The sequence below is a fragment of the Falco punctatus genome (assembly GCF_963210335.1).
Source record: "Falco punctatus genome assembly, chromosome: 1".
Taxonomy (NCBI): Eukaryota; Metazoa; Chordata; class Aves; order Falconiformes; family Falconidae; genus Falco; species Falco punctatus.
The window spans coordinates 41,405,545-42,558,977 of NC_137580.1; the positions used below are offsets into that span (position 1 = coordinate 41,405,545).

A 1,153,433-nucleotide genomic window follows, 5' to 3' on the forward strand; every position below is an offset into this window, starting at 1 on the left:
CACTATGCTAGGAATGGTTAAATGGCTCTAAAGCATCCAAAAATTTATCCTCTGATAATCTTATACAAGGCTTACTTTTTCCTCTCTAGCATAAAAGCTTCAGGCTTGCCATGCTGTAGTGGGCTTGTGTCTCCTTGGCTGTCAGCACACCTAGCCTTTGGTGAGGCTAGGAGTGGCTGAAGATCACTGAAGCAGGTGCTTGGGTGAGTCTAGAGAAGGGATGGATATTTCTAGCACAGGGAACATAGTTTCTATAAGGCAGGAGCTTTGCTAGCATGGCTTTGCTCCAGAGTTTTTTAAGAGCCACGTCCTACGTGACAAATCTGGAGCATGACACAAGAGCACAGGCATGCCGAGGGCTTTCTTAGGCAGATGGGCCCAGGAACTCCAGACAGAATTGTTGGTGTGGGGGCAACCAGATAGCCCAAGAGGCCTGCTGGTGGGCTGTGTGAGAACCAGGGAATGCAGTGCTCCAGCTAGAATGGTGGTGGTGTGGGCTTAACAAAAAGCTTCATGAGCGGAATAAGGTGGCGGACACACAGGAGATCTGGGCTTCAGAATGCTCCAGGGATGTTGCAGCTACACAGTGTCAATGTGGCTTTTGGACTGACTCTGTAATGAGCTGGAAAAATATATGTGCGTATATATATATATATATATATATATGTGCAAGGATGACAGGGATGATTTGGGAGACAGCTGCTGAATGCTTTTTAATCACACTCTGAATATGTTTTTTCTTCTCCCCCGCACACCTCTGTCTGACATTTACTTAAAAAATATTACTATGCCAAAGCCAAAGCTGTGATATTAAATCCTCAGAATGTGGCCACGTGGGTCTGCCACACAAATGAGTACTAAGTGCAAATACAGTTTGTTCTTCTCCACTGTTTCTGTTTCTGTTGTTATCTTCGGTTGCACTGTTACATCTTCAACAGACTGGGCAGTACTCAGTGAAAACAAAAAAAACAACCCAACAAAATAAACAAGCAGGAAACTGTTCAGGATATCCCATCTACTCCTGTCTGTAATTTATATTTGTTAACCGCATATCTCCAAAGTATCAGAGAAGAAAATACCCTCACTCATTTCATTAAAATACTCTTTTTCCATACAATGTTAACGTTAATCAAGCAAGCCTTACAGCATATTAATTCTACAAGTCAGGTAGTGAAGAATAATCAGTGACTTCACTTTAATTTTTATTCCACCTTTCTTCCTGAGACAGTCAAAGCATTTTGAAAGGAAGAAAGCAAGCCTCTTGGGACACAGCAAAGGCTGGAGTTTCTATGTGAAGGCTGCTATGGTTCTGATACCTGGGTGAGATATACCATCACAACACAGATTATCTTTATTGGAGTATCAAGGTCTGGAGTGGTGTAAAGCTCCATTTACTTCAGGGTAAAGCTACTTTCTGGTGCAACTTGGGCAGGAGAGACAATCTCTCAAGGAGAGAGGAGTAAGGCTGAGTAGCTGCAACTGAAGTGGACACGATGTGCCCATGCTGAGCACTGCTCACATGAGTGAGCACACACTGCTGAGGGTCACACAACCTAGGCTATGGGTATCAGGAAGACAGAGGAGGTAGATAATATGAGGAAAATGTCTCCTTTTTGTTATGTAAGGCAGGAAACATCTCCAGCTTGCTCTCCCAGATGTGTCTTTCAGAGCTTAAATTCTGGCAATCTGAGCTAAAGCCTCAGCTGTTGGCAGTTACTCTGACAATACAGGTTTCTCCTGCTGCTACATTGCTGGGCTGCCTTTTCACCATGCTAGTGGTTCTGGAATCAAGATATACCTGGAAGGGTTTCACCCCTCAAGACGGTTCTTGAAATTTCCCAGCAAAATGTCCTCAAGTCTCCATGATATTAATTTTGTCTTCATTGGCAGAAACAATGAAAGATATGTCTTGCAACACCGTTTTCTGTAGATTTGTTGCTTCTTCAAAAGCAGTGTGCTCACAGTCTGGCACTTGGGCATGCTGTAAACACAACCTACAAGAAAGCTGGGATTTTATTCTAGCAGCACAAAAGATCTTTATTTAGTGGAACAAAACTGGAAGAAATGTATGAGAAATACAAAGCACAGATTCAACGTGTGTGTGACTCTTTTTTTATTCCCAATGGTTACAGAGTGTATGTTATGAGGCATATCAGAGACCCAAGGCATGGCTCACAAACATTCTTCTGTTCAAAGTGTCTTTTGGAGCGGGTTTCTACTAAAGCCTCTTTCCCTCTCAACCTTTCCAAGTGCTGTTGATGGTAAATGACATTTCAAAGGATCTATTAAAAGTGGGTTTTATTAATATACCTTTATTAACTTAGAAGAGCTCTTTGCACAGTGCCTTTGTTTGCAGCTATTTGCCATGAAATGAAGGGTTCTTCATTGTATTTGGTAATGAATCACTTTCTGAGACGATTTCTGACTGTGTATTTCAGACACTTTCTGACTGTGTATTACTCCTCAGGTTCTTCCCACCCCCATCCTCCATTTACCTTCTTTCAGGGAATCTAATGTTTTGTGTTTGACATAAAAATACATTTTAATATTTGCAAAATACTTGTTATAACATTTTTATGACTTCAAGCACTTAGTTTGCATTTCATAAAGACCAGATGGAATAGTCTCACCCATCTGTACTAAGGGACAATGACACTGGAATAAAGTCCTCTGATGGCAGCCAGGGGAAGGCCTACTTGAATTAAACAGTACCAATTAATAGGATCATTGATATTATTTTTTTTTAATGGTCATAAAATGAAGCTAATGTTCTGTGGTCTATGATCAGGAAAATTATATAGTAGGAAGACCTTTGAATTGTGACAGGGATGAAAAATAGAATAAAAAGGATTGCCAGAGTTACTTTCTGATTGAACTTGTGAAAGCATGATCAGCAAAGGTGAGCAGAGGTTTACAGGGCCACAAACCTTCAAATCATGGATGACTGATAACAGAGGAAGTTAATAAATGACAGTAGAAGTTAATTAGTGCTTTTGGTTTCAGGAGCTGCTATATCACAGGTATTCAAAGTGACTTGAGCAGAGTGCGTAGTCCTGTCCTTGCAATCTGCTCTGCTATTTTAGAACTAACTAGCAGAAATTTTAGCTGGCTTACAATTAACTGGTTGTTTTGAGGATTTGGTTTGTGGTTTTTTTTGAGTTTCAGAGTAGGGAGGCTGGCTTTCTGGGTAGTGGTATTAGATGAGATAAATGGCAGTTCCCATTAATTTTAACAGATTACTGACACAGTGAATAATTGGGGGTTTGTGGAGAAGCACAGACTGTAAAGATGTGGAGATAAGTGTTCAATTTTATGCTCTCTACTGCCTTGAATATATGTTTTACAATCTGGGTTTTGTTTTTCTTTTGGGCTAAAGAAAAAAAGATATGCTATTTTGGCAATTTTTCTGTATTGATATATTAGACAGACTAATTCAATTATATTTTAATTTTTTGATGGCATGATTCTCAGATTATAAAATTAGATCATCCCATCTGATATTCAAATAACACAAACTATAGTACTTTATTCTATGTTTCCCTTCAACAATTCCACATCTTGTGATTTACTTGGAGCCATAAGATTCAGTTGAAGCCTTCAAGTGACTGTGAATTTCACAGAGTCCTTACTAAGATGTTCCTATGATTAGTTGAAATAACTGCAAGAAATATTCAGACTTATTTATAAGTCTGAATTTTCCTAGATTTAGTTTCCAGCCATAAAATCTTAAGAATTCTTCATCTGCTACATAGAAAGATCTGTCTGGATGACCAGCCTGATGCTTTTAAAGTCCAGTTTTGAATAGAGTTTGCTGATGTTAAATCAGATTGGCACCATGTCTAGTCCACTAAGTAGAGCATCTAAAATTACTGGAAGGTATTTAACGAAAAAACTGTGAGCTTTTAAGACAGCCTGTGCTGTAAAATGCAAAGTATTTCTTGGCTTATGTTTTTAAATTGCACTACATGAATTAGTCAATGCTATTGAAATTGCTTGTTGAAGCACTGCAGGAGCTAGCAGCCTGGGTTGTACAACCCTGCTTGAGGACAACTGCTGGCTTAAATAGCAGGTTGAAAAGTCCAGATAAAAAACATACTCTGACCTTACATCCACACCAAAGACCTTTTGCACTAGCCCTTGGACGTTGCTGGAGGACAGCAAGGTATCTAATTCCATCAGCTGCAAACCCCCAAAAATAAACAGCAAAGAAACTGTAAATATCCTAACAAAATTTGCATGTCTTGCACCACAAGCAAAACTCAAAATGCATATTTCATTAGATAATGTCACCAATATTTTCATACCTTTTGAAGGTGGCAAATTGAAGTATCTTGATTAGAATAGCTAAATACTATAATTAAAGCAACACTTTTTTGCAGGCCTGGAGTTTAAATTTGAAGCATGAAGCTATTGGGTTTATAATGATGCACATTACCACAGGATTTATTTTTCTAATTTTTAAGATTCTTTTTCTCATAAACTTAGTTCACAAATTGGTAGAAGCTGCAATTAGCTTAGCAGACTAAATGCAAAGACCTTTCTAAGGCACTGAGAAAAAAATCCTAAAGTTTCTCTGCGTTTGTCTTTTGCCTCCAAGCTCTTACATCCTTGATTAGAATTAGATGTTGATCTCAGACAAGTTATGAAAAAGCCATGAACATTTATCCAGAGGACAGAAGTAGCAGAGGGCCACAGAAAAAATGTAGAGGGTTACACAGAAAAATAACTTTGAAAGCAGCATAAACAGTCTGAGGGGAAAAAAACCAAACCAAACAAAAACCCAAACCAACAAAACATAAATAAACCCCACCATCTCAAAACCTAAGGTAGAAGGTTTGTTTGATATTAGGCAGTTAACAGATACAATTACATTAAAGCCCAGTTGTCACAGACTTTGTCTAGTTGGCATACAGGTACAGGTCAATTAATGTGTAGCAGTCCTCTGACACTTACTTCTCTGTATTGACTACCGGAGCAACCCAGAGACTTAGCCCCCAGTTTGCCTGTATTTGGCTATATATTTAAGCATATTTGCCTAAAATTAGATTAATCTGTGCTGTGGTGTCCAACAGGTTAGTAATATATGATACAACGTGAGGAAGATCCAGATCTCAAATGTAACTCCATGGACATCACAGTTGAGGGTAAAATGTCATTTCTTCAGCATAAATATATTGGATATAGGCAACAAATTCATCTATATAAAGATCTGATTTTATCCACCAATATTTCATATTCTGGGGATGCCAGCTTAAGCAAATGCTCATGTCATCTTCAGCAGGTCTGTGTCCTCAAGCCATATCATAGCACTACTTCCATAAACCAACATCAATTTTGAAGGCCAGCAGAAAGAGAGACCGTGGGAGATAATCTAGTGCCTTTTCTAACTCTAAGGCAGGTAGTTCTAGCCAATTTCTGAACTCCGGAAAAGAATGTCTTCTTTCTGCTTGTTTTCTGCACTTTTGGTAAGGCTTTTAGCTTTGCTTGGATATCTCCCAGCCAAGTTTCAATTGTAGTAGAAAATCAGATCTCGTATGCCCTTACAGGCAAGTATATATTTAATGTCCTCATGTTTATTTTTTGGTCAGTGTATGCCCTCTGAAGAAAACCAGTCATATGGGAAAAAGAGAATTGTTATTGGGAAATAACTGTGATAGTTACCTCATATTTTTCCGTCTGGAAAAAAGCATTCCTTGGTATATGAGCATGAAAGAGTGGAGGTAAAGGAGCGCACGAAGGCAACCTACTTTGTAATTCAGCTGGAGTGGGAGTTTAATTTAATACAGTTTAAAAGGATATTTTTTTTTCCTAACAAATGCATAAAGAAGCTGATTTTATCCTTCATTTCAGCTGTGAAAACCAATGAACCAAACATCTAAACCAAATTTCCTTTAGCTTAATTAATTGTACCAGCCCTCAGACAAGTGCACTCCACTGCTATGCACATGGAATAAAATGCTGTATCTTTTTAGGTACAGCTCTCTGAGGGCCAATTTATAGTGCTGCCAAAAGGAAAGGTCAAACAATGCCCTTGATAAAGCATACAGCTGGTGCAATAGAAATGAAGGTCTGGACTGTTTTCTTTCATGCCACCCTTGGAAATTTCAGCTAAGTTCTCAGCAGGTCCCTCCAGTAGTTTATGCTAACTCTGTTTCTGTCCCAAAGCCTGATTTCAACATGACTCAGAAGCTGTCAGGCAAAGATCCTACAGCTTTCCACAAGATGATAAATGATTAGTAGAATATATAACAAACTGGTTGTTTATGTAATTCCAATTACCTTAGATGACACAGACAATACTAAAGTGACACATTTGCATTTGAACTCTGGAGACAAGCAGTGAAACAAAGCCATCTGCTGCTGCAAAAGTGTTCAGAACAGTGAACACACGAAAAAGATTATATAGATGGTTATTACTATCATTGCATAAGTCTTGCAAAGTTCATAGTCATGTAAGTCATAAGGGAAGCAGAAAGGAACAAATGAATCATCTTGCTTGACCTCTAGTATACCTTTATCTGGATAATCTCACCATTTTTTCATGCACTGCTTCTGGACAAAGTTTAGCTTCAAGGAAGACATCCACTCTTCGTGTGGGGAATTCACTACTGTTCTTAGTTGTCATCCTTGAAGTTAAACGTATAGCTTATTTCTCATTTTCATTTATCCTGTCTTATCTTCCAGTAGATGGGAAAAACCCACAAAAAACAAGGTTATATCCTGAGGAGGTTTTGCTGTTCTGCAAGGGTGAGATGTTATTTAAAAGCATTAGATGAGAATAAGATTAGGTACTCAAAAGAATGAGACTGCAGTATACAGTAGGTAGGTGTAAGAAAGGGCATGAGTTACAATAATCCTGTTCTGTACTCATTTAGCCACCAGTTCGTTTGTGGTTGTGTTTTCTTTTTTCTCCTTTTTTCTTATAGATGTTTAGACTCAGGGTTAGGGTTAAACTCAGGGTTAGACTTAGGGTTAAACTCAGGGTTAGGGTTAGGGTTAGACTCATTAGGGTTAGGGTTAGACTCAGGGTTAGACTCAGGGTTAGGGTTAGGGTTAGACCCATTAGGGTTAGGGTTAGACTCAGGGTTAGGGTTAGGGTTCCAATAGCAGAAGGATGAGGTATTTTTCAGTTTGTCCAACTGAACTGTTGGACAAATTGTGAAGCATAATGGTTTTTTACTTAATATCACAACTTTCTGACTAATGAGAACATCTTACACTTTTCCTGAACACGCTTTTCAGCAATCTTGACATGTTCATTAAAAGAAACAGGTACTTTGTTGCAACCAGGGACACTTGCCCTTAAGGAAAATTACAGCAATCAAATAGGAATATTCAGGCATAGGCTGGTTATCACATGCATTTTGATTGAATGAGGCTAGAATTTTAAAAAGGTGCTTTTTTTTATACTGCGAGACACAAAACTAACCCACTTACCCATATAAAGAATTAAAGATGAAGCATACAGAATTTTAGATTTGTAAGTGGAAATGGTGGACTCAGTTAAAATTTAGTAATACATAAAGAAGAGGCAACCCATTCTGGAAGTAAATATTATTTGATATCAGCAAATGAGGTAACAACTGGAGCTGGACTAACACTAACATATTAATAGGAAAAGACTCTCCAGTTCTCACTTGTGACTAGGATGTGAGTCTTTGAAGATCCTTTACAACCTTTAGGAAGCAGTGGGATTTTTAGCAAGCACTTAAGCCTTTTACACCAATACCTGAGCTAGAAATTTTTCCTTTCTTTTTCTTTCCTTCCTCCCCAGAATCTTGTTCAGTAAATAGCTAGAAGTTGTTGGGTTTCTAAATAATGTCAAATGTTTCTGAGAATTGGCAAAGCTGCTAGGGGCATGATAATTACAATGAACAGCACTCAAGGAATCACGTTCTGTATTGACTCACATCCTGTTTCACTCATGCAAGCCATTAAGCTTATACAAGGGATTAGATGACAGATTTGGTTGTCTATGGATTACAAATGAGAAAGTTACAGAAATATCAACATACAAACAATGTGATTATGTATTACAATTGATTTGCACTGCAGTGCAGAAGATTCCAGTTCTTTCAACTGCATACAACTCAAAACAAATGTTAAGGAAAATGGGAAATTCTGACTTCTGATGGAGAAAGGGAATAACTACTACAAAACGTATGTCTCTCTGAGGTACTGAACTGGTATGGAGCCCATGACTGGTGACCATGAGATTGTGGCATAAACCCAGATTTATTTACCTAGCACTTTTTATAAGGGAAAATATATGGTCCTAATATATATATACACACGATCCTAGAGCCATAAAGAGTGGACCAGCTGATTTATTCTCCATTCTCGTATAAGCTGAAGCCCAGAATAGTAAAGGATGGAAAAACAGGGAGAGGTAGTGAAATATGGGGTTCAAGCTTCTGTACTACTTGGAAGGAGAGTAAGTTTCCATGCAAGTAACCATCCTGTCATCTTCGGCAATGTGTCACTGTGGGATGTCATAGTGACAAGCCAGAAATTGTCTTATCCTTGTTAATATTTTCAAGAAATTGCATGTATTCCCAACACCTTTTAATTTAGTAGCAGCTGAAAATGCCTAAACACCAGGATCCTGTTCTATTGGATATAAAAAAATCCAAACCCACAACCACCACCAAAAAAAAAGAAACCCACACCAAAATAAAACAACAAAAAACACCAACATTGAAGCAATTTACCTGATCAAATTAAACTGAGATACAATGTTTAGCAAATGTTAGTATTACTGAAGATGGGAGGCTGCAAAGGTCTGTTCTTGTTCTTGAGAAGGGTCAGTGGTGTTATCTGCACTTTGGTGGAGGACAGATTACCATCCAGTGAGAGTAAAAGGTGGGGACATACTGGAAAATCAACTTTATAAAAATCTTGGAATGAAATTCACATTTATCCTATGCTCACAAACGTATGGGTGGGGGGGAAAGAAAGAGGTCTTTTGTTTCTTGGAAACAAAGTAGGAACCTGGAAACATCCATCAGAGAAATATTTTTTAATATTTGGGGAAAAAACATGTAGTTTCATGCAGAATACAGAAAGAGCATCAACTAGTTTGGCAAAAACTCTGCAAACACTTTAGAGGTGAAGCTGGGATAGGGTGGTTTGGATGTTGCTGTCTTCCCTAGCTGATATGATGGGAGCTATGAAAACATTGTTCATGGTAAAAAGATCTAACTGTCATCCTCAGAGAGGTTTGAAAGGAAACTGAGCTAAAAAAAAAGATTTTCAGCTTGGAATGAGAATCTTTTGTCCTGCTTAGAAACCTTCTCAATCAGCGTTATTTATGCAGGCACTCTCCTGATGTGCAGATAAACTGTAGGATGCCTTGTTCAGGTTTAGGAGGACTCTATTTAGGTAACAGCAGAACATGACTGATTGGTTGGACATTTGCAATCCACTTGGATTGCATGAAGAAATTAGTGTAATAAATGGTCCTGTTCTTTTGAGCAAAGAAGAACATCTGCTTTGGTAGATTTGTGATTCATAGAATCATAAAATGGTTTGGGTTGGAAGGGACCTTAAAAATCATCTAGTCATACCTGCTGCTGCCATCAGCAGGGACACCTTCCACTAGCCCAGGCTGCTCCAAGCCCCATCCAGCCTGGCCTTGGACTCTGCCAGGGATGGGGCATCCACAGCTGCTCTGGGCAGCCTGTGCCAGTGTCTCGCCACCCTCACAGGGAAGAATTTATTCCTAAAATCTAAGCTAAATCTCCCCTCTTTCAGTTTAAAGCCATTCCCCCTTGTTCTATCACTACATGCCAAGAAGCCCCTCTCCAGCTTTCTTACAAACCCCCTTTATGCACTGGGAGTCTGCTCCAAGGTCTCCCCACAGCCTTCTCTTCTCCAAGCTGAACAACCCTAACATGTTCAGCCTGTCTTCATAGCAGAGGTGCTCCAGCCCTCTCCCTCAGTCCTGGCCCCTGAGAACATTTAAATCTAAAGCAGTTCTGCAATCTCCACCACACTTGCAGTTACTTTTGGAGTTTTTGGAAGTGTGAGTGTGTGCTTGTGTATAAAATACACACACCTATACCTATCTGTACACATATAGGTAGATATTTTTTGGCAAATCAATTGTTGAGGTGAACATTTCAGACCGAATGTTTTGTGTAGAGACAACACATAGCAATATGTGTTCAGCCTGTGTGGTTCTCAGGATATGGACAAATCATCCCATAATTATTGAAAAGACATGTGGCCAAAAGAAAAGAGGTTATTACATCTTATCTCTCTTTCTGAAGTTGACTACCTTTGACTGTAGCCATATCCTAAGAAAAAAAGAGATTCTGTTTGTCTGTTCCGAAACAGAATTGTCAAGACTGCAATGACTCATTCTTTGGAGGGCAGAATATCTTTGCCTTGAGATGCAGCAATTGATACCTGCAAGCTTTTCTAGTCAAAGATTATCCATTGGATTTTGCAGCACACTAGAAGCAAGATTGCACAAAGGTTTCTCTGGAGATCCCAAACTCATGTGAGCAAGTAATTGATTTGTAGGAGGGTTTGATGCATCGATTGTCCTTAAAGAACTGATGTTCTGTCCTTTCAGGCTGTGAATGGCACAAATCTAAATATTTGTGCTGTGCAAGAAAAGGTGTTTAAATGTGTGATTTCTGGACAAATCCTATGATGCAATGAGATTTGGATGCTTGGAGTAACATGAAAAAGACCCTGGAAAAGCAATGGCTTTATTAGTTTTAGCTGAAGGAACTTCAGTTGCTTGCACAGTATGGAAAAGAAAGCAAGTCTCTAATTCTTCACAGTTTCAACGAATTCATGCCTGTAGGGTGCAGATTAGAAGTGTGACCACTTAAAAATATCCTGAAAGTATTACTTTGATGAATATGACTTCTGCACCTTGGTAACAGTGCCATGTTTGCTGCATGCTTTAAGCTACTTATAAACTGCAGCGATCTGTTTCCTTTGACAAGCTTATAATAATGTTCGTAGGTTATAAAAAAATGAGCATGGAAAATACAGATATTCATAGAAATTGGAGCCAGAAGGAATTTTCCTTATTTTCTTGTTCCCAATCATGTAAAATTCCTTTTGCCCAGGAATGAATCAAAACTTGTTATTAACATCAAACTCCAGCTTTTGAAGGGATAACATGTTAAAAAATCAGCAGCAGCATGGGAAGGCATCTATCAGAGAATATATATAAAAACTTTCAAGATACTAAGTTTCTTGAAGGGTGCTGTAAGGATAACATTGAAAAATAAATCTTTTTTAAAAAATTTGGTCAAATATTGCTGGTTGGGTTTCTGAGAAGTACAGTCCCCTCACTAGTGAATGCATGGAATGAGATTTTTGGCCATGGCCCTGTCTCAGGTTATTGAAGGAAGGGTAGTGGGCACCTCTATGACCTTCACAGCATGATGGGTTCTTCAAAGTGACATTTCTGGAGAAACAGGCCTGTGTTGGATACCCAACAGGGTCTAAACCTGAGAAAGGCAGAAGGAAGAATCAGGGAATCATCATGTTCTGAAGAACAATAAATTGTCTTGTCCCCAATAACAAAAACTTCAGATTTGCAGAAGTAGTAATGAAATTACCGCAATCAATACAAAATTTCCAAAGAAAGTTGTGGCAGCCAGATGTTGGCTCATGCACTACACAGAAACACTAAACTGAGTCCTTTTGCCCTCTTACTCTTGCTCTCAGCAGCTGTAGAAAAGCAGATATTCCTGGATGTTCCTAAATTGTGGATTGCTGGAAAATGGCAGAAGATAGCCAGGAAAAAGTTGGTTGTACTTGCCCTTTTTCTTATGCATTTTTAAAATAGTTGTTAATGGTCTGTCCTAAACAAGAAACTGAATTCAGTTGAATTCTGGAATATTTTATGGGCAAAAGGAAAAAGAATAAAACCCCCCTTTCATTTCCTGCAGTTTTAGCGAGATGGAGAAATTCCTAGGGTCCAAAAGCTCAGGTTTTGACTCATTTTCTTTCCCCAGCCCTTTGATGTGCAACCAGAGAATGCTGTTAATTAAAAAGGGCCCCTGAAGGCAAGGACTGTTGTTTTGTTAAAAGAGAGAGAGAGAAAAAAAAAAGCAACCTGCATAGTTTTGCATTACAAGGGACCAAAATAACACCCTTTAAAATTAATTTCCACTGAGTGCTTTGAAATCTGATTACTTGTCCCCAGAAAATAACGACTGGGCCAAATATTCAGGTGGTGTTGATCAGCGTGGCTCACACCGCAGGCACGAAGGCTGCTGCAATGCGTGCGAACCCTTCGTGCCGCCTCTGACCGTGCTGTAGCCGTGCGTTAAAGTGCCACGCAAAAGCATTACACCAAACCAGAGACTGACAGCCATCCCAGATGCACTCCCAATAACTTGTTTTTCATTCTTACTGACCAAAGTCACTTCTGATTGATTTAATATGTGTTTTCTATTTCTGTTCCAAGGCTGCCTGAATTATTGTTTCGTAACTGCTTCACGTGTTCGCTGGTTCTTTCCCACTCTTATCCATAGTGCTGAATGCAATGAAATAAAAACTGAGCGTAAAATACAGATTTGTACATACAGGGAAGGAAATTGTTTCAAAGGAGTGATGACAAAGACAGTGGCAGGATTGTTGGAAGAGATACTGATCTGAGGTCTTTCCTTATCAAACATGGCATTACAATAATGTTCTGAGATTTCAGCTAAAACAACGAAGTCTTTGTGTGGGTGTTGGTATGGAAAAACAGTCTACCCCCAGACTGTTTACTGGATTTTTTTTTTCCATTTATTGCTGGGAAACTCACACACAAGGACTGATGAAGGTGACCAGAAAAAGGCTTTTGGAATATTATTTTGCCTTCACTGAGAAATGGTACAAAGGACTAATCATAATCTTTTGTGCTGCCTCCTCATGAGCAGTTTGCAGGACTTTCTCTGCCTCCCATCATGTGCACCCTATTTTATGGGACATCTCAAGGGGGTTTTTTTGCATAATAATACTTTGGACACCCAAATTAAATGGTGTTCACAGACCACTCAGTGTAAATCAAGGCGAGAAACCCAGGTCTTCTGCACATCAGTTCAGTGTCCTAAGAACAAGTGACTTTTTTCCTCTCTCCTTTTCCCTTAAGACTAGAAATAATCTGCCTGGCTTTCCAGGAGTTTGAGCCTGGGGACATGTGGGCTTAGCTGCTTCTTATTGTCAGCTTGGACTACAGACCAGAAACAATCCTCCAGGCATGCTACAGTCTGTGGACCTCATGGGTCAAGAAAGCCACCAGCTTTGATGGAGCTAAAGGAGATGCATGCAGAGATGGGAATTTTATTTTTTTTCTCTGTATTTTTAGAAATACACTTTTTTCCTTAAATAAAAGAGTTTACTCATAATTAAAACTTAGCTTGCATTTTTCATTTTTCAGTTTTACCTGAGGTTACTCTCTTTGTCTACAGTGTGGTCTGTCATGTTTTACAGGCCAAAATACTCAGTTTTACAAAGGATCTCAGCCATAGCCTGCCTCATCTTGGAGGAATGGCATGAAATTAAAGGATGTGCAGTGAGAAAACATTTCAGGAAAGCAGAAAATGACCCAAGTTCCAGGAACTCATTTATCACAGCTGTGGCTAAAATGTCACAATTCCTAAAATCTCTATCACTGAGTACAAACACACAAAAAAACACACAAAACCATCTCTTGTTCTAATACCTAAATAGGCATCTCAAACAGATCAAATGGTTTTAGAGAGACAAAGTGAAGCCTGCTCATTCTTCATTTATATTCTGTGGTACCGCTGGTAAACAATAATGGTCCTTTGTAAGGAGTTTGTTAAATCAGTGTAAGTAGGATGATATTAACACAGTGAGATTGATATAGTCAGTACACAGGGTTAAAGAAAGTATCTTGCAAAAATTAATGGTCATCCAAAATAAGAACTATAACTAGTCTGGGCTGAAATTTCCCATCCTGGTATTTTCCAGCACTCTCAAGCTATTCTATTTTCCTTTCTTAAGAGTAGAAAATAGGCAAGATGAGGAGGGGACAGCTGGCTCTTTCTTTTCCTTAATTTTCTCTGAAGTGCTCTATGTGCTTCAGGAAAAAATAATTAAAGAAGTTATGTTCTGTTTGCCTAGCCTTGAAACAGTATTTTAAAAAAATCAAAACCAAAACCAAAGACACATCCACTTTACTGCTACTCATCTAATTCTTTGAAGCAAAGACTTGAAAACTATCAGATTTAAGTTTTTGCTAATCTGCTACAATCCACATTGTTAAAAGCTTCTGATAACTCTTTTTTTTCTGCCCCTCCCCTCTTTAATAAAGGCATGTTTGACTCTGGCAATGAAATACAGCAGCTTGCACTGGATATCCTCTATCTCCTTACCATCTCTTTAAAGGTAGTTATACTTACAGCATAGACTACTAGACCTCTTTTGGAGTTACAAGGAGGAGTGGAATTTTGTCTGCAGATGGATTTCAGGCTGCCAAAGTACTGATAGTCTCAAGTAAAAAAGCTGAATTTGATATTATATAGTTAATTAATTAATACTGTAATACTTTGGACCTGAAGTAAGACTTGCACAGGATGCTTAACTTGGGCCATTCAGAAAATAAGAGTCTTTACTTTGCAACTGTTTTTTGTGGGTTTTTTTGTGTTTTGGTTTTTTGGTTTGGTTTTGTTTTTGTTTTTTTTTTTTTTTGTATAGGATTTTGACTAGTGGATGATATTTGTATTTTATTTATCTTGCAGGAATATAGGCAGGATTGGAGGCTGGAAGGTGATGCATAGTGGAATAGAAATAAAATTAATAAAGCCCAAGCACTTAGCTGTTCCTCTTCTGCTGCTTAGGAGCAATTAGTTACAAGATTGTAATTTGCAAGTTTTTTAGTTTAATTTTGGTTGGTCTTTTCCACTATATCGTATTTGCAGAGATTGATGCTTTTAGAAGTACATATTCAAACCTTAATTTTTTCCAGGGTGTGTATGAATCATCTCCTTTTGTCAATCAGTGCTTACTAAGCTGTGAAATAAGAGCCCTCATCACCAAATTTCCTTTCTCTTTCTCAGGAGAACAAACTATGATTGCATGTTCTTTCCTATTCCAGCTGTTATATCAGATTAAATCTTTATGTTTTATAGGAATGGCTTCTTTACTCAGAATTCTGGTTTACTGTTGTGATATACCCCAGTGGATATCACAGTAAAATTTGACTCACTAACCTCCAGCAGCAGCTGCACCATTCTGTTTTGGTTCAGCTAACCTTGAGAAGGGAACAGCTACTTTCTCCTACTGTTTTCTGTGTGATACTGTTTTCTGTAATGAGCGAAATTTGCCACAGAGAGGAAAAGTTTTTCTATTTGAGATTACTAGTGTTACACAACTTCTGATGCCTGTGAATAGTAACTGAGGGCGAGCATTTCAAAAGGCAAAAGGGTGGTGAGTAGTTTGCAATATATGGCAGCTCTTATTCCTGAGAAATGTATCATATTTCTGAAAAAAATCTATTAATCTGGTAATTAGTTTTGTTTGGTTTGGTGTGTTGGTTTTTTTAATTATTATTTTACACTTTTGTTTGGTTTTACTACACCAGTACCCAAGCAAAGTTATCTGTAATGTTTTAACCATATTATTAACAAGTTTTCTGATCAGCCAATATAGTCCAATGAAGGTAATATGTCTGGCATTAATACTTTCCTGCTTTTTCTAAAACAAACAAACAAATCCTGAATAATAATGTAGGATTTTCTGGCTTGGTTGTAAACAGTTCTTTGCCATCCTTTTCTTTATAAAAAGCAGAAGAATTTCCATCTGAGATGCCAGGAGTGCTGTTCTGTTTTTGTTCTCATATATAATTAGAACATCAGGAAAAATGGAAGCTTGCAACTAGTTTAGAGTTGATACCAGGGCTTTCTTTTCTGGAGGAACAGAACATAATGTCTTCATTAGGATTAAAATCATTAGTGTATACATACTTGCTTGAAAATCCTTAATGTAAGTGTTATTAGTGCTACAGAAATTTTTCCATAATCAGAGCACTTTTAAGTTCAAGGGTGTAATTGCAGATATAGCCAGCAGATATGGAAAAATTATCCAGCACATTACACTGTGCTCAGAGAATGTTATTGATTAGGTAAATATGACTAATGGGACCTAACCTTAGCCCCATAAGTTCAAAGGAGTGGATGCATTAAATAATATTTATAGTTTAAAGGTATGTTTGTGAGAGAGATTAAAGCTGAGAAGTATCTGGCTGGGGCACATCAAGTTTCATTGGACTGTCAGAGGTGATGCACCAAACCTTAACTCTTACTCACCCTTCCTTGTTGGTCCCATGCTGTCTTTTTCTCCTTTACCATTACCTTGGCAACTACTACTACTTGGTAAACCACCTTTTTAACCAAGAAACTCAACACCATTTTTAGGCTTCATCTTCACTACAAAGTCCTGTCAACATGTTGCCTTTTGCAATTGTTTGATGCAAGCCAGCAAAACACAGCTGTTGTGTCCCTTGAATGAAGCCCCTTACTCAAATGAGAAAGGTCTGTGACTGACTTACAGTTCCCAGCAAAATTTTGGAGTGATTGTGCTCCAGTGATGTACCTGCTCCTATAAATACTGGGATCCTTGCCCAGGGGGTGCTACATCATCTGCTGACACAACCCCTCACAATGAGGACTTACTGTGCTCCAAGTAACAGCAACAGCTGTTATGCTGGCTCAAAAATAAGCCAGCTGTAAAACTGCCTACTAAATACACAGCCCATACAGATGAACACCATTTCTGTTGCTAGAGCTGGAATCATACAAGTTTTGCCTTGTCAAAAAGCCTAAAAAGGTTGACTTAGATGCTCTGACTCTGATTTGGAAAATTTAGTATGTAATACACACATCGTGCTATTTCTGAAAGTCTGCAGCTCTTGGGTATTTTATCACAGATCGTACATTTGTATTTGCCTTTTTTAGCATCAAGATCATCCAAATGAAGGGAAGATGTATTACTTTTCCATCTTCCAATTCACTGTTATTTTTATAGTTCTCCCAAAAGCCTCCAAAAATTGAAGCTCTTCAACTGCCGTTTAATATTTTATTATGAAATTGTCAACAGATTTGCCAAATGTATTCAAAAGTCCTGCTTACTGTTTCATAAAATTCTCTCTCTGGATAAAAAAAAAAAAAAAAAGAAAAGGAAAGGAAAGCAAAAAAGCACAGTAAACCCCCAAATACTTACTAACTATACTTCAAACTGAGAAATGTTGCACCAAAACTCTTGCCAATACACATATATTAAGTATGAAGATATACCCACAATGACAGCAAGTTTTTTCTTTTTCAAAGGAGAAAATCTACAGCCGGGAAAGCCTCTCCTCTGATACTCCAATCCTTTCTTTTCTATGAACAGTCTGTTTCTGAGCCGTGAGAGCCCTCTAGGGTTAGACCATTCACTCAGTGTTCATTAGACCTCTGAGAATCATAAGCAACAGCCACACAGACTGTGCCACATAGCAGCTGGCTGGCTGGACACTGGCACTTTTGCCTACAGATAGGATTACTTAGATATGTGCTTCTGTAATGGACACAATTTACATCCCTGGGCTCCTAAATCCCCGAGTTAAAACTGATTTCATCTTAAAGCCAACCCTTCAAAGTGGGACCCATTTCCGATCTTGCTACAGACTTTTTTTCCCCTATTTTTCTAATTTCTAATCTTGCCAATTTATATCTGGGCTGTAGCAAAAAGGAATTCCCTCTATCCCAGTTAGAGAGATAGGGAGCTGAGCAAGTGGCACTGAATTTTTAGATATCAACATACAGCTGCGCACAGGAACTGTTGGCTCATACCTTCTCAGGTTTAAGCTTTAAATAGTCTTCTCTTATTTACCGTGATTTTTTTATTTTTAATTCTAAAGACAAAATTATGGCATAAAAAAAGTTAATTGGTCCAGTGAATGTTGGGTTGGGCTGCAGTTCCTGTCAAACACAGGTTCTTGCAGAACTTTTCCACGTATGCCACGTGTGTCCCCAAAGCACATGTTAGTACAAAGACAGAAAACCTGATAGGTGATTCAAACCACAACATACTCAGAACAGACTTTTTTCACACCTCCAGAGGTCTTGTTTTTCTTTCATGCATAAATCATCAGCAGGGAAAATGTAATAAAGAAAAATCAAAAGTGACAACATTATAGCAATTGCACATGAACAGCAAGTTGAGCTTTTCTGATATTGCTATTACATATATATATATATATATATATATAGGCAGATGTTTGTCGCATACCATGGCAAGTAAAAAGTCCCAAAGGTGTCTGTTTTTACAGAAACAAGACTGTATTACCAGCCACAGCCAAAGAATAGGTTATAAGTCCCTATCTTTAAGAGGAAGCAATCTCAAAATATAGACAAATGATTTCCCTTGTGGTCTATCATTCTGCGTCTTAGAGCTTACACTCCCTACTAACATCCTTTGGTTTGGTCTAGTGCAAAATTCCATTCTAAAAGTCACGTATTTGTAAGCCAGGTGTTGGGAAAAGGAAGTCAATTCAAATGAGTGATGCTGTTTCTCACAGTTTCATGCCTAACTTCAAAGCACACAAAAACCTTTATACTGTGAGACACAGAAGTCTGATACTGCATTTTTTAAAAACTCAGTTGTTAACAGCTGTTGCCTTCACTTTTTTTTTTTTTTTTAATAAAAAGAAACAAAACTACTGAGAGGCTGGTTTGTGGCAGAAAGGCTCAGAAAGCCAAAGGTAAAGAGAAAGAGTACAGAATTTGATTTTCATGTAAACAATCCCTTTAGAAGGAACACAAGTTCCCATCTGATTTTGCTGACAGAATGGCTTATAGAATAATAGAATAATTATCCAATAATAAAGGTTGGAAAAGACCTTTAAGATCATTGAGTCCAACTTTTAACCCAGCACTGCCAAGGCCACCACTAAACCATGTCCCTAAGTGCCACATCTTCTTTTAAGTACCCCCAGGGATGGTGACTCCATCGTCACCTGGGCAGCCTGTGCCAGCGCCTGCCAGCCCTTTCGGTGCAGAATGTTCCCTCACACCCAATCTCACCCGCCCCTGGCGCAACGTGAGGCCGTTTGCTCTCGTCCTGTCGCTGGTTCCTGGGGAGCACAGACCGACCCCCCTGGCTACAGCCTCCTGCCAGGCCGTTGCAGAGCCACCGGGTCCCCCCCAGCCCCCTTCTCTCCAGGCTGACCCCCCCGCCCCCCCAGGCTGGTGCCCCAGCCCCTGCCCCAGCCCCTGCCCGGCTCTGGACACGCTCCAGCCCCTCAGTGTCTGTCTGGCCGTGAGGGGCCCAACGCTGAGCCCAGGCCCCGCGGGGCGGCCCCACCGGTGCCCAGGGCAGGGGGACGGGCGCTGCCCCGGCCCTGCCGGCCACACCGTTTCTGCTAGAAAACTTGTAACAGTATAAAAATTTGCAGAAAAGCCTTTGTGGGTACTTTATTGGTCAGTAACTTGTTAACTGAGTTTCAGAGTTTCCAAGACCTTTGTGCTGGCAAGCATGTAAACCGTGGAAGTTAGCCAGAGCTCAGCATTAACAGCTCCATCAGAACACCTGGAGTCAGAACCTAGATATATTTACCCACACATATTTCCAAGTTTCCCCTCATCCCTTCCTGCCCTGTGTGTACTAAAGGGACAGCAAAAAATATGGGGGGAGAGTGGGAGAGCTAGACTGAAAACGCCCCCTGCTCTGTGCTCCGTGCTGGTACTTCTAGCCATGTGCTGCAGAACAGCTTCTCAGCATGTCCCCTTCACAACTGCCCCCTTCACTCCCCGGCAGCAGTGGGGATGGTGAGCGCATCGCGGATCAAGTGCGCTCCTTCAAGCTGAGCCAGAAGAGGGAGACCAAGGATGCACTAAGCCAGATGCCAGCTCCTTTCACTGCTGGCCATGCCCCCGCTCATTTCTCATTTTCCCTTTCTGGAAAACCTGATTGCAGTTTCGGTATCTGTATGAATTCTGATTTATGGAAATGAATAGGTCTAGAAACCATCGTGCGGGAACTGTCTCTAAAAGAATCTGACAAGGTCTAACACAGCATTTTCAAATGCTCAAGATTGGCAAGGTACAGAAGATGCCTGTATAACCTGTTAGAAATACATCAAAATGACCTTAATAAATATTTCTTTTTAAAGCTGGGAAACTTAAATTCTGGTACAAGAAACCTGTTTGGTCTTAAGAGGCAGCTTGGTGTGTTTGTGAACAAGACTACACCACACGACTGCCTGAATTGATAGAAACTAGACCATAGCAAGCCAGGATATTCCTGTCATTTATATGTTCTTAATATTTGGGCTTTAGGCTTTAAGCTGGGTTTGCTTTATCGGCTTTGTCTTGATCTGAACGTGCTTTCATATGCATTCTCATTCTTTTGCTCATTATATTGTCTTTTTATATTCGCATTGTGTTGGTTCACTGAAGCCTAGAAGCCACAAAAATGGATCAAAGCCTGTCTGTAGTGGGTGGCATAGAAATACAAAACAACAAGAAAGCCCTGCCACTTAAATCCTCTAAGGAGATTTGTAACAAGAGCGGACAGAAAGGAGGATGCTTGGAAGGGCTGTAAGTGCCAGCAAAGGTCTGGTGACTTCTATAGTAAAATAGTATATTAGGGTGTTGTCCTAGCATGTCAGCTGCTCTAGGCACATTTAGGATTATATGTGGGAGTATCTGAAGGTATCTTATTGGAAACACCATACAAAATTTCCTAGCCCATTAGAAAGGATCTCAGAGCAGCACAGTGCAGAAATGGAGCTCTGTTAGAGCCTTCTCTGTGCCTGAAAAAGACAATAGTGTTAAAAAATACCCCACCTCCAAAAGAGATGCAGTGTTGCATTCCCTTGTCATTACAAGAAAAGCAAGTGCAGTGTTCTCAGAGGAATGAAAAATAAAAAATAAACATCCATTTCCCCGTAACGTTGCTCCAGTCTCCATCCAAGATTTACCAGAACATTTCTAAGGATAGGAAACTGCTTCAAAACTTGAGACAACACTGGCAAATCTTTTGTGACCTCATTCAGGTGTAAGCTTGCAAAAAAAAAAAAGGGTTTTATAAGTGTTAAAATAAGTGTTTTACAGCAGTTCCAGCTTTGGCATTCATGGGCAGAATTTCCTTCACCCTACTCAATTACATTCATTGCAGATACTTGGATTTTCTACTCACATCCTCAGACTCCTATGCAGAGTTCAGCGACATCTATAAAGATGTCTCCTGTGGCTTAGTGGATTTCGGATTTGGTCAGTTCAAGATCGTATCTCCAGCTGATCAGAAAGGCAATTTAATGCATTCCTATAGCAATGAGCACACTAAAAATAATGATTCTAGATCTTTCCTGATAAAACTCAGAAAATGCTTTGAAGATCGAGGGTTTTTTTAGCTTTTCTTACTTTCCAGCCTGTCACAAGAAAGTTAGATGTCTTGCATAATGCTGGTAAGCAGCATTGGAAGAGAAAGGTGCAGACTGATCTGTTTTGGTTTTATCCTGGTGTCATTTTTATTTCAAGTATTCTTATGCTGAGCATTGGGTAGCAATAGGCTGAAGCTGATGGCTGTGTCTATCCTTCCTTTAGCAGAAATCCAAGCCACTAAACTTTTTCCAGAGTCAAGTGCCCTGAGCAACAGGAGCCAGCCAAAATCACAGGTGAATACTGCTGAACACACCAGTGCCATTATAATGGTGTAAGGAATGCAAATGAGTAGACAGAACTAGAAACAGCCCACAACCAAATACACCACACAGCAGAAAGCCGTGGATTAACAGAAAATACTTTGAGAAAGATCAGTAAGACAAACTGCAGGAGGTTTATGGGAGCAGTGCTGGCACGTGATCTTCAGGAACCAAGGAAAGAAAAGGAAATTTCTCCCGAGTGCAGAGAAACAGGGCTGTGTGGGGTGCTTTCTGTAAACAAGTAGCCTTGCAACAAATGAAGAGCCTGAGGCAACATCAAGTTGTCCTTGTAATGGGAACAGCAAGGATGGCTATTAATAAATTGTTCAGATAAAATGCAGAAAACTACAATTTGGGTCACCAGGCCCAGAGATACAAGTGTGCTGGTGTCAAGTCACTCTAAGACATAAAATGTGTTGATACAACAAAAAGCTGCACCTGATCTGAATATATATAGCAACGGGTGAGGTATTGACAGCTATTTTAGATGCTGAAGCCTGATGTTTGGGTGCAGCCAGTATTCCCAAATCCCCCCTCTTTCCCACATGACCTCCTTGTAATTTATATTCCTGTAGTACCAAATTTTCCATCGGCAGTGTTTTCCAGGTACTACTGTCTGCCTGGGGGCAAACACACAATCATCTGACTGCTTACACTGCTCCAAAAGTTTTATGACATCCCAGCAGCCCTGGAAAGATCTTATCTTCTAGGCGTTCCCAAACATATTGCTGAGACATTGTACATAAAGAGAAAGTCTGGTATAAGACCTTTCAACAGGACCTTATTTGATTCTGCCCCGCTATTCAGTAGTTAGGGGACTCATCTGGCATTTGGAAAACCTGGTTTTGTTTCCCCTTGCTGTTTGATTAGAAGCAGAGAAGTAACTGTAGGTCTCCTGCAGTCAAAAAGATTGTTGTAATTATGAGGCTGCTCGGTCACTTTGAATAAATTAATCCTACTGAAGTTGATCTGTTTTGTATAAATAATTCAATATCCAATACACCTAAGAGTGAACAAGCAAAAAAATGAGTTACTGTCTGGTCATTAAAGTATTTTCCCAGCATCTCGACAGGGAGACAAGGTCAGGCATGTAGCCCAATGAATATTTATTTACACAAAATAGAATAGCTTCAGGCAGAGATTTTAAGAGATGTCTTTACAGAAAGGTCTGAGACTCACAGTTCTTTTCTGGGATTTAAAAAAACATCTTCCAGATTAAGCAGAGTAGAGATTAGACAGCCATGTCTGATGCCTTCCAAGTGGTATCTCGTCTCTTCCTTCTCCTCCTGCCTGGCTATTTTTTTGCAGGGGTAAAAGCAAGTCTGGCTTTAGCATTCAGAAACACCTGAGAGCTCACAGATAAATATCTGATTCAAAGATAGATGCTAGATAAACACTGGTTTGATTTTACTGGAGATCAGTTGCCTAAATACCTTTTAATCTGTACCTAAAACTGTAAGGACTAGAACACCGATAACTAAAACCTCATCTAAGAGCTAAATCATGTTTCTAAATGTCTTTGAGACATTTATCACTCTGGGTTACATGGTGCAGAATTAATTTCTTTTCAGACTCGGTTCTTACTGCAACATCAAATATTTTTTTTCTGAGAAAAGGATGGAAAAAACAATCAAGAGGTTGCACAGCCTAATAAGGCAAGGAACCATTTCAGCAAACAGAAAACACAACTAAGCACTAATGAAAGACATTATAGCAAAAAGGGGCAGTTACAGACTGCATTAAACACACATCAGGAAGCAATTTAACAACTGAATAACCAGAGTTATATTATTCAGACTTGATCCCTGCAGAAATGAAATATTGTACTGTGCTGACACCTGGTGCACAAATACATTTACTCAGGAAACCACAACCCCCCACCGTGCATTCCTAAAGCAGCTTTCCAGCCCAGAGAGGTTAGCTTTAAGCCTTCGTAATCATATGATGTTTGCAAAGCACTCAAGAGCCAAGCAGAGTTATCTGGGAGTGATGTCTTCTTGAACAATTCAAGTCAATTCAATTTTTATCTGCTTACAAGACTTGATCAGAGGCTTGGGAGGAGTTTTTTCAAGGATGTAAATGGCAGTGGGAGCGCTTGACTCTGGAATACACCTTAGAACTGATCCCCTTTGCTACTTCTTGTTTAATTTGGAGGCTTTGAATGTTAGATGCTAGTGGGGCAGATCCTTAGATGTTATTTAGCCCAGGTCACTCACTAGGGTTAAAACCAGAAATGTTTCTTGTTCACACCCTGTCTTACTCCATCAAGCATTCAGTTTGAGTTTTCAGCAGCTTAGGAAGCGTCTGTCTCCATAAACATGGCCCAAATTATTCTCTGAGTGACCCTGTATTTTTTCTTTCTCTTGGTTGTGTTTCCACATGCTGCATGGCAAAGTGGTACCTCAATTAAGGGTCTCAGGCACTACTCATTGTCCATCATAATGAACACAACTTCCTAATGAGCAGTTCTTAACCTACATGATGTTCTTACAATCTCACTGTCACTGTAACTACGGAGCCATATGCAGTTCTCATACTGCCTTGATCCTTCCATAAAAACACACTCTTCCTTTTTTTGTTTTTGTTTTAAACATCATAAACCCTGTTGTATTTCCCTACCTGTACTTTAGAGATTCTTGAATTCAGGGACCATAAAGTTTCATGTAGGTGAAAGAGTGACCCACCAAAAAGCCTGTGATATAAAAAGGGCCTTTTCCATCTTCCTGTTTGGCTGCCAAGTGCCCAGCCAATTAAAATAATAAGTGATAACTATTGCATTTTCCAGGTTCCTTTAGACCCCTACAGTTTAACCCAGCTGTAAAATGTATACTTGACCACTTTATTTGAGAAGAACGGATTCACCTATACACACAATGCTTTTATGTGCTATGGGAAAAAGGTCTGCTGTAGCCAGATTAACCACATGGCCTTGATTCTTACATATGGATGCCCTTATTCTATGATCACCTCTTTAAAAACCCGTACATCTCACCAGCTTTTTGCTGTTCAAAGTTCTGTGAAGTAGTGGTGAGAATCTCTGGCAGTATAAATGAGATGCATCCTGCTAAGGAAAGCAGTTCATTGTAATTACCTATGCAGGCATGGTGACCTAAAAGACACATTACACCAAGCAAACAATTTCCAAGAGCAAACAGTGTGCTTGTTTACTTCCCTTGGGGCTTGTTATGCTTAATCCTTTTTTTTTTTTTTTTTTTTGTAAATTGATTTATAGCATCAGTTTCAAAACTGAAGCTCCCTGTTTTCATTTTTTCAGTCCTCTACACCACGGAGTGCTCTTCACTTTCTGTTTAATGGTAGGTTCAGTTAGCACATGTAGAGGAAAACCAGCTGCCTGTTAAGAGTATAATGTGCCTTATTTGATACGGAATTGAGAAGCAGCCAATATACTGCAAGAACCTCACTTAATTATCTCTTAGGTGTGTCTGTGTTCACATATATCTAATCATTAGTTCACACTAAATACATTTAATGAACAATGACTAATCTTCCCCTTTGGAGCCCTTCAGTCAATTTTTTCCTTAATCCCTTGGAAACTTCCACTTGTTACCTGGGGGCATCTCTGCTCAGCAGTCACTGGGTGCAGCACAGCAGGAGCTGACAACAGGTAGGCAGAGTTTTTAGGCATAGCTAATCCACCTTTAAATGAGATGGCTCAGCGGTGTGCAGCAAACTAGATAAAGGAAGGCAAAGACCTGAGGGTTAGTCTGTGATTTTAAGTCTTTTACAGCTGTTTCTCACTGCATGGGAATCCTGTAAACAGAGAAACAGGTGACAAAATGTGGGCTTTTATCTGGACTTCAGTGTCAACAGAGGTCATATCTGGAACTTGCTGGTGGTCTTGGTATAGTATCTCTAAATGGATTTGTCATCACCACAAGAGAGCTAAAGCTCTCATGGTTTCATGTCTTGACTATTACAAAGTAAGAAGGTCGCAGGTTGTCACATCTGCACAAGTCTTCCCCTCCCACACTTTGCTAGACTTGCGGGAAGACCATCTGAGCATGTCACTTCTTATTTGTGCCTATTTCCCTTTACTGGAATATGAAACAAGCCATTTGTTTTCCCTTACATACTGAGCAATACCATAATATTGTTCTCTCCTTCTTAACCTGTCTATTGCTTATTGCCATGTACTTACATAAGAAAAAAAAATAAAAATCATCTTTTTATTCTGTATTTATATAGTTCAGCACAGCGGGACTATGCTCAGAGCCAGAAGCTGCAAAGCCGTAAAATAATCCAAGTCAGAAGTATGGATATGTGAGTGTGTGGTGGCAGTATTTTACTCCTGCTGTCATGCAAATTGTGGATGTTTGGTTCTGGGTACTAAACCATCCATACAAACTGCTGCTAAATCAGAGCCTGGAAAGGGGTCAGTGGGTGTGTTTACATGCACCCACTGCTCTCACTAAGGTCCTAGTCTGTTCTGAGCAGAGCAGTGAGGCTGTTCACTGTGGTCCAGCCCTGCATGTGCATCAGGGAGAGCTCTGCATGCCCACCCCCCCACCCCCCGATCCCCAACACACACTCCCTTTTGGAAGGGAACCAGGGCAGAGTAATGGCAAGAGACTTGCAAGGTGCAATATTATCTCTCCTGGGTGATGGTTAGACACAAGGCACATGGTTCAGGAAAGGTATTTTAATGCCCACCAATTTGTAACTTTTGGCAGTATCATTAAGATTTGAGACTTGTGGATTTTCCTGCAAGGACTGGAGGAAACACACATCCCCTTCTCCATCCCAGCAGGAAAAACATCCACTCCTGCACCACACCTTGTGCTGCTGGTTGCCTGGCTGCTGTGTGGCCCCCAATTCACTCTCAGCTGCTTTTCCCCCCATTTAGCAACACAAGCCATTTGTACAATAAGGTCCTTATTAAGTCTTGCTTACCACAACTCCTAGATACCTAAAGGGATGCTCAGTGCAACAGCTTTTAAGCTGCATGTGGTACTGACTCGTTTTGCGGGCATTGATTAAAGGCAACAGAGGGAATGGTGGTTATGCCTCATTTGTAACTGGATAGACCCAGAAGAAGACAAGTTCATGCCTGTTAATCCATCGACCAGACACAATTTCCCTCAGAAACGGACTGTTTCACTAAAACAAAGGATGCTTCCTATCCCACCTGCTGTGCACGTGCACTCACACACATATTTCTTGTACTGACTAGCACACTGCGCAGCAGTTAATATCAGAAGCAGAGCCCAAGGTTACTGTATAGTCTTGTTGGCATTGTGGGAAAAGGATTGTAAGACCAAATCATGTGTGAAATAAATTAAATACACAAACACACTCTGGGTCGCAGCCAGGGTCAAACTGGCAGCTAATTAATATCCCACAGTAACCTTGTCCTTGCCTGCCTCTGCCCTCTCCAGTGTTACTGAAAACACTTATGTTTCAGAAGCTTGATGCTGTAGTTTAATACTTCTTTTTGCAATGCAAGGAACGAAAAGCAATAGATGTTAAAGATGGGAAAAGGGACCTTAGAGCTGTTTGCTTTTTCCTCTCTGAGCTGCCAGTAAGCTAAGTTGGTCTTGCAGAAGGAAGATTCCTATGTGGACATTTTAGCATTTAAGGACCCTTAGAGAAGTGAATGGTTGTTTAGTGAGCAGTTCACATCCATCTCTGTGGCCAGGGATTAAGGATGTGCATCTATTGTAGCTGCCACTCATGAGATTCTGTCCTTCAGCTCATGCAAGAACGGTCCAAGCTTAGTGATAATCACAGCTAAAGCTGTTATGTAAACACATGTCAAGAGATTTTCCATGTAATATTTGTAGAAAGTTTGACTGATAGCTTTCCCCTGATGCTCATAGTTGCTAGGTCAACATTTCCTCCCCTTCCACCAGCACAGCTCACAAATATCTGCAATGGGAAGAGCCAAGACAGAATTCTTGAACGGGATTTATGTTTCTGCAAGTAACAAATCTTCAGTAAGAGATGTGATAAGTTCTCTGGACTGTTCTCTTTAGATGCCTCAAGATCTGAGCTCAGCAGGGAAACTGGTGACTTCTGCTCTTTGCCCCTCTTTAGGGTCACTGGGGAGTGGAGTCAGCACCCCATTAAAAAAAAAAAAAACGGATAGCAAGAACTGGCAGTGTTTTCCTTATTGCTGGGAGTTTCAGAATAGACCTCTGAGGGAAAATATTGTTATTCAGGTCACAAGAGTGTGTGTAGCCACACTTCAATATGTGGTGGGTGTCCAAGACTGCTGTGGAAAGAGCTGCATCGGTGTATCTTCAGACACTGAGAACAACCAGCAGCAGGACATTAGGCACTGCCTTTGAATAGCGAGCAAGGTAGATCCTCACCTCATACTAGTTCCTGGCTGTGGTGATATAACTTAAGAGTGAACAAATAAAAACATGCCAAAATGCAAAGAATCTTTATCCTATGTTCAGTGTGGTCAGTCCATACATAACCTTCAGGAGGTTTTGGAACAGCTCTGTCTATGCATAATAAGCTGTGGTTTATTTCTATTTTAAATCAATTTATAAGATGTGCTTTGGGCTATTTCACTCCAAATTGGATATTCCTGACCATTGACATACCTGCTACCTAGGAATTTGGCCAGGACAATCTCTGTAAGAGACCTAGTGTAACGAGTGTTGCCTAGTGTAAGACAAATGATCTGGTCTCATGCCATACCTCCTTAATACTACTTCATCCTTTATGGGTGGCTACAACACTGTCCCACAGATCACCATGCTTCACAGCCCAGATGCATTTTTTCTTCCCTTGGACAGCATCTAGGCAACCTGGAGGTCTAAGAACATTTTAACTTATTGCACATAGCTAAGCATTGACTTAAAAAATGCTGCAGTCCATACAGCATGCAAATCTGTTTTTTTGGGCCACATGAAAAGCTCATGAAAAGCAGTAAGAAAGTGGCTAGGAAAGAATGCCAATGCTGAAATCTTACTAGATTTGACTAATACATGGTATAAGACCATTTCTATTAATTTTCTGAATCTCCACTTACTTAATTCTAGTTTTGAACAGAGCTGGAAAATGTAATGCTGTTTTGCAAATAAACAGCAACTTCCTCTTGCCAAACTAGATAAAACTCCCAAACTATGCCTCTGAAGTGCTGTCCTTTTTCACCTTAAATTTATTGACATTTTCCAATGTGTTCCAGAATTTTCTTTTTTCTATTACACTATTCTTTTCTAATTATTAACTCTGCTTTATTTCTCTGGACGTGTTCTTGAACACCAGAAAACCCACAGATTTGTTTAAATATCACATTCCCAAGAGGCTGGTAAAAACAGTCACATAACCTATAATTACCCCTTATACGTACCTTTTCTTTGGATTTGCAGTAGTTACTTCAGGCCTTGCAGCACTATAGTTTACTGTTAGTAAACTGTGCCAAATAGAAATTTTGAGATCAAATACCTCAAACTACAACTCTGGAAAAACATGAGCAAAGACAGTGAAAGTTTTCATATAGCTCCCCCCTCTGTAAGCTATGATAAAGAGCTTGCAATTCTCCATTAAGGGTGCCTAGTGATTAGAGTTGACCAGGTTTGTATGAATACCAGGGTTGTTTTGAATGGGTTTCACAGTCCCACTGGTGTTGGGATTTTTCTCGTGAGCATCTCTTTTAAAAAGCTATCTGATGGCAAAAGGTCTCAGTATATCTTCATAGATACCAATATAAATATATATTGATATATCTCATTCCTACTTCCCAGCTAGAAAGATCGTGTTCCAAAATTTGTTGGCTTTCTAAGAGTGGTTCAGATTTCTGGTCTTTGTCCAATAATTTTGACAAAACTTAAGGTGCCGATCTCACATTTTCCTTAGATCTTGCCTTGGATTCTGCTTTTCCCATCTTGTGTAAGACCATGCCACTGCTGGTATAGTGTTGCTCAAATCCACTGCTCTTCAGGTTTCAATACAAAAGAGATAGTTAAAGTGAAGGGAGCAAAATCTCATTGAAAACATCCAGCTGGTTATGTTCAGATGTCTCTGTGAAACATTTCAACAGTGCCTAATCCTACAAACAATGCCTATGTTGAAAGAAAAACAAAATTTGCCAGAATAATAAAAATTAAAATTTGTATCACTGGGCTTGGATTCCCAACTGCAGGCCTTCCAACCTATCAATTTGCCTATCTTCGATTCTATACTCCATTAAGCAGCAACTGTGTCTTTGTTGTGTAGATGAGCACATCATGTCATATCAATAATAACATGAGATCTGCAAGCAAATGGACCCACAGTGAAGGGAGCAGAATGATGGGGGCTATATCATGATGGGGGCTATATCATGATGGGGGCTATACTATATATATCCACACACTAAACCCTCTGCAGAAACAAATCCATTGAAAGGCAATACTTATTACTGAGCCAGAAAAGATATTACTTTCTGTTATATTTTACTAAGTTCAATGATCACCTTGCATCAGTACTTCCAGGATGAGCTGCCCCAATTCCTCAGCATCTCTGAAATGCACCCGCTCTGATGACTGAGCCCTGCCACCGCTTTTGTATGCTGCCCAAATCCAAGGATTTTCTGGCTCTGACAGCATGTTATTAAGATGTTTTGCTCTAGTTCATAGGCTGTGCTTTCTGAGCAGCTCCAGTGGGGTTTGGAGCCTACAAAAGCTTCTTCCTTTAGCACCTAACCCAAAGGAAGATGTACTGACTCAGAGCAGCCTTTTTGAAGCACAGCACTATTTTTATGTACTAAAAGGAATGTAACATTCAGGAATTAAAAGTTAAAGCACCTGAAGGCTTACAAAAGTATGGTTTTCCAGAGGCTTACCATTTCCCTCAAAAATAAGGTGGACCCGGGCTCTCCCACGTGCCACTGCTTCCCTGGTATAGAGTTTCATCGGCTTCTCTGTACATTTGGCATCCCTTTATTTGCCAGATTCTACTTTTTAACCACCTAGTATTTCCTTTCTTTGCCCTGAGGCTACAGACTGAATCCAGTCAGTTGATGAAATCCAGGTGGTGGCTTCTAGGACCATGGTTCTTTGAGAACTGCAGTGCCTGTGATTAAAAGCCATTGCTTGCCTTTGCTGAAGTACATCACTGAAGTAGCTTTGCTGCACAAGGTAGCAAAAAGTAGAACAACTCATACAGGCATCCCATTCTTGAAAACAACCATAATCTTCACTGACTTACTCTGGTGAAGAAGGGTCATACGTATTCTATTATTTTTGCCTTGTCTTTCAATCAGAAAATTGTGAGTTATAATAAGGAAGGCACAAGGGAGTCCTGAAAGCAAGAACAGTATTTCCCTGGGTGAAGATTATTTGTAGCATTTAAAGTAAAATCGTCAATTATGCTTTCTCAGAGAGTGGTCTTTTTGTTTCTCAAGAATTTTTATTCTATTTCATCTTTGTCTTTTTCTTTCCAAATACCCTATTTAAAGCTCTTTGGTTCCCAGCAAGTGTGCCTGGATACCAGCAGTATCACTGCAAGGAAAAAAAAAAAAAAAAAAAGGAAAAAATCGTATAATTAGATAGAATTAAAAAGATCTAAAACACATTTCTGCTAATCTGCTGAGGTTCATTATTAAAAGAAATATTTCAGCTTTTCTGCCTGCAAATAAATTTTTACAAAGTTATCACAAAAATAGCTAAGGTTTTAATTTCTTCCCCCTTCTTTACCTGTCATCCCATATTGCCCAAAGAAAGGGTCAGACTTCAGACTCGAGTTTGTCTTACTTTAAGTCCCTTTGCAGCTGCTTCAGAACAGAGAGAGAAAGATGTCATGTATGGATTTGGACTGACCTTTTCATCGAGACCTCATTCTGTTCATTGTTGCCAAAAAGTCTCACAGCCAGTTGCATGCACTGATTTTGTTTGCAAAAGGATTTAGAGGATAATAATTGGAAAAGAGATTGACACTAACAGGATGAATGTGTGCTGCAGATGAAACCAGCTCTTTGGGGTTATGTGACCCTGAAAGTAGATTTATGTTACATTAGAATTATAGAATATAGAATTAGAATTAATACGAATTTTCTTCAAACAAGGAGAAAATCAAATATGAGGTGACTAGATTAGTGATACTCACGCCCTGTGACCAAGCTGTCTTTTTGGTTCATCTACCTTTCCCTCACGCTGCTTCATACCTCTTACTGTAGAGGAGGAAGATGTGTCTTCAGCTGGCCCTTAATCTTGGTGCATGCTTCTGCCAGCTTTAAGGATGATGTTTACCACTGAGCTAGTGCATGGCACATGCAAAAAGCTTCTTGTTTAATGGCCCAGTTGAACGTTTTCACCCCAAAATGCTGTGCAGGAAAAGAAAGTAGCCTTGCAGCAAGCCTGGAAGATCTGTGATTCTCAGCTCCAAGTTCAAACCCTCTCATAAGTGTATTTAAATAAATCCATTCCTATATTATATAGAAGAAGAACTGAACTAGAGGCAATAGCGCTAGAAGGGACCTTGTAAGGTCAACTTGTCTATCCTACTGCTTCAGGGTGGACTCAGCTTTGTGTAAACCTGTCGTGTCAGACAGTATCTGCTTTTAGAAACCTCTGAGGCTGAAGATGCTACTGCTGTCTCAGCTAATTTATTTCAGTGCTTTATTATTTCTGTGATCATCCTAAACTCCAGCTAAACTTCTTTGTGGTTCTGGCTATTCCAAGGATGATTTAATGCAATTTTTTAAACTGAGAATCAGATTAGATTTGCCCATAATGTAAAGTACCCTGACACTCCTCCTCCTCCTTGAATAATGAATATCCTTGTCTCTTACCCTTTCCAAGTGAAAACTTCTCTCCATTCTCCTCAGGTGAAACCACAGAGTGTTTACAGAGAGAAAGCTCTGTTTGTTCTCTATTTTATATCCACTCCCACTTTTATTATTTGTTGTGGAAAATAGGAATCATACTCCAATCAGATGTTCATTGACAGATATTTACTGACTCTGTAGCAGTGTCCCATATTTAACAGAATCACTTCAGCCCCTCATGTGGAAACAAAGCATATTTTCAAGGCAGAATTTGTTATTAAATTTTAATCTTTTCATTCATGGGAATCTAAAAAACATTCTGTAAGAAAAGGACACTTTTTTCCATTTTTTCAAGGCAAGCAATAGATTTCTATTCCTCCTATCATAATGTGCATATCACCCTTCTAGCAAAGAGTGAAATGATAATCAGAAGAGGGGGAAAAAAAACCAAAAACCACAGTGTTTGGTATTTACAACGTCTTTATAAAAAACTGATGGCTGCAACTATTCCTTTTTATGGAGTTTTGTGAACTCAGTAGGTAGTCATGATAGTGCTTAACAACAACTTTTTTGTATAATTTTTTTTTAAATGGGTGCAGGGAAAAAAAGTTTGAAAAGGGGGTCTCAGGGAAGCTATGTTTGTAAAAGGGTAGATGAGGGAGGTGGTGGAAGTGGTCTGGCATCCCTCTTGGTTTCATTTCCCCAGTTTCTTCTACGGAACCCTGTTTGCCCAGCGCTGGGTGACTTCAGGAGTCTGACCACCCTGTTCAGGCTCCTTTGAAACTCTGTGCCACAGGACACTACTATATGAGGTGGTCTTCCAGTGACATGTCAACGTTGTCCTCCACAGCTAATTTCTAGTCCAAGACCTGCCTTTGGAACAAGCCTTGCTTTGAAGACCTATTTGAACATCCAAGCCCAGCATGGAGGTTTGCAGTAAAAGCCAGCCTTGGCCCAAGTAACGTGTGATGTGAATAAAAATCTGCACTTGTAGGACATCTACTTTAAAAGATCTGCTCTAAACATCATGCTCATATTAAGACAGAATCAGACTGAAGGTAATATTTTCTGAATTTCTAAATAATAATTTGACAACAAGACTGCTTTTGACGAATGGATGTATTGGTTTGACCTCATTAACCAACCAGTTTCCTATGAGATACTTAATAAGGACCCTTTGAACACATAAAATAGAAAAGCCAGCTGGATTGTCTTTGCCCCACTGGGGATTTAGGCCATGCAGAAGGACGATTTCATCTATGTAGGTGTTAAATGAACCTGTACAACTTTAAATAACCATGAAGTGGTATTTAATGGGATTTCTACTTTGTTTTAAATGACCCTTCTCCTTAGTTCAAAGTCTTTCAACTGCTTTATTAAATGCTTCTGTCATAAAAAAAAATAAAAGAAAATAAAAATAATCTATTTTTATAGTAAAACCCAGCAATGTGCAAAAAATATGATGGTTTCAACATGACCATTTCGAGTAAAAAATGTCTGTTTTATTCATGTGGGTGAGTAGTAAACCTCCAAAGGCAAAATTTTCTCCAGATTTACAGCAACATTCTACAAAACAACTATTTGCCACTGTGCTTACTCAAAGGGATTGCAAAATTGCGAGCTGAGCATGACATTTGGATGGGGTGCACATGTGACAAGATGCAGATACAGGGAATTGTTGTGGGGAGGGGTTTGATGCCAAAAGCCTTAATTTAGTCTAATATAGACACATGATACAGCGTAATGTGCATGAATGTGGCTTAGTGCAAGTAATTCTTTGAATCACGAGTACTTTTGGTGGTTGTAGAGTGAAAAGGGTGAGAAAAGGACAAGTAACATATAGACATATGAAAGAATTAAATATGTACAGCTCTGTATCTAAACAGATAGCATGTTCTCAATAGAACTAGAAGGTGCTGCCACTGACTTAAAGGTGGAATGACTTTAGGTGTGCACCATAACTTTATAAATTCCTGCCATAAAATCTCTCAATAACAAAATCCATTTTTAACAACTTTAAAAAGTAAAACATGATTGAGTCTTCTTCATTGCTACCACAGAATATGAGTGATTTTATTAAGGAAAAGGAATAAAATGCAACTTGTGAATACTATATAAAAAGTTGTTTTTTTCTGATACAAATGGTGATATTGCCTCTCTGGCTACTGTGTGTACATCATAAATATACACTCTCTGTGGTAAAATTCTTATAAGAAACTTTTGGCATTCGGCTTTTTCAAAACAAGCAAATAAAATCATCACATCTGTATCGATGTGTAATTTACAACAGTGTAATTTAACGAGTATCTGTTTGACTTCATCACTTTTCATAAAAAGTTATTTCCAAAAATGTATATAGTAATTCTATAGATGGGTACATCAGCCGGACAGCTTATCCATGGGACTTTATCATATAGTAGCATTTGCTTGCTCAGAAAATATCAAATACCCTTAAAAATCTGTGTGTAGTTTTGTGTCACTGTATGGTGCCTGCGTGGCCGGGGCCTGCCGTTGCGGGCTGCCGGGCGGCTCCTGTGAGCCGGTGCCAGCAGGTTCCCCCGTGCCCGATGGCGCCAACGCCAGCCGGCTCCCAGCCGGGCCCGCCGCTGGCCACGGCCCAGCCCAGCGGCCACGCTGGCACCGCCTGGGGGGCGCCGCTTACACCGGGGACAAGGGACAGATCCTGCGGCAGCGCCGGGCGCCGGAGCAGAGGTGCCCCCCGCCCGCGGGGCAGCCCCCGGCCAGGCAGCCTGTGCCCCCCGGCCCGGCCCGGGGAGCCCCGGGGGAGCAGCTGCCCCCCGCAGCCCGGGGAGGGCCCCGGGCAGGAGCGGGCCGTGCCTGAGGGCCGGCACCCCGCGGGGGGGTGAGGAGCCGCCCCTGAGGGGGCAGGAGCGGCAGCGGCAGCGAGTGCGGGACGGGCCGCAGCCCCGGGCCGGCAGGCAGGGCCGGCTGGGGGGAAGGGGTGGCGGGACCGGGGGTTGTTTCTCCTGCCCCGCTCCGGGCTGGCTGGCGATCGGTGCCGCCGGTGTCCCCGAGCGGGGCCGGTGCTGGCCGTGAGGGCACCCGCTGAGCGATCTCCCCCTGCCCTCACCCCCAGCCTGTCGGTGCATTTTCTCTGCCCGGCCCAGCTGAGGAGGGAGGGACCGGGCGGCCGGGGGGCACCCAGTGCCCAGCCAGCCTCAGCCCAGCACAGTCACCCACCTGCTCTGCTTGAAAAGACCACCCCACGTTCCTTCCAGCATCAGGCATTAATGGTTAGAGGGAGTAAAACTCACAGACAAGTAACCTGAGGGATGCGGAGCTGCCCATGAGAGAATGATCTGGAACAAAAATGAGGCAATAGATTTCACATTCTTTCGAATTGCTGGCAACTGTGCAAAAAGAAACCCCCATGTGAGGGCCAGTTGAATAAGGTAGGGCTTTTCTGATTACGAGGACAGATAAGGAGGAATATGATCCGGATCAATAAAGTCATGAGATGAGTGACATGAGGTGGAGAGGGAATGAGCATCTCTAAAGAAGCAATGTCAAAACAGAAACAAAAGAACATGCAGTTAAGATCTTGAACAAGGATACAAGAAGTTTACAAGGAGTCAACGGAAGACTTGAGAAGTTCATGGACTGGAAATCCGTTAAAGTTCATCATATATTTTAACATTTAACCTAAAATAAATTCTGCTGACAGAAGCCATGTCTAGCTTGAAAAGTGTCAAGGCCTCAAGAAATATTGCTCAGGAAAAATACCACTTTTGGTTGGTTTTGTACTTTTTAACAGAAAGATGCTTTTCAGTGTTACTGGAGACAGACTACCTTGGGTCTCACCTAGTATGATCACTCCCCTACTCTTATTGTTTGCAGTCAAATATTAGGTAGGCTTCATCTCACAGTACTAGTCAACTAAGCATTGACTGTGCTGTAACCTGTTTATCAAGATTCTCTTCATAGCTAGTGAAAGAGGTGTGCACCAGGAAATTATTTATTCTCCCTATTTTACGGAGATGAATCATCAAGCTGAGTTGTCTGCATGTCTCTGCTAACCATTGAGAGCTGAGAGCAAATCCCTCAGATCAGTTGAACACATGGGCATGATGTCATTATCAGACATGCATGAAATAACATTGAGGTTTGTTTTTCCAACAGATTGCAACCTCGATTTTATTTTATATATGGTCTCTGGATTGTAATTCCTCTGCAACATTCAGTTTGCTTTAAAATTGTTATTTGAGATCATGAGTCCTCATTTGAGGCACTAAGATTTAACCTATAAGGGCAATCAGCTTGCGATGCAGTAAACATGGTAAAGGCTAGGACTCTTAGAAAGTCTGCGATCAGGTAGTTACGTATCAGGAATGTCAGCCAGTTTCTCTACAGGAAATGGGATGGTTTGCCACTCCTATAGCCCATTTATGTAGAATGGATTCACTGGATGGTAATATGAAGGAAGGGCATCAATATCTTCTCTAAGTCCTCCAGACAGGATGTTCAGTTGCCAAACTAACCAACTGCAGATGAAGGATTTCAAGTCACGATTGTGCTCAGTCTTGTCTGAGCACAATTTGTGGAAAGACTAGGCAAGAATTTGAGTCACAGGTTTGGCCAGCCTTCTTTCACCCAATAATTTTCTGCAATTACAAACTGGCTATGAAGCACTGACCACACACAGGGCCTGGCAGAATGCTGGAGATCATTGCAACATGTAGCAAGCTCCTGGGGTCTTATGGGCACTGAGATTCAATGAACCAAATCCAGTCCTAATGTGTCAGCATATATCAAAAAAAAGAGACCTGACATGATACGGGATGCAGAGGTCCAAATGTTTGTTCCTTAACTTGTGTGCTAAAAACTTCGCATGTAAGTCCAGCCTAGTTACCTTGACTCCCTTTCTAATTGCTTGAGAGAGATAGTGTTTCTAAAAGTGAGCTGGGATGACATAACCAGCTGCCTTTGGTTATGTCTCCAAAGGCATATTTTGACTGTAAGTCTCCAAAATGGTTTTCTATAGATAAACTGTTTCTTTCATATTATGAAACTTCTCCTGTACATTTTTTTCTTCCCTACAGACAGTTACCAAGCCTGTTGGTGTTGCTTTTTCTGATCCTCCTCTGACTGTCACCTTTTTGGTATGCACTCACAGTGCTTAAAAGAGAAGTGTCCTCTTCAGTGAGGACACAATGGGATTTGATGAATGCCGTGAGCAAATTGCAGGGGGGAAATAATCAGATTCCGATTGCCTGATTTTCACAAAATATAGGCAGACAGAATGCATTTGTATGAAATGTTACCCGTAATTGTTATCCAGACCGTGACAAAGCAATAGTGAAAACAATGCTTTACTTATGGCAATTGAGACCATTTCTGGAAGATCAGAACAGGCCAAGAAAGAGGCTCTGTGGGACATCCGTGGTTAGATTATCAATCATGTTCATAGCCAGGGAGTATTTAAACTCTGGTGTGAGTAAGCACAAAAAGTAACATGATTCAGTCCACCATCGGAGTGACTGCAAGCTACATTTTGCCTCTCACAATGAGAACTGTGATTGCAGTGTCAGAAGTCGACTCTAAATCAGAAAGTACAGCCTCTGTTAAATAGCCTCTTGTCCCTGAGGAAGATGATGTGATCAGTAAATTCAAGTTGAACAGCCAAGGTGGAAGGCAGAGGTTTAAATCAGAACTGACTTTCTTTAGAGTAATGACCTGGTACAACATCACAAATGCAATGAAAATGAGTAAATGCATCCTGATACATCTTTAATTTACTAGTTGAGTTGAAATAATGCAGTAGTTTGTTTAATTTCATTAAGCTTTTGAGTGCCAGACATAGCATTTAGACACATGAAATCAGAAAGAGAAGAGGTTGTAAAATGTGTCATGTAACACTCATTATAATACTGAGTGTGTGAAAAGATCATTGTGTCTTGGGATAATGAAGAAACCCTTCAAACAAGAAGCTGAAATTTGTCAATGTCTACCTAACACATACATTTGGAGCATTACTCGGCTGCTCTCCACATTATGCAGCCTCCTGAGACAATTTTGGAGAAATAAAAAAAAAAAAAAAAAAAAGAGCTGCAAAAAGTTTTTGAGGGCTGTGAGAAGTGCCATACACTGATAGACTCATCAAAAAAGAAATATGAGCAAGAAAAATTGATTATCAGTACTGCTTAGCTTAGTAAAGAGAAAACCCCAAATACAAAGAAGTCCTTCAGGAAGGAAAATATTAGTGAAAAACAACAGCTGGAAAAATAGAACTAGAGTTATTCAAATTGCCAGCAGGACATACATTTTTAACAGTGAAACAAACTGCCAAAGGAGGCAACAGATTTTCCATCTTTGGCTATTCGCAGATCAAGACTAGATGCGTTTCTGGAAGCAGGGCAGAACAAGTGGGTGAAAACTCATGAGCTTTATTTTGCAAGATGTCAGACTGATTGATCTGTTGGTCCCTTCTGGCCATTAACTTGGTATTTATTAATCGTACAGAAATGACTGAATTCCCAGAGCCCTGTCCCAGCAATGCACAGAGCTCAGTTAAAAATCTGCATTATCTGGGATCATTCTCATCCTGTCATTAGTCTGTGGGCCAAATGCAACATATGTTCACAGCTCACTCTTCTCCAAACACTGGAGCAGCATTTCAATATGAAGTTTTATGGTGACCTTCTGATTAACCTCATGTTTTTTTCTCTATGACTTGTTTTTGTTTTCATGTCTTGCCTTAAAGGGTTACTAATGGTTGTTCCTAAATGGATTACAGATTAACTTTGTCTCTGATAGTCACATTTTCTTTTTTGTTTCCATTTTGTTAAGCAATAACTTTTAAAGTAAGTGTTTCTGCATTAAAAAAAAAAAAAAAAAAAAAAAAAAAAGTTGAGGAGGAGTCCCAAGAAAATCTTGTTTAGTGTCTTTGCAGTGCAATGTTTAATTGAAAATTTGGGATGATTTTTAGACCTTCTCCATTATACTCAGGTATTTACTAGCAGCGGGCAGCAGATGATTTACCCATTTCCAGTTGGACACATACCATTTTTTCCATCAGTAACTACAGTTTTCTGTCAGATACTATCCCACAGTGGAAAAGATTTCCTTTGCAACTGTTGCCAGAAAGTCTAAAGAAAAGCAAACTGCCAGTGTACACAATCTTTTCTATCAGCACCTTCTCTTCTCTAGCAGGTAAAATCGACTTCCTCAGCAGCTGCACATCTATGCTATAGTTCTGAGAACTGTCACCTGATACCTCTGCATGCTTCCTGCGATGTCGCTTCATTATTTTTTAAAAAAAGATGTTGGAAATTAATTCACTAACCCTCCACTGTAAAATAATTTTAGCTGCTAGGTACACAGAGTTGTAAAATAGAGGAGCTGCTGATTTAGGCCACCTAAAACACTACTCACTTCTCCAGCACAGCTTTCTATCCTCTTATTGCTCCATGTCACCCTCTTTCTACACAAACCATGACCATCATTTGATCATGTATTTGCAGGACAGTGCTGAGGTGTAGATCATTTCTTCTGGCCCAGAGCAATCTTGTGATGCTGGACTATTTCAGCACTGGAGGGCAAGTGCAAGGCCCTGTTGCACTAGCCATTGCAGCCCTGCCAAAACAACAAACTTAGAAACATGGGACTGCAGAAATCTAACTTATTAAAAGTGGTTGTAGAGAAGGGTGTTTAGTCTGTGTACAGCAGTTGTGGTCACAGTAAAATGAGTGGCTCTAGGAACAGAATTAAAATAGGGCAGTCAGCTAAAATCTTTTCCTTGGGACTGCTATCTATCCATTGGATGAGTGATGCCTCTTATTTATTTTTATTTTATTTTTTACTGTTTTTAGTTGAAATCAGAGCTTTCACTTATGAAATTTAGTGGGTGCAGCTGGGAAACTATGAAGATCGTATGCTTTCTTTGCCCTTTTTTCCTAATTTCAGAATGTCTTTCAAAGCAGGTATTGTCAAATATTTTATTTTTTAAACATGTAATAAAGGTGGTTACATGGAAAAGCAGAGAATGTTATTTCTTAACAAGATTTTCTTCTAGTCCCTTCCTGATAATGACTGAGAATGAAAGTAATTCAGGCTGACAGGTCCTCACTCCTTGTAGTACAGCATACCAAGAAATAGCATAAAACTCCTTAAAGTGGTGAAAGCCATGACTACTTCAGAAACACATACAGCAGAAGAGCATGATGGTACTTTGAGCAGAATGTATTTCTTGAAATAATCTGCCTCCAGCAAGTGGATAAAAGTTTGTGTCATTTCTGTTACAGAATTTCATCATATCACGTGTAAGACTCTTGAAAGTTTTATTCCTGGAAAGTTCCTCTGTGACTGAAAGACTAGAGAGAGAAGGATTAAAAAAATATCCCCAAAACTCTGAGCCAAGGATGTAGTATAGAATTTAAATAACATTTCAGGGACATTTAGATGCATTTCACAGAGATGTATTTATTTTTTGAATAACCACATTACTCAAAGCAGTTTAGCAACAGGCAGGAGGGAACTGCCTAAACAGAAGACATTGAAAGTGGTTGTCATAACCCTACAATGCATTTGGTAGACTGCAAAAATAATAAACCTAAGCCAAATGAAATATAAGCGGTAAGGTTATGAAATAAAATCTGGAAATCTCAGGCTACACCCTGCAGTCTCTACTTTAGGGAAAAAAAAGTATGTGGCTGATTGATTGAAATAATGGTTTCATCTGAGCAAAAGGTGCCAGGTTGATTGCCAAATTTTCTTGCTGTACTTGTTTTCTTTGCTAAAAGCATCTCTAAGGCACTCCTTACTGTGGTAGGGAGAGTGGTCCATACTCATGTGTAGTCTTTCATTCCCCAGCTCAAAAATACATAAGTACTTTGTGGCTGGCTCATACCTGTGAGCTGTGGGCAGTGATGTAAGTCCAATCACCTGATGGATGGGACTTTATATCTGATGTGCACTGCACAGTGGCTAGTGGGTGACCAAAATCAGCAAGAGTCATAGGAGCCCCAGACAGGTGGGATGTAACTGAGCAGCTCCCACACAGGCATCTTCAACTATGATACAGATAAATGATGTAATGTTGGATGATACTCTGTGTTCACTCTTGTTTACATAAATTTCCACCTCATGAAACCTTTTTCCACTATGGTCACTTAAGTGTCACCATAATTTCCACCACTAATGTCATTCCAATTTCTACAATGAAAGGCTTATAGCATATGTCAAGATCATGCTTGTATTTGCTCACAAAGGTGACCCTGAGTCACTGTTTCTTCATTGCATGCTCAGCTCCATTGCCATAACATGTTGGTAATATACTATTCTCTACCTATGGTAAGAACTTCAGTGGCATCCTTATACCTGCTCAAACCTTGACAAAGCATTTGGACAGCATGCAGAGATTGTCTATAATGCTCACAACAAAACATAAAATGTGTCTCTGCTCCAATGGAGACAGAAAAAGATAGTTGTATAAAGATAAAATCTTTGGAAATTCTCTATACAATATTTTTTTCCTCTTAAAGGCATTATTTCTTAGTTGTTTCTTTTCAGTCCTGGGAAGGCGGTCACTGAGAACAGAGTAAAGAGACTAGTCTTTCATCTCATGTAGATCACTATCAACCATAAGCATTTACAAATGTGGGATAGGATTCCACATACAATCTAGCACATACAAATTATAATCAGGTTTATGTAGACAGAAAGACAGAAATATTTGCAACCATGAAAGATTTTTTCTTTGGTCTTTTTTTTTTTTTTCTTTTTTGTTTACCACCTTTCCCAGAGATTTGAGTACACCGTGATTGACACATCGAAGTATCTTCCATGAGGCTCTGCAGTGTCTGGGAAAATAATAAAGTACCTAAACTGTTCTCATATGCGGTGCTCTTTTCTAGAGCATTTTTCAACCTGAATAATGTCTTATCCTCCAGGTGATAGACATTCCTGTGAGAAAAGCTACATCTCCCCAGCTAAAAGTGTGTTAATATTGTATCCATGAAAAGCATTGAAGCAAAAGATATTTAACAAAATAGCTGAACATAGACAGCAATTAGTTTCCCTCCTTTCTTCAGGACCTTTTTATATAAATCCCATGAGGTTTTTGCGTTTACCTATTTTGCTACAGACCATTTTGTCACATTTAAAATGGCCTTCAAGGCATTTTTAGAAAGCTATTACTCAATGTCAGGCTTGTAAAGATATTACAGACACTGAGTATTCAGCACCCACAATGAAGATTGCAGCAAATAGGGCTGAACTCTTAGAAGATGCAAAAAGAGGAAGCATTAGCAACAGGAAAGCTGCCAAGCTTCTCAGAGAAGCAGAGATAATTCTTTCATCGTCATTGCTATTTCCCAAGTCAGGTTATGTTTATAATAAAATGGGGAGTTGATTTATAGGATAGCCAGAGGCTATTTTACCATGAGGTCTCTGAACTTAAACTTGTAAGATACAATTAACCAACAGGACTAGGCTAATTATCATATTGAGGCTATTACACCTTCATCTTCTTGCAAAACAACTCCCTTTCAGTACCTCTTTTATTTTCTTTCTCTAATGCTCACCATGCTCTTTGAATTTAGTAGGTGCAATGGAAAGACTATTTTTTCTCCACAAATTAATTCACTCCCAGTCTTCTTCATTCAATGCCAAATCATTTTGGCATGCCAGGAACCTCTGCACAACACATGAATGGATTCAAACTGGCTCTTTGGAGAGCTTCCTGAGGTTCATTTCCCACTTAGAGGACTCATTCAGTCATCCTCTTTGTGAAGAGTTGAAGTGAGGCAAGGCTGCTGTCCTCCTCTTGTGGTTTCTTTCCTACCACTAGCCCAGGATGTAAAGAAAACTGTAAAATAAGACCAGTGTGCTGTAGTACTGAGTTATGAATCAAGAGAGAGAGTGTATGTCAGTAAGTTGGAATGTTAGAAGGAAAAATGGGTAAACTCTACATCTGGGACTCCTGGTACTTTCTCATTTCTGGGCTCCATCAGTAATAAAATTACAAATAGTCAAAAACTTTTTGGCTTGGACAGTTTTACAGAGAAACTCAGTGAGTAACATTAACATACATAAAATGCCAAATTTCCCTTTTGGTAGCTAGCTAAGTATTTGGGGAAAAACAGTAAAGATGTCATTAACATATTCAAGGGCCAAATCTGAAGTGATATTTAGGCTCCTAAGTCCTGTGTATTTTAGCAGCACTTAAATGCTTTCCAGGCTGTATTTCTTAATACATCTGAGCTCCTATTTCCACTTTTGCCAAATAGGAAAGCACAAACCATTCTCAACATTTAGAGTTTCTGTTTAGATAATGAAAAATTGGATGTTTTCAGATTCTTAGTGAAAGGAAGAAAAAACCAGAGAAGGTTGTTTAACAAAAATTAAATGAGGACTCCGAATCTGTGCAGTTACAGGTGTCTTGTTTCCAGCTCTTACCAAGTCAAACCAAGCAAGCCTGGGCAAGGGAGCTTTGGAAGAGAAGAGTATGCTGAGGGGCTGGAGACAGGGAAAGTGGAGTTATCAGTTCTCTTCCATATAGCAGGGTCTGTCTTCAGGCCATCAATCCTGGAACGTGATCTCCCAATTAGTCCCCCACTTGAGTTGTCAGAAACTCAGTCTGTTCTGAGATATGAAACTGGCAAGTTTTCACCATAAATATGATGCAAATGTTTCACTGTTGATTAAGATTTCTTATCTCAAAGAATTTCTGACCAGCAGTATTCGTGACAATTTTAATAGATTGAATATTATATATATCTTATACTGTATCGTATATAAGTGTTGGGATTGTTAGGTGAAAGTTGCTAGGGAGCAGCCAAATATCTGAGTAGTTTCATGGGTACTTCTTCCCAATCACATCGGTACATTGAAAAGCGTGAAAAAAACCACCAACCACTTAATGTTGAAAGAAGCATCTTCTTTTCTTTTCAGAAAACATTAAATCCATCGTCCAAGAAAAGTTTCTGGACAATACGGACTTACACCAATGAAAAAGAAGTAAATAAATCTACAGAACTGGCCCATTGGCAGAATTGTTGCACACTGAAACTGAGAGACAATTAGCTAGCTACATGAGAAGATGAGATTATTTTTTTCTTGTGATTTGGGAGTAGTTACTCTCATTAAGTCCAAGTATTGCACTGAGAAACAAATGGTAGTTGATGGGTCTTCTCCTCAGGCTTCAGTACAAGCCAAACCAAACTCGTCACAGGAGGAGAAAACTCATACTGCCTCCCCTCCTTCCCTCCTGAAGTCTGGTCACAGTATTTTTAATGTGCCACATTCAATAAACAGACTCCTGTATATCCCACAGTTATCTAAATCCTGCGGTGACTGCAAATCCTCTATTGCTTGTTGTAAATTAATGGAGTTTCTTACTTTTGCTATACACTCTGGAGTGAGGTGTGTGACCATTTCCAAGTAACTCTGCAGGATATTTATATGCATAAAAAAGGGATCTGGCTTCACTGAGATATTGGCCTTGCTACTGTTAGTTTCCACTCTTTCTCTGCAGCACAGCTGCCACCGTGCTGAGACAAGGGAGAAGTGTTCCAATCCCATTTGTGATTCTGAATGCAAACTTCCAAACAAGCTCTAATGTGATGCAATTAGGTGAGGTGGGAAACCACAGCAAGAATCTTGATTAGCATTTACATGCATTAACGTTTACAGTAGACCAGACAAAGTAATAAGCCATTCCCGAAATAAGCAAATGACGTACATGGCCCATGTAAAACAGTGTAGTTGATTAAAATCTTGCAGCTTCATTGCTACTGTCTACATGCTAAAAGTCAGCTCCCAAACTCTCCTACTCCATTCTCAATCATATTGTGTAATTGCACATGCTCCCTGTTTGCTACAAGGACAACTGTGACAATACTTTAGCTACATTGTCATTGATTTCAATGGACCTGGACAGCTTTACAAAGAGCTAGAATATTATGCTGTTTCTATCATTATTGTGCATCTTATGGACCACAGGACTGATCTAAGCAAGTACTATGACTGGTATGGAAAATTTGATGAAAAGCTTTATGAGGGGTAATAAGATTTCACTTTTTACTCTTCTATGCTACCAACTGAATTGTATCCAAGTGTCTGGTTTTGCTCTATTCCACTCTTAGACATAGTTTAGGATTATGTTGCATGCATCTGCAGATGGCATCTTAAGCGAAAAGTCTCATTTTGCATTTTAATGTGTTTGCTCTAGAGTCCTAAAAGATGGAAGGGCTCCCCGGCTTCCCACCCCTTAGGCCAGTTACCTGCTTGTCCTTGCTCCTTCCTCCATTTTTGACCTCTGTTGTTTGGACTCTTCTGGCCTAAAAGCTTAAACTGAACATTCAATAGCTACACCATTAGAAGGACACAAAACCACAGAATGACAGAAGTGTTGATGTTGGTAGGGACCGCTAGAGATTGTCTTACCCAACCCTCTTGCTCAAAGGAGCATCAGTTAGGGCAGGTTTCCCAGAACCACGTCCAGTTGGGACTTGAGTATCTCCATGGATGGAGACTCTAAAACCTCTCTGGACAAACCTATTGCAGTGTTCGATCACCTTCACAGTAGGAAAGTTTTTCTTGTATTTAAATAGAATTTCTTGTGTTTCAGTTTGTGCCCATTGCTTCTTGTGGCAGCACTGAGAAAAGTCTGACTCCCCCCATCAGGTACTTACACATGTTGATAAGATCTGCTCCTAAGCCTTTTCTTCTTGAGGCTGAAGAACCTTAGCTGTCTCAGCATCTCCTCATGTGCCAGATGCTCCAAGCCCTTAATCATTTTCAGGGCCCCTCACTGAGTTCTCTCCAGTATGTTGCTCAGGAGACAAGAACTGGACACAGAGATGAGGTCTCAACAGTGCTGAGCACTGAGGATCCAGTGTGTGGTACCCTGAACTAGGCCATTTAAGAATGGAATGGGGCAATCATACCTTCATATATGCCTAAAGCTACCCCATGGCTACGCCATTAGCTAACAGGATGGAAAGTCCTGACTCTGCAGTGGACCTTATACAGGTCCTTAGATCTGTCAAATTGTGTTGAACTGGCCTTGCTTTTAAGTGAACTATTCTTAATGTAGGCTTTTGCATCCAGCTAGTTTTCACGTCATTTGTGTCCACTATATTGGTTTCTACTAAATATGAGACAAGGAATCTGCAGCTGTTCCCTCTGCTCAGGGTATATTAAGCATTTCCCTTTATGTTCAGTCTAAATGGGACAAGGCGTCTTAGATGTCAGCTGAGGAAAAAGCCCTTCAAGGACATTTACTCACCAAGCTTTGATACTCACATCATTGCCATCCTGAGTAAGATCCCTTGAGAAGAACAAGAAAACTCTATCCTGAGGCAAACTGTTCATCTCAGAGTGCTATCAGCCTAAAATGCCTTCTTGCAGTTTGGTCACAGAGGAAAGTCAACCCAGCCCAAACTCATGCAGGCTCAGGCTGTACTATTTGTGAAACTTCCTAATGTCTCTACTGCAACACTTTCTCCCATAGTCATTTGAAGACTTTTAATTTTGCCAGATCACTGCAATAACACAGGATCTGTTTATATTTCTTCTTTTGGCTCAAACAGAACACCAGTTGTGTTCATGAGTAGCGGGAGGATATGCTGTCAATATTGCACTGCTCCCACTAGGGATGAGCCAAATAAATTAAAACAAATCAGTTTCAAGAATCTTTGCCCATTTCTATGAATATGAATATTTAATATTTCTGAGCAACTTCTTATGTGTCTAGAAGAAGAAATCTACATTTGCTAATGATGGCCAAGAACTGGATTCTGGCACAAACAATTTCTTGAGTCTTGCAGTCTTATATGTTTATTATTTTTAAAATCCAAACCTGGATATCTTTCAGGGAATCTCAGAGGAACCCAAACAAAACCATGTCCTTGACAAATGCTTGGGTGTACAAAATGTGAAGACATATTTTGCATGTTCAATCCTTACCTTCCTTCTATTTTTTCTTTTTTTTGGGTTTTTTGTTTTTTTTTAGTCTCTCCAGTGAGAATAGACCCATAAATTCAAAATTCCTGGGAAATTCCATCCTTGCGAACTCTCTGGCATATTAAAAAATATTAGCCTATCAGAAAAGCTTTCCCCATTGATTTACCTCATAGGTGTGAGGTTTGGGGGACTAAGGTTCCCTTATAATCCAGATAGTAAAGATTAATTCTTTTTCTTGATCTAAAGGACTTAGTAGTGAGAAATAAGACAAATGTTTTATTGAGGTATTAAATTTAAAGTACTAGTCCTTTTTCTTTTGTAAACAAGTGGCTTAGAAATGTGATTCTCTGTGTTGTCTTTCTGTGTTTACAGAAGGGACTGACATGCTTAGACATTTTAGGTTACCATCAGTGTTTCATAGAAGCCCCTCCTTCAGGTAGATTTTCTGTGGTATGATCATGGATTCAATGACAAACCAAATAATAAGGATTGGGAAAAAAACCCCAAAACCTGAATAATACTTCATAAGAGGCAAGTGCTTCTTTATAAAGTACCTGGATGAGCTCAAGCAAGAACAGTAAGAAAGTAAACATCTTCTAATGAAGAGTAGCCCTGTGGTCAGATAAAACAGCTGGATGATTGCTCATTGTTAGTTTTCCCTGGGAGCTATTTGAAATGCTGACTTTCACATTTACAAAGTGCTGGCCCAAACTTGCAATCCTATCCAACCAAAGGACTTTTTTCTAGAACCCCAGAACTTCTCTTCTGATCCAAAATGCACTTTGAAGCTCACAAAATGTACTTGCACCATATTTATTCTCCTAGTGACAATAGAGAAATGCCCAGTATTTCATCTCTGATGAGACTTTCTAAACTCAAAGTCGTGCCTGCCAGTAGGGTATGGGATCCTTGGTCACTGTGAGTCACCTCGGTTCATCTGGATTCTGGAAAAGATATGTTATTTGCAAATGGGACTGAAATCATCCTTGCCATTCTGAAGTTGATGAATCATAGACAAGTTCTGGGTATCTGCAATTGCCATGTTACTGTCATTATCAGATGCCCATTTACCTTTAACAGTGTGAAAGATTGGCATTTCAGTGAAATGAGCATTGAAAAGCACATAAATGAGCCTAGAAGACCCAGAGATAGGTTGAAATGCCTAGGGCACTATTTTCTATTCAGTTGTAGCTTCCTTTTTCTTTTATTTCTGGGGAAAAGTCTTGTAAAATAGACTACATTTACTCTGAAAGGTAATTGAATATACTGGTCATATAGTTTTAACAGGACTTTTTTGTGGAAAAATAATTTATTTACTGATAAATTGACCATCTAATCACTTTTTTATGAAGTTTCATCACATGTTCTGCTGGCCAGTTTGCAACCTCACTTCTAAATGCTATGCTTTTCCTCTGCCTGTGAGTCATTTGTAATAGTTATAAAATCACAGCTTCCTGCTACCAGCTGTGAAAATGTGTTACAAACAACTTAAAAAAAAATATCCATCTGTTTCTTTTTAAACTTTCCCACTGTATCCTTACCCACCCAAACTGAATAAAGCAATGGAACTTCAGAGGGGCTACAAAGGACAGGCATATTTCCAATATTGAGTTATACCACAGTCTTTTGACAAGAGGAGAATGTAAGCATTTAATCTTGCTAGTCTGACTTATTGTCTGTGTGTTTGGGACCTTTCACCAGGTTCTGTCCATTAGCTTGTTTAGCAAACCAGCTTCTTGAAGAAGCTGTAGAAACAGCTATGATGAACACTAGAGATTTTCACCACCAAAGAACTGAAATAGTTTTGCAAACTTCTTTTGCGCTGCTATAGAAATGTTGCACTTCTCACCTTCCACTCCTTTTGTGTCCCAGCTTGCCTATTCCCAATTGCAGGCTGTTACTTCTGTGTGTCACGTGTTGCCCTGTTGTGGAGGAAGTGATTCATCCAGATTGCTGGAGATCCAGGATCTTGGAAACATGATTATTCTGTATTTTTATCTTAAAAAAACCCACAACAACTTAGTTGTTCTGACGCCTCCATCCTCATTTATATATACTCAGATCAATATTCTGGGCACACATGTGTTTTTGCTAGAAAAAATCTGTAGAGACCAGTGGGTATCACCCCTTCTTTTTTTCTAGTGTTGTCATGTATGGTTCCTGTGTGTGTATAGTCGTATATATATATATGACTTGCATGTCATAACAACACCATCTTTGTTTCTTTCCTACTAGGAATATAAAATATTGGAAGCAAGATGCTTGTTGCACATGCCTGTACAGTGGGTCTCAGGCTGTGACCCCAAGACTTCTTGTAATGTTGATGTGTTTAGCAAAAGATCTGGGTCAGTACGTAAAGGGGTATCAGGAAATAAGTAGCAAAAACAAGCTTCTTACAGTTATTTCTTTGTTTAAAGAAACTTGCAGACTTCTCTTTGCTACGAGCACTGGTAACAAGAACTCCTGAGCTCTCCCAAGAGAAAAGCACCTAAGGACAAGTATTTTCTGCAAGATCCACAAAGAAGGCTTAAACTCAGCACTGCTGTTAGGCCTCCAGTTATCTGATAGATTCAACAAATCTGAGTTTAGTGCCTGTTCTTCCTACACAGTACCAGGGTAGAAGGTGGCAGGCCGGGGCAGTGTGAGAACTACCAACAGAATTCCTTCCTGTGTGTCAAACTGCTACAAAGGGGTTGTATTAAAAAGTCAGTAACATTTCCCAGGCTGTCATTTTGCCCGATTTTTGTTACTTCAAATCTAAAAGCTGGTGCAAAGCTAGGTTTATTTTTAACTCCTGTAGCTGGATACAAAAAAAAAAAAAAAAAAAAACAACAAAAAACAAACAAACAAACCCCAAAAAATCCCCCCAAAAAGAGTGCAAACTTGTTGGAATGCCTCCTACCTGCTGGGTCTGTGCCTCAGCCCCTGAGGTATACGTTACTGTGAAATGGAGAACTCTTGGTCTTTCTTCTTCCAGCTAGAACTAATTAAATATTAGTTGGCAAAGGGACTTGTGCCGGAATCTTCTGCTGCCTAGGAGAAACATCTGAAGCTGCATTGCAGAGCAAATCTCAGTCTTCATTTGGCCTAGTAAATATTTAATGTTATTAGGGTTAGATGAGAGACCTGGGAGCATGTTCCTGCTTCCAGCCAAACTGAAGTCAAGAGTTGAAGATGAATTTACTGCTTAATTCAGTTGAAGGCAAAAATACACAACTCCCTCTGACTGCTGGCCTGTGAGGCTGGACTGGATGCTGCAGGGGATGTAGGCTGTGGGCAATGCAAAGGTGTAACTGTGGTACAGCCCCATGTCCATGCAGGGTAATTGTCTGGGGTATGTGGCAGTGCTGGACCAAAATATGTTACTTTGAACACCCCTGCCCTACGTCATGTGGAATCATGACACTGAAGGTCTCCATCGTGGCTCCAGTTGCTTGGAAATGTCTGAAGAGAGTGATCATGGCCTGTTCTCATCAGAGCCAGCCCTGCTTGCTTCTATCATCTCTTCTGCCAAGCCATGGGACAGGCAATTTCTTTGAAGACTGGGATGCTGGCAAAATAAGTGGCAGTGTGATAACCATGCCCTGACCCTTTCTTTCTCCCTCACTGGCATTCGGGACTTTTTTTCTGTGATCACTAGGTTGTTTTTTTCCCCTGAAACAATAAAGGTCAATGTGCAGGGAAAGAAATATTCTGTATCATCTAGAATAGGAGGGAAGGATGTTTGGTTCAGCATCTGGCCTTGTTCTGAGATAGTTTTTTCCCCTCACAAAATGTGAGTAAAGAGTAAAGCCTTCCCTTCCTCCCACCACCTTGCAGAAAAGGCACAGGCTTAGCAGATACCTTCTAAAATACAGAATATACTATATATACAGAAAATGCAGAAGGTACTACAGAAAAGTTCACCTCTGAGTTTGAGCTTTCTCCTTTTTTTAATATCTTTTTTATATTTATATAAAATATAGATATTTTTATATCTTGAAACACTGTTACCTGTCCACTGAGCTTCACTTGGTGTTATGCCACAATAGGATACGTGCAACATGCACCAGACAAGGGATCTGGTATTTGAATGCTACGGTAGTTCATTGCCCATTCGTCTCTTCAAAAACATACACAATGTGCCTACCTACCCACAACTGTCAGAGCAGAAAGGTATTGAACGGCACCACAGCTCACAATTAGCCCCTGTAAATCCAGAGCTGGAGCTTCACTTCCTTGCAAGCCTCTTTGTAAAGAAAAGGGACGACTACAAAATGAAGAAGTGGAGCTTCAAGTAATTATTCCTTAAAACTTCACAGACTTCAAATAGTCTTCTATAGCCTCTTCTATAGTGTCAGCAAAAATCAGGACAAGCAATAAATTCCAGATAAATGAGTTGTGCTCAGCTTCTTTTAGTATAGTTGTCAAACCCAAGGGACTTTATAACATGGGATCAAATGACATAGTTTTGTCACCTGATGAGCAAATCTTTGTTTCATGCATTTACTTTCCCATTTCATGTCTAGTCATCAAGGTGTAGAGAATTCCCAGAAAAATCCCTTTGCTGTGGCTAAAACAAAAAGTAGCAGGACAATTCCAAATATGAAAATTGTATTAAGGCTTCTTTGGTTTCAGCTAAATGAACTGTTCCTCTTGACTCATAGTAATCTTGTAGCATATAATTAATTTTTTTTAATCTCAATATCGCTTGGAATTTCATTTACTCATTTGCTTTCAGATGATGAACTAGTTCTGTTTTCTGTGTTTTTATAAATTGAAGTGGCTGTATCTTCGTTTCTTTCCATTCTTGTTATGGTGATTACAATATTTGCCACATAATTAAAAACATTTGCACAGTTATTGGTTTTTTTGTTTGTTTGTTTGTTTGTTTTTTTCTGTAATTGAGAATTGTTAGATATTTCTTTCATCTATAATTTCTGGAGCATTCACTATGAGTGCAAGAATGGTTATTCAATCCCATATACATTCTAGAAATTTTTTTAATCTTTGGTTTTAAAAAGTGGCTGCTGTAAATTCTTTGATGTTTGTTAAATTCCTAGTCTAATTGTAAACTTTACTTCTGAGTTTCTTCTCTAATTTGATCATTAGAAATGAACGTCACCAGCTTTTTACAGAAGAAACCCAAAGAACAAATTACATCTTAACAGTGGGGTATAGAAGCAGCTTGCAATATTAAATTGCGTTGTGTATAGCAGGCAGTGAACATTTGGGTGAGCAATTGAAAAGAAAATGCTATCTGCAAGATATGTCACAAAACATGATGTCAGATTTCCTGAGGAGCCTGGTAGAAATATCACAGTGGCATGAAAGTGCCAGATTTCTAAATGCCTTGGCCCATGGGAGTAAGCATTCAAAACTGCAAGTAAAGCATCTGCAATCTGGCTTACATATTGCTAAGAATAAAACGGCCATTATTTATGCCATATGATGCCTGTGGAACGAAAGTTGTTGGTTGTGTAACTGCCCTGGGTTTCGTGCTGTTTTAACAATGCATCCCAGTGTTAAATTGCCATCATCTATGGATTTATTGCAAGCCCTGGAGAAATCCACTGCAACTTAAAATGTAGGCGAGTGAAAGAATTTCCAAAGCAGCTGACTAATAATTAGGTCAGAAAGAGTTACTAAATTAATTTCCCTCACATTTGGAAGAAGTGATGTGGACTCCTAGAGGAGGAATACAGTGGTGCAGTGTTCCTTTTATGTTGCATATTACTAAGTTTTCTGTCAAAAGTGATCCCCAAAACCATCAAAAAAAGAAAGATTTTATATATGTTTAACACCACTCCCCAAAAAATAAAATTCTGCCCCCTTCTAGGAAGTCGAAATAGAAAATAAAAGTACAAATAGATCTTATAGTGATAATTTAGTTTACCTCTTACACTCAAGGATCTGCTTAGCTGGAAATTATTCTTAATAGCTTGTCTTATCTCTGTGTATATGAAAAACCAGTATTTTGCCTTTGTAGTTTCCTCTTATGTTTCTGAAGATCCTCGCCACAGTCTCACCTACTGTTCTCTAGGCTAAATCACTGCAGTTCTTTCAATTTTTCCTTTTGGTGTGTATTTTCAAAACTTCTGATATTTCTCTTTGCTTTCCTCTGGACACAGAGGGGAAAGGCACAGCTTTATTGAGGTGCAACATTCAAATCAAGGTCAGAGCACCCCATATCTGGTTTTATAAAGGGACAGAAGGAGAATTTCTTGTGTCTTATAGATACCACTCATGTCTATACAGCTCAGCATAAAGTTTGCACTTCTCCAGAAACGTGATTTTTTTTCCCATTGTGAGTTTTCTTTAATGGTTGTCAATTTGAAGTTCAGTAAATCTCTTTTCAGTGGATTTGCTTTCTAACCAGTTTTCCTTATTCTGCATTTATAAAGAGGATTACCAATGTCAAATGTAGAAATTTGCACTTATTTGTAATAAATAGTACCATGATTCCCTGTTTATCGAGGATATTCAGAATCCTACTGATCCCCTCCAGTATGCTGACAGTCTGTTTTTGCTACAAAATTTAGGTTGTCTGCAAACATGAAGTCATGCTTTTTTATTAGTCAAGATTACTGAATGTATGTAATAGCACCAAACCCAAGAGAGTTATGGTGCCATGTGGCTCTGTCTGAACTGATCAACCTCTAATCATTAGAGGACAGGTTTTCAGCTCTTTTTGTACCCTCCGTAGAACAGGTCTACCCTCTGTACACCCAGCTAATGCTTTCACACCTTACCACTGAGGATGTTATATAGGATAATACAAAAAAGCTTCATTCAAGTCAAGACACAATATGAACTACTTTTGCCTTAAGGACTATTACTGTATCTTGAAAAGAAAATAGATTGGTCTGAAACATTTTTTTTATCAGGATGGATCCATGTTAGCTACTAAACTCCTGATTTAGGTGTCTGCCAATTGTTTGTTCTGTACTGGCCTTTTTTGCTGTTGTTGCTTTTAGCAGCTGGAGATTAAGATAGATGATTATAATTCCTTAGTGCTGTGCTTAGCTCTCTTAAAAAGATAGTCAATATGTTTTTGTTTGAGGGTCTTTTTCTTTTTCTTTTCCAGTTACTGGGGCTTCAGGTATCCTTTCTACAGTGAAAGCACTAGCTTTCTGGAAATTATTTTAACCAGTTCTCTATTTGAAGGTAACCAAATAATACAAAGTTAGATGGGAACTTTTAATACCTCCCACCACTGTCTACCTATTTTCAATCTCTAGTCTTAGTTGCCTCTTGCATTAGCTGTGTTGGCCTTTCTGCTCTCTGCGAGTTTTATTAGTGTATCTGGCCAGGGCTAATTATTTCAGTGAAGTCTGAAGCAAAAAAGGCATTAAGCATCATGACCTCTTGGCATTATCTGTTGACAACACCCACTTTCTGTTGAAGCAGCATGAACATTTTTCTTGTTTTTTTACTTGCTACTAACGAACCTTACAGTTGCCAAGATCACATTTTTGTGGCTCTGGCCAGTTTTCACAATATTATTATATATTGTATATCACCCTTTCTGATTTTCCTTTTTGGATTCAGTTTTCCTTGTCCAATTGTAGAAACCAAAGGTTTTGGTCTAGCAAAACACATTAATTAATTTTTAACTTCAACACATATAAATAAGGGTATGTGCTAAAGTACTTTTGGAAAATAAATATTTGAAGGATTATAAAACAGATGTGGTGCTTCTTGGGACATCTCTAGCATATGATCTGAGAAAAGTACAAGGTGACCTATGACTTTTGAACATACTCCATTTAAGGAGAGAGTACATTTTACTTGGTTATTTTGAGCTGAGATTCTGAGTGTGTCTGTAATCATTATTCTTCACCTAAAGCATTCAATAAACACTTTTCTAACTGAATAAATATGAAAGGCACCATCATGCAAATTCATCTCTTCCCTTTCTAATCTCAAATTACAATATGTTGCTTTCAAGCTCTGCATGTAGATTTCTTTACCTCCTGCTCTTCTCCTTCACAATCCTTTCTTTAATTAGACTACATTTTTAAAAACAGAAGAGAAATTAAAAGTAAATGGCATGTGAAAATGTTGTTTTGTTACATTAACTTCACAGATGGTGAAAGCCTACTTCACTGAATGTGGGTATAAACATTAGATCCTATTCTCTTCCTTCTGCTAAATAAGATCTATCCTGATGGAAAGACAGTCATAATAGTGTAATTATTTGGTGCACAGATAGACAGGCCCGTGCATTGGGATAAAGTGGATATTTTTTCCTCCTTGATCATCTTAAACATTAATTATTGGTTATTGCATGGGCCGTGACATTCATGGGGGTTTATTCCACGATTTGCTGCGGACCTGCATGTTTTTTTCTAGCACCAGGTCAGCCAGCATCTTTAGGTCTCAGTTTATTCATTAGGAAAATGGGGGTGAAACTCAACTATTTGGGAAATGTTGTAAAGCTTTTAGGAAATCCTAACTGGAATGGTGCTATAAAATTGTATATTTCAGAACAATTTTTTGGGGAAACTATAGGATAGTTTAGTAAGCAACACTTTATCCCTCCTGTAAAATACATAAATTAGAAATTTGCTCAGCTGTAGAGAAAAATCCTTCATTTTCTTCACTATATTTTTGCACCCAGGAGACCAGATATTTCCTTAATTTTTTTTTTTTGGTTAGTTGGTTGGTTTTTTTTGGTTTTTTTTTTTTTTTTTTTGGTGCAAATCAGATGTCTGGCTTGGTCCTGCTTGCACTGACTGCAACACAAACTCTCCCTTCCCTTTTCCACATGCATGCACAGACACATACAAATCTGCTCAACAGAAATCCTTGGCATGCTCAACCAGCCACATAGAATAAGTAATCTGAAATAAGTTTCTGCCATGACTTACACCAAGTTTGCATAAATTGTGAATGCCTTGAGCCAGGAAAAAAAATAAATTAAAAAAAAATAGAGAGAAAGATAGAACACAGAATAAGGAAGAAGGGAAAAGTAAAGAAATCTGGGCCATTTAAAGGATTTTTGCCTCTCGGTGATCTTCTTGATACCAAGCACCCCAAAATTAGGCATTTCTCCCCAGAAGTTTTCTGAGGGGCAGTCAAAACAAAGGTAGTCTTGGAGCATGACCCATACATTGGCAGAACTCAGCATTTCTTGAAGTATAAAGGTATCTTCACTTTCTTTTGAAATGTGTGTTCTTATCATTTATAGAAAACACCTGATTACCATATTAATTCTAACTGGGGCTCAACTCCCTCCATGTCCTTCTGGGACTCCAGCCCAGGTTGCCCACCTTACAGGGAGCTCCTCAAATATTCATTGTGGGTCCACATACCAGCCCCTTGGACCCGCCAGAGAAGGGACATCCCAGTTTCATCGCCTGATGGCTTCTACACTTCAGGTAACCATTAACTACCTGGTGCTTGCTGAGGTCTTGGAACTATAGGTGTAGCCATGAACACTTTTATCTCAGGACTCAGGTGGACATCCCCAAGTGATCAGAGATACCTCCTGAAGCCTCTCATTCAATTGCCTGGCTGAGCTGAGATATATTTATCTTGCTCATCAGCTGCTTTTATTTTAAGCCTCTCTGAACTGATCAGGTTGTTTGTCTGGGGCCTCACCCTGGAGGATTTAATTTTCCCCATCTGCTGTGGGAATTGTAAGTACCTGACATACCTTGCTTCTGGGACCCATTTTGCAGGCCATACTTTTGAAATTTATGTGCAGCAGCATCAATCTTACAGCACCTAAGATTTTTATTGAACAATATCTGAATTTCTCCGTTTCAGTCCCCTGATAGTAAAAGACTGGGAAAGTAAGTCTTCCTGTTTAAACATTGATGTCCCAGGACAGGGATGGTACCATGCTCTACAAGTTCTCAGAAGTCAGAATAACAGGATCCTTAAAACAGAATGGTAAAAAGTGTCATTAATACAAGTGATTTTAATTAAGAGTAGTCTTAGCTGTACAGAAACATGGCCCAAAGCAATTCTAATTTCACCAACTAATTTGCTTAAAAATGCAAAGGTAATAGCATTTTTTGGTTTTGCCACTGTTTGAAAGGAAACCACTACGATAAAATAATAAATCAAAATATCAATTTTGGAATTACTTTTAATTCTGCTTAAAGTGGAACTGTGTCAGTTTTACAATTCAAAATGACCTTGTACTTTGCTTTAAATTTTTTTTATGTAGTTCAAAATGAAAACGAGGTATTTGATTTTTAGAATGAAGGACCTACATCATTCCAATAGGACCAAACTGATTCTCAGCATTTCTAGCAACCCTAAGGAATCCCTGATTCCCCTACACATTGTAGATCTAACTGCAATACAAAAAAACCTCACACAACTATTCATGACATATGCAAAGTGGAAAAATTAGAATAGGGATATGATGCCTATTCTGAGCGCATGTGTCATTCTCCCATTTCACAGTGAAATCCCCTTGACAATGTTAGATGCAGTCATGCAGGACATGCTGGGGATGGAGAGCTGTGATAGCTGCAGTTTGAAACAGAACCACGAAGCCAGGGCACACTGTGACAAAGAATACAGGACATTATGAATGGCTTTGGATAAAACCCAGCCCCACTTCTGTTGGATACAATGTGAGAAAACATACGTCCTCCAACTCCAGACTAATGAAAGTTTCATTTTGCACAGTGTATACTGCCATGGGCAAGAATGATATTAATGATATGGAAAAAGACCAGCCTGTCATTTCTGCTGAAAATGATAAGAGAAGACAATTCTCTGTAACAGTTGCGAAACCACTGCTGGAACAACTTGAGGAAAAACAAGATAAAAGACTGGTTTTTCAGTCTGGTATCCCCCACTGCCAGGACCAATAATTTACAACAGCGCTCCATTGCTATGCGAGAAGAGAAGAAATAATGTCAGCTCAAACCCCATTCAACGCTGTGGAAGTTTTTGCTCCTAAGAGTTCAGGGTTAAGCTATGAGTTATAATTTCATAGGGCTGGTTCTAGTTGTAAGCAAAGTAAACAGCTTTGTGATAGGGAACATGTATCTATTGGCTTTGGATACTGTAGTGCAGGGGTCCTCAAACTTTTTAACCAGGGGGCTGGCGCGCGGATGCAGTGGCAGGCAGTCATCTGCGGCTGCTTGGTTTCCCCCCCCCAACCCCCGCCGGGGGGTGGGGGTGGGGGTGGGGGTGGGGGTGGGTGGCGGGGGGGTTCTGTAAATATCGGGGGCTGGAATGAGGACCCTGGGGGGCCGTATGCAGCCCGCGGGCCATAGTTTGAGGACCCCTGCTCCAGTGCCTTGGAAAACCTGGCTGGATGCTGGTGCCACCGATGGGGAACAAGTACGTGGAGAACGAGATGCTGTGGTGGAAGGCCCCTACAGAAATTACCTTCCACATTCTTTCAGGGTTCTCCCAGTTACAACTTCACCCACCTTTGTCTTGACTCTTAGTGAGAACAGTCCTGGGAATGCCAATATCCAGCATTGCCTATATGGCTAAGAACCATTACACTGAGCATATTTCTTCAGACCTTGTTTCTCAACCTTCTCCTAATGGGAGATTACATTTTTATACATGTAAAAAAACCCCACCCTCATGATATCATTAACTTAGTCAAGAAACAAGGTAGAACTGAAGATGAACAGGATAACACATGAGGTGACACTAGATGATTACTGCAATGGCTCTCATAGACTAGTTTCTTACCGATAGGAGCATTTCCTAATGCTGGAAGTATTAAAAAGAGAGTTTGCGCTGTGATTCAGGAGAGCAAATAATGAAGACCGATAATAAGTGAAGTAAGGACAAAACTAGGCTAACTTCTAGGAAGAAGTAACATGGAGCCCAATTATTTCCAAATACTATTAGGCCTGTCATTGAGGACATTTCAAAGAAGAGTTCATCAAACATAACAAAAACTCAGCAGACGTCTTGACGGGGTCAAGCAATGGTAATTTTCAGTTGCAACATGTTCAAGCACGTACTCTAAAGGATTCTTTTTAAAAATCAGAGAAGTCAGGAATGTTTCAAAAGTTCATCTTTTAACACTACTAAAAAGGTTGTTTTCCTCCTCTGTCTTTCTTTCTCTTCCCTCCCCTCCACCCCCTACCCCAATATCTTTGCACAAGGCTGCTTTCATGATGTTCCTCACTTCATTCAGGAACCGTCAAGACCTGAAAAAAAGAAAATTGACTTCAGGATCTTAATCATCACCATTTGGATCAAAACAGCCATCTGTATAAGAGCTTAAGAGTGGAGACAATTGCAGTAAATTAGTAGCACAGGGTGCTTGTGCAGAGCTCGGCAGAGAAGCGCCTAAACTTCTGGAAGCAGTTTGTCACTGAGAAAACACAGATGAACCAGCTCAAAACAGGCTGCTAGTATTTTGAAATGTTTTTCTTCTCTTAAGGCTGTATCTTATGTTGAACTTGAGCTGGGGAGATGAAGAACAGGGATGTGTGTGAGGGTTGATCTGAAGGATGTGATGAAAAGGCCGTATTGGCCTAATTCTAAAACACGAAATAGGACCCAGATGAATGTGTAAAACTTTAGGGTGAAGTTAAATTTGATAAAATGTGTACAGCTCCCAAACCTCATTACTTCTTCCATATGTTCTCCTTATATGTCCCACCTACCTTCTTGAAACTGCTGCAAGCCTCTGTCTTGAGATTCATTTTGGTAACAAGAGGCTGAGATGAGAAATATGAGGGCTTCTTTAACATTGAGAAAATACATGAGACTTGAGAAGATAATGAACCAATTCCTGTATTAAATATTTTGGGAAATGGAGCTCTACAGTTACCGAGATGACTTAAAAACACTATATAATCACTAGTAGCTTAGTGTAGGGAAAGTTAGGAAACTACCACATTTATAACAACAGTCACATTTAAATGAAAAGCTTGTCTGTTGAACCTTTTCCAGCTCCATGGTTATCTTTTCCTTGAATAACCCCTTTGGGAAGAGACTGTCATCTTAGATAATTAGATAGTACCTGGCACTGGGGTATAAAATATGTTTCATGACATTTTATGAGGCATGTGTCAGATTTCCGCAGGAATTTAATACCCAAGTACTTTAAACTAAGCTGTGATAAAAAGCAATGTGCATCTTGTGTCTATGACTGGCAATTAACCTGAGGTCAAGCTGACCTGAACTGATTTTTGCAGGTGGGGAATGAAAATGAAAAACAGCATATAAAAGCTTGGCTACAGTATGGACTTTCTGCCATAAAGACGGCGTACCTGCCCATTTAAATATGAGCAGTCTTGCTTTTTTTGACTAAAATTTGAGGACCACCTGAGGCTAAGCCACTAGAAATCAAACGCAGGCTCTTGTGGCTGAATCTATATATTAAAGTAAGTTTAAAACTCCAGAACAGACTTTGTCTGAAGGAGTAAGTTTCTATGCCCAAGCTATAGATGATGAGAAGTTGTCCTATTTGGATAAACAGAGTTTAATGTTCTTACCCCAGATTATCACTCCTTCAGTTTATGCAATTGTCTTTAACTTCTGCAGGAGCAATTCTGGGAAACATGCACACTAATGATAAGGCTTCCATATGCACACACCATCTGAAAACACTCATTTTTTCCCCAGCAGGCTTACTTATAGACAACTGGCATTTTAGCTGTCTCTTCTGACAGCCTTTTTGTGTCAAACTTTTGAAAAGCATCACATTTTCTGTTTATTGGTCTAAAAAAAAAAAGAAAATAAAAGTAGTTTTGCAGGGCTCAGTGAAGAAAGTGTTGTAGATTCCTTGATTTAGTTGTCTTAGCTAGCTTGGGGAGGGAATGAAATGGTATGATCTAAGCTCTGTAGTGAATGAACGCTGGACACTCATTCAGAAATACAAAACCCAAAACACATTTTTAGCCATTTTTGCAAAGTCTTTGAGACTCTCCAGACATGATTATTTCAGATGTTATCTCAAACATATTAGACAGTAATAAATAAGTATGAAAAAGAAAGATGGCTTCTTACTGTTTTTCTCATGGGTAAAGTCTACCAGACCAGTTTCCTCGTTAGTATACAGGGAGTTTCATGCTCATAATTCACAATAGTGAACTTCCCCTCCATATAATTGGAGAAATAAATCTATAAATCTTTATGTTGATTATACCTTGCAGCTAGAGAGAAAAAAGTGGAGTACTGTTGTAATAACTATATCAAAACTTCACATGATGGATAGGACTTAAATCTAACATTTCTAATATATACTAGATTGAGGTGTTCTTGGTAAGACAACTGGCTTTCTAAAATTGCTTTTGGTAGAGTAATATAGAGGCAGTTGTTGCAGAAACTGCTAATGAAAGGGAACTCTCTTCTTCCCATGTAGGTAATGCTCACTGAAGGTAGCTGGAATTGGGACCATAGGTCAGCCCTATAGTATTAAAAGTTTTCAACTTCCAGTTAATCAGAACTTTACATAAACTGTCCTTGAGTCAAAGACTACATAAGGATCTTCCTGATCTTTTCAGCCAACTCTGCCAAAATGCTATAATCCATTTCTGAGTTGATCCAATTATGAGTATTTTTGACATACTGATACAGAGTGAGCATCTCATAAAATCTATATCCCATTTTATATACCAGTCTTGTTTGATTAGAAATTATTACCCCTGACTGGCTGTAGCAATGGTTTGAGTAGGGTTTTAAAGATCAACTCTGTTAAAGAGTAGTGACAGATGATAAACATTCAAGGTGGAAAAGCCCTCTTAAATCATAGTTTGTCCCCCTAACACACGGTAGGCTCTACTGGTAGTACAATCTCCAAAAAGGCAAAAGCCCAGGAAGAGTGTACAAATCTCTCAGCAAGCACTGGTACGCTTACTAATGGAGGGAAAATGTGCCATGTTCAAGATGGAGAGTCCCTAAGTGATATTCTCTGATACACAAGAAACAGTCTCTGCCTCAGCTAGAGATCTGACCTACTCAGGAGATGCCTTAAAGAGCAGATAAAAGACATACAAAGTGAAACCTTTCTACTTGAATCTGAATGCAATGAAGGAAAAAATCTACACCTAAAACTCTGGCCAGGGGGTCCTACCCAAGAGAAAAGATTAGGCTCCTATTTTGAGGATGACTGTCCATATATTTCATCCACTGGCTGCTTCATCTTCCCATGCGATTTCCACAGACCAAAAGGAACTGGGTGACCTTTTAACTTTTTTTCCCCTGTTTCATACAACAGGTGTTTGCAGCTGTCTTATGGCTGGTGACATTTTAAGGGGCATTTTAGAAATGCAAATTATCCATTTTTTTTTCTGTTTTTCAATGGAAAATGAAAATCACATGCCGCAAACCTTGGGGAGGACTGGGATCAGTGTTTCAGCATTGTACAAGAACTGGCTTTTATAGGAAAAAGAAAATAAGCAAGAAGGATTATTTCTTTATGCTGAAAAAAAATGAAGCCTATCTTTATAGAAAATATTAAAAAATACAATAGCTATTGTCATGAAAAAAATGAGTGGTTTATTTCTGCCATCACGTTAGCTCCTTCTCTGTGATCTGTCTCCTCATGTGTTGAATTACCTATTTCTTTTTTTCCCCACCTGCAGATCTTTTCTCCTGCAGTCTTTTGGGGCCTCCTGGCATTAGAAAGGCTTCAAAGAGGCAGCCGCTTCTTAGCAGTTTATCTGCTCCCCTTAGTATTTAAACATTAAGGAAGACAGTGGATGTAAGAAGCTGCATCTGAGTTTATTTTATCTTAATGATGCAGCCTGAAGCGTCAGCCGCGTAGATCATGTACCCCTGAGGCTGATGGTAAACACTATGCAGAAGCCTATTGTTTGCTGAATGTATCCATCAAAAGATTATTGCGCTTGGCCAAGTTGCTTCAATTTTTCTTTGCTGAATGTATAAGTCCAGGAATCCTCTGCTCCTCAATTCAGCAGAAAGATATTTTGTGTTTAGTTAAGCAAACATTCATGTAATTGCAGGATTAGTTCTGGAGGGGGATGTCACTGAGATGGATGAGCAACAGTCTGGAGAAGCAGCATTTGTTACCAGACATGTTTCCAGTGCTAACTTTTTATTTTATTTTATTTTATTTTATTTTATTTTATTTTATTTTATTTTATTTTATTTTATTTTATTTTATTTTTTAATAGTCATTACCCACTTTCCCACTCATATTCTGTAGTCTGCCAGAAAATGCATACCATCCAAAGAGAGGTCTGAGCCACTGGGCTTTGTACTGTCATACAATTCACTCTGAGGTCATACTGTGCTGAGGGCAAAAATCGATACCTTACCCACTTGATCTGCAGCAGAACAGAGACAAACTTCTTTTTCCTATCCATTGTTCTCTGCAGAGCTCCTTATTGATCTGAATTCTCAGTGTCAGTCCACTTCTTTCAAACGCCTTGTTCAGAAGCTGTATTTCAAAAAAACCCACCTTTCTATGAGAACCCACCATAATGTTAAAAACAACGTATGTGGAGGAAAAATCTATCTTGAAATCAGGTCACAATGCTGGGTTTGGGATCTTCGGACTGAATTGAAAACATTACCGTAGAGTACCTCTGGGTATATCTGTACTGTGCAATAACCTGTACAGAGATATGAGGATAATGAGAGCATAGCCATGCCAGCGAGACAGTCTGCCTGAGCTAATTTACCTGGCTTCTCTTAAAGAGCTTTTCACACTGAGCATACTGTAATACACTTATTTGCTTCTGCAGCTCAAGTTAACGTAGGAAGACTGCCTTAGGTATTTCTGTATCCACTGTTCCCAAGCGGAGAGGTGGGAAGGAAGTTGTATCCTGGCAGAGAAATTCCTTACTTTTACCTTTCCACCTATCTTTTCTTCTTCCTTATCTTGTCATTTACCAACTAAAAATCCTCTCTGGAATGCCACTGCTAGCCAGTGAGGTTAATGCTGGTACACACTTTCCAAAAAGGGACAAGAAGCCATTTGATGGAACAGGTATTTCTTTTATATTCTTCTGATCCCCCTTCACCCAACCTGTGCAATGATTTGGGCAGTGGAGTTGAGATGGACCTGATGAACCGCAGCATCCGCAGCAACTGCATTTCCACTTCTAACAGAAACAGGTCTTAAGCAGCTTTTGAAGAGCAAGGCAGGACTGAGGGAGGCAGGGGATTTTTGCAGAGGTGTGTAGGGGCTGGAGGTAAAGAATGGATGGCTGCTGAACCTGGGGAGGGCTAGAAAGGACCAGACATGCAGAAAGCGCTGGTGGTGCTTGGAACTGCTTTGGAAACCAGAGGCTGGACTCTTACGTTTGGGAAAGCCAGCTTGAATATTATAAAAAAATAGCATAATCCAAATAATGATACAGGTACACAAACTTTACTTCATTCTGCCCTGGTTGCCTCCCCAAATTCGAGTGGTGCTCGGTCAGCAAATGTGAGGTGGAAGGAGACTCCAGAGGCATGTCTGTACAAAGATCGGTTCACTTGAAAACTGAAATTGCTGAAACTGGGACATACAATAGGTTGTTTTGCTCTCACAGATAAAGTGAGTGTTGTATGAAAACATGTAGCTGTTTAACTATTTGATGAAGTTAAACCCAGACTTTTTCCCGTCACCACCACCGCCACCACCACCAGCCAGACAGTGAATAAACCCCCAGAATTAAAGAATAGGTTGGATTGAGTGAAACCTCAGCGTTTCAAGTAATCCATCCCCTGCTCATCCTTTTAAAGCTATGCACACCATATTCTCTCCACCTTTCCATCTGTTTTGTATTCCTTGTACTGGAGAGCCCCAAACTGGGAACAGGGCTCCAGATGCAGTCTCACAAGCACCGCATAGAAGGCGAACACCACAGAATACACTGGCTTAAAATTATATGGGAACAAGACAAGAAAGAATTTGCTTTGTTAACATTCATCATATCCTCTGTTTAAACCACTTTTCCAGTAGATTAATGCCACCAAGAGTATTAATACATTTAAAAACTGTTATGGCCAATAATGTTCAGCTCTTGTTTAATGAATAAACGAGAAACAGTAGCTAGTAATGGTAATCCATCACCCAAAGTATGCAGTTAATATAAAAAGCAACATTAACACAAGCACATCTCCACTAAAGTAAAAAAATACTCCAGCCCCAAGTATGCATGATATGGAAAAAAAGGCAATCCTTGAAAGCAAAATTGCATACCTGGCCTTGGAAATTGATAAATCAGTCTCACGGGTAACACATGCAGAGTCTCTGAGCAGATTCTGGATCCAAAATTGTCACAAAAAGCTGACAAAGTGCCTAAGTACCTTTCTCCAACACCCATTGGTAACACCAGGAAAGATACAACTGTGCTTGGTACAAGCAAGTAGGAAATTGCAGGATGTGATTTGACTATTCCACAATTACAGTGATAACACTTTGCTTTTCTGTATGGAGATCCCCAAATCCTTTAAAAACATTTATAAATGAATTTTCAAATAGCTAAGTCAGAAACAATATTATTTTGATTTTATAGCAAGAGGTACTAAAGCACAAAAGCATTAAGTGTCAGCCAAGGTTTGGGGAAAAGCTGAAAATAGATGACAAATGCCACAACACCAAGATCAGGTGTTGTCCTAGCATAATTTTAATTTCTGGATGCCTTTATATACAGAGCTATATGACGGCTTCTTTTGATCACAAAATCTATTAAATGAAGTGTTTGTGGGTAAATATTGAGGTTTTTTTATTGAATTCTCATGCAAGATTTTTTAAACATATTTTCCAGCTTAGATCTGTACAAATTGTTTTTTCTTATCCAGTACATAAAATGCTTGTAAATTATTCTGTGGAATTTTTGTTCTTGATTAACAATTCTTGGGACTAGCTTTTCTAGATTTCAGCTAATGCTTTCAAAGTGAAATGCCTGAAGTTGGTCAGCAAAGTCCATACCGAAGCAGATAATTTAGCATTAAAATTTAAAAATGTTGGCTTCAGGTACAGTATAAACCAGCTTCCCAATGTCCAATTTATAGACATCCTTCCAACTCAGATTCTCTTTGGTCATCAGGGACTAAGAGTAAAAGTTGTGCTGGAAAACATCTTTCAGCTTTCCAGTATTATATTTTTCCCTTTGAATGCTGTGGAAACTCCAAATGCTTTGTAAGCATTACAATGAAAACAATCATAATGATTCACATGAGATGAAGCAAGTATTATTTTTTTCTGAAATATTTATTAATATTAATAAATCATTGATCTGTGAACTCCATCAAGAGATGTATTAATGCTCTCCTGTAGTGTTTTTTATTCTTATTTTTCTTTCTTTGGTTGATATAAGTAATATAAGGTACATTATACAGTAATATAATACAGGTTCCCTCTATAGCTAATGGAAAGGAGTAGGCGTCCCTAAAGGTGAAGAGACAACGGTCTCTGTATCAGTAAGTGCCCATCCATCTCCAGTGACCTCCTGAATGGTTAGCCAGATACTTACCTGAACCTGAAATACAGTTTTGGGGCTGAATTTTACCAAAACTGAAAGCTCTTAAAAAAAAAAAAAAAAGCAGATGTGCTAATATATGTTCCCCATAAGTGTCTATATCCACAGTTTTCTACCAGCCACTGTGACTTAGCACCAGAGAAATGCTTCAGAGAGCTCCTGCTGCCCACTTTGGCACTAGTTTGTAGTAACACCATCTCTTGCAGAAACTGTCAGTGCCCTTTGCTTAGCCAGGGGGTAGCTAAGTCCCACATACTCATGCTTTCACTCACATGCTTAGCAGTGAGTACAGTATATCTAGACCTAAAACATCAGTGCTCAACACATTTCAGGAACATCACTACACTGAGTCTGCTCTTGGCTGTCTGCTTAACTTTCCACAGAACATCGAATCAGCCTGAGGGCAGCAGTCCTGCTTTTCAAGTTGCCAAGTGTCTTCACTGGCTCAGGTGATTGGAAATATCCTCTGCGCTCCAGGGTGAGCACAGTGATTAGAAACTTCTTTTCAGCTCTGGAAATGAAGCTTTCTCCAAAAGAAAGCATAGACATTTAGGCAGTGGAACAAGTTCTGAAAAATAAGTGAAAAAAAGTCATAAGAACATGAATTCAGTGAATTGAGAATGTGAATTCAGACTTATTGCTGCTTTCACATTAAGGTGAATTGTATTGAATGGCTATCACGTCTGTGTGCAGCCATAATGTACAGTTCAATAATAATAATAATAATAAAAGCACTTTATTTTGGCATTTAAAGTGTCTTCTTAATGCTACAGTGGTGGTAATTAAAATAACTACTGTTGTGTGCAGCCAGGAGTTAGTGGCTTGCACTGCAAAATCAAAATCTCAGTTCCAGAGGATTCACATCGGTTGGTTTGCCAATAGGCCATTGATTCCTCACTGAGTTTATACGTGGGGAAGTAGATGCAGCCACGGAGAATGGCAGTGTTGATATTTGGCCTGCCGCTGAAGCAGTTCCCTGGGGAAATCCCAGTCTGAGGCTGATGTAGATGGTCTGGGCTTCTGGATAATGTTATTTAATCTGCCTCGTATTCTCAGGCTGAAGTGGACAGGCTACAGCTAAAGAAGTAATTTGCGTTTGTCCAGGACTATAGTGGATAAACTAGAAAGACTTGTGCTGGGCCCTATTGATTGCAAGGAAGTCCAAATAACAAACCCTTGTGTCCATGCTCAGCCTCACTGCAATCAGAGGTTTTACTTACTTCATTGCAGGTCACAGCACAAATTTAATTAAATCCTGATAAAATCAATTTGCAGTTCGTGTCCTGCTTAAGTCAAGAATAGAAAACTACTGAGCCAGGCGCCCAGCTGGAGAAAATTCTCAAGTAGAAAATTACAACTGCAATTTTAAATGTTCGTCTTACTTCATCTGCAGGAAAGGCTAATGGGCTGGATCCCTGGCTGCACAGGACAGGTGAGCCCATTCAGCAGCGGTAGGACTGCATTTATTTCTGCCAGCTGAGGTCCGTCCTTTCAGCAAGTGGATAAATGCAGAACACGTGTTTTCAGGAAATCAACACTGCCTATGGACTTTAATCACGGCACTGGACATAGGGCTCGCCTGGTATATAAAACTTCCATATCATTTGTGATGACTCAGTGTTGTTTCTGTCCCCAGTGGCAACATGACATCCTTTGGGACATCCAAAACTTTTCTCGCTGACATAAGGGACCCACCATTTGCATCACAGCAAAGGTCTTGTGACCACGATTGGGATTTCAAAGGGCAGTATTAAAGGCTTCATGATTTCAAGGGAAATCAGACAACATTTCAAAGTCTAGCTCCAAGGTTCTCAACACAGCTGGGACATGGCTGAGGGACATAAGTGGGGCAGATGTTAATAAAAAAAAGCAAGTTCTCCCTGGTTTTTAGAGCAGAGGACAGGCATCAGGGAGATCCAGCTGCAATACCAGCTACCTGAGTGACCTGGGACATTTGGTCATGGTCCAATCTGGCTTCAGTAGGGGACTAACTGAATATCGTGGAGCAAAAAGTATGGGTTTTGTCAGCTTCAATGGCAGAGAGCACCCAAGCTGCCATTTTGTGATAGGTGAGCATCCTAGCTAACTAGTCTGTGACTGCAAGTGGGAGCCTTCACCTTAAGGAAGACCGTCAGTTTCTACACGTGATCTGTCCCTTCTGTAGTAACTTCTCTGTGCTTATTTTTCTTTTTATAGAAGACAGATGCAAATGAGCATGCTGTTTGGTTTGCTCTTCCTGGTCCCCACGTAGTCAGAGCATCACTGTTTCTTTGCAGAACAAGCCTACTTTGTATGTGCTGGATGAATCCAGATTCGCTGTGCCTCGTCCGCGACTTGGAATGCTGATGAATAACTCAGTGGTGCCCTCTGGATAGCTGATACCAATCAGTGGATATACATTAGAGCTGCACTTTCGGAGCCTGTTTCCATGACAGCTAAAGGGTTTCTGGACATGCTTATTGCACCCTCTTGTGTTTCTTCACTACAAATGCATGATTTATTCAGCTCCACGCTGGTTCCGCGTTCTGATGATGTCCCAGTGGTGTCTAATGCTGAGCTTCCTGCAGGACCTCACTGGTAGAGCACAAAGGACTGGAGAAGAGGATAAGCCATTTGTGTGGATGGGGATGCTCAGCAATTATAGAGCAGATAGGGGGTTGATCAGTAAGTGGAGCGAATCAGCATCTTTTTTTTTTTTTTTCTTTTCCATTTTGCTAGCACCCATTAAGATTATGGTCCTTGAAATAATGGATTCAAGTCACAAAATATGTATATACCTAGGAAGGAACTTGCATTAGACTATGCAAGCAATAGAAACATTTATTTAGCATCGCTCTGTAACTTATGCACAAGGAATTAAATTCACAGCCACCTTGCCTGGCACTTAACTGAAAGGCTTTCCAAGCTGTGATGGATGGCATGTGGGATCTAAAGAGCTTTTCCGGTTCTTCTCACTTCTTCTGTGGTGGGCAGGTTGCCCAAGTCCCTCTCTTCCTTTGGTTTGCAGTTTTCATGAGCAAGGAAGAGATCCTTCAAATAATTATCGATTCTGATACTGCCAGCATAATTTCTTATTGATTTTTCCTTTTAGTTTCAGGTTCTTGCCGGTTGGAGCTTTCTAGGGCCATCAAACAGACTGACAGCTTTGAAAGACTGAAGCCAAACACACCCTTTTCTTCTTTGTCATATTAAATGAAATTTTAAGCTTATCTTTACAAGGTTTTATGAATGATAGTAGATTTTTTTTCATGTTTTGCCTGAATTGAAACCTCCAGTCCTATAAAGTGACCAGGGAGGTGACCAGCCTGTGTTTGCTTTGCAGTGGATGAGGATGACAGATGGTGAAATTACAGGGGGAACAGAGGACAAACGAAGGTCTCGCACATATTTTTAAGGCAGATTGTTGAAATCCACAGTTTCACCGCAGTGTTATAACAGTGATGTTATCATGATGAAGCCTCTGAGCTTCCATTATAAATCAGTAGTATTAGGACCCCATTAAAACTCTCCCCATTTTGAAATTTTCCCATGAGAAAAGCAGATGAATGTGTTGGGAAAACACCGGCAAAAAACGTCCTTATTTTCAACCTGTGTTGCTTATACAGCTTTGGTGACATACAAATGCTTTTCCACCTCCTCAGGCCTATGCTCTTGCTCAAAGTGCTAGTGGGATGTCAGGACTGAGGTCTGCATCTGAATGAAACCGGAGGTTCAACAGGGAAGAGCCTTACATATCTTGCATATAGAGAACTAAGAAAACTGCTGCCAGTGTCAAGATCAAAAAGTAAATCTCAGGATAGCAATATTGTTTTGAGCTTTTTTTTATTAAAGCTTGCCAATTAAACAGGGTGTTTTCAGCTGGGTGGGAGCTTGGTGCAGAACTGTGAATTATATACACATATATACATATATATATTTGTAAGTGAAAGGTAAGGTGGTGAAATTCAGATAAAATGAATACCACGTGTCATAGCTGTTGCCACTGTTGCTGTGGTAACCAAGCATGACAATGTGTCAGACAAGTTAATTTCAGACAAAATAAACTGTTTCATAAAACTGTTGGAGAAGCAGATGGATTTTGTCTTAAGATGGACTCTTAAACATTTGTTCTTTGGAAGTACTTAGAGGCAGACCAAATAAATACACATTTATCTCCTAATAGCTTGCTGAAATGAATGGGCTTTCCAGATGCTTTGGGACCATCTTTATTACCCATGCCTCACTTACTAAAGTTTTTTCCTGTACCTTCCCAAACTGATGTGTAGGCCAGTTGAGAAGATGATTTGATTTCTTTTTGCTGTATTTCTGCTGAGTTGCTTGGCCTCCATTCTCTGCACCCTCTCTGAAAGCTTCAAAACTCACATTTTCCACATTTTTATTTTTCTCTGTGAAGTGCAGATTTAACTATATACTGACTTTCCTCCTTAGTGCCTTCACCTTTGCTGTTAGTTTAATATCCTTCAGGCTGCTTCCACCAGACTAGCCTTAATTTTCAATGAAAAGGTGGCACACAGAACACAAGATAACTCTATTTGGGATCTGGGTGTGATGACTAAAAATGAATTAATCACTAGAACTAGGTAATGATGGTTGCTAAGGCACCAGTAGTCACAACGTGATTACATACAGGATAAATAGAGGCTAGTCCTAACCAGTAATATTTTAATTTAGTGCTTCAAAAGGGCAATTTCCCAGTGCTGAGGAAATTTATGAGCCAAAGAAGGTAGGTATAAAAATACGGCTAGAAAAATCACATCTTCTTTTAGCAAATAGATCCAACGCCCAAGAAACCCACCAAGTCAAGATCAAGTTACCAGAAAGAACACTCGCATCTAAATAAAAAAATCAGGAACTGAAAAAACCCAAACAAACAAACCAAAAAAGGAGCAAAACCTAAAACTATAAGAAATGAAAACAAATGGCAATTGTCATAACCAAGAAATTATGTGATTAAGATAATTGATCAGAGAAGCTGATGACATGAGGAAAAAGCCATTGCAAGCACTGTTACAGAAATATTAAAATATATTAAGAGCAAAATAATTGTTATCAGTATGTAAGCCTTTGCTACAGACAGTGGTAAAAATCATGAATGATATTGCAGAATATAAAAAATGCTCCCTAAACACTTCCATCCTGAAAAATGACGAGAGGTTATTACACATATTTGGTGATGACAGCTCTGCTTGTAAGTGGTTTAGTAAATCAAGGAATAAATAGCCAAACCTACCAAAACCATGCCTCTTCATGACCAGCCAGTTCAGACAACTTTCAGAAGACTAACAGAATTGGTGGAGGAGATGGTTGATGTATTGCTGTGAACGTTAATAAATCTTTTCATTCCACTGAAATTCCAAAAGATGGAAAGACTACGTGTGAGAGTGTATTGTGAGAGGCACGGGAGAAGCTGGAGACCCGACATCTATCACTCCCAAGCAATATAATGGAAAAGCTTATATGAGTTTCGCTTGGTAAAGACTGTAAATATAATTAATGCCAATCAAAACTGTCTCTGGAAAACAGGCCTTGTCAAACAAACCCGATTTTATTTTTTAAGGAGATTACTATTTTGGTTGGAAAACGCCAGGCTTTCCTACCGCACTCACCTTCATATTTCACAGCTTTCCAACTAAAAATACAGCACTATAGAATATCAATACACCCTGCCACCTAACTGACATGTTTTGCCAACGAGGAAATCACGTCTTGGGGAAACAAATGTAAAATCATTGATACAAACACAGACTGCTCTGCTGATTACAGGAGAAAACCATAGGTGACCGCGATGTGTGGTCAGTATGTGGTTTAATTACTGCCTGACCTACAGTCTCCCTGCACCCGTCCTAGCCTTATGCTCCTCAAGTACAGATATTCTCTAACATCCAGCAGGGAACTCCAGAAATTCTGCCTGACTTGTTACAGCAAAGATCCTGCAAAAGAAGAAATTATAGCCCTGAACAGATAGTGTTAAGCCAGCTGCTACCCTACAGAGTACAAGGTATAGAGAGAAAGTGAGATGATTTTGGGTTGTCAGCTCCATTTTTGGACAATGTGAGAATGAACCCTGATGTCTGATGGCCTGAAGAGTATTTCAAGCCCTTATGACTAGTGCCATTTTGAACTGTGTTCTCAGGACATTTAACAGTGCCCCAACAGTGCTGGCGTCTCCCAAGGGATGCTGTAATGAGACTGAGCATCTCACAAGTAACACTCAGCGTCTTGCAGGATCAAACCTGTATTTCTCACCAGGATGAAATCTAGTCCTACTATTGAAGCCTACATTCTCTCTTGCTTAATTTCTTCCAATTATTCTTAATTGTACCCCCAGGAGTAGAGCTCTGTGAATAATTGATTTTTTGTTTTGTTTTGTTTTGTTGCCAAACTGGGGGAGGGGAATTATTCAATGTTGGTTGGAAATGAAAAACATTTGGGTTTTCTCACCATAGAAAAGCCCCTTTCCTGGCATTTTTCAGGTTAAAAAAAAAAAAAAAGATATTCTTTTAATTTAAACCAAAGTGGTTTTTTGTTCATTTTCATTTTCTAATGTTGTAAAAAATTAAGTGTAGCTATATGCAACCTTAAAGCATCATTTGAAATGTGATACAGTCAAAACATGGCATTTAAAAACAGTGAACTGAAATGTTTCAAATATAACAATTTGGAGCAGGGGGTCTGATGTAGACCAGATTCAACCGAAAATAGTGAAAAATCTTCATCTCCACTCTCAACATGCATTTTCTAGTGACTGAACTGCTTTCCTCATTCTCCCTCCCAGATCACCCAATTTTGCTATGATCCTACTTAAACAATCCTGCCTTTCGTATTGACTTGGTGCTCAGCTTACAGACATAGGCAGATTTATACCCCTTTCCTGAGCTCTCCTTTAGCCAAGCTCTGCCCAATTAGTTCCTATTTTCCCTCAGAATTCAGTCCCTTCTTCCTACTTAATATTTTTCTTCTTGGATTTACCTTCAATTTATCAATGTGTGCCTGGGCAGGAGGTGCTCAGAAGTGAGTGCCATGCTAAACTGCAAGACAGTGACAACGGCTACCTTTCAGAGATAGCTGGGTCTTGCTAGTTTTTCTGCAATTACCATTTTTGGCTCAGGTTTCTGTGCTTTACCAATCTCCTTGAAACACATTTCAAGCTGGCAAAGGTCTGTTTAGCCCTTCTTTTTTTCCTAGAAAAATCATAGGTAGCTCATTTGTAAGCATGGATTGGAAAAGCAGGCATCCTGGATGCTCTTGCACCTTTTAATAGTTTCTGAATATTTTACATTACTGTGTTCGCTAAAATACCTGTTCTTGCCCAACTCAAATATTCATCAAATTTGCCTGAGGCAAAAACTTAATACACATACTTGGTAGTTCCAAATATTACTTACGAACATCTGCGTGTGTAGATGCCTGAGGCTGTAATAAAGTCAAACCTGTCTGTATGAAATATTGCAAGAAAAAACACTGGAGGGTCACCAAATTAGAAAAGGGGAAGAAAGGAAAAAAACTACCAACATTTTCCAGCACATTCAATTATCACCTGTGCTCTAATACCTTCCTTCAACCACGATCTCAAAGCAAGTTGATTTGGTAAACAGTGAGGAATGTCCAAGGATTGCATGCTGGGGAGAACCAGGCATGGGAAGAGCTATGAGAAACTGTGCACGTTTTCATAATTCATCTGAGTAGAGCAACATTTACTGTCCCTCAAGGTGATCCAACACTGAGTCCTACTGCCAGGATTTAGTCCTTTCAAAAGCACATGAAGGCTGATAATGAAAGTGCTAAACCTGCCAGTATTTCTCTGACTTTTTCATTGAGACACATCATCCATGCTTACATGTTTGTTCAGCACACACGCTTCATTGATTTATATTGTGTGAACATACCTTAGCTGTGTTCTTAAAACTTCATTAGTGTCTGTTGAATATCCATTTAAATCGGAATTTTATTCATAAATGCAAATTTACAAACATTCTTAATTGTGTGTCACGCATCAGTGTGATTACAACTCCATCTCCTCTGTTTTGACATAATGTGGATTTAATATTTTGCAAAACCACCAGCCTAGATAATGTATAATGACTTACCATTTATGCAGAGGCAAATGTTTCCCATCATATCTCGATTTGGTCAATACCTATTGAGAAAGAAGGCATCCTGCAATTAACAGGAATAAACTAACAATAGCCACTGCTGTGGCCCTGTATAAAAGCAGCAGAATGCTTATTTTCTAATAGGAATCAGAAAATATTCCTTTGTTCAAGAACAGAAATGCAATAGTACACATAAATGCTTTGCGCTGTCTACAAAGAACGGATACACCAAAGCTTTGCCACTGTTGTGTCATTTTAAATGAAAAGTAAATGAATGAGATGCAATTAAAAGTAAGAATAGGATGTCTGGTCTTCATTTGGACATTTTTCTCTGTCATTTCACCTTTCCCACTCCCCCCCATGTCCTAGTTTTCCCTCTTGATCCTATAACTCTAATAATTTACTCTTGCGAATCTTCACCTCCTGTCCTCAGAGTTGTCCAAATTCTAGCTAAACAGTGGGCATGACATAAAGCCAAAAATGCAAACTTCCACCCCACACACCTGTTCCAGACCAGAGTGAAGGACTCCAACCTGCTGGCTACGTGAGTAGCCACAAATCCTGTCAAGTCACTGTTTTCCCGTGTCTCAGTGGCCCTTTGCCGTGAGCCTGGAATGCCATTCTCATTTCTTCTTCTACAAATTGGAGCTTTAACCTGGCACAAGGGTGTGCAACTACAACCCTGACAGAGTTTTAGTTTTCAACAGCTGGAAGGGTTGTTCAGCAGGGAACAAGCATAAGCTCCAGGTTGTTTCTCTTACTGAAACTGCTGGTCTGCTTTGTGACTTCTGGATTCAAAGATGCTTCTACTCAAGAAGACCTTCCTGACAGCATGGCACAGCACTGAAAAGGGAATGCTTTGCCTTCTACAAACATCCACCTGTTTTATTGTATTGGGAAACCAGGTGGTCATCTTCACTGCTATTGATTTTTGTACTTCAATAATCAGTCTTTTGCTTTTCTGCTTCCCTCTCGTTTTGGAAATAACATTTTCTGGAGCTGTGCTTCTCCTAGTAGCCTTGTAGAACAGGTCTCCCTCACCACGATTAACAGTGTTCTGGCCTCATAACCATTTAGGACCAAAGGTAAAGGAATGAATGACAGTTATTCAGCTGTCTCCCCACCGAATGAAGAAATCAGCCTCAAAACATGCTCCTGCACAATGCCTCCCAATCTTTCAATTGTTGCAGCATCACTGCAGTCACAACCTTGCTCTTCCCTTAAATCCTCTACCTTTAATTGCAAGATGGTCCTTGACCTGAATAAATCCTTTCTTAATGCTTTTATGTTATTTCTTTTTAGCCTTTGTAGAGACGATGATGAACACTTCCTTTCATTCAAAACCTATTCAGGGAAAAGCAGCAAGAAATACTGAATTAACAGTTCCACATTCATAGGTAATCATCTTCCTTGCTTCGTGATTGTTGGCCCTTTGATGCTTTTTCTTCAAAATATATACTCTTTCTCCTTTTGACAGAGACTTTTCTTTGGAAGCTGCTACTGTTGTGAGCAAACTTACCACTTCCATTGATTCCATACCATATCTAGGCTGTCTATTGCTGGCAGTAGAAGAGCGAGGCTTGGGTCCCACATGTACCCCAGCTCCAGCACGAGTTGTATCCAGTGAGTTGTAGCTTCTAGGTTAATGTTAAGCATCACAAAAAAAAAAAAAATTATGCCCAGACAAAAGGCTTCAAGGACCTCCTTGCCTATAGGTAACTGAAGGACACTAGAGAAATATCAGCTAGTTACAAGGTGGAAAAAGGATCATCCATCGTGTTTTTTAGAGAGAAAGAAAAGACAGCAGTAACTTGCTAGGTATGCTGAGCTGTTTCCTATACTCTACAAAACTATCTACCTGTGACTGAAAGGTTCCAATTTAAAGGGATCGCCTGTCATCAAAAGTTAAGTTTTCCAGGTGTTAATAATTAAATAGAAACATATACATTATTTCTAAAAAATTACTTCAGTTTGACTTTGTTCTGTTTCCATACCACTGAACATTTAGCTGTCAGCAATATTAAAGACATAAGCTTGCTACTTTCTTAACCCAGATTGTCTACATGAGTTTTGAAAATGTATCTAATTTTTTTCCTTATGCTACTTATCAGATTTTTTGCTTGTAGCTCCTTTCCAAACCCTTTTCTGCTTTTCTTCATGCTTTGCAAATAGTAGACAACAAAACCTGATGCACTATTTCAAGCTCGCACTCGAGACAGAGCATGGAGATGCAGAAGAATGGTGCAAGCTAATAACCTTTTTTCAGCAAATCTGCTATGTCCAGGGAGAAACAAGGGGGACAAAAGGAAAAGATTTTTTTTTTAAAAAAAAGTAGGGTTAACTTAGTCCTCAGAGAAGGCACTTGAGCCAGATAGCTTTGCATGTGATTTTGGCTTCAGCAAGACAGCTGAAATGTTCCTCTTCTTATTTTCTCCAACATATTTAATTTGCAGATTTATAGAAGATATCTTGTATCTTTCTGTTATGAACCTATGGAGATATGAAAGTAATTAATCATGCTGAAGAGCCTTGCTGCTAAGGAAGGAAGAATGTGCAATTCTGCAGGCTGTTAGTCAATAAAAAGAGACTTCTCAAGCATTCTTAATTGACTACCATTTGTCACCAATTTACACACAGCAAACTTCTGTTAAGGATACCCTTGCAGGGTAGATTGCCAAATCAGAATAAAGCAGAACTTACAACACCCACCAAATAAAATTTCTGTAACTACTTCACCAACCCAATTTCCCTTATGTCAGTGGGTTTTTGATGACTGAATTTATAAATAAAATGAGGCTAGGAGATATGTGAACTTGTTGTAAATCTCTACCAGGCTAAGAAGGATTTAAGAAACCTTTAAGGAAAAGTGCTAGAGAATATGGGGGAGGTTTATAAATAGTACCAGATAGTCTAAAAAATGTTGACTCAATAACTGTGAAATTCCCTGTTGCACAGATAAAACTCTTTAGTCTTGGTTAGGGGTAGAACATGATAATTCGTCCCAGGAACAGTCATTCTCATGATGAAAAGGTCTGTGCAGATTTTCATGAGTGATGGGATGAACTTGAGGAAGTAGGTATCAAGAAAGATGTTCCATCACAGTGAGATCTGTTAAGACTGCAGAATAGCCTCATAAGGGAATTGATAGAAATCCTGTTGCTCAAACATGTTTAAAATTAGACTGGGCACAGCCTGGATACAGCAGGTGTTATGTAGCTCTACCTTTGCAATAAAAAAAGATAATAGAAAGAAATCACCCTGGCACAGCTGGGGACATAACAGTGTTTAGCTCATAAACAGCTTCAAAGGTTACTAGTATATTCTGACCGTGTACCACAGCGTGGATTGTGTTGAACGTATCACAGGGGCAAATCCTGGTTCTTTCACTTTGGTAAGTGTGCTCTCTTTGGATACCTGTGACCTTATGCCTTGCTAGAGAAGACATATATTTGTTTTCAGACTTGCACTTTGTTCCAGCGGCTCAGTATCTGTGTCTTTAATGCCTACAATTTCACATTCCTGCCAGCTGGTATAAAGTAACAAAGCATAACAACTCTGTCCTGCGGTCTCTTACTCACTTTCCCATTTTCCAATCCTTTGGAAATGAGATTGCTTCCCCAATATCCTTTGTCTTGTCACGTGTGAGCTTTAGAACTAGAATCTTTCTTTTGTTCTCTTATTTCTCTGTTGCTACATATCCCAAAAGATCATGTCAAAGCCAGCTATGTCAAGGCTCTGATTAGTCAGGATACTCACTCATCAGTGATCCAGGAAGGGAACCAGCTGGTTCTTGCAGGATATATATTATCTGGTTTCCATAGTCTAGGCCTACAGGCATTCAGGATAACATCAGAATGCAGGTTTAACTCCATTGTTTATGTTTACAGAGACGGTCCCTAGGGGAAAATAGTAACCTGGACCCAGTATGCCAGATTCCAAAAGAGCAAAAGCATTTTGAGAGACAGTTTCTGTCCCAACAACCTGATCAGAGTTTCACAGGCAAGTCAGCCATAATACAGTGACGCTTTTCTTTAGTGAGGCTTAGCCCAGCTAGCTTCTGCTTGGAATAGACACCTTCATAATTGCTCTTTCTGTGCAAAAAGGATAGAGGGGGGCAGAATTGCAAGTTGGCTGAATGTGTGAAAATAACACCTTCTGCAGTTGTTCAGCTGATAGTGAGGGTTTGCCAGGTTTGTGCAAAACATCACATCAGCTCTGTTATGCTTTCTGACCCTCTGGTACATGGCATGTTTACATAAGTGAAGATAATGTTAGGTGGCTTCAATTGAGGCAATAGGATGAAAATTAGGCTTTCAGATTTAAGACAGCTTGCTTCTCTTTCAATGTTCATGTGTTTATCCTCAGGTTGCACTGAAGGAGTAATAAAAAACAAAATTAAAAATTGAAAAGGTGAATACTTTGAGTTAAAAACTGCCAGTGCAAGGTTGCTGTCAAGGTAGAGCAAGCTCTGTAGGTAGTAGTAACAGCCTGCCTTTAGCTTCACATGGGAAAACAGTCTTTAATGTAATGATCTGGAAAGAAAACTTTGGAAGCAATTGAAGATATGGTTGTTTAGCTCTCTTAGGAAAGATAACTTACAGAAATCCTCGGTAAGAAATGTCTGACACAGCTCTGAGTACAGCAAAAATTTGCATGGGGAACGCAGGCAGAGGTCACTCTGCAGGTCCATTGCAAAATACATTATATTTCTGGATCAATGCTGTTGATGTATTCTGGGATTTTAAATCACTTTGCTGTGGAAATATGGTGACTCCTGAGCACTGTTGTTACTGCTGCAGTAATAGGGGGCAAACGCTGCATGCACACACCAAACATCGCAGCCCTCTCCCCAGGCTGGCAGGTTAAACATTTATCCAGCTTTAGCCCCACGATGGCTCAGCTCTGGAGCCTCACTCAGCCCTAAACTCTGTCTGCCCTGAGCACGGCGCATGCCTCTCTGCCCAGCTGCCTGAGGGAGCTGGAACAAGAAGGACACACTGAGCAGGGCCGGCTGGCTGGGTTCTCCGTGCAGCACACAGGGATGGAAAGGCTTTCCTTTCTGCCACAGCCGGTGATGGAGAGGGATGCCATGCACCCTTCCCTTCCTGTACCTGGTCTGCAGCACTCACCAAGGGCCTGGGAGAATGAGCTTGAGTGTCCTGCCCGACCTGTCAAACCCAGCCTACGTGATCTGAAGAACAGAGGAAGAGAGATTTGAAGTTTTGGCTTTTGACTTCAGAGAAGTGTGGGACCAGAGAGAGGGAGAAAAGCAAATCCACCTGATGCAGCAGTTGATGCTATCATGTGAAAGTGGGTATCCTTGCTTTTGCAGTTGGGTTTTTTTCAGGTTATACCATCACAAATTTATTTAAAATATACATCTAGTCCTTGAAGAGGAGGTTAAGATCTTTGTCCCCTAAACTGAACTCAAACCCTAACCTGCTCTTGGGGAGCATATTAATGGCTTTGCAACACAATTATCTCACTTTTGCATCTTTTCTGGACAATACCCTCATTTACTATCTGTATTATGGAACCTCTTAGCAGAATGGATGGGGAGCTGCCCTTTTACTCTGCAGCATATGACACTGTCCTTGAACACAGGGTTTGAATCCAGCTAATGGGAAGAGACTGGCACTCTGATCTGCTCTGTTTCCCCCAGGTGCTCTGGTAACAGAGCTATTTGGTAAATATATAGTAGAAACAACCTGCTGTGCAGAAAAATACTGAAATAACACTCTGCCAAGCTCTGCAAAGAAAGGACCTCAGTCCCTACTTTCAGGAGAAGGGTTAATATTTACCAGTCCTAAATAGAAAGGACTTCCCTACAAATAAAGTACCCTGAGGGGTGGAGGGAAATTAAGGGAAACTGTTGCCTTCTGCCTTTTTCTCTCTGCAGAGCACCCTGAATCTGATGGCTTTTGGCTCAGGACTCTGCTTTTTAAGAACCCCTTTGTGGTACACGTTGCTCTGGCACGCCTTACACACAGAAACAGCGTGGCCATTTCGGAGGCTTGGATGCTGCTCTGCCAGGCCAGGCCAGGTGCTGGTCTCCTGCAGTGCATCTTGCTCTGCATCCATGTGATTTTGCTGTAACAGATGGTTACAGCAATGCAGAAGCAAATCTTTTCCTTTATTTCTCCTTTTTTTCACCTTCCCCCCCCCCCCCCCCCCCCCAATTTTTATCTCCTTTGATCACAAAGGAAACAGATAGAGCGTTTCAAATTGCTTCTTGGCTTTCACATATACAAATTCCCCAGCAATCTGTGACTTTTGTTTCAGAGTCTTCAAGGTTGTTTAACAGATCTCAAGTCTCATATAGCAATGCTAACAAGGAAGCCAGATTTCTGGCTGCCTTTTTCACTAATGTGTTCTACTATGGCCTATTACACTTCACACTGTGAGGGAAAGCTCAGTTCAACAAAACCTCTGGATGGCTCAAGGGGACAAATTTCAGCTATGTCAGCTAAATGCCAGACTGAGCCAAGGTCCACCAACTCAACAAGAGGATTTTTTTCTCATTGACTTCAATGGGCTTTAGATGGGGAATTAAATCAGTTTGCTAGAAGCAATAGCAAATTGTCAGACTCCTTCTGCAAACCGACCGCAGAGGGGGAACAGAGTCCCAGAGCATGTTAATGAGAACTGTGTACACTTGAAAAAGCTGTTTATATTGGACACTGCTATCTTCAGACTTCTCATTCTTTAAGATATTTCCATCTTCAGCTGCAGCCCAGTTGTAATATTTGAGGCCCTTGCTCCATTCAAAATGTTCCCATTTCAAGAGAAACTCTATCTGCACCTTTTTTTTTTTTTTTTTGGTCTTAAAGGTCACAGTCAAAGTTTGAAACTTGGCCTGTAAATTCCTACTGGTGGGAAGTGGTTCTTTGTTAAGGTAACAATGGAGACATAACAAGTTTTGTGATTCCATTACCACTTTCAGTGCATCTTTGGGCTTTTCACAAGATTTTAGAGGCCACAACACAGACGTGTAGGACAAAACAGGGATCCAGATTAAACTGAGGACTGTATGATTTAAGGGGTTAGAATAAGACTGATTCATCTGCTGTCACAAACTGGTACACCTCAAATCCACAGATATTTATGATTTTTTATCTGAATTTTTTCAAAATATCTAATTCTCTGCTTGTGTTTGTCAGTATATTACTTTTGCTGGAGTGGAAAAGAATGGTTGCTGGTACCTCTTTCACATCTAATTCCCACATGAATCTCCAAATTCCTTGTCAGCATTCTTCTTCTGACACTGCCTGAGGGCCTCAGTCATTGACACCAACCACCCATGAGTGTGTGGTAAGTCCAGATCCGGGAGCTGTTCTTCTTGAGAAGGAAACAAGGGAGCAATCTAACAGGCTTGCAGGGTGAATGTGAGATCAAAGCACTGGAGCCAAAAAGGAACCCTACAAATGAACCCACTGAACCACAAATTGAATTGTTATAGCACTTCTCCAGGTTCAGTTTTGTTCTCTTCTTGAAAAGATTCAAACTTTCATCTCCTGTGAGAATATTCTAGTAAAGCACCAGGCTGTAAGTGAAGAAACACAGCAGAGTAAGAAAGGACATGTTTGTAATTCTTCTCATTCAACCTTGCCTTCATTGAGTAAATAGCCCCAAAATGATCACGGTGGGATTTCCTAAGGGGTTGAAATAATTTTTTGATACTGAACTGCCCTATGGCCCAAAGAAAACTCTACTCTCACAAAACAATTTAAGATCTGGAAAGAATATTATGATATCACATGGATTCAGTGAAGACTTCAATGGCCCGATCCAGCACCCATATCTGGTAGCTATAGGACAAGGGGAATGGCTTCAAAAAGAAAGAGGGCAGATTTAGATTAGATCTTATGAAGAAATTCTTCACTGTGGAGGTGATGAGGCGCTGGCACAGGCTGCCCAGAGCAGCTGTGGATGCCCCATCCCTGGCAGTGTCCAAGGCCAGGCTGGACGGGGCTTGGAGCAGCCTGGGCTAGTGGAAAGTGTCCCTGCATGGCAGGGGGTGGAACTAGTTGACCTTTAAGGTCCCTTCCAACCCAAACCATTCTATATTCTATGATCTATGACTCTAAGCACGACGGACATAGGATTACTCCAGACAAATTTCTGCTAAACTTCAGCAAAAGAGAAGAAATGACAAGAAATTGAGGCAGAGTCAACAGCTGAGTTATGGGGTCCCTTGCTGACAAATGCTGTGTGTACCTGGTAATTGTGATGGTTGTGCATAGCAATTCTTTCTCTGTCCTTATTAGCAAGCAATAAAATGAAAGGAAGCATGTAAAATCTAGGGAGTGGGAAAGGATGTGGCGCAGTGACCATTCCTTGGTGGGAGACTGTGAGCTAAGCCATCTGCTTGAAGGAAGGATGAAGCCATTGGGGCGAACTGTAAGAGGGAAAGGATATGGAAGGAAGCCAGGTCTGAGATGAGAAATAGAAGGATATTTTGGCATGGAGGCCAGTGCAAAAAATTAAAGAACAACATGTCAACTGATGTCTATTTTTCACCTTCCAGCCTTCACCAACTGATACATCAAGATATAGTAACACCACAAGTAAACCTGACAGCTACACTGTTGTCAAAGGTGCAAGCAGAGGCTGAGTGATGAAAAAAGAAAAACAATTTTCATTTCCCTTATAAGGGCAATACCAATGTAGCTTCAGAAAGGACTCATGGAAAATACGAAGACTTTTTGATCCAACACACACTTTTGCATATAAAAGTTTTCCTACATCTTGAAAACACCAGCAATAATTCCAGCGCACTTCCAAACATGTCTCTTAATTGTAGTTAAAAGAAATATTTGTCCTGCCTCTTATTCTTTTGGGGGGGTAAGGTCTGGTTTGAGGGGCACTATTTTTAGCTACCTTAACTTTAAAGCCCCTTGACACAGCCGAAATAGTGAAGATAAGCTTAGCATCATGAGATTTGAGTCATGTGTGAAGGAAGAAGAGTTTTTTCTGGAGAAGATCCCTAACGCAGTGGGGCTCCCTTCTGTCTTGGATGGCAACCAAAGCAGCTGCTGTGCACCTGGCTCTTCAAGAACCATTTAGGCCAGAAGGTGAGCCAAAAGGCTGTCCACAAGTCTAAAGTATATTGCCAGCAGGCTACCATACTCACTGTTAGCATCAAACACTGTGCCTAATGCTTCGCAGGGTGAAGGATTATTCAGATACACTTTCCACAAATTTATAATTCTTTTGCATGGATAACTAAGAGATAATATGCTTAAAGCAGAAAAATCAGCTGATGAGTAATTTCTCCTTCAAAATGAGAATGCAATAGCTATTACCACTTTCATGCTTTGCTCCACGGGTTTCCTCTACAGGGTGGTATTAAACCACTAACCATTCCGCCTAATGATAATAGCCACAAAATGAATTTCTTCAGACTGGCGCTTACAATTAAATTTAACTGAAGATCTGACGTGATTAATGAAACCATGGGAAAATGCTGTTCTCTGAGTCCTGAAACACACATACATACATACGTGCAGATATGTGAGCAAAGTGAGTTAAACTCATAACAGAGCACACAAAGACACAAACATCAACACATACCTTTTTTTCCCATTGTTGTCTTTTGTGATAAAGAGGATTTGTATCCTTCAGACATTCCACATAGATATTTGAAAATAAAGGGACATGCTGTTTAGTCATTGTGAGGAGAGGAAAAATTGCAGAATAATTGACAGAATAATTTAGCATGGAAGGTAAATTGATCATATAGCTAATTTAATCCTTGTAAAACAACATCATATGTGTAAGGCCATCTCTGTGTGGGATTATTAGATGAACAAGTAATAATAAATAAACAAACAAATAAATAAATAATAAATAAATAAAAATAAAAAATAATAAACTATGTTATCTCACAACGTTATGGATTACAAGTTCACAAAAAAATAAATTCTCCCCCTCCCAAAGCTACATTATTATAAATAATGCAGCTCTGGGCAGTGTAGTGGAATAAGTGCCTTATCACCTTAAAAAGTATATCTCTGTATTAGATGGGAAAACATCACAGTTCAAATTCTGTCAGCCTGAGACTAGAAAATACAACTAGTCTGATTATTTGTGCCATCTGAATTTGCCCTGTTTGAACACACGCATTGGGAAAACAGAATTCCAGGCCTGGAACAACCCAGGAGTTGAATGGATCTGACTGATATGCTGCCAAATGAACTCTATACCACAACTTAGAATTTAGGCTGGGCAAATGAAGGTAAAAAATCATTAGCTGTTGACAAATAACTATTTGGTCTACATGAAAATGAGCTCAGGGGTCTCAGCGGGACACCTACACCATAATCTGCTAATAATGCTTATACCTTCTGGGTCTCCAAGCACCTTATAGTCTTTATAATATGTTTATCGGCAGAACACTTTGGCAAGATGGTGATGGGCTATTTCATCCTGCTTTACAAATGGAGAAGATAGGTGGTGTAAACAGGTCTCCACAGATGGAGAGACAACTCTGTGAAGGGCTTTTGCAGTCAGCCTTGCAGCACCTAACTCTTCGATAACTTGTGCCTTGTTTGTCCCACACATGAGAGAGAGGTGCCAGCACACTAAGTGATGAGTTGTATGTAATACAAAATAGAAAATGTGTAGGAGACAGGTGGGGCTTAGATGCCCTTTAGGTACCATGACAGCTTTTAACTTGGGTTTTGTCATCTATCGAGCTGTGGTGGAGCTCACCAGTGGTCACCAAGGATATAACGAAGTTTCTTAACAGAAACTCCCAGGGACTGAAGATTGATTTTCCAGTCAGAGACATGGTGGCCACAATGTATGGAGAACCTGTCATTTTGTCTAGATGCCTTAGCTCAGCACTTGCTCAGTTGTCAATCTGACATTTCTTGTAATTCTAAAATTTGAAATACATAACAAGGATAAAGGAAGGTTCCTCTGCCACATGCCCAGCACCCCTCCACTGGCTGACATGAGCCTGCTGGAAACGCATTGTCTGTGTGTTGTCCCTCTGCAATGGGAGCAAAATCAGACTCGAAAAAGCAGCAAGTTGCCATATCAAGCCAACGAAGATTCAAGGATGGGCTTTTTTGCAGCCTTTCAATTTTTCTATATTTTATTTTATTTCTTACAGTATTTTTCTACCTCACATGGCAGTGTAAAGGACCCTGGAAAGCAGCATAGTGCCCTGTCCCCCTCGGTGTCATTTGAACCATTCATATAGAGAGACAGAATTATTTTTATATCTTTGATTGAAGATCAGAAGGAATCTGAAGACTGCTGTTGGCAGGAACAATGAAGCTTTTATCTGGGTAGCTATGTCCTGGGAACACTCCCAGAAAGAAAATCCTTTGAGAAAGTCACATCTAGAAGGAAATTATATTCTGTTTGTATCTACTGTAACATTCAAGGCAAAACTCAGAAGACATGGAAGACGGAGCCATACTCAGTATGGCAGTGATGCTGGAAACCACATGGCAACCCTGCTTGGCTGTGCTAAGGTGATACCTTGTACCACCTTCAATGGGCCCATCCATTTTGCAGTTAATAGGACAGCATTCAGGCAGTTTCTCCTGGTGACATTGTGGATTAGGTTAACTCTGGTGTCTTAGTCTAGCAAAGGGCCATTTCTGGGTTTTGTGAAATCAGCATCTCTCAGTATTATTTTACTCACAGGCTGTGCACCTGACATCTGGTCTGATCAAGGGTGGTCATTTTTCTATTTTTCCTATATTTTATACTGCAATACTGTCAAATCCCAACTTGTTTGTAAGCAAATGGGAAGTGAAAGGATTCTTCTGTGTTATTTATATTACTTTTTCCTTCTTTCAGCTCCAGTCCTTTCCCCATTTTTTCCTTCATCCTGAGCTTTTTTAGTCTCTTTTCTGTTTTGTTCTATACCTGTTATTTTGGGTTATGTCCATCCTCCACGTAATTGCTTCTGAAAGGCTTAAGGTAAACACAGAAGAGCAGACTGATAAACAATTTCTGTAAGAAAGCCAAGTATAATAAAAGATAGCAGCAAGGAGCAAGATTTGGGAGTAGGATGTAATTTTAAAGGTCAATAATGCGCCAAAGAAATTTTGCCTGCAGCACAGCTCACATTGATAACAGAGAGTTGGTATCTTTGGATTCTTTGGCTGCTAAATGAATTTAACAGTCTACCTCTGAGTTTATCTCTCTCCCATTGCTCCAGGCTTGCTTGCTTGTGCTCACTCTTTCTTTCTTTCCTTCTTCCTTTTTTTTTCTTCCTTCCTTCCTTTCTTTCTCTTTCGTTTCTTCTTCCTTTCCTTCTTTACTTATTTCGCTCTCTCTCCCCACCCACCCCCTTCCTTTTCTGTATTTCTGTCTTTGCCTTTTTTTTTCTCTCTCTCTTTTTCTTTCTACTAGATTTGTCATGGTTTACAGTTTCACTTAGAAAATCCTGAAACACATCTCCTTAGTATTTATTACAATTATTTTTCATATCAGGCCTTCTGCAGAAAACCCTTGCTGGATCAGGACTTCAGCAAACAAAGAGCAGGTTTTTAATTTCCATGTTGTGCTGCCTGTTGGATAAGTATCTGCATTATCACAGCTCAGTTTTCTGGCATCTATTTTTTCTGTGGGATCTGTGAACAAACTGCTTGGACTTTCTGTGTTTGTTTCCCTCATCTATTGTGGCAGTTTCAGCCAGAGTTTTAGACTGAAATTGTCACAGAGAAACCACTGTCTCTCTGGGGTCTTTCAGTTTTATGGGGACACTACCAGCAATCTTAAAAGCAAGGAAAAACATGAATTCAAGAGAACGCAGTGAGTTTTACATGTTGCATTGCACTATAATAAGTTCTACACTTCTAAGATAATAAAGCCCCTGACTACAAAGATACAGGTACATTTGCCCAGATTTCTCAGCAGTTACTAAAGATTCTTCTGTTCTTCATTTCTGAGCTGGCATCACGAAGAAACCTCATTTTTGGAAGGTGGGTGCTCAAATTCTTGGTTTTGCCAATTGAGCTATTCCAATTATGTCTTGGAAATCACTGATTACCGCTCCAAATTTGGCAGCAAACATCCTGATATAGCAGCATGACTTAAAGGGAATTTACACTTTGATTCAAAATCATTAAAACTTTGTTGATTTTTCTTTTCGCCTAGTGACCAAAAAGCCTGGTAGAAATGCAAGTGAAGGAAGTCAATAGATTTTTGTTTCGATAAACCCAAGGTTTACATTTCAGACCCTGCTTGCTACTCTGCTGTTGCCTGTCTGTCTGTCTGTGTGTCTGTGTGGACAAATTCCCACACTGGCAAGAGCACATACAAGAAGGATGAGAAGAGCAGGGTCTGCCTCTCCCCTTTGTGTGGTTGAGTGCACCAGTGGTTTTGTAGGGTACCCTGTTTGGTCCCATATGAAACCCATTTGGGACTTTATCTGTGTATCTGTAAATGACAGCCCAAATTGCTAGGCAATGAGGAACCTGAGTAATGACCTATGCAATTTTCTTCACATGTTTATGCAATGCTTCCCCCAGGTCCCACGCAGACCAGGATAGAGTGGCTGCAATTAGGACCTCTCAGGCAGACCCTTGGCAAGCTCTGTGTTTACAGGATCCAGGATAAATTACCATGGTTCTTCTGGCTCAGGTTGTGAAAAAGATAACAGAAAGCGATTGCACTAGGGCTTTCTGGCTTTTGCATTTATAGACTCCTGAGCTACAACAGCACACATTTCAGAGGCACAGACCACAGCCCTGTAACAGACTTTATGCGGTGGGCCAGGCTTACAGCATGAGGGTGTAAGTGCTGGAGCATATGCCACCAAATGCAGCCACATCTGGGGCTGGATATAGGAACTTGTGCTCCCCTCCTAACTACTGTATAGAACAGCGTTATCATCCACACAGCAACGCATGCTGCTATTTTGATACATCTGAAATGAGTGCTGTCCGTGAGCACATTTGATGCTTCATTATCCCTAAGACAAAATCGGCTGAATCTACAGCTCCGAGAATCTACAGCTTCATGGGGAGAACTGGGGGTGGGGTTGGGGGGGAGATGTCTTTTTAATGAAGACTTAAGGCAGAATTCTGATCCAATTTAAAAAAATATCCCTCCATAAAATATTAAACTAAACCCCATTATTACTACAAAGTTTGAACAGGAATGCTACAAGTCTCCTTGGGGAGATTTTTGAGACTTTTCCTCACACAAGGCTGGTATGACTCTGAGCCTCTTCTCCTCAATCTTTCCCAGCCTTATTTCTGAAAATGAAGATGAGAAAGAGATTGCATTTGCAATGTAGCTCTTACCACATTTGACATACAAGCGCAAAAGACAATTAATACCATCAGCTACAATTAATAGTGCTAAAAGAACAATGCCCAGGAGGCAGCCACATATGGATCTCAACGCAAGCTGATGATTTTAACAAAGAAGCACTATTTTCTAGTATTAACTAATTATGTGTTCCTCTAGGTATTTTCTCTTTTCTTGCAATGTACCATGTACCACAAGGAGGAAGTAAACCTTTCATTTTTCCTCATCTAGAGCTCTAATATTAAAGTGCAACCACTACTAATAGGCTAATGTTAAACCTTGGTAGTTTGCAATTATTATTGAATTATATTGAAGCCAAAAATTTCCTGTGTGTGCATCTTATTGCCTGTTCAGCCTCTTTTCATACTTCCATTTTTAGTTCAATAAAATTCAACACACACACACACACGCTCGTCTTCCTCTGCATTGTTTTTCCCTCTGTTGGTTCCCAAACAATGTGGATGTGGATGCACGACTGAAAGCACTGAATTATCACCCAGTAGCAGATCCTTGACAACCACCGGTTGGGTTCTCAGTCCGTCTCAGTTGCAAAATAAAACATACTGGCTTGAACTGCTTTTGTGGTGGTTTTGCTACATAATTTGGTTTGGCTAAGAATATTCCAGCTATTATTATGAGGTTGTGAATCAAACCAGCATCTTTTACTGTCCAGGATGACCTTGTACAATGTAACCTTCTGAAAGAACTGCACTGCTTCGTTTCTCTAAGATTTCATGGTAGAAAATCCTAGCTGATCTATCCCAACAATGTCAGTACCCCACACTTCCCACTCAAGCATATAATTTGTATGCGTATTTTGTATGCAGAGTATGCATTTATGCAATGAGGAGGACCTCAAACACCATCCCTACAAATAGACAATTAAATACAGGGTCTTTAATCTGGAACTTAATTCCAACTGACATTACAGATGTGACCTGCAAGGCAGGACCCCAGCATCACATGTCTCCAGTGCAGAAGAATCTCTAAAGCAACTTGCCTTATATCCCTCTAGGTCAGGGGTCCTCAAACTTTTTAACCAGGGGGCCGGCGCACAGATGAAGTGGCAGGCAGTCATCTGCGGCTGTTTGGTTTCCCCCCCCAACCCCCAGCGGGGGAAGGGGTGGGTGGGGATGGGTGGGCAGGGGTGTCTGTAAATATCGGGGGCTGGAATGAGGACCCTGGGGGGCCGTATCTGGCCCGCGGGCCGTAGTTTGTGGACCCCTGCTCTAAGTTCACCTTTTCCTTCTTTTCAAGCCAGTCCCTTCACCTTAATCAGTAAGTTCCCCTGCTTGTTTCTGGGTGTCATTTCACCTACATCTTCCTGACATTCAGGTGTCCTGAGCTAAGACAAGACTATTTATCTTCCTGCATTGCAGTTCTAAATAAGTGAGCCTAACAGCTTTAATATTTATTGGTAGTATAGATTCACCTGAACACTGTTACATCTCTAAAATGTAGCCAGATACCGCTTTTCCATGTCCCCAGAAGTGCTTCTTATCTCTCGTAAGTGTTTAGGGCCAGGCTGAAATAAATGGGTGTTTTGCTATTGAGTCCTACAGGCCTTCAGTTTGGCTGTTGCTCCTTTGATAAAAGCAATATCAATATCACATTTTCCAAATGTAATGACATAAACATGCTTTTATCACACAGCTTATCATCCTCCTCTCTACTCGGTGTACTCTTTGTGTAATAGGTTCTGCACCAGTACCCAAACCGAAAGGAAGATAAACAGAGCAGGAGTTAAACCAACAGCAATTGCTGCTTCCCGCGACTGCGAGACTCCGAGGGTGATGCAGAACTTGCAGCCCTGGGGAGGTGATTTCAGTCCTTGTGGAGGTGATTTCAGTCCTTCCACAGGCACAAACAGGGATTTCTTCCCTTGTCTTCTCATTGACTTAGCCTGGCTTCCATCACACTAGTTTCCTGCCTTTTTGCAAGGAATCTGCCTGAACAGGCTCTTTGTCACCCTGTTCCAAGGACCATTTTACACCTCCGAGGCTCCCTGCTCCTTTTCCAACTGACCTTCACTTCTCCCTGTCCAACACAATGCAAACTCTCGCATTTACTAGCTGTATTTACAGTGTCATAAAAGAAATCTTGCTGAGAGACATACGTTCCCTGGTATGATCCTGTTTAGGGTAATGGGAATCCATCGTGAAAGAATATAACCCCTTGATTTTTATCTCGTGTCCTTGTCTTCCCTTTGTGTCTCACAGTGTTTTAATTAAGCTGTAATTTGGAAGCTCTCTAAGACAGGGATGTATCTGTCTTTGGTCCCATAAAATACTTTATAGCATGTCATAAAGACAGAAATTTTGCAAATCAATCTGCTGGCACGTCACCAACGCGCTGGAGGTAAGTGAACAGTGAGCTCAGGAAATGCATAGCTCTGTGAAATCTAGTTAGCTTTATTGAGATTTGTTAATATCCCTTAAACCTGGTACATTCTGTTTGTGCCCATCTGAAGACGTTCTAGGACAGAGGGGGGGAGATTTAAAAACATATTATTACTCCTTGTGTATTAATTCCATTGGTGACATTGTGTTGTTCTCAACAGCAACTGTGATTAGGTTTATACCACACTGATCCAGAAAGGGGAAACAAGACCTTAAACATGCACTAACTTTCTCTTGAGATGGTGAGGAAGGAATTAAAGAAGGAATATGGCAGCTGGAGAGAAGAAGGAAGATAGAAGGGGTATTTGTAGCCTAAGGAAGGGCTTTAGGAAATGTCTAAGACTACATGTGGATAGTGATCTACTGGGAAACTATAAAGGCAGAAAAGAGCCAATCTAAATTAGGAATTAAATTCAGAGTAATGGATTTTACACAACATTTAACATACAAACTAATAATTCCAACATGCAGGTTTTGTGTTCTCCCATCTGCTGTCATGGGAAAATCACCCAAACTAAGCTTGAGACAATTCCAGGGTATAACAAATCCAACCAACAATGGCTCCAACAGACTTCACCTGCTGGAGAGGGGAAAAATGTACCTCACCTTTCTTCTATTTGAATTATGTGATATCCACCGAGACACACTTGGCACAAGCTGTGTGACATTTTGCTTTGGAGAAGGAAAGCGGAAAATAAACACAGGAGGCAGGGAAGAAATGTGCACAGCTACTGCTGTATTGGTCATTTATCACCCGGGATATCATTACAAGAAAGCTACCATGCTTCAGCTTGAGCCTACATGCTCTGAGTGTAGACTAAAACCTCTTGGGATGCATCCTGATCACTGCAGATCCTGGTGGGTTCAGAGGTAAAAGGTAAACAGGGTTCCTCAGTGGCCAGGGCAAACTCGCCTGAACAAAGAGAAGACACCAGTTCATTAGGCTGCAGTCTGCTGCAGTCCTGCAGGTAAAATTTTAGTGACACTATAGAAAAGGGAAGGGAAGGGAAGGCTGATTTTCTGAACATCTTTGGCTCCATAGAACTAATACAGTTTTCTTACAGCATTGACCCAAACTGTCAAATTTGACTTCCTTTGCCTTATCTACTGTTCTGTTCATATCTATATGTTCTATTATCTTAACTCACAATGTATCAATGGCAGAACATTTTTTTGGTCTTTCTTGCATGACATTTAGCACAGTGAGAACATGTGGCCCTCATTTATACACCAGTGTAGGAATAACCCATGCATTTTTGGACGTGAAATCAACCTCTGTGTCCTCTCTGTATTTGGGAACCCTTGCTGCAGAGCCTTCTCTTACTTTTCAACACCTTACTGTATAGTCACTGATAACAAATAGAAAAAGTTCCAGTACGTGTGCTAGAAAAAATGTTAAGATAGCTAGAGCCAGAGGCAATGGGAGTCTGGACAAGAGGGAGGTGAAATTCAGGTTGAAGAAGTGAGGTTGCCGCAATTAAAAGAGAGAAGAGAGCATGAAGAAATGAATTCAATCTCCAAAGAAAGGCAGGGAGGGAAACCTTTTAAATATATGAGCAGTTTACAAGTGCCTCCAGCCTGTCTCGCAGTATTAAACATGACTACTAGTTTCCTCAGCATGTGCATGATCAGGGGAGCAACATTAATTAATACTAAATATCTAACCCATGGTCTGCCTCAGCTTTCAAGGCACATTATAAATATCAGCAAGAAAGATCATTAAAAACAACATGAATTGAATGTTCAGCTTGATTTGTAGAAACTGCCTAGAAGCAAAGGTGATGTGAAATGGATGAGTTTGTTAAAAGGGATGAAAATTTCAAATATCATTTCATAAGGAAATTAATAGCTCCTTCCTCGCTCTGCAATGTGGCCACAAACACCTGCATACAGAGCAAAGGAAAAAAAGAAATAAAAAAGCACAAGCTTTTCTCATTATCTTGGGAAGCTCACAGAGTATTGAAAAATGGCTTACGTCTGGTGCTGCCTCTTGACAAAATTTTTCAAGAGTTGGACCATAATTAACAAGCAACTTCTCAGGCTCCTCTGTCATCCTTTCTTGACTGCTGCTCTCTGCTCCACCACACACTGTTTCTATCTCTTACCCCCGACTCTGATGGGCAGGGTGAAATCCAACAGCAGAACCCTAGAAACCTGCTGTTTTCCTTCCCTGGAGCAATGCATAATTAGAAGCCTTTTGGTTTAGGATATTTTAAATCAAATGATAAAGCATTTGAAACATTTTAAAGGGAATTTTCAGACCACCTGGTAGGCTTAGGAGAACATGTTCTTTTAACAGCCAGGGAGGTGTCTGTAAAGGCAAATGCTTTTACATATCTGATCTTATTTTGAAGATCTTCAATTTCATAAAACTGGAAGCTATTTAGGCACAGAATCACAGAATGGCTGAGGTCAGAAGGGACCGCTGGAGGTCATGTTATTCCACCCCTGTTCAAGCAGGGCCACCTAAAGCCAGTTGTCCAGGACCATACACCAATGACTTTTGAATATCTCCAGGGATGGAGACTCCCCAACATCCCTAGGCAACCTGTACTGGTTCTTAGTCACCCTTACAGTCAAAAAGCATTTCCTGATGTTCAGAGGGACCCTCCTGTGTCTTGGTTTGTGCCTACAATCCTCTTGTCCTGTCACTGGGCAACACTGAAGAGCCTGGCTCCTTCCTCTTTGCACCCTCCCTCCAGGTGATGAGATCCCCTCCTTCTCTAGGCTAAACAGACACATCTCTCTCAGCTTTTTCTCATAGGAAAGCCGGTCCAGTCCCTTCATCATCCTAGTGACTCTGTATGTCTACAGCACTGGGGAGCCCAGAGCTGGACACAGTATTCCAGATGTGACTTCACCAGTGCTGAGTAGAGGGGAAGGATCACCTCCCTCAACCTGCCAAAAACACTCTTCCTAAAGCAGCCCAGGACAACGCTGGCTGACTTTGCAGGAAGGGGACTTTGCTGGCTCATGGTCAGCTTGGTGATCACTAGGATACACATGTCTTTTTGAGCCACAATGCTTTCCAGCTGGGTGCCCCCCAGCACATGCTGGTGCTTGGAGTCATTTCTCCCCAGGGGCAGGACTTTGCACTTCTCCCTGTTGAACTTCATGAGGGCCCTGCAGGCCCATTTCTCCAGCCTGTCAAGGTCCCTCTGAATTGCAGCACAACTGAATTGCACCCAGTGGTTCAGTCCGTATTCAGTCCGCCTCACTGTCTGGTCATCCAGCCCATACTTCATCAGCTTCTCTATGAGGATCTTCTGGGACAGTGTCGAAAGTCTTACTGCCTACATAGACAATGTCTAGGTAGGCAATGTCCACTGCTGTAGCCTCACCTATCGAGCCAGTCATTTAACTGTAGAAGTTTATCAAGTTGGTCAAGCATAGCTTTCCCTTGGGGAATCCATGCTGACTACTCCTGATGCGTTCATGGGCCTGACACTTATAAACTGAAGAGTATTTCTAGAAGTCAGGATTTTTATCTATAAAGACCTTTTATTTGAGGCCACAATAGCTGTTTCTTCCAAAATTTTTTACTGACTTTATCCTCAATTACAACTTCTGCCTTGAAAGTAGGAGAGTAACCAACCCCTCTTATAGAAAAAGGCTTTTTTTCTTCTGTGGTTTCCTCTGCACACGCAAAAGGATAAATCAGAAAATTTATGTCACCTTCAAATTTTATTTCATGCCCCCAAACTCAGTAATATAGTTGTAATAGACTTAATCAGCATCACTCTTCAGGAAATCCTGGTGCTGTAATCCTGATGCCAAGAGAGGGACAAAGTGAATTTACCCAACACCAAGATTTGCTGTGCAATCTCTAATAGTTCATGTGGTCACTTGGAATGTGTTTTACAGTTTCACCAAAATAAACTGATTCATCATAAACTGTAAAAAAGTATTATTATTATTGTTGTTGTTGTTTTTATTATTATTATTAAAGAGAGTTCACATAACAGACTCTCTAGCATCTTGTAAGGTGAGACTGTCCAAAAATTTTAAGGATATTTAGACTCCTTGTTTCAAAAAATCAAAACACACACCACACCTTTGCTCTTTTCATTTATGTGTCGTTCCTTCCAACCTTCCCCTCTTTTCTCCATAAAGTCTCTCTTCCTATCTTCCCAATGGGTTTTATGAAACTGCTGTAGTACACAAAATATGGATTTTAGTATCATTTAGATAATATTTCCCTTCTCCCCCAATTATGGGACAGATATTTTCCCAAGACAATGTAAAATAACACAGATCTTCAGATGACGGTCTGGCAATAGCTCAAAATCTGGGAAGGGAAGACAGAGAATCCTTTGGGGAAACTGATGAAAATGTCAAGGATACAGAAGGAAACAGATAACATCTCCATTGCTGAAACACGCTCACCAACTGATAGGTTACATTTTGCTGCGGATAGAAATGATTGCATAGGTGTTGCGCATCATACAGCAAATGGATGTGCCCACTCTGGAATCCCACTCTCACTGCTTTTAAAATACCATTGAAGCTTTATCACCAACCCATCCATGACTTTGACACCAGTGCTAAATATGCTGCTACAAAACTCAGAATCAATAGGCTGGAAGGCGAACCAATCCTTCAAACCAGCCCCGGCTGTCATAGTAACTACACTGTGGCCACATCCTTGTAGCTACATCTGCCAACGATCCATCCAGAAAACCTCCCTGTCAGAAACACTGAGAAGTTCTGCATGAATTCAGATGCCAGAATAGAGTCAATTATTTGCCTTGCAACAACATATTTCAGGCTTGGAAACAGGGAGAACCAAAAGCAGTGAGCAGGACTGCCCTAAAAGTCTAACACACCTTCACTTTTATAGAACGCTTGAGGGTCTCTTGACTAAAGTGCTGCGTAAATGTTAAATGCAATTATATCTAAATATTTGGGAAGCATTATACTAATAATACTATTTCTATTTTCCAGAAAGGTTGCAGAATCAAGGCTTTCATTATCTGTAACCACTTAAGATTCCAAGTTACTTTTGCTAAAGAGGGAATGATAGCTTTGGTGTCTGGGCTAAGATCCAAATGAGTAATTACATCCTGCAAGCCTACATTTCTCTTCAAGTTTTATATTAGATAAAGTTCTTTTTACTTAGCAATGTTTCTTTTTAAAGACTGACATCTTCCAAGCCAGAGGCAGCTGCATTTCACTGATGGGTGAAATAGTTCCTATGTAAACATAATTTGAATAAATCAAGTGCTTTGTGGTTTTCAAAATGCAATGTCCACTCCAATTCATATTTTTAATTTGTTACATGCATGGAATAAAACCCTGTAAAGCAAACAAAACAAAAATCCATCAAATCTTTGATTTCAGGGAACAGCCTAAGCACAGGCAATGAGGAAAACTGCTTCAGGCAGTTCACATTTACTTTCAAGTGTTTTGTTCATAAGCAGCTTTCAATGAAATGGCTTTTAAACTGAGTATGATGCACATAAAAATAAAACAGCTACTCACCTGCTGAAAATACCATTAACAAAACAACAAGTAAGATGAACTAAAATTAATAAATCTGTGAACTTCCTTGAGATACATTTTAGAAGTCTCCAGCTCAGTAAATAATTAATTACTATGAGGTTTTGCTTCTGTTTAGACATATAAACTCAGCAGCATAGATCAAATGTGCTTTACTTACTAATGATTCTCAATGCATGGAAGACGAGGGGTGGGAAGGCAGAAGAGCTGAAATGAAGTAAAAGGTGACAGTGAAATTGTCAGGCTACACTAAGTTGTTTGCAAATCAGATCCTGAACTTAAAATGCAGTTCTGTTCATAATGCACAGTTCAGAGAACTGCTGTTGGCAATCTGTGGAACGTTACTCAGTACTATGTTGCTATGTCCAATGATTTATTTCAGATGAGTAGTTATAGCCAAAGATCCAGCGAGTAGTTTCCTTTGGATGTTTTTCCCATGAATGATCCTCTTGTAAAGAAGAAAGGGAAAGCCACTGATACAGCCCTGCTAGGGACAGGAACCTCTATCCCCTTTTAGAATGGAAGCCATACATAGATCCCCTAAGGAAGAAAAAAAGAAAAAAAAAATAAAGATAAAAAAAAAAAAGACGGGAAATGTTCTAAGCGAATAACTCCTTTCTCAAGGTGTGTTGTCTGCACCAGACATTTCTCTGCTGTAAGGATGGCCTTGCTTTATTGCTGCTCACCTTGGATGTGCTGGCACCCCACTCATCCCCACCCAACCTCCATCTAGACCAGGAGCATTTTGCATTGTGGTAATATCCAGGTGACTGCCCACTAGCACTGCTCGGGGATAGCGTTTTGCTGAAAGACAGGTTTGTTAGATTAAAAAGTTGGAAGTTCAGCAGAATAAATCATAAACGATGTTATTACTGCACAATAGTTCTTACCAGGGTAAACCTTGTTATTGAAAGATATTGATTACACAGTCATATCTCATAGCTTAAAGGATTTTACATCATTTACAGTAATTGCAGTGTCTTCCTAATGGGAAGAAGTACCTTTGAACTCCCTGAAGGACATCCTGGATGGGCAGAACTGTGTGGCAATTTCCCAGTTACATTTGTGAAGCTGAGATTGTGTCCACTTTAGGAAGTGGAGAGCATTTTACATTTACATACATATTTCTGTGGGTTCTACTATCCTAAACCAGCTCAGTACCATGGGAAGCAGCAGCTCAGGGCATGGGACCACTGTCTCCACTTCCCACATTGCGCAACCTGGCACACATCTGTTCACCAGCTGCCAGGAAATCCCACACATGGTTTTGGACGCACTAAGTCTGAAGCTGGAGAAGTGAAGCACTGTTCCCTCAGTGCTGTGGCTGAGATAAAACCCCCACAGCTTGCTTCTGCTGTGCATGTGGCCTCACTGATCTGAAATTTCTCTCTGAAAGTTTACTTTCCCAAAGGCTATCATGCCCTGCCGTGACTGTAAGCATGCTCCCCGTTTAGATTAAGGTACATTAAGGTACCTTTCCACTCAGGAAACCTGCTCATTTTCCCTGGATAAATAGGTGGTTTGCATGTCCACTTTAGGCATAAGCTTAAATGTATAATCATTGCATAATAATTACCTTCCTTTTTGGCAAAGCAATCAAGAGCTAGCACTCTCATAGTAAATAATCTTATCAATGAAGCCATTGCAGTGAGTCATTTTCATTCATCTAAATGACAGTGATGGCAAAACGGCACAGAGTATCTGCTCAGAGATGTATTTTGTCTTTAAGCAGCAAAGGTATTTATTTTCCGCAACGCTGGGGAGCTAGCCGATTAGTACCGGACAAACTAGCTCTGAAGTTTTCAGTGAAAAGTTAAGTAATTTATACAGTTTTTGTGAGAGGTTACACAACATCTTTACATACATACTCATTTGATTTTGACACCCAGTCATTCCATTCACAATAGGTGGGATCTAGGTGGAGTAGACCTTTCAATTTTCTTTGTTCAACGATTTTCTGACTTGATGGTCTCCTTATCTCCTTCAGGTGCCCACCTTATCTTTTCTAATTATTCAGAGTACATTCCTTTCTCAACACAAACAGAGCATCACCCAGAGCATTGTACCATACTCATCCTGAGTAATCTTTTTTCTTAAGACCTTGTTCTGTTTCAACAGGCACCTGCGTTAGAATATACCTTGGGACATCTTTTCACTATTAGTAAAGCGATTGAAAGAAAAGTGCCTTTCAACTATGGACTTTGTTCACAGCTCATTGATGGCTCAGGATGGCATTCATAGTTTTGTACTGCTACCTGCCAGACGGGGCTAATACTTGGGGAAATGTCTCTGCTGGCATCTCCCATATAAGATAGGGTCCTCTGCGTGCAGCACTCAGATTCATTTCTGTGAGTGCCTTCTGACATGTGGATTATGTTGTGAGGGTATATTAAGGGGTGTGGTGACACTTCAGAGCAGTAAAAATCTACAATATTCCAAATAATAGGAAAATATCCAAATTTTCAACTTTAAGCGCTTTTGTTCAGCTGTTGGCATTGTCCAAATCAAGTAAATAACTACAGTGAGTCTGCAGCAAGGAGCCTTGAATTCATCTCCTGGTTCTAGCAAGGATTTGTGATATGACCTTGGGCAAGGTCAAGTTCAGAGTTTCCGTACCTCAGCTTCCCCATTTGCAGAATAATAATTCTTACTCCACAAGAAGACCATGGGGCTTAATTAACATCCATAAAGCACCTTGAAATCCTTAGATAAAAGGTTCTGTAAAAGGGCAAATGTAATTACTGTTATTATAGTGGTGCAGCTATAAAATATTCATGGTATAATGGCAAGTCCAGTGAACAGTCGGAAGCTTGCAAGATCAATTGTTGTGCATGAATGCACAAGCGCATTAGCAGGTTGTACAAGATGCAAGGCAATTTCTTTCCAACTATTAGGGTCCTGTCCTGCAGAGGGTCAAGAGTCCCCATTCCTCACTGAACTCAATGAGGAATCGGTTTAAGTACCTTGTAGGATCAGAATCTTAAAAAAGAACTAGAAATTCACATCACCATTTAAAAAAAAAAATATCTTTTTTTCCCATTGATCAAAAACATTCTATTAAACTTCAGTGAACTGTTGTGCCGGCACGCAGCACCAAAGAACAAAGAGTTGGATCCAGAACTGATATAGATCACGGCAGTGTTTCTTAAGTCATTGCAGCTATACTGATTTATGATAGTGAAGTTCTTAAGAGCACAAAATTTTCTTGAGGGGTTTTAAAAGACATGAATGAGAACTATTACACCAGATTAAACTAGTGTCGGGCTGATAAAATAAAACCCAAATAAATAAATCCACACTTTTTCAAGACTCAGTTGCTACATGTTTAAACTGAAAGTGTCAAAATTAGTTTATTGTTAATATATATATATGTATATGAAATAAATTCCTTAGAATTTAGAACAGCAACTGGATGTATTGTGGTGTTAAATTATTACTATTCCTCCTGTTCTTGCACTTGTTGTTACCTGGAGGTACACAGAATCAGCTTTTTGGTTTTGAAGCAAGTTGTCATTAATGACTTTCTAACCAATTACAAGACACACTTAGTAACTGACAGTACTGTTATGCAATGCAGGTATTTAAGGACTTCTAGCTCAAGGACAACACTAAAAGTCTAATGATTTTTGGCACGTTGGCTGGCTGCACTTTCTCAGCTATCTAGCCCTGATGGTCTCCGTAGCACTGCCATGATATCCCACCCCTTCTTTCCACCACACCTGAGTTTGTGTCCACTGCTTTCAGCCCACTGTACTGTCTTCAGTGTCCATCTGAGCATTTGCCATCTCATCAGCCTCCATCCATGCTTTGGCACCCTCCTTTTCCCTTTGTTTTTTCCAATATTCATTTGGTGTTTCCTCAGATTGGAAGATGCCAAAGTAAGATTTCTTAAAATATTAATGCCAGTGCTGCAAAGGTAATATCAAAAGACACACTTACTTCAGTGAGATGTTATGGGACGTTAATGTAACTTTTTGGGGAAAGAAAACATTACTCTTCAGCTGTGTAAGTGTATCTATCTTGGTAATCTATAACGGGGGAACTTCCCAGTGCAAAGCAATACAGCTGAAGTGGTCAGCAGTTACCTTGCTCCCTTGTAAGCCCAACATACAGGCTGTGACTTGGAATATATCCCTGAAGCTCTGGAGACGCTCTGTGTAAGTATAGTTAGGAGTTCTCAGCGCAAATTCTTCTCCATTAGAAACTGCAGAGCCGAAACTTCAGTTAAGAGGATCTGTTTTAAGTGAAGACCATGAAAGCTGTGCCTACAAATGATAGTGAACTTGGGCTCCATGGCTGCCTGGTAGATGTTCAGGGAGCTCTGAGTGTCAATGAATTAGGATCAGATGATTCCAAGCTTTCCAGGGCCACGAAGTCTCATCTGGCCTCTTTTCACAGGAAAGCTACACCAGAACTTCAAGTCCTTTGAGTAAAAAACAAATTTCCCAGCCCAGCAGGCATGTGGCAGCAATCCTGGCCAGTTTCCAAGCTCCCACTTCCCTGGAAGTCTGTCAAACTTTTTTCCCCGGAGGAAAGTGTGCAGATTCCCTCTCTCCAGCTCATCCCAACAAAATGGCAGAGGCAGTGGGAAGCACATTTTAATTTCGAAGTAACAGGAATAGCCTTGGTGTGATCAGACTACCTTGGTGGATTTGGAATTAAATTTTGGAATATTTAAGTTCTACAGAACAAAAAAAGCAGTGAGGAAAATCAAGCAACATATTCTCTTGTTTGCCATTCATTTAAGATTTAAAATTTTCCATGAGCTCATAATCATCTATGGAACCTGAATTTTCTTTTCCAAATAGCTCTTGCCTATGCCATGACATTTAGAGGACCTTTAAAGCTCTCTTGGAGTACAGGAGCCCAAAGCATTGCTATAATCTATGGCAGACATCTTGAATTTCTGTGCCTAGGCTGTCCAGCACCCATGGTTCTTCTGGCATCCTGATGTTTCTTCACATCACATTATTACATAAATATGCAAATAGAACATTTAAGTCCGTGGGAGGTCCAAGGGAGAAAAAGTGCACAAAGTGAAGAAAATTATTTTAATATTTAGTGAGAAAATATTAATGATATGGGGATATTAAAAAGAAGAATAACAGTGAAATGGTAAGTGCTGTGTACATTAGTAGCTCACAAGAAAAGGGACACGTGAGAAAGACCTTCCACTGTTGACAATATTCAGTGTCCACAGACTTTGAAAATAATTTCATGATAGCAAAACATTTTTATACAGTGTTCCATTGATTTCTCTCTTTCCTTTATGAGGATATTCAGGGAATATATTCATGCTTTTTTCAGCATTGGGCTGTTCATCTCTGTATGAATAACAGCGGAAGGTCAGAATCCATTAAAACTGCTCCAACATCCATAAGTTGCAAAACTTAAGGTTTAAAAAAAATCATAATCTTTTTAGCACTTAAGATGAGATCAGTTCACAGCTGGTGAGCAGAATTACCTACAACCCTTGCCCATGCAAGCCCATGCAATGATACTTTACCTCTGCGAGTATCAGTCATAATCAGTTGGGCTACTGGAAATATTCAGATTAGATGTGCATAAATCTGCGGAATGCCAGATCTGACCAAAGGAACAAGCTCAACAAGCAGCAGGAGGGAGGTTACATGAGGGAGAAGGGACGTCAAGATTTCTGCATTTCAGCAGATGGGATAATCCTTCCAGGCCACCATAAGGGTATCTGTAGTGCTTCCCTGCTCCCTGCAGCTGGGGAAGAAAGTCACATGCCACCATTGAGCAGCATAATCCTCATCTCCAAATTTTTGCTTGAAAAAGTTGCACATTGCATTTCAAATTGTTCCCATCTTACATGTATATCTTTTGGTCTGTTCCTTAAACACTAGAAGAAATTTCATCTTGTGGCAATTCACAGAATGAGCATTCGAGCAATCAGACCTTTTGAACAATAAATTTACGCATATGCATTAGCTGTTCTAAAAGTTCTGTTTCATGAATAATCTTAAAGATAATATAACTGATTCCCTGCGTCAGGAAGAATGTCATTTTGGGTCAAAGATTTAAAGGATGTGAAAAATTAGGACAGTCCAGGCAGGAGAATGACACCCAAAGAGATGACAACGGCAATATCAAGGCTGGAATGAGTGATGTGATAGACGGGATCACTGAAGAAATTTAAGAGGGGCAAGAAAGGATAACAAAGATGAAACTTGTGGTGGATTTGATGCCTACGATACAATATAAGAATCCTGGATTGGGTACAGAAGGAAAAATCAGCTTGCATCAGAAAGATGTAAGGATGAAGATGGCTAAAAGCACAACTTCCACAGCCAAGCTGTAGAAGCATTATGTAAAGAAGAAGGGAATAATCTAAGAGCTGGAGTTTGTCACAGGAAGAGGCAAGAATGAATGGTGCTACACTGGCATGCAGAACTGGGCATGTAGTTTAACTTATCTGCAAAAGCCTGGTTCCTCATGATATGATGCAGAGCCAAGCAGTCTTGCAGCTAACCTGGGTGTCAGAAGACAACTGCCCAGGTGACAGAGTGGACTGCGAAGGAAGGGTGCTCGTGATAGAAGAAAGAAAGGAAGACAACAGCAAGCTTAGAATGGGTAAATGCAATGTTAAGAGTAGGGTTTTATTAAGCCACCCCAGAAGAGCTGTCAGAGAAGCAGTCTGATATATGGGAGTAAGGCTGAGGGAAATAGATCACAGGCTGAGAGCTGTGAGGTTCCAGGAAGGTGTTAATAGCTCTCCATCTTTCACATGGGCTGGACGTGAACTTACTTGCACAAAATAAGTGTTCTATAGGGGGAATTTCATCTGCCATTAAAATGCAGCCACCTCTCTGATGGGTTGGCCCATTTCATCTCTCCTACTAACGCTACCAAATAGCTTTGGAAGAGCAAGCAGAGTGTAATTTCCCCTCTTTGGAACTACTAAAGTAATTTACGTGAGCAAAATGTAATTATCCAAACTGAAATTTAGTCAGCAGACTGGTTTTAAATTTCTTCTGAAGCAAAGCCACAGAAATAGGCAGGATTCCTGCTAGCATGAAGCTAGAGCATGGATTCAATCCCAACTCAAGTGGAATAAAATGGCCTTGAAGCACTGCTCCTGGAAGGTGCTGATTTAACTCTAGCCCTCCCTCTTTTCAATGTGACAAGGGTGCTTGTCACCTTTTCTCATGCCCTGATGCAGTACATGTATGAAAGTAATTTGAAAAGCTGACCTTTATGAAGGCAAAAAATTAGATTTACTCTCATCTTCCATGAATACAGGAGTTGGCCAAAGAAGACATTCCCTTGTGCTGCCAAAAAAACTCCTGTGCTGATCAGTCCTGACCCTGCAATGGCATCCAATTTAACAAAACCAGGTCCAAATGGTATGGCTGGAAGATGGCCAGGGCATAAATCAAGGTGGAAAATCTGCTGGGCTGGATTCACAGAATGTGCCTGGACCCCTTAACACAGGTGGTGATGAGAAATGCTGTAATCCAGCCACAAATTGCCCAGACAGGAATTCCCTGGTGGATCTGCATGCTGGTCCCTGAGGCATCGCCCGAAGGCATTTCCACCCCACTCACCCATCTGGCCTGGTTGCAGCAAAGGTGCAACCTGGCCAGATGGGTGAGTAGGTGGAAATAGGAGCAGACATGCTGGGGGCTGGGAGACTTAATGCGGTTATCCTCTCCCATGGCAACCCTCCTCTGGCACATCTTTGCAGAACATAAGGGACAATCTTCCCTTTGTAGTTAAAGATAAAAAGAGAGTCTCAGAAGCAAGTCCCCTGAGCATCTGTGTCACTGTGTATTTTACTGTTTCATTTGTTCTCCACAGCATCCCGCTAAATAAGTGATTTCTGCTTACAGCATTACATCACCTGTAGGATTGTTTCTTGAAAATATGCCTCATTTATCATGTCATAGTTGTTCTCTCTTTCAAGGGCCTGATACCAATGAGTCCATCTATGGAATTACTCCAGAAAACAGTCCTTTTAAAAAAAAAAAAAAAAAAAAAGAAGAAGAAATCAAGTATTTACTGATATGTCTGCATAACTACCCTTTCCTGCTTTCTGTTCCAGGGTGCTATCAGGATTAATTAGTTAATGTTCATTGAATTATCTGAAAATAAAAGGTATTCACCTGTGCAATTCTCATTGTCCAGCAGGAACCTTCTCTCCTTTAGCCACGCATTAGTGACCTCTAGACTAGACTACCACAAGACACTTATTTATTATTTAAATTCATTGAAGATGTAACTCATGTAAATGCTGGTTTGCTTACAGAACTTGGATGTCAAAAGCATCAGTCCCTCAAAAGTCATCCAGACAACCAGTACGCTGGTTGTCCATCCTTAACTGCAAGGCTGCCTTTAATTTGTAAGGCAACATCTCTAAACCCAGCTTGACGTAAAAAAAAGCAGTTTAGAGTTTATTCCTAAACCATTACTTGTGCCTGGCTGGAGAAAGTGTTTCATGGACTGCCCTTCCTTCTGAAATTACTGGCTTTGGTAAAGCCTTCCGTGTCTATCTTTTGGGCCATGGGATAAGGGACCAGTTACATGGTGTGGTAAGCAGGATGAAGGTGGTGCTTTCTTCCAGCTTTAACACATTGACTCCTGGTTTTAGCCCAGATGTTTTGCTTGGAGCCCCAGCTCATTAAACCTGATTATTTGATTGCAGTCTCAAGTTTCCTTTAAAACACAGGCTGGATGCACCACAGATAGCGATGGGAGGCCTGCCTTTCTGCATCAGCAATACATAGCTCCTGAGAGCTTACTAATAGCCAGGACAAACCTATGTGAAAACCAAAGGGCAGAATCCTGTCTGTTCTCAGAGCTGAAGGAAACTATTTATTTTTATTGTTATTATAGTGATTTAAATGCACAGTACATATTGGCTTTCCTCTTGCTTTGCAAAATTACCTATGTTGTTTCCACAGTAGTCTGCCTAGGGCTCCCTCTTGCAGTCAACATCTTCCACCCACAGAAGATACCACCCTGAGTGAGATATTCAGCCCCAGTTGGGCATCTGAGCCTGAGAAAGATATTAGTTCTAAATGGAATCACACAAATTATTTTAACACATTTTAACAGTTGACTTTATGAAGCTATGATGAAAAGAGAAGCTTTAAAGCTTTTTAAAGTCTTCTAGGGAATCTCTGTCCTTAGGGACTTTTCCACATGTCTTAAGATAGCCTAAGCTACCTTCTGAGAGTATTGACTGCTCTAATTTTGCATTTAGGGATGTTGTTTTCCTGAGATAACACAGCACACACACACACACATGCATGTGATGGTTTCCTTGACTGGGCCAATCAACCCAAGTTCTTCATTTGTCATTGCTGAGCAGTAGCTGAAGTGTAACAGGCAACACCTGGTAATACCTTTCATCAGTATCTCCCACCTGCCTAACATACATATTTTCTTATTTCATTGCCTGAAACCAAGTTCTCCGTTTCTTCAAATCCTCTAGACAGCCACTGCATCCTCCTTGGGACAGCTTCTAATACTTTGTCTTTTCAGGAATGTTTCTCTAGCCTACATACAGCGTGCTTCATTTCATGGAGCAGTGATCCCTGTCTCACTCAGTTTCTAATCTAAAAAACAAATTGCACTTATGTTTCATTTTATGTATAGATCTACTGAGAAAGAGAATTAAAGGCAATTTTTCTTTCTGAACACTACAGTACTTGCAAGTTTCAAAAGATGATGCATAAAAAGAACTTGCTGGAAACAACTGAAAGATTTTTGCTGTGATATTTGCAGTTCTGGCATTGTTTTCATTCTTAATTGTTTGAAATGGATTCTTTTTATTTTTTTCTGCCCCAGTTCATGAAAAATAAAGAACACATGAATATTATTCCTAAAGTATTTTGGACAATATTTAATTGGAAAACCTTTTTTTTTTTTTAATAATAACAGTGGCTTCCTAACACCATTTCTTTTACATACATCTATTTAATTTTCAATTCAGAAAGGCAGAAACTTTTAGGAAAAAGTGAAAAAGATTTTGACAACTTTTAATGAAAACCAGTAATTTTTCAAGCCTGTTTCTGAAGGAACTTTTTCCTTGGAAAAAAAAATCAACCTGCTGTACAGGCAAACCTAACAAAGTAGCATAGACTTTGTAAAACCATCATTTAAATGCAAGATCTACTAGGCTGAAATGTGGCAACTATTTAATAATGCACAGAAACACTATACAGCAATTTAAGATAAGACAAGAAGAATGACATATGGAATTGAAAATGCAGGCTGAGTTAAGTAGGTAAAACGTAATCATCCAAATGTGAATTTTGCCACAGCAACAGAATAGGCATCCCTGCACTTATAGGTATCCCTGCACTTATAGGTATTGCCATGAAATTTTTAATGACAACTTGCCAAGGTGTCTGTTATGTCTCCTTTTTTAAGAAATGACATCCAGAAACACAGTGACCCCACTTCTCACTTGTGTATTGGTTTATAGCAACTCAGAGGAAAGAGCTCCCCAGGGTGAATCGTTAAGGTTTTTTTAATAGCATTTCTATTTTTGGAGTTGCCTCTGACTGGATGGCATAAATGCTGTTTACACTTTGGGGCATCTGAGCAGGTAAAAAATGCACCACAACGAATCTCATTTGGATGTGGGAGGGTAGGAATGAAAAGTTAGTGATTATTTTTTTTAGAATGTGTTTAAAAGTTTGAATTATTTCCTCCCTCCACCATTCCTGCAATGGTTTGCTGTCAAGTCTCATTGGTTTCTTCTGATATGGATGGGGTAATTTTGCTGCTGGAGTGGCAGTTTAAAGCCAGAAGGGAGAAATGACCTGGTGTGTTTTTTAATTTCCTCCTTTTTATTTCTTGTCTGTAGAAAAAAAAAAAAGTGGCCTTTTGTCCAGCAAGGACCATATGACCAGAGATAAAACAGTAATTCAGCTCATCATGTCTGAATGCTACATGAAGTTTTTTTAGGCCAAAATAAGTCAAAGAGAAGCACCAATTCAAAGGCCAAAAGTTACAATAATGTTGTATTAATAACCAACAGAAACATTCTCCAAGGATTAATGAAGTTTTCCTGTAATAACAGTATCTAGATTCTTTAAATTATTTCCTGAGGTGAACTATTCCCAGTGAAGTTTCCAGTCACAAATGTTTAATGGGGAGTCAAAACACAGCTTATTTCCTCCATAATATTTGATGGAGCTTGTTAAAAAAAAAACAAAAAAAACAAAAAACAAAAAGGTGGGAGGTTGCATTTTTCTGAGGAGCAGCATGTAACTTATTTAGGCACCTTGGATGCAGAAAGGTATCGTCAGGATACTCAGACTTGTCCAGGGGCTGGCTGCTGACCATGCCAAAGGGAGGTAGCACCAGCAACTTTGGAAAAATCTTGGGAAGATCCTGTCTGATTTTGGGTGGGTTTTAGACAGTGACAGATCTCAAAAAAAAGAAAAGCAACCCAGAACTAATTGTCTTTGGAATGGGAATATGACACAGTTCTTTAAAGGGTGCTATAAAGCACTTAGAGTCCAAGCTGGATACAGAGTTTGCTATTAAAAAAACCCATAACACTGTTCCCTAGATGGTGGTTTTCTTTTCTTTCTTTTCCTTTCTTTCCTTTTCTCTTCTAGTCCCTTTTCTTTCTTCTTTTCTGTTCCCTTGCCTTTTTTCTTTTCCTTTCTCTTCTTGACCCCCCCCCCCTCCCCTTTTTTTTCCCCTTCTTTTCTCTCATTTTCTCCCAAGCAGCATCCAAGTCAGTATCAGGTCTATAGATCCCACTGCTTCAAAGCCCCTATTAAACACACACGGTATATGCCTTCGCACACTATTGTAGAAACCCCCTGCTTCAAAGTCCAAAGCCCTCACACTGACCTGCCTTGACATCAGTTTGGATCAGAGTTCACAATATATGCTATGATATGAAAAAACGGAAGTTCTCTGTATGGATAATCTCACAAATTAATTTATTTAACAACATCAAGATGGGGTTTAGAAACTATCACTGCCTGTTAGGTGCAGTCTCTGCTTTGGCTGTACATGTGTGCAGCATGCTGAGCACCTTGCCCTTGATCTCTGTGCTCTTTGGCTCCATAATCACAAGAGCAATTGATTACTGGGCAGGGAAGTAAGAGCTGAACCTAAATAACAAAAGAAACATTTCCACTTTCTGTATCACAGCAGAAGACAGAGTAAGCACATTCTGGACCTATTTTTGCACCATTAATTCATTTTGCTACATGATATTGCCCAGGGTTCTATGACTGAAGAGATAAAGCTCTTCATCTTCATCAGGAGAGCGCTGGGAGACAGGGAAGCAGTACGTCAGACAGAGGGATCAAGCCAGTTATGTAAAAAACGGAGGCACAGAGCCGGAGTAGAAAAGCAAGAGTGATTGGAAAAAGGAGCGAAGCAGGCAGACTGAAGAGTGAGCAGAAGGAAGCACAGTGGTAAAGCCAGGATTCATGTCTATGTAAATCATAAAGAGAAATCTGGAAATTTACAGGACGATAGAGTGAAGCAGTTCAGTGAGATAGTGGGATACCACGGCCAGACCAGTGGGAAGAAAGATGGAAAAAAATATACACAAAGGTATTGGCAACCATGGCTAAAGTGAGAAGATTAAAAACTGTCCACAAGCAAACAGAGATATGAGTTAATGCTTTTGATTTCCCACCTTTTTAAGTTCTTGTTTGTTTTGTTTCTCCTTTCATCTGCTTGGCAGCTCATCCTGGAAAGGACCACAGCTTTGGTTGTCCCTCTGATGCTGCTGAGCATCTTGTTTTTACCAAACCAAGCTAGAGTAGTGATAAGAATGGAAATAAAGTGAAAAACCTGACTTTCCCCAAACCCACAGGAATTTTTCACTGATGTCAACAGCCACAATTTCAGCCATGAAGTTTTTGTGACCTGTGCACTTGGAGCCTGCATTTCCAGAAAGCAGACATCTGCATTGTACCTACCTACAATCCCTTCATAACTGATGGGGAGAAACAGGCATTTCAGGATTGTCACAGCACAAGCAAAACCAGCAAGCTGCAACAAGGCTTTAGTGCGGGTCAGATTCTGCTGTCCATGCTGTTTCTCCATCCTCCAGAGACAAAGCCAGACCACACCTCTCCTTGTCTCTAGTACATCCAGGTTCTCCCTTCTCCAGGCTGTTTCTCCATCCAGCCACTCTTCTCCCATACTCCTCAGTGCTATTTAACCACTTTGTGGGAATGAGCTACAGCTGCACATCATCCACATCAATCAACCCACTGCCTTGGAGGCAAGGCCACAGCTGCATATTATCAATGCTAATCAACCCACTGCTTTCATTCCTCTACACAGGGTTGTCATTTATCTTTTCCAGAGGGCAACATATAAAAGAGGTAAAACCCTGGAACAGCCTATTTCTCTCATAAATAAGCACTAAGCTTAGGAGGGCTCAGCCCATATGTAGAGGTCTATAATACACTGAGGTGAATCCTGTCTTCAGATTCTGCTGCATCTGAAGAAGTGCAGCATATGATAAAGTCATGAAATAAGACTTGTGAAGGAAACCGATGTGTTAGGCTGGGGGTTGTTCCCTTCACACTTCTTCATCAGGCTTCATCTTTTCTTTTCTGAGCTATATCATTCTCAGAAACAAAAATGAGAATCCTCCAATTTGTGAGTCATTTGAGTGCATAATATTGCTTGCAATGGGGGTTGGTTGGGAGGCCTAAGGCAAGTCTTCTCATCAGCTGTGCTAGGACTGAGGAATGGTGAAAGTAGTGGATGGAGGAACCAGCTTGAGCTGGTGGAAGGGACTCAGATGCTGGATTAGTTATCTGTTGTGATGAGGAGTAGGAACTAAGCAGGTAAGTTATGGGGAAAAAAACAAGCATCATCTTTCAGCCTTCCAGATTCTTATTTCCATTTCCTAATAATGAACAGGTGAGCAACTAAAATTCCAAAAAGTTTAAAAGGCCATCCAAAATCTGACAGGTTAAAAAAAAATAATATCTACAGCACTTCAGAAAGTACTGGATATCTAAGCAGATGGTCTGTTTGCTTTCCCGAAGAATAAAAATTAAATTGATGTTTCTAAAGCAGCATCCAGGCCTTTAAAGATAATAAACAGACACAATGTCGTTTGCACTGACATGCAGAAAATTCTGGTAATGAACTGTGGGAGCAGACGGGGTCCAGTCCACCTCCTGTGAACTGAAAGATGTACAGTGTTACAGGTACAGATGGTATAGGCATACTGAGCTGCTCCTAGATGTCTTTTGTTTAGTAAATACTATATTTAATAGCCTGCCATTAACTGCTGAACATAGTAAGTTAATTTTGTATTTAAGTAGTAAAACTTCAAGGAAGTTCATAATTGCATATCTTTTTACCAAATGACAAGCCATATGCTAGGAAATTTCAAGCCGCTAATTAAACAAAACATGCCCAAGCATGTTTTTTAACAAATACTGTACATCGTTATTTAAATTCAGGGCAAATACTGTTCTGAACACTACAAATAGATAAAATGGTGTTTAATAAGATACACCATCTGCATTTCAAATTGATGCCACCCACATTTAAATCTCTTGAATAATCCCACTGAAGAGTTACTGGGGGAAAGAAATGCATGCACGGTGCTCTCTGTGAATTCGATACCGCTGTTCTCGGCAACTCTCGTTTCGTTATTAAACTCACCGGGGTAAAACTGCCAAAGCGCTAACTGCCAGCGTTCAGATTACACTAATCGAGAAGTGTACAAACCAAACTGAACTGTCCTTTAAGAGCTCTGAAAAGGGAGTAATTGGAAATAAATCAAAATAAATGTGGGGTTGTTTGTCTCTTCCCCCTACCCTCATCGTATTTAGCTACTCAGAGCTACTTGCAAAACTTAACATATGAAACCCTACAGATTGTATAATCTCCAGATAACTGCTAGGGCCATCCTTAATCAGCTGTGATGTGGCATACTGGAAAGGAATGCACAGAATAAACCTGAAGACAGGGAAATTATGGCATTTGGGCATATAGAAGTTTTTCCATCTCACTCCCTCCACCCCCCCCCCGCACCCACCCCCCACCCCCAAAGAGAATGAGCCTGAAACGCAACAGCTGTTTGGTTTAGTATCCAAGCATCCACCATGTACTGGCTTTGCAGGTGTTCGGAGTCCAAAGCACATTGCCTCATCTGTGCCAAGACAGCTGGTATAAAGTCATGGGCTAATTGTTACAATTGTCCTACCAAGGAACTATAGGGTATAGTTAGGACAATTCACATGGCAGAAACAGAGCCAGGGAAGGGAGGGACTTCAGCAAAGACAGCTGCTGGAAAAATAAAGTCAGTGCATCCCTTTTCTAATTTTGTTTTGTTTTGGTTTGTGGTTTTTATTTTTTTCTGCTCCGCAGATGTTTTCTTGTGGACAATTACATCCTCCCTGAGATTATTTATCAGTACGCTGCAAAAACTACTTCCAGCGAAAGCTGTGGGATTGTCTTAAAACCTCAGAGAGCTTGGAAATATAACCAGGGCTTCCGATCTACCTGGCTGGGGCAGAAATATATTGAACTACACCCAGAAGATTAAGCCAGAGCTGGCCCTGACACTATAAATAGCAAAGCAAAGCAGCAGCTCAGGGCTTCTGCCTTTCATCATTAGCTGAATTTACTTTTTTGTGATTTAGAAAGGCGGCATAAATATGAAATGTATCATTTATATCCATGGTATGAAAGGCTCTAAAATTTCTGTGCAGGGCCCCATTAAACTGCCTCTCCTACAGCCTCTGCGGTGGCAAAGGGGCTCTATGTTTTCACAGGCGTGTGGTCTGTTAGGAACACAGCCGCCAGGCCAGTTGTTTTACTTTATAACTTCTTCTCAATGGGATCCCTTAGGAGAGAGTTCTCTGTAACACACGACACCTGCCCCCATGGTAAGGATAAACCAAACGGGCTTCTACAGCAGAAAGCACGGTTGAAATTTTGACCCACCAGCCCTGATGCTTTGAATCGCAGTAGATTTTAGGAGTTTTGTCACTGCCTTTTCTGATGCTGCAGTGTGGTCCCGCTCTCCCAACCCGGCACCAGGACTCACCTTATCATGCTTCGTTCATCCATGCTTTCTGGTTTTCACTTTGGATTTCAAGAGGACAGAGGTGAGAAAGCTATTACTGCCCTTAGATGCTTGGGTCAGTTGCAAGCAATAAATCCATTAAAACTTTCTAAATCCATTCCTGCAGCATTTATTTGTTTCATTGCAACTTCCAAACACTGCTGCTTGCCATGTCTCCCAGTTTATCCATGTACACTTTTAATGCCTTTTTCTGCTAGCCAGTCTGGATTTCTGAACCCAACCGCAACAGCTCAAGAGAATCCTTTAAAGTCCAAAACCCCTGTGTGAGACGTATACTTTAAAGAGGACAAGCCACTTTTTAGCTAAAAACAAATAAACTGGGCTTAATGGAAACTGCAGTGTTAAACACCTCGCAATGCTTTGAAAATGATCCCTTGCCACACTTTGTTTGGGTAGGATACTCAGAAACGCTCAGCCACGCTTTACTCTGTTCTTAACGGATTCTGAGGGAGTTTCACCACTGAATTCAAAGCAGAGTTTGGCCAACATCGAATACTTCTGAAAACCTCATCCTTTTGTATCAATCTATCAATTTTTAATTAAGTACAAAGAGAACTATAGTCTATATTATGGATTATGGTCTGAAAAACGTCATTTAAATTTACATAAGGAAAAAAATGATAATAAAAGCAATACATCTAACAGTTTCTTTCTTTATTCCCTTTCTCCCTTTTTCTTGCATTACTTTTCTTGAAAAGTAGCCAAATAGATATTCTTAGTTTATTTTTTTAAAAAATGAATTGCTGAGTTCAGCATTGAGTCTATTTTGACTGCTAAATTATGAATCTGGGGTTAATTCTAACAAGATTTTAAATGGAAATACCAAAAAACCTTTTAATCTTCAGAGTAGTGTGAGCCAATATGCATAGCTAAGAAAGAAAAAGGATTAATTATCTGCAATAAATAGAAATACTTTGAAAAGCAGGTGGGAAGAAGGTTAGCACACAAAAATATTTAACTTAATGTGCCCATACAGTAGTATTTCCTTTCAGCATCGTTTTGGAGACCTCAGTTACGCTGATCCACACCTGACTACTAACTTTTCAACAGATCACTTCTCACAATCTTTCTTTTCTGTTACACTTGCTAGAAAGCAAATAAATAAGTCTAATCATGTCCCGTTTCCTTTCTAACAAGCTGACCTATACTTTCCTTGAGCTTCTCTGCCTCCTTCAGTGTGCTCTGCAGCAAGCCCTGCCATCAGCTCTGTGCAGGTACCATGTTCCTGTTGGATCTCTGTGCTCAGAGCCATGATGGCAATGTGAAGAACAGTTATAGTGATTTACATAAATTGCTATATACAGCTACATCAATACAGATCTCTCAGGTGAGAAGGTACTTTTCAAAAATAATATGACTGGCTTGTAAATACTGCTTTAGGAAAGCATCACACACAGGACCATATCATGAAAGGGATTATCACTGGCAAATCTTTTGCAGTAGCCTTGCTGATTCAGGCTGGTTTTGTCGGTGAGCTGCCTGCTGAAACCCAAACTGCTCTTCTACGTGGAAAGCCACGTGCAAAGGCACCTGTGCCCTTTGGGGCTGAACGCCCCTCAGTGGTGCTCAGCAGCCCTTACTCGCCCAGGAAGGGACATTTTGCATGGCCTATACAAACAAGGACTAGTCAAGCCCAATGTATTTACTTAGTAGGTGCAGTCAAGGAGAGCAAGCAGCCTGTAATACAGAACGTCAGACAAAGAACAACCGTCGTTGCTTCTCACTGCACAAAATGCTGCCCTTGGGAATCAAAAGTCATTTGCCACAGCGTGCTTGCCAGAAGCCTGCCCGCCACTAGGACAGAGATCAATCTGCACCACAGCCTCAAAGGCAGAACCTTGCAGGGATTGCAAAATAGGTCTTGAAACTTATCTGTAATGAAAACACATCCAGCACTCAGGTCCAGTTGAAACATGCAGGGTCCTCACTATATGCAAGAGTCTTGTTCGAGCTGGATTTTCCTGCACAATATTTGCCAGCCCATGCTCACATTTAGCCACTTGTCCGTGACATGATGCATTGTTCTGTAATTACATTTTAATGCCATGTTCCAGCCACATTCTGCATGTCACACTTCTTAATTAGCTACAAGCCCATTAAAATGATGCCTTTCCAATCCATGCACCCTAGGAAGGTTGGGCTCTTTTAAAGGAGTGATTTAAGCTTGTAAACAGAAGCAAGTGATATGACAAAATTAAATGCACTCCTTGTTTGTAAAAAGCAAAACTAACAATCTGTGAATAATTATTTTCTTCCATTAAATGGTATGCAGGATATTATTCTGACAAGACCCTCTTCAGAAATCATTGTGTGTTTAAGTATTTTACAGTGTCTCTCTTTTTAGGTAGTGTGACATTATTTTAATAAGTCATCAAGTCACACCTCATGGCTTTCCTATTTAAAGATTAAATGGACCCCTAACACATCCAATAAATCATACCAATTACATGCATACATCCACAGAATCACTAAGCTTCAGGTTTTAATCTGATTTCTGTTTGTGGTTACAATAATACCGAATGCTAGATTTTTCTACATTTTCCCAGGACTGGATTTTTCAGACTGACCTTGGGTAAGGAGGATCATGGGACGAAGGAAGAAAAAGAAGGAAAGAAAGAAGAATGGAAGCCCTGTGGGCTGACTGCAGGAACAAACGGGACATTACTGGAAATCTCAGGAGACAAGCATGTCGCACAGAAGAAATAGGTCAGATTTGTTCAGCTGTCCCCTACATCTAGTCTCATTGAGTAACACAATGGACTCTTTCTTAAACAAACAAGCAAACAAATAAATTAACAAAAACCCTCACCCCTATAGATATCCTCACATAACAAAATGAAAGATTTGAGAAGGAAAGTTGTTTAGGTTTTATGTTTTGGTTTGGGTTGTTTTTTTAAACAGACATAGTGAATTCCCCGCAGAAAGGAAATATTTTTAATTAAACAAAAAATGTGCAGTTGATGATCCAGTTTTCTATCAGGTGAATTTCTGTGCAAGTTGCTAATGTGATCTCAAGGGACAGAACGGCTGCCACTGCCGTGACTCACAAACCGAAGTTAAGATGGGGGTATGGTGAAGGGAACAGAGACCAGAGTCCCAGGTGAGCGCTGAGAAGTTGCCGGTATGTCACGGGTCCAAGCAGGCAGTGCTGGCTGATGAAAGCCCTGTTAATGTCAGGAAGGATGGCAAATCAGGCCTTTCAGCTGAGGGATCAATGCTGTTGGGTGTTTGGACTGGCATGGTAGAATAAGTCTTAATCGAAACTAACTACATGTGTAACTGAACTGAGGAGAGTCATCTAACACTTTTATTTGTTCTTTAAAAAAAAAAAAATTAGTTGCTTTTGAATTGCAAACAGTTATTATTACTAGTAGCCACAGTATGTCTCCTTTTGCCTGCCTCCCTTTCAGACACTGTGCTCCTGGTCACCAGCAGTGAATGTATAATCTTATCTAACTGCTTAACTCCAACAAAATACATTGTTAATATTTTAAATATTAAGGGAAAATTGATTTTCCTGTTTAAAGAACTGTATTGCTGGCTCATGGTGCTTAGGTGTGAATATTCCATTACCCTTTCCCAGATAAAAAGAGCCTCCTGGGAGTGCTTCGAGGGAAAGTATTGTACTGTAATGATTATTAGATAAGTTCCACCTTCTCAATATGGAGAAGAACAGTCCGCACTGATATAGTTTATTTACTAAAGAGTTGCTTTAAAAAAAGCCAAAAACTTTTACAATACCTTGGATGCTTCCTCCATGGAAGAAACTTGAGAACTGGGTAAGAAATGCAAGGGCAAGAAGTTAATTTACCAACAGAAAACGTCATATAGCTTTTCCTCAAGACTATTCAGGATTTTCGATAGCTGACTAAGTAGCTGCAGCACAAATAGGAAACAAAGGGGAGAAAGAGGAGTGTTACAGTTGCAAAATAGCCACAGCAGGAGATGATAATCAATGGCCCAGGGCTTATGGCATCAGCCCACAGATTAAAACCTAAATCCAATTCCATCCTCTGCTTGAAGAGACTTTGCCCCCCCTGTCCCAGAGGAGTACTTGGGAGGCTGTGGTGTGGCATATTCCTATGGGGGAGAGGGAGCATTCCATGCCTCCTGTTGATACAGTTCCATCTGGCATTGCTAATTAAACTTTCACCTGACATAAGTTTGATTATTAATTGTTCTGACTGCTAAACACGTCCTTCTTCCCTGCCTTAGTGAAAATGAAATAGCAATTTGGTAAACCCCAGCTCAGACTTGTTTATATCTCCATGGGCACGTCATTATTCACTGGAGCTGGAGTCTTTACATCTACATGCTGCTTGTTTCAGAGGTGGCAGCCTCAGGTGAGTATTGTAGTGGTATTTTCTCCCTCAAATTTTTCTTTCAGAAGGGTCCCATTTTCTGTTCAATATTACCCAAACCTAAGCATAAGCTGGGACACACACAGGAGGTGAGATACCTGTCTCCCAGTATTTACACCCAGAATGTAATAGCAAATTGGAAAAGTAGTAATAGAAGAAACTATGCCCCGTGTACCCGGCAGCAGAGGATTAGAGGACACAGAAATGTGGCTTTTCCACACACCAAAGCAAAAGCAGGGGTGAAATCTGTGTCTCCTGCATCCAGGGTCAGTACTATGGCAGCTGGGGTGAGGAAACATCTCCTCTTCTCCAAGTAGGGAATACGGTCCTTCATTTGTTATTTTTCTTCCTGGTGCTCCAAATGAGAAACATTTAGGTTTTGTATTCAGCAAGAGGATTTTTCACTTGGCATGAAGTGAGTATGTTCCTGTTGTCTCATTTATTTCAGTTTTCACAAAATTGATTACTTTCTCTCCCTTATCACTATCGTTTCTCTCTCCACTCTGGTAGCTGAATCTCCAGTCCCTTTGCATTAAACCCTATGCACCCAGAAACAATTCAGTCTTGATTTAGAAGTTACCTCTTGTTAAAATTCAGCCATAATTTACAGTAAAGCAACAATCCTTGCCTTGGATGCAGTATCAGAGCAGCATGGAAACCTTGCCTGGAATATGACGCATCCGACTGCAAGGCAGCTCAGTCTCCTGAGGATGCTCAACATGTCATTTCACCTTCCTCGTGTTGGTGATCTAGCATGATAAGAGAGGTGCATTACCACCAGGTCCTCCAGGAGAGGAAAGGCTTGTTTTGGGTTTGTTCTATAGCGATTTCTATTTTGCCCACTGAGTGAACAAGATGGCACTAAATAGCTGGTATTCCACAAATATGCCCCCGAGGAGACGCAGCTGCCAGTGACTGTCACACATGCAGACAGACAGAGTCTTGCACAGTTTCTGAATATACAAAGAGCCAGAGCTTCAGCTGAATGAAACAGTACAAGGCACCACATGAAAGGCTCTGTACCTCCGACAGTTTGCTCTGGAAAAGGAGTCCAGCCCCTGTATTAAATATCATGCTTTAGAAGCACATAATTCAGAGCTTTGTGGGCAGTGCATGGTTGAACAGTGTTTGCCGTGCTGTGGTGCTTCCTCCCTTTGTTAGCGATATTGGCATTATCTGCTCGCAACCGGCTGTGGGCACAACCTGGGCTGTTTTGACCACCTTTATGGAGCTCAAACAGCTTCATGCTTAGTGGTATCACTGTGCTTTGAGGTCCCATGGCAGTGGCAGAGGAGGGCCAGTATCACTCATTGATGAGAGCTGTGTGCGCCTTGTACCACTAAAGTCAAGGCAAGCCCAAACCCTATTGCTGAGTTAGAAGCAGACTCGAACATTAGAGGCAGATGTCATGACTTTGTGTCCCTGAAGACTTAACCCTTCTGTGCAGCCTGAGGGCGTTTGGACAGAATTCCTCACACCAGCTTGGTTATGTCTTTTCCTGTTTACCAAGGCAAGTGTGAACTCTTGACTGAGTAACAATCAACTCAAGTGAAGAGATTTTGTTTCTGTTGAAAGCAGACAAATTTCGCCATTCATTTCAATGCACTTTCAGACTAAAATTCAGCTCTAATGTAGAGATGAATGGAGATGTGGAGCCACTTTGTTCAAGGACACTATGTTGGAGTACTCACACTGCTTCGGAGTATGAATCAACCCAGCTATGGAAAAAGGAGAATTTTGATTGCCAGTGAAGCTCAGCTTGCTGCCATATCTCATCAACAGGACAGGACCTTCTCAGCTGATTGATTATGGCAAAGGACATCTGGTTTGTTTAAATTCTAACATATGCAGCTTGCCTTTAAAAAGTGAGTAGGTCAGATGAAAATCTGCAGAGGTAAGGTGAGTTGTTTTAGGACTAAATTGACCTTCTCAAGAAAGCTTCAAGGCTGAAGGATATGGGAGACACAGGAAGAAACAGACTGAGAGCTTAGCAAGGACTGAGAGGCTACAGGTCAAGACTGGGAGATACTTAAGAGAACAAAGCAATTGTGCAGAATTTGTTGAAACCCAGAATGCCACTGAGCTGACTGAAATCAAAAAGAAAAGCAAGGTCACAGTGTCTTGTTAAAAAAATTTCTTATTCTGGCTCTGCTTTACCTAACTGCTTTGAGTTGTCCTAATTAAAAAGGTAATTATTCTAGTCTGTGTACAACCCAGCTTTTTGAGTTTAAAGGGCACTGTGGTCTTCATGGGAATATTACTAAATTATCTAGACTTATCCTTCTGAAAGTTGTACTTGATTTGTGGTCCCATCACAGTAATGAACAAAACCCCACAGCAATGCTTTCCAAACTGAATCAGAGTGCTATGGCCACAAGTAGGAATCAGCCTCATTAATTTTGGCTCTGGGCAAGGTATTTTTTCTCTAAGCCAATCTTACAAGTAGCTGTGAGGTTTAAGAAGACCATGTTGAAGAACACCAGGTGCACAATGACAGGTAGTTGTCACCACTTCCATCAACAGCAGGACAGAGTGGATGGTTGCTCCTGTTAAATGTAATCTAGAACAGGAAAGTATTCCCTCAAAGGCTTTCATTCACCTTTCCCTGTGAATTCAAGGACTCACTGCATCCATGGTCCAACCACAACAGATGATGGTAACATTGCCTTGAGAAGGTCACCATGCCTTCTGCCTTTCTTCAGTCTTCCCCTTCTGGGAAATGACAGCCAGCAATAATGGGGGAAGTGGTGGACAAGGCTGGCAAGCAGAGTGCAGGGTGATGTGGACTTTGCAATCAACCGTACAGGATTAAAGGAGGCCCACTTCAAGTGTGTGGAGATGGAGACCAATAGACTTCTTCCATCAAGGTTACGGGTGGAAAAAGATCAACTTAAAGAACACTTAAGGAAACTGGACAGTTGTAAGTCCATGCACCCTGAGCTGGCTAAAGTCAGTGCAAGTCTACTCTCAATAATCTTTGAATGATTGACATGACTGGAGGTACCTGAGGACTGGAGGAAAAAAAATGTCACTGCTATCTAAAAAAGGGGCAGGAAGGAGGACCCAGGGAACTACCAGGTGGTTAGCCAGCCTCACCTCAATCCCTGGGAAGGTGATGGAGCAGCCAATCCTGGAAAACATTTCCAGGCACATGAAGGACATCAGGACTAGTCAGGCATGTGAAGGCATCAGGGGGAAGCCATGCTTGACCAACTTGATAAACTTCTACAATTAAATGACTGACTTGATAAGTGAGAGGGTAACAGTGGACATTGTAGACTTCAGCAAAGCTTTTGACACTGTCTCCCAGAAGATCCTCACAGAGAAGCTGATGAAATATGGGCTGGATGAGCAGGCAGTGAGGCAGACTGAATATTGACTGAACCACTGGGTCTGGATATGCTGCTGTCTAGAGGGTCCTTGACAGGCTGGATAAACGGATTAATAGGAACCTCATGAAGTTCAACAAGGGGAAATGCAAAGTCCTGCACCTGGGGAGAAATAACCCCATGAACAGATACATGTCAGGGATTGACCAGATGAAAAGCAGCTTTGCAGAAAAGGTCTTGGGGATCCTAGTGATCACCATGCTGACCACAAGCCAACAATAGAAAAAAAGACATATTATTCTGGGATGCATTAGGAAGATCACAGACAGCAGGTTGAAGGAGGTGATTTTTCTCTACTCATCACTGGTGAGACTAGTGAGCTGGGTTTACTTTTGGGCTCCCCAGTACAAGAGAGACTTGCAGATATGTCCAAGCATGTCCAATAAAGGGCCACAAAGATGACTAAGGGATTGGAGCATTTCTCAGTGAAGAAAGGCTGAGAGAGCTAGGGCCCTTTCAAATTGAGAGATTTTAATTATGGAGGACCTTTCTAATGTGTACAAATACCTGATGGAGTAGTAAAGAAGCTGGAGCCAGACTCTTCTCAGTGGTGCCCAACAGTAGGACAAAAGACAATGGTCACAAATTGAAATACAAGAAATCAATTGAAATACAAGAAAAAAAAACATTTCTACTGGGAGGGTGATTGAACTGGAACAAGTTGCCCAGAGAGGCTGTGGAGTCTCCATCCTTAGAGATTTTCAAACCAAGCTGAGCACTTTCCTTGACAACTTGCTGTAGCTGGTGTTTCTCTGATCATGTATGTTGGAGCAGACACTCTCCAGAGGTCCCTTATGAGCTCAACTGTTCTGTGACTCTGATACTGTGCTCAGCCCCTCCACGTACCAACAAGGACCTCAGCTGCAATGTATTTTGCTAATTACTCCAAACATTCCCCCTCCTACCCGCCCCCCCCCCCAAAAAAAAAAAAAAAAAAGGAGGGGGGGGGAGCGGCTGCAATCTTCCGTGTTAATAAAACTACTTCCTTAATGGAAGTAACCATGATACTAAACCAGGAAGTCTTGTTCCCTCTTTCCACTGATAAAGGTATTATGGAGCTAAGACCAATCTTTTCTGCCTGATGTTCCACCCTCCCCCTTCCCTTCTGCTTATGGGAAGAAGATGAATCTTTCCATCTGTGAATTATCCAACATAAATTATTCATGGAGCACTTTTATCAACCCTATTAGCTGCACACAAATCTAGGTAAATGTCAAGTCATCTTTGTTAATCCTTCATTCAGGCTGTTGGAAGTGATACTGCACTGAGTAGTAATGCATTTGACCTCCCAGAGTATTCACTTTGCCAGAGTCACATTTTGATGAGAAAGTCTAAGAGCATCTCCGTGGCAGAGCCCGGACTCTATCCTTTCCGAATAATTGGGTACTAGGAGGTAGCCCTGATGTTTGCATGTTTTCTTCTAGATCATATATTTCAAATGGAGGGAAAAAGGACCTATTAAGTCATCTCATATCCATTTGTGTAATGCCTTCCCTGTCAGGTGCCCTGCTCTCTAACAAGTTTAAAGAGTTGCACTGTTTTGCACTTCTCCTCTGCCCTAGGAGATGACTCACTATCTTACATCTGGAAGATTTTTCCCAGTGAGAACATATCCAGTGGATTTAGTCTTTAGCCCTCAAATGATTTCCCTGACTTTAACATGCCCAACGCAGTGGATTTAAAATGTCACTTGCTGCTATCTGGCACAACAACTTTCCTTCCTCAAAGTCACGAGTTCCTTGGAAACAGACTTCAGCCCAAAACTGCAGCAATTGACAAGTGCCTTTACAAGTGTCTATGTCCCAATGACTTCAACAGACTTATAAGTGGAATAAAAAAAAAAAAAAAAGACATCTCAAATACCTAGGACATTAGTGGGAATTTTCTCATATGTATGCTAGCCTTCATAGCCCATGACTCCCTGATTCCATCGATTTTATACTTTGCAGTGTGTTTAGTCACACATACTTTCTGTCCAGCCCAGTGGATCCTGAATTGCTTCCTGCATGTTGACATGGTTTCCAGAGGTGGGGTAGGACATCTTTAGTGGTAAGCACACCAGCTGTGTATGTGAGACACATGGAGACTGGCTGGCACCAGATCTGGGCCATGGGATGGAGCCCATGTGAGTGCTCCATCCTGCACAAAGTTGGGCTTGTTATTTTTAAATCAGGCTACCAAACAAACAGTTGTCATGACTGCATTTGGTGGGACACCAAATCCCACTGGTCTGTGTCATGTACAGTCTGAGAATATCATGTGGGTCATGATTCACCACGTGAGACTCTTTCTGCACCAGCCAGGCTTGGGTACAGAATGGGCATCATGCCTCCAGCCTAGCCAGGACAGATATATATGGGGGCAAATGCAAAACTGGAACTTCTGAATGCCTAAGGAGTTTTTAAGTTAAAAGCAATACAAGATCTTTAGAATTTAGGAATCTGAAGAACTGAGATTTTCATGATCATAGCTTAAGATTTAGGAATCTGCTTTCCCTGCTTTCTATCTGTCTGGTATTTCTTGTGCCTTGCAAAGGAGTCTGATGTGGAAATATGGCTATTTCTGTCATGTTAACTAGAAATAGTTGATTTTGAGAAGCTGACACCAGCTTTCCCTCTGCCCAGTCCCAAGCTGTGTCTCTACATGGTTCTGTACTGTCTGTGGAGATATCACAACTCACAAGACAGTCCCTCTCACAGTGTTTAACACTGTGTGTTTCACACAATAAGGTCACACCTTATTGTTTCAGATGTGGCCCTGAATAGCTTGCCCAAAGCTAGACGGAGAGTGTGGTGGAGTAGAAACATAAGTGCCGGCTAGTGCCCAAATCCTTAATCCAGCCTTCCTGTGTGTACTATAGCTGTCTTGCAGGCTGGCACAACACTAAATATAAAAGAATGAAAACAGCCAGACAATATGTTGTCTACTTCCAGGCTTTCCTGGTCTCTCTTTTTGCAACTCCCTTGTTGATCCCACATGTAAAACATAGAGTAAATAGTCACTGATGCCAGCTGGAGTATTGCCTCAATACAGACATGAAATGATGCTTCCCATTGGTATCCTTCTTTTCCATAATCCTTTTCTAATCTGCTGGCAAGGAAAGAAAGACCATATTAGAGCTACAGCTGCCCCTCTCAAATGGATGTAGAGACACAAGGCTGCACATACGCTACTGTGTTTCTGACAACTCCACAAATGATAACAAATTTTACTATTTAAAATAAAAGTAGTGGAAGCACAGCCCTTGGTGAGGGGGAGTATATGACAGTGCGAGAAACTGCAGATATACGAAGGGCAGCAAAATTATCTGAAATGGACTTGAGTTCTACCAAATAGGTTATGAATCATGCAAATAAATTATTATAAATCAAACCTATTAATTTCACAAACTTGTCAGCAGGCATCTCTACCTTCCTGGCTGCAAGATCCTGGATTATATTATCTGTAAAGCAGTATAGTTTTCTCAGCATAAAACAGCTTTTTTCTTCATCCGTCTTCTCCGCACAGCAGAAAGCCTCTCCCACATGTTTCACTAAGCATTTAAGGAGTAGCTGTGAAGTGTCCAGCCTGAGTGAGCCAGGGAGGTAATGGGCCAACCCTTATTTACATCAGTGCATAAACTGAAGAGATTCATAGGAAAAAAATGTCCTGCATTGAGGTCAGTTACATATGACAACACCACCTCTCATTCAGCACAGCTCCAAGCCACAAGTTGATAGATTGACCAAGTCTTCTGAGGAAGCAGGTTGAAATGCATGCCTGCTTCTATGCCTTTCCCGGGCATCCAGAGTTGACTACTGTCTGAAGCAGGATGCTGGGCTAGGAGGATTTTTAATCTGACCCAGCATGGCCATCCTCACAGTCTCCTATGAATGGCAAACTGTGCAGAAATAGCCAGCCTGAAGAGCTGGAAACCCGCTATGCTAAGTTTGAGCATAAGCAGCTGTAGGAAAAAGCAGTGGAGTATCAAGACGACAGCCTTGTGACCCTGCTGCTCTCCCAAGCAAGTCAGAGACGTGGCATCATCCTGAGCTGCAGCGGCTGGTGGGAAGTGAGCTCTGACACAACATAATGTTGCATGCATGGTGGAAACAAAACCCACTGTTAAAAGCTCTCTCTTGGAGAGCCTGGAAGGTCTGGCTGGTGAAAGCTAGAGGTACCTTCTCCTGGGAAAGAGGATTTGCTATATCAGATGTATTTTCTTATGAGTTGTGTGAACTCTGAGAACCCCCAGGTGAAAAACCCAGTACTAGAGCCTTTCTCATTTCTCCACCTGGAAAGAAGCCAAACATTTCTCCTGGCTTCTCACTCTTTCCTGTGCTTTCCTTCCTTTGGCTAGTTAAAAAAAATTCCCCTTTGTTTCCATTAAACGATTTACAGATGAATATGCCCTCCTTCTTAAAACACATGGACCGAGAAGAAAGTATTTCAAGCACTCTCTTGCCTTGACTGACCTGCCAGGAATTTCAATGATACAGTGGCTTGCATTTTGATATTATGATTAAGTTAGCGATTTCAATTTCACATATACACAGTCTTATCTCATTATCCATACTTTATGGATGGGGAAATAGCGTGTTGATAACCAAGATGCCTAAAAATCATGCAGGGAGGAGAGAAAGCAAGAAACCAAGTCATCTTTCCAAGAAATAAAAAAAAAAAAAGTTCTCCAGTAATAAGCAATTGAATGTGGCTGATAGGATATACAGACCACAATCCAAATGATACACATAAATATTTTTTTAGCTCTGTAAGTATCTACATAAGCCTATCTAGTAGCAGCAGCAGCTGATCCAGTGACATGTGCAAACCTCAAATCCACCAAATATGAGATTAAACTTTACATTTAGAAAGCATCTTTCCCTGAGGATAGCATACCATTTTGCAACTATGAAATATTAACTTGATGTCACGCTAGCCCAGTGCATGTGTGATGAGTAAGGGGGCGAGTATATTTATTATGAGACACCCAAAAGTAAGGACAGAGTAACCCACAATTGTGGATTATGTTTCCTGTATCTAACTGTTGTAAGTGCTAAAGACTATCAAACGTATTTATACTCTCTTGACACAAGTGTAAGCACACGCCTGTGATGGAATGATGTCAATAACCCTGAATGGAACATTGCAGAGAAATAGGGCAGTAAAAGGACTGGGAAAAGACTTGAATGTTTCTCCCACCTCTTACCTTATGTTCCCATGTTATTCTGGGCAGATTGCTCAGTGTCTCCATGCCTGTTTTCCATCCCTGAAACAGGAATATAAGTCTTTATTTTCTTTGCCTGGCTTACTTATACACACCACAGTCCCCCAGGATGGGAAGTGGTTACTATTTTGAGTTTCCAAAGTGCAGAGCATGGAAGGGCCCTAGGCTCCAAATGCTACTATAGTGTAAGCAATAATAAAAGTCAAACAGTTCTTTGCTTCTCATTGCACAGAACTTGCTACAATACAGGTAATAATCTCTGGTTTGCTGCCTCTGACAGGTGGAAAAATCTTCCTTCCCCCCCAGATGTATCAGTAATCATGAAGGAAAGCTTTCCTGCTGGAAGGCCAGCTTGTGTACCTGGTGAAAAAAGATGATTATACCCAATCTTGAAGCCAGTCTGTGAATACCTGATATATGAGACAGCGTCTCTCAGATATGTGGGGCTCCAGGAGCTCACACACAGGTGAGCCCATTGAGCAGCCAAGTGATTATCCCACGACAGCAAATCACAGGAAAAGGAACCGCTTGTTGCAGGCTAGTGCTTCCCAGAGATAACGAATACTTGCTGCCTCCAGATTGGAAGGGTTGCAGCCTGCTCCACAGAGAAGAAAAAGACCATCTTTTAGCCTGTCAGCAGCAAGGAGACAGATGGTCTTTTATGCACTAATCTTTCTCTACAACCCTAAAAAATCAAGGGATTTTGTCAGTGAGAAACTACATGGCCAAACTCACTTAAAAGAACGTATTGCAAAACTATTTCGGTCATTATGGATTAGGCAGGCTTCCCACTTCTCTGGGAAACTAAACAACTCCTTAAAAGAGCTGTGTCAGGTGCAATCCTCTTTGATACACTCTGTCCTCTGTTGGTGACTCACAAGGGACTGTATTCAGAGCACGCCTGATTCTTCTCTCACACCAGTGACAGTTGGGGTAATGCTGTTATTTGGGACACAGGGGCAACAGGCTTGAGAGGTGGGTCTGAGGAAACCTCACCAAGTTCAACATGACCAAGTGCAAGGTCCTGCACCTGGGTTGGGGCAATCCCCAGTATCAATGCAGAATGGGAGAAGAATGGATTGGAAGCAGCCCTGGACCCACCAGGACCTGGGGGTGCTGGTGGATGAGAAGCTGGGCATGACCCGGCACTGTGCGCTCGCAGCCCGGAGAGCCACCCGTGCCCTGGGCTGCATCCCCTGCAGCGTGGCCGGCCGGGCGAGGGAGGGGGCTCTGCCCCTCTGCCCCGCTCTGGTGAGACCCCCCTGCAGCGCTGCCTCCAGCTCGGGGGTCCTCAGCACAGGAGAGACGTGGAGCTGTTGGAGCGGGGCCAGAGGGGACCATGGGGATGGTCAGAGGCTGGAGCAGCTCTGCTGTGGGGACAGGCTTGTTCAGCCTGGAGAGGAGAAGGCTGCGGGGAGACCTTAGAGCAACTCACAGTGTCTAAAGGAGCTGACAGGAAAGCTGGAGAGGGGCTTCGTACAAGGGCCTGTAGCAACAGGGCAAGGGGGAATGGCTTTAAACTGAAAGAGGGGAGATTTAGCTTAGATTTTAGGAAGAAATTCTTTACTGTCAGGGTGGTGAGGCACTGGCACAGGCTGCCCAGAGCAGCTGTGGTTGCCCCATCCCTGGCAGTGTCCCAGGCCAGGCTGGATGGGGCTGGGAGCAACCTGGGCTGGTGGAAGGTGTCCCTGCATGGCAGGGGGGTGGAACCAGGTGATCTTTTAAGGTCCCTTCCAGCCCAAACCATTCTATGTGTGACTGATCTTTAGGTGCAAGTGATGGCATTAAGCAAACACTACCCAAGGGGTAAGTATTATACAACAGCTCTAACAGCAGCCTCCAATTTTCCCCTTTTTCTTCCCTCTCCTCTTCCCTGTTGTAATCTAAAAGAGATTAGAAATCAAGTCTCCAGAGATGAAAAGCGTAATCACAAGTGTTCATTAGCTACCTTATCTTATTTGCTTCTCCCAGGTGCTCCTTATTGTAAAAGTTTCATTCATTACATTTAAAATCCCATCATTGTCAATCCCATGCATAATGGGAAAGGTAATCATTAGAGTTGGGCAAATGATTTCATGATTACTGACTTATTCAATTAATTTGCTTTACTTTGCAGCTACCTTTTCTGAAACTTGGTGCTGTAGACTGATCAGGAATATTAAGATTTAATCTGTATTGCCTATTTATGACTGACTGTAGAAGTCGCATGGCCTTGATGCACCACCTGGATGACCATGACCAGCCAAACAGTCAATTTCTGCCATCCACTGGCACAGGTCACTTTGAAGTTCACTTTATACATCACATTTCATCTAAAATTTTTTTCATAACTTCACAGGATTTAGAGCCAGAGGGCTTTTTGGGGTCATCTAATTTAAGTTTCACAAATTTCACCTGGTTTCTCCTGAGTAAGTTCAATAACTTCTGTTTGATGAAAATGGATGTGGTTCCTGGTCAGTAACAATGAGAAGATGAAAGAAGTCATTCTGTGAGCAGAGGAACTACAAAGCCAGCTTGGTTATAGGTTTGTGCCTTCACAGCACTCACTCTAGCTCTCCTTCTGAGACTCTCGGTTCCTTGCTGGGTGAGAAGCAATGTGTGCTATGCCTGTTTCAGAGCTATGCACACCAGCTGGTGAGACAGTACCTGCGAGGCTGGCCAGCTGCCACCACATAAATTGGCTAACGTGAGTTCCTCCTATCTTTTCAATTTGGAGGGTGCTAATTTCCTTCTTTCCTCCACCCAGCAAGGATTTCACCACCCTTGTGGATATTGAATTCACTCTGAATCTCCTGCCTCCTCCCCTTGAACCTTGATTGGGATTGGCTAACGAGTTTCAAAAGTCGTGAGGGGATGGACGGACAAGCAGGAGGAGAGCTGGTTTTTGTAGACATAAGAACACACGGCTAGGACTTCTTAGGAAGTTAATAATGAATGCAAACATGACTGAAGAAGGAAAGATTTAAGTTAATGGAAGAATGTTTATCTTTATTCTTCAAGCTCTGGGGGAAAAAATGCAGAAAGGAAAAAAGCTCATCACTATCATATGCACCCGTATTCTCAAGCGATAGGACTTTGGTACTGACTCTCAGCCAGGGTCACTACCTGGCCCTACCCATACTAGATTTCTATATGTATCTCAATACAATAAAATGAAGTGTGAATCCTTGCTGAACAACAGATTAAAAAGCCTGTAGGTAATTTTTTTTAAAAAACCTTCTTTTTTCCCCCTGTCTTTCTAGGTAAGTATTTGGAATTGTGATTGTCCTAATTTTAAGCTTCCAATGCAGTCATATAGCTTTATAGATTTTTGAGAGCTCTATGCTGGATGTACCGGCTATCACAGAGCTCCAGTACTTCTTTTGAGCCCTCCTGTAAGAGCTCAACATTTGCTGGGAATTCATTCCCATCTTGCCCTCCCCTGCGAAACACCAACTTTTCTTCCCACATACTGATTTCACAAACCCTGTAGTTGTCAGAAACACTAACACTTCAATTAGATGGAGGAAAGACCACACAACTGTGCTTACCATAGAAAACACTGGCAGAAAGCAATCGGCTAGAGGCAAAGTTATTTTGTTGGTACACCACAGTCTAAATTATAGCAAGCCTTGGAGAACTGGTAGGGATGAGGCTGGAAGGAGATGTGATAGCGAGTTCACATGCAAGCGTGGAAAACCAGCTCCAGTGTTTCTATAAAAGCTTCTCTCTGGAATGGGACACTTTAGTTTTTGTTGTTGTCTGACAGTATTGCCTGGTGCTTATATGGGAAACAAGGAGAAACTGGGGGCAGCCTTTTATCTGTTATCAATAGTGACGCTCAACTCATGCTTGTTGGGGAGCTGCTCTGTGATCCAACACATTCAATAGCACAGCACTGTTAAGATGCCTGTTTGTTTAAGAGGAACAAATTAGAAATTTTATCAGCTCTATTTATGGTAGCTCCTTTTCTGGGATGCTTCAAGAAGAGTTAAACTCTAATAAGCCCTGACTATAACAGAGGACACAGAAATCCCTATGTGATTTTACAACATCAGTTTCTCTGAGGAACAATGACTTTCAGAGGTAAAGAGCTTTTCCTCTGCATTAAGTTTCTGCACTGTAACTGTGTTCTTGCATCTGCATTGCACAAGCATAAAACCATATTATATAGATGTGCTGCAGCAGTGAGAAAGCGGTTTCCCTTGAGTACCCTCAAGTGGTTTCCCTCTGCTACCCCAGCGGAACGAGGGCTTGTACTGAAACAGTCACACAGGTGTAACTGCACTTTTATTTAAAAGCCAAAATTTCAGTGGCCCATAATTTGGATCTCTGAAGGACCTAGGGCAACTAAAACTCGAACATGTAAAGCTTGAACTGCATTTGTAGCAGTCTGAGTAGTGACAAACCCAGGATTATTTCAATAAAAAGGCAGGAAATTCCTTCAGCATATGATGGTCTGTAACTGCAGCAGCACTTCGCTGCATAGATCAGTTTATTGGTACTTACCAAGGGGAAACATTCATTGCGTATTTTATTAATATTTGTTTAAAGCAAGCCAACTATGTAATGTATGACATATAATATGCCACCAGTCCAAATTATTGATTTTCTTTTCAAATGAGTGAGAATATATACCTGAGTTCTCAGCTGAAGAACTGTGTGTGTGTTTTTGTTGGTAGTGTTTTTTTGTTGTTGTTTGTGTTTTTTTCAGAAAAAAAATTATTTCCTGCTTTCGGTTCACAAATGATACAGGATTTTTCAAGTCAACGTGCTGCAAAATCAGAATAGCAACAAATGCTGCATTGTATGATGTGCATCAAAAGGAAAATCCCAAAGCCAAAAACTTGCTTTATGTCTTATTAATAAAAGGGACAAACTATGGAATCACATAATTTTTAACTTTAAAGTGCTGGAGAATATCAAACAGTGTGCCTTCTGTGTCGTGTTGCATTGTATCTGAAAGGGTACTGCTTATAACTGAAGCTAACATGCTTATAACATGAATATGGCCCAGAATCTGTCTGTCTCACTGTCACCTAGACTATTCACTTAAATATTTTCCTGCCTTAAGACAGCAGAGGTTTCTCTTTTACCTTCAAATTGTCCTAGAAACTTTAATCATTGCAGAGATTACAATAACCATTTCAAATTAATGCTATAATTCAGTGCATACAGGTTTCCAGAAAACATTATCACTGCTACTGAAATGAAAACTGCACAGCCTTAAGTGTAATGTTGCTATCATTTTGCTGTAATTAACTGCTGAAGATCTGACTTAAAATTACAAAGACATAGGTCAAGTTAATTGTCTAGTTGCCTAGCAAAAGAGAAGGAGAAGTCAATAGGGTTACTGGAGCAGTAGCTACCTATGGTTAAAAAAGATTTTGAAATACTGGTTTCTTGAGACCAATACAGCTTCAAAACTATGATTTCTCACAGCTTAAAGAGTTCCTGGAACAATGACTTGTTCCCAAACCGCCTGCAGATGAACAATGAAGTCACTGCAATTATGTCCAAAGGCGTGTAAAAGAGAAACACAAAAAACTCAGTAGGCTGAAGATTTACAGTCTGGACCACCTCTGTTTACTCAGAACAAGGTGCATAAATACCAGATGAGGTTTTTTTAAAAAAAATCATATCCACTTGTTTTGAAACATAAGCCTATTTTCCAAAGGGAACAGAGAGCCAGTCCCTAGATGGAGTATTACGAGTCAGACACCCAGTTAGTTTTATGGATTCGGCTCCTATGTCTTGTTGATACAGATATTCTATTGCTTGCGTTATTTTAGCTATATCTCAACCAGCAAGTGTGTGACGGGGGTGTTGTTGTTGTTTGTTTTAATTTAATTTATTTTATTTTTAGTTTGTTTAGGTTAGACAAATCCCTTTACCACTCATGCAAGAACAAGGATGTCAGTGTCACTGTCCCAGTCTGAGTTCACAGAGCTGACTTGAAGGGTTAATTACCCTTTGTCAGCAAGTCCATGGGAATCTGGAGTTTAAATCTCTGTGTCAGTGCATTTAGGTTGCTTGAAGACAGATTTTTAAAAGTAGGAACCTGTCTACGTCTGTGGGCAAATAATCGAGCTTAAAAATCAAGTTTACTAATCAATATAGGTAGAGATGGCTATATAAATCTGCAATTTATTAGTCATGCAACAGTGTCATGCAGAGGAAAAAGATTAGAGACCTGCTAATTAATACCCTAGTTTTGCACTGACCATCTTTGCTTATGCAAAGAGCAGGGTTTACCTCTCATATAAACATACAAACATAAAGAAGCCAACTCAAGCTGTAAAACTTATAACCCTAGCAGTCAAGCTGTTTTTCCAACAGATTGTAAGAGAAAGGGAAAGAAAGATGTTACTGCTGATTCAGCCTTGAAAGCTGCAGATGTACCTGAGGAGCCAGAGGGAAGACGAGTCTGGAAACCGGTGAGGGCTGGTGTCCTGATTCCAGCTCAGATGGAAGCTGTAGCTCCAGACAGCTGAGATACAAAAGGGTTTTTTGGCCCACTGCTAACTTCTTTGTGGAAAGGAGTATTGAAATTACGTGTAAACTAAAGCTGAATGAGAAATAGGCAGGAAATTAGAACAGTGATAGCTGAATCTATTTTTCTGGAGAAAAAAATATCTACCTATCACATACCTCTGCCTTAGGGTGGGAAGGAAATCCTCCAGAGGTGCTCATTTCCCTACATCAGCTGTTGAGAGTCCAGATAATCACCTTGCTTGGTGCCAAATTTTTAGAGACCTGCAATGGTCCAAGAATAAATCTGATCCCCTGAGCCCCCCTGACCTACCATTTTATCTTCACTCTCCTTTGTAGCCTTTAGCATGACCATATAGACTGAATAATCCTGTTACTTGGGGGGTTCCCATATATTCAGGAGGACCATTTTCCTATAATTTCCTCCTCCTGTTTCTAGTTTTCACAATGTTTCTGGAATACACACTGGCTGCAAACAGATTTATCTCACTGTAATATAACCAAATAAATTAGAATCCAAAAGAACTTTCTATCAAAGCCCGCAAGCCTAGAGGCACAGGAAAATTGGTATTACTGCAGAAGACAATTATTTGGTTTAAGACGGATAAAGATTCTGCAGGGATTCGATACTAGCTTAAAATCTGCAGGGTTGTTATAGCTATAAATCAGGAGGAAAGTAAAGAGCCTCAGATGGTCCAATTTGCTGACAATTTTTCCTCCACATTTATTTTAAAAAATATATCTAATAGAAACAAGGTTTGTTAATGTTGTATTTGTTTGTACTGTGATAGCATCTAAAATACTGCTGGAAGCTTTCCAAACTCAGTGCGAGTTTCAGTACCACTTTGAAAAGTGCATGTTACATCCCCTCCACGCATCTCAGAAGAGGGTTGCACGACAAACCTCATTAAAGGACCAGATATTGCTGTCCTGACTTTGAGCAAATACTGGAATCTGGATCCTAGTCCAGGTTTTGGAAAAGCAATTAATTATTGCAGGTGCTTCAGGTATTAGGTACTGAGCTAGAGACACCTTGAAGAAGGCTGAATTTCAGAATGTGCTATGCTCTGAATATAATTAGTGGCTTTCAAAAATCTTGGCTGTCTTGCTGCTCTCTGACGAGGACTGAATCTTAAATTCCCATGGATGGATTTATTTTATCAGCCATTTGGAGTTTATTTATTTGTTGGACTGCTATTGTTTGGGTTAGATTTTTGTAAAGACCAGGACTGAAAGGTCATTCCTAAAAAGCTATATTATGTTTTGTTTTAAGCATTCATTCTACTGGAAGTACTATTTACAACATCAAAACGTGGATCATTTGGGTTACAATAAAAGCTGAAACGCAAATGTCACTCTGATCCCTTGATAGGGGTTTGCGTGTGTTCACTTTCCCTTTAAACCACCCATTTCCCAGTCAAAGAAAACTATCTCTGACAGATCTGTGGTCTGTTCCAGCAGGGTTGATCTGTTTAATTCACATATTGGCATCAGAATGGTATTTCTCCTATAGAATTAACCACTCAATCATCAAATAATGCACTGCTACACAATATATTTGTTTGACTACTGACTTTTTTATACATATATCCCTTTTATTTCAAATAAGCCTAATCACACTCTGCTGTACCCTTCAAGATACACGGTATGATTTTGTTCTTCTAAGCACAGTGCTCTGGAAAAGCCTGAGCCAAGATTTACAAAAATCTCACCATAATTTCAAAAGACTTATAACTGCCTACATTTTTTCCTGATATTAAGCTTACCTTCTTGTATCATTTGTCATAATTTTCCAATAGTAAAAAAGGAATCCACATGGGACTTGATATAAAAGAAACTTGGATTTTTAAGCCTAAAATTAACTTTTTGTTTTGGATTAATTGCTATGTCCTTTGTACCGTTCAAATAGAACAGACATAACAATGTAACATCTGTACATAAAACTGTCAGTTTATGGAACTATTAAGTGTATGACAAAAACCAATGGAAAAACAATGAGCCTAGCTTTTCTCGGGCTCTTTGTAAACACCTTTTTGCTGTAGAATGTTACCCCGCTTGGTTGTAGTGTAGGTCTTAGTTACCATTTGTGTGTCTTGCTCTACGTAGTGTCACCCAGCAACAGTTCAGACCTTAAAGAAAAAATTATTTTCTCCCTTAGTTTGCTCTGTTTCAATTCTTCCATCAGCAGCACATTGTGCAGGGAGTGGTTGTTGCAAAATGTCATAACTGGAAACAGCAGAATATCAAATCTGTCACCAAAGAGATGTGGGATTTTGTGGGGACTCGGGGTGTGTGCTCCCATAGCATTGCACTTGTCTGGATTTCTTCTCTTGATGTCCTGATCCCTTAGGGATCTCTGCTTTTTTTGTGCTTTAGCAATGACATTATCCACATAACTATCAGGTGTTCCCTTAAGGATCTCAGCCAGTCTGGGGTAGTAGGGCTGATTTATAGATCTTTAATGATTTTTTTTTAAAAAAAATGTTGCTTGAAACTCAGCTGGGATGGTTACCACCTTGGATCTCGACTTGGGAACATCTCAGAAAAGACAAGTTCTACCAAAGGGAGACTCTGGTTGAGATTGTGAAGTCTGTCCATACTGTGACCAGCAGTAAAAATCCACCTTGTGTGGATACAGGCATCTCCCTTGGCTAGCAGCGTAGTCATGGCAACATGGAGCTCAGTCTCTGCTGCCCACCAAGCATCTATCTGTCTTCTTTCAGCTCTCTTGCAGTGAGACCAGCTAAAAGGTAAAAAGCCTCTTTGTATTCCTTTTTTAGATTATTTGACTTTACAGCAAATATTGACTCAAACATTGCTTTGCTGGATTCTTTCTGTATTTCTCTGCCTCTGTAGTAGTGATGAGCTGACCATGTACAGCTCCACAGAGTGCACGGACTGCTCCCATCTAACTTTGTGTGGCACATCGTTCTGAAGGCCAGTCACTCTGTGATCCTCTCCTGCCACAGTGCGACACAGATGTCTCCAGCACACAACAACCTCTACAGTTTTTAATCACCACCTGAAAATGCCTCTTCCTCCCAGATGAGTGGATATTATGCTCTGTATTAGATTGTCCTTGTCTTACACTTGCTCATTGGAATGAGGCTGCTAGTCATTGCAGGCTGAGTATTATTCTTCCTCTCAGCAAAAAGATGATTGACAAGTACCTTCTGGTAGCTACTTGTGACACTTCAGCCCTCAGTACACAAGATGGTAATAAGAAAGGAGACCTCAACCCTGCCTTGAAAGTGTCTGAATCCTTTCAGGTTATCTCAGAATTGACAACTACACATATTCAAAAAGTCATGATCCATGCCCTAAAAATCAGTGCTGAACTCTGCAACATGAATGCACCTCTGTTCTCAAAACTCACAAAGGAAGAAAAGTACCTCTTCTACAGGTATCTCCATGTTATTCAGGCTGTGGGATGGTCTCTACCAATTATAGAAGGATCCTACCTTTGGGGATCCTTATGAAGTATGAGAGGCTGGATCTGGGTCTCTCTCTATCAGCCTGACAGCAGTTTAGGATCTAGCTGCTACCCTGCAGTGTTGCAGCCCTGGGAATGTGGAAAAGGTCACTCCCCACATCAGTCCTTCTCTACTTTTCCGTTTCATCAGTTCTTCCCACTGTGTAGCCTGGCTCTTCCTGCTTTTTATCTAGATTTCCTTTTATTCCCTTTTTACTGCAAGACTCAGCCCCTCTGTTGGCTGCAGTCAGGGGAAGATCCTTATGATAACACAGTCAAAGAGATTTGACACTACAACATAAAGGGCAATGTCTGGGAAGGGCAGAGTAATGCACACAGATTCTGGGTGTCAGATAATATCAAAGGGTAAAGTTTAACATAATTCTTAGGATGTCCTTTATCTTTTAAAGCAAGCTTTGCCCCTACACCTCATTCTGTGCTTCAGATGGTGACCAAACAGATGTATTCATGCTTTCAATGTTTTTATTTAATAAATCCTTGCCACTCTTTCTTTTCATTCCACTCTAGCCCCCACTTTTATCACCATCTCCTAGTCTCAAAAAGTAGAGACAAAACTGTTGTTTAACACTTGAGAACTGTTGCCCTCTTTTCCCCTCATTTGTACATAGACTTAAGTATTAACTTCTACATTCATTAATATTAGGATTTTAAAATATGCAGACCTAATTGCACCTTCTTTCATAGTTAAGTTTCCAAGTCAGTGCATTTGAGAAATTATGAGCCCCTGTGATTTCAGATCAAGTCAGATAGTTATCTTTGTCATTAAAATCCATTGTTTTGGGTGGTTTTAATCTTGGATTGGGCTTTCCATAAACAATTATGACCCAAACCCAAACTTTTCAACAGTGATGCACAAAGTCAGGCACCCGTTCCTATATTTAGCATGCAGTTAAAATGATCTAGTTTTCTGAGGTGTTGAACACCTTTAAATTCTTGTGCTGTTTCTGGGATCTCCACATGCTCATTACAACCAAAATTAATGCAATGTTTAGATAGATAGACTATGGTACCTCATTTCTGTTCCCTAGATCCATACCTAAATACTACTTTTAAATAATTTATCTTTTTTTTTTTAATACCTTGCTAGTGCATAGTGAATAAAATGATGAAAAAGGAGACTTTTTCCAATTACATACAATATATCCAGTTTGTATCTTTTTCAAACCTCAGTATAATTGCCAGTGCTTTATTCCTCCACTGCAGCTGTGTTCCTGAATGTATTTCATGGATTTTTGAAGTGCATTCCCAAAATGTCCTCTAAGGGTGTCCAGTCTTGAGCAATGACTTAAATCTTCTAAGTCATGGTTCCATTTGACAAGAAAGTATATATTTGTCAAGATGTCCTGTTTTTTTAATGTTTTGGGGTCATCCAGGTCAAAGTAGCTTACCCCATTTCACCTGCTTTTAACACCTTGACAACAGCTAAACCATAGAAGAAAATTACAGTGATGTTCACATCTGCTTAGGCCTTGTTAATGTTCTTGAGTATAGTCCTTATTGCAAAGAATACACTCTTGAGACACTTGAAAAAAACCAAAAATCAGTCCAAATCCCCTCCCTGCTGTCATGATTTTCAAGATAGGTAGAGTACAGCACAGCACATTTACTTGCCCTACTGTGGCATTTATTGCTTCAACACACACACACAAAAATTACCAGTTATGCCTTTTGGTTTTAATCTTAAGATTTCTTTGCCACAAATTGCAAATAGATATAAGTCAATTCCACTATTAGCTGTAGTTAAAATATCATTAGCAGAGCTCATATTAGTAGATACAAGTCACAATAAATATGTTTGGATATTTTATTTGAGGGAAGACTGGGAGACTCTTTGCAAGCATGCAGACCTCCAGACATCTGCTTGGCCTGAGCAGCCCAGTAAATGAAAAGCCCAGACTCCAATCATGGGATGTAAACTCTTTCACACCAAAGCTTTTATGTGTCATGTTTTGTTCTGAAGGTGCTTACACTGTGGCTCTTATAAATGTTCTTTCTCCTTTGAGACAACTGGCTTATAGCAGCTAGCAAAGTTCCTCAAGGAATCATTCATTTATCCAGGGAGCTCTGCCTGTGACCTTCTTATCGCACATGTCTTCATGTATCTTTCTGCCACAGCCAGCAGTTGAAGGCAATATATCATCCAATTGTGCCAGCTAGCCACTAGCAGAGGGTTTATATCAGACGGAGACATGTAGTTAACATCCAGGATATTTGCAATGCAACCTCGGTGCAAAGGGATCAATCATATCAGGGGGTAGAATCAGGTCATCCTTATTATTTGAAATGACCTGTAAATATTAGGTCAGCTTGTTTGCCAGAAGTACTGTGCCCCTGGCTTCAGTGACAGTTTTTGATCTGTTATCTTTAGATCCCAGCTGGATTGTCAAAGCTAACTGTTGACAGCATATTAACTTAATTATGCTTTACAAGTTAACTGCAGAAGGTCAACAATGAGAATTTTGGGGGTTTAATACAACATGCTTTGCGTTGTTACACTCACATTTATTTTAGTATCAGCTTTAAGGAAAGGTTACTTCAATGCACAAGAGTGGAAAGCAGGTTGGCAGACCTAACAGAGGATCACAGTAACTGGAAAACAGAAATGTACTGGCTGGACAGAGGGTCTCAGATGTGCTTTGTGCAGATTTGAGCCAAGTTTGAGTATACAGCAAAATCACATTAAGAATCTTTCATCTGCTTTTCTAACCAAGCAAGCTGAAAATATATATCCTTCTTCACTCAGTAGCCTGGAAAGGATCTCACTACTTATGAAATTAAGTGCTCAATGGCTTTCTCACAAATATCTCAGGCAGTGGATAAGACTCCTAGTCACTTCAGTGGGACTCCAAATCAGTTTTTTTTCTCTGATGAGCTTGCATGCTTTGTATTTTAGCCATGTGAAGAAGAATTGTGGAAATAATCCAGCTCTACTGACACTTTAGGCACTACTCCAGGTAAATGTGAAAAAAACAGAAGTGAAATCCAACTCAGGATTCACATTTTCTTATCTCGATCCTAATTTATTTTTTGACCACTAATGCAGAAAAAAAAAGATAATATTCTTGCTATCAGTAAGCATATCCATGAGTCTCTCAGTTCACATTATATACCATAGTTATTTCAACAGCCAATGTAGTTTAAGAATGACCTAGAGCAACACATTATTTGAAAACGATGCCCCTGGTAACAGGGATGTACATCCATGCCACAACTTGACAAGTTTTTATCTCCACCGCAGGGCAGAGTTTAACTTTGCATCACTCCCATATGACATGACTGGACAAACACATTCTACTGAGTGTTCTTGAACTTAATTTCCTCTCTGCTAAGATCTCACTGCCTTACCTACTACAGCTTCAAGGGAAAAAGTAAAAAGGCAAACATTTACAGCCCCTCCTGCTCCAGGAATGCAGAAAATAATCACATTATCACTTTATATCTGTAAAGCAGTATGTGGCTTGATTCACAGGCTGTCCTGCAGAGATTATCAGAGGAAGGTAAAGCTCTCCTTTGACTAGTGAAAGTAACAAAGCCTTGGGAGTTTACAGAAAAAAAACACTCATTTATGTAGATACATCTGAAATCTCAGTGCCTGATGTAAGGTCATTCTCTAGGTTCTCTCAGTAGTCAATAGAAAAGGATTTTTGCACCTCTGGAAGTACAATTCCTTAGATTTTGATTTCAAATAGGTGGAATGTTGTCTCTCTCATTGACTGCAGATGATGTGTTATGCAGAAAGCTGCAATAATACTATTTCAGTATATATTTTTCAGCGTCTATGCAGTAACTTCATAGATAACAAGCCATCTGTTGCCCTAGCAGAGCAGTCCTATATGGTTTGTGAAGGTGGATTAAAAGAAAAGGCTGAAAACCTTCTCACCCACCAAATGACTCCTGTTGGCTTTGAATCAAGCCTTTAGCTAGATAAACTGAAATGTTTCCATTTGCCCCCCTATATATATATATATATATATATAAAATAAATAAATCTGATGTGTCATCCAACCAGCAAAGATGGGAGAATATACATAGAAGAAAACAGGAGCAACAAGTCTTTAGCAATTTGTTTGTCACACCTGGACAGAAGAGTAGAATGAGCTGTGAAAAAGAAGTCATAATATTTCTCCTGCTTAAATGAATCTTGAGTTGAGGATGGTCAAGCTTTGTGGGAGGTGTTTTGTTTCTGTATAGTTTTGATCTCATTTGATTTGATTTTCTTAGCTCCTATTTCAGTACAAGACGCTAGCTTATTTGTGTTGATTGAAGGTATGTCAGCTGTGGCAGCGACTTTCTAAGCAAGAAACATCAAAATTCATAGAAAAATGACTCAGCACGGCCCTGTATCTGGCAAGGTGATGCAACCTAAATGGTAGATTTACCATACCTGCATTTACCTTTGTGTGTTTTGTCACTACACCCCTGCTAAGAATTTATCACCTCAGAAATAGCTTTAGGACACACTTAGTGCTCCCATGCCATCACATAATTTACCCACCCTGGTAGGGCTGGTGGATGCTCCATATCCACAGTTTCTCCTAACCCCCAGCTCAGATTATAGCATTGCTTTGTGCATTAACTATTCCTCAACTCTTGTCACTTCTGTTTATCTGTTTTCAGCTTGTTGTGAGGTAAGGTGAGGTGTGCTGTTTGCTTTCTCTACTTCATCATGCCATTGATTACCTCAAAGGGCTCAAGTCTGATAATTCTATCCAAGGTCTTTCCTGCCTTGGTAAACTCTCCATCCCATGAAGTGTGTCGTTCATATCAGGAAGGAGCATCAATACCAACTCCAGGAAAGCCAACTGAGTAAGCAAGTGATTTTTGGCTCTTTGTTGGAGCTATTTGAGCAGAGCAGATTCCTTCTAGAGTCCTGGAACCCTGTAAAGACTACCTAACTGATGACAGCAGCTTCTGCCAAAGAATTGGATGCCCCATTTAGAGGAAAGAATTCTTCCTCCAGTAACAGGTGTCAGGAAGAGTGGCTCATCTTCCCCTCTGAAGATGGTAACCTTGGCACTTGTGGGGTTGCAGAGTGTGTAATCTGGGGTAGGACCACCAACAGGAGCTGCAGACTCTATAGTTTGGTTGCCTTTGTCCAGGTATCACAGCTTTAGCTCTGGGCTGTATTCACAAACCCAAGGGATTCTGAGTGTTTAACACAGACCTTTCCATAGAGGTGCCAAAAGACAGAAGATGGAGCATCATTCATACCTTCCAGGCTGCACCTCACTGGTCATTTTCTGTGGCATCTAAGGACTTCTTATTAGTCACCTGGGGAAGGGAGGTCAGATAATGAAGGATGAAAACCAAAAGGCAAAGAACAATGGTCTCAAATTTCCTCTGAAATTGTACTTACTATTGTGAAGATGGATTGGGACAGATGATTTCTTTAAGAGCCTACTCCAAAGATAACTGAAGAATATAGAAGAATTTCCCTTGATCTTAATGAACTTTCCACTGGTCCTGGAAGATTGGACCTTGATCAAGAGAACCCCAGTGTGGGTCTCCAGTATGATCAAACGTTTTCTCTGGGGAGGGGAGAGGTGTTTATGGATCCAGATGAGTTCATATATCCCATAGCCCTAAAGTTCTAGGTTAAACTTGTACTGAACTGAGGGAGCTTATAAAGTTTTGTGAATTTGTCCTCTGGAAGCATGATTGTGGCCGCAGCATGCATGGCATATCTGACCAGGAGGGCGGCTCTTCTCATTCACCGTTGTTTGAATAACTGGAAAATCACTCACCCATTACTATTTTATGGCCACAACCGCAATTCTCCTCTGAGCTGGTGCCTCAGCTTAGGATGCTTCATTTCTATTTAATAGGATGAAAACCATGTGGCTGTGAATCATCTGGTTCTGTTTCTGCTGCCTTAACGTGAGCACATTTGCTGTATTCGATCAACTCTGCTACAGTTCAAATTGATGGCAGGACTCACACCTCGTTTCCACACACAGCGGCTGTGAACTTTCTGAGGCTGTGAACATTTCCCTTGCCAACCTCCTCAGCTCTAGAAGCCTGCTCATTTTTTTTTTTTATTTTATATTTTTGACTGCTATTGTGTGCTACATACTTCGCAGACAGACTAGGTACTGTCATTCCTTAAAGCTTTTATTAACAGTACGTTTTCCTTCTGTCCAGGATTTTCTGCCACATTTATTATCGCACACACTCCTGAGTGTGTATGTGCGTGCATTAGCATGCCCATAAATCACTGGGCAACCCCAACTACACTCTAAGAGTGCAATTCCACAGCGCTTTAGCTAATCTGAACCAGAGCTACTGCAATAGCTCTCTCTTCTTCCCCCCAGCCTCCTGTTCCTACCTTCATCTCCAAGGTGGCACTAGCAGATTTGTAATAAAGTTTGATATTTTATGCAATATGAACTAGCATATTCAATGACCTGGCACTGGGGGAAGTATGAGAGCAAACCTAGTTTAGGTGGGTGCATGCATCTGTTTGTGGATTTTTATTTCTAGGTACATGCAAACAAAAATCTATAGGTATAGTGTTTCTAGACTGTTATACGTAGCACTGGGGGTATAAAAAACCTAATGAAAAGTTTGAAAGATCCCATCGTGAGGCTTTTACAGGAGCTGCAAGGTGACATTTCCCAGGAAGGCAGGCAGCAATGTGCTACTAATCCTGACCTCCCTAGAGGTGTTGCTGGGTAAACACCTCAATTCATTGATCAGTCAGCTGGTGATTAACACTGCTCAGCTCATCAGGAGGAATGAGCTGTAACTGCCACAGATTCCCAGTTCATTCTGTTACTGATGGGAAGGACAAAAGTGGTGCCAACACCTGTGTTTCCTGATGAGGGTAGGGACAGGGTCTGGGGTAAGTACATAAAGGGATGGTGATGAGGCTAGGGTGAGTTTTTTACAGGTAGAGGACAAACCTAGGGTAATGGAGAGATGAGACTTTGGATGATAAGTAGAGGGGAAGGTAAATGATGTGCAACTGGGATTTTGGTGCTAGATAGACATAGTTAGCATCCTAACCTACAAGGGCAGGGGACAATGAATACAGATTTTCCTTCATTTCTGTTTGCATTTTTCTAAAACCAGTTGTGGGAATTGCTACCGGTATCTGTACCTACTGCTTTTACCTGCAGTTCTGCCACTGCAGCCACTCTGTGGCTGATAGCAGCTGAGTAGCTTGTGGCTGGGTTACATGGCTGTAGAGTGCAAGCACGTAAGGCCTTGAAACTGATGCAGTGGAAACTGGGACACTACTGTACTAAGTCTTTATTACATCAACCTTTACGGTGCTGTAGGGGAGACAAGACCTGACACCTCTTTTACTGATACGTGAAGATGCCTTCATTTCTAGACAGTGGAAGGCAAACCACCTCCTTCTACCTGGCTATAGGAGTAGTGGTTTCTTCAAGAGAAAAGCAGCAGTTTGACCACCTTACAAGTTAGTTCCTTTTCCTTATTATTCATTTGTGTTCCTCTGTGTCTTCTGTATTGGTTGTGATCTTTTTTCCTTTCCAATGTTTTCCACAACAGTAAAATTCTATTCCTCTGCAAACAACTTTTGCTAATATTGATTCAGCCTTTGTTAAAAATGCATTAGTTGTGCTATTATTGCCATTACTTAAGCTTTTACTCCTGCCCCATGACCCACAGCTAAATGAAAATTTTGTCCTTTCTCTGCATAAGATTTTTACTCATTTTTCCATCATTTATCTTACACCTCCCATGTAACACAATTTCTCTTTTCTTTTGCTTTTGTTTTTCAAATCAGAAATGGTTGTGTACGTCAAAACCAACTTGTATTCCCTTCTTCTAAAAGCCTTGTGGGTTGGTAGTTTTTATCCCGATTTTTGAGTGATTTGACAATTGATATTTTGTAACTGATGCTGATTAATAATTGCAAATAGTAATCATTGGTGGAACAAGCACAAAAGTAATTATTTTGATGTGATATATTGTGTTACAGTTTGATTAAACACTTAACAAATACGCAAAATGTTTGATGGAAAAGGCACTTCTGAAAGGGTGAGTTTCAACTTCCTAAAAAATTAATTTTTCTTCCTTTCTCCTTTTGACTGCAGAGGAAACCTAAGATCACTTAAGTCTTAGTGTAGTCCCCTCAGTTAGAGGTCTTAAAGTGGGTAGGATGGATCAAAGCAAAGATGTGACTGTCACCGAAGAATTTGATTTACACTGGTTCTGGATTAGGTTTTTTTCTCTTTCCAGTTTCCTTCACGAGAACCTTTTGCTCTTGTTCCTCATTTTTACAGGAGAAAAAAAAATATGCTAGAAGCAGACCAATGAATTAAGGATGTGGCACTTCATAAAGCACGGGAGAACAAGCACATCTGTATCCCATCTCTAGCCAAAGTGACCTCAAGCTACTGTTGATGATGCATAGGAGCACAATGTCAGCATAGCAAGGAAAGCCAGGTAGTGTTGCTGCTCCAGTTTCCCAAACTATACAGCACCAAATATAACAGGGCATTTGGCTAAAGTATGAACCCATGACTGCCAAAGTTGTTTAATTCCTAACATGCTCTTTGGTGTGGATTTGTCTTTTTGTCAGTTAGTGGTCTCCCAGGCAGTGCCCAGGTATAGTCTGAGGAACAGGATTGCCCTTAGGAGGCTGTGAGGCAAGCGTGGTGTGATTTGTCTTTCCACCTTGTACAGTTCTCCAAAGCCACCCCCAGCAGGCTTTCTATAGTAAAACACACTTACGTGATCTTATATCATATCTCGTGAAGGCACCTCAGGACTGCAGAAATTTTCTTTTCCCCATTTAATTTAGCAGTAGAGACACAACCTCCAAGAATGAAAGCAAACTGTTTCGTCAACAGATTAATCAGTTTTGAATCAGAGAATCTTCCCCTATTTTCAGTGAGCAAGGAAAAGAATAACCACTCATAAACTTTGGAAACCACCCAAATTCCCAGGAAGATCCCCTAATATCTGTCTGCTGGAAGTTCCATTACAGAACCTCTGAGCCCCTCTACAAAGACAATAATTCACACCAGAGCTGGTTTAGCTGTAGCCATGGTGTCATCAAGAAAGCCCAGAATTATACAGTAAGTTCTGACTCTAGTTTCTACCCTGCCTTTCCTCCCATCTACTAAGCATTTCCTGGATTTCATAAGGCCATTTTCCTTGGTCCTTCCTAATCTTGATCTGTCATTCACTTGGAAGTAAATCTCAAATAAATGTTCATAATTTCTAAGCAGGAAGCTCAGAGATCGATTTCTCTACTCCAGAAACTCCCTGCAGGCGAACTAACATCATCTTGTGTGTGATTATGTACCAGTTCAAGCTCAGCAAGGTTAGAACAAAGCTTATAATCTTTCCCTGTGATCCCTCTGGGCTATCTTCATTCTCTATAGCCATTCTTGTGCTCATCCATGAATTCAGACAGCATTTTCTGCTTGTACTGTCCTTCAGGCAAGGAATCTTGGTTGGGAGCAGGGAAGGGTTATCTTAACATACCTTAAAATAAAAGTGAACAGAAAACCCCAGCCTTTCCTACTTGACTTCAAGGCAAAATTCTCATTCAAATTCCCATCACTTGAGATTCATCTTTGCTAGCTTTAGCTGTGTTAGGTATGTTTAGGCATGCTCAGCATCTAGTGTAAGCTCATTGCCTAAGCTACATGAGCAGTTGGTAAAGAGGTATAGGAATGCTCCACAGGTTATGTTTTCCTACCTATTAGACAGAGAGGAAGACAGGGTGCCATCAGGATCAATGTAGGTGTGACAGGTAAATGTAACCCTAGATGTGTTTCTTTCCTCTGATAATTCAAAAGTCCTACTGAGACTGTGTCCTTTCATACTGAACAGTACTGTCCCTTTCTTTTCCTCAGGTTCCCAGGGTAATTGCATTAATTTGTCTTTGGTCTCTTTTTACATTTAAGTTCTTTAGGGAAGATCTGCTTTTTCAGTGTGTGTTTACACAGCACCTAATCTCCACAGCAGGAGAATCCTGCTCTGGCACTGCATCTTCATACTATGATAAGAAAAATAAAATAAAAATTAATTAGAATCACAGAATCATAGAATGATTTAAGTTGGAAAATACCTTTAAGATCATTGCATCCAACCATTAAACCTAACACTGCCAAGTCCACCACTAAACCATGTCCCTAAGCACCACATCTACATGTATTTTAAATACCTCCAGGGATGGTGACTCAAGCACTTCCCTGGGCAGCCCATTCCAGTGCTTGACAAACTTTTTGGTGAAGACATTGTTCTTAATACCCAATCTAAACCTCCCCTGGCATGACTTGAGGCCATTTACTTTTGTCCTACTGCTTGTTACTAGGGAGAAGAGACTGAACCCACCTCACAATCTCGTTTCAGGCAGTTGTAGGAAGCGATCAGGTCTACCCTCAAGCTCCTTTTCTCTGGGCTAAACACCCCCAGTTCCCTCAGCTCTCCTCATAAAACTTGTGCTCTAAACCCTTCACCAGACTTGTTGCTCCTCTTTGGACATGCAAAGGTATTAGATATAGAAGTAGGATCAAGCACACTCTAGTTCATGTGAGAGACTCTCCTTGGAACACCACTGACCTTGCTATGTAGCCAAGGATGAATCTAGCTCATGTTTCCTTCCTAATACTCAGTTTTCTTTTAGTCCTTTTTGGACTATCAGAGGTTTTTACTTTTTTCACTCTTAAGAAACAACTGTGGCAATATTATTTTTATTTTTATTTTTTTAATTAAATTTTATTTTAATTCAGAGGATGTTTTGTTATAATAGAGTATAAAAAAATATTTCACTAAATATAATCCCATATAGATGGCATAACCATTTAGATTTGACAGTCACTTGTTCCATCATTTTCCTTATAGGTTTCTGCCCACAGCTGACTTGTTGACTAAAATGGCATTTAATATATGACTGCAGTTTGCTATGAAGACCTTAAAGTAAATTTAACTTATTTCAATGCAAGTTCACATGGACTGCTTTGTCTAACTAGTTTGTAACTGAAAGAGCCAAATCTCCCTGTATCCATCAAATAGATCTGTATCCAGAATTTGTTAATATTTGAGTGTTCCTGAAAATGTTGTATGAGAACTTCTTTTACTATCAAGACTGTAGACAAGCTGCATGCAGAAATATGACATGGTCTTCTCACAGCTCATACCAGGGCATTCTATATGGCCAAGATTTCATAGTTAGGCACTCACTTGGCTTTAACATGTGATTATTCTCGTTCATTGGGAGGGGGAAAAAAAAAAAGATGACTCCAGCTTGAAGTTAAGAGGTATTAGAAATATTGGTAATACCAAACCAGGATGGGCATCATCTTTGTGCAGAGGCAAATGATTTGTTGTCACAATCAAGTCTCGAGGGAAAGCACAGTGACAGTGGCCACTGTCATTTCTGTACTGTGCTTTCCAACTCTCCCTCCCTGCTCTGCATTTCTGTTTCCTTATCACGTATTTTAAAATTCACTTCATTTCCAACAATATTCAGTATTCATCCCTGAGTGAACCAGGATGCTGTGTTAGTGTTTTAAGAAACAAACGTTTGACCCTTCAATGTAAGTACTTGACCATTCTTTTTTAGACTGGCGAAGCAGCAATACTTAGCCTTATTGAACGGAAATTTTGCTCGAGAGTTTTAAGAACAGCTCAGATACCTCAGATGGAGGGAACAGGGTAAATATCCTACTATACACTTACAACTCAAATAAATGCTTAAAAAGCAAGGGGCATGAGCTGCTGATTCAACAAATGTTCACTTTACAGCATGAATTCTCTTTATTCACCTACAGTTAATTAATTTATAAGAGTTGACATTAACTTGCATTTCACAAATCACTTTTCACCCCAAAAAAGCAACAAATACCTTAAGTGAAAACTTATGTTTGTTTTCTGAAGGTCATGAGTTTTCAATTAAATACAGAAGCACACACTTAACAGTAATTGCCTTTGATGGGACTCCAAGCTAAGCATATGATTAAACACTTTGTGGCAGAAGTAGAAATTAAGGATATTCTTATATGCCCAGTGGAATTTGATACTGATTCTCAGACTTACTAGATATATTCCTGCCACTTTTGGAACTACTCAATGGCATACCGGCACTAGGGAATACCTAACAAGGAAAGGTGTTGGGTTTGTAATGTGGTCAGAGCAGACAGATCCTGTAAGTTTTGCAGAGGCCTGAAGCAGGACTGCTAATGCTAGATCTGAAAGCTGAAAGGGTGAGGATAAGGGTCATAATTTTTTGTTGAGGTTTTTCTACATTAATAGATCCCCCATTTTCAGGAACCAGTGTGTTGGCTAACACAAGTTCAAAGCATGGCCGTCCTATAGAGTAACCATCTGGCTGGTTTGTTAGAGACCAGGGAAAGCCTTACTGAATTCTTAGCTCAGCCTTCATATATTTTACATTCTTCTCCTTCAATATGTATCATATACATAATCCAATGAAGAAGACACAAATATCTTGTTTGCTTGGCGCCAATGTGAATTGAGAGAGAGGAAGCTGAAAATGAGGAGAGGGATTTAAAAGCAGGCAAACTTTGAGTGCCTCTATAGGAATGTAAACACTCAACTTGTTAGCCTAGCACTGAAAAAAGCTTCCACAGGCTCTTTAATGGGACAAAATGTAAGGACTTGTTTATTTATTACATGTATGCACACACGCAGGAGGCTAGAGGTAATTGTAAGACATTCAAATGATTCCTGTATTTCTGTCCAAGTTCATCTAGCAGAAAATGTTAAGGTAATTCCCAATCTCAAGGATTAGTGCAAGACTAATCTTGCACCGAACTCAAGGCAAATGAAAAAGTTCAACACAAATGTGCTGTGCTGACACTGAAAGAAATTCAGGCAGGTAATTGATAGGCTTGAATCTATGCCCTTATTAAAATCTGTTTCTCCTACATGGCTTAGCAAGTTCAGTTGGGTTTGGGTTTTTTCCCAATCATAAAATATGTGTGTGAAGTATAACTTCTTCCACCTTGATGACACTGGCACCTGCAAGAGGCTACTTCCACAAGGGTGGTGGGTTTTCATCTTCAGAAGTAAAAACACAGATTTGAAAAAAGGAAAGGGGAATAATAATAAAAAAAAAAAAGTTCTGCTGTTAAATGGACGCACACACATGAAAGATAGTCAAGGAGCACATACTTTTCAGAGTCTGTGGGGAAAGGAAGAGACAGACGTAAGTGGATCTGCAGCCTGAACCTTCTGAAACTTGCTGAAAACAGGTAATGAAGAAGAAAAGCGACCCAGGCTCTCTTTCTGCCTTTGTCTCTAATGTGCTTTGGATGTATAATTTGCAGCTTTGGCATATTGCTCCAATATTTTGTCTGTCTGTGCTGGGTTGACACACTTGGTCCCTGCCCTCCTCAGCTGGGCCGGGCAGAGAAAATGCACCGACAGGCTGGGGGTGAGGGCAGGGGGAGATCGCTCAGCGGGTGCCCTCACGGCCAGCACCGGCCCCGCTCGGGGACACCGGCGGCACCGATCGCCAGCCAGCCCGGAGCGGGGCAGGAGAAACAACCCCCGGTCCCGCCACCCCTTCCCCCCAGCCGGCCCTGCCTGCCGGCCCGGGGCTGCGGCCCGTCCCGCACTCGCTGCCGCTGCCGCTCCTGCCCCCTCAGGGGCGGCTCCTCACCCCCCCGCGGGGTGCCGGCCCTCAGGCACGGCCCGCTCCTGCCCGGGGCCCTCCCCGGGCTGCGGGGGGCAGCTGCTCCCCCGGGGCTCCCCGGGCCGGGCCGGGGGGCACAGGCTGCCTGGCCGGGGGCTGCCCCGCGGGCGGGGGGCACCTCTGCTCCGGCGCCCGGCGCTGCCGCAGGATCTGTCCCTTGTCCCCGGTGTAAGCGGCGCCCCCCAGGCGGTGCCAGCGTGGCCGCTGGGCTGGGCCGTGGCCAGCGGCGGGCCCGGCTGGGAGCCGGCTGGCGTTGGCGCCATCGGGCACGGGGGAACCTGCTGGCACCGGCTCACAGGAGCCGCCCGGCAGCCCGCAACACGCAGGCACCACACACTGTCTGCTGAGATTCTCAGTATTTTAAAAGTATTTATGAGCTTAAAAGTATGTTTAATTTCTAGCCAATTAGTAATCTGTTCTTTGGGGTGGAACAATATCTTAAAACAAAGCAGCACTGGGCATTCAGATCAGGCACTTCAGATTACTTTCTACACCCACCATTAGATCCTTTAATCTGCTTCGGCTGGATTTCACCATTAGTAACTCATTCTTGCACACAGATTGAAAGATTGACCTACTCCTAGCATGGTCTGTGCATAGGGGAACTCAAGGTCTGATCTTTGGTCTCCTGAACCACCCTTAAGATGTATGGCTAGAATAGCCCAAAGTAGGCAAGGAGGGTTCCCCAACAACTACAGCTTGGGCCATTTGACTGTAAGCACTTCCAAAAGCATCCACATTAGGAACTTTATCACCTAGAGTCAAGACAAAGAAGGACTTCTGCCAAAAACTTGGGTCATCTTCTGGAGCAGCTTATGTCCTTGAAAATTCAGTATCCTAGTAGACTACTGTGACCTATAGCTACTATGACACCTCCTAGGAAGAGCAGAGACACTCCATCGATGTTGCACACACCACATCTGCGCCGAAAGCAGAGGTAGCAAAGAAACAATTGCCTGGTTCATCTTACACAAAACAATGCAGCACCAAATTGAAATACCATCTTGGGTCTTCCCAACAATTCAAATACTAGTGCAGTGTTGCAATAGTTATAGGAAGTCCTACTTTTCAGCTGAATTCTGATTTAGCCATATTGTTTCCAGTTCACCAGGTAGACCAGCTTCTGATAGATGATGGAGAAATGTACTGCACTCCAATGTGTGATGCTGACATACTCTAAGAAGCTAAAGTGCTGTAATAAACGAAGAATTAAAAACCACTGGTCCATGACAGAAGGTAAATGCAATACTGAATGAAGAAGAAATGTCTAATGAATACTGTATCTATAAAGGATGGAGATTCATCATGTCCCCCCAGAGAAGACACCTGTTCAAATACCCTTGTCAGGATGGTAATTAGAAAGATGACTCTTATGACTGGGATGCTAATGAGCAAAGTCACACATTTTGCTGCAATGTGTTTCCAGACTAGCATGGATAACAAGTGAGTTGAACTGTTACTTGTCACCATAGAAATCAGAGAGTCCCCAGTCACAAGAAATGAAAACTGTAAACACTAGATATCTGGGTGTTTCCATTATCTGTAAGTGCAAAAAGGTGTGGGACACTCTGAGTGAGGTCGGGGGTCTGAGTGCTTCATGCCACACACCTTAACTGATTATTTGTGAGTATTTGGGTTTATTACTTACAGACAAGAATTAATCTAATAAACTGAGTCTGTTAATAGGACCTTCTTGCTCACAAAACCCCAAAAAATCCTTCACAGATACAACAAAATCCTTCACAGATGAGAGGAAAGTGTGATTCATGTAGAATCTTCAATCAAAATGCCGGATGCTTTCCTAGAAGGTACAATCCGTGCCAGGGGCTGAGACTGTCTTTACTTAAGTGAAAAGCCCTGACTACCACTGACAAAATCTAAGTTAGAAATGAGATCATGTCAGATGGGACATGACAACCACATTTAATAGACCATGTGAGAAATACTGTAAAATCTCCATGGCTGATCGTGCCCTACATTCATCATAAGCAAATTCCCAGCAGTTCCTTTTTTAAGATTGCCTTTTTCAAGTTAACACTTTCATAAGCATTGCTTCAAGCACAAGATTTCATGTGGAATTCTCTGCAGTCCTTAGACAGAAGATGTAAACAAAAATATACTTGTGATTTATTATTACATACACTCAGACTTTGTAGTGAAGCTACAGTCTAGTCAGTTGCTTTAAAGTAGTTCAATATTACTATCAGGGAGAAAATAATTCACTGACTGCAGTTGTTGAAAAGAGTGTTACAAACACAGAATTAACCAAGAAACTATCACCTAAGTATTCCCAGGTCTGTAGTAGTGGCCATCTGGCAAGACCTGAAACATTCCCTGCCATACCTTGTGAAGAATAAGGCAGTCTTGTGTGAAATGCTTATGTGAGCTGCTGAAAGGAAAATGACCTTCTGCAAAAAATTTTGATGTAAGAATTGCACTGACAGATGTGCATGAACCCTTGACTACAGTAGTTATGATTTTACATTGATAAAGCATTTCTCATGTTGAGGTGTTGACACTTTTGATAGTAGGATACCAGCAGGCTAAATGAAAGCCATGTTAAGTGTGGCATTGAGGAAATGAGACAATACTGTGATGAGAAAGAAAGCTTGCAAATGTAACCCATATGCAATTTCAGGGCTAGAAACAAAATATCTAGTTTTAATAGATTATTTATAAGCCAAGTTTGATGTATCTTTGGGGCTGGCTCGTGACATTTAAAAACCCAATTGTTGTCCATATTGGAAGTGTGAGCTTTAGTATCAAGTGCTTAGATCCTTCTCTTTTTACAAACACTCTTTTTATAGATGTCTGATACCATAGTGTTAGTTCAGAGCATTCAGTTCTTTAGCCTGGGTAAAACAGCCACAGAACCTACCTAACATTTTATTTGTAATTGAGAAGTTAAGAAAAAAAGTCTTCTCACCTGTACACTCCTGTTCAGACAAAAGACAGACAACTCAGATTTTGGAAGGGTCTGTGTTCCCAACCTCATCTCATGCTTTAGACACCAATAAGTCAAAGTGATGAGACTAGAACATACTGTGAACCTTTTCCTTTAATCAGTGGCAGTGAAGGATGTAGGAGCAATGTTGAAAGACTGACTCTTTTTTGATTACTCACTGATTGTGTTTTATCTATCCATCAAGAGGAACTTGAATGGTGTGGACTAATCCAACCAGGGAAACTTAAATCTCCCTTCTAAGGGAATGTGTCTAAAGATCTAAAATTGTTAAAATACACTAAAAAATAATCATGAGAGAAGGACTTGTGTGAGTCAAGTGAAACTTCAGATGGTTTTGAACCTGAAAAGACGTCAGTCCAAATTCCAAACTCTTTTCTGCCATTTGGAGTGCCCTGCAGGACTAAGGTCCTGAGACTAATTTGCTAGTAGCCTATATGCTAGCATGTCCAGTGGTTTTGCTTTCAGTAAGTAGGATGCTTAGAAAGACACCAGTTCTGAAAAACACCCTGGTTTTCTTCTTTTCATTCACCTTAGGTTATAGTAGGGGAAAAAAAAAGAAAAAAAAACCCCAAACCTAACTCTCTGAGGGAAACACCCCAAAGATGCTAAATTCCCACAGGCATTTTGGGGTTGGGGAGCAGGGAGTTTGGGAATATGCAGAAGAAACATTTGTATTATAACTTTGCTAGGAGACAATGTGCTCTAATTAGATGGCAGCAGGCTTGCAATATCCACACAGCCTTACTTGCATTATTAATATTTCATGCTAGCTGGGACCCATCATGCATTCTTTAACATTCATTTTTTGCGCTTCACAGATTACAGACAGGTCTTCACTTTCCATGTCTATATAAGAATAAATCAAGGTCCTTAGCAAACATTTTACAAAAGAAAATGGGAAAAAAAATTTTGCCATAAAAAGGTAAGGATTACGATTTACCCACTGCTGGGACATTTACTTATACTGTGAATGATAGTGAAGACAGAAAATTGCCTGGAAAATTGCTTTGAATTACATGTATGCAAAAGTCCTATATTTGTGCGTGTGTATGCAATACATTTATTTTGCATCTAGGTTTAAATGCAATCTGCCATACACAGGTTTAGTTTGGAAGGTCAGTGAGTATGATTCCTCATTTCAAATTCAAAGAAGTAAAATTGCCTAGCTACCTCTGGCCTACATTTTCAGGAGTGTATGCCCAGCTTTCTTTCATCTGATGTTTCAAGATGGCATTTTTAAATGGATTTAACATATTGCCAAGCGCCTGCTCACATAGGGTCACCATTAAAATGAACTCTGCTGTGAAAATGCATTTTCTGCATAGATGTTGCTGTCTAGATTTCCTTTGGTAAGAAATGGACCAAGAGCCTGGTTTCATCAGTTTGGTAATGAATGCTAGCACATGTGAGCCCTCCTTGGCATCATAACAAAAATTGTGTTCTTCAGTGGGTTTGACGGTGTAATGGAAAGTACAACTGGAATGATCACTTTTTAGCTAGGGAAAAACTTAACATCGGCAAGTTCATACTTATCTTGCAGGAGTAAGCTACTTGATCACAGTTTTCAAGCATGACCATTAAGAGTTTTTAAACATACTTTCCACAAATGTTGCAGAGCCAGGGTTTCCTTGCTTTACTTCTGATACTGAGACAAGATGAAAAGCTTAATAAAGTGAAAGTTTATTACAGTTTACAGTTTCTACAACTCGTCCTGACACCCTTACTGTGCTGTAGGAGGCAGGTGGGTATCAGCAGATCCTTGATGGACACAAGGCAGTGGTGATGGATATTCACTTACTTTTGCCCTATAAATAAAAGAAGACTGCAGGGGGGAAAGTAGGAAGAAAAATGTGCTGGGAAAGAGGGCTGCCAGTTAAAAATGGAGAGCAGATACATAAGAAAGCAGCTGAGACTTTCATACCAAGCTTTTCCAACAAGCTTCTAGGAAGTAGAGTTCTGTCTCTTTAAAATAATATGCTGCTGTGTCGGCTTCTTAGCCTACAAAGGCTCTTCCTTTTTTATTAATTCCTACTTGCCCTACTTTTCTCTTTTCTATCATTGTTTTCTGTTGACTTATAATTTCTTCCATCTTCCTCTCCATCTTTCTTATTAAGTCTATTTAATTGTTTCTCCCCTTTACTACTTTAGGACAAAATCACGTTGGACCTCTGTTTGGGTAGTTCTTTTTAATCTTAAAGATCATTTGCCTTTCATCTTCCATCTCCTTCAAAGGGGAGTTTTCTTTCAAATTTGGTTTTTCTTCAGCTCCTTATTTATTTTTTGAATTGTTTTCCCCCTTGCAGATTGATATTTTGCCCAGATTTCCTTTTACTGTTGCACAGTTAAATTGCTCTTTCTGTTAGGCCTCTGACCTCATAAACCTGTATCTTCTTTATCCATCTAAAAGATCAGAGAAAAAAGGAGGACTCACTAAGAGGGAGAAAATCAATACATTATATGCACGACACTCATCTGTGGGAACTGAGGTGATACTACACTATCTATATTATGGAAGTACCTATGAACTTTACCAAGATCAAGGTCCCATAGTGCTTCATGAAAGACCATCCTGGCCTTAAAAAGCTTATACTCCAAGCAAACGGGATGTATAAACAGTAGAAGAAAGGAGAATTCTCCATAATACAGATGGAGAATTGAGATTAAAGGCAAGGTTTTCCAAAGAACTCAGCTACCATTTAGGAAGCAAAATAAGCCCAGATTCCTCTGGTCTAGCTTTTATCTTCATCCCTCAGCCTGACACATCTTTTGGGCTGGCTGTAGGACCTCAGAGACCACTAACATATGGACTTGAGTGAAAGTCATGCAAGAAGAATGACTTTAAAGGCTATATTTTCCCCAGGACATCGGACATGAGGCATTGAACTAAGCTGGAAAATCTGGTCATAAATGTCACAGGAAGAATTGAGCACTTCTGAATTTGTGGTTTACTGCTTGCACAGCAAAGCAGATCAGCAGCCTCCATGACTCGCTCGGTGCTTTCATCAGGGGCTCATTTTTCCAATCCTCAGTCGATTAGGAAGGCTGGCCTGCTTGGGAAAGTATGTTCAGGAGGAATTGTATTTTTGCTGTCAGAAGTCTGTTTGGTATGTATTTACAGGATTTAAAGGGACTGAGGAAAGGATGAAGGAAAGAAGGAGGAAATGACAGTGGGAAGAAAGGAAGGTGGGAAGGCTTACCCAAGAGGTCCAATAGATAAAAGGCAACAACTCTGACATAAGTCTTCTAAATTTTCACTGCAACTGTCAAAATAAATCTAAACAAGTCTTATATGAAGACTTCTTCCCTTCATACTTCTCCATGACTCCCTGGTGGCATTCCCAATTGTCACTTCTGTAAAAGAAATTAAGGAAAATTATAAGAAAGAGAATTTGCTGAAGGCAAACTTTTTTTTTTTTTTAAAAAAAAAAAAACAACAAAACCACACAACCAACAAAAAACAAACAACTCCAAACCCAGGAATTTCAATGCAAATCCTCTTTAAATAATTCTCTTGCTACAAGTAATGTTATAGAAGCTTCAGGCTCATTGGGTAGACTGATAAAGGCACAGTTGGACTGACAAGGTTCTTTGAAGAAATTGCTTTCTGTTGTCTCTGTTCAAGTAATGAAAAAATTTCATTTAGGGGGGAAAAAGAAAAAAAGCCAATTTAACACTGAGGATTTTGCAGTGAATCACTGTGTGCCTCTGATGCAGTGTATTTATCACCATGTTTCACTTGAGTAAACATGCTGTTGATTAGAATCCAAGCCAAATTATCAGGCAGCATGCTTGATGTCTGTTTTTATGTTGAATTCACACCATATTTTATTTAAAGAGAAAAGCAGTATTATGGGCTTTACCAGCATCCTTTTCTTGTCACATAAGTAGTCCAAGCTTTAGCATTCCTGCAACTCATACAAGCTGAGTAGGATACTACAAGCTGTTGAAGATGGTGGTTTGTTTGGCAAAAATAGTCTTTAACAAACCATATTTGTACGCATAGTACTGGAGTTAACAAAGCACTGTCTTTGGTCAAAAAGCAGTTTGTAAATGCTGCTGTGTAGCTTACAACATATTTGGAGAATAACACTCACTCTTTCTACCACATTACATTTAATTAGTGTAAGGGATGCACATGACAGCAGAAAAGTTCACATAATAAAGGCTAAAACACAGGACAGCATTTTTACATCCCCTTAGGACCAGATTTTCAAAGATCTCCAGGCTCCTACAGATGCAAACAGAATTTTTCTGGGATTTTCTGAGCATGCCTACACAAATTAGGTGTCTGAAGTACTGTGGGAAAAAATAAGTTGTAATTGGGCCATTAATTATTTTTATAACAAACATAGAAGATGATTTGTGAGTGATGACGTCTATGAAGGAGGAGAAGTGGTCTGATTTATATATGTCTTCTTGTCTATTTGAATATTCTTTGTGATGTGGTTTTAGTCTGTCTTCTCAAAATGTTCACTTTGGTAGGATTTATCCAACAGCCAGACATCAAATACAAACTGATTAAGTCATACCTTTTTAAGTAACTCCTTCACTGGAAACAGGTAGATTCTCCTGATGGGACTCAGGCTACTGGTTTGTTTATCTATCTCAAGGCAAGATGAACAGCCTTGTGAAAATATCCACTTTACTGTTCTGACAGACAACTAACTTAAACTCTTAACTCTTACATGGCTAAAGTTCAGTTAGAAATCCTCAGTGTAATGGTTTCAGCTGAATGTTAAAGCAATCTCTCCCCCTGCCCCTTTCAGATAACTCAGTTGCGCTTACTTATTCTAGACATAACTTAAACCATGTTAGAAATACCTTATAACATTTAATTTCTTAGTGGCAGCCAAACTGAGGACCAAAAAAGGACTAACAGATTCTTCTGTTAAATTAAAGAACGAACATAAAAACATTAATAGGATTGTACATTTATGTTCTTAAATTTTGCAATTTTTAAAAATTATGATGGGTGCAAATACTTGAAAATAGAGCTATCTAAAAATAAATAAATATTGCATCAGTACAACCCAATTACTTTTTCCTTGAACATGATTTTAGACAAAAATAAACCTTTTTCTCATTATTATCAGAAAGAGAGCATTACCGTAACTCCTATGACCTCTCACAGAGATTAGAGCCTCATTTTGCAAATTGCTCTACCAACTTGGAGACCCTGACTCTTCAAAATCTTAGAGCAAGATAAGAAATCTAAACAATTTATTTCCTTTTAAAACTGAACAATAAAGTCAGATGCCATGTAGGTACTGGACATTAAAAAGGTTAGGTAGGTCCTAATATGTTTAAGGAAGTGGGTGATGTAATGAGTTTGCAGAAAAAAACATCCATTTCAGACAGAAAGTGGCTGACCTAGAATGAAAGAACCATCCTTGCTCCCTGGTCTTGAGTAAGTCAGAATATAAAATTCTTAATGGAATGAAATTTTATCCAAGGACCTCTGTGGGGGTAGCTTTGTTTGTCTTTTTTTTTTCTTTTCTTCCCCCCCCCCCCCCCCCCCCGCACCCCCCCCCCCCTTCTTCAATATCGACAGAGTGCTTCAAGCACTTTATGAATATTTAGAAAGATTCTCTAATCTTTAATCTCCTCCATACTGAGATAACTGGCCTTGATTTCTTGGCCTAAGACTTGAGGAGCTGGTCTCTCAAATTAAGCAATTACTCAATACTTTACATTTCACTATGAAGCTGGTGTAAAATGCATCTTGAGCACGTGTGTTTGTAGATGGGAAGTCATTAAATCTAATTTTTTTCCTCTCTAATTGCATTTTGTGCCATCAGCTATCAAAATGTGACCCACAGAAACTTAATGCTTCTGCTTGCATTACCTCACCTCCCATGTGGATACACACTCCCTGCTAACTGTCTCCTTGTCAAATCCAATGATAAATTACCACTTGTGAGAACAATCTGCTGCCTTTCCTTTATTTTCCCTGTTACCAGGGGCTTGTTTATAACCTTCCAGGCTACCACTAGTGAGAAGCAGCACATATTTCCAGAAGACAATTTGGCAGCAAGGACCTGAGCATCTTTTTTGTCTTTGACAAGTGGGAATTTGAGATGAAGGCTGGAACATGTGGTTAAGGCAATGGGTTTCAATGAGCATCTTATAACCTGTGACTTCAAGTAAATCACTCACATTGGTATTCAGTTATCTAAAGACATATAGGTGTCCAATACTGCTTTAGACACCCTGGTAAGAAGCATTTGGCTTCCAGCTGTCTGTAGGCACACTGTGATGTATCTGCCAGTCCTACTGGGTATCTCATGTACTCAGGGTCTTCTCTGGTAGCGTTGGCTTCACCCTTAATTCCATTCCTTCTCTATAAAGTAACCGGTGTAGTTGTTTGTGCTGATGTCACCGTTATCAGTGATATGGTAGAAAGGGGGATAGGCATGATATAAGCTTGTCAAGCAACAGCATCTCACCCTGAAAAATTTTGATTTAAACATCAAATAGGGAAAACAGACATTCATCAAATTAACAGGGACTACAAAGGAATGGGGAGACTCTTTTCATATATGCATATGTGTGTATGTGTGTATTTGTAGGCCAGATGTATCCTGGAGAGGTTGAGTACATATAGCAGTGACACAGGAGTAGGTAACTATCCCCTCATAGCAGGTTCATGCACATCAGAAAGACTAGTGACCTGGATGATGAAGCAGTGAGGTTTTGTAGACTCTGTCAGTGTCCAGGCAGTAATTTACAAACTACATAAACTAAATCATGAGAAAAAGAGTCTTGCTACAATTTTTACTGTTATAATGAGCAGGTCAGAAAAGACAGTTTGGCTATTCCTTTTAATGACTACAAAACAGATCATATTTTCATTAAAAGGAAGAAATGTGCATCTGCTGCATTATTTTAATGCTTTCTTGAGGCTCTTGCTTTGCATGAGGGGGTCTACCCAGCAGACTAAACAGACTCCAGATTTTTCTGTTTTCTAGATTACATTCCTGTTACAAGATTATTCACCACGTGGCTAGTCCTCCATACCCCCCCAAAACACACCCAACCTGCCTCTAGTCCTCCAAGAGACTGGCCCAAAATTGTTTCTAGCATTTTAGCTCTTCCATGTACCAGAAAGAAGACTGAATGAATGACCATATGAAGAAAAATCTCTATTGTTTTAATAAAACACTCATCCACAGTACTTGAATCTTGTATGAGAAAGAAAATCTTTTCATTATTCCACATTGAACAAAGTTGATGTAGGAGTGCTGATTCTGGCCTTTAAAAAAAAATAAATCTGTCTTTGGAGGGCCCCAAGGGACTGTTATTAGCTGCTTTTACTGCAGCCAGAGTTATTCTTTAATATCACTGAAAATGCGCTGCCTCATAGACATGCAGGATAGGTCTAATGCATTATCAAACAGCCATGACAGGGACAATTGCTTATCCAGTTGGGAAAGAGCTAACTGAGGGCAAGGTTGTATCAGGTTTACAGTAATACTGAAAATGTACTGCAGGCAGAGCATCCAGTCCTTGAATTGCTCACCCATGATGGAGAAACTTTGCCTCTGGCCCCTTCAGGACTATCATAGCCAACATTTTAACTGCACTGCCACTAAAAAACTGGATGGTAGGCAGGCAAACAGACTACATCTGAGACAGAGTGGGCTTTTTCGGCCTTTTGGATATCACATCTCCTACCCAGTCATTCATATTTATATGTCAGCTTGAAACGCACTTGCTAAATCCACCAGTGCTGGCCATCGCTGATTTGTGGGAAAGGTCCTGGAAAGCCACACTTTTTTTTCCTCTGTAGCCACAGCAACCTCTTGTGCTTTGATAGTCATGAGACTGGCATATGCTGTCTGGATCAAAATGTGCTCTCCCAGCCCCTGGGCTGGCTGCTCCTGATTTACACCAGCCTGAGGCTGTCTCTTCAGGAAAGCTTTAATTTAAAGTGGTAACCTGTGCAAAAGTGCCAGTCTGCCTTGTCTTTGCTAGGGTTTTATCTCAAAGTAATGATGCCAAGTTAATTCAAGTTACAAACAAGTCTTTTTCTTTTTTTTTCCCCCCTCTTTTCTTTCCTAAGTGAAAAGGAAAGTCTGATCACAAAGACAACTTTTAAAGCAGCATTGTTTTCAAAGCAATCTTAAAGTGAACTGCAGCAATCTATCTGCCAGACTTTACTGTGCAGTGCACTAATTTCCCATTTCCACTTCAATTTGTGTTTAGTACTGTAATTTGTACATCTCAGAACTGCTACTGTAAATCCTCAGGCAACCTCAAAAAAAGGAAAAAAAGAAAAAAAGGAAAAAATCTAAGGCAAGCCAGGAATAAAAAAACACAACAAAAAAACTAGAAGTGTCTGGACTTATCTAGAATATCAATGTGTCCACAACAAAGGCACTTTGTGAGTAAACCCAATCTGCATTGCCAGTGCTCTTAATTCTGCAAACTTTTCACATCTACTCAGTTGTTCTTTGTGTTAAACCATACTTTTCTATTCCAAAACAAATATATATAAAAAATTAATTATCTGCCTTGTCCGTTAAAAGTGACCCGTTGAGATGGAAAACTGACGGCTCTTTTACAGCCGCGAAGAATTTGCATACACAAGCCATAGGAGTCCCTAATGTTGTTCGAAAATTAAATAACATGTATTCATGAGACAATGAACTACTCTTATACAGTAAGAGAATACTCAATCAGCTGAAACAGATGCTTGGAGGAAATCTCATTCTTGAGGCAATATTATGTTACTGACAGGTGCATAAAAGAATTTAACTGTACAGAGCAAAGTTGCAAAATCAAATGCAAAATCCCTTATATGAGCTTTTTTTTTTTTTTAACAGGGATGAAAACCAGTAACTTTTAATGGGAAACCATAGCCATTTCTGCAGCTGATGTCAGTTTTAATTGTTTCAATGTGTGATCCAAAAGTCAGCTGTGAGGAGAGCAGTGCTGGGGAACCGCTCACATCCCCCAGAGTAAGGCATTCCCGCTCTTGGGGTGTCTTATACCCAGTCAGGGGTTGGAAGAGGACCTCAAAAGTAACTATATGGGAGGAAAAACTAAAAAGAAAAAAAATTTGCCACATGCTATTCCATACCATTCCCCATGTTGGAAGAGAGCTGCTGTGCTCTGCATTGTATATACGGCTCATTTGTTAAGTGCTGTAGAGGGAAGGCTTAAAATCTACCTGTATTTCATATGATAAGACAAAGGATTTAAAAAATAGGGATATCCTCTTTTTGGTAGATTTTGGAGGCAGGGAAAAATATCTGATAACTGAAGTGTGTACTGGGCAAGTGAATTACTTGGGTTCTAACTTACTCCTGAATTTTATAAGTAATAAACTACCAGAAGCAATTGAGGCAAGTGCATTACTGATCTCTGTTGTTGCTTTTAAAAGATGTCTATGGGTCTTCTGCATGTGTCAGCACTCCCACCCAAGCATCACACATTTCTAGGCCCCTTCCACAGCTGCACAATTAATCTGGGAGCTACCTATAAAGTAAACCTCTGGACATTAAGAAATATGAACAAGTCAGACATATCAGGCTTCAGAAAGGAGACAAGAAAGTTCTAGAAAAGTAATTAAAATCAGGCAAAACAGTATTTTCAAACAGGAAAGCATTCTGTCAGGAAATATCTGACCAGTTTTACACAGCAACTGCATAAATTAATACCAACACTTTTGCCAAGGGGTGGGGAAGGGGAGAAGGCTGTTAGTGAAGTTCACTTGCTTTCAAGTTTTTATTTTGTTTTCTTATTCCCTCCAGAATATTAAATCCTTTTTTCCAGGGCATGAGGAAAGAAAAATTCATACTTGTGTCTTCTCTGATTGCAAGAAATCTCAGTTGCAGGGAGTCGACTCTACTGTTGTCTGTGTTCAGAGGGCTCCTTTTGCTTCACAACTGCAGGGTTTGGGTTGGGGGAGGTTAGTGTGGGGATTTTTTTCTGTTCTTCTCCACCCCCCTACCCCCCCCCCCCCTTTTTTTTTTTTAATCCTTTCACACTGTGTTGTACATTTTAAGAATTTCTTAGTTTTAGTAAAAAATGCCTGCTGGTGCTTTCAGTTCCTCTCAGTGTCTCCAGCAACAATTATCCCATACCAGATCCATTCCAGAATCTCATGAAAATATGCTTTGAGATACAGAGACAGTCTCTTTCTCTCACACACAAGGATTGCAACTGTCATTCTCTGTCAATTATTTTCTGTGGGAAATTAACTTAATGCAGGAGATGGGGCAAGTCTCATTGAAGTCATTTGTGCTGAATGGTTTCTTGGGGTGGTTTTTTGGTTCTTTTTGGTAATAGATTCAACAGATCAGTGGCCAAGACTGTATTGTTTCGATTTTTGCATGCCATTGGTGAGCTTAAAATTGTGCACTGGTACTTAGAGATACGTGCCTTTTATAAACATGAACGAACATGCAGATGTCTTTACCATCTGAAGAGCTCAAAATGCTTTTCAAGCTCTCATTTAAATGCAGTGCAGCTCTCACCACTGTTCTGGCACAGCTTTGCTGGGAGCTGGGCAACGCTCATACCAAATGTAAATCATTACACTGACCAAATCTATGGGCCTCATCCTCAGCTGTACTGTAGCTGTTCTGCAGCTTGTTGACAGTACAAAACAGCCCCAAGGTCACTGTGCTCACAGGAGGACTGTGGCCGCAATCCCAAAAATCTGCCTGGCCAGAGTAATGGTTTCACCCTGACCAGGACAAGAGATGTGGCAGAGGATCAAAGGCTGTTGCTGGAAATGCGCGTGTCCAGATTTGGCGTGCTGGTACCCAGCTGCCAGAACAGATTTTGGGGCAGTTGGCATAAGTTAAAAGCAGGAACAAAAAACCCACAAAAAAAACCCACAAACAGAAGGAGGTTGTTTTTTACTCTCTCTGCTGAACTGGGGTACTGTCCACACTTTTTAACCTCTTTGGGTGTTACTCGTGATATTGTACATTTGAAATCTCCATGTTGAAAACTATTTACTTGTAATGAAGGAAAAGGCGGCTCTCATTCAGTTGCAGGAGGTGAGGATTTGGTCTTGCAAGGTAGAATCTTTCAAAACGTTCCTTTTCCAAAGGACAGCTGGGTACACATAGATGATGCCTCTCTTATGGTACTCTATAAATGCTTAGGTTTAAGCAAACATGTAAGTACTAAAAAAGGTGTTCTGCTATATAAAAGCCACAATTTTCCACTTTCCACCTTCTTTGTCTTATTAAAAAGCAAAATTTCATTCTTCAGGGTGGATCAACACCTAACTCCAGGGGAGTCTTAGACCATGATCACGGCCTCTGGGTGCTTCAAGAGAGAAATGATAATTATCAGTCAGTCCTCTGGGCTGACACATGCTTGAGGCTGGCAGCTTGTCTCTCTGCAAGTGTCTGCAGGTCAGCAGGGCCAGGGCTTTAGGGACCTTTCTTATATAGTCACTAAGTGATAGCACCAGAGTGTTGTCAGAAAGCTGCAGCAGGATGCACTCAACCAAGTGAAAGCATTGAATCTGTGTTTCTTTTATCCCTATTTAGCACAGTTTTGTGCATGTTGTCTCCAGTTCTTTGAGTCTGTTAGCTGAAGGAATGCTCCAAGTAGTTCGAAAGCATACAGAAATTCTATTTCCCCACTTTACACTGGTACAGAAATGCTCTGTGCACCTCATTGCTTGGCTGGCAATAGTGTTTAAATGTGTGCTCAGGATGTGGCAGCAGCATCTTGCAAAAAATGCTGGTTTGCTCTTTGAAAAATGGCACTGACATTATGAAAAACAATCTTCTGACACAGGCTAAAGGAGTAAATTATAGTACAAAGTTAATGTATTATATTAACAGTAGAAAGCACATGATGGAGTTGCAAGGCCAGCCTCTAAGCTCACCAGCCCTCATATCATCCCACTGTAAGGTCGTGGGCTGAAACCTTCCCTCTTGATTCACTGGCGTGGTGAGGTTGCCATGCAAAATGGGTAAGCTCAGCTGCATACAGCAATTTGAATTTTAGTACTGCCTCTGCCATCAAAAATGACGGTGATGAGGGCCATATAACTACCTGACTATACAGGTCACAGTAAATATCCTACCCACTAAAAGGGCTCAATTGTCCTGTCAAGACACTGTCTCCTTGTACTCCGGTGGCAGCCAAGCACACGTGGTGATGGGAACAAATACCTCTAAGTGGGTTTTACTCCCCTAATCACTTAGCTGCTGCTTTCATTCCATTTGTCTTTTGCTGACTCTTTCCTTACTGTTCCTTTGCTGACTATCTCTGCTTTATCTCCATCTGTGTACTAGTGCCATAGCCACTAAATCCTCTCTCAGCCTCCTAGGTATTAACTGCTGTTGTCACCAACTACTTCTTGTCCACATTACTTGATCTCCTTTGTGCTTCACCCTGTCTTGATTCATTCTACCTGAAATTTGTCAGTATATACAGGGACAAAAATATACGGAGAGACGATTCTGCCTTTCAGTCCTCCCTTATTTGGAAAAGTCTCTCTCCCTACATGTACAGCTGAAAAAGGGCTTGATTTGTGTTGCTGCAACTCTACTGATTCCACCTGAAATTTCTCTAATTTCCACTAGTGTAAGGAAGATTTAAATCCATCTCAGAGTACAGTACCTCACTGCTGTAGAATTGCTTTTGACTGGGTAAGAGATAGGAGGCATATTTCCAGCCTGAAATACATTTTCATCGTTATCTCATGCACAGTGCTCAGTGAAAGATTGTTATTGGAGTTCTCTGCAAATCACCTGAATTACTGATAATCCTTTAGCAGCCCATGAGCAATAAAATGCTGTATGGCATAGGAATAATGTTTCTGCATGCCCTGGATGTAGTGGAATTGGAAAAACTGGTTGCCAACTGCATACCCAGTATAGGAGTGCAAAAGAGTTGCCCTAGCTTGCACAAAGGCTGAATTTGGACCCCAACATTTCTAATGAGCAACCCTGCCATATGATTATCTCAGATTCACAGCCTAAGTCTGGTTCTGGGTTACCTTCTGAAAATGCTTCTTTTAGAAGCAAATGTTTTATCTAAGGCTAGGGATACATTTGCAAAGTATACCGTAGTGTCCCGAATTGTCTTGCCACATATGCTCCATATATCATGGAATATGTTCTCTTTGTTCTGCCACTGACTTACCTGATAACCATGCAGATACATTACTATTCACAGACCTGGGTAGGGGCAATGCCACTTTCCTCTCACCACTTCACTCAAAGGAAAGGAAAAGTGCGATAGGTCCAATCCCTGATTCACTGCTTCATGAGGTTCCAGTTTGCACCAGCTGAAGATACAGCCCAAATCTTATTGGTTTCCTAGAAAGTTCATTTATACCTCCTTCATTACAGATTCTCTCCTCCTCTTCGAGAGGAAAAAAGTTCCAGTTTGGCAAAGTTGTCCATCTGTTTCATTGCCTTGCCAGGAGTCTCTGCACTCCTCTCTTCTAACCAGTCAGTGGCTAAACAGATCATGCCACACTGAGCCTTTATTTTACCTGCAGCCAACAGGGGTTTTGCTCCATTTCATACCTTTGCTCACTATGTTGACATCAGGCTGTCAGAGATGAAGCAAACACTTATTCGATATTGTTTTGCTTCCAAATCAGGGGAGAAAAAAATTAGTTACATTCACATTGCAAAATAAATGTGTGGTATCCTTACAAGTGTGAGGATAGGTTTGCAATAAAGACAGCAGAATGCCTCAAGCAATATGGCTATGCAGAAGTAATCACACATCTTGGGTGGCTGAATTCATTTTATTCATGGTTTCAGACATGCTGAAGGTATGCCATCTCCATTAGATAATGTATTGTCCCAGCTTCTGAGAAGCTCAAGAAGAATTGAACTTCTGGAGAGTGTTATTCCTCACTAGGAGAGAAATGAGCCAGCAAAGAGTCTGAATATTGTATAACTGATCTCAGCATTTACATTTATGCAAAAGAGAGCAGGATTCTGCTCCCAGGTCTTACACTCAGTCCTGAGCTGAAGTGGTGATGGGCATTAACACTAATAATCAACCCAAGTAGGGTTACATCAGGACCAGACTCCAGAATTGCGTAGTTTGTGGCTATAAGTCTTTACCTATCAAAAGTTATGTGCTCATGTTCAATTCTTGTGTTCAGACATCACTAGCAGGATTTTCTTCTTATACAGTAAATATTTCAGTGTTAAATGGACTTACCAAACACCAAAAACACCTTTAAGAGCAGCAGTAGATACTTTTTCCTGCAGTCTTGACCATCAGTATTTGATGGATAAATTTAGTTCTAGGACTCATTTTCTTATCTATGTAGTTTCTGTTACTTTATGCAATACACGCACATTCTTCGATTGGGTTAGCGATCATTATAAACCACAAAAGCTACAGTTCAGTAAGTGAGAACTTAGCGCTGGGAAGGATAGAATCTTTTACCTTTGCTCATAATTGGTGTGAAGCCTCAAACTGTGCCCACTCAGAGCTAGTATCTTTACTTTTTTATCTTTACCTAGCAGCATAAGAAAGCCAGAGCATCATTCCACTGGGTACTGTGAAAATATCTGACCAATAGGGAGTCCCTATCAGAGAGAGTACAGGCTTGAGAGTTCAGGCTTGAGACTTTGTAGAAGTTAGGAGACATAGAGAGAATCATCAAACAATCTGATCAGCATCAAAAGCAGCAGCCTTATTAAACTATCTGCCTAATTACTTCCAAGACTGGCTCCTTTCTCATCGGCAGTACCGCAAAGGGTTTTCAAGCAAAACACGGAGGTAAGTAGTGATCAGATTATGGCTTTTACCCACAGATTTTCAGAAAATGGGATTGGAAAGGAGTTGAGGAGATCATCTAGTCTAGTCCCCCTTGTTTGGTTAAGGGATTGATGAGAAGAAAGGAAGAAAACAAGTAGCTAAATTTTTTAACAGACCTTCATGAAGTCTGTAGGCTGTGCCTGCATGGCAACACCTCAGTAGGTGTAGGGGACCATCAGCAGGTTGGGGAAGGCTGCAGAGGTCTGTGACAGTGCACAAGTGTTTTGTGCTTAATGTTGTGCAGATTTCCAGCAAAGGAATCCAAAAAAGGGAGGTGTCTTATTCCCTTAAATGACAAACTACAGGAACAATCACTTCACCTCTATTTTAAAAGGATATATATGTATGAAGAAAAGTGTGTCAGGGGTAAGAGGAGCAAATGAGGGTGTGATTCAAGAATGAACTGAAGAAGAGATTCCACTTTCAGACAAGCCCAGTCCTAAAGACATTGCATCACCAAAATTTGTATAGATTAGACCTGGCTGTGCTGGAGGGGCTCAAAGAAGAGTCAGAGTCAAGCCAAACCTACCAGCAAAGCAACAGAGAACACACAAGTTCCCCATGGATGAAGAAACAGAGTGAATGGATGTTTGGTAGGGGAAATAATAAATATTCATTTTTTACTATACTGATTCTAGGTCCACTAAGGTCTTTCAGGTGGACAACGCCACAGATCAAGCTGGTAAATACTGAAGATGAGCTGCTGCCATCTAGGAAGACCTTACAACAAGAGCAAAGAAGGTCAAAGAACTGAGGGCAAAAGAGAGCCCAAAGCCATGCTGTGATTCAGGCATCCTAGTAGCTTTCTTGAGCTTTTCAGAAGCTTAAGCAAAACAGACAAAATTACACTTACACAATTAAGTAAAAGGCTGAGGTTTAACTACAGTAAAGCAGATTAATTCCCTGTTAGTCTACTATTTTAAAGGGCAGACTACCAGTTAATGAAACACTGACCCTCGTGTTTCTTCAACAGGTGGGCCTCCCATCCCCTTAGAAACCCTGCCTGAATTGTTTGGTTTGAAAATGCTGCAGGTGTAGATGTACAAGACTACATGACTTGCATAATTCTGAAGCACAGTGAAATCATAATCCAATAACTCACTGTTTACAAAAACATTTACAACTCTCTCAATCTGGTAATGTGAGTGAATGAGCAAACAGCCCCAGCATGCACTTACCTGATTTCCCTAGCACATTTAAGACATAAGGTTATGCCAAAAAGCTATAGAGGATGACATGGAAGGAGAAGCTCTTCCTGGTTCAAAATTCTAAATATATTATGTACAAACACTTCACTTTTATGACAGAGTTTAGTATTTAACTCTATGAATATGAATCTTTGGTAGCAGATCAGATGAAGATTATCATCTTTCAATCTCATTACTTCTGTCACATCTATTAGGTAAGGGCCTTTTCTGTCATTCTTCCATCCATCTCAGGGTCTGAGATTATGGAATTAGCACAGGGCTATAAATTCTCCCTCCTGTCTGATTCTGTCCTCACCAGATGTATTTTTCTCCCTCAATTCCATTTCTTATTTTGTTGGTGCATTATATTTCGGAAATAGCTTGCTGCTTTTTTTTTTTTTGTTTGTTTGTTTTTTTGTTGTTGTTGTTGCTCTTCAAACAATTAACATGTGACAGTTAAAAAACCTCATTTGCCTTCATGCAAGAAGCCTTCTTCCTAAGTGCCAATATGTAATACTGTAATATGCTGCAAATACTTCATTTCTGTTTAGGTTTGGAGTGTGCCTATTAGTTTCTAGGGAATAAATCATGACTGTCTGATGACAGTCTCTATAGTAATTTAAAAAGCTGAGCTGATTCTCATTAAAAACCTGTAATTTTGCTAAGCATTTCAGTTACTTATTTTCTTTGTTGATATGGTATATAAATTGAAATCCTTTTTCTGCAGCTAATTATCAGGCCTTTTAGTTTTAAGTCTGAGTAATACTGCCATGCATTTTTAGAAACTGTAGTGACAATAGTACAGTGTGCTTTTGTCAAAGGACCAAGAATTTTCTGGGAATTGAATTTCACCTTGAATCACTCCAGGTTAGCCACATTATCTGTTTTATTAGCTTTACCTTAAAGCTTCTTTCCTCAGAATTTTGTGGTATGTCTCAAAACTCTGTATGTACCATTAGCTGATATTATTACTTATGATATTTAACCTCTCACTGCTACGTAGACAACACACAGATTTACAATTACCACTGATGCTGATTTCCTATCATCAATAACCATTTAGGCTAGTTTGAGCACCTTCAGTTTTAAGACACCTGAAATACCCACACTACAGAAATTTTATGGTTTGAAAGCCAAGATTTTTTATAACTCTTAAGTGCACTTTCAATTTCTTTATTGCACCAAGTATGAAGTTAAATTTACCAAGTAGCATAAATCTCTTCCTTGTGTGCACACCATGGAAAAATCATTAAAGGGGCATCGTCATATCATACATTAGAAGTGGTGAAAGGAAGAATAAAGATGAAGTAAAACATTCACAGGTTGGGGCTTAGATTTTAGTATCCAGGACAAGATGTATCTCTTCAAATTCCAGACATCCGTGGTGTTGACACCCATCCTATGCTCCTTTTAGAAGCATAGAAATTTATTTAGGAGATAAATGTACCCTTGTAGGGGAAGATTCATGTGACCAACTTTAGATACCTACTTAAGGATGGGATGGTCTTTTCTCTATTGTGCCTCTTCTCTCCATTGAAGGATAAGTGTCAAATAGTAACATCCACATTGTATATCTGAAGTTGGGCAAGATGAATTCCATAATTACAGCTGTATTTAAAAATTTGACATTAAGACCAATCCAAGTGTGTCCCATCTTGCTCTTCTAGGTCTATGCAATCAAAATATTTAAAATGCTTGTTTTTCAGAAGGTCTGAATGCTCCGGATTCCCATCAGAACAAACACAGGGAATACAGTCTCCTTGAAAAACTGTCTTGGCTCTTAAAATCAATCTAGTTCTGCCTGCACTCAGGCCAATATTTAAATATGGTTTTAGCAGAAAAATTTTCCTGACTCCAAGCTTTAAATAGTCACTTCTGTATACTTTCCTAAATCCATATTTTTAGGCACCAGCCTTAAAATGTTACCCCTTTCAAAATCTCTGTTGGCACTAGTCAGAAGCCTTTGTAACAGCTGCCTTTGTTTATGATGATTATGCATCTTTTTCTAACTTTTTCATTACTTTTCTCATTTTAATCTGTTCAACAAAATTAAATAGACCTGCCTTAATTATAAGCCTTCCTGAATTACCAGGCTTGTGGGCTGTTTTGGGATTCTAATACTGCAAAGAATGTTTAAAGTAACAAGAAAATCATGAAACCAGATGTAAGCATAATAAATTAGCAAAACTTTTTTTTTTTTTTTTTCCCCCAGGCTCCATTTTGGTGACCTACCTACTTGGCAAAGTTCTTCTATATAGTTAAGTAATTTTATCCTCAGAAGAATTTTTAATTTAAATACAAGTCCATACGTTTTGGCCAAAATGAGCCTGCGAAATTAACACTATTTTGGATAGCAGCAAAAAAATGGGAATCATCATCTAAAGGCATTTGCAAGTGTTCCAGGAACATCATTACATATGTATTTTTAGTCTTCCTACTGGCAGCAAGAGAAGTGTAAGACAAATTTGCATTTCAAGGCTGGAACCAACTGCATTTTGCATGGATCTGATAAAACATCAGAAGAACAACAAGATACTTTGGCACACACATACATTTCCTAAAATGACAGAAAAATGAGAATTTCAGGGATGCATTTCTACACCACCCACTTCAAAGTCTTGCTACTTAATCTCCCTTGAATAAGCTGCAAATATTTGTGACCTCTTAGTAAAACTCATTCATTTCTATGTTTATTTTCCATGTAAATCCCACAAAAGGACTGTTTCAGTAAGTTTATAGATATTGTACAGGTACTCAGTAGGAGTACAGATACCTTTAAATTGATCAAACATGGATATTTTCAATGGTAACAAATGGGACTTTTTCATGGAAATCTGTCCTGACTGGAGCCCCAGAATACCTCCTTCTCAAAACTTATCACAGCACCCAGTGTATTACTGGCTCCCTACAATAAAGGTAGATCAAGAAGATGCAACATGGCTTGGAGACTCAGCTCCTAAAGTTGTTTCTTAGGCTTAAGGAGCACTGACAGAAAAAAAATTATGTGCAAACTAGCAGATACAGGGGGCTTAAGATCAAAATGTACCACTTAAATCTCTCAATACTCCTCTCTGGAAGTAATAGTAGGGTGAAGATAAAAACTAGGTTATTTGCACAAGATGCTCCACAACTCAGAAAACTTTGCTTTTTATTGTACTTTCTGATTTTGAAGAACTTTGATCTGCATGTGATGGCAGAGGACATTTTATTTTCCAAACTGTTCTGCGTTTGTACAGAAGACATGTAGAGACAATTAAATGTCTCTTGGAGACATATTATTTCTTGCACAGAGTTTTGTTTGATCCCAAGTAAGTGATGTTGGATTGAAAGTACATGCTTTTCACTCTTTTGAAACAGCATATGCTCTTTTAGTATTGCAAGCTGAAAAGGAGTATCAGAGACAAAACATCCTTATTTCTCAGAGAAAAGGTCAGAGAAAATAAAAACTTGTCTGAATATAAAGTAAATATTCACAACTACTGGAGAATCTAACTCTTGCAGTTAGGACGGACTTAGCAAGCTTAGCTTGACACATGATCTTTCCAACAAACAGAAATACATTGGCAAAGTTTCCTAATCTAGCTGCTCTGCAACTTTTTCAAGTTCTCATATGTCAAACTTGGGCTTCAGCCCTGGCTTTCCCCCAGAAAACCTGCTGATCCTCCACCTCTGCCTCCAGTCAGGCATGGCTCTACATCTCTTACCATGCCTCTCCAGCTGGCTTTGTAGCTGGACGGGAGGCAAGAGAAGAGCCATCCTCATCAGTGGCATATTCCTGGCTCCCCATCCAGCTGGTGCTGGAGCATTGTCTGTCTGCAGTGCTCAGCCAACACTGGAAACACAAAATCTTTTGCAATATCGCAGAACTGGTGGCATTCTGGGATCAGTCTCCTTAGAAGCTACTCCAGGATGAAAACTGAACTGCAGCCTAGGGCAATTTATATTTCTCTAGGGACAAGCAGGACGCTTTCATCCTCATTTCTTTTGATCTGATAACCTATCCATGTGTTTCTCTTTTGAACATTTTGCTCAGATTCAACCAGAGAAGCCTCCAAGCTGTCAAGTTCCACCATCCTTTTAGAAAGAAAGAAGAAAGAGGGAAGGCTTTGTTAACATGTTAATCTCATCCCTTGAAGACATACCTATTAACTAATCAGTATGTCAGTGCTGGCCAGGACACAAGCTACTTGCTTAATAGAGCCAGTAGGAGAGGTGGCAATCAGACAAGGGAAGAGGAGGGATTTAGATACAAATCTCTAGGAATCCCAGGCTTGTTACCTCTGCTAAACAACATTTTCAAACTTATTAACTTTATGTTCACCACAGTGTCATGTAGAAATATATTCCAAAGACTAATTATGATTTTGCTGCAAAAATTATTCTGATTTCTAGTTTAAAAATTGTTGCCTCTCTAGTTCAGGAAGTACCGTTTGTTCTAACATTTTAAGAAAGTGCAAACCAGAGTTCTCCAGCTCCTTCATCTGTATAAGTTATTTATTTATATACATTTATCACAGTCTGGCTAATTTTTTCCTCTCTAAGGTGAATGATCTCATTTTTTAATACTTGTTGAGATAAGTTAAACAATCATTTTCATTTCTGCTGTGACAACTTTTGAGTTTAGGTGCTTGGAATTGCGCATGGCATTCAGGGTGAAAGGGTATTTTGATTTATACAGGTTTGTATAATTTTCTTTATTATTATCCATTATGGTCTTCATGCACCCTAGCAATTTTGTTCAATTGACTTTGCCTCCACAATAAATATTTTTTTTAAGTTATTTATACTGTTTCACAGACCTTCTACTAGATCAGAAACTTAATGTAGAATTTGCCTAGCAAGCTGTATAAAATAAACCTATGAGTATTTCAGGATACTGTCCATTATTTTTGCATCTCAACACTGAATTTCCTCTGCTGTTTATAAAGCTTGGAAGGCTCCTTCTGCCTAGATTTCTCCTACCTTGGAAACCATAGTAGTTGTTACCTGCCAATTCCCCTCTTTCCCTGCTCACCATCTCTTGTGAATTATTAAAGTATTAAAGTATTCTTTAAACACCACCATGTTTGGAGGCACACCTCTCAGCTTCCCCACTGATAGCTTCTTGCCATGAGGTAAAATTAGCTTGTCCCTACTCCTTGATCAAATACTGAAGGGTTTCAGCAAATTGCCGTCTTTATGCCAACACTTCTACTTGCAGCAGTATACCTGTAAGCAGCAATATGTTCACAGACCAGGACAGATACATTAGTATTCTGTGCTTTGCGTTGCACTGGTGATGCAAAGCAGATGTAAACCCAGCCTAGCTGGCTGGCTAGCTCAGGTCAGGGTAGGAGAACAATGAGGTTGCTGTAGAGCTCATGCCTTTGGAAAATCCAGAATGGACCAGCACTAAGATATTTTCAGAGTATACAGTATATTTAGGTATTATTCTTCTAATGCAAACTGTGGGTTTAAACTAAATGCTCATCCTTGTGTAGTGACCTATTCATCCATGATGTCCTGAGCTGAATTTTTGTATCAGCAAGAGTTTGAGTGGTAGTCTGAATGACTTCACAGCATTTTTTTAAAACCGATCTCCATGCTCCTTAACCAGACCCAGCAAAATCCCACCCACAAACTAGCACCTATAATTATGCAATGTCCACCCTAACGTCCAGGCAGAGATGTAATATCTTTATTCTCACCCTCCCCTCCAAACTCCATGTTTAGGACAGAGGGGTCTGCTGAGCCCATGTAGATTCAAAAGTGATGCAAGGGCTGAATAGAGCTGTATTCACCATTCACACAGAGGAAATGTTGTATTAGCTGCATGCAGATGAGCAGCCTGTGCCAGCAGCTCCTCAGCTTTCCAACATTTGACAACTGCAGACCAAAACCTGTGTCAGGAGGTGGCCCGGACAGAGTTTGAATTGTTTCCAGTATCAAAGCATGCAGTTGGATTTTTTTTTTTCCTTAAAGTTACTATCCAGGATGGCCAAAAAGCCTGAAGAATGCATCGTATGTTAGTCTATGTAAAATAATGTTAAATTTAGCTACAGCCGTTTGTATTTTGGGGGTATTTACTTAATTTAATGAGGAATGTGATCAGTACTAATGGGGAAAGCACTGTGTTTTCAAATGTGTATGCAAATATAAGTAATTAGAATGTGCAAATGAGGAGTAGATGTCCAGGGGAAGGTTGCTGTTTGCTTTCTATCACTTGTGCATGTTAATTATCAAAATAAGATTTGAAAATGGTCCTATCTTTTTTTTTTTATTCCAAGGTTAATAGTAAAATTCAGTGAGCTCTAAAAAGACCAGGCTTGCATCACAGCTTTGGCAAGCTTCCTGAAGTGTTATACAAACTCATAAGCTTTCCTGATTTAGGACCTTTAAATTCTTTGCTTAATAAGATGTTGTCCTTTTTCAGGATATAGGCAGCTGACCTGGACATATGTAGATATGATACGGACATTATTATCAAACCCAGGTTTAAATTTAAGGTTTAAGTAACATCATGCCCAGTTTTCAAACAAATTTAATTGTAGACAACTTATTCATATTTGTATACCTGATATTAACTGCCGATAAATTGGTTTGTGGAGCATTTATAGAAAAAAAGACCCCATGGAATCACTGTTCTTGAAATCAAGGACTTTTCCTTAAATGCTTGTGTATGATCACTTACATTAAAGCTCCCAGATTAGAAAATCTTGGTCAGGTAAAGTTAGAAAGTTTTATCTGTGAACAAGCATTTGCCTCCTATGAACTGTCTTTGATTACATCAGTCGTGAGCACACACACCCTATCAAGAAATTGAAACTATTAGACATGATTCAGCTTAGAGCCTGCAGCCTGCTATATACACTAGAGATGCAAGATAAGTGTCTTGCCACAATGACTGTATTTCAAATATTGCAGGACAATTGAAGCAAAACCCCACAAAAGACTATTACTTTCTCTCTAAGCCCCTCTTTTCTCCTTTTAATCTTTTTTCCCCCCTATATTTAGGCATTAACTCTTAAAATTATGACTAACCATAGTATTCTTTTTTTAGCAAGTAAGACTGAATTCTGGTAAAAGCTTATGATTTCAATAAAATTTTACTACTGTGAATGGCAAAAAAGCAGCCAAGTGAAAAAAAGAGTTGAGGTTGGATAGAGAAACATTCATAAACCTCTATCAGGCCACTGCTGACCAGCTACAATGAACTGTTACAAACCACATCCTCCTAAGGTTATCATTACAAATATAACCTTACTATCTTCAGACGTGACGAGTCCATCTCTGAGTGACAGCCTCACATTTCACACCTCAGCATATGTTAAATTCCTTACATCAAGGCAGGGTAACACATCCTTGTACCTCCCAGGAGAGAGTGGGTAGAGATGGAGCCAGGTTTGCAGCGGCTGGCTGGATTGAGGAGTCTAGTCTGATTCATACCAGGTTGAGTGACTCCTCTATACAATTTTCCTGGATATTCTTATTCATCTAAAACTTCAACACCTGAAAATACAAATTTTCTTTTATCCAAAACAAGGATTTGCCACACATTCGCATCCTGTTGTTACCTAAGCTGTTTTACCTATTGGCTAGAACCCTAGGAGTAGTGAAGGACTTAGAAATGAGAAACACAGTTGCAGAGAAAAACACCCTCCGGGAGGCATTACAGGCCTTTCAGCTCCACTGGACACTGTGTCCAGTTATGGACACCTTAGCTGAAGAAAAATATGGTCCAGCTGGAAGGTATCCAGAAAGGAGAACCGAGAGTGATCAAATTGTTGACTGAACAGTTAAGCTGAAGGAAGAAGAGGCTGAGACTGAGAGTGATCATCGGACACCAGCATTTAGGAGACAGTGAAACCGCCACTACAGTTTACTTTTTGAGAACAAAGTAGATCAAATGTGTCAGAAATGGTATGGAAATAGTTGTTGTAGTCTGGGGAGAGAAGGAGGGACAAGACCTCCTGTTCAGAGCCCTTCTCTCAATCCCTCTCTTTTTATATATTCATGTGGCATCCTATAGTTAGGTGAGCATTTATCTTATATGATAGTGAAGGAGAGAATGAAGGAATTGAATTTCCTCAGTTTTCAGAAGAAAAATCTTAGGGTAGATGTTAATCGTGTCCACAACTACATCATGGGAGAATTCAGCTAAGACAGAGCCAGATGCTTCTCAAGGGTGCAGTCCAAGGGCAAAAGGCAACAGACTCAAGTTGTTATCCACCTAGATAGGATACTTTTTTCATGAGGAAGGTTGTTAAGCATTGGAACAGAAGCCCAGAGAGATGGCATAATTTCCTTGAAGATACTGAAAATTCAACTGGGCAGGACCCTGAGCAACCTGATCTAATTTGGCCAGTTCCTCACGAGATGCCCCCAGCCTCACAATGTGAAGAGAACAATACTTTCCCATTAGCAAGTAAGTGCTGAAATACAAGAGGAATTTGGCACTGCAGCCATAAGCACTGGCTGCTGTTTAAAGCTAGATAACCATCTCGGGGAGTAAATATCACACAGCAGCGCAAAGTGCCTATGCATCTACATGAGCCCTGCAAAAGCATTAACATCCTGATTGATAGTAATGGCATTAACATGACAAGCCAAGAAGAAATATCAACAGGATGTGTTTTGTCTGCATTTCAACCTGTCTCTTGCATGGCTGAGGATGTCTCCAAGGGCTGCAGCTACAGAGCTGTGCATTATTGTAATTTAGATCTCAAAATCAGGAAAACATTTCAGTCACTGAAGTCACTGTTTTCTCCAACAATTGATTAAATACTTTACTTTAAATAATTATTGGGTTAAAGAAACAGAAAGGAAAAGCAGAAGGAGATCAAAGAAAGCAAACCTGCTTTCTTTACCTCTACCTAAGTGTCCTAGCCAGCAGGCTACAAAGTCACAGCTCCTGTCCACGGGAATCGGGCAAGCCTTGCTGGCTGCAAGGGGGCTCTGGTTGAGTACACTTATCACTAAGGTCATCTACGCAAAAAGTGACATCAGCAGCCTTCAAATGGCAGCAGTGTTTAGATCAATATCCCAGGAGACGGCTAACACAACTTTAATTTCCACCTCAGTCCAAAGAAATAAAAAGCTGTGTCTTTCCACAGCCATGCTTTAAGCACCAATTTATAGGATGTTTTACAAGGAAGCAAGTTCCCCCTTCCTCTTAGTGTTCACGCCATGAGGATAAAGGGAGATCCTTTAAGGTGAAGAAAAACCTTCTTGCTTACTGCTTAGGACAGGTGGAAGAAGGGAAGAAGAAGCAGTTGTCTGAATTACATGACTGTTGAAGCAGAAATATATCCTAGAGGCCACACAGGAACATATGATATTTAAAAAACCACAAGTTGCCCTTTCTGGCTTAATATTAGAAGTGAGTCAATGCACTGCATTGCACCAATTTGCCTCAAAGGTAACAAATATTTGGGCCTCATGTGACATTTCTGTGTTCCTCAATGCCAGCTTAGTCAGTAAAAAAACCCAAAATAAGTTAGCTCTGTAAAACAGGAGCTTAGCTAAACTGTCCTCATCGACAATTCAGCCACATAACTTAAGTATAAAGTTTATGCATTGTACCTAAGCAGCCAGATCCTTCAGAGGCGACCCAATCTGTCTGCAGAATGGGGATTACATCCCAGGCAAGTGATTTTCAGGCAAAGGCACTTCAGCCAAGCTTCTTCACTAGTGCCAGATCTTTTTCCCCTTGAATTGAGTGGACCTTTGCCATTGCCTTCAATAGAGTGAGGATTCAGGCAAAAAGCCTCATCCCAGGCTGTTTGAATTTAAAAATACAGCAGGGCTAAAGCCATCAAAAGGATGGCCTTGAAAGAATGCATTACATATGTTAAAAATGTGCTGTTGTAACTAAATTGTCTTTCAACAATTATTTCAACAATTAATATGTTGAAAATGTATTGGAAATCTACATGAACTTATTTACAACTTTTCTTAATGGATCTAAAGGAAGGTAATGGATCTAAGGGAGGGTAACCCTGGCCATGCCATGCTCAAGTTGCTTTACTTGTGCAATAAAATGGGCTGGGTAAATCATGTTCAGGGTTATTAAGATAAACTGCTTTTACCTCAAAACATAAGTGGAACTAAAATCAGACCATGTTCAGCTACTCTGTCTCATGGAGTAGGTAGGGATTTCTCAATGAACATTAGTTCTGTTGCTTTTAATCTTCCAAAAATATCTTGGTTCTGTTCAAGTGAGCTGTTTATAATTTAAACCAGACCTATTGTGGCCAATATTCATATATCTCAGGGTATAAAACAAGTAAATGCTACCTAGAAATCAAAACTATGGCATTGCATATACTGACATCCTTTATGGAAAAAAATGGGTAACTCATGCACAGTAGGTCCATGCAAGCGTGCAGAATGTGTGTGGTGACTGATGCTTTCCAAAATCATCAGAATTATTGCATATGCCCATATGTTCAGCATGGAGGTATAGAAGCTCTGGCTTGCTGGCATATATCCACAAATCTTAACTATGAAGCAGCTCTAAATGTGTGACCATGCACATATTCTCTAGTTTTATCTAAAATTTTCCCCACAGAAATACTCAGCAGCCTGAAAAATAATTTCTAGGATTGCTATGTGTTCCAAAATTCCAAGCTTCCTATGTTGACCAATGTATTTTTTTTTCCAGAAAGATTTTGAGGACACATACAAAAAAACCCATAAAGTAGTCCTAAAATTAAATTCTTAGGTAGGTCTTTTATCATCTCATTCATAAATCAGTCAAGCTTGGAAGCCAGTTAGGATTCATGCTGCCATTTCTTCACTTGGAAGTCTCTGACACACAACCACAGTCTTCTTGCACTTAGAAAGTTCATTATGATTTCTCTCTTGTATTTATTCAGGTTTGGGTAATTACCTGTGATTTTCAGCCCGTGGTCTGCATGCACTGCGTAGTCTACAGAATGCTTCTAGAGGGCTTTTGGCCAGCACAGACTCAATAGATGTGTATTAACTTCATAGGATTCACAGCTCCACTAAGAAACCTTTAGATGCCTACCAATAACATAAAGAATGAAAATTGTTAATTCTGGTGTCAGACAAAATCTTGTGTTACAGCTCAAATAGCTGTTTCCACATCCCACTGTTTAACTATGAAGTAGTAGAGCACTATGCAATCATTTTGAGGATAGAAGCAATTTTAGTTCCCTGTTACGGCATGCTCTTCATTCACCCAGTCGTACTCTTCGTCATTCCCTCCACTTGCAGAATTTTGAGGTGGCAACCCTTTACACTGTGTAGAGAGTGGTTTATCCTGACTAGGTGTGATCAATAGTGCTGCTAACTGTCTGATAACATCACTGCAGTGTCTGAGATTTCCTTGGGGAACACTCTCACACAAATATTACTTGGGTTCAGCACTTAAATCCTTGTGAATATGGTTTATAAAGCACAAACTGCAGGTACTGTAGCAGAATGCAATGAAGTATTTCAGGTCATATTGGTATTTGACTGCATCTTTTAATAATTATTGGTTGGGTGCACAGCAACTATTACACACAATACAGCCAGATTTCTTTATTGTCCTCTGCAATAACAAAAGGCCCTAAAATGCTCATGTCTAGCAATTCATTACTTCGACTTTGTTATGGTTTAGGGCAAAAAAGCCGAGTAGTATTTAGAACGAAAGCAAATAGGCTTCAACTGATGTTGTCACCGCCATGTAAAATCTTTTCACTGTGCTCTGACTAAATGCAACCAGCATAATAATTGACAATGCCTACCTGAAACTCTCACAGAGAGGTTTAGAAATGCTGATGTGTTGAAGGGCTCTTTTTTTTTTTTTTTTTTCTTTCCCCAAAACAACGTGAGTTTGTGCTCTTAACTAAGAAACCAAGTCCATGGCAACAACCTTGTACAAGTGGACAACTTTAGAAACCTAAGCCAATTTTCAGCTAATGAGAATTTCTGATGAATAGTAGGTTTCTTGAGTTTTATATATACTGTCTGGATATTTATCAGAAAAAAAGAAGCCCCTGAAGTAATATCTAATCTCTCAGAAGAATAAAGCTTTTCAGAGGAGTTAAACAGGTCCTTGTTTTGTTTTAAAATCATATTCAACTGCTGATTTTTATTATGGTGACCAGTTTAAAAATATGATAGTGTCAGTGGGGATCTTAAAGGAGGTTTAGTGGCTATTTCTCCTCAAAAGGAAATACAATTTAGAAAACAATGCAAAACAAAACGCAACACCCAACCTTCAAACCTTAACAGCAATTTGATGTTCTTGAAGAAAATTCTTCATTTTAGGAAAAGGCAGAATCTTCAGAATGAAAATTCATTATCTCTGAAGATTAAATTCATGACCCAGCTACTCTTACTGCATCAAGTTAAGCAGGTGATAGCTCCTCACAAAGTACTGTATTGACATAGTATTTATCTACTTTGGTCATCTCAAGCATGGCATATTGTAGAGGGGCATTTTATCAAAGTCAGACCTACTGAATCACAGCTGGATTTTTGATGTTCCCTTATTTGTCTCCACACTTAATCCAAATCTTCACAAGTGGTTGTGATACATCGTAACTATTAAAAAAGGTTTTAAAATAATAAATTAAGCATGTTTAGAAAGAAAAACACTTTCTCAAACCCAAAGCTTGGACCCTACTGCATGAAGTTTCTAGAAAGGTAAGTTTAATATTCTCTGTATTTATTTTCTGAGCATTAGTTTTATTGCAAGGTTGTCTTTTCAGGCTTTTCTTCAGTTACTATGAGAACAGCAGTTCCTTTCTAGATAAAAGCAGTGATTTTTAAAAAACTTCATTACATTACACAATCTGATGTTCTAAGAAAAAACCCAAACAATAACTTGATGACATAAATTATGTGATGCGACTCAAGAAATAACTCATAACCTGGTCTCAGTAAGGCTTTTGCTCCAATAAAGAAACTCTTAAGGAACCTATGCTATGGGACAAGAATCTCTTGTTAATAAATTCTGAAAACCATGCAAACTGCCACGATAAATTAATTCTGTATACTCGTCACTTATCAGCTTTGGGTTGGCTACCGTTAATGTGTATGTCAGAGAGCAATAACTAGCAGTGTAGTCATAGCTATCATGCTTACAGAACTCACAGCACTTCTGAGCTTCTCTTTTTATAGGGACATTCTTCTTCCTGGTATGCCCTCCCAAAGCTAATCACGTGTATTTAACAAAGCTGAACAGCTTCAACCCTTTAAAAAATAATAATAATAAAAGACTTATGATGAGTTCTATGCCTTGCTATTTTACCTGCTGATTTCAAATGTATTTTTGCCCTTTCTGGCTAGTTTTTAGCAGCATTTTTTTTTTTGAAACAACTAGAGTTTAAGGTTGGCGTTATCTCTGCAGTCTCCACCTTTCTGGAAGTTAGGGGTCTAGCTGAAATCTAGCTTAGTTATTCTGCCTAGAAACAAAGTACCCCCAAAACCCTTGCAAAGTAGAGTCTGTAAGGACTCACTGACTTCATGATTTGATTGACTATTGAGGAAACCTACACTGTGTACCTCATCTCATCCTTACATTTATTTTTCTTAAGTGCAAACTGAGATTACCCCATAATGACATGACTTTCGGAGACGTGGCATTGAGAATGATAACATCTCAACTGGTTATGTTTTGCAGGAGCAATAATAAGTTATGAAACGTGTGACCCTGGGTCCTGTCCTGCTTCCAAAGTCGACATAAATGTATATATTCCTTTACTTTGTAACAGGAATACACCAGCTGTTCACATTCATTACCCTGACCATCCGATGGCAAGGATGGTTGCAGATTTAACTATGGATGCAGAAACTGCCTGCAAAGATGCAGGGTGCAGGCTAAGTGGGTGAATAACTGGATGCATCCAATTATAATTATTGCTCAAAATTGACTCTCCCCATCTCTATAGTCTCTCCAAGCTGAACATTCCTTGGTAGATTTCTGTGTCTTTTTAAACTTTTCAGAACAGGCTTTCTGCAGGCTATAAATCTTAATTAATCAAGCACCTTTTTTCAGTGCTGGAATTTACAAACCCAAAAATAAAATAAGAAAAGAACTTAAAAACAGCTGCATAGGGCCAGATACAAAATTCTTCTGTAATTCTTTATATCTGATACTGGCCAGTGGCAGATCCTTAGGGAAAGTGTATAACTAAGAAGACATTCACAGTGAAATCTTTTCCCTGGCAAATCCTTCAGGCAGGCAGTAGCATGAGGACTTGCCGTTGCAGTTAATAACTCCTAACTGATATATACTCATTGGAAAAGTCTAGTCAGTTTTTGAGCACATTCATTCAAATTTCCACAACTTTCTGGGGCAATTTAATTATGCTCCATATGAAAAAGTAGTTCATTTAATTGCTTTGAACTGCTTGCCTGATAATTTGTGTGTCCCCTATTCTGTGTATTTCAAGAAAGGAAGAGTAATGATTCCCTGCTTGCTTTTCCAATGTCATTCATTGTTTTCTGTGTCTCTGATCATGTCCATCCCAATTGTTGCCAAGCTAAAGAGACTATTTTATAAGTTTCTTCCTTATTGCAAAAGTTGTTACACAGCTCTGGCCATCTTTGCCATTTTGTGGTTTTCCCCTCTCCTTCTGAGGGGAATTATCCTTTCTGAGATACTATAATTCTCAGGAGATACTAAAGATATGGATTTAAACAGTTGTGGAGTTGTTTTGGATATCCATTCCCACCCTAACAATCCCTAAGATCCCTTCTGCCTCTAAACACCTTCTAAGTGCTGCCCCAGTCAGCAGTGTCTCCAAGATCCCTGCTTTGAGTGGCAATAATTAATGTAGAGACTTTCACTGAGAATGTATATTTATGCTTACTTCTTTCCACTTGGGTTACTTTATGTTTAGCAATGCTTAATTTCATCTGCCGTTCCCTCTTCCAGCCATCCATATCATAATTTAAATAAAAAAATATCCAGAGGAGTGACATTTTGTCTTTACACTGCTTCTTCCAGTGTCCACTGAGGTCAGCTGAAAGAATTCAATGGCCTTTCAGTTGGACCCAGATGGTATTACATTGCCATAGATTTTACAGCATTTTCAAAATGGAAACCCACTTCTGGAATAGAAAAGTTTTCCAACTGTGTTCAGCAGCTGAGCTGCACTTTCTGGAGATTAGAAAGGGGCTGCCTTACCCACAGAAAGACTGGATGGCAACACCACAAAAAGAAGAAAGTGGTACCATAACACAGTTATTCAGATGAATTTTAATTCAAATTGGATGGGACTGCAGGGGAGGAAATGCTGAAAGCCACAGAAATAGAATTTTTCCTCTCTTGCTTCAGTGTAATTTAAAACATCAAACCATTTTTAATGAGTTTTAGTGAAACCAAGTCTTGGCTGTGACCTTCTATGCCAAAATTTAGCCTGGAGAAAATTTTCAAAGCTGATTTATAAATCCTGTAAAACAGGGAGGTTGATGGTAGAAACAGTGAGCTGCAGACACCAATAGGATATACTGCTACAGTCTTATTTTTAACTTTTAATCTGCTGAGAGGCTCTGTAAGGTGTATTTACCTTGTATCCCAGTGCTGAAAATATGACTTTGATATTTTGCACTTTGAGAGAATCAAGGAGAAAACCGTGTTAGCAAAACAAAGCATACATAAGGAAGCATGTACCACCAAGCTCTGGTCTTCAACAAAGGAACAGCATTTACAGTAATAAACAGCAAAAAGGCCACTAAAGTAGTTGTGTTGAAGGACACCTTCTAGTCTTCTGTTGAACAAAGTCGTTCCTGAGCCCATTTCTCGTTCTAGTATAAGGCTGAATAAGGTCTTCAAGGCAAGGACTTCCTTGCAGTCAATATGGACAGGGCTTGCCCCTGTGAACAGAGTGTAGGATCTCTAGGAGATAACTGTCGTGTAAATAATCAGTAATGACTAAATTCATCAGACATTTTTTCCTTGAGAATTAGTAATAATAAGACTTTGCAATCATCAGGTCTACTGCGGAATGCTGCCTTATTGATTTTCTTGTCAACTGTTCATACACTTGGGACCTTTTGTGCCAAAATGAAATTTGAGTTAAAGGTAAAGTCCATTTCTATCATATCCTTTGGCATTCTGCCTGCTGGAGGTCAAGGGCGCAGGTACATCCTATCACACCATCCCATGGGTTACCCATCTGATCCATTCACTATTCTGCACCATTACCCACCAGCTTTCCCAGCACCTTCATGTCCTGTCAGTGATGTGGTCTCCTATGAGCTACTTACCTGCACATGCTTATTTTCTCATCTAAGTAATTTTCCAGTTTTACCATAGTCCCCTTGGTTCCTGAATGTATCAGCTCTGGTAGATCATACTAGTCTCCAGAGCTTATCATTCCGTGGGAGGTTTCGTCCACTACCTTCCCAGCACATACATTTCCTCTCCTCAGCCTTTGTTTCTTTATTTCTCCATCTAAACCTATAGATGTCTACAGAATTTACATAAAATCAGACAAAAGAAAATATTTATGACAAGCTAAGAAATAAAATTAGGGGAAAAAGAGTTTTGTAGATAAAATAATTTTGGTTAGGGTTCACTTTCCTTCTAAATTTTGACTTTAGGTAGTGTTGGTGCCCACATCCGAGTTGGTCATTTAAATGGCTCCCATAGGGGTTCATGATACAGACCGTCACAGTATGCATTTTAGGTATCTACTTGTGATGAGATAAATTGTATGCTGTAGGAGAATTTCTTTCTCTTGACAGTAAAGGGATGCTCAACAACCTTTTCAGAGGTAAGCTACCTGCCTTGTAAATGCCTCATCAGACGCACTGTCTCTGTCCTTCATTTAGATTCCCGCCACCAAGTAAATGAACAGGAGGATGTGATGCTATGTCCCCATCCTGCACTGACCTTGACAAAGGCAGATTTCTTGACTAATAATTGAAGTCTTTGTAATTATTCAGCTGCATTTATCAACTTTGCAATAATTTCACTGACTCCAAGCAAAAGCTGTGGGCACAAACCTCCTAGCAAAGCACAGACTTTAGCCCTTCACATCCAGTTTAAAGCAACTGGAAATTGGAATTACACTGAGCAAAACAGAGAGAAAAGTTCAGGATCTTGGGTGACAAACAGCACTCCAGGGGACAATATGAAAAAAATGTTTTTATTCTGCACGGAGTAGGACCAGTGGAAGTTGCTCCAGCTCCGAAAGAAAACATGTACTTTGCTTAACATATAAGTGATGGAGGTGGTGGTGGTGGCAGAGCTGGTTTATGTTTCTATTGTTTTCTTTGTGTACTTCCTACCTTAGTACTTCATTTCCAAAAGAAGTAGATGAGAGGATGGAGACATGGTGAATATTCCTGGCTCCATTACTGACTTGCTGCAGTAAATGAAGATGTCTCTTAACCTCCCTGTACCTCAGATATCCCATTTGTGAAACAGGGCTTGTCCTTTTACCGCTATAAAGCAGCTTGGGACTTAAGGGACTGTTGTCACTATGTGTAGCACAAAGCCAACAGCTTAAGACAAGCAGTACTGATGCTGGTGGTCACAACGCAAACTGAGCAGTGTCTCTACCCAGAGATCAGTTATAGGCTGGGGGGAAAATCTAGGCTGTTTATATTCCCTATTTTTCCCATCCACTCAATAAATAAAGGAGAGAAAAGGAAAGGGGGGTGGGGTTGGGGGGTGGGGGGTGGGAAGCACTTCAAAGGGCCAGTCGCCTTGCTCAGAGCACGAAGATCTCAAAGCACGCTGTACAACAAGGCTACAGTTCCCAAGCTAGAGAGAGATCAAAACTGCAGCTTCACCAGCTCTTCTTTACAATAAAGCTAATCACATTAGCCGCTTCACAAGAATAAATCTTTCATTTCCATTTCACTTTGATTTTCCCTCTTCATTTTAACCTTTAATGGGTAATGGTTTGAACAAAAATTTTTAGGTATGAGGAGGACAAGCTGGTTGTGGAGGGCATGTCTGGGATGAGACTGCAAGTTGAAGGCCCCGGAAAGGTCACTAGCTGATAAGGTAGGCTTAGAATTTGATTTATTTAAGCAGTTCATTAATCTGCTTAAGGATGTATATCAGCTTCTACAGTGTCCTGACTTGTGGGAAGTTTGTTTTGTTTCAAAGCTTCTCTCTTCATTACTTAGAGGAAAATAATAATAATAAAAGAAATAATAAAAAAGTGTGAGAAAAATAAAATGTAAGCAGGAAGATATTTCATTTTTCACTGCTATGAGTTTTGTCATTGCAAGGAAGGAAAAAGTCTGGTCTGATATTGCCTGAACCCCTCACTAAAAGCTGATGGCAATATGTCAAATAAAATAAAATAAAATAATAAAAAAAAAAAAAAAGGGAAGGCCAAGAAATTAAAGTACCTAAAGGTGCTATCCTATCCTTAACACTCTAATTCAGCTATCTGAGCCAGATTCTCTACAACCTTGCCCATGGACACCTCTGATGGAGGAGTTCAGATATCTCCAAAGTAGGATCATCTACTAATTGAGCCTCATGTTTAGTCCTTTCCACCTGATCTGCAATGCTTTGCATAAGCGCGTGCTATTTTCTTGTTCTGTATGTTGCATGGAATCAGGGTCCTGACTTTTGGTAGGCTAATTCTAAAGAAACAGATTAAGATAAAGGTAAATATGCAGAGATGTCCTTGGCATTTAAGGCAAGTTTTTGTTCTCCACATAAAAAATTTAACAAGTATTACTGCATGAATTACTTCACCAGGTAGCATCTCAGTTTCCAAACCCCTGCACTAACTTGTTTTCCTGACTAGGTGTGGGGGAGAGAGGAAGGAAATAAAAACTACTCTAGAAAAAGCAGCAAACAAATTCCCAAGCTCTGCAAATTTTTTCAGCTTCTGGTATGCACAGTACGTCAACTCAGTTTGTTGTCCCCTGAAGGAAGCTATTTATTCATGACAATATTAATCACTGTTTTCCATTGTTTTCTCACCCCTTCCCTTCCAAAATCCTTCTCTCCCTACCTCCTTTATTTTAAAGGCATTAAACAAAATTAAACCTAAGTAGTCAAATTATACCTTCAGTTTCTTACTGCAGTCTCATGCAAATGAATACCTCAGGAAAATTGCACTTCATTTAAAAGGACTCATTTAAACTATAATTTTAGCTTGGGTACAGGTCTATAAGCCTGCATGAAAAGGCAAGGGTCTTTCTTTTTTCTTTTTTTTTCTTTTTTTTTTTTTCTTTTCTTTTTGTTTTGGTTTGTTTTTTGTTGTTGTTGTTGCAATTGTTTCTACATCTGCAGTTGCGGTTCAGGGCCAGAAACTTGCTGTTCGTGAAAAAATAGAATGTGCAGCTTGTTGCCGAAGGAGCTGAAGTTTGCAGAGAGATGTAAAGATCTCTGGTTCTGTGATTTGCGTGGGTGTGTGCCCACAGCTTTTTTTGTCCTTGTTATAAATATAGAGGATTAAGGAAGTGTGTGCTGTCTGGCTCCCTGGTACAAAGGCAGGGGGATCTGCAAAGCTTTTGTCACGGCCATAAGTCAAGGGGTGATTTCAATGAGGACTATGAGGCTTGAAAAAAATCCTACTGCCAGAGAATTCAGGCATGTCATAGTATGAGGGGAGAAGAAGGGGTTCCCAGGTGGACTTTGCCTGCAGTGATCAAGGAAATTAGAAATGCTCTGGGTAAAATCAAGTGCAAAATTGATAGTGTAGGAGTGCACTTTTTCAGCGTGCTGTGCCTTTCCTAAGCTGGGAGGGAAGGCTATGCACTCTCTTCACTGCTTCCCTCAGGATATTTGGTCAGAGTTGGAGTGAAGCAAGTCTCCTCTTCTGTATTAATAGAAATTTGAGCATCACTTTAATATGGGTTGTGTCTCCAAACCAATATAATTCGTATTTCTGTGTTGTAAATGAGGAAACTGAGGCACAAAGCACTTAAGTGATATGGTCTAATTGTCATAATGGGACAAAATTTGGGGTCTGCTCCATTGCCTCCCCTATTTCCTATCAGAAAGAAAATGAAAGCTATGCTAACTGTTATTTAAAAGAATGGAGAATCAAATATGGTATTTTAAAAAAGCATGAATCTTCTTTGGTTATTTAACAAATTAATAAAAAAATAAATGCAAATAATTATGTTTTAGGCATCTAAAAATTACTGGTAGGCATTAATATGAACAGTTGAAATAGATCTACAGTCCATTCTAAAGGAACTCAACAGGGAAACAGCTCTAAAATTACATAAAGTACAGGCAGCACAAATTCCTAAACATATTAGATGTTTGCTCTACTATGTGGCCACATGTGTTTGAAAGTGTAAGAATAATAACAGGTCTCTCTGCCTGGAGAAATGTAGAATGACTCAGGCATGAAGCAAAGGTTCGCTGCTACGATACGACAGAGCCGTCACCTTTTAATATGTGATTAAAAAAAAAAAAAAAAAAAAAAAAAAAGAAAGAAAAGAAAAAGAAAGATTCATAGCTCCCTTCTCAGTCAATTTTAATTAGATTGGGGGGGGGGGGGGGGGGGGGGGAGGAGGCTGGCAGTGGAGAGGGAGCCACTATATGCTGGTGATATCTGAACATACACAGACAACTACAATAAAACATTGTTATTTCTGTGCCTAGGTCTATCTGCTGCCCTTTTTCCAGTATACATTTAATAAGGAGATTAGTGGTGGAAAAAATGCAAAGCAAGCAATATCTCTATGACTAGTTATGGACCAGTTGTCTTTTCACTGGAAATCTTGGACATTTAACCAATACATCCATTATTTTTAACTAAGAGGTCCCTGTTCCTGCAAATGTAGGCAGGTTTTTTAGCCTCCCACATACAAATAATTGAATTGATTTCAGGGGGGCTGCTTTCACTGCTAGCATTCAGCATTTGCTTAATGCTTGAAGGGGCAGCACCCTGATTTTCTTTTCCAAATAAACGTCATGATGCATAAAGTAAAAACTGACAGGCAATAACTGTGTAAAATTAATTTGCTCCATACTTATTTACAAGGCTTTGAAAGAAAAATAATAGAGAGAGATATGTAGTTTTCAAAAATCTATGAGAGATAATTTCAGAAAATATTCATAAACTATCCTACAAACAGTGTAAGGTGTTTTGTCAGGGCATTTGTACCATGCCCATCCCTAGAGTAATCCTAGTGTTTGATGTAGGAATTAAGAAGGAGAAGTGTATGGGAAAAAATGGCAGAATGGTCCTTCAATTAAGGTGCTGAGCTGAGGGATTCAATGCCTTGTTCCCTTCCTATCTTTGTGATGGCAAACACCCTTTGTAAACTTGGGAGTGACTTTTCTATAGACTAGAAACAGCACTCATTACTGGAGCTCTGAATGCCTCAAAGCAATGCTAGCCCCCAGTAATCCTGCAGAAAACGCTGCTCTTTTCAAGAGGACCTGTGGAAGGATGTTAAGATTTCTACTGCCACCTTCCACTTAATTTCAAATAGAGCTTTCTCACACAAGGGCCAAAATAATGCTAAAGTAAGTAATACCCGTGGCTCACCTAATTTCACGATAAAAAAATTTTGCAAGGCATACTTTATCCTTACTTTCATTGGTTGCTTTATTCATATATTTTTTTTAATATTATTTTTCAGGAAGGGCAGAAGTTGAGGACAAGAGGGACGGAAGGCTTGAAGACTCCAAGTGAAAATAAGCAGACTGTGGAGCTTTTTGGAAATGTGATACTTTTTAGGGGGCGCACAAAGAAGGAGATTGAGGCAGCATAATTGCAACATGTGCCTTTGGAAAATAACATGCAATAACTGCAACCCAGGGCACAGCCACAAGAGAGTCAAGGTCAAGTTGCATGAACAGCCTTAACTGTGGCATTTCCTGAGTTTTACTTATTTGATTTTATAGCCTAAGCTTTTTTTTTCCCCCCTTCTTGTTATTTTCTATTACATATATGAAACACATTCAACCTGCACGTTATTCATTAATAGCTGGTGTTTAAAAGGAAATGGAATAAAACCATGTGGGTAATACATGCTTGTGTGGCAAAAAAATTCCAAGGGGGAGTCACTGTAATATTTCTTTGGCCTTTTGTTTTGAGGAACTGCAGAGTGAAATATTGCCCTCAAGACAGAAAACAAGTTGTCTCAGTGTTACATGAAGAAATTTCAGCCTTTAGCTCCAGGCATTGCAGTCACAGTCTTGGTAACCCTCTATCCCTCAGTGATATTTTTACCATGGTTTCCTTCCACAGTCCCTGTTTTTCAGCTGGGAGGGAGCACAGCCAGGGCGGTGCATTATATGCATGTGGTGGTTTGGTTTGTGTGTATGTGAGGAACTTGAGGTTTGTTCCTAACAACTCAGACAGCTTTATTTTATCCTCTCTGAAAATCTATGTGCAGAAAGCTTTTTCATAACAATTCTACGCTATGAAAAAGGACTTTCTCATGCCAAATGCTATTAGGGAAAAAAGAAAACACACACACCCCACACACACACCCCACCAAAATCAACAGAAGATAATCAGAGACCTTTCCTTTTTTTCACATTCTCAGTTCTGGAAGTAAAAAAACCCCAGATCCATTAAAAAAAAAAAAAAAATCAGTCAAGGCACCCCAGTAAAAATTTACAAAGATGTTGTTGTAACCTGAATTCAGCCTACTGCCTCATGTTTAAGTTAGCAACTTGTGAAATATATGGTACAGTGGACTACATTGAGGCAGGATTCATCTGAGCACCCTTAACCACGTAACAAGTTCCTCTATGAAGTTAGCAAGGAGTGATGGCCAACTCATGTCAGCTGAGAGCGCCTATCTAGGAAGCTTTGCCTTTGGAGGAACGTCTTTCTCTCTGTTGATGCAGTAACTTGGAGCCTACATATATAATTTTTGGACAGATGAAGTCAAGTAAGATGTGGGATCATAGGGCCATAGGAAAATTCAAGTTGGAAGGACCGTCATGAGTCTCTGCTCAAATCAAGAATAACTGATCAGCTCTGAGGTCAGACCAAGCTTCACAAGGCTGTGTCCAGCCTAAAGGAAGGCTGAAGACCGTGCAGCCCACCTGGGAAGCTTGTTCTCATAGCCAAACAATGCAGCTCTCTTCCTTTCCTTGTCTCTCAAGTCTGATTTTTTATCATGGAAAAAGCTCCTTTGAAGAAGACCTCAGGGATTTATGCAGTCCAACCTTGTACTCAAAGCATATGTCAACTTTCCGAGAGGATAAAGCACGCCACGGCATAAGTCATTGGTAATGAACCTTGATATCATAAAGGGAAAAGCATTTTCTCCTTTGTCACTGATACGGAAAAGAATTCTTTGTTGTCACATACATTCATCCACTGGAAACTGCCGATTTAGATGTAAGATTAACTCATTTAAATACAAGTGATTTTTTTTAATAAGACGTTCCAGAGAAAGTGTTTAAGTCAGTGGAAGAACAAGGGAAGAACAGTAGATACAAGGTAAGCAAAAGGATGACAGGCAATTAGAGGATGTCAGTGGACTGGGCTGAAGGAGAAGAAAGAGGTTTTCTAAGGAGACTTCCAAGTATTGAGTGCTGCCAATGATCTTGTTTAATGCTTTCACCAATAAACTTAGCAAAATTAGGAGCATGCTAATTAATCCGATGACAAAATCTGGGAGACATCACTGACAGAGGAGTGCAATCTACTGAAATAATCGAATGGAAACTGAAATAACAGAATTGGGATGAGATTTAATACTTTGAAGTTTTAAGGTTACACACTTGGAGACTAGGAACAATTAATCTAGTAAAGCTTCAAGCTTTATAGTGCAAACAGCTGGCAGGAAGATATAACATGATATAGTAGTCAATCAGAGTATGGCTATGAGCACCAACACGGTATGGCCATGGAAAAGACAAATGTGATTCTAGGGGGTATCAGGTTGAATGCTTCAGATACCAGGATGTATTGCGCTTTCCAAAGCAGCAGTCTTTTCTCACCTGAGCTGTGCGTACACTTCTAGCCAATCCTGTTCAATATAGATATTAAACATGTAATATTAAATTATAATTTGGTAGAAGAAGGAAATTAAAATGAGATGCAAGTGAGAAAGAGAGACTCCACTTTGATTTATGACTTATTCTGAGACTGAAGAAGATTAGGACTAGCGGGAAGCAGACAGCCTGGCTTTAAATTTCTGAAGTACTGAAGCAGCTAAGAAAGCCTGATCTAGAATTGCATTTCATTGGTGCTTCTTTCTTTAAAATTGTTCTACATGTTATATATGCAACCAATATTCTAACAGAAAAAACAAACCTCTGTTTTCTTAGAATATGTTTTCTTCCTTAAGCTCCTCTGATGTTGATAGAGAGCTCAGGTCAGTATGGACATATCCTTTCCTCGGCAGCAATAGGTTTGGACGAGGGTGATTCACCACTAAAACCATGGGATTTGCAACCCAGCACATGCTGGGGATGCAAGGAACTGAAACATGCTTCCAGCTAGCCTACAAGGGCCGGTGTATGTCAAACAACGAACACAATAATTTCTCCAGATAAGGTGTCAGCTGATGTGCCATTTGCCAAAAATGTATTGGTTGGCTAAAGGAGACACATCCCACAATGCCGAATAGCTTCAGATTATCAAAACAACATACTCCACTGAGAATTGTGTCTTATTTCCCAGTTAACCCAATTTATATATTTTTTTCCTAACAAGGTCAGATAGTCTGTGAAATCTTGGAAACAAGTTTCATTTCTGTTTTCCGATAGTGTTTTCTGTCCTTAGTGAGTAAATGAAAACTGAGAATAATAATAATAACATTAATAATGATAATTATAATAATGATAATAAGGATAATGATAATGATAACTGTAATGATAATAATTATAATAATGATAATAATGATGATAATAATAATAATAATCATCACCAGAAAAATACCTTTTCTAAGTTGCTGGTGGCACCTCTGTGCTCAAGGTGAGAGTTGGACTGGTACAACAGGTGGTAAAAGTGGCATAATCTTTCTGGCTGGAATGACATATTTTTAAAATCAAGTTTTGCACATAGAAAACTCCAGGTAGATACTGAGGAAGTTGGAGATTAAGGCAGGGCGTAAAAGCAATTAAGTGTCCTGACCTAAAGTTTGCCAGGCAGGATTTTGATAAATCTAAGAAGAATCTACCACCAATCTGAGTTTTATTAGACTGCATTTAAAAGAGCTGAGACCAGTGAATATAAAAAAATATCTATCGAAGTTAAAAAAAACAAAACAAAACAACAAAAAAACCAACAAACCAAAAATCAGCTCTGGCACAGGTGTAGATGGAAATAATACTTTTAATTCGCTTGGAGGGGGATGAGGAAAGGTAAGTTTCTACAGATTATTAGAGTTATTATAGATATCAGGAAAATGATATCTTTCCAACAGGAGCAATCAGTGCTGGTATGCTGTGCTTTTATAACTCAGGTTTTTCTTGACCATTTTGCATTGCAGCACGTTCCACATTCTAATTTTTGCTTTTTAAAAACAGCTCTTTCCTATGGTAGGACCCCAGAGACCTGCCAATTTATCAAAACCCCATTTTTAAAAATCTACATCACATTTTGTGCGAAATCTTGAGACATATACCATGAACATATTAGCAGATATCCACCGAAGGGTCCTGAAGTATGTTTTTTGAGAAAACCTCTGGAGGGAAGCCTAGGAGAAAGAGCCAAGGCTGAAGAGCTGCAATTCCCTCTTCAGTGTGGTCTTACACAAGGCTAATTCCATTAAATTCAGGATCCTGACTCCAGGCCCAAATGAAAGCAGGAATTGAACGGTGCTGTAATGTTGGTGTGAATCCTGGAGTGAAGGGAAGGGAAAAGAAAAATAAAGTTGTATTGAAGGTCATATTTAAGATGGAAAATTACAAGAACTTGCTGCTGTCATGTATAGTCTATCGCATACGTATCCTAATTTTTCCTACTGATAAATTTTAAATGTGTTCCACAAAGAGATTACGACATTGCAAAGTGTCTGGAGATCAAATCAGTATTCCTTCCTCTCTCTTGAGGGGCTGTGTAGTCCACACAGCAGCGTAGGGAGAAATGCACATACCTCAAAAAAGGACGCAGAACAAAATCCCCAACCTAGCTTTTTCTGTACGTCAAAAAGTATTTCACTGAAATCAAAACCAAGTGGAACTGAATGCTCTCAACAGCTGTCTAGCCAAAGAGAAGAACAGCGGGGGAAAAAATAAAAAGATAGTAACAAGCAGAAAAGCAGACAAATTGAGCATAATAGCACCCGATGCAATAATCATAATGACAGCAATTGAATTGCACCTTGAAAGGTCACATTTACTTGGATCCCACACTGGTCCTGGAAGTGCGTATTTGTACAAAAAGCCAGATGGCAGGACACACCCCCTCCATCCACACCCCCCATCTCTGTGCTTGCATCTCCCAAGGGCGCCAACCCCTACATTATTCCAGACATCCCGGGGGAAACTCACCATCAGCTACAGCGCACACAGCCCCCTCTTATGGTGCTGTGCCTCTACATACTGCCCTGCCTTCCATTGGTGGTGGCTTAAAGACACAACTGAGCCACAGATCCAGATGTTTTTTCTGCTTTTTCAAACAGCCACTAGGCTAGGATTTATTGATGAGCACTCTGCAACTCACTGATGGAACAGATTTGATGCAAATTGCTGGTGGATGCATTAAACAGAAATGCAGCATTAATCAAATTATGATGTGGTCTGGGGTAGATCACCGCATACCAAAAGCACAGACCTGGCAGACGTTTGACTTATCCCAACGTGCAAAAGGAGCTACAGATTTTATGCAGTGGTTACCTCAGCGAGTGCTTCTCCATCGCGGAAGTTCATAGCAAAAACTCATCACAAAAAACAAGCTTAGAGTCACAGGAGCAAAGAACTGATGTGAGAAGATCATTGGGTACTGTGTGCTTTCCTCATTTTGTGGTTAATTATCTTTTCAAAGAACAGTGCTTACATAAATGTTAATTGTAAAAAAAGTTAGAATTCAAGCAGCACATCAAAGCCCCATGTCATGTCTGTGTCCAGTAGCTAGTTACCAATGCCTGCCAACATCTAAACCTCAAAGCAACTTCATAGACATTTAAGTTAAGGTGTTTAGAGACAGCCAGGTACCTGTGCCCCTTTATAACCAATGGAGAGCATCAGGTAATTCCAGAGGTGCACTCATTTTATCCTCAAAACCACATGCCTTCCTAAGATAAGGTGGCAAATTTTGCAAAGGCTGAAGATTCGCAATGAGATTTCCATTTAGGACAACCACTCACCCATGGACAAGTGGGTCATCTGAGAACAGGTTGCAGCACAAATCCAGAGCACCATTTGATGTTGCACCTCTGAATTTATCAAAAACTGATTTTTACCTGATTTGTTACTGTGCCCTCCTGATAACTAAACAAACATGGAAAATATTAATTTAACATGAAAATACATCATTCTGTGCTCCTTTATTTTCCTGGAATTAAGAGAATTCTGATGATAATGACTCTTTCCACTTGCAATTGGCCTCCAACCAATCTGAATCTTCAGGTGAGCTCAGGATACCTCTAAAACAGCGCATGAGCAGAGAACGCAAACCAAGGCAACAGGGATCTAAATGTCAGTTGCTGGGAGGGGCAATAAAATACAGGGGTTCAGACTCTCCCTAGCTTTCTGAGAAGCACAAACTACGTGAGGCATCAATATGCGAACATTTGAGGAGAAAGCACTACTGTATTAACATGCACTATCAACATGCACCGGTGTTCCTCTCCTTGTGCTCCCCTCCAGAAGTTCCATAACCACGTGAGCACATTAGTACTCCTGGAGAAGAGTAACCATGTAAAACGTATGAGCTTTATGGTTTCCTGACAGAAGCTGGCTTGTCTCCAGCCAGCAAAGAGCTTGGGCAGAGGGGGCTGGGACTGTCTGCGCCACCCATGCAGGCGTGACCTTGGTTACACATAAATCTGCAATGAAACATCTGACCCCTTTTAAAGGGAGGCTATAGACAGTCCTGTTGTTTGGCCGTGTTGCCGGAACAACTGTAATTTAGCTTATAAAGAGAGTGAAAGCAGCCGGCCAAGTTTTTGCTGTCCAGTAAACAATAAAATCCCTGACTGGGCTTTAAGCATCAGCTCTGAACAGCGAGAGCAGCTCAGATTGCGGGTTGCACATCCAGGCACAGGTAAAGGGATGGAAATAGTGTCAAAAAAAGCAGGATATATTAAAGTTAATCATCGGCAAGCAAAATGCCAAAGGGAGCTGAGCTTTTGCAGACTACTGCACAGCTACTAAAGTAACTTACAGCAACTCTTAGACACAAAGAGAATGGGGGATCAGCCTGGGACAGTGACTGAGGGCATCAGCCCAAGTGATTTAGTATTAATTGCAGTTAGGGGCGATTTTCAAAAGCACCACTGGCACATTTGGTGCTCAGCCCCGTTGCCTCTGAAATAGTCATTCCCTTGGAAATCCCTAGTTTGGCCCTTTATAAAGCAGTTTATACCTGTGGAGCTGAATGCACTTTATGAAGGAAGGCATTACTCTCCACACACTCTTAGGGGAATCAAGGCACACAGGCATGGGAAATCCTCGTTGGCAAAATCAGAAACTAAATGGGGATTTCAGTCTTCTCCCATCCACTTGTCCTTACCTTGTTGCCAATCCAGATCCCAAACCCAGACTGTTGCACCTGCTACAACGTGCACCGAAACCTCTCCTGTGGCCAATATGCTATTTTTTTTATCTGTGGGCTATACACATTCTGCAACTTTAATTGCACTTAAAAGTTTCTTCTGTCTCTTACTGGTTCCACTGCTCTGTCCTTACAAGGCTTAGCAATATTTTTCAAAATTCAGACAATGATATGAAAACAGTCCCTTCTGACTTGAAAAAAATGGAAGCTCGCTGGTGTTTCAGCCTGGAAGAAATGCTGTCACTAAATATAACCCAATGTTTCTTTTCCTCTTCCTATCACTTTCAATTTTTTGTTTTACTAGATACAGTAAAAACTTAGTCTCTCAAGCTACAGCAGCCAGTCCCAGCAATGAGGCTGCATTTCTGCTTGGGGGATGGTTACGTTTTTTATTTCCAACCACGTGCACTCGCTGTCAAATTCCATGTCATTTTTATTTAATCTGATTCTCTATCAAGCTGATTCTCTGTCTCCCAAACCTTCCTGTCTTCCAGCTGGGCATTTTTTAAAGCAGTGATTTGCAAAACATTAAAGAAGTCATATAAATAAATTACTGTCTGGAGAGTGAGTCATCATTATTTAATAGGAGACTGTATCATAAGTAGTGGCTGCTTGTTGGCAAAGCAAGCCCATGCTGCCCCTAATTTTATCCTGCTTTTCCCTGCTGCTCTCCAGCTTTCTAAGGGCTTGTCCTGCTCTATCATTCCGTTATATTTTGTCTCCTGGTGAATGAGGCTTTTGCTCTGGATCCCTGGTATTACAGGAGCTAAGGGGAGGACAGCAAAGGCACACCAAGACCTGAGACACAAGAGCTGCACTGCTGTAATGTGGGTTCAGAAGAGGCACCTGATGCCCACCATTGCATTGATCACTAGTTGCTGGTGAGCAGAAGGGCATCCAGAGCACACGGATGACAGCCTGCATGCACACTAACATGGGCAGGCTTCCCCAAAAGAAATTATGGCCTGTGCTACATCCCTGCTCCTGAAAACATTGTCTGGCCTCGGGAACGGGCTGCGACCCAACTTAATGAAGAACATACACATACCTCAGTGTGGCTGCAGATCACAGTTCCATCTTAATTTCTATGACTTCAGGGCCTAAATTAAAGGAATTTATCCTAAGGAAGATCTGACTGCTTTTACAGTGTGCAAAGGACTGACATCTGGCATCAACCTGTGTAATTCTTGTGAAGTAAAAATTCCATAACCATTGCAAGCTATAACAACTTCCACTATTTGAGGACCTCACCTGAGTCTCTCTGCACCTGCATAGGGCCTAATACATCTAAAAAGACCACCATATAATGAACAAAGAGTGCTGATTAGCAGTTTCCTACTTTTTTGATGGAAATGTCATTTTACTTTCCTACTAAGCCAGTTTGTTTCTAGAGACAACAGAGAAGGATTTGGAGTCTCCTGCCGGTGCCAATGCGTATGCTTGTCAACCCTAGTCTTGTTTTTCCTACAATGACTTGTAAATAAAAGCCAAAGGGGGCAGAAAGAGGACAGTCCTAAGATCCAAGGAAAAGTTTTTGTCAGAAACCAGCAATGCCGTTTCAGATTTCTGCACCTCTGTTTCTTCTTTGGGTAAGAAGAAACCACCTCACCCTCTGTGTTTATAACATACTTAGCTTAGCAAGCCCCTGATCTTAAATGGTACTTTTGGATAAGCCCATAGATAAGAGAAATTTACTCCTCTTAACTTATGTACTAATGCATAGTTTATGGCCCATGGGGGCTCCAAAGGGCAGAGCATCCAAGGTAAGTATTCACCTCTCTCCATCATGTACATGCAGAATGAAGACTGAACACTTAATTCCTAAATAAAGCACCTAATAGTAAAAGTGCCTTTCTCCATAAAATGTGACTAAGAAGCAATAGAATACAACCTATGAAGCCCGAGTTATGGTGCTCTGAGTAACAAAAGGAAATTGGGAAAAGTTCCAACATATGGAAAATGAATTTAAATTTGGCTTGGAAAGGCATCCTGTTCTTAGTAATGAGAGCCGACTGACAGCAATGGTTATACTCGATATGTATCACCAAGTATGGCAATCCTTGTTCCTAGACATGGCCATTTTTCCTACCTGGGGAATGCAGAACAAAGTGATAGATAACTATTATGCCTTTATGCTCATGAAAACTACAGATCAATGACCAAAGTTTCTGTCCTTTTACCCTCCAGCTTTTTCCTTTCTTTGGCTAAGAGCCAGGATAGAAAATATGTTTACTCTCAGCAAAAAAAAAGCCCTGTTATAAAGTAAGCAGAAAAGAATAAATAATTAGCATCCCTTTTAAAAAACAATTTGGGTTAAATTGTTTTCTACTAGCAAAGATAAGCATCTTAATAGGTAATTTTTATTTCTTTAAGGTTTATCTGGAAATAGGAATCGTTAAAATGCCTTGACAGGAGAACAACCAAAGCTACTAATGAGGTGTAATTATAACATAAGATATATATAATTAAACATTATAAATTGACAAGTCCTCAACAGCCTGTAGTGAGCTAATCTCATGGTATTGCTCATAGAAGCATTCAGTGCCCTTTCTGAGCTAAACGCATATTTAGATAATACATTTTCCTTTCCCAGGCTCTCCCTGCAACTAGATAGCACATTCGTCATTTCCTGGCAGTATTTAAAATGGAATTTTAAAAGACCCATTGAAAACTATTCGTCCTATAGCCCATGGTAATGACCATTACTGCAAAATGTGAGAATATATATTTGCTATACTGGGAAGTGCCAGCATCCTGTACTCTAATGCACTAGCACCCAGCACTAAACCACTGTGAAGGCCGAGGTTGCTGGAAAGGCTGAGAAATAGCACATCCCATTTGAAAATCCACCTGGTGTTGATATTCATGTAATAAACTTCATAAGCAGGTGATAAATTGCATTTTTATGCCTTCCTCACCTGCACTGTACACTTTAGTCTATTTCTCTCCCTGAGCTCCTTCCAGCTTTCAAAATCTCTGAATGGCTTCAAGCAGCCACTGTATTATTTTAAACATAACCATGTAAAGCTTCTGGGGCTCTTTTTCTTGCCTGAGATTAGGGTTTTCTCACTTGGATGCAGAATTTCCGGTAGTGTTTCTATGCAAGTTGAAACCCAAGTATCTTCTAATACAGAGAGTCTATAAGCAAGTAGAAGAGTTTTGTCATTGTAAAGATCTCCCCCTCCATAGCAGGTCCAGCATTTGCCCCTAGATCCCAAACTATGGTATATAACGTATGTTGTCCTCCAGTTAGAGACCATGTTGTTTTACCTTATTTTACTTTAAAGGGTTTTCAAACATTAGCTTAGATTTCTCCTATCTCTTCATCCTTTCTGGCTGGACTAACGGTAACTAAAGCACATGACTGCACATATGGAATGAAAAATGAATCACTAAAAACTCTGAGCCATATTTAATCTGATTTCCCTAATCACAGGTAATGCAGTACTGCAAGTGTGGACAGTCCTGCTTCACTCTTCCCCGTGTTATGAAGTTGTCCAAAAGTTAAGAGCTTCTGTGAATAGGAACACACGGTATTTCTTTTCTTCTAGTCATGAATAGTTTATAGAGGGCTCTCTAGCTTTCAGGTTCCTCTTACTGCTTACATCAATGCTCCTTTGCTACTCACTGTCAGAAAAACATCTGTGGTCAGAACCTCAGCTGGTGTAAATAGGTATGTAATGGAGACTGGTTGATTTTTGCCAGCTGGTGACCTGAAACAAGATATTTCAGCACTGAAAATCTTCCATCTCTGATTAGACAGAGAAGAGAAACACTACATGATGTGAACAGCAGCTCTTAAAGAAAGTACTTTGAAGTTAGAATGGGAAAAAAAATGTCATGAGTAGACTTGAAATTTTGGGACTAGTCCAAGATCACGTCTTTTCTATTTTGGAGTCTTTTATATAGGTGCTGAGATCACCTCTATAACATCTGAACACTTTCTGATACCACACTGAGTGACATAATATTTGTCGTGTTTGTTCTTCTCCTGTCTCTGCAGCAAAGCAAGCACACACAGTGAAGTGTCTGTCTTTCAAAGGGTTGTGAGGTCAGTTTTGTTTTATTTTTTTTAGAATGTTATTAATTAGGGTAGAGGGAGGCTGGGTGTCTTTTAGTAAATTGATGTATTTTTATGGAGGGATGAAAAAGTGGAAAAAAAAGCACAAGCATTTGGCACTCTGACATGAGTATGGTAAGATTTATAAGGATACTGTTCTGGCCTCAGTGAATTTACTGCAGATCTGACATTTTACTATATTGAATAAAGTCATAGTGTGGCAAAGAAATGAATTTTTTGGCCATAACATTTACTCTGGAGATTTACATGGTCTTTTAGGTATTCTGAGCCTACACCCTAAGTCTTGAAGATAACAAGTGAGTTCATGAATGGAAAACAAGTATGTCTTAGTTTTTCTTTAAACAAATAGAAAATTTATGGTGGATCAATCTTAGTCAAGAGGCAGAGTTTGTTTAAAAAGACAAGAAGTGAAGTCTTTTTAGTGGTGAAAATGGGGGGGTGGGGAATGACAGCTTTCACATGTACTCATTTTACTCTTACAATCGGGAAGAGAAGCTCAAATATCCACAGCAAAGCAAAATAAGAAAGAGATAAATACATCATAGAAGAGAAATCCAGAGAGAGGAGAGAGACAGGAGGTGGGTATCAGATACAGAAACTGTGTATTAGGGCCTCTGGGCCATGTTTTCATCCAGGGGCTGGCCCCCTCAGACCACGTCTGAAAGCATAAATACTTTGCTCCCCCAAAACCCTGAGGAGTGGAGGGACAATTATGTCGCCCAACATTTTTTAATGGACAAATGCCTTGCTCTTTCCCTTGGGATGACAATACTGAATGGGCAATGCCTGATTCCCTCTGCTGTTCTGCATCGCTATTCTACGGTCATTCTAGAGAAGTTATTCTCCTTGCAGAAAGCCAGGCTTTTGGCTGGGACCAGGAGAGAACCTCAGACTAAGTGCTCACCTGAGATCCCTTTTAAACCCATGGGCCTCTGTCAGACATCACTTCTTCGTGAGACTTCTTTAAAGCACGAGACCTTGCTGTCTGACTTCAAGACCTTAGGTCAGCAGCGTGGGACAGGCTAGGAGCCTTCCTGTGGGCTTCTAGAATAGGAGAAAACCACTTGGACAAGGATTTAATTGTAAAGGCAGAAAAAGCAGGTCCAAGAACTTCTTTCCACTTTGTTAAAATGCATCTGCAGTTGTATTTCACTTACAGCTGGGTGAAGGGGACAGAACGCACACAGAAAAAAGGGTTTGCCTATCTATGCCTACCTGCATCCAACCCCACAGCAAGGAGGTGCCTCCTGACTCCTTTCCAGCCACTCAGTGGAGCAATGCTGCCTGCTCTGCCAGGCTGACCAGCGCTGTTTCATGCCTTTCTCACACCTCTCTGTGACACAATCGTCTCCTTCAGTTCTTAGAGCTAATCTCTCAATGCCAAACCATCTTCTCCTCTACCCCACTGTACACATTACCTTGCTCAATGGAGTCTTGGCCCTGAGACAGAGATGTGACAGCCTGAAACAACTACAATTAACAAAGGAAGCTTTGATAGGTCTTTAGTCGTGGAGTACAAGTTTTTAACTTAATCCTCTTGAAATACAGGAGGGGGATGGATGGATCAATCCAGACCAACTAATTTTCAATCCACTCTTTCAGCATGAACTGACATAACTCACAATGTCATCTGTGGGACCAAAAAGGCACAAGCAATGTTAAACCAAGTCAGTCAAAACCAAAGTATGTTACTATTCTGTTTCCATGCACTGATTCATGTCACCTTTTTTGGTTTTCTTCTATTTTAGTTATCTGTATTTTAGTAAAATAAATAAAAGCTGTATGTATAGCAGAAATGTTTTTTCCCTTATACATGTAGGTGGCAGTTCCTACACTGGTAAATCCTAATAACAACATCTATTAATTTCATTTTTCAGATTTTGTTTGTATATATAGCCAATTCAAACCACTGTACAAGAGTCAAAAATATGCCAAGTATTTCCTAACTTACAAAAACTATGATTAAACTCGGTTAGGATTCAATAAGCTCTGAAGAGGTTGATTAAATTTTTATAGATTTATTCTTCATTCAGTGCTGCAAAAGGCTCCTCTTGTCTATCGTTTTCAAGTTGGTGATGGGGGAAATTGAGAACCCTGTTTTACATTAATCTTCTCTGGTCTCTTGCCAGACATTGAAATAATTTGCAGAATATCAGTATGGCATAAATTGGGGAAAGCAGGAAGAAACAGAACTACATCTGAAAGCTGTTTGGGTGATCTGTGAGCTACCGTGAACGTTAGACTTCTGCAGGCACAAGTGACATATTGAATGTTCTCTCACTGGGAATTAGCTACAGAAGAATGAACACTTCTCATCTTGCTTTTCAGGCAAAATGGATAGCCACTTTTCCACCACGGCTATACAAGAGTGGAACGTGGCAATCTCAGTTCCATGAAGATATTACACTTACAAATAATAGTTGAGCACAGGGGTGGGTTCTCTGCCTTTCCAAATTACTGGCTACTAGGTATTAGGTTACTAGCAGTGGTACTATAGATATCTACAACATTTCATCTAGAAAACCCAGGTGGGGATGGGTGTTTTCTTGAACTAGGTGTCAGGCAGGCAAGTAGCAGGGCAAAGCAGCCAATGTCCCAGGACGATTACAATCGATGTATTACATACATAGCAGGTAGCTGCGTTTGAACAAATAAATAAATTAATAAACGAATAAATAAATAAATAAATACAAGGTCGAGAAATTAAGATAACAATATAAAAAGTACTTTGAACGTGAAAGTCTCTGCTCATCTTCTGCTTAAACTACTCTGTATGTCACCTTTTCAGCAAAGCCAAAAACATGCTTCGTTCCAATCTTCTTCAGCAAAGCACTATGGCATGTGTTTAGTTCTCAGCTTGTGATGAAGTGGGCTGCTAAATATGGATTGGCTGCTCAGTCTGAGCCTGAGGATGTTGTTAAAATAGTGGTTAGAGGACATGCAGTTAACATTATTTATTAAAAAGCTTTTAACAGCATTCCTTAAAAAAAGCTGCTTAAGAAACTAAGCTATCGTGTGATGAAGTTCTGCCTGGGGTGAAAAACGGGTAAAAAGATACAAAAGGGTCAGACTTCATAAGGTACATTTAATCACAGGAAAATTGTCACAGGAAACCACAACAGGAATGAAACTGTAATGTTGCCTATAGGGATGCTAGCTATGCAAACTGAGTAGCCTGAAGTGTACCTGGGAACAGCTGGCTTTTTTGCCAAAAGTTATTAATAATTATAGCTTGTTTTTTGATATTTTTTTTTTTAGCAAGGTGTAGCTAAGGTTCATTCTGAAAATTCCAGTTACATTGTGGATCCCTTACCTCAAAACTGTGTTTAACAGCTGAAGTCCTTGGAGGATAGCTCTTGCTTTCTTTTTGACTTGGAAAATACCTTGCAACATCTAGGCAGTAGCTGAGACAAACAGCAATAAATATTGTTAATAATCTGGAACAAGGCTTTTAACAGCAAAACAATTTTTTTTCCCCAGGAAAAGCGTATTTTATGTGACATAATTTAGATGAGCCAAGACTAAATAAGACTTTGGAGAATTCTAGATGGCCAGACTAAACTGTCTGCACAACATTCATGACAGATGAAATTCACTGCAGATAAATTCAAGGTGATACATGCTGGAAAGGACAATTCAACTAAGCTTATACACATAGCTGAGTTATAAATTAACAATAATCATTCAAGAAAAAGATCTTGCTGTCACTGTAGACAACTCGATGAAAACATCTGCTCAGTGCACAGCAGTGATCAAGAAGCAAACAAAATGTCAAGATGTATGAAGAGATGTTTAGGATTTAAGGCTGGAAGTATTGTGATGCCATGGCCGAAGTCAGTGGCGAGCAGTCACCTTGAACGTTGTGACCAATTGTGGTCACCCCCCTTCAGAAGTAATTTACTGCAAAGAGAAAGGATTCAGCAAAAAAGATGTGACGGTAATATGAAAATAAGCAACACATGAATTAAAAAGCTCAGGTTTTCCTCTCCTGCAGCACACATCTTGGGGTCAGCCACTGCTTAAAAGATGAACTGATAGAAGTAAATTTTTGAGATTTAGATAGATAGACAGATAGATATAGATATATAACTAACGCCTGCATCCTTTTCCTACAGAAAAATCAATTTTAGAGCTTAACCACCTGCAGCAATAACTGCCAATTACATTCAATCTTAGAGGCAGGTATCACTAAGAAGGGACATAACCAACCAGAAGGATGCCAGCCAAACAGCAGTTCAGGACTTTTGGAGAAGGCAATCCCTCTAGCCAGGTTATTAATATATTTCATATGAAAGTCCTCTCTGGTTTTTACCCTGCGGGTTCTCCAATTTGCCTACTACATCCTAAAGAATTTCATGCCATGTGCAACAGATGTAACACGTGCATATGTGTCAACCCTAGCATGTGTAGAGGTACCTCATGGATGTATCATATAGGCTGAGCACGCTAATAACATTTTGCCCTATTAGCTATTATATATTATTGTTATATTCCGCTACTCTTAATTCTTTTTTAATATTGTAGGATTGCTTCAATGTGAAATGTTATGGTTTTGTGCTGGATTACTTTAGAATAACCTCCCTGAATTAATGACTGGTGAATTAACATCACTCTATACAAACTCTTGTGAGTGAATGCATCATGCCAAAATATGTAAATAAAGATGTCAAAATAAATATTAAAATACAGCAAAATCAGAACACAGAAGGAAAGGTAAAATTTAGACCAAAAGATCTGATAAATGAGACTAAAGTTCATATCCTTCAGCAAGCAAAAAATTCAATGAAGAAAAAGAAATAGTCAAACACAGCTTTGGGAATTATTTCCGGACAAAAACATTTTAAGGGTCTGAAGCACAAAAATCTATTTTATGCTTCTCTATGCAGTTGATCATGCATTCCTTCAGGCAGGCAAATACTATTGACTAAACAAGATTTATGTGCAGAAAGCAACAATGGGATCAAACCTGAGGTACCAGCCAGTTAACACCAGAGCAGGGCAGGAAGCAGTTTTTCTGTCTGTGCAAAAATGTGTGCGATGTGAGGACGGTACCTCTGTGTACAGAGACAAAATTCAAAACAACTGTAATTGTGACAAATTAGGGAGAGAGAGAGCCAGCCAGCCAAACTTATCTTCCAGGTAAGTCTGCTGGTTAGAAGATTAGAAAGGATCAGACTGGAAGATAAGTCCTACTATGTTCTAACAAACATTCCCTCAATTTAATGTAAAGTAAAATCCAGATTTCCAAAAGATTGCATGATATCAGTGCCTGAGTGGTTCAGATACTGTCTCAAGGGGAGATGGCTGGTGCTCAGGTTCCTCTGAATTCCCTTTACAAATTGGTACAAACAAAAAATGTAGACAGAGGAAACCAAGCAGTGTCGCATGTTGCTCCTTTAATAGCACGAAGGCCGCACAAATTTACCGACTTGTATAAGAAATACAAGATGCAGGGCCTGGTATCTCTTTTACACTGAACGAATGGCTCTTTGGAATATCTGATGGTGTCTCTGTGCCCCTTATCCCCATTCTTCCTCAGTTTGTCAAGAAATTCTGCCTGCACACTTTCCTGAGAAAACTGATACCTAGTTTGCTTCAAGAAAAAAAAAAAAAAAAGAAAGAAAAAAAAAAGAAAAGAGAAAAGAAAAAAGGAAAGGTTTTGATGAAACTGCATTTTATCAAAGAAAAGACAATTTCTTAGAAATGTCCCAAACATCCCTAGGTAATATCTTGTTTTCTTTCTTACACCTACCTTGCCTTAAAAATGTACATGCTATAGAAACACATTGCTAGCCAGCTCTTCTTTCAGACACAGAATCTCTCTGTGCTCACATGGTAGCTCCTGCCATACATAACACTAAGTAGTAGAGTTATATTTTGGTGCATTCAATAGTTATGAGACTTTATAACTGCAAAAAGCATCTGCCATCACCATTACGATCTATTTTGTACTAAACCTGTTGTGTTAAAAACTAAAGCTACTCTGCAATCATACTTAAATGGACCTAAATTTGTAAAGGCTACTGTGTAAGAACCTGATTCTAGCCCATGGGATACTTGGTTATTTACTTCAATTATTGTAGTGTTAATTTCCTTTTTTTCCAGTAGCATCTTGAAGCTGTAAGCTGGGTCAACAGTCTCTTCCGTTAAATATTGTTTATACAGGTCGGTCCCTCTGGCAATACTGCAAGCATTGGCGTTGCTGTGGTTAATGCAGGGCCATTTATCAGCTAAACTATACTCACTGGTCTTTTGCACGCTTTTGTCCCATTGCAAATACAAGGTAAAACAAGTTAACTGAGAAGACCTTAATTTAATTCAACACATTTTTTTCATACGTGCAACAGAGTTAGGGCTTGAATATGGGCACATACCGTCCTTGAAGAGCTGAATGGACAGAGCCTTGAGCAATCTGGTTTGGTCTCTCAGCTGACCTTGCTCCTGGGCAGCTGGTTGAGCTACAGATCTCCTGAGGTCCCTTCCAAACAGGGTGATTTCACAAGCAGTGACTGTTGTTGAGAGAACGGTCTATAACTCACAGTAAAACAGCTACACATGGTTGTCTACCCATACCTTGAGTTCAATTTGGGGGGGTAATTTTATTATACATCACTGAAAACTGATACAAATTGACTGTCTCCAGAGTGAACGTTTGCCCAGATCATTCAAGAAGTCGGCTAATTCAAATAAATTTAGTTGCATCACAGTCAAAGCACTGTTATCCAAGAGGCTTAGTAAGACACAGTTTACAGCACTGGGTTTGGTGCTCACCTGTTAGCACAGAATGTAAATAACACAGTACTTTACAGTTGGTGGTATGTAAAAATGGAAAAAAAGATTATTTTTCCTGGTTTTTTTCCTCTGAAATCTCCATATTTCTCTTGTCTCCCATCCATCGTTTGTGTCATCTTTCAGCTGAAGGTCAGTGTGAGAGTGAAGCAGTCACCATGAGGGCATCCTGCATCCCAAGCCAGCAGCAGCTGTTGCCATCAGTGGTTACCTCATCACTACATACGAGTCCTTCGGAGGACGTAAATAACAGATGGACTGGCACTATTAGACAGGAAGCAGAAGTTTTGCTCAGTAAGGACCTTTTTGAAGTTAGATAGCTGGAAAACTGCTCTCCTCCTACTATTTTCATAATATATGAGCCAAACAACACACAGACTATATTTTAGTAACCTTTGCACTCTTTCTTTTCCTCCTTATCTCTAGCATCCTGGAGATGTTTCTCTGTCCTCTGGCTTATTAGTGTGATAAAATAGGCATCTGCCGTTAATTATACACATGGCACCTCTTAATGCTGGCTTAGTGGGACACATTTTCCATTGCCTTTTGCCACAAAGGGAGAGGAAGGAAAGAAGGATGGGAACAGAGGAGGCTGCTACCTGTTTATAGCTTTAGCTTTCTTGATGGCAATTACTTTTTTTCCTAAATAATTCTGAATCATGAATTTTACTGTAAATACTTAAATAAATGAAACAGTAAGTTTGAATGATATCCACATGTGTTGTCCTATTCAGCTATGCTGTTTGGGTGGAGGTAATAATTTCCATTTATTCACTAATCACTATGCAATAGTCCTGCTAGTTTGCTGAGTAACCAACAAATTTGTTAAGAGTAAGCAAGTTCCTTAAACTCTTAAAAACCTCTATCAGCAGACATATCTTCCTTCCTGACCCAGCAATCAAGATAAATCACATTGTTTTTTAAAATAACCTTCATACCTCTGGCTTTAATGTCACATTGACAAACTTCTGCTTATATCACCCATCTGTAAATGCCTCAGGACTTGCTCTTAAGATGTGGCATCCACCAGGCTGCCATATAGATATAATAAACTGGATGAGAGAGGCTTTCCTTGTAGTATCTTCTCTGCGATGTATTCAGAGTTGGCACAAGCACTGCATAATCAAAAAGGAATTATGTTACACTGCCTGTCTTGGTTCAGCTTAAAAGCCATGCTCCCATTCCCTTCCGAATCCATTTGCATCTCCTATGTATTCTAATCCTGTCTGGCAAATGCTACGTGTATCTTGCTATAGAATCCAGTCATAGAGGTAAAACCAATTTTTTGAGGACAAATGTAACGTGTTATAACTGTCCCTGATAAAGTCCGGTTTAACCACTTCTCTAAAGTATATAGTGATGAAGAATCCATCTTCTTCCCTGCTCTGATACCAAACTAGCTTTAGTAGGAAGATTTTTCTACTTCTAGAGGTTTTTTTCTTGAGTTGGACATAGCAGCTTAGAGGCCTGTCTGTGTAGGATATATCACCATCTTTTTATAGCATATTTCTAAAATAAGAAAATACTTTCTTCCCCCCGAGATTTCCTTGTAAGTTATGGATCAGCTGGTTTTTTGAAAACTCAATCAAGCTTCCAGGCTTGGAAGGTTCCCACCCTCTAGCATTAGGAGTATAAATGAGCGATCCTGTGTAACCACTCTCAGACAACCATTATATTTTCCCCCGTTCACCCTTTGACCATCCCCTAATGCAGACAGAGCACAACTTCTGTGCATCACAAAATCATTTTCACTGACCCACTAAATCTAATCACATGCAAGGGTGAGACATGGCCACAACATGATATAATCCACTAGCAAAGTGATTTTTTTGAAAAGAGAGCTTTCCAAAATGTTTGTGAGAGCAGTCCCATTGAGACTATTCTGGCAAGCTTACAGTATCTGGGAGGCTTTTGTTTTCTGCCCACATTGTGACAGATATCAGTGCATCCACCTGAATGTTCTTGAACAAAAACGAGTTACAGATATCTCAGCAACCAACTGGTCAGCATTTTATTTGCATAAATGCTCAAAATACTTTTCTCCTATTTGCCCAACTCTGTTGCACAATACTACAATTAATTATGCTCATATAAAAGCTCCAATGAAACTGATTTAGAAATAAATGCATAGTCGTCTGCTTCGTTTATTCTGTATATTTCTTGGAGCCATTTTCTGGGGCAAAAATCTGGTTTTTTACCTTGTAGTTCTGTAATGGGGCATTATGTTTACATGTATTTTCAGAGCCATGTTTAAATTGACATTTTTTGAGCCATCATAGTTGGGAAAAATGGAGAAAATGGGACCATTTGCCTCTTGGAAGTTAGAACATGATTAAGCAAATGCAGTTTAGGGTTATATTGCAGTCTGCTGTAATAATGTCCCACCACTGACCTGGTGAACCTGTCACAGAACAGCATATAATATACTGTTAGCTTCTTTCTGCATAGGAAATGTTAAACAAATGGACCTACTGAGAGTCAGCAAAATTGTACTGACCACTTGGCATGACAAATGGGCAGAGTAATTATGCTACACACACTGAACAGAAGAAGAGGGATAACACAAAATAAAAAAAAAAACATGCCTTTTGGAAATCATTTGGGAGTTATTCCACAAGAATCAAACCAAAAACTCACTGATATTAACCTGAGTACTCTTAAATACAGAGCATCTTTGACAAAAATGAGCCAGTGGACCATGAACCTCTCTATTACTCATGGTATATTCAACAGAAGTCTCCCACAGCCCTTAAAACATTGGAAAGCTCTGATTACCACCTGTGGGGTTTGCAGCAAAGCTGAAGCAAGACCACATCAGAGGTGTTACACACACCATTGGAAGTAGAGGAGTTGTTGAACAGCTGATGCGGTGGCAGAGGTGCCCAAGCTTGGGTGCCCATGCTCCAGCTGTTGTTATTCAGCAGCAGCATGGGTCCCAGAGCTCAGCTTCTGCCTCTTCCAGACCCTGTTTTCTAGCATTTGGCACCTTTTTGGTCTTGCAGGTTACCTCAGCCTTTGCAAGTTCCCTGCAATTTAGTGGAAGGGAGGATAGCTGAGCGATGGCTGTGCCCACACATCCAGTTATTTGGCAGCCCTAAGCTTAATGCATTACTTGTGTTTGTCTTCAAAGCTGTTTCATGAATGATGAGCTAGTCCATGGTTTCTACAGTATTTCTATATTATTTCTGTCTATAACTATATCTATCTATCTATATTTATATCTATCTATATCACCTCTATCTATATCATCTATATCTATATCTATCTATAGTATTTCTATAGTATTTCTGCTACATTTTAAATGTGTGTTTGGTTCTCTCTAAAACTTATTCCATCGGTCCTTTCACTGTCTTCTTCATATTCTGTCACCTCTGACCAGTTCAGCCTTGGGCAGTCAGTACAATTCACCCAGCAAGCTGCCCCAGTCAGTACAAACTTGGGAGGGGACAGAGCAAACCTGGTGCTTTGAAGGATTACTCACTGTATAAATGCCACAGCTAGATGCATATGCCAAGTCCTTGCCTCAAGAGTGTACAAATATTTAACCTGTCCTTGCATAAAAGCAGTCCACTGAAATAGCTTCCTTCTCTTTGAAGAACATGGTCGGAGTTCACCACTGCCTTTTAAAATTGCATTGTGGCACTACTCATCTTTCACATTGTTTAGTGGTGGCTGAGGAACTCAAAATGAAAGCAAATGACTTAGTTCAGTGCCCCTTTCATTCAGAAAGGGTTTCAGCCCACGTTTTTCACCTCACAGAACAGAAGTTTGATCTTTTTCAGCTTTGGGCTATTCCGGGTATTTTGTACTTCACTTGTTAATGCTGCTACTGGAGACATGTGTACAGGAGTGAAAAATGGCATCATGTCTCTTTCCAGCCTGATACTTCATTTGACAAGGGGAAGTCTGGTTTGCAGTTGCTTCCTGGGACAGTACCTGTAATTTAACAGTCATCATAGAACATGCTTAAACTGTCCAGATAGGATGGGGAGAACCCAGAATTACTTTTTTTCTCTGATCTGCCAGGAACAAAAAATTGCAGTCACCTCTGTTTTTACAGGATTATCTTTCCTGGCCCCCTGTCTTCTGCATTCTTGGCTGCAAAGAATGGCAGCTTCAAAATAGCATGACAGCAAGTACCTCACCAGTAATACTCCTGCATGACCCCATATATGACACACATATATATATATATCTCTCACACACACATACATATATATATCACACACACGCGTGTGCGCACACACACACACATATATATGCTGTTGATTATTGTCTTCTGCAAGGTGGAACAGATGAGATTGAAAGCTCTCAGGCTGAGCATGGATTTGAGCTCAGGACCCAAATCTCTTGAATGAATGTACTGTCCACCAAGATACTACATTTTAAGGGAAAGATCACAATCCTATCTACCCTTGGGTGTCCTGTGAAGGTGTTTGTTAGTTGGAGGACCTCAGTATTCCTCGACTGTTCCAGCTTAAATCAGAGACAGATGTTAAAATTTTCGTTATAGGACAGGTTGATCTGTATGAGGACATGTATGTTTGAGATGCTTTGAGGCACCAGGATCACAGCCGGGGATTGCATGGATCATAATTTGTGAGCTGTGTTCTCTAGTTTTACACTGGTTCTCTCAGTTTCTGTCCTTTATTGGGACCTGCCCTCCATCGGCTGCATCAGGAGTCATCAGCACCAGGGTCTCCTGGCTCTTGTGCCAGTCGCTGCACTTTGGATGTGGGGTTTGCCAAAAGGCAGTACTGATCAATTAGCTAAAGTGCCTGATGGGGTAAGGGCTTCGATGGCAGTGCTGTGGCCTATCTGTGAATATTCTCCTGTGTGTTTCTGTGCAAATTTAAGACTCTCAGATTTTCTTTTTATCTGCGAGTCACATCAAGCTCCAACTAATGTTTCTGACTTCAAATACCTGCAAGAGAGAGTATTTTCTTTTGCCTTCTCTATTCTGTCAGCTGCTTTAGAAGTTTTATTATTGCTTCTTGAATACACACGTTCTTTCACTATGTATACCCCAGGACTATCAAAAATTAGAATTCAGAAGTGTTGGGTTTATTTGGATAATCTCAATGTCGTACAAACATCAGATTTTGCCTGACTCAATTGCTCCCATTCCTGCATCGGATAACCTGGCAGCTCAGGCTTCTGATTAGGCTTTTTAATTCCATAAAACATGTCAGAACTTACATCTTACAGTTGTTCAAGATGTCTAAGTGTAACAGGTAAAACCACAGGAAAATTATTTTCCTGAAAAATGAAATGGTTTTCATTTTGTTCTGTGGCATAAACACATACTTATTTTTTAAAATTCTCACATTCGTGTATGTTTGCAGTGCCATGTATTTTGCTGTAATAAATTAGCCTTGTATTTGCACTGAAAATATTTGCACTAAAAATATATGCCACATTGCAAAAGTCAATGATTTCAAAGGTCATTTTTTTTCTCAGAAGAATTTTTTTTTTTAAACCAACCATTTTTCAACAAAGATGTTCTATCCAAAAGGAAACATAAATGAATACAAACCAAGTCTGGCTTAAAGCTTTTGGAAAATGTAAGCTTCTCCTGCATTAGAATTCTGGAACATCACTTTTTGGAAGGGAGAGTCAGTCCGTTCTCCTTTTTCCTTCTCTTTTCTTTATTCCCCTCCCCGCCCCCTTATGCTTTATTTCTTCTGGTTTTGGTCTTACTTTTCAGAGAGGGCTCATCATGTTGGGCAGCTGTGATAACACCCTGATGGAAACTGGGCAGGCTCAGGGGAACCTGAAAAAAAGGCAGTTCTTGAAATGTGTGAGGTTTTGCCCTGGCATTTTTTTTTTTTTTTTGGTGGAGAAGAGCTTTCAGATGAAAAAATAAAAAAAAAAACTCGCAATGATCCAGGAACATGTAGCTGTGTCCCTGTGGAAACTGCTGATTGCTACACATCTGTTTAAGGCTGGAAAATCTGCAGCTGGCAGAGACAGTGCTGAGGCTTACAGCGCTGCCCCTGAGGCTTTCCGTCTACTGAGGGAAGGATGGGGGCTTTAAGTGAGAGAGCACACGCAGGTGTCATTCAACCCTCTTCCTCACAGTCAGTGCCACTTTATTCTGGAAATCAATCCCCTAAAATCAGCCACAAAACATATGTAGCAATGGGAACAAGGGCATTTAAATCTGGCCTGGAGAGAAGTGACAAAAATTACATATTGCACCTGAAGGAAGCTTGACACAGTGTAAAGAGAAACCGCAAATAAATCAATGTAAACTCAAATTCATTTGCACAGCTACATGAAACCCCATTTTTCATGATGTGAATCATCGCTTCCCATTCTCCACCTCTCCAAACACACGAAGGTTGAAGTAGGGTGGAGGTTTTGATGGAGATGAACAGCTTTCAGCTGCTGGTGGGCGACTTGCAGCCAAGCTCGCCTATAGGTTTCCACGAGGAGGTGATGTAAGGCTAAAGTGAAGAGAAGATAATGCAAGCAAATGTGTCTGACCAGAAGATGCTACTGTGAGCTGCTGCCATTGCAAGCGCTTGAGAGAGTGCATGTTTCTGAGGCTGGCATTTCTAGTGACTCCAAGACTTTGCTGAGAAAAAACGCTTTGTTTAAATTACTGGGTTTGCTCTGCGTGCAAAATGTTTTGAGTTTAAATGAATCAAAGGCAAAGAATACTGCTTGTCCTAGACAAGGAAATTTCAATCCTTCAGAGAGATAAAAAAGCACTAATGCTTAATGGGTGTGTGCACTACCAGTAATTACTAAAGAATAAAATCTGATGGTATAGCAAAGTTAGATTTCATAAAACTTGCATTAAATGAAGGGAGCTTTGGGGAGAGGAGGATGTGCATTCATGGGTTATTTTGCATTTGAAAAGTTTTACTACTGGTAAAGAAAATATGCTGTCTCTCCTTTAAATAAAATAGAAGAAGTCTCATTTCCCCAGAAATACTTTAGAAAAACACTTTTCTTAGTTTAAAGGAATAATTTTCCTGCTTTATAATAACATCACGTCTAAGTTCCCTTGACCAGATTATTAAATCTGTGAAAAAATTAGAAATAAACCCCCTGTTGGTTCTGGATGCCATGAAACACTGACAAGGTTGCCAGTTCCCAAAGGTACACAGTGCCAACAAATTGGGTTGAAATCAGTGAAGTCTGCAGATATTCACAACCCAGTACAGGCCCAAAGGTGCCCCCAAATTGAGGCAGTTATAATTAGTGGGGACGTGAGAATGGAGTCCCTCACATGCAGTGCAATGTTGAGTAAAAGCACAAAGGGGAAAGGACTAAATCAGAAGAGCTACCCCAAAAGATGTTGACAATTTCACCTGATGAATTCAGTATTCCCCCAAAATGTTGACAATATTGTATTTATTTTTTCATTACTCCAATTATTTGGCACTTCTGTGGGCACCTATTGAGCACTAATTAGTTCTCTTTGCATTCCCTTGATCACCTCCACCTTCTGTGTGGAGAATCAAACTTTTAAAAGGTGAGACCACAAGCCAGAAATAGAACATTTGGGTTGTCGACATATCTTGCTTCCCTCATGGGACTGGGCAATAGATTAGCATCAGAGCGGGATTCCTTGCTGCTGCTTTATTTGTGCTCCTGCGGGGATTTTCTGCCTTCCTATCATTCAATAGTGTTCAGGCATGAATTCTTTGTTCTGCCATTGCCAAGAGAGAAGCCTCTCGACACATTGAGGTGTGAAAGTGGTGAGTGCTGTTTATTTGAGTATGTGGCAGGGTGCCAGGTGGGTGGGCTGGAGGCAGAAGCTGCCTAAAATGGGATAAGATATCTTGGGAGGAAAAACCCAAATCTTTCCTGTGTCAGGTTGACCCTCTCGTTTAAAGATGAAATTTAAAACAACCTTCCCCACCACCAACATGCCCATACGCATAAAGAAATTGAGAACTTTTTCACTACTGTTTGTTGCAAGAAAGAGAAATCCTGTAGAAGGATGGAGTTTCATTCTCACTTTGAATTCCTCTGGTATTTAGATCTATTCATTCCATTAGGGCACCAGGGATGCTTTTCGAAGATGCCCATGACAGACATTAGTTTATTCGTTTCCCTTCATTTCACTTTGCTAGAAGCAGTAGCAAAAGAACTTCAGAATGCTATTGATGTTTAGTTATTTTTTTAAAAGGGGGGGAAAAAGGCGGGGGGCGGGGGCAGAGGTAGGAAGCAGGTCTCCCGATTGAGCTTAAAAATTAAAAATGCTAACAAGTGAGAGGGGGAAGTGGCTCACCCCAAGGTCACACAACAGCTTGGGAGCAACAGCAGTGAAAGAATGTGAAATCCCCAGTTCGTTGCCCTGGAGAGAAGACCCCCATCCTTCTTGGGCATCTCTGGAAAGTGTCTGGGGAGTGAAAGTGTCTCTCCCTGCCTGTTTCCTTGGAGATGGAGAGCAATGTCTGAAGCAGCAAGCACGAGGAAGCTGCCTTCTTGCAAATGGAGCCAGGTATCACCTGGCCCTCAGCTTGGCTGGATCCATGTGAGCAAAAAGTCAGCGGGGTACAAAGGGAGCATCTTTCGAGTGAATGTGTAGGACATGGTGGTTGGAGGTGAGGTTATTTCAGAGCAGGATGTAGAAAAGCCAAAGTTAAAGCCAGATCTTCCCCCAAAGCCTGTACTTAGAAGTTACTAGGAGTAAGGTACATTGAATATGCAGGAGATTGGAAAAGGAATGAGTTTGCCAAGTTATGTAATTCAATTGAATGTTCTTGCTCTAACTACTGACCTGGATCAAATCTGCTGCCAACTTGCTCATACAGAAGTCAGCCGCCAGATCTAGTACTGGCCTGGGACACGTTATCATGTTCCTCACATGCATTTTCCAGTGGAAAACTTATTAAAGAAATCAGAGAATGAGATATTCTTTCACAGATTATATATATATAGCTATATATTAGAGCTAAAAAGATTTATTTTTATGCATCTCCCTTTAGTTTTGTGCCTTCTGGTATTTTGTGGAAGTATCTGCATTTGTTATATACGTTTGTTTCATGGAGGAGTTTGTGTCTTGTGATGTGCGGGAGTGACAGGAAGGGATGTGAGACTGCTGGGCTTATGAATCTGTAGCCAGACAGCCCGCACCAGGGGGACTGCACTCTGAGCACCCAGCATCTCTTCCAGGACTACTTTCTGAAGAGCTCTTCTTGTTAACTCCAGTGTGCTGCGACCATACACTCAGCAAATACACAGCTGTTCTAAAGCATTACCTGACAGTTTTCTATTGTGTATTGGTATCACATTGCATTCAGCAATCTCAGTTTTATGGCTCAACCTGAGAGTTCAGCTATGCACAGCAACCTCCCAGTTGTCGGTTAACTGGAACCATCTTTTTTACAGGCAGCAACTTTTAGCTCCTTTATTGTCCCGTCCCCCCGTGTCACGTCCCGTGTCCCCCCGCCCACCCCACCCCCCTCCCCGCCGCTTTATTTTCTATTAATTTTCATTTACAAGAACAGATGCTTGTGTAGACCGCAGTCACTATTCTGGCTGGCTAGTCTGCATCTAACTCTTCTTTGGTGTGAAATAATCATGCTTTGAAATGCTGGAAGGCTGTGAGTTCTCCATCTTCCCACTACCTCCACAACTCAACTTCCCTCAGCCACCTCAGCTGTAACAGCAACACTGTTCTAAAATCTTTGCATGGAAGTCAAACTCATTGCTCATACTTACAGGCAGTCATAACAATTCCAAAGAATCTTTGTTGTAGATAAAAGGGCAAATGAATATATGACAGCCAATTAAAGCACAATTAATAATTAAATGGTGATGTGAATTCCTAAAACGAATAGTGTTTTTTTTTTTCTAGAAAGGATGCTGGCATTTGACAGTAGACTCTGTGGCTAGGTATTAAATAACATAGCACACCAAAGGAGTGGTGTCACTTCACCAAAGTTAATAAAATATTACAGTGGAGCCTGGTCCATTTCGCTCAGCTTCCAAATAAAGTGCAGAGATTTTAAGAGAATACATTAGATGTGAAAAATAAGTAACATATTTATGGAGTGCTTTTAGTTATGCACAGACCCTGTGTCTAACAGAGTTGGATTGAAGTTTGGCAAAGACACGTAAGGGTCATAAATGAAACGACGAAAGAAAGAGGCAAAAAAGAACTTGCAATATAGTTGTAATTTCCTTCCTCAAGCATTTAACTTAGGGAGGTGGACCTACATCCAAGACAGAGGGTTGCATGTGGGGTTTTGGCCATCACAGGGGTACAGAGGAAGGAGATACACTGCAGGTTATAAAGCACAGACTCCAGGAACCAAAGCTCATGTTGCCCAGAAGAGAAACGCAGATACATCTGTGAATATAGTTGAGTCTCTGAACACCAAGGAGTAGAGGAGGCATGAAAAAGAGATATGGGTGACATCCTCTTCCTGAACATTTTTTTATGGCAGGGAAACATCTACCAGTGACATATTCTTGGTTGTTTACTCTTCCCCAAAGCTTCACATTTCAGAGGTTCTGCTGTTATTTTATTATTACTCTGTTTTTCTGCTCCCTGATTATTTTTAACAGCTTCCCCTTTAAAATTTTAAAATAACTGTTTCTCTGCATGCAACCAGTATGAAAGCACAGTCTCCTACCTCAACCCATGTGTTTAGGAAGCCCATATTTAAAATGCTTTCATTCCCTCTACCTCCTTCCTGTACAAAAACAACCCAAACAAACAAAGGAGGCTTTCTTGGAAAGTTGGCAAGATTTTTCAGAGCATCCACTGTCATTTCTTCTTTAAGATCTTCAACTTGTTTAAATGTTCATGTCTTTAGGCCTTTCTTCCTGAGTTTATTGCTGGAAACCATGAGAGCTGCTATTTGTTCCAGAAACAGATTTATTATTTCTTCTCTACCCCAGCTATGACTTTCTTTCAATTTAAAGTAAAAAAAAAAACAAACCCCAACAAAAAAAAAAAAAACAAAAAAAAACCCCAAAAAACCAAACACCCCCCCCCCCCGAAAAACCCAGAAAAAAAACCCAGAAAAAACCCCAAACCCCAACAATTTATTCTTCCTTTATGCACTTTAACTCCTGTGACTTATAGCCCAAAGCTGTGGAACAGCACATCTTTGGTGGCTTGTTGCAATTGAAAATCAAGAGTGGAAGGCACTCTATAAATTTAGGTGATGCATGCCACAAACAGCTGCAATCTCACCAGTTCCAGACTATGGCCTGATGATGGGACTCAATATACCATAATAAAATGTTAAAAAAAAAAAAAAAAAGGAAAAAAAAAAAAAAGGATAAATATGCATTTTGCATTATGTAGTACCAATTCTTGTCAGAATGGAGCTAGCTGGGGAATTTGCACATAATAAGTTATGTGGTGGATACCTGAACATTAAAAGTTCGAGGACGGGGAAATATAACCCAGTCATCCCACACCTCAGAGTAGGGCTCCAGACACCAGACTGTCAGTGTACTCTAGGGAAGGCACAGGGTTGTTTTGTATATGGAACTGAAAACACTTTTGCAAAACTTCTGTCCTGTTCTGCATCAGACTAGGAAATATATTTTGAAACCTGAGTTTTTCATTAAACACAGTTCTGGACTTGTTGCTATTCTACTTCAGAGATCAGCATCTGAAACTGTGCAATGGTCTTTTGATTACCTATAGAGTCTTGGTTCATCTATATATGTAAAAAGGTAATTCGGGTCATTCAGTTGTAAATAGAAAGATGATTTCTGGCAGGCACTGAAATGCATGTGGGAATTTATTTATTTTCTACACTGAATGAAGTTCTTCATGCTAACCATTTCTGCTAAAACACAATCACAGCTAGTGGCAGCTGAGCATTCACCACACTCTTCTTTTGAGATACATAACCATCACGAAAAAGAATACAAAGAAGAACTAGTGGTAAGAAAGCCTTGGTAAAAATGGGTTCTGGGCTGATTGCATTTAAGGATTTCCAAATTCAAAGTTAAAGTGTTAAAAAAGGTCATGATGAAAACCTTTCTGCTTTTAATGAAAGCTGAGTTGTGCACAGCCACTTTGATAAGAATAAGCACAAGGCCAATGAGATGAAATGTTTAAAGGCCCCTATGATTATGTAGTATGTAGTGCTACAGATTGCAATATCAAAGTGTCAGAAGCTATAGTGGCTTCTTTCTTTTCCCTGTGAAGAATTACTTTGATGTAAAAACTCACCTTAAAGCAACAAGCCCGTTTTTGTCAGCTGTTGGTGCTGGGGCAGCCTTGGCATTGGTATAATTTTGCAAGGTATCAACACTGCTGTGAGTGTTTTCCACAACAAGAGGGAATACATAAGAGAATGAAATGTATAGAATATGATGATGGTCAAATTAGGCACCTTTGCAGGGGTAACTCAGAGAGCCACCCTGGTTTGCTAACATTTTACCCACACATTGTACAACTGTAAATGAATATATATTTCAAGAAAATAAGGAGAGTGGGCTAGTGTGTCTGAATGTGTATGTGTGCAGGTATGTTTGTGGATTCTACTTCCACATAATTTTGCATCCTCTGATTTTTCCGTGGGAGATTTTTTGTGTTATGATGAGTCACCTGTGCAAATCAGGATTTCTTCCTGTAACAGGGTATTTTCTGCAGTCTTGTGTTTTCCATTCTGTTTATCTTCTAAATTCTTCTTTCTCATGTCACTGGCTGCTATGGAAATGCAACAAATTCCCTAGACATTACCTGATACTGCTGTTGAAACACCTGGGAATAAAATGCCTTTTGATCAGGTATGAATATAGGTGGCTGACCTTATTGTGGCTCTGTGGTTTGTTTTCTCAGGATTCAGGAGTCTGACGATAGGTAGAAGTCTCACCTCCCTCTCCCGTAGTGCTAACAGAGCTTACCACCAGACCAGATAAGACACAGGCAAAATTACAGCTCCTCTGAAGTCAGCAGAAATCTAGTAACATGAGACCAGAACTTCATTTTCTGGAATCATTCTGAGAAAGTACTTTGAAGTTAAGCTGAAAAGACAGGAATGCAACCAAACTGAAAGCAAAATGAGGAAGAAAAAATGGCAAAGGATAGCAGTTCTCCCTTGTGTGTCTCTTGCAGTTGTTACCTTGAAAGGAGTAGAGGAGAAGGAACCTCAAGCAAATTGGAAGGATGATGTCTTCCTTTCCAAGAGGGTTGTAAAGGCTATCTACAAAGCTACAGTCTGAGCTGAAAGTCTCACCTCTGTCACTCATTTGTACAAATACATGGGCATCATGCTTATTTACAACAGAGACTAAAGGCTTATAAGTGCTGCCATTATGTTTATTGTCAAACAAACCCATTAAACTAGAACAAAAGAATTCTATACATAAGGAAATCTCCAGTCTGCTAGGTGAGATCGATGACACTGAAGACTGTAAAATTGCTTGCTCCTTATGTCCCTGCAGGGTAGGTTACTTTCCCCAGTACTGATTTCCAGCTTTGGGTTTTTTACCTGCTTTGAAAAACTGTCCTCTTGGGAGTCTTCCTTTTCCCATCACCTGCGTAAGTTAACTTTGGGTCCCTTCCAAAAAGATCATCCTTCCCAGAGGTCTTCCAGTCTGCCCATAAAGCACAATTCAGTCTGTCACAGGTCCATCCTATTTCTCCAGCCTGGACATGTTCAGCTGCTATCAGGAAAGGAACAGTAGCCCCCTTCACTGCCCACTCTCTCAGTGTTTACACAGATGGTAAAATGTACATGTACTGACAGAGTAAATTGTACAAGGACAGATCAAACATCTTTACCATCTGTCACCGGTTTAGATAACTGGACATGAGGCAGTAGGAACTTAAGCAAAGATGTGGAAAAAAAACCCAAAAAACCCCACAAAAAAAAAAAAAACAAAAAAAAAACAAAACAACAAAAAACCAACAACAACAACAAAAAAAAAAAACAGGAAAGTGATTCAGTCCAACTCATGACTTAGACTCATCAGGATCTTCCCTATAAATAACTATGATGTTGTTTTCATTTCTGTTTCTGGAGTTTGACTGTACTCCCACAGGCCCGTATGCGTATTTCCCACAGTGTCTCAGTGGAAAAAAGTCTGATTTTAATGTGAAGAACACTGGCATATGCCAGCAGCCTTAGCTGCAATCAATTCAACAGTGATGTCCCTTTCCTGGGGAGAAACAGGATCGAGCCATTCCTGTCAAGGTGAGGAGCGATACCTGGGTGGGTCTGAATGGGGTGAGGAAGGGAAGGATCTGTGTCTTCTTGTTTCCTTTTGTCTATGCAATTTCACTAGAAAAAAAAAATTGTATCCAACTTCTATTTGTCTTGCCTGCACCCAAACCACTAGTGGGTAAGGGTCTGTTTTCTATCTCGAATACACTGTTATAAAATGTATAAATGAGTCTGATATTTCAGCATTCTCCCCCTCTGTGTTTTGATCTCTGAATCTGAGGAAATTAGGACCATACGGTTGAAAATACCAGCAACTGCAGTTGATTTTTCTTTCTTTAAAAGTTGTCTTAAGCCTCATAACATGCCATATGCAGTAAGCAAATATAGTTTCAACAGAGCCTGTCTGAGGCAACCATCCAATACTATCCTATAAGAGGATCCCTATCTAAAAAGTAAATAAAACTGCATTAAGTCTGGGCAGAAGGAAGAAGAGCTTAAGTTAAGAAGTATTTTAAAGCTGTTTCTTCTTTGAAGTGGTTTTATTGCAAATCATCTTACAGTGTAAAACTCAGCATTAAGACTCATGTTTTCTTCTCAGATCACCAGTGTGGAATTCACCCACAATTTACAGAATCAAAAGGCATATTTGCACATCATTTAAATATTGCCATGTGACAGGATGTTTCATAATCCGTGGACGATATCAGCTTATCCTCTCAGGTCAGGCCCAAAGAGGTGGCATGTCTCTTTTGGATAACCACTCGATTTGCAGTTGAACTATGTCTGCTTAGTGCATGTTAGTTCACATCATGGACTGGCTTTGGAGCAGCTGCTGCACATTATGTTTGGAGGACTAGTGTTACACCAGCATGAAAACACTTAAAACATATACAGCATGAACGCTGGGTGCTCAGCCCAGAATATTTTGCCCTATAGATCTGTTCTTACAGAATCACATTACTTGGCAGTGCAGCAATGGCCACAGACCATCACAGAAAGGCACAAGTGGAGAGGAACCATGGTCTTTTCATTAGCAAAATCACGTCTATAAAGATGGTAGCCATGCTAGAACCCAGATGCCAAAATCCTGATTCCCATTTCCTATTCTGAACCAATATAATGCATCCTCACCAATTCTTCCTAAAAAATGGAACATTAAGTGAATTTCTCTGCTTATTCTTAGTGGGATCATAGTTAGCCTCACTGCAATTTTACTTTATCTCACACACTGTGATTATGAAAACTGACTGTGTGGTGTACAGTGAATCATGCTGTGATTTACTTTGAAGAGGTCAGCTTAAAAAATTTCCTGAGAGGGATTTTATTAGATACAAACCTCACCATGACTGAATTAAAATGCAGCCTAAGTATTCTTATATCCATTTCATCAATATCATCATATTTCTCCCTCTCTTTCACCATTATAAACTGACCGGAGGTGTTTTCTTCCTTAAAGTGGATGGGTCAAAGGAAGATTTCTACAAACACAAGGTCAATTGTGTTCCACTGAAAATGATAAAAAATAGCTCCAAAGCCTCAGTTACCCTCTGTGATAAGTGGACAAGATGGACAGAAAGTGTAACGGAAGGGCAGATGTGGAAAGCATCATTTAGTAATCACTTAGCCCAGAGGTTTGCATGCATTTTTACCAGGGAGAATGAAATGATGAAAGCCACCATCTAATGAAACAACCATTTTCCTCTTCATTTGAGCCAGACCCTTTTAAAGCACAGGTCTGTGCATGCCTTGCCCAGCTAAATAGAATGAATCATAAGTATTAATGGAATACACAGTACAAACTTAGCTATCAGTGTTCCACTAAGCTACGGCTGTTGTACCTGATTTCATCAGCCACCTTCCACTTGAAGCCAAGACCCTCATCCAGAATTTTTTGATCAGTCCTGTGGTGCTTGTGTGAGTTAAGAGACATTGTAGATAAATATTTGTGTCTGATTCGAATGTAGTAGAGGAATCCCTGTCTCAAGGCTAGGGTAGCCAGGAAAGACAATTATCTTTCTGTGTTAGCTAATAGATGAGGTATAAATAAATTATGCCAAAACAGTGCAACAGATATTTTTGGTTTGTCAGTAAACTTCTTGTTCTTTACCAGGAACAGATGCCATTTCCCAATCTATATATACTCTTAACATTATTTTTTCATTGTTACTACGGATACTGCACAGCTATTAAGTAACAAAAACTTCTCCGCAGTTCTGGCTGAACATTAATCACGTCACTCCAAAATGGTTTATGTAAATCAAAAATTGACTTGAAGCATCCGTTAATCTCTACTTATCAAGGTTGAGACAGCTAGTGGAAATGCAGTATTTCCTGGCTTGACATATCATCCTGGCACCATGCCTGCAGATCTGGCAGCATGTAGACGAAGACACCTGGCAGTAGGAGAGAATTCGGAGGGTTTTTTTTAGGATTGATGCATTTCTGCTTTGAAAGTGGCAGTGGTAATAGAGTATGCAATGAGTAAATGCTTCTGTACACACATGCAATTTGACATGTCCTAGTCCTATACATGCCATCAACATGCAGAAAATACTTAGATATCTACTAAAATGATAATAAGAAATAAATAACTTTTAGGAAAAGTATTTTCTGCATTCTACCTATTTCTGTTTCTTGAATGATCTATGTTATGATTTCTTTGCAAAACATTATTTGTATCCATAGTTGAATATTTTCTATGGCTCATTAGTCAACATTTGATTGTAATGATTCTGTATTCAAAGACTCGGTGATGCTCAAATACATCATTTTATATGCTTAAAAATACTTTTTAGATGACTGTAAATCATAGAATTAGGTTTCTAATGAGGCTGTAACTAATTCCTAAGTTGTTTTCCAAAATTCTGCTGGTACAGTCATCTGTGAGAATGGGATTTATTGAAAAGAACACCATAGTGATTTAAAAGCACTTAAAATTAAAATATTCATGCAATCTTCCCCTGATACTTGCCCAATTCATAATTAAGAGGCCCCAGCTATCAATTTTTTTCATTTGCAGTGCCTAAGCCAAGGTATTTTAAGTTATATGATTAATTGATTTTAGCTTGGTTAATACCTGTACTAAACCAGAGCTTTATGTCAGAAAGGCAACACTAAAAGTCAGGGAAACATTGTCATTTGAATCCCTCTAAAGATGTAATTGTATATCATCTGCATATAATTAGAAGCAGGTGCACTCTCAGGCAACAAAGAGGTAACACTAAAAATTCAGTAAAACAGAAGTCTGAGATACACGTAGCACTTACAGAAGATAATTAATCAGCCTGGGACACCACAATGGCAAAATGGGGTATCCGATACAACATGTTTGGAAAGTTAATTTGTAAATTTTCCTGAATGACTTAAATGAAACCTGTGAAAATTCCAAGAAAGAAGGTGATATAGGAAACTGGAGGTGGTTAGAGAATTTAGCCCTGTTCAAATGTAAATCCTAAAGGTCTCTGCTTCATACCCTGCGAAGTGTTCACAGGATACCAGTACCCCAGCACTGACACCTATTCAGAGTTCTGTTTAGAAAATTGGGGCTTATGCACATATAAACAAGAGCCCACCTATGGACTCGTTTTGCTTGCCCTAACTAGTGATTCTTTTCATTTTACATTTCATTATATCCTTTCTTGACCCAAAGTCCATTCATATCAATGGAATTTTCCCATTTACATTCAATGGGCATTGGATCATATCCCAATTATCTGTTCCCAAGAAAGCAAGTCTGGAGCTGCCTAAATGCTATAAAATCAGCATTCAGAAACATTCATTTAGACTCTGAATGGTTATTCAATTCAGCCAAACCTTTCTCCTTTTTTATTACTAAAAACTGTATAATCAGGTATTTGCCCAATGAACAGCAGTTCTGCACCTATATTCTCATGTGCACAGTATTATATTATTGGTATTAGTCATTCATTATTCATTATCCTCCTACAAGGCTTTACAGATATTTTTTTCTTTTGTTTACAAAAACAGCCATTTCTTGAGGAATCTTATTTTTCACTTTTCCCAGCATCTTGAAGTCACTGTTTTTTCAAAGAGAGAAAAAAAAACCAACCAAAACCCAAAACCAAACACGTCAGTATTTTGGGCTGTTGTCTTCTTTATTTTTTTCCATATTTTTCTTCCCTGTGACTGTTAATAAATAACAGGGAAGGAAAATCAAAACCTGAATACATTTTCTTTGGTCAATAAACAAAAAAAATGAGTGTTCCAAATGAATTATGATCATTTCTTTTTGAATTATCCCCACTTTGAAATTTTCATACATCTATTCAAAGGAAGAAGTGTAGCATGTCTCATTCAGAAACAGCAACAAAACCCTGAAATCTAAATAAATAGTGCATGAACACATCATGAGCCAAAATGTGTTTGCTTAAATTAGGCATTGAACAATTACAAACAAGAAATAAGTATGGAAGAAAATCAGTGTGATTTGCAAATTATTCGTGAAGAGAAAAAAAGCAGCCAAATATACCGGATAACTGATTAATTGTAATTAGAATGTGAACCCCTGGTCATGCATAGCAAATTTCCCACTGATCTGATTTCAGTGAAAATAGGTTTTGGTCCATGCTAATGAATTCTCTTCTCAAAACAATTGATTTCAGTTCTCCTAAGGAAAGTATTTGGTTTACTTCAGCAATAAAAACTGTCCCTATTGCCTAAGAAGTTTCATAAAAGTTATTTGTTTTTTTCCATAAGGAATTGTCACATATAGTAGAAGAGAGGAATAAAGATGGTTCTACAGGACCTGTTGTCTGTTTGACAGAAGTACTTGGATCTCCAGTAGCACAACACAGATGGGCATGACAGCATCAAATGGCCCAAATAAGTGCATATTGATGGATTTGTTTTATTTCAACAAAACTTTTTGATCAACATATTCAAGGATGTGTGTTTATAACTATCTCTTTTTCCATTAGTATAGCAAACCAGCATGGTCATCTGATTGTTCTAGAAAATTGGTAATTTTTGTACTATTTTTTGGCTTGATAGTCAGCATTGTGTTCAGAGTACTGGGTTCCTGTTCCTGTTCCAGGTGAAGCTTTCAAGAGTTGTACTTGTGACCTCTCTGAGGGCAAGAACAGCAGATATGTCTATGTTACCTGCAAAGAATGGATATTTGACTTCCTCCAAGACCACAGCCATCAGCAGCTTGCACAAATGTGTCATCTGGCAGAGGAGTGCACTTGGCAGATGCCCATCCTCCCTGTGCCTAAGGGCATCCAGGTGGTCACAAACTGCCAGGGCAGGTGACTTGCGCTATAGTAATTGCAAAGAAGTAGTAATGAAGAGAAATTAACCTGAATGCACAAAAATTGCTCCAAAATACAGATGTTTCCCTTCAAACAAGCTAATTCAGTACTATTTCCGTATTTCTTACATCACTCAGTCTCTGAAAAATCATGCAAGAGTTTTGGCATGAATTTTTGGGGTGCACATGGGCAAATGAGGTTACTCTCGCCCGTCTGAGAGGAGGAATATTAGAAATCACTAATGTTATATCTGAGGTTAAAAATTACTTTCGCTTCCTACTGTGTGCAAATGTAAATTAAATAAGCAGAAACAAGCCAAAGGAAATGCTGCTCAATTGGAAGCAGAAAGTTCCTGATTTTCCAGCTCTAAAAATGGAAGATTTTTTTGTAACAACTTAGGGTTACAATATTTCCACAATTCTGGATCAGGGAATTAACAACCTGAAGATATATTAATCATCCAAGTGTTATGAGAGAATCCCTGAAGTATAGCAGTCATCCAGGCAATGATTAGTCCACAAATTGAGCCTGACACCTATTTAACCCTGAAGTAATGCCGATGATTTGCAGTGGCATAGAGGCAGAACACAGAACTGGGAGACCTGGTGGAGTTCTCACAAGAAGTACAAAAGGGAAAAAAAGTGCTTTGAAAAAACAAATTTACTCAAATAATTTTGGAGAGAAAAAAGATTGTGTGGATGAAAGTGAAATGCACTGAAGTATTCTGCAAGGCACAGTATCACAGAGCTCTGATGAGCATCAGAGACAGTCAGACTTGTAGTAAATAAATGTTATTACCCTGTCACAATTACAGCATCTTCCTGTTTTCAGGATGGTTGAGCCATCTGGCATGGGCATCCGGATAAAAGTTATGCAATTATTAAAACAAGCTAAATTAAATTAATTTAAATTAATCACAGTGTACAAAAATAACTGGCCAGAAGCATCAAATCATAGTTGTTTTGAACATGATGACCTATTTTTCTGGGTTTGCTTGGCTTTCTCTAATTATGAAATAACACGCTGTCTTTGAAACCAGTGGCAAAAGTCCAGCTGAGTGAAAAGAGAGATTTGCGCAGGGTGCTCTTTCCCTTGTACACTGGCAGTGACACACTTCATTAAACAACATGCACATACAGCGCCTAATGAAGGATACATATGCTTTTTTATTACTGTACGTTGGCCTCTCCTGTAGGACATGAAGTTACTACATTACATCAATATGTTTCCCATGCTATTTTGGAAAGATACAAAAGACTTTCATTCCCTTAAATGTTATCAAAAGTTTGTGTCCTTTGAAATATTCAGAAATAGGTATTTTTTATTTAGATATTTCAAAAATTATTGTCTAAATGCTTTATTTGCTACAAATGTAGGTTTTCTGTTAAATCAGCCAATCTTTTGGTGACAATGTGCTTAAAAAAAAAGTGTAAAAATTACTAACTGAAAATGGCTTGATTTAAGGTGCTGAAGAAAATGAGAAGGCATTCAACTAACAATCTCCCAGGGTTGCTAGGAATAAAAGCAGTTGAGAAGGAGATTCCCAAGAAGGAGAATCCTGAAAAAAACTTTTTCTATATTCACCAAATCTGCTTGCTAGTACATGGAGGGAAAAGGCAGCATCTTTCCTGCTGCTTGGTCAGAGGCAGCTTGGCTCCACATTTAGAAATATGTTTGTGTCCTACTGATTCAACAGGACGTGTCTGCCATATGCAAAGCTCTCAATGTATACCTGAAACCCAGCAGCGGACATACTGAGGACAAAAGGATTGTAGCTTCCACAGCTCAAGTCACGAACATCCTCAGCTTTAGCTAAAGCTCCCTACAACGCTTTCCTGCATCCTAATAACCCATTAAAAGCCACCCAACAAGCATGTACATCTCTTTCTACAGCACAGACAAAAGCTCCCTCTGAACTCTATTTGGCTTACAGGTTTTTTCTTCTCCTTTGCCATTTTTTCCCCAATTACTTTGGCTTTAGGTAAACCCTGTTACAAAAGTTCTTCAAATCTACAACTGAATTGTATAAAAAGCCAGTTCAGCTTGTTTAATGCATTGGATTGGAACCAAAGCTGTAGAAAAAATTATGCTGTTTATTTGTTTCTATGCTCCTGATGTGATGTCCCCCACTGGGCAGAACCATGTGTCACATATTGAAAGGGGTTTTGTGGGATGCGGGGAAAATCTGTACTAGGTATTGATAAGTTTGGGTTTTTTCCAGAAATGTTCAGGGAGGAAGTGGAAGCTGTTTTAAACCAAATTATTTTTCCTAAGTGAGGTCCATACTTCCCAGAATAAAGCACAGGCAGGGATATTCATCACTGGCTTTTTTTTTCTTTCTTAAATAGGAAATGGTAAAAATGCATTCAGTGTATGGTTCTATTTAAAAACCTGGCCTAGGCTTGCTGTTCATCGCTTACCTAGCCAAATTAAAATGCAGAGTTGCTAATAGCTGTAGAGAAATCCAGGTGTTGCACATGTGACTTGGACCAATATGAAATAAAATGTTAGGCAGAGGGGATTCACTAACTGTAATTAGATTTTAAGCTTAAGTAGCTGCAATTTTACAAATTTCTCCCCCTTCCAAATTGTGAAGAAACTCTTTTGAGTAAAGCTGATGATCTGCATACTTTCGGTCTAAGGAAATTAAAAGGAATAAATTATTCACCCAAAATGATGCAGGCATTTACAATAGGAGTCTTATCTTTAATAGCATTGTTATTACCATTATAATTGTTACAATAATTTTCTTTTTTAAAATCTCATAAATCTGTTTCTCATATGTGCATTTAATTCAGATTCCCTTTCAAGTAAATATTATGCTCATTGTGTCTATGCTTCAGTAGACTTGCCTGAAATATTTTCTCTCATAAGTTCTCACCTTCTGAGAATGCTATTTATCCTTAGAGGTAACATGGTTATCTATCTGGGAGAGGGATTAGGAGTCTGGAGATGTAGTCCTGTTCTTGGCCTTCTCATTTAAAATTTGTGAACTTTAGCAAAGCACCTTAAAAAAAACCCAACAAACAAAAGCCTAAATAGTGAGGACAATGGCCCATAATATCTTGAATGAGTTTTGCAAAACGAATGGACTGTGAGACCAAGTCATTTTTTATAAATAAGGTTTCAGTTCTTCACCTGAAAGTCCCTAGAAGTGCTAATTATTTTTATTCCAGCATCTACGTATAAATGATCTTTCTGAACAATCAAATATTGCAGCCTTTCATATTTTCTTATGTGGTTAGTTCCACTAGGATTACAGTTATTTTAAAATATACATGAAAGACAGCAGTTATTAGCAAAAGCCTTAGAGATTTGTATTGACAGTGAGGACTAGAGGGTTAAAGTCAGCTATTTGGAAATGTCTGTATATAAAAATACCCACTAGACACATCAAGTACTTGGGTGTGTATACAATGGAGCATCACGTCAGCTATTTGCATTTGTAAGCTAATAAACCCCATGAACAAATACCTGATTGGTATGCATACCTTGGGGTTTGCACACATAGAAAATGGCAAGGGCAAATATCTGTGAACAAATGCATTTGCCTCACTTTGAAAATCTGCCCATTAGGATCAGTCTGTACATTTTGAGAAACAAGCCATCTTCCTCCTTCCTCCTGAGTGATTATTCTTGTAATGACCAGGTTTGGAAGCATAGTAAAAGCAGGTGAACATTTAGAAGAGGGCAAGAGAGAGGAGTTTCCATCATATGATTAATCAGACAAATGAGGTATTTGGAGAGAACTGTTTGCATGCAGCTGAGTTTTCTGAAATGTTATGAAGTAACTGCATTATGAAAATAATCAGCTGCTCTGCATTCTGATCATTAGAAGCTGATGATATAATTGTCTTATAATGAAAAGCATTCTGCTGATTATTCCATAGAGAACTTCTCTGAAGATAATATTCAAATTTACTTTATTTTGGCATAATTTCAAAGAAGCCAAAAGTACAATGTAAACAGCTGGACTGTGAGGTAATGTTATTATAACTTCTGAAGTATGCCCTTTTTTTTAAACTATTATCTGGAAAAAGTTCTTTGAGTTTATCTGCACAATGCCAGCTGAACTTGTTTATATTTTATGGTGGCTCATTAAATAACTTTGTTCTGCATTTCCAAGGGGAACCAACAGTTTTAGTCTTTTTTTTTTTTGTTGTTGTTGTTCTGAATAATTAATTAGAAACCATCCCAAAGCCATAAAGACTCAATAATACTGTAATTCTTTTGTATCCTGAATGGTATTTTATGACATACTGTCTTCTGCTGATACTCGAGGATGAATCTTAACAGCATGTGCTACTAGTGACTTACATTTATAGCATTTTGCAGAGTATAATGCAAGTCAGAACTTCCTCCATTGGTAAATTCACTATTGTTTCAGAGTATTCATGCTGCATTTTCTCAGGTTAATCAGCAATCTCCAAACTAGGCATCTGGTGTGTAACCCCCTCATTTAGGTGAATGAGGATTGCCTCCCAAAGACAATTCAGTCACTTGGGTTTTGATGGGACAAACAACTCTATGAAGGAATCTGTTTTCCTATTGAGTATCCGGCAAACTGGGGCTGTGGGTAGATTAATCTTCCAGCCAAATAGGAAAACCATTATCCTGCTTTCTTATTAAAAGCTGTGTATTTTTCTAGTATTGCTACAGTACTGAATGCACCTTGAACAGTAAAACATAGCTTTATGCTCTGGTGACTATATTGCTTGCAGGGAGATGTCTTGGCTACAACATGAGCTAATCTTTGACTTGTAACAAGCTCTCTGTTTTCTGCTCACAGTTTCTTCATTATCCTTCCCCAGATAAACATGTAACTGCAGTCCTATTTGATGGGTAATAGGGGTGAGAAAGCAGAGGTGAACACTGTTCTACTCAGTAAGACCCATTAGTTTCCCTTTGCTATAAACAAGCATTTCCAATCTCAGAATTTCCCAGCTGATTTACATTCCCTCCCTGTCTTTTTATCCACAATACACACGGCTGTTTTTTGAATTTGCTGTCCACTGCAGAGAAAAAAAAAATGCCAATTCGGTGTGATGGGGAGACAGCCAAGTCTAGTAGCAGCACTGGTAGCTGAGGGGAGAAAGGGAAATAGTATGTGTTGAACAGGGAATGTTGAGTTCTTGACCTCTGATGTCTTTCTGTATTGAAAATGTCAAGCTAATCACAAAATTGTTGCATTATTATTTATAATAATGTAAATGTGGGCTGAGGTTATCTTCAGACCTTTAAAGGACTTTGTAGTTATGGTGTTGCACAGCCGAGACTGCACTGTTCAGGATGGCAGCATGCTCTCTGGGTTGGTGTGTGTGTTCCACCTTTACCTTAGCCCTGCCGTAAAACCAGAGTGACCAAATGGCTGTAGCACCACTTTTAATGCCCAAGACCAGCTCCCCCTTCTTTTCTCATTCTCAGGTCTTCAAAAAGTGTGTTCACATCTTTACCACCCTGCACCTGTGATGTGCTGAATCAAGTGAGAAGGCTGGAGTAAAATGCCTGTTTCATTTGATAAGGTTTTTACAGGGGAAGTAAGAGCCCACACCTCTCATTGACTCTAATTATAACAGCACATAATTGGCAGTGCTGAAAATAAAGCCACAAACACAGATGTTTCTTGTTGTCTTAGAAATTTAAAAGAAGGAAAAAAAGGTGCCACCAGAATTTGAAAGGGATCTATAAGCTTCTGAAAGGTATTTAGGTGCCTAATTCCAAATTGTTTTAGTAAAACTTAAGCACTGAAGTACACTTAAAGCTGTATATATAGATTTGTCTATGATTACTTGTGACAATAACTAAATCTTAGATCTTCAAAGCCAGAACTACATTTCCAAGTGCCACTGCCAGATGGAAAGAGGTAGAAAAAGCCAACAGGATAGAAAAATGTTCTCCTCTGGCCTCTGCAGTTCAGCCAACAAAGAGAACTTCTGTGGAGTCCTAATGCACTACAGCTGGAGTTGATGTATCTTTGTCTATTGGCCTATGAAGCTGATTGCTGACTTGCTCTTTCTTACTTTCATACTGTAAAGGTCTCCAAATGGCATTGTAATAATAAAGTGCTGTAACAAGGAGTAACAACTGTGACTCCCTAGTTATTGTGCTTTTTTACAGGGAGCTGAATTTTTCATGTAACTGCAATGTAAGTTTTTCAGATGTTGCTTTTTCAGTGCTTTTTATTTTGCTGCAGTAATCAAAGAGAAAAATAATTTCTTTGACATGTTCTGTGAATCCAACAGAGGAATGCTGGAGGGAGGCTTTGGGAATTGTTAGCTGTGTATTCTACTGGCAACAGAAAGGAAGGATTGGGATAATTCCTGCACCTTTGATGGGCTTGTGCTATCTCCAGATACTGATGAATTATTGAGGCCATGGAACTTCCACCTGGAACGTGTAAAAATCTTGGGGGCAAGCAGCATTTCTGTCTAAAATTTACCACATTAAAGCATGTATTTGATTAACTTTTTTGTTTCATTTTTAAAATGCTGCCATGGACAAAATCACTACATGTACCTACAATGTCTTTTCTCACTGCCCACCCCCTTCAGTGTTCTAGAGACATAAATGGAAACTCTGGCTATGTGGTTCTTCTAGAGAAAAAGAAATTAAAGTAATCTTTTGCAGCTTTGCATTTGTCTATGAATTTATTTACTAAATAGCATGAACTAAAAGACACTTTCATCCCTTACTGCATATTGACATCTTTATGTTGAACAACAGAAGTAGATCTGTGAATGTCAAAGTGAGATAGTGAGAGGAATCGTGGACCATTGGTGCTGCTGTTACTAGACACGGTATATAGTAAGACAGACAAGTTATAGTCCTGTCATTAATTACATCTATGAGCAGAGTCATCAGGGAAACTATAGCATAACATTTCTGTGTTTTAAGACCACATCTCTCCTAACAGTCCCCCTAATCTACAGCTATGCTCAATTATTACTTGTACTGCTATTGCACCTCATGTTGATAATATTAAAACACACACTTCAGCAGCACCTACACATAAGCCAAGCCACCTTCTCTTTCCTCCCATACCCTAAGAAAATTAAAGGTGTGATTTAAAAAAAAAAAATCCTAACTATTCTTACCCCTAAGCCACACAGTTTAAACATTACGCATAGCAGGGTGTTAGTAACAGATGGACTGTTACAGCGTATGCCATGAATACCTAGTAAGAATTGAATGTATTTTGTATCAATATTGTGTTTGGGAAATAAAAATCCTCATGAAGAGTCATTCCTGTGAGTAAGCAGTATAGTCTGGCAGTTTGGCAGTTTTAACTGGGGTGGGGTGGGGATAACAAAAGCAATCTTTCCGTATAATGCAACAACTACCTGCAACAGCTCCATTTACATAGGTGGTCAATTCTAATTTCCAAATAGCACACAAGCTAAATTATAACGGTTCACAGATTGAAGCTTTGCAGAAGAAATTTTTAGTGCATGGTGAACTTTTGCAGCCTTTCTAAAGATCGTGTTAATGGAGGTTTTGAAAGACTTTTAGTTAAGATAGTTTAAGCAAAGCTTTTGCAATTCATACTAATGTCTTTCTCATAAATGCATCATACATGTCCTCGGTATCTACCATAATGTTATAATTTCCTCGGGTAATTATAACTAACTTCTGTGTAGTGAGTCTCCAATATCTATAAAGCTTAATGTTTCACATCCTGTATTATGCTCTCCTGCTAACAGCAGTTTCCTACTACCATTGGCTTTTCGTTCCATGGCTCACTATCACAGAATATGGTTTGTAATAGCCCATTTCCTTCCTTCCCTATTCCTAAGTTAAAAGCTACCGGTTTTAAATGCTTGTAATATGCATGTCACTCAGAGTTGAAACATTTTGCTCAGGGCCAAATTCTGGTCTTCATTGACACAAGAACTCCCATTCACATCAGTGATGCCAGGATTTGTCCACAGCTGTTTATACCTCATTTCATTTGGAAAAGTGGACTAGGTTTTTGCCTGGTGGCTTTGGTATGTCCTTCCAAGAAGCTGATAACCTTTCTACAAATGGCCTTCTTCAAAGAAAACAATCAGCAGAATGAGAATTAAAATGAGTTGAAGCAGAAAATTAATCAACCAGGAGGCATTAATGGATTAACTCCTTTCCAGGCAATGTCCCTTCCAGCACCCCTCTACCTTTTCAAGGATAAGGTCAACATGAAAACAGACCCCTAACCTGCAGATAATGCCTAGCAAGAGACTAGCTCTGCTGGTCAGAAAATCATGCCCAGTCTTTTGCTCCATTTGCTGAACAAAGGATCATTTGATCTCCATTTAATCAGGAAACTTATGCAAGTGCTAAACTGACCCCTAATACTTCCTTCTCTGACACCAGCAACAAAGTGCTGATATGACTTAGTTCCTTTGGGTTTTTCTCATGCTGTTGTTCTCATACCCAAGTTTTATTATGCTTTCTGCATTAAAATAAAGGAAAGCCACCTGATTACATTATACAATAGAGTATCTGACTCACCCTTATAAATATCTTCAAGATTTTGCAAACCCCAGGATTGTTAATGTTTAAATCGACAAGAAACAAAATTAGTTCTAGAACTCTTTTCTGAAGTAACTCAGAAACTAAAAAAGAAAATCACACAGTAAAATTGCTTCCCACTCTTAAATCCTCTGCTGTATCACAAGCTAAATAATTCTAATTTCCCATTAAGTCTATCTGTTCCTGAAGGAGGTAATCTATCAGCTTGTTGTGTTTTCAGGTTAAATATTTTCTAATTGTTTATTAGTACATATATGGTAGATGATCAACTTTGATTAATGCCCAAGTGCTACAGAGTTACTCATATTTAATAAATATTTTCAGTACTCCCTTATTGCTTTTTCACTTTATCAACATAAATTACAATAACTGTCTAATAATTGTAAATCAATACAAACCCTGCAGCAAATCATTCTGAATCAGAGAGCTGTTAAAATGTGAAATCATAGAATCATTTAGGTTGGAAAAGACCTTTAAAACCATCGACTCCCACCGCTAACCCAGGATGGCCAAGTCCATCGCTAAACCTGGCGCAACGTGAGGCCGTTTGCTCTCGTCCTGTCGCTGGTTCCTGGGGAGCAGAGACCGACCCCCCTGGCTACAGCCTCCTGCCAGGCCGTTGCAGAGCCACCGGGTCCCCCCCAGCCCCCTTCTCTCCAGGCTGACCCCCCCGCCCCCCCAGGCTGGTGCCCCAGCCCCTGCCCCAGCCCCTGCCCGGCTCTGGACACGCTCCAGCCCCTCAGTGTCTGTCTGGCCGTGAGGGGCCCAACGCTGAGCCCAGGCCCCGCGGGGCGGCCCCACCGGTGCCCAGGGCAGGGGGACGGGCGCTGCCCGGCCCTGCCGGCCACACCGTTTCGGACACCAGCCGGGACGCCGCTGGCCTCCTGGGCCACCTGGGCACGCTGGGGGCTCATGCCCAGCCGCTGCCGCCCAGCCCCCCCGGGCCCTGTCCCACCGGGCAGTTCCCAGCCCCCTGCCCCCAGCCCGCAGCTGCCGGGGGCTGGTGTGACCCAGGGGCAGGGCCCGGCACTCAGCCCTGGGGACCCCCACCCCACCGGCCCCGGCCCCTCGGCCCGGCCTGCCCGGAGCCCCCCGCAGAGCCCCCCGCCCCCGGCACAGCCACGCTCCCCCCGGCTCGGTGCCCCCTGCGACTGACTGAGGCCGCTCCATCCATGGAGCCCCGCGCAGCCGGTGTCTCCAGGAGATGCTCTGGGAAATGACGCCAGAGGCTTCACTAAGGCCCAGGCAGACACCGGCCACAGCCTTTCCCTGTCCACTGAGCGGGTCACCCTGTCACAGAGGGCGATCAGGTCCATCAGGCAGGACCTGCCTGTCATCAATCCGCGCTGCCTGGGCCTGATCGCCGGGCTGTCCCGTACGTGCCGCCTGGTGGCACTTGGGATGATGCTCCATAACCTTCCCTGGCACCAAGATCAGGCTGACGGGGCTGTAGCTCTCTGGATCATCCTTCTGTCCCTTCTTGTAGATCAGGGGTCCTCAAACTACAGTCCGCGGGCCAGATACGGCCCCCAGGGTCCTAAATCCGGCCCCCGGTATTTAAAGAACACCGATCCCGCCGGGGATTGGGGGGGGAACCAAGCAGCCGTAGATTACTTCCTGCCACTTAATCCGCACGCCGGCCCCCTGTTTAAAAAGTTTGAGGACCTCTGTTGTAGATGGTGTCACACTGACTGACTCCAGTCAGCTGGGACCTCCCCGCTGAGCTAGGGCTGCTGGTAAATGATGGAGAGCGGCTTGGTGAGCACTGCCCCAGCCCCCTCAGTGCCCTTGGGGGGATCCCACCTGGCCCCACAGGCTTGTGTGTGTCTCAGTGGTGTGGCAGGTCACGGACCATTTCCCCTTGGATTGTGGGGGCTTCATTCTGCTCCCTGTCCCTGTGTCCCAGCTCAGAGGGCTGGGAACCCTGAGAACAACTGGTCTGACTATTGAAGACTGAGGCAAAGAAGGCATGAGGTACCTCAGCCTTCTCCTCACCCTTGGTCACCCTGTTTCCCCCCCGCATCCAATAATTCTCCTTAGCTCTCCTTTTGTTGCCAATATCTTTATAGAAAGTTTTTTTGTTATCTTTTATGGCAGTAGCCAGATTAAGTTCCAGTTGTGCTTTGGAAACTCCAGTTTTCTCTCTGCACAACCTTAGGACATCCTTGTGCAAGTCATCCCACCAAGTTTCCGTGATGGCAGCTATGTCCTGGTTTTCATGCTGCGCAGTGGCTTCCTGCTCCTCCTGTTTGTTGCCCATGCCAATCCAAACTTCTCTTTCACTGCCTTTTTTATACTTTCTCTGCTGATTTTTATTTTTTTCTGAATGCTCAGTAACAGTAGGACAGTGTATTGGTTGACTCGTCTCACTTGGATGCAATTTTTCTTGTGTCTCAATTCATTGAGATTAGTACAGTGTTCTTATTTTTGTTATAATCTGAAGAGATAAATGTGATTCCTGAGGTCCTGGCTAACTTAATTTTACTTTGCCTCTGGCTCTGCCTTGCTTTCTCTTCTGTTTAGTTATTTTAATTGAAACTTGTGTAGGCACTGAAATCAACGTACCCTTGTGTGTATACCTTGAACAGACTGAACCACAGATTTTTAGCTTTAGCACAGAGTTCACCTTAAGAAAAGTATTCGTGTCTAGATTTAGGTTGGAAGATGTAGCTTTCCCGTGCCTGCTCCCCTGGGTGTCCTCCACCAGCAACGGAGAGAGGGAAGTCTTTCTAAAGAGCAGTTCCCACAGTAGCTATCTAAAACAGGCAGGATACATCTTCCTCCACAAGTGACAAAAAGGGGATGACTAACTGATTCAACACCTACCCTTTGGATGGCTAAAGTTAAGGAGGATGAGTCATACTGTTAGTGTACTGGTATCCCTCCTCTTTATAGAACAAGAATTTTGATGTTGCTTCTGTTTTTATGTAGTCCTTGCCCCAGAATGTCTACTGGTTTTATGGTCTTCCAAAGACATATTTCACAGAATCAAGCTATTGAGTTGAAACCACAGGCTGGAGTCTAGTATGTGGAGACCAAAACCCACTGGATTTAACTGCAGGATATGTTATTTGGTGAATAATCTTTCAATAAATTTGAGTATGGTTATTTGCCCTGGATTGGCCAATCTGTTTAATGTTCCCTGCTCTTTCAAAGTGGGCCATTACATCTGGCTGATTTCAGATAGTCAGGATTCTAATGTGAGTGCAAGTACTTCTAACAACAAACTCTCTACTGGGTTGGAGTGAGTGAGTCCCTGCCAGCAGAACTTTTTGTTAAAGCTACCACCAGTTCCTGCATTATTTGTTAAAAATCATTTCCCACCAATTACATTTACTAGCAGTGATGTATCTTCTTGAAGATTTCTGCTACTGAACCTCTACTCAGCAAAGTCTTTCAATACTTGATGAGCACAACTTAAGGCACCCTCCACACACACCCTTATGGCTGAATATCTGCATTTGCCTTGCTATATGGAAACAGCCTGTCTTAAATACTTTTACTAAACAAAACAACTATAAACTCCTGATATTAGCAAACCCTGTTAATTTCTTGACTGCTGCTCACTAAACTGATCTGACTGTCAGTATATTTCTTCTTAGCAACATCCTCTAATATTCCCACACAGAGTACTCTCATTCGAGACTTTTAAAACTGTATCCGCTACTTCAGCTGCAGGCAATAGATGCAGACACAACCCAACATATCACAGGAATCAAGATTATAAGAGTATTTAGGTGCAGTTGCTTTGCAGGAAGTTTTCTGGATTTCTTAAAAATATCAGGGACAAAAATCAAAGGTGGGGGGTGGGAAAGAAGTGAGATGTGTGGGAGAATGAAGGACACGATATTAATTCTGAGCATCAGTGAGCTATAGTGTATAAAATGAAGCCTAGGGACATATGCCACGTGTTTGTGAAGCACTAAATGATACCAACTCTCCTTTTCAGCAGGCACAAACATGACAGCTAGATTAGAAGATGCCACAAAATGAAAAGGAAAACAATAGAATTATCTACTTTAATTTTCTCAAAAGACAATGCAACTTATCACAGAAGCTAAAGAAGTGCATAAATTGTGGCCTAATTTTGAAGGTTTATAGATTATAAACTCAGAATACACCATTATGTTCACCCAGTCTGACCTTAGGTATGGTTCATAATGAATACTTTCACTGAGCACTTCTTGCATCAAGGTTATAACTTTTAGCAGTGTTAGGAATCTTCTGGAAAAACATCCCAACATAAAGACTTAAAAAATGATGGGCAATCAATAACGTGCTTTAGTAGTTTGTTACACAGAACCCCCGTGGTTTAAAAATGTGTGGTTTATTTCCCAAATTATTTAAATGATGTTGTCCATTGCCTTTTGTCATGCTTCTGTCAGCTAGTTTAAAGAGCTTCCCCTTATCAGATGTCTTCTTTCCATGTTCCTATTTCTAGATTAGAGGGTGACTTCATCATATTTTTTCCCGGATAAACTAAATAAATTGATCTTGTTTAGTCTTTGACTGTAAGGAAGGCTTTCCATACCTCTACAAACACTTCTAGACTCTCTGCTTTGTAAGATGTGGTTTCATTTCTGAAATATCTGACATATTTTCTGCTTCTATTTGTATGACTTTTCCTGATTTTATTGAAATTTCTGTAGCTTAAATCCGTTCACCTCATCAAATGACTCAGAATGCCCTGTGAAATCCATTCTTCATTGCAATTATTTCTTATAACTCAAAGCTCTAATTATTAATTAGTGTAGGGACGCTGTCTGATCACTTACCTCAGATCTACAGTGCAGTACAGTTATGATCTGATTTTATTTAGGTTTTTAGAGAGTTCTGATGGAGTATGTTCACATGATGTTTGCAAAGACTTTTCTCAGAAAAACACAAAGATATTCTTCCTTGTATTTATTATTATCAGTTTCACATACTGGTACAGCTTTTCACTTCTGGCTGCCTGTTTCATAGACAACTTCTGATGACAAAGCTTGGAAAACACTATGGCTGAATTTACTTATTTATCTGCTTTTAATTAAACAGGATTGGTGGTCTTGGTGTAGTTTTAGTGAGCAAATATCCTGCTCTAAAATATACCAAAATAGCTAGTAGAGTTTTCATACTGATTGGTCAAAGGCTGCAAATACCACAGACTACTTTCTTACTTGCACATATGAGAGGTGCTAACAGTATTTGTGACAGCATACGGGCTAGTTTCACATAATTTTGAAAATATTTCCAAGCCATATCGTACAGTGGAGTAGTCAGAGATATTTTGACTTGGTTACTTTGTCACACATATGAAGAAAGGTTTTTGTAGATCTAAGCCTAACGGAGACAATTTTGGGAAGAGTCTTACTATATTGCCAATTTTATTTTTTTTTTAACCTTTCTTCTCATTTACATGTGTTTCAGCAATCTTACAGAAGGTGGTAGCAGCTACCCTAAAGAAAGCTTTGTGCCTCTTACATGACTTGCTTTTACAGGAAATATATGGGGGTGTTTTTTAGTTGGTGACCACTTTGCTCTTTAATCTTACATGTTTTTTATATAGGAAGCAGTTGAAGTAATTCTTCTCAAGTGAAAATATGCTAGGGAATAGGAACATTTTATGTGTTGATCATGTGTTTATGGCCAAGAAGTCAAATTTAAATCAGAATCTCAGTACCATAATCTTTTAGCAAATGTTACCAGCTGTTCATCTCCACACTTTCTTCCTCCTAAAAACAAGCAAGAAAGTGAAAATCTATCAGTCAGCTAGTGGTTCTCAGTACCCTTACCTTGACAGATGATACATCAGAGTGCCTATCTTTCTGGAAATTTTAGTTTTAATGGGCTGGGATCCATCCTCCTGCAAATACTGAAATAAAAATATACATCAAGTCATTTATATATGACTTGAGCCTATATATATAGGCTCACTTAATATGTTCTTCTGAGAAGTAGTACTTAATTTTTCTTCTACATCTATTTATTATGTCTGACCATATTTTTCTTCATTGAAAGGGTCAATGAAAGTAACATGGCTGTTCTATTATTTTGATATCCTTCCAAATGGAAAGTATAGAAATATTTTTAAAAAAATAAATTATAGAAATATAATAGGTAGAAAAATTCTGAGAAATTTGCCAAAAAATTAAAATTAAGGGGGGGAAAAACCCTCCTGAAAGCAGAAAAAAATAAATGCTAGAGAAAGTATTTTCTATGTATTACAGTCAATGTGGTCCCAGAAAAAAAACTTCTTCGTACATATATAATGCTATATTATATATAATTCTAAATTCTATATATACATAATCATATGAATATATTGTTCCCTGTACACTGTATTACCCAGATTGCATTCTTCTCTCATAGCTGTGCAGAGCCCTGTATGATAGAGTATGGATGCTAAACATAATGTCAGATGCTACTGTAGTAAAGATCAATATAAAAATTTACTGTAAAAAAGACAAATAGATTATCTAGGGGTGAACGTGGTTTTTAAAAAATATAATCTTTGTCCACACAATAGCAAAACAACATTTAACTCTGAACACCTAAGATATGTGAGGTAAAATAGCCTCTAATCTAGGCTTTTTGACAGATAGGTGTGACCTTGGTGGCAAAAGGAAATAACAGAAAGATTACTCTGTACACTTCTAGTACCATAGATACGGTCCTGGAAACATGATTTTTAAAAATTTTTTCCCCTCTGGAAAATCAGAACTACTCTGAAAAGCCAGCTGAAACTGCATGCCTTATATACCAGCCTGGGTAACCGAATGCCATGATTTTTTTTTGACAGCAAAACTGGTGTAGAGGAAAACAAATGGGGCATGTTTAAATCCACGACATTTTGTATTTTCATTTCTTATATGGTGAAGCTTGCCAAAAATAGAATAACTCAGATGAAAGCTTCATTTGGACGTTTGTATCAAATAATAGATTCTTTTCTTTAAAAACAAACACCTTCATTACCCATCTCCAGCCTGGTTGAGCCAATAACCTGTTAGGATGCTGACCTTTCCCAATATTCTCAGACTTTACTGTCCAGCTGTCAACTTCTCCTGTATATCCGCACTTTCCCTTGTACTACTCTTCAAACACACGGAAAAGCTCCATAATAAAATCCAAATGTCCATTACCTTATCTTTTTTCAAATCCTGACTTGCAGGTCATATCTCTCATCTAACCTACTCATGTCTTCTTTTTTGCTATGTGTTTACTTCCAACCTCTACTCTTGCATTAGCAATAATAAAAATACTATAAATGCATGAATACTTGATTTCATTTTTTTATTTCTGCTAAAATATTTGCTTTTGATAATTCATTTTACTTTCATTTCTTGTCTAGCAAAAATGAAAAGAAAGATGAAATTATTTTGAATTGAAAAGGTATTTGCTTGAGCCTAAACAAAGTAGTTCAAATTGTTTCTTAAACCATATTTTTTATTATAAAGGAATTGATTTTGTTAAACATTATTTTTATTAAACTATTTTTATAGCTTTTTTGTTTTTTCAAACAGTATACACATATTTTAGTTGCCATGATTCAGTTTCTTTTTTGTTTTCATTGAAAAGATTCAATAGGAAAAATTTTGTATACTCAGAAACATAAATACAACAGAAAAAATTGTAATACTCTTTGCCATGTTCCTTTATGTGCAAATTCAGCCTTCATGTCCTGTTTCATGTGTTCTTGTCTTAATCTGTAATGTAGCAATGATGCCTCCACTTAGTGTTTGTGCAACACCTCCTATGAAAACATTTGGACCTTAGTATGGATTTATTATTCAATAGTCCAAACCAAATGCTAGTAAAGGATGGAAATCGCCTACCCTTTCTCTCCTTTCCAAATTTAAACTTGGATCAGGTATCTCACAAGAAATATACTGAACAGAAATATTCACATGAATAAAATAATTGTATTTATATAGCCAAGTGGAAGTACTTAAGGGTTGTTTAATGTATGAGTATAAAGCTATTCACAAGAACATAAATTTTGCAAGAATGTTGGCAAAAGATGATGTATTCCTTAAAAGATTTATCTATACTCATTAGTTTAAACCTTTGGCAAGACAATATCAGAAAATTTAGTTAAGGTGTCAGCTTTAAGGTCTTAAACATGTTGGAGAAGCTTTGGACAGGAAAACGCACCTTTTGGTATGCTTTAAATAGCTTTCAAAGCCAAACCCTCTTGGGCACAAGTGTGCCATTACTTCAGGAGTACTGAGTTGATTGCACATGGCTGCTGTTGGGAGATGTGTGTAGAAGAGGAAACAAAACATCCAACCAAGAAGCAGCCCACTATCTGTCCAAGTATCTAGTGCAGCCAGATAAAAAGTGGGTAGAGTACATATATATTTATATGTGTGTGCGTATATATTTATTTAAATTTTTTGATTGGCATTTGGATAAACAATATTCCCCTTGAGTCAGGATTTGCTCTCTCACAGGCCATGTTTATCCAAAGCTGCTGGTGCTCTGCATCCACTCCTGGGCTGTGCATGGGAACTGGACACTGCAAAGTTGTTGTAGGCTTCTGGAATGATGGTTAGCTTCTTCATGCCATCATAGCCAAATTGACTGTTTAAGAAACAAAGATAATGACACAGCATTAGGCTTGTCTCCTATGGTCCCCAACCAAAGTATATTACATGTTCTGCAGATTCTGGACTTCCTAGTTCTATGGGAGCATCCCATTCAGTGGCAGAAATGTTGGTGGGTGGCAATGATCTGAAATTGCTGGCCCATTTTCCATTAGGATCTGCAGTGTCCTTTCCTGATATCACACAAATGACCCAGAGTTTCAGTATATCCTTAGGATATCATAAAATAACTGCACTAATTATTCCTAAATGAATTACAGAATGAAGTGATCCTGTGGGGTTTTTTTTGGGTTTTTTAATTATGCTTTTTCCCCTCCTGCTCTGATCCTCCTCTGATCTTGAGGCACTTTGCAAGTTTAGGACTATAATCAGCAGTTTTATGTGAAAACTTACCACCTGATTAAACACTGTTGGTTCAAGCTGATAGGAAGAACTACCTAAAAATAAGGAACCACTTTTGAGCCAAGTGTTGTACTTCTAAAATCACTACTTAAAAGGTATATGGTAATGTAGTTAGTCAGGGATGTAATTAGAAACATTTCGATGATGGCTTGAGTGAATGACATTTCTTGCTTAGCCGTGCATTTTGGAAATGTTACAACCTGATTCAAGTCCTTTAACTTTTCTCTTGAACTTTGTATGCTGTAGAAGTGGAAAAAAATGATCAGCAATTCCTTTGAGGTGATGCTCTTCTGACGCTTCTTGCAAAATGCCTTCGCTACAACATTGCTCTTGTATTATAGCCTTTATTCAGATCAAAAAGCAATTTCAAGCAAGCCAGCCTCATGTCAGATTGAGCGAAGACTAATCAGACTTTCAATTTTGAAGATACTCTTTAAGGAAGCATGTTATACAGACACACGGTCTGATGATTAGCTTTCAATTTCTTAACCGTCTAGTCAAGATTCATGGTTAGATTATGTTAACGGTTGAACTTCATGATCTTAGAAGTCTATTCCAACCTAAATGATTCTATGATCCAGTGATTCTATGTATGTGCATGGTAAACCACATATGGCAAGCATGTAATCTTGTATGACAGAATTTGGTTTACTGTCCCTGTGTGCATCCATCGCAAAGCCAAGTCAGTTTGACTTAAGCCACCCTAGAATAAAAGAGAAATAAACTCATTTGTGTTGGCTTACTTCTTTCACAGGGCAAGGGCATACGCATTAAGTACCATGCTGTAAGTTGAAAGAGTCAGTACTTTCCGCTTGGATCTGAACACTACATTACAGATTCGTCCAAGGAACACAATACTTGGCCTAGGACTAAATTTTGGCTAATGTTCAAAGATTTGGCTGTGGGATAACTTAGAATTCAGGTTCATTGCTATTTTGTGAATGAGGCTGAAAACTTAGAAAATGTGGTGGTACTTTGGAGTTGCCTGTTCTAGTGGGGATTCTGTTGCAGATATCATAATCTAATCGTTTCAGTGGAAAACTAGTCAAGAAAGATTCTTTTTGAAAAGGACTTTAAAAAAGTTAATAAATATAAACAGAGCAATATGAAATGGATAAAGATAGAAAAGACTTCACAAAGGGTCATTGTTATGGGTGGTTTTGCATGAACTTTAGGAAGAAAAAATAGGTAGCCTGGGATAGAATTTGTGACTACAATTGTAATAACAAGTTCGAGTTTGGCAATGTAGATGTAAAGCCCTTTATATATACGAATCTGAATCTGCAGTTTTATCTTTAATTAAATACTTTAAAAATATAAAATACATTTTCTTGGTATATTTGAAAACTGTTCATTCTAGGAGAAAACAAATGGTATTTTTAATGACTAGCTGTTCAGAAACAGCCTAGTATTAAAAAAACGCTGTACATCATTTTGCTTCTGTGTACACAAAGAAAAATTGGATATTTTCAAGGTTGTATAACCTGGTTTTTTTCTTCTTCTTCTTCTTCTTTTTCTCTGTAAAAGCTGGGTGAGTTAGGCCTCTGTATAATTTGCTGAATCAAATGTTGTTTCACATAATTGGTGATAGATGGAATGTACAGATTTTCATAATAATTTAATACCGAATAAAATTCTCTCCAGAGTTTCTCCAGATCTCCTTACCTGTTATGTACTACTCGGTTTAAAACTATGACTGTTTTTTGCTATACTAAATCTTTTCCACAGAGTTACTTTCTTTAACAGTATGTCACCGATTATTTTTGCTATGGCATTCTGTTTTGCATTTTTTTATGTCTGGCCTTCTGGTTTTGGGTTTTCATATTTGGAAGGGATGCTGGGTGTGATGAGTTATTTCAGGACAAACCTATATTTCATTGGAAGGTAGTATCAGTTAAAAAAACTTCTATCTACTCCAGACTTAGTATTTATCGTGGCCTAGCTGAGCACAGCAAAGTGTTAAACAGCTGTATTATGGCAACTGTTTGGCACAATGCAGTAAATCCACAGCTCAGATGACACTGCAGTCACTGTGAGAGAGGGACAGTAACAGCAGACTGACTAAACATCAATGCCTTACAGCAAAGCTTTGCTTTGCACCCTGTGACTTGTTTTTCTTGCAGATTTTTGTTTAAAACGTGCATAACTTTGTAGATACAGTACTTATAGACTTTAATCAGCAGTAAAGATAAAACAGTATTGCTTTTGTTCTCCTACTAAAGCTCTTTTCATGCAGTGTCACTAGCTGCTCAACAGCCACATTTATTCTGGATGTCTTTACAGCCCATCTAGTTCACGGGAGCAAGAATGTTCTTCACTTCTTTCCTACAACAAACATTTTCAACACATTTTCTATCTCAGATTTATGAACCATGATTAATGCTGCAGTAACATCTGTCCTTGCTCATCCCACAGCTGTGCATGACCCCCCAAAATGTCACAGCAAAACTCTTTTACTATTCCATAATACTCTCACTTTGCTCATGGCCCTGATTTGAATAAAACCTCCAAAATGTGAGTAGTGGAGGAGGAGGTCAAATTGATCCCTAATGAGACAGTTCTGACAAAATCACATAGGAGGATTTCTTTTCCTTTCAAACCTGGAGGCATATAAGCAGACCAGAACTAACAAGTGCCAGATACAAATCTGGTACAAATTGATTTCTTTTTGAATGAAGTAACACATCTTTCTCCCATCTGATTTGGTCCTTCATTTCTCATTAGTAAAAAATACATACTTTTTTATAGACAGAGGACAAGAAAACCTAGCTCTGAAGACTGTTCATCATTGCTTGTGTAACACCAATTGGATTAAGTTGGGAAATCTTAATTAGAATAAAAAAAAATAAATTTCTCATGAGAAATTGAGCGCAGTGCACTTCCTTTTTCTCGGTATATGTCTGACCCTCTTATTGCTGTTTACTTTCCACAATATTGTAAATTATTTAAACAAAACTGAATCAGTGGACTATAGTTACACTGTGCTGGTTACAGAGGAACAGTTTTGTGCTGTCTTCATAGTTGGGGGCCAGGCAAAAACTTGCCATTTACCTCTGCTGTTTGCCACCAGCCAGCTGGCCTGACAGCATATGTGTATTCACAGGACTACTGGCAGCGGCAAAGCTTTATGGAGCATGTGCATTCCTTGCAATGGTGGGGGGTGGGGGGCGGAAACCTGGGAAACCTGGGCAAAATAAAACCTAGGTTTCCTTTAATATTTTAAGGAGTATGTCTAGAAAATATAGGACAGAAATCCACAGAAAGAGAAGTCTTTTAATACTATTCACAGAAGAGCTTATTGTGCTTTATGCATAAATAACTATCAGGGTCCTTTTAACATGAGCTTTCCTGGAAAAGCTGCAATAGCTTGCCTGTCTCAGGGTGTCTCATCATTAATTAAATAATTTTGAGTAGATTTTTATAAATGGAGAAAAGTCTTTGGCTGAAAACTTTTTCTTCCCTCTATTTGAATTTGCAGTGCAAAAAATGATGTCGTCCATTCACATTAGTACAGGTTTTTGTCTGGGAAAGGGTTTGCCCATATAGGACCAGGTAGAATTTGGCAAGAGAAGAGGTGATGAAGTGGGTTCCTGAGGTGTTTACTTGATTGTAAGACCCAGTCCCTAAAGAGGGATATTGCTATGGCCTATCCACTTTGGTTCCCAAGAAGCTGAAAGTCCATCCTCCTCCAATAACTTATTAAACCACCTAAATTTCTCCTACACAGCACAAATCATGATCATCTTGATGGCATCGGTGGCTATTTGCAGCCTGTATGGTGCCTGCGTGGCCGGGGCCTGCCGTTGCGGGCTGCCGGGCGGCTCCTGTGAGCCGGTGCCAGCAGGTTCCCCCGTGCCCGATGGCGCCAACGCCAGCCGGCTCCCAGCCGGGCCCGCCGCTGGCCACGGCCCAGCCCAGCGGCCACGCTGGCACCGCCTGGGGGGCGCCGCTTACACCGGGGACAAGGGACAGATCCTGCGGCAGCGCCGGGCGCCGGAGCAGAGGTGCCCCCCGCCCGCGGGGCAGCCCCCGGCCAGGCAGCCTGTGCCCCCCGGCCCGGCCCGGGGAGCCCCGGGGGAGCAGCTGCCCCCCGCAGCCCGGGGAGGGCCCCGGGCAGGAGCGGGCCGTGCCTGAGGGCCGGCACCCCGCGGGGGGGTGAGGAGCCGCCCCTGAGGGGGCAGGAGCGGCAGCGGCAGCGAGTGCGGGACGGGCCGCAGCCCCGGGCCGGCAGGCAGGCCCGGCTGGGGGGAAGGGGTGGCGGGACCGGGGGTTGTTTCTCCTGCCCCGCTCCGGGCTGGCTGGCGATCGGTGCCGCCGGTGTCCCCGAGCGGGGCCGGTGCTGGCCGTGAGGGCACCCGCTGAGCGATCTCCCCCTGCCCTCACCCCCAGCCTGTCGGTGCATTTTCTCTGCCCGGCCCAGCTGAGGAGGGAGGGACCGAGCGGCTGGGGGGGCACCCGGCGCCCAGCCACCGTCAGCCCAGCACATAGCCCACACATGCGATTCAGAAAGTACCATCAGATCACCTGAGGAACTTGAGCTGCTGGCTGCGTTCCAGCAGAGGATGGGTAGGACATAACACAGCGATTGTTCTCAGCCGTTTTCTGTGGTAAGCCTGGAAATGGTGCAGAGCCAGGCCAACCTGTTATGTATGAGCCTGGAAAGCAGCTCTGGATCGGAGGCCAGTCTGAGGGATTCTAAACTCACAGTTCCCACTTTCAAAGAGTGGGCACAAAGCTGGAAGTGCTGTCATAACTGTTGGAACTGCCTGCACTGCTGTGGCTGAACCTGGGCATATACATAAGGAAACACATGATCTGGGGACTTTTTTATTGGGGGGGGGGTGGGGGTGGGGCGGGAATGGAAAAAAAGCAGGAACTTAATTTTCTAGCATTTGCTGGAGCCTTCTTGTTCACTGAGTAGTCTGCAGGAGGTGAGGGAAAGGGGAGCAGTTCCCAGTCCTGCTGTTTGGCATGAGAAGTAAAGAACTTGGAATCCATTTAGTGTTGCTGAAACTGTAATCTACTGGTCTGCAGTCCGCTTTAGCACTGGGAAGATGGTATTTCTGATTTCCATTTTACGATGCTAAAATGGCTCTAGAATGAAATGCAAAGACACAGGAGGCTCAGGAGGCACATATGAACCGACACGCAGGAGGTCTGTGTAACAGCCAGCAACAGCACCTCCTCTCCTGTGCTGCGGTCCCGCTTCTCAGCACTCTGCTACTACTGCACCGCTTCAGAATAAAGGCGCCAGCTTGACTTCAGTTTACACTTTGGTCCCGTATAGCTAATGTTTAGTTTGTCCTATCACGACATTGTTTTCTAAGTGTGTATCATGGTCATTTACTTCAGTAATTTGGATTGACTCATTAAATTGCTTCCTTTTTTTCTTTACACATGAACCATACTTAATGGCTGTATTATATAACATATACCCACCAGGACTACTCTGAACTCTCTTGAAGGGCAGTTTAGTTCTGTTCCACCACATTTATCTAAGCATCTAATTCTCATTTTGAAGATGCCAAATGTTCTTTCGATTACTATTCTGGTCACTTTTTGAGTCTCATTATAATTTATAATGATAGAGTTTTCAGAGAGAATCTGGAGATAAAACTGAAAAAGATTGGGCAATTTTTCAAGAGATATCCACTGTCACCTTATAAAGACAAAGAGAGATTGTTATAAAATAAAAGTCCTTAGCATATTAGAATATATTGAAATACCTGAACATTTGCATACTAAGAAAAGATTATTTCTGAATCATACATAATGTTATTTGTAAATAACATTACCAGAAACTCTGGGAGGGAGAAGTGACATGTATAATATGACAGTATTGAAGCTTATTTCCTTAATATCTTATTTTTACAGTTTCAGCTTAGATCTGATGTCCACAGAGCTGTAACTTATCAAACTACCCTGTAATTCACATCTTTATAATCCCCTGCAACTAATAAAAGGTACAACAATTAAGGTCTTAACTGAACAAATGGAAGATCTTGGGATAACAGCCTTTGCTCACTCCTTCCCTTTTCACAACTAATGTTGTAGCATTAGGTGCTTCATTATGGCAAATTCAGATCATGCTACTCCTTTGTTCTTACACAATCTTGTCACAGGCAGTAACCTGGCAGCCTCCCCCCTATTATTAGAGGCTCCCTGTTGTTCTTGTAATGTGGAAGGAGGAGTTGCATCTGGAACCAGATGGAGGAGCCAGTATACATCATCATTGCACTTTTACAGCACCGCAGAGTTCACAATTATTTGTCATTAATATATGCGATCATCCTGTGGCTACTGCTCCAGGTTTAGACACATTAAGGTCAAAGGAGATACTCACTTCAGATATACAGGATTTGGACCCTTTGTTGTGTTAGCTTCTTCTGTAAAGTTGAGATTTTTTTTTTTTTTTGAGAGGGACCCATGTTGTAAACGCAGGCTACAGAAGCCTTGACCCACATTTGGGAAAGGGACGTTATTACATGTTACCTAAAATGCTCTTAAGGTATTTATGGCCACTTAATAATGAAAATTATTTTCAATATTTCAATGCATCATACTTCTTAATATTCTACATGGGTCAAAGCACCACACTCAAATTTACTTTTAAATAATGCTTATCTTTTACGATTGTCTGCATGCCTTTTTGTGTAAGTAAGATTTTTTTAAACATTTACAGTCAAATATATCACAGATTTGAACTACTCTGACAGCTTTTTACTGTTAGGTAAGTTGAGCAAGTATCAGTAACGTACAGCTTGAGCACCCTTCATGGGACAGCATGTATCATTCATCAACTTTCAGAAAATAAGATGCTGACTGCTGAGGTTTTATTTTATTATTATTTCCACATCATCTTGAACAACTTTACTCTGTAATTTTCTCTTATGATGAGTGTATTTCTATGATTGTATTCCCTGAAACGTTTTCACAGCTAGTGTAGGAATTATAGATTTCTTAGTACTCACATCCTTTTTACAGCTACATACATTTACACCTGTTGAGCCTTTAAACAAGTTGTGTTATACATGCTGAATCCCAGTTTTACATGGTTTCTACACGTCTAGAACCTGACTGAATGCATGATGACTCTAGGTGATAGCAGAAGTCTTCTTTGGTTGCACACACTCACAGAATCAATTTGCCTGTATATTCCCAACGCATGCTGACACATATAGCAGAGATACATAATGAAAAGGATCCGATACATGCTAACACATATTTATAAGTAGTATAACAGACACACCTAAATGTGTGTACCAATAAGCATGCTGTCCTGGAGCCAAATGTCCTTAACAGAGTCGGAACCCTCACATAAAGCACTTGTTTTCTCATCAGCTTTATACAAATATCCAATTTCCCAGGAGCACTTTCCATTTTACTCTCTATTACTCCAAACTCTCCCAAACCATATGCATTTATAACCTGGTAACAGGACAAAACCACTGAAACATTAAAATAAAAGCATAAAATAAATGTATCTTGCACCTTGTAAGTCAATTACAAAAGTCCTATTATTGTCAGCATGTGTGTGTTAAGGGTGGGGAGAGTGAAGTTTGCTAGTCTGAATATAAAAAAAATAATCACCTTATCTAACATTTCATGATGAGAATATTTTTTCATTGGACTACATAACACCTCATATATAGTTATACATCTCATATATAAAGACCGCCTTTCTCTTCCATTACCAACTGCTTCTCGAGAACTTCAGTTTGGGGGAGAAAAGAACAAAAGAAAAGTCTGTGTTCTAACCCTTCAAGCACAATGTCTTTCAACATTTACTGGAAAAATGCAGGTAACTGGCTCCTACAGTTTCTCAGCTCATCAATCTCAAATCAGCTCTTTCCTACCTGCTTGTTCAGAGTATTACACTCTCTGCCTGTCTCCCCCTTCTTTTTCAATATGCTTTCTGGTTATCTTGTTCCTTGCTTTGGGACATTCCCTTTTCCTTCTTTCTTAGCAACTTCAGAACATCAGCAATCAGCTGCCATTAACCAAATAATTTCTAATTTCTTAACAGATCAAGCATATATTGCTGCTGTGTTGTAGTTCTTGCATGACATTTTGAGAGACTGGCATAAACCAAGATAGATGTCAGCCAGACTTAGGAAATACAATCAATCAATAATCCAAAAAGACCCCTCTGCATTAAACCCCATGATTAACTCATGTGTGTAGGACACATCTGGGTTAATTTCAGGGAGGTATATGTATGAATTTTAATTAAACAAATATCTTTAACTGTAATTTTTCAACTTTATTGCCCCATACAAGTGAACTTTATCTTTGGCAACTCCTTCTCCAGCCTATATTTCTTAGGTTCTGATGTCAAAAAAATCTAAAACCTGAAAACACCCAGTCCTTTCTATACCTCTGAATGCAAAGATTCAACTACCAATTTGGTAAATACTATCTCCCATAAAAACTTGGAGTCAACTTTATCCTGTTGTAAATGCACTGACTCAGAAAGGCATCTTCCCTGCCCGCCCCCGCCCCCCTTGCCTAACACTTAAGAGTGGTCCACCAGCACCAATATTAAACGAGTTCCTTATGTAAGATTTCATCAATGAAGTCTGTACCATAAATCTGTGCTATGTTTATGTCTGTACTTTTCAGAGTTCACCTGTTTCTTATTTACATAGTATTAGATGCAATTCCCTGTATACACTCTGATCTCACTTGGCATTGCGCTACTGGAACTAAACCCAGAACTGTTAACATCTTCTGGCAATGGCTCGCATCTATACCATTGACTTCCACTTCAGAACACTCTAGAAACGGTTTAGCCAATGTTGTGTCATTTATTTTTCAGTCCCTTGTTATACAGAGCAGTAAACAAAGTCAATTAAACTAACAATACTGTATCTAATAACATTATTCATTTATAAGACTAAAGCTACGTTCTCGTGGGTTTACGATTATGCAGATGAAACTTAGAGCATTTGAAATTAGCCTTCATCTTGACTTTGACAAATACTGAAAATCAGGGCATTGAAAAAATGGCTGGAAAATTTTCCCAAGAGAAAAAAATTCTATTTTGAAAGAAATGGCTTCATCTTGACATGTTTATAATACAAAACAAAGCTAAAATAGAAAGATTTGTCAGAACTGCCATAGCAACCTGCTTTGATTTAATTTACCAAAATTTTGTTATGGAAATTACTCAAGTTTTTTACAAAGTATTTTATGTAGTTTGCATGAAGAAATCATGAAATGGAATGGATCCTAGTACACTGTCAGAGAAATTTCCAAATTAGGACAGTGGTAGTTTTTTTCCCCCCACAACATACTATTGCAAGTCGTATGATCATTATAGTTTTCTAGATGTTCTTTCAATACTTCTGCGCAGGTTCATTAAGTTATGAAAAAGCGTTTTCTGTTTTCTTTCCTTTTTTTTTTATGGGATGGTACATTCAGCTGTCATTCAGATATAAAGCATGCTTTGAAAATGTAAACATTCCTGCAGTGTCATTCCCGTTTGTGGTGTGCTTTATGTAAGGCTCACAAGGCCTTATGTAACTCTTGACCTGATCGATTAAGAGGTGCAAACATTTTCAGAAGTAACAAGCTGCATAATTCAACTGGAATGTGCATAGCATTTTTGATACTGACATCAAGTTTTTTATCTAAATGTGGCACGCTCATTTTACGTGGAGTATTTTTCTCACACTTTGTACTTCTCTCACAATTATCAGGTCCATGTGGGTTTTCAGAATGTCAATTTTCTTTCTGTTTGAAATGACATCCATCTCCAAACTAGAAGCGGGTGAGCCTGCTGCTAGATAATTGTCTGCCTTCATAAGCCTACAAGATTATTCAGACTGGTCATGGCAAACACACAAACACAAAAAGGAATTCTTTACATCTTTACCTGTTACTGAAAAGTGAGGACAGGGCAAAGGGGTGTGAAACACTTCAGGCTTATTACTCATGATTTATTAATTTGTTCATAATACAACCCCCTGAATATGATGTTCCTCTATTGCTCCTGTGGATAATAAAAGACCTCTTAGTTGAAGTACCTGATCTTTAGCCGAAAAAAATGTTTGACCTTGCTAAAAAAAGTTAATTAACAGGAAAACCTCTGTAAATTAGGTCAAAAGGTCCATTAAGATGCAAGAAAATTTCAGCTTACAACAGACTAGTCACCATCAGTAGTGGCTCTTGTCATCAGCTTTCCATTATTTAATTTTGCTCTTGATTTTTCTCCTCTTTTTTTATTTACAGCTGCTGCTCCTTTAGAAAAATCAGCTTTCTGTCATTTTCATGATTCGTGAAGGCCTGAAGGAAAAGACCACAATCATCCATAGTATTTTCATTTGTGACACTGACTACTAACAACTTCATTAACTTTCTTCAGGCCATGTTTTAGTTAAAAGCCTTTTGTGCATTTTTACAGATGTTAATGGAAAGATGCATCATCTTGGGCTTCTGTCAATAGAAAAAAAAAGAAATTAGACATTTTAAATACATCAAGATGTAGGAGATAATTTCTGTAAACCTTATGGCATCTAAAACAAATCTTGAGTCTATCTCACCACTGCTTTGTGCCCACAAGATAGAAAATATATTTAAGTGATTGCATTTCTTCTGATATAAAATGTTTAGCAAGTAACTTATCACAAGTATCTGTTTTAACCCTTAATTAAGTACAGAGAATCTTTAATGTAGTACAAACCAGAAAGTGTCTTCTTGTAGACCAAAATTTCTACATCTAGTTACTTCTAGAATACCAAGATGCATTGTCAAATATGGATATTCCCTGTTACGTTTTGTTGACTAAAAGTCTCATAAAATCAACATGAGTTGGTATAGTAATGCCCAAGAAAGGATCAAAATTTAACCCACGACTCCTAAATGACATTGCACAAGTACTATGATTCTGTGGAGAAATAGAGCAATTTTCATGTGGATGAGCATGTACCAGACAGGTTTCCATCCCATCTCCTATGTATGGAAAGCACAACAGGATGTAATAATCGAAAAAGCAGAAGGTTGAGGACAGTAATTTCCCTGCAGTGAAGCAAATCCATTGGCTGTTTTCTTCAACAGAGGAATACTTAACGAACTGCATTTGGAGCCATGGCAGCACAGAAAGCCCTTCTGTCATGGTTTAACCCCAGCTGGCAACTAAGTACCATGCAGCCACTCGCTTACTTGCCCCTTCCTCCCCACTGGGATGGGCAGGAGAACGAGGAGAATTGTGAAAAAGGTAAAACTTATGGGATGAGATAGGAACAATTTGATACTGGAAATAGAATAAAGTAACAATAACAACTGTAATGAAAAGGAGAGAGAGGGAGAGAGGAATCAAACCCAAAGGGAAAAAAAAGCCCCAGAGGTGATGCACAATACAATCACCCACCACCCACTGACGAGTGCCCAGTCCACCAGCAGCAATCAGCCCCTCCCGGCCAGCCCCCCTCCCCCCCCGAGTTTATATCCTGGGCATGACGTTCTATGGTATGGAATAGCCCTTTGGCTAGTTCGGGTCAGTGTCCTGGCTCCTTGTGCAGCTCCTCGCTGGCAGAGCACAGGAAACTTTAAAATCCTTAATTTAGAGTAAGCATTACTTAGCAACAACTAAAACATCAGTGTGTTATCAACATTATTCTCATATTAAATCCAAAACACAGCACTGTACCAGCTATCAAGAAGCAAATTAACTCTATCCTAGCTGAAGCCAGGACACCTTCTGTTCCTCAGACTGAAAATTTTGAAGAGAGTCATTCTTACTCTGTGACAGTTATTAGAATCTGCATATTAATCCTTCTCCCTAAACCTTTCTTTAATTAGGAAAACAAGGGCATTCTGGGGACAGAGCAGTTCCAAAACACAACTTCAACTACTTCTACAAAGGCATGAGCCAAAAATACATACTGCAGTTCTTAATCTGTGCACTTTCTGCCTAGTTCCTCTACCATCTCCTATCCCTTCTCTCACACACTCAGCCCAGCTCCCTCCTTTGGTCTCTCTCTCCCTTGTCTTGTTCTCCCCTACAGACAAGACTACCTGAACATATGCTCTCTGTACATATGAACTACACTGTCTTATGGTTTGCAACATAATTGTTTACCTCTGAGAAGTTTCCCTAATTGAGATTCCTAGCAAGAAAAAACTATATTCTGGCATTGCGTAGGATTCACAGTCATGGACAGATTTCCTGTTGTTTTGATACAGTGTGCAAACATAAGAAAATAGAGCTTGTTTTCCAAGAAGCTAACAACATCAGCAGCGCAAGGCATGAAGTGTTTACAAACAACAGATGGGAAACAGCTAGAAGGTGGTGGTCAACATGGAAAGCATTGCTCTGTGCTTAAGAGCTACTTAGCTACTGATCAAGGTTTTTGCTTAAAGCTCCTTGAAGAGCTTTAAGGAAAGATACAGAAAATATCTTTTCTGATATAGTTAAGAAAATTCAGATGTAGAGAAACTGAGGCAGCTTTAAAGAAGTCAAGGCAGCTATTCAAGGAGGCTTGAGGAAGAGCTGAGAAGCTACATTTTCCTGAGTCTCAACCTTTTCCCTCGCTGCTACCCCTGTCCAGACAGAACATGATTCATTTTATATATGCAAGAGATTTTATGGCATTTGACTCGAATATTCCAATGTTTAGAGTACATCCTTGGAATATCTAAAATATTTCTAAATCTTTCTTTCTCCACTCCCCCTCCCCTTCAAAATATGGAGGTACAATAAATCTACCACTCACTGCCCTTCTTGCAATTAAAGGAAGAGAGACGACACCCACACCACCACCACCCCACACCACCCACACCCTCCATCCTTAATAGGGGGCATCAACTGAATTTCAAAATAAAATCTTAAGAAAACTTAAAATCTATTCCTGTGGTTTTGAAAAGTAACCATTTAAGGAAAAGGCCTTATTAATAATCTGCTGTGGTGGTCACTAATCCAGTAAACATTAGTCTGACAACAGCAAAGAGTAGGTGTCTTTTTTGCATTTCTTTGGAATTTTTAAAGTCAGCTTTCTGAAAGCCATGAAGGTTAGTTGCCCCATCCTCTCCAGCATGAAAGAGTGGATGCACATACCCCCTGTGTTTTTTTTCAAAACAAACTGCATCTGCTACTTTCCTTCTAGTTACTTCAGAGGTACAAGTCAGGGTAAGTCCCTGGATGGTCTGACTGGCAGATTCTTTTGAGCCAGAGAAAAGACTCAAAAGGGTTGGCAGAGGGCAGGGCAGGCAGGAGACTCTTAAGTGTCAGAACTCACCTTGCATATGACTCCCTATGCAATAACCAATTTAAATGACCTGCAGGGTGTGAAGGCTTTACTGTTGCTTACTGTGCTGCTCATGCACAGTAATATCTAGCACAGAAGTGTGTCACTGCAGAGGAGAAGCAAGTCACATTTTCAAGCAAACGTGCCAAAAGTTCTAAAACCAAAATACAGGTCTCAATACCTACCCAAAATGCACCCAAATGTGCTCAGGGATGGTGAATGATTTCAGTCAGTCCCTGTATATTTATGTGCAAGCAAGTCCGAAAGGTAATGTCTTATTAATACAAGGGACTGAACTGTCTTTGAGAGCTGCTGACAATCTCCCTTCAGCACTGGCAGGTAACTATCTACTTTAAAGAAACAACCTATTAGTTGGTTTGTCGTTAAAGCCTAAAAGAAGCTTAAAGCATTCCAAGTTCCACCTGCAGCTTTCCAAGCCTGCTCAAATTGCCCAAGAGATCCTCCTCAATTTCTCTCACTTAGATATTAGTGAACTGATTCTTTCCATTAAGACACCCACTAGTCTTAGCTTTCCTGTTCTCAGAAATTCTCTTTTTCAATAAAGCAGAAATGTTATCCAAATAGGAACAGGCCTTCAGGATTAGGTGGTGAAAGAAATTAAGTCCATCTAGACATAGAGGTATTGAGATAATAACAGAGGAAATAAGAACTCAAAAATGTTCATGTTCTTGAAGCAAACAATCGAGACCCTTTTCAGCAATAATCTCTCTTCATGTAGAAGAAAGTTCTACAAGAGAAAAGATGAGCAAAACGTGTGGAGGTTTTTTTTTGTTTGTTTGTTTGTTTTTTGTTTTGTTTTGTTGTTTTTTTTTTTTTTTTTTTTTTTTTAATGCATGCAGATGCAACACTGAGACTTTATGCTGGGGTAAGGGGGGATAATTCCTGCTATGGTATTTTCACATGAGCTGGATGTAGAGATAAAAATACACTTTTTAATACTTCAGGAAGTGGACTAACCTATTTTAAGACTGAAAACATGACAAATATTAGGTCCTACTGAATAAATTGATATTGTACTGTATTTCAATGCTAGAAAAATAGAAGAAAATAGAGAAAACGAGCTAAATTACATGACAGATATATTATAGCAAAACCTAAATGCCAGCAGTAAAGACAAATGTGGGGAAAATTATGAGAAATTGATTGCTATGTTAAAAAAACAGTAAGAAAAAAGCAAAAAGCTGGCATTAGCATTACAATATGATATTGGGATTATATTTCCAAATATGCTCAGATTAATTTTAGAACTACCCTCATTGTAAATTCTTTTTGTATGCTGGAGAATATGAAAGTATAGATTATTATCCACACTATCTGAAAATAACTTTGTCAGAGAACACATGTAACATACAGGTGAAAACCTGTATTTGCTGAGTATTATGTCACATCTATTGTAATAATAGGTACCAGACTACGGCTTGATTGCCAGATTTAAATGGCATGCAGAAGAAAATGATTTCCAGTACATTACATCATGTCAAGGCATCTGTTATCTCATGTTGTCATAAAAGCAAAAAAAACCCGCCAAAACACAACAAAAGCAAACAAACCAAAGAAAACCCAACAAACAAAAGACAGAAAAATATTCAGTAGATGATTTAGAAAGTCAAGTTCAGATCTGTCCAGGCATCAGTAAATTATATTTAGTATTTGAAAACTGGGACTGCTGTGTGCTGAAGTTTCCTATGCGATACCCTTGGAACCATCAATCTGCCTATATAACCACAGATGCCAACATATAGTTCCTTAGACACAGAAACTTAAAACCCACTTGATTTCCTTCAGTTTTTATCCCAGGGATTATGCAGCTTTGAGTTTTGAGCAGCAAAGAGTGCTGTACTTACAGAACCTAAATGCTCTTTCTGCCATGCAGCCTCCACAATGTAAATACTACAAATTGTCTACAGAGCTTGCAAGACGCCATGGTTTCTCCTGTACACCTACCTTCTGGTTGATCACACTGCCACTACAGATTTAGGTCGCGTAAACATCTTTCAGCACCCACTTCCCTGATGGCCTTTTATATAGATAAGGACTGCTACACCTACGTGAGGTGACTGGGCACAACCAGTGGGCTGATCTGGCACACGGTAGGCTGAGGCTGTGGGATGCTACTTCAAGAACCCCAGCTCTTTGAGCACCTTTTGCTCATAGGTATTTATGTGTCTCCAAGTGTGCGTTCTTCCCTGAATACCACACACTGCCTTTTTACTTCAATCAGCTGCTCTCAGTAAAAACTAAATTGAATGCAACTTGTATCTGACCAGTTACTTCTTTGAGCAACAATATATTGCAGAACTCAACTTGAAAATCTTAAGTAAAGACTAAATGGCCAACAGGGACCAGGCTTAGTGATAAATGTGAAGCATATCCTCTCCGTATTTTTCTTTAGTTCTTATTCTAATCATTCTAATCTTCCATGTAAATGCTTAATATTTGGGTTCTGTATTATGACAGCAGTTCCACAGTCAGCACAGAACTAAAACCCCAACATATATTTACAGAAAGCATCCATGTATATTTCCCGTAAGCAGAAGAGTCTTTTTGTCTGTCTTGCTAATCAAAGTGCCCAGTATTTCAGATGCTTTGGTGACATCTCTTTTCTATAGGTAGCTGAACATTGGCAGTGGGAGATCCCACAGCAGTTGCAAGTGTTTGTTAGGAGCTGTCAGTTGGCCTCCCATGTCTGGTAAGAGCTACATTAATTTACAGAGCATTTCAGCAGCTTATCTCAGTTTTTAGTAAACAGGGATAACAAATTTCATTTTCTTCCTCTTTTTTGAGACAGTTAACGATGAAAAATAAGGGCAGCTTCAAAAATCGGTTAATAACAGAAATAAAGGCATGTTTGAACAGCGGACAGAGCTCTCTTTCAGAACCATGAAAAAAAGAAGTTCATACAGCCCTTCGTATAGCTCTTCCAGATTTCTTCATTGCATTCTGGCAGAACTCTTAGCAACAGTCCAGCAATTCACGTCTTCTGCCTTAGATGAAAGTAAACTAGACTAGCTAAGTAATCTGATTTGTTTCTGAAACAGGCACACTTTAAACAGAAACATGTACAAACACTTGAATGAGTCCTTCGGTTTGAATTTACAAGAGATGTATTTGCAGCTTAGTTACTGGTGAAGGGAAGAAGTTACATCATTTTTCATAATCATGCTTATTTACTATTTGTGGTTCTTATATGTACACTATAGCTCATGCTCATTTTAGTCAAATGCCTGGAGAAACATTTAGTTGACATTCAATTAGCGATGCAATGCACTGTGATACAGGAGTAGGTAATTTACTATGCTCTGTTTGGGAACCTTGCCTATTGCCATTATTATTCGCAACAGACTAGCCAGTTACAACAGAGTAAGGCACTGCCCCTACCTAGAAGAATTAGCAATCCAGAAAATATAAAGTACAGAAATGAAGGCAAGAAACAGAAGGTCTGCAGGTAAAGGTTTCCTAACATCACATGTTCAATAGGATGGGAAAGACAGTAACAGTACCTAGAAAATTAATGTGATGCAACCTGAAGCCCTACTAAAGACACAAACTAAATGCCCATTTTGCTTTACAACTCTAATTTAAACATCATCATAAAGAGGAGGTCAGCCTAGCATGATCTCTGTTTACACACACAGAATAAGTCATGTTTCAATCCTAAATGGTATTAAGAGGTTAGAATAATTTAAAGTATTTCTGTATACTAATTACTGTGACTACTTACATCTGTCATATGGCTGTAGCAAATATGTGCTATGATGGATCTGATAATATTTAAATTTATATTTAAATGAGGTTTTGCCTAAGATTTTTTTCCCCTGCTTCAAATTCTCCCCTGGATTCTGTTGTTGGGCCTTTATAAAGGGAACAGAGGTTCCAGTTCTGCTCCCATCTTCCTTTACTTACTGTAAAAATGAATATAGAACCTGACTATATCTTCCTCGGGCTAGGAAAGAGAAAAGACTGGCAACAACTGCCTCTGCTTGAGGCCTACCTAATAGATACCTGTACTATTAACATCATTCCCTTACAGGCTGAGGCAGGGAAATTGTTTAGGCAAGCTCCCGCCAAGCCTAAAAGAGGCAAGAAAATACAAAAGTGAGGAAGGACTCCTCCCCCTCCCCTCCTTGCTGCCTGTGAGTTTATGTAGAAGCTGGGGAAGCAGACGGATGCCACAAGAAGTGCAAAAGATGCATGGAACAACAGCACCTCAGCGGGACTCACACTGCCTCAAAACGACAAAGTCCCTGCAATGCCACCTACTCCACAGGGATCCTCCACCACTGGGGCTTATGGGACCTCAAGGTCAGCAATACTGCTGCAGGATGGTGGCTGCATGTTCCATCCAAAAAAGACGGCAGAAGGTGCTGCAGCGTGATGAAGAGCTTGGCAAGATGAGCAATACACGCGAAGTAACCAAAAAGAAAAGTGCAAGGCTGTGCAGAGAGGGACAAACCCTGACATTTGGTGCAGGGAATGCAGGGCTGCACGACACCCGAGTAAGAAGAAAGCAAAGTTTGTGCAGTTTAAGAGATCAGGAGATCTGCAGTTCTTGCCATCGGTCCCGGTGGTACACCCACAAAGCAATTGTCCTCCCCTTGCCTGGCACCTGAAGCAGCGCAGGAGATCATTACAGGAGTAACCCTACACGAACCCCCGCCCCCCCAGCTCTTTGTCCGCCAGCCCCTCCTGCCACAGCTGCCAACGCTGCCCCTCGGCGACCGGGCGGCCACGGGCCAGGCTGCCCGCGGCCTCCGCACGGGATGGGCCCGCCGCGGCCGCCCCTCGCCCCGCCGCGGTGCCGGGACGCGCCAGCCACCCCCTGCCGGTGCCGCTTCCCGGCCCGCTGCCCCCTCCCCTCGCCGCCGGGCCCCGCGGCGCCCGTGCAGCCGGGGTGCCCTCCCCTCAGCCGCCCACCTGCCACCGCCCCGCGCCTGCCCCGGTCCCGCTCCCTGCCGGCGCCGGGCGCCTCCCGCCAGCCCCGCTCCCCTCCCCTCACACCCCCGGCCCCATGCCTCCTCCCTCGCCGCGCCACCCCCTCCTTCCCACCCCTCACCCAGCCGCTAGGTAACGCCGTTTCCATACTCACAGCAACTGCGCAGTGAGGCGACCCGGGCCGGCCTGGGGACCTGCTCAGCCGGGACGGGCGGCAGCGGCCAGGCCTCCCCTCGCCCCGTCGCCCCCTCGGCGGGCAGCTCCCCGCGGCCGGCGGCGGCGCAGGCGCGCTGCCTCCTCCCCTAGTGGCTGCCGCGGGGAGGCTGGCGGCCGCGGCAGCAGCTCCCGGGTCCCCTCAGAGCCGAGCGAGCGCGGCTCGGGCCGGCAGCGGGAGGCGGGCGGCGAGGGCGGGAGGCGGGGGCCGGGGCCGGGCGCTGTGCGAGGAGCCGCCGCACACCCAGCCCTCAGTCACCGGCGTTGCTGGGGAGGAGGAGGAGGCGGAGGCGGCGGCGGCGGCGACGAGAGATTCTGCTACCCCCACCCACCGAGCTGAGGTGAGGCCAGGGCAAAGCATCCTCCTTTCTTCCCCGCATCCCTTCCTCCCTTTCATCCTTCCCCCCCCCCCCCCCCCCCTCGCCGCGCTCCTTCCTTTCATCCTTCCTTCCTCATCCTCCTTCCCCCTCATCTCGCCTTCCCCTCATCCTTCCCTGCTCTTCCTGGTCCTCCTTTCCTTTCTTCTCTCCTTAGCCACCTTTCTCCACTCCTCCCCATCCCCCAGACTCCTTCTCCCCGTGCCCGTATTTTGCACCCACCAGAAATAATAATCATGCCTTCTTTCCTTTCCTCTTTTTTTTTTTTTTTTTGTAAACGCAATTTAATTCTCGCCCAGCGAAAGAGGGAAAGAGAAAGAGACAGTCACAGAGATAATCCCCCCTCCTTTAAAGAATGGATTTGAATTAATGGTCATTTTGTGGTGTGTGTATTATGGGAAGAGGGGGATTATATTTAGGGAAGAAAAGAAAGGGTCAAAGGTGTGTTTTTTCATTTATTCATCTATTTACCCACCATCACACCGAGGTGAAACCTAGCTCTGTATTATTTTAAGTCTTTTTCAATTATTTTCTTTTTAAATTGTTCTCCTTTCTTCAGACATCAGAGGTTTCTTCCTCCTTTTTATCCATCCACTGTGCGTCTCTGTAATTTACAGTCGCTGCTGCTGCTGCTGGGATTGTCTCAGCCGGGAGCCAGCAGGGAAGGGGCACTGGGAGCGGTGCTGTTCGCTGGGGAGGGGGCGGCGGGCGCAGGCAGAAAGCAGCTTTTTCCATCCCTTCCCTATAGGCCTCTTCCAGGGGCTGAGATCTTTCGAACCACCCGCTTCGTATCCCATCCGGAATCCATCCCAAAAGGTGCCAACTCCCATCAAATGATTTGCTCCAGTGGCAAAGAGCGAAAGTTTAAAACGCGGCTTTGTCTTTTTGTGTAGCGCGCTGGGGATGGGGAAAGCTGCGTGGATGTTGGCTGGCAAGGCGATGGCCATAGCGTCTCGTTGCGTGGCTTCTGGAGTGTGAGAAGTTTTGCTTAGAGGTGGTGGTGGGGAGCAGCATCGCTGCTGCGAGACATCCCCGGCTGCCTTGCCCATTTGGGAGTTGGCGTGGTGGATGCGCGTGCTTAGGGGACCACCCGTATGCCAGGGGTTCAGGAAAGTAACTTTTCCATACATATGGTGGGGTGCAGCATGAGGAGCAGGTAGCACGCACCTGCCTTTCTATACATTGGAGGGGGTGAATGTGCTCCCTCATGTCTCGCTGGTTGTGTGTGATGCCTGTTTTCTTTTTAAGGCACTGGTCCTTAAGGTGGCAGAACGTTTATTTGATTGTTAGTATGTTTCAGACAATTTCAGCCTTTTTAAAGTTTTGTTTGTTGAATTAGAAGTTTGTTTACACTTCCTCAGGTTTGGTATGTTTCAAACCCCCTGTTATTTTAGAAATTTACACATACCACAGCAGCCGATACTATAGCAAAACCCTGTCAGCCTGAAGAGTATTAAAACATGCATGCTAGATGTTATCTTGTCATGGATTTCCTAAGAAATGTTGATTCTGTGAACATGTCAAGATTGCAGTGAATGCTGTGTGTTTTGGAGCACGAGGTAGATAAGTAGCGTGAATAGGGGTAGTCTTAAATGACTTAAATGTCGCTGATGCGAACAACAGCTCTTACTAGCTTTGTGGCTATTACAATGCTGCTGGTTTTCCTTTTTACCTATGGCATCTATGATTGATATCATGATTTGTATCAGGCTTTTTATACTCCCCATCAAACAGAATTCTTTGGAGAGGAGAAAGTACTGACCCTCAAGGGTGAACTTTTGCACTCAATTGTGTAAATCATTGTTTACAGAAATGCCACCTCAGCTGTGTACAAGATAGCTGTAATTCTGTTAATGGGCTCTGCTGATGACAAAAGCCTCAACAGGGAAGCTCCAGTGTCACTTGAAGCCCTTACATGGAAATGCAACTCTAATTTATGCAGATTTCTGAAATCGCTTTTAATATTAATGTTGAGCATGTATGGTACTACTGAAATGCCTTTGAACCACTGAAAACCAAGAGCATTCGTAGACTGAGACTTTAAAGCTAAAGGAAGCAATTAAATCTTCTGCTCTGACCCCTTGACTATTATAGTCAGTTGGATTTTATCCATTTTTGAGTGCAGCAACTTGCATTTGGCTGAAACATATTTTCCAGAAAAAATTGGAAGTTTGCTCAAAGACAGTAAAAGGTGGAGAATCTGCTGTTTGTTACTTGGCTTCCGCTTCCAGTCACTGGTTACTGTTGTACCTTTCTCCAGTATGCTAAAGAACTCAAAGTATTTTCTTACCATGGAGGTGTTTATCTTCTGTAATCTAGTATTCCCTCTTTTCTATTTAAAAAAAATGAAGCAAACTAAAATTATTTAAATTTGTCATTGTGTGCATTTTTCTCACAACTCAGTTTCTGTGGCTTTTTTTCCAAATCCACTTTTTCAGCATTTTTGTGAAAACGTGAGCTGGATATGGTATGCCAATGCCTTGTCTCAAGAGTGTTTTGTGAGTTTAAATTACCTCTCTAGTGTTGCTCTTCTGTTTATACATCACATTTACATACTAAACCTTCATCTGCAGCACTGCATTTTGATCTCCTTTTCACTGGGTAAGCTTGCTGTGGCAAACTCTTTGCAGGACTGTTTCTTTCCACAAGAGTTCATCATTCTGTAGGAACACATCATGTGTTTCTTAACTGTGGCTTCGTAACTTTTTACATGGCTTTTTTAAAGATTTTTTTTTTTTTCCAGCATAGATGGAATATATGAACCACTCCTGATTGCTTTTTGTAACTGGTTTATCTCAGTGATGTAGCATTCTATTAATTTATAATGTGCAAATATATATGTGCAAATTTTGTCATGATTGGTGGTGTAGACTTACAAAATTGAAAAGGTGTTTTGTGATAGTGTCTCCACCTTTGGGGAACTGCATCTTAATCTGAGTTATGTTGTGATGTGTTCTTCTCAAAAATCTGTTGTGTTTTTTTGGTTGTTTTTTTTTTTTTTTTTTGAGATGTCACTTAACCAGTTCTTCGCCTGTTTGCCTGTTTAATTGGAGCTATTTTGTCATCAGGCTATCACAGAATACTACACCAAGTGCTACAGAAGTTTATATATGCATGTGCATATTTTTGACCAATTGGAAGTATTAATTTTATCAAATAATGAAACACATTCACTTAAGAAGATTTTTATTAATTTTACTTCCTATTATTTGTCATATAACCCAGCTAAATCAGTTGAATCTTATATAATTTTTTATTAAATTGTTCTTTTGCTCAGGACTACCATGATTCTAACCTTCCTATAGCTATAAACACTGTCTCACTAGCTCTTTTAGAATACAGTTTTAACATGAGTGTTCATTAAGACTTTTGAAACTTCCCTGGTATTTTCAGAATTGCTAGAAATTGATGTTGGTGGGATAGACGTCTCTTTGGACACTTCTGTGAAAAGCCTCTTCTATGGTGATCTTTGGTCCTGCTGACCAAAAATGTTTTTTGAATGATGTTGTACTTGTAGTGGACTGAAGAAGTAATTAATCATTCTTTTGAGGTTCCAGCAAATCATCCCACCTCTTTACGATGCAGATTTACTTACTGAATGTATCTGCCCTTTTGCACTTTTAGTATAGATCCTGTTTAGTAGCACATCCATGAAGGGCTAAGATTTCTTTTGTGCTTACAAACCCTCCCCTGTTGGTTTTCTTTTTCCCCTATTGCCAAGAAATGTCTTCATCCTCACCCATCAATTTTTTACACTTACTCTTTCAAAAAGCGTGGATTTTTTCATGCCTTAATACTTTTCTTGTTGTGTATGACTTCTTACTTCTAATAGCAGTATTTATTGAAATCTATTTTGTTGCCAATTTGTAGCAGTTATGACAATGCCTTCTAGGTATTACATGCTGTCTGAACACACAAATATGAGATATTTTTTTTTTTATGTGTACAGTGACAGCCTTACAATTTATTACATTTCCGAGCCGAGTAGGCTTATGCTTTTAATATAACATGTTGCAAGGCTTGGCTAGAGGATGCTAAGCTATATATTAATTTTCTCCATCCTTTGTTCATAGGCAGTACAAAAGCATAGGGCATACTTTGGTTTTAGATACAATACCAAATGGTAGTAGAAATATGAAAGGCAAGTATACAGAAATAAATAATACAATATGTGGTTGGAAATAGAAAAGGCAGAGAGAGAAATATAGAGTAACAACATGAACATAATAGTAATTACAGTAGTATGCTTAGGTCATAACTTGATTGGAGTTTTTGTGGCTCAGGTCTATAGAAATTGTTCCCCTAAAGCTGACTTGAGGTAAGATGCAAGATGAAAGTGACAAAAAGAATGTTGTATTTTAGAAGCTAGCTAAAGCTGCTTCTTGACTAAAGTAAACTTGTTTGTTTTGTATAAACATAATATTTGCTAGGATAAACTTTCTTGAGAAATTAGATAAACAATAGAGTGTATCAGTTGACCAGGGAGATCTTTCCCAAGACACAGCTTCCAACACAGCAGGCTTCTGCAGGGAGCAGAAGTGACTGAGACTCGGTCCCCCTGTGAAGCTCCAAGATTGATGGGCAGGGTCCTCCAGCTGTATCAACACGACCGTGAACCTCACTGTGATCAAACTGCTTCTAAGTCTAGCATGCCTGGAACATTGTTGGAAACAAAAAAGACAGCATCATTAAGAGTGCTGTAACAAGTTGAAGACATGACAACAAAACCCAGAAACCAGGCTTTGGCCAATTAAAAGAAGTGGTTCATCTTTTATTCCAGCTTCTTATCGTCTTATGGAAATTCATAATGCATCTTAATATATCTCAGAGTGATAACACTATTGTATTGAGACTTCAGTTGGTCAGGCTCAGCACTCTATGGATGTAAATTAATTTTGTCTTGGGTTTCTGGTTTAAAGCTCTACATCTCCCTTTTTTAAATGGTTTCCTCAACATCATACCTGAGCCATTGAGAGAGGACTAAGATATGTGGTTCCAAACAATGATCGTATACAAGAAGGCATTCTTAAAAATCTTCAAACACTAAGGTGGTTTCAAGCCATATTTATTATAAGAAAAGATCAGCAGTTCTAGAAAATGAAATTGTTGTGACCATCGCTTACCAGTACAGTTGGTTGTTGTTCAGGATTTTCATGTTCCTCATGTTTTGGAATTGCATTTTCCTTTATCTTCCAACAGGGAGGTGAAATATAAAATTTCCAGCAAAACAAGGATTCTTTGCACAAGTAGGAATATCACCACTCTCCGTATATATGTTTTGTTTCAAATGTCATGTTCAGTCATCACACAAAGCATTTTGAATTTATAGGGGGCAGGAGGAAAGCTTTTCAATAGTTTTTCATTGGATGTGTTAAGAAAACACACCTTTCTTTGAAATACTTTACCTCTGCTGAGTCAGCGTTTCCTGACAGCAAGGCGGTGTTTTTTTTTTTCTCCTTTGGAATACTTTTTGGCTAGCTCTGCTTTTCAGTCACATCACCCCTTGCATTAGTATTCTAGTATTGAGAACATTAGAGAAATATTTTCAACATTGCTTCAGAGACTGCCCAACTTTTCAGGCTTCTTAAGTAATGAGAATTATTCGGTTAAGTGAAGCTGAGTCTTGTAACAGTAAGAACATCTCCCAGGGTTTTCAATTGAGAGGTAAGAAAAATAGTAGATTTTGCAGGTTTGCAAAAGAATCTCTGTATTCAGAGTATTTTAAAGCTATTTTTATCAATATTCCAATCTGTTATCACTGGTGTTATAATAATAATAATGTGACATTTGTTTCTCCTGTGTACTTGTCCTTTTCTTTGAAGTTATGTGTTTTAAAAACAAGTATGCAGTATGTTATGCTTAAAGTAGACAAGAATATTAGAACAGAAGACAATTTGAATAGAAGTCTGAATACACTTTTGTAAGCAGAAGGTGGAAGTGGTTTTGGTCAGGCTAGGCTCCCAGTTGCCCAGGTGACTTCTGCAAATGGGGCTTTAAGCTTTTAAATTACTTAAGGCTTCATGTAAATAGATTAATCAATTTGCTGATTTCTACAACTAATCAACCTTAATTTTTAATACTCTGTTATTTACTAACAAAAGCCGCTCTTCTATATTCCATTGAATCTGTCTTTATGGAAATTCTCCATTAAAGCCTGTTCAGCATGGCTGGGACAGCTAAACCACTTGGCTCTGTAAGTTTTACTTACAAGAAGTGAATCAATTGCAAATATTTTATTCCTTATATTTTAAATACAGAAACAGTGTCCATCCTGTGCAGAGCTGAGAAATCAGCTTTTATCAGTTCTCTAAATCTTTTCAAACATCAAAAGGAACTCTGAAAGACCTCTCCCTAAAGATTTAACTTTCCAGTTAGATTATGGAGTAAAATACTACTAAAAATTTTTAGTAAGCACCGGTTTTATTTCTATTGTAGTATCATAATGTTACTGGCAATAGTTGTGTCCTTTCCAGAGGAACCACATTAACAAACATTAATAAAACCTTTTGAAAAAAGGAATAAAAATTATTTGCAGTTTTAACTCACTCAAATAATCCAAGGCAGGCATATTTATCTGATGAGATATTTTTTGCTCCTTCGCTGCCTCTGGAAAAACATTTTGTTGTTTTTTTCTTGGTATAGCGAGATATCCTCTTTAAAGTTGTTCTGAAACTTTTGAGTCAGTTTAGAGAGTTCTGTACATAAATAGTATGAAGTAAATGAATGAAGATAAATAAATAATAGTTATGTTTCCTCTGTCATGAAATATTATCTTCCTTGAATGTTTATTGAATGGTCTTTCTTTCTGATACAAAATATGATCAACTGTGATAAATTATCCATGATTAATTCTTCATGTGAGTTCATATCTGTACTATTGCATGTCCCTCACTGGATGCAATATTGCAGCTGTAAGCAAGATGGGGCTAATGCACGGAGGTGAAATTTGTTTATGGCCAGCGTTGTGTAATACAACATCTGATTGTTTTGTTAGGTAAAAGAAGCATAATACATATTTCCTATTGAAATGACTAGATCTCGTGCTTAAACTCCTGGAAGCAAAAGCTGCAGTTGCTTAAAAATATGTGCCACCATATTTATTGAGAAACTTTGAATATAGAACCCAATTACTTATTTTTTTCCCTGCATCTCTGTAAAAAAACATATGATGAAAATGGTTATTTCAGTTTTTACCAAAATAGAAAAGGATTTATTTATAACTTTTTTTTTTTTTTTTTTTTTTTTTTATCATGCCAGATAAAGTAAAATGCATCATCTGTGCTTGATTTTGATACAGAATCTATCAAAGTGCTTCGTGGATGGTTATCTGATGGTTACAAATGTTGACTGTTTAGGTAAGAAAAGACTGTTCAGCCTTTCAAGGAAAGTTATGAAATAGATAACAACTAGAATTTGAAGTCAGAAAAATCCAGAGTAAGTAGGAGGATAGTTCTTCTATTTGTAAAATATGGCAAAGCTAGTTAATTTAATTCTTGCATGTTAAAATCCACAGGTGAATCTGTAAGTTTCAGAATTGCAAAGGAATGTTTACTGTTTGTTACTGGTTAGAAAGAAACAGTTGCCATTTGTTACACAGGTGGGGTTTTTTTGATTGGGGTCAAAGTGAGAGAGATTCATGTCTCTTTATGGCAGCATATGAACTCATTTCTAGTTCTTACACAAATATTCTTGACTGCTTACTATAATCAAGTCAGAAATGCAAATTCAGAATTACAGCTGCTTAGTCTAATTTTAAACGTATCTATTATCTCTGTAATCTACATTTCCAGTGTTTAGATGCTATGCAGAAATACTTCTAAGAAAAATAAATTGTCAGGAAGTCCATGAATGAAGGAGGATGAGGCTGTGTAGGGATAGAATAGGAATAAATAGATTCAAACAAAGATTCTAGTCGGCTGGGAGCACTAGTTAGAGACTTTAGCAGTGTGCAAAGCTGTCACTTGTACTTGGGTAGGCCGCCCATGCTTGCTGTAAAATTCAAGCCTATTTCATTCAGCTGACAAAATGTTTTGGACTTTTTTGGACTTGCTAAATATTGTTTCTGGGTCACATTTGATACCTAGCAAGAACTGGAACATTAAAAAAAAAAAAAAAAAAAAAGGAGAGAGAGAGAAAACCTATTGCTATCTTATGATTTGATTTTACTTGTGTGGCTTAGGGACAATTCAGTGCATGGCTAAGACAGCCAGCATGCTGAATCCCTGGATGCTTTAATCTGCTCTTGCAGACTAAAAAGTTTTTAGGTGACTTGCATCCTTGAACAAAGTTTAGGGTTTTTTGGGTTTTTTCGGTGGTTTTTTTTTTGTTTTGGTTTTGTTGTTTTTTTTTTTTTTAAATATATACTCAAATTCAAACCCTTGCATGCAGGCCTGAGCTCAGGCAATATTTAGTCAATGCAGGTCAGAGTAATGGAACTGTACAGCTGCTTTCTGGGTGCTAAAGAGCAGTCAGGACATGAATCTTGAGCAGGATAGTCTTCTACTCACTCTCTGTTGTGTGAAAGCCAGTATCAACCCTTATATAAATGTTATCAGTTCCCTGTGTCCTTTCCTCATCTTCTAAATAACTGTATTTCCAGAGCATTTTCTACTGCCTTACAAATACTTTTTGGCTTGCCCTGTTCTAATTCTGTATTTACTATCAGCAGTATTTTTGTTTACAAATTCAGTCTAAGGAACAGAAAATATATATGGGGTATCTATGTTCAATATTTACCTTCAGCTGGCAGGGTAAGAAATAGCATTCTAGTATTAATTTTTGTTAATTTAGTATATTAAATTACAATCTCCTGAATGTGATCACAGAAACTATCACCTTGTTTCTTGTGGAGTCTTCTTGGAATGCCAGCCAGAGGTATTGTAGGATCTGAGGTGATGAAGTTCAAGTGCAAGGTCCTGCATGTGGGTCGGGGCAATCCCAAGCACGAATACGGGCTAGGCAGAGAATGGGTTGAGACCAGCCCTGAGGAGCTGGTTGACAAGAAGCTCAACGTGACCCAGCAATGTGTGTTTGCAGCCCAGAAAGCTAACTGTATCCTGGGTTGCATCAAAAGAAGCATGGCCAGCGGGTCAAGGGAGGTGATTCTCCCCCTCCGCTCCACTCTTGTGAGATCCCCCCTGCAGTGCTGCCTCCAGCTCTGGGGCCCCCAGCATAAGAAGGACAAGGATCTATTGGGGTGAGTCCAGAGGAGGCCACAAAGACCATCAGAGGGCTGGAGCAGCTCTGCTATGAAGACAGAGAGTTGGGCTTGTTCAGCCTGGAGAAGGAAGGGCTTTGGGTAGACCTTAGAGCAGCCTCCCAGTACTTAAAGGGGCTGACAAGAAAGCTGGAGAGGGGCTTCTTACGAGGGCCTGTAATGATAAGACAGGGGGGAATGGCTTTAAACTGAAAGAGGGGAGATTTAGATTAGATTTTAGATCATCCCAGAGCAGCTGTGGTTGCCCCATCCCTGGCAGTGTCCCAGGCCAGGCTGGATGGGGCTTGGAGAAACCTGGGCTAGTTGAAGGTGTCCCTGCCTATGGCAGGGGGTTGGAATTAGATGATCTTAAGGGTCTTTTCCAGCCCAGACCATTCTGTGACTGTATAATGTCAAACACTGCAGCATAACATAATTTACATAACCGACTACTATGGCAGCATACATTTTAGGCAGACATAGCCAAAAAGCCTTAAGAATTAATGTTTTGAAGTAGCTGAGAAAACTGAGTGACTGTAGTAGCCATGGCGACTTTTTTTGCCTTTGTTTTTAAGAAGAATTATCACTGATATTAGTGTTCATGTGAGCCTTAAGCTGGGTATCTGTTCAGCAAACTGCAGATTTGGTGGCAGTGAAAGGAAAATCTTGGATACATGGACAGACCCAACACATGAAAAGCAGTGTGCTTTGGATACAAAAATAGCAGGCTTGCAAACAATTATGTTGAGAGTTGTCATAATGACACAAATGTTTTTTTGAGGCTCCACACTCCATGCTTTCCTTGTTTGCTACTAGTTTTAGAACTCTTTTGGCCTGACAGGCGCTGAAGTTGTACCCTTTACCTCAGATGCTGAAACTGACATAGGACTGACCGATTCTTCCAGACTTGAATGCATCCTAAGGGTAGCATCAGCTTAATTTTATTTTATTTGTTTTATGGATTTTGGGTTCATGAGGATGATGCTGAGGTGCGTGGACAACATGAGTGTGTTCAAGTTTCCTGTCAGCTTAATGAGTTTATTATTGCTGGGTGGTTGACAGTCAGCCAAAAGGAATCAACAAAAACATTACATAACCCAAGAACAGCTTTCTTGGCGCTTTTTTTTTTTTCTTTCTTTTTTTTTTTTTTTAATAAAAAGATCAGTCAGGAGGAAGGGGCAATGGGGCAACACTAGAGGTGTCTTTTTTGGGGTTTTTTTTTTGTTTTTTTCAGATCAGTTTTCCGTAATGATGTAAAAATTGGGATTTTTTTTTTTCTCTCTCTACACCAGGGGTCCTCAAACTACAGCCTGTGGGCTGGATACGGCCCTCCAGGGTCCTCAATTCAGCCCCCGGTATTTACAGACTCCCCCCGCCAGGGGTTGGGGGGGGAAACCAAGCAGCCGCAGATGACTGCCTGCCACTTCATCTGCGCACCAGCCCCCTGTTTAAAAAGTTTGAGGACCCCTGCTATACACTATAGAAGTGTTGGGAGATGGTGTGAGGTCCATTCTGTTGCCATGATGTCTGGGAGAAAGATTTATCATACCCTAACTTGTGATGGCTGAAGCCTTTCCTGATACACTCTTGGGAGATAATCCACAATAATTAAGTATTTTTTGAAACAGAGCATGAGCGGGATGGACTGTAGTGATTAGGATATGGGTGGATCAGAGCAATTAGTATTTGGTTACAGAAAAGGAACAACTTTTAAGGAAGGACTGAAAACCACAATCCCCAAAGAAATAAGGTTTTGGAGTTTAAATGCTTCAGGTGTGCTTAAAATTAGTGGTGTCAGTTCGGCACTTTGAATGGGGTATCCAAGTTTTTGAATGACCTTGTCCACTCACCTCTTGGTTACGCTGGCTTGGATGTTTTTCTTTTATTGCTCTTCTTCATTAAGAGTTGGTGGGGTTTTTTTTGTTAGTGTTTTTTTTTTTTTTTTTCCCATTGGGGTGAAACCAAGATCATGTGAGTGAGGAAAGAATTTTGAAATCGCTCCTTTAAAGATTATTTTAAATAATTTGTACTAGCTTTAATTAGAAATTACTAAGAAATGCTTAGAATTGAAGTCACCTCTTGGCCATTACAGCTAGGGTATAGGAAATACAGGCAAAGCATAGCTGCTGTGGGAAAGGCATGTTGCAGGAGCACTTTTGAGAGCTTCAATAACTTAGAAGTCCTTTAAATAAGAGGAAAGTATGTAAATAATAATAATAAAAAAGTGTTGTCTTGAGCAGATGCACTTCCTTTATACATTATAAAGAAGAATAAAACCACAACATCCATATTGAATCATAGCTCTGGTGTTCATAATACTCCTTTTGCATTAAATTAAGTGCCTCAAATCTGAAATGTGTTTATCTGGTTTTGGGAAATGTGCAAAATGTGAGAGAGACTTCACAATGACCAAGTAGAAAGTTTTATTGTAGTGGGAGCCTCTTCCAGCTTGGCAGATGGGTTTCTTGGTATCTTAAGCTAAGGGACTACTTCGGGTATTCAGATTATGCAAGATTAAATCTTTGATCCCTTCAAATTAATTACAGAATTTTCATTAATGTTGTAAAGCTCTTACCCAACGCTTCTGGAGCTGGCTCTGCCTTTGGCTGTGGGCTGTGTCTGTACCTTCTAAGTGCAGCAGGAGCCAGTCCTGTGTGGTATTACAGTGATACATAATAGGTTGCTTGAATCTCTGAAAAATTCAAATGCTCGCCTGTGTTACCTTATGGAGCTGTTGTGAGTACTAATGGTATCTGTCTCATGCTTTTAGAAAGCAAATGTTTTAGGCAAGCAGGATTTTTTTTTTAACATTTCAATGTTTTTTTAAAAAAACTAAATGTCCAGTACATCAGCTCTTCTTTGCATCTTTCTCAGTTTCTCAGCTGCTGCAAATATACAATACATACTACTCAAAATTTTGTTTTACTGAGCTTTTTTGTTCCTCTTCTGTTCTAAAGATAGCTTTCCTTCTGAAGTGAGAAACTTCTGTTGTGTTGGGCTAGTTGAACAAAACATTATAGACGGACCCAGTTAGCTAAGGACAAGCTCGTAGCACACAGTTGTAGACACCATGCAGTATTCAGCTTGCTCATCAGTTAGGTCATGGGTCTCATGCAGGTCCTCTGTTATATGTGTCACTGCTGTCTTGCTTCTGTACGACATCCTGGGTTATAGCTCATCTCAGTGACAAAAAAACCCTCAGGTGTATCAGAGTACAGAGTTACTTGATGAGTTTCATTGTATTTCACTCAGATGGTGCTACTGTGCATGAACGGTGCCATGGGAGGAACCACAAGTCGTGGTTAGTCTCTAGTATGGCAAGGTACATTAAATAATTACAAAATGTGGTGAGAGTACTGACATTTCAGAGTTCCCTTGGGTAAGTGATAACAGGGAGAGTTATGTCTCAAAATTATGTGTATTATAGGTGTATGTGTCTCCCATGCACAACATCTTGTGTGAAGAATGTATATTTGTTGTGGGCTTGTGTTTCTAAATACAGGGTACTGTGGAAAATATTACAACATGAGAGGCAAGATATGTCAAGGATGGTGATCAGAGTGAATATGTTAGAAAGGTTTCATTATTTATTTCTCCAAGGAAATGGTTCCTGAAGAACAACTACTGTGTTTTCATTTTTGGTTCCCACTAAATAAAATGATGAATTTGATGAAGGTTTGTAACCACTTCGCTTTCTTCTGTCACAATAATGATACTACCACATGCAACCTTTGCACATATTTAATCACCATTACAGAAAGTGTTGGGGTTTTAGCCGTATTTATAAAGGTCCTCTCTTTTGAAAGTGCAAAACAAAACAAAATGCCCACTACATTTTACTTATCTTAGAGAAAGTGTTCATCTGTTGTTATTCCTAAACTTCAAACTTAAGTCCAAAAAGTGTATGTCTAGTATTTCCAGATAATTTAATGAAAATTATGTGTTAGTAGTATTTTTAAAGTTAAAAACATTTGAATGTGTTAAAATTGAGCTTTGCAGAATACTGTGAAAAAGAGGAAAAATAGACCACCTTATTTTTTATTGTAATCAATCGTGTATGCTTTGAGTGATTTCTGGATATCTTACGTGTTAACGTAATGAAGAATGTCCCTGCTGAACTGTTTTATGCTAAGTTACGTTCTTAAGCCAAAAGACAAAAATAGTCTTTAAGAATTGTATTTCCGTGAAAACTGTTAGCAGATGCTTATTGTTGTCGTGAGGCCTCAGTAAAAAGTAATCTATTATTCCTTGTGTTTCATTTCGAGATAACTGAATGTAAGAAGATACTTATTTTTTTCTATGCATTTGCTCAGAGTTGCTACAGTCCAATATTTGCTGTCCTATTCCTATTTTTGTTACTGTTTTTTGTGGTGAAGGCTTGTGGTTTCATTAACATTTATTTTAAATCTGGGAAAACCTGACTGAGGACTAAATAGAAAATAATTCTGTTTTCCGTATAGGTAAGCACAGAAATGCATGAATAAAAATCAAGTTGGCCTCTGCTCCACGCTTCAGAAGTCTCCTGCACGGCTTTATGAACCTTTGGGAAATGGGCCATGCTATCTTCAATTTTGTAAATAATTAACGTTCTCTGCGTGATTATTTTTATCCAAAGTATATTTCTAGATTAATTTGTGGATAATAATAGTTGTAGTTCTTAAGAGGCTTTTTTTTTTTTTGCTGATATTTCTAGCGTAGGAGAGTAGGCTCTTACTCATTAGCCAGCCACCTTCCTTCTGTGGGAAGCCATGCATTGAATGAGAGAATTAAACAATTTTCACAGACTTTGAACTTGTGTTACGTTGTGATAACCCTTGAAACCCGACATGTACCTTACATGTTAACTCCACCTATAGTTTCCCCAAGTCTTCTTAAGAGAGCTGCTTTGTCACTCACAGCATCTGAACACAGGCTTGTGTTTGTCCTTTGAATTAAGCAACAGTGATTAAATTACATATGTTTTTGTGATCCTTAATTTTCCTGCCTAAAGAATGGTATGGTGACCTTATGTTCACACTATAGAGAATGTGTGCTTTGTTCACTGCATTCTAGATCTGCCCCTGAAGTTTAAACCTGAGGCACTTGTTCTACAACACCAGCTTTGTTGTTGCAGGTTATCACTATCGCATCTGGACACTTGCTACGTTAGGTGCCATGCGGTAGTACTTATTCTCCTTGTATTCATATGATGTGATTTGCTTAATATAAGAAAACAAGCCCGTACAACATTTATTTTTAAGTGAAGAAGAAAAAAAACGGCTTTCTTTAGAATGATGACAATGAACTGTTTATTACCACAAGCTGTGCATTTTATTTTCTTTTAGTTAGAAGGCAGTGATTTGTCTGAATTTTTGGAGTGGTTTTTAAGTGAATAATGATATAAGAGCCTTCTTACTTGAGGCTTCTTATAAATGTAGTTATTTATACAAGGAAAAACTGTTCAAGCATGGATTATTTATGCAGAGAAGAAAACTGGATCTGGATTGATACAATTTTTCATTCCTATCTTCTGTGAACTAATTTGTTTTAGACACTTAGGAGCTTCTTGTACCGTTTCCCTTGATAAAATGATTCGATTCAAGCCTCATCTTCTGTTCTTCAAGGCAAACTTTTTTCCCTTGTGGCTTCAAAGTATTATGGCCTTTCCCCTTTCATTTTTAGCAGACCTGGTTTCATTATACATTTAAAAAGTAGAACTGATATTTTTTTTGGTCCAGTGGTATTGGCATGTTATTTTCTTAATTGATCTATTTTTTTTTTCCCTCTGCAACAATTGAGACATGGATGAGAAGATTAACTTGCACTTTTGCCCCCCTTCCCTTTTGATTCCACTTTTGATGCCAGTCCCCTCCGAAGATGGTCCAGTCTATGCCTGGAGCCCGGGCTCAGCTTCCCAGTGAACTGTGATATGAATTCACTCTGTTGAGCCACCTGATTGTTTCAAAAATTGGTAATTGTGCCATTGGGAATGTGCAGTCACTGTTGAAAAGAGCATCCAAACAGCCTTCCTAAAGCACTGCTAATTATTGACAGTAAACATAAAGAGATGATGTAGAGGATTTTATATCAATAAAGATCTCTCCTACCTAGAGCCAAGAATGACCTATTTTATTTTTTTTTTTTTAGATAAACCAGCAGGATCTGTCTGTAAACAGTTTCTAAGCAACAGCTGAGTATCCTTTAGAAAGAATGTCACTTTTTATCTCTGACTCCTGGGTTTTATAGCCTTTCTGCCCAAATCGGCACCATAGATTGGGGGTGGTGGTGGTGGTGGGGTTGGAGCACTCTTGTCAGCAGTGATAATTCTCCTTTTTTCTAGTAGCAACCACCTACGGTTCACTGAGGTGTGTTTGAAATTAAATCACTGTCTACTTTATTGTTGGTTTCCCAACAGCTTTGGTGTCGCAGTCCAGCACTGTGAATTATTTCTGTGCAGTTTCATAAACATTCTGTAATGATCAAAGAACCTGTATTTCTACTTCCATTTAAATCCAAGAGGTGACAAAACAGAAACAGCCAAATAATTTTATTTGTGTTTTAATGATTACATGGTTTGAATGGGTTTTAAGGCAAAAATTACTTGTCTCCCCAGCACAGCAGGTCTCTTTCTTCATCAAGAGTTGTGTGGCATCTGTCTCAAAGACTAGGGTAATTCAGAGGCAAAGAAAAACCAGCCCTTTGTGATCAGGTTTTTATTACCTGGGAACCCGCAGCTCAAGTGACCAGTTTTCCAAGACTTACCTGCATTAAACATTGAATGATTTGCATCTATGGTGCATATTTTTGGTCAAACAGTAACAACTACCCAAGAAAGGGAGCTAACCTCTTCCATGGTAATATAGTTGTAAATTGGGGGGTGGGTGGTGTAATCTCAATGGATGTTGTGACCTCTCGTGACCAATTTTAAACAGATGGTATTTGAAAATAGCAATAATTTTCCTTCAGCCAAAGATCCATAGAAAAAGAATTTTTAGAGGGAATTTTGTTTGTTTTGGTTTACTAGTGGAATCTTATAAAAGAGCGTTAAGCTGGGAGCTGTGGATGTCAAGTAACTGGTTGAGGCTATTGGAATTTACAGTAGTCATAAATGTTAAGTTCTCTATTTTGCAGCTGAGCTACCATGTCTTGCTATATCTGAGACTGCTTTTGAAGTGAGGAAACATAGATCTTGTAGAAAGCAGGTTTTGCACCAAAGGACATTGGAATGGCATAAGGTCATGAACTTATTTAGTAAGAGGTGGGGAAGAGTCAGTTGGAATCTATCTCCCATTCTATACCAAGCAGCTCTAGAAAAGCAGCCTTCAAGAAAATATGGTGGAGGTTACCTACAGAAAAAGCTTGAATTTTAATGTACTAATTCCATGCTCCCATTTATGAGTTGGCTATGCCAGCTCTGTTAGGCAACAGAAGTAAACTTCTAGTTTGTTGAAGCTTTGGAAGGAAGAAGAGTAGCCTCATCAGTTACCACAGGATGGTAGGACCTATGGAAGTGTATTGTTCATTTTATTTAATTTTTAATTTGCTCGCTCTTATCTGCTACTGTTAAATAGTACTTCAGTTTGAAAAATGGGTCTTTTGCTAACAGTGCCTGAAGAGATGGCCTGTGGATGTTGGAACTGGTTAGATTTCAGGTTATGACTGATAATATAGGCTGTAGCCTGTGGCCTGATTTAAGAGAATTGTAGAGTTTTATTTCTTCCCCAGAAGAGGTAAAATGATAGGTCTCTGTCCAAGTCTTCTGAGAAAAAGAGATCTCTGTAAATGTTTCCTCTGTTACTGTGAGAAGCTGTCTCGTTTCTTATAAGTGTCTTTATTTCCTTTGTTTGATTTGAAATCAGAGATTTCTGCTATGTACAGAGCAGGGAGTTAAAAAGTAATTGAGGCATTTTGGCTTGCATTAAGAAATAAAAATGAGTAGACAGAGTTCTGACTTATGAAAGACAGGTCAGATGCTATTGCGTGCAACTGGGAAACACAACAGGAAAGGCAGTTTAAAATACCTGTTTGCAAAGCTAACATTAAAGTGAAAATATCTTGAGTAAGAAGACATATGAAACATGAGCTTCTGAAGAACTTTCTATGGAAAGGACAATAAAACTGAAGTTTTGTGATGTTCTTTAGGGTCTGCTAGGATGGCTTCCTGTCAAATACCATAAAAACAGACTGATGAAAGACCAAGAGTAAATTCTGGTTTTAATGTTTTCAGCACTTTCACCTTCTCCATTATATTATATTTTGGCCAAGAGCAGTATATTGTTATAAAATTCAGACTGAAAGTAAGCTTTTGTGGCTTTGATAATTTGATATTTTCAATACCATGAAACAGTAATCCCAGTCAATTGCTATCAATAAGTGGTTGATATTTCCCTGTAGGTTTGGGCCAAACTTATTTAATAATTTGTCTTTCATGTAGTAATAATTCCTCATTATGATTTCTCTGATACTCTGTGAAATATGGATAAATGCCAATGAAAGTATGCCTTTGTTACTAAATATTCTGTTAGCATACTAAATATTCTTTTTCTGTACAAGTAGAATTCTTCCATCTTTAGCAAGCTCCTGGTTTATAAAAAACCCTCCCTTTTCATAAGCAAACCATTGTAGCTTTGTTTCCTGCATATATTAACAAAACGTTTGTAGGCTGAAGAGGGCGAACATGCAGTGAGTCAAACATGCAGTGAGTCATCTTCTGTTGAGAATAAAACCTGATACATGTGTGAATGAAATCTGGCTTTGTGAAGTAGAGCATGTAGTTTGTTATTATTGTGTTTTGGAGGATTTTTTTTTTTTTGTATATTTTTGCTTTTAACAGATGTACAAGTTAGAAAATTTTTAATTCGACTTGGGAAGTGCTGTCTTACATTTGAAAATCTGCAAGTATTGGGATGAATTGGATTTAGTAGAACTTTACTATGACTAGGAATATCTGCCTGAGGTGTTTAGAATAACTTTTGGAGGTGCCTCCTTTGATGCTTTTTAAGGAACTTTGATTCCTAAGCCTAACCACAAACACTAGGATGCCTAAAAAGTTTGAAAATGAACTTAATGCCAAAAGCTCTATGAAGCTCCTTGCCAATTAAGTAGCTTATGTTTGAGCAAGTACAGGATTTTAGCAGAAACATGAGTTGATCTGATGACTTAAATGAAATGCCAATATCTACTTAAGTCGAAGTGTATGTTGTACAAAGATTTCTGCAGCTCAGAAAATACTACACATGGTGATTACAGGCAAAGTTAATAACAAAATCTGGTATTCGTTCTATAACAGTTGTTGAAAACAAAAAGGACATGTATGGGTTGCTTCATCTCTGGTTATTCCATCCTAGCTGTAAGACTTAGCTGTTTATGGGGCTCCTGGGTCCCAGGGCAGCAACTGGACAATTTTTTATTTGAGGACAGATGTGTTATCTTTTTATAACTTCTCTCGTTGATGTTCCCTTCATCTCTGAAATATCCTGCTGCAATTGGTTGCACAAATCTGGGGGAAGAATTTGCCTATTTGATACTGGGAAACCTGATGGCTGAAGAATTTGAGGTGCATTTAAGTTTTCATATCGTAGGAAGTATTGTGAGCTCTACTCCTCCATGCTGCCTGTCTTCACATGATTTCAATCATACTTCTTTGTGATTTATATTGAAAATTGAAGTGTGTTTAGACTCTCTTCATGTGGAAAGCATTCAATGCCTCTGATTATGGAGACTTTACAGATACATCTTGTAGTTCTACCAGACCTTTTTGGAGGTGGAAGGGCATATGGCATTAAAGGCGTAGGTGGGCAATATGTAATAATTTATACAGTGATATACAAGTATTCCTCCCCACTCCGTCTTTTCTTTTCCTGAACAAAGCTGTGCAGAACTACTGGTTTTCAGATGGCTTCCAACTGTGACTCCAGGATCAGTTACTAACTTCAAACCAATCATTTCACATGTAAAGTAGGATTGCTTTTCCCCATGTTTTCCCCATGTTGTTTCCCATATTTTGCAGTGGTGGAAAATGCATTTTCATCTGCCATCTTTACTGCTTGTCTCTGAGCTTGATGAGATCTGCAAATCTGTGTAATGAGAATTATGCTGGAGTATTCTGCTTTTATTTTATTTATTTTATTTTTTTGCTTTTTATCATTAGCAACTAGTCACTTTACTCTTCACCTCCTTGTTTTTTCATGTGGTGGCAGGGATTCAGTCTGTGGACTAGTGATACTATAAAAATTACATAGAGTAGATGTGAAGTTGTGCTTTACCTAGCAGAAAGCTTAGAACCCAGTTAGATACAAAGTTAGCAATTAACTATATTGCCTATTAAAATAGTTATGGACTGAAGTCCTGTGACAAAGTAGGAAAAGCTCACCGACAATGAAGCAGAAGCTTTCTGTCTGAAGGCAGCTGTACTGAGCTGTAGTCAGGGGCCAGAGAAGGCAATGGTCCTTGGTTTTGAATGAGCACAGAACTAAAAGCATTACTACTGACAACATCTGTAACTCTGATCATACGCATTTTGGTTCAAAGCCTTGTAGGAGGTAGCAAAAAAAGCCAAATTCACTATAGCGGTGTTTATTCTCCAGAAGGAACTACACATACAGGAGGACATGCTTAAAAGGAAATTAAAAAGAACACTAAAGCATACCAATTTCTATTGGTCTTTTTTTTTGTTAAATTTCAAGGCAGTAAGGAAAATTCATTGAAACAGAAAGTGAAGAAAAGACAATGAGGAATCAGGACAGTAGTGAAAGCTATTTTTAGATAAGTAAATATTTTTTAAAAAGTTATAATGTACAAGTATTTAATGCCAAAAGTAATTCTGCAAAAATGTTCAAGACATGAAAGCCAATTATGAATCTCTTTCAGATCTTTTAGAAGCAAGAAGTGTTCCAGCGAGTTGGTAGCCAACAGACAAGCGAGGTAGAAAAGATAGAGACAAAGAGCATGAGGCCTGGCAGAAAAGCCAGGGAGATTCTGTGCATCCTTGTGTTATGAAGGATTTTCACACACGAGTTTATAGGAAAGGTGTTTGAGACTGCAGTGTTAATTAGAGATGGTTTAAAAGCAGTAGTTGCAATGAATAGTATCTAGTCACTAAAGTGGAATTATTTTTTTAGATCATCATGTATTCACTTTTTTAATTTGGTCTCATACTTGATGCTCTCTGTGTCTAACATAACGACGAATGACATGTGCTAGGTTTCACACCACAGTGAGCATTGATTAGTTTCATCTTTTATAATTTCTGGGTTGATGTTATCTGATTATTGCAAGTGTTTATTGATGGTTAATGTATTGTTTTTCTTGAAAAGATACATAAGGTGAGAGTTTTACCTCGTTTTGTTTTTTTCTTAAGAAAACTACTTCACTTTCCATTATAATCCTACATGAAAACTATTTGTATTCCATTGAGGTGCCTATAGTAATTTATTTACCTGATGACCTGAAAAGTTTCATTTCCATTTTCGAGTTTATCTGGGTTCCTTTGTTCTCTTAATCTTCACAGAGATTATTTTTTTTGGGCACTGATCAAAGATTCATTGTCAAGATGGAAACTGTATGAAAATAAAAGTTCTGTGGAAAATTAATCTGACGTTAGCTAAATTGCTTTTTTTGAAGAACTAGCACTTCATTGTCACCTGTTTATCTCTTGCATTTCCTTTAGCCTGCAAACACTAGTCATTTGTTAATTAATCCCATCATAATTTGCAGGGGTTTATATATTTATGCAAGGAGTTACTTCATGGTTTAATTTTGGTGAAGAAAATGCATTTTCTTTCTTCCTCCTCAGTTTAGGAGATTTTCAGTTCTAGTAAAGGTCATCTTGAAATCAGACTGGAAAGTTGTTTTGAAAGACTGAAAGGCAAGCACATTAGGTATGTTGGTTTCCTCTGTGATCAGGGCACACAGTGATGGTAAGCACTTGGACAAGTTGCAAACAATTCAAAATACAACCCTGCAGTTACTGCACCTTCTTGTCCTGGATTTGAAGACATGGAGAATGCTTATTGCATTATATATATATACACACATGCACACATATACGTACATACATATATATATATTTTTTTTTCTTTTTTCCTGAGCTGATATTATTCCCTTCTGTATTGCTTCTCCAGGTTCCTCTCAGATCCATTTGAGGTGAAATCAGTTTCCTTGAGAATAGCAACACAGCATCAGGGAAAAAATGCTTTTAATTCTTTAAAATGTCCTCTCAAAACCCCTCATGTAATAAAGTTTGAATTATTTGTTTGAATTTCCAATTTTTTGAGAATAATCCCCCCCCTTAATTTTGAAATAGCCACTTACAGAACTTTGTAGTGCAGAGCCAAAAGCATCTCATATTTAAATAATCTGACCATATGGATATTACTTTTGCAGATGAATGAATTTTGAGGATTCTCAGTTAAACTGGAACTGTACAGTCTGTATCTTTGTGTGTTTATATATGTCTGCTGGTTCAAAAAGTACAGTTGTAGAACGATGGATATTTTAAGAATCAAACACTGTTCTTCAGACCTTTTTGTGCAAGAGATATATAGAGATCCCATATTGAAATGCTCCTTGTTTTCTGGCATATGGATTTTCTGAATTTTCAAGGAGGTCAGCCACTTCTTTTTCCCTCTGCGGAGTTAGGACAAAACCAAGTAGGCTGAGTAACTGTTGTGTATTTGTCTGATATCCCTTTGCTCTATTCTTCTCGAGCAGAGATTTTTTATCTGGAAAGCCAACTATATTCTGTCTACCATTTCATTGTGTGCTTTCACAAGTGCTGCTCTGCTTCTGGTACAAATGGATGCAGTCAAGGCAGTTTCTAATCCATGATGATTGTAGATTTCTTTGAAGCCAATGGGTGTCCTAAGCATCCTCTTACAGGCTTAGCAGAGGGAATGTTTGAACAGCTTTCTAAGTGTAGCAGGCTTCCCACCAACTCCTACGAAGTTGCTGTACTTTTGTCATCTATTTAAAATTCATATGGTCCTAGCTTCTTAAGATTGCTTTTTCGCTTCTTTGTGTTCGTAATTCTTTTCACCTTCAGCCAATAATAGGAAATCCTGTGTGAACTGAAAAGCCTGTCATACCCAGATGTCGGTTGGCAGTTACTATGCTACAGTGTTCCTTCAAGTCAGTTGTTTTTAAAGGAGAAAAAAATTGTCCATTAGAAATATATTTAATAAAATCACACCACTTATTGAGTTCTTGCTGGTTTGCCTGGAGGTGTGAATAAAAACGTGATCAACTTAAACCTGGCATCACATTTTTCAGCGTTACTGTAAAAAGCATATTAAGGTTTTCATTACAGTTTCTCCATTTTCAGAGTTTTATATCACCTACTAATTTACTCATTATAAGAACATTACATGGAAGGTCCATGTTGAACCAATAAAATTTTATTTGCAGAAAAATGCTCTCCAAACAGCCTTTCCACCTGTTCAGGAAGACACACAGTTTGCGAAAATTCTACTAAAAATATATCCAGACCCTTTTGTTCAGAGAGAAGGAAATGTTTAGGTTAGGGTTCTCTGTGTATTGAGAAAAAAAATAGCTTATGGACTAAACCATATTTTTTTAGTAACTATTTAAATTCTATCTGTGTGCTCAAAGTTCAGTATATAGTGATGTAAATAATTTCTTGATTTTTATTTTTCTAAAGTCCAATCTAAATTGAATTATAACATGTATTTAGTAATCCCTGAAAGGATTGTTTTTCTCTTTATTTTATTGTTGTCCATTGACTTATTTTGCTTCCTGTGTCTGTGTTCATATGGCAAGAACTTGATCCATAATGCATAACATTATGCTAGCACTTCCAGATTTAATTTCTGTTTTTAAAAATGGGGGTGTAGAGGAAGCAAGAGAACTTCACTTTGTAGTTGTCGTGGGTAGTGATGTTTTTTATGATTCCTTGAGATGGAAGGGGAGGCTGCTTTTCATGTGTTTTAGTACCTTTGATTTTGAGACTTGGACAAAGATCCCATTCTGTTTGTGCTAAGTGCTGTGTAAATACCCGGCAAACCCAGACGCAGTCTCCCTGCTCAAAATGCAAGACAACAGCTGGATTTAGACAGATGGAGTTCAAACACAGACTGAGTTAGAATTGATCAGCAAGGTAAGGCTTGGTGACAGCAACCCACCCCAGCCCAACCATCGCTGGGTTTCTGTATGTGGCACAGCCAAGAAAAAGTACTAGGAGGGGACAGAAAGAAAGCAACGAGGAGACAGATCTTTGGAAGTGTTTTGCTTGCAGGTGCCGAACACAGTTTTTGAGAAGGTACAAAGTTACCTGTTTAACAATTTAGTCAACTGCTTTATGGGATGTTTATAGCTGAAGTCAACTTCTTGTTGCAGAAGGCTTATTTTCAGTAATTCTTACCTCCAGGGCTAACTTAAGCAGCTGCTGTTGATGATTCTTGTTCTGTGCCACCTCCTGAGCTACACCGTAATCTTTTGCAGGGCTGATCTGTTAAAGATGCTTATTTCAAACATCGATTTATTTTTTATTCTTGGTTTTGTCTGGTTCATTATGCACTTGAATAAGTACTTGTATGAGCAGAACTTGGAGCCGAGCACGGGGATAGGAAGAAGTGGTGAGGAATAGGTGAATGCTGCTGAACCATCGCTGCTGCAGAAGGAAAGGCTCATTAAGCTACAGCCCGGTAGGTGTCTGTAGGAAAGTTTAGAAAAAGCTTTAAAAGTGAAGGTGAGCACTATCATGCAGAAAGGTGATTTAGTTAGTGGAAGAAGTTTGAGAAAGCACTGCCTTTACAAAAACCTACAATATCTTTGTAATAGTTTCCTGAGTGTATATGATGGAATAAGATTGGAGTTAACAGAATGTACAGAAAGTGAGGTGCAGGATGATAATATCAAGAAGAGAAGGGGAAGAAGCTTAACTTCAGGTATATGGATAAATTTGAATGTCTAAGAGTGTAATATCTTGAATATTTAAGTGTAGCTTGGATTGGACAACATAAAAGGAAATCCAAAAATAATACCTACATAACAGGACAGACAGATAGTAATTTCATTTTTGACTGTTAATATGATTATCCAGACACAAGGTATAGCAGCCACATGGCTTCCTTCTATACCTCTAATTTTATGATAACTGTTCTAAAATATGAATATCACAACTGAATGCAGTACGGCAGTTCTGTTGCTTTCCATATGACCTTTAAATACTCTTTAGTAATTATTTTTCACGCTATTCCCACTCTCTTCAGAAGAGTCAGTGTTTTTTTTTTTTTCTCTCTTCACACCATTACATTTATGTTACATTGGAAGAGTTTTCTTGAATGATCCCAATTTACTAGATAACTTAGATTTTGTGGCTGAATTGCTTTCATTGTTGTCTTTTCTTTGCAGTGTTTGGAGTTTTTATCACTTTACCTGTTTTGTTTTTTTTTTTTTCTTCTTCCTTCTGTAGAAGGTATAAGGTGCTTGGGAAAATATTTTATTTCAAGTAATGCAGTCTGAAGAGTCTGAAAACTTTTCTTCTAATTGAGAAGTCATACCAACATCTAACCTGATTCTCTTCAGGCAGATAAGTAAATTGATTATGGCAGGAAGACATTTGTGCTGGAAAAGACTTGTAGCAAGCAGTTAAAGCCTTTGATTTCATCAACACTTTTTAGTCATGGTAAAAGGAAGGTAAAGCAGTAAAGCATCCTTTCAAGGGGTTATTTATACTGGTCACCTGAATGTTGATACAAGCCTTTGCCAGGTGTTCCAAATTAACCTTTGGTGTGCAGGTATTCTTAAATGACACTTCTGATTTTTTAGCAGTGAATGTATTTTTATTGATTTTTTTACTGATTTTTTTTTTTTTTTTTTTGGGAGGGGGGGCAGGGGGAAGGGATGAAATATTGAATTTATATACTTTACATCGATGCCTTGGAACATGTGAAAATTTCATTACTCAATAGTTTCCTTGAAATTACCTGCAAAGTTAACCATGCTTTCTGCATGGATTAAAGCTGAATTCAGAATTAAATCAGAATGGAGATTTATATAAACAATAACCAATAATTTCAATAATTTACATCAGTTGTTTATTGCTGCATTCATAGTGTTGGTAGAAAGCTGAGGAAAAGTATGGATACATCATCAGATATATTAATTTTTGCTCTTATGCATGCTTTTGAAGGAACTTTAAATTGTGCTTATAAGTTGGCCCAGAAGATCATCAGGTAGAACATATTCAATTAGTATTTGATATTACACACACACACCTACCCCAAAATAAAAATAATAATAAAAAAATATATAGGTGCTCCAGGTATAATTTTGTGAGAGATTTTGTGCAGGACATGCTTGTGTGATTTGTGTGATGATCTCAGAGACTGAAGGAACTTAGAATCATTGCAGAAATTTAAAAGTTTGTAGAATAAAAATGTTGTCTTATATGGGGCTGAAAATGCCTCTGTAGTCAAAATCTGTATATTAAAATAATTATTGGATTTTAGAACCATTATATGAATTAGCAAGCTTTAGAGAATTAATTTTCCATTTACAAGGTAGTACAAATATAGCCAAGCTTTTCCATAGTGAAATTGTGGTATTAGAAAACTATTCTCAAATGCTTTTAAAGTCAGCCTAGTGTGTTCATCATGATTTACAAAAAATAAGCATATGACCAAAAAACTAGTGAAACAATTTGTATCTTTTTGTAGACTTCTTTCTCTATAAAAGAAATATTTATTGAGTTGAAAAGAGCTCCTGATTTGTTTAAATGCTGAATTTCTCATCTGTACGTTATACTTCTTTATGTGGCACAAAGTCTGAAGTGAATAAGAAATCTGATCTGGGACCTGCAAAGGCTGTGGAGTAAAAAGACAATTGCTCTTACAGACAGTGAGGGATTTCTTGGTTTCCTTCACAGTGAATCAGAACCGTGGGACTGGCAAAGGAATATCTTGGGCCTGTTATTAGATACAAGAAATAATTTCATTGGATATTCAGATTTTTAAATTTGGAATTTAATTGATATAAAAGATCTCTCTGGTTATAATATATCCCTCCAAGAATTTAGGGTAATAGCACCTTTAGTACTGTTGTAACAATCTTGCCAGTGGCATGAAGTTGCATGCCTCACAGTTGAAGAAACAGTGTCATAAAAAGCCAATAGCGGTTTGTGTTGGCCAGTAGATTTTATGAGTAGTCTCTACCAGAAAAGTGATATATGTACAGTTTCTAATTTTAGCCAGGAATCCAAGCTAGGAAGTTCCAGTTCAGTGGCATCTGAAACTTTCTCGCATCTCTTCCTCCACCAGTTTAGTTTTGACTTGGGTTAGTAACAGTTTGTTAATTTGCACACACCAGAAAGTATAAAATAAAAAATTGGAAGTAACAATGTGCAGTTTCACCTGTTTAGTCTCTGCCTTTTGCTGCTGTAATTCTGGCACCGTGTGTAGTTCAGGTGCAATTGTCCGTAATGTGTGCAATGGGAGCAGCTCAGAACATGCAACTGTTTGTGCTATCTTGAGGGTAAAAATGATGTTCAGGCTGCACCCACCCAGGAAGTGGGAGCAGGAGCTGAAGAAAAGGCTTTTGGTTTCCCTTTTCAGTAAACCCACCTCAGAGACGTATAAGAAACTCACACGTGTTTCTACTTGATGAGGAATAACTCATGGGTGAAAGGTCTGGTTGAGCGGGTTGTGAGCACTATCGGGGCACCCATAGAAGTAGCCACATGCTCCTCTAGTGTGCGAGAGCAAAAATAATCAAGATTACTGTTCATTGACCCCCCTCCCATTAGCATCTACAAAACAGGATAACACTTGGTTTTGAGCACCTCTTACACAGATGCAGAAATTTGAGATGTTCAAGTAGCCCAGCATCACAGTGCATAAAGAAATACTGGTTGGTCAAATGACAAAAGAGCTGGGATGGGATGAAAAGAGAAAACGGGATAAGGGAGATCCTGCACCATGATGTTGCTTTGGCAGCACTACCATATGCAAGCAAGCTGTACTGAACTGGTTCTTGCTGAGATGTCAATGTGTGCTAAATTTGAACTATCAACTGGAATAAAAAAAGTATTTCCATTAGAGCTCTATTTAAATTTCTAAGCAGCACCTCAAGGTAGTTCGGCTACCAGAAAAAGGAAAGGCTTCCAATGTCTTTTTGATTGGGTGTAAGTTTTGGGCTATAGCAATTTTGTTAACTTTTAGGGGTTTTTAGTTGTGTTAAGTTTTGCTATTTGACTATGGATATGAAGCTGATGGTTTTGGAAAATGTAGATCAGAAATCTTTAAATGCTCTCAAAACATGGTTTTTTTCCCAACAGAAATGGACAATCATCACATATCACTTTTTAAGGTTATTACCATTTCCTGCCTAAAACATAAAAAAAACCCCAAAAGCATGAAGCAGTTTTTCCAAGTAATGTTAAAATTATTCTATTCCCCTTAATTATTACCATCATACTATTGCCAGCGTTATTTCGTTTCTGCAATTATCAGTATTAAAATGAAAAGCCTTGTTTTTCTGTCAGGCATTTTAGCCAATTTCTCCTCTGACAGCTTTCTCTTTCTTCATTTGTTCTGTTTGTTGGAAAGATTGGCAGTTCTGTAGAATATGGAGTTTATAGATGCATAGTGATTTTCATAGATTACAGGAAAATTAATCATCGCTCTTCTGGTTCTGATTATTACTGTATTATTCCAGAATTCGATAAATGGAAATTTTGGGATTGAATTTAGTTTCAATACTGCGACTTCTTGACCTCTGGAATGTCTGAAATTGCGTAGACTTTTTTTTTTTTTTTTAAGTAAAACAAACTGAAAAAAAATCCAGTGACTTGGGTCTTCAAAAGATCAAAATGTAAAGTAAAATAATAGTTCATATGAACTGGTTTTGGTCTTTATGCAGGTCAGGCAGCACCAGCAAAGTTAAGATCCTTTGTAGAGTTACACCTTTTGAGGTCAGAGAATGGCAGGAAAAAGCAGGTGTTCAGGTTGTTACCCTCTTGCTGCACAATCCTCTCTGGACATATTGGGCAAAATTTCCTTGGTTTATGTTACTGGTTGGTACCTGGTTGTTGTGTGCTGAGTTTAGATGCTCTGGAGTGCAACCTGGCACTGCAGAAGAACATGCTCCAGAAAGATGTACTCTTTTTGAACATACATGTGTTTACATGGATTTGTCATTTCTGCTGTGCAGAAATGTAGCTGAGACCTGTTTTATTAGGTAGGGAGGTATGGAAAACAGGGTTAGGATATGGGGAAATCATATGTACCTTTTAGTTTCATAAGAGATGCCAGGTTTACCATCCTTATTCCAGTAAGTGAAAGAGCTTACATAGGCTATGAGTTGGTAGGAGAATCTTTCCCTGAAGCAGAGTTAGGGGTTATGCTTGTACCTCATGTGGAGCTCAGTTTTCAGATCCAAGAATATAACTTTCACGCTGACTGAATCTACTGGCCTGTAAAAAATCTGTCCAAAGGATATCTTCCCCACCCCCAGCATTTTTAGACATATGGATTTTAGTTCCTCAGCCTTTGGAGCTATTGAGTCTTTTCCTATTGGAAGTTAGATTGATAGGTCTGTTTCCCCTTCCCCCAGGTTCTGCTTAAGGAATTCACTGAATCATTCCTGTTAAAAATCTCTCTCCTTCTTGCTCTCTAAAACAATGATTCAAACCAACCACAATCAACATGAGGCAAACAGCCAATGTCATTGTAAATGACAAAATTCAAATTTATAAGGACCTGAAATCAATGCCCAGAAGTGAGATACTTTATTTCACCTTTGCTTTGGAGGTATTATACATAAGAAAGATGCTTAACTACTTAATTTGAATTTATTGCTCATCTTTGCCTCATCTATGTTTTCCACGAAGTTCTGTTACATTTAAACTTATTTAAATCCAGAATAGCTTCAAATAACTGCTTTAAAACTACATCTACAGTGTTGTATAATATTTCTTGTTTTGAAGAAGATAAAGGTTGAAAATAGCTTAGTCTGGACTGTAGAATAATCTATAGAAATACTGGGAATAAATTATGAATGTAAATCATCAACTTGGAAATCTCAGAGCTTTGTTTAGTAGAGATATTCTTTGGTAGTTAATAAAGAAGTTTTACTCTATTGGAAAGGATTATAGCATCATTATTATTTCACTGTATATAATTCTCTCTACATGTCTTGCTATATAGAGTGTATACACTGGAGAAAGCTTGTAATTTCACCTTCTTTAGATAGTGGTATTCTTACAACTATGGAAGAGTTGCTATATATTCAATATGGAATGTTATGGCAAGTTTGTGTGAAAAGTAAGTATGTAATAGATGTGTGCTTCTGGTTTTAATTTTTAGGTAGTTTAAAAAGGCACAGCGATTCTACAAGTGAAGCTGTGTAACATAATCACACGCTGCTGACAGAAACAATTTACATTTGAAAGGCAGTCATCTCTTTTCTGGTATTTTATTGCTAATGTTTTAGGCAGTAGAGCCATGTCTTAAACACTTTTTGCTGTGGGGTAATGTATGATCTGCAAGTCCTGAAATCCAAGCAATTAGAGTGGGAAAAGACCTATCGACTTTGTACAGAATATTTTCTTGACAATGCAGGATTTTTTCCTCTTAATGTTTTCAAATATGTGTGCTGGTTCTAATCACAAATACTCTTTACAAAAGTCTTTTCCATAGTTCCTAAATACAGATCACCACTGAAAAGACACAATATATCTCTAGTTCTGTGGTTTCGTTGTGCTGTTTCTTATTCATTAAATAATTGTGATTTTTAAAATACAAAATTGTTAAAGAATTTTGATTTGGAAAAAAAAAATAATATTGAAGTTTGTTCTGTTATTCTCCTCATCAGTTATTTTTCTAAGAGGCAAACTGTTCTTCTTGATCAGTGACCTTTAAAACTACTTGATTTACGTTTAAATACAATCCATCGTTTACATTCCTAATAAAAATAAACCCAGGAAACTCCACAATATTCACATTATTAACTGAAAAACAATTATTTTCTAAACATTATACCTATGGAAAATACTACTGTTAAAATTGAAATCAGAAGTCAAAATTTGACAAATTGACCCATTGTAGTTATCTTCTAAATTTCCTTTGTGGTCTTTCACCTTGGCTGTCTACTTAATTCCTGTACTTAATTTTTCAAGAATCTACATTTAAAGAGTGCTGGATAATGTTATTTGACAGACTGATATTTTTATTTGAACTGTTGAATGGAAATTTTAATTAAAATACAGAAAATTGACATTTAAATGTTTTCTTACTTTAATAAAATGTATATGCAGGATGAATATGTTATTTTTCTTACCATTTAAATCAGTATAACAAAAGTTATCTGTCATTATGAATTATTTTATTTTTATTTTTTTTTTGGTGTGTGCATGTTCATCATATCATTTCAATTTGAGAAATGGTAGATTTCTGGTATATTTCAGGTAGCTATACTGATTATTCACCCCTCCACCCCTTTTATTCTGTAAATGCTGAAATTAATAGAAGAGACAAGGCTTTCCAGCATTTTGAAATACCAGTTATCTTCTGAACTTTGAACGAAAAAGATGTGGGATTAAACTAAACAGATTGAAACAAAAGCAATTTTTCACTGCATCTCCTGAATGTTAGCCTCACAAGCAGAATTTTGTTCTAGCTACCTAGGCAGTGAATTCCACCACTTTAATAGTTTAACTTTCCTTAGGGTGCATATAGTGAATGTGTCACATTTAGATATTAATTTGTTTACAGTCTGTCACTCTTTTATGATGACTTTTTTCCGTGATAATTTTTTTTTAAATACTTCACCAATTTTATAATGCTGATTTGTGTAGCATGTGTGTATTATATATGGAGTATCTTCTAAAGTAGAAACATAAACCCAACTGTGAATTAGAGAGTTTGCAGAGCACCAAAAATTGCAGCTGGAACTTCAGTTCTAACCTTGATAACTGCTGCAGAGCAGCAGCATGTTGTATAGGGCAATTTTACACTCTACCTATCTCTCTGTTTATTGTGTATGGGGGTAAAAAGTATATTGAGGATTGGCTTAAAATTTAATAATGTATTTATTGCAAAAGAGCAATAAAATACAAAGTTGAAAAGTATTCCTGGATAAAATAAGGAAAAATAGAAAAAAACCTTTTCCAGTTAAATAATACTTCTGAATCTACCCTTTTTTCTTCCCACTCTTCAATTTCACTAGTCTGAGAGGCTTCTGTCCCTTTGCCAAAGTATTGATTGAATTTTTAGAATGAAGTATTCTCTTAATTTCTTTAGCTAAGTTGTATAAGATAACCATTATAAATTGTCTGAAAGCAAAATATTAGTTTCCAAAGACAAGTTAAAAAAAAAAAAAAAAAGTGTTTATCTTCAGCTTCATTATAAATTGATGAACTTGCAAATTTTAATTAGCTTTGCTCATTAGTTTTCATCTTGGTAAGCGAGAAGTGCATGGTATTGATCAGAAGTTCTAAAACCTGTGTGATTAAAATCCGTAAGTAATATGTGACAACACAAACCAGTGTTGATCTCTGATGTGATTTCTGTTTCAAAATACAATAGAATCTTGTTAATATTCTCAGTTGGATGACATCTATGAAGATTTAATAATTCATGTTGTAGAATAAGTATCAAGGACATTGAGTGACACATCTTAGTAATTTTAAAATTTGAAGGCTCAATTTAATACAATATTGATAGCTTGCTCACAAATACTCCCCTTTTATATTATTTTAATATTGTCTCTCAGGAACATAAAGTCAGGTTTCGCTCCAGAAATGTGTTATGCAAAAATGAGGAAGATGGAGCAAACACAGTTGTAGCTGACACTTGCCTATAGGCAGATTTTTTTTTTCTTCTTTTTTTCTGTACATGTATCAGACTTTGAGTAAAAAAGGCATAACCAGTCATATTCCAGTTGCCTCTGGAGAGGTTTGTTGGTTTGGTTTGTTTTTTTTTCTTTACTGTAGTTGCACTTATAACTAGAAGCAGCTTCTCCTGTGCAGGATATAGGGAAAAAAAAGGCCATTTCCTCACAAAATGTGATAAATATAAAATCCATATGTTGGAAAGCTTGATCACAAATATTGGTACTGTGTTTTGGAGGAGAGGGGTGTATATCAGCGGACAAATATTTTTCTGCCCTTACCTGGAAATCCTCCATTATAAACTGCCCGCTGACAAACCATCTGTTCGGTTTCTTCCATTGAGCTCGCTGTAGCAGGTTCTAGGGAAAAGCTTTTCCAAACCTGCTCTTCCTTGAAACTAGAACATGGCAGGATAAAAGAAATGCATTTAAAAGGTAGTAATTCAGACCATCCACAACATGTATGTACATGGGTTCTGAGGCATATAAATGTCCACATTAGGTAAAGTATGTATTCCTGTATTGAAAACATACTGGGAAGCTGGGGAACAGCAAGGTTTAGAAGCAGGGGTTTTGGGTAAGGTTGGATAATTTTTTATTTGGTCCTGCCTTTCCTCCCCACCTCTTAAACAAGTCGATATTTATTTCTGTTTTATTTGATTTTTTTTTAAGTGACCTTGCTCTAAAGTAATCAACTGATTGCTTGATTCAAATGAGACATTTTACATAAGCAAATGAGCTTTTTGGCCTTTCTTGCTTTAATTTATGCTTTTTGTGGAGACCTCAGTGTTGCTGCTTATGGTCCAGGTATTTTCAGTTTATGAAACAAAATCCTACTAACCATGACTTTAATTTTGACATGCATTTATGCATTCCTGTAACCCGTTCTTTTTGAGAGGTTGATGTGATTAAAGAGAATAAAATTTGTGCTTTCTATACTTAGCCTTTTCACATTCTAACTTTTCCCTTTTCATTTTCTTTTTCTTTTTCTTTTTTTCTTCTCTTTTCCGTACGTCACAGTTATTTATAGACTTTTTAGTGTGAATAAATTACAGTTCAAAGCCTTTGGACTTTAATACCTTGGGATATATTTCAATTTCCTGGTTCTGTGAATTATTATTTTTTTTTAAATCAGTGGTTAAAGCAGCAGATGGAAACCTTGGAGAATCCTTTTCTCAAGTCCCTTGATTTTCTCTCCACTCTTTGTACTTCCTTCAATCACTAATTTTCCTTTTCTTTTTTTCTGTGACTTTGTGATCCTTCTCAGATAGACATGTTGCAAACTCTGCTTTTCTCCTTTCTACCATGGCTTCTTTATTTGATCTTTCTCTTGAAGTTTACATGAATTTCTGTCATGTTTAACACATTCAATTTAAATGCAGTAGAAATACTTCATAATGATAAGGCAGCCTAAAGCAAAGCTTGAGATATCTGTACTCACTTCTCCGTCCCTACCAGCACTTAAGCTAATTACCAGTATTATTTCTGAAAATGTAAACACATTTGTTTATGTTCTTTTATTAAAAAAATTAACAGTTTCTGTGGTCATTCAGTTAGAAGAATACTTTTTTGTCTTGGTTTTCATTGAAGACTTCACTCCCAGCATTAACTAATAGTTTCTTCAGATGCTGCTGGAACATTAAATGCTTTGAAATCTTTGCATTTAAGTGTCACTATCTATTAATGAATGTAATTAAAAAACCATCACCCACCACTACTCTGGTTTCTTACACCCAGAAATTTCTGAGACTGACTATTAAGAATTCTGAGGTAGCTTCAATCATGTTGTTTATCAGAAATGCTAAATATTTTTTTCAGATTAGGGTTTTTTGAATAATTTTTCCTGTCTGTTTTTCTAAGTAGCACACCTTTAAAAGGAGAGTCAGGGAGTGCTACTGCTGTAAGGACAGAAATAGTGGGGGGGTTGTAGAGGAAGGGGGCTGTGGGCTGTTGCTTGGGACGTTTTCCTAGGGAACAAGGATTCTGGGCTGAGGAAAGTATCAAAAGGCAGCTTTCTCCCGGTCTGTAGGAATGCATGTAAACATAAGCTGGGTGATGAGACACCGTGACCGCTTCTTACATCTCTAATTTCAGAGTGACCATCACTCCTGCTTGGATGGGATGGAGGAGGTCTGTTGGAGGGAGCTGCTTGTCCTGAATTACCATGTGCAGTACTGTCCCCTGGAGCTAAATCCTAAAGTCTTGAAGAGAAAATGGGCTTAAGATAAACTTTTTTCCGTTTCCAAACAACTATTTTAGGTGGCATTCTGCTCTGAGCGTGGCTAATTTGAGGCTCTTTGAGGCTCTGTTTATTACAGAGACAGTTCAAATACTGGACTCCACTGGTAGGTTTCTTCAGAAAGGTTCAGTGTTGCACTGTACTCAGTAATGAAGAAGGTTTTGACAGGTTCTCACGTGAATCTGGTGGTTTCAACAGAAGGACACGTGGTTCATGTAGAAACAGATAAACAAAAATTGCACGAGGCATCTACAGTCCTGTTTCTCATCTCCAGTCTGGTTTGCCAACTTAGCATGAATTTTCTTGTGAAAGAAAGTAAAATTACTTGTTTATATAATGTTTTATTTATATAAGTTCTATATAATTACATAATGCTCCTTCATTCCTCAGTGAAGGGAATCCCCTCGTTGGAAAAGTCAATGATATTTTGCACTGTTGGTTAGAAATTTTGTCCTAATAAGAACTATCCCCTATTTTTTATCCAAAAACCTAATACAAAATATATTTTGTAACAGGGAAGAATACAGCTAGGTGTATATTAAGTAAATAATCTCACAAAGGGGCTTATTTTGGAGTATGGTGTGTGTTGTCAGCTCTGATGTTATGAGCCTAAGAATCACCTATTTTGAGATTTAAGATTATACGAAAGATTTTTCTGGTCACAGTAGAATTGGAATCTGTTCTGAGGTGTTTGCGGCTGATAGTTTATATTTGTTTATCTAAAAGAATGATTATACACTATGTAATACATCAGCAGTAATATGTTGCAATGAGAGAGCAAAAGGATAGCATATAAATTCCGAAAGGATTTACAAAGCTAACGTTTTTCAAACCTTAAAAAAATTTTAAATGGGGGGGGGGGGGGGGGGGATAAAAATATCAAAAACATTGTACTTAGTCTAAATATAAATTCTTAATCAGAAGCTTTACTTTCTGCTGTGAAAAGTTCTTGTTCAATGTAAAAATCTTTATAAATTCTCTTTGCATTTTTATTTGATGTCATTCTAGACATTTGAAATATTAAATCAAATTCTTGCTTGAAATCTGTTTAGAATTACCTGAAGAGTTTTGGAAATGCTGAACTCTGAAAGGTTAACATCACATTTTGTAGAGGCATCATCGAACATTCTTCTAGTATAGTGTTGAATGTGTTAATATGAAACTCTTCATGACCAATATTAATATTTCTACTTGCACATAGATAAAGAAATCCATCTAGATAAAGAAAAGCATTGGTCAAAGTACACAAAGTTTTATGGTATGAATTGCTGAATTGTATTCCTTGGAATAGTTGCTATGGAAATACTTTCTTTGCTAGATTTTTGTTATTTAAATGCCTCATTGCATACATAGCAGAAGAAATTACAGAGAAAGTTTGACAAATAGAAATAAACCTTTTAGTGGATGTATTCAGAAAAATCATCAAATTCTAGGTTGCCTAGCACTATCCCGTTCTTTTTGCTATACCTGTTCTGTTCACAAATTGAGTATACGCTTCAGTGTAGTGGTGTAATAGATTATTTTCCAGGAAAATTTGGTGAAATGGAATAAACAGGCCATATTAGATGCTGGCTTTATAGCTAGTGTTTTTGTATCTGCATCTCCAGAGATAGGAAGAATGAAGTTGTTCTTGATCCAACACAAGGAGTAGGTTTCTAGGTCCAGGTCTGCCCTCAGCTCAGTAGTGCAGCAGTTGCTTCCCTGGCCTTTAAAATGAACAGATCTAGGTCAAATGTCCTTGGTAACGTGTATTTCTTCATATATAGATTTTCCTTTTCTTTCGCTGAATCAGATCTTAAAACATTATGAGTTTCCTAGACCAAAGTTAGTAAACAAAGATCTGACACTGTAATGTAATAGTGTTTATTGTTCATATCACTGGTTCTTAAATTTGTGATGATGTCACTACGAAGAAATTTATTCTGATTAGTGTGAAGGATTATATGAAGTACATAATAAGTTGTGCTACGTATTACACACCATCAACTTAATATTATAAAAGGGACAAGAATAAATCAAAATCTACTGTCCCATTTCTTTGTTTTTTGCTATGTACAGAATTAAATTTATTTTCAAACACTTAAATGTTCCATGTTCAGTGTATACTTGACTGTAAAAAAAGCAAACAGAAATACAATTATGATAATCAGAAACTGTCAACAGGAGGTAACATGTCTTTGAAATACTGTGTTGATGGGAAAAGATGCTTTTGGAGAAATTTTTGAGAGCTACTAAGAAAAGAAAGAATTGGGACAAGTCATCTGATAAACCAAATACAGAAGTATTTTCCAAAGTTTATTACTAAAGCAGTGAGATGTGTGTACAACAGAAAGGGAATGGGGAATGGAGGGAGGGTGAGTAGAAAGAAAAGTGGTCTTCAAAAAGACTAAAGGTTAAATCAGGCTTGAGAACTTCTGGTGCTTTAGTCACCATGTAGTCATCATCAATCTCACATAATAGGAACTCGAATCTTTTTCCCATTGAAAGCAATAGAGAAAATTGCTAGTGGTTTCAATAAAACAGGTTCGGAGCCCATATCATGGGCTGTTAAGGGGAGAAAAAATTCCTTGCTCTTTTAAGGTCTCTGTGTGTCTGACACACTCTTCTGAATTGCCAAGCTACTGATGAATGCTATCTTAATCTGCAGCACTGGGGGTTGTAATTATAAGTTAAATGTGGTAGATTGACTACAGCACCAGCAAGTATAGCCTAAACAGAGAACTAAAGTTATTTCAAATAATCTAAAGAATGATAAGGTAGCATATGAGACTTGAGTTTCAAGTTTGTCATGAAGTTCAAGAGAAAAAGACTGAAAAATATCTAATTAAAGTCTGGTTTGTCTTTGAAATTTGTATACTATGTGAATGGTCAGATTTTTTTAATTTTATTTTGCCAGGGTTTTTAATCAATCTACTGAGATGGCATGGCTCAGAAGATTAATAATTTTTATGCATTGTTTCAGTTATTGCCATGTAATGGGTTATTTATTAAAAAGGTGATAAATCTAAAAGAATAACAAAGTGTCCCAGAACAAATACAGTTTCTAATTTTCTGGTACTTTCACATTGATTTTACTAGTGGAATGTTATCAGAAAAGTAATTGGTGCTAGATTTCTTTGTTATGAAAAAAAAATACTGAATGTTAGGGAAGCTGAGTTATGCAAAGGTTTAGATGTTTAGAAAGTTTGAAATATAATGAAAAGTAATCCTAATACAGCCCTCTTGTAGTTTCGGGATGAATGAGATGCTGCTCACTTCAAATGACCAAGTCCTCTTACTCTGAGTACACCAAAGGTTCATTCTAAATTTTGCATATTCTATTTTCTTGCATAATACAATACCTGTATAGCTGTATGTTTCTGAAGTGTTAAACATCTCACAGTCGCAAAATTATTTTTTTCAGTCCTTTGGTGAACTGGAGGAAACTGTTTATTGCAAGGAAAGAGAATGGCACAAATGAGGTGACACCTTGAAGTTACTAAAAAAAATATAAAGCTGAGGAAGGATTTGAAACAACATTTTGTGGCTTTTGATCCAGTTCTGTGTCAGTTACACCCTGAAGTATCTAACATATACCCAGAAGGCAAATCATCCATGCTAGAGCTCACTTTCAATAGGTCTCTGAGGAAATGAGAAGGTAAGTGTGAGGTGTATGTGTTGTTCTACTAGTAACAGCTCACTCCAGGCTTCTGGCTTCAGTCAGGATGAGGGATCCTGGTCTGGGATGCGTCTTTGTATGCAGACACAGTAGAGTTGCACACAGTACAGATAATCACCATGATTTATTTTATTTCTATCTACATTGACTTCCATCTAAAAGTAGGTTGGCTTGATGTCACTGAGTTGCAGCCACCTTCTGTTAACAGGGTATGCTAACCTTGGCTGACAAGTTTGGGCACTGTTGAACTGAACAGTCATAGAAAAGTGGAGTTGTTTTCTTGGGCACAGTCACCACCGTTATTGCAAGATTCTCTCTTAATCAACACGATTTAGTGAATTGCTAGCATCCAAAACTGTCACTTTCTTTAGACAGCCAGGCTTATTGATGTAATCTGTAGGATGGCTACTTTAGGAGTGATGGTCCCAGAAGGATTTTATAAGCAACTGCTGCTTCACTGGGAGGTGGTATCTCTGACTGGCATTAGTGATATAATTCAAAGTTATGTATTAGTGTGGAGGTTCGGCAGTGAAATAAACGTTTCTAAAAGGTCAAATTGAATGTACGCAGTCAGGTCTGGCCCTGTTCCCAGATTTTATGAATGAAAACATAATATTGGGCTTGTAAAATCGTATCGTTTCTCTTTTAGTGGAAAGTAGCCCTTTTAGCAGACTTTCTTTAGAATTTCTAACTGCTTGTGTAATCTTGTGTGAAAAATGAGATACTTTGCTGTTCTGTTTCCTTAGGTACAAGATTGTCTTCTGGTCCTTGTTTCAGATGATTGCTTCCTTTGTGTGACATAGTTAATGACATTATAACATTTTGGCATGACTAAGCATATGTGTATCCATGGCTGATACTGAAACTCTTTCTATCCAAAACCTTGCTGCAGTGTCTCCTTGATGCCTAAGGCTTCCATGGTTAGCAAAGGAGAGAAAAAAACCCAACACACACACACACACCCACCCCACCCCCAACAAAACCAAAAAGAAAAAAAAAAAACCAACCAAACAAAAACCGACCAACCAAAAAACCCCAACTAAACAACTAGAAAAAAAACCCAAATCCCTGGAAGATATGTTGGGAAAAATTAATGCATTTTTCGCAGTACAGGACAATTACTCGGTAATTTCTGTAGGAGTTACACAGCATAAGGCAAAGCTGAAGTGATTTGTAATACTAGAGTCCTAAGTGAAATACATATACATTTTACCTTGATTTGTTCTGCTTATTATTTTATGAAGCTTAGCTTTTCTTTCCCTCCTGTAAGACCTTTCATGAAAAATCTCAAAAATCATAATATGGCTGTCAATGGGAGCTTAGCTTTTCATTTAGCTTTTCTAGAGTTGTTTACATATTTTAACAACTTTCCCTTTCTCATTACACCTTCAAAGTAAATAGTCATTAGAGAATTTGACTCTATATTTTACTTATAATCTGGTTTTGAGCACTTTATCATGTGAACTACCTGAATTACCCAGTCAATACCCAGGTTATAAAAAAAAAGGTATCTACCTACAAAATCAAGCTATGGCACTGGTATGAAGGCATGTGTGTGTTCTGTGCCCAGAGGATTCCACCATGGCTGGTGCAGTCATTAATCAAATACAATTCCTTACTTTCTTCATAAAGATGAAACCATTACAGTAATGTGTCTGTCCTGTGCGACATTTTCAAATAATCTCTGCAGGTTCTGTTTTTACATGCTCTTTCACATTGATTATGCCAAACCGTGACAGTAAGCCAGAACACGTTTCAAGGTGCAATTCCAAGGCTAAGAAGTAATCATGCAGCTGGCACTACTTGTTTTCTAAGTGGGAAGTGGGGATACACTTTGGTCTGAGAATGCTAGAAATTGTCATAACTTGGGACTGTGCTTGGGCACACATTCATCCAACATGCTGAACTTGGTATTGTGGTATGACCACGCAGTCACGTGTAAGCGTTCCTAAACTATGTGGGGACCAGGCACAGATCTGTGCTGCTGGACTGAAAAGTAAACCGTGCTGTAACTTTTCAATATTTGGTACTTGCTACCATTTGTACAAAGGAACAAAAGGTTGGTTTCCTCCTCCTCTTTCTCCCCTTCAACAATTCTTTCTTCTTTTCTACAACACAAGGGAAGAGTAACAGTAAAAGTTCAGTAAGTGAAGATTTCGGTGCTTTGAGGTGGAAGGATGCTATGCCTTTGACTTTGTTTTAGTGAAACTGGAAGTGCCCTTCAGCCTTATCTGGAAATTCCATCCAGCGCTCTCAGGTTCATGAGTTTTAGTATTGCATTGAGCAGAAATAATGTCATGTGTGAAACAGCATTATTGTGCCCTTCAATTACTGTGTGTAAGCCTAGGAAAATTATGTGATTTTTCAGCTGAAATAATAGATGGAGACCTTGATGATGCAAGTGATGACGGCTTAAATACCTGGTTAAATATCAAGAAGTGTGTATCTCTTCAAAGAACTAACAAAGTCCTCCAAAACAGATGCTGTTGTCTGGAGGAGGATATGCAGACCACAATGTATGCAAATGTTGAATTTAAAGGTAATTTGTGTAAACTGATGATCTAACACAGTTAATAATTAGAATTTATGTATGTGCTGGCATATGGGAAAAACTAATTAACCGCTGGTGCCTAATGGTGCCTAATAGAAAATGGTAACTTACAGGCAAATGCATGAAGAACTCATCAGATGCTTGTAAACAAGAGCCACGATTCAGATTTTTTGGATTCAGGCTTCTGTATAGTTAGATGCTACAAGGTTCTGTTGGATCAGCAACTTGCAGTGTTAAACTTTCTGTATACTACATTAAAAAATCCCCTGTAACAAATCCCATTTGCTCGAATTATGTGGTTTAGCAAGTCTGAGTGAGTCGGATCCCTCTAAGAGGTGAGGTTAGTAATGGACTGTGGTACTGTCAGTTCTGGTGGGAAAACCAGTAGGCACTGGAAAGCTTGAAGTGGACTGTGGGAAAGGCAGGTAATACATGGAACCTCCCCCAACAACATCACTTTGTTAGAATTGAAATCACTTTGAAATCTTGTTGACTGGACGTGGTTTAGTGGTGGAGTTGGCAGTTCTAGATTAACAGTTGGAAGTGATGATTTTAAAGGTCTTTTTCAACCTAAACGATTCTGATTCTGTAGGGAATTTCTGATTTTGAATGCAAAAATAGAAATGTGAGCAGAAAGGTTTTAATATATAATTTTAAAGTTGTTATGTATAATTTTATGTTTAAACACTTTAGTAATTGCCACATTGGAGGAGAAGGAGTTAGAAGGTGATTGGTAAATAAGTTATTTTTTGTTATTTTTAATATTAACATTTTAAATTTTAAGGTATTATTGGTAAATAAGCTAGTGCTCCTTGTTCAACAATGAAAGGCACAAAAATGTTGAAATGTCTTTTTATATTAGAAAGTTGGCTTTGTACAGTTTTGTATTCTTAATAAAATTCATGCATATATTAAGTTCTTCTCTGCTGCATGTGGAAATTAAGAGTTGTTCTTTTTAATTTCAGGAAGAACTATACATGCTTTCCGTTTTCTTTTGCCTAGAAGGAATAACTTGAATTTCCTAGGTTACTTTAAAGTACATCTACATGTTTCTTTGTTCATTTTATATTTTGGGATGGAGGGGGAGTAAGAATAAAGAAAAAGAGGAAATAATTCCTAAACCAACAACAACTTTCAACCATATATAAATATACTAATATTAACTTAGAAGAAGATGGATTAAATATTTGGTATATAACTGTAGATTTCCATAGGTTTTTAGTTGTAAACTGAAGCTGTAGTTTACAACAGTAGAAAATTATACTGTGGTCCTTTGAGACAATATAATTTATGAGATGTATTTGTATTTAGGCAGCTGATAAGGACAGGATATGAAAAGGAAAAAATCATACGCATAGGAATTGAAGTGACAAAGGAGACAATTTGTGTGATTCAAACAGGACACTGTAAAAAGTTGTTTGAGAGAGCAAGGTCAATTATGTATAAAGCTTATTCTGAAAATCTTACATTTAAATTAATTAGGTTTGTTTTATTGGAACTAGAAGTAGCTGGGTCCTTATAGGTTGTGTCTTTTATCTGGCTAGGATAAGATGGGCTAGTTTTCATTCCTCTGTTACTTGCTGGTAAAATGAAACAGATTATCTTAAGGCAATCTAAGAGAATGAAGCTATGGATGATGGATAGATAAATCTGAATGAAAGTGTGACACAGCAGTGGTGATTAGGACATCGACTGTATCAAGAACATTTAAGAAATTGTCATTTTTTCCATCTTAAGCACTTGTCTCACTAATGACAAGATCAAAATTAATTCCACAAAATAATCTCTTTTGATTTCATGGTTTCTTCTCAGGCACAAATACTGTGTTTCTTAATGAAATATGTAGCGTCAAAAATAATGAAAAAAGATAAGTTTGTAGCACCCAATCTGAAGAGAATTGTGTAGAAATTGCAAAAGGTGAAATTGTAACTGTAAAAGTGAAGATGAATACTGAAAGTCTGTTCCCTTTAGGTCATCATATTCTCGGAGGCAACCCTCCATTTGTCCCGAGATGAGTACAAATGAGAGGAAAGACTATAACATGTCATAAATTATCCCAGCCTTCCAAAATAAGTGCTATCAAGATGTCTTATAATGTGAGATATTTACCATAATGACATTATTTAATCTTGGACTCAGGCTTTGAATGTGGTATTCAGTGGCAATAGAAATAAAATGTTAAATTTTTCCTCTTCGCAATTTTTACTTTTAGTTATTATATTGGTAGGAAAATATATAAATAAGTTGAGTTGTCTAACTTAATTTAAAATAGTGCACACACATGTATATTTGCAATATTCCTGGCAAAAGCCTCTGGTCCATAAATCTAATTTCCAGTATTTAAATTTTTAGCAAATACTACCTTAAATTACCCAATGAAATTACATATTTTAGACCTGTATTTCTGTAAATAAATTTTGCTACATCGAGGTAGGAAAAGATACTGGTACATTTCTGGGATTAGTATTATGCATCAGTCAGTAATATACTGTATAACCTGAGCTTGAATTTTGCATTTCTTAATAGGTTAGATTCATTTATGGATTTGATTAAATGTGCTCTTTTTAATGATGCATTATGCTGTTGCAAGGCTTATATAGCGAAGATTTATCTTTGGTTAATACTTCAGTTTACTTTGCTTACTTGGAATAAACCAGTGAAATTATGTAGAACTAATTTTTTTCTCCCCAAATTGTATCAGTGGTTACCAATCCTTGCTCAAACATTTCCTTATGATGCCAACTGTGTGGTAATGTTCCCAAATTCATATCTAGCTCTTATACAAGAAGGAATTTCAAAGTTATGGAAGGGTCACTATTTCAAATTCACAATGAACTCAGGGGAAGTTGAAGAAGTGGTTCTAATGGAACAATATAAAGAAAAAAATTAGTTAAACCCCAGTAAATTTCTGATGCTACTGCTTGTGTAAAGTTTTAATGTTATAGATGCTGTCACTAGAGATAACTCAAGGGAGACATAAGAAGATGTAAATAAAAAGAAACTGATGGAAATGTGTCTTTTGTTGTTGTTGTTCTGGCTTTTATACTACAGTTCCTTTTGTAACAAAGCTGAAGTTGGTAAGTTATCTGGTCATTGCACAAGCTGTTTTTTCTTAGTAGCAATCAAACATGTAAACACTTTAACAGAATGAAAGAAAATAGAAACAAGAAAGCTAGAAATGACTTGATAGAGTTTCATAATATCACCTCATAGATTATTAATTTTTCCCCCACTACAAGAGTTTCACAGTGTTGGGTTTGGTTTTGTTGTTTTGGGTTTTTTGTGGTGTTTTTTTTTTTGTGCTGGAAAGATTAGAACAGTCGTAGTTTATTTGATACCTTTTGATTATAGTGTATTTCGTATATGTTAAAAATTTTTTAAAAAAGTAGAAAAAAATGGCATGTAGTTTTAGAACAGTTTATTGAAAAGAAATGGGGTGGTTAATTTGGTAATAATTTTGTATTTGGAGAATAGCAATGTCTTTTATTTTACACTTACATTATAGTTAGTAGGTGACAAATTAAAGATAGCTGCAAGGGTCATCCAGAAATGAAGTGGAATATTCATTGCTAAGGCATTTATTTTTATTTGTGAGATCGTAGAATCATAGAATGGTTTGGGCTGGAAGCCACCTTTAGAGGCCATCTACTAGTCCAACCCCCTGCCATGGGCAGGGACATCTGCAACCAGACGAGGTTGCTCAGAGCCCCGTCCAGCCTGGCCTTGAATGTTTTCAGGGATGGGGCACCTACCACCTCTCTGGACAGCCTGTGCCAGTGTTTCATTGGCCTCATCATAAGAAACGTTTTTGCATTATATCTAGTCTGAATCTGCCTTCTTTTAGTTTGAAATCATTACTCCTTGTCCTATTGCTACAGGCCCTGTTAAAAGTTTGTCTCCATCTTCCTTATAAGCCCCCCTGAAGTACTGAAAGGCCACAATAAGGTCTCACAGGAGCCTTTGCTTTTCCAGGGTGAACAACTCAAATCCCTCAGCCTTTCATCACAGGAGAGGTGCTCCAGCTCTGTGATCATTTTCATGGCCTCCTCTGGACTTGCTCCAGCAGGTCCGTGTCTGTCTTGTACTAATGACTGCGGAGTTGGAGGCAGCGCTGCAGGGGGGTCTCACCAGAGCGGGGCAGAGGGGCAGAGCCCCCTCCCTCGCCCGGCCGGCCACGCTGCAGGGGATGCAGCCCAGGGCACGGGTGGCTCTCCGGGCTGCGAGCGCACAGTGCCGGGTCATGCCCAGCTTCTCATGCACCAGCACCCCCGGGTCCTTCTCAACAGGGCTGCTCTCCATCCCTTCATCCCCAGCCTGTACTGATAGTGAGGTTGCCCCAACCTAAGTGCAGGACTTTGCACTTGGCCTTGTTGAACCTGATGAGGTTCACGTGGGCCCACTTCCCAGATTATTCTAGGTCCCTCTGGATGGCATCTTGTCCCTCAGGTGTGTCAGCTGCACCACTGAGCTTGGTGTTGTCTGGAAATTTGCTGCGGGTGCACTTGATCCCTCTGTCATTGATGGAGGTATTAAACATTACTATTATATTATTTTCAAATATTGTACTGGAATACTTCTCTATCCATGACACAGAAATGGGAAGAAAAAAAAAAGTTTCAAAAGGAAAGTAGTTTCTTAATAATATCTGGTTTCAGAAGAGTTTGTCCTTTTATGTTAAGAAATTTAATTGCTGGTATGAATGTCTGAGTTCCTTTCTGTGACCTAAGGAAGTAATTAAATGATGTTAAATAGAATCCTATTTCTCAAAATGAGTTCAATTTCTTTTGAATTTTCTCATTAGCTACTGTCTTACCATTAAGTAATTGTGCAAGATCATCATGGATTAAATGTAGTATAGAAATTTTAAACCTATATTGTTTCTTTTGAGAATGCATGAACTATTGAAGGTCCTTTAAAAGCTGGAACTAGAGAAGGGAAGAAGTGCAGAAAAAATAAATAAATGATGGTTTGATTAAATTTGACATTTATTGCCAAACTAAGCTGATAGTAAGGAGCTGATCAACCTGAAGTGCACTAATAGTGGTCTTTATATTTTATTGCTGAAACAAGGCACAGGGGGCAGAAGGGGTTGTGTGTCAACCTCTATGGATAAGACAAAGGAAAGGGTCCTCATTTTGCCTAATAAATAGTTCATGTATACATCTACATGATCTGTGTACATTGCTGATGTTTTTTCTCTCTCTTTTGGCACCAATAGTTCATAGTATTGTCTGAATGTCCCTCTTGACTTCTAGCGGCATGAGAGGCATTGAAAGCAATACCGCTGTATCTCTGCCTTTTAGATACTGAAGGAGAAAATGTCACCACCAGTTCAACACTTGAGTTATTCTCTGTGCCTCATTCTCAGTACTGATTCCTCACTTGCAGGAACATTGTAGATCTATGATATGAAGTCGTTTTCTTGAGTGCCTGTGTGCTAAGCTGAATGATTCCTCTACACACTTTTTTTAGTAAATGAAGCTGCTCATGCTTGAAAGGCAAATTGGAGCTGTCATCCTTGTGTTTACCCTCACTATCTACTGGGTTACTTGATTCCTGATCTGCCCTGTCAGTGCAAAGCTGTTCCTGCTGTAATAGCTTGGCACCATGTACCCTCGTTATTTTGTCACACAAGAAGTGGAAAAGGAGTAGATTTATCTCACTCCAAAAAGTTAGCCCAGTCTTTTATTTCCTTGGAGATCTCCTTATCTTTCTGGAGATTGTCTCCAAGTGATTTGTCTTTCTCTTCTACCAGAGTAGACAGTAGGCCAGGGTGTCAACAGCTTTAGACTCCATTTAATGAGGAGATTAAATGGTTGATGCCTCAGAGTAAAAGTCTAGAGAAAGCACTCAGCGCTACTTGCTGGACTGCCCTCCAAGCCTTGGGCAGCCTGCAGCTTAGGGGCTTCAGGTCAATCCGTTGGGGTGGTTTTGTTTGTTTTGTGTTTCTTTTCCCCTTTCTTTCTGTTTCATGAATGTAGTGAGTTAATCTATGAGCTGATGTAAACTTCTAACATCTGTAGTACCCTATGACAAGGAGTTCCAAAACCTTTGCTGATAACATGTAGGTTTTTTATTTGGCAGTTTAGTAGTTTTGGTGTGTTCTTTTTTAATTGAAAAAGACAAAAGCAAAAGACTTTTTCACTTTATCCATGATACTTCGGGCCTTGTTGGCTATATTGTATCCCCTCTCAGTCTTGGGGTTGGTGTGTTTTGTTTTGTTTTGTTTTGTGGTTTTTTTTTTTTTCCATAATGAATATTTTACTCTATTTAGTTGTTCCCTGAAGTCCTTGATCATCCTTGTTGCAACTGCATTTCTGAGTTCTGCAATATTCTTTGTAGAAAAGTAATGGCCAAATAGTATTCATGACATGGGTTTATAATGGCATAATGGTGTTTTCCATTTTGTTCTCTTTCCCTTTCAGAATAATCCCTCACTTTATTTTTGGTTGCTACTCTGTGTTAAGCTGGAATTTACATATAGCTATTATAATTCACAGATTGTGTTCCTGGGTATTAATAACCACTTCAGAGTCCATCATTATGTATGTAATCAGGATCCTGGTCCTTTTTCCTGTTTTTTTAATCACTTCACATTTATCGAAGTTAAATTTCATCTGTCTCTTTCATAGCCATTTCAAGAACTTCAAAGCAATTCTGCTTGATGGCTCTTGTTTGGTTGGAAGGAAGGAAAAAGGGAGAAACAGCTAAATGGTAGGAGTATGTGGGTTGGCATTTTCCACTGCAGTACATGTTGTATTCAGTCCTGAGATCAGTTAATTTATTGTCAGTAATTAGGTTTCTCAGAAACATAAGAGGAGGGGGAAAGGACATGAAAGTAAAGGAAAATAATAAAGCTTGGACTATCTATGGTTTGTTTGAATTATAAGAGTATGGTGGATCAGGAAGGCAGCATGAGATATAGAAACAAGTCTGGAACCCGTAGCATTACTGGAAACCCGATGCCTTCTTAAGAAGTAATGAATAGATGCCCAAGAAGATGTGTTAGAATAGTGTTGGAAATGGACATTTTCAGGCTTTCAAAGACTTAGTAAAATATGTTGCTACCCAAGAGCAAGACCAAAGGAAAAAATTTACACTGGAAGGATGCAGTAGAAAGGAGATACAATTGTTCGTAAATCCCTTTCATTTTTGATGTTCTGTTTCTGAATTTTCTTTATTGTAATGGCCAAGCTGTGTTGTACTAAAATCTAGTTTTACTAATTCAAATCCTTTGTAGTATTTTTGGTTTGCTTACTTGGAAGGAAAACTACAAGTAGATCTGGCTCAAAGTAGTGGTTGATCTAGGGCCCAATTATAGTCACAGTGATGCATCTGAGAAATTTTCTCAGTCTGCAAATGTAGTATAGACTGACCACTATTTTTATGTGAACTGTCTTCTCTTCACTTATGGTCACATCATAGATATCAGCAGCTAATTAAAAAAATAAATAATGATTTTTCTAAAGATTTTTAGAACAATGACTGTAGAAGTTGTAGCTAGTATAGATAACATGTCCATATGTATGACAATAGACTGACAAAAACTAGAAAATTACAAATTTGGTTTGTCACTATGGTTTTTGGTTTTGTCTCTGCCCCCCCCCCCCCCCCCCCCCCCAATATGTTGGTTAATAACACAAGTCTGAGGATATACTTTTTAAAAAAAAATATTATTTTGGGCCTTTGAGAAGCACAATATTGTTGAAAGGCCGTTTATATTCTGCAGATGCTTCAGGAAAAAAAAAGAATGATTAAGTCATGAAATGTATGAGTAGGGAAATTATAGAAGTAGTGTACTCTCATTTGTTCTTGGGATGTTTGATTCCTTCATGGATGAGGTGGGGGAAAAATGTTTAGCTATGAGTACTACACTGAAAACAAAAAAATATGGACTGATGGCAATACCGTAAATATCGTGTTGCAACCTAGTGTGTTAATAGAATGGCTGAGTAGACTAGAAACAGTCAATTTAGTCCACTTTCAGATGTTAGAAAGCTGGGGCTGCTTGATAAGAATTAGTTAAAAAAATAGTATGGCGCAGTGGGCTTATGTGAAGACAAATGGGGAATTCAAGGAGTGGGATGTAAACATGTAGTAAAACCCAACTGAACAAGAACAAAATAGCCACAAGGGACAAGCTTAAAGTGCTTTGTACATTGCAGCAGAACAAGTGATAGGATGCCATGGATTAGTAAAAGCAGGAGAATAACCTATTGACTAGATATTTGAATACAGCGTATAAAACAAAACCCGAACAAACAAACAAACCCCCTCAGGCTTAAAGAATGAACATACCACAATCAGGGACAAATGATGATATTGGATACTTTTCATGCCTGTGCAATAAAGAGAAGTGATGATGACACTTGCTGCTATTGAATTATCTTCTTCGTTTTCTTTATTTCTACTCGGAGGACCCTAGTAAAACCCAAGAACATTCGTGCATCACTATGATGGCGGCAACATACACTGAAGTTATTAAAGATGTGGATCTCAGCCAAGTAACACAAATTTGCTGTGTCAAAAATGGGCTTTTTTCATGGTAAGATACAAAGGAGGAAACTTTAAGATAGTGGTATGGTTAGGAAGTTTGTAGCAATGATAGTAACTTTTAATGCTACTGCTCTGTACGGAGAATGTAAATATCAGCTGTCATTAAATTATTATCTTTCCATCTCACTCCTGTAAGTAATCTTTTTAGCTAATGCTGGAGAAACATTGCTTAATATAAACAAACCCCAATGTGTTTGTTCTGCACATCAAATAATTTTCTGTATTTTACGAGTAGCTTTAAAGACACAGTGGGTTGTATCGTCAGTGCCAGTGGCTTTCCAGCCATATGAATTATGTTGCCATGGAGCGTAAATCTCTAGATGTTACTGGCCTGTCTGGTCTGTACCAGCACATGTGTAATTAGTGGGAACTCTTAACTCTATATGCTTCTTATCTTAATGGAAAGTAGTGTTGTAGATTGTATACAGTGTTCACTGCTAGAGTTCAAGGGTTCTGGAATTCAGTTTGATAAAAGCTGAATTTAGTTATTGCTGGAGTGTGTGAATCAGCTTCTCGGGAAACCTGGTTATTTGTTGGGCACCATAAGAACCTTCAAAGCATTCACATGGCTGTACAGAATTTTCTGAAATTAGTCCAGATCCCACTTTCTGCTTTTGTTTTGTCGACCTCTTTATTATGTCTTGTGATGCATTTGAGGTTAAGTAGCAAGATTCTCCAGGTGCGATGCAGTAATAGTTTTATATTTTAATTGAACCAGGCATTTTCTCTACAAAACTTGAGCAGTGTGTTTCATACACTGACAGAATGGCATGCTGGAAGGAAGAGATGTGATTAGTGTAATCACCTGTATAACATGCACCGTATCTTTTAATGGTCATTCGTGTTTAAAGTAATCCTTACCTTTGAGGCAGTGAAGTTCTGAATTTAAAATAAGCAGTGATGGAAAATCCATCTTGAGGTCCTTGCAAATTGCTCCCCATCAACATTTTCCCTATTTTAAAAAAATTTAATAGCTATTTATTTCTAGTAAAAACTTGTTTAATTCCAGCTTTCACTCAGTGGATTTTAGTATACCTTGGCCTGGATTAAGGAGCCTGTTACAAAAATTTTTAATTCTTTACTTTTATGACCTCTAAAGTTACCTTAATTAAAAATCTATAAATCTATGATACTGATGGTAATTTTGTAACCCCTGTGTAATACTTCGTTAACAGATTTATGTGCCTACTTTTCCCATTATTTTGTGAGAGGGTAGTGTTGAATTTACAGCCTTACTCTGAGGTTGTTCTGTCTTCAAATTTTAAGCGAAGACACAAGTCTTTTCCCTGCTTTTCAGGAATGTCTTCAGTACTCCACATATTAAAGAAAGATCAGGAAATTTCAAAATTAGTCCAAACTTATAATAGATTAAAGAGAGAGGACAAGTGTTAGGAGGTCTGGTCCTCTTTACATTACATTTTTCCAAAGTGTATGTAGGTTTTCGGAGAAACTGCTACTTTTTTTTTTTTTTTGTAAATGTTATTTTCTTTAAGCATGCCATCTACACTGTTCTGGCTTTGGATGTCATCTTTTATGTTAGTAATAGTATGTGTTCTCTGATTGTCTACATTACTTTTTGAATAAAGGACTGTTCTGAATAGGTAACACAGACCTTTAATATCTTTATTAATCATTTCAGAATATCATGTCTTATACCACATTGTATTTCAGTATTTCCTAGCTAATGAAACTGCAGAAAATCCTGCAAACACACAGCTGGGGAAGACAGAAGATTTTGGATATCATCATTGATGGCTATGCATTGTGCTTTATTTAAAACATGCATCAGCATAAGAATAACATCGGGGGGAGGGAAGAATAAAGCACAATTAGGCAATTTAGTTCTTATTCTTAAAATCTATTTACATCATTATAGATTTTTACTTTGTCCTGGTTTTGGATTAGTGGAACAGTGGTAAATAATTATGGAATGGTACATGTGGCTTCTATCAGAATATGAGGCCTTTCTGAATGGGTTTGCTAGGGACAGAGCAACTTTCTTTAACATGCTTAAAGAAAGAGCAGATTTAATGAACACAAGGTTAGCTGATAAACTTCTCTAAGATTTTTGGGAATTTCTGAGGCAAGTGATGAACAGATTGACAAATGCAGATACCAGCAAAAAGTCAATGTGTGCATCTAGAAGTTGGTGGGAATGTTCAGAAAGATTATTAGTGGCCCTTAATATTAATTGCCAAAGAAATGTCAACTGTGCTTCCACAGGGCTTTGTTTGAAAGCAGTTCTGTTTAATGTGTTAATTATAGAATTGGAAAATGGAACAGCTCATTCTCGGTAGTTGGAAGCTTGTAGAGTTTGCAAGGGCAAGGGGAACATGTCATCCAGTACATCACAGTGAAATTGTACAAGCTTTCAGCTGGTTTTATCTGTAGTTAAGATAACTAAAAGATTCTGTTCAGTGCAGGAAAATAGTGTTGCATCTGTAGGAACAAGAGCAAACCCCTCCTAATTAGAATAATTAATAGTTAGATAATTTAAAGCTTAATGAAGGAGAAAGACATGTAGAGATGATGTTAATAGTATTGCTGTTGTAGTGAAACTAGCAGGGAAATAGTCTCCTTAAAAAGCCAACCAAAAGTGCAAAAACCTCTAAAGCTTTGACTCTCCATAGGAAAAAATGCTAATTTTTTTTCATTTGAAAGTAACAGTGGTAGATTGTATGGAATAAGAAGTTATCTGTCAGAGAAATGAAGAAAAGCTGCAGGGAAATAGAGGTAAGGTTAATTGAAGTTTCAAAGTATGAGGAATTGTAAATAGGATATTTTCAGTGAAAGGATGACCCCTATATGCAGTGGCAGAAGCTTCCAAAGTTCAAGAACTTTTATTGAATAACTGTTGGAATATGAGATACAAATTCTGTGTTGCAGGGGGAGCAAATGTGCGTTAGTTTATACCAGTAGGGCTTAATACTACTCTGCTTTTGTAGAAATGTAAGCAGGTATTACCAACGCCAGTTTAATACAGTGACTAAAAATACCAAGAGGTTAAATAATTTAGTCAATAAAAGTTTTTGGGTTTTGTTTTTCCCCCTGCAAGATATGAGATTAATGTTTTCTTAAGAAGGAACAGGACTTTAACAAAGCTTTTATGATTTTAGTAATAAAAAGGAGAATAATTTCTGTAACTTGATCATATCTACAGTAATCTAAATGTCTTATAGAGGTATTACTTTGCTATATGTAGAAATTTGAAGTAATTTTGGGGGAAATATGGTGGAGAGAGAATGCAGAGCATAGGATCTGCACCAAGGACCTGATTTACAATAATTTGGTTTTCCTAGGCTTGCAGTGTGACCCTACCTGAACCAGCATCTCAGCAGCAGTGAGCTCAGAGACTTTGATCACGTCCAGAACTCAGTGAGAAGACTTTTATTAGCAGACACTGAAGAGCTGTGTGAATACAGAGTGATCTGTTGAGAAATCTTCAGTTGTGCAGAAGTAACTTGGCAATCTTTTGCTGGAACTTAGGCTTCCTTTTGGTATAGGTTCCTTAAAACCTTTTATTTCACTGAGCTTTTTAGGAAACTCCACTGCCTTAACTGTAAATGTTATTCAGTGGAAAAAAAGCATGTTATAGATAATGTAAGATAAAATATTTTAATGTAGACATTTTATGTATGGCTACTTAAAACAGCTTTGAAGCACTTTCATTGCTTACTCGTCTTGGGGAAAATCACTTTTCACATCAAACAATTCTACTCCTAGTATTTACCACATCAATCAAATGGGAATCCCTGTTTTCTATCCTTCTTAGGGACAGCCCTCCCCAAAACACCAGGTTACTCATATAGAACCAACGATTAGATTTTTAGGTGTTTTAGGAATTGGGTATTGTATCTAACATCCTCTTAGAGTGAGGATCTTTTATATATTAAACTTCTCCAGAGCTGAATTCATAGTCCAGCTTCTTGCCCCAGAGTCCACAGACTGACCTCAGGTCCATACTGTTCTTTGTCTAAACATCTTTTCAAAATGGGCCTGTTAGGAACTGGATGGAGCTCAGGGGTGTGCTGGACCAAGGGGGGCATAGGTTTGTACGACCACGCCTGACATCATGGTACCACGTTCCTCAAGGCCATCAAGGGCCATGCTGATGTGAGAGCCTGAACAGACAAGCGACCCATAGCTGTAGATGTTTGAGCCATTAAACTGGAATTATTTTTCTAAGCTTTATAGTAGATAAAAACAATTTGGACATTGCGTACAGCTCAGCTTTGCCCACAGTTTTGGAACATATTATCACTGTTTTTAGTTAAAGCAGAAGAACCCGCAGGTCATGCGGGTGGGTGTAGGTGGAACCTTTGTTACACTGACCCTTGTGCTGCAGTTTGCACCTTCCCTGTGAGTTCTTCATGGTCGCTTTGATTTCTGAAGGCAATTTGCCCTCCCGGATCAGGCAGGTCTTGGTGTAGGCAGTTGCTCCCAAGACTGAGCTGGTTAATGTGACTGAAAAGTGTGAATGACTCAGCCATGCCTTTTTATAGCTTTTGTGTTTCTGTGTCAGGGCACTCTATGGTCACCTTCCCCCGGCTTTGTTGCCAAGGTAATCTTCCCCTTGTCAAGGCCTTTTTCCTCCTCACTTGATGGCTTGTTGGCTAGAAGTCTGGCTTTGCATAATGGGCTGCTTCCATTTGAGAACATCATTTTGTTGAGGCCAGACCAGAATCTCAACCCATGGAGGTGGAGGGTTAGCAGAAGCGGAGAGGGCTGTGAATTCAAAAGGAAGCTGAGAGCTTAGAAGGGCTCAAATAAAAAATTCTCTGCATGGTTAAGCTGGGGAGTGGGGCCTAGAGGTTTATTTTGGCTTGGGTTTTCCTGCTTAAGTTTTAGGCGAGAAGACAAAAGAGTCACATTTATGAGACAACATAAATAAATATGCCAAGAGCTGGTTGTTCAAACATATGGAGACATGTATTCCTCCAAACCATCCTGCTCCACCTTTTTTTCTTTTTTTATTTTCTTTCCTTCTTCATCCTTTTTTAAGAAAGGTGATGGGAACTGCCCATGTCAACTGATCGTTTCAGCCAGATCTTCTGGAGGCTGTACTGGGCTGTCATTGACTAATGATAGTTGCTTTTATCTGTAGAAAAGGGTGTTCTCTATTCCCTTTTCCATTGCTCTCTTACTCATCATTGTTAGTCTCCGTCCTCGTAGCATTTCCCCTGTATTTTGCTTCTTTGCAATTTTTATGCACTTATTCTCTGCGTCCTTCTGTCTCTACTTGTATTCTTGCATTAGTAGAGACAGAGAATGGGCAAATGGATTGAGAATAGTGTTGGAAACCAGGTTCCCTTGAGTATCGGAGCTCTTGGAATGGCACTTTATCTGCTCATGTCAGGTCACAAGGTATGTCTGCATTGCTCAGTACTGCAGATAAACGTAAGGTAACAGCAGAATCTCAGCTGTATATACCAACAGGTATCACTGCAGTCTTCTGCCAGCCAGGTCAGCCAAGTGGTGGAGTTTCTAGGGCTGTGTACGTTGCTAGTGTTTCTAATGTCTGATCTAGTTTGTCCTGTGCTCCAGCCTGCCCTGTACCTATACGAGGTAATTCGGAGCCAGCTCACACATCCTTAATGTCACGCTGTTGTACTCTGTAGCCATACTCAAGGATATAACCATTCACATTTAGATTTCTAGCTCCCAGTGAAGTCAGTCAGGATTTTTCCATTTCTGTCTCAAGAGACTGTGTATCCTGCTGCAAGGAATTCCCATATTCTTCACATAAGTCTGTCTCTGTGTACAGAGGTGTTTGTTTTGACATCGTTCTCAGTCTAAGGATGCAAACCAAGAAAGCACGGAGTATCTATCATTCAGTTTCTCAGTCATCTTAAACCAGTTTGTGTTCGTGCTGCTGCTGAAGAGGCAGTTCTGTCTTCCCCTTCACCTCTGCTGCCGTATTCAGAGCTTTACTTGTTACTGGTGCCATCACACATGTGCCTCCCAAGTCAGGCAGGGAACTGAAAAATTGTTTTTCTTCTGTAGGATTTAGTTAGAGCTCAACCATGTTATGTTCTTGATGGAATTCATAGCACTGTTAGAAAACACAAAGGATCGAAACATGCAGGAGGAGCTGAACTGGCTTCTCTACTGTGGAAGATCAGGCTGGTGTAAAGCACATGCCCCATCAGTCTGGGCATGGGGACTATAAGCCAAGATGGTAATTGATGTGGGAGAATCCTTTGTAAAGCTTTTTTTTTTCTTTTTATATATAAAATCTTTTTTATATATAAATCCCTTGAGGTATTAGGGCTATTAAAATTTAATATCTGGAAACAAGGGCTAAATTATTATTATTTTGCCTTTACCTCCTCTCAAGTTACTAACTTTCCACCTTGCTGGACACCTTTCTTTCTTGCCAGTGAAGTTCATTTTTTGCCTTCTAGTAGCAAACATAATGTTGGAAGTACAGACTTGTGATGCCATCTGGTATTGTCACCAGATTAATGTTGCAGATTTGCTATGAATCAGATAGAATGGGTTTTTACTTCATTCTGTATGAAACGTTTACCAGCTGTCTTTCATGTCTGCAATGGCATTGCAGATGTGAACTGGACTAACATCTGTTGGTTTAGAGTTTTTCTGGCCTCAACTGGAGACCTGTTCTAGGCTAGCAATGTTTATATTTCTAAAAAATTATCAGTTTGCTTTGGAAAATGTTGCTTTTGCTCACGTAGATTTAAAATACTTTCATTTTGCAGTATAGAAATGAGGTCCAGTGTCACTTGTGACAGTTTTTGACCATCAGAATACACATCTGTGTAAGCTGCAAGGGAAGTGGATCTATTGTATGGGAAAACAATATGCTGTAGTGTGATAGAGAAAAAAGTAATTTCAGGTGCAGAGTATTTTGGTTTTGTAGAATGTTTGAAAAAGTAAAATTTTGCTGTGTGAAAAGGTTGGTGATAAGGGTGATGTGGAGTTAGATTTTTGGTGACTGTTAATGTTAATGAAGAATTCCACTGATGTGAAATTTGGCTCAAATACCGGTATCCACTCTAAAGATTTGTTGACTGAAGTAAATACTTTCTTTACAGACAGGCTTTGAAGACAAACTGCCTAAACAAATGTTCACATTGAATGCTAGTTACCAGACCAGGTAGAGACATTTCTGTATTGCTGTATTTAGGAAAAACTAAAAGCTTAAAACAAAAGACAAACGTATTTTAGACCATGCGGAAGGATGAAAAAACAAAGTTAAGAAATGGAATTCCTGAAATATATTCTTGAAAAAGGGTGGAACTAGTTTCAGGATTAGAACTGCAATAATCTCTATATTTCTTCAGCAGTACTACTACAGTGCTATTAACATAATTTATTTATTTAATAATATCAAATTTCAAATATCAGGATGCCAGTTGGTAATATATGTGAACAACAGAAATTAAGTTTCACTGAAACTTTCTGCTAAAAATATTTTCTTAACTCTGCAATCACAAAACCACCATGTAAGCTTTATTTCAATGAGACTTACCCCAAAGAACAATCAGTACGTGTTTCTAAATTAGAGGCTGAAACTGAGATGAGAAACCTAGTTTCACATTTTGAAGAACAAATTGATTGTTTTCTGTGTATGTTACTGAGTACTTAAAAAAATGGCCGTAAGTGGGAAACTCCAGGGGTAAGCAAACAATTACTAAAAAAATACTTTAGAAAACAAGGGATATCAGTCTAGTCTAGAAGGTAATGGGAAAGGAGATATCTTTCACTTATGTGAAATATGTATTTTACTAGTGTTTTCTTCTATCTAACATAATAGACTTTTATCTTTATACGAAAATTATTATGCGATACCATTATCCTCTGCTCACACAGGTTATCTCCCTCACTAGTACTGTGCAACCCTAAGTCAGGTGTAAGCTATGAAGCATTTTGTTTTCAGTGAAATACTTAAAGCTACTGATTTTGGGAATATTTGGTCTAATAGGCATAAGATATCGTTAGTGTATTTTCCTTTATCCAACTGAGCGGTCCCTGTTCACCTGTTCACATTAGGGATATCATTGTAGAAATGGCAAGGAAGAAATATTCCATCTATTCATATACATAGACTTGGGCAGGTAACTTCTTTTTAGTCTTTTGTCATTTAAAATTGCTGTTGTGACAGCAGCTGGAGAAATGTTGAGTAAAATGCTTAATTTGACTTTTTAATTATTTGCTTTTGTGGAGTAGATTTTACTGCAAATGAAAAACTTTCTTACGGGTTTTTCCTAAGGCTCTCTCTTGTATGTATCCTTTTTATAGTTGAAAGTATTGCTCACCCTTTCATATTGAATTCTGAAGGATATTTTTTCTATTTCTTACTTAAGGTTGACACTGAGGCAGTGTTCTGATTGAAAAAAGTGACCATCCAGGTTATCTTTTATGTCAGCTTTATGATTGCCATCCACTGAAATTACTTGGCTTATGTAGGCTTTGGACTATGTTACAGCTTTGGATATATTTTTGTATAACAAGAGGTGTATGTTTCAGTACCCATGTTAATAGTGAGGACAAGGGTGCTTATTAAAAAGAATGAAACTGTATTTGACACATTTAAAAGTATCATAACTCATAAATTATTGACTAGAATAACTGTGTACTGAAAACATACTTCTAGAATACACAGGCCAACTGGAGTAGCAACCATGTTACATGAAAAAGAAAGAGGTTCTGTGAAAGATGATTAAACATTGTTGGAAAAATGAGGATAGCTTCCCCATTAACCATGTTTACAGCAACTAGAAACTGTCTAATGATTTTCTTTAATCGCATGTATGGGAGTTTTCAGCATTGTAAACCATGAAACCTGATGATTTTTTGCAGAAGAGTGAAAACTGGATAGCAATGTAGCACACCCTAGATATTATCTGATAATTCTACCAAATGTTCGCAAATGAGAGAAGGCTGAGAGCTGGTTTGATATGTGATTTATAAATACATTGATTAGGGGATTCTGATACGCCTCTCTTTTTGAGCAAGTATTTTAAGTTGCCTTCTAGTAACATGGTCTTTTGCAGACTGTGAATGACTTTTGCATAGCCTTACTAGCATTTTAATTTTGGGTGATAGTAATTACTCAAGACATTCTCCTGAATAAAGTAGTAAAAGCAGTACAATTTATTTTGTATATACTAGATAATGTTGGTAAGTACTGAATACATACCTTATTGAATCAAGCTTTATGAAATGGATTGTTATTCAAGGAGCAATAGCTGAACTTCTTTTGATTTTGTTCATTGAATTGTGTGGTGACTTTGAATTTCATTTATTTATTTTTTAATTACTGAAATTCTCTTGTCAGTTAAACTTAGTTTTCTGGAGAAAACAATTTTAAACTTTTGCGATATTGTACACAGAGGGCTTGATTTGGATCTCACTTATGCACCATACAATATGATGATATTGGTTTGTCTTTACCTGCTAGAGTTCTTATGGTATTCTGGGTATTTGGAACTATGAATTTTTAATTTTAATTTTAAAATGAAGGGAAATATTTAAACCAGAATTATTTAAAATAAACATTTTTATCACATTTTCCTGTGGGTTTTTTTGTTGTTTGTTTTTTGTTTGTTTGTTTGTTTTTATTGTGGGAAAATTAGTTTACACGTGGCATTACTTGTCACCAAATACTTTTATCACTTTCCAGCTCAGTGAGGTGCATTCTATGTCTCTTACAAACTGACAGCTGGATTTTTCTCTATCTGGAATTTGAAATGTAAAGTCCACTGTCTTGAAAAATTCATGAAGACTTAAATTGGCAAATAAAATGACAGCAACTTGCTGCTGCCTTTGTTTTAGGGCTTGTTTAGGCTTTTAAGCCTAAAATGGTCTGGAGAATGCTTATTTTGTTTTTAAGCAAGTACTACCATTTTAGGTGTAAAATTAAGGAAGCCTGAATGCTGTGGGGAAGTTTTACTCAAAAATTGGAACAGGCTTGATGAATTTGTTTTATTTGTTGTGTTGGTGGGTTGACCCTGGCTAGCTGCTACAAGCCACCCTCTTACTCCCCCATCCTCAACGGGACATGGGGACAAAATAGTATGAAAACATCGTAGGTGGAGATAAAGACATTACAGTCATTTACCAGTTACCGTCATGGGCAAAACAGACTTGAATTGGCAAAAAATAATTTATTTTATTGCTAATTAAAATACAGTTCGATCATGCAGAGACACCCCCCACCCCACCCCACCCCATATTTTCTTGGTCTCAGCTTCGTTCCTTCACTCCTGACTCTTCTGCTTCCTTGCCTTTCCTGCCCAGAGCAGTCCAGGGGGGCTGGGGAATGGGGGTTGCAGTCAGTTCACACTTCCCCCCTGCTCCAGTATGGGTCCTTTCCATGGGCTGCAGTCCTTCAGAATGAACCTGTTCCTGCGTGCGCTCTCCATGGGATGCAGGTCCTTCAGGACTTATCTGTCTGCTGCTGCATTGGGTTCTCCATGGTCTGCAGTAATATTTGCTCTGATGTGGTTCTCATAGGAAATTCCTGCTTCACCATGGACTTCTCCATGGGCTACAGTGGAACCTCTGCTCCAGCACCTGGAGCACTTCCTTCCACTTCGCCTTCTTTGACCTTGGGGTTTGCAGGATTGTTTCTCACACTTTTTTTGCCTCACTCCTCGAATTGCCATGCAGTGTTTCGTCCTTTCTTAAATGTGTTTTCCTAGACATGTCACCAGCATTGCTGATGGGCTCAGCTCTGTCCTGTGGTGGCCCCTGCTGTGCCCAGCAAGGGGCAGCCCCTGATATCTTCACACAGAGCCAACCTTGCAGCCCCATCACTACCCAAACCTTGCCACGTACACCCAGTGCAACATGTATGCAGCATGTTAGGGTGTCTATTCTTAAGGGGTATAGGCGAGGAAAAGTTTTTAAATATGAACATTTAAGCACTTGGTGGATGTGGCAGTGGCGCACCTGGGAGTTCTTGGGAGCAGTGGAACACTAGCAAGATTATGGAGAAGTATTTCATATATGAACAAGAACAGCATATGTGGTGTTTTCTAAATAAACTCTGCAGTATTTGGATATTACACTAATAATGCATGGATGTTGTGTCATTTTGTCTGTTCTAGGGAGTATGACTTCTGCAACGTCACCTATCATTTTGAAATGGGACCCCAAAAGTTTGGAAATCAGGACTCTCACAGTAGAGAGGCTATTGGAACCGCTCGTTACCCAGGCAAGTATCTTTGACTTGTTTTACTTCTTCCGCTAGCCTGATACTATATTTACTCATTTTACATAATTATATAATAATCTTTGTTAATAAAATCTTGAACAGTTTTTGTTCGTGATCTCTTGTGGAGAGCTCTGTTTAAAAATGTTTAGAGGTTCTTGTTCTAAATAATTTATAGTCTCAAAGTATGAGCAGGTATACAGTAGCAACAACTATTTACTTATGCTTGTCTTAAAGGCAGTTTAGAAATTTATGAAACCATCAACTTTAAGACAGGGATCTGATTGAGCCCATACTCTTGTTTTATTATTATCCCATAGAAGACAGGTTCACATTAAAAACAAAAAAACAACCAAAAAAAAATACAGAAACTTCTAAAATCTGTTTCATTTTGTGCCGCAATGGATTAGGAGTGTATGCTCAACCAGTTACCTTTTGACTGAGTAAAATTAGCTAATAGAGGCAAAAACATTTTCCAGTGGTCCAAAAAGAGCAAGGTGAAAGTGATGCTAGGTAACATGTATAATGTGTATAATAGTGCTATCCAGCTTTTAACCAGGTAGACCAGTTTGTTTATTGTCAGAGCAGATTTTAGTATTTCTATGCACAACACGTTTCCTGTGTCTGTACAAATTTACATGTGCTGTGAGTGCACGCATGGGGGCAGGAGCTGTGCTGCCCAGAGAAATATGGCAGTGGACATCAAACTTCTGTCAGAGAAATTTGCTGAACCCATGGCTCGGTGCTTTTCTGTTCCTGAGTTGCCATTAATAATAGGAAACTGGTTACATAATTTTATTCCAGTAAGCTGCAAGATGGGTAGCTCCATTATTTAAAACACACAAGTCATTTTTCTTCGAGGAATGCTCATTATGTTAAAAATTAATTCCAGCTAACCCCATCTGTCCATCCACCTGCTACTAACAATTTTGTCCTAGACATTGTGGATCTTGAGATTGGTCTGCTGGATAGAAATGTAGGCTGCCTTTTGAGTGTGAGAACAGACCTGATGTTTTTGTTTTCAGAATAAAACAGAGATAAAATACAGTTACTTTTTTAGTTCCTCAAAACCGATGTCTCCGGATGGGTCCTATGCTGCTTCCAGTGAGTCACTCTCTAAGGAAATTACACCTGTCCTTTGTTTTTGAAAACATTGTTATCTTTCTGCAAATTATTCTGGACATGTAAATCTCTAACAATGTACACACACAACTTTACAGACTCAAAGGCAGAGAGATGTATGTTTCATTTCATATAGCTGTTGGTAACATGGTAATTAACTTCCATTATAAACCTCGATAATTTTATTGTTGATATGGAAGATGGACTAAAATCCTGAATTCATTTTGATACCAAATGAAAATGAGGTTACCAGCTCTCTGTTATTCCAATACTGTTGTTGGCATAGGGCTTGAAGCTGCCATGAACTATGATCTATTGTGGAAAGAACGAATTACGGAGTCTTTTGTGTGTGAATTTCCTGTTTTCCTTTCTTTTCCAACACTTTACCCAGAAAAAGGAGTACATCAGCCAAGAAGGGAAAGTACCATTGAAGTTGCATAGTTTCTCAGGTTGCTTGGGTTAACTTTTGGTTTTGCTAGATTTGTCTGATAGCATGCTTCAATGAATGTAAATAAAGAAATAAGTTGTACTGCAGGGCGTGGTATTCTTCAGTGGTGGAAACTAAGGTGCCCCTTTGCCACTGATGGTGGAAAATGCAGTGCAGTCAAGAGTGGGTAGAGAAACGTTGGGCTGTTATTTTATTCAACATTTATGAATATTTCTGTTCAGATTTCTTCATTTCATAGGTTTTTAGATAGAATGGACATATACAAAAACCTTCTGAACATGTAATTTAATTTCTTGTATTGAGAAATAAGTAGTTTTACTTATTTTCTGTATTTTGAATCCAATATATTACATTTGACTAAAGCCTGGTTTTGTAAGCTGCACAAACATAATCACAAAAGCTTCAAGTGATGAGAAATGCGCTACCTTCAGATTGTGTTCATCTGTTGCATTTTTAGCTTAAGTTATTCAGCTGCTCTTTCTGTTTTTCTGAGATAAGTTAATGATCATCCCAGTTTAAAGGCTTTTCTTTTTTTCTGCTTAACATTGTATACACAGTCTGGTCAAGTCAAGAAAGTATCTCATTTACCTCTGTTTGGGCTTAGATTGCAATCCGCCTGTGCAGTGACAACCTTCGCAAGATACTACATGCACATTCCACATGCAAAGATTTTGATCTCCTTAAAAAGTTTCAAAGCACTTTCCTTTTAAAGAGGACACCTAATTTGAAAGTTTATCTTGGGAAATAAATAAATATGTAAATATTTAAACCCCGGTCAGTTTGAATTCTGAAGTCCACCGTAGATTCGTAAGAGCTGGTGACTACAGAAATCATGGAGATGTGAAGTTCTTCTGTAAGTCATTAATTGCAGGTAACTGAATAGAGGGGAGATTTAATGGCCACGAAATGCAACAGAACTGTGCTGCAAAAGTTCCTGAGCAGCCTGATCTGATCTTGAAGGCAGCCCTAGTTTGACCAGGAGTTTGGAGTAGATGGCATCCTGAGGTTCCACACAGCCAAAATTTGATTCTGTGATTTCCAAGACAGAATTCTGTGTTTCCAATACAAAACAAATGTTTTATTTTGGCATTTACAATTGAATATTTAAAGTGCCCTCTTGTTCTCCAAGTTGGATATGATTTTGGAAAATGCTTGAAAAACCAAGAATGGTTGTACACAACTCTTTGGGCTCCAAAAATGCTAATCAAGCTGCTTGTATCAGTGTGTGTGTGTGGGGGGGGGTGGGGGGTGTGTGTGTGTGGACTCTGAGCTAGGGTATAAATAGGCATGTGGGTGTCAGATTTTCAAATGGTGGCACCTCCACTGATTTCTATGGAAATTTTGGGGAGTAATGCAGAAATGCATTGTGGATATGAAAAAGAGCACTTCTGTGTGCCAGTAGAATGGTGCATTAAAACTGAATTTTAGACAAGCTCATTAGTGTTCTGGATGAGAAAATATGGAGAACCTGTGAATTGATTTAAAAGAAATTATAAGACAAGAAGGTTGTCTGAGCTGGAGGCAAAAAAAAAAAAAAAAAAAGGTCCATTAACTGATCATGAGAGTGCATTAGAAATGACAGAATTGCATTTATTCTAGGAAGCCCTGAACTAGCAAACTAATTAAAACTTTCTCTGGCTTTCAGAGATGTAAGAGTATTATAGTTTGCTGGAGTACCTATTTTCCCAGTGCTTGTTGTCATGTTTAAAGAGTAGCAGATATGCCCTGCCACATGTCTTTTATCACATTACCATTACTGAGATTTTGTAAGAAATGCACAATTGAACAATTTATTAGAACTTCTTTTCTCAGCCATATTGAATTTAATAATTGAAATACGGGGGTTTTTTTGATCTGGCATCAATGTCAAAATTAGCTAAAAGTATAAGGTATATGTATTGATTGCTAGCATTGTTTTCTGAGAGTTTTTAATAGCTAATCCTTTTTTACTAGAAATCTTACAATTTTTAATTCTATAAAGTTTTTATAAGGAAATGTATAACTTGAAAATATATCCTCAGGGGTTACTGCCTCTTATTCTCACCCTCATGCATAGTAACCAAAATGAATTACAATTTCATTTGTTACACTGTGGTTGGTTTCTTAAAAAAGAATTACACTTTTAGGAAGGGCATAAGAGCCATTCCGTGATATTTTATATGCAGCTGGAAAATAGTATTTGTGGAGGTTGCCCACAAGGACTCAGAGGATTATTTTTTATTTTTCCCTGGTGGTTTTGCAAAATAATTAAATGCAAGTGGATGCAAGTTATATATATTAAGGGGGCAGGCAGGAAGAAAAACGTCCATAAACCAGCAACATCAACACAACTTTTTTTTTTTTTTTGAAAACACCAGAAATATTCATATGTGAACAAAGGGGTGACAATATGAAGGAGTTGTGTATAATTTCTGAAGCTAAGGTTTGCTCTTTTGATAAGATTTCAGTTTCCTAGTGTCAAGCTGTAGTTCTATTCATTAGCTTTTCCTAGGTATTCTAAGTAGCGATGTGGTTGTTTTACAAATATGCCTTTATTACAAGAGCCGTGCAGCAATTGTGCCTTTTAGCGTCTTTATATTTTTGGACTACTCTGTATTGTTACAGCATATTAACAGTAATGTGAATAATGGTGAGTGTTCCTGTTGCAAATTTTTCATGACTGATTGTTTTCCTTCAGTATGGCACATTTTCATCTTAGATTTTCTATGAAGAGACAGTTCTGAATTACAGTGCATGTTTTGGTTTTTTTCCCCGATAAATTTAAGATGCCCATTACAGTAACTTAAAATGAAGCAATAGTATGTTGTAAGGCAGGTAAAAGTAATTGATTAATGATTTTTCTTTTTTTGGTACATAATATCACTTGGTAAAATTAAGTACCTATATCTATAAAATAAATGTCATTAGATAAAATTCCAAATAGTTTTAATTAATACAATTTATTTAGGAAATCATAATAATTACAGCTGACATTATACTTCATGAACTTGTGCCTAATGTAAACCCTTGTGCAATGTGTATGGAAAATGGACTAATTTCTATATTACCATGGAAAATATAAATATATTCCCAACCATTCCTGTTAATTGGATAGTATTTATATTCAGTGAACCTTGTTTTGTTTGTATTTCAACCCTAAATCTGGTGTGCAAACGAATCTCCACAGGAAATACATAATTTATTACTATTGTCAGGGAGCTGCATCCAAAACACACCTGTGTGTGTACACAGCCAGCTTTCCTCTTGGAGGGTTTGTGAATGCGGTTGCATGTTTCAAAGAATTTTGAGAAGAGTTGAGTAAGTGGTAATGGAGCACTGTATGCCTGATACACGTTCTACTTGTTTTCATTTTTGAGCAATTTTTCTATCTGATAGATTCAGCTGAAGTCATCTTCAAAATAGATCTAAGGGAAGATGAATTATAAAAGCTTATTTTTTGATCATTCGAGCTCAATCCAGCTGTATAATAAGGTCAATATTTTTTTTTTTTTTACTTGAACACTATTCTTCCAATTGTTAATTTCTTTTTGAGCTCTGTTGCTGTCAGAACACTCCCAGATCTGTGGTGTTTCTGGGAGTGCAGGAGGTTGAAGTGTGCATCAGTCTTCTCTGTCCTGGGCTAATTATGTGATGGCCGTTCATGTCAGGGAGTTGAAGATGTATCCTACCAGAAAATGAATATGGAATTTTTCATTTCTAACTAAAACTGAAGTTTAAACATTATTTATGAAGTTATTCTGTTGCATAGCAACAGAATCGACCTTACTTTCTCCAACATTATGCTATGTATTGCTTAAAATGATTTCTGAACTAGAAACTAGGAGGTGCCTGTTTACTTCAGGTTTTTGTGGTTTTTTTCCATCCATTAGAATCTCCAAGAAATATCAGCTGCATTTTGGCTGTCACTGTTTCTTCTTTGCCATGGGATTCACTAACATCTGTGCCTCTGCCAGCTCTGGTTGGGATCTTAGTATGGAGACTTTGTGCTGGCTAAGAGAACCTTTAGCTAAATTTTCTTTTTTCTACTTTTATGGTTCTTTGCTTGAAAACTCTGTACTATCTGTAGTATGTAGTGCCCTGTAGGGTCTGGACCTTGTCAGTCTATGCCTCCCAGTGATTCTATTCACTGTTTAAAGGTGCTTGTGTATGTGTTTGAACTTCTGAGCTTATGTGTATGCAGGTTAGCATTTTCTGGGGGAAGACTGAAGGCACGGAGGGCTTTAGATCTCTTTAGGGAAGAATTAGTGCAAGCAATTGCATAGCTGAAGTCTGGGAAAGTCCGTGATACTGTCTTCATCCTCTCTGCAGAAATAGTACAGCCTGGGGTTTTGAAACTTGTCCAGCAATCTTCCTAAGCGTATTCTTTTCTTGCGTGCAGTTTTCTTGCAACTGTTTCATGGGAGAATTTTCAGAGAACAGTGTTCCTGCCTGGGATTTCCAAACTCTAAGCAAGAAGTTCAAACTAATATGAATAATTATTGTAATATCTATCTTCTACTTGTGTCCTTGAAGATGTACAGCAAGATGCAGTGAAGCAGAGCTGAGCCTTTTCCTGTCCTCAAACACACAACTCAGCAGGTTCTTAACAACCCTGTTGATTTAATCGGGGTCACGGCTGTAGAAGGGGAACATCTAAAGGTTTTGAGAGAAAACTGGCTTTGGTTGCATTTTTAGTTGATTCTTTTCAGTTTGCTTGAAAAGCAGCTATACATTTTGTTTTTTCAGAGTATCTTGTGAGCTACATGTCAGTTCCAAAAATTCTCAGAGTCAACAAATATATTAGCAAATTGCAGCCTCTTTCTTTTATGTCCAAATTGCTAATTGAAGCAGGATCAGCTTATCTTTTAAGAGGTGGTTGCATAGTTAGTAGTTGGTGGCCTTGTTATAAAAGAAGTAATGGATTTTCATTTTGGCTGATAAGCACATTCTTGTTGGTATCATAAACTGATACTTGTTAAAAGTGCTTGAAACATTTTTTTCCAGTGGTTAAAATAAAAGACTTCAAAATTATTGCAGCAGATATAACTGCTGATATGATAATTTATATAACTAGAATAGTTCTCAGTTTAGGATATATTTATAATGCGATTGAGTGCCTTAACAAGGGGTAACTTGAAAAAAATGTTTTTAATATGACCAAATGTAAATCGTATGTATGAAAAATAAATAATATCAATGATGTACGGTATGAGCAGGGTGTTGGTAGGGTTTGCTAAGCAGCAACTTCGAAAGAGCTGTTCTGGTATCCAACTGAATGTGAGCTCATAGCAGCAGAAGTTAATATGATCCTAAGGTGGATCAGCTGGTGGGTAGACAGTAAGTGTAGAGTGGCATTATTATTATTCTAATGTAGCATTAATGAGATTATTACTGGAAGAATTCCCCATTCTCCAAAAAGATGTTGACAAATTGGAAGGAGATCAGAGAGGAATTACATAAATGATTCGAGTTTTGTCAATGGCAGACTAAAGACTCTGGATGTATTTAATTTATATGCAGGCTTATCAATAAAAAAAAGAAGTCTTAAATTAGCATAGACTTTAAGGCTATTTCTGCTAGTACTTACAGTGTAAATAATATTCTGGAGTTAATTTAAACTGAATTTAACTGGGATTCACACCCGGAAACTAAAACATCCCAGTGTTAAACTGATTTTTAGTAGGAATTTTGGAGTAAGTTTTTACAGGAGTAGGCTGTAGTAAGTTAAAAGGTATTATGATCTTAACCTGTGTACATTTGTGTATCAGCAAAAAGCTTTCTTGTAGTGAAGGGTTTTTTTCAGTCTGACGAAATCCTCTGGCTGGAAAATGAAACAATAAGTAAATATAAAGTAGAAATGAGCTGTAAATAAAATACAAGCTGGAATAATTCTTTTAGAATGATGGGCCACTCTGTTACGACATGCTTTAAGTCTGCCAGGAATTACAAAACTGGGAAATGAATTACTGGAAGAACAAAAAACTGCAATAATGGGACTTCTAATGTCATGAATCGGGGAGGAAGCAGGAACAGGATTGTTTGTTCTCTTTCATAGATTGGATTTGCCAGGAAAATAAATACACAACCTATGTGATTAAATATGTATGCTTCAAATGACTTTGGAAGCAATTTGGATATTAAATTTGTAATCTGTCTTAGCTTCATTTTTGAGAGTGATGTAAAAATCTTATTTGCTTCCTTATTTTTCATTAACTTAATTTTATGTATGTCATCAATCTGCAAAAATTAGAACAGCTACAAAATAATCCTGATTACAAAAAGAGTACGCTAATTACAAGATTTTGCTTTGAGGTGTTAATTAACCTAATTATAATTGAATCATGTTCTGAAAAGCAATGGCAATTTTAGTTCCATTTCCCTTCAATACATATTTCTGAAGATTGGCTTATTTAGTTGCAGTTCAAAGAATTCAGGGTATGGATAGATGGATGACTTTATTTTAAATTTCTTTGTTTGTTTGCTATGTTGATTTCTTTGAAATACTGATTCTGTTGAAATACTGATTCTGTTGGGTGTGCACCTTTGTCCTGGTTTAGGCTGGAATGGAGTTAATTTTCTTCCCAGTAGCTGGTACAGCACTGCCTTTTGGATTTAGTATGAGAATAATGTTGATTACATGCTGATGTTTTAGTTGTTGCTAAGTAATGCTTACTCTAAAGGATTTTAAAGTTTCCCATGCTTTGCCAGCGAGGAGCTGCACAAGGAGCCAGGAGGGAGCAGAGCCAGGACACTGACCTGAACTAGCCAAAGGGCTATTCCATACCATAGAACGTCATGCCCAGTATATAAACTGGGGGGGGCGTCTGGCCAGGAGGGGCCAATTGCTACTGGGGGACTGGCTGGGCATCGATTAGCATTGTATTGTGCATCAGTTATCTTCCTTGGGCTTTCTTTCTTTCTTTTTTGTTTTCTCCCATTTAATTATTATTATTACTATTATTATTACTACTGTTATTAAACTTTATTTCAATTATTAAACTGTTCTTAACTCTCAGGTTTTACCTTTTTCCAATTCTCCTCCCCATCCTGTTGGGGGCCGGGGTGGAATGGGTGAGCAGCTGCTTGGTACTTAGTTGCTGGCTGGGCTTAAACTATGACAACCTTTTAATGATTAAAATATTTTTTTTAGTGCTCTTCGAATGTTTTATAAAATGCAATAGTATGGAACAAGAGAGGATTTGTTGTATTTTAAACAAAACATTGATTTTCAGCCAGAGAGGTTTATAAATGTATTACAGTTTTGCTATAAGCACATGGTCTAAAATACCATATTTAGTTTCCTGTTTAGTAAATTAATATTTAGTATCTCTTTCCACAACCTCATAAGTGGTTGGTGTTCTTGAATATTATGTGTCTGAGCAGCAAATGCTCAGATTGTGAAGAAATGTCCTCTTCTACTTGTCTTTTTCAATGAATGATTAATATTTTCCTCTTGATGTATTGAAATTGTTCTCTTAATTATTATTTTTCTGTGTACTACTATAGTAATTCAGTACTCATTGATGAGACTTCTCATACCTTTTACTACTGTATAATGGGGCTGTTAAGCATCTGTAACTCATGCTTAGTGTATTCAAAACAGATGTGTTCAGTATTGTGCAGATGACCTTTGAAGAATACAGAAGCAAAATTACTCTGCAGAGGAGAAGTTTTTCTTTTTGTAGATATCTGTTTCTTAGAATAAGTGTTTTAAAATTCCTAAATAAATTCAGTATTAGAATTTTCTTTCTGGTTTAGTTTGTTGCGTCAGTGTGGAGCAAGGGACTAGTTAATCAAATTCTCACTCTTGGCTTGATAGCTAGCTCATAAATAAAAGGGTGTTTAGTGAAAAACCATAATTGTAAGAAGGTAGCCCTGACACCTTATTTTATGTAAGTCCTTTTCTTTAGAAAGTAGTTTTAAAGATGAAAATAGATGGAATTAATTATGTGTGCCATTTTAAAGTAAGAAATACAGCTTAATTTTAGCTTAAGAAACAGTGTGGAAGAGGATAAACCAAAAATAATTCTTCACCTGCTAGAAGTTACTGCAGATTTGACTTTTGTTGGCACTCAATCTGCTTTCCTTTTTCAAATCACCTGCTTCAGCACCGATATCTGGTATGTGTGATTTAGCAGTGTCCTGTGCCACGTCCCTTGCTCTGGGTTTTGCCTGACGTGGTGGATGCAGGCCACAGAAGAGCTGTGGCACAGCTCCGGACTGCACCCACCCCAGGTTGCTTTGCTTGGCAGCAGCCGGGTGTAGCCTCTTGCTCTGCCATACAGCCAAGGACACGGGGTTGTTGACCTGGGATCTGACACCACTTCCATATAACCTGACTCCTTTGACTGCTTCTCTTAGCCTGTATCATGTGATCCGATATTTGAAGATTTTTTTCCACCTTTTGCCCCACCTTGAAAACTCTTGACAACATATGGCGTATTCAGCCCATGTTCCTTTTTTCTGTTTGCTTTTCCCCTCAAACATTATCTTGGCTGTCAGCATGCATTTGGGATGGAGGGGTAGGGAAGAGGTGAATCCTCAGCTCTTGTCTTTCTGACAGACATGGTCATGTACTTTCTGTGACTTAACTAGGCAGCACTTGTGGCACCAAGTCCAGGTTTAATGTAATTCCCTTCTCCAAGCCACAATCAGATTGGCAGTCAGTCAACCTTTCGAAGTTAGCTCATGATCCATAGGATATACAACAATATTCTGACCTTTCAAGTTCTGAAATCACAAGCCAGCCATACGCTGCTGAACATCATATTATGAAATGTGCTCTTTCTTGTTCTAAAACCTTATCTGCTTGTACAAATGGTTAAACTGTGTTTTCGGAGAAGTTTGGAGAAATGAGATTTGCAACGGGAATTAATTTTCCCGATTCATTTCATTTTGCTCTAGAGTAATGAAAATGTATTGTATCTGCTTATGCTAATAGTAAATTCTTTTATTAGAAGGTATTCATGTAGAAGCATAATGAATCCAGCGTACTGAATGGCTACTGAATATTGAGTTGTTTCCAGGGGATCTGTATTAACCTATTCAGTTTTTCCCAGTGAATTACACAAATCTGCACTCTGTAGTGCAGAACAATTAAGCTTTTACTACTCTGCTTGAAATACTTTAATTACCAGGTAGCTTTTTACTTTTCCAGAAAAGCAATTGGCTAAAAAATTAAGGGAAATGTATGCATGAGGTACAACATAAATATATATTTTCTTTCCTGTCTTCTACTCGGTCCATATTCTATAAATATATGCTTCCTTCACGTGTTCTACCACATAAGATCTCTTTGAATGCATCTGTCATGAACGTGTAATATTTGGGTTTTTTTTTATTCCTTTTTTTAACTGATGGATTTAGTGCTTCAAGAACATGCAATATGATATTGTTGACTATTGGAATGTGATGGATTAAAAACGTCTGTGATAGGGTTTTCATCCTTTATAGAAAAGTAAATGGGCTGTATTTGGGAAGTTCCTTTCTGACACAAGGGAGGTTAACTGAAAACATGCAAGTGTATTCTTGGTGTGGTACTATGATCAGTTAGTTCATTTTGTAATGTGGTCCATGCTCTGTAAAGTAAGCTTTCCTTTATGAGCCACTTATGTGAAGAATAAATTCACTGTCAAATAGATACCTTTATTTGGGAATTTCCAATTTTAACAGTGTTCTGGCTTGTTTGTTCAAGATGTATCTGGGTTACACCATTCATTTCCAAGCAGAAATGAATGCCACTTTACCCCCATGCCTTCTGATCCAGAAGATCAGATTTAAGACTTAATTATTGCAAATATCAAGAATTCAGGAAAGAGAATTTAATTGTGTGTGTGTGTTTGGACACAGAACAAGAAAGTCCAGGCTGTGAGCTACATCTGTCCTCTTCTCCATGTGGCAGATGTGTCTGAAGACAGGAGGTTCTACCTCCTTGCTAGCTTGCTTGGACAAGTAAGAAGGAGTTAGAACATTATTTTCTATTTTCATATGTTGGCTGGTATCTTGCTGCTAAAGGCTTTTGGCCTCCTTGTGAGGGATTTTCCTGTGTTCCCGGCTTGGTTGCCTGTGGGTCAGGTTTACTTGGGTTTGTCACGTGCAGTAAAGCCAGGTAGAAAGCTGCAGTGCCATGTCAGGAAGAGTGAAGAACTGGTCTTCTGTTGTCAATCAAGGTAAAATTTAGAAGCCTCAGGACTTTATCAAATGTACCTTACCATCACTCCTCAACCATTATTAGTTGAGACCATGACTTGAAACTGGAAAGGCCAGACCTTGTTTTGAAGTATGCGTAGCTCCTAATGAGGCAGGCCACGTGTTTTTGTTATTAATATACCCGGTTACAGAAATGTTATTAATTCTTTGGGTAGAATGATTCAAGTTGTGCGTATTCCTGTAACTGCCTGACAACTTTGTTGATAGATACATACCAGTGGTATAATACACAGGATGGACTGATGCAGCTCAAAGCAATTTATTTTTCTGTCTCAAAGGGCATCTTGTGAGTGCTTCTCTTTATTTATACTTTAGATTATTTCATATATTATGTAGAAAGTAGTGAGAGTTTTTTTGTTAAAGAAAAGTTGGGGAGGGTAGTTTGTGACATTAATAAAATTGCAGCAGTTGTACCCATCTTTAGGGTCTTTAGTCTTCTACAAAAATTAACTTTCTTCTTGCAGTAGACAGACTGCAAAAGTGGAAATTATTCTTGCAATCATCATCCTGGAGCTTTTGTAGGTGTTTAAATTTTTCTGAACAAAAGTTACTAAGCAGTTTGGAAGTGAAGACTGAAATTTTGAGCTCAATATAGTCACTGCATAATGTTTTATACATCTTTAATGAGTGCTTAGTAATGCATATGTTCTTCACACCTCTCAGCCTTTTTCATTGAAAGAAAAATGTTCAAGAGTAAAATTGGTATAATCAAGTTACACAATTGCGTTCTCTTTTCAAGTGATTAGCCCTGTAGTTTTCTCTTAAGAGTTAGGAGAGTATCCTCAATTAATGTGAGGGATTTTGCCTTTTCTGATTGTGGTTTTTGTGTGGGGTTTTTTTGTGTGATATCCCCCCCTTTTTTATTTTTCTTTTTTTATTTTATTTTCTTTCTTTTCTTTGTTTTGCAACTGTTTTGTTTTTACAACCCAGCAGTAGCCCTTTAGGCTGGACGAGCCAGCAAGGACATTAAATATCCATAGATCATTTACTTTACATCTGTCATAAAAATGGGATAGGAGGCTCAGAGTATCAGCTTATATATACCGAGAAGTGTGAGTTTTGTGTGTAATCACATAGTTAGAATGGTGTATTTCTTGTCAGCAGAAAAATTCTAGAACAATTATGTTAGAAACTAAGTCAGAATAAATTAAGACACTTACGTGATTCTTTCCTAGTCATTAACAGTGACGCTTCTAAAGCTGATTTGCCTTGAAGCAGGATGCATCCTTTCTGTCTGTAGCCTTCCCTCCAGGTCTGCTGGGAACTAAGGGAAGCAACACTGACGTTTTTCTCTCTGGGGTATTAGATAGCAGCCCCCCTCAGCTGTAACAGGAGAGCTGCAATCAGATTTGCAGATGTCTTTGTCAGTGCTCCTGTGAGCTGATGCCCATAGAAGTCCTGTTAAGCAGCCAATAATTTGGTGCTTACCTCTCTCTGAAATGGGATCACTACTCCTGTGAGGAGTCAAAGTGCAAGCTGCTGTGAGTGGCACGGCCCTGAGTGCTGGTCAAGAGAGCTTTTTGGTCTTGTGCATCCACAAATCATCAGCTGAAAAAGGTACATGCTAATGCGCTGTTCACATGTACTTGTTAACCCATCACTCTGTTAATTCCTTATTCACTGTGGTCCCTCTGCTACTTGAGGCCGCTGACTTCAGTGTCTGCAACACTTACACTTTTATCTGGAGTACTGTTCTCTGGTGCTCCACCTTTTATTTCTGTTCTAAAATCTTGCATAGCATCGAGTGACTTAGTAGTAGGTACATACCACAGTCACATCTAATTGAGGTTACAGACTCAGCCAATATAAAGCAATATAAAGAGAATGGCCAGTGGTCATACCCACAATGTGGTTTTTGAGCATCCTTAGAAAAACAATCAAGGCCTTTCATTTTTGGGTTTATTTTGTCAAGTCTCAATTCTGAAGAAGCATTTGGCTTGCTAAAATGTTTTTAAAAATGCAAAAGTCTTGGTGCTTCTCAGGAGTCTGTATCCTGATAGCAAAGTCATTTTACAGAGAGTATTTCTCCGTCCCATGTTAGAATCAGGTGCAACTGCAGAGGTGCTATGAGGGACAAAACTTTGGCCTGGAATTATTATCTGCTACTGCTTCTGCTGACCGACAGCTTGTGGCTTCATCTGGACTTGATGCCAAATGTTAAGCCATGCCAGTGAAGCTAAAGGATTTTTAAGTTTATGTAATGTAGTCCTCTCCTCTCCTTGTCCTTCTGGACTCCCCTCCAGTCCTTTGCTTTTGCCAGTTGCTGTGTTTTGTTCCCAGGTACCATTCTGTTCCAAAACACCAATAAATCTTATGAATTGCATGTCAGGAAAATGTAATTAAATACTTTTGACCTGGAAGGAAAACTACTGGAAAATATTTAAGCTCTCATTTTTTTATGGAGTGGAAATTTATTAAAGTGAAGCAGTTTTAGAACTTCGGAGGTGATGGTTTTAGAAGTTTAATTTCAGATTTTTTAGCATTGTATACCAATTTTATGCAGGGTTGTCTTACTACTCCTGTTTGACCAGACCATTTCTGTCTACTCCTTCAAATACTTCCCTTAGCCATAAAGTTTCTAGTTATTACATCATCAATCTATGCCCTGTGGTAATTTCTTTTTTTCTTCCTCCCTGTTCTTCCTGGTTATAATATCTGTGGACTGTAGATTCTTTTAAAGTCATTGCATCCAAAAAAAAAAAAAAAAAAAAAAAAAAAAAAAGCTCTGCTCCTTTTAACCCAGGAAGTCTTGTTCCTTTCTTCAGGCCACACTGTGGTGGTCTGTGCCAATCTCTTAGTAGGTCCTTGATTTCACAGTAGGTACGTCAGTAGTTCCTCAAGGCTGCCATGGTAACATCTGGTTCCACGGTACTTTGTTACTCTTCACTCTGACACAGCTTTTGGGCTAGTGTGTTTTTATTACAGAAAAGGGCAGGAATCAGCAGGGTTGCATGTTTTTGGTTTAGATTTTCCTGGTTTAGAGCAAAATTACTTTAGGTTAACAGGCTGTTTGGTCTAAATTCATTGGCTGGTTATATGCTGAGGTTTGAAGTTTCATTTAAAGAAGTCTCGTTCATGCATTGGAAAAGCAGTCATGTTACATATGTTCTGTATACTTGGCAGTCTGAACTGCAAATGTAATTACAAATTTTCCATTGAACTGCTGGCAAATACTTAGGTATTATGTACTCTTTATGAGTCAACTCAGTTGCAGTGAGTCAGCTCCTTTTCTGACATGTATGTCTTTCATTGATACGGCCATCAGAAACCTGAGGCTTCAAATGCCACATATTAAGAAGATATATATTCAAATGTAATATATCCTTTTTTTATATCCCTTTCCCTCCATTGCACTACCCGGTACTGTATAGAGCATTATCTTCATTCATTTCCTTGTCAGTGGTTGCTGTAAGCTTATGTAATGTTTACCTTGAGGTTATATGGTTTGCTGTGTAGTTATGTGATACTGTCACTGTGCACTCTCTGTGTGAGATGACATATTTGTCACCACAGTATCTGTACACCCTGCAAAAAGCTTAGTTAGCCATAAAATGAATATGTGTAATCAGCATCTAATTTCACAAAAGTCCAACGGGGAAGCTTATGCTGGGTCCCTGCATTTCCATTTCTGTCAGGTAGAACTATCAAAAAGTTAATTGTTCATCAAATTCTGCCTTATGCTGGATTCATTAAGTTCCACTTTTGTCCACTGAGAGAGTGTGGGGAACTCAATATTCATAAAGCCTTTATTAACAATTATAATTAAATTTTATACTACTGCATAACTCATTTTTACTTTTCATAAGATTTTTATGATGTTGCTTGTCCTTGTAAATTTATTTACTGTGGTCCTAATGTAGTAAATCTCATATGAGATACTGAAGAACTTTACATGAATAACATGTTCGGCAGCTTTTTTATTGAGTTTTATTCTTGTCTGACACATTTTGTTTTTAAGTAACAAAATCTATACATTTCAAATGTTTCTAATACGTAGTAGAGATCTAGTTTGAATACATTCTGGGTTTAATAAAGTTTCTATCTTGATGCAAGGTGAGTATGTGAAAAAATGCTAGCATTTTACATTAAATTTTCCATATTGATTAAGTCAACGTGTTCTGTTGACCATATCGATCAATTCTGATTAACCGCCTTAGCCCTGAATATTCAATTACTTTTATGGCAAAAGTCACACATTACTCAAATTATTTTTCCATTTCTAAGAGGCCTTTTAGAGGGGTGTCATCCATCATTATCACCACATGCACACACACACTCTGACCCACCCACCTACACTAAAACAAACAAACAAACACCAAAAAAAAAAGTTTTACTTCATCAGATTGTTTAGTTCTGGTCCTAAATGAATTCAGGAAATAATTTTGTATGTTTTCTCACCCCATGTAAGACTTCATATTATACTGTATTCTGCAGCATGGTTTATATTCTAAAATTGGTTCCACTTAGAGATGAAGTGCATGTGATAGTTCATTATTTATCAGATTTTTCTGTTTGCTGTGTCATATTTATTCATTTAACATAGACTTTATTTTTATAAGTTGTTCCACACAGGGAAATATAAGTCAGCTAATCAATTCCCACGCAAGCAGTAGCAAGCCTGTCAGCCTGTCTGCTGCTGGAGGGATGTGGATTGGGCATACTGGGAAGCAAGGGATGGTGAGCTGGGAAAACATAACACTTCTGTAAGCACCTGTTCTTTGAGCATCTCAGTCTCAGAACAATCTTGTCTGACTTATTCTGAGCACTTCATCCAAAATAAAGAAACTACTTTAAGACTTATCCTCCCAAGCTAAATTTTTTATGGCAACAATGTTGTCCCCGAGTCTCTTACTAGACTTTGATAAAGGATTAGCATAATCTAGTTATAATGAAAATCTGACCTGCTTTTGCCCTGCTTCCTAAATGGCTGGTGGGGAAAAAAAGGCATTCCTAGATGAGACGGATGAGCAGTTGTCTTACTTCTTGAAAGAAGAAAAATACCGAGAGTGCCATAGGCAATTTGAAATTTTTAGAGCTCAAAAAGAGAGACTTTTTTCGTGAGGTCTTTTTTGAGGTGCTGTGGTACTGCAATACCAATTGCTATACCAATACGCTTTGAAATAAATTTTCTGTAAAACATTGCTGTTTGTTCCATAGGCTTTTACCTAGTTTTTTTTTTTCTGGAATGGTTAACCAGCTGTGGGATACAATTACAATACATTCTTTTCACCCAAAGTTTATGAGCTAATCCAAAATCGGAATAGTTTGCAAGCATTGCGTTGTTACTACTGAGTTATGCAAAGGAAGCTGTTTTAAGATCTGTGTTACTTAAAGCAATATTTTATTATAGTTTGATGTAGGAGAGTGACATTATTATTTTTTTAAGTATAGGTGATAAACTAAGAATTTAAGAAAAGGTCCTGGGAGATTTTGAATTGTTCCTGCTTACTTTTGATTTTGGGATTTCTGCAGTAGAGAGGTGTGGAAATTACTTGGCCACATTTTGGAGAATTTTCAACATGGAAGTAAAAGCAAAACCCGCCATCTCCACATTCTTGCCTGGCAGCCTTTTTCCCTCTTGTGCCTTTGTAAATCACGTCTGCAATGCAAGAGATGGGGACACTGGGTCTCCTCAGTAAAAGGGCTATAGGATATTGGCAAAATAACACATTTTGAGTAATATTGGTCTGGAAATGGTAAAACCATTGTTGACAATCCTCGTCACAAACAATGTAGTGTAATATGTACATGCAGGGTGAGAAACTGGAGCATGCAGGAAGATATAATAATTTCATGCAAATTTATAAATACTTGAAAGCAGAGTATTAGGAATAGATTGTCTCAAGTTTAATACTCACTACTTGTTCATATACTGAAATTAATTAAAATTTCTACTTTGTGCTTCTTACAAGTATGTATTGTTAGAAATACTCAGGCTAAGAAGCAATCTTTCCCATTTACAACATAGTTTCTTATAATTCTGTAACATGACTCTGGGATTTACTGTGCGCAGTGTGCTGATTCATTCTTATTCACTTGATTTACGAAAACAATTGAAACTCCTGCTAATTCTACTATAAGCACTTGTTTAATGCTAAGTACATACTTGAGTGCCATCCTGACTGCAGGTATTTCCTTGAGATAGCTTCCTGACAAGAACTGTAACTTTCAGTTGCTTGTATCTTTTTAGCTCTTCTTTGTTATTTACAAAAGCCAGTTAAAAAGAAGGGGAGAAGAAAAGGAAAAAAAAAAAAAAAAAAAGGCAGGATTCAATTCCTTTTAGCTTGTGACATTGGAAATCAATAGGGCTGTCCTGGATTGATTTTTGTACCTGTGCTAAATAAACAGACATTTTTCTTAAGTGTTATAATCTTACTTCTTTTTATAGTTGTGAAATATTTATATTAACTTTGTTGCTAACATGTAACAGTAAATTGCCTAGAATTTTTTTTTTTTTAAATTAGGACTGATAAAATTTTTAGCTTGTAAATTCTACAGGTATCCCTAGATTTATTTTAGATCATGTCTGCTTTTAGAAATTGATGCTTACAGGTAAATGTAAAATTAAGTTAGGGAAAGACTGAGTAAATGCAAGTGCTTTTTCTTTTAAAGAAGCATTATAGATAAAAGACTTCTTTTTCTTTTTCTAATTCTGTACTTTGCTAAAGGAGATACTCAAGCTTTAAAATTCTGTTTTTCTAGATGTTAGAATAAAAATTGCATGGTATGACCATAACTATGTAGCTTATGTCGCTATCAAATGCAATAGTAGACTTGGGCGGATTTATTGCCATTTGTTAACATATCAGCGGTGCTGAATGACCCAGTTGCTAGATGATGTTTAAGCAGATGTTTCAGGTGGGACTGAATATGGTTTTTTGTACTCTGGTAGCCAAGAAGTAACTTTTCAGTGGCAGAAAAAATCAATCTGATTGGTCTATTGAAAATTTCTTCAAAGCCTTTAACATTATAACATATTGACACAGGAATTACCAGCGCTGTGAGATAGCTGCTGTGTCCTGGCAGTCCTTTTCAGAGGCAAAGTGGTGTTAAAAACAAAAAAACCACCAAAACCAAAACCCACCCTCAGACAGATGCTTTTATAAGACCTGATGCTTTTAAGGGCTGTCAAGCTGAGCTGTGGTTTGCCATGTCTCCTGTCTGCACCAGTGCCCAAGAGCAGATAGTTATGGGAGATTGTAAGGCTCGGTGAATGTGTGAAGATTACTGTCTTTGAATCATCTACTGGCAGAAGCCAAGGCTTCCTGAGTCTCAGACTTGGGGGCAGAGAGGAGGGAGGAGAATGCAAAGTTCATGAAGGTTTCATAGCTATCATGAAGCTGTGTGTGCATGGAGAAAAGTTTGCTCTCTCTGGTCACTCTTCTTCCACATTTTTTTGTTCTAGTTTCACTGCATCTTTTTTGAGGGAGTGATCAGTCAGAGAAGACTGAGAGGGGATCTTATCAATGGCCACACACACCTGCAGGATGAGTGTCAGGAGGACGGGGCCAGGCTCTTTCCAGTAGTGCCCAGTAGCAGGACAAGGGGCAACAGGCACAAACTGCGACACAGGCAGTTCCATCTGAATGTGAGGGAGAACTTTACTGTGAGGGTGGCAGAGCCCTGCACAGGCTGCCCAGAGAGGCTGTGGGGTCTCCTTCCCTGGAGACATTCAAACCTGCCTGGACGTGACTGTGCAGCCAGCTGGAGGGGAACCTGCTCTGGCAGGGGCTGGACTAGGTGATCTCCAGAGGTCCCTTCCAGCCCCGACCAGTCTGTGAATCTGTGATTTGATCTGAGCTGGCAGTCAGCAGTACTTTTTGTTGAGTTTGTACAGGGTATAAGAAACATGGATTCTTGCAGTTACTTCCTGTAACAGGGACAAGACTTGACTGTGTGAGCAGAACTTGGTGCCATGTATCTTGGCTTTATTAAGACTTTTAAAACTGCCTGAAATGGCATTCTCAGGACAAAGCCACGTTTTAGGTGAAACTGTTAGGAAATGAGATTTACTATCAGGTTTCACTGTCAATATAGGTGAGTCAAACAAATTATAATCTGATTTTTTCAGTATTTTAGCTAATAGTCTAGACGATGAATGGAGAGACACTGACTACTTTTGGAGAGAACATCAAGCTAGAGCTGGGGCTGTAAGCATGTTGGTAGACAGAATTAGGAGTCGACATAACCTTGGCAAATTGCAGATGATAATCTGAAAATATAGAATATAATTCAGTACAGGCAATTAGAAAGCTGTACACTTGGCCAGGCATAATTAACTGCATAAATACACATCAGTGATGTGCCCCAGTGAAGGAGGCAAGGAATGGTAGTGGATCATAGCTAAGCATGTCGAGAGTGTCATGATTTACTAAACAGGCATGCACTAAATTCAGCTGTAGAACAGAAATACACCTTGCTGAAAAATAATCCTCCCATGCTGTTCAGCCCTGGGAGGGCTGTGCTGGTCAGGTATAATGCAATATGATGTTCACTTTAAATACTGCATGTCAGGAAAGATTTGGATAGTTACAAGGAGTCTAGATAAGAATGATAATGAAGACCAGAAGTCTAGAAAACATGACCTTCTATGAAAGATTGGACAAGGTGGAGCTGTTTTTCTAAGGAAAGATTACTGGAGTGGAATGTAACAGTTCTCAAGTATATGAAAAAAGAATGGGACAATTTGTTCTCCTTGCCTGTAGTAGATAGGATGAGAAATAATGGACTTACATTGCAAAGGGGAATATTCCAGATAGATTTCAGAAAAAGATTTATCATGGTAAGATTAGTGAAGCACTGAAATAGGTTTCCCAAGAAAGCCATGCAATGGATGGTATTCAAGGTCTTTAAAACTGTAGTAGATAACGGTTCCGCCATACCACTGTCAGGAACAGGGGTAGAGCTGATTCTGTTTTGGGGTGAGATAGACTAGATACTTTTTTTTTTTTTTTTCACCTTTTCCATGCATATCATGCCAGAATGATTTTGTTTGTTTGTTTGTTTGCTTTTCCTGAATTTGTTTCCTGTTAAGTCTTTGCCTTTTTGACAATCAGTGAGTTGTGGCCTTCACAGCATCTCTTTGGTCTCTTCTGCACACCGATAGCTCTGTATAAATCCTTATTTTTCCCTTAGTGAGCATACCTTTATATTTTCGATATTGAGGTTTATCTACCATTTTATCACTAAATGCAGCAAGTGTCTTCTGTGCTGGTTTGTGGTCAGCTTTTGTTTTGCTTAATTTCAATAGCGTAGTATTGCATTGCATACATACTGTGTCATCTGTTTATTTTCCACTTTATTCGTATATCAAACACCAGAATTGTTCTCAGATTCTCCAGCATCGTTCCTATGTTTTTTGCTAAATTTCAAGGCTGAAGTATTTCAGTTACAAATCTCTTATTGCAGGACCAAAAGGAAGTAAGAAAATTGGTGGAGACCTTTGATGATCAGAGATACTCTGGATGTAATATCTTAGGTCCGGGGAACTTAGCTGTTAGATTTTACATATTTTTATCATTAAGTTATTTTATGCTGGTGTTTGTGAAAGAATATCACTAAAATATGAGTGATTTCCTGAAAAAAAAAAAGAAAAAAAAAAAAGGATGTGAACAAACACAAGGCATAATATTAAGTTTTTTTGTCATAGAGAAAGCAGGAAGAGTCACAATGCCTCTTTTTGACCTTTGTCTCGTTTCAATTCTCCAGACATTTTTCTTTAAGAAGAAAAAGATTGGCAGATTCCACTATTCTAAGAGAGCTGTAAGATTTTTATGAAGTGTTAGGATTGGGATCAAAGACTGGGACAAGAATAAACAATCACAAGATTTGTCCTTGCTCAGAGACTGATAACCAGAAATGATAAGCAATCAAATTTTAACTAAATATTATGGGAATATTCATGGTGTTTTGCCTTTTTTCTGTGAAAATTCTGTGCTATCTCTTGAAAGAGGGATTATATTTTCTGTATTAAAAGCAAACAGGGAATGTGCTCCTGGGGTATATGTGTATGTGTAGGTTTTCATTTTTATTATTTTTAAGAGACTGTATAGTTTCAGGTCAGCACTGAGGCTTTCCTATTCTGGTAACAAAGTATTCCCTTCCACTTAGTCTGAAAGAGCCTAATTTTCTTGGTAAGAAAATTCTGGCTTCCCTCTACAGCTGTTGATCAAGTTTGAGACTAATAAGCCACCTAATGCCTTCTTAAAAATCAGGAAATTTATCAGCTGGAGATAAATCAGCAGACATTCTTCCTGTGGGAACAGGATTTTAAATGGGGACTTTATCTTTGAGTGCAAGCTGTGCCTCCCAGTCACAGTGAAGCGAAGTTTTGACTCATTACAAAATGTTTAGGCATTAGCATCATATGCCTAATGAATGTCACAGATCTGGGCTTTGGTATCTTTTAGCCTGTGCCGCCATGGAGGAGAGCTCTGTTGCGCCATGTGCTGTACAAACTCACAACAAAGTGACTGTTCGTACTTTCAAGAGCTTTTTGCTCCCTTAGTCTGTACTGCTTTCCTGTTTTGTTAGTCCTTTGTGCATCTGTCTTTTGTATTCAGCATAGGGAATTTTATAAAGCTGTTTGAGCCGAGTGATTGAAACAAATTACAAGGCTGTTACACAATTTTCCAAAGACCTTGAAATAGAGTGGGGGGAAAACCTCCTTCAGAACATCTGTAGTCAAACAGGAAATATTCTGGTTTTTAAAAGTTAATAAGGTGAAATCTTTGCTTGTGCAATCAACCATTAAAATTAATCAATTTTCCATTCATTACTGATTATATTGAAGAGATCATAAATACTTAATTACTTGAATTCATATTCTGGCCAAAAATACTTAGCAAATGTAAAGTAGATTTCTAACTTTCTAAGGTTGTCTAACTTGATGTTCTTTCTGTGATTTCAATTTCACTTATGAAATAAAAGTTAATATTTAAGCCTCTTGAAAATCTTAGTTCCACCTGCATTTGCCTTTGTAGGAAACTATCAGGTCAAGTTTGGTTGTTGGTGTCAGAAACCAGAAATATTGAAGATTTATGTGGGAATTCTGTTCATTAGGAAAAAAAATAAATCTGTCATTTAAAGGCAAGGCTTGTTGATTGCCACTTGTTTTCATGTTATACTATCAATTTTTATGTGCAATTTAATTCTATCTCGCTTATCTGATTTGTAGTCAATAGTATTTAATAAAAACCACGAAACTTTCTGTGAATTTTGAATTCCCAAACAAGCCTTTGGGGGAGAATAAACATACCAATGCGTATTCCAGTACTGAGCAGCTTCTAGCACTTCTGGAAATCTGAATCTGTTAATAGAGATTGTTTCTGTGTGTCTAATATTGGAGGCATGCCTCTGGATGTTGACTTGGGTTGATTTAGTTACTTAAGAATGGAACCTTTCCTGCTGATTGTATTATAATGAATTGATTTCCACGTTGTTTGTATTCATAGTCATGGGTGAAAATTTTTCAAATTATTAAACCCAACAATAACAACAAACTTTGAATACACAGAGGAATATTAGATAAGAGAGGATGACAACCAGGAAATGTAAATCTTCCTAATTATTCTTATATTGCTCACTGATCTATTTATCTTCCTTAAAAGAAACATTTCCTGCTGTTCGATGTGTATAATCCCTTTCTTAATTTCATCTAAATACTTCCAAGAAAGATGTTTACTGTCTTTAAACTCATCCTTCTTAATTGCTGATGTTGTCAAGAAATTAGTAAAGATGTTCATCAAACTTTACAGTTTCTTGTTAGCTAGCAACAGTTGAAGCAAAAATCTACTCTTTCCTCACAAATTAATAACGTGAATAATTCTATTAATGTGTTTCTTCTGCACATAGTCTCTCTGTGGCAGACCTGTGTGACTATCTGCTGGGATGAGTGCAGTGAGATTGTTGTTCCAAGTTGCTTTTCAAGTTGTAGATCAGCTCTCAACAATTCAGCATACTTTTTTTTTCTTCTTCTTTTTTTTTTTTTTTTTTCTTCTTCTTTCCTCTCTGGAGTTTGTGTTTTCCTACTTGAGAAACAATCTGACCATCCAGTTGAAAAAAAAAAATAAATAGCAGGCTTGAAGCAGTTTGTATTGAAATTCAGGTTTTTTGTTTTCATTGTAAAGCAGAGATTTCAGGGATCTCATAATTTCTGGAGTTGCAGAGTGCTGATAGTTTTATTTGACTGAAATATGTGCACTGAGCAGTCCCTTTCCTCTTTCCTGGGAGTCATGATTTGAGATGAGGTGAAACTGAGAATTCAAATGAAATTATGTCAAATATAGTCTAATGACCTAATTAAATCTAACCTGAATTTACCTTTCAAAGGGATACAAGTAACTGGCACTGTATAATGTGCAACTTTATAAAATTTTTCCAAACGGTATGCCACAAGGTATGTTCTGTATTTTTTCTTCCAGTTCAAATATTGAAAACAAACAAAACCCCCAAACCCCAACAGCATTTGTTAGGCATGTGCTTTTGTATATTGTACTCCCACATCTACTTCTAAAACCTCTTTCCACCTTTCTGACGGTTTGTCAACACAGCAAATCACATTTGGCCTAGAAATTAATGGAAAAGCAGTTCACTTAACAGGGGCCTTCAGACTTAAAAATAGACATTTTCAATACTACATGGTTTATTTAATAAATAGTACCAAACAAGTATAATTAGTAAAACTGACATTTAATCTTCAATCCTTAATGCTAGTACTTAGGAAACACCTTTTAGTGTGTGCTCTGACATGAAAACTTGTGTGTGCAGAAAAGGTTTGCATGTTCTTTTTTTAATAGAAAACTTGAGGCCAAAAGTAGTAAGACAAAGTAAGAAATTAAGACAAAAAAGCAAAACCAGCTTGCAGTAGAATCATGTCTGAACTGTTGAATTTGGTATTATAATGGATAAAAATAGTCTGAATGGACCTGCACTAAATGTTGGAAAGTTCATTTGCTTCTTCTACCATTATTGTATTTTAAATGTCAAGTTGACCAAAGAAAATTATTTTGAAGAAGCCCAAGATTTATATATTGAATGGAAAAAAATGCAAGATTCTAATTTTTCGATAGCTACATCCTAAGCAGTATCTAAATGTTGAAGTAATTCAATCAGTCGTTACATAAGGGCTTTTACAGAATTCTGTTGACATATTATTTTGTATGTTAAGCCATTGGTAGTCAGGCAAAACAATAAGGAAAGATATGCTTGATTTTAAATTTACCGTAATTTTCCATAGTGGGATTTGCACTAGTTTAACTCAATCAACTTGTGAATAAGACAATTTATATGAACCAAGTAAATATACAGTATGGTTCTAGTTTGCTGGTGTAGCACGATCAGCAGCTGCAAGTCGTAGACCCTGGATCATAGTGGGCCAGCACCATTGCCTAAAAAAAAATCCCTGTTGAGGCCACAGGTGTGCTGGTTGAAGAGGAGATTCAGCCATCAGCAACAGTTCTGGCAGTGAAACTTTCAAGTACCGATGTGGCCTCAAGTACAGTTTTATAACAATCTAAAATAAACAGGGTTTGTTTAACACTAGGTTTTTATCTCTCTTGCCTTCTCTTTCAAGAAGCTCTGGTGACACCTCCAAAACATATACATTAACAATAAAGAAACCTTTTGGTTTTAGTCACAGGCTGAGCACATCACTGTCATCCTTGTGGATAATTCCCATAAATAAAATTTATGGCACTTTCGTTGATGCATAAATCTTAGTGAAACTGATGTTCAGTGATGTAGAATTATGTTGTATAGAGAGAGAACAGCAAAATCACCTTTTGTTAGCTCCTTCCAGAATGTACCTAAGTTAATGTATATATTGCATTATATAAATGTAATTCTCTTTACATTTATAAGGAAATGTTTTCTGTAGCAACTCAGAAACTTGTGCTTCATTTAAAAACAGAAAAAAATAGGGGGTTTTGTTCCTTGATAAGGATGTTCATGTAATTTTCAGTAAGTAGTAAAAGTTATCTAGAAACAGTTGCAGAAGGTGCATTCATATTTCAATGTAACTTTAATGAATTAACATGGTTAATAAAAAGAAAACAAAACAATTATATTTAATTGTATCAAAAATAGAAGTACACAAATGATACCCAGCCCAAGTATAAATAGGCTCCCTGAAACAGTAGAGTAGTATTTAGACTAATGTGCAACCTTTCAGGTGGTAGAGTGGAAGAATTTTTCTGTTTAGTTTGACTAAATGATTGTTCTTTTAATCCTTTGCTCTACTTTCACTGTGGCGCTTAAAGATTTCCACTCATAGATGCTAGTCTTAATGTTTCTATTGTAAATTTCTAGTGTCTTCTAGATTACACTACATGTAATATTTTTACAAGCTGTTACACATTCCCTGTGATAACTGCCTGAAACTTTACATATTGTAAATTCAGATGATTTATTTACAAATTTTTGGTCTTTTCTGAGTCAGTCCTTTTTTTTTTCTTTTCTTTTTTCCAGTTAGAGTTGTACATATTTCTCCTGACTATGCATTGCTTTGAAGACAGAAATTAAACTGCATCCTCAAAGACTGGTGATTTTCAACATGTCTAGTAGTGTTTGTGAATAACTGCCATTCTTTTCTGGAGCATTCTTTTCTTTTGTTGTTAGGAACAAAAGATGGTTGTGTTTACAGTTGTGTTCTCTTCTGTAACAGTGGTGGTGGAGAATTTGGGCATTTTTAAAAGGCTTTTCTTTTTATAATTAGAGAAAACGCAGTTAAGAGGTGCTTGTTAGGAAGTTGAGTGGGGAAAAGATGTACTTTTTTTTTGTTTTAATTTTTAGCAGTAATAGCCTACCGAGATAATTGCTGTAAAAATGTAATATGGAATTATATATTGTTGAGGATGACATCCTTGTTAAATAGCTTATTGTAAAAATACAGCCCGAAGTCCATATACTTTAATGTTAATTAATACATTTGTTCTTTAATAAAAAGCTTCTTTTCTGTGCCTTTGTGCCAGAATAAGTTGAAAACCAACCTAATGTCACTTTCTGTGTTTCAGACATAACAGCTTCTCTTTGGCACCTGCTGTTCTGTTCTGCCAATTGCCACTTACTGCTGGGAATATATATATACACACACACATATATATAGACATATATATGTATGCTGCTTTTCTTTTAAATCTCTAAGGCTTTTATTGGCTGTCACTGCCAGTTGGGGTTATTTCCCCTCAGATTTGTAATTTTCTTTCCTTCTCCACATGGTTAAATTTAATCCAAACTTATTGTTACTGCATTACTATTCAGAAAATTGATGCTGATAGTAGTAATGGTAAGGGGCAGTGTGTTAGGAAGGACTATTTCATTTGCAGCAAGAAGAGAAAACAATCTGATTTCTTTACCATGGGGGGAAAACACACACTCAAATTCAGTTATGAGGTAGGCAGACAAATGCCTAGTACTGTGGTAATTAGAAAGGTTTAGGTACCATATGCTGCGGGATAATTAGACGTGTTACTCATGCTTTTGTTGAAACAATGAAAAAATTGTTGGTGTCTACTCGACTAGATCTATCTGTGGAATGAGTGGGACAGAAGTAGCTGTTAGTTCTGTGTGTGATGCTACTGCTCTCTCTTCTTCTGACAAAAAAATCAGATCAGATGGTTTCTGTCCCTGGCAATTCCTGAGCAAAAGCCAGTACTTGCTTCTAGCTTGACCAAAGGTGATTTCTGGAAAGGTTCTCTTTTACCATGTCTAGGATTCTGTTTCTCATAGGCTATTTGAATTAGCAAGTTGTGGTGCCATGGTAGGCCACCAGTGATGAAATTCTAAAATAAAATTAGATATGTTTGTGTGCCAGCATAGCATAGTATCCTTCTAATCAATGGAATATGCTCTACTAAAAATATACCCCCCCAGCCCAAATGGACGAGGTGGTTGTTCTCTACTGCAGATACACCGTATATATGACCATCAAAAGACAGCTTTGAATCTAATTTTAGCTAAAAAGTAGTAAGTTGAAAGTTCAGCCAGTTAGCGTTACAAAAAACAACAGCCAGAAAAGCCTAAGAGAAAACAAAGCAAGAGACTTGCAACAGACTCCTTCAAATCTCTCACACAATTTCTTTGTAATAACTCTATGGTATTATTCTTCTATTTTTTAGGGTAGCTTTCTTTAGAGTTTTGCAGTGCAAAAGGCACACAATAGAAAGAAATTGAGTGCTTTGCCAAGGCAACAGATCTTGACTGTAGTTGAAATACAGGCTTTGCTTTCTAAGCCTCTCTACAGTGTATAGGGGATGAGCAAACTAGAAAGCAGGTCAAGAACTGGCTGGACTTCTAGACTTCAAGAGTAGTGGTCAAAGATTGATGGCCACCAATTGCCAGGGGCATTCTACAGGGCTTGGTGTCAATCTGATGTTGTTTAATGTCTGCTCATTGATTTGGGCAATGGCGTGAAATGCACCCTCAATAAATGTCCAGACAACACCAATTTGGGAGGAGGGTTGATATGCTCAAAAGCTGGGGCTGCCGTGAGGAGTATCTCAACAGGCTGAGAAAATGGGCTGACGGAAATCTAATGAAGCCCAATAAAAGCCAACACAAAGTCCTGCGGTGGGATGGAGTAATTTGATGTCATGAGACATGCTGGGGACAGGCTGTCTGGGCACTGCTGTGCAGAAGAGGACCTGAGAGTCCTAGTGGATAACAAATCCAGAATATGAGACTGCAGAGCAACGTTGTCGTAAAGAAGGCCAAACTCATACAGAATTGTTCTGGTGGGTTTAACATAAGCATAAACAGAGGGCAAAGGTAAGTTATTGTTCCCCCAGTAGCTGTAAGACCACATCTGCAGCACCGAGTCCTTGGGGCTCATGAGTAAACAAGACATTGCTGTACTGGAACGAGTCCTTATCTTACGTTGAAGTTGACCCTGTTTTGATGTAGGGCTGGGCTAGAGACCTCGGGAGGTCCCTTCCAGCCAAAAATAACTTATGATATATATATAGAACACGTGAATTTTGAATTTTAAGTTGGCAAAGGAGATTTTATACAGTATGAAATGTGCAAAATAAGCAGGCTAAAAAAGCACCATTCAGGGAATACTCTTTTCTGTCTTTTTTGAGTGAGAATTTATAGGTGATTTTTATTTACAATCTCTGCAATGTTTTGTTTGCTGTTTATAATGTAAGCATGACTGCGACTGAATGGTCAAGCTGTGGCTATTGATGTGTTGTGCGATTCTTTCAAGATTGCATTTCAAATTATTCAGAACTGAAACAATTGGCAAACTAAAATGGAAAGACTGAAATAGTTATTTCCCTCTGCCTGTGTACTTGCACCTATTCTGGAGGTTGTCATCACCATGAAATGGGTGGCTGAAGGTGAAATGTGCCAGTATCTGAAAATTCATGATCAGCAATATTATGTTGTTCAAACTCTGTATTTCAGGTTGTTCTTTCTCCAAACTGGATACCTGAGTGTGTGTTTATTTGTTGATTAAGGGTAACAAATGGTGGGGAAATAAAAAGTGTAACAGCCTGGTTTCATCTGGTCTGTCTGAAATCATACCATTCTGTAGAGTTAAGATTTCACTTAAATAAATTTGTTTTGGATAAGGATTGAAATAACATGCTAATAATATTACCTTTAACTTGTCCACATTTTGCCTTAGAGAATTTTGCACAATATTCTTGGGGAAAAAAAATATCTTTATTTTCTTGGTAGTAATTTTAATTTTCTTCATTGTCTCCGGTTGTTTGTTATTGAAAAAAACCAAAACCCCAACAAACAACTCAAAGAATAAGTGAATTTCATTATTCTTAATACTATTGGAAATGGAACTCCCACAAAATCAGATATTATTCATTTTGGGGGGATTTTAATTTAATCTGTTGTATAAATAGAGTGAAGATTGTTTGCTTCTGTTTTCTGCTGTTCTTTACGGGAAAGGTTTTCATTAAGAAAAGATGTATTACTTCTTACAGAGAAACTAGAGTACTAACTCACTGCATATGTCTCAAGTATTTTAATTCCTTCATTTCCAGTACTTTACATTAACTGAAATGGAAACTCCTGGGAATCTTTTTCCTTAGGTTTTTAGTCATGTATAAGATTGTTTTAAATGCAGTTTGGGAGAGTTCACAAACAGGAAAGTTACCCTAAGGGAGCTGGTCTTTGAGGCTCCATCAATAGCTAATGGAGGGCACTCCCAGGAGTGCCAGCTTCTCTTCTTCGGCTAGGAGAAGCCTGGGGAGATCACCCTATGATAAACGCGTCCTACCTGCCTTTATAGTTGCCTGCTATCTTAGTTTATCCAGTCAAGGATTATTTAAATCCACTTATGTTATTTTCACTAATAGAATGTCTTAGAAATTTGAAAAAAAAAAACCAACAACAAAGGAAGAGATAATATTAAAGCATCTATTTTAGGTACAATGTCTGTTAAGCTAGGAAATGAAACTTTCCCTCCCCTCAACATAAATAATCCAGAATTAATTAGAAAAAGCTGTAGAGGCTTACAAAGGAAATTGCCACACCACTCCACCCCCTGCCTTTTTTTTTTTTTTTTTTCTCCTAGCAATTCAACTGCTGCCGGCTTTGTGATTGAGCTCCTTTGAGAATTAAATCTTAAATGATTCTGCCTTTCAGATTGTTAACAGATTTTTAAGGCGAAAAGAAGCGTCAAGAAAATGCTACGTTAAATATCAACTAAGAATTTAACTTTGTAAAGCATGTGCTGTTTGTAGTGACAAGTCTCATACAGATCCAATAACACAGCACAAAGTACGGTAAGCCCAGGGGTTTCGCAAGTAGTGTGTTACTCTAGTGTGGTGTGCCCTCATGTGGTTAAATGAAATATCTTCTCGATTGAGTCAGACACCCTTTGAATTTATTGTTTATTCTGCTAAAGAACTGGGAGAAAAAAAGACTGTTAGCCAAACAGGACATATTTTGATGCTAAGTAGATTTTTGGTGTTTTTTTTTTGTTGTTGTTTGGTGGTTGTTGTTGTTTTAAAGCTCTCAAATGGTACTTAGAGATGAGTACAAATATGGTAACGTTTGGTTCTGATTCAACAACAGATGTGTGTAATTTGCTTATTTTGTTTTATGAGATGCTGAGGATCCACTTACCAACATTTAGGATGCAGCACCTTTGTTTCCGAGTGGTTAATACTGATATCTCTAAGTATGGAAATGGAGACTTGTTTGTTGATTTTCTCCCACATAATATGTAATACCAGTCTTTCATACTATTTGAATACTAAAAGAATTAATTTTGTGATGCTAACACCTAGCTAGCTACTCAATAAATTTCACATCATGCTTGTTATGTGTTTATAAGCTTGACTATTCATTCTGTACTCAGTTTTGGAAGGAATTAGAATTATGTATGGTTTATTTTTTTTTTTAATTTCTTATAATTAATGTAGGTTGCAAGCAGCTTGTCTGGGGGGCTTCATATCCTTACAGCCAATTGCATGCAAAATATCTTTTCTTGTACTTAGAAAAGTAGTATAAAAAAGTTTTGCCCCAAACTAAAAATTGGTAAAATCGGAGAAACCCAGGAAAACACAGTTATGGCCTTATGGCATCAGTGACATTTACTGTTATAAGTAACAAGGAAAACAACAGATGTCAGCGGGGGGGTTGCACTTGTAATAACATTAACTGTGTGAAGTTAAATAAAGTTACTGAATGCAAAACAATTGCTTCATCCTCAATTACTGCTCAGATGTTGCTAAGACTATTGGACAGAGCACTGGAAGTTAACATTTCTGTCTTCTTGGAGGTCACTGCTGCTTAACGTGTATTTACTGATTATCAGGTAGACTATAGCTTTCTGATTATTTTTAGCTGAGGTAAGATAAACCTCACATTTTGCTGTTTAAGGGAATATTTTTTGAACTGTACCCTGTTAGCCATGGCTAGGTTACATGGAGATGATTATTTGGAGCCAACTAATTTGACTTTACTGGTTTTAACTTGTTAAGCTCCCACACAGATATGTGATCTCACTACGACAAGGGTGAGCAGAAGGAAGAGGGTCACAGGATCACAAGCAGGAATGACTGTCATCTCCAAATGTTGCTCCAATTAAAATTCAATCTATTGCTATATAAAACCCATAAGCATCCTTGATTTAGAGCTTTGGAAGACTCGAAGGTATGGAGATGGCAAGTGCTTTGGGGCACCCAGATCCTGGAGTGTAATTCATAAACCAAAGTTATATGATTAGGTGTGGCTGGTTCTGTTAGGTGGTTGAGAGCCAATGAAAAGAGAGCAGCCGAGGAAGAAGCGGAGAGAGGAAGAAGCAGGGAGAAGAGAGAACACAGGCCTTGGATGAGGCGAGATGAGGAGAAGGCAGCAGAGGGACTGGCATGAAGAGTGTGCTGGTATGAGATGCTGAAAGACCTTGTTGCAGCCTGATAGTCTGGAGAGTGCTGTGACAATTGGTGCCCCGTGTGAGGCCCTTCAGATTATGAGACTGCGTGTAATGAGTGGTGACAGTGGTGATGGCTGTGCTGGGGGATGTTTGAAGTTTTGAGTGGTGACAGCGGTGCCCAACGTAGTGGAGACAGGTGGGTATAGCCTGCGATCCAGATCACGTTGAGATAGGCGGGAAGAGCCTGGGGATCTGGATCAGACACTGGTAAAGGTGAGCTGTTGGGATCAAAGAGAAGGAAGCCCAACTGCCGTGGAGTTTAGAGACTGAGGGTGATGGGTGATAGCAGCAGAGTATGTGGCCAGACATGGCAGCAGCCTGCAGCAGTGGCAGGTCCAGAGCAGTTTCGGCCAGACAGCGGTGATGGCTGTGCCGGGGGAAGGCGCGGGAGCAGCACGGTACCGTGAGCAGCTCCGGCCGTTGCTGCTGCTGCTCGGGCTGCTGGTATTCTTGCTGGCATTTATATGCTTGTTGAAGGTGTCTCCACTTGTAGAAGAAATGGGAGACCACAAAGATGTTAAGAATTTTTTCGGGACACAGAATGATGTGTTAGTGCTGTATTCTAGATCTGCTGCTGCTGCAAGCTCACTCAGGTTACTGTCCAGTGTGACCCAAGAGGTGAAAGGACAGGGTACTACAAGTTCATCAGAACCACCCTCTGCAGAAATCAAAATCCTAGATGCTAAGAAAGCAGATAAGAAGAAAGGTGATCAACCTGCAGAAGATGAAAAACCCAAGATAAAAGTGAAGAAGGAATATGAGTCTGAGTTCAGGGACAAGTTGTCCGAATTGTATGAAAAGTTTATTTGTAAAAAATTTTTGATGGTTGGTAAAAACATGAAGTATGAAATGTTACAAAGAAAAAGAAAAAAAAGAAAAAAGGGGATTTGTAGAGGAGTTATAGAGGACTATATGAAAAACTTATTTGTAAAAAGGTTGTAATGATTGCTAAAAACATAAAAAAGAAAAAAAAAAAGGAAGTGCAGTGGAATGAGGCTGGGTTAATTATCATTGATAATATACAGCTGTGGGTTGGCTTCAGGGGCGGTGGATTGTTGATGTAGATAAGGTGCAGGTGTGGCTGGTTAAGTTAAGTGGTTGAGAGCAAATGAAGAAGGCGCAGCTGAGGAGGAAGCAGAGAGAATACAGGCTCTGGATGAGGCGAGATGAGGAGAAGGCAGCAGAGGGACTGGCATGAAGGGTATGTTGGTATGAGATGGTGAAAGACCTTGTTGCAGCTTGATGGTTTGGAGAGCGCTGCAACAATCAGGCTCCCTGTTCAACACTTGGTGAAGAGAGATGTTTAGGAGTGAGATTAGGAAGATGACAAGTGGGAGAGATGCCAATGAAAATGGACTTTTTGAAATTCCATCACTTTTTGGAACTTACACGCTCAACTCAGAGCCCACAAAAGGGGGTTTATGTCATATGGCGATTAACAGAGAGCAAGTCTGGTTGAAGTTAGATAAGTCCTCCTTCATGGTGAAAGAATGGCTCATTCTTCTCTTTTCAAACCCAACCACGCTAGTGTTGCAGCCCATCTTCTTATAGAATGTTTTGGATGTTAAGGTGTTCACCCAGGAAGGAAGAAGGCTTGGTTCCCTTCTCTCCTGAGCCTGAGGTACTTCAAACCCATATTTCTTACCCCCAAGACAATACTGTACCCACCAGTTCCTAGCCCGGTCTCTAAGCTATGTAAGGTAATGATCCTGCTAAAATTGGGCCATGGTGTGGGGAAAAATTCTTGTTTGCTCATCCAACTTAGTATAGGTATCAGCTATTCTTATCCGTGATGAAGAAATAGATGACAGAAAATGCATGTCTATCACTAATCATGAGTCTCAGTCTTTGAAATGGTACAACCTAACTTGCTTGTGTAACCTAAAAAACTGGAATAATGGGGATCTGTGGATTTTGTACTTTCTTGATGGGGAGCAAGCCCTGTTGTGCAGTTAGAAGAACCACAGCGAATTAGAAATAGAGAGGAACATCTTAAAATTTGACTTTTGTATTTTATTTACCTTAGAGGCATTGAGCAGATTTTTTAGGAATTGGATTAAGCCAATAGTTTGTTTGAAGACTCTTTTCTCAAAGTGATAGTAACCTATTGTGTACTCACTCTAATTAAACACCTGCTTAAGCTTTCTAGCTTGGCAAAAGCCAGAATTACTGAAATTCCTAACGGCACAGAAACAGGGAGGGTATCTTGTAATTAGTGTTGCTGTTTGTACTGCAAGTTCATTGTGATGGTCTTGGTCCCAGTGGTTACCAGTTGACGAGTGCCCACACTGCAGCACCACCATCAGTGACACTAACTGGTATTCTTCTTGTCAGGCTTTGCACAGAGGTTGAATGAGCTGTAGCAACTGAACCACTGCTTCTGTGTCTTTAGGGCTTTTCCTGGGGTCCCAGTCGAGACAAATTGTTTGGGTCCTGTGGGGAACCTTGACTCACATATATGAGCAAGTGAATCCATTGGAGCCCAAGGAATACGAACCTACTCTCTTTCATGAGTGGAATATTAAAGTAATCTTTTTTTTTTTTTTTTTTTTTTTTTTTTTTTCTCTGTCTACAAGGTAACTCCTTTTATGATGGAGTTATAAGAAAAGAAGCTGGAATTCATATTGGCCTTATAAATAGCATCACAGTAGTTTAGTGCCAATTAACAGTAGAACTTGGTCACAAAAGGAGAATTGAAACACTGTTGTTCCTAATTTATTACAAATTAAAGGTGAAATATATTAGAGGAGACATTTTGTTAGCTTAACTTATATTGATTCTTGTTTCAATTGTGGGAGAGTCAGTGAAAACTTATTGCAGGTTTGTATGACTGTTGTATAAAAGATAATTTTCCAGCAAGATTTGTAGGAGGAAAATAAGCATGATGGGCAGAGTTTATTGGGTTTTTTTTCTTATTATTGTCAACAGAACAAGTAGTAGGAAATTCCATAGACCATACTTGCTGAAGAACTTGAAAATACTTGCTGAAGAACTTTAAAAGTGCCTTATATAATATTCATTCACATTGGCTAGCATATATCAGCCTCTTCCCATGGTGTGAACACTGATAAGAAGAATATAAATTAACAGTAGCGGTGTTGCTATCTCTAAATTACATCCTAAAGGTACATCACGTAGACAGAATAGAAATATGCAGATTTGTTCAGAAATTTGTATTTGGCAGTGGAAACATGAATGAGAACAGTTAGCTGTCCTCAAGCTAGATTGGACTAAAATATACTGGCTCTAATCAGTGTTGCCCAAGTTATCTGTGTACTTTACATCCAAAAGGTAGCTATGTCATTGGCATTTTTTAACATCCTAGCTAATAACTTATACATTACAGAAAATAGTCTGCTTACTAATGGATTCTTCTAACCAGTAGGTGTTTACTAACACTGAAAGGAACTGGAAGGAGTACAAAAAGACTTGGTTAAAACACTGGAAATTGTTGTAGATAGGAAAGTTATATTTGTCAAATATCTATAGATAATAGGAGAAGAATTGCAGTTTTATGACTTAGGTAGACAGCTGGTGCTAATTGTGCAGAGATAATTACAAGAGTTAATTATGTAAGCTGTTATGATTTATGGGCTAATGACAGTGAGTGGCACATTGCTTAAGTTGACAGAGAAGATTGAAGAATGGTAATTATCAAAAAAAGAAGTTATATTAAGGACTGAATCATGCTCAGAGCAGCTGTGTTCACAATTACATTGGTGTAATAAGGAAAAAAAAGTTTTATGCGTAGTACTAGAGGATAAGCACAAATATGGAAAAAAACCAAGTTAGCTGCTTCTATGTTTTGTATGTGAATGGAGAAGTAGTTGTTGCAAGTATTTTCTATGATATTTTGCTGAATCTTGTAGTTGGCTTAATATTACTTAATAAGCAGTACTTCTGAGAGCCATATCATAAAGTAACTATTTTGTGCAGGGTTGGGAATAAAGCAAAGTCCCATGTGTTTTTCCTCTGGTTTTGGATGGTCAAAGTCAAGAAGGTCACAGACAGTATTCAGGTCTGTTCTCTACTTCATTTTGAGCAAGGAATTGAATCTGATCTGCCATGCCATTGCTTTAACCCGTAATACAATCTGTTTCTCTCTAAAAGAATTTTGAAAAGTCTCTGTTTCTTCCTGCTGCAAAAAGAAAGAAAAAAAGGAAATGTAACCCTGAGACAGTTTGGAAAATGAAATTCTTGTTTTTCAGAGAGTTGTGGTGATTTATTTCTTTGAGCAAACAAACTTCTTTCGGAAACAGAGGATTTTGAAAAACAACGCTCAAGGGGATACCATTATTATAACCAGTGAGGCAGTAAGATAGTGCATTCAAGTGGAAGGTAGCCTTATATCTAGAAGCAAAAGGGCCCTTGCACTAAAATGTCAGGGCTGTTTTTTTTCAGGTCATTGAGTGTTTCTAGCAGCTTGCTGATATATGAGTGTATGAGAAGAGAAGAATAACTTTGTAGCTGTTCACTTTCAAGAAATGCCACTGGGAAGAAGAAGTAATACTTACTTGAAAATAGAAGGGACATAGGGGAGAATAGTGACTTTTTTTTTGCAAATAACTAATGATCCTTCAGAGAAAACTTTTTACATTTATTTCACCCTGGCACAACCAAACCAAAGTATTTGTACAAATGGGAATGTTTTTCATAATGTAGATGTTGGCATAGCCATAATTGATCTACCTGCTTTGGTTTATTAAAAAAAAAAGTAAACAGATAAATGCTGTCTACCCTCTGAAAAACTCCAACAGCCTCTGTCATTGATATTTAAAAATCATAGATTCACAGAATCATAGAATGATTTGAGTTGGAAGAGGTAATCTGGTCCAGTCTCCCTGCCATTTGCTGGGACATCTTCCACTAAGATTGGTTTGCTCAGAGCCCCATCCAGCCTGATGTTCAATATATCCAATGATGGGACATCCACAACTTCTCTGGGCAACCTGTGCCAGTGCCTTGCCACCCTCACAGTAAAGAATTTCTTCCTAAGATCTAATTTAAATCTTCCCTCTTTCAGTTCAAAACCATGACCCCTTCTGATGCCAAAATGGCACAGAGTAACTGCTCAGAGACAAATTTTGTCTTTAAGAAGCAAAGGTATTTATTTCATACAACATTGGAGAGCTAGCCGATTAGTATCGGACAAACTAGCTCTGAAGTTTTTAGTGAAAAGTTAGGTATTTCATACAGTTTTCATGAGAGGTTACAACATCTTTACATACATATTCATTTGATTTTGACACCCAGTCATTCCATTCATAATCGGTGTGACCTAGGTGGAATAAACCTTTCAATTTTCGTTGTTCAGCGATTTCCTGACTTGATGGGTCTGTTTATCTCCTTCAGGTGCTCACCTTATCTTTTCTAATTATTCAGAGTACATTCCTTTCTCAATATCACCCAGAGCATTGCACCAAACTCATCCTGACTTAGCTTTTTAAGACCATGTTCTGTTTCACTTCTCCTGTCACAACAGGCCCTATTAAAAAGCCCATCCCCATCTTTCTTACAAGGCCCCTTTAATTACTGAAAGGCCACAATATGGTCTTCCTGGAGTCTTCTCCTCTCCAGGCTGAGTAACCCCAACTTTCTCAGCCTTTCCTCATAGCAGAGGTGTTCCATCCCTCTGATCATTTTTGTGGCCTCCTCTGGACCTGCTCCAACAGGACCACGTCTGTCTTGTGCCAGGTACCCCAGAGCTGGATGCAGTAGTGCAGGGGGGTCTCACAGGAGGGGAGTAGAATCTCCTCCCTTGACCTGGTGGCTGCGCTTAGGATGCAACTCAGAATACGATTGGCTTCCTAGGTTGTAAGCACACATTGCTGGCTCATATCTAATTTTTTACCCACCAATATCCCCAAGCCCTCGTCTAGAGGATTGCTCTTATTCCTTTCGTCACACAGGCTGTACTGAAAAAAGGTGAGTGATCAGTGAGAAACTGCCAGTATTAGTATAATAGTAATAATAATAATAACAATAATAATAACAACAACAATAATAACAATAATAATAATGTTTTCCTCAAAAATTGTCAGTATGAGTATATTTTGTAACGAGGTTATAGAAAATCTTGAGTAACTAATGTAATTCAAGGAGATACTGAGGAAAGAGAAGGGTGAGGTATTACAATTCCTAAACTTTTGGCCCATGATTTCAGAAATCCGTAGGGAAGACAGTTTAATTCACAGAGCCAGGAATGTTCTTCTATGAGCTGTAGCTGCTGACTGGGGATTAATTTGATGAGTATGTGATCTAGCTCTATTGCCTTTCGCTTCTGGCATCCCATCCTACACATGACCTTTTCAACAGGGAAATCCATGCTAATAGAATTTTCTGCTTTTAGCAAAGACATCCTCACCTTTCTTTTGTGCTGCTGCAGCTGTGTAAGGAAGACTTAATTCAGGATGGGACTGAACTATTAATTAGTGAAGGTCTGTTTTTCCAACAGAGATCTGTGCTAGAACTGTGTGAAGCTTCTTTAATAAAATAAGAGAGCAAGGTTCCCTAGTGTGATCACAAAGCCAGGATCATTATAGGGCTGCCAAATTAGCTTATGTTAATTATCAAGTGATATATTTGATAATTGTACAGAATTTTAGGTGAGGTCTGCATTAATTAGTAACAGAAGCTGATAGAGATGTTCTTTCCTTTGTACCAGTATAGGTGGGATAAGAGATTTTAAATAAACCAGTTGGCTTTAAAGCCCTGCCAGAAAAATGAGCTAAGTTCTTGTCCTGTCTTTTTGTCTTCTCCCTGCTCCCCCCCCCCCCCACCCGAACACAAATGTATAAAAACTTCTGGGCAGACAGTTCTGAAAAACTCGAGCATGGTATTATTAAGATAACAGGATATTATTTTTTTCTTTTTATGGTGCAATTTATCTTAGGTTATAGGTTCATATATGGCTTTTAAAAAGGGAAAAGTAGCTAATATGCCATGATTTTTTTCTGTCACTGGTATAAGAAGTCTTTCTTTCTCCTCCCTTCCCCTCTGCCAATATGACTGACTTCTCTGAATGGTACTTCTAATCTTGGAAGAGACTGATTTCTTAGCATTTCAAGCTGGTAATTTCATATAATTCAGAAGAAGCTGACACAAGGTGGGCAAAAATTGTAAGATTCAAGTTTTTGTGAGTGATTTTTCTTCCTGGTAGGGTGTGTATTATGTAGAATCCGACCTGTCAGTGCAAAGGCTGGAATCCAGAATTGCCCTTTCCCAAATGAATTTCTTGACCCCACACTGAGAATGATTTCTCCCATTGTTTATGGCCTTTTAGTCAGGTGAGTCTTCTATCTCTTGCTGCATGATGGTCCAACTTTGTTTAGAGCAAAGAAAACCCCAGCATTCCAGTTAGCGCACCATTCGTGATTACAGTACTTCCTTGGGAAATGGAAGATCTCCTCTGCAACAGGAGGGTCCAAAATTCTACTTCCCTTTGCATTTTTTATTAGGCCATCATATTGAATTTTACAGAATATTTTTGGGAACCTCGAATAAAATCTGCTTTATGAATGAAAATTATTGTACTTGTACGAATTGTTGAATGAGTTTTTCCTTATACCAGTTTGAAGCTCTCTTGTTCCAACTTGTGCCTGACTTTCTTGTATTGGAGGCCGCAAAACCGGACACGATATTCAAGGTGTGCCAGGGCAACTGTAACTTGATAAGAACGTACTCTGTACCCCTAATATGGAGATTAAGTTATCTAAAAATAAGTGCAGAAGAACACAAACATATTAGAAAATTCTTTAAGCACTACAGTAAGTCCATGATAGTTTTCTTTGACTCCATGCATAAGGAAGGTGACAATGAAGGTTCATAGAAGCTGCTTAGTTTTCTAGGTGTAGCAGTAATGATTACAGTTGGGATTTCTGTCTTGTGGTACAAGATGAGGAACTTTGTTCATGTTCTTTGGAAAATATTTAAATTTTGGAACAAATGTATGCGCTCTTTGTGTCTGCTTTCAGTGGTTTCTTTACTATGTGTCACTTAAGCAGCCAGAGACTTTCTCATTCATTCAGAGATTGTACTGCAAATGCAGTTTCTGGCACTTGAAGTTTTTGCTTTGCTCATAAATTCACATTATTTAATTTAGATATGCTGATTACATTTTAAAGCTGTATGTTGGGAACAGTCCATGTTGGGTCATATAATTGTGTTTAAGTTTACTCCTTCCTGTACTTGCAGAAATTGATAAATTCAGAATGTGGAGGTTTTTTGGAAGGACATGTATTTACATGTATAAATTATTACATGTGCCAGAGATATCAATTTACACTTTTGTTAAAATTAGCTGAAGATGCATACGTTATGTTAAATTGGGGTGAAAGTGTGTTTTCTTTTTCTTAAGAAAACTAACCTCAGTATTTGCTTCTAGAGCTGTAAATGAGACTCTCTGAAACGGATGAATAGTGTTATTTTGATCAAATTACTTTGGAACGCCGATTCAGCAAAATAATTAGTTTTATCTATTAAGTTCATTTAAGTGTATGTGATATTGAATAATTTTCCAAGCAGATTGAAGTGCTTGGAATGGAGAAATAAAATTAAGTGATAGATACGAGATGTGATTTGTACAAGGTCAGACTTTAGTGACAGTGATGGGACTGGAATAGATGTCTTCTCTCTGCTGTCTTCATCCACAGGCCACGTTACAGCAGGAGATGTTATGATGTTTCAGTGGTACATACTGAAGATTATATTTCTTTTCCTTTTCTTTGTAGTTTCTATTAAGAAATGTAGATTAACAAATACATATCAGCCTTTTCTTTGATCTTAGTGTCTTTTCTTTTTCCTTTTTTTTTTTTTTTTTAATCCTAGGAAATTTGTTTTCATAGAAAAAACAATTTAGGTCTATCTTAAAGTTCCAAACATTTAAGTGTTGGGTTTTTTTTTTGTAAATAATAAACTAAAAAGCAGGCTACTGGGGTTTCATATAAGCCCATGAATATTTCTATTCAGATAGAAGAAGTGTCCCGAATATGGCCTAATTATTGCACTAATTTCAGATTGAAATATTAAATTGAAAAGAGCTACATGACAGAAAAAAAAAATCAAAAATTGAGAAGTAACCAACATAGTTATAAGGGGCATGCATTCGTTTTCTTCTTATTTTATTCAATGGCATTTAAATATATATAAAACTTATCTGAGGCCAATTAGACTCAAGATTTGGCCTTCATATTTTTGTGAATGATCTTACCTGTGTGTGCCAGTTGACCTCTTTGTTAGCAAAATAAAATAAAATAAAAATTCCTAGCATCTCTAATGCTGCTGTTCAGATAGCAGTGAGATGTTGCTGTTAAAGTATTTTATGTCTGTAGATCTCCACTGTTTAAAATTCATAAGCCTTTGCTTCAGTTTTACAAATCATTGAGCTACACTGGCAAAGAATGTCTCTAGCTCCCTTTTGTGAACTTCTGCTCTCTTGGTAACATGTATTATGTGATTTCGTGTTTATACTTGAGTCTGAGCTTTTGATATGCTGGAGGCATTTTTATGGTGAGTGTGGGTGTTTTTTTTGTTTTTTTTTTTTTAATGTTAGAAAAAGAAACAGCAGCAAAATTTATGAGATACGGGCAGACTTTTTAGTAGGGCCTGTAGCTGATAGGGCAAGGGGGAATGGTTTTAAACTACCAGAGGGTAGGTTTAGATTAGATATCAGGAGGAAATTCTTCCCTGTGAGGGTGGAGAGGTGTTGACACAGGCTGCCCAGAGAAGCTGTGGATGCCCCATCCCTGGCAGTGTTAAGGCCAGGCTGGATGGGGCTTGGAGCAACCTGGGCTGGTGGAAGGTGTCCCTGCCCGTGGCAGGGGGTTGGAACTGGATGCTCTTTAAGGTCCCTTCCAACCCAAACTATGCTGTGATTCTATCTATGAATTGGGATCAAGAACACATCAGTGTTTCCTTTTTAAACAGATTATTTACTTTGGGAATGCTGTTTTCTATATGTCTGTTAGAAGAAGTGGTAGGAAAAGTCTCTGTCTTCTGGGGCAATTAAGAATTTCTTATGTAATGTGCTGCTCGGGACTTGTAACACCCCAATGTGCTAACAAAACTTCTATGCCAGAGCTCGTTCCTCTTCATCTTTGCACATGTACATGTGCTCTACACGGACTTTGCCGCAGAGATTCTTTACTGAGGGTGTTGAGCACTGATAGACACTTTTAAGTGATTTTTCTGTATTTCTGCATATTAGTCAGCATAAGACAAAGCAATTGTCCTATGTTAAAAAAGCAATAAATAAAATGTTATTAAATACTTTATAATTATATCCATATATTTGGGGAAGTTCTGATAAACTTTTCTTATTGTTTTATGGTGGTTTAGAATTGTTTGCGGTTCTGTAGGTAATTAGATACCAATGGGTTTAAAGCTGAAACAAATATTTGCTGTGAGCATAGTTTCTTTAAAAACAAGCCGTGCTCACATTCTTCCTCTCCCCAAGAAGGGTTCCTTTTTTAAAATGCTACGGATATTTTTTGTTTGTTTCTCTTGTAAAAGTATCCTATTAAGTTCTTTTGAAAATTCCTTAGTTTTATTATAGGTGTGGAGGAAAAAAGCTCCCAATATATGGATAGAAATAGACCCATATTTATTTCTCATTTCCTGATGTAATTGCACCTGTGATGTGCCCTTGCAGTCACCTCAGAGGCTGCGGCCTGTTTCTTAACTGCTCCCTTCTTGGGAATTCAGCAAACCACTGTCTATAGTCTGGGTTACAGACACCTGCAGTTCACTCTGTGTAAGAAAATCTGAATTTTGTCTTTGTCCTTATGCTTTATTGGAATAAAACCGAACAGTGATAACTGATGACAAGCCAGCTCCCGTTAAACAAAACTCACATAATTAATACCTGTTCAAGTAATATTACATTCTTACTGTTCAAGAAATGGATTCTTTTGCAGGATTCCTCATACTTAGTAGTTTTAGGAGGAAGGCCTCTCTTGTCACTCAAGACAGTGTAAATTAAATCAGGATATATATTTCTCTAAATACACTTACTTAAAATTGCCTGGAGATAACTGTGTTATAAGGGCTGTATGTAAAATGGTTTGCTGCTTCTGCTGCTTCTTACCATTATTGTACTAGTAAATCCAGCATATGGAAACATTTTGTTAAAGAACACACACACTCTATATCTCTATATAAACAGGTGTGTATATATATATATATAAAATACATATTTATATATACAACCAAAACATTTTTGAGAGTATAATGGTAATAAAAGATTTATTCAGGTTTTATTCACTTAATTTAGCAATATAATATCTGTTGTCTTGTTCTCAATCTGATTTTCTAGGTTCCCTTCCTTGTCAGTGATGTCTTATTGACTGTCTATCTGTAGGGACAAATTTATGGTGTTCTACGACAGCTGTGGTCACTATTCCCATTCATTGACTGCATTAATTCAGTACTTCCAAATGATCTCACAATAGATATGTAATTTTTAAATGGGTAAAGTTAGGTGAAAAGTATCCCACCTGATAGCTGAATTGTGCACAGAAGCAGAAGACTTAGAATTCCTAAGAGTGATTTTGGTGATATTTAATGTGAAACTAAAATCTTAGGGGACTAAAAGAAGTCTGCAATAGAAGTAATTTCTGTGTCTTCACAGGACTTGAGCAGCACTTCTGCCAGCTACAACTTATGTGTGTATGAGATATTTCCAGTGGTTTCTTCTCTATACCCTCTGAACCATGCTGGCAGTCTAGTTCTAATTTGTTCAATATGTCCAAATAATTAAGATCGATTTCTGACATTATCATCTTCATCTTCATGTCTTCTATGTGAATTTCAGCATATGCTTAAACAACTTTATTGCTGCTGTATGTGAATGCTTTTCTTAGTCATCCTTATGATGTACTGTACAAATCCATTCCATCTGCTAAACCTGAGTTAGGTTACAGAGGTAGCCTTGTTTGCTTATTTATGACATTCTAAAATCCTTAAATAGACAATGATCAACTACAAAAGGATCTTTAAGAAATTTCATGAAGAATAATTTCAAGGGAAAACTAATTAAAAACGTTATTTCTAGATATAAATAGTGGAAAAAAACCCCAAACTGATGATGGAAGAATCTTACCTTCTTATAACCAGGCAGAATCCTTTCTGAAAGAAGGCTCTGTAATACATTTGTTTTCACCTAATACATCCATGCATCCAAGCATATGGTGTTTTCAAGCCCTAATAATCCTTTTTTTTCTTTTTTTTTTTTTTTATTTTTCCTTCTCCCATAGTCTATAGTTTTTAGATGTGATTTGAAAAAAGTAGTGCAGAGATGACAAAAGCCTTTATTACAAATATATTTATTTTCTTACAGTAAATTTCTGGCTTTGCACACCAATAACTCACTTCAACTGCCCTGGTTTGTATCCTGGATAGCGCACATTGTGTCCCACAGCATTATGGATCCATTGCTGTTTTTTTATACACTGAACACCTGATTTAACATCTGATTCAGTATTCCTTTTTTACAGAAAGGCAGCCTTTTACTGATGGAGTGATATAACATTTTTTTGGTCCAGCTAAAAGCTGTGGTGTACACTGTGCTGTGTTGTTCAGCATCCTGCTTGAAGTTTGTAATCAGTTTATTGACAGCTCAATAAGGAATTCCTTTAGGAGATTCTACAGACATAGAAGCGGATTTTCTTTCTTTTTGGATGCTGAGGACAAAGTGGGATCATTTCACTGTCCCCTGTTTTCTTATGCTGGAGCAGTACTAAACAGAATAGTTTTAACCTGTGTAATCTTTGCAGCAGGAGTTATTAATTCCTTAATGTCTGGGAAACAGCCACAGTGTTTTTGTCAGTGCTTGAATGTAACTGGCCGTGCTTATCTCAAGTGACAATTGCTTTTTGAATGGTTTCTGACCCATAGGTGTTAGTTTTTCATTTTATTGGCTTATTCATTTTTAAAAAATGAAAAACAGTGACAAAATGATGCTTTAGCACCAGGGCCCTTCCATACCTGTTTCTTATCTTTTTCTTCTTCACTGCTAGAATGTGATTTGCTTAGCCCAGACTAAATAGAGGTTAAAAGGGAAAACCTTTTCAGAAGCGTGGCAGCAGCACTTTGGATTTTAAAATTTAAATTGTACTTAGTGGGGGTATTGATTTACGTGGCCATCTATTGTTTTATTAATAGTTTAAGAATCATTCAAATGGACCAAAACCTTGTTTTTCTTTCCCAAAGGTAACAACGCTTGTTAACACGAGCAATAAAGGACCATCTGGCAAAAAGAAAGGGCGCTCTAAGAAGGCTCATGTGTTGGCTGCTTCAGTGGAGCAGGCTACTCAAAACTTTTTGGAAAAAGGAGATCAAATTGCTAAAGAAAGCCAGGATCTCAAGGAGGAATTGGTTGCTGCTGTAGAGGATGTACGCAAACAAGGTATGTGGAACAAAATGCTTAACAGGGTAACTCCTTTATTTGATGCTTTTCAAGATTTCATCTGAAACCAGTTTGTCAGCTGCTCGGATGATGTAATTAAAACTATGTTCTCTATTACAGTATATCTGTAATATGGCATATAAGTATTAAAATAGCTATACCTTTGTGAATTGCAATGAGTATAAAGAGTGTTCTAACTTGGTTAAAAAATGTGTTTGAGTTTGTGTGTGTGTGTGTGTATTTTTGGTTGGGTTTTTTTTTTTCCCCTTTTAGCTGTTCTGTCACCAAATAATGAACTTAAGTATTACTTAGCAGCTGTGCTGCCCAGTGCCAAAGCTTATTGTGTAATTTTCAACTTGCTTTTTATTCTGCTGTATAACAAAGTGACGTGAATTATCACTTCACTAAATTTCAGCAGTGGTGTGAAGCCTGTGTATGCAGATGTAGAATTAGGATTACGGTGCATACATTTCTGAACAATCTAACACTAATCAACCAAATAGTTCAGTAATATAGAATTATTTGTGGCTTCAAGCATATATGGAAATGTATACAAAGATTATAAAATTATGAAAAATATCCAGACAATAGCAATATTAAAACAATCTTTTTTTTTCTGGGTGTTGGTGATAAATGTTAACATTTGTTTGCACACTGCATAGATTAAGCTGCAAGTTTCAAGATACATGTAGTTACAAAAAATTACCTAGTTGGGTATGGGACTTGAGTATGGGATAATAACATTTTCTTTACTGGCAGAAATAAACACAGTGTTGCACAATTTAATAATTGAAGTTTGAAGTGGTACTATAAGAAAACTGCTTTCAAGTCAGGCTTTGCAATCATGGATATCATCTGACAGTTTTCCTTCAAAAGGTAAAATGTGTACCAGATGCTTTCAAATTTACAAGTGTGGTAGGGGAACAATATGTTTTCAATATATGCCCATAACAAAACTTTTTTCTTTTATTGACTTTGTAATTATCTTTATTGCAGCAGCATTAAGTACCTTTCAGGTTTGTTCAATTGTAAAGCCTATAATCTCAAGATACCATCTGCCATATCATCAGTCCTGGGTTTTAGAACAAGACTGACAGATCTCTTGATTGAGATTTTGAAAGGAGTCTAAAGGACTCTAGGTATAACTTACTGATTTTTTATTGAGTTAGGTCCCTAGCAGTCATATGATGTTTTTTTCCGTTTGTGAAAAGACTGAAATGATCATATGAGCAGTCAGGGTTAAAATATTGTATACATAAACAGTAATTAGTGAATATTGTAGTCTGTTCTATCCTGAGGCTATTTCTTCCTCCTAATCACTATATATATATGGTTTCATTGTTTTCCTGTTCCTGTGTGCTTTGGGATTTTTAAAAATATTCAGCTGCTAGTACATCAAAGTAGAGTATCTGCTGTATACTCTGAATGTTATATGAGTATTCTGTTGTTTGAGTTTTGTTGGGCTTTTTTGGGGTGGGTTGTTGTTAATTTTTTGGAGGTTTGTTTATTTTCTGTGGTTTGCTTGGTTTTGTTTGGTTGTTTTTTTTTTATGCCAATGCTTTTTTGTTCTGGCATGCAGTTTCATTTGTCAACAAATTCAGTTTCCAATTGCTTACATTTACTTATTTAGTGTTATGTCAAATTCTAGTACAGCATCTTCAGCAGTGGTGTGAATGTCCTTTTCCCCTCTGAGTTTATAGGTCTCTCATTTGGGGTTGCAATGCTGACTCAGTTTTGCTAGCAGCTCCCAAGGATCCTTCTACTGAGCTAGAGTCGTCAGCCTAAACTGTTGCATGCTCTCTGATCTAGGCAAATATACCGTGTTCATTAGCATGCTATCAGAGCTTCTTATTATCTTTCTTTATGATTAGAGCTTTGTATTAGTTAACAGTGATTCTTTGTAGATTTTTGCTTTGTAAAGCTAGAGGCGTCTGAGAGGATTTGCTGTGGAGGGTTTTGGGTTTCTTCTTGACTGCATTTCTGACTTTTTAATTTATAATACGTTTTTTGTTCTTTTTAAAAAATCTGTATTTAAAAAAAGACCAGCGATGCAGGAAGCAGAGAGGAGAAAAGATCTTAAGCAGTATTACACAGAGTGATACAGGCATTCATCTTTTGTCAACACTGCAGGCTAGAGAAAAGTCTGTCAGAAAAGTGGAGTAGCGTTCTTGGTCTGTACAACATGAGTCCGTAATTAAGAGAGCAGGAGACACCAAACACCATTATTAACACACACGAGCCACATAAACTAGACCAGCTTTGGTGCAATGTGAAATGATATGTTTAGCTCAGTGAATAAAGAGCTGGATTAATGAACTGAGGCAGTGTTTTGCCAGAGTATTGCTGGTTGAATTTCTGGCCAAATTCCATCTTGGATAATTACACCATCGACCTAAAAATGTCTCCTGCAGTTACAGCTGGCTCTGGTGTGCTCCTCATTTCCTGCCCTATATTGCTGTATACTATTATATACTACTATAGACAGTTGTTGCAATTCATCCCAGAGAGCTTCTTTCCATTGAAAGGTATCAAATGAATGTGCTGTATCATTTGCAAAATACTTTGAAATTAACATGAATGCAAAGAATATATAGCTTTAAGGTTCTTGTTACTTCAGTAATGTGGAATGTATATTTGTTGTGCAGAACTCTGATGAGAAACAGTTCTCGTTTACAAAGTTGAGTTCTAAAAAACCAAAGAGTAAGAAGCTGGATTTTTAATGTGTTTTTTATTTATTTTGCAGAATTTAATGAAAAAGGGTAAATATTTTATGCATAAAGCACATACATACACACACTATATACACAGGTTGTATCCCATAATAATTCCATAAAAGGAATACTTTGGCTTTATAGTTCAAAACCATCAAAGTATTATTCTCCAATTGCGATGCCATTGAATACTTTGCTTTATGCGTGTTTATTCTGTTCTTGTCAGAGTTGTGTGAAAGATCTCCCAGATGGGGGGCAAATGTGACCTAGGCAATGTTAAGGTTTGTTGTTCATGTCTTCATACATTAGGGCTGAGGGAAAACAGTCTTCTGCATATTGAGGTTTTGGGAGGAGTGAGTTTTTTTTCGTATTTTTGGATTACAATAACCCTAAGCCCTGAAACTACAAAGCCTGAGAAGTCAAGTGAAGAAAATCTCATAGAAATAAGAAATACAGTATGGGGTGGGGGAACAGAGGGGTGTGTTCTCATAGCATAGCTGTCTAAATGCAACTGGTCTTTTATCAATCGCTGCAAAAGAAGGAAATTCCCTTTGGAGGAGACATTCAGGTTTTGATTTACACAAAAATCTATAAAGAAATGCAGGTCCATTGGGTTTAGGTCTGATTAAATTTATTAAGAAGCTGTCCAGGGTGCCAAGGAAAGCAAGACAAGGAATAAGATTATATTTATGTAAATTTATTCTGTTAAATGACTTTGGCAATGTCTATCTTGTAGGTATGTGCTAGTGACTGCTTGATTGTAATATAATTTTCCTAGAAGTTTTCTAGCATATAGCTGAAACTTCCATTAAAAACATGATTTTGTCTAACAGCTGGTTGTTGCATTTTGAATTTTGCTTTTCAAGCAGGATAAATACAACTTCTCACCATAATCTGAAATACATACTTCGGTCAGGGGACAGAAAATAGCTGTTGATGTTTTTTGCGTTTGAAGACAGTGTAAATTTGAGGGTTTTTTTTCATGCAGATTTATTTATGTGGTGTAAAAAGAATATGATCTATATATTCCATGGCTGTCAGTAAGCGTGAAAGTATGTATCAACATCTGACACGCAAATATAACTAACTTTCTTGGTAACTTTTTTACTTGATGATGGAACATTCTAGAAAGTAAGATTTTTAAAGCTTTACTTTCATGGTTTCAACTACTGAACTTTTAAAACTTTTTAAAAGAAGTTTTTTAACTAAACCCTGTGCAAGATCTTCTTCCTCACTGTTCCCTTCTGTCTTCAGTTACCTTGGGAGAAAAGCAGGGAGTCTGCATATCTCGGGTAGTGGGAGCAAACCTCAAAACATACATACACAAGTTGCCGGTTACTTTTTATAATAATTTATGGTGCAATTTAAGCTCATTTAGGCTCTCCTGATTTCAATAACAGCAGTATGACATGGGGAGAAACAGATTCTGTCTGGATAGATGTAATGTCACATACGCTGTGCCCTGCAGCTGTCCGTTTTGTGTTCCTGGAGACTGCTGAACTCTTAGCCAAATGCACAGCATTCTTTGAGTCTTAAAACAGTTGCCCAGTTCACCTGGCATTGTGCTTTTTAGGAGACCTTTCCTGAGTGCACAGTTAGACCTTGTTAGACCAACAGTTCCTTCCTAAAACCCAGTCCTTGCAGTGCCATGCTATCCCAAATCCTTCAGACTTGCTGCCTGGAGGTTTTGACTTTCCTGCAGCAGGAAATCCCTGCTTGGATGCTGCCTGCCTTAAAACTTTTCCAGTCTATTTAGAATTTTGTTTTCTGCCTTCTAATCTAATAACTTTTACTTTTTTAACTGCATTAAAAAACTGCAGCCGTTTCTGTTAACCAAGGGGTCTGTGCTACTCTCCTCTATGCTCATCATCTGTTTCCTTCTCCTTTTCTTTGCTACCTTCATGTGATCATACATTTTGTCTTTCTTTGCAATTCAAGGCCTGAAATTTCCCCTATCTCATGGTCTCTTTAGATCTTCCATTCCCTGTTAACGTTTCTTTCATCTCCTTCTCATGCCCTTGTTCTGTCTTCACATAAGGTCCTTCTTTTCTCTCATATTCAGTCATGGTTTTGTAATGCAAAGTAGAAACAAAAATCAAATGTCTTTTTCTTGATCTCTTTTTTCCCCAATTTACTTTACAAACTTAATATTGCTTGTTTGTTGTCCTTGTTTTCTCTACCAGATTACACTCTGAATCCTTCTCTGACCCTGGATGCCTCTTTCATGCTCTTCTGTTAGCCCATCCTTCTAATTTTACTTATTTTTATCCATTCTGTCCCTTTTCCCCCTACATTTCCTTCGTTTCTCATGCTCAAAGTATTCATAGTAAGCCTGTCTTACTTATATTTAAGTTCAGGGTGTGAACATCATCTTACATAGCATGTTATACTAATGCCTCAGATGTACTTGCTTAGCAGAGTCAGCAACAGACTCTAGCAGCCCCGATTTACTCAATCCACATTCTCGGCTATCCTTTTGACTTATTTATTAAAACAAAAAAACAAACAACGAATCAAACAAATAAAAAACCACAAAGGAAGAAAAAGAAAAGAAAGAAGAAGGGGAAAAAAAAAAAAAACCACAAAAGAGTTTGTACCCATTAGTTTCTAAGAGCTTCCCTGAAATAGTTTGGGCGTAACACTTAAAGTTGCATTTCAAATACAAAAAAACTTAGCTGAATACATTACATTTTGGTTCATATGGTTAATAAGAATTCAGCTGATGGAAATAGTCTTTCTCTCTCTGTCTCCCTGCTAGTTCTTCAGTATTTTTCCTAGTTTATAAAGTATGTGGAAATTACATTACTTCATGAGGGTGTTTCTGTAGAAGCCATTACAAGACTTGTCACAATGTAACTATCACTTGATGTTGGAAAGGAGGAAACTATTTTTAGAGAGAAAGCAAATGATGAAGTATTGTCTGATTTCTGCATTTGTTTTCAACTCTGAGTCCCAGTGACAGGATTCAAGCTGAAGGGTTGATCTGCAATTGAAGATGTGTAAAGGTATCTCTTACTGTAATATTCAAGCAGTGATTCCTTCAGGGCTTTTTTGGTATTTTTCTGAGTCTTTCTGGCTGATTGTTATTCCCAAAGTCTGAGTTGAATGAAAGAACGGCAGGATATTGCGTTTGAGTCTGGAAAATATGAAGGAGGAACAACAGATACTTTAAAAAATAATACATCTGATACTAATACTTTGTCACTTTAAAATTGTCTACATAACCTGAGGTATTATTTCTTACCTGGGTTAGGGTGCAAATAAATCTTTTTTTTTTTAGGAAAAAAAACCCCAACTAAACAATCTTTTTACTACAAATACATTTTCCCATTGTTTATTTATAATACTTCTCATTGAAATGTATGAGAAGTTCTCTGTCTTTTTTATTTATTTATTTTTTCTTATAGAATTTAGTGCTATCTAGCTTCTAGCTCTTGATAGAGGAAAAATGTGTGTAGAAAGGAATTGCTGAAAAGCAGTTATTTTAGACAAACTAGATTTTCTGTCCATTTCTGAAAGATTAAATGAGGCTTGTGGTCTGTCATGCTTGATGGGAGAATGAATCCTGATCTGCACTTTTGAAAGAACCTGTATATATAATAAACATGTTCTCTGTTTTGTCAGTAGTCCGTATGATGAGGTATTCTGCAACTTGCTTTTTGCTCATCTCACCTATGGCTCATGCCTGTCCAACAGAAAACTTTCAGTATGATGGTTGGAAGACTTATATTCAGCAAGTCACTGAAGCTGTTGCCTGAAAACTCTATCTTGTTATTAAAAAAAATATTCATGATCTGTTTTGAATTGCTTGTTATATTTGGAAGCAACTTCAATTTTAATTCATGTTCGCAGTGGTTATCCTAAGAAATACATCATGCTAAATGTCAATACCCTAACACTAGCTTTTTCAGACCCTTTTCAAATCCGTTAATTATCTTTCAGCTCTCAGAGAATTTAGCTTCTGAAAGACATTAAAGTTCCTTTTCTAAAATGATTTAATCCACTTCTGATGGAAAAAAAAAAAAAAAGATGTTGTACAGGATCTCAAAGAGCTGTTATACAATAAGTAGTGTCAGGGGTTCCAAAATCCGGTAGTGAGGCTGGTGCAGCTCCCCAGGTCCAAGGCTGAGCATGTATTCCCAGTAGGCATATGCAGCTCATACTTACATACATACACAGGTTACCACTACCATCAGACACTCCACATTCATTATTCTATGATTCTATGAAACACTGGCACAGGTTGCCCATAGAGTTGGTAGATGGCCCATCCCTGGAAATGCTCAAGGCCAGGTTGGACGGGGCTCTGAGCAACCTGATCGCATTGAAGGTGTCCCTGCTTTTGGCAGGGGGGTTGGACTAGATGGCCTTTAAAGGTCCCTTCAACCCAAACTATTCTATGATTCTGTGAAACAAACCCAAAAGCACAAATCTTATCCTCTTCCCCTCTGTGGTTGATTAGCATTGAAGATGTTAGAAATATCTTTATTCATATGTATAATGTAGATCACTTCAGTAGCTGGGTTTAGCATCACAGTCAGTCCCACAGCTGGCCCCTGCATCCTGGTCTCCCCAGTCGCCCCACTCTCAAAGACACACACGGACACAAACACATGGAAGCAGATGCCTCAGTCAACCTCTAGGTGCTGTGGACTAGAGCTGGAAAATCAGAAATCTGGCCCAAGGCTTGGCCAGACAAATTCACTGACCAGCCGTTGGTTCACATACAGCTGGCCCCTTTATCCTCTTATGCCTCCATTTTTCCATGCTTGTCCATCCCCAAATCATTTTGGTCCTTCCTTTTGCCTACCTTTGGTTCCTTCTCTAAACATCCTGTTACAAGTCTTGTGCAGTCCTAGAATGTTCTTGCCCTACATCCCATTATGTGTCCTGTATCCTTGAACAGGAAGCTAAAACCAGAGGAAAATGAAATGCGGACAGGTGCTTTTCTGTACATAATTTTCCTTAATGGTTGAGGCCTTTGGGGAGATCTTGAACTGATGATATTTCTGGTTCTTGGTAAAGTCAGCTGACTGAGAGCCTCTGCTTATTCTCTGCACCAATTTCAAAAGGTTTATTTCTGTTAAGCCTTGGCTGGAGCTTTTTTAGTATTAATTTCACTTTTCAATATTTTGTTGAAGCTCATGTTAGTTTAAATTTATGAAAACACCTTACGTCTGCCAGTTAAGTTTGTTATAAAGGGTAGCTGGTATTTGATATATTGGCCAAATATGACAGTTTGAGACAAATTTTACAAAAGCATAGTGATATATGTTTGAAAAGTAATATAAATTAATATAGTAGGTGATTTTTCCTTTTTCATACTTGTCTTTCTTAAAGATTTTATTACTATCATGACTGTAGCAGTGAAGAATGAAATTGCTTTAGAATGTCGTTTTTTCATAGTTGTCAAAAATTATGTTATACTCACAAATTGAAAGTTATAGTGTTTCTTCTAGAAATATTTGACTTCTCAAATCAGATCCTAAAATTACCACTTGATATTTTAGAAGCATATTTCTGTTAAGGTGTTAAACAGGTGTTATTTGAGAAAGGATTGCAGAATACACCATAGTTAAAAAAAAATATTAAGGGATTGTAACTAGGGCATATTTTTCAGTAAATATTTTACTCCACCATCCATTGTGGTGTAGTATTAGTATGCATGAAATTTATGAATTCAGATCAAATTTAGAAAACAGTTTCACTAGGATTTAAAAGAAATAATAAAATAAGTTCTTACACATTGGAAGAGGCCCCTGTAGGCAGTTATCTTGCCCTTTTCTGTTTTCCAGCAGTAATTCTAAAACTGGGTACACTTAGTCCACGGTTAGTAATCCCTGGCAGTATTAAATGTATTGTCTGTTCAATTACATTTTGAGATAACAGTGAACAGTGTTCTGCAAGATTTTCCTGCATGCGTGAAATCTGTATTTAAGTCATCTATGTGTATAATTCAAACCAGAGATTTGAATTGAAGCGTCTGATCCCTCAGAAGAATGCTGTTACTGTGAAGCTGTAGAGCACCATGGGATGAACATCTTGGTCTCTCCTTTTGAAGCTGTGCTAATTTATGTGCTAGTGAAGCATCATCTGGATCACAGCTGAGTGTTTGAAATCACTATTGATTCATTGGACAGAAATTCTGAACTGAATTTCTTCTTGTTCAACCCAACATTAAAAAAAAAAGTTTAATTCATGCTTCGAACTGGAAAATCAGTTATTTTAGTGTGTCAGATCAAAAGTATTTGGAAGGAGATTCCTTTCATCTTGGCAATGGAGTAACTTCAGATGACTGGCTGTAGTGCCCTCTAAAACTTATATCACCAATGATAGAAGTTTTTAACAGAGCAAAGGTAAGAAGAGTTTCACCAGCTGTCTAATGTAGCGAGGCATACGGCAAAACGGGGGGAGATCTGAGGTGATGCAGAGACTTTGTCTTGGGTGTTTAAACAGGGAAGTGGCCTGTCGAAGGCAGAAAGTCAAGGAGATGGGCTTGAGATTTGGTCGTTATGCTTCAGTCACATTGCTTTGAATGAAGAGCTGATGGACAATATGGGTTGTGTTGTAAAGCCAAGGGAAGGACAAGTTTCCTTCTGCACCAGCACCACTATCCTGTCCTGTTGCCTCCACCTCTCCAGTCCTTCCCCCCTCGCTGTGCTGAATGATGAATTTTAACTTTCAAAAGCTGTAACTGGAAAACCTCAAGTGATTTTGTAATGATTAAGCAAAAAAAAGTTTACTGACAAACTTATACAAAACTTTTTCATTCTGTTAAGTAAGTGTTGTAAATGAAGGGGTAAAAAATATTTTCAATTTAAAAAAGCAGGGTTTTCTTTGTCCAGAATGAAATTGTATGTAATGCTGTAATTCACCTAAAAAGTGGGCACCTTGGGTTCTGATCTGTGTTACCACGATTATTTCTGCTACTTACTCAGTTACATTTAACGAGCAACATAGAAGCAGTCCTTGGAGCAATAAATCTTATCTGGGAGTCTTACTTGCACCCTCCTTGGACTTCCTCCTTGCCTAAAGTATGTCTCCTTCTGTGTTATTTATTTTTGACTGCATTTTCCGTGGCAGTCATCAAACTTTATAAGCAGTTGTGAAGAAGCTTCATTCTCCCATACAGAATAGGTTTTAATTTTGGATATGGTTTCAGAAGGTGGTAGTCGATGAGAAAAGTAATAAAAATGACAGTGTGAGAATTTGAAATACACTTCCTAATATTTGAATCCTAAAAGGTACTTCATCAACATACAGAATACTTTATTTATTGTCTTCCCATTTACCATTTTGAACTGTCTTTGAAGTACATTTTTCACATGTTACAAAGGCCAGTGTTATGAGTAATATTTTATATCCCCTCACTTTATAAAATGTTTTAATCAAATAACACATGCTGCTTTCCTCTGAGAAATGTCTAATTTTACTGTTCTGATTGCTAGCTATCTTGTTCTCTCTCATTTTAGTTCCTTTATCAGAGATTAATACTCTTTAGGTCTGCAAGAAACAGCTGCTGTTTATATATAAAAGCTGGAGTAGGAGACCATTCTGTAGTGCCTATGGTATTTAGAATTATTTTTGTAACTACTAAAAATACAAGTCTGGACTCTCCACTGATTTTGATTTGTGATGTTTGCAAATCTCTTTCATCCATAATTTTTCCAAATTTGACTTTCAGAGCTGTGCTTGACTTTTTTATTTGTTTGGTTTAGTTGCAGATAAATCAGTTTATAACCTCTGTTTATATTATTATGTGATTTCTACAGTATTTAATGAAACATGTTGTTTTTCTTCACAAAAATGTTCCAACCATATCTTCCTTTCACCTGGTTCTTATGGACCCTATGGTTTTAAATCACTTTTAATTTTATTACTTTATGTTGTTGTTTTATGGCTAACTTGCTAGATATCATTGTCCACAAACATGTGACTGAATTAAGCTACTGTTCAGTTAATATATTTTCCTCTGGCTGAAACTGTTTCTGTTTTATACTTTCATTTTTCCTTTATCGTGCTCTTTCCCAGTTTTTGGAGAAGTAAGATTCCCATCCTCGGAGAAGTGAGGCAGGGGCCAGCAGACCTGCCTGGGGCTAGCAGGGGGCAGAGCTGGGCCTGTGGAGGAGCCGGGCTGACAGAGCCCCGGGGGCAGCAGCCCAGGGGCTGAGTGCTCCGGGCAGGCCGAGCGATCCAAGCAGGTGTGTGCTGGCTGGGGAGCTGGCCTTACGCTGAGCCAGGGAGGGTTATATTGGGTGTGAGGGAACCTGTCTGCACCGAAAGGGCTGTCAGGCGCTGAACAGGCTGCCTGGGGATGGGAGGGAGGCACCATCCCTGGGGGTGTTCAAAAAACATGTAGCTGTGGTGCTTGGGGACAAGGTTTAGTGGTAGCCTTGGTAGTGCTGAGTTAATGGTTGGACTCAATGGTCTTAAAGGGTTTTTTCAACCAGAACAATTCTATCATTCCCTCTTGCTTCTACATCTGAGAACACTTTCTGTGCAGAAAAACTATTTTTTCTGAGTATGTATAGCTAATAGAAAAATCTACTGTCAAGCATTAGAACTGTCCTTTCTAGACACCTGGGCATGGTAGAAATTATGTGGAGTTTATAGTATAACATTGAGGGGCAGGGAGGAGGAAGAGAGGTCGAAATTCCTTATGGATGCTATATGCTAGAAAATTAAAAGAAAGTTTCAAAGTCAGAGGAATGAGTTTCTGGAATAACACAGACATAGGAATAACAGAGGCAGAAGGAGGTGAGGCAGTTGTATGATAAATCTGTCAGTTGATGATGAATACTGGAAAACTGTATGCTGTGATTGCAGTGGAAGCATGTAGGTAGACATGATGATCTATGAATCCTTCTAGCCCTATGTTCCTGTACAGAGCATAATCTGGTTGAATGTTAAGGTTTATATGTGGCACTTACAAAGTATTTTTGGCTCATTTGTAATTCTGTCCAATGAATCATAGAATCATAGAATAGTTTGCATTGGAAGGGACCTCTACATGTCATTTATTCCAGCCTCCCTGCAATAAGCAGGGGCATCTTCAACTACATAAGGTTCTCAGAGCCCCATCCACCCTGGCCTTCAATATTTCCAGGGATGGGGCACCTACCACCTCTCTGGGCAACCTGTGCCAGTGTTTCACTGCCCTCATCATAAGAAAATTTTTTTCCTTATATCTAGTCTGAATCTACTTTCTTTTACTTTGAAACCATTACTAGTTGTCCTATTGCAGCAAACCCTATGAAGAAACCTGTCCCATTCTTTCTTATGAGCCCACCTGAAATATTGAAAGGCTACAATATGGTCTTCCCAGAGCCTTCTCTCCAGGCTGAGCAAGCCCAGCTCTCAGCCTTTCCTCACAGCAGAGGTGTTCCACCCCTCTGATCTTTTTTGTGGCCCTCCTGTGGACCCACTCCAACAGTTCCATGTTTTTCATGTACTGAGGATTACAGAGCTGGATAAAGTATTTTCACAAGTGTGGAATAGAGGGGGTAGTATGATGTCCCTTGACTTGCCGACTCATGTGCAGCTTTTCATCCACCAGCACCTGAAAGTTGTTCTCATCAGAAGTTCTCTGAATCTTCTCAAACCCCAGCCTGTATTGATACCAGGGATTGCCCTGACCCAGGTGTAGGATGTTGTACTTAGCCTTGTTGAACCTCATGAGTTTCACATGAGCCCACTTCTCAAGCTTATTCAGGGCCCTCAGATGTGTTAACTGCACCACTTGGTATGGTGTTGTGTGGAAGCTTGCTGAGGGTGCATTTGATGTCACTGTCTGTGCCATTGTTGAAGATCTTAAACAGTACTAGTCCCAGCATGGACCCTTGAGGGACACCACTCATCACTGATCTCCATGTGGACATTGACCTATTGACTGCTACCCTCTGATTTCTTGAGGCTGCATGGTAGGACAAACATTTTATTTTCTTTGTTTGTTTGTCTTCATTTCTACTTTCCTTTCCCCATTTCACTTTTTTTTTTTCTTTTTTCCCTCTGCACGTTGCCTATGATTTTCCTGACTAATCTAATCTCTATTTTGTGTTTGCCTTAGTGAGTACTAAAGATGTGTGATTTGGGGATTATTTTTTGCAATTCAGTATGAAATGGAAATACTCAATTACTCTAAATATGCTAGTTTAAGTAGCAGAGATACTTTAGCTAGGCTAGCATAGAAATCTGTATGTACTAACAGACTTGCTGAAAAGTCCATCAAATAGATGCAGCTGTTGATTATTCCTGAAAGTTAAGCAGTTTTTACACCTCTTGTGTTTCTTAATAAACTTCTATAGTGACACCTATATAGAGAGCTCTTGCTAATGATTATTTCTTTGTGTTCTTGCTAAAAGATAGCGATAATCATATATTGTTTATGAACCTTTTATTATACAAAACATACTGATCTGCTTTTCTGTGTGTTGGTGGGGGCCTGTAGGTCGGCTTTGTGTTTTGATCTCTGCACCACAGTGTAATTTCACAGTATGAAGGTCAGGTATCTCTTTATCTCTCTGCACAGAAGCTTTTGCATTTTTTATACATTAATGGAATGAGTATATTTATATAAGGGGCTATGATGTTATATTAACACCTGTGCGTTATATGAATTCTGATTGAAACTGGCAATAAAGTATGAGGATATTAAAATGTTACCAAGTCAAGTTTAGATGAAAGATTGCTATAGTCTTTGAAAATTACCTTTTAATGTAATTCCCAATTTTGGAAAGATGGGCTTAATTTTCATTTGGGCATGATTTTAGAAATCCTTGACAAGTTCTTCTATGGTGTAAGAATAACTGCATTGGGTTTCAAATATAGGTTACCATAAATACTATGGGAATAGACAGTAAAAATGAAATAATTTAATTCTTTAAAAGTAAATTCTGTCTCCTGCTTTATGTAAAACCTGCAAGTGCTCTTTGTATTCTTTGTTGTCATCTTGCTCTTATCTTTTTGTGTTGTAAATCTATACCATAGATGTTCTCTGTGCTGGTAACACTCCTTGGTGTACTTTTCTCCTCTCTTATGCTAACCTGTACTGAAGTACCTTTTTCAAATGTTGTATTTAAATTTTACCTGGTATTTTTCTGCCTTGGCCAAAACCCCCTGAATTGTCTAATATTAACATGCCTGTTCTGTTAATCCCAGTCAGGGTGTTGCAGAAAGGTGTGTTTTGGGTTTTTTTTTTAGTTGTTTTTGTTTTACTTTTAGCTGTGTTTGTTCCCCAGGTTTTTAATAATGATGTTAAGAATATGGTGTATGCCTCTACCATTTTCATAATCTGCCCATATGCTTTATCTCAGGGTCATCAGAAAGCTGGGTGATTGGCAGCAGCAATACCTCTTGTTATATTAATCCCCAAGCTATGGGGTGCTTGGACATGTGCTCTGTTCAGAGCCAGGTGGTCCCTGCTTCTCTTACTGCTTCTGTCAAGTCATTCATGCATAGGAACTAAGTATCAGAAAAAGCATAAATTAGCAGGGATATAAAAGTGACCCCTTAAAACAGTTAGTGAGCGGATCAATCCCCTAAACTGATCAGTCTCATCATTAGTCCTACCCACCTCCTCACAGTGGTTCCCTATGAGTTGACAGTAACTTGCTGGTCCTTCTGTTCTCAGGAGCTCATTGGGAATTTTTTATAAATTTATTAAGAAAACGTGGCTTCCTGGAAAATACCAACCCTTTGAAATGGAAGTGTATCTCAAAAAAATATCAAATTCAGCCAAGTTTTTCACTGGCTAATTTTTTTTTTGGTGTGATAATAAAGAATGATGGAACTGATTCTAATTATGATTTTAAACTTAGCTCACAGTGCCTAGGGCTTAGATATAATCTGATTGCTATCTTGCTTGGCTGTACAGTATTTGTAACCCTCTTCAAGCCCCAGACTGAAAGTAATATCCAGAACGATGGAATCCGTCTGCCTAATGGAGAATGCCATAGTAGTTTTCTTAGCGCGCTTCCTTTCCTGTTAGAAAAGTGTGTGTGTTTTTCAAATATTGTTCCTTTCTATACCTGATAGGTTTCACACATATTTATTAATCACAATTGTCTTTACAGTTCATACATTGTTATGCAGAAACCCATTAAATGATTAAATTCAAGAATTGAATTGCTAGGAGTCACAGAAAAAGATTTTTCTTTGTCATTTAAATTCGCTTTAGTCCTTTTGTTACAATAATTATTTTAATATATTTACTATGCACAGTTCACCAAAAAGACAACAACTTTTCCTAGCAACTGCCACTGTAGTTATTTGAATAGTTTTGTCTTGCTTATGTGATGACATACTCATTTGAATGTGCTTCTTGTTTCAGTTCTGCAGCTATCTGGTAAAGAATGAAAAGCTTATTTTTAATTGGATATCTCAAATTTCTAGAGTAAGCATGGAAGCTGTGGAAAAACTACTAGCTGAACAAAGAAACAACAGGCTTCCTGCAGCGCTGAATCAATGTGTCCCGGTATCTTGCTGCATGGCAGAAATCTGTTTTGCTGGTAGCTGGAAGACAGCCTTGCCACTTTCAGTAGCTGAACTACCCCAACAAGCACACTCAGGTTTCCTTGGAAGGGTTATTATATTATTGTGTTCACTCCCAGCTGAGTATGAGAGCAAACTAGCTTGTGTACAGCCTTGGGCAATTGGGTTTATCAGGACACTGGACCAAAGTAAGGAGAGAGCCAATTTGGCAACACAGACACTAATGGAGATAAAAAGAAACATTTTCCGCATCTTCTGTGGAACATCAAAGTTCAGCTGTGTGGCTTTTGCCAGGATACAAATAAGGCCATGTTAGAAATCAGTTGTTTGAATTGTTTTAAATGTTCTTCTGTATTTATTGGTATCTTAAGAGGTCTAGTGTGTTTTCACGTTCCCTGTCACCAACCACAGTGCTGAACATCTAAAATGATCATGTTGATGTTCATGAACTCTGCAGTTCAGTGAAGGCTAATCACTTGTTTGGTTTATCCCTGAAGGATGTTAAACTGCAGAGTAGGTGAGAGCTGCAGACAAAGAGGGATTAGAAATGGTAATGTATTCTCACATCCAAAACAATTTATTTTTGAATTGAAATCTAATTAATGTTTTATTGTACCTAAGTGTATCAGTGATGTTTCAAATGAACCATTAATCTGACTATTAATTAGAAAAGTTGTCTCTAAAATGTAACATTTGTGAAATAATTGGTTTAGATTGCCATAGATATGTAACTAAATATCTTAAAGTTCTGTATTACTGGTATTTTATTGTCCCTTAGGAAACAAGTAGCTGGGTTAATTAAAATTACATATTTTAATGATCTATGTAGAGAATAATACGGTATGCTATTGGATCTAAATGTGAATATTGAATCGAAAATGTGTACTAGCTTTAAGGATATGCACCGTGCTTTTAAACACATAGTGATTCATCTTCCATCACTCTATCTAAAGGTCAAATGTAAAGTGATTCAAATGTAAGTGAAGTGGATTGCCTGTATAAACAATTCCAGAGAGATGCGGATCTATAGCTGAAATGAAATGTGAAAACTACAGGCCAGATCATATATGGACTTTCTGGCCTTGAAATATATTAATACAATGAGAAGTGGTCATTCTTCCACAGAGAAGAGAACAAAATCCCAAGTGCAAGTCAAAGAGGAATGAGTTTAGGTGAAATAGTAGTAAAGATTTAGAAGTATTAGGAAAGGGGAGATGAAGATTTAACAGCCATTCATGGGAAGCTTTAGAAATTCTGAATAGCATTTTTAATGCATATTTATGTTAAGTATACAGCATTCTTCAGTATGAAAATACTCTACAAATTACTTTCCAAATTTTAACAAATGTCTATACAGTGTCAAATAGAGATTACTGTTGAATTTAACTATTTTCAGTAATTGAGAATGGATTTTAAAGTACTGTAAACAAAATGTTTTAAGGTATGGACTGAATAATCAGTATGATTGTATGGGTAGGAGGAATATAAACAATGAGAAACCAACTGTCAAACACCAGATTTAGTTCATTATTCCTGAATCAGAAACTGGACTGTTGGCAAGTATACTGGAATGGACAGTAGGTGGTCCTACTCTGTATTTGGTGAATTGTTAGACAAGTCCAAAGGGGATAAAATTGCAGATCTTTACATCCTGAAGGGTTTGGGTTTGTTTGTTTTAATAATGAGACAGCATCCATGAGGAAAGGATTAAAAACCTGCTTACGTTATTTGATATACACCCTGTTAGCAATTATGGGTTATTCAGCTCTATCATATTATCATTTAGTATCATAACATTGTTCTATATGGAATCTGCAACTCAGTTTGGGTCTATACATTATTATAATTCAGAATAGCTTCATAACAACGCTTTTGCTCTAATTACAAGGAGAGCACTCTAAAATACTTTAATTAGGTCATGGATCAGTTGTCACATCTTTTTAATCTTGGGCACATAAAACAAGAGACAGAACCTAAAAGAGATGGATTAATTAGACCACAGCTTTATTAATTTCTTCCATTTGAGAACTGCTCAGGAATAGTACATACAGTCAGGCTGTCATTATTTCCTTAATTATTTCCAGGTGTTTGGAGTATTGTCAGCAACCTTTACTGATCATAGCTTGTTCTCTAGATTGCAGCTTTGTGCCCACCATCTTCTGTCTCTTAAAAAACACTTAAAGGCTTTGGAAAAATAGCAATTTCCTCAGCATATTAACTGTTAAGTGCTTTAGTCCGTTCCTTTCTTCATAGGTAGATGCTTACCTTGAAGTCTGCTTATGGTTCCAAAAGTTCCAGTAGCCCAGCACAGCATGTTTGTGCACTGTTACAAAACAAGTGCCAGTAATCAACCTTGGCACCTCTCAGCCATGCCTTTACTCCTTTTCCCTGTATGCCATCCCCAGCTACTTCCACTAGGCTAAGATAGGAATTGCTTTTTCAAAGATATGGATCAGGAGGTACTTTCTTTACCCATGATAAGTCTATTCAATGATTTCCATATCAAATGGTGTATAAAAATTGACAGCTTTTTATGTGTGCCTATGAAGTGTATCTCTACAGGGCCTTATTTGTAAACTACATGGAATCAAATTCATAGTTTGTTATTTAAATGCTATACATTTTATGGTTCTTTTTCAATGTGTGTTCAGCCCATCATGTTGGCTTTCGCATATGTCTGAAAACAGTTCAGTTTGATGAGCAAGTAGAAAATGGGTAATTTTTTGTCTGGTTAGGTTTCTGCCAGCTTATAGAAAACCGGTTTACCATACTGGGAAGTGCCCACCAGAGCTGACATAGTGAAGACAGCAGGAGTGTGTATGTGTGTGTTGGGCAAAGGGAACAATTATTGCTGCTTCCCACTTTGGTTGAGGAAAGTACCTTCTTTTAGACAGGATTCTTGTTCTGTATCCGTAAAACAAAGTGATTGTGCCTTTAGTTTTCAAGAAACTGAAAATTATATATTAGTCCTGAGGAAGCCATGATCAAACTATTTGTTTTGCTTTTGTCACTACTGTTACATGTTATGTGATTGCATCTGAAGACAAGAGGTGGTAAGATCCATGGAGCTGATCGTTTTGACCTCCAGTGTTAAGAACTTGTATGGTTTGGGTCTTGTTCCTGCACCTTTATGGTACCAGCTGTAGCGCATGCTCCTGAAGTTGTTTAATATCTGGAGGAAGGAGAGATTTCACAGAATCACAGAGGCAGGAAGGGTCCTCTAGAGATAGTGTAGTTCAACACCCTTCCTTAAAGCAGGGTCAGCTAGAGCAGGTTGCTCAGGGCTGTGTCCAGTCACATTTTGGATACCTCAACTGATGGAGACTCCCCAACCCCTCTGGGAAGCCTATTCTGGTTTTCAATCACTCTCACAATAAAAATAAATAACGATAATTAAAAAATCAAATATCCATTTCAATTTATGTCATTGCCTATTCTCCTTTTATTAGATATCACTGAGAGGAGCCTTGTTCTTCATTCCTTCCTGTCAGATATTTGTGTGCATGGATAAGATCTCCCCGAGCTCTCCATCTCTCTCAGCCTGTCCTCATATGACAGATACTGTAATCCCTTAATTGTATAGTGGCCCTTTGTTGGTTTTTGACCCAGAATGCCCATGTCTCTCTTCTACTGGAGAACCCAGAACTGGACACAGCACTCCAGGCGTGGGCTCACCTGTTTGGAATAGAGAATGATCACCTTCCCATTGTTGCTGGCAACACTGTTCCTAATGCAGCCCAGGGTGCTGTTAACCTTTGTTGCAAGGGTGCATTGCTAGTTCATGTTCATTTTATTATGCACCAGGATCCTGTCTTTCGGCTTGATGGCCCTTGTCATGTGCTAATGCCTGGGGTTACTCCTGCCCAGTCACAGCACTTTATATTTCCCATTATTGGGTCTCATTAAGTTTCAGTTTGCCTATTTCTCTGGGGTGTTGGGATCCTTCTGAATGGCAGCACAATCAGCTGGTATATCAGCCACCACTCCAAGTCTTGTATCATTGGAAAACTTGCTCTCTGTCCCATCATACACGTCACTGATGAAGAGGTTAAGCAGTCTTGGCTCCAGTATTAGCCCATGGGATACTCCACTAGTGACTTGCCTCCAGCTGAACTTGATGCCATTGATCACAAGCTAGACCAGAAGTCTGGCCAGCTTTCAATGCATCTCACTATCCGCTTGGCAAGCTCACAGTTCATCATTTTGTCTGTGAAGATATTACAGGGGTTAGTGTGAAAAGTCTTACTAAAGTCAAGATAAGCAACTTGATGTGGCACTTACGGACATGGTTTAGTGGTGGACTTGGCAATGTTAGGTTTATGGTTAGACTTCATGATCTTAAAGGTCTTTTCCTACCTAAATAATCAAATTTTATAACATTCCCCATTCTCCTTGTGTTCAAAGTCAGGTTGGACAGAACTCTGAGCAACCAGATCTAGTGAAAGATGTCCCTGCCTACGGCAGGGGGCTTGGACTACATTATTTTTAAAGGTTCCTTGCAACCCGAATCATGCTATGATTCCCCTTGCCATCTCATTGGAGTTCCCTTTGTAAGTTAATACTGACTATCCCAGATTACCTTCCTTTCCTTCATAAATTTGGAAATGGCTTCCAAGAGTATTTACTCCATCTTTTTTACAGCGATTGAAGTGAGACTGACTGGCCTGTAGATCTCCGGTTCTAGTTTGTTTCCATTCTCAAAGAAAGCAATGGCATTTGTTTTCTTCCAGTCTTTAGGAAGCTACCCCAATCAATCACCACGACCTTTCAAAGATAATTGAGATTGAACTGGGGCAGCTCCCTTGGCATCTGTGGGTGCACTCCATTAGGGCTCATGGACATCAGGGGTCACGGGCTCATGTACAGTGTGTTGCCGTGGAAGACTTTTAGCCTCACTTTTGGAGGAAACATTTCTTTACTGTGCTGAGATTGTTAGATTCAAAGTAAAGGTGATTCTGAACAGCTGTACCTTCAAGGGCTCATTAGATCGCTTTAGGATTTGTGTTACAGAGAAAGCTGTTTTTCCAGTGTTTCTCTACAAATTGTCCCTCTTTCCTTTGAGGGACTTTCCTCAGTTTTAGAGTTCTGCTTTCCATTTAATGTTTTGAACATGTTAAAACAGTTGTGGCTGTCCAGGGAAGTGGTGGAGTCACCATCCCTGGAGGTACTTAAAAAACCTGTACGTGCAGTGTTTTAGGGACAGTTTAGTGGTGGCCTCGGCAGTGCTGGATTAACGGTTGGACTTGATATTAAAGGTCTTTTCCAAACTAAATGATTTTTTGGTTCTATAACTTAGGCATGTGCAGTCTATTTAAATGTTCCCTAATGAAGTGTAAGCCTGACTGCCTGCCGCCTTTCCCACTGCTCTCAGGAGCTTCAGATTCCCAAAGAGAAGTCTTACCAGTAAGGGCTTGTTATTTAACCATTTTATTGGTTTTGTAAATGTTACTAATATGTTACTCCACTTAATGTGGCCATACTGATATTTTTAAACAGCTTTTTGTCAGAATAGTTGTTTGTAAATCAAGTGCTATGGAAGCTCACATTTATTAAATGGTTAGTTTTTGTCAGTTACATCTGCAGGTTGTCTATTTTTTTGAAAAAAAATAATCATATAATAATCCTTTAATTTCTCTTTAATATACATGCATAGATATGTATATATATTTTTTTGTGTGTATCTGTCTTAAGAACATCATGGAATACTTACACATTCATGTTGTTTATTAACTTTTTCCCTAGATACTGATATAATAAAAATGTTTTCTTTTCAATTAAAAATAGGAAGCAATCAGCCTTATACTTTTTGGAAATACATTCAGAAAATATAAAATTTCTGAATGTATGTTTGTGTGTGTGTATAAAGGTTTTGAATATGTATCTTTATGTATATAAAATTAGAGCAAACTATGTATAAATTTGTTGATTTTATCTGGTCTTCTTTCCCCACTCTTATGCTGATTTTCACTTTCAATATGTAGTAATTACTTAACGCCTTTCCAGTTGTTTGGGGCCTTATTCCATTGTAAGACTTAATGACGAGAAGCAGAAATCTGAATAGGATTCAGCATGAGATATGCAGTGAATTGTACGTTCCTTTAGCCCTTTTGCCATACATTTTTTGGAATGTTCATCTTTTGGGTTGTACTGAATCATTCAGAATTTTGGTGATCTTTACAATCATCTGTTGATAGTTCTTTGCAGAAGTTAAGCTTGTAGTACTTGAATTACCTTACACAGATTACCAGGGGACTTGTATGTGTATGTGATTCTGGTTAAATAAATCTTTGACTACTCGTATATAAGTGCCTGAATTTAATATACAAAATGAAATTACATCTTGTATTGAGAATCTAAGGGAAAAGGGTTTTTTTGAGCATCAGGTTTAAGACTCCTTTCCTAGGTGCTGTAATTTTATTACAAGAAAGTGATTGAGTATGACTCAATCTAATCTTGCATTACCCCTCAAGGAAGGATAGATAGAGTAGGTCTGTCAGTTAAATAGTATCAGAGCAAGCCAGCTGGTTTGATAGTGATGTTGAGAGATAATAGGTGTAGGTGTGAACCTTCTCAAACTGATGAGATCTCAGAACCTAAATAATAACTTTGAACACATCTTCTAGTTATTGCTCAAGCCCAGAAAAGTGCCTTGTTGTGTGGCTGTTGTCAGATTCACAGAATCAGAGAATGGTTGAGGTTGGAAGGGATGCCTGGAGGTCACCTGGTCCACCCCCCCTGCTCAGGCAGAGCCACCCAGAGCCAGTTGCCCAGGACCACACCCAGACAGATTTTTAATCTCTCCAAAGAAAACAACTCCAAAACCTCCCTGGGCAACCTGTGCCAATGCTTGGTCACCCTCACAGTAAAAAAGTGGGGTTTGATCTTCAGAGGGACCCTCCTGTGTCTCAGTTTGTGCCCATGGTGTCTGGTCCTGCCACTGGGTACTACTGGCAAGAGCCTGGCTCTGTCCTCTTGGCACCCTCCCTGCAGGTGTTTATTGGTAGCTGTGCTACTGGTAATCATTAGAATTCAGAAATGAAGCTGAATTTCACTGTTAGGTTTTATGTTGTTGGTGGTTTCTTTGGGGTGGGTTTTTTTGTTGTTTGGTTGTTTTTTGTTTTCATTTGGGGTTTTGGTTTTGTTTTCTTCCTTTTTTTTTTTTGTTTTTTAAATGATAAACATTTCCTATGTGGTTAATAGGGGATTTCTCCTCTGAATATTCTATGTTTTCTAAATCACTTTTAACCCAACTAAGACTCATCATTTACAAAATGTAAATTAAATGCACACTCTTTTCTCAAAGCAAGGTGCCAAGGAATTTGTGTATGGCTCTTAATAAGAAAGTGGCTGAATCTGTATGTCTCACAAAACAGGTATACAAATCCTGCAAGGTATCAGGTGAAGTATTACTCATAGCTGCAACTGATATGACCTAGAAAACTGCAGTTCTAATCAGATGTATTTCAGAAACATAATTGTTTCATAGGGCTGCTGTAATCAATACAGGAATGGATATTCTATGCAATAAGAGGAGTCTGAAGGCATTAATCTGTCATGGCTCATTGCAAAAATGCATGAAGCAAAAAAAGGGACAATAGGAAGCACAGTGGAGGAAGGATACTTACTTAAATGGAAGGACAAATGGGGCATGAGAAGGAATGGCTATAAATTATCTAATAGTACAGTCAGTATGGCAATTAAATTGTCTCTAATGAAAAAAACCTGTCAGATTCTGGAGTTAGTTTGGAATGAGTTTCCTACTTCCAGTAGGATTAATTGGGGTTAAATGTCTGAGCTGTTTCTAAGATGGAAGCTTGATAAGTTTATGAGTGTAGTTATTATCATACTAAAATTATTATTAATTATATTGTGACATGACTGTCTGCAGTGGCAAGGAAGCAGACCTGGTGACTCAAGATGTCTGTGCTGCTTGCATTGACCTAATTTTCACTGAAAGTAATTTAATATAGATTACAGAATAACTTGAAATTAATTTGGAAATAAATGGATAACTGGAAGTAGGGTTGACTTTTTCCAGATAAAAAGGTTTCTCTGAAAAATAATTTGAGTAGCTGTAGCTCCAACATTACCTTTGGCCTAAGGTTTGATACCATTGCTGTACAAAGATAAAAATATGTTAATTAGCACTGAGATAGACTTCCTCCTCCGTAACCCCTAGTTTTCTAGGTTATTAGATCTTAAATTGGGAACTAGTAGTTCTTTATTAAACAACCTGCTATGAACTTCTATATTAATACTTTTTTGATTTGCTGAGTTTTTATGCGTATTAAGTACCTGCTGCTTAATTATTTCAGAGAAGATTTATTTCACCTAACTTGAGCTTTCTAAGCTTAAATAACTAATCCAAACATTTTAATCCTCTTTTTGACTCTCCATATATTTTTCCCTCTGTCCAGCAGTGTTGATTTTCAAATATATTTGCTACTGCTATCTCCGTGGGTAGTCAAACCTAAGAAGAAAATTTTCCAGCTTGTTTTCCTGGTGCGCTGGCAAATTATCAAATACTATTTCCTTCTTTCATAGTTCAATATTATTTTTTTTTTTTAATCTGAAGCTACAGACTGGTTATTTGACAGAAAATGGTAAAAAATCCTCAGGACCAAAATGGAAGTTAAATATTTTGCAAGCATCCTCTTCCACAATCCAAAGCTTTCTTTGGCTGCCATTTCATTCTGGATATACCTGGAGTTCATGTACCTTCACATACAAAAGTGTTGCTGCTGCATGCTCAGAATCACTTCCATCTCATCTGCATCCAACTTAGAACTTATATGAGAGAAAACCTTCCTGGGCTTTTCACACAGTTGTATGCATCCCCTTGGGTTCAAATCAGCTACATAGGTTCTAAGTGCATGCTGTATCAAACTTTCTAAAAAAAGCTGTGATAGTTGTTTTTCTTTAAAAAGTAACTGAAAGGGAGGTGATGCTTTCCCAATTCATACACTGATTAGATGAATCCAGTCTTCCATAGTTGGATCACATTACCAGATTAGGAAATTCAAATCTAACCCTTGCCAACATCCTAGACTCTGAGCTATTATGTGGTGCTCTCAGCCTCTCCTTTTACTTAGAATATTTTGAGTTACTGACTCAATAATAATAATAACAATAGAAAGATTTGTGGAAATTTAATTCCCAATTTTTAGCACCCTCTCAGTCATGAGTTGTTGATAAATTTTTCCAATACCTGCTTGAATTAAAATACGTGTCAGAAAATTCTTTATGGCTTCAGAATTCCTTGCTCCTGGTTTCAGTGTTTTTTTGGGCACATGGGTAAAATGCAAAGGAACATAGGTACAGCGATCTTTGGTCCTCTGCAGAAACCTTATGGTTTCTCTGCAGAGACCAGGTACCTAGATGCTGAGCAACACAACATTTAAGCATGTTTAGATTTATTTTTTTTCTGTTTATCTGACAATGGTCATTTGTTCATTGTCTCTTAAGAAATCTTTTGAGAGTTTCGGTAACCTTACAGAAATCCAAGAAAAGTATGCAGCCTTAGAAATGAGCATTTTTCTACTGAAATTAGCTATTATCAGCTTATCATCCAAGATACACTGCACACAAATTATAGTAAGTACACACAGTCATAATGGTAATATAATAAGGAAAAGAGTTCTGATGGGAATTATCCACTGTGACTGTCTTAAGTCTCTCCCTCACTATTTGCCTGACCTTATGGGAAGTTATGCCATCTGGGATTTTTATTTTTTTTAATGCTGTTATAATGGTCTTAAAAGAATGTAAATGTGCTTTGATTTCACATTATAAGTACTTTCTTCCTGAGTTTCTATGCTGGAGACAAACAGGATTTATTTTTTATTTTTTAATAATAAATTTAATAATTTTGGAATAATATAAAATCTCCTTTGAAATTATGTTTGCTCCTTTTTCAAACTGATTTCCCAGGGAAATAAGGCTTGTATAATTGTTGATCTGTTGACAATTCCTAGTATATTTAAATTACTGTCCAGTTTCAACCTATGCATAAAAATCTCAACATAATTTAAAAAATAATTAAAAAAAGAAATCAAGAAGGGAAGAAGAAAACAAAATAAAACCTCAGACTTGTGTTCACACCAAGACCAAGACAGGTAAAATTCCACATTGTCTTTGCCACTAGCTGGCTGGTAGGGCAATGTGTGTGTTGTCCTGGCAAGGCAGAGTACATGCTATTTCTCTCTCATTGAAAGTGTCATGGAGAAAATACGGAGTGGGTTTTCAGGTAGTATAGTAGCAGAATAGGTGAAAATGAACACGAACCTATTAATTCATCTGCGGAGGCACAAAGTATTCTATGAATTAATTTGTGGTTTGAAAAGAAGATTGTAACAGCCAAGCTGAAATACAGAATCTTTTGAAAGTTTAAGATACATTTAGAGAATGCTGATTTATTTTTTTTTTAAAAAAAACAGCTTGCATACAGAGCTTTCTTTTGGCAAAGGGTAACAGTACAAAACTAAGTCAGTAGCTTGTCTTACAAATGAGTTTTTGTTTGTCATAGCCACAGTGTAATTCCAAGTAATATATAGATGGGATTGTGCTCCATAGATAGGCTGGGTTATTTGAAATACTTTTAACAAGTCTATAGAGCAGAACACAATACCTTTTGGAGATACCCAAGCTAGTTAGTAAAGCTGCATAACAGCAGGGCAGCCCTACGCAGCTACACTAGCTTGGATCTTGAGTCATCAGTGTGGCACAATCTAACCTAATTAGTGCTGGCTCTGAGCAAGACTCATCAGCTGGTACATGACAGGGTGCAGATACAGCTGAGTTGTTCCTGTCTGTGGAGACAGTGAGCGCCTAGGATTTGGGTTTAGAGGTTTCTATACTGGGTCGTTTTCCATAGTCTTTTGACGTGCTTTAAAATACACAGCCATGTTTTTCTCATAATAACATCTCTGAATTTCTATTTTTAATGTATATTTTTTTTCCTGTTTCTTGCATTGTGAAGGAAGATGATGCATTTTCAGTTCATTATTTTTCTGCTGACACTGTTAAGTAAGGTGGTGTAATCACCCATTTCCTACAAGCATAAAGTTAGATAGCAAGTGATGCATGTTTTCCCTGTTGCTTAGAATAACATGCTACTAGTTTGTATCAGCTCTTAAAGATTGGGGCTTACTCAAAACCATTCTAATAGCCTTCTTGAATTAGTGAACTTTTTGGAGGCCTCAGCATTTAATATTCAGTTCTTCATTCTGGTCAATTCATTCTTGATGTTCTCATCACAATTAGGAGTCAGTTGGCTTTGACTTCTGTTGTTACAACAAATGCTTACAGTATATTTATTAGTATATATATTCAGATTTTTGTTTTAGTTACAGGTCCAGGTTCCTGTTCCTACATCTAGAACCATACTGTTTTACGAGTAACTTTTGAACTACAAATGCATCATTCTGTTTTTTTAATGATTATTGAAAAAAAAATAATTAATGTGTCTGGAATTGTTTTGGAAAATTATGGACTGATATATGTTCTACATTTCTGTGTGGTCTGTGTTCTATATTACTGCTTTTCTGGTGGTTACAAAAAAAGAAACATCCTGTGGCACAACGCCCTTCGTCGTCTTCTGTGAGTCATATATGAAAGGAAAAGATATGTGCCATTCCTTTTCAGTTACCACTGCATTAAACTATTAGTTTATTTGATTTCCAGAGGTGTGCTGTTTATTTTTGATTTGCTAAGTCTTTCTTACATATCAGAATTTACCTGATTTCCTTGTGATGTTCACCACGTTTGCCTGTAATTTAATGTAATGTTTCCTTTTTGGTTGAGCTTCATGTTCTGTGTTGGCTTAAAATAAGTTATCAAATCGCTGAAAGACGGTTATGATTTAAAAATAAATAAATTATGGGCAATGATGCAATTTATTCCTTGTGAATATGGCGGGGTGGAATTGTTCCTACTTTCTGATTTCAAGGTCTTTGCCATTGGTATCTTGCCTACTTCTCTGAATGCACTGCACTGTCCCTGGCTCACCCTTTCCAATCCGATATTTCCCTCAGTTTCTCCCTGTTCTCCTTTTCCTACTATATTCTAACTTATTCTGTTCCATAACAAGCACTATTTCCTATAGTAGTTGAAAGCTGTTAGATTTCATCTTTACAAAAAGAATAGAAGCCCTTTCAGTGCTGGGAGCATTAAGAAAGAATGAAAAGTACTTGGTGCTTTTTAGCAGATGGAAGTATTAGTAAATTTCATCCTTTAAAATCTTGATTTAGTTACCAAGTACCATGTTGAATAAGATGTTTGTTGCTGGAATTGAAGAGGAATAATGTGTTGAGGCACCAGCATGTTTCACTTGTATCACAAGACAGTTGCGCTGTCCAGGAAGATGCAGCAATAGGGATATCTGGGTGGTTTGGGATGGTGAATAGGTAGAGTCGGTAGAGGACATTGGGTGGTAAAATCACAGCAGTGATGGTCATAAAGGGAACCATGAGGGTCCCCAGGGCTGAGTGCCGGGCCCTGCCCCTGGGTCACACCAGCCCCTGGCAGCTGCGGGCTGGGGGCAGGGGGCTGGGAACTGCCCGGCGGGACAGGGCCCGGGGGGGCTGGGCGGCAGCGGCTGGGCATGAGCCCCCAGCGTGCCCAGGTGGCCCAGGAGGCCAGCGGTGTCCCGGCTGGTGTCCGAAACGGTGTGGCCGGCAGGGCCGGGGCAGCGCCCGTCCCCCTGCCCTGGGCACCGGTGGGGCTGCCCCGCGGGGCCTGGGCTCAGCGTTGGGCCCCTCACGGCCAGACAGACACTGAGGGGCTGGAGCATGTCCAGAGCCGGGCAGGGGCTGGGGCAGGGGCTGGGGCACCAGCCTGGGGGGGCGGGGGGGTCAGCCTGGAGAGAAGGGGGCTGGGGGGACCCGGTGGCTCTGCAACGGCCTGGCAGGAGGCTGTAGCCAGGGGGGTCGGTCTCTGCTCCCCAGGAACCAGCGACAGGACGAGAGCAAACGGCCTCACGTTGCGCCAGGGGAGGGTGAGATTGGGTGTGAGGGAACATTCTGCACCGAAAGGGCTGCCAGGCGCTGGCACAGGCTGCCCGGGGGCAGGCGGGAGCCACTGTCCCTGGAGGTGTTCAAAAACCATGTAGCTGTGGCACTTGGGGAGATGGTTTAGTGGTGGCCTTGACAGTGCTACGTTAACGGTTGGACTCGATGGTCTTAAAGGTCTTATCCAACCTAAACAATTCTATGATTCTATGATTGGGTGAGCGGGGGGAGGAAATTAATAGGAGTGATAGCTCTTCCAGGTGGATGAGAGCAGAGTGAGTATCTGAGCAAGGGGGCAAGGACTGAGGAGCAGAAGCGAGCAGTTTGAAGGCAGAATTGTAGAGAGGTACAGTTAGGCTAATACAGCTGGAGTGCTATGTCCCATCCTCCCTACTAGTGCATGTGAGCTATCTATTTCTGTAACACACGCTGCTGGTTTTCTTATGCTGTGCTGGTTGCACCCAAGCAACCTGTCTTGGTGTTTTGGTTGCCTTTTTAGTTGTTACAGGTGGCTGCTCTAGAACAAAAAAAGGCAGAGAGTATTGAGGCAGTTGCTACAAATTTTTAAAAAATCTTTCTCCTGAGGAATTCAATATTTAGTAACTACACCATTAATTCTTTTCTGACAGCAGTTAGTTTATTTAGCGAGTTGTTTATACTGTCTTTAAGAAAATAGAAGTGTACAACTTATCTTTCATGACTTTTTTCCCACCCCCACCCCCCACCCCAATTCTAGGAGAAACAATGAGAATTGCCTCTTCGGAGTTTGCTGATGACCCATGCTCCTCAGTAAAACGAGGCACCATGGTGCGGGCTGCTCGTGCCTTGCTTTCTGCTGTCACTCGCTTACTCATCCTGGCTGATATGGCTGATGTCATGAGGCTTCTATCACATCTGAAAATTGTATGCATTTTTAATATTCTGTATTGGTTTTGCATGTTTTTTGTGTGTAGAAAAATAGGGAATAACTCAGTAATGGGTATCACTGGGTTCATATTTCTTACTGTTTCACTGCTTTTTCTTAAAGTGCTGATAAAAAGGTAGGAGATAACACATTTCTACATTAGTCTGAATTATTTTATGATTTTGCAGAAAAATAACTTTTGAGGAGTTAAAGTTCTTAAATATTTTCAGTGACTGGACTAATACTGCTGTTAAACAGCTCTCTGAACAAAACAGGTACATTTACCTAACTCACCTCACATCTTACTCCGGTGGTTTGCTACCTCAGTACTTGTAGAGTATTGCTATCTTGTGGTAAAGTTTAGGTATTACAGTTGTTCTACTTTTTTTCCCTGCACGACTTCTGCATGTATCAAAAGATTGGATCTTTAATTTGGAGTGAGACAATAGTACAAGTGTCTTAATCAGTCATCAAAAAGAGAGACAAAATAAAGAGGAATTAAAGATTGCCAGATAATTTGGGGTGGATTTATATTCACTTTTGGTTGCTGCCATTCCCGTTTCTATACAGGAATATTAAAACTTTGCAGTTGAAACTGGGAAATGTTTATTTTATTTATTTTTGCTAGTTATTAGACTATTTAACTTTTATTGCATAAATAAAGAAACAAAAAAATCTGAAATAAAACAAAAATTTGCAGAAAATTATATATAGAGTATTTAAAGCCAGCAGAGTATTTAAAGCCAGCAGATTACATGTGTGAGTTTAGCAGAGGGGATGAAGAGTTATTTCTTTTTAATAACTGTCCAGAAAGGTTTTTTTTGTTGTTGGTTTTGGTTTTGTGTGTGTGTTGGGGTGTTTTTTTTTTTTTTATTTTTATTTTTATTTATTTGTCTTTTTAGCAGGGTAATTGTACAACAGTGCTATGTTGTGGAAAAAAACAATGAGAACCCTTCAACTTGCAAACTGTGCAGATAACTTCAACAGTTTGAAAACAGTTTTTATAATGAAAAACACAGATTTTTCTGCACAGAGTCTAGTGAGCTCTGCTCTAACGAACAAACTGCTGCTCTCATGTCAGCATGGGGCTCTGATTATGTGCAGTGTAAGCATTGTCTCTCTCGAATATGCTTTTAATTTTTCTCCACTATAATAGTCCATGCAATTGTAATTCAAATAGTCTTTTGCTAGTGAGGCTAACACTTCAATATTATAAACAACAGTTTTTTTCTAAACAGTATGATTAAAATTTAGATTCAAGCTCTTTCATAGGCTCTGAGAAATACTGTTATCACATCTGAGATTTCTTCCTTCTGTTATAGCAGTGTACTATGTTAGTAAAACACAAATGTCCAATACTGTTTTATAAGTGGGTGTGTTTACTTACACAGTTTACGCCCTAGATTTGCAAGGGCAGTGTATGGCAGTGTGGTTTGTAACCTCTGTGTTTATCAGATGTTATTATGAATGCTGTTTCCAAGAAACCAGACATTTCTGGTTGTTTTCAGCAAAATTCAACTTAAGGACCTTACATTGGTTTTTAATTTTTGGTTGGTGTGGTTTTTTTAGCATTTTAATTTTTGTTAGGTTAAAAAGGGTAATTAATTTCTGAAGATAAACAGTATAAATATTTTTCTCTTACCATTATATAACGCTAACTAGTTTTAAATGGGAAAAAAAATGAAATTACTAAGAAAGAAAAAAAGTGTTGGTATTTTACAAAATTGGCAAAGGAACAGCACTCATTTTGACTCTAAGGTAACATGCAAAGACAAATATAAGTTAAACATAAAAATAAACTAAAATAATTCTGCATGTCAAAATTATGAAGCCTGATTTATATGGAAATGTACTGTAATCAGTTTTCACTGAAAGCATGTCAGAGACTTCTTAGGAAATAATGCATTTTAATTATGTTTTAGAGTGAATATAGGCAGATATTTTCTGGAAGGATACTTGGTTATTTCTTCAGATTATCATTTGCATTACTAAAATTAGTAATAGTTCTTATTGCAGTGCAGCTTGTGTAATGCTCATAAAATAGCATATACTAATATAGTATGTGATCATGAACATACAAAATTATGAGTATTGTAATTAATTACATGCAAGTTAATCAGAGGAACACATCTGTGCAGTTGAGTAAAGTTGTGTTTTTCTGAAGATCGAGAACTTGCCCTGACATGAATTTCTAAAAGAAATTACAATAAACAAGGGGTTTGTGCTTACACCCTTTCTAATACTTCTCATTACTAGTTTCTTCGCTTTGGAATTTCATGGGCTTGAGCCCAGACTGACACAATAGCGTATGATCAGCAGTTTTTGAAATCTGATTATCAGAGTGGAATCTGTAACAAATTCTTTAGCAGTTTTATTTTATAGGGAGCTGGCAGGACTTAACAAAAATGTCTATGAGTTTGTCATGCCTGTGCTCAGCATTCCAAATATATTAAAGATGAAAGATTCAGGTAGTTTAATATAAATGCTTCTTGGTGTGAAAGGAAGTTGTTCGTATTTTGCACTGAATCCTATAGGAACAAACAGTTCAACGATGCTTTGGTAATTTCTGTTAATAGTTAAGGCAGTTAGTTCAGCTGTAAGAATTGCCCTTCTTTTTAAAAGTAAAAGAAGAGGTAATTGGATTCTGAATAAGGTATAGCTTGCAGCTCTCAGACTTAGTATAAAAATTCCAGCATGACAACTATGGATTTATGTGCTTGAATTATACATTTTTCCAATACAAATTTATGGGTTTAATACTCTACTGCCCTGTAATTTGTAAATCTGCTGTAATCAAGTAAAATCTCGAAATAAAAATATCTTCTCTCGCTGGTAGGAAAACACAGAGCAACACAAACGTTAAAATAGCAGGTTCTGCGCATAATTGTGCTTTCCTAAATGCATTAGATGCAAGCTAGTCCTGAATAAATGGATTCCCAGTGGCATTTGGAGAGTAAGCTGCAAACCTCTGCTTCTGCACAGGAGCATGTCCCCATTGGAATCAGCCATTTTTCTTTGAGGGGAAAATTTGTTTGTTATTGAAAGCTTGTGCACATTCTCATGAATTGAAGCAATAGGTTTTAGAAAGGATGGATAAAAGCTTTTCAGTTCTCAATCTCAGAATTGCAGTTTTACCGTGTGAGGGAGAGCTTTGAATTCCCATCTAGTCACAGGAAAATTTCCTTTACTTATTGCATTAGAAGAACATTTTATCCCTTTAGATTTTTTTTTCTTGCTGTACATAAACTTTCACAATAGATTTGGTAGATTAACTTGTTGGTATAACCAAGGGTTTATATCTTTGCCTGTTAGCTACAGCATGGCTGAGTAAGCACAGATATGTTTTCTTTGGTAGATTTTCTCAGTTTTAAAGTAACAGAAAAAAGAAAGCTGAGAACTGAGGAAAAATAAATAATATATATATTCTGGGTGCAATCTATTGTTGTTTCATATATTACACAAAGTTACAACGTTTTGGATATATCAGGGTAAATTTAAATCTTAATGGTAAGATTATGTTTCCATTTAAAATGTTATTTCATGTGCAGGATTAATAACTTCCCTTTGTTTTCCCATAAAGCTGGTACTGCACATTAACATATTTATCCATTTTGTTTTGAAAACCACAGATATTAAACATTTAATCTGATAAGTGTGAGTGGGGAAATTAATATAGTTAGGCCTTTTACATTAGTTCTACGTGGTATCGAGGTACATTAAATGGGAAGTAACACAGAGTGAAAATTAGACAGCCTCTCTTTTAAGAAATCTAATTAAAGCTAGTGGCACTGTCATAAAGCCACTGTACAGTGATGGGTGTAAAAGCTAAACTGGGTCCATAGAATAGAGAGTATTGGGTAGCATAGTTATAGACTTTGTCAAAGAATGAATCCCCCTTAACATGTTAACACTGTCGATATATCATGTTCTAGGTAGAGGAAGCGCTAGAAGCAGTGAAAAATGCAACAAATGAGCAAGATTTAGCAAATCGCTTTAAAGAATTTGGAAAAGAGATGGTAAAACTGAACTATGTAGCTGCTAGACGACAACAGGTGAGTCCATTTTAGGCTGGTGCTTGAGAAAGTCTGTCCTGATCCTAAAGATCTTGTATTTTATATCCAACTCTGGTTTAAAATGTAAAATAGGTAATTGCTGTGTCATAGCCTATAATTTAATCACATTCATTTTTTTGCGTGTGATGAAGTTTTTCAAAAATTTCTTTTAAGAAATTTTTCTAATTAATTTAGTTCAGTTAATTCAATTAATAACAGAATGAAGGGTGAAAAGGCAAGTGATTCAGCAGGTTAAGGATAGTTTTCATTTGATGATTATTCCCATTTAATTCTAACCTGTGGCAATTTGAGGTCACTCTGACAGCTGGTAAAGCACGAGCTCTTTGGCAGTCTCGTATAATTCAAAATCAGGAAGAATAGATGTCTACTTCGTGTTCAAACCCACCACTAGTAATATTCAGATACTCAAAAAAACCCCAAGTACTCCATTCATTACTAAGACAGATAGAAAGAAGACCAGAAAATCACAATAACATTTTTTTCAATGCCTGCAGTTATACATCTTTGCAAGAAAGATAGCTTGCTCCTGAACACTGCTTCTTTTTTTAAGAGTCCAGACAGTGTTGTCACTGTGGAGTTGTATATGGTCTCTCCAACTTCGACTGAATTTGAACACCTGGAATCATTCAGGGGCATGCTGCCTTTCTATTGCATAGCACACTGAATTTGGAAAGCTGACGTTCCATATTCATTTATCTATTTACTTTACTTTCTGCATTACAGTAATGGCAATTTACTTCTGTATCACTAGTGTATTTTTTTATTAAGTAGAATGTTTTCAAAGTTATACTGAAATTAAATAGGTAAAAATGTAAAAACTAGTCACTGTATGGACAGTACTAGTCTGTATGTTCAGACGCTTCCCATTTTGAAATATAGCTACAAATATGGGAAAAAGACAAAAATGTGAAGGTACTAATGAAGTTATATATCTTTTAAGCTATTATTGGAGGTGTGAAAATATAACAGAAAATCTTTATTATAAAACTTTTAAAATTTTCTTAAAGTGAATTTTTATAATGCCAGTAAGTTTTCCCATATAACTGGAAAATCTTGACAGCATTAGAAGAACCTATTACTTAGGTACTCTTACATTTTCATTTCATGTCTATTTTGTAGCCTGATGGAGCTTTTAGGAAATAAATTCTCTCTTAAAACTTCTACCTGTCAGTCATGTGTGGTTGAAATTAGTCAATGGGAAGAACAGTTAAATTCAGAATATCTGAGTTCTTTTTTAATTTTTGTCATAGATTCTATGTGTGAACATAGAACTACTCAGCTCTCTAGACTGCTTTGCTCATAGTTTTAAAATAGAAGTAATAGTGTTTTGTTTTTCCATATAAATACCATTAGGACTACTTTACCTAATGTTTAAAAGGCTTTCATGGACAATGTGATATATCCTATGATTAAATAAATCCATAGATTAAACAACAATAATACAATGTCATCTTATTCTGGTAACATACTGCACAATGTCTGATACTTGTTATCGGGGAAACAAAAAAAAGTATATGTCATTAAACACTAAATGATATGAGGAATAGAGCAAAATATGAAGGAAAGGTGACTGTCTTTAAAAGCTAAAAACATTCATCAAGGTAATATTTTTATTTTGATTTATTTTAAAGGTCTACCTTTTAATGACTTTACAAAGAGCATAGGTATACTACTCACAAAAATATAGCACTTGCTGCAACAGGATTGTTGCACTCCTGTTGCCTTTATGGAATTTATCAGAAGACTGAATACAGTTGATCAGGAAGACTAATCGGGAAAGTTTTATATAAATTTTCTGCAGGTCTTTGAATAAGAGAAGCATATAGACTCTTTGTGAAGAAGATGTGTGCAGAATTTAACAGCCGTAGCTATGCAGAAGGAATGGACTTTCTTGGGCAGGAGGGGGATTTCATTCTGTGACTTAGGGTAGATTCTGTCATTGAGTCCATCTCTGCAAGCTCACCAAATGGTATTTATGCATGGATACGTAAGCTGTGTAGGCAATTCATTGTAACAGAAAAATTTTAATTTACAACTATAAAAATTGTGTGGTTTTGTATAGGAACTGAAAGATCCTCACTGCAGGGATGAAATGGCTGCAGCTCGAGGTGCTCTGAAGAAGAACGCCACTATGTTGTATACTGCATCCCAAGCATTTCTCCGTCACCCTGACGTTGCAGCTACTAGAGCCAACAGAGATTATGTCTTCAAGCAAGTACAGGAAGCAATTGCTGGTATCTCCAATGCTGCGCAGGCCACCTCGCCCACTGATGAGAACAAGGGGCACACTGGTATAGGAGAACTTGCCGCTGCATTAAATGAATTTGATGTAAGTATCGGAATTTTTTTGAAAATAAAGTGTTTCTCCATGCAATTTTTTGCTTAAGTAAGTGGTTCTTGAATAGGCATCAGATTTCCCTTCTCATTCAGGTCCATTTCCTCAGACTGCAGAGGCAAAGTGCAGACATTAATTTGTGTTATTTTTTAATGAGGAATACTTATTTGCTGCTAATAGACTTGAAGTATAAGAAGGTTTTTGTGCTCATGTTCAATGGCTGTGACAGAAAGAAGTCCTTTTTGCCCTGGTGTCCTTGAAAATTCTAGCTACATAATTCAAAGTAATGCAAAGCCTGATTAATCTGATGGTTTAGTTCTGTGACCAAGATCTGTGGTTGGCTGAATGGTAAAATCATGTTTGTCTGGCAAGGCAGGAAGTCAAAATGAGAAAATAAAGATGGAGCTGAGCATCCTGGAAACATTAACATTCAGCGTGAATCATGAATTAAGTTAATCAATGATTTTGCAAAAACGTCGTTCAGAGTTAATAGCAAAGTGCTGCAGCCTCTATTCCAGCAATAGCTACAGTTTTGCTTAAGCAACTTTCTTAACAGCTCATTGTTTAACTGTTAATTTCATTGGCAGTCCTCTCTTATGTTTTTGCCCTATGTCACACTTGACTGTCTTCAGAAAGTGGAAAAAAAACCCCAAAAACAACCCAACCCTTAATTGCAGACAGTATCTGAAAATATTTTCCTCTTTCATTTTGACTTTAGGTAAGGGTTTGTTAAAATTATTATTAGGGAATAGTGTCCTTTTCACTTTGATTAATACACAAGGCTACAATGCAAGCATCTGTCACCCACATCAGGAGTTACTCAATTTTGCTGTATTAGGGGCTAAAAGTAGAGGTGTGGTGCAGGTGGTTCATCTCATGGTGTATTGGATGGGCCTGTTTTCAGCATCTGTGGCTTACTGTCATTGGGTCTACTTTGGAGATCGTAGTAGAAAGGGTAACTATCATAGGACCAAGGGAAGCTCCAGGATTGAGTAAGATACTGAAAAAAGGCAGAGAATGGGGATACAAGTAATAGTAAAAGGGCAATGGGATTGGAGGTGGAGACATGACAGCAGAAAATGTGTGGACAGGTATAGGAAGAGACAAGCAAAGAAGGTAAAACCATTCAGAACCTACTGCAGGACCTAGAAGTTGACAGTTGACTCCTGTTCCATCACGTTTCAAGTAAATGAAACTGTACTGCCTGCATCAACTATACTGATCTTTTTTTTCTTTTCTTTTTTTTTTTTTTTACATCTGTATTTCTAGATATATAATTTTTCCTGTAAAGTTATTGTGGGTCAAGATTTAAGGAATTCTGCATAGTTTTCAGGGCCTTCTCAGCTCACAGGTCCCTTATGGCTAAGATCCTGAGGGTAATATCCCGGTTTGGTTTGATTATACTCTGGCTTTTGTGTGGGACTTTGCATGTTATGGAGAGCAGAGGTTTGACAAATAAACATGTGACTTCTCAGTCCCAAACTGATGATGATGCTGCTCTCTGGAAAAGGCTGCTGTTCAATGCAAAGAGAGTTGTGCTTAGTGAAAGTAGATTTAGTGAAGACTGTGCGAGACATCTGATAGCATCCCCTGCCCCTCTTTGTGAGAATATTTGTTCACCGTTTTTCTCCTCAGGTAAAGTCTGTTCCACTTTACATGATGTTGCAGTCATTGTGAATGTGTGTGAGACTTACATCCATAGTACCATGTTCTGGTCACAATTGCATGTGGGAAAACAGCCTATCTTTTTGGAAAATTTTCTCTTTCTAATTTATAAGAAACTAAATGAAAACTTTATCCTCTGACTTACTGAGGATACAAAGATTGAAACTATTGTTTTATTTGCATTTTAACCATATTTCCTCTTTGACCTCACTGCTTAGCTGTTGAATGAGATTTATTCACACCTAATTTTGCAACAGAGGCAACATTCGCTGAAATCTAGGAAAAGCCAAAATTTATAGCTGCAATGGTGGGGCGATTGTGAATCTACCCTTATGTTATACAAGCAAGAAAAATTGCTGGACTAGTGAAATTGTCATGGATTAAAAAGACGGTGGAAAAAAAAGTTTGATATTTATGCTGGTAATATATTACTTCAGCAAGGGAAAGTATGTTTATTTTTTCTAGTGAAAATAATTTTACAGCATATTTATTTTCCAGTATCAGTCATATTGAGATCAATTTGTGGTTGGTATGAAGTGCGTACTAAACTTTATATGATATAACAAGATAGTTTTTCTATATTAAAAATAAGTTTTCAGGTTTTTCCATAATATTTAGCGCTTATTAGCCTTCATTATTTCAAATTTCAGAATCAGTGATCTGTGGTCTAGTGCTTTAAAAACTGCAGTGTAAGATGTCTGAATTCTTTCTCAAAATATTTTTTGAGAATATAAATTTACTTATTTTAAGCACTTCAGCTATTGTGTAAATAGGTGTCATGTTAATTGTCATATTCTATACAATGGTGGCTTGTAGTATATAGTCACCTGTGAGTTATTAGCAGCAAAGTTTTGAAAAGACTTGTAATTTATTGCTTCTCAGAGATAATTTATGTAGAAATGAGGCACGTTCATGAATCTGTTATTAGATTTGCTGCTTTAAAGTACTGTTTGAAGTTGATTGATTACAAAAGTACATGTTTAATGCCTCAGGGTTTGTGCTTTACCTTAAATGCTTTAATCATTTAAATGCAGATATTCCTGGATTTATTAATAAGTAATTTATTAGTAAAATTTTGTATATATTTTATGCTAAATAACAGTTTCTGGGTTCTTACTACAACTAAGGATACACATTTTATCTCCCCTTGTGACACTTGCCCAAATATATTCAAGTTACATAAAGAAGTTCATTAAAAACTTATTGTGAATTCTGAAAATACTCTGTATTCACTCAGTGAAACGATAGCTTTGGTCTGGTAAGGTCTCAGCCATTCTAATTATCAAGGGACTTCTGTCTTTTCACATATTGAGTGTTGTGTGACTGATTTGTCCGGTACCCTCCATGCTGTCCCCATGGCCATCATGATGTGTACCAGAGACAGGACCTACCCATCAAACTGGAGTGCGGAGGGGAGGTAGATATAAGATCAGTAAAATGACTAAGTGAGAAGAAATTCACAGGAGGACTGTGAATCTGTGCTAGATGAAAACTGAGGTGAAAATTGATGGTGTCCACACTCCGATGCGGGGTTGGCAATTGGAAAGAGGTAAAAGTATATATGGGATGTGGATATAAAAAATATTTATATTTGGATATAAAGTGATGGGATAAATAGATGTAGAGTGGCTGTCTGCCACAGCAAGGCTGATAGGTGGGGGACATGTTCTGCATGATGGAATGGAGAGGGGGCAGTGACAGGCAAAAATAGTATTTGTTGGGCAGTGGGGTTCTCTGTTGAGTAGGAGAGTGCCTTTGTTCAGAATATGGATTGAGATGGTGATTTCTTAGTTTCTAGAAGTGTAGCTGTGTCAGTGGGATGTGCTGACAACAATTTAGAACTGCTAACCAATGCAGAAATTCAGATTCTAGGGGCTTCAAACAGGGTACCCTAAGATACTTAACATTTTAAACAATTCTAAATATTTTGATTTACATTTTGGTATGAAAAATGAGAGTAATCATTCTTGCACAGTGCTGTGAGGAAAGCAATAGTTTTGTAAACATAAAGATGTTTACTATGCAGCCACCATTGACCCATAAAAAGGAGTATTTCTGTGTTTGGAGCAAGGCTTGGATTGTCTGCAATAAATTATGAGTCAAAGATAAAATAAGTTAATAAAACCTCTGATTTAGAAAGGGAAAGAAAAGATACCTAAAGGAAAAAAGGACCACCCCCCCACACACACACACACACTTTCCACTGATGCTAGAAGTAAGTATCTGTTGTCTTTTGTATCACTCCAGAAAGAAAACATCAGAACTGATGAGATGGCTTAGCTGACTTTCTCCTCAAGTCTTGTGTTTGTATGAGTGTCTGTAATAAATTGGCATATTCTGTATCTGTCAATGGAATAAAACGCTGTGCTATTTGTTAAAAATTATATATATAGTGCTTGCTTTTAGTACATATTAATCCAGACACACTCCATACTTTATGTTATTTTAATACTCCAGTGATTGTTTCTGTGTGTGCACACATCCATTTGTCTTTAAAGTTGATTACCAGCAGTATTGATCCATGTTATATCTTGAACTGCCGTGCGTGTGTGTCACCCCTTTACTGTCCAATTTCAAAATTTCATTGAGTCTTGAATGAGTATGAAAATAATTTGGTTTATAATGGAATTGACCTGTCTGAGAACTGGAAGTGGTAGTTAAAATGCTTTTTGGTACTTGAGATATTTCTGTATTTGGGATGAGTCCTGAGGTACTGAAAATATATCTCTTTTTTTATTATTATTATTGTTATGAGAAGGATTTGAACAGAAACATTCCAGGCAGAGTAACTCATTCTTTAATAAATTTTTGAACAGCACAAGTCTATGATTTGGGAGAAGACTATGTTTGATGAGAAACAAAGTGTCTGATGACACCAGTCACTGTCCTCCAGAGTGTAAAATGAAGTTCATATTTAATAAATGAACTATCATAAAATTTCTTGAGGATATTAATGACCCTTTAGGAATATTTTGCAGGGCTAGCAAGTACAGTTCTTAAATGGAGTGAAAGATCTAATAAGCATGTAATGAAGGAACAGAAATGGCATAGAAACTGAAGAGACATAGTACTTGGGTACAACAGTAGCAAAGGCTGCTTTTTTTTTTAAATTAAAATAAAATTAAGAGCAGTCAAAATGAGACACAAAGGTAGCAGAGAGAAGACATGCTGTATCATTAAGTGACTACTTTTAAAATGTTGCTTTTTGGACAAATAACTGTATTAGGTGTTCAGCTTGAGAATGGATTTCTCAGAATATTTATGGAATCTCAGTTTACTTGTTCTTCACAGAATTGATTTGTGATGCTGGATATAAAAGAGCAAAATGTGGGCTTCAAAACAAGAACTGAATGGTGTTTGTTTCAGTATCGAAATCATAAGAAACAGTTACAAAAATGTTGCTGCACATCCCAAGCAGCTATTTGAAACTGCACTTGTTGAGCTGTAGTGTCTAAGGAAGCACAGCCAAATGGCTATTTCTGTACAGTAGCAGCTATATATCGATTTTAAATAGGAATTCATGTGTTAGCGTGCACTGGAGAAAGTGTGTTGCAAATTCAGATAACCTCATACGTGACTTTGAACGAAATGCAGGTATTTCAGTTTTTTCCCCTTGTGCAGCTGAAGTGGTTTTTAAACCGGAATGATGTCAAGTTGATCACTTCATGTGTGAAGGCTGGGGTTGCATCCATATGCTTCAAAAGCTTATATTCAGTAGTGAAATCCTTTGGCACTTTCTGCACTCCTTGGATCTCCCCTGAGTGGGGAAAAGTCAAAGACTGGTTATCTTCCGCGTATTAAGAAAATAATGGAGAATGCAGAATGTTGCATTTTACAGTATATCTAACACCTTTACCTGTTTGCAGAAAGATATGTTTGAGGATGCTGAACTGAACTTTCAGGAGAGGAAAAATTTCAGAGGAATTTTTCAGTCTCCTGATGATGCTAAGGGGCTGAACAAGTTTTTTATTATATGTTATTCCTGCACTTTCCTGCCCATTGCAACCCCTTCGGGGTACTACTTTTAGGGTTCTTTTCCCAGAGGTTTCCATGCAGAACGTGAGTAGTATAGCAGCAAGAAACTCAGACTGAGTTTAGATTGAGGGTAGGTTGAGACTAGATGTAAGGAAGAATTTTTTTACAATGAGGGTGGTGAGACACTGGCACAGGCTGCCCAGATAAGTTGCAGATGCCCCATTCCTGGAAACATGCAAGGCCAGACTGGACAGGGCTTGGAGCAACATTTTGTTAAAGATGTCCCTGCTTGTGGCAGGGGGGTTGGACTAGGTGACCTTTAAAGGTCCCTTCCAACCAAAACTATTCTATGATTCTAAATTGTTTTAATCACCTTTTTCAGAAGTTCATTCTACTTTGGATCTTAGTAGGTAGCTTTACAACATACTATGGTTAATGTTTTATCTGTGCTTGTGTATGTATGGGAATGTATATATATTGTATATATATATTACTGTGGAAGTGTCAACTGCAGTGTACAAGGGACAGCACTGTCAGTGACAGGATTTGGGTATCAAATTGATAGCAGAAATGTGACCTGTAAAGGGAAGCATACTTACTGGCGGTTTGGATCTTGTACCTTCATTGACCTTTAAGAGGTGAAAATGCTGCTGCTGCTCCTCTGTATTTTCTGTGTTGGAGCTCCATCTAGTGGTTTTTTAATATTTATTATTATCCTCCCCTCCCAAAATGCTCCTGTGTAGTAAATGATTATTGTGGAAAGAATTAGGAATCAAGTATACTGTCTGTAAGTTTAACCATACCGCATTGCTACCACTTGTTTTGATGGTAGAAAAAGTAATGCCAGCAGACCAGGTATTTTGTGTGTTTTCCTGTCAAATACATTTAATGTGTTTGTATCAGGGCAGTAATCAGTTTACTTGCAAAGGAGTTTTTGTAGTGAACCCTCATCCAAACAGGTTTTTTAGAGATGATAAAAGCACACAAAGGACTTCAAAAAACCCTAATCATCATTTCTGTAAAGAAATATGTTTTCTGTAACCTGTAGCAATACAATTATTGCATTAATATTCAATTTATCACAGATTGCTTATTTCATCATTAATGGTAAGTATGAATATCTGAACTGTTAATTCAAAAACGTATTTAAATTTTGTTGGGTTACCTATAAAAGCTCAAAAATAACACTAAGTGAAATTTGGCAATTAGACAGGGCTTGGTACTATTTTGATTATGTTTATTTAGCACCTCTGCAATGTTTACGTAACTCAAGTGTGTGGTAAGTAAACACCACCAATATTGCAGGGAAACAATATCTCCATTTACATTCAGAGAACAGTGTCAGGAGGGGACTGCTGGGGCTGTGAAGGTGGGGGCTGTTGCTACTCCACTTGCTCTTGGCTGCGTACTCCTACCTAAGTGTGACATTTGTCAAACTACAATAAATTTAGTCATCCCACTGTCCCAGAAGGAAAGAAAGTCACTTATTTCTCTGCAACAGTTCTGTGTTCTTATAACACATCAGACCAGCTCATGTAAAGCTGCAGTGTGGCATTGCACTGTTCTTCTTCAAATGATAGCTACATGCTGTGTCTGCAAAGCTCAGCATAGTGACAGGTAGAAACATTTGATTTACTGCTGAACAGGAACTAAATAGCCTTGTTAGCGCTTTGGGGGACACTGACATACATACATAATGCAAACCTGTGAGCGCTTTGCATTTGTTTTCACGGTGGTGCAGGCACTTCTGACAAAGAAATACCTTGAACACCCTTAATTCTACGGTCTTGTCTCCCAGGTTGTTCTGAAAAACAGGGTCCCTCGTATTACCTGCTTCTTTTTACAGAAAGGCAGTTTTTCATACTTTCTTGTGGTTGTGGCATTGTTTATCTAAGTTATCTACCAATTTGATTTTTTAATGGCCTTTTTCACTGTGGTTTTAGTTCCTTCTACAGACATATTGTTCACTTTGCAGTGGCATTTGCCTTAAAAATTGTATTTTCATTGTGCTAAGTCACTGAGAATCATCATCTCTGCCCTGAAGGTTTTACATTTTAAATAGATGAATTAATAAAGCGTAAAAAGAGAAATAGAGGAAAGAAGGTATCTTTTGTCCAGAGTCACAAAACTGATTCATAGAATCATGGAATACCAGGTTGGAAGGGACATCAAGGATCATCTGGTCCAACCTTTTAATACAAGATTAATACAAGAGTCAATAAAGGAACTGCAAAACCCTAAATTCCAATTAAGTGTCTATTCTGCTGTACTGTGCTGCTTATTGTGGTACATAACACATCACTTGAGTTTATTGGGATTGTCTTAGATGTACATTTTCGTAAAACTGTGTTATACAGAAGTTTCTTGTTTAAAAGATATTTCTGCTCTAGGATACTTTTTGTACCTGCAGAGCTCCAGATAGACAGTGGTATGACTGAAGCAGCTGCTTTATCAGTTTTATGCTACTACGTTGTCTCATACAAATACTTTTCAAACTTTACTTTTTTTTTTTTCAGTGCTTTGTTTTTTTTTTTCCCCTTACAGCATTTCATATGAGATTCACAACTGTATTATTATGCCCTCAAAAATACCTGTCTTTTCTTTGAGAATATGAGTTTGAAAAATGGATTTAACTTTCCTTCTTTCCATAGCCCTATAGAACAACAGGAGTGTTTGGTTTCTTTGGTTTGTGTTTGTTTTTTTTTTTAGTTTTGGTTGGGTTTCATGTGTTCGTGTGTGTGTTGTTTTTTTGTTTTTGCTTTTTTTTCCTAGTCAGTGCTTTTAAACTGTTTTCTTTCTAAAATAAGAGGGTTGTTACCCATTAGAACAGACAAAGTTGATATTGGACTACTTTTATATGGTCTGGTAGTTTCTTTTAAAATTCACTTTTACCCAATTACAAAAGGTAAAAACCTTTTGTTTAATTGCGGGTTTGTGTGTCTTAAAGAATAGACCACAGTGAATTGTATAAAGGGCTCCACAGAGGCTGTTATTGTCATCATCCTTTTACACAATCTAAAAATTAAGGAAGTACAAGGAAGAATTAATTCCTTATTTTTTTTTGTCAGAGGTTGTATGGGAGGCAATTGGGTGGGGAATTCTAGAAAGAATCTGTAAAAAGGGAGGAATCTGACCTTCCCTGTTACACAGATGCACACAACTGTACCAGGAAGACTCGGAAGACCAGTTTGTTGGTGTTTTTGTGGTTCTTTTTCTCCAAAAACGGTATTTCTTAGAATTTTTATGGTGAGTGATAACAGACCTGTAATTTAAGAATCTCTTTGTTACCAGCTCTAAGGTTCTGTGGTACCTTCGAATTAATGGTATTTAGTATCTTGAGAAAACTATGTTTTCCACATGCTGTTTTTCAAGCTTGCCAAAATACTGAGCACTATCAAAACTTGTGAATCTGTTCATTGACTTACGAATGAATTTGAATACATTTTATGTTGGGTAATTTTCAGCTTCTTCAGAGCTGGAACTTATTCCCTCACCTCCAGCCCCCCCCCCCCCCCCCCCAATTAACATCACTTATGTGTTTAAAAAATAAACAAAGTTGTCCTTCTGAAGAAGCTGCTGAAATTTGCTTGAGACTTTCTACTTATGGAAACTGTAGATGAGCAGATTTTTCCTGAGTGATATAAGGCAGTGCACGTAGTAAGTAAGCTTTTACAGGAGCACGTACTTAATCTGGAAAATACAGACAATGATACAGTAATCGTGGTTCTTTTGGAGTTGTAAACTTGTTTTGTAAGATTAAATTAATGTTTTGGTTTTGTTTTCCTTTATATTTCTGTAAAAAAACTGGCTTTTTAGTATTGTTGAAAAAGATATTCTAATGCAGATAAATGTCACCAAGTTTCAATGATTATGTTCTCTGATAATACAATGCGTTTATGTAGGGTATATAGTTATTCTCCGTATTTTTAGTTGAAGTACAAATAATTTGTCTGATACTTTAAATTTCAGAAGTAGTGCCCTATAGTATATTAATGTTGATAGTTTATTCCTGTTTGAGCAAGAGAAAGATGGGTTATGGTACTAATTAGTATGAAGAGGTCTGTTTTCTGAAAGTTTTTATTCTTTATGAAAACACTGCATCTACTTTATAAACATACCTTTCTATAATTTTAAAAAATTGAGAGTATAAGAGAAAATAAGTTAACTGTAATACAATTATAGAAGGTTTTATCAGAAGTTTAACAATTTTCAGATAACTCTCCAACTATGTTTAAATTAATTTTCTTGGACTTTGTTTCAGTAACAGAAGCCAAAAATGATGTATGTTTACACTAATCTGTGTATAGTTGTAAAGAGGCTTGAAACACTTAATTATAAGGGCTGAATTATGGTGTCAGTCCTTGATTTATGGTTCTAATGTTAGTTAACTAATTAGAAATGTAAAATGTTCCAATTCATTTATATTTATCGTTCATTAACTGGCTATTAAGAAGTGATGGGAACTTGAGACTTTTAAAGGAATTTATTTAGCCAGATTTCTTGGCAACTAGTTTTTCTTCCTTCTGAGAATATGTTATTTTCTTGTTAACATTATGTTAATATATGTGTAAGAACTTTAAACATGTCAAGAACATAGTCTTGAAGATGCATTTTGATACCAAGCTTTCTTTGGAAAGGAGTAAAACATTTTGTAAACAAAAAATAGTACTCTGGGAACCGAATGTCAAGAGCTGTCATGCAGCAGGTTCTCATCCCCATTCTCTTTTTCCCAAAGCTCGAAAACCTGTTGTCCTTGTGAGATATTTGAGAAATTGTTAGAGTTTAAAATAAACATCTAAAATATAATTTATTTGTAACCACCTATCAGAAAGTTGCTACATTGTTATTTATTATAATTTAAAGAAAGTGTACTACTACTGTTTCTTTCCTTGGAATCTCTAAAGTTTTCTTTCCCAGCAGTATTTCTTGTTATAAAAATGAATTGAGAGTTGGTTCTGATCGTTTTGGGGGATGTTAGGTGTTGCTAGGTAGGGCTTGGCGGCCGGAAGATGTTGCGCTGTACGGAAATATAGGGCCCCCCTCCGGATAGCCAATAGCTTTTAGCTTATGACATAAGCAGACGGAAGTGACATTGTAAACCCAGGCTCTATAAGGCTGCACCGCTTATCAATAAGTGCCATTTGCCATCCACCACATTGGTGTCTGTGAGCTGATGGACCGCGCGGCCTGGGGTTGGCCGCCGTGCCGTTCCTGAACCAGGTCACCGAGCGCCTGTGAAGGCAACATTAGGCTTAAGAAATAATGCTTCTGTTAAACAGCAAGTTCAACCTTAGTCAGTAGTGCACCCTTACAGTCATGCAGGTCAGCCACCTGTGAGGCTGCATTAGTAAGAGTGTAGGCAGTAGGTCAAGGAGAGTGGGTTTTTTTTTCCCCTATGTTTGGTGCCTAAGAAACTATCAGGCCTTCCAGATCCAATGCGGGGCTTCTCAAGTGCAAGGAACACTAACACACTTGAGCAGATCTAGCAGAGACTGCATGATGAGGGACCTGCAGGAGATGACAGATCAGTGGGGGCTGGCAGAGCTGGGAATTTTTCAGACTGCAGAATAGGCGGGTTTGAGGAGGGATCTTGTTGGCATCTTCAAATTCCTAGTAGGATGGTGTAGAGAAAATGGAGGTAAAGTCTACTTTGAGATTCATGGTGTTGGGATGAGAGGCAACTGGCACAAGCAGATTCAAGGAAATTTCTGTTTGGATATTGGGGAGGAAAAAAAAAAACCACAACCAAACCATAAAGGTACTCAAACAATGAAACAGGGTCCAGAGAGATTTGGAAAATCTCCCAAGGATGGAGATCTCATGTTGAGTGGTTGAAGCCTTGAGCAGCCTGGCCTGATGTCAAAGTTGACTCTGCTTTAAGGAGGCATTTAAAGCAGATAACCTCAAGAAGTCCATTCCAACCTAAATTATTCTGTCATTCTGAAGTCTCATTAACAGAATATCCCAAACAAATATTTAAGTGACTTCTTAAGCCTAGAAATTACTTCTAAACTAAAAAAATTGTGGGATGAAAAATTACTGAATGCAACTCAGTGGCATTTATTCTTCATGAACTAAGGTCTGATGGTCATGAAGATCTCTTCTTATTTAGAAAAGAAATCCACAAATGTATTCCTTTTCTATGTTTTACAGTGAGAAAATTGGCTTAGATTAATTATACACCCTCAATGATACATGTTTTATTATTTGTACAGAATTTCCTAAATTTATGAACAGACTGCGACGTAGCTGCTTGTGGAAATAGTGAGTCTCGTTTCAGTGATCAGATATTGGATATATTTGATCTGCAGATTGTCCATCCTCAAGGCTCAAAAAGGATGGAAATATTCCAGGAACTCGTTCTTGATAGGTCCTTGGGTGTTATAGAAGACTGAGTGCAGGGTCTTCAGAAATGGCCAAGGAGAAAAATGTTATTTGTGACTCACTCAGAGGTGTAAGATCTGCTGTTTGAAATTTGCTGTGTAGGTAGGAACCGGTGGAGGAACTGTACACCTATGGCTCTAAGGAAGAGGAGGACAGTGAGGCATTTCTGGAAGGAGTGATTATGTTGTTGTAACTGAAATATGAAAATTGCAATAGTGCTGCATGCATATTGCTTTGACTGCCTTTATGGGTTGAGAAGGAGGTTTGCTACAAACAGAATGTCTGTTGACTATTCGTAATCCTCTAGTCTCTAGTCAAGAATACTTCCTGTCTTTGTTAACGACCATAGTTATGGTCATTTGAAAACAAATAAAAACCCAACACGATAACCACATGACTTTTAACATGACCATTTCATGGTAATTTAAAAGCATCACCAGATTTGTATAAGGAGATGCTGAAAATAATCTGAAACTTGCAGCTATTTTTTGTAATATTTTTTTCTTACTTATGGCATAAATTGCTAAGCTGGTTCATTTGATGCAATCTCATTGCATCTACTCAATCAAATATGATGTTGTGGAGATGAATTTATATAGTTGATTTCTGAAAATCCCAAGTATTATCATTTGACTGAAAAGCACAGCTACATAAATATGCATAGACCTAACTCCTAGAGAAGTAATTTCTAATTTAGGGGCTTGTAAAACTGCTCTGCTTACTGCTGTGAAGCATAGACCCAAGAAGATACATGTGAGATGATATCTCACATTCTGGGTAATGCTGCATTTATTTCTTCTAAGTCAGCAGTTCCTGGAGCTGAAACAATATGCTTTCTCGTTAAATTTCCTATATTTATCCTTTTTATTAAATAGTGAATCTTCATAGATTTCCTGACATCCTAATGTTTATTACTATTTAACTGCTATGTATTCAGTTGTTATAGATTTTTCAGGGCATGATCCTCTTTCTGTGTATAATGGGTTTTGTGTGTGGAATTAATTGAAAGTTTTATTGGGAAATAAGCTGATCTTTTGTGAAAACCTTGTCTCACTGAATTAAAGAAAACATATTCACTTGGAGTCAGAATTTAAGCTAGAATAAGTTCATTTGAGCAGGTTCTGATTTGTAATAAACAGATACAGTTTTCAGCATTGAAGGCAGATTGTGATTATGTATCATGGCCCTAAATCCTGATTTACACTTTTATACACTGTGTTGTATTTTTTCAAATTAAAAGTATCATTAGTCTTGTGCTTGTTGATTGCTCTTGGACAGTAAAAGAAATAGACTAATCATAAAGTTATAAAAACATTTTGAAAATTAAAATGCTTCATTAATAAAAGTCCTATATGGTTTGTAAACAAGTGTGATTATTAGAAAAATTAATGCTTTTAACTTTTTAATTCCTATTTAATTATTTATTTTTAAAGCTCAAATAAGAATTATGCAGCTTACAGAGCGTTTGTAGACAATATACAACTATGAAACTTCTTTGCATGATTGCTACCACCATGTTGTTGATGTGCCTGTAAGTGGGAGCAGACAATTATTGCTTTTGCATTTGTTACTTTGAACTACAAAAGGAGAAAGGCAGGTCAGAGTATAATCTAGTTGTGACTCAAAACTCATAATATGACGTAAGATTGTACACTGATGGGGTAGAGTTGATGTGTTTCAGCTCTATTTTATATTTGGTACTAAGTTTGATATATCAGGTCCACAAGTGTTTAGCAGTGATCATAATTATAGAATTAAAGTGTCTTTAATAGAACACAGTTTTTGAATTTTTTTTTTCTAGTGGAATAAAGACATTTTGCTAAAGAGTAGGCTATTAGACAAGTTAAAGATTTTTTCAGACTGTCTTCCCTAAATACTCTCTTTTCAGTTAAATAATCCATCCCTTTTTCTTGATCTACAAACAAACAAACAAAAAAAAGCTTGCAAGAGCCTTTTAAAAAAAAAAAAAAGGCTTTTAAAAGATTGTGGTACAGAATGGGAATCAGAGCTATTTCACCTTTTTGTCTAAGTGTCGTTATCTAATAATGATTTTCTTGCAGTGTTAATTTCTTTGATTTTTATTTTTTTCTTCCCATTTATTACTGTGGTAATCTAGTAGCATTTCTGCAGTGTAGTCTATTAAGAAAAATAATCAAAATGGAGGAATTAGTTAACAGAATATTCCAGTTTCTTTTAAGTCATAAATAACTTTCACTTTTCATAGGAATTTCCAGAAAATCCAAGAAATATTCAGAAGATTCAGGAAAGAATAATATTAATTCACTTCAGGATGATATATATATATATATAAATAATATATAGAGGTAAAGAGAAATATACACACATTGCACGCATACTACAGTAGTGTTGATTTATGCTATGTGCTTCCCAAATACATACTTGGATCAGCTATGTTGCTCTCACCAGTAGTCTTTTATAACTATAGCTTGTGAATAATAAAATACTATAAATATATAATTATTTAAAATATTTATATATTGGGATTTTAGAGCTACCAGGTATTTTTGTAATATTGATCTTTCAGGAATTTATATGAAAGAGTAAAACCCCCATGAAACTGCTAAATTAAGATACTTCAAAAATGCCGAAGGCCCCTGTGTGCTCACAACTTTCCCACTCATATTTTGTCTTTTAGAACAAAATTATTTTAGACCCAATGACTTTCAGCGAGGCCCGCTTCAGGCCGTCTCTTGAAGAAAGGCTGGAGAGCATCATCAGTGGAGCTGCGCTGATGGCAGACTCATCGTGCACACGTGATGACCGCCGGGAGCGAATTGTAGCAGAGTGCAACGCCGTGCGGCAGGCCCTGCAGGATCTGCTCAGCGAGTATATGAACAACGTAAGTTATACGCTCTTATTACTGACTGCTGCTTCATTAGATGATTAAACCTTTCTGAAGCTGATGTTATGACTAACAAAAACAATAATGTGTCTTTATACCACGAGTAAAGGTAATGCTATTTTAATTATTTACCTTTTTAATGGTAATGCTATTTGAATTATTTACCTTTTTAATATATCAGAAACGTTTGAAAGAAGTTTGAAACAATCAGAATTTCATCGGAATGTGTTTTTTTACCTGCAAAGGAAATTTGTGCTCCCCGTAGCTTCAGCATTTAAATTTGTTCTTATGTAATAAATAACCAACAAATAGTCCCTTTGAGGTAAAATATTTTTTTATATGAAAACTAATGGTAAGCGCAATGTAAGTGGAAAATGGCCAAAGAATTATTTTCTTAATGAAGATGAATACAGTTAATTTTCAACAGGATTTCCACTGTGTGATGGTGGTCGTTGTGTTTGATTATTAGGAAGTTACCTGTAGAAACTCACATGAGGTGGTCTGTTTGCTGTGTGGGTTAAGCCACTGAAGGTCTTCACTTACTGTTGGAGCTATTAAATATTCAGTTGCCATGAAAATAGTGAGTTTAGCACTAGTGCTGTTCACACAAAGAAATCTATCTGTGGTATCTTCAATGTAGCTCCCAGTGTAGGGTTTCAAGAGGTGTTAAATTGTTCAATGTGTACTGAGCTGTAGTGCATAACCTTTGAGTAACTTATCCCAGAAAATGCACTCTGCCTAACATTATGTATTACACCACGTAAGTACTATCGCTGTGTACTTTGAAGGATATGTGAAAAAGTCCTAAGCAATATCAACAACCTTTTTTTTTTTTTTTTAAAAAAAAAAAAAAAAAAAAAAAGGAAATGTTTGCAAACAGGAATTTGCTGTTTCCTGTCATTGCTACCAGTGTACCAGGTAGCAGATTTTGATCCTATTTTGCAAGAATCATCAAAATAATGTTGAAGAAGCTGTTCAAGGATGAACCTTTAATGTTGTAACTTTTGTTGGTACTGTCGTAGTTCATAGAGCGATACAGTGCAGTATCAATAGTGCAGATTCCAGTCCTTTAGTCATTTTATGGTAGTTCAGTTCAAAATTAACGGTGACATTTTTTAAGCTGTTATTCTATACACAATAGAGTCACCTCAAGGAACAGCTGTTTCTGTTGCAGAATATAAAAGCATGAATTATTTTCTTCTTAGTTTTTATGAAGTGATAGTTGAAAAGTTCTTGTACTGTGAATGAAAGCAAAGTCTATGCTGTTGTGTTATGGGTTAGAAATTATAAAGACAGCATTAAATAACAGGTGATGAGACTGTGGTGGAAGAGGACTTGCTGGATTGCTTCCTACAGAATGCTGCTTTGTAAAACTATTACTGTTGGGTCTAATTTTTAAAGATCTTTAAAAAAAAAAAAGATGGATTGTATTTTCTTATTTTATTGTGGTGCCTCTTTTTAAGCACACAGGTTTTTGGTAATGATGTAATTTGCCCTTGGACCAGAAACATCCTTCTTTTATTTCTGACTACATTTACAGAGGAAGGAGAGTTTTAAATGTAGGCATTTATGACCAAACTGAAGGTGGCTAATATAGTTTCATCATTTTTACTTAAACACATAATGGTGTGAGCATCTGTTTTTGTGGTTATGGTGGTATGTTTTTTGAATTTGTCTTCCTCCTTTTTTCTTTTTTCTTTTTTCTGTTTTAAGTAGTCCTAGCTGCAAAATTCCTATTTTTTTTTATATTATTATTTTCCTGCTTTATATTTGAATGCAATCAATTTAAGCAATTTTTTACAGCTACTGTGTAAATATTGTAAGAATTAAAGTATACTGCAGTTACACAAAATGAAATATGCATCTGGCATGATAGAATTTGAGAATAATATTGTATTAAATGTTCTCTGTCAAGCTGATCTTAACAGATACCAGCCATAAGGTTCAGTTTATAGATTAAGACAGCTAGATTTTGGATTCTGTACATAAGTACAGACAGGTAAACTAGGGGTTGCAATTCAGTTGTTTAAAGATAGATGCCTAGATATTAAACGACTGGTTTACATAGTCCAGTGCTTATTTAAGCAAAGGCTCCTGAATCTGCTACTCAGAAATATTTGGATCTATCATGGGTCTTGAGTTGTATCTACTAGCCCCACTTCTGTGTCATGTACGTGCTAGGGAAGAAGAAATGGCGACACTCCTACCTTTATCAAATGATTTGAACCTCAGTTACTTAAGCTGCTGTTACAATTGATGGAGATCAGATCAATACTGCCAAGGGAACCTGAAGAACCATTCTGATGACTGTGGTGCAGTCTAATGTGGGATAAGTAAAATAACTCTAGACTCCTGACGATATTAATTAAATCCCCATTAACCAGGATAGAAGATTAGAAGCCTAGCTTGTTGGCAGCTCCTGTTTAGGCATCTGTCTAGAGACTGGATTTCACCCATTTATCTGCCCTGGCAGAATCTGCTTTAGCATTTAACCATTTGCTTGAAACTCAGGGATGGATTTTCTTGGGTTCACAGTAATGGTAAGCATAACTGTATTCATTATGAGAACAGATTTCACTGGGATTTTTTTTTTTTTTTTAAAAGCTTGGATGGGTTTCAAAAGGGTAAAACTGAAAGGCATACACCAAACATGAACAGATATATGTCTGATCAAGAGTTGGCTAGAGTGTCAGAGCATATTAGCTTTGAGATGGTTTACTAAAGATGGACACCTTAAGCATCTTCTGCCCATATAGCCTTAAGCCACTGCAATCCTTCTCTGGCTTTAAAGCTTGTGATGTTAATAGGACATTAATATGTTGAGTTTTTTACTGTTTGATTATATCTAGAAAATGATGAATCATTTTTTGGAAGATGATAGTTGACCAAATACACATACTGCTTTTGATGCTTGCCACGAGATAAAAAGAACTTAAAATGAATTACATGTTTTGTGTCCATATTTAAAGGATACAGGCAATGAAGTGCGGAGTATTGGCAATGCGCTGTACAGTCAGCATTAAGTCAATCCTTCTCCAGCTTAAAATTGTTTCCTTCAAGTTATCTACTTTGATTTGGGTTCAGAGGGGTGTTTTGTTTGTGAACAAGAACATTTCTATATTTGGTTGTTAAGTAGATTCTGTATTCCCTTTTACCTGTTGAATATTTACACTTCAAAATCCCATATAAATTGGTTGTGGTTTATGTGGTTCTGTCTTATATTAAATTTTCATATAAGTAAAACATTGAGTGCAAAAGAGCATACTCAGAATGGAGATGTTCTTGAAGCTTCACCTGTCTTTTGCTTTTACACCAGTGGATGATATTGCAGGCATGAATTGGAAACAGGAAGGATTACAGGCAGCTGTATGAAATACAAGGTTCGCTATGCAATACTGCATACTTTCTAGCATTTCAAGTGACGAATGCTGAAGGCAAAGCAAAGGGGAAAAAGAGTTTTCCCAGATTTTGTGTGCAAGATAAAGAAGTAGCTTCTGTCTGAACAATGTAGGAACCTCTACCTTTTAGGCTGTACAAGTAAACTTCCTCCACATGCAGAACATCCCCCTGTGCCTACCTCTTTCACAGACAGTTCCCTAGTAGAGAGTTGTATGTCTTATTTTCGGTGCTCCTGTGGAGATTAAGTACATCCCTCATATCTCCAGGCATATTCCCTGCACCTGTGATCTGTTTTATTGCTAAGTGCTTTACAAGAGTTTAGTGGATCAATATGCTCTGCTACATGAGAAGAGAAAATTTAACACACTTGACAATGTTGTTTCCCCCATTTTTTCATCCATTTTTTACAGATCCATCACAGGCTAACAAGTAGATAACAATATTCTAACAGTTACTTCTATGCCAGGGGTAAAATCTCTCTATGTATTATCCAGAGTTTTAATGAAGTAAAAGCTGTTTTGCACTTCAGAAGACTAGATAGATGCCACAGGTCGTCTTATAATTTGATGAGGAGGACATAAGACTGGCAAAACAAAACTTTGAGAAGTGAGGCATAGGCATATGAGTTTAAAAAAATGCAAAATGTTGGCAACTGAAGAAAAATATTGAAAAGGAATTCCTTAAAGAGATGGGCAGGGCAGATTTCAGCTTAGATGAGTGAAAACAGTGCTGGTTGGGCAGGGCAGATTTCAACTTAAGATGAGTGAAAACAGTGCTGGTTTTGCAGTTGTATTATATTCTGTTGTAAAGATTTTAGGAAAAGTGAAAGAAATTTGTTTGGAGGACTGAAAAGACATGGTTGGAGTTGTGTGTTTTGGTTCCTCCTTCCTTCTCCTCAGATAAATGTTTGTTCCATTTCCTAAGTGTCAGGTAAGATTTCATTTTTATATTTTTTTTAAGCTATCTTCGCTAATATTCAGATGTTTTGGTCCCACTTCAGAGGTTATTTAAGCAGTTGTTGTAGGAGGTTTTTGAATCATTATTGCTACAGGAAAATTAGCCCCATGGATCTCTACTAGTTCTATGAATAAATACGTATTTGTATAGTATGTTGCATTCACTGGAGTCTCATAGTACATAAGCCCTCTGCAAGAGGGCAATGAGATGTAAACTGTTTCATTATTGTTTCTATATCTAGTAGTACATATTACTTTCATTTGTGTTATTGTAACTCTGTCAAAATATTTTCCCAGCATGGTATCTATTATTTCTATGGTGAACTCAGCTGAACTTTAAATTCTTTTATTTCTGGGAAGCAACGGCAGGAGGATTCTCAGTCAGCTGGGTCATATGACTTTTTTTTTCAGTCTCTTACAGAAAATTGTTAGGGTTTTTTTATGTTCTTTTATGTATGTGGTAAATCAAATCATTTATCTAAAAATAAAATTACATTTCTAGACTTCTGTAGAGAAGAACTAAATGCAGCTCCACAAAAGCTCTTAATGCAATTGTTTTCCACTTGTCTAAATGAAAAATTTATGTAATGGATTTACTTTACTGGATGCTTCATGATTTGTATCGCAGGCTGTTAGGGAGCAAAGATCCTAGAAACCTGGGAATTCCAGCTCTTAAACTCAGATTCCTGGATTAGAATTACGCTGTCAAACTCATATAAACCAGTGCTGAGCACTTTTTATAGCAATCATCAGGGTGGTTTTGTGTTGATGTCTGATTAAGACAAGAAAGGAAGAAAATTATATCTTTAGAAAAATATGCTTAAACAAGGATGCTTTGAATTCCATCTGACATCACCAGTTTCAGTCCCAAGCAGAGAAAGACTGGATTTCTGGGTAGCGAGTGTATCAAAGAGAAATTTGGAAAGCTGGAGTCACTTGAATGCTGGCTTGACATTGATTCAGGTCTGCATTTGAAAAGGCATTTCCCATCTGGTTCAAATACAAGGTTATCTTCTTAAACCATTGAGCTCAGTATTAAGCCAACCTTCATTCTCTTGCCTACCTTTTCCTTTCACCCAATGCTCCTGCTCCTAGCCACCACCAACGTTTCAGAAGAGCTTGGGGTTTGTTTTTATTGTAATTGGCGTTTGGGACAGAGAACATTTCTGTGTATCCAAGTGGAATGAACCATCCTTCATGAAGTCCTTCTATTATGACTGATGATCTAATGTTTAAATGTGAGGACCAGAACACTGGAGGCTAGGCTTTTTTTGTTTCGTTGATGCTTTACTAATATCACCAGAGAAGTAATGTTGCCTCATGTTTGCTCTTTTTTCTCTAAAGTTATCACCCATTCCTGATGTCTGTTCACTGTAGCTGAGATGCTATGGGCTCTAATTTCTGTCTCCTACAGAGAAGAAATTGTTATGTCTTGAAAATGCAAAATATAAGAAGAAGCAACAAGAAAGCACAAGTCTACATGCAATTTTCTTCACAAATATATCAGTAAAAAATTTGAATTGCTGAGAGCAAATTATAGTGCTGCAGTACATGAAAAAGAATTGTTCTTAATGGACAGCTGAAGTTATTGTGCTTGATGGGAGAATGAAAAACATGATAGTGAATGACAATCTATAAACTCTCACGATATTGTCAGCGTCCATATTTAACAGCTCCATCTGAATTCATATTTTAAAAAAAGTAATAATTGGTGTGTATGTTTCAATTCTGATGCTGACTTGCAGAAAGGTCAGTCTGGGTGTCAGTGAGTAGTAAATTACAGTTATGAGACAGAGGGATGTCTTGTAGCTGTCCTGAGATGAGTAATCAGGGTTGAGTGACAAGAGATTGACTGCTGGGGCATTAGCATTGGCTGATTTAGGCGTGACTGGATCAGCAGGACAATTTTTCTGTTGGTACTGTTGCTGAATTCCTAGTTTTGTGAATATTTTTAGTGGACAATGGCTTGTTTAAAGCTTCCTACTGTATTTCAAGTTGGAGATGAGGTATTTTACTATTCACTTAGCTCTTTTAGAGGCTATATGTGCAGTTTTGTCTTTCCTAACTTGAAAGAAGTGAGTAGAAACACATTCGTTATTACTGGAGGAGCAGGATGTGTTCCCAAGTGGGCAAATGTTTTATGATGTGTCACAATGTCACAGCATTGCTTCTCAGTCAGGTTAGGTTTCTTTTCATTTATGCGTCCTTCCTGAGTGCCTCAACTTCTCATGTCTGTACATAAATCACTGTCTAAGTATGCTACCTACAATGTAACTTGAGACACCTTTTAAGGAACCTTCTGTCTCTTCTTTTTTGATGAGATCATTGGAGCCTCATAGGGAATGCCCAGTATTTTTTGATACTTTTACAGACATGCTGCACTGCTTACAATTGCACAAGTGAGTTTTAATTTATTAGTTCATGTCTGTATTTTCTGGTTTTGCAAGTCTGGTTTTGCAGTTTGTTTTGTGTTTCCTGGCAGATCCAGACAACCATGCTGATGTTTTCCATCAGAAACAAATAGAAAAGCTCTGTGAGAAAGGGGGACTTTATGGCTTGGAAATGACAAATGTGCTAACAATTTGTCTTGACTCCAGGTTATGGTTGTTGCAAGTTTATGCATCCCTGTGGTGTTTCATCTGAGTAGTGTTTTATTTGGATGAGTAGATTTTTAAATTTATGAAATTAATATTTGTGGGAGTTTCTGTTTCTGAACCACAGTACTGATAGCTTTTCCCTGCTGGTGTCCACTGGCGAACATATTATAGGTGCCGCCTTTTTGCTCTTTATATTTAAAGAAAGACCATGATATGCCATGAGAAGTGTTATGTATGTCTTGTTAAAATGCAAAAACATCACGTCAATAAATCACATAAAGGTTTTTGGAATCTAAGGCTGAATTGCTGTATTAGGTTGAGTGACGTTTCTGACAGGGTATTTCCCTCCAAATTAGCATGGACATTTTCTAGACTGCCAGTAAATCCAAGCAAGTGCCTGCATGTGAAGAATTACTTTCTCACTTTCTTTTATGTCTCTATATATTAATGAAGCCCAGTGATTGACCTGAAGGCTTGGGGAAAAAAAAGCTCTATATCATGTTACATCCCAGTGTCTCAATGAATTCTCTTTCTTACCAATTTATTGTTACTTAGTTATTAAGTAAAGTGCACTTTTACAGATCTGTTTAAATCTAGACAAACTCATTACTAGAAATTGTGCATTTAGTTTTTCCATAACTGAGGAGTGAAGGTGAACTTCCTTGGAATTGCAAACACTGCAGCAGGCTAATGCATGTAGACTTGTCCAATACTTTTTCCTGTCCAGACATCTTGGTAGATGGTGAGTCATGAAGCTAATAGGCTTTCCAATTTAACTTTCCAAATCGTATTAGGTGAAGGGTGCAGGGACACCAGGTATGTTATTCTGTTTATGTGGGTAAAAAACTCTGCAGACCTTAATGTCTCAGAATAGCTTCTGAATAATATTTTGTAGAGCAAACCACCTTAGGTAGATCTGGAAAGATATGAAGGTGCTCCTTCCAACTAGTTCCATGTTTATCCTTTCTATTCCACTTCATATTCTTGCTGGTGTTACTTTGGATGCTACGACTGGGATTATAATGTGAACCATTTGGTTCTCAGCTGCTGCTGCTATTTTCAGATTTTTCTGTATTTTAAATCCCACAGCCTCTTATTGGAAATCAGTAGAGGAGGCAAACAGAAAACAAGCCAGGGTCTGGTATTTTTTTTCAGCAAGAGTACCCTCTCTCCACAGGAATCGATGTTTAAAAAGTAATGTATTGTATGGCATTCTAAAATAACCTCTTATTTGGGTAATAGTATATGAATGCATTGCCCCAAAAGGTCATGTAAGGTCTGTCGCTAGATACTTTGAAAGAGTAGGTAAGAGAATGGTAAAAGTACATCTGATTGTTTTGCAAAAGGGAGTTAAACTAAGTAACAATATATATATATATAAATATAAATACAATTTTTATGATTTAAGATCTGTTGCACACATGTAGAACTGTTCAAGAGCGGAATGGTACACCTTTTCAAAGGCATTCTCACTTTTTTTTTTTCTCTGAAACACCTTTTCGAAGGCAAATTATGTTTAACACAACATCTTTGTTTGTAGTGGTCACTAACATAAAATGGGAAAGAACTTCTGCTTTGCTTCTCAAAATTCTGTGAATTGAAAAGAAAAAAAAATAATATTCTGAAAACCATCCAAAACAGACAAATATAAAAAGCTTGTGGTTTTTAAAAAATGTATGTCGGTATTATGGGTAGGCTCATAAAATATGTAGGAGACCTGTGAGAAATTAAGTACGAGGAAAATTATGCTAGAAGAAAATTAATGAAAGATGTCAATAGAATTTTGACACACAGTTTTGTTCACACATATGGAATATCAAAGTACTTTCTGTTATCTTGTCTAGGTTCTACTACACTTTTACCTTTTCTATAATGTCTGATTTTTCAGGAAGTATTAAAGATAAATCTTAGGCATTTATTCTCAGCTGCTATGAAACAGTTTTTAAGAAAGGTTGAAAACAATATACTATCAGAAATTAATGATACCTGTGTAGAGTACTAAATGTCACTTTGTTTATAATGGCGATAAATTGTCACATAACCTAAGTTTGGGGAACTTTTAAAATACAGAATGACAAGATTTAAAACTAAAGCAGAACCAATTATCTTAACAGCTGTGTTTTTGTTGTTGTTGGTGTTTTTAATGTTCTTCATCCTTTTCTGCTTATCAGGCCCCAATACGTCCTATACACATTTAAAATTAAGAGCCTGTTAAGTTGTGGTGGAATTTAGGCACAAGGTTTAACGTTTTGCCCAAGATTATTATATTGACAGTCCTGTTTTCTTGGAGTCATGAGGGCTGAAACTTTCAAACCACCAGTTCAGCCAGAGGTATTGTATCTTCCACAGGGCTCCTGACATAATTTTCAGTCCAAATAAGAATATAGAAGTTAATCCAGCATTAGCCAACTCAACTTTTAAGAATTATTTTTAAATAATGATGATTTTCTTGGTGTCTCGTATAATCTTTTTTAATCATTAATATTTCTAATCTAAATTTCTATCAGATATTTTTTTTTCTCTGGATTTACCACTTTTTCCCTGTCTTTGCCTTCAAAAGTGCTGAATGCCTAACTAGGAAACACTATTTTTTCCACATATAAATTCAAATGTTCCATTGTCATAAAAAACGTAAATATACAGGAGAATTCTATAAATTATATTTACACCTTTCTTTGCTCTTTATTTTAGTAGGAAGGAGTGGCTAGAGGTTAAGGCACAAGCCTGGAAGTGATTTGCCCTTTATCACTGATTTTCTAGGTACATATAGTGCTTAGTCTTCCCGGACCTCTGTTTCTCCAACATAAAAATCGAGCTGATGTCAGTCTTAATTCATTACATTTTGTCTTGCCATTTCCACATTAAAATATTCTGTAATTATATTGCAGTATTTGTGTAATAGTAGTTTTTGATTGTTGGAGAGTGTGCATAATGTCTATCTGTTCAATGACATAGGTTTCTTCTCAATTTAATTCCTTCCTTGTTAAAGACTACCTGAATCCCCTCAGTACTTGTACTGATTTTTTTTTGCTGTAACTGGGCAAATAGTGAATTGCTTTGCTTTGCCTATGGAACTGAAAACTGGGGGAAGAATGACATGGGGCAGAATGAATTGGATGCAACAGTCATGGGGAAGGTTAGGTGAGATTTCATTTTTGTGATTTGTTTGTTTGTTTCTGACCAACAACCCAAGCTGCTTTCCTATAAAATGTGATCTTAATTTCCTACATGCCATAGTTTGGAATAAATGATTTACTAAGTGGACCTCAAGTTCATCAGTACTTTCCCTCCAGAAAACTTGCTTTTTTGACAAATGTGTTTATTATCCCTTTTTGTTATACCTCATATACGCATGTATGCATACAAAACATCTTTTTATACCTTACCAGAGTATGTGCTCATTTTAAACAGTACATTCAGACAAAAAAAAGTTAATAAAAAACAAACCAAGACAAACGAAAACAAGATCCCAAAAAACCATTACATTTTCTTCCAGTGATTTTCATGTTTTAGCACATTTTATTTCACATTAATTAGTTTTGTTTTTTCTAAAATGTGTTCTTAGAGAAGTACTGACATCTGCATCAGTGCCTTTATTATGCTGGAAAGCATTGCCATAATGTTTGTGAGGCTTAGGCTATCTGACAATAATGTTGATAAAGTTATTTCTTTACCTGTAGAAAAGTACTTTATCAATCTTGTGTATATAGTGTGATTCATAACTTCTGTAATTTTTTCTTTATATTGAAGTTAGCAGTTATGGGTCATTAATCTGTTGTTTTTCCATGTCTGCAAGTCAATATCAGTATGAGAGAAGATTTTAATGCATTTTATAGTAATAGCAATATGATTATTAGCTCTGTGTATACCTGTTGTTGTTATATGGATGTTACTTTTAATATTTGCACAGTCCAGAATAACAGTTTTGTATTGTATTCTTTTGGATGCAAAGAATAATATTCCCAATGCATATAGAATTATTGGGAGTGCATCAAAGTAAAATAAGCATGGACCTACTGAAATTAGGGAGCTTTCAGAAAACCACATCAAAAATCTGTGTCTCTTGGAGGCTACATAATGTTTTCTGTTCACTTAAGGTTGGGGGTTGTAATTTTGGGGTTTTTTTTGTTGGTGTGCGTAATGTGCCCAGATTCTGGTAATCATGTGGAAAACCTGAAGGCAACAATGGAAAAGTAAAGAGTAAATTAGCTGTGCAGACTCAGGTCTCTGAGCTACCTGGACTAGTTGAAGATGCCCCTGCCTGTGGCAGGGGACTTGGAGTAGATGGCTTTTAAAGGTCCCTTCTAACCCAAACTTTTCTATGATTCACTAAAAGCTGGTAGGAGGTCACATTGAAATAGGGCAGGGATAGAAGATGTGAAGTGAAATTTGTCCCATTTCGTTCATTAGAGTATCATTTTGATAGTCAAGGATACACTTTACCACAGGTAAAGGTCAAAACTCTTTTAATTAGTAGTATCATTACGGTATTTTCACTTCAATTAGCAAGCAAAACCACAAAATTATAGTAATGTGTGTAAACCTGCAGTTCATGTATCCTGCATTGGTTTGAATTATTTGTTTTGTGTTTATATAAGGTTTTTTTTACAAATGAGAACAAGGCACTGCAAGTTAGTGAGGGAAGGGTTCAATATAATTTAAAGAATTATCAACTGAAATAAGTGTTAAATGTCCAGAAGAGGGCTCACTTGCACACCGTAAGTGTTTTGTGCCTCACTAAAGATCTGCATGCCGATTTAGTATAGCTGTAATCAAAAAAACAGTAATAATATAAAAAAAATAAAGGGGCTACCTTGTTTGTAGTTATCTGTAAAAAAAAAAAAAAAAAAAAAAAGATTTTTAGGATTTGTAGGATCTTTAGAAAAAAGTAGATTCAAAAAGTTATTTTGGGGAAAAATATATTTGAATCAAATTAATGTTAAATCATGAAGAATCAAATAGAACTGGGGTAGTAAAGTTCTACTTGCATTTTTAAAAGGCATTGATAATTTGATTTCATTAAGGATTTGGCAGGCAAGAGGTAAAAGCCCTCCTGCCCTTTTGAGATTAGTTCAGATGTATGTATATGATGCAGAGCTCAAGAATATATGCATTGTAATACAAGCTAATTTCCAAGTTGCTTTCTACAACAGTCAAATGTCTGATAATGTGAAGTGAGATATGTCCATGTTTAATGAGTTTTGATATTTGACCTGAAAAATTATTTTATGACTTCCAAGACGCTGTAGAAATGCAAGGACATCATGTCTTGTGACACAGTAACTTGTAATTGTTTCCAGAATTGTGTGTTAGCCTGACATTGGGAGCACATGCAGATTCTTTTTGTATTTTTACATGAGAAATGAAAGAGAGAAAAAGCTTCTCTACTGTAATCAGTTCCCTGAAACTTCTTTGGTGAAACAGTAGGTGTGAAAGAGGATTGTTTCATTTCTTTTAAGACGACTGAGCTGAAGGAATAAGTAATTTTCCTTTTGGTTTGGATCCTTTTTGGAATTTGAAGTATTGATCCCATATTCATAACATTTAATAGCATTTGGAAACTTTGTTAGAACCCTTCCTTTTAACAGTTATTGCAACTGTTCGAAATATCTTCACATGCATTTGGTTTCAACAAAGTGAAATGAAACAGTTTGTAAAGTTGTTTTATTGACGATAAAGCTGTAAACTTGTCTGCTTCATAAAGTAAGCTATGATTAAGTTTAAGGTAACATGTTAACCACATATTTTCACAGTACGTATGCTATGTAGGGGGTTTGTATGTTTGTCAGATTGATGGATTTCCACCTTGACCAATTCTTTCATTAAGCAATTTTTGAAAAAGGAAAAAACCAGAGGAACACTAGAAGAATGGCAACCCTGATAGAGGCATTATAATTTTATTATGCATTAACATTGCAATGAAATTTATACATGTCTGTGTAAAATCAGAGATCCTCAAAAGATAATTCTGTAGCTTTAAGCAGGCAATGACTGAGCTCTTTCTGTCAGGATCTAAAATACCTTGGGCTGCAATGTGTAGTAATGTAGTTACTATAAGCCTGTCAAATGCATTGCCAGATAGTATTTGAATCCTGGGATCAGGTAAATTAGATTTTAATTGGGTTTGAAGAGTAAGTGGAATAAGTAGGTAAGGTAAAATTAACCAGACATATTGATTTAATGAAACCTTTGGTTCTCTTATAAGCTATTGTATTACACACCATATAATCTTTTGTTGAAAAGAGATGTCATGGTAGAGTAGAAAGAGATCAACAGTGATGGGTAAGGCAAATGGTGGTACCTAATGGAATCACATAAACAAAATAACATAACCACATTATCTGGAGCACCATAAACCCAAGAAACTGGAGAAAATTGCAGTAGTTTTATTTTGTTACAGCATTTTGAAGGGAAAGAAAACAAATAAAAAGCCCAAAGCAAGTTTTTCTAAGCTGGTGGGACTGTTCACCAGGGAATTTACTGAGGCTATTGAATCGTGGGTTTTTTGATTCCTTATAGAGCAGAGCCTGCTGCAATGTGAAATGGCTAGAACATTTGCTTGTGTGTGTAATTTTTTTTTTTTTTTTTACTGTTAACTACCTTGTGATGGTTTTGCCTAGTGGACTTACTGGTTGCATGACCTTTTTTTCTGGTAACTTCCTTTTGTCTTCCATATAGGCACATTCAGATGATTAAAATTAAAAAAAAAAAAAAAAAGTTATAAAATTCAATCACTTGAACTCATTTGTTATTCCATTATTTTATCTTTAAACACATTTTTTATAATTTAAAACTGAGCAATGTCTATAGACTAAAGGCCCTTCAATGCAAACTTTACTGTGAATAATTTATTACGTAAGTAAAACAGGTCTGCATCAGGAGTAAGATTCTGTAATAGCAAGTACTAATTTTTTAAAGATTTTCTACTTAGTAGAAAATATTAAAAGAAGAAAAAGAGTAGGGAAGTAGTAGGAGGATTCTGATGTCAGTCATTAAATCCATTAGATCTTTACAAAATTATGTCTTATCCTTCTGACTGTGTAGGTGAGCATAAACCCTTGTGCCTCATGCAGTACTTCTAATTTCTGCCTATAGGATGAGGACCATAAAGCCAAATCCCATGGATGTCAGTGAGGAATCATTTACTGTTACACAAATGCATAAGAGATTCAGTTGGGAATATAAGAAGCCTGACTTTCAGTATATAGATATAGTATATCCCCAGGAAAAGCAGTAGGGCTAACGCTCAAGATTTAGAAATTCAGTTATGTACGTGGTTAGATTTGGGTCTTAGGTTTTATGGGAGCTCGTTCATCCTGATGTGTTTCGTGTGAATAGCCATCACGCGAATGATCCACATGTTCAACTGTAAGCATTTTGTCAGAGTGAATTTAAATTAGTTATGAAATCAGATGTTTAAAAACTACAAAGCATAAAGAAGTTAATATTTTGAAATTTAATTTGAATTTGAATATCATGGGTTAACTAACGAAATACATTTTGAAGCAGAAATACAAAGGCTTTCTTCTTTTTTCCTTTTTTCCTTCTTTCTTCTCTTTTCTCTCTTTTCTCTCTTTTCTCTCTTTTCTCTCTTTTCTCTCTTTTCTCTCTTTTCTCTCTCTCTTTTCTCTCTTTTCTCTCTTTTCTCTCTCTCTTTTCTCTCTTTTCTCTCTTTTCTCTCTTTTCTCTCTTTTCTCTCTTTTCTCTCTTTTCTCTCTTTTCTCTCTTTTCTCTCTTTTCTCTCTTTTCTCTCTTTTCTCTCTTTTCTCTCTTTTCTCTCTTTTCTCTCTTTTCTCTCTTTTCTCTCTTTTCTCTCTTTTCTCTCTTTTCTCTCTTTTCTCTCTTTTCTCTCTTTTCTCTCTTTTCTCTCTTTTCTCTCTTTTCTCTCTTTTCTCTCTTTTCTCTCTTTTCTTTTTTTATCTTTTTTTTCTTTTTTTCTTTTTCCTTTTTTTTTCTTTTCTTTTTTTTTTTTTGGTTTTCAGAAGCTATCGAGGAATGTTGTTTAAAGAAATGTGCCTTCACCTTTGATGAACATAGATTTTTATTTCCCTCCTCAAACATTTTTTCCTCTCCTTTCAATATAAGTAAATAAATGATTGAATAAAGAAAATTATGCCTGATTGGGAGCCTGTAAGACTAGACTTCCAAAGTAGATCTACATCTAACCATTTGTATGTAGGAAACAATAAAACTTGATGGCTCATGAGCTTGGAATGACCCGACTGTGTTTTATGCATAGGGGTCATTTCTTTACTAATGAGCCACTAAGCCAGATGGCTAACCCCACAGCAGTCTAACTGCATTACTGTGATTTAGAGTTTTAGGCAAATAGCTTTTTTTTTAATTCTTCCCCCCACCCACCCCACCCCCCCGGCCCCCAGACAGGATCTAGAGGGACAGCTTTTTCTAGAACTGTGGAAAACAAAGCATATGCCTTAAAAGATAAATGGCTAAGATGACTCTGTACTTCTCAGGGGTTTATATCAATTTGTAGTATTTCTTACGGTTTGTAGTGATGAAAGTCTCTTAGATACTATGCTCCCTGGAAACTGTTTAGTGGAAAGTTATTTTGACTATCTTATCTATATTGGATTTTGTTTCAATAGATAATTAATCAAACCCATTCTTATTGCCTTGTATCTGAGTTCATATCAAAATACATGTGAAATGCAAAAGAAGAATGATTCTGCACAGGTTAACAGTGCAAGAATAATATCTGCTTTTTAATATGCTTTGTCTTAGAGAATTTTTGCTTGTCTTCATGGCTAATGTATCGGATGATTGGGATGAGGAATGGTTGCTTGTTTGGGCCTGGATTCATATTGCTCAAGAAACATTTAATTCAGGCACCTTATGTGAGGAGCCAGGTCATTGTGGATCTCACAAAGTCAACTGAAAGAGATTGATACCCTCAAAGCATGCTGTATTTTAAGTGACCCGGTTTATTTTCTGGGAGTGTTTTTCTCACACCATTGACTAAATCATACACAACATAAGTTTGGAATTTACACAAAAAGCTATGTAAAAAGCAGCCTCAAAGAGAAGAGTACTTAAAGGAGGGCAGTTTATGAAAGACAACATCAGCAACGTGGTTTTGAAAGTGTTTCAAACACATTGTGCAAATGACCACCCATGGTCCTTTCAGGAGTTCCACATTTGCATGAAATTTGAATATAGCTAATTATCTGTTGCTCTGAATAACTTTGTATGATGATTTGCTCATCATACATACATATGGGAGTTTGTTACAGTGATGTTAGGTAATTGTATATAGATTCTTAGCACTGAAAATTGGTCTTATCTTCAAAGGAGGTGGCTATGTTTAGGGAGAATAAGAACATAAAATGGCTCAGACTAAAGCTTTATCTGGCCCTAGTATCTTATTTCTGATAATAGTCATGGGGATTACTAAAGAAGAGTATAAAAACCTGACAAACATATTGTGATTCTTCTTTGCAAAATTTATTATCTTAGCCTCCAGCAATTTATGGTTCAGGGAGTTCCTGAACCAAAGGTGATATTTACTGTTTAAAAATGAATAATCTAGGATCCTTACTTAAACAGCCTGTGGAGCATTAAGATTTTAAGGGATTTACACTGGTCTCTAGAATAGCTGTTTTCCATCATTTCGACACCCCTGCCTTTTTTATTTAACCCCCTTTTTTTTTTCCCTCTTGAGTTTTGCAAAGTGTTTAGTCCAAGATGAATTAGGAAGGGGAGAAATTGAATTAGGAAGTAAAGGAGAGATGTGAAAGCTATTCGACTTTGGTAAAATATTTTTGAAACACATTTTGTATGTATATACATTTTGTAGATATGATCAACTTTAGCCTGCAGTCACTACATTTTGAATACTGAAACAAAACTGAACACGCTGCATCATGTCTTCTAAATATATCAAGCCTAACACATTGAGGTTTGCTGGCTTGATTTCCACCCACTACTGTTTTCCTGCTATACCTGCCTATTACTAGCTCCAGTAACTTCCAAAGTAGTGTGACTTCCTAGTGTGGGAAATCTGCCTAAAATTAGCTGTGAAGATATGGCGCGGGAGATGGTCTGGAGCACTGTGATCTTACTGTGTGCTTCTTGAACCTGATTTAAAAAAAACAAAACAAAACAAAAAAAACCAGGTGGCCTGGTACAGCTCTTCAGGGTAGCTGCGTTGTGTGAGCAAAATGAAGACATGGCCAATATGCTTTTCGTTGTCAGAAAATATTATAAAACAATTAGTAAAGCTTTACTTCAGTAAAAGGGTTTTCCTCTAAGCAGGCAAAGTCAGAACCAGGGCCAAAACTGCACAAGACAACTTTCTTCAGAGAGGAGGAATAAAACCAATGTCAAAACATGAAAAAATAAAATATTAAAATATTTTTAGATGTGAATGTGCAAGAAAATCTTAAAACTTGTGATTTGCCAATGCTCATAAGTCTTCCATCTATAAGATCTCAGACAGGGGTCCTCAAACGTTTTAACCAGGGGGCTGGTGCGTGGATGCAGTGGCAGGCAGTCATCTGCAGCTGCTTGGTTCCCCCCCCAACCCCGGCGGGGGGGGGGGGGGGCGGGGGTGTGTCTGTAAATACCGGGGGCCGGATTGAGGACCCTGGAGGGCCGTATCCAGCCCGCGGGCCGTAGTTTGAGGACCCCTGATCTAAGACATGGGTCATTTTCTAATGGATGTACTAATCACAGTGAAAAAAGAAGAGGTATTTTTTCTGTTTTATCCTCATTTCAGCTCATATTTCTACGAGTTCACATTTTACGATGTGTTTTGTGCGTGTGTGTGTGTAGCTCACCTTTTTAGCTTCTGTATCTCTTAACCAAAGACAAATTAAGTCTTGTACTAAATATTAAGTGTTAAGACGAAATTTGTATTCAAGCCCGTCATTGCATTTAAGAATTTTTTTTGTGAAGATGAAACTTTATCTGTTAGAAAGTAGAATGTGAATCTGGTCTCCAAGTCATATCTTAATCTCTAGTCTGGGAAATGTAAGTGTGTTGTGGGTTTTTTTCCCTCTTTATTTGGTGTTGCCAGACTAACACAATGACAATTGTCATTGACTGTTTTTTTTGTCAAACCATATAATTAGATGACTATGAAAACCAAAAAGCATTCCATTCACTGAAGAGTGGTTACACTTTTATGCCATGTAAGCAAAATTGTAATAACAAAAAGACAGTGTGTCATATGCTGCGTACACTTTTATTTGTTAATAACAAATCTAAAATGATAAATACTTTTCCTTCTGTAAAATTTTACTGAATCTCTTGAGAATTCAGTAGCACTGTAAATGTAATCTGCAGTTCTTTACAATTATAGTTTAAATAGACTGAGTCTAAAGGGAGTCTGCCTATTTGATTTCCAAATTTGCATCACTTAAAATCCAATCGGACCAACTGTTCAGATTTTTATTAGATATGGAATACACAAATGGGTTCAAGGCCACACTATGTATAGCAAATACATACCTTGTTTTACAGCATGGATTATCTAAATTGTTACTTAGCATGTAGTTTGACCTTCAGCCCACAAAGACTGCTTAGCAACTTCTTCAGTTTGCTATATTAAATCCTTTGATTTTCACTAACTGGTGTTTTATAGGCCAGCAGATTGCATTTGGTTTTGTGAAATTGCTGTAACATATTGAGTTTAATGGATTTATGGAGGAATGTAAAACAAAAATAATACAGCAGGCGCTCAGAATTTTAGAACACAAGTGCATTAGGCTTGCAGATGGCCGATACGGATAGTGACATTGAATAATTTAGTGTGGAAGGTAATCTGGTTTTGACAGAATACATTAACGTTTCACCAATGCATACAGGTGTTTGGGTAGTAGTGATCTGCATGCTGTGATCTGAGGCAGACCAGAGTGAGTCTGTGAAGCGCAGCATTATAATCTCCTTGACTATGCTTGACAAAGGAGAATCTGTTCAAAACCTGCTAAAATAGATTTAGAAGACCCTCAGTACTGCAGTTGCTAACATAATTTCTCACTGTCTGGTGTCATTTTTAAATGTTGATCATGGGAGAAAAATAGAAATATTTAATACTTTGATTGTAATTCTTTGTCATTACAGAGTGGATCTAAGAAAACAAGGAGAAGAAAACATAGCAATTAAGATACATGATTTCTCTTCTGTTCATGTGTCTTATGTCAAAACATGGCCTCTACTTTTTCCATCCAAATTCATGATGAGACACTACAATTTTTTTGCCATGGCAACATCTTTAAAATATGGTAGGCAATTATAATCTTTGCAGGTGAGAATGAGTGAGGAGCAATCAGACTAATAACCTGTGACTGGCGTTCAGCTCAGCTGGGAGGAGCTCTTTGGGTTGCATTTCCTTCGCTGTGCATGCATTCCAGTAACGAGTTGTGTCCTATCTTTGGAGTAGTCTCTCCCTGTCATGCACAGGCAAACACATGCACAGTCACAGACCATGCTGGTTTCTTTTACTTCAGCCTGAAGTCAGTTTAGCATCACTATTATTTTTGTTAATTGTCTGGAAGAAAGTAACCAGTTCACCCCAACTCTTCAGTGAAACACATTTCTTTAAAATCCATATTATTGAGAGAGGTGACAAATAGGAATACTGTAAGGACTCTTCATGATGACATTCGATAATGAGTATATAATTCAAGTTATGTACATCATCTTTATCATATTTCAGCCTTAAAGATATATTTTCAAGCAAATCCTGAATAATTTTTGCCTTGGCAGAAAAGAACCTGCTAGTTTGAATATTGGGGAAGTTAAGGCACAAATGGGTTCCACTGTCAATGAGTAAATGGTAACTTTTTGGTGCCAGGCTGCAGTGCTTGAGAGCATCATCTCTTCCAAGCCATGAATATGTCTCTGTCTGTGCTGTGTGATCAGCAACAGAGCTGAATTTCCAGCTTTCAGCAGAAAGAAGGCACGGGGAGCTTGCTGAAGGACACATTAAGGTTGGATTTCAGATGGGGTTTTGTGTAGTTGAGGTCATTTTCTTGACCACTCGGCACTGCTTGAGTCCCTGGGTGATTGTCATTATTGAACCCAAATAATTTGATGAAGGAAAGGGAGGGAGCTTTAAGCAACGGATAGTGTAGGGGTTAAATTGAGTTAAACTTGCTGTTTTCTGCAGCTTTTGCCTTGCCTATTCAAAAAGGAAATAGCTGTCAGATTTCCTGAAAGAAACTACCACTAGTTAGAGCCAAATACTGAGAATTATGTTGAAAAGTTGAAGTTTTTCAATATCCTAAGAAATGGAAAACTAGGGGATATAAGGGGAAGAAACCTTAATACAGTTAGCACTCACTATCTCTATAAAATAAACCGTAAGTACTATGAATGCCAAGAATAGCCTCACCATTATATTGATTTTTTAATGTTGTTCCTGACTTTAGTATTGCAGTGCAGTGACATTTCATTACACCCTTTGGAACTATAATAACTGAAGTGCAACACCAGCTGATGGAAATGAAATTAAATCTATCTTCAGTAATAAAGAAGTGACGTCCACAAAATATAGAATACAAACAAGTTTTCTAGTTTTATAATGTTCAATTGCAACAATCTATAAATAAAAAATATTTGTATGTAGCCATCCTTCTTGTATATCAGCTAACAATCAGATAACTGAATTTCTCTTTGATTCTTAATGAGAAGTTCATAAAATAAATGCATCTCCAACCACACAGTTGTGAAATTTGTATTCTACAAAGTGTTTAACAAAGTTCCTTAAATACCTTCACATTTGTGGTGACAGACATACAAAAAAAATCCCAACCCTTTGTTGGGAAAATATCATCCTGTTTATGTCAGTCACTGAGTGATATTAAGTTTGTTTAACAAATAAAACCAACCCCTGACCTAAAAAGAAATATACTGGCTATATATTTTGCAGTCATAGGGTTGAAATGTTACTGCCTGCACAAATATCAAAATACCAAGAGCAATTCAGTACTTAGAGCATTCATAATTTGTGTGTTGTCCTTGCATATGTTGTCTTGGCTTTTCCAGGTTCTATTTCAGTATTTGGAAGTGCCTTTTATACCCTGTTACTATATGAGCAGATAGTAGGATCATGTTTTCAGATCCCCATGCACATTTTGGCTTGCATAGGAGGTGCAAGCATGAGAATGGGCGAAGGATAACTTGAAAAGAGGTTTGAAGCCAGAAAGATGGGGAAATATACAGAAAAATAACAAATACATTTTAAATGGAGAAAAGTATTAATTAACATTAACAAGGGCTGGAAATTTGGCCCAAGAAAAATTTTGTTAATAACATGAAGGATTTACATTACCTGTGGAGCTGGTTAGCAACAAGGCCTTTTAAGAGGAATATAATTTTTTCATTGTCTTGAGGATATTAATTTTTTAGATGATGAACTTAAAAATAATTAAAAAACCAAGCCCAAATCAACCCTACAAACCAAAAAATGAACAACTCCCCCTGCATTTAGTTTACAGCCCTTCTCCTAGGTCAGAGAGCTTGTTCTCTTGTCAGGGAGCACTATTTCCTCACTGTAACTGTTACGACTGTGGAATGTACAGATAATAGGGGGCTGCGAAAGAAGTATGACAACTTTTTAAAGCTCAAACTTAAGGCAGCAGATTGACATTAACATACATCCTGATACATATATATGTGTGTGTGTTATCTAAATCAGGGTCTGGACAGACAAGGAGTGGGCAGAGACAGAGGTACTAGATTAAGCCTCTGGAAGCGTTAGGCTTAAGTGCCTTACTTGCCCAGGCTTTTATGACGTGCTTTATTAAAAGGCTGAAAAAAGCTCCCGTGTTAACATGTTATACAGTGCCCCAACACTGCCAATCCAAAGTAAATCTCCAAGGCATGGCAATGAGATCCATGACCTGGAGGCATTTCTTGATTTTTTTTTTTTGGTTTGTTTTCTTAACGAAAGTAAAAATTACTGTCTTTGCTTGAATTCCTCATCACTCTTCTTTAAATGCAGTATTTACCCATGGCTAGCAGCCTGACCTTCCGGGTCACCAACGCGGGGAGGAAAACCCCTTGGTTTCCTTATTCAGCTAGCATTCAGATAAAAGGTCAAAGACGTTTATTCTTTGGTTTTGGACATCCAAATCGTCACTTTAGATGCAAATTATGCTCTCGTTGCTTTGCTGGATACCAAAGGCCGTTGCAAAGGTATTTATTATGGCTTGTCTGATTCATGGCATTCTGTTAAGGTTGCTATAATTGGATTTTGTGAATCCAAAGACGGGATTTTGTGGGCTTGTCATAGCCTAATGCAAAGAGTACTAATGGACTACTAAAGGATTTAATTTCACAAGAAATATATGGATGATTATAGTGCCTGGTTCTTCAGTTTATGTTCTCAACATTTTTTGCATAGCTTTCTGTGAACTGCAAACCTTTATTAAGAGAGAGGCAAGACAGTAGATTTTTCATTTTGTGCTACGTTATGGCAAAAGAAATTATATACTGCATGTGTGTTGTGCCATATATAGCATGTGATGCAAAAGGGAAGGTTTTAGCAATTTTAGTAAGTTTGGGGAATATAAAGTACTAACATTTGTTATCTTTAGTTTTTTCAGTTCTCCTTTGTGGAAGAAGAACCTAAACTCAGAGTTGCTAAATGACCTTTTGAAAGAGTTATTAAGAATTCAGAACAATTCTTACCATTTTCATCTTGATCTTGATGTCTGTATTACTCTTACTAGAGGTGTTTTCATTTCGCTGTCTCCTTTCCAAATTTCCTGACATATAACTGACAAGACCTACCCGGAACATAATGTGTGAAGACCCCAGCTGAAAGGGAGCAGAAGGAGCCTGACACTGAAATATGAAATGCAACCTTCGCCTGTCACTTTATGATATTAAAGTGTGTCTGGCACCTGTGATCACATTTCTTGGAGGGGGATGGTAAAATCTGTAGTTGAGATCAGTTATAAACTAATCTGGTTTTGCTTTATAACAGTCTTAATTTTTTTTTTCTTTCCTCATATCTGAAATTTTATGGGTTTGGGAGACCTATAAATATTTTCAATTTCCCCTGGTTCTAGAAATAATATTTCTTCCTATCCCTGTATGTTTATTTTCTTAAATAAGTAAAGGGGCAGAAGTGGGTCATGGCTATTGGGAACACTTTATTTCTTCCCGTTCTTTTAAAAAACTTAGAAACATTTTCAATGAGTTCTTCTATAATACTGTTCTGTGGATAGAGAGCAGTGGGGGCTGAGGGGGTGGAAATCAGTATCTGGTTTTCATCATTATTGTTGTGTTCCCGGATGGCTAAGGGACACATGTGCGAGGTTACTTGCCCATGAGCATTTCGTGCCTTGTTGGCCTGATAACAGTAACTTTTGTAGCTAGAAGTGTTTGGGACTTTAATGAAATTGAAGAAAGGGACAGAGGGCAGTCCCCAGGAAAGTCTGCATCTATGAGAAGGGCTGATTTTCCAGTTGGTGGTTTCCTTGATGAGTAGCTAGTTAGCACCTGTAATGTCTAGCAGGGAAGTCTTAAGGAAATATGGCATACTTCCCTGAAGTAAAGGGATTTGACATTTAATGAGAGTGCCAGTTTTTCTCCAAGAGTGAAGTCAGGCGTTGGAACATGTTGCCCAGAAAGGTTCAATCTCTGTCCATGGAGCTTTTCAAGACCAAGTGGATAAAGCTCTGAGCAACCTGGTTTGGACTCATAACTGACCCTGCTTGGAGCAGGGGGTTGGACTAGGTGTCTGCCAAAATTCCTTCCAGACGGAGTTATTTTATGGTGTCACGATAGTTAAGGGAGTTTGGGCACAGCGGCAGCCCATTGCTGTTCAGAGTTCCTGTATGTTTCCAGCTGACAGCAGTTTGTATTTATGGCATTTTGCAGTGTGGTAGAACTGGTATTCCCATCAGTTGATGAAGCAGGTTAAAAGTAGGATATTAATTAAAAATGGATACTGATCTCTTGTAGAAGGATGGTACGAAGGTATGCTTAACTCTCAGTTGATTTCCAATCTGCCAATTTTAAAGCTAAAAGCAGATGTTGAGTACTTTTGTGGCATTTGCTTCTCTTTTGCTGATTAATATAATAGTGAAGGGTCACAGTGATAGCATCTTCTTTTTTTCTCAAATTAGTAATAATAATAATAATAAATAAAAGGTCTTTACTATACTGGCTGTAACCAGTGTCTCACAACTTTGTGAAGTAAATGCAGCATACAAGAAGTACACTTTGTGTGTGTGTGAGCCTTGAATTCTACCGGTGTATTTCAGAATAGCATACGTATTATTAAAAAAAAAAACACCAAAAAACAAAACCCAAAACAAACAGAAAAATCCTCTTGTGATGTTTTTAATTGAAAGTCATAAATCACTTTCCCAAATTGAAAGTCTGTCTTTATATAATTATTTAAATTTAAGACTGTACACTTTATCAAAGAGGGATTTAAATTGCTTAAAGTAACTAGAAATTTACTGGCAGAATTAGATATGCTAGTTATTCTCATGGTATTCTCTATTCCTCAAAAATTTATTTGAATCCTTCTGTAAGATACCAGTAATTAAAATCTTCGGTTGAAAAATTGGAAATGGATGTATATGACATGTTAATCAAAGCCAACACAAGTAGAATTTACATTGGGGCTTAACAGTCTTGTGTTCACATACACTTACATTCATTATCTACCTGTGAATGTCTTTTTTATTTGGAATAATTTAGAAAAAAAACAAAAAACAAAAAAAAAAAACCAAAAAAAAAAAAAAAAAACCAAAAATTGTGGAATATGCAATATTAAATTATTTTTTAATATTTATTAGGCTTTTAGAGGGAATTTCTGTGGGTTTACCTAAGTGTTAAGTTTAGTCTGTTGTTGCTTTTCAAGTATTATTTTGCTTTTGAAGGTTTTGAGACAAAAGAATATGTGCAAATGAGGCAAGCACACTTGCAAACTTGTGCTATATCAATTTGTAGTTACTTTTCAAAGTTATCAACCGATTTGTGTTCCTGCCAAGAACATTGAACGGTGCCCCCCCCCCGGCCATGATTACAGTTTGCAAATAAATTAGCTAAATTTGAAGCTTGAAGGCTACAAGCCAAGAAAGTAACATGTTATTAACTTATGCTACCTATGTCATTACAACATAAGGAAACTTACCAGATAAGTTCTTCGCTAGCTGTCGTTTCCAACAGAGAGATTGATTTATGCATGTTCTAGGGAAAATTATGTTCTGCAAACCCTATCCTTCATGAATCCAAAGACTAATGAGAGCCCACCTTTTCTTCAGAAAATGAATTGAAATTCCTTGTGAATACTTCAGACTTCTCAGTGTGTCTGTATTTGTTTAGCGAATCTGTTGAAACAGGGATTTGCATTAGTTTGTGTTCAGTCACACTGCTTTATAAGTCAAGAACTCTCCTTCAAAATAAGTTTCTGTTGCTTTTTTTCATGAATGTTCTTTGAACTCTGTGGTGGTAGCTTGTGAGTTGTGTTTTCAATTAATCTAATCAAAATGCTTTGATTGTCACATAAACTATGTTCAAATTATAAAAATGGGATTTATGAGAATATAGGCTTTTCTTTACCTATTCTTTTTTTTTGTGTGATGTAAGCCTTTAAAAAAGATTATAAATATTTCAAAAAAAGATAACTAAAATCCTCAATGTTAACATCACATAAACAAAACCAAATGAAAGGAGAGTTCTGATCCCATGCAAAAAGAAATTCACATTTAAAATTAGTGGGCTTTTAAACAGCTCTATCCAATAATATCCCGTCTTTCTTTCCCAAGGCATTCTTTTACAAGGACTCAGATATTTGAACTAAAAGTGGAATTAGGTGGCATTGGTTAGGAATCCAATTAATTTTTGACTATTTTAAAGCTTTTACTGAAGTTAATTTAATGACAGCTTACTATGGAATTGGCATGTCATTAGACTGTCATGAATTTTAGCTCCATAGAAAAGCCACAGTAACATAACTTTAAATCATGATGTTACTATTAACATACTTCAGTTATTTACTAACAGGATTTGTATAATTAGGAAAGAAGATACTGTAAGTAATTAATCATTTAAATATTAATACTGTAGAGATTCATTTAGGAAGAGAAAATATCCTGAAACATTCTTTAGATGTTGATCATGTGTTGGAGATTATGGGAGGTCTGCATGTTCTGTGCAAGGATGAGAAGATTTAACACATTTTAAAATACATTCAAAGATGTATAATAGCAATAATACAGTTGTGCCTGCTTTTGTCCTGTGTAACAAGCCACACTGATAAGGTTTAACTGGAGCCATGATGTTGAATAAAACATTTGATTTTCAAATAATGGACAGGAATAAGAACTTTCTAATTCTGTGTTCAGAAATTCTGTTTTCATTCTAAAAGGTGTGGGGCTTTTTGCCAGTCCAGGCTCTAAGCAGAGGCTCCTGTGCTTGCCTATTCCTTTCATTTTTCTTTTTTGTGAGGGTGATGATGTGAGCGATGATTAGTAATGTCATTTAACTGCTCCTCCAGGCCTCCTCACCACCACGTGAGTGTGTGGCCAGAAGGGGGAAAAGTCTGCTTGGCAAGGATTTAAATCCCAACCTCCCTTCTTATAGTTCAGCATGCTAACCAGGAGCCTGTCTGTTTTGTGGGGGTGGAAAGTACTTTTCACTTTTATATTGAAAATAGTTTAATTCAGTAGAAAATCGGTGTGTGTGTTTGGAGCAGGGGATTGTTTCTAGCACAAAGTGCTTGTGTTGCGTTCTTAATTTTTATTAAAAAAATATAAAATAGTATTTTTACATAATTTAAAATGCTCAGAATAATAAAATGAATATTATGCACTTGCTTCTGGAAGAATCTTTGAAATCCATATTCAGTATGATAGAGAAATTACAACTTACCTGTTTGCTTCTTTTTTTTCCCTGGACTTTATGGAAAAACAAGTTGTGTTGTATGGATCTCAACATGCTTACAATACTTTTCACTCTAAGACAATAATTGTTATCCAATCTACTAAGGCAAGCACTTCAGCTGAGCGTTTAAGGCGTAACAATTACGTTATTCAGTGGGTACACTGATATGCGGGGAAGGCAGAGGATCGGTTCTTTGTTCTCTGCCTTCACCAAGGTGAAGGTAGGAGACATTCAGCCATATGTGACTGATGTGTTGCTCACAGTCTTGTCTTTATACTATAGAGTTCGGAAAAATCTGTGGGTCCATTCAAAATGTAGTGAGACGTTAAGATGCTGTGTCTTTAATGAGCCTCTAACTCAGTTTTTTTAATGTTTAACTAATTTATCATTTAAGAATTATAGATAAGTGCAGAGATTAAAATAAATACAAGCATTGAAGGTTTTTTTTCCTTCAGGGCTATAGCATGGAAATGTAATCACCCTGGAAGAGATCTGGCTTCTCAGAAATGAGGTCACCTTGGCAACAGAATCTTCTATTATTGTCTGAAAGAAGCTAATCAGTGATTTGGCAGAGCAAGAGAATGATAAAAGGGCTCTCTGAGCCATTTCCTCTCTTTTTGGTCCTCTTCTGCTGTACAAGATGATGGTGAGGTGCTTGTGTCAGAAGCTGGAGGAGGCTCCTGTCTTTCATTAGTGCATAAAGATGCTTAGAGCACCAAAGGGAATAGGCGAACACCCAAGAGGGACAGAAGCTGGTTATGGTTTAACCTGGCAGTCAGCTAAATACCACAGAGCTGCTCGCTCACCCCCCACAGCAGAGTGCGGAAGAGAATCAGAAAAAAGGGAATACTTGTGGGTTGAAATAAAGACAGTTTAAGAGGACAGAAGAGGAAGGGGAAACAACAATAATAATGATAAAAGAATATACACAACAAGCAATGCACAATGCAATCACCCACCACCTGCTGATCGATGCACAGCCAGTCCCCCAGCAGAGATCGGCTCCTCCCAGCCAGCACACACACACACCCCCTCCCCCCCCCCATTTTTTATTAAGCATGACAGGGAATATCCTTTTAGTCATTGGCGTCAGCTGCACCAGCAGTGTCCCCTCCCAGCATCTTGTGCCCCACCCCCTGCCCCTGGCTTTTTTAAATCCACTCTCATGCTGGCAGGGCAGTGTGAGAAGCTGAGAAGTCCTTGACTTAGGCACCACTCAGCCACAACTGAAACATCAGCGTGTCAACATTATTCTCATCTTAAATCCACAACACAGCTCTGTACTAACTACTAGGAAGAAAATTAACTCTATCCCAGCCAAAGCTAGGACATTTGTAGTCAGCTTTTTCCACCAGTCTGTAGTGGCTTGGGTTTTACTCAATGACTAAAAGCAGTGATCCGTTCAGAATGATGTAAAACCTATCTGTGTATTCTCATATGCTTGTTTGTGATTGTCCTGGAGGATTAGACTGAAACTCACGAGGTCTCAGTCTTCAGTGGTATTCTGGGAAATGAGTGAGCCCAGGTAGTGGCTACAAGAGAACTAGTGAGTCAGGGCTGATTCCTTGGGATAGGCAGCTGAGCTATCTGCTTGTGGGATGGTGCCATGTATCTTAAAAGTCACATGTTTTAGGTTTACTTTTAAATTTACTGCCAGAAACTTGCGCTTTTTTTCCTAAAGGCTTAAATAATTTTGATTGGGTCTTCAAGTAATAATGTACCTTTTTACCCTGACTCCTGTAATGTATATCCTAAATCATTTAGAGGGAAAACTTCTAGAGATGAAAATATACTTGAATCTTCTCCTGGCTTAGATGGGCAGGGAAACTTTATATTCTTGCTCTATTTACTTGCTTTTGCCTTTCTCTGACACCCTTTTGCTAGCATGCTTTTGCCATCCCTCTAGTAATTAGTTCTCTGCCACTGCAGTTGCCTATGCCTTTTTTATTTTCTTGCTGTGGTGTGCTTTGTTTGTTTGGGAGGATAAGAGAGAGTGGATTTAAAATACTTAACCCAACTGAAGTCGTCTTTACATGGCCTACTTGGATGAAACGTAATCATGTGAGTTATACTAGATATCACGGTAGCTGATCTAATGGTTCTGTTTGGCTTTGCTTTCTATTGTTCCCATGGATCAATAGCAAAACAGTATTTATTTGCTTGTCTGAGTATTAGCCTGTTTCTTCACCCACAAAACAATTTCTGGTGTTGTCAATAGGGCTTACAGTTTACAATAAACTCTGTAATACTGTGGTGGAAATTATGTAGGAATAACAGGCTCGGTCTTGCCACATGCTTTGCTTTAGAAAAGAAACATTTGAGTCACATCACGTAAAGGAGTTACCATACAAAAATTTGCCATAAAACTGCTGGCGTGAAATTCAGTTCTAAAAGAGGAATTTTGGAGCACAGAACTATTAACAGTGTTAGACCTATTTTGTTGGATTCCCGACCACTTTGGTGAAACTGTCTATGATCAGAAAAGGTAATAAGAGCCTCTGGAAATGACCTTATCTATTTCTATACAGACTGGACATCATGTTGGAGTGTTAGATACTAAAATCATTAGTTCTTGGAGCAACTAGTTAAGAAAACAGCAAGAAGAGAGACAACCATTTATCTTGCCATTCTTAGGGACCAGACCTAGCTCAAGATATTGCTACTGAACACATGTGGTTGCCAAAAAAAGCATGCACACACACCCCCCCACACCCCCACCCAGTTTAACTAAAATGAAAAAATATATTAAAAAAAACCCAAACCAACCATAATCGCTTGTTATTTACCAGAACAGTTAGTTGGGTAACATGTTTACAAGCATCATGGATGACTTTTAAATATAGTGATAGACATGAAGCTAGTGCAAATCAGAAAACTCCCAACAAACAGTCTTAGAAAAGACAACCTGCATGATTCCGTAGCAAAGAAAAAATGTCCCATAAATAAGACATTTTTTAACTAATTGAAGTCAGATGCCAGTGAGGAAAAGGTAACTTGAATGTAAAACTACAGTAAGACCAAAGTAATATTTAAGAAACGTGTTGCTGAGGGCCAGCTGATTTCAAATACAGCAGAAAGGATTTGTATGCAACCCAGTGGTGGTAAATTCCGTCTGCCATTCACAGTCCCAAACTACATTAGCTGTTATCACTCAAGCCATTGTAGGAGGGAGGAAGAGGAGAAGAGTTGGAGTCATTGTGGCTACTTCTGCAAAAATATCAGCCCAGTGGCCTCAGAAGTCAAATAGGAAATATTAGCGAAGGAAGAGACAACAATGTGGTAAATGCCTTGTTGCCACTGTATAAATTCATTGTACACACGTATTTTAGATAATAAATGCAATTCTATTTATATTTTAAGAAGAATAGAGGAGATGACAGTGATTAGAAATATGGAGGTGCTTTATGAAAAGGAAAGAAATTATTCTTCATCTTGTTTAAGGGCTGATTGAAGTGACACATTTTATGAAATCTGATAAAACCAATTGCAGAAAGTAAACTGGGAATGATTGTTCACCCTGTGGTACCATAAAGAAATAGGGAAAAGTTTAAAAAATCAGATCAAAAGCACACAAGTTATAAGGATTTTTATTTTATTTATTTTAATTTTTTTTGTGTGTGGCATATTTGTAGAATTATTTGCCTGTAGATGTTTTGAATGCAGGAGTTTAAAAGATTTGAAAGAAGGATTATGTAAATCCCAGGACAGTACACTATTTGGTGGTGTCTAATTCTGATTGTCCTTTACAATCACCTGAAGAGTTTGTAACCTTCAGATTGCATGAAGGCAGGCTAAGGAAGAATTATAGTGTTTCCTGGATAGGTCTTACATTTTTCCTACTTTTGTAGGCAATTGTTGATGGATATTGATGATGTTTAAAGTATGTGCATGTATTGCATGTGTTCATTGTACTGTATTCTAATGAAGCTGATCTAAGGGCTACAATTCTCCTCCTGGCATACTGTTAGATTGAAAAAAAGGGAAAAAAAAAGTAGAGAAAAAGACATTTGCATGAGTCCTGACCTAAATAAGACCTCTTGTTTCTAGTGTAAATATATATTTATTTTGAGTTAAGATTTTATTGTATATCTCTGAAAAATGCCTTGTGTGTTATTTGGTATCTTAACCTGCAAGTTTTTTTAGAATTGAGCTTGTAGATGAATTCTTGACCTTACACAATCATTAAGAGAAAGCCTTTGGAGTTCACTGACATGGAATCTAACTGTGGAAAAGGCTAAAACATAATGTAATTTGGGTACTATTGCATATTGACAAGGATTTCCCACTGCTAGCCAAAGATAAATACAATAAATAAACATTTGCGTGTTCTTGTGAAAAGCAAATTCAAGTCCCATTTCTTTACACGTTTGTTTTTGTGGTGTTTTTTTTTTTTTTTTTTTTTTTGTGCCACTGTAACCAGCAGCGCTTACTGAGAAATAAAGCTGACATTGTAAATAGAAAGAACAACTCTTAAGCATAAAGTGGGCATGTAATTAATTGCCTGTTTTGCTAGTTATTCACAGTTCCTCACTACCTTTCTTTTTTTCTTTCTTCAAAACATGGTATACATATTTTTTAGGCTATCTTCTGAACTCCTTAGATTCCTTGTGTTAAGTTTAACTTGGTAGATTCTGTAGCTGATAAGTCTCACTTAGGAGACAGCAGCAGGAAGATGGCTGACTTTTTTGTCATTTACTCATGTCAGAATGATATATGTTATTTTATGCTGGTTTGGAAATAATTTGCAGGGGGAATACGTTGCAAGAAATATAATGTCAAGTAAATATGGAAGCATAGCAAAACATATTTTAGAGTACAAGATGTAAAATGCTGTTTTCACTGAAGTTATTTAAAATACCCTGATAATTAATGTAAACTGTTTGTATTTAGTGAGAACAACCACTGAATCCTGCAAGTCAATAAACAACAGTGTCATGGCTTTAAATGCAAATAATGAGACAGGCAGAAATCATTTTTAAGATATGCTCAAGTTAATGGCTCCATAATTATTAAATAACAAAGAAAAAAAAATTGTATCTGGTAAATCACTGCTATAACAGCAAAGGAGATGAGATTAGAGAGGATATTGAAAAAAAAAAAAGAGAGAAAGGCAGTGTGGGAGGTAAATTCAGAGGTTTACGGAGCATTGGAGAAGGCATGAAACTTACTATACAATCAGAAAAATAGTTCGAAATTTATTTCAAAGTCTTATTTTAGATTTTTTTTTTTAATAAGAGGTACAAACTGTATCATTAATGAAGAACATCTGTGGTCTAATTTTATAGCTTTAATTATAAATACACTTTCTTTTAAGTACATGAAAAGTTGTGCCAAATAGCTTCCTTTTAAATTTGAAGTGTTGAATTCAAGAATAAGGAAAAGTGATTCTTATCAAGTTCAGCAGAAAAATTGACCTGGAAACCAAGCTTACAAATCCCTAAAGTTGTCAACAAGGGAAGTTTGATGTAATTTTCAAATGTTTAGTGTTTTATCTTTAATAAAATATGCTTTCTTGAGCTATAAGAATTCAATAACTTTTTTTATTCAGAGTTTATTGAATTCAGCTCCACTCTCCCAAATACTGTTTGACTCTTTTCTCATTCTTCACTTCCTGAAGCACTTCATCTATCCACTGACTGACAGTTCTACATTATATTTCACAGTGATGTTAAGGGCTATGACTATGCAGCATAAACCTTCATATTGTAACTCACTTGGCATGAGAAATAGGAAATGTATAGACTGCAACAGCCACACAGCTAGTTAAGAGTTAACTGTGAAGGTAAACCAAAACTGCTTTTATCTATGGGAATCTACCTCAGGATTTCCAAAGAGCTGGAGATATATCTTTTTTTCTGGGAATGTGTGGATAAGAATCCATAGTTATGCACGTGTTCTTTGCTGTTTATTCTATTCAGCTGACTATGTTGTTGAGTGTTTTGACATGTATATGACAGATCTAGTTTCATCAGTGATGCAATTAATGGGCTTGACATGATGAATGTAGTGAAAGCACTTGTGTGGATTTGTAATATACTGTTTTTTTTCCATTTTATCTTAGTATTTATTTCTCTTTTTCCTTCTCTTGCATTGCATTTAATTTAATTTTATTTTTTAGCTTTCTTAGGGTATTGCAAAGTAGAATAACCTACTGTAAGACTGAGAGCTAAGTCCCTGACATTGCACAATGGGACTAGTTCTATCTGTTGCTTCAGTCCACTTGTTCTAACAAGAAGTCTAAGAGATGAAGTCTTGGATGAATGCACAAGTCTGAAACCAGAACTAACCCCTTAAGTGTCTTATCTTCTGCTGTACTCAAGCACTATTGATATTTAATTTTGAATCATGTCGTCAGTATTTTTCCATGGGTACTTGAGACGTGACACAAGTACTACCCTGAACAAAGGACTATCAAATACTCAAGAGAACTAATATGCACAGGCTGGTGATTGGCAAGGCACTGACATAAGTCTTTGCCTCATAGTTCTTTCCGTTTATTGTCAGATATAACATGATACATTAAATGTTGGAGTCCACAACGAAGCGCAAGCACGGTTTGAGATGTTATCTATTTCGAGCAGGAAATTAATTATTTTCTGCACACAGATAGCAAGTCCTCTTATTTTCACCCATGCATCAGTTACCCATACTGTAAATACTTATCTCTTGACCCATTTTCTTAAACAGAAACAAACCTGTTAACTCATTAAGGTACTAATTTTTGGCTATGCTCTTCCCTTAGAGTCCTTCTAAACATAACAGAACTCTCACCCTTGAAAACTCTTTTCTATTAAAGACACACAAAACGGTGAGAAATTGAGAGACTAAGGGCTAGAGGAAAGGCTGAAAATTGCAGTTAAGCTATTCAAATATTGTATGTCTCAGAATTTTCAGGCTGTCTTGCAAATTTTTTACTCTAGGTTTTGAAATTTGTAGCAATAGGAAAAAGATATTTAAAGGGTGCTTTTAGGGTTAAATTTTAGGGCATTTTTAACAACGTGCCAAAAATCCTGACTTTGACAAATGCCAACCATAGAAAATGTTCTTTTTAAAATATGATTTGCCCTTATTTTGTAGTAAAATTGCCAGGTGAACAGATTGCAAGTCAGTCTTAAAGAATTTGAATTTTAGTAAGTAACAACTATTTGATAAAACTTTATTACAATATCCTGCATGATTTAAATTTTTCTTATTATTTTATAAGTAGCTTAACAATACTAAGCATGCCAGAAGAATGTCTATAAAAATATAGGTCTGTTTCGAAGTTTTGTTTTTGTTATAAATAAGATATGTAAGCCTTTCTACAGATTTAAGCCATAATGGTCCTAACTGGCCGGATTAATATTGACCTTCACCAGCAGTGCAATGTTGGAGTTTCTGCAGCTTTTTTCCCAGTACAGACTATGTGTACCAATAACACAAATCATAGCTATAGTATGAAAAAAGTCATATTAACCTGACCAAATTTCTCTTGTGATGGTTAAGATATGTGAAATCATATAGTGTAAATGGGGAAGAGGGGTAGCGAGGAAGATGACTACACTGGATGAAAAGTATCACCTAATCTGAATAGTAGAGGCTAGTTTGATGAAAGAAAATGTGCTTTTGTTAAGCATTTTGTAATATAGGTATTCTATCTACAACATTGTTTGGTTTCTTATGATGTACTGTATTTGGGAATGCAATAGGTGATCCAAGCTGGGACAGTTTTTAGTTTTGTGTAGACGAGATCTATTTATTCCAAATGTTATTTCAGAACATCAGTGTTTGTTAATGCTTGTAAGTGTAGATTAGCAGCAGGTCAGATTTCTTTTACTCATAATATATGTAGTCCTACTGAAAATAGGGAAATATTACACCCTCAGTAGGGACGATGTCACAAAAACCTGGATAGGGTAACAGAAAACATTTTTGTAGAAGGCGGCTGATTTGTTAAGTGGTACTTGTCAAAATCTGAATGAACAAACTTTGCTTATATAATACCATCTCTTTCCTCAGTGATCCACAGCACACTCTTTCCTGTTTTGTTTTGGTCTTTTTTCACTTGGTTGTTTTTTTGTGTGTGTGTGTGGGGGGGGTTGGTGGTGTTTTGTTTTGGTTTTTGTTTTTTTGTTTTTTGGTAGGTGCTTTTAATGATTTTTAATGGGTATTGCAAAATTAAGCACTTAAAACTTGGAAAAATATTTGGTGTATCTATTTTTGTTGTTGTTTTACACAGTGTGATAGTTTGACATAATTGAATTCCTTTGTAAAATTTCCACTGTCAGATTTCCGCATGACTACCCCAGAAATTCTTCAGATTTAATCAGTATTTGGGCTGTAGTTTCTTGGTGTCATAGTGCATCTACATAAATAAACATGAAGAGGCTATTTTATTAACATAATCAGTCTGGAGTAATGTATTTAATGAGAATATAAAATAAAATCTTTCTGTAGGGGGAGAATGTGAACTGAGATTCTGATACTTCTGAAAGCCAGCAAGCAGGATTAACAAGTACCACCTTGATACCGAATGCACCTCTCAAAAAAGAAGTGGTGGGGGTGGAGCGGGGAAGTACAGAACTGCCTTCAGTTGAGCCATCTACAGGTATTGCATATAGATGATTCAGGTGATTGCTGAAAGGCAGTAGAAAGTACTCTTCAGAATCCTGGAAGATTTGATGTGGGGAGGGAGAATACAGATCTCTCTAAATCAATATCAGACTTTCATGGTACTTAGTGAGGCAAAGATTTCACCTTTCATAACTGGTTTACGTATAACTCTACAGGCAGCCTTTTCATCATGACAAATCTGCACTTTTTTGCACCCTATATGGCAGTAGTGCATACACCACAGTGATAGTGTGGATTTATTATAAGTAATTAAAGTAAATGCTGCTATGATCTTCATTGGTAGACCTTTGACATCTTTTATTACAGTTGAATACTTCCTTGAATTTTACATCATGCTAAGGGCTGTCTTGTTTCTATTGTCTTATAAATAGCTTGAATTCCACCTTTATGAGAGTGATTACATGAAAATAAACTGGAAACAAAAGATTGCTTTTGCAAGTAAATCTAAAATTTCTATGAATTTAATCAGACTTTCTTAAAAATTTAAAGTAATTTTCCTTCACATAGGAATAATTATCTCTTGAAGGTGAAAAGGATAACCAGCTCATCTCTACTTCACTTAAAAAAAAATTATGGGCATTACTTATAAGCATTTTCATTCAATAGGAACTACTTTTTCAGGACTTGCAATAATGGATGAAATTAGTCATTACAGAATGTTAGAAAAACTGAAAGAATATTTTATGGTATTTGTATTTCTGACCTGTTGACATTCTCCAGTGAAAAATTAGTCCATCTCTGAACAAATACTGATAGCTTTGAGACTTTTAAGTATTGTTAGTCAGATAAAATAGCTTCTATAACATACATGTGTTCAGCTTGCCTTTTTTATTCTTCCCCACAGCATTGTCTTGCACAATTTACTTATTGAAAATTGTCCAAAAATCAGTGTGAGATCACTTTACATCTCTTGTTATCTGTGTTGCCAGACTGAAGGACCTGATAATTTTCTATAAACAAAGATGCAAACTCTGGCTTACAGAATCCTGAAGTCAAAATTCTTTGAAGGTTCTGCTAGATGTTGGAAATATTTTCTTGGCTACCATTTGATATTCAGAACACTAATATGATGGAAGCACAGTAAACATCTCCTGAATGCCTTACCATGCTTGTGTAATAATAGACAATATTTATTTTCTAGCTAAGGCAAAATAGACACTTAAGGGATCCTCTTAAAAGATGGTGCTGCCCATTTAAAAAGACAGACAGATGTATGACTTCTAACAGATATCCTGTATCCGTGGTAATTACATGCTGATCTGTGATGTTATGGAAGGGATATTCATGAATTGAAGGGAAGAACTAACAGGATCCAGAATGTTTATTGACTTCTTACAAAATTAAAAAATAAATTGAGAAAAAAACCCACCACAAGAAAACAACCCCAAATAAGCCCAAAATTAGAGCTGTGATAGTTTTATTTAAGTCTATAGTGTAATGCAGAGAGAAGAAAGCAGTGTTGTCCACTGTATTGGAATCAAAGTAAAATATTATTAAAAATGGGTGTAGAAATATAAAACAAAATTAGTAGATGCTAGATGTTATTTTTCAATTACTGAGCTGTATTAACAACTGTCTTCAGAGGAAGATGTACAATTCACTAACGAATTCTGGTTCCAGATTGAAACTTTTATCTATGCTTTACTCATTGGAATATAATTTTACTTATTGTTTTCAAGTATGCAGTAATTAATGAGTAGTTATACCTATTCCTTGGTAAATATGTCCTGGATAAAGCCTCCAAGAAATTATTATGGGTTTGTTAATCCTTTCCAATAATATCGAAGAGATCATTTTGTTGTGAGGCACATTTAATGAAATACTAATGCACCTAGCAGATTAAAGAGGCAACAATTAGATCCTAGCTTTTGTTTGTGAATGAGGAAACTGCTTCTGTAAGATAGGTGATATATTGGGCCTGTGATAGTTAACTAATACCTTCAGTTAACACTAAATTCTTAATTAAATACGATTGTGCCTATAGTGGCAGAAAGAGCTCTTATCATGCTTTTGTCTGATTACATCACTTGCTACATTAAGTTCATTAGAAACCTTAAGCAGTGAATAAAGGCCAAGGAACATGAATAATTTTTAATGAATTATGAATGTTATTGAGACCATTTATTGAGAAAGGAAGAATAATTAATAGTTGTAAAGAATATTTTTTTCTTCTATGTTCTACTTAAATATATGCATTCCTGGTGTTTTGTTTTGGGGATTTTTTAATTCAGTCATTAAATGCCTTAGGAAAAAAGATAACCAGAGCTCAAAATCATCAAATACTTTATTTTAATTTCCTTCAAAATTTGACAATGCAAGAAGAAACACCTATGTGAGCACTTCTATGACAGAAATGTCATGAGAGAACAAAAGATTGCTTCTAAATATACTTTTATCAGCCTACTCTGAACAAAGTATCTTTAGGCCAACCTTAGAGAAGAGGGAGAACAGAACTCTAACCTGTGCAGCAAGGTCAGAGGCTAGCTTTGGAAACCAAGGACTCCTCAGAAAATTCCATGCTAGTGACTTCTTTTCACATATAGGAAAGAAATCCACCATGAATGCTGAAGTAGATCTCTCAGGTGTCATATCAACAGCATAAAAGTGGAAGATACCTATTGTAACCAAGTTTTCAACAATTTTGGACTCTATATGTCATTATCAGCATTATCAGTTCCAAAGAACTCGTTTTGGACCTCAGTGTATCCCTCATCAGCTCCAACACACACCCCCAAAACAAACAAAAAACCAAACACCCAAACCCCAAAAAACAACAAGAAAAACAAACAAACAAACAAAAAAACCCACCAAACCAAAATCCCCCAAACTGTCAAAGTTGGTTTTGTAAGATAAGTTTCATTGATTCTTCATTCTTCACAGCTATCACAAAATTGTTGGGTTTGGAAGGTGCCTTTGGAGATCCTCTAGTTCAACTCCTCTGCTCACAGCAGGACCAATTAGTCCATGTTTCCCATCTTCCATGTCTAGTAGAGTTTTGAATATCTCTAGTATCTGCCAAAATGTTTCCTTCTAAATACTTTGTTGTACAATCCCACTGGTAGTTCTGTACAAATTGCTATTTCTTTGTAAGACTAAGTTAAATACTGCTGGATTATATATACTCTTTTATTCCCATTCTGCTTGACTTTCAATTGAGTTGTACTGTCCTGCCTTTTTACCTCATCATCATTTCTGTGTCCTACTTTTGCAATCATTTTCCTGCGTATTGACACTAATTTCAGTTGATACTAGGGTTTGTGAAACTCTTCCCTTAGGCGAAATCAGGTAAGAAATGAGAGCATGCTAAATAGAAGAAATAAGTCATGTTTGCAGAAGCTACTGCTGACTGTAAGACACTGCTGTGGCTTAACCCCAGCTGGCAGCTGAGCCCCACGCAGCTGCTTGCTTGCTCCCCCTGCCCCAGGGTGGGGGAGAGGATCGGGAAGGTTAAATGAGAAAACTCGTGGGTTGAGATAAAGGCAGTTTAATAGGGAAAGCAAAAGCCATGCATGCCAGCAAAGCAAAACAAGGAATTCATTCCCCACTCCCCACGGGCAGGCAGGCTCTGCCATACCCAGGACAGCCGGGCTCCAGCAGGTGTAACGGGGACTCGGGAACACGAATGCCATCACTCCCAATGTCCCCCTCCTTCCTCCTTCTCCCCCCAGTTTATATGCTGAGCACAATGATGGTATGGTATGTCCCCAGGGTCAGCTGTCCCAGCTGTGCCCCCTCCCAGCTCCTTGTGCCCTCCAGCCTTCCCACTGGTGGGGTGGGGTGAGGAGCAGAAAAGCCCTCGACTCTGTGCAAGTGCTGCTCAGCAGTAACTAAAGATCCCTGCATTATCAACTCGGCTTCCAGCACAAATCCAAACTGCAGCCCCATACTAGCTGCTGTGAAGAAAATTAACTCTGTCCCAACTAAAATGAGCACAGACTGCAAAAGCTGTGACATTTACTATTCCAGAGTTTAATGTATATTATTCAACATATTTTTGTAACACTTATTAAATATTTTATGAAGTTGTTTCCCTGTTGTTCCTCAGTAACACAAATACACAGAGCCTGTGTCTGAGGGAGGGGATAGCTTTAAAGCTTAAGAGAAAAAACAGGAACTTGATTAATAGTTTCTGAAACTATTTCTTTTGCCTTGCATAATCTTTTGACTACTCTCTCTAACCAGAATTTTACCTGTGTAAAAAAATCTGGCTCTCCAATAATGCTGAACATGATGTGTTTCTCTAATAGTGCTGAACAGCACCAGAAGTTACAGATAGGCTTTCTTAAGCAGGTTCAAGGAAGCCTGTGACTGTAATTGGAAACTTTTCAAAACAGGGAATCGGGGGTTTTGAACAAAAATATTGCCGCACATCTTGGGTACTGTTAAAGATAAGATCATTACTTATAACTGAAAACCAGTGACACTGTAATTTTGTGCAACTTCTTATTTTTCAGATTTTTTCAGATTGCTGCCCTTTCTAACCCTGGTATATGAAGATGCTCCTAAAATTCTATCATTGTTAAAATACATTTCAATTAAATAAATGATCCTTCCTTCAGTTTTCTAGTTACTCAAGTGCCACAGTGATATCAGTTAGGATATTGTTGCACATGAAGTTCATGTTGCTTGATAACTGAATACTTAATGTCACTCTGGTAACTCTACTCAGGAATTTCTCCCCAGCATTAACACTCCTCTTCAGCTGAGCTTGTATAAAGAATTTTAAGTCCCATTAGATGGAAAATAATTGAGGAAATTTAGTTGATTTACTTTTGTTTCTGCAATTCATTGAGGAAAAACTTGCCTGTTTATGTTTTTTTTAGTGTTTTAATGTTTATATGCAGCTTGTATGACTTAAGACTGGGAAATCGTGGAAGATACATCTATATATTTAAGAAGAAAGATTTTCAGTGACTTGATATTTGTATTTTCATTTCAAATTAATGGAGTGGAGAATGTGTAAAGAAATTCCATTCAGAATTATTTACATTTTTGTAATGATTTTAATGGGCTGTGTTGCTCACTTTTCTTTATATGCTTCCTTACTTAAACAGTGTCACCAATTGTTACAGGGTTACATTCAGAATAAAATACTTCAGGAACTTGACAAAGGTGTTAGACAATGAGATATGTGGACTTTTACAGGGATTTCCGTATTTCTGCACTGTCACCTTAAATGTTTGTAGAATAAGCCGGGCAGAAGTCCTTTCTGGGAGGACTTCTGAGGGCAAACAATTAAAAGTACTAGAGATGGTTTATAGAAGAATCTCAAAGAAGCAGTAAAACTCACAATTTAAATTAAGGGGAAAAAAAGAAAAAGAAGAAACAGTCTTTGAGGTTTTTCTAGGACCTAGCATAGTCCAATTAGCAATGGAACAATTTTGGCTCTTTAAGAGTTTCTGCAATCTTACCAGGTTTTAAAGTCAAAACTCCTCCAACAGATATGTACTATTGATTTGTGCATTTACATGTTCTAATTATCTTCATATGCAGAACATTTTGACTCTTTTATGCTCAAACTATTACAACTTTTAATCTTCATCACTAGGTATGTCTAGCAATCAAATGTACTTTGCTTTCATGATGAGAAAAGCTTTTAAAAATGCTTAACAAATGTATTTTGTCGTTGTTCCCCCCCCCCCCACCCCCCACCCCCCATAAACCCCCCAAGCCTTTTATTAGAGACTGGTTTGTATTCACAGACCTACATTCTTTGTCTCCTGTCTTTGGCTGTCAGCTTTCTGTTCCCTTGAAGTTTGCAATGCCAAAGATATTACAGGCAAATACATCAAATGGCTTGTCAAATCATGCTGATTCCCTTTCTAATCTCAGTGCAAGCTTTCACCTCATCAGAGGTCCGGGAAGGTTATGAAATGAAGTTCAACAGTTAAAGGAAACTTCTTGCAAATACAGAATAGAGTCTGTGGTCCACAGCCTGTTTTCATTCTGTGTGTGCTACAGGTTTTACCCATTATCCTAAGGGGAAGGGGTGGAATCAAAATATTAAGTAGTATCAAGTAATAAAACATAATCTTTTCCTTTAATTTTAATGCAATTGCTTCCTAAGAGTAAATTATAAAGGCAGTATTTAAAAATATATAAATCATACTCCGTTCCTTCTCTAGTCTTCTTTTTCCTTCAAAGTATCAAAAATATAGTCCAGAGGATTTTGATTCTCAGACCTTTACAAAATAATTGTGTTTTCTGACATAAATTCAGGCTAGGGAATGTATTGACCTGCAAATTATAAAATCTGATACTTTCTTAATTGTTCTGATCCTTTACTTTTCTCATTTTTTAATTCAGTTTAAATTACTACTATCACTAATTACAAATAAGAGGATATTACTTTAATTACCTTCCATGATTGGTGTGAAAATAAGCAAGCAGTTACCATAACCGTTATACCAAATGTTGCAACCTTAAATTTATGACCCTACTACTAGCAGACAGAGCTGTTCAATTAAAATAGCATCTTAATGTAGCTGAGTAGTTCTAATTATTAACTTCTGTGAATGCTATATTTTGAACTTTGTGCCCTAGACTGTCTTGTTCACAACTAAGCAATAACAAGTGCCTTCATCAAAATGCAATGAATTCTCTGACATTTTGAAATAACTGCTAGAACCAGCTGGGGGATAGAAAATAATTGCCGTTCATATATATAATTTTTTGGGTTTTCCTTTTTGCTTCACCACTCGCCTGTGCACTGAAGTTTAGGGAAGTTCCTAAACTGTAAGTAGTCGCAAGCATTTGGGAGGAAATCAATTCTGTTTAATAAGGTCTGTCTTGCAGGTAATATCTCACTGAAATTTTCTTCATCTGGATCTAGGTTGAGAAGTTGGCTTTAAAATAGCAACTGTGGTTCTCCTTGTTAGAGAAAGGTCAATGCTCAAAACATATCAAACAACTTATGTTAGATGCCCATCTTCCATGGAGAGAAATGCGAGGTATCTTACCTGCTTTGGGTAGTGACAACCTAGACATCTTCTGAGGATGGGTGCCGTGATGGTAATGACAGCCTTCTGTATAAATTCTGCTTGTGCTTTTCAAGATGAAGAGGAGGGTTTCGTATTGTATTTAAGCCTGGTTGATTTAAATCTGGGGGATAGAAAAAGGAGGAGAGTGTAATGTTTCATCTCATTCAAAAACATGCAGTTGTTGCCTTCAAAATACATATCTTTGAAGTTAAAATGTAATGCTCTATAGCCTAGCAGTCTGGGAAATGGGTTCTCTGGACTGCAAGAGAAAAAGAAATATGATCCTTTTGTTGTTGAGGGTTATGAAAATGAGGTTGTTGGAGAGAAAAAAAGACATAGCCATAGCATCAAGTAAGCTGAAAAAAAGTTATGTTTTTCCATCTTCAGCAGGACAGGCTGGGCAGTGTATCTGCTGTGATTGCCTGTGTTGGAAATGAGATCCATAGGGGCTTAAAGTGTCTAGAAAGTTCAAGGATAGGCTAAGGAGAAGGATGTTGAAGGAAAACAATGAAAGATTAAAGCAGTTGATTTGTCGCTGACAATTCTGTGTAGTAAAGATCCTGTGTGTATTCATCTTTAGGAAACAGTGCAGAAACTGCACTGGTTTTAGAGAAAGACCTTCGTATTGGTAATTAGAATTTGTTGAGCTGTTATGTATTTCATCAGCCTGTACTCTGTGGTCTTGATTCAGAAGATGTACATGCGTAGGTGTCCCAGTGTTTTTGGTGAAGCATCTCACACACACAAGGACACCTATCCAAAACCGAACCATAAGCAAACCACCTGATAAACCATCATCCAGGTCTCAGGGAAAATTTTGTGATGGCAAACCTGCCTTAGCATTTTTGCAGCACAAAGAACCTGCCAAATTGCTTTTTTCAGATATGTCATCTGTTTCTGAAGTACATTTAATTATCTGAAATAAGTTATCAATAAATAGAAACAGTCATACACATATGTTTAATTTCTCCTAATTTCATGTATCAGAGAGTATAATCTTGTTTCAAAACATGGAGTGGAATTTTATACCTATATTTTTAGGCTTGAAGGCCAAAAAGCATGATCAGAATTACACCATCTACTGTCTACAGTTAACTGTAACTTAACTGTGAAGACTTTCTAATATGTGCAAACCTGTTTTTCACTTCCTCCTTCTTAATGAACTGAGAACCTGACTTTTTTTCCCCGTTCAGTGGGAAATGGTAATGTTTTTTCTTTTTCTGCTGATTATAAGAATAGTCTAGGTGTGTTGTCTCTTTAATCTTCATTATGCCGCATCTGTTTTAACATAGGCTTCACCTGTATTTTAATATAATTAAAAATTTGCTTATTGTTTCTATAAAAAAGAAGTATACTAGCAATCCCCAGTGATTTAGAAACTTCTTGCTCAATTGTCAATATGTTATTTTGACTTTATCACACTGATATTTATTAATATGTACAACACGTATGCATTCTCAAAATGGAAACGTAGACATTCTAGTAACTGTTCTTTCACCTGTTGCTGAAATACTCTTTATAATCCTGGGGAAGGTTTATGCATCATAAAAAAAAAAAAAATAAAAATTGAAAGGCAGTAAATAGTATTATCCTTATTCTGCAAATAATTTCACCACTCTAACTTGCAGGCTTGCCTGCAGTAATAATTTTTTAGTATACATATCCAATCTTCTTATTTAAGGGCATAGAATGTCTTTGTTCAATGGAATTTTCATCAAAAAGAACATTATTTTAGCATTTAAACTCAGCATGTACAGAAGGCAAATGGTTATGCTTGTGCTGCATAGTCAGGAGTACATAGTTAATTGCATTAATTTTTAATATTATTATTCCACTTTTTATGATTGGAGTGTTTCAAGATTTTCTTCTGTTTGCTATATAGTTGATTCCAGACCTTATACCAATTCAAGTAGCTTTTGTAGTTCAATTTTGGTTAACTTGAAGGAGGAAATGACAACTTTTTTCCAATTGTTTCTTTTAAAGTATTTGCCAGAGATTGCATTGCATCTAGCATTAGTGTGCCACCAAAACGATGTATTCCAGAAGGCAATATATTCTTGGCTGGTTAGTGACATAGACTGTCTCTGATCTATATTTTTCTCTATATTAATATTTATACTATGGTTTGACATAGTGGTGGGGGAGGCAATAAGGGGGGAAAGGAATGAGAGGCCCATTCTTTAGCTGAAACAGTTTAGTGTTAGCAAAGACAGAAGTGGTGAAGACAAGTAAAGGTTGGGTCTGTTCTGCACTGTGGATGAAGAGAGAATGGAACAGAGAGACAAGATTTTCATTATCTACATGGCAAGGGCAGCTGGGGGGGTGAAGGCTCTGCAGGGGGGGTAAGGAAGAGCACCGGCTACAGTGGTCTGCAGACATAGACCTGAAAAGTAATAAAACTCTTAAAATATAAGACTGCAATAAGTGATGCCAGCAAGCTAGCTATTTCTCCCCTTTTGCAGCTTGTCTAGTATATCAGAAGGAAAAATAAGAGTCTTTAATTTGGTCCAGTCTTTGTTTCCGTATTCCATGTGGACTGTATAGCTTGTAGAGTCTGAAGGAACATTACCATAAAAGTGCTTTAAATCATTTTTGTTTATGCAGTAAGGGCAAGCAAGATACTCCCCAGAATGTGTATCTAGCTTTTAACTGCTCCAAGGACTATAGATGTGGGTCATTGCTGTGAGGTTGGGGTTTTTTTCCTACCATGTAAACTTTCTTCCTCTGGAAACATAGTAGAAAGGTGATTATGAAGTGGCTGTAAGGTTTTGTGCACTCCACTGACTCCTCTTGCAAAAGTGAAAACCTCAGAAGACAATCTGTGCTAATCACTCCAAAGACTAGCAGAGCTCAATACTTTTTTTATTATTTTTTTTTTAAACTGGAAACAAAAGATAGGGCATTGTGTGGTGTACTTGCATGCTATGATTGAGTAACAAAATCAGAATTTTCCGTTTTGATGAAAAAGCAAACCAAGAAAACTTTCATTTTAATGTCATACTGTTATAAATGCTCAGATTAATGTGGAAGTGAATTGAGAATATACTTTGAAGAATCTCAGGTAATCCTCTAGTTCATCCGTCTTTTCTCCAGTTATGAGTAGACTATTTCTCATAAAGGAAGCAGTGAATTTTCTAGTGTTTAAAAAAGATGCTTGAGGAGTTGTGAGTTTAAACTGAGAGGGGGGAAAAGCCAACAGCTTAACTTTAATACATATAAATATACTCTAAAGGTGTTTCTTTTCATTTTCTCGTGACCCTGTTAGGTCTCAAGATACTCATGTTAGAAATAAGATTTTAATCTCAGTGTTCAAGCAAGTACTCTGGAATATCAGAAGGTGATACAGACAATGTAGGTATATTGATAAAAGGTTTTCTTTTATAACCCCATATGGCCTTTCCATTTCTTTTGTCTAAGTTTGTTTCCACATTTATGTTTTATCTATTTGACTTTGAAAGAGAATTAGCAAGGAAATCTATATTTAAGATTTTAGAATCTCTGTACATTTTTATAAGTCTTAAATATAACATTCTGATAACTGTGGGGAAAAGGCCAACTGAAATCACTAATTGCCAGCCACTTTTTTTAGAATGGCAAAATTATTTTTGCCTGTAATAATCCTCAGCAGTTTGCTTTGCTATTGTTGGAACATGTTTGACTACCAGTTGTTGAATGAACTTAGATCATTTAAGAGTGGGAGAAGAACATTTGAAAAAGGAATTGGAGTATGTTTATATAAAATAGGCAATTTAAGGTGGCACAAATATGATTAAGAATAATTTATAATAGACTACCTTCATATGGTTTTCAAAATAAGTAGTTTAAACCTCCCTGTGTGTAGTTTTCCTTTATAAATTTCTTCTGGAATGACAGAGGTTTCTCTAAACATCAGTTTTCCCTGATTTCTTTGTATTTAGTTTGCTGTTATATATTCCCAGCTCTGATTTTTAGTTGTTTCTTTTTAACCTCAGTTCAATGTAAGTGTATGAGAATGTACAGTTCCAGATAATGTATTTGAAAATGCCCTGATATTAAACACGTTTTTTATTGCAGGAGGTTATTTCCCTGTTCAAAAAATTCTATGGGAAATTCAAAGTCTTATAATATCCTAAGAACATGATGGACCAAATCGATACTTTCCACTTTCAGGGGGTTTCCTCTTACCAGTTTGTCAGACTTTCCAGGTTAAAATAATCCAGGATGATTATCTTCCCTGGTGGACACATCCATCCTCATCACTGATACATGATGGCATTATAAGGTGCCAGGCAGGAATTATATGCCTTAAAACTGCTTGCACTCTGCTGCTGGGTGTCTAGGGCTGAGCCATACTGTTTTTGCTGTTAATAGGTATTTGGCCTTCTGTCACTTCTAGCTATTTAATTCTTTTCTCGTAGGACTATGGGTTTCTTTGGCCTCCAGCTTTTTTGAGAAATGATCCTAGCAGCTGCATCATGCTTCTGGTGTCTGTATTCCCAGCCCTAAAGTATGTGTGTAGTATTTGTCTCTTTGGAAGTTGGTACAATTATGTGTTGGCAGGTGAGAAATAATGTTGGATTGTGTTGGAAAATAATGTTTTATAATTAATGTTTAAATAAATGATCAGACAAGTGATGGACCTGCATAAGTGAATGCCAAGGAACTAGAGAGAAATGAATGTCAAAAACTATTGAGTAACCAGAAGGATGAGGGAAAGGGTTCGAGGTTGTTCTGACTCCAGAACAATTATTTTTTTCCAGTTATTTACATCTATAAAGCTTCAGGTCTGTCAGTGCCAGAAGCCCTATATGTTGTCTGGTCCAGAAAAGACAGAACAACCTGCAGAGACCACCTCCATGCATGTGTGAACATATTTGTATCATTATTTCATTAATATTTTCTTTGTCCATTATCTCTGCCAGTTCGTGATGATCTAGTCTGTGTTATGTCAGCTCGACATGGGTAACAGCCAAACCAGTAATCTAGACAAGCCAAACTCAAAATAGTGATCTAGATGAGCAAACACTTAAATCTTAATAGCTGGGATGATTAGTTATGGGGAAGATCCTGCTTTAGTGCACAGCAGTTCAGATCATAGCATTGGAAAAACAGCAAAGAAAGCAAGCAGAAACCAGTGGGCAATTAAGGGATTCATTTTGCAAATAGGGGATGGGATCTGGAGAAAGGACTGTCAACCGCTCGAGCAGAATGACGCACAAATCAATACAAAAATAGGGAGTGGATCTGCATAATACAGACTCTCTTGAGTGCAAAAAGGAGATTTTTGGAAACAAACTGAATTACATTTAGAGAAGTTAAGTTAATAAACCGTGGAGGCAATACGTATATGTGTTAGAAAGAAATATTCAACTTCTGAAGTGGTGTGCTTGCCTTGCAATTAAATTCTACTTTATTTTTTGAAAGAACTGCTTCTGTAAGAACGGTTTTGTTTAGTGGAAATTTATTCTGTCACAGGTTTCTAGAGGAAAAGAATTTACAGGCTTCAATCCAAACTCTTTAATGTGACTTGTAACTGAAGATTTCCAAGAGTGATAGAATTGTGTGGTTCCATCTAAGAAAACTCACATCAGAGAGCAAGAAGGCTTCAAAGGTTTCAAAATTAAGCTTGCTCCATAAATTGCAATATCCTTCACAAAAAAACAAACACCACCAAACCTTAAAAGATACACAGATTTACTGATTAAGAAAAAATATATGATGTCATACATTACATTATGAATATAATTCAGTATATCCTTATGTCATATTTTTTTCCATATGAAAGTACCTATTGACACTTGGCTGAGTATTTACTGAAGGAAAACAATGGAATTAGTTACAAAAATGTATATAAAGATGGATTTCTGAAATTATAAGAGCTCTATAATGAACATTAAATAGGTGGTTAGATACGCAGTAACAAGCCAGTATGCTTATTTTTATGGAGACGAATCAAGTGACATATTAGCTTTTAAATGTCTTGGCACACACATTTCAGACTTGATATTAATAACAAATCTTCATGTCAATAGGTTAATTGTGTAAGCAGTTGCAGACGTGATGGAAATCAGTCACAATTAATGTCCATTTTTCTAACATTTATCATTTTCTTTTAAAGAGCTGCATTAAACATGTCATCAGAACTTTAATATTGGAAAACTTGGTTTTCTGTGGTTATTCATATGAACTCTCTGTGGATCAAAATACAATTTAAGGATTAATCAGTGTTCTCCACTGTATTTGAAGATCCAAATATATACAAGAATAACGTTAATATTGTGAGAATCTTGAAAAAAAAAAACCAACAACTAGCAGCCAAACCTATTTGGTCAATATAATTTGAAAGTCCAAAACGCTGGAGTGTGATGGATCTTCTGTGGACTAGAGGTAGAGAGGAAAAAACAGCCCCAAAGATGTATTTTAACTTTTAAAGTTAAGATGTATTCTGCATAGGCAGGAAATAACCAATTTTCCTTATAATTTCAAATCCATCTGATTTTTTGAAACCTGGTTAAGTTTCTGTTTACATACAACAACTCTGTGACTAAATTACCTGTACTTAAGGGAAATATTTTATCTATGTAATGGAACTAGAATTTCTAGGTTTTATAGGCTTGTGTATATTGTACAGCCTGGTACGTATATTTGGTACTTGAACTCCCTGAGAAACATCAGTATCTTTTTCCTGTGAAAATAGAGCAGTTCTCTAAATATCAGTGTACCAGCATATACCAGAATTAGAATACTGAGCAAGAAATGGAAACAGAAGCCCTGCAGCAAATTCCTCTGTCTGAAAAAGGGACCAAAGGGTTTTAAAGTGGATATCTAGAAGAAAAGCTTGAGGGAGAGTTGCATTAGCTTTGGTCTAAAATATTTTAAAATAAAAGAGGGAGCAGTGTGGTGATTTGGGTGTTTCTGTCCATTGTAAAACTAAAAGCTGGATTATGTCTATAGATTAAGTAATCTCATACAAATTCCTAAAAAAATTAGGAAAACTCAGTTACCACTCTGAAATCTTCTCAAGTGAAACATAACCCTGAAACAAAATGTTGCAACCATTCTGCAGTCTGTGTCTTAGTTCGGAAATTTGTTTTCTCACTGTTCTCACACACACACACACACACACACAAAAAAAGTGTCAGCCAAAAAAAATTCCCTATTCATTCACTTTTACCTAATTTGACAAATAGTTTGGATGGCTCCCAGCTTCCATTTTCAGTGCGAATATGTTCTCCAAAATGGAGAAGCTGTGGGGCAGGAGGAAAATGCTCGAATTTACTGAAGTCTCCCAGTTGCAAGTGCAAAAGTATCATATTTTGAGTTCCCCAAATGGTGCGTTCTTTTCTTAAATTCTTAAATACACACCTATATATTTTTTAAGAGTCATATTGAACATGTATCGTGTGTCTTTGTTACCATGAAAGAGTTGGGAATGTCTGCTATTTATCCAGGGGTGCTTCAGGAGAAGATTTTAAAAATATAGAATGAATTCTTTCTTGTTAAATTCTGAAATATCTGTACCATAAATAGTCTCAGTTAGCTTTGTAGTGCATCTGCCACATTCTTCAGATGTGGATTGCAGCCTAGTTGCAGAATTCCTTTTCAAACTAATGAGCTATTAAAGGAGAACTCTGTGTTTAGAGAATGGTTAAAAAAATGCAGATGTTGGATAGATTCCTCCAAGTGGATTTTTAACTTCATATGCAAAACTTCATCTATTCTTAACTGTAGATCTGTGACTTTTTGCCATAATGTAATGACTTCAATGAAAAAAAATGCAGAATGCCCTTTGGAGGTTATTCTGAAGGTATACAATAAGCTCTAACACTTAAGACCGCTAGTAAAATAGTTTAATTCCATTGGATTATACTTTCTTACTTTCTCTCCCTCTATTTTTTGAACATGATATCTGTAGAACTGTTATTCTCAGTTTAAATGTTTATGAAGATGAGCTTACAAATAGCTGTTAGCTATTAAATCTTTGTGAGTGCTTAATGAGTTATTGTCCTGACTCTTGCATCATTCTCTGAGGGATATGTGATACTATTTATTTTTCTTCATCATCTTTCAAAATTTTATGTAAAAAAGAAAGAAATTCACAAAGGATATTTAATCTCTTCTTTTGCTGTCATTGCCATGGAAACATTAAAAGTAAGAGGAACTGTAGGAAGAAGATAAAAAGGTAGAGACAAAGAAGGAGATATAGAACAGTAAAAAGGAAGGTATGCAGCAGCACATTAAGTTGTAAGACAATCAATATTTAGAGATTGTTTCAGTTCAGAAATTCTGTTGTATTTGGAAAAGCTATACATTTTACACTTGAAATGAAGGTTATTTTGATCAATTTGTATAAAAATAAGAATAATTTTTCCATTCAGTAGAAATACTGAAAACCCACGTCAATTCATGCCTTTTCTGATGTTTTCATAGCATTATAACTCTGATAATGGTGGAGATTTACATCTGAGTTGCATTATGCTAGGATGAATGCTTCTGGGCTAGGATGGGCATTCTGTTTGCTCTTCTGGGTGTTTTTTTTTTTTTTTTTACATGTCTTGAACCATTGCCTAAACCGTTTGGAAAAAAGACCTTCCTGATAAGTATAGATAAGTCACTGAAGTCTGTATCCTTTAATGTAATTTGGTGTGAAGGACTGAGAGAGTGTATAATTGTTCTTTTCTTAGATGCGTGAATCTAATCCAATTTTATCGGCATGCACTTACTATAAATATCAAAATTTCCCTTGTAACCAGCCACTCCCTCTTTTTCTCCATCCAACAGTCACTAATTTATCAGTCCTGTCTTTATATTTGTGTATTATCAAGTTCCAGTAGGTGGCAGCCCTGCAGCATTGTTTGTGGGTTTTGTAGGCTGAATAAAACTTACTGTGCATTGCAAATGGCTTCTTCTGCAAAACTTTGCAATAATTCTGAAGTTCTTATTCCTTTCATGCCTATGATTCACCAGTTGGAGAGAATAATGTCCCCAAATCTCCATGCTACATATTTTGTCCTGTGATGATGTCTACTATTGTATTCCATAGTAAAATGTGTATCAGTTCCTTTTTTCTTGTTGCTGGAATCTGTTCTTTAATCCCATGTTGTGGGTTGATCTAAAACACATGCAACAGTTACACTGCATTTAACTGGTAAAGGCATACTGTGTGCAAAGGCCCATTCACTGATTTATTTTTAATAAATGGATGTTATGTGACTTGCTGCCACCATTTCGTCTTGGGGAATTGATACCTGGTTTGCATAGTCCACTGCTGTGTGGGAATGAAGTTGAGTGTTGTGTGAGAAGTTAGGCTGGCATGAACATCTCTGTATCACCTCTCCAGTCCTCTCTTCATAACCTGATATGGTAAGAGGATTTCCCACTGCATCTGTTTTTCCTATTTAATTTGTTAAGCAAACCTTTATCCATTTTTATAGATGTTCTGGGGTTTCATAAGCACAGGACAGAGCCTGGTAATGTAGTATTTTCTCCTACCAAAGGAGAAACAATCAGTTTGGTGATAACCCATTTATTAGAACTGTGTTCTTAAGCATTTTAAAGCTGGAAGCACGTGGTCTGTGCAACATTATTTTAGTCTTCTACTGGTCTATATGTATAAGACTATACTGGTCATATACACCTTATTTGGGTTCTGGGATGAGAACCTGCTCCTTCAAGAGAACAAGCACATAAGACAGAAGAACTCAGCTTTCTGGATAAAGCACTGTTATGGATGTCATGAAGCTGTTATTTTTTTGGACCTAGTCATACATATGTTATTGTCATAGCCCTTTAAATAGTGTTGGTGTTGCTAAGCAATATTCAAATCATTTGAAGATATTTTGAAAGTAGTGAATACCTGCTAACAGTCCTTTGGGCTATACTAGTTGATTTACTACGGAACAGTATTCATGCATTTTTGTCCAGTTTTCCCTTTTTTGTTGTGGGGGTCTTATTTTGTGTGGTTGGTTGTTATTTTTTTGGGGGTGTGTGTTTTTTTTATTGTTGTTTTGTTTTGTCTTTTGTTTTTTTTTTTTTACTCCAAGACTTTAACCTTTAAAAGAACAAAAAATGGAACTAGTGAATTAGAGGAGAGAAACCGGGGGGGGGGGGGGGGGCGTGATATGGGAGGAAGGTACACAAATGGGAATGTTGTGCTCATTAATGCAGCATTTCCTACTTTTTGCTCTTTGAATTTGAGAAATTTAGAAAGTGGAGATAAGAATTACCAGGCAGCGTGTTGCTGCCTGGCAGCCTGTAGAATTCATACGATGCTGAAGGAGGATGCCTGACCTAAGCCAAACAGATATTTTTGCCCCTTTCTTCTTCCTGTTAATTCTTGAAAGAGCTGTTGGGATACTGCCTGGTTATATCACAAAAAAACTCTTCAGTGAAGGAACACATATAGATACCAATATATTTTTAGGGGTGATACCATTCATATTTTAGTTAAGGTAGTATATTTTTACATTCTCAGTTAGAAATGAAAGAAAATGTTCTCATAAAGAACGGCTTTATTGCAATTTGTGATGGTAGTGTAGGCTGCTACTAATTGTGACTAATATAAGTAACCTTTAGATATTTTAGATTTCTGAGTGCTGCATCATTGTATTTCTCTTTAGAACTAAGATTTGGTAATACTTTTTTTGCTTTTATTTCAAAGGCATTGTAGTATTTTCCTTTAAATGACTTACAGCTTTGCAGTAAACCATCCTCTTTAAATCTCTAGGGTTTTTTTCTTCATTTTAAAATCAAACTCAAACTAATAGCAAAACAGAGAAATTCTTACTTCAGTGTGCTGCCTATGAACCTCCTGCATGTAAATGCAGCTTGTTAAAGCAAGATTTAAGGAGATATCTTGTTGGATATATATGAGTTCCTCTTTATATTAGCTAGTTCTATTAAGGAGAGAAAAACAGAACTGAGTTTTAAATTTGTACAACTCTTTTATTAACTTAGTGAACCTGGTTTTTTGTTTGTTTTTTTTTTTTGTTTGTTTGTTTGTTTGTTTTTCTTCTAATTGGATCTCAATTAAATAATTTCTTAAAGAAATGACAGTTTTAAAACCTGGTGTTTTACCAGTGTGTTATAAAACATCTACACTGGGTCACCATTACAAGTACTAATGATGAAAGCAGAGTATATTACAGAAGGAAGTAGGTAGCAACACCACAGTTCAGAGATCTGTTATGGTTGGTGCCATACATATTAATTGATATATTATTTTTAGGAGGTAATTAGCAAGTTTTTGGAAACAGTCTGCAAATATTGGAACTCTTTAAATGGATAGCAAGTTAATGAACACTAGGGGACATAGCTTTTGAGGAAAATATTTGAAAGTCTAAAATACATGTTGAATATAAATCTTCTCAACTAAAATATATTTGGATTGTTCCTTGTCACATTTCAATGCAATTTGTCTCAAAGAGCAGATGCCTTATGCTTTCTTCTACCAAAAGAGAAATAATATGTTGAGTGATAAGCTATTACATTCTTCACGAGTTCTCAGATATTATCTGACTTGTTCTCCTGTGTTTTAAAGTCAAAGATGCTTTGTAGTCAGAGTAGCTGAAGATAACAAGTCTGGATGGTGCTCGTTTCTTTCCACTGCTGATCTCTGGTTCACTGTCTCCTCTAAGGTCAGGTTTTTCATGAGTTGGAAGCTTGTAGTGCACCAGTTTGGTTGAGACAGTCTTGTGGTTGCAGAGGTTTGAATTTATGTGGTCCTTTACTGAACTGCATTTCCACTTTCATTTTATTCTGAGTATTTTTAAAAAATTGTGACATTTCTGTTTTTAACTTTGCTGAGTACGTGGTCAGATAATCTGTTCCTAAGCTTTCATTAAACATATTCCAGTAAACATCATTTTGATATCCAGAGTGTCACCTGGGAATTAAGTAATGCCAAATTATAAATTAAAAAATGCCAAATATCTCAATTGAAATGGGTGACCTTTTGGCACAAACTGATGATAATCCTGCCTTGAGGTAGTCTATTTGAATGCACATTCTTTCATAAGCAATTCAGCTCATAAAATTATTTGTTTGCTATTGTCTTTCATCATTGCTTTTGTAATTTCTGAACAAGCACACATCAGGCAACATCAGCAGCAGGGGTAGTAATGCTCCTTCTTGGAGGTAAGAATACAAGCTCAGAATCAATATCTAAGTTTTCCCATAATACAATTCCAAATCCAATTTTTGAATATAGTTTCATAATGGGATTTTGTTTAGTTTTGGGGGGGCTTTGAGGGGTGATTTTTACTTTTTAAGGATATTTACATGGATGGTTCTAACCTCTGAATCAGGTTGTAGTAAAGTTTGCAGGTGTCCAACTTGTAGGTAATAAGGAGGCTATGTTTCTTCTGATGTTAAAACCCCCCCAAATACTTGCATACTAGCAGAGTTTGATCTTACTAACTAGTCCACTATAGCACTTTTTTTTTCCACTCACCAAAATGTGCTGTTATATTTACATTCATTTGGACAAATTTTAATTCCTCAAAAAAAGGAGTTAGATTTAAAATATCCTGTTATAAAATTCTCCTGACTCTGATTTTGGCATTTCTCTACCCAGTTCAGCTTTTCATGAGCCTTGAAATACCTTGCATTTGTCTCAGTTTTTCCTGTTGATATTACACTACATTACTTGCTAATGTGGACGCAGCCAGCAATGGACAAAAATTGCCAGAAAACTGTATCCTCCAAGAAAAACATGAATCTAATGTCTGATGAAGAAACTGGTTCTTGATCTGGAATCATGGAATCACAGCATGGTTGGGGCTGGAAGAAATTTCTGGAGATCATCTAGTCCAACTCCCTACTAAAGCAGTTCCCCCCAGCAGGCTGCACAGAGTCATGACTATGCAAGTTTTGAATGTCTCCAGAGAAGGAGACTCCACAGCCTCTCTGGGCAGCCTCTTCCAGGGCTCTGTCATCCTCAACATAAGGAAGTTCTTCCTCATATTCAGATGGAACTTGTTGTGCTGCAGTTTGTGCCCATTGCCCCTTGTCCTGTCGCTGGGCGCCACTGAAAAGAGCCTGGCCCCGTCCTCCTGACACTCACCCTTAAGAAATTTGTAGATCTGGATAAGATCCCCCCTCAGTCTTCTCCAGCCCAAATGGGCCCAGCTCCCTCAGCCTCTCCTCATCTGGGAGATGCTCCAGTCCCCTCATCACCTTCGTAGCCTCCACTGGCCCCTGCCCAGCAGTTCCCTGTCTCTGGAACTGGGGAGCCCAGCCCTGGCCACAGCACTCCGGGGCGGCCTCACCGGGGCAGGGCAGGGGCAGGATCCCCTCAGGGCAGCCCCAGCCCGTGCTGGTGCGTGGGGCTGTCCCTCCCCAGGGCAGGGCCTGGCACTGGCCTTGGCTGAACTCCATGAGGTTCCTCTCCGCCAACTCTCCAGCCTGCCCAGGCCTCGCTGAGCGGCAGCGCAGACCCTGGGGCATCAGCTGCTCCTCCCGGCTCTGTGTCACCAGCCAACTCGCTGGGGGTGCTCCCTGCCCTTCACCCAGGTCACTGGTGAGTGAGTAGGACGGGACCGGACCCAGCAGTGACCCTGGGGAACGCCGCTGGCTACAGCCTCCAGCCAGACTCTGCGCCGCTGATCGCAGCCCTCTGAGCTCTGCCATTCCGCCAGTTCCCGACCCCCCTCACTGCCCACCCACCTCACCCGCGCTGCCTGAGCTGGCCTGTGAGGGTGTTGTGGGAGGCAGCATCAGAAGCCTTGCTGGATCAAGGTGGACAACATCCACCGCTCACCCCTCTTCTACCCAGCCAGTAAAAAGGCTACCAGGTTGGTCAGGCATGATTTCCCCTTGGTGAATCCATGCTGACTGTTCCTGATGACCTTCTTTTTGTCCATGTGCTTCAAGATGACCTCCGGGATGAGCTGTTTCACCACCTTTCCGGGGGTGGAGGTGAGGCTGACAGGCATGTAGTTTCCTGGGTCCTCCTTCTTGTTCTTTTTGAAGACTGGAGTGACACTGGCTTTCCTCCAGTCCGTAGGCACTTCTCCTGTCCTTCATAACCACTCAAAGATGATGGAGAGGGCCTTGGCAGTAACGTCTGCTGGCTCCCTCAGCATTCAGGGTTATATCCCATTGGGGCCCAGGTGACGGGTTGGTCAGCAGCTGGCCCACATTTTCCTTTGTTGTCCTTTTCCTGCTGATGTACTTGAAGAAGCCCTTGTTGTCCTTGACCTCCCTCACCAGATTTCATTCCAAACTGACCTTAGCCTTCCTTGTCACCTCTCTGCATGTTCTGACTACATGTTTATATTCTTTCCAAGTGGCCTGTCCATTTTTCCACACCCCATAAACTTCCTTCTTTTGTTTAAGATTTGCCAGAAGCTCCTTGCTCATCCATGCAGGCCTCCTGTCCCTTTGCCTGTTTTCTTACTCATGGGGATGCACCTATCTTGAGCTTGGAGGAAGTGATGCTTGAATATCAGCCAGCTCTCTTGGACCCTACTGCCTTCCAGAGCCCTAACCCATGGGATTCCCCCAAGTAGGTCCCTGAAGAGGCCAAAGTTAGGTCTCCTGAAGTCTGGGGTTTCAATCCTACTCATTGTCTGCTTCCTCCAGGCAGGATCCTGAACTCCACCATCTCATGGTCACTGCAGTCAAGGCTGCCCACAGGAAGAGGTACTGTATAGTCATTAGCCACTATTACATACCCATTCCTACACTTCAAAAAAAGTAATTAAAAAAATCAGCTGTGGATTAAAGTTGTTTCATATCATGAATCAGGGCCATTACAAAGAAATACAGCTGCCTTTGTAAGTAGGTAACTAATAACAAACAAGATGATTTCTTAAAGACAAGAGTTTGGCTGTGCTAAGAAGAGAAATAAATGCTGCTCCTGCCACCAGTAAACTACCTATATTTCTGTATTTAGCCACCAGTATCCCAAGATTTATCCCAGTCTGTTTAAATTTAGTCCTCGTCTTGACCTATGATTTTCCAAATTGTGCAACCTTATAGCATAATGCAGTTGGGGAAAGTGTTAAAGTATGTCAGTGAGTGAGTCCCTGTCAATGATTCAGTCTTTCATGTCAGTATTGTCAATGAATCTCATGCCTGTCTTCAAAATGCTAAAATTACCCAGCACTAGGTCCTCGGAGGAGCTTGCTGATCCTATCCTGTTGTGAATATTCTGTGCTTATGTCACCATACATTTTGAGTTGTCCTGCCAGACGTGTCTATTATTTCATGCTAGCTGAGGGGGCAGTTACCTTCACAATACTGCCAGATATTCTGAGTGTATCGCAGGTGGTGAGGCTTTTCCTATTATAGCTCGCAACAGTGCAAGAATCCTGACTATTAACACTATTTTTGGATAAAAGAAGAGAATGTTTTCTTCTTCTGCAGAACTCTTCTCTGTTTCAGTCAAGCAAAAACATATTGCAGTACTTGTAACCATCAGTGACAAAGAAACTTCCTGCTTTATGTATTTGCATCATGGATACTAATGAGGCATACAACATTGCACATTTGTTACTAACTTGGAGGTGATTGATCATTTTCATCATGTGTGGATAATTATTTCCTAAATAGGATTCCTAATATCATGACAACTTACACAGCCCCCTCAAACTGATTCACTCATGTAACTATGGCAGCTTCTTGTATTTTGCTGCAGAGATTGTCTGATTACTAAGAAATTATGATTTATTTAAATAATCAAACTCTATGTACTTAACAAGGAAACAATGATCTCTTAGAAGTTCCCACTGTGAATTATCTTTTCAATAGCATAATAACATTAGCTTTTTCCCCCTCAACATTAGCACACAGATTTGAAGTTTATGAATGTAAATGAATGAAGCTGGGTTAATTATCATTGATAATATACAGCTGTGGGCTGGCTTCAGGGGCAGTGGGTTGGCTGATGTAGATAAGGTGCAGATGTGGCTGATTCTGTTAAGTGGTTGAGAGCCAATGAAGAGAGAGCAGCCAAGGAAGAAGCAGAGAGAGAGAACATGCACCCTGGATAAGGAGAGACAAGGAGAAGGCAGCAGAGGGACTGGCATGAAGAGTATGTTGGTATGAGATGGTAAAAGACCTTGCTGCAGCCAGATGGTTTGGAGAGTGCTGTGACATATGAACAACAGTTACTGCATTAATACAGAATCAGATAATAATTTTGGATGGAAGGAACCAGTGGATGTAATCTGGTTCAAATCTACTCAAAGCAAAGCTACCTTCAGTGTTAGATTAGGTTTCTCAGGACCTTGTCCTTTCACACTGTCTCCAAGGGTGGACACTCCACAGTCTCTTTGGGCAGCCTTGGTTTAGCAGTATTTGCAAAAAAGCAAAAAGAGTTTACCCAGATATCAATTGAACTCTGTTTGAGTTGACTGGGCAAACCTCCAGTCATGAAATCCACCCTGAGTGTGAGAATGTGCCTGGTTCTCCATATGCTTCAGAAGTTTTGGCCCAGTCTTCTCCTGGGGTGCTTTTGCCCTGTCCATAATGGGAATCTGTGATAAATAATTTTCTCTTGTGAATTTTCTGTGAAATTATCTCCTTCTTTTGATGAAAATTACTGGAAATGTACACTTTATATAAACTAATCTAAGGCAATCAGTAGATATAGACTGGAGGGATGTCATCCACCTGTTTAGAAGAGGCAAGGGAATCTTTGGCAGCAGGCTGGCCAACTTGGTAAGGGGGGGCTTTAAACTGTAAGACCTGGGGGGTAGGGTCCAAAGTGGCAACACTCGGGCCATGCTGCCAACTGGAGAACAAGTCAGACCAACCAGAACAGTGGCAAATATTCCTTAGCTGCCTCTCAAGATGAGAAGCAGAAAACCAACCCCAAAGTATTTATACCAATGCATGGAACCTAGGGAACAAAAAGAAGGAACTGGAACTCCCTGCCCAGTCAGAAAGTCGTGATATCATAGGAATAGCTGAAATATGATGAGACAACTCACATGACTGGAGGATGGTTATACATCATTTATGAAGTTTCATAATGACAGGTAATGAAGAATAGGAGGAGTTGCTGTCTATGTTAAAGAGAACCTTGAATATATAGAAGTCATCTATGGTAGTTGTGGAAGCCCTGTTGAATGCATCTGCATTAAGATCAGAGGGGTCATCTCCAAGGAGAATCTTACAGTAGTATTGGCTACTGAACTCCAAGCCAAGGTGAGAAGGCAAATGAATCAATATTTGGGTCATGTAAGCAAGCTTCAGGTCAACACAATCTCATTCTTATGGGTGTTTTACCTACCCAGGCATCTGTTGGAAGAACAATACAGCAGCTCACATGTCATCCATGAAGTTCCTGGAATGCATCAAGGACTGCTTCCTCATACAAATGTTAGATGTGCCAACCAGGAATGAGGCACTGCTGGACTTGCTACTCATAAACTAAGAAAATCTGCTTTGTAATATCTTAGTTTGTGATAGCCTTGGCTGCAGTGATCACAATATTGTGGAGTTTGGGATGCTGCTGTGTATGCTGAAAATTATTACTAAGACAGAGGTTTTGGATTTTAGGAGACCAAACTTCAGTGCTCTCAGATCTCTGTTGGGCAGGATTCCATGGGAAGTTTCCATGCAGGATAAAGGAGCTAGCAAGTCCTGTGAGTTTTTCAAGACCCCTCTCCTGGAAGCACAAAAACAGTTCATCTGCTTTACAGGTAAGGGAAGCAGGTGGAGCAAGAGATCCCCTTGGCTTAACTGTCAGCTTCTGAGTCTGCTGAAAACCAAAAGAGAAGCATACCAGAGATGGAAAAGCAGATGAACACCTGTTGAGAACTACAGGGGCATTGCCAGAGTGTGCAGAGATGTAGTTAGAAGAGCAAAAGCTCAGCTTGAATTGAAATTGGCCAGAGATGACAAAAACTACAGGAAAGGGTTCTTCGGGTGTGTAAACAACAAGCATAAACAGAAGGAAAATATTGGTCCACTGTTTAACAGGAGAGGTGAATTAGTTACCAACAATGCGGAAAAGGCAGAAGTTCTCAAGTTTCTTCACCTCTCTCTTTACCAGCACTGTTCAGCCCCAGGTCTTTGAAACAAACCCCCAGGTTGATGCAAACACAAACCCACTATCAGTGATGGAAAAGTTGGTATGTGAACTATTACAGGAGTTTGACCTCTACAAGTCAATGGGCCCTGACAACACCCACCTGAGGGTGCTGAGAGGTGTCTGACATCATTGCAAGGCTACTATTCATAATCTTTTAGAAGTCGTGGAGATCAGGGGACATCCCAGAAGACTGCTGGAATAGAGCTAATCTCACATCCATCGACAAGAAGGGCTTAAACCAGGATCCAGGAAATTATAAGACCATCAGTCTTTGTTCCCTGGGAAAACTAAAACTAATCCTCCTGAGGGCTGTCACAAGTGAAATGAAGCATATGACTGGGGAAAGCCAGCACGATTCACCAAGGGCAAATCATGCATGATCACTTTCTACAACAAAATAAACTGGTGGGTTGATGTGATTTGAGCACTGGACGTTGTCTACCTGGATTTCTCAAGGCTTTTGATACTGTTTCCCACAGCCTCCTCCCAGAGAAACTGATGTGTTACAGTCTAGTTAGTGGTCTGTGTGGTGGGTGGGAAACTGGCTGATGGGCTACACCCAGAGGGTGATACTGAATAGCTTCTCTTCAAACTGGCAGCCTGTCATAATTGAGGTCCCCAGGGACTGATATTGGGCACAGCACTGTTTAATATCTTCATAAGTGATCTAGATGATGGGATCAAGTGTACCATAGAATCACAGAATCGTTTAGGTTGGAAAAGACACTTAAGATATCAAGTCAAACCATTAAACTAGGGCTGCCAAGTCCACCACTAAACCATGTCCCACTAAACCCAAGCACCACATCTGTGTGTTTTTTAATACTTCCAGGGATGGTGATTCCACCCTGATGAAGTATGTGGATGATAGCAAACTGAGTAGGGATGTGGACGCTTTGGAAGGGAGAGCCACCCTGCAGGAAGACCTGGGTAGGCTGGAAGAGTGGGCTAACAAGAACCTGATGAAATTCAACAAAGACCAACGTAAGGCTTGCAGCTGGGAAAACATAATCCAGGAGTGCAGCACAGGCTGGGATCTACCTGGCTGGGGAGCAGCTCTGTGGAAGTGGACCTGGGGGTCCTGGTAGACAAGAGGCTCAGTGTGACTGAACAGTGTGCTGCTGCGGCAAAGAAAGCCAACAGGGTGCTGGGCTGCACCATCAAGTGCATCACCAGCAGGGGTAAAGAAGTCATTATCTCACTCCGCTCAGTGCTTGTCAGGCCACACCTGGAACACTGTGTTCAGTTTTGGTCCCTGCTATACTAAAAAGATGTGGGCAGGCTGGAGGGGGTCCAGGGAAGGGCCACAAAGGTGATGGAAGGACTGGGAAGCCTGCCCTGTGAGGAAAGGCTGAGAGCTGGGTTTGTGCAGCCTTGAGAAAAGAAGGCTCAGGGGAGACCTTGGAACCTTGTTCTGGTATTTAGAGGGTGGCTACAAAGAAGATAAAGACTCCGTTTTTACAAGGTGTCACATGGGAAGAACAGGGAGATAATGGGTACGAGTTACTCCTAGGGAGATTCTGACCAGACGAAAGAAAATTTTTTGCAATGAGAACAACCAGCCGTTGAAATAATCTCCCCAGGGAAGTGGTGGGTTCCCCAACTTTTTAAGATTCATCTGGACAGGGTGCTGGCCCACGTTGTCTAGACCGTGCCACTGCCAAGAAAGGTTGGACCACATGATCCTTGAGGTCTCTTCCAACCTGGTATTCCATGATTCTATGAAAATATTTGTACCTGAAATGAAAGAGGTATTTTGCTAAAAGGTTGAACTAAGTTATGTGTAAATAGCAGATCCTGCTATTCCATTCTGTGGTTCAGGCTGGGTTTTGTGTACCGACTGTGGGTTAGCAATAGTAAACTGATAATACATTTGATTGCCATAATTAAAGGCATTTGATTACATCAGCTTGGATTGTTTTCTATAATATGATTAAAATTGCACTGGAACACATTTAGCAGTTTTACACTTCAATAATATACAGTACGGAATGAAAACCTGGCAGCACACTGATGAATTCAATGTTGCATGCAGGAATACAGAGTAAGCACAATTACAGTGTTTCAGAAGTAGTGGACAAGTAATGCATTTCAACAAATTTTGCTTTTGTCTTTGCTTAGTCTTCAAAATGAAGCTTCAGATTTCAAAGTGCAACTTGTAACTCATTCAAGGTTGTTTTAATAGTTATTGTTTACACTGTTCAAAGATCAGGATGCATGCTTTATTATTTGTATAAACTTTATATTTAAATGAAATGCGTAGCTGAATTCCTTTCTTCACTGAATCCTCTTGTTTGCTTCCTGCTGCTTTTCTTTCCTCTTTTGTTTTCAAAACCTGATGTATATTAGGTTGTTTTTTTTTTCTTTGACTTTCTTGTTTTCCCTTTTTCATTTAAATCTCAGTTTCTTCATCTCTTCCCCTGGGACTCTCTCATTCTTTGGTTTCCCTTAGTTTGTTTCCCCGCAGTATAAAAGCAGCATACTAGTAACACTAAAGGTACGTTCTTTAAAAGTGCCTTTCATCTAAGTTAAGGGTCTAAGGGACACTTTCCTCTCTGTAGTCAGTTTGATCCCTCTGCTTCCTTCAGTGATATCAGGTTGTCTGTTTTCCTTTATTATGTCTAAATTCCCCAAAAGCTGGAGAAAGCATCAATGGAAAAGAAAAGGACATGTTGAATTGGACCTTAAGGGTAATGAAAATGGAAAGCAAATGAGAGTGTAAAAGATAAACCGAGCTGTCAGCAAGCTAACAGTAGTATGGTGCAAGACTTCAGTAATAGTAAAATAATACAGTTTCTGTCTGTACTATTACCTTGTTTGCTTCCATTTTATAATACTGTAAAAATTTTTAAGTGAAATGTATGTTTTGTTGGTATAAAACAGCATATAATTATGGAATGAGAAGTTCCGTCTGAATGAGAGGGAGAACTTTACCGTGAGGGTGGCAGAGCCCTGGTATAGGCTGTCCAGAGAGGCTGTGGGGTCTCCTTCCCTGGAGACATTCAAACCTGCCTGGACGTGACTCTGCAGACGGCTTGAGGGGAACCTGCTCTCACAGGGAGTTGGGCTAAATGGTCTCCAGAGGCCCCTTTCAACCCTGACCATTCTGTGATGCTGTGACTTGTAGAGCATTGGGGTAACAATTTAATGCATTTCGGTAAACCTCTTACTGATATCTTTGAATTTTCGACAGCCAAGTTCTTATATCTAGATTAAGAGTTAACTTGTCTGCATAGTTTTACTGCTATATATCAACTTCAACCTTTCTGAATGTGTAGAGTCTCAGGGTGCTATCTTGCCAATCTCAATTTTTAGTCCATAAAAATTGCTGATAAGAGACTCTCAAAACTAATTAATTTCTTTGTGCCTTTGAAGTGAGAAAGTCACAGCACCAAAAAAGTGATAGAACAGGCTTCCCTTGGCAACAGTTTTCCCTTACCAAACTGATCGCAAAATAAAATTCTTATTACTTTAGGATAAGGCAAGATTGATGTCAGAACTGAGAAGATCTTGGCGGGAAGTTGTGTGATACTAACAGACCTGTAGAAAAAGGACTGCATCTGTAGGGAAAAGGAGTTGGTGCTGAGGACCTGACATCCACATCATACCCATTTCAGAAGCGTTTGTGATGACCATGGTCTAGTCTGGACTCATGGCATGAACACCTGGCAGCAGCTGGAGCTCCTGAATCAGACCACTTGCTTTCGTTTTACCTTGAATGAAGGCAGTCTGTAGATCTGAAGACCACAGCTTGGTATGAACCAAGTGCAGTAAATGGGAACCAACAGGGACATGATCCTAAAATGCAGATTTAGAGTCACTTGTGGTTTCCAAATTGTCTCTCTATGGAGTTTTATCTATAAAGAGACATCTGGGCAGATGAATCTCTTACCTCACCCCAGCTTTGGAGTCAAACGTCATAACTGTTCCTCTGGTTAAACATTTTTCTCTTCATTGTCATGTTACTACTAGTAGTTTCCACTTGATGCCCGTGAATCAAATAATTGTTATTTTGAAAAGAATTCACAGATAATTTGGAATTCTAAGTGTCAGGTATTGTTTCTTCTATGTGCAAATAACACAATTACATTTAAAGAAGCTGTCACTACAAAACTAAAAAATCAAAATACCAAAAAAAAAAAAAATCACCATTATTGGTCATAATTTGATTTATTGCATTTTAAATCCCTTTTCTGGTAGGTGGTAATCTTCTTCAAAATTAAAAGAAATACTCTACTTTGTCACAAACATATGCATGCGGAAAAAAAACTTTCCTGGGATTGACGGATAATTATTTTTCCATCTTAACCAGAGAATTTAATCACACCAACAAAGTACTGAAATTTTATGATATTAAAAATTTACTTGTAGTGCTTTGCATTTTAATTGTTGTAGTCTCTCAAAAAGTGTTAAGTTCATATAGTAGTTTAATTCTTTAAATGAGCTTAATTTTGTGATGACTTTTACCAGCATCACCCGCAGGTATTGTCTATATCAATTCAAACATTCAAAATGAAATTGACATTTCACATAGTATAATCAAGACCTTGTGTGGCATTCTTGTTCATTGCAAAGTTTAATTAAACTGGAGTGAATTTAGGGTTCATTTATGACTATAGGATACCCAACATTCAGTGTATAAAAAAAAATGAAAATGAATTGGGATATAATTGGAGGGTAATGGAATTCTCTCACACAGACTGAACAGTCATTATTTCCATGTATAATTGATACATCAATATTTATTTATTTACAGGCTGATTGTGATTATTTTTTAAAACATTTTTATAATTTCATCTGCACTGTACTAATCCACAATCCATGCAAAAGTGATAGAAATTGTCAGGATGACTGTGAACTTAATGTCAGAGTTGGTAAAATAGCGTAGGCTCAATATAGCTTTGAAAAGAAGAGTTGGAGTGGAAAATGCCAGTAGATTTTTGGTCTTAGATTTAGTTTTCACTGTTATTCATAGGAGAAATGTGTGAAAAGCCCACCTCGCTCCCCAGAAAAGACTTTATTGTTGGTAACTGTGTATTGTGTGTCTGTGACCTTTACTATTGAAACCTTGGTTCCTACTTTGGAAGAACATAAAAATTATATGTGGAAAATGATAAAATCTGTCTGCTTGTCTACCATTACGTGAGCCAGCAGTGTTCCACAGAAGTAAGCAAGCCTGTGCTTGACAACCATGTCTGGGAAATATTTAAGAGTGTATCCACATGTCAAATTAATCAGAAAATATTTGCTCATCAGCTATCTCCAAAGGTAAAAGCAAAACCCAAACAAGCAGATGATTTTTTATATATATAGAGAGATAATTTTACAAAGTTTTGTTTACATTTTTTGCCAGCCATGAGAAGACAAAGGGCTCAATTAAAAGGAAAAAAAATATATGTAAAGAGAAAAAAATTACAAAGAGAAATGGGATTTGGGGAAAAGAATAGAAAAAAAAAGAAAAAGGTCAGGATGCAACTGTCATAGTGGGTGACAGCAACAGACCTTTAACTTGCTGTCCTGTAGCAAGTCCAATTTGCCAGCAGCAGATATTAAGCAAAGATCAAGGAAAGTGTGGGGTGAGCTCTTCCCTGCTATGTACTCCAAGCTTCCACACAGCTGCTAATTAGAAACTTCCTGAGCTGAAATTAGCATCTGAATCACTGTTTTAATAGCCATCAATGGACTTATAATCCACTCATTTTGCTAAAGACTTACTGAACCCACTCATAATGTTTGAGCTTTCCTGCAACAAGTTTCTGAAATTAATTAGTGTATGAAAATAGTAATTATTGTTGTTCATTTTAAATGTCCTACCTGATTATCCTATTTTAGATCTACTGATTAGTGGCCAAGTTACAAAAGAACGGCCTTTCCCTTTCCCTCTTACTGACTTAATGACAGTTTTGGGTTTATAACTTGAACTGCTGCATCCATTAATCTCTCAAGAGATGCTAAGGTCTCAAATATATATTTTGCTGTGTTATTTTATTTTTTAAGAAATATTACTCTTTGATGTGTATATGGTTATCTTTTTAACTTATCCTTTTTATATAAAGTTTAGTAACTTGATGCTATTTAATAAGTTGATTTAAAAGATGTGGAGGCAGTGCTCATATCCACTGAGTAATACCTTCAAAGAAAGATGTTGTAGTAAGTCATGCAGTACAACTTATTAACCTTAGGTGGACATTTAGAGAACTGCTTTGCATTTTCACAGAACTGAAAAGAATGAGGTTAAATCCAAATCTGTACAGACCTCATTTTCAGCCAAGCATTTCAGTACATTTTTTCTTAGAACTGGCTGTTCTGTTAGTAAGAAAATGGTACTACACTGGAGTGGTGAGTGCCCAGAGAAGGTATCAACGGCCAACAGCAGCACTGAAATAGAACATGACAATTTTATGCTGATGTTACACAGTTTATTACCTTTGAGTGACCTTTGGCTGACAGTTAGCTACAGCTGAAGAATACTGACAAATCAGGGTGGATCAGTTTAATTTGTTTTTAATGCAATTTGCTAATTACTCTTGAAATTAGATTTTCAGGAGGTTTCATTGTAATGTTGGAAAAGGATATTGAGGAAAGAGTTGAAAACTTGCAGCAATAAGCACAATGCCTTAATTTTAGGCTATTTCTGTAAAACATTACTGCCATTTTAACAACAAACAGGGATCAAAATAAGAAATGGATGTTTGGGATAAAAATGAGAGAGAGTAATAAAGTTACAGCTAGCTGTTTAATGGGATGTGATGATGGGGAAAATAAGTTTGCAGATTTGACATGCATTCTCTCAATTTTGCCTAGATTAATTTGCAGTGTTAGGCACATTCCTTAGATTTCCTTAATCCATGTGTATATTTTCAGAGGAAAAAAAAATACTTTAATGTGGGCCATCATATGTTAATTTCTAATGTATTAAGGTAATTTGCTTTTGCTAGCATTATAGAAATGGTTATGGTAGTGTAAAATGAGTTACCGGTCTTCCTAAAATAATTGAAGAATAATGAGATTAATCATGAGTAGGAGGGAGTCCAACAGAATTTTAATATGCAAGAAGAAAATTGGATTATGTGGGACATATATTTTTTATCCTGCTTCTGTTAAAAAAAAGGAAATACTCCACTGTGTGAATGGGTTTTCCTAGGGTGTTATGTGGTTGCTAAGCAGATGAGGTCAAGGGATAAAACTTCCCTGGGAGTACGTGGTGTAGTGCTTCAGTTCCAAGCATCAAGAAGATGCAAAATCAGTGAAGAGACTTCATAGGTGATAAATATTCAATAATATGCTGCACATGATGCTGTCTGAGCATGGGGAAAATTCAGGATATGCTTGAATAAAGATTTGCAAATTAAAGTGTTAACAAGATGGTGGTATCTCCATTAGAAAGAGACTGTCATGAGAAGAGCAGGAAGGAGTGAGAGGTAAAAAGGAAGCCTTGCACATACTTCTGGAGGTTCTCCATGTGTGAGATGTTTTTGCTGGCTGCCTCTGTGAGGTGGAAGAGTAAAGAGCTGAGGGTAGAGGTGTCCCAGGTTTCAATCTGTCCCTAATCCTCATGTGACAGGAATCTCCTTTCACCCATTGCCTTAATTAGGCTATGGACCAACTCATCACAAGTCATCACTGGTGCTTTACCTTGGGCAAACAAATATAGATCCATAAATTTCTCATTCTTCATGTGCGCTGAGAAGTATTCAGTTTTCTACTTACAGCAAATTAATGTGATGGAAAAGTACATGGTAATTTAATAATTTTGGAGACTTAATTTTATTTCAGATAATCAAACAAGCTAATTAGATCGCTGAATTTCACAGAAACATTTTGTCTAATCAAGGTCTTGGACAACAGGGGATTTGCAGAAATGAGCAGATCTTTTCTTGTTAAATATTGTTAAACTAGGAGATATCACGCCATATGGTATATTAAGTGAGACACTTGTCCAATCACAGACATCATTTTGCCATTTTAAATAATGTGAACAGAAATGATGTGAAAATCTAGAAATTAATTAGAAAGGGAATAGGTAAAGCAAGGTAAGTGGGAAATTTGACTTTCCAATTACTTCAACTTTTCTCATTAATGAAGTAGGCTAAAACCTGAAAAAAAGTTGTCATGGGCTGTTTTTTCTGGAACAAGGTCTACATAAAACAGACAGCATCCTAGACTTTTCCTTTAAACTACCTTTTTTAAGCATTATCATTTCCTTCCAGTACAGTTTGCTGATAGTCTGACAGCACCATGCAGCACAGTATGAAAGCCTGGACAGTGACACAACACTTTTTCACTTTGAGACTGTGCTTTGCAAAATAAATAAATAAATGAATGAATAAACCACAGCTTTGGACAGACAAATTTACCGTTGTTATTATATTAGATGTGACACAATGTTCTTGGATATTTAATTTAAAATCATAGTTACTTACGTTATTGTGGCTTTGAAAAGTTTGTCAGTTTGTGTGGGGAGATGTTAAGTAGCACAAGAAATTATTGCAATAAGTCTGAAGTTCTTGGTTAATGATCTGCTTTAAAATGAACTTTTGAAACTATGAGAAAGAAACTAGACCCATGGAAGAGACATGAATGTTACTAGAAGAAGCAGACTCTGAAGCTTCTGGGGCATTTCTCAATGCTTATCAAGACTAACACCTAGTTCAGGTTGAGTTATATTGAGTGGTGGCTTACTGAGATTTGCAGAGGTGTATTGCAGGCTGTTATGCTTAACGAGTAGGTTTTTAGAGTACTGTAAGGCGGCCTCCGAAATGAAATTGGGTAGTTCCTAAATTGTCAAAGGATGACAGGGCTCTGGAAATGTTATTTTTAGTACAACTGTGCTGGCCTGTGTCTTGCCTAGAGGATATTTATGGAGCATTCCCAAGGGGGTTTGGATCTGCCAAGAATAAGGTTCTTATGCCTTAAACACCTGTGTTCTCTATCCTCACTTACAATGTCACACAAGTTTATTTTTCTTCCACAAAGGATGCTTGTTCCAGATACTGGACACCTCTGAATTTCCCCTTTGGCGAGACATTTGACCTGTAGTCCTTTTCGGTTGTTTTGAGCCTCTTTTGCAGGTCTTGGGAAAAGTAGGAAGTGCGTGGATGGCATAGCCCATTGGACGAGTAAGGAGGCTGAGGCAGTGGTGATAAGGAGAGCTCTGAGACACTCACAGGCTCACCCAGTATGGTGAATATGAATACCATAAAAGTGGGGTGTATTTTGAGTGACTTTGCAGGGGATGCAACAAAAGCCTGTGGACAAGCTGGCATTCCTGAAGTTATCTCTGTGTGATAGAGTGCATTGGAAGCATGGAAGTAATTTTTAGGATGTACAAATGGGTTTTAGTGTGCATGCAGCTTGGCTGCTGCTGTGGATGTGGTTCTTGGAAGCAGCAGAACCATCACCAGCTAAGACAGAATTTGCATCTAAACTGCAGTATAAAAATTACATACTGGCAATTTTTTGTTATTTATTTTTTTACATTACTCCCAAAAATGAGCAGTGATAAAACTAGTTACTTTAAACCACTGATCATCAATATATGAATTATTACAAGATGTACAGTAAAAAAATAGTTACAGCTTGGTATTAGATACTAGCTACTAGGTCAGGGACTGAAAGCACAGGGTTGTATGTTCTTCTTTGTGCACAAGTCATTAACAACAGAAGAGAAGTTGCTTGTGATTATTTTCTCCATAGAGTCATTCCCCAGAAATAGTGGCAAATTTGTTCTGAAAATACTGAATATTCCAGGGCCTGAGCAGGAGTGGTGTGTATGTTATCTGGGTCTCTGTGTGTTGCCGAACAGCCGGTCACACGAATGCTGTGGTTTGTACTTTGATGTAATCCATTTTGTTCCTTCCCTTCTACTACAAACAGCCCATCTGTTAAAGTGAGTGGATTGTAGACAGCATTTTAACTTCTGGTATGTGAAGTATTTTTGATGTTTTCTGTAGAAATATGAGGCCTTCATAAATCTGCAATGTACTGATTCTCTGCAGTGAAGAGTATTTTTTTTTCCTGTGTGTGAGAGTTGAAAAAGTATAGATCGGTATAAATAATGATAAATAGAATGAACAGTAGCAATAGGCTTATTTCTGATTTTCCGCTTTTTGGAAAAAAATATTGCAAAACCCATGACAAGAACTATCATAAACCATCTGCTATTGCTTGGTGATCTTAATCTTTTTCACTTTGATTTCTTTTTGATGGACACGGCAGGCAAATTGGACTTTTCTTGTTGCCTGAGTGTCTGCATTATGGTTTCACCTTAGATAGCCAATACTTTCATTACAGAGTTGCAATTAGATACTAGAATGAAAACATCTTGTTGCTTTGTATAAATGATGGTACTTGTTGCACAATTATATTGCCAAATTTGAGTATAATAATATAAATTGTTAGGAACGTGAGTGGATATTATTTATGTTTAATAAAATTTAGGTATTTTTGGACTTAGCCACTAGAATTTTGGTTCACAAAGTTTATACTGAGTCTTCAGTGTAAAGTAGGGTGAGCCTTCAGTAAAAGAACTAACAGGCAACATACATGTAGGACACTTGAGGGTAAATAAGTGATGGCATCTGCATGGTTCATCCAATTTGCAGTAGTGTGGTTACACATTGGCTTGGTCCCGTTGAGGTTCTTCGTTCTCTAGATTGCTGTGAATGAAGCTTCCATGAAGGGATTGAAGATAGAGGTTGGACACATTTATAGCCTTGAACGCTATTCATACGTACAATCCCTTCTTTGGTACTACTGAAGTATGATAAGGTTTGATATGAAGCCCTAATGGAAATACAAATTCTAAATATTTGTGTTTCATCTAATTTCTTACAAATCTCTCTGTTTTTCAGTCAAAAACCCAAAATAACCCTCGGTTTGTTGTAGGCACCTGAGCATGGTCAATTTGCCATCCCCCAGGTGAATAAATTAGGAGCAGCGTGAATAGTTTTATCCCTTTTTTAAAACACGTTAGTATAATAGAGTATCTGATACCAAGTCAGTCCTTTTCATGCCTATTTTCTTTAATAAGCCTTTAATAATGTATTTCTGAGGGGTTTAATATTTTTAGAGAAGACTATGTTGTGTTTGTTTTTGTTGACTGCCTCTTCAAACTGCCACATTAGAGGGAGAGGTTCTAAGATGTGGTTATTTCATATAGCCATCATAGGTTTGTTACAACATGGTGCCACTTTTTAATTGTACTTTTCTGTGATATGTTTTCTAGGGTTTTGGTACTGTGTTTTAAGGAGATAATAGTTAAATTTATAACGTTAACATTTCACCACATAAAATATTGTTATTGCTAAGTCTTCCTTTAACACTGCCATTGTAATAATTTTTGCTTGTTGTTCTTTCCATACTTACTCTTGTCAGTACAGTGACAGTCAGAACATTGTTGTTGGAAATTAAGCTGGAATGTAAATTAGCTGGAGTGATTACTGTAAATTCATATGTCTCTTAATTTTTTTATTATCATTATTTAATTACCAAAGAGAATTTAGATTACAATCCTTGGGCAGCACAAGAAAATGCATTGTGAAAATCTGATTTTCTATTTTGCATTGAATCAAAGGAATTCAGTACTGACCATTGATGGATCTCCTTGGTATCCTCGATGAGATTTACTCACTATGAGATTGCCAAGAGTTTTATAAACCTCTGAGTCCTGACGTTAGTGTGGGAGTAAAACCCACAGCTGTTTATAACATTTTAAAGATGGTTCTCCTTCCCATGTGAGTAAAAGGCTGAATTGTCAGGCTTCCTAACGTGGTGAGCTTTTCCTAGGCAGCTCTACATATGCCACCATCTAGAGCTCTTAGACTATTGGAATATTAATTTACATGACAGGTTAATATTTTTTTTTAATTTAAAGTTAATTCCTCCTAAAATAACAATTTAAAGGCATTAAACTTTATTCCTTTCCCTTCTGTATTTTTTTAAAACTAGAAATTTCTTTTTACTTCTTTTACTTGGCTGTCAACCAATCTCTGCAAGATAGGTGTAGCAGACTAGCAGTCCATTACAATTATGGTGTGAAATTAAACTCCTAGATATAACAGTACTGATCAGTATATGAAATATGAAAACTTGGAATCTGCAAAATATTGAGGAATGCCTTGCAAATATTAATGAATTAAAAAGAAAATCCAGTTTAGAGTAATTTAAGAAAATTTTGAATGTGTGAAAAGAGGTTTGATTATTACTTTTTTATTTTTATTATTGTTGTTATTATTAGTATTACAATTATTAATCTTAATGCTGAACATAATTATAGGGAGTGCTATGTATGCCTTTAAAAGAATCACTGGGTTTTGTTGTTTGGGTTGGTTGGGGTTTTTTTTGTTTGTTTACATACGTTGATATATGTACATTGAAAATTATCCCAACTATTCAAAATTTTTTTGCATAGTTTATTGTCATCTGTCTGTAGATATCAACCCAAAATGACTACAGCTGACTACTGTTCTCCTCCTGTTTGCCTCTGGAGTTGTTTTAGGACTCTTGTAGTTCAATGACATTAAGTTTATGCATTTGCAATAAGGAATGTAATTACAGCGCAATATGCAGGTTTTCATTATCTAGTGCAGAAATTCTTCAGTTACATGTTTGCAAGCTCTTTGATAGCAAGACTCCACTAAGTCAGTCCACAAAGCTCATCCTGTTTTCCTGCACAGTCATACATGGGAAACGAACCAAACTGAAGAGAATACATTTAGAGAGGCTTTAAGTAAAATTGTTTAGTTATAACTATAAATTTTCTAAATTCTATTTTGTGTTAAAACTGACTGTAATTTATAAATATAAAATTGCAAAAATTAACTCTCTGAAACTGATACATTTAAGGAGTTGTCTTTGTAAAATGTAAAGAAGATGTAGTTAAGAAAAAAAAAGAAACCCATATAGTGCAGATGTGTAGTGTGGCATATTTTACATGAATATTGCTACTTTAAAAACAGAGCATGAAAGTGGTATATTACTATTTTAGAATTTAGCAGTATCAGAATATTAAGAATTAGAATTATTAAAATCATATTCCTAATTATATCACCCACAACAAACAGACTTTAAATTACTTTTTATATAGCAATTTGGTTTTGCTATTTGTGGCAGAGATATTTCCTGTTGCATTTTATTCTGTCAGTTATCAAGGGTTGGGGGATAAATGTATCAGTTTGTAGCACCTCATAAACTAATGGCTATTAAACTTTGGTTTGAGGGAATTCAAATGCTGAAAAAATGTATGTATTTTCTTTAAGAACTCAAATAATTAGAGTATGATATTTTGGTTTACATACTTTTATTCTTTCCAATATTCACATCTTATTCCAAAAATAATTTACGTGTATTCAGAATGGATGATTGCAAGGAACGTATGTGATAGGAGGCACCTCTTCTCTGGCGCCTTGGTGGTGCTCTGGCCTCCTGAGGCCCTGTACCGGGGGCCTGTGGGGCTGCTGCTCTCCCCCCACCTTGCTTCTCACGCCACCACCCGCAGGATCTGTCCCTTGTCCCCGGTGTAAGCGGCGCCCCCCAGGCGGTGCCAGCGTGGCCGCTGGGCTGGGCCGTGGCCAGCGGCGGGCCCGGCTGGGAGCCGGCTGGCGTTGGCGCCATCGGGCACGGGGGAACCTGCTGGCACCTGCTCACAGGAGCCGTCTGGCAGCCCACAACGACAGGCCCCGGCCACGCAGGCTCCACACAGCCTCTTTTTCAGCTTCAGGGTTCTCAAATATTAGGGACTATTTCAGTTTATGTAGAAACTTTCCAACAATTAAATTCTAGGATGGAAATTTATTTCTTGATTGAGAAGCTCAGAATGGTTTATCAATATCCTGTGCAAAACAGATTATGACATTATTTCAGATTCTGGCAGTCTGGATGTTCAAAGATGGGCTGAACATGATGGTAAAGCTTACCAGGGAAAGCCAGGATGGGAAGGGATCGAGATCTTTCTAAAGAAAATCTGTAAAAAGCCATAGAGTTGAGCTGGTTGGCCAATGCTTGAAGGTGATGAATGTCACCAAGTAAGTGTGTGTGGAGTAGTACCTAGTAATGTTTCATTAGTCTTTCTGTGCTGATGCAGGCAGGTAAAATGTATGGGGATTTTTAACTTTTGTTAATTTTCCCCAGCTCTTGAGCCAGTGTGTGTGCACTGAAGCCCTTGGATCATAGCAAAACAGAACTAGATGAACTAGGTACCTCTGAGTATTTGCAGTTTCTGTGATGTGCTGCTTTTGTGATAGTTCTGGGAAGCATGATTAGGAAAGCCTTGTAAATTTATAAATATCAGTCTTACAAAATGAGAAATGCTCACTTTGGCAGGGTTGTGTTTCACTCACTGTCACAGCTGATTTGAAGTTTTAGGTAGAGGGTAACAAAAGAGGGTGGTTTTTTTTGTCCTCTAATCACAGTTTCTGACAAATTCAGAACAGATGGAATATACCATTAAGAAAGAAAGAGAAGTAGAAAGAACAAGCCAAACTACTGCTTTGTGCCATTAAGAGTTTGGGTTTTTTTAGTTGGGTGACATTTGGGGGATAGGCTGCAATTATTTGTGGAATACTATGTTTTTGAGGTGAAGGACAAAGAGTTGTTCTCTCGTTCTCTTTTTCTCCATAGCTGATGATAATATTCAGTATATACTCTTTTGTTTCCCTTTGATACATAATTATTTGTATACAGCTACCTCCCTATTATGAGGACCCTGTATTTGATCAACTAAACCATTGCTTCTTATTTTCTGCCTTTAACCTACTTTTTCTCTGGACATTTCTATCTGCCCTAACAAGTCCCTGTCTCCAAGCCACACTTCCATTTTCCACTTTGTTACTTTTGGAAATATTTTAGTTCTGATGATCCACATAAATAGCTTTTTTTATTAGTTCCTATTATGAAATTTGGAGAAAATAGCCAATAGATAGTTACCTATATCTTTCTATGTCTATGGGACTTTTTCAGTTGTTCGTTGCTGTATGGTTTTCTCTGCAAAGTTACAAAATAAATCTTACCCACTTAACCTTCCCAGCCCTTCAGCCAAATGCAGTACAGTGCCTGTGTTGTAGAGGTGGAAATACTAGAAATTGTGTAATATTAGACTATGAAATATATTAATTCTTACCATAAGGTACTTTAGCCATTTATTTTTACAAGCTATGCAGGCAGTTAATAAGCCTAAGAAAGAATAGAAGGAAAAGTACTCTTCTCTCATTCAGCATATTAGTTCTCTGTGAGATGATGGCACTTCTCTGATGTAATACATATGCCTGCTTTACATAACATATAATTATATGCTGTGCTTTACATAACAGCAGAGAAGAGAGAATAAATAGAGAGAAGAGTATAAAACCATTCTTTCTCTTCATTTAGGGCTTTATCAAGAATCTATTAAAATCCCGTTAAATCACTTAAGTACAACCTGCACATTTAAAAATAGGAAAGGGGATTGGAAATTGGTGAGATCAGCAAAGCTACTTGAAACTACATTTGCATTCTTTCATCAGACTGATAAAATTTCAGGTTGCTGGTGTCCACACAAACAGCTAGTTCAATCTGCAAATAATGTCAAAGTCAAGCTCACGATTAGTGAGGAGATTCATGGTGCTCTGCCTTGCTTAAGTCACTGAACCAAAAATTTATTTTAAACAGGAAGCGGGCCCAAACCAAAACTGCTCCTTTCATCACTTATTTATAATGATAAAGAGAAATACCATGTAATGGAGTGCTTGATTACCAGTACTGTATGTACAAGGAAGCAAGTGTGTGAGAGAGAGTATATTACACTCCTTTAGTCTTTGCTCCAGCAAATCCATGCACCTTAGAATTGCATTTCTGTTCATCTTTGTGCTCCCTTGGCATTTCCTTTGTTGCTTGCAATTATTTGTACTATATATAATAACAAAATTGTTTAATTTTATGATAATTTTTATGTATACAAAATTGTGCTCAAGTTTCTGTGGGAACAGGTATACTTGTAGCAATAGGAGGTTATGGAAATATTTCTGAAAAACCAGGGCCAAACTATTGTTATGTTTACTTATAACATTTAACAGGGGTTTTTGTTGCTCCTCTTCTGCCCTCGAACTGGATAGTTGCAGTGGAATGGGAGAAATGTATAATTTAATCTAAAAGAGCATGCTATGTTGAAAGTAACTTCAAAGCTATGATTAAACATACTTACAATAATTAGTTTCAAAGCATTCTAATTCCTAGGAATGTTTGAAGAATTCAGCATCTAATGAAGTAAAATAAATTACACACCACTTTGTTCATTGAATAAGCAATTTTCTTCTCCTAACCACCATTTATCAACAGAGCCTTTCACTGGAAAGCTTCTCAGCTCTCCTTTAACATACTCAGACCCAAGGACACTCCTTGTTCCCCCTCCCACAGGCACACAATGAGCTCGATTATTAAACCTTCGGTGGATATAATGTATAAAAAGTAATAGTTCACTTTGAGAGTTGAATCAAGAGAAGGGAAATGTTCAGTCCAAGCTCTGGAATGGTTTGCTTTAAAGAACTTCTCTTAGTATTGATAAAAGAGGAAAAAATGTATTTCCAAAATTTTATTTTCTGATATTCTTAATAATGCTAAATTGAGAAGTTCCATGTGCTATATAATTTGAGCTTTATTTTTTTGTAAAGGAAACATAAAACTTTGTATTTGTCATCATTGATTCACACCAAGTCAATAGTTTAGTGTTTTGGATGACTGAAGCAAAAAAATACAGGGGAGATATATAGAGATATATATATCCACAAGTAAATTAACTGACAGTAGTGAAAATCTTTCTCACATTTTGACCAAAGGATGTGAAATATCATGTGATTTCCCTCTCAGCAACAAATTTCTGCAGCAACACGGAAATTTAGGTGAGAAATTGGGAGAAATGGAGGAATTTTGATGTGTGATTAAGTGCAACAGGAAAAGGGATTAGCTTTTGGTCATATATCCTGGCTTTCTTACTTTTTATATATTTCAAGTACAATGAGAAAGTAAATTTACTTGAAATTTCTTATCAACTATAAATGATTTGCAGTACAGGTGACGTGGCAGCTGTTCTGTCTATTTTGTCTTTGGAAATACAAAATAGCGAGCTCAAACTGAACTCTTTGTAGAACTGGGAAACATAGGAAATTCCTGATGCCATCAAGACACCAAAAAGTACACCAGAAGATGAAAAAATGGGAAAGACATCTGGTTGTTTTCTAGCAAGTCTGGAGTTATTTGTGCCTTTTAACGGGGTTTATGTTCCTACTGTCTTTTGAGATCATGTTGTATTGTTTTACCTGAAGTAGGTATGTAGTACAGTTAGACTCTCTAACTGCCCATATAATAATTTAACCAGAAAATCATCATACTTATTACTATTCCTGTCTTAGAATCAAAATAATTTATTAGTTCATTCTAGAATTTGCAGCATCTCTTGATGACCTGTACAGCCTGAACACCTAGAATCCAAAAAGGAAAATCACCACTTCCTTCATTCTACACTTTGACTTTTTTTTCTACTAGGAAAATTGGACCCGATATTTACCCTTACATTTATTTATTCATTCATTCTCCACCCCACCCCCCACCTCGCCTTTGTGTATTTGTATTCATGCCACAGTTCATATTGGGCTTGTCTAAATGTAGAGTTTCCATACTATCTGTACACACAGTCATGAGCAATATGTCTAACCATTCTTAGGCCTATTAAATTGAATAACGGAATTTTATATGGGTAATACAGTTTTAGTGTGTGTTTACTGTATTAAGCAGTCTGCTGAGATGCCATAGTAATATTCAAAATGACAAAAACACCGGAAAATTAATTTAAGAGTAATTTTGAGAAACAATATGACTTATTTATTGCTAAAGACTGTCACATATTCAAAATGAGCTTGCATGGACTTGAAAAATTTTAATCTTAAGCCCCTGGGAAACTGGAGACAATTTTAAACAAGTTTCTTTGTTAATTTTCCATTTACAATGAGCATTGTGCAGAAACATTTTAAAACCCTTAGGAATAGTTTGTCAGAGATGAGTCCCTTTGTGATGTAATATTTCATTTAGGTAAAATAATGAATAAGCATACAATGTAGAAATACATATATATATATATCATCATCATCATCTAAACCCACATATCCTAGTAATTACATTTTTATTACCAGATATAAGCAGGAAACATAAATAGAGGTAACAGAGCAATTATGACACAAAACAATGAGACTTTGAAAATTAAAAACTGAAGGAATACTCTGTCTGTGGTCTAGACCGTTTACTGTCATTCTGTGTTGATTATTCAATATGGATTATTTATTGAAGAAATCCCAGCAATAAAATATATAGTTTACCAGCTATTCACTGGGGACATGAAGGATTAGAGCTCTGTTTTCTTATAAAATTGTAATGGATGGTCTTAGCAGTCCTAGATATTGTTTTTGTATTATTATTATTATTATTATATGTGGTATGGATATAAAATGTGGCATTGGATGAACAAGAAAGTACGTACCCTCTGAAAGTTATTATTATTTTACTTCAAAAGCTCTTCATTACTGTGCAGAAATGTTAGGACTATACTTGGCTGTTACATGACCATTCTGAGCAGGTTTTACTTTTGTTTTGATTTTTTTACTTCCTACTTCCTGTATAAAAAATACAACCTCCTCTGCTTGTACTGAATTACCAGACACACACACACACATATATATATATATATTTTGCAGCCTTTGCACATGGAAGCTGCTGCCTATGTATTCCCAGCTCTGAAAGAAGCCTGTAGGACTAGACTCCTGCATTTGTTTCTTTTTTTTTTTTTTTTTTTTTTTCCCTGTAATTGAATTTGTCCAATGAATTGCATAGCTTCTTTAGAAAACATTTTCTAATAAGGTTCCTACAACTTTGTGAAAACATAGAACAGCACAGGCAACAGGAGGTGCCTAGGAAAAAAATATATCTGTAGAACAAGTGTGGAGTTATATTTCCCTAGAATGCTTTCCCAGGCTGTGCTAAATCACAGCTTGTAAAGTAAGATGAGACTGAAAATGTAAATGCATTTGTTAAAAACTTAGGGGACAAGTTTTATTGCAAGTACTTCCTTGTGCCTATATTAAAAATGTGTATATAATGTGCATGGTTCTGAGCTGTTCTGCTTGACTAGTTATTGGTATTCTTGGTTATATATATTTTTTTTTAAATAAATCCAAATTTGCATCAGGATGCATAAAAGTTTTTTCATACCTTTATTTCCAAGGTGGTTCAATACATGTGTTTTTCAAAATAGAGACATATAGTCATGCTGAGTTAATGCCGTATTTGGAAAGTTTAAGTAGATTCAGATTTGTTTTTCCTGAAGTTTAAAGTTTACTGTTATTGCAGGTTTTTTGGTTGATATTTTTGGTTTGGTTGTTTTTTTTGGGTTTGTTTTTTTTTTTTAATTGGTAAAATACATTTCTTGAAAGGCATAGATCATAAAAATACAAAGCTGTGCAATGAGAAGTGTTTTCTAATGACTTTCCTGCCTTTGTTGCTTTTAACATATTTGCAAGATTTTTAGTTTTGCTAGAGTCGATGTATTCTTTTGTTTCATTGGGTTATCAAGCAGCATTACAAACAAGCTATAAAGAACTTGAGAAGTTAAAAGGAAATATGCAAGGAGAAAAAGGCTCTTATTTTCAATATTTTCAATGATCCTGCTTTATGTAGAAAGTTGTGTGTTCAAGGTTATAAGGAGTTTACAATACTGAATTCTTTGTTTACTTATTGTATTTCTGCTTTTTTGTATTAAAGCTGATGTGAGCTGTGCCACTTAATGCTCCACTGGAAGGTGCTAAATTGATCTTTTGTAGCAATTAGGATTGTATGAGAGCATGCCCAGGAAAGGAAGGAACATGTTCTTCCGTGCTGAAGCTAAGCTGTTTGTGCTCACTGGTGAAGCTGGTAGATATCCACATAGTCTTTACTGAAATAGACTTCTTGCTGTGCCAGCTTTTATTGTGTCCACAGTAGAAAATTCAGGACTTCCCATCAGTTTGATGATCAGTGCCAAATGTTCTATATTTCCTAGATTTATTTTGAAAACTATATATATATATATATATATATATATATATTTGTATGACCTGCATTACCTCAATGTCTTGATTCCCAAAAAATTGGGAAGCATATGAATTCCACCTGTTACATCATTCTGGTAGCTCCTGATATCTTGTCAGCTAATTTTCCTCAAAGATCAGGAAAGAAAACAGGTGAGGGGAGATCCAGTTGATGTATCAGTGATGTTAACACAATCTCACAGGCTATTTATATCTATATAAATTAGCACTTTCAATTGTACTCAAGTCATAGAGAAAATATTTTTTTTTTCTTGACAGTATTAATGGGTTCATATTGCATGAAATGAACCCTCAATTTTTTTCTAGTCTATATCTAATATATAATTTTATACAAATACTTTTATTTAGTGAGTATGCAGAGTTTTGGGCTCCTAACTCTACTCTTCCCTTCTTTTCCTTTAATATAATCTTTCAGGGTTTCTTTTGTTTTGTTCTTTTTTTCCCCCAAAGGGATAGTATTTGGGCCATATTAATTTACATAGCATCGAGAAAAGGTTGGACAAATTCTGGGCACCTGTACAGCAGCCCTTTTAATGTGAACGTCCCTGGCCATCAGTCACCTTGAGAACTTCAACACATATATTTTAAACCTGGCTGCTCCTTCAGCTCAGTTGCTTCCTTCTACAGCTATTTCACTCCCTCCACATCCACTTACAGGCTCCAGCTATTCCCTTTGGATGTGGGAGATGGTGGTGGTGAGGCTCAGAGCACTGTCATTGGTTTGGGGCTGCTCTCATGGGCTTGGGGTGCGTTATACCGAGGCGAGACAAAAATCTAGTTTTCTTATGTGCAGCTGGGAAATACCAACTGGGCGAAGAGGTTTGTTGGAAGACCTGGTCCAGGTTTATCTGTACAAAAGTGGCCAGTAGCTAATTGTTCAGGGAAAGACAAATAGATAATTATTTGTTTAGTGTTTAATTCATACATTTCTCTTATACAGAAAAAAAAAACAAAAAAACCCACCCACAAACAAAACAAACACAACCAGACTGTCCTTGGCTCCTTCAGCAATGTTACGAAATAAATAATTGTTTTAGCTTACACAGAAGTAAAAAACAAATATAGAAATAAACGACAAGTGTTGGCTGGATGAATGGGGCTCATTTATATGGGATATTTTTTCTCCTCTTCTAATTCAAAGGCAAGTCCTGCTTATCACTGCTGTTGAATTTTGCAGAAAAAAAGATCAGCTTTTGCAGATCACAGCTTAAAATCTAACAACACTGGAGTTGTTAGAGGCAAACTTATGAAAATTAATAAGCTGTGTAGGTTACAGGTCCTCCTGTACTGAAAATCAGTTAACCTGTATTTCTGAATTTGTGCTCTAGATCACAGAAACATAAATAACGTTATTTTCAGAGGTCATCGACAACTCAATGCATATGTGTATGCATGAAAGATATATTCTATAGTATTTCAAAACTGATGGTCTTGTGTGTATGATAGTTTTGCCCTCAGGTCATTATTCAGCTTAACCTTGGATAGTTGTATAGTCACCAAGACTCAAAGTATAGACATTTCTGACTAATGCAAGGTCTAGTGATAACAGTGACTGTCTTTGTATCTGGAATATTATGTTATGGCTCCTGTAACTCTTTGAACAGGTAAGGTGAAAGATGTGGAAAATCTCAAAAACAATGGGCCATAAATGATAGACGGACATTAATAATTAAATGCATTATAAGTTTAAAAAAAAAATAAAAAAAAAGTATCCAGTACAGCAATTCTTAATGATATCTTCCATGGACCATTTAAGTCAATGAATTTCAAGTTCAACCATTTGTGCTAAACAAGGTTAAAATGACTAAAAGACTGACTATATTTTAATGGGCTATAAAGGAATTAAAAGCTGCCAGCAGTCCTTAAAAATATCATCGTTCGGTTCTGAATGCAATGCCCATTACCACAGAAAGATTTAGTCAGTCATAGGGCAATAACTAACTGTAGGGCTGCTGTAATTGCTAGTTTAATTGTATAACTGAGGTTTACCCAGTGTAAATTCCCCTGTTGCCTATTCCCTTAGTAAGAAATAAAATTTCTTCATTCTTTAAAGAGCTACTGTATTTTTTATGCTATATTTACATCATTCATTTAATATGCAGCTCAGTTGTCTATTTACTGGTGACATGTGGTATCCAGTATTTAGTTTATTGAAAGGAAAATGACACATTCATTTCCTTGGCTTATCTACACATTTGCAAATAATTGACAATAAAAGTGATTACTTCTATATTTTTCATTCTAGTATTCCAGCTAACCTCTTGACTGTCAGGATTTTGCTGATACACGATGCATAGTATTTTTACTACGTTGTACTGTTTCAACACTCAGCTCACCAGTGTATTTATTTGTCCTCCCAATAGTATTTTAATCAGGTAAAACCCATCAGCAACAATATAGACAACGTATTTGATTACCTCTATGTTGACAGAGAATGTGGGTGTGTTTTGTGTTTTGTGTTTTTTTTTAAATAAATGTTTTTATAATTGAAAAATAAGTCTTATATTCAGGTGAGTCCCGAGGGGGGCAGATTGTGTTACCAAAGAGAGATCTACCATTTAGTGTCACAGCCATCACATCCTTTTACCGGTAAAGGGGATGACTGCAGTGCTTGTGTGTGGAGGTTGCAAACACATTTGCATCCTTCAGGTCAGGGGTTCTGACTCTTGCTGCCTGCAGCTGAAAAACTACATGTGGGGCAATGGGCTCCTGTTGGTGAAAGTCCAGAAAGGATAAAGAACATTGTAACAGCAGAGTGAATATAAATGTGGAACTAGGCAATCCAGCATCCTTCTCCTTCCTCCCCTCTGACCTCGTCTTTGCCTTTATGCAGGACACCATGCTTGCCTTTAGAAAGAGGAATGCTTTACAATTCCAATTCTTTCTAATTGTCTCTTTTTATCATCAGAAACTGGCATATTAGACAAGCAGGAAAGAAAGGAATTTGCTTACAAGTTTGTTAGGAGCAACAGCAAGTGGGGAGGAGGCAGTAGAAAAGTGAGAAAAGCTGCTTTTGTGTTTAGGTTTTAATTATTTATTTTTTTGAAATTTCACAGTGGCTGCTTGGCATCTCATTCTGAGCAGCAGCAGAGGCACTGCAGCTGTCAGGCTTAGGAGGCAGATATGGCATTGATATTCTTGCTTTCATGTTTTAGCAGTTATCTTTGCATCTATAAATGACAGAACCTCTTTTTAATATAATTTAAAATACAAGCCAGCATTCTGTAGACATTGATGGGAATCATGTGGGAAGTACTGCTACTCGCCATGAAAATATGGCTTTGTTAAGCTTAGGATAAGAAATGGATGAGATATTTTAAACAGAAAAAATGGGGTTTATTTTCTTTTTTGTTATTAATGGATGTGATTTGATAAACATATGGTAAATTTTGGGCTGGCAGATCCCCTGCTCCTGCTATAGTAGGCTTTATACTGAATGAATACATCAAGATTAAAGGAGAAAATCATAGAATCATAGAATAGTTTGGGTTAGATGGGATGTTTAAATGTCATCTAGTCCAATCCCCTGCCATGGGCAGGGACATCTTCAACTAGATCAGGTTGCTTAGAGCACCGTCCACCCTTGAATGTTTCCAGGGATGGGGTATCTCCTACCTCTCAGGAAACCTACACCAGTGTTTCACCACCCCCATTGTAAAAAATATCTTCTTTATAAGTAGTCTGAAGATAAAAATCATGTATGGTAAAGAGGAAGATGTTATATCTTGGTGTTAAAACCCTGTGGATTATAAGTAGGGTGTACAGCACGTGTATTTTCTTACAGCATGATGATGATTGGAGATGTGCCTTAAAACAGTTGAGAAAGGGTAAGTAGCAATACTTGCTGTACCAAAGGCAGGAAAACAGGAGTAAGAATTTTTCCAAGTAGTACTAAATTGAGAGATAATGAACATAAGGACATTTTACAGGTGAGAAAAACAAAGAAGCAAAAGACAAACTATGCATTTTAGAATTGCAGATAAACAGAAGGTTTTCATGAAAGTAGTTACCATTTATTAGTGGAGTACAAAAGTAATGAATGAAACTAATGATTATTACATGCAGAATGTATACTTGCATCTATAGAGTAACGAATGTGGAAGAGTAGATTACAAATAAATGGTATCTAAACCATACTTTTTTCATAAATTGAAAATAAAGCTACAGTTGAGCACATCCTCCTAAATCTTAAGAGCAGAAGGAGAGTGGGAACAGAAGAACATGATTAATCTTTAACAGTAAACTTTTTTCTTGTCATTCTGAATCAAAGGCAACCATGCGTCAGATGCTGAGTTTGAATTAAGTAAGTGATAAAAATGCATGATTTGATGAAGTCAGTGAAAATTACTGATTACTGATATCTGGTCACACAAAAAGTCTCTCTTCACTCATCTTTAACGTTGACTGGCTAATCCTTCTCCTGATTCTTTTTGCTAACTTTTGAAATTATTATTTAAAAAAAAAAATACTTGATTTGAAACAAACAAAAACAACAAAAAAGAGGGGATGGAACAAAAGGAAAGGGAAGGATTATTTTGGAATTACCTTGGATTAAAAATATGGTAGATCCCATGGACTAGTATACTCTATTGCTATAATTATATTTAGGATTTTGCCTTTGAGGAACAAACTTAGAGCAGCCATAACTTACTTCCTACCTGAAAGCTTTAACATCAAATCAACAGTAGCCTATTACACAGGTCAAATTATTATTGCCATCAGAAAATGAACCACAGAAATAGCCATTTCAGGGGTGTGGATTAATCCAGGCAGTATCAAAGAAATGCTAGGGCTTCAGTCTTATGTTGCAGTGATTTAGGAATTGAGCAGCTTTGCTTATGAATGACTTTACATCTCTTTGACCTACTCTAGATGGGTGAATTTTGGCAGTGTCTTGTCTTTAAAAAAAACCAAACAAACAATCATGTGAGACAGTCAGCAAGCAAGAGATGGAGCCATGGTTGTATCTGTAACCCCTACACAAAGGTGAGGTTGGTGTTCTGGGGCAGTCACACTGTCCTCTCTGCAATTGCACCAGGCAAGGCTATCAGACCAAGTGCCATGAAATGATGACACCGCTGGGTGTTATAACTCCCCTGCCTGGAGCACTGCATCCAACTCTGGAGACCTCAGTGCAGGAAAAGCATAGATTTGTTGGAGTGAGTCCAGAGGACGGCAACAAAAATGATCAGAGGGCTGGAGCACCTCTTCTGTGAGGAAAGGCTGAGGGATTTGGCGTTGTTCAGCCTGGAGAAAAGAAGGCTCCAGGGAGAACTTATTGCGGCCTTTCAATATTTAAAGGAGGCTTAGAAACAGGGCAAGTGGTAGTGTTTTTAAACTAACAGAGGGTAGATTCAGACTAGATATAAGGAAGAATTTTTTTTACAATGGGAGTGGTGAAACGCTGGCCCAAGTTTCCCAGGGAGGCGGTAGATGCCCCATCCTTGGCAGTGTTCAAGCCCAGGTTGAATGGGGCTCTGAGCAACATGACTTTGTTGAAGGTGTCCCTGCTTACTTCAAGCAGCTTGGACTAGATGACCTTTGAAGGTCCCTTCCAACCCAAATCATTCTATGATTCTATGAATGCCAACAGGAGGTAAAGCTCTCTAAAGCAGCAATGTGTGCTTCTAAAATAATGCCTGAAACCTTTAGCTTGACTTACATCCTGCCAGACATGTTGAATGTTTAGCTTCTAATAGTATCTCATGCCACCACATGTTAAAGCTTATAAACAAATTTGCATTAAATTTTTATGTGATAAATATTTGTTTGGGGATAAAGAAACCCTTATTACTGTCTCTTATAATGACCTCTGTCTTCCTGTAAGCCAAGAGAAATGTGAAGAAAAAAGGCCAATAGCACCCACCGATAAAACCCTTCCTGCAGAGTGTGTATAACAAAAATTATGCATAATTATATGTGTGAATTGAAAGAAATTGAACTTTGTACTTCATGTAAAGGGCTGAAGCCCATCTATGGTGCTAGAGTAAATTAATTCCAGCCTTGTCTCTTTTTCTTTCTGAATTACTTCAGAGCACTTCAGAGAGTCAGTGCTGAAAGCTATGTTGGCCCAATTAAATATTTTTTGTGTATTTCAAAGCCAACACAAAATTATACTGCCTGTTTGTTGTCTACAAATTCATGGAGATATACTTTAAAATACTGTTTTGCCCAAGAGGTTAACTGAATGTTGTGAGAATCTATATTCTTGCTGAAGTTGCCAGAAATTAGTTTTGTAGGAAGAAAATGTGCCACAGCACATGCTTTTAGTTTTCTGTTTATCTTAGTGTGGAGAGAGAATGAAGTCAGGATAAATCCTCTGGTTTGCTTATAAAGTGCATTGTGAAAGAAAAACCTGAAATTCTGGGTACCCCATGAAGTAGAAAATAAGTTCAGTGTGTGTAGTACAGGCTTGACTGTGGTATGTATCTCTCCTGTTTTCTTAATTTGCTTTTATAGGATATTCATTATTACTTAACTGCTTATTGTGCATAAGAAAATTGTCTCAATGGGTAACAGGTAGGGATCTGCCCTTTGTTTTTGCTGTAGCCTGAAGCACATGCACAATGCAAACAAGAATTAGAAAATCTCTGCTACAGTTTTCTGCATTCAGGATCATTTATTCCCATTTTTCCTCCTAGTACTAGAGCTGTAACAGTCTATTACTGCTTTTGTGATAGATGCCATCACTTCACTAAAAAACAGGGGGAATGGTGTTAAAAAAAAAAAAAAATATTTAAGTGTCTGTACATATGTATCATGTGTCCTTTTAAAGTTTCTTGCAATTTTCTTAACTAAATAAAACCACCGGGAATCTGAGAAAGAGCTGTAGCTATTGCACTTATGCACTGGAGTGCATTTCTTTCTACTTGTGAGATAATAGAGCATAGGTAAAGAGTATCTGTATTTTAATGGGTTTAAATGAATAAATGAAGCCACACTTACGTGATAGGTAAATTTCTTCTTACAGTTTTTGTAATCTGAAGCTCTTTCTATCAAACACCATGACTATGGCATGTGAAGAGGAAAGAGAGCATCACAGCTTGAGTAGGAGGAGTGCATGCCAAGGCAGGGTCCTCTCCTGTAATCAGTAATTATGGGGATTCTGATTTCATGTCAGTATTGGCTTTTCATTTGCTTTCACCTTGTGCCTACCGGTAGCATAGAGTGGCAAAGCCCCCTGTGCCTGACCCAGCAGGCCCAGCATCTCCTGCCTGCAGCCCTTGGGATGCTGTCAGCCGACTGTGATCTTGGGAATGAGATGGGTTACAACGTCCAACATGCAGCGTGTCATAAGGTCTTATTATAGGTGTTTATCTCCACCTGTCTATAGAATCAGCAGCACTCACATCCCTGTAACACCGAGAGATGATTGCCAGTGACTGTTGTGTACGTCTTGAAGGAGCTATGACTGAACTTACTGCTTGTCCTGTTTTTTTGATCTGTCTCATGACTTTGCTAAAGTCATGTCTAATCCTCAGTTTCCTACCTGTGAAAATACATAAAAGTGTTTTAATTATTAGTTGGAGGTTTCTTTTCTTTGCATATGATAAGCTGCTGCTTTCTCCACACTATGGAAGTTTTTTCAATTCCCTTCAAAATTGTAAGAATGGTGTCATACATAGTGTCATTGTCATGGCTGACCAAGAAAAAATCTTTTTGTGAGATAGGGAGAAATGAGGCATTTTCTCTATCAGATGTTAAAGAAAACCCATTCATCAAAATCTGAAGCTGCAGTATTAGTGTGGTGTCTGCGATGTGATAGCTCTTCCCAAGGCTTCAGCACTTGGGAAGCTGCCTCCAGGAAAGAAATTTGGTTCCTCATAGACAGTCTTAGTAAAAAGGACTGTAGATGGGTGGACTGGTTTCCTTCAGCTAATGCCCTCTACACTGTAATTTATTTCTTTTTTTTTTTTTTAACAGATTTCTCCTCTAGGTCCTGATTTTTATTGTTGTCTTAAATGGTGTGATGCTTGCTGAATCAGCTCATGGAATGATAGATTTGCGTGTAATGTTTCTGCTCCTTAGCACAGAGCTGTACATGGAAAAAAAAAACAGGTCTATTAGGACAGGAATTAGAATTTAGTATAAACCTCCTCCACAAAGAAGTATGTGTGTGTATAGGATGTGTGAATGGGAAAATAAAAGCAGGATGATAAATAGTTCTATTTTATGCTTTAGTATTTAATTTAATATCTATATTTAGTATGCTTATTCTGGTAACTGTTAAAGTTTCCGTATGTTTACCAGTAATTGAGGAGGGTTTTTTAGCCTGTCTTGTAACTAGAGGTAAGGGGGGAAATCGAGGAAAAAAAATCACACCCAGATGTTCCCCTAGTGTTGAATTTTTTTAAAATATAAAAAGGCAAGCCCAGCCACAGTTAATTCTATGCTTCACATGCATATTTCCCCTGTTCTTCATGTACAAGATAATGTTAGTGTTCTCTGCATTGTCTTCACTTCCCCCCCTCCTCCCTGAAGACAGAAAAACCCAAACTATCAAGTTTTGTGGGTGTTTTTTTTTTCATCTGCTTTTCATTATCTCTCAGTCAGCTCTTTTACACGTCCAGGTATATTTATTTAATGTACCTTCATCACCCTTGATCTTTTATAAAGCAAGGTGGTGACTAGTGAAAATCTGTGGATGACAGAGCTCTGCAGCAGCAATGAGCTCTTAATTGTTGCTGCAGTTGAGGATACTAGGGAAACTGAGGCAAAGGTTTCACGTGAATTTAAGTCATGTGTAATACCAGATTTGGGACACATGTCCACAAGGTTATTTAAAAACTCAAGCAGGTAGAACTAGATAAGTAAATAAGAATTAGATATACTGCAATTACTTGGTGGATCTGGTCTCTTATTCAGGACACCAGGTTTCTGATAGAAGATGTGAAGGCTAACTGGCATCAATATAATTTCATTTCCCATTCATATTTGCAATTATAATTTGATCATGTTTATGGTGTCATCATTCTCCATCAAACTGTCTCTGTTCAAGTCTCTTGTCTTTCAGATTATAACTGCTTTAGGATAAAACTGTTATTATCCTTCTCAACTGGGCATTTAATGTGTGATAAATAAGTATTCACTGGGAGACAATTCTGTGTTTTAGGAGATATGAATTGTCCATCTCAGATTTTCATGCTCTGTACCAGAGTTGCTTATTCCTGAGATTTTCATTACTAGACAGGTACTGCCAGTCACCAAGGCATAAATGTAACCATGCATTGTGATACCATAACAGATAACGTTTATCTGAGAGATCCCTATGTCCCATTTGCAATCAGTACGAGCAAAAGCTGGAATGTGGTTAATGCACAGCAGGAGGAATGTCAAATTGTTAATAGCATCTTGCACCCAGGAGCAGCAGAACAGGTGATTCATGGCTACACTAAACTGTGAGAGAAAAAAGAAAACTCCAGTATATGGTGAATTTTCAGACACGGAGTTTCAAAGCTTTAGATCCTGAAATGAAGGGTTGTTTTGAAAACCTGGCAGCATTTAAATCCTTCCTCTACATTATATTTTCCTACACTATTTCAGTCCACAATCAAAAATTCCTCTTGTAGCATCTTTTGTTTCTTTGGTCGTTTGCCTCCCACGAAGACAGGCTGAGAGAGTTGGGATTGTTCAGCCTAGAGAAGGGAAGGCTCCATGGAGACCTTAGAGCAGCCTCCCAGTGCCTAAAGGGTCCTCCAAGAAACCTGGAGAGGGGCTTTTTACAAGGGCATGTATGACAGGAAAGGGGGAATGGCTTTAAACTGAAAGAGGGGAGATTTAGATTAGATCTTAGGAAGAAAATTGTTATTGTGAGGGTGGTGAGGCACTGGCACAGGCTGCCCAGAGAAGCTGTGGATGCCCCATCCCTGGCAGTGTTCAAGGCCAGGTTGGAGCAACCTGGGCTAGTGGAAGGTGTCCCTGCCTGTGGCAGCGGGGTAGAACTAGATGATCTTGAAGGTCCCTTCCAGTCCAAACCATTCTATGATTCTGTGGGTTTTTTTTCTGAAATTCAAGGTTTTTACAGGGGGGTGGAACTAGATGATCTTGAAGGTCCCTTCCAGCCCAAACCATGCTATGATTCTATGGGTTTTGGGTTTTTTGTTTTCTTTAAATTCAAGGTTTTAGTTTCCAACATTAATACTTCCAAAGGAGTATCTTTAGTTCTGTGACTCACAGTGCTTTTGTTCTTGGTGTGAACATCACGATTCAGCATAAAACCATTGTATTTCTATTTCTTTTCTAAGCATACTTAGTTCTCTCCCCCTCATCTTTTTTTTTTTTTTTTTCTTATTCTCGTCACGATCTTGATAAGCTAACCAAAAGGTTTGACCCCTTCATCCACAACTGAAGTGAAAAGGTATTGTTAGAGAAAGTGAGATTGGATTGCTTGAGAAAGTGAAGGCAGGAAGAAGGAAAGGAGGGTGGATATATAAAAGAAAGGTAGATGGTACAATTAAGCTAGGTCAGTCAGTAAAAGGGAAATAAGGAAGGAGAATAAAAGGAGGGGGTATAGGTGAGAAGAATGTCATGCACGTTGTTTGTAAATCAAGCTCTGACAGCTTGTTTCAAATATGAAAAAAAATCAAAACACAGAATATTGTTCAGAACTAAGCTTATTAGCAAGTAGAGAAGAATAATGCTGTTGGAGCCTGCTTTTCCACAATAAGTCTGTATAAATTTATGGAAAATATCTTACATGGTTAAGCATATTATATGTGCCAGAAAGCAGCACTGAGAATGGCACAAATGAAACAACCCTAAAACCAGTAGTACCCCAGGTACCATAGGTGGGAAAAATCTTCAAGACCAGCACCATTTTACTGTGACAAAATATTTACATTTGACTTCTAAAAGAAATGGATTTTTGTTTATTTTGGGAGTGTGCATACAGCAGAAGTTAGGAGTCTGTATTATCTTGTGTGTAAGTTCAGTGGACGTCATTAAGCTATTGTACATCTTTTAATTATCAGATAGATCACCATATATTATATTACCCTATTTTTGTATGTTTATGTATGTTTTATAACTGTGTTATTTAATATACCATTGAATATCACATTAGGTTAAAGATCACTTTATCCTTCATTATACGAACAGTTAGGGATTTATGTAAAATTTGAAATTATTTCTCAAACTTAGGCTACTTTTAATGTAATTGGCACTGAATAATAATAAACACATCATAGCATTTGTACAATAAATTTTCTAAGGAGGGGGGAAAGCTACTTTGCTATCATTGATGCAGACTGCAGTGCAGCACAAGTAAAATTTACCAAGATATTATTTTGTACTTAGTATAGTATAGTTCGTTCTCATGCTTCTTCAGAAGCTCACAAATACAACTCCTACCAAAAGACAGACATATATTTACCATTGGTGAATAAATTAAGGATCATTTTTTATCATCTGTTTTGACCTCTGCATAATGCAGAGGAAAAAATATCCCTCATTAAATTCCTATTTGCATTGGGTTTGTGTGGCCAGAGCCTGGCGGAGGGGGCTGCAGGGCGGCTTCTGTGAGAAGCTGCCAGAAGGTTCCCCTGTCCCTGATGGCGCCAAAGCCAGCTGGGTGAGCTCCAGAGGAAGGACCCACACTGGAGCAGTTCATGGAGGACTGTCTCCCTGGGAGGGCCCCAGGCAGGAGCAGCCATGCCTGAGGGACTGACCCAGCCCTCAGCGCCGCTGGCAGGAGTGGGGAGAGAGTTCTGGAGCAGAGTTGGGCTGGGCGGAAGGGGTGTTCAGAGCTGGGTTTATGTCTCCTGCCCCGCTCCGGGCTGGCTGGCAATCGGTGCCGCCGGTGTCCCCGAGCGGGGCCGGTGCTGGCCGTGAGGGCACCCGCTGAGCGATCTCCCCCTGCCCTCACCCCCAGCCTGTCGGTGCATTTTCTCTGCCCGGCCCAGCTGAGGAGGGAGGGACCGAGCGGCTGGGGGGGCACCCGGCGCCCAGCCACCATCAGCCCACACACACTATTCAAAGTAGAGCATATTATCTCACAGTAAATCCTTTCTTCATTTTTAAGTGGCCTATTATTAAGAATTGAGCATAACCGTTAGCAGACTTTTCTAAGAATAATTATTATCAGAGTATGCTCATAAGTATACTTATTTCTTGTCTGGATTTGATCATTTCAATGTTCAGCGATTGTTTATTCTCATATTTTTGTCTGCTGTTTAGCCTACTTCCCTCTTTTGATGGCAGAAATAGAGCAGGAGTCTAAAGGGGGTGGTAGCTGAAGTGGATGATAACTGTTGATATCTGCAGATGAGTTTGGAGCCTTTCTGTGGGGCTCTATAGATCAGGAGTGAAACCAGAGCACTTCCTAGCACTCCATTTCAACTCACAGTTTGGAGAGCTGAGTAAATAAAATCCTTCTTTCTTAATACTTTCTTTGTATCTCTCATTTTTAGGAGCGGGGAAAGATATCATCTGTCAAAAGGTTCCTGTGTGACTGACAGATTTTGAACACTGTAATAACTAACCAATGTTTGGTCAGCTTTCATATTTTTTAGTTCAGGCAGCTTGGAGGCTGATTCCAAGCTTATTATCTGCTGTGTTTGAAAAGGTGGTGCTGTACTTGCACTTTGTCAAAATTATTCTGTTTCCCAGTGCTGCTGGTGGAGGTCATTCTTAAGTTCCTTTGTGTTTGCATCTCCAGCTATGCTGTTTCGAGAGTACTTGCAGCAGAGCAGTAAGTCATAATGGAAGATATATTGGCAAGAAAAGAGCAACAGAGTGGCTGTGGAGTGCCTACTACTTTGGCAGCAGCAAAAAACGAGGCTAGTTATGCCAAACGGAAAAAAAAAATAAATATGTTTGCTGATATAGCTGCTTAGTTTACAAATTCAGCTCTTTCTGTAATGATTGATACAGGCATCGACTGTGTGTTTTGTCATACTGGGTCTGTATGCAAGTAATACTGATACAGGCCTGTCACTAAGCCAAAAACCTACCTGGCAGAAGGCAGTGGAATCTTAAAGAGCAACGTGAAGTGCTAGGACAGGCTTGTGCACTGGGAGGATTGTAGAGGTGCAGGAGAGAAAAACAGAATTGCTCTGTCAAATTGCAGCTTTAAGGTAACACAGCAGTTTCCCCAAAGCAGAGGGCTTTTCTGCTCGATGCCCAGGACTGACCAAGAGCTGAGGAAAATATATCAGTGTTGTGGGGCTATTGAGGAATCACTCTATTTGGCTTTCTAAAGTAGAAGTTGACAATCTTGACCTTTTCCAAGAGCATCAGCAGAACCTAATTGCCCACTGAGGTGTGGCTTGCTCTGTTTTGTGTTTTGTTGTTTCTTTACGAAGTGGCATTTTAACACAATCTGGTTGCATTTTTTATGGAACAAACCAACCATGAAATGCTTTATTGTTCCATGGATCAATAATGAGGGATTTCAAGCCTAAAAAGACAACTGTCTGGTTTCCTTTCAAGTTATTCAGTGGTATTCAAAGGTAAGTTGACGTGTTCTGTGACAGTCTACGTCATAAGAACCAGTTAGTGCTCTCCAATATGTAGACGTTCTAGAAGGAGCTAGGTGCAGATGATGTAATTTCACAGTTGTTCAGTGTTTTTCCTATTAGAGAATAAGAAAACATGATTTGAGGTCAGTAGTTCACTACTTTTCTTAATGAAATTGACTGGTTATTATATAGCTTCTTTTCATTAAGAATATAGGAACAGCACTTTGGAATAGACTAATGGTCTTTCAGGTCCTCTGAACTCTTGCAGCTTGCATTACCTATAGTTGTTGTTGGGTTTTTTTTAATAAAATAGGTGTTTCTGTTTCTCTGTGGTTTAATCTGTGATTGTTGGAAATGGCCTGCGAAAGTGATGGTCTATTGAAGGCCATGTTTCAGTATTTTAATTAGTGTTTATTTGTGATTTAAAAGAAGAAATATTCCCTAAAATCTTAGGTTGTTTGTTTTTTTTTACCAAGTGTTGTATAGCTGAAGGTTAAAAAATAACCAGATGATACCTCAATACTTGTATGTGCTCCTGTCTAAATTGATCAGACAGCTAGATGGAAGAAACTGTAATTTATCTAATGTATTTGTCAATCTGCAAAAACATTTAATTTAATTAGAGCAATGGCTTAGTAAAGGCACTGTTCCCACATCTCATGGAGATGGACGTCAATGGACTATCTGTTGCTGAAAGTCATCTGAAAGCAAACACACAAATTTAAGAGCATGAGAGAAAGTTCAGAAAGGTGTTGGATTGATTTAATTCCTTAAGGAAAAGATTCACGACAATTACTGTTAATATCCAATTGTAGAAGCATCTGGAAAAGGACACATTCAAAACTAGACACACAAATTTGTTGTGTGCCTGTGCACAGAGCCTTCAAAATTTAAATAGTCATTTGATTGGGAATCAGGGCCCTTGAACTGTGTTCCCACTGTAATTTAGAGATTCATTTAGTTAGATAAAGCACTTAATTTCACTGGGTCTTTTTCCCAATGGTATAACAGAAATAATAAACCTTTGCAGTCTAATTATGAGTGTCTTGTTAGACTTAATTCATTTGTAAGGAATGGTAATACCAGCATATGAAAATTGGCGTGTGGTGTGAAGTGCATGTGTGTATATTTAAATTTAATACACACACAGAGACACACAGAATTGTTAAAAGAGCACAGCTGGGGTTGCAAGGCCAAGTAGTCAGATTTATTTATTTATTTATTTATTTATTGCATATGGACACTCTCTTGTGACTACTCATTATGGCAAATATTTAATTACACTATCATATGCTGTCATCTCAGCAGAAAACCTGTCTCATTCACTTCATATCAGCTGCAAAGTTCCACCTCTTTTAGCCAACCCTTTCTGGTACCACTCATTTTTTAGCCATCCAATTGCCCTTTGTCCTGTCTGATCCTATTTCTAGGTCCTTTCCCCATCTCCCTAATGTCCTTGGGAAGTTCCTGAAGAAATAGTTATGCTAACGTATTTTTTCTTTATGTCTCAAGAACAGTTCCTTGGTGTTCAACAGACTGACACTTGTGTGAAAACAGTGGCACTGTCTTCCTGATTACAGATACATTTCATGAACCAATTTCTAACTCGATTTGCACAAATTCATGACTGAATTTGACAGAAAGTTTTGTTCAGCTGGAATGTGAGTGGTGCAGTACAGCTTCAGATACCTTAACTTGAATGTTTTAGTTTGGGTGTTGAACAGATGCACATTGACTTTGGAAAAGATTGTAAATTGACCCATTTTGTGTAGGTCAAAGAATAACAAGACCCATTTCTTACAACAATTCCTATTAAATTTCAGATAAGCTTACTGCTTTCTTATGGTTACTTCTAAGTTAGAATAACCCTATGTCTAGTACATGGAGGGTTTTGACATCTCTATTTCATGTTCATAGGATGACTCTTTCATATTTGAGAAACTGATGAGTGAGACAATGGTTGTGTAAAATTAGGGATGAGGAAATAAATGGAAAAATCATTGAAAGTAAAAAAAATAGAATTACAGGATATATTATTGCAGACTTTGCATTGCATTTCCCCAAGCTATATGTGTTCACTGACTGTTTTGAAATATTTTTTTTCCAAAGACTGATTTTGTTTTAAAAAGCATTTGCTACTGAGGAGTGCAGATAGAGCTTATCTATTATCTGCTGCAGCTAGCTGGAATATATGTATTTGCACTGTTTAGCTACGTGGTATGATGATGTTGTGGTGGCGCTACCTTATGGTATTCAAATATTTGAATTCACTGAGGTTTGTTGAATAAAGCCTGTTTCACTCAGCTGAGATAAAGGGTTCTGAAATTAGTAGAAGTGCCATCATTAATACCTATTATTCTTTTACTTTAATAGAAGATAACCATGCTCATTGCTTTTCAGAAAACAGAAGTGTTTTTCCAGGGCAGAAATTACTTTCTTTTTTCTTTTTCTTTTTTTTTTCTTTTCTTTTTTTTTTTTTTAATTATTCATTATTTTGAAAGCAACAAGGAAAATACAGTAGAAAAAGATTGGTATTTCCCACAGTTTTAAACTTCTCTGAGAGCAAGAATTTTTAGAGAAGACAGTTGTTACATTAAATTGAAAATATTGTTAGCTTTACATGGCAGTGGAGACCAAGTCCTTTTCTTATCATTAGACTCTTTTTATCATTAGGGGTTTTTTAACATTATTTTATTTCTTATTTAAGTAGTAGCTTGTTCTTAAGATACAGACTGCATTTTAACTCCCCATTCAAGGTGCACCTAGGACTCTAGTGAAGCGGTAATGAATGATAGAAAAGACCCAGAAGACTTAAAGTTATATCTAAACATAAGGATGCAGGAGTGTTTTCAACACTTGAGATCTACGTGCATGTATATCTCTGCATTAACTGTGTATCAGGACTGGCTTTGAGCACTCTCTGCTCTGGCTGTGTGTGACCACTTGAACGAATTTGGTCCTGTGCATGGACCACCATGCAAAACTGTTCTTGCAGCTGAAAACATCTGGGATGCGGAGAAAGCCCTGAACTTAGGGGATCTACTGATGCTGTAGAGTTCAAAGGATGCCGTCATGTCCAGTTACAGTAGCCCAGTACTGGTAATGTAAATTTATGTCGCTCCGTAGGTTTGGAGCAGTATCACCATGACTTCCTGTGCTCTTCAGTTGAATTATACATGTTCAATATGAAAAACAAACTCACTGATTTCGTAACCCTAGATTTCTGTTCCTTAAATTGCTACATAGAAAAGTCATTACATAATTGGACTGTCATGTAGATCACATGGCACTAATGCTGGACTGCATCCTTCGGGCTTTAATTCTCACATGGAACAGGACTATGGAATCTGTTCCTTAGAAAAATAATTTTTAAAACTCCCAAAAACAACAACAGAGGAGACAGCATTTAATAAGCTAGCTAGTATGTCAGCTTATTGTTTGATTTAACAGCCAGAAATAATGATGACTTCAAAGGCATGCATTGTAGCCAAGAATATTGCTGCTAACTTTACAATATTAATGAAAGCTGTAGAAGTATCTTTGAATGATGTGAAAGGTGAATTATAGTGCACCTACAGTCTTATGTGTCTAGAGTTGTGTAACTGCATTGCGTGTTTTTACGTGCAAATAGCTCTAGGATTAAGATTTCAAATAATTGCAAAAAATCTAAAATGCCAAAACAATAATGATCATTTTAGAACTGACCTTTAAAAGGTATTTCTATGTACTTTATGTCCAGATTGTTTATGAACAATCAAACTTCTGTTTTAAATTCTAAATCTAAGAAGGCGGGTGCTGTGTTAATACGGAGATACACAGACACTAAACTGTAGTTATAAAATTTTAAAATACCTGAAAACCTGTAATGTCTATATGCTAACAATTTATGAGTAATTTAAAAGTATAATTCTCTCAGGTAATAAATGCTTGCAAAATAATGTTAATATATTTCTCTGACTCAACGGAGTCTCTCTCTCTCTCTAACGCTGTGAAATAATTATAGCTGCACAGGATGCAATTTGACTGATGAGAGAAATTTGTCAGAACTACTGAGCTGGATGCTCATACGCTGCAAGGTCCGCCATGGATCATGTGTAATCTTGAATGTGCAGATGGGGAGGATCAGGTGTGAAAGGATGTAAAAACCATGTGCAGCTGGGGACAATGAAGTATGCAGCAAGAAATAGTATTTTATTGATTTGGTTATGTATTATTTAAAAAAAAAAACAACTTTGCTTAAAAGCAAGCAACTGTTTGATAAGCAGCTACAGCACCATAAATCTTTAATATATTTGTTAAAGTTGAACTGGTTAGGTTCACCATGTAACTACTCCTTGAGTTTCCTGGCTCTTGGAGGTTGGGAACACACCTTAAAGACAGTGAGAAAGGCTATAACTACGCAAGCTACCAAACATGTCTAACTCCACTAACAATCTTAGAATGAAGAGAGAGACCAAAATAAATTGGAAAACATTGAGAGGTCTATGATGAAAAAGGGAAAAAAAAACCCCAAACCAACAAAGTATTTCACTGCAGCATAAAGTATATGCACTGCAGCAGTGATTTACCAGTGGAGAATGTCCATTTTATTGTTCAATTCAATGCTAACTGGTTTGGTAAAGAGAGAAGGCAGAGCAGGGAGATGTAGGAGAGAGAAGAAACCAGGGCTAGTTACTTGGAAACTGGAGAGAAGAGACAATGCAGCACACAGTTCCTTTGCTAAATTGGCTTTTCTCCAGCAAAAATAATTTGTATTGCTCCAAGACTTTGGGTTTGTGGGGTCTGACATTTTCAGTATTTCATTGGCACTGCCTGACAGACAGTGAAGAGCCATTATGAATGCAATTACTAGTCACCAAGGGAAACATCTGGGAAACTAATATATGAAAAAGAGAGATGTCCAAGTATTAGGTCAAATCATGCATGTGGAGCAAAACAGGGAAGAGTCGTGTTATGTTGAAACATGTTTTGTGTAGCTCTTGTCTTCTGAAGAAGGCAAAAGATTAGAATTTAGAAATCAAAAACATTTTGGTACCTAAGAAGTAAGGAAAAAATCCATTAAAATTAGAAAACTCATTTTGTCATACTTATTCCTTGTCGTGTCTGGCAATTCTGTCATGGTGGTAAAATTTTGTTCGCCTTCTCCCTATTGTCTGAAGTTCTTCCCTAACACTGGTGAAGAATAAGCTTTTCATGAAGCTCTCCTAGCACTGAAACTGAAGAGCATCATAGAAGAGTGGTGGAGTTGATCACTGGCAATACGAATGTTCTCCCTTCCTTTCTTGGAGAAAAGACCTTGTTAGCAGACCACTGCTAGAGTCACGTTAACAAGCTCAGCCAGGAATCACAAACAATCATACTTACGGTAGAGCAGATTTCATCAAGGCTATCCACTGTCTTAGGCAAGAAAGAAGGAACAGAAAGAACACTCCCCACATGTTCATGAATGTGTGCCTCTGCAAGCCATTCTGGGTGAGATCCATGTGCCCTGAAATGATTCTCATCTTGGGCTCACTCTCTACGCAAATAAGAACGTTTTTTCTTAAGTAGATAAATAGTCTCATTACTTCTTTTAGAGATATATTAGAGAGACAAGTATTGTAACCTATTTTTTTTTTTTATTTTCCTCTTACTGACTATAATGAGATCTTAGACAGCTAACTCTAATATAGACACCCTGTATCTGTGTTGGGGGACATGTCTGTTTGGTTAGAGCAGTCCCACTTTGCCAAGATAAGGTCATAAAATTGACAAGACACTGAGCTAGAGAGAGCTGTATGAGAACTACCTGTTGTTGGGTGGAAGCATGCTGAGATGTACCAGGAGATTTCTAGTCTACCAAGCTTTGGGGTTTTTTTCTTCTTTTTTTATTTCTTTTCTTTTTCTTTTTTTTTTTTTTTTTTTTTCTTAAGAACACAAAATATTAAGGTAGAATATTGTAACTCTTTAAACAAACAAGCAGAGAAGGCAGAAAAGATGCAGCATTTTATGAGTTTAGAAATCAGTCTTCCTGTTTGCTGTGTCCTATTAGATCCCTTCCTCCAGCCCAGCTTTCCTGTCCAGAAGTTTAAAGTGGTTTTCTGTTGAATAAATTCCATGCAGCCTCTCTCTCTTCCTAGGGAAGGGGAAGGGTATGTCATAATACATGTTTTGGAAGTGTCAATGATGTCTCTTTTATCAGTGCACTTGCAGTTCAGATCAGCCCTGCTCTTGCTAATGCCAATAGTTTAAAAGTTTATATTATTTCTGTAAACCATCTCTTTAAAATTAAACTTGTTATAAAGTCTTGACAAAGGAAAAAAAAATCCTTCTTCTAACTAGATTGAGTTGGTCCAGCAGTGAAAATTGGAGATACTTGCAACTTCGTTAAACTGTGAAACAATATCACTTCTAAAGCTTTTGAAAATAATGCAAATACTTTGTCTCTGTCTAATAAGACCTGTTTTTTTAAAGCAATGCATTGGTCAATGAAGGTGACAAATTGACAGTCCTGCTAAATAACAACCTCCATTCACAAATGAAAGCAATAGATGCAGTGGATTGTGATGCTAATTTCCATAGCTTGAGCTTTAAAATTGTTCAGGAAATATTATTTAAGCACAAAAGAGTTCTTCAGACAATGCTGATGCTATGAAATTTTTATTCTTTCTCCCCTTAGCTTCAAATGGCAAGTTAAAAATTGGTTCTCCTGACTAACTTCTCTTTTTAGATGTATCTCTGCTGAGAGTTCATACTGTGATTCTCATACATTATCTAAAGACATTTATTATTATTCTTTCCCCAGTTTTATGTATTTTTATGCATAACTGTTGACTTTAATGGAGCTGCTCCCTGTCTTCCCTGCATGTCTAGCATTTATTTTATATTTGTTTTTGCTTAGGCAGTATTCTGAATTGAGAATAAAGCCACCAGTTTGTCCATTGGAAATATCCACCATTATTGCTATTTATTGGAGCCATTATGAAAAATTTGAGCTAAATGGAGACTATGTGAGGAGAATTATAATTTTACTGATATATAGAATATAGGTAATTTGGAATTAGTGTCTCTCACCCAGGGGATCAGTTTGATTGTTCTTATATATGGAAGACAATTCAATTATTCTCCTTTAAGTATGTTTTGTAAATATATATTGTTGTGGATAAAACTGGGAATTTTTTTGTTCTTTTGAGACCTCCGGGCTAAATTAAGGACTTTATATCTCCTTCTCTAACATGTGAAAAAAAAACAACAGAGAAAAAATAGATGAATGTGAAGTAAGACCTCTTCCAGACTTCATTTTCAAAGCGGAGTGTTTTTATGTATATAGATCCTATACTAAAAGAAGAGCTGTATAGAACTTCACACTGTATGTTGAAGATAACAGGAAAATGTCTGGTTCTTTTCTTACATATAGGCACCACACATCTTTTGTGTCAAGGATATAGCTAGGCAGTTTATATTTTGTTAGTTTATGTTTATGATAAACCATGTGGATGTCCTGAAAAACTTTGAAGTCCCAGAGCCCGTTCTTCGTGAGGTCAACAGAGAAACACCAGAAATGAACTTGGCAGCACGACAGTGTGGCATCACTCAGACATATCGCAGCTGCTATTTTAATTGAATGAGAACTTTAATGAGCAAAGTGAGGTTAACGTGCAGTCCCAGCTTTCCAGCTGATTAGATTGACAGTGTTTCATTTTACTGTCGGAGTTATCAAAATGTGTTTTTTCTTCTCCATGATATTCCCTTATTATAAGTTTTGCAGTAGTAGGGGAATGCAATTGATATGCAGTCAAATTGTTCCTGACAGAGAGATTTTAAAAGCTTTTAGATTGGATGTAAGGGAAGAAATTTTGTCTTTGCAGAGTCTGCTTAGTCCATCTATCTGCATTAAGCATCTAACAGTTACACTGAACAGAAATGACATCTTTAAAAAGACTAAGTGCTGCTTTAACTTTTTAGCGTCATTCTTGGGAGGTCTGAAGTTCATTTTCTTTTTTTCTTGGTTGCTGTATCACTCCATCATAACATTTTATGAAAAATAAAACCATATCTGTGTTCTTAACAGTGTACTTCCAATTCTTCCTTTTGCACCATGGAGGCTGGAGTTTGTGTCTCAGCATATGAAGTGAAAGCACCACACTGATAAATAATCGATGCATGCCTATAGATGGATTTGTAAGAGAAGAAATACAAGCCAAAAAGAAGTCTCTTACATTTCTTATGACTATTGTGGATATGTCTTTTAATCCTGCTTGTGAATCCATGAAGATTCTTATTAATATTAAGGTTTTTTTTTTTTCCCCCAACACTTCCTAAAGGGCTGTTTCAGAACCCCAGTCTTGTTATTGTCAGAAACTTTGTCTTTTTTTTTAGTGTTCATACCTAGCCAATTCATACCTGATTAATTTTCTGCTAAGTGTCCTTCATCTTAAATAAATCTTAAGCTGTAGTTTCATTTCATGATCTTTCAATAGAACAGTCCTACAATGTCTCCTTGCAGCCCTCCTTTTACTAAAACTGTACAGTTCCAGCTGTTTTAGCTTTTTTCAGCAGCCCTTCTAACTCCATTTTTTCTGCTTTGCTCATTTAATTACCTCTTTCTTGAACATAAATGACAAGAAGTGCACAGTGTTCCAGATAAAAACTCACCATTGCCTTATGCAATACCATTAATATTTCCTATCTCTGCTTGCCTGACACTCCTAGTATTGCATTTACCTTAGTCACAGGCTCATTACACTGGTAGATTACACTTATTTAGAGTAATAGGTCTTCCTTCCAGTGCCATTTGCACCTGGTAATTGTCTGACAACAAATTCTTATCAATAGTCCCTAGTGTAAGGAGTTGAGCTTCATACTCTTAATTTCTAACCTATATCTTTAAACCTTGTGGTTATCCAGTCCTTCACAGTGATAGTAACTCAAACTTGTATCAAAGGTTCTGTCCAATTTTTCTACATAATCAGATTTCATGACTGCCAGCATGTATATCTGATGGTACTATCTGCTTAGTCTCATATACATTAAAATGTGGTATATGATGCTTAAAAAAAGAAAAAAGAAAACAAAAAAAGAACTAAAAAAAGGGGGGGAGGGAATAGTTTTTTTTCCCCCCATAGTAATTTAGTTAAATGGAAATTAAAAATATCCTATGTCAACCATATTTTTATAAAAATACTCAGGCCAGCAGCCTGAGTCAGATGATAGCACATACTCTGTATGTCCATGTCCTGCTTGGAGCATTTGGCAATGAGTTCACTTCTATCCTGCGCTGATTTTTCTGTTTCTCCCTTGTCCAGGCTCTGCTCTGCCATTCCTTCCTTGGTCGTATTGCAGCACCCTGCAGACAGGATCCAACAATCACCCTCTTCCGAACCCTACCGTTACTGTGTTGTGCTCAGACTTCCCATTTTTGCCTTATTTCTTTCCCAGTTGCCTTTGCATGAACAAACTGACGACGTGTCCCCTCACAGGCTCGATTGCACAGAAGTACACTCTTGAGTGCAATATGCATTTCTATTTCTCTGATTCCTGTCCCCAGTGTTTAGCCCATCAGCGTACAAATACATGGGATGAACTGGAGGGACCTTTGAGAATACTGATCTGATCTCTCATCGCTGACCCTTTGAGCAGGAGATTGGACTAGCCACCTCCAGAGGGCTTGAATTCAACAAACTTGAATGTTTCCATGATCCAAGTCCTGCTTATTTTGAAAAATCAAAACATCCTCCTCTTGCCTTTCCCCCTCCTTTTTTTTTTTTTTTTTACTTTTTTTTTTTTTCTTTTCTGTTTAGTAAATGTTCTGGTTCAAAAACCATTTTAAATCACATTTTTACTTGGACTGAGGATAATAGAACACGTGTATAACATTCCTGAACACTTTTCTTTAATGAAATAATAGTAGAAATGGATCATGTCTTAAAGTATTTATTTGTATTTAATATTACCTACAAAAGCTTCATCTAAACTGACATTTCTGCCTCTGAGTTACACTTACTAGAAATACAGAAAAGGTCTATGATCACTTAATGTGCAATAGATATTATAGCTCAGAATAGTCCAGAGAAGTTTTACTTTAGAGAAAGATTTATTTGAATGAAAGAGTACTTTGCTTTTCACATGAGCTAGGTCATATAAGTATAAAAGTTATTTTCAACATTGTATCAAATTCAAGGTTAAAAGCTCATTCAACTCTTTTATATTAAAGGTAATATTTATAGTATTGGTTACATTGGGTTGTGCAGCCCAAGACATTTTAATATTAACAATGTAAATGGTACAACAGTGGTACCTCTGAGAAATAGATAATATATGTATGTGCTCCTAATACTATTCTTATTATCATTATCTACTTTATCTCATTTCCATTATGTGATGGATATTAAGCAATATGAAAAAGAAATGGCCATTTCCTCTTATTTTCTGCTTTGCTAGCTGGCAGTATATAACTGATGAAAACTCTTATTTTACCAGGCATGTTTTTTATTCCAAAACTGGATTGTAATGAGAGAATAGCAGGAATAATGCTAACAATGAGTTTGCTCATTAGTATATGGAGACATTTATGAGGTGTACAGATGTGAGATGCTCTTAAGAAAGAATGATTCTTTTGAAATTCATAAGTATTTTTTTCCCCATAGCCACTAAAGAAGAATGCTGCAATTTATGTAATTACCATGTTGCACAGAAAACTTCTAGGGAAAAAAAAAAAAAAAGAATATGCGTCATTAGTATGCAAAGCCGTAACTCAATACAGTAAAAAGAATTTATGGGCTTGTGATTACATTCAATACAGTTAATTGACTCCCACTATTACTTATAAGCTGTGAATAAAATTTGGGAAAGGCACACACACACGCACACACATTTTTTTTATTAATCAGTGACTTCATTTTGTATTGCAATTAAACCCTAAAATAAACAGATCCTAGAATGTAAAAATACATCTGGGTCCTTAGCTTTCTATTGTTATTACTAGTATAGCAAAACTTTGGGTGGCCATGAGCCCCAAGACCACTCCGCATACTTAGTGAAGCTGAGACACACTACACTTTTTTTTTTTTTTTTAACTTTTTGTACCTCCAAAATTCTGAAAAATTGTTTTGTTTATTTTATTTTTTTGAGTCACTTGGTTGTGGTGTTTCTTTGTTGGTAGATGAGGCAAAGGATTGAAAGGAATTACAAACCCAGGATGCCCAGCATTGCTAATAGATAAAGCCTTAGGAAATATGTAATTGAAAATTTTAATTGACTTTACATAATTATATCCCTAATTTTCAGAACATTTGTGTGTTAATCCCCAGCCAAAATTTGAAATCCACTCTTCCGGGTTGTTTGCTTGTTGTAAAGACAGAATATTAAAAAACTTTGTGTTATTCCCTTGCCTGATTGTGTACTACAGAGATGAAATTGTACAAATATAATGTGCTGGGACAATTCAACACTGAGCTCAGCAGCCACCCTGCTATTAAAATGCTGGATAACTGCCAAACAAATAAAAATAATTCACTTCATATCACGTTATTTCAATACTTTGATGAAATAGGGAAAGGCAACAAGACATTAATTATATGGCTCTACCAAACTCTGCAGCTTTTAGCAAAGTGTTTAAATGCACCTTTGCAAGAATTTGCTCGGTATTGAAATGCTGCCAAAATCTAGGTGTACGTGGTAGGTGCAGGTCAGTGCCATCAATATAGAAACTCCTTCAGGATCAGCAGTGACACAAAAAAACAATCAAAATGTTTCATTTATTTATTAGTCCCATTGCGTTCCAAGATTTGGTAAAGACTACACAGACAAATGCTCTGAAGGCTAAACTGAGGGATATGGACAGAAAATCATTTGCCTAGATGAATTCTTCCTCAGCTTCTCCCTGTCCTCTGTTCCCATTCAGCTCTTTTTTTCTGGAAATGGATTTGAAACATAAGCCTTTACAGTATTTGCGTCGTGCCTCCTTTGTTATTTGTCTTGAATGCTTACAATTGAAAGCTGCTTTTTGTTTTTCTTTTCCTTTTTCTTTTTTTCTTCTCCCTCTGTCCTTTTTTTTTTTTTTTTTTTTTTTTTTTTTTTACCTTAACCTCTTCTGTGACGCAAGATTTAGTTGTTAGTAAGGTATGAAACTTAACCTTACATTTTAACAAAATTAGACTAAAATTGGGAGAGTCTGGTTTCTGGAAAAAATAATTCTTCATCTCATCTCCTTGGTTAGTGAAAAGGTTATTCTAGGAAAGCTGTCAAATTTCATGAAGTGCTTTGAATACTACTTCACTAAGTCGGTATGTAGGCTTATGGCCAAGTTTTGCTTAAGAGTTCCTGCGGTAAGATAAGCGGTACCAGTGTGTTTGTAAATCCAGAGTCTAATGTAGTGAGAGGAGAGCCATTCACCTATTAAATACTCTCCCACAAAGGTCTGAAAGGGATGCTAGGAACACTTAAATGGTGTTTATACACCCACAGTTCTCAGGAAGACAGATCACAGAGCACATCCCAGTGTCCAATTTTGTCTGTTTCCCTTTCCTCTTGCTCAACTGCCCTCCTCAGCCACACTGTCTGCTAGACAGGCAAAAGTGAGGCCAGCATTGTGTTTTGAGTTTCAGACAGTAAAACTATTTTGTCTGGTTTTATGGTTGTTGTCCTTTCTGCTTGGCTACTTCAGTCCGATGAGTTTTGACACAAACAAGGATAGGAAAGATGTGCATCTTGGCTGGCCTGAAATCTTGCTTTTGTGGCATGATTTCAAGCATACTCTGCAATCTCCCCAGCATCAACTGGCTTCAGGAGCTCTAAGACTTTGGGTCATGGTCTCCTTAGGGTTACAGTAGAGTCTGAGGGCAGGGGAAGCCCTTGCTCCATCCCAGTTAGGTGTCAGTTCTGGTCTTTAATATAGGAGATTGAGAACAGTCTGTACTCATTTAATGCATTTATAGGAAACCTCAGCAGCTGAAGGCTGGGAAATATATACGTGGTCAGCAATTGCTTTCACTCTATACATGCTGAGCCGGAAAAGATTGCAATTTCCAAAATGACTGGCATTGATCTACAGTACGTGTAACCACATAGGAGCCTGTTTTCCCTCTTTTTTTATGGTTATCTTGTGGGGTGTAAGTAGAAAGGGTAAAACACAGCCATCCATCCACTTGGGAGACAGCCTCCATTCTCCCCAGTTTGAATAGGTCTTGAAAATATCTTGCTCAGGGACTGAATTGGTGGGTGACCAAATGTGAATTTTACTAGAGCATCCATTGAAAAACTGCTAGAAAGGCTGCTGGATTTGGGCTGGGTTTTTTGTGCCCACTTCTAAGTTTTCAGGCTAAAAGAAATCTTGCATCTTCTTGTTCCTAGGTGTGCTGTATTTTCAAAATGTGCTTTCGAACATGCACAGATGGACTGTCAAATCCAAACCACTTTTTTTTTTTCTTTCACCAGAAGGGGGAAAGTGACAAAAATACATTAAAATGTCAAGAAAAACAAAAAACAGTTTAGAGAAAATGAGTGGAATAAATTGATGGCTATGTTAGCAACTGCAAAATAAAGTGATACCCTCCTCAGGTGAACTTTAGAGTATTATGCTGCTGACTTCAGCATGTTATACCTACTATGATACTGAAAACTATGGAAAGAGTTACAGCCCTGCCAACTAATTGTGCAAGCACATCTAGAATCCTGCTAGTCATTGTAGGGCTCTGGTTACTCAGATCAATGTATTTCAGCAAATTCAGATAAAAATAGAAAAAGGATTGTAGGGCTTGGGCAAAAAATTTGAGATGTGATTAAAAAGATGGAAAGTATATCATGCTTTTAAGTAAGAATGAAAGGCAGAGATAGGTAGAATTAAAGGAATTTGGTTTTAAAGATATCTGAAGGATACAGATAGAGGCACAATAATGGGCTTTTTCCTGTAGCCTCTCGCATTACGCAACAAAAGGAGAATCAAAACACTCGAGCTTTGCGTAAATACTTCAGAATTTTTTTTTCATATGTAGCACTTCAATCTTTTCCATTCAAAGATCCTGACCACTATTTATAAACAATACCCTAAGAAAAATATGCAGAGAAAGGTCTGCTTTTATATAGTGGCAGATTAATTACACAATATATCCTAAGATTGACTTTACTACTAAGCCTGTATCTACTTTTTTGTTCTTTTTGTTTCTTTTCTTTTTTTAAGACCAAGGGAAAAATCAATCTAGAGTCACTTAATTTTGTTTAGATTTCCAAAGGAACAGGTAGACAGCAGTGCTGAGTTTAATTAGCAGCAGTGAAGTTACACGTCAGTCCATCCCAGTGTCTCAAAACTAAGAGCTTAAAGACTCCTGTAGTCTTTCAGACTGTGAAACTATCTTGATGTTAGTAAATGGACCAATCATCCATTAATATTTTTTTTTTTAAAGGGAGGTCATTAAAAAAAGTATTCATGTAGTGTCTTAGTTTGGTGTGTGGGAGTCTTTGAGACTGACATGCGTTTGTCTGCTTTTTCTGCTGGTGATTTGCAAAACCTTCTGCAGATTCAGCTCTCTACAGGGGTGCCTGACAGCTGTGATGAGCACTGAGCTCTCAATGCTGCTTAGCGCTTCTTCCCGTTGCTTCCTATCCATTGGTCATGGAAAAGGCAAGTGTATTTAATGAAGTAAGGGAATCCCATTCATAATGCTGAGTAAGTGCTGCAGTTTCCTTTATCAGATCAGCAGAAAGTGTTACTATGCAGTTCCATAATGTCTGGGGAAAAAAAACATACATACCATGGTTGGGTCACTGAAAAGGAAGAGAGAGGGTTATAAAAAGGGGACCTTTAAAAATTACCACAACTAACTTAAGTTTAGTAACATGGGGGTTTTTATTCTTCTTTCGGTGTCTTAGAGCCACTGTTAGATACCTGGGGCTGAGCCTCGTGAAAAAAATCACTTACACAAGGTATTAACTGAGTCTTTTCTCCGCAAAGCAACTCGTCCTGCAGCCATTTAAGTACATTGAGATCCAGTTTCCTACCCAAGTATGCAGTACAAGGATTGTGGCAAGTCATAGGCAAAAAGTTATGGGGACAACCAAGTATTTAACCTTAAAATCTTCTGTCACTGTAGTCTGGATGTGGAGCACTTTCTTTTTAGTTTCCCTTTGAGCACCATCCTGCTCTAGGATGAGCTTCTTAATGGGAGAAGGGGGATAGCAGCTGGTCTCAATCTGGGTGAAGGTCTGTATTTCCTGGGGTTTCAAATTTTTGTCTCACTAAGAATGGGAAAGGAGGACGAGATTCAGAGTGGGGCAGATTTGGGAACCTGCTAAGGACACTGCCTAATCATCCGTGGTTGTGATGGTAACAGGAAAACAAGACAGTGCCTCTGAGTTTCATACCTAGATGCGCATAGTATTTACTAAAAGCTTCTTGGGTATTAAGGCATAATTTGAAATGGGAAAGAAAATCTGACATTTAAGAAAAAGTAAACTTTGACATAGTTAATAGAAATTATTAGAATTGTAATCTCCCTGAGACACGTTAATTAAAATAACACAACAAATGGTGCCTCAGTGCAGAGTTTGACATGCACTGTGGCTTTAAGTTGTTTTTAATAAACATAGTAGACAGTAATATCAATTTAGGAAAAAAGATAAGCAAGAATAAAATTCAAATTTAAATGCAAACGTTAGAGTAAAACAGATGACTCATGCTTTATCTATATTGAAGTAATTATACAGTGAGAACTCAGAACAGTGGCTTTGGACTTATAAAGAGCAAATCACCATAGTGAGATTTATCTTCTAGCTAATTTTATGGGAAATACAAAAGTTTCTAAAAACTGCTACTTGAGGGATGGGTACAAAAGGTCATTGCTTCTTCATTTCCCCCCTTTTTTTCCATTCAAGGACTTAACAATCATTCATGTTTGCTAAATCATTTTACTTTTCCCTCAATTTTCTTATTGAGACTGTTGATTGCTTTTTCTGTGCATGTCTAAACTTTTCAAATTATATTCATGTCTTTGTATATGATCTGCTAGAAATGGTTGCCAGTACGTTTGCAGTGTTAAGAGTCTGCAGGCATGGTAATAAACAATACATTCTCCAAGGAGATTTGTTAGATTACTGTGCTTTTTATTGTGCCTTAACTCACCTGTGAGCATCTTGAATGCTTGCTGGGACCGGTGGCTGTGTTATCAGAAATGTTAAATCATAAAACAGTTATGAGGACTATAGAGATCTTGATTGAAGCATTTTTAAAGTCTGATGCCAATAGATGTCAACCTGCAGTGTGTTAGAAAGTCAGATTAGTGGGAGGCTATAAGGTGGTTTGCAGATGGCTGAAATGCTGCACCAAAACATTAGAAGAGATGATTTTCAGTGTTTATTTTCCCCTCAATCACAATTTCTCATTTTAAATGCATTTCTCTTTTTTTTCCCCTTAAAATCAAGGTTAAAAAATTGTTAGTGTCTAATCTGTTTTCTCTCTGCAGTCGGGAAAACCAGATTTTTACATGCCATAATTAATGCTTTGCAGATCAGATTCTGCCTCCTTTGTCAACAGGAAGAAAAATTTATTTAAGTCTGTGGTGTAGAGTTAGTTTTCGACATTCTAGGGAAACAGTTCAGGAGTGCAGGTGGGATGATGAGTTCTGGGGAGATGCTAAGCCAGACCATCCTCCTTCCTTGTTTCTTTCCCCCTCTTCTCTACATCCAGTTGCAGACCTGGGTGAAGTGCAATGAAATTCAGTGATGGCTGGTAAGGACCTAAGGGCATCATGCTATTCTGGGGAATGGGGATAAGATTTGGTCTTCAGTATCTAAATACCTGTAGAAAAAGTTACTATAAAACTACTGGAAGTAGTTATAAGGCAAATACATGTATCTAACCTAATACCTTATGTTGTATACACTGGTTTGGAAATAATTGACTCCTTTGAACAATATTAAACATTTCTCTAGTGCTGTCCATCTTCAGATTCCTAAGAAACATTTATTAGTCTCTTAATCCGCTAACCAGACTGTTCCTCCCTCTAGCCACTCATGAAATTGTATCAGTTTTCCTGGTAAATTGCCTTTCATGTTAAATTTTCAGTTCAGTCTTCTGTTTTATATAAAGCTTAACAGAACTTGCTTTTCTCAGTGGTATGCTGTGTTGTTGTTCATAAACTGTTTCTATTTTCATTTTACCTAAGAGTCGATTTAGAATGCCATGGTAAAATGATGTGGGCAGCCTCCCTCTTTGCAAGTGTTGGCAATCCATCTTCAGTTCTGCTTGCAGGTGGATTGAAGCAGCAGAAAACAGAGTGCATGGGCTAGAGGAAGGGTGGAACTCTGGTTGCAGGGTGAGCGTATAGGCATGGGTATATCAATGAAATCAGTTGATTGCTTCACCTTTATGTGATATTAAATTGCAGTTGTTCCTAGCATTTCTGTAGGGTTTTTTGACATTATAGGAGGAATGGATGCAATAATTTTGAAACTTTGCTTGGAAACCTCAATTTTCAGCATAAATTCATGGTTTTGTACGTATATATATATGTATTCAGATATGTGCTATATAATAGCCTTACTATTTTACCATTTTTTTACCTGTATTGTTAAATAATTTGCACATTATAATACAAAGAGTGCCTTTTTGATTTAATACAAGAATAACACTGGTTCCCCTTACATTGAAAAGGTTTGGGTTTTTTCTCATCAAAGCTCCTATCTGTATAATTTGGGATTATGCACATGGATTTCACCAAAGGGTTCTTTGTTGAGTAGGAGTCAGTTTAAGGAGCAGGACTTACCCACGCAAGGAAAAGCAACTGCACCTTTGTATCATACTGTATCTCACTGTCTAAATTTTCCATATTTGTTCCACAGTAGCTCAGATGCCGCTGTACTGTGCTTTTATTCAATGCAGATATACAGTATATGATATTTTACCTTATGCTGAGGTGCCATAACCAACTCAGTGAAGAACTTTCTGTTAGATAATTTGGCTCATACCTTAGGCAAAGTCTTTCTTGTCAAGATGGTGGGTAAAAGCAAGAAAACAAAGTCTCCTTCGACTCTGAATCTAGTGTGATCAGCAGAAAAGTACTGGATAGAGGTAGCTCTTGATTTATTGTATATCAGTTAATAAACCGTGCAACGAGAGAAAGGCTGGAAAAAGTCCTTGGGAATAGCACTATTTATTTCTGGAGTGTGGAGACGTAAGATAAACCTTCCTCCCTCTTAGCTTCACAAAAGGCTGCTGTCTTCAATATCTTTCTTTCAAAAATAAATTTGATATTTTTAATTATTACTTTTTTTAAAAAAAGGACTGCATGTAACATAAGCAAATCTTCAGGGCCAGAAGGTAAAATGTTAGAGATACTGAGATTCTTTTAAAGGATTTCCCATTTAGCTTTTGGACTTTTAATGGAAGAATTACAGTAACACCTTTATTAAAGCTTAATAATTTTTGTTTTAACAGCAAGTAGGTGAAAGCAGAAGTAGGAATTTTTTTTCTGCACAATATGTTTTTTTCAGCTAATCAGTTAAGAAAATAAACTCCAGGCAATAGATAATTCTGTAAAACCTAAAGAATAATAGCCCTCAGAGAGCAAGTCTTTTTCAAGACTACAGTGTGAAGTGATGCTCAAGCCCCAATGCAGTTAGTTCCCTATAATTACTTGAAGGTGCTTTGTACTATATATGAAATAACCTTTGAGTTCTGTAGGGACAAAGATAAATACATGGAAAAAGAAACAAACAAAAACTGAAGTCTTCTGTAGTATCAGGAGATTTTATTAGGTAGTGGTTGACAGCATGTTTGACCATGATGATTAGTTGCATTCCACAGTAGTCACCTATTGCTAGAATCAATATTAAAAACTTCAGGCATTTTAGATCTTCTGTTCCACCTTACTAAATCTTTGCCCAAACAGTCAACCTCCCTGTTAAAAAAATGAAATTGTTAAATGATACAACCTCTCACATTCAGCCTTGTTTTCTCTGAAGAGTCAGTAATACAATTTTAGATGGAGTTGCGACAGATGGGCTCTAAGACAGATCTGGCTGTGTGGAAGTTTAGGTAGTTGCTATGACATCACGAGCCCTGAAATGTTGGTAGCAGGATGATTTTTGAGAAAATACTTGGCATGCATAAGCTATCACCTGTATTATGCCATGAATAGTCTTTTGGGAGATCTGACAGCAAAATGATAACTTGGGAAAGATACAAATTCATTTTATAAAAATACTCCACCAAACATGGAAGTGTTGTGAAGGGCAGGAAAACTGTTCTAAAACTATTCCCTCTGCCAACGTGTTTCTGCACTCCTGTCTTGAGCAAGGAAACAGGGAAGGATACAGAAACACAAATCTTCTCAAAACACTTGATCTGCCAAGTAGTTAGGAACCCTCTTGCTTTCCCCTGTTTTAAAGGTCAGTTTTGAAAGGTGGCTGCTCAGGGATGGAGCTCCGGTCCTTCCCCTCTCAGGAGAGTTCGCAAAGAAATCGTGGTGGGCATCTTGAAAGGGAGATAATTTCATGATATTGTGTTACATGTTTATCTTTTGTAACTTTGCTTCCCATTTTTGGAATTAAGAATTTAATCTCTCACCATTGTTTTGATCATTTAATGTTTTTTGTATTGAAAAGAGCAGAAATGAACCTGGCAGTTACAAGACATAGTTTGCGCGAGAGCAAGGAATTCAAACAGACCAGTGCATGCAGATAAATCTATTAATTATGCAAAATATTTGAAAACTTTTGGAGACTTAGCAATGCAGGCTTCTTTTCTCATGTCAGTGAAAGGACAGTTTTGATAAGGTGCCCTGTGTGGGCTGTTAAACAGTGCTGTTCATTCAGCAAGAGGCAAACAGCAGAAAGCTGTCTTCAAATGTGCCAGTGTCCACACCCGGTTGTGTCCCTCCCGTGAAGGTTATTGCTCCTTTAGTAGATTCAACAGAGAAAATGTCTGAAGATGCATTTACATCATTATGCACCAATGTCAGGTACAGTGGCTGGGGCTTGAGTAGGAGCTCACTTTTGCCAAATTTCTAGGGATGGGAATACCTGGCAAAGGGACAGAGCGAGCAGCTGGAGAACAGGAACATCTGAAATCACTGCAGCTGTTCGCGTCTGTGCAGCTGAGCCAGAACTTCAGTCAATTCTCCATTAACTTAAACTGTAACAAGATAAATTGAAATAAAGCAAGGTTGCATTCAACTAAATCAAATTAAAATGGTTAAATTGAAACCGTTCTCATGTAGACGAATCCTATGACATATTAGAAAGACAATTTAAGATAGAGCTAACTGCAGGAGGACTTCATTTAGGAGTCTGGATTAAGAAAAACAACATAAATAATCTCTTTTTGAATGAGATTTTATTATGTCGAATGATCAAAGAATTTGGAAAACAGCTTCATCATAATTTAAACAACTTCTAGGGAAAACTGAAACAGGCGTCTTGTCCTTTATGCCCTGACAATGTCTAAACTGCCAGCGTAAAGTAACTGCTTGATAGCCAGGTAGAATGAGCTGTTTACTTCAGTGAAGTCAGTCTGGATTCTGGTTTTGAGGGTCGGTATGAAAGGTGGGCTTATGCGCACAGCAATGCGGTTGAAATTCTGGATGTAGGTAGGAAGGTCAGTACAGAAAAACAGCCCAAAGGACAGTGAGAATTGCAGATCCAGCAGGCTCGCACAGCAGGTTTACACCTTGGTTTACACTAAAGTCAGATAGAGTCATCCACTGCCTTTTCTTCACCCCCAGCCCCCCACCCAGTAAGGTCTTAGAAAAAAACAAACTTGAAGTGATGGTGGGGAAGGTGAAGTCACTGTTGGAAACGTCAGTACTTCATTCTGATTGCTATGCTTTGCTCTCTCTAGATTCAGGTTCTTTTTCCCTTGGATTTGTAAATTAGTTTTGCTTTATCACATACTGCATGGCACAGGCATTTTTTTTCCAACTGGATTGTTTTACTTTTGGTATTCATAATGCCCTATTAAAAATCAGGTGGGTTTGTTGTTTGGTTTTTTTTTAGTTTTCAAAATGGTAATTCTTTATAGCTCTGTTGCATTTGAGAATTTTGCAACCAATGTCCTAATTAATACATTTTTAAGCATAAATTATACACATACAGTCAAATTTGAAATAGCAATTATTTTTAAAAGGTCTAAGTCTTGAAATCCCTAAATTTTCTTGCTCTCACACTTATCAGCTGCTTCTTCTTCCATCTCACTGCCAGTGTAGTATTTTCCAGTAATATATATTTAGTGATATGTCAAACAGCTGCTATGAACTATTTATCCTTACTCTGATCCTTTTCAGAGTAATAATACTTTTGCCTGTAAGATAGCATTGCATTATGAATATTTAATTTTCTTGACACTCTTCTTTGGATCTGCTTCCTCATCTTCTTATATCTAGCTTCCCCCTCCCCCTCTACGTACTTATATCTTTATATATTCTTTAGTCTTCTCTATATTTTTATTGAACATAGACATTTGTGTTATTTTCTGTGGTTGCTTTTCCCCCCTATAGTTTCAAGCTGAGCAACAAAAAGCTGTCTCCTGCAGTGAGGCATTTTACCTTTGTCAAAGGAGTGAAGGACCTTCGGGACAGGTTTGCTGTTCTCTCTGCAGCCTGCATGCCTGAGCAGATTGGTGCTGTTCACTACACTGATCTCTTCTAGCTAGAGCTTCCAGTAAAGTGATGGCTTCCTGCCCAGCAGTAAGGGAGAAAGTTAGTTTACAGGTTTTACAAAAGAAAAATAACTTTACAATTCACGAGCTAATATCTATCAATGAGTTTTATGCTGTATAACTCATTGGAAAAGTAGTTGTTCTTTAAATTTAATTAGGTATACTTTTTTGTTATTGCTTTAAGATACTTGTCTTGATTCAATTACAGTTGTAGGTGATAATTTAAAGTCAAACCTTGCTGGATGGTGGGGAAGAGCTGATAAGAGTTTGAGGTGTTTCAGTTGGTTAGCATAGGCGTAGGGTTGAATTACAGATGACTTAGTTTTATTTGACTTGGAATAATGTTGTTCTGGTAGAGGATCATTGCTTTCACCTGCCAAAGGGCCAGTCCGTGGTCACTGTGGACTATTTGCCATTGTTAGATGAGTCTCAGTGGGAAGTTGTAAACATTATGAATCGTAAAGTAAAGCATGTGTGTTAAGGAGCATAATCAGATGATTGAAATGAACTGAGGGAGGTGATTTTGTAGACCAGATGCATGTTTTGATACAAAATACTGTGTTATTACCAGCTTTCACTGTCACACCACCATTTATTTGGAGGCATGTGTATGTAGCATCTCTGTTGGGTAAGAGGTTTCTCTCATGGAGCAAGAATAGCTTAAGAAGTTAATGTGATCCCCCCACTCTAACTGAGTACAAAGTATCTGGTTGACATTTGAGAAGATTTGAGGCAGTTAATCCCACCTTCAGGTGAAGGATTATTAAAATTTCTAAACAATCTCTGCAGTGGTGGATGAGGTCAGTTTTTGACCCTTTTTGAATCAAGGGAAGATCAGCTTGAAGGAGAAGAGAGACTAATTAAAATGGATTCTCCTGGCCCTATCATCTCTCTGCGGCAGGCAACTGCAGAACTTGAAAAATTACTTTCTGCTGCTGGGCCAGATTCTGGTTATTTGCTTGGCTGGGTGATAAAACCATCCATGACCTTCAGCAGCGCAGAAGACTGCAAATCCTTTGTGGTGGAGAAAAACCCAGAAGCAGTAGGAGGACATTACAATTTCTAAAGTGGAAACTCTCAAATCCTCTTTTATATTTATGCAGAAGAATTGTCAAAATGTAGTCTGTAGGGAGAAAAAAGGCCATGGAAATGTCCAAGACAGGTTTATGTCTAAAGCATAATTTTAAATAATTTTATTTTAATAAGCTTAACATTTGGCGGTTTAAATATTTTTGATTTATGTAGATAAATAGTGTTTTACCTGTTGAAGATGTCCAGGAGTATATTAGAAATATGAAAATAGTCGGTCTTGCAAACAAGTACAGATAATTGGCCAAGTGCAGATAATGTGGAGTGCCAAGCAATTAAAATATATTTTAAAATACATAAAAGTGCAAATTTCTGACTTTTTAGTAATACTGAATGAGTTTTATAGTACTGTGTTTCAGCTTTTTTTTCCTGTTCAAACTATCTAATGGGCAGATAGTTGTTGCCAGGACAAGCAATGTCAAAACTTTTTTGACCCTACAATGGACTTACGGCAATTACTCATTATTGGTTTTGTCCACAGAAGGAATCCCATGTAGCGTTGCTTGCAGAACAGCTTGCACTGTTTTCCCTTGGCAATTGTCTTGCTATGTCTTATGGGGTGATTTAGCTAAATACAATGAGTAGTGCAGCTACACCTACCTTTTCTTATGCAGAAACCTCCCAGTCTCTCACAAATATGTAGATACCTTTCTGATGATGATTGACATGACGATGAAGAACAAAGGCTCATGAATTTACTCTGTTTGGGTAATACTCCCATTAGTAGCAGCAGCAGTACTGTTTGCCTGTACATTAATTGCAGACAGGTCCAAGAAAAGATGTAACATGAGTCAGCAGAGCTGATTTTGCAGCCAAAAAGCTTAAACCCTGTCCTGGGCTGCATCAGCAGGAGAGCAGCCAGCAGGCTAAGGGATGCTTACTGTGCTATACTCAGCATGTGCTAGGCTACACCTGAAATAGTATGCAAAAATTATTTATGCATATGCATATAATATTATATCTCATTGCACTACATATACATAAAGAAATATCTGCAATATTCGTATCTGTCATTCAGTACCTATAATGTGTGATTTCAACATTTATCCCTCCTGTGTGTGGGTCTGGCCCCTTACAATTTATTGATTGCCAATGCATAGGGTCAGCACATAGGAGAGTGAGTTACCCCGCAGCTCTGAGATATGGCTATTTACTGGTACTTTCTTGGTAGTGATATAATTAAAAACAGGAGAATGAGGTTTCCAGAGCTTTCCTGGCTGCTCTGCAAAGATGGCCAGGGAAGGGACAAGGAAGTTGGAATCATCACACAGTGGTAATGGTGCAGGAGCAGGTTTTCAACTCTAGCAGCAGTTGGTTTAGCCCCGTGGGCAGTACAGCCTCGAGGGTGGGGGTGGGGGCGGCAGCAAGAGGCATGAGGAGTTGTGTCCCACTTGCTAAGCAGTGGGAAGGTCAAAGACCCTATCCTGCTGCATGTACACCTTGAGTTGTCACCTGCTTGGTCCCTGTGTCAGTGACTTGACTGCACCTAGCCAATAAAGGCATCACTAGGCTCCTTTCAGCCTAAAATAGTTTCACCTTAGCTTCTTTAATTCAAAATTATCACTATTGTTTTCTGTAGCCCTTTATCATCAGCAGTACGTTTCCTTTCAGATATAAGATAGAAAATGTGATCAGAATATAAATGCTAAATTAAATTTAAATCCATTAGTTTTAATATAGAGATATCTCTGTAACAGTTCAAAATACTTTAGAGAAGAAAACAACATATGCTTTTTCTGCAGAACAAATATTGGCTTTAACCAGATTAGCAATATTAAAATATCTTTGTTATTTTGAGTAGCTGAACTGTATAGAAAGGCCTATTTATATCAACTTTTCAGCTCAAAAGGAAAGACAACTCTAAGCATGGACAATTCTGTATGTTTGTAAAGTATGGTTTATTTTTAAAGGAGTTTATATGCATATATTAGTATGCAGGTTTTATATTCAGATAGTTCAGTTGAACACTTTTTGTTACTTTCTTTTTCTGAAGCGAGTTGATACTTAAATAGTGAGGGACTTCATATAAGTACTTAAATACCTACCTATATGCAAATAAATTCAAGATTTTAAAGGGTTAAAGTAAAGTCATAATGCTATACATAAAACCAGAAAAATGGAAAATGTGCTTGTGTGTGGGGTTTATTTAACTTAATTATAAAACATAAAGCAATGGAATTTAAAATCCATTTAAAATTCACTCACAATTATATCAAGCTCACTTCCATTCTCCTGATAAGAAAGTAACTGGCACACTGGTTCCACAGATGTCCCTTGAGCAGTGGCTTGGTGATCAATAACTCCTCTGGACAACTAAGAGAGAGGAATAATCCACAGCCAATATAAAATATTGGCAATAAACTCTTAAAATAGACTGATCAAGACCCTATATCATAATCTCTAGTATGCTTTTATCCCCCTCCAATTAAAAATACGATTTTGTAACACACAGGCAGTAAAATTCAACTCCCCTTATCATCACGTTAATGATATTGGAAAAGTAAGGAAGATTCACACTTCCATTTGTTTAATGTGTTTAGCTTTGAAATTGCATGCTATAAATACTGTGTGGTTTTGTAGTTTATAACCCCAAAGCTGTGAGATTACACCCCAAATCCTGATTTTCTGTATTTATAACATTCTTCTTGCAGCTGTGTAAAAGTTAGGCACCTAAAGTAAGATAATCGTTCTTCAGTACTCAGTGGAGAGATACACCAAGGGGAAAAAAAGCAAGTAATAGACTATTTAAGACACCTTTTTGTGGTGGGATGAATTATCCCTTGGAACTGTCAAATCTAATGGTCTTTTGGGCTTTCTTTTTTTCTAAAATAGTACCACGTAGCATAACATGAAGTTGGATTTTCAAATTCCCTATAGCTACTCAGGTTAAAAAAAACCCAAAAACCCAAGTCATAGAAAGTTGTGTGAAGATAACTACATTCATCACAAATAAAGAATTTAATATCACTTATCTCTCTTTATGCCTTTTATCTAAAGATGTCAAAATAAATGACAGAGGATAAGAAGTATCACTATCGAATTATGCAGGTAAGGAAACTAAGTACTCTCTGTTATTTCATTCAAAGTCACAGAAGACTACAGTAATATCCCAAGTTAGTTTACCATGTCTAATGTGTTGTCCATTGGAACACGCTGCTTCCAATAACTTTTCAACCCAAATTGAATTTCCATTACCACTCACAACTTTATGTTGAACCACGTATAGAATCTATAGTACTGTTTAATAAAAAGTAATAAACTCTAAATGGCTTTCTCAGTCACAAGGTCACATTCAAAATGATGCTTTTCAGAATTACCATTTCTTGCTTTATTTCAGGAAAAGAAAGAAAGAATCTGCTTTTAGCACCCCCTTCTCTTGCCAAGAATACTTGGCCTGTTGCTGATACTAGGAGAAAGGTCTACTCATGTTTCTTTTTATAGGTTACATTGATATTGGTACTGCATCGCAATTAAAGGTGCTTTGTATAGCAGCTGTAGGGTTTTTTTTTTCCTTTTTATCTTTTCTTGAAGCAAATACCTGTTGTACTTCATTATCTCTTAACCTTGCCTTTCTTCTGAAACTCTGCAACTGAAGGACAAACACTGCAATAGAAGAACTACCTAGAAAATATTTTGCAAAGGCATTTTTATATTAAGAATGAGAAGGCAGTTTTTAAACAGAATGAAAACAAAAGATTAATTTGTATTTAAAGGGTAGCATTTTTTGCAGTCCTCATAGCATTTATTCATGTTTTGATACTTATCACAGAAATTATCATGCTTTCACCCCATTTTGTATTTTTTTCCCCCAAATATCTTCCAGGTTTTACAACATCAGATTATTTACTGTGATCACTAAACACCCTTCTTACAAAATTCAATACTAAATCCTCTCTCAAAATGCCTGTGTCTTCAGATATATCACCCAACCAAGCTTTGCTATCAAGTTATCGTGGCCTTTATCTTATGGAAAAATCCTTATCCATGAGGGTTTTTCATGTTCCCAAATCACACTTGTCCAGCACTTTGTGAATTGTTAGGAACTGAGATTCATCTGTGGATTCAAACTCTTTAAACATTTGATAGTTTTAAAAGATCAATAACTACAGTTTAGAATAAAAATGTTCTCCAGTTGCTAGCAAAAATATCAGTTTTTACAGGCTAATGAGGCTTATAAGGTACATTCCACAACTCACCTGTCTTAGTTATAGTAAGAACTGGATCGGAGCTGCACCTGAAAAGCATCATCTGAAACACATGTAATTTTGTTTCATTTGACATAATTATCTGCAGAGTGGGGTGGCAGTCTGTGCCAAAAATTAAGATCCTTTCATAGTTTAATAAAATTATACTTTCTTAAGTGCCTGAATTTATAACAAGAGCAAATAAACATTTAAATATTGGGTTGTTATCTTTCAATAGATATTTAAAAATAAATGTATCTAAATTTGTGTCTGTGTCTGCATGTGAGGAAATCTATAGCTTATATAAATATATCTGTACATAAACTACAAATATGTTTAAAAAATAGAAAATCAGAGTGGTTGGCAGCAAAGCTGAATATTTAATGCTTAAGGTACTTTTCAGCATTATCAGAAAGCAGTGTAAATATTGCATCTGTTGTCCCTGGAAAATGCCAGAAAATATTGCTGATTTATTATGTGGGAGGAAGGAAATAAAAAAAAGATATGGTGCTGAAAAATTGTACACTGTAGGAGAAAAAACTGACAAAACAATAATTTGTAAAGTTTTGCACTTGCTACATAAAAACTCCCTGCATTGGTTTGGATTTCAGGTTTATAAATCATCCATCTCTTCTCCATGTATGTGCTGCATAGAAATGGACTGTGGGGTTTTTGTTGGATTTGGTTGTATTTTTAAGTTCTTTTTCTAACAGAAAGGATGCAACTATTAAGCTGGTATAGCTTCTTACTAAGATAAATCAATGCAAAACTATAATATCCTATCTTCACTTTTTCTAGTACTGTATTTTACACATCACGTCTTGCCTTTGACCTAAAATAATAACAATGTCTGTCTGTTTTGTATTTTAGGTGAGTGTAGTAGTTCAGGGGCAGTCATCTTAGTTCCCTTTGGTTTACAGTGTCTACAATTGCATTTAATTTTCTTCTTTTGCAAGCTGCCTAGTTAAGCTCAGTGAATATATACTAAACAGAAGACATGAAAAATCTTTGCTTATCAATAATCAAATATATCAATAATCAATAATCAAATAATCAAATGCTTTTATGATTTCAAACCAGTGCCATCATTTTGAACATGGTGCTGTTAAAACATTAAGAAATTTGTTCATAAATTATAAGTTGGTAAGACCCCAGGAGGGTATTTAATTCACGTCTCTACACAGTCAAAGCTCAGATGCAATGATCTGGTTGTGAAAAATATATATCGGACAACAAATGAAATGGGGAGAGGGAGGCAGGGAGGACCCTTAAAAATTAAACCTGGAAAACTCCCGAAGTGAATGGCTGGATATGAAGGGTGAGTTTTAGCTCCCAGGTTCAACGGCAGGGAGTGGTCTCAGCATAAATTGTCTTCAATTAAACTTAAGTATTTAAGATTTTGATCATTAGCACTGATCACTGCCTTATGTTTTGAGGTAAATCTGTGTTATATAATGAATGAGTGATTCTGTGGGCTCCTTCATTCGTTAACTGTACAAGTTGAAAGACCATAGTTGGAAACTGGAATAGTCAGCAGGAAAAAGAAAGAAAAATCTAAGAAACCTTGTGGGTAAGATTTAGGGTCCTGCCTTCAGTTTTGATGCTAAATAATTTGCTTTAAATTTCTTTATGTGGTATTTGTCAAGGTGTGAAGCTGTTGCTTGGTGCCCAGGCTGAGCTCCTTTACTCCTGACAACTGCTTTGAAAATTATAATGTATGTGAATGTTAATGTATGATCTGAAGAAAACATGACTTCTAGATCTGTATCCCTTTTGATTTACAGTGTGGCCGAGCTCTTTGAAAAGAGGATGATTAAAGTTGATTGTAAATTTCCCAATATAACATTATTTTTTTTCCATGGGAAATATTGAGATTGAAAGTCTCAGTTTTGGCTAAATTCTGATTATTTCAGCTGTCCAGGCTCCCTGTTCACTTTTTCAGTGCTTGCTCATACTCCTGGTAGCTCTGGGAGACTGGAAATATTTTATAAGTGAATGGTAGCTTGAGTTTTTTAAAAAAAACCAAAACCAACACAGTGGCACTTCAACATGATGAGCAATATGATGTTTTTTTCAATACTCTCTGCATCTCCAGGGATATTTCTTTTTTTCTGAAATGGGAATTCTGGTTTCCATACAATCCTTAGAGCATCACTGGGTTGCATGAGACACTGCTCTTGTATTAGAAATATGGTTCTGTTTCTAGTTTGTGTAGTTTTGGGGGACTGATCCACCAATAAGTGTTTTGACAAACAAAGTCTAATCAAATCAAATTAGTAGAAAATTATGGACCTTATGATAAACTGGAAAGGTTTTAGCAGCATGCTTCTGGCAAGCTTTTAAGCTTAAAAATAATGATTTTCTGGAACATATAATTTGGCCAAGTACAAACAGGTTAGCTTGAGGACATCAGTGGCTCCTAACTCTTGAATAAATTTCAAAGTACCCTTGCAAATTCGAAAAGTATTAGGGTTTTTAAGAAAACAGCTGGGGAAATTACTATCTCAAGTATTGTTAAATGACCTTAATAAAGGGATTGATACGCTTTCCTCATATCTTCTGACAATTCTCAAGAGGACCTGGGAAAGAAATTAAGTCATCATCTTGCAAAACTGAGGTTGGAGTATTAAGTTGTGAGGTTATATATTTCAAAACAGGAAAAGCTTAAGAATTTTTTCACAAAAAAAAAAAAAAAAGGAAAAAAAAAGACACTGAGAGAAGGTAATTAGCAAAAAGTGAGTGAAGGCTACATTGCTTTTAGGAGTGATGTTTGGAGATTCACATATTTTACTTCCACTTTCAGTCACCATCATGGTAATTATTTCACTTAACTCTCTCTTTCTCTTTGTTATTGTCTTCTCCTTTCCCTCCTTTTTTGTGTCTTTCCCTCTCTTTTCTTCTTCTTAGGTTTAAAAAAGCTGCAGAAGAATATCTCCATGTGACTTCTAAGACATACTTTTTTCTTAGCAATGATGAGTTACATACATACCCTTTCCCTTCAAAGCGTACAAAAATTTCACCTACACCAATTTTTTAGCTATTGCTACAATACAGACATCCTTTCAAAATATGGAAGTATTGAAGAATATGAATTATATTAGGGTGAAAATGGAGACAAGAAAAAATAATTAAGCAGATTAGAATGTGGTGAAAATAGGGATGTTTATTGGAATTACAGAAGTGCTTTGGAGGCCTATGCAGTAGGTGTCATCCTAAGGAAAGAATTCTGCTCTAAAGAACATACACGCTAAATAAGCAACAAGTAAAGGGTATTTTATCGGTCTAATTGCAAAGAGTTGGGCTACAGGAAAGAAGACTTTTTGCTGATAGTCCCATTAAATAACTTATTATTACACAACTAGTCCCACCAGGTAGAATAACAGTTAACTTGAACAGCACTATCTTTGTTTCAGAAGTCTAGTGACATTTTCCACGTTATGCAAGACATCTGTTTGTCAGCAGAGTGTCTTAATTACAACACCATAATTTGTGTCTTTTTTTTTTTTTTTTCTTGCAACACTTAGGTCACCATCTTCATTGACCTCAAGCTGTTCAGACTTTATTTAATTTTATGTCATTTGATAGTTGTACATGTAATAGCTCACCACTGTCTCGGTTTGTGCTAAGTCTTTGATTTGCTGTTGGCATGAAGAGAAGCAGGCCAGCTGCAATCTTGCATCAACACCACCGCTTCCAGCAATGCCCTTGATTACTCTTGGAGGTTTTCTGTGTAAGTACGGACCGCTGCTAGGCTCCATGCATGCATGAAGTTCCACTGTTTCCTTTGCTGTAGGCAGGACTTGAAGGCATGCTAGCGAGTACTGTCCTTCCTGTACACTCAAGCATTTAAATAATAGAGGTGCCAGTCTGTGCCAGTCGAGAAAGTGTGGATGTGCTAGTGACCTTGTGTTCCACATTGCTGCAATATGAGCAGAGCAGAGCTCAGGCAAAGTTCCGAAGAGCTACAGCAATTTGGGAAATCACACACAAGTCCAAGATACTCTTGAAACAGTATTTTCAGCTGTGTTATGTAATTTTACGTGCTGCATTTATGATTTATTTTTTTTTTTTTTTAATCTGCTCATTTCCAAGAAGGTTGGGGCACTTTCTCTTTCTCCATAAATAAACTTTGAAAAAATAAATCATATAACTCTCTGCAGAATAGACACTGAGGCCATTTACTAAGACAGCTGCTGTCTTCAGTAAGCATTGCAGGTGGTGATGAATTTGCTCATAGCAATTAGTTCAGCTGTTTTACTCCTGGCAGAAGAGAAGACAGGTGAGTCTAGCATACAGAACAGAGGAGGAAGCAGGAGAAATTCTCACGATAGAGACAGAGTCCATTTAAACAGAAATAGGATTTGAAAATTGAAGACCCATAGGGCATTATTGACCTGTGTTTACAGAGGATACAGAAATGCTGATAGATAGGTGGGCAAAACAAGATGATCTCAGTGCAGTCAAAGCTTAAAGCATAACAGGGGAGACATAAGATTTTTTCATGGACCATTTCACTTATAGGAAGGTATGAAAGCAATGTAATGGATGAAGTAGTGTAAAGATGAGAGCCACAGATGTGGTAGAGGAACATTCAGTCCATCTCATGTCTCTCGGTAGGACTGCTTGATTCAGGAAGACTTCAGTGGTAGGTGAGATTGTCAAGTCACCAAAGGTGATTGTAAAATAAAATTTAAAGGAAAGACTATTACATTAGTCAGCCAGGAGACTGAACTTGGAGGAAAGAAGAAAATGGAAAAAAAGAGAGGGGGGGGGGGGGGGGGCGGGGGGAGAAGGGAAAAAAAAAAGCAGAATAGTGCTAGAGAATTGAGGTAAAGGGAGAGGTTAAAATAGAACTTGCCTTCTGCAGCCCCAGGGAAGCATATGTTTTTATAGATGCTGTGAAGACTGTGTTTGATGGGGCTTATTCCTCAAGCAAAGAGGGAAACAAAATCCATGTAATACTATTTTTGACATTCTTTCCTTAGATTTGCCTTTACTGTCCAAAAAGTATCCCTTAATTTTTCAGGATCAGAGTATATATGTCATATAATTTGAAGTATCCAAGACAATATTGCAGAAGTGCAAGAACAGATAGAAGCCGTTTTTTTTCTCTTGAACCTAGCCTACCTCTGCTTTACTTCAGTAACTCAATGACTTGGGGATTATTATTTCTCTGTTATTTCTATAACACATGTCCTACTTTATGGTTATGTGTTAGTTGAATAAATTCCATGAGTTAATATAGTCAAAATCAACAAGGTTTGAACATTTTCTTCAACAACACAACAGCTTCTTGAAAGATTAGTATATAATTCCTACTATACATCTACTAAGACATTGTGCTTTTTTTATTACATACCATGAGAATGTTGTTTAGCTCTTCAAATGGAATAATGGACAGTATTAACAAAGTAGCACCTTTTTTCTTATAAAGCATACTTTTTAAAGAACTTTAAAATACCTTTTCTTCAATAAAAAGTTGTATTGTAGAAAACAATGTGAGGGTACTTTAGTCAGTGGCTTATGGGACCTGCCTTCTACCATGATATGTAGAAAGCTTTGTGGTAAAGGGAGAAGAAAGTTCTTGAAACCACAATTTTGTTGCAGACATAGATAGGCCCAACAAAGAAAGAATATGTGTGGAGGGAATTCTCTGAAAAAGGAAAGGATAAAAATGGCATTTCAGTTTTTCTGTTCTTGATAACGGATATGTGAGCATAATCTTAAAAAAACCCCAACCAACCCAAAACCAACAACTCCCAAAACAAAACCAGAAATTGTGTTTCTTTCTGTTTAAGTTCCATGTTTTTTCAAACTTTTGCAAACCTTTCCATAATTTTGGCCATGGTGTATAGGGAGATGGAACTTTTTTATTCATGTTTTCTTCCCAGACTGAAATAAACATGAAATATGGGGTGATTCCAGCTGCATACAAGTGTATATGCTCAGTACACCATGACTTGTGAGGGCATGACCTCTGGGGACTTTATTTCTCTGGGCAGATCAACCATGGTTCTGTGAAATATCCACGTGGATAAACTATGTTGTCTATTTGGCCAAACCTAGCTTGGAAATGCTGGTTTTGATAACTGAATTGACTATCAGCTTCTCATATTTGAGTCATATGGCTGCCCAGGAAAGGTTCTTGTGGTTAAGGGGCTCATGAGACCAATACTCTTGTTGATTCAGCCTTAGCCATGCTATATAGTATTAGGAAAGTCATGGAGAGTATAATATGACCCCAAACTAACCATTTCAAATGCAAGGAGCAAATCTAATCTTGTTATGATCCCTCTGCATTCAGCAGAGTTATCTGCAGGAGGGGGATTCCTCCTAACTTCAAATAGTTGCCCACAGTGGTTGGAGTACATCTGAAGAAGCCTTCCTCTCTTCCATGTTTCTAAACACAGGCTAGATAAGTAGCTTAGGCTGGATGCCTCAATTTTACATGGTTATGGTTAGATGAAATTAAACCAACCCTTAATCTGTCAGTGGATTTGTCATATACAAATTGATGGATTAATGTCTCACTTTCATCTTTTTCCTATAGAAACAATAATTAGGTATGACAGAGAGCTGATTGTGTTGCAACATACAAGTACACAGCACTTCAGGAGTCATAAAGAAGAGAAACAGGATAGGTGATTAGTGGCACAGAACACAAAACCTGATATGTGTAATCGTATTTTACATATTTTACATTTTGCTCCTCAGAAATCGTAATGACCAAAAGTATTCAGTCTAACCTCCATCATTTCCTAAAGGAAAGTAATAACAGACTATCCAGTACTGTGATTTTTTATTTATTTTTTTTCAGGAAATGGAAAGATTTTCAGGTATGTGTTTGTGTTTTATGACTCCTCCTCCACCCTTCAGTTTGTTAGTCTTCTTTCTAGCAACTCCCAGCTGCCTCATGTTAATGTTACTGTAGACATTGCTATCACAGAAGAAGGCAATTTTGAAAGAGTCTGTGTTTTGAATGAAGTTTTTATTATGACACTTGATGTCTATTAATTAGATGAGTCATATACTTAATTCACCATAGGGTTTATATTTACAAATACTCATGAAAGAATTACTCAAAGACCACAAGCTAGATCTCTAAATGGAAGCAGACTTCTAAATAAATAATGCTTTCATGCTAGGAAATCTTAAAAAAAAAAACAAACCTAAACAAAACCAAAAATCCCCACAATTAATAAAAGAGCAAGAAAGAACAGACTTTAGAATGTATATGACAATGGAAATATAAGGGAAAAAAATGAATGCATGCAAGCTTTCTTATATCAAATTCCATAGGTGCTATGATGAATCATCGGTATGTATTATGTGTAAACATATAACATCAGTCTTGTATCAGTTTTAAACATAATTCATAATATCTAGAAAAATTGCTTTTAATCAATTACATTTTTTAAATTAATAGACCGACTTTCATGGAGTCATAAAAAGTGGAGAAACATAAAGTCACCAGCATTAATAAATCATATGCTATTGTGCAGTTATTCTGAAATAAGAGACTGTTTGGATTAAAACATGTAATTGGATATCATAATATTTGTAGGAGAATTCAAGAATAATGATTATAAATGTTTGTTTTCATGAAAAAAAATAAAGGGACCAAAAGAGTATTAATAACTGAATCTTACACTGAAAAAATGTGAGTTATTTTTGCCTTTACAAATATGCAATTGCATTTACCCAGAGAGAAGAGGTTTTTAAAAGCAGTAAATCTGGACTGTAAGTTGATTAATCCTTGTGGATAGAGCCCGTATCCTTCTAGGAGGTATGACATAGACGGATTTATTTGTTTTTAAGGGGAGTGGGTGAAGGTGAGGAAAAGATAAGTCTACCTCAATGTTTATATACATTTGGAAAAGAGAAGGGGATTTTGATTAAACCTCCAGCCACTCTTACCATCAAAGGTAGAGAAAGGAACATATTTTTTTTGCTACAGACCTTGATTCATTGATCTTGGGGCATTTTATTGCAATGTGAAATATAGTTGGCATTTGCTTTTTACAACATGTGAGAACTGAGTGTTTCAGAATTGGTGTGCCTGTTGTGTGAGGGGTGACAAAGTCACAGTCAGCCCTGTGGATGGACAGAGCAGTGAGGCATTCTGAGCTAGTTGGAATGTTTTATGTAATGCAACTCAGATGAAAAACCAGGTCTGTTTTCTTACATCTGCTCAGCGTTAACAGATCTTGCTAATTCAAAAAGCATGTTTGTAAGAACATGTGAGAGCTGCAGTTCATGAAAGCTCTTTTGTCCTTGACCTTTACATTTCAGCACTTCCACAGTCTACTGGAGTCTGTTGTTAAATGCCAGCCTGGAGTTATGAAGGCATGAAAAATTATCAGTTATAAAAAGAGTTGCCTTTCAAATGAGGACCAATACAAATCCTCAACAAATGTTGAGGCAAACAGAGCTCCATGCAAAAGCATTCAATGTGGGAATGCAGGGAAGTATTAAAATTCTGACAGCATGAGCAATGACAGGGTGAAGGAGGCCACTTTCCACTGTGGATAAGCCTGCGAGAAAAGCATTGTGACCTCGTGGGGGGCAGGCAGCTCATAGAAGGGCAGATGGTCGCCAGAATACTTTTAGTCTCTAGCTGTGCAAACAGGAAAGGGGAATTGGGATACGATGATGACATAAGGCATCTTTTGAGGATTTTATGCAAGTATACCAGTGAAGTTTACCTATCAAGGGTTAGTGGATGCATAATTGCATGTCTGACACTGAAGCAGATAATGGTCTGTATAGTCTTCCAAAAAGCCACAGGCAGCAGCCCTTTGCAATGGCAGTAGGAGTCATCTCACCATACTTTCAACTTTTACAGCGTGGAAGCCTACATCTGAGCCAGCTATAACGCTCCAGTAGTTAATGTGAAAACCAGGAAATTTTAGTGGATGGTTCAGCTGATGTGTTTTACACATCTATCTAAAGATGAGTTTATAGTGCCCTAAAAGTGCCCTGGCCCTATTATATCTAAGGACTTGAGATACCTATCAAAGATCTATATTGTAAATATATTTCTATCCTCAGATTAAAATGCCTTTTTTAGGTTTAGTTGCTACATTCCCCCAGTGTTTTATTTTCTTGTAGCACTCCTAGTTTATTGCTCTTCAAGCTTATGCTTACTGTGAGGAAAAATTACCACATTAACAGACATACAGTTTAGGTGTGAATGTATTTGAGGAAGAAAGAGAGCTCAAGTGACGGTAGCCTGCACATCCCTTAAAACGCTAAATATGCCATCTGTGCTCCAGGTCATGGTATGTACAAGAGTCTTTGTAGACTTGAAAGAAAGGTGCTTGAAGACTTTTGGGCTATAGAAAATACCCCCTAACTACTGTGAAATATCATAACTAATAATAAATATTACTTCAGAGTGGTATGGGTTTGGAAAGTTCAGAAGGGAGCATGAAGGCAGCATGAGATATTTTCACAAAGATGCTGACTCTCTTATCTAGTGAAAATCTGCATTTAAAAATGTTAAAACAAGATTTTAACCATTCAGAAGTATTTCTCTCAGATGGCTTTGAGGTTTGTTGGTTTTGGGTTTTTTTTGGTTCTTTTTTTGGTTTTGTTTTTTTTTTTTTTTTTTTTTTTTAATTTTAAGGCTTTGCATTGTGCCAGTCAGGATCCTCCCTCTTGCCCAAGTATCTGCAAACAAACTTGGATTGCAAATATGTGTTAGGGTGTAGGAGACCTTACTAATTGCATGTACTCAATATATTGTCTAGTGTTGATTTAAAAAAAAAATATTTTCAGAGAAATTGCATATATTCTGGGGACAGATGTATATGCAAGTACAATGAAAGCAAGATTTCTCTTTGTGAATCTTCTAATTTAGCCTTTCAGCATAATCTTTTGATAGAAAAAAACTGGCACATTAGCTGCTATTTAGAATTAGTAGGCTAAGTTATATTTTTAATTGTTATAAATATTTTCTAATGCTTTACAATGCTTACAAGAAAATTACACTATCCAGGATAGACTATCTGTAAGTTAAGGGTGTAGAATTTAATCTATTTTAACTATTTGATCTTCTTCTATTCATTAAAGGCATTTCATGTTGGAAATGTTCAACAAAAATTAGAAGACAGTATGCAAATGCCAGAAAAGTTACAACAGTTTCAGAAATTAGCTGATTTTACTATTCTGATCTGCAAATTCCTGCTTGTTATAAAATATGTCAATAGAACAAAACATATGAGGGAACTTTTAATTATCTTGAAAACCTTCAGAAATAAAGGTTGCTATTAAATGACTTCCTTTTGTTATTTTTCTTAAGCACTTTGGAAAATTGCATCTAAGATGAGATAAATGTAGCTGCACATTTAAATTAAGATTATCTTTAGGCTAGTAATCTCATTTACTGTTCAGCAGTTTTAATTCAAGTCAAGACGGTACAATTAGTGTCATCATCCTGCCGGTGTTTCTCATTGCTTTATGGCTGTACTTACTGTTGTTAAGACAAGTAATTCATACAAAGTATAAGTCAGGATAATACATTATTAAAGAGAGCAAGTATTGCTGGTGCAGCCTGATGAGCTGGACTTCCCTTCAGACACTGATTCTATGTTAGCTCTAATAAGAAGGTCTCATTAAAACACTTGACAAACTTAATATATTTCCATTTTAACATGGAGATAAACTTATTTCAAATGGCAGTCTGAAAAGCGTCCCCTTATTTTAATTGTTGCCTTCAAATGACAGCTGTTTTGAATATCTATATTATGGGTAATAAAATTGTAAGAACTATTTTCTCTATGATAAATTTTATTCCCCTTAATAAGAAGGGGGTTTGCTATTACCTGTCTGTGCTATGTTTAGGAAAATATCTGTCCCGAGTTGCATTATGCTGCAGCTTGCGTGAATATAAAAGCGTCAGATGTTTCAGGTATACAAAATGGGCACTAGCTCTGACACTAGCTCTGAACATACTTTGCCTTCCCAACTAGCATAGATTTGAGGGCTTTTTATTAGTAGTATTCTTTATTTTCTACATCTACATTAGTGGGTCCCAGAGGAAGCCAGATTTCCATGGGTGGGTGATTTTCTTCAAGCCTGCAGCATTAATTAAATTCCTGGATTTGGAATCCTGGGAGTCTAAATTTATCTTTTTTTTCTTTCTTTCTTTCTTTCTTTTTTAGATAAAATTGTTGTTTGTATTAGTGATTCTGTATGTGATCTGGCAAGATGTGATGCTTCAACTTGTTTTCAGTACCTGTGTATTCCCTGAGCCCCACTAGTAATGTTTCCTTCATAAAGAACTCTTAAGTTGCTGCAAGAAGTGCATTCCGGGAAGAGTAAAGGAGGACTGGTTTGTGATGGGGATGCTTCCCTGAATATATTGCTGTTATATTCAATAATTTCACTACAGTAAAGATGAGCTCTCCCCACTATACAATCTGCAAAGTCAGAGTGCAAGCATGTGGGAGTTTTTTACAAGGAAGATGCATGAGGGAATGAATCAAAAGCACAGAAAGGAAACTTTAAACAAAAGCAGGAGACATCAGGTTACATTCAAATCGCACCTTCAGTGCATACCTTGGTGCTGAACTTATAAATGTATACGTCGTTTAAAAATACGGAGAGAGATGCAGAAGCATGAATGTGTAGAGGTATATATATATATATATATATATATATATATATATATATATATAGTTGTGTGGTAGGCAATGTAGACTGTGCCAAAAGCATGTTGTACCAGAAGCATTTCTAGTTTTTTACTATTCACTTTTCTTACCATAAAGGTGTTTAAGGTATACCTGTCTTTAATGAGTAATGGAATATATCTGAGTGGACTAGTCATGTCTATCTTACTGCTACCAGCTACCCTAGTGCTTCAGCAAGGAAAAGCATATGGTGCTTATTAAGACTATGAAGTGTACTCAGAGCTAAGTGATTCTGTGTGATACACCCCCCCCCCTCTCTCTCTCTGTATATCTATATATTTATATATGTTTTCAGAATTAAGGAGAACATCATGGAAAGACTTTCCTGCTCTTATATCAGTTCTCCTCTATGTATATTTGTGAATTAACCTGGCGTAAGATGGCTTTTGCCTTGGCTAATAAATATGCTTTTCAAGAGTGGATCCTCTTCTGTTTTGCACTTTCTTCTTTTTGGAATATGCAGTATTGGGTTTAACAGAGGGTATTTGGGGAAAAGAGGGGAACGGTGAAAATTCCACAGAGCATGGAGAATGCCACTATAGCAGTCACTCACACCTCTTTTCTCTGTAAAGTATTGAGTGTGTTTTCTACCATTCATAAGATAATAATCTCATATCTCAAATCAGATGATCCTGTTTTTTAGCAGCAGCTAAAAATGTTGGAAAGCAGCAGGATTTAGCAGATTGAGCAGAAAATCAAAGATAAACCAGTTCCTAACTGGTAAACTAGAAAGGTTCTAGCTAAAATTCTAAACCAGGATCATTGACAGTTGTTTTTATTCTAATATAATTCTTCAGTTTACTGCTCATTACCCTGGCTGTAAATCAAACCAGATTAATTTTGTTCTTTGTGTAACTGAATGTTGAGCAATAACCCTTAGACAGCAAAAAGCACCAGAGAACTGAAGGTCGTTTAAGACTGATTCAAAGTGTGCCTAACGAGCTTTGGACCAGCTGAAGTCATCCAAGAAAACAGTTCCCAAATAAATTGAGGGATTAATTTAAGAACCTCCTCACACTCTGAAAAAAGTCATCAGACAAAAGCAACAATTGCTAGAGCTGTTCAGAGTTAAATGCGGGATTAAGTTCTGACTAGTCCTGCAAAACTGGGAAGAGAAACGAAGAAAAAACCCAAACACTGAAGGTACCTTAGTAATTATTTTTTTTTTTTTTTTTTGGTAGCATTTCAATATTTAACCATTTTTGGTAATATCTGCATTGACAAAGCATGAGAAGAGAATGTTACTGAAAAATGTGGTAGTTAGTGAAGAGCCAATGGAGTGTGATTTGATTCTCTATAAAGGAACCTAAATTGCAACATTTCAGTGGATGTTAATGGGATTTGGACCAAGTCCAGTACTAAAAGCTCAGTTTTTTCAGGTAACAGCCTCATTGGACAGGCAAGATTTCATCCCCAAATGGAAAATTCATTAGCAAAGTTGAATTTCAAAGGTTTTTACATTCCAGCTTAAGTAAACTAGAACATAGGATGTCCACTCTTAAATCTAGCCTGGACTGAAGGAAAAAGAAGCATTTCTGTGGATAACAGAGCCACTGCAGTTGTCTTTTAGGGGCGTGGGGCTTGTGGTTGGGTTCCCGGGTGAATAGGAAAGGTTGAGTTTATATTACAGCCTTTTTGTAAGGGTCAGAACATATATGATGTCTCTCCTCTATTTTCCTGAATATGTATTTTCAAAAGTTAGATATCTTCAGAGCTGCTATTACCTTTCTATCAAGTTGTAAGGAATGCGAAAGAGGGGTTCGTGTACTGTCTTTAGAGAAGGATAGATAATGTTTAAGTTCACGTATATGCGTGAAAGCCTGCAGATGGCATGCATGGGTGTACAAGCGTCAGTTCCTTGAGATTGCAGCCTACAAACAGCATAGGATTCATATTCAACAAATACAGACCTACTGTGCTTAATTCCCTTATGTTTAAAAGCCCTGCATTTAAGATTTTAATTAGTAAATAAATGTTTAGTTGTGATAAACAAGTTGATTAAAAGTATTCAGATTTATTGGAGAAGACTGTTTTATTTGGCTAGACATGTTTATCAGCCAGATTTGGATCCCATGATGCTAAATGTTCTATACTGGAAGAAAATTACATTTCCTGCCCTAAAGCAATAGCTTCATTTATGTATTTTCCTAAACAGACTATTGGATGCAATTTGCAGTGGTTGCATTTTTTTACTTTTTCATCAAATACTGGTATTTATTTCACAGTTATGCAGTGGGATTATTTGAATTATAGAAAGTTACCATAAGGTAGCTAAAACTGTGACTTTAAGTTTCTCGCATCATGGAAGCAATCGCCTGTGCAGGCACTGGGAAATTCTTTATTAGTGGCCACTTGCAAAAGTACAGTATGTGTGTCAGACATGGTGCATTTACAAATGCCAACCTCAGTCATAGGTCCAGATAGTCTCAGCTTTTCTCAGAACATGCTGCCTGTATCCCATTTTCCTGGTTAGTGAAACTGGCAGATACGGTAGGAAAAAGGAGAATAAATGCTAAATAAAATCAGTTTATATTTCACTCCTGTTCGTTTGTCAGTGTTTTGTAGGGGATGTACAGGGTATGATGTTTCAGCTGGCTGTATCATCCTCAAGGGATGGGAATGGAGACATTGGCAGGGATTAACACTGGGTCCGCCCAATTCACTATTGGATATTTTATCAGTTTTTCAGGCGTAATATACTCTGTCTTTATGCAGAGCCAAACTACATTGTTTTGCAGATAGTTCAATATGCATGTTTCCATATGTAATTGAAAGTTCCACTTTTTTTTTTCCCTGTCTGTGATTAAGAAAATAAAAGTTAATAAATTACAGGAAAAATATTAAATTATATTAGATACCACTTCCCCACAGTCATCTGGAAAGCATCTCTGTGTGTTCTTAGAGCGTGCAAATTTTATATGCTGTTCCCATATGTTAAACTATTTGCAAAGGCTACGTTAAGACCTCGACTTTGGTTTTAAAACAGTGGTACATAAATATGTCACTGGTACCTTCTTCTGGTTTTGACAAACACAGTCTATAGTGAAAAGCATTAAATAAGTAAGAATTTATTACTTAATTGTATACCATACCTACAGTGTAGTTAAAATATTTTTTTTCTATTAACATGTAGAATCAAACACAAAACAATGCCAAGTGATCACCTCACAGATTTTTCACAATTCAGTTAACACAATGCTTAGACTCACTTTGAAAGCGTGACAGTGGAGTTCATACACATACAGCTAGAAAAACCTGCCAAGTTTCTTTCCCCTATTTGTTTTCTTTTACGCATGATAAAAAGAATGACAACCACATATGTTGGGGCAAACAGGTATTTCACCCTGAAAAATTAGCAGCCTGTAATTTTGCTCTTTCAGGAGTGAGGTAGGGATGATTTTTTTTCTGTGTTGCTCTTTATGTTCATGAGCAAAATTAATGAAAACCTTGCTGAGAGACCATTCTTAATTTTCACCCAGCGCTGACTCGGCTGAGCTGGGCTGTTGCAGGTACAAAGTCAAGGCTCTGCCCTTTCTGCACTTCACCTGCTCTTTAGACAATTAAAATTAAGCACCTCTACATTTTCCATATTGTCAGCAAAAGGAGGCAAGAGAATAATTTTATCCACTGCCTTAGGTACCTGTCTTAGGATGGGAGGAATCGGGCTCTATATATGCATTTCTCTTTCCTGTCTAATGTAGTTTATAAGCACAACTTCAGGGTAGCTCACCTCAGGTAAGATAAAGGTAAGATAACTTTTGTGCTCCTTCCCTTTCTCTGCCTTCATGTCCTGCGTTTGCTGCTCTCTGTTGCGAGCATACCCAAACCAAACTGATGTGACAACTCCTTGTTCTTACTCACTTTTACTTGCCTACAGGGAAGCATTATGGATTTGAGCAATGATTTTGCTCTGTCTCTTGACAATGTTTTCACAAGATGAATGAAATGCCATTTTAGGTCATTCCTTCCACTTCCCTACAAAATCTGGATTGTTCTTCTGCTGTGGTGTTTTAAAACCTGCCAATTAAAGATCTGCTCCTATCCTGAGATTATATTCCACCTCCAAACAGACATTGCTTGGCAGAGCTTGGAAAGTTTTAGGTTTCCTTATGAATGGATTTCAACCAGTATTATGGTTATAGTAATATATAGTATTATAGTAAATCTATAGACCATTCTTAAGTGTACTTCTTCAGAGGCAATATAATATTGCTCACTGAGGTTTTCATTTTCCTATTGCCTTTAATATGGTTACAGTTTTTTTCCTATGAAGTGTTAGTATACCTGTGATGATGAATCTCATGTTCCATCCTGCGCATGTGGCGTTATAATCTTATTTTGTTAATTATATAATATAGTTACATAAAATGTGTTCAGAAATATCATTTTACAAGTAATAAAGTTAAAAATAGTAAACTGTCTTGTTTACATCATCATATGCAGGTTGTAATAATGTAGCTGTATGAAATAGGTGTAGCTAATATTTATGCATTAATATTTATAGATAAATGACATTTGCAATGGAAATTTGCTTGCAGATTCTCCATTATGATATAAAACTGACTTCCGTAGAATGTTTCATTAGCTTCACGTATTGGCTTCTGGTCTTTGCTTCCTTAAAATTTATGTCTGCTTCATTAGAAACCCAGCTCTTTATAATAGACTTTTTATTTAACTGAAATCTCTCTAACACTAAGCTACATTTTGCAGAAATCACTGTGCCGCATACTGCCGATGTTAGATGTGGAAAGAGCCCAGTTTTGCAGCTGATCTTCCTTTAAACTTCAGTAGCACTTCTTGCCCGATATTTACATGGCAATCATGTCAGGATAATTTTTGGTCTTACAAATCTATAAATTCTCAATTCTCTTACCCCTCTTCTCTGTCCATAAAAAAATAAGGGAAGTCAGGTCATCCATAGAATTACTTGATAATTTGCACTCATGTATTTTAAATGGGGAATTATTTTTGCAGAAATTGCATTATAATACCATCACTAAGTTAAACACCCCTATATTTTTATGCACACTGTCACAAATGATGACTGCTCTTTCTTCCATTCACATATCTGGAAGTTTGGTTTTGATGTGCTAAAGCATGTAAGATTCTGTACCTGCCTAAAACACAGATGGGCTTAGTCTATGTACATAATCAAGTGTTTTATTGGAACTGAACCTACAATGCATGCCTTTATAGGAACCTGAATGCTTCTGCTTTCTATAGAGATTTACAGCATTTCTTATTTGTGCTGTGCCTTGTTTTCTGTCAACTATAATAGCGTATTTAATAAAAAGCTACAATAAATACTGATATCAGTGACATCAGATCAGCAAAGGACATTAATATTCATTGCAAAAATAAATTCTGCAGGGTAAATTATTGGAGGAAGGACAGGCATTTCGGATGATTTCATTGAGACACCAGAAATTGGAATGCAGCGTAATATTGACATTAAAGTATGCCGCCCTATATTTGATTTGTTCAGTAATACAATCATTAATTTTTCAGTAAATTATTCACACTTAGAATATAATAGCTTTGGTCAAGTTGAAAGCCGAAATAATAGTCTACCTCCAAAACCTGCCCAGATTGTAATGCTGAAATCCTTACTTACAAATCCTGTTCCACTGAAATACTTCTACCTCTGTGTCTAGCAATTAAATATGGCATAATTTGGCATGCTGACATTATTGATCAAGTTACGAGTTGCTCTCAAGATGCTGTTACCCACCGAGTCTTTCCACAGGGCTGTTGCATTTGCCAGCAAAAATATATGTCCTACTGTGATGTGCAGTTGTGCATTGGTTCACTAGCTGAAAAATGTTTAACCTGTATCTGAAGAAACAATATTGAGCCTAGGAGGAATTAGTAGACTTAGAGTAAGCTGAAAATTTATTCTGTTTAAATTAGGGGAAGAAGTAAGAGTAGATGGTGGGGGACAAGTATGTGCCTTGGATTTCATTTGGACTGCTGTCTGGAGCTTCCCAACATTTCGCTTTCCATGATCGCAGGCTCTGGAGGGGATCCATCATTGAAGGAGTTCCCTTGGGCTATTGTATTTTTCTGCGTATTTCATTCTGGAAGGAGAGAGTATTCTGTCTAGGAGACACGGAAATTATGCGAATCTCATTTAGAGAAGCTGTGCTGGTGCCTAATTTCTGTATTGTTAAAGCACAAAATTAAATTCTTGGTAGCTACGCAGTTTTATATAATTACCACCATTTTTCACTGAGAAAAAAAAAAAAAAAAAAAAAAAAAGAAAAAAAAAAAAGTGCTGTTTGCATTAAGGACCATACGGTGATGCTGGAGAAGTATGTGACCAAGGTTCAAGTCTTCTAGAAGTAAAAATATTGATGAGTTCACACCCCCTTGCCCTTAATCTTTTATTCCTGAAGCCTTTCATCTCTCAGACAACATTCCACTCTGAAATTTATGATGTCCAGCAACAGATCACAAACTAACTGGTGCATCCCAATTCCAGCAGCTGCATCTGATGTGCTGTAAGAAAGGACGATGCTCAGATTCAAGTGATCCTAGCTGACCCAACATTTGTGAGGGAATGAGATTTCACTGCTGTTTCTTCTCTGATGAAAATATTCCCATGTTTTCTGTCAGAACATCTCTATAGTTTTAATAAAGTATTGTAAACATGCTCACCTGTTCTTCCCTGGCATGTTTTGAAAATGCAAAATAGGAAATCAGAAATAATTCCTGGAGGAATGTAATTAATTTTGAGTTAGTTTTTTTAAATATGGTGATAGCTTGTGTTTGTAGGTAAAAAGTTTCTACCAGAAAGCACAACTGCTTCTAACAAAATGTTTTTCTTCTGTGCACTAAGAAACTTCCTCAGGAATTTCAGTACCATTGCTTTGGATGCCTGAGTTAAGCAGTGGCATCTGAAAAAATGATTTATCCCCTAAAGAGCATGTGTTCCCGAGTATATTCTACTGAGAAGCTGAGAGCTCCATTGATAGATTATTTCTCAAATCACTGCAAGAAATAAACAGCCTTGCAAATTTAATCACACAGGGATCAGCAGTGGTATAAAGCTCTTTAAATGTTTAGAGCTAGAGAAAGGGGATATGGGAGTTTAATAAGGAGGAGGAGAAGAGATGAAATTGTTACTTAACTACCAGTTTCTGAAGGGAAATATGTTTAGGGAGTGCATTTTATCTTGTATGTATTGAAAAGGAGACAGCATTATGAGAAGATCTTTACACCTACTGGGACATTTATGTTGTTGTAGACAGGAATAGAAGAGCAGAATTGATGCTCTGTGTGTAGGAAGAACATCCCTTTCAAAATTTTCCTGGATTTAGCAGTGTAACCTATTCTTTCCCCTTTAACATTTTAAAACTTTATTTTTGTTGACATTCATTGCACTGCCAGTATAAAAATACATTAAGCTATAATACAAACCTTGGGCTTGATCCAGGTATGATGAAGTCAGTAGGAGTCTTCCTACTGACTTTGGATGAGACTTATAATCACTCTCCCAGCAATTATTTAAGCCTTCTGGAAAACAAGCATTTTTTACGCAAAAGTCTAACCCATCTACAGTGTTGTTGTGGAGTTCTCAAGGGTGTTTTTTTTAAGCCTTTCTAAGATAAGATACAACAGTACAGAAACCATTGAATCTCAGTGTACTTTTTTTTTTTAAAAAAAAAAAAAAGGCTGACAGAAAGGAAATAATTTTCTATTATATCCATTCTTAGACATTTGAATAAATTGCCCAATTGTTAAAGATACTAAGCGTTCACAATTCAGAAGAGCATTTTGTGTTAGTAAATGGTGAAGGATGTTTTTCCCCCCAAAGGGAGCACTGAAAAGAGAAGCAAATGTTCTGAAAATTAGTCACCATAGCCTGTTCTGCCTGGAAACAAGCTATACCTGCTTTTCTCCTTTATGTCCTCCTTTTTGGCTTCCAGAGTCATGTCATTTTTTTGTTAACAGCTTTCTGCCTGAGGGTTTTTGTTGGGTTTTGATCTTTGTGAGAGCAAGTGCGAGGGCCTTATTTCTCCAGAGACAGTGAAACTTGTGGCAGAACAGGGCATCAGAGTAGCCGACAGCAGTGGCTGTCAGTGCACAGTTTGGAGCCCCGTCAAACAGAGCAGGAGGAGCTGTAACAGCCAGGAAGGGCTCTCTGGGTTAAGAGATGTGAGGCAGGAGCGTGGAAAGAGCTCAGGATTGTATGGAAAGGTTTGGGATGGATGGGCTCCGTGGAAGGTTGGGAGGGCTGGGTGGGAAGACGTGTTGTGAATGCCATGAAGAGGACCTGAGAGCAGCGGGGAGTGATGGGTTCTTTGTGGAGAGCAGTCTGAGGTGCTGGGACATGGTGGGGGCTCAGAGCAAGGAATGTGGGAATGGAGAGAAGTTAGGGGGTTTGCCACAAATTACGAAAGTAGATCTGCAGACGTAGAGAGACCAAAGATCTCTAAGCTAAACCTGTCTCAGAGTAGCTGTTAACAGCCGCTTAAGTAAACAATAAATCAGTTTTATTGTTTATTTTATTGTTTATTATTAAATAAACAAATGCTGAGTGATCCTTCTCTTTTGGATTTAAGGAATTTCTCAGATAAAAGTTGCATCTGGGACACCTTGTGTAACAATTCTTGAATTTGTTTTAAATGCTTCTTGAGTCCTTTTATATATGGCTCCAAGGTATCTATGACAAATGTTTGTATGTGAGGAAATATTTATTTTCCTCTGTGTAATCATTCATTGCAATTGTCCCCAAGGTCTTGTATAATGAGAACAATGAACAATTATTTCTAGTCACCTTTTCCATTAAGTTTATAAATGCATAGGTCTGTGTTTGTTTTGGGTTGTTTGTGTTTGATATTTTTTTCCTCCTTTCTCCACAAAGCTCATTTTGAGTGGAAGAATTTTTATACTTTGATTACTTTTGTCTTTTGTATTTTCTGTTCTTCAGTTCACCTATGGCATTGCAGACACAGGCACAACCCACATCTATCTGGTTTCCTGGAAATGCTCTCTGTGTTGTTCTCTAACTCTTTCAGAATGATTCCCTCTGTTTGTGTTCTTGATCAACCAAGAACATTATAGCTGTGTTTTTAGAGCACAACCCAAACTGGCACAAGATTTCCGTCTTGAGAGAATTGCTAAAGCAGGACATAGTGCTGTAAATACACTGTTGGGGTGCTGCAAGCACTTTAATACTGAATTTCAGCTGGTGGGTTTTCATTTTTTTGTTGTTGGGGTTTTTTTTTGTGGTTTTTTTTTTTTGTTTGTTTGTTTGTTTGTTTCTCAGTTTCTTGCAACCTTTCACACTGTCGATTGGTTTTGACTATGCTGAATGTTTTGATATAAGCAAATTTCACTATCTCACCAACTCTAGATCAATTATAGACATGAAGATAAGCCAAGACTCAAAGCACATCTCTGTAGGATTCTTCTAATAACATCCCTTCACTGGGAAAATTGACCATCTTTGATGTTTTAACAGGATACAAATCTATGAAGGAATTTTCCCTTGTACCAAACAGTTCCTTTTAGAGCTTCTGTTAAGGAATCAATCACAAAATCTTACTGATGTGGCAGTACTGTTCAACTGCCTAAAAAACTTAATTATACCTTGTTCATCTACCCTTGCCTGGTGATGTGTTTGTACACAGTAGATGGATCTTAAAATCTCTGACTTGATAAATATGGAGAGTCGAACAGACTAAAAAACTTATTTTTACAGTTGAGTAAGAATTTTTTTATAGAATATGGAAGAGAAACAGAACCTAATGAGTAAATTTAATTGAAATTTGAAGACAACTATAGAGAAGTACTTAATTTACCCATTTTCCTAGCAATGATTATGATGATAAGAATAAAAAGGCTTTTTATTTCCAGAGGACATTTGTCTTGAAAATACAACCTTTTGGTATACCTAAGATTTAGAGTGTATTTGTACTATATTCATCTCATAATATAAAGTTTTTCACAATCATTAAAACTTTACTCCACTTCCTGCTTTGGTTTCATAATTTCTCTGTCTCTTTTTGGCTTTCTATGAGCTATTGGAGAATCTCATCTAGACGTTTTACAGACAGGGTGCTTCTACTGGGATTATATTCTTCTACTTAAGGATGTTAAAGTCACTGGGCTCAATAAGAATTTTTTTTCTCTTACAAAAATTAACAAGGATTTTTTGGACTCGGTTGTCTGGTCTGTTTTTTGGAACCACTTTGTCCCATGCAATCCATAAAGTTAAAGGGAGCCATGTTCTCCTCCTGCTGTTGGGTTTACTTTGTAACTTTTGCACTCAGATTTTAGGCTTTAACTTAATTGTAGGGGTTTTTTAAAGTATTTGATAGTGCCTGAGGCAATTGTTGCAGGCTGCCTAGTGGACCAGTTTCATTCTAAGTTTTTAAGTTCATCTGAGAATCCAAATTGTTTTGATAGTAATTTCTTAATAGTATTCAGATAAGTAAATTCCTGAGCAATGGAATTATATTAAAAATACCTCAAATAAAATTGTAGTTATGAGATCTGGCTTCGACTATCCACTGATCATCTCCTTTACAACCCTTTACAACCATGCTAAATAATAATTTCTCTCCTGTTTTATTATTTTGTTTCTGTTATGTCAGTGTATTACTAAAAATGTCAGTATAAGACTAAAGTACATAATTCTATTTTGTCAATGGAGGACTCCTGCTCTTTCAAAATAATAATACTAATAATTATTTTATATATATATATATATATACACACACACACACACAGTCTGGTTTATTGTTCTCACTGGGGAAAATAGGTATATTTAAATAGGAATCATGAAGATGCCAAAATATGAAGGGTTTATAGTACATGTTATAAGAAAAAAAAAACAATAGAGTCCCTGACTCTATTGTGGTGTATCCATTTTACCAGAAAATTCCAGTCCTGTACACAGTTATATCTCGTTCCTGCTTATTTAGGTTCACGCATCTGGCAAATCTCAATGAAAACATCCAGACTGAATAGGGTGAAATATAACAGCATTGTCAGACAATCTTTATTTCAAAAGGATGTAAATCTGAGGGTATTCAGCTTTCCATACACACACGCAACTGAGTTATTATGTTTATTAAAGTGCTTGTTTGCATTATTTCCAGACACAGGTCAAAAAACAATATTCTGTACAGATAAAATATATTGGTTTGTTGGGAAATAGAAGAAATTTATATCATCTGTCTCTTAAGACAGCATTAATATTTATTGGATGAAAAAGCCTTTTTTTTTTTTTAAAGATGCCAGCAAGTATGGGACAGCTGAGGATAAATTTTTCTGATGCAAGGTACAGACCATGTTCTCAGCTTTATGTACCTGATAAATGTTGCTCAGATTTTGTCAATGTCACTGAAGCCATTAGCGGATCGCTTCAAAAAGTTCAGTCATTTAAAAATGAACTGAGCTTTCTTTATGGACATCCATTATTAAAAAGAAATATAACAGAGTTGTCATGAATGACTTTCATCTCACATCAGTTCCCCATCCATGCAACTGCATTGCCTTCAAGGGAGCTGTTCCTAATCTATAGCCATTATAGATTTTAAAGTCAAAAGGGCCATTCTGATTATCTGTAATCTGACCTTTGGCATAACATATGACATAAATTTCCACCTGCATTAGGCCTGATGATTCAGCCCATGCTTCCTTGAAAGGTGATGAATAATACATCACACCTAACTTCATCTCTCCAAGAAATAGTAATATAGTCTCAGCTTTCTTAAATAAGTGGAAAAAAGAGGCGTCTTTTAAGAAAGATACATTGCACATGTTCAGTCACTTAAAATCTAATCAATTGAGCTGCCTGCTGTGTGTCTCGTCTATCCCTGTCCTCTGGTTTGGACTGTCCTTGTACTTTCACTACCTCATATTATTGGTATAGAATCAATCATAGAATGGTTTGGAAGGGACCTTAAGGACCATCTGCTTCCAAGCCCCGTCCAGCCTGGCCTTGAACACTGCCAGGGATGGGGCATCCACAGCTTCTCTGGGCAGCCTGTGCCAGTGCCTCGCCACCCTCACAGTAACAAATTTCTTCCTAAAATCTAACCTAATCCTGCTCTCTTTCAATTTAAAGCCATTCCCCCTTGTCCTATCACTACATGCCCTTGTAAAAAGACCCTCTCCAGCTTTCTTGAAGCCCCTTTAGGCACTGGGAGGTGCTCTAAGGTCCCTCTCTTCTCCAGGCTGAACCCCCGCAACTCTCCCAGCCTGTCCCCACAGCAGAGCTGCTCCAGCCTCTGACCATCCCCGTGGTCCCCTCTGGCCCCGCTCCAACAGCTCCACGTCTCTCCTGTGCTGAGGACCCCCGAGCTGGAGGCAGCGCTGCAGGGGGGTCTCACCAGAGCTGGGCAGAGGGGCAGAGCCCCCTCCCTCACCCTGGCCACGCTGCAGGGCTGCAAATGCATATGAACCCTTCCCATGCAGCTTTGATATCAAGATTTCACTGAGCCTTGATCAGTTTTCCTGTGGGTTTATTATTCTCGCTGACAAGTTTATTGGTATTCTGAATTTGTTTAGCTCTGATAGTCAATTATTGAATCTTGTAAATAGATCTCTATCAACCATCACAGGCAAAGTCAGAATCTTTTCCTCCTGTAGGGAGGGGTAAGGTGGAAGATCAAACTAGATCAGAAGGTCACATTATTTGCATTTCATCTGTAATGTCTGCAAGATATTGGATGATTTTATCCATATCCAGGCTTTTGCCTTTGGGTCAATCCGTATAAAATAAATATACAAAATATTCCACCTGAATATTATAAAACATCTCAGGAAAGCACTTGGGTTATCAGTGCCTCGGTTCTACTTACAGCTCTGTTCAGTGGAGCCATTTTTATTGTCTGTATATGGATTTATAAACCCTATTAATATTAACCTCCCTCCCTCCAGAGATTGATTACCAAGTGTCACTACAACTAATCAAAGAAAATTATTACAATTTTATTGTTTTCTCTGTTCTTGGGGGATTACCTTTTGGTGTAGAATTGTGGGGTTTTTTTCCAAATCATGTTGCATTGATGTTAGTAGGAGCAGAACTGCAACTTTTGGGAACAAGCAGTCTGTAAGTGCAGTTGTCCTACATAAGAGACATGCTGAAAACATGTTCAGAGCACCTATTGTGACTAGGAATAAGAGTAGTTATTTTTTCTTAGTTACTGATTGCTGTTGTTATAATAATGGATCCTTCTGTATGAAGGCATTTTGAATCAACGAATCTGAAAAAGTATTTCAGATTTAATATACTTATGTTGTTCTTTTCTCCCAATGTGTCTTGATGTTAAATTTTCTGTAATGCGTGGCATTTACTCCTACTGGCCTCAACTGCATAAATTTAGGCATCTTCCTATGATAATGGCTAACTCCCAGTGTGGTCAGTGGAAAGAACATTCACATTTGGGACTGTTCTTCTTGGTTATTATCTTAAATAGCTCTGATAAGGGATAATGAATCCACTGAAGGTACCTATTAGAAAAACAAGGTGTGAACCACATAAACCTGGTATTTTTGAGATCTCCTTTATCCCTAGTCTTTCTGCAGAAGCAGCCTCTGGGCTAAATAACCCCTCCTGTTCCTTTACTCGCCAATATTTCAGAGCATAGGTTCTAGATGCTAACATGGTGACCCAGCTACCCATCAATTCCTGGGAAGTTTGCAAGGTAGAAAAGGGCTAAGGAAGCTGACAAGAACAGACAGAACAGAAATCTCCTTGATACATAGGATTTCATTATGTCTGTGGTCCATCAGATGATTATTGAAACAAGAAATCCCTTAGTAAGGAACAGTCTGGCAGTCTTATTTGGAGAGCTGGTCAAATATAACCCTGGATGAAAAAAAGATACTGAAGGCTACAACTTGTTTGTTTCATTGATTATATTATGCAAGTGCTTTTATTTATTAACTGGGAATGAAATTCTGCTGTTGACTGAGTGAATACAATTTCTGTGACTGCAAGGGTTTTGTGCAGAGGGCAAATTAAACCTTAGATTGTTTTTATTATTTGCATCATTAGCAGTCAAGTGAAACTTTCCTTTTCCAAATGTTGCCAAAAATGATCCTGTTGCTTGTCTAAAATTAGGAAAAATTATCAAGATAGTCAGGAAGCAGACTCTTGGTATGCTTCTGAAAGGCAGTAGAGACAGATTCCCGTCATCTATGGAATGAGAATTGCAAGAATAGTTGTTGAGCTACGATATTTTTCTACAAAAGGTCTCCATAAACTGCCTGATTAACAGATATCAGCCCTGGAAAGTCCAACAGTATCATTACAAGGTATAATTTTATTAGGTACTTGAATACATTACAGGGTTTTCTAGTTGTTTTGCTCCCCAGTGTAAACGCTAAAATTGGTAAAGCAAGTGTAAGCCAGAATGTTTTAAAATGTGTCTGGGGGGAGGCGATTTGTCTTACAGTTTAGGCCTTTTCAGTGCTACCACCAAATATTGCTTAAGTCTGTTCTTTGCTCTTGTACCCTCTTGGGCAGCAGAGCTTGGCCATGGCTTTGCTGTGCACACAGAGCCATCAGGCTCTGGCCACAGCAGTCAGGGCTGCAGCCGCCTCCCAGCCCTCCCGCACCTTCCTCCTGCATCCTTTGGGCTGCCTCCCTTCAGCCACCATGAGTTTATCTTATTAATAAGGCCAGGCAAGGTAGCGATAACCTTATTACTGGATATTCATGCCATATAATACCCTTGTTGAATACATCGTGGCAAGTCTCTCAAGGGACTGGATCACAGCTTTATTAATGTCCTCCTGCATTGCCCATCGGTCTGTGCCAGCACTGTGTTTTACAATCAGAGTATCTTGTGAAGAACAGTTTGTGCAATGTTGGTAAAAGAACAAAGTCTTTTGTGAAGGTAGAGAACAGGGTGTCTTCGGGTGTTTAGTGCTCTGTGAAGCTGTTTAATGTAACAGTGGTTTAATAAGCTGCTTTATATGTGTTCATGGACCACAGCGAGGCAACGCTGCCGGCAGGTCATTTGTTAATTGAAGTTTCAGAGTGTTCAGCTGATAATATATTTCCTGGCAGCGGGTATATTGGTAATAACATATTTTATTCAGGAGACGTAGGTGAAACTTCAGAGTCATGTGAATACAGTTTTGCTGCTCTCCTTCACAGTGAGCTGACAACCTGCTCTGGGAAGGGAATAATGCAGGGTAAAGAAAACCATGAGAGAAACTTCATTTATTTGTTTGAACTTTACTAAGAAATGTCCGTTTACTCAAAAAGCCAATTCCAGCTAGTTCATCTTTTAATGAAGTATTATATTTAATCAGCATCGCCTCTGACTTCAAATCTGAGAGGCTGCACATAAGGCTTTCAGTTATTCTTTAAGAGATGTTAGTACTTTTTATAGTAAATGAGACAGGACTCCTAATGACACCAATTAAGAGATGCGAAGGCCTTGTTCTGCTCTTTATGGTCTGATAGGTCAGTTAAAATGAGACAACAAAACATACGGTGCAGATGGGAACATTTTGGGCTCTTTGTGGAAAGATGAATGTCTGTGATTTAACTAGCAGAAGGAAGAATGAGCTTGCACAGCCTACCCAATTACAGTCTCTCTCTCACAAGAAAATGAAATAATTTGGAAACTTTGCAAACATTGTAGTGTGTTTATGTAGAAAGATAAAATGGGTATTTTCATGTGAGTGGGAGTGTGATGTGAAGTCTCTCTGCGGTCTCTTTATGTAACTTGTAACCTTCCCTTGACCAAACCTGCCATTACCTAGCTGTCATTATACAGACTATACCCCATCAGTAATGACTGTTCAAACTGTTTATATGACCAAAGCTGGCAGGACTTTGAGGAGGATAGTTAAAGTGCTGACAGAGTGGTCTCTTCAGTGTAAGGCAGAAATTTTGCAATTTTGTCCTGTCCATTGGATATGGAAAGTGCTCATCAGAAATCCGAAGCACCATTAGATTTCCCCTCAAATTACACACCTGGTGTTTAACCTTTAAAGGCCTGAATATTTTTTAATTACAAAAATAACTATTATTCTTTTTGTTAGCCTGTTGCTCTAGGTGTTTGCTCTAGTCTCACCCTTATCAACGAAGGATTTGGTTCTGAAAAGGAAGGGAGGGTAAATAAATCTTAGACCTTGATACTTACATTGGTAGACAGTGTACAATGTGTCTGGAAAATCAACCATAAATAGGTCTTCACCATGGAAGATTAATGTTTCACCTTGATATAGTATCCTGTTCTGGTAAAGCTCCATCATTTATGTTCCACGTTGGAGAAACGTGTCACCCAGTTTATGGCCTCGGTGTTGCGTGTTGAAATATCATAGGATCTGGTTGACATGAGAGTTTGGGGAAACATTTCTTCATTAAAACTATTCTTCAAGTTGCATTTTCTCTTCCATTTTACAAGCAATCCATAGTGTTACGAGGTAGCCATTCTTTCTGTGGATGTACAACTTCACATCAAAAATACGTGGTCTCAATCACGAATATGATGTGAATTCTTCTGTACTTGAAGGGCAGGGTGTGAAAAGCCAAGCTGCAAACAGAATAAATCTTTCCTTCCACTTTCATCTGGGAGCATTAGATATATAATCTGAATTTTCACCAGTTTGCTCAAATTTGTTACAGATTCCTGTGCGCTCCTGTAGTCTCTTTGGAGACTGTCTGTGGTCTTCGCACCTCAAATTTCTAAACATTGCTTGGAAGATCAGAGGGAAGCACATGTATTTTGCAGGTTTTGCCTTGGAAATGGCAAGATATGTAGTAAGTTGGGATGTTTCTGGTTAATGCTAACAGTGAATTGATTGAGTGGGGAAAAGGAGAATGATACTGGACCACAGCGGGGGGGGGGGGGGTGTGGGGGTGTGTGTGTGTGTCCGTCCCATCCTCAGGGGTTTGTACAGAGCTATTGTGAGAAAAAAATGTGGCTTTTAGAGCTCACTTGGCTGTTCCTACTGAAATCACAGGTAACGGTGTTGTTTTGTTCAAGGGCAAGTGCTTTCAACAGCCCAACTGCTGCATCTTTTGTAAAGAACTACTTACACGGAAATAATACAAATAAATGTATATGGGAGGTGAGGGGAAAGCTTTCCATAACACTGGGAATTTAAGCGAATTCAAATACTTGGGTATCCGTGAGCTATATAAAGCTTTTCATTAAGAGACTATTGAGATAAGTCATTTCAAAACTCATTTGCAACTTTAGCATATGAAATTTGAAGCACAAATAGATGGTATGACACTGCATTATTTGTTCAACACACCGATATTTTACAGGTATTCATAATACAAAGACTGAAATGAAGGAAATTTTTGCTACTAAAAGGTAATGAGAAATTGTAGGAACCGAGATACAATAGAGACCCATATAGGAAGCAATCCAGGCAGCACCATCTTTGTTAATAATAAAGGAAACATTTTCCATTTACTCTAAACATTGATTAGATGGATGAAGTTGCAAAAAATAAGAAATTAAATCACTACAGAGCATACAGTTGTTTTGTTTGATTGTTTGTTTGTTTCAACTGCTGTTACTTTGAGTTACTTTGCTAAATATGATTCTCAAAAGTCACCTTGAAGTTGAAAACTTTGGAAAAGTTTCCAGTTTGGTTCTTTTTATGAAATGTCACAGAAAAATATAGCTGCACATTATGCAGTCATAATAAATTGCACTGATCCAGGAGTTACAGCAGACGTGCTGGTGTAGCAGCAGCTGAGAGGGGTCTTGCCTTGTCCTGCCTGCACTAACGTTATCTGGTGGGGAGCATATGCGTTGTAGCACCTGACGTGACAGTACTTGGAGTTAGGGTGTTTCTCATTACCACGACTGGTCTGTCTCATCCAATGGCAGGGAAAATTCCGCTTAATTCTGTAGAATATTTTCCATCTTCGTTATCTGGGTTTCTTCATTCTTTACCAGTACTCACATTTTAGCCTGAAGATTTCATGTTTGCATTTTACCCATAATTTGGGTTTTTGTAAAAAAAAAATGTTTTTTCCTTTTTTTTTTTTTTATTTTCCATTTTTAAGTGCCTACCAGCTGTGTAAAGCACAAAACGAGATACGTGTTCGTTTAATCCTACAGTCTGCCAGGCATTAAAGCAATATGTAAATCAGAGGAGTAAATGAATCACAGAAAAGTTACACTGACTTTTAAATCCTGCAAATCTAGTGTCCAATGTGTAGCATGAACTCTGTGCAAAAGAAAATAACTATTAATTTTGCAGTATTTAAAATCAACATTTTGAAAACTGTAGCCTGTGGGCCTAGGATTATAAATATGTTATAATATTGCTATGGTGTATAGTTAGTAACATAGTATACTTAAATACAAGTTATAATATAGTTTTTTATGTACAAATATCAATAAATGCATTAAATTGTATGAAAACCCCACTACTCTCACAAAGTTCTTAACAAATAATGCAATTAGAAGGAATGAAAATTATTAGTAACTACTATTTTCTGGTTCCTTATGACAGAGAAATCATTACTATATTATAGTGTGTTGTTTCACTAAGACAGAAAATACATGACACGTCTTGAGAATGTTTAAGCATAATAAACTACAAAGTTAAATTAAATTTGTGATATGCATTCATTTTAATGGCCTATGACAAATATAAGAATAAAAAAATTATATTATCTCAATTACCTCAGAAAACCATTGTGGTTTTTTTCTCCTAATGTCTTCCAAGAGGAATTGTACCATATAACTTAGATAAAGAGAGAAATGTCCACTTAAAAATAGTTGGCCAGCTGGCTACTACTGCCAACTGAGAAGTCATTTCAGAAACCTTTACTATTTCAATGACTGTTTATAATTTCTGAATTAACCTAAATTAATTTATTATCATATCTGGTTGTTTTTGAGCCAGAATTGCCCATTAGCTTGAATCGGTCCGTGCAGCTTCTTTCTTCTAAAGGTGTTGGCTGTCCACATTACGTCCTTCTGGGTTTATTTGCTCTTCTAAATACAGCAAGTTCCTTGGGGCTGCACTCCTTGCCTAGACAGCCCTGTGCTTCGGAGGGCTCTGACAAAAATTGAATGAATGTGCAATAATAGGATTTTTTATCATGTTTCAGTATCAATACCTCACACAGCAGTGATGATACCTTTCTATACTGGCTGATACATAAACTCCATCAAACATCTGAAAACCATCATTCTCTTGCTGTTTGCTGTTTTGAAATCTCAGATGAACATTTTGTTTGCATTAATGATGACCAGAGGTAGCTTTGAATTATGCATTTTAAAAAATGCTGTAAAGATCATCTTAACATTTAGAAAGTCAGGACACTAAAGGTAAATAGTTTAGTGGCTCTGGACTAATGTGGATTTTGCACTAGCTAGTTTGCTCCAGCTATTTACCCAATGAATGTCAGACTCTCAGCAGTGCTGTTTTGATGATGATGTTGGTATGTGCAGAAATATGTGTTGAATTGTAAGCTCTTCAGCACCAGCCAGGGTGGTGTTATTACAAGACTGAAATAATTTCTAGCAGTATCTCAGAAATGGTGTGTTCGCCCACAAATACCACTGTTTGGCATCAGGAATGCCGTACAAAAAGGCATGGAACAGGTTTTGTTTTCCTTTAGAGTTAGTTTGGATATGTTTTTTTCTGAGAACGTGACAGCTTTCTGTACTTGCAAGAAAATATATTTTCTTACAAAATAAGCTTAATTACGGGTAGCAACAGTGGTTGCAACTGTAATATATGTGCGTGAGTAATATATAGAATAGGAATTTACAGTTACATCCTGAGAACTTAATACAATAAATGTCTGTTATACAGAAATAGGAAACGTGAGAGGTCTTGGGCTCCAGCATTTTCATATTCCCTGTAGAAATACAGCGGTAGATGACACCTAGTGGGGGTTGGCATGAACTACAGGAACGTACCTAAGCTTACAAAACTTCATGAGTGGAGTTAAAAGTATTTGTGGAGCTGTTGATCCTGTTGTTCTAGTTACAGATATGAGAAATCTGTATCGTTACCGAATTCTTCATCCTCTTAAAAAATGATGTTCGCAATGGGACTGTAACAAGAGGAGCAAAAAGCCTTTTTCAGCCTCTATGCTCTTCCTATCAATGTTTAATTTATACTTCTTGAGGTTGCAGGATTTAGAATTATAAATACACTACTCTGAGCTACTTTTAATGAAAAAAAAAAAAAAAAAGGTTTATCTTTTCATGAGAATTATTATACCAACCTATCCTATGGAAAAAAAGATAAGCATTTTTTCCTGACAAAGAACAGAGTATCTGCTGTATTTGGCTGTTACCGTGATCTTTCTCAAGGCGTAGTGTCATTACACAGAATGATAGCTAATTAATTGTATTGGGCTTCATAGCACCAAACAACTCAGCTATACTTTAGTCTAAGAAGACATTTTTTAGGGGTTCTTTTGAGTCATGCATTTATTGCAGACCTTAAGCATTGTTTTACTGGTGCATCAAAGCATCTGGGAAGAAAAAATCAGAAATATGTTTTCCTTCTTTCTGTAGTTAGGTCAGGGTTAAGGAAATAGGTATTTGATAATCAAACTTTGTTCTCTAATAATGATACAGTTTGGTTTTTAATATTATTGAATAAAATGAAAATAATAAATTAATAGAACCACTGTTTTCCCTATCAGATGCTCACCAGCATGCATATACCTGGCCTACAGCTTAGTTGGATACATGTTGGTTTCTGTTTACAAGGTGATTTGTGATCATGTTGGAAATTATGCTCTTTTGGGATGTTGGGGTTTTTAGTTAGTATATATCTATCTCACGTCTCTTGTACTCATTTATTTATGGGCCCCATTGAAGAATTTATCAAAAAATTATGTTTTGGGTCTGGTCATCAAGTGAGCAGGTATGTGTCAGAACGTTTGGTGTTGATTTAGTTATGTCCCTACTCCTTAACAGGATAGACATGGGAGCACAGTCACCTCCGTGAACATATAGAGTTATAATACATGCAAGGATGTTTGTGGGGATGGTGGAACAGGAAGATTTGTCCCAGTGACTGGCAGCTGACACATTACTGTGTGTTTCATACCTTTTATATCTCTGGAGAAACTTCATTTAATAACCCATCTCCCCTGAAAGCACCAGTGGTTGGTGTTCCTCCATGGCAGATGTGCTAAATTGGCTAGAGTCCATTTTAATCTCTCGTTTACTAGTTCTGATAATGAAGTCCTGACCTTCCAGCAGATGGGACTTGCAAAGCAGTTCTGCTTGGTGCTAACAGGATCTGTGGGCCAATCTGTGCCTGAGCATGTGGCTTTTATATCCAGTGGAGTGGCATATTGAGTCAGGGACTGCAGGGTGCTGAAGTAATAATAATTCTTGGAATTATTAAATAAGCACATACACATGCACCACAACAAAATGATAACTGTGGTAGTCTCTGCTTTCCTGTGGTCTTACCATGCATCCTCCTGGATACTACGTTCAGTGCAAGCATGAGCTTCCAAAACTGCTTAAACCCATTTAGATCAGCAGGCAACTCGAGAGAGAGCAGACCAAGTTGCCATGCTTTATCTTCTGATTATGGGGTGATTATAGATGTGCTGCAACTTTGAGATAATGAATTTTAACAGTAATATTGTCACTTTGCAAATGGTAAATGTGGCACTTGGAAGGTGATGGTGTTTGCACATCTGTATCTCATGCTCAAGTTTTTTGAAAGGGTTGATTTACAACGCAGGCTCAGAAAATAAAGTAATTCTGATGCAGTAGAAGGGAAAGAATTTAATAGATCCACTGACTTGCATTTTGTAGTGTGCTTAATTTACTTGATAGGAACTTCTGTCATTTAATCAAAACACAAACCACAAGTTGTTACATACCCAACAGTAAACCCCATTGACCACACAGGCAGAGTGTATCCCGAGGCAGCCATGGTGACTACAGCCGCTGTCCTCTGCAGCACCGCTCACCGTATGGTGCTTGGTCTTGTGCCATGCAATGCACTTCTGGCCATGTGTGACATCCATCGCTGAGGAATGTGTGTGGCCATGCTGGTACACCACAGAACTGGGTCTGTGCTTGGTATTGATCCGTGACACACAGCTACATTACAGATGTAATTTGTTCAGGCTCCAAATTAACATACTGCTGGGTGTGAATGCAGAGCAGATGGACCGCTCTGGGATAATGCAATTGGACACTCATGGAGGCAGCTTCTCTTACATTCAGAGGCACAGAAGTTGCATTGCACAGAAGACATTCATGGAGAGAGCCAAGGACTAGTCATATTAAGTTTGGACCTAACTTGGGAAGACTTAGAGCTCCTGTAGCAAACAATAATTTGATTTCTGCTCTCAGGGGCCTTCTGGTAGCACCTGCCTTTCCCCATTAACTGTGTGAGGAGCCCATGGTACGTTATATGCCTGACGTTAGGTGGCAAATACCCGTTTATATCTTCCATGTGAGTGTTTGGTAGTACCAACTGTGTGTAGTTAGCACTGGTAAAAGATGATAGCACTTTCTAAAGTCCTCCTGGTGAGTAATTTCTGGAAGTGGTTACTTACCCCATCTCTCCTGAAGAAGTGGCAGCCATGAATGTTGTCTTCAAGACAGCATGTCTGACTTGGAAGTTGCCACGTACCTACAGCAGTTGCGTATACCGCATGGGCACGCAAACCTTGATTTCTGTGCCATTTTGCATTTGAATGGGGCTGTGTGTGTGTGCCATGCACGCAGCCACAGCAGGAGTGAGTTTGAGGTTTGTTGTCAGATGGAGAAGACAGCCTCATTGTCCGTGAGCTGGGTCCCTAAGGCAAAATCTCAAATGAGGAGTTAGCATTCAATCCTCACAAGTCTTCCCAACTTCACGAACATCAGTCCTATTCTTGAGGTTTTTACGCAGTCTGAATGTGACATTACCTGGTAGAAGACACTGCCATCAGAGTTTCCAAGGCGTCACTCTGCAAACCCATTTGCAGCCCCTCTCCTGGCCGGGCTCACTCTGCTGGCCCTAAAACCTGAACAGCTTCGATTCCAAATTCACCCGATGCGCTGACTCAGCTCTCACCACTGCGAGTAAATCTGAGCCCAGTGGTGTGATCTGTAGTTATTTAGTGTGTGCTAAGAACAGACTCTGCTCAAGTCAGCGCTTCGTGGCTCAATGCATAGTCAATATACATAGGAGCAAAAGATCTAAGTTCTGACTTGTTCAGCAGCTCACAAAAGCCTTGATATTAAAAGAATAACTGGAGAGCAAGTTTCCTGCACTGGTGCTGACTGTGGTGCCTAGAGTGAAAATAAATTAGAACTTTTTACTCTGCAAAAGATGTTCAGAAATTAATCTTACAACAGCCTACATAGCACTGAGGGCTTAAATACTTTATTGACCAATTTGGCGTTCAGAGTCTGTTGCGAAAACTAGAAAGGGCTTGCATCAATTTATCTTCCCCATGTCATATTCTTTCAGCCATACATCTTTAGGCAGGGCTGGCTCTTGGGGTGTTAATATTAAGCTGCTGATCTGTGTTTACTTTGGTTTGGTACAAGTGAGTTCAAACCACAGTTGTGGCATTCTATAAAATCCATAGGTGTTCAGAAGAGTGATGATTGCTGTGGTATTCAGGTAATAGGAGTGGCAATAAATAAACTTTTAATAGATTTTAATTTTTTTAAAAAATAATAAAAAGTAAAATAAATTACACTTTAGAGTTCAGTTCATCCGTGTAATCAGCTGTGGTCTTTGGAAGCTGGCTGTTAAGGGTGGGCTGGCTGGTTTCTGTGCTCTTCATCTCTCTTCCAGGGGTTTGGAGCACAGGTTGCAGTAATCCCACTAGATGGAGCAGGGCAGCAGCAGTGCTGTATAGGTTGGACCATAAGGGCAAACCCACATTATTACCTGCCAAGGAAAAGAAAAGAGAGGAGAGAATGGAATGACAGGCAGAAGAGTGCAAAACCGAATATGTGAAGAAGCAAAGAACAGACTTGTGAAAGACGATTACAAAAAAAAGCAAAGCAGAGGAAACCTACAGTGGAGATGTATAACAGTAATGAAGAAAAACAACATGAAAACAGATGTTGAATCTTATTTTTGAGCCCTAAGCACATTTATATTTTCCTTTAATATGCATTTTCCTACATCTCTGTTTTCTCCATCTTTCATCATAACTGGAAATAAATTTTATTATTTTTTTTATAGATGAAATTGTATTTTTGTCTTGAGAGTCTTACTTAAAGCTGAAGTATCCTCAGGAATGCATTTAAGTCAAGGAGGTTTTACAATCATAGTTTTCTTTGTTTAATTTCAATAGGGAAGATTTAACTTAACTTGACTACTCCAGAAATACTCTCCTTAAACTACATTACCATGTGGGTGAGCTCCACTTTTATTGCTCTGGGTGTTGGTTGTTTTTTTTTATTTTCTTGTTGATGCAGGGAAAACTAAGGTGTTCAATTGTGATTTTTCCATTGTTGCTGTTAAATATTGTTGAAAAGAAATATTTCTCTTGCTACTTCTAACATGAACCCCAAGCGTAAAGCTTCAACATGATAGTGAAAGTAGCCAACCCCATTACAGAGTTCATCTTCTTGATTATTTTGGAATATTAGGAAGATATCGGGGCGGGGGGTGGTGGTGGTGGTGGTGGTGGGGTGGGAATCTGATGCAGTAAATCAGGTTTACTTCTGAATGTTCTATATTAAATTAAAGTTGGATAAATCAGCAGAAAGTTGCAACAGTATTTGTTTTTTAATGGAAGATTTCAAGACATGCTTTTAACTTATAAATGTAGGACAATTTTGCAAATCTTCATCCAGCAATAAAGTAACTACTATTACAATAAGAAATAGATAAAATCCTGTAAAAATCAGCAAGACTGTTCTCAGATGTAGGTGGGGTTTTGATCAGACCATATGGTTCTGAGATAGTGTCCTTTATAGCATGTCCTAGTGACATGAATTCCAGGAAGTTTCTAGGTGATACTAATTTCTGCAACTGCATACACATGTTTTAATAGAAGAGAAGCTGGGGTCATGCTGGTAACCCACTCTGGTTTATGTAATAATTTCCTTTAGGAGTGAGTTTCATGTTACTCTTTCTCTGGGGAAAAAATAAAAAAAAGGTGATTGAGGAATTTCAGTTAACTATAATGCCACACAAAGCTGCCCTCCAGTTGTGCTTCTCACTGGAACTATTTATGGGACTGCATTAAAAATCCAATCAATAGACAGCCAAATTAAAAACAAAATAAAAAAAAGAGGAGGTCCTCCCTAAATGGTACGGGTTTTTTTCCTTAATCCAAATATTCTAGAGCTAATTGTATTTGTGAATCTCCACTCCCCAGTGTTCCCTGTGCAAGCTTTTTACATCTTATTATAAATTATGTGTTTACAGTGGTCTGTCTTAAAGCAGGAGAAAAGGTCAGATATAGGAAAGATATGTTTGGAGGAGACAAAGGAAAGTCAGTCCTGAAGGCAACCTTCAATTGCCAAATCTCTACCAGTGGTTAGGAAGCAAGAGTTTCACTGTACAGACACAGAGTCTTTTAAACGGTGTTACCTGAAACAAGCTCAACTGTGCAACGATCACTGTCTGGTGAATCCCAAAATGTGGTAAAAAATTCCATAGGTACTGCTACCAGGGTCACTGGGTGTGCCACCAGCATAAAAGGACTGAGTGTGTAGAGGCAACAAACATAGCAAGTTCAGAGTTAAGAATTTTCTACCCTAATTTGGGGAGAAAATAGGATGAGAAATTATAGAGGCACTAAAGTAAGAAATTACTTGTGTTTTGATGACTCTTGCCCTCAGTGGGCCAGGATTCTGCTCATGAGCTTTTACACAGTTTCTCTTGCATGGAATGAAAAATGAAAGTAGACACTGCAGTGTTAGAACTGTGATATCTGGGAATAGCCTTGAAAATGTTAATGAATCGCTAATTAGAAGCAGGAGTGTTCATGGGAATTGTGAATCATTTGCTGAGAAAAGCAGATCTGAGCAAATGAAATGCCTCCAAATAGCAAGGATGGAGAGCTATACATGGAATTTGAGTACAGCATGACTTCATCTTGGTAACCACCAAGTAACAACAGGCATTGGTAGCAAAGGAGAAAAGTAAGCAAGACTTCAAAAGAAAGCAAGTGAAGAAAAAATAGAGCAAAGTTGGGTGACACGGTACAAATTTCATGGATAGCACCCAGCATCGAGACAGACTGAATAACCCAGGTGCTGCTTCCCATTTAGTTCTCCATTGCATAATGAGACAATCATATAATAATTAGGTTGGAAGGGATCCATGAAGGTGTCTGGTCCAAGCCTTTGGTCATCTGAGATCAGGTTTGCTCAAGGTCTTATCTGGACAAGTTTTGAAAGTCCTCAAGGATGAGTATTCCAGAACAACAGAGAAAGAACAATACCAGAAATACAGAAAATAGAATAAGAAGGAGGCACAACCTACTAGGAAGTAATGAGGTTGTGTTGGCAACCTAATACAGCAAAGGAGACAAGAAACTGAGATGGACAATGAGTTGATGGTTCAGGCCTCCAACAGTCAGATGCGTGGGGAAGACTGAGACTGTGGTGAACCAGAGACCGTATGCAGCAACTGTAGACCTAGGGCAGCAGAGCAGATGTAGGCATATGGAGAACTATAGAAGTATAGTAGTGTGGCAGTAGAAGAGGGGCCAATGATAGGCAGGCAGGTATAGAAAAACTTGGTGCAAGAAAGTCAAATAAAACTAGGCATAAGCAATTCAAAGACCTTCTAGGCTGTTGTCTGATGGAGAAAAATCATCAATGTGAAGTTGAGTCTCATCCAACCATGAAAAAACAAACCAGAATTAATTCTTGAGAACAACTTCAGTGCACTTGAAAGTAAATAAATTAAAATATGATGGCATTCAATACCATGTCTTCATGCTGAACTCTGTACCAATAACCCTGTGCCCTGCAGGTCAGGGAATACATGTGTGGAAGGAATATTAACAGCACAAATGGATAAAATGGGGTGCAGTGCCATGCACAGAAGTAAGAGGAAGGAACATGGGTTACAAGTGACTAGGATATGAAAATGAGAGAAGAAAAACTTTTATATATGTGTATATATACATGTATACATACACACCGGGGTGCATATAATTGCAATTTAGCTATAGGTACAGCATTTCAGTATGTACTGCTTTATATACTTACAGCATGTACATCAGTATTTATGTTGGTCGCTAGCCAGTCTAGTTGTACAATCAAGAAATTACCCAGTGTATAGTGATTAAATCACTAGTAATATATATTGTAGAGTAAAATTGGAAAGAGAGAATTTGCAATATATTGCTATAAAATGTAAATTTTGCTTCTGTCCAGTGAAGCTGATACTTGCTTGCTGTGAAATTGCCAAAATGCCTACAGTATATTGAAGCAACCCAGAGTTCACGGCCAGCATTTTCAGTAGGAGTTGGTGTTTTAAGTGCCTTTCTTTCTATTTTTTTTTTTTTTTTCTTTTTTTCTTCTTTTCTTTGTGAGTTTCAAATTTCAGACAACTTGAGTCAGGTCCGTTGGGACCGTTGAGGTGCTCTGTGTTTCTAGAAATCAGAGGCAGCTTACCTTAAACTTTACCATCAGCATTTGAAGCTTTTTGCTATTCATATATTCCTTTGGGCCTGCGTGAGCTTGGCCAAAGGCGCAGAGGAGTCAGCAGCGGGATGTGGAGTTGCTGCCTGTCATCTTACTCCTTAAGGATTTTACCAAGAGTAATGTCAATGAGAGGAGTCTCGCTGTATCCTAAATTTTAGGGATGTGGCAATTCAAGCACGCTCCGGCTTCTGTAAAAATACATGAGAAGCACAGAGTAAGAAAGAAACCAAACTACTATCACCAGCACATACCCAATCTATTTTCTATTTGGCAGGTATCAGGGTATATTAGAAGTTTTTCTTTCATTCATTGTTTTTTTTTAATTTAATTTTAATAGGCATAAAATATATGGAAAATTAAAATCTGAACAAGAGATATTCTACACCACTGAAATATATTTAATCCCTGACTTTCACCTGTGAATTTGTTATATGAGAAGATTGTTTAGGTTTCAAAAGCTGTCACATTCAATTCAAAGAATAGCTTATGCTGCCTCCTTCCTTTAACTTAGTGTGAATGTTGTACACAAGATAGCTGACACAGAGTTATGATATTAAAAGCATCATTTAACTTCTGGCACTTAATTTACCTCATTAACATTTTTATTACATTTTGTTACTATTGCATACTGAGAAAACATAGTTGTAAAGTCATCCAGTTCAGGCTGAGCACCTGTGTATGGTTCAGGGGTGTCAACACACTTTCATTGGCGCATTCAACTGGATTAAATAGTTAGGTTTTCCAGCTGCTCTAGTACCTATCTGTTTGGCAAAAGTGTAGAATAATCTACGACCCAGGCTTTTCCAATTTTCGAGATCACATTTCTAAGTCTGACCAAATGATATGCTAGAAAGAAAAATGGTGTGTTGACCATGGGACCGGTATTTGATTTCAAGCCTTGATGCACCAATACTTCAGTAGGAAATGATCTTGGTAGGATGACAGTTTGTAATCTATCCTCAGACAGGATGAAGGTTGTAAATTGCCATACCTGGTGTTTGCCATTGTTTCTTACTGATAATAGGTGGGAATTCATTGTGTGTGTTTATGGTGTTTTATTGATTGAGTTACTGAAGGTCATGGATACCAAAAAGTTGTGGGCTTTTCCTGCTGTTATGGTATAGATTTTAACATTTTTTTGAAGGTAAGTTGGCATAATATACATGATTTTGATAAGCTTGCTATATTTTCATCCAAACTTCTAGAGTGTCAAAAAGTTAAGGGATCAAATTCTTCTGGACTTCTTGTAAATGCTTTCATTAATACATTAATATGTTTGTTGTTTTTTGGGTTTTTTTATTTGTTTGTTTGTTTTTAAAATGTTAATGCTGTCTGTGTATTAGGAGCATGTAATTTCACTCTAACTCTGTTCAGTGGTAAAGAACTGAAGGTTATGTCATTTGTTTCAAAACCTCTTTTCCTTTTAATTTTCGGAATGGTCTTTGTAGTTTATGGACTGAATATCATGACTTTTTAATGATGACAGAAATTATACAGGATACAAAAAAAAAACCAACATCCCATTCTTTGAGTTCCTAACAATCTATAACTTTACAGTAGGAAGCTCAATTGGACCTTTAAAACTGAGTTTATGCGAAGTAAATGGTCAAACCAGTTTCTTAGATTAGTAACGCCTGATTATTTAATATATAAATATTTTCCTCTAAACAAAACAAAAAATAATCAAATTCAGTTTGAATACCGAATCATTACTGAAAAGACATTGTAGAATGTAACTGTTATGAGGCTTCTGAATTGAAAAGTTCTATCAATTTTTTGTCATAAAAATGGAATCTTTGCAGAAATTTTAGTAATCAATTTTCTTTTAGATTCTTCTGTCTGACTATATGGTATTACCTCTTTAATTAAATTATATCCTTCTCCATTCAATCAATGCTAATAGGTTAATCTATTTTCAGCTATTATTGTTTCTTATTTAGTAAGGAAAAAAAAGAGCAGGAGACAGTTTGTGATGAAGTAACATTTTGTGGCAAGCAATAGGCAGAGTCGGGGTGGCTTTTGCCATGAAACATTTAACAGTTGCACCTGGTAAGTCAGTGCAGGTAAAAAAAAATTTGGCATATTTTGCCTTTTTTGCAAATAGAATGGCTAAAATTAGTGTTTGGATTGGTTAGCTTGCTCAATTTTCAATTACTCCTTTTTTGCACATTTGAGGCAGCCTCTGGAAAGTATTTCTATGGAATTGAGGAGAGAGAAAAGAGCCATTAAAGATCGAGAAGTAGTGAGAATGGAAAAGAAAATCTGAGCATAAGCAGAGGGAGAATGAGAGTAAGAAACTGTGTGTCTGGTTCAACACCATGCAATCTTTATGCGCACATTTAGTGATGGTATCTGTGGTACGCACCAGCAAACTATTGGTAGTGTGGTTGTCAGACCATACACTTAATATTGAATTTTCTATTCTACTAATTGTTTATTTAGCTGCTTAGCCTAAGCTTGGCTACTAGTGTTTCCATTTTATTAGGGCTTAGTTAAACAATTTGGAAAGCCTTCTGAGTTTGGACAGAGGACTTCCCTCTGTAACCTTCAGTACAATCCTAAGACTTTTACAGTTCTTGAATGACAATATCACTGATGTGTGACTTCCATGTCTGGGCATCTTTCTCAGCAGCCTTCAGCATCAGCATCCAGGTTGCTGTTTATTCATACAGAGGATACGCATTTCTCTGAGGATTGCATCCACATCTGGTTATCACCGCAACACTTAGATTTAGACTTTTGCTCATCCTAAATAAATTACTTCTAACAGGTGCAAAACCATAATCCGTTTGGTACCTGGCAGCAAGCAGAGGTAAATGGAAGGGGTGTGTAGCTTGGAGTCTTTTAAATCAATTAAATCAGATTCTGTTTTGGTTACACATAATCTCAGTTCAGGTGCTGTCTAAAAGCTTTTTCTTTTAGCGTTTGTAACATTAGAATGTCTAGATTGGCATCTGCATACACCTTACACACACACACACCCAAAAAAAAAAAAAAAAAAAAAAAGGTAAAAGGATGTTTTATTCATAAATTTTTGGTATTGTACTTAGACTCTAGTCTGCTTTTCCCAGAATTTCCTCCCACTGTGCTCTTCTCTCCATCTTCCCAAAATGCATATTTTCAGCCTTGAGAAAAAAATTTTGAAGAAAACCCCAATCCTCTGCATGATTTTCTGTCCCAACATCTCAGCCACGAGAGATCTCAGCGTTCATGGTTTGGAATAGTTTATCAAAGGGATCCAGGAAGAGCTTGCTGCCTGATTTATCTAATAATTAAGCGTTGCAGTTACTTAGCCTTAGATTAATATTGATTGAGTGTTATTTCTAATAATGAAAATAATCTTTTTTAATCAAATCATAATTTCATACATTGCTCTGTGATTTTCAATGATGCCTTTCATTTGCATGTTGCCTTTGTTGTTTTCCTTGTGTATATACACATATGTGCATGTGTGTGTGTGTGTGGCTGTATACCAGAACAAACTTTTAAAAATAAGGCTACAAAGCCATTTCTTATGCCACAAATCTTTCTTGTGTGATGCTAAAAGTATTTTGAACCACAGACCCATACTACTCTTTTAACACAGAATAACTGAGGGAGGTCGGAAACTCAGACTTTGCTGTGCCAGAATTGATGCAGGAATGTGAACCTGGCAATCAAAACAATTACCAGGACCATAGGAGTGTGGAATTAGCATTCCCCATTGCAGCCTTCAGTTTGGGTATACTCTTAAAGATTCATTGGTCTACATAGAGAGAAATTATTTATTCTGCCCTTTGTCTGTCTGAATGATTTTATGTCTGTCATCCTTGTACCAGAGAGTACATTCAGGAGAGTGAATGAAAGTCTTGACAAAACTGTCAAATACTGATGAATCAAGATTCTCTAATTTAAAACAAAAACAAAAACAAAAAAACCCAACCAAACAAACAAACAAAAAAACCCCACAAAACAACAAAAAAACCCAACCAAACATAACCAAAAACCACAACACCAAACAAACAAGAATAAAACCCACAGTGTTTATTTGTGGTTTGCAGATCTTTTACAGGGACAAAGAACTTCCTTTTTTTTTTTTTTTTTTTTTTTTTTTTTTTAATGGAACATCACGCTGTCTTTAAAGATAACATTAGGAAAATACACAGGTGGAAAAGTTATTGAGTTGTGTGATTTATGTAGGAGTTCTCAGCACCGTTGTTTATGTGGCTTTTTGAGGGAGAAGATTAGCATGGAAAAAATGTGTGTCTGTACATCAGTTTATCTTCCTAGATGAGCTCTATTGTCACCTGTTAGCTTGAGAGATGGAGTATCACAGACAGGTCTAGAAAAGGTAAATAATGAGGCTAGTGAGTAAGCTGAGAACACTGGGTTTATGCCATAAATATTTTTCCCATGTTAATGAATGAATGAAAGTAATTCATTTATTGGAATTTCTGATGGGTACTCCCTTCACACAGCTTCATAGAGCTAACTCTGACATTAGCTCAGGAAAGCTTTAAATCTACAAAATATTTCATAGCACTGCAGAAATGTGAGGGACACCCCCCTTTTTCCTCAGTCACTATTTCAATTTATCTTCAAAGCTCTGGTTGTTGCATTCAGAGGACTTGTGCCTCAGGTCCCCTGCTGGTTCTCGCATACCGGCTGATTTCAGCTATAAATGCTGAGCTGCATTACGCTTATTTTCTGGTTTTGTTTTAATTTTCTTTTGCCACTGTTTTTCATGTTCTTATTGGAACTATTTATTCCATACAAAGGAGTGGAAATACCTTTTTGACAAAAACAAATATGAGGAATGTGGAAGTCTGCAGAAGTTCTCAGCATGGGGAAATAGGAATGTAAGCTGTTCTGCAGTCACGCATAAAGCATTTACTGTCGAGCATCCACATCTACAATATTGGTGAGCATATTATTATATGCTTATATAAAGTAGTTCTTTTTAGCTCATTGTAAGCCCCCAGGATTAGAAAGTAGAGAGCAGGAAAGGGCTCCCTGATTTTAAGAAATCCATCCCAGTCTAACATCAGCTACCAGCTTACATAGACCCTTTCCTAAACAGACCAGGTTTCATCTTGCACGTCATCTGTTCCAGTCCTTCATGCTAGGATATTTTTTTCATTTGTCATATCCACATGTTGATATATACTATTAACAGAAATATTGTCATATATATGGAAAACCCTTTCCTTGACAGCAAGGACTTCCTTGTCTTGTGGCATGGAAGACAGGGAGAAATGTTTTTGAAAGATCGAGATGACTTCATAACTCAGGGATGGTAAACCCAAATCTTATGTATGTGTCAATCTGGAACTCATTAATTGATAATTTTTCTGATGAACACTGTGTCTATCTATGCTGGTACTGGCCAAAGTTACCTGGATGAATTGCCTGAGAAACTCCAGTGAAATTCCATGCTGTTCCTTTTGCACTGATTTTTATGTAGGTATTTTGAAGTGATAGATCCACAGACACAAAAAGCTTCAGGCTTTAGATTATCAACAGTGGCTTTTTGATCTTAGAGTGACCCTCACAGCCGAAAACAAATTTCTTTTTGCAAAATGTGGAAAAAAGACATGAAAGGCAGGGGTAATAAGTACCAGTATGCAAAAGTCCAACTTATGGCCAAAGGGAAGATGTGAGAAGAGTTAACTGTACACAATTGTACAATAACGCTTTATGTCTGCTGTGTTATCTATCAGGTTTAAATAGGTTTTGTAACTTTGATATACTTTTCAAAAAATATAATTAAAAAAAAAACAAAACCAAAAAAGTAGAGTATATGACTAACCTAGCATTACGCTCTGTATGAAAATCAGCAAAATCACACAATGGCAGGTCATTTAGGAGCAAGGTACTCTTTTTTGACTTTTCCTGCTGATCATATTTTTTTCTGATTTTAATGCATCCTCAAAAAAAAACCAAAAAAAAAAAAAAGACACCCACAATCAAAACCACTTTCTCTTGGCTGAGTTCAAAGGTATCTACAGGAGGAGAATTCATAGGCCACCTAATCAAAGAAGTGCTTTTAAACCTCCTCTAAGAAATCTCAGTTCATTAGGGAAAGACCAAAACTAACAGCACAATGGACTGTTAAAAATTGGTCCTGGGGCTTTGCAAGAAGGGAATGTTAGCTGAAAACAACTCCCCAATAAGCAGGGAAAGCAGACCAGCTGATCTATCTTTAAGGGAAGGATTATAAAGCAACCTGGCAGGACTGTTTCTTCGGGGTACTGGCCAACTATTTGTGCCATGCTGTTTCCATTTGAATGAAAAATCAGCTGCCTGACAGACTCTTATTGTTCTCCACATCTAGTGCTGTGGTCGATGCAGGGATGTTTGTTACTCTTTTGATGGTTTCAGCACAAAATGAAAGATAAAACAGACTTCATAAAGTAAAAACGAATTATTACTCTGCATAAATACAGAAAACACTTATCAAGCTACAGCAAAATGTTCACAAAGGCTGTGATTTTTCTCTGGAATGGTGGGATTTTGGCTGGGATTGGATTATCCTTGCAGTGACATAAGATCATGGGTCACCAGCTCTATCGCTAATAAAATCATTAGGGAAATTTAGCCCTGCCAAGATGAAAAAAAAAAAAGCAGTTGGCTGCCTATGTATCAGTCCTCTCTGCAGCACCACTTCTGTTTGGGCATCTTTTGCCATGTACAGGGAGACTCTGCAAGCAGAATGAACATAATTTCAAAGTAGAGAGCAAAGGTTTATTGCCCACCACTCAGAGCGGGTTTCGAAGCTAAATACTGTGCAGCTAGACATTAATAATGTCACTGCCCCAGTACCATACCCAGTGCTGGCTTGGGGGATTTCAGCCAGGTGTGGAAGGTTTCTCCTTCACTGCTCCTTGGGACAGGCTTCCAACTCCTCGTGGTGATTTTTCTTTGCCTTAGGATTTTAGCTAGCTTTTCACAGAAGTATTTTTCTGCCTGAATCTTTTGTATCTCTGACTTCAAGAGAAGAGATGAAATCTTGAAAGAGTGATGGGAAGAGGAGCAGGTAGGGGGTTGAAGGGCAGAACATATGACTGAGATTTCAGTGTGGGAAAGAATGGATGTGGGCTTGATGGCAGAAAAGGAAACTGAAAGACAAGAATAGTTAACATGGAGCCAAATATTTGGAGGCTAGATGAAAGCTAATGAAAAAGGGCAGGGGGGAAAGGCAAGTCTTTTTCAAGGAATGTCTTTTTTCCCCTAGTAAATTGGAGTCTGAGCACAAAGATTAATTGTTACACATGCCATCAGGATGCAGATCAAAGCAAAACTAAGATCAAAACCCACACAATATTATTTTTATAAAGTATTGATTTATAGGGGTTTGGGCCATTAACAGTTTTCATTTATGCATCAGGTTTCTGTATTACTGTGATGGAAATTAGCATGGCTTCTCAGAATTTAATGAATTTCAGCAGCTCACACTGAGTGTGAATTTGGCCCTCTAGATCTGATCTGCCCAAGACTTGACACCAACATATTTATGTGGACTTCAGTGGTGTTAATCTTACCTCAGGTTTATAAGAACTTCACTGTTTAGTTCAAAAGAAAGTATTTCTGAGGATGTTAACTCAACTTGTAACTCTGGATCTGAATTTTAATAATGGCTTAATTTGCTTCCTAAAATTGTCGAATTTTAAAACTCTTGACAACTTTTTGTAAATACTGTACATACAAACCTCTTCACATCTGTGCAGAACTAACAATATCAATGAATCAGGGAGATGGGGAATCACATAATTTTTGGCTCTTTAGTGTTTTTAAACTGCTGGTTCATCCTCTGCAGCTGCCTTGTATTTTACATGTACACTAAATTTGATGACCGTGAAGGGTTGTTAAACAATATTCTGTGATAAAAATAGTTCCCTTTGCTGACATTATATTTTTTCCCTAAACTAGCTCCATAAATTACATCAACAAAAACTACTTGCACTTTTTCACACAGACACACACTCAGACGTACACACAGACAAACACCCCCCACCACCACACCACCACCCACCACCCCAATCTGAGACAGGTTAACTACATTGTCTGTAGAGAACCAAGAGCAAAAAGAATCACGTACAAATGATGGACCTGGCCCTCCGGTAATTATTCATGCTAAATATCCTTGGTTTTGCAAGTACTGCTATTTAAAGGCACTGGACTTTTTCACGCCACTATCACCTGACCATGTACCTATGCGAGTTTTACACAGTATCTTTCTTACAAGATTTTTATCAGGCTTGACATCTGAATACAATTAACAAATTCCTGTATGTATTTCAGGGTAAATAAAGTAATATGATACTTGATAAGTGAATTAAAAGCGTTTGCTGACCCTGGTATTTCTGAAGAAGTTTCATATACTGACAGGGCTATAGAAGCTTGTGCATATTATATGTAGTATGAATTAACATTGATATTAAAATGAGACTTTTAATAGTATCATTTAAGTAAGAGATATGCATTCAATTACGTTGATTTGATAGGTCAGAGTCAGCACTGTGGGAGATACTGACAATTTCAATAGAAGAAAAGTAAAGGATAAATTATATTCTCCTGAGTCAAGAAAGAAATTACAATAGAAAGAACAGTATTTAGAGGACAGGCAGGCTGATCATAAGCTATATCATAACAGGAAAGGTCATTCAATGAAACAATAGCTTGATTATTCAGCTATTCAAAATAATCGGCATGGCACTTTTACTTGCTATTGTTTCCCAACTTTATACAAGGACATGTACTACCTAATAATAAAAGTATTGTAATTACATGCCTGCACTCTGTCTTCAAGCCCCTATGCATTGTATTGAAGGGGTGAGGTCAAAAAGGTTATATAAATTGTAGAAGGTGACAGAAGGACAGGAGAAGAACTGGGTGATATGTTTTATTTTCAGAAGTTAAATGCTGGGATTTTGTAGCACTTGAAAAAAAAGTTCAGACATTCGGTGAAATTTCATTGTTTAAAAAGATGTAAAAATTCCAGCCTGAAATAACTGTTTGGTTTAATTTCTGAAGCTCATTTTATGGTGCCACTCTTGTGTACTTACGCCCCTTACATCCCAGAGCACTGATCATCTAGATCTTTTAAGGCTCTGCAATAAAAATCAGTTAAACATTCTATTTTGAATCTCCAACTTCTATTGCAGTTACTCTTTAGTCTTCCTTTTTACTGTAGACTGTGAAATATTTCAGAATCAGCTAACATTTTATAAATATGTAAGATAAATGCTTATTGAACATTTCTCTTTGGATTGATATCAATAACATAATAGATAATTTATTTCTCATTTTGTTATACATATGCTTAGTAGCAGTGTGTTAATTAATGATCCAAAAACTCACCTGCTTTGCATAAAAGTCCTTTTATTAAAATAGAATAGGAATAAATTATCAGATTCCACCTTATCAAACAAACAAACAAACAAACAAAACCAAGCGAAAAACCAAATTAACCCCCAAAACCCTACATATCTTGAAAGACTGGATTTTGCGATTCAGTTATACTTTTCATACCTGTTGGGATCTACTTGTTCTGAATGAACAGTCCTAGGGAAGCTGCTCATGATAGGAGACACTGTAGGTTTTGGAGTGAGAAAAAGAAAAGAAAAAAGAGAAAGACATTAAAGACATTTGGACTCTTATCATATGGTGCTCCATTAGTATTGCTTTCTGATTATTTTCTACTGTTATAGTACTTGAGCATCTAAACAAAATCTGTTTAATTTCAAAAGGCAGTTATGGATTTTCACAATTTGATAGTGTTTCTTGAAATGTTGCCATTAGTTCTGAGAGAAAAAAAAAATGCCTCAAGTTGTGTAAATAATGTGGGAAGGGGGAAAAATTTGACAAGATGAGCTCATAAATCAATGATGCTGAAAAGAAATCTGTCATCAGCTCAGCTTAATTACAGCTTGAAAATAGTGGTTTCACAGTTGTCAAAAGCGTAATAATTATGCCAGATTTCTACTTGTGTGGCCTGGCTTCATTTTTTGTTATTATTTTCTTAAGATGTGTATATATATATATATATAAAAATGGTTTGGCAATACATTACACCAATATTCAAAATAAACCCTCTTTATTTTCGCATTTTTGCTTTCCTGCTACTGTAATTGCGTGCATTTTTAATCATCCAGCTTATCAGTGGTTGTTAAAGTACATTTAATTCAAAATTTAAAGATAATTTTAAGCTTCATTTTTCCTTTTCAAGACCCCATGAAAAATTCCTGTGAACTGCACAATCACATCATTTCCATTATATCTGCAAAGGAAAAGGAAAGTAGACCAAGCTTTATTCATTAAGAGCTTCTTTGCTGTGCCTTGGTTTCATAGCCTCTTCTGCTCCAATGATGAAAATTGAACATAGTTTTCATATAAGCCCTTACAGCAGTAGACTATTGAGCCTTTCAGAACAAAGAAGCAGAAACAAATGTTACAGTAAAAGAGGTTAAAAAGCTATTTTCAGAAACGTAGTTAAGTGCAGCTGATTCAAACTCTCCCTACAATCAGCTTTCAATAGTTTGTTCCGTAATGGTTGGGAAGATGCTTCAATATTACATTTGGCAATCCCTGGATGTTTAAAGGCTCAATAATACTTGACATTGACATTCTGTCATGAAGAATTAGCTAAAACATTGGATCTAGAGCGACTAAGGAGGATGTGATATGTATGTAGGTGTTTGAAAATCATTGGGGGAAAAAAAAAAAAAAAGATAAATTGTTGAAGCTGATTATGTAACTGTTAGTTCCAGTGGTGTGGAACTTGGTGAGAAGAGTAATATGAATCCAGGAAGGATTAAGGTTGAAGATAACAATACCTTGATTAAGAAGGTCAAGAGAAATATGAATTACCCAAGTCTCAGTAAACATAATGTGTAAAAGTCCCTTGACCAGTTTACTTATAGGTAAAAATAATATCCTGGCAATGGAATTACGTACCTTATGCTGAAGTCAATAAGATCATACTGCTGCCGCCTTGAGAGCTGTATAAGGATGAGATTACTCTGCAGATACCTCCTGGTTCATTTTTTATGCATATGTGAAAATTGGTCAAGTCTTGCTTACAGTAGGATATTTCTTCCCAAGTGAGGCTTTACCAACTCTTTTTCTCTGACTTCCCTTGATTATCAACCTAGTAACTGAAGCAAACTCACTTTGTTTAAAGGTCTGAGTTTCAGAAACAAAATATCTTCCAGCTGGCATAGGGTCATGAAAGCGTGACCCAGGGGAAGGGGAGACAGTTACCTACAAAGGTGTGATCTACAGCTGTTCTCTTTGATTGTGTCATTGCATTAACTAATTAATGACAGCTAAAATCTGTGGAGACACGTGTTTGTTCCAGACTCTACTTCTTAAAGCTAAAAACGTAGATAATTTGGTTTTTCCTATGGAATTAGGGAAATATCAGAAATGTAGCCAATCTCACCATTGTAGATCAGATGTTCATTACATTCTGCATATATCTTCTTCCTTCTCCCAAAGCAATCAAACCAAAAGACTAAAACCCTCAGGTGGAATGAGATCCTTTTCCAAACGTTGCAGTTGCATCATCACTTTCCTGGAAAGGTTATGTGTCTTTGTTTGATCTTTCTGACATAAAAGTAAAAACTGTCCTAAAAACCAAGTCAGGATTTGTTTCTGGGGGCTTAAGTAGATCATTTGTCACTGAAGTCTTGTTCATTTGGCTGCTGAAAAGTCAGAAAGAAAAATGTTTTACCAAAGCCGTAGAAGGATCCCAGTAAAGGAGCGGGCGTTTGCTTTTAGCGGCAAGATTATTATCTGCTCAGATTCCAGATCTCTCAGGGACCTTTGCCAAGTCCTGACTAGTGATCACTGGTAAGCCTGCACTGAGGTAATATGTTTGGAAAAGGCAAAACAATAGCATCAGTTAAATAAAAATAGACAATTAACAAGTAATTCAAAAGATTTTTCAAGATGATCATGACTAATCGTGAATAGCATGGCTGGAACAGAAATGTCGGTCAGCGTTAATATCTCTCTTTCTGGTGAGGGGGAGAGAAAAGGAGGGAGGGAGGTGGCACAGAGAGGTTATATATGATACTTACCCTGCCTGTGCTAAACCAAGGAGTAAAGTGTCAAGGCCAGGCTGCAAATTCATTAATGCAGCTGGTGATTACATGGGACATAAGAGATGAACTGCTGCTTTTTAACAGTCTTGAAGTGTCTGTGTAAAATGTAAGAATGGTTTATACAAATTATTCATGTGGCCTCCCAAATAAATTGATTGAATTCAAACTCTTGGCAGTCCTGGCTCTAGAGTCTGAAAATGAGTTAGTTAAAAAATAATGCTCATAAAAAAATATATTTAATCCTGAATATACAAAATAAAATTTCTAATGTGTGATAATCAGCATTTCTGTCTGCTTACACACGGTTATAATTTTTAAGATTAACTGTAAGGAAAAATGGTAAAACTCGAGAAGTACCATGCTATGGTTACTGATACATACAAATACAAAAAAACTTTTATCCAATCAGATAGTTTTTAGCATTAAATTACTTATATATAAGTATTCTCATTCATAACGTGTCTAGATTTTTTCTCTGGATTCATTTATGTAATGGAAAACTTCCAGTGTTCACAGATCTAAGTATTACATCATTGTGGATTTAGTCAGGGATTTCATTAAATCCAATCACATTTTGCCTGAATTAGGACCAAATAGAAACTTTATAAAGACTTAATTTTTCCAGATACTAGCTATGATACAGCCTTAATGCTAAACCCATAAGTGACAACAAAAATCCCCACATTTAAAAAAAAAAAAAATAAATAAAATTATCCAATGTTATGTACAGAATGCTAATGAAGGCACAAGGTATGTCCCAAAGATATTAAAATTCAAATAGAAACTGCATCAAATCCTTGAGAACATGATATTGCAGCCATACTTAGAAAGCTGATATATTTGGAAGTCATTCTAGCTTAATTTACGCATTGAGTAACGGTGAGCCTTGAGGATGTGATGCATTTGCAGGAAACTTATGCATCAGATTAGCAAAAAAAAAAAAAGATAAAAAAGGAAGAGTTGTAGTAGAGAAAAATGAAAAAATGGGATGTGGCTGAATGTGAGGAATTATTCTTCAAATCAGGTCTGTAGTCAAGGGAGATGGATAGTGAGAGACTTTTTCTTCAGAGCTCATTTGAAGGTAGTTTTGCTGATAACCATGTGGAAGACAGTAGAGCTGGAGACAAGAGAAAGTCAAAGAAAAGATGCTGGTGCCGGATGTGAAAACGCACAAGAAGGGGTGGGGAAAAAATCAGCCAAGGAAAATGTGGTGAAACTGAAGTTGTTTAAATGGGAAGGTATGTAAGATTGGTGAACTGCTCCAAGCCATCAACCTTGGAGCCAGAGAAGGGCAGATTCATGTGTGCACACAACTGTTCCAAGGTGGAGGGGAAGGAAAAACAGGGAATTTGTGTCAAAAATCAGAAATTTGTGTGAGGTACCTTTGTGTGTCATGACTATTGTGGCTGGTCCTAGGCTGCTTAATATGTGAAGCCTTTCCATTTGTTTCAATGGGCATTGAGTCAAGGCATTAAAGCACTTTAGCATGCTCACCACTTCAACAAATTCACACACCCCCTCCAAATGTTCATATTCTCATGAAAGTATTTTTCCTGATGCATGCTTTATTTTGTTTCATTAAAAATGGACATATATCAAAGATTGGAACTTAAAATAATATTTGGAGTGTATTTTAACCCCAACATGTTTTACACAATACTGAATTACATGATGTTGTTTGAGATATTCTGAAGACAGCTTTGACTTTTCATAATAATTAATGTAGTTCCTCTCAGCTCTATAATGTCTCTCAAATGTCAGCTTACTTGGGTCACATCCAGAAGAAGCACTGCAGTGCTGTCAGGAGAGCTGCCATTCTCTGGAAAGGATGACAAAATGAAACCCCTGTCTTCTTATGACAAAAACAAAAAAACAAAAAAAAAACCCACAACTCAATATACTTTAAAAACCAATATTGTTTAGTAGTGTCTTGTCCAATATATCATGGTTTTGATGACTAAATTATTTTCTGAAACAAAAGTGTTGTCATAAAATAATTTCTAAAAGTGCTTTCCAATACAATGTATTTCCCAACTGTAGTTTATGAGGAGAAGGATTTATTATTTTATATTGAATTACTGGCTTATTCCCAGTTTTAGGTCACTGTACTGTATATCTCTGAATAAGGATATGGTTAAGTGCCTGGCTGAAGTAGGCAGATAAATTAACAACTTGTGCAAATGTATTTATGTGTGGTCAATTTAGGTGAGTGAGCTGCTTCATTAAAAGAAAACAGGTTCCATAAAAAGAATGTAGTTTGGTGTATACACAGTATTGAAAGAGCTGAACTTTATTAATGCAATTGAGATATTAATGAAACAAAACACAGACTATAGTGAGAATTATTTTTTTATTATTATTTGTAAGCCTGGCTATGCATTGTTTCAGTATTTATATATACATAAGAAAGCAAAATACTATCTATGTTTCCTTCAACTTCTACCCAAACTATCCTTACATAACAAAATAAGCATCTTATAAAAAAAAAACCAACTAATTAAGGAAGCAGAGATTCTGTAGAAGAGCTTGTAGGTGAGTTACAATACATCATCATCCGTTCATAGGCCATGAACATACAGCCATATATAAGTGAGATATATTGCCTAACTGCGTTTGCAAGACTTTTGCTGAAGTACTTTATCAATTTAGGGTACAGACGGCACAAAAGATGAAGTCTGATTGAAAAGGAAAGTAAAAATAATGATCAAAGACCTAGAAAAATATGACAGATGAGAGAAGATGGAGTGAACTGGTGGTGTTTCTTCTGGATAATTAAAAATTGCTACCATTTTTCCTTTAGGTCCTGAACTCTGTATAATGTTGCTGCAAAGTAGAATAAAATAAACAGGTTTCGTTTTCTTGCTGGACAGGAGAAACTGTTCTGGGGTAACATTGCAGCAGGGAAAGTTCAGCTTAGAATTAAGGACAATGTATTAGGAGTAAAGGGAGTTCAGCACAGAAGGATATTGCCTGAGGATGCTGCAAAATCCTTATCAGTGGAGAGTTTTGATAATAGCTAAACAATTGTCAGGAACGATACAACTGATTTTGACTTTTTGCTGGAAAGTGAGCTAAATAGCTTCTTAAAATGCTTTCAATTATTTTTTCTATCATTTTAGCAGCTCAATGACAATATTTACTATGCTTGTATACAATATTTTAGAAAATGAAACTATAAAACCATCTTTGAATTAAACTGTACCATATCCCTGTTGTCAAACCCATCCAGAATTGTTAAAATTTTAGTCCTGTTCTGAATATGAAAAATCTGAGTTAGTGTTACCCGTTCTTTCTCCTGGCAGTCTTTCTTCTTTAAACTTTGTTCCAAAAGAACAAAAATTCTTGGAATGAAAGGCATTTCATGAATGAAAAATGGAGATTCAAAAATAGTCTGTGCATAAACTAGTAGCTTAATAAAGTGGAAGCAAGGACTTACACCTCTGTCCTACTCGTCTTTTATGTTGTGCATAAAATAAGCAAATAGAATAAAGCTAACATTTTCTGTCCTTGTTTCTGTCTTCAGCTTGCACATTATTTTCAAAATCACTAAGCAGTGGTCTGCTATGCTATCAAGTCAGCAGAAATTTCCATTAACTTGTAGATAAGTTGTGTTAGGTCTATCTGTGTTGTATTACTGACACTACGTAGATGCCCTTACAATTAAAAGTGTGTGTTTGTGTTTGTATGAGTGATACCACCTTTTAGATCAAAACTTGCTCTAAGGTTCTCACCTACAGCTGCCTGCTTACCTGACTGAGGGTTGATGGCCTCTCAGTAATTTCACAGTTCAAACTGGTGCAGACATATCTACCAATCCAAGTGTATGGATTTCTACACACTAGCTTTAACCTGAAGGTTAGTCGTTCCCTGCCAATTACCTTAATCCAATGTAATGACTTCATTACAAGGCAGTTTGTGTGCTGTCAGAAACTTACAAATACAGATGCATGTGCACAGATATTTTACTGAAACATTTTTGTGTATAGATAAGTTCAGATGAGGAAAATGGATAAGATGACAGTAAATGAAAAAGGTCTTAGTTTTGCAAAGTAAAATACAAAGTGTTCTTCTTGTTCCTAAAAAGCAATAGTGTATGGACAGTTATTTGGAAGAGTTCTAATACAGTTCAGTTGCAACAGAGGATTAAAATGCCAAAATTCTTGGCACAAAGAGAAATTATTTCATCATTTTTGCTGAGCTGTATTTACACGTAGAAAATGCTTTCTAATATGTAATCCAAATTTCTTTCATTGCAAATTGAGCTGATTATTTCTTCTCTCACCCTGCACAGACACAGAGGACATTTGAACAGTTTCCTTTACAAAATTTTTGAAAACATTGTGTCTTTTTCCAGAGCCACTTTTGTCTAGAATAGAGTTTCTTTTCCTGTGAATGTCATCTGATGCTGTTCTGCTGGCTCTTTAGACTAGCCTAAATTGGAAGTATTTGATTAGCTTTACTTCAGCCATTTGATATGCTGCTGGCAGTACCTTAGTACATGGAATTCTTTTTTCTTTTCTGACATGAAGCAAATCTGTATTTTCAAATGACATTACTTACCTACTTGAGGAAATTACTCTGAAGTAGGGTGTGAATTGAGAGTGCAATAGTTCCTGAGCCCCAATGGGGGAACTCGTATTACACAATCAGTCAGAGATAAAGGACCTTGCTGGAGGTGATTTCAGTTATTTTAGTGGAAATTTCTGCCAAAATTATGGCTGCTTCTGGAAGTAGCTGTTCAAAGTCACTTTCAGCAAGCTGCTGTCCTCTCTGGTGGGACATATATGTCCTTGTGTGGTTTGGAAACTTCTCCTTCTGTGCTCTGAAATAGGTGTCCATGTGTTTTCTGTCTGTCGGAAAGAAATGTTCTGTCCATAGCCCCAGATTCACATTATCAAGAATCCTCCAGATCTTGAGGATGAGCTGATACTCCCTTGCCAGCATAATTCAGGAGAAACTTCACTCATCTTTGAAAAATCTGAAGCCACCATCTGAATACTCAAATTTAGCAGAAACTTCCATCACTAGAGAAGCAGAAACTTTCTGGATTAGCCAGACTACCTGTGATCTGAGAATCAAGCATTTTAGTTACCATGGCAGAAGTAAACCAGCAAAAAATATTTTTCTTTCTTCTTTGGGGACCCTGATATATTAATCTAAAATCTCTTTGCGCTACATAGTTCTAAAAGAATGGTCTAAGCATCTGTGTTTATATTTTATTAGCTGTCAAGCACCATCTAACGAAGGTAGCCACTGACAGTGAAGTAAGACAACAAGGTATTTAGGAGCACTGTATTGATAAGTTCGAATTAAAGATCACAATGAAATTAAACCTAAGCCCTTGATGGAGTGGTGTGTCTAAGAAAAAAATCTTTCTCCGGATCCATCCAGACGTGCTCCAGTTTAATCAGCATCATCAACGCAAAGCTCCCATCTGTGGAAGTGAGGCATACTCCCACCAGAGAGGCGAAGGGAAAGAGCTTTGTAACCAAAAAGATTCTGGTTTCTCCGTAATACCGGTGTAATTGTCAGTCTCTTAAATCCCTGTGATAAAATCAGACTTTGAAATTAACTGAGTTGAGCTACAAATTTCTCAGGACAGGTCCAGAAATAACCTGTTGGCTATGGATACCTACACCAGGTAGGAATGTGGCAATCGAGCTCCCATTACGCACAATTAGCTCAGCTTCCTACAAGGCTCCTGTGGTGAGGAGTGTAATCAACTCACCTACAGATGTTGCAGTTTCAGGTGTTAATGCCACAGCATTTCTAGTCCGACCTCAATTCCCTGGGAAAACACAGCCCTTGATCCATGTTAGGATAGGGAGATGTCCCACTGTTCACATTAGATGGCATACAATGCTAATGGAAGCTTCTCATCACTGAACCTAGGTTTGTGGTATACCAAAGAAAGTCATGTCTGAAATAACAGTGACAGAATCACTCCAGTGATATGATCCACCAATTTTTGAAAATACATACAAACTTTGACATTTTGTGTTAAATTCAGGTGTAGACAGTTAGTGCTTTATTAACCACCAATATTGTATTTAAAATCTTGCGTCTATAACTGGGATCTTTGCCTGTGAATACTCCTACTCCTTGGCAAAGCAAGAGAGTCAAGATATGTATCTTGATATAGGTTTGTGGCAAATGCCAAATGTGTTCCTGCCTGATTATGTCATGTCAGCTACCATTCTGCCTGGAGAACTGTTGAGGAAATGAGGCAGATTTCCATTGCAAAATAGTGAAGTATTATTTCAATCATCATACCAGCAGAGATATCCTCATAAGATAAGGTTAAGATAAGATTATTAGAGTTATAAGGAAACTAAGATGAGTAGTATTTATTTCAAAGAAGTCATATCCCTTTATATACATTTATGTTTGCTCACTTATATTAAGATGGATTCAGTAAAAGACACTGAGCTTGTACATACCTGCATTACACAACGTAGGATCTTCCCTTGTCGTTACCTTGCTTCTTGACTCAGCCTTGTAGTGAATTGAGTGCTGGAATTTTTATGAGGTTTTCACTGTCTTAAATCCTCTGAAAGTTTTGTATAAAAATTGTTTCTCTGTTTTGCTCTTGGTATATGTGCTAGCTTTCCTGTGGTCTTCCTGGCTTCTCCTGGCCTGCTTAAAAGTGCATGCATATATGGTGATCTTCATAGGTCTTACCAGGGGTGACAGACTTGACCATGACATATTTTCTTAATATTTTCTTAATAATGATTAAATGATGCCTCCAGATTTCCTAGGAGGCGTGATTTAATTGTTAGCCATGTTATTATGTCTCCAAGTACACAAATATCAGTAGCTGTTTCATAGGGGAATTAAGTATTTTAGTCCTTGTAATATGCAGTTTCCTTAATTTTGTGAATGTTCCAGCACTCTGGTGTGAGTTGAGCAACTTAGTTTTCTGGTAGTGAAATGAAGAACAGAAAAATTAAGCGATTTAGGTAAAATGGTATAGCTCTAATCAATTCAAGACAAGATTACTGGGCAACTTCTAAAGCTGAACATGGAGCTAGCACTTCAGTGAATCTAAGTTCCCAACCCTGTGATATAAATAGACAAGTGTATGTTACTTAAAATGATAGACTGGCTTACTCCAAATAAATTGTTTCTTATGACGACCAGGGGCAAAGGAAGGAGTTATGACAGGAATGCTATTTCCTAAGTGGTTTAAAACCTTCTGCATTGTTCTTTAATCTTCTCCTTGCTAATGTCACTAATAAAAGAGATTTGTCATGACTGTTTATCCATCCCATTGCTTTAGTGCTCTCTCTTCACTGTGCAAGTTGTTCCTTTGTTGACTTCCCAGGTTGTCCATACTTGAAATCACAAGCAGACCGACAGGCCAGTCTGAGAAATGTTGCTTCATATGTTTGGTGTCACAGCTATTTAGACACTTGAAATTTCTTTTCAATTACATGGTTTTATTGGAATCTGTTACTGTGGTCTGCTAGCCAAAACAAGGACTTAACTAAAAAAAAAAATAATTAAAAAAAAAAATTGCTGGCTAACATTATTTGCATGGTAATTGCTTTGCAGTGCCTATTAAATCAGTGTTTCTGGCACAGCTTTGTGATAGCACAAGTAGAGATATTAATATACGGTGACAAAAAGCTTTTCTCCTTTTCTGTTTTTTAAATTAATTGCTGTTTTCCCATGGGGGGGTTGCGTGGGAAATGTATCCCTTGTTCCCCTCAGCTTCATGGGATTTTGATGAGGGCTGTTGCATGGGCTGCAAAACCAGTGATGTTTGCAGACGTTGAAGGAAATGTTTGATGGGGCAGGGTCAGCTCTGCTGTAGACATTCTTGTACCTTTGAGGCTCAGCTCATCAGCACAGGAGCAGAAAATCCAGTCTGAATCCAGTCATTTCCAGCTTGAAAATGAGAGATGACACGTGCCGTTCATCAATCTGAGATGCCTGCCAAGCATCTCAGCACCATTAACGTGCGTGTGTGCTGCAAGCCCCACACCTTCAGACCAGGCTGGATTTACTGTCCTTGCCTTCATTGCCAGTTCAGCCCATACACCATCCTTTTGACACATGCAGATGAAATGGACTCTCTGGCCATACACTGGATGACAAAGGTGTCCATTTTTCCATCTGGGATTTGCAGGCAAGAAATACGTGAGCCTCAGATAACTCCTAAATCAGGATCTATCTCAGGGTTTGATCTCAGTTTGATTTCTCCCCCAGAGCATTGTCAGCAGTTATATAGGGTATATATTGTCTGGGAAGAGTCTTCTGAACCTGACTGCATTAGGTCTGGTCACAACTCCTACTTGGCTTTAGTAAGCATTTGGTGAAGCCTGAGGTAGTGAAAAATAATCTTACAGGAACTATTTTTTTTATGTTATATAATATATCATGCTTTAAGCATTTCTAAGATGCTTCATGCCAAAGCTCTTTTGTCTCTAGTGCATCATTGCATACCAGTATTTTTAGCTGCCATGATTTAAAAATGTTACTGAAAAGACACTATCACACATTTTCTATATGATTTCTTTTTTCTCTTAAGTGCTCACAGGACTTGATGCAATTTGTAGCTAGAGTTTAATTAATTATTAGGCATATGTAACTGTCAATCAATAATTTAGATGCTTCTGGCTCACAGTTTTCGGAATGGAGCTTGGTTTATGAAGAGTGAACAAATATACCATTCCATCTGTTAGCCAAACCACCTGGCACAGAATCATTTGGGGCATAATTATGTAGTTGGCAAGAGTTTCAAAAAATGTGATTTCTAGAGTTTTAGTCCCAATTGATGGTTTAGTTTGTAGTGATGGAAACCTGACTAATGCATCAAGGACCAGTTCTTTTTTTCACATGTCTGTATTAAAGAACTTGTGTTCACCTTGCAAAAAATGCCTAACATCGACTAATATAGGAACCAGGAGACAGGCGTGAAATAATCCTGAGAGCGTAATTGCAGGAATGAAATTGAAGTTGGTCTGTTGTTAGAAGCAGTTGAAAGGGGTCACGTAGGAATTGCATCATTGTCCTTTTAATCTCTGTAGGAGGAGACCTGGGACAATTTGGGAAATGATTTTTCCTTCTTGATGGTAGCGTGAATGTTTTTCTGAACTCTGGATTTTACAGGATTGCTACATCTGCAAATCTGTTTGCCTGTTCTTTCAGTGATAACATTTCTTCAGAACAGCACAGAATACACACATAAGAGACTTAGCAAATTATATTTGAAATACAAAGACACTTTCTCTTTTTAACTCCTGGAAGGGGAAAACAAGCTTATACAAGCTTAGCAATAGGTTAGATAAAACTTCTGAATTAGGAGCAAATAGGTACATTCTTTCAAAAGAAATACAATTTGCTGGAACTAAGTGTTTTCCGCTGGTTGCTGACAGTCTTTATGTGTACACCCCACCATGCACAAGTTGCACAAAAAGCATGCATAGGCTGTTATCTTGTAAAGCTGCAGCTGGGACAAGGCTGATTTAATGATGCAAGGCGAGTGGTGGTTGTAAGGCACACCAGGAGACTGAAGCAGGTAGTTAGAATATGACGTAGTCCTTTTTTCACTAAAATCAGTGAGAATATCAAACAGGACCTGGACCTTGTTTTGAAGTTTTTTGTGTGCTGTTGTTCAGAGCATGTGGTCACACCTGAACAACTGGTTGTTCTGCACGTTACAGAAAGACACGGGCAAAAATTTGCCAGTGAAAATGCAAAGCAATGAGGTTATTGAAGAGGAGTCTTAATTATTAATGAGAAGTGCCTGCTCAGAATAGTTTGCTTTGTTAAGGTGTGCTTCCTTGTGGTAAATCATTGTCATGCCGTACTTCAGTGTCTGGGGAGAGAGCATCCTTAGTTTTAATTCTTTGCATGGTTAAAGTCATTCCGTTATCATTCAGTTTAATTAAATGGCTTTTAAGATTTAATTTTAGTGAAGGGAAAAATGATCTATCATCAAAACTATGATTGATTGTTCTCTGTTTTGTTTTGGTTCTGTTGTTTTATTGTGACAGATATTGGGGAAGAGCCTTTGAGAAAGCTTTAGTAATAAAAAATCCTTCTGGTAGTCTGTAAAATGTGTTATCTGTAATGAAAAAAAGAATTGTTGCTATTTTTAATTAATAAGTGATGAATTAGTCTGGCATCTGACACTTACTTTACCCCAGTAATGGCATTCAAGGGAAATCAAAGATTACATTAAGCTCTCATTCTGAAGAAGCCCCCTTTCTTCAATTTGTAGAAACTTACGGCTCTTCAGCTAAAAATCAGGGTTTGTCATTTGTCTGCTGTGAGGAGAAATGTAGAAAAAATTATTATTTGACAGTGTAAGATGGAGAAGAGTTAATTCTATGTATGGAAACATGCATTTCCTATGTGAAACTAAACTTATTATCGCACTTAAACAGTGGGTAAAGAATTCCCACCCAGTATGAGGTGCTCAGCCAAATACTCCGAGTCACTCACTAGCAATCCGTTCTGTAATTGCCAGAAATACATATATGCCTCTATAAGTATTGACGGAAAAATAGATGTCCTTAGTGGATCAGGCTGGATGTCATCTTTCCGTATTGAGCAGAGAAGCAGTTTTCTTTAGAGTTCCCTCTAAGCTTTTCCTTATACTGGCACCCATCCTCATGTTACCCAAGTGCTTTATTTTATTTTTTTATTTGTCTGTGCAGTTCCTTATATTCTTATTCTTGAAACTGTCTTGACAGCGGGCACTGTGAATACAGGAGTTGTCTGAAATTGCAGCAGTAAGGAATAGACTATCAAACTTACTCTGACTATGGATAGTAATGAAAATTCTCTGCTGGAACAGCAAATTGTTTACAAATACACAAATAATTTGACTAATCTGTTTTCTAAATATTTTTAATTAGGTAAATTTTCAAGACACAATGAAAATGAGTGTTTTTTTGAAATGTAAGATATGAGAAGTCAAACTGTGCCATATTTGTGATGTTATTCTTCAGTTTCAGTTGCAGAAATTAATAACAACATATAAGAATTAACATAAAAGTGCTAGCTCTGACCTCCATCTAGTATTTGGTCTTTGTCAAAAGCCACCATAAGATACAGCAAGGTATAGTCTTTGATGATGAACAGGTAATTTCAGAATAACCTATAGAAGGCCAGTAACCTTGCTTTAATTATTCAAATGCATACAGGAGTGCTTAGTGTGTTACAAGCCTTAATTAGAAACGCATTCTTGGGCAGTATCTAAGTAAATCACTTGTAGAAAGAATTACTTAATTTTTCCATCTATCCAAGACATAAATTAACCTATATCTAAAAAAAACACTAGTAAGGATGGCATTTGAAGCAGACACTGAAAAAACTGAAGTGATGGAAAGATTTTACAAGAGAAAAACTTAATCCCTTGCTGCTTCTTATTTTCCCTATAACCACAGCCTGTTTCACCATAATTTATTAGCTTGACAGTGTAGTAGGCTCCCTGAAAGTGCAACAAAAGGGTGTTCACTTCTGCTCCAAGCCACCAGGTTTCATCATTTTGTGGGGTTGTTTTGGTTTTTGGTGGTTTTTTGTTTGTTTGTTTGTTTGTTTGTTTGATTGATTGATTGATTGATTTGGTTTGGTTTGGTTTGATTTGGTTTTCTGGTAGAGAACAGGAGCTTAAGCACAACATACAGTCCTAACAAAATGTTTGGTGTTCTCTGTACCAGAAAGCAAGCACAGCTCCTGCTCGCCCCTCAGTGCAGCCAGCTAATTACCTCAGCTCCTTTGGACCACAGAATGTTCTAGAGTCGGGTTTTTAAAAGATATGAACAGAAAATGGCCTGTTAGGTTGCATTAGTCAGAGAAATTGGTAAAAATAAGGGTTCTTCCAATTTTAGTGAATGGCCTACAGAAGCCAGAAGGAGTAGCTGACCAAGAAGAACCTGTGTGTGTTTGAGACATGGGGATGTGATGGGTTTGTCTGGCCCTGGTTTCTCCAGTTGACTGTAGCTGTGCGGGTTTGTTGGGAACACTGACATTCGGTGACTGGTCCCTGAGTAGGAAATTAAAAAGACTGTTTCCACTGCGTGCTGTGCCTTGTCCTAGATGCTGTTCCTATAAAAGAACCTCTTTTAATGTAAAAAGTTTTAGGGATATATATATAAATTTAATTCATTGTTCTGTAGAGCTGTTCCTTTTTTTAATGCCCATTTTTTGCATCAGTGATTTCTTGTACAATGAGTTCCACAGTTGTTTGTTGGTTGTTTTTTTTTTTTTCTTTAATTTATGATTATTTCTGACCCTATAGTGTGCATGAACCCCTGTCATACTCCGTATCCTCTTCTTGTAGTTTCTTGCAGGTAGGTACAAGCACATCACAAAAAAATTACATCTGCTGTAAAACAGCTTCTGCGTGAAGCAATGACAAGAAACAACAAAGTAATACAGCAGGCAGTTTAATGAGGAACAGCAAATCAGAATAATATAAAGGGAAGCAACACAGATTTGTGAGGGGAATAAAAAAGAGAGGGTGGGGGGTGCTTGCTTTTAAAGTCAGTTGCTAATGTATACATAGGCTCTCCCCTTCGTGAATTTATTTTTGCAGTAGCCCTATGTGAGCTGGCCACTAGAGGGGGAATGGATACACGTTTTGCTCGTGTGCTGCGGTTGTAGGTCCAGTTTTCAGCCTCTCTCCTTACATACAAACTTTCCAAAATCATTCATCCTTACATGTCAGTACCTCAGCCTTATCTAGCAGATATATCCTTTCCTAACTTATCATTAACAGAACTGGGGAATGCTTTCTAACTGAAGGCAGAGCTGTGATTTATATCAAGCTATTTAATTTCTTGAGAGCTGTTCTGTTATGTATATGTTTGAGATGTTATTCCACTTTCCTTTTTCCTCCTTTTCTTTTTTTTTTTCCTGAGCAGATATTTTCAATGCAATAACCAGCAAGATAGTTGGCCATTTGTTGCATATCAATTACATCACCAAGGAACGGATGAACAGCTCTCCTTATATCTTGAATTTTGCTTTGTATTTGACAATTGAGAATTTCATCCATCAAAGCTTATACAGTCTTCTGCCTTCGGAAGTCTTTTGCACATCCTCATGATTTTCATTACACTTTGTGATATAAATAATCTGTCATTTGAAAAGTGCCATACAGTTCCTGATTGTACCTCGGATGATTCAGCAGCCTTGGCCTTGGGACCACACTGCACTCTGTTTTTTCACAGTATTGAGTAAAGGGCCACTGTATTTTTGGGTGCCTGGCTAGTCTTCTGTGAGCATAAAGCTTGTCTTATTTATGGGAAGGCATTTTGTCAAAAGCTCTTTAAACGTCCAAATATAAAATTGCTTTTTTTGTATACTGATTTTTTAATATTAATATTAGATTCAAATATTAAAATTTAATATTATTTTTTAAAAGCAGTTCAGGGCTACAGGTTTTTACAGAAGCATGATGTTACTCCACAGATAATCAATCAATTTATCCCTGTTGTATGATATTACAGACCTTAATAAATCTTGAAATGAACTTGCAGCTACTGAGGTAAGACTTACTGGTCCATTATGTTCATCTCTAATCAGCTCTAAACTAAGTGAACTGCAGTGTATTTTAGTTATCCAGGTTTTGGTGCAACATCTACTTTTACTAGAAATGCTCATTTTTTACTAGCTCCTCCATTTCATTTTTACACTCTCTTTTTTTTGTTGTTGTTGTTTGTTTTTTTAACTTCTTGATAAACACCATTTGGATGTCCTGATTTGTTGTTTTAAATGCTCTACTGCTTTAAACAATCTTACTTTTTCTTTCTCCCTTACTAACATCTCTATTACCTGGAAACAATAGATCTTAGATAGATTTTAGCATTTGTTTAAAGTTTGATTTTCCAGGACTTATTCATCAAATCCTCATTAAGAGTTATCATTAAAAGCCATAGCTTGACTCCTTTGCTAATGAAAAATGACAGATTGGGGCTAGAGTATTCTACATAATGGGAAAACATCACCAGGGGAAAAAGTGAAAAGTTTTCAACTCCCTTTTTGGTGAAAGACAGGCAGTGTAACTTCATAAAACTACTTACGGGAACTTTGTGGGGAGATCTTCGTTCCACCAGGTAGAATAACCTAATATAATCCCTAAGAGTTGCTGGAATTGGGAGATACATACACAAAACCAATACATTAGGGTTTACTTCAGGCTTAAAAGTGCCACCCATTGAACAAACAACTATTGGTTTAGTGTATTTCACATAAAAGCACAGTCTCCAAGGGTCCAGTTCTGTGCATAATAGCAATAAAATAGTTAAGATTTTTTAAAATATACCAAAAAGCCCATCGTGACAGAGCAGAGATGGACAGAGGAATAAGCTCAGTGTTCAGCTTCATGGGACTTCATGGCCTGCAGTTCCCCCATTGCAGATACGTGTTTGTATATACTCCTTTTGTCGTCAAATATCACTGCAGTGCTTTCTTTTCCCTTGAGGAGTTTCTGCTGTGTTGGTTATCGCCTAATTCTCTTTCTGGTATTTATCTGCTATGGGCACTGTCCCCTTTTCAATTTTCCCCTTTATTTTTTTAGCAGTGTTTTTCTCTACCCCATGTAATTCACCTTTTTGGAGTTGATGCTCAATGCTTTCCACCTTCTGCAAGCTTAAGCTTTGTCCCACTCTGTGTTTGATTTTGGGTGTGTTTTTTTTCCCCCCTAAGAGCCTATGCCAGATGCATTTCTTCTACTCATATATTGTCTCCAGTATTTCTTTTGTCTTTCAGGCTATAGGATTCACATTCAATTTTTTAAACTACAGCAATGACATAATAAATTCATTACATCCAGTTGTTGTTTGGGAATTTGATCTGACAGTAGCATTGGGCTGTTTGTAAAGGTAGTTACGGCACAAGGGGAAGGTCTGTGAATCATCGAATCATGGAATTGTTCATGTTAGAAAATACCTTAAAGATGAAGTCCAACCACTAACTGAACACTGCTAAGCCTACCACTAAAGCTGCATATGCTGGTAAAGAAATACAGAATGTCCAATATGGAGTGACATTTACATGAAATTAAGGTAAACATTTGACATGCAGTGGCCTCTTTAGCATGAGGATTGCAAACCTTTCAGCGGCAGCCACAGTTTTCTGTTTGCTGTTGAAAAAATTGCTTTGGGAAATAATCTGGATCAGAGAAGTAAATTTTCTGTCAAGATAAACTTTAGTACAGAGCCAAGTTTAAAAAAAAAGAGAGGGGAAGAAAAATCCCTAGGTGGTTTATCTCATTATTATTAACGTTATTTAATATTTACCAGGCCCTCTTAGCAAGCCAGTCTGTCAACAGAGGCGCTGAACTACAGAGACAGATTCAGGTTTACTCCCGGGAGCTCACTTTACCTCTCATCTTGCAAAGAGGGTTGATAGCAGATGTGTTTCAAAGGGCTGGCAGTTGTTAAAAGAATCAAAACCTCTGGAATTCAATAGCTGTGGACTGTTCTTGCAGTTTAGTTTGAGATTTTCAGGGTTTCCTCTTCCCCTTCTCCCCTCACTTTTAATTCATTCTGCCTGCGAGCTTCTGGGAATGACATATGGGAGAGTGGGTAAGAAGGGATAAAAAATAGAGGGAAAGTATTTATTTCAAATGGTACTCAGAGACCTGCTTTCAGTCTGAAGTACCCCAACTATTAGGACGATGCTTGTTCATACTTTACTGTAACCACTAGGGTACAGAGGTGTGCTACTGCAGGGAGATTTGGTGTATGTATAAGCTGCATTGCCTTCATTGGATAAACCCTTAAATCAATTTTATATGTCCATGCATATATTTTTTAATCTCAGATTTTACTGAAAATACAATTTCTAGTCCTCTCTCTGGTGTTGTGCTCTGGTTTATTATTGGGAGAAAGATATGTCATGAGAAAGGGAGAGCAAAGTTTGCAATAAATGAATGACTGGGCTTAGTGTCTAACCATGTCAGTCAGAGAAATCTGCTGTGCTAGAAATGGAAATTCGGTGATGAAGTAGATTTTTATACTTACCTGTTACCTTTGAAATCTTGGACTTAGTCTTTGTTAGCTCAGAAATGGAACCAAATTGGTCATGTTCCCATGGCATCCGTGTTGAAAGACATCTTTCTGGCGGTAGTTACTGTGTCTGCTGAGGATGTGAAGAACTTGAGAGCAGCGAAATGGTTTAAAATAAAAAAGTGCCTTAGCAGAATAGTAGGTGCTGTTTGCCAAGCACAGACACATAATATTATCCTTCAGCCACTGCCAATTAGCTCTAATTTCTATAAGTGATGAACATATTTGGATTTTCAGGAAAAGGAGAAATGGAGGAAAGGTGAAAAGCTGGTGTTTGTTTTAGACTGAATTTCTTTTCTTGTAATGCAAATCTGGGTACTTTGAACTCAAACTCCTCTCAGTGCAGCCTGTTACATTTGACTGCCTCACCCAACTATCACACCAGCAAAGGCAAATAAGAACAGTAATTGCTTTAAAGGCTGAATAATTGGGTCTGAATGCCAACAAGTGACTTTAGCTTTGTAACAAAAACAATTGCCCTGTTCTCACAGAAATACAGATTTCATAGCAAATATGTTCGCTTTAAAGCAGACACACTGCAATAAAATTACAGTGCTCTGCAGCACTCGGCTCGGATCTTCACAGCCACCCACCCAATTACAAGCTGTGTCTTGCCAGCAGAAGATTGTTGCTTGGTTTCTGTAATATTTTTGTAGCCTTGCTTTCCTTTACGTAACTTTAGAGGTAGACTGCGCTTACTCCTTTCTTTTCACTGGGTTTTTCTGCTGTAAAAAAACCCATAAAATTGGCTGGAATGGAAAGTTGTTCGCATGGCTCTAAATGTGATACTTTTTTTTTTATTTTATTTTTTTTTACATAGAACATACTCTGAATAGATGTTTCTAATACCTTAATAGCTCTGGTTTATGTCAGTAATTATGTGAAAGGTTAATCTCTAAATCACCAGTATTTCCTAAATTCCTAATAAGCTTCATGCTTGGAAAGGAACCCGTATAAATGCTCAATTTGTTAATATTAGACTGGGTTGAGCAGGTCAAGGAAAAGTATAACCTTGGTGCATAATGATAAATTGAACACAGCAAAAATATCTCAGATCTGTTTGTCCTAATAGATATGAATATGAAAGCTGAATAGGAGGGAGAATGAGTGTGGATATAATTAGTAGGAGAATCTGCTGTTGCTCAAGATCACCCGTCTCTGTAGATGAGGGTTTCTTAAGGGATGGGGGGGAAAGAAAAAAGAGATATTTTGGGTAGAAACCTCTGTTTTTCTAGAAAGTCCGTGGTGAACCGCGACTAGGATAGCTAAGAAGTCCAGCCAAAAAAATTAGTGGGAGAAGCATAGTGCTGGAGTTCAGTGAACAAAATGATGGATGAGGGGGACATTGTGCTGCCAGGGAACAGGAGGTGGCAGAGGAAATGACGTGGCTGCGTGCGTGTGCTTGGGAAAGCGCGTCTGTCCGTGCCTCAGTAAATGAGTGTGTGTGTGACTGAGAGTTTGAAAAGACAGGGAGAGAAAAAAAGAGAGAGAGAGAGATGCTTGGTATCTTTCTTAAATCTCTGCTGTTGTCCTTGCCACGGTCTTAACGTGGGAGGTGAAGGCACTGAAAAATTGCATTTCCCATGTGTGCATGGTGGTCCGCTTGCCTTCTCACCAGCTCTTGTCTTCCCTTTCATCCTGTCCCTTCACCCTTTCCTTTTCTCTCTCTTGTTCAATGAAGCTATTTAGTGTTGTACCCTCCTTTCCAGAAGCTGTTTCATCCCTGCTTGCACAGTTTTTAAAACTGCTTTCTCCACCCACCTTCAGTCTTGGTTTTTCATCTGTGCTAGTCCTTCAGACTTACCATCTTTGAAAAAGAAAAGGCAAAAGAATCCAGTGACAACCTGATTCAGATGTCGTTGTCCCACTCTTTTCTCTCATCTTTTGTCTCCTCTTAATTTATTTTATTGTTACAGCACTGGAAATAAGGTTCCTGATTAAATACTCCTTCTTATTTGCCATTCTGCATACCGTTGGAGAAGCTGGGGGGAAGGGGAGGGGTGTTCCAAGTGTCTTTTTTGCTGTTTATGCAGAACGAGACTCATCCAAGAAACAAATTTAGTCTATCTCCAAAGCAAACGAGGGGCTTTTTTACCAGAACCAAAGAAAATTATCAAATAGGCTCATTTGAAGTTTCCCTCAATGACTTAGTCATAAAAACATACAGAACATATTAAAAGCATACAAAAATATCCTTAGGTGTCATTAATGATCTTTCTCTGGCACGCATATGCAAGGCAGTTATGAAGCAGGAATGGGACTGCATCTAGATTGGTACCGAGCGCCTGGCTATTGCTGTGCGCTGGGCAGAACAGGTCGTCCCCTTGGTCTAACCCTCTGCGGTACTCAAACAGCAAGGTAAAGGAGGGAATTTGCAGCTTTAACACAGGATTTCTTTGTATTTTATATATTCAGGCCAGAAACAGAATGTGATACATTAGCATTGATGCTGTGGTTTCATATAACTTTTTTTTTCTTTTTTTTTTTTTTTTTTTTTTTAAGTAGTACAGAAAGGAAGGAAAAAAGACAGAAAGGAAAATAAATCATCCCTTATATACATTCAAACATACACAGCAACACTTCCTTCATCACTGGGTGCACTGTGAGTGTGTATTTATGTTAGCAGCAGGAGATTGCATATTAGAGATCTATAATGCTGGTGGTGTTAACCATCCTTAACAAAGGTAGGTCTTTTGCTTGCCTTTCACCCTGTCTTGTACGTTAAAAGACACTTAAATATAAATAAAATAATGTTAATTGCCTAATTATAAAGGGGAGATTAGTCCTATTAAACAGAACATGAAAAGGAGAATATTTAAATTATCTTCTTTCCTTTGACATTCCCAAGCATCTCCTGAACAAAAAACTGTCACAAGTAACCCCAAAAGCATCTTTTATTTTTCTTCTTCCTTTTGATTTTGGAGCCATTTCATAAGCCAGAATTAGGGCATCAAAAGAGAGGGAATGACTTATCTCTGGACAGTTGGTGAACAAGAAGTTTGGAAGAAAGAGTTACAGAAAATTTCTCCCTGCAGTTGCCACAAATGCAGTACAAATATAATAATTCTCATATACACCAATGCAAGCAGCCTGAAGCAAGATGAATAACTGGATTAGCAATAACTGGATTCAAATGATCTTTTATTTCTCGATGATCCACATAGGTTTCATGTAAACTTTCAGACGAATTGTGGGCACCCTGCAGAGTACCTTCATGCCGTGTAATAGCAGTGACACCCCTGTTTCCACCAGTAAATGTTCAGAGGGTATCGAGATCACCAGACATCCTCTGGAGATCCTTAGGAGGTTGTCTCTAGTAGATATTACCCTTAGAAAAGATTTCTGCATGAAGATTTTTAAATATGTCGATTTCTGAAGTTTAATAAGTGCTGTGCTCTATATGGGGATCCACCCATCATCCTGCTAAGGGTGGCAGCTCATTGGTGGTCGTTACCTCTCTTTAGGAGAAATGGCAACAGGCAATACCGGAATCAGGTCTCACTGAGCAGATCACTGCAGCTTTAAAGAAAAATGTTCTGTTCAGTTTACTTGAGCTGTCAATGCACGAGGCATGAAGCACAGAGGTGAATAAATTCCAAAGGCAGAATTGCTCACGTCTTTGCAAACGTAGCTAGAGGTTGCTAACACCAATAAACAGCAGGAATAATTCCAGAGGGGTGCAATCACTGGTGTGTTTAAAATACAACCCACAAATATGCTAAAAATACATAGAAATACAACCACAGGATGATTGCTTATGTTATCAGTCTTGCATCAGATTTACAGGGGCAAAACCATGACTGCACTAACATGTTTCCTTATAGCAACAGGGGTTCACTATAGAAATAAAGCTAGTTCATATATTTATTTATTTATTTATTTATTTATTACCATACGCAGACAATATTTTAACAATCTTGGTTGGTTTTGGAGGCTTCCTGGCAGCTAGCTGTATTCAGTCCTTCTGGCTGCAGTGCTGCATGTTGATTTGAGGGACATATAATGTAGCCCAAAGGTAGAGAGCCAATTTTTCCACAGTTAAATTCCCTATCGCTTTCAAAGAAGGGTTTAATGGAGAAAATACTTATAGTTTGGCCCTCAGTTAGCACAGTATAAAATATTTGCTCTTAAAATGTGATCAGGCACCCAAGAAGACGAGGGGCTCAGTACCTGCTCTCTGCCCTCACTGCTGGGGTTGGACATGGACACCGAACCCCTCAGGTCACTTGGAAGTTTCAGGATGGATCAGGCCCTTGTGGGTTTAAGAAATTGAAAGGTGTATTTGTTTAAAGAAAAGCCTCGTTTTAACAGTGCTAGCTTGTTTCAAAGCTGTGGGTGAAATTTCAGTGGCCTGAGTAAAAAAGCAGTTGATTTTCATTATTTTTTTCTGGGGAAAGTCCTCTCCCAACACATAATGTCATTGCTTGCACAGATGACATTATAGTCTCTGTAAATAAAAATTTTGATGAAGAGACTATCATCATATTTTATATAAAACAAGATGAGGTGTACCAAATAGAGGAAAATAAGTTCCGACTCCTTAAAAATAGTGTCAGTCAGAAAAAAAATGAATATCTAAACTTCACTCTTTATATTCAAAATTAATGGCTAAAACCTGTGCAGGGGAAAAAATGGTTTAATCTGTGCCTATTTTCTGCTCTGTGCCTGCTGTATTTTTTTTTTAAGAGTAGGTGGCACTTTGATGCTATAAAAAAAGAGAAAAACCACATTAAATTAAAATATATGTTAGATTTGTGATTTTTTTTCCCTGTATCGGTGGTAACCTAAGGATGGAGAAATATGTGCAAAGCATAGAAATGTTACCCAGTTCATTCTCCGTAACATTTAATTAGCATGTAATGCTGTATGAAGAGAATCTCAAGATGCTCTGCCTAATGGTAAAAACTACCTCATCTTCATTAGTGTGAGAGGAGTTATTGAAAAGATCAGTCAGTAAGGTTGCTCACATACTGGAATGAAAAATCCAAAATAAGAAGAAAGGAATCCTTTATTTAAGGGCAGTCAAATAAAACAGCTGTGTGATTCTACATTATTAAATCACTGCTTATATCCATTGATTCCATTTATCAGTCATTAGTAAGGAGGGTTCGTATACTTGCAGCCTCTGCAGAGGTTTTAGAGTTGTTTTGTTAGTGAGGGTGGTGGTGAAAGTGAGGGACAGGAGACAGGCTTTGCTGGCAGTTTGCTATAGGACCCAGAAGTAGGCTCTAATAACTCTCTGTCTTACTCTGGCAGTGTTACAGCCAAGGTTTAACTCTTGAAAGACACACAGGTTTCACCACCCAGAACCTAATAGTTTTTGCTCTTCTCTATTCACCATGGCACCACAAGCACAAAGCAAGGGTTTCTTTGCCCTTAGCACATCTCAAAAACAAGCATAAAAATGGGAAACGCTAGTAAAGGCCCTTAAATTTAGATATTTTATTTTTGGTCTTTTCTATTTTAAAGAAATTTTTGAGTACAGTTTGGCAGTGTTTCAGTTGTTTAGGTTTTGTTGTGTGTTGGGTTTTGTTTTGTTTTTTTTTTTTTTTTTTTTTTTTTCTTTAATAGACTTTGCAATATGATCAGGTTTGATACAAAATACTTTTAGGGGTTATGATGCAGTTTTCATGGATCTTACAGCAACTGACAAGTGAGCTGTACTTAAAAATCCTCAGAAATCCTGTCCCATGGACACGGTCAAAACTTTAGTCTTTCTGAGGTGCACTGGCTCCTTGTTGTACGGACATCCAGTTACAGGTAGCACATTAACAAAAATATAATTCCAGTGTCATGCTTCATATCTTCAGTAACGTGATGTAAGTGAATGTGTACTAATTACAATGTGAAGCCATCTGGTTAATTTTAAGCTTTCTGGTTTACGTGGCTTCTTTGCTCCTAGACTTTCATTTCAACACTCAGTATGAAGAGAAAAAGAGGTTAAACTGTTGCATTTTGTATACAGGGAACAATTCATGTAGTATACACCAGTCTGTAAAAACTGTAAATGCTATTTTTTTTTATTTTAAACAGTTTTCTTAGTTTACAAAAGATCAATAATTTGTACCTTTTTACACTCTCAGATTCCTGAATATTGACAGATCTTCAAAGGGAGTATTAGCATATGAAATATTAAGATTGACTGTCCTGAAGGTTTTTAAGACACGATAAAGCTAAAATGTCAAGTCTGTTAGACAGCCCCTCTTAACAATTTCGGCAGAGGAACGCGTCAGAAACCACCAGCAAAGCACAGCAACCCCCCGGTGCCACTGTCTGCCTGCACGCTGTTATTTGGTTTCACACTGTTTAAATCCCCAAGGAAAATCACACCTCGCATTCCCTCGCTGGCTGCTGGTGACAGGAACAAGATCCATACTCATTAATGATCACCAGGGCTCCCTCAATGTGGTTGGGTTTGTAATCAACGTAATACTCCTGGGCTGACATGGCAGCCATTTGATGCATGGTCTGTTTTTGCTTCTGCTTCCTGCGCTGTGTTACGAAGCACTGTCTTAGATGCCTTAAGCTGGCTGGAAAGCACTTCCAGGAGACATACAAGACCAAAACCACAATGAGGAAGGAAAAAATCAGTGCCATGGTCCCCGTCACCACCTTGTGTATCTGAACGGCGTTCTCCGAGTTCTCGCCGGGCATGGTCACGGTGATGGCATATGTGGTTGGGTCCCCTTCGCTGTCCTGCACGTCATACGTGGCGGTGGCAGAGCCGTAGCTGAACGTTTGGTCACTGTTGTTCGTTACCGGGGAGAGGGTGTTGACACCGGTTGTGTCTGCCACGTCTTCGCACAAGTGGAAAGCGTACACGGCGTCCAGAACATCCTCGCCCTGCGCATACTCGGGGGTGGCACAGAGCAGGTTGCTGTCGTAGCGACCCTTGAAGTTGCTCAGCCAGGAGGCCAGGGCGCAAACGTTACGGCTGCAATCCCAGGCGTTGGCAGAGAGGCTGATGCTAGTGAGGGACTTCCAGGAGTCGAGGACTCGGGAGTCGATGTAGGTCAGCCGGTTGGAGTCCAGCTGCAGGGATTTGAGGTGAGGTACACTTTCGAAAACGTGAGGTTCGATGTATTCAATTTCGTTGCCAGAGAGATCCATTTTTTCAAGTTGCCATATCCAGTCCAAAGTGTTTACTACGATGGTAACTTTATTCCTTCGCAAGCAGAGGGAGTGCAGGGAGATGAGCCTGGGAAAATGGGCTAAATTCACTTTCACCAAGTCATTGTGCTCGAGGTGCAGCTCAGTGAGTTTGAACAAGCCTGCAAAAGAGTTTCGAGCCAGGCTCTTTAACTGATTGTATCCTATGTCTAGAAACTTCAGGCTGCGACAGTCCTGAAAAATTCTCACTGGCACGAACTTGATGGCGTTCGACCGCATGTGCAAAGTTGTCAGTTTTCTCAGCCCGTGAAACAGGTCAGGCTCCAAAGACTGTAGGTTGTTGTATGATAAATCCACACTGCGCAAGTTTGGCATGGGTCGGAAAGTGGTGTTGGGCAGTTGGGTTATTTTGTTGGAACTCAGGGTGAGCTCTTTAACTCGCCGCAATTTTTGAAAGGCATTCCCCTCCACTGAGCAAATGTGATTGTGATCCAGATAGAGCCACGTGAGCTGCATTAACCCTGTGAACTGTCCATCATGCAGCTCTGAAAGGCTGTTGTACCGCAGAGACAAGCCCATCATGCCCGACAGGTTGCGAGGCATCTCTGTAAGATTCAGTGATTCACAGTACAAAAGCCTGCCCTCACACCGACATAGCTGTGGACACCCACTATTCACGGCTGGAAGCATTTTAGAAAAGATACCCAGCGTACACAATATCAACCCCGGGGGCTTCCTCAGCAGCCAGTTTAAACAGAGACCAATAAGAAGGAAATCCATTAGCAAGAATATTTCCAAATAGGCTTGAGAATGTCCATTGAATCTTTTCAAAGTCTACATCATATTTTATTTAAGGGGAAAAAAAGAAAACAGAAAACAAAACAAAGCCAGGAAACCAAAGCAAAACAGCAAACGGAACAAACACAGAGGCAAATATTTCACTTTACAGCATGCAGGAGCTGTGCAGCATTAAAGTTCACAGAGATTCAAAGGTAAAATGATAGTGATTTTGTTCATGTTAAATGCTGCAGCAAAGGAAAAAAAAAAAATCTTTCTTCATGAAAGAATTTAATTAAAAAGTGTCTTACCCACCCTTTTCCAGAGAGTGACAACCTCCATTCAGTTGCTTCCTTTGTGTTTGGACTAATTATATGCAGAGCTAAAAAAGACCCCTCTGTGCTACAGATTCAGTCCCTTTCAATGTTGTGCAAGGCTGGCAAGCTCACAATGTCTCACTTCGCTTCTGCTCAAAGAGCGAAAGGCTTGTCCAGCTAGCTTTTTAGCTGACTCCTAGGACCTGCAAGTTTCAGAACTATGTACATGAGCTTGATCTTCTCCTTCTCCCTCTGTCCTTTTCTCTGCAGTTAACACTGTGGCGTGAAAAAAACTCCAAACTCTTTACTAACGACTCCACAGGATTTGTCAATCTGTTTAATGTCCATCATTTGCAACGACCATTGACCGGCACAACCTTTACTCCATAGAGAGATTACCATTCATTCACTGACCGGCTAAGGGTAGCTTTATTTCCCATTCTTTGTTCGCTTTGCTTGTTAGGTGATGCTTAGAGCAGAGAGAGACAGCAAGAATCCCTTCCCTTCAGTTGAGCAGTATGTTGCTAGAGCATGCAGAGGCACCTAGTGTTCACTGAGTGTCGTAAGCTGCTCATGATTGTACGCCTGCACTGTGCATCTCAGACATGGGCAGATTGAAAAGGGGTGGGCATAAAACCAACATTTGAGCGAACCAGGAAAGTAATATATGCTCTTTGATGAAATGGAAAATACTTTAAGCCTATCTCGCCATTTCTCAAACAGGCACGCACACACAGCCGCACAAATCATCAAGAGCGAGGCAGTGCTAAGTAGGAAGCTTGAGAATTAGGATTCTTTTTTTTTCTTTTTTTTTTTTTTTTTTTTCTGCTTTTGTTTAAAGTCTGAATTTATAAGCTATTAGCCGGGAGAGGGAGATACTTGATTTCTTGGTTTGGGAAGGAATATGTAAACCAGTATCTTTGGATTGCTTTTTCTCTCTAAATCTGATGATGAGATTTGCATTTCGGAGTCTTGGGGTCGGGGTCTCGGTGGTGGGGAGGAGGGGGGGGGGAATGTGTTTTTCTTCTGACATTGTCTAAATAGAGCATGATTTGAAATTCTGTGCATTCTTTCTCATAGAAATGCAGCCAGAGCTCTGCAAATAGGAATGTCTGGTTTCATATAAGCTTTAATTACATTTGGTCTTTTTCCATCCTGCATATTTTGTGTGTGTTCAGCACGTGCCTTTCCTAAAGGCTTTTTTTTTGTTGTTGGTTTTTTGTTTCTTGTTTTGTTTTTTTTTTTGCAGTGTACACTACGGCACACAAAACTATAATTCTTGCAGCATAAAGATTGCTTTGCTTTTGGAAAAAGATCAATGCATAGGTTACTCTGAACATGTCGGCAGCATGCAAAGAAAGGGTTTAATACCCAATCAGTAAATAAGTTTTGCAGCTTGTGCTGGTTTTTGGTCCGTGTACCAACAAAATCCTTGCCTGATCATTTGCAGCCCTCATTTTCTATGGGAAATGCATAGACAATGGATGTTCTCTGTGATTTTTACTGAATGAAAAATATATGATACTTCTGTCAGGAAAATGCTGGCTGTCTTTTCCTATTACGAAATAGAGTCTAAAGCCTGTGTGCTGATGAATGCAATCAAAGCTGACAGCTCCCAATTCTGCATGAATTCTCTATGAAGAAGTTTCACATGGAAATACAATCATTGCAGAAGACTGTGCTAATTTTAAGTTAATGTGAGTTGTGAGATGCTAGATGCAGAGCAAAACCATTACCTTTGCTTTCTTTTTCACAATCATGTTAATTAAAAAAAAAAAAAAAAAATCTTTCTGAAGGATTTGTTGCAGAGCTGTGAAATCCTAGAGCTGTTCGTTGTAGCGGAGTGTGGCTGGCTGCTGCGAGTGTGTGCTGGTAGAGATCAAGAAATGCAGTAATTTGGTGCAGTAAAAGTTGTTTTACAGGAGTCCTGGAAAACTTAAGCTCTCGTGCATAAAAATGTGGGAAGGACATGAATTGCAAATGTATTTGCCAAAAGAAGTGTTAAATAAATTACAAATATAAAACACTTTGCGGTGTCAGAACCTGGGGATCAATGTGCTTTTATGCTCCCAATTCAGTTTATTTACATTTTTCTGTTGTTCACAGCCCTTGCATTTCAGTGGTTTCAAAGCAAAAATGTGATGCTTTAATAGTATGTGAACCTTTTATACGTTTTAGCATTTGAGTAGGAAAGCCGAATGTGGTTTTCCTCTCCCAAGATCATGCTGTTTTATTCAAAGCAGACTGTTTATGCAAGTGTCCACTGGTTGCAGTACACCTTAATTCTGTTTCTCAGTACACAAAAGCAGGCAGGAGAGCAATGACAGAACCAAGAGAAAGAGCACTGAAGCAGAAGAGTCTACAAAAACCTTCTCCAAGAATGTATTCCAGATTGCATTTCTGACTATTTTCATGCAATTAGCAGGGGGAGGGGGAAATTAAAAAGATGTCTCAAACTTTATATATACCAAAAAAAGCTTCAAAGCAATAAGGTTCTATTCCTTAAAAGACTGCAACCCTATGAGTCTTCATGGGGGAGGTCTTAATGCCTTCTCCCATATCACTATTTGGGGAGAGTTCTGCAACAGTAGCCCTAAAAAATTCAGCTATGTCTTCAAGGAAAACTGTCATTTTCTGCAAATCAGATGATGATAGTGATCACTTAGTTACCATCTAAATGCTATGTATAAGGTGAAGAATTCCTCTAGTAGAGATGAAACTCCTTGATACATCAGTGTGAAGAGCTGAATACTTTTTTTCACTGCTGCTTCTTGCTGTCACCTGGGATACAGCTTGGATCCTAACCAATCTGCCTATTCCCACACTGGCATATAATCTATTATCATTTGGTTTCCAGAGGCAGAAATTAGAGTAGACAGTAGCAAACCTATATAGCATCAGCTGGGAGACTGACAACTAGAATTAGGGACCCAGATTTAATGGCCCTAAGCACACTGCCTTGAAGCTCTGACAGAGGTCTATTGCATGAGGCACTTTGCTCTTATTTGTCCAAATGTTGTTTGTAAAAAAGAATCCAGGTAGCCTTAAAATGAGACACTTGAGGCTGTGATGCTGAGGCAGAGGCAGTGACCAAATTCAATAACTGTGGCACGTGGATCTGAAAAGACTAACTGGGGTGAATATATGTCTTAGCCCTGAAATATCTTGGGGAAGTTTGGTTTTCTTCTATGTTCTTTAAATGTACTTCTTTTGCAATAAAACTCGGAATCCACTTTGAACATTATTGTAGTGCAAAGGGCTTAATTTCCACTGTCTGAGCTGTTATCACAGCCAAACTGTTAAGTTTACACATTTTCTGAAGTTTCAAAGCCTCTGGCAAATCTCTATAAATTAACGGATTTAAATTAGCTTTATTAAATGTGCTATTATAAAACATTTTAAGAAGCGCAAACTAAGTTTGTGTGTGTTTAAGGGAGATTGATTAAATCAATGTAAAGTAGGTTATAGAGGAACAACATGAGTAAAATTTTAGAAAGTTTAGCCGGGAAGCTCTTTCTTGTAGTCATGACAAGCATAATTCACTGACAACACCCTGCAGTGATTGTCAAAATTGTTCAGGTTGAAAAAGGAAAACATTTTGCAATGTATTGAGTCTACACATTTTTAATATTGTGTTCAGATTAATATCACATATCATTTAAGTAGCCTCAGAATCGTTTCATTCTTACTGAATCCTTGTATTGAGTGGCATTACTGTTTGTGCCTAGATATTTAACCTGCCTGAGTTTGCTATCCACTCCAGATGGGGTTGGGACAGAGTGAATAAGAACAGAGTCTGGCCACTATTGTCTAACTATGCATATATACATCTTTTAATATATTAACCAGCAAAATACAAAAGGACAGAACAGTAAATTAAATACTGAGTAGATTTCTTCCTTGTATTTTCTGAGTGGTTCCTACCGGTATAAGAAGAATGGGACTTTTAGCGGTGACTTTAATTTCCTTTCAGGAATGGACAGACTCAAACCTTGGCCTTACATGGTAGTCTTTAATTTTCAAGTGCACTGAACCATGGCATTTTGTATAAAGGAAACATTTAAAAACAGAAAAGGGAAGAAAAAGATGTGAGTCAAAGTAAAGCAAATTAAATCTGTTATTTCTCTGGTATTTATATCTCAGTCATCCCTGACATTTGGCTGGATGTTCCTTCTGTGTAGGATTTAGGGTTTCAGCTGATAAGAAGTCCGTCACCTATATAACGTGTCTTTTAGTAAATATAAAAATGTACTATATTATGCAAGCTTTGGACCAAGATATTCCTGGTGACTCCAGATGTCAAAGTGATAACTACCATTAATTTCTTTTAGTGCAGAACGGAAACATTGGATTTGTTACTACCTTTAAATAATAGATATTCTTGTTTAAATCACGTTATTGTTTCTGACGATGTGATAAACGCTTTTCTCTCTCATAGCAGTCATTCCGTTCTCATCAGCAGCCACATTCAATAGCAGGTAGTCATGTATAGCTCTATAAAGTCACTCACAGAAGAGACCTATCTGCAGAATTGTCAGTGCTGTGTGGAAATGTCAATTTTTAGGAAAATATATCAGTGGTTAGATGAAGTGTCTCTCTTCTCTGTTTATTACTGGTAGACTACTTGAATAAGCTAAAGAATTACTGACTCTCTTAAGTATCTGTGAAATTGCCTATGGATTTCTGGACATGCTGTCAAAACTGTAGGCAGTGTTATTGGTTGTGAATGTCCAGGTATAAAGGAAAAATGATAACAAGTAAAAACTATCTTTTTCTGATTAATCAACACATTGCTGAAGGTCATGTAGCATCCTGGTTAAGCAAAGACTGGTGTGTTACAGTCAAGTTACCAGGTTGTTGGAACTCCTGGTTTTTAGGGAAACTGGAAATTTAAAACTTGGTTTTCAATTAACTCTTGCTGATTTGTCTCTCTCAAAATGTCTTGGGAAGTCTTGGAGGAAGTATGTGTAGAGCGCAATGATTAACAGTTGTAAAGGGTTTAGTTAGTCATATTTAATTGTAAATCAGTTAGTTCCACCTTCAGAAATGCAAAGCTAGACACTTCAGAAAGGTTTGTCTCAAGACCTTCCCAAGCATTCCTGGAGGTGCCAGAGAATGAACTGTAATTGATTTCCAATTAGCTTAAGAATAAAGAGGGTCAGAGCTTATCTATACACTTTTATACTCTTCTACTGTTGATAGTTCATCTGTAAGGATTTTTTATTATTATTAATATTGTGCTAAATTATTTTATTTGTGTTTTAAGGCTCCTTTTTACTGAAAGAATTCGGTCCTTACATGGAGGTAGCTAATCTAAGATGACTGGTGACGCCACTGCATCTCTTGTTGGTTGGTTGGTTTATCTGGGTGTATTTACTCAGGTTCATCAAGCTTGGGAGAGGTTGGATGATGGTTCAACCATGACTACACTACAGAGTGACAGAACAGCAGGGTTAGCTAGGATTGTGAAAACCTCCCCTGTAGCCAAACCAGTTATGGCCATAAACCCATCATGTATCCATTACTTATTGACAACTCGTGTCCTTCCCCAAAATAACTTGTGTTGCTCAGAAAGCTGTCAAGTCCCACCTGGGGATGCAGGTATAACCATGCCACCAAACTCTTGCTGTAGAGAGGTCATCCGTGTTACATTGGGATAGCCTTCCTGATGCAAAACAGTTCACGCTTTTTATCAATGACGTGACTTTAGTGGCAGTAAACATGTTTTAGCCTTTCAAGGCACAGGAAGTAGAGAGAATTGAGAGGAATTTATTAAATCAATTATTAAAAGCTAGGATGAACAAGTTAAAAGCTGTTCCTGGCAGTCTCCTGGAAAGTCTTTTTACAAATGGATGAACCACCCTTGGAAAATTTTCCCTGAGCAGAAAATCTGTTCTTTTCAGTATTAAACAATTTGTCGTTCTTAATCCCTTTCCTTTGCTCCTTTCCAAATGTATTTTACAGCACAGTCAGAAAAGACAACAAACCTTATGCTCGCCTTTGTAGATATATTATTTCAGAACATATAGGTTGGTGGTAAAGTCAGGGCTAAACTAGTGTTTTGAAATGGAATAAAGACTTACTGAGTTCTCTTCCATCACAGAGGGTACCATTTGACCTAACTCTGAAGGGGTTGTTTTACAGGGAAGTTCTGCTTTTCGATAATGTTACCTGGAAATAATATAATCTGAAATGTTCTCAGATCCTACTCCTGGATTTACTGAAGACCTGAACAATATGAGCTAGGTTGTGTAGGCATAGAAATAGATGTGGGACTGTAGCAGAGCGTCTATAGAAAACAGGCAATTAGATCTTTGGCAGACTGTATTATTTTCAGTAAGATGTGCGTCTTGGTATATTTTGGTAGATAGAGAAGGCAGGATTTTTACGTTTCCGTCCTTCTGTTCTGATGATATCCATAATCTGAAGGGAAAACTCAGGATAAAATGTTCAAAATCCTGGTTGCTTGTGTATTGCATCTTATTGGGAGATTAGAGGGAATCTGAATCATAAGCTCATACGCAGAAGTAATAATGCAGAAAACAGGCTGAGGACTCACATTTCTGATAGAAGTCATTGTGATTTTTGCAAACTTAAAGACGACGGTTTGTTGACTACCTGAAATATTTATGGCTTCATTACGTATTATTTGCAACTGATGTAATGTCTAAGAGAAATAATCACAGGTCAGGAGTCTCAGAAGGACACATTTAAAGGCATAACAAAAGATAGTCATACCATCTAAAAAAAAGAGAATAACCTGACCTTTTTTAAAAAAAAAATAAAACCAAAAACAACAACAAAAAACCACACCAAAAAAACCAAAAAACAAGACCCACTTAAAAATACTGGGGCAATATTGAATGGTTGCATATGGTGTGGGTGGTGTGTGTGTGGTGTATACGTAATCATAGAAACCCAGCCCTGCTCAATAGCTGATTTAATTTTGTGGGATCCAATGGCAGCCTTTGAAATGTGCCTTTCTGACTCTTTGTCAGTTTTATTTCAATATATTTATATGTCTGTGCTAAAGACTTTTTATGTCTTATAAGGAAGAAATGTACAATGTAATCAAAACATTGTGTTGGTCCTTTACTCTCAATAAATGTATGGAAAGGTATAGCAAATTCTGGTAACGTATCCAAAGATCCTGAATTTAGCTGCAGAGCTATAGAAAGCATATATGAACCACATTCTCAACAGATGTACAATAATATGCATGTAAATTACCCTCACATTATATATGGTTTTAAAGGTGAAACAGTAGATTTGGGGGGCAAATAGTAACAAAGCTGTAGGGTTTACTTCAGATACATTTCAGAATCATATTTCCTCTCCTACTGATCTAATTTTGAATCTTTAATGTTCATGTAAAATGAAGAGCTTATTGTTTCCTAAGACTCAATTTATGTTGTAAATGAGTGGAAAGATGCATAATCAACTTGAAAAGACAGGAAAAGATCAGCCTGTTTCTCAAGATACAGAACATTTTACTGTGTGTTTTGAATTCTAGAGACAATTTTTAAAGAACACTTGGCTTCTGCTCTTTTTTTTTTTTTGTAGTGCAAATTAATTATAATTTGACAAGAGTGTGCTTGATTTTCTTCTTCAGATTTGGTATAGAGCCAAGCTTTATTAGTTAAAGCCTCTAAATCAAAATCAAAGGTCAGGATCTGTGAAATGCCTGTGGCTCAAGATATATTGTAGTTCTTTCCCCATTATTCAGAGATTTTTGTCTATGAAAAGGTGTTTATGCGTTTAAGTGGGTGCTGTATGTTTCATGCGTGGCTGTGGAAGAATAACCATTCTTCATGATTACATCAGTAACGTTCCTAAAAGCAGTCCTAAAAATGGGGGAAATCATTGGTGTGAAACTCCAGAACTATGAAACTTCTCTGTGGTCTATAAGTGCGGGCTGTGGGTTCACGCCCTACACAGCATGTTGTCAGGGTTCATGTTCCACAGCATGTTGTACAGCAGTTCTTCTCCTGCCAGCCCTGTGGATGATGGGCAGAGAAGCTGCTCCCAAATTTCTCCCAGCATCATCCCTCAGCCCCCAGAATCCCTACTGGCATCGCCTTGGCCGTTGCTGGATGGGGCCCATTTGGGGAATGGGCAGGTAGGGGACAAAAGGTGGTTAGGGAAGCAGTGATAGTGATTGCCAGGTATGCCCACAGAGATCAGAAGGGGAGTGAGAATGGCAAATAGGCATTGTTTCTGTACTTAAAAACTCGATTGAGCAGTGCCTGAGCAGAGAGGCACTAAAGATACCTAGCTATTAAAAACAAACAAACAAACAAAAAAACCAAAAAATTCCTGGAAGCAATACTATGTGTCCTCATCCTTGCTTTGCTTATTCTAATTGTATATTGGGTTTTTGCTTGTTCTATGTCCTTGTTCTTCCTACACCTAGGGTTTTCTTTTCTGTTTTCAGCTCTTAATTTCAGGGATTGTCTCTTCCTATGTCCCTGCATAATGCCCAGCATGGACTATCTTTTGCTGTGTCCTAATGACTATGATAATAGTCAACACAGCTTGGGTGTTCGAGGCAATAATTGTTGGACAAGAATAAATGAATTACAATGCTCCCAGATACATCATCTATACAGCTGAGGTTTGCTCACGATGTCTTTCTGCAGCCTTTTTTGCTAGCTGAGGTTGGACTATACCCTGACATTAGGTCAGCAGAAGTCACTTCTAGCTATTTTCATGGCCATGAGGGCCATGAAGGCAGTGGGCATTAGAAGACATTGAAAATGTAGTGGGAAAATGCTTCCCTAGTGCCAGAGGGATGAAATGGAAGGTATTTGCTTCTTTACCTTCTGCCCAATGAAAATGGTATTGACAGCAGTTATAAAAGCATTTATCGAGGGGCGGGGGGGGGGGCGGGGGGGGGGGGGGGGCGGGGGGGGGGGGGGGAGAAAGAAAAAAAAAACCAACAAACCAACACCCAAACCAACCCCAACCCCAACAACCCCACCCGCCTCCCCCCCACCCCCACCACCTTTGATACCTACTGCTTTTTCTTGGTCCTCAGTCTGCCAGCCCACGGAGCCTCTTGGATGCATCTGCAGCACTGCAAAGTAATGCTGACCTTGGGATACTTCCCTGAAACACAGTCAGCTCTGAGTCTTTTGAGATGTGTTCTCTAACTTTCTGGATTTTCTGGCACCGTTGTATCCATTAAAGACTGATTAGATTTAAGAAATCCAAAAGACCAAACAATACTTTCATATGTTCTTTATTTATGTCTAATAATATTGCCAGTAATATTCCAGTATATGAATTCCAGGATACTCTATACCTAACCTGATGCATGAAAAACGGGGACAGTATACTTTTTCTTTCAGAGGCAGAAAAAACCCAGTTTACTTATTGATTGGATCTTGCTGTATTGCCTAGAGATGAGGGTAAAAAGTGAATTAGCTGCTTTCAAGGACTGTTAAAGAAATACATATTTTTTCATAATACTTGATTAATTGCTTACAGTACTTGTTTTACTTAAAACTGCAATTTAAGATTGCCCTCTAGTCAAAAGAAAAATGTGATAAAAATGTGACTTGAAACCAGGCAGAAAGTTTTCTAAAGCCCTTTGGGATTAATTCCAGTAATTACTCAATCGGACATTTCCCAGAGAAACAACCCTTTATGTATGAACTCCATTAATCATAATAACGTAGTTCACATGTCAGATACTTCTGTCCAGTCACTTCATACTTTACATTTGTAAAAGACTAATAAAAATCTTCACTAAATATGAGAAAATATTAAACCGCTTTCAAAAAATTCCAGTGTACGTGTATAGATTTTAAATCGGTTTTGGTCCTGTGAGGTGGGATGTGCTTATGTCCACAGATACACTGAAATTCCAGGCTGTAGCTGTCATCAAAATCATGTCTCCTGCTAATTCTGTATAATTTCATTCACAGAACTTTAAGGATGTTCCTGCTATCTTTTCTCCTCTGAACTGCCCTGGAGAGGTCTGGTTTGTCTGTCCAGTTGTAAACATTTTATTAATTTGCTTATGTCAATAATTGGTCTTTTATAAGACCTGTATGTAGGAAATAAAAATTCTACTTTAGATCATCTACAAACATAAGAGTGAATTCTTTTTTCTTGCATATGAATTATTACACATTATTGGAACTTCACAGTGAATATGGAGTAATTGTCTTTGATGATAAGCAACTCTAAGAAGGTTTTTGTTATGTTTGTCAGTGTTTCATCAGCTGAAGATACTCTGTAATATTATCCTGTGTTAAAAAGTGGTGGTTAAATGCTCATATTTGAAGAATTTACCATGCTTTCCTTTTCAGATTCTGACATGGTTTTGTTCTTTTGAAGCTGAAAAGTGAAATTATCTGTGTTCTGATGAGAAGTGATAAATATAATCTTTTGCTGAATGTAGATAAAAGATGTAGGCAAATGAGCTGGTTTTAACATAGCCTCCTCGTGCATGTTCTGACTTCTCAAAAGCTGAGTGGGGAAATAGTGCCTTGTCTTTGGAGATGTACTTGATTTGTTATTTTATTTTATTTTATTTTATTTTATTTTGGTTTATTTTCTGTCATTATGGAGCAATAGGCAACGTACATAGACTGTGATGACTGACGCTTTCCGTTCAGGATTTGTGCATGTCAGTTGTCATTCTTTGCACACTCCAGTAGATGGCAACTCCAGTCTTCTTGACATTTATTCTCCATTCAGACTAGTAATATTTTCTGTGTCCGCCCCCCCCCCCCCCCATCTATACAGATGGCTACGAGTTTCACAGAATATTGATTCAATTTTACTTTTATTGAAATCACCACATAGTATCTGAGTCGAACTCAGACAGTACCAAAAAGAAAAAAAAAATAAAGAGGCCTGTAAGCACCAATCCTCCTGCATCATAAAGCACATCTTGATTCCCCCATAAGTTTTAAAAATATTTTAGGAGTTTTCATAAAAAGGATTAGTACCCAAAACTTCTTTTTATGTGAAATAAATGAATGGGTTGGCTGCAAAGATAGCATACTGGCTCTAAGTTTGATGGTTTGACTGTAAAGCATATAGTCTGTACCTCCCTGTCGTTAATGTTCAAGTGTTTATTTTTGTGACGCACAGTAAATACTTGATTAGACTTTTTAAAAGTTGCAAATGATATTTCTTTGTGAACTTGATAATGATGTACGTAGGTATGCCTCATGTGGGGTTAAGGCATTGTATGATACATGAGAATATTCTGAGGTTCCCCCTCTTGCTGCTGTACTCAGCCTGCTCTCTTCCTGCTTTTATTCTGTCCTACCAACTCTATTACCAAAGCATCAGTGCAGAGGAGTCTGTTTCTCCATTTTTCTCTGCTGACTTTCACAACTTAAATACTTGCCTGTAGAATCTGAACACATAAAACAAAGCACCTCTCTGTGAATGAATGCCAGACATCAACAACAGGCACAAAAGATTGTGCTTGCTCTTCCTGGGATGGAGGCTAACGATAATAACAGTCACACAGAACATCCTTTCTCTCTCTCCCTGCATCCAGACTGTAGTTTAATTTTCAAATCACTCCCACTGTGTGAAGCAAGGTTTTATTTTGTGGTTGATGGTTAGAAAGGGGTGCAGTGAGGGGCAGTTAATGTTTATTTTCATTTTTATTTTAATAAATACAGATCTAAATTCAGAAGAGTGCATGCTGCTTCTCAGGCTGTGTTGTGATTGTTTACCTCCTTCATCCTTAGAGAGTTTTCAGTAACTGCGTAAGAAACTTTTGAACTGCCACCGTCTGTAACAGCAGTGATGCAGTTTGATACTAGGTCTTACCTATACAGATACAAACATTTATTGTTTAAAATAAACTGCAAAAAGTTCTAAAGCAGAGCAATGTTTAAGTCCAGATTTAGATGTTCATGCTTTTATTGGTTTAGTAAAAACCTTGATTTTCAACCCAGACTGGATCAGTCTATGGACATTTTTACTTCACAGAAACAGTATTAAAATAAATTATGCTCATATAGGACAAGCAGAATATTCGTCCATTTAAGCCTGACTGATTTTTATGTAACAAATTAGTGAGCAAGGTAATTAAATCTCTTTTGGGTGCCTGTTTCATCTCTGGAAAGGATCCCAAGAACCTCAGAAAACTGACTTTTGGTTTACATACAGGTCCTGGGTCTATTGCAGCTAAGTGGCTTGTTTCTCATTATCTCATTTAGTGCTACAGAAACTACTCCACCAGAGTCTTTATTAAAACTTGCTTAAGGCTAGCATTTTCCCTTGGGTCAATAATGACTTTAGAGGAATGGATGTAGAAGCTAGATTTGTTCTAGCTACTGGAATGAATTATTTCTCATTGAGGCCCTGAGGCTAGTATTTCAAATTCGCCACCAGGCACTTCATCAAAAATTCTATTCCAGTATTGAAAAGACCTTCTGCTCCTATTACTAAATGCAGAGCCTACATTTGAAGATCTCCCCCCCCACACCCAAACTATACACCTATACATTTCTTTCTGCTGAAAACCCATCAAATCACCACCTGCCTGAATGAAGATGTGGTTTAGAAATGTATCCTGAAGACCTCATGCATAGGGGACATGGTTGCCCATTATTTCCAGTTAAAATATGGAACACACACAAAGCATCAAGCTAACTTCTGCAATGCTCTTACTGGTAAAAGCCATTAAAATCCTACAACTCATTTTCCTGGTGTGAGCATGGTATTTATGAGAGGGGTAGTGTGGAAATACCATTTCTTCCTGCAAGTCCTCGCTCATAAGTAATCCAAACAACATCAGCATTGCTTGTTGTTGCGTATCACAGAATCACAGGATGGTTTGGGCTGGAAGGGACCTTTAAAGGCCATCTGGTCCAACCCCCTGCAATAAGCAGGGACATCTTCAAACAGATCAGGTTGCTCAGAGCCCTGTCCAGCCTGGCCTTGCATGTTTTCAGGGATGGGGCATCTATAACTTCTCTGGGCAGCCTGTGCCAGTGTTTCACCACCCTGTCCTCGTTTCGGCTCAGTCCCACCTGTATGGACCAGTATCTCAGCTATAAGGGTCTGCTCAAGTCCTCTGCTCAAGAGAGAGGTGGGTACTCACCATGGGTCACCCCGTGGTTTTACCTGCATGAACACAGAAAGGACGTGAGGAAGTGGGATGGAAAATCTACCTCGACCCTACAGGCACCCGTATGTGAGTTGCAAAGAAAAACAATCCCAAAGGACTATCTTGGTTTAACCCCAGCCAGCAACTGGGCAACAGACAGCTGTGTGCTCACTCCTCCTGCCCCTGCGGTGGGATGGGGAAGAGAACTGGGAAAAGTAAACCTCATGGGGTGAGATAAAGACAGTTTAATAGGACAGCAAGGGAAGAGAAAATAATAATAGTAATAGTAGTAATAGAATATACAAAAGAAATGATGCACAACACAATTGTTCACCACCCGCTGACTGATGCCCAGCCCAGCCCTGAGCAGCGATCGCCGCCCCCCAGCCAACTTCCCCCAGTTTCTATACTAAGCGTGGTGCCATATAGCAGGGAACATCCCCTAGGTCACCTGGGTTCAGCTGTCCTGGCTGTTCCCCCTCCCATCGTCCTGTGCCTCCCAGCCTCCTCACTGGCAGGGCAGCACAAACAGCTGAAAAGTCCTTGACTTAGCATAAGCACTGCTCAGCAGCAACTGAAACGTCAGTGTGTTATGATTATTCTCACACCAAATCCAAAACACAGGGGTGTACCAGCTATTAGGAAGAAAATTAACTGTATCCCAGCCAAAACCAGGACTCACCCTCATCGTAAAAATGTCTTCCTTAAAATTTCTATCCCCTCATATGAGCAAGGCTTTCTGAAACATGCAGTACCTCAATAAGTAATAAATAAATAAATAAATGGCATTTTTCTAGTTTGGAAAATCTGCTCATGTTGATGGTAAGATAAAATACTGACTTAGAAAATACTTTGGATTTATGATCCCCAAAACATATCGCTAGCTTTCCCATTGCTGGTCTGGCTTTTAAAAATGATCGTGGGAAGTTTACAAAATGTAGTAGGACAGAAACATTTGTTCTCTTTCAGTGTTTTTACAGACTGAAGTATCTGTTGAAATTCAGAGGTGTTTGATATTAAAAAGAGATTTGCAATGGATAATAGGCAGACAGGTGTTTGGCTTTTCTTTGTGCTTGTCAAGGACAAAGTCTTCCAGCACATTACTTGGATAGCTCACAAGCACATTCACATTCACATTCTCATCTTATTTTTTCTTGCTGACTGGATTTTCCCCGAGTGCTATGTTCAGAGATTTCAAATGCAACATTACCTAAAAGGTGCTAGTAAAATCTGAATCAAATGGTGTATGTTATGATAGATACTGCATTTTAACTGCTATATCTGTAGCCCAATATTAAATATAAATAATTATTTTTATACATACAGTGAAATTTTCCCTATAACCATTTCCACAGTTTATTTCTAGCCCAACAACTGCAGGAATTGAAAAAGAAAAATCCTCTCCTTTTGCTCTATGCCATAAAACACACTCCTTACTTTTCATTACAAAGTAGATTTTTCCAGATGTTTCTATACAAAACAGAATAGACCAGTTTAGCAGCTACCTTAGACTGTAAAAAATATTTTTTTCTTTTTTGCAATGTGTTTATTCTGTTATGGAATTTTAGAGAGCACAATTTTAGGCAGCATCATAGCAAGGATAATTGAGTAAATTCTGTGTACAGGTAAGTTTTTCCTGACAGTTTATAAGGCTGAAACAACATTTCACATAGTAGGAAGAAAAAAAAAACCTTCATATGAAATTTGTAATCCAGGTTTAATCAAAATATCAAGAAATTGAAAAAAAAATATACAGACAGTGTATAAAGAATCATAGAATCATTTAGGTTGGAGACCTTTAAGAGCATCGAGTGCAACCATAAATCTAACTCAGCCAAGTCCACCACTAAACCATGTCCCTATGAACCATTTCTTTTATGTTACATTAAATCCCTAGGAGAAAAAGGCAGAGTTTTAGCCAAGATATGACATCACCTTTTGCATGAACGTTCTCTATTTAGTTTCCACTTTTAACAGTAGTGCTCCAGTACAATAGTGGAGCTTATTTTAGGTGCTTATTATATTTTTATCTTTTAAAAATCTTTTTACTTGAAATCTAAATTAAATTAGACTTCAGTATTGTTGTTTGGTTTTGGGTTTGGTTGTGGGATTTTTTTAGAATACGGAGAATAGGCAGAATATTAAGAACTTGTGTTCTGATCTAAAGATCTTCAGGAACTAAATTAGACTGTTACCAAAATCATGGGATGTGGATGTTTGAAGTACCTTTGAAGCTCTGAGTCTCAGTCCTGACAGTATTTTGGAGCCTCCTTGTAAATAATCTTTTATGTGGAGGTTCCCATCTAACCCAGTCTTCTTAAAGAAATACAAACTGCTATAAATAAGAGTTTAAAAGTCCCTCTGCTCTCTTTAACGTGATTCTTTCTATTGGTTTTAGCTTGGCAAGTCATTGCAACATAAAACTAGGTTCATAGGAGTGCAATGGATTTAAGAAATCACTTGGTCCACCTTTTTCCTCTAAGGCAGTATCAATTTTGTCATTCCTGACACATCAGCTCCTCCTGTAAACTTCAGAACTGAAGACTTCTCAATGAAATCTATTTCCATGCTTCAGCTTTCAAATTCTGGGAGTTTAACAAGCCCAGTGCATCCAAGCTTTTACTATTGGTGGAGTTTTTTGCTGATCTGTGGTAGCTGTGTTTGATCTTTTTTGGATCCATTCTAAATGGTCCACATTTTCTTGATATATGGTGCCCAAAAAAAAATCCCATGGTATTTAAGCAGAGACTTTGCTAGTTCAGAGAACAGCAACTCCCTGGCTGCAGTTGGGTTTCTTTTGCCTGGGAATGGTGCTTGCCTTTTCCACAGCTGGGTGACACTGATGACTCATGTTCAGCCTCTGATGCACAAAAGCCCCTGGAACCTTTTTCTGTGTATTTTCTACATAGCTACTACTTGTTTTGTGTTTTATAGCTGGTTATTCCTGACTGAGTGAACATCTTGCACATGACCCTGTTGGAGAGTATCTCTTCTTTTTTTTTTTTTCTTTTCTTTTTTTTTTTCTTTTTTTCTTTTTTTCTTTTTGAGGACGTAAGTGCAATTTGTCAGAATCATTTTGAATTTTTATTCTGCCCTCCAAAGTACTTTCAGTGCTTCTCAGCTTGGTGCCACCTCCAAATTTAATAAGCGTATTCCGTGTTCTATCACCTAGGTCATTAATGACAATATGAAACATTGATGGACCCAAAAAAGACCTTTCTGTATCATTTCCAAGTGAGTCAAAGAATTGCTTTTAGTTAGCAAGCTCGTTATATGGCATGGATAATTACATTATATTAATGAAACTGGGTAAAAGAAGGACATACCCGCATCTAACAATGATGACGGAAGAAGAACTCACGTATCCTGAGATTTCCTTTTCTTCTGTCAATTTTTGCCTGAGTTAAAGTTATCTGACTGTGCTTCGTTACCATCTAAGGCTCACAGGCAGGACACAGGAAGAACAAAACAGGTTTTCTCCTTCTCATTCCAGGGCTGAGCTGGGCATTTAGAGTCCTGTAATGAGAAAGAACGAGTGTTTAAGTAACGTCCATAAGCAATGTAAGACATGCTTCATTCCTCTGTCTGCCCAGAAATCCTGTACATATAAACTCTGTAATTTAAATAAGGAAACTTGCAAGGGTTTACAATAAAAGGGATTTTCTTCCCATTTCCTCTGATCCCATGGATGCTTACAGAAATGAAGCCTCCATCTTCACTATTTCAACTGGGTAACAGGCCTTCCCGTAGAGCTCAATGATGCTAAGCATTCATTTAAATGCACAAATCTCTTTGTGATGAATTATGTATTTTCTTAACTTTTATTTTAATATGAAACAAGATTCTAAAAAATATTTTGCATGTTCTACTGTTGAAATAGATACATCTCATTTCTAGCTGTAAAGTTTCTCTGAGAAGACATACTACATTCATATACCCTGTCTCTACGAGCTTGACATAACATTTGAATTACTGATTACCTGCATTATGTGTGACAGTTCATGGAGCTGGACAGCTATGCCCCTGAGGACTCTCAAAGGCATTAACTATTTCAGAGAAGTCCTGGAATACATTATAACCATTAAATGGCATGTATATTTGCCTGCCTTAAGCTGTAAGACCTCAGTGTTATCCCACTTAGTCGGTGGCCATCATATATGCAGAATATATTCACTGGGAGACTCTTTTACAGCTTTGGTTTGCTCAGTTGAAATAAAGCTTCTGTTGTTTTTTTAGTACTGTTATTCTCCTGGGAATACACAAAGAATTTTGGTTTGGTTTGTTGGGATGGTTATTTGCAAGCCCACACACAGACAATAAATGACAAGCTGATAAGATTTTTTGTTATCTAAACAGCATTTCCATGAAACTTTGGCTCATGTGGAATAATCTATTATATTATTACTTACAATATATTTGACACCTGTCTGCTACTCTAGACACTTCTAGCTATTTAAAGTATATCTGTAGCTTCCAGTACGATAGTATTTGTGCACTTCCAATGTTTTTCTTTATGTCATTTATCTTCAAAACACCTGTGAAATATTCCTGCTTATAAATAGTGAAGGTAGACAGAGTCTGAACTAACGTAGCAAACACCATGCAGGAATCCTATGCTTATGCAGAGTGTTGTGCTTCAGAAGTCATAAACTGGCACCCTGGGCATCCCACCCTTCTGCAGCTTGTTGCATAAAACACATCATGCTCAGCTTATCCCCACATAGCATTTGATTTCCATGTCTATGAGGTTGTAATACTTTAATGAGGCATGTAAAGAAAAAAGAACAGCTTGTCCAGACCTGGCTTATTCTTTTGTATTTCTCATTCTTTTATTTTTATCTTAGTTTTTTTTTCATGTTAACCTGCCTCTCAGAAGAGGCTGACCATCACACACGGGCTATTTCACTGGCTGTCTCAACACCCAGGCACTTACATGCCCCATCTCATCAGTCCTTGGTAGACCAGATAAGTCATGCTGTCTTCTAAGCATACATTTCCACCATGGAGTCTGTAAAGGGCTGGCAGCAGGTGGACTCAGAGCTATCTGCTCAATCCTTTTGACATCAGAGGCTTAAAATCTCATAGAAGTATTTTGCTGAATCATGTTACAGTTTTTAAATGCTCTGTATAATATGAAATTTCCCCCAGTGCAGCTTCAAACCTCATGTCCCTTATTAAATGCTATAGGGATTTATTTTTTTTTTATCCTAATGTGGTAAAATCTGTCACCTCTATTACTAAGTATGATTTTCTTCTCATTTATTGTTCCTGCTACTCCTTCCTGTAGGGCATAAGCGATTCCTGCTGCTTGGCTTTGGGGGGTTGCAGCGGGAGGTGGCCACATGCCAACGACCATGCAGGTTTGAGGTGAGGTGGTATTTTTCCTGCACATAAGCATCACCCATGCAGAAGCATTTGCAGAAGCAATCCCCAAAGCAATCCTGACCCCTATGCCATCTGCATAGCCCTTGAAACAGGAAATGCAGAGTGTGTCTTGTGTGGCACCATCTTGCTTGACTGGCCTAGGAGAGGGAGGTAAACCAGTTCCTGGATGGCAGTGGAATCTTTCCAGATGCATCGTGCCTTGTACTCACTCGCTGTCATGACTTACAGATAACGGAGCAAATCTCTGCGCTGTATTTTGTTTGCCTGGACCTGCCTATGTCACAGACATGGGGAGAGCCTTGCTGAGAGGAGTTTTGCCACCACTACCTCCAAAAGGGATGCTTTACCTGGCAGATTAATGTTTATTTTGGGCATGAGCTTCCTCCATTGTGGGTTACGTGTTCCCCTCTCAGTACTTTCTCAAAGCTCCCTTTTCTGTGTCCTGTATATTTGTTCCCAAATCAGGCAACCCCAGAGATGCCCTTGTTTCTGCCCAAAATGGCCTCTCAGAGCTGGACTGGAGAAAACACCTGTAAACTGGCAGTTTTAAGGCAGGTACCACTGACAGCACTTGTAACCCTTTCTCCTCTCCTGTGTATCTCAGACATTCATATGGCCAGGATAAGCCCAAGCTGGTCAAGGTGCCTTGGCTCTTTGTAAGTGGCTGGGTTAACGTGCGGTTTGTAAAGGGAGAGTCAGAAATTGCTGGTGGCTTTGAAAGGCAGGAGAGCAGGGGCTGCACGTTTGTGAGGTCGAGATTGTGAGTTATGAGACAGGAGAGAAAATAGAGGCAGAATTGATTCAGAGGGATATAAAGCAGGACATGACTGATATGGAGAAATACAATATTAGACAAATGAAGGGGGAAAAACATGAATTTAAAGGTACTAATATTGCAAAAAAAGTTGCAGGAATTGGATAGGATGGATAGAAACAATTTAAATTTGGAGATAAAAGTTACCTGGATATACATGTATAGTGATCTACTGTTTGTAGTCTTAGGAGAGAGATATGTCCAGTGTGACTCGTGAACAGGGGCTGGTACCTCAAGATCTGCTGAAACAATCCTGCAGTCTCTTATAAAGCCACAAAGACCGTATCTGTTGGGTTTACTCACAGCAGAGAGGAATATAGCATATGGGTGACATAGTTTGACCTGCTTAGCATATGGGGAAAACGGTACAATCCCAATTTGCTGCTGCCTTGGTGTGTTGCCTAGTAATTTGGGATCATTGAGTGTGCAATTTAAATTAAAATCTGTGAACGTAAAGATACTCAGTAGCTTTGGAGTAAGGGGGGAAAAAAGAGGGTAGTAACAGTGAGGAAGTCTAATAGGAATTTAAAATTACATTTAAATTAAATTCTTGCCTCTGTTTGTAAATGTGGCAGTATTTAATGTGGTTTTGATCAGTGCAGTATGCTATCCTGATAGCAGCATATAAACACAACTTGTTGACGGTGCTATCAGTATCAGGTTCCTGGGGGTGGTGGGGGATGCCCCTTTATAACAAGCGCTGGATTTAAGTGGGACAAACGATTTAAATATGGGACCGTGTCTGTAGACACAGAAAGCTGAGCTGAAAGTCCATTTCTATTCTTCATGGAAAAGCTTCATCGAGCTGATTCAGGGCTTCACTGTGAGTGCCCCAGAGCCGAGGAGAAATTCATACAAGCGTAAAAGGTCATATAATACCCCAAAGAAATTGCTTTAAACTGTGTAATCTATAGGGCGAATAATGAAGATAGAGGGTTTTGGGTTTTTTCTCCCCCTCCAGAAATTTACCCTACATTTCTGCTTTGAACAGATGTCTTTAAAATGTGTGTGGGAAATTTCCAGGAAAGTCTCATACGCTTGAATTTTATTATGTTTCTGAAGTGTGGTAATGATTTGAGAGATGACTGATGCTATTATTTTGTTTCATTTTCAACATCTTGTGTTTCATTTCTTTTTATTATGTTTGCACAAATACAAATAGCTGTAATACTAATCACTGTACTAAATTGCTGAAAAAAAGAATATACAGAATTTCAATTTTTTGAAATATTTTCCTAGGCTTCTGAAATGTTACTATACAATTTTTGTTTCCTTCCCAGATTTAATTGATATTCATGTCTATCTATGAGGGCAGTCATACTAGTCATTCAACAACATCCAAGTCCACCTTTCAAAATAAGCCTTTGTCTTTATGCTGTACGGCAGGAAAGACTGAAGACTGAATAGTCAGTCCAAAAATTAGGGGCGGCAAGTTTCAAGTAAAGAAATGGAAGCAACAAGGCAAAGGAGAGGTTTCAAGTGAGGTATTTTAGGAGACTGCATTTTCAACAGAGTGGCTTAACAAACCAGGAGGTATCTTTACTGAAGCCTCATGAGCTCTTTAGGTATTGGCAGGTTGCAAGTCCAGAAACTATTTCATGGGTGAAAGAGAATGGATTAGACGAGCAAAGAGGCATAGGAAAACATACTGAACCATGGTAGCATCTCAGCTCAGGGAACAAAATTACACTGTTGTGGAACAGAAGAAAATTCTTGAGCACACATAGGTGTTCTACAGAATATTTTCTAACAGACAAAACACAGCTTATTCAGTGAATGTATAGAAAGGGAGAAATGGGCCAATGAAAAGGACCATGAAGATCATTTTGATTCCATTGTAAATTACTCATAACAGTAGCTAGACAGTCAATTTGAGATTCTTTCTACAGAACGAAATTAAACAATGTACAATGGAAATACCACTAACAGGAGGAAACCTTGAAACATGCGGGCAAGAAAAAGTAGAAGGACATAAAATCTAGGAACTGAAGAGACAAATTACTAAATCGTCAAGCTATCATGCCTGTAACTAGACTCTATGACAATATTTTTATTACTAATCTGACTTCACCCAGCCCTTTCCCACTCACTGTAATGCACATCTCAGTTAAACTCCTAAGTATGGGAGCTATGAGTCTAAAGACATTGACCTTGATGGAGGAATTTGAGTTTTATTCTGGAGGTGTGTCTATGTGCTTATAGATATGTTTAAGCACTTGCATGTGTTTGTGTAGCAGAAAATAAATGTTAGCTAGCATTTGCAGGCTTCACTGAAGTGATTTAAAGGGAGTAGGTGGTTACTGCCCTAGAACATGGAAGGGGTTTGATGATTTGAGAGAGTAGGAGGATAATTAAGATTGCAAATATTATTTCTGTAGTTATGTAGTACAGTATTTACTGTAACTAACTTCTGTTTCTGTATATCCAAATATTTAAGTTTTCTCTAAATTCCCATGTCTTTCTTTCATGCAAAATGTTCTTAAATTTGTTTTCTTAAAGGAAACTTCTAACTGATGGGCATGCACAGAAATATTTGAAACACTGTTCCTTAAGACATAAAGCCAAAAGGCAAATAAGCATAACACACACACACACACAAAAATATTAAAGCTTGTGTATTTTAAGCAGCATTCCTTTGTTTTCATAGTCTATATTACTATCATAAACTCTTCAGACTGCCATAGTTATGTCTAGGGATCATAGCGTTATTACATTCAGTACAGTATGCTAATGCTGTCTGCAAGGGACATAAAGAAAGGGGAGTCATTCCACAATGGTTCTCAGAAAGGAATATTAAAAAGATATTAAATATCAAAAATTGTTGACATTTTCATAGTATATTTGTAGTGTGTGTTCTAGGAATCAGTGGATGAGTTTATTCCCCTTCCTCTGGTTTGCTAGTTGAACGCAAGACATACAATTGGATTAAATGGAAAATATTTTAGAGATACTTTGTTGAGGTCATAGAACTTTTATCACAGCAAGCTGGTTGTTTAACCACCATTTACCTGTATGATTGCTCTCTGATGCTATAGTAATTGACATTTAAAAAAAAATAGAATATTTATATTATGGCTTTTTATAATAATATTTCTGGATCAAATTTACAAAGCAGAGTATTTCACCCTCTGATTATGAAGCAGTAAACAGGTCTGTTAATTTTCAGTGTATTCTTTTGAAAATATTATTGTATCTAAGTCAGTATCTAAATACTGATTTTACAATCTTCAATTAAATACAATGCATTACTTTCAAAATTAATAATTTTTACAGTGTGTATCTGTGCAGGAAATCACAAAGTGACTGTTATTATTTACTGTTTAGGTGGAGACATGCCTCTTGTGTACTGGTGAGAGACATAGTATGTGCCCAAATTCTTATTCGAATTCACTGAATTACCAAGTTGATCCTGCCACTGTCGTGCATTATTTTCTGGCAGAGCACAACCGGGATTTCATAGCTACTACACAAATACTCCATATTGTATGGGAGAATGCAGAGAAGAAACTTGGGACATTTTCAGAAATATAAATTTGGTTTCTTACACTACTGGATTAATTCTCCTTCTGGTAATATAGAGGGCAACTTTGATTAATTTAAATTTATTTGATTAGGAAGAAAAATAATGACTCAAAAGTACATACCAAAATCCCAATGAGTCATAGATTAGTTTAGGTCAGAAGGGACCATTAAAGATCATCTGGGCCAACTCCCCTGCCATGGGCAGGGATATCTTTCACTAGATCAGGTTGCTCAAAGCTCCATCCAACCTGACCTTGGACAGTTTTCTATTGAAATGACCTTACGTTACCTCTGGTTTCAAGACTGAAGAATAGGATGGGTGCACGGCATGACATGCTTCCAAGGTATACTTAAAGGCAAGCTGTGTTCTGGATTGTTTCACAAATTAAGTCTTAACTGGGGTCCATCCCTTAACACTCCCAGAAATACTGGTCTGTAACGTAGGAGATCATATTTCCAACATGCATTCCATAAATGGGAGCAATAACCAAATATATTCTGATTTACTGGGCATTTCCTGAGAGCTCATGAAACTCTTGAACATTCTTTCAGAAATGGTACTGCAGTACAAATAGTGGAGCACAGCATAGTTTCACAGGTCAAGTCTTTACACTTCTCTCCCACAGAAAAAAATCGTTAGAAAAATAAAGTTTTCATTCCTGTCCTTCTCCTTCAAGATAAATGGGGGAAAAAGAAAAAAAAAAAGAGAAAAAAGGAAAAAAAAACCCACAACAAACCAACTGTTCACTTTATACTAGAGAGGTAATATGCATCATGGCACTACTTTAAGATGAGATACTTCCTACCCATTTCACACTTTAGAAATAATTACTTAACACAGCACAGCCCATTTTATTCACTGTAACTTTTTCTCAGTAATTTACTTTGTAGTTTTGAAGTGAAAAGCATCATGCGGTGTGGAAAGCCACAGAGCTGCTCCTGCTGGGCTTTAGTTTATTTTTTAAAATTTCTTTAGGCATTTGATCATCATGGAATTGACTCACTCTTAACGCTAATTGCCATACTAAAGAAAACTTCACTAAAATATAGTCTATTAGAAACAGAACTGGACTGGGAATTGGAAATAGAGTCTAATTCCCATAGACTGTGGATTCAGTTACTGTCTTGTTGGTGTGCATCATGACCACATGTAACATGCAGAATCTTTACAATTGTTCCTGTTTTATAGCAATCATTGATTTTTATAGGAAGTGTTTCTTTAATTATAATTTTGTAGATAATACAAATGAAATTTTAGGGTATGACATATAAAAATAGAGTAATAAATAGGAAATGTGGAATGCTACCTTGCATTACTACTGAAATTGGTATTGAAGCCACTGCAGAATTAAACCTATGATTTGTTAGAATAATATGGTTTAAAACGTTTGATGCTCTTATATATTAAAACCAGGTTTAATTCAGAACATCAAAATTTTAAGTTATTCAGAAGAGAAAGAAGAAAACGAGATATAGAGGTCAGTTGGCACTTCTACCACTTGCAATTAGTTGCTATATTCATCTGTCATTAAAATGTATTCTAAATGGCTGCAGATGTCTGTGGATATCTTTTAATAGTGCATGATTTGTACCGAGACTTGCAAACTACCACGTTTGTTTTGGTACAAACCATGAACTAGTCCCCAGTAAAAAATCTCCTGCAGTGAATAATTCAGTGCAAGTCCAGATCAGTGGTTCAGCTCCAAAGCCAATGCTAATTGATAACAGAAGGCATAGCCAGGATAATTTAAGAATTTAATTTCCACAGACTTTCAATCCTTTTGAAAATATACACACTTGTCTCATTGGATGAATTTTCAAAAGCATCTAAATAACTTGGTATGATATAAATAACTTTGGAGCTGACAAACCAAATCCAAGCACATTTAAAAGTTCTTTGGATGGCTAATTTATTTTTTTTATTTAATAATAATAAAAAAAATTGGCACCTTTGAAGGCTTGTTCAGTTTCATCTATGAACATCAGAGTGAAGATGGTGCTAATTAGCATCTGTTATAAAGTTATTTCAGGTCTTACACTGGAACCACAGGTTTCAGTCTGCTGTGATTTCATTTAACATTCTTTAAATTTTTTTACACTTCATTTCCTACAAGAAGTCTTTGTGGCAATCTACCAAAAGAACTACCTTGCTTTTAACTCATTTTGCAATATTTTGGGAGTTTTATTTGTGCCCGAAGAGGAGGGTGTATCAAGAAAATTTGAAAAATAATTTTTTTTAATTATTATTTATTTTCAAAGGGTGGACAAAGTGTGAACTGTGCAGTGGGTTTGTATGTTACATATTCATATACTTTCTTCCATTTCCATTAGTTATGAGATGGGCTCCAGTGGCAATTACCTTAATAGTTTCAATGCCATCGTTATCAACATAGAAAAGTTGACTTGTCATATTGCACATTCGTAGTAGTAACTCTTATTGGAGGCTTTTATGTGGGTGTGCAGAGCTATTCATTCCATTACTCTGTGGACCAGGCAGGATGGTCAAATTAATTACTCCCTCATGAATATAGAAGATAAAGGGCCAAATCCAATTAAAGACCTCAGAGTCTATGAGCTTGGAATTACAACATGAACATTTGGAGTGATTTTTTTACCACAGGGGTACCAGGACCTGGGTTATGCATTGAGATTATTGAAAAAAGTGAAGTCACCTCAATCCAGGAGATAAACGGTGCTAAGTACAGCCTGGGCCCCCGCGCTTCTGGGTCTTAAAAATGAAGGGTTGGAAGGAGAAGGCTTTTTCCAGCTTATGCTCTATCCTGAGGCATGTATTGGTAGTTATTTTTTTAAAAAAGGTTGAGGATCTAAATCACGTAGAAGTTATTCTGCTCTCCTATTTTTTATTTTTAATTTCTTTTCTTTTTTTTTTTTTTTTTTTTTTTTTTAATAGTTAAGTCTCACCCAGGAAATGGGAGGCCTCGGTCTGATTTTCTGTTGTGGGGTGTCATGGCTTAACCCTAGCTGGTCACTGAGCCCCACGCAGCAACTCCTTCCCTCCATGTTGGGACGAGGGAGAGAGTTAGAAGGGTAAGGGTGAGAAAACTCGTGGGTTGAGATAAAGGCAGTTTAATAGGGGAAGCAAAAGCCATGCATGCCAGCAAAGCAAAACAAGGAATTCATTCCCCACTCCCCACGGGCAGGCAGGCTCAGCCACACCCAGGACAGCCGGGCTCCAGCAGGTGTAACGGGGACTCGGGAAGATGGATGCCATCACTCCCAACAACCCTGCCTTCATCCTTCTACCCTCCTGCTCTATATACTCAGCATGATGTTCCATGGTATGAATATCCCTTTGGCTAGTTTGGGTCAGCTGTCCTGGCTGCGTCCCCTCCCAGTTTCTTGTGCCCCCCCGCCCTCTGGCTGGCAGGGCCTGAAAAGCTGAAAAGTCCTTGACTCAGTATAACCATGACCCAGCAACAACTAAACCATCAGTGTGTTACCAGCGTTGTTCTCACACCAAACCCAAAACACAGCACTGCACCAGCTACTAAGAAGAAAATTAACTCTGTCTCAGCCGAAACCAAGACATGGGGAGTCATGAATCTTTTCTTTCTTATATATCTCTGGACTGTGTGTATATTTTCATGTATCCCACTGAAACTGAACTGTGGTGTGGCTAAGGATCAGAAGGACTGCAGGCCCCAGAGCCCACCCCAGCACATCCCACCTGGGACCCCATGCAAGGCTGTGGGGGCAGGTTCGCGTTTGTTTGCCCTTTTGAATCCACCAGCCTTGCATCCCTGCCTTCAGGAGGAGGAGGAGTCCCTTCCCTTCTTTGATCCCATTCCGTCCACTTAATCCAAGTCATCTGTTTGATGATTAAAAAAATACAGCATATAATCAGTCGAATTTTGGAGTGTCCATAAAAAAACAGTGAATGTTCCAGTCATTCAAAGGAAATAATGGTAAAACTCCTGGTGACTCTAGAGTGCAGAGAGGCTTTGTGAATGCACTAGTAAAGGTCTTTATGCATTGAGTTTTATTCTAAGAACAGAACAAAAGCCCAAAAAAAATCTGATATGTACAAGGAGAAAGAAGCACTAATCAGTTCATAGATTTAAAGCATTATTTTATGCTTAATTAGTTTGTAATAGCATTTACAAAGGTGTTTGGGTGTTTGTTTTTTGGTTTTGGTTTTTGGTTTTGTTTTGTTTTTTTTTTTTTTTTTTTTCTGTAAAAAACCTGTTGATTAATATGTCACAGAGTTATTTTCAACAAGCTTTTACTTCAGATATCCCACATGGACATTCAGTTATTTTGTGTTGGCTTTTACACTAATGCCCTATAATTGTGTTTCACTTCCTCTGATTAAACTGACAAGTAATTTGAGTGGATATCACTTAGCACATTGATCTGAGTTGGTGACAGGAATAGACCACAGCTTTGCTCTGTAAAAATAGAAGGAGCTGGTCCTTTGCTGTTGCATTCTTTTGAATGTCTGGTTGGAGTTTAAATAGTTTATTTTTTTTTTTTTTTTCATCACTAATGCCTCATGGGTGTGGTGTCCTACAAAGGAACACATGGACACAAAGAAGCCAGGACTCAAAGTGAATGATTTTCTACTCTAATGAGTTATTTCCTTTCCCAGGCTTTCCTTTATCCCCATGCATTAAAAAAGGTTGCTAAAGTTACAGTATGTGTCAAATTAAACCTCATGTGCATTGTTTGCTTGCAGGTGGGGTTCTCACTGAAGACGTGCCAGGCTGAAAAGCCTTGTTGCAGACACATGTCACTGCCCTCAGAAAATTTGACACATGCAATAACCTGATACTGCTGCACAGTACACTGCCAAGTAGGGTGTCAGAGCTGTGAAGTAGCTGTGGTTTTACTGGCTGCAAGAAACATCAACCAGAATAATTTCAAATATTGTTTCAGTGTAGACTGTAATTGAAAGTGTTCAGAACAGGTTGGAGGATAAAGAGAAAGCAAAACAAATGAACAAACGTAAAAACCCACCTGGGTGGTCTGGAGGGAACTGACATGGTAAGGGAAAAGAAAGTCCCAATAAATTTGAAAAAGTATTTAATACTCTCTTATAAGTACAAATCTTGCGTTAGCATTGACTTTCAGCTGCATACATTGATGAATACATTTTTAATAGGAAATAAACCCTTCTTTCCTTCTGGATCATCTAAGGAATGTAAGTGTGATGCAATTAAAAAGAAAGAACTACAGAGGTATTACTCAATACACATCTCATAAAGAGATCTATTGGATAGTGGCAGATGCAACCAACTAGTTGAAATCCCGTTTTTCAGTGACATTTGATAATCAAAGCACTTTAAACGCCATCAAGAAAATTCTGTGACTCCTACGGACAGGCGAGATTTGGGAGGGTTTGTACTGTGAGGTCATATAATGCCTGTCTTTACGCCATTAACAATAATTCTGCATCTAAATAGAACGTTATACTTGGAACTTCAATATATTCCTTAGAAATGTTGTGTAAATGTTGTGAACTCTTTGATGTACTTCCAACAGTCACTTTATTTGTCAGAGATGTCTGTTTGTTTTAAAAAGCTCCTTTGCTGAAAAGTTGCTTGAAGGTCCACATTATAGAAGCCAACATTATAGTCAAATATTGTCATCAAATAGAGCCTTTCTCTCAAATACATAAACAAACAAAAAAGTCTTTGCTTGCAACCAAATAACATTATGTCATTCTGCTATTCCTCCAAGAGGGAGACCTGAAAAATACTAAAAGGCTGTTTTTGAGGGGTGCTGAGATGTCTCAAGGAGTCCTGCAATTAATTCAGTGAACAACGCTCACCCCTGTGACTCATAATATATCCTTTAATCTAAAAACAACTATGAAGAGATTGGCTACAAGTGCTTGCTAGAGAATGAGACATAAAACCAAGGCCAGTGGTCATACCAGACATCAATATCACTTCCATTAAGAGTTCTAACAAGTATTTCCACTAATCTATAACAGAGATATAACAAAGATGTACTCAATAAACTTTCTGAGTTTAGATGCATTTGGTATTATTTGTTATATGTTATAAATTCTTCTGAACTTCTGTACTGCTCCTCTTTCCTTACTTGCCCGGTATTACTTCAACTTTTTAACAGATAATATTTTAATAGAAAATATTACAAAGGCTTTATTCATACCTATTTCATTACTTAATAACATTAATTATTATGCTTAGAATACACTTTTCTCAAGAGCTTGTATTAAAGTGTGTAGATTTTAACACTTTTTATTAACATACTCCTTCACTATGGGCTTCTATATCTGATGGGAAAGAAAAAATGTATGCTATCTCCTTTTCTCCACTTATTTTAGATTAAGAGAAGATATCCAGAAGTGATTTAAAAGCAGATTGCAATTTACAGCTGTAAAGCAGTTGGTGATTAAATGGGGAGTTTGTAGTAGACCCTTTGCAAGTAGATGTCTGTGAAGAAATTAGAATAATTTTGAATTCTGGAGTAAACATTTCTGACCTTCTAAATGGAAGCATCTGCAAGATTTCATTTAACTGATGAGTGGAGGGATTCTCAGCTGGTGTAAATTAGTGTGGCTTTAGTGAAGCTGATGGTTTTATAATAGTTTACACCACCCACATTTCTTTCCTCAGAAATTCTATTTTTTATATACATTTAAGTGTAGTAGCATCAGTTTTGTGAACTGACATCAGAATATAAATCTTCTGTTTATTCTATGAAAACCCTTATATTTTCCTTGTTGAGTCCCCTGAGTAAGCACCACAAAGGAAAAGAAGCTCTTTAACTGCAGGAAACATTCTGCAGATCCCTATTCTAATACAAATGGTTACAAAGTCACCCCCTGTCGAAAAAAGGCACGAAGGGAAGCTTCAGAGACATCAGTTCTCAAGGGCATTGTGACAGAAACCTAATGTGCATGCTAACACTCGTATCACCTGCATTTACAGTGATACAGATCACATTATACACGTGCTGAAGAGATTTCTTGAGGACATATCAGAAAACCTGTCTCAAACTACCAGTCTTGGCTATCTCAACTGCATTTCCTTGTATTCCCCTATTACAAGCAAACTTCAGTTCCAAATTAGGGTAACGTTGGCATATGTCTTTATCTGAAAAAGCTCAGATTAAAGAAATCCAGCTCTAAGTGGTTTTTGGGTGGGTTTTTTTTTTTTTTTTTGTTGTTGTTTTTTGTTTTGTTTTTTTTTTTTTGTATTGTTTTCTTTTGTTTTCTTCATTAAGTTGTGATAGTCCTGTGACCAGCAACAGACCTCTCTTGCAATCACACCTATAATTACAAAGGCAAAAAACAGGTTTTGCACAGTGTTGTCCTCAAGCCATTGGTAGTGACAGCCAAAGCATAAAGTGTGTTTCTATATTTTTGTATGTTAAGGGGTTTTGAAGGGTGAAAATAAGCATGGAGAAACAAGCAAGATTAGAATCATGGAATGCCAGGTACAAAGGAACCTCAAAGACCCCGTAGTCCAACCTTTCTTAGCAGAAGTACAGTCTAGATGACATGGGCCAGCACCCTGTCGAGCTGAATCTTTAAAGTGCCCGAGGTTGGGGAATTCACAACTTTCCTGGGGAGATTATTTCAATGGCTGGTTGTTCTCATTGCAAAAATATTTCCTTTGGTGTTCAGTAGGAATCTCCCCAGAAGTAACTTGTACCCATTATCTCCCTGTTCTTCCCATGTGACACCTTGTAAAAACGGAGTCTTTATCTTCTTTGTAGCCACCCTCTAAATACCAGAACAAGGTTCCAAGGTCTCCCCTGAGCCTTCTTTTCTCAAGGCTGCACAAACCCAGCTCTCAGCCTTTCCTCACAGGGCAGGCTTCCCAGTCCTTCCATCACCTTTGTGGCCCTTCCCTGGACCCCCTCCAGCCTGCCCACATCTTTTTAGTATAGCAGGGACCAAAACTGAACACAGTGTTCCAGGTGTGGCCTGACAAGCACTGAGCGGAGTGAGATAATGACTTCTTTACCCCTGCTGGTGATGCACTTGATGGTGCAGCCCAGCACCCTGTTGGCTTTCTTTGCCGCAGCAGCACACTGTTCAGTCACACTGAGCCTCTTGTCTACCAGGACCCCCAGGTCCACTTCCACAGAGCTGCTCCCCAGCCAGGTAGATCCCAGCCTGTGCTGCACTCCTGGATTATGTTTTCCCAGCTGCAAGCCTTACGTTGGTCTTTGTTGAATTTCATCAGGTTCTTGTTAGCCCACTCTTCCAGCCTACCCAGGTCTTCCTGCAGGGTGGCTCTCCCTTCCAAAGCGTCCACATCCCTACTCAGTTTGCTATCATCCACATACTTCATCAGGGTGGAATCACCATCCCTGGAAGTATTAAAAAACACACAGATGTGGTGCTTGGGTTTAGTGGGACATGGTTTAGTGGTGGACTTGGCAGCCCTAGTTTAATGGTTTGACTTGATATCTTAAGTGTCTTTTCCAACCTAAACGATTCTGTGATTCTATGGTACACTTGATCCCATCATCTAGATCACTCAGAAAGATATTAAACAGTGTTGGTCTCAATATCAGTCCCTGGGGGACCCCACTTGAGATAGGTCGCCAGCTTGAAAAGGAGCTAAGATGGTTAAGATCCAATGCCGAATCTAAAATTTATGAAGTGTCTCTTTTAGGCAGTGGGAAGAAAGTGAATTATTTACAGGACCTCAAAATATCACAGCCTGAAAGTAGAGGAATGTCTTTTGGGGAGGCTTGTAAAAAAGTTGCCCCTACAATGCTAATATTTTTTAATTCTCTGGAAGAAAATGATCCAAAACACACATAATTTGTCCAAATTGCAATCTGTAGCCTGATCCTAAGGAGGGCTGGACAATCTTTGTAGTTATTAAGAAGGGGTTCCATCTCATGTAACTTAGTTGTTTAAGGATTAATCATCTAGTACTACAAGACCTCCTCCATTGTCAGTAGAGAAACAACCCCATGTGGTGTTATCTATCCCATATTAAAATAAATACGTAAGACAGATGGGTACTCTAAAAATGCCTATCACTATATACTGAATATAGAAGGAGCGAAAATAACTAGATTTGTCAGTATTTCTAGATGGTAGAATTAAATGAGATGGTCCTACCCTGAAAACTGTCACTGCTGTCTTGAATGGCAGTGTGCTATGTTATGATCTGAATTCAATTAAATTACACAACTGTTAAATGATGGCAGGATATTCTTGCCTTGGGGAAGAACTTCTAGTAGATGCATGGTTTTCTCCCCCCTTTCCAAAAAACAAACAAAACCCCACAAACAATGCACATGTTTTACCTAATGAAAATCAGTTAGATTTATATGTTACACTTGACTTGTAACTTAGGCAAGTCCCACCAGTTGTTTTTTCTGTGCTTTTGGTACCTCAGAATGCTGTAAAATCCAGTCCAGGCTAGTAGGTAGAAGAGGAGGAGTGTATCCCCACCACAGTGATCTTGGAAACTAGTTCAAAAATACACAGAAATACAGAAATATTCAATGTATGTCTACAAATCAAAAAAAGACTACCAAAAGCAACAAAGTGCTGCCTTCATTCTCAGGTATGAAAAAGTTATCCATCTTAGGCATTCTGTAATATTTTTATTACTCTAAATTTTTCAGGCAGTTCTTTTTTAGGAAGCTTAGATGCCAGTACGTGATTATGAGTAGATATCAATTAATATGAGCAGCTGCCACTTGGGAACTAATAAGATCAAGTTCTAATCCTGTCTGGTCTGTCAAATCAAACTGCTGTCATTGATAACATTTCTGAAAATCCTTCGTTATTGCCAAAAGACAAGAAGCAGTTGCAACAGTGAATTATGCATAACAAGAAAAGGAATAGCCACAAACCAACCAAAATAAAATACTGCACTACCCACAGGTTCTTCTTCTTTTAAGAAGAAGAAACCACATATGACTGATATTAAACACACCACTTAATTCACCAGTTCACCACTTGAAGGCATTCAGATATTGTGGTGGTGTGGACTACATAAAAAACATAATCAAAATTAAAAAACAAAATCCTCTTCAACAATCCACATATTCAGTTTCCATAATTTCTTTATTTCATTAGATACTTGGTTACAATTATATACACATCTAAATAAATTCTGCTTAGATGCAGGCCAAGGACAAGATTTGCGCATCTCAGGTACTGATATCGTGTCCAGGCCATGGTTCATTTATATTTTATTTACTTTATTTACTATCTGGGTTTGCAAGGATATGGCTTACCCAGTCTTCTGCATAGTTGTGATTATTTACGCTATACTGGAACCAATTACACTCACTGTGATCTGGTCATAATTTTGTAAGGTAATTAAGAACTGCTGAAAGCAATTGTTTTATTTTAGGTGAACTTCTTAACCATAACATACATTTATGAGCAGGCAAGATAGTATACATACTGGGATCTTGTCCTTTCTCTGTGGTAACGGAACCTTTCTCCTTTGCAACTGCATCAACAAAGGCCAAAAGACCTGAATATATAAAGGATATCTAAACAACCTTTTTTCTCCATTTATGCAAAATTCTCAATCTTCTTTTTTTTTTTTCTCTCTCTCAAGAAAAACTGACTGATTAAGAGAAAATGGGAATGTACAAATTTGCATTCCATGTGAGATGATTCTCTCGCAAAATTGAAGATGGAAAACAGGTGACTGCAGAACCTCCAATGTAGTTACTTAGAATAAATGCTAAAAAACAAAATAATGTATAGGAATAAAGCATGGATGTAATCACTGAGCTGAGTAGAACAGTAATTCACATTCACAGCGTGCTCCTAAGAGACTTCCCACCATTCTATTTACTTTTTAAAAAAATATATTAATTCTAAGATGTCTTCTTCAGCTCATCCATAGAGGAACCATACAGATTTTCTAAAATATGTTTTCCTGACCCATGTCCCTAGTGAATGACTACGGTTTTCAACTTCCAGTTAAATTTAGTCTCTACTCACTTCTTCGAGGATATGTAGTTTAGCCTTTTCCTGACCCAAAATTAATTTTCTAAACCTGTCAGAAGGAGACTATGTATCGGTACATTTAAACCTAGCTTTCTGCTTAAAAGCACTGGTGCAGCTTATGTGTGTGGCTCAGAATGTTTTTCCTCTCAGTACTAAGCCTCTCTTCATCACTTTTAAAAGGGCTATTGAACATGAGCATAGTTTTTAAAGAGTGATGTTGTTCAACATTTAAAATAAAATATTAGGACAGATATATTTTTGAGCAGCAATTTACGCCTTAATAAAACATTGTGATATTGAAGTTCTGAATAAACTCTAAATAATGGAACCATCCAACTAGGCGATGATGAAAATATAAAAGTATATCAAGGTTTGGTAGCTTTTGGATCAATAGATAATCTTTCCACCTGTCTCCTGGAGGCTAAATTACTCGATTAATGGCAATGAGGATGCCTTGGACATGCAACACATAATATGTTAAGAAACTGAACTCTCCCAGGTATTTTGGCTTTTATCTAAAGCAGCAGAGGAGCCAGAGGAGTGTGTAAAAACAGTGGTCGCAAAACTTCTTACACTGTTTTAGGCTTATACTGTTTACCAATTATCATTAGTATTATTACTAATACTAGTACTAGTAGTAGTAGTATTAATAAATTGAAGCACTGAGGTTCTAAATTATGCACTTTAAAGGAAAAGGATAATAGTTGTCACTAACATCACTCATGTACATGTCATGCACATTTTTTTTTCTCTGTGACATTATGTTGTAAGCCTGCAGTTGCGGCACTTTTTGTGTATTTCTTGGCACTCCATCCCCTTCTTTCACAGGTTACTATTGTCAGCCATCTTGACTGCCATTGCTTATAATTTATTTTTTTTTTAATAATATCCTCGAAACAGCAGGTGTGCATCTCACACAACTGTAAGTAATCCCAACTTTTCAATACAGAGATATTCATTATCATAACATCTAAAGCCTCTTTATAATAATAATTTTGGTAATAGCAATTTTATCTGTTTCATGGGCTGAAATTTAAGGTCTGTGATTTCCATATTGGTGGTATTTGGAATTATTCAAAACTAACAACACATTTCCACTCTGGAGCATCTTCATCCAAGGTTGATTGTATCTTATCCAAATTATGCTATGTCTGTAGGCCAGCTGGCGTGACTGTCCATGACTTGATTTTGTGATATTGTCTAGGATCAGAAAAGTGTTCTATTAAGTACCACATGCTGACCAGAAGAGTCCTGTAATGAATGAGTTGTGGGATATAAATGTCCTTAACACTTCTGAAAAATATTTTGGGAGATTTTTATTTTATTCCAACAGTATAAACTCTGAACAGCTCATGAAAAGAAGAAACGGAGGTAGAACAAAAGTATCTTTTTTAGAAAAAAAACACAGTGCTATATCTTAGCAGAGATCATTCTAGCAGAGACTGAAATCTCTTATGATCCTTAAGTGCTTTTTGTTATTTTATTTCAATTCCTAACTAAATGGAGTTTCCCTTCTAAATGCTTACCTTAATATTATGCACTTTTAACTGTGAAGCTTTTTAGACTTGCTTAATATAAAGAAAGCAATGATTGTCTTCTCTATTTGTTTTATTGTTCAACTAATATTGTTGACAGTGGTTGTGACTGTAGGCATTATAGGGAGAAATAGAACAGTACCTGGATTTCTTCCACCAACCGGACACAGATGTGTTCAAAAGCTACTCAAGTTTTCATGGCAGGTGGCAAATCACATTTAAAAATGTATATTCAGGGAGCTAGATTTTACACTGCATGATCTGGGAGGGAGGCTGCAGGCTTGAGCTAGAAGTATGATAAAAGACCCATTCCCGACCTGGGGGACTCTGCAGGCACCACAGCCCCTAGCCAGGAGCCCCTGAAAACAAGCTCCTCCTCATCAACTGAGAATAAATCAAACAGGTGGGGAAAAACTCTAAGGAAATTAGTGTGGGAGTGACACAGATTGAGAGAATAATTTGAAAATATCTTGAGTAAAACCAGTATTCAAAAGCTATTAATGATCACTAGAAATCAGCAACCTGATTAATATGTTATCCTGCAGCAAAGTTCTCCTTATTACACCATGAATAGATGTACCTCTGTCCACAAGAACTCTGAATACCAGTATGTGGGCATTCAAGTAATCCTGTACATTTCTCCTTCTCCTTTTAACCCAAAGCCAGCAGCAATTTTTACTTCCTTTTTATCCCATCTCCAAAGTATCTTTCTTCCTTTTGCAGAAAAAGATTAATAGAGAAATGATGTAAGGCTCAATACTAAGCTTTATGTGTTTTTTTTCAGGAAACTACTAAATGCCTTTCCATGCCTTCTAGGAATGGAGGCCAAAAATTTATCACAGAGCAACACTAATATAAGTATTTAAGGACTTAAATAAATAAACTTTAATAAACTTATATTTTCAGCACAGAGCAGATGGTGTTTGACAGACTTGCCTGAAGCTATGTAACATCACATGCCATGCTATTTATTTTTCAACAATGTGATTTACTAAACAAATTTCTCCTTCTTTGAAATCATACAGTGAAGTAGAGTTTGTGTATACAGAGGAAAAGGCAGTAGCCATCTTATAAGTGTCCGGTGAAGGACACTTGAAATTCCTGGATAAGTACAAATTGTGCAGAATGTGAGAAGCATCTCTACAACTTCATGTGTATTCATATGTCATAATAAAATATTGCCACTGAGAGAGTTTGGCTGGATCTCTGCCCACTTGGTTTGGTAGCCTGTTTGCCGGCACAGCCTGGTTCGTGCCATCTAGCGTCTCAGACAACATGGCTCGGGCGGTTGCACAGAGCAGGGAGGTTTTCGGTAAGCAATATAGGACAGGTTTTTCTCTCTTTTGGAGGGAGAAGGGCCTGGCCAGATGGATATTGACAGTTTGTGTTGTGTGACCTAAGGGTCACAGAAGGGTTCCCAGTTGTCTTGTGTTTTGCAATAGGACGTACCTTAAGGGCCACTGTTTATGTAATTTAAAACTAGACTAAAAAAGTTACAGGATAAATTTGAGGAAAGGCTTAGGAGAAGTGCTAGACGTAGGCTACCATGGGCCTGCTCTCGGTGATAGTTTTCTCCTATGAGCAATACAAAACACTCAGGTTAGGAACGTGAAGTACAAACTTTTGAGTCAATCTCAAAATTTCTACTTTTTTCAAATGGCCATTTAGGGAATGTCAGGAGCCTTTGCTCCTAAACATTGTCATTTATCAGATGCCTGATTAATTCGGTGTCATTGAATCCTGTAGCTGACTAACCTGGAAAAAGTCCCAAGTTCCTATTCAGGTCAATTTTCTGACCCCCTAAATGGGTGCCAAGCATTAAGTGCTTGACCTTTCATGTCAGTGGTGAACACAAAATACATCATTGAAGAAGAATTTTTAACTAGTTGTTTTGCTTGAGAGCTGTAAAATACCATCCCAATATAGCATGAAGTTTCACGGTGTTTGCTTTTTGCTTATTCACATTATATATATAAATAAAGGTTACCTTTGCCCTAACAAAAAATGTCTTTAAACATTTTTTGTATTTATTTATCTTTCTAAGACAATGCATTGAAGTTTAGGCAATGAGAAGGAAGAGAAGAATTTAAACAACATAAAAGAAATTGAATTATTTGACTGGGAAAATAAAGCATCCCAGAACACTAATGTCACCAAGGATACTTGGTTCAGCTAGTAAACAGCACACAGCTGGAGTAATTGAATTTTTCTTAGAATATAGCTTTGTTCCTAGCAAACTAGGAACCTGGCTGAGAGTAGCTTGCCTGGCAGTCCCCGTTGTACCATTTCAACAGTCAGGAGAAGCTTCCTATACCAAACTTATCTGCCTCATTTTTATTGTGAGATTTCAGCTTGAAAACCCATAGACTGTGCACAAATATGACAGCTGCTGCCTTGGTCAGAATACCAGGGGCCAAATTTAGGATGTCTAAAACTAAAAGCATGTGCTGACATTGCTTAGGCTAAAGAGCCATAGTTCTTGAGCTGTGGACTAGATGAACTCAGTCAAAGGATGAACAGAAGAAAAATGTGGTAAAAAAATCAGTGGGTTACACAGATAACTCCTTTTGTATTGTAGCAAAGAATTTCTAATGGATTCTTTCTAAAAATCTAAGAGGTAAACATGTTTTGTGTTAAACTCTGGTGGCACTTGATATTTTTATGTTTGAATTTCTAAACCAAAAAAAAAAAAAAGGGGATGGGTTTTACAGATTTCTAAACAATCATAAATGCATTGGCCTTGTATCATAATTAGAGTTACAGACAATAATAGAAAGCAGGCACTCTCTTGAATGAATGCTCAAAGCGGAAGACTGAAACACGGGCCACTTGCCAGTGTGGCCATGTAGAGCTGGTAACAGTGCTGTACATTTGAGAGATCATTATTGAAAGGGTATGTTTAATCCCCATCCCACCCTAAAAGTGACTTCTCAATAGTTCCCAGAAACGTATGCTATTAGGCTCAGCTGGAAATAGCAAAATCGCTCTTAATCATATGCAAGGAATGATTTAAATAGGCGTATTCAAAAACAGCGTTGGGAAGGAAAGAGTACCGCCAGAAAGAATGGAAGAGCATTTTGATTTTTGATGAAAAGCCATCAAACATAGTTCAGTGTTATAAGAGTTGTGACAAATCTTTAGAGAAGCAGTTTTTTATTAAGAGAAAGGTAATACAGCTGACAAAGTCACTTAGTGCTTTTTGTGCTATTGAATGTAAAATTTTTTTTCCATTGGTTATAAACCACAAGAACCTTTTTTCCCCCTTTTAATCATCATGAGGATTTTTGCTTTGTGACTTCCTGCAGGAAGGTGTTTTAAGTGGAATTCTTTATACTGCACCTAATATCTACCAATATGATTCCTGTTACAAACGTAGGGACCATTTTCTTTCTGTCTTCAAGCTGTGTTGCTGCTTATTATCATGTTTAACATTCCCAGTGCCTGGCAGGATGGAGATTAGGAACTCTTAATTTTCATTTTACAGTGAAAGGTCTCTCCAGATTTTTGGTGTATTGGCTATAATATATGCACATAATTTATTGGTGGAACAGTCCTGAACTCTCCAGTGAGTCACCTCAGTCTTTCTTCTTATCATTTTGGGATCTGCTATCCCCCAACACATAAACATGTTAAAAACATTACATTGGAAATAACATCTCGATGGAAGCAAACAGAAGGGGTTGCACCGATTTCCTTTGATAAATCTGAATGTCTTTTTTTTTTTTTAAGTGTATATTTTCTGCATTATTTTTCCTCTAACTCTAATATTTCATTTTTAACAGACTGGAAGGAAAGAGAAGGGAGACCCACTCAACATTGCTATTGACAAGATGACCAAGAAAACACGAGACCTTCGAAGACAGGTAATCTATGCTTTTTATACTGCTTCTTGATTTTCCAAGAATTCATGGCTATTCAACTTCAGACTGGTTTTGCCACCTGTAAAGGTATAAAGAATGTGTCCTTAATTAGATATGACACTACATTACATATGACATTAAGCAAAGGAGTAGTATTTCCTGAGCCAAAAAAAACAGAGACTGAAACATTCCAAGTGTAGCCCCCAATGGCTGTAGTATGTGGGAGGGTAGGCAGATTGGCCAGACCTTAACTGCCTTTGCAGCCCAGCAACCCCAGTCATAAAAACACTGGCATATGTGCTTATTTGTGTTTATTTGAATACTCTCACTGAAATAACAGGAACGATGAGCAGAATATGAAAAAGTTTGTAAAAGCAATTATTTTCAAATAAAACTTCTAAGGTACTGTATTAAATAAAGATCCTATGAATATAAGGAGAAGACTAATAAATAACAGGATGCCCAGAGAGGTGCGAGATGCCCCATCCCTGGGAACAGGCAAGGCCAGGCTGGATGGGGCTCTGAGCAACCTGGTCTGATTGCAGATGTCCCTGCTTATGGCAGGGGGTTGGACCTTTAAAGGTCCCTTCCAGCCCAAACAATTCTATGATTCTAAGAATAACAGCAAAGCATAGTTTAAACTGTAAAGGATTACTTTCTCATATTATGTTTATCATTGTGTTTGGTAATAAGATGGAAAGATTAATTCAAAAAGCTCGAGGTGGAAAAGAATAGAAGGAAGACTGGCAAACAAAAGGGAGAAATCCTCCATAGGTTTCTCTTTACACTTCTAAAGTTAAAGCAGGAGGGATTGCATCTTTTTACCTTTTTTCTCCTTTTGAGATGATCCAACCCTGCATTTTCTGTAAAAGTAAAGCAAAAGAAATTCTACCTGGTCAGTCAAAGGTTGCTTCTGTGAAAATGATCCAAAATCCACAAATCTGCAAGACCGAGTAAGTACTTAAATGTATCTTCAGACACCTATTTGCAACATGATCATTTCAGAAATGAGTGCCCCTATAGACAGTTTGAAATCGGTGCTCTGCACTGCTAGAGCTCAGCTCATTTCATCTCTTCCTTTAACTCACAGCAAACGCATTTGAGGATCGTATTCTTAGAGCTTATTTCTCTGAATAATATTGCAATGGACTTACAAGCAATATGAATCATTGACTCTCCCGTATAAACCCTAGCATCACATCTGTTGCTCAGCTAATGACAGGAGACAGACCTCTGCTGTTCTGACCTCCAGATTTATGGGATCCTAGGTTCTGCAGTGGAGCTTGTACCATGTGTTGCCTCCCACCTCTGTTCTTATTGCTTGAAGGAAGTAGCAGACTAACACATGAGTTGCTGTTCTGTGTGAGGCTCTCAGCAGTTGCCTGAATTACTCATCTCTAAAGCCAAATTTACTCCAAAACGTGATAGGAAAATGGCACCTTTCTTAATAAACTGTATGCTTCTCATGTATATACAGCCCCAATGGTGTTGAATTCAATCTCAGAAAGGTTGGAACTCTGTATGTGGGTAAAGTGAAGCACATATATAATATTTTTGTGCTTGGAGATGAAGCTTTTAATATAGGGGGTTTTTATATTTATGAAAGTTAATCATGTAGGTATAATGTTTATTAAATCATGGCAGTTGCTAATAAACTAATCAGGATTAGATTATAATTGTGCTAGGTTTTGCACAAGCACAGAGGAAGATGGAGTCTCTGCTTTCAGCAATGGGAATTCTGACTATAAATTATCTTTCAGAATCATAATCAATGTTCTGCTTCATCACATGCATAATCATCAGTATATATGTGCACGTCACCCCAGACCTGCCTATATACCCCTTGCTAAATTTCAGAATATAAGGATGTCACTGAGGACTCATTTAATGGCTGGGAAGAGAGGCTTGGACATTAACAGAAATGAACCACAGCTGAGATCGCAGTGTTCTACTATTTCAGCCATTCTATTTTGGGCTAAATCATGGGAGAGACAACCAACTTTGAATACCATAATGCCTTTTGTTTTTAATGAATCCATTCTAAGGCTCGCTTGTCAGATTTATGAAGCTTAATGTTTTCACCATAAAACTAGACAATCTACAAAATATGTTTTGGTAATGAAGAAGGTATATATAGATTTCATTTGGTACCCAGGCTCCCTTGCAAGGCTTCAGTAGTCAACCGTCTAAGACTGATTTTTCTTTCTCTGCCCAGGTTACTTAGGTCTTTATTCCTGAGATTTATTTTGTTTACCTGTAGAACACACAGACATGTGAAATAATTGTGAATGGGATACATGTTACTAAAATTTCATCTCACAATTAACAGTTCACATCTATTCCTATTCTGATGGAATTACATCTTTTATACTCATCATTTAAACTCTCCTGGGCATTGGAAAATTATTATGGAGATCTAATTATATGTCTTAATATAAACGCCAGTAAGAACATCTAGCTAAGTGAGACTGAACAAGTTCTTGGAAGCAGACTATTCTCACCAGCCCATAGCTTAATGCTGCCATTTCTTACTTGATTTTGAACAATTTTGAAAAAGCACAGAATTCTGTGTCTGATAACAAGTTGTGCCAATTGGCAGGATTTGAGGTCTTTCCCCCCCCCCCCAGTATCCAAGTCTGTCATAAATAAATAAATAAAAAAAAAACCACACCAAAACCCACACAAACAAACAAACAAAAATTCCCAAACAAATAAAACAGACAAAAAAAAAAAAAAAAAAAAAGAAAGAAAGAAAAAAAACCCCAAAACCTAAAAGCTAAACAAAAGCATCTTTCACTGTGTGGTACGGCAAGCTAGACCTGCAGTAGGGTGCTTGTTGATGCCAGTTATTTTGTTTGTTTGCTTTACCTCCATTGGAAAAGGAAAAAAATACTAACCCTGTAGTTCAAATATTACAGCTAATCATAAAGCAGCATGCACACGGAGTATTTCAAGCATTGCAACTCTGCAGTGACATTGAAACAAAGATAAGCAGGAAGGGCACACCAAAGAGTTTGGCTAACAGACAAACAGGATGCCTAGCAAGGACCAACCCAGTCTATAGATCATTTGAAGTTGTATGAGCAGGGCACCAGCTGTTCTGCTGTCACCACCACTGGTGTCCCACCTGTTAGTACTGCTGCCTCCTGCCCTGCTGCCATCGTCTCTTTGCCTTGTGTCCTGTTCCAGTTATTCAGATGAGTTTGTTCAGTCTGTATGAGCCAGTCGGTTCCCCTGCAAGGTGTAATAACCAAAACCATTAGTTTTCTCTTAAAGATCAGATATCTGTACTGCTATTAATTTTAACGGAGCAGCCTGTCTGCATTATTCTATACAGTAAATTGAAATAATATAATCCTTCATTCTTGTGCATTCAAGCCAGATTAATGCTTCATATGCCTCTAAGTGGAAGGAATTGTAAAGAAATACAAGGTTTTTACCAACGATTCTCAGTTTCTACCGGAAATGATGATTTCATGCAGCTGTAAAGGACAATTCATCCACGTCCTGTAGGCTTACATTTATGGCATTACTGAAGCTAGTTAGAAAAACTGTATGAAAGAAATACTCAACAGAAAATTTTCATTTTATTTAAAACTGGAAATCATCAGAAATTATCCAGAAATTGAAGGGGGGGGGGGGAGAAAGCCTGACAGTGTTGAAAAGTAATTTTTAGATTTTTTTCAGTAGTTTCAAATTTTTATTTTGAAAGTTAGTAGTTTATTTTACCTTACCATTGCAGTATAATGATATACATATAAATAAATTGAAAATTAAAAACATATTTTCAGAGTTGTCAAAAAAGGTTTCCATTGTTTTAAGGCATTTTGATAATTTGGAAATTTTCAGGTTTCATTCCAAAGTAGAATAAAGCAAAAAATAAGTACTATATTTTTCTTGAAGTTGGATTTCTGGTTGTCCTTGTAGTTTTAGGCAACAAAACTTTATTATAAAATATATTAATAGGAACTGGGAAGTAGAAAGTCCAGAAATAACTGCATTACCAGTTGCATTTTGATAAATACTTTGAATGCTTGGTTTGATGTCCTCGGCTTTTGTTTTATTAGAATAGTCTAACAGAAATTAAAGCTATTGCTAGGTATCAAAGTCTGTGTGTGGAGCATCAAAAGGTAGTTTTTGGCATCTGATTATTGTTATTGGCCTTGGACTATGTGTTGTTGGGTGCAATCCAGTTCAGCCCTGTGGGCAAGTACCACAAAAAGCAAAATAACATCAGCATCCTATTAATAGCTACATACAGTTAGTAGCTAGGATGGTAATTTTGAATACGGAAAGCTGTCGTCATTTGTAGACTCAAAATACCTCTGCTTGTTCTTATGGCTAAATGAATTCTTCAGACCACTCTCAGAGGCAAAACATTCTGATTTAGAATTTCTTTTTATCAAAAATCTCCTCTTGTCAGATTGTCTTTTCCAGACAACATCCTACAGACCTCTGAGGAATACGTGTTGGGTAGACACAGAACTGAAAAACAAAATTCCCAACAGCTGAATTAATAAAGTCTTGCTTTCCATAGCATTGTACTGTCCATTTAGGGCTTCCTACAGCAATAATCTCAGGTCCTCCTTTGTGGTTTCTTATCTCCTCATTTTCTCCCATCCATCCTTCTCCCCTCTCCTGCTACCTCATCTGCTGTAGCTTGCTTGTTACTCCAGGCTGGTCGGTAAAATGCAGGAAGATGTGAGGCTGGTTTTAGCAATTGCTCAGCCAGCTGGCTGGCTGGTACCCACACAGTGGTTGGCCAGCTGGTTCCTATGTTGGTACGCTGGCCAGCGAGCTACTGACTTTATATAACAAATTTTCCTCCGTAGGACTCTTAATTCAGGTCACCATTCTCCCACCCAGACAATTTTTCATCAAACTCCAGCTATTTAGCATCCTCAAGACCTTTCCTGTCTGTCAGATGGCTTTAAAATTGGCCACCAGATTAAAATGTAATTGAAAAACTGGATAGAGTTACTATCGTGAGCCTCATTTCCTCAGGAAACCAGTTTAGAAACAAAAGCCTTTATGGTCAAGACTGTGGTCCTGTTCTCTTTTACTCTGTTATCTGCAACTGCTGATAATATTTTTATTGTATAATTATAGCATGTTATTCTCCATAAATAAGCCCTTCAATAAAAGTTCTATAATGACATGTAGTTTGTTTTCCCATATGATTTTCCAAGAATGGGTTTCACACGTAGCTGTGGTTTGTCCTTGTTACTGGTTATTTAATCTCAGCTACTTTGTAGGCTGAAAGCTGAAAGGCAGGCACTTCCGTGATTCCTGTATTGGTTTGGATGAGTTGTCTCCCTCTTTCTTACTAACATTGATGGAGGTTAGGATATTGATTGCTGCTTCTCAGTGTGTGCTTTTTCCCAATAGCCACTACTAGCACCCTAGGGGTGGTGGCACACTTATGGATGCTCAGGATCAGGTTTAACCATTTAGGCATAAATCACTATTAATAATGACTGCTATGCTGTCTTTCTACCCACCAGATACTCAGACTTGTTCAGTCACATACACTGTAGCAGCCAAATTAAAAATAATTAGATATATCCAAGTCATATTTGCCCTTTCTGTATCTCTAATCAATTCTTTATGTATCATGTAGTTAGGACATCCTTTCACATGACCCTTATGTATTTTTGATTCGTCATTTACTTTATCCTCTTAAATACCTTTGTAAGACACCTGGTGGACTACAGGCACGGTGTTCATTAATCTGTTACCAGGCTTATTCTCTAGCATATCTCCCCTCAGTTGCACAGCTACAGTTATCATACTCCTTACCTTTTAGTCCTTGATAGTACTGTTTCAGTAGCTATATTAGGCTATAAGTTGAACTTTATAAAAGTTAAAGGTTGATGACACAAATACCTCCTGTAATTTATTCATGCAAATTTGGTAAAACAAAGATCTTGGGGAGAACTTCTTGAACATGCTCAGTTTTTATTTACTTCATATGTCTCCAAAAGTATTTGCAATTCAGTGTACTTTCTTTAATATGGGTTACAACAGTTTGAATTAGATAACAGGCTTCATAATGTTCTTAGGCTTATTTGATATATATTTTTTTCCTTAGCTTTTGAGAGGCAGTGTATCTCCATTTGCTCTTTATGTCAGTCACTTCCACTTAGATTAAGTTGTATTGCTACTGTTTATGAATGCTATTTGCGGTTTTAAAAAAAAATTAACACTCTGAAACCTGCCAAAAATTGACGTAGACTCTAGAGAGACTCTCAGAATAAAAACCTGGAATATTAGCTCATGCAATTAGCCTAAAGGGACACCTAAAACTGAAAAAAACATGTTCCATTGGAACAGATTTTATTGCAGTAACCCATACAGTGCAAATTATATTATGGGTAGAAACTTGTATAATGTTTTCAGTCTATGGACTTAAATCTCTCTTCAAATATATGCATAACTTGCTTCTTTACAGCATGTAAACACTTTCAGGAAACACAGGACACCCTCCAACAGAGGAAATTTTATCATTATCATTTTGCAGTCATAGTACTCTCTCGTATACAGACCAGATGACTTGTCAAATGCTGTAGGGAGGGCCAGTGGCACCTAGAAATAAATCTTTCTGCCTTGAATCATGATTTACTGACTTAATTTTATTGTTTGTCCTCTCTTCCTTCTACAATGCTCTGTTAAGACAAGCAAGAATTACTGGCAGATTTTAGAAGAATAATCTGAAACATAGAAAAGTAAAGGTGCTTCTGAAAGTGAAGCTGCCTCAGCTATAGGCATTCGGTGTTGTGCCAGCTCTGAGAGGTACACAGCAGCTGTACATTAAGCCCAAGGGAAGTGCAAGTGCTCAGAAAGCAAAACAAAACTATCATATTCAGAAGAAAACAGTGAAGCCAATTCTAATCAAAATTAATAGATAATAGACAACTAGCTCTTTTCAGCTTCTTTGAGAAGCTGAGCAGCACACCCAAAGAAATAAAGACTCCTATTGAGGGGGCAGGAGGAAGAGAAGAAAAGAGAACCCTGGGAATTCACACCAGCTGATGGCAGGTGTAGAAATTGGGTGGTAATATATGAAAGCTGTTTTTCCTTCAATCTCCTATATGGTTAATAGAGAGTTCACCTTTAGAGGGTGGTCTGGCATTTCAAGAATGTATTTTTACAAATGCTCAAGCTCTTTGTCTACAAGGAGTCATAAACAAACTGCTTCCTAATCTATGTACCCTAAAGATAGGAGCCTAAAGGTTGGTTCCTATGAATAGTTCTTTTGCTTTCAAGTTATAGAAGCAGTCAACACTGCAGCAATAAGTGCATTTCTAGGGGAGCTGGGGAAGCAAGTTCTGCCTCTCATTACCATAAAAGTAGATTCTGATGTGCCCTTTCTTGCAGATGAGAGGGCACTGGTTATAGTTATAAATCCTAAAGGTGGCACTTTTTAAATTCAAGATCTGTATAATTTAAGGAGGGCTAAAAACACAGAGGGAGAGGGTCATGGACCTTACCTAGCTCACATGCCACTGCAAGAATTTGTAAGAGAATTGATACAGTGTTTTGAAAACTCAAAACTTCATGCAAGTGTTAAGTAATAGCAGAATGCCCAAGAAGGTTGTAACTTTAAAAATTTAGTCTTGCATGAATGTTTACTAACAATTTATTTTGCAAAGGCAAAATTAAAGCAAGGTCATACTTAAATAGATGCTCCATAGGAGTGTTGCTAATCTTGTGCTTTATTACCAAAGAAGAGGCATCGGTTGTTCCCAAGCACAGCGTAACTAGTGGTATTACCTCATTCTGTTGCACAAAAATACTTCTTGACAAGGTATTGGCATTTTTTTAAAGGGAGCCAGCCAGAAGTCAGTGTAAATGTCTTTGAACCTAAGACCACCTGTGGCATCAGCCCTTGCTCATTAGAAACTCATCACCTTTTCCTTGTTGCTTAATAGGTTATGTTTTCACCTGCAGTGATTCTGGTGCTCTTGATTAGGGAAATCTGTAGGCTGGCTTTCTGAAAGCAGTCTGTCAAATGCTAATACAGATTTATTTCTGTGCCAGCACTACATGCTTATTTCTTGTATTCAGTTCAGAGGTGTGTTCAGGTCTGGGGCCCCCAACATAAGAAGGCCATGGACCTGCTGGAGCAGGTCCAGAGGAGCACATGAAAATGATCAGAGAGCTGGAGCTGCTCTGCTGTGGAGACAAGCTGAGAGGGTTGGCGTTGTTCAGCCTAGAGAAGGGAAGAGTCCATGGAGACCTTATTTAAGCTGTTCAGTACCTAAAGGGGCTGACAAAAAACATGGAGAGGGGCTTTTTACAGGGGCATGTAGTGATAGGACAAGGGGGAATTACTTTAAACTGAAAGAGGGTAGATTTAGATTAGCTCTTGGGAAGAAATTCTTCCCTGTGAGTGTGGCGAGGCGCTGGCACAGGCTGCCCAGAGCAGCTGTGGATGCCCCATCCCTGGCAGTGCCCAAGGCCAGGCTGGACGGAGCTTGGAGCAATCTGGGCTGGTGGGAGGTGTCCCTGCCCATGGCAGGGGGCTGGAACTAGATGGTCTTTAAGATCCCTTCCAACCCAAACCATGCTGTGATTCAATGTTTAATATGGGTGCTCTGCATTGCATGTATATCAGTACTTCCCTGGGTTTCTCTAGCAGCTTGCACAAAGGTGTTAGGCAGGAGTCTTGTGTAATACTGGCTTATAAAGCAGAAATAGTAATGCTCCAGTTGATAAAGTCCTCTGTTCTTCCAGCTTCCACTGAGTTTTTAGCTGCTCCTTAAAGCCACAGAAGTAGGCATACTCTGAATTTCACCAGCTTGGACTTAAAAGAACTGTAAGCTGCTGCACGCTGTTCAGTACAGCATCCACTTTTTGTCTGCTACCATTAGGTAGACTAATTGGCGTATTTATTTTAGGAAAGGATTTTTAGAAAAATGTCTAAAAATTTGATCTAGAAAATTAGAGGTAAAGAACTGTTGTTTAAATTGCACTTAATTGTAATTTTGACCTGAACTTATTTGAATGCATGTGTCTTTGTCTCCCTCAAAATTCATTTCTTCTGGATATTTATCACTGTGACATTGAGTTTTTTATGGTGCTCTGAAGTGCTTCAGAGGACATGGAGAGTGTTTTAATACTTCTGATTTACTCTTTCAGGTCTGTAGTAATTTCCTTACTGCCTAATTATAAGGCTCAGTTTAATTTACTCCACACATAATGTTTACTGATGCACATATGGTGCAATATTTCAGGAAACTGTATCCATATCAGGTAGTTTTGTGTAAGGCTACAGTTTGTAACATTTCCATCAAATGAGGGAAAATTTGATCCTCAACATAATACTCATGATGAATTATTTTTGTCTGGCAAAAGCCAGAGTGTAGTAGCTATGGCTGCTTTTTCTTGTTGAAATTGGGAATTTATTTTTTTTTTACTTTTTTTTTTTTCTTTAATGGAATGAAGTTGTGAGCACTGGCTGTTGTTGTGAGGGCTGGCCTTTCAGAGTGGCTTGTGAGGAATTATGACGCAAAACTCAGTGACAGCTATATTGCGTTAGAGTAGATTACTGCACATAAGTTTGTCTATTATTCCTCAAATAATGGCTCTTCATAAAAGCTCATATATTTCAACAAAGCTTTGTACTCACTCCAGGAACTTTAGAAGATGCCTAGCCCTGTAATCACTGCAGAGAAATGAATATATAAAGTTTTTTAAACTCTTTTTGATGAGAGACACTGTAAATATGTAAATATGGGAGATCAACAGAAGTATATCATGTTGCTACTCAGAACAACCCCAGTCCAAAACCAAAAAAGCTCAACCCAAAAACTTATTCCAAGAAATTTCTATTGATGATAGTTTTACATAAAGAAGTTTTCACTGTTCCGTAGGGTTGGCAATAGTGACCTGTAGCCACATCAGTGAAAGACACTTACAGAAGCTTGGATTCATAAGTACAGCTTCAAATTTTGATATTCATGCAGTAGCATGAGGTAGGGAGCTCTGAAAACATGGGAAAACAGTACTTTTCCGAAGACTTCTATAATTCTGTCCTCCTAATGGGCTTATGGGCAATGGCAAAGTACATAGAATTTAGTTGTCAAATGGGATTTCAACATTGTGTTAGTTTTTTAATTGACATTAATTTTATTTGGTAACACTACTTCTGAAGTATTATAAAATGTCTTCAATGTTATTTATTACTTGTTTGTAAGGAACCGGAAATATAAAGAGTTTTGTTTTCAGTTTTTGCTTTGTGGAAATTACTGCAAAGGAGAAGAAAACAAAACACAAAACAAAACAAAAACAAAACCAGCAAAACAAAACAAACCCAAGAAAAAACCCAGGCTGTGATCTCACTGCAGTAAGGGCTTTTTTGAAAGGTATGGTTGATAACTGATAGCATCGGTCATCAATCATCTCTATGTATGGGGCAGGATCAGCTTGTGACTTTGAGTGACTCTCAGAAAGGATGATGAGAAATCCATTTTTGCAGAATACAATCAATTTTTAATCTTGTTTTAGCCATTGTCTGGAACTCAAACAGATAGGTCTACCAAAGACAGCTATCATCAGCTTTCATTGGAGCTAAATCTCTAGGTCTTAGAGAAGCTGTTGATAGTATTTAATATGCCAGCATGCTCATGCATCTGGGGTAGGTGGGAATGCAAGTGTGACACATGTACCATTTACTTTATTAACACTTCAAAGCTTATTGGATCTGACTGCTCCTGAGTGAAGTTACTAAGCATGCTTATCATAGGATAATTACATGAAGGGTTTTCATAGACAACTATCTTCCTGTTTGTGACCAGTTATTTAACCTCCCCACAACAATTTTGTCCCCACTTAATTTTTATTTACTACAAGTATAATAACGCATAAAGCTCCAAAGCCACTCTGTTTGATTTAAAACAACAAAGCCTGAGATAATACGTGAAGTCACACAATATGTTGTAGTTCTCAGTTTAATCCATGGATGTCTAATCCATGATTTTTATTTTTTCTCATTACCCTCCTCTTTGTCACACCTTTTTGGCATCAGACCCTCTAGGCTTACAGTCTTAGTGACATTTTTGACACTTTATAGTCCTTGGTTTTCACAAGGATATGTTTTAAAGTCCTATCCTTTTTCTTCTCTGCTGGGGTAACCTTCTACAATCTTTCCCTTCTTTGTTCCCACATGTAATGTCCTGTTCTGCGACTTCATCCTTTCATATTCTCCTTGTCACAACTCTACCCTCCCAGGTCATACAGAATGTGAAAGTCACTGTCTTTCTCTTCTGGGTTATTTTGACATCACTAATTCTTTCCACTGACTGTTCACTCCCTACCTGTATTTCTGTCCTGTTTTTCTAGCATTTTTGGATGAAAATCTCTGTACTGTCCTCTACTTTTTCATGCCCTGTATCGTTCTTCATTGTTAAAAATAATAAATATTTGGTACTATCCCAGCGCTCCGACTGGCACTGCAATTTTATTGTTCTATCCAGGCATGAAACAAGACAGAGTTCTTGCCCTGATAATACTCACATGTTTGGGGGGTATGTGGGTGTCTGTCCCTCAAGCTTATATATTTTTCCCTGCTTTTATGTAACTACACTAATGTTGTTAACAAGCCTGAGGCTTGCTATTGCTGAAAAATGATAGCACACACACAGTGCCCTGCTCTGCTTCCCCCTGCCCTGCCCACCCCCCCCCCCCCAAAAAAAAAAAAAAAGGGGGGGGGGGGGGATTAAATACCTAATACTTGGTAACTAGTTTCTTCTCTACTTCTGACCAGATAACAGTCTGAGGAATCCTTAGTAGTGACCTACAAGTAGGAGGAATGATTTTTTTATGTGTGTCTTATGCTCTTTCAAATTTCTGGTCAAAAATTGTCACTTCACAACTTACTTTCCATTAGTAAATTAATCCCCAGTCTTTTCCTGGCTAGGCAAGTTTCTGTTTAGAGAAAAAAAGTCTCACACACACACAAAAATATGAAGAAGTATGATCAGAATTTGTAACAGCATTTCTTCCTGAGTTTTTATCTTGGGGTTTTCAAGTGTGATACGTGCTTTAAATATTAATCTTGTTACTGTTTAATCTGTCAGGACCTAATTGATGGCATTGGCATTTGCATCCCACCGTCTACCATTTTTTGGTCCCACCTTCCTGGGTTGTAGTGTGCAGAACTGACTGAGACTTTCTCTTTAGCACTATATTGCAGTAGGTTCTCATGCTCACAATCTTACTCACCAGAACTCATTTTCACAACGTATTGGAGGAGGCACGCTAACTGCAGTGGAGAAGGCTTTATTTTCATCTCTTTCAATTAAATTAATACCTGTTTGGGAGTGCTCCACAGGTGCGAGCTGGAGTTCGGTTCAGCTTGTAATGCACGTTAAATAGAAAACCGTGAATAAGGTGCTCCTTGGTAAACTTTTGTTACAGGTAGCTTTATACTGCCAGTCTTTATAAAGTTTAACAATCTGTTAGAGTCATTAATCTCCTGCTGTGACTTTACCTTCCCATGTCAGGATTAGACATTTAATTCTCTACTAGACTGTAAGTAGCACTGAGACATTTTGGTTCTAAAATTGTTGTATAGCCATGGAAAACATCATTTCAATGGCCAGTTTAACCTCTTTGAGCTCAATTATAGCTGTGAACCGACAATGATAAACCAGCCCTAAACAGGGTTAGAACAGTAGAACATGATGCTATCAAAACCAGCAACTGACTCTGTGCACCATAAACTGACTAAATTGACTGAACTGGAAAGACATAAAATCTGCCTTGTGGTACGCTATTCATCTAAAAATATTTACAGGTCTTGATGTTTTCCTTTTATAACATTGTGCTGGTCTGGCAAACTTATTCTTCTAGCTATATGTTAATTAAGTTTTCTCCATGCCAAAAGGAATTAAGCAAGACCTTCATTTAATGTGCTTTCTGCCCCAACAAATGGAGTTTCATGTAGTGGAAGCTACCAACTCTGTGAAGTCACTTCTAACCTAAAAATTCTGTGGAGAAAAACCCCTAAAACATTATCTTATGAGTAATAGTTTGTGTCATAATATTTGCATCAGAACGCAGGGTGTATTAAGGCACTGCAAAGATATTTGTTAACATGCTTACGTGCACAAGGTCTTGTGCTGTTTTAAGAATAAAACTTGATGCGGTTTTGCTGCATGTTTTATGACCATTTAAATTCAAGTCACGGACTTCTCCCATTCCCTTCTAAACTGATGTTACTTCTATGAAACAGTAAAATATCTGGATGCATAAGCCATCACTTTGGCCAGACCTCGTTGCAGTATGCAGAGGAACATACAAGATTAGTTTTCCAGTAGTTATTTACCATGATGAATAGCCCTAATTCTATCAAATAGATGGGTAATGCTGAGCTAATACTTTTAAATGTCTTGTCTTGTGCAATTAATATTACCCTGTCATGTATCCATTTGAGCTATTGGATGAATGTCCTATGTTCATATTCCTGTCACATTTAACAAATGATTTTGTCAAGTAATTCTTTATAGCTTGTGGTGATGGATAGCAAAATTTGTAGTCTCCTGAGTATATAAAACCCGTTAACTATACCTTTCAACTTCAATGCAAGGGCATCCTAAAACTCAGATAACCAATTTCTAAAGAAATTATAATGTGTGTTTACAAGAGGGGTCAGAAGTATGCTACTAGCATCTCTGATTAACACGGCATAGGAAAATAGAACTTGTTAATTTTATATTTATCAAACCTGTGACAGTCAGAATTCAAATTCTTTTTCAGCTACTGCAACTATGAACCTTAGAAGGCAACTTACAATTACTATTAGCAACAAGATAACCATTTTATTCATTCATTTGGATTCATATAAGTCTACTGTATATTTATAGTTGTAAACCCCAAATTGCTGGTTGCTGATGCTCCTACTGTCCTTTTTATTGATTTCTGGTATGTGTTTGTGGACTGAAGATATTTAATACCGATGAAAATAAGCGCATACTTAACCACCCTGAGACTTTTCTTACAGTTCCATGGGGCATATTGGTATAATCACATCTATACACATTAATCTTGATTAAAAAATGAATTGCTTTTTCATTGAACACAACACTTGGAAACAGATACCTCCTTATGGAATGATATAAACAGAGAACTGTGAGTGTTAATTTAACATTTAAAGTAGGTTTTTTCTCTACAGCGGACAGCAGGTTTTATCGACAGGTATTAACCTTGAGCAAGTGGATTTTTTAAAAGTTTTTTTTTTTTTTTTTTCCCTGAGAATGAGATGGAAACCTTATGGAGTTTTTAAAATCCTTTTTTTTTTTTTGCTGTGTGTTCCTTTGGAGATGCTACCATTTGGCCTATTTCAGTACAATGGGCTTCAAAAAGTCTAACTGTAGGTACTGAAATAAGGCATCTCACCTGGAAGCAGAGTTTCCCAAGTGTTGGGATGAGGACACCTGCAGAGGATGATTAACCAAATGTGAGATGAACCCTCTCTGGCACTTTCTCTCCCTTAATGCTGGCTATAGGTGAAACCCTTCATTTAGTAGGAAAGGCTTGATATGCATAGTGAATGGAAATCTATCAGTTGTGTAATGCAGAGTGCTCTGCTGGTGCACTGTAACACATAACATCTTAGTGTATTTTTTTCTGTTTTTGCAATACGTTGATGTATTTGCAGCAATATTACAAAATTATTATTTATCTTTGTATTGACACAGTACCTATGAAAATTATCCATGGATCAGGGTCTCATTGTATAAAATGTTATGCAAACAGACCCGAAGGATGGTCTGAAAGAGCTTTCAATATGAGGATAAAATAAGAGTCACCAGGTGGATATCAGCAGATTGATGAGAGAAAAAAGAAAGAGTACAAGGTGAAAATGTGATAGGTATTAGCTACAACACACTAGCTTCCTAACTGTTGGCAGGCCTCTGATATATTCTTTTTTTTCTCCCCCGTTTGTATGTATTATAGTGTTAGCTATTCTGAGTGCCTTTAATCATTTTGAAAGTGGAAAAATACTTTCCAGATAGAATCTGAATAGAATTAACTTTAAGGGGAATTAAGAATTGCTCTTCTTGATACATTGGCTGCTTTAGCTGTAATAGAAATCAAAGGAATACCTCATGCAAATATGTGCGTGCTATTTTGCTTTGCTTCTTTTTACTGCATCACTCAGGTATTGAATGGAAATATTCAAAGTTAGCTCTCTCCTTATTCAAATAGAGCTGACAATTGCTGCTGTCAAACAGAAAATGCATCTTGGATCATGTATTTACAGTGCCTAACAATATATGAGTTTTCGGTATGACTGGGTGTTTTGATGACACCTTGTCTAGCTAGAGCTTTCTTGTCTGGTCTGCAAAATAGAGAAAATTACCTTTCCTGATGTTTCATCTAACTAAAATTGCATGATTTAATGATACTAGTGGCTTGCTGGACCTCCAAGCTGAATAGCTCCCCATTTGTGTTTGACTCCACAGTTTTTCATCCTTAACAACCAAAAAAGCTGGAGAAAACATGCTAAAAATGTTTCTGATAAGTAATTTTATAGGGAAATTAAGGTTCCAGGAAGAATTACTTAAGATTTCAGTTATCTTTCTGGCTGTCTTTCAAATTTTAGTGAAGTTTGGTATTAATCAGTGGTTATTAGCAAGGTAGAGATGAAGTTAGTGACATCATTCTTCCAGTACTATTGTTTCAAACAGATGTTTTTATGAAATAACAGGTGTTTAATCTTCAGTAACCTGTAGGGTGTTTGGTTGGGGTTTTTTTCCCCTTGAGAATAAATTGTAGAATATTTTCTACAGTGCCTGGAAAATGCTTAGAAAGGTTTCCTGTTTATACCTGGTAGAGGTATTTGAAAGATAATACAAAGCACAAGGCATGTGTTAAATGAAGTAGTCTTTATTGCATTGAATACTGTTCAGTGCAGGAATTAGAGAAGGCTTAGAAATATTCAGGCTAATATTTTTAATGGTTGCTTGAAGTTAAGCTCCTTAATCCATATTTGGCTTTTAAGTGAGCTGAACTGTTTTTTAAAGTAGCATGCAGCTTTCAATTCTCATCAATTTGCAATTTATTAGCTGGGTAATCACCACCATCCTATATAGATCCATTCAGTCCAGTAGAATTAGATGTCTGTCAGCATGAATCTCAGAAGGGTTTTGCAGAGCCTGGGCCCTGAAGTGTTTGATATTTGTATGCCTGCTGCAAACATATAACTTGGAGGAAAGAAAGAAAAAAGCCCAAACTCCCGTACAGTGCTGTGAGATGTGATACATCAATGCTTAAATACAAGGAGCCAGTGAATACAGTAGGAATGTATATGGATACTTCTTTTATTTACTAGTCTGCTCTGTTTTGTCACAGCTGCGGAAGGCGGTAATGGATCATATATCGGATTCATTCTTGGAGACCAATGTCCCATTACTGGTTCTCATTGAGGCTGCAAAAAGCGGTAATGAGAAAGAAGTGAAGGAGTATGCTCAGGTCTTCCGTGAACACGCCAACAAGTTAGTTGAGGTAAGTGACCTTATTGATGCAGCTAGATTTCCATCTTGCCTCTCTTGGAGAGGAAAGAAAAATATATACTGCTTGAAATGTTAGAGGCAGCATTTCTGTAATACAGCTTTCAGGAGTTTGGGTCAACTTTATCCCAGCAATTGCAGAACAAAAGCCTAGATGGCTGGCAGAAGGAAGTATGTGCTGTATTTTAGTTGTTCATTAAAGCAATCGAGCATGTTAAAGATGGTATTTTCAATATTTTTTCAAGAGTCATGAGCAACAAGAAGTAAATTTCAGTTCAGCTTTACTAACAGAACAATAGATCCTAATCTCTATTAAGTAAAAAGCCAAATAAGTGCTTCATGATGCTCTATCTGGTGCTGGCCAAAGGGTACTCTAGACTTGAGAGCTTGTCAGTCTGAATTAAAATAGGGAAAAGGACATACAGACAAGTCATAGCCTTAAGAGCATATTTACTCTTTAAAGGTCTGTATTAAACACACACACACATATATTGTCTTGTCTTTCTGAAGAGATGTACTGTGTAAAGTCGAGAAATGATAATTTTGAGTCATCAGGGATGATATTGACATAGCTCTGTTCTACCGTGAGGAGTACAAATTGAAACCTGGATGCTCATTTAATAGACTTTTAATAAAATAATGATAATGTTCATCTCTGTTTGCCCTTTTTAACAGATCAAGAGCTATGAGAAACACTTGTATTTTTGGAAGACAAATATAGCTCAGTGATTTGCTTAAGATTATTACGTGGCATTATTGACTTCTCTGTACTAGCATTTTGAAGAGTATGTACCCTCTTTGCAACATCCTTTCTTGGTAGCCATGACACATGTTCAGCAGAGGAAAATGGTATTAGGGAACTACTGATGTGACTATACGTTTGAATGGCTTCTGTGCTGAAATGAAGCATTGTCCTAGCTCTCTAGTGCCTGAGCTGAAGCAAGGAGTAAGGGTTTCTTGTATACTATTGACTAAAGCTAGACAGTTCCCTGACAAAATATGTCGGGGTGGTGGTGGTGGTGGTGGTGGTGGTGGTGGTGGTGGTGCTATTTTTAGTGGGAGTAAGGTGCTGTTCTGGAGCATCTCACTCTGCCCAGGTACAAACAGAGAGTCAAAGTACCTCAGTCAGGGTCTGGAAGTCAGGTTTTTGCTATAGTACTTGACTTGTAGGCACCTAAAGGTAGGTCCAGGGGTTTAAAAGCTCAGGATGGATTTTGTACAGTAAGGTTTATTACTGTTATCTGCAAGAGGAGCACCGGAGTGTCAGAGACTTTTTCAGTCCTGACCCCTCTGTATTATGCAAAGATTTGTTACTGCCGCCTGGTGACTGGAACTGTGGCAATGGAAAAGGAAGTAGCCAGCAGGTATATAAAGAGAGGGGGGCAGGGGGGGGGAGGGGAACCAAACAGAAAACCCCTCCAAAATGTTCAGTTATAGTGTAGTGGTAGTTACAGCTGTACCCTTATACATAATATACAATGGACGTATGTGGTTAGTATTATAGCAGTCCCCTCCACTGATTTGCAACAAAGTGTTGCAATTACAGGTCTAATAGCATGATTAAAAAGTTAAAAATAACTATACTTTTTTTTATAAAAACATATCTATTTTAGATATATAGATCTATTTTATAGATCTTTTTAAAAAGCTAATAAGAAGTAATAACATAAAAGGAAGAAAAATACCTTTTAAAAGCTATAGTAAAAAAAAAAAAAATCACCGCCCCCAGAAAAATACCCACAAACACCATCAACTGGCAGAAACCCAACAGGAGAGTGGGGGTAGTTATCTAGCTTTGGTTTTACAAGCCTAACATTATGTTACACTTGTATTTTAGATCAAACTAGCATTTGGTTACTGATTTTGAACATTATGTGGTCATCTTTAGGTAATCCACCAATAAAGCAATGATGATAGTAACAATGGTCTTGTTGGCCCTAATAGCTAGTACTTTTATTCCATTTAGGTTGTTCCATATTATTAGAAGCAGATCCTTACCTGATTCTTGTATGTCTCTGACGTCTCGTACTAGCCTGTGGGTCCATCCTTACTCCTTTCCAAGAATGGGTTCTTTTAGATGGATCTTAGGCTTTTATTTGTAAGGTTTCTTTTTGTTCTGGGTAATAAAATATCTTGAAGAATTTAATTTCTAGTGCAAGTGGAATTTTGAAACCCAACTTTCAGGTTCATCAGACTGCACAAGAAAATAAATATTTGGAATAGATTTATGTCCCTTGTACACTAGATTTTGCACTTAAAATAGTTTCATCATTTTTACTTAATGATGCACAATGTATCTAAGCAGATGGGCTTCTATGGTTTTGTGGGTCAAGTGTTTTGCAAATAGTAAAATGTTGTTTAAAGATGAGCCATAATCAAGTGACTATGAAATGTGAGATCCTTTCCCAGGCACAGGGCCAGAATTGCTTGCTAATATATGCAAACACAGTTCCACTGAAGTATGTGGAGTTGCACTTGCTTATGTTAGAGGAATTTGGCACTGCAAATCCAATACTGTGAAAACTCTATCATACTAATTATTAATTTTAAATCAGAATCTGAATTTCTTGGATGTCCTACCAAGCTCAATATAAAGTCTATCAAAAGGTCAGGAAAAATAACCCATGTTTTAATACTTATTTATGTAAAAGCTACATTTGCCATTCTGAGAAAAAAAATGCATTTCTTGATAACTGATGAATATAAATGGCAAAATTTTCTTGGCATAGCCAATACATTTTCAAAAATATATATGCTGTAATAATGAGTGTTATGGAAGTTAACTTTCTTTTATAGTCTATATTGCATAATACTAAAATCTTCTCTTAGGAGCTATTTTCATTATTGGTGTAATTTCCTTTCTTTGCCTCTTATCATAACATTTTGTCTTCTGCTTTTCATCTGACTTGCTATGATATACCTCACTCAAGAATAATAACAACAAGGTGAATTATCATTTTTCTACACATTCACTGACAACAAGTTTTGTCTATGGGTTATGTTGGAAACACAGAGTAAGGTGTCGTCCCATGAAACCTGAGGCCCCTTATCTGTGATACATATATTTAGAAGCCTCGTTGTCTCAGGCTAAATAAGATAACAATAAATTAAAACAGGATTTAGATGGTACTGTGTCAGGCTAGGATACCTAACTCCTTTTCTTCAAATCATATTTCAGCAGTCATCTCTCAACTTTCCTGCCTTCTGAAACTGAAGTTAGAGAAGTGATGGTGCCTTTCCAGGTCATGATCTTTACCTCATGAATCCCTTAAAAAAATTATCACTAGTGACTGAAAGTCAGTAAATACCTGAGTTGTATTGCCAGCTTCAAATGTGACCTTGGGAAGTCAGTTAACTTCTGTATCCAGGCACCTTTATTTGTAGTGTAAGGTTAATGACAGATAGTTCTAACACCTACCACAAAAAGGCACTTCACTGGTAGATCAGCTCAGATTTATTCAATTCATCTATCAAAGCACTGTATGGAAGCTAATTAATTATTTTTTATTATTCTGTTTAGTAAAGCTTCCTTGGTTTAACTGTTAGACCCCTTCCCTTAGACTGTTTCTTGCAAAACTGAATTATTAAATCCAACCAGTTTTCCTGGGAGATGAAATTCAGCATCCAGTAAACTTCAGAGCCATGATAGCAAACTCTATAGTTGCTTTCAGCAGGAAACAACACCGTGTTTAAAGAACGGTGAAAATTCAGATCATAGGGCCTTATAGTTAAATTAATGCATTGGAACAGGCTTTCCAGCCTCACAAGGATGGAGAAATGTCCAAGAGACTTCTACTAATGACTTAAGTTTCTGTGGGGGTGGAGAGGTGCATCGGGGGTGTATTTTTAAGGAAAGACTTCACCATGTGGTGATCAGTGAACTACAAAAGTTAAATCCAGTTGTGATATTCGTCCCTGAAACTTAGCTCCAACAAAACTGGAATTAAGAGGATTTTTGTTCTTTAGCATGAACTGATACAGCACCACATTTGAAACAGCAAAAAATAAACTTTTGAAAAGACAGTACCTTACCAATTTTGCATTAATTACTTTTTATGAAGAATTTTCCTGAGCCTACATGAATCTATCAGTTTCATCTCACACAAACTTAAAGATTTTTGGAGAAACACAAAATAATCAAAGTTATCTTCTAAGAACACTTAGCTAGTGGAAAAGAACTGTGTTAAGCAATGGTTTATGGTGATTAAAAATTGATATAGTGCAAGCAAATCAATAGTATCACAAGTCTGGATAATAATTTGTAGAAGATGACACCTAACAGCAACATTTCTGTTTCTGTTTTATAGTCTCTTTGTCCACTAGACTTGCAGGAGTCTCTATTAACTTCCTTGACCATGTAATTGGAAGAGGATACTGGGGTTACTTTTGAGAGTTTAGGGGTTTGACTTTTTTTCTTTTACAATGTCAAGGGGGAAAAAAAAGTTAGTGTTTGATCTTCTTTATAAGACACAATGCAGGGCTACCCATCATTTTCCCAGATGGTATTATTTGTAGCTCCCTAATTCAGACTGATTGAATCATAAGTGTGGAATGAAGGCAGGAGGGAAAAAAAACACTACTGGTGTGCACAGTACACAAACAAGCACTTGGACCTGCTCAGTGACCCCTGCTTACTTGATTTGGTAATGACGGGGGGAAAGTGTGAAAGAAAATTTTGCTATGGTGGTCAACACTGAGTTTAATCTAGTTTTGCATCAGCTGTAACAGAACTAATATCCAACCCAGTATTTTTTCATTCCTGAAATATCTCTCAGAAAGGCTCACAGAGCATTTGGTTCATAAGAAATGCAAAGCTAGACTTTCTCTTAGGGAGTGAAGATCTTCTGTGTAAATCTGCAACGCGCTTGACATCGATGGAGCTCTGACAGTTTGCAGCATGGCGCTCTAGCTCACTTTCAGGAGGTACTAGTGATCTTTGTAAGGAATATATAACAATGTTTGGGGTTTGCTTTTGTAAATATTGTATAAGTTCATGAACTGAGTTGGATTTTCATTTAAGACAGACAAAACCCAGAGTAACAAGCCTAAGAGGAAAAAATTTGGCTTGTTTATTTCTTCAATTTTACTTCAAGGAACAAAGAGTGTTCCTACTGATATATTTCACAAATGCTGTCCATACTTGAAATGTTCTATTCTTTTTTATTTAAGTGCACAACACTGTTATCAGAGTATACAACTAGCTGCTTGCTTCTGGTAATGAAGAAAAAGTGTCAATATTCTTTCATAGCTTCTGTATCCATATTCTGTCATGAAAAATGTATACATTCCTGGGTTTCCTCCTACAAATTGGTCAGTTTTTATTCTTGTATTTTTCTTTTAGTTGACATTAAGCTAGATAAGAAATAATATTTAGAAAATAGAAATCCTTGCTTCTAATCAAGGAGTGTTAAGGTCATAGATTAGTTTAATTTAAGCCCTTCAAGTTGAGAGATTTTATTTGAAATTAAAGCTGTGGGCTACCTCTGTGTCCTAGTGTTTCATCTGCTCATTTTAGTTTTAATTTCCATCTCAGACCTTTCTTCCCTGCATGGGCAACAGATGTTCTTAATTCCTAGTAAACATCATGAGCATATAGGCGATAGCTAAAACCATGAGTCCAATTATCTGCAATGAGAGCATGAAAATGTTGAACTCGTTGCATTTATTTCTTTTGAGTCCCTGCTGCAGCTGGGTCTAGTTAGTCCGTGTCTTCACCTTGCAGATACATATGTCTTTGAGACAAAGTGAACTCAGAGTATCTCAGGATAAAGCTGTCTGGTAATGCTATGTCATTGGTGAGCTCTGTATGCTGGCTTTTTTGCTTACATTAACCACTGGATATTGGTAGTCTGCTGGGATCCATGCCAGTTTCATCTGCTTTCTAGATTAAGGCTGAAATGAAATCAAATAGCCTTATAGAAAAGGTGAGGCACAGAATCAACTGTTGGTTTGTGACTTTTTGAGCCTCTTGTGTACCTGTCCCTGAAGAAGATGGTTGTTAAAGGAATTAGATAACCCATGTCTACGTTTTCAAGATTGTTTTCAGCCAAAAAACATCTCTGCTTTCAGGCAATATGGGTCCACCACTGAGGCCTGCAAAGTCTGCTGTAGGAAGAAGCAGTTGCAGAACCTGCCTGTGATATGAAGGTTGCATCATTAACAGGGAAACATGGATTGAATTAAACAATCTGGCAGTGGAGAACTTGGCTGCAGCAGATGCTGAAAGCCCTGGATGCTGATCCCTCAACATCTGCCCTTAGCAGGTTTCTGGTGGAACCCTGTGATCCAGTGTGGCTGAAAAGTGAGGAGCTTACTTATCTCACGGCTACCTGGGCAATGCAGTTCCGTTTCCAGAATTTCTTTCCACTAATAAACACCTGAGTACACTAGCACACCAGCACTCACACACTTCTTCACTTTTTTTGCTTTCATTTTTTATCATATTTGTTCTTTGTATACTCTATTAATTATTTTCATGAGAAATACCTGATCTTCTCCTTGCAGAAAAAATTTATTCCTGGCAATTTCCCAGTATTTTCCAGTTAGCTGCTTATTTTGTTTTAAAGATAACTAACTTTTAACCATGCTTATTTACAGCCTCTGTAAAAGAGATAAAATCTTTTTTACAAAAAAATTACTCCCTTTTTAATCACTGAGTAATTTTTAAAAAATATTTTTCTCGTGAATATCACCTGCTTAGCTAGGGACTCACTTCTCCAGTCTGATCATGCCACTGTCCTATGTGATTCACATGGTACAATTTCCCAAAATAAGATGACTCCTACAGACTCTAGTATCCACTTATGTCTACTATCTCATAGCAGCCTATGTGATTTAAATCTTGTTAATAATACAAGCAAGAGCTCTTGGTATCATTTTAATTAATTGATTACATAAATTATGGATTTCGCTCTTCCTAACCAGTTGTTTGAATTTGTAACTTTAGTACACTAAGATGCTATACAATGCCTAGGCTGGAAATCATCCTCTTACTCTTCCATAAGAAGAAGTCCTTTGAAAGGAGTAAAAATGTAGAGCCTGTTAGTGCAAGGGGCCCTCTGGAACCTGAATGTCTTTTTTACGTTGAACTTAACCCCTTCTGACAGACGTGATTATTGTTTACAGGCATGTCATCTTTTCCATCAGGAAAGAGATGAAAGGAAGTGGAAGCTCCTGAGACAGATACCAGCCTTCCTCAATTATTCACTCATCAATGAGAAAATTAAAACCAGTTGTTATCAGAGGCATTGCTCTGAAATTGTCAGCATGAATGCATGGCACCCATGTGATGACACAATATAAAGCTCCCAGCTGCATGGCTGCTCCACCCACTCTGTTTAGCAGCTAAAAATCAATACTGGCAGGTGTGTAGTTTACCTACTTTTGGTTTCTTTTAGGCTTGGGTGAGTTTTTTTGATATTTCTTTTTACTAGGCAGCAAATATGAAAGTCTGTTTGCTTAGCAGATGAAATTTATTATCAGCATTTTGCACTGATCAACCTATTAGTTTTTTGGCGACATGGAAGAAAGTGATCTTTTATACCACCCCCACCCCACCCACCACCCCCCAATGGATTGTGATTGGAAGGGGGAAGTTCATCAAGTGGTATTAACCTCTGAGAGAGGTTAATAAAAGAAGATGATAACTGCCTGTCCTTCTGATAGTCATATGATTTGCCTTGCGTTATTCATGTGTCAGCAGAGCATCACTTATGAGACTCCCTTTTCCTCTCCCATTGACTGTTCTTTCTAGCAACCGGAAGAAGGATTTGTTAGAACAGGTATGTCAGTCTGTAATAAGCTGTAAAGTTGGAGTTAAAAGGCCCAAAGTTTAATTTGAGCAAACCTATCTCCTCGGACTAAAATAGTTAGCCTATATTAGGTAGAAATACAAGTAGTTCCATAGCTGACTTGTCTTTCAACCTTTTTAAGATGTAGTAAGTGCACTGGATAAGTTTTCAAGATGAATCCAGAGCAAGGCTCTTTTATTAGTGTTGCCCTCAAGACCTGTGTTTTTAATATTCAGGATGGCTTATGTCCATTAACTTCTTCATGTCTTAATTTCATTTGATTGTCCTCAATGTGTTGTATAATGCAGACATCTTTCCTACTTCTGATTGCCAGTTGTGGGGATCTGAAGGGAATATGTGCTTTTGAAGACAGGGAGAATGAGATACTTGGTATGTTATTTATTCAAAGGTGATATTTTCTAGACAGCCCCACCTACCTACCCCCATTCTTTATTTTAACTCTCATATTCTATTTTGTAAAGTGTTTTATTTGTGTCTCTGATAACAAGCCATAACCAAAACTGATGCTTTTCTCAATATTTTTTTTAAAAGGCTGCTTTGACCTATACTCTAGAAGCTGTATGTTTAGATTAATTTTTGCTACTTAAGACACATTAACATTTTACTACTATGTAAAATGTTTAGCATCTTGGCCTCTGTTCTGTGAGGTATTAACATGGTTATATTTCAGGCAGTGAATATTAAGAACTGTGCTTTTTACATGTGCATCTGAGGTTTGACTGTAAGAAAGGAGTTTAATCAAATAATCTGTCTTGGAGCATGAAATTTAAGAGAAGTAAGGGGAATGGTGGGGAATAAAAGAAAGGATGAAATACACAAAACTATGCTGGTATTCCAAACTCACAACAAAGTAGGAAATAAAGCAAACAGCTTATATTACTATAAAGAAAGGGAATTCTGTCATCCACAATTGAGCCATTTCCAGCATGCAGGACAGAGAGAGGCTAGAACTATTTAAGTAGCCAAAAAGTTCAATACAAGCAGTAAGTACTTCTGAGGAAACTGAAAAGATCATTTACAAGAAAATAGTCAGAAATAAAGGAAAGCATTCAGACATGCTAAAAAAAATCAGCAGAAGATGTTCAAGGAAAAGCCATGTCAAAGAGTTGAGGACAGAATGTCATCTTTAGTGATGAAGTTTTGAACTGATGTAAAAGAAGAAATTGTAATCAAGAAATCTCATAATTTGAAACAAAAGTTGTAGCAGCTTTGATTTTAACAAAGATTGCAATCAAGATATATGTGCAAAATTTCAAATATAGACCCTTGAGCAATCATGTTTATTAACCCAGAACAAAGTATGCAAATGCTAAAATTATCTTCTCCAAATACTAGTATCATAGTTGTACAACAACTAGAGTTGTACAGGAGTTGTCTGTGTTGCTTTAATGTATGTAATGCATTGGTCATAGTGTATCTTACCCTGTTTTTTTCCCCCCTGTATCCCATTAGCTAGATTCTAACAAGTGTGGTGGTTATGATGATGTCCCCTTCATAGGTATATCCTACTGCTTCTACTAGAGTCCAGGCTGTAGCTGCTTAGTTGGAAGTGCATTGATGTCAAAATAATCCTTCTTGCCTAAATGTTGCTCGTCAGGGATGCTGTCTGTGTTGGCTTTTCAAAGTTCCTGTGCCAGGGGGTACACTGGGAACTTTGCAACAAACTGTGTTTAGTGGCACCCACATATCACTTCCCTTGGTATACTTACAAGGCATTGCAGTGTTTATTATTTAGGAAGACCAAAACTCCTCCATCCCAATTTTTGATTAGAAACCTTTCACTGATACCTAATCCATAATCAATTGTGCCAAGTAACTTCAACAGTGAATTCCCCTCAGTACCAAGGTTTATTACTCTATCTGTACTCTAAAATAGGTATTTCGTATATTTTAGCCCTTACAATTTGTTCCACATCTCATCTGCACCTTTGTTAAGCAGGACCTTTCTTATAATAAATCTGTTCTCCACATAGATACTTGCAAGTTTTGATCCAACAACTCCCAAAATTTAGGCTGTTAAATGAGATCCTTTGGTCTCTTCCTATAAGTTTGGTGGGTTTTTTTTTTGTTGTTGTTTGGTTGGGTTTCTTTGTTTTGGTTTGGTTTTGGGGGCTTTTTGGGTTTTGGTTTGTTTTTTTTTTCCTAAAAAAGTTTAATTACCTGTGTGACTCATGTTCATACCACCTGTTTTTCCAGCAGTTTCACTCCTATGTCTATGTACAAACATAAAATGTCCTATTTCTTCTTAGCATGTGCTAGACAGAAGTAATACCTGTAGGCATGGTGTTTTGTGGCTTTACTGGAATGAAAATATTTTGTCACATCAATATGTTTTATGTGTTTTCCTGGAATTCCAGGTACTTTCAGTAATGAAGTACACCTTTTGCCATTTTGGATAAGTTCAGTAACTGTTGTTACTGTGGTTTTGCACCTATAGTCTAAGCTTTGGATGGCCTGTGTGGCTTTAAAATGTTTTTCTATCAAAATAGATCCTCGTGATGACCAGAAATGTTAGAATAGCCACATGGTTTTCTTCCCCAGGATAGCTGTTATTTGGTCAAAGTTTACATTGCTTGCTGGAAGCTTTTGCTACAGCATCGCATTTGTGAAATGGTAACAGAAATCAGGGGGATGCTATGAATGGACACAGAGCAGGCTGTGAGAAATAACAGTCTGGGAGGGCTGTTGGGGGAAGAGAAGATTTTAGGGTGAATTATCAGGGAAGTTATTTATGTGCCCTTGTAATGCTGCTGCTGAATGCCAAATATATATGGGACTAGATCTTTTTTCTTTTTTTTTGTTTTTTTTGAGTTTACTTATGATTTTTTTGCTAATTGAAAACCCATGGATTCAACAAGAAAATTCAACATTTCATGTAGATACTGACCTAGAAAGTAAATATTCACAGTCATAATTTTCCTAGGTAAAAACTTGAGGTTAGTTATGAGGGAAAAGAGACACTGGAAAATCTGTAGTGCTGCAGCCCTGGTATGACTCGTTAGATAAATACAAGAGTAATCTCATTCAAAAATATCTAGATATTACCGAGTAAAATATTATAATCCTGATAACCAGTTTCCTTAGTGTTTGAAAATTTATTTTATAACTTAATTTGGAGATAAATTTCCAAATAAAAAACAAACACCTCACTACTCTCTTAGAATAACATTTTAACTACTGCGTGGATCATGTTTCTGTAGAAAAACCTTGATGATAATAAAGGAAGACTGTCTTCATGGCTTAGCATGAAAAGTAATTGGCTTTATTGCTTTATTTCCAATCTTGGACTTCTGAAAATCAAACAAAATAATTAAGTGGATTTTTTTCAAAATTCCAGAAAGTTTTTCCTGTGGCCTCAGAGCAGGCATGAGAGACTTCAGCCTGAAGACAACTTCTTAAGAAACTTCTAAGGAGCTGAGAAAAGGATTTTAGCGTGAAAGGGTAATCTCAACAGTAAGTTTAGTTTCACAGTACACAGGTTATAAAACTTGTGTTTTCGTGATCCTGAAGTGCTTCCAGGACTTCAAAAGTTCAGGAAAAGAACTTCTGTAAGATTTAGTCTCTTTACAACACATTATGCTTGAAAAGCACAAGATAGAGAAGGGAGGAAAAGTCAAGATTTTATCAGTGCCCATATTTCTTGCAGTCAAAAGGACTGAGGGTTAGAGGTCCTGCTTCTAAAAGATGAGTGACTTACAGGCTAGTGATATCACCCTAATGTCTGGGTCGTTATACCTAGGTAAGAAAGTCAAGTTATTGCTTTATAATGAGACCCTTTTATCGTAGAGCCAAAAATGGTGGTGCTACATGTCTCCTTGTAGTGCACAGTTCCATAGTTGTACCCTCTGCGGTACCTAGTAGATGACTCAAGTTTTTCTTTTCCTTGTAATGAAAATAATTACAATTCTTTCCCATAGATATGCAGAGTGTGTAGCAGATCAGCTGTTACCTTTCCAACACACAGTGTGTGCTGTTCTATATTTTAAAAGGATTTGGAAATTTTACTGTGCCCAAGGAAACAGTTAAGAACAGCCCTAAGAACTTAAACCACTGTTTGTGGCATGACTGAAAAGTCCCATAGATATGTTTTTGTTGCAAAAATTGCTATCACCACAATGTCAGAAGGAAGATGAAGCCACCCAGCAATGTATATTAGCAAAAGAACAAGCAAATTAAAACCAGAAGTTTTTAGATAATGAGAAAGAAGCAACAATAATACCTTATTTGACTCTGACTGTAACTTCCTTAGCCAGATAATGATTCTAGTTGGGATGCCACTACAGCTGAGTAGAGTTGAAAAGAGTTGAGGTTTTTGTGTTATCCCTCTCAGATAATAACAATATCAAAGGCCATCCCTTTGTTTGGTAAATTTGTCGCTTTAAGTTATAAATATTCAAATATACACAAGAAATGGTAGGAAAAGCTGCTACTGACCACTGCTTTTACAATATTTTATAATATTAAACCTCTAATCATAGTACTGGAACTAATCACTGAGTTACTTTGACATCCACTGGCTTAAAGGAAGTCAAACACTTAAATAACATGAGTAGGAAGTTGTAACGTTTCACATTCACAGCCTGTATAAGAGAAAGCAAGAGAAGATGAAATTTTGTATCTTGGGTTGCACACAGATATCTCAATATTACTGTAATCTTTGCCCATTTCATTGAATAATGGCAAATGGATAGGATGAATAGATCACTGGCAACCTTACACAAAAAGGTTATTCATCAGTGCAAAATATTAATTATACTAATTCCTAACACATGATTTTCAAATGCCTAACAGGTAAAAACACTAAGACCATAAATCATTAATTTGCAGTCAGTCTTTTATTTACTGTCTGCTCAATTAAAAACTGAGCTTAATGAATCTCTCAAATGTACTATAATATTCTAGTATTCATTATTCCCCCCACTCCTCCATACCAGGTAAAAAAATCTATCTTTTTTTTTTTCCTCCTCTCCATCCCTATTTGGATCAGAGAGGAACTTCTGAGTCACACCATATATTTTCATTTCTGAAAGTCGCTGATAGCAGTTTTGCCATCTGAAATGATGTACAGAGAATGAGATGGCAAAAAGCCAGGAAGCAGCAGGAGCTCTGGAGAGCAATGTGCAAGTACAGCTTTACCTAAGTCTTTACCTTACATCTTTCTGTCTTTGCCATTTTCTGCAGAAGTTAACTTCGTTCTCACCCATATCATGGCCAAAAATCATCTTTTACTGTAGTTTTAGTTTCAGTGAAACTCAGAATTCTGCTGAGAAACTGGCATCTCTTTCCCCATTTATGAATTGCCTGATTTGCAAATGAATGAGGTGTTATCTAAATATATCCACAATTGGTAACAACCATTAGGATGATTCATCATTTTTATACATTAGAGTTGCAAATACAAAAACTTCTTCCCCAATATTTTTGCTGAATATGATCCTTTTCCTTGCCTTTAACCTGCCTTTTTTACCTTCGTAAAGACTCTTTTAGAGAAGAATGATTTCCCACCTCTTCAAAGCAGAATAATAGCAACTTTTATTCCTTCTCATTTTGTAATCTTTAACACAGAAATGTTTGACATTTTTGAAACCATAAGTAAATGTGTACATCCAGATGCTTGCTCATTGTAAAATGTAAGTCTCCTTCCATCTTCACAGGCACAATGCCAGTCTCCATCAGCCAGGTGTAAATCCAAGGCTTCTAACTTGACTGAACTTAGAACCATGACCACTCAGGTTGTCTCAGGATTTGGGTGATGCTTTTAGTGCTCAAAAGCACCAAAAGTCTGTCTTACATCAGATTATTTTTTTTCCCTTGTTGTTGAACTCAAAATGCTTTTTTTAATTTAATTGTTAATATTATCTCCACTTTGTAGGTGACATCCTAGAAGGTGAAATGCTTTGGGCAGAATCTATTAGTGGACCTGTGGCAGATCTGGAAAAAGAATCTGACAACTGTGATTTCTATCAGTGTTTTTTCAGTGAGGCTTTCACACTCATTGTTCCAGTTTCTAGGTCAGGGGTCCTCAAACTTTTTAAACAGGGGGCTGGCGCGTGGATGAAGTGGCAGGCAGTCATCTGCGGCTGCTTGGTTTCCCCCCCCAACCCCCGGCAGGGGGGGTGCGGGGGGGGTCTTTAAATACTGGGGACCGGATTGAGGACCCTGGGGGGCCGTATCCGGCCCACGGGCTGTAGTTTGAGGACCCCTGTTCTAGATTTTAACCATACTATCTTTTGATTTTGGTTGTCTTTTTATTTACATATCACTTAAAATAGTAAACTAGTTACAAGTGAGCAAAAACCTTCAAGCATTTAGAAGCCATTAGGTACAGCCTACGCTTTACTATATATAAGCCAGTGAAAGTAAACATAGTATACATCAAGGATTAATTTTAAATAGCTAGAGCCTTTCTAACATACAAGATGAAATTCTTTTTGCCAACTTTTGCCTTAGACAAATCTTTTAGCCTTTTAGATGGCTACTGTCTATACCCTCTGGGTCATCTTGTAAGAGAGATGTATTTCCAAAAGGTGTTTTTCACTATCTCAAGGCAGGTCTATCAGTCAAAATACATGGGCTGCATTGACTCTGAAGATACCTTTCCCTCTTGTGCAACATTGCAGGGATCCTAGAAAATTAGGTGGCAATAAATGCCTTTTAGACAGCTAATGATGAGCTGAGTTACATAAGGTGAACCTCTATCCGTAACGAAAGAAGTCGTATCTGTGTGAAAGATTTTTACCGCAGAAGTCACTGCTATTGCCTGTGGCGTACTTCTAATTCTGCCCTCAGTTACTTGCAGCGAGGATGGTATGTTGTAATTACCTTCTTGTGAAAGCCTAGAATGCTTCATTCCCATTGAATCCTTCCCTTGTAATAACACTATAATATCAAGTCTCTCTGAAAGTGAGACAACCAGTGGAACATGTGTCTAAAGGGGGCATAAACATTTCCCACCTCATGCAGGTTGAAGAGAGTTTTATACATTATTTTCTAATTCTCTAATATTTTCCTTTAAGCTGCAGCAAAAGAATAATATCCTGCAGCCACTCCCTGTGGTCGGTTGAATCTTAACCTGTTTGAGCTTTCTGAGCTTATTTTAGTCTGCAGTGTCTGTCAAAGATTCTCCTGTTTCCATCTTATGTATGTTGAAAGCTATCTTGGCATGTAAATGTAACACAGCAGATGGGAAACAGTACAATTGGCTGACCTCTGCTTTCAGCATTTAAATAGCTAAACTGGTTTTATTACCTTAAAAAAAAAACAAAACAAAACAAAACAAAACAAAAAAAAAAAAAAAAAAAAAAACCCAAACCAAACAACAACAACAACAAAACCCAAAACAAACCCAAACAAACAAAAAAAATTGCAAGAACTTATACTGTGGGCCTACTTAACACGTGCCAGTTGCAATCCTGTAACTGCAATAGATTAAGAGGTCGGTTTTCATAATGTTTTCATGGGATTGAAAGATACTTCCATTGATTTTAATGAGAACCATAGGGATGAGAGATGCCTAGAAAACTTTCCTCTGAGTAAAACAAGGAAGCCAAAATAACATTGGTAGTAGTGCACACGGACCTCATTAGTGTGTGTTTCCAAAGTCATACTCTTACTTTTCAGTATCATTTAAAAGATGCTGAGGACAAAGAGGGCTTGCAACATTGGGAAGTAAAAAATTGTGCTTAAAAGTGGTCAACATGCTTCGTCTTAGAACTGTCACTTTCATGGGAAGGTTTTCTTTTTGGTATTATTTTTCTGGTTCTTTCAGTTCCTGATGCCCCCTTTTCTCCTATTATTTACCCTCCTTTCAGGCTGAATTGTAACACCATTGGCTACCACTCTAAACCTTCAGCAGGCCAGGTTTTATTTTCTGCCAGAGAAATCCTGGATGAGCTCAAGAACACCATTGCAAAACTCAATACCATCCTGTCAGGAAAAAATAAACGCTATAAATGTATAGATCTATTAAAATGTGAAAATCAGAGGACATTAGTTATTAAAAAGCAGGTTAAAAGGACACTCCACTCATATACCTTGTCTTCTGACAGAAGAAGAAAGATGTCCTTAGCATTTTTACCCTTTGTCAACTCTTTTTTTTTTTTTTTTTTTTTTAATCTTTGGAGCTGAATATTGTTATACCTTCTCATGTCAAGGTTTCTTTTTTCATACATGAATTGGGACTCCATCCGTCCAGTTCCTACCCCATTTGTCAGGCTGAAGTGTGGATTCAAAGTGCCTTTGAATGAACTCACACTCTGGCAAACACTGACTGGGGTTTCAAATATTACCAAAAAATGACATAATCAAATCAATGGACATATATTAAAAAGTGTTTGACACATTCATTAAAAATGTGAAATATTTATGGAATACTTTTTTTGAAAAAAGTCTGACTGAGATAACACAGCAACATATTTGAATACTCACTGCCTTTGGGCAGCTGTGAGTAGGTCATGTGCTTTGTAGAAGGGCCTTTGAATCTGATTTTTTTCAATTCTACCAACCACAAATGTTGTACATGTAGTTACAGCTATAACTGTAACCGTACTATAATCTGATGGCATAGACATGGTAAAACTGATCTTCCTTTACCAGATATGAGCACACTGTTTAAGTCTATTTCTAGATGGCTTAATTTCCCCCCCCCCCCAGTGTTTTCAAAATAAAAGGAGAAAATAACTTCATGCAATTGAATAACAAATATATCTTTCATAGCGGTTATTATAGTAGGGAGGCAGAAATCTGTATTTTTACTTACCGATGCTGTTCTCTACAGCTTTTGCTGCACAGGTTTTTGTGCTTGTTTTCATTCTTCCTGCTTGCCCTTTTCTTCAGTAACATAATAAATAAAAACAAGCTCTTGTGTGTCCTTCTTAAAATCCTATACTGTAATTATGTCATTTTTGTTGTAATATTGATTTGGGGAAAGTATAGCCCATCTGTATTTCTGCACATAAAGAAATGGAAATCTGAATCTTACAAGAGGGAGTTATTTAATCTTTATTGAAATGATTTGTAGAAGGCTTGCAGAAGAGAGAAATAAAGAAGTATTGTGATATGAAATATTTTAATTTTAAAAGAAACTTTATTACAAAGTTGAGAATATATATGTATATTACATAAATAATCATCTTCAAGACGTTCCTGTGATCAAATTAAATTCCATGTTTGTACCTCATTCTGCAACTCTGTCATACTTACATGATAATTATCTGTCATACTTACATGATAATTATAATCATTATTGTTTCATCACGATGTCTGTTTAAAAGACCCTTTCACTGTGTTAGAAGACATTTAGGGCAGAATTTTCTTAAATTCTTCTTATAGGATGTATGAGATCCTGCACTTATGAGGACAGCAGAATACTTGCTACAAAGGGGTAGGAGGCTGATTGTCAAGTAAGGAGGAAAAAGAAAAAAAAACAACCAAAGTCTTAACAGGTTGAAAATCCTGCTTATAGGCTGAATGTTACAGAAATGAAGTACAAGAAAGACCACCAAGAATGGTAAAACATTAGATCAAATTCTCTAAATATCCACAATCTAATTGCTAATTCCAGTCTGATTTCTAATCTGTAAATTCCAGAAACTTTCAACATCTAGATCAAAGAGCTATTTGGAAGGTGATTCCAGAATTTTATTCCCATAATGATCATAAATCTTCTCATTTAATTTGAAAATCTTATCAGCATTTGAAGCTTTACTTATTTTTTTCCTCCCAAACACTTATCTCAAATGCATTTGTAAAACACTATTGTAGCTTCCTTTAATACCCTATTTCCCCAGCCTTCATAGAAACTCTTTGTACTTGTGTGGTTCATGCTGCTCCTTTTATACATATGGCTGTTCTAAGTGAAGTTTGTGCTAACAATTTAATGTATTTTCTTAAATTATCACTATTGATTTTTTCTTCTTCAGCATCTTTATCTGCTCCTGTATCTTGGATGCTTTATCTCTCTCTGATCTAGTCTGTTTAGTCTTTAAATTGATTTCACAAGTATGGCTTTTATGGTAGATTATAATCTTTGTTTGTAATCTGTCAGAGTTGTTACAATTCCTTGTGATTGAGCAGGCAATATAATTTCTATTTCTGCTTAATCTTTTCCGTGCTCTGCATTTTCTTGGTCTGATGGACATTGAGGTAATCCACACTCCTTTGGCAGCTCCTCAGAGAGTTAAGTCAAAGCCTTTTGGTGTCATAGATACATCTGTAATGCTGAATAACAGAGGATCAGAGAGCTAATGCAGGAGCTGAGATCATTCAGTGGGATTCTCTTCTTTAACAATATAGACATAGCAGAACACCTCTTTCTTAAAGCAACCGTTTACAACCCTTGTTACATGAGTGGCTTACGTTTTAAGACAGGAAGGATCTGTCAGAATACACATATATAATCTAAAGGGACAGAGAGACAATGTTTAATCATTTGTGGAAATCACTTTGTGACTGAAGACTGCTGAGACCATTCTTGAAAAGAAAAGCTCCTTCCTAGAATACTGTGTGTTGAAGTCTTTACAGGCAGAATGATGATAATGGCAGTAGCAAATTATACTTAATCTGAACTTTTTTTTTTTTTTTTCCCACCTCATCCTTTGGGTCTGTCATTTAAAGTATTTTATAACATATTGACATGTATTTTGTCATGTCAGTACCCTGAAAAATCTTAGAAATCCGTAACATTTCTGCGAGGCTCCAACTCTCAGGAAATTGATGATTTTTTTTGATAAATATACTTACATCCAAAGTGTGTGACTATATGAGGTTGAAAAATGGCAGGATGGTGCAGAAAAATGTCAGTTCTGTGAAAGATTGGTAGAAATTTTCAATTAAAAGGGCTCTGTTGAAAACTAAGACAGCTCATCAAATTTTGTAGGTGATGCCAGACACTAATCTAAACAGTAAGAGAATAGGTTTGATAGTAAAGGGTAAAGCTTGTAGGTGGCAGGTAAAAGTAGTGGGGTTAGTTGCACAGTAACAGGTGGAGCCATTCTGGAGCTGATGCAGTGAATCCCTACAGCTGAACATAGTCTTCTGAACCCTCCAAACAAGTACACATCAGGGATGTTAAATACAGAGATGCACACTGTGTAATTATGGATTTCAGTTATTCTGGGAAAACCTGGAATGAGAGAGAAGCTGTGTGAAATTTCTCATATGACTGCTTTCCCAGTAAGAAATGCAGTTTTAGGTCAACATAAACTATTTGTGAAAGATTACTGAATTTGGCCCATAGTAATATACTAGGTGTCAACCTGAGACAATTTTTTGTGATTATTTTTCATTGCTGCCATTGAACAGAAAAAATATTATTTAAACAGCTCTAGGTTTTGGCACACATTTTACATACAGATAGTCTGTCTGGCACAGTTTTTGTATTTTTATTCTTTTATTATGAAAGAATTTTCCTGAATCTGTCATATATGTTTATAATAAATCTTGACCCTCACCCATGTATATATTCTACTTGACTAACAGTAATGATCTGGAGGAAAGATACCAGGATAAATTAATTTATAAATAATGCTTTTTGAAATTGTGTGGGAATTCTCATATATTTTAGAAACTTGCATGTGTTTCCTGCAGTACTGTGTAATATTAAACATAATTCCCTGACTAAGGCATTAGTCAGCTGGACCTATTTTACTCAATCCCCCTCATTTTCGTTTAGTTAATATATTCTTCATTTCCTTCCTTAAGCTGAAATGAGAAATTGCCAGGGATTTTTTGTAAACAGCTGATATACTCTATTATAAAAGCCACCAAACTTTTCTGGAAAGACAAAAAATTATTAGCTGTGACTGATCAAAAATTGCATATAGATATTAAAGAAAACAAAACTGATCTCAACGCTATTTAATGCATTGGTTAGGGGGAAAAATACTATAACGGGATGATATGATCTTGGTAATTTCTTGATGTAAACTTTTTTTTTTTAAGGCGTTCAGTGAACCACAGTTGGGCAGGAGCAAAAAATACATTAATAGGAAACAATTTACAGTGTTTCGTGCCCTTTGTTTATCTGTCTTTTTACTTGGAAGTCAATGGACTGAGATGTCTGAATCTATTTTTTGACATAAAAGGGAAATCATGTAAAGATGTATGTTGAAGGAATTGGATTATCTTTATTTTTCAAAAAGAGTAAGCTAATGTTATAGGGATAGAAAAAGTATATGTGTTAGTATTTCTAAACCCTGTACCAGTTTTGCGCAGGATGCTATACTCTAGACATAAAGGATTACATGTAATTACTGTCTTTAAACTCAGTTTAACTAACTGTTGGAGAAATACACCAATAAACAGATGCTGATATTTTTTTTTCCTTTTTTGAAGCATAAAATGAATGGGTAGGATTGCTTTGATTTTTCAAGAACTAGAACTTCCTTGCATTAGCATTTTTAACTGCTTTAGTCAGAGTGTTACCAAGGGATGACTGTGTTTTGTTTAAAACTCCATTTGAAGGAGGTTCTGAATTATGTGTAATAAACTGTATTTACGTTCAGAACAAAACCTTCATTTGCTATTCACTGAATCTTAAAGGTTTTACTGCATAGTGTTAAAACTTTTGTACAGAGACAGCAAGTATAAGTGCTTTATAGCCTGGTGGTCTGTGCATCGTCTACAGAGGTTAAAGCTGTGGGTTTGTGCAGCTTCAGATGAGGAATGGAAATGGTCCTAGATGTCTAAAAATTAAGTTGTTGTACAAAGATGAGAATATATTAACTCTTCTTCTCAATGTATTTCAAAATCAAGGAGACACCACTGCTGTTGGGAAGGTGGAATGGGAGAGGACATACATTCTCTCCTCCTGGAAAGTGTTATCAGCTGTGAGCCTTTGGTGCAGAGATTATTTTTTTTTTTTTCCCTTGGTTTACTCATTTGTCCTATGAAAGCAAAATTAGCTTGAGGTTCTGTAAAGTTGGTTTCTTATAGATTGCTCGGAGATGTTGAAACCAGTTTTTCACCACCATTGCAGAGTGAAAAACCTTAGTGTTCCTTTGGTTACAGAAACAATAGTAGCCTAGCTGCAATCTGAGAGGCTAAGAATAGTTTTCTCTATTTCGTCAAATAAATTCATAAAGATGAAGAAAAGTGAGTATCTTTTGGGTACACAAGATTTTAGGCAGCTACAGCAACTGTGTTTCAAAGTTTTAATATTATAGATAGAAGCCTAGCGCTCCCTGCTCCTCCCTTCTGAATTTGCATAGCCCTTCATAACCATCTAACATTTGGACTAACTTAGAAAAAATAATGTAGTAGCAAAAACTCTGATACTTATTGTCTCTGGTTCATCTCTGTCAGTACTTTTTTTTTTTTTTTTTTTTTTTTTTTCCTTCAGACAAAGATAAATTCCCTGTAAAGCAGAGTTGGAGCACCACTGATAAGTTAAAATGTTCTCCAAATTTAGACCAGTTAATTGTACATTATCTACCTTTTTACAGCGGACTTGAGGTTTTAGCTTGTTAAGGAAGAAAACTGCTTGATAGCAGCAGCTGTGTTATCAGTGAGTATTAAGGAAGATGATTATTTTAGTTAATTTGAAAACAGCCTGTGTGCCAGCAATCTAGAGAAGAAACATCTAGTTCCACCAATCCTCACAAATTGTCCTCAAGTTTGATAGAATAGTTATTATTTGTGTTGGTTAGGAATTCTTTTTCAATTGGCTTATGCACTGTATAAAGGAAAGAGTTTCCCTTGGAATTGCAGTGGAGAAAAGAAGAGAGTTTGTGTAGGAATTTCATAAATAAAGAGCTTCTATTCTGCAGAGTAAATGCTGGGCAGCTTATAAAAGGTAGACTCTCAGGGAGCTGCTTGAAGCTTGTAGTGTTAGTGTTTCTTCTGTCTTCACCAATGTTTAGGGAGCTTTATGGAAGCCTATGGTCTGATGTACTACTTTTTGTCCGGAAAGCAAGCACTGCCAGTCTGTGTATGCTTATTAGGTTGTTTTTGTGAGTGATTAGCTTTGCTTTTCTCCGCTTTGATACCAGCATGGCACGGACTAACTATTCCTGCTTGGGGTGTGACCTAGACATCCAAAGAACCATAAGGGTCTCTTTGAGGTAGGAGCACAGAAGTACAAGAAAAGATTGTCAACTTTTGCCATTATATGGTCGCTTTCTCATATACTGAGATGAACATATAAAGAACTGGAAAGCAGAGACTACCATCCCTTGAAAAACAGAGCCGTTTATTAACCAAAAATGAAGAGCAGTATTTCCCTATAGGGCATCTGGGAATACAAGAGTGCAGTTCAAATGTGAAGAACCGCTCACAAAAGCCAATGAGTGATTCTGAAAATGGATAAAAAAGCTTCAAAAGACTTTGGAATCTCTCAAGATAATTCTGCCAGCTTGCACTGGCAGATTTGGGCATTTTTTCTTAATTCCAATTTGAATACTGTTTCTTAGGGGAAAGAACTGTCAGCTGAACACTCTCAGTGGCACATTTGGCATTTGGCTGAAGGCTGAAGGGTAGGCTTCAATTACACTGTGTAAATCCAGAGCAAGAACATGAGTTCAGTCCAGTACTATACCAATATAGATGAATGCAGTATCTGCCCTATTTTATATTTAGGATTTTTCAGAAGATTTATTCTTAGTGGGAATGTTCATTTGAATGTCAGTGTTGAATGTCAGCTGGAGTGTTAAATGTTATTTTGAGTGTCTGTTGTTTGAATTTGGGGTTTTTTTTAGTCCATGTGGATGAAACTAGCATTTCTCAGCCTGTGGAAACAGTGTAGGGTTTTTTTGCTTCCATAAATCATGTGAATTCAAGTAGAACATTAAGGCTTTCAACTTGACTGTGTTTGAGTTCAAGCCATTCTCTTGAAATGAGATCGAGATATTAAATGTAAATCACCTCTGTGCTCCCTTCGCAAATTGAATGCTTGCCTAAACTGGGAATAACACAACATGAAAATCAGCTGTTCTGTGAACTTCTAAAGCTGATCTTCAGTACACCAGTGTTTTCTCAACATATGTTCTATCCAAATAGCCTCAGCACAAGTCCATTTACCATTACTTATATTGGATTTTGACACCTAGGAAAAGAAAATTTAGCATTTTTTGCCCTGACTGATAAACTGAAAAAAATGTTGTTTTTAATTTTTTCATAATCAATGAATCCTGAACAGCTGCATGAGTATCTGTGTGTGTGTGTGTGACATTATTTTTCTTTTGTAATTTCAACCAAACAGGTGAATATGCATTGCAGCAACATGTTCACAGCCTAATTCAAACAGCAGTCTTGTGTTACTACACAATTCTGAATGATTTTACATTGTTTCTTTATGTGTTTCTTAAGACTACAGTGTAATGTTAGCATAATAGGTAGCAGGTAATGGCTTGCATACTATTTGACTGTCATTCTTTCAGAAGAGGTAGTTTCTAAGATGGGAACTGCCTAGGGTAAGTCATGTTTCCATTGACTCAAAAATGAAATTGGTTTCCTTCTGTTTATGCAAATAAACATTTTCTACAGCTGTTATCCTCAAACTACTGAGTTTGTTTCTCCTGTCACTCACACTGATGTAAATCAGGATTAATTTTACTGATGCTCATGACCATATAATGCTAAATATATAGAAGGAAAAGAATCAATGCTTTGATAGCAAGCTGTCATTTTTGAAGGAAGACAGAGTAAAAACTAGCATTAAAAGCTTTTAGCACTGCAAAGTTGCAACACATTTTGCCATTTGGGAATCGCTGTCTCTGGGACAAAACCCCGTCATACGCTTGGCTCCGCCACACACTGTCAGACCACTTGTGCTGCTCCTTCCCCTGCCCTTTTAGCTGGCAGGAGGCTGTCAGCATGGCAGCTGTCAAGGGGTTGAAAGAGCTTAAAAAAATATATTGTAAGGGAAGGAAAGGACTTTTAAAAAATAATAACAATAAAAAGCATTAGCTTCCTGACAGTGAAATAAATGTGTATATAGCAGCTGAAGCAAGAAATACTCACCTAATTCTTTGGCTTATTGTTATTCTGGCTTTATTCTAATGCAGTTTTTTCCTGTTCAGTATCAGTTTATAAAACTGTGTTACATGTTCACTGACCCCAGATAACTAAACAAATCCCAGTGTGCAGCCAGATGAATAAATTCCAGTTCGTAGTACTGCAAATATATGCTGATGGCTCTTCAGCAAATTTATAATAAATTAACCATTAAAAAGATGCAAGTTAGAAGAATAAAAGGATGTAGTAACAATGTGGTTTTGTACTACGTTGTTTCTGGTACCAATGATATCTTTTTTTTTTTTTTTTTTTTTCTTTTTTTTTTAACATATAGACTACAACACATTCTTCAGTCAACCAATCGTGTCTTTGTAATGCCAATGAAATAAAAGCTTTTGTGATTAATTGACACATTTAGAAAATCCTATTTTATTTACCTCTTTCTATACATGGACTGGCACTACAGAGGCACTTTTACATAGAGACCCATAAACATTTCTGGAATGCCATTGTGTATGTATAGAGAAGTGAAAACAGAGCAACATTTACTACCATTTGTGTATCGCTGGCGGATGGATAGTGGAATTCATTTCTACCCTGGTTTGTCAAAGCTACAATTTATTGACCAAAGCGCGTGTTATATGAGCCAATGCTGGTGTAAATCTCTAAAGCTCTGCTGAAGTGGAACAAAGCTCCTGTACATCACTTGGGGATCTTCAGATTTGTCTCTTTGGATGGATTGAATGAAGAGACTTGGTGATTCTATGTTAGAGTTGGTGAGTTCTAAATTCTACTTTAGAATTGTGCCATGGAGTGAAATGTTGAATGTGATCTGCAGTTCTTCATGGTGCACATGCTTAATTTTTTATAGCTGCACTTGGACCTCCTTTATCTCTTATTTTCACACACATACTGTAAAAAAATATATTTAAAATTTGCTAACATGTTTTAATGTGTTCAGGGCTTCTCGCTGTTGGTGAGAATGTTGGTGTTTCTCACTGTGAGAACAGGGATTGTTTTTTACTAAATAGAAATGAGTTGACCACGGTCAATTTTAAATAACGTAAGTAGTGATCAGAAATTGTATCATTATATTTGCATTATTTGGGGAGGCTAAGATGCTGCAGACATGTGAGCATAGACAGCGATAAAAATGGGTTAAACAGATCACAGGAACCAGAACCTGTTCTAAAGATAACTTGTCAGGGAAAGAAAAATCCTTCAATGATACATTTTAATATCTTTTTTTTCCCTTTTGTCTTCCAAGTGCATAAATATACCTTAAGTGCCTGGACAATATGTAGGAATTTAATTTACAAGATGAATTGTTTAGACTTAGCCAATAATCCTTTGTGGTGGTGTTTCAAGCAAAGAAATGCACACAGTAATAAGGAATGTCAAAATTCCTTTTAACTAAAAATGTCACCTACACTGATGTATGAAGCTTCTTGGTAGATCCCATTTTAAGGGTTTGGGGTTTTTTGGTTTGCATTTTTTTAAGGTACTAAAGTTCTGTGAGTTTATTAGAGGCATGTGAAGATAGTCCTAATGGACTCAGATATCCTTACTGCTGTACAGTAGATAAATATTTTTCCTTCATTTCTTCACTCACAAAATCTAATAGCTCAGATTCAGATTTTAACTAGCACTGAGTCTGCAAAGGAGAAATATGCAGAAGAAAGAAAAATGGGTTTGTTGGGGTGTGTGTGTGTGTTATTTTGGGGGGTATTTTGTTTGTTTTTCTTCTTGCTAACATGCATTTGAATGGGCCCTGAGCTCGGATTAATGCACACTTGTTGCAGTTTGTTTAGTAAATCTGACCTCATCACACACTAGTGCTATTTGTTTTCTCTAATTAAATGTTTAATGTACAAGAATATAAATCCTTACAACTGGTATCGACACAGACTTGTGAGACTAAGTGAAACAAACATCTGCCAGGGATGGTTTAGGTACAGCTAATCCTGCCTTCAGACAGGAGCATCATCTGTCAAGTTTCCTTTGAGCTCCAATTTCTACAACTCACAGTAATATTGTATTAATATTGGTACAGTCAAACGGATGTTCCTGTGGTATCTAGTCTCCTGACAAAACTAATCAAACTTAGCCAGAATGTTCCCAACATTAAAAGAAACTTGATTTGCCTACCTCTAAAGAAGGATGTAGGAAGGTCTTATTCCCCAGCAGCTCCACAAATAGGTAATCTGTGGGTAAAAAAACCCCAAACAAACAAAAAAAAATACTGTTAGCATCCATCAGCTTATCTGGACATATTCATGGGTGCAATTACTGCTTCTCAAAATAGCATGGAATAGGCCTGAGAAAAGACTTAATAATACTCCATTTTATTGCATGTGTCCTTGCATTTCCTATGCTTTTCAGTTTTTCCCTGTTCCAGGATGATATCTCAGAAATCATTTAATCTAAAGACAGATCTTGGAAAACTGAATGATGACCTGCAGGATGATGAAGGGTAGCTTCCTAATCATCACAAGTGAAAAACCTACTCTCATAACTCTTTCAATTACCTGTGGCTAATTTTAAAGGTGAATTACTGAAAGGTTCTTGCAGAAACAAGAAACCAAAGTTCCAGAGCAACTCCTCAGTCTAGTCTAGGGTTTCATATGTCCAGAGTGATATTAACAGTGTTAGTTTCAACATATCACAAAAGTCAGGAGTCCCTACAAATGCATGCTAAACAGTCTTATTTCTCCAAACCTGTCTTCTCATAATCAATGTGTAACCCCTCAGAAAGACAATAACTCTCCTCCCTCCTAGTTAAAGGTTTGTCAGACGTACAAATCTTGCTGTAGTTTTCTAGGAAGAAGTAATATCTTTTATTAGACGAGCAGTTCTGTAAACAGTAGACATTATGAATCCTGGTTTCTTAGAGATTTGTATTTTCTTGTCAAGTATCAGAGCCAGGTGAAGCTTTTCACACAATTTATTAAATCTCTCACTACTTGAATTCCTCAGGGTGCCCTATCAGGTAAACTCATTCCTCAGTGAGGCATTAAGAGGCTAGTAAGGTTTGTGTCCTCAAAACAGTTGCTGGTTTTCATTGACATTTTTGAAATTTAATACTGAGACATTGAGACTTATCTGTTACTTTGAATTAAATTAATCAAAAGCTTGAAAAATTATTAAGATGGACCAGTGGAGAGGTTCTCTGCAGCTTTATCATGGACCCACTGGCCGCAGGCTTTGAACTAGCAGTTGGCAAAGGAGCCCGAGGCGCATACTGATAATGCCATTAAGTCTAATAGCAGAGACAATGGACTTATTATCCTGATCTCTGCACGGGAAGAGGACCATAAAATAAAGCACAGTGAATTAAAGATCTCTGTCTGCAGTCCTGTTTAGAATTTTGATGTCAGTTTTGATTTCTTAGATATACGCTTGTTCCCATTTTACGTTTAATGCTAAAAGTCCCGTGAAGAGTTCTTGATATAAACCCTCGTTATTAAAAACTATTGGCATGTGAGCTGCATTCATATGGCAGTTATGGGGTTTTGGAGGACTCAAAGAAAAAGCCAGAAACTGCACTCTAATGCACAAGAAATAATTCTGGTTTTGTTCAAATGGTTTTGGATATTTATGAGCTAATAATGGTCCTTTGAAAAGGTAATCAGCTTTCACGCATAGAACTGCAAATGCATGAGAACTGGGGTAAAATGTAAGACTGAGTCAGAATATAACAGTTTTTAATCAAATAAACCATATGATTTACTTTAGAACTAAGATTAATATTTCCACATTTTTATTAGTATTATAACAAAAAACAAAATTCTATTAAAAAAAAGTATGAATGCAATCTTAAATTAAGAGAAAATACAATCTGAGGATATGAATTCCAGCAGATTGAATAATTGAGTGGGTTTTTGCTTTTGTTTTTGTTTTTTTCCTTTAATGTATATCCCTTTCAGAGGAGGAAAGAGAACTAAATGTAATGCAATTTTTCTCACCTCATTGTCCTTTACCTACTTATAAGAACAGATCAAGGTGTAAGGTTTCTCAGTGATAAATCATTCTAAAAGATATAAGAGAAACCATGTGTTATATGGATCAGTTAGTTTAGGCTAAATCTCTGCTAAGGATTATGTTTACAGTTGAAAAAGGTGGATGAGTGTGTGCATGTGCTCAGGTCTGTCTTGGCTGTGGTTGGCATACTGGTATAAATGCAGCTGCTATTAAACAATTCTTTAAAAAGTCATCTCTGTTTCTGGTCATACAAAAAGTACGGATATACAGTGATAGGACAAAAAGGGAGGAGTAATCGATTGTCTAGTTTTTTATATACAGAAATGGGAAAATGTCTTATACCCACACCACATACTGTTTTTCTGTTAAATACTCTGGGTCTTTGTTTCTTGGTGTCAGACACTCATATTGTAAAAGTAAGTATCATAAATATGAGTTTTCCAAGAGAAATGGGGATGTATTAGCATGAAAAAAGGCTACTAAACAGACGAGTAAACTAAATGATATTTTGAGCCAGTGTGAGCTCTCTCCATGCCAGGGTTAAAGCATACTGACAGGAGTAGAAAAGGGACATGTAGTTTGGTTACGTTATCTACACATTCTTGTTCTGGGCAGATGTCATAATTGTGCATTTCTGTTGAACCATTATTAAATTATTTTAAAAATATTTAATAGGCTTTTATTGCACAAAATGGCTCTTTTCAGTAGAGCCAAGAGACAGGATGGGGGCAATAGGCATGAACTGAAGCACAGTAAGTTCCTCCAAAGTATGAGGAAGAACTTCTTTACCATGAACTCTAGCACAGGCTGTCCAGAGAGGCTGTGGGGTCTCCTTAAAACCCACCTGGACGTGACTCTATGCAGCCGGCTCGAGGGGAACCTGCTTTTACAGGGGTTGGACTAGATGGTCTCCAGAGGCCCCTTCCAACCCCAACCATGCTTTGAGTCTGTGAAAAATTGGATACATGCAAGAACAATCTGTGTCTGAACTTTGTAAGTCCCTTAAAGTATTGCTCTAAATAAAAATGTCTTCACTCACCCCTGTGAAGGCAATCAGTTTTTTACAAGGTTTTGCCTATGAGCAAGGGAACTAATAAGTCTTGATTTCTTAAAAAATAATTGCATTCTACGTGCCTTCTACCATTGTAATCTCAGATTCTTTCACACTAGCAATATTCCTTTTCATGAAATACCTGCAGTTTTTCCTCCAGTCCTTATGAGGGTTTATCACACTTCTACTTTTGTAATGTATCCAGTTTCTATCTATGCCCATATTCTTTCATTTCTACTAATTTCCTCATCTTATCTTCAAGCCTCCTTCCATGTCTCCTGTATTTCCTTTGATGGCTGGAGAAATGCAGCATGAGCTGTGGCTGCATAAATGATTGTGCTGACCAGTGCTTCCAGGCTGTCCAGTAGGCCAAGTAAAATATAAAGCTGAATTCTCCCTCAGTGGTCAAGACACTCATCTTGACACAGATGTGGGCTTTCATGCAATTTAGGGGATGACCAGCACACCAGTCAGAAATCTTAACCTTCCTCAAAGGCAGGGTCATGGACAAAGTACAAGCACTAGAGGTACATTTACCCTTAATGATAATAAACTAATATTTACATAGATAGTAATGCAGGGTAGCAGCCTGACTAGTTCTGCATATCCAATTTCAGGTTTTCATGTGAAGAAGTTGCTATGCTTACATAGAATTTAAGATGATCCCACCTGTCTTATCAATCACTATAAACTGTAATATACTGTTACATAATTCTTTATTTGTCTGCTCAGCTTGAGACCTAAAATGCATAGAATCGTGGAGCATATTGTGTTGCAGAGGACCTATAAAGGTCATCTAGTCCAACTCCCCTGCCAAGAGCAGAGACATCTTCAACTAGACCAGGTTCCTCAGAGCCACATCCAACCTCATCTTGAATGTTTCCAGTGATGGGGCACCTACCACCACTCTGGGCAGCCTATGCCAGTGTTTCACCACCTTTATTGTAAAAATTTTCTTCTGTATATCCAGTTTAAACCTACCTTCTTTTAGTTTGAAACCATTACCCCTTGTTCTGTTACAACAGGCCCTGCTAAAAAGTTTGTCCCCATCTTTCTTATAGGCAGGCCCCCTTTAAGTACTAAAAAGCTGCAATAAGGTCTCCCGACAGCCTTCTCTTCTCCAGGCTGAGCCACCCCAACTCTCTTAGCCTTTCCTCATACAAGAGCTTCTCCATCCCTCTGATCATGTTTGTGGCCCTCCTCTGGACCTGCTCCGACAAGTCCATGTCTTTCCTGTGATGAGGACTCCAGAGCTGGATGCAGTACTGTAGGTGGGGTCTTGTCAGAGTGGGGTAGAGGGGCAGAATCACTTCCTTGCCCTGCTGGTCACACTTCTGCTGGTGCAGCCCAGCTTCTTTTGATGTTGTCCCTCTGGGCTGTGACCACACATTGCCAGCTCATGTCCAGCTTTTCATCCCACAAGTCTTTCTCAGCAGGGCTGCTTTCATGAAGTTCACATGGGCCCACTTCTTGAACTTGTTCAAGTCCCTCTGGATGGCATCCTATCCCTCAGACGTTTCAACTACACCATTTGATTTGGTGTCATCTGCAAATTTGCTGAAGGTGCACTTGATCCTGCTGTGTCATTGATGGAGATATTAAACACTATAGGTCCCATTATGGACCCCTGAGGGACACCACTCAACACTGATCTCCATCTGGATATTTTGCTGCTAACCACTACCCTCTGGATGTGAGCAGCCAACCAATCCCTCATCCACTGAACAGTCAACCCACCAAATCCATATCTCTCCAATTTAGAGATAAAGATGTTGGGGGTGGGGTGGGGGGTGGGGATAGCTCTTCCCTTGTCTATTGACATAGTCACTCCATCATAGAAGGCCACTAGGTTGGGCAGGCAAGACTTGCCCTTGGTGAAGCCATGCTGGCTGTCTCAAATCGCCTCCGTGTCCTCCATGTGCTTTAGCATAGCTTCTAGGAGGATCTGTTCCATGATATTCCCAGGCATAGAGGTGAGGCTGATAGTTCACTAAGTACCAGGATCCTCCTTTCTAAGGGAGTTCCCAAGACCAATAACCTGATCTTCTCTTAGACTGGGAGGGACTTTGTTCCCCCAGTCCCTGCCTTGCAGTCCATCCACTCAAGAGGTATGTGAAGAGAGGCTGCCAGTGAAGAATAAGGCAAAAATGTTGAGTACCTCAGCCTCCTCCTCACTGTTGTTACCCGTTTGCCAGTCTTGCTCATCAGGGGGTACCCTTTCTTTGATGTTCCTTTTCTAGCTGACATACTTGTAGAAGCCCTTGTTATTATTCTTTGTGTCCCCTGCCAAGTTCAGCCTGATCTGCACTGGTCAGCTAACTAAGATTAGTTCTAACTCACAAGCTACATTTCTTTAGGGAACAGTAATTATAATTTGTGATTTGTTTATACCCTGGGGTGTTTAATATCACACTGTGTTGATATCTTCAAAGCTTCTGTTCCTATCCTGAACTTTGTTGAGTTCCTACCACAATACCCTGTTTTTCTTCAACAGTTGTCAAAATAAAGCTTCCTGATAATATAACTAACATTTCATTATCACAGCCTAGTCAGGCATGCATCTCTGTTCTAGATGTTCCGTCACTGAATAGTTTGTTAAAATAGTGGACTGTTATTAGATAGATGGATTGCTTTGGTAACTACTTGCTATTAATATCTATTAATTATAGCACTGCCAGGAGTATGTTGTCAAAATTGTTTTATGGGATCAACTCATACACATTGCAGTCTTGTAAATCTTCTTTCCATAGGACACCAACTGCCCTCTTGCCCCTTGAGTATTTCAGTATAGGTTTGATCATAATTCATTGGAGTTGTAATAGCAATGGCCTTGATTGCAGATTGACCAGAAAGGATTAATACACGAACACCATGAATTTCTTCCTTGTTTGTTGGTATGCCAAAACAAGAAAATCTGGAAGTTTTGCATCCTTTGGAGAATAATAGTTACTGTTGGTTCAAAGTTCTGTTGTCTGTTGTTTCTGAGATATTACTATAGTTTTTGGTGTTCCTATACATTCTTTGTTCACTGGTTTTTTTCAGTATGAATATACCAGTTATGGAAGAATGGTGTAATAAAGCCTGTACCTGCTGACAAATCAAATAGAAAAGTAACCTGATTCTGCTAACAGAGGTAAAATAGCACTGAGATAGGTCACTGGTCTCTGACCTATGCAGAAAGAATTCCTGTAGATGGACATTTTACATTTGCTTTTTGTGAAAGGAAGAAAATAAATGTGTACCATTGCAATGCAATATACATTTATACCTGTAACTCAGAAGATCAGTAAATGAGATTAATCAACTCTAGCTATACTACCTAGACTCAGCAGTCATGTTAGCTATGTGGTTTAGAACAGAATATCAGCTTTTTGGCCCACCTGAATGGATGGACAATAGAGAGCAGAACCCCTAGAGCTTTATAAGCTGCTTTATTGTAGGAGAAAGATGCTGCATTTTATCAGTACAATGCTATGTTGCCTCATGACCAGTTAAAATTAAAACAGGAATCTGGTCTTAACTATGTTCTTACTAAGTCCTGCTCTTCTGCTTGGTTTACTACAGCTGCTTGCTCTTTATTTCTTCAGCAATGGATGCACATGTATAGAGAGAAAATTATGAAATTATAGTGAGCCAGACACAGGGAGAGATCCCATATATCTGAAACTGAGTGGCCTGCTGCACTTCCCAACTCCTGTGGGAGTGAACCTCAGCAGAAGCCCTTTTTGCTGCCCTCATCTCCCTCTTTGCTGGCCAGCCAGGAGGCATACGAGTTCCTCACTAATACTGACTATCAATTAATTGTATTCCAGCTGAATGCCTCAGAAACACACTCTTATGGAAATGAGGGAGGATCATCTGTATTTCCTAAGGGAATTTTCTGTCCAAGCATAAAACATTTCTATTGATTTCAGCTCTGGGAATTAACATCTGGACTCACTATTCTAAAGTCCCTGAATTTTCAGTCGCTTAAAGATAGAGTGGAACAGAGAACCCCTAACAGATACATGCCTTGATGTTTAATTGTGGTATTGGGTCCTCGTGTACAGTAAATGGAACAGCTTTAGCCTGTTCTAGCTGAGGGTGCAGGTTGCTAGTTCTGGGCAGTACTCTACTCTATGTGGCCAACAGCATTGCTTGAATAATTTTACAAATTAAATTTAAGAGATTTCCAGAATTGTTTTTCTTGTGTATAAATTGGAAAAATGCTCTGAAACAATCACCTGCCTTTTCCATAACCAGTTTCCTTTCCCGTTTTCCATAGAGAATGCTTGGGCTGATCCTGCTGAGAAATCGCAGTGACATGGAAAGTCGTTCTAAAATCGCAGATGCATCTTAGCATTGCACCTCACTGGTTTTAGTAGGTCTTTGGACCACAGTAGGGGGTTTCTTGTGCTTTCAGTCAGGCATGTTTATTGCAGTTGGGGATTGTGAGTGTGATGTAGAAACTTGACCTGTTTCAGGAAAAAAAAAGAGTTGCATGGTCAAATTCCATCTAAAAAGAGAAAGAAAGAAAAAAAAAAAAAGAATCAGTATTTACTCCTAGTGAATATCTTTTTTATTAATATCTAAAATCATTATTATTGTCTAATATTAAAAGTAAAGGATCAGACATAATACAATACCCTTTTGTTGTATTCTTTACTGGCATCTCTGTAACTGAACATGAACCAATGGGGTTTTTTTTTCAGTTATGAAAACAGTAAAGTAGAAGGATTTTTCAAGTGGTTTCATTTTTCATCTCACTTCCATTCCATTGTATAGGCGATAACCATAGCATGCACAAGAATGGTCCTAGAAAACGGAGGAGATTCAGACTGCATTAACAGCACTTCACTGAATTTGTCCCATGATAGGTTCTTGGCATTTTGAGTTAAGCTTTCAGTACACGAGGCTTCTAACACTCCTGTCTTTCAAAAATCTCAGTCGAAGACCCACTAATTTTTTTCAAGTCAGGTTTACTTCAGACTTTACCAAAAGCAGAAACTTCCTAAAGTTCTTTCAACTAAATCTGATATGGAGGAAGTCCAAAGGGAGTTTGAGTGAGTGGAAAACCCTTGTTCCTGTAGTAAGTATGAGTGAATATGCTGTTGACCTGCATGCAATTCGAATTTTTTATACATGTGAATGTACGTACATGTGAGTAGCTTAAAACTGTATCTGTTATTTAGAGAAGACTACATGAGCAGTTAACATAAATGAGTGACAACTGGCAATGTTATCCAGTATGAGGTTCTCCCCATGCTATATGGAATAGGTACTGAGAAAGAGACCACAATCTAATACTTTCACGGCAAATTGGCACTGCAGTGCATGAAGAAGAGAAATCTGCTGCAATATGTACTCTCAGTGACATTCTGATTTTTGGCACTTGTTTGCGTATGTGCAAAAACATCCTGTGTAGTGATAAATAGAGTTTTGCTCATAATATAATGCTTGAGTGAACAGACTGAGGATAAATAAGTTGAACATCTTGGGTAACTTAGCCTCAACTCTGTGCTCTCCAATAGAAAAAATCTCTTATTCATGGCTCCATGAATATCACTGGGCTGCCTACAGCAGTACCAACATTAATATATGTCAAAATTTTGAAGGATTGGGAGATTGTAACAATATCTGCATAAATTACGAAGTGGATGGATAAATAATTACAAATTGCTAAGATACCACCCATCAGCTGAAACACATTAAGTGATTATTTGCTTGGCTTTAGTCCACTGTGAATGTTACAGAAGACTGACTTAAAACCACTTTCAACTCAAGCTGATTAACTGATGAAGTTTCAGCTTCTCAAGTGCATGGTATAGACAGGTAAGTTTGACAGTGTCTTGGGTTTATTTAAGTTATTCTATATTTAAAAAAAAAAATAACTTGCTGTAAATTGTCTTATTCCTAGTATTTGCATCAGTTATCTCAGTGAAAAAGTAAGTGACGTAAATGGGAAAGACATGTATAACAAAAGTAAAAAAATCCCATACTTGAAAATACACAAATCTAAGATATAAATAGATTGCATTCTATTTATTAATTTATTTATTAATTCTTTTTTTTTGTATAATTTCTTCTAAGCAATCTATGGTGGGAAAAAAGGATAAAAGAAAAAAAATTTAAAATAGAATACATACATTTGCAGCAATATTCTACAGCCTTTCTGCTGGTATTGCTCTTTGCTATAGCATATGCTTCTCCGTTTTTTTTACATTTTTGCTCTAATCAATGGATTTCTTTTTTGGACCCTTTCATTTACATCACATTCAGAGTGGCCACATTAAATGTTTGAATTTAAGTTTGAACCAGAGGACAATACATTTTGATAGTCATAGCTCCCTTTAATAATACAAAGAGCTGAAGTCAAAATTGGAAATAGTCTCAACAAATGCTAACTACACTTGATTTTCATCAGTGTAAAAATAAATTAAATTGGTATGAAAGATCCTTGATGACTTTTGTAACCTGGAGTGTGCAATTTTATGGCAGAAATAAAGTTTCCCTGTCTTAAGTAGTATGCATGTCAAAAGCAATGAAAAAAATGCTAATCCATGCTTCAGTAGCTACCTAGCAAAAAACTAGTGCAGGCATTGCCTATCCATACAGTACTTAGGCTTCCACCTGCCATGTAAAAGCATGTTCAGATAAAACCTGTCCTTGGTATGTCCTTTCAACAATGGTAATAAAAATTTGCATTAGAAACAAAGTCTTTCCCCACCCCCATCTGCTACACAGCAGAAAACTGCTTGAGGCTGAAATACAACTGAAAACATGCAAAGACATTTTATTGGACTGATCCTGCATATATTCTGGGTAACTGAAACTAATGGAACTATTTGCCTGACTAAAGATAGATACATAGCAAGGTGCAGAACTGCATCTTGGTCTATCGGTGCCAGTGATAGGAAATTAATATGAAGGAGTTGCTACACACTTTTTCACCTCCCCAGTTCTAGGATTGGGTCAGCAGCTTTGGTGATTGCACAAAAATATAGCATCACTGGATCTAGAGTGTTTATTTTCTTGCTCCTTACTTCTCCATGCTCTTGTAGGACAGGTTTAAGGTGTTTGGCAATTGTTTTGATGGTATAACAGTAACTTAGCAAACTTGAAATGCTGGACAGTAATGTTTACCTACACAGCGGTTTCACTGTTACTAAGTTCATGCATTTTGAGGATGATTCACAGTTCATTGATTTTGATATTTAAAATATATTCATTCATATAATTACTCTTCCAACAGTTCACATTGATCTTAATACAAACTTAAATTCTGTTTAGGCAATCAGTGAATTCAGTATGCTCAAAGAACTTAGTAAACAGAAAAAAAAATAAGAAAAAAAGAAAAATTAATTAACTGGTTGCTTCCACAGCTTCTCATAAAACCTCCTCTTCAATGCTTTGGTGGAGACAGAGCACTTGAAGCGTAAAGGCTGTCAAATCAAAGTTTTGGCAAATTGGTAGCTACAGTAATATACAGCCTTTTTATTTTCCATTCCAAACTACTGCTCCATCCAACTCAGAAATGGCATATTAAATGAATTCCCAACCTTGAAAACTCTGAGTTCTTCATAAAACATGTTGCAAATACACACATGCAAAACAAGTTATAATGCACCATTAAAACCTCTTTTATTTGTGTTACCTTTTTCAACAATCATCAAGGCCACCTATAATCTAAGTTTAAATAATAAACTAGACACATCTAGAGGATGAGATAATCAGCCAAAGACCTGAAACAGTCTCTGGAAGTGCCTTTCTCTTTTTAGCTGTTATCCAAAGAGATCAGTTTGGCACCCAAACAAGTGTTTCAGCTAAGTGAGGTGGAATTCGGTCTAAGCTTTTTTGGTCATAGTTTTAGGCAGGAAAAATATCTGGAGTTGCTGAACTTATAGCAGGCTAACCTCACAGTTTCCATCAACTAAGAGCATGCATATGGACCTTGTTAGGCCAAGAACACCAATTGATGGGAACTGGATTGTTTTGATAACAGATTCAATCAAAACAATTAAGTAGTGTCGTATCTGATGATTGAATGCACTTAAAACTTGTATTGTTTCACAAATCCATGCTTATATGATGGTACTGAAATACAGGCTTTAGCAAGTAATTTCTATTTCTTGCATGTTTTAACAATAAGTTTGGGGCAAAGTCATAGTATTTCTGATTTCTAGCACTAAATTCAATTTTATCCAGATTGGATCTACCTTTGTAGAATTTGCTTATCTCTATGCTTATTTGACATAATGAGATCTTCCCATGGTACAGGCTGGCATACTCCCTGCAGAATTGTCAAAATATTATTGCTTTCTGACTGCTGATGATACAGGATTATATGCAAGATTTGAAATATAGCACAAAAACTATTTAGATTAGGATTATATATGATACGTATCTTTAAAAAAACCCACAACATAACTGTAATGCTTTTTTTATGCATATTTAATGTAGCCATAGATTACATTGGTACTCCTTCTGTATTGATAGTAACATCCAAAACAATGTACTGAATTTTAAATTATTTTATTAAAAAAAGGAGAAAAACAATTTTTCTGGTTATGTCTGCGTCCTTCTTTGGAAACCCATGGCACTTTACAATATCCAAATATTATCTCATCTAATGAATAATTAACAGAGACAGCAAAGAAATAACTTTTTATTTTCACTAATTGTCTTCTATGATCTCTTCCAAAAGAACTCAAAGACCTGCTTAATAGTTTGATTACCATTTCCTGACACCTAGCCTCTTTCAGTCGTGTCTATCACTGCTGTCTGAGAAAAAGGAGGATACACAGTGCATCTCAAGCCTTAGGACAGATAATCACAAAATTAAAGGACAATCTGAAAAACCACTTATTTAAAATACAGGAAGATGGGTTTTGCTGAACTTAATACCATTTGCTAGTTTTTAAGATCTGTAATTTCCACTCATGTTAATGCATTCTAATTATTTCCTGCCTAGCTTTTGTTACTCATGAAGATTAAAGTGGTCTGTTTGATGTGTGCAGAGAAGTGTCTACAGAAAATGGTAAATTAATTGGAAGATGTCAGCTTACGAGAACATTTTTGACTTGAGTGCTGTAAGGCTGTTAACAAACAGACTAACTCATTTGTCTCACAATGAAACGAAAATAAAAAATCACAACATTATGATAAAATCTTGACTAGGAAATGCCTGCAAGACTCTTTGAAGCCTTAGGTTCATTTCTTCCCTGGGCTTTGGCACCGTGATGTATGCAAATCACGTTCTACTTAACTCTGAAGTGAAATAGGTTCTATGCAGAACAGATGGACCAGGGCTAATGTGGCGATGTGCACTGGAGATGAGAACAGATTAATACCACAGGGGGAGACTGGAGGAAAATTGGAAAGATGGGGGTATTTGAACTAATTAATAAGTCATTTCCAAGTGATAGTTATGCCTTCAAGCACAGTAAATAATATCAAGGAAGTGTATTTCAAATTTTATACATGTGTTTTAATGTAGATTAGAATTAAGAGCCATACTTTGGCATTATTAAAAAAAATATGATGTATTCCCCCATCCCAGAATGTACCCTTGTGATATAAGTATCATTGATGAGCTTAATATGTGCATGGTGACATGAATTGCTGTTTGTAAAACCCATGGCAGACTCATGGACTTGGCACAAAGCTTTTGGGAATGGATTTTTTGCAAGAAGGACTGTATGAGCTGGTAGAACATGTTCTGCCACCTGCACCCAAGCCACAGAGATGCAGCTCTGCAGTGTCTGGAGGCATGGTCTGATTACTAGATCTCATTCAGGTGTCTCTCTAAGTCTCTCCTATCTTCATCTTAATCAAACAGCCTTCAGACTTGTGAAGTTCAGAGTTCCCAAAGTTGTGCCAGAGCAACAGCATGTAGATACCTACATCTTTGGATGAGATCTTCAGGCGTGCATTACAGAATGAGGCTTTCAATGGAAACATTTCAGCTGACCAAGTTATAATACTCATTCTAATGGACATTTTACTCTGAGGCAGATAGTCACGTAGAAATAAAGAGGTCCAACTAAGAATTAAAAATATTTTAACATGCACAAAAACATGAGGATCTGAAGCAATTAAGATACGTGAGAAATATGTAACTTCCCAGTATCAGTGAAGGCATCAGAGTTTTGTTTAGGGTTGGAAAAAGCAAAATTCCATGTGTTAGGACATCGAAGATTGTTCATTTTGCAAAGCTTAGAGTATATGGATGAGCCTGATTACTAGTATTCATAATGGACATGGTTAATAAATGGAAAAAGAAATGGTGATGAAAGGAAACATAGAGCTAATTGTCTGGATGCTCTGCATTCTCTACATGACTTCTTAGGAGATTACTTTCAAGCTATAGAGGAAGACATAAAACACTTGACAGTGAGGGAAGATTTTGAGAAAAACCTAATGAAGATGGCTAGTTCAGTTTGCTAGTAAGGAAACAATCTACATGGCTTTCTGCTCACCAGCGCAGATGCTGTATCATTCCTCTTACATACAAGTCTTTCATTCTAGACCTGGCACAATAAGAAGAGAGAAAGATATAAAATGGCCTGTTGCCTAAACCTTGATTCCTGTTCTGCTGATTTCATTGCAGGTAGCAAATCTGGCCTGTTCAATATCAAATAATGAAGAAGGTGTGAAGTTAGTCCGTATGGCAGCAACACAGATTGATAGTCTGTGCCCACAGGTAAGCGAGATTCCTGCTAAAAAGTATTGAGAAATCTTTTGGCATTAAAAAACATCAGTTAGCTGAGACAGAGAAAACAGCCTGGATGAAGATTATAGCCTTGCCTTTGTCATTACATTGGTGCCTGTTTTGCACGAACTGTGAAAAATACGTTCCTATCTTGAGACCTGCATATGGAATGGGGTGTAATGCTGTATTTTTAACACAGTCTGTAATCTATTTGTTCTTTCCTTTGTGAAAAAAAATTTGCCACTCCTTGTAACAAGTGATTTTGCATAACAGGTAATAAATGCTGCGCTCACACTAGCTGCCAGACCGCAGAGCAAAGTAGCACAGGACAACATGGATGTCTTTAAAGATCAGTGGGAGAAACAAGTGCGAGTTCTCACTGAAGCTGTTGATGACATCACTTCGGTGGATGATTTCCTCTCTGTTTCAGGTACTGAGATCAAGGGACTTTTCTAAAAATATACTCCTAAATTAAAGTAATGGGTCAGAGCAGAGAAGAGCTATAATTACTAAAGCATCATTAGTCCATTAGTCTGAGCCTGTTGGAATGCTGATCTTTTATACTCAGTAGGAGCAACGAAGCCACGCCAATCAAACACTGTTAGCAATAGTTAGCTTTTCATCTCCCAGAAAATAGCATCCTAATTGTGCTTCTATTTCTAAAGAAGTTTTTGGTTTTTTGGGGTTTTTTTTCCAACTCAGGCTCAAGGTAGGGTTTTGTCCACCTCTTAAGAATGTGTTCCAGACCTCTGTGTGACAGACTGACAGTATATGTAAAAATTGTTAAGAGTCCTTGTGCGGTTGTAGGCAAGAGGAAGAAAGACGAATTTTCCTTGCTGTATTTTGTAGTTTTGTTCAGATCAGCTGTGTCTAAACAGAGGGGCAGATATGCCATACAGTCCTGGCCCCCTGATCATCATACCAGTTTAGCAGGCCCTGAAAAGGGATAGGAAGAAGGGGAATAGGTAGATGCTGCATGTGTGTCCTATCTAAGTATGTTGTGTATCCCTATTTCCAGAGGGCTTGGAAGCACTTCTGGGTTCCAGAGTTACTGTTGTAGCAAGGCAACCAAAAAAAGTGATGAAGTAGTATAAGAAACAGCAAATCTTTGCACTTCTCTGACCTTGCTGGGAAGGATTACAAGGCAAAGTGAGCTTTTCTATGACAACAGAGGAATTATCTTAGTCCTTACGTAAAGAAAAGACGGAGAGGAGAAGGACATTGACTCTTTGGGTCACAGTCTTTTCTCCTTCCTCCTTGTAAACTTGTGGCAGCATGAATTGTTATAATATAGTCATACACAATAAATACTATAATTGCAGAGTGCTGCATGTCTTGGATTAATTGTCTGCTGCAGAAAACTCATTTCCCTATTACAGTTTGAAAGAGGTGAATTCCATTGTTGTGAATAAGGACATAGAACGTGCCAAGTGTGCTTAGCTTACTTTAATGTCACAGAAGAGCCAGACTTCAGGAGGTAGCTTGGCCTTAATTTTGTGTTGCATTCTACATCCTTTTCCTTGATGTTTTCCAAATTTCCTGATAAAAGTTTAAGAAGTTTGGGGAAAAAAAAAAAAATTATCCTTTAAATAAGTCCTTAATTTTCTTTTTTTGCCCTCCTTTTTCATTTTGTTTGGTTGTATCCTGCTATTATTAGTAACAGGGAAATGGTTTGGTTTAGTATAATTACACTCCACTGTTCAACACACTGCTAGAGTGTTTACTGCAAGCCATGACAAGAAAAAGAAAATGAACTCTCAGCATAAAAGGGTACTTCAGGATCTGATAGCACATAGAATTTTATTTGAGGTTTGAAGCTGGCAAACACATTTCAACAAGCCTAGTTCTACAATGAAAGGACAGAAGAAGCTGTAAACTGTAGACCCAGTCCACAAGCCAAAGAGATAGCAAACTTTCTTAAATGGCCATTTGGCGATTTCACTGAGGACTTTGTTCACTCCAGGCACTTTTATCTGTAAAACTAAAAGTTACTTGAATGGATAACGTTTTTGTTTTTTTGTTTTTTCTCAAATCATGTTTGCTTCCAGCATAGCCTTGACTTAGATCCAAACTTTCCAAGGCAGCTGAAAGGTAGTATTTCTGTTGCTTTTACATTTTTTTTCTAATACTGTCCATAGACAAATCTATTAAAAATAAGAAAAAACCATCACATCTATCCAGAAAGCCCGCTGCTGCTAGCTGTAAGCTTGGAAGCCTCAGCTTACACAGGGTAGTTTTATTTTTGGATATGTTTGGATGAACTAGCGAAGCATTCAAAATGGGCTAGTGTCTGGTTATACGTACCTTGTGAAATGACACCTCCTCCTCTTCATATTGAGTGTCACATTTGATAGCATGTTGTATTAATACAGTGGCTGCAAAACAAAAGAAGGCTGACCATAATTTTAAACAGTTACTTTTTATTCCAAATGCACTGTCTGTTCAAACGCATATAGGGCTTCTTGTTGGGCAAAATTTGGCTATTCCATGGTAAAAAAATGGTGATGGTGAGGAAGAAAAAGTGAAGAAATATTTTAGAAAAACATCTTTTAAATGTGGATAGGGAATTTTTTAAACAAAAAAACTTTACCTTGCAAGTTACTCTGATTCACATCTCAGGGGACTTTCAGTTTTCATTCAGAGATGTTACAGTTTAAAATTTGACATCATGTAACACATTTCTGGAACCCTCAAATGATTGAACCTTGAGATTTTTAGTAGTGAAGATCAGTGAGTCATTCTATTTTTGTGGCCAAGGATAATTAATAAAAAGCAGTTTGTGAACGTGTTGATTCTGTTATTTATTACTGTTACATCAAACTTACTATAAAGAACAGCATTATTACAAAGATCAGCATTCATTTATGGTGTCTGCAGCAGAAAAGTAAATTGTTATTTAAAGCCATTGATTTTCTCAGAGTGGGCTTGTTCAAGTATGAAATCCAGTCATAGTTTTATTATTGAAATTATTTTTAACTGGCTGCAGGGAAATAATGTCTGACCTAGTCAAAATCTGCTTCATCCTTTCACATTATCTGTATGTGAGAATACTACATAAACTATGATAATGCAGCACCTGAAAGTAGATGGCCTGATCCTGAGCTGAGAAAAAAAAAAAAAAACAATGCAGCTCCCAAGGTTTTCATACGATATTACACCATCTGAGCAGACTCACTGTTGTCCACTTACTCCAGAACATGCACAGTCACATATAATTATACTGTCTGTCATGAAAAATTCACAACTTAATCTCTGGCATAGATGGAGTAAAGGAGATGAACTGCTCATGCACAGGTTCTCTGCTATCTACAAAGGCCATTTGCTGTTGTCTTTTCAAAATTATTTATTTTCTTTTCTAACTTATTTCAGCACAAATGAACCAAACATACTAAATGTTTATGGGAATGTGTAAATTCATCTTCAGAAAGTTATCCAACTGTTTATTAGAGCATCTGCATAATATTTGCTTTCCTTTTGCATTGATTTTTGTTACAATTTCATTATAATAAAATACAGCGTCATGTTTGAAATTAATGTGACTATTTTTCAAAGAATTACAGGTTGGTACTTGCAGTACAGGTGAGAGGACGTAGCAGCCCAGTCCCTTTTAAAGTTAGATATCACACTTGGGATTTTTACTGTTATGTGACATAGTATCACAGAATATTTGTTTTACAGGCCTGAATAAGGACAGATTGGTTTTTTTTTAACATAGCGACATTTGCTGTTTACCCAGATCGGTAAGCTTTGTTATGAAGAATGAAATAAGCCTTATTTGTTTCCTACATTCCAGAAAACCATATTCTGGAAGATGTGAATAAGTGTGTGATTGCTCTCCAAGAAGGGGATGTTGATACACTGGACAGAACTGCGGGTGCCATCCGAGGCCGTGCAGCAAGGGTTATTCACATCATTAATGCAGAGATGGAAAACTATGAAACCGGAGTTTATACAGAGAAGGTACTGGAAGCTACCAAACTGCTCTCTGAAACAGGTAAGCTTACTTGAAATATTATTCAGTATTAAGTCAATCAAAACTTGCAGTAAGTTTTCTGAAATCTGTAACTCAGAGGGGAATCTGTGCTTGAAAACAAGGTATAAACTAACAAATTAATGACCATGAGTGTTTTCTTTATTCTCTACTCAATGCTATTGCAGACGATGTATTAACAAGAGCCGTATAAGAGAAGAGATTCAGTAACCCATCAAGGCTAGTATGCTTCATCCAAGTTTCAGTGATTTGAGTAAATAATATGTGGCTTTTCTTCAAGTTCTTTCTGAGTTGGTTGATTATGTATTATGTGTCTAGAAAATCATTACAAACATCACTCTGTTGTCTGTGCAGGTGAATGTACTTGTTGGTAACTGAAGTTGTGTTTCTAAACAAAGCAATTTTTCATTGAAAATACATATGAGCAACTGAAAATATATTACCTGATTGAAGAAATATAAAAGTCTGCTAGATTATATAAAATATATATTATATAAGATACATTGATTATATATTAAAAACAGGGACTGCTAGATGGATATACTGGGTAAAAAAACTGATAATTTTTTTTTTTAATCTTTTTTTACCTTCACTGAGGAACAGGGGTTGGATTCATCTAGGTGTAGATATAAGCTGGTCATTTTAGGCTCCTTTATACTCAGTATTATCTGTTGCTATGTGCGTCTGCATTGTTCGGTGCAGACAGTACTGTCAAGTGTTCTCATCTCAAAGCAGTGGTCTACATTTGTTTGGATGAATCATGTTTTGAATTTCATTGACTTTATGGACTGGTTCTCCACTCACTGTACAAGTGACCAGCTATGATGCAGATGCATGAATTGTGGATGTCTGAAAATATCTGAGCTGATCCTTCCCTATCTGGCTGCACTTGCTCCTCTGGGCTTTATAATAATCAAGATTATTTTAGGAGGAACAAATGATAATGGACCAGCTCAGGACACAGCAAGTGTAACATTCAGGCATCTCCATATAAGGTAGAAAAGCAAAAACTGCTGTAGCTTTGGCAGCCTCTGTGTTAGCTTTGAGAACAGAAATCAGCAAAATGAGCTAGAAAAAATGTTGGGATGGTATAATATTACTTGTATTATTGTTGTCCCCAGGTTATTTTGTTTTAGCCCTAATAGGGACCCCAAGCCTTATTTGCACATATAAATACCAATGACCACAATCAAGAATTTCTGCTTTTTCTGACCTTTCATTATTATTTATTGGAATTTATAGCTGAATTGCAGTTTATTGGTATTGTGGTTATGACCAGAAAATTTGTGCCTTGAACACACGCAATGCTTGTAGAATGTAATATAGACATTAACTTTCACAGCCTCTTTCCTGGGAGCTGCAGAGAGACATTTTTGGGGAGAGGTCAGAAATCATTACCATGATCTTCAGCCTGTGGTACATGCTCCATTTGTCTCTGCACAGCTGTTTCCTATACAACATTCCTATACAACAGTCTTTACATCTGACTGAACCTAGAAGGTCAGGGTTTGACCATGTACAGCTTGAAGATAATGCAATAAAATTTGCTTCTTTCTTCCCTTGAAGTTTAGTGTTTCTATTTGTGTCATGTGCTTTTAGGTGGGAGAAGCAAAAGTGGATCTGAAAATTGTTTTTGTTAGTCCCCCTATTTTTTACTACCCAAGAAGAGATCAATGGAATGAGTACTGTAAATTTACCTTATTTGAAAAAGTCTATGAACTGGCATGTATTCAAAGAAACAAAATAATCTGTTGATTTTGGTATGGAAAAAGTATTTTGTTGCACCCTTGTGTTAAAGTCTCCTTTTGGTAAAGGAGAGATTTGGAATTCTTCCTATCACTAAGATTTCTTTATTAAGCAAAACAAAACATATATTCAGGCTTTTTATTCAGCCAAAATTTCTGACCTAATTTTCTGTAAAATTTTGTAATAACAGTTTTTCAACAGAGTAAGTGGCAATTATAAAACATAGTTATATAGACCAATAATAGGCACATATATACTTACTTTCCATATTTAATGCACTTTTTGATATAATCTGAATTATAACTAATTGCTAGAGTCTCTGGCCTAAGTGCATCTTGACAATATTAACTTGTTGATGCTAGGATTCAGTACTTAAGACTGAGTCCCTGTCCCTCAAAGTCAAAGTTATTATTTATGTTGTATTTTGTAAAATACAAGAAAACTTGTGAGGATTTAAAAGAAACGAATTTTAAATGTTAGGAACTGTATGTCATGTACAAATTGTGCAACAGAAGTTCAGAAGATGGAATGGGCCCAAATTCAATGGAGCAAATGAAGCTAAAACCATTTATGCCAGACACGAATGTGTATCATTAATATTACAGCATAATTTCTATCTGCAGCTTTTCAGGCCATTTACAAAGTCATTGATTATTATTTCTTTATGATTGTTGATTTAAAAAAGTTGAATTTCCTGACTCAATTTGTCACTGTAGAAAAAAGTGGTTAAAAGAGTATGTAGGCCACCCTATGCCATTCTGTGCCCTGCCCATATATACCCTGCCCTCTCCCCCACAACAGGTCTCTGTCTACATATGCAGCCATGTAGCTATGGATGTAGAGATAAGGGCATCTATGAATACATACATACATTTATATATTCTTTCTGTTCATCACCTTGAGATCCTGCACAGATTTTATCAGACACTCAAGAACGATGGGAGTGATTTACTTGTAGCCTTGTTTCACCCACAGATGCAGATATCAAAATTTCTGTGAGAAACACAGTGATGAACACCTTATCATTTTCATCTTTGTTCCTTTTTCTTTTTTAATTGACCTTTATTTATTTTTAAATGAAGTGCTTTCAAAAGCTAGGAAAACTTTATTTAAATGACAGCGGAAGGAAGATAAACATATTACCTTTCTCTTCTAGTTATTATTTACTTTTAACTATCAGCTTAGGGAAAAAAAAGCCTCTGTTAAGCCTCTTTTCCCAGGGATTTCATATTGTTATATGAGTACTGGGTTTGATCCACAGTAGAGAAATATGAATACACTGTTTTGGAAAGAGAATCACCTTGCTAATTTTTTTATTTAGGGTTTTTTTTTTTTTGGGGGGGGGGACGAGGGAAGCGGGGACAGTGGGTATTAATCTTTAATGAAAGTGATATTGGTAGGTTCTGAGAAATTGAAACTATGCAAAACTTACTTTAATAACTGGTTTCACCTTTAAATTTTATTTATTCATTGTTGTAATTTACAACTTTTGGAATATATGGGGTAGGTTTTTTTATAGTGTTTTAGTGCTTTCTTGCCTGTTCTTGACTAACCTACTGCCTTTATAGCCAAGTGGTTAGTAGAGACCAGATTCTTATCTCTTGACAGCGGTATTAGGGAGTGACGTATTGGTTAATGTCTTTTTAAATTGGATACTTTTATTTTCCTTTAAAACCAAAATAAAAACTTCACTCTCACTTGCTGACTTTCTTATAAATCCAAGATGAAAACTATAAAACCACAGAATCTACAGGCCTTGCTGGGAACAAACACAAAGTTCATACATTTTAGTGGATGTTAATTGTGTGCAGGAGTAAACTAGACTTCCCAGGTTTCGATTTTTTGGTTGGGTGGTTGGTTTTTTTTTTTTTGGGGGGGGGGGGCACTGTGAAGTTTTACTAATACCTTTAGCTCAGTTTCCTGAAGAGCAAGGCTCGGTGGCTTCCTGGGGACAGCCCCAGCCTTGGGCATCAGGCACCTCTGTGGGGACAGGGATGAACTGAGTGCAGGCTGGGATGGCAGCCCATCAGTGGGTTCAGCCCAGTGAGGGGAACAAGGTCATACACAGGGCCATGCTGATGGCTTCTGTTCAATCTTCTGTTGGTATGCAGCATTTGTAGAGAACTGTGAAATTATCCTGCTACAGATGACCGAAGGGAAAAAAAAGGAAGGAGAGAAGGGTGGAGAGGAAAAGAGAGGAGAAAGAAAAGGTTAAAAACAAAGAAAAAGGCAAAAAACGAGGGAAGAGAGAAAACAGCACAATTTCTCTTTGAATATTGATATCTTTAATACTATTCAGTGCCCTGTCCTAGCCATGACCGAGGCCAGCTGAGAGTGTCCCATTACCTTTAATGAGGAGGAGAGCGAAGTCTGTTCAGCAATTGCTAGAGAAGCTGTACCAGCTGAAGGGAGGAAGCATGAGTTTCTAAATGACTAAAAAGAATTGTCTGTAGAAAGAAATAAACAAGCAATGAGGTTGAATATCATTTCCCAAGATTTCTGAGATACAGGGAGGAGAAAAAGCTGTGATATTCTTTAAAGGTCAGAGGGTTGAATTTAAATTGGGGAAACTAGAGTAGACTGCAGAGTTGTAATGAAAGTGAGTGAGTGGGAAATGAAGGGGAAAAAGCAGAACAAATGGGACCAGAACTGCGTGAGAAGGGCTTTTTTGGGGGTTCCAGGGTTTTTTTGGATATTTTTGTTTATTCCTTCATTTTGCATTTGGGATGTCTGGAAATCATCCTGGAAAAACAAGTAATGTAGTACTTGGGTTACTCACTCCTATGAAGGACATTGGAAATTTGGAATCTTCTGATTCAGACCAGAAATTTGAGCTTCAGCTTTTAGCATGTTTTTAAAATATCCTAGTAACTTTGTAACTAGCTGATTTTAAGTAGGCCACTCTCTGACTTCTGTTTTGACTCAATTTTATTTTTTTTTTATTTTGTCTTTATCAGAATGAACTAAAGTTGAAAATCAGCACTACTGGCAATTCAGCAATAAGCCTGTGAGAGTTTTATCAGTGTGAGTAGGACAAACTTTAAAGATATTTATCACAAGGAAAAGGCAGCTCAATGATATTATCAAATCTAATACTAAAATGTGGTAAAGATGGATTTTCAAGCAGTGATATGAAAGGAAACAAAATGTAGAAGTAAGAAGATGAATTTAGGCATAGCTGTAATATATATAAAAAATATTGAATCTAAGGCAGAGCTAAAAATTGCAAAGTGGAGCCTATTTAAAAAAAAAAATGATGTTAAATTAATGTTTTATGGGAGTATCAGGTAGTTATAGTACAACTGATGGGTACCATCATCCTGAGAACATGAGATCGTTTATCCAGGGATTTTGATGAAATTATGGCTTTTCTTCTGCAAAGCACTGTAGGTTTTTCTTTAAAGTTTTGCTAAACTGAAATCCAAAGGTCAAGGTATCACCAACAAAAACCATTTGATACGCTATTAAAAGAAAGGTATTTTACAAAAGGACCAGACAATACCCAAAATTATGTTCCACTAGTGCCTGGTTTGATCCAAAGAATTTGTAACCAAAGAGACTATGTTCAATATGCAGAGGAATACAGTAATATATAATGTAAAATATATTATAAAACAATTAAATGACACATGAAATTAATATATCACCATGGTGTCTAAAAGCTTAAATTCTATTTCTTTTTCTCTCCACTTTTAGGATTTAAAAATGGAATATAGACTAAAGGCAAATATAATGTAATTGATTTAGATTTTCAAAGGCTTTTCATAAAGTCACACACAAAGGACTGTTTGGAAAATGGGTAACCATGGAGTGAATGTTAAGGCCTTTGATGGGTTAAGAGCTGGTTACAAGGCACAAATGACCATTTCTCAGCAGGCAGAAAGATAAATCCTGTGATGCTTCAGGGGTCAGCTCTGTGGTTGGTGCATAATGTATTAATTACCAGGTGAACAGACAGAAGCAAAATTTGCCAAAAGAAAAATGCTGGTTTGGCTAGCGGGAGTAAGGGAGTTTCCTTATCAGAAAGATAAGGAAAATAATTTTATTCCATTTCTCTAGGTAAATGGAACTATTTAAACTGTATTATCTTCTCTGAATGGAAGGCTCTGGGCTAATTCATTCTCTCAGAAAAAATATGGCATCATTGTGGGCGGCTGGGCAAAGATACTTTTTCCATGCACAACAGCCCTCACATCTAACCTGTTAGCCTGTACTTAAGGAGGGTATTCCTAAATGTCCCAAATAGTTGCTTTATCTTTTATCTCCATAACCTAAAGATCTTCCAGAAATGGAAGAAGGTCAAGATAAGGATGACAAAGTTAAAGAAATGTGGGTATTTGGAGGCAAATTAACTCTTCTGGAATGTTTAAAAATACTAGGATTATCTATTTCGGATGTGCCAGACACTTTAAATAATGAATAGTAGATTAGAAGGGCCCATTTTAATAAACCATTATTGCTGAGTTGGTGTTAAAATCTTTTTCTTAAAAACATCTTGTGTTGTTAAAAGCCATTTTTAAAGTAAGGAGTTTGGTTGTGGAGGTAGAAAAGAACTTATACCAAGTCTAGAAAATATTGGTAGAAAAATGCAGTGAATATTGACTAGCTCCAACAGAATGTTTTGTGAATTTCAATGTGAATTGTACAATAATCTTTTAAAATAAAAACATTGGCATTCCTTGCATCCCCTTGCCTACACACACCTACGTACAGATACACACAAACTTATAACTAAAGCAAGAAAGGGTGTTTTGCTTGTGTTATATAAGTCATTTTGTATCCAACAGCATGCAACAGTTTCTTGAGGGCATTTTTTTAAGAGCTGCAGCTAGCTTTTATTTGAAATATTAACCTGAAGGGCGTTCCATTTAGTAGTAATAATATTTGGGGGTGCTCACTGTGTGTAGTCTTTATTTGCGCAAGTAGGCCAGAGAACAAGTGAGACTTCTGAAACTGGTGAAGTACATATATCCCTGCAGCCATAATTTCTTATCATTTGTGCGCTTTGTGATGTAACCTTTCATTACATGGTTGCCTACTATGCTGTCCAGGAGGCACCTCACTGCGGACACCACTTACCTTGGTTCTTCTCTGACATATTATCTTTCTGCAAATGACAATTCCATCAGGAAAAAAGTTTGGAGGTGTTTTTTTGTTATGTGTGTCCATATCTCACAATACTTGATAACGTAACTCCAGACATCCCATTAATTTCTACAACGTACAGCTCACCTGCACTGCATGTGAGCAAGTCTGACATTTCCTGAAAGTGTTGCATTACCATGTCTATACCTCATGGTTGCATATACCTGCAGATAAAGTAGGAGCCTCCTCTGAAGTGCCAGAGGACTTAACACATACAGGCCAAAGGGTCAGGGCTTGGCCATAAATTCAAGGCACCTTGAGAACTGATTTTACGGTCCATGGCTAAATCAGTGATGCAGTATTGGCAGTGAAGGCTGATTCTTCCTGAAAGTCGTGTGTTTACTGCAAAATCCTGTAAGGCATACGTATTCATTCTTTTACATCTATCCTTTAACCTTTTCTTTGGGGAAAAGTGAATCAGTAAATAGCAAGAAAAGATGGCCTTGTGCTTTGGACAGTGATGTTTCATCCTTTTCTATTCCATAGCACTTAAACCAGCATGCTCCAAATTTTGCCCTAATTCTACTTCTCCTCTTTCTTGAGTGACCAGCATAAGACACATAGGGTTTGATATCCAGAACTGACGAGGATTCACATTTTTACTGATAACTATTTACTTGTAACAGAAGTCTGTGACTTCTTCTCTAAGCACATAATGTAAACACTCTGAAAACCCAATCCAGTGATGTAAAACGCAGATATAATTATATATGGATGTTTCTTCACCCATGACAACCAAAATATTATTACTATATGTATGTCTACGCGCAGTATGTCTATGCACATGTGCTACAAAGATACATAATTGGGAGCATACATCAGTCCAAGCAATAAAATATTTAAATAAAGTCTTCCTGGAAAACCAGTTGGTCTAATACTGTCATATTAGGCAATGAAGGGCAATGGGGCTGGGGCACCAGTCAGATGGGGTGGCTGGGGGCACTGGGGTGGTCAGCCTGGAGAGAAGGGGGCTAGGGGGGAACTGATGGCTCTGCAATGGCCTGGCAGTAGGCTGTAGCCGGGGGTGGGGGGGGGGTGGGGGGGGTGGGGGGAGGGGTTGGTCTCTTCTCCCAAGGAACAAGCGACAGGACGAGAGGAAACAGCCTCATGTTGTGCCAGGGGAGGTTCAGATTAGGTATGAGGAAAAATTTCTTCCCCAAAAGGGTTGTCAAGCACCAGAACAGGCTGCCCAGGCACAGGGTATAGTCACCATCCCTGGGGGTATTTAGAAGACGTGCAGATGTGGTGCTTAGGGACATGGCTTAGTGGTGGTCTTGGCAGTGCTGGGTTAACATTGAAAGTGATGATCAGAAAGGTCTTTTGTAACATAAACAATTCTATGAGTCTGTGATTCTGTGATATATTGTATAGTATTTCCGTATATCTTTATAAAGCTTTTTCTTTTAAATTAGTAATATAATAATCATGACTGAAATGTTGTAAACTATGATACGATATGAGACTAGGCTTAAAAAACTTTTAATGAAATATTTAGAATCTTCTGATAAGGAATGTACAGGTTTTCTAAAAGCAGACTTTGACAAACACTTCAGGCTAAATAAGATGTCATGTTTGATGTCTTATTCTTCCTTCAAACTGAAATGAGAAATATGCCATCTTTGACAGGGTATGTCAGATACCACATAGGTATCATTCTTTGAATACCTGTTTAAAATACCTAAACATCCTAGTATACTGTGTTCTTTTGTCAATTAGTTAAATTAATGGGTTAATAAAAAACATTTAAAAATTTCAGAGTTCTGGATACATTTTTTTCTAGGTTTTTTTAATCTATAGCTTTGTGATTTTCTTGTACTAAATCCTCTTAAATCTGGGATAATGGCAGAGATTTTTTCCTAACAAAGCATCACTGTTTTTTTAATGTACTGGGTTATTCATGGATTTTTTTCTTTATTATTCTTCCCTGATAACCATTTATCTTACAATACCACCGATCATTCTGGATAATCTTGTTGATTTATGTGACATAACCAACTATGATGTTTAGGAGAAGCACAGATTCTCTGTGTGAGGTTTTCAGGGATCCTTCTTTGAACTTCTAGCAGTGTGCTTCTCCAGAACTTTAGACTGCTGTATCATTCTTGAATAACCTTATCCGAACCAGACCAGATTTTTACAGCTACTGAAGGGCTATTTGGCCACATCTAAAATTACGTGTCTAGCCTCTGTGAACATGGCATAGGGAAAATCAAGTTTCCAGACAATTACAAATGCTTAAATGAATGCAAAGCTACCAAGAGCTAGTCATAGGGTGAAGCTGAATACACCTGAGTGAGATCAGTGACTTCTCTGGAGCTCAAACACCTGTTTAGTTTGAGGACAGTCTGACTCCAGAGAACAATTTCTGGTCTTTTATAAGGGTGATTCCCTCAGATCCAAACCCCTGGATATTAGAGATTTGAGTAGGTGCTTGTCTTCTTAAAATGAAACTTTAAGAAGTAGCTCTGCTGATGCTGTTCAAAACGAGTCTTCTGGCTAGAAAAATGCCCCAAAGGTGAGACCTTTGGGAACCCTTCAGTTCCAGTGAGATTTGGATGGAAAGTAGCCTCTTCTTGCTCGCCAGTACCCTCCTGGACATTGTTCTGATTTAGAGCCAAAACTGTTCTAGGATTTGGCACAGGAATGGGACTGATTTATGCCTAAACAGGGCTGTCTAAAGCAGACATCTGGTCTAAGCCAGTCATCTGTCCTCCCTCTCTATTCAATGGGCAGAGGAATATCAGAATTTGATCCAGCTGAATTTGAACTCCTTTCTTAAAGTAGGTTTGATTCATTGAGTCATGGAAACATCTATTGCTCCCTATTTGGTATTAGAAAACATAGATTTTAAAATTTTAGATCTATGGAGTAGGATGTAATCAGGCTAAGTTTCCTAACTCCTACTGATATCATCAGGAATTAGAAACCCAGGCACCTGAAGGGACCTTGACCATTATTGCTTTTTTTGTGTCTTAATTATCTCTTTCTAGATTACTGTATATTCACATCTACTTATGACTGTGAGGAATTCAAGTTCCTAAATAATGAGGCCATGAAAGTGCATTAAATTAGCTAGGCATTCATTTAATCTTGCATATTAACAAAACTTAATACTCTAATGCTATGAACAATAACATCCAAACTTTTTTAATTTTTATAATAATAATTTTATTATATAACCTAACCTTTCCCTATCAGTGATCTTACTGTTCCCATATCACTAAATAAAATTTGCAGCTATGTTTTGAAATGCAAATGTTGCAGTACAAACTGATTGCCATAGGAGAAAAAGTCAACAGAGAATATATTTTTAGAAATGGAGTATTACTTGATAATTTTAATATGTAAGTGATGGGGAGGTGAAAAACAAGTGAAGTTTTAGAGAAAATATTTTCTGTGTGGAGTAGGGTGGTTCACAAGAAAATATAGGTTATATCAAGGCATTAGTTCACCCATGGTGATGTGCTAGTTTTCTATTATGCTGATAGTAAAAAGAAAAAAAATTAAAAATTAATAAATAAAATGGAAGTAATTTTAATTTTGTTGTTACCCATTTTTTTCTCCAGCAGCCATTCAACCTAGATTTTGTCAGCTGTGATTTTACTTTCAATGCCATTGAAAACTCACTTAAAGAAAGGCTTTAAAATCTTTATTTGTTAGAATGACAAAGTCAGTAAATTAGAAGCATTGCTATTAACTTGGGACCTGATTCCGTAAACATTTATGCAGGTGCCTAATTAATTCATGTAGTTAGACTGAGAGATCTTAATGGATCATATTTTTCAGTCCAAGTGTCTGCATAACTTTTAAAGACTGCAGCTTAAACTAAGAAACCAGTATTTATTTTTTCTCCCAAAGTATTGATTTGCTTCTGAATCTGAAATTCATAGCCAGTCTGTCTGTACATAGTAGTTGAATCATCCTCTATCTGATGCATTTACAAATTTCAAGTCCAGGTACAGATTTTATGACTTCACCTGAATTTTGTTTGTAGCTCTTTCACTGTTGGTATATTAATATCCTTCTTAAATGACAGATAAGAAAGACTGGTAGTTTTGTGGGTGTAACTGAGTTAGATATTTATCCATACATGACTGTCACGGAGCTCCTCATGTGTGGACCAATAACATTAACTGAAGAAGAATACAATTCTTAACACAATTTCCAAAAACTTTACTACATTAAATGGCAACATATGCTTGGAGAAGCTGTAAGTAATAGCATCTTATTAGTTTAAGATAGTTTTCCTTGCTTGTTTAATCAAAAATGAGCACTGATGTAAAAATGCAATTGGCAAGCAAGCAATTTATAATATAGCTTAATAGCTATTTCCATTTCAGAACAGCAAATAATGTTCATGTGTAATAATGTAAATCTAGGACTAAATTATAGACAGGTCTGTAAGGTTAAAATAGTTGAAAGAAGCTTTCACATCCAAAGGGCAGTCACTGTGCTAATACATGTGATAAAGAATGAGTATCTCATGTTTAACAGAACAAATAAAATATAACTTTCTATCTCCTCTGCATGGCCTGATGCTTATGAATCTACTCCTGCTGCTTCTTGATTAAATGAATGGAGTCATGACTGTTGGCATCTTTCCAGTGGCATAGTAAGAAAAATGATCTGTGGGGCTTCAGTCCAGAACATTATTGGTGTAAGGCTTCATTGGCTGAGTTGAAGGACTTTAAAATTTGGGTAGAAAGGGGAAAAAATCCCATACAGAGAGAATATGGAAAAATATGGGGGGTCCTGTCATACTTTGACAATTGAGCTCCACTTTGGCTTCTCCCTATTTGTTTCTCTTGTACATCCATTTCAAGCAAAGTAAGTCCAATAGCATGGTATTACTAAAGTATTATATGCATTTAAAACATCTCTCTAAAATTAAATATTTATTTCCGGTGAGGAATGTTTCTCATTGTAGCACGTTTTGCTGGATCTGGTGCTGAACAAAGATCATATAGTTGCCTTTTAAATACTTTAACAACAAATTCATAGACTCAGAATTGTTTATGTTGCAAAAGGCCTTTCTGATCATCACTTTCAATGTTAACCCAGCACTGCCAAGACCACCACTAAACTATGTCCCTAAGCACCACAGCTGCATGTCTTCTAAATATCCCCAGGGATGGTGACTCTACCCTGTGCCTGGGCAGCCTGTTCCGGTGCTTGACAACCTTTTTGGGGAAGAAATTTTTCCTCATACCTAATCTGAACCTCCCCTGGCACAACATGAGGCTGTTTCCTCTCGTCCTGTCGCTTGTTCCTTGGGAGAAGAGACCAACACCACCACCACCACCCCCACCACCCCCCTGGCCACAGCCTCCTGCCAGGCCATCGCAGAGAGCCATCAGTTCTCCCCCAGCCCCCTTCTCTACAGGCTAAACCCCCACAACTCCCCCAGCTACTCCCCATTAGGCTGGTACTCCAGCCTCTTCCCCGCCTTCATTTTTCTTCTCATTTCTCTTCTTTGGAAATGCTCCAGCACCTCAGTGTCTTTATTGTAGTGAGGGCCCACAAACTGAAGACAGTATTCCATCTGTGGCCTCACCAGTGCTGACTACAGGGTTATTATAACTGCCCTATCCCTGCTGGCCACACCATTTCGGACACCAGCCGGGACGCTGCTGGCCTCCTGGGCCACCTGGGCACGCTGGGGGCTCATGCCCAGCCGCTGCCGCCCAGCCCCCCCGGGCCCTGTCCCGCCGGGCAGTTCCCAGCCCCCTGCCCCCAGCCCGCAGCTGCCGGGGGCTGGTGTGACCCAGGGGCAGGGCCCGGCACTCAGCCCTGGGGACCCCCACCCCACCGGCCCCGGCCCCTCGGCCTGGCCTGCCCAGAATCCCCTGCAGAACCTCCTGCCCTCAAGCTTTGGCCCTTCTAATGTTCTCCCTGCATAACCTCAGGACACCCTTGCAGTCCCCCTGAGTGTCCTGCCCCTCCTTCCAAAGGCCATAAACTCTTTTTTCCGGAGTCCCAGCCAAGCTCTCTGCTCAGCCTGGCTGGCCTCCCCCACCAGCTCCCCAGCCAGCACACACCTGCTCGGATCGCCCGGCCTGCCCGGAGCACTCAGCCCCTGGGCTGCTGCCCCCGGGGCTCTGTCAGCCCGGCTCCTCCACAGGCCCAGCTCTGCCCCCTGCTAGCCCCAGGCAGGTCTGCTGGCACCCGCCTCGCTTCTCTGGGAATGGGAAACTCTTATTGCTCCATGACAGCTGTGCCCCAGGTGGCCTCCAGCCACCACATCGCCCTTCTCGGCTCAGGAGCAGCCGGTCCCGCGGGCGCCTTCCCTCGCCGGCTCCCTCACCGGCCGGGCCAGGGAGGTCTCTTCCACACGCTCCGGGAACCTCCTGGGCTGGTCCCTCCCTGCCGGGCTGTACTTCCAGCGGGCAGCTGCTAAGCTGAAGGCCCCCACCAGAACAAGGGCTGCCATTGTGAGACTTCTCCCAGCTGCTTATAGAACATGTCACCTGCCTCTTCGTCCCGGCTGGGTGGTCTGTAACAGACTCCCACCAGGTATCTGCCTTGTTGGCCTTTCCCTGGTTCCTACCCTCAACCCTATCATCACCATCGTTCAACCCTAGACAACCAAAACACTCCCCAATCTACAGGGCTACTCAACACATCTCCTTCCTTGCCCGTCCCTCTGAGGTGTTCATAGCCACCCCTTGCAGCACTCCTGTCATGTGAGTCATCCCACCATGTTTCCATGATGGCAGCTAAGCCTTAGTTTTCCTGCTGCATTTCCATGATACCAGGGGGAGTTCTGATTTAGCAAGTAAATAATCTTTAAAACGTTTCACTTCTGTATCTCCCTTGCGGATCTCTGGGCCTAAGACTACAAACTCAGGCGGGTCTGCTTGTGACCAGACTAGTGTAACAAATACAGCATGCATTGCTGCCTGCTTTTCTATGTGCTTTCATATTCATAGATCAGGTAAAAATAATTGGAAAACGATTCTTGTAGTCCAAATTACATGCTTAGATGTTAAATGTAAACGTGTTCACCAATTTATATATATTCATATACAGATATTTATTATTTATATTTTTATAGATATTGGAGATAAATGAGTTGTAATAATCAACTAAAATAAGCATGTTTATCTTCTTTTTGGGGGGAAAAAAATCTGAGCAGTAACCTCTATCAGGTTATGAGTAATTTCCTTGAGGAGCTGGTGGAAGTTCTTTGATTTGAGTATTTGAAACATGATTCAGAAATAACTTCTAGATAAAGATTATAGAAGCATTTATGTTATTTGAACTACATTGTGTTTTTGAAACATAGAAATACATAGAAATGTCTGGATACAACCACAAAATACGGTGGTGATGGTGTTTAAACTTTTTTTTTTATATCTTGTACACATGCTACAAAAATCTTGGTCAGCTACTTAATAAATACTCGAACTAGGGCCTCACTGTGCAGCTTCACTGTATAGTCTCTCAAGTCTTTTTCTATATATTTTAATAATACTAGATTGACTTCCCATTTTTTACAATAGCATCTCTTTGTTAGACACACTGCAAGAATCCACTTGACATATCTTTCTGGTTTGACAACATGACACAGGTAATTATTCCTTGAGATGCTTTTTCTCATGAGTTCCATGTCCACCTTATAGTAACTTAATTCACATTTTCTTTGGGTTTCTTCTAAGAATGTCATGTGTGGCCATGTCAAAATTCTTACCAAAGTCAAGCTGTATCATATCTGCTGCTTTCTCCAGCTCACTAGTTGGCTTCCCTGTCAAAGCAAAAAAATTGTAATAGCTTGATGCAACTTATTTTGACAAATCTATTGCCTGTCCAACATCTGCTCATTATTTACAAGATAATTAAGCATTAATTGCTTTACATCACATTTCATTTTTTTTCTGGGTACTGAAATTAGGCTGAATGTCCTTTAATTCTTCCTTATTTTCTTCTCTACCTTTATATAAATAAATATGTGCTTTTTCTTCTTTTTCTAAATCTTTGGAACTTTCATTGTTATTCTTTCTCTTGAGTTCTCAAAGATGGCTCAAAAATTGCTCTGATTATTTCCTTAAGAATTGCAGGGTACATTTTACTGTCTTTTCTTAACTTGAAGACATATTTAATACACACATTTCCTTATGTTTCTGTAGATGTTCTCCAAACTGCCCTTTCCTATTTCAGGTCTGTTGCACTTACTATTAATTATATTAAATACCTGACCACCTCTGCTAGTTAGGAAATTCTAGATAGAAATTTAAAGAGCCTAAATATTAAGGTTCTTTCCCTCTTTTTTTATTGTCATTTTTGCACCTCTAGCTTTACTTTTTTAAACCCCATGACTCTAAATAATCTTTCTTTTATTCTTTATGTTTACTTGTTTTCGTTGTATTTTTAATGTTTGCTTTTTGTTTTTCAGGCTAAAGACTTCTTTATGCAATCATATTAGTCTCCTACTACACTTTCAAGTGTTCCACTAATTAAGCTAATTTGATATATGCATTTATTAATACTCTTTCCAAAACTTCCAGCTCTCTTGAACTCCTTTTCTAATTAAAATGTTTCCCCTCTGCCTAGCAATGTTTTGTTAATGTTTACTTTTTTAAAGTCTATTGTGCTGTCACATTTTCCTGTTTTCTCCAATATATCCCCAGTACTTCTTGCACTTATTAAACACTATCTGCAATAAAGGTACAACTTATGTTCATCTGTGTACATGAACAAAAAGATATATATGTGTGTGTATATATGCCTAGGCAGAATAAACAAGTTTTGAGTAGTTATATCCCTTTAAAGGGTTCCTATTTAACATCAAATCAGTAATGCCAGAAACAGAAAGGTTAAGCTTTTAGTTACTGCCACTTTTTCTTCAAAATGTAAACTACTCTTTAATATGTCTTTTTGTGTTTTTACTTTAAATCAGATAGTAAGATGCATAAAACCATAGTTTTCATTATGAATAAAATATATTTAAGGACATTCAGTCAAGAAGAAAATGTGGTTTCCTACCACAGGGAAGTTTACTTCCTAGGAAAGATTGTCACTGCTGTTGATGAAAATGACACTGGAAATTCCCCCTTGTATTCATCAGTCTGAATGAGGCTACCAAAAAGTGTATTAAAAACAGGGTCTAAGGAAAAGATGGTAAAGAAATACAATATTATAACAAAAAGCATCTGTCTGACTTAGGAACCCTCATTTCCTGTTTTGCAATTATGGTGCCCAAATAATAAAGCCAAGAGTACATGATTTGGATACAGAGATAATAAAAGGCATCACATAATAAAAAATATGTGAATATAATGAAAAAATTGCTTCATGTAAATCTTAAGCTTGACCCAAATTCCTTAAATTTAGAAGAATTAATCCCAATGCAATTTTGTATCCAGGTTTCTGATGAAGCATTGATTCTGTTTGTCCTGTAGTACATGAGAGTCCAGTTCTCCAGTATTAATGTTAAAATACTGAGTAGGAGTAACTAAGTACAGAAGTATAGGTGTGTTATAATTAGTGGGACCTGATGTTCCTCTTCCTGCTTGCAGGATTTGTGTTTAAGTTATTAGAGGACTGGTTTGGGGAATATTCATCTTTCTGCATATGTGACATGGAGATAGTTATTATACCTTCAAAGGAATCCTGTATAAAATTGGAAGAAAAGCCTGTTGTTACTTCAAGGAATGCCTTTAAACTATTTGCATAAATAAATAATTGCTTTAAGATATGTATTTTAAAAGCTTATACTGCTGTTTATAATACCATTACCTAATATCTATGGCTATTTTTTGTGTTATATACATGATGATAGTGAAGAAACAGAATGTACATTTATGTGCCTTCACAAAAGTAATTTCCTAAGTTTTGCATTTTGTCCCTTGAACAATTATTATTATTATTATTCCATATGAACTAGACTGCAGTTAGTTATCTAAATTAGTAGGCATAATAGCTACATTTTGCTTTGATCATTTGGTATAAATATGTACTGTGTTCATTCCAAGTTGTAAAGGTTTTAAATGTACTTTATTCATAATTCAGATATCTTACAGTCTTTTAAAAGTTTGTAAATCACACTTTTTTATGGAAGTTTTTCATTCCGTATTGTGCAATTGGAGGAGAGAATATGAAGATTGTTATTTCATGCTGTCAGAAAATGTTCCAGAGCTCTGCATGTGCAGAGTCAGTACAAACCATGCCATGAGGCTTCCTGAGTCTTGAAATTGTAACAGTATGTACTGTGTCTACTGGAAAGTATTTATGCCCAAGGGCAGGGAAAAATGTTCACGAAAGAAGGTGTCTAATCTTAGTGCCTTTCATTTTGTTTAATCTAGTTATGCCACGTTTTGCTGAACAAGTTGAGGTTGCCATTGAAGCTTTGAGTGCAAATGTCCCACAGCCATTTGAAGAAAATGAGTTCATAGATGCCTCCCGCTTGGTTTATGATGGAGTTCGTGACATCAGGAAAGCTGTTCTGATGATAAGGGTATGTAAGGCACCCGGGAAATAAAAGTTGGGACTTACAGGAAAGTATTGCATTGGATGAGAGGAATATAAAAGCTTCTTGGAATCAACTTTGTTTCATAATAAGTCAGAAAAGCTTGACATTGAAACAAACATGAAACAAAAGTCTGTGCAGCAAAAGTGAATTTGTAACTAAAGGGATGAGGGTGTTTTAGGAGATGAACCACAATTAATTTGTTAATCACCTAGGAGAAGATTTGATCACAACTGCCAATAGATGCAAACTTCATTACTGTTCCCATACTACTAGCATTAATTTGCTAAGATCTTCAAAGTTTGTGTAGATTTTTCTTGTGGTTTGGTGGTGTGGTTTTTTTTCCTTAATGTATGTGTGTTGCCTAGGATATGAGGTAAGTCTGGTTAATATCTAAATGAATAAATAAATAATCTTGCTGCTCCAGTGAGCCTCTGCAGGGATGGTTTTGAATGATTACTGAGGCAAAGAATGTGTCATTTCAGTGCTGAGTAACCAATTGATTCAATTTACTTAGGCATCTTTTAAAAAAACAAACAAACAAATAAAAAAACCCACAGAGCAACATAATTATTGTGAGAGATGTGTGTCTTGTTTTTTACTGTAGTCTAAAAATTAAAAACCCAAACAAACAAACAGACCAAAAAAAGAGCCACCACCACCAAAATAACAAACCAAACCTGCTTTGGACATCTCTTCAGCAATTGAAATCCTTATTTAAAGCCCAAATTACCTTGAATCTGCCCCAGTAAAAGTCACGTACAAATAAAGCTACTGTTAAAATCACGGAGAAAACTTAAAAAGCGAATAACAGTGCTAAAGCAGCAACTCAAACCTTTGAGCAAACAGGTAACATACACTTGTGGTTGTGAGTATATTATGACACTGATGTAAGGCTTTAGGCAGCTGGACCACTCCAAAATAGCCCCATTTTAGTCATCTGTCACTATGTATTAACATTTACAGGAAAAGCTTTTGACGGGCTTAATTTCATAACTGTGAAATATAAACTCCATTCCCATACCCAGTGCTAATCTCAGGTAGACTGATTTATAGTCATGGCTGATGACAAACAAGGATGGCAAACCTGTCCCGTTTTCTGGGTATGCAACACTGGGGTATTTGCAAGTCTTCTGGACTGGGATGCAAATAAAAGATCTGTAAAGTATTTCAGTTTTTCCTTTGATAGTCTAGTTCCTTAGTCTGTAGCAGTAGTTTCCAAACTTCTTGTAGGATAAGAACCACTTCTAAGCACATTTTAATCTTTTTTAGTCTCTCATGAGTCATTTTAAATTGCTTCATGAGACATAATCATCAGGTGGGTTCTGCTATAGACCCACGCTTTCCCACCATCCCTTATGCATAGGTGTTATCTTCCAGCACCCCCCTGTACATCAGAGCTGTCCCAGAGAGGTCATCATGAGGCTGTCCATACTGGGTGAGATGCTTCAGCTAAGCACAAAGCACAATTTTAAATTCTGGAGGCACATTCACTTATTTAATTTCTGTCTTATGTTACATTAACTACTAGCTTCGAAAGCTGATCAACATACAGGCTTCACAGTCTCCTGTTTACATCCTAGATTACTTTTGCAATTGTATCACTGCTACTTTCTGCTCCTTGTATGATATGAGTTAATGAGTTCTGCTTACCTATATTAGGAAGATGTACTTTTACATTCAGATAATGAAGTTATTTATGGAGCTAAATGTAGTACTCCTTACCCAGACAGAGAACTAAAGCACATAAATGGATTCATTATCCTTGTGAGTTAACTGGGAAAATCCACATATATAAACTGACATAGACCGGAGTTGCTGAATCAGAACCTTTTCTGTAGAAAACAAAATTAGTTTCAGTTTCAGACACATCCAAACATCTCACATTGAAATGAAATATATAATTAAAGGGTGAAGTGTTAAGCTATAAAATACAGTCCTTAGAATACTTTTATCTAATAATCTACCAAATCTCATATATCCCTTTAATTTAGGCTGTAAAACTTCTTGCAGAATTATAAAACCAAAAAAACCTTGCAAACTTTTTAGAGCATCTGCCACAATTATTTTCAGGCAGTGATTGTTCATGTGCATACCATGAAAGACTGAATTTGTCTGAGACGATTCCTTTATTCCATAGAGGAAATAAAGCCACTTTTTAAATTAATTTTTATTGGTATTATTACCTTTAGTAAGCTGAAGGAAAGAGGGATAACTCTGCTCTTTTCCCTTGAAACATGGAGATTTTATTGTCCCTTTGAAAGAGAAAGGAGACTAATTTTTGCATTGAGGACTATTATTATGATCTATACAGAAGAAAAAATCTTTTTCACAGCTGAAGCGCTTGTATCAATAAATTTAGAAGTATAATTATAGAATGTAAAAATAAGATAGAAAATAATAACTTAGTGCCAACATATTTTTCTATTACTGTGTGGGGATCAAATTACAGTTTTTTTCATACCTACTTATGATATTCTCAGTTATTACACAAAAATTGTCTGTGCCATTAGGAAGAATCACATTTTTCTCATTCTTATGTATCTCCAACCCTGGTCTTCTCTTTTCACACATGGCCTTTACTGTTAGCAACCTCGCTGTTAGCTACATATACATTAGCCTTAGTGTTACATGTGTTTGGATCAGGAGTACACTTTTTGAGCCAATCTCCAGTTGTTCCCTCTTGCTGTGTTTTAGTTCATTTTACAGAGTAGTCTTAAAGCATATAAACTTGATTCTTTGGGATGATTCTGGAAGATGCATCCTAGGAGCATCTTAAATGCACATCTATTCTATTCTATTCTATCATTAAGGAACTTTCAGTCTGTGGGAAAAGCCTGTAGTGAGTCTGAGTAAAAATGAAGTGAGGGTAGTGCACGTCAAGTCCTTAGCCCCAACTGTTCAGATGTATGAATTCTCTTCTACTCTTCCATACTTGTCAGTGTAGACTTAGCCATGATCACCCATGGAGCAGCCACTGTGGAGACTTCCAGAGTGCTGCTACATCTCAGATCCTCTGGCAAACTAGACCTGGTGGAGAATCCCATCATCTTTTTAGCCAGCCTATCTCCAAAGGGTGTTATGGGGTCCGTTGTCTACATTGACTACCTGTTGCTTCTCAGGTTGAATTTAAAGTGTGAGATATTACTGTAAATCATTGAACAGCTGAAGACACGCTGTGAGAGAGGTTCTTTTACTTTGCTACTCCAAAGCTGTTTGCAGCACCTGAGTCACTCAGGTTGCAACTGCCCTTGTGCAAAAACAAATGTACAGAATAGCATGGAGCTGAATAGAAAAACATATTATAAAGGGGTTTTCTCTCCTTAGCTTTTAGAATTAGAGGGTATTTTCATGTTAAAAAATGGGGGATTATCTTTTCTTTCTTTCCTCTCAGTACAACGTTAGCTTCACTTGGTGTTTACAGTGCTGAAATTCTTATAATTGCATCTTACAATTTTTAAGTGCATACAGAACTATAGCATAGTGAGGTTTCTATCTTCATCATGTTTGAATTGGTGGAATATTAAACAAAGAGCATCTATAAATCTGCATATATATGCCATTTTATGACATGCATAATTCACACTTTTATACTGCAATTATATTGATGGAAGATACTTTGTTTACGGCAAAGTCTACAGTCTAGCAGCCAGAGAGATATTTAAAAAAATTACTGGAAGCTGAAAGTCGCCAAATTCTTATTAGAAATAAAGCATACATCTTAGAAGAAAAGTATATATTTACTGGGTGATTTAGCTCAGATTGTGAAAGATTCTTCTTCACTGGAAGAATTCATCTGAATTAGATGAATGAAGTGAAGAATATGCTTTATGTGTAGTAGAGATACTTTATGTGAAAATAGCCCTGGGAAGCCTTACAGCCTGTGCCACAGAACAGACAGACTAAAAATTGTGAAAATGTACCATTTTTCTACTAAAATCAGTGAGTTCATAAAATCAATTATTTTTGAAAATTACTTTAGCTCCTCCTGCCACTAGTGGTTGTCATAGTTTTATTTGGAAGCTGTCTCCAATCGCAAATCCATGTTTCCTATGTCTGTGTGATCATAGGTTCAGGTGCCTGCCAGACTGATTCAGTCCTTCTGTCTTCCAACTCAGATAAATTAAATTCCAGACTTTGTTGTCTTGGAAACTAGGTTTTAAATACCAAGGTCCTGTTAGTTGTGCACAAAAATTAGAGTTGTCATGGTATGTTTAGAAGGCCCTGCTAAGAGGAAAAATCTTTATGTCAAGATACTTCAATAGAATATTTCTTTTTTATACGGTTGTGTCTAAACAAACAGGAGACCCTATTACATATGGGCTGCATCTCCAAGAGATCAATCAGATAAAACAACACAACGATGCAAGAGTGAAAAGTATGCAACATATTTTAAATGGCAGCCTACAGATAACAGTTAACTACTGTTCATCTTAATGAAAAATGTAGCTATTTTTTGAAGAAAATGAGGACGTTAAATTCACTACACTTGAAAACCTTGAGTGAGTGAATCTGAAAGTTAGTTTTTAATTAGATCTCACTGGTACAGAGAGGAAATACTGAGATTTCTTGTGCTTGTATATTATTAACAGTTGCATTAGCTTGTCCTTTTGGTTTACACTACATTTTCTCGAAGTTCAACATCTATACTTACTAATTTTCAATCTTTTAAAGATCACAAATTTTAACATTATGAAAGTCAGGCAGTAACAGCAATACATTTTTTCCTGAATGTTTCTTTATAAATAAATCCCTGAAACAGAATTTTCAGAATATTTTAGTTTTTTTAAGAGGCATCATCATGTCCTTACTGGTTACAGTGTTGAGATGTAATATTCTGAATATTGCACCTTTAATTTACTGCCACTTTGACTATAAAAGCCTAGCAAAGGGCTGCACGTTATCTTTTATAGCCTTATTTATTAAAGTGGAGATGGAAGTTACTAAGAGGAGTATACTTGGAGAGAGGGCAGGGGAGGGTACTGGTTTTATAATGATCAGTGCAACTAGATAGCTGAATGGACTTGGAGGATGGATAAGAGCCAAACGGTTTATGAAAAAGGGATTTAAACTCTCCACCCTGTTCCTCACAGTAAAGCCTAGGCAAATAAAAAGCTGAGCCCTATAATAGCAAATACCCTCTTCTGCTCAGGGTGTTGTGTGATTCTCTTAGTAGCTGGCTTGCTTATGGTAGATTTTAAAGTCACATCCTTCCCTCAGGCAACTGAGGAGAGAGAATAAAGTGATTAAAGGCGATTGGAAAGCAAGACCATTGGACATTCTAATGATGGGTACCAATTTTTTTTATTATTATTATTTTTATTTTTTTTTTCCCCTGTGTCAGTGGAGAAAAGATAAATCCATTTTTTCACCTAAAATTCATCTCCTGTCGATCCTGTTAATATACACTATTTCTACGCATCTCTTCAGAAAGGCAGCCTGAGTTTCATTACCATAGTGTCATACTTGGTTATTTCTTCCTCCAGTGCTAAGCATCAAAACACATATTTAATTCATACATTTTAAGCCAAATGAACATGGCTGTGTTTTACTCTCCCCATCATGTGTACTTCACCACGTAGCTAGCAAAGCAGCTGATTTTCCATTACAGACAGTGATGTGCACTTCATGTTGGAAACCAGGCTGTAATATAAATATCGCCAAAAGACTTCTCTACATTATGTTAGAGGGTTTGGACCAGTTCCTAGTGACTGAGCATCTTCAAGACAGAGCTGTAATGACAACTGGCAATGATTAGCACCTCTGCTAGCAAACTTGACATTGCCTCCAAGCATGAAATGCCAGCATGGATGATTTCTTCTGTAATGACTGGCCCTCTAGGTTAATGCTGAGGTGTATGTGTACCCAGTAGGGTAAGGATTTTTCTGCACAGTTACTGTGATCTTTTTCTATCAGCACTGTCACATATTGTACCTTCAGAAGTTAGTCATGGCTAGATTGTTGTACTAGATGCAATTCAAGCACAAAAGGCAATATAATCTTCCTTCTAAAGACTATTTCTGGTTTTGCACCATCTATATTCTATATATACTGCTAAATAGTTTAAAGTAAGCTGTCTCTCCATATATACATAAGGAAATATTTTTTGCTAGAAGGTGAAAAACCCAAGTAAACAGATCCATCAGTTATCTTTTTTTGTCCCTCTCACCAACATTTTAAACAACTTGAAGCCAGCATATACATAACTAGATTTAATCCATATGCCCAGGGACCCTCACACAATTCGTAGCACCAGCAATGGGGATAATGTCTTTTCAGTGTAGGGGATGAGGCAAATTCAAGAGCTGAAAAGAAGCATATGAACCAACAAGATAAAGCAGATTATAAACTTTACATTTGTTTAAAAACCAGTTGACATAATTTACATTTTCTTTCAAGGGGAAATCTCTTATTTGCTTTGATAACTTTTTCTTGCAGGATGTTAGTTACTTTTTCCTAGGTATTTACCTTCTCTCTTGAAGATTACATGGAGATTCCAGTAATATAATAGCTTTAATATCCAATTATATATGAATGAACATAATTTTGAAACACTGCATTCCAGTTGTTAGTGTTTCCAGAGGATCTTTGTTCCAGGAACTGCATTCATCATGTTAACAGAGTTAAGAAAAGTTGCAGCAAGGTAATGATAAATGCCATTTGTAAAGAAAACTATAGTTGAAACAACTTAATTTTAAAGACAATTCAATTTCAGTTCTTGACTGCTTGGGCAGACAAGTTAATTTAAAAGCAAAGAGAAACAGCATTTCCTGGGCAGGTAGTCGATGAAATAAGAACTTACTGTACATGGGACTTTGTATCCTTTATAAGCTTGTCATCTCCTCTCTTTTGCTTTCTCTCTCTGTCTCTCTCTCTAGACCCCTGAAGAGCTAGAGGATGATTCAGACTTTGAGCAGGAAGATTATGACGTTCGCAGCCGAACAAGCGTTCAGACTGAAGACGACCAGCTTATTGCTGGCCAGAGTGCAAGGGTGAGTATAAAACCCACTTACTACGTTAAGTGTCTCTATAGCTACAAATAAAAAGCTATGCCTTGGAAAGCAAATGTAGTGATTTCAAATCTTCAGGGTCACTTAAGAAAGGACAGGAGTATTTTTAAAGCTTTTTCATGTCTCACCTATTTGAAAACCACTGACTTTATTGCATGATCTTCCTTAGGCTTATATGATGCTTTGTACCAGCTGTTTGCTCCAGCTAGTGCTGTAGGAGAAGGCCTTGCAGGTTTGGAATGTGCTGAAACTGTGGGAGTAGTCAGCAAACTAAAAAAAAAAATAAATTTAAAAAAAAATCCATCAGGGCACCATGTGCTGTACCCAGAGAAATCTTACATTAGTCATGTTTCCCAGTGTGCAAACCTGTCAAGAAGATCTGTTTAAGCTACCGAGTCATCCCTGTAATTTAATTGTAATTGAAGACATTTGTTACTGAGTCAGTGTAATTTTACCAGAGTAATCACATCATGATAAACTTGAGCCATTGTGATTTGTGACCTCCACTTCTTCACGGGGATTGCAAATTAAGCTGATGAGTGCTTCAGGGGTCATAGGTGCTGGAGAAGTGAAGTTTGTTAACGCACAGGATTATGCCACCTTCTGATTATTTTTGGGGTGTTTTTTTTTTTTTTACTTTACCTTTGACTAAACAGGCTGCTCAGAGTATATATAAAAAAAGATAAATATAAATGTCAGATTAGAATTTGGGGGGCAAAGGACATCATGAAAATATATTTAACTGGAAAGAGAATGCAAAGGAAAAAAAAAAAAAAAAAAGCCTTTACACTTTCCAGCAGAGAACCAGTGGTGAACTGGGAATTACCTGATTGATATTCATGGCTGTTTTGCACAGGTCTGCAGTTTCTTCTAATAAGTGTTAAAAGTGAAGTAACACACTAAATTAGAAGTATCCTCCCCATATGCACTCAAACACTGCAGCAAAAGCTGGTAACGGGAACAGTGGCTTCTTACCTTGGCTTCTGGAAGAGGAATTGTAGGGCCGAGAACTTGAAGACCAAAAGGCATTTTGATGCTTTGAAAGATCAGTTCAGAGGATCAGGAAAGAGGAGTTCTCAGCTGCCGTACAAGATCTACAGTATGTTAGGGCTTGACACAAACATTTTATATCCTGAAAAGAAACAGTAGAGTAATGGAAACCTAAATGAAGCTTACTTAGAGTTATCGGAGGAATGTGACACATAGATTCAGTGGAATGGGCAGAGGTTTCTTTTTGTCTTAAATTAATTTCCCTGAATCTTGAATACAGTTAGTAAATAAACCATACCATGTATCAGAAAAGGTGGGTTTCTACCACTAAATCCCAAGGGCAAAATAATTTTGTACTTGCATATCAAGGACATTTCATATGTATCACTATCACCTACATGAAGAGCAGATGGGTTGTAGGTTCTCATCCCATAGAGCTGGGTAACCAGGAACTGGCATTGAAAACCCTGCAGTCAGGCAAATTTCAGAACTATACCTTACACTGACAATGATGACAGAATGATGTTCTGGATACAGTTGACTATCTTTTATCTTTATATATATATAAATAAATCTTTTTATATTTTAAAGAGCATAAAGTCCTGTTTGTTATATTCAAAGAATTGACAGCAAGTCTTAGCTATAAAAGTATTGAGATACAATACAGTTATTTCACAGTCGTCTTTTCTTTTCTTTTGGTTATGTCTAGGATTGAGTAGCGTATCATCCTTTTTTGATCTGAAAACAAAGTAAAGACTGCAGTAATATTTTTACTAAGAATCTAGTTTACCTAGGGACTTACAAGTCTTAAATTCTATTACATTTATTGCTGTTATCACTTTTGCACTTAAAACCTTCTGCTTCGATCAGCTATACACGGTATAAACATAATATATTATAAAGACAGTCCTGTTCCATAATAACATAGAATGCAATATGTACAGGAAGCAACAAATTACGAAAACCTGAAATGAAAACATGCTGAGCAGAAGCCACCCTGTCCACAGTCTTGAGTGACTCATTGAAATGAGTCTGCTAAGCATAATAGTATCGTATTTGAACCTTTTCTGTAGGAAAGCTGGATTTTTATTTGTCAAATGTAATGGATTAGTTTAATATGCTTACTTCATAAAGCTATTAGTGTTTCAGTAGAAATACTTGTATTGGTCTTCAATAGAAATAAAACGAATATATAAGCTGCATTTGCTATAGGATATAGCTTCTTTGAAAGCACATCAGCAGCTGGAATAGAAATGTTAAAACACTGCATACTGGTTTAAAGAGTGAGCAGCTAAAGCTGCCTACAGAAAGAAACCACATGCAAGACATACATAACGGCTTTCCAAATTTTATTACTCCTATCATATTCCCTTAATTTCAATTAATTCATCTGTTCTAGTGTTTTGTGTGTATTTTATATGTTTATTTATTAGCTTGACTTACACTGCATTTTTCTGTAGAAAGACTAATATACCAACATTTGAAACTGCTGAGTTGCATTGATAAGGCCTAATTAAAACTCATGTGTTGAATTTTAATTTGATTAACTTGCAAATTTCTCATTTTCTGATCTACTGTTTATAACCTTTTTTAATTTCACTTTTGGAAAAGGTCAATTATGAATTTTTAAAAGCCAAGAGCATTTTAAGAATATGTGGAGAAAGACTTCATCTGATTGAAAGTGGCATAAACAAGAAAAAATGTAATGACACTTAAATATGTGTCACACCCCATTAAATGCATAATGTGGTCTTCAGAACCCCCTAAAGACAAATAATAGCTCAACTCGGAAATCAGTATTGGAAGCGTCCGTTTGATCTTCAAAAGTAATTATTATAATTTTGTAGAGTTTTCTTTTTTTTTGTGGAGGGCAGGGAACTTTGTTGTTAATGTCAAGGCTGATTACTATCAACCTGTGTAGTGCCTTTTTGCATATCCTCTAAGAGACAATTAAGCCACTAAATATTGTTGAAAGTTACATTCATTACAATTCACTTCAAATGTATTATCTTGCATGTCATAGCTTATTTTACTGTTGGGTTAAGCAGAAAACCTCTGTTTCTGACAGAGAATGAGTGTGGGGGAGATGCGGCAATTCAGTCTACCTTTTCCCATAGATGTCATTCATTTTGTTCTTCCTAAAAGTTAAGATTTAACAGGAATTTTCTTTAATCTTACTGCATCAGCTGGTGAATAATCTGTATACCACGGCATCACATGTATAATTTTTAAATTTTTGAAGGCATAAGAAGAGCTATAAACATCCTTTGCATTTGTTTTAACCTGTCCTAACAGAAATCAAATGTCTGTGGGATTTTGCTTGGCATCTTCAACTCCCATAAAAAGAAACTAGAAGTCAGGTGTGCCATTTGGAACACTGGAAATATATAGCTTCTAGCTTCCTTTTTTTCATGCTCAACTTCTCCCATTTTTTCTCCAGGCTATCATGGCTCAGCTTCCCCAGGAGGAAAAGGCTAAGATTGCTGAGCAGGTAGAGATATTCCACCAAGAAAAGAGCAAACTGGATGCAGAGGTGGCTAAGTGGGATGACAGTGGTAATGACATCATTGTGTTGGCAAAGCAGATGTGCATGATTATGATGGAAATGACAGACTTTACTAGGTAAGGAAAAAATAACCTGTGCTGAGGACTTCTTCAGACATCCCACACCTTTCCTTTTTGTTGTAATGTATAGCCTGTTGAGATGATGTGCTGTGTTTTAGGGGTTGCAAAGACAGGTAACTCACATCATACATTACAGGGTGGGTTGTACAGTTTTCTTACACATGATTTCTCTGGATGTTTCTCCAAATGGCATTAATCACATTAAGTTTTTGTTCTATTTGCAAATCTGTTTTATTTGCAGATCATCTTGAATTTCAGCAGCAAAGATAGTCTGTGACCTTAGAGACACTCAAATGACATTTTGCTTAGTACCCATCTAAATGCATATGCCTCCCTGAACTTTCAACATTTCAACACAATTTGTGTCAATCAAAAATAATGGCAAAACTATTTATATCATTTTGAACACTGAACATCTTTCCAGAAAAATCCCAAATGAAACTGTTTTGATCTATACTTTATTGGAGCTTGTCAGTAATGATTTTTTTTCTTTCATTTCTTTTTTCTATTTGTTTCTTGTTCTTTCCTCATTGCAAAGCATCAAAAGGCCATTCATTAACGATATAATATAAACAGAATTTCGTTTAAACATGGTCATATTGTTAATCACACCAAGGAGAACATTTTACAATATTATTTGAATTACAGATCACCATCATAAATAAAAGGATTTTCAGTGTTTATTTTTAATAGGAGTTCAAAAGTTTAAATGGTATTTGTCAAAATGTGATTAGACAAAACTGGACAAAAATCTTCATGTTTTTCTTCAGAATTAAAATAAGACATCCATTTATTCATCTCTCTGAGATGCTCAGATAGGTTTCTTAATCTCTGGCTAATCACATTCCTTGTATCTGGAGCCTTTAAACCATTTCAGAGGAGACAGTCTCTCCATTGGTAATATAGGGTTCACACATACCTTATAGATTAATAGATAGCTTAATAGATAGGAGGCTGTGCATTAATTTGCAAAGAACTTTACTCTCTGCACTTGCAAAATTAGTTAATTGCAACAGCACACATTTTTATCCATTTAACATTTGATTATGCATAGGGAAAGTCTGCTTACTTTACTATCTTACTAGACATACTTCTTTGCAAGTACCTATTCTTTCAGTTTTCTTTCTATTTGTGCTTTTGCAACAATTATTTTTGTAGTAGATTTGCCACTCCTGTATACCAAATGACAGTGTAGAACTGTCTCTGAAGGTGATATTTTAGAGTAAACTTAATTACTTTCCTATTTGTATTGTATTTGGGTCTCTGATCCTTCTGCTCAAACACAGAGTTAAAAGCTGTCCAAATAGTGTCATCATTTCATTGAAGGAAAAAATAATGTTCTAAAGCAACAGCCCAGAATATGAACACTTTCTGCAACCTCCTGGACAACCTTTGGTACATTGAACGTCAAATTGAAAGTTTTGTAATTACTTTTTCTACCATCAAAAGAACAGAACTGATATGACAATGAGAAACAAAACTACTGTCACATTTGAAGTAAATTAAAAAAATAAAAATCAAAGTGCACCTCCATCTACATCATATTCAATAAAAACTTGTTTAATATATTTCATTAAAACAGAACAAAGCCTTTCACACCTTCTTGGTTGACTGTAACCTCAGCAGTATTAAAATATAATAATTTTGCAAATGCATCAAGTTTGTGACAGTCAGATCTGCTGATATAATTCATGTATAATCATACGAGGTCATTCTGAAAGATTTTTCCTACAATTTAAGTTCAACAAAAGTGGGATACTTTTTGTTTTCCAATATCTGTTTAAGGTGGAAATGAAAGTACGGAAAGAATTTATAAAATGGAAATAGGGTTCAGTATGTTACTCTTGTCATTATAGATGAAAAAAATGCAAAAATAATACTATGTTGTGCTTAGAAAAAAAGCCTTCAGTTTTAGTTTAAAAAAACCCCTTAGTTCATATTATGATTTTCCATCAGTCTTGTCTGAAGTTATATTTCTCCACATAATATATTTAAAAAAACAACAAAACAAAACAAACAAACAAACAAACCCCCCCCCCCCCCCACTCAAAAAAGGAAATTAATCTCCCAACTGAGGATTCTCAGGAGCAGTAGCAAATTTATTATTACAAACAGGATTAAAGTTCTGAATCTGAAGAAAACTCAGAAAAGTCTGCAGTAACTACTCTTTGTCTATATACATTTTGGTAATTTTAATGACTAAAATCAGAATTTTGTGCATCATCTTAAAAGTATAATGAAAGATCAATCTTTAATTATACATGTTTTAAGTGTAACATTGAAGTGTAACATAAGGATTATGCTTCATGTATCTTTGTTTTCTGACAAAAATCTACAAAAAAATGTTTTCTAAAATGTGACATTCTTGCTCCAGACATGACAGGCTTAACCTATAGCATTGGTTTGGGAATAACATAATTTTGAAATAGTTATGTATTCCAGAAAGAATGTTGGCTTAATGAGCACTTAAAAATGCATATACTTTTAAGTATTGATCATGTGATTGAAGGCACATCAAACTAAATTGCTAGTGAGGCATTTTGTAAGAGAGAGGAAATATAGCAGACCGATTTCTTAATCAAGCTGTACTGTAAAGTAGTTAAAGATGAAATTGTAATAAATTAAGAAGCTATTCTTATTACTATTTTAAAATCAAACACTAAACAGGGTCACTAAAACTGTTGCCTTTCATGATTTATTTAGATTGTGCATAGTTGTATTGTATTTCACAGAGGTAAAGGTCCCCTGAAGAACACATCAGATGTCATTAATGCGGCCAAGAAGATTGCAGAAGCAGGATCGAGGATGGACAAATTGGCACGGGCAGTAGCTGATCAGGTAAGCACAAAAATGAGCAGAGATATGATTTAACCTCTGTCAATGAGTTGTCTTTTGCAGGAAAATATTATCTTTACTTGTCAAAAAATTACCTGTTGAAAATCACTGCCTGGTTACTGATCTACCCATTGAATATAAGTTGCTGCTTCTGTACCAATCAGCTTGGGGTTTGCAGTACAGGAAGGTCATAGATGAGTCTCTCTAAACCTCAGAAATGCTTGAATTGTTCCACAGCCTCAATTCTGGACCCAGGTGATTGTATTAGAATTAGACTGATGTATTTCCTGCCATATAAGCAGTAGAGACTTGGATGCTCTCTTACCCTTGCCATATGCTTAGAAATCCTTATATTCTTTTCACCTTGGTCTTCCAGCAATTTCCCCTTAATATAGCACTTTTCTTTTTCAAGTTTCCCTGGCTCCCTTTCTAATGCTTTGCATGAAGGTATTGTGCTTTCATCTTACAGCCCCATGCTCCATGTTCTAAGGGTCTGTGTCCTCAATCCCATTACCAAATTCATATCATAACTGGAAAGATAAGCTTGCTATATTCAGCTCTTTTCTTTCAAATTGAGTTATCTATCCATTGGGAGAGCAAGAGGAAGCATCATATTAGAAGTCAAGAACCAAATTTTGAAACCAGGTTCTAGGTAGCTAATTGTAGATTGAGGCAAAGTAGATTTGACTATTTTTTCCCTTGTAAACTTCCTATAGTTATTTTCCTTTCAATCTCATCAGGAGAAATTTTGGTGGAAGTGGATATTGATAACTTCCCTGCCTCTAGTCTTTCTCTTCAAAATAAATACTTTTTTTTGTTTGGTTTTTTTTTTTTTTTTTTTTTGTTATTCAAGTAAGCATGTAAAAGCGTAACACATCCTGCCAGGGAATAGGGGCCAGAGTGGCAAGAAACCTGAAGCTGCCCATTTTCCTATAAACTCAGAAATTTTGGGTTTAGGTTTTCTTCATTATCAGCAGGCATTTTTCCTGTAGTTAACCCATTCCAATCCTTCAGATGTAGCATCTGTTCATTTTAGCATAAGAAAGAAGAAAACCATCTGTCAGCTGATGAAATTCCTAGTCTACAGTATTTGCAGAGGTGGAATATTTTAAAGAAAGGAAGACAGAGACTTACTATGCTTAGAATGCATTGGCTTGAGTTACATTTTAAATTTCAGAAGACTGTACCATGTACACTTTAATAATAAACAGTAAAATCACTATGAGAATGAAGTGTTTGTTTTAATGTTTGCACTTTAATGATATTACAGAACTTTGGAGACGTGTATGTAATTTAAACTCTTTATGGACAGTTGCATTTATAATTACTGTTCCAATGAGACAGATCTTAAGTTTTCATTTGCTCCAAGGTACTTGTATTTAAAGCCTTGTCAGCTCTCTAGAAGTATTGCTTTAAAGTTCATTTCTTTCAGTTCATAGACTTCAAAAGCAAAGTAAGTATTTCTGTATTAAATTGTCACCAGTAGGGAGATGTCTTAGGGATTCACGCCTGAACAATGTGGCAACTGTCTGAGAAACAGAGGCATTATAGCATTGCCATAAGTATAGAGCAGATTAAGCCTAACAGCCACAATGAACCTCCAGCTTTGTTTACTGTTAGTTTTAAAAGGAGAGAAAAAAAGCAAACTGCTTTCAGGGTTATAGATGACAGTATATGCAACTACTTCACCACAAACATATCCTTTGCCAGCATTAGCTGTAGGGGCTAGAGCAGTCATCTCAGGTCAGAGGCCGTGATGCTGTTGACTCGTGTGTTCAATTGTATCAGGTTTTGTTTAAGTGTTCTGATAATGCTTTACAAAAATTGAGCATAAACTTTGTAAGATGCTAAAAAGACATAGCGTGGAATCTTTGTTTCTTAAGCTATACATTCAAAGAACATTGTCAGTCACACTTTGCTGGGTAGCCCCAAAGAGTAATTTACTGGAGACAGGCTGTTAGCAATGGACCCTTTCAGCAGTGTTTCATCACAGTGAATTACTGAGGTCTGTTCTCCTGAGGCAAGGCTTTGAATATTAAATACAAGAGTGTTGTGTATCCTGCTGTTGTTATTGTGGGGGATGATGCAGTTTCTATTAAGAGTCACAAAGGCTATGAATAAATTGTACCTGGGCCTTTTCTAGTTATTTTGATTATAAAACTTTCAGTGAGTCTACCATATTTCACCTAATGTAATTTGTATCAAAGCACAATTGAGACACCCAGCATCCAAAATAGTGCAAGACTGTAGATAGCTTTCCATCTAGTATGAAGAGATATCCCTTAGACATGCAGAAAGGCCAGCTAATCTCATTATGTGCTTGGGAAGGGCTGTCATACTGATGTCATCTGCTGAGAAACTCTGTAATACGTCACACTTTAGAAAATAATTTTCTTCTGGCACAGATTAAGGTATTTATGCATTAGCAATAAATTTGCCAAATCTGTCAATACCAAACCCAAGCAGCCTCACCTCTGCCTCTCTGGTCCTTGGTGTGTCAGTAAGGGGCTTGGCTTCTGCCAAGTCTGAAGCAGAGCTGTGTCCTCTGAAGGTCTGCACAAATGCCAGGGAAGCTGGCAAGACAGCCAAGAGTTGGCATTAGAGTGGATGTAATCAGTCAGAACTGGGTTTATCTGGGCTTTAACTGGTCCATGTTGTATCTTCACCTAGAAGACAACTTGGAGTTTCAGGTCAGACTTGGTCTTTTGGCTGCTCAATAGATTCTTCTGTTCTGTACAAACTGATAGCATAAGTGAAACTCCCTCACAAACATAGCAATCATATGATTTTCATTGTCTTTCATTAGTGGCTGATAGAGAGGTTTCTGCTTTTTTCAAAAAGATATAAGGCATCTTCAGGTTACAATTTGTAAGTCTCGAGTTGAATGAAAGGTAGAGTTTGAGTTTTCACATTTCATCGTCTCATGTAAAGACGAAATGAAATGGATCCACCCAACACAAACACATTGCCACTATTTCTTCTGATTACTTCTGTGTAATCATATAAACTCTGCTGCATCTAAACAAATATTTCTTTTGTCTGTAGTGCCCGGACTCAGCCTGCAAACAGGATCTGCTAGCTTACCTGCAGCGCATTGCCCTCTACTGCCACCAACTCAATATCTGCAGCAAAGTGAAGGCAGAAGTTCAGAACCTGGGAGGAGAACTTATTGTATCAGGGGTAAGCTGGTATTTGTATTTAGCTATTTATGTCTCTTCAAAGGGAGAATTTTTGATGGCAATAATGTACAAAACAAAAATACAGTGATTCATAAGCAAGCTTTTTAAAATGTTATCGCCATTATTCCAGACCTTACAATAACATGCATAGAGCAATTTGATTTTCCAATTACCCTTTGTTTATACTAACCTTGTAAAGTCTTCATTCTTCCAAAAGAAAAGCAATTTCATAGCCTAGAAAGTCATTGCCAAGCTGGGAATATTATAATTATTTGGAGCTTTTGTATATTTGCTCATTATAAATCTTCTTTCCTTTGTTAGTACTGGTAATTTCCTTCCTCTGTGCAGATGCCAGCTCTATATGAAGTGCATATTGTTAAGATGGTGATGACTAATGGGATTTCATTCACTCAGGTTCCAATGCACACTAGGTTTAGCAAAAACTCTGGAAGGCCAGCAAAATATTTTAAGTTTTGATGCACGTGCTGTTTTCAAATACTATTGGCAAGCACAATGATTTTATACTTTAATTCCCATCCAGTTATCTCAGTTATTTTCAATGAACACTACAAACCTTTTACGCACAATCTTTTTTAGAAATAAAGACAGGTATGTGCAGTAGCAGTAATATTATAACCTATGAATTTTCTACATTTTTAAAGTATTTTTTCCTTTCTTCTCCTAACATTGGACTCTGTGTCTCTGGGAGATTACTAGAACCAGGCAGTAGCAATTGCTGCTCTTCATGACTATCTTGTTTTGTTCTTTTAACTGATCACCCTAGTATTAGCCCCATGACACCTTTGATATCTTCTTACTCAAATACAGGCCACATGTATGTAAATGTATAATATGTTTCACTCTCCTGAGTGTATTTTTAAAATGATGGTGATTTGTGACCCAAGACACTTGAAACTTTGATACTGGAAAGATTGTTTTCACATGCAGTTTTGAAAAAGCACCCTTTCATTGTTTAAGCCCAATCAAGTACGAAGATTCCTAGGACAGCTAACGTGTGCCCTTCATTTCATCCATAACATTCCCCAGTGAAATCACTGGCCTTCCTCAAACATGTCAGAAGTCAGAGCAAAAGTTCTCAACTACACAACATTTTGATTTTTTGCAAAGCACTATAGAAGGTCTTAACCATTTGCCAGGCTTTCTTGGATCAAACAATCAGAAGTCATATATGCAATCCTAAAAGGAGCTGCTTAAATGTTCCTGTGTCTGTCCTGCAATTGGTCTTCACTTCTTGACGTATGTACGTATGTAATTTTAATACCTTGATCTTCCCACAGCAATGAAAAGATCCTCTTCCATTTTCCTGATATTAATGGAGTGATCTGTCCTTGTATCGCTGACAGCTATGCTTCATAGTAAATGCTATGATCTTTTCTTACCTACTGCCATCTGGGTCCAGCTTTTCATACCCATTGAGTTGTCATATTCATCTATCTATAACAATTACCCAAACCAGTGCTTCTACCAGCTTGGCTTTTGTGGTTGTGTGTGTTTCTTTTCCAAGTCTCTTTATTCAGTGTATGTGGATGCTGAATAAGCCATTGTGAATCTCTAGCATCTATTCGTTACTGGAACATCACCATCCGTTGTAAAATTTAAGTGGCCGAACCGCTTGACTTCATCATTTCCAGTCTGGCATTGTTAGCATCTGCTGCTTTCCAGGATTCACCACCATTGTGTTTCTGTTTGGTTGGGTTTTTACAGTCAGTTGCAGATAAAGAAAAACTAGCTTCAACCACAGAAATTATTTGGGTCTGTTCCAAAGACTCAGTAGTGCTGACATACAGAAAATTTTAAGATTGCCGAGCTTTCTTCTTCTGCTGTTGCTCTGAACAGGAGGTGGTATAGAGAGTTGAACTCCTGTGCATCCCTTTTTGAGAGCATTATCTTGTTATGTGGTATAACACACAGTACAGTGCTTCCCTAGTAGCATTTTCCAAGCTGTTTGTCTTCAAGGTGCTGGGTACTGTATGCTCCTTTGCTATCCAGAGATCTGATATCCAAGTGCACATCTACATCTGCTTGTCTACTTGCTGCTTCTGCTTCCATATTCTTCTTCATTTTCTCTTGGATAGCCAATTACAAATAAACAGTATTTTATTTACATTAAAATGAAATACCATTATTTGGCAACTTGCATACAGTACAATGTTAGAAAGACAATAGAAACCCAGAAATCAAACTTCCCAACCTATGACTACAGAAGTAAGTTTATGTGACTGCACTATATTTAAGTGTTTTGATGTAAATATCAAGTGCCCGGATGATTATTACAATGTTGTAATTTACTACTGTGTTTACAAAGAAACACAGTATAGCTAAGATTGACCCAAAATGTGAATTATGATTCAGAACTATTATGGGGAGTACAGTCTCTGCTTGAATTTTTGCATTATCAAGAATATTAATAATATTTATAAATGAAATGTATGCATATGTATGTATGAATCTATGTGTGGGCATATGTATGTTTATGTAAAAAGGAAAGAGACATAAAACCAATTAAAACCGAAAAGACAGATGAAAGGAACCCTACAGTTCTTACAGTTCTGTTAGAGAAAAATGTGTTGCAACAACTTCAAAAATACTGTGTACATAACATATAATGAGCTATATATCCTTTGGTGGAAGTTCTATTTCTTTTTTCCCCACAAGACTCAGTAGTTCAGTATGGTTTATCTCTGAAAATAAGCATAAAGCTGATCTTGTTTGCTTTTTACTCTATAGAGTGATATGGTACTAGCATAGCATATGAAGGGATTCTTTTTTGGCATCATTGACTTTGCTGCAAACAGGAAAACAGATCAAAAAGTAAGCAAATGTCACACTCCTGAAGTGTAAATTATTTCAGTAAAGCACTCACTGTTATTTTTCCCTTTCTTTCTTCCATTCCTTTTCCCCCAGCTCTTTCTCTCTTTTGATCTTTCCCATCAAATTCCCCGCATGCAGATAGCAAAATTATTTTCGCCAGATAAGTAAGATCTGGCAATTGAGAGTTAGCATTAATCAGCGTAACTTTATTAATATCAATGGAGCAAAGCCAATTTAGATTATCTGTTAATTCAGTCCTTTATGTTGCAAAGCGAAAATCAATTCCTGATTCCAGTTGAGTTTTGAAAACTAAAATAGAGAAAAACTATATGATACCTGTTCTTCAGTGTGGAGCCTTGTAAACTTGAAGAATATTACAGGGAAGAAAGTAAAGAAAAGGAGTGAGGGGGAAGTTAGATAAAAGCAAAAAAAGAATATTTTAAAAATGGAAAATATTTTTTTAATTTCTAATCCATGTAGATAATACCCTTTTTCCTAATAATAGTGTTTTTGACGATGGTCCATAAACAAATAGATGTTTCTGTAATTTTAAATTTGAATATTCAATTTCTAACTCTTTTCTAAGAATAAACAACTTCCTTTACAAAAATCACGGACTATAAGCACTTCAAAATAATTTTCTTTCTCTCTTGCCTTAGTTTATTTAATGTAATGTATGTTTACTTCATAATCAGTTGCACTATTGTATTGGAATGAATCCTCTGAGGTGCTGAGCATATGCTACTCTCAGTGAAGTAAATATCATTTACATATATTTTGCTCTTGCTGATAGATAGCCTTTTTGTGCTAGCTGCTTTTGTTGAGTAGTGTTGGTTTTAACCACGATGTTTGTTATTTGGATAAAAATTCAGACTTCTTCTATCTCTAGGGCTGCTTTATTTTTTTAGTGTTTCTGTCCAACTTGTTAGCTAGGCCATTACAATAAAACAGATCTATATATTCATTTCTTACTCTAGAATAAATATCCACTTGTTCTGTTTACTGCTGCTCTGAAGCTAACCAGCTCATTTACCTACTACCTATTTAGGCTATGAACTTGCATTTTTTAAAATTCTTGTTTATGTTAGTACATAAGTTAGTTACTAGAGTCTTCCCTGCAGATTAAAGACAGAATCTAAGACAATCCCTTATCCAAGGCAGCCCCCTATCATGTTGTTTTGATATAGAGCTCCACAGATACAATCAGCTGTATTATCAGAAAATTTGCTCAAAGAGTCTTAAACTTCTAAGCCAGGTAGATATGCAGTGTCACACAGAGTAACAGCCATATACCTTTGAACACTGTCCAAAAATATTGAATCAACAGCCAAAGCACAGTCCAAACATATACTTTATCTGGGTTCAGTTTCCAATTGTTTTCAAATGCCTATTTATCTTTGCATAATAGGCTCAGCTACTATACTAAAAGAAGTATTCTTATAATCTTTATATATTTATAATTCTTATAACATGTTGATCTTGGTGAATTTAAGTGAGGGCTTTGGGGGAAAAAAAGGTAAAAAGGCTGGAGCCTCCATTAAATTTGGGTAGGATGTTATGAAAATTCCTGGACTGGGAGGCTGGTTATGTAAAAATCTTAACAGATATGGGATATACTTCAAAATAATTGTATGTTTGTTCTTGAGTAGTGATAAGAATAAGGTAACTGGAAATAGCTAGTCATAAAAAATGAATGAGCCTCATTATTTATCACAAAATAATAGTGTGCATCCAGCAGTTATTTCAGGTGAGCTGGCAAACAGTTTCCCTACCAATTTTGCCAATGGATCTTTCATCTTTTAAACCAAAATGGTTTAAAGGTCCTTTTCTTTCATTTAAGCCCACATCACTATAAACTACCTTGTGCTGTAAAAGCAAGTTGGTATGTGTATGTCCAGTGAAGTATCATAAGTTGCTACTTACGAATTCTATAGACTCAAAGTCAGGTGATTTGAAGTTCACCTGCTATTAAAAGTGAGTAAGGCTGTCTTTCATAGAATTTGGATTAAAAGCCTATGCATAAACAGTTATTTAAGAGCCACTGATGTGTTATTTCATTTCCCCGCATCAGAAAGCCTTTCTAGAGTTTTTCCTTTGTTTTCAACTAGGCAATCTGGGAGAACCTTTACATTTAAAATTCTTATAGAGTATGGAGAAAGTGTTGTTTTGGAGTTTGGTAAATAAAGCAATTTAATACCTCCTGAATCAGGCAAAAAATTAGCACTATGTAAAAGAAGGTTTGCTGAAGGGAGAGTTGGCCAATGGACAAAACTGTAGGATTCCTTTTATTCAAGATTCTCAGGAGAACAAAAAGGTTACTCCTGTTACTTAGCTAGCAAAAAAATAAGTTTTACTGTTAATTTATATCAGGCATGGAAGAATGCTACATGAAGTATACTCACAGGAACAGTCTGACAAAACCAGACTTTCTAGATATTTCTAGGCTGCACTGCCTGGATTGGCAAGCTGTCAGTGTTTTCAGTAGAAAACACCTGAGCTAAGACCTAGCTGTCATTAATGATTGATATCACTAATAGAAATTTTGTGGGTTTTACTGCTAGTGATTCAATTTATTTGGAGCTGAGGGTAAGAGCAGTTACACCTAAATAATTGCTGTGTTCATGTTTCTTGGACAGTGGATGTCCAAAGAATTACGCACCACAAAGAAGTGATACAGTCCTATGTCTAAGCTGACATCATTGCAAGACGAGGGTTTGGGTTATGGCAATACATGACAATGGATATAACACAAGTGAATATACTCAAATTGATAAAGAGAAGAGAAAGATGGACCCATGGACCCTATAGATAATCACTAAACTACTTATGATTTGATTTTTATGATTTTCTTGTTTAATTTAATAATTTAGGTGTGGTGGGTTTTTTTTAATTTTGTTTGTTTGTTTTTTGGTTTTTGGGGGGGTTTGCAAGTTGTTTCTCATGTTTACCCACAAGATTGTAGTAAACATTTAGAATGGCTAAAAGGGAGTTTGGAAATATGAGCAGTATATCGTATGTACTAATGCTGAGAAAATAATGTAAGATGGGACTGATGGAATTATATTTGTTTAAAATGGAGTTGGTGGACAGGAGTTCTATTTTGAGACATGGAATGAAAGCAGTGGGTAAAGGAGAGGACTTTGGAATAAGGAAGTAAGCCAAGGAACTTGAAATATGACATATGAACGAGTCAGGAAGAAAAAGCCTAACCAAAAGCAAGATAGGAATATGAAATCAAAGAATTGCAGTCGTGGAAAAGGAATAAGATAAACTCAGGACCATAAAGTTGGTTGGACTCCACAATAATATCTACTCTTCTAGTAGGACAAGTGAGGAGACAAAATAAAAAAGTAGGGTCTTTATTTCAGGCCTGAAGTTACCACTGTACAAAGACAGCTTCCAGAACAGGAAGGCTAGGGCTAGGTGGGGAAAGTGAGAGACTTTGATTTGCAGTGTATATTCAACTAGCTCAGGGCATCTGCTTTGGAAGAAATGAAGGAAATGAAAAATACAGGGAGACATTTCAGCTGTGCCTTTTGGGATAAGGATATATTTAACTAACCTCTGCATATGTGTTTGAATGTATGCAGACATATTGATATGTGAGAAGGTAAAATAATGCCATAGTAAGTGTACTATGTTCTAAATTTATGGCTACATGAAGCATGTGATACTTCTAAATATACAGGTTTTGATAAGCCTTTATCTGGAACAAATTGGTTTTTAGCTTTTCTATTTTTTACTAACAAAGGAGTCTTCAGCTCCTGCTGGCATAGGCTGTATCCCTCAATACATTGTCCAAAAAAGGGACTACCTGATGATGTGGTAACATAAAAAAATTATCATCAGGACACTGAGGCAATTTACTACTCCTAAAGGATAAAGGCATCAGTGAGTTGTGCAGGTTAATCAAAATGAGTGCTAGTAAAAACCCTCATGGTCATATATTCATTATGTGTGATGTATTTTATGGAAACACCATCTTAGAGCTTTTTGAAAGTTAAAACGGTGAAGAATTCCTAATTATCCTATGAAACACCTCTAAGATGGATAGAAAAAAAAAAAAAGACATAATCAGATTATCTGTAGTGGTTCTAAAACCATTTACAATACCTCCTCCAAATATGTAACAATAATAAAGATTTAGTTCATTAGATTAATTTCATCTATTGCTTCCCAGTAAAAGTACTGTGGTCTAGGAAGCCCAGAGGGTTTATGCAGTTGGCATCTTTGGAGGGATTCAAGTCCCAGGGAGACATTGCAGCAGCTGAGTGGATCTACTGTTGGTAATGAACTCATTTCAAGTTGAAGGTTGTTCAAGAGACCTCCAGAGAGCTCTTTCAAGTGACGTTTATACAGCATTTTGATTCAGTTAAGTGAAAGATCCCATAGGATCTTATTTCTACATCTGTGAGTTCACATGGTTTTGCCTTTATAACTTGATTGGACAATAATTTATATCCTGAGCTTTGGGCATCTGGGGTATCATAAGCGTGTTCCACATAAAGAATAAAGAATATCACAAAACTTTGGAAAGGTTGATTTGTTTTTGTTAGTGTTATGGTTATGTCTTCAAGCAGCTGAGTGAAGGTGGATTGGTGGTGGGCAGAGTTTACATTATGTAAGGAAAAGCAGATGAATGAGCTTAAGACAGAACTGAAAAATTCAACAAAAAAATAATGAAATAATCTGTTCTTTTGAAGCTACAATGGTTTGATATAAGGCTATTTTCATGACTAAGATAATACCTCATTGTATACAAATGCACATGGAAACACACATACACATAAATATGAAACAATATATCCTGCATAAATGGAAAGGTGTTATCTAGAATTTCATTTGCAAGGCAAAATCACACTGCACTTGTCTTTATTAGAATATATTCATGGAGACAAGAAGCATGCACTCCACCTATATGTCTACATTTAGTAGATTAAAATTTAGACAGGTCAGATGTTTATCCTTATTAAAAAACATTTTGGCTACAGGGAACATGTTCTTTGCTTTATCCGGTAACAAATATTCATGAATTTCTGAAGATTACATTTACTGAAATTTCTCATTAGAAGAGTTTTCTGCAAAGAAAAACATTTCTGATACCAAATAATGTTAAGCCATTTAATTCCATGAGAGCAAAGCAAAGTGTTATGGATTCAAGACTGAGGCCTGAAACACATATGAACATAGAAAAATATTAGAGAATTGAAGGAAGTACTAATGTATATTCTTCATTACATACTGCATTTGTTTTAAAAATAGTAACCACTCTAAAATCCAAAGCCTACCTGCTACAGCAGTTATAGTTTCAGTTCAGCTTGTTTTCATATTCCAGACCCTGATGAATGAGATGGGAAGAAAATGAGAACATTATGGCTTTCTGATACACAAATTGCACCAGCCCTGCAATAATTAGCAAGGCCTAGAGAACATTCTAACGTACCCTGAGGTATGGTCCTAAAGGACTATTCCTGTAAAAAATTACTATAAAGAAAGAAAGGACTTCAATGCTGTCTCATGTTCACTTCTTTTCCTGTCTTACTGCCTTTAAAGGAGGTAGTTTGGAGCCAAGCTTCACTATTTTGTATTAAATAAGAATTCCTTTCCCTTGGGGCATTTTCAGTTGGCCTCCTTCATGCACAGCATAGGTTTGCTAATAGGTACATCCTGAGGCTTTAAACAAAAATTATTAGGTTTGTTTCTTGCACATGGGAATTATGGAGAACTGAACTTACATGATGACAGATTTAACACAGAATAGGAGATTTTGGACTGTTTCTTACACAGAAGTACATCTTTTAGCTCTTGCAATTATTTAACTTCTTGATTTGGGTTGTGGTAAAACTTAGTCTCACTTCTAAAAATACTACCAGATGATGCTTTTACAGATATTAAAAGAATAACAACTTCAGTTCAGACTCATCAGTTTCTTTGACTTTAATTATGGTTCTTGACAACCTATATTGCAGATGAGTAACACACAGAGAAATACTCACAGACAAGAAGACATACCCTCAAGGGAAAGCATCAACAGGTTTTTCCAGCCAGAACAGAATCAATTGCAAATACTGAACAAAACACCTTACAACAAAATATTTAATAAAACTCACAATAGGAACATATTTCCTTTAAATGTAGGACACTATAATAGCCTTTAGGAAGGGATCAAACTGCGTGAGGAAGTTTAAAATTTGCCTTATATCTTTAACCTCTGAAATATTTTTTTCCACACTTGGAGCACATTATTATTACTCTTACTATTATTATTTATGAAACTCACAGAGGAAAGAAAAAAATATGCTTATTCTTATATCACATCATTAATCTTACATAACTGATAATCAGCTGCATCAACAAAAATTATTTCTTTTGTATAATGTATTGAAGATATTGATATGAAATCAAAGTAAAAACCTATCCAGTATCAGAAAAATCAGTCCTAACCTCTTATCATTAAATATTCTCAAATGCTTTCTTTTAACATCAATTCTTTATAATTCTGATTAATACATCATCAAAGTACCTTGTGAACTAGGTTACCAGGGTAGGCAATAGTATCACTAGAAAATAAGATGAAGCATGTAAGTGATGTGTCCTAACTCTCATCAAAGACAAAATTAGAACTCTATAATTAGAGCATCAGTATCATTCAAAATACTGCAGAAGCATTTTCATCTTTTTTTATACCGGCAAATAGTTTTAGCATTCCCTTTGTCAAATGATTAAGGAAGTTACAGTTTTACTCAGTCTCAGATGGGATGTTACATGTTTCAGCATTCAGCTCAGATAATGAGCAACAAAGATTTTTCCATTTATCCATCAAGATGATCCACTACAGCAACAGGACATCTTTGGGCCGGAGGTGGGTCTGTGTTAAGGTCTCAAACTTTTATGGTGTGCATCAGCTTGGTATTTTTACAGGATTTTTTCAATCTGTTGTTTCAATTTTTTAAAATATATCCGTTTTTACCTTCTGTAGGTCTATTGGTAGTGATACAATGTTTCTGCACAGTTGGTACTCTTCAGCTTGTCACAGCTTTGCTGTACTCAAACTTTATAGAAAGCAGCCACTGGTACCTTGTGGTGCCTTCCCATTCCAAATCATCTGTCCATCTTTTTAAGCAAGAAAGCAAGCACTTTGTTGTTTTGTGTGATAGATCTTTGATGTCAGAGTGAACATGGACCCTTTTTTTATATATAGTATATATATATATAGATTTCTGGTGCCTGGGTGCAAGTGTTTAAATCAATGATTTAATCTGCATTCACATGATTGTCTTATGCTGTTAGGCTTAACTTCTGTCCCTTAAGAAAATACTTTATAGTAAATTGTTCACTTACTGTCTCTCTGCATTTCCATGCATTCATTTAATTAATCTCAGTTGTATTCCTTGGAACACTTGGAATATTTCCCTCCTTTCTTGAATGTACATACATTTAAAAAATGTTTTCATTCAGGTATATTCTTTCTCTGCTTTTGTTAAATGTTTAGGCCAGTAATGTATTCTTGTGTATGTTCATGGGTCAGTCATCTTTTTTGCTCTTCCCTTAATTTTCCCTTTATCAACTACAGATATCATACTAAGGAGGTCAAAATAATATTTCACGTTGAACAGTGCTAGCCCCAAAATACTATCCAGCATATTATCTTCCACCTAATCTATTGAACTTTTTGTATCACATTATCATGATGGAATCTGCTATATTTCTCCATATTTCTCATCTTGTGTTGTTACTGGAGAATATTCTTGGCCGCACTCTCTTCCAGGATTTAATTGTGCTACTTCCATACATTTCTATTCCAATAAAATATAATTTATTTCTTTATAGAACATCTTAGAACTGCTACTACAAGTGTAATATTTCTCATATTTAAGGATACATCCTCTGACCATCCTTATCTTTATCAGAATGAGCAATCCTGCTTAGGCTTCATAAGGTCTAGTGGTCACAGTAGTTCAAAATATATTCCTACTTTATTTGGCAAAAACAAGTGTGGTGCAATATTCAAGTCATAGGTTACCTAAGTCATGAATTAACTGAATTCCACTTGGTACCTTTTACCATAAAACCCTTTAAAAATTCAATTTTTCTTTTCTATTTGGCAGACTAGTAGGCATACATGTTAATAAGGAGTAGATGATAAACAAGGTACCAGAAACCTTTTTTCTTCTCACTATCTTCATACATACAAATAGTTTGAAATCAAGATGAGGTAGTGAGAAATCAGACAGACATATGTTTAATTCAATTATCAACTGAAATTCACAGCACTATCATCACTTTGCATTACTCAGATGCAGCCTAGTTTTGCATTGTGTTCCTGAAGTTATTTATCATCTTTAACAGTCACAACAGCTCTTAATTTAGTCTACTGGACTAGCTGATTTGTTGAGGTTTAAAATCCACAAATATACTGGTTTAAAGTTGCATCTTCAGATACTGCAGGATTAGATTATGATCAAAGTTTCAACAGTAAAGAAGAAAAGTACTTCTGTTTTTAGGTGAAGTGACTGGTACTAGGCATTAGTCACAGAGTTTCGTTTTTTAATAGGAGGAAAGGAGAGAAAAACAGAGCACACAAACAGAACAGGGAATACACATTAATCGTTACTAAGACTGAAAAAATAATCATTATTAGGTTAGAATTTACATGATGATTGTAGCAACAAAAAGCTTAAGGGAAAACTTCAATATTAACTCTGTGTGCTTATAATACATGCTCTTCAAAGAGATTTAAGAAGCAATAATTTTTCCTCTTCCAAAAGGCAGGATCTTATGCTAGCACTCTGTAATGGCACTGAATAGTCCCCCATTCTCTAAGCAGTTTCATTTAATTGAGAGGTTTAACAGCGTATACTTTTTTTTTTTTTTTTTAATTTTAGTATACAGCTAGGTTATTATGAAAATACTGGTGGATAATATAAGCAATTATGTTTACTCTCAAACCTGCTTTTCCAGAATTTGGATGATAAAAATTCCATTTATAATAAAGTAGAATGAATATCCCATTTTAAGCCCTCCAGTTTCAATTCTTGGAAAATTGTTTGGGAAAAAATAATGTGCTTCAGCCTATAAGGTTTCATTGTCTGAAAATGTACAGTGTTGAAAAACATTACCTCTTTGAAATTCTGTTGACATTTTCTGGAACTTTAAAGTGTGCTCTGTAAATAAATGTATGCCCAGATTTTTTATACTTCCCTCACTTGTTCTTTCAGCACAGTTTGCCAGTTCTCATTTTCAATGTGAAAAAAATATAATTCTTTCCTGACCTTCATGTAGTGATGTTGGTGGCCTGTCCTCTGGCTTACTCAATTACAGGGCAGCTCAGAGGTGTGGACTGTCTAATGTTTATTCAGCACGGGTGGACACAAGTGTAATTCCAGTTGTAATCACTGGAATTTCAGCTGCTTGCATCAGTGTTTATGTTTTTGTGCAGTTTGGCTGTTCAAAACCATACACAAAATTGTGCTGCTTGGAGGTCTTTTAACCAATTTGATGCTCAATCTAATGTCAATCAGATTTTAATGTGGATAGAGCTTTCTATCCTCTCTGGTTTTCATCAAAAGGTGCCAAATTTTATACCCTTTCCCAATCAGCAAACCCTGTAGGGCTTGCATGCTTAACCTGTGCTATGGGAGCAAGTGAGAGGAACCAGCAGACAGCGGGGTCACTCATCGTGGAAGAGTCCCTGTTTCCTTGACCAAGCATAGCTCCTTCAGCACATGTTTTCCTCTCTCCTCACCTCTACGCTACGGCACAATATTTCCCTTGCTCTCTCTCTCACTATCTCTTTTCTGTATCTCTCGGAAATCAGACTGGAGTTCAGAGCACTTTCACTACCTTTTATGAGGTAGAGTGTGATGTCATAGATGGGGGCAGGGCTAGTCAACTTTCTACCCACCCACCCACCTGTGCTGAGGGAGCTACGCTTGAGACCGGAAGCAGTGACTCCTCGACGGTGAGTAACCTCCTGTTTCATATCTGTCTTTATAGATTGGGGGGTGGAGGGAAAAGACGTGAGAATGGGGGATATTTTTTTGTTGTTGTTGTTAGCTAGCTTTTTTTATTGTTTTATAATTAACCAAAAAATTAAACATAACCCAGAATGAATTGCATGTCTTATCTTAGTCACCTGCAAAAAATTATTTCCTTCCTCTTCTGAAGTCCTAGAGTTAATGTCATCTGTAAAGCAATGATCACCTTTGTTTGCAGAGGTGGCCCATTTACTGGTGGTTAAACTGATCCTTCAATGTTTATCTTGCATTGTGAAAAGGCAGGCTCTAGTCCCCTTGAACTCAATTGCTAAGCTTCCATTAATTTAATTACAGTAGTGCTGGGCCATAATTTTTATAAAGTACTTTGTGATTAAAGATAGATGGTGTTACATTTGTCATTATTAACTGTGGATAATGCCTGTTTATACAGCACAAGATTTTTATTTTCTATATTCTCTGTTACTGTTTTTATTTGCTTTATCTAGAATGTTTATGAAGCTATGTATTAACAAAAGGCCAATTATAAAGCCTATTTTGTAGATGAAATAAAATTCAAAAGTAAGTTGTGGAAGATGTAAAATTAAGCAAGAAATCCCCAGAAGATGTAACTGAGATTTAACCTTTGAAATTATAAATTGAAGCATTTGATTTTTTTTCTTGTGATAAGAACTGTGGGCAGAAATATTCTAACTGAATTTCTTCGTGTTTTTCTTGTGTCACTTCCTAAACATTACTATTTTACTTTAAAGCACTGTCTTATTACCTGTTTCCCTTGGCCCCAAGTATTACTGCTTCACTGCTTTAATATCCCTCAGCATTTTAAAAAAGACAAGATGGACTACAAAGATCTTCCTTTCTTGTTCTGCCTCTTGGGTATCTATTAAAGCTGTCACGGTGTCAGAGCTCTCATATTGAAGGGCAGAAGAAGGACCGCATGAAGATTTTGGCCCCTAGGGATACTGCAAATATTGCTGTTCTTTTTCATTTAAAGCTCTTTACCAGCTCTGTGTGGGGTCTTGTCATATCTCAGTGAAAGGCACTAAAAGGCAGAAACGCATACTCTATAAATCAAAGAGAGTGCGATCACAGCCTTTTCAGTGGAGATGGTCCATAGTCTGATTGATGAAGTGTGATTTAGTCTATTTTCAGGTGACTAGGTGGCTTTGAGGCAACAGGTATAGGATGCGGACCATTCCATCTTCTGGTTAGCGGCATGTATTGGGGATTGATCAGTAGCAATAGATAGATATTCCTCCCTGATGACTCAGTGATGCTCTTTCTATCAATGCATAGGAGAGTTGAATGAAATTCTGGGAGGATGAAAGTCTTGGTTACAAAGTTACGAAAACTTTCACTAATGACAGCTTCCCTTCCTGTCAGAGAGAAAAATAAGGATGAAGAATAGAAAGCTTGGCTCCCTGACAGGTGCTAGCTTTTCTAGCTTTGAATAATGTGTGCAAGGAATTTTATTACTACTGCTTATTCCTTTAGTAAATCAATGAAGTCTCCAAATCTATCCTTTGTAAGACCAAGAATTTGTCTGTCAAATTTAGCTTCCTTAACAAACTTTGATCTCTCTGGTAGGAAAGGAAGAGCAAATAAGTCAATCTCTAATGTTTCACTGGGAAAACTTTATAGGAATTGCTGCTGTTAAAGACAATTTGAGTTTTTTTCTTTCCAGAAGCAAATGCTTTGAGGTAAAATTTAATTTAGATCCTAAGCACATCCTTTGCTGATGAGTTTACAGAATTGTCTTTGCACATAATTATGCTTCATAATGCAGGAGGCTAATTTTTGCACAGAATTGGTAAAATGTAATGACCAACTATACAATGCCCCTACTCTCGCTTCAATGATACAAAAGTATTTTTGTGGCATAGAGAGGGAAAATATTTTTTTAAGTGATGGAAGGATTTAGAAAAGGAAATCAGAATTGGTATCATTCAGTAATTCTGGTGAATTAGAGACCGTGCTCAGCACTGAGGGGGTATTGTGGATGTCAGTGGATTACTTTAAATCCAAAGAAATTTGGTCTCTAAATTTATTTTATAAGATGAACAAATTAGCAGCTGGCTGACACGTATGGGGAAGGAGTTTGTAGAGGGAATTATATTCAAAATGACATAAACTGTTGTGGTAATTAACCTGGAATCTGTCTGTGCCAAATCTAATAACAATTTTTTGTCCATGCAACCCCAGGATGTGAATTTGCCTGAATAACTCAACACTGGGAGAATAAATAGCCTAATTTTACATTTACTGAGCTAATTCCCCTGTTAAATAATTTTGTAGGCTTCTATGATTTAAAAAATAATTAAAATGTCTAAAGTGCACAGATTCCTGCATTTTACAGCTTTGCCTTAAATATGTATTCAGTCAATTGCAGTGTTTGTTTTAACTGCACACTGTTTACATGTACATAAATTAAAGTAAAATATTATAAGGCCTAGGTTTCAGCTGACTTAATTTAGTGTGTAATATGAAAACTTTCAAAGCAAATATCTAAGCAACTTCCTCCAATATATGCTAATTTAAATGTGCTAAACCTTCGTAAGTGTTCTGCAAACAGGAAGTTACTTTACAATAAGGCAGTCTTAAAAATTGTGCTGTTTTCTGTTTGCAAGCATAGTGTGTGTTACTGACTCAAAGCAAAACCAGTAACTAGTATATTTATACCCATATAGCATACTGGAAAGGGGTGAGCAATACTTTAATGATTTAAGATCATATGTAGGCATCAAACATTTTTTCAGTATAATTAAGATGGCTATGTAACATTCCCAAATTTTTGGTATTTGCCAGGCTGATTTCTTTTAAAAGTTGAATTAAAACTTTGTGGGTTGGTTCTTACCTTCTTTTTCTATATGAGAAGTGAGGGAGAGCTGTGAAATGCACCATCTGTTAGCAAACCATGTCAGCTGGCAGATAGATGCTTATCACCCTGCCCTCTCTCACTGCAGTTTTAGGCTGGTATAACACCATTGACTCAAAATGAATTACTTTTGATTTAATTTTGCTTAAGCAAAATAAGTCACAATGATAGTGCACAGCATTCTAAAGGACTCTTCATGTTGATTTGAATTACAGCCCTTTTAAACTTTGGCCTCAGTTCATTTGAATTGTCAACAAAAACGCTCAATAGCTCTTGGGCCGAGTATAGTGGTTGGAGGCAAAACTAGGACTGCCTTAACACCATGGACTTTCTGTTTCTGGGACAATTGCATCTCAAAGACATTAAACATGATTCTGTTCAATCATAATGCTTTGGATTTTTACCAGTCCCATCTGAGTGTCTCAAAGCAAACATGATGGTGTACCCTTGTAAAACTGAAAACAGAAGCAAATATTGTCATTGCTTCCCTTCTGGAAATGAGAATACTGAGCCACGCTCCAGGCAGAAAAGATCTATAGAATCGTGATGAGTTTCAAACACTACATCCTCCTTCAAGACTCAGTTAATTTTCAAGACCAGCATTTTTGTCTTCCATTCTATATTCCAGTTTTCACTCTGGATGGCCAAATAAAAATAAATTTAAAAAAACAGGAGAAAGTTCACTGTAGTTAAGGAGTACAGTTGGAAAAAAATAGTTGGAAAAAATCTTGCAGTAACAGTAGGAGGCTACCCCACTCAAGTTGTGCAAAATATGTGAGTAGGTCTATGGTGTAAAGAAAATGAGTATTTTATTATTCAGTAAGATTTTACTTGAATTATGGAGAATTTTTGACTATTTATCTCCATTGCTATGTGGAGAGTAATTCATCTAGCCAAGTGTAAACATCTATATCTGAGATGTTCACTCCAGGCTTCCTCTATAATTAGTAGTGATCAATGGCCATTTATAGAGAGTGGGATATTCTTGTTTCAGGTAGATGCTGACAACTGGTTAGATTTAGTAACATCTTAAAAAAATTACAGAGCCATGGGCAGGTGAATTAAACCATGTATTCAGACAAGCATAGAGTTGGGGGGTTTAGCTCTGGGGGTCTTTTGATGGTTTATATTGATATATAAGTGACGTAAACTTTCTATGAATTTTGCTGTTGGAGAAAGTAAACTGCCTATTTTTTCCTGGACATAAATATGTAATTTTTTTTTTTTTATCTATATAAAGTAGATCGCTTGGGGCCCCAATCTCATTAGTTTCTGTAGGCTGGAGAGACTGATGTGTTTGTAGTATGTGGTTTTCCCACATTTGACACTTCTGGGAATCAAAAGAGAAGAATTAAGGAAATCAATGTCAAAAATGTTCATTAAGTTTGTTTGAATTCTTGGACTGTTGGGTCAAATCCAAGGACAAATATTTTGTAGTTGTTGAGCATCTCTGCCCAGATTCACTGTACTGTCTTTAGGATTGTAACACAATTTAAGATCTCTAAATATAATTTAAAAGGTGAGGTACTCTGGCCCATCTCCATAGAAAAGGAACCCATGGAAGATCTCTAGTGCTCCATGGTTCGTGGTCTTCTCCACCAAGCACAGAAGGAGCCTGGAATGAACCAAGGTCCAGCACCTGGAATTAGGTAGGACAAGTGCAGGAAAAAACTTCTTTCATAGAAATGGAAACTGAAAACCTTGCCTAGGTCACTGAACACACTGTCTCAATGTTTTTTATGAGCAGCCATATTTTTCTTTCCTGCATTCCTAGAAAAAACGTTCAGTTACAGACATCTGAAAAAAATGCTTCTGGGGATCCTAGTGCCACCAGCTATGAACAGTTCTTGGGTCCTGACTAATATTAAAAAACAATTAGTCACAATTTTTCTGATGCCAAGTAAAGGCAGACAAGTCTATAGATAATCATGACTAACATACAATATTTAAGTAAGAACATTGTAAAAGCCAGTGCAGAAATTTTTCATTTCACCACTCTTATAAATAACAGCTGAGTTTATACTTTCATCTCCTTTCCATAAATTATGGATTAGAGGGAAGATTTGGACACGTGGTAGAATTAATTTGGTTTTGTGTAGGGAAGATGTCCTGAGGTGAAAAGCACAGAAACCATTTGGGTTATGTGAATCATTGAGGCTATAAGTACTGCATTTCTTGTTCAGAGAAAATATTATCTAAAATACTGAATCACAAAAGAAAATGGAGACCAAGTAAGTTTCTTAACATGAATATTTTCTGAAGATAGTACTACAGGACTTAACCAACTTGAGTGAGCTATTAAATATTCGTCAATAATTGGTGATATTTTTTCCTCCCCTCTACAGTTACTCACTTTTTCCCTTTGGATAAGGCACTTGTTCTTGTAATGGTGAAAATGAGATTGCCAACTTCATCTACACTATACTTTTAGGTACATTTGCACATATACAGACAGGAAGGCTAAGGGAAAATAGTTATCTACATCTGCCTAAGAGGAAGATCTAGAAAAGCCATATTCAGACTTGTCAGATGTGTCAGGTGTCAGGAAAAGGGGCAACAAACACAAGTTTTAACATGGGAAATTCCAGTTAGATAGAAGGAAAAAAGCTTTACCTTGAGGGTAGTTAAATTCAAGTATGGAGGTCTCTAGTCCAGAGATGTGGGAGACTATCTATCCTTAGACATACTCTGAATTTGAGCAAAATCCTGTATAATCTCATCCAATTCAATTTGTTTTGAACAGGGCATTGGACTAGGTGACCTCAAAAGTTTCTTTTCATCCTAAAGTATTCTATGATTATATGAATACTCACATATTAAAACCTGAATAATAAAAATGAGCTTTCACAATTGAGAGCAAGATTTTACTCGTTCCAGTTTATTCTTAATTTGCTGTTATCTTTGCTTGTTCTTTCCTTGTGAACTGCAACAGCCTTTACAATTGTTTCTGTTTTGTTCTGGTTTCATTTGTTTACAGTCTCCAGTAATTTTTACATATTTTGCTGGTTTAAAATAACATTTAGACTTTGCTAAAGTTAAAAATGTAATGAATTAATGCATTCACAAATTGTACATTCAGTAATTGACCAGGAAAAAAACCTAGTAAGAAACACTTACTGAATGTTATTTAATCATTGAGTTGGTCAAACAAATAGAACAGTGAATTGTGAATAAAATGTATTTAGAATAAAATGTTAGAATTTCCTTTACAGGTTAGTTGCCATATATTGTTAAACTAGCTCTGTCAGTGCTGGGTCTTTTCTGAAAAGCTGAAATGGGGCTCACTCTGAAAGGCTACTGTGGAGATTCAATGTTATTTCTTTATTTCATTGCACGCTCTTGTAAAGTCCTGGAAAGTGGTCAGGGAATGAGAGGAAGGAACATTTTATGTGAGTTGAGTGATACTGCAAGGGCCCTCAACTCCAAGGAAGTAAAAGCCTTTTAGCACCTCAGAAGTGATCAATATCTTGAATGATCAAGCCCTTTATCTGCTTCTATGAGACATAAAATATATATGAACAACAGCAGGCAAATGTTAGGAAGCAAGGAACAATTGTCCTGGTACTATCTTCCATTCTACAAAAGGATTTTGTTTTATTCATTTTAACTCTGTTTGATGCATTGTTTCCAAGCTCTTTTCTAAGAAAAGCCAGCTATGCTTGTAGAGCAGCTATCTTCAAAGTGTCTCTGTGCTGACCTAGGCAAGCGTTACTTTACAGATATGAAGCTAGCTGAAGGAGCAAATTTGCCTCAGAATGTGACAGATCCTCACAGTTGAAGATACGGAGATAATTCACATATGGATACCATACTGACACTTTTACAAATTAAAAGAGAAGTTGGGAAAATAGCACATTTCTCAGCATTGCAATCTGAAATCCTGCATTATGCTGCTTTTCTTTTTGTTTTCATTGTGACAAAATCAGGGGGAATAGCAAGACAAAACACATCCTCATGTAAAGAATATAGTATTTCTATGCTTTATTGATTTTTTTTTTATCCAAAGTCTCCTGTATTTTGTCACTGAGTAGAATTTCCAGCCAACCAGACATGATTTGGACTCCCTTCAGGTAAGACTCTTAAGACATGGTTTTTATTGTTATTATACCTGTTCTCTAGACAAAGAACAAAAGGTTTGTTTCCAAAATTCAATTTGAAAGAGCACTAGGTTATTTTTGGCTTTTAAAAATTATGTCTGTCTTCAAATCACATACAAGTCAGAACTCAGTTCAGGAGGAGGGAGATCTGTAGCCCAGACTAGTTACATATCCTAAATTTCCTCTTTCAGACTTAACTGCAATTGGATATGAAAGTGGAAATTTGTACTGAGATGCTTTTGACAAAGTCCTTTTCTATCTGTGACATCAGGTTCAGACAATGTCTTATTTTGTGTAGACTCCCGGCATATGAATGCATGTATAAAATGGTGTATACAATCCTGGCAATACACAGACAGCTTACATAAAGTTTTTAATGAATGACTTTTTTTACTGGGCCTGATACTGAGCTTTGACAGACTTCTTACTCTAATTCTCTTCAGTAAGCCTCCTGACAACATCAAAATATCTTATGTTTTGACTTAGCCTGTCCTGTCAAATATAGTTTGGACTTCATCTTTGTTGCAGATGTTTTATCTTTTCCATGAAGATTAGGTAGGAGCCTATCTTCAAATCAGTCATACAAAAATCTCTTTCCTCTTCATCATCCAAGAATTCAGATCAAACTATTCCATGGGACAGAATAATTTTAAAGTTGTAAATGTGGTTATACTAATTTTGCTACAATTAGTAATGTAACCGTGATGGCCATTACACAACCATTTTTTGGTCCATGACATTGCATCGTAGGCAACATCCTATCCTCCAGACATTTGTTCTATGCAGAATGAGGCAGATTTAGAAGAAAAAAAATGTGAGCCATCATGGCAGAAGACTCATTCCCATGTTTGTCTATTGTAGGTTGCTGTAGAATGTGTTTCTTCCTCTACATTCAGCCTTAGCAAAGAAAATGTGTAATATATGTACCTATAGTGCTGGCAAAGTTATAGGGTGACATCCTGTTCCCATCTATAAAACTCCTTTGACTGCGCTGACTGAAGATTTCTTCCTTGGTCTGAGGAATTCTTCTAGATGTTTGAGCATTCAGACTGATGTCAAATATCTTCGTTCAGTAACAGACTCTGAAAGTTTTGAGGCAGTGTTGTAGCATGAAAATGACTGATAAAGCAAGCTTATTTAAAAAATTCCAATGCCATATATGATTGCTTGTCCTTACAGCAGTGTTTCTGGTATACGATATGAATTGTACTGTTTTGGCATCTTTTTCCTGCTGTGCAGTGGCACATAATGAGCAGAAGAAAGACAACTGGTTCTAAGAATTTTTTTATTTTGGGTCAAAATGTTTGCCCCTGTTAAATTCTGAAAAGAATGCAACAATACATTAATGAATTATTAAATATTGAGGAAATAATCTTGTTTTTACGAAATTATGTTTCGTATCTACAAGAAAAAATGTAAAATTTTTGTTATAGCAGTAATGTCATATTGGATAAATAACATATTGACTGTAAATAGAGTTGATGAATAGAAAACCTTAAGTATACATCAGAAATTCCAAAATATATTTTTCACCTTTGGAACCTACCAGGCTGGAAAGAAGCCAGTAATAATTATAGTTCACAAAAATAATTGGGTAATGTTAACTTTTAGTAGTTTCCAGTTCTTTGGGTTTTCATTTCACCATTTCAATTGTTAAAATGTGAGCTTTCAGGCTAGTTCATTAGAAGGACAAACACTGACAATGTTTAATGTCAGCCAGTCATATAAAAATGGCATTTTGATAATATCTACATCAGAAGGAAGCTTGGTGATTTCCACAAGTACAACAAATCATATCAGAAACTAGAGGGATCAAAGTAAAAGAAAATAAGTGTCTGTGTCCTGCCTAAAACTCATGCTAGCTATCTCACCCCTGAGCTGTGATCCTCAAACTCCAGGCTCAGAAAGCATCTACATTTCCAACATTAATGTTCCTCATGTGTGTGTTTTGCTCCAGAATATGCACACTAGTATGTTAGTTTGAACTGCTCTTGACAGCCTACCACACATAGCAAAAGCCTGAACTTTGACAAGATTTACAGCTGGGTGCTTCACTGTTGCTAGATGACCCAGTTTCAGTATGCGATTTCAGTGCTTACATAACCTATTAGGACATTGCTGGACAGCAGAGCTGGAGCTGCCTAATATCTCCAGTGGTGTACTCGACTCTTGGGCCAAAACCAACTGCATCAGTATCCCTCAGACTATAACCTGTGAGTCAGGCTTTTTGCAAGGCTTCTTAAAGACTTGTCTACTTGTAGCTATTGATGAGAGGATAAGAGAGGACAAAGTAAAGATAAGCTGGCTAAATAGGCAAATAATCATGATGTTGAAGCCCATGTTTCAGTCTCTCAACTGAGAAAGCAAAAAAAAAAAATCCTTTGAAAAATAAATATTTGTGAGCTTTTTGGCAGCCACTATGAAATGTAAATACTGTCTCCACTAGCTGAGCATTTCTGAGTTGGTACATGGCTTACTATTATTTTATATGCTTATGGAGAAACAAAAGCTATGCAGGTCTCCTGGTATTTCAGTGAAGTAACCTTTATGTCTTCCTACAGAAGGGGGGGTTGTAGGCCTACTGGATACATTTGAGGGCATTTAGGTGATATTCCTTGACTTTATTATTCTTATTTTATCATAAACTTAGATTACTCCTTCAAACCTCTTCATTTAGTGAATGAAGTATAAACCCCTAATTTTAGTGATACCAGTGTTGAATTGTATTTTATGATTATATTTATATAGTGGTTTTAGTTTCGTATTTAGTATTCTCCTCAAAGCAAATTAATTGGGATATTATTTTGTCTTTTATCTTTTCTTTTAAAATAGCCTGGAATAAGTAAATCAACTGTATAAATGCACCTCTACACATTTTCTGCGTTGTCTGTTTATCTTTTCTGGAGAATGCCAGTACTGGGAGTATTTTTATATGCTTTTGCTTTTTCAAACCAACATAAAGCAGTTGGTAACCTATTGACCTTGTAAATTAAACGTGTTACAGAATAGCAATAGTGTATAGAAGACAGAAAATACCCATAGTTCGTGGTATATTTACTTGTCTACTTTCTGTTGTCCTAAGAAATGGCAGACATTGTTACAACCAAATGGGCTTGGGAATCCCTGTGGATTTCTTACCTGTAATTGAAAAAATGCAGATGAGGACAGTTATTCAGTGGATTGGCCACCTATAAAGCATAACTACCTCCAGAATGAATTAAATATTCAACATGTATAAAGGGGTAAGTTAATTGCAATCAAATGTGAAAATAAATAGCTAGGAAGAGTATAATACTGTTTTACATGGCCACAGATCCCTTTTTAACACCATTGTGACCACATTACATTCCACATAATGACACTTTGTTATAGATTTTCAAATATATAGGATAGCTTTCTCACAATAGAGCCATATCTAGCAAAAAACTTATGCACATGTTCAAGTGACTGAAATACTGCTTCAGCCATTCCATAGTAGTGCTGATAAAGAGCAGGTGTCCCCTACTATAGGGGTGAGTGCATCTGAATGGCAAATAGGCTATTCTTGCATTAGCTGTCACTAATAGTTTTATGCATGAAATTGCCACAGAAATGTAAGACCTAAGTATCGTGGATAAGATCTTTTTTCTTACATGTATCTCATATATATATGTAAGACTGGATTTACTATTAAGCATAGCTGAGAGGAAAATGTTCTGTTGCATAAGGATGTAACCTGGGAAAATGGTATTCTTGATTCACCGTCCAGATTCATAATTGCTTCCTGTAACCTTAGTTGCTCTAGAGGCTGTTGAGTGACTTTTGGTTCACGATAATAGTGACTGTACCTGTCCACAAAAGTATGAACTTGCTTTGGAAAGGAAGAATAGCAGGGAATGCACCCAGAATTCACAGATAGCCTTAAGAGCCTGGCAATGCCTAAGCTACCTGCTCAAGGCACACCACAGATCAAATCTTAGCCAGGAGTATTTGAAGGGTTACAGGTTCTTTTTTGACATGTTAAATAAATTACAATTGCTCCTCCCAATCTCTATAAAGCAAACCAGACTAAACTTTTTTTATCAATAACTACTAATACTATTGTTTTGCACTCACACATTTCAAGGTCAATATGGACCGTTGTTATCATGTAAACTGTCTTCCTGCATAACTGGCGCACAGGCTCCCTGAATTAATGTGCATTATAAATGTCCAATAGTTATGCTTAGAGTGCACGTATTAAACAAAAACATCCAATATTGATTTCATAACTTCTAGAGATAGAATCACTCTTTCAAGCGTTCTTGTGATTAATTAATATAACTGCTAAAAATTTCAGCACATTAATAACTAAAATGACCTGCTTCACCTTTCAGCCATTAAGTTTTGTTGTATCTTTGTCTAATCTGTTGGACCTGGAATATGATCAGCTTTCTGTTACTATGTACTTGCTGATTTCAATCAACACATTTTTTAATCATTCACTTTATTAAAGGAAAAAACAGCAGACTGAATTTTTCCCACCAAAGATGTTTTTTTGTTCTTGAGGTTCTTTAAAATCTGTCCAGTTACTCAGTATTGTTCTTGCATTGAGTATTCAGTATTCCATAACTGTGGACACACAATAATCTGATTATGATAATTTAACCTATTTCACCATATTCCTGCTTTTTGTATCCTCAAGGAGTAATTGCCTAGGATCCTGTATAGGATAAAGTTCCTTATTGTATGAGTAGGTATCATCTGCTATAAAGTTGGCCAAACTGAAATCTACATTTCTGACTTTTATCAGCTTATTAGATATCAATCACTTGCCCTCTGTATGGCTTATCACTTTCCAATAGTTACCTGCAAATTTCATCAGTTAAGTTATCAGTTAGAGTTAATCTAAATCTAAATCAGTTAAGTGACTTCCAAGTTTTTAACAGAAATATTAATACTGTAAAGTTGAAAAATGGTTTCTCCAAAAGCCCACTGGAAAAGTCACAGTTAAGCAATGATTTTTTTGTACATACTTTTGATACATACTTTTGGAAACTTAGGGAATCTGGAATCATTCTGTATGTGCCTTGACAATTTTGTAACATCAGCTGAGTTTTTAATCAAACTGTCATGTAGTACCAAGCAAAACACCTTTCAAAGGTCCAATTATATCAACAGCATTAATTTTAGTGATCCAAAGTTTAATTACATAAAAATATGTTGTAGGTTACTTTGAAAATATTTTTACCCACAAAACCATTTGATTATCATTAACTATATTTCTTTCCTCCCTTTATTTATGGAGTCTGTCATAGACATTGCATTTTATTTGGGAGTGCTGTCAGCTGAACTGGCCTATAATTTCAGGGGTCATTCTAGTTGTGCTGCTCAAATATTTCCAGGCTAGGAACTATCTGCAATTCTTTTGGTGTCTCCCCTACTTTTCAAGGTCTATTAAAATCAAAAACAATATATAACATTCTTAAACAACCAGCTCTTCCAAAACTACCTTTACTATATCGTGGTCGCTGGAAATAAAGATTTTTTTTCTCTGCTTCCCTTATCTTTGGTGGTATATTTATGATTATAAATATGAAGATATCACTGTAAATTATTTTTTCTCCTTTCTAAAAACTGTGGTATAATTTTTCCCCATTACAGTGAGGTAACAATTCAGGGAGAACATCTCTTTTCATTTGCTTTACTGTTAAGGAGAAAATTTTCCAGCTTTATTCTCTCCCGCTTCTTCAGCTATTTTGTATTGTAATTGCTGGTTATTTTGCTTAGATTATGTGTATATGTAAAAGAAGCAAGAAATCTTGATTGTCACAAAAATCTGGAAAATTCTGCATACAGTGCAGGAAAAATGCAGCACAGCTTATAAGCGGATCAGAACCTCCTCAAAGCCTTAAGGATTTTGGGGGGAAAAAAACCCTGAAATTATCTTCTTGGCAGATAATAGGTTCTGCTGCTCCAGTGTTCTACTCTTGCATTCACTAATTGCAAAGTTAGCTTGTAGCAATTTTTTTTTTTTTTTTTCCCCTGAATGATTTATGCCTTCCCTGGGTAGATGGCTGTTTTAACCTGGATAAGTGACCGGCTCCAGTGCAGTGGTTCTTAGGTTCTTTATGAATTTTGAATGTTCCCCAGCATTCACTGTTCTTGGAGTTTTATGGGCCAGTAATCTAAATTTCTCTCTTATGTTTAAGGGCTTTTTTTTCCTAAATGGAAGCAAACATATTTGTAAAGAGATCTAAATAGCAGAACACTATTACTTTGTGCAGGAAGTCAAAGGCTTGGTTAGCTTTTAGCACAAAAAGCTATCTTTATATTCATAATTCCCTAACCACTGTTGGGAGTGAAGCTTGCCTTCTGTACTGTGCACTAATTTCCTAGTGGTACTTTTATTTGAAATGTTAATTTTCCTTTTATTTTTTTTTTGTTTCGTTTTTTTTTTTTTTTTTTTTTGTTTGTTTGTTTTGTTTTGTTTTTTATTATTAACATTATCTGTTTGGAAAAGTGTATATGTTTCTGTGCCCAGATTTTGTAAGGAATTAACACACTCGGGGCTTGATTCACTGCTGCTTCATTCCAGCTTTATGCCACTGTAGCTCTGCTGATTACAAAGCACAGCTTAAAACTGATGTAACACAGTGGTGTAGTAAGATCTAAATTTTAATTGAAATGCTGTTCATTCAGTTTAATTCTTCTTTACTGAGCCATAATACAAGCAAGGAGCTGGAGGCAATTAGAAAATCACTGGAAGTGCTTAGGTAGCCAAATTGGGTACATGGACTGGCTACCAGCAGATTTTGGAGAACATTCCTAGCCTAATGCTATTATGGGGGGTTTATGTCTCTTTTCTTATTCCAAGACTTGAAAGCGTTTTACAATATGAATGGATATTAAGGGCAAGGACTAAGTATCTGCATGTTAAAATGTGATTAATAATGGTGAAAATAGGGAGCTCTTATCTACTACAACAGCAGAATGAAAGAGATAATTGAAATGGCATCAAAATATGTGTTGTGGTTTTCTAGAAGACATCATATCAATCTGGTTCCAAGCTTGCACAAGTACATGCTTCTGCACACGTTTATTAATATAGTCCATAAAATTACTAATGTGTTTAAAGGTGTAGATTGCATCCTTTGTATGGTTTTAAGCACCTAATTTAGGTGCCTGCTCATTTCAAAATGCTTCCTTTAATCATTCCATTCCTTAATATATGTCCCATGTAAAGCAGCTACCAGAACTCTTAAAGAAACACTGGGAAATGTGAGGCTATTAGAAACCTTCAACAAATAGAATTCACACAGGAATGTGCAGTGTAGACTTGATCCGGTCAGTTTATCCACATTGATTATGAAGTAAATATTATTTGACGGTATCACTTTCTATTCGAAATCAATCCACCAGTGTTTCAAAAAGATTCATTTAACAATGAATAATGCTTGACTGTAGATCTCTGCAGTAAATTAGAATATCCTAATTTAATAGAGTATGATCTGTTATTTGCCAACAAACATACAGATTGCCTTATAAATCATGCAGTAGTGTGGTTATAGAATAACACTATACTGAATTATAATTCATTACTCGCTATTGAACAGTCATGTTTCTGCAATATAATGTAATTTGCCATCTTTTAACTTAGTTTCTCTTACTAACAGAAAATACAAATTAGTTCTGAGGAAAAATATTTACTGGGGACACGCAATTAACTATTCATTTCAGGGAATGGCACAAAGTACATGAAAATCATTAAAATACTTTTTTGTTTTTCACCTCACTCTTTGTAGCTGTTTATGTATTTAATGAACCATAATAAGTGTAAGGCCATGGCTGAGGAAATAAAAAATAATAGGTAAGTCTACAAATTAATGTGTTTCCAGATACAGGCTTTCTGTAAGTCTATTCTTGTTCACATCACTCACTGACACTTCAGAAAGTTTCTCCTGAACCTTTCCTCTGTTAATAATTAAAATTACTTGAGGTGAAGTATAATATGGGGGTTTTTTTGTTGCCTTATGATTATTTATCCTGATTGCCTTGCTTAGCATTCCCGTTAAGGATTCATATGCTCCCAAAATATGGAGCAGTAAAGGTTTGCAGGGAGACAAGCCTTTTAGACTAATTAAAACTAGCTAAGAACTTACTGAGCAAGTTGAGTGGAATTAAACAGTTAATATTACATCTGGAATTGTTCCTATAAACTAGGAAAGACTTGTAAAAAATTAAGGCAGCTTCCATGGGAGAACGGAAAGGCTTTATCACAAAGAGTATATCCCACTTTGACCGTATTTTGGGAAAAGGATGATTGAACATCCTAATTAGTAATCTGGGTTGCTACAGTACTTAAGAGTGTATTTTTAGCACCTACTAATTTGAGGATGTCCAGTTGGCTTTGGCGAGTGCCTAATTCACATTTTGGAACACTGAGACATCGGAAGTCCCTTTATATGCTTAAATCCTTTTGAAAAATTTGGCCAGGGATATGTACCTGGTTTCAGTGTATGAAGCTTGCTGACTGGAAGTCCCAGTGGGCTGAAGTTCAACAAGTTCTTAAGGCCTTTTACATCCAGAGGATGCAGGAACCTCAGGCAGACTCATGCAGGGGAAAAACGTGAGGGTATATGTACGAAAAGGCTCCTAATCGTAAAGTAAGATTCCTTGTGAACTTAAGTTGCTCACATATTACAGTAGCTACAAAAACCTGCAGTTAACTGTTTCATCTTTTTATTTCTTCAGGGGTTTCAAAATCTCCTTTCATCTTTTCAGATGGGATTCTCTAACAAGCTCAGCACTGGCCTCACGCTGTTCCTGTAGACATCATTGAGGGTGTTATCCTGGGCTTAATAGGAATAATTAGAACAAACCTGAACACTTGGGAAAAATCCCTGTTGACCTGTTGCGTGGTTTCTGACATGTAAAAGTAAATTTTTAAAGGTCTAAGTGAGAAGTAACTTTTTTTGTGAAAAGAGAGGCAACTTCTTCACCTGTAGAAAAAAAATCAACAAGAAAAAAGCAGACAACACAAGCTTCTCCTTTGAATTATTAAAAAAACCTTCATGTGAGGTACCACAGTCTTACCTTTACAGTTCAGTGCATGTTGTTGCCGGTGCTTGTTACTACAAGCTACTTGATTAATCCTGAGGGAGAGGATTCATTTCATCTTTAATGAGATCTAAGAGTATTCAGACTTCAGTCAGGAAATGGTCCAGTGATCCTGTCATGGAGTAACCTTGCTGTATTTCATTTTCTTTTCTATTTGTAGCTGGACAGTGCCACTTCTCTCATCCAGGCAGCTAAAAATCTGATGAACGCTGTGGTTCTTACAGTAAAAGCATCATATGTGGCTTCTACTAAATATCAGAAGGTCTATGGTACTGCTGCAGTGAACTCACCAGTTGTATCTTGGAAGATGAAGGCCCCTGAGAAGAAACCTCTAGTAAAGAGAGAAAAACCAGAAGAGTATCAGACAAGAGTGAGAAGAGGGTCCCAGAAGAAACATATTTCCCCTGTACAGGCCTTAAGTGAATTTAAAGCTATGGATTCATTCTAAACCACTGAGCTTTACCAGGAGGGTTTTATATTCTTTTTGTATGCATACCTGCTGACTCGTATGCGTCTGGCATGGGGTGGGGGGAAGCAGTGTCAATTTGCATGCGACCTGAGACTCTATTGAAGTAACTAACTTTCTGCAATGCCAAAATATAGGGCATTCTCTTCTGATGTTAAATGGACTTATTCCAGGCTTCCTTTTTAACCTAAAGTATAGCATTAAATTGGCCAAAGAATTTGCATCACAGGGGTACGTGTGGGTTAAATAATAAATTCATGTCTAAACCCAGAAATTTTTATGCATGCAAGAAACATTAGGTTGGCAGGTATATTAAGTGAAAAAAAAAAAAAAAGGAATTGTAATGGTAGACCATAAAGCTTGTATTGCTTCTGTTCCAGTGCAAAAATGTACTAGCCAATATGCTTAAATGTGTGGCCCAATAATTAAATGATATAACTTTTAAGTCATCTTCACTATAGTATGTGAATTTTTAAAACAGATACAAACTAATTCATCTTAAAAATTCTTCTTTTAAACCATATTTCATTCTTTATATTCTAGTAGTGTTATGATTGCTCACATTTCAATTAATCCCATTAATATGACCAGAAGTTTACTTTCGCCAATTGAATTCCTTATGGTGGAGTATGAAGCACAATATGGTGATTGACATTGCCTTTTATATTATGATTATTATTATGATTATTATTATTATATTAGTAATAGAAGACCTGGTGGTGGAATGTTTAGAGACACGGAAACTGACAGTGTGAGAATTTAGCGGCAAATATGTAGGTATAGCTTGGATTACAGGTATCTGACATACCATTGTAACCACTAACTCAATAAACTCATTTAACCTTGGAATCCTCAATATGTCTTGTCTCTTAATGTACACATATCTCCTGCATCATAGTTGATGTAGACAGTGGTTAATTTTGCTTCATGTTTGTTTTGGTTGGTTGGTTGGTTGGGTTTTGGTGTTTTTTTGTGAAGGAAAGGCAACATTACATTCATGTCCTCATTTTTTATAACCAGGATATTCAAACATGGTCAACGGATCAAAAACAGAGTCTAAATTTGAGACAGATTTAAGCCTTGATACATATGAGATATGTTTTTTTGGGATTAAATTATTTGTTTAAATACAACACCTCAGAAACAGCATGAAGATAGTTCAATATATCAAACTTATAAGGTTGGCATCTCAGAACCTTGAAAACCATCTGTCATGCCACACTGGATAGACCTATATAAAGAGCATTGCACAAAGAAATGCAGGATCTACTTTTATTCCCTTTTAGCCCCAACAGCTGGCTTAACTATAGAGTCTGTATTATTGTTATGAAAAAGTCTTGGTGAAAATAAAACAATGAGCATGTATTTATTCTTCTTATAATTAAATACAATTTAAGAGATCATTCATGACCTCATAAGGGGTTTGAAGCACTGTGATAGGGTGCAGTATACTGCCAGTGACATGTATAGCCCTTACACTAAGACATGTTTGGATGCTTGTCTCAGATACCCTGCTTATTCCTCAGAATAGCAAAGTACCAAATTTTGTTCTATTGCCTTCCTACACAATCTATATAAAGGAATGTACTTTCAGAGGCCTTTTAGGAAATTACTATTTTTGCTTTGTTTAATTGTACTGTATAATAAAAAGGTTCCCCAATCAGAACTGGATACTGTACACATGATTAAAATACATTAGAAGATGTGGGGAAGTCCTTGAAGAGCTTTCCCTATAACGCACTTAGTCTGACAATTGCTTGTGGTACCAGTAAACGACCTAAAAGTAATTGGGATCTTTACAAATGAAATGACAGAGACAAAGGATGGATACTGTGTTTACAGAAAGAATAGCAAACCCCAGACAAATAAAAATATCCCAGCATGGTGCATGAAAAAAGAAAATAGGCAATAGGTCACAAATAAAAGTCACAGCACTTCTTGAGAAGTGTTTTGCTCTAAAACTGTGATGGATTAACTAAACAGTTGCTTTAAAATTATGTTGTTGCTCTAAGAGGCATCTCAAACTCAGAAATGTTAAGTAGAAAGGAAGCAGGCAATGACATCTATGACCGTGTCATGTTGAGTCGCCACTGATCAAGGCTCCATGGCTAAAGAGGACTAATAGAAAGTATCCATTATCAGTCACTCAGTCAAAATAGTGACAGTGTCTGCAAAATGCTAGGGAAAATTAGAGTCTGTGAAGGTATAACCCAGAATTATATTGGGCAACTTAATTCATGTGAATTAGAGTCCTACTTTAGGGTGGATTATTTGCCTTTTGAAGGGATCTGTCTGTGCTCTAAATATCTTTATCGGCAGCATGATAAAATTTACTGCTGATAAGTGAAAAGTAAGGCACATGAAAACAAGAACAAAAAGCCAACCAGAACATGCCAGTTCAGTGCTCAGCTCATGTAGTAAAGTCAACAGAATGTTAAGATTGATGAGAAGGGGTTTAATAAAGAGGGAAGTATGAGGTGATACTGTACAGCAGGGATGTGCCTATGTTTGAATACTTGAAGCAGTTTTATCAACTCGTGAAAGAAGAAATGGTATAGAATGGAAATGTACATGGAAATATGAGAGGGATTACTAAGTCTGGAATTGCTTTCATATAAGGAGAGAATAAATAAGGTAAGAGTCTCCAATTTCTTCAGGCTATGAGATGATTAAATAAGGAACAAGTAATCACTGGACCTTATAACTCAAAAATTGGGGATGAAACAATGAATTACCAAACAGCAAGTTCAATATTTAAAAAGATACATTTTTTTCTTAAAATAAGTCAATTTTGGAATTAATTTTCACAATTACACAGTTGCCACAATGTTAACAATTCCATTGACTAGAACAACAAAGAATTCACCCCACAGACTTTCCATCTTGAAATCTTGCAGATCTTAAAGAGCTAGAAGAGCTTTAAATCCAATAGAAATTGTAAGCATAAAATAATGTGTGTGGATTTTGTTTACTACAGCCAGTCCTCTGCTGAGGTAAGGGAACTCATATCACCAGCACAGCGTAATGAAGATCTGCTTCACCTCTGCAGCCTTTGGTCAGAAAGCAGCAGCTGTTTCTTGTGACTGTCATCTGGGTTCACAAGCCAAATGTATGGGTACCATACGTATTCCTATATACTTAAAACCTTGAAAATTTTCTCTTCAAATTGTGCCTGCAATGCCAGAGAAACAATTAAATTGCTGCTTCTAGAAATTACAATCATATATTTCTTGATGACAGAATTTAGTTATTTTAAAATAATTGTTTCCAGCAAATGAATGTACAGCAGGAAACTGGTCTGTAGATCAGCGTGGATGTCAGACAGGCATCCCTGAGCTAGAAGCAGTTTCTATCCTGCTGTGGTCTTCCATGCTGTGGTCACTCTTCCTGTTATTCACATGCCAGGAATTGTTTTTTCTTTATGAGAAAATAGAAGCCCAAATTAAAAGACTGAGCTATATGCTTCTTCCAGAAATGGCTATATCTTTTGACCTGTGGCCATGAGGAGAAGACTAGAGGAAGGGGGTTGGCTCACTTCCTGTCTTAATAAAATATGGGAAAGGGGGCTAGAAGAATATTTAAGTTTATGATATACTCATTCAGCAAGAACAGCAGCCAATTTCTGAATTAAGAAGTCTGAGAAAACAGAAAGCCTGAGAACATTTAGATAACTTTCAAAATAATTTTCCTAAAATTATTTTTTCCTTAGCAGTTTATTTATTAAATAAATAATTTCAAAGTGAGAATAAGAGTTAAAATAGCTAAATATGTATTCTAGGTCAAGGAGCTAGTAGTCAAGGGACTACTGAGCAAGATGTCTTACTGCAAAGGAACAGAGGTTTTGGATGGGGCAAAGAAATTAAAACCGAGTGTAGTAAAATAACTTAGGACATTACTCATACATAGCACTTCCTTATCCTTAATCCCTGGTGATCTCAATTACATTATTAAATTTATACATGAGTTTAAGTACTTGGCTGCATATAAATGATAGTATTTGTATGCTTAAAGTTGAACAAATGCTTTGATAATAAGGAAGCAGGGGATAAAGCTCTGCACAGAATCTCTTTGATCCAGTATTTTCTTGCTGCTCTGTCCTTAGAGTGTGAAATACCGATCAATAGTTCAGGTTTTTTACATTTTAAAAAGAGGTGGACCAAGGTGTGGAAATGTGATGGGAAACAATCCCACAAAGACAAAAATACTGGGTGGATATTTTTATATCTAGCACATTGGTTTATATCGCCACATGAAAGCTGACTGAAAACAGTTTCCTGTGTCTCTGTGACACTCAAGTTTAATACTGTATAAGGTACATAGGCTTAAAATGACATTTCTGCATGTAATAATGTAGATTTCAATGGAATTTTCAAGCAAAAACCAAGTGGGTTGTTTTTGTTGTTGGTTGTTGTTTTTTTAAAATTAACCCCCCCAGTATAAATCTAGATTGAAGGCTTATAACAGAAATAAGGTGATGTATCTACTTTCACTCTATTTATAAACATGCCGTCAAACAGCCTTTCAGATCAGACTTGGTTGTTCGGTTAATTTTGCAAGGCAGAGGATAAATACATGTCTGGAGAAAGAAGGAAACTGGAACAGGGAAAGAGGAGATTTTTTTCATTTGAACCTCGTCAGCAGTTTGTCCAGGAGAGAAAGGTCACAGCTGAAGCTATGTTCAAGGACAGACACATTATCCCATGTCATCTTAGCAGTGAATTTAAGCATCTCTTTGGAAGTTCAGCACATATTGAGCTTGCTGGTGAACTCCACCTGCAGAGATCAGGAGTAGCCAAGAATTTTTCTGGTTTCTCACTGAATGACCAAGTGCATCCTCAAGCAAGGGTTCACACATTTCTCCTGCTTTAGATATTTTTCCCTTTATGACTCATTTAACACCAGGCTATGGAGAACTTGACAGCTTGATAAATGCTGTGGGAGGTAGAAATGTATTTTCGTGCTCTAGTTATACCTTTAAAGGAATAAATATTTAATTACTTGGGTGATGCTTCCTTCTTTTGATAATGTTAGGTGTGGTGTCAAAGGTGAGTAGCTGTTACCCAGTATTAACCTCATCTTTTTGGGAAAAATTTCAAAGTTCTGTTGTTTGGTAATTCCTGTGTGATAATGGACTTGAAAAGGGATGCATCTTTGCAGAATGTAAAATGTTTATACTTACCTGCTTTATCCCAGCTCACAAAAAGTTAAATATAAGGAAGAAATAGAAACAAAGTTGTTTCCAAAGCCTCCTAGAATATTGAGAGGTAATGACTTCGCTAGGAGCATGTATTCGATCTATGTGCTGGTTTTGACTGGAACAGAGTTCATTTTATTCACGGTAGCTAGTAGGGGCTATGTTTTGGATTTGTGCTGGAAACAGTGCTGATAACTCAGGGATGTTTTAGCTACTACTGAGCAGCACTTGCGCTGGCTCTCATCCCACCCCACCAGCAAGGGGGCTGGGGGGCACAAGGAGCTGGGAGGGGGCACAGCTAACCCCAGGGACATCCCATACCATATCACATCATGCTCAGCTTATAAACTGGGGGGAGAAGGAGGAAGGGGATAGGACAATGCTGGGAGTGATGGTGTTTGTTTTCCCAAACCTTTGTTACATATGCTGGAGCCCGGCTGTCCAGGGGATGGCTAAGCCTGCCTGCCCATGGGGAGTGGGGAATGCATTCCTTGTACTGCTTCACCGGCGTATGTGGCTTTTGCTTTTACCTGTTAAACTGTTTTTATCTCAGTCCACGGGTTTTCTCACTTTTACCCTCCCGATCCTCTCCCCCATCCTGGTGTGGGGGCAATGAGCGAGCAGCTGTGTGGGGCTCAGTTGCCAGCTGGAGTAAAACCACACCTATTCCTTTTTTTTTTCTGCAACATTTAATGCAGAAATTATAAAAAAGAGATCCTTTGGTCTGCATTTGTAGGAGGTCATATTAAATTGTCTTAATTACTATCTTCTTGCTGAACCATAGATTTGTCTACTAACAGGATAAATGGGGGGGGAATAAAAATTTTTTATCTTAATTTCTCTTAATCTATTTGCTGATTTTTCTTTCAGTGTGTGGTTTTATTTATGTGTACTTTGTGTATGTGTGCATGCACACAGAAAAATTCCCAGGTTACACAGAGATTTAAATAGACAAAAATCTACCAGATAGCAACCTTCTCCCCAGGAAGCAGGTGTTGCCTTCATTTAGCTGCAATATCACAAGGATGCCACCAGAGCTTCTGTGTGGGCTGTTTGAGTTTTAAAGATCACTGAAGATCCCAATACCTGACTTCTCAAATATATTCATGTATATATAGGTATGTATATATATGTGTGTTTGGTGGTTTTGTTGGGGTTTTTTTGGGTGTATGGAAGTCAAGCCTAGTTCAGTTAACCATAGGCTCCTTGTTTTCATTAGATTGCCAGCAGTGTTACTGTCTGGCATTACTCAGGCTTACGCAGCCCAGTGTCTGGAACTGCAGGAGCTAACAGAGATCCTGCTCGTTGTCATATACAATTTTCATTATTAATTAGGCCATGGTCTATAACTGAGACCATAAGGAAGATCCATTATTTGGGTGATAATTGTGGAATAAATTAAGATCACTAGACTTTATCATAGAGCTATGTGAAGCCTAGGTGCCTCTTAGTTTCATTTGTCCCTGAAGACAGGCTTTTAAATCTGCAGTATGCACAGCTAACAGAGCAGAGCAGCTCTGTGGTATTGCAGGGAGACTTTTATTTGCCCTGTGGAAAATAGCTCGTCTGGTTTTCCCTTGTGCCTTGAACTAAGCTGATTTGGGTGCTTACACCCTTGTATATGTTGTGGGGGCAGGGGGGATATTTATCACCTCTATCACTGGCAAGATGTCTCAAAAATCACATTAGCTGGATCTCGCGCACCTTGGGAGATCCCTTCCACTGGCAGCACTTTAAACCACAGATTTATGTTTGTGTGGATTGGTGGAAACATTACCTGCCTGCAATCACAGGGTGTGCTACACGTCACATATCAGCTATATTGCACATTGAGTATTAGTCACCATTCCATTTTCTCAGTGTATTCATTTGCAAGTGCTTCTATTGCTTTTAGAAATCATCTTTATTTTTCTTTATAACAGTGACTTGTCAAACGATTAAGTGGGGGGAAAAAAGAAACTCCCCTTACAACTCGGCACCTATTTTGCATGTACACAATCTGAAAGAAATATTTATGTGGAAGAGAAGGAGTGGTGTAAGTTCTTAAATCATAGGTATTTTCTCAAGTCACAAAAACTGTGTTGGGTGAGATCCTGCTGGTTATTTTTTCTTTTTCTATATTTCTTTCTAATTTCCTTCCTTGTTTTGACTGATCAGTTTCTACCTATTCTTTCTCTTTTACAGGTAAACTTTGCCCATTTCAGCATGAAGAAGCTGTAGTGCAAGTTTACACACAAGTGTTATGGACAGGAGGGCTCATCTAAAGCATGGAACGCTGGAGAGTTCCATGACTGCAGGTGACTTGGGATAACTGTTCCACCTGTTAAAATTTTAGGGCTGGTGTTTGCGTTTTGCACAATCAGGGCATTTTTCTAATTTCTTTACTTTTTTTTTTTTTTTAAAGAGTCACATAAAGGGATTTATATATGATATCTGTATGACAGCATTTGTGTGAAAGCCATTATATTTTGTACCTTGAAAACTTTCAGATTAGTATCTGTGAGAGGAGGAGGAGGAGAAAAAGCATTTTGCACTAGTGCCTCTAGAAAGACAATCTGGAATGAAGTGTAAAAAACAAATCCTGAGACAAAATAGGAAATGGACTGGTATAGTCATCTCAGAGTGCTGTCAGGGTCATGTAAAAGATGCCTATTTCCTTGAAAATAAGTAAAGAAAAAGTTTAAAAAAACTTCAGAGAAATATTTATATGAATGCAGCTTATTTAATGTAATATTTTGAAGAGAAGTAAAGGTGGCTTTATAATTTAAAATTTAGGAAAGCTTAAGGAAGAATGTAAGAACCACAAGGTTTTAATTAATCTTCAGTGTCTCTCTCCACCCCTTTTCATTGCCCTAAGGACTCACCATGGTGATGCCAGCAGTCAGATGAGCACATCATATTTACTCGAGCTGATGCAATGTTTCCCACCTGACTTTGTGTAATTATCGTGGGTCCACAGAACAGTGTTTGGACAGGTACCAGCATTGCTGCTGCAAGAGTCTTCTGCAGGATTTTAGAGCTGGACCAGCCTTATTCCATCTAGACATCAACATTTGGCTCCTAAAGCTGGTGTGTGGCCATGCAGGGTCAGGATGAGGCAGGCAGAGGGCTATAACCCCTGCAGAGACCCAGGCTCTAGCAGGCATAGCATCACTCTGTCTATGATCCACAGACAGGGCAAATATGTTCCCCCATATATTCAGAAGAAGAAAATAAAAGGGGAAAAAATAAAAAATAAACCAACAAACCAAAAAACCCACCCCAAACAAAACCTTCTGCAAAGGTTTTATGTAATTTCTCAGACTAAAAGAGCCCTAAACCACCATGGCTGCTCCTTCCCTTGAATGAGAAGTAGGTAATGGAGACTCCCACTTAACCCAGCTGTTGGTAAGAAAACCAAAACTGAATGTCAGGAATGAATCTAAGTATACACCCACAGAGATATGGACAGGTAAACCAGTAATCTGTGTTAATTTGTTAAACACATTTCATCAGTGGAAAGAACATTTTTTTGCACTGTTGTGAGTTGGATTTTCAGACACACATTGTTACTGCATCCTACTTTACCACCATCAATTTCTTCAGCTATTTTTTATTCATCTAGTGCAATTTCTAAGAACCTTTTAAAAACTTAATTTGTTTTTTTCTCCTGTCAAGCACAAGTCATAAAAAACACGCCAAAAAAAAAAAGGGGGGGGAAACAAAATAAACCAAAAAAACACCCTGATACTCATTTAGCTGTCTCTTGATTCTTCCACATATCAGATCTAGCAGTATCATAGCATAAACCAAACACACAACACCTGCAACTCACCTCCTTAAAGGGCTACACTCTGTGGTCACCATCTTTCCAAGTCAAACTATTTCCAGATAATGGAATTTGTGGATTACAGGAAATTTTTTAAGTCTAGGTCTGAAATTACATTGTACATGTAAAGTGACTTCATGGATAAAGATTTTCACATTAGGATTCCATTGGCCAGGCTGAATCTAGGTAAAAACAAATTAAATTGAGAAAAAATGGCCCAACTCATGTTCCTATATCATGAGTTGTGTCTAACTAGTCACAACAATTTTTAAGTTCTTTCCTTCAGCTATAGAAGATAAAGCAGAAAGGTGCTTCCAGCCTCAAATATAACTAAAAGGCTGACATTTGTCTCCATTTCAGAAGCTACTGCCTTGATTTAATGAAGATGTGAAGAAATCACTCTTGAAATTACTTTTTTTTTCTTAATCTCTTTTTCAAATGCTTTCCAGACCTAAAGAAAAAGAAAATTATTAGGGCAGTTCCAAAGCCTGTTAATTTATACTGTTCTTACTAACAAAAACGTCTGACTGAGAATATGGTTTGTTAATTGACCTTATAGTTGACCTGTAGAGCATCATATGTTGGGCATACTAAGTTGTCCCATGATAATTCCCTCCTCATCAAGGCTTATTGCTTTTGTGCAGCTCATTAGGAAATGAGGACGTAAATTAGACTTGAAAAGAGAAATGGAAATGCTGAAGTTGATGTGGGAATAGCTCAGAGTATGTTGCATGCTGCAGAGGGTAAACTGGCCTTTGCTTCCTTATGCCTTGGCTAGAGATGCATTTATTTAGGAGTTACACCTCCCATTAAATTTAATTGCTTCCCCTGAGGCTCTCTTGGTAAAAGCCTGCTTAGGTGAAGGAGAGGTGCTTCCTATCTGGGAAGCAGTATGCGGTGAAGGTATGGCTATTGGCAAGGGAGAGATTCACATTAATCTGCTTGGTATGTACACTTGCTTCCTGTAAAGGTGATGGTAGGGGCTGCAAAGGCTTGTAGTCAGATTGCTAGATATAGCTGAGCTGGAAAACAGAATATGCTTTTTGTGATATGACAAAGGTTACTTAAGTTGTTTACCTGTATTCCCAGCATTTCTGCAGGAAACAATGAGCTAACAGAACTCATTCAGAAGTTAATTTCATTTATTATTGATGAGCTATTTCAGATTGCAGAGCAATTTTATTTTTCAATTCAGGATTGGTGTTTCTTATTCAAGAAGTCTTTCCTATGTTACTAATTCAATTATACAGAGCACCTTGCTTCTTAATGTTTTGCTTTTAGATTATTCTCACTCCTTCCAAAGCCACCAGATTCTAGGTTTGCAGTCAAGCTATTGAAAGCTCTCATCTTGCTTAAATAAATACTTGATTACTAATGGTTTTATGGATGTAAAACTCCCTAGCATTGTGTCTCAAGTATAGCCACTTTGATGTTGTGTGGTGTTTTTTGTTTCTCCCCCCTGCCTCAGCATTTTGTGTTCAGGAAGAAGCATCATTATTTATGTTAACTAATTGGGTGGGTACCTTATAATACTGCCCTGTGATAGCATCAGAAAGCTTTTGCAGTAGCCTGATAGAGGCTACTGAGTAGTAGATAGAGGAAATGTTGTCAGCTTGATCACACATTTCTGCAAAAGAAAGTTTGGGCCAAGTGCCTCTATAGCACAAAGGTTTCACTAATGCAGGATATTATCATGGATTATCTCACAGTATCCAGAAAAGTCCAGGCTGTAGCCTAGTTTCTCTTCACCATGTTGTTTTCTGAGGTTGTGTCTACCTTGGAGATAACCAAACTCGTCGTGCCTGAGTTGCATTTGAAACCAGAAGCAGTATAACTGCATCACAGCCGTATTCTGTGCAAGCAAAACCCTGATAAACAGCATTATTACACTGGCTAAAAGAAGCCCAAGTTATTCAGGGCTGCAACACAGAAAAGACACAATTTTATTTTCTTTATAGTAATCTTTCCAAAGGAGAACAAAACAACTTTAAATCAAGATTCATTAGAATACGTGCCATAATATTTCTTAACATAACTAAAATGCAAAAATGTCTTGACCAAACAGGATAGGCATAAAAAAGCAATACAAGCAAATTTGCCTTTGCCCACTGCATTCTTGCAGGTGGTTGCTTGTGTTCAGATGTAGTTTCACTCAGTCATTGGTTTTCAGACTGGCAGCAAACACAGTCCTCAAAGATTCTGCCTTCCCATCCCCTTCAGTGCCTGCACTGCACATCCACTGCCTGCATGGCACAGCTCTCCTTCTCCCTCACTGCTCCCTTTCTTTTCCTTTTTCTTTTGGCCCCATTCTATAGCCTGATTTTCCCTTTCTCCAGGGAGGATCTACTTCAGCCCACAACCGTTCCCAGCATTTCCTTATCTACTCAAAGCTGGTTTGAGGTCATCTGCCCCATGCTGTGTTGCAGGGTGAAGATATGATCTTCATCACAGGTATGTGAATTATGACTGTCAAAAGCAGAGCTATTCCATACCATCTTCAAAGCATTATTTGTCAGAAGTAAAATGTTCCTTCTGGATTTTACACACTATAGTGATTATATTGTGGAAAGGGTTAGTAGCTTTTTCTGTATTATCATGTTATAATGCCCTCAGCAATGGACCTTGAGACCCTCTTTGCTAAACCCCCTTGTTCAGTTTGCTGCTGGGGTACCTAGAAGTAACTTGGGTGGGATACCTCAGGAAAACACCTGAGGGGCTCCCCACTGTGGGCCAGCAGCATCAGGCAAGAAGAGATTTCTCTTCTATTTCTTTGCAGAAGTTTTGAGACACCCTTTGTTTCCCAGCTACTTCAAGCTTGAAATGGTCTGTGCTTTCCCTTACTTTGGCCCTGTTGTTTTTTTGGGGGGTTAGATATAGGGGGGGGGTGTGTGTTTTGGTTTTGGTATTGGGTTTGGGTGGGGGTTTTTTTTGCATATGGTTGATGTCTTGTTGAAGTATAATTTCTTTAAGAAGACTTTGATGAGAAATTAGTTTCTATGTTTTATGTGACAGGGATGCATGTGCCCTGCTGAACTGAAGTTGTGCCTTGCATGGCGCAGCTCTTACTGTGGGAACCAACCACCCAGCATTGGCCCTCTTAGCAACAGCTTCCTTTGCCTGTAAATCTTTTTTTCTAGGCTTTTAATCTCTCATAAGGACAGACAGACCCTGAAGCACTAGTGTATTTGTTATAGTCACTTGGCTGGCTCCATTTCTAGGCCAGTGGCTTTGTAAGACTCACAAGACTTGCTTGCAGTCTGCAGTATAGAAATGCATATGCTGACTAACGATAAACTGTTGGGTTGTTTTCTGCAAGTAGGACATAAAAACCAGTATTGGGGCATCTAACATAAATATTTGGGTTAGGCTGGAATCGGAGGTGCAGCTAAGCTTTCCTAAAATGTCAGCTTGCTTAAAAAGAAGTCTTGCAGATGTGAGAGCTGGTGGTGAAGGTGGCAAAGAAAACCAGACCATCATTGAAAAGTAGAGGTGGATAGAAGTTGATCTGGTTTCTTCAAAATACTCAGAACTTTTAATCTAAATGGCGATGTTTTAGCTTGCCTGTTGGGAGCAAGTTTGGTGTTGCAGATTTTCGTGCTGCCTGGTCTGTGTGTTCAGGATAAATCCCTGGCTGCAGCACATAGACCATTGGCCCTGGCTGAGCAGGTTTCGTACCAGAAGCAGCCTGTGTAATAGCATGAATCTCGGGGAAGGTTTGTTTAACCTCTTTGCTTTGCTTTTATTCTTAACTTCTGTCTGCCTGTCTCATTAACCTGCGTGATCTGACTGTATGGCTGTATGAGCACAGAAGCTCTCTGTCTGAGGAAGCTTCAGAAACAACTCTAAATTTTATAAGTGATCAATAAATTGCAAAAGACCCACTTCTGAAGTCATACATACATATCAATGAATAGGAGCTTCAGAAATATGCTATGTAAAATTCTCTATCCACAATTAATTCAGTTTTAAATTCCATATGTTGGCAGATTAGGCGCAGTAAAGAATGGCTAACACTAAAGCCATGAATCATATCACCAATGTTGCAGCCCCTTATGAAGAATTTTATCAGGAGATTATATTAACCTTATTTGAAATTGTCACAAACATCCTTTATTATAATTATCTTTGCCTGAGGTTCTGTTAAGAAACCATGTATCATTTTGTAATACAAATGCTTCATAACTGTGGATTCTTATCCTGTGCAATAACATTAAAGTGACTTTATATCCCTTATGTGTACAAATTAAAAAGAAGAAAATTCAAAATACCCTCTCTTTAGCATAAATTGCCTATAAATATTTTGTCACAATGACCCTTCGGTCATAAATTAGCTTGGCTTATGCTATGCTGACACTGAATAAAGATCTTGTTCTCATACATCTGTTTTCTCTAACAGTAGTGATTTGACCAAGGTTTAATTTTGCACTAGCAAGGACATCTTTTCCACTATCAGTGTTTTGGGTTTTTTTTGTTTTGTTTTTTGTTTTGTTTTATTTTAAAGAAGGGAATGTATCTTTCTTTGATCAATTTAATATCAGTCAATGGCAGCTCACTATCTTTTTAGAATCCTGTTGCAAACTTGTATAAAACTTAAAATACTAGCCCAGGTTTTCCTTCAGCGTCTTTCACAGGCAGCTCTGGGAATGTTTGGTCACTGGAGCTTGGCTTCTTGTTCTTACTGGGCACAGAACTGTGCTATAAGTTTAAGTAACCTAGTGACTAATCCATACCATGCGAGAAGCCAAAGAAGCACCAGAGTAAGGAGGCGGGAAGCTACGGGTTAGGAGTAGCTGGAGGAGCATTTTGCATCATGGCAGGGATCCCTGGCATGCAGAGCATGTTCAAAATGCCTGCCCTGCCTTCTTTTCTGGCAACACACTCAACAACTTCCTTTAAAGAGATCACCAACTCCATGAGCCTTATGCCTTTTGAATTCTCCATATGTAAAACAACTTGAGAAATGCCTTAGCCCCATTGCCATGTCCCCTTCCAGGGGAAAAGGCTAACTACGGATATTTAAAGAGACTAATGCAGCATCAGGCATAGATTCATCTCTACAATTTTGTGTACTTTCTTTTTACAATTCGTAAACTTGTACATCTGTAGAAATTTGTGAGACTTCTCTTGATGCAAGTAGAAGTATATGGTCCCATAGTTAGACAGCTTTGGTTTTGGCAGCAGGCTATTTGAATCAATGGCTTTAAAAAATTAAAAAAAAAAAGGCCCCAACAGTAAAACTAAAGTTTCTGGTGAACTTCTAAGGTAGTCAAACTGCAGGAAACTGTATTTCCTTGATGAAATCTCACTAAGAATTCTAAATAATAAGATGCCAACAAACAATCTTATGCAGGCACAAGGAGAACATTTCATCAATAATTGATGGCTGAGGGTTTTACAGTTGACTGCAGCTGTCCTCATGCATGTATCTTTATTATTGCACTGTGTCTTCACCAAGATTTCTGGTTTTATTCAAAGAGGCCTTGCTGCAGGCATGTAAACATACTCTCCCAGGCATACCACAAGTACAAAGCACGGGGCTGTCCCTGATCATAAAACTAAGAAGGAAATCGGAGAACTGTGTTACTAATGAATGAGTAACGTGTCCTTGTTAAAGTTGGAATATTTCAGAATAACCCCTGACAGAGCACCTTGACATCAACAGAGTTAAATGTCAAGTAGGGGAAATGTGCAGATAGGCAGAGAAAATAAAATCTGGGAACAATTGGATTTCTGCATTTTATAAGACTTCAGGGCAAACTGAGGAGCCTCTTGCTGCTCTTTGCATTTCCAGGACAGTTAGAGGTGACTTCTGATGTTCCATGCAAAAAACAGCCATTGGCAGTTCTGGTCTTTCAACAATCTCTGGTCCATATTGGGCAGAGCCTGAATATTATTTTTTCTGGAAGAAGATGAGGAATAAGGTATTAGCCAAATGATGTGTTATATCAACACCTCTGGTGTAGAACTGAAAAATAACTTTGCAATAAGATTCTAAGAGCTACTGGTAGAAGTTTTAATTTATAGAATATATCCAAGGCTTGTAGGATTTCTGTGCTCTGCATCTTCCTAGTAGGAAGGGCAGTACTATAACTGAGAGAAAACCTCTTTGTTTTGATACTGTATCCTTAAGCAAAATCCTACCTCTCCCTTGTCAGTTCCACCTTAAAATAAATGTAAGAAAAGACAAACATTTAAAAAATATTGCTTTGAATTGCAAGCAGACCTGTCTAGGAAACTGTCAGTATTTACTTTGAGGGGAAAAAATACTTATTACATTATTTCATAAATATTTTCTGAGCATTTCATTTAGGGAAAAAATCCAATAACTATAGTTTCCCAAAATACCAAATCTATTTCCCCCCTCAATGAGAAAAATCTATACTGAGGCACTGAAGGATTACAGTGAGCAACTGATCTTCCTGCTGTCATATTTTAAATCAAACAAAGCTTGCTATGGGAAAAGAAAAAAAAAAAAAAAAACAACTTTTTTTTTATGTGGAAAGGAAATTTAACAACATATTTCCAACTAGTTCCGTTTTGAAAAAATCAGACACTTTTCCACAAAGCAAACCCTCATCTGATTTAAACCAGAATAGCCACATCGACATCAGAAGTTATTCTCTTTAAGATCTTATAAGTTATTACCTGGTGTGATTTTAAGAGCATGATGGTTTACTGCATTCTTCAGTTGCAGTATTATAAGCAGGATTGACCAAGGTGTGCACAGTGGAACAGTTACCCAATATATGCCTTTGACAGACCCACTTTTTGGATGCTGGCCATCTTCCCAAATTATAGCCTTTGGGACTGACATTTTCCACACTTTGTCTTTACGAACCAGCTAATAAAATAAAATAAATCATCTAGATCAATTCTGTCCCATATAAGGATGAGGGTAGGAAAAAAATGTATTATCTTGCTCTAGGTAAGCACAAAGTGTCAATCTCCCTGAAGAGTGAGGTTTCCACATATAAAATATTCTTCCTGTGAGCTAGAAATTATTCTGATATTTTTTAAAAAAAAAAAAATCTAAATGGTGTGTGCTCCCATGAAAAATGCCTTGTAGAAATCTCGGTATGCAAAAGTAACGCCATAAACTTTTATAATCCGCCAAATGTGTAATTTCATGAAAGAAAGTATCAAATTAGCTTGATAGGATCTTCTTTCAGAAGAAAACGTGATTTATAGTGCCTTCCTTTAGATCTTTTTCTGTTATATCCTGTGTCAACCATTATTTCCCTCAGAACCAACGTCAGGCTGATGTGCTTGTAATTACTTGGTTTATCTAAATACTTACGCAGTCTCCAGCTGAAGAGCAGGGATGCAGGGCGCACAGGATTGCTGTGTTTTCAGATTTGTTTTGTCAAAGATTGGAAATCACACGCATTCATCTGGCCTAAGGTAGGTACGTAAATCTTGCGGTCAAAGATGACACCACTAGGTACCACAGAGCTCCAGTTCATTACATCCTAGTGTATAATCATGAAATATGTGAGATTAACTGAGCACTCAGAAATGCCTGTTTCTCACCATTGGTTATGGGGGCATTTTAAGATGATTTGCTTATAGGTGTCCACACTGTCAACTTCTGAAATTAAATATTGTTCAGAGAAAGTAGATAAGACAAAGGAAGGATACCAAAGCCTGTCAGCTGAGCGATGTTTCGTTGGGAAATGTGGCATGATTAGTGACTGACGAGCAGGAAATCGCAATGCAGGCAATGTACGTGTGCAAAACAGTGAATTGCACAGCTTTAACACTGCCAAGGTAAGCAAAACTCAACGTTGAGATGTCTATCTGCTACCTGCATGGCCAAATTTCTATTCCCTGGCTGGTTTAAACTATGATACAATCGTTAATTACTTGAGCATGGTCAATTTTTCTTTTTGCACAGTGTTCTGTCTTATTTCACATGTGTAATGGACTTCTGGGGCTGTGTCATGGCTGCGTGGAAGAGGAGGCTGTCTGCCAAACTTCACTTTCTGTCAGAAACTGTTCTGAGCAAGCCAAAGGGTGGCATAAAGAGGAGGCAGCCTCATGGTGAGGTAGCTGCATGCTGCTCTAGCGAGTTAATTATATTTCAGCTTCTGCCTTCAAATTGTGTGATGCCCAGCAAGTCTCTTAAACTGGACTTTGCACCAATGACCATTAATTGATGTTCCCCTCTTCCCTGTCTCTCACCCTGAGACCTTAAATGATGACTGGCTGGAGTCTCAGCTCCCGCACTAGCAGTCAAAGTCACGGAGTACTGTGTGTGTAAAAAAAAAAAAAAAAAAAAAAGATATAGGGATAAGTGCCCTGAAAAAAAACATTCCAGGTGTTGCAGGCTAGACACTCCCAATTAGCGTACATATTTGATTTTAATCTCTTTGTGTTTTGGCTGTGGAATGGAGATATTGCTGCCTTCCAGCAAGGGTAACTTAATTAATATTTATGAATTATTTTGTTTCTATAGTGATGAGCAACCTAGAAGGTTCAGGAAAAAAATAGTAATAATGTTTTTGAAGCTGGAGTTGACTAGGGCAGAGTAAATAATGGAAGGGCTGATAAACTGAAAGATGAGAGTATCAAGTGGCTACTGATTAAGTGAGCAGTCTCCCCTGTCCTGTGAACGAGCTGTGAAACAAAACAATTGGGTTTCTGTCTGTCCTGAGCCCCAGGAAATCAGGTACCTGTAAAACTGGACCACTTTTTCTATGGAATTTTATCGTGAAAGCTTTCTTTAGAACATTTAGTTACCCTGTGGAAAAAAAATATTTTTTCTTATTAAAAGAACTTGAAAACTATTTTTTAAACGTATACCATATATTTAAAAAATATACAGTTGGCCTCTTTTGACTGGAAAAGCAGGAAGAAATAAACAAATCATTTTACTCAAGCAAATGTGTTTTAAACTTTTAAACAGTGGAAGGAGACAATGACCAAACTCCAAGTCTTTATGTATTTTATTGCACAGATTTCCATGAAATCTCAAAGCAGAAGTTCATGTATGTACCATGCTTCATGTATGTACATTGTTTATGTACAAATGACATCTGTGTAAAGCTGACCACCTGGTTTTCAGTTTCTAAGAAAGACAAGTTTCTGTGTCAGGTCATTCTTGTGATGTGGCATGGAATGAGGTTCAGTCAGCTAGTAATAGAGGAATAAGATTTAACGTATGATGAACTACTGGAACTTACGTTGAGGGATATTATGAAGGAAGGTGTACTTTGAATCCCTGACATTTTATGTATGCAATGTGCTCGTGAAAATAATTGCAAATAATCATTATGGATTTTTTTAACTAAAATACAACTGTGCTGAAAATGCTTCATGTGTAAGAACTTTGATTCCCATATAACACCTCATCAGTGGAATTTTACTTTAAGAAAAAGGGAAAAAAAAGATTAGGGAAAAAAGTACATCCTTTTTCTTTATTTTACAGACAGAGAAATTGAGGTCAGTTACATTACAGACAACAAAATGAAACATCATAAAATGCAATTTTCACAGTAACATGCATCATAAAGGCAGGATAAAGAAATTAATGTTCATTGCTCAATTACACAAACTAGGAATTGTTAAAATATACAATAGATCATACATTGTCCTTGTGCCAGATAAGTTATCATTCTTCAGTGCAATATCTACCTGCAAAAAAAGATTGAATAGCATGCTGTTGTCATATTTAGTAGTGCTGTTTGAAATGTTCTATTGAACATTTCTTTTTAAAAAAGCTTGTTTTCAACAATTGGACAAAAAGTGGGATTTGGTATTTTTTGCTAATGAGAGTTATCAAGGAGGGGAGGTGGGGTGGGTTCAGTTTTCAGCAGAAAATCTGCATATTAGGAACAGCCACATTTAAACTAGTTAAATTGAAAAAATACTAATTTTTTGTCTTCTTTTCCCTGAAAACATTTTACATTTTTAACTCCTGGATATTAACAAAAATGTTTGTTTCATCTATTGAAACTTAGATTGAGACATAATTTTCCTATTGACCATGAAGAGTATCATGTACAAGAGCCATCTCATTGACCCTGAGACTAAGCAAATTACTTGTATACAGCAAAATGCTGAGGGCAGGTTCTGCCACCTTTACCCTGCGAAGCATGAAGCATTGTCTGGGGGAGTAAAACCATTGTTCAGAGTAGCAAAGGTTGAAGAATCTGCTCACTAGCAGAGATACCCATGAAATGTCGTGACTAATTGGAAAAGCAACTCTGAAATTAGCATTTGCTGAATGGTTTAATAAAATCAGCGTGGTATGAAAAAATAACAGCAATTACTGTGTTACATAACTCCCAGGAAACATCTATCAGACATCACAGACTAGCTGACGATGTATAATTTAGCATTCCCCTTCCTCAGAACTGCATGTTCTTGCTCAAGACGGTCTCTTTCCACCATATCCCCCATCTGCTCCACCCCCGCTTCCTATCCTGTCTGATTGCTTGTACACTTTTTTTTTTTGTATATATATTTTTTATTACTGATATTCATTTGAAGGAATCAATATCAGATCTGTGGTTGAATCTTCAAACTGCTGATGACCTTTGCCAGTTAAATAGCGATTCCAACTCCCATTAGCTTCAACTCACTGGTTTCGATTTGATCTACCAGTTTATCTATCCAGGCTCTGGCATTGCTGTCTACTAACGCTCGCAGTTTTGGGGTTGCAGTTGAGTGTTGGCAGAAGAAAATTTCACAGAGGAATCCCTTCTCAGCACTGTTGGTTTTAATTTCCCCTGTACAATGCTGACTCTTAATTCATTTGTGATCATGGAAATAAAATGTCACAGCTCAGATACACTGAAGGAGAATGGCTGGGAGAACCAATGTGCTTTCATGTTAAATTCACCCCCATGTAGAATAATTCTGGGTTTATGTCTTTTTTTAGTTCTTTTTTTTTCTTTTTTTTTTTTTCTTTTTGTGGGCTATGCCAGTTTAAATTAGTGGTGCTTATGGCCAGGATCTGGATGTGTTTGATACCTGAAGAGAACTTACGATGACTTCACCAAGGCTTCAGTGCTTTGAGTCGTAACTCATCACCAGCATCAACAAGTGCAGAGGGCACTGAGGACCTCTCTGAGAGGCAGTTCATGGAGGTGGTGTTTTCATGAGGATGAACAGTATAAAGTTCCTGATCCAACACTGTTGCAGTTGCAGTTACACATGTAGGCAGGTAACACGAAAGAAGAGAACAGTCAAACCCCTTGTTCCCAGCAATATGCCCCTTGGCTGCAGTAGCCCCAAACCCTCTGACTCCTCTCAGCCTTTCATATTCTTCCAATCACTTTTCTACATCTCACGACTTCTGCCTCTGACTTATGCAAGTTATTTGACCATGGAAACTATCTAAAATTTAATTTCAAGGAATCGTGCTTATAAAGATGTATAAATCACCTAAGATTTCAGTTTGAAAATTTAGTAATAGCTTTGCTGGCTTGAGAAGAGAATGGATCTTTTAGATGAGACGTTGATGGAATTATCTGATGAATTTAGATACTTTTAGATGTATTCAAATCTCTTCCTAATGGAAACTGACAACCTGTGAACACGTAAAATACTCCGTGCATAGCTTCAGAGGTCTCTGTTACCAACATTTCTCATTTGAAAGCGCATAGCTCCCAGACCACACAGCCTCCTCTTTAAATGTCAGCAACTTATCAGTTTCCAGCTCTTACAGGGAAGAACACCTTTTAAAGCGCATGGATACAGCATGTGATAAAACAGACGGAAGCTTGTAACTGCCTTTTTTATTTTATTGACATTTCTGATGTGTGTAGAATTACTGTAATATAAAGTCAGTTAACTACAGTCTATAGCTGAGAAAGTGCTAAAACAGTGACTGAAAATGAGTGGGTCTTTAATCATCACAGACAATTAAAAAATAAAATAATAATAATAAAAAAGGTAGGAATCTTGCTTACCTAATAAATAGGTCACTAGAGGAAAGCTGATAAGAGGAGGTGGGGAAATCAGTGACTGTGACATGAATGGAAAAGTAAAAACCACTGACGACTGAATTTTTAAACCTACTCTGACAACATCACTTCCCTTGATGCTGTCATAATTGTTTGCGCAATTATTTATGGCAACAAAGTTCTAGTTGTGCTGAAAGAAGTATTATGACCTGCTATTATTGTTTTAAGTTTTCATTAAACAGTTATTCCTTGAAGTCTCCTGCAATTTTTAGCTCATACTTTTGACCACAGAAAGACCTCTTTAAGTTGTTTTCTGTTTCCCTTCTACATAATCCTGAAAATCTTAGACTTCACAGCAGCAATGGAGCAGGATTCAGCCTTGAGGACAGTACATTGTTCTGTTCAGCTTTTCGTTGGAGACAGGGATTATGCAGAAAATCTGAATTCTTTAGTGAAAAAAAGTGAGAACACCCCGTATTCTTACCGCTAAGTTTTTAGACATAAGCTACATGAGGGCTGCGTTTTGTGGAAAGAAGTGGAAATAGATTATATGCCTATGTAAAGCAATTGGATGAAATTACATCCTCTAACAAAGTTGTACAATAAGGAGCAGCCAATAACACATTGGAAAAAAATAAGAGGGTCTAAACAGAATTGCCTCACTGAGCTGTGCTCATGGGCAGCACGATGAAGAAGGTGTTGATTTGTCCTCTTGTGAAAAGTTTTGGCTATTCCTGTGTACTGTGGGAATGAGGTGGCTGCTATTATCTCCTGTTCCTTCAGGAGGTGAACAAGTGTTGGCATCACTGGGATTGATTCTGCAGAGAGCTTTTGTCTTCCCCCAAAATAAGTCCTGTGGTATTTTGGGAAAATGGAGAATATCTGAATGTATCAATACCTTCATTTTTTTTTTTTTTTTTATTACCTGGGCATTTACGTCAAAGTGTTTGAAAATATCAGGATTCATGTGCAACAGGCATAGCACAGAATGGTCTGTATAGAACAGGCTGATTTATGTCTAAGGTATTAAGTCTCGATGTCCCCAGAGGAAGCCTAAATTATCAGAGAAGATTAGATACCCAGAGTTTAATTGGCTAAAAATGCTTTGTATGAGTCTGATGTCAGCGATAAGATTTGTCTGACCAAAGATAGACCGCTACGCTGCAGTCGTCAGCTTTAGTCACAGTTTTACAGTGAGTCACTGAAGATGCCTCTTATAGTAAAATAAAACAAGCAAGCAATTGAAGGGTGTTGCTAATTACATCCTAAATCAGACATCTACCTTTGGTCAAGCAAATCACACTCTAAGGTAACTGTTCTTGTTCTTTGACAAAACCAGAGAACCTGAGGTGACTTGCTCAGGTGTGAAGGTATCTAAAGTTAGGAGACATGAATCCAAATCTACATGCACTAGAAAAGACAACACTAGGCAATGCACAGGCAGGTGAGGGGCTAACACTTTTGTTAATGAAAATCAGATGACAATCAAAATGTCTTATCTGAAATAAGAAATAGAAGAAAAAAAATCAAAAATCTTTATTGTGTCTCTTCCTGACTGTCAAGGTTGTTTTGAGATGAAACTGAACTTTGTATCAACTCTGCCGCTGAAGGATAAATTAAGCTTGATGAGCACATATATAAGTAAAGTGTGTTCCATCTTGTTAGAAGAGTTTAGCATTTTCAAGCCTTCCTGCAGCTAAAGAGGCTAGGATTAGCACTACTGCAATGTGGTGGGGTTTTTTTTGGGTTTTTTTTTTGTTTTTTTTTTTTAAGTAAGTCCAGCATTTCCTAGTGAAATATTTTCTAAAAGATGAGAGGAGTGTGAAAATTAAAAAGAAGAGCTCTCTATGCCAGCATTTAAAAAGCTGCTTACTTTACCCCTTGGAAACAACGTATGGTTCCTAGTATGTTTTCAGGGTTTTTTTATAGGACAAATATGTCTCAGTCTGCAGCCTAAATTGATAAAGCTTTCCTCTTCCTGATTGCATCTATTCTTCTTTAACCTTTAAAGATTAGGAAGATAAATATTTCATGTTATATATAACAAACACATATAAAAATATTTTCCTTTTCACCACATTATTCAGTGGTATAACAGTCTCTTAGCTGGAAGTCAGATAATACTGAGATGCCCTTTGAAGATTGGTTAAGTTTATTGTTACTGGAAGATTATTCTGGTCATATGAAGGAGAAGAAGAGCATATACTAACAAATTAAGCTATAACAGAATATTGGTAGGCAGATATTCTAAATGAGGCATAACAGGAAGTATAAGGCTCTGCTTTATTCATATGATATGTCTGGGGCTGAAATTAGCCGTATGTCACAAAAAATACAAGAGAAATAGAAGGAGTTGTCTGAAGAATTAAACTATATATATACATCTTTCATTGTTCTTCTTATTCTTACCTCCACAAACCACGTTCTTCAGAAGGAAGATGGTGGAGGGGTAGCTCACTGGTGATTGTATTAATGTGGGTCTATAAAAAGCAAGGTTCAACTTTCCCAAAGATCTCCTGGGTAGCCTTAGGCAAGGTCCAACTCCCAAGGCTCAATCCATAATCTACTGGCTACACCAAACACCAAAGTGTCCGAGCCCTGCCAGAAGTCACAAACGAAGAGGAATTCCTTTGCCTGCTTTGCTTGAAGGTCTGTTGAAGGACCTGTTGAGGTTACCCTGCAACGAGCTCACTTCATATCTTGAGGTCTAATAAAGTCACAGTACCCACCATTGCCTTTGCTGGAGAAGAGGAGATGAGGTGAAGCCCCTATATATATCTCGTTGTTCAAGGCACTGTGGAAGAAAGGGAGTTACCTCCCTTCTGTCCCTCATTTTCATGCCTCTAAACATAAGGTTAAAGTCAGCTTGAACTTTTATATACACAAAGAAATGATTCATCTGAGGGGTAGGGGGTGACAGTAAGAAAAAACCACGTAATTGCACTATTGTTTATAACTTAGTTTCCTCTTTCTGTCAGTACCTAAACACCAAAGGCTGATGATATTTTCTCAATGAAAGTGCTGTATAAAATACAGCCAAAGTCCTTGGAGCAGAAAACAGAACTCTCCCAGATGAAGTCATCAACCACTAGACTAGAGATTTAAACTCTCTCCCTCCCTCCAACATAATGAATCTTTAATCGCACTATATGAAATGAAACGGACTCGAAAGGAAGGGGTTGAAGATTTCCTTCCCACTTTTCACCTTGGAATAGCTGTACTCTGGTGGTTAGCGCATTCTTCTGGAGAAAGATGAGGGTTTGAATCCTCTCAGGGAAAGAGTAAATCAGGCATGTATTCCGCATCCTGGCTGAGTGCACTAAGTTCTGAGCTGTTAAAGAAAATGAAGAATATTTTCTTTTCTGGGTAAGAGCAAGAGCTGAAGAATAAACTCAGTGTCAAAGGTTCAGAGTCATGCAGCCGGGAAGATATCTCTGGAAGTCATCGAAACCTGCCTTCTGCTTAGAACAGGCCATCGGAGTTGCATCTAACTTTTAAGTAAGGCCAGGTATTCAGGGCCTGGTCCTGGGATTTCTCCAGGGATGGAGATTCCACATCTCTGTGCAACAGGTTCCAGTGTTTGAATATCCTTGTGATTAAAATGTTTTTTTCTAATATCTAATTGGAATTCCCCTTGCTGTAATTTATGATGATCACCCTCAGTCTGCAGTTTTTGAATACGTTTACATTGATGCATGGGATAATTTCTAATTTAGAAGATTAGAAACCAAATCAGCAACAATCTTCCTAATTTATTCTCCAAACACCTGAAGTCTCCCAGAGGTTGTGATCTGACACGGAGGTATTTCATTCATGCCTAAAGACAGGTAAACAGTCATTATCTACAAAAGTAATGTAATGAAGGTATGCTCACCCAGAGGACCATTTCTTGTTCAAGTGTGCAAGGCTTACTAGGTTGCACACCATCTGGATTCAGCAGTGTGCCTCATTCCCTGCAAGTCTTTACATGATTTCGGACACCTTTACACATCATCTGCATTTATTTATCTCCCAGAGGATTACAGGTTTTTTTTTAGTATTTCCTGTTTCCAGACAGTACTACCAAAACGTCAAATAAGAACTGAACATACTGCAAACTCTGTTTTGCACATAATGCAAACTTTATTTTGGGGCAAATCTGTGTCCAGAGAAGACCCTTAAAACTCCCCCTTCCCCCCAAAAACCCAAACCAAAACAAACACACAAAAAAAAAAGAGTAAAACAGAGACTCACCAGAGCCAGCTCTTTGGAGTATAGTAGAGGCTGAAGATTTCCCTTCAAGTACGGAGTTGTATGAAAGAGAAAGTAAGACTTCATCAAATGGGATGAGACTGAATAAAAGTCCAAGCTTTTGAACTTCACCTGTGCCAGATTTAAAGCCATAAAAAGTGGGACAAACTGATACGCTGTTTACCTTTAATCTTTCTTCATGAATTTTGAAAAAAAGATTAATATTCATGCTTTCTGTTTAGGCTGCACTTTTTTTTTCTTTTTTTTTTTTTTTTTTTTCCTTTTTTAAGTAATGTTGAGATTGCTCTGGAAATTTATCTTTCTGGTGACTTAATTGCCAGTGTCTTTTTCAGATGATTCATTATTGTGATATGTAATGTGCCCATTTTTAAACATGTCCAACATGTTTTAAGTTAAACAAAAATACTTTTGCAAACTCTGAAGAAATATTGAATATATGTATGTAACACCTAAAACGTTTAATAGTCTTCTATTCTGAAGAATTAATCTGTGAAGAATGACTTCACAATCAAATAAATTTAATCAGTTTGGGCTGGTTTTATAAAGTTACTTCGAAGGAGAAAATATTTTCTTATGATAATATTTAGTCACCTTGGTTATTTTGCTCTGTGTATAATTAAAGATTTGTATTCATATAATGGCTTCCAAACATGCAAAACCCAGGTTCCATCAATCTCAGCCTACAAAAGACATTTGCAAATCTGAGTGTAGCAAATAATACAGCAGAAGACATAAACAGAGTATGGCCAGAAAATTCAGAAGAGCTGAGACACATTCACAGATAATAAGAAATGCACTTTGTCTTTCTGCTCCATTTTCTATGCCTTTGGGTTTGTATTGGAAAGTTTGGATAGTCTTCACAATCTCTTTAATATCTTTAATTCCTGCTTCTCCGGACTTGATTGAGGACTCCAGGTGCAACTGCAACATAATTAGTAACATACAAACTATATAAGAAGAGGATCAAAAGAAGCAGTAAAAAGGTGGGACAAACCCACAAATTAATTTTATACTGTCTAAAATGTCCATGTTTCAAATTAGAAGGAAGAGAAAAAGAAAAAAACACGAACCAAACCAAACCAAAACAAAAAAAGGACAAAAGAAAAAGATGCAGCACAAACGCTACTTGGAAAGAAATACAATAATCTTGTTTAATCCTGAATCATTGTTGCAATCAATTCAATTTTGTAGGTAAGCTCCCATGACACATCTATTCCAAGAGCTAACAAGAGACAGAGCTGAAATACCAACAACCCAGACAGGAGACCAAATTTTCTTTTATGATGAAAATCTCTGCTTGGAGAGGTTTCAGATCTGCGTGATCGGTGTGAAATTGAAATTGCTCCAAGTGATTTTGATCAGTGACTGTCTTCACAGACGAACTGTTTGATGTTAACGTAAGAAAGGAAACAGAGTGTTATGAGAGCAAATGAGAGCTTTGGGCGGGAGAACTAAGAAAAATTCTGATGTTTTTTTTCACTAGTCACCATAAATACATGTGATAGAATAAAAAGAAAAAAAAAAGGAAAAAAGATTAAATAAGACTAGAAAGATGACCAGGGTTAGGCAGATATACAGGGTTTATTCTTTGCAGAACACAATAAAAAATTAACAACAGCAAAAGTTAATGTTCAATAGCACATCAATAGCAGAAAAGTGTATCTACTGAATCCTTCATTTTGAATTAAAGGAGTATTATATTAAAACAAAAGGGATTTCATGCACTTTCTGTGTGTTATAATAAAGTTTCTGCCCTTAGTAAGGATGAGACCTTTTAATCTCATGAAGCATTCATACTGACAAGTAAGAGAACCTATTTACATTAGCCAACTTGTTCATCTCCTTATTAACTTGCGTCACTAGTGGCTCTGACTGAAATTGAGCCATTCTGAAGTCAAGAGCTGGCGTGCAAGGTGACACATGGTCCTACTTTCCTCTTGTTGTGGATAATAATACTTATTGTGCTGTGATTAACCCTACAGTCTCTTCCAGGAGTAGTCTGGCTTCTTACTGGGAACCTGGACACTTTAGTGCAAAGCTTGGTTGTAGCTGATGTATAGGGACACTTCAGTCTCACCCTCTGAATGTAGATGCAAGTGTAGGTGAGGTGGTTTGTTTAAGATCAGACTTGAGCTTTCCTAAGGCTGAAGCGTTTTTGTTTTCAGAGCTATTATTTACCAGCATTGTGCATTGCATTGCCTCTGATCTTTACAGTGCAAGGTCACAAAGTATTGGAAACATGCAATAAATCTTCTGGTGGGTTTGTATCATTTTCATCTTCATTTAACAATACAATACATATTTACTCTCTAAGATGGTATTGCCTACTGGGTGTATAAGTACAAAGTGCCTTTATATACTGCTAATCAAACTATACGAGCAGCTAATGGAAGTGATTGTAGACCTTACTGAGGAGCTATGCACAGTTTTGCTGCCTAGCAAGCAAAGCTGCAGCCAAATTATGAACTTCAGGAGTTCAAAAACTTGTTCCTTGCTTCATCCTTGCTCTGGGGGATAGGAAGCTGTGGCAGCTTCTACTTGGTATGGCTTACTTGTTCTTAGGTGCTCACTCAGGTTGGCTTAGCTCCACTAGCTGATGTATTGGCAAGATGGAATCAACACTTCATGTGGTTCTTGGTTTTTGTTTGTTTTTTTTTTTTTTTTTTTTAATTAATGTTGTCCACCCTTTGTAAAAAAAAAAATAAAATAAAAAATAGCCTTCCACTGACATAGATACAAGCAGTATGAGGGTACCTATATGTTTTACTATTACTATTTTTCTTCCTCTATTGCTGTGCAAGTGACTTGGAAAGAAACCTTTACTTATTCTCACAGGGCCTACAGCAAAATCGCTGTGCAACTTTGTTGTGTAGTAGAAGTGCACTTGAGTTGGTCTGGGACATGGATGTTTAACTGAATTTGGGGAAGTAAGAGTTGCACAGCTGTTTGTTTTGGGAAATGGATGGCCAGGACAAATCCAAAAGAGTATTCTTGCTTGCAAGAAAATCCCTAGGTGTTATTCTTAAGGTCATGGGTCTTGAACAGCTCATTCCAAAGCAGTTTATTTTCAACATTGCTTGCATTTAGTATGGCATATTGCATAATTATAAAATACTGACTTTTTTTACTTTTAAGATAATTTTTGTAGTTATTGTTGTTGTTTTCTTTTTCTTTGGGCCAGAAAGTGATATAAGTTATAAATTCTACATTCCAGGTTAAGCAGGACAGCACTGCTTACATCATGCAGTTTACACTCTGGTTCATCTGGGGTAAACTAAAAATAAGAGCGAACAGAAATTAGGTCTGTACATAGTATTGTTATAGCTACAACATACAGTGCTATTAAATTGTTTTCTATTTCCAATAGCAAAAGACCTGAAACGTCAACATGTTTGAGTGTCTGAAGATGCAAATAAGGATCTAGAAAGAACACCAAAAGCAGATGTCCATGTTTGTCAGGTATTTTAATATTATTTCTTCTATTAAGTCATACAGCAAGATGCAGATACCTCTGAAAAATCTCTTTAGCTATGTATATGCCCCATTAGAGAAACAACTTTAAAAATCTGTTATAAATGCCACAGTGAGCTTCATGCCTCTCAAAGGAAAGGAAATAAAGAATTACAGGAATCTTATTATACTGGTGCTATGGGATGGGAAGTACAAATTGGTGGAAAGCTCTGTGAAATAGGATACAATAAGATTGGTTTCCAGATGTCCTCAGCAGTCAGCTCTCCTCCTTGAAGACACCGTGGTTTCTCTTTCATTTATATTCTCCTTATGACACTTGTTAAAGAAATTAATGTCACTACTTGCTCCTATCTCCCCCAGTAAAGCATGGTAGGGACCATACACATTTCCTACATTTCTCTAGTTCTGGGTTTGTTTCAGAGTAGATTTTCAGTATGAAAGAAATTTAGTAGAGAGTAACCCAAAGGGAATAGATGTCCCTTGAAAAGGTTGACCATTTATATTCTAGATTCTTTATGTCCTGTAACTGGATAATCTAACTGTAGTTCTCTTTGGTGTTTTAAATTATTTTTTTTTAGAAAAAAAGTAGATTTTTTTTAAGAAAATAAGTAGTTGTCTTATTTAAAACTTTATTTATTTTATTCTAACGGATCTCAGAATGTTTACTAAATTGCCTATGTACAAAAGTCATTGACACAAGGATGATGCAGAGCTGTGGGCTGAAGCATCTAAATGTTAAGACTGGAAGCTATCCTGTGCATGTATAGGAAATTTAATGTGTTTTTCTCTCTTCTACTACATATGCAAAGAGAAACAGCAGCCATCTGATCATTCCTAAAATATATTGGCTAAACCAAGCAATATTTGAATGTGTAAGTCTCTTTAAAAATTGGATCAAGACTTACCTGTTCAATGTGGAATAATTTTCAGTGATACCTTATCTCCAGGATAGTACACATAATTACTGGTAGATTTCAGAAGAAGGCTGAATGGCACTTGCTGAATGAATCCCTGGTTTTCACTTACTGGTCTCTACACTGGTAGTGGAATCAAAACATTACTAAAATAAATTACTGAATCAGCACACACTGAATCAGTGACTGATTTCTTACCCAGGGTAAATCAAAAAAACCTTTCTGTCAGCTGCAGATATCACAGCACTTGGAAAACTGTCACATTACACTTTTCTTTTTCTTAGATGTACTTACAGGGCCACCTAGCTTAACTTGTGAGTGCCTATGGCAGCCTGGGACAGTTTGGCTGTGTGTACCTCATCAGCCTCTGTGGGACAATTAGGTTCATCAGAAAAGAATCCTGTTGCTAAAAGTACAATCCGAATCACTTTGAAATAACTGGAAAAGCTGCCATAGGTTTTGGATCAGACCCCCTAGTGCAAGCTGGATGCAAGAAGAGCTGCTAAATTCAGCTGGTATTCTTTCATCCAGATAAAAGATAAGCTCTTACTCAAGCTGTGAACACCCAGAGGGAGAAAAATGAATAGAAGAGTTGTTCAAACACAACAGGCTTGATTGTGCCTGACCCTGTGTGGGTGCTGGGGAAATGGGAGACAAGTGCAAGCAAGCTTTCCCAGCTCCCTCTGGAGAGCCTGCTCCAGGCTAGACGCGATTGTGCTCCCTGAGATCAGGGAGCCCAGGGGCTAGCACAGAATAAAATGCCTGGATCAGGGAAGAGGAAAGAGATGTCAGGATGTAGAGCTGTTTACCCCCATTGGCACACTATGAATCCTTTAAAGCGGGGCAGCTGCTGCCACACACTGGGTGAGATGCTGGCATTAATAAATCAGTTCAAATTAGTACGTGCTTGGAGTTGCACATAAACTGATCTGCTTAAGATTTGTTTCTGTGCTCCCAGGAAATCTTGCTGGGATGGTACATGTTGCAACTGTGCTTTCTACACAGGGTTACCAGTGAAAAGAGAACAAGCAGTTGTATAAAAAAAAAAAAAAAACAAAAACAAAAACAAAAACCACCAAACAACCAACTAATAAAGGCTCTGCAACAGTTTTAAAAATACATAAACTAACATGGCCTACCAATATCCTTATAATGCTGTTGTGTGAGCATATAGTGGCTTCTGCAGTACTAGAACAAGGAGGCACAATTAAATTGTCTCACAATATTAAGCAGGACAATGTACAGTTTATATTTATTACAGCAGCAATTCCCAGCCTGTCAGACTGGGGAATGAGGCACACCAGGGCTAAGGTGCAAGTGTGGAGTGGTAGGTGGCAAACCTAGGCAGAAGGACTGTGTAAGGACTAAAGAGTCAGTTACAGAAAGCTGGACTTGAAGCATTGTGGTGGTTGAGGTAGTGGGCAAAAATGGTGGAAAGTCTGTAGCTTCGAGGCTACCTAAAAAGCCTGGACGCCAGTGTGTGCTCAGCATCCTCCCTACTGCGGTGCCATAGGAAAACCCCATCATCTGTCCTCAAAGTATTGTTGGATCCCTTGTAAAAGAAGAGGATGATTGTTCATGCCTCAAGTTACGCAGGCAGCAAGTGGCTATCACAGCTGTTCAGAAAGGACCTGGGGAAAATCCATGCACACAGTAGTACTTCAGACTCCGCATTCTGTTGCTGCATTTCTGTACTGGCGTATGGAAAAAAAAGTTCAGGATGTTTTATTGATCCAAAGGATCAGATTAAGGCTCTCAAGTTTGGAAATGTATTTATAGCAAGAGATGAGTCAGCGTCATTAATATATCCTTATGGTTATTGGGTAAATAAGGGCAAAGAGAAGGTGGTTAGTGAACCTCGCTGAGTGTGTTGATGCAAACTAAAGCAAAGCATTCAGTTCCAGTGATAGTTCATGGGCTCTTTAGCAAAGATAGTTTTTCTCTGTCCATTTGCTGTATTTTTTTTTCAGACTTCTGACCTTTATAATCAATGAGAAAAGGCCGTCAATTCTGCCCATTACTGAAAGAACATTTCCCTTTGTTACTGAAAAGGAGAAGTCAATGGGCCATTTTTTCCTGAACTGGCATAGCTCCACTAACCAATATTTTTCCAGTGAATTCAGGACCTGTGATGATTGATTCATACATTTAATGACAAAGCAGGCAAGTACTGCATAGGCGATGGCAGTAAAAGTTTCTGTATGTTTCAGAAATGATCTGGAGGGACCATGATGAGAAGGTCATTATTTCATTTTCCATTTTAATTTCCTTCTCCTGCTAAGCCTACTGCACAGTGCTGGCTGAATATGCAACTAATGCCTGGAGCTGTGCAAAAAAAAATATGCTTGAGTTGGTTCCAGCTGACCCCTCAAAAAATCTGGTCATGTGCAGCCTCTTTTAAACTGTTTCATGCTGATTGTGGGTGCAGTAGAAAGGAATATTGTTTCAACGTGCAAAGTTAAATGTTTGCTTTGAGTATATCAACACAAAATATATGGGCCTATTTGAAATGTACGTTGTTTTTTTTCCTCCTGAAATTGAGAAATGAAACGCACTTTTTCAAAAACTTTGGAGTCTAACATAATCAGATTTTTTTTGAGATTATACTGTTGGACTCAAAATGTTTTTAAGATAAATTTGAAATCATTACAAAAATTTCAGTGAGCTTAAATGAGTTTTAACCTGTGTGCTAATAAGATTAATCCTGTTTCTGATTGACCCACTCCTTTCTCTGCCAAATGTATAACATTATGAAGTACTTCCCAATGCTGTCAGGGCCTCTTTCCAACCCCCCACCCCCACCCCCAACCTTAAGCTAGGGCTTAGTCAGCAGCCACAGTCATTTGCCTTTAGTTCTAACTTTCAAATTCAAGGAAGAAAGCTTAAATACTGCAAAACCCCTTCTGACTCCAGCACAGCCAGCTTTATACCCTGAAATGCTGGAGCTTTATACAAGCAGAAGACTCAGTGACATTTTGCTGCGTCATAAATCTATGCAAGCAGAAGTAACTTTTGCTAAAGTGGAGAGTATGAAGCTGTTACACACAGTTAAGCTTTGAGGGTTATGCCAGAACAATTGCTTGAGTCTTTCTAAATCCAGCTGAAGGTGGCATCAAATTTATCTTCCTAGGCCGTATGCAGGAGGATAAGACTAAAATATCAATTCTGTCTCTGATCCAAGTCTCTATTTAGCAACTGATACTCTGGCTATCTATACAAAACCAATATATATATGTTTTATACATACATATGTATATATGTATAGGTCTCTGTGTGTGTGCGCGTGCGTATCTCTTCATTGAAGTTGGTGGGAGTTTTATGATCTATTTCACCATGTATAGATGGATTAGATATCAGAGGTTATTGAATAAATGGTTCAGCATACATATTTCATTTCCTGTATAAGAGTTCATAACTATATATAAAGATTAGGTGTTTTAAAACAAACTACTGTAGCTTCAGCAGTCACATCTCCTTGACTAATTCAGGCTACAGTGATATAATTCAATAACAGGGAGATTGTATTTGCTGCTGCTTATTACCTGTTGTTCCAGATAAGTACTTTTTTAAAGGTGGTTTATTTGTCATCCCCTTTTATAACATTCTGACAGAATGGCATGTAAGTTATATGAGGAACTCTTGGTTATGTGCTGTATGCACAATATTTTTGCAAAAATAACAAAATTTTTTTTGATTAACTGTATTTCAGAATTTCCTTTCATAGCTCTTGTTTTCCCAGTTAATGCACTGTTTGTGTAGTATTTGCTGTATCTTTAGAAAACACTTACATGTTTACTTATACTTAGCTATCAATATGCATTCATTATGTTCACAGTGAATATAATTTTTCTGTGTGGGAACAGCATAAAATAGAACAAGTTAACTGAAGTCTTTGAAGTTTCTCTTCTCTTCTCTTTGGTTTTTCTCTTGCTACACCAGTTGGCTCTGTCTCACCTTCCCCTCCTCCCTGACCCTTCTGAGCCCAGTCCTGTGACAGCCCCTTGGAAGCAGACGGGTGTTCCTCACTGACAGGCCCTTAGGGAATAATGTCTTTTTATGCATACTGCAAAAAGCCTAGCTTTTCTTTGGCACTGCGTAAGACTTAGAAGGTTATAAGCAGTGCCAGATATTGAAATGATCTATCAGCAGTCTTGGTAAGGATATAGATAGATATTTTTTGCAAACCCTTAAAAACAATAACCTGAATGTGTATTCTTAGATCAATGCATACTGAGTTTATAAAATACCATATGTGAGAAACAGATTCCTCCTCCTAGTTCCCATTTTCCATGGAAGTTAGGCTCTCAGGACATCCTTGGCTGATCTGACCCACGAAGAGGGTCTACACTGTCTATGTCAGCTGTAATTTGTGCTGTGGCTTGGCCTTTGGGGGTACCTACTTCTTCCCATAGACTGCACAGAGAGATAACACACCACATTTATTTTAGAAAATCCACAAGAATTTATTAGAAATATGGCTGGATGTTTTGTTGGTTGGCTAGTTCATTTGGTTTGGCTTAGTTTGGTTTTTATAAATATTACAAATGGGCATTGAGAAACTAAAGTAATTTTGAGCCTAGGCTGAAATTGAGTAACTGTAACCAAAACAAATTTATAAATGACTAAAATTCTTCAACTATTGGATTGGCATAGTCATTAAAATAAATTAATATTAATAATTAACAGTTAATCTGAAGAGAAATTTTAACATATAGAAAGTGGGAAAATGAAATAATTTCTAGTTGCATGACTGCAAAACTAGTCTATCCGTTTCAGTCCTCAAAATGGTTTAGTCACACTACTAAATAATTGCTTATTTACCTAGTTCAGATAAGGTGTTTTTATCAGTGGAGTTCCCTTTTCATTCGTAACTGATAGCTGCAGTTCTCAGATCTCAAATTTCACTTCATCTTTACACAAAAATAACTTTTAATGTAATTTAAGGTGGGATTTTTTTCCTAATAGATACACTTTGATTTAATAAATATGTTGATGTACCTGAAAGTAACAATTTGGTGAACTATATTAGGTTTCTATGTGAGATGTGCAAATTTTTCTTTACTTCAGCTAGTCCAAGTATTCTGGCTGAGGTTGTGAAGATGCCAGGTTTTGACCTATTTGTAGTGAAGTATTAAAGAGTTTTAGAAGTGGCATTGTATAATGTAAAAATTCAACAACCAGATCTATGAAGCATTCTTGGCCCTACAGTGCTGCTTCCTGGTGGGTGGTGATCTCCCTCATCAGATGATTTTATATGGCTACACATTCTGGTGCTTCCCATCAAGGACAAGCAGATTATGCCTGGTTATACCTCTAGATCACTGAGTTTCTAGTGGTTCAGCTGTGATGCAAATCTAGCTTTGTCTCCTAAGCTGTTACAGAGGTTGTGTATGAGTGGTACATGTGCCCAAGTAATTAAAAATTGTCACATTTGTTCAGTGGTTTGAAATAGATGTTTTCATAAAAATTACACCTGGGATTGTTTTTCTGGTTTTGACTTATCAATTCCTGATGCAGGCTTTTGCATAAATAAAACATAGCCTGGTATTACTTAATATCATTTCGTACAATTGGTGAAAACTAATTTGATGATCTTGTAGAGGGATTTCTTATTTCCCAAAAGAGCCAACAGATGACATCTATCTAATTTGCCAGTTAAAATTCATACATGCAGCTTATATGAGAAAATTGATTGGCACTCACTTGACTGTTGAAGAAGATTCACATCAGTAAATATAGCAACTGCATTAGTATTACCTAAACTACCAAATGACAAAACACATTTTGTCTCATTCTATTTGTAAAAGAACAACACAATTATTTTGCGAATAATCAACTTCCCAATTTAGTCACAATTACATGCTGTTATAATAATTAAAATTGCACCCTTCTATTTAGATTATCTGAACGAAATCATCATTTCTCAGCTTAAGATTTAACTACATCTTTCTTTTTTTCCCCTAACCCTCCAAAAACAAGGTTACATTAAAATCATATGTAGGTTCTACACTTCTGTTCAGTTTTCATCTGGTTTGGCTGAGAATGCCAAAATGTGGGTACTTGAATACCTGTGACTTCAACAACTGTGTTATTGAATTGCTCTTTAGGGAAGAGACCTTTTCATTAGGCTATTCATAGGAAAAAAGGAACTGCCATCATGCTATGGCTGAAGTTTAATTTATTACAGCATTTTGTCCTTACTGGTGGCTGGCAGATAATGCAAAATACTGTACAGTTGGCAGTTATTTTATGCATGGCATCAAGGAAAGCTCCTTAGGAAATGTGGAAGATTTATATGTATTCCCTAGCACTGATATATTCACTATTCAAAACTCTTAAGTCTAAAGACATAAATATTTGCTTTCTGTTCTTAAATGCACTTTGATCCCCTTATAACTTTAGATACCTGATTGCTGTGTTGGTCCTACATTTCAGTAGAAAATTTGGCCTGTGGAATATCTGCTGAGCTGCAGACCAAGAAAGATGCTTTCCCTGCCTCCTTAGCCTGAAGGAGGAGGGTTTTCTCAGTAATCTTTTTGCTTCATCCATGTTTCTGTGCAGTGTCTAAACAGGGTGAAATACAGAAATGACATACATATGTCTTCTCTCCCGTTTTGGAAATTTTCTTCTTTTTCCTTTAACCATGAGCGGTCTTGTTCTCTGTCAAACATCAGAAGTGATATTTCACCTCTCCATGTGCAAACCAAGAACAGGCTCTCTGCCAAGCCAAATCCATTATAAAACTTTAACAGATCTGACACATATGGGTTGATGAATCTTCTGATGTCTTCTACTGTCACTTTTCACAACAGCAACAGGATGAGATGATTGTCTCAGACACCCCAGTTTCAGCTCAAGAAATTACCTGCCCCAAAATAGTGTAGTGGGTAAGCTGATATTATACAGAGATTTATTTGGGAATGTTAATGTTTAGGTATATATGAACTAAAAGGGCACGCAGGAGGTGTCACCAGAGAGAGTAATCTGAATAATCCACTCCTCTGTGCTTTGGACATAGCTCTGACCCCCCCACACAACCCTAAAATGGGAGTAGTGTTTCATTACTTGTAACAGAACTGTGAAGACATTTTGTAGAGGGACAAAACCTCACTGCAGAAGGCATGAATGCTACCACTTGGTGAAAATGGTAGGCATAATACTGGATTATAAAAAAAATAGACGTGCCTTGAGAAAGTGCTTCTTTCTGCATGAATAACCTCAGTGCCTCTCTAGGTACAATTCACAGCTTCGTAATAAAAACGCTGCAGGATACATTAGTATTCTATGATACCACAGAGCTCTTTTTCACATGCATATATATTATATTTCTGCATATATGTTTGCACAATTAAATAATTTACAAAGGCACATTAGAGCAGAAAGAAAATTAAATATATTGTTATCCTTAGCTTCACTGTATGAAACTGCGAGAAAAAGCTTATAATAGCTAAGACGTTAAATATTCTTCTGAGGTTCTTTACACCTGGTCATCCTTTTTATGAAAGATTTGAAATCTAGTGTGTAAAGTATGTAAACATCTGTAGTACATTAAAAGCAACATCCAGCAGTACTGCATAATCTATTAGTACTTCATGAAAATGTTTATTGTCTAACAATTTGTTTTTGAAAACTCTTGTGGTTTTAAGAGTACGGCTGTTTCAATTTTTGACCCTACTGCAGGTTTCAAGTAAGATGATAGGCTCTTCATTCTGCATCTTAATCCTTTCTATAAAACAGGAGTAATAAAGTGTGTCTGTTTCAAAAGGGGTTTTTGAAATGCAAATATAGAATACGTATATGACATCAGCCTGGTATAAACACATTCTCGTGATTTACCTGATTAATTACAAGTTTTAAGCCAGTAGAAACTACACACTTTCCGTGTCATTTCCAAAACATTTTTGTCTTTTTTAGAGTTTTGAGCCTCAAGCCTGCAAAGACTCAAGCCCTTGCAGTATCACCGCATATTTCTATGGAATTGCAAGAAAGCAAACAGGCTTAGCCTGGGTTTATCTAGACTCTACCTTTGCACAGTAAAACAAGTAGTATTTTTATTGATCATGGCTAGGCCCAAAAAATTAAAATAATATAGGCTCTTACTGCACACATTTATTGCTGTCCTAAATAATGCCACAAATTCTATGCTTAATTTCTTTCAGACTAAACAAGCTTGAAGGCTTTTCTTCTAGAATTTTCAACCCTGAAGCCTTTTAAGGCTTGTGTGTTTTGTTATGCTGTGTTATAATTGCCATTAAAAAGATGGTGACTAGTGCTAAATTTTGTGCAAACCCAGAGATGCTGATAATACTTGCACTGAGGATTTGTTACCTAAATAAACAAGGTGGGCAGAGCATGTGATACCTAGCACTTGAATGAACAGAGTGAATAGCAAAGGGCATATTAAGGCTCTGGCCATGGTAAAAAGTAAAGGCCTAAGGTGCAACGATGGCATTTATACAAGAGGAATAACTTTAAGAAAAAGGAAACAATACAAACTGAGCAGAATCCCATGATGATAAGAAAAACAGGCATGGAATGGCCTCAGTGCAAAAAGACTGAGAGGCAATGGCATAGACAGTAAATTGGTACTGAAAAAAGAAAATTCAGTCAGTGCTGTAGGTACTGCTCTGCAAAGGGATAAAATACTTGTCTCCTTTTAACTACATTTAAGCTCATATTTCTACCAAGTGCAAGCTCTTTTTACTCCTCCTCTTCATGGATTTGTTCATCTGTGACAACGCAATAAGAAAAGATGCCATAAGGGCTCTACTGTCAGTAAGGCACATTCCACACAGTTTGGGCTATAAGAACCCAGAAAAAGATTTTATTCTGCATTTATCTCCTCCCATTGCACTGATATCTATTTTACTTAGTCCTGCTTCTTAGACTTTCATCAACATTTATTTGATCCACTGGCTTTTTTACTCCAAAACCGTGAGCTTGTTGTCAGCACTTTGAGAAAATGCTAAGGGTCTCATCAGCTGTTTCTGCTTCAGTTGCTAAATTCTACCAGGTTGTGTGCGCAGCCATTGCCTGCCTGACCCAGCTATGTGCCTTATGGGAAGAGAAGTAGGTGGAATCGCTCTTCATATCCCAATGATGTTGGTAGATAGGAAAGAGCATGTTGTAGGGGTTAGGAGCTTCCACTGTGAATGTGGACCTGCTGGAAATTTACATGGTGGTACCAAGGGACAGTGTTGAATAATAGCTAGGAAGTTACTGGAAAGATCTACAAATTAAAAAAGGAATTTAAACAGAAGAAAGCCGACTTTTTTCTCTGCTTGTTATTACTGTATTTTCTGTCTGGCACTGGCATAATTCTGAAAAAAATCACACAAATGTGCCTGTTAGGCTATGGGCTCCCAAGAACATGATTATTTGGCTACTGTTGTTGCTATAAATAACAAAATGAGAAGTTTGTGGTAGCTAATCTCTTGCTGTTTCTGAGAGTTTGTTTCATGGCTTGGACTCAGTGGGGCTAATTTGATGAAGTAGCTTGCTGCCTGCCAAGTGGCTGGAGCTGTATGGCACTGGGATCCAGCTACCTGCACAGCTTTGCCTAGCTGGAAAAGGTCAGCACAGCACTGGAGCTTGCTTTATGCAGGGGCTGCTGGCTTTTTAACTCTGACCCTAGGCTGGAAGCCTGGCTCTGACAGGGGTCTATTAAAGTCCTTGAATTACTTGGTATAATACCAACTGTTTTTATTTTAGCTTTGATGTCAGGCAAGACAAAGTTCCTTAGCCCCTAAAATTGCACCTGAAGAATCCAAGCTTTATGCAAAAGCTCATACCCAAAAGCTTCGTGTTACCTTTGAAGCTCGGCTGGTACAAAATCCCATTCTGATTTAGAGCAGTTGTAACCTAACTAGGGAACAGATTACTGTGAAGCTGCTCTATCTAAATGCCTCATGAATTAAAATCCTGTCTGTATTGGACTCTCATTTTTAGATATTTTTGAGTTGTTTGGGGGTTTTTTGTTTGGTTTGGTGTTTGGTGTTTTTTTGTTTGTTTGCTTTCCCCTAAAAGCTTTTGTGTGTTTTTGGCCTTTTTCTCCTTCACAGCAGCTAAGCCTATGACTTCAAATGTGATAGAGTGCTATGACAGGCTGATATTCTGGTCCCTATGTGGTTTGAAAGTAATAGCCACATTTCTGCATCTGGGATTCAGCAGTCTGTAGAGAAAAAGGCAAACCTCCATCTTTTTTTTTTTTTTTTTTTTTTTTTTTCCCTGTAAAATATACGGTTCTAGCACTGGGTCTTTGTGTTGCAGATTGATGAAGTGGTTTACTCAAATACACAAAACAGAGACAGCTCAGGATAGGAATTAGCTTAGTCGCATGAGGAATGTTTTATAATACCCTCTTCAAATTTGGTAAGTGCCCTGTTCCCACCTAGATGTGTAACCTACTTACCAATCAAGAAATGCATTTAATAAACCTTTTCTATTTTAGTGACTCAATAATATTGTTTCCTGACTCACTGTTGTAAATCTCTGTGTTCAACCGTTTATAACTTTACAAGGTTTGGTCCTTTTTGGAGGTGAAGTTTTCTGTTCTTTCTGACTTCTCTGTGCTGATTTTTTGGGGGGTTGGGTTTTGAAAAAGGAAAGACACTTAAAATTCTCTGCCTTTTTTCCCTACAGTAAATACAAAAGGTAGACATGTTAATTTAGAGAAAACTATCTGGTAAAAGCACCTTAATAGGATTACAGCCTGAGGTTTAGGGATCAATCAATTAGGATGAGTGTCCTGAAACTGAAAGCATGGAAGGAGAAAAGGTCTGGGACTCACTGGTATTAGGATTGAGGATTGACTGGTTGGAGTAAGAATGGAGACCGGTATCTCCCGAAGAGCTCAAGAGGGGCACTTGAAAGCAGGAGCTGGCTGGAGAACAGGAAGATAATCAATCAGGGAGGGTGAAAGAGAAAATGAAAATGGGCAAAATAAGAACGGACGGTCTAATTACTGAACAGGGTATCAAGAAATGTTAAGAAAATTCAAGAAAAGAGAGATCACAGAAGTCCTAAGGTCTGGGAACAAACACATTTGTATCCAGGGGTGTGCAGCATCTTACACATCGGCTTGGTTTCAAGCCTCATATGAGGAAGGAGTTCTGGTTTCAGCAAATACCTGTGAAATTCACTGTGTCCATTCTGCTTTTCTATTGATTCCTATAAAGGATGAATATCCCCTACGGTTATCACTAACTTTGCTAGCTTATTTAGCAGAGAGTTGCATGATGGAAATGAGTCTCCAAGCACACTTATAAACCATGTGAATGTCAGCATAATTTATTATACTGAGGTGGGATGTATTTTTTGTTTACAGTTAGCTGCCAACACTAGAAAACTACAATTTTTTTTTATTATTTTAACACAGGTATCCTGTATCTTAATTCAAACACAAAAGTCAGAAGCTGTCAGTACAGTGGTTGTCTCTGGAACTCTAAACCAGTTTCTTTTTATTTATGCACCACAATAACAATAAGTATATTGTATAAGACATGGAGGCAATGCACTTTGCACCTTCTTTGGAGTATTATTTTAGTCACTGAGCTCACAGAGAAGTCTTATGCATGAAATGTGAAAATAACCCAAAGCTGTTCCTGGATGAATTGACCAAATAAAACACGGAGCTGACTATATTGTTTCATGATTAAAAAAGATTAGAAATGCCTTACAGATGTATTCTTTCCAAGAAGATCTTAAGAATTCTCCATGTAATGCTAGGACAGTTTACTAGCTTCCGCCTCTGTGAGTGCTGGTTCAGTTTTGAGACCATCACTTCTTTGGTACATGAGGAAAATCTCTGTATCTCATCTGCAAAAATACTGAACTAGACATGTAGAGAACTTCTTTGAACGGACAAATGCAAATATGCCTAATATACAGAGCTGTTTAGAAAGGAGATCAAAAAAAGCACTTTTAGTTGCCCTCTGCCTCAGTTCCCTTTCAACAAAATAAGGACAACAGTATTCTTCACAGAAGTACAGAGTGGTTGAGGTTGGAAGGGAGCTCTAGAGGTCATCTGGTCCAAACTCCAGCTCAAGCAGGACCACCTAGAGTCAGTTGTCTGGGACTGTGTCCAGGTGGCTTTACTTCTACAGAAATATTTTGAAAATTAATTAATGTTTTTGGAGGATTTTGTTACTACAGTAATAAGCAACACTGAAGAACTCAGGAGGAAATTGAGTGCTATCCACTCTGTGGAAAGCAACAAAAAACAATTAGCATGAGCTCTTATAATTAGAAAATGTATTATAATGCACACTGGAGCACACTGGCTGATTGTTGTGGTTTTGATTCTCTGTCCTTAGTTATCCTTTGGTGCAATTTCTATTATATTGTTTTAGAAATGCTCTAGTGGCCAAGCCAGCTAGTCCTGACTATAAAATATTTATTATGTTGATGCTTAAGTTATATTAAGTCTTTATGATAATTCCTGGAGTGCTTATGCATAAACAGCCGACAATGATATACTGCTTTCCCTGACATCTTACTTGTTATGTGTGTAGCATAAGTATTGGTCAAGTGAATCAATAAACACTGAATACATTAGATGTCGTAGGAAGAATATGAAAGTAGTAACAACTCATGCTGTATTATCTGAGATTTCAGGCACTGACTCATTCCCTTTCTCTTTTATTTGGCAGCATATTTCTGTGAAAGCAGATGAACTTTGTCCTAAGAATGTGATGGGAAAGTGTTTAAATAAGATCAAAATATACACTTTTGATTTTTGTGTATTTTGTGCATTATTTCAGAGCTTCCTCACAAATTAGCTTCCACTGATACCACTTACTGGTCACCATTTGCAAAGCAGACAAAATCTTGATCACAGAGAATACAATCAAAACATTTTTCGTTTGATTTGGTAATCTGTCCTGAGACTGCGTTAATTCAAAATCGTATGTAACAGTTTTTACATCGTTCTAATCTCTTCATTATACCCCATTATTTGGACACCTACGTTAATTACTATCAATTTATTATAGTCTTAGTACTTGTAGAGATAAGGCAGTCAGTCAGCTGTGTTTGTCTGAGAAAGCTTAAAATGCAGTTCTTCATGTGACTTGAAGATTGTATGGACTTACGAGGAGTCTTGTTTTATAGCACAGGCCAACCAAGCTGTGGCAGGGAGCTCCAGTCCATGGGGGTTCTAGTCTGATAATAATTGTCAGTTAATTTGGGGATAAAATTAGAGGACTTTAGAACTGATCAGGAATAACTAATGAAGACAGGGATTTTCTTCAGATTATTATTTTTGCTCTGGACTGCACAATCAACTTTTCTGGTGAATTAATTGAGGTGTCTTTCTTTTTTTGACTGGTACAAATGCAAGCTTTTTACTTTTTTGTAATTTACTCTTTTGATATGAAAGATGGACTATGGTGCAAACTATACAGCCCAGCTTTACTTTTAAGGCATAATAGTCTGCTACAGCACCAGGGCTGTAATGTAGGGTTTCTGGAAGTGATTGAAAAAACCAGCTTTCTACCATTCTCTTTGTGCTATTTATTTCACTGTTTTTAAATATTACGTGTTTTGTCTTGATACTCAGATTTGTTCTCAGCTATTTGGTGGTAGCATTGTTTCCATTTTGAGTTACAGCTAATTCAAGCTTTCTTGGAGGACAGAAAACTCTAAACATTAGGTCCAGCCCTGTTTGTGATCACTTATGAAGACACCTTACAGAACTGAGAACAGAACTTCAGCATCATCAGCATTTCAAGGTAGTCCGAATCTCATCTAGCCAATGCATTTATGCCTGCACAACACTTAAAAATTTGAGTGGCCTATTTTGTCTTAAAAAAATGTAAGAGAAGAGGTTCTATAGAATAGTTTTCCATTTATTATCAGTGTTGCCATAGGCATTTCCATGCTGTAGAGTGGAACACCTTAGGGAATCTTGGTGCGAAAAAAATAGCAAAACAGCAGGCCCAGGAGAACTGTGGGTTTTTTGGATGCTCAGAGCACTGTTTTAAGACAAGAGGGTCTTTTGAGACCTGCACTTTTGTGTCAGCATGTCACAGCACTCTTTGGCTACAACAGTAGTACTGAGTCAGCTTGTGTGTTTTTGCAGTACCATCCCTTTTTCCAGGATTAAGATGTCCCAGGGCTGTCCCAGGAGAGCTGTCAGTCCCATTGGCCAGCATGACACCCATCACGGCAAGTTACCAGGAGAGGCTTTCCAAATCATCTTACAGACCCAGAAGGGCTGCCACCTAGGCAATATGGGACATTTCATGAGAAATTTGAGTTTGCACGACACTTATTATGGGACATTTAGGGGAAGAAGCAAAGACAGGGAATAGGAGAGTTCAAAGTGGTTTGAGGAGGGGCAAAGGTGCATTCAGGGGATAAAAGAAGCTGGTCGTCTGTAAGTGGATTGCTGGACAGTGTGCTTCGTCTGGCTGTGCCCTGCACAACCATGATCAGTGCAGTCTGGCCTGCCTTCTCATTAAACTCCATTTCTAACTGTTTTACTGGGTAAGAGGGTGTCTGTTCTGTGTGCATCTGTGTGTATGGAGTTCTGAGTGCCAGCAAGTGGAGTCAGACCATGGGTCAGAGGGGGCTGTACGTCTGCGATGCCAGCAGGTGGAGGGATTGGAGTGCATGCATGCAGCGTGGGTGCACGAGTCACTCTGCAATTGCTAGTGAACATCAAGTTGGACTATCCTTCGAGTAGAGTAAGAGGTTTGGAAGTCAGATATCAAGGAAAACCCAAGTCTGGGCCAGATAATAGAGAGACCTGAGGGTCTCAAGTTTACAACTGAGGGGATCAGAAAGATCAAAGCCAAATACAGGACGAACTGTGGAGTCTGGGAGTCAACTGAGGGGGGTGTGGGGGGTGTGTGGGTGTATGTGGCAAAGGAAGATAGAGGATCAAAGGGCAAGTTACTGAGTAGACTATTTAAGCCCTGCTACTGGGGACATCCATAATCGTATATAATATGTGTATATTTCCCACTCATTGATTATTATCCTGATCAGCCATATGGGGGAATAGCAGGGGTTTCTCTCTTAATTTGTGTGGTCAGGTGTTGTTTACATGTGTGTGATTATAGTATGTCACGTGTGTATGTGTGCCTCTTGGGAATGCACATTTAGCTTCACTGGCTAGACATGAATAAACCTTGTCTCTATTGGGCTACCAGATTTGGCAGTCCCTAAAAATTATATTATTACTTGCTTTGCTCTAGAGTCCAGGAGTCTCTTTTATAATTTAGTATCTTCTTTTAGCAGCCAGCATATGATCAACAGTCCAAATCCAGTTTGCTTAATTACAGATTTTTAAATGATGTTCCTAATTAGGAATCTACTTTCTCAATGTTTCCTCTTTGGCAGTAGCTCGTAATTTGACCATTTTATGTAACAATTCTCCATTCCTGAGAAAGCCCTCTATAACAGGTACATCAACGAAGTTATTAATGTCAACTCTTTTTTCCTCTCTCTTCCCCTGCCCCTCTCTCTGTCCTAGATCATAGATTCCAAAATTGTAAACGTATAGATTTATATTAGATTAGGGGGGAACAATTCAAGCTAAATAGCTTTATATTCTAATCCTTAATCAAAAAACGTTGCAATTCTGGAATATACTCAGGGATGGTTAACCTCAGTGGAACCAGCACCAGATAAAAAACAAACAAATAATTTCCCTTATTGAGTGATGACCATTATCTGGTTTTCCACTAATGCGATTCCGCCAAGTTAAACTGATTTTTGGCAATTGAAGGGAGAGAAGAATCAGTGTCAAGGTCCCACACTGCTCTCCACAGCTAGTACTTTACAGGGGAATGTCACTACTGACACAAAATCTCCTAATGCCATTAAGTTCTTTTGAGGTCATGATCTAAAAGTGAAATGGCACTTCCCATGGATGACTAATGTGCATGGCTTATGGAATTAAATCTGGTGACAGTGGTAAAGTCTGTTCAGGGACAGACTTGCATCTTTGGGCTAACCTCATATCTTCAGCACGCTATCCTGGGAAAGAGGTAGTCAGCCTGTGTGATTTTCCAGTTGTGTTTTCAAGACCATTATGATAAAAACCTGAGAGATTAAGCAGTTTTTCCCAAAAAAACCAGTAAATACATTATTTTGTTTTGTGGTAAAGAGACTAAAGCTTTGATTTCATTCTAGCCTACATCTTTGCAGAAAAGGTTATGAAAGGAGTCCCAGGAGGCAAGAAAGTAACCACAAAACAGGGAAATAAGCCTCTTTCAGCATATAGAAAGGAGAGGTGGAAGAACTAAGGAGTATTTCTGAAATAAAGTTGCACTGACAGAAGTGAAAAAATCTGAAAGTAATGAACTTTTGAGAAAAGTTTGATTACAGAAAGAAATATAGGCAGGTAACCTATGGATAAGAAGATGGTGCCATAAAAGAAATTCACTAGTGACAATATACTTCCCTGAATATACATATAATTATTTTTTTATTATTATTTACTTGATTCAGCTGAAGAGAAGGTGCTACTAGGAACAGGATTGGCTACAGCCCAATAATTTCTCCTCAGTCTGGTATCATTATTTATCCAAATAGCCCTTCAAGTGGTTGCTTTTCTCTTCCTCCTCTTTAATTACATTGAGAAGACTAAACTTTTCATGCAATTTAATGAATTTTGTCCTGGTTTTGTTGGAAAGGTCAGCTAAATTTGGTTGAGATCAAAGCAAACTGTGCAATACAACTGTAAAATAAGAGCTGAGATCTAAACCTGCCATTCTTTATGTTGTATGAGTTCAAAAATGGCACACGTCAAGACACTGGTCATGACATGAATCACTTTAAAAGAACCTTGGAAAAAATATCCCCTTCTTCCATGATAAAACCTAAAAATAAAAACAAATTTGCAGATTTAGGATTTAAGCATTTCACAAATGTTATAAAATTCTTTTGTATGTTCTTGACTTGCCGGGTGTTTTCAGCCTTTCTAAGTCTGATATATTTCAGCAATAAGAACAAGGTGGGTTTTTTGGTTTTTTTTCACTTTCTTCTTTTGAGATTATGTAACGAAGATATTTAATAGACATGGCCAAGGAAAAAGGAGAAAAACGCACCAAGTTTAAAAATGTTTGTTTACTGTACTCTTTTCTTTCTGAAATTTGAAAGCCATCTTAAAGATAAATAAATAGCTGAAAACAACAAAAGGAAGAACATTTTACATAAGTATCACCAAATTCTTTTACAATGAGTTTTATTAATACTTAAAAATCTTGAGTAGTTCTAAGATCCAGTGTAACTCAGGTTTTTAGAGTATTGTGTATAGAGGCTTTACTCTTACTGCTGCACTCCTATTTAATATAGTCTTATTTTCCTTCTTTTCTGAGATTACATGGCATGGATACATATGCTAGTATGCAGTCCATAAATAACATTTCATGAGGTATTACATCAAACTTTCTTCTGGCAAATTCCAATGGGGATGTGAGATACAAAACAGAAAAAAAACATTAATCTCTCCCTATGTCTTTGTTAGTATAACATAATTTATCCATTGTTCCTTTTTTTATGAGTTCAATAATGTTTCACTAATGATCATTTAGAAAAATATAAAAAAATTACTCCTAGAGAAAAGAGGCTGTAATCATAATTTGTAGCACAGAGGGAGATCAATTCTAGACTTCATTGTGCTAAGTCCTGTGTAAACCCAAAGCAAAAGATGTTCCCTTTGCTGAACTTGATGATTAAGTATAGAACTATAGAAAATAAAATCTGTGTTATGAAATGTTTGAATCTCACTATTTTTAAGTGAGACTTGGAGGACAGAGTTTCAAGGTAGTTTTTGACAATCTCAGCCTAGAAGGCTCTGTTTTATTTCTGGTTTGTTTATGTTCTTCTTCTAATAAACCATGAGTAACATTTTGTGTGAACTTGTTCTCTGGAGCCTGATCATTTGTGCTGTCTTTGTTATAGTGGCTACAAATGTCACACTGAAGGTAGATATTGACGGGAATATAATAAGATTTTTAAAAGAACTGTCATAGACGTTAGCAACGGAGAGGCTCAAGACAGATGAGATAAGGACAAAAAGTCACTACAAAACCTTCATATAAAAGGAAAAATATTTCCAAGAGTTATGGGTAGTTTTGCCTTGCTCTAGAAATGGAGAGAAGTGGGTTAAGGATGAGCAGAGAGAATTGTCTTTTTTGGGGACACAGATATAAACAAATCAAACTCTAATGATTAGGAGGAGCTAGGGAATGAAGTTACTCACAGGACCAAGAAGATACTCTTCTGCTACAGCTATAGCATAGCTCTTTGTGAAATATGTACTCCCATCTTTGATTAAGAACATCTGGATTCAAGTTGAGAAATGTTTAATTAAGGCAGTAATTCAAAGATCATTGTCATCAGGAAAAGCTCATTTTCTGCCCCTTCCACAATCACTGGAGAATTTCTGACTCAGTACACCTGAGAACCTGGCATCCTTCATTGTTTTCATTTTTGTTCTCTGTTATGAACCAACTGCCCTACAGAGAGAAGGCAGAAGATGCAGAAATTTGCCAAAAGAATGGGAAGTTGCCTCGTTTGTTATAACAGGTGCTATCTGTTGCACTTAGCTGCAGTATGTAACAACACCCACGTGGTAGGCAGGAGAAAATAGCTGCTCAAGCAGTCAGCATGGGCAGGCCTGCAAATAGCCTTGTCCCCTAGTAAAAGGAAGGGGGAAGAGAAGGCATGTTGGTGTTATGCTGAGAAAGGTCTGTGCAAGGAAAGACAGAAGAGAGGTAGGTTCTGTTATGCAACTGTTAAATCAAAGACATAATTAAGCTTTAATAGTTTTTTGGGGTCTCTTTTCATTGAACTGGTTGTTGAAATAGTATTTGATGTTTGTAGTTAAATGGTAAAATCTGTTCCTGTAACTAAGACTGTAGATGAGAGATTGGGCCTCCTAATTTCCAGAAGATGCTTACAGCTTTATTGTCAGAAATAAAATTCTGTGCAGTGGGGGGAAGGTCTAACTACAGAGAAGTTTGGGTTCCTTTTTCACCTAGATGTCCTTGCGTATGTTCAAGTTACTCCTGCTAGCTCATTGGCTACGTGTGTTCCCCTATGTTTGCCTTTATGTAGAGGTATTTCTGTATGTAGGCACTATATATATATATCGGGTGTTCTGTTTAATGTTAAATGTCAGATTAAACAGCTCTGTGTGTGACTGTGATGAAGTAGAGAATATGATTTTTTGCAAGTGATGGTTATTAGAGGTTTGGGGTTTTTCTCAGTGCTGCTGGGTTTAATTAGCCATACTGACACTGCTATGAGCCTTTTACTTCTCTGTAATCAGCATCTGAGGTGCAGCCTCTGAATAACACAGAGAGTTATGTGGTTATTGTGCTGGTCTAATGTTTGTTGCCCCAGTACAGATGGAGAATATGCAGTTTAGATACATCTCTGAAGGCAGCTCCTTACGTCTTAACGTGTAGTTCCTATCAAAACACCACTTACGCTTCACTTTTTGAATGTACTATGACTACTTGACCCTAAAATCCAGTGAAGGCAAGTAGCTGAATTTCTGAACTCGACCTCTTAGTGGTAAATTTTCCCTGACATAAAGTCAGAAGGGACATCCCAGTAACCAGAGACAAGTTTAGAAAAAGTGTAATATCTATTTTCTAGCAAGAGTCAAGCCAGATCTGGAGAGGTGGATGAGGAAGATGCAACATCAATATATCACTGTACTGCTTGTGATGGAGCCCCATTTTGAAGTCAGTAAGGAAAGCAATACATCATGAGCTGACTCTTGAATTTTCTATGTGTCTCTTGTGTTATATTGCCTAACCCCCAAAACTGCTGATGTATGCTTTCCTGAGATGCTGTTTTCTTCCCTAGTTGACCTGCTTCCCACTAGCAGTTTAAAAGTTGGGGAGTAGTTCAGATTTAATCAGAGCTTGAAATTCAAGTAGAAAGATTTAGAAGCCTGAGTTAACTGTACTACAGTCTATTCCCACTAAACTTTTGTCTGAAGGTTGATGGGGTAACAGTATAGGTGACAAAGAAAAATGCCATATAAAGCTAGTTCAAATAGACTTACATTTCGGTCTTGAAACCAGTACTGCTGGTTACAGCTTACAACTTGACTAGTAATGCTAAAACTGAGTATAATAAAAAAATGCCAATATCTCATTATCGAGGGGGAAAAATATCTAAGGATTTATGTTTCTAGGGAGGCATTTAAATAGAAAGTAATCACTTTAGTGACATCAAAAGAGAAGGACATACAGGCAAAGGAGAAAAAGAATATCAGAAATTATCGAGGGCTTGAAAAAAAACTATTATACACAGAGAAAATGGGAATGGCTGCAACAGTAAGATTTAAGAAGCCACAAATAGCAGTACTGCAAAAGCAGTCAAGAAGCCAGAGTGTCACTCTCTTAAATCTTTCACCTATACTTGTCATTAGTAGCAGGACTTGAAATGTTAATGAATATGCCCTCATATAGCAGTCCTGGGAATTGCTGCCATTACCAAATTAAAGGTGTAGAAAATGAGGCAGGGAGGCACGGGTCCTGTAACTTTGTGCACGTAGTCTAACCCTGTCATCTAGCTTCCATCTATAGTTCCTGGAGAGACAGCAGCACTTGCAGAGGGCAATTCAATTTTCCTCTGTTGGCTTCCTGAAGCCATTGTAAAGCTTGACTATCAGTTAGGTTTCAATGAATCCTACTTTCAGTGATGCTTTCAAGGACATGTAAATCTTCTCTGGCTATTTGGGGAAATGAATGCAAATTTTTTTCTTATGTAACTTGGGAAAGCATATAATTTTTTATAATAGTGCCATAGATACCAGAAAGTACCAGCACCAGCCTCTCAAAGCCACTGAAGGTTTTGATGGAAATGAGGTGGAGATGCAAAGCATCTGACTGTCTGTACAGTTTAGATAGGCTTTCAAATGCTTGCGCTTCAGTATAGGGACCAAAGTAATCCCCACATAGTTAATGAATTTTCCAAAATTGAAAAAAAAACAATTGCACATTTTATTTTTCACTTTAACGAGGGACAAAAATTCCATCTCTACTTTAAATACATGCATTTAATCTGATTTATTTTCATTCCACTGACTGGACCAGAAATCTATTATTTGCCTCTTTCACTCAGTTCCACGAGTTTAAATAAATAAATAAATTGCTATTCTTCTGCAGTCATGAACTTCTTTGGTCAGTATAAATGTTCCTCAGCATCTACAATCCTGCTAGTGACAGATTTGGCTCCAGTTTATTATGGGATGTAAAATGCTGTAAACACCAACCTAAACTGGTCAGGATCATTGGCTTTCATCTGACATAGTCATCTCAGCTTGAACCCTTTGCTCTGTATTGTAATTAATCAAAGCTTATAAAAGTCAATGTAATTAAGAGCAAGGCAGTTCTAATGGACAAACTGCAAGTTGTCGGTGCTATACCTAAATAAAGCAACCAATTAGTGTAATCATTTCCTTGGCACAACAGAAAGCATCTGACCCTTTTCTTTATCTTGTCTCCAAAAATTTGTGTATCTGTGCTCCTGCTAGACATTGTTTTTCCCCTTTAGAGTGAGAAAATTAAATGCCAAAGTGCTGAATCACTAGAGAAGATGACCTTGCTGGAAAGATGAAATCTGAAAACTAACCACCTTGCCACTTGTGAGCACAAAGAATAAAACCTGCTATTTGTGAACCTCTCAGGATAAGAAGTACTTTGGCAGGAATGGTTTTAGCAGACTACAGTGTTCCTTAAGAGGAGAGGAAAAATCATTGTTCTGTTTTGATCACTTGTTCTTCTATGGCAGTAAGGCATTCAGCTCAGCCATCAATCTTGCATTAATAAACTTAACGCAGGTGAACTTTAGTCTTGAAACGTTCTTAAAGTCAGCTGGTAGGTGCAACCTGTATGAGGATCAGTACCATGTAACTGACATAGCTGCCTCTAGCTGAAAGCATGTCAGCCACTAACCACTTGATAGACCTTTGTTGCAGGATTTGGGGACTGAAGCGATGAAAAATAAGATATGAAAGAGAAGGCTAATTGGATGAAAGCTAGTAAACTTCATTGAATTAGGCAGGAAATACTAGCTAACAGTTAATGTTTCACGATGTTTTGGTTTAAGATCTTGGTGTGTTGTGGGTTTTGTTTGTTTTTTAAAATTGGTTTGACTAGTTTAACTTTCCTGGAACTATCTTTGAGTGACCAGCTATATCTTTGATCACTATCACTTCCTATAAATATCCGGGTCCTATTAAGTCTACCCTCCCACAGCACAGCATCTCATGTCAGATGACATGCTCTGTGTTTAAAGGCATTGCTATGATATAAAGCTGTCAGTCACAGGTAGGACATGCTCTGGTGCAGGCTTCCCTGTGTGGTCCCTGACAGTCGGGAGCTGCAAGGGACTTGCTGGAGGATGCTGCCCAGCTTACATCGCTGCCTGTTTTCTGTGATGGGTGGCTCTAATCAAAACTGAGCTAGATAGGGCTGATTCAGCCCAGGGAAATGACAGTGGCTGGGTTGATATTTTATGCCTCTCTGAAACCCTATTATTTATGATGGGTGTTTAAAGATGAGCTTTCACAGTAAAATGGAGCAAAATGGATCGCTTCAAACTATTCTGAAGTCCAAATGGATTTGGAATCAGTTTAAAACAGATCTGCATCTCTTCTGTACTGGAGGTAATGCAATAATCTTCCCGTAAGACCTTCATAAACTGTGGTTTCTTTTTTTTTTTTTTCTTTTTTTTTTCTTTTTTTTTTTTTTTCTGCTTTACTCCTGCAAGTGATTTTGATCTTTTCAACTTGCATAGCTGCACATACAGGAAAGCTGTTCAGTTATATCTTATTTTTGTGTTTCACTATCTTATCAATGCACTCATGCACACAGACGGAAACTAAAAATATTTGAAGTACAAAGTTACATTTTATGCTATAATGTGATCATAGAGTCCGTTTTTCAAAGAACAGTACGGGACTATATTTTTAATGCCTCTGGCATTTATTTCCATTATGCTGTATGGCATAAGTCTGATAAAACTTCATGGGATGTATTGAGGCTTTAAGATATTGCTATGAAATGTTAGTCTCACTCAGAAATCCAAATGAATCCCACAATTCATTTACTTGCTCTGTATTGACAACAATAATCAGCAGTAAATATTAATGTGAATGCAGAATTGTGTGAATCCATTAGATACAGCATCGGTGAAGCCTTTATGCTGCTTAACACTCCAGAACGTGACAGTTGTCAGCTGCATATACAGAAAGAACCGCAGAAAGATCACTCTTGAGGTGGATGAGACTTCTATGTTTTTTGACAGATGAAGACAAATTGGTAATAATTATGTACTGTTTTTCATATAAATCTCTTACGGAGCATGTGAACAGGCTGAAATAGGGTACAGTAAATCATACTGTTGTTCAATATTTAATTACTGGAAGTTTGAATATTTGTGGGGTTTTTTCTTTTCTCTTTTTCCCTTTAAAAATAAACCCAGTAACTAACTCTTCATTTAAAATTGAGTGTCTTGGATGCTGAATTTGTTGCCTGGCAGTATCTGACAGCTAGAGGATGTAGTCTCAGTTACACAATTCTTTTTCAAATGCTGTTCCCTCTCCCTCTTCACACACCCCACCCCCCAAAAGAAAAACCAAACACCACAGATGAAAAAACAACATGTGATGGCCTCAATATAGCCATTGTATGACCTGAAAGATATTAAGGGAAGCGGCTTTTTTTTTTTTTTTTTCTCTCTCTTCATACTGATGAAAGTAAAAATGTCCTAGGCTCCTGGGAAATAAATAAACAGTGAATGTAGACTCTGTTCTCTTCCTGGTTTACCAATAAAAATAAAATTCTGATTATAACTATGAATTCCACTTTTGCAATACAAAGAGACTGTTCTAATACTGTTGTAGTTACCAGAAAAAAATTAAAAACTTAAATTTAAAAGAGCACACTGCAGACCAGTTCTATTCATTAATACAAGTTCATTAGGCTTTCTGCTTTATCTGCCTTTCTAGAACATCATCAGTGACACTCAAATGTTTGAAAAAGACAAAACATCCAAATCGTAAATACAAATGCAACGCAGATTCTTTCTACACCCAAACTGGTGATAATTCCTGGTGTCTGCCTGCTGTCACTAAACTGCTTTTGCTTTGTCCAAGGTAGCTGTAATGGCAAGCAGTGGCATGTGAGGTGAGGCAAGCTGTGCGACAGCTACTGGTGATGCTCGGCTGTTTCTGTGTGATTGAAGGTGCTTGTCACTATTGGGAGGCTCAGAATTTATTTCCAGAATAATGCCGTTGATGCTGTCAGCTGTAAAGTGCAGTACTGTTGCAGTCTGTAGCTGTGGTGGTAGGCAGGAAAGCGCAGCATGGAATAACAGGCAATGGGTCAGGAAAGAGGTGTGAAGGTAGTCCTAGAAGAAAGATAGGGACTCAGACTATGACAGATACCTTCTCTAGCAAGGTTCAGCTAGAGAGCTTTTCCCTTTTCAAGGGTGAGAGGGATTTAAATGGTAAGAAATAATTATTGTGGACCTTCTTTTCCATAGAAAGTGTGTAATCTGCTCTGCAAGTGCAGAGTATTTGAGCTTCTCAGTACGTTCAGGATACTATTCCCATATAATCTGTGTTCCCTAGCTGGAAAAGTAGTACTTGCAACAATCTTGGAGGAATATTAGGGTAATCTTAATTCCATATTAATGAAGCTTCTTTGTTGGTGCCTTCTCCAGGTTATTGTTTTTCTTAATGGCAAAAGAATATTTGCTTTGGGAGATAAGGGCCAGTTAAGCAGATACATGGCTTCTAAAGTTAAAGAATATCTACAGTTCTTGCAGTGCTTGTTAGAAGCAGATAATTTTCCTTTGTAGAGGTGGGAAAGGAAAGTTGGGGGGAAGAGGCAAAGTAGTTGCCCAAGGCTATCCTGCAGAACAAAAAGTAAAACTTGAGGCTCTTGGGTCCTGACTAAATGACCTGTTCTCTGGCAAAGGAGCTATTTCGTGATTACAGAATATTATCTGCTTTACCTTCAGTGGTATTATTCAATTAGTTATGGTACAGTATAGTTAAAAATTGTGCTTTGATATGTGTGGAACCTTATTTGCCTGCTGGAATTGAATGAATGTGCAGGAATAGGATATAATTCAGTTTTCCTAAATTTAGTCAGAAGAAGAACGAGACAAAAGTATCACGAGTACAATAATATCAAGCATGTGAAAGAAGGCTGGTATATTCCTCGCTTTCCATCCTCATTGTCTCCATGAAAATTCTACCATTATGTGTAACTTTACCCACTTTAATTTAGAGGGGACCTTTTTCAGTTAGTCCCGTGGCATCATTAGCATATTTAATAGTTGCTAGCAATTGCCTTCTCTGCACATGCTGAGAGTAGCTATTTCTTAGATAGTTGCTTAGACCCTCTGAAATGTGCATGGACTAAGCATCTACCCAGCAACATCCATCCCCTTGCAGTACTCAGAATGCCTTCCCTCTCCCCAGGCTGATGGCTGTGCCTGGTAACAGGAAAGTCAGTTTTGTATTAGTTTCACTTGCTTTTTATTCTTACAATTATTTTCAGGATCCTTCTGCAGCTCAAGTCTCTTGGGGGGGACTATGAGGCTTTGTGTTTTCTTCCTTTCCCTCCCTCTCAGTCCAGTGTGTGTATTTGGGGTGGCTGGTTTGGTCCTCGCTCATAGTTGCCTGAGACAGGCCCTTGCAAGTAGGGGAGCATTCAGATGTACTCAGCCAATTTGGTCTCAAATTTGGGGAGCTAATTCTTTTCCCGTACTTCACTTTAAGAAGTATTTTACATGTTCCTGATTCTTTTTCCCCTTGTATTTAGATTACAATCTAAATTTTAAAAATACCCTTAGTAGTAAAATGTTTACAAATCATTCTCGGAACTTCTGAAAGTTTAAAACCTATCTTTGGCAGCATGCCAGACAGATTTGTTGATTAAAAGCATGTTCCCTCAACTCACTTATGGTCACGTGAAAATTGGCTGCTTTAAAATTGTCCCACCTGGTCATCTTGATATGCAACTGGCAATATATTGTCTATGCCCTGATCCATTTTTTCGAAGTTATGATTCAGTACTGTTTCTTCAAACAAGCACCAGACATAATGTATCAGAATGGGTTAGTACTGAAGGACTGAAATCATGTGGAGTATGTCCAGAGTCATTACTATATCCTGAAGCATGAAGAAGAAGAAGAAAAAGCAGAACCTCTGTGAACTCAAGGAAATGGTGGTTTTGGTTAGGAGAATACTAGGATGGCATGTGCCAAGATTAACTTGTGCTAAATCAAGTTGTAAATATTGAGAAAGCCATAACTACATGATACAATGCCTAAATCTCATACAACATGACAACAGTACTGACAAATTCACAGCTGCATGGACTCTCCCTCTGTTCTGCATACTTAATTTTCACTGTGCGACCTATTTATTTGGACACAATTGCAATTTGCTCCAGGCTTTATTTTGAAACTGTGTGTGTCTGTTCAGGCCTCATAGCATCGTCAGTCCATTGCTTAGAAGATCCTTTGGACTATTTACCATCATTTGAGTAAATTTCCTTCATTTCCAGGAGATGCAGATCACTGGAAATCAATGCAGGCAGTTATTTAGATCCTGATATGTTTATGGAAGACACCTAAACAAAGAGTTTTCTAAACCTTTCTGTAGCAGAGCTGTTGTTTCTCCCAGTGCTGTCTGCTGAGTGTCAGTGATCTGTCTGGTTTTTAAATAGCAAATGCCTACCTTGAACTACTATGGCAACTGATAATAGTGGATATCTGCCCTCTTTGTCCTGCCAGAGGTGTTGAGGTCTAGATGGCCACGAACACTGGAGAACTTCCTAACTCCAGAAATGATCCCTCTAACTCTCGGCTCAGTATTTTACAAGCATTCAGCAAATGATCACTGTATGATCTTGTAAAGTTTCCTAATAAATTTTGTATTTCTAATTTTTTTCTTAATAATTGCCAACAGAACCTGGGGGAGAATTTACATTGCTACTCGATGCTTTGATGCAAGCAACCGATTCCTGGGATACAAAAAAATGTTAAGTGTTGTTTTGTTCTCTTTCAATAAATGATGGTCTATCAGTTGATGTAATGATAGAAGGGTGTGGGTGTGTTTCACTGTGTCATATCCCCCTCCCCGCTCCTTAGAGCATCTTAAGATTGTTTTAATCTCTTGTAGCAGTAAAGTCACAGCACTGTTGTCAGTCAGTCTTTAAGACTACAGTCCTTTCTCACTGCAACACAGCTTGTGGCTTGCACTCAAATTGTGTTATCTTTCCCTTTATTCTTTCTTCTTCCAAAGTGTAAATTGTTTCCTGTCACTCTATAGGATTTTTCTCCCTTAATGATACAGAGAGAGATAACTACTCATAGTGCTGACAGAGGTAAGAGTAGTAGAGTAAGTAATACTTCAGATACAGAATGATATACTGCTAGTGGGAGTAAACTCAACAAAGATTCATATCCCAAAACACTAGTTAGTCTATCAGCGCTTCTGCCATTATCTCTTAGGCCACAAATCTGAGAGACAGTTTCAAGGTCAGCTGTAACTATATTGAAAATCTATAGATTTAAGAGAAGCCCAGAGGGTTAGCAACCTTTTTTGTCTTGGGTTTTGTTTCTAATGTGTGACCACATAGATACCTCCATTTGGCTGGATCAGTGTAATGGGATAAGGGTAAATATAAATGCCTACACAGATAATTATATCTTGGGAGGGGAGAAGTAGTATTTGACAGAAATATCAGGTGTATCTTAACCCATAATAAGTATGAGGTCAGAAGGTATTTTGTGTTGAGACTTATGTAATTACTGGTGTAAGTAAACGTACACCATTAATACTGGCACTATGCTTATTTACCCAGAGCAAAGACTGATTGAATCAGCTCACTTAACTGTTTTTCATTGTTTCAAGAGCTTTTTTAACAAAAACAACCAACCCCAAAATAAAAACACAAGGGGGGGGGGGGGGGGAAGGGCATGCCTATATTTAAAGGCAAAGTTTTAACGTAAGCCACTTGCCTTTCAGGAATGTTAAGTTTTTTGCTTGCTATATAATTAAACCAATATAATTATTCAGATAGAGGAGTGTTTCATAGTGTTAACTTGTAGCTCATTCTTCCCCCTTCAGTTTTTGGCATTGGCCTTATTACAAACATAAGTACAAAGCTGCAGAAGGACAGAAAATATAGTAGAGATCAAATCAATTAAATAATGAACTGAGGAAGGGCTTTTTTTTTTTTTTTTTTTTTTTTTTTAATAAATGTAGAAACTAATCTTGTTGGTTCAGGGTAGACCTCAAAAGCCTAAGGCAAAAGGAGAGGCATGTGTCTGGGAGTAGTGACAAGATAACTTCTAGAGAGGTTCATTTCCACTAACAGGGAAAAAATTAATAAAGTTGTTGGTCTGCAACTTGGAGAAGAGGTAGTGCTATCTACAGATGGGGGAGGAGAAGGCTTAAAGGTCTAATGCTTGTCTTCGTTAGTCATTCTGGGAATGAAACCTGCAATTAAATCAGCATCTGTAAGAGAACTCACTGTCTCTTTCTGCAAGAGGGATATGAAGCAAAAAATACATATTTAGATTGGCTGAATTTGAACTTAGGCTGCTGTATCCTTCATTCTCAGAGGTTTTGTTCTTTTAAAAGAGGTATCGGCAGGACGAAGCAGCAATATTTCATATAAAATGTTCTCATAAACTAAGCCTGATCCAGGTTACAACCAGAAGTGGTGCTACCCAGTACCATTATTTCTAATAATACTGTCTTCCAGGACTCACACTTGTAGCTCATAGGAAATAATAATTTAGTAGAGCCTTTTGTAAAAGGGCAGGGGGTAATGCTTTTAAACTAAAAAAGGGTAAATTCAGACTAAATATAATGAAGGTTCAGGTTGGTGAAGCACTGGCACAGGTTGTCCAGAGAGGTTGTAGATGCTCCATCCCTGGAAACATACAAGGCCAGGCTCAATGGGCCTCTGAGCAACCTGGTCTAGTTGAAGATGTTGCTGCTTATTGCAGGGGGGCTAGACTAGATGGCCATTAGAGGTCCCTTCCAACACAAACCATTCTATGTTAATAAAACCCAAACTTGTGTATTTCTGGTGTACATAAAATTATTATTGGGGGGTGCAAAGCTGGTTAAAGATCTGTTTTCAGAGGGTATTTAGAATGAGTCACAGACAGAAATGGAAGCATGAATTGAGGCTCTTCAGGGACATGTCCTAGTGTGGAATTATTAAATATTTTCATTAAGACCGAGAAGATGGAATAGAAATGTTACTTATAGAATATCAGGCTGCACCAAGCTTGTAGAAACTGTAAGTACATGGGAGGACAGGATGAGAATTTGGAATGATCCTGACAAATCGGAGATATGGCCTGGGAAAAATGGATTGAGATTAATCAGAGATTATTTCTACTCAAGTACAGAATTTTGAACTTATCACCTTTAATGTGGTGCAACTGAAGAAGGAAGCTTAAAAGTGATAAGGAATCTACAAGTGTCACCTCTGGAGGAAACTGGGTTATTTCTTGTAGAAAAGAGGAGACGTAATGTGTATTGTAAGTCCTACTACAGAGAGGAGAGAAAAGGGTAGGGAATGGGATGGGAAGCTAGTGACAAACTCAAGGTTACAACTGATATGTTGGCCAAACATTCATTGTGAGCTTGCATATGCATAGTCTTGCAAACTCGGTGCTTTTTTGACTGCATGGTATAAATCTGTCTAAAATAAATTCCTCACTGGTATCAAACCCGAAGTCTTTCAGCAAAGTGGACCATCTTTTGGTTTGCTTTTGTTTCTCTGCAGTCTGTTAGCATGAGGTTGGCACTAATGCTTTTTCCTACACGTGAGATCAGGAACTGTAAAGCTATTGTACAAGTAAACTGTTCTATTTGTTTCCATCAATGAATTTGAAACTGAAGCATACATGCTCAAATAGGCTTTAACCTTCATCTTAACTTTCTGAGTAGTTTTTACATTAACATGCTATAGCTGTCTCATATTATGATCTGAATTTAAGACTGAAAGTACATCCAACTTCAGCAATTGCTTGTCACTCACCTGTTGAAATACGCGTTTATATTGCTAATTACAGTGAGGAATGTCTTTTCCCAGTACTATGCCCACTAGACTACCTAGCACTTACCTGAATTTTCAGAAACCGTTTTCCATAATAGGTCAAGAGAACTACAAAATAATATCCTTTCTGCTAATGCAAAAAGTATTTTCTTCTTTAAAATTGGTTTCAGCACTTTCTCCTTTTTCTGTTTGTTCATGCTCCCTGGAGCTTGGTTTTAGATGAAACGGAAACGTGTTGGATGGATGCCTTCTTTCTTATGACCTGAAATTGGCTTTAAACAGCCATTTAGGAGCAATTCTTGCTCATTCTTATGAAACTTTAAAGATCGTATGTGACTATGTGCTCATGTAACTTCTCAAACTAATCATTTATACCATGTATTATCTCCTTCAAAAGTGGCTTTCTGGACATGCCGTTGTACGCAGCACACTGCTGTATTTTCTTAAACATAATTTTTCGGGTATTGCATGGATGTAATGCAAACAGTAAGTCATCTTTCAAATTAACTAAATTTTGCCCCTATTTGTGGGATGCTGCCACGGGGTGGTTAAGTTGTCTAAGTGTTGATTTGGGATGAAGTGCTTTTAGGCTACCTTGCTGCATGAGCTGTATTATGGAATCTTTGTGTAAGGAGAGTGTAAGCAAATCTATGAGTTGGGGTGACTACAAAAACTGTAAGATGTCTTTTCACGCTAGTTCATGAAGAACTAGCAATTAAGTGTGTTTGTCTTGCTTTAGGCCCTAAAATGTCCTTTTATGTTCCCTATACAGACAATGGAGACAGGCTGCCCAAGAAATTGTGAATGCCCCATCACTGGAAGTGTTGAACAGGGCTTTGAGCAACTTGATCCAGTGAAAGATGTTTCTGTCAATGGCAGGAGGGCTGGACTAGATGATGATTAAAGGTCACTTCCAATACAAACCATTCTACGATTGTACCTTCGGAGGATGACTGATCTGAACTTAAGTTGGCATTTCAGATACCGGGCCTGAATAATCATCCAGAAGATTATTTCTCTACCAAATTTTTCCACAGTGCCACTTTATATAAGAGTATATATTAATTTTGATTTCTTATTTTTAACTCTTTAACACTGCATATTGACACTATAGAATAGCTTGTGTACATGAAATAGGAGCATCTTGATCCCAGCCTTGAGCTTTCTATTTTAGCTGAGTTTGGAATGACTGAAGCAATGCCTGGGAAAAGTATGGATCTGTTATTTGCTGCAGGGCTGAGTCTGTGGTCCTACAGTGCTTGTATAATCCTTGGAGGCAATAGGGCGGTTCTAGAGTTGTGGGTAGGGCTGGACACTTAGCACAGATTTCAGTGTCTGATATTTTCTTTGAGCATTTAAAGATCAGAGAATAGAAAAATAATAATTTTCATTTTCTTTCCACTTAACTCTGAGTAGTGTATTTTGATAGCAGCTGACATATGGAAAGCTGGGGAAGAAAGTGCTTTGAAATATAAGTAATGTTTGTCAGAAATAGAAAATATATAATGATATGACAATAACAAAAACAGTTTGCATGCCCCCTCTAACTATTATTTGTTTTGATTTGACTGCAACAGAAAACACTCATCCACAGATGCTGCCTAGCTTGTCAGTTATTTAAAATCACAAACCTTAAATCAATCCCATCATTCCTCCTTTCTGCTAAATAACAGCACAATCAAACACTACCACCTGCAGACACTGACCTGTATCTCAGTCCAAACTTTCTGCTGAAGCCCATGAGCAAGAACTGTCTACAGAGTTAACTAAAAGTCTAAATAATCTGTTCTATATGGTTATGGGATTAATTTGTACATACTTAATCCCATTTTTGCTCAGCACCTTTATATAGTCTATGTACAGTAATCATACAAAAATTAGGTTGTGAGGGACTCTTGCAAGTTTGTAGTCCAACCTTCTACTCAAGAAAAAGTACTAACTTCAAAGTCAGAGTTCCTCAGGTCTTTATCCAACTGAGTCTTGAAAATCTTTAGGAATGAAGATTGAAACCACTCCTTTGGAATTCTGTTCTGGTGTTTAACCAGTCGCATTGGGACAACCTTTTTTCCCCTTCCCTGCACCCCATCTCTTGTACCCATCAGAGTTGTACTTGTATAACTTTACTGTTGTTTCTTTGTGCTTTTACTGTGTTCTATATTCCTGCATCTTCATTCTTTTAGATAAGGACAACTTTAAAACTTAATAAAGCCTTCCTATTTCAGGCTAGACAAGCCCCACTTCTTCATCCTCTTGTGTGCATCTTTCCAGGTTCTCAATCCGTCTCATACTGGGGCAGGGGCACAAAGCTGCACGATATACTGCAGATACAGTCTCCCAAATGCTGGAAAGAGACGAATAATAATTTCCTGTAACTGACTGGTCAAATTCTTTCAAATGTGGTCAACTATGCAGTTTACCATCACTGTGGTTAAGGCACACGCTGACCCATGTTCCACTTCTCAACTGGACACCCAAGTCTTCTTTGACTCTCCAGCCAGTCAGTCCCCAGCCTGTGCTGTAGCATGGATTTAATTTCCCCAAGGCTCACATCATCTGTCTGTCTTCTGCTTCACAGTCAATTTATTTCTCTCTTCTTAACCTACCATCTAGCCAAGGAGGCCAGCAGCGTCCCGGCTGGTGTCTGAAACGGTGTGGCCAGCAGGGCCGGGGCAGCGCCCGTCCCCCTGCCCTGGGCACCGGTGGGGCCGCCCCGCGGGGCCTGGGCTCAGCGTTGGGCCCCTCACGGCCAGACAGACACTGAGGGGCTGGAGCGTGTCCAGAGCCGGGCAGGGGCTGGGGCAGGGGCTGGGGCACCAGCCTGGGGGGGCGGGGGGGTCAGCCTGGAGAGAAGGGGGCTGGGGGGGACCCGGTGGCTCTGCAACGGCCTGGCAGGAGGCTGTAGCCAGGGGGGTCGGTCTCTGCTCCCCAGGAACCAGCGACAGGACGAGAGCAAACGGCCTCACGTTGTGCCAGGGGAGGGTGAGATTGGATAGTGAGTAAAATTTCTTCACCAAAAGGGTGGCCAGGCGCTGGAACAGGCTCCCCGGGGACAGGGGGGAGTCAGCATCCCTGGGGATATTAAGAAAACGTGCAGCTGTGGTGCTTAGGGACATGTTTTAGTATGGGTTTGGTAGTGTTAGTCTTTATGGTTGGACTTGATCATCTTAAAGGTCTTTTTCGACCTAAACAATTCTGTTATAATAATTTTTTCCTTAGTTTTACTTCATCCCAATGCTTGCTTGCTTGCTGAGAGTTCCTACAGTCACTAGGAGCATGAGATAAAACTCCACTCCTGTTCCTCCACTCCTTGGAGAGATGGGAAACTGTGGAAAAGAATAAAAATAATTCCTACACCTGCAATGGCAACAGAAAGGCTTGGAGTTAGAGACTTGGGGTGCAAGTGAAACTTTTTTTTTTTTCTTTCCAGTCATTATATTGATACAAGGCTGTTAATGAACACTATAGCAAAGGAGACAGAGAATTCAAATGACCTGCATAAAGAACTATGTGGTTGAAAACCTGTCTGGCTGTGATGCCTGTGGTAAAGATTAAAAGAACAGCTATGAAGGAGAAGCAACCAATTTGGAATGGAAGCCACACTCAAAATCATGATTCTCCCTGCTTCATATTCAGGGTTCCTACACCTAAGCTAAAACAGAAGCTGCATTTACCTGTAGAGAGGGAGATGTAGTTAAAAAGAGGGGGTGAGGGGTGCGGGGGAGGGGGGAAAGAAAGCAAATGTGTTTAATATGAGATATATTTGGAATGAATTTTCTGCAGAAGCTGAGAAAGCAACAGCTTTGCCTTATAGATCCTCCCAAAGGAGCTATGGCTCAAAGCAGTATCCTACTTGTCTTCATCTTTACAGTGAAGCAATCCTGGAAGCAGATAAAGTGCACAGAATGAACACATAGAAGAAAGGCGTAAGTTTTTCAGTGAAAAATTGCATTCATTCAAAGCTGGAGAAAGTTGTTTCAGGCAGGTTTCTCTGCTTTATTTTGTTAAACTTCAGTCTGATCACAGCTCGAGCTCAACAGCAGTTTAAAAGCTATGAAAGCACAAAACTAGTCATTCTATCATCCAGCTTATGTCAGCTTATTTTGATTCAATAGAAGCATTGGAGCTTCTGGGTACTGTTATATGCACTACATGGATGCAGTTTAGTGCTCAACTCTCCTTTATAATGCCCAGAGGTAACAGGTGGTTGTTTTTTTTTTAAAAAAAAAAAAAAAAAAAAAAAAAAAAAAAACCAAAAAAAACAAACCAAAAACCCCCCACAAAACAGCAATCTAGCTAAAGGGAAGAAAAAGGAGGGCAGGGGGAACCCATAAACTTTTCACTTGCTCTGTGAATCCATATGTTTTCTGGGGTAGAAACATGATGTGTTCACAACGGTACTCTTTGATTTCTAAAAATAAGAAAAAAAACCTTCCTCTTGCATTGATCGCATGGTGGAAATAAGGCACAGACCTTATTTTTAGATACAAAGTAAGTGGCTCACAGACACTTTGTTTAATGTGTTTTTGTTATATACTACAACAGGGGCAGAAATCTCAAGTGCAGGGCTGTAAATAAAGAATGCTTCTGGCTGAGGAAGTAATACTGTGGCTACAGTCCCCATGTAGGTTAATTTCTAAACCCAAAGCACTGAGGTGTTTTCAAAAGTGATATTCGCAGGAGGGCAGGCTTTCAAAAGTGACTTAAGTTCCCAACCCTGCGAGTAACTCCCTGTTCACTTTCCAATGCCCTATGACTGATTTTTTTAAACTGTTGTTAAAATCATTAACTCTTCTCTGTCTCCCCTTTACTACCTCCAGGACCTAGATCACAGGTCACATCCACATGGTGACCTGACCCTGGACCCTAACTTGCTAACAAGCTTTCTGTGAAGCAAATTCAGAGTGTGATTTAGGACTCGGGACATTGCTGAGGTCATTCCCAACGGCTTGCAATCAGCTACCGTTTTTCAGACCCTACAGCCCCATATCCTTTCCAATGCAGTTAGCTTTTGGGTCTGTTTAGCAGGTAATACTGAATTAAAATATAGCTATAACCATAGCCTCTTTGACTATGTCTGGGGTTCACGAGAGAGGTCTGTAATTATTTGTAGATGTTTTTTGACTGGGGTTTGGACTATAAATGCTTTCTGTAAATTTCTGCTTGCTGTACGTTTGTTGGCTAAGCCTCTTAAAACATCTGACACATCAGATGACTGACTGTGAAATCTAAAAGAATATGAATAGTACCTGGCTGTTTGAAGGTATGGAATAATGAGAAGAATTCCAAAAGAAACAGAAGGTCAGAAAATGCTCACTGATATCTGATGTTTTCTACATGCAAAACCATGGACATAACAGAATTAATTTATTTAGGCAGTAAGGCAAGAAACAAAGGAAAGAGCAACTTCAGTGGGGGAAGGGTGAGCTGTGAAATGAGCAAACTTAAAGAAAAAAAAATGTCATGGGAAAGGTGTTAATTTTAACAATTAAAAAACCTCCATATAATTAACATTTTAATATGTTGTAGAAGAATTCCAATACTGCTACAGGACACTAAAACACCTTTCTGATTAAAGACTGACTCTTAATAACAAAATACTCTAAATTAAAAAATAACAAACAACTAAACTATTCTGCACGTTACATTTATTTAGGTTGTAGCAATTACATGGGCAATGGTCAACAAAATATTGCCTGCAGTTACCTGCAGAAATTTAACTGTGCCCTCATGCACATGCATTGCAATAGAAACTTAACTGGCATTTCCTCTTGAGCCCTAGTTATATGAGTATTTCTTTCTTATCTCATACGAAAAATGTAAAAGCCTTGTATTCAGCAGGGAGCAGAAAATTATGGATGCAGCCTGTATAATGTTCTCCACTGTTTTGATCGTACCTTAAATTCTATAGGTACTAAATGAAGGGGGGAAAAATATAAAGGCTCTGCATGTCCCAGTTGTTTGAATCCATGATCAATGGGATCTCTCATATCAAATTCAGCAGCACAATGTTAATCAAGGTCAGTATCTCTTTTGTTTGCAGTGATTAAGGGTCATGTCAGGGAAGACATATTTATTTGATTGTTTATGTTCTTCACATCTGATATGGATTGAAATCACTTGTGACCAGTTAGAGACTCCAGCCTGAGGCAGTTTAAATGGATGCTGTGACTTCAGCAATGGTTAGAGTTCAACCTCTGCTGCACATACACATTGTGTGGGATTTTCTGTGAGATACACTGGTGTTTTAAGGATTGGATGTCGCCAGTGGGCACATTCCCTTGATTTATCTGTTTTCATCTTCCCTGTCTGAAGTACTTCAAAGTCAGTTTGAGGGTGAGAAACACTTAAGAGTTTTCTAGGTGCCCTTTTCTCTACCTGGCCTTTAAGCAGATTTTCTGAGAGGGAGAAAGAAAATGGCTGGTAATTTCATAAGAATTTTATTATTCAAACTTCAAAGATAATTGGTCGTAGCACACCAAATAGACAGTAGTATATTTTAACTGTTACTGAAGGGTCTGTGGAAAACCTTATGGAGTCCTGCGAAGCTGAGAAGACAGAAGCAGACTCTCCTTGGGGGTTGCACAATGAAAGGCCATGAGACAGAGACCCAAAGTTTCAGCAATGGAAACAGATTTGATATTAGGAATTTATTTTTTCCTCATCGGTTTTTACACACAGGAACAGGGGCTGAGCAAGGGGTGAGGGAAATAACAAACCCTGCAGATTTTCCAAGGTGAGCTGCACAATCTCCCAAGGAATCTGATTTGTTGTTGAAGTTGCTCCTGCTTTAAGCAAGAGTTTGCAGAACAGACCTTCAGAGGTCTCTTCCAGACACAAATAGTGCCCAATTCTGTGATTATGATTCTATGTAACCTCTCCTGGGGAAAGGGAGATCCCCTTGGAAATAAAAAGTGGCACTTGATAAGCAGTGAATGCAATGGTTTTTATTTATGAGGATGAGCTCAAAGGGCTTTTGTCAGCTCAGTTCAGACTAGTTATATATGACATAGTGCAAAAGTCAAGAAAACAAAAGTTGCAGGGATCTAAAAATACTTTGGTGATCTCACAGGGCTTTCCAAAGTATATATATCTTCTGTTAATAAAGTAAGCATTTCTAATTAGTGTAAGTGACCACAAAACTCTAACCAAAGAGCACAAATTAGAGAAAGCATAGCCTAATTTAATGACTCAAAGTTATTACCTGCCTACACAAAGTCTGACATAAGGCAAGTATCAACTGAATTATGTGGATTGAATGAGAAGTCTGGTGTTTTTGTGCCAAGTGGAGGAATGAGCGGGGGAGGAGGATGGGAGAAAGGGGAAGCTTTGGCTTGTGACGGAGAAGCTCATTTACCCCAGATCTGAAATCCATATGCTTGTTAACTAGGAACTGGCTACATCCCAACATGAAAAATGAAGTTTACATTGTGTGTGTGAACAGCAATTTGCATTGATTTGCACATGATTTGTGTCTAATTTGCTAATCGTTAAACTCCGTGTGATATGTAAATAGGTAGAAAGTTAAAACTGAGGTTTTAAATTCATTCACTTTGACAATTTAATCTCATTGGCAGAAGTTGCCTTCTTTCAGATGATCTGAGTACATTGAAGTTCACCCTCCATGAAAGGCTTGCAAAAAGGTCTTTCACTCATATTGTTCCCTTCTATTACTGTTGTCCGAAAGTATATTGAACTTCTTTCGCAGTAAACTGTTTTTTAAGATTTTTGAGTTATTTAGATTATTCCACAGCCATTTACGTGACTTGTGGTCCATTTACAGATGAGACTGACCTATACAGCTAACTATCACTTTGAGATACCTGAAATACAGATGGGATATAGAGCAGCAAATATATAAATGGCAGAAATAGAAATAGTTGCCTGCAAGACATAGCAAGATTATGTTAATGGGAGAAGTATGAGGCTGAAAAGCTGCAAGCAGATCTTGTAATATTTCAGATAAATACATAGCTTTATTTTAAATGGGTTTAAATGCAAATGGAGATTGCTGTATTGCAACATCTGACAAAAAAATAACTTGGACTTTTTTTGACTGAGATAGTAATGAGAGGTGACTAAAACAGGTTACTTGATATTATCAGTGCCTTAACTATCTTGGGTGATTTCAGGATCATTCATGACCACCTCAGGAGAGAGGTGGTGCTGTCAAAGCTGTAACAAGCAAAAATGAACAAGTTTCAAAGACCAAATGGAGTTTAACCTTCTGTTAAAGAAGGCCTTGTCAGAAATGCATGCAGTGCTAATACATTTTAGTTGACTATAGGAGCATGTTAAGTTTTCCTGATGTCCCGGGGAATAAAAATGGTATGTAAATGAAGTTGCTGCATGTGTGGGTTGTTCGTTAAGTGTTTTAATTTGAAAAAAAATTATTCAATCAAAAAGCATTTTAACAACACAACAGTCCACAAAGTGTGACTCAGTGATCCAGTGCTCAGTGAATGGAGCACTGGATTATTTAAAAATAAATAAATAAATAAATAGATCTCCTCCAACTTGCTTTTTCATCAGGACAAGACACAGTTAAGAGGTATAGAAAAATCTTTATTTTAACTGAATGATGTGAAGGCAGGATAGGGCTTATGTTGAGTGGTGTTGTATGCTGGATCCTGGACTTGAGAGATAGCAAAGTTCAATGGTGATGTGTAAGCACGTTCTGGACAGGATGCAATGTAAGAGAAAGAACTATCCTATATCGAGCATACTTATATTTTATGTGGGCTTGTAATGAATATGCAGCAGGTAAACATACCTTCAGATAAAATCAAGGTGAAAACAGTCTAAGAAATTTGCACAGACCATGAAGTAGCTTGTTTACTCTTTCATTCTGTAGTCAGTTGTTAGTTTGAGGTTTTTCTCAATTATTTTTCTTGGTTAGGTATAGATGTTTCCACAGAAAAAGGGGATAGCTCATTACTATCCGTCCATATTTACTTCATCATGTAACATTTTTTTTAAATCTTTAGTAGAAACCTAAAAGCTAATTTTAAAATGTTGTACAACTAGTACAAAGTCCAGGAGCACACATCGCCTTGTTACCTCCTCTACCACCTTTGTCAAAAAGTTATCATCAATGCTCTGCAGGAACCTCCTAGGCTGCGTGAGCCTAACTGTGCTGTCTTTCCAGTAGACAACAGGGAGGTTGAAGTGCCCCCTGAGAACCGAGGCCTGTGATTGTGAGGTCACCTCCATCTGTCTCGGAAGGCCTCATCAACTTCTTTTTCCTGATCAGGTGGCTTGTAGCAAACATCCACTACAGTGTCCCCCTGTTGTTGCCTGCCCCTTCATCTTTACCGGTAAGCTCTTGACTTTCTGCATCTGCCCCTAGGGAGAGCTCAGTGCAATACTGTCACTCCCTCAAATAAAGAGTAACTCCATCACCTTGCCTTGCTGGCCTGTCTTTCCTAAAAGGTTCATAGCCATCTCTGAGAGCATTCCATGCCTCTGTAATTGCAGTGAGATCATGGCCCTGTAATCCCCATGCTGGGTGTGTTGGTGTGCAGGCATTTCAGAGAGGTAAATGAGCAGGCAGGTTTCCCAGGAGGGGTGCAAGAGGGCCCACCACACCCATGCACACCCTTGAGGTGTCTGGCCTTCTGGTACTCATCTTGGGAGGCAGCTAAGGAACATATATTGCTGCTTTGGGTGGCCTGGCTTATTTCCCAGCTGGATATGATGGAGTGAGCAGTGCCACTTTGAACCCTTCCCCCTCTGAGTCCTTCAGTTTAAAGCCATCCTCTCCAAGCTGGCCAGTCTGTTATGAAAGATCCCCTTCTAGGCAGATGGATCCCATCCCTCTTAACAGGCTATAGTCAAACAGTATCCCACTGGCATAAAAGCCAAACCTCTCATGACAGCACCAGCTGCAAAACCAGAAGCTGATGTGCTTTATACATCTATTTCTGGTTGCATCCCTTTCCTCTTTCTGATAAAAAGGAATTAAAAATAACTTCAGCACCAATATTTTTTACTCGTATCCCCAGAGCTTTATAGTTTTTCTTGATTCTGCCCAGGGTCTGGCTTGCAGTGTCATTTCTGTTCGTGTGGTAGAGTAGCAGAGGATAGTACAAAGCCTGTACAGACAAACCATCAGTTGTGATTTACTCAAAGCCATGGGGAGATCTGTTACCTACTTGTATTTATTCCTGCACTCTTGGACATAAAACTTGTAGGCAAAGGGGTGGAAAAGATAGGGAACTACCCATGCTGAGTAATTATTCTTATATATATTCAGAGTATGGGAACTGGCAGCTGATTTGAAGAAGGGGAGAAAAAAAACCAAACCCCAAACAAACCACCAAACACACTTCTAGGTCAAATTTGAGACAAGGGGGTACAGGACTTTCATTTAACGAGCTAGTATTCATGTGTAAAAATTGTGGTGTTAAAGAACCATAGAGAGCTTAGCATTTGTTTTGAAACGAGGCAAGAACAAGTCGCATACTTACCTGTTTATAAATGGAATTGCAAACAAAGCATCAAGTTGCAGTTTGAGAAACCAAGCCTATGCAATTTTCTCATTTTAATGTCCCTGTAATAACAATCATATTGGACTAAGGTGTGTACCCTATACATTTTCTACTCTGTAAGCTAAGAAGTTCGTGGAACCATAATGTTTCAGGTAAGATATTTTAAAAGTTCATTGATTTTATTGGAAGCTATTCTAGCTGTGAGGCCAAAGGGAGTTAAATGAATGGCAAGTGCTTTGGAGGTTGGAATTTTCTGCCTTTTGGTTACAAGTTCATGGGTTTGCACTGCCTGATGGGCCATCCCATCTGGTTTGCAAGACAAAATGACCCTATGCAATTACTCACTCTTGAAAACTAGGGCATATTTTGTCAAAGCCATATCTGGCTTCAACTTTTTCTAGAACCCTTATTTACCTTTTTTTTTTTTTTTTTTTTTTAATAGAAGAAAGAATAGTCCTGGGAACTGCTTTTCCAAAAAATGTTTGTTGTGATCTGTAAAACTGAGCATTAGTTAAGCGGCTGCAATAAATGAGGAACAGGATATCTAGAAAGGTTAAAGCACTGATATTGCATGGAAGGAATCTGCAGTTCTTAGTTTCTGGTCTCTGCTGGGACAATTTATTATGCTGTATCAGGTTGCTGGCTCTCCTCTGTCTCAATTAATTCAGTCTGCTAGTTAATGCAGCTAGTTACTAGCAAAGATAAGTGTCTGCTAATAGTAAATGAGATGAGACTCCTCCTGATTTCAGGGAATAAAAACATAGGCCAAGTTCTTTTGTTACTCACACTGCACTTCCCCTATCAGTTGTTCCCACTCACAGGTGAAATAAAACAAGAAACTTCAAGACATGGACATCTAGTTATCCTTTCATAAGATAACTGGCTGGTGTCCGAAACGGTGTGGCCGGCAGGGCCGGGGCAGCGCCCGTCCCCCTGCCCTGGGCACCGGTGGGGCCGCCCCGCGGGGCCTGGGCTCAGCGTTGGGCCCCTCACGGCCAGACAGACACTGAGGGGCTGGAGCGTGTCCAGAGCCGGGCAGGGGCTGGGGCAGGGGCTGGGGCACCAGCCTGGGGGGGCGGGGGGGTCAGCCTGGAGAGAAGGGGGCTGGGGGGGACCCGGTGGCTCTGCAACGGCCTGGCAGGAGGCTGTAGCCAGGGGGGTCGGTCTCTGCTCCCCAGGAACCAGCGACAGGACGAGAGCAAACGGCCTCACGTTGCGCCAGGGGAGGGTGAGATTGGGTGTGAGGGAACATTCTGCACCGAAAGGGCTGGCAGGCGCTGGCACAGGCTGCCCAGGTGATGATGGAGTCACCATCCCTGATGGTATTTAAATGATGTGTAGCTGTGGCACTTAGGGACATGGTTTAGTGGTGGACTTAGTAATGTTAGATTTTTATGAAAGATCCGAAAGGTCTTTTTCAACCTAAATGATTCTGTAATCCAGAACTCCTGACTAAACAACAGGAGTAATTATGTATAATAGCATATGAACAAGAGGTTTGAACGTGGACTCTGCATATCCAGTGAACATCAGTTAAGAGGTAACATGTCAGCACACCTAATGCTGCAGCAGTAATTGGAAGCATTTGTCTCCACAGGAGTGCAACATCACATCTTGGAGTTTAAAGTCAATTTGAATCCTGCCAGCAATGCCTTGTGAGTCCTATGGTGTCCTTCCATTTCACTGCCTTGTGCCTTGCAGTCATTGAATATTGGACTATTTAATTGATTTAACATTATTTTGATTGTCTTATAAAGCAAATGCTGACCTTGATAAGGGAAGCCTCTTACTTTTTCACTTTCTTTTTTGCAGTTGCCAGCACAGCAATTAATATATACTTAATAGAATCCAAAATTAGTCACTCCTGAAAGTAATTATGTGCTAATTATGCAATTATTTTATTTTATATAGGCAGCAAAAAATTCTAAAGTACTTCAATTATAGTTTCTTTGAAAAATCAAGTCAACTACTACTTGACATAAATAGTCATTTATGAAATAATTTGTCACTTGACATTTTAAGACTTTAGGCATTTTTACAGCACTGTTATTGTATACCTAACAAAAGTACTTTTTCTTTATGTGGGATTTTTTTCCAATATTAGAAATGTGTTGTGGTTTTCTCTTACACATTTGTCTGAAATTAGCAGATTATATGTTTATATAAGTATGAACAGATTATTATGTATTTGTCTGACTCCTAGCAGTTTTGGTTGAGTTTGAAATAAATCCTTTAAAAGTAAGATTTTTAAGAAGGGGGCTAGAATAATTTTGTGTGTAAATGAGGCTGATTAGATAAAGTTCTTAATGTATCTAATGCTTAATTTCCGCTTTCTTTTTTGAATCTGTTGGCCATTGTTGCTCCATTTCTCAGAAGTGGCAACATCTCCAGGTAGATAAAAGCCAGAAGTTTTCTCAAAATTTTGTCTGATTAGGTAAATTACCCAAACTAGTGCTTCCAATCAGAGAAACTGTATAAGCTCAGTCTGTTCTGTTTGGCCAGCTAGTGTATCAATCAGCACACACTAACTGCTTGCTGTTTGACATATAGGTATCTGAAAACCAGGTACAGCTTCCCAAGGAACAGTCTGGGTCTATGACAAGGCAGACAAAGCATTGCAGTGGCTTGCCCTATACTGAGTATTGCAACAAGGAAAAGGTTTTGGGAACAGATGATGAGGGAAAGCAGTAGGAGATAAGCCTCAAATCCACAGGAAAGTAGGGTTCTTCAGTTCAGCTGCTTATGAGTTATTTTAATTTTCCTCTAAAAGATGTCTCTGCAGTGCTTTATCTCCATAACAATATTGTTCAAGACAGTATCTGCTGTGCTCAGAGGGAAACTTTCATTTGTGTACAGGAAACAAATAGTGTCAACCAAATAGCACTTATGACCCTTTCTGCATAATACTACAATAATGTGGTTCTGATTTACTGTTAGTCAGACTACACTGGTAATTAGGAGCTCAGATGAATTTGAAGCCTTATTATTGTAAACAATATAGGAAGACATTCACAGAAGATTTACAAAATTATGTTATGCTGTTTGGTAGCTGGAAATCTAAGGCAGAGAGGGGTGAGTTATAAACCTGAGATTTTAAATGCTTGTTGACTCTAACACCTAGCAAGTCTTTGTTGATAGTAAATTAATTTTTATCAGTATAAAAAAATCAAGCAATATTAAGGAGTTCATATTTACTAACAAGGATTTTGCAAAACCTGTGTAGATCCCGGATAGAAAAGCAGCATTCCAGCTTTACAAGGCTGGCTGTCTTCTCTATTCCCAAAGGAAGATTTTTTGCTCATCTTCTTGAAATGTGGTTAGTTGCTTGCTACTGTTTGCTCTGGGTATGGTCACTTTTTTGGAAGTAATTTAGCATGAAAAGTTTTATACTATTCTTTTCACTTTTCACAGCTGGGAAAAGGGAGGTGTTCCTTGGGTCCTTGACCTCATCTGGCAGCTGTAGGTCTAGAAAGTGCTCCCTGAGGGGCTGCCTTTTGTAACCCTACATTACTACTTGCTCTTTCTTAAAGTAGGTGGTGGTAGTTGGGTGGGTGTGTCTTATCTGAGCTTTAACTTGAAAGAAATAGGCTATAGGTTTTAGATCTTTATCAGTTGCTGCATGAAAAGCTGTATTGTAGGGAGTCTGATGATACTGCTAAATACAAAAATATTCTCTACCATCTACCTTTTTCCTTCGATGCTTTCTTTAATCAGTTCCCTTATTGTGGTTTTACCTCACTCACTGCTGTGATTGACTGGCAGACAGAGACCACAGCATTGCCAATTTACATTTGCAATCAATGGAGCACTTAAGATTTCCAATGACATTATTAACATACATTTAATAAACAACAAAGTTAACTTTCAGCTGACATTTCTGCTTCAGTACATAGTCATAAACACTTAAAATGTGATTACACAGAACTCTTCCCGGATGGGCTGCATTGTATACTTCTGCTTTCCACTTTCCCTCTCAGACACTGTTCAGGACTCCTCTCCTGCTGAAAAGCTCCAAAACGTTTTGCCTTCTGACATCAGCAAATATATGTACACTATTTCAATTTGAGAGCTAGTTAGCAAAAAAACCCAAGGAGCTCAGATAGACACAGATGTAAGGATGTGGTGTAATTTCCTTAGTTTATGCGATCTGGGAATTTGTAACATTTATTTTAGAGTATGTTTGCCTTACAAAGTGGCTTTAATCACCATCCAGATTTGAGCAGCAAGGTTAGGCTAGCCTGTCACTAAGCACCTACACTATGGAGCTGACTTACTGGTTACACATGAGGAATTTGCCCACCTTTATGGCTTAATACAAGAAGGTGTGAGCCTCCATCTTTGGTCTGTTGGCTCAAAAAGTGAGGGAAGAGCTGCTATGCAAGTCTAACTGAGGACAGCGCTTTCTGTGGCACGTCCCGCTGGTGGGAGCAGGGAGAGAGCTTGGGAGCAGGGTTGGGCTCAGCAAGAAGGGAGGGCTGGGGGGAAGGGGTGTTCAGAGCTGGGTTTGTTTCTCCTGCCCCGCTCCGGGCTGGCTGGCAATCAGTGCCGCCGGTGTCCCCGAGCGGGGCCGGTGCTGGCCGTGAGGGCACCCGCTGAGCGATCTCCCCCTGCCCTCACCCCCAGCCTGTCGGTGCATTTTCTCTGCCCGGCCCAGCTGAGGAGGGCAGGGACCGAGCGCCTGGGGGGCACCAAGTGTACAGCTAGCACAGGAGCTGACAGAAGTGTAGTGGTGAACTGCATAGTAGCTATTGTGGCCTTGTAGTTTCATACATGTCTTTCATACTCAGTCTCATGTATTCTGCTATGACACAGAATTAGCCAATATATTGTTTGTGCTGGAAGATCAGTGGAGACCATCTAAAACGGCTGAAAGCTAAGTGGGCAAGCACAAGTTGAATGGGCATCAAGATAGGCCTTGTTTTGTGCATAGTATTTATCTTTTTCTGTGGGTTTTTTTTAGGTGGAGAAGAAAGATTTCCCAGGAACATTATTTAAAAAGCTAAAAACTTGGAGGTTTTGATAACTGGGATGGCACATCTGGAATTACTTGCTTGTGAGGGATATTAGAAGCAAGCTTGGGATGCTGTTGATGCCAAAACGGCACAGAGTAACTGCTCAGAGACAAATTTTGTCTTTAAGTAGCAAAGGTATTTATTTTGTGCAGTTTGAGGAGCTAGCCAATTCACACTGGACAAACTAGCTCTGAAAAGTTAGATCTTTTATACAGTTTTTGTGAGAGGTTACAACATCTTTACATACATATTCATTTGATTTTGACACCCAGTCATTCCATTTAAATAAGTGGGATCTAGGTGGAATAAGCCTTTCAGTTTTATTTGTTCAATGATTTCCTGACTTATGATCTCCTTATCTCCTTCAGGTGCCCATCTTATCTTTTCTAATTATTCAGAGCATATTCCTTTAACATTGTCAGTGGCACATTCCTTTACCTTAACATCGTCAGTAGAACCTTTTCTTATTCAGAGTGCTTTTCTTATTATTCAGAGTACATTCCTTTAACATCCTCAGTGGAAACTTCTCTAATTATTCAGAGTACATTCCTTTCTCCACAGAAACAGAACATCACCCAGAGTGTTTTACCAAACTCATCCTCACCAATCTTTTTAAGATCTTGTTCTGTTTTACTGTATGCTTACTAACTCTTAATAAAATATGACCAAATAAACAGTTAAGATATTTACATTACGATTTTTTTGAAGTTTAGCATTTACCTGTAAACCATAGAATCATAGAAGTTACAAGGGACCAGCAGTAGAGACCCTAAAATCTCTTTGGGCAACCTATTCCAGTGTTCAATCACCTTTGCAACACAAAAGTTTTTCTGACATTTAAATGGAATTTCCTGTATTTCAGTTAGTGCCCATTACCTCTTGTCCATTCACTGACCACTGCTGAGAGGAGATGGGCTCTCTTTTCTTCATCACATTGTCAGGTGTTCCGACATGTTGATAAGATCCCCCTGAGACTTCTCATCTCCTGGGTGAGCAACCCATGTGATCTCAGCTTTTTCTCACATGGTAGATACTCCAATCCCTTAATTGTAATCGTGGCCCTTTGCTGGACTCACTCCAGTATGTCCATGAGTCTCCCTGGTGCTGAGTAAGGGAAAGGATCAAATGTCTGTTCACTGCCCTCTCCAAGCGATGTTTTCAAGCTTTTTGCATTTTGGGGAAGATAAGTTCAGTTACCCTTTACTTCATGTTTTGTTGTTGCTTTTTTCTTTTGAAAGCATAAGGAGAAAAAATTGTCTGTGTGTAAGCAGCTGTGGAAGGAAGGATATGGTGGGAGGAGAAGCTACACCTTAGTGTAGCAAATTTAAATCCCAGTCCTTGAGAGGAAAAGAGTCTATTTTCGTAGCAGAAGGAGGATTTCAAGGTTGCAAAGATTTGGGGAGCTCTTATGTGTTTAAATATTTAAACTTTTACTACTTCTGAAGGTAAAAAATAAAATAAATCAATAGGGAAAGAGAATGGAAAAAAAGCCACTTAGGAATGTGAAACTTTTTTTTTAGGAAGTGTCAGAAGAAAAGTTCTAATACCAGAAAAATTTATAATCCAGAGGACAAGAGAACCAAGCAAATTTAGTGGCATCTGCTGTAAAAAGAAACGGTCTTTTTTAAACATTAAACACATAGAGTTGGACCGAGGTTCTGAATTTATTTGAAATTTCGAGGGTATGAGATACTGTCTGCTTAAAAAGGACTTAAATTTTTTTAAAATATTTAAACAATATCCAATACTAAATACGCTTTAATAAATAACAACATAGATTTCATGTTAATTCCTTCTGGTGGTATTTTCCCAATGTAAAGTTTTTCAGTACTGGGTAGACCAGGATCTGAACTATGTCACAATGGAAATAAGTATGCTGTCCACTAAAATAGCTTTATTTAATTTGCTGATATTAATCATTCAGACATGAAATCAAATGTGCCACCTCCAATACCTGTGAAGATATTTGGCTTTTCTCTGTTGTTAGACTTTTCTGCAGATATATCCCTAGGATTCTTTGGGTCTACTGTCTTCTTATCTTAATAATAGTAATTAGAAGATTAAAGAAGTGCATTCCCAGGTTTCACAGTTTGAAAATATGAATTGATTTTGTTGCCATGTAGCAAAGGACAGGGAAAGGAAGGCAAAATTGCACATTGACAAAGTAGGAGCCTAATATTAAATGTATTGAAAGAAAAATCAAGAGAATACCATCATATTACATGTAATTTTGTGTTAGGAAGTTATATGCTTACTTTCTTAGTCAGAGTTTATGGCAGGTCCAAAGACTTGGCCATCTGAGTAAGAAAAATGCAGACTATTACTATTGTTATTTTGCAGCTGGAAATGGCCTCATGGAGTAATTAGATTGGCCAAAGGTCTCTAAAGAAGTTGGCAATAAACCTCACCTTCGCTAAATCCAGTTTCCCAGCTGCAAGATCATCTTTCACCTCAAGCATAAAGAAATTGTCGATGTTCATAAAGAAAAAAAACAGACATATTTGAATGTGAGTGAAAAGAAGCTCCTTTTTTGTACAAAAATGGGTTTTATCCTCATGATCAGCTGATCTCTGAACTTTTTTTTCTCAATATATTTTTCAATTAAAATACGGAGATTTAAAAATAATTGTAATATACGGGCTTGTACCGTCAGTGAAAGAGGAGAGAGGGTATTAGGGTTTCATCCTTAGAAACTGTTCTTTCCCAAAAGCTAAAATTACCCCATGATTTCACAATGAATGACAATCTTTAAGATGTGTGTCTGTTCTGCTCAGTAACTTCTGATTTCTTCAGTTTGGTCTCTTAATCTGTTTTTTAGTGAATATTGGTTTCAGTTCACTGCTTTTCTGGATGTTCTGTACCAAAGATTATCTTTCAATAGACTCCAAGCATGAGTAGCTTAGTAAAAGTCTCTCATCTTATTAGAGTTTTATATCCTTACAGCAGGCTCTCTTTCTCTTGTGACACATAGGCTAGTACTGCAGACAGGTGTATCTGCAAACTCTTTATTAACTCTTTAGGTATCTGCTTGCAATGACATTGACACCTGCACAATTTTAAAATAAGAAATATGGATAATATCTTCATGTTCATATTTTACTTCAAATTTTGTATCAAGTTTTCATTAATATGGTTTCTATCAGAACGGTTTTGGAAAAGATTTTATGCAATTCTTATTTGAAATCTTCTGGGAAAGGTGGGGGTTTTTTAGAATAAAGTGGGGTAGTGGATACTGGAAAATTAATGAAGTAGATTCAATTAACTAATCATGCAGACTAATGCAATGTTAAAGAGGTAGCGTCCAGGAAAGTATTATAATTACAACAAAGTATTTCTTCAATCCCATATAAATCTAACTAATTTTAGCTTACTACAGTCTCTGATGTCATATTTCAGTTTTGTGTTAGAGTGGTTATATGATGACCAGTCCTAGACTGATGACAGAAGGGGACTCAACATCTCCAAATTAAATGATCAGGGATAAATACTTGAATTACTGGTGACGGGCAAAATGCATGAGAGCACCAAGGTGCTTGATGTGTGTTTTGCTGCCCAAGTTTGATTGTGATCCACAAAACTCATACCAATTTACTAAGGTTTGTCTATATGGCCCAATGCAGTATTGCAGAGGGATGCCTGAGCTATCTGTGAATGAATTAATGCCAGAACCAATATGTGTAGGTTAGACCTCATCCTTTTCTGGTGGACTACTGGAGAGCGGAGTTAAATAACTTGGGTCAGTCTACACATCTTTTCATTGCCCTATGTCTGTAGCTGCTCCACTGTTGTTATGTGTGCCCAGTACCAGTCCCTTTTGGTGGGGCTGGAGATCTTAATGCTCAAGCCTCCATGATATTCCTTCTGCCTGGGTCTGCTGTGGAGTCTGATCTTGTTCCTCTGAGCCTGCCTAATACAGTGCGGGAGTGAGCTCATATTGCAACTTTAGCCCACTTCAACTTAGAAGACGGCAAAAGCTAAAAATCCCATCAAATTCAAGTAAATCTGAGCAGTGCTGCTGTGCAAAAGAGATTTTAAGATTCTTTGAAGGGATCAAAGCATGAGCTTGCTTCCTTGGGACAGGGGGAAAACCTGAATTCAGACTCTTTCTTCCAGGAATGTTTCTCTGTGTTTTATAGGAGAGGGCATCACTGGGCTTCCTGTAGGGAGATTTTGTGCAAAGATGCTTCTCTCTGGGTCCCACGTGGTTTTGGCAATTCAGCTTACCTGTGCAAGCAGGAATGTTTGACCTCGTGAGCCGTGACCTTTCTGTTGCTGAGCTCCCAAAACTCCAGGAAGCAGCAACCTTTACCAGGGAAAAGTTGGACAGCATTGTGGGACGGCACAGCACTTCTGAGAACATCACCTAGATTGCAGGTCTCCAGTTTGCCACGTGGGCAGCTGAGTCACAAAGACATTTATATGCATCAATTTTCATATCTGTTTCTCTGCTCAACCTCAAAGCTATTAAAAATTCTGTAGAGTGGCAATTTATAATTAGGAGGCAGTAGGAGTGTGATGAAGCATCCGCACTAGTATTAGTCTGAGTGAGTAGTCTGCATGTCTGGATGTGGATGTAACCTTTACATTGCTCTTCTTTCCATTTAGAAAAAAAATTAGAGCAGATGTGAGGATTTCCTGCCTTGGATTGAAATATTTGGAAGTCTGATAGTCTTAACAGAGCAAGAGATAGAGCAGTATGACAACTGTATATCAAGAAATTTCAGAACATCTGTCATCATGATTAGTAAATCTGATAGGGAAGAGAAAAGCTGCTGTGCCCCTGTGAAGAAGGCTGGGCAAATATGTTAAACAAGGCAACTACATGTGTGCTGTGAATGATGTCTTGGGCAAATATTTCTGTCCTAGAAATCCCAGGAGTAGCATGGGTATTTTGCTCTGATTTACAGTTATATAAGCTAAAAAGATCCTAAATGCCTGTGCAATAACACCTCTGCTGAAAGACCGTGGAGGACGTTAAGTCGGATTAAATTGATTTAGTTTTTTCTATAGGCCTTTTGTTGAGTCAGAGACTATTCTAGTCACAATACAACTGTATAGCAATAAGACCCCACTGCAATGCAACTGTCTTGAAAGGCTTTTGGGAATGCCTTATTAAGAAATAAGAATATAAATTTCTTCTGAAGGAATAAAATGCAGTTTAACTGCTTGAAAACCTAACTCCTTCAAAAGCAAGAAACACCTAGAGGTTTATTCAGAATTCGTGCAGAATCCTAAATTGATTTGATCAGAGAAATAGCAGTTACTCTTCCTTCTCAGAGCCGCCCTCCCCTGTAGAATGAAGGCAAGCAGTGGAAAGGAAAATCCTCATCTTTAATTTGAACTTTGTAAAGCCCTGACAGATCCATCTTCTTTGAAAAAAAAAACCAAACAAACAAACAAACAAACAAAAAAACCACCAACACAAAAAACTCAAAAAACCCACAAAAAAAACTCAAAAAACAAAAACAAAACCCAAAACAACAACAACAACAAAATTTTACTGGTTCTGATTTCATTAATCATTAAACAACAAATTATCTGAACTCTACCACATCACAGAATATAATACACAAAAGTTTTCTAGATCTATTATCTTGCTTAGTTAATGTTTCTGTCTTTTCATGGAATTACATCAATTATGAAGGGTAACAAAGCTGGTGAAGGGTCTAGATGAGAGCACAAATCTTATGAGTAGCAGCTGAGGGAACTGAGGTTGTTTAGTCTGGAGAAGAGGACACTCAGGGGAGACCTTATTGCTCTCTACAACTACTTGAAAGGAGGTTGTAGACAGATGAGGGTAGGTCTCTTCTCTCAGTAAGTGACAGGACAAGAGGAAACGGTCTGATGTTGCACCAGGGAAGGTTTAGGTTGGATATTAGGAAAAAGAAAATCACCAAAAGAGTTGTCAAGCACGGGAACAGGCTGCCCAGGGACATGGCGGAATCACCATCCCTGGGGGTGCTTCAAAAATGTGTAGATGTGGTACTTAAAGGCATGGTTCAGAGGTGGACTTGGTAGTCCTGGGTTAATGGCTGGACTTGATCTTTAAAGATCTTTTCCAACCTAAGTGGTTCTATGATTCTATGAATTTTTAGTTTTTCCAGGTTTAGCTAGGTTTCTTAATTTACAATTTTATTTACCTTGTTTATTGAATTTGGGGGTGGGTGGGGTATTTTTTGGGTTTTTTACACTTCCAGCATAAGCTCTGATTGCTTTTTAATAGTCAATGTTTAGTAAGGCTCTTTATTAAAATCAGACAAATGGTGCCTGGTTGAAATATGCCAGTTGAAGAACCATCCTTGGTTCTTAAACTTTTTTATCAAACCTCTAATTTTGATGCCAACTTTCTTAAATATTGTTGAACTCTTGTCAAGTATATAAAAAATCGTGATGTGAGAGTGTATTTAATATGGGGATTTAGAATGAGAGTAACTCAGATTAAAATGAGTTCTGGTTCCTTTGCTCTGGAAACATAATAAGAAACAATTCTGTGCTATTGTTCTGATTTCAGATTTTGTAATTTCTCAGCTTGAGAGTTCAACCATTAAATATTTAGGCTTGGCTTGGTTTGTAATTTTCTGGTTGGAAAAGAGGACTTTACAGTAAGGAAACAAAGCACATGGCCTCTTATGTCCTACCTGCTAAGCCTATTGCAATTTATGTATTAAAGGAAAAAAAAAATCAGTCATTCCACAGAAGAGGAAAAAGAATCTGCTTCCAAACTTAATCACTTAATGTGCTCCGCACAGATCACAGCATTTGTGTTAGAGCTGATTGAAAATTGCAAGTAGTATTCACAAACCTCATTGCCTGGAAACTTCATGCCTTCCTCTTCTTATGGCTTGGGCAATGTTTGTCTTACCCCTACAACTGGCTTCAAAGGCTCCTGTGAGATGTTCTTCCTACCCCATTGCTCTGGTTATGCTACCCATTTTTCCCACATGCCCATGTGTTCCACATCAAACATAATCTGTTTGTTAGCTTCTGTTGAGCTTCTTAATTTTTTTAATACTGTGCAAAGTAGTAATTCTAGTCTAATTAATTTTCCTGTTTCTTACTTTTTAGTTCTTATCCACAGACAATTTGCAAAAAAAGCCAAATAAGCAAAGAAAATGTACTCCAGACTGTTCACCCAGCTCTAAATCATCTCCAAACTAATCCACGTAGTGTATGTTCACATTTTTGTCAACTAAATCTTTTTAGTGAACAGAATGTTCTAAAGGCTCCATATTTAAAAGGAATTCAGATATTTTATGTTCTTGATTGTGTTCCGTATTCCCTGTCCTCTGGATTGCTCACAAATCTAGGCTGGTTGGTTTCCATTTTCATGTTTCACTCCAGTACTTCCAGTAGCCTTTGTGGGACAAAACTGGATAGTTCATCACTTTTCCAGTCCATTTGTATGTAACATCTGTCACTGAACATAATACTGTTTACTGTCCTCAGCTGAATAAGACATTCATAATGGGGGATAAAAGGTTTTCTTGAAGCTGAAGGAGCTTCCCTCCCCCCTCACCCCCAACCCCCATTTTTTTTTTTAATTAATCACTTTAATCATAGACAGTTTTGATTTCCTGATGGACTGAGTCTGCCTTGGAATTAATAGTATCAGTTATTTCCCCTTTAATTCTGCTTTTTGGAGGGAGAAAGTGGGGGAGGAAGAAGAAAAAAACAGCATTAAGTCATGTCTCTCTCTAACAATAGTCTGAGTATGGGAAAAAGAAACATTGAATGAAAATGCTTTACTGCCCTCAACAAAGAGAACAGGGCACTTACTGAAATGCTATTCCAGCTTTTCTCCATGTTGCCTAGCAGTACGTGAGGATATATATGCTCCATTCAAGAGGAAATAGTTAGTTGATTGTTTTCAACTTCCATTGCTTTTGAAGCTCTGTTCATGAATGATTTCCCTCATTTGATATGTCCATGGGATATAGGGCAGGTAGATATTTCATGGGATGTTGCACCAAGCCCTCTTCTTTCATGGGCAAACATAAAATTAGCAAACTCCATTCTGAAATCAGTGAAACTCTTTATCCATACCATATCAAATTATTCAAATATTTTTTTTACTCCATGCTCAAATCTATTATATTTTTGGTTTTACTTCATCATAGTTTTTATTCCATTTAGTTTGTTTAAAAGCATATTTTTTAGACTATAATACAGTTATATAGCACACTACCACAGTTAATAGAAAGCTGATATGACTACTTTGGTGGTCACAACTGCTGTCTAAACTCTGCTTTAAATATTTTCATTTCTAAATCACTGATTTTAAATGTTGCTTGAAGAAATTCACAGATTTGTATATCATAAAAATGGTATTATGGTCTTGTAATGTGACTTTTTTTCATATCATAGGTGGTGGCCCCCCAATGGTAACAGCTAAATCACATCTGTGTGAGAGTAGCAGGAGGATTTATCATTCTCACTGCCCAGAGTCTGACCTTCCTCCTGCCAAAGCTGTCCATTACATCTAAGATGTATCCAGGCAATATGGTTTCCATACTCAACAAATTATCCTTTACGTTCTTCTCAAATACTTCTTGTTGAGTTTTTAGTAGCCAAAGTCACAGATTTCATAATGACCTTGAGGAATTCAGTCTGCAGACTAATAGCCATTTGATATTGAGCCCAAAATTCCAGCTGGTTTTTGTTTAGGTATTTTTAATGAAGTCTGTCTCTTCTCTGCTGCCTTAAAAATATTTTCATTTCTTGGTGCTTAGTTTTCAAATAAACTGAGATAGTTATCTTCTTTCTCCTAGCCATCATTCAACCATGATGTACGTAATTAGTTCCTTTAATCTTTGCTAATAATGCATCATTTGATTAAAAGCTAGCAAGGCATTTATAATAAAGTGTACTTTCATTTTAAATCAGCAGAGCTATGTCATATGCTAGAAAAGCATGTGTCAGAGCAGCCTTAAGAGTTCCCCTTGCCAATTTTGAAATGGGCAATAGGTCATGTAGGCAATAGAAGAGATTGTGCATAATGATAGCTAAGCTGGAATCACTGTTTTCATTCATTTTAGATATCTTCCTAGCCTTGTCCTATAACTGGGTAGAGAATCTGGCAAAGAGAATGAACACTGATAAGGTGCTTGGTCTCCTTTTCAGTTTGGAGAAAATGAACGTACCATCAGGTTTGGTGGTATTTATTGTATGAAGTTTAAGACTACCTGAGCTGTTTTTTTGCCCCACATTTCCTTATGCCTCTTTGCAGAAATACACACTATACCACATTGCATCTGTTTCTGTGGAAGTGTTTAAAGTGTAACTACAAGATGCATGTCCAGTACCTTTCTGCATATGCATAAGATGTTCATGTAAAAAAAAGAAAATAAAATATTTTTATATTGGAATCTATTGTATGTAGGAGGTATCACAGAGATAGATTAACTGTAAGATTAAGTCAGTTAATTTTGTAGGTGGACGAAAAGATAATTCTCTTAAGTCTCAAAATACATGCCTGCATTTTTAACTTCTTATTTTGTTCAAGATCAGGATTTAAACAGCCTCTGTGAATCAGTGTAAAGTCATAGAATCACAGAACAACCCATAGAATAGATCAGAAGGGACCTTTAAAGATCATCTGGTCCAACCTTTTGTAGGAAAGAGAGCTTAGCTGCGATTGTCTAGCACCCTGTCTTGAAAACCTCCAGTGATGGGGACTCTACTATGTTCCTGGGGAGGTGGTTCCAGAGATTGATTGTTCTCACTGTAAAAAATTTCTTTTCTCATCTCAGATTAATCCCTCTACAGTATAACTTGTGCCTGTTGCCCCTTGTCTTCTCCCTGTGCCTCCTTGCGAAGAAAGACCCTCTACCCTATTTGTGGCCACCCTTTTAAGTATGGGAATACTGTGATGAGGTCCCCCGAGCATTCTCTTCTCCAGGGAGAAAAAGCCCAGCTCTTTCATTCTTTCCTTATAGGACAGGTTCTCCAGCCCTTTGATCAGCTCTGCAGCTCTCCTTTGGACTGTCTCCAAACTGTCCACATCTTTCTTGAGTTGTGGGGTCCAGAACTGGACACTGTAGTCCAGGTGCAGCCTAGCAAGCGCTGAGTAGAGTGGGATGATCATATCTCTCTCTCTGCTAGTGATGCCCCTGTGGATGCAGTCCAGGATCTGATTTGCCTTGCTGCAGTGGCATGCTGCTGACTCACATTCAGCTTGCTGTCCACCAGGAGCCCCAGGTCTCTTTCAGAAAGGCTGTTCCCTATGCATGCAGATGTTAGCCTGTAGTGGTGTCTCTAGTTATTTGATCCCAGGTGCACAACTTTGTACTTGTCTTTGTTAAACTTCATGCTGTTCTTGCTAGCCCAAAGTATTGTTCCAGCCTGTCCAGGTAATGCAAGATGTATTTATTTTCTCTATCTTTTTGACAGTAGAATACACAATGAATTGCTGTTTCTTGTCTCAGTTGCATTAAAACCTGGTTTGTGGGGTTTTTTTATGAAAAGAATATATAGGGTGATAGTATTGCAGACCTAATAAGATTAATTTGCTCACAAGATTTGGAAGTTTTGGTGGTTTGGGTTTTTTTTTATTTTGTTTTATTCAGTATCATTAATCCATATTTTTCTTGGTTACTGTGTTTTAGTATTTTAAAGAGGAAGCTTCTCTGCTGGCTTACTCAAACTTTATTGTCCTCAGGGAACTATCTGGTTTCTGTGTTTTTCTAGCCTGCTGTGAAGTGGAATGTAAGACTATAAAGTCTCTGTGGAAATTTTGCCTTGTTCATTATTCATTATCCTTGCCACTGCTGATGGTGACAAATGTCATTACTTTAATGACCATCGTTACCCATTGTCATAATTAAGGGAGATCATTTAATGAAACTGAATATAACATTGCTTAATGCATCAAATTAAGAAAGGATGTCATGGCTAGGTACACAATATCACCCATCATTTTTAAAGATGAATCAATAAATTAAACAATTTCTCCTTATTAATATGACAACATCGTCCTTTTAAAGGTTCACAGGAACAAAGAAAGGGGTGCCAGATGGTCCTTTTCCCTACTTTCCTCCCAATTCAGTGATGACATGGGAAGCTGGATTCCTCCACCATTGTCTGGGGATTACCCAGGAATGTTTCGTGATGGACATTTTATGCCTGGCTTCTGTATGTCTGCACCTCTCTAGTCCATTAGACATGTCATCCCCAAGTAGTTGCAGCTTAATATTGCTATGGCTAACAAATGTCTCCTTAATTTAAGTGACAAGCATCTGTATCTCTGGAACAGATGGCCATGAACTCTGGATCATGGATCACTGTGGGTGGTCTGGCATATATTTCAGAGGGCTGAAGCAGGCTCTGTACCGCTTTTTTGCAGAAGCCATGCTATATGAAGTGCTAGTGCTCCATAATAGGAATGGCAATAATCCTGCATAACAGAGAAAGCTAATGAAAGTTCAATCATGGTGTCAGTTCCTTCTATGTCAACAAGTGGAGTCCACAACTGACAAACAAATTCCATCTTTGTTGGGCAGCTGTACTAGATGTGCAGGATGCTCATTTGGGCTGTGTGCTGATGGTCTAGGTGGTCTGAGATCCCATAGGACATCTGTTCTGACACAGCAAAGAATACGTGCTGGTAGTGGGAGTCTGGATTTCAGTTGGTTGGTAGGATCAGGAAGAATACAACATATGATAAGTGGGCACAGAGGAAGAGAAATTTAGAGACAGAACAGGAAAAAAAAAAGGGGGGAAAAATATCTAAAGGGAGGGAATGAAAAGATCCATACAACATGGGTCAACATGTGAGCAGAAGCATTTGGCAGGCATGTGGGAAGGAGGTTTAGCCATGGATGGTTGTGGCTTTGTGACAGATTAAGGAGCTTTAGTGTCACTTGTACATCTGTATTTAGTTGAAACAATCAAGGGCAAGTCACCTTATCTCTTTCCAAAAAGACATGTCCTTCCTTCTCAAAGGGTATGAGGTTCAGTCAGCAGTGAATATGTGATATTTAGATCTTGTTATCACAGACTGAGAAAGAACAGGAGAAGAATAGATGATAATGAGCAATGAAGTAAAGGATATACTCCAGTACAGCTCTTGACAGAGGAATCCCTTACCTCAGAACTAAATTACTATAACTTTGTTGTAGGCAACTCATGTAGATTTATGTATGTTAATAAGCTGGAAGTCTGTCTAGATATTAACAGGTACTGACTTTGTTTAGCTTGTGAACCCAATGAAAAATGAAATCAGATTGGTAGCAGAGCTGCCAGCTAATTGGCTACCTTGCAATCACATTTACTGATAGAGGAGAAAATATCCACAGGTGTGCAGCTGTGATTTAAAACTGAGCTTTAATGCTGACAGTGAGGACTACACCAGAATCTAAGTGTACACCAGAGTCTAAAGTTATGCCCTTCTAAAGTCTAAAATTATGCCCTTTGGGACTGAAGTTCTGAACAGTAATTTTTTATATATTTTTTTCCCCAGGACATGCAGTCATTTCTTAAATATTTATTAGGGGTTGTCAGTAAATCAATGGGCAGTTAGCCCTACTGATTGTGATTGATAAACTTCAAAAAGTGTTGCACTCTCTGAGGATTCTACCCCACCCCACCCCCATCCCCCTTAGTAATTGGAACAACTCTTTGAGAACACTTTCAGCCTCAAGGACAGAATATGTAATTGTGTTCATGAGGTACATCTATCACAATAGGGAAAGAATTCCCTTGTAAGTATTGAATGGGAGATACAGGGAAAGAAATTCTAAAAAGAAAAAAGATTAAAGCACATTCTACCTTGTCTTCACAACCTTTAGATTTCAGCTTTCACTATAACTTAAATCAGAAAGCTGCATAATGGGCAATCTGTGTCTAGCCATTTTACACATCTCATTGATTCCCAGTCCATGCTAAAGCATGACAAAGCATGTGTGTTTCTGATACCTAATAAGAAAGTGTGGATCTCATTTGGAAAAAGGGAAAAAAAAACCCCAAAACATCAGACAACAAAAAAAATACAAAACAAACAACTGCCAAAAATATTTACTTCTCAAGAAATCTATCCCCCATTTTCACTCTTTTCTTTCTGAAAGGGAGGGATAGATTAAAGTACAGCCATATAATTTACAGTTAGCCTTAGCCAGTTCTGAGTTATGCACTGTTCACACCTAAAATAGCACAAGGAAGCCAGAAGCACTAGATCAAAACATCCCCATTTTTCTTCACTTTAGTTCAATTCATAAATATATAGTCTTCTTTGAAGTAATTTATCTGTCCAAAGAACAGCCTGGAGTGTGTGTGTGTGTGTTGGGGGGGGGGGGGGGGTGTGTGTGTGAGGAACCCAACCCCTAAAACCCAACCAAAACCACCATTGCTGAGCAATGAAAAATTCCCTTTGGGGACTATGTATATTGCACGCTTGAAAATGTTTTTAGTATTTTAACTGTGGTTGAAGGTGTGTCCTATTGTTAATGTTACAGTTCCAGCTATAGACATGGTCACCAGGTCTATGTACCTGCAAAATGCAAACAGTTACTGTTGCATTAAACAAAACAGGCCAATACTGATAGAAAAATAAGCTTCTAAGATTTAGTCATGTTTCGATCGTGTTTGCAATCAGCCACCGCAAAGACATGTTTAACTTATGTTACATTGTGGACAACAGTATTTCACCTTTCTCAGTGGAATTCTTCCTTCTTGGGTTTCACCTTTACAGTACCTCAAAGTTAATGCAAGGTTTTTGGCCAGATTCTCCATTACACTGAGATAATACAAAGGAACTTCAACAAAATCAGTGGAAATATCATAAAGTTATCCCGGTTTCACTCCATTTCAATCAATTTAATAATTCCATTTATACATTTTGTTTGGGAGACTCTTTGATAAAAGAAATACTGTCCTGAGTCTCTGAACATTCAATCAACCTCTGCAATGAAATAAGTTGAAATCAATCAGATTTGCAGGTGCAGTTTAGTATATTTTGGGACATAAATGGTTCTGGATACTTGTTTTTCAGCAAGAGTTTCAGGATTACCTGAATTTAACTTCATAGCAAACTCCCTCATTGTTTCAGTGAATCTGTATCGAAAAATCCTATTTAAGATGAGACGTTTGATGGGATGGGGTACGTATCTTTTCAGTTCTGAGAACTATAACATTTAACTGACTGACTGTTTAGAATAGAGAAGGGATAGAAAGAAAAAAAACAATTAACAGAAAACATGTATTTTTATGATTTAATAGACAATATATATGTGTCTTTTCAGAGCTGCCAGAGTGTCTCTAAGTACTTGCTGTGGTACGCAACTTAGGACATTTTTATTCAGAGCTGAAGGGAAGGTGTTAGATGTGTGAAATTCTTTTCCTAGCTCTAGTGCTGAGTTGGCTTTTAATTTCAGTATACTACTCTTTAAAGTGGCAAGTCATGATAATTTGCCTCTCAGGACTGCTGTAAGGTTTCATAAATATTTTTAAGAGTTTTGAGACCCTTGGATGAAGTGTGTGATAAAGTGAAAATGCAAAAATGTACAAAGTTCAAGTGTGTTTCATTGGTGATGTTTATTTTTTTTGACTGCTGTTTAGCTTAGCTTATCCAGTACTCTGCCTGGTTTGTGTACTGGAACCCACAGCAACTAAAATACCTACTTCAGTTTACTGTCAAGTGCCTCTTCCCTTTCCAAGATAATGCAGACTGTATGAAAATAATATGAGGGTTTTTTTGTGAGCGGAATCCTTGTATGACTAAGGAAAAGGAGAAACACTGTGAACAGCTCAGAAGAGATGGCTGGTAATAAGTAAAAACGCAAAGGCTCTTATGTGCTATGAATCAGTCTGGACTAGAAGACAAGTTCAGCCGGTACATGTTGGAGGTGTTGAAGTGGTACAGAATTCAAATGTGTTGCACACCTGATCATATGCAGTGCCACTGTGGTAAATAAAAAGATCATTAATTCTTTTATGTGATTACAAGAAAAATGGATATCTGTTACATATTTCATAACAGAAGTTGTAAATTGCATTTCCTTGCCTTTACCCTCATCTTCACCATTTCAAATAAGGTGTTTAGGAGTTACTCCATGCCAGACCACTAGTGCCTGGAGTGAGCTAGGACACAGGAGACTGGGATCCTTTACTTGTGTTTACTACATAGATCACTACATTTATTCACGTCTAAGCTGCATAGCCTTGAGAATATGCTTTATGATTCTGCCTTTCAATTCCTCTTATATTAAATGGAGATAAGATTCCACTAAGCTTTTTTGGTGTTGTTTGTTTGGGTTGGTTTGTGGGTTTGGTATATTTAAATGTCTAAAGTTTATATTCTTCCTAAATGGCGTTTTTCCTGATGAAGCAGTGGTTGTCTTGTGTACATCAGGGTGCTGCCTCAAGGCATAAAAGTTCTCCTTGTTTTTCCTGGTTCCATCATAACAACTGTGCAAAAGTTAATTAATCAGTTATGTTAATTTAGTTCATCAACCAAAACTGTAGGAAAAATTTGTCTGCTGACCTGGAATATTTCTTTTTTCTTAAGTTCTGTTCCAAATTTTGTATACATATGTATTTACGTTAATGCTCACATAAGTTTAATTTTTAATGGCTGGAGGGTTTAGATGTATTGTCTCAATTTTTCTGCCTAGGTATTTACAGTACTGTGAGCATAAGGAACCTACCTGTAGGAAGTGCCAACATTTATATCTCGATACATCTGCCTATGGATTTGTGGGTGTTCTGCTTTGGAGTTCTTGCATACAGTTTTCCCCTGGCCTTTTTTTTTTTTTTTTTTTTTTTTTTTTAATTATTTTTAACCTCTTTTCCCTGCTTGAATAGTTTAATCTGATGCCAACTTTGTAATTGAATTTATCTTCAACTCTAGATAACTTTATTCTTGAGTGCTAAGAGTCACTTGAGTGCTTGAAACAGTCACTGACAGGCCTGAGAAATGCAGTTAGAATGGTTCTGTCACTAAAAGTGAAATTGTGGATAATAGGTTGCTCTTAGCACTTAAAAGTATGATATATGTCCAGTGATATTTGATTGATGTGTGTCTGCAAACTGATAACTACAAAGCTGTTTTGCTCTCAAAGGTGGTGCTTCACATCTATTCCGTTTCTGAGGGTTTAAAATTTCAAGAGTGATGAGCTGTATGAGACGGAATATTTTTGGAGGCTACTAGCCTTATTTTGATCCCATTCCTATAAAATAAATACTCTGCAGGTTATTTTTTTTCATTTTACACAGCTGTTTGGTTCTGTTTTAGAGAATAGCACACTGGGTTTTTTCTTTTTTTTTTTTTTTTTTTTTTTTAAATTGATGGCATACTTAAGACAATTCAGTTTAGTGTGGCATAAGGTACATTAGAAGTTAGCTTGACATTGAACCTCAACAGGTAATTTTAAAGCAGTGATGTATTACCATGTATTAGTGATGGTCCATCCATTCCAATCCTCCAGTGACTAGTTATAAATCCAGTTCTATCCATATCTTTTATGATAATATAACGTGAAATTGTAAATTTTGTATCCAAATATATCCAAATATAATGTAAGTACAGGTTTGGAGGTTTCATGAAGGAGATATAGAAATTGCTGAAAAACTTGGAGAGTTCTATAAAATCAATATAATGAGCTGTATAACACATAGCACAAGTGGGAAAGTTTCTGATACTGGAGGGGTCTTTGAACCACAAGAATCATCTTAATATTCAGTAACTCAAAGGCAGAAGCTGGACAAGCCAAGGGAAGGTACAGTGCAGCTTTTGAACAGTCTGTGAGCTCAGTCCATGTTCATTCTGAATCAAGGCCAAGCGACTTTCTTAAAAGAGGTTCCACCATTCAACTATAACTTACTGAGGTTGGTGCTGAAACTGGATGAACTCTGAAGCTTGCACTATTCAGTTATTAGTTATTGACTGTCTACTTGGAACGCCTGCATGAAAAGAAGTTCAAATGAAGTATCTTGTGAGTTCATAAAATGAATCAATCTGATTTTTATAAGTTTATATCAACATACATTCTTCAAAGATTATACACAGATTTGACGTGCTTCAAATCTAAAGTTACTACTTTTCTGATTTTAACAAATTTCAGTAACAAACCTTGTCTAGTGGAAATGTTTCTATTCGTGAGAGGAACTTCCATACTGTGTAGTTTCAAAGCAGGTAACAGTGATTCTTTCGTTCATTGAAGCTGGTACCAAACTTTAAAATAACACTTGTGCCAGCAATGCAGTGCAACCCAGCACACAAAAGGGTGTTTTCCTTCTTTATGGAAGGTTTCATAGCATATAGTAGATCTTAATTTTGCATATTCCCTTTATGAACCACCCTCAAGTATGAAGTGCAGCACTTGTATTTAAAAGTTACTGTCTGGTGATTGTGATAGTGGCTCATTCTAGATGGATGAAGTTTGTGAGCATTGTGATTCTTATGATCTTTGATCTGCATGACTTTCATTATTTTATGGAACCCTAGTAAGTGTCTGGAGTATAGTAGTGCTTTGGATGCACGTATTGTTTGCAAAGACACTCATAGATTTGCAGAATCTTAGGCACATTGTAAAATCCTTCTTTCCCTCTAGTTTTGTGGGAGGACTGAGGAAAATGCCAAAACCATCTCTGCCTCACATGGAATCACACTCCACTGTTTCTGTAGAACAAATCTCTTGTATGGGTTTCCTATATGATTTTACTTCTTCACCCATGATCTGTAATTTTGTTAAAACACTACTTTCTGTCCTTGTACTAAACGTCATAGAATCACAGAATAGTTTGAGTTGGAAGGAACCTTAAATATATGGTTCCACCCCCCTGCCAAGGACAAGGATACTTTCCACTAGCCCAGGCTGCTCCAAGCCCCGTCCAACCTAACCTTGGACACTGCCAGGGATGGGGCATCCACAGCTGCTCTGGGCAGCCTGTACCAGCGCCTCGCCACGTTCACAGTAAAGAATTTCTTCCTAAAATCTAATCTGATTCTCCTCTCTTTCAGTTTAAAGCCATTCCCCCTTGCCCTATCACTACATGCCCTTGTAAAAATATATATCTCCAGGTTTCTTGTCAGCCCCTTTTAGGCACTGGGAGGTGCTCTGCTCTAAGGTCTCACCGGAGCCTTCTCTTCTCAAGGCTGAACAATGCCAACTTTCCCAGCCTGTCCCCACAGCAGAGCTGCTCCAGCCCTGTGATCATCTTTGTGGACTCCTCTGAACTCACTCCAACAGGTCCATGTCCTCCTTGTGCTGGGGGCCCCAGAGTTGGATGCAGTGCTGCAGGAGGGTCTCACCAGAGCAGAGTGGAGGGGAAAAATCACCTCCCTTGACCTGCTGCCCACGTTTCTTGTAATGCAGCTCAGGATATAGTTGACTTTCTGGGCTGTGAGTGCACATTGCCATGTCATGTTGAGCTTCTTGTCAATCCCCCCACCCCAGGTCTTTCTCCTCAGGGCTGGTTTCAACCCATTCTCTGCCCAGCCTGTATTTGTGCTTAGGATTGCCCTGACCCAGGTGCAGGACCTTGCACTTGGCCTTGTGCAACTTCATGAGGTCATTCAGGATTTCAGTGTTTTAAACTATTGGGATGATAAATGGAGCAGAACAGGGGGCTAATACTGATATATTTTTTTTTTTAACTGGTTTTGTGGTCTGTGGGTAATTACACACCTGGTTTAAACCAGTAGGCTTGGAAATAAACTGTCAGGAGCTCCACACCCTGACACATTTTACCTTTCCAGCTTTCTGATTATCACCAAATAAATGTTTTGCTCACTGAGGCTTATGCTGTTCCATGAACCTGATGAGCTACTATCAGGTGTGGCCCTGCTATGAGCCAGTGAGGACCTCACAGAAGGTCAGGTTGCACATTTCTGGTCACATAATGCTCAGAGTTTGAATGAAATGGATGTCTATCAGATAATGGACCCTAATGGATTTCTGAGAAAAGTAAGAAAAGTATTTGAAGGTGATTTTCCTATCATTATAGAGACAAGGAGGTACAAAAATATCACAGAGCAAAATATAAGAATTCAAGCTGAGCTTAGTTGGTTAACTATGGTAAATCCAATCTTCTTTTTTCCCCCTCCTTATTTTCATAGTTTTAATTTTGTCTTCAGTAAAGTATAGTTTAAAAGTAGAAAGTGGTTTCAACTTTTCTCAATTCACTCTGATAACAATAGCTCTAGCATTTAAAGAACAGTGTTGCTTCACATGGAACTCTGTTCCAGTTGTGTACACCAAATCTAGAAAGTAAACTTAAAAAGGAAAGTTCACCTGCAAATTTTAGCTTGGACCATAAATAATTGGTAGATATCCAAATCTGAAACAGTAATTCCTTTTAACAGGCATAAGGCAGTGTTACCTAAGAAGCTTTATGTAGCTTCGAAAGGGAAAATAAGGACATCATGATTCTCAAGGTACAATATAGCATACACTACAAGGCAGGGGGAAAAAAATGCTGCATTAATTTCTAGTCCTTCAAATACCATTTTCCTTTCTTATTTTCTGTTGCAAAGTAACGGGGAAATAGCTCTTTCTTCTGCCCTGTCATTTGTAAATCATCACAGTTTAGCCATTTCCTATGAGGTTCAGCTTCAAGATTTAGAGACTTAACTAGTTGCCAATGTCAGCACATCTGCCAGTTAAGGCTGATTAAACCCATATTATAGTAGCAGGAGATCTAATCAACACAGTCAGTGCAGATATTCAGGTCTCCCACAGTAGATGTATATCTGGTGACCTCTTTAGCTTTCTAGATTTCACGGACTGTATTGGTTAAGGGCTTTGTTCAGGTGTCCGCACATATGTTCCTAGTATCACTAGAAATATCCTGAGATGTCCAGTCTGATCTCCAATTTTTGGTCCAAAGGGACATGAGCCTTTTCCAGATCCTGCATCTCATCTGCCAACTCCATTGTAAAACTAAGTTTTGAGAACATTAGTCACCATTCATTTCCTTAATTAAGTGTTTATGTATATCTTTCTATTGCTCTACATTTGGAAACTGAAACTTCAGAAAATATATTTCAAATTCTGATATGATACAGGAAGGAGTGGATTAAAGGAAAGGTGTAGTCTTACAAAATGTTTATTGCCTTTGTATAAGATGAGTAATAATGTTTAGAGGATGAGGTCATTAACAGCTACAATGCTGTGTGTAAAATCAAGGCCATACTGACGAGCAATATGAAAGTATTATGCTTACAGATAAAGTATTAAAGTATGGACATTGCTGAATCCAAAAGGTTCAGAAAGAGAAAAAAAAAACTATCATTGTTCTGGAAAATCAGCCTAAGAGTAATAAATGAATAAATACATAAAATATTCAAGCATTTAACTTAGCAAATGAAGGTCAAGAGAGGACCTACTGATTGATGTTCTGTGTAACTTCATCCACATGGACAGCAGAATTCTGAAAGCAAAGGGCACTTTAGTTCATCGGGGGGGGGGGGGGGGGGGGGGGGGGGAGTATAAGAAGCTCTAAAATGCACAATTTTAAAAATTAGTATCATTAGCCATTACAACAACAACTCTATCATTTATCTTTTTTGAACAGAAAATTAATGACTTTCTAAAAGGCATCCTAGGTCAAGTACAAGGTTTTAGTTTTGATGTAGCAATAGCTTGAAGAAAATTTCTAGTAAAATATTCAAAACACTGAGTTAATGAAGTGGCTAAACTGTGATAATTTACAGATAAAAGGGTGAGAAAAGATACTTTTATTGTCAAATGGTCAGACGATCTCTGCCTGGATCAACACATGACAAAAATATGCATTTACTATATTTTTAAGAACTAGATAAGATTTTACTTACTGCCAAGATCTATCCTTTCCTTATTTTTCTGAGTTTATAGTTTGGTTCTTCAATTATTTTTGTAAACAAAATATCTCTCTTCTACACAGAATTTGAATTTGCTTGGAAAAAATCTAAATGGTAGAACCATTTAGTGTTTCAGTTTAAAGTTAATTGAGAACAAACCCCAAGCAGTTACCCACATATCAGACCTGGAATTGCATGTATAGTCATTAATTATACATATTTCTGGCTTTGAAATAGTTTTGGGTCAAAAGTAGGAGAGGGAGAGACTTAGTATAACATATTTTTGCTATTTGCATATGCATACATACGTTGACTAACTATGTATACCTTTGGTTATTAGCAATTAAAACAGCTAAGTTACTCTTTTAACTTACTGTTTCATAAAGCCACAGTGAATTTGTATCACTAAGAAATTTTAAGAATGGCATCAGATTTGTATGTACTGGAAGACTTTTACCAATTTTCACCTTCTACTTTGTAGTTCAGTTTTGGAAAAATGCAAGAAGGAAAGAATGAAGTAATGGACTTTGTCTATTTTTTAATTCTCATGTACAATAAATCACGTATAGTGAAGACTCTTACTTAAGAGATAATTAAAATTGGAATTAAGAAATATGAATTGCCACTTTGGGGAAGAAATGAGAATAGTTGGAAAAACAGTGACTCATTAGTGTGATCCAGAAGGGAAAGTGAAAAAAGAGGGGAAAAAAAAGTTTCAACACCCTTTTCTGATATGAGATGTATAAGAAATCTACTGACTAACAGTGGTTTGTGGGACAGATGGATGGAATTCACTTACTATATTTCTTGAAATTATTAAATGTCACAGGCATGTATAAATAGTATATAGTTATTTTCCTCCCTGCTCTCTTTCCTTCATTCATAAGCTCCAGCCACCTCCAGTTTTGACTATCCGAAACCAAAACTGTAATCCTTAAAACACTTCCATTCAGCTGCCAATTTACCCCAGATGCTCTTAAACTCTAGTTTTCAATGTTATTTTTCCAAGTACCTGAAGTTCTGCTTCTTGGCATGACCAGACTCCCAAAGCTTTCACCATCAACAACATAGATGCACACATCACACCTCTGGGATACTGTCCTCCTTTAGAAACTACTAATGCTGGCATTATTTTGCCTTTTGTGTTTGTGTGGCTTCAAGAGAAACATTGCGTTAATGGTCATCAGCACTGGCTGCAGATAATATGCCTCTCATTGCTAAACCTATACCTGACACTCTCTTCCTTCCCACCCTTTGTTTTTGTTGAGGTCTCACCCAACAGGATGTATTTAAGCCTTATCAGGAACCAAAAATTCATTCGTGTTGATACAGGGGTTAGTTGGCTGGTCACTGGTCAGTAGGAAAGTACAGGTTCATCACTTCAGGGTGGGAGCTGCTGTTTCTCTGGAGCAGAGTGAGTGTATCTTAACCATGTGGGTGGATATCTTAGCAGATTGCAAAGGAAAGCTGTTGTTCACTCAAACTTTACTTATTCCATGAGGGGTGGAATACCTTCAATAAGAGGGGTGGGAAGTCTCCCCAATCCTTATACAACAGTTGCAAGCTACTCACTAAACTTTTATTTCAAATGAGATTTTTTTCTCTCTGTTTCCTTCTATTTTTTTTCTTTAAAAGAAAGGCATGTCTGCTGCTGTGATAGTGAAAGAAAGATCACAATGGCCTACTGTCAGTAAGTGGTTTGTTCTGTTGGTGCCTAGTGATAAAAATTTTTTCTATTTGAATACTTAAGCCCTGCAGAGTGGTTAGATTTAAAAGTTGCCCTTTTTCCAGTGCAGGACTTAAAGTAACCCAGTCATAGACTGGCAGGCAAAGAACTCGGCAGAAAAGCTTACACTCTAATGAAGTGTAACTTGTGTTGTATGACTGTTTTTAGATAGCCAAAGAATGGCTCTCTGGAAACAAGAGAATACAAACAACAAATGGGAGGGACCCAGAAAACACCACCAAACCAAAAACAATCCAAGAAAAGAAAAAGGAGCAGGTGATATGACAGTCAAAACCACAAAAAGTGAGAAATAAAGGTTGAAGAAGGTGAATTTAAATATGCCTGTATTTCAAGAGAAATTTGTTTCATGCTTGCAACTAGGAGTCTATAAGAAATTAATAATTAGAGAAGAAAATGAAGAAGGAGACAGAATGAAGCCGGTTCTGACCTAATAACATCAAGAAAAAAACACAAGGAGCCACAGTCCCCTGTGGTGATGCATACCATTTGAAGTATCTCACTTAATTATAGCTCTGCTAATTTGTAGTAGTTGCTAAATAGATGTACTGTATCCTATAGTCTTTGAAATACTGGTGAAATAGCATGCTACTCTATTTGTAACTTAAAGTCTGACAGCAAGCTGGAGCAGGTATTTGCCCATGCTGTTGAGAATGCCCTGCTTTTCTCCTTGGTGAACATATCAAAAGTGGTCTTTCAATTGGCAGCCCAAGTAAATTCCTCATGTGCGTAATGAAAATGAAGTCCCGTAAATTAGGTTTTCTAATATGGAGTATGATGGTACATAAATCCTTGTCTGCATTTGAGATTTCATTCACCAAGACAAGAACTGTTTTGCATTAGTGGTGTATAATTTTGGAGTCACTTTGGATACACCCTGGCATCATACTTGATAGCAGAATTTGATTGCTAGTATCATAGGCATAACTGTAGAAGTAATGGGAAAGTTCAGTCAGGTCATGGAGCAGAATTATTCCCAGTGGTCTCTCCTCATTTAAAACCAGATTCATTTAAGATGAAGATATGCCTCATTGTTCTTCAGAAAGTCTCCAGAGGGTCTGGCAGCTGGACTAAGCAGAAATTAATTCTGATGGTAACACAGTGATCAAGGTGCTCTAGAATAGCTCATATTTACCAAACATATTTCTGCAAAGCATTTTGTGTATATATTTGAAATTGAAAACTGTAAGCCTGTTACTGGAAATTATTCTTGCAAACTGTACTCATCCAGTGACAACAGCACATTTGAACATCTGCTGTTACCTTACTGAAGTATATGGATTTAGCTGTTACTAGGAACTTAATAAGCCCAGTGCCTTCATCAGCTGCTTTTGAAATCACTGTATGATATGAGGAATTCTTTAGGGAATTGAAGCCGTGGTGTGTCATAATACATTTATCAATTGACAAATGCAAACATATTGATATATATATGCAGGGAAGGGAAAAATACATCTCCTGGGCTAGACACTTATTGGACTGTGAAAGCAATTTAAAAATCAAATAAAGAGCTAGAAAGTATCTAGTACAAAAAAAATATTTTTTTTTCCCGAAAAAAGTCACTGTCTATGAAAGCAGATGGACTAGATGATCTTTATAAAATATGTACAAAAATGGGCTAGATTCATCAAAATAATCCAGCTGGTTTACTATAATGGTGAAAAGCAGCAATAACAGTTAAATCAAGCTTATGGCTGATTTGCATTGTTTGACTGAGTCAAAGGATCTAGCAGTCCATGCAAATCGTGACTTGCTCCTTGTGTTGTATTGCCCATCACAAAAGTTCTAGAGCTTTGCTCTTTTGTAAATTATGCTCAATACCAGTGAACAAAGGCAAGTGGGTTTCACTTAATTCTTAAGCTGATCATTGCAACTCTCATCTGAGAGAGATTTTCCTGGATTTTGTACTTAAATGTGCCACAATTGTGCCCTAGTGCTGCATTAAGATGAGTCTTAAGAGACTGTTTTTTTGTAAGGGAGTCTTGATTCTCATGTTCTTGCATCCTACTGCTGCCACTTGTGCTGTTTCTTACATTTTTTAAAATAGTCTTCTGCTTTCTTCACCTCTCCTATGCCTCATCAGCCATTTTTGATAGATATATCAATAACAAGTAGGGCTACTTTCATCTAGAGACTTTATTGCATCCTCCATGGAGTGTTAGCTCTTGTTTTATGGTTATTCCACTTGCTGCAGCTTTCAGTACAGCTTGTGTTATCACTGAGTTACTGAAACGAAGCTAACACATTCTTTACTACAAAGTCATCTTCTCCTCATGTCCTTGCTTGGCAGCTCTCTGCCTGGGCACTTTTGGGGCCTGCATAACAAAGACTCCTCCTGCTGATTACACAAAAAACATCTGCAATGCTTTTGAGGAATCTCACCTACAATATTTTTTGCAAGTGTTTCAGAGGTGATGTAGAATGCATATGTGTTCTCTTTCTGTCTTCTGTTGCCTGTCTTCTATTAACTTCCAGCTTCAGATTCCAGATCTTGAAAGTCTAGCTGTTAACAGCAGAGTGTTTTTAGGAGACCTTTTAGGGCAGACAGTCTACCCCCTTTTCCGTAAGTCCCTGAATGTACCTTATATCAGAACCGTATCATCTTAGCACTTCTCTGCTCGTTGCAGAGTTTCTGATACCCTACAGTGACAGATAATACTGTGGAGGTCTTTTCAAGAGGGAAGAGTGATGTCCTCTAAACCTTGACCAGTTCAGTTGCTGCTTTCATGACCAATCCTGTTGGTTTGGAAGAGCATCATCAGAGGAATAGAAAGTTCAAAGAGGAGAAGAAAATTGGCTTGACCCTGCTCAGTTTGCTCAGTGTAGTTGGGCTGGTCTCCCTTGGATAGGCGCCTTCTGAATGATTCTGGGAGAAAAATTTATTATATGTATGACTGTGCTGAAATATATATCAACCAAGGCAGAACAAATCGGTTTCATTATGGAAACATCTAAAAAGTAACAGGATACAAGTCTGCGTGTGAATTACAAAATAGCGACGTACATAATAATAAAAGTTTACTGCTGTACTGCAAGGATAAGTGTGAAATAGTAGCTGTAGCATATTATGTGCACACTAATAAAAGAGTGTGGCTATGGCTCTAAATACAAACTGAAGCAGCTTTTTACCAATACTTGTAGGTATATGGTAGCATTTCATAAAAGGAGTGTTGTGTTGTTCTTCTAAACAGACCGTTAACTGATTATCTTCTTCTGAATTTCAGTTCCCCAAAGAGCCATAGTTGCTACTGATTTATGAAGACTGGCTTGATTTCCTTTCCATAAATAATTAGGAAACTGTTCCTAGGTTACTGAATTTATATGTCTGACAGTTTATATTGCCAAACATCACACTTTCCTTGAAAGAAACCACCGTGTTGTAACTGTTTTAACTGACTGTAACTGTTTTAATCGACTATAAGTGTTGTAACTGAGCTTTTACCTTCCTGATTCTCTTCTGTCACGCTGATGAGGAGTGAGCAAGTGGCTGTGTGGTGCTTAGTTGCTGTCTGGGGTTAAATCACAACAGATTTAGGGACACTAGGAGAGGTCAAATGTTTTAAGAGACAGGTACAATCCAAAGCCCTCTGTGCAATGTGCTAAGTACTCTAATGAACTAATGAATCTACATTCATCTTTGCTAACTTTTAAGTTGAAATAGGCAACTGAATGTGAAACCACCTGAAATTACTGCCTTTTTGAATATCCTTTCTCAACAACAATTTTTGGAGGTCACAGACTTTAGTAAAGGAAATTGAATCCTATAAAGCATTTAAAAAATCTAAAAAAAAGACAAAGCAAAGAATCTTAATGAAACTTCTAGGAAGTTGTGATTAGTATCAAATCAAAGTCAAGTTTATCTATCAGTCCTCGGAGGCAATGGGGAGGCAAAAAAAAAAATAAAGACCCTATCTCATAGATATAGCAATATATTTCATTTAATTATGAGCAGACATTCTGAGTTTGGCAATGGGAATTGTCTAAAAAAAGAACCATGCTGGGCAGCAGTACTTTACAGGGATGAGTAACTGAAGGCTAACCCATGACAGTGCATTGCACAAAAAAAAGGAATTTTAGGACAACCTTTATTTTCCAGAAGAAACATCAGGAAGCAAAGCCTTTAAAAACATAATGAAAGTATTTACCTACTCCTTCAGAATATTTTTCGGGGAGTCTACTTTAAAATAGCTTACCCAGCCAGCTAGCTACTTACAGCAGTGAAGGTAAGGATGGAGACCTACTCTTCCCTTCCCATTTCCTACTGCTAAATGTGTAAACTTACCACACTTTGCAGAAATGTCTGTAAGATTACACAACTGTTGTAGGAAACTGTCAACCTTATCCCCCACTCTCTTTTGTCCCTTCACATTAACCTATTTGAGGACATCAGTAGCCATGAATCTGAAGCCCATAAACTAAAAAACCTGATCACCTTGTCCATCCTGAAGGTTATACTCTGTGGTAGCATCAGGTCAGGTCCTGAATGAGTATGTCTTTCATGATTAAGCATCTCATCTGACTTCTGAATGTTTGGCATCTGGGCTTGAGTGCTGATGCCTGTCAATGTTGCAAAAGAAAAAACAACAGGTCTGTCTCACACATCCATGCTTTCTCTAGGCAACGCTCACTCCAGACCTTTCTAGCATTCTCTGCATGCCCATCCACCATGCTCAGTGCAGGCAGACTTGAATTTGAAAGCACACTGACATGGCAAGTCCTCCTGTAATATTAGCACCAAAGAAATGGATTTCAATATCAGCATATATGAGGGTAAGGCACAATTAATTATGTCCAAGTGAATCAGAGTCGCAGGTTTATCAAGCTGGTCTAAAATTTGTCATAGATATAAATCTATAGCAATTTGGTGTGTCTTCAAGTATGCTATTGTGAAGGGAATGATGCAGTATGTGCCTGAGCAGCTCTTTATCTGGGAAATAATACCTGGATTAGGTTAGATATATAAATACTTTAATTCATGAAGCAACTTGTTCATTCTCAGAAAGCACTGACTTTTAAAGAGGTTTAAATCAAACCAGAAGGTAAAATGCTTCAGTTACTTAAATACTAATAGCATGAAGTGATTATTGTAGCAATAGACACTCATCTCAATAAAGTAACATTTTGCCAGAAACCGAGAAAACAAGCTTTGCTATCATACTTTTAAAAAAATATTTCTGTGATTTAGGGGCCTAAATACTTAGCTTTGAATTTGCCAAAGATCCAAAGTAATTTACGTGGATTTGATAATTTGAGCATTCAAATTTGCATGTTGGGTCTGTTGGGCTACAAGATCTGACTGTAGGCAAACAAATAAAAGAAATTTGATCAAGCTGAACAGAGTTGAACAAATTAACATCCATGGAACAGCTTTTGACCAGACCAACAAGTACCTAATTGCTGTGGAAGATAATGAGAAAGAGAGTCCTAAAGACAGTAATTTCTGCACCCCACCCTACACTTACAGACCTTAAGCAAGGAGCATGCCTAGTGAGAGTCAGAAAGAGCTACGTTATACAGAATTTTATGACAATATGATGAAAAAGTAAAGACAAAGTGGTGCATGTACTTTCATAGATTCAGCAGAAATATACTTTGTAGAAGTTTTTGATTAATGATAAAATAAAATTATAATACTTGTACACAGTCAGACAGTCACTCAGCTTTCCCCCCTGTTCTTGACTTTCTGGGCCTTTGCAAATATAATAAAGCTCTTTATATGTAGCTCTACAATCAATGGCCATTGCAATGGGGACGATCACAGTTAAAAATTTTACAATACCATTATAAAATGAATATATTTAATGAATGTGCAAATGTTTTAAAATGGAAGTTGTTGGACAGTGTCCCATGTACATAAGAGTAATTTTTCATGTCATCCAGTGGTTTCTGAATTTGAAGATTTTTGAATGTAGATAATTTCTTTAATATATCCAATCCAAAGGAAAAGGTATTTTTTTTCTTCTGTTTAATCCACAAAGAAAAAAATGTAAATGAAAAAATAGAAGTAAAAAGGAATATAAAAATGACTACATTGGAACACATCTTTATTGATTTTTGCATATGTTGTGTTCATATTCAGCCAAAAAATATTGCAATGAAAACCTCTATTGACATTTTCATGTTAAAATGTTTTTCTTGTCAAAGTTACCAGCCTATATAGCTTGTTACAGTGCTACATTTCACAAGGTTATCATAGGTACTGCATCTCAATACACTGACATAAAACTCACTTGCAAATCCAATGTAGATGAGCTCTTCCCTTCTTAACAAAATCCTGATATTGTGTGTAATAAAAAGTGAATTTCCCCTAAAAAATATTCTGTCCCATTCACCTTGATACAAATAGTAAAATAAATATAACATTGTATTTCTACTTATTATTTATGTTGAGAATTCCCTCCATCATAGATAAGCTTAATAATTATTTTTTCTTAATCAATGGTTCTTGTAACTTTAGAATGCAAATGGTTGTGTGTATGCACATTTTACATTTGGCATGTAGATAATCATCCACTGAACTGATGAGGGAAGGAGGATACTTATTTAGTTAGACTACTTAATTAAGAGCTGGAACATATTGACTCTGCTTTCTGGTTTGTCTCTAGCTTTTAGTGTGACATTTGTACACTTTTGTCTGTCTCTAAAATGCCATACTTCATCCTTTAACATGGGAAGAGTGTGGCTTGATTTCTTTCACTCTTTTTATGTCTTGCCTATTTAAAATGTGATGACTTGTTATAGCATTTGTCTGCATGAAGCTCCAATGTTAGCTTCTATTGCAAGGTAAATGACAAATATTGTTTGTCTGCTGCAGGAAATATGGCATAAAATAATGACTTATGTACACTTTCAAATCACTGTACTGTAGCTACAACTATACTCTTATTTCACCTTTGTTCCTTCTTGCAAATGCTTAAAAAGGTTTACCTTGGAAATTGGCAGGATGAATAATACTGTTAGACTGAGCTTCAAATTAGGGATAGCACCAAGCATATTGAATTCTTCTCTTTCATAAGAGCACATTAGTAAAAAGTCAATTATTAGCTCTGCTACTTGATTTATTTCAACATTTTGAATGTATTAGAGGTCAATGTATTTTAGAGTTTTTTTTTTTTAAATTATTATTTCAAGTGGAAATTAGGTTCTCAGAGGGTAAGTAGATTATAATAGATCCCAGCTCCTGGGCCCATGCATGGTATGTCAGTAGGATTTATTATAACTCGTACCTTAGGAGAATAAGAATTAAGTGTAATTTTCTCTTTTATTTAATGGGATTATATGCTCTTCAATAGGTATTTTCAGTGTGATTTGGTAGTGTATTCTTACAGAGAGATCCAGGCCTTAGCTTTATCCGTACTTTTTTTTTTTTTTTTTTTTTTAATTTCTGATTACTACTTCTTGTACCTTTCCAATTTAAAGTCACATTCACAGTTTAATATGCAAATTTATCATCAGGTTCAGTCATACAGCATCACTTATGAGAATATTAAGCTGTGCAGGTCTAGTGAAAGCTCATTGAACACTTAAATGAAGGCAGAGAGTCTGCAAAAAATTAACAGTTAAACAGGTGAATTATATGCCATAAAAGGGAGGGGAATGAGAGACCACCACTTGCATTGCTGGGACACAAGCTCAATGTGCAAATGATCCTGACAGTATCTAGAACATATTGGTACAGAATGCATTGTTTATGAAATCAGACTTTTGTAACCTTAAAGGATTTTTAATCTCCTGATTTCATTAAGGTGCCATGATAAAGAAAGAATAATTTGATTTATTAACTGATTTACTATTTACTTAGAAACGGAACTGATATGATTATTTATTGAAATATCTGGAGGCTGTTTTTCCTTAATTTAAGCAAACACAAACCAAAGTACTTGCAGAATCTATTGTATCTGCTGTCAGAAAATGATGTGACTGTCCAGGCACATGAAGGGATCAGATTGATCCCGTGTCTTGTTTAGCCATGAAGTGGGGAGAACACAACAGCAAAGAAAAATCAAAGTTTTTTCCATCTGTGGGATGGGAAGTAATGTTACTTTTCCTTTTGCACAAGTCTGAAATGCATACTGCCCTTGCTGCTGTTGCAGGCCAAACAAAGTTGCTTTCTAACTTAGGCGTAAAGCATATTTTGATAAGTAATGCCCCTCTGAGTGTAAATGGTAAAACTTATTCTGGTTATTTTTGAAAAACCAAGAGTTTGTAAAACATTTCTGGGGTCCTGCTTAGGCAAGTCCATGGAGGAGGGGATACAGAAAGAAGTAGAAAACTTTAGATAAAAAGACCTGTTCTTCAAGATGACCTCTGTTGGAAATGCTGAAGTACTGATTTGTGTTTGTCTGAGGCTGGCTTTTTTTGGAAAAGAGGCAGAATCTTGAGGACATGAGTAGGAAACGGTTTAATTTTAATTATTGTTGGTTTTTTTTTTCTGGCTGATGAGTCCCCGTCAGACTTTGCTATTGTGACTTTTAGAATCTCTGAACCAGTCCTCCCAGTGTAATATTTTATTTTGGGGTTTATATTTGGGTTTACTTTCAGAGTTTTTTCCCCCCACGGTTGTCTGAGATACAGATATATTCTTAGAAAAATAATCACTATATTCTTGCAGTTGCATGTAGAGTTCAATTGCTAGAAGAAGGTAAGAACTAGAAATGTCTTCTCACTCGTTTGTTTTGTCCTAATTTCTGTTTGTTAGTGGTCCAAGAAACTACAATGCTGGAAGATTTCAAAATCTTCTACCTACTGACTGGTTTTAATGTATTAAGGAGAAATTGATTTCTCTTCACTGTTATAAATGTTTTTCAGAAAACTAAAAAGGCTGTTTTGAGAATCAGTACATTATTAGAAATATTCTGACAATCTGTAAGTGGTTTTTTGAAGCAAATATAGAACTGCAACATAACAGGACTTTTTTTTTCTTCAAGTGAGACAAAAATTTCAACATTAAAGTAATAAGCAGGCTTATCTGTTTTCCTGAATTAGAACCCAAATTCAAGAGAAGAGTAAGTAAATTACTGCAGATGTACAGTAGACAGAAAAAATTTCATGGAATTCATTTTCTGGAAACAGTGACACCAGATAGTCTCCATTTAGGAAGAAATTAGATATTCCTTTGGAAATTCTGATTATAACTTTGCAATTTAACTTTAGCTCTAGAATAGAACTGCATGGAATCTAGGAATCTCAAAAATCCACCTTCCCTATGAGACTAAATTATTGTTATCCTACAGTTAGGTGAGGTAACGTACTTTTCTTTACCAAGAATTCTCTGCAGGGAAGAAAGCAAGCTATTGATTCTAACACAATAGATAGGTTTCTCAATATGTTGAGTTTGAGCCCTACTAAAACTGTAGGCTAGATCCTTAGCTAGTGCTATCTAGTATTAACGTCAAAGGAGAAAGAAATCTTAAAATGCATCAGGTAAGGATCTTTCTACAGGACAAGAGTAGTATTTTATAAGCATGCAGGAAACTTCAATTTAAATATTGTAATGTGCTGCAAATGGAAATATAATCACACACGTGGGATCTGCAAAAGAAAATGTAGGTTGCTACTTGACAATTTTACAAATAATTTAGGTAATTATTGCTGGGGAAGTTAATGTCAGGATTGGTTCATGAATAAAATGGTTTCTTGTGTTTTGAGCAGCTTGTGTCACTGTTGTCAGCTCAAGTAAAGTGCTGGGGTAATGGTGGTGTTCTTATTATCAATACTTATTATTTATTGAGGCTGTCACTGCAAGTGGTGCATAACAAATATAAGTCAAGGCACGTTTCAGTGGTAAAACTTGGATAAACTCATTAGACAAATCCTACCTGAGTCAGAAATTAAAAAAAAAAGAAAGGAAAATGAAAAAAAAAAAAAAAAAGAGAGGGCAGGCGTATTTAATAAAATTGTTAATTCAGAGTCTAGCTAGCACACATGGACAGCTGAAGAAGTTGTATCTGGGCCTGAATGGGAGCTCACACCATCACAGGTAATGAAGAGATGAAGGAAGAAAGATGATAAACGAGGGTAGTGATGCTTCTTCACTGTGTCCTGAGTTATCTGATGTGTTACAATATGATTTCCTCGTTAACTATAGGTAAAGAAAAAGTGTTATTTCAGTTTATAGGAACAGAGGAAAAAAAAAACAAAAAACTTCCACTGGTGTCAGATGGAAGAAAAAATTATAGCCATAATTCATCTGCATATTGGTGGTGATTTAGCTTTTTTTATTGGTGTATTTCTCACAGATAATATTCAGACCAAACTCTTGGATTCATCAGCTGAAAGCTTTTGGGAACAGAGTACCCCAGAAGCACTGTTTGGGGTAATCATCAGACTCTTTCATAATGAATTCCTGTGCCCCATCTCATTTTGAGCTGGTTTTCATGGAGAAATTGTTCTTGAAAAAGACTGTGAAATGAATATATTATTATTCTGAAATAATTTCTGAATGATGGTGACTTTATTACATAGATTTAATGCAAATTAACTAAACCCAAGTATTTTTGAACTTGTATGACTGCATAATGACATGCATGTGCAATTCTCAAATAACGTCGCTTGTCATATTCCTTGTGAAGATAAATCTTGTGTATAGAAGACAGGCCACCAGAACAACTATAATTATTAACAAAATTTTATGTCCATTATGTTGGGGAGAGGAATTGCCAGTCATTTAGAGTAGAATTACTTCTGTCTGTAGAGTGGTCTGAAAATGTTGACTACTGTACTCTGTTTCCCTCGGAGGTGCGTAGATGCTGCCAGAATTCATGGTGGTTAGAGACAGCAGATTTTTCAGGGGAGGGCTAGCCACTGCATATTTGAAGGAGATTGTGAGTTTCTTTTCAAAAGGCCCCAGGGAAGCTCGCAAAGGACTTTAAATAATTCACATGGCAAAAATGCATCCGGAGAGCTTAAAGTCAATAAAGCCTCTAGCTCTTTATAGTACTTTATGACTGAGTCCTAGTATATTAATTGAAGCTCTCAGAGGCAAAGACACCATATTCTCAATCTGCTTGGGTGCAAATGTGAGATACCATATGGGAATTAGCCCCAAGAGGGAGGACACAATAAACCCACAGTCAGAAAGCTTAAATAAGAAGTGGGATTGATTTCTTTAGCATAAATAACACTTTTGCTACCCTGCATTTCATGAGCCTACATTTCTGATGTGAATAATTTTGAGTAGAAAAAGTGTGAGAGAGTAGAAATCTGTGTGGGATGGAAGATAAATTTAGGTCTGTAATGAGGGACAGTTTGAATTATGTGCCCAGTGTATCAGCTGTTAAAGAAATTTTTCTTTGCTGCTCAAAATGCAGAAGTTTCAAAATGTTTTCCACCCAACACTATTTCTTTCACTTCCTGTGGATGTTGTGGGCTTTTAAAAAGAAAAAAAAAAATCTGCAAATAATATAAAAAGCTTTCAGCAGAGCCCCTGACTGGTTTCCTACAGCCTATACTCAAGGAAAATGAAAACCAGCTCTGACCAAGCAGTTATTTTATGTTAAAAATATAACACTTCAGCAGATGCAGAGAATGTACAAGACAGATTTGATAACATAATTGAAAACAATTACCCTTGTTTGGGTTAAAATTAATGTCAAATTTTGTTCATTTTAACAAGCTTTTTCAAATTCACTAAGAAAAGATGCAACTTTCTGACTAATTTGAAATCTATTTGGAAGATATGGAGCCTGTTTATCCATGGTTTTCACCATTCTGTCTGTACAATCTAGCGAAGTTAGAAACATTGGATCTTTGAAGATAGATGTAAGGTTTTTACTCTACTGTTGGTGATGCCAATCATCCAGTTGAAACCAAATTTTAGGAGGAGAGAGCAAACACCATGAGCACCAAGAGATAGGGCGTGGAAAGTGTGATCATTGTTTGTCATTTAGGTTACTGCTTTCTGTTAGAGAATTTCTTAACAGGTTATACTTGTTCAAATATAAGACTGATTATTCCATAGTCATAGGATTCGGCTGAAGAAAAATGGTGGCATGGCTAATTAAAGTCCTTCAAGAAAGAAGGTGGAATAAACTTTATATGGAGTTTTGCAGAAAAATAATCCTCTGTCTCCAAGTCTATAACAATAAGTTAATAATTATTCCATTTGCAGGATTGACTGGCTTAGATTAACTGAAATGTTCAGAGGTGTAAAGATCTTAGCTGAATCCTGTACATATCTTGCTGTTAAAGTCCCAGGGATATATGTGATACAATGATCTCCATTGGCTAAACAATATTTGTAAATAGCTTGGAGAAGAGTGTCTATACAAGTTAAAATTATTGAGAAATTTTCACTTCATGTCTCTAAACCTTTTCTATTGCCTCCCACTTCTACATCTGTCAACATTTAGTTATCCTGTAGTGTTCTGAAAAAAACCTGTGATTTGACCCCTGCCTTTCTTGGTTTGAGTCCTGGTCCCCCCAAACACAGCAGCATCTAGGCAGAGGCTATAGAATTCCTTCTATAGCAAGAGAGGGAATTCCTTTAGAAGGAATTACTTTGTAGAGCCTGTCAGTGCTGTTTCTTAAGCAGCTGGGGATATTTGCTGTCAAGTTAGGAAGGAAATACATGCTCAAACCTAAGATATGCAGTACAGAATCCAGTGTCCTACAGAGCATAGTACTTAGATATCCCAGAAAAAGATACACGAATTTCACATTAGGCAGAAGTGTAATAATCTGTTATTTACATAATGTCTTCTGCTAACCTCTAATACTCAAAATCTGTATTAAAACTGAAGGATGGTGCTTAATAAACTTTCAGAACTTATTAGCATTAACTACTATAGCTCTACGTTTTTTTTGTAGTTTTACCAATGTGCAGTCTTTCTTTCTGTCTTATTAAACCTTGTGACCTGGAAGTGGGTTTTGTTTGTCTGTCAGTGATGTTCTGAAATGTGGTGCTTTCCCGATTAGAACTGAAGTGTGCTACTCTTTTTCTCGCAGAAACTGTCATGCTTCATTGTTCAAGTGACTGTTACCCACCACCCTCTTCATAACCCCTTTCAATAATTGAATAATAGTCCCACTTAATAACGGGAAAAAATGATACACTTTGCACCAGGTTCCACTATCTTTATGTCCTACATGCTGGTCCACACTGACATGGGAGGGTAGGGGAGATAAAGTCTGAGAACAAGGAGTATAATTTAATTTCCCATTGAGCAGTGCCAGGAAGATGTTAAAAGGAAAAGAATTATGAATGTCAGAAGCCCCACAATCTTGTTGTTCTTCTATCCTTAACTTCAGTGTGAACGTAACATATTGATGGGTCAGGTCCTCAACTCATCTGCCAACAGAGGGTATGAAAGCTGGGAGATGTCATGTGCAAAATTTGTCACCGGAGCTGAAAGGCTCCTCTGTCTGTTTGGCAGGTAAAGTTGGAAAGCTCTGTCCACCCATCCACCCACCCGCCCACCCACGCATCCATTCCCATCTCCTTATGGTGTCAGCAGATGCTGAAGTGAGTCACAGCCTGTTTCCCCCTCTGAAGGCACAGTTGTCTTAATGCAGGATATGCAGAGCGCGCTCCTGGCAGAGAGCTCTTTAATGGTTGACGTAGGCAAAACAGCCCAACTCAACACAGAGTAAAGTGCAGACATAACTGAGTATCCATAACATGCAATTGTCACAAAGGAGAGAAGTGGACAGGATTTGGGTTAAATCTGGGAGGATATCAAGTCAATTTGTTCCCTTTTGGGAATGAAGGCAAACACCACGACTCAGGGATCAGTAAGACTGTAGGACTGAAAATTGAGGCCACCTTTGGCTCCATCTGTGTTGGACTCAGTGACACAGCATCTGGCGCTGTTCCTCAGAGTCTGGAAAGCTTGAATAATCTTGGTAGAAAGAGGAAAGTTAAAAAAAAAAAATCCAGGCTATCCATGAATTTCCCAGAAAAACTACTACCCTGCAGTATAGAGAGAAAAGGAGCCAGGTGATACCAAAATGAAGTGTTTAAATGGCATCAGACTGATAGTTCTGACTGAGGAATATTGGGCCAAGTGTATGTGGGTAGGTTGTACCAATGTCGTGGCCTTCATGTAAATCGTTTCTTCATCAAGACACCTTTAAACAAATAAGAGAGAGCAGGCTAAAATGGACCAGTCATGTCTGAATACTCAGGCATGAAATCTGAGCTGGACATCTTTTACATCTGACAAAGTCTAACCCCAAATTGCCTATTAAGAACATGTATATATGCAGTGTTGCCAACACTGTGCTCAGAAAGGAAATGTGATGAGGCTGGTGATTCTCAAGAATCCGGATGCAAGGAGAATTGCTGGGGTCAGTATCAGATGCTCATAATGGGAGACCACTGAGAAATACAGGACTCTAAACAGTAATTCATTGAAGTTGTAGGTAATGAAATTGCTGGGCAGGAATTTATTATAGACTACCTAATTTATTTAAAGAATGACCTAAACTACATCAAAAATTGTGCCACACTGAGCAATTTTAGCTGTGGAATACTAATTAGACATTGCAACATAACCCGCTTAATTCTCAAAACATCAGAAATACAGCAAAGCCTTGTAGCAAGGGATAAATTTATTCTCAGTAAAAAGTTAATAACTAATTTTAAATACAGTAACTCTGCAACTAACCCGTGATTATTGCCTGGTCAGGCTTGCTTTGTGCAAAGGGTTTGCGGCCACCAACAAAAAGTGGGAATGCTACAAATGGTATCAAAGGAAGTGGCAAACTACAACAAGCATTAACATTAAAAAAATACAGACAGGACATCTTAAAAACATATTTGCCTTCCCCCAAGTCTGGGGATAATAGGAAAGGGGGAGGACTGCTTGAGCTTGTTTGGGAAGCAAAGAGAAGACAAGTGCAGAAGGTGAGACAGTATTTGATGTCAAATGCAGACGGACTGCAAATGATGATGGCAAGTGCAGACAGGCTGTTGCTGTGTTTGGGAAGGGGTAGCCTACCTGTCCAGGCATAGCTTGAGAGGTGAAAGTGGGAAAACAGATGTTGCTGCTTATGCAGGTAGAGTGGATAGCTGCTCATTAATGACACAGGCATATACTGATACCACCCTAAATAGTGTGAGGAAGAAAAATATGCTACTCTTCCCTTGTCGTGTGTCAGCTGCAAGCTGTTCACCTGCTGCAAAAAATGATAGAGCTTTCTCTGGTCTTGTAGATAGAATAAAAAACTTGCTAACCCTGGTAAATTATCAAACCAAGTTAACTTATATCATAAGCATTAAAGGAGTTAGCCAAGGGACTCTCTGAATCATAATTGTTTGTAGTAACCAAGTTTGAATTCCAAAGTTTGAAAGATTACTAATTTCAATATCGAAAAGGGCTAAAATGTATTAAGTGGGGAAATATATTGCATCGGTTGATCTATTCTAGGTAAAGTAACATAACCAGTAAAATATGGAAGCAAACTCCAGCAACAAAGGGTTAGAGGAAAAAAAGCCATGAAATTGTCAGCATAGCTTCAAGGAAAGAAGTTTTTGTAAAAGCAGAACATGTTCTATTTGACAGAATTGCAAGTCTAGCTCAAGAGGTCTGTTTGTGATAAACTCTGGTTTTCTCTAAAGCATTTGAAGATTACTGTCTGACATTTGAATAAAAGAAACTTCCTGTACATAGAATGAACAGAGAACATTAGGTGGATTAATAACTTTATAACAAACAGATCTCTCAAATTAAGTTCTTAATGGGGGAGATGTCATTAAAGAAATTGTTTCTTATAGGTTCCAGTCCTATATCCAATGACCTATATCTTGTCAAATCATGGATACAGCAGACAGATTTCTGGAATATAGATAATGTTGGCATGATCTGAGATACCTGGGAACATGGTCACAATTCACCAAAATATATTCTGATACATTTGGGAATACAGAACTCAGTTTTTCCTGCAAGGTAGGGGAGTCTTCTGGAGTGCAGGGCCCTAGAGAAAATTTAAGAGTTATCCCAAACAGTCATCTCAGTCAAAACACTGATGTTTCGACAACAGACTGCAACAGCTCTCCTTTTCTATTTGGTTTGGTTTGGTTTGTGACTCAGAATTTTTCAGTCATCAATGAGTTCTTGAGACCTTGGGATTTGCATTTAACTATCCAGACATTCTAAACAGTTTTCATGCATTGGATCTTTACAGCGTCTTAGTATTGAAAATTTCTAAAAGGAACTTCTGTTCAAAATTAGTTCTTCCCCATTCTAGTCTGTTGTGCTGTGTGTTACTCTATTAGTTATTTGTGTGTAAGAGAGAGGAAGGGAAGACTGCCTTGAAAATGTTTTACAGCTAAAGAGAAGCCCTACTGAATTATTTTCCTCTGTTACACTTTATGCAAAATGGGGCTGATGAAGGAACAGCAATTTGGCAGCCCGTTACAGCCATCTAGATGAACCATATTGAAATAATGACCAGTCAAATTACATGAATTGTGCTGTTCTTTGCACAGACAGGTGACTACTTTATTCCCTACCATGCATAAATAATAACCTACATACTCATTTAAAACAAAAAGAAAAGGAAAAGAAAAAAAAAAAAAGAAAAAAAGAAAAGGAAATGAAAGCCTGTATGTCATGCAAAGAGAAGTAAACATTGACTGTCAGAAAAATCAAACAGGAGATACCAAGCGTAGCTAAATCCTAGGCAGATGTGAGAGCTTTTTGGCTGGCAGGTGAGCTTGACTCTGCTTCCTACTGGAAATGGTATTTATACTCCATCAGTCCCTTCAGGTGTTCTGCTAGACTTATTCCAATAATTCTACCATTATAATAAATTTGGTGAAATCCTATTGTGTCCCATCTTCCTTGCTGAGAGAGGCAGAATGGAATAGTTATTGCTGAATGGTCAGCTACCAACTGGATCTCTATTATAGTTAGAAGGAATGTGTTTTTTTTCCTGTCTTCCTATATTTGTCCATTACGGCTGAGAGATTCAAAGGAATATGACAGTTAGCTATCCAGGTTGCAAACCTGTGGGAGTGAAATGGGATCGTTTATGCTTTTTATCCATAAAGGATATCTCAATGGATATCCCAACGGGGACATTAGTACGAACATATCCTGAAAAGAGGAGAACCTCCAAAAGTGTTTAACAGCTCTAACCTGCCTGTGCCACTTTTAATTACTTCTGTTCAATCTTATGCTGAAGCTCGTCCAGTGAAACCACATCAAAACCTATGAATATGGCTATTGTTTAGGCCTGTGCGTTTGCTCAAAGCATCTAATAAAGCAATGCTGCTCTCATGCGGGCACAGATTTGAAGCACCTTTACTGATTGAAAGTGCTCCAAATATAAACTTGGACAACTAATTCTCATTTCACTAATACTAGGAAATTCGGCCAGATTCTTATGTTAAATTCTCCAGGTTTGAGGGAGTTTCATTGTTGGTGGTGTTGGGTTTTTTTCTGGTTGATTTCGGTGATAGTGATTTACCTTGCACAGCAGGTAACAGGCATCAATACTAGAACAGAACCAATAAAAGTCAGCAGAGCTTTGATTTCAGACCAGCATCAGGCACTGATATTGTCAGGTCTGTGAACACAGAAGTTATAACACACTCATTAAAGAAAGAAAGTTTCTACAAAAAAAAAGAGAAAAAAAAAAGAAAATGTTGTTGATGTATATAAAAGAAACTGAAGAGGGGGAAGCTTCGATATTGTGCATAGTTTCACCTGATTTTGCCAGTATCTTTGAGCTTAATTCAGTGTTTATTTCTTTGACAGTGCAATCCTGCACAAAATAATGGGATTGAAACAGATAAAATTCTAGGTACAGAGCAATTAGTTTTTGTCTTCTTCCATCTTTCAAAATGACCAGTGTCAACCTACTGCAAATGTCTTGGCTACTCAATGCAGAATGCTAATTAAGGATGCTGACTTATCTTTTCCTAACTGTCTCTTTATTCGAACATTCAAAACAGTGCTAATTAGTCTGACTATATAAAAACAACAGTCTCCAACTGTTTAGTTACAGCTCCATTTATTCCCTATACAAAGACCCCCTTCTTGCCTTGATTTTAGTGTGTACATGTGCATATATGTGGTTTTGCTGTCAAATAATTTTTCTAATGGCAGGAATGTTCAGCCCAGTAATTCCCAGAGAAGATAATTTCCATTCTCTGCTGTGCACAGCTCTATGTACTGCCTAAACATGGAAGCGTGGCTGTGTGGCTGTACGTACGTTTAAGGGGATGTTTTACTTTTTGACTGTTTTGTTGTTGTTGTTTTTTTAAGGACCTGAAATTATCTTGTTTAGGTATACTGTACTGGTTCAGTTTTTTATTCAGCTTCTCGCCAGAGGCAACTCAGGGCTGGAAGCTGTTTCTGAATACTTTCCCTGAGCATCCTGACTCTTCGACAGCCATGGGTAAGTGTGAGAACTGAATATGCTGAGGAAAGCTTTCTTCCTCCCTTCTCCTCACCCTGTAAGGCTGGGATGATAGGGAAAGCCTTGTTTTATTTATCCTTTAGGAAATTCGGTTGTGGACATGTCTGACCCAGCTATACAGCTGACAGGTGTGGTAGTCTGAGAGGCAAAGTGCTCTCTGATAATGGTGGTGCAGCTCTCCTGGTGTCACTGGGCTACAGCTGGGGAAGGGGAGATGAGAATTAGTGTAAGCTAAGAAAGTGGAAGGTGCATAAAGGTCAGAGAATTGTTTTTTATAACCTATAACCTCAGTCAGCCTCTGGAGGTGACTCTCCATTGATGTCTCTGTTGACATATCAGGCTTCTGGGTTAGACAGTTCAAGTTGTGGCCTCAGGCAGATGGACCATGGCCATTTGACTTTCTAGCTGAAACTGTCTCATGTCTCTATCGCCTTCCACATTGCTAACTAGGAGGCAACAGGAGTTGCAGCTCCTCTGTCCCTGAATGAGGGGAAGAGAAATGAAGGCGCAGCAGCCCAAAGAGCACGGTGGGGTCACTGAGAGTCTAGTCAAATTGTACCACGTTGCCAGCTGTGGTTGCCCAAAGGCCGTGCTGGGTTTTGAGGATCAGTACCTTTTGAGGATAAGTATCCTGTGAGGATACCAGTGATCTATTCAAGAGGTTTGGCAAAGGGGCTGTAGTGACTCACACTCCCCCCCCACCCACCCACCCCCCCCCAATTAGTCTTTATTGCAATCACTTAGCATTTTAGGGTTATTTTTAATGGAGGTTTAGCAGTCAGTATTTGGTAGCCTGGTCTTTTATACTATTAAACATTTTTTTAAACATCAGGTGTGACATTCCTTCATCTTTTCCTCCAGGTTTGTTGCCTGAACTTGACATTTACTCCAGTTTTCCCTACAAATAAATCAGTTCATAACATTTTTAATGTTGTTATTATTATTCACTGTATGTCAGGTGTTATATTAACTCTAACTTCTGGCAGTATCCTGCTTTTACAGAGCCCTTTTTGTCACCTATCTAACACTGCAGTTTAATTGGTTTCCAGCTCAGTGCACAGCTCTCACTCACATACACCCACAGAGGCACTAACACACGCTCAGCGCTTCCCCCCCCTGCTCGGGATGCAGGCTGAACGTAAGAAATCAAAGCCTGCAGCAAGGCTGAGCCTGTTAGAGCCAGTGGGCCTCATACTGAAGGGTATATTGATTTTCTACAACTTCCAGGGAGGTAACAACAAACATTTTATCATCGACTATACTCTTTTTTCTTCTTAAGTCACTTCTGCACGCTGCAGTCCAGATGGGCTCTTTGCTCAGCGTGGTACTGCATACTGTGTTTTCATTTTCAAAATTCAGTATCTTACCTAAAGTCTGAAGAATAGTATCTGCTTCTGCTGGAAATACAATGGAGTTTCTAAAATGCATCTTTCATGGTTCTTACTTGGAACCCACTGTTGTACTACATGATTTTATTTATAATCTTTATTGTAGTTATCCTCAGAATATATGTGACACAGGACATCACCTTTATTCTCCAATTTACAGTTAAAAACCAAAAGCCTGGACCTTCAAAGTTACACAGGTGTCTAATTCCAGTGGGAAAGCCCATTTGGCTTTAAGCTTTAAGGTCTGGGATTAAATGATATGTTCAAGGGCAAAATAGCCTGTAGCTATACACTGAAAACTATAGGTAACAAATCCTATTTTGAATTTTCTGCCTTGACAGTCTCTTAAAGCTGCATTTCTACAAAACAGATAATTTCTAAAAATTTTGCCTTAAAATAATTTATGTCATTACATTCCTAAATTTTCTTACATATGTTGGGTCCTCATGCTGTTATTGTTGAAATTCTTCTTAATGTTAGATGTAAGGACTCTGGGAACAGAGCCTGCCTGCAGGAAGGCTGCTTTGTTCCTTTACATTACTATCATTTTACCTAAACCCCTGCGGCTTCTCCCTTTCTCATTCTCCTACCATGTGTAGTCACTTCTGGTGTTTGCACAGCTTGGCACTTCCCTCTCTTGTTGCCCACCTTAACTTAGACATACGTGTCCTGGGGCTCCAACTGTGACAAATCATTCCATAGTGGGATTTCTATATTATTCTGCGGGCCCTGGACGCTGCTCTGTTGTACCTTCAGACATGCTATTCCCATTGCAATGCCATGGCTGGGCATATTCATAGGTAACTGTTCCCGCCTGGGTCTGAGCATGGTGGAAGCTTGTTGCTCCTTCTACTCGCACTCGCTCCTTTCCTTCAAGGTTATGCTTTTTTGCTTTCTAAACCAGTAAATCATGTCTAGAGCTTTTTGGTTTTGCTCACTGCTATACCTCTGTCATCTTGGCTCCCAGAGCACCTTTGATTTAATGGAAGCGCAAGGATGTTTTTATCCCAGGGGATATGCTAGTCACAGCTTTGCTGGCAGCACATCTCCCAGCCCAGACAGATGGGGGCTAGGGTTTGGAGTGGGGAGCAATGTACCACTTCTCCAAAATGACCATGAGCTCAGCATCTTGATTCCCTTGAGAAAAGTACAACCAACAGCTGTTAAATCACAACGGTGAAAACTTCAGTCCTGTTTGAAAGGCTCTCATGCCAGGGCCAGGGCTGAAAAACACCGTCAGTACCCTTTCCTGACTACTTTGCATGGCTTTGAATCCTGTTCCTGCTCTGCCTCAAAACAGTGCTGGTCGTGACACAAAGCTCCTTGGATCAGGTACCTTTTCTTACTTGCTGACAAAATACCTATATATTATATAGATGTAGATATATATAACTATAGGGATTTCATTTCTTTGTTGGTTTTTTTTTTTTTTTCTGTTTGTGTAATTTTGGCTATAAATTGGGATGGTGGGCTAGGTTGACCAGAAGCTGCAGGACAAGTAGGCTTTTTCTTTTTGTGCATTTTTTGCACAGCTGTGTGGAATTTCTGTCTGCTGCTTTCATATTTGGCTTACCAAATTCAGAATGTAACTATAAGCCCTAACGTTTTTAGTCATTGACATGGGTCATAACCATTTTTGATGTGGCAACTAAATCAAACATGGGTGATCTGGAATCGGTAGTGGGATATTTTAGGTGTTGGCCTGTATTTGCAATGAATACACACAAAGACATGGGGGAAAAAAGGGACCAAGTTTTCTTGTTTATGCCCAGTGTTTGTTGTTTTGTGGGGGGTTTTTGTTTGTTTTTTTTCTACTAGAGGATAAGATATTTCTTTAGATGTATGTAGAGGAGGAGGTGGCACCATACATATGACAAATAATTCAGCTTCTTCCTCCTAGAGAGCAGTTCTGGGCAGTTTGTAGGGTGGAGAGAGTTGGACTCAGTAGTGCAGAACTTTGGAGACTTTAACCTTCCAATTTTATATCACTTAAGCATGTGGGCGCTCTTTTCCTTTCATGCAGGGGCAGTCACAAGATGCCTAATTCAAGAAAGTGCTGGTCTAATCTAGCTAGTCACTGGATTCCAGTCGAAGGATGTGTGGGATAAGGGAGGACAGTTGTTTCTGCCAAGTACTTGATCAGGAAACAGTAACAATTAGAAATGAATGCTTTACTTTTGCAAGCCAAATATTAGCACATTTATTACTTTCCAAAACTATTATGAAAAGGCTGCTATAATTGTTATTAATCAATCCATTAAAAGTAATGGGGCATGATACCTATTACCTTAATAATGAGTTTTAGTATCAAAGAGTCCGTCCATATTGCTTTTATGTGTTGAAGTCCACATCCTTGTTTAGTGATTGTCTAGGCTGGAAATGAAATCTTTTGCCAGGAGAGTAATTCACTCTGAGAGGTGACTGCATTAGCCCTGATTTATTTTAATAAATACATGGAACTATAGCTGAGACATGAAACAGAACAAGATCTTAAAAAGATTGGTCAGGATGAATTTGGTACAATGCTCTGGGTGATGCTCTGTTTGTGTTGAGAAAGGAATGTACTCTGAATAATTAGAAAAGTACTCTGAATAAGAAAAGGTTCCACTGAAGATGTTGAAGTAAAGGAATGTACCACCACTGACAATGTTAAAGGAATGTACTCTGAATAATTAGAAAAGATGAGGTGGGCACCTGAAGGAGATAAGGAGACCATGAGTCAGGAAATCGTTGAACAAAGACAACTGAAAGGTTTACCTCCACCTAGATCCCACCTATTATGAATAGAATGATTAGGTGTCAAAATAAAATGAATATGTATGATGTTGTAACATCTCACGAAAACTGTATAAAATACCTAACTGTTCACTGAAAACTTCAGAGCTAGTTTGTCCGGTGTGAATTGGCTAGCTCCCCAGCGTTGCGTGAAATAAATACCTTTGCTGCATAAAGACAAAATTCTCTGAGCAGTTGCTCTGTACCATTTTGGCATCAGAACAAACATTTTTTGTAGCAAATGTAATTACCCAGCAGAGCTTGTCACAGAGTAGTTACCTTTCATTTAAGGCAAAGTGAAAACACCAAGGAAATTTTCATGACGGATTTTTTAAAGGTCAGGGTAGCCATGTGTGTAAATACAGAGAAACCAGAAGAAAAGAGAAGGTCAACGCATTGTGTTACAGCTCAGGGACACTCAGATCCTTGCTCTGTGCCATGGGGGGTGGGGGGGGTGGGGGGGGTGGGGTGGTGGAATTGGAATGAGAGCCGGGGCTTTTGGCTTTTCTTTGTCTCAATCCTTTCTTCATCCATAAAGCCGAGGAATGTGGGCACTTTCCTATATCACTGACCTCGTGTGAGGTTTAGTTCGTTAACATCCATAACAGCTCAGACACTGACATGGAACAAGGGGCAGATAAAAATGTGGACAGACCGTTCCGCAGAGCTGCTGTTTTTCAAGTGCAAATTTTCCTCTGTCCAACAGTTGATGATCACACATTTCCTCTCCTTTAAATGTTTCCAGGGTAATAAAGCTAGATAGTAAGTTGCTGTCAACTGGGATGCAACAGTTTTCCGAGCATTCTTTGACGTTGTGTTTAAGGAGTATTTCTGGGTTTAGAAGTGCTGTTAAACAGGTGACTAGCATTCTACCAGATGACATGTGAGAGACAGTCTTTCATAACCATGGCAGGATGTAATTATCATCTCTGACAGGACATGCAAATCCTGCAGGTGTTAGTTAACTCATGAAATCTTTTTTTAGGATAATGGACTTGTGCCTTGAACTTTAGGAGACAGTCTGATAAGAAGATAGCTCAGACAGCTAATGCTAAGGTTGCAATTCTACATGGGTTTTGTACAGGACCTGATGTAAAGAACTGAGAGATCTGGTTTGCTGTTTCCTTAAGCAAACTGTTTAGTCAACTTTACTAAGACCTTCTTTTATCTTTTTACTTTCACTTCTGTCTCAACCAACACCCACTAATGAGCTACAAGCGTTAATTCCATTGATGTATGATTAGGAGTTTACATGTTAGTATGAAATATAGGGTTCAGTGTATAGAAAAAAAAACCCAACAAACAAAAAACCCTTTACAAAGAGATTTACGCATTGTCTGCCCAAGTGGGGGAGAGCTGTTAATATTTTCCTAATGTCTAGTCAAGTGCAAGAGATAGCACCTATTTTTCTGAAGGGCCATTATCATTTCCAAGGCAGGAAGGGCAGTCAATACCTGGAAGAAGGAGTGCTGAAACTGCCTCCTAAATAAATTAAGGATCAATAATGTTTGGTGGGAGGAAGGAGGATTTTAATCTAAATGGAACCCTAGGGAGATTTAAGAAAAGGATTGAACATAAAAACTACGATGCTTTGCCAAGAAAAGCCTGTTTCCTCTTCTAGCAACCCGAGCACATGGAACAGGCAAGAGAACATGTCACTGGCCATGGGAGTAAAGCAAACGTTGACAATATGTCAAATAGACAGAAAGAGGGAAAGAGAGAGCTTTTGGATTTGATTTTAAGATAATTAGATTAAGCATTCTTAGTTCTCTTAATTTTCTTCTGCCCCCTCCCCACCATATCTCCTACCCACTTCTTCATGAACCTTTGTTGCTGTGTTACTGGTTTGGTGCTGGAGGTAAATTTTAATTGCTTTCACCAAAAATGACTCAGGGCGGGTCATAAGTGGAGATTTTTATGGACAGGAAAGGGATGGATCTCCTCTGTCACATAAAGCCCAGCAAGCTGACTGCCTCTAGAGGTTGCTCAGTGCACGTCCACCTAACACATGCTGGCTTGAAAGATACTTCACACAGGAGCTGAAGGTGGACGTGTCTTCCTGTAATCACCAAAAAAAGCTTTCTGGGTTTAAGAACACATTAGAGAGCATGGTTGTGACCTATGGATCTCAACTGAGTTTGTAGCATCTCATGGGACTGAAGATGCAAAAAATATAAACATACATTCTCACACATCTGTCCAGAGTGAATGCCCTTGAAATTATAGACCTCATGGATACAGTGGTCAAAATCAGTAGGAGTACTGCTGAGGTATATGAAAACACAAGTTACAAATAAGTTACTAGAGAAAAACTGACCTTCCTATATTTTGTGCCTATGCTCTGAATTGTGAAATCTACCATTCCAGAAAGCTCTGCCATTAATAAATTTACAGAAATCCTCAAATAAATATAATGTAATTTAAAATTCATTAATAAATTTTACCAACATTTGGGCTGAACTTGAGCATGTACAAGTTTTAATGAACTTGTATGATGCATATACTTCCTTAAATTGACATTTTAGATTACATCTTTTAAAGTGAAAATCTAAGATTTATTTTTTTTTTTACTTAATGTCACAAACACTTTTCTTGCAAAATTTCTGTCAAATCATTTAAACTTTACATATTTTAATGTGTCTAAATTAAGAAAATAGTATCTTAATCTTCCAGATTTCTCTTCTTTTCTGGAAAAAAAGAAAGTTTCATTTGGAAACTCTTTTTTATTCCTAACTGGTAGTTAAAAATGCACTTATTACTGAATAGCAGCTGGAACTGTGTTGGTAACAGATTTTTCCAACATTAATTTAATTGAGTAATCAGGGTTGTGGTTTTTTTGTTAATTTTAGATTAACCTATTTAAGAGAAATACTAAACTGTAAATAAACATTTTCTCAGGTCATTTGGAAAATTCATTTTACCTGTTCATTTTAACAAAATCTAATACTTTACACCCAGATAAAAACTGAGAAAAAAAGATGCGAAGACAGAGAAATGGCACAGTGGGTTAAAAAGTCAGAATTCTACTTCTGAAAGGCAGTGATAATGGTAATTTTAACTCAGCAGTTCATCAGAAATTCATAAGTTATAGATTAATCCAAACGTCAATTTTCTCATTAAATCTTTGACCAGAAATTTATACCCAACTTTATCAGGTATTTTTCTTTGGTTTTTTATTTTTTCCTTTGAGTGAACTAAAGAGGGTATAAGTGTTCAAAGCAAAACAGATTGTGTTACACAGGAAGCATCTCTGTAGTCAAAGGAAGAGAAAACACTTTTTGCAAATATAACAGTGCTATTTGGGCAAGCATCCATCCCCTCCCATCAATAACTTCAAGAAATTAAAAGAGGGATTAGCAGATCAAAGGCAGTATTTTTTATGTAGGCTGCATAGAAGAGAAAATCTTCAATACCAGTGAGTTAAACAATCCTACAAATTTCCACCATTACTCTTATTTAAGTAGTTTGAGCCAATGAATGGTAGCATAGCAAGATAAATTCTCATGACCAGTTTGAGTCATTCTGGAAACCAGAACCTAAGTAAAGGAGACCCTTTGGTATGTTTACAAAGAGTTGACCTTTAATACAGAATTGAGCATTTCACGAGGCTAGTAAGTAAACTTTCTTGAGTGATTCCCCTCAACACAAAAATTCTATTGCCTCTCTTGCATCTGTAAAAGGAGGAACCCTCAGATCATCTAATTAACATGAGTGTATCTTTTTTTACACAGTTCTGTATAACACAGAAATCATATGGTCAAAAATAATCACATTCTTGACTTCATGCTGACAAATATGACAGAACACTCCGATTTCTACCAAACATCTACCAATCAGAAATTACAAGTGTTGCCAAAAGTATTAAAAATGAGGCATTTCTTATTAGGTTACAATATGACATCATTATTTTTGCCAGAACGTTTCCATCCATACAAAACTAATGTAGAAGTTGCATTAAATGTCTTACTTTCAGCTTGTAGTTATACATCAAGCTGTTCTTCAGTTTTTAAAAAATAGAGGACACAGATATTGTTTCTGCAATCTGAAACTGTCACTTTTCTGTCAGTTTATGATGAATCAGTATAGTATAATATAATGTAGTATAATATTTATTTTAGCAAGGCATATGAATTTTATCTGTTGTTCTCACATTCTTACAGACCTTGATCTTGTGAAAAGCAGGAAGGATAGAGTCTCACAGGAAGTATCTTAAGGTATAAACATGTATATTTAAGCAATATATAAACAGGAACTTCACTGTGTCTTCGGGTATCACAACAAAATGGGTGCTTTATTCTCACTGAAAGCAAGTGGGAGAACAGTTTAAAACTTGCAATTTGTGGAATATTTACTGTTTTATATAGGATTTGTGTACATTTGACAAGGAAGCTGGGAGGGATGAGGGGGTAAAGAGCACATTATAATGTGCCTCTGTAGCTTACTGGTTAATGTAGGATGAATGTACAGAGTTTGAGGCTGTGCCCTGAGCATTTTGTACACAGTTGGTATGGGTGGTTGATGTCTAAAATGCACAGATACTTCATGGAGTGTGAACTGCAACATGGGAATCTCCTGTCCAAAGGCAGTTCTACAATCATGGTGTTTAGGAATCTGCATCGCATTTGCAAACTGTTGGATTTTCTCTTTCTTCTCACTTCTTTCTTTTCTTCTTAAGGATTTTAGCTGTCTCATTAAAAATAGATTATTCTATCTCCAGTGTTAATCACCTCTGAGCTGGTGATTGAAATCCTCTCCCGATGAGGGAGAGCTGCAGGTCTGAGTCTCCAATAGGCAATAGAAGAAATGGGATGCAGTGCTCTCATGTTGTGGTCATGACCAGAAAGCAGTCTCTGGACACTGGAGATGTTCTCCAGCCCTGAGACAAGATGATCTTAAGAGGTCCTTTCCAACCTCAACTATTCTGTGATTCCTTAGGAAGGAAAGAGACATCCACGTCCCACACTTGGATTTAGACATAACCATTGTAGGAAACTTTCGGAAAAGCTGATAGGGTTTTGAATCTTCAGTGAAGGAAATGGCCGATTAGGTTCTGCCTCAAATATTGCTTTTCACCAGGACTTGCTTCTCTTCAGCTTTTGCTTCCCTGTTTGTTACCTTAGAAAATTTCTCTGATGGTTCTTCATCTCCTACCCTTATAAATGAAAGCTAGCTATCATTGATTCCTCTACATGGTCTAGAATTTAGCTGTTATAATATGGAATATTCATACTAAGAGTGCCCAGTTTCTTCCTCTCATACCCTAAGCATCCACTGTTGCACACCATTGCAAACAGCATAATAATCTATTCGTACCTTTGGTATGACATGTCATGGGCTCCTGTGTTCTCCCTACTTGTAATACCTCATGTCTTTTTGTACACTTGAGTTTTAGTTTAGGAGGCCTCCAAAATGAACACTTCTTAGTGTAAGGTAGGAGAAAGGTAGTGTCTACCCTCAATATTGAAAATATGATCTTGTGAATCTTATATGTGAAATAAAAACTCATAGAACTAAAAACTGATTCATGTTGAATTGAGGTGTCAGATACATATGAACTTCTAATGACATACCTGCACTTCCCTTCAGAAATGGCCTATGAGAAATAAGGTAAACTAGGAATAATCTGTTCATTAATATTAAGCCAACATTATGATTATAATCAACCTAGCTTTGAAATCAAAGGTAGTTAATAAAAAAGTTATCTAAAATAAAATAAAGGTCACTATCAATGGGCCGTCTTAATTATGCATGATGAGGAAATAATTAAACTTTGTGTTAGCATTGTCTGGTTTTCCAATGAGGACTAGCTGCTCTGTTATCTGTTATTTAAAAACTAGTGTGAGCAAGAAGAAACAGTGACTAATACAACCAGCAGATACTCTAACCCAGAATAACAACATGATACAGGAGAAGCATTGGCCTCTGCAAGGCATTTCAAACAATCCTTTGAAAGGTACAAAATTCAGTATATTGTTTTATGGTATTTACCCCATCCATGATAAACTTCTGTAGCAGATGGGAGGGTGGGGGAAGGTTATATCTGGTTATCCGTTTCTGAAATACTTTAATCGTCTGAAGCATAAAAATTAAAACCCTCCTTGTAAATCCAGATCAGTTTGTTTTCCAGGTATATATTTCTGAGGTGACTAAAAGGAATTCCAACTTATAGAAAAGATAAAGGTATTGACTGTCTTGTTCCTAAATGGGAAAAAAAGAAAAAAGAAAAAAAAAAAGAGGCAGAGTCATGTATCTTATGCTAACTTTCAGAAGTAAAAGAGAGTAACACCCCTTTTATTCTAGGCATTAAACACCCCTTTTTTTCTAGGCATTAACCAGAAATTGAATTTTACTCTTATTCTTAAAAGGAACTTGCTTTTATTTTAGACTTATCACACCTAATACATTGTGATGAAATCTTGATAAACGCTACCCCAATGTGTGCAGCCCTCAAGGTGAAACGTGATGCTTACAGTTCATCTCCCCACCTACCCCAGGATCTAGAATAACTTAATTTGTTATAGATATACTTCACTGCTAATAGTTCAAGCATACAGAGATCAGTTATAAATTGGACTCTGGTAGCATCAATGCGAAGCATTTTTGTGAAGTACTTGGGTTGTTTTCTCCTTTACAGTTTCACAGTTCATTCTTCAGAAATCCTGTTTGTACATACTAGTAAAGCAAGATGCCTCCATGAAAATGTCTTCATCTTTTTGTGTTACTGATTCTCAGTTAGACCTACCCAGGTAGATCATATGAAGCAATTGATTCCTTAAATCTTCTGGGTTTTTTTTCACATTTCAGGCTTTCAGTTTAATAAAGGAATACAAGCTGTCCTCATGATATAATGTGCTCAGTTTGCTTAATAATTACTTGAGAGACAATAATCTTCATTCTGTGCAAAACTGGAAGGAAGACTTCATTGTTTATCTTACTCTATAAATCTTTACTGTGATGTGAGTCTCTTTTACGTGAATAGGGACCAGCTGCATGAGAAACCTCCATTGCCAGGGATCAAGGATCTGCAGCTGAAGGTTCACTGTCATTGTCCTGATGCTGAGGTGGTATTGATTTCCTTCATGGCTAATGAGGATTCTGATTAGCCAGGGTATTTCTTACATCCCTGTTCAGTCAATCATCCCCTACCAATGGAGCATAAAACATTATTCAGGTGGCATAAACACATGATATAATTTCTATTTCATATCCTACAGTGTTAGTTTGGGACAGTCCATTTTGGTTTACAAACTCTCTCTTACTTCTGGACTGATGTACTGAGTTTATATTAATATAATGAAATGAGAGACATATCATATATTTGCATTTATCAGATTTCTGGGGAAGTATTAATGTTGTTAATGCAGTGCACTTCAGTGTCTGACTGAAGTATTCTTGTAAGATTGAAAAAAATCCAAGTTCTGCTGCTGTCCCTGTCGATAATTTACAAAACAGTCTGGCTTTGGTTAGACTTTGATGACATACTTCTCTTTCAGTGTTCATTAGCATGGAAAAAGAGGGAACACCATTACTGAAATCTAGGAACAATTTATTATTTTCCACTTTATTTCAATCTTTTGCACAATTTTAAGAATTCAGAACTTCTGTTTCTGTTTAACTGTTAAGCGATATATTTTTTATTCAAAGTGCAACAATTAAGTTTACAAATTTTTTCCCCATCAACTTGATAAACTGTTTTTCTGCACTAAGCAAGGAAAATTGCAGCAGTAATTAAATAGAATTATTTTGATTTCTCCTTACCTTTTGAACAAAAGAAAACCAACGTATTTTCTATAACTAACAATGGCATCTCAATAAAGTTGTCCTTCCCTTAAATTAAGAAAAAGAAAAAAAAAGAACTTAAATAAAAAGGGCATTGTACCTTGAATTTGCCCTGTAGTTGTCTAGAGACATTAGAGAAAGTAGCTGAACAATAAAACACTATTTGGTCTGTTATTTAGAATAGGTGGTATGACTTACTATCTACAGTTTCTATTCCTGTTTCTGCCAGAACCTGCCCTGTGACCTTGGACAAGTAATTTCTTTCCATATTTTACTCTTCTGATTTGCAAAGCTGAAATCACCCATGTAGCAGAAACACAGAGGAGTCAGCTAGGACTTAGGGTGTCAAGTGATGACATGAGATTGGATACCCCAGGGCTCCTGTCAATGGAAACAAGGCACAGCAGTGCACCTATCTCAAATTAAGATGTTGTTGGTTTATCTTTATTAACATTAAGCAAACATTATTAACAGAAATAAAATGTTCCCTTAGGGAATAAAAAGAAAAAGAAAGGAATAAAATATCATGTATTCTCCCTAAAGAGAAGTTAGTAATCTCTTACTTTTTTATTGCAGAAACTGTGGGGTGTTTAGCAGAGTGTGATCATGGTCTAGAACTAGGATTTCCAGGCACTCTGATAGTCACAAATATTAACAGTAATAACAGTAGCTCGTTATATAGAACATAACTTTTTATGTCCAGAGTCCTTTCAGGTTATTATTGCTTCCTTATCCCATCCTTATACCTTTGTGCACACCAGACTGGGAATCAGCACTACTAGAAAGAAGCTGGGATGAAGGGCTAAACCACTTCACAGCCAGGTGAAATGGAGCCAATGTCTTCAGCTTCAAACACAGTAAGGGTCACTATTACCAGGGCTGGAGAGCTCCGCTCATGCGGTTCTTTGTGACCCTAGATAAATCCTCTAGGTTCTTGGGGAGGGGATCAAAATTTTTGCATTCCTATAATATTTTCTGAGCTTGCATAATTTTGGGTGCATGGGAAAAACTGCCCCTCATTCACCGTGAACTTACAGTTATTTTTATTACTTTACCTCCACCCTCTGCAAGCAGAGGGCAAGGAAGCCTTGCTGTCTCAGCTGCAAGATCCAGAAGGGTTCCATTTATATATGGGAACCAAATCTCAAAAACTTCTTAGGGCTGGGTAGGAAATTATTTCCTGTTGGGAGAGAGTTTACCATAAAAACATCCATGAGTTTGACATCTGCTTTCAAGTAACAGCAGTCTTTGTTTTTGCAATACGAGTCCAGGATTTCATACTCTTGGTCAAACTGAATTACTTGCTCTGCTTGCAGTGATCAGAAATATCTCTTCAGCTATCACTGTAATTCTCAGCTGGTGAAGGTTGGTCTCTATTGCTAAATAAAAGGGGAATTTAAACATTCAGACTGTGATTGTCCACAATGCAGCATTAACAGCTAACTCCCCCAGTTCTCACTTTCCCTAGCTGACCCCAATCTGCTACAGATCAGAACAACTCTAAGAGCAGAAATCTGTACCACTGGTTCAGGGTGTAGACCGGTCCCTTTCCCTTCTTTATCATTATAAACTTCATCTGTGTGATCCCACAACACAGATGGTCATCTCACCCTGCTGCTCCACAGTACAAGGGTGACTTGCTCTTGCACTTGTCCACAGCAGCTCCACAGGTGCCACAGAATTCAGAAGAGTCCCAGAGATTTATTCCAAATGTGAAATAAAGGTAGATCCTAGAGGAAATTTTATCATGAAATCTATAAAAGTTTTTGTCATCTGATAAATGTCTTAATGTTTGAGTATGAGGGTTTGCATCTGTACTATTTTAAATTGATGGTATGGCCAGGGGTGCCAATCTTTTTTGGTGGGAAATAGAAGATATGAATGATGCAAACATGTGCATCTTTCTTTTGTTGTCTGGAGGCCTTTATCTTTTAAGTGACTATTTTTTGAAGGTGGAAGAATGGAGGGCATAGAAAATTTTATCGGGCTACTGGACATGGTGGGCTAAGGGAGGGGTGATACTGTTGTAGACTGTACGTCCTGATATGGTAACCAAGGTGTCTTTCGTATAACTGAAGAAGTTTTAGAAATTTGCATCAAACTGAGACCAAATAAAAAGATACAGACTCCTATGTTATGTCAGGAATACCACTAAGTCCCTCACAGTTATTACATGTAGACAATATGACACTGATGGGAAATTGTTACCTTGTAGCCACCTTTGATAAGTTTAACATGATGCCCTAAGTCCTCAAGATCAGCTGTGAATGAGTTGACTGTGGCTGCAAGAGAATATTTAAATATTTGCAGAGCTTCAACAAGCAGGTACTGATTTTACAATTCATGCATACCCAGGCCAATATGTTGGTCTATTACGTTGTTTCTTGTTTTGCCGATCCAGCATTTCACAATAAATTGTGCACCTATATGGTCTGATTTACCATCCCACAACTCTGCAGTAGAATATGGTGAATAGCTGAAAAGCTTATTTGCAAAAGAAGAAAAAGTATTTTCAGAATAAGTGAAACTAATCACAAATTCACAGTGAATTAATCTAATGGTTTCAGCTTGGTTGCAAGGGAAGGGGTGGAGATGAGGAAATGAAGGATTTATGTCATCACTTCTGAAATTAAAGGTTTTGAAGCACAACACTTGTGTTTGGACATTTATCTGGATTTAATTAAAATAATAAATAAGTATGCATGGAAAATATGAAAAATAGTAATTTCTTTCTGTGCCACTCCTGCCTTTCTCTTTTGGTATTTGAACTAAAATCAGCTCTTTGAATAACCTTAATCCAAACTGAATGTGCACTGTGGAATTAGCAAAAGGCTTCATGCAGATTTTGAGAGAAGTCAGCCCCAGGCTCCCACTCCAGCCTGAGCAGTGGCTCAGAACATAGTTGTAGGCAAGTTTCTTAGCACCACACCAGCAGGGGTTCCCAGGAAGGAGGAATAGGATACCTGCCTGGCTTCTGCTGCCAGGCACAGTCCATCAATTGTAATGTATTGCTGGTGGGAATGAAGCCGCAGGCTCTATGTGTCTTTATCTTCTTACAAGTAACACACAGTAACAGAACTATGGAATATTTTTGTCCCCTCTTAATGCTTCTGCCAAGCATCTGCTGTGAAAATCAACATAACAATGGGTTTCCAGTGGTCAAATTCTGTAAGAGCTGTGATTGAGCCTTGCCCAAGGCTACACAACTTTAGTTTTGCGCTCAGTCTAATTATTTGTGGGAGCTGGCCCTGCTTAGCTGCTGAGATATCATCTAAACTCTGTTTGAATTCTGGGGGTTTTGTGTTTGTTTTGTTGGTAGGGTTGTTTTTGGGGTTTGGTTGTGGGTTTTTTTTCATGTATGTGTGGAGACATTTTTTGCTGAGAAAAGACCTTGGGTAAGGATGTCACTATATACCTGCCAGCCTTGTGCTTCCCTTCAGTAACCATCCTATTGTGCATAACATTTCTGGACTTGACTGCTGTTAAAAAATGGCTCCTAAGGAAGTTGTCTTCCCTTACTTTTATGGAGAAGCTGCTATAGCAGGTAAAAAATGTGAGTTATCAGGAAAAAGGAAGAAAATCTACCTGAATTTCTCATTATTCTGATTCCCAGTTTGTATAATGTTACTTATTATTGATTAAATAAGGGTATTTCATGTGTTTGTTTAATACGAGGGAAACGATTCCCTTGTAGCTACCTTTTTCTGCCACTTATAATTACTAAAAAGATGGGTTGTTCAGACCTTTTCTCTATTTATCTACTTAAGCAATAAATTAGAAATATGGATGCGCAGAAGTCCTTTAATAAATCTTTGTTAAAGCCATTGCTACAATAGTGTAAAAAGAAAGTTATATGTGAGCCTACTGGTGTAGGGCCAATACTTATTCATGAGGTAGGACACTGCATTGTGAGCAAGCTTTTGTGAAACTGTTTTTATCTAGAAGCCACCATCACTCATCAGGCAGATAAAAGTTAATCTGTATTTGGCAGAAAATTAAACAATTAACAGCAGGAGAAAGAAAAGAAAATTGAAGAAGTGAATGATGACACTTTAATTGAGTAACGATCCATCCACGAACCTCTTCAAGAGTCCTTGCTATTAAGAAATGGTCCTGCTGGCCTTGTCCAATGAACATGTTTTCTCTACTGGAATTAAGCATGTAGAAAAAAGTTCAACAACAAGCTGTTTACTCAGCACTGCAGTATATGGTTAATTATCTTGGTTTCATGTGGTGCCCTGCTAAAGAGGTTCAGATCCAGTGTCCTACGCAATACGGTGGTGACCTACTACTGGAAGACTGCAAAGTCACATTTTCAAAGAAAACGAGAATTGGATGCCTGATCCAATTTGTGAGCTTTCAGGGTCTTCTGTGGCCTTAATAATCTTCCCACTCAAATACACAAGTACCAAATACATACTCTGGTGATCAGAACCCAGATACAGGAACAAGACATTCTGGATTCTGTTCCTGGTTTAACTTTTTATACATAGGTCATTCACTGTATCCCATTTTCTCTGTCTGTAAAATGAGAAATATGATCCTACAAGCTCCACAAAGGCTGTTGCTTAAAGCATCCAGTTACTTTTATTTGCTGCTACAGAATTAATAAAATACCCTCGTACGCTTGAGCCATCTTGTGGTGCCTTGTCTAGTAATAATTTATGATCACAGACATTAGAAATCTTATCACATTTTCTAGGGGAGAAGACAGAAGGAAACTTTGCTATCAGGTGGCTACTTCCATATCACCAGAGCAGTAACATGCTCAGTGCACCACAAAGGTCCCATTGCATTTTCCTGAAATCCCACTTTGGTAGGAGCAGGCTGTACTTGGGCCACCTCAGAATGAAGGGACAGAAAACACAGGAAACTCCTGTGAATTAATTCCTTCTGAAGGATAATAATTTAAAGTGGGTGGTTTCTTTTCCTGCATATTTAATTGTAGCAAAGAGAAGTATGTGAAATAAAACATGCAAGGCTTCTTTAAAGCTGTAGGTGATGTCCAGGCAGAAGAGAACTGAGAATGGTTTTTGTCATAAGCATTACAGTGAGCAGAGGAAAGAAAAGCTACTTTGGGAAGTAGCATTTCTTAGTTTATTCTAATAAACTTATTATTTATCATTAGGATGAAGTTGCTTTTCCTCTTATGATATGACAAATGGCACCTGATTCATATAGGAAAAAATGTTTAAAGTTATTCAGTGCTTTGTCCATGGGTTTCTGCTGATTTGGTATTCAACTTTCTTTTGAACCAAGTGATAACTTTCCATTAGTATTTATCAGATTGCTCTCATAGCACCACCAATGAAACAGACATAATTTTGACAACAGAAGTGTAGGACACTAAATGTCCAAAGTTAACTCTCACTGCTTCCTTATCCCCTTCAGTTCCCTCCACACCATCTCCAATTCTCCACACATTTGCAGTTAGGGAAAACATTGCTCCCTCTCACATTTGATATTTTACTATCAGCTACTTTGCCTCATGTCTCATGCTAAGTAACAATACAAGGGCTTATAAATAATATTACTCAAAAATCTGTGAAAAACTGAAGAGGTAACTGTGCTACTTCTATCCCTTAAATTATGCCTTCTTTTTCTGTTTGCAGATCACATTGAAATAAGAAATATTTTACTTGTTTGTCAAGGTGTAAGCAGCCATAAATGTGATAGCATAGCTAAGAACAAACTCATTCTCTCCTTGTTATCTCTGCATGAGTTTCAATATTGAATAGGATTCATGATATGCCATGCTTTCTCATTCACAAGGCTGTTAAAGGAGCAGCCCATAAGGCCAGAGCTGTGATCTATACTTGCATGGAGGGTTGTGTTTATGATTCAAATGTCAGCAACTGGAAAATCCCAATTCAACATATGTATTTCACTAGACCTATTAAAAAAAAAAAAGGACAAAAAGACGTGAGACTAGGCTAATTCTTTAAAGTATATGATCCATGGTAGATGCAGAGCAGCAGACATTACCCTTGCTCAGATGTCTGTGCTTACACAGAGCAAGGTGATAGTAAAGATGATTCATTCAAACTCCATTGAGAACAACTAATCAGCTACATATCATCTAAAGTACTCTGTCTTCCCAATGAAAGTGGAAAGGATCCAATTAATAGTGGGGGAAGCTCTGCTGAGAGTTTTTAATAACTTTATAGTAGAAGGAAGTAACATATGGAGTTACAGTCTACTGCCAAAGAGGAAAAATAACAGAAAAGAAGAAAAATTATGATGTCTTGAAGATCTTGGAAAATACACAAAAAATACAGTCTTCAGGAATTCATTTGGTGGGTTAGAAAGCATGGGCAAGCACAGGATCCTGCCTTAGGACAGAAAGAAAGATCTGATCAGCTGAGGTTCAGTTCAACCTTATCTTTTTGCTGGTGACAAGGCTTCAGGTCAGTGGTGGTTAGCTGTAGAGATGCCATTCTTGGAAATAAATGCTCCATTGACACCACGGTGCTTCAACAGCTGCACCAAACTATATCACGCTGCTGGGCAAGCATAAAAGAACATGCTTTGTTTTGCTCTGTTATGGTGAGGGGACCAGCGGCTTCAAAAGGTGTTTTTGTGGAGAGATGGCTTCTGGTTTTAGCAAAAATTTTCAGAGATTTGACTAATAAGGGCTGTTGGGATACAGATCTTGTATTCAGAAAAAAAGGATTGAATTGAAACTGAGGCAGTTATCTGGACCATCTTTTCCTCCCAGCTAGGATGAACTGTCATCAGGTAGGGATGTATCAATAGGAAGCAAGGAAGGATGTAAAGTGGGGTGGGTATGATCGTTAAATATGGGATTAAACATTTGAATTATCTGGCTTATCTGTTCATATAATACAGACTGAACCCAGCATTGGCTAGACCTGCTGTCCAGGGAGGGGCAAGCGATTTAACCTCTGCCTCAGTTTTCCTCTCTGTCAGGTAGAGATGAAATTAGATTTTTAAGTATCCTGTTCTCAGAAAATTAACTTTTAAATGTGTTGTTAAAAACATAACAAAACAAACAGCCTACCAATAACCCTAGGCTTCACAGATTTATTATCTGTGAAACCGAAAAAAAAAAAAAAAAAAAAAAAACAAAAAAAAAAAACCACCAACAAATAATTGCGTTATTAATAGGGCTTCTCAAAGTATATTTTCTTGGCAATATAGGTATGCCAATAAAGGTTAATTAAAATAGCAGGCAATCATGATCACATTAAATGGGGTGTATGCTAATCTCATGCACTTGCATAAGAACCTAAAAAGCATATGACTTGAGGATGACAACAGAAAGCAGGATATTTTTAGCTAAAATCAATAGAACTTTCTTTCACTCAATTTCTGTGTAATATGGAGGTGAAAAATTTTCTTTTCTTCCCATCATCTCTATAGGAGGAATGAGACATGATAACATTTTTTGGCACAAAAAATCTGTGTATGAAAATCTGTATTTCAAAAAAGAGAAATGTGCCTATGAAAAATACAGTAAAGTGTTAGTGACTTTTTTCAGTATCTTTCCATTTTTTCTTGTGTAGGACATACTACATATGCACATATATATGTGCGTGTGTGTGTGAACAGTGCATGTGTGTTTGTACAGACAGTCACACTTTTAGTCCTTTTCAGGAAAATGAGAAGGAAAATGTGAGAAAATATAATGGAAGACTTAAAACAGCATTGTGCTGTATGCTGGTCTTCTGCCCAACAATAAAGTAAGACTGCATTTGCTGTTAAAATCTGACTGTTACAAGAAATTATACAATGATGTGTAAGTATATACAGTAAATAATTGCGTGTCGTGAATACCATCTATGATGTGCACGTTCTGCTTGGGTAAAATGAAATCTGACTTCCAAAGTGCAGGTTTGGTTGTCTAATGGAAGCTCCTTTTCAGATACTCAGTCAGGCAGCCGAGCATCACTTCTACCAGCAGAAGGTACAGGATGATATATTTCTCCTTTTAATGTCACTGATAGTTTAACCATTAATTTTGTTATGCTTCGAGCATCGCTTATAGACATTTGGATGCCATTACACATTTTAGAGGGTGCAAGGCTATCTCTGGCATCTTTTAATGGACAAGTTCTGGTAAGACTTCTGTCATCTGTCGGGTATCTAGTCTGGCAAAGAAATGTTCAGGTGCTAAGGAGAGACAAGAAAGGTGCAGAATGAAGAGCTAGCTAGCTAGATTAGTATTTATTCAAGTGTGAAATAGTAGACCTAGTCACTCATTAAAACAAATGTTAAAAGCCCCAAAAGAAAAGCTTTCTGTCCTCATCCTTGATGCAAAGAATCTAAGAACAGTTCTAGAGAAAGGGGATAAGTATTTTTCTTATCAGATGGTAGTCTAGAATAAGTCTCTCTATGGACAGAAAACTGTCTATAATAACCCACTGAGAGCACTACATGGTTGTTAAGGATCTGAAGTTATAGCTTTTATCATCTGAAGTTCAAAACATCAGACCTTTATGAATAAGCACCCAAACCCGGGACCTTTTTTCAGACATATTCTTCATATTCCAGCTGTATTGATAATAAATGAGCCGCAGGTGTCAGGTTGATTCAGACAGTCCATCTCCACCTGTTGGCAGGGAAGGGAAGAACAATACCTAATAAAAAATCAGATCTACTATATCTGGTATAAAATTACTTGAAGGGAAATGGTTAAGATAAGAAAACTTAGAGGATGCTGTTGTTCCTTTTTGCAATGTTCCCCTCACTATAATAGTTTCCATGAGCTAAGTACTGCTACCTTAAAATACCTGGGAACCTGCAGGGAAGGAAATGCAAATGAGCTACCATGAAAACTGTTGTTTGCTCACATTAAGCTAAATGCATTATAAAGATGTGGTAGCATTTACCATAAAACATGGTTTGTTTTAATTTATATACTTCTTTACATCCATACGCCTGTATCCCTAAGGGCCATAAAGCAAAACATGAACAGAAAATACAAAATAAATAAAATATATCTTGGCTTCATTTGTGTCAAAACCACAATAAAATGAGGAAATATAATCAGCTTAGATGCTGTTTTGCTTTTATTTATAAAGGTTACTGTTTCAGTCTGTTTTAATTATCATCATAGCGGTTATTAAACTGTGGCAGCACAGAGAAGGCTGTATCCCGCCTTGACAGACAGATTAGTATCTAGTTCTAAATGAAGGACACTTACTTTAAAACTGGTTCTATAAATCATTCCCCAACTATGTGTTTATTGTGGTCTTGATCCATTATTATTTTTTAAAAGTGCATTTCCCTTTAATTTCACGGGTCTTAATGGATAATTCTTTGCTACTGGATGAAAGGAACTGAAAATGTCATGTACGATGCTGTATAAGGCCAACCAGTTTTACTTCTATATGATTCGTATATGGATCTGTGTCTTCCCTAGGGCAGAGCAAAATATGTTGAACTAGATTCAATTGTTGAAAAAGAACAACATTCATTTTTATCAACAAAACTGGTGCAGAATGGGAAAACACAGAGAGAGTATCGGAAAGAATCCAAACCAATGTTGTTATGCTTGTTTTATCACTGCAACGCACCTAAGACTTTCACAATTTTATAAAACTAAAAATCAGAGAAACAAACAAACTAAAGCTCTTTCATATCTGAATTGTTCTTTCTATAACTCTCTTAAGGACCATACAAATCCTGTTACAATTTGATTGAAGGACCAAAGTCCGGTGCCTTGTAATCTGCTCATAGCTATACAGTATGTGTTTTATTGCTGCTTGCTGTGTTTCTGTGTCCAGCAAACAAATACACTGCATCTTAATAAATTCTCTCTGAAGAACGTAAATAGCATACTGAGACATACTGCTATACAATGCAAAATTCTTTGTGATCAGGGCAGAGTTGCATCTTGTCAAATAAAGTATTAAAAAAAAAAAGTTATAAAAAGCCCTTTGGTGCTTTTAATTAACAAACCAACCTTTGTGGTATGTAGGGGTGGTGGCAGAAGACATTCTATCATTGTTTAACACTGGTTGAATGGATTAATTATAGACACATTAATAATGGCTAGTACAATCTTATATTACATATTGATTTTGATCTTTCATAGCACAAACCAACTGAGGTTACTGAAGCTGTGGTTTTGTTTGGGTTTTGTTTCTTGGGTTCTTTCTAAATTATTGCAGGTGTAGTAAATACATCCTCCTGGTTCCCAACTGACTATATTTTCTTCCTTTAAAAATATTAATTAGGAAGGGACACATTATAAACAGTATTATTTCATATGCATAGAAAAAATTGATCAGTTATTCAAGGAAGAAAATAATGTGACCACAAAAGCCTGTTGTGCTATAAGTACAATAAATATGTTAAGTACATACTGTTTGCAAACAGCTTGTGAAATATTAGGGGTTTACCCTTATTTTACAGATCATTTCATATAAAAATAAAAGAAGGGAAATGTTCTCAGATAATTTAGCTAGACAGAGTAATAACCCACATAAATCTGGGAAAAAGGTGCCTCTCTATCACTAAAGTTCATCTGCTTCCCTTGGAATTGCTGGGTGAAGCTGGTGAAAGGGGAAACCACCCACATCTCCTCTTCATCCCACACCCTGGAGATGGTATGTGCCTTGCAATACAAAGCACTCAGTTTGCCCAGTTTTGATTCAAAGGGTGAAGGTATGGATGAATTTAATTAGAAAAAAAAATTCCAAAATTTAAGCCTAGTATTATTGTGTTGTACTGGTTTGAAGAATTATTATTATTTTTTTAAAATAATTTAATAATTTAACTGATGTAGTGCAGATCTGGGAATAAAAAAAAAAACATCCCCTTTTTCTGAGCATCAGACCCACAGCAGACAACACAGAAGTCCTAACACCTTGTGTTTATAGATCAGCAAGCACAACAAAGGAGAAATTTCCCATTCAAGTATACATCAGAAAGTTTGCTTAACAGAATGTTTTCCCTTCCTTGCATTATGTTTGGGTTCAGTGAATAACAGAATATTTCCATTTGCATTGCTGATTTGGAGGAATGCAGTTCTACCACAAAAGACGACTTTGAGCCTTTTCCAACAGCACAGAATCAACTGTTCTACCACTAAATTATTATTTTTTAAACTTGACTGATTTAGCATAGTCAGACAGACATTGAAACTTGCAAGCTTTACCCAGCAGTCTGTTGGATATATAAACTCAGTTCTCTCACAAGATGAGTTCTATCACCTAAAATGACCTATAAGATTTTCAGAAATGTGTTGCGATATGCAGGGTGGTTTGCTTCTGAATTATTTTTGGTTTTTGTTTTTTGTTTTTTGTTTTTTTCTTTTAGAGAGCACCAGAGACATCTGATTGTACAGCACAAACACAATGCTGACATCTATCGCTCTCTCTTTAATCATTAGGAAAGGCCTGGTGAACCGTCTGAAATCTCAGTAGGCTGCACATGGGGGTTTTAAGATAGCAAGGAAAATTTTAGAGGATCTCAAGTACACCTAGAACCATGAAAGCCAAACATACCTAAGCCTGTATCATCTGTTCATGTTAGTCGAATCTGTTCATGTGAGCTTTTCACATATCACCTCTGATCTGTTACAGATGAGAAATGCCTAACAGTCCTCTGTGCTGTAAAACGCCCATTTCAGATCTCTATTAGCTGTTAATTGACATAGACTCACTTGGGGTCCTATCCTTGGTTATTACACTGATATGTCAAATAGCTGCAATGTGAAGCAGGGTGATAGAACTAGAAGTTTTCATAATCATGAATTTGATTTGGTTTTGCTGATACTTCATTCATAGTGCAAGAAGCGAGGGCGGAGAGAAGGGTAACAAATACATTATGGAACTCCCTGCTTTAGAACATTGTACCACAAAATTTCAGCAGGTCTAATAATGAAGCATAAGGTTTCATTTTTTATAGGACAATTTTTTTTCTTGTGTTTATAATTTAGGTGTTTAAACAATAATGCAAATAATGTGACTATAGAACAGAGCCCTAATATTATTTTTTCTGGCACTGTTTACATTCCCTACTTATAAGACAGCTGACATCTGAAACAAGCAAAATCTCCTCCATCTTGAAAAACCCTCTTTCCTCCTAAGCATTTAATAAAAATTAACCTTCAAAACTAAAACATCTAGAATTAGATTTCTAGATGAAGAGGAGAGGCTTTCTTCAAGAAAACACCACCCTTGACCTGAAAGCCATGCTTCTTTTTATACAGCCCGGGCTAGGACCGCTTGTCTGGGCTGCAAGCACACATTGCTTGGCTCAGGGCCAATTTTTCATCTGCCAGTATTCCCAAGCCCTTCTTTACGGGGCTGCTTTTAATCCATTCATCACCCAGTCTGTACTGGTACTGGTAATGGCCTTAGCCCATGTGCAGGACCTTGCACTTGGCCTTGTGTTTCACAGGTTCACATGGGTTCACTTCTCCAGCCTGCCAAGGCCCCACCAGATGGCATCCTTTCCTTCTAGTACATCAGCTGCACCACCCAGATGGGTATCATCCATAAACTCGCCGAGGGTGCACTCATCCTGCTACGTCATTACTAAAGGTATTAAACAGATCTGGTCCCAGCACAGACCCCCGAGGGACACCACTCCTTACTTAGCTGTTGCAGCCACTGACTGCAACTCTTTGGATGCAGCCATTCAGCCAACTCCTTATCCATCAAATAGTCCGTCTATCAAACTCATCTCTCTCCAGTTTAGCAACAAGGAAGTTGTGTGTGACCATGTCAAGGGCTATGAGACTCAGAGACATTTCAAACAAATACCCTGGGACATTTAGAGAGCTGGAAGGCTTAGACAATTCAGCTGCTTTTGGATATGTACCTGAATTAAGAGTAGTTACAGGCACCTTTGGTCCACAAAGCTTTCCTAGCATTAATATCATCCCTGCACAGTGCTGAAGGGAGTATATTTTCTGATCTTTATTTTACAATAGTGAAAACAAATGGACAAAATGTGATTTTGCAATAAGCCAAGTATCCTCAACTTCCACTGCTTTCAAGGGGGAAGACTGCAGAACTGAGCTCAAAAAATCAAACTTGCAAAACACCTTTAGGCTGGATTTTTTTTTCAAGTGTTTATAGCCTTCCATTTATGAAGCACTTTTAAGTGTCTGTCCCCAGTTGTTGGTAATAAAACACTTTTAGAATGCTTCATTTAAAGGATTTGCCTACAGGAATATGGCCAGCTTTTAATAAAGGGGAAGCTGAATCTGGATCTCTCAGTTGCTTCCTATGCTCTTAGCCACAATAGCATCCTTTGTATGTTGGTTATTTTTTCCCTCACCAAGTCAGGCCTTTTGCATGACTCTAGGAAAATACCCATGGAGAGGTGATCAAAGAAGAACAGTGAGAATAACAGCATGGTTTCTTTTTAATTCTATGTCTGCATGCTGATTTCAAAACAATGTGAAAACATGTTTTGAGAAAATCTGTTTGATGGGAGAAATGAGTAGCATAAAATGGATGGAAAAGAAGATACTTATTCGTCAAGAAGTTGATGAGAAGAATTTTTTTTTTCCATTGGGGAACGCTTAATTTCTAAAATTCAAAGATAAGGAGAGGAAACATTGATGGAGATTGCATTTCTGTCTTTAATTGATTGAACTTTCTTAGTGGTTTTGCAGATATGAATTTTACTAGTCCTAAGAGACACTGGAAGCTAAAATTATTTCTATAGTACTTCAATATAACACTTAGTTACATATATTTAATGCTGTTTGAATGAAGATTTCAGATTCTGCACTTTAAGCCTCACTATTCTCCAGTATTATGGGGCAGATAAAGCAAATACCTCTGGACCCCAAACTCTTCTTCAAATCCTATGCTTTAATTTATAAGCTGATCAAATAATTCTGTAGTCTGTATGCAGTTTTGATTTCATGTCTTCTCCCAATTCAGTTTGGATTGCCCCAGCTGATGGATTAGTTTCAAATATTTATGATGTATTGTGATGCTACTGAAAAGCCCAGCTGGGGTAAGGTGTCCCTGAGCTGGGTTTGTATGTCGCGCTCCTGCTGTGCTGTGTTTCTGTGACAAGGTGCTAGGTTCACCACTCTGAGTGTGTAGATTAACTGACGTTTAATGCATCCTAATAAAAAATCAAAGCAGAGGAAAATTTAGCTTGCAGTGATTAGATTAGTTTACTCCCACTGAAGTACCCTGACATTTTTGCGTGTTGCTGTGCGTCCCGTAAGACTGAACAAACACATTGGCAACAACAAGATATGTCCACTCCAACAGTGCAAGAATTTCTCATAGAAAAAATCCTGTGATGCTTTTGAAACGTTTCCAGTTATATATGTAACTCTTTTTTTGCCAAATTTTAGATTAACTCAAAATTATAGATTTTTTTTTTTTTTCATTTAGAAAGTTATGGGTTTTATTTTGGGTTAAATGATCCTTGTTTTCCTTGGTTTGTTTTTCATGACCTATTTTCCTTTTATTTCACAGAGTCACATGCTGAATTATTGTCAAAATAGTATGTACCTTAAGTAACACTCCTCACTGTTGACTGAAACGGGAAAATAATAATGCAAAATAGCAAGGTGAGAAGTGGGTCAAACTTTGCCGTGCTGTCCATGAACATAGCATTGCATGGAAGCATGTTACTCAATAGTAGAGAAAGGAAAAAAATATTTTTTTCTCATGAAAGTTAGTGATATCTTAAAAACAAAAATACTTCCTGCATTGAGATGAAAACAAGAGTTTTAATGGTTTATCATAAAGAAATAAGGATATATACAATCCAAGATGAACTTACCTTTATCCTGGATATTTGTCCTGGAATAGATAGGTCCAATTTAAAACAAGTTTTGAAATGCAGTTGTCATAGCCTATGATGTTAGTGTGTGAAATACTGAATTACTGGTTAGTTAGGTTTTTTTCTTTTTCTTTATATATATTTGTGTGACTACATGTTGATACATTTATTTATATGCATATAGAGAAGAAATAAATGCATTGTCATATATGTAATATATAAATCTATGCATTAATATATTTATCTAAGCAATTAACATTTTGACAAAGAATTGTATCTCAGTCTGAAATGCTTTTCTTAAATAAAGATTCATGGAAACTGCTCTTGTGAAACATTTTCTTCTTAAAAGAATTGTGAGGAATTGTAAATGAGTTTTTTTCCAAACTTATCTGAAAGACAAGGCTTTAATTTAAAAAATAAGAAGAATACATAGGCACGAGGCATAAGTACATGAGAAATAAGGTAGAAATTTACCTTGTCTATATAGAGCTATTAATGAGCAATAAGTAATTAGGAAGAAAGAAAAAAAAAATCTAGTTGGAAACCAGATATCTTACAAGGACTCAATGACTGTGCCTTCCAACTGCAACTGTAATCTGTTCTTACACAGATAATTTTGTGAGATATCGTCTGCTGATTTGAGGACATGCTGTAATGACAGAGGTCTCAATATGTAAGATCTTAAACCAAAACAAAATGTGAAGAATACTCAGTACCAAGAAGCTTGTATTTGCAATGATGTAATGGCATGGAACTGAGAAGTACATACCTTTCCTGGAAGAAAAGCGTTATCATATTTATATTAAAGGCCTTGCAATATTTATAACTGACTGATTGGGTGGCTTAGGGTTTTACAGAAGGCGGCAGCTTAGTGTGAGGCTAATAAGGAAGAAAATGCCAGTGGTCTGACATATCTGCCACTGAAAGCATATATCACAGAGACAGCTGGCAGACAGGGATATGTTCAAGTGTGACATCCAGATTTTGTCATATTAGGTATATATACAGTCCATGATGATAATGTATTGACTGAAGTTTGAATACCTCAAAGACAGCCAATGTGGACATAAGATCTTACCGGTTCACTGAAGAAAATTTGGATACTTCTGGTCTGGGCAGATTGGGGGGTTTTGGCCATCCTATGTGCTGTTGGAAACTGACTGTCTTAATGTATTTAATCTGTTTTTTCCCCTGAAAGCATTTTCTTGCCCCCAGGTCTCATATTTAGTCTGCCTTCTGTACATGCCTTGGTCAGCCCAGAAGCAGGTAAGAGATTTATAACATTGCTTATTTTGGAGGGCATGGGGAGACAGTAACAGTTGTTTATTCAAATATATAACATGCATCGAAGCCTGCTTTGGTATTAAAGGCACTTTGTCTGGTAAGAGAGATGATCATCTCTTGTCACAAAGCATCTCACTATGAAGTCTGATATGCGAAACTTTCCTAGCTGTCTGTTGGTTTATCCATAACTAATGTATTACTGAAAGGTCCCAGGGAATTGTTTTAATCAGCCACTTTGTTCCCTAGTCTGAATTCCTAATGCTTGGCTACAATATAGATATAACTGCTCTATCCAATTTCTTTTTCTTAGCTATAAGAAACTTTTGATTCTGGGTTTATTCTGGCATCACAGAACTTAGACTGTAAGACTTAAACTCCTGGGACCTAAACTCCTGGGGCACGCTTGCAACTAGTAAAAGCACATGCTTTGTTAGCAACACAGTTTTCTTCTTGTAGGTATATTTAGAATGCCTCTGACAGGGATTTTTTCTCTTGATATTTTAAGTTTAAAAGTTCATGGTTACCAATACCTGCGGTGTATGCAGAGAAGTCAGATGGAGCCATGACTCATTCTAAATATTTCTTTTGAGGGTAACATAGGCGAATTGCTTTTCAGGTAGAATTCATCAGGTCCCTGGAATGGAACGCTTTCTTGTCTACAAGTTCTTCCTGATGCATTGTATTGCTCTTCTTCAAAATGTTAAATGTCTTGATTTGCATTTGCATGACTTGATTGAACCCTTGTTCTTGTTTGCATGTGTAACAGTTGCATTTTATCCTCCCTTTTTTTCATTGTAGTTCTCAGTTCATGTTTCTTTCACAGCTATTGTTGTATGTGCTTAATTTTGAAATAATTTTGCATGTATTTTCCATAACACCTTTTCTGCATTGTCACTGTGAATTGTGACAAAAACGTTGGCTGTATTTTCTTTTCTTTTTATTTAATACTCTGCTCACCTTTTGAAATCTCCAGCTGCATCTTCTGATGGAGGCTGAAATACTGACTTCTTTTAGAAAACTATTCCATGCAGTAGCTATGTCAAATTGGTTTTTCCAGGAAAAAAAAGGAAAAAAAATCTCACATTTTTACCACATCATGTTTTAAGCAACATTCCAGCGGTACCATTATACTGATCTGTGTGGGAGGGAGTCCAGAACAAAGTGTCCTCATTTTTAGTAAAAGAGCATTTTTCTGTTCTCCTCTATGCCAACTTCCTCAGAGATCAGTGAAATTATTTAAATAGATACATTTTAGGAATAACTCACATTTTTATAAAGTATTTCTAATCTATATTTTTCTTTATAAATGGGAGATTTTACTGTGTTGACTTGTTGAAATAAGAGTGACTGTAAGGTTTAAGGGTGAAGTGGGAGAAGACACTTAAGTCCTTTTACCCACATGCATACATATGCCTGTTTTATGGTAGAAGAATTAAGGGGTTTTTTTGTGATTTTTTGTTTTGGGGTTTTTGTTTGTTTGTTTGTTTGGGTTTCTTGTATTAAAATCACCATTCCAAGCTCAGACAACTAAACTGTTGATAACGTGCCGATGCAATCTGATGTATTTTTATTCTCGGAGATGTTAAGTGCTAACTACTCTTGCTGATAATTTCCCTCTGAAATGTAGGCCAGGTGTGCAAATGCCTAATGCAAATATAATTGCAGGTTTTGGTGCCCATTCAGAGTAAATACTGGGGATTTATGAGCAGTCTTTATACCACCTACCCCACCTGAGCAAGTTACAAACTGGGAGCATGCCTATCCTAGTGTGTCTCCACAAACACCAAACTCAAACACTGTCAGCAGACTAGTCACATCGTAAGTGCTCTGAACCGTGCCATGCAGGCACTGCTTCTTCAGCATTCACCATCTACAGGAAGCCTGTGATGACTGAGATCCTAAGTTATCCCTTACACTGGAAGGGAGTTAAGCATCGAACTGACACCATATGAGACAAACCTAGACTTGGAATTACTTTGCAGAGGTGATCAGGATGGCTTGTTCTGATTTAGACCTGGTCTGGAAGAAATATAATCACATCCAGGTGATCCTGTGCCAGACCAACATAGCTCTCTTTGGGATAGGACTATGCTTGATTGTTATCAATGTCTGTGATTCATCACTAAATGAATTCTGACTGCAAAAGTCAGTGTTGGAACTACCTATGCCCCTTAAAACTCTACATCTTACCTGCTACTTCTCTGCACCACCTTACCTTTCTGTACCTTTCCTTTCATTCAGTGAAACTGCAAAGCAAAGGGGAAGATAAATTATCTTCATTGGCTTATAAATCTAAGATACAGGGCCTTGTATAAAAATTATGGCAGATGTATATGTGATTGATTAGAGCCTGTTGTTTGCATTGTATTTGGAATTGAAAATGCAGGAAGGAGGGAATTTCAATAGCAAAGTGGAAATAGTTGTCATCAGGATTAATGTTAAATGATCATTCATGTCTGTCTTATCTCACACTAAGTTTTTTTTAGTGGAATTTTAATAATGTAGACTTTATTGTGCATTTACAGTGATAATATCCTGTCAATGTTTTGTTGAGCTGGTTAATTTACAGGAGCTAATTTAAAAGGTAGCTATTGTATTAGGGGATCTGTCCTGTTGGATTGATAACCCAGCTTTTAGGATATTATTTCCACAGGAAACAGACCTTCATCTTTTCTCCTCATCTATTCACTTGCTCTCCAGCTTCTAATTATTCAAGTGTGAAAGGAATTTCCTTCGTTTGTAGACACAAACATTTTCACCACACGATTTATGAGGTTGTCTGTAAAGCAAACTTATTATTTTGTCTTGTGTGTATTTATATAGAATTCTGTAATATATTAAGTTTGCATGTAGGATAAATATAACCTCCAGCTGATATAAAACTGTCTGGGAGAGATATTTTTCCCTTGAAAACATTTAATGTATTTACTCACAAGTTTTATCATCAAATGGAATCATTCAGCATAGAACCCATGCATGCTTATAACAATTCACAAACAGCTTTCTCACAACAGCAACTGAACCACTGAAGCTGAATGTGGCAGCTATTTAACAATTCTCATCTGTGCAATGTGAGACTTGAAACAGAAAACAGCCTCACCACTTTCCTAATTTTAATACATATTCAAACATTTTCCATCAGCTGTCATTTAGTTTCCTAAATTCCTTTTTGCGAGGCACTGACTGCCTTCTCTGTCATCACTCTGAACTGAATCCTGGTGTCTTCTTGAAATATTTTATTCTACATTGGCCTTCGTGCAGTTCTCACCACTCTAGTATTTAGAGAAATTTCAAATAATCCATTGAAAAATGGGACTGAAAAAAACTTAAATTCTCTGGCTGGTTCCTGTAGCCAACTCTCATCTGTTCATCAGCCACTGTGAAAGATGTAAAAAACATTTAGCAGTAAGGGGTTTCAACTGCTCACATGTCTTTTGTGCTCACTTTCTGCACACATCCAGGCAATAAAGTTTTACTGGCACAAATGCTCACAGCAAATGGAACTCAAAGCCGCATATGAGCATCTGCAGAAGGTGAAGTTTAAATCTGTTCAGGAAGGCATCCTGTGGGAAGTCCTTCTGTGTTCATCCATTCAAAGAGCAGGAGGATAGGAAGCATAGCATATTTTCTAATTGAAAGTGATGAGCAACACATGTTGAATCTCAAGTATTTGCACTTAGTCCCCAGGGTAAAATGCTAGAAGATGAAAATGGTGAAATAAATTCATACAGCGTCCAATCTAATACTCATTAAAATAAATGAAAAGACAGTTTGAAATTGGACCAGGCCTATTGGTCCCAGTCAAGTATGTGAGACATCTTATTATCTTTAAGGAGACTAAGCATGTATGCACATGTTTATGTGTAAAAAAATATGTGTTTAAATGCCAGGTCGCTTTGGGGCTGGAATAAATTAAATTAAGGAAACTGTAACTTACCCTCTTGGGGGCCAGGGGGTGGAAACAAGAGGCTAAATTTGCTTGATACATTTAAAATGTTTAACAAAACATATCCTCCAGTTTAATAGAGATGTTCAAATAATTTTTTCTACAGTTTTCATTGGTAGAATGTCAATGGTTCACCTTTTCAAAGTGTCAGAATGCTAGTAGCCATTAGATAATTTCTCCAAGTCCTTTGTTTTTATTTGTTTGGGTTTTTTTAAATGCTTATTCTCTATTACTTAAGCATGCTTTTGTGAAAAGATGAGCATTATAAACCTTGCCTTTCCTCTTTCCACTTAGAAATGCAGAATAAAGTTCTTCAGCAGAAGTCTACCCAAACAAACATACTCAAAAGCTTCATTCTGCATAACTCCGTGCTCCACACTGGATTCTGAAAGTAAAACCTCTTCAGAATACATACTCCAAACTTTTTTTTACCACAGAGCCTTGTGTTTTTCTTTGAAATGTTCTTATTGATATCTTAACCGATTCTGAACAGTTTTGTTTCTGTAAGTTAATCAGAGCTATGTGTTATGGCTGCAGATGAATACTGCTGTCCTCCTTAGGTTAAATATGACTTTGAATACAATTCTGGTAATGCTGAGTGTGACTACTGGCACAGCCAGCATCAGTAGATAGGATGTTGCTTGTATGTACTTTAGGAAGACAGATGATTCAAAAACATTTTGGAGGAGTATTGCATCGGAGGGATATCAAAGCTAGGTTGTGTCTGGAATATGTTGCTGAAGTTATATTTTAAATTACCTAAACATGAACAAAAACTACCTATATAAAACCAAAGGAAAATTGGAACTTTGTAGGCAATGATGTAAGGAACGGGTAGAGGCAATGGACTGTATTAATATTGTACTTTTAATTTGAAGTTCTATTTTTCTCTGATTGCAAGTCATTGCTTACTTTAGTACTTTAATGTCTCTGTATGTGAAATGAGCCAATTTCCAGGTTGCTTATCAAAGAATTTTATTCTCAGAAGTATGGAATGTACATTATTAGAATGTTTCATTTTGCTTTGTTATCAACTTTGTCAAGGAATGAAAGACATTTGATTTCAGATTGTATTCAAAACAGAAATTATTGATACTTTATCTGCCATTGTCATGACAGCTAAAGATCTTTCTATATTTCAATTCTGAAATCTTAAATTCGATACCTTATGTCTCAGACATTTAAGGAAAAGAAACACTTAACAAACTTTAAGTTGAAAAATAACATTGTGAGCCTCAGCCCATTAACTCTTCTCTGACATGCTTCCTTTGTAACTTACCACGTTGTGGATGTGCACATCCGAACAGTGTAAATCAAATTTCACACCTGCATAAAGCACTGAAATAAATGGTTTTATACTGGCATGAAAATCCAGTGATGAACTGGGCTCTGATCCTGCTTATTTTGTTCACTTGGGAAATAAGAAAGGAAGACAAAGACAAGTAAAACATCAAGAAGAAGATCAAATGTGAGACAACATAAATGGCCTGAAATTGATTCCTTTTACTTTGGTGACATTTCATTAACTTCAGTGAAGTTTTGGAGGATTTTTATAGAAAGGCGAGTGAGAAGGGAATAAGGAGAAAGAAAAGAAAGACTTTTCTTGCAGACCCCAATAACCTGATTTGCTGAACTGTGATTTTATATAGGGAAGAGCAATACACTACTTTTGAATCTCCAAAATGACCTTGTCTGTCATCTCTTTATTCACACGTGACTTTGCAGGTCATTTTTATCAAGAATTTCTGGGGAAAATCCTAGCCGTGCAGCAGCCCAGAAAAAAGGCTCACTTATAAAACTGCTAATTATAACTCTGGTATTTTTGAATGAAAGTTCCCTTGAGCTTTCATACTAGTCACAATGACAGGCTGTGACTACTTGATTATTCAGAAATGTTCCAGGAAGATGGTTCATCTAAGGAGATCAAATACATTGTGTTTTCTATCTACTGGTTTGTTAGTTTTGTTTCTTTTTTTTAGTTACTTCAACCAGAACAAAACGTACAGACACACAGCCACTGTGAAGTGGAGCTTCTTAATTAAGATTAAGCAACAAATAGCACTCCATGTTTGGAATATCCCGTTTCATATATTCAATGGGGAAAAAACGAACACTGAAACATTTCCTGACTTCAAAATCAGGCTGCAGCCAGGATTAGGCCAAAAGCTCCTGTTATTTTTATTATTGTACGGTTTGTTATTTCTCCTGGTTTCAGAGAAAGATGAACATTTGAGGTGGGACTCAGCCTGCAGTTTCTGATACATCTAAATGTAGATGCCTAAATGTGTGAGTCTTGAGTCCGGTTGCTGCAAACCAGCCATCTGGGGGCACTTCAACCACAGCAGCAGATCCACGGCATCTCTTCAAGTTTGGAAGGTATGACACATGGCTGGTGAAAAATAAGTGTCCTCTGGACTGGCGGTTGCAGGCCATGTAGGATGTCCTAGAGTGTCTGCTCAGTAGAAACCTTCACCAAATACCTCTTAAGGCTGTGTTAAACCCACAGCCAAGGCAGATCTCATCAGCATTGTAATTACCTGCATATACAGGGGTAAATTAGTGTGTGCTAGGCTGAGTGCTGGACCCTACTTTTGCTGGACAAACCAGTGCCATGGCAGTCAAGGAAACCACTCCACTGTAGCTAATTTAGAATTGCTCTGTGACTGCAGAAGAGCTGACAGCAAAACATGAACAAATCTCTATGCCTTGAAAACAAACTGATAAAATGCCCTGTAACTCAGGCTTTGTAGTATGTACTGTGTTTAAGAACTAGTCTGGTACCAATACTTATATACAGCTGGTGCTCTTGTTCTTTAAAATCTGTCGATTTTATTTTCTTTTAAAAATAAATTTAAAAAATCTTTCATGTCAGTCAGCATGGGTATGAAAGCAAGTTTTATAGCAAACTCAAATCCATGAAAATGTGTATTCCTTACAGAAACATTGATGCAGCTGCTGGTGCGAACAGCAGTGCCCTAAGGTATGCCTATATTATTTTGCGAATGATGCATGCTGTGAAGGGTGGTTGAGCACAAAGCTGCCAGATGCTCTCTGACTTGCCTATTTGTAGGTCATTTGTGCATTCTGATAGCTGAGGTGTAAATGATAAAATTATGGAATAAACAAAAAAAATCTATATCAGACCTGAAATTTGCCTCGTGACTGCAATGATACAGCATTAGATGAACTTTTAATGCAACTACATTTTATTCAGAAGCAGACTTGTGCCTGACAACAGATTTTACCTGTTGTCAGCTGCTGATAATGAACTTTTCTCTCCCACCTTTTCAAAGGTTACAATGGTGAAGCAAATTATAACATCCTTATGTGTATTTATTGATCTCATGCATAACTTCCAGCTTTATTTATCCAGAGGGGCTCTTGATTGTTTTGGTTCTTGAGAGGAGTCCCATGTGGAAAAGACCAAATTCTTATTAGTCTTTATAAAAATGCAAATGTGATGTTATCAGTCATTGTGGTGTTATCTAGAGAACACAACAAATGCTTAATCCCTTGTGCTATTCTCCTGTCAGAGTAAAGAGGAATTCCTGAATGTCTCCCAGGTTAAATTCACAGTCAAAAAGATTGAAGAAACACTGAGATGGAGACATTCACAGAAAATACTTCTTATGTGATATAGCATATGTTGATCAAACATCCAGAGACAGATCTAAAACTACTGATGGACTTTGGAGGTGGCCCAAATGTTTGTGTTGTGTTAAAATAAAAAAGGGTGCAGCAATCACACAAAGAAGCTTGTTTTGCTTGGTAACACTGGATCTCTCAGAGTATATGTCAGCACAACCAAATAAAGCATTAGAGATCATGGAACAATGAATGCCAGTCACACAGAATGGGAGACTCTGTGCTGGAAATTTATAGGGAGGTATAAGGATTTAAGAGTTATAATAGTCAAGAAAATCAAGGGTTTTGTGCAATGATATGACTGTGATTCCTGATGTACAAAGCAGGGATTAGTTTGTTAAAAATGAAGGTTAACAGTAGCTTTCATGTGGCATCTGTGAGCCCAGTTTTGGAACACTGTGTACTCAGTGAGTGCCCGGTGATTTTAGTAGGATATTAAAAAGTTTAAAAATGTGCAGACAGGAGGCACAAATAAAGGGTTCTGAAGACTCAAGAAATGCAAGAGTGATAATTTGGTTTTTCATAAGGAGATTGAGTAGTGACTTCATTACAGCATATAAATACACTCATTGAAGAAAATGCCAAGTATTAAAGGACCTTTACTCTAATCAGGTATAATGGTTGGAATTTAGAAACAGATTAAAAAAAATTAAAAACAAAGCACATATCCGTAACATGGAAAATAATTGCAGCAAACTACAAAAACAGTGGTGACTTCTTAGTCCCCTGAAATCCCCAACACGGTACAAATGCATGGAATAAAAAGTGACTGCTGTCAGTTAAAAGGCAATTCACTGACATTAAGGGATGTGTGGTATATAGGATTCTGACTGGGTGATCTCATAACTTGAAACTTTTGAAGCTATTGAAAGAGTTTGGGTAGGCTCTTGGGTAGGATACTATGAAGTAAAGGAATCTGAACAAGAAGGCATCTTGTGCTGAGAAATATGGAAGATGTCGAAGAAAATCGGTAGCATAACCAAAGCCTCAGGAAGGCTGAAACAAGCCCTAAGAATACAAAAGCAGCTTTGACCTTGATGCCAAAGCCAAGGTGCTGCTACATGAGTGCTAGAAAGTGTTGCTGAATGCTCACACACATTTTATGGCTAAGACTATTGACCCTGCCAGTTTCTTTGCTTTCTTTGTACATATCACTTCTAGCAATCTTAATTTGACTTTCTTTCAGGAGCAGATAGGCTCAAGAAACCAGAGTAGATGGTCCTCTGAGACTTAGATTATATTTATAAAGCTTTATGTCACGCATTTGTAGTAATACCAGGGGGAGGAATACACTTTCCATGTCTAAAGACACTGTTAGTGTCTGTTAGTATATATCAGGAAAAAATACTCTCTAGAAGTACTAGGTTAAAAAAGAAAAGAAAATATTTTCCATATTAAGCATGAAAATTATATTAAATAGGGCATGGCAAAATATATTAGGAAACTGAAATCTGAAGCTCTCATGGGGTATCCTGTTTATTGTGGTTCCAGCCAAGCTTATGGATCAGATAGTTATGGATAGTTTCAACTAGGTTCAGATGTTTTTGCATGCTTACATCAGTAAGCATTTAAAACTTCTCAGATTCACTTTATATCATTAATCGTAGTTAGAGATAGGCAAACATGAAAAGCTACAGCCTACTCATTCTGTCTGAGGGTATTCAGATTAATTTTTGGTTAATTTATCCTTATTTCTGTAGCTTATGAGTACTTATTTATGTAAAAGACAGCACAGTGAGGAGACCTTAATACAGACTATCCAAAGCAAAGACACCACTTAGGCAAATATTTGGTGAGAGCTGTGAAGTATTTTACGCTTGCTCTTAGCTCTTGGGGTAATTTTCCATACCAGTGAGAGTCTCGTTTGAAAATAATCCACTATTGTTAAGTCTTTTTTGTTATATTTATAGACTCCAAAGCCTGAATCCTCTGCTCATAACATTTTATCTGGTGATGCCCCTATTAATTCCCTAAAAACTTCTGGTTAAACTTGTTAATATCACTTAAGAAGGCTTCTAATCTTGATGTAAAGACTTTAGCTGATGGAACTGATCATGTTCTTAGATAAAGTTTTGAAATGGTTAATTAACCTTCTTTTTGAAATGTGCAGCTAATTTCTTATGTAAATTTGTCTGTCTTTGGGCCCCAGAGATAACATTTTGTTTGTTCAGTGGTTTCTATTGTCACTGTAGACATTTCCCCTTCATCCATATGCTGCATATCCATAAAACGTGATCAGACTGAGATCACTCTGTGCTTCCCTGTAGGATATTTATGTGTGGATGGTAATCCTGCATATCATAGGGGAATTGTAAGGTTTGCTTATTCTCTTTAGGGCAACTTATTCATTTTTAATAGTTGCTTCTGCAGTAATACTGTTCACTATGGTAGCTGAGGTAATGATGGTTTCTGATTATGAAAATTTTGATTAAAAATCCCTTGCTTTGTAAGCATTCCTGTACGGTGATGGCATTTCTTATCAGCCATAAGGAGAGAAAAAGAGTTCCACTTCCAGGTTTTAGCCTTTTTTTTCCCCATTGTCACTATATGTGAGAGTAAAGCTGTCTGAAGTGCATATTGCTGTAAGTATGGTACCATATTCCAATGTCCTTCCTAGTTTTCTAATCAACCCAGGCTATATTCTTTTTTTTAAGATTCATCTCACAGTACCACCAGAGACCTCAAAATCTATTAGTGTAATGCCTCTAGTCAATAAACCACAGCGACGTATGGAACAGGCTTTGGGTAGAGAAGCTGAGGTCTTAATTTCTTAACATTCTTAATGCTTTTTGGCAAACGAATCCTTAATTGTTAGGCAAACTGTTCAAAGTTAGTGGCACTCTAACTTTTATTAGACATTCTTGTCTCAGTGACACGTTTGGGTGGGGCACAGGTGTGATGGGAGGATGTTTCCTCCTGCCCTTCCCAAAGATGGAGTGGTAGTCCTGACCCTTGGATTTACACCAGTGTGGGTGCAGGGATATGAATAAATATACTTTTGAACTTGTTTCTGTTACACAGATGCATTTACATTAGTAAAGACAAGTAGGACTGCAGTACACAGTGTGAAATACTGAGGATTTTTCCTTTTAGTTCCACTGCATTGCTTTAAGTAGAGGAACTAAACACACTAACAAAAAAATCAAAACAGCAAAGATTTCAGGTCGGAAGAAAACTTTATGATTAGGTTTGTGGATGCCACAAACAAAAGCATATCCAATTCAGCACAGTTCGTGCATGTAACCTTTAAATTGCTTTTAGATTATCTAAACCATGAATTGTTTCTAAATAGAAACATTTCAAATGATAAATTCCACAAACTCTAATATTAATTTCAATTTAGCTACCTACCAAGATTAACCCAAAACAATTAATTATACACATTTTTTAAAAGACTTCCTCCTTGTTTCCACACTGAACTAACCTAACACTCACTGCAGTGGACTAGATTCTTTTTTTTTTTAATTTTTCTTCAGAAACACCACTGAGAAGACATCTTTTGTCAGTTTCTGATTCTTCTTCATTTGTCCGTAATCTTAAAATGTACACCTTGATTCCCAGTTGCTCCTCTTACTGGGCTTATCTCCACTGGAGACCAATAAGTATCTTTCAGCTCCTGACTGGCCGGCCCGATCACCCCTTGCCATGTCCCAGGTATGTCATCCCAGGATGATGCACAAGGATGCACTGTTACTACTCTCTTCCCGACAGTTTACAGACAGAAAGCAACCTCTGAGAAAGTTTGTAGACTGCTGGTTATAAAAAAACACTTAATGGCTAGGAAGAAACCAAAAAGCAAATAAATAAGAAGAGGAAACCTTGACTTTGTTTCATTTGGGATGATGGAAATTATTTTTTTCTACATGTCTTTGTTCTTCTAGCTGCAACAAAGGACTCCACTTGTAGAATGACGAGCAATTTTCTTGAACCACTGCATGGTGATGGAGGTTATACAAGGATAGGAGGTATCAAATATTTCTGCTGTATAGACCTTTTAATGTCAATTTATAGCTTTTGATTATTTTCACTCATAAAGTAGCTAACAATTTATACACTACCTATTTATGTACAGAAATATACTTCTAGGATTAAAAATCATGTTTGTGAATTATTTTATGTAAATGTAGAATTAATTTGCATTGTTAAATTAATTCTGTTCCTATCAAAACAGAAAGAACATGTAAAACAGAACAAATAAAAATGAACAATAGCTTATAATTTCATTAATGGATATTTACAAACTGCAGGGTTATGCCATTTCTCACTGCAAGATTATTGTTCATTTTGTACTTCAAATAAAACTAAAGAAGCCATTTGCTTTAAACTTTATAAAATAAGTATCCTACTAATATCTAAGCCATGAATTTTAGTTCTGGTCTTTTGCTACACTATTTATAACATATGTTTATTACATCCTTATGGAATCACTTTTCTTTCACATGGCAAAGACATTAGCTATCTATCTGGACTTTGTTACTTATCTGCTCATAGTAATTAGAAAATATCTAAGGAATTATTTTTGTTTTCTAAGGGAAGAAATAGGGAAAATTAAAAGAAAAGAATGTTTTTTATCTCAGCTCATACTGGATGTCAGTTCATCTGCTGCCAGGGTCCAAAGGGTAAAAAGCAGAAAGCTGTAGATAGAAGGAACAGGAAAACGTCTACAATATGGGTTGTATATCAGTATCAGTCAGAGTCAGTGTTCTAGAAACCATGTAGCAAATATATTGCTGTAGACAATCTAGTTCCCTGGAGGAAGGGGCAAGATTTTAGCTTTATATATGTTTCTTCAGCTCTTCTCTTTTATGCTTTTGGCAATATAATAATTGATTGTACAGAGCTGTGGTGTAGGAGGTCAAAGAAAAGTAGGGGGTTTTAGGTCTCATGTAAGAAATATTGGCCTATACATCGCTGATTGAAATGTTTCCAATTTGCATACTCAGGCTGTCAACATTAAGATGGTTTAAATTACACCAAAAAAGATTGGCATACCAGAGAGACAAAAGGACCTGTCTCTCCCCATCCCTGAGAGAGTCTTAGTTTGGCACCAAAAATCACAGTCACTCCCAAAACGCTTGTGAAAATCTAATTATTTTTACTAGTCTTCCATTAATTTCAAATATTACCTATTTATCGAGGCATGAACCCAGATGGAGCTGCTGAAGGGAGAGGCTGCAGTGCAGACCTGGGGATGCAGGATGTGCCCAGACCTTTCTCCTGGGGTGGGCATAGGCAGCAGACTTGCCTGCAGAAGCTGTGCCCGAGTGGAGGACATCCTGCAACGGGTGACTGAACTGCAGGAGGCGGTGAGAAGGCTGTGTAATGTCAGAGAGGCTGAGAAGGAGTGAGATAGCTGGTTCCAAGTGCAGTCTGCAGCGGATTGACAGCCCATGGCCAAACAGCCAAAACCTTCTGCAGCGGTGCATACAGAAGGGAGGGCCATCGATAGTGCAGGAGAATGGAAGCTTGCAATGGCAAGGACCTGCAGGAGAAGGCGGCTTCCCCCGAAGCCTGAGGTGTTCTCACAAAACTGCTTCACTGCTCTGCAGACTGAAGAGGAAGGACCCGTCACATCAGGAGAGATGCTGGAGCTGAGTAAGGCAGCCGGTCTGCTCCCGTTGTGCCAACCAGTGCAACCAAGGAAATGGGATGGGTGCGAGTGGGTGACTCTCTCCGAAGATGTCCAGAGGCACCCATTTGCCGACCTGAAGTGCTCTCTAGAGAGACGTGCTGCTTGCTGGGGGCTCGTATCGGGGTTGTTACCAAGACTTATCCAACCCACTGACTATTATCCACTGCTGTTGTTTCAGGTGGATGCCAATGATACAGCCAGGAGTAGTCTGAGGGGCATCAAAAAGTGTCGCAGAGCCCTGGAGCTGCGGTAAGTGACTCTGGAGCACAGGTAGTGTTTTCATCAGTCCTCCTGGTCAAAGGGAAGGGGCGAAAGGGCCAGTCGAATCTGGCGAATCAACAAGTGGCTACAGGACTGGTGTCACAGCAGGGGTTTCGCTGCTTAGACCATGGGATTCACTTTGTGAAACCTGGTCTGCTGGGGGCTGGTGGGGTCCATCTGTCAGACAAGGGGAGGAGCATCCTGGGTCATAGGCTTACCAAGCTGGTGAAGAGGGCTTTAAAGTAAAGTTGCTGGGGGAAGGGAACCTCGGTCCATCCCACTCCTACCAGTTTGACACCAGTGCCAGCAAGAGATGCCCAGAGCCTGGAGAGGGATCACAGAGCAGCAGGAGAGCACCTGAAGAGCAGCACAAAGGGTTTCCAGCCAGTGCAGCCAGGAAAGCAAACTCATTGGGAGCCCAGCTTAAATGCCTCTATGCAGCTGCACTTAGCATGGGGAACAGACAAGAAAACGAGCATGCACCTGCAGGGCTATGGTCTGGTTGGAGATGTGGTGGGATGGCTCCTGTGACTGAAGAGTTGGCATGGAAGGATACAGGCTCATTAGGAAGGACGGGCAGGGGAGATGGGGAGGGGGTGTCCCCCTCTATGTCAATGACCAGTGGGCATCCATGGAGCTCTGTTTGGGGATGGATGAGGAGCTAATGAGAGCTTATGGGTCAGGATTAAAGGGAGGGCAGGGACAGGGACAGGTGACATTATAGTGTGGGTCTGCTAAAGGCTGCATGACTAGGAAGACCAAGCAGATGAGGCCCTCTATAGACAGATAGATAGGAGCAGCCTCATGTTCACAAGCCCTGGTTCTCATGGGGGACTTCAACTACCCAGATATCTGTTGGAGGGAAAGCACAGAAGGGCATAAGCAATACAGGAGTTTCCTGGAATTTGTTGATGATAGCATCCTTCAGGTGAAAGAGGAGCCAATAAGGAGAGGTGCCGTGCTGGACCTTGTTCTCACCAACAAACAGGGGCCTACAAAAAAGCTGGAGAGGGGCTTCTTACAAGGGCACTTAGTGATAGGACAAGGGGAAATGGCTTTAAACTAAAAGAGGGCAGATTGACGTTAGCTATTAGGAAGAAATTCTTCCCTGTGAGGGTGGCGAGACACTGGCACAGGCTGCCCAGAGCAGCTGTGGATGCCCCATCCCTGTCAGTGTCCAGTCAGGTTGGACAGGGCTTGGAGAAAATGGTCTAGTGGAAGGTGTGCTGCCTGTGGTAGGGGGTTGGGACTTGATGGTCTTTAAGGTCCCTTCCAACCCAAACCATTCTATATTTTATTCCATAACTCGCTGATAGTTTCTGTCCTTAGTCTTTAAACATGCACAGAATTTCTTTCCATTTAACTTTTCAAAGCCTGCTTTGTTCCGTGTCTTCCTGAAAATCTTCATCTTGTTTCTATCAAGTCTTTAATATCTCCTGTTCTATTTTCTTTGAAAAGGAAGTGTATGAATGATACTATTCTCAAAGTGGTATTTCTGTCAACTTCAGTTCTGATGGGTTATGTGGAAATACAAACACATTCCAATAAGGTTATACACTACTTTCCAGGAAATTTTGTAAAATATATTTGTAGGTTTTCATGTAGTTTTCACAGTAGCAATTTTACCTTGGTAAATAATAACACTCACAATTTTGTAAATTTAGTGAAATAATTACCCACAGCTTTAAACTTTGAAAATATAGGTACTCTCCTGTGATTATTATCACTACTTTACTATGCTCCTGTTTTTCATAGACAGTTATTTTGGTGTATCAGGCATTTTGACACTTTTATGGTGAAATGTTAATACTTGAGATGTTATCACTAATAAATTCCTTTGAAATGTCTTACACAAGCCTGGTAAATAAAATTAATATGTAAAGTTAAAACTGGTTTTCTAACATAATCCCCACACATCTTTATCACACAAAGAAGCTGTTACCAAAAGCTCCTCCTAGATAAAGTAATGTAGTATTATTTTTACTGTTACTCCCTTTGTTCTTATTTCTGGAGAAAGCTTTAGCATTACCTAGGAGACATGAATCTGTGCAGTAGGATGGAAATAGCCATCATCAATTACAAACTGAAGGTGGCTTTCTATGAAATTCCTGATCAATATCTGATAGATCCAAAACACCAAGAGAAAGACTGGAAGCACGCAGAAGACTAGCTGTGTGTTTTGGCCTTACTAAGACCTCCCTTGACCAGATGGAATGCCTAGTGATGGAAAAAAACTTGCACTTTTCTAGCCTTAGCATCCTTTTCACAATCTCTTCAGAACTGTCAGTCTGGTTGCTCTAACCAGAATTTAGCTTGCTTAGAAGAAATACATATTATTAATTTTTAATTCATTATCCTACATTTCAGCTTTGAGCTTTTAGACTGCTTCACTGTAGTTAGATTACTTCTTTTTCTTTCTAATATCTAGCTTCCCTAGCTATTCACCCACTGCCAGTTTCATTTCTTTATAATGCCATAGGTGAGCTGGTTTCATCTACAGTGTTTGTAAGAGCATTAGTTTGCAAAGGGCTCCTTGCAAGACAGAATTATACAGACAAGAAAGAAGTCAGAAGCACTTACAGGAAGAAGAGATTACAATAGATGTCTTCATCCTGACACTTAAATGGAGCATGACATTCTTAAAATATTAGTAGAACGTGGTATGTCAAGAAAATAGTAAAATATTTGCGTTCTATTAGGGAAAAAAAAAAAAAAAAAAAAAAAGTGTAGATGCATACAGAGAGATTTGAAACCAGAAATGACAGGGTGGGTTGGGAAAAAAATTCTAGTAAAGCAGTAATGCTATCATGTGGAGAAAACAGTATTGTACTTTATAAAAGATGAAAGCTTCTGTCTATTGTACGAAAGAGATAAAATAGAAAAGCAATAAATACTGCATAATCCGAACTCATTGTTCAAGCCATACGCTACTCATTCTCTGGCAGCAGTCCAAGATAAAACATCAGTGGTATGCATGTAAAGGTTTCTTTCATAAATATTTAAAAATTACTCTACTTAGTGCAGCAAATAATACAATTTATTAAAATAAATAGAATATGTGAATTAAGGCCACTTGCTACTACTAAGAATAGAGGTATCAATCTAATCCTGCTCAACCCTGGGATGGGCAGACTCAATTTTTTCCCACTCAAAGAAACATTAACTGAAATATGTAAAAAGAGAAACAGTTCAAAACTTTGACTCTCTTATGTACTTCTTCTGTTTCAATAATAGTTTATAGGAGGAACTAAGAAACAAGTAAAAAAATATCCTTCCCAAATAAGCGGTTCCAGATATGGTCCTAATCTGTTTTTTTCTTGTTGTGTTTGGAGAGTATTGAAAACATCTTCTTCTCTGTGCCACCTGAAGCTCTTACCAGATATGTGACCCAATAAAGCATAATATATTGTTTGTCTTTTGTGATACCAAACTGAATTCAACAATTTTTAATGTTCTCTTACCCTGATGAAAATGCATATGTCTTTGTACATGGGGAAATCTACTACAGGTAGGGTTATGTTGTGCTTTCTTTGATAGAAACTGTTGGATCTCTGTAGCATTGGCCAGTATTTCAATGCAAAAGTAGAGAGAATGTAAGAAAGAATAAACATCAAAAAATATTTTATTTGTTTCACATGAATTTTCTTCCATGCATAACATCACAGACTGCAAATTAAAATGCTGCATGCTGAGATTATTCAGATGTTCCACAGGAAGGTGAACAGAAGGTCTTCAGAGGAAGAGAATTTCACCAGGTAACCATTCTTCGAGAAAAAATCCAGGTTTCCAAACTGATTTTGCTAATATGATATCCACATTCCTTAATTTTAATTACTGCAGATGATGTTTACCATATTTATGTCCCCACCTCCCAAACCTATCCTACAAGCTAGTTTCTCCTGGAAACAAAGAATACATCTTCTAAGATCTGTGTATCATCATCACCAGTACCAAATGTCAGTTGCTATTTTTGGTATCACAGAACAGTACTCCTACAGATAACTATATACCATACCACAGCTCCTTAATTTAACTACTGATGATGATATATCTTCAATAGAATTAACCCTTCTTCTGTTGCAGTATTAATTACAGAGAGTAAGGAGAAAAAAAAAAAAAAGAAAAAGAAAAGGCAGTTGTTCTCATCACTGTAAGAAGCAGCATACAGAAGGGAAAAAATGCGTTTGATTTATAGCAGGATACTGTATCTATGCACAGACCTCTAACATATACTCTGCATCTGCCTTTTTTTTTTTTTCCCCTCCCACCAGGGTGATTCCTGTATCACGCTCATAACAACTTCTAATTTTACTAATGTGTTTCTTTTAGAAAATTACCGATTCCAAGATGTCAAGTGATGAAATAGCCACTGTGCTCCCAAGCACAATATTCCCTATGTTAATTACATTCATCCTTAGAAATGTTCTCCTTATTTCAGTTCCGAATATGTCTACCTTCAACTTCCAGCCATAGAATCTCATTATCCTTTTGTCTCCTAGGTCAAAAAGTTCTTTCCTGCAGAATCTTCTTGTATTAATACTGATCAACCATAATACTAGAGGATGAATGTTGGTGTTTATTGAAGCCAATTTGATTTTTCATAAACTTTTTGACTCTTACACTGAATGAAGACAAGAGTGTAAATTTCAAATGCCTGACGTATTTTATATTGTTTTATTTTAGTCTTTGCATGTTTGACAATCTGAATGACTACTGAAAGTTTGGAGGAATGGTAAGTGTCCTGTCAGAGCAGCTGTTTTTCTAAAATGTTTTCCAAAACCTGCAAGATTCTGGAAACTTTTTTTGTCATTGCCATAACCAATGATCTTTTCATGGGATAATGTTTAAAATCACCCTTTTTCTGCCTGGAGTGATATTACACTTTGAGAAAGGGATGCACTTTGAGAAAGAAAAAGTCAATCCTTGAGACTTAGTATGTAACAGGATATGAAAAATATTTTAAAGTTAAATCATATTATAAAACTCAGCGAGTCAGTATAATTTTAATTTTAAGAAACTGCTTTAAAGCAACCCACACTGACCCACTTTTTTGTTGTCGTTTCTTCAATAAAAATTGATAACACGTTCTTGTCCTTGCAGAATTACTGTATTGACAGAGGAAGTTGAACTCCATGCATGATTAATGACCAGGGTAGCACTCTATCAAACATGCAGCATGCATTGGGATATTCAATGCATCTGACAGCCCAAGAATGATTATCCTTTGGAGGAACAGACCGTGACAAAATTACAGTTGCCAATGCGTCCTGCCGCATCAATAAAATGGCACACCGCAACAAACGGAACTCTTGATCTCACCACTTACAGTGGAGCAGATCAATTGTATAAACAAGTTATTTAGGTGCTTAGACAGTTTTCTTTAATGTACTTTGTGGCTGATTAATAAGGCCTCCCTCCGCCTTTTCGACAACAGATGTTAGAGAGTGTTTGAGAAGAGAGAGAAACAAAGCGTAGTCTTGGGGATGAAGCAATACACTGGAAATTTCAATTCTGTCTTGTCTACGGATTTTAGTTCTAAATTGGGCAAATGACATATTTGCCAAGGCTCCACCTCAAGAAACTGTCACGCACAAGTGTGCCTGCAGGTACCATGTATAAACATAGAAACAACCCAGAAAGGCAACTCCGTTTTCAAGGCAGGCATTTGGTATGTGTTAGTGGGAGAATTCTGCCAAGTAGCACATCATCCAAATTTTTAAACCAACACATCTGGTGTTTTCTCTCCTAACTACAGAGATGTGTTCTCCTAGCAGACTATTAAATAACTTTCATCATACTTTCAGTATTTTTTCTCTTTGGGAATTTGAAAAAAAATGGACTAAACAGAGCAGTTTCTGTTGCAGACAGAGAGCTTAACTGGAACGTTATGCTGAGTATATTCAGCAGAAAATGAGGACTCGCTATAAAGGCAATGTTTTATTGAAGCATTGATTTAAACTAATGTTTTCCAAAATAACAGGTTTTCTACACTCATCTGTTTAACTTGTAAGGAATGAATTTTCAGAGGCCCTTCCAGGTATCCTAGTATTTCAAGTTGTCATCAGTTTCTGAACTATAATGCAGGGAAACGATTTAAATGCAGGGCTGTCTGATTTCTAAGTTATTTCCATTACGCAGGGGTAGTCTCTAACTCCACAAGACTATATGCTCGTCATAGAGGCATCATGCAGCAGGCAGTCTGCATCCGTTTCTTTTCCTGAAAATAACAAACCTCAGAATTTATTTTCTTTTCTAAAGCAATTTTTAGTTTTTGTTTTGTTTGTGTTTGCTATTTTTTTAATTTGAGTTTGTGTTTCAATTTTGAACAAACCTATTTAAATACTTCCTATTTTTGTTCACAGAGAGAAATACAGCATTAATGAGGTGGATAAGACTATTCACTTTACAGCCTTTATTTCTGTCTGTTTCTTTAATCTTAGATTTCAGAAAGTCTGGTTAATTCTCTTGCTTTTGTCTTATTTGTTTCTTTAGACCATTCAAAGTCTAAAGAGGACATTGCTGAACAAAATAATAAAACCTATGCTTAAAACAGTTTCAGCTACACAGACACAAATTTTAGAAATCTGTCAGGAATATCTGTTCTTGTCCATTAAAAAAAAAAAAAAAAAAACAACCCACAAAAAAACCCCCAAAAAACCAAAAACCAAACAAAACAACAAGTCAACCTAAAGCATTTTGGAAGGCTATTTAGATCCATATCTCTTCAAAGAGCCATAAGAACAAGTAGACTGTATTCTGCACTCATATTATTTTACGTATTTTCTTTGGTTTTACTTATTTTCATGTTTTGCTTGGGGTTTTGTGCATTAGCAGTTATACTAAAGGAAGAATGAAACATTTTGCATTTTTGCCATCTTCACAACTGTTGGATCATATGTGAAGAAATACTGATTTGCAATTTAAGCTACTCCAACATCCAGACTTTCATGTTCACCTCTAATAGTTTACCTTTCCTTCCACAAACCAGACAATGTGTTATATACTCCCCCAGCAAAAATTCTCACTCCACTCCCTGGCACATAATTTTCAAGGAAACATCTCCTCACTTGACAGAAGCCTTACAATTAAACAACGAACCAAGCTAACTGGAGTTTATTCGGTGCTTCACAGCAATGTTGCAGGAGAACAAAAAACGCTACTCTTGGTGGAAGGAAAAAAACAACTTTTGGGGAACACTGTCCATTTAGTGGTCTATAAGGGCTCTTTCTGAAATCTGTGCAGGTTTCTCCTGCTTGCTCCTAAGCCCTGGATGTGGAGATAAAGAAAAGGCTTTGTTCACTGTCTGGGTGCCAGGCTGCAGAGCGATTGTGCCTTAAGATGTAGTGAGGGAGCAGCTAACACTAGATCTGGCTCTGAGCTCACCTGCAAATCAGCTCTGTGCACACCTGTCTGCAGTGAGGGGCTGCCCAACGCCTCCCACAGCTTAAATCCTCATCTGGGAAGAAGAGACTTCCTCAGATGAGCATGGAGGGAGTAAACAGCTCAGTGGAATGTGAACTAACAGCCAAGATGTTTTGGTGCACATAGGCACATTCCTGGGCAGAACTTGGTGGATAAGCAATTGCATATAATCAGCACTTCTGTGTGCAATAAAGGATCTCGCCTGGGGTCTGTGCCTTCATATGCCACAAACAGTGCCCAAACAGGGACTTGAGGAAAAAGAAAAAAAAACCAAACCTGGTGGCCTAGCCCAGCTGAACCAGGGAAGATGGATACACAAGCGCTCTCATCACCACTTCAGGACAGTAGGTGAGCAACTGGGAACCATGGGACAATCATTAATACAGGAACAGAAAACCCATATGGATGCTTTGGACCAAAACAGCTGAAATCACCCCCGCACACAGATTCTGCATTTTGGACAAAACCAACTGAGTCATCGCATTCCAGTGAGTACTCTGAGATTATAGTCTTTTGAAATAAATGTTCCCTTAGTAATCACGTTTATCCTCTTGTAGCAGTAGGATATTGTGTCCAGTAGAGGCTGTATGAATTTCATTCGTGTATTTGCAGCAAGGAGCAAAAGAAACACTTGAATTTTTTCTGTGCTGTTTTGCAACTGTGACTAGATCTGTAGATTTAAGTTATACTATGCATTTTATTTAAAGACCTGAAGAGAGACTTGAGCTGAAGCAGTTCTGAAAGCAAGAGAAAGAGAGTATATTATGGTGCCTTAGGTCAGTGCGGAAAGGAGGCTATACGAAAGGGAGAGGTGGAATTATTCAGTGTACTCCCCGTCTGGTACCAGACAGGGTGACAAGCTGTGTGAGAGCATCTCCTATACAAAGCTGTAAAAGAACTCAGATGCTTAGTTAAAGATTTTGGATTTGGTTTGGAGTTTATCATGAACTTGTACACTGCCATTGCAGAAGGATATGTTATGACCCCATACAATCGGAAAATGTGTCATGTGATGCTTCCCTCTATGCAGTATAGTTTGGATTAACAGAGTACTGGGACCGAGCTACTGCGCAGGCAATGGATAACTTGATGAACATGAAAAATATAGATTGAGGGCCTTGGTGGCTTCCCACTCGGCTCATTTGACCAGCTGATCATGGACCTTCTTCTAATGGTGATCCAGAGAACAAACCAGAATAGTGTGGATCTTCCTGCTGCTTTCTTCGTTGCACCTGGTGCCACCGCATAAGCTTTAACCACATTGAATAAGTTAGGATGTTGGCTAGCCAAACAGGCTGATGTGACTAGTCTGGCCCTTGAAAAATTATTGATTTGAAAAATATTGATGTGTGGGTTTGTTTTATTGCTAGAGGTTTGGGCCATTGTTATGTCTACTGTGTTTGATGAACCTGATGTGAGCCATGAATCAAAGGGCTATCCATCAAGCTATGACCGTTCAAATTCAAGCAGCCTTAACTTTATCTAATTTAAAAAAAAAAGGGGGGGGGGGGAATTATAAGGGCTCTTTCTGAAGTCTGTGCAGGTTTCTCCTGCTTGCTCCCAAGCCCTGGGTGTGGAGATAAAGAAAAGGCTTTGTTCACTGTCCGGGTGCCAGGCTGCAGAGCGATTGTGCCTTAAAATGTAGTGAGGGAGCAGCTAACACTAGATCTGGCTCTGAGCTCACCTGCAAATCAGCTCTGTGCACACCTGTCTGCAGTGAGGGGCTGCCCAAAGCCTTTTAATTAGGGGCGTGCCCAAATCCTCCCACAGCTTAAATCCTCATCTAGGAAGAAGAGACTTCCTCAGATGAGCATGGAGGGAGTAAGCAGCTTGGTAGAGTGTGAACTGGCTGCCAAGGTGTTTTGGTGCACATAGGCACGTTCCAGGGGAGAACTTGGGTGCACAAGCAATTGCTTGTAACCAGCACTTCTGTATGCAATAAAGGATCTCACTTGGGGTCTGTGCCTTCATATGCTGCAGTGGTCCACTTCTGTCCGTAGAAATCCAGCCGTGTTTCCCCACTGGAACAAAAGACAGTTCTCTTTCATAGAATCATAGAATGGCTTGGGTTGGAAGGGACCTTCAAAGTTCATCTAGTTCCATCCTAAGAGCCTATCTTGCATCTACAGCTAATTGGCTCACAAGGATCTTACTAATTATGGTGGTTGGCAGAGCTGTGGAGATTAGAAGTATGACCTTTTACAACCCCCTTGCTCTATCTCTGAGTCCAGCGAAACAAAGAAAGAGAAACTAAGCACTGTTAGGCTGCTCCATGTGGTGCTGCCTTGTTGCCGTTTTTTGCTGCAATCCATCCTCCTGCCCTAGGAGGCAATGCATGAGTGACATGGCTAGTATTTGGCAGGACTGACTGACAGTTACTCTGTTTTGCTGCTCCTAGCTTTTGTGTATAGCTGTTTACACAACCTATGCCTGACACTGGACTAAACAGTGTTGACCCTTAGAGTTCTGCATAAATACTCAGCTTTGTATTAAACTCTTGGGGATATGTATCCATCTTCGCGTCGCCACAGATGTCTATGTGTTATCAAGCAGTAACATCATCTGCTTAGTATAGCTCTTTGTCTTTTCTGATAGTCGCATTCCCTCACTGTGTTGTAGCTAAATCATGTCAGAGTCTAAATATTCTCTGATTGCTATTTGTATGATTGACATTCATTTGCCCTGTCAATATTCTTTGTACTACTGGAGTCGTGGGTCAGTACTGTGGTCCCTGCCTTATGCAGCTTACAGCACTGAAGGGGTGTTGCTTTACTGGAATTGTTATTATTCTTCTCTGTAATCTTCTCATCAAGAAATGCTGTGTTTCTTATGTTCCTAGTGATGTAAGCAGAGGGGAGCTCAGACCAATACCTAGATGAAAACACAGCTTTATTTTGCAGTTAATAATGTGACTGGGACTGAAACCAGCAGCTTTTAGTTTCTTATAATTCTAATCTTAGCTCTGACTGTAAGTAGATCTTCCTATTATGGTATGAGTGAATCTGTTAACTCAGTTGCTACAGAGAGTAGGAGATGTCTGTCAGCACACAGATAATTTACTTCAGTACCTTTTAACTAAGAATGTATAAATTAATATTTCTGATTCAGTTATGCAATCTTTGTTGACAAGTGCTGTGTTCTTTGTGATGAGGATTATAACACCTCCCTAGAAAAAAAGAATACCTGTCTAAGCAGGGATGTAGTAAACATAATCTTGCTGTCTGGATGTAGTTTAAAAAGATACGGCTGAATCACTGAGACTAATGGTAAAGGGGAGCAAACTATCAATACTACACCAGAAGTATTTGCATCTAAAGTATAGTCTTCTCATCCTTCTCACAGCCACAGAGAACAAGTTTGTAGTATAGTCAGAAAGATTTGTTGGCAGTATCATGTGCTTTGGTACAGGAAAAGTTTCAGCTGCTGTCAAAATGTACAGTTTTTTCCTGTTGGAAAAAGAAGGAGCAAAAAATACAGCCATCTTTCAAAATCTTGCAGGGGAATTTCAGTATGTATTGTGCTGCCAAGCATCTTAGTCGTTTGCTGCTAAATTGGTATTGTGCTGTCTAGAGAAGCTTCTTGGTGAAATCATTCCTAAAGATGGGGAGAAATGTCATTTCTACCCTGTGATGCACAGCTACATGTCTCTTACCCTGGGGAGCCTGCAGCTGCTTCTGTGTTGTGGAGGAATGATTGATGCATGTACCAGTGTGAGATGTCATGACCATGTCACCCTAACCCCCAAAAGTCAAGTGATAAAACTTGTTTCCCCATCATGACCCTCTATTTGTGACAATTTCCTCTTGCTGAACCTTCATTTTTTTCCAGAGATGAGGACACATAGGTTTTTTGCAAGGTCATGACCCCCAGGCTCAATAATTGTTTTTTCTCTCTGGCCTATTTCTGCAGTTTTCTCATTCGATTTTATTACTCTGGTAATGAGGAGAGGACTCAAGACAGGTTTTGCTGTATATCAGCAAGTTTCAGAGTAAGGCAGACAATTCTGTTTGTAACTCAACCCCACATATAACAGCTTGCATTACAGAGCTTATGCAACTTGAGTTACATGGAGGAATTTGTTGTGCCACAACAAATTGTGTGCAGCACCATAGAGGAGGATTTAGAAAGGTAAATAAAGTAAAAAAAAAAAAAAAAAAAAAAAAAAAAAATCCCAAACCTTAAGCAGAAGAATTGGAACAAAACTGGAAAAATTCATTCTGTGAATATTTTCAACTCTACTTGCTATTACAGGGATTGTGAGCAAACAAAATTTTAATTTAAAACAAAATAAAACAGAAAAAGTTAAAAATTAGGGATGAATGCACAAATGGGCTTTTTATTCTATAGTCACACAAAGTGTTGCAGACACTCTGAGATCTCACAGCACTTTGGGAGCTAGCAGCAGCAGGGAAGAAGAGATTTAGCATATGAAGAGGAAGGAAAAATAATCAGAGAAATAAATTAAGGATTGTAGTAATGTCATAAAAACTGAGAGAGCAGATAGATGAGAACCTGTGTCGTGGTTTAACCCCAGTCAGTACCTGAGACCCATGCAGCCGCTCGCCTGATCCCCCCATGTTGGGATGGGGGAGAGAGTTGGAAGGGTAAAAGTGAGAAAACTCATATGTTGAGATAAAGACATTTTAATAGGGAAAGCAAAAGCTGCACACACAAGCAAAGCACAACAAGACAAGGAATTCATTCCCCACTCCCCATGGACAGGCAGGCTCAGCCATCTGCAGGACAGCCGGGCTCTGTCACATGTAACGCGGACTTGGAAAGATGAATGCCATCACTCCCATTGTCCCCCCTTTCCTTTCTTCAGTCAGTTCACATACTCAGCATGATGTTCCATGGTATGAATATCTCTTTGGCCAGTTTGGGTCAACTGTCCTGGCTGCCCCCCCAGCCCTCTGGCTGACAGCACCTGAGAAACTGAAAAGTCCTTGACTCAGTATAACCATGACCAGCAACAACTAAACCATCAGTGTGTTATCAATGTTGTTCTCATACCAAACAAGCCACTACACCAGCTACTAAGAAGAAAATTAACTCTGTCCCAGCCAATACCAGGAAAATCCCACACTGTTTTTTCATGTTGACTTAGAGGCATATCTTATGATGGCAATTTGACATCTAAATGCCATAGATGTCAATAAAAGTATTCCTCAAAGATGCAAGCGGAAAAAAAAATTGCCCTGGGATCTGGTCTGTCTGAAGCCACTTTTTAGACATTTACAGTACTTATTCATAGTTCAGTGTTGCTTTTAAACCACAGCCATCATAGAACCCCGCCAAGGCTAATTCAGCAAAGAGAAAAGGAATTATCTCTTTTCTGTCTCCTTGAAAGGTAGGACAAGAATAGTATGTTTAATTTATAGCAAGGAGAATTCAGGTTCAATATTAGGAGCAAAAAGACTGTCAGGGCTGCGATACGCAGGGATATACTGACTAGGCAAGCTGTGGAGTTGCCAACATGGGAGATCATTAGGAACAACTTATACAAACTTCTCTCAGGAATGACAGGAACAACCAAACACATTAAAGCAAGTGGAAAAACTGTATGATTTTTGGCCCTTCCAGCCATATAGTTCTATACTTCTAGGTGATCTGGGAGAAAATAGGAAATTTTCTGAGATTTTTTTTTTTTTTTTTTTTTAAAAAAAAGGCCAGCAAGAGCAATAAAATTTATTCTCAAGTATTTTTTTTCCATGTCTCTTGTGTTTATCCTTTCTTGCCAGCCAAACTCCTTTGCAGTCCAGGACCACCTCCTTTAGCGATCCATCTCCATGAGGAGCTTCTTTTTGACTCATTACCTGCTGAGGAAGAAAACATTAAAAGATACCTGTTCTCAAGTGTTCCTACAAAAGGAACACACAATCCATACAACTAGGAGGCTTCTGGCACCCTCTTACTGTCTTGGCTTTTTGCCAATTCTCTTTTTCTCAGTGTAGAGGTATGTGTCCATTTTTTTTTTTTTTTTTTTCCTTTGGTTCCAGTTCAAAGTTTGAAAGCTATAGCTCCTGTATCATGAGTTCATTTAATAATAATTTTACTTTAGTGGTATATCTTCATTTTTTTGCCTGTGTGGGAGCAGATTCCTCTTTCCAAGTACTTTTTGAATCCTGGTCATTTTACTTACCCACATTAGCAAATCTTAGGTGCTCTGCATTGCAGTATTCCCCTCATAGCCTCTCTCGTGACAAACTGCATAGGGATTGTAGGGTCTAAACTTTTGTATTTTGCAATGTATTTAAATTAATGATCTGTAGTAAATGGTATATATGAACTTATATAAAGTATATATAAACTTACCCAGTAGTCCAGGTAAGTTTATATTAGGTAATTAGCACTGACATAGTTTTAGGTGTTTTTTTTTTAAGGGTTTTAGCAGTTAATTTAAGCCACCACTGTGAAAGCAAGTAATTTACAAAAATAACTATTGGACATACATTTCTACATTTGCCAGCTCAACATGCTTATGCTCCCCAAAACACTCCTTGTTTAACATTATTAATGTCTTCCACGGGACTACCTGAATGAGTAAAAATTTCCCACGTGAGCAAGTTCTGTGTCCCAGATGGTATTCAGCCATACCTGCAGCCTTCACAGCTTTCCAGTTATCTGTTGGCAGTATTGCTGGTCTCTTTACACTGGATGTTTTCAAAAGGAAAAAAGGTGGGGCTGTGATCTGGCAGTTCTGAATTCTCTTAACTATCTCTGCCCCAGCTGTCTTCTGTGGTTTCAGTAAAGTTTTTGCTCCTCAGTTTCTGCTTTTATACAACAGTGACAATAGTATTGATGTAGAACAGTTCTATGGTAAAAATATATCTATAAAATATTAGGATGGCAGACACTAGATGAAGTTGAAGTCACTAATTACAGATAAGTGAGAATGCAAAGGTTAATTTCATGTAAGTTGTTTTTAACTGAAATTCACTCTGTGCATTGGGTGTATGAGGGGACCAGGAATGCTAGAGCGTTTCCATTTAGAAATGTGTGGGAAAAGTGATTTTCCCCAAAAAAACATTGCAGGCTACCTTTATTGATCCAGATTTACTGCAATGGTTAGAAGTAGTGCACAACCTTTAAAACACACTTAGTGTTCACCAATTGCCTGAGTGTATGGTATATCATGCCAACACTTACACTTTTTTACTGCAGCCCTTTAAGGCCAGGACCCAGCTATATTTCAGAGGAGTAAAAAAAGGCTTGCAATTTCATCACTCTCCAAGTAATATGGCAGTACTGCAATACTCATAGGGGGGATATTGACTCAGTACTTACTGGTATTCAGCCCTAAATCACTACCTGTATGACTGATAAGGGAACAATACCTGTGGGCTGTATTGCAAAGAAATGGCATGCTTGACTGCACATCACTAAATGTATGAATTCAATACATAGAGTCTGGAGATTTTACCACTAATCCAGAAAGACAACAATCTACAGAAGGCATTCAAGCTTGAAGGTAGGCAGTTGCCTGACCAATTTTTAAAATCACAAATAGGTGAAGAGAATGCTTCTTTTGTTTTAAGGGTATTTTTTTTTTTAAATTTGTTTTCTTTTTACTTGCCATATTTACTAACAAATCTGTTCTGATTGCATTCTTTCTATGAAGTCATCCTTCCCTGCAAACACTCTCTATCTGACTGCTTGCAGATTTTTGTGAACAATTCATCAAGGAAAAAATGTCAAATGAATGTGACTTTGTAGCTAAAGCTGTGTGAAAGTCAGCAGGTTTTGTTCAATAGTATGTGTGCATGCACTGTAGTTTGGTTTTGGTTTGCATGGATTCATGCCTTCTGAGCTATAGGTTCAGACAAGTCATCAAAATCCACTCCAAATGTCCCCATTTATTCTAGCTTTGTGCTGAAACCACTGTAAACACTCTGCTCCTATATTTGAAAATAAAAAGGCATGACTCACCCCTGCTTTCTTCCACCTTTATGCCATTTCTAACTCCACTGATTTCAGTGGCAGCCTGATTTTGGAGGAGTTAAACTGACATAAACTTAAAATGATACAACACTGAATTGGATCCCTCAGGCTTAAAAGATGGATTGTGATGATATCTGTGCACTAACCTTTGTGGAATGAATATGGAGATTTCAGTTCAGTTCCTATTTGCAGCACACAGTCAGCACTGAAGCCACCATTATTAATACATCTCCTCTCTGCAGTGCAAGAGCTCTGCAGAAATACAGTCCTTTACTCCATCAGGACAAGGGTAAGAGACAGTGTCATATATCTTAGGAGGAGAGGGCATCCCTGGGGTCATCAAACACCGCATTCTGCATCTATATCACATACACAGAAATCTCTTTTACGTATTTAAACCTTTCTCTAAAAGAGGTGGGGTTTTGTTCCTTCTCCTTGCTTGACAATAATCATCTTCAGCTAGCAGACCAGTTAGTGAAAAAGCTTCTGCCAGGACCTTAGTGAATGGCTTCACTTTGTTTCTTTCACCTTTCAGCTCCCTGACATGGAATAATAAAAAATTCAGACTTTAAATAAAGAAACAATATTTCACAAATTGCAGGATAACTCTGGTGCTACAGCTGTCTATGTGTTGGGATCTATGTGAGGATCTGAGAACTGAGGTGATTTTGCCTCTTCCAAAGTTTACTTTTAGAAATTTTATTCCCCTCTACCCATGGGACCTGATAGTGACCTTTCTTTATCCTCTCTAAGCAGTTTTGTGACCTGGGCATGCCCCTCTTGTCTTTCCCTACATTAATCAGTGATCTGCAGTCAGGGAATAATTATACATGTAAACCCCTAATTACAACTGTATATTGATTACTTCAAAACCAAGTTATTTCCATATAATCCTGTTGAATGAATAGTTAAAGGAGTAAACAAATTACAAATTCCTTCCCAATGTTTCAGGGAATTGCGAGGTCTGTGCCAACACAAAGCATCATAATATATAAAACTGAGATGTAGTTTGTACTTTCTGTGAACAGCCTACCTGATGTCTTGGAAAATTGATGGAAATCAAATTGTTTTATTTTTCCTTCTTATGCAAAACCTGATGAAAACATGCTTTAGCTGGATTTTTTGCAAGCCTTTCTAAAGATTACCTGCTTTGAAAAATACTTTGAAGTTTACTGATGAAAAGCACACTAGGTAGTAGCTGAACATCATTATAAATACATCAGACAGGAGATGTGAAAAACTTTTATTATGATTTCCTGACTTATTCTTATGGTGAAGAACACCACAGATTTCTTTTTTCATTTATCTTCTATTGCTTGAAAATATCAAATCACTGTTAATAGTGAAAATGTGCAGTTTAATAGTTTTCTTGCCTATGTATTTATCTTGGCGGACCACAGAGAACCTTGATTATTTTCACTGTCTCTAGCCCATGAAAATTGTCACCTTTTTTCTTGATTTACACACAGAGCTCTAATCATAAACCATCTTAAGAAAATACGTGAGGCTGTCTGCCAGAGCTTTCAGAAAGTGCTTGTCATAACTCAACAGCCATTCCAAAAGTAATTTCTAAAAACTTAATTTTATTGTCCTTAAAGATATTTGTACTTTAAAACTTAACTATTAGTTCCACATCCATGTTTTAAAGGAGAAAAAAATGCAGAGTGTATGTTTTCTGTAATAAACTTACTCTTCTCCAGAAAAAAAGAAAGAAAAGAAAAAAAACCCACAATTTTTACTGTTTCTTTCACATGCAAATTCTAATGAAAAAATACCACACTGCAATTTAATTGAGTAGTAAACCATGGAATGTTATGGCTGAAATTTTGTTCTGTAAGGACAATGAGTGTGAATGGGATTTTCTACTGAAAATAAGACTATGGACAAGAAATGCTGTTATATATTTCTTATCCAACATTTTTATCAATAGATTATAAAAATATAGGTAATATATTTCTATTTCTGTATACACAGCCAAACACTCATATATATATGTACGTATATATCTATATATATATATGTCTCAAATGTATGCATATGTATTTAGATAAAGCTGTATCTACAAAATTAGTATCTCACCTGAGGGTTATGAAAAAGATTCATTTTTCCATGACAGCTTTGAAGAATGCATAATATGTGGTCATAATGCAGGTAAAGTGCATTTCAGCTTTGCAAGTTTATTGCATAGTAATTTGTTCTTTCTAGAAGGGCTTCATCCATTGGGCAAGGAGTTGAGTTTTCAGAAAAATTTTAGTTGAGAAAATGTATCTCCCCAGTGTTCCAAATTTTATTCACAAGTATGTTATCACTTATTTCCATTATTTTCTCACCTTTCCCTGACTGACTTTTGGTCCAAAATAGCTGCAGACATACCCAAGACTCAGTCTTATCTAAGCCATCTTTGAAATGAGTTCAAGAGGTATCAGATTATCAGTGAAGAAACTTTCCTTGAATTCTTAGTGTAGCCATTAAGTCATCAGAGTTATTTTTGCAAAGGGAGGATTTTTGTGCTTACACATTTCATGAGTTTTATTGGTATTAGAATTTCTTTAATAAAAAACTGATGTGTAATCTGCGTTACTTCTGCCTTTGTAGTAGCTAATGAGTTTTTAGTTTTCCATAAAGCAGTGAACTGATAGAACGATCACTATTTTAATGCTATAAATAAATACTGAGATTAAATAAGACAGTATTTTAGGAACCAGTTGATTGAATTATGTCACTTAGTAAGTCAAAAGGCATTGAAATTTTCCCTTCCTTCCCACAGGAAGTGGTATAAGATGGAAGGGAGTATATGCAGTTACAAAACCTGAATTTTCTAAAGTAAATTCTTTGTTCATGACCATCGCATAAAGAGAATGAGACAGCCCAAACAAATGGGTTTGGACCCTATTGTGGTTTTAACTCCAGCCAGAAGCTAAGTTCCATGCAGCCACTCGCAAACTCCCCACCACCACCCCAGAGGTATGGAGAGGAGAATAGGAAAGGAATGTAGAACTCAGGGGTTGAGATAAAAACAATTTAATAATTAAACTAAAATACAATAGGAGGGGAAGAAACCCCAAACCAGTAATAATAACAATTCTAATGAAAAGGATGGAGGAGAGGAGAGGAATAAAACCCAAAGGGAAGGAAGAAAACCAAGTGATGCCCAATACAATTGCTTACCACCCGCTGACTGATGTCCAGCCAGCAGCAAAAGGTTATCGGCCCCTCCTGGCCAGCTCCCCCCAGTTTATACATTGAGCATGGTGTCCCATGGAATGGAACATCCCTTTGGTCAGTTCAGGTCAGCTGTCCTGGCTGTGTCCCATCCCAGTTTCTTAGCAGCACCTGAAAACCTGAAAGGTCCTTGACTCAGTATAACCATGACCCAGTAACAACTAAACCATCAGCATGTTACCAACGTTGTTCTCACACCAAACCCAAAACACAGCGCTGCACCAGCTACAAAGAAGAAAATTAACTCTGTCCCAGGTAAAAGCAGGGCAGAACCATTTAAATTCCCCAAATGAACCCTATCCTAGGAGCTAGACAACACTTGTTCATGTAAATTTAATATAAAGCCTGGGCAGTAAAACATCATGATACTGAACTCAGACTCACAGAAGAAATTTTGTTGGAAAGAATTTTCGCCTGCCTGCCTAGACATGTCTTCCAGGATTCACTTTTATAGATGTCTAGCTTTCTTAGCTGACAGACAGTGAATCAACCAAATATCTTGCAGAAATTAAAATTTAGATTTCTAAAGACTGAAGTTTGCAACTACAAGCTTTTGCAGGTTTTCTCTGCTGGATGGTGAGGGCCCAAAAGAGTATATCTAATTAATCCTGACCAGTGTATTGTGCTTTGAAGTCTATGCAACTTCCATTCACTTACACCGCTGCACAAATTAATATTGTCCAAGCACGGTGTCAGTGTATATACATATATGTGTGTGCATATATATATATATATGTATCTGTATAGCATTACCTCAGCGTAGCTAAATAGCATGATTTCTGGTTTAGTGTCCAAGTTCATTTTCAGATATTATGTAGAATTTAAACATATCCAGAAAGAAGTTTGACAGTTCTGTTGGACATTTTTCATACTCCCACATCTGCTTACCTATCATACACAGAATGGGTACATGTCCTTCATTCACCTGTCTCCAATGATTTTCCACAGGAAGATCTTAATATTACCTTAGACTAAACTTTTGATGTTTGGGCAAAATGAAGCTAGTTGTCAGTGTCCTTAGTTTTACAGAAGTTGCCAGTAATTTTATCTTTTTAAACAGTCTCTTAATATAATCTCATTTGGAAATCCCAAAGAACATTAATTAGTCATTCAGCGTTTTATGGATGGGCTGTTATCTGAGCTTTAGGAAACCATACGACTCATTCTGCCACAGAATAAGTGACACTTATTTTCTGCGTGACACTAGAAAACACAATGAATTTGTTATCAGCAGGAATAAAGCCCTGACATTGGTCTTGGCTGTGCTGTATCTTTTTAGAATATATGAACAACATTGTGTTTGTTCAGAGTTTAACAGAGTGGATTTTGACAGACATCGCAGCCTTAAAGCATTACTGTGTTGTTACCAAATGGTTGTGCATCCCAGTTCACTCTTTGGAATTGTCACAGGCTGTTTCAGCTGCATCTCTGTTCTTTCCCTCTGACCTCCTTTAAGACCTCTTTAGAAACACAAATCAATGGTTTGCGTTGGAAGGGATCTTTAAAGGCCATCTAGTCCAACCCCCCAGCTATAGGCAGGGACATCTGCAACCAGATCAGGCTGCCCTGTCCAACCTGGCCTGGAATGTTTCCAGGGATGGAGCATTTACTGCTGCTCTGGGCAACCTGTGCCAGTGTTTCACCATCCTCATAAAAAAAAAAAAAAAAAAAAAAAAAATTCTTCCCTGTATTTTGTCTGGATCTACCATCTTCAATTCAAAACTATTATCCCATGTCCTGTTGCAATAGGACCTACTAAAAAGTCTATCCCCATCTTCCTTATATAAGCCTCCTTGAGGTATTGAAGACAATAAGGTCTTCCTGAATCCTTCTCCTCTCCAGGATGAACAACCCCAGATTTCTCAGCCTTTCCTCACAGGAGAGGTACTCCAGCCCTCTGATCATTTTTTGTGGCTGATATTTGGAGATATCCTTCTCCAAACTGACTGAAGCTTTATGTTGTAATTTTTCTTTGAGTAAAATCCCATGCTCTGCCCCTCCCAACCAAGGATGTTAAACTGCAGACTTCTCCAAATTATAATAAATTACCTTCTTTTGGTCTGCTAGTTTTAATTTAGGGGGAACCTAGCAGAAGATTCTGTTATCTAGGGAACAACCAGCTCTAATAAAAGACTTGGGAAAAGATATCTTCAAAACAAAAATATTTCAAACAGGATATATCAGAAGGAAATGCATGTAGAAGGAGCACATCTGACTGCTGGCAACATGAAACAGCACACGGAAATGTTAAGTTGTTGCAAGGTTTGTCCGATCTTGGATTAAGGTTTTACTGAGCCTCAGGTCAGGAATGGCATTTGAAATAGTTTCAAAACTTTTGTCTTCATAGCCCTTTCAAAGCAGGCTAGACTATTTTGTTTCCTCCTCAGTGCTTTTAGATACTACATTTTTTCCCTCATCAGAAAGCTGCAAGTACAGTCACTAACCAGATCACAGAAACACATATCCCATTTCAAACATCAATATGACAATCTATGAAGACAGCAGCATTTCATAGCCTTTGTCACATGAATCCTTCCAGATCTGATACACTTCCACACTGTTCTAATTAATACTCCTTTCTTTAAAAAAAGTAAAAAATACATTCAGTATAATTTATCTATTATAAATAAATAGCACTTTTAGATATATATTCTATCTAAAAGCCTCTGGCAGCTGAAATCTGGATTAATCTTCTAGCCCAAATCAAATCATGTCAAGTCAGATCAGCTTCCTCATATAATGTGATTTTTGTGGGAAGGTCAGCTTTTCTCCCTGTACATGACCTATGACAGCAATGTGAAGAAGCAGACTTGGCATCTCTGTGTGAGGCAGATCCTGAGACAGTGGAATTCAGCACAGATTTCTTCCTTTTCCTAGAACCTAATCAATTTAAATCACCTGAAGATATGGCTTGAACTCTCTAATACATTTCATGGACCATAAATTTGGAAACTAATAGATCCAAAAACTTATTTTCCTATTTTATTGCTTTCTCTTGTGGTAAAATTTTTGTGTGTCTATTCAAAAATCTTAGCTATCCTGCATAATTTTAAGAGCAGCAACATAAATTCGTATACTTGATCTCCATATGTATATTCTTAATTTAGCTACCCTATTAGTGTCTATGCTGCTTTACAGCATTTATTTCACAAACTTTATGCATAAGAAAACCTATACAAGTCTCCATTTAAAAACAAAAAGTCTAGAACAGGGCCGTGGAAATTACAGTGAGCAGCAAATGCTCCTGCAGCTAGACATTGACTTTACAGCGTGATTAAATTATATCCACCTCTCTCTCTCTTATTGTCATGTTTTTGAACTAGACTTCAGTCACTTCGGTTTAAACTCCCATTTCCAGAGTAATGCTTTTTAGCAGTGACAATTGCTGCAGATAATTTTATACTTGAAGCAGGTTGATGTATTAATTTTTATCTTAAGCAAGTTGCCAAGTATGGTACATCCAGTGGGAATTTATGTTCTGATTCTAGGTTAGCTCCTCTAAGTCTGTTCTTAACCTTAATAACTTTGTTATTCTGAACACAGAGTTGCTGATCTGATCTACATTCTGGCCTACAGACTCAAGGTCAGTGATATTGGGGTATCTAATATTAGAGTAAATTACAGAAAAGGAAAAAAAAAAAGAATGCATGACAAAACACAAGTCTCATAAGAATATTCAAGTCACTCCAAAATATCAAAAAACTCCAAACACAGGAATAGAGAGTGGGTGAATCACAGACAGGGGAGAATTTTGGCTCAGGGAGTTATTTATGTACTGTTTTTTTATTATTTTTTTCTTTCTTTTTAAAAAAAAATATCTGAAGGACAGTGTTAATTCTAAATCAGTAATAAACTAGCTGTAAGTTACTTTACTGCTGACATTAACTTTATGTCATATGTTATGGCCTTTCTGGCAGGAAGCTAAATTAGCTTTTTCATTATAAGTGAACATTTTTTTTTCCCTGCTTTTTCTCTTTTTAATGTATTCAGCATCTTTGACAAGGAGAGATAGTCCTGTCTGTAGATTACTACCTGCATGCTATGTCAAAGTCACTGCTTTGCAACAAGATTCCTGTGAACAGAACAGCTTAATCATAAAAGGGAGTTATTTAGGTTTGAATCCATAAAGGAAATTAAAGTGTCAGGTCTGACCCTTGCATTCCAGACATAACTCCCAAGCTGACATAGCCATGTCTCCCTGTGATGTTCCTCTCCTCTGTTTCCTACACTGAGTCACTGCAGGCAACATGACTTGTGAAACAGAGGTTCCCCAGAAGTCTCAGATTTCCTCTGGAGTATTTCCAAAACCATCTTATTCTTCATAAAACTGATTTTTTTGCATCTGTCAGGTGCCTTATCCCTTCCAGAATCACAAACTGAGATTTGTTATACCTGCCAGGAGTGACGGGATTGAAATCTCCTGCAGGGTGTAGATTTATTGAGTTTTGACTGCCCAGAGACTTCATAACTCCTACCGCTTTCAGGTTTCTTCTAATCACCAGTACATGTGCTGTTCCTGTGTGTCAGGAGGTAAATATCTTTGAATTTCCTTTAATGAACTACTTTGACTTTGTGCAGAATAATTGAAGTTTCTTTAAGTTACCAAGCAAACAGTATTAGCAGGACAGTGTAGCCTAATGGTTGAGGTATCTAGCTTGGAAAGGAAGATTAAGGGATGCACTGTGTTCCAGTGCCCTCTAAATTATTTTATCTGATATATATTGGAAGAATTGCTATAAAATAGACTTTTCAGATCTTTCGATATTATTAAGATGACACTTTCAGACAAACATTCTGACTGGAAAGACTCTACTGACTGAGATACTGCTTACATATTCTTGAACACCAACAAATGATCCTGAACAAGATCTCCATGATCTCTTCAAAATATCAGTTAGGGAAATAAGACTTAAACTTTCAAGAATAGAGTTACATCTGTTAATTTTTAGAGAGATATGGGTCTTTGGAACTTACGTTACTTGACATTAAAACTGAAGAACAGGTGGTAGTAATACTGCCCTTCAACAATTTCCTCTGCCCTCTACAATGGTAAACTGCCTTTAAAGTCATTCATAAGTTTTTGTGGTTTTGTTTTTTTTTAAAATGTTAAGATCTCTCATATTAGAGATCCCAGATAATGGAGAGTAGCATCAAATTCTTCAGATTATTCTACTGTGAGACAAGTGAGCTGACAAAGCTGGAAATTACCAGCTAACATGAGCCACCAAAATCCTGGTGTAAGCATCTAAGCTCCTCTGTTCTGGCTCACTTGTCCTCTAGGAAATTTTAGCTGGAGCTGAGAAACCATGAAAATAATGTCTCCACCTCATAGAACAGGCTGTACATACTCAGTTTAGCCATTAGTTTCCCTGGAAATTTAGCAGAGACACCAGAGCAAAGTGCTTTCACTAGGAAGTACTGCTCAGGAGCTGAAATCCTGCTGCCTGCCAGAGCTTACCATCTGTAGGTTAGTGCTAGGTTTCCTTTGGAAGCTCCATCTGCTTTAACTGCTTTCAGTTACTACTGAAAAAAAACCCTACACAATACTCCATATTTTTAACATTAAGGTTTCTAGCTGGGTATCACTGACTGAAGAAAAAAAACCAAAACAGCAGTGGTGGTGTGCATGGATAATATATACAATACTGATTTATAAAAACAACCACAGAAAAGAACTGATGAGCTACTTGGGGAAGAAAAGCAACCACTGCTTCACTCAAATATTTCTGTTCTGCCATCATTCCCAATTTGTATACCTGCTCATTTCTGTTCTTCCCTTTCTAGGCTTTGCTTTGTTAATTTATCCAGATTTAATTTTGATCTAATTAGGTACAATCAGTTATTGGTATCAGGACAGTTCCTGAGTAACATTAAGATGATGCCAAGAAAAGTAGCAATGCTTGATCTAGAATGAAGGTACCAAGACTACTCTTCTGCCAATTTTAACTTTAAAAAAATATCTACAGACTTCCATGGGAATCAGAACTAAAGACTTAGCCCAGGTCCACAAGACATCCCTGGAATGTTAGTGTATGTGTATATATATATATATATATATATATATATGTATATGTGTTTGGGGTTTTTTTACATCTATTAAAAAGGGAATAGTTCCTACTGAAAACCTACAGTGAAAGTATCTGCATTTCATAACAATAATAATGAAAATAATAATTTAAAAAAACAGATAACATTAATTGTTTAACCTCCACCAGGTTTCTACCACAGTTGTGGCTAAGTCTATTTTATTTACAGGTGGAAGCAATTGGATCCCTTTTTATTAGTCTTTATTATTATTTGACTCTTCACACCTGGTGGAGTATCTGATGAAGTGGCACATATTCTGTGCAAATATGAAGTGACCAGTGTGAAGAAGTCTGGCTGGAACCTGATGAGAAATTTAATCCCAGAAAAGCCCCCCAATCTAGATAAATTAATGCAATTAAGGCTCATTGAACACTCCTCTGGACCCACTGTCAAAGCAGATAAACAACAGTCCAGCAGTCTGTGAATGTGTAATCAGATAGAGTCTGGAATTCACTGAGACGTGCTTATGCTTTCGACACAATGTCAAAATCATTATTTTGCTTTTGACTCTTCTGTTTCTTATACCTCTGCCTCCAGCTCAATAATTTATCCATCACACATTTACAAGAATGCAAGATAAACAGCAAAAAAACTAGCACAGCTCTACCCAATGGGAATTTAAACACCGAAACAAAATAAACTGTATTTAAAATCTGGTATGAAATATAAGAGTGATTCAGTTGGACAGATATTATTAATTTAATGGATTATTAATATGATATTCTATTTATATCTCCTGATCTATCCCAAAGTCTTCTGAGATATTTTGCAATTAGTTTTTAATGATAATATAAAATGTAGCTACTTCTGGGATAAACATCCATCAGAAATTAGTAAGAAATTCATTGTTAAAAGCTAGGTATGAAGAATTTGCCATCTAATTCATAAAACTGGAACAGAGCAAGCACACCAAGGATGTTTCTATACCTTTCCATGTAGCCATTCAAAATTCATACAATATAGTACAAGCGCAAAACCTAAGGTTATATTATAGAACCATAGAATCACTTAGGTTGGAAAAGACCTTCAAGATCATTGAGTCCAACTTAACCCAGCACTGCCAAAGGCACCACTAAACAACACCCGTAAGCGCCACAGCTACATGTCTTCTAAATACTTCCAGGGAGGTAACTCCATCATCACCTGGCAACCTGTTCCAGTGCTTGACAACCCTTTCGGTGAAGACTTTTTCCCTCATACCCAATCTAACCCTCCCCTGGCAGAACGTGAGGTCATTCCCTCTCATCCTATCACTTGTTACCTGGGAAAAGAGACCAGCTTCCTGCTGTCTACCACTTCTTGTCAGGCAGTGGTAGACAGCAATCAGGTGCCCCCTCAGCCTTCTTTTCTGCAGACTATTAGCTATTTCATCTTGTCTTCTCATTGTTATTTTTTTCTTATTCAAGCTTAAACACAGAGCAAAAAGACACACAGTCCATCGCCGTCTAGTGTAACAGGGAAGTCTTCCCCTCTCATCTGCTCACATTTTACCTTTCTGGTATGCTTTCTTTCACTAATCAACCAGTTTTTGTGAGCTCTGTGAGGGAACATGGTAGAAAAATATGAAGTGATAGGGCAGGGAAGAGACTTTTTCAGGTGGTGGGGTTTTTTGGGGGTTGTTTTTTTTTTTTTTTATGTATTAAAAAGGATAAAGAATTTATTTCCCTTTTGCATCCCTTTGAACATTGTTCTAGCTTACATTAGTAAAAAGCCTTGTTGCTTCTTATTTAGAAATTGCAGAGAAAGCTTAAATTTCTTAGTGGTTAAACTGACAGGCTCCAAGGACTACAAGGTGGTCTGTTGAATGCAGGACATACATTTAAACTTGGGTGTTTTTTTTAAAGTGTGCAGATATGAACATACTGGTTGTACTACATTACATTATTGCATTTAGCTGGTAAATGCAATGTGCCTAGTAAGGATCTAAACCTCTTCTCATAACTTTAAGCAACAATATTTTTATGTTATGTTGGTCTAAATCAGGTAATCAATTCAGTTTTGATTTGAAAGATTGGTACTTCATATTCTTTTCCTTTTATCCTTTCCACTTTTTAAAAATCTTCAAAGAGTTTTAAAATACGTAAAGGAAACTCATGAAACAAGGGGAAGAACAGCCTTACTTTTTTTTGCATTAGTGATAAATATGGGGGGTTTAGCAGCTTTTGTGTGTTTTATTAGAATTTTTAAAGCCTTTTCCTTTTTCTCTGGAATAACTAGAACAGCATACAGAACCTCTTTCAAAGGCATCGGGTGGCAGATCATAGAAGCATAGAATTTTTGGGGTTGGAAGGGACCTTCAAAGATCATCTAGTTTGCCTCCCCTGCCACGAGCAGGGACACCTTCCACTAGAGTAGGTTGCCCAAAGTCCTGTCCAACCTGATTTTGAACACTTCTAGGGATGGAGCATCCATGTCTCCATGGGCAGCCTGTTCCAGTGTCTCACTACCCTCGTAGTAAATAATTTCTTCCTTATATCTAATTAAATGTAGCTTCTTTTAGTTTAAAACTATTACTCCTTGTCATACCACTACAGGCTATGGTAAAAAAAAATCTCTCTCCATCTTTCTTATAAGCTCTCTTTAAGTACTGATAGGCCACAATAAGGTCTCCCCAGAGCCTTCTCTCCTCCAGGCTGAAGAGCCTCAGCTCTTTCAGCTTTTCCTCATAGGAGAGGTGTTCCAGCCCTCTCTACATTTTTGTGGGTCTCCTGTTGACTGGCTCTAACAGGTTCATGTCTTTCCTGTGCTGGGTGCCCCAGACTTGTGTTTAAGACTCCAGGTGGGGTCTCACCAGGGCACAGTAGAAGGGGAGAACCACCTCCATCAGCCTCGTGACCACACTTCTTTTGATGCAGCCTAGGGTACGGTTGGCTTTCTGGGCTGCAAGCACACATTGCTAGCCCGTGTCCAATCTTTCAATTACCAATACCCCCAAGTTCTTCTCCACAGGGCTTCTCTCAATCCATTCATCACCCAGTCTGTACTGGCACTGGTACTTGCCTCAACACATGTGCAGGACCTTGCACTTGGCCTTGTTGAACTTCATGAGGTTCACATGGGCCCACTTCTCCAGTCTGTCAAGGCCTCTCTGGATGACAACCCCTCCTTCAAGGTATCTGCTCATCTTGCTGTCATCTACAAACTGCTGAGCAGTACTGGTCCCAGTACAGACCCCCGAGGGACACCACATGTTACTGATCTCCATTTGGATGTTACTGATATCCCTTTGGACACAGATCTCCATTTTGACAAATATAATTATATATGTTGATGTTATCATACAAATCAATAACTGTTAGTCTGCTTGTGAAATTAAGCTCCTTGTGTACTCAGAAGAGATGGTAGTGGAAAAAGGAGTAGCTCCATCTACACTGGTGGCGGGGTGTGTGCATTTGAAATCAATTGCAGGAGGAACAGGGTAGCAAAAAGAGCATGTACTACTTATTAATCATAAAAAGGAAGAGAGTAAGGAAAGAAATTTAAACTAAATATATTATTTCAGATATCTGCAAGTAGTGATTGCCGTGGTGCTTTGGAAAAAGAGACTGAAAAGCATATGCAAAAATAAAACTTCCAAATAATACAATTTCTCTCAGCCCACTTACGCCTGCTTTTAGCCTTAAAACATCAAGTGATGTTTCAGTCCTGGAGAAGGTTATTGGATTGACAATCCTGGAGAATTAAGTCCTTGTTTAAATTGTAAGGCTGGTAAATTATAAGAAGTCATATTAACAAAACCAGTTTGGTTTATTTTCTGAAGGTGTTCCCAAAGAATTAGGAGGCTAGACGGTGTATCAGTTGGTTCTGCCAACAAGCAGCTCAAGATAAATCTGGTCTGGTGTGATACTTTTCTTTTTTAAAACCTTCTGCTTTAAAATCTGTGCACTCTATAATTTATCTTATACACACCACAATTTTCTTCAGGTCTTCAGGTTACTGTTTTCTGTTTGAGTATTTTTAATCAAGTTCTGCACATTGCTGAATGACATGTCAATTCAGAGTGAAAACAAGATGTTAAAACAAACTATTAGATGTTTAAATTTTCTGTCACACTCAGTTTCTTCTCCCTTCCCAGTCCCTAAACTAAAAATATTTTGCAAATTAACAATTTCTGATTACTAAAATCTCTGCTTACAAAACTTTGCCCCCACGCTTCTGCTAGACCAATGGTTCTCTGCTGTTTGTGTAACTGCCCCGAAAGACGTACTGTCTTTTCATTATAAAACTACAAGTGACTTTCTTAGTAGGAGACATACTTGATGTCTAAAACAAAGCAAGAGAGAGCTGAGCCAAGGGGACCACAGTGCAACAGATACCATTGCTTTTTTTCTTGATACAGAAGGCAAATGAGAGGGTTGGATCACTATCACATGGTTACTGGGGTAGAACAAGATGGGTTTTCCCATTTTTAATTTGTGCCTCCATGTTTTTTTAGGTACTGAATCAGTGTCACTTTACTGAACCACATCCTCTGCTCTGTGGTGTAGCTCTAAAATGCTTCTAAAGTATATTCTGTACAAGGTGTAAAACTGGGGCAGTGATGGTAGTGATCAACAAGATCTATCTAGGATCTGGTTTGTTGAGGTGAAAGGCATATAACCAGTTCATTTTAATAATTTGTTCCATACTACAAATAGGCAAGAAATTGGACACTTGTCCTTATATAGACATATTTTTACTGCTGAAGGCCACCAAAAAGAACACAGAAGACACTCAGTCCCCTGAACAGGTTGTATTTCAGTCCATTGCGTTATATGTAAGTTCCCCTGTAATTCAGCATAATGTAACAGAACATACACACATATATCTTTCCCAGGTGAAAACCCAAAAAGCTTTACGAAAGCACAGCCAAAGGCATCAAAGCCAAATTTCACTGAGAAATTGTTATTTTCTTCCTGAAGTGACCATTTTATGTCTGATCTCAAAGCATACAGATGACTGTTTTATGTAAAATGAAGTAGGAATGTAGGGGTTATTGCATTTGAGGTTTTACATTTTTTTTAAAGTACATCTGGCTTAAAAAAAATCACCAAAACCTACTGAAAGATAGATCTTTCTGCTCCAGATTTCCCCCAAAGATCCTTGATGTTATTTATGGAAAGTTGGTGTAAAAGAGTAAAGTTTTACAAAGTTATAAGTATCAGAAGTCATCCTTAGTTTAATAATAAAAATAAAAATAAATACATAAATAATATAATAATGATAAATAATAATTAATAATATTAATGTTATTATGGTTAACTTATTGAGCTAGATCATGGATGCTTCAGCTGTCCTATTGTTCCACACAATTTAGAAACACATAAAAGAAGGCCAACATTGATGCAACACGCTTACAGTTAAAGCATCAGAACAAATTGGCCTTAAATTTTGGAGCCGGCGTTGTCCTTTCCACAATAAATATTTACCTGCTTTTTAGAAAACAAATGACTGTAAGATATCACTGAAGACAGGTCTTTGTGAGGTTCATGTTCTACTTTGCTATTTCATGCTTAAACACATCTGGCATTTTTACATTTTGAAGGACACTGTTAGCTGTATAATCTGAACCGTACTGTACCTTAAAAATTTTAGTTCTGTTTGTAATGTATTTGGAGAATACTGAATCGCAAGAGATAATTAGCTGAAGGTCTTTCAACTCTCTCAGAGCTAAGATACTGAATTGTGAAAATTAGGAATTACAATTGATTCTGATCCAGATGTTGGATTGCTGCATGTTACTCATTAATTAAAACATTTATTACAAAGTTAGCAAAGGGCTATGGTGACATATCATTTTAAAGCATGTCTCTTTAGTGACCTTAGCCTTCCTGGCTATGTGCCAGATGATTTTAAAGGGGGACACAAATGAATAATGCATACTGTAAAAGAGAGTTGTTCTCATAACAGATGCCATTTCTCAGAGTTATCACTTGATCTCTGAGAATTAGTACAATAATAACAATAATCATCCAGTCCTGCAGAAATATTAATTTTCATATTTTCATTTCCTACGGTTAGGGTAAATAACATATTTAAAGTAAATTAACTCCTTTTTAGGGGAGTAAAGTAACAAAACAAAGTCATGTATGATAAAGAATAGGATATGTAAAAGGCTGGTTACAAAGAAAGGGGATGTGTGGTGTTTGCCCAAATGTTTTGGTTTTGTATATATGATTACTCTGGGATTCACTGTTGGGAATGCAAACAATAAAGGAAACAAAAGAAAAATCTAAGTAAGAATTTGTATAAACTAGCAACTTGACTACAGGAAAAAAAATCATACATGTTTCTCTGAATGGCAGAAAATCAGACAGAGATATGAAGAAGGGAAAAATTATTTATTCTTTCCTTTGGCCCATGAAAAAGTGCTTCCTAAGTGCATTCCTGACCACTTTCAGAAACAATTTTTTAAATTTCTATCTACAGTTCTGTACCTTTCCATGATTTCTCCTAGGAGACCGCATTGTCCCTGTCACTGTACTTCCCACAGTTAATACAGCACTCAGGTCTGATTGGCATGCAATGGAACCTGGATCTTAGCAGTTCTGTTTGCCTCAAATAACCCAGTTTGTATTGAATCTGTGGCACAGACCCCACCAAGTGCCTAGATTCTAATTTCAGTGAGATTCCTGCAGGAATTAGAAAAGATGACAGCAGTGAGCACCAGATAGTAAGAAGACAGTTCTCAAATGTAACTAGTATTCACTGGACACCTAAGTTTTTTTCAGTTAATAACTTCAGAACACTTTAATCAAGAAATTCAATTTTTCAGAAGGTTTAAGACACTTATTTTTAACTTGTGCTCCCCAAAATCATAAGTCATTTGAAAAACTTGGCTAGGATCATACAATCATAGAATATCTCAATTTGGAAGGGACCCATAAAGATTACCGAGTCCAACTCCCTGCTCCTTGCAGGACTACCAACAACTAAACCACATCACTGAGTGCCATCCAGACACCAAGATCCTGCATCTCCAGCAAAGGGGAAATGTATAATGCTTTTTAGATTTAGATATTTTAGATGCATTCAGGATTTTGAGGTTAGGAAAGGTATAGCAGTGGAAATAAGATACACTGACGATTATTTAAGTTATCAATAGGAAGCATAACTTTGTATCTTAACAAATCCTTGCTTTGTGAGGCTGACCAACATTACATCTTCTAGGACTAAAGTCAGGAATCAAATCCTAATAGCAAACAATAACACCAAAATCTTAACCAAGCAGCACCAAAACCTGAAAGTTTCAGCAGCCGAAAATGCAGATTTATGTTAGCCTTGAAAGGTCTCTAATATTCAATAATCTTTTGGAAATGCAGATTCATATATAATTTACTCTGGTGTAAATCAGGAGTAAATTATTGAAATCTCCATTAGATGAAAGGACATGTTGCATGACTCTGGTCTAAAGGGCACCCAGTTCAATGCCCACCACCACCTTTGTGTTTAATGCCCAAGCCTGTCAGTGTTTAAGAGGCATTTGGACAATGCCCGTAGCAACAGGCTTTAACCTTGGGTCAGTCCTGAATTGGTCAGGTAGTTGGTCTAGATGATCCTTTTGGGTCCCTTCCAACTGAAACAGTCTGTCTAAGCCTTCATTTCCTCAGTCCCTGCACTGAGCCTCAGGGGCTTGAGAGATGTGGGAAGAAAGATTACTATTGAAATCTGTGATGAACAGATTTCTCCTAAGGCTGTGTCACTGCACGTAATATTGTGTTAGACCACAAATTTATATTGATTCCTATTGAATGCCATCTAGTGAACTGCTAACCATACCTCTTACGGAACATAAATATTAATTGGATTAACACATTTTGGCATATGAGACTTGGTGAGATCAAGCCATCTATGATAAGGTGAAAGGATCCAAGCAACAACTCAAGGGTGCTATTGGTCATGAAGACAACCTTGAAGGTGAGCAGCTTATTATGCACCAAGGGTTTGCAATTTCACTGTTTCCACATGTTAAATCTGGAAACTCTGTAATTTAATGGAGATAATGGGGTCAACTTTTAAAGCTGAAACACAAATCCTATTATATCTTCCCTGGATTTCATGATCCACTCCTTTGAACACAGAGTGTTGCTTTAAAAAACAATCCCCGCCAAAAGATCTCACTTTCTATTCAGAAAACACAAAACTAACAGAGCCTAATCTTTCCAGCATTTAGATATTTCAATGGTGTCAAGGGAAGTGGGTGTTTTCAGCTTTGCTGAAGAGAAAGAAATGATACTTGTTAAATAGATACTCAGTGCTTCTTGCAGGGAGGGTTGGAACGGTGAACAGTAATGCTGGAATTCCCAGCACTGAATGCACATCAATGGGAGTTGACAGATAAAACATAGGTAACTAATTTAAATGATTAAACTGAGTCATAAAACAATGTTATCTTTTGGAAAACTGATTCTGAAATGTGAACAACTGCAGGAGGTTAAGGATGCTTGGATCTCAAAATTCAAAACATAAAATTTTGTCTAAGTTTTCCAGGCGTCTGTGAAAACTCACTCTGTATGTATCAAAAAGTGACAGTTCACTTAATACTTAAACACTGATGGCACTTTTTGTGCCTGAGATTAGTACTTTGTATTCCTACTTCATTCTCCTCTGAGTATATTCCCTGAGACGTTACAGGCATGTCCGAACATTACAGGTTTGCCCCTTGCCAAAATGACATAGATTATGCCTGACAATATCTGTCGTCTTTTCCACGCTTGCCACTAGCTAAAGGCAAATTTGTTCTTTCACTTTAATAAGAAAAATACCTCTATTCTTAAGATATGAAGGTAAGCCAGGGAGTGATTGTCTCTCTATGCTGATTTATTTGAAATCTTTGCTTTTTCAGAAGTGCTGTGCTGTGAGTGTGAAATGCACCTGACTCCACTTTAAACATTGTGTAAGCTCAAAGTAAATGGATTATATTGAAAAAATAGGAAAGATTACAGTTTTGTTTATTAAGTTGGAAACACATTTACATATGAAACACATAAACCCAAATACTGTGTGCATGGTGATATAGTAGTCTCCTTATAGCTGTGATTTCAGATTTTGTCTGATGTGTCTTGCAGGAAGTTAAAGCTTCCTGCTAGAAGTAAAGTAGGGCTTTACTACCAAATAAAAAGAGCAGGTTTTTCAGGGTAATTTTCAATCTCTGAATTTCCATCCCTGGGTTTTGTTTCATATTTTTACTTTTATCTTATCTGCTGTCAAATGTAAATTAAATTTCAGAGCATGTCTTTCATTTTTCTATTAATACCAGGGACCTTTCTTATTGTTGTTGGGTTTTTTTTTGTTGTTATGTAGTATCTAACAGAATAATACATGAAAACTCTAGAATTTATCTGGGAATGATTCTTTTACAGAATTAGAGAGACACCTTAAAGCATTTTTTCTTGTACACTTCATTTCATTCTTTTTTCAAAACAAGAAGTTGACTTGTACTTTTACATTGTAATTCAGCATAAGCCTTCTTGCAAATAAGTTGGTTTTGCACACCATACATGATAATTTTTGGTGTTCTGCAACCATTTGTCTTTTGGTTTAATAGAAACATATATGTGATTATACATGACACTTAACCACGTGCTTTCCATTTGCAAAGTTTTATTCATTCAGAGAGAACTGTGGCCACCTCATACCAGCACAGACAAATATTCTCTCAGTTATTTTGCATCTACTGTAATACAGTCATGGATACATACACCTGAAGCTGGCACACTACAGAGAAGCCTTCAGGCTGTTGTAACTGACGTTTATGAGCAGATGGGTGCTGGGATGGGACCAAAATTAAATTAGTACACTACAGGTGGTAACAGAACTAATTGTATTTAGTGCTATTAGTGCAGACATCTAGCGAGCACTGAAGGCAATTCAAATGGAAGTCCATGTTTTCAACAATGTTATGTGTAGTTAACTCACTAATTGCTAAATGTAATGATTAAATGTTGAACTTAGGATATCTTGTCATCAGATTTTTCTTGAACACATATTTCAGTCCTTGAACAGTAGATGACTACTCTGTCATTTTTTAGAGAAATATAAATCTCACTCAAGGTGGTTCCAAACTGTACCTGTCCAGTGATTCCTCTTTCTTTGTTGGGACACACTTGCCATGAGTGACTGCCAAAGGAGGTTCAGAGGGTGGCACAGGAGCCTAAGTCTCTGTGGACAAGAAATCCGCAGAGGCTGGCTGGCAATACGACAGAGGAGCTGTAGGAGAACCAAGATACCTGTATGTTTCCCTGCCGCATCATTGTGCAGTAGTGTTCACATACAGGTTTTAGTGAGGAATGTTTCAGAGACATCAATGGAATTTGGAGAACCAGCACTGGGAAGATGAAACTGAGGGACAAATGGACAGAAATATATTGGGACCACCTGCTGGGATATAACGCTATGAGGGAAGCAGACAGCACAATTTCTGTGAGGGATTGCACTTGTGAACTTGCTGGGGATAAGACATCAAAACTGAATTCACATTATTTTTCCCTCAGTGAAACTTTTCTGTGTGGTAGAGCTGAGGCAAATTTGCATTTACCATTAGTACAGTGTCATGTAGTATCATGTACATAGGAATGACCTTCAAGTATAATATTCTCTGTCCAGGTAATTTCACTAAGATAAAAAACACTGCAGGCAGAAAACCTGAGCAGTATGAATTTTTGAGTACTGTGTCTTTTTTATCCAAGAACAACTTCATTGTGCCTGTTTCTGAAGCTTCTCCACTGAGGGCACATGCAGGAGAGCCCTTGTGAACTTAGGAACTCTGATAAAGTTACTTTCCTCTATGTGGGTCATCCCTCTAATGTATTAGATAAATTTCTTCAATATCTACTATTTATATCCATGTCTTTAAATAAAGTTAGTAGAACATAGTTGCAAGAGACTCAGAAAGAGGAGCCTCTGTCTGTGACTGCAGGGATTGTGCAGACAATTTGGATACTTGGTGGAAAACTTTTAGGTTCTTGTCCTAGTCCAAGGTTAGGCTTTCTTTTGTGCTGTTTTTGTCTGGTGTTTTGTTTTGTTTTCTAATTAAATGAACCGTAGCCTGAAGAAGTTCTTCTTTGATGTATAATCCTTCCTGTGTGGAGATCACATCTTTAAACATATATTTTGGGGGAGCAAGATCACAAACAAATGGATAAGCCTTAAAACTGTGAATTTGGCTATGGGATCATTTTAAGTTCCTTGCTTTTGCAGTGTTAAGAATTCCCAATTGTTAAAGACTGACTTAAACATGGGTTATATAAAATTAGGAAAAAAGTGAACAAATACAAATATTTTACAGACTGATTTCCAGAGTAATTGTTTTTCTTCACTCCCCTACAACCCATTACATGTAAAAACTGTATCTTTAAAAGCATTTTAGACAGGAAATAAAATGTGTAGCAAACACCTTCTCATGTCATTACTTAAAAACTCTTCCTGATAAACAACATTTGTGTTGCCTTTTTTTAATATCAAAATAGCTTCATATGGAAGATTGTCAGTGTCAAAACTCTTTTATGATCTAAAAAAATGTAATTATGTCCTGTACAGAAAATCCTTTAGGTGTTATTTTAACTACATTCTTCCTATGTGCTTGTCATCTATATTATGTTTGTAGTTTGGGGTGGTTTTTTTTTTTTTTCCTTTTAGGGACTTCATGGTATTTTAAATTCAAGCTTTTCATTGAAATCTTTCTAATGGCTTCTGATGAAGAGTAGGGCAATCTGTGCATTAGGCTGATGTGAACTCTATTCCCTTCAGTGGAAGCTCTTACTATGTTGATGTCAAAGTTACTATTTACAGTTCAGTTTATATGTGGACTATAATTGACCTCAATGGGATTTTGGTCAAGTCCTAAGAGAAATCTTGGGCACAGAGACTTCAGTAAATCATTATAATCCTACTAAAACTGGGTTTTTTTACATTGGTTACCCTGCATGTGCCCCCTTACCTCCCACATCAGCATCTATCTTTTTCATACTGTAAATGACTTGGAAGAGGAACAATCTCCTGACGGACATGTTAACACAAATGCTATTTCTCAGAAGCTCCATTTAAAAAAAAAATAATAAATAAATAAAGAGCTCAAAACTGTCCTGTGTACCATCAAAGAAGGAACATGGGACTGAGAAGGATCCCTTGAGTTATTAAATACAATCTTTTCCTATCATATTCAATTAACCGTGTCTCTAAAGACCATGTATTCAAAGTACAGGATAAGAGAAAAGAATTGGAAGATCAGAAAGATGGAGAGCATAAATAAACCACCAGAGGATGCTCATCAGGATATTTGTCTATTGTATCAGCACACTGTCAGAGCACTAGTAATCTTTTTTTGTTGTTATTACCACAGCAAAATGGTTTTTATGCTCCAGCCATAGCAGATAGGAACTATTTTGCCTTTGCCTGTGATGCGACTGGCTCACTATTACATCACTGTTAGCACTAATTCTTACATTCTTTTGAACTGCTAGGTATTGGCAGCTGATGAAATGTTATTGCGGTAGGTCTGATCTGGGATACCATGTTGCACATTACAAAGGTTTGAACCAAATGAGACCAACAAGATCCTGAGTATATCAAAAATAAAACCACCACCAAAAATCCCATGTGCATCATTATAAAATCATCTGTCAAGCTGCCTCATTCAACTTCTAATAGGCAGAACAGAACCTAGCAATTAATGTCACTATCTGTTATTTTCTTTGTAAATTATGTGGTTTTTTTCTTCAAATACTTCCTACTTTGCACTGATCTACTTCAGTAATACCTAAATCCCTTTCCATTGGGATAAAGTTCAATTCAATTCCTTTGAGTGTTAAGAAATGTCATGAATGTGTCCTGCATCTTGTAAGAATAGAAGAGCATATCAAGATGTTTTCATTACAATTTCACTTAATACTAGAGCTGTGCATGTAAATGAAACTGGTACCCTTTGTTAAAAAGGCATGTGATGCTCTGAAAAGAGTCACATTCACCTGGCTCAAATTAGTTGTCTGAAGTGTAGGCTAATTTCTTTCTTTAAGCGATCTTTACTATCAATATGTATCTCCAAATGCAAAGCTACATTGTTTTTTTCTCTTTTGACAAAATAGAAACTCTGTCATTCTATTCAATCATTTGAATACTGCTTTTATTTGTTTATGGAATGTCTTGCTATGTGGGGAAAGAGCACAGCTCAGCTAAGCAGTCATTGCATACAGAAGTAGAGGGTGCACTGCACTCAGTGAGATAGTTTGCAGTTTTAAGACTTAAACATGGCTCCTTACTATTGCCATTCCTTGCTTTTTCTTCACCCTTCAAAAAGAATGTGTGTTCTAATGACTCATGGGTAACATGACCACCTAAGGAACCTGCACATGCACAAGTCCATGGGACCTGATGAGATGTATCTGAGGATCCTGAGGGAAGTGGCTAAGCCATTATCCATAATATTTGAAAAGTCATGGAAGACTGCTGAAGTTCCCACTGACTAGAAAAGGGGAAACATAGCTCCTATTTCTAAAAAGGGGAAAAAAGGAAGACCTGGGGAACTACAGGCCACTCAGTCTCACTTCTGTGCCTGGCAAAATCATGGAGCAGATCCTCCTAGAAACGGTACTAAGGTACATGGAAAATAGAGAGGTGACTGATGACAGCCATCATGGCTTCACTAAGGACAAATTGTGCCTGACAGACTTGGTGGCAGCACTGCTGGATAAGGGACAAGCAACTGACATCACCTACCTGGACCTGTCCAAAACATTTGATACTGTCCCGCACAACATCCTTGTATCTAAAACTGAGAGACCTGGACATGATGGATGGACCATTCAGTGGATAAGGGATTGGGTGGATGGTCACACTCAAAAAAGTTCAAGTCAACAGGTCAATGTCCAGGTGGAGAGCAGGCATGAGTGGTGTCCCTCAGGAGTCCATATTGGGACTGGTATTGTTTAGCATCATCAGGGACATGGAGCAGTGGACTGAAGCGGACCCTCAGCAAGTTTGTGGATGACACTAAGCTTAGTGGTGTGGTTAACGCTCTAGAGGGAAGGGATGCAGTCCAGAGGGACACTGACAGGCTAGAGAGGTGGGCCTGTGCAATCCTTATGAATTTCAGCAGGACCAAGAGAAAGGTCCTGAACCTGGGTCGGGACAATCCCAAACATGGATACAAACTCAGTGACAAGTGGATTGAGAGCAGCCCTGCAGAGGAGTTGAGGGTATTGGTGGATGAAAAAATGAGTATAAACTGGTAGTGTGTGCTCACAGTCCAGAAAGCCAATTGCATTCCGGGCTGCATCACAAGAAGCATGGCCAGCAGGTCAGGTAATTCTCCCCTTCTGCTCTTGTGCGACCCCACCTGGAATACTGCATTCAGCTTTGGGACCCCCAGCATGAAGAAAGACATGGACCTGCTTGAGCAGGTCCAGAGGAGGTCCATGAAGATGATGACAGGAATGGAGCACCTCCCCTATGAGGACAAACTGAAAGAACTGGGGTTGTTCAGCCTGGAGAAGGGAGGATGCCAGAGGAGACCTTATAGCAGCCTTCCGATATTTGAAGGGGGGCTACAGGAAAGACAGGGAGGGACTCTTCATCAGGGAGTGTAGTGACAGAACAAGGGGTAATGTTTTTGAGCTGAAAGAGGGTAAATTAAGATTAGATCTTAGGAAGAAATTCTTCCCTGTGAGGGTAGTGAGGCGCTGGCACAGGCTGCCCAGAGCAGCTGTAGATGCCCCATCCCTGGCAGTGTTAAGGCCAGGCTGGACGGGGCTTGGAGCAACCTGGTCTAGTGGAAGGTGTGCCTGCCTGTGGCAGGGCGTTGGAACTGGATGGTCTTTAAGGTCCCTTCCAACCCAACCCATTCCATGATTCTATGACTCTATAAAAAGTATAGATTAAAACTTTAATTATCAGTTTCTGAAAGAGACTAATTTCATGATCTTTTCTTTACCCTTTCAAGGCTGAGTTTCAAAGCTCGGGCTCATCCACTCTTTTTCATGGAAGCGTAAGTGCATTGCAGAAGATATATCTTGCAGGAAACTGTCTGTGTGGGAACAGAGGTGATCTGCTGTACAACACCCTCTTTCAGGATTGAGGATGGTTGATGAGAAAGGATCCACCCAACAAAGTGGGGCAAGAGGATCTTTACCAACTGCTTGCCTGACCTAGCAAGGGGGGATTTAAACTCGGGACAAAGGACCAAGCAGATAATGAGCATACTTAAGTGAGGTAGTAGAAGCTGAGGTGGAAAGCAAAGGATGCAGGAGGGTTAGAACAAGAGAAACCTCAGGAATGACAAACTAGACCATAAGGAGATCCTCTACAAGTGTATGTACACAAAGACACATGGCCTCAGAAACAAGGAGAAAGATCTAAAGCCTTACCTGTGATCTCTGAGCTATGACATTGTTCAAATGACTGAGAAGCACTAGGATGTTTAGCAGAAACATATTGATAGGTGATGTCTTGTGGCTTAACCCCAGATAGCAGCTGAGAAAATTAACTCCATCCCAGCCAAAACCAGGGCAGGTGAATACAAACTCTTCAAGAAAGACAGGAAAGGAAGATGTGAATGGTGCCTATGTGGACTTCTTCATTAGGACAGATGACAGTTTGGTTGAGAATTGGTAGGTCAGGATCAAAATCCTTCTTTAAACAATTCAAGAAAGACAATCCAGATCACAGAATCTTGTTCTCATTGGAGACTTTAACCTTCATGGTATCTCCTGGAAGGACAAAACAGCAGGACACAAGCAGTCAGAAAAATTTCTGGGGCAAGTTAGGGATAACTTCCTCACACATGTACTGAATGGGCCAGCCAAGAGGGGTGCATAGCTTATCTGCTGTTAACTAAGAAGGAAAAACTGGGTGAGGATGAAGTAGCTTTGGTAGCTACACTTGTGGTATCTTTGACATTAGTAAGATCTATGACAAGAGACTGAGGTAGTGGGCTTGTTCAGCCTGGAGAAGACAAAACTCTAGGAAGACCTAATTTCAGCCTTCCAGTACCAATGCACAGTTCATTGAGAAAATACCGTGGGAGGATGGGAGATAACAGACATAAGATGAAATAAGGAAGGCTCAGACTGGAGAATGTTGGACTAAAGACCTCCTGAGGTTCCTTCCAATCTGAATCATTCTGTGATGCTGTAGTAAAGGACAAAGAGTTAGAGATTGCAAAGTGTCAGGATAAAGACACAGATTATGTGTCTCATTTGATGTTTTCTCATTTGACATGAGAAGACATGTCAGTGTTTCGACACATATGGCTTCATTGCTGTATGTGTTCTGCAACTGAATGCAAATGTTCTCAAGGCTATCCAAAAAGACTTGTGAAATAGACACAGTCTTCCAAGGTGCTAGATTTTCATTTGGATAAGTGACTTTTCACAAATAAACATGGTTTAAGACATAGCCAAATGCCTCTATATTGGCTTATTCAAGATTTGTCTGCTGAATGTGTGAGTTCCCAACTAAGACGGTATGCAAGTCTACAAACGGATAACTTTAACCCACAACTATTAAGCTCAAGAATTTAATCAGAACTTGTTCTATGGCTATTTCATCTCAGTGCACGGTGGAGATTGAATTGAATGGCAGTTAAAACTTCAGAGTGAGAAACTGGAAATAACCAGCATATCAGAAGGAACAATCAGGGACAAAATGAGGATTTAATCTATCTCTGAACAAAAATAGGAATAAGTATTATGTCCTGCATATACTGAAATTCCACCTATGTTAGATGTTCATCTAGTTACCAGGAGGGCCGTTTTATTTTTCATTTTAAAATTGGCAGATTGTAACAGTGTTCTTGTACTTGAAAGATACTCCTCTGTAGCATGTTCTGCGTACAATGGCTCAGACCTCAAATGATTTTAGAAACTGAAACTACAGCAGACTGCATGTCAGTTTTCTTCCTAAATGTCTCGTGGGGTCTGCCTATTTCAGAAAATCCTTCTCTGTGCCATAGTATGATTAGCAAAGCAGCTTATTATGAAATTTCTTGTGGTTATGAATAAAGGAGTTAAATAGTAATTTGTACAATTCTGCTGCAATCCAAAAGCACATATTTCATCATAGTATTACTTGGATTTTTGGCCAAGCAACATGATGTGTTTGGCTTTTGCAAGCTATGATGTATGGTTACGATAAGGTGTATTCTCTCAGTATCCTCTCAGGATGGTCTTTTCTAACTGACTTTCTGTAGAAATTGCCTTGACTTTTTGATGTAGCAAATGTACTGAAAGCCTCTGGCAGACATTTTGTTAGTATTCCATTAAGATCAGGAAGGTCCGTGATGTTATTTAAGCTGACATTCTGTGTAGCACTTATTTTTGCACACAATTGTTCTGATGTTAAGACTGTATATAGAAATACTTGTAAATTTAAGTAAACTCTGAATAGGTATAGAACATATCAGGTGTATCAGAACTGCATTAATAAATTCATCTGGGTTTGTACTGCACTTCCTCAGGACCATCATTGTTACAGATCTAGAAAGCTGTGCATCTAGAAACATATGAAAACCTTTCTCATGTACTGGGAAATCACTAGCTGAGTAAAAAGCTTGAAGATGGTGTGATAGGGCTGCACTCAGCATACAGCTCTGGAGACGGGCAGTACCAGGCAGGCCTCGAAGATATGCTCATTCCCTGTTGCATGCTATCATCTGAACCAGATAGGTGCTGTCCAGTCATGTGGGAATAACTGAAACATGTTACCCTTTACCTTAATTGCTGTTATCTGAGGCTACAACCTGAAAAGGTCCTCAGGCTCGGGAAAATTAACATTACAATTCAACCCCTGTTCTTGTCCCACTAGAGGCACCCAACCCACTTTAGCTTCCAAGCTACAAATGAGTGTCATTATTATAGCAAAGTCCTTATTTTGCAAAGGCTGGGGAATGTTTATGCAAGCTAAATTACTGCTACTCTGCTGTTCAGGCTGCTCTAATCTGCTGCTGTGAGAGCGGAAGCTGGGAACAGAGGGCATGGCTAGAAACAATCAAGACATCACACTGTAAATATGTGGCAACCAAGTCATTAAACACCTCCTCACACACATTTCTCTGTCTCTCCAAGCACAGTCAGCACCAGCTGTAACCCAATTAAACTCAACAGTTCACAGGTGTTCAGTGGAATGATTAAAACACAAAACCACTTTTCTGTTTAGGCTTCCTTAACATTTTTACAGCTATTTAAGTTTCATGCATTAAAAAATAAAATAAAATAAAATAAAAAAAAAAAAAAAAAAAAAATCCCTGAAGTTGTACGAAAGGAAGAAATGTCTCCAGACACAGTTTGAGGTTAATTAAAGTATCTTTGCAAACTGTCCCATACTTCTTGCTGCACTATCCTACAACTCTTAAAATTTAAGAAATCTCATATTATTTATTCAGTTTGAATACTCACTATGAAACTAGGCATGTATTTAACAAAATAATCTGGTCAGATTAACAGAATTTGGTCAAACAACATCACAGTAATTCAGAAGAGTGCTCTGTCATATGATAGCTTTCTGCTTCTGATAGCCAGCCTGTGCCAGAGTGATTGCAGATGCTGGAGACCCTTTCCTACCACTCCACTCCTGCAACTGTTCAGGCAAACTAACTTCTGTGGATGCTTCTTTACTTGTAGCTTTTGATTGCTTAGCTGGCTGTATGCATACACTTGTTGTGTAGCTATTTGCTTACTGAATTTTTAACCTCGTATATTGAATGCATTCACTCACACATCTGTGGTATCATCTGCTGGTTAATTATATGTAGTGGACAGTTTTGGAGTATGACAGTATGGAATCTGCAAACTATTGTGGGATGATTTTGAATAGCATATTGTCCTGGAATCTTGGTCTGGGAGCTGGCAGAGGAGAGACTGTGGGATCAATCATAATATGTCTCCAGCTCCTGGACTTCAAATAGAAAGGAAGCTGGGAACAACTGCCTTGTAAAGCACAATTGCTGGTAGTCATTGAGTTGCAAAAAACACTTCTAGCTATGAAGCAGTAGGGTTGACTTTTCTATCTGTGTGTCTGGGCAGCTATTGAGGACTACAATTGCATCCTGTTATACCACCTTGCAAAGCTTTAAGTAGCATAGGGGAGTGCAGGAAAGAAAATCTGTGTTTCCTTCCCAGCTCTGGCAATTTTTCTGCCTGTGATCTTCAGAAAGAATTTAAGTGAGAAGAGATGGGAGAAATTTTGTACCTAGTGTATTTTAGCAGCTGAGTTACCCTTTGGAATTCATTATTCTGGTTCACTCTGTGCGGGGGGGTGGAGGGGGATAATAAATTCCTTTGCCGCTAAAAATTCATATTTGGAGGGATGCACTTCACCTAATTTTAATGTTCAAAAATTTAGTTATTTAGAAAAATGGGTAGTTCTGGGATTATCTGTTCCATCTACACTAGACAGCTATTCTCAAATGACCGAACTTCACTAATAGTGAGAAGGAGCCCATATTTGTGTAGCTTATACTAGATGTCCTTTTGACAGCTTAAGTTAGATTCCAGGCCTTTGAGATAATTTTATGGTACAGTGTTTTTCTACAGATGTTCTTATTCATTCTCAAGTCTTCGGAATCAGTATAGTTTTCTCTCAGCAGGAGAAGTGATTTGGCCAACATAGAAAGGTCACTCTGGATGACTACATGATAGTAATTTTTCCTTCTTCAGCTTTAAATTTTATGAAGATTTGAAAGTACCTGCCCTTTGTCTCAAAATAGCTGTTGAGTCACTGACTGTAATTGTAAGACATCACAATGAAGAGAATTTATGGACTTTATAATCAAAGTTATTTTGCATATATTAAGATTTTACATATTCCACTAGTATTACAAGAAATCTCCTAATAAACACACATTTTAACTACATCTGGAAAACAACAAAGCCTTCACATAAATTGCAAATGAACATGATCTGTATTATCTGGGAGCAGAATGCTCTTGTCTTACATTTGAGCTGCACCTTGCACAATGAGAATCCTAGGTGATACCAAAAAAAACCAAAATAAGTAAAGATGATAGCTTATGAATAGTATGAATTTTTCATCCTTTTGGGTTTTTATGTCAGCACTCATTTCAACTCAGGTATGTAAATCGAATATGTTACCATGTTGACTATTACTCTACTGTTTAATTTCATACTGTTCCCATCTTCTCATATAGTACTGTGCTATTTATCTTCCTTAATAACAAAGAAGGAAAATTGTGCTTTTAAATTTCTGAAAATATACACTTTTCAAAAATATGTTAGACTCATTGGGAAGAGAATGGGGAAAGATGGAGTAACAAATTAAAAAAACATTTTAGAATAAATTTTCAGGAGGTCTAGGTGCTAACCTGTTTCTTGGCAGTGTACACATTTGACAAGAATCTTCTAAAGAAACCAGTGCTTATTATTGCTTATGTGCATCTAGATAATGATCCAGAACCATTTATAGATTCTGTATTCATAAGAATCCTGATAAACAACACAAAATTTTAAAAATTGATAATTTTTTTTAGATAGACCTTTGCCAGCAGATCATGGGCAGTGATCCTTCCCCTTCACTAAACACTGGTGTGATACACCTGGACTGCTGCGTCCAGTCCTGGGCTTCTCAGTACAAGAGAGACACAGACATACTGGACTGAGTCCAGTGAAATTCCACAAAGATGATTAAAGGATGGTTAGTCTCACCACACAGAAAAAAATCTACCAAAAAAAGCAATTAATAGCAGAGTAATCTGAAAGATTGAAACATTGCTTTCAGGTTTGTTTCTAATATGAGTAATGTTCTATTGTATATGCAGTATTTACAAAGTCACTCTTTCATCAGTTACGTAACTATAACTATTCAGAATGAAACAGACATATTTTTGTACCTAATATATTCAGTCCTTTGCAAGTTTACTTGATATAAGGAAGGAAAGCAGTTCTGTTTCATAGCTGAAGGCATGGCTAGCAGCCATCACTGTTTAAATAATTGTAGCCTTGAGCCTGGTTTTGCATCAGCTAAGCAATTACCCTTTCTTTTGCCTTCTCCAGGTTCAAAGAATTCTAAACAGTGGTGCACAGATATTTTTTTTTTTTGCAAGTTGATCTATATTTCATAACATTGTGTGAATGCTGGGTGGGAAAGACATTGCGGAAGTTACAGCTCTGCAAACTCATTCCATAAAGACCAGATGCTGGATCTATAGCTTTTGTTGCAGTACTTAAAATTTGTTTTTTCTCCAGGTAAAAGTAAAATAATAAATTTCACTGTGTAAATGATGTAGAAATTTTCAGTGATGAGGGGACTTTAACAACTGCAAAAATGAGTATAATCCTGAGAATCAGTGATGAGGGTCACAGAAATAGAGGAGCATGGCAATTCCTAATGATGCCAAAACCGCACAGAGTAGTTGTGCAGAGATGAATTTTGTCTTTACGCAGCAAAGGTATTTATTTCGTGCAACATTGGGGAGCTAGCCAATTCGCACCAGACAAACTAGCTCTGAAGTTTTCAGTGAGAAGTTAAGTATTTTATACAGTTTTCATGAGAGGTTACAACATCTTTACATACATATTCATTTGATTTTGACACCCAGTCATTCCATTCATAATAGGTGTGATCTAGGTGCAATAAACCTTTCAATTTTCTTTGTTCAACGATTTCCTGACTTGATGGTCTGTTTATCTCCTTCAGGTGCCCACCTTATCTTTTCTAATTATTCAGAGTACATTCCTTTCTCAACACACAAACAGAACATCACCCAGATGTACCAAACTCATCCTGACTATTTTTTTTTTAAGACCTTGTTCTGTTTCACTAAATATCAATTTGCAAAGGAGTTTGTCCTTATTTTCAGCTAAGGTTAAATCCTTACCTGATAGAAATCATTTATGGATTAATGGATCACCATGGAAGTCCTGCATTTGCAGGATCCCTCTCCATAGCACTTTCCACTGCTCCATTTCAAAGTGTAAACTCCTAGTCATGCTGCTTTCTCACATAGACACCGCTGTATGCATTTGGCCATTTGCTGCTTTCTCTTCTGTACCTTTTCAAGTTTTACTTCATGGTTTTTGATGTAAGGAGAAGTAGTAGTCAAGCCGTGACCACTCCTAAGAATCTACACAGTGGCTTAATGACATTTTGCCTTTTATTTTCTATTTCTTTCCTAGTAACCTGGCATTGTTTTGGGTTTTGGTTTACTACTGAACATTAAGTAATATTTTCTCAGAGTTATCTCAAATAACTCAAAGGTACCTGGTTTGAATGTTAATGAAACTCTGATTTGCATACTTTTGGCTGGTTTTTTTTCTTCTATAATGCTTTTCATTTATCAACATCTAATTTCATTTTTTATTTTCCAGTCACTCAAACCCATGACATACTCCTGCCATTCTTACAGTCTCACTTTCCTTTTAAGTCAGAAGCATCAGTAACGTTTGTCAGCTCAGCCTCTGCATCCTTTTCTAGATTACATATGAACACACTGAAAGGCACAGGTTTTAGCATAGATCCTTTGGGATTATGTTAGCAACTTCCCTTCATTGTGAAAACTGTAATTATTTCATACCTTTTTTTTCCTAGTCATTAATCAGTAGTTAATCCATGGGATGACTTTTCTTTTTATCCAATGACAACTTAGTTTCCTTTGAAGAGAAGTGTTTTCAAAAACTCTTTGAAAATCCAAGTATACTATTTATATATGCATTTAAGAAGTTCAATCTTAAAGGACATTTTTTCATGTATGGAAAAGTGACTTTCATGTCTTTGTGTGTGTGTGGCAGTGATTACTTCTTTATGCTTTGTTTGACATTTTGATAATATTTCTATGAAACTTCATGAATATTATAATGTTTGAGGAATAAAATTTCATTAATATTCTATGCAATATAATGTAATAGTTCATGATGTATTTCAAGATAATTTCAAGGGGACCATTTTTGTGATCTTAATCTTATATTTTATTAAACTTATGGTTGGAATAATTTCTTTAATCTTTATGTAATATTCTATCAAAATTTAAGAGGATATTTCTTGACTATTTCCTGAACTATTTCATCATTACTTTTATAATTTTTATTTAAAAAAAAACAAAAACAAACCCAAAAACTTTATGGAACTCTACTTCTATGTTCGGAAATATGCTTGTATAAGACACTTTCTTTGAAGCATTCATAAAAAACAACTGTTCACATTTCAGTATAAACACTATTTAAGTGAAAATTTACATGTATTTAATATAAACTACTCTCTAGTTCTGTCTTTATCTTATTTATCTTCCCATTAAGTTTTAACGGACACTATAGCTAAACAAACAATCCAACAACATAGCAAACCCATTCATATTTTCATCTGACAGCTCTAAGCTTTCAGCACTGTTTGTCTTCTGGTAAGTTGTTGAAACACTGCAGTAAAAGGTTCCTTCTTATACTTGAAAACCTGAGTATGATTTCTAAACTTGCTTATCTGCTTATGTTGCTAGCCAGGGTTGTGCCCAGGGCTGAAGACGAGACACCTATGGATAGGTCTCCAGCAAGCGACTGTGTCTTCCCCTTGGCTTTCTCAGCAGCTCTGCTGCCACATGTTGCCTAGAGACGTACTTCAGAGGTCAAAAATGGTATCGTTTATCAAGAAAATCAGAAAATAAAAATGTGAACATTTTTCTCCATCAATTTTGAAATGCAACTTTTATACCTTTTTTCACCAGGAATTGGGCAGAATGGAGCTGAGAAGATGCTTCACATGCTGTGAGCTAAATTGACCATCTTGGGCTATGGCAGCTGGGACCTGCAGAAGGAAAGTAAACCTTTGTAAGCCTTTCTCATGGTAGCAGAGAAAATCCCTTACCAGTAGGACCAAAAAACCCACTGGCTGTTTGTTTTTTTTTTTTTTTTTTTTCCTTTCTTAAAGAATCCAGAGAGATGACTAACAGTTACCTGGGCTGCCAGTAACCAGAATAGTCCCTTATGAGATGCTCCCAGGATATAAATTGTCTATGCTGGAAAAACAGTCAAGACACTTGTGCTTTGCAATGGAACACCCACTGCAAAGAACAGCTATCATTTTTATCGTACTTCATATTTCCTGTAGACAAAGGTGTGAAATACATATTGTCAGAAGCAGAGGGGTTAGCAGTGTTCTCAGATTCCTGCCTGATTTCTGCTTTACTGTATTCCTGTACTTTCACATGTGTCGCAGCTTACTGAAATATTTCCCCTGAAGAGTTCACCTGCTGCTAAAAGGCTATGCTTTGTACTGGACTAAATATGTACATAAATGGCCTTAAAATACATATGTTGAACAGTATGATAAAATGCTATCCAGTATACCCAACACAGTGATAGGAGGCAGTCATATGAAGTTTACCTTATCACAAAGCTAAAATACTGCGGATTATATCTCATGCTTCTGTGATATGATACTTTGAGCATCTGAAAAAGAAATTCTATGAAACCTGTTACCTCAAGCAAAACACTGATCAAGTGACAAGGTAGATTAATTTGGATGGTGTGTAGTTTTTACAGTAATTGGTAAATGTGTTCCTGGTTACGTTTTTATCACTAGATTTTGCAGGGACAGTGAGGGAGTGGGCAGTAGTAGGACAGGAGACTGGAAGATAGATGTATGTGCAATGGAGCAGGTCAACAGGAAGGACTTGTGAGGAGCTCCTGAACTGCTTGTTCTCAAAGCAGTAGCGGTTTTTGCTGCTGAGGCACGTGGCATGTTTGTTTTAAGCATGTGGCTCATGTGGGCAAGAATAGGTGTATGGAGCCTGCGTGTTGGGGCCTGTCATTGTGGGCTGCCGGGCGGCTCCTGTGAGCCGGTGCCAGCAGGTTCCCCCGTGCCCGATGGCGCCAACGCCAGCCGGCTCCCAGCCGGGCCCGCCGCTGGCCACGGCCCAGCCCAGCGGCCACGCTGGCACCGCCTGGGGGGCGCCGCTTACACCGGGGACAAGGGACAGATCCTGCGGCAGCGCCGGGCGCCGGAGCAGAGGTGCCCCCCACCTGCGGGGCAGCCCCCGGCCAGGCAGCCTGTGCCCCCTGGGCCGAGGAGCAGCTCCCTCCTCCACAGCCTGGGGAGGGCCCCAGGCAGGGGCCAAGTGGCTTGGGTGCACCCAGCCAGCGTCAACCCAGTACAATGGGATAAAAACTTTGGACAAGTCACCTGGGGAAGTAACTTTTCTGTTTGTATTAGCCCCAAGGCTGAAGGTGCTAGAACAGAACATTATCTATGCATCTACATTTAAAAAAATACTTAAAATAAATTCTATTTAATGGCCACATGAGACATACTTTCTATGTGCCCTCCTCAGGGCTTCCAGGGTAGGTAGCAACTGGTCTCTTCAAGCTGGTGTCTCCAGCTGTCTCCTGCTCCCTCTTCAAAGAGACTGTAACAAGAGACACATCATCCTCAGAATGAATATAGAAATCTCACACCTTCATTGCCTTTGGCATTATCTTCAGTGAAATGCAGCTTGAATCAGAATCTTGACAGAATAGTTGGCAAGTTGGCAGATGCACTGCCAGAAATGCAATTTTTTTCCTTTGGTCATCAACTTCCTTAAAATCCACTTTCAGCTCCTTGAACTAGAAATGCTCTGTTTCCCAGGCCTAACTTCTCAGCTGCTCCTTTAGTAATGGATTTATTTATTGTTATATTCCAACAGTTCTTTCCTAGAGTTTCCTATATTTTCACCTCTCCCCAGGAATCAAGGAGCTCTTCACATTTTTGGTCCAATGCATGTAATAACAACACTGAACTGCAAGCAAGGTTTTAAACACAGATTTAAGAGCACTATAAGGTGGAGTAGTGAATAAATTGGTCAATGACACACAAGTACACTCAGTCTACAATGTCAGGTAGGGGAAAATCAAATTAATGCAAAGTAGAAATGCATCTATACAAAACCTTAACCTGTTTAACTAAATGAGGAGTCTGCTTAATGCAGTCAGGTAGAAATACAGCTCTCTGTGGTTGGAGCAGTAATTTCAACCAAGAATATCACATCATACCAGTGTTTTAGACAGTGAGAAAATAGGTCAGTACAACTGAATGAGAGGGAATCAAACAGTCCTGTAGAAAAGAGCTTTGAAGTGCCATGCCATTTACAGAATCACAGAATAGTTAGTTAAATTTAGATACCTTTGAGAATTCTGTCCCTAAATTAGTGTCCTGTATTCAATGATGCCTATACCCTCAGTAAGAGTTGAAGGCACTGTCTTAAAGCCATAGAATAATTTGTCTTCAGGGAGAGTTCAAAGAAGGCTGGTGTAAGCCTATACCAGGGAGACCAGTACCATTAGCAGAGTACTGCTTATTTTGGCATCCATGCATTTTTACTTCTAGACCTTTGCATCTTATCCAGGTGTTACTGCTACCTGCAGCATAGTCCTAACAATTTTAAATATTAAGTTTTATTTTAGTGTCAGTTCTGCTTTTTAACATTTTTTGAGACAGAAAGAGACTATCATGTTTTTGTAGGTTTACTTGGTATAAATAGTTTTAGCTGAAGTCAATGAAGCTAAGTTATAATCCCATCATCTCTGAGAACCACTATTAGTAAGGTGTAAGGAAGAAATAAAAATTCCATTTTTCTTCTTTGCCAGGCCTATAAGTGTCTTATCTCTGAAGGTAATGAAGTAGTTTTCATTAACAGCTTTTGTTATCACATCTACCAGCCTGAGAAAACACCTCAGGAACTCTAAGAAATCTTACATGACAGTAGAAGCTGATGTTTCAGCAATGTTATCAAGCCCCTGACCGATTTACCTACTAACATGTGAAGAAAAATTCATCTGACTGAACGAATGTTGAAGTCCACTTCAGGGTAAGCTGAATAGCTCTCTAACCCGCTCTGAGTGTACTGCCAGGATATGCTGTAAGTAGTAATCACCCAACCCACATACAGCTTCCCATATTCAGGCATTTAAAATAGCAAGCTGAATCCCACTACTAAATATTAGAAAGCTGTCATGCAACTCCATTGCCTAAACAGATGTTTAATTCCAATCAAGTTACCCAACATCCATCTATGTAGATTTGACAAATATGACGCTGGCATTGTAAAGGACTTTTCTCAGCAGCTGGTTTAAGTTCCTAAATCTGAGGATTAAATTCCTTTGCCCACTTAATGGCTGGTATGGCCACTGAAGACACTGTAGGGAATCTGAGATTTCCAAGCGCTGCTGCCTGGTGTGAGCGGACATGAACCCTATGTCTTTCTGGAGTTCACACAGGGTATCTGCAGGGCATCTCCCATCACTGCTGGGTCCGACCCTGTCCTACCCACTCACCAGTGACCTGGGTGAAGGGCAGGGAACACCCCCAGTGAGCTGACTGGTGACAGAGCTGGGAGGAAGGGCTGATGCTGCTCAGCGAGGCCTGGGCAGGCTGGAGAGTTGGCGGAGAGGAACCTCATGGAGTTCAGCCAAGGCCAGTGCCAGGCCCTGCCCTGGGGAGGGACAGCCCCACGCACCAGCACGGGCTGTTTGGGCTGGAGAAGGGAAGACTGAGGCCAATGCATATAAATACCTTCAGGGCGAGTGTCAGGAGGACAGGACAGGCTCTCTTCACTGGTGCCCAGCGACAGGACAAGGGGCAACGGACACATAATGCAACACAGGAAGTTCCATCTGAATATGAGGAAAAAATTGAAGGTGGCAGAACTCTGGCACAGGCTGCCCAGAGAGGCTGTGCAGTCTCCTCTGGAGACGTTCAAACCTGCCTGGATTTGACTCTGTGCAGCTGGCTTGAGGGGAACCTGCTTTGGCAGGGGTTGGACTAGATGGTCTCCAGAGGCCCCTTCCAACCCCAGCCATGCTGTGAGTCTGTGCTCTCAAATGCCATTAACCACTTTCATTTAAACTAGTGATTACTGAAAGAGTGTGACAAAATGTCACACTATTTTTCTTTGTATAAGCATCTTTATTTTTTAAAAATGGGTAAGCTCCCAAATCCCAATTTCTGAAAATTTCATCCTGTTCCTGGGAAAACAAGCTATCAACAGTGTGTGTGGAGCAACAGGAAAAATACTGTCATGCACCTTTGTAGAATTTGTGCTTCCTCCAGATAATATTAGTAATACAGAAGATAACTGTATGAGGTGTGTTGCTGCACAGCTGGCCTCAGGTCTGTTCCCACTATACCATACAGGTGAGACCAAAGATGCTTAATGACATGCCAAGGTCATCCAGGAAATATGTTGCAGAGTAGGGAACTCTGGTGAATTGTCACATATTAAGACCCTCCTTTGTTTTTCTTCTACCCAAATGACACCAACAAAGCTTGGGAGCATCAACAGTCATGCACTACTCTAGATAAATTTATCTTTTATAATTATCCTGTAGAGGAGAGAAGAGTTATCTGTTTGGCAGCAGTCTGCATGCTGCTTGCATATGGTATTCCATTTCCTACTAATCAATACCACTATAACACTAATTTTTGTAGAAAGAATATAATCTGTAAGAATACTTGTAAAAATATATCTATGGATGCACTAAAAGCACAAACCACCCAAAATACCACCAACATTTTAATTGTTATTCGAATTTTGGAAGTAGTTATAGTTAAAGTCTGCCTGTAGCTGTTTTTTTTTTTAATTAATTAATCATTTCTGGAAGTAAAAATAGGAAAAATAAATGTTTTTGTCTTCCAATTAAGTTACTTGCAACAGACATGGGTGAAAATAAAAAAATCCACACCTCCTCAGATATAGACAGTAGGAATTTATAAAACATGACTGTGCCATCCAATATGAAGCTAAGAGGTGTACTTAATCTTGGAACTGATCATTAACTCTGTATCTGTCTTTCTCACTTGCCAGACTGAATCAAAAATAGCACCCTAGCACCCTATTCATGCAGTTACAGCTAATACCACTGTATTTTAACACGTGCTAGTGTGATTTTTGACATGGAAGAATCCTAAGATGTATTTAAGGTGAAGCACCTTAATTCTAAGTCTCCACATCAGAATGGCATGACAAGTGACTGCTTAGCTGTTTCTAAGTAAACATGAGGGAAGCTTTCATTAGCCACCATCCTGGACTCTTCTTCAATACAAGCAGTATGCTTTAACTTTGAAACAGGCTGGTGAGACAGACATATTCTGGCATTTTTTGAATGAATATTTAGAGTCTTCCACCCACTGTTTTCTGCAAGTCACTCCTGCAAAACAGAAATCTTTGCTTTGGAATAACAGCCACTTAGCACGTAGAAAGAAATGCCAGTTTTGTAGTGAGGAGTTGGATGCTACCGTCTCATGGCTTGTGGGCCAATGCTGCTCAGTCACGGGACAAAGATTTTTATTTTTAAAAAAGCCACTGAGAAGCATTAAAGTATAGTGCTTCTTGCAGGGCTGTTATTGCTAAACATCAGTACCCATAGGCCCATAAACATTGGACATCATTAGCAGAGGGTTTCTTAGAGGCTCAGGAAACTTGACTAACTTCATTGAGGTGTCTACATTTGAAAAGGTTTTAATGGATTTCAAAGGCAATTCATCCTCACTGTATTTAAAATTAATCATAAAGGTCCTTCTTGTTCCACCTTGCTCCTCTGGCATTCGCCTTTGGAGTCTTCACACTGGAATACTTGCAGTATTTCTCTTTTGTTTTGTCTTTTTATTATCATGCAAAGTTGATTTTACTCCTGTTACTTATAAAAACCTACATCTGACTCCTGCTTATAGGGGAAGGGAAGAGTGAAAATCCATCAGCATGCTGGCAGCTAAGTTAGAATAGAAGCAGATTTCAAATCAGTAAAGGCCTTTCTGTACCAGACAATATCCACAGAGGCTGTAGCTTGGTGACCATAAAGAAACACCAGCTGAGGTGAACTATGTGGTATACCTTAGTGAGAAATCTTCCTGCATCTCCCCAGTTGCCTGCCACTTAATCATATAAATGATTTCAGTCTCTGCAAACTTCCCCAGTTTAACGTTGAGTTTAGTTCAGAATACTTCCAATGAAAGCAATTTCACGAAATCCTCTGGCAGTTAATTTCACTGTATAAGCAGAAATAAGATGATGAACTTAGAGAGAAAGCTTTCTTCAGCTTCCAGATGAAAACCTGTCTTCTAAACTGAAACTATCACATCACCTAAAAGGAGTTGATACAACCAGGACTACAGAGTGAAATGTAATACAAAAGCAGAACACACCAATACGCATTTCTCTCAAGTAAGATCTTTCATCATGTATTATATTTTCTGCATGGAGAAAATGTAAATACACGAGTAAAGTGGTAAACCATTCAAGGCTATATTCTTTTGGTACTGGTCTACAAAAAAAATAAAGAGCTATAAAAACCCCAACAAATTAATGCCTGGAAAAAATGAAGCTGTTAAGATAATAAGTTATATACAATCTAGACACTTGCAGTGCACTAGTTAAAGAACAGGGAACAAAAGCAATGATTTTTTTTTTCTTTCATAGTTGTGGACCAGAAAAAATGTAAGTGTAAATTTAATTGAATAAGCTCTTGCTTAATTTATTGGATTAATTTTAAAATACACCTCATAATTACTTTATCCTCTGAGAAGTTTCAGAAGCTTTTAATGCTTAAAAGGCCAGATGCTTTACTGTGCTATGTATATTCAGGCATAGCGGATCTTACCAGATGAAGAAATAACATCCTTAAAAGGGTTTTTGTGCCTCAGAAATGCACACACAGGTAATTTGCCTGACATTTTAAAAATTTAATTTGGGGTTCTTAGGAAAGAGACAATCATCAAATAACAGCTCATTTTCCATCCATAGAAGTTCCTTAATGATTCTAAATATGATGCATACTCTGAAAAATTACTTGACTCACAACCACGAACTTTTATCACAATTTAATTTGTAAATGTAACAATATGCATCATTAATGACTCAAAATTTCCAATTTGCTTAACGATTTCTGCCTCATGTCTCAGTCATTTTGGTCAAGCCATTTTCTGCAGCGTTACATTGCTTTTAGGTTTTGTGCAACTTTCCCACCTTAACTCCATAATGTCATCCAATTTGAACTTTACTGCTAACTAGTATTAGTGAAGAGACCAGTCATGCTCAACAGCTGTTCACACAGCTTGAGTCCTGTACTCTTCTCTCTCCTTCCAAGTGGTGTGTAGGTTAAGGTCTTAACTAGCAAATTGTTCCTGGGCTGCAGCAACTGGCTACACAAAGGCATTTTCAAACAAAATGATACCAATGCAAAGCACACCCAAAGCTAATTGAAATTTTTGTATTTGTACTGCGTATACAGATTGATGGTCTGCTCCACCACTGAATTAACTGGCACAGGCTGCCCAGAGAAGCTGTGGGTGCCCCATCCCTGGCAGTATTCAAGGCCAGGTTTGACAGGACTTGGAGCAACCTGGGCCAGTGGGAGGTGTCCCTCTCCATGGCAGAGGGGTGGAACCAGATGATTTTTAAAGTCCCTTCCAGCCCCAATTCTCTGATTGATGTTTGAATGTTGCCTTAACACAGGAAGTAAAACAGACTGTGAGATTTGGAATAGCCTTCTACAAAGAGTCTATGAAATAAAGGAAATAAATTACTACAAGCTTCTGTAATTTCTAAGGCATTAGACAAAATTGCCAAGCATTTCAGTCACATAAAAAATGCAAGTGGAGAAGTTTGTGGTACAATCATGATGAAACATGTTGTTGGACAAACCCAACAAATGTAATTGCTCAGTGTGCCAAGGGTGGTTACTTCTGCGCTATAAGAATGTAATCAGCGATGCCCAGGCTGTTACACTTGCACCATGATCACAGGCTATAGTAGCCAGTTGTTCATGGAAAGGGGAAAGCAGTCACTGCATGATGCTTGAATGAAAAAAAAGGCTGTTATGAACATCTTCGGGGGTTTTTCCTCTTAAATGGTTCTGCCAAATCATGAGAATGATAAAACTGTCCTTTGCAAAAATGAAGCAATCGTAGGTCAATAAATTCCAGCTACCTTTTAGAATGACATAACACAAAGTTGTGCAACAATTTGAAATTTTGAATGGGTGCTGATGTTCTTTGAACATGCCATGGTATGTGATATTTCAACAAGATAAGGCAGATTGTGTGACATGCATGAGAGATTTTGATAACTGAGATTCCATATTTATGAGGCAGCTTGTGATGAAAACCATGTGCCCATTCTGAAGCCCAGGAGAAGATGAACAGAAAAGGTTTCAATTCAACATTGATGGAAGTGATACTGGATCAAATAATTCAGCTCTTCAGTATTTCAGGATGACTGACCAGCAGGATTAATTATTGCAGAAGCATTAAAAGCTTTTTTTCCAGAGGTTTCTGAACTAAATATAAATGGTATATCTATCAGTAGGGTTAAACTTCATAGTCATATAGCCTTAATATGACTAGACACAGCCCAACAAAAGTTAATTTGTCTCAACTCACATAAAATGTGAATCATTACATACTTTGTAGGATGGAGGTATGTGATGATAATCTGAGCTATATGCTTAGCCATTGCAATACAGACATAAGATCTCCCTTCTGTATTTTACTTAACATGAACAAGCATGAGGACAGATTCAATAGACTGAGGATTGAAAGGAGAGTAGGACCTGCTGCAAAATATGCACAGCTGAGGCTACCTGAGTGTGACTTAAATCAACTTGTCTTCTCCTAAAGAGCTCACACAAAAGCTGAATGTGCATGTCTATAATATGCATGCAAACATTTGAAGGTTTGCATTGCTGAGGTTTCCAAAAGCCAAGTAACAGCTAATAGTACCAGCTGAAATTCTGGGAATTTGAACATGATTCTTTTCACTAAAATCATTACAGATTTTTAAATTATTTTTAAATCATTAACTGATTATTAGGCTATTGTAGTAAGAAACTCAATTTTAGTAATATTTAAACACATCTTTCAAATTTTACAAAATGAAACAACCATCAAACTAAGCAAAAAGTGAAAAAACCACTATTTTTTCTAGCTTTTTAAAGACTAAATGTTGTAACAGCTAATGACCATCACAGCTTTCTTTGCTTATGACAATCTAGTGTTGCTGTGTGCTGTTTAGTTTTTCTATGCAGTAATTTATCCACCAAGAAATCTACAATGAGAGACTCTGCAGAGAAATGAATTGGGGTGTTGGTGCAGTAATTATGTTATCAATTGATGAGTTGTGATTAGGTTTAATATACTGATCAGATAAGGTATATTTTAAAATATATTTATCTCAGCATTTGTATATAAATTGTATAAAGCAAATACTTTGTGAAAAAATTGAGGATACATTGATATCGAAGTAAAACATGCTTGATTGAGTCTACACAGAAAAATTACTCACAAACTTTACTAAATGAAAATCAGATGTAGGCTGACTGGACTAAGTAAGCTGGAGCATTGCTTATTATATCAGGAAGAGAGAACCATGAAGTGAAAGGGTAGGATATTAATCCACTTGTGGTTTCAAGTCTCTGCCTACAAATATATCCCAATTACATAGTATGCAATATCAACACTGCTTTGATATCAACTTGCTTTAAATAAGTTTAAACACTGTAAAGTTTGTCAGTGTACTTATTTGCACTAAGCATCCCCCCACCAAACCCTTGGACACAATAGGAGGTAGGGGGGAGTGCTTCACTCAACCTCTGTATGGTTTTAAGTAGATAATACCTTCTTGTGTAAGGTGATAGAACAGCTCAGTCCTCCGTAATGTGAAAGCCTTCATATTAGAAGTTTAACCAAAATGGATCTACTAATTGAAGTTCACTGAAATTTTTAGTACAAACTTTCTGGGGGAAGTTGTGATTATGCTGGTTTTTGTTGATGCACACACTTCCACCTGTGTAGAGGAATATAGTCATTTGTTTGCAGACAGGTAGAGACCATATGATAGACCTAAACATCTTACAATTTAACAGAACAAATCCCTATGTATTTGTCCCACTTCCCTCTTGGCTGTATAATTTAGAACCACTGAAACTAATGACCTAGCTTCTTTCATGTGAAAACATGCCTACTTGCTCTCTTTGGGTCTTCACTGAGGGCAAGGTACTTCCCTGTCTGTCTCTGTCACTACAATTCTAAACACAGGTTTCTTGTTTTGGCTATATTAATTTAAGATTGTTCTTGTTTGTAAAAAGACACATGATTTTGTAGTTATGCTGCCCCAATGTGTCAAAATTATAACATCACTAAATACTACTGAAAAGGTCAGAGGAAATAAATAATTGCAACTCTTATTACATTTAGCATTAGGAGAGCACTGTAAGTGTCTTAAATTGCATGAAAATCAGATAATATTTTTTCTTTTAATTTCTTATTAAAAGAAGTCCACATTTTAGTTTCACTGTATAGTAATCTGTGGCCCATTGTCTGTCTATTCCTATATTTGACAATGTCAGTATCCTATTGTGGAAAAAATAATTGGCCCTTTTCAAAGTGTACTGAGGGTCTGGAAAATATGCTCTAAAAATCTCAAGTGTAATGTTTTCTTAAAAAAAAAAAAAAAGGCCTTTCAGAATTCTAGAGGAGAGCTACAATTTCTGTTAGCATATTCTATAGAGTGGTTAGGGTAAGAAAGATAATCAGTCTTACAACATTCAGTTGGACTTCACTACATATATATATATGCAGAGAGAAAAAAGGTTGTGTGTGCACACATGTACATATGTTAGGTCAAATCGTGGGTTACTTTAGCATCTAATATATCTTCATCAATCATAGATATTCCCCTTTATTTCCATACAGTTTTGAAATCCTGCTTATTTATGAATTCTATGCGCACTGCACTGCTGAAAGCTTATTCAGTCCAGAATACTTCTTTTGAGCAGCTTATACAACAGTAAGGCACAGCAGATTCTGTTATTTATTCTTACTATTTATTGTCATTTCAGCCCATTAAATGTATACACTTCTAGTCCCATAGGACATATGAATTCTGTTGGAAACATTTTATTTTCAAATACAAAAATATATATTGAGCTTCTAATGTATATTCATGTTAATTAGAAAAGAGATTGGTAAATAAGTGGTGCAATTGAGCCCTCTTTTACAGATGTGTTGAAAACAGACAAATTTCTGGAAGAGAGGTGTTGTCATTCTGTCATATATAAATAAGATCTTTATGCTAAGTTTATATGAGGTTTCTTTTAAATTATTAGCACAAATTTGTATATTAGCTTTGAGACCTGTATCAATTCAGAAACAGTGAATACACCTGCAATTTGAAGATTGTGTGCAAAGAAAACCTTTGCCTCGTAGACATATGAGATTGAAATAGAATGGACTGTGCTAAAATTAAGTCAGTGAGAGAAAAGAAAAAACACAGACTCACACTTAAATCTATATTACTAATAATACAGCAAAGAATCATTCCCAGATCACGTTATCAAAATTTTAACTGCTTTATGTGACTTTCTAATACCCTTTACCAAACTTGGTCTAAATTTCAGCTGAATAGATGCATTTACTGTAATTTCTGCTTCATGTTGAGAGCTTCCATATTTCAGTATAAAAAGATGAAAAAAAGAAAGCTCTTACTTTCACTGCTTTCAAAAAGAAGCCAGCTAGTTTCAAGTGAAATTTGCAGTCCAAACCTGTTTTAAATTCTGGGGACACCAGTTGGACACATGTAAGGAAGGAACGTCAGCTGCCTTTTAGTCAGTAATACACTGTTTCAGGCACTCAAACAAGAGGTAGGGCACGTAATTCAATTTTCTTCTCTACATGTGGAGATTCAATCCTAGATCTCTCATTACTCACAAGTGTGTCCCAGTTAACTTCCAATATGCGATTACGCTGTGCCTTTCTCTGAAGTTATCCCACTGACAGTGCTCCGCTTGCTTTCATGCTGCTTACATATTCATTAAAATTAGGACTTAAATCCAAGCATTCTATATTACTTACTAATTCCTAATTTCTGAAGTTTTTTCCCTTTTTCTCTCACATTGGCTTAATGAACACCACCAACTGAAAAGACTATGAATGCCCTATAGTGAAATATGCTTTACTGTATGAGCAAAGTGCTCTCAGCAATATGAGAATATTAAACCTTGATCTCCTATTACCAGGTGAGAGCTTGAATGATGGAGCTATGCAGTAACAGGCAGTCAGACAGTATTACTTCATTTTCCATTTTGGGAAAAGTGCCTATGACAAGCCCTTCATCGTTTTGCTAGAGAGCTGTCAACATCCAAGCATGAAACAATCCTCTACATTCTTATTATGAAAATAATTACCCACTGGAAGAATTTACCTAGGGATATGGCTGATTATCTATCATGAAGTTTTGAAATGAAGCCTGGATATTCTTTGAAGGGAGAATGTTGTCGTATTTGAACATATATATATGGCTTATTGGAACACCTAGTGGTTGGTTCTGTGCAAGAGTCAATAGGTGACATATGAAGCCTCTTAAGCTGCAGGCCAGCTGAAATGATGATACTGTCTCTTTTGTGCCTAAAATCTATGAATATATAAAAAAAGCTGCCTTGTGCTTACTCTGTTTGGTAATTTATTGTCCACTCTTTGTCCCTTGCTTCATAATTCTAGAAAAAAGCCCTACATATTTACTCAGTGAGATACGTATTTAAGGTCTTAGTCACGTAATGTATTCTTGTAATTAACATTTCACTGTTTGTTAACATAATGGCACTTACAGTATTGCAAAATGCAAACTATTAATCTTAAGAATTATACAAGCTTCTGTATTTGATTAAAATAATCTGCAAAGTGCTTTGGCACAACACTAAACAAGAGAATAAAAAGGTCGAAAACAAATGTTTACTGTTGGTTCAGTGGTAAGATGGTTCAGTAAGTTAGAGTTAGGAGTCTTGCAATAGAGCGAGCTGTAGGGAAATCAGAATTTTATAAAGTTGCTTTGCCATCAACAGATCAATACGTATGAATTAAACCTTTTATTAATGGGAAATACAAATACATTACTTGGAAATCTAAATGTAAAAATAATCTTTGGCCTGAAGTAAGTATACTGCACTTCATGTGGTGGTCTACTAAAGGTGAGGTAGGTGTGATAACTAGGACCTACAACTAGCCCTTCTGTAAGTAAACAGAACAGCAGTGCCTTGTGCTGCCTACTGAGCACCTTCCACAGCACCAACAGGCATAGAACTGTCTACTCTTTAAAAATACTGTAGCTGGTTTTGAATACAAAAAGATCATGCAAAAGACTAATAGCATAGGAAAGTGAATTCAGAAAAAGTTTATCATTGAATCACAGAAGAATTTAGTTTTTAAGGGACATGTGAAGGTGTCTGCTCCAGTCCCCTTGAAAGGAAGTCCAAATTATGCACATGGCTTGTCCAACCAAACTTTGAATATCTGAAAAGATAGAGAACTGACAGCCTGTCATGGAATAAAAACTTCTTCTTGTATCTGAAAATTCCTGGATTTCAGTTTGTGTCTGTTGCCTTTTCCCTGTGTACACCCAAGAAGAGTGTGACACCGTTACCTCCATATTCTCCTATCAGGTAGTTGAAAACAGCAGTACGATCTCTTGTTAGTCTTACATTCTTAAGGCAAAATAAATCCAGTCCTCTCAACCTATTGTACTATGTCTGGCAAAGCAAAGGGAAGCGTGTATTTTTTTACAGGACTACAAGATTTACATCTCCAAGTCACTGCAGCTACAAAGCTGGGACAAGTTTTGTGATAGAATTAGAATGGCTGTTGTTTTGAAAGAATCTCAGATATATCCACCCAACCATTTGCCGCAGAACAGGGGACAAAATTCCCATTTCGGCTCCACCATGATCAATTGAAAGTTCTGACTGCACATTAATGATTTCTAGTCAGTCTTCTGAAGCTACTAATATGGGCCTATTATAATCTTGGATACATCTATGCAAGTATGTGCCAAATAATCCTGATAATGGCTGTGCTATTGTCAAACTAGTGGCAATAGCTGGTCACTAAATCTTAACCAGTCATTAACTGCACCTGAAACAAGCCAGGAATAGTGTATTTTTCTTACCACCCTGAAAAGAAGGAACTGGAGATCCAGAAATAGTTCAAGTAGAAGAGGGATTAAGGTGATACATGGAGAGTATAATCGTTCAAAGGAAGATTTTTAAAAGGAAAAAAAAATATTAAAGGCACCATAGGGAGCTCTAGACAGGAGGTAGAAAGACAGGTTTTGTAGTGGAAAAGACTGCTGTAGTGGCAGAACCATCCAAGGCTACTGAAAGTACAGTAGAAAAATTCCTTGGTGAAAAAAAGAAAGCGTGTCCTTGGAGCATCTCTGCCTTTAACTATGGCATACAGACTAAAAGAAGTTTGATTAGGACCTCCCACAACACTGTTGGAAGTATCTGCCAGAAGAAAGGTAACAAGATCTGTTACAATATATCTTGCCATTACTAATGGCAATGATCAATGTCTGTGAGGTGGGGGGAAGGAAACCAACATACTGGGCCAATTGTCTGATCCTACACTGCTCTTTAATCAACGAGATAAAGGGATATCAGGATCCAGTGGGTGAATGAAGCTTGCAGAATTCAAGCCAAAGCACTTATTTCAACGAGTTTAACTAGCCAGTAGAACAGTTTATCAAGGAATGCGATTCTGTTACTTGAAGTCTTTGCATCAATACTAGACATATTTTTAAAATACATGCTTTAATTCCATACACATCTAGTGTGGAATTGCTAAAATTACATGGTCTGTTTGAGGTATGACTAGGTTATGGCTATGGCAATGGATGTTGAATGAAACTCAATAGATGAAATTCTCTTCCAGTTTAAGTGAATTTTTCCTGTACTTCTCTAGGACAGGTTTTCACCAGATATCTGCATAACTTTATTCTTGAAAATGCTGGGGTGATTTCTATCACAAGCAGAAATTGATGATGAAATTAAAGGAAAACATGTCCTCCCAAAGTAAATTACTTTACTGTTGAATGCTTAGAGCTTTGAAAAAAAAATAGTCCTTAGTAACAGGGAGATTGGAAAGAAGGTCACAGAGTGAGAAAGATTATTCTCTAAAACATGCCAGAAAAAAGCCACATAAATCTGAATGAACCACATTGCAGAAAGGTATTTGTTCCATTAACAAATCTTACATAGGTATTAAATAAAATCTTGCAGTCTTATTAAAAAAAAAAAGACTATTTGAATGCATGTCAACCTAACACTTTCATGTTTTATGCAAATTCACATCATCTTTATAAATATTTATTGATTTTAGGTGATGGTTTATTAAAGGCAATTAAAAAACCCTCAAATGTCTAAACTGATGCTGGGTAGATGTCTGTTTGCCTCAGATATGACTCCATCAAATTATGTTAGCCTAATGCCAGAAATCAATGCTTTTTAATCATATGGAGGAAACATTTTTAGGACTTTTTTTTTTTCTTTCAGTGTGTGTAGACATTTAGAATAAACATGTAAGTAAGAATTTAGAAACAATGCTTTTACACTTCACTATAGGTGTGGCTTCACCACAATTTTGGGAAGCCTCAAGCTGACCTGAAATTAGAGATCTATCTTCTGGTTCAGAAGAAATGCTCTCTAAATATGGGTCATTTCATAACAGGCCATGACAGGGCTTCTAATTGTTTACTGCAGTGCTGTTGCTTTTAGTGTTTCCAGACCAAGAAGTATAAAAGATTCATACCAGTATAGTCTAAAATTCTGGTACATTAAATATCTAGTAAAAATTGATGACAGAGCAAAATGTGACTGGGGGTGTCATTACAGACAATGAACCGAGTTACATACCCACTGAAAATCTGTAAGGACATAAAATATTAAAGAAATTCAAGTTTGTCACCTTACACAATCAAACTGAAGGTGAGCTGTTTTGTTTTGGATTTTGGTTGGTGTTACCCCCCTCCCCCATTATCCTTCAATGACATTCAAGAGATACAAAGAACAGCCATTACCAATTTTCAGCACTGAATTTAACAGGTATTATTAGGCCCTTTGAATACAAGTTGTAGTACGATTCCCACTCCCCTAGAGTGTTAAAAATTAATGATCAAGTTCTTGGTGTCACAAGCACAACAGTCTTTAAAAAATAATGTAGACCATCACTGCCTTACTTTTCCCATTTTCCCAGCTGCATGACAACTAGCATAGACAAAATAGTATTAAACAGGTGTTTTGAATCCCCTTTTGTTCTGTCACAAAGTATGTACCAGCAAGTGGATGACTGACAGGTTTGCACATAAGCTGGTCTGTTGGCCAGTTTAATCCGTGAGCTGGGCCAACGGTAAGGGTTACTTTCTCAAAGTAGCAAATAACTTTTGAGATGTAGTTGAAAAAAAATATGCCCTTTAGTGTATTCATTATCTCTCTAGCCTTCTGCTTTCTTTCAGCTTTTAGCATATATATACATTTCCCTAGGGTTAAGCTAATGTGTTTCTCAATTCCTAGATTGCTTTAACAACAAGAATCAAAGACGATAACAAAATGAATTCCCAAACCCATTCTGAAGCACATGAGTTTTGAATTTTAAGTATTTTCTTGTTTCGAGGTAAGAGCTGTAAACAGTATCTTCTGAATCAAATAGAAAAGCTTTAACTTGTGAAATGTCTCCATGTTCTCTTCTCAGCCACCAGCCAAATTAAACAATTTTATATGTGTGTCACAGAGCAAATCAATGACAACACCTTTCAGAAAATTAATTAAGAGCAAAATTCTTAAAGACCACTAGGTACTTTAGATGGGGCATAATATTAGGGAGTTTTCAATTTTCAAATGTGAAAAAGACTTTAAAGAAAACCAGTGAGAACATATTTATGCTTCCTGTTGTCAAGTATTTTGGATTCTTTTCAAGTCTTTCTGTTATATTTTATAAAACAGAAATCTGAAAGCAAATAATAAATGGCTGACTCATTTGTCAGATTAATGACACTAAGACTTGGTGGCTTGATAACACATATGGTATTGCACTTTTTCAGATTTTGAACTCTCAAATATTTCCTGAGGAAGTTGTAGTTACTTGCAGGAGTTTACAGACATAAGTCTTGATTTTTTTCTTAACCTGTAAGAGACACTGAAAAAGCTCCAATGTTTCATGGGTCACAAAGTAAAAACCACCGATTTGCTCTAAAAAAAAAATACATTAATTGAAATAACTGGTCTGCTTTGGGTGGCCTCTGGAATTCCTCTGCTATTAGGTGGCTAAAATTTAGAATTTACTAGAATTTAGTCATGTAGGCTCCTTCTAGTCTCAAGAAAGGGAGACCTCAAGGTATCTGGAATAAAACTGTCTTCTTCAGGTTCATAAACTGAATGTTTCAAACCCAATAGACTAGCTCATGCTAAAGCACCAACACATTCAGCTAAAGCAGCTGACTCAAATCTCATTAATCACCTACACAAAACTGCTCAAGATCTATAAAATAAGAATGTATTTACAATGCTGTTGAAAAGACTTTCATACAAGTCGATCTGGTTTCAGCTGGGATAGAGTTAATTGTCTTCTTAGTAGCTGGTACAGCACTGTGTTTTAGACTTAGGATGAGAATAATGTTGATAACACACTGATGTTTTAGTGGTTGCTACGTAATTTTTATTCTAAGTCAAGGACTTTTCAGTTTCCCATGCTCTACCAGCATAAAGAGGCTGGGAAGGAGCAGGGCCAGGACAGTGACCTGAACTAGCCAAAGGGCTATTCCATACCACAGAACAACATGCCCGGTACATGAACTGGGGACAGTTGGCCAGGGGCCACTGGTGACTGCTGGGGGACTGGCTGGGCATTGGTCAACAGGTGGTGAGCAGTTGTATTGTGTATCACTTGATTCCCCCCCCCCCCCCCCCCCCCGCCTTAGGTTTTATTCCTCTCTTTTTCTCTCCTTTTAATTATAATTGTGTTATTGTTAATACTTTAATTTCAATTATTGAATCGAGATAAGAACAATTTATGGGGTTTTTCCAATTCTCCTGCCCATCTCATTGGGCAGCGGGGGCAGTGAGTGAACAGCTGAGTGGCAGGCTTAGTTGCTGGCTGGGGTTGAACCACAACACAAGTAAAAGCCTTGAGCTGCTTTAAATTCAATGGTTTCACAAATTAAAACAGAAATTGTTTGGGTCTTGCTTTATCTCTTTACCTGTAGGGTATTCTTTGCTTTGAAAAAAACTCTCAAAGTGCACTGCTTCTGGGAGCTGAAGCAAACACTGAAATTTTTAATAAGGTACACAAAGGACATAGTATCTACAGTGAGTCGAAGAGACCCCAGCTTGTATTTCAGGCAAACCCATGCACTGTTTCTGTAAGGCCAATGTAAATAACACATCCTGCTCAGTGATCTGGGCTCTGAGCCGAGCCTTTAGGCTGGCTTTCTTCAAAACAAAGCTCTAGTTCCTGATCTGATGAAGTTAGAGAGAGAACTTGCAGGTTGTGGTAAAGTTAGGTCTTTTGGAAGGTTGTATGTATATATTTTTAATAAAGGATCAGATACTTTAATATAATATGGCTTATTGCCAGTTCATGAGGGTGATTTTTTTTTTCCTTAGATTTGATTCAATCAACACAAACTCCTTACTAAAAACTTCCAAATGGGTATACATGCTGCTAAGAATGTTAGAACAATATTACTGAATCAAGTATATTTTGGTCAAACATCTGGACTTGCAGGTTATTTTCAAACAACAGCCAGATCACATTAACAGGCTAGTAAAGACTTCATTAATTATTTTTTCTCATGTTTTATAGACAATACATGTGCAAGTCTTCATTTACATGGAATTCTCTTGTTAATTAGAACAATCCTTGCAAACAGACTTGCAGTTTCTTTTTTTAGTCCAAGATGCAGGTTATCTTATCTCCCCTCTTGAACACATTAAACACTTTCAGTTGATAGGATACAAAAATCTATTACTCTGCATAGAGTGTAACTCCCTTGTTTCCATTGTGTCTATCCTTTAACAAGGTAATAAATATCAGTTAGTCACCTAGAAAGAGGCCAGATATGGAAGTCAAGCTGAGTTTCACTGTCCAAAGGGAATAAAGGTAACTTGGAGCCACAGAGGGTCAGCCTCATGTGGGTTTGCTCAGGGCTACCTCTTTGATCTTCCTGATTAGGGACTTGGGCTCTGCATTTGCTTTGGGTTCACTTCTCAGCAGCACAGAGAACCAGAGCTGTTAGAGCATCAACAGCAGCAACAGAAGGGGAGATGAGAGAGCACATGTGGCAAAATTGAGAGCCACAGAAAGTCTAGATGAGAGAGGAAATGCATGAACATGCTAAAAAAAAAAGGAAAAAATACATTTGTGACAAAACATGTGTGAATGAACAGCTGACCAAGTGATACTTTCTGCTTTTACAAGAAGTTTGTGCTATTTTATTTTAAAAATGTAATCTTGTCATTATAATTAACTGACATACAAAAAATTACAGCTCAGCATACACAATTTGGTAGAACTTTTGTTTGAACAACAGCTGTGAAAGTTTGTTGAATTTATCAAAGATGGCAACAATTGCAGAGAGCTCTTACTTCCCTTAACCTGTTCTTCATCACAGATTGATATGTGAGATGAGAAAGACAAACGCTCTACAGCAGCTGAATTCTCCTTTCTAAAGGAGTTAGGATTCACCACCAACTGAGCAACAAAACTGTATAAACCAGTTAATCTCAACAGCAAGCAGTGTATTAGCTTGTACTGTCTTCACAAGCCACTACAATAATACAGGTTTTGGTTGTTTTGTGTGTTTGGTCGTTGTTGTTCTTTTAAATGTGTTCACTAAACTAGAAAAGGCTCCACTTACGTGAATTAGAGTAACACTCATTAGGCCACAGTAACTCATTCACTTGCAATTATTTCTCCTTACCCATACTAAATGACCTGTGAGGGACTTAAGAAAAGATGGCAAAGCAAAAAAAAAAAAAAAAAAAAAGGTTACAAATAAAGAGGATCAATCTTAAAGAGAATAAATGTTTTAAAGATAATTTTGGGGACGTTCATATAGTGCTTTTGCTGTTCTAGAAATACATGCTAAAGTATCACACAGTAAATTATGAATTAAAAAAACATGTATTATAGAAACATAGAATCATAGAATTGCTTAGACTGGAAAAAACCTATAAGACCATTAAGCCAAACCATTAACCCAGCACTGCTGGGGCCACCACTAAACCATGTCCCCAAGCACCACAGCCACATGGTTTTTGAACACCCCCAGGGATGATGACACCCCCGTCCCCGGGCAGCCCGTGCCAGCGCCTGCCAGCCCTTTCGGTGCAGAATGTTCCCTCACACCCAATCTCACCCGCCCCTGGCGCAACGTGAGGCCGTTTGCTCTCGTCCTGTCGCTGGTTCCTGGGGAGCAGAGACCGACCCCCCTGGCTACAGCCTCCTGCCAGGCCGTTGCAGAGCCACCGGGTCCCTCCCAGCCCCCTTCTCTGCAGGCTAAACCCCCCCAAGTGCCCCAGCTGTCCCCATCAGACTTGTGCTCCAGACCCTTCCCCAGCTCTGTTGCCCTTTTCTGGACATGCTCCAGCACCTCAACATCTTTTAACATTTAACCTCAATGCCTATTAACAATCTGTAATTATTTCCTTTCAGCTTTTTGCCTAATAGAAGAAAATATCTTGTGAGAAAAATGTCATGGAATTTTGCTGGGACACTACCATAATGTGAGCACTCCAGAGAGTTAGATGCAAAGGCAGCTGTCAGTTTTGGCATTCAGGAAGCTTTAAGTAGCTAGATTTGGAGCCTTAGAGAATATCTTCTAAAATAGTTTTTCATCATGAAATACATGAAGGGGCTTTTTTGTGTGTTATTACACCACAAGGCATCAGAATGGTTCCAGTTTGGGTCATTGGACAGACTAGAGACCTCAGATCCATAGAACAAACATCTGTCACTTCAGCTGCCTCAGTGACAGACAGCTGTAGGAGGTAACTTCCCACCACATTGCCAATGATTAAAGAAAGAAGAAAAACATAGGTTGATGGTGGGATTTACTGATGTTGACTGACAAAGAAATGAAGGCTAAGAAAAAGGTATCTGGGAGTTTCTCCCAACACCTCTGTTGCTATCACTGTCTGTGTTTATTCTTTTTCCTGGTCATGACAACGTATGTCTCTTCTTCCATTCCCACTCTTCAATACCTTTTCTAGGCTACACCTATTCTTATTATAAATCCTCCTTTATTTAAAAAAAAAAAAAAAAAAATCTTTCTGCATGTCACTGTAACACTGGGTAATCTTTCTCACTGGTTTGTTTTAAATGCTTTTCATGCTTCTGTTCCTCGCTTCTTAGTAAGCCGGTCAGTGTGCTTTTATTCCCCCCTCCATGCTTCTTGAGTATTTAGGTTGCAAATAAACTACTAATTCTGAATTTCAGTGATTTTGTGATAAAGGTTAGTTGTAACAGAAGTAAACCTTGGGCTGACAGAGCCTCTCAGCTTTGTAATAAGGTGGTAGATACAATGAATTGTGGCTCATCAGAATCTGTGTAAGATGTTATCCAGACTAGAAAGAATGGTTTGTACACCTTACCAAACTCCCCAAAGCTTACTCAGAACATGTGCAATATTTAACTTTCTAATATGTTTTTATATGCGTATATATCTGCATTTACAAAATTGTAAAGATATTTACCACTGCCCTTCACAACTGGACACTTTTCAGACTCCTAGTCCTATTTCGAAGACTGAAAGCACTCATATTTCTATGTGATTGGGCTATAAGCACTTTTTAAAAAATCTTCCATTTGTCTAGATCTTTTTATTGGAGAATTTTGAACTGTATCATTTGAAACTCAAAATCACACGTACTGTGAAGTAGACATCTGACAGAGGATGCATTATCCTGAACAGCATATGCTTTAGAAAATTATAAACCTGTTTTAAAGTCTTACATGTGAAAGCATTAAGCTACATTTAGCTGTTCTCACCAAGGAACCCCATATCAACCAGTTATGTGGCGTTTCTTCCTCTGCAATATCCATCTCTAACAAATGCAAACAATATATTGCAATTGATATACCATGTTCAAGCAATCTCAACAGAGCTGATCCCACTTTGCTTCCTTGTCAATAAACCATTCAAATCCTTAATAGCCGTGCATCTCCTCAGATTAAGGTAGACCAAACAACACATTTTGTTCCACAACAGAAACTTAAGTTACTGTTTCTAGCCAACTTTTTACATCCTGTCCTTTAATAAATCTAGTGAAACCAGACATTTCCTATACATCAAAGAAACTATTTATCTTCCACGCAACCATGAAAGCGGCCTCCAAAAATCCCATCTGAAGGTTGCAATGAGTCAAATTGTGTTTTTTAAGGGGGAATATGATTTAGATTGTTCACTGTATAGACAAGTGTTTTTTAGGAGGATTTGCTTTTCCTAAATACAGCAGCTAGAAATTTTCATGTAAAATACTCATCAAGTTGACAAACAGAGCAGAGACAATGAAATCTAGTTGGGATTCCATGCAACTGTAATCATCCGGTAGATTAATGAACAAACAGAGCATTTTCCCTCTGGAGCACTTAGGCTACAAATTTGTCTTTTAGAAAACAGTAGTATTTCCCCTCATCTTCTCCCCAGGAGACAAAGAAAAATATTTGCAACCATGACAATGTTAACAAGAAGGTATGAACTGATGACACTAGAAACAACACCTCTTTTCCCCCAGGCCTCAGGAAAAGTCTGCATTTAACTGCAAACTCAATTTAGGAGAAATATATATATTCTTTGATCTAGAAGCATGGCTGCTTATTTCTGATTTCTGTACAAAAGTAGTAGTATTCCTCCCTTGGCACTACAAATAATATTTGGATCAGGTTGAGCAACTGTGTATAATATGTATTGCTAAAGATTAAATCTTTAAAGAAGGATCTAGCAACTCCCACAAACCTGTCACCCACTGGCAGTTAGTACAAAGTAATTCTCCTTCTTTGGGGTGTCAGTGGCAAGGTGTTAGGAGGGTCTGCAGGGAAGCCTTGGCAAGGAGAGCTCTAGGGCTGCTTCGTGCTGGACACACACAGTTCCCAGCTAGTTCCAGCCAGGTCCTGTCAGTCCAAAAACAGCCCCACTGCAAGACACATCTGATCCTAGCATCAGCCAGGCTAGTGGCACCTCTGAGAAAGTGTGTTTAAGGAAGGGCAGAAAACTGGTGAAGCAGGTTATTCTCTGTAACCCACACACAGACCATGCTGGTGCGGCTATCCATATGGGTACTTCAGTTTGGCGTGTGCCCTTACTGGAGTAGGAAAAAAGTATGAGAAGGAAGAAGCAGAAGAGATATATAGTCATGCACCAACTATTCCCTGTGGCATATGAAGGCATAGACTCCAGGTGAGACCCATTATTTCCACATCATTTTTCTGTTTCCATACTAACACCCCATGGCTCCCAGGCACTCACCTGCCATTCTGCAGTGGTGAGGAGAGCACTCACATAACCGTCTTCCCTGGTTCAGCTAGGCTATGCCACTGGGGTTTATTCCTCAAGTCCCTGTTTGGGCACTATTTGTGGCATATGAAGGCACTGACCTTTATTGCACACAGATGTGCTGGTTATATGCAATTGCTTATCCATCAGGTTCTGCCCTGGAACTTGCCTACATGCAGCAAAGCACCTTTACAGCCAGTTCACACTCCACCAAGTTGTTTACCCCTTCCACATTTATCTGAGGAGGTCTTTTCTTCCCAGATGAGGATTTAAACTGCGGGAGGCTTTGGGCACACCCCTAATTAAGAGAGTTTGGCCACACCCCTCACTAAAAGGCGTTGGGCAGCCCCTCACTGCAGACAGGTGTGCACAGAGCTGATTTGCAGGTGAGCTCAGAGCCAGATTTAGTGTTAGCTGCTCCCTCACTACATCTTAAGGCACAATCACTCTGCAGCCTGGCACCCAGACAGTGAACAAAGCCTTTCCTCAGAAAGGGCCCTTTCAACTCCCTGCCTCTATTGCTTGGGGTGGGATGGAGGAGCTGGTACTGAAGGAGTGAAGTTGGACTTGGAAACAGTGGAGAAAAAGTGTTATTCTATATATTTGTCCTTTTTGTTTCTCGCTACCCAAATGGCAATAAATTAAATAAATTAATTGTACCCAAATTGGGTCTGTTTTGCCTAGGACAATAATTTGTAAGTGATCTCCCTGCCTTTATCTTGACTTGCAAGTATTCTCGTTCCTTTCTCAACTTATTTTCTTCTCTCCCTGTCCCAGTGGGGAGAGGGAGGGAGGAAGCGAGCGACTGAGTGGGAGTTTAGCTGGTGGCCAATGCTAACCCATCACAGCTGTACTCCAGTGCACTAACTTGGAAATACAGCCTATACTCTGAATGTGTACAGTGCTAGTTGTCAGTTTGGCTGATTTGATCAAAATCAATATTCCAACATGTTTATGGATGCCTGTGGGCAGCTTTGGACATGGCATGGGGAATTTATGTTTCTCTCCAAAACTTGGTTCAGTCCCATGTGCATTACACTTTATTACTTGCAGGAGGGGAAACGTGGCATGGGAAGGCAACAGCACAGGGGTGGATGCATTTCCTCATCTTCTAACAAAATCTTCATGCCTGCAGGTCATGAGACAGAAACCTCATTTCTCAGGGAACTGAGAGAATGAGGAGATCTTGGAACTTGACCCCAAGTTAGGCACCAAGACTGGGCCTCACCAATACCAGTTTCAGTAGTCTGGGCTGTTTCAGCTGTGAGGTTCAATTACCTTGTAGCCGCTGTGCCAGCACAACCTGTCCACAAGGTGCATGATGTGGCTGTAATGGCAAAGAAAGGCTTGAGCTCTCTGAAAGGCTCTGAAGCCACTGCACGGTCATGCTGGCTTGAAGTGAGACATTCTGATGTGAATGAGCATCGCTCATTAGTGAAGTGAGCACACTGATACTCAGTTCACATCTTGAATTTCTGAACTTTCACTGCTCAAAGTTTGACTGGAAAATTTAAGTACAGTTACTTTTCAGACATGGGTCAGTTTTTCCTAGTCCATCCATCAGTACAGTACCTTGCAGCTCATTCTAATTGAAGTTGCTGAGAAGTAAACGCTGGTGGAATTGGTACTGAAAATGTCAGTGACAGTCATACCATGATGGCAATCTGAAGTGAAAAGGAGGTGAGTTTGATGGAAAAAAAAAAATAAAAAAAAAAATCCACAAACCCACAGTGTCTATCCCTAGGCAGGGACTTAAGGGAAGTCATATGCAGCATGGAAGTGTGTAACTTTGCCCCTTCAAAAATTAATTAGAAAGTTCTCCATCGTTCTGCTTATCTTTGCTACTAGTGTGTGACAAAAGCTGCTGGATTAATGTGATTTCCAGAACTGTGATACGATAAAAACTGGTGAAAAACCCCAACCTCTGCCCAACTTGGTTCAGGGTGGATGTACTACTTTGTTTCTGGTCTTTCTACTGTATTTTATTTATTCATCTTGTCTTTAGTATTATCTCTGTTTCTGTGGCAGTTGTATCTTCAGGTCTAGTTATGAACCTGGGCTGTGTTATATACAAACAGGAAAAAATGTTTTCATTCTCAAGAGGTTACGAATCAAACCTAGAGGTGGATTTGATAATTATAGCAGTGATTTTCTTTCATCTGTCTTGCTTTGGATCCACTAAGTTCCACAACAGACTATAGCTCTCAATTAGCTCTAAACAAAATCAAATTCAGCTGAAAGCTTGCACATTCAAATTTTATCCAAATTTGGCAAAAACATAATATTGTGAATCTTTAAATTGCCAGGAGTCTTCCAAAAGTGGATAACAATATTCTTTGAATGCTTTGGCTAGGTTCTGAACGTTTGTCCAGAAAAATGTTCTATAAACTCTGCTCCTTCTGATCTTCCTGTGATTCAAAAATGTGACACTCTCATAGTGTAGCAAGAAGTTGTGACCCACAGCTTTCATTGTTTAATATAAGTACAAATGGCATAATTAAAGGCTATCATAACCGAGGAGATATATATTGGCTTTAATATATTTTTTCAGCACAGAATAAAATCTGAACAATCTTTTGCTGCATGAAAGCTATTAAAATCCAAACCCTACTAAGACTTAAATAGAACTGTTAACTTTTCACAGACATGATTGATTGGCCATTGCAAATTGTTGAAACCTGACTGATTAGGCTTTTAGATAATCAATTGCATAATGATCAGCAGCAAATGATGAGGAACCAATAAAACACATATGGTTAGAAACAAATGACTTGTAAAGACTCTAACTCATACATGTCAGGCAGTTTAATCATAAGGAGTGCAAGCTGTGACCTCTGAGTGGGATGTGGCAAGCTGGCAATCAGGAAGGTAGTGGAGGCATAATGCATCGGTCTTTCTTTGCTGGACCACTGAGAAATGATGAGATTGTGTAACTTGCTGTAGCTTGAAGTCACAATGTGACTTAATTTTTTGTTGTTTCAGATTTTAGCAAACCTCTCTATAGTATGCTGATTGTCCTAGGAAATACAGAATTTGTAAAACTACATGTCATAATATAGCATAATACCCCTGGCAAGTTTTATTTTAGCCACTTTCTTTCCCTCCCACTTCTTTTCAAAAGTGGTGCCTGAACCTGTCCCAGCAATTAAGAACCATTTCAATTCTTAGAATGGCATTTGAGTGAAGTTAAGTCTGCAAGAATGGTGGATGTCAAGACTGGGAAGAACTTCACATGTATATGCAAAGATAAAAATAATTTTCCTCCCAATAATTATTAAAAGAAACAGAACATAGATTGTTGCGTTTCGTTTTTGAATGAACAGTTTGTTTTTTCAAAAAGCTTTCCAGCAGTAATCAGAGACATTACTGAAACAAAAAGCCAAACTCTTTCCAGCTCAACAAAGAAAGAATCAAATCCTTTTTTCATCAAAAAATATCTGCAGACATTGGACACTACTGTTTGAGGTTCCTGAGCAACGTGGCAGGCTAAGGCTAAACCTGTGGGGTTGGCTTTCACATCATCTCCTATACATGCCCAATGCAAATGCTTTAATAATCACAAAGTCTTATGTCAAGAGAGGCAAAATAGCAATTCACCCTCACACTCTCTGACCCAGGAATGTCAGACCTCGGCTTTCTGCAGACTCTGGGAGGAGAAGCAGCCAGGGTAACTGAGTGGGTGGCTGCTGTAGGTGACGTACCAGCTTATTCACTGCAAGAACTTTTCCGTCTAGGCGGGCAGGATGCAGTCCTCCTGGACCATAAGTGATTTGAAACTGTCCTTTTTCTTTCACCATTAGAATCTACGGTAGATCTGGTGACTGAGGTGGGGGTGAATGTCGCCCAACAGGTCTTTTTTGTGACACATACAGGAGCCAGGTTTTTGGTGAAGGCTGTGACTATTGTTCTTAAACATCCAAGAAAAAGTTAACATGATTTTGGAAGGAGAGAAAAAGATGCTTTTTTTGGCTCTGAATTTGCTGAAATGTGGGATTTGGAGATTTCTACTTGAAAAAAACTGTGATACTTATATACACCTATGCGTATAAGTGTGTGTAGCTACATAAAAAGGAGAGAGACCCTGCAGGGTTCACAGGTATATAAATAGGTAAAGATTTACACTGCCTACTCATTCTGCTCAATTCTGGTCAGTAGCAGCTAGACCTTCCTACTAGTACTAATTAATACAATGCAACATATAAAAATAAAATTAATGACACCATTGACCCTTATATTTTTTGGCCTTTAAATTTTTATGAGAGGATTTCATAGTCATAAAATTTAACACTGTTTTTCATTACATATTTCTTCTGCCTGATTTGTCAGCTCTAATAAATAAGATTTTGTTGGATTAATATTGGTATGTTCATGAACAGGATCCACGTCAAGTCATATCTGAGCCTAAATTATTTCTACATTCTCTAGAAAAGGAAAAAATCCAAGCACTACAAAGAGTCTTATTAAGAAAAGCAATCAAAATGTATGACTAATGGTGTCAATTCCTTACAATGAGCATCTTTACTCTAATCATTTGGAAATTGAAAGTTGTTCAAATTCCTCTGAAATAAAACCATTTTCTTTCTCTGCCGTATGTTTGCCTTGGGTTAGTTATTGCATTCAGCTAGTCTAATAGCAATGTAGTACTGAGCAGAATCAATGGCTTACTGTACATAGTGATTTCACAAGTTAATTTCATTTTTAAATGAAACGTATTTCTTTAAAGTAAGTACACTGAGAAGCAAACATGGCTAGATAGCTACTTTTATAAACATGACTGGTGTCTACTGATTACTTCACATCACCAGTGTACTTTAAATAAATAAAAATCCTTTGCTTTTTTTTTTTTTTTTTTTTTGGGGGGGGGATGATGGGCAGGGAAAAATATGAAAAGTGAGAATGAGACTATAACTGAGTGTAAAGCAATATACATCATGTATGAAACATCAGCTACATTTTGGGAAGCCATTCTGACTCAGCTGTTTGGCAATACCCTGTATCAATTTGCTCCTGGAGGACACTCAACCAAATTTTAAATAATGTATTTTCTTTCTTACTGAAAGGGACCAAATGAAAAATTTACCAGGTCAGTTATTTACTAGCCAGATACAGAGGTGATAATTTAGCTGAATGTTAAAAATTGTTTAAAATGTGTCAGGTATTTTGCCAGTAAAACTAACCTATGACTGTTGCATTGGAAACAGAAGGCTTAATCCACTTTGTTCTAGAATTTAGAGGTTAAGGGTAATTTTCTGTAGCTTTCGTATAGCACATCTTGTGTATTGACCTTGAAGCATTCTAAGTGAGGATTTGTATGTGCATGCCTATACTATGAGAGCAGTCATGCTCTTTAAAGTCTTAGTCCATGGCAAAGGGCTCATAACAGTACGTACAAGTCTCCTCCTAATTTATACACTTATGCTGCGTGCTTAGGACTTAACTCCTAACAAAAAGACTGTTTATGATGTTTTGCATATGGGAAGCAAAGCAAAGCAAGTGAAGTGACTTGCCTCAGGCTAGGTAAAAGATTGGAACAGAAGTATCCTGCCTATAGGCAATGTTGTTGTCTGCCTTCCTGAGGTTGTTTGATTTATAGCAACTGGACCTGTTTATTTTCATGTCTCTATGTTGAGGGTTTTTTTTAAGAAGCACTGGTTGCTTTACTCTTTCAGTTATGAAAAGCAAAATAAAAATTTACCTGGGTTATCAATTGCTTCATGTTAATTGTGTTTTAGTGGAGCAGCCAGAATAAATTTAACAAGGTGTTCCTAAGTGCTTGCATCATTTTCATGAGCATGTAATCACAATTAACATAGAAAAAGTTCATTCAGACCATAAAACTGAAGCTAATTATCCTGAAAGTTGGAGTTGTGTAGATACTTTAACTTCCAGATCACAGATCCAGATTGAAAAAAAAACAAACATGTCACTGGAAAACTATGTATTCATAACTACATTTGACAGCCAGGATGTTTGTTTTATCTACTTTAAGCTATTTTTGAAAGTTAATTTAAGTGTCTTTCAGAAGACCTAAGTTCCTTGAATAGTTAATGAAAGAGATAAGCTTAAAGCCACCTAAAATCACTTTCATGAATAATTCCACCTGACCTCAACCCATCAGGGATATAAACATGAGCATATACAGACTAATATTTGCATGCAGAACTGGTTTGTCCATGGAAACAGATAGCTGTGTCCATATGCATGAATCCTGTGAGTAAAACTGCTGTCTTTGCTGAGTTGTAAAGGACAGTGTACGCAAAATTACAGGAGATACTTTGAATCATTGATCAACTTGATCATAAGATTTTTATAAATTTATAAGTTTAAAGCAAGATATAATTTTCACAATTAAGTGTGCGTTTGTGATATGCAACCTAAAATTTCATTCCTTTAGTTCAGATTGCCTTGTGGCTTCACATGTCCTTGCAAGTCATATTAAGTTTCAGAATACATTATAAAGATAAGTATTGGACCTTTCTTTATGTGGCATTATCAGTTAGCAGATAATTTATAGAAATGCTGTATAAAACTTGGCAAACTTTAGAGTTTTAGGAAAAATAATAATCTTTCCTGTCTTCATCACCTGCATTTTGATAGGTTGTAAATGTAAGACAAAGTCATCACACATTGTCATGGTTTAACCCTGGCCAGTAATTAAGTGCCACACAGCCACTTGCTCACTCCCCCCTCACCCCAGAGGGATGAGGAGGAGAACTTGAAAGGAATGTAAAACCTGGGGTTGAGGTAAGAACAATTTAATAATTAAAATAAAATAAAAATGAAAGAGTAATAATAAAACAGATATAATGAAAAGGAGGGAAGGGAAAGAGGAATGGAATCCAAAGGGAAGGGAGAAAAGAAAACAAGTGATGCACAGTACAACTGCTCGCCACCTGCTGACTGATGCCCAGCCGGTCCCCAAGCAGCAATCCACAGACCCCAGCCAGCTCCCCCAGTTTATATATTGAGCATGACGTTCCATGGTATGGAATAGCCCTTTAAGAAGTTAGGGTCAGCTGTCCTGGCTGTGTACCCTCCCAGTTTCTTGTGCCCCCCCGCCTTCTGGCTGACAGGGCCTGAAAAGCTGAAAAGTCCTTGACTCAGTATAACCATGACCCAGCAACAACTAAACCATCAGTGTGTTATCAGCATTGTTCTCACACCAAACCCAAAACATGGCACTGCACCAGCTACTAAGAAGAAAATTAACTCTGTTCCAGCTAAAAGCAGGACACACATATATCCATGTCTCTGCTGAAATGTGGCTGCAAGACTTGTAACAGCTTCTGTGTTTCGCGTGGACCTGCCCATCAGATGAAATCAGTGTTAACATAATATGCTAGTTATTGCTGGTATTAAAAAAAAAAAAAAAAAGAATTATAACAGGGCAAGTACAGAAGGAGTTCAACAGCTGCAGAGTATCAGAGTATCACTGGAAGAGCAGTAGTGGCCTGAAGCAAAATCAAAGTAATTACGTCTCTCACAGGAAGCGGTGAGCAGCAGAGTTAGATCGGTTAGATGAAAGGAACGTAACCAGTTCACTTAGCCCATTTGTTTGCAAGAGAATTGGTTCCTTCTGCTTCAGAGTAGAGAGCTTCCAACCACAAGCCTTCTTCCTGCAACCCCAAATAATGTCACACTTAAATAGCCAGAGTTCAAACAGTGGTTTAAATCACCCACACAGCAAGCAAATTGCAATGCGTGGTAGGCACTGAGCGCAGCATACCCACCTCCATACATCACCTGAATTCAGTAGAGCAGCACCCATGTTAGCATGCTGTGTGCATGAGTGGGAAGGACTTCAGTACTTTTGCACTACAGTGGCTTTAATGCTTGTGAATAAATGTATTAGTGTAAAACTAATTAGTAAATCAGAAATTCCATTCAGCTTTTTGCAGTACAGATGCAAATCTGTTCAATACACTTACTAATATTTTGCCTTGTCTCAGCTAAAGCATCTTAGCTGAATGGAAGTGCTGTGTGTGATGTTAGTAAGAGCTTTGAACAGGCACCTACAGGAATGGGAGAGGGACGTGTCCGCAGAAGACACCAGTTAGCTGTTACTAGAATACCATGCCCAGTTCTGGTGTCTAACCTTTTAAAAGATTGGAGGTATTTCTGAGAAAGTGTGTAAAGCTGCCTTGTATTCTGCAACATATGCCTCATGAACAGTGATCACATACGCTCAGTCTGCTTAATCTGCTTTAGGAAAAGACAAGAAGACAATTTATGATTATCTCTATGTACCTATGCAGGGAAAGACCTCTTTTACTAAATGTTTCCACAATGTAAAAATCATAGGCATAACAAAATCCAGCAACTGGAAATCAATATTGGACTAACTCGGGCTAAGACTAGTTAACAGGAGCTGGGGGGGGGGGGGGGGGGGGGGGGGCGGGGAGCCGGTGGTTCTGCCTGAGGAGGCAGCTGGTGCCTGGCAAAACCTGGCATCTACTTTATAAATAAAGGTAGTTCACGTGTGTTTAACAGGCTTGTGCAGGCATTTCAGCACAGCCAGTGTCACTACCTGAAGAAAAGGTGGTTAATCTCTAGTGAAAAAACAGAACATAAACCAGCTTCTCACAGCCAGCGGGCTCATTTGGACCAGCCTGGGTCAGTGGTGGGATCTGTTTTCCCTTATCCTCTAAGTTCCTATCTTGGAGATACCTCAGTTGCTCAGACTGCACTTATCTCTTCCGCATGGATGTGATAAGATACAGCTCACTAATCCTCACGCGGTCTAAATTTTGCTGCTGTAGGCTTTGGGACTGGCATTCCAGAAGCAGTTTTCCAAAGGTCAATAACAGCACCAGTCACTGCTTTCCTTACAGCATCTCTGCCTGACTGCTGTTGCTTAAGGCAATCCTGTCCCAGAGGAACATAAGCTAAGAGAGGAAGGAATCTCCATTGACAAGTTCTTCCAGCTGTGCTAGAAAAGTATCTATGGAATGGACTTTGGAAAAAAACAGTGAAACACCTCACTGTGAATATGTTAGAAATTACTTAGAAATTTCTGTGGCTTTATTAACAGGACTGAAGAAAACATAGAACATAATTCCTGTAAAATCAAAATCTAAAATTCTGATCTTATCTCCTGCCCTTTCTGCCCTTCAGGCTACCACCTATCAGAAATATGGGAAAAGATGGGATTATCAGAGTAATAAGAAAATAATGGCAGGAATGTGCAGTTTTCAGATGTTGTATGGTCACTGAGGGAACCATAGCCTATGGCATAATTTAGACTACATCCAAAGGTTGCAATAATTATTTCCTCCATTCCAGAGATTGCTCAAAATATAATTTTGAAAATGAATGATGTATGTTGACCTCTTATCAGCCTTCCATCTCTCTACCTGTAAGAAATGAAAGAAAGAAAAGAAAGCAAGCCAGCCAAAAAAACATGCCCCAGCTGGGTAGTACAGCTACATATTAGAAGACTTTGATTGTTTCAGAGAATCGATGGGCTAACAATTTTGTTAGGGAATATGACATTAGGGACTTACTGTAGCAAAATATTAATCAATGTATTTTTTCTCGTAAAAAGGCATTATAATGGGATTAAATACATTTCAAACAGGAGTTAAAGAGTTAAAACATTCTATTTTTTTTGTCGTTTTTTTTTTCCCCAGTAAAGGTGGAATGGACTCTAGATGGAGAAGTTAGTGCCTACACTAAGTATTATACATTACATTACTTAAATAACTATATATTGTGTGCATATATGGAGTTATTCAGCAGCACATATGATAACATATGACTTTTTAAAATATCAAACCTGAATCTAATAAAAAAATAACATTAAAAACCAGCCCCAAGGAGCAGAATACTTGGTATATAAGCAAAATTATCAGTTTAAGAATAATCTGTTCCTTAGCATAAAATGTTTACTTTTAATTTGAGAGAGTAGGTATCATACGAGAATTATTCATCAGCGATAAAAACATTTGAGTCTATGAAGACTTTTGCCAGCAGGTGTATCAAGCTTCTTCCTAAAAGACAGAGATGTAATTACCACAGAGGACATTATCTTATGGTGAATATATTTCTTACCAATCTCTTGAACAGTCTTGTCCACCTGTATGCATTCATCTCATGGAGAGCTGGTGCAGGTGAGAGCCCCTCAGGGAAGCAGCCTTTTGCTATAAGAGGGCCCAGGCTCACCTGCATGGGAAATAGGGACTTGTGTTGAGGATAGTCTTCCTGAGACAACTGAAAAAGGATTCCTTCACTTCAGCACCTTCTTTCTTGCTGTGCGTTTGTACAGAATGTGAGATTTTGTTATATTCTTAATCTGCTGAGGTTTGTGGAACCGTTCAGTTTCCATTGTGTGAAATACATGTGGGTTTTTCTTTCAGTTTTTTTAGTTAAGTAGAGATCACATCTCATCTTTTAAAAATACCATCCAAGTTCTTTTTCTTGAATCTGTTAGTACGTCTTTTTTCTTTTCTTGGTTTTGTTTGTGTAACTTTTTTTTTGTTTTCTTCAGGAATTACCTTCTGTAGAAAATACTTATTGATACACATATATATGTGTGTCTATGTATATATACACTACACACATGTGTGGATATGTATTCCTTTCTAGTGGAGGTTAGTGGAAATTCTAGAATGAGACAGAAATACAGGAGAAAATATCAAGAAAAACATGTAACATATGAACATGCAAAAAGCCATTAAGTTTTAAACTTATGCAACCCCTTACATGCCGGAATTTTAAAACCTGGACAGAGAGCAGTAACATTTTATTTACATTTAAATGCCACATTTCTGCTTTGCCTTTATAAATCTTGTTCATAGGTTAACTTGAGTCTCAAATGAGCTGCTGAAGTTTCAACGATGGATAGGTAAAATCTATTTGCATGTGAAAAACAAGATGATTCTGCTTCTAACATTGGGCCAAGTACAAGCAAGCAGGCAGTTTATGGTGCTGGCTGCTGCTGGGTGCACTCTATCATTATTAAAGGAGCACCAAATTCAGCTGATTCACAGATGGCATGTGGGTGCTTTCAAGGATGAGAGCTTTAATAGCTGGGCAAGAATATGTATTAAGTGTGATGGCAGAATGTAAGTAAATAGCAGATACATGAGAAATACACAATAGAAGGCAAATAAAATGTAGGATAATGTGAGATGCAATTTTAGGAAATGGCCAAATACATTTGTATGGAAAGAACCACAACGCACTCTGGATTTCAGCTACCAAACAGCTGGACTTTATTATGGTATGTGATCATCAATACATCATTTTACACTTATTGCCAGAGTAGTAAAGTATTCTGAGTAATGAACCCAACATAGAGCGAAACTCTGTCTCAGCAAGACAGAGTAAATAAGCAGTTAGAGGAGATGAAGTCAGAAACAGAGTTTGGAGGAGATAATTATGTTAATGAAGAAATAGTTACATGAGAAAACATGAGCAAATTCCTGGAATGCCATCTGTGGCCATTCAAAGACCCTGGGAAACAGAAGAAAATCCTGGGGGTTTTGTTTGTTGCTCCTTGTTTGTGATTGTAGTGTCATAAAGAGAAAGGTGAAGCAATGAGGTATAATATATACATAATTCAAACTGAACTGTATAACTGTGACATTTCATGAGAGAAGAGGATGCAAAACAAAGTCATCATGTTAGCACAATAAAAAAAAAAATAGAGATAATATCTCTAAGGCAGGCACTGGGATGGGAAGTTAAATGGTTCCATATGACCAGAACACTTTCCACAGTCAGGCTTTTCTTACAAAACCTATAATTTTATTATTTTTTATTTAGACTTTTAATTTATTCATGGTTGTTATTAAATTTACAATACTTTTCAGTTCTTAAATAATTCCTTTATTTTATCCTGAGGCAAAATCTCTTTAGCCTCTGGCACTTAGACTCAAAGACTTCTCACTTATCTGCAATAACTACACTATCTGACTTGAAACAAAAAAATAAATATATGGCACCACACAGGGCAGATATCCAACAGTGTTATAATATAATACATTAGCCACTCATCTCAGGAAAATTGGATAATAGTTTGTGTCATTCATCAGTGTGGAAGTTATACTTCATGCTGTCACTGGGGCATCTTTGTACTATCCGGTGACATCCAACTCAGACAGTCATGTTTGGAGACCCCTTCCTTGTGCTTCTGCCCATTGAGACAGGCTCCTTTACAGGGTGGTTCAAAGAAAAATCTACTGTAAGAGCTTTGAATCATGCACCTAAAAAGCCTTTCTGTCTTCTTTGATTAGAAAGGAAGCCTTAAAGGTGTAGAAATCGTTCAGTAGGAGTGAGGGGAATTAAATGTGGTGATTAACTTTATTCACCAGTCTCTCAAAATTTTTGCTTTCTCATTGGTCTAGATAAAACCTTGTGATATAAGAATTATTTACTTTGGAAAAGGAAAAAGAGGGCGGGGGAATAATTATCTATAGTGTAAAACAAGAAAGAATCTGAAAAACAGAGGATGTTAGTTAAATCCTTATAAACAGTTCACAAAACATGGCCTTGGGGGAAGGAATAGACACCATAAATACGTCAAGTTGGGACACGACAAGATGAACTCAGGGAGAAGCAAATGGTTAATGAGACTAAACAGACAATTATTTGAACTATGTGTGAACTATATTAGTTAGCATATTAAAAGATCCATCCCACTAACTGAAAGAGCCCCCTGCTAACCAAGCCCCCCCCCCCCCCCCCCCCCCATTCCCCAGAATATGCCTGGTGAAAAAAAAAAAAAAAAAAAAAGGCGTTCTGTACCTTGAAATGGAGACGAAGCTTGTAAGAACCAATAAGAATTAAGTGTGACTAAACATAATTATAAACTATCGTTCAAAATGTATAAATGTTTCAGGCTGTGTTAAGAGGTGTGCTAGCTGTGTGGATTGACCACACCGGTGAAGAACTCGGGTTTGGGATAGCACCTGAATTAAAAGTCAAGAATTAGCAGCTTGAACAAAACACATCATTTACAGTACTTTTTCATTCCCCTCCTTTCTCCTCAGGAAAAAATGTGCGTGCATTGCGGAATGCTTTGTTTCCTAAGGTTCGCTTTAAAGGCATTTATTTGCATTTATTTTTTTCTTTATTTTATTTTCTCTTAGAAAATATTTAGTCTGCTGTGTTGGTGAAAGCACTCCAAGGCGTTAACTTGATTCAAAGCACAGGGTGATAATGACTTTAATGACCCTTAGTTTGCAGAGAAAGCTCTGTCCTCTGCCTAAACAAAGGTTACTGATGTGAGAGAAAATTTGTTATCATTGTAATAACAAAGTTAAAGATCACAGATGTCCTCTATAGCTATAGGTGTTCATTTTGGTTTTGTAGATCTTACCCACTCACGCCAAAATAATATTTTTCATAGGAAATCCTTGAAGAACAGAAAAAAACAGTGGATTTTCTCATTAAGAGAATGTGAGTGTTGGGGTGTTGCGGGGAGCGGAAAGAACGAATACAGCTTGTAGCTGTTAAAAGACTTTGTGACAAAACTGCTCCACGAGCAGTGACCATGGAGCAGAGGTAAGGCATGCCATGCCCAGGGACTCCCCAGGGCATCCCACCAAGAGGAGTAGAGTGATTTGTGGTTGCCTGGTTGAGGTCTATTGCTCTGCAGAGGAGAGTGCCTTAGGTAGAATTCAGCTCCAAATTAATGAAGCCAAGATTTAAATACCTGCATGCCAGTGTCTGCAGGCATTGTAGCTCTCTAAGCTCCCATTTATATTCTTTGGCGATCTAATAAACAGAGTCAGTAGCATCTTAAAATTCCTCCAGATTCCATTCCCTATATCACCCAGATCTCATTTGACTCTTGCCCTAGATTATTTCTGCTAAAACAAAGTTTTAGGGTTTTTTTTCCCAGTTCAAATACATGGAATAGTGTGAGGTCTGTGCCAAACTGAGGATGCAAGACCTTTCAGGACAGTAAGGTAATATTTTTTTCAATAGATCAAAGTTCCTGAGTACTCTGCCTGAGAACTGTACTCAGCTTTCATTTCACAAAAAAACCCCATTGGCTCATTGCAAAATAAATTCCAGTAACAAAATAAAATACTTTTTGTGCAAACAGTCAGAGGACTTAGCAGTGAACCAGAACATTTATGTTACTTGACTGTGGTAAGGCATGCAATGAATTTTCAGGAAAACAAACAAAAGGAAAAATTGTTAGGCATACTTCTGTGAATTATTTTGCTTTATCTGTCTTCTGGCTTTATTTTTCTGTATCTACAGTTTACTTTTTCCCATGTTCACTAATATATAATTTATGTACAAATATCTTTTATCTTTAAGGACAGAATCAAAGAGATAAAAGAGTAACTTTTCCAGTTCAAGATTTTTGCTATTTTTGTTGCTTCATTTCTTACAAAAAGTACAATGAATTCCTGAATATGGGCTTTCTGCAAAGTAGCATGCCTTTCTAAGCAATAGGAACTGAAGAAGCATTCAGGGGGGTTTCCATCTTTCTTTGGCAGGTGCTGTTTCACCTCATGGTCCCCATTAAAAGCCAAAACTCCTTTCTACACTATTAGTTTGCTTACTTATTTGGCAAATACTTCCTACAGAAAACACCCTGGTAAATGTTGCAGCCAGTGTCACTTGATGCAGCTTTAGGATTTTCTCTGTACAACGTACAAACAGAAGGTGTCAGAGATCCAGGCACAACCTCCTTTTCTAGCAAAGTTTCTTGGGTATTACTGGGCAAGCTATTTCAGACCAGACCTTCAAAATGGCTCAGAATGACTCCAAATTTCTGGGGTGGGATGGAAACAACAGAGTTAGTTCCTTATCCAGTACCTCAAAATAATCAGGTTCCTTTGCATAAGAATGGCTTTAGCAACACCCACTGCACTCAAGCTATAGGGGTGTGAAATTTAGGCTATATGAAACAATGGAAGATGGGATGGATCTCAAGTGACATTGTCTCTTGCTGGACATTTTGCATTTATCTATAACCCTAAGTTTCAGGATCAGGTGGAAACTCATCTGTAAAATTTTCTGTCATACATAAACTTCTAAGACACCCTTTTAGATAAAACTGACTCATTTAGGGTTTTTCTTTTAACATATGGATATATCATTTGGTATCATTTAGAGACTGGATTATGAATCCAGGAACAGGAGACATTTGTTCCAGGCTTTCTTCAGTTGCAGAGTTTTCAGATTTCCAGCTTCCTCTCTCCACAGAAGCACTCTCATGAGAAGCTTTGTGCTACTTTCACCATTCACTTTGAATTAACTGGAAAGAATTTTTTTCTCTTTGAAAATTTCACCAAAAAACTTATATGATTTTAAAATGTCAATAATATTGTATTTTGTAGTGTAAAACTATTTCCAAGCTGTTCTACTGATGACTCTATTAGCTGAATGCTTCATAAGCTTCAGTGAATTTCATCCTCACACAATCTCTGTGATATAAACCATTGCAGCGCTACATGAGCAAAACTGTTTTACTTAACATCACAAACAAAATGAGATGGAAAATATCCAATTCTTTTAAGTCCTTGACTGTCACTATACACTTGTGGATCCTTCTCCTTTATGTGTTCCTGGAAACAGTATTCTCAACACTCAGACAGGATCAAGAGATCAGAGAAGGGAAGATATGGACTGATTTCAAGAAGGTCAGGCTAGGTTAAATGCTTGGTCTACACACTTTGATTGAGTTCCTTTAAATGTGCTACTGGAAGCAGTATGGTAACATCGATGTAACTTTTTATTTGCTTTCCAAGGACTTTCCATTAGTCATTTGTCAATTGGCTTTTTATCCCTCTGAAGTATTTTTCTTTCTTTTCTTTTTTCTTTTTCTTTCTTCCTTTTTCTTTTTGTTCTTCTTTTTACCTTTCTCTTCTTATCTTTTTGGGTTTTTTTTCTTTTTCTTCTACTTCTTCTACCTCTTGTTTTTCTTTTTCCTCTTCTTTTCCTTTTCTGCTCTTGCAAAAGCACTTCTTAGAAACCAGAGATATACAGTTCCACCAGTAGAAAAGAAGTGATTTCCTGTGGGCAATGTCACTGCTAATATGAGATGTCCAAAAGCAGATGGTGGTTGCTTCAGGCTGCCCTGCGATATTCTTTTAATCCTTGACAGTGCAGCATGGGTACTGGGTGAACCGTATTCATGAAGATACAGTTCATGAAGATTTGAAGTTGGTAACAACATTGCAAAATTCATACTCTCCTGAATAAACTGCACAATAATAGCCTTACCCTCTGCACAAGGCTTTCAACAGGGCTCTAGCTGAAAGAGACATGTAATTCAGAACAGATGAAGCATAAAGCAGCATAAATATTGCACAATGGCTTCAAAAATGATCATGCATGACTGCATACATCCTAATAGTCCTTCGTTTGTATGTAGATTTAGCAGTGCAAACACTGGTGCTGTACCATTAGCACTACCAACATGCATTTATAAACTAGCCTCAGGAAACAGTGTAGAAAAAAGACATTTGATTAGTGCATGATTTAGACCCAGAAAGGGCTGCTGGAAAGCTACCCAAGTGTTCATCTGACAACACAGGAGGTTCACTATCTGTATTAAAGTAATTATTTCTGTAGAAAACAAAGCAAACACAAAAAAAATAAAGAAACAAATCAGGAGTTTAAAAGCAGGAGGTGAAGAAAGCATGTGCTGCACATATGCAATGCGTAAGATACTGTGCTGCAGTGAGGGTTGTCATGGAGACTGCTGGATGGCAGTAAAAATGCAATAGGATCTGAAACTGAGGTGCTGAGAGCATCCCGTACATACCCTCAACTCCCACCAAAGTTGAGGCAAGTTGAGATCTGTCCCTGTTTATTGCCAAAGCAGTCTAGTGCTGGGCAATATGAGACTTAGATGGGCAGCAGTAGTTAGTGGCATAGGAGCTCCCAGCAGCTGTTACCTTCGTAGGAGTTATTCCCTGAGAAGCAGCTGTCCCAGGAAGAAAAGAAGGATTCATTATTGCTTCACAAGAATGCTGCCTGTGCAACAACTTTCCTTTTTCAGAGTAGTGAGTAAATTACTTAGCCTTTAGAAAAAAAAAAAATATCTTACCTCAGCTAGTCTGGCTGCTGAATCATGAGGCCATTGTCCTATTCCCACCAGTCATAAAGCCTTCCCTTTCTATAACAGGGGATATTAAAAAAGTAGCCGTTTCCTTTCTTACAAGTACAGCTGGAGTACGGAGTGATAAAAAGGTAAGCCCTGTTATTCTGTACAGCAAAGCACAGATGTGACAGCCTCATCCCTTGTTTCCACACAACCATTGCAAACACAGCCATGCTATCATACTGAGAAGCACTTACAGGTTGTCACCCTGGGTTTAAGCATCCATCTCAAAATACACAACTGAAATCCTGACCCTCCTGAAATAGTATGGGAGTCCTTCACAGAGTACATTAGGGCCACATTTCTTTCATAAAATATGCACTGTAATAGAAAAGATGCTGTTTGCATCAGTCCTTACTGAGACTATTGGGAGTGATGCTGCTTAACGCTCTGCTTTCTTCTCTGATGCACATTCATGTTCACCGTGACCCAACCACCCTGGGCCCATGCAGAGTCCCACTGACCAAACACTGCCAGACTGCAGGATTCAGATATACTTGAGGTTCTCTTATTCGGGAATCAAATCATTCTTCCTTAGCCCAAATGGTAACATCAACTTAAAACTTATCTAATAAAAAGTGAAACTGGTAAACTGGTTATGTCAATGGGAAGAACATTTATTTATTTTTTATAATTTGTAAATAATTTTCTTTATTTCTCCCCCCTCCCCCCCCCCCCCCCCCCCCTTTTTTGATTACACCTGTCATTTATCCTATTCTCAAGTTTCCTAGCAAAGGAAATTAACTGACTTCCTACATGCTAGACCCTGGGAATTAAATTATGTTTATAGTACAATAATCTAGAAGCTAGAACCCTGGAAGTAAACAGGGAGTGAATCAGTTTTATCAGTATAGATACCATAGTAGGTTTCAGTGGTGGCAAAATTATATAACCATTAATTTCTTGTTAAAGCAATTCTAAAGAAACTCCAAAGAGCAATACACCTTAGTTCACAAAGCAATTGCATGGCCTACAGTCCTGGAGAAATTCTTTCTCTGTACAAGAAACTGAAATTTCTTTCACATGTACAACACATTGTTCAGACCTAGTTTGGAAACAGTATTGGAAGAATTACCTCTTATCAAATGAAAAATTATTGGGACCACTTTTGACCCAAAATTACAATGTGTAGTTGATTAATGGGACATGTCTGCGAGGAGGGAAAAAATCTGTAACTGAAATCTGCAACCTGAAAACTGCTAAAAAGTTCTGAAAATGCTTAAGACCAATTTTTCTCCAACAGTTGTGGATGGAGAAGACCATTTATTACAGCCAAGAAGTGTATGGTTTCTTTATGTAAGAAAGTTAAATAATAAAGAAAACCTACATATAATTTATAAATCACTGCAATTATTTCCTGTTGTGCCTACGGAAAAGCAATTGCTTCCACACGTTACGAAGTTCTGCTCTCATTTTAGTCATTCATTTATTAACATCTCTCTGAGTAACAGAATCATCTTACCATGCACACATAAATGAATGATAGTAATTGCCTGCTACCTGTAAATAGTTCTGCTTATCAAGCACTGAGGGTTTTTTTTTAGCTTATTTTTATTTTTAAAAATGCACATTTGGAATATCCATATCAGTAACATACGTTATCTAACTCTTCTGAAGTTACATATGCAGACATTTCGTGTGCCAAATTTAAGGTGACCTATGCAATCTAAATCCTATCTTTTTGCTCCTCTGTGCCTCCATACAATCTTTAACAATGTGATTATTATTTTTTCTTCACTGCAGGAATTCAGCCTTGTTCAGTCAGTATTTTGGATGGTTATTGAAGAAAGATGAGCAAGAGGTCTGGACCTCTCACTCAAAAGTTAGCCTGTGTTCTCTGTATCTTCTTTTTGAGTCTAGTGGTTTCCAGATGAATTGCAGAAGTTGACCTCAGTGTTCTCTGTATTCATGATATTACATTATAATCCAGTAATTTCATTACTTTCAGTGCTTTTCCTATTGAATTAGTATAGCTGAAGTAGTTGCTTTAGCAGTTCACAAACCCTAAAAATTATCAACCTGTTGCTTCAGTGTTTACTCAATATTCCATTTCTTCCTAATTCATCCAAATCCTCCTAATGCATCATGTATTGTGCTGCTTCAGAAAAGTCCATATTTTGATGACACAGTCAATTGAGCCTAATAATATGCTTTCTGTAGAAGTTAATTACCCTGGTTCATGTTGGTCCCTGTATCTCATGGCTTAGACAGTCTTCCTTTTGGTCCTGACACCACCTAACCATTACAAACATTCTTCTCATACAAAAATGCTATGAAAATTGAGAACTTTGAATCTTAAATCCTGAAAAACTAGCTAGACTCAGAATCATGACAGTGCCCTGTGAAGAAACACATATTTTTAAATAAGGGAATAACTTAGGATTTAGGAAATTCACATATTTTCTATTCATCAGGTTGTCATTCCTATGTCAAACTCTGACAAATTTTGCTGGTATCTGACTACTATATCATCACTAAGACTTAAAAATAAATACACACAAAGTATGGTTGCATATTCACCTTGATACTAATCAACCGCCCACCCACCTGGGATCTCAATCCATGCAGACATCACTATTCAGGTTGTTGGGTTTGGAATCTTGCTTTGATTGCATCATTCCCTCCATGATGTGTGGCTTGAACCTTTGCATACCCAAAGCAAGTTTTCAAACTTATTTTCAAAGTGCTAGCCTTTAAAAAGTCATTTACTTTACCTCGTACCTGTAAGACTTGTGATGTGAACAAGATATCAGCTCTCAACTTTGCACTATTATTGATCATCTGCTTTCCCTATCAGCACTTATACTCTTTACTTCCTCTGCTGAAAGAGTCACTCTAAACTTTTGTGGAGGAATTCTATTATCAGTTTTAAATCCTTCCTTAAACCTGCCTTGTCTCAGGCTACCTATCCGTCTAGCTTTGAAAAGGATACAGGGAAGGCTTTTTTCACACAGGTTCCTCAATGTCATTTTAAATTCAGCATCTTTGTATTTATGCTGGATAATTCACCAGCTGCGCCCTGTAGATCTGAAGAATACAAACACCATAGGTAAACAATAGGCTTTTTCTCCCTTGTACAGCTCCTTCCTATGCACTGACCTTTGATTAGAGGTTTTAAGGCTATACGAGCAATCAAGGCTCGTGCAATGTAATTAAGACTAATATTAATAACAGCATTGGAATAGTGATTTTTTAACAGAAATTCCTAATTGTTTTCGTAGAAGACCGGATGGCTACCTTAGATATTTCAACCTCAGCTGCTTCAAGGAGTGGAATAGCTACCCCGGGAATAACGTAGTTGTTGATGAGTAGACTAAGTCACTCACTAGATACACTTTTATTCCTTTCTATGATCCACGAAGCCATAGCACCACTCCTTACAGCTCCACAACTGTTTGAACACAAAGCCTGTGTTTCAGTATGAGTACTGGCATCTATCCTCTGGAGGGCCCGGCCACGCGATCGCCTTGCTGCTAAGGAGACTGTGCTCTAGAGTTTCGGTCTGGCAGCCTCTACTTGTATAGCTGCACTGATAAGAATTGTCTTGGGAACCTGTGATGTGATCAGCAGGGTATGACAAAAAATGGCAACTGGAAGAAGAAAAGAAGAAATGGACTAAAGCAAGCTGAGAACTGTTGTTGAAAAAGATCCTGGTAGGAATGGGAACTGTTGTGGAATCCCCTGGTGAAGCTGAGGGACATATAAAAGAAAGGTTTGGGTTATTTGCTTGAGACAATAAATAAAGAAATAGATAGGTACATCAGTAAAAGCACTGGGGAAGCTAAAGATGTGTGGATCAAATATCACTTCAGAAACAGAGTCACACTCAGATCTGTGGGATGTGCTTGTCAAATAACAAAAGATTGCTGTTCCTTTCATGTGAGAGAAAATATATGTTTCCTTTTCTAAGTTAAGCAAATGCAAAAGAACTGCAAATTCCAGGAAGCTGAAGCAGACCAGAGACAACAGCATGCTAGTCACTGGATTCATGCAAATAACTCAGGCAAATGCCTTATGTTACATGGAAGTTTTTATTGCCAGAGCATGTATGCCATTAATTGCTCTTGTTACATGAGAGTTTTTATTGCCAGAGCACGTATGCCATTAATTGCTCTATAGGAAAAGTACATATTCTTTTTGAGGTAGAGAATTTTCCTTCTTTTGGAGGAAAAATGAGAGAGGAACACACATAAAGCTCTTTAGACAACATCAAAAAGGTTAAAATGTGACATCAACACAGACATGAGTCTGAGTTAGCACAATGTGGTACTCATTTTCTCAGGCTTTATCTTAAGTTGCTTCAAGGCACTTCCAACCTAGCTGCTTAAACTAAAAAATGCAGCATACAGTAAACAAAATCACGTTTCCCTTACACCCTTCATGACTACATACTCCACGGAGCTCAAATAGGAAAAGAAGCAGGAGTAACATATCCTTGATGAAAGAGAATTCCCAAACTAAAGGTATTGATATGGAAATAGATCAATTCCAGTAGTTCACTGTATAGATTGTTAGTTAAAGAAACTAAAGATATGTCTGAAATGATGCTACCTGAGTCTTCAGTAATGCATAGGTGCACATGAGTTACCTTTAAATTAATATTGGTCACAAGTTAACTGTAGCACCAAGGAGATCCTGGAGCTATAAAAGAAAACTGTCCGTTCTGGACTCTCACATCTTTATGGATGTGGACATCTGAAATACATATCTCATAAATGATTGTCCTACACAGAAATACTGTGTGTGCACTCAAAGCATACATTAAAAGTAGTGAAAGTGCTTTGTCATAGGAAAATCAGATTACAGCACACATTAATTAGATAACTTAGAGTGAGGAATGCATTCTTTTGGGGAATTTTCAAGATAAAAACTATAATGTTTTCCCCATTTAAATAGTTCCATGCATAACATGAGATATTCCACACCTTTCTTTGTTGGGGAAGAACTACATAGCAAATTTAATGTAAGTGCAGCCCAGAAGGCAGCAGGAGGGTAACAGCCAAAGATGGGACCTCTGACTTACCATAGAACTGCCTAAATTTTTTGAGGTTTTCTGTATCCTATGCTGAACAGCTGTTTTTCCCTATCTCTATTTCTCTGTCCCTCCCAGTATTTTTACCTTAGGATAATTCTTTTCCAGTTCTCCATGTCTTGCTTTTGCACCCTTCATATCATTTCCACTTTCTGTTCCCTCTCTTTTCTATTCCCATCTCCCCATTTTCTCCTACCACCAGATAGGATGCTGGATGACATCAGATTATTAACTTTATTGGCTTTATTATCTGAATCCTGCCTGGCCTCAGTCTGTAAACTCTTGGGAAGAGACAGTCTTACTTTGCATTGCAAAGCGTAGGTCCATTCTGTCCCTTCAGCATGATGCTAATAAAGAGGATCCATAAGACAGACAATCTCAATATGAATTACAAAAATTAATTAGCATTGATTGTAATGAAAATTTAGAAATCGGAAAACTACTAATTACTAGTGCTGTTGGCAGTACACCTTGAAGGGTATTGAAATAAATGTTTGATGACCAAGAAGTTCCAGTGTTGTACTGCAGTGTTTTTGCCATCGGCAGCCTCCAGAGTACATTAAATCAATATCTTCTATTGACTATGTGAAACTATATGTCTATGGCCACTAGACATTACTCCCTTGGTAGCTTTATCTCTTGCCTCCTCACGCTTGGCCCTGTTGCTCCTCTGACCTTTCCTACTCTCACAGCACTGTTGCAGAGTCCTTTTCCTGAGTTAGGCAGTCTATATATCCATTCTGCATCTAAACACATTTATTTTGGGAAAATAGTTGTATTTATTGATTTATTCCATCTTCCCTTTCCTCACAGCCCTTTAGTCTAAATGTTAAGCATAGTAAAAGTTAGAACATCTAGTTCTGTGTAGTTTTGTATAGCAGACATGGGCTTTGCAGCAGGATCCTCTTCATATATTAGATCTATTGCTATACCAATTACAGTGAGCATGAATCCTTTACAATTCCAATAAAAAACTCCAGCTGCAGTAAATAATTTTTTTCATTAAAAATATGCCTTGTTATATTCTCATTTTGTCAATCGAGGTGGCAGCTCACATATCAAAGGAGTCAGATGGACTTTGACCTGACTCCAGCTTTGCTGCATGAATCGAAATTCCTCTTCCACAAGAACCAGATAATTCTCTGCTGACTGTAGACAGTATATCTCTGAATAAGGAAATGGGCTTGTTTGCAATCAGAATATAATTGTTTTTTAGTTTCATCTCATCTTGATAATTGTCTATATTTGGGTTTTAATTTGTTAATGTATTTTTGAAAATGAAATCGATTACAAACTACACTTTTTTTCTTTTTTCTTTTTTCTTTTTTTTTCACCTCCAGCTGTTAATTTAAAATCTATATGTTTTAAAGGCAGGATAATAATCATGCCAATTACTTTTTCAACTTATTATTTTTATAGTGAGTCAGCAATGTCCACTGCATGAAGTGGTATAATACCCAGATCACAGGAAGTGCAAACACAACAGTCAAAAGGAATTCTTCGAACAGTTTGATAGGAAGAGAAGAAAGTGTAAATACAAAGGCAAAGGGCCAGAATATCATTCCATACAATTCTTTTTGCTGTGCTGGAGAAAAAGTCCAGCTAAACCGTAAGCTGTTTTGATACTTAAGGATTCCTAAACAGATTTAAGCTATAAAATTTAAGCTTTGTGCTTTTTGTCCTTGGAAGTACACCTACTGCAGGTGCAAAATTTTTACGTGCAGATTTTCTGTAGGTGAACTGAAGTAAGGATCACTTGTATTTAACATTAGGGGATAAAGAACTGACTGTAAGCCACTGTCTTTCCCTCCATGGCCTTCCTCGATGTATACCTCAAACTGCAGAGCTGAGACTCAGTATTTTGTCTTTTGAGTTATTATCAGCCAAAAAGATGTCTTGCCAAATATGCCTCAGTGACAGGTATTTTCAGAAAGCTTTTCATTAAAGGCTAATGGGACAAATTCACTATTCAGTCACATGAAAGTACAGCCAGCCTGCATCACTGGAATTACTCTACATATAAGCTGAAAAGAAACAGAGCAGAATTTGGTAGATTATCTTTAGGATTAATGCCTGAATGACATAGCTACAACAGATATGACAGCTTTTCCTGCTAATGTAATTGTATTGCACTGTATTACAAATATTATTAATTAACACTCCATTTGCAGGTGATCTAATCAGTTAATACACGCCTTTGACAAATGTAATATTGCCTACTGCAAATGCATATTTAAACTGACTTGTAGAAATCGTTTTCTGTTCCTTTTCATTCCAATATTCCTATTTCTAACTTCATTGCTTCAACATTTGGCAGGGAACACTTAGACTGTGTGAGGCATGCCATGATCAGTATCCATGGGCTAAAAATGCTGGTAGAAACCAGCATGAAAACTGCAGGGTTTCCTCAAAAAGTACCAGCTCTCTGTTTGATCTGCTTCTCAAACAACATCTCTGACAAGCAAAAAAGAAAAAAAAAATCAAGAGCTTCACTAAAATGCATTCATGTTAGCATAAGTGAGTTCTCAGAAATTTTGATGCCACATGTATGTAGATGTGAATCAGGAAATTAAATGAATGGAAGTGCAACATAATTAATTTAGGAGAAGTTCCTCATTTATGCAAGAATAATAGAGAGTCTCAAATTCATAATTAATCATAAAAAATATGAGAGACCTTTCCTCTTCCTCTGCCAGTATTTCCACACTTCTTGCTTTGTGTTAAGCTATAATTTGTTGATTAAATTAACATTTTCTATAGGCATTGCTCTGGCACTGCTCATGGAATGAGCAACGAGGGTTATTATGGTCTTAAAGCAGTTTCCTTGGCATTTTACAAGGTAAGCATAAATTGCATTTCATATTTCAGAGTTTCTACTTCCCTTGAGGGCCTTCAATGCGAAAAGTGCTAACTTCAGCAAAAGAAAATTAAATGCTTGTAGTTTTGGAGCATTACTGCAAGAGGGAAGTAAGTATAGGTGGAAGGAATATTTTGAAAAAACAGCATGGACACTTTCATCCTAGTTGTGTGGCCTAGAACATTGTTGTTTCTTTGGTAACTATAGAAACATTGCAATGGTATTTATTGATTTACCAACTCACTTTCCTGGATGCTGTAGTTCTTGTTTAGAAAGAAGATTGAACCATTAAAGTTAAAGAAATGAATAAAATTGTTACCTATGCAGAATATGAATTTGTCAGCCCAGACATTCTCAAGCAGTTGGAATTAATCAACAGCACATCAGATTATCAGCTAAGTATTACAGTGTCATTCTTAGATCATTATATATATAAATATTCATATAGAGAAAGCAAAACTTTATAATCATAATTGTTTGCTTACTAGAGAAATAGGAACAAAGCATTGGCAATGAAGAAGGGTTAGTGTAAGTATGTACAGGTTATGTAAGTGCTGATGAAAAACTGCATTTTAGACAAAGACATTTTAATGGCTTAACCACCACATAGATAAAACACATTTTAAACTTCCATCATGAGGAAAACAATATCTGTGTGAGGATGCAATTATAGGCATTTTGATTTTCCCAGTTACGAACATGCAGGACATGTTTATGCTACAGAATAAATTAAAATGTAAGGACCCTGAAGCTCTGGATGACTTGAGATGGTCGGCTGACATGGTACAATGCTGTATTACAAGAAGATACTAGTAAACATCCCAAAGCACTAAACGCCAACCTGTGTCTAAGGCAACAAACTCTGTTTCTCAGCATCCATTAAAATAATGCCAACAGTCTGCAGATGCAACTGTATTTCTACATCAACCCATAGGCATTGTCTTGGTTACCTCTGGCTTATTTTTGGTAGTATGGTGTAGATATAGCTGTAGCTGCTTGTCGTAGTATCCTTTATTTGTTTGCCAGTCACAACCTAATTTATTATGCTGCTCGAGTATGTCTGCACTCCATGTGGAGCACATCTGAGATCATCTGTAAGAGTTAGACTTGCCATGCATGCAGACAAATGATTTTCAGCAGCAAAACTAGATTTGGAATAAGGCCCTAATGATTTATCCATAAGGCTAAGTAGGATTGCAAGTTTAAATCTACTGCAACAGCTTTCTCTTTTCCACTGTGGGATAGATAAACAGCAGAACAGAAGAAAAACGAAGTACTCCCAGGCCAAGCTGCTCTCATCCCAGAACAGTCAGTCCTGGTTATTACTACACTTCTAGAGCATGATAACTTCCAGAATGCAAGTGGAATTTATAGGCAATTTGAGTATCTTCTTGCAAAAAGAGAGGAAAATGTGTCTAGTGGGGCAAAGGTTTGCCTTGCATAAACTAGTGATTTTTCAGATCTACTATAAAAGCTAGGTTACACTGTTTGCACAATGCTGTCAGGTTGATGAGAGTCAGAAATGTTCTGGAAACAAAATGAAAAATCAAAACTATGCTGAAAGAGAAGGTAGAGTTTGTCCCAGATATAACAAATCTTATGTCAGTGGTCCACATAAATATTAAGAATAAAATACCAATTCCATATCCAGCTAGGTCTGCTGCAATAGCTTTCTGCTTTCAGGCTCTTGGCTTATATCTTACTATCTAAGTTGCTTTTCATTTCTTTTAGCTTCATTGGGCCAAATTCCAATTACCTGGAGAGGAAGAGTGGGATGGGAGGCTAAGAACATGTACAGAAATAGAACCTGAATCTTGTTGGACCTAGGAACAGCTGCAGAATCTTCATTCCTATAAAATATTATTACTGACGCTTTCTCATTTTTAGATAAACAAATGTGACATGCAGTGACTGGGGTTAGGTGTGGTGAATTGTTAGTGGCTAAGAATGCCACCTTACTATATGCCAGTAGATGTAACTGGGGAGTTTCATCTTGGTCTTTTTGTTTTTATATATATAAAGTATATTTTCTTTATGTCAGTTTTGATCTTGTCTAAGAGAATTAGTTGTAAATTTAGAAAAAATTGCTTTGCTTGACATTCATTTCTTCATTACCAGAATAGATTTGGAGTACTTAAAAAAAGCTTTCATAGAGTGACTGCTTGAATGAGTGAAATAAAAAAAAAAAAAAAAAAAGCAACAATAGAAAACCTAAATACAATCAAGAGAGATTAAAAATGCCTCATTAAAATTGATGAAAAACTGCACTCCCCCTCATCAACATCCAAATCCTCAATCCAAAAAAGGATTAAGACAGTAAAAAGCTTCCTTAGAATTAACACTACCAAAATTTTCCTTCTAAGCCATGCAACCACACAGGGCCAACTCTTGCAGCATTACCAGTGTTTATTCACTAGGAATTACAGCTGATTTATATCCATGCATATGAGAGAAACAACAAACTCCCAGGTAAACTATTCCATAGTATTAACAACAAAAAAATCCTTTGTGTAATAATAATTTCTGCTTTTCAACTTCAGTAGCTATTTGAAATAGTATAGTTTTGCTAAGTGGTGACTAAGAGAACATGATAACAGTGTGCAAAGGGTATTGGGACAACAAAGTGAAATTTTAGGTCCTTCAGGGGAGCATAACTGAAAGTAAGGGAATGGAATTAAAAACTAGAAAAATCAGTGGCCTGATCCTCAAAACACCCAGCAAACAATATCACACTTCCTATTTTGAGAACCCCTAATTAATTCCTCTCTGTTTTTTGACAACACTCCTCAGATATTTATAGTGCCATCTCTTCCTTGCTCATTGCTAAGTGAAGCAATGTTAATGGACTAGTTTCAGTGGCAAATGTGACTCAATATTACGTGTGTACAGAAGTAAGTTATTAAGCTATCTAACAGCTTAATAGGAACTGACTGAAATGTGTCATTTTGTGTATTCAATCTTCCAAGCAAAGTGTGGAAGCCCCAGAACTAAGGCTTTTTGAAAGGACTTACAGTGAGAAAGCTTGGTCCAGTTGTTTTAAAAGGCCTTCAATCTGAATATTTTTCTATACCTCTTCCAGGCCATTTGCAGACCACCATTTGCAGACCAATCATCCAATTTCCAGTGCATTATTATAGCCTTTTTCCTGAGTGCAACTTGGGAAACAGCTGCTGATTATGTGAATTCTTTCAGGCAATGGCAAGAGGCTATTCTGTGTCACTGGCTTTCTGAGCTGCCCCACAAGGTAATAGATGCTCATGTGGAAATGATCCAGAGGAAATTACTAAAGGCTTCCTTCAGATCCCTGGAAATGATAGTACCCAGGAGCAGTACCAGGAAAACTAACTGCCACCCAGTTCTAGCCTATGTTTGTAGAATGCCTTGGACAGAGGTCTCCAAAGATCACCTTGCAAAGTAAGTCACTCTGGTAGAAGTCTGTTGCTGGATGACATCTTTCTGGGCTCTTCTCTGATAGAAAGAGAGTGGCGAACATGGGGTTTGTGCAGTGCTTGATTTATGCATGTGTGCTTAACTGTATTGCATATGTGCAACAGAAACACTTTTGTGGCTAATAGTGGCATCTTGTCACATCAGAGGTGTGTATAAGATCAGATGTGGGGAGAGCACAGTTTCAGCTGTAGTCAAATAAGGGTGATCTTATCATCTGCATTTTACTGTGGAAACACCAGATCAGAGAACTCACATGAGTTATGGAAATCAGAGATTAGATGTTAAAAAAGTCTCTGGCTTCTAATGAAACCTCAGGCCTTTGATTTAAGTACTCCTCAAAATAGCATATTTTTTAATCTGAATGATTGCAACTAAAAATAGAGTAAGATAGGTGTGCAGCTCCCAGCTGCAGAAAACTGCAGAGTTTCCTTTAGGGAAATATTAACTTTCTTCTTTCAATTGTACTTCTTTCTTTTTCCTCTTAACATACATTAGCTCCTACCTTAATCCTTCACACTGCATTTAGAACCAAATAAAGCATTAATATGTTCATCTGTGTGAAATGTTCTCTTAACTATTACCTCAGGCAGTCATTTAGTTGAATCTGATAGGGGAATGCATTGACATTGTTAAGGTTAATGATCCAATGATTAACAATACACATTTTGCAGCTCAATGCTTCCAGTCACTGTTTCACAGAGTAATGTGGACAACTATATGTATATTATGCTACAATATCTGGAATGGAGTCTTTCTTTCTACATAATAGGTGATGTAAAAGAAATAACCCCGTGCTCAGACTAGTAGTTCTAAAAGATGGACAAAGTTTTATACTTATCAAGAACGTGAGGAACTTCACTGAGCTCATAGATGATACTATATTACTCCTGATTAGCTCATAAAGTCAGTCAGCTTTTAATTTGTGTCCCACTGCATTTAGCTAAATTATCTACAATTTAAGAAAGATACTTTTTATGTTCATAATTATGTTTTCCTAAAGCTGTAGTGCTATGTTGGATCATCCACAACACAGATCTGATCTGAACTGATGATCCACTTGATTGCACTTCTATTCAGAGCACACAACATGAGTTTTTTGTAGTCTGCCTTTTCATCATCATCGTCATTGTTGTTGCTGTTATTATTATTAGCAGCAGTAGCAATTATTAAACACTTCTTACTTCAGCTCATGGATTTTACCTGCATTCCAATTCTTCTCATCCCCCTGCAGGGATTAGGGGGCTTCGTGTACTTAGGTGCTGACTGGTGTTAAACCACAACAACCATCCTCTGGAAGCAGGATCTGCCTTTGAGTGCAACACTTGCATCTGAACTAGGGTTCCCTCTTCTTGAATAGCATGTTCCGTGGCTATTTTTGACCCTCAGTGTTCTGTAGTTGATAAGAGTAATCCCTCTCCTAAGTTTATCAGACTGTTTTGAGACCACTGAAATCTAAAAATAGCATAACTGCAAGAAACATTATTTCAGCAGTGCAGTCCCCATTTCAGTATTCTGAAATAATTTATAAAAATTAAGTAATTCATTGAGTTTCACAGCACCCCACTTTTGTTATTAGCACTGCATTAGCATTTTCAAGTATTTCACAGGACCCAAATATATGCTTGGACTTGCTTGTACTAAATAATTTTCATAATTTTAGGCATAAGATAATGAACAGACCAAATAAATAGGACAGTGGCAAGGAAGGACAGGAACAAAATCATACGGTTAGTCATATCCATCATGAAGGCATCTAAACAGATTAGTGAATACATTTATTTTTATTTATGCATTGTAGATTAAGAGGTGAGTTGAGACATAATTAGCTTATGACATATCAGTCATATTTGGGTTCCAAATTTAGGTAATTTAATGTTTTGATTTTCAGAAGGCCTGTTCAAGAACATGTTCTGTTTAATTAGTGGAAGGGGTAAGTGTTTGCAGTCTCTGAAACTTTTAACAGTTACTTAGGTGATTAAGCATGGACTGAAGCAATTTTCTTAATTATTTAGTTAAGAAATGGGGAACTACAGCCTAGATCCTCATTTGCATTTACATATTAGACCACTGCAGCAAAATACATGTACTGTAAACTACACAGCAGAAACAAATGGGTTAAATTATTAGTCCTGAAGAATGATTTTAATCTCAGAAGGCATTGCATCAAGAAAGGTAAGTCTCTTTTCTCAACTACCTACATGAGCCTGTGCCACACAACACTTACCTTTCTCACATTGACTCACACTCTACAGGCTTTTAGAGGTCTAAGATTTCAAGAAAAGTATTTGTAAACTGACGTTTCAGCAATTACCATTCCCCTATACCTCCTTTAAGTACAGTGGTGCATATGTTGCATCTGGTAGACAGGCAGTATAATGAAGCATTCAAAAGTTATCAGCATCGGAATGCATTAGTGTCCTGAAAGGTCATTTGCTGAACATTAGATGCAGAAGGTATATGCTAATCCATGACAGTCGCTCATATCAAGAAAATTTCATGAAGGGAAATAGCTCTCTTTCATACAAAAATCAGGACGAAAGGCTCCAACTTGAAGGCATGGATCAAAGAAGAAAAGGTAGGAGGCAAATTCCCTCTTCCATGCTTGACAGATGCCAGAGATGCAGCCAAGATAACAGCAGTAAAGCGTACCAAAGACATACATACAGCTGTTAAATAAATGCCTTTTGTTTCATTCCTATGATTTCTACTCCCTTCCCTCTGTAACCTTATGGAGACAGACAAGGCCATGTGATTCATTCTTGATTGGTTTTGAAATGTTATACTAACAACTTCTTGTACTGGCTTTGTACCTTCTCAATATTTGTAACACTTTCTTCTCATGAGTACATAGCTTGTTTAGTGTATATGCAGATCATCCTTGTTCCCAGGGCACCAAGTTTTGAGTGTATTTTTACATAGATCTGGTTAAAGCACTTGAGAATGAGATTTTCCATGTTAAAAAAAAAAAACGAAAAACTTAACATCCTGGAAGTCAGGAAACAAAGGAGCGTTTATGGCCTTTGGAAGAAGGGACAGGCAACTCTGGAGGACTACAAGGATGTTGTGAGGTTATTATGCAGGAAGAAAATTAGAAGGGCCAAAAAAGAGTTCAAACCCCTTTCAAGGATTCCAAACTAGCTTTCTTTCTATTAAAAAAAACCAAACAAACAAACAAAAAAAAAAAACACAAAACAAAACAAAAAGCAAAAACCAAAACCTCTCATATAGTGTTTCCCCCCTCCCCCAACATTTCCTTCTCAAAGTCTTTAAAATGAGGAGAGAAAATAAAGCCCGACCCCACCTGTCTTTAAAATAAGGCACATACATATATATCCAAATGGCATATTGTAAGGGGAAGGTCTCTTTCCCTTTGCTCTAACTGGAGATTTTTTTCTGTTTGGAAAACTAGTAGGTATGTCCTAAAATTTTAAAGGGTAGAAAGATTGAAGTCCCAGTGCTCAGAGATATTCCCTGTCTCTCTTTGATTTACTAGTATAGACACAGCCTCTGACTCTGATGAAGCAAGTGATAATGTGCTGCCACGCACATTTCTTCAATTAATAGTCACACCTTAAATACTTAGAGAACTTTTTATCTTATATTATTGTTCAAGTGACCTTCTTGGCCAGTGCATAAGCTAGATCACTTTTCACATAAGAAAGTGTTAGAAGGATATTATTATTGTATAATGCTATAAGTATGTAACTGCAATTAAATTTTATAAAAGAAGTTTGTAATCTCAAATGTTCTAGAACAGCAGGCACTGTACACTACAGAGGAAATGTGAGTCTGGTAACTGTCTTGTGCAGAACTTCTGAATCAGTAAGGTTTTGCAACTTCCAAGAATTTTGAGTGTTTATAAAGTTACAGACACAGTCCTCACCATAACAGGTGAGATGAATATTCCATCATGCAGACTCACATTATTAGACAAGAAAATATATATTATATCAAACATGATGGCAGGGACCAATATTTGGACTGCAAAGGAAAGTACTTTCAGTAATAACGTCCCTGGCACCTTTGATGGAGTTGAAGGTAGAAATGTTTGTGAAAATTCAGAAAGCCCTGCATATTACTTGACAGGTTTTATAGCAACCTCTGCAAGTCACCTTTCCTCATTTTTACTATTTATATTTATTTTGGAAGAAGAATAAATATCTAATAGTGTCCTGTAGAAGAATTATTGGGTTTGGATAACACAGTTTTGCTGCTTATTTGACTATCGACCCAGTGTTTGCCTACATCTGCAGTCCCGTTCTTGAAGGATCTGTTGTAGTTACTGAAGTCTGCAACGATCTAAAGGAGGTAACTTATTATACTTTCTCTCAAGTTCTTTTGTTTTGTTTTGTATCACTATTGATGTCTTTGTCTGATATGAGTCATAAAAATGTTTCAAATATTTACTTTGAATAATGAGGTATCTTGCAGGCACTGTTTAATTTTAATGCCAGAACTATGAAAGTAATATTAACATTAATTTTGGGTAAAAATAAGTATCTATATAGGGCTTTGAAAACTCCTCACAAAATAGGAGACAAATTGAACTTAAAAAAAAAAAAAAAAAAAAAAAAAAAAAAAAAAAACAAACTCCCAACAAAAAACCGAACAAGACTTCCTACAAATTTTGCTAGAAAAAGGGACATAACCTTCTGACAAGTGTCTGGGTTTTTTCCAGTTTCATATTTGTATTCCTAACTGTAAGTGGATTCATTTCTTTATGGAAGTTACATTCCAGCTAAACAAATTATAAACTAGAAGTTCTTCTCTAATGCAGTTTTAAAACAACTAACAGAAAAGACACCACCACAGCTCTGTAACTTCATAATAAGTACAACTTGCACCTGCTTGTGCCATGACTGTTGCAGCTCTGACGTACATAAACCAAGTTCTCCCCTACAGTCTAAGTGCTGGTTTGCAAAGAATTTTTGGTGATCTCACTGTTAAAATTGCTCTTAGACTACCTAGTTATTAACAAAGAGCATTTTAATTTTTAACAGTCCAGATTTAAGAGCAGTGTTATCAGAGATTTTTTGCTTGTAAACTTTCCTTCTACATCCAACAGTATAAATGTACAGTTGGAATATAGGCCATGTTTTACATTTTATTTTATTTTTTAATAGCAAAAATACTTTTTCATATCAAAAGTACATACTATTTTACCTACTGGGGAATTTTCTTAGTCCCTCACTTTGTAAAAGCTAAATATTTAGCAAAATGAACATTTTTTCTGATTTAGTATTACATGTGACTAGGATATTGCTAAAAACTTTGCAGTATCGGAGACTAGCTAACTCTGTCTAACAAGGTCTTTGCAGAAGGATGTGAAAAGTGAGATCATTTATAGCAATACATTCATCAGACATGGCTGGTGGCAGCTATTTAAACAACAGCTTGGCAGCAATTCAATCTTCTTTCCATCACATAAAATATATGATACACTTCATTGTTCTTATGGGAAGGGTTTCATTCTCTTAAAAAATCATGTATACCTTTAAAAACTGGGTAATGTATATCTAGAAAAAATGCATTCTGTGGTCACGCCACTGCCCAAAAGAAGCAACTGGCAATTCAGATTTAGGACAAAGTGTCTGAGGTTTCATTTTTTCTTTCCTCTTCCATGAGGTATCACATGTTTGCAAGGTACAAGGTGCATCTGACACTTGATTTTGATTTTTTTGTTAAAATCTCATTGTGATGGAGAAAATACAGTATGTAAACTGGGGAGCATGGTTCTACAGCCTCCAGAGTTTCCACTGTTTAGTCAAAGGCTGTGGACCACACTAAATTATCACTGAAAGTTAATAAAAAAATTAATGTCAGCTACCTGAAACTTGCACTAAAATGACCTGCTTACTGCTGATAATCCAGTCTAATAATGACCTGAAAGAATCAGACCTTCTACATACAAAGTTATTTACTATTTTAAAAGTAATTGTATCACCTTACAAGTTAAACTAAGGAACCTTCCTGTTTGTTTCACATGGCCATTAGAAGGTCAGAAGGAAGGTATGTTGAATCAGATCAGACTCCTGCTCCACCAGGCATCCAGGCATGTATAGCACTCAACCAGCACGACTGCTTTGGAATCAGCATCAGAACTCGGCATGGAAAAGTACTTCTGTGCTACTGCCTCGTTGCACTGGACAGACCCCAAAGTCCCGGTTCAAGATATGAGGACTACAGTCATGGGTGAACAGAAGTTTACAGTGAAAAATTGTTGGAAAAGCTAAAATTAAGAGAAGTTTGTTGCTGGTATTACTAAAATAAACAAAACAAAAGGAAAGCATAAACAGTTTTAGAAAATAGTTAGTATACATATGCAAATAACACATTTCCAATTCAGTTCTGGCTCCTGGCAACACTGAGGGGGTACAGAGCATTTTCTCAAGCTATGGTAGGATAAAGTTCATCTACATCAGTCGTGGCCGAAAGTTACAGGGTTTTGCTAATTCACTGGCTTAGCTGAAAGGGCCACTGAAACATCTCCACAGCCAACACTGATTCTAGCTGCTCAGCGGGACTATGACAAAGGAAATGAAATTCCTCCATTATCATAGAGAATGCAAAAACACACAGTCAAGATCAATTGAATCTTAGATCTGTCCAGTATGAAGGGTTTCACTAAGCTAGCAAGATTAAGGTTAACCAGCATCCTAAATAGGATCCACTTATAGACAGATAATGTGAAACGAATCTTAAACTCCTGATCTAAAATGCGTTAGATGCTCCACTGTAAATTCTTTTGACTAAGGGCTGAGCTCTTCCACTGAAGATTTCATTATCTGAAGAGATGAGATAGACAAAGGGTATTGAAGGCACACAAGAGTGAGCTGACTTGCCTCATGCAGATACACTGCCAGATACAGTGAGGAGAAATTTCTTTAATACTGTTGATAGCTTATTTGATGGACAAAGACAACTGCTCCTCGTTTTGGAAGGACAGTGACTAGCACATCAGCCACACCAGTTTTTAAAACAAAACTCAAAACTTCAAAGTAGTAGATAAGACCTTAATATCTGGAAGCACTGTCATGTCAGTACAGACAGTGGGGCTTTTACTTTTAATTGTGATTTTAAATGATCCTCTATCACAGGCAAAAAAGCTGAAAACCAGAGAATATCTCTAAGAAGCAGAAATGTTACTTGTAGCAAAATTAATTCTGTCTTCATCAGAGCAAGTAAAATGCCACTTTTACTTTTTAACAAGACTGCACAAGCAAATTAATTCTAAATGAGGCAGCATTGTCCTGCTATTTCTCTTGCAGGACTTAGTTCTACCTTCTACTACTTTTTTTTATTCTGGAAATTACCTTTCAGGAGGGAAGGGAAGATTTCCACTCTGTGAAAACCACACAGTAAAATACATACAAAAAGGAGATGAAAACCATATTGGCCTGAAAACATCTTATTCAGCTTTAGAGAATTAACTCAGGCACACGTTTGGCACCTATTTACCCTAGACTTTTGCTAGAAGAAAATGTTCACAAGAAAGCAAAATGGGCATTTCTGAAGTGTGAATTAGATCTAGAGGTATATCCACTGAGTACAGAAGAGGCCTGGATTGCCAAGGAACATAAAAACTTTCTTGCAAAGCAGGGGGATTAGATAGGGTGAAGTTAAGTCATTCTACATTTGAAACACAGCCCTGAAGTGTGGAGGATGAGATAGAATGGGAATGTGCAGTAGCGCAACATCAAGACCTGTAAGATGTTTTGCACCATCAGAGTGGGAAGGTAAGAAAAGCATGATGATCCTTTTTTTACTACTATTTTCTATGCTATCATTAAAGCAAAGAGACCTTGAGACCTCACTGGGATTCTGAGTCAGTGCTTATTAAGAAGCTTCCATAGTATAAACGGAGAAGGCAGAAATCAGAGACATTGTCCCTATTTTAGAGGAATGAAATTAGAAGAGGAGATTAAACAGTTTGCCTTAGGTGATGCAGAAAACCAATTTGTGATCAGGGAATACCTAACAGACCTCCTGAACCCCAGTCAGACACCTCAACCATATAAACTCTTATTTCTTAAATTTTTCAGTTATCTGGCCATACGCTACAAACTGGAGGTGAATGGACAAGGTGAAGAAAAGGAGTAGAGGGCAAGGGAGATTTCCTCCAATTCTGCCTCTTGCCTTCATACAGTTAAAGAAAAAGTTGTTTCTATCTTTGATTTTCAAACCATAGCCTATGACTTCCCTCTTTTTTTTCCAAGATCATCTTTCCTTTTTTTACCTCCCTCTTGCCTTCATCTTTCCCTGCTCCCTTTCTCTATATGGTTCATTCACAGTTGCGTAGCAACAGCACATTCCTTAAAAAAGAGACTTGTTAGGTATAAAAGATTGAATGAAAAAAGTGAGTTGTACAAGGTCTTAACAAGACTATAAAACAATCATATTTTCTGACTGGTTCTTTCCAATGAAATAACTAGGGAGGTGTGTGGGCTGAGAGGATCAGCATTTTTGACACTCATTTCCAGCTGTCCTTTTCTAGGCCCCTAGGCAGGGTCCTCTGTAGCTTCCTGTGCTTGGAAAGACCAAAGAAGAGTGCATGATAAAAAAAGTAATGAGAATTTAAGGCCCAAACAACCAATGAGAAACCCCTACCAAGGAAACAAAGGAAAAGAAATAAACCTGGTGTTTTTGCTCACAGCTATGCTTAACTCCTGCAAAAGCCCTTACTCCACTGCCAGCTCTGTAACTTTGAAGGATTATTCCCCAAAGGTGAACTGATTTGTCCAAGAACACATGTGAGCAAAAGCAAGGCTTAAACTCAAAAGTTATCGATTCTTCTCAATGTATAAAATAGTCACTGGAGATCCCACTGTGATACCTTACTTACTATTGCAGTTTAGCTGCATTTATCATAGCCAACACTGAGTCAAGTAGGATACTCCAACAAAGGCCAATCGTGAGAAAGTCAAGCAACTTCAACGCATAAAATGCAAGTCAGACATTTGACAGTGTGTTCTTGAAGCAGAGCAGAGGAATATCAATTTTATACAGAAGGTTGATAGTGAGGATCAAAATAGTTTTCTCTAAAAAATTATCATTCTAAGACTGAAATCTAGTGCCATGGCATGGCATGTCAAGTTGTTGCAAATAACACAAGCCTATCACAGAATCACAGAATCATAAAATGGTTTGAGTTGGAAGGGACCTTAAAAATAATCTAGTTCCACTTCCCTGCCATGGGCAGAGACACCTTCTACCAGCCCAGGTTGCTCCAAGCCCCGTCCAGCCTGACCTTGGGCACTGCCAGGGATGGGGCACCCACAGCTGCTCTGGGCAGCCTGTGCCAGTGTCCTACCACCCTCACAAGGAGGAATTTCTTTCTGAGATCTAATCTAAATTCAACCTCTTTCAGCTCAAAACCATTCCCCCTTGTCCTATTGCTACACATCCTTGTAAAAAGTCCCTCTCCGGCTTTCTTGCAGTCCCCCTTTGATTACTGGAAAGCTGTTCTAAGGTCTCCCTGGAGCCTTTTTTTCACCGGGCTGAACAACCCCAACCCTCTCAGCCTGTATTCATGGCAGAGCTGCACCAGCCCTCTTAGCATCTTCACAGCCTGGACTTGCTCCATCAGATCCATGTCCTTCTTATGTTGAGGGCCCCGGAGCCGAATGCAGTACTCCACCATACAGAATTTGACATAGTATCTTAATTCCATAAGCAATTCCTTGCTTTCTACCCCTTAGCATGTGAAATGACTTCTCTTCCATTTAGATTTATCAGTTCTTTCACTCACTCAGTCTGGAGGAAAAAGAGAACGTGCAGTAAGAGCATGAGAAAGGCCAGATTTTTGAGTAGGATGATACCTTTTGATAGATTTCTCTCTTTTGTGAGGTGATCATGGTCAATACAGTTATAGCCTTGATCTGCTCAGCTTCGATCATTGCTCAGGTTCTCATCATGCAGAAGATGACCTTCGTGCACAAAGACAGAAGTAATGAAATGAATGTTCTGTCTGGAAAAGGTTCAAAAGCAACACTTTGATGACATGAGTACCAGCAATCACTATGAAACAGTAGCTGTGCTAATATTTAAACTTTCTTCTAACGCAGCTACCAGGTGCATGATAGCATACAAGGTAATGTCTGTCTTGGCCATAAAGCTAGAACAGAAATAGCTAGATACTGAGAGACTGGAAATGTTGGTCAATCTGATTTTTTCATCTCGATCTTGTCTTGTTCTATTCATTTAACTTCTCTGAAGGATCCTTTCCTGTAAAGCAGAAATAGTTGAGTTCTATTTCAGGGAAGCCTTGTGATTGATGAATGTTTATAAAAAGCCAGATTCGAGTACTAAGTATTAAATGAATGGGATGAATTAAGATGAAGTCTAGAGAGCCATACACTGTCCTTTTCTTCGACTATTGGGAAATTTGCCCATGTCTTCACTTTAATTTGCAATGACCAGCAGTCAGATATTAGACTTGAGCTACAGAGTAGCAATTTTTTTTTTTCCTTCTAAATTTTCTAAATGAGGAAAGGTTTGAATCCTTCCTATCTTTTATATAAAAGTGAGCTAATTCAATATTTAAAGAATTGAAAACATTTTTAATTCCGTGCCAGAAGGTCCAAAGGAGACAGTACTTGGGAGACAAAATAGGCTGAAATGAGTGACACATGAGAAAAAGAGCTGTATGGGAAGGGATGAAGAACTCAAAAGTCAGAGGTCCATAGTAAATCTTTCAGTAATCATGATCCCAGATCATTAGAAAGGAATTCAGAAGAGGAGATTAGATATTTTGAGGGAGCTTTAGGATTAATGAATTCATGGAATGGCTGATAAATAACACTGGTACAAGTTAGCTGAGCAGAAGTTATTGGGAAAAAAGGATCAGTTGTCTGTGACATAATGGAGTCCAGTAAAGAAAAGGTTTTTAAGTACAGGAGACTGAATGTATCTAATGGTACCTGTTCCTGAAACTAGAGTACTGGTCCCACCCAGTGTTTGCCTAGGAAAACATTCAGTAATCCCAACTGTACAGACATGGAAGAGAAGAACCATAACTAAAAATTAGTCACTGAAGACATGTCATCTAATATACTGCATTAGGTCCAGCCATTTTGTTGATCTGATACACAAGATTGTAAAAAAGACTGGGCTTGATAAGGAAGTTGTGATCCCCTCATAGCCATAGGAAGCATAGCTGTTCCACAGAGAAGAACAGAATGTATCAAGATAGGGATTTGCAGGAGCCAAATGTGGCAAATTTAAGTAGATTGAGACTGCAAAAGCTTGAGTTTTCTTTTGGATATGGATGGAAATAATTTTTAGGGTTTCATAAGAAATTAAGAGGCACAGACAGCATTGAGACAAGGCCAATTTAAAACATCTGAATATATCAGAAAGATTCTGAATGCATTTAAAGCTAAGACAGTAAAGGCAATAAAATCACAACTAGAGATGGTCATAAGCAGGCTAAACTACATCTCTAGATGACTAATGCTGTTGATACAGTGTAGAAAATGCAGACACTTTACTGCATCTCCCACCTAAACACCCCCACTTCCTTCACCTCCTATCTAAAAATCACCTTCTAGATGGATTTTTATCACTTGAATTCAGATACATACAGCATTTATAAAGTGAACATTCTCCTCTGAAATGCAGCTCAGTCATTAGATACCCACGTGCACTTGATGAATATTGCACTTGTTTGCCAACTTCCAGTAACCACCCTGTTAAATAAAGTCCTTCAAATATTGTTTTGTGGGTAAATGTGATGCCAGTGCATGGGAAATTACAACACTAATAAACTAATCTCTCTAGCTAACACGAACATTGATTAAACTACCTATGCTACCCTGTCAAGAACTGCATACAGGGCTACAGCTTTCTTTTAAGAGCAAGAGGAACTAATCTTTCCTAATCTCTATCTTCTAGCAGTAGTGAAATACTTAATTTGTTCACTTTGCTCTGTCTTTTCATCTAATCTAAGGCTGTCAGCAAGTGTTACGTTGGTTTGTGAATACAGAATACTGCACGAACTCACACTGAAGACACTAAATTCATATCAGTTGACTACTGAATAACTGTAAGATTGGAAAACTAATTTCAGAGTGGCATTCACCTCCTGGGACAAAAATCATGCATTCTTAGTATCTATGATGGGTGAGATGAATTACTTTCTGGAGGTGACTAGTGCTCTTCATTGACAACAGATAAAGTCTACAAAACTAACTTAAACTATATACTGAAACTGTAGTTGGCTTAAGCACATCCTTAACGGCTTCCAGTTCAATCTGTGATTTCACAATGATTACCTCTTCAGCCCATCACCAACTCTGTGAGCCATCTAATCTTTTAACATTATGATTTTTTTACATGAATTATTTGCCATATCCAGCACGATACTTAAAAAAAACCTAACAGAATTCAAATCTGTAAGTAAAGCACTGAACATTAACATAGCTCATGAATAAATAGTAATAAAGTCCATTTTTTATAAATTCGGTGAGATTTCTGTTTCCTCTATGTCCTGGTATGTAAGAAAGCAACTTTACTGTAATAGGTCATCTCAAAACATTTACTCTAGTGTTTGATTTAGTGAATTATGTTTATTCTTAGAGATGAGTTCTCCAGATGAGCTCTGGAGAATCTTCTGCGGCAGCTTAATGCATAAGAGCCCTCAGCTCTCTGTACATCCAACTACTGGAGTTCGTTACAGCATTAACATAATCTAAGAAAACACATCCCAATGTATGTGCTGCTGCATTTAATTGTTCAGTAGCTGAATTTATAATCACAGTGAAAATGGGTTTGCACTGATGTGGCAGTCTGTGAAGTGGAGCAAACTGTCAGAAAATCACTCTTCTATAAAAAAAAAAAAAAATATTGTGTTTGGCACAGATAAACACATAGGCCAACAGAGGTAGTATGATATGTTCTTTCCCATTAGTTCAAATGGTTCATTTAGAGCCATGAGGATGTGGGGAAACAGCTGCAACAACTCCACAGACCAGAGAAATTAGATCTGGGTGATAAACTTCAGGGCATACATGACAACAGGATTAATCATAGCTAACAATCTTCTCTAGTACTGCAGAGGATTTCAGTTAAGGGAGAGAGATGGTGTTATAAGAAATTAGCATAGCCAGAAGAATTACAAAATATAACCCATAGATGCATTAGTGATGCACATGACGTGTGCGCTTGGGGCTTAATTAGTGGTTGGCTGTAGGCCTGAATGCAAAAATAAATCTGCAAACTACCCACTGGGGAGACTGGTAAAGCCGTGGATCCCAGTGCTGGGAGAGGCAGGTTGGACGGGGCGACTTCCTGCTTTCTTGCAGGCTGAAGAAGTATCTGTCTGTGTCTTCAATGTGTCTAGCCCATTTTTGTCTCTCCAGCCATCAGTAAAGTCATTGCAGCATGTGTGAGAGCATTTGTTTTCTCTCTCAGCACTGACAGTAGCAATGAGGTTCCTCTCAATCTCATCTGGTGTTCTGGATACTGACATGGGCAAGTAATCAGATCTAGACAGTACTGTGCCATTGTGATTGGATTGCTACTGCTAGCTGGGCTGAGGCAAGTTGGTGAACACCTGCACATGTTAAACTGTACACATACTCACAGGTGATACCAAAGAGGAAAGAATTCATGTCTATTTGAAGGCCATGCAGTTCGTAAGGTCAGGGGAGGAGCAGAGACTAAATTATGGCTCAGAGAATGAAAAATAAAAGATGCCTTCTATTTAGGGCTTTTCATGGAGGTACCAGTCTAATCTGTGGGAAGCCTCAGGTGAAGTGAAATCAGTCTACTCTGACACCTGATTCCTTTGGAATAATCATTAGAATAACAAGTGGAGATGCTACAATGGAATGGAACCAAAGAATCATTTCTGTTTCAAGCAGCTGCCAAAATACCTATTTACCACTGAGACCAGAACAACTCTGAAGCAGCTGTTGTGATCTTTTGGGTAAATAATAGGTGTTAAAAAATGTATAAACATTTATAAGTGTTTACCTTCGAGACGTCAGCTTCTGTGAAGCAGACATTTCCCTTGCTGCATACATAATACATGCTTTGTTTGAAAAACTGCCTAATTTCATAAAGGGAGAAAAACCTGTAGGGCACTGTATATGTACAGTGCTGTTATCTCTTGTAAATACAGACATAGTGGAGCCTTAGCATATAGTAAGGCCTTACATTCTGTGTTCAAAGTCTTTGGCGAGATGCTCAAAGCATTCCTATAAGTTTGGCAAACACTGTTACCTATCCATTTCTAGGAAAGGCCAGGATTTTGAAAACTATTCACTGAACTGCAAGCCTTCTTTTGACTAAGTCCATTGTGAGCCACAACAAAGAAGTGAAAAGCTCCTCAACCAGTGGTGTTTATCTCTAAGGATTTAATCTCTTTACCCATCACCATTAGTATTAGGCATCTAGTCTCAGCTAATGATTGAGGCTCCCTCCACAGTCCATGAAAAGTGAGAAATACGCTGTGTGCAGAGCTAATATAGTAATAATTCATCATAAATATTATCACAAGTGACGAACTGATCTACCAGAAGAAAATAATGTTCAGCCAGCGCATGTGTCCAGACACAACCCACTGAGCACCATCCCAGTTAATCAAGCTATAAAAGGGCATCTCTCCCTGTCCTCCCCCTCCCCCCCTCCCTTTTTACTGCTATCTGCTGTTAATCATTTTATATTCCCAAACTTGATATTTAAAGAGAACCATTTTACTATTTAATAAAAATAAATTCATTTGATTGTTCACACTAAAAACCTCCCAGCCATCACTTGGCATTTCATATGCAAATCTGCAATAAGAGCATCTTGTAAATATTTGGTCCACAGTAGCAGGGGAGTTAAAAATGTATGGCATAGAAAAAGAAAACAGTCAAGTATTTTTTAATTGGAAACCTCTTTATTGAGGAAGAACTATGACCATATCTATTATTCTTACTATTTTCATCTCAAGGCACAAAGGCTAGGTAGCGGTTTACAAGGTGAGTCCCTTGCAATTGTGCTGCATCTTGTTTTCTTGTTCTAATCCACTTTCACAATTTCAACAATTTGATCAAGCATTATTCTCCATCTAGCATTCCTTCCATTGCTAAAGTGTCATTACACCCTGTAGAAAGACATAATTGAATCTCCAGTTTATTATTAATGGAGTTTTAATTACTAATTGATGTATTATTGATAAAATCATTATAATAGTCATATCATTAAATCATTAAAAGAGGCCTTTGTACCATTAATAGTAGGGGGAACCTATGGTATATTTTATTTGGGAGATTTTTTTCTTTTCTAACGTATTGTCTTAGTTAAGGGATACTTTTAATAAATTAGTATTATTCCAGCTGCATGATAACACTACTATAAAACAATATTATCAGTGTACCCATCAATGCAGAGGCACGTAGTTAACAAATAAAAGAGCTTCTTATCTCCTAATGATACTGACACGACATTCATTTGGCACTTTTTTTGTGGATAGATGTTATCTTGCTTTACACAAGAAATGTTTTATAGAATCTGTCTATCAATTTTCACAGACCTTTGATGACTTCTTTGTGCATGGAAATCTACTTTTCCATGGGAGTAATTCTATTAAACAAACCCCGATTTCAGAACAGTGGAACATGGACAGGTCCCGCTGGAGGTCAGCTGAAACTGCTGATTCCCATCACCCCCACAAATCACCAAGTGAGTCCTTGTCTGCTTGTTTGTAAGTTTAAGTTCTGCAGAAGTGTTTTTACCTCGGAGAGCAAGCTCTGAAGAGCTGAGCCCTGCAGTGGAATCTCTGGGTATAGCTCTGCTTTCTGTTACAGAAAGGCCATTCTAGATGGCCTAATGATCTTCCCTGGCCTTAGTCACTGTGCTTCTGCAACAGCCTTTAACAGTAGGTAGCCAAGTGACAAAATTTTATATGGCAGGCAGTCAAGAACACCAAGAATCCATGAAAACTGAGGGGTATGGTTGTGCCTGACCAGATATGACAGCTCAGAAAGCAGTGCACCACAACAGTTACAGTAGGTGCTCACAGTCTTGTTAATTTGGGGCAAAATATATCATGCAAAATGAAGCACGGAATTTTGAAGGAAGGAATATAGGAGACCTCTGGTTACAAGTTGCTTTGCCTGTGTGTTTCTAAATAGTGTGTTTCTAAATACGTAGTGCTATACAGCTCAAGATGCATATTATTTCCCTGTGCACTAATTAGGATGGGAAAAACAACAGACCAATACACTGGCTGCTGCTGGCAGTGAGGTTCAGAAGACAGAGAGGTTTCAATATATCAGCTGAAAACAAGAAGGTAAAAACATTAAAGAATGTTTAAAGAAAGAAAACATTATTATTTCTTTTCAAAAATTAGATCTCTTTCCAAAGAATGTTGGTAATAACCTGGTTCTGAAATCTTCAAGGGAAAGATTAATTTTAAACATCAAAAAAAAGTAGAAATTATACAGAAGGTCAAGAACATAAAATCAAAATGAAGTAATTGTCAAATTCAGATTTTAGCTTTAACACTATGCAAAGAAGCTAAAGGGAAAAAACAAACAAACAAACAAACAAACAAAACTCCACAACTTTCTTATTGAAGATGTACTCAATTAACTTTCCAGAAAGTTAATAAGAAATAAACAAATTACTCCAATACAGAAAGGAGTTCAGTGAATTGCTAATGTGCATTTTATGGCTAAGATACTAGTTTATTTTTGAAATGGGTATAAAAATTCTGTATTACACCAAAGCTTTGGAGCATTCTGGTCTCTGAAGAAACGAAAATTCTAGGGTCTTTTTGCAGCTGGTGTAGTTTTGGCAGTTTTGTTTGTGTTCACCAATTTGATGACCTTTCCTTTGCAGTACCTGAAATTTTTTTTCAGTGTCAGAGGAGACCAAGCAGCATGACAGGCAGCAGGCATAGTAATGGGAGGAGTAATGGGAAACCTCCATGCTGCTGAGATGCTGGCTAAAAAAATTCATTGCTTCCAGTGGTCAAACAGGTCAGCTATGTGTGGTGGGAGATGAAGGAGATTATTCACTCCACAATTATGGAAAGGAAGACTTTACTGAGTATAAAAACTGACAACTAATCTCATTCTATTCCAGGCTTTTTCCTCAGTGTTCTTTGCTAATCGTCCTTCCTTAAATCTCTCTCTCATGTTCAGGAGCTGAAATAAGACTGACTTTCTGTGGTAGTTTGTCTCCAATAGTGCACAGGAGCCACAAAGATGGATTTAAATTCAAGCTTGGCATTGTGTTTGAAAGACAGAATATTAATAGAATATCCAGGCTAAAGGGAATGCAAATAACTGCTTGCATCAAGTATTCTCTTATTATAGTCACATCTAATATTTCCTTAGAGCCAAAGCAAAGCTCATGAGAGCAGGGGGAGAAGAAGAAAAGGTATGTTAGGAGAAACTGGCAATTAGCCATGTACCATGCTAAACTGGCTGGAGAAGCTGGGGAATAAAGTCATGTTTTCTTGAAGTAGCTATGTGTGCACACTCCTTACATTTTTAGAAAGCTGACTTTCACCTCCAGAATAAACTTGTATTTTAAGCAAGTAATTCTATCCCTGAAGACAAAATCCCTTCACTCATACTGATGTAGCATGATTACACTGACATATCATAGATTAAGTAATCGTTTGGTTTACTGATAATGTCTGCTAAACATGCTGAGAAATAGCCACAAACAAGTTACCACACAGTCATTGCAAGAAGTGGGCATACTCTCTGAATTAAATCTATAGACAACTTCTGTAAGTGGTACATATTAGGGAAAAGAACTTGATTGGATATACATAATTTAGCTGGAAGCAATAAGGAATCTTTCATAAGAAGCAAATATTAGTTCTTTTTGCCAGTCTGGTGAGGGTCTTAAGCACTAGAACTGCATTGTTGTATTAATTTAGGAGATAATTTAAAGTGTATTTAATAAGATTCATTACCCTTAAGCAGTGCATTAGTTGTTATCACTATAAATAATCTAAAATGAAAAGAGAACTCAAAGAATTTATCCAGTTTCATATCCAACCTCTTTCCTTAAATGAAAATTTTATTAGTGTAATTGAAGATAGCAGAAAGTACATGATACAAGACAGCTCTAAATATACAAATTTGGACATTTTACAAGCTTGGTTTGACTTTAAAATGCCTACTTGAACATTGCAAGTGCAAACTGCAGCATTATAATTTAAAATCTGAGTCACACTGATGGATCTCTGTAGCTCTTCAGTGCAGGCTGAATGTGTTTGAGCTTTTGGGAGCAGTCACATTACAGCTGGAGACATGATATTGCTTCTTCCCCACCCTTTTTGAGTGTAGGAGTGAAAAAGATGTCTGTACTGTATCAGGTGCTATTTTCATACCTATTATTTTAGGTACAAAATAATCTCAGCATCTGATGATGAGACATTCTCTGGCTTCCAAAAACATCAAAAGCATCCATCTATGGCAAACCTAAAAGAGGCAACAAATCTCTGTAGCATATGCCACTAAGACTTTCTTTTTGTAAATGTGTAATTTTCTCTTGGAAAAAGAAAACTGAGCTGTCCTCTTCCACCAGATAACCCTTGGATACTCTCCTCACCAGAAAGATAAGCATCCTCAATTTCATTGTTTTGTATATAGGATTCAAATTATTCCCCATTTGCCTTATTTCTTTCCAAGTCAAAGTTCTTCCTTTATGGCATCTATGCTACTATTCCCTCTCAGTATTTCTTCATAACCTTTTGTTTTCTAATTAGCTTTTCCTTTATACAAAATAGCAACATCAGCCTCTTCTTTTTTTTTTTTTTTTTCCCCTTTTTTTTCGCCTCCCCTTTTCAGGATTTTATATCCCTCGGCAATCTGTCCCTTGAGGGCTATTCAGTAGGAATCATAAGCTTAGCATAAGGTCAGTTTTGATGCAAGACACACAAAAACTTTTGCCCTTTGCAATTCACTGAGCAAGTTAAACACAGAATCAGTATTCTGCATGGACTAGCAGATGAGAGACCTTTTTGACAAATCACTGCAGAGGCTGAAAGGTGACAGCAAAGCATAACAAAGTAAATAAGTAGGGAGGGAAGAGTAATTAAAAGATATTTGCCAGAAACATTAAAATGTCCAGTGGCTCCATTTATTAAGAATTATGTGTAATGGAGACTTGTACTCAGACGTCCCATCCAATCTGCATATGCCTTCAATATAAAATACTAATTTTATATGAAGCTATTTTTTCTTTAGAATTAATTTTAAATTATTTCCTAAAAGTGGAACAAATCTGGCAGAAAGGAAAGAGGTTATTGCTTCTGCTAATGAATGCACTTGAAAGATGGAAGGATTCAAATGACCTCCAATGGGAGGACTCAGTACTAGAACATCACTAGTTTGTTGTGTATCTTCCTGAAAGAAAGGGTTTCATATCTGATGCTGTTCCCTCGTCCTGTAGTTTTCCTTTTGAAGTGACCCACATCTGCTGAGCTTCCATAGGAGATATCTAAAGCGTTTGCTTGCAGTGAGTTCAAGCTGTGGTGCCTAGATATATTTCACTAGAAGATAAACACAAAAATACTTTCCCACCATAGATTAGAACCATAAATTGGGGCTATTAGATTATACTGCTTTACAGGGTATAATGACAATAACTGCATTAAAAATCATTATGTACTCCAATGCTACAACAGCAGAAGCATAATAGCTTCTAAAGAAAATAAAGGTCCGAAGCTGTGGATCCTGTTAGGAGAACCCAAGTTTATGAGGATAAGGTTCAACTGCACTTTGAAAATGCAAGAACTGTCTCTTATAGACATTGTAAATGCATATGTATTTATAAAATGAATTGTGAGTCCCCAAAAGTTTTTCCATTACAGTGTCCCCGTTTATAGCTGCCAACCAATATAGGTGGCAGCCAGCATTTCATGGACAGGCACATGAGAATCAGGTTTCACATGTGATAATATTGTGGAGCTGCTGATGTCTTATTGTTGGCACTGGCTTCTGATACAGACACCTGAGGTGAAAAATGAGGTGCAGCTTCAAAGACATGAATACATTTTGATTGTGTATTCTTCCATTTAGTTGCACAGGGGAAATAGCCATGTGTGGAGGATGTTTTTTGAAACTCCCTCTCACTGGCTTTGTTGCGACAAAATAAATGTATTTATGTATTTTTTAAAGATTGGAACAATTTCTGCAATTGTTCCATTTCTCCACTATTAATTAAACAATGCTCCAATTAAATGTCAAATGGATTGCTTCAGGTAAAATAAAATAAAAAAATGCTGAGCTCAAAAATGTAATTAATTTAAGTGAAGATTTTTTATCTTTTCCCAAAGTTACAGGACATTGTTCACAGGAATTATTCATCTAGTCTGCTGGTTATAAATCTTTTAAACTAACAAGGTCAAGGGAAAAAAAAAATTCTTCCCCTGCCATATTAGGAAAATAACTCACACTCATTCCTCCCTAATGCTACTTATGAGACACCAAATGCTGAAAACATAAAGAACATATTTATGGAAATAACAAAACACAAACTGAATTATAGAAACATAGAGGAAGCTAGAGAATTTTTTTCTTCAGCAATCCTGGCATTTGCAGTTTTTGAACAGTAGGTATCTAGTTTCACTAAGTAAGTCTACCAGTGCTTCAGAGGGAAAAACTGCAAGACCTGATACTGTGGGTACACTGAATTGACACTAGCAGCAATATAATGCATTCAGACCTGGAGGATGGTCACCTTGCTGAAAATTCAGGGGCAGAAGCACTTTACCTTCTAGCTTTATAAAGGGAGACAGAAATAGCAAATGTGTTTATTAGGTGTGGGGAAAAAAAAATAAAAAATCAAGCTAAGCAAAGAGTAACCCTTGGCTGAGTGTTTTGGAATACATAAAAGCAGAAGATTATGAAAAGTAAATATGATACAGTGACTGCACACAAAGCAAACATTTGACCAAAGGACATTAGAAGCATCAGTTTGTTTACAGGTGCTCTGTGGTGTGCTGGGGACAGCCATGCCACCCCAGCTCAGCCTTTCTCTGAAATACATCAGCTATAGTCCTTGTCAGAGCATGAGCCACTCGCCTCTGTCCTGTGCCATGTTAGCCCAATTGACCCTTCTTTACCATCTGAAGTTCCTGACTCAGCCACATTTGGTGTATTTGAGGTAGGGAGCTGCAACTAGAACCCTGTGGAGGATAAAGCTGGCTCTGTGCTCAGCTCAGCCGTACACAGTTGCCCAAGAACTGCAGGTTTGTAGGGTCTGTCTGAACAGTGACGAGCAGGAGCCAAGGTCCATTCTTTGGCCTTCAGGGAAAGTAGCACAAGGTGAATGGATGTATATAGCTAAATATTCTTAAAGAGTGGCTTCACATGTAACAGCTGCCAAAGCCACGCTATTACACAAGCCATGAGAGGGCACTTGCTGGCAAAATGCTAGTTGGCAAGTGTCAAAATTGTGATGGAGCATGATAAATAAGTATGATCCACAGCAGTTCTCCAAGAGAGAGCAAACGGGATCTTCCCCATTGCCAAACATCACTGGGTCTTGTTTCAGGACTGGGATTTGCAGGTGCTGGTGGAATGCAAGTAAAACGTGAGGAGATATGCATCTTTTTAACAAGCAAGCAAATGGTTTAGCAAATCAATCTGTCTCTATGCCAAACATTTATAATACAACTTTCTTCTCTGGAAGAACTCTGTGGTCTCTCCTTATTCCCAAAGAGACAGAATCAACAGTTACAAAATTTACAAAGGAAATACTCTTCAATACCCTGGAGCAGTGCAAAGTCATGCCTACGCACTTTAAAAGCTAAGCAAAAAGGTATAAAATAAAATTTCTGACATAAGAAAGAATAGAAATGAGTATATTCAGAGAGCAGGTATATATTGTATCAGTCTTTGTGAGGAAATTCCCGAGAAGCAGAACAGCGATATTAATAAACCAGTGCAGAATCAAACATTTGAATACATAAGAATGAGTCTGAATATGATACTTAAAATATAGAGATAAATATGAAACATTATATTTTAATCACAAAATTTTTACTGTACGACTATTCAGGAGAAGCTTTTATACCATCCACAGCTTCAGAACTGTTTCTTTTCATGCATAACATTTTGAAAGTAACGTATCCCTAATTTCAATGATTGACATTTTGTATGCTGTTCTAAATTCAAATGAATACCATTCTATTTACTTTAGAAGATGACAGGTTTTTTGAACAGTTATTTTATATCTTATCATTAAAAGAAAAAGCCTAAGCAATTTAATTTATAAAGGTATTAATGGATGATAGCAGTCATTGATAATATTAACTGAAATACTCATCAAGTAAATTCAGATTATTTTTATTTCCCTCCATGTTAAAATATGTTCTGTCTCTTTAGATCAAGAGTTTGAAACATTTTCAAATGATTCAAAGCTGTCTCCACTGATATATCTTCTCATTCAGTCCATAGAATTAAATCTGAATTGAATTCTGAACTTGGATTAGGTTGGATCAGGTCTTCTGATGCTTTTATGTGCAGCTCCCCGAGACTGAGAGAGGGACTGGGGGGAGGACTTCCCTCTTTGCTTTTACTTCGTCACCAGTATGAGTTACCTATTTTCCCTTTGCTGCAGTAACAAATATGAATGTAGCACTTCATTGCTTTGAAGGCATGCCTTTTCAATCATTACATGTAGCAGCTCTGACGAAGAGCACCAGAAGTTTTCTAAGATTTTTAAGGGGGGGAAATTATCCTTTTGTTCTAGGTATGTTTGTCCCTTTTTTTGTACACTGGATCATTATGATTGCCAAGTTTAAATCTTAGGATTTTATTCTAGCAGTTCCTTCCGGCTGGGCTTCTGAGGTTTAAGAGTAGTGAGTGCTTCAGGCAGAGTTTTTCTTAATATACCTCTCATTAACAGTTCTACCGGAGAGAACTCAGATGCAAGTGATCAATACATCATAATTGTTGTATACACATCTTCTCATTATTTTTACCAGTTGGTTTTCTTTTAAGTTTGCACCACTCTTCCTCCTCTTTGCTGGGGAGTTAACGTGACTTCTGATATGAGTGTAAAAAAACAAGACAACATTTTCAGCAAATACAGGACATGCATCAGAGGTGTTAAGGCCCACAGCCTTCTGTGAAGAGCTTAGGAATTTCACCTCTTGTGGATATTGGCTTTAGTTTTTGGATGACATGTGCAGCTAACATCCGTGAAAGTACAGCCAGGTCAGTATATATGAAGAAATAATCAGCCACAATAACATATGTGTGCCCTTTCCAGAAATTTAAAAAAAAAAAAAAAAAAAAAAGCTGTTGCTGTCTGCTGCCAAGGATTGTCAGGTAGCTTTGTAGAGATTAATGAGATTAGCTACTGCTTCCTGGGAGGGGTTGTTTGGATATTCTTGGTTGTTTATTTTTCCTCCCATGCTATATTCTTCACAGCTGTTACTTAGGTTTGAACCATCCTAATCAAACCCTACAAACTGCTGTACTGATGCTATGCCCTTTTTTGTGCTCTTGCCTCTCTTCAGGATTTTGAAGAGCAGCTATTCTGAAGTCTCAGAGGATTAAAAATACTTTCATTCCATAATCCCAATGTCAGAAATCTGAAAGTCCACTTGTGTTTACTGTGGCAATTGGTCCATTGGAATTTCATCCCCTTGACTCTTGCATCTTTGGCAGCAATGAATAAATTTGATTTATATTGAATAAATAATGAAAAAAAAAATGATTTATATTGATTTACAGAGTATGATTATTTTCAGGTCAATATGAACATATACCTAGCTGGCCATCTTCCTCAAAAGTCTGTTCTTTGACATTAGCTTCTACTTGACAAAGACTTTCCATAACAGAATTTGCTGCTATCAAAGATCAAAAGAAAGCACCATTTCTGATCACAGTCTTTCAGTCTAAAAGCAAAGGTCATTTGTTGAATGTGAGTCTTATAATGCCAGAGATGCTATGATCTGTTTTGGTGTTATCAAACTAGCCAAGTATGTAAACACTAGGCCTTTTGCAAGTGTCTGTGGCTTTCTTAGAAGCCTACATGCTGGAACATATAATTTTTTTGCTTTTTCTGCAATTTTTTTTATATTAATACAACAGGGTGAGATTTTTGGTCTCCAGACAGGTTTTCTTTGATGAGGAGATATGTATATAGATCTACAGATATACACACACTCCAAACGACTATGCATCCCTTGTCTTTATCTCTGGATGACAGGCACAGTACAGAATATTGTGCTAAAGAGGAGATGTGTCAATACTTCTTTAATTATATTAACTGGCTTTGTTACTTGCTTTCCAAAATCTGGTCTTTCAGACCATTGCAACATTGCTGCATTCACAAACTTTGCTGGCTTTCTCTGGAACTGCAGAAATATAATGGTTCAGAAATTCCTATTTCTTAAGACTGAACAACACACATTTTATCTGCTCCTTTTCACAGGTAGTAGCCTCATTCAGAGCAAGGCCAGCTTGCTGAAAGTATCTCAAAATTCATCATGCTCAGTTTTATTTCTCTCATAAACCAACACATCTTCTGCATGGTAAAGGATGCCAAGCAACCCTGGCACCATCTGAGATTTCTTTTTCAGAAATTTTCTGCTGCTAGAGTGATACTGACTGGGAGCCAGCTGACACAGTACCTTTCAAATATAATGATGAATACAGTTAATGCTTAGATTCTTTCATGAAAAAAACAGGGAGGAGAAAGGCCAAGAAGATTTTCAAATTATATAACTTTGAGAATATTTTGTTTATGGTAAGCAAGCTAATAGTGTTTTATTTCTCCACATACATAATTTTCTGCTGAGCTTTGGGACTTTCATTGCATATAAGTCTTTAAGTAACTTCATATGTCAAATACTTCTCGTGTCTTCCTTTCTCTTTTATTTTTTTCTTACCTTCTCTAGCAAGAAAATACAGAGGTCAGAAACTGCTGTTAGAATTGCTGATGTCACAAGGTTGATTTTATATTCTCTTGACAACTCATCTATTCCTGTGGACACGTGGCTACATCTCTTCAGTTATTTGCCTTTTTGCTACTGATGCATCCTTGACCTTGTTTTACTGGTCACCTAGTGGGAAAGCATCAGCCTTTGCATTATCTTTCTAAACTGTATTTTTCCTCAGTTCACCTGGCTACTGACTACAAACATCCTAGTTGCATTCCATGCAACAATTCCTGTATATATTTTCATTTGCCTTTACAAATATCCATTATTAGATTGACTATAAATTATTATTGAAATTATAATGACCATTTTTGTTTAAGAATTTATGCATTCTGTTCATGTTGTTTTTTCTATTATAACAGAAGTAAGGATTTGCTACTACCTAAGGCTAAAATTCCTAAGATAATTTTTATTATTCTGGGAAACTGGTATGTTGATGTACAATGCTTTGCCTTCTGGTGTGAGCTGTGTCTCCTTTCTTCTGTTAAACACAGTTATCAGCTGTACTTTCTGCTTTACTACATCTTCCACAGATTTTCCATCTCCCTGCCCTGCTGAAATTTTTTGGTCTTTCAATCCTTCATGTAGTAAATTCAATGGAACTCTTTCCTTATGTGTGTCTTCATTCTTTATTCAATCAATATTGTCTGAGATTATCTCCCTTTCTGCTAAAAAAAAAAAAGTCATATCACTTTATTTATGTATGTATGTATGTATGTATGTATGTATGTATTTATTTATTTTTGTTGCTGAATCTTCTACCAAAGTGAGTTCTAGATATAACTGGAATTATCCTCCTCCTAACTAGATGTCCTTTTACCATTTCATATTTGCAGTGTTCAGTTAGGCTGACCAGGGTAATAAAAGCTGCTTCCTCTGGGACATGGTACCTCCTGTTACATACGACCCTTTCATAAATTTTATCATTTCTTCCTATGAAATGAGCATCAAAAGCTTCTCTTTGCTGCAATTTGATTCTGTCTCTGGCAGTTTCAGAGCATATAGCTAATCAGTGTAAGAACAATTCTGACAAACGTCAGAATCTACTATTATTGGGCTGTTCTCTATTAAAGCAGAAACCTTCCTCTATCTTGTCTGGATTCAGCAAAGCTAGATGTCTGAAATACCAAAATCAAATTGCTCCAAGAACCATTTCCCATCTCTGTTCCAGTACTGAAATGACCATTTTGTTAACAAAATTTTCATGGACCTTTCTCCCCTCAAGTTTTCCCTTGTTTTACATTTTCATGTTTCTGGTTGCTCTTAGAGTCTACTATTTATTTTGTTTCTTGGATGGCATCAATCAAAAGTCAGTCATTAACTTGCTCTTCATGAGCTCCCTACCTATGATATCTTTTCCAAATGATATATTTTAGGTTTTGAGTAACATATTTTCCTTTTACTCTTTTTGTCCAGTATTTCTTGTCCTCCTTGGTTTTTTTATATAGTAGGAAAATATTGCTAACTTCCCAAAAAAATTATCTTGACAGTGAAGACGACCATTTCTTTCTAGTACTACTCATACTACATATTCTAACAGGCACCAGTAAATTCATTGATTGCAAAGATATTAGGTGGTCAGGTAAAGCAAAGAACCCCCTATAAATCTGCAAAAGTACCTGTCTCACTTCACTAACCACACAGGCAACCTGTGCCACTGATTTCAGATCACTGGTTTCCTTCCTGTGTACTCTGCTAAGAAACTAATATTTAGTCACATCCATATCTACCTTAGGTTCCTAAAGCAATTACCCTGGATCAGAGCCTCTGTTTGTTTATACTAGATTCCTACTTGGGACTCTTAGTTCATTTTATATTTTAGATTATTTATATAATAGATAGATAATTAATTTTAGATATTTTTAAAGCTTAAAATGCATATAGTTCAGTCATATAAATCAAATAGCTGTTATGAATCCGTAGTGATGTTTAACATAAATACAGATGGTTTATTTTTTCTTATATGCATACATACATCCTTTACATACACCTACATACACACTTTACACTCTATGTGATACGTCAATAAAAAGAAAGATTTCTCCAAGATATATTGCCTTTTGCTTGCAATGTTATATTGTTCTATGTTATATTTTTAAGGCTTCATGACTTTTATTGCATGCATGTAAGCACAAGAAAAAATTATTCTGTGATTCTGTGGTTGGAGCTGGTGATCTCAAAGGTGTTTTCCAGCCTAACTGATTCTGTGATTCTAAGTTTTTGTTTGTTTGTTTGTTTGTTTTCCCTGATAGTCTTTTCTTTTTCCTTTTCCCTTTCCCCTTCCCTCTCCCTTTCCTGCTTTAGACTGTGATATTTCTGGTTCTTGATCTTGAGTACCTAAGTTCTTAAGTATGCTGATGTGGAAATTCACCCTTTTTCCTGCAAAATACCTTTGAACTTTCTTGTCCCTATGCACAACAGAGCAATTCCTCCATTGGTAAACGTACCCACAAAGGCCACCTGCATGGCAAGTTCTTACTTTCTCTTTTTCTATTTTTAATTCTCCCTGCTGCAACCTTCCTTTGCTCCCGGTTTTCCAAATAATCATTCTGTACACGTACAACTCAAATGCTTTGTATGCAGAACATCATGTGCTGGGCTCTACAGTCATGTACAACACCAGAAATATTTGGGTTGAAACCCCATTTTGCTACCTGTAATTTAGGGGTTTGCTAACAGGATCTCATTTCAATACTCTAATTAGAAATGGTCTAGAAAACTAAAGTACTCCAAGGCTAATTGATAGATAGCTTGTTCTGTTACCGATAATGCCATAATTCACTTACTCCTTTGATGCCTGTAAAATGTTAACCTGTCACGCTCGTTAATTTTTTTTTTTTATTTTTAATGTACTATAAAATTATATCTTCCTCAATATTTTATGCTTTTATTCATAATTTATGGCAACAAATAATGCTTGTAAAGCATTACAGGAAGCAGATTTCTATTTACCTGGCAGGGAAGTGTGCTACACATGCAGTAACAACCACAAAATGTTTCAGAGAAAAGAGATGTAAAATTTGTGAAGCTCAGGCATTTTTTTGGTAGCATCCATGACCTGATTCATCAGTTCTTTCAGCTCTTGGTCCTGACATCTCAGCCTGTGTAAAACCAGCATAAAACTCATCACTCCCTGTTAATAGTAAATCAGTGAAAAAATTTTCACCTTCCTCCCTGCCCTTATCTATTTGTCTAATACTCGGAAAAAGAAACTGGAGATGGGTGCCTAAATATCATTACAAAACTGAGTCCCAGACACTCTTGCAATGACTATGACATGAACCTGCACAGAATGGAATCGATGGATCCAACCTAGAGTTCCCAAGCTCATTGACTTATTTGTTCCTGAAATCAGTTTAGGTGATATGCAGCTCTGAGTAGATACAGCTATGTACTGTGTTTTTACAATGCATTATGCTTCCAGATCCTGATTCTCTTTGGGGCTTCAGGTTGTGACTCTAATAATTTTAATTGTGGGCCAGTCCATGTTGACTTCAGATAATTATGCCTTCCTTTGAAAAGCCATAAAAGAGGAAAAGTAATCATTTGCACTTTATCGCTTCAGAAGTTCCAAGTGCAGTAATGTAAAGGTTATGAACTGATACTTAAGACATTTTCTTCTTCTACCTTTTTTGCAACCAACACATGGCTGCAAATGAATCCTTTCCACAGATTTATAATTATAAGGGGAAAATTGTTGTTTGAAATACATTTTTTCATTTTTAAAAAATGAAAATTAAATTTGAAATGAAATTTTAAAACCAAATATTAAGCATTTTTTAATACAATGTAGACATCTCATTTACAATTCACAGTTTTCTGAACCACTGGAATTCAAAACCAAAGTCCAAACAACATCAGACATTTCCAAAACTGATTCCAAATTTGCTGTAAGAAGTTCTTGTGTAAATACTTTTGTTCTCCTCATTGACTTGATGAAAGGGTGTCTGAAACCAAAAAGGAAGGCTCACAGATCAGAACAAGGGGTTATTTTTATCACCTCATTTACCCCAGAGATTGGATATAGTGTGTATCTATCTGTAAAACTTCAACCATAAATTAATGCAGTGTTTGCCTCTAACAGCACATCATCCCAGCAAACACCTGCTAATCACAGTTTGAAACCCAAAGCAACACATGGTTTAGTCCTAAGTCCCCTTTTAGTGGTGTCCCATAATTTGGATGAATTGCTTCTATCCATCTGTATCTGGAATTAAAGGCTCTGTCTTACTGTCTTGTAGGAAATTATTTAAAACAAACAAAAAAACCACATTCATTTGGGATAAAATGGCATCACGTAATGGCAAGACTAAATATTGAAGCCATTTACATATTTAGGATACTATAAATCAGGCTCTAGCTTAACTATTTTTCTTTGATAAGTATCATGCAAAGAGAAAGGAAAAGTTGGTGCTTAATGTAGTTGTAGGGCTGCAGGAGTTGACAAAACTGACGAGCTAAATCCCACAAGTTAAGTGAGGACACTCAATTTGCCACAGTAAAAGCGCAGCTAACTTTAGGAACAGAGTTGTTGCCATTAGCAACAGGCCAGTCATTTATAGAGGGAGTGATGTTTATCACTCAGTGTTGCTCTGAATTTTCAGTGCTTTGCTCTGAGTTGTTTTTTTTTTTTGTTGTTGGTTTGTTGGTTTGTTGGGGTTTTTTGGGGGTTTTTTTGTTGTTTTTTTTTAAGAAATGTGTTTATTTTGTAATAAGACAAGCTCTGGTCTTGTGCTGGTACGGAAGTAATTTACTGTCTAGTGCAAAGTGCAGTTTGCACAGAGCCACATATCTGTATTAGCTATTGAATGTATTTTACTAGTGCTTTATTTCAGAGCTTGGGGGGGTGGGGTGTATGTTTGGAGGGGGTGGAGTTCACTTTGATTCTGCACTGCCTTGCACAGGCTTTTATACTTTTCTCCCCGTAAAGTCTCAGAAAGCCATTTCTTAATCCCTCATATACAGGTATTGAAAATTTAAGTTAATAGTATTATAAATTTGTATCTGACTTACACTGACAATGCATCTCTTCTTTCTCCTTCTTTTGATACTACTGCTTGTACTACAATGCTTGCTCTAGTTCCCTCAGCACAGCTCTCTGCTGTCAGTAGATCCTTTATTTCTTCTTTCTCCTCTTCTTAGTGTTTGAAGGGTTTTGGCTACAGCCTCCTCTTTTTCTTCCTTGACACTGATTTTCTGTATTTGTTAAAACAACTGAAATATTATCCTACTACTCCTGCTTTTGTATTCTACTCCTATATAATCAAAATCATCTGGATCATCGAGCCTGTACTCCGGGTGTTATTATCCTCCTATCACCTCCACATATCATTTTCTATCGTTCTTAACCAGTTTATTAACAGTTCATGTCCTGATTGCAACATTTTCCCCCACCTATTACTTGTCATCATAGATTTGTCCACTGAGACAAATGTACACAAGAACAGCTAGAATTGTCATAAAATATCCTGAGATATAACCACAATTTGCTTTATTTACTTTAGTAAAACATAGCCTTTCTCTAAAACCTGGTTTACAAAATCACAAGCTGTAAAAAATATGGAAAGAAGTTAAACAACTGTGTTGGCATAGAAAATAATAAACCGACCATGACTGCATTTACTTTGAAACAAAACCTCTCTAGTCTTTGAAACTATGTGTTTCCAGAGAAGTCCCAGAGCAGAAATATTTGGTTAAAAAATGTAAATATTTTAAAAGAAAGCTTCATGTAATTACTAACAAGATTATGAAATAACATTATATTGAGTGGATACAGAGACACAGGAAGTTTTTTTCAGGACATTTGTTACACCATGATTTCAGTAATGTCTGTAGGATAATCTCACACTTGAGGACTAAACTGAATACAAGTCTCTTGTACATTGTTCCCTTGTCATTTGCTTGTCTGTTTTACAACTTGGTGCTGTAAAATAAGTCAACTGCATAGCTGCTGATACAAGAAAATTTTAACACGGAATTTTTTGCATAACTGGGATGTGCAGTTCCTTGGTCCACGGTCCAGAAGAAATGGGTAATAGTATTAGCATGAAAATCTTTAGGGAAGTACAAATGACAGTGGGCAGTGTTAAGGCAGAGAGAACAGTTAAGACCTGAATACTTAATTCTGTTTTATTTGAAATGTTAAAAATACAAAACATTAATCTCAGATATTTTGTGGTTGTTTTTGTTTGTTTTTGTTCTTTTTACTATATGGTATACAGCTCAAACAGAAAGAGAGCTCTAGTCAGCAAGGCACAGCACAAAATCAGACTAAAAAAATACTCCAATTTTTTTTAAGTAGATGATGGAGACACACAACAGGGAGGACACACAGGAGAAATAAGTACCATGGAAGCTTATCAGATGAGAGGTTTAATTGTCATAGCTGTGCAACTGAAATAATGAGCTTAACACAGTAACTGAGAAGAAGCTGCATATTAGACTAACAAGGTGGATGTCTGTAATGCATCAAAGAACTTGCGAAGGTCTTCATAAGATTCACAGGGTACTGGAGAGAAAAGATTTATGTGACATTCAGTGCGAAAGGACACACAAACTGGAAAATGCCCAAATATGTCACTAAAATATATTTTAAAAAGCATGAACTGTATAGATGTGGATACTGCAGCCTGGAATTTGCGTGCATGTTGATTGCATAGGTAGAATAATTAACTGCTTAAAACCTGTGCGAGAGAAGATGAAAACCATTAGAAGATGCACAATACATTGCATAAGGGAGTGATTCAATATGCATTATAAAAAGTCATGGCTTGGATTATTTAGCTTCAAGCTGGTAGACAATTTTTCCTATTCTGTTCTGTTTGACCAGTGATGCAGAATGGCTATATCTGTAACAGAAAATTAAACATCCTTGGGACTGTTCTTTGATTAGACAGAGCAGCAGTCATGGTACAATCCACAGCTGTGCTAGTGAACTCTTTGGACCTCAAATCAAAGTAGATGCACCCCAGCTGCTGTTGAAAGTGATCTCGGCCCTTTCTAATCCTATACTCTTCCAGAAATCATTTGGAATAATATCCAGTGGCCAGAGCCAAGACGGTATTGGACAGATTAATAATACAAACAGTCCAGGTTTTGTGAGTAGGTAAGCAAATAAATATTGCAGTGTAATAGCAAGCTGGGATATTTAAGGAGCTAGTGGTTCCTAAAGTGTCAATAAGCCAAGGAGACACCAGTAGGGCAGGGACCTTCCTTAACTTACAGTCTGAGGTCCATGAAAGGCCTGAAAGTAGATCAGCTGACCTGTGGCACAATGCAAGTGGCCTTTCCTCCTTGCGATCCTCCAGGGTTAGCCTTCAATATAATGTCTTGGTGCCAGGACAATAGCTGCCACTGTTTTGCAGAGGATAAAAGACATCTCTATCACTTCACATGGTGAGGCACAAAGGACAGAAAAGCTTTTGGGAGAGACAGCAATCAGGAGAAGGCTGGTGCAGTTAGAGATATCTGGTTCTCTCTATTTATTTGTGCTAAATAGCACAAATGAATAAATAAACAGAAAGCCACTAAAAAGTAAATTTCTGAAGACTAGACTTCCAGGCTATTCCATTAAGGCCAGAGAGACAGCTTGGGTTAAGAACAACTCCAGTATATCTGTATTTAGTAGACTTTTGATACAGAGGCTGTTTAGCCTCTACATCAAAATCTTAAATGCATGTTCTGTATGTGTTCACATTTGTGTAAAAATGATGAGTACCCTGAGAGTGTTAAACACTTACTTTCCCTCTCTGAAAGACACTGACATTATAAAGAGAAGTATACTCATGTTGATGAACTTCATATCATGAAGTGTTTATAATTCTGATCAAAAACTGTCAAAAATGTTCTCTAAATTAACTGCATTAAAAAGCAAGGACAGAAAAAGCAGACTCCTTAGTTTTTGGTTTGGGTGGGGTTTTTTGGCTTGGGTTTTGTTTTTGTGGGTTTTTTTTTGGGGGGGTGTGTGTTTTGTTGTTTGTTTTTTGTTTTTTTTTTAATTTTACTTCTTCAGGCTTGTCAGCATGGTGCAGCTGGGAAATAGACAGCCTTCTGACATGCAGATGAGCTCCACAATAGATCGTACACCCGTTTAGGGATAGTGGTGATCTGCCTCTTTTTCTGAAGTTGTTTCAGACCCTGTTCAGTCTCAGAAACAACATATACTGTAGCTTTAATGACTTAAAGTACCTAGCATTGTTCCTTGAGTATTTAACACATGGAATATAGGTAGACTATAGATGATTGCTTGTTTTCTCTGATACCATAGAAATTCAAACTTTGTGTGAATGGTACACCTAGTCTGAAAGATGCTGGGTGAAAAGGGAGAGAAAAAGTGAGGTCAAATATTTATTAGCTACAACTATATCAGTAATTAAAACAGTTCAGTGCCTTTCTACCTGTTCTCTGGCCCTGCCAGAAATAAAGATTCACGGCATTCTCAGAGCTGAGCACTTTCCTTTCAGCCTTTCAGGCTGCTTCAGCTACAGTGACTACTTGAAAGCAGGTTTTGTGCTGCCTACCAGACTGTGACCACGTGTATTTTGGGAGACTGAGGATGAGCCAAAAGTGTCTCAGAGGGAATATTAATAATTAAGCAGTTTGTACAACATACCAATGTTTAAGACCACACACCGGACCAATTTAGACATTTGTATGGACATGGCATATACATTAAACATTCAAGAGATATCTCTTTCCTGTATTTACCAGATACTCATTCACATATGCACAAGAACCCTTTACAAATTGCTGGATGAAGAAGTCAATTAATTCACTGAGAACTGTGTTTATGAACATTAACAAAATAACATGATATTTAGAAGTGTTGATCATCCAGTTAACATGAATGCCTATTTTCTGCAAACTTGGAATGAGGGATCTTAGTCTTAGTATTGTGTGTGATATCATTTAAAGTCTCAAATTAGGCATTTTCATGGAAATGTCCTACATGTGAAATACTTGTCTATGCTCTCATTAGAGTCAAAAGAGATATGTAATCAAGGGTCTCTAAGGATCTAGTGACTTAATTGCATTTGACTGCGATGGTAGCTTGGATGTCACATATAGACACCTACATATAGACACCTAAATGTATGTGTCTTGATCCACAGACTGAATCCAACCCACTATGATCTTCCTGTGCATGACCTGAGCAACAGTAGAAAAAAAGCCATCAAGCAAGGGCAGTTTTAACTCAAGATTTTCTGATACATGTTTTATTTTACTTCCCAAACTGTTGTGCATAGAGTCGGATTTTTTTCCCCAGTGAGATCTGACAAAGTATCTGTGTAGTCTATAGCACACATATGTATTACCTCTAATCACATCAACATAGGGCTTTATGTACTATAGTACGCATGCTCACATGCCTTTGTCCATGCCACCCCATTGGTTTGCTGGTCCTCAAGGCCTGAGTTAGTTTCTTGCAAGTGTGACAGTCTTTTCTGAAATTCTGAAATAGGTATCGCATGGTCCTTCTTCTATGTACAGATGTATTAGCTGTTTAGCAGAGGATATGACATAGCCACAGTTTGATAGTGTATTTCTATTTGTATTAAGGTATTTCTAACAACAATGAACATTCCCAAAACAGGAATTGATATGGTTTCTTACCTCAGAGAAGAAAAGTTCTTTATGTGCCATTTTTGGACCCCACAGGCTGAGGTAGGAAGATGAATATGCTTTGATCACGTAGCAGAAGTCAATGTCAGTGTTGTAAATTGTTGGTTGGTTTTTTTTTTTTATTTTATTTTATTTTATTTTATTTTAAGACTTTGACTAAGGGAAAAATAAAATCAGAGCACAGGATCTGAAAATATCCATATCTTAGATGGTGAACTACCTTGGACTGACAACTGCTAGTGACAAAATGGGAATTCCTAGATCTGTATTTTTATGCTTCTTCCACTAGATTCCACATGTTTTCCACTAGAATGTATTTTCATATAAAGATATTTATAAGCCTGGAGGAGTCCAGCTTCTTAAAAATTTAACCCTGCATAATGGGCTTAAATATTTGCTGGGTGGGGCATATTAAGAAAGAAAGGCTGTATTTTCTTCCTTCTGTTTTAAATCCCCATTAAAGAAGCCTTTCATTGGATTAGCAAAGCCTGATTTCATCCACACAGTATTAATTGCAATTTGTTTCAACTCAGGATACTGATTTTGTTGCTTTTTTTATTTTTTCAAAGAGAAAAAATAATCTGTTTAGTGAATAGAGTAAATGCCATGCATAATATTTTTCCTCAGCCACTCACTACACAAATTTAAATACACGTGTTTTAATTGCTAACCTACTTAGCAAATAGAGGAAGACAAGGCTTACAATTTTAAAAGATGCACAGAGACAATTAAGACTTCCAGTAAGTATAATTGTTTGATTAGTTTTTATAAGGACCATTCCCACTGACATTTTGTTTGAATTTCAGGTGTAGCCTGTGTCTGAGCATTTAGCTTTTGCTCTTTTCTGTATTTTCATTCCCTTAATCTATAACTGAAGATTTTCCATGCGAAAGCATACTGTGCATGTATGTAAAATCCACCCAGCACAACAGGACATATTTTAATATCGGGAGATTTTCTTGCCAATAATGATTTGAAAGTTACTGTGTCCTGCTACAAAATGAAGAACCTCAGACTTTTAAGAGGTGGAGACTGACTTAGAAATTATTGTAAAATTTTTTTTGCAGCAATCATCTTTATTAGTAATAGCTACCCTTAACAGTGAATGGTCACAAGGTTTATCAGTATCACTGCATATTGACAACATGGACTGGACCAGCAAACAACCTAGCTTTAAAACTGAAAGAAGTATATAAATTGGGTCTTTGCAGAAATCTTTAATCCTTTCTTGGTCCTGCACTTCCATGTGGAGATACTAGACAACCTGGAACTAAGTCAGAGCTCTCTGCATTATACACCCTTGCCCACTGTACGTAGCATAACCTTGCTCTTAGTTACTAATCCTTGGCTTTCACATCCCTTTGGGCTCTTCCCAGTCTCAGAAAAAGTGTGGTTCAAGATTATAAGGCTATGTTGACTGTTTTAGATCCTCCTCTGCGTGAGAGCATAAAGACCTGAACTGAACAGTCCATACAGGTGTTTTTTTTATTATTTTTTAGCATTAGGGGAAGTGGGACATATGATGACCAAGTTAGTCTAAGTATTCCAGGATGGAGAACACATCACCTTTAACATCCCAACCTGTTGACTATGGAAATTACTTTCCTTTTACATTACAACACATTTACATTACAATACAAAATTAATATTATAGAATTGATTTTTTATTTGTAGACTTTATGGTGCATTTGATCCCACTGTATCATCTGTGATAAATAGATAATTATAACCAGTGAAAATTAATGTACCAAAAATTATCTAACAATCCAAATGAAAACTATGCACATGACTGTAAATAAATCAAGTACATACCACATTTAATCAGTATACACAAAGTAACATATGATCTTGACTATTATTTTAGCATGTGCTTTCCATCAATGCTTTATTTATGTGATGCATTCCCATGTCTGGATGGGAGCAGGAGGATTAATTACATCTTGCACATGCTTATTTCTCTCTCTCAGCTCTAAAAGGGGGTAAGAATATATTGTGCAAATGAGTCAACAGGTCACATGCTATAGGATTCTTGACTTCATATTCAAATCGTACACTAAGTGATCATCTCTTTGTCTTGTGTGTACTCAGTATTTAACACAGCAAACTCACAAGTAATATGAAAACTATGCATAAGCAATAAATTTAAAATCGATACACTGAAAAAATACTTCTTCATATATAGGGTTTATTTTCTCAGTTCAGAAATCTTCAAGGCTCTTTTATTCATTAGAACTAGTCAGGAAAATAAAACTAATAATATACTGGAGGCTACAGAAGTTAATATAACAAGCCCTCAGCTGGTATAACTAATTGTAGTTCTTGTTGCTTAGCACTGAAAAATTTTTAACCTTATACCTGTGAAAGCAATTATGTGAAGAATTAGTTAATCCCCCCGACATCAGCTTTACCTGCATTATTTTAAGCACCGTAGCTACTGCATAAGACATACAGCCTGCAAAGAGATGGAAAACACTAGGCAGACAGGTAAACATATGCATATGAGCAAATACTATTTTGGGATATCTCCTAAAGCAAGCTGTACACTTCCTAAAATAGAGACAGACAAAACTCTTTTCTGAAATCTATGCAATCTGTCAGAGAAAGATGAATTGATCTTGCAAGATATCACTTACACAGTATTATCAACACATCACAGCCAACTGATAATTGAAACATTATCTGCACAGCTAAAGGAAAAGGTGTCCTGTTTTAAAATTTGTCCTGTAGCTATTACCTGGTGAAACTTGAAAACACTCAGCCCATTAAGTCTCAGGGAATGAAGGCATTCAACTGAAAAAGGAGATGTAGTATCTGAGGAGAGACATGTTGGTGTCAGGGTGCCCTCTTATACCTAGGATATTGCTGCTGTGGATTTTCAGGGATGGGAAGCAGCAGGCAGTAAGAGTGGGAAATTCAGTTATGAGGTGCATAGACAGCAATGTGAGAGGACTGTCTAGTAATTTACCTACTGTGGGATGAAAAAGGTGGAACCAGACCTCACAGGATAAGCTGTTCAGATATGAAGTGTAGGAGGCAGTGTCTGAGGTCTGTATTGGCATCAATAGCAGAAAAGTAGACGAGAGCAGTTCTTAGACTTATATTCAAACTGTTACAGCCTCCACGCATGCTAGCATTCACCACTGCTATCAAACGTGAAGCCTCAAAAGCAGGCAGAAATCCAGAGTCTCAATGCAGTGATAAGAGGGTGGTGTAGTGAAGAGAGACAAAATTACTATGAATTGGGGAATTTTCTGGGATTTGAAGAACCTGTATGGGAAGGAAGAGTTATGTTCAATCCAAATGGACCCATGCAAGGCCATAGAAAACATATTTAAACTAGAAATGGGAGAAAGCCAAAAGGCACACCAGGTGTCCCAAAGGAAACACTGCTGAAGTTAGTTTTCATCAATTAAACAAACTCGTTGATTGAGAGAAATGTATAGAAAACAAAATATTTACATCTGCCGATGCTTGTAACCTCCTTCTGGCAACCAAAAGTCACACTGAGGGTTAGGAACTACAAAAAGACCTTATAAAACTGAATGAATCATGAAAAAAGTCACAGAAGTGCTTTTATGTAGTTAGAAGTGATGCTTCTACAGAACAATAATGTAAACCATGTATACATGATGCCAAATATTGAAGTTTTCTACAACCAGTGAATCAGTGCACAAAGGAAACCAAAGAAGCCAATGAAATGTGCTGTATTATCAAGAACAGCATTAAGAACTATGCAGAGGAGTCCTTTTTTCAATGCTCAAAAAGCGGAATTTTATTTCATTTTCCTGTTCTGAAATAGTTATCTAGTGTGGTGACGCAGGTCAAGGCGGACTGAAAAAACACTATATCTGTGTGGCTGGGTTCGGACAAAATGATAAAATGCCCTTTATTGTTTATACAAATTATTTATATATCTTAGACAGTACATGTGTCAGACCCTGACAGGTTTTTGTGTTCTTCTTCTTGCTTGCTATTTGCTGTTGCTGTAGGTGCCCGTATGCTGCGGTTCTAAGTTCCGGTTCTTCACACCCTGTTTACACACCTGGCAATTTGTGGCTGTCTTAAAGGTACACGGCTAAGTCTTTGAAGTCAACTAACTTGTCTGCAGACCCGCTGCAGACCCCAACAATCTAGAAGTTCAGAAATTTCTCCTTTTGTAGTAAAGCATAAGTAAAGTAACCAAGATCGTCCCAAATGCTTTATCTGGCTTGACTGTTGCCTGTGTGAATAGGTAATGATGGGAATAAAAGCAGCTCAAAATATGTAGAGAATGGTGAAAGATACACCCTGGTTTCCCTAATGAAAGCACTCCTCCCTGGTTCACAAGTTGTTCTCTGTCATTTGTTACTACGGTTCTGCTGCCAGATTCCTCAAGGCATGACAATGTAAGAAGAAGGTATGTCGATCAACCTGCAGGAGCAGCCTGCTTAAAAGATTCTCCACACATCATTAGTTTAAGAATGTTTCTTAAATAATACAAGAGGTGGACCAAGAATTTTGGAAATGTTAATCAAGAAAACCTTTTGTGCCTTTCTGGGAACAGAGCCCTGTATGGATTTATTCCAGAAATGCTGAAAGCTATCAGTTGAGTTTACTGAAATAAAACATTACAGACTGTTTGTTCTAAATAATAAATGAATGGATAGAGATATAATGTGAGTTTGAAGCCTCATCTTAGAATTTTCTAGTTTGGATTCCAGTTCACACTTAAGAGACTAGTTTGTGTCACAATTTGCCTGGCACTGACACTCAGTCTGATGTTGACAGTCACAATATACTGTAGAGAGCAATTCTCTGTTAGCAGGTGTTTGAAAGTCAAAATGTGAAATGCTTTCCAACTCTGGATATTAAATTTAAGCATTTTTGCTAGAACTTATCCTTTTAAAAATTTTTTTGAAACCCCCACATCTGTATTTTAAGAGCAGCAGGGCAGAATGCCTATCCCAAAGACTGGACTTGAGGTTCATGACTGGGTTATGAGTTGTAAAGTGTCTGAAAATTAAGCATTGGTTTAAAAGCAGAATGTATAACCGTCAGTAAGGTGCTTAAAGTGAAATGTAGTTTAAATTCAAAGTCTTGAATTTTGTCCTAACATTTCAAAGGACGTGTCTGTCACATGTTCAGGGAAACCCCTGCAGTGACAAGCGGAGATAATTAATCCAAGTTCTAGCAAGTAGTTCAAACCCAAGGAACAATGTATGTGTTATTTGGTGATCAGCATCTACTAAGCCATCCTGGACTCCAGAGAATTTTTGTAAACTGAACTAAAACCTTTGCTGCTGTACTTAAAATAATAAATTTAACCTACCCAGGTAGCACTGAGCTCAGGTGCTTCACTCCTTTGTGGCCATCAGTTCTGTTGGTTCTGCCACATGTTTGCATTTTTCTGCCTAAAGTGCTTATCAGCAGTAGCTGTCCTACCCAGCCAGAAGCTGGAGACAGTCTGTCCTTCCTAGAAAAAGCATGCTATAAATTACAACTTATATCTTAAGTAATATACACTGCAAGTTGTGTATGGCATTAAGCATGCCATTCCATGCAACATGGTGAGCCAATGTAGTAACTCTATCAGCACAAATGGATGTTCCTTCTTATCCATCCCTCTCCCCACCTCCTCCTGGCAGCAGCAGGTTTTCGTACATATTGAACCCTTCCACAAGCTGCTTTATGACACTAATTTAGCAGAAACTAAATAGAGAAAAAAAAAGCTGGATTGTTTTCTTGCATGCTAGTGACTTCTTGGGAAGATCCAACACACTGAAGTTGGAGCAAAGTGGGAGACAGGACTGGGAGCTCATCAACGAGTCATGAAGAACTAAGGAAGATCAAGGGAATGGGAGATATCTTCTTCTTCTGGTGGAAATGCTATCAGAAAGACAAAGATACCTATGAAATTTTATCTCAGGACTCTAGATTACATAAACCACAATGACCCAAGATTTGCTACACTTCCATTTCAAACGTTCACGCTTACAGACATGTTCCTTCATTACAGCTGCTGAGGTCAGTGGCTGTCTATCTGTGAACACAGAACAACAGCCTGGTGATGTGTATGAGAACACTGTTACAGCACCACAGGTATTTTACTAAATGTTGTCTTTGGATATCGTGACAGACAATTAGCACTCACAACTCTGCACGAAACAGGCATCACTATATTAAAAGGCTGGAACTGTATCTAGACACAGTGGGTAACATCAGAGGGATCTAAGCTGCTGCAATTTGCACTTCCTCCAGACCTCGATAAAACAGAAGTTATACCAACTTGTGCTCCCTTAGGCTACTCATGAAATAAAGATATCTCTGTATGTGCCTCTATCAATCTGCCAACACTATTTTCAATGTATAGCTCTTTTTCTTCTCAGATGTTCTGTTCAACTGAAGATTTCAAGGTTGCATGAAGACTGATAGACGAGGCTTGTTAAATCAGGATGATCTTCTAAAACACAAACAAAATCTTAAACCAAATGCAGAATCTTAACCCAAGTGCCCGGTACCACATTAAGAGGAACAATTTGTCAAAATAGGGGTGTACTGGTTTTGGCTAGGATAGAGTTAATAAACAGCTCATACTCTACTATAAAAAAAATTACTAAGTATCTTCGATACTTTCAGAGTCCTGACTGAAAATTGATTTCTATGTTTTTCATCACCTAACCTCATCAGTTCAAATCAATTAATTTGATGGGGAACTAATTTGCCTCTAACGGATTTTGGCAGGGACTCCAACAACAGTGCTCATCAAAGAGTGTTCATCAAAACCCATTGCAGTCAGGTTTAAAAAATGCTCTCTTTCTTGTGTTACTGGAAAAAGGACCACATTCTGTTCTTGTTTACCATAGTTTCTGTCAATTATATGTAATCCTGTAGCAAATCTGCCTTGGGAGAGTGAAATTACACCAAAGATCAGGCTGCTCAGGTAGCTGGAGTTTGGGGGTTAGCACTTGTAGCTGCTGTAGAGGTGACCCAGTTGAACTGTGAATTCTCACATCACAGATAGAGGTAACCAAGAAAATACTCCAAACATGACTGCAGAGTGTGATTGGCTGCACACTGAAGCCAGATAAGGGCCAGTGACATTGGCAAGTTGGGCTCAGTTAGCGGAGGGAAACCGTTTAGTCCACTCACCATCTGGTCCTCAAAGGAGTTGAGCAGGGGAATCTCTTTTACAGGGATTTTACAGACTACCACATCACTTCAAAGTACAAATACTGTGACAGATTGTATCAGCTAAGGTGTGATTTTAATATCAAAGCCTACAGGTTATGTCAAATTAGCTCTATACCTTTCATAAATGAGCGAAGTTACTGTCAAGAGAGTTTTAATTAGATCTTATGGATTGCCATAGGAGAGTGTGGGTTCTGGTGGTTCTTGGTATTTCTGCTGTCCTTACTCAGGTTGAAAGCTCTTTTCCAGCCTTTTCTTCCCCTGCTCTCCAGCCCATGAGTCATCCTTTATTAGCTCCTGGTAGGCAAAAATATTTTCTTTTGCCTTTTCAGGGACTTCGGCATATCTGCCAGAGAGGTTGATGTCCTCTATCTGCGGTAGTCTTCAAATATTTTTTATACTTGTTTATACTATTGATAAATCAGGTTTAAACATACTCTTTGTTATAAGGCCAGCTGCTCTTTAGTTCCTTTGTTGTAATCATATCTAACCAAATTTCTTGGGAAGGCCATGAATATTATCTGAATGTCAATGCTTCCTACCAGTTTTGTACAGGTTATTTCCTACATAGGAAGCTCTACCAATACCTATATCCTACAGTCTACAACTACACCTAGACTAAAAAGGTTAAAAGACACTAAGACCTGTAGATCAGGACTCAACATTCATGCTGAGCCCATCACTGATGCTCTGAAATAAGAAAACAAGGAAAATCCATTATGGAAAATATTAGTGACTAATTAAGAAAAATATATATTTGCTCTGCATTTGATCTTATTATGGCTTTCTTGTTTTGACTGATTTACCTTTATAATATTTGTATTCATTGAGTGAGCTTTTTTATGCTCAGGTTTTTGATTGATTTGGGAATGAGCAGAGATGCCACCTAAAACCCTAGTTCATAAACAGTTACAAGTAAAACAGGTGCAGCAGTAATAATAAAACCACAAATCACTAAAATATTTGTCTAAAACACCACAGGAATGAATTTATATTGAATGCACTGTTTCTCTGAAACAAATTTTTAGCCCTTTGATGCTTTTATTTTCTCTAAGATCCTGACAAAATGTGATTTTATCCTGCTATCTCCCATAGGATGGAAAAGAAAACCAGACATTATTAATGGATGGATTCTTAAACCACAGCCAGCGGGAAGATAAAAAGAACAATGGAAAAAACAAGACTCTTTAAATGTAAAAACTTTCATTAAAGGTCCCATGCAAGGTTTTCTCAACACTGATGATATTTAAACCTATTTGAAGCTGAAACAATATTAACATTTTATTTTAAATTTAGGTAATAAAAGACCAGAACATTAATTTGTCATCTGCTTCTCACAATGCCTCAAGTTAAGGCCTATATTTAAAGTAATATGTGATCTATAAAATATCTTTTTTTTTCTTTGTTTTAAACCCCAGCATTGACATAGTATTAAAGTTAAAAAGCTAAGTGATAAATCTTACAGCAGCCACATTTTTTTTCCTGAAGTGGTTCCTTAGGTATTACCTGTTAAATGCTTGAAAGCAAAGGATTTACAATTTTCTAAAGTAATGTAACTTTTTTTGGAGACCAATTAAATACAAAGTCTAACCGGATGCCTTGGCACCTCGAGTGAGTGAAGTAAGAAATAGGCCCATTTTGAGATGTTATTCAGCCCAGAGAAGATGTATTGCCTGTTTCCATTCCTTTGACAGGATACCTAGACAGATACTTTAGATGAAACACCTAAATTTCAGATAGATAGCTGAAGTTTAAGATAAAGGAATCACCCCCTTAGTCTGCACCCTTAACTGCTTTCATACTAAGTTATACAAAACTGTCATTCTTCCTTCTTTGAATGTGAAGGGAGCAAGGTTGGAAATTTTTCTGACCAAGCTAGAAAATTAAAGTTTTTTATCAGATCAATTTGTACTGTGAACTTCCTGTCGCTTCAGAGCTGCAAATTCAGGGAAAAGAAATGGCAACAAAATGCATATTTGAAGCAACAATCAGCTGTTATATTGCTAATGAAGGTAATCGTATGTACATTCTCTTCAATGGTAAGAGGCTGAAATGGGCACAGGAAAATTAATCAAGTCATTTAATAGCCTTCTTACAACGCAATCCAAAATTTGTTTCAGAATCCATCAAAAACATATTATAAATCTCAGACAGAAGAGAATCCTTGACTCTACAGAATGTCATATTACTTATAAGAGACCCTACAGAATGTCATATTACTTATAAGAATTAAATCTAATCATTAATAGCTTTTCATCTTACCACAAAGCAAAATAAAAATAAATAAAAACCGGGGTAAAGAAGTTATCCACAGTTATTACAAGAATTAAGATAATTCCCCTCCTTTTCTTACCTATTTTAGCTGGAAAATTACGAGACCAATTCAAAGAGACAAGTAAATAACTTTATGGAAACTTTTTATAAACCACATGCTGCTCTGCATTTACCTAATGGTTGTGGATGAACACCTGTAGTAGTTGAAGTGTATGATGAATCAAGCTGTATAATGTGACTTCTCTACTTTTGTGAATCACTTATAACTGGTCTGGAATATATTATATTCATAGAATATTTTTACAGTTGCACCAATCCAAAGCAAACAGTATTAAGTACACAACATAACAGAAAAGCTTGAGACATAAATCAAAGGGCAGATTCAAAGGATCTTGTCCATGTGCTCTGAAGACCAGGACTTCACCATCTCAATACTCATTCATAGGAAGCTTGTCTGGGCACCAATAAATAGCTATTTTACCTGCCTCTCTTTAGAAAGTTGATCAGGTTTTTTTGTTTTGTTTTGTTTTTGGTTTTGTTTTTGTTTTGGTGGTGGTATCTTGCTTTATTGTTAAGTTGGGGTTTATTTAGAAGGTTGTGAAGACTCTCCTTTTATGGAGAATTTAAGCAATCTTCTTAACCAAGATGTTTAAACTAAGTATGAAGACTGCCACCCCCACTGCCTCAAGTGCCCCATTGTTTGCACACCCGGAGAAGCAATCTATCTGGTTCGAACTTTTTGTGCTCTCAGTGTGATGTAGACAATACAAAAAAGTGGGCTATGTCCTATTCATTATATATGTAGCTACCCCATTACCTTACAGGATAATGTGGTTCAGTTTCAGTTCATAAAAATTCACTCCTTTGCCATAAAGAACTTGATGTATCATAGCTCATATAAAGGGGGATTTTGAAGGGAGCATCTGATTTATTCACCATAAAATACTAAATAACATGATGACCTCTAACTGATCTACAGTACACCAATCATTCCTGAGGAATTTCAATTTTCCTTCAATCTATACAAACCATGTTCAGGTGCATATTACAAGAAGACTAATGCAAACTGCCCGGTTGTGCAAATAATATACGTAAAATGCCAATAGCATATGTTATTTACTTTGAGGTTCCATGATTTTACTTAGCATAATCCCACTTAGCTGAACAAAAGAAATTCAAGTTTTCTCTGAAAGTCTAAAATAGCAATTGGAAGGAAAGAAAAAATAATAATTACCTATGGTTTGCAAGACAAAAAAGGGGAAGAAATACTAATATACAGATTAAGTTAGAGCAAAACAATTTCCTAAGTGAAAACACCTTTTTTTTCTCCTTCTTTTATGCCCAAAGCAATTGTTCTGCAACAAAGTCCTTGTATGTTCAGCCAATAAATACAGATTTCTGAGGTCTGGTCCTCATAGTTGCACACAGAGAATGATTGAAAACATTGTAATTGAAATTACTAATTTTCAGTCTCATGATTTAAACAAATAGTTATGATATAAATCCAAAGGACAAAATGAGGATGGTTGTCCCAGGTCAAAACAAACATCTTCATATCTAGTGACAAATAGCAGTTGTCTGGGGACAGAGTATAGAACAGGACACATACAGAGATATCTCCTTGTGTATACTCCCAGATTTTGCTTTCAATTTGAGATTTTAATAACAAGATTTCATTTTGCTTTGCATTTTGTGCTGTTCAATTACCATTCTAAAGAGAGATTATCAATCATCAGTTGCTTTAATTTGGGGCACATTTTTGTGCCCGGCTGGATGAGTTTTGAGATATGCATAGATACATACATGGGTATTAATATTGCCATTTTTGATCCATCCTTTCTTCTGGGTCTGCATAGCTTCTATTACCTCTGTACCATGACATACCGGATTCAGTGAAACAACCTCCTTCCACAGGTTTTTATTGCCTTTAGTTTCCTTTTCATATGGAGTCATATCTCTGAAGGTCAGAAAATCAGCTGCCTGATTTCCACAATGCATCGAACAAAGGGGGGCATTTCACAGCAAAGAGGGTGTCTCCACAACTGGCTGCACCTCACTTTTCCTGACTTGCTTATTAAAGGATGCTTTTTCACAGCAGCTGCATGAAGACTTCTAAAATTCTGTAGGCTCCTGAAGTGCAAAGAGGAACTTTCTCATCTCCAGACATAGAGTGTAGGCAAAGGCATCCAGGTTCTTGCTGTAACAGTGCATAGCTAATTCTCACTTTGCATTCAGCGTGGCTACCTGTGTCACTGCAAGATGACTGAGTCTAAATCAGATTACAAAGTTTATCAAATCAGAATAGTAGTACCGGCCTTTTTATATGTCCTTTTTTTCTTTCACATGTGCACTGCCTTTTCCATAAACCCTTTTTTCCCCCACATTGGACCCTGCTGCAATTAAAGACTGTGGATTTTGCTGTTGGTTTCAGTGAGAGCAGAACCACAATTTAAGTTACTTCACAGACCGTGTAATAAGGACCGATCTTGTCTGTGATTTCAACTTCTTGCAATCATTTCCCTGATTGTTAGGTGCTCTTTCTTTCCCTGTCAAGTCTGTCTTTGCATTGTTATATTAATGTTTAAATTGTACAGTGAGATGCTCAGTTCAGGAGCTAGCAGTTAATTATTATTTTGCTGTAAACATTCGGGATGCCTCTATGTGCTGCAAAAATGGAATCAGGACTAATGTAAACCAGTCAAGGCTTTCATAAAAGAAATCTGGTATCAGTCAGGTAACCATTGTGCTTGGGACAGGAGACTGCTTAAAAGAAAGTGCAGTTCTAAGAAGCTTCTAAATGATGGGTCTTTCAGAAGAAGAAAAGACACATTTCAAAGGCTTTAGAAACTAAGAATTATGCAACAATTTGGGACAGGATTGTACTATTCTGAAGAGCTAATCTGCTGGAAAGAGCTAGGTCTCCCCAGGAACGTTAGTATTAAGTCATCCACAGGGCAGGGGGCATGCAGAAGCAAAAAGAGAGTTTTGGCAGAAAAACAGCTGATTGAGGAAGAAAAGAACATTTTCTTCTTAACATAACTGAACAGTGACCTTTGCATTGTTCAACGTACACATGCCAAAACCTAGGAAATGTATGCTTGTGTCTTCTGCTTTATTGCATGCTGATCTAGTTGCTATATAGTGTACACGAACAGCATTATGCTGTTGCATGTTATAGAGTTGCACCTGCTTTATTGGTGATCAGCTATAGCTTGCAGTGAGAAATTTCTGCGACTTGAACTATGGAAGTGAAGGCAGAATGAAACATAAGCAAGGTAAGGCACCTTATAATGTTTTAACCATGCTAAGGAATTGCCCCTTAATGAGGAAATCTCAGCTATGGAGAGAAGAAAGGGTAAAGGTAAAAAAAGCAACAGAGAGAAGAATGTGATAGGACAGAGGGCAATGCTGCTCTTTTACAGGGCTCTTCCATTGTGCAACTCCTTTCAACAGAAAGCCACAGTTAACAATACGGCCCTGTTGTCAGACTGATTGTGCTTTATTGCTCTGAAGCATACAACTGATTGCTGGTGTTGCCTTCATCATACAAGTGCTCTCTGTATTCACATCCCTCACTCTTATTAGCTGCAGCTGCAAGTCATCTCTGCTGCTGGAATCGGATTTTTCCATTGCCAATTCACGCATGTGTTATAATTGAGTGCACTTGAAGTATCTACCGTATGCACCACTGATATTTAGAACTTCACAAAAGTTTTTATTGTTGCTTCTTGGATTTTTTTTTTTAAATTCCTGTATCCTGAGATTTTTATCATGTGGATTCTCTGGGTTTTCACTGGCTCCTCCTGGTTAGGACTGAATAAGTCAATTTACTAGGGAGACGTGCAGAACAATGTCTATGATATTTATTGAGACTTCATCTTCTAGAAGCACAGGTTTTCGGTACCCACGGTGTTTGCCCCCAAGGAAAGCCAGCCACAGCGCATTTTGCTTTTAACCGACTAGAACCGTGCCTCCTCATCTGGTTATAATGCTTTTGACCTGCTGGCTTGAGTTTCTCTCTGAATAAAATGGAGTGTTCCCTGGCACTGTCAGGGAATGCAAGAGGATCTGGGCATTTGAAGCAAAGAAGATACCCAACACTCAGTGTTAAGCAATTGTATTCTAGTGAAACCGGCTGTATTGTTTATGGGATGGAACTGAGACAGTTGAGCTCGCTGCAACTGAAGAGTACAGCCAGTCAGTCATAGCTCTTAGTATAAGGTCTGGTAGCAAGGGCAAACAAAGTCCCAAAAGGGCCATTAGAGCAAATTCCTAGCTGGTATAAACTGGCCTGGTTCTAGCAGAGCTCCAGGGCTGGCAGAAGGCAATGCTAAAAGGCATTACAGAACCTGTATGTGTAAGGATAAAGGGGTGAAAGGGAAGAGGAGACACTAAGCTTAGAAAAGTGGGAAAGGGAAGACCTAGAGAGCTTAACAACAGAAATTGATTATTATTTTAAGTAATAAAACTACTAGCATATAATTTTCCTGCACAATCCCAGGGATATATCACCAGGTTACCTCAATATGCATTTAGAATTTGACTGTCTATTGCACTGCACATTTTTTGTCATTTAAAAAAGTATTACATACCACTGCTGGTTAATTTGTTTTCATCTTGAACATGTGAAAAGTGCTACAAAAGACACACTGTGATGTGAAATCTGACTTTTAAAAAACAATACAGAAGAATACCTTCTGGTTTTCCAACATTTCAATTTTTCACAATCTGATTTACCCAATTTCAAATAGTGAGTCTAACATAAAATTTAGATTAGGCTGAGGTGCCACACTTGATATCCAGGGAGACAGGTTGATTGCAGCAGCCATTTGAATAGCAAATTTATCCCACTTTAAACATGTAATAATATATTATTTTTGTCCATAAACAAGTCACTGCCATTTCAACTTTACTGAGAGATATTATTTCAAAAGAAGAAAAAAAACACAGCTATGTGTTGTGGAATATTTCTCCCTCAGAAAGGTTATAAAAAAACCTGTTTTGTACATTTGTTTAATGTTGATAGAGAAACAGAAGGTGAATTCACTAGAACTTGATTCTTAATCACTGCAAAAAGGTCTTATTAATAGTTGGCTCTCTGGGCTGCCAGTGCACATTGTTGGGTCATGCTGAGCTTTATATCAACCAACACCTCGAAGTCCTCCTCAGGGCTGCTCTCAATCCATTTTCCACCCAGTGCTTTGATCTCTCTTGCATTTCAACTACCAGTGTGTTTGCAGCTAAGTCTTTGAGATGATTCAGGCTGATAGACCTATCATTATTTTTAAGCAAGAACAAGTTTCATTGAGACAGAATGTGGGGTTCCTTGTCTACACAAGGGCTTTGCCCTAATACAAACATACAAATGGCTGAAATCAAGGGCTCATTCTCATCTCCTACATGTTGGCAGTTAAAAGGAATAGGAAAAAAAAGAGGGACCACCATTTATTAACTACCTGCATCACCAATTTTTTATAATAGAGAATGACTCAACACAAAATCCTAAAAATGGCTCAATGAAAGGAAAGGTTTCCCTAGATCTATGTTAAAAGCTCTTTTTATTTTTGCACTAGAAAACAAGCTAGCCTGTTGCCAAAAGCAATCTGCTTCTATAACACTCATTGAAGTGAAGAAGAGAACAGCGTCACATATACTGGAGTCCTTATCATGGTCTTATGAAAAATCAGAAACTTAAACCCAACAGTATTATGCTAATGAAGTGTTACAGTGGTGGGAGCAACCTAAATATCTAGATTAGCTACATCACAGAGTATGAAAAATAAAGAGTTGACTGAGATGTCCTAAGGCCAGAAGAGAGCAAAAATGATGAAAAGGAGATTTGTTGAGGTCTGTTCTTTGTATTTTTATGTTCCAGGGCGCTAGCAAGTAACAGCGTCAGCACCATAAATGTGGCTATGGGTCTTAATTTTCCTGACCAGCCTTACCTGGGACCCCTACCCCCCACCCTTTGCCCATGGGTTCAGTAGCTCCATTTAAGCTTCATCCTGGGCCTGCAACACTTGTTTGATCCATACTGTACATTTAACTAGTCCTGTTTCTGTCTCCTGAATGGACCTTGGCTATACCTTGTTAATTTTATCCATCTCCAGTCACGTCTCTGCCACTGCCTCCTAGATGGACCTGTTTTAGCCCTTTCTGCAGTTCTGTCTTTGGCCCCATCTCCTGCTGCTCCTGAGCTGGGGACTCCCTGGATGGACCTGCAAACCTGCAACTTGGTTCCTCAGCTCATCTTTCTGAGGCTGTCAGTAGACCCTGATATCAGCACCCTGGCCTGCTGGTTGTGTTCAGATGCTGTGGGACTGCACCTTGGCTAGTGAAGGCACTGTCTGGGCTGTGGTCACTCTTGGCTTGTCCCATCTCATGTAGCATTCCTGCTTGTGCTGTGCCTGACATAGGTAGCGCTATAATCTATAGGTAGATGTGTTATCGTAGCTGATCTCTTTTAAGCATATTTGCAATGGGGGACTGGGGTGGAGGTAGAAAGAGTGGTTCAATAGTCTTCTTCCAGCTATTATTTTTGAGATCCTCAGGCCTCAATACACTGCAATGTTAACTAATGTATTTCTAACTTACCCATAGTGTTAAACTCTCCTTTTTTCACTAAAACTCCTCTAAAAATGCCCTTTTACTAGGTAAATACTAGCACAGGTAACTAGTTCATTGAAATCCACAGGCATTGATCACATCTGAGAGTTTTTTTCAGACCCATCCAGCCAGATTTTTCCAACAGCTCCCAGCTCCGCAGACCAGTGCAGTGTACAAATACTAATTCATTGTAGAAGCCAATTTGCATTTGTTCCGTTTGCTGTTTGTGACTGCAGGACACTGGGAGGAAGGAGGGGAAGCTGATGTTTTGTAGGCAGAGCAGTAGAGAGTATGTATATGTTTACACACACAGCATTCAAAAGTTAAATTTTAAGCATGCATTGCCATGCCATCATGGATTAATACTGTGTAATGTAGGGCAGGGAGCAGTACTTACTTTCCTGAGCCAATGGAAGAAGGAAGGTTGTTGCAAATGGTAGATATAGTGACAAAGAGAAATAAATGGGTAAATACTTGCATGCAGACAGCCACATTACAGAAAACCATGACATTATTACTGAGGTAATGATGATGCATACCATACGTCTTTCAAGAAAGATCATTACTGAGAATAGGTCCTGGCAGTCTGAAATGAAGAAGTGCTAATGGGAGGCAGGAGGAGGACCATGGGGTCATGGTTGTGATTAAATTCGATCAGGCAACATGATCAGAAGCATATCTCATTAAATGTTTTCCTCTTCATAGAGGACAGGCAGAAACGTAGGTAGTCATTATGTAGGTAGGTCTTCAAAGTGCAGTGCAACATCATAAGAAGCAGCACCACAATGTAGTAGTGATGCTGACTTGTGATGACTTTTGGATATGTAGCAGCATATAATTAGCAAGATGATTACTGTTTATGTAAGTATGAGAGTAATGAAAGTCACTTGAGTAAAAAAGACTAGTTAAAGATGGAAAAGGTAGAAATTCCATAGAACAGCAGTTGGGGATTGCCATTTCAATGTGTAGTACAAATGCAGTCACACAAGAGTTACATAGCACTCTTACTGTATTACCTTCACACTTAGTAAAGAATTTGATAGAGATGCAGATCACTTCCAAGTAGATTTGAACCTAGCAAGTATAACCCTTTTGGCAGACAAGTCTTAAATGTTATTTTTCTATTCCCATCCAAACCATTTCAGTGAAACTCAGTCAAAAAAAAGGATCAGTTCCTGGTAGAACTAGTTTAGCTGAAACTTCATTTCTGTGGTATTCCCAGCTAAATGTCCAAATTATATCAGCAAATTTCTGCCATCTAAGAGTTAATAAAGACTTAAGATGGTCTACCTAGCTTAGCAACTTGTCTCTTGTCAATGGCCTAAAATGGATTCCTGATAAGTATCACTGCAAGAAAATACACAAATTTGCTGTGTGCTGCCAGGTGCCAACTGCTTCTAGCTCAGAGACTTCCTGAATCAGAAGTGCTTTCTATGCATTAGTAAATCCAATCCACCTGTCCAATCTAATACTCTAAACAAACTTTATGACTATGGTAGAGAAAGACAGACATCTCCAGAGAATGATTTATGTACTCTGTGTGTGGATGTCCAGGGTAGGTAAAATGAATGGCTCTTAATTTCCACTTTTCCTCTTTTCAGATGTTTTGTTACTTAAAGCTATGTTTTAGTGTCATATTACATCTTACGGGGCAGCAAATTCATTGAAGATTGCAGGAAAATCAAAGGCAGAAAATAATTTGACAGCATGAAGAGACACAAAACCTAGCAGTAGCAAGCTGACCCAGTTTGCCATTTTATTCAATACATCTCATTTGAAAACTATGTACATTGTTGGGTCAGCTTGGCTCAAGACAGCCACACGAAACAAATACCCTTCACATTCTTACAGGTAGGTCAGACAAATTGTCAAAATCACCAAATGAGGTTTACACTGAGAAATAGGACCTGAGTTTTTGATATCAGGCAGTGCTCTGAACATCAGTTTTTGCCTGTTCCCTTCCTCCAAACTGTACTTCTGGATTTGAGAGCTCATACATGCCAAGCAGGGGAGAGGAGGAGAAAAACTGGGAAACCCTAAGAGTTACCATTCAGCTGTCAGGTAAGGAGCTGGCAGGAGTAAATATCATAGTTATTTATGTTTGTTTTGTTAAACATACTATGTAAGTATAATATGCAAATTTTGTGGAAGCCTCAGTATTGTGAGGTTTGGGCTTCCCCACTGCTGATTAAGAGGTTTCCTTGACGGATCTATAAATATGGAACATTAATCTGATGAATGTGATAATTTGCTGTTTCAGAAGTGTGTATAAATCCAAACCAATACCACTATTCTTTTACACATTGTGTGAGCAGAGGGGAGAAAAATGAAATAACTGTTATTTGCCTGGGTACTGAGAAGTCAGTATTTGAATGTTGGGTCCTTCACGACTACAAAGAGAAGATAAAGTCTGGAGCCAGGTTCAGACAGGGAAGTTAGCCCTAGTTGGAGTTATATATGATACATCAGTCGCTGCTTCTTTGTAGACCTACTGAATTTGCACAGCTTCACCAGTTTTTCAAGCAGTGGTGGGGAGGCTGTATTGCTGTAGGAGCACAGCAAGTAGACATTTGTTTGTCCTCTGCAGGGCTGCAATGTTCATGCCATTTTTGCCAGTCGCTGCAGAGAAATCAGTGCCATAGAAGTGTGGTGTCAGCTCAAAATAATCACAGGTGTTTCAAGAAATTTCATCTATTTGAAGAAATACTAGTGTGGCCATCTATGATGAATAGATGTACATACCAAAGTCAGCACAGAACATCTTTTTGGTAAGATGTTGATATGGGAAGATGCTTTCTAGGGAAACTTAGGTCAATCATAATTAATCATTTCTGTGCCAGTCATCCTTTAATCTTCACTTCAGAGCAGGATGAGAGAACTTTTCACCTCCATGAGATGTTTGAGGAGGAGAAGCAATAGGGAATACAATTGTTGAAACAGGGAGCTACAGATTCAAAACTTTAGTTCAGAACTACCACCGTTCAAAAGTCTTCAGAGAACACAGAGAAAACGTACCTTGAACAAGCTGAGGAACAGCCTAGGCTTGAAACCAAGCCCTCTAACTGCTTGGCTCTGCCTCTCAGCAAATGGCACGTCTCTTAATAAGGGATCCCATCTAAATTCTGGAAATAGGTAAAATTAATGGAAACATTTTTCTACTTGGGGAAAAGAAATTAAAAGAAATAGAAAATGGAAAAGATAATAAAATATAATAATATAAAATAAAATTTAAATAAAATAAATTAAATTAAAATAAAATAAAATCCAAGAAAAGGGAAAGGGAAAGGAGGAAAGGAAAGAGAATAAAAGAGAAGAGAAGAAAAGAAAAAAGAAAAGACAAGAAAAGAAGAAAAGAGGGGAAGGGGAAGGGGAAGGGGAAGGGGAAGGGGAAGGGGAAGGGGAAGGGGAAGGGGAAGGGGAAGGGGAAGGGGAAGGGGAAGGGGAAGGGGAAGGGGAAGGGGAAGGGGAAGGGAAGGAAACATTTCATAAATGATTGCAGCTGGTAAGATGTTTTTTCTGGCAGGCATTATATATGCTGTTTCTGGACATACAGCTCTTCTTACTCAGTGATAAAGCATCAGAGACATGAGGGACAAAGTTATTCTTTTCCCATAAGAGTTTCTAGTCCACTGTCTAGAAATGCATGTTGGACCAGGAAAGGAAAAGGGTCTAAGGGCCAAGACCTTGGCCAGCAGTATGCTTGCTAGAACAGTGTTCCTGTTCCTGACCCAAATACAATAAAACCTGAAGAACTGGGGGGATGGGGGCTCGAGGTCGGAGGGCAAGGGGAAGAAAGACTAGCACATTCTGCCATCTCCCTTTCTTTGCTGGAGCTACACAGTCCCTTTATCAGACAACAGTGATCAGTGGCGCTGAGCCAAGCAATGGCCTGACACTTGCTGGTACCTTGATTCCAAACCACCTATTTAGTCATTAACTGCAGGTAAATTATGACACTTGTATATAAGTTTAATCACTTAATCCATTTTTCCCTGCAAAATCTGCCAAAATAAATCCTGAACTCTTTGAAAAAAATAAACATACACAAAACCAAGCCTCTATTATTTAATGTGGAGAACATTTGAAAAAAAAACCCAAACCTCATCACTAAAGGAATTAACGTCTGTAAAAGGCTTTGGATGAAATGACATTACGATGCACTTGTGCTGGTTTTATTAGTGAGAGTTATAGTTGAATGACTGTATCTGCAAGTACTGATAAGAGAAAAAGGTGGAAAAAGTTGTCACTTATTCAGGACCAACCCCCAAAAAAACATAGTAATGAATACTGTAAAAACCATTTTGTTTTTTCCATATTTTCTCTTCATTTATCTCTGGGGTCCTCCATATGAAGTGTTTGTTTCGACAAACTGTCCCAGGTGAAAGTGCACTTATTTATTCTCATATGAGCAATATGTACTGTGCTGTGTCAGTAGCAGTAATATATTGCATGCACTTTTGACAATATCTTGGGGAAAAAACCCAACTAAATCAGTAGTTCTAAAAATCAAGAAAGTATTTGCCATAACTCAAGAGAAAAAGTCATGAATTGTTAACACTTGCCTAACCAGCAAATATACTCCTTAGACTTTCATTAGGATAGATACAAAAAGATAAGTATCTATGAGAAAATCCATTTCATTCCATTCTCATTCTGGAATGATGGAGAATTCAAAGCTTTAACATTAATAACTAAAGAACTAGAAAACATGACCTAGGAAAGGTTTTATAGAATCCCTAAAGAAATTAAGACTTTCAAGACATATAGTATTGATTTTCAATTGCAAAAAACATGCAAAGAAGAGCTGCAAAAATGAAAGGAATAAAATTATTCTCCATTATCACTGTGGACAGATAAAACAAGATGTCATAGATTTTTCATCTTTACTTTAAATCCACTGCTAAGTGGAGTGAAGCACTAGTCCAACAGAATTAAAAGGGTGTGGAACCTCTGTCCTTTGATGCTTTTAAGATTTAGACATCTACCAGAACCAGTGTAAGCAGCATGGATGCTGACTTAGCTAGGTTAGTTCAGATGTTCTTGCAATCTTGCAGTCTTGTTTTCTCCTATTCTTGAGGAATATTCAGCAATCAATGGGTAGCATGAGGATATAAAGGTATTTAAAAGAGGGCATCCAATAAAGTTTCTGAATGCTTGTTGTTAAATATTACATCCATATCACAGCTGGAAACTAAGACACAAAAAATTAAATCAGTTAAATATATAATGATTATTTCCAAGCAACAAAAATATCCACAGTTTGGAAGACCTATTCTGCATCTTCAGTACTACGCTAAGACATGTACACTATTTTTTTTTCTTATGCTAGGAAAGTCTCTTTTCTGGTCAGGGCTAAAATGGGACAAAATTCCAAAAGCCAAACAAGGGTATTGACTGGTTTAGATTCTTACACACCCCACTCCCCCCCAAAAAGCCATAAAAAAGCTTTTTATACATATATATATATGTGAGAATAAAAAAAAAAAAAAAAAAAAAAAAACACAAAACCCCCCCCCAAAAATCCTTGTTTTGTTCTTTTCCATTGTGTCATTTAAATAGCAAGACTTCTGTAGCTATATAAAAATACAGAGAGGAATGGAAGGAGCATGAGTCTTCCTACCTTTATCCTAGTGGAAATCAAGAGAAACCCCACTGACATCCATGGAATTACAATGATGTAAAACTGGTGTATATAAGGGGGGGAAAAGGCATCCAGAGGAGTACACTTCATTGGTTTCAATAAATTCTCTCCCTTTTTAACACCAGCTGTATAAAAACCTTCAATAAAATTTTATGTGCTAAGTCTGGTGCTGAAATGACCAGACTCTTTCCAATAACATAAAACTGCAGTAAGCAATTAGAATATTTCTGCTTAAATATGTTGTTCTAATTTGTTTAGTATCTCATCCTGAAGTAATACTCCCACATCATCAACTATCTCCAGTTTTATCAGCCTGCTTTTCTCCAAGATACAGAGGAAAATGATATTGAAACTTGCATTTATAACTACATCTTTCTGAATATGTATTTTCCCAGATGTTACATTCCAAAATATTTCTCCTGAAGTTTTGCTGTTGCCTTGTTAACAATTATATTCAAAATGCTTATGTTTTGTACTACTTTATGGCCACGATGAGAGCATCAAACCATCTCCAGCACAAATAGTCTGCTATTATGGAGACTTACAGACTTAAATATTACAGTGCACATTATTTAGTATTGCAGTTTTGTATGAGTTCACTTAGTTGTTAACTTACCATCACATTTTGCATTTGGGTAGCAGCATATGAAATTTTTACTATGAAAGACCAGACTTCCAAAGTAATTTGGCCAGGATTTAGATGAACTTGAAATTTTTTTAAATATATGTAATTGCTATTAAATCCCCACATTTCCAACTTCAGTTAATTAATACATACATTTTAGTGAAATTGTGTAAATGTGAAATCTATGGTCACCCACTTACAGGTTGTCCTATTCTTTCTGCGTGTAATCTATTAAAAAGGCCAGGACTGACTTTCTTCCTGTAAGTACCATGGCTATTACACTGAGCAGGAACAAGTATTTGAAATGTTTCAGTATTGATTAGCACAGGCAGCTAGTTCAAGTTCTAGAATGTGAGCCAAGATTTTAAATGCCTGTGACATGTAAACCTGTAACAATCACTACCAGGTGGTGATCTAGTTACAACACAGCAGAGGTAAACATTTCAATGATGGATAGTAGAAATTGTCTTTGTATGGTGGGAACACCAGATTAGAAAGTATGGATGAGGACTAATTTTTTCTGTTTACCAATCAAATTTAGCTAAAAAAAATAATTGTTGTTGAACTGAAACTTCATTGATATTCTTAGGCTAATAGAAATTTATATATGGTATCAAATAAATGGGGTTTTTTTTAGCTCCTTCCAGCACATGCACGCTCTGAAACAAAGTTTGTTTTCTGCCACCTTTTAAAACGTAAGTACATGTTAAAATGGAATCCATCTCTTCAAACCAAATTAAAAGACTTCATTAAGAAAAATGTCACATTTGCACTCTCCACAGTGTGTGTTTGTATTAGTTTGAGCATCCCTGTTTGGTCTTTTCTATATAGACATCTTGGTGCAGTAGACTGTAAACCTCCAAGACCTCTGATCCTGATTTTGTGGTTCACTCTCTCTCCTCTATACAGTCCTGTGTCCATGGAAGAGTCAGCTTACTTTAAGGATTGTGAAGCAAAGAATTTTCATGAATTACAACGATGGTATTTTAAACACAGGTACAACACTAGTTCTACACTAGAGGCGAATTATTTATACAGTTGGAGAAGAAATGGCTGAGTTTAAAACTAAAAATTGTAAGCAGTGAATTCCTGTGGACTTTTTCTAGTGCGAATTCTTCAAAGTGAAGAATTTTTTCCTCCCTGACAAACAGGAATTTCCCTTGTTCCATCATGTGTTTTGCAACACAGAAACATGCAACATGTTGCATAAAATACACAGCAACATGCTGTGTATTCACTGAATACACTGAAATTCACTGAATTCCAGTGCTTGTGCTGCAATTTGCAAGTTGCACATATGTGCATATGCATTTGTATATTTACATGTATATTCTAGTAATGTTTGTAAATACAACGTGCATACGTAGAATATAACCAATATACATTTTATAGAGGAATATTTAGACACGGAATAGGTAAATTTCCTAAGGAAATTGCAGACATCTGTATGAAAAGCATGAGCTGAATTAAGAACTCCTGAACCCATATTTAAACCAATGCTGCCTTCTGCCAGATGAACTAAACTTCTAGTAAAAATCCACAGATCTTCACAATCTCAAAATCACCTTCCACTCTTTTTTGTGTTTGTTATTGTTTCAACTGAAGTTACCTATCTCTCTAACACTGTCTCTCCAGATCCTAAAGGTTTCAAAAGAAACACGAATATGTAAGCATCTCTGAAAACTTCAATTAATGTCATCCAAATTCTCTTCCTAACTAGAAGTTAAAATGCAAATAACAATTATACCTAAAGTGAGGAACGGATCCAACACACTAATTACACTTACAGGAGAATTTGTGGTTAGACCACCAAAAATGTTCAGTGTTTCTAAAATAGACACCAGACAGCAAGATATTAATAATTACAATAAGCCTGATTTAAAACACCCTATAACTTCATGTTTCAGATGTGTATATGGTGTGCCTCCACATACAGAGTTTGTCAGAATGCTCTGTGATCCTTACTGTTTCTACCGGGGAAGTTTTCTCATGATATATTCAATGGCTATCTTTTTGGCCATTCATCTGCCTTTCTTTTGTTTGTTTTTTTCAGCACTATTCTCATCTTTTCCCCTTTCTTGGGTGAAACCTTATACTATAATTTTTGCTCTTTTGATTTATTATGAAGATGCCTAGTTTTTACTTTCATAGTTCTGTATATTTTCATGCATCTTGGCAAATAACCAGTAACTATTAACACTCCTATGTATTAGTTAGATTTTGCTATCTTAGTTATGCAGAAAGACAAACTGAGATGCAAACAGGTCAAGCAAACTTGTCTGAGGCTATGCAATGAGTAATCAATAACGGAAAGGCTCTGAACAGTATTAACAGGTTTTGACTTTCAGTTTGATGGTTAGACAAAGGAACAAGCCTATCTTCCAATTTATTTTAAATTAAAGTAGGTCTTTAGAGTTAAGGAAAACAGACAACTTTATCATTTCTTACTGTGCCTGTTGTTTACATTGCTGAGATATTGCAATCCACCTCTGTAAGTGGTGTGAAAAGAACACATTAGCTCACTGAGGTGGTCAAGCTGTAGTACTGAATAAATGAGTCTAGCAAATCCAGTAAGACAATTTCAAGATATAGGGAACCTCACAGCAGTATCTATTTGGATATACCTCCTCTATTATAATAAGGAAAATATGCTGCCAGCCTTCCAGTCAAGTGAACAGTGGACATGGAGCTCATACAAGTCAGTCAAAATAATAACAGCAACAAATGAGAATTTTGTTGCAAAGCAGGGAAATATCACATAAAGAAAAAATGTACGAATCTCTAAATATGCCAAATGGCTGTTTATCTAGAGATCGCCATGGAAGCCAGTTCTGACTTAATCCTTTCATGTATGCAAACACAGGTTCAAGCACAACTAAACTACTAAGTAGTTTATTTGAATAAATGTAATTAAGTTTTACTTTTTTCAGGGAATAAAGTTACAAACAATGAATAGTCAACAGTAAATTACAACGAAGGAATTGCATTAAAATATCAGTAAATGAATACAAACCATAGGAGGTAACCAAAAGTAAATTGTCAATTGCTACTAGCCAAGGCAGCTAGTGCTCTGGAACATATCCAGCACTTATTTTCTCAACTATTAATTGAATTTAGCATGTTAGTATTTTCTTATCCTACATCAATCAGTACTTTCATCCTTTTTAGGATTCTGTACCTATGTTCAGCTTAATCAGTTGTGTTCATGCAATATGTGAAAAAATACTAAGACATAGCCATTTAACATCTCTCTTCTTTTAGTAATGGCAAAGGTAACATCAGACAGTTCCACTTGCTGCACTTCTCTCTGGATGTCTTTTGTTGAGTTTCACCTGTTTGAAATGATCATATTAGGAATTAAGAGTATAGACATACTGGGAGTTTTTAGCTCTGTGACTGGTGTTAAATTTTGAAGGCTGAACTTTGATGTTGAATCATTGTAGGGGATGCTAGGTGGTATTTTTGTGAACCGAATTTGCATTTGTATATTCAAAGACAGCTTTTATAGTTGTTACCTATAATCTACAAAAGATTAGTGCCCTGATATATTCAGCTTCATGAACATTTTTTAGTTCTTTGCAATCTTTTGTATGCTTCAGTTATCAGTGTGGTACCTGAGTGATTTCTGTGTCTTAGCATTGCCATCAGAATAAATCCTGTGTTGGTCAGACATGACACTGAATATTTGGCAATGATCCTCCTGGGAGCTGCTTCAGGAGGGAAACGGGAGACAGAGAAAGAAATCATTTATCAGGCACCAGGAAAGAATTTCTGAGGGTGGTATAGACACACTCGTGCTTTTGCTGATCACAGCTACTGGAACAGGACTGGAGCCATCCTTCCAGTTTCAAACCTCCTCAGAACTATTCTGGGAGGAGCACTGTGCTAGACACAGGTCCAGACAAATAGGTGATTAGCTAAGTACCTTGTATTAAAACAGGAGGTAAAGAAGACATTCTGCTTTGAATTATTAAACATTTCACATAGCTATAGAGATATGAATTGTATGCTATGTATCTCTGTGACAGTGAAGATAATGAAGGCATCTTGTATGAAAAACAGAAAGTAACAAGGTTTTAGTAATTTTTAAACTATAACATCAAATTCTATTCCTTCTGACTTATAATCAAATAGATTTTGATAGAAATCATGTTCTCTGAGCTAACTCTTAACCCCACATTAAAAAGGGTGATTACTAATCTCTGATTTTAATTCTGTTCACGCAAAAGTAGTAGTAGTGGGGAGCTCTCTATAAATAACTCTATCAAGGAGGCACTTGGAGTTCTAATACTTATGGAAAAGGAATATTCCATCCAATTTAGACATTTGTATAAATGGCTTCTCTAGATGACATGTGTAGGAATTAATACTTGAGAGACAGATGTCCAGAGAAGCACTGTTCAACTGCTTCTCCAAATGAATATTATAGTTCCTATTGCTTTTAAATATATATCTACATATTACAGTAAACATAAAAGTTCATGTTCATGTGATGTTCATATTCATTTCCATCAAGAGTGTTTCCAAATCATAGCTGGTTAGTTTGGTGACTTCAGTTAGTCACTTTCAATTTTAATTTTGATTTCTCAGTTACTAGGTAAATGTAAGTTAAAGCAATCAAAAAAATACACTTCTCATGTGAACCACCAAAGATGACATTTTAGACTAGAGACATTTATAAAAACCAAGTTTTAAACCATTAGTTACCAAATATGTAGCAAAAATGTAAGTACTACCAGATAATTATGCTTTATACATACAAGCAGGAGTTGTTGTGGTAGTGACATTTTCCAGTTAAAAATTACATAGCACACATCAGATGAAAATTTGTAAGTGCAGATGAATGATAAGGATGAACCCATCAAGTTTGAAAATATGAAGACTGTAAACGATATGAAAAGAAATCGGTCAGTCAAGCAGACCTTTTGCAAATGTAATCAATCTCAGTTAAATAGAAGGCAGAAACTGTGTAAAGAAGCTATTACTGATCAAAGAAATTACCTTGAATTTATGACAAGGCAGTGAGAACATCTTATAAATTGATGCAGGACACTTATACGGAAGCATATGCTGAGGAAAACGGAAAGATTTCATGGGCAATTAATGCCTATATAGCAGAATAGGTGAGAGCATATGTTCTTTTAATGTAAACATGATCATGATCCTGATTCTGCATGAATTCATGCTCATCTGTTTCAAGTTTCTTGAAGAGTTTAAAGTTCAACATATTCTTAAGTACATTGCTGAACTGTGGAAACGTGTCACAATGTATGATGAATACGAACAGGAGTGTGTGATGACATAAATATTAAAATACTTTTAAAATATCTCATATATCAGAATTAAGTTTTTAATACTTGGTTGTTACAAAAGGAAGTTATATGGAGATTGACAAAGAATCAGAGCATGAAGTTGAATTATGCAAAAGAAACCAAGAGACCAGAATGTTTTATTTACCAAATCATAATCACAAATGGATGGAATTTATTCTGTATGAAAGTATTTGGAATAGGCATACAGATACTGTTAGTAGTTCTTGTGCCTCCAGGGATACACAGGCCACAGAAAATAATCTGATAATTTATTTTGATCACTTATATGTTTCAAATACCTATGCCTCACCCTTGTGCTTGTACTCAATTCAGTGAAGAAACATTGCTTGGGTGCATCTAATGTATCCAGAATACAATGAAATCTGAATATAAAGACTGTCAGGCCATGGAGAATCCGCTGTTTAACTTGTTAGTTTCTTCCAAGGATTAAACATCTTCACTTTTAACCTAAATATACTTCCCATTTAAAATTTTCATTCTATCAGATACAATGATAGAAAAGTAATGGCTTAATAATAAAGGTGATTGATACACCAAAAATGCTAACAAGCAAAGCCAGCTTACCAATAGAACAACATTTTTCACAGTGGGAAGAACTATCATCAACAGGCTTTCTCCTGAAAAATTAATCTTTAACTTCAAATGCAACACAAGGTTTCAGTCCTGCTGCTGTTGCTGTATGTAACAAGTAAAATAAATGGGACTTCACAGTACTTACTAGCTTCAGCAGTCACTCAGGTTTTTGTTCACTCGCTGTTCTGACCACAAAACTTTGTGCATAGAAAACTGGCTTATTTCACGGCATTGCTTCTGTTGCTATTCCTATAAAATGTCTTTCCTACCTCTGAAACTCTTTAAGGAAAACTGAGGGGCTGTTTCTATATTAACAGATATTCAGAAATTTTCTTGACATCTTCAGTTCCCTGTATCATTCAAGCAGTATCTTTTCATATAGCTAAAATAAGTAAGTATGAAATAACATGGGACAGTTGGTTTTCTGTATTTTTTTCTGTTTTATTTGTTTGTTTGAGGGTTTTTTTGTTGTTGTTGTTGTCTTCCTCCATTCACCTTTTTTAGAAGCTGCACAGAGAAGTTGCTGCTGGTGCAGTCAGGTTTTCTTCAGCATCCTACACATCAAAGCAACCATGAAGAGATTGAGAACACTTGAGTGTTCACGAGTTTTCACCATCTACAGTTAGAATACACTGTGAAAAACTGGAATTGTCCCAAGGAACTCTCCCTGGAGCACTGCTTCATTTTACAAGAGGCTTTGGACTTAGTAATGAGAAAGGAATACATGTTCAAGCATATTTCAGTCCCATAGCCTACTTGAATTTGCTGATAGCACTTTGCATTTGTGTTTTCAGCTATTTGAGAATCAATGTCGCTCAGGATGCTCCACACCATATTTGTCAGACAATCATTATATGTTAATATAAGACCAGTAAAAAGGTCTATTTCTAGAATTAACAATTTAACTTCAGTTAGTTATTAAAGTTATAATATCATGATGAATTATGGTTGCAACTTGAAACATGACAAAAAGTACCACAACATAAAAGAAAAGGTAGTATTCTACTTCACCATCATGGATATTTTTCCATCTTATGCTCTATGTGTTGCTTTTCATTTGTTAATTGGGGTGTCCAGTGGATCTGCAGAACCATAAAGACTTCTGAAAAACTAGATACTGTGGTGCTATGTACACTAATGTTGCATTTAAAAAGAAAGTAATTGGAATGGGGTAGAATTGCCTTCTAAATATTGGCTAAGAAGGTTTTGGCCAGGGAAGTGTAAAAGCACATTAAGGCCTCCATCCAACAGACTCTCTAAGCAAGACTGTTTTGGACCTGTATTACAAGTTAGAAGTACCACTTGGACCAGAAAATTTCTCTCACAAAAACCTTATCTTACACTCCTAGTAGAATGTCATGTATCATGCAAGAATGCAGTTTCTAAAGGAACCACCATGTGTTCAGAATATGCACTATTAATGTCAAGTGAAATGTTAAGTACAGAAAGGCACTCTACATTGCACAACAGAGAAATCCCAAAGCTTCCAAATGCTCAAACAGGTATTTTCACCAAGTAAACAGCCGAAAGAGGCAGTTTAGGTCTAGCATCTATTAGCCACATTAGCATGATGCTGTATCCGGCACTTAGTCTCTTGTGTCGCTGTCACATTACAAATACAGAGACTTCCCAGAAGCATAGACATATCCACATTGTGCCTGCTGCTGTCACCTAGTCTTGGGTTAGCATATGACTGGGGATTTGAATGTCTCTGCTCCCATTGCATAGAGTAAGCTTCCTCAAAGTAGCTGTGGTAGTATTTTAGGAAGGAGCTAGTTTTAAGAACAAAGAACTTGGGAAATTGGCTCCAGGCCACAGAGAAGCCCATTCTTGGCTAAATTCCACAGTAATCAAATCATCCAGTATGTGAGCAGAAAGAAAAGAGTCTTATATTCTACAGTGCAGTTAAGGCTTCTTCTGAGATAAAAGCAAACATACAGGCTTAACCAGGTATAGCTTACATAGGCTTGGGCCAGGGTTTACCTACATGGATCACTGATCACCACTATTTTAACAACCAGCAGACAAAATCCAAGAGGAGATGTGTCCATAGAAGAAGACACTTTTATTTTTCTCTTTCCATCCATATACTGCTTGTTGTTGTTTTATCTCTGTGAACAGCCCACAAAAGATAAAGCCAACAAAACCGGGAACTATTTGCCTGCGACACATCATCTGCCTTGGAGCAATGTGATTGCCTGGAACATTTGAGCTAAGAATATTTTCACTAGCTCTGAAGACAGCTGCAATGTTGTCACTGTGACCCAAAATTCCCAACGGAAACTCTGACAACTCAGAAACAGAAGGTGAAAAGGGCTCTGACAATGCAAACTTTGAAGAACAACATGCAGATTAATGTCTGGGGAATACCTCACAAACTGTTTCTGTTCAGTCGAGCATAGGAGATATAATCAAATCCAATAGCTCTAATAAAACCGAGAAAGATAAAGGGGAAGCAAAAGAAAAAGGGGGGAGGGGAGGGAGAAGAAATTTGTGTAGTAAATTATGTTAGCAAGACAGGTGGGGATATCACACTTCTGATCAGATATCCCAAATCAAAAGCACAGACGTAAACACCTTTGAGTATCCAAGGATCTTCTTACAGCAGAGGATTCTGGAAGATCTAAGGTGGGAGGAGCAGGGTAGGCAGTTTTCATGGGTACCCAGAGTATTAATATGGGTATTAATAAGGCTGTATGGAGAAGGATTTTATAATGACAGAGGAGGTGACTGGGGAGGTGATTGCTGTTGTATAGCTGAAAGAAAAGGAGGAACAGGTTTGCTCTGACATGCACTCAGCTTGCCTCCAGCAGGAGCAGCAAAAAGTGAGTGCATGTTAGACTGAATCTACAACCGACCTGGTTTTAACCATTTCCCACCTTTTCTGCTGAAAGAACAAGGTTAGTTCAAAATCTACAGCACTCCCAGTTTAGCTAACCTTGGGCTGACTGCTACATATGTAGCAGCTAGATCAACAGTTTCCAGAGTTCCTGCAGTCTGACCACAGTGTCTGATGGGATTGATGTCCAGAAATCCCAGAAAATGTACAAAATCCATAAATTCTGCCTTGGACAAAATTGTGGAGGAAAAAATAGAATGTATCTGAGGAAATTTTAAATAAGAGTGAAAGTGAGATGAGACCTGTGCATAAAGATTTAATATGAACCTCATGATACAATAAACCATATAAAGACAGTAAGAAAATATTTCATATTATTTCCTTGCACCAGAGTCTTCCTTTTCATATTAGAGATTCAGGGTGGTGTTCACCTCTGACCATTTTATCTGTTCGCTTTTATGTATATTCCCAGACTCCTTCTACACTCCAGGGAAAAATATGGGCTGTTCCAGAGGGAAATTCACTACAAATTAATATGAGGATGAGGTTCTTCTCTCAATGGACTTTTACTTTCTATAAATTAGATATGTTTTTATGCTATTGATCAGGTCTATATACACATTAGTATAATTATCAAAGTCATCATATAGAATTATCTGGATCAAGCTTCAGCCATCAAATTATCTACCTACCTACTTTAAACGTTTATTTCAGAACGGAATTAATTCACTGTATCAATCCAAATAATCCCATCTCTGGAAACAGCTATAAAAAGAGCCCGGACTGCTTTCTTACAAGTTAGATATATCACTTATACACAGAAAACTTGTGTAAAATGAATAATGATATAACATCTATTATAGAGGATTGTGATGAAAAAGGAAACAGAAGAATCCTTATCACCAGATGATACTTTGTATTTATTATAATGTACTAATACTATAGTACACCAATAAAATAATATAACAATTTAGACACCTGTGTGAGCAAAACTCCTGTGAGTATATTTGTAACAAATGGGGATAAACAGAGAATAAAAATATGTTTATTAATGCACATGGCTCTAGCGCTAAGTATAGTACACTGTACTATAAATCATGGTTTAAAAAAATTACACTATATGCAGGTACATGCCAGTGAGCAGGGACTAGGGTTCAAGAGAAATGGAGTTTATTTTTTTTACTATGAACAAGTGCTACCAACCTTTGGGCATCTCATTTTCCTCAGCCATTAATTAAAGATCGTGATACTTATTTCCTATGTAAGCTACAGCAAGGTCTGTTGAAGAAACTATTATGTAAATACTAAGTGCCATTGAATGAATATAGGCCATTTTTGCTGCTGATGTCAATGAAATGCAACCTATTTCCTTTGCTAGGGATATAAAAAAAACTTTAATATATTCTGCAACAAAGCAAGGATCATATAGAAAGCTTTAAAACAGCAGAAGCATTAAGGAAGGAAACAAGTTGTTTGACAGATGTAGAAACTTATAATACAGTCACATTAAGTACTGATTAAATTTTACCCTTCAGCATGGTCCACAGGCTACACTGACTTCAGTCACACCTGTGGGTAATTCCAATTAAATAAAAACATGGTCAACAGTAAGACTTTGTAAGAAATGTCAATCCATAATTCGTAACACACTGAGTAGAATCACCACCTATAGCACTTCCCTTGCTAAATTAGCAACTGATTTAACTCAGTAACAAGCTGCAGCAATGTGTAACTCAGTCTTGTGTGAACATCCAGATTTGCATTTCTTCAATCATGCTTCTGGATATTACCCTGCAGTACCATGGCAACCATGTGGTATTCTGCCTTCAAAGGACTTGACAAGGGCATGGCTTAGGTGGCACAACTGAGAATACCTGGCTATGCTGTAATGGGAGGTCCTGTAGGTGAATGCTGTTCTACTAATTTTTTAACAGATTTTTTATAAAGAGGATTGCATGATGCTTTTTGCCTGAAGAAACTAATTCTAAATTCATTCTGTATTACTACTGTGTTTTGGTGATCTGGTGGTCTCAGGAAAGAATCTGGAGCCAAATGTTTTGTATTAGCAATGTTTTCCAGCTATAATAGAGAAATGAGGCAAGGTTCAAATCAGTTTTCCCCTGAAAGATATCCTCACAGCTATGTTTACACTATCACTGGGGAAACTTATTCACCATTTCATTCTTGAGTTTGGGTGTCCTGATCACCTGGGTGGCTAATTTTCTTGGGAAACCAGCTAGTTTTCTCCAAGAGTAAACCTAGACAGAGCAAAGAAAATTGTTTTCTAAACACTCTGTTCCAAGCGGAGTATGGATGTAGATAATAGCAGATTGTCTCCAAAATCTACCCAGCTAACCTTCTGCCCTAAAATGTCCCTAGTGCCCTCAAGCTACATGGTAGTCACAATGGCACACATGAAAGCACTGAGCTGCTGAATTGCAACACACACTTTGTATTATCTTAGGTACTTTGAATTAAAAATTCTCATGGTATCTTTGGGTTCATGCGCCACCACATGGAGCCCATATGAAGCTCAGCCAATGCAATGTGGTAATGGTTTGAAAGAGTGCAGCAGTCCTCTGTGCAGAGGCTGGCCCTGAGCAATGGGAATACACAGCACTCCTCTGCTTGGCCTGAGGGCCAATGATTATTTCTATGGGCAGATAGCATTTGACAGGTTAAATGAGCCCCTGGTACAGTCAGCAGCTGCTGTTGTGCTTATCAGCTGTTGGTCCATTCTGCTATTGGTGCATGTGTGCTGTCAGTGCCGCCATCCTAAATACCTCAGTGCCAGTGCGAGTGGTATCCGGAGATGCCAGTGCTAGTCATACAACACAAAATATTTTTTTAAGTTTCCTTTGGCAGCACAAATTCAACCTGTCTGATCATAAGACATAGCCCTTACATGCTAATAGGTACATAATTGTACCTGTATGTTATTGTACCTGTATACACATGTAAGAACTCATTGGCAGAAAACTGTGTCTGCCAGATCGATCCAGAATATATGAAATTTCTGACTTCTTTTACAAACAATAGTTAGTTAGCATAATTCTGTATTAGCATTACATCTGTAACTGAGCTGGCAAGTTCACAAAGATCTATCTCACGGTCATAAGAGCACCTGATTTCCGATAAATATATATCACTTATTCTCTCCTTCTACCTGTGATACTGTTCTCCTTGCTTCATTAATATATTATTCTTAACCCATTCAACTGTTGGTCAGTATTTCCATTAGGTATACTTTGATTAACATTTTAGCAAAGGCTTTATAGAAGTAAACATACTAATCAAAACTCCAGCCAGGCCTAAGGCAACAACAAGCAAAATATATACACCAAAGTAAATAAGCCTTCAAAGGTAACCTAAATAAAACTGTTATGCAACTCATTTTCCAGCATGTGACTTCATAGTCATCCAAGCATTTAAGACTACATGTACAATGATAAAACACATGTACACACATGCATACAAATATGAGATGAAGAACCTTGTCCATAGAGCCAGTCATTTCATCACAGAAGGGGATCAGGTTAGCCAAGCCCAGGCTGTCCTTGGAAAATGTGTTCAATGTTTTCAATTAGCTTCTTCTCTTTCATGTTTCTTTCTTGAATTTTTAAATAAATTTTTCTCCTTATCTGATTGCTGGTTTTTTCATGAATGAGGGAGATCTTTCTCCTGATCACACTAACCAACTCTTTCAGCATCCCACAGATTAGAACATGTTCCACTTCCTTTGCTAGTAACTAATCTGTTCTCACTGCTCTGGCTGTCCCTTTTCCAAATCTTGTTGATATGCAGAGGTGTCTTGGAGCAGGCTTTGCCAGGAAGAACTAAGCCAAAACAAACAAACAAACACAAAAACAAACAAACAAAAACCCAAAAAACAAACCCAAACAAAACAAAACAAAACAAACATTTCATTTCTGGCTTTTCTACACTGTGAATCACAGGATTCTTTCTCCCATCCATCAAGCCACCCATATTTTTCCTGAACTGTTCCTGTCAGTGAGCCACTACTCTGAGCCTTTATCTCACCAACCTGCAGACTCAGAAGCAAGACTGGGCAAGAGAGAAGGCACTTCCTCAGAAGTGAATGCAGAAAAGGAATGCTCCCTGGGCTGTTCACATTCTTATTCTTGTTCTGCTTTGGCTGGTAAAGTTGCCTGGGGACTCCTCCAAAGAATGAAATAAATATTTCTGTTCAGTGCCTGCCACTGGACAGGCAGGCAGCATTGTGCCATCTAACATAATATTACACCAGCTGTCCCACAAGGTAGAAAGACAGGTTCTGTCTTGTGCAGAAAGCAGAGTTTCTCTTCTGTGTACATAAAATCAATGGTTGCCTGCAGAAGGGGCCCACTGTTTTCTTAAGAAGTGGAAATTTGGCACAATGTGGAACAGGATAAAAACTGAATAGCATTACAGACACAGCTTAAATATAAGAAGGGAAAAGAGGAAGATGAGAAAATACGGGGAGAAAGACAATACCCGTGGCAAAGACAATGAAGAGAGAAAAGGGAGGAAAACCAACAGTGCACACACAAGAACATGCAATCAGAAAGCAAAGAAATGAGAGGCTGAAGACAAAACAAATCAAGGGCTCTAACAATATCTCACTGTGCCAAAAAGAGAAAACCACTGACTCACCAAACTCATTTAGTGGAAGAAAACAGTAAGGTAATGAGAAAGCATGAACCATAAAGCAAAATAAAAGACAGTCTATCAATCTACACTAGATTTTGGACTTGGATTTTGTGATTTTCATATATGTCTCTGAAATCATCATGACTGTCTCCTCTGGTCACTAACCACATGGTCTTTTAAAGAAAAAAATAGCTTTAAGTTGCATAAGAGAGAGGAAAAGGAATGTGTTCTTCTTCCCTTAAGCTGACTGTGGAGATAACAATGTACTGATATAGAAAAAGCTTAATGATTCCGTTTTCTGCACTTTTAGGAATTTGCAATGATCTGGGCTGCTCTAGCTGAATCACTGTTATCTCAAAACCTCAGAGTCTGTTCCAAGACTGCTGAACATATTGTACGTGTTCTGTGTAAGGAGGCATCTGTGTTCCTCACATCAGAAGCTCAGCTGTTTCCTAACCTGTCTGCTTTTGTTTAATGCAGAAAAAGAATTGTATGTAACTAGCAGCAGTAAGTGCATCCGTTCTGATGTAGAGGGGACTTTTTCTATTTGCATATTGAAAGCTACTTTTAAAAGAATGAAACTCTCCTAGAGAGTCCCTTACAGAATACTGCATATTACTAAAGAGTGCACATTATTGTTGATTTCAGAGCTTTTGTTGTAACACTGCTATATAGAGCTTCATTGAGCATAAGAAATATATTTAAGCTAATTTTTAATGTGTGCTCTGTAGACTATAATGGTTCCATTACCAGGTAGCATATGTTGCTCTTTTATTCAATTATTCATAGTTAAACTGACATCACAGACCATCTTTCATTCAGAGTCCAAGAAGGAAAAGATGATTTTCTTAAGTGTCATTTATGAACACAAATTCCTTCCTTCTAATCAACCTGGTAATTAAACTCTCAAGAAAAAGTGCTATCAAATAAGGAAAAAGAAACCTAAGTATCTCGCTAAAGTCCTTTTCTTGTCACAATTTCACTCGTCTCCTAAGTAAAGATGCCTTCATTTAACACCACTTAGTTTTCAATGCCTTTTTCTAAAGTGTCTCTATTTTCATTCTTTTTTCCTGTTCTTAAGGCTTGATTGCAACTAACCATTGAAAAATACTGAGGTTTCTGAAAAATGCTGCAATTAAGATCACTTCCAGAAAACTGTGGTGGATGTATTTGTTAATTTGAACTTGTATCACAGAAGTGTTTGAAGGACTCTCTGTGATAGGTGAGGTACAAACACTTCTTGAAACATGTTCCTGCTCTAATGTTTTTTGTAAGGAAGAAGGATTTGACTGATGTGAGATTTATTATTTCCATTTGCGAATGCATACTTGAAGCACAGATAAATGAAGTGTCATTCTGAGAGTCATGAAGGAGAACTGTGCCAGAACTAGAAGTACATCAGGTCTCCTGAGGTCCCACCCTGGGCTTTATCCATGAGACAATTTACACCTTTCCATATGATTTCACTCTTCACTGTCTTCCAAGGGGCTTACACATTGAAGTTCTCAATCATATTCCAAACTGCTGGAATACATTATGGGCAAAATAAAGTTTAAAAAGTCACCTTATCAGCCTGACAGGCCATCTATCAGAAGTTACCATAAAAATAAAACTAAGTACCACAAACAAATGACTGGTTTAATCCTATTAGCAGTGTTTTGTATTCCACTCAGTTTTCTTTATACTCCTTGTTCCATATTGCTGTGTTGCTCCCATCAAAACTAGTATAGCGTATTCCTTGCAGAACCAAAGGGGTCCAAGATCAACCTCAAAACATGGTATTAAGTTCCTGAGCAATGACCTGAACTGATTTTTCTCTTTAAGTTTATCCAGCAGACTTGAGGCACTTCCTGAAAGAAGAGTGTGAGGTTCTTGGCTATTATTTGTCCTAGTTTTAAACACTTTCAGATCTACTGGAACAAATAGTGATAATAGAGCTTCCTGACTCCAATAAGTTGTTAAGGATTTTGCAAAGGTCATCATCAGTATTTTAGCTTACAGCAAAGTGAGGTAAAATGATACAGACATCTCCCAAAGACTCCTGACAAAGTGGTGACAGGAGAACCCATCTCCCATGCACTACTTTTTCTCCTATCCGCTATATTATTTGCATTATGTTTTAAAACCAGCTTCATTTTAATCTGTGAATGCACAGAAAAAGTCTGCAAGTTGATTTTATGGGTATTAGAGAACTGTGGGACCTGCTGGACTATTCCTTATATAAGGTGGGATATTTCTCATGGCATTTATGTATTACCCTTATTTAGTCCTGATGAGGTGGTGTTTCATGTTTTAGATCTCATCATTTATCATTAAGCAATCATCTTTATCTGCAGAGAACACAATCCTTTATGTAAACATAAGGTTGTTCACAGCCAATCAGATGTCACAGAAAATAAAAGAAACAATAAATTTTAGTTCAGTCCAAACAGTTTTAATCTCATTTTGGGATCCCATTGTATCTTATAAATAAAAAAATTAGAAGCTTTCTGTTCCAAATGTATTAAGTTTCCAAAGAATATTCTTAAAACCAAAGCTTTTAACAGTGAAGCTAATAATAAACATTCTCAATATTAATTTTATTTTAATCATTTTTTTCTTTATTTATTTGTTTGGAAAACCTTCCAATTCTTGTAGTAAGTTGATTTTTCTTGGGCTGACAGTAAGATTTCAGTGAGGGGTAAACAATATTATAAAAATAAATTATTACTGTTGAGCTAAATATTTAAGACCTCAAAGTGGTAGCTGCTGGAGGCGCATCAATTTCTCACTAGCCACTAAACAAGCAAGATAAAGACCAACCTTTTCTATTACAACCTTTAAAGCTGAAAAATTATGCTTAAACTGTTAAATTCAGTACGGGAGTGTTCATAGAAAGGATTTGATACCATTCACTGAATTTAAAGCCAGAAGAGACCATTAGATAAATGGATGTAGTTTTCTGTGTAATAAAGATGAAATATTTGTGTCTGATTACCCTTGCAAAGATCCTAATAACCTGAATTTATCTACTTTTTCAGAAGCCTTCGTGACATGAATACAGAAGCGTGAACTGGAAAGGCACTGCAGAGTTGTTTCGCTGGAACCAGCTATCACCACAGAAATTTCAGGAGACTTCATAACTGAGAAGTTCATTATGGATGACCAGATTAAAAAAATGGAGCTTTGAAGAGTTCTGTTTCATACACATTAAATTATGTTGTCCTCTTGTCTAAGTATAGACAGCTTTGAGAATTTTTTCATCAGCTATTACTTACTTTTAAAGAACAAGAGCATAATAATAATTAACTATAATAATTTGGATTAAATAATGAAAAAACACAGTGCCATAATACATCAGAACAATAGTTTGGGAACATATTTCCCCACTGTTTGGAAAGAACAGGAGAAATATAGCTAAATATAAAATGAGGAAACAAAACTGATATAAGAACTGGAAGATCATAAGACATAAGGTGAGAGAGTAAGGAAGCTAAATTTATGGAGTCTGGAAGAGCAAAGCTCAGGGGCAATATGATCTCAGTCTATAAATATCTTCAAGGTAAGGATATAAATGAAAGGAAGGAATTATTCAGTCTCAAACTATGAAGACTGGAAGAAAAGGTCTGGACCTAAGAAGAAAGTTTAGGTAAAAGTTTTCAGCTATATGAGGAGATGAAACAGTAAACACACTGAAAGCACGTCATTCGAGGTACTGACCCTGCAATGGGAAGTTCACACCAGTAGATATGTTTTACTTGTGCATTTTCATCTAACAAATTTCCTGCTACTACTACATGAACCTGAGCTACCCTTGATTTCTCTTAATCTCCTCTGAGGCAATATTTAAGTTTTTGAGACTTTAGCACACCATGCTACCGGTTTTCAGTTTGTCATAGGTTATATGGGAAGGGAAAGATATTTGATAGCCTGAGATAAGCTTATCTCTATGAGGTAGAGTGGGGAAGGTAGAAGAAATATTTTTATAGCTCTTTCTGGAGATGTTACATAGATACCAGCTTTTGTGGATGATATGAGTACTCTTTCCCATAGCAGTTTCCAAAAATCGCATCTATCCTTGTTCTTGATGCAGACATTTCATATAATAGAAACTTCATTTTACTTCCTAAGCTTCATATCTTACTTCACTGGAATACCTCCTTAAAAATACCCCTACCCTTTTTAAATGGCTTCAGACACCCTCTTTTACTGCTATTGCTGCTCCTTCTGCGACCCTACCTTCAATCTAATCCTTGATTGTGACCACAACCTTGCAAGAACATCTGAAGATGCTTTCACAAATTGCAAGTGTTCTAAAGAAGGAATTTCCAAAGCTTTCGCTCCCCTTCCTTCAACTTTTATAGCAATATTTAAAGTAGCAGATAAGGTTTATATCACCTTACAAATAGTTATTTCCAAAGATGTGCCAGTCCTCTGCCAGCTCATATATGACCATAAAGTGAAAACATAGCATATCTTGGGAATTGCTGTATTCAAATGATAAAAATATTAAAAGCTGGATGGTGGGCCTGTTTAATAAGCTTACCAGAGATTTATGGCACTTCTGAGCCTATCTGAATGTTGCTTTTAGTGAAGAATGTTTCTAAAAAGTTGATAGCAATTTGGTGTAAGCTTTTATCATACAGCAGGAGAGGTAAGTTTTAAACCTGCAAGATCATCAACGAAATAGTTCCTGGAGAACCTGGATCTTGTTTCTTTCCATGATTGCACTAAGATGAAATGATAGAGGATGTCCTTCCTCTGAAGGAAGTAAAAGTGAATCCAGTCCTTTGAAAACTAGATTTTATCCACATCCAATGAACACAAAACATGTTTATAGAACAGGGGATTTTTCACTTTGGTTAACAAAAATTTAGGCACTGTACTGTAATTCCAAAGGTTAATGCTAGCACTGAATGTGTTTAAAATTGGTAAGAATAAGAGCCATATTGTATTACATATAATAGAATCAAGTCTGCTGACTTACCAGTAATATTGGAAATAAGGAGAGATTCCAAAGAAGACCAGAATAATGATTACAGAATTAAGAAGTTGACAAAAGGTTTACACTGCAGGAAATCTAACTCTAGTGCATCAGAGCTGATCATTGTGGGAGGAAGAGCAGCTGCATAGTCTTCAACTACATGAGACTGCTGGAAGAAAAAAAGAACTAATCTGTTGTTCTTCACAATGGATAGAACAAGTAATAAGAGGCTTATACTTCTGAAATAGTGATCTAAGTTAGACTTCAGGAAAAAGCTTTCTAAAGATAAGTATAGTTCAGTACTGCAGTAGATTTATTTGGGAGATTATGAATCATAGAATTGTATGAGTCTTTCAAGAACAGTTTAGACACACTCTAGTTAAGAATGTTTTAGATAGAGTCAATGCTACCCTGAGGCAAGGAAAACCTGTATTTGATTCTGCCAAGAAGCAGAAGGATGGACCAGACAATCTCTTGAAATCCCATTCAAGGCATTTTTTATGATAATGTTTAATGAATGGAAGTTCATTAGGCAGTAAATGAAATCTGTATTTTTTACAGGGAAGATAATTTAATAGTGAAAAACTGAAAAGCTTGATCTGTGCTGTGGTTGATTCTCCACCCATTTTAAACAATTTTTAAAATAAGACTGAAAGTAGAAATATAAAATAATAGCCAATTTCAGTTGTAGCTTATTGCCAAGACAAAGGAATTATTTCAGGAATGGCCTGTGTTATGCAGGATGTTACAATGGTTCTGACTGGTTTAATACTTTTTATTTTGTTTATTTGTTTTTTCCGTTGGTCATATTCATTTATCAAACTGCTTCCTGGCTCTTGGTCTCTGACAGCATGTAAAATGCTTTAAAAATTTCTAAAGAGATAGCAGTTTATCCCGTATACCCCTTCTAGTTGCTAATGCTCGCACACTTAGTGGTTTACCCAGTATGGGTAGGGGAAACAATCCCCTTTTAATGATTGCAGACCACAGGATAAAAATTCCGCTAATATGTTTGAGGCAAACATCTTTATAATAGTTAAGTTAATGAGGATGTGATTAATGGAAATACAGATGCAATGCATTCTCCACCTCAATGGAAACACCCTTAACTAAGATAGATTTAAGTACTAGGCATTACATTGCAAATGGAGTCAAGAACAACAAAAGTACTCAGTACATTTCTCTCCTTTCAAGCAGTTTTTTGACATATTTAAAGAATTACTTAATTTGCTCTCTAGTTTGCAGTTATGGGGCTACAAAACAAGAAAACGTACATTAGAAAAAGAGTTATATTCATCCCCATCTGCTGCTTTCTTCCCTAAAGGACAGAATTGTCTACAGGACAGACCAAAGGCCAATTTGCCTTGATTAGTTTAAGTGCAGCTTAAGGGTAGCTGGTCTATAGAAAAGTAGAAGAGGTGAAAGGTAAGTCCAGTGCCAAAGAAATTGGAGTCACTGGGTAATTCAAACAGCAAACTGTTTATACATATGAAACCTACTGCAGCGTTCACTGAAATAAAAGATGAATTCCCACTATCTTTATAAGGGCATGGTGCCTTCCAAGAAAAACGAAGATTAAGTGAATTTATTTTTTCATTTAAAATCCTTGCATGGGTATATAGCAATTAGATAGAAGATTTGGGTTCCTGAGACCTGTTCAATAATTTCTTTATCTCACAAAGTTTCACTTCATTCCTGTAAGAACTGTTACATGACTATCTCGTTTCTTTTGGAGAAAGACAACACACTGTTTTGTTTTACAGATTGCAAGCAGGAGGTATATGATAGTAAGATAGTAATGATGAGAAATAGAAGGGATGAAAAAGACCTGAGAAGGCATGTCAAAGGACTGCTGTGTACCTGTTTATATGGTTGTTACACAGGACAATTGCATTCATCTGTGTGCTAGAGGCCAAAACAAGAGTACAAATTTCTTTCAGCCCATCTCTGGTATTCTTCTAGGGGTTTTAGTCAGTTCAAATCCACTTTGCTACTTCTCTACAGCATGACTTTCACCCTAAGTGAGATAAGTAATGTACAGCAGAAAACTCTTGCCTATGCACTTGAGCAATGATTTTCGTTAGATCTCAGCATTATTTTTTAGGGCTGATTTAATTCAAGATGCAAATGAGAGCAAAGGTTTTATTGTTGAGTATCAGACATTTCAGTTACATCTGCAGTGGCATTTAAAGGGGTATCTCACAGAGGATGAAAGAAAGGGGTAAAAAGCTCACTGTCAATTTTGATACTGACTATTCATGTCACAAGTACCAGTAAACCAATGCAAGATGAATACTTGAACTGCTTGCAAACACAAATCATGTTGAACAGGGTAAGTGCATCTCCATTTATTATGCAGGGAGCTCAGGAAGGCAGAACATATTTATTGTTAATAGAACATTCACCTCAAGCTATACCAATATAGCTTTTGTTTTGATAAAACTTGTCCTTGGGGAAACAAACACAAACTTCTGAGCTTTTTCAAGGAATGAGATATATTTTCTGGTTAACTTAATATGGGTCTAAGTTGCAGTCTGACTTCTGTTCTGAAGGTGATTCTGTGTCTTTACAAAGGGAATGAAACCACAGAAGCTGTGAACAGAAGTCTTCTACCTTCTTTTTGCATCTGCATAAAAGATGCATGGAGGTATAAGACATCATGGCGTTACACACAGTGCCCCTTTTTGCCCTTCCTGTAGAAGACTGTGACTTTAAAATGAAAAATAAATCTCATCATAAGAAGTATGAACAAATGCAAGTACTTGGCAAACAATGAGTTACATCGGCCAGTAAAATTAAAAATAAATTTCATCACAGCAAATCCAAACAAATACAAGTACTGGCAAGCAATTGTTCAGCTTCAATAAAAGAGAAACAGTATAACAGCATTATGCCTTTTACTCCATCTTTGAAGCCTGGGATTTATTTCAATTCTGCATCTGCAAATTAAAACAAAAAGGCTAAAACCTGACACAAACAACTGATAGGTCCAAACCATACAACTGAGAGCTGAATTTGAAATTACCCTGATTCCAGGGTAACATAGATCTGTGTTTTTGGATCTAGATGGCAAAAAGGTCACTTCTGACCTGAATTCAAGACATGTAGGAACAGAATCATTCTGTTTAGTTTATTCATACATATACTTATACACACACACATAAATATATCTTTGTTTCTCTTCTCCCATGATTAAACACATAACGCAGCATCACATACTGCACTATAGTGACTTGATGAAAGATGATAAAGGGCAAAAATTTACCATTAGTTTTAAGGAATAACACAAAATCATTATCAGGGCTAAAAAGAAAAATACAAATTGTTTGCCACATCCCAGTGGTAACAGGGAATTCTAAAGGATAAGTCAAGGACATAAAAATTAAAACATCAGTGAATCTGCTGGAACATACTTGAAGCCATTTTAATACTTCTTGCAAAATGGGTTGAGGAGGAAAAAGTGTCATTCTGAAGCAATGTGAATGGATGAACAAAGAAAATGACCACCTAGAAAAGTCTTACATAACCTTTATTACAGCCATAGCAGTGATAGTACTGTTAAATAAATACATGCTCTTCTATAGATATCCATACTTAAAAGAGTCAATACCCAGTATTTTTCAGCCTGCTCCATATCCCTTTATTGCTGTTCTAGTAGGAGGGGAAAAAAGCTTTACAAACTGATGTATTCGGATGACCAGTTTCAGATAGTTATGAGCAACACAAATGAAAAGGCCATGACTAGGGAGCAACTTTGCAGGAGAAAAGAGAATACAATGTGATTCCGTATCATCTCTTCACTGGTCTTCTTAAACAGGTGATAAATTTAAGTTCTTTCCAGGAATACAAAATGAAGCCCTTAAGTAAAGTTTCATAAAACACAATGGGACATTTAAGACTTGTGAAATAAACTAATAAACACATTCTGGAAAATGTTAAGTAGTGCGAGAAAGTCTGGACAGTGCAACAATTTTTTATCTTCTCAGAGATGACAGTATGCAGGTAGCAAGAATAATAGGTCGTTTCAAAACAGATGTTATAGTCCAATAGTCCAATCCAGTTCCATCTGAACTCCACATGCTTCAGTGGACAGAAACAAAAATGCTTCAGGATGAGATTGTGCAAACCACCATGCTAATTTCAGTTATGTCATTAAGTTTTTGTTAAGCTCACTTATAGTTTTAAATTCTGGACTGAGTGTAGAATCACTACAAGGCCTTCTGAGATCCTGAAGGCAGCAGTCCCAAATGAGAGAGACACAATTTATTCCAAGTGAAATAAACTACAAAATGTAAAATTAATTTACAGCTGTTCAGCTTTCATTAGTATGCCTCTACAGACAAAACTTTCCGACCACTGCTTTCTTTACCTGAAAAATTGTTCAAACTAATTGGTTCTTAGTATACCAGAAAACTAGCAAATGAGCTACTGAAATTCTTCTAAATACTCTTCTTGGAAGATTCCCTGGCTCATAAATCAGAAGAAATACTGTCCAAAACCTGCTTTTTCTAAAAGAAAAAAAAAAAAAAAGCAATTTTGCAATGTGAGATTATTTTCTAAGTTATATGCATACACATTTTACTTCAACAAAATACAGGGATAACAGTGTTGGCATGTAAGAAGGTAAGTCCAAGTACAGAAGTCACATCTTTGCCTGAATATAACTTGCTTGGAATCCCAAATGCTTAGGCAGGGCAGTAAGAAGAGGAAGGTTGCTCTTGTGGGCTCAATTCTTAGTCACAGTCCTCTTAGATATTTTATTTTATTTTTTTTTTTAACTTCAGTAATTTTAACCTAGAGTGAAATAATCTTATAAGACAATGGTGCTGAAAGGTAAAGATTTTTCTGTAATTAGTTGAAACTGTTAATAGCACTAACAGTCTAAGAGGGATTCAAATTTAAACTTGCATAAAGTGATTTAGGAGGGACTTTAACGTCCCTTTGAGTAAGCTGAAATCTGTAAGACAGTCATTCCCTATTATATTTGGCTTTAAAACACTTGATAAAACCATGAAAACTGCCTCTTTGTGATGGAGAGTCCTTGAAGGAAATAGTTTACAAAATATTTCTTTCTAGGCTTCTCTGTTGCTGCAAGCAGTCTAGAGAAGGAGCAGCAGGATGGAGGACCAAGAGCATGGAGTGGTCTTTGCTAATATAGTATTAATAATTCCTCTTCATTTAGACAAAGGATAATACAGTGATATACATGAAAAAATGCTAGAAAGATTTTTTTTTTCTCTCCTTCCTTTTTGATTGCTCCATTATTTGTAGCTGTGTTCTCTGGAGTACAAACCCAGCATTAAAGACTGAGTTAAATCTCCAGTCTGTACTATCCAGATGGATTTAAATCAGGGAAAAAAAAAAAAAAAAAAAAAAAAAAAAAGAAAACTCATTTTCTATGAAATAAGACTTTATTTTCCTCATCTCAAACATCAGATCTTCAGTATGGGATGCAGCTTTTCAGAGCTAGCAAGTAATAATAAAGAAATGGAATAGAGAGTTATGCAGAGAAAGAGAGACAGAGAACTAAATGTTTACTGTAAAGAGTATGAGCTAAAAACTTCAGGTTGAAGTAGCACATAAAGAAACAAGAAAAGACAATAAATGAGAAAACTCAAGAACCCCGCTCTGTGCTTCACAATAAAACTGTTTTCTAAAAATATGTGCCTAAGCTAAGGTATCTACTCTGAGGTAAATCCTTAAAGGAGGTAAGATGCTTCTTAACCCTGATGAATTTAAAGCCAGGTCAGGAAAGGTGACACAGTTGATGTCAGCTAACTAGCTGAGGTAATATACAACAATGCCTTGGCTTCAGGAACGTGGAGCATCTTGACATAAAAAAGAAAATCTTAACCTATTTTGCAGAGATGAGGCTTAAAAGGGAGTCTCTTTGAGAACACATGTTGTCAACTAGAAAGGAGTGTGGAAGCAGCTTTCAAAAGGCAGGTTCTTTTCATAGTTAAAAGGACATGTAAGATGCTTCTCTGCAGGAAAAAAAAAAAGTTTAATAAAGAGTACCTTATCATCTACATTACATGCAAAAGGAAGAATAGCTTGCTCATTAGTTTAGAAAGAATGAGCCACAATATATGCAATACCTAATGCGTCTAGCAGTCAGTCTAGAAAAGACATTTTTAGTATCTCATCACAGATTCTCAGCAATGATGAAGTAGACTGAAGACATTTACTTGTATAGGCAATATTCTGGGCAACAGAGAAAACAAACAGCAGACAGGATAAATCAGAATTAAATTCAAATCTGAAAAAGGTACTTACAATAACAAATGCTGTGCTTGAAATATATTAAGCTGAAGGACTCCTCTACAGAGTACTAAAGAGAAAACATTGGAGAACTATTTCAAATCAGCAACATTTAATAAAAGGATTTATTGTTTGTTTTTTAATATACTCTAAATGTATATGTATTTAAAAGATATCATGCAGTAGTCATTAGGTAAGGATTTACATATGAGATATCCAACTACATGATGTAGGTTGTGAAGTCTCACCCCTTAGAGATGATCATAACAGGCAGGTAGATTCCACTGCAATAGCCTTGGAATCTTATATAGTTTTCAAGATCTTATATCTGTCCAAGTAATGTTAAAAGAAGCAAAGAGCAATTGTGCTGTAAAGTGTAATTTTTACTTCTCAATCACTTGCAGCAGGGTAACAGCTCTCAAATGAGTAAGCATGCTTAAAAGAGGCGGTTGTCAGCGTTGCCAGTTCGAAATCACGGTTGTCTTCTCGGAAGCCCATGATCTGTTTTTTTTTAAAGCTGAGGACTCAACATGTTTTAGGTCTGGCTTTCCAGACAAGTCAGCCTTTTCAGAAAAACCTAAGTTACGAAGGAATGTCACTGAGAAGGTTTAAGCCACAAAGAAAACCACCAAGGCAAGAAGACAAGCTAGAGAATAATAATTAAAAACCAAAAAAAACCCCCAAACAAAATAAAAACTAAAAAAAAGAGATACAGCTTAAAAAAGAGAAAATAGATAAAACACAGCTTAAAGCTAAAGAAAGGCAGTAAACCCCTGCCCTCAGAACAAAGTTAAAAAGAACCAATTTTGGAACTGTAAAGATACAGAGAAAAAAAAAAAAAAAAAAAAGAGCCTGATTTCATACTTAGATAAAAAAGGCAAACCTTCCAGGAATTCATAACAGAGCATTTGATTCTGCCATGAATCTGATCTTTGCCTCAAGTATGAGACAGATTGTAAAAGTCAGGGGAAAAAAAGGCATATAAAGATGGAAGAATTAGTGCTCCAAGTTTCACTACATTTCAAAGCAGTGCTGGTCATTTCCTTGCCATGAAGTGGTTCTGTCAGTAGCTGCTACTTCTGTCACATGAGCCCTACCGTAGTCCAAACAACAGTGTAATACACACTTTTTCATATATTCATACATATTTTATAACTTCATATAATTAATACAGGGTTAATTAGGGATTAGTCTCCTCTAATAAATAACATCCTTTAGTTGCTATGGAGTATAATCCAGAGTGCATGCATCTTTCTGCTGAGACTAATAATTTATTTAGCAAACTTTCCTATTCTATTCATTATGTATTAACTCTTTAACAACTCCTTATAAAATCTTATCAAGCATTAGGTAAAATAAGCACTTCCTTAGGACAGCAGTGTAAGCAGAGCACTTGTATAGCCATTTTAAAACCTAAAAAAAAATAATTAAAAACAACACTAAGAAAAAGTGGCAATGTGTGAATTGCGAGTCACTCCTGGGACAGGGGAAGATGAGGTGGCTCAATGCCAAATCTGAAGGATTCCTTGCAATGCTAATATCTACAGGCTCTGTCTTCTACGGGTCGCCCCATTCCCTTCTGAATCCTCCATCTGTCATTCCCCTTCTCCCATCCCACAGAAATAAGAAAATGTTGCTACACTGCTGGAGGTTTGGAAGACACTTGCACTTATTTTGATAATTTCACTCAGTGACTCAAGAATCATATTCCTCCTTGTCTAGCCTCACAAGACTGTTTCCCTCAAAAAGAAACCAAAGCACACAGCTTCACACACAAGCGTGCTCACACACACAGAAAAAAACCCACCACTTCTTGAAATGTTTGCTCATTCTGTGGAAAATTCTGCAACTTAACAAATGATCAGGCAGAAAAAACTTTTTGAAGCAAGATTTCCAGACATACTTAAAATGAACATAATTGTGTAGTCATTAAGATATTATGGAAATGGTCAAGCTAAGTATTTGAAATTGCAATGAATACTAGAAACCCTGTTTTTAAAAACCACATTCACTAACTCATCTTTCTTCTCCTTTCTTTCTTGCATTAGTATGTTAAAGTAATGCAATTTACATGCCTTTGAAAAAGCATAAAATCTATTAAGATATGAATAATAACTTTTACTTTGTCACTGTTTCTTGTAATACAGAATAGCACTGCTTCCAGAAGAAAATGTAAAAACATAAAGTACTGGTTTTGACAATGATCTGAAGGTAGTTTCAGGTTAGTTTGCAGAAATGTGGTATACAGCTTTGAATTATGTATATGGCAATTCAGTACCTCAATTTAGTTGAGCTATATAGTACAGTGATTCTATAGTCATTGTTTCACACACAAAAAAAAAAAAAAAAAAAAAAACAAAAAAAAAAACCAAACACCACAAACCCACAACTTTTCAACTTTTTTTTTTTTTTTTTTTTTTTTTTTAATTACTATGGAAGAAAGTCACATCATGAATTCAATATCAGCTCTAGGAAACACACTGCCAAATTATAAATCATAACCAGGGACACAAGAAGAACTAAAGGTGCAGACACAAAATTCTCTCAAGATTCCTTCATTTTTGTAGAGAAGTGATTTGACTTGCTTTGATAAACTCCTAATGTAGTGTGGAAATGGGTTTACTAGACATATAGTGAGTGTATCATCTGGTTACCTGCCAAGTAATGTAAAACTCACTGGGAATCCTATTCAATGTTGATTTTGAAGTCCCAGTGAAACTAAACGCCTGTTAGCTTAAAGGGTCAAATAACTGAGCAGTGTCAAGAGGATTTCAGTTATTTTCACACCCCTGTATGCTCTCACTACTAAATTCTTGTTGTTCCTTGTGTGTGCTCAGGCTTGAACAGGTATTAGTTGATCCCTGCTGATTGTATTACAAACAATCATGCTAATGGAGGGGAATTGCTTGTAGGATAAGAAGCCTTTAACCTCCACTTGTCAGTTCAAAGGATGGCTGGGTTGATAGTATTCAGAAGTCCTTTATCACCTGATGGCTGCTAGATGATGTGAATGAAATAACAATGAGTGAATCCTCTTTCTAAAACACAAATCAAGCTTATCAGAGGAAGGGTAAGGAGTTTTTTTTAAAAAGCTATGTAGGGCCAACTCCCCACAGCACAAGGGTACTTGGAAAACTGAGAGGTACCAAAACATGTTTACATCTGCTGTACTTTTGTGAAACATAGCCATGCCCACTGAATCTATCCTGCATGGCTCTGCTGTGCTGCTCTTCATGGTAATTTTAAGGACATTTATTTGATATTAGGCATTTAAGGCACTTCCTGATCAGTTGGAGTGTGTTCAGAGGGCTCCCTGGTATGGAGAAGAGAAGAAAAAGGACACTCAGGGAGAAATTACTAGAACTCATCTTTGTCCTTTGCCACAGATTTCTTGTGTACATCACAGGGAATCTCACAGAGTTAGATTAATTCTACATCTGATATGTATACTGACATCTACATTTCTGGAATTTGCTTCCAGATGAAAGAGAAAACCGAGCAAGCAGACTTCAGGGTCATGACTATCTAAAAATTGTGTGAGAATAATCAGTTCCCTCAGAAACAAAAATAAAAAAAAAAATATTCTACCAGTTGCAAGAAGTCTGCTAGAAATAACCAACAGGAAATGCTGAGCACAGTGGGACCCTTTCATACTTTTATATGCTCAGTGATGGCTGTCAGGACAGGTCTCCCTTTTACAAGTGTTTGCCGTGATGGTGCGTCAAGCTGTGCTGATACCTCACAGGACTTAGGTGCTCTCTCACTTAGGAATCTAGTGAGACTTGTCAACTAACTGCTTAGGACAAGAAGTTTTGGAAACAAACAGATAACCTTTATTTGTTATTTGAATTTTTAGGCTTAGGAAATGTCAAACGTGTTTGAAGCTAAACAGTCAACATTCCCAGTTTGCAGGTCTGGACTTCAGAGTTCACCCCTGGCTGTTCCACACCTCAGTCTGTTTTCTGTAGAAAGAGGGTAAGAATATTTCTCTGCATCCCTGGGAAGTTGAATTACCTCTTGTGCAAAGGTCTAAATAAGAAGTATAATATGGCATATAAGAACCTAATTTGCATGTGCTTACAGTCATATTACACAGACTTTTCAAATAGAGCACCGATTTATTTATTTTGAATAGAGCACTGATTTATACATGTGAAGAATGGGGGCATGATGAAGTGGTATGATTTTATGCACATGTATTTCACCATTACACAGTGTTTACTTTAAAAACTTGGCTTGTAAGGTGTATTTATGCAAACTTAGCATTTTTTTTAAGAAGTACCCTTTTTAAAGGTTTGTGCCTGTTTATACATTTTCTCTTGACCTCCACATAGCAGTCTAAACTGAATTTAGAACATTGGAAAAATCAGCTGCTTAATTATTAAAACAACTCGCTCTTAAAAAACTGTTCTAGCCTCTCTAACACTAAAAGCAAATCTTCCCTGTGCTTCCATGGGAGCAGAGTTAAAATTCAGAAGAGCACACTGGAAAAATTCCACTCCAGCTGGGTGTTGTTCTACAATATCTTTGTCACATACCAAATGAATTTATCTTGTGTACAGGTGTACAGCATGCATTATATAACCTCCACATACAACAGGGTTGCCAGTAATAGAACTTGGGGGAAAAAAGGTCTTGGAAAGTCAGCAGACAAAAAGATGGGAAAAAGATTCAAATTGCACAGGTGGGCTAGTGTTGCAAAATCATTTTTGAGAAGCCCTTTGTATAAGGCAATTCATCCTCATACCAATGTGTTTGGAAGCAAATAATTTTATTTCATCTGCTTTTGACACAAATTGATACAGCACATAACTATTCATTTGCCTCCATGTCTGAAAATGTTGCTTATAGGTGATTTAAAGAACGAAGTCAAAACTTCTTAGTGACTAAGTATCCTTTATTGGCAGCACTGGATGCATGGGGGATCGCTCCACCAAAGTCATGCACACCGAGGGAACGCCTCAGCCCCCTCTTTATACAAGTCACTCATGCCTATTCATCAACTTTCCGGGAACTTATTAACATATCTCACACCTGGACAATCAGCACATTCCATTCAAGGACCCAGCACATCTTCAAGTTAACAACATTAACATATCTTGTGCCTGGACAATTAGCACATTCCATTCAAGGACCCAGCACATCTTCAAGTTAACAACATTAACATATCTTGTGCCTGGACAATATCCTTAAGGAGTTGTCTCTATGCAGACTCTATTCCTTAGCAGTCATATTTAAAGTCTCCATCTTTGTCACGTTGCATGTACAACAGGAATCTAAGACAAAATGTCCCTTTTTAAAGATAACTAACCCAAGGACTTAGCAGTCTGTGCATCCATCATGTTGCAAAGAGTCCTTCGACATCTCCCGACTTTAACTAAACATAGGTGCATCATCCTTTAGATAAGTGGTACAGCATTCACTATTCATAGGTGAGAGAATGAGCTCCAGCATCTCTGTGTATCTCTACCTGTACAGTTAGCATCAAGGAACAGGGCAAGCAGAGAACACTGTAACCGACAACAGAGGGGGACAAAATATTGCCTAGTCTCGTCCCATCGAGTAGTTCTTTACAAACCATTAGCTGTGGCCTACATCTATGCCCAGATAATTGATTCCTATTAATAAGAATAGCATGGCAACAAGTATAAAGTACTGAACTTTAAGTTAGAAAGTCCAAAAGAGGTTGAGGCCTGACTGGGATGTATAGAATAAGCTATTTTTTCCCCACGCCCTTAAAATATGTTGTCTGAGCTGTAGCTGTATGGGGAAGTCTATAATACAGCTGCAGGTCCTTTAACTGAGCCATGAATCTCAGTATCAAAGAATAATAATATTTAACTCCTTTCCTGACAGCAAAGCTAGAGCAGGTTCTAATACTGTGTGACCTGTACGTTAGCCTATGAATTATCCCATAGTACCCCTTCAGGTAAAAAGTTGTCTTTATCACAGCTAGCTGTATGAAAAATAAAAGTTTCTGTTAAGATCAATTTCCAATTATATGCATCTGATCCTTTATACATTTTACATGGCTATAAGAAGTAGATCTATTATTCACATATTTGGTGTTCAAATATGTAACGTGACCTGAAGTTCTTTAATGCCGTTGTACATGTGAAACCATTTGAAGGAAATATACGTATGTACTGGGAGAAACAACAGAGATCAAAACACATTTGAGTTTCTGCTTTGTTTAATGAACCTTTGTCTACTAGAGCAGTCCCAGTGGCACTTACTTATCCATGTAAGAAATCAAATAATTTGTATTAGTGAAATGGGAATTTACAGTGATTTCCAGCCATATAGAAATACTCACTTCATTAGACACTCCCTGCATTTATTTCATGGGGGGAAGGAAAACCTAATATACTCAAAGCATCTCCCTTCTGCAGCTTTCACTTTTTCTTTCCGAAAGATCGTGGCTGATAGGAAAATTACAGATTTACATTCAAGAAAAAGAAAATTGTAATATAATTCTGAAAAAAAAAAAAAAAGCAAAAAAGCAGATATTCTCTTTTATATTGTCTCTGCATAGGGAAAGCAATGAGAAGCTGATAACAGATCTATGTTAGATTTTAAGTTTTGCAGTTAACTTTCTGACCAAATAGACTGTACTGCTGTTACTCATCACTAGATGGACATAAATTTCCCCTGCAACACAGTGTGATGCATATGTGAATGCACCTTCTCTGCAGGTGTTCATCCTTCTGGGAAGAAAATCAGTAAGGTTCTGGTATACCACCACAGCCCTTTCCTGATATGTTTGTTTGGGAAAGCAACTATTACCTGAAGAACATGAGGTTTGTTTTTATCCTTCCTTTGGACAGAAACTCATGAGGTCATCTGCAATGGTTTGAAGATCATGCCAGCTATAATGGCAGTAATAAGCATAATGACTAAGATGATTTAGCTGTTTCCATCACATGTAGGGAGTTGTTTCCCTAAGGTAAAATATTGGTAATATGGTAAAAATACTGCCAACTTCAAAAGCAGGTTTAATTTACCTCTCAGTTACCCTGAAGTAGGAGTCTCTAGAACATGAGTAGAACTTGGAACTAGAATAGCCTCAAGGTTAGACTGGACTCTAGCCTTTACCACTTGTGTCTGAGGGCAGCCTTTAAGTACCTCCTGTGAGAGTGTCAACAGAGTGTTTCTAAGTATAAAGTCAATACAATATTTTAAAAATTTTGAAAGATTCTGATTCTTCTTTCCCCAGTGGTTATATGCCTCTCCACTGTGACTGCAGTCTGCAGTCATGCTGGCTAGGCTTCCTTACTGACGTTAAAGCAAGGGTCTCAAACTATTTTTCCCTTTTGATGAAGTAAGTTTTTTACAGCCTCTGCTTCTAATCATCATAACCAGAGAATTAAATACTTCTTTTTTAGAACACTGCAACATATTCCAGGTGATTAATGATGAAGATGACCAGAAAACCCCATGTGATTCCTGTCTGACAGGAAGAGAAGATGAATGAATGACAATTGAACTTACATGTCACCCTCTTGTCCTCTGTCGGTCTGCTTCTGGAAAAGCATGATACAGAGTATAGGACACTATAAAAATATCTATAATCAGATATTCCAGCCATAACTATGCAGGATTTAGTCTCATATATGCTTTGTAGCAAAAAACTTTCCTTCTATTCTAATTGTTCTTTGTGAAAGGAATGAGACATATTGAAATCAATTTGTGGCTGGACTGTTTTATATGTGCATAGAATCATAAGTTTGAAATGGAAAGGAATGATCTTCAACGTTGATCCATTTAGTCAATACTTTTCCCACAGCTGGTCTTTCTTTTGCTGCAGAACTTATTTCTTTAGCAAAATTCTGAATTGGCTCAACCATGTCCTTTCTATGATCACACTTGTTCACCAAATCCAGAAGGTTGAGCAAACATGAAAAACTATTAAAACAGAAAGATTCAACATACATTTTAGGACAGCTATCCAAATATAAGGTCCCAACACTTCTGAAGTCTGTGTTAACTGTTACATTCCTGCATAAACCAGAATTGGGAAAAGTTCCACTACTTTGGGAATCTTTTAAAATAACAAGAAAACTAAAGCCACACTATCCATTCCTGGGACTGTTCCTTATAGTCCTACAACCCATGAAGTAAGTAAACTTCATGAGTCAATAATTGCTTTGCTTGTCCAAAAATGTCTTTATCTTCCTTTTATTTTTTTTCTGTCATCACATTCTTTAGTTTATGACATTTTATGCAATATCCAGATTTGTTTACACATGGAAGTTGGAACATTATCTGGAAGATTAGATTTACAGATATTTGAGCAGCTACTTTGTCAAAACCCCTGTGAGACAGTGGGGTCTACACAAGACCAAGGAAAGCTTCTTTTTGAAAAGGAGCCACATAGCCTTTTCAAACAAAGCCTACAAGTATCCCAGCCCCCCAAAGTCATGCTGTTAATGAAAAGATTCTTGGAAGTCAACAGCAACAACCACCCTCTTCTATTTTTTTTTTTTTTTTTAAGTTCATTATTTAACATGAGCAATCATAAAATTTGAAGAGAGCTTTGGGAAATACAAATTTAAGTACCTTGGAGCCAATGAGCTGAAAATATGTTATGCAGTGCCTGCAAAAGTATCATCTTAGGCATATAAATTGTCTAAAATACACATTAAACAAGTGGTCTAAGTAGCCATGTCCAGAGCAAGAACTAAATGTTGGCTGAATTCAGGCAGAATGTGTAAGATTATGGATGAAGCACTTTGTAGGGTGTAAGAATCAATGACTTAAGCAGTTAATGTACTGTTGGCCTCATGAATATGAAGTCTGGTCTGAAGAGAAGACTAGGAGGAGGGTGGATTAAATAAACTTGATGGGGAAAGAAATTTGCTAGGAATTATATACTCTAATATATTGAACCATAGAAATCAATAATGTACTACTCAGGCAATGAAGACAACTGATAGAATATTAGCAAAAACCTGGTCTGACTGAGAAAGCATTAAAACAAGCCTTGTTGGAGAGAAATGAATGGCAAAAGGTAATAAACAGCACAAAAATAAAAAGCTAAGGAATAGTGAGGAAGTATGAAGCATTATCTGGGTTGATTGTGAAACAGGACTGAGTGATAAAAGGGTCATCTGGCATGCTGAGAAGGCAAAAAGTGGTCTGAGAATAGGAAGCTAATGAGTACCATAGATCACAAGCGATAAGAAGATAAATGGAGGGGTGATAATACAGGCAGCTAGGGAGAGCATTAGCATAAAGAGGTGATAATAGTATGCAATTGGGAAAGGAGACTGTAAAAATCTAAAGATAAATCTGATAATAAACAAGTACCAATATACTTGACTGAAGGAAAAGGAAGGAAAAAAATTTGCACATGCACAGACTTAAAAGAACTTAAGTATCTTGTGAAGATTACAGTGGTTTAAATTCAATACTGTAAACAAGTTAAGCCGGGTCTTGACTTAAGCAGAAACAGGTCCTGCTATGAGCAGCATCTCTGTAAGAAGCCACAGCTGGTTGATGTCTGGGAATATTAAAGGTTCCATTGCAGAGTGAGCCAGGTGTGATCTCAGCTGCTCTGAAGCTACCCCAGAAATAACCCTGTCCATTCTCTGTTTTAGCCATGGTAGCTGAATGTGAAACTGCATGCTAAAAGACCATCCGGTTAAAACTGTTATAAGTCTTGCTTATTTTGAATGTTTGAGAGTCACTGCAGGAAATTTCCTGTGTACATTTTTTTTTTTTTCATAGAACATTAAAAGTAACATGCCTTACAGAAGAAATTCAAATAAAAAAATCACCACACCCTAGCCATCTCCATGTTCCAACAAACAAATGCTGAATTCCACTCATAAGAGAGATGAATAAATCACTTCCAAAAAAAAAACCCAAACCAACCCCAAACACATGCCATTGAAAACAGTCACTTCAGTCTGAATCAAACACTGAAGTTTAGGAAGTTGTCTTATAAAAGCAAGTTTCATTTTCTCACATATGCATGCCATCTGAGATTGAAACTAAAGGATAAATAAATAAAACCCTCCACTACTACTCTACTGTCTCATGAAATCTACACTGAATAAACCTCCTAAAAATCTCATTATTGTAAACCAAACAATATCTCTGTGGGACGCATAGGCATTACTGGTTTTTTGGTTAGATTAGGGGAACCAGCACATGCAGCCAGAGGTGAAATTATCCTTCCTACTGTCATACTATTAAAAGACATGAGCGGTTTAAATTCAAGCATTCCTCCTAACACTGAGTCCATTTTAGATGATTAAATTCACAAAGACTGATAGCAAAAGAAACTGTGTTGGTTGGAAAAGAAATTAGAAATGTTTTTTACTAAGGCAAGCCATATATTTCCTTAGTGTAACCCTGACATGCAAAGCAGAAAGGACTGGATTTCAGGAAAAGTTCATTTGCTCCACAGACCATGACCTGATCATGCCCAGGGGTGCCCAGAAAGGTGGAGGAGACATGGGTATAGGCTGCAACAATTACCCTAGACCATGACCTCCATAAACTGGCCAATATGAGCCATGAATTCCATATGCCAATTTAGAAATCTGGTTGCGTAGAAGAGCACATGGATTCAGGAGTGAAGTATTTCTGAGTTATCAGCACTGCTCTGATTCACTTCTGTTTTGACTGGTATAATACTTTTTCCATTGAAATCACAGCAAAATTCCAAATAATTTTGATGGAGGAAAGATAAGTCAAATGCTGTGCATGTTTGAAAGCACCCCAACTAAAAATGCTTTACTAAGCTTTTATCATTTTGTAGATCATTGTTTAAGCATATATTCCTGCACGTAAGAACATTTTGTCATTTACAGGAAAAGTCTGATCACCTGTACCCAGTGACTTGTAAAAGGAATCACACTGAGGCAGGAGAGTTGCACCAGCAATAACTCTGGGCTTTATTTTCTGAAATGATCAGACATCTCAAGTACATGTCACACGTACTCTGGCACCATTTGCTATTCACCAATTGCTTACCTTTTATAACAGTTGTAATTCATCCCAGGGTTATGCTTTCTCGCGTGTAGGTTGAGATACTAAAGGTCAGACTTTTGCTTAGAAAATAGTGACCTTAGCAAGTATGAAGAATGTTATTTCATTAAACAAATATACCCATGTGTGTATGTCTGCATATATACAAGCTAAGTCTTGAGATAAATCCAAAGTTGGGCTTTTGTTGCATTTTGTATTACAGTAGCCTCAGAGAATCCAAAAAGAGATTGTAACCCCATTGCAACAGGCTTTTTAAAAGAAACTGAAACTCCTCTTCCCTGGGTGAACTTCAAATCTTCATAAAGGTAAGTAAAAGTTAGAGAGGAAATATGGAGAATTGCAAAATGCTGGTGAAAGCAGATCAGCAGGACTTCCTTGCTTTTACTTCACTACTTAAAAACACTGTTTAAATTCAAAGCCACTGTATCCTTTATAATCAACAATTAGAGAGATGTAAATCACACCTGAAAGTGGATGTCTTCGGTCAAGTGAACTGTCCTGTCGAAGTACTTAGGGCAATTACTTCAGAGACATCTAATGTTTAAATCCCCCTTTGCAAAAGTGAATTTAGCCCCAACTTCTCAGGGTCTTAATCCAGTGCCCTACCAGTTGGATAATTCAGTTTCTCCTTCTAACATTTCTTTTATAGAGTTAGGATAAGATAATAAGGGTTTTGTGAGACTGAGTTCCCTCAGGTTGTTCCTTTAGGTATTACCAAACTGGCTATGTATTTTATACAATTATATTCAGTTAGGGCTGTGGTATGGAGAATCTGCACAGGCTGCTACAGTTCTTGATTGATTGCTTTGCTAGACTGACTTTGTCTTTGTGAGATATTTCTCACTCTCAGACCAATTCCACTGAACATGCTCCAGTAATTTTTCTGCAAAAACAGTTTGTGTAAAAGGATGATGTCCTTTATTTTTCTTTACTTTATTAAACCCATATTTAATGCTAGAAAATCCCAGCTGCTGCTACATGCCAGCTAACAGAATATCATTTCCATTTCAGTGTTGAATCAGATATTACCCACCAAAACTATTAAAATCTCATTGCTATCACTATGATCAGCATTCTGGATTAGTAATGAGTCTAAGGAACAGGTGAACAATTAGAACTTAAGGTACATATGCCACCCTGCATTTAAATTTGTTTTTGGGGTTAGTCTTCTCAAGGATACTGAATCAGATTGATCTTCACCATCACAGCTCTAAGAATCTGATGATGAACAAGCAATAATGTAGAGAAAAAAAGGGAGAATGGACGGCTTTGGAAAGAGCTTTATGGGTCATTGACATGAAAACTAAAGGCTGAGAGCAATAAGCTGATGGATATTTTCCCATTTTGTGACTTGACACAGCTTGTATTACTTTGGGGTTTTAATTGGAAATTGAGTATATTTTTCTACTCTTAAAGTATTCACCAGTATGTGTCAGACAAGGCAGAAGAGGTAAAATGATAATGACCTTGAAGGCAGAATTTCAATTTAGAGGTAGCTCTTTTCCACTTTAATGACTTTTATAGAAAGTGCAGACAATAGGATTTAATCATTCAGCACTGTTACCCATATAAAAGTGATGGTGACTTCTAAAGCAGTTCATTTGATAATGAAGCATCAGGAAAAGTATTTGTATGCAAGAGAAGACAGAAGCTGATGTAGCACAGAAAAAGTCACAAGCCTTTTACTCTCCAGAGGTAAATTCATAAAGATTGCCCTTCAGTAAACAGAATAGTAAAGTGCTCTGACTGCCAACTTTTCACATTTGTGCTGTGAATGACAGAAACTGATGAGATGTATTTGGTAATTAGGGATGTAATTTAAATTTTACTAAGTTTATGAGCATTTGATATTAAATTCCCTAAACATTGGCAATAACATGTCCTTCTGTGTGATTATGTCATGAGTCTGAAGGCATCTAAATCACCCACTATTCACAAACCACCTGGCCATATTTTATAGGTTTTCTCCACCAGTGAAAGCAAAATACTCCACAGGAACCTAGGGAACACATAAAATAGTCCAGTCTCCCAGCAACTGTAATTACTTATCTTACTTTCCTAAACCAGATAGCCAGGTCTAGTCTGTTCATGCAGTGCATTTAGACTTCTGATTCTGACAGGAGAAGAAAGAGAAAGGGCTGGGGGTGGGTGGAGTGGGAACCCACCCAGAAGGACTTGCAAACACTTTAAGGAAGGTGGGAACATTGTCAACATTAAGGTTTTTATATTCATCGCATCTAGATGCTGTAAAAGTATCTTTTAAGCAGAAAGCTGTTTCAGGAAAAGAGAGGTGAGTACAATCAAACATATTCAAACCTGTACATTCCATCTGTAAGTAACAGGAAAAGGACCTGACACCCCTGCCCTTCTAACCACTACCGCTTCTCAGCTCATAGCTATGGAAGTTCACTTGTTTAAGTTGACATATGCAATTAATTGCATTAAAGCACAAAACTGATAATTATATATTAGAGCAGTAGGCAATCACTTATAAAATCATTAAGTGGCAGTCACTTTCTTGATTTTATTTGTTAGCCAGGGATAGTCAAGCCTTATTTTTTAATGATGAGTGGTGGGCGGAGGAAAAAGGGAAAAAAAATGGTTCTGCATGCAAGATTGTTACTAAGATTTCTTGCTGGTAGCAACTGAAAGAATAATCACTTCACAAGCAAAACCCCAGCCAAAGCCAGTATGATCCTCAGATTTGCAGGCACTTCAGGCTCTGTCAATGAATACTGAATCCAAACTCTCTGTCAGATGCCTACCTATCAATTTAAAGGAGCAAGTCCTGTAGATGGTAAAATAAATACACTGAAGAAATTGCCACCTATAGACAAGAAGGAATCCAGTCTTCAACTTAGAACCCCCACCTTGCTCACCACTGAAAGGCATGTCATTGTTTGTTGTTTTTCTCATGTTCCTTCCCTGAGCAGAAATGTTGACCATAATGAGAAACGTAAGATTACACTGTTAAGGCTGCTAGAAACTCTCATCTGATCCAGGAGAACAAATCTTCAAACACTGTTCTCATTTTTCTCTTCAAACTGTGGCTTTTTATGTGGGATTCAACTCATATTTATTAAAATGTTCACAAGAGGTGAACAGAAAATACATAGTGACAAAATATTCTGTTGCAGCTGTTGGCTTGGTGTCAGGTCAGCTATTAAACTGTGAGGAGCTAATCAATACAGCTCTGGCATTACAATGAAAAAGGTAGTATCTGCTATAAATTTTCACTTATGTGATCCCAGTGAGATGGAACAAATTTAAGTAAGGGTTAATCTTGATCCTTTCATCTCCTCCTTACTTTTTCATGACTTTGAAATGCAAAACTATTAGTCTTTTTCAAGTTCAAGGCCAGACACTACTCCCTGGAGTTGACCTCTATTTGTCTGTCCTTTCACATCACTTTGGAACACTCCAACTATTATGTCATCGTTTTTCTACTTCCTTTTCCACATGCACTTGATGCTCTATCACACCATGGTCGAAAGACACTCGTAATGTGACTATTCGAATGAAGTCTACAGATTCTCCCTTTGAGAAGGATCACTTCTATAGCTGAACCATCCTAGTGTTAGTTGTGGGGTAATGCTAATCTCCCAGAAAACACTGTAAGCTGCTAGTTTCTGCCTTTCCTCAGTATGTATTTTTTATTTCAAATAATTTATGCAAGATGGCACATTTCAGAGGTCAAATAGTAACTGCTAGTTACCAAACCTGTTTGTTTTGTTTTGTTCCTGATGTCTTTTCTGGGATGGGTCTGGACAAGAAGACATCAGTCTGAAGTTATTTTAAGTTTGGAAGCCAGAATGTGAGACAGAAAGTGATGTTAGTAAATATAATAGAAAATAAGTTTAAGAGTTTAATTGATTTTTATTTATTTTTTTATCTGCAAAAACAGCAAGGAATAAGACATAGCCTATGTGTTCAGACATTTGGCATCTCTTAAGATGGGAAGAGGATATGATATTGGCAACCTCAGCAAATCCAGCCTTCCAGTTAGGGTAGGATTGCTGAACATCATGTAACACACAAATAACTGTATAAAAAGAATCCAGGTTTCTTCATAACAAAACTGAAAACTGAACTTATTCTGAGTTCATCCAGGTGACCAGCAACCTTATTGGGAGTAGCAACTATGCCTGACGCTGCTGTTTATAACTGTTTAGCATGGCATATGGACTAAGCAGGACAACTTGCAAAGTAATTGAGGTAACAGTTCAGCTAGATATCACTTCATCAAACAGAAGATGACGCAGTCCAGCAAAATCTTCATCATGATTTGACCTAAAAGGATTAGACATTGCGTCACGTTTGCTTCAGCACTTTTCAAGCTACTATTGTACAACACAAGAGATTGTCACTGCACTGAGTGGAGATTTGCGTTGGGTTGTCACGATCACAGGGTTAATTCCCTGTTACCACCCTGCTGCTGGGCACAAAAGATAATTTTAAGATTAAGCTGTACTTCAAACTGGTGATTAAAGCCAGTTTAGCTATCCTGAACACTTATGCAACCAGGAAAGTGGAAGAAAAAGTTTCGATGGGCCTTAGGGTCTGGACTCTGTACTCCTTGTTGCCTACACGATGTTATTTTGAAACAAGACTCTCACAAGTAGCATAGCTTAGGTTTTTGGGGAATAGGACTAAGTTCAATCCTTTGAAATAAAGCAGTACTAGTAACCTGAACAACTGGATCCTAACAGCAAAGCTGGCCTGATTTAAGCCAGCATTAGGGTGAAGAGACCAGTTCCCCTCACAGGGCCATCCAGAAGCTTTTTTCCTTCTTTCACCTTAATATATGACATTTACAGATTGTATGCCCTTCAGGCCTGAATCTTGCTAGCTCTTTCTACAGCAAAGGCAGGAAAACTCTGTAATCCACAGCTTAAAGGACTTTTCACAGCCTTCACCAGGGGAGAATACCATTCACAGGAAAATTATCAACTCCACAAGTAAAGAGGAAGCTCAACCTATGTTCAGTTTTCTACCAAAAACAAAAGAAAGGGGGTAATTTTGGCTACCGATCCTCTCTGGAAGCTGTGTTGACAATGGGTTTGTGCTTCTGCATGGTGAGAAGAAACAAGAACATTGCCAGCAAACCACTGGCAGCTCCTCTGCAGGGAATGCTCCTGCAGCGTGGGAAGGAGCATGCAAATGTATCTGTAGACATTTGTATTCTTTGTTACTAATGTTTATGACTCTCCCCCTACAGTGCATGGCTTCAGTCATTTATAAGTGGTTTCACAAGAGAAAATCATACACATATATGTGAATATAGGCACTTAAAATTATATTTTCTAATAAGGGTAAAAGCATTGCAGAAGAAATACCCTTTCATGCAGAAAAGAAAATGACAGATCCCAAGTACACTTCAGTTCTTCTTCCCTCTACCCATTCATATTTTAATCTTCATTTACAGCAATAAGAAAGTGTATAATAAACCACTCCATGATGTACACCAGCTTCCATGCATTAACTTCTGCTTTTTTATTCAGAGACTTCCTAGCAGAAGGCATAACATTCCTTACTTTTTGCTGTTGTGAGAAGAGCTGTTTATTTGCTTAGAGACAAAATCTGAACCTTCTTCTCCCAGGAAATAAATTGGCCATCTACCTGATTGTTTTACTAGATTGAGTTTTCTGCCTCATGTCTCCTTGAATAATTAATTGCATAAAGTAACCTGATTGCATGTTCACTTCTCTAATGTGCATTTTTCAGTTCTCACCACAAAGGATCATTTCACTGGATGACATGGGAGAATTATAGTGAGGGAATGTCACATCACAAAAGAATAAGGACAGACAAAACAAACAAAGCTTTTTTAAGAAAAGCTGTCATTTATACTACTGCAAATTCTACCTCACCTCCCAGGCCTTTAGTATAATTTCTTTAAATTCTGCAGTGAAGGTTGTCCTGTAGGACTTAAATTTTGCTCAAGATGAAGGAAAATGCCATCGGGGACTGGATAACTTTCACCTTTTAAAAGGTTTTGTTTATTCACTTTGCCACATGGTCCTTCAGTCTGGCTCTCCCCTTTGGTAGGAGTTTTCCCCCTTAACTCCTCTCCCTTCCCCCCTCTGCCAAAACCCTACAAAAAAGGTGGCATGACTGGAGGCACCACTGGTCAGGTCAATGCATAGTACAGCCTTATTTCCCTTGTTATACACCATGGATAAAAATCACTGAAATTCAGCGTTGAAGTTGCCATTATCATCCAATCTTGTGAGAGAGCAGGTATATCATAGTTTAGTGAGCTACTCAATCAACTATGGGTCAATTTATCACTTTAGAGTTTGTACTCTCTGAACTATATTTACTGAAATCATTAACTTGATCTCTGGTGGCTATAATGTCAACCTCCAAAGCAAATTCTGATCTGTGTCCCAGTTCCAATTCATATGCTGCACATATATCATAGTCACTTAGTGCCTTTACCCTATTGCAATGCAGTGAATAGCACCAACACTAGTATACTAAACACCAGAAAGCTATGTAACATTGCATTTTCAGGGTTTTTTTCCTCCTTCATAAAACAGTACACATTTTGCAAAAAGGTGTTGTGAAATAAAGGCCCAATAAGAAAACTGAAAAAAAAATTCAACCTGCAGTAAATATATCTCATGCCCCTTCCACTGCTAAAAACAATATTTTTATTTTTTTTTAAAAAAAGGTCAAAGCACATAAAATTCTATGTGTACCCAATTATTAGAATGACACTGGTGTTTACAGCGGGACACTACAAAGTAGTACACTGTAAATGCACAGCTTGATGTTCCAAATACTGAAGTATCTGTCTGTTATAATACATGTATAGGTCTTAATCTAGGAACAGAAGCTAAGTTATCAGTTGATGGCATGCAAATCATGCCATCATGCAAATCAAAATGTGAAACTGGGAAACAAGACAGGAGGTACAAAAATGTTCATGAACCAACATGAAATTCACTATTATCTGTTACCCATCTTGGTGCAGAACTGTTATAACACATAAAGGAAAGGTTGTCTTAAAATAGAGAAATTATTTTCTTCAGACACACACAAAGAAAATATGATGCAGTCTAAAATCCACAGTTTAATGGGATAGCGACAGTGGAAATAGTTTTGCTTACCATAGGATTTCAGATGAAATAAGGATTCCAGGCAGATATTGGCCTACTATTCATGAATAACTCATTTTGACAGTACTTGCTGATGTATGGGTTCAAGTGCACCATGCCAACCCATCACTATGCACAATCAATGAGTTAGCAGGACAAACAACCCTCCTCTAATAAATTACAACACTGCATGTTTTGATTCTGGATTCCCTAGCTGCTAATGTGTTCCTCACAGTGGGGTAGAATAGATGTTCTCAGTTCACTGAACTGTAAAATCAAATAGATTATGATATGTGTGCATAAAAAGTTAGGGATATCAAAATTTGGATTTTTATGTGTGCACTGCAGAATCTTATTACATTTTATTAGACTTAATGCATTATACTATTATTTCTAAATACTAAGGTTATTAAAGTTTTTTCCTAAATGCTGCAAAAGTTTGAATTCTTTACCATACCCCTTAAAAACCAAAACAACAAAACCAAAAAAACACCACACATTTTTTTCGAAGTACTGGTTTTGGAAAAGACATTTTGCAGCAGTTTAAGTATTATGGTAGGAGAAATGGAAGCGGGGCAGGAAAGATTCCTTAATGTCCTTTTTTTCCCCTCAGTAAAAGTCTCAATTCCTTTAAAATCTTTCAACAGTATACACACTCTCCATAACTCCATTTCCAGAGGTATCACTTATGTTGAACAATGGAAAAAATTGCTATTTCCATAAGATTTCATCATCTAAGCAGAGGTATAATTTTATTGTCAAAGTAGCCGTAGAGTACATGACATATCAAGAATAAAATATAAGCTTGGGGACCCTATTTCCTCAGGCTGCTAAAAATTAGAAAATGGATTAGGCACCTCAGCTATTCCTACAAGATAAGGGAGGACACATGACCAATTTGTCTTATCTTACCCTTATTTTACACTTTTAGCAGATCAACATCTTCCTCAAACATTGTTTTTGGTTGTGGTCAGGGTTTCTTCAATGTCAGAGATTAGTTTATCTAAATCATTATCAGAAAGCTTAATGTCCCCATAAAACTAGTGTTGAATTACAGCACTAATAGAAAACTGTCTGTTACTTACAATACAGCTGAATATTCACAGATGACTCACATCACCAGTTTCCCTTCCTCTGTGTTTTACAACCATGTTTTCATGTGACTTTGAATAGTTCTGTTGTGATGTTTTCATGTATTATTTACAGATTCCATATACCACTGGGGAAACAAACAAATGATATTCCCATTTAAATATAAATCAACACTTCTTTTGTACAGTTAGTTTAGTAATAACAAAATGTGTTCCTCTGACTTCTCTGGTTACCAGAGAGTTTGGTTTACTCCTAGAAGAAAATAGCCCAAACAGCAAAAGAGATCTGAAATCAGGATTATTCCATGGTAAAAACTGAAGACACCTGTAAGTGATGGACAACCTTTATATATGTCTTGACTCATATCTACCTTAAAATGGTGGAATTACTTATGTGCTTTTATATTTTAATCAAAGCATAAAAGATAAAGACTACTCAGTTTGACATGAGAAACTGGCACCAACTCACATGTCTAACTCTTCCTAGAACAAGCTACCCTACTGACAAAAACAATTAAAAATATATATTATCCAATGTTAGTGCAGTGCAAAAGAATTCATCCAGTAAGAAGCAAGTGGAGACAAACGAAAAATATAAATAGCCCACAGATGACTGACTAAGAGTCAGGGCTGATCTTTAGTAGGTTTTGGTAATTTCATTACCTGCATGCTCTGACCCCTCCATTTGACTAAATAGCACTAAATACTCTGTCCTATAATACGCCTGAAAAAGGTCCCCTGAATAATAGTGAAACAGAATATAGTCCAACTTCCTTGGAAAATGCAAAAAAAAAAGCCCAAAACCAAAACCAACCAACCAACCAAAAAATCCCCACCCAATCACCACCAAACCAATACCAAACTGAATAGGCTTATGCGAAAGGGTTTGTGTTTGAATAATGTTCCCCAGTGAATACAAAAAGCTGTTTATAAAAGGATTATAAAGAGATATAGACTGGAACAGTGAAAATCTGCGCAGAAGTTCACTGGTCATCTCCATCATACCCCCTCATGCCTCTGATACAAAGCAGCTGTAAAATAGTTATTTGGGAATAACAAGCAACAAACACTTTGAGAAGAAAACCTTAAAAACTTGATAAGAGATTGATACATCAGTAGTAGTTCCAACAGAGCAATAGAAGGGATGTTTCTTCATTGGTGGAATCACATAGAGATACTGGTCTTTGCATGGAGGTCAATACATGATCCATACTGGTGCTGTGCAAGAAGGTATATAAAAAATCCATGGTTAGCGTATCTTGTAAGCAGGTAACTTGTAAAAACAATCTTGTATGCTTATCCAGTTAGCTGCTTACAAGGCTCCTTTTATTTTCTATTGCTGATGCACGATATCTGCATTAGGGATATGTGTATAAACTGGGTGTCAGTTACCAATACACATCCAGACAAAGAAATAGTCCGAGAAGCAAGGAATTGTCTCTCTCTAAAGTTTTCGGTCTTAACTTCCCTCAAGAAAGATGAAAGTGATGGGAAGTGACAGTAACAGAAGTTTCTACTGAGCAATGTTCAAAAGTAGTGACTTTTTTCTATTCCCTGGTATACCAGCCTGAGTGATTTTCAGTGATCCTATTGCTTTCTGGTCTCGCCAGTTTCTTCTCTTGATAGTCAACACAATTCCCTTTGCCATTTTTGCTGTGTCTGACCAAACATAGATTGATATGTCATCCAGCTTTTGGTTAAAGTTTGCATAGCTTAAAGATGCTGTCCTTCAGGAAAAGAGCAGCTACTGAGAAACACTAGATACAAAGACCTGGTTGAACTTCAGCTTAGATGAAAGCTTCAGTCTGCAAAGTATGCTGCCTTTAAAACACACTTTCTAAGAATAATTTGAGAAAATCCCCCATAGCAGCCTGTAGATTTGTATAGATTAAGAAATTTAAAATCTGTGCCATGGTGTTGTGGGAAGTCCCACTGTTGCATGCACTGAATTACTGCAGTGTTGAGATTACAGACTGTGCACTTGTGAAATGCTAACTCCTGTCATGTTAATTTAAAAACAAAACAAAACAAAACAAAAAAACAACACCCCCCCAAAAAAAAAAACCAAAAAACACTCAAAACCAGTGTGCTGCATTTTGATAATCACATCTGAAATGTCACAGTGTGGGCAACTGCCCTGTGTAATACATCACTTTTCTGTTCAGTCAGAAAGTGATAAAAAGGGCACAGGAAAATAATAGATGATACGCTTCATTTTTAACACTTCTTTATGGAGAAAAAAGAACCTGTAAGGCCTTCAAAACCATCTGTTATCCGAACATGTCAGATTGTTGCAGATGAGAGACAGTTTACTTTTTAATACCAGAAGAAATTTATAGGAATTCCGAGCAAAGTTCAGTTCAAAACATATGGTAGTATCCATAATGCACCTGTTTTAGTGTTCAGCACTCATTACTTTGTAGATTTAATAATTTGTCCATTATTAGTCTTTTCAGCTGCAAGATAATCATCAGATATGTTTTTATGAAAGCTGTACAAGTCAAAATGATTCAATTATGAATTAAAACAAATTACACATTTAGCTTAACAAATGAATAGAATTTAAATATTTTAGGCTTGTATATAATATTTTGTAATAGTACAATTTGCTTCGAGTGGCATATAATTCGTACTGAAAAAGGAACTCTTTTTTTATATGTAAATAATACAGCTATATTATATATTCAGCAAGGCTAACACATTCAGCTTTTCTAATCCATTAACAAAAGCAAATTATTGCACACTTGCATCCAGGGTAGAATACAAGCACTTCTAGAAACTATAAAACTTGAATTTAAGAAATAGTGTCAAGTTGAAAGTCACATAACTAACTTCCTGACTAATTGTCCTGTTTGTAATTAATAGATTGTTTGTTGAGTTTGTTTTAATTCCGTTTCTATTCACTGCACTGTTACTTTTATGTCTGGCTTCCCAGAGAGAAGATGCAAGTGCCACTGAAGAGTTTTTATGTATAATCGAAACACCCACAAACCTATCAGCTTTTGTTGCAGGTAAACAAACCTGACAGGGTTTGAGACTCAGGAGAGATCTTCCCAGGCTGCTAGAGCCAGACTGACGAAGCCTGAGAGGCAGGGGATTCCTCCTATCCCTCTCTGATGGATGCGAGTTCCGTGGTTTGCATTTTCAGGTCTAGCCCACGAAGCTGAGCACATGCTCCAAAGATGCAAACACACATGCATAAAATACACACAGCCAACAGCACAGATTAACAGAGACCAAGAACAGTGCTTTCACTGGCAGTCACGTTACCACAGGGCACTGTCACATGCACACCAGCACAGCCTGACCCTATTCCTCCTCTCCAGCTGGCCAAGACTGCAGCTTGCTAAGCAAAGCAATCACAGTCACATTCATGGATGCCTAGAATATCAGCACTGACTTTTAAGGCCCCTTTCTCAGCTACTCTTTTGGACCTCAGCTCTTTCCAGGTAAGTCTCCTTTTCTCACTGGCTAGACCAGCTTGAAGTTGGGTAGCAGAACATCAACACATGCTTACACACACCGCAGCTCTCTACAGCAGCCAATCTCAGGTGTGATCCGTACAGCAGCACTCAGACCATGGTGCATCCAGTTGCTGGGCATCCAGATCTCATATCCTACTCCCTGAGTCAGTCTAACCTGAGAGTGACTTAACACATCAGGCACATAAAATGCACATGCAAAAATAAAAAGCATACTCACACCAAAAATACTTAGGATTAATTATTACTTTAATAAGCAGATAGGACAGACTGTGGTGATCAGGCACTGGTCTCACCCAGGAAAACACAGTGACCAGCAGCTTGTTTACATGCAACCAACCCCTTTTATTCAGCTCACTCTCCATTTTCCCATGCCTGTACTTCTATCCAGACTTCTGTGCCCCTCTGTCCTCCCAGATTAACAATCTTGCCATAACCACTTCTCTCCCATTGGTCCTAGTTTTGCTACATCTGTATCCAAATTTATGATGTGTTTACTAGGTGATCTAGGCATTAAACAATATTATGGATATAGTTATTTTGGTACTCATCCCTTACAATTGCTGTTTAATCATCTGAAGTTTGCCTGTTTCTCTCAAAGCTCTTCCCTAATTGACTAACAGATCTGTCTATTCCTCATGGCACTATCTGTAAATTTGATCAGCTTCTCACACTTCAGTAGGTCTTATATTCTTGTAAGGCAAACAAAAGCCATTTGGAGAAGCAAAAGGAGTCAGTGCTTGATGGTTGGTGTTTAGCTTCAGTTCCTTTCTTAGCACTGTGCAGGTTAAAGCTTCCATTGAGATCTAATTCATATAATAAGAGCTATAAAACCCCCAAATTTTGGATCAGAGAGTATTTTTAGCCTACATCAAAATTTCTGCTCCAAGACAGAAATGAGCAGGAATAGGATAGTCATTAGCCCTACGTTATCAAATTCAGGTGCTATGCTAAGGAGTCAGGTAAAAGCCTCTTGTCTGAACCAGCCATCACAATGAACTGAAGCTGGTTCTCACACAAGCTGGGCTGCTCCCCTAGTCACCATCCAACCATGAAAACATGAAAAGTAACACTTTCACTGAAATGCAGAAGTTTTGAAACCTTAACATATTTTTCATAGAACTAAAATATTGCTTTCACCCTAAATATTGCTAGTGCATTTTTCTTCTTTTACAGAAGAGAGGAGCTATACACAAAAAAGTGACCAGATAAAGCCAATTGTTCCCCCCAGGTGGATTAGTTCTGTGTAAACAAAAATGCATTTGCACACTTTGTGCTGCTGCTGAATGCCTAAACAATGTATTGCCCATGGAAAATAATCTTTGACCAAGGTTAGAATGTTTCTAGCAATACTGAAAGCTTCCATCACATTTGTCAGCAGGGTGAAAGAGGTCATCCCTCCCCATCTACTCAGCACTGGTGATGCCACAGCTAGAGTACTGTCTCCAGTTCTGGGCTCCCCAGTACAAGACAGATACAGAGGTAGTGGAGAGAATCCACTGAAAAGCCACAAATTTGATGAAGGGACTGAGCATCTCTCCTCAGAGAAAGGGCTGAGAGAGCTAGAACTGTTTAGTCTAGAGAAGAGTAGGCCTGAGGGGGATCTTATTAACATATCTGAAAACCTGACAGGAAGGTACAGAGAGAAAGGAGCTAGGCTCTTTGCATTGATGCTCTGTGACAGGACCAGAGGCAAAGGACACAAACTGAAACATATCAGGGTCCATCTAAGTCAGAAAACACTTTTTTGACTGTTAGAGCAACTGAGCACTGGCACAGGCTGCCCAGAGAGGTTGTGGAGTCTTCACCTTTGGAGATATTCAAAAGCTGCCTGAACTCAGCCCTTAGCAAGTGGCTTTAGGTGGTCCTTCCAGAGTAGGGTGGTTGGACCAGATGACCTCCTAAGGTCCCTTCAGACCTCAACTGCCCTGTGATTTATTTTACATAATGTACTACTTTACTTGAATTTTCCATCTTTTCCCACTACCTGAACAAGAGAAAAAATAAGAAATGTTAGACTTGTTTACCATGTTGAATTCCTACAAAGGTTTCCAGCTTTAAATCTGTCATTAAATACTAAGTCATTTCTATAACTTAGATTAATGGGATTTTTAAATGCATTTAAAGTAAAATCAGGTTAACATTAGACAATATTTTAAATTAAATGCAACACTTGGCATGGGTATCACTACTAGAGAAAAAAATTTGTAATTGAAAATATTACTGTGATATTAACAAATCTTATTATCAGTGACTATCCCACCCTATCCCTGTTTTAACACAGGACAAGTTGTCCTCTAAAATATTATCTGTTCGCTGAATGAAGAGGGAGTCTACGAAACTAACAAACTTTTAGCCCTTAGATAGCTACTATAACATGTGGTGGGATTCCTTCTGCCCTTAGAACAAACAGTTGCCTTGTACCTGTGCATTATCTACTCGTAACCTCTTCTTCAAGCATTTTTCCTGCTCCTCATCTGTAATTACTTTGTCAAATGCCTTTCTCTGACAAAAAACACTACTGAACTTGTTCCTCAGCAGTAAAGCCCCTCCACATTGTTTCCCACAAGGTACTGTAGGTGTTACCTCCTCTAGACTCTTTCAGCCCTGAAATCCACTTATTCTTGTAAAATCTCCAATCCCTTTATGAATACACATGCACTTAGATATTATGAAAGCTTAAAAAATTGTCAGTTGAAAGGGACCTCTGGAGGATATCTGGTCCAACTCATTCAAATGACAGCTGATTTTGAAGGGTCATGATTGCAGAGAGTTTAGGTAGTTATCATTCATAGGAAAGAACTCCCACAGACAAAACAGAACCCATTTCTGGGTTTGAATTCAAATTCGAATTTGACACCACCAGGAAAACTTTCTGTCTTTATTTAATATTATGGAAGGGAATGCTATATCCAATTCACCTTTTGCACTACATTGAAACTTAGAAATAAGAAAATTTTGCACACAAACCAGGAAGAGATTGTTAGAGTTGTATAAAACAGGTGGAAAGGTACACAGTAGGTGGTTATATAACAAAATAATGTCTTTAAACCATTATGTTCCTGAACAAGAATGTTCACTAACTATGCTTAGAAAAGAATAATTATAAGCCAAATAATTTTGTCCTTCTGTTAGCAAGGAAAAAGACATCCATTTCACCGCCTTGAGCAATTTCGAAGGATCAGTAAGGAATAGTTAGCAGTCCATTTTCAGCATCATACCTGGTGGTTTCCATTACTTATATTGTTATTACTCTCAGGAGATGCATAACTGGTTGTCTAATTGGTTAGGCAATGTCTTGAAGAATTACTTATTAAGCAGAAAATATGCCAATAGTAATTCTGTGCTCACAACAACCAATGTGAAAATATTTCAAAAAAAGCAATTACATAACTGTCTCCAAATTGCCATCATTAGTTATTCCCATCAAAAAGCTGGTTCTTTCATGAAAACAGTCTGAAAAGACTATTTCCACCTCAAATTACTGTGTATTAAATGACAGAATGCCTGGTGGAAGAAGAAGGAGAACTTAGGGCTGGAGGGACCTGCATTCAGGTTTCTCCTGCACTGCAGGTATCCACTGGTATCTCTGGCAAGTCATAAGATGAATGCCAATGTGGCCCTTTGCAGCATTTTTCCAAAATATTGAACTAGCTGAAATATGATAGAATGTATTGCTGTACACTGACAATTCAAACCCTGTATCATAGCAGAGCAGTGACAGATTGGAGTACCTTGTTAATGAGGCTACACTGTTTGTAACACCTGAACAGACTCAAGTATATCCCACACGTAGATGTAGCTACTGTGGACCTGACATGGTAGTCTGCAAAAAAATTATTGGTGTGGGTTTTTTTTTTTTTTTTTTTCCTCTATATATGAATGATATTGCAAGGACAAACGAAAAAGAACTGGAAAGTATTCAGTGAGTAATAGCAGTGACATAAGCATAATAGACTATATGACCTTTATTTTTAAGAAGACCTATTTGCAAAGACCAGTGGTGACTGACTGTTAAAAAAATGTCCTTTCTTATTTAATCTATAACCTCCAACACAAGCCACAGGAACTCAACAGTACACTCCTTATATAAAGCTGTATCATGTATGGTTAAATGAGATCACACATTTTGTGGAAACAAACTAGACTCTCCTGATAACCTTGCTAACAGTGAGTAACAAGAGCTCAATACTCTGATCAGGTTCTTTTAGCTATTTCACATATGGAAGATGTAATGTTTAATATAAAATTTACTTATTTGAAGACAGATAATGTTACATGAGATTTCTGGTTTAGCTCATTGATACAAATATACCAAAACCACAATACAAATGTAAGCTGCAATCCCTATACATTGCTAAGTTTAACCATGATACCAGGGTGGTATCTATTACTGAGCTCTAGAATATGCTCACTGTTACAGCTCTAGGCATCCCTGACCAGGAAGGAACAGGTGGGTTGGAGTCACCTCAAGCCCAGTGCTCTCTTTGAAATTTTTTTTTGCTGTTGTTCAGTTTTTATACTTTATGTTGGGCTAAGCCACATATTCGCTCTCTCTATACTGGTCTGGCTAACTCAGGGAGCCATTTATAGTGAGAACTGGAAGAAATATTTATAGTACCAGTTGATTCACTCAGCTGTTGATAGCTGTCATCTAAACCAAAGGCCACCCTCCAGACTCTTGTGTTGAAATACAGTCAGCTTCTTTGCAGCAGCTGTGGTCAGTCCCATCCTGCATTAATACCTTAGCTTCACAGGCACATTACCCTCTACCACCTCCTCTGAGCCTTCTTCTGTTGTAGAGGTTTATTGGGCGATTGCAGTGAGCTGGACAAACATTTGGTATAATACTGCAATATTTGTTAGTTTTCTTTTTTAAAGAAAAAAAATAAAACTATCTTAAAAAGTTTCTTCTCTGCACTTGGATTTTCTAGCCTCAGTTTCAAGTCAATAAATAGGTTACTTTTCCTGTTAAGAACTCTCTGGTAATATATGTCTTCTTTCAGTGCAAATTTTTACCCAGTTACAAGAGCTGTATATGCAAAACAACCAAGGTAAACCTACATTTGACATACAGCTTTAAGATTGTGACCCAAATACTTTGGATAATGTAAACTGCAAAAAAACCCAAAAGATTCATTGGGTACTTGGCCCAAACTGCCATGGTAATAGAGTAGAAACAAATGTTTAACTTAAGTGCTGTCAGAAATGCCAGGCTAATTATACATATTATAGGTAGTGTGGGTGTTGGTGAAATAGTAGACAAGTGCTACCAGCATCTGATGCTGAAAAGGAAAAATTCTTCTGTATGGCTTCAGCACTATTCATTGTACAGCTACATCCACTGGAGGTCATGTCAGAAGTAGATGCAAAAATGTATTTTTAGCAGACAAATTTAGTAGGATTAATTTGACCCAAACAGTGGGTTAACTTTGAGGTACACTCTCTTGGCCCTTCTTTTCTTCAAGAGAAACAGAGGTACTTAAGTGTACAAGTCACTACCTTACAAAAGTGTAAGAAAAACCATTTCTACCACTTAATGTAAATGAAATTAAAAATGAGGGACTGCTCAAATATATCTACAAAGATACTACACAACAAGTCTCTGACACCAGCTGAGAATTGTACCCATCCCCAGTCTAGTGGATGAAATGACAGCAGTGAAAAGGGAGTCCCAGGATTAAGACACCATTTCCATCTTCAGTTCAAAGATGACTTACCTCTCTCTGTACATCAGAAAGAATAGAACTGTAAAAGTCTGATTCCCATACATCACAGGCTAAGTGACCATTTCTCGAAAAGCTTGTGCAGGAGTTAAACCTCTGTATGCTGGTAAACTAAAAAAACCTGGCAAAAGTTTTGTCATAAGGGAATAGTTGGTGCACTTCTCTTGTAGTGAAGCATTCACTAACTTGAAAGCCAGTTCTTGCCTCTTGCAGGGTCAGTTTCTCTCATACATGTTAACAGATTCCAGATGAACTCATGCCTTTTCAGATTAGAAAACTCAAATTTTGATGTGCAAAGATTTATTTCAACATTCCTCACAGACTTCTAAAACTTTATTTGTAGTTTTGATAAAACATGAAAAAAAGCTTAAGCCTATATTCTTGTTAGGATGGTTTCCGAATTCCACTCTGAGCACGTCCGTCATGTGTCTTTTGTCTGGTAGGCAATACTCTCCAAAAGCCAACTGAAGAATTTTAAGAACCGAGACAAAGAGGGTTTTACTATTTTCTTACTTATTTACCAAGGCTGGTAAAATAAATGAAACTTATAGACCACCATAAGGGTAGAAGCCCACCATTGCCCCATAAGAGCAGTTACGCACTGGAATGTTTCTTCATGGCAGTTTTGGATTTGGGTGGGCGAGGTGGGTTTTTGTTTTGGGTTTTTTTGGGGGAGGGGTGAGGTGGGTGGGTCGGGAACTGCAGAGTGTGCAAGTTGTTACGGTGTCAAATTCAGCCAGATGCACAGTACTTGTCTTGAAGGTGTGAAAATCAAGATGCTAACTGCAGCACTACTTAAATAAACAAATGGTACCTAAGCCTATGAGCTTTTACCTGGGGGTTGACATGACCTGAAGACCCAAACTAAGGCAGCGCTTACCTTTTGAGAACACCCCATACCAACAACAAAACAATAAAAGATTTACCCTTCAATGGAACTAGGCATATAACCATGGCCAGAAATGCAAACAACCAGAATCCAGGATATACTCTCCTACCTGGCACAGGACATTGACACAAAACAAAGATCTACACACCCCTGACCATACATCCATACCACCTGGACAGAACAAGCATGTACTGATGCTGCATAGGACAAGTACATACGATATGTAAGCAATAGTAACTGGTTGGCCCACCCCTTAACATAAGCCTACACAACTGTATCTTAGCATATATAAACTCTGCTATCCTCTGTATTGGGGCTCCCCATGCATTAGTCTAGGGCATCTTTATACATATAGCTAAAATACAAAAGAATAAATTCCCTTGGTAATTCTGTGCTAAGCTTCCTTGTCTCTCTCCTCAGCTGATGAAGAACTGACTTTTACAAGGGTCAGGTAAGGGAACAGAGAGCACCTGTGCGCAATTTAGCATGCATTTTATTACTTCAGGTTAACTTGGTAACAGAAAACCACCTAGCACCTTCATAGGCAGTGTGGCTTATATTAGTGAGCTAAATGTGTTTGTGCCTCTCAGTTCAAACAAGGGCATATGAAGATCTGAAGCCTTACAGAGTTCAATTCTTTGAGGAAATGAAGAAGAACTTCAGGTATTTCTTGCAACTCACTCTGATTTTGCAAAACTTTTCCTAAGTATTTTTAATATTGTACAGACACATCATTTAAGCAGAGGAACATTTTTGTTTAGCTCTTTGAAGACATGAGAAATTCAGGAACTTATAAAATATTCTACTGAGAGGTAAGCCAGCCATATACTTTCTGAAGTCTTACAACATTTTGTACTCAAATATTTTTCCTGTCATATAATTTTACAGATTACATCTGTATTTCAGATTCAGCATCCAGGTACTTTCTGCTGATTTTGCTACACACTGACATACCTCCTTGAGACATCACTTTTTACAGTGTTCACAATAAAGTGGTCGGTCCTAATTATTCTGGCCAGCAATAAGGGACTGTACTTGGTAACCTTTTCTGTGCAGTATAGAGATGTTATTGTCAACTTCAATCCTAAATGAAAGAGCACCTTCTGTTACAGTGCACTATGAAGCAGAGTGAAGTCTGTCAGAAAATAAGACAGTGATCAGGTAGTGACCGTGTAGTGTAACTATTATCTGAGCTATGACTATGATCTGCTGTTCAGTAACCTGTGGGATAAATATATCACTTAAGAAAATACATTATAATAATGAAATAAGCATGGTCTCCAAATGCCAAACTAATTATTTAGTACATAGAGGACTGACCCACTAAAGAGTTTTCCAAAGTCATCATTACTTTTTGCTTCAGAATTCCCTAACATGTAGTGGTAAAAAGGAAGACATGCTGGATTTGTTGTGTGAGTACATGTATTCCAAAACTTTACATACATAGATAGATCAAGCATGAGACCTCTAAATATTTGCAAATACTACAGAGCAATGTACACAACAGTGGAGTTTTATTTGTTCATTTGGTGGGGGGCTGGTATTTGGTGTTGTGGGGTTTTGTTTGTTTTGGTTTTTTTTGTTTTCTTTTGCGTTATGTTTTTTTTTTTAAGATCACAGATCCAGCACTAAATGTCTTGCAACAAACTGAGGAAACACTGATATCCTAGTCTATGCTCGTATTGTCAGTAGTAGGCAAGATTCACACTCATATATTTTAAAATAAATGCATGCAAATGATAAAGAATTATTTAGGATAGTTGTAGAACATGACATGAGAAAAATGAAGGTAGCTATATCAGTAGCTGTTCCACATAGCCAAACTCAGTGGAAGAAGTGAAAATCCAACAGGAAAACATTCTCCTGAACTGCATCTTTATAATGAACCCTCCCAGGGGTCATAGTTGTCCCACTTTAATTGACTAAGAAAATTAGTAAACTATATGTAATAAGCCAACTTTTAGCAGAGACTACAAAAGCTTTTGTCTCAGCTTTCATATGAATTAGAGCAGGCCCTAGGTGGAAATTTCTACATTTATTTCCTCTGCAGGTTTTATAATAAAATCTCTGCCTTCCAAAAGGTAAAAATATTATTTAATCTTTTGGGGGTATTAGAATTCAAAGCAAACACCAAATTCACATTTTCACAGTTAAGAACCTACAGAATTAATCTGAAGTATTCTCCTGCTGACACTCCTATCCTGTGAGATTCTATAATTTACTAAAGTATCTATTTTCATACTATAATTGTTAACAGAGTTGTGCCCCACTGGCATCCATCTTCAACCTTTTTGTTTGCCTTTGGCTCACTTGAAATGTAAGTATAGGCAGAATAGAAATCCTCAGGAATGAGGAAAGAAATTTAATTGGGGTTCTTTTTAAATGTTTAATCTATATGTGATACACATTTTGGAAGAAAATAAGAATTTGTGAGCAGTTTTACTACCTATACCACTCCAATGTAAGAGAGAGATAATGTAGAACAGTCCTAATTCTTTTTACATTTCAAGAACAGAAAGATATATCAGCTAGTTACAACACTTCACATCTGACTGTAAAATTGCTTATCCCCAAACACTTCTTATCCTAAAACTAAGATTATACAACAGAGCTCGGTATCAAACAACTCCATGCTTTGGAAAAACCATTTTAGTGTCAAAAGGGGAGCTGAGCTTTTTGCCAATACTATTACCAACTGTCATGCTGACCAGAAACAGATTTGACAAGCCACACTCAGCTATCATCACACTGAAAATCCCCTAAATTTTGAGGTTTTGATTACACTATCTGTGAACCGCTCTCTCAGACTGAGAGATTCATCACAGATTGATAGGACTGAAGGGACTCAAGAAATCTTGCTGTTTATCCTCCTGCAAAGCAGAATCAGCTATACCTGCAATTCTTCATGACAGATATTTTTCTAACCAGTTTTAAAAAGCCTCCAAAGTTGGCAGCAAGGCTGCATATTTTCTAGCAGTTCACTATACTACCCCTTCATTTTTAGTGGTTCTCCCCCCCTATAATTGCCTAATGTGAATTTTCCTAGCCACCAAGTCACTGCTTTGCCATCAACACCTGGTGAGTGGGGAAAACATCCTTCTTCTATATGGCCACATACATACACTATACTTAGTGCATTCTACCTCACTCTTTTTTTATACCATCTACAAGAAACATCTGCATCAGAGCAAACAGCCAACTACCATAACATTTACTTTCCAATAGCAGTTAGTGACACATGGGTTAGAAAAATCCTGTAAAAAATGGATGTAGAGAGACCTCCCTCATACTATTCCCCAAACTTTCAGCAACTACAGTCCAGAGCTTCCTGATATTACTTTTATGTTTTTAAACCTGTTCATGCTTTTGGCTTCCATAACATCCTTCAAAAGTTCTTCAGGTATTCATTACATGAAAAGAGGAAGTTGAATAATCATCCCACAATCACCTTCTCTGAAGATTTTTTATTCTGTATCATGTTTTAATTACAACAGCCTCAGGTCACTCTGTCCCTCCTCATAGATAATGGTTTCCAGACCCTTATTCTTCCTCAGACTCAAGCGCTTTATATCCTTCTTGAAATACAGCACCCGGAACCTGAGTGCTGTCACATAAAATTAAGTCTTTCAGGTTTGCTGGCTATTCCCCTCCCAGATTTTTTGACTCAATGTTTGTGTGCCAAAGTAAACCCTGCATTTTTCTGTAATGAATAGCATCCTTTAAACATTTTCAGACTGTATCTTAAAATTGGCAAAATTCATTTGAACTTGCATTCTTTCTTTCAATGTACTTGTAGCCATGAAAATCTAATGACAACAGGCTATGATCTAGCTTCTAAAAAATAGACTACAGTATTGACCGGTATCAAATCCAGGATTTCCAGGAAACTTGTTTTAATATATTCTTTTGTTTTGATAGTAAATCTCTGATAACTACTCTCCATATGTTTTTCAAGACAGTTTTGTATTCATCTTGGCATATTTCAAATTATATTTAGGGTATGGATCCCTGGGCTACTTACGAGAATGTCAGGTGAAAAGATTTACTAAAACTGTTATCATTACTTACTAAAAGGTGAAAACTGCTGCTGATATAACTGCTATTTCAGACACTCTCCTTTGTTTCCAGCACTTGTTAATGTGTCATGGAAGGAAACTGGATCAATTGACCTAAATCCGTAACTATTATTCATCTCCTTGTTTTCTTGTTAGTGATATGAATAGCTTCTTTTTCTACTATATATTTTATAGGAGTAACCTGAAGTTGATCAATCCACAACTCCCAAGACTTCCTCTCCTCCCCTCCCCATCTCTTTATAAAGATCAAAAGCAAATTCTCCCTTTACCAGTCCTTTGGTACCCCCATCTATTACCCAAACCTTAACTGCTTCAGAGATCATCCCCACCTCTTAAGTTCCTAAAATGAAGTTTACCAGGTGCAGTGCTTAAAAACCTCTAAGTGACAATTAGAAAGTGTTAATGTATTCTTGCTGAGGGCTTCCATGTTTTTCAGTGGCTGACTGTGTATAATAGCCCAATGATGTGTTGGGTTTTTTTGCCCCTAGACTTAAGATGGATGAGGACAAGAGGGGAAAATGGTTCAGCCATGCCAGCATATTGATCTGCTATTTTGCCTCTCTTCTGAATATTAGCTAGGTAGTTTACAAACCTTTCTATTAGCACTGATCTACTTTTTAGTCTTGATGTCCCTTGGTGACTGTGTCTTTTTCTGGTTTAGATTTTCTCATTAGGTACCAAGCAAATTTTTTTCCACAGAGTGCGATCGTGTAGCTGTGCAGAAATTGCTTTGCAGGTTGGGGTTTTTTTTCTCCATCAAAATAATAATAGGTTTTGGAAGTTTCAGTTTCAAAATAAAAGCTAAAATACATTTTTTAAAAAAAAAAATTCTGATATCTTGGGCCGGGGGAAATAATTTTCAGACGTTACTGCTTAAATCCATTTTGACTCTATTTCCAGCTTTCTGCTATAGAATCATAGAATAGTTTGGGTTGAAAGGAACCTTAAACACCATCTAGTTCCACCCCCCTGCCATGGGCAGGGGCACCTTCCACTAAACCGGGTTGCTCCAAGCCCCATCGAGCCTGGCCTTGAACATTGCCAGGGATGGGGCATCCACAGCTTCTCTGGGCAGCCTGTGCCAGTGTCTCACCACACCCTCACAATAACAAATTTCTTCCTAATATCTAATCTAAATCTATGCTCTTTCAGTTTAAAACCACCCCACATTGTCCTATTGCTACAGGCTCTAGTAAAGAGTCTGTCACCATCTTTATTATAAGCCCCATTAAGTATCAAAGGGCTGCTATAAGAAGTCCCTGGAGCTTTCTTGTCTTCAGGTTGAACAACCCAAACTCTCTGGACCTGTCTTCATAGAATGAAATCTAACTTATTCATTTAAATTATATTAGAAACTTAAACAAAACATTTTGACATAATCAGAACAACTGGTTTATTTAGTTGTTGTTTTTTTTTTTTTTCAAAGCTACAATTACTACACTGGTAGTAAACTTACCTTTGGAGGCCAGAAATATCCCCCATCCCTTCCTCCCTCTCATATCTTCAAATAGTTGGGGGTCAGGGAAGTAAATTTTAGGGAAAAATCAGAATTAACTTTGATACAAAAATATTTTTTCTAGATGAAGAATGAACTCTTGGACTTAAGCTTAGTGTTATGTGTCCACAGAAAATTAAGTACAGGATCATCAAAGAAGAAGCAGGGTACAGCATTATACCATTATATAAATCCAGAGCTTACTTTTATCTCAAAAACTACTGAGCATAGTTTGCATTCCGGGAACAAGACCACGTGATTGGGAAAGGGGTAACATAACAGTAAAGATGTATCAGAGTTGTGATGTCATTATTACACCATCTTATATTGGAAAAAGTTAACTGATGCAGTAAATGGTAAAAAGGGTATAAAATCATGACTGACATGGAGAAGGTGAATAGGGAAATACTGTTGTTGGCTCCTTCCACAGAAGAACTAATGACCATAGATTAACCTAGATAATTTTTTAATAATTATAAATTTATTTTTATATGTATTATTTATATATATAATTTAATAATTAAAAATTAACATAGATTAACAGGAAGAAGAAAAAAAAAAGGAGGAAAAAAAACAACCCAGAAGAAAGCCTTTTCTGTATTTACCTGAGCTGGGGAATGCTTTC

At 37.8% G+C, this 1,153,433-nt stretch overlaps 2 protein-coding genes and 4 long non-coding RNA genes across 7 annotated transcripts; 2 read left to right on the forward strand and 4 right to left on the reverse strand.

Moving 5' to 3' along the window:
- Window positions 1-56,918: 56,918 nt before the first annotated feature.
- Window positions 56,919-106,765, forward strand: LOC308059177. The gene is made up of 3 exons (XR_013926156.1): window positions 56,919-58,433; window positions 90,195-95,369; window positions 95,400-106,765. It is a non-coding gene; the product is annotated as an uncharacterized lncRNA (long non-coding RNA).
- A 115,008-nt stretch (window positions 106,766-221,773) lies between these two features.
- Window positions 221,774-779,104, forward strand: CTNNA2 (catenin alpha 2). 2 transcript variants are annotated; one of them, XM_080398303.1, is made up of 19 exons: window positions 221,774-222,069; window positions 323,694-323,800; window positions 369,160-369,355; window positions 398,299-398,465; window positions 402,399-402,518; window positions 404,602-404,868; window positions 419,555-419,758; window positions 655,293-655,373; window positions 671,730-671,882; window positions 711,270-711,362; window positions 711,645-711,801; window positions 715,165-715,365; window positions 732,555-732,706; window positions 739,597-739,710; window positions 743,159-743,340; window positions 746,076-746,181; window positions 749,224-749,358; window positions 762,007-762,150; window positions 778,395-779,104. In XM_080398303.1, exons 1-19 carry the CDS (start codon window positions 221,988-221,990, stop codon window positions 778,680-778,682), a joined length of 2,949 nt encoding a protein of 982 aa, XP_080254429.1. In that variant the 5' UTR covers window positions 221,774-221,987; the 3' UTR covers window positions 778,683-779,104. The 2 variants fall into 2 exon arrangements, with proteins under 2 accessions (XP_080254429.1, XP_080254430.1); XM_080398304.1 differs by lacking the exon at window positions 221,774-222,069 and adding an exon at window positions 263,437-263,558.
- LOC308068192 lies at window positions 307,318-322,784 on the reverse strand. The gene is made up of 2 exons (XR_013929893.1): window positions 322,223-322,784; window positions 307,318-322,155 (listed from the first exon to the last, which is right to left on the reverse strand). It is a non-coding gene; the product is annotated as an uncharacterized lncRNA (long non-coding RNA).
- LOC308068193 lies at window positions 420,604-434,268 on the reverse strand. Its single transcript, XR_013929894.1, has 2 exons — window positions 423,915-434,268; window positions 420,604-423,868 (listed from the first exon to the last, which is right to left on the reverse strand). It is a non-coding gene; the product is annotated as an uncharacterized lncRNA (long non-coding RNA).
- Window positions 611,889-625,115, reverse strand: LRRTM1 (leucine rich repeat transmembrane neuronal 1). The gene has a single exon (XM_080398341.1). The coding sequence runs from the start codon at window positions 615,915-615,917 to the stop codon at window positions 614,352-614,354; it is 1,566 nt and encodes a 521-aa protein (XP_080254467.1). The 5' UTR covers window positions 615,918-625,115; the 3' UTR covers window positions 611,889-614,351.
- LOC308068190 lies at window positions 681,135-739,690 on the reverse strand. The gene is made up of 3 exons (XR_013929892.1): window positions 739,521-739,690; window positions 729,944-729,997; window positions 681,135-705,475 (listed from the first exon to the last, which is right to left on the reverse strand). It is a non-coding gene; the product is annotated as an uncharacterized lncRNA (long non-coding RNA).
- Window positions 779,105-1,153,433: the final 374,329 nt, after the last annotated feature.

Excerpts from the sequence above, each read along its gene's own strand:
- LRRTM1 (XM_080398341.1), bottom strand. The coding sequence starts at position 615,917 with ATGGATTTCCTTCTTATTGGTCTCTGTTTAAACTGGCTGCTGAGGAAG.
- CTNNA2 (XM_080398303.1), top strand. The coding sequence starts at position 221,988 with ATGCCAGCAGCCTTAGCTGCAATCAATTCAACAGTGATGTCCCTTTCC. Across the intron at positions 323,801-369,159 it reads TGGAACCGCTCGTTACCCAG|GTAACAACGCTTGTTAACAC; the intron begins GCAAGTATCTTT and ends TCTTTCCCAAAG. Across the intron at positions 762,151-778,394 it reads GAAGCAGTGACTCCTCGACG|CTGGACAGTGCCACTTCTCT; the intron begins GTGAGTAACCTC and ends TTCTATTTGTAG.